The sequence below is a fragment of the Lissotriton helveticus genome, chromosome 6 (genome assembly GCF_964261635.1).
Source record: "Lissotriton helveticus chromosome 6, aLisHel1.1, whole genome shotgun sequence".
In the NCBI taxonomy this organism is placed as follows: Eukaryota; Metazoa; Chordata; class Amphibia; order Caudata; family Salamandridae; genus Lissotriton; species Lissotriton helveticus.
Window position 1 is genome coordinate 449,757,214 of NC_136067.1, and position 1,062,974 is coordinate 450,820,187.

The 1,062,974-nt window shown below is 44.9% G+C and overlaps 1 protein-coding gene across 6 annotated transcripts; it reads left to right on the top strand.

Annotated features, from left to right (window-relative positions):
- Positions 1 to 136,002: 136,002 nt before the first annotated feature.
- On the top strand, positions 136,003 to 959,791 carry FBXO25 (F-box protein 25). Of its 6 annotated transcripts, none has more exons than XM_078647893.1 (11): positions 136,003 to 136,118; positions 447,991 to 448,166; positions 529,553 to 529,656; positions 532,422 to 532,471; positions 586,422 to 586,514; positions 613,498 to 613,591; positions 753,527 to 753,711; positions 771,710 to 771,892; positions 842,548 to 842,691; positions 917,206 to 917,232; positions 946,128 to 959,791. In XM_078647893.1, exons 2-11 carry the CDS (start codon positions 448,027 to 448,029, stop codon positions 946,215 to 946,217), a joined length of 1,110 nt encoding a protein of 369 aa, XP_078504019.1. In that variant the 5' UTR covers positions 136,003 to 136,118; positions 447,991 to 448,026; the 3' UTR covers positions 946,218 to 959,791. The 6 variants fall into 6 exon arrangements, with proteins under 6 accessions (XP_078504019.1, XP_078504021.1, XP_078504023.1 ...); XM_078647895.1 differs by lacking the exon at positions 136,003 to 136,118 and adding an exon at positions 204,864 to 204,931; XM_078647892.1 differs by lacking the exon at positions 136,003 to 136,118 and adding an exon at positions 404,069 to 404,468.
- The last annotated feature ends 103,183 nt before the right edge of the window (positions 959,792 to 1,062,974 follow it).

Here is a 1,062,974-nt window from a genome sequence, read left to right on the forward strand (position 1 = left end):
CCAGGACTCCCATTTCTCTCAATGTTGCCCACAACCTTTCCCTCAGGACCAAATCGAAAGCCGATTTTAAATCTACAAAAATAAGGTAGAGGCTGCCACTCTCTAGCTTTACAGATTTCCAATGCAACATCTGAAGTCTAAATAGTTGATCGATCGTAGAGGTTTTGGTCCTCCATCCAGGATCCCAGGCGTCCCAATAAAATTTGGGCATACATTTTTTGTCCTACGTCTTTAAGGCTTATTGGGCGATAGTTAACTGGTAGGAGCGGTGAGCCTTTTTTATAAATTGGTATGATCTCAGCTCCCAACCACGTATTTGTTATTGACATGCCTTGTAGGATGGCGTTAAACAGCATGGTCAAATAGGGAGCCCAAATAATGGGTTCTGACCGAAATAAGTCACCAGGGATTCTATCCAAGCCTGCCGCTTTTGCAGGCTGGATCTTCCCGAGGGCTTTGGAGCTTTCTCTTACCGTTATTTTAGGTGGTGTATACTGAGGTGGCCCAAGGTGTACCTGATCTCTAGGCATTTCCTCACATCCCTCTATATCTCTAGCATAGAGCAATTCAAAATGTGCCCGCCAGACTGATTCATCCAGATTTCGTTCTGGGGCTAATCTACCGGCCTTAGAGCCGGTGTTCACTATATTCCAGAAGGCCCTCAGGTCATTAGAAATTAGTGCGTTTCTGAGATTTTCCCATTGCTGTGCTTCCCAATACTATTTAGCTTTAGTAGTAGCTATTTTATACAGGGCCCTAGTTTTTCTGATTTTGGTGGTATCCCTAATTTTAATAGCTGTTATTGATTTGTTCTTTGTGACTCGACAATTAGCATTAAACCATTTATGTTTGGTCCTATTGTATGCTTTTGGTTTCTTGTTTTGATAAAACAGAGTTGCCAGAATAATATCAAATCATCATGGTTTTGTGAAATCTTTGTAAGTGAATTTAAATCACCACTACCCTCAGGAAGCTTGGAGATAGAAACAAGGTATAGAACCATTTGATGGTATAATTTTGCCATTTTAGCTGGCGGTAAAGCAATTTTAGCCCAGAGTACTCTTCTCCCCCCACTAGTTTGTACTAGGGATTGTGATGGAATGCTGGGGTTCGTCTGTGGCATAATTTTAATTGATGTTAATTCTAAAACTAGAGCATCATGGTCGCTTTCATGTCGAGGATTAACTTTAAAATCTAATACTTTATCCCAGGACTGCACATCTGTGATGATATAATCAATTATAGAAGTGTGGCCCGGTCTGTTAAAAGTAATATTGCCTGGACTATCTGATCTAAAGCGTCCATTACAGGCTCTGAGTGAAGAATTTAATTTCAGAGCCTGTATCTGTAGGGCTAACGGGGTCCATATCCTTAGGGGCGAGATATTTGGTTCAGGGATAGACCAATAGTGGTCTTCTTCCTCATTTGGGCCGCTTGGCAAACCATCCAGAGGTTCAAATTGGCAATTGAAGTCGCCACCAATAATTAATCCACAATTTGACGGAATTGTTGTTAAAAAAGTGTTTGATTGGATCAGGCTACTAGACTCTTGTCCCCGGGGCGTCAGGATTGAATATAAATTTATGGGCTTTATTTTGTGTTTTCCCTGGAACGTTAAGAGTACACATAGGATATCACGGGAGGAAGTCTCGACAGATTTTGCCACACAACCTAGGTGGGCTCCCACCCATGTGCCCAGGCCACCTGAGGGTCTGCCTCTTCCCTCGTGCGTCGCTGGGATGTTAAATACAGCATATCCCTGCCTGCTCAACTCTGCCCCATGCCAAGTTTCTTGGAACATGCAAATTCCATCTTGCTCAATGAACAGACCCCAATCGGGATTCCCCAATTTGGATGCTATTCCTGCTATGTTCCAGGAGATTATATACATACTCTGGGTGTTCTCTATAGCTACATTTGTGGGTGCATCTAAAGAGGGGCTGACCTTGCCATGCTCTTTAAGTGGATCATGAATTGAGTTTGAAAAGGCATTTCTACTTTTGGATGAGATTTCCCCCTCCCCCACCTCAAACTCGGTGGAGTGCATGTCTGTGAGGGTTTTAAGTTTGTTCTGCTGTCTTTTACAGTCAGAGATCACTAGATCCTCTATCAGTGTGCCACTTGTCTCAGCCTCTGTGGATGGCATTTTGCTTTGGGCAACTAATGGGAGGTCCCCCCCTTGTGTGGTTCTACTTGCCAACGTAGCAGATTGCGCTCTATCTGGTGTAAAGTCCGGGGGCAGTGGTTGTCAGTCTACTGCCTCTAGAGAGCTATACCTATTGTTCACTGGAATATTAAAGAATTGCGGTGTGCCTGCAGAGGCGAGGGAAATCGATTGTTCCGAATCATTTCCTACTTCTGGTGGTGGACTTTTATTCTTCAGGTCATAGAACGTTTCCCTAGTGCTTTTCTTAAGTTTGGGGACTCCAGTTAAAATAGCTGTAAGGGGAATCGAGGCTGGTGGAAGATTAATACAAGGCAATGTTTCCTCATATAAACATTCCTGTTGTCTACTATTTTGTCTGGCCCTTACGCTGTCAACTGTGTTCCCACCGAGCCCGACTGCTCCCCCACTATTAGGATTTTCCTTCTGAGTTACGGGCTTTAATGCCTGGTCTTGTTTACTTTTTCCTTTCTCTAACTCTTGTGTGCCGCTATTTCGCTTTCCTTCATTTTCCTTATTGGGTTGTGCAGTTTTGCTAGTAACCAGTGAGTTTACTTCTATAGCTTGGGGGCCAGGTGTTATGTGTGACGGTGTGTTAATGTGGGCCTTTTCTTTGAGAATGACTTCAGCCCTGTCCTCCCACCGTTCTGCTAATTTTGCCAGTTTATCAACCCGGTCCCAGAGATTTTTTAGTTCATCCCTCACTATGGTCGTTATTTGGACCTGCATATCTACAACCATGTCCATAACCCAAGCTGGCTGTTCCAAGCCCTCAATGAATGGAGGGCTATGGGTAGTGCTTCTTGTAACCGTGGCAATCTCTGGTGTTGGCACTTTTTTTTTGGTCCTCTTGTATTGCTGGTCTTAGGTTTCCCTTTCTTTCGGCGAGCTCCCCCTGGGTATGATGTCACTTCCCTGTTTTGTTCAGGGGGTCTTAAGGCACTAGAAGCAAATTCCTGGTCTCTAGTAAGGGAACAGTCAGATGTTTCTGACGGAGCGTTTATAATGGCAAGGTTAGGTGTGAGGGATAAGCGTCTTTCCGTTAGTTCGATTTCATTTGCCACAACACCAATGGCTCTCTGGAGCATTTTATTTATAGAGGTCTGCTTGATGGAGGAAGGAGTCTGTAGTGATGTAGCAGTTGGCTTACCCGCCCCAGCACGCCTTCTTATCTTTATAGGAGGGAAGCAATTGTATTTACAGGAAAGAGGGAGCCCGAAAGCTAGAGATCACTCACCTTGTGGGTGATTTGAGATGGTGCAAATCCTGGGGCTGGCCTTTGCCCCTCGCAGAGACCAAAGGGGGTGGCCCAGCCCAGCCTCTGACGTCCCCGGACGGGCCCACCCTTGGCCCGGGCTTTGAGGTGCGGGAGTCCTTGGTGGGCTTTATCCCGCCTCCGGGCACGATTTCCTGTGCGTCGCGCCAGGCGCCACAGGGGGCTGCCAGGAGGTGTAGTCCGCTCCAGCCGTTCCCCTCATGGCGAGCAGGCAAACAAAGTGCCGGTAATGGCCGTTTCCCTCATGGCTGATCGGCGACAGGGGCTGTGGTTCACTGCTGTTCCCCTCACGGCGCAAACAGGTAAGGAAAGTGATGAATGGTGGCGTATTATCACTCCTGAATCGGCAAAGTTGTAAATATACTGTACTAATTCTTCATTTCAGAGTAAGGTTTAGCAAGCATGTCAATAATTCGTGACAGTGTGGTAGTTGCAACAGTTGTAATTTTAAGAAATAATCCCTAATTTGTAAGAATTTGATAAAGATTTTTGTGGAAGATCATAGGCAGATTGTAAAAATGCAAAGGTGCGAAAGCCATTGGGATCGTAAAGCTGGCCAAGCCATTCGATTTGATGGTTTGCACACCGGCAAGCAGTAAAGTAGTGGAATAGATACGGAAGAGTTGGATTGTTGTGCAAGATCCTCCGTGGAGATTGAACAATAATCAGGAACTTCAAACCATATACTTACCATGTCCCTAATGGTCATAAATCGAACACTTTTATAGTAATTAGGATCGTTGATCCTTTGGAGAAACATATTTCTGTCCATACCCAGTGCGACAGAGAGGCCAAAGTATGGTTTCTTGTATGATAGTAGGCTTTGAAAGCGCCCAGTGAATGCCACCCAGAAATAGAGTTTGAAATCGGAGAGTTGAAGTCCACCCTGCTTAAGGGAAGTTTAAGGAGACATATCGCATGGAGTGCTTGCTTATATCCCCATATAAAACTATTGATTGCACTTTCCAGTTTTTTTTTTTAAGTTGGGGAAATGGAGAGGGATAGCTTGATGCAGGTATAGAAAATTAGGCTAAATAGTAATTTTAATTATGTGTCATCTGCCAATTATGGTTATCAGAAGTTTGTTCCATTTCTTCAGATTTTGAGTGACCGAGTGTAGCAGTGACTCATAATTAAGTTCCATACCTGTTCGACAAGAGGAGAAATCCGTTCCCCCAAATAGGTAGTGATATGAAAGCCGCCTGTTGTAGGTATAGTAGGGTGTAAATTATGGAGCATTTGAGTTTTATGAGAATTCAATGTATACCCTGAAAGACGGCCAAGGTTTTCCGCCTCTTCCTGAATTGAGATCAGTGCTGTAACAGGATCTGATGAAAAAAAAAAACCACAATATCATCAGTATAGGCGATAACTTTCAATTTGCGTATCCCATTACTGAATGGAACAATGTGGATGTTTGGATTTAGTGCTATAACGAACAGCTCAATGTATAGTGTAAACAGCATAGGGGAAAGTGGGCACCCCTGCCGAGTACCGCAATGTATCTGTAAGGGGGCAGAATGTAAGTTAATGTATATAAGTATAGCCTGTGGATGAGTCTATAGTGAGCGGGTCCATGTGAAAAAAGAGCCTTGTAGCCCATTAACAGTTAGTATTGCCCATAGTGCCTCCCATACCACTCGGTTAAATGCTTTTTCAGCGTCTTATAGGACCATCACCAAATTGCAAGATGTCCGATTAGTGACGTCGAATGCCGTTACGGCTGCATTGACATGAGCAGTAGTGTCTCTACCTGTTATGAACCCAAGCTGTTGATCGGATACTAGATCTGGCATAGAAGGCGCTAAACAAATAGCCAGTATCTTGGCAAAGATTCTAGCCTCAAAGTTGATGAGAGATATTGGGTGAAAAGACCCGCAACTGTCCATTAATTTCCCCTTTGTAAGGAAAAAGACAATGTTAGTCATGCCCCAAGATTTGGGGACTTCCATCCGATCCCTTATCTGATGTATAGCATCATTCAGTAGCGGTATAATCGAGTTTTTAAAAGTTTTATAAAATTCAATTGGCAAGGTATCATCCCAGACGGCCTTGCCCTCTGTGAACAGATCCGGTTTCGATGGGTGTATCATGATGTTACTTGCGGTTTGGGAGCGAGAGGGATTTTGACTGTTAGTGAGGCCAGCATCCTATCCGGTGTGAGAAAGTCTCTAGAAGATAGATTTAACCGCTCCCTTTGAAGGGACACATTTGGGTAAAGGGCTGCCCTCTATTCTCGCTTGTGGATGTGCTGAAGCAGTAACTGGAGGTAGTTTCCCACTAAAAAGTTCAGCAGACTTTTTAGGACATCTAGTAGATTTAGCAGGTTTAACATTGTGTTTTTTTTAGCTGAAGCAAGGCTAGCTGAGTCTTCTGAGAGATAAGCTGATATATCATCCATGTTCTGCATAGGTAAAGATGAGGAAGGTGAAATGTCGACTTCAACAGATTGCTCAGGAGAAAGCTCATTAGAGTGCTTATCACCCCCTAAATCTGGTGTATCAGCAGTATATAAGGGCCGCAGAAGCTGTATCTGCCCATGCGGTTATTTTTGCACAGCCCTGGTCGTTCTCAGGCAGCAGTCGGGCTTCCTTGTTACCTGCTAAATCAACCAAAGCCAGCAATTGTGTTGATGTCTGTGTTTGCACAGGCGATAGCGAGTCAGCGGTATTCAAGCTAGTAGCAGAGGCACCAGCACTCACCTTTGTCTGGGATACCTGCAGAGCGTATGGTTGTTGCTGTGTCAGGTGTACTACAGGGGTCACCGCCCCCATGGAAAGCAAGCCCTCCAGATGCTCTGTAACCGTGTTTGTAGGAGGAGGCAGTTCATCACAGATGGCAAAATCTCCATCAGGCTGCCCCAAAATCTCCGCCATGGCCACTTCAGGGGCAGCGGTAAGAATGTCAGCCGCTTTCCCCGAGTGTAGCAATTTCAGAACCGGTCTTGCCATACGTGGTGCACTCTTCTCACTCGCACCACCCACCCGCATCTGCAAGTGCAGCTCCGTAGTGATACTGACTGGTAGGGCAGTGTCTGAATTTCGATTTGAACGCCCACTCCTCGGCGCACAGACCTTAGGTGGAGCCCTAACGTACAAGGTTGTCAGCAGACAGGGCCAGTGGAGAGCGGAGCAGCCCCAGCCTGTTCGACGATGGAAGCAGGTCCGGGTATTTCCAAAAAGGAAAAGTAGCTGGGTGTGAAGCCGTGTCATTGAAGGCTGGTACCGGAATTTTTTTTAGTAAGTTTTAGCTAGAGTAAGCAAGCAGAGCTGTGCCTTCTCTCCCACTCTGAGTTAACAGGTAGGCAGTAAGTACCGTACACAAGTATAATGGTCAGAGGAACTCTCGGAACCTGCTCCACACAGCGGAGTAAATCCGCCATCTTCCATTTCCCACGGTTACAGAAATGTAATTACATTTATTATTATAGCGCTCAGCTTAGTAATGTGAATGAAGTTTATGGAGGCATTTTTACTTTTAGTTATACAATTATCAAGTTGTGAGTTAGTAAAGTAAAATGAGGAATGTCAGGGTAATCTATTGGTGTGCAATGTTATTATGAAAAAAAAATGTCCTATTCTGCATTATGAGTAAGGAGGAGTTCTCGTTAAGTATTTTGTTTATGTTTAGCACCAGGGTTCAACATGAAGTATTTGAATGTTTTTGAAAATGGTGACATGCATTGTGACCATGGCTTCTTGTGAGCAAAAATGAGTAAATGTGTACACTTCAGAACTTACAATAAATGCAAATTGCAGACTGTTCTGTGAGTGCTGATATTTCTTGCATGGAGTGCGAGAGTTTTGGAACATATATACATATAATAGATTTACATATAATTACTTCCCATATTACATCACTCATGACGTTCTATGAAATCATTGATAACATCGTTACAACATCTAAAATGATATCATTAATGACAAGACTGTGCAGGGTGAAGGCGCGAGTTATAAATAGTTTAGGGGACTCGTTACAGTTAATTGAGATAACTGTAACTATTGAATTTCAGTGGTTTCGTTGATTTAAATCAGCATGTTTTAATTGACAATTTCACCTAACTATAACGTCCCTTTAACCTTTGGTTTTTCAGTGCATTTCTATGTTTTTTTTTAATACAAAGTAAAATAACATTACCATACTACACAATAATGTCACTTTAACTTTTGTTTTTTCTATAATTATTTATTTAATATATTTTATATGCTAATGTATCTGTGTTTTTTTTCTGTGTATTTTTAAGATCCTTTCATTAAATACATGTGAATCATTTTATTTCCAAAGCTAACCATAACTTCACCTTAAGCTTTGCTGTTTTTCGTGTGATTTTTAGGGTTTTCTGTTCAAACCTTATGCCACAGTTCACTGTCCCCAACCAACCATGAGCATCCAACCCCACCTGTAAATGGCCATTGTTGTAAATAGACCCCATGTCTTGTTCCTAAAGGTAAGTAGAAATCACTTTTTTGACATGTTTATGGGATTTGTCAATTTGAATAAAACTGGTCAGACCCTTTCCACTTTTGCCCACAATAAATGGTTGACTATACATAGGTTGTGCGAGGGAAGACATGCATCCTACAAAAGGTTATGGGAGGAATGCTTGCAACAAGTCTAACCACTGGCAACCCATCTTTTTTTGCCCACCATGCCACCTCAATTTGGGCTTAGTCATATGCAAATCAGTCTTGAACCTGCTCCAGTAGGAACAGTCCATCCTAATCTAACTGCCAGGCCAGGTTATCCCTGAATTGGGATACAAGCAAATGAAGACCATTTTTGCCCTGTTTGTGGCTCACAAATCAGGTGTAACTTGGTTCCAGTGGAACCGTCAGCAAAGGAACCATGTTTTGGCATACCCTTGTCACTTAGGGTGTTACATCAAACACACAAAAGGTGATGGGAGGAATGCTTGTAACACAAATAACCAGTGGTAATCTCTTGAGGAAGCATTCTAACTCATAGTCCTTTTGTCAACCATGCCACTTCAGTTTGGTCCCAGTCATATGCAAATCAGTCTTGAACTTACTCCAATAGGAACAGTCTGGCCCAATCTTCCAGGCCATGTCCTCACTGAATCAGAGCACAAGCTACCCAAGACTTGTTTCGCCCTGATTGGGGCTCACAAGTCAGGCGTAGCTTGGTTCCAGTGGAACAGTTAGTAAGGAACCCATGTCTGGATATACCTTTGGCGCCTAGGACGTTACATCGAACACACAAAAGGTGATGGGAGGAATGCTTGCAACACCTCTAATCACTGACAACTGCTAGGATAGCCTTCCAAACCTTCATTCTTTTGCCCATTATGCCACCTCAGTTTGTAGCCACAAATATGCAAATCAGTTGTGACCCTGCTCCAGTAGGAAAGGTCCAGTCCAAACAGCCAGGCCAGGTGTTCCCTGAAGACATATATCAACCTTCAAAGGTTTTCTTAATTTTAGAAGATAAAGAAACACTGGATTTTGCCCATGTTATTCCTTGCACATTCATAACAAGAGGTTGTTCACATGTCGAAATTATTTCTACCTAAGTTAAAAATTGATACTATTACATTCAACAGATGCCAATTGATGTACTATCTGCATGAAGCAATTCTACATCCATATCAGCTTTGCAAGTTCTGGTATGCTTTCACCCTAGAAACCAAAGGAGTGATCAATCACCCAGACATAAAGACTGCATTGCTGTTGCGGTCCTTGTCAGACTCAGATGATAAGCTGAAGAATGGCAAGTGTTCAGCATGAAGCAGTGATTTGAATACAAAAAATCTGATTAGATCAGTTACTTTTGGTGTGATCAGTTGCTATCTGACAAGAGCAAATAAATAGGTAGGTTATAGAAAAGGTACAGCGAGATTTAAGAAATAAATTGTGGCTTTCGCTTCTTAGAAAAAACAGATTAACATTTTCATCTATTCAACTAGACACCATGCATTGGAAAGTATAGTCTGTGCCGTAAATGGTTCAAACCATTAAAGTGACACCAAAGCTTTTAAAATTGACGTCTGTTGAAGAAACAGCTATGCAAGGTCAACTTTTGATTGACTAGAAACTAAAAATAAGCTTTAATCAGCTAACCTTGGATACATCTTTCCAGTAGAGAGGGACATTTTAAAAGAAACTGCACAACAGCTGTCCTGGTGAGTTGTGGTGGTAAATATAGGAGTCTTCTTATGGATCTAACCATTAAGGTGATACCAATGCTTTTAAAGTTGATGTCTGTTGAAGAAACAGGTATGCATGGTCAACATAATGTATATAATATCTGCCAGAAGCAATCCCAACTTCATTTTAATTCTTTGCAAGATGGAGCCTAGAAAACATAAGAGTAAACACATCACCAAGACATAAAACATGCTGACGGAGTCCTCGCCAGCCTCAGAGAACAAACTCCTGAAAGGCAAGAGTTCACCAGGAAGTAGTCTCTTGAATACAAATAAATGTGATTGGTTTAGTTACTTTTAGTTTAGTGTAGTTTTTTTTATATAGTACGTAGCTACCCGACCAGGTCTCCCAGCGTTTAATACAACAAACATTACGGTTTCCCAGGTGATCTGGTTGTTCTACCTATCATTTCAAAAAGGTGAGTTTTTACAAGTTTCCTAAAGATTCCTTCAGACTCCTGACTTCTGAGGGAGAGAGGAAGGCTATTCCACGATTTGGGTACCAGGTAAGCAAAGAAGCAGCTGCCACTTCTTTCTTTCCTGGTTCTAGGTACTGTCAGGAGTTTTAAAGTGCCTGAATGAAGGTCTCTCTTGTAGACATATAAGGTAAGTATATTTCGGATGAGGGGTGAGCTTTTTCCATAAAAGCCTGACTGATTGAGCAGAACTCTGGCTGCGGTGTTCTGAGTCACTTGCAGTCTTCTTGTCACAAATTTTGGACTCCCTAGATAAAGGGCGTTCCCATAATCTAATTGTGAATTTAAAAGAAACTGCACAACAGCTGTCCTGGTGAGTTGTGGTGGTAAATATAGGAGTCTTCTTATGGATATAACCATTAAGGTGACACCATTGCTTTTAAAGTTGACGTCTGTTGAAGAAACAGCTATGCATGGTCAACTTTTGATTGACTAGAAACTAAAAATAAGCTTTAATCAGCTAACCTTGGATACATCTTTCCAGTAGAGAGGGACATTTTACTATTATATAAAGACATTACATCAACGTTATAAAGTTAACCCATGTCTTTGAAACCAACACCAGCTTAAAAATATTTAATTAGATGGTAGACTATACCCCAGAAGATTTATGTGAGAGTAGCCTTCCACAATTAGTCTGAGTTCAGGTCACAGCGAGAAGGAGAACTTGTAGTGCGTGTAAGAGGAACAGTAAAACTCGTCCAGAGGTTTAACCAAAGGAACTGGCCTGTGGTCAGACCCTGTGCTCAACCGTCATGAGCGGTCAAACTCTAACAGTATGGCCTTTGCCCAAGTATAGCAGAGGTGGGCCACAGTTATACACTTTTGTCAAAACACAGCGCTCAGTCTTCCATAGGCAGCCAACCTCCTTTGCATACTGACTACAAACGTGCACAGCAGGGTTTGGCCACAGGCATCATGAATGCAGCCAACCCATAGCTTGCAGCCTACCTCCACATGTCATGGTTGGCCCAGCATAGTCCACTAAAGACTTTTTTCATTATTTTCAAGATTTGAAAATCTGACAGAATTTATCATTTCAGTACGTGAAACTGACATAGGATTTTCAAATCCCAACCATGAATGCAACATAAAATATATACAAATCTCATGCCAAAAAACATTGTTTTTACATTTATTTTATTGTTGGGGTACCTTTGGAACCCCCCATATGGACATAAAGGTAAGGGTAGGTTTGCCTGCCCTCTTTCACTCTTTTTCCTCTACTACTTACCCAACAGAGTGCTGGGTAATGTTGGCCACAACAGAAGATTTTCTTTGATGGCTACTATGAGAGCATGGTTGAGTCACAACTCCACAGCCACATTTGTGGATTTACAAATAACAACCTTGGGGAAACCTTTTCCGCAGAGACACAGCGTGAGAGCAGCAGCCAAAGCAGGACTTTGGAATAGGGGCTGACTTCTAAAAAACCCCACCGGACGCCACAAGCAGCTACTCCTCGCGTTTCCCGCTTCCCGGGTAACGCTCGCATTGGGACCAGCGAGTAGTCACTGCCTAATTGACTACATCTCCCATAAGGCAGTGGGGGACCATGAACATCGCCGGCAACGCCCAGAGCCGACCAGGTGCTTCAAATTAGCACCGGAGGAAGAACTTTTGGGAAACCTTTTTCGCAGAGACACAGCGTGAGAGCAGCAGCCAAAGCAGGACTTTGGAATAGGGGCTGACTTCTAAAAAACCCCACCGGACGCCACAAGCAGCTACTCCTCGCGTTTCCCGCTTTGCGGGAAATGCTCGCATTGGGACCAGCGAGTAGTCACTGCCTAATTGACTACATCTCCCATAAGGCAGTGGGGGACCTTGAACATCGCCGGCAACGCCAAGAGCCGACCAGGTGCTTCAAATTAGCACCGGAGGAAGAACTTTTTGGAAAACCTTTTTTGCAGAGACACAGCGTGAGAGCAGCAGCCAAAGCAGGACTTTGGAATAGGGGCTGACTTCTAAAAAACCCCACCGGACGCCACAAGCAGCTACTCCTCGCGTTTCCCGCTTTGCGGGAAACGCTCGCATTGGGACCAGCGAGTAGTCACTGCCTAATTGACTACATCTCCCATAAGGCAGTGGGGGACCTTGAACATCGCCGGCAACGCCCAGAGCCGACCAGGTGCTTCAAATTAGCACTGGAAACGCACATCGCGGGACGAGCCGGGCGAAGCCCGGGCCAAGGGCGGGCCCGTTCTAGCCCGTTACAGACCGGGTAAGACCGGACCGGGCCACCCCTCTTGGTTTAAGCATACCACCACTATCATTGTTTGTGTCTGTACTGTGTTTAAGGGAATTCTGGAAGAATGTCAACTCAAGAAAGTAGAAGCAGGACTGCTAAGGGGGGGCAACAGCTAACTGGGACCCTTGATGAATTTATAACTAGGACCGACACTGTCATAGATATAGAGATAAATAAAATGCAGCAGAGAGTATCTATGGACTTAGATGCAGCAAGAAGAAGATTGTCACAGGATCCCGCAATGGCCAAAAAATCATCTCTAGGTCATATAGCATCTGCAAAAACCCCTGAACGTTCGACTGGTCCAGTACCAATTATAACATTGGTGGATGTGCACCATATTCCAGATAAAATCCCCCTTATGCCTGCCCCTATTCCAGGGTCACCCCAACCACCCACTAACCGGAGCCCATCTTTGTCGTTGGTTGTGGTGGATCCGACACTGGAGGAACTCACCGAGATAAATCCAAGGGGAGATGAGGCGAGTGTGAATAAATTGTGCGGAAGTAAGGAGGGTGCTAACCAAAAAAGGAAACGTAATATTACATCTGCCTATGCTAGGAAAAAGGCTAAAGTAGCAAAGGACCAGTACCTTAGGGGTGAAAATTCCAAATTAGGGGGTGGGAGTGGTAAGCTTCATCAGGTGCCCCCAAACGTTGAAAGAGACCGTCAGAATGAGAACATTAACGTGGTTAACTTGGAGGCCATAGATGGGCAGCAAGATCCCCCAACAGGAGTCAAGAGGGGAGGGGTGATTGTCGGTGAGGTGGAGGGAAGGAATGAGGAATTCTTGAAAAACGTGTGGGAAACATTAAAAAAACTATTAACCCCTCTGGAAGTCAGATTAACACGCATAGAAAACCAGTTGATTGAGGTGGAAAAAAGCATTATAACCATGGCAAGCCTCAGTATAGTGGGAACTAAATTAAATAGCACCACCGATGCTGTCAAGACCGTATTAGTACCTCCGGTAATACCCCCCGCTATACCGTCAGTATCACATACGAATAAACCCCAAACCGAGGCTCAGGGAGTAAATGTTAGCAACCCAAAAGTGAATGTATCTAAGCAATTACCAGCACACACTGTACCAGTTCATAAAGACATCCCAGTACAGAGGGCAAAGGAGACCAAAGCAAATCAGTATATCCAAAAGGGGATCCAAAAAAGAGAGAAACAGCGGGGGGTTATATAGACCTTCCACCTGATGCCAGGCCATATGTAGTAGTGCTAACAGGTGTCCCGGAGATAGGCAACCATCATGAGGAAACCTTTTGGTCACTGAGAAATAAAATAATTCATTGGCTGAATGAAAATAGGCCTTTATCTAACCATATGAAAAGTAAAATATTAATGACGCGAAGGGTGCCATGGATAGGCCCTTCATATAAATCTATCCCAGGTGATTGCATTGTTGTTACATTTGAAGTGTCACACACTGTACACCAAATATGCACATGGAACACTTTTGGTGGGAATTCAACTATTGAAGCCAGACCACTCACCTTCTTCTATCTTCCGCAGTTGTGCCTTGATCAAGAAGGAAGTTGGACAACGGCCAGACACTATGCTCGAGGTGGGTCAAGAGATGGTAGACAGGGTAACCCCAGTTGGTGGAATGGGGTTCCAACTTACAACAGGTTCAGCTGTCTAGAAGGAGTAGATTGACTTGCACCAAGGATAGACTGCACAATCAGCTCCAACGGTTCACCTTTTATACTGTGCACTGTGCCCACGACTACTATATGTAAATTATAAGAGAGTATAGAAATGATCATCGGGGGGGAACGGCGGCATTAGCCGTCCAGGGAGTGAGGGATTATGCCTCGCAAATGGAGGTGTATGAAGCAGACAGAATGCCTCAAGATGTGCTGACTCACCCAGAGCCTCATCCACTGGAACCAGTCACTCCAAACGTAGAACTGACTAGTATCGGTAATAACTCGCCACTGTTATTAATCTCATGGAATATAGCGGGAGTAACTAAGAATCTAAAGGATCCTGAGTGGACGTAGTACATTGATTCTAGTGACCTCTGTCTATTACAGGAATCATGGGCAATCAATACACCGCACAGGGTCGGCTATAAATCGTTTGGCATTGGAGCAGTTCCATCAACCAGGGGTAGGCCCTCAGGGGGCCTAATTATCTGGGTCAAAGTAACCCTGAAGATTAGGATTGAAGTCATGAATACTAGCTCACTGGACATCCTGGCCCTAAAAATTACAACTTCTGAGGGGAAAGTGTGCTATCTAATTAATGTTTATAACAGGCCATTATGCCATACTAAGGAATCGGCAACTCTAGCTAAACTAGACTCCTTCCTGGGGAGGACGGTTGGTAAAGAAGCAGTTATAATAGCTGGTGACTTAAACTGCAATTTCGAACCTGTCCCAGGGCTAATTGATGTTTTTGAGGAAGAAAATCAAGTAAACAACATCCCTCGGTTGGATAATACTAAATTTGTGAAATGTTCTGCCTTGGCAGTACAAATAGTAATGTTGATGGCTGAACATGGCCTTAGGGCGTGCAATGGCCGCCTTCCCTCAGATGTTTTTAAAAAAACGACCTTTTCAAGAGCCCACACCAAAAGTAATCTAGACGTTGTAGTTTTCTCATTATCCATTTGGCAGTATATGCTTGATCTTGAGGTGAAGGATAGATTAGAGAGTGACCACTATCCTATGGAACTATCATTAGATCCACTCCTGTTTTTGGAGAATAGGGATGCACCATCACTAGAGGCATATAAAACTGTCTCATGTGACGAAATACTGGTCAGTAACAATAGGCGAGCCTTAAAGTGGTCACATGTGTTAGAACATGGTAACATTCTCTCGGCAATTTACTCACAATTTGAGTTAACCTTTGCACCCTTATTTGGGTATCATGTTTTACCCAACACTTCAGAACAATTTATTGCATTGCATAAGGAGTTTTTCATGGCATTGAAAACATTACTGACAAAAATGCCATGGATGAGGCAGCAAAATGTAAGGAATCTGTCACATAGCAAAGCATGGTATGGCAAGTCTTGTAGGTTAGCTAAGGGGGAGCTTATGATGGCAATAAAAAATAAAAGCCAAGCTGATGTCAGATTAGCTAGGGAAGCGTACAAGCACATACAGATGACCTCAAGGAAGGTGTGGGAGGAGGCGATCTGGGCAGAAATGTTGGCGGCCGCCAAAGCGAAAGATACTGTAGGGTTCTGGAGGTTGGTTGCCAATGGGAGCCATGTAGGGAGAGTTGTGAAAGACATATACCTGATGAATCCACGTGGGTGAACCACTTCACGACTCTATATCAAAAATTTTACAGTGTCATAGACAAGTGTAGTGAAAAAGCACCATGGGCTCCACCCCCGATTGAGTGTCTAGACTTTTCTATTGAAGAAACAGAGATGGCAATTAGTGCATTGAAAAGTGGCAAAGCGCCAGGTCTGGACAAAATACCCGGGGATTTGTATAAGCACGATACAAAGGTCTGGGCACCCTATATAAACTATTTATTTAACATTTTGTCTAGTAACTGCGACTTCCCAGATAGTTGGCGGGGAGCCGAGATTGTTTTAATTTTTAAAAAGGGTGATCGGTCTGAACCCTCAAATTATCGACCGATCAGTTTAATGGACATCCTGCAGAAATTATACTCAAGTCATATACTAACCTGTATAAATGATTGGTTGGAAGAGAAGACGGTACTTACAAAATTCCAAGCTGGGTTCAGAAGTAAGGTCAGCACTATTGATCAGGTTTTTAGCTTCTGCTGCCTTTAATGGAAATACGTTCACATCAGAAAAGGGCTTTTATATGTCACTTTCGTAGACCTGAGAGTGGCATTTGATTTAGTGCCACGAGACCTCCTTTGGAGGTCCCTCGAAGAGGCTGGGATGCCAGGATGCATTTTGGCTCAAATAATCGAGTTGCCCGCCAGGAATTTCGCCAATGTGAGATGGGGTCCCAATGGCGAATTGACCCATAATATACCATTTGAACGTGGCGTCCGCCAAGGTTGCGTCCTGGCCCCCACGTTATTTTCCCTTTTTGTGAACGATATTCCTGCACACCTGGAGGGCTGTATGAATGATTCTCCCAAACTTAATGGAGAAAGGGTGCCTGCGTTACTTTTCGCGGATGATACCATCCTAATTTCGCAAACCAAGAAAGGTCTCCAGGCACTACTTAACTCCTTTAGTGAATATTGTGATAAGAAGGGGTTGGAAATCAATGTAAATAAAACAAAGTGCATGGCCTTAAACCCCTGTAGACCGGACAAAGGGTGCTTAGTACTAGATGGCCAAAAATTGGAAACAGTTGATCACTTTTCTTACCTGGGGGTTGCTATAGACTCTAAATTTACATGGAAACCCCAAATCGAAAAAAGTAAGGTGATTTTTGCCCAAAATATTAAACCGATCCTTAGTAAGCAAAACACAAGTATAAGTAAAGCAGTGACACCTGTCGTGGAGCTCTTTAAGTTCAAAGTCCAATCAGCAGCACTCTACGGAGCTGGGATTTGGGGGCCATCGGCTAAGGATACCTTTGCCATCATGGATAATAAATTCATGCGAAGTATCGTAAGGGCCCCTACAAGTACTCCTTTAGTGCCTCTCCAATTGGACTTGAACTTTAAGAGGACAGACCACTACTCCATTCTTAGGCCCTTAATGTTCTGGGTAAGACTTTGGCTGACACCTGAACTGGCTGATTATAGGAAGGGTCTACAAGAAATAATGGGCTTAGATTTACTGAACTCCATTATTTGGCTTAAACATATCAAAACATGGTTTTCCAAAGTAGGCCATCCACAGTTTTGGGAGTATCCGGAAAGGCTACCTTATAATTCAAAAATCACGGTGAAAAAGGTTTTTTGGTCTTTCATAAATAATCAACTAACCAATGGGACTAGATGTGGGACTCTAGTGAAAAATGTTGTAACTTTTAAGGATGCACCTCTTTTCGAGGTGTTCCTTGATGAAGTAGAACCCCCACTTGCAAAGACCTTATTTATGAAGTTTAGATATGGTAACCTTATGACTAATTCTACAATGGCATATTGGTCTAGGAAAAATAAAGATGAAACTCATATGGCAAGTGAAAATTGTATAATGTGTGAGGGAAACTACAAAGAGGATGAGGTTCACATCTTGTTTTTCTGTCAAGCATACTCCCAAGCCAGAAAAAAGTGGATTAAACCATTTGGGTATTAGGTCATGCAGTTTGGCATATAGAATAATTAAATCTGACACTTCCCAAATTATTGTCTTTAGTGCTAGTAGATTCCTACATTCTGTTTACATTGCCCGTAGGAAAAAAGGTCTAAAACTGTAACGATAAAGGTAGCAACATGAATTTTATAAGATTTAGTGGTAGTACACTCAACCATGCAGGCATTATTTTTATATCGTGTTTAAATGATTTTGTACCAGTAAGATTGGTATGTTTTTACTTATTTATGTATGTATTTGTGCAATCTTTTATGGCAAAGTTTTGCTGAAATAAAGAATTGAATATTTAAATAACAACCACAAAAAAAGTCCTAAGCCAGCAATGGGCTTTTACTTTTTTGCATTTGATTAAGCCACTTACGATCTGTGGATTAACAGCTCAGATGTTTCTAAAACGCAACTGCTTGTGCTCAAACCAGAATACATTTTAAACTCTAACCTTCCTAGAACTACTGAATGGATTTACACCAAACCAAGCAACTGTACTTTTTTGAGTAAAGTTCTATTAATAGGCCAAGTTTGTGTAATTTTGTTCAGCTGTTTTGTTCTGTACCGAAGAGCAACCTATCCTATGAACGTTTAAGTGCTAAATGTTAATTTTATGACCCCCTTCTATTATTAGGCCCCGCTTGAAGGGTCTGCACAAAACGTGCCATGGAAAACCCAGAGTGGGTGTATTTTTTCAGAATGTTTCAAATAGATTCATTAAACGGTGCCAAAGCTGTTCAGAAAACAGAAAGTGCTCTTTGAATGTTCTGGCCTGACCATAAGCACAGCCAAAAGCCTTGCACAGTGGGGGTTGGCCACTGGGGTGGTTGGGGCCAGGACCTGGCTGAAATAATCACTAAGATTTTGGTTTCACAAACTTAATTAGTTCTAAGACCACACCAAATAATTGCCCCAAAATCTTGGCTTCGAAGAGGATCCATGAATCCATAAAACATTTTTTAAATTATTTTAGAAAACCAATTCAATTCCAAGCAAAAGGTAAATGAGAAGACCCTTTGTATTTATGACATAAAATAGAGAACAGTCTTTGAGGTAATTTAGGAAGATTCTATTGCCTTCTGCTGTGAAATGCACTTCATCTTTTTGGAAAATTCCAGGCCTGTTAAAATGTATATCGTTGTTGTAAACATATTCCATGTCATGGTCCTCAAGGTACCAGAGAGGTAAGCAGGCATCACATTAGTGACATGTTTAAGGGATTGTCAATTTGTGAATACAACTGGTCAAACCCTTTCCAATGTTGCCTTTAAAAAATGTTTGACTATACAGATTTTGAGTGGGGGAAGATATCTATTTATCCTGTCAATGGATTCTTTCATTTCATAAGATAAAGAAACACTGGTGATATTGCTTAAGTTGTTTCAATCAGTCATAATGATTTCTACCTAAGATAAACATTGATGCCATTTCATTCCACAGATTCCAATGTATATAATATCTGCCAGAGGCAATCCCAAATCCATTTCAATTCTTTGCAAGATGGAGCCTAGAAAACATAAGAGTAAACTCTTCACCAAGACATAAAACATGCCGCTAGAGTCCTCACCAGCCTCAGAGAATAAACTCCAGAAAGGCAAGAGATCACCAGGAAGTAGTCTCTTGAATACAACAAAATGTGATTGGTTTAGTTACTTTTAGTTTCCTTTTTTTTTATATATAGTGCGTAGCTACCCGACCAGGCCTCCCAGCGGTTAATACAACAAACAGTACGGTTTCCCAGGTGATCTGGTTGTTCTCATCACACAACACAAGTCCTAGTTCTCGAGGCAATGTTTATCTATTGATCTGTGAACATCACTGGTTAGGCATTAATCACCCCAGGACATCTCTTACTCTAGAGATTGTCAAGATGTCTCAGTATATTGCCCTTATAAAAAGCAACCTAACTCTGATCTACACATTTAGGACAACACAGGACCAACAATCACCTTGGAAGACAACAGAAAAAATGTGTGAAGAGCGAGATGTAAGTAGGGTGTGAATCGATAGGTAGTATCCACATCCTCCTTTTTTATGTTTATGTGTTTACTGTTTGCAACAAAGAAAGGAACATGAGTAAAAGTTTATTGTCCTGATTGCACAGTAACTTGTATGTTAAATGTTGAATGTTGTTAGTTTTTGTCACATATAAGTTGTGTCCACTGCACCATTCACTGTCCTTTCACTTTGGGTTTAAGACACTTTTACGTTAAAGCTTGATGGCACCAATGATGAGAACAGGGCCATCCTGGTGAGTACCAACCAGGGGTCCCATTGGTGGTGCGCCCGTGAGGTGCCATCTCGCTCTTCACACATTTTTTCTGTTGTCTTCCAGGGTGATTGTTGGTCCTGTGTTGTCAATTCAATTCAATTCAATTAGCTTTATTCGAAAAGTAAAGAAAACATTTTATAAAAGCATGTACAGTACAGAGCACAAAAATAAAACAATTACATTAATAGGTTTCATTTTATGAAAATTGACATGATTTAAACAACGATTAAATCAATAGATCAACTAAACATTAAGATCAGGAGAATAAAATAAATTTAATTAAAAGTGGGAGTAAATCGGCCACTCAAGACATGACCAGTTCTGGCCCTCCAGATGTTGTTATGTTCTTTTTAGGAATGCGGCAAAGGATGGGAATTTCTGGGATAGAAATCCGTTAAACTCCAAGTGGATATAGGTCCATCTCCTAACTGAGGATGTCGAGAATGGAGGTATGAGACGACATGCCTGTTCCTGAATTTGACAAGTACCAGATCACCCGCAATGTTTTTCGGGAGGGGTCCTAACCAACCCACCCTTCTTACGCTAAGTATAGTGCCATCAAGGTTGGGTGGGAGAGATCTATTTTTGGTTAGCCAAAATACTACCTTATTTCTTAGCTCTTGATTGTGCTCGTATTTCCCCAGTGGGAGTTCTGGTACACCTGAGATGACGCACACGAAAGGAGCGGCCTCCGGTGGTAAGTTTAGGTGTTTGGTTTTTTGGAGGACATTGTCAGGGTTGACCTCTAATCCCTTGTGGGGTGACCTTTTTCGGTTTGGCCCTTTTCTAGGCTGGGAACTCTGTGAAGGTGTAACTACCTTAGAGATGTTTGGGTTTTTACTACATGGAGTTACTAATTGTTTGTGAGTGATCTTACTTTGAATGGTGGGGTAGGATATTTGTGTGGGACCTGGGTGTGGTGGACGAGAGGTACATGGTGGCTGATTGGGTCCTGCCTTGGTTCTTAATAGTAAAGGATTTGCCCTGATTGCTTCCTCAACCCCAGACAATCTATCCCCCCAAGCTTGTCATTTTGTCAATTAGTGGAGCAATTATAGATTTTATCAAAATTTCAAACGAGGCCAGTAAGGTGGCGTTGATAGATTCTTTAGATTTTACAAAGCTGGGAGTATTAGGAAGTGGGGAATTTGTGGATTTTTTGTTCTGTCCCCCCAAGTTTCGAGCCCCATCCTTCTTCCTTCTAGCGGGGGACGCCAGGTTGGAGGGAACCTGAGTAACAGCAGCGCTGTAAGTATTTTCCTTTGAGCATGTAACATGTGGGGTGGCCTGTGGGGTTTGGATAGATTGAGATGGTATTCTAGTCCTAGGGCTAATTGTTGGTACAGGGGAAATGGGAGCTCTAGATTGAAAACTTTCTAAAGACACCGGTACATATGAGGATCTGCACATGTTATTTAGCTCCTCCAGTAATGAAAATCCTTGGGTCGTAGCGGGAGTCTGTGGAGACAAACAGACCCTCGGAGAACTAACCATAACCACCGTGCTCTCAATCCTCTCTAATTCACGGGCAATAGGGAGAACAGAGCTCTTTAGGTAATAATCCATTGTTCCCCTAATTGAATTGCTCTGAGTGTCTAAATTTCTAGTAGCCCCCTTGCAGTTCATAGCGAACCAGCTTTTTATTGTGGACACTGAAGCGATATCACCTCCCCCAGGGGCAGGTCATTAAATCCGCTACTGAAACAGATTGAAAAGATCTGTAAGGGGTTTACAAAGTCAATAGGCAAAAAAAAAAAAAGAAGTTTATACCTTAGGTCCATTAAGTCCGTTCCCCTCCGGTTAGAGTTCAAAATCAAGGGGGGATGGCCAGGCCCGGCCTCCTCAGGCCTCTGATGGCCGCAGATGGCCCCGCCCTTGTCCCGGGCTTCTCCCTGGCGCCTCCCGCGCGTGACTCGCGGGGCGAGAGGGCGCGTCTGCTCTTCAAGCGCCTCCGTGCGCTTGCCTCGCGTCACGGGCGCCCCTTAGGCTGCTGGGGGTTGTAGTGCTGGGGGTTGTAGTGCTGCCGTTTCCCTCACGGCTCCGCCCGATGGCGTGACTCGCTCTCCCCCGGGGCTCTCGGCCGCGTCTGTAGTGCTGCCGTTTCCCTCACGGCTCCGCCCGATGGCGTGACTCGCTCTCGTCCTGTGTTGTCCTAAATGTGTAGATCAGAGTTAGGTTGCTTTTTATAAGGGCAATATACTGAGACATCTTGACAATCTCTAGAGTAAGAGATGTCCTGGGGCGATTAATGCCTATCTACTAATCAAAAGAGGGAGGAGGAAGTTGTGATCCTTCAGCTTCCTAATATTAATCCAAATAATCAAATGGGGAAGGATCACTTGTCCTGCATGAACCAGGGTATGCAGGAAACGAAACAAATGGTCTCCAGTAAAAAACCCTCATGCACGTGTTGGGAAGTATGGTTAGCGGTATATCTTGATTCTCCGCTCTTCATACACGTGTGTGCATAACCAGTGATGTTCACAGATCAATAGATAAACATTGCCTCGAGAATTAGGACTTGTGTTGTGTGATGATTTACTGAGTGGAGGGCGTCCTAGTTCTGTCTTTCCCTCTAGATTCCCAATTTGTTTGCGATCTGGTTGTTCTACCTATCATTTCAAAAAGGTGAGTTTTTAAAAGTTTCCTAAAGCTTCCTTCAGACTCCTGACTTCTGAGGGAGAGAGGAAGGCTATTCCACGATTTGGGTACCAGGTAAGCAAAGAAGCAGCTGCCACTTCTTTCTTTCCTGGTCCTAGGTACTGTCAGGAGTTTTAAACTGCCTGAATGAAGGTCTCTCTTGTAGACATATGAGGTAAGTAGATTTCGGATGATGGGTGAGCTTTTTCCATAAACGCCTGACTGATTGATGTTTGGGTATTTTGAGCAGAACTCTGGCTGCGGTGTTCTGAGTCACTTGCAGTCTCCTTGTCACAAATTTTTGACTCCCTAGATAAAGGGCGTTCCCATAATCGAATTGTGAATTTAAAAGAAACTGCACAACAGCTGTCCTGGTGAGTTGTGGTGGTAAATATAGGAGTCTTCTTATGGATCTAACAATGCTAAAACATAAGCCGGCTTGTTTTCTGGCTTGTGTTTACATTGAAAGATTTTCATCAATCCAAAAAATCCAAACCTTTTACTGTTTGGGAAGGCTTGGCTAATTCTCCTAGTTGGTCTGGCTAGGATAGTTCCAGCCACCTATACCTGCTGTTGCCTACCACAAGCACCACTGTTTTGTCGCCATTAAGTTTCAGGGTGCTAGCGGCCATCCAATCTATAACCTCATTAGGACATGTCTTAAGTAGAGTGGAAATGCTAACTTCACGCGTAAGGGCCATGATGATCTGTGTGTCATCTGCATATGGCACTAGGGCAAAATCATGTGATCCTACGATTTCTGCCAGGGGTAAAACATACAAAGTAAGAAGGCTAAGGGGGGATCCTTGTGGGACTCCGCACCCAAGGGATTGCACAGCAGAATGCAGAGCGTCTTCACTCACTTGGAAACGTCTGTCAGCCAGAAAGGCTTTCAGCCATTTAACGGCATCTCCAACTTTCCCCATCCTCTGGATGATGGTAGGATGTGACACAGTGTCAAATGCCGCACTCAGGTCCAGCATAATCATGCCTGTTTAACCTCCATGATTTAAAATTGCCCGGGATTCCCCTGTAGCTATCATCAAAGCCATATCTGTACTACTACCTGTCCAAAGCCTGTCTGTGTAGGATGAAGAATATCATAGAATTCCAGAAAACTAGGCAGGTGTTTATTATCATGCTTTTCTAATATTTTGCTGGCACCGGAAGCAATGAGATCAGCCTATAACTTTCTGCTAACAGGGGATTTGCTGCAGAAGTGGTTTACCATTGCATGGTTCCATTTTTTGTGGTATGCAGCCTATTTCCAGAGAGTGATTGAATATGTCCAGAAGAATAGCAATATGAGGGGAGCCACCCTGAGCCAGGCTATCAGGTGGGGCTGAAGGGGATCCTGAATTAATTGACCTGAGGATAATTTCTATATCTTCCTGACTCATGGTGGGGTAAGCTGATAGGGTGGGGCCTGACCACTTTGTTACCAGGGGAATCATAATAGCACCAGGCAACTGTAAAAGGTTTAGGATTTTGTTAACTTTCTCAGGAAAGAATTTGGCTAATGAGTTGCATCTTTTGGTAGACGGTGGGGGCCCTGTAGAACAGGCAGGGAGACTCATTAAATCGTTTACTACCTTGAATAATTCCATGGAGGTATGGGGGCACGTTCTATTTTTTCCTTAAAATGGTCACATCAGGCCTGCCGTATGGCTCTCCTGTAGTCTTTAATAACCAGTCTATATATAATGTTGCTGTCATCATTATATGCCTTCCTCCATTCTCTTTTCCTTCTTTTGTCTTCTTTCTTCTGCAGGGTCAATTCTGATGTATACCAAGGGGCCCTGCTTTTAGTTTGGGTATGTTTGGGAAGTTTCAGAGGAACTCGAGGCTCTAGTGTGTTATTATGCCCGTTCTAAAAGATATTATATCGGTCCCTTACATTAAGCTTGGACCATAGTTATTTGGGTTTTTGAGGAAGGGACTGTATGGCTGTTATTTCTGAAACTTCAAGCCAGAAGGGGACTATTAAATGGTCAGACCAGGGTATAGGAAAGACCACATCTGCGGCCAGCTTATTAAGATTTGTGAACAAGGGATAAGGAAGATGCCCATGTTCATGGGTGGATGTTTTTACAATATGGAGTAGTTGAAGTGTTTCCAGATCGTGTTACATAAGGTTTGCGTTTCCACAACCCTTTCGTTCAAAATGCAAATTAAGGTCCACTAATAAGGTGAAGTTAGCTTTCCGTAGGCTGTATTCAGCCACTGACTCAGGGAGCGGTGCACAAATTGTGAGACCGACCCAGGAGGGTGGTATACTACGATCCCAGAGAATGTAAATGTCAAGCTCACCTCCAGAGCAAGTTGAAGACTTTCACAGCCCTGTATATCAGTGGGAGTAAAAATGGCACCGAATTTCTCTTTATATGTTATAGCTGCCCCACCTCCTCTTCTGCCCTCTCTATTTTGACTGGCGCGTCATTTCCGGTACAGGAGCTGCCGCTGGAAACGGGGGAGAGCGAAGCTGAGCGGAGAGATGAAAATGTCCTGCTGCTCGCACCTTTGAGAGGAAGTGTGCGTACTGCCGCCGCTGGCACATCTGCCCGCACTCCGACGCCTTGGTCCAACGCTCTCTACCCGGGAACGCCTCTTCCTGTCCTGTCCTGACCGGCACCGTCCGAAGCACTGGTCTCCCCTCGGACTGACAACTCGTCAAATCCAGCACCGAAGTAGCAGATCAGTCCCCATCCGTCGCGACTGCAACGTGTGTCCGCCGCCATGTCCAGGAAGCAGAGAGATGACTTGTAAAGAGAGCTCGCAGCCTTTGAGGGATCACTTTGCAGAACGTCGCTATTTTAAAAACTGCTTGGAGACTGTTGGCCTGAGTAATCCTGGTATCCTGACCCACGAGGACCCTGGACACACGCGGACGCTGCCGGGGCCGGGACTGCGAGACCCAGGGTGCCTAGCGCTTTGAGATCCCAGCGCACCTGGTGTCTCTTCCCGCCCCCAACTCTCCTATTTATTCGTAGCGGTGAGTGCGCACGCGGGACGCGCGCGGGACATAGCCCGGGGCGAAGCCCGGGCCAAGGGCGGGCCCGTTTAAGCCCGTTCAAGACCGGGTAAGACTGGACTGGGCCACCTTATTAACATTTCACTCTGTGTGCCCCTAACAATACAATTCAACCCATTCTGTTTAAACTTGGACTTTTTGCACTGTACTGTGTAACTGTGTATACTGTTTCTGATAACCATGTCACCCAGAATCACTAGAAACAGTAAAGCTGTACATGTTGCTCAGGTTATAGGGCCTATAGATCAATTTATTGCCAAAGCGAATGATGCCATAAATCAAGGTGTGCTCCTGTTAGAAAGGAGGGTCTCACAGGACCTAGCTGCAGCCAGGCGCTCTTCACTGGGCTTACTGGCATCTGCCATAACACCGCAACGCACCTTAGTCTCTGATTTACAACACGAGACCCAAAAGGTCCCTGGGATCGTGGATTTATCGGTATCTATAGACCTTTCCACAACACAAATATCACACACTTCTGCACCCCATCCTTCCCGATCAATTGAGAGAACACCAATTCTCTTTTCAAATCCGGAGGAGAATCCTCCATCTCCTGACACCAGGGGACAGAGGGAAGGAGCCATTCCGAAAAAGAGAAAGGGCCAAAAAGATAACAAGAACCCTTCCCCAAACACTATTGACTCTCCCCAGGATCTCTTGTCACAATTTAACGAACATTCTTCCTCATTACCTCAGCCATTATCCCAACCAGAAATGTTTCAACAGCCGACTATTATAACAATGTCAGAAATAATAAATCTCTCGTCTGACATTCCTAACCCTATCTTGAGTGGTAACATAGGTAGCGGGCGGGATCCCTTGATACAAGATTCATATACATTAGCCTCCATAGAGGCTTTAATTAAATTACATCTTAAACCTATTGAATCAGCGCTATCAAAGATTGAAAAGTCACTAGCTTCATTAACATCCGAACTAAAAGCCAAGAATAGCTCGAATCCTACGCCCTCCCTTTCTGTGACCCATCAACACAACCCAAAACCAATAAAGCCAGGGGGTACACTTTTCCATCAAACATCTCAAGCCCCTAAAGCGGTGACTACCACAGTGGTGGTCCACCAAAAACCTGCTGGTACAACCAGTACAAAACAAAAGCAAACAGCAACTAATATTGCCGCAAAAAATCCTGGTATCCCTTCCCTTTCTGGTCCTCCTGCACCAATGGGCAAACTTACTACCTTACCAGCCACACGAACTACAGCTAAAACACCAGTCTCCAAAAACGCAGCTTATAACATAAGACGTAACGGAGCTCGTCCTGCTCACCTCCCCCCAGAAGCAACGCCGTTTGTCGTTATCATGACCGGGGTTCCAGCATTGCACACCAACTCTGAAGAACCTGGATGGTCTTTAAAGAATAAGGTACTCCACTGGTTGTCAATGAATCGGCCACTTCCCCCCTTTTCTAACAATAGAGTTGTCTCAGTTCGCAGAGTCCCCTAGGTAGGGAAGGAGTTAAAAACCATTCCAGGAGACTGCATCATAATAACCTTTGAAGACCCCCAAACTGTAGAATATATCTGCTCATGGGGCGGTCAAACATCTTCTGAAGGAATTGGCACGAAAAGATTAGCTTTTTTCTACCCCCCTGCCCAATCCCTACCACCAGGCCCTGAGTGGAACTGGACCCAGGTAGGGAACCGGAATAGAAATTCGGATTGGACAAATTGGCCAGGACAAGGAGGTAGAGATACCACGCCATCTTTGGACTGGAGGGGTGTTCCCACGTACAACAGGTTTGACTGCTTGGAGATGGTGGACTGACCACCAGCAATTAATGTCCTGGACGACAGGAATTCTTCCCCCACAGGGTCACCACTCTCGACGCCATTAAGTTCTCCCTTACCCCCAATTCTGTCGAATAAAACAATGCCTTTACCAACTTCGGTAATTTCAACTGACACAGTGGTCGTACATCCTTTCCATCGTGCTGGTAGCCAGCCTTGCCCTAACACTACATGTGACAAACAACTAGAGAGATTGTCCTCCTCTCTTAACACTAATTTTAGCTCATCTCGAAATATACCATCACAAAAAGGAAGGCCAGCTCCTACTAACAGAACCTCGTTGACCCAGCTAGTGCCTATATTATTCTGGAACGTAGCTGGACTACGATCCAGGATATTATCGTCATCCTGGCTGGATTTTGTTACCTCATACCAGATAATGTGCTTCCAAGAGACATGGACAATTGACCCACTGCACATACAAGGCTATTTAACGTTCCACTCTTCAGCCAGCCCGTCAACACACGGCAGACCTAAGGGGGGTCTTGTGGTATACATATCAAATAAGCTTGCTGTAAAGAAAATCTCCCTTCAGTGTACTACCCTGTATTATCAAATTCTTATGATTACTTTTAAAAATGGTACGTCATATAGTCTTATTAACTTTTATAATAATCTATCTCCCGCAGAATGTGTGAAAACTGTGTCCGCAATTTCACTTTTTATAGGTGAACAACGAGCCAAGCACTCATCAGCTATGTGTAATGTAATCTGGGGAGGGGATTTCAATGTACAACTGTGTTCTAATTATAAGAAATCCGATTGTGGCCTCCTAGACGAAAATGATTGCCCGCTGACACATTTCACCCACTCCCCCGTAGGAGATTCTCTTAACGAAAGCTTAATGTCGTTGGAAATGACTTATGCCAACGAACTTGCAGATCCTCCCGTGGAATTTAATCCCACTTTTCACGGCAGGGGTTGTTTTAGCACCATAGATTTTATACTCTGTTCTTATTCTTTAAAGGGTACACTTTCTCAGTTCAGCACAGGATCAGAAATTTCAGGTGACCATTTCCCCAACATGATAGTACTAAAGTTAGCTACGAGAGTTCCCGACCCCATAAGGAAGAGCCTACTGACCCAAAAGGCATTGACTATGGATAAAACAAACGGCTATTCCGTGAAATGGTCAAGGATAGATCCAGTAGCCACATCAAGCACGGTGATCTCTAAAGCACTCCCATGGATAAACATGTGTCTTGATGAGGTATCTTCCCCAGACCAAATTATTTCCAGCTTTGGGGAAATCCTGAAAGTCATTCAGAAGGTATTATTTCAAACCTGCAAACCGGGTAGCCACTCTGAGCCAGGCTGGTTTAACACGGCATGCCGGAAAGCTCTAAATGCCCTAAAAAAAGGAGCTCCGCAACCCAATTAGAGACCAAAGCAAAGTAGCTAAATTAAGATCTGAATACAAGCAGGCCCAAACAAGCTGTAAAAAAGACCATAAAAACAAACTATGGGCCCAACTACATGAGAGTTGCAACAGCAAGGACAGCTCTCTATTCTGGCAAGTAGTAAAATCTCCTTTCTTACTTGAGGTAAGCTCACATCAACATCTGGATGTAGCTGTGACCGCGGACGAGTGGGTGACTCACTTTTCTAAAATCTTTGGTGACCCCCCCCCCGGCAAGCGCCGCACAATCCAATCCAGTGAGCGAGTCCCAAAAAAAAGGGGTTTATCCAATTGACCTCCATTTCACTCTTGGAGAGGTCATAAGTGCACTATCTTCTTCAAAAACCGGAAAGGCCCCTGGTCCAGACGGTGCCCCATTAGATATTTTTCTTTCAAATATCGATTTATGGTCCCCAATCATCACCCAGCTAATGGCGGCAGTTTTAAGTACCGGCCTTCTGGACTCTTGGTCCTCCTCCATACTTCTCCCAATTTTCAAAAAAGGTGAGAGAAATAACCCTGCCTGCTACAGGCCCATCTCCCTCCTGGATTCACTGGGTAAAGTCGCGGGTCATCTAATCCTGGACCGCTTACAGGATTGGGCGGCAGAAAAGAACATCATCACCGACCTACAGTATGGATTCCAGGAGGGACTGGGCACTGTTGAACAGGCCCTAAACCTAACACTCTTAATAGGAAAGTATGTTGGGGTAAAACGGGGCAACCTATTTATGGTCTACGTCGACCTAAGCGCGGCGTTTGACTGTGTAATCCATGCCAAGCTGTGGTCTATTCTGGAGGAGTTGGGTGTTGACCCTCCCCTTATTAAATTTCTGCGCGAGCTTTACACTGACGCCTCGGCTTGCGTAAGACTTGGTACGGGTGGACAGTTAACACCCTCTTTTCCAATAAATCGTGGAGTAAGACAGGGCTGTGTCCTGGCTCCCTTCCTATTCAATTTATACACCAATGGTCTGGAAGCAGCCATGCTAGAAGGGAGCCAGGATTTACCTACCATCAATCAGCGCCCTATTCCAGCATTACTCTACGCTGACGATTCTGTAATTTTTGCTAGGACCCTAGTGCAGCTCCAGAAGCAGCTGGATAAATATTGTAACTACATGCTTTCACTTGGGTTAAAGGTGAATAAGACCAAGACCTTCGTCATGCAAACAGGGCCCAAGGTAAAAAGCTCCAAACATCTCTGCATTGAGCAATCAAAACTGGAACGTGTTAGGGAATACCCCTACTTGGGTATCCTAATAGATGACCAGCTAACATGGAAAAGGGCGATGGTAACTAGGAAATTGCTTTACCAACGAGCAACTTCTGCCCTCGTCTCATTCTCCAGAAAAATGGGCAAACCAACTCCCCCTGTATTGCTCAAAATTCATACAGCAAAATGCTTAAGCATTGCCACATACGGAGCTGGTGTATGGGGCTACGTAAACACGGCTGAACTGCAAAAAATTCAAAATGGCTTTGTCAAATACCTGTTGGCCCTCCCACGGAGTGCCCCCACATACGGTTGCCATATTGAGCTTGGGATTGACTACTTAATAGACTACATCAAATGCCAACCAATGCTCCTTTGGCATCGTATTTGGACAAAGCCCCAGTGCCATCTCACACGTGCCCTGATCTTAGAATGCCTTGAGATGACGTCCTGGAAAAACATCCCATGGTTGGCATATGTGGTCAACTTCTTGAAAGATCTTGACCTTACACAATATGTCATTGAGCCCTCAACTATTACCGAGATGAGCAGAAAAACTTTGAAATATCATTGTCTCAATCATTTAAGGGAACTCCGTATGTCTGGTGAAATATCCAAGCAATCTAACGCTCATATCTTGTTGGCTCAGGTGTCTCCAGGAATACAGCCCTACCTATCATATTATGTAACAAATCACGAAAAATACCTACTAACCAGGTTTCGTTTTAATCTGTTTTTCCGACTGGTTACTTTTCCAAAAACGCTAAACTGGTCACATGAATTGGATAAATGTCCATGTGACAAGGTCTCCCCCCAATCAACCATGCATGTAGTACTGTTTTGTCATTACTATGTTGAAATACGCAGACGCTGGGTTTTACCACTGTTGCGCCAAATGGGGTTGCGGACCTGTCGCCCGGCGTTTCTAGCTTTACAGCATCTTGAATCACAATATGTGGCAAAGAATTTAGCCCTGTTTTTGAAATCATGTATAACCATTCGCAAAACTTTAGAAATGAACCCCAGTTGAGGGAGAGGTGTGGCGCCGCGGCCAGGGCGACTGACGCTGGAATCTGGGGACCACGGTTCGATCCCCGGCTCCGGCGGCAGGTTAGCCCAGCACCATGTGACTCTGGGCAATAGCTCGCTTAATCTTCCCGACGGCCCCCCAGCGCCTAGAGACCCTTACGGGTGATTGTGCGCTTTACAAATGTGGACTTTACTTTACTTTTTACGAACGCCTGCATTAACTTTGTATATGGACTAAAGTGTATTCTTTTTTTATTTTGCTTTTGTTTTTTTTAAATCTGAACTGTATTAATGTATTAACAACAATCGTGATTTTATGATGAAGTGTTTAAATGATGTACTTTTTATGATTAACAAAATGTCTAATCGAATAAAAGATTTTGATGATTGATGACTTGCTATTAAATAGCAAGGTAGAAGGTCCATGGCAATATCTGGGGTTGACTGCTTCTTGAGCCAGGTTTCTGTTAAAAACATGGCGTCCTGTCTTCTTTCTTCTATGAACAGAAATAGCTCTGCACTGTGCTTGGGGAGGGATCTGCAAATCAGAAGGTACATTTGCAATTTATAACAACAGTCTGGTGCTTTTGAACAATATGGGCCTAATTAAGAGTGTAGCGATCATGGGACCGCCAGGCTTGTGGTGGGGCGGTGATGGTGGTCTTCCCACCATTACATTATAAACTGTTGGTCAGTCGCTCTGGGACAACCGACTCTGCCAGGGAACCACCCTTCCTTGGAGGTTTACCAGGGGTCAAGAGGCATCAATAAGCATATTACGACTTTCCTCACCGCCACTTATTTCATGGAGGTCTTTCCTCCATGAAAACAGTGGCAATGAGGAAAGAAAGGGGTCCCAACAGGGCCCCCTTGAGCCTCACTTCCTGTTGATGCACCCAGGGGGGCACAACTTGTGCCCCTCTGTGTGCATGCACCCCTTATCCAGCATGACATGGGCTTCACCGTTCATGCTGTGCTGGAACTCCCTTTGATGTTCCCATTGTGGTTCCTATTATATAGACACTGCCATGGGAACAGCAAAGGAAATGTCTGCCAATGACTAAAAAAGTAATTATATGGCAGGCGGTTCTCAAACAGGCTTGGCGGGTCGGCGGTGGGGCAGTTCCGTCGCTGCACCGTCAAACTCGTAATCTAGCCCTTAAACTTACCAGTGGATGCACTACTGCATCCTCCCTTCCAGTTATAATTCCGTCCACCTACGGATAAGTTGTACAATTGCATTTTTCTTCTACAGTTATTCTTTGTGGAGTTGTTAATTAGGCACAATACTTCTGATGAGTAGGTTCATCCCATCTTAAAATGAGCAGAGTTTCTGGCCTCTGGACCCAGCCAGACGTAGACAGATGCAGACAGGCTTGCTTTTGGTGCACCTTCGGCGCGACGGCACCACGCTTCCACGCCACGGTGTGCCTTATATGCCGGGTTGGACTTCTTGGAAAAAAACAGCTTTACTTTTTCATATTTTCAACTGGACACCATACAGTGGAAAGCAAAGTCTGTGCAGTAGTTGGTTCACGCCGACAAGGTGACATCAGTAACTATAAAGTGGCAGTTTGCTGAAAATACTATGGATGACTGACTAAAAATTAAAAAACAAGCTTTAATTGGGTAGCCATGGAAACATCTGTCCAGTAGAGAGAGACCTTTTACTATTGGGTAAAGACATTAAAGTTATGCCAAGCTGAACCATGTAGTTGCCTACTCCACAAGAATAAACATTTGTAATTAGATATTTGACTTTACCCAAAAGATTTATATGAGAGTAGCCGTGCACAATCAGGCAGAGTTCAGAGAGAAAGAATAGACCGTAGTATATGTAATAAGGATAGTGAAACACATTTGGGGCCTCATTTATGAAAAGTGACGCATTGCTGCGTGAAAACAGTGATGCGTCACTTTAAACTGTGCCCTCCTTGCGACACCAATGATGCGTCATATTTACAGTATGACACATCATGGAGCAAGGAGTTACAGATACGTCAGTATTTCTGACGTATCTGTATGGCGCAAAAGTGACGCATTGCTGGAGTGTGTCACAAAAGTGACGCAACTCCAGCAATGTGTCCTTTCACATGGGGCAAGCCCCATGTGAAAGGGCCTGCGTCAGTCATACGCCTGCTGTGAGGCAGGCGTAAGAAACTGACGCATTTGTGTCCTAGAAGTGGTGCAGTGAAATCTCATAGATTTCACTGCGTCACTTCCACGATCCTTTCTTGCGTCAAAACGCCCCCCTTGCATACATTATACCTGGTGCAGGTATAATGTGGCGCAGGGGTTTACAAAGTGACGCATCTACCTAGATGTGTCACTTTGTAAATATGGCGCAACAAGGCGCATTTTTTACGCCACTGGTGCGTCACAAACGTAAGCGTAAAAGTGACGCACAGCCTCATAAATGAGACCGTAGAGTTTTGAGACATCACAGAGACAGAACATTTTTTAAAGAATGTGTTTAAAGTATGGCAATATGGCAAAAAGAAAGTCAAAGGAAAATGAGTGCAGATGTAATGAGTTCTACTGATTTGGCCTCGTGGTCCACAAAACAGAGCATAGCTCTTTGTAGGCTCATTAACCATGGCGCTATAACTTTCGGAGAGAATGATAGCAATTCAATTCATCCTATGATTTTAGAAAGACCAGTGCACTACAGAGCATGGAAGAGTGTCAGTCCCAGCTTACTCTTTTATGCCCTTTGCCTACCTCAAATGTTCCATCTTTCACTTTGATCCATTGTCTCTCGCTCACTCTCTCACAGTATCACACTCACGTTTGCAAACCTTCTCGATCACTACTTCATTTTAACTCACTTCTATTTTTCAGTAACTGACTCCCTTAGATTTTCTCAATCTCTCTTACTTACTGTCACTCCATAGTCATGCCTACTTACTAAGTGTCCCACTTATTTTTTCATTCACTACTTAATCATGCATTCGCTCACCCTCACAACCTCTATTACATTCGCAAACTGTCTGTCAATCACTCTGTCTCACTTTCATGCATGGCAATTCCCTCTCTCCCTCATTTTTACCCTATCATTATTTCACTTACTGATTCCCTTTATTTTTATTGCTCTGTCCCACTTTCGATTACTTTTTCCTTATTCATTCCTACTCAGGATTTCATTCACTTTCACACTCTCATGCAGCGTGCTTCTCTAAAACTTTTTTTAATACCTTCCTTCATGTTCACTCTCTGCCTCACACTCAATCCCTCTCCAACGTCTACTTTCATCCATTTACTCAACCTCATTCACTCCTTGATTTTTAATCCCTCAACCTTTCACTCATTGATAAAACTGAAGTAAAAACATGTTTGCAAATTTTCTGGTGTTCATTGAGTTACTTCAGCCGAGCATCCCGATTTTTCTCACCACAGAAGATGACGGGAGCATATATTAAACAACGCAATCCCACATATTATTAACAGAGATCAATGACTTGCTATTCCACCCAGAAAATTTCTACAGGAAATGGGGCAGCAGCAGGAATGACTGAGGATGTCGTTGCAGAGGGTTTCATCCACTTGTTTTTTTGCCTCTCTTCTTTTTTGTAAGTGAATTGCTGCATACCTTTTAGTAATGTAAAGTAATGCTTGTGGCAGATGTTCCAATGCCGTATTTCCCTGTAATTTCCAGCAGCAGCATCTGCTGAGCGTCTTCTTACAGAAAGTTCAAGTAACGTACTTGAGTTAACCTGGTGAAATAAAAAAACATTTCTAAACACTTATTTCTTGTGCTGATCTAAATGCCACAGTCTAATTCACTTCCAGCTAGTCTTCTCATTTTGTTTTTTATTCTGCATTTTTTCTGTCTTGATCTTTTGTCCAGAAGCCATTTGTAAAAAAAAAAAAGGTTTCTTATCACAAAAAATAAAGAATAGCAAAATATAAGTGCTGCAGAACTGTGCAATATAAAAACGTCCAATGTGCTGCGTTGGATACCCAAGAACTATTTGAATGTGGAGTAATAAATCCTCAAAAGCCAACTAAACTCCTCTAGTGGTCTACAAGATTCTCAAAACCCGATGGACCCAGAAAGGCGCCATGGGTATGCCCTAGTTTCACAACATTACGATCTGGAATTGAAAACCTTGAAGTGCTTAAAGGTGCAAAGATTAAACTGCAACTACACAGGTACAGTCTTTGGTATTATAACTACACAACTTAGAATAGGGTTTTCTATAAAGCTCAACTTTTAAAAAAGGCATGGTGTTCATAGAACTAATTTTTGGAATTGCAATACATGGAAAATAAATTTCCGTCTTCTGATATCAGTGGGTATTGTGATTCTCCCATGAATCCTGAAATACTTTAAAAAACTCCATCACCGATTGGATGAAAGGTTTCCCACAGCACAATTAAGACATGATAGCCACTTAGCTGCTGAAGTGAAAAGAGAGCCTAATGTAGCAGCCAATCACCACCGTCTGCAATAGAAAAACGAGAAGAAAAGGTATGGAGGTCCCATCCACTTCAAGGAAAGCAGAACACCAACAAAGAAATAATAGCTCATGAGTTTTTCACTCTCCGTAGAAGGGAAAATAAGATGAATGCAAGGAAGGTCACTTGCACAATTTGGTGGGGATGCCCAGTCCCCTTTTTAAAAAAATACATGAAATATACAAGGCACGCCTAATAACTTTATCAGAAGATGAGCACATCAACGTATATGAAGGAGACCTTTTGACTTTGTCAAAAAAGTTAATAATAATTATAATAAAACATATATTTAATTAATACACATTGCAGTGTTTAATAAAACTTATTGACCCAAAATATGTTCAATAAAGCATTTATTAAACAACCATAAATATGTCTTTGAGACTTTTCAAACATTTTTCGGGCCACAAAATACAGCCATAGAACCAGCCCTAAGGAATACCTGCGCTCCAGCTGAAGAAAATACAGCTCCAGCTCAGAGTTCCTTAAAAATAATGATAAACTGCCCTGGGGTCATGGATTCAATGACTCAGAAGACTTACTGAGATTTTCTTTTGAATGTTTCTGGGTAACTGCTGCACTCCCTGCAGCCTTCCACCACATTAGAAAAATGATTAGTGGTGCCCCTGCCCCTTCTAGGGCCACCACCAGTAATAAGAAATAATATTTAAAAAGTCCTCTCACTGTATTATGGGGCACTCCTTCCCTAGAGCAGTGGGCCCCTGCCCCTCATTTATTATTCCTTTTTTCAGTCGTTTTCTTGGCTGTTCACCTCCCACCGGGCCAATCACACTTTATGAACACGTTTGGGCCGCAGGGGGGCCCCAAAGTCTCAGCAGCCATTGGAGGCTCCCCAGCCAGTACCCATCCTGGGTGCCAGCAGGAGCTACCAATGTTTCATTTTTCTGTGGGCTCTCCAGTGCTATCCTAGGCATCAGCACCTTTTCTTTAACATTTGAGCCTGCGGTGGGAGACCTAAGACCCCAGTACCCTTGCCAGCTCCCCATAGAGTACTCATCCTGAGTATGGAGGTAGACAGCTCTATTGCTTTGCTCCCATCCAGCGGGAACAGCATTTTTCGCTCCTTCTGCATTTGCAGGAACTAGGCTGCGTTCCCTGCCTTGGAGAGTGCATGGATTTGTATTCCCTGCCTGCACTCACCTGGATACGGAACAGCACAGTATCTCTGAGGATGGATTTCCTAGCACAAACTATGCCATCAGGCCCCAGGGGATGAGGCACTTGGGTCCCAGGGAGGAAGTGTGTAGTATTCACTGTATTGTGCCTCCCTGGCACCTGTAGTTAGAACCCCTGTGCTTGTTTGTTCTATGGCTTTGTTGTAGAATGTTGCCTTCTGGCAGTTGATAGATTTGCCTGCTCCTTGTCGCTGTGCTTCTCCTAAGCTGAATAAACCTAGTCTATAAACTATCCTGTTGTCCTGCCTACTTCAATACTACAAATTTGTTGGTGACGATGCTGCTTAGGAGAAGGTAAAAGAACCTGCCTTACCTCGCTTCTCCTCGTATTCCTGTGGAGAGTACACTGTGGATCGAGTGTACATGAAGAGCAGCTGTTTCGACTCTCTGGTGAAGACCATTAGCAAGATAAGTGGTCCGCTTCTCTTTCTGCGCGAATTTAATTAACTTAAGGCTCATTAATCTACTTTATTAACGACGAGGCTGCAACGTCATTCCCAGCGCGAGCGCGCCACGTCATTGGTGTCAGCGCGAGGTGATTAACGAGGAGGCTGCAACGTCATTCCCAGCGCAAGCGCGCCACGTCATTGGTGCCAGCGCGAGGCTCTGCTTCCGTGCGCTTCGTTCCGTTACCAACGCAACCACCTGACGCGCGCTTCTCCAGCCAGACGCGTCTCCATGACAATCGCCTGACGCGCGCTCCTCCAGCCAGACGCGTCTCCCTGACAACGCGTCTCTGAGCCTGTTCGCGTTTTGCCGGTCTCAAGCTCTTTGGAAGCGGTCTGACAACGCGTCTCTGAGCCTGCTCGCGTTTTGCCGGTCTGAAGTCTTTGAAAGCGGTCTTCATCATCCACATGCTGATGCCAGCTACTTCAAAAAAAAAAACACCTAAACATAAAGAAAGGAGTAATTAACCTACAGTAACATAGACATTGCATTTCCTAAAGAATAACTTCACAAGGTGTTTGTTTGATTTTAAACTCTTCGAGCAATTAATTAGGGATCAATATGTCTGTAAGTGCTCTGATAAGTCTATTCAGCAGAAACTTCTAACTTTGGGCAATCCTACACTTGAAGAGACTATTCGTATGGCCAAGAGTATAGAACTGTCAAAAAAAGAAGTAAAGGAACTTGAAAAGAAATGTGATGAGGGAGTTTCTATAGTTAGAACCAAGGAGAACAAAGACAGTAAAGTGGTAGGCAGTCAACGTTTTGATAGGAACAACGCTCCTGGTTCACAGCGTTTTGAGAGAAATGCTTTTTCTAGAAATGACATTTGTTACAGATGTGGGAATCCTTCTCATAATAAAAATAACAAGTTTTGCCCTGCCAGGAACTCTACATGTCGGAACTGTGGAAAGTTTGGGCATTTCGCAAAGATTTGCCAAGTCTCTAGACAGGGTAATCCTACTTTCAGTAACAAGTCCCAGAGTCTGAGTACCGTCAACACTATTGGGAATGTCTCAGAGTCCTATGGAAATACTGCTGATGACTCCGACTCTATGAACGGCATCCAAGATGACCTTAGAGACATGGTCGTAGTAGTACGGGATGATGGTGTCATTATTGGAGATCCCTCTGATTGTGTTGATCCTCTTGAAGACTTTGGTGTGGGTGACAAGATAATTACCCTATTAGTAGACTCTGGGGCTAGAGTAACTATGATTACACAAGAATTGTTTGATGTAACTTGGCCTGAAAGGAACCTCCTACCACCTGACAGGACTCCTGTTTCTTATGAAGGGCGTAGGATAGCTCTTCTTGGTTTTTTTGAAGACATTATTCAGTTCAGGGGAAGGAGGATCTTTGGAAAAGTATATGTCTCATTGAAGGGCCTAAACATTTTGGGGTGGTTCCACCAGGGTTTGTTCAAGATGATCCTCAGACCCGGTTCCAAAGAACTGATCAGTATTGAGGAATCTTGTGATAATGTAGAGAGTTTAGCTGTTATTGTTTCGGGTGACAATATTGAGAGTTTAATTTGTAAATTCCCTACTGTCTTCGGAAATAGCCTTGGCATCATTAAGGGTTTCAACCACGAGATTAGAGTAAAGGATGGTGCCATCCCTATAAAACATAAGGTGAGGAGTGTTCCTTTCAGAGTGAAGGATGATTTGGAAAAGGAGTTGATGGGTTTATGCAGAAAAGGAGTCATAGAACCCATTGAGTCGTCCTTGTGGTTGTCTCCTCTTGTTGTCGCCAGAAAAAGGAATGGGGATTTGCGCGTCTGTGTGGACTTGCGCAGTCTCAATAAAAACATCTGGATTGATTCACACCCCTTACCAAAAATCACAGATTTGTTGTCCCTTACCAGAGGGGCAAGGTGGTACACAAAGCTGGACTTGGCCTCCGCTTACCACCAGGTGGTGTTGAGCCAATCTTTTAGACATCTGACTGCGTTTGTCTCACCCTTTGGCAGTTTTCAGTACTGTAGGATGCCGTTTGGCCTTGCGTCAGCGGCTGCAGTTTTCCAAAGGTTGATGAGTCAGATGTTTAGGGACACTCCTGGAGTAATTGTTTTCCAGGATGATGTTTTGATTTTTGGTGAGAACAAGGCGGATCATGACTTTTCTTTGAATCAGGTCCTGGAAATCATGCAAGAAAAGGGAATTGTATTAAAGAGAGAGAAATGTGGGGGCGCTAGAGGGCGCACAGCGGAATGGCTGCCTGACATGCAGCTCCGCCGGGCGATCACACTCAATGTGATCCATTGGCGCTGAAAACCCACCATCCCACACAACGCGACTACCAACATGGATGGGAAGGTATGGAGCAAAAACTGACCCGGACCGCTGCGGTGTCCACTCCCGCCGTGAAGAAATATACCGAATAAATCGCGGAGGAACGGGACTGCCTGACAAAATGGCCGCCGGTAAACGACATCGCCTGTGTTTACAGCGCGGAGTTAGCGGCGGACTGCCAGAATAGCCCAGAAATTTACGGCCGGAGGTGAGCGCATACTGCCCAGTCCAGCGTAGCTAATCTGAGTTGCTGCTAGCATCAGAAACGCCGGCGGAGCTGAGCTTATCTCCGGCCGGGTGCCTGACAATATGGCGGTGCCGCTTGCGGAAATGGCGGGCTCTTCGAAATGACGCCGGCGGGCTACTATTGAGCTTTCCGCGCTACCGGACCAGCGGTTCACAGTGGAGGACTGAAGGGCGCCCTGACATGTGGCTTGTGAATCTGGGGAAGGCACCACACCGACGTCCTGTTCCCGCCCGCACTCACATCTTGGGAAGAGGATTCCCACTGCACTAAGAGCTAGCAGGAAGTTTATTGGGCTGGGGGTGATGCAGGGCCCCCCACGAATGCGGCCGAAGCTATCCGGACGACGTTGGGCTGCTCCTGAACTGCCACTGACCGCATAACGTATACAACCCTCACATTCTGGCGTAAAGTCAACTGGTGGTGACCATATCGGACGCGATTCTGACCCCATTTGCGGCTGCGAGCTCTCACTGTCGAGGAACCACGGCGACAACGGTCAGAGTAACGAGGGCGTCTGGACCCGCGCTGAGGAAAGTACAGTCACCGGCCACCGTCATGGGGAAGCCGGATAAGCAGCAGCAGAAACTGTCCTTCGACAACAGGAGGGCGTCGAAACCTGCAGACGATATGGCGGAGTCCGGAGGATCTTCAGAATCACCGCAGACCACTAACATGGAGAAGATACTTTTGGCCATTCAATCTAATCTTCAGGATATCAATGGCAAGTTGGACAATTTGACGTGCAGGATGGATGGCATGGCGGCTCGACAAGAAAAGCATGGTGAACGACTGGATGAGGCGGAAACTAGGATCTCGGCTGTAGAGGATGAGGCGCGAACGTCCACCACAAAATGCACTGGAATGGAACGGATTCTGCAGGTGATAAGAGCGAAGGAGGAAGATTTGGAAGCGCGCTCAAGGCGCAATAACGTGCGAATCGCAGGCCTGCCGGAATCGACCAACACAGGTCGTATGGAACACTACGTAGAGGGGTTGTGTAAGGATATCTTTGGGACGGAGGCCCTGTCGCAGATCTTCATTGTGGAAAGAGCCCATAGGTCACTGGGCCCCAAACCACCGCCCGGTGCTACACCCAGGCCGATTGTGGCGCGCATCCTCAATTATCGAGACAGGGACACGATCCTCCGGCTTGCAAGGGAGAAGGGCAGAATCACCCACCAAGGCAACACTCTGGAGTTTTACCCTGACCACACGGTTGCTGTTCAGCAAGCACGTAAAGAATACACGACAGTGAAGGCTAAGCTGAGAGAGTTGAATATTGTGTATTCTATGTTATATCCTGCCCGCCTTCGAGTAGTGTGGAAGGAACAGGCGATTGTACTGGCGACGCCCAAAGCGGCCCTTGACTTTGTTAAGACAGCACAGCGGGAGGCGAGGTCTGCATCCCAAAACGATCAGAATAGAGACTCGGATTGATACGGCGAGAGGAATGCATCAAGACACGGCGACGAATACATCTAAACGGATGGCCGCTGTGAACTACTACTGAACTGAGAGATGCGGCCGGCTACGAATCCACCAGAGGTGAGGTGTGTGCGTGTCCATTTGCCACTGGGAATTGGCCAGGTGGGGGGGAGGCGGGGTTGTCGAGGACTGGACTACACCCCTGCACTGAACAATAACTGCTACCCATGGCTAGACATTGTTGCCGCTCTTTCCCCTCTGGATAAATGGAACAGCGAAGGTGGTGGTAAACCTTTGACCGCTGGGAAACATTTCACATTGCAGGGCATGGACAAATGAAAATGCATAGCCTCTGCAAGTTGCTGATTACCGTACTATATGTAGCCAAACAGTGGAGATGTGGGGGGGGTGTATCACTGTAGCGTTCCTAGGTCTCATCCCATCCATGGGCGTCTGTTCGTTGCTAAGAACGGCTACATCTCCTAAATGACTGCTCCACTGCCTGCGTCTGAGTGTGGGATGTGGGTGGGTCGGAGGGCCAATGGTTTCATGGACACACACATTGCGACTATTTCGATTCTTACTAGTATCGCCCGCACCTGTACACCGGGTGTAGAGTTGTGCCACTGGCGGTCCTCCACGAGGGTAATACCCGACACAAGTTTTGCTATGAGCACCAAGTTGTTGTTTAAATGGTTGAGGGGAATGTGCTCTGATGGGATATGGCTTCGGCAGGTTGGGGATGCTGGAGTGGGCGGGATGAGGGGTGGGGGGGTGTTTGACTGTTTGAGAAGACCGAGAGTATCACAAATGTACACATTATTTGGATATACACTGAGAAGTGTGGTGAATGCAACTTACGATCACTTTGATGGATGGGGTCGGGCTCCGGGTATGTTCTTGGGGAGTACAGGTATGAGTGGTATTGTATCATTTGAGGGACACAGGTTCTAGTAATACAGGCAGAAACGGTTTGAACGTTCTTACTTGGAATGTACGGGGTCTCTCACGCCCTCAGAAAATCAGACAGGTATTTGCCAGCCTCACTAGATGGAATGTAGATGTAGCATTCCTGCAAGAGTCACATCTAGCGCCGAACACTCACGCTACATTGGGATCGAGATGGGCGGGTTCCTCCTACAGAGCCTCATACTCGTCTTATTCAAGGGGGGTGATAATATTGATCAAGAAAGGGATCGACTTTGAGGAGAAGCACGTACTACAGGACCCCACTGGCAGATATGTGCTGGTGACGGGTACACTGAGGGGCCAACACATAACACTCCTGAATGTGTACGGACCGAATATTGACGCACCGGAATTCTACCGTGAAGTTTGGGGACACTTACAGACACATGCGTGCACGCACATATTATGCGGGGGAGACTGGAATGTGACACTACAGGACGGTCTGGACCGCTCTTTACAATCTATAGAACAGCACAAACAGTCGAGACAGATGGTGGGTCACATGCTAGAGGACTTGGCGCTAGCGGATATCTGGAGACTGCACCACACGAACGACCCAGGCGCTACACACATCACCGCATCTCACAATAGTTGGTCCAGACTGGACTATTGGTTGGGATCTAAGGACGTTGCTCTGTGGGCAAGAAAGGTGCAGGTACTACCGCGCACATTGTCAGACCACAACCCGGTACTATTGCAGCTGGATATCCCTCATTACACACCCCCCCCCCTTTCAATGGCGTTTCAACTCCCAGGCCCTCACAGACCCAATATATGTTACCGCAGTGACTACGGCAATCAAAGACTATTTTGCTAATAATGCGCAAACTACTGATGACCCATGTCTCCTATGGGAAGCCTTTAAGGCCACTTTGAGAGGCGTCTGCATCAGCACTACCATAGGTATACTTAAAGACATCAGGGGCCAAATTCGCCGCTGCGAAAGTCAAATGAGAGATTTAGAACTGCAGTACGAAAAAACACAGGACGTATTGATATTACCCAAGTTGCGCGAATTAAACACCGAACATGCTGACTTCCTGGCGTCAGAACTCAAATACCTAGATCGCAAACATGCGGCCAGGGCTTTTGGCGAAGGGGGTAGACCAGGAAGAGTGCTCGCGCGTAAAATTTGTGAGGGGCGGGGACAATCGGCTATACTCCGTGTCAAATCCGGGGATGACATACTCCGTACGCAATCCACAGATATAGTGCAATGTTTTGTGGACTCCTACAGTGCACTGTACCAATCTCAACCCACAGCTACAACAGATGAAACGTACGCCTATTTACATGATGTGGCAATTGGCTGGCTGTCGGATGCCCACAGGGAATATCTAGCTCGGCCAATCACAGTGGAGGAAGTCACTGAGGTGATCGCCTCGCTCCCCAATGGAAAGGCGCCAGGTCCCGACGGGTACACATCCGAATTCTATAAAAAATTTGTGGATATACTTGCCCCATACTTGGTGGATATGTATGGTACTTCCTTTGATAATGGATTACTCCCTCCCACGCTACGAGAGGCGATGATAATAGCACTCCTCAAACCTTCCAAAGATCCTGAAAACTGCGACTCCTACAGGCCCCTATCCCTCATAAACGTAGACTCGAAAGTTCTCGCGAAACTACTAGCCGTTAGGTTAACCCCTCTGATGACTCGACTGGTGCTGCCAGACCAGGCGGGATTTGTTCCCACTAGATCCACCTCACACAATACCAGATCCCTGTTTGCACTAGCACACTACCTGAAGCCCTCGGTTAGGGCGGTGGCCGTAATGCTCGACGCTGCAAAAGCGTTCGATTCCATTGAATGGCGCTATATGCTGCTTGTCCTCAACAGGATGGGTTTCCCTAAACGATTTGTCCAGTGGATCACCTTATTGTATACTAAACCGAGTGCGAGGGTCCGCATCAATGGCTATGTTTCAGCCCCTTTCGATATTGGACGAGGTACGAGGCAGGGCTGCCCCCTGTCACCTCTGCTCTTCGCTTTGGCGTTAGAACCACTAGCGTGCATAGTGCGTCAAAATTACAAGGAATCGGCGTTGCAATTTGTGTCCAGGCCGCTGCATATATCGCTATACGCAGACGATATGCTGCTGTATGTACGGGACCCGGGGGTACATCTGAACCCGCTACTTCGGGAGTATATCCGATTTGGGGGACACTCGGGGTTAGCGATTAATTGGTCCAAGTCCTCAATCATTCCTCTCACTGACGCCACCGATTCTTTTGAAGTGGACTATCCACTAGAATGGCAACAAGACCCGATCCGCTACCTGGGGGTCATGTTCCACAGGGATCCTGACGAAGTACTGCGCGCGAATTATGGGGTGGCACTCTCCAAACTGGAAGACAGGGTCCATCGCTGGATCCACTTACCATTGTCTATAGCTGATCGAATAGCGATCATAAAAATGAACATTCTGCCTAAGTTATTATATCTCTTTAATAACATACCTATTACACCTCCACAAGAGATCTTCCGTCGCATAAAGTCCTTGGTTCTAACACTGATATGGGCGGGTAAACAAGCTCGTATTGATCTACAGACACTAACACTCCCGATTGCACAGGGCGGATTCGGGGTGCCTGATTTTCTACTATATTACCTCTGTGCTCAGGCACAGTACGCAGCTTATTGGTACCATGAGGTCCCCTATATCACTCACGTGGCCATTGAGGAGGGAGATGCCCACCCTGTCCCCCTATCTGAGATATTGTCGCACAAAAGACAACCGCTTCACATGAAAGATATCAACACTGTAGACACAACAATCAAAGCATGGCACAAACTAGGGCAATTGGCTCACAAAACCCCATTATATGCTCCGGACATGCCACTACGGAACCATCAGGCTTTGTCGGTCACTAACGAAAAAGTGGGGATGTCTCTGCTGCACAAAGTTGGGATCGACAAAATGGGTGATGTGTTTCGTGAAGGCAAATTTTTGGACATTAACGACTTGGCTTATATCCGAAACCAGACTCCCATGTTTAGATTCACATACTACAGACTGACGAGGGCATTACGTGAACACTACCCATCATTCCCAGCAGAGCCTGAAACCCTAGCACCTTTGCAAATGCTGATCACTACAAAAGACCTCTCTCACCTGGTGTCCCGACTGTACACTGCTGCACAATCCGAAATAGCGGGACACACACTCAAGGCTAAGGGAAGATGGGATGAGCTTTTAGATAATCCATTGACAGACACAGAATGGTGCAGCTCATGCGCACTAACGCAGATACTGACACCAAATGGAAATCTGCGGATTATTCATTTCAAGTTCTTGCACCAAGCTTACTACACTCCTGTGAAAATGCGTAAATTTGGGCTGCAAGAGGAAGACAGATGTAAGCGTTGTAATAGGGAAGGTGCGGATTTTGTACACCTGGCATGGCAGTGTGCGAAAGTGGCTGATTACTGGACGGAGGTTACTGCCGCACTCACGATCATGTTAGAGGATGAGGTGAAATGTACTCCGCAGATTTGTCTACTAGGTATTATACCCCAATTCAGGGCGCTGAAGAAGAAATTTTGTGCTGTCGCCTTGCTGTTAGCCAAAAGACAGGTGGCGCAATGTTGGCACAGCCGCAGGGTACCAACCACGAAAGTATGGCTGCATGATATGTCCATATGTCGAGATAAACTCCAAACATATGAGGAGGAATTACCAGCAAAATCGAAACCCAAGGACATGTGGGGGTTTTTGACAGACTATCTGAATTCCTTGCAGGACACCGAGGAAGACTAGCAGATACACTGGTTGTGCTGGAATGGGTGCTGTCTGGTATGAGAGTTGGAGACGACTGTGGGCTACACTAGGGATACCTAGACACGATCTCACTCACTGTATAGGGTGTACATGAGGGTACAGTAAGGTCTTAAGTTGGGGAAAGTTGTTCTTTACTGTTTATAACATGTAAAATGTAAGACTCATATTGACAGCGTGCTATGAGACCTACGTAGAACATGCGTGGAAGATACACTGGAAATACAAACACAGTTTTTTCAGGACTACCATATGATATTTTGAACAAACAATGTGGAATGGCGGGCCGGCCTCCGGGTTGTAGGCTCATGCTGTGTCAATTGCTCTTTGTGAATAAAGGTCTTACAAAAAAAAAAAAAAAAAAAAAAGAGAGAGAAATGTGTTTTCTTGAAAGAAAAGATGAGTTTCTGGGGCACGTTGTTTCACATGAAGGTGTGGAACCACGTCCTGGTTTGGTGAAAGCCATTGTTAATGCTCCTCCACCTGCCGACAAATCTGGCTTAAAGTCTTTCATTGGACTCAGTGAATTTTACTCAAGGTTTATCAAAGACTATGCGTCAAAAGTTCAACCTTTGACTAACATGTTAAAAAAAAATGTGCCTTTTGTTTGGGATGAAAATTGTCAAGAAATTTTCAAGTGGATCAAATTACAGCTAGTTGGGGACAGTATTCTCAAACCCTTCGATCCCAACAAGGAGTGTGTTGTGACTGTGGATGCGAGTGGGTTTGGACTTGGGGCTGTTCTTACTCAGAGGAATGGACAAGTTGACAACACCATCGCATATGCCTCAAGGGTACTGCGTGGGGCAGAGGTTAACTTCTCTGTTATTGAGAAAGAGCTCTTGGCTTGCTGGTGGGCGGTCAGGAAGTTTAATCCTTATCTTTGGGGTAGTCATTTCACGATTCGCACTGATCATAGTCCCCTAGTCTCTATTTTGTCCGGGGAAAAGATTAAGGAGCATACCCCTAGGATTGCCAGGCTGTCCACTAAGCTTCTTCAGTATGACTTTGAGGTTGTTTATCTGCCAGGCTCAAAGAATGTCAGAGCCGACTATTTTTCTCGTTTTCCTTTAACTGATAATGACTCTGAGGTTGAAAAAGAAGATGATCTTGAGGATTGTTTTGTTGCGGCTTTGGATCTTGAAGGTATGTGTGCAATCAGTGAGGTTGAGTGGAAGAAGGAGTTATTGAAGGATGTGGTTCTCCTACAGGTTGTTAACTATCTGAAGTCTGGGTGGCCCAAAGAAAAGAATGTTTCTGGTCTTTTCCAAACTTTTGTCAAGGTTGCTGATGAACTCACTGTTGAAGATGGCATTCTCATGCGGTGTGGTAGGCTTATTCCCCCTGAGAGCTTGCGGAAGCGTCTGGTGGATGGTGCACATGAAGGACATTTAGGGAAGACTTTCACCAAACGTAGGTTGAGAGATGTGTTCTGGTGGCCGCAGATGGACGTGTGTGTTGATTCTCTGGTTGACAATTGTGTCATTTGCAAGTCCTCAGACAAAAGTCACAAGGTTAGGTCTCCCCCTTTGGAGCCCGTTCAATTTCCGGAAAGGGCGTGGGAAAAGATTGGGGTTGATCTAGTTGGTCCTTTTTACCTTTTACCCCCTTGTTCCCGTTTTGCCATTGTTGCCATTGATTACTACTCCAAATGGCCGGAAATACGTTTCATCAGTGAAGCCTCTTCTGCCAGTGTTATTTCCTTTTTGAAAGACATCTTCTTGAGAGAGGGGTTTCCTTCAGTTGTCATGACTGACAATGGTGTCCAATTTGTCAGTTGTGAATTTGAATCTTTCCTTAAACAAGGTGGTGTGACACATAAAAAAAGTTCTCTTTACCACCCCCAGGCCAATGGCCTCGTTGAGAGGATGAACCGCGTTTTCAACAACTGTATCCAGTGGGCCATTGCCAGCAAGTGTGTGGTTGAGAATGCTGTGCGTTCCATGCTATGGTTTTATCGTACAACAGCTCATTCTTCTACTGGAGTTTCCCCCTTTGAGCTCCTGAGGGGTAGGAAACCTTCTACCAAAATTTGTCCGGGCTGGATGTCAAAATGGGTGAAAATGAATGTAATGGATGGTATTGATGATTTTGTCAGAGACAATGTGTCTGAAGCTCAAAAGAAGCAGAAAACTTATTTTGATGAACGGAAGAAATCTGCTGCCCATGACATTTGTGCCGGTGATGTGGTTCGCATTAAAAATCCTGTTCATGTCACCAAGGGTAGGAGCAAATTCTCTCAGCCACTTGTAGTTGATAAGGTCTGTGGAAATGCTGTACGTGTGAATAATAAGGATTGGTGGAACATCTGTAAAATTGTTAAGGTTAGTAGTGATGATGCTTTCACTTGTGTTTCTCAGCCCAATCCCAGCTATGTTTCTAATGACAAACGTTTTAGTACTGTTGCTATTAACGGTAATGGCAGAAATGTTGTTGATGCTTCTGTACCAGGACCTCGCAGGAGTCATAGAGTGTGTAAGATTCCTGCCAGGTTCAGATAACCTTTTGCTTCTGTCTTTCCTCTTCATTTCTTGTTGTGTTTTCTTTCCTCTCCACTTCCAGTTGTGTTTTCCTTTTCCTCTTACTTCCCATCCAATTTTCTGGTTTCTTTTCTTCTCTTTTCTTTTCTCTTCTTTTCTTTTCCTTTTCTCTTCCTTCTCCAGCTACGAACGTTTCTTCTTTTGTTTTACAGAAAAGAGGATAATGTAGTATTCACTGTATTGTGCCTCCCTGGCACCTGTAGTTAGAACCCCTGTGCTTGTTTGTTCTATGGCTTTGTTGTAGAATGTTGCCTTCTGGCAGTTGATAGCTTTGCCTGCTCCTTGTCGCTGTGCTTCTCCTAAGCTGAATAAACCTAGTCTATAAACTATCCTGTTGTCCTGCCTACTTCAATACTACAAAGTGTCCCCCCTGTAAAAAGAAAGCACCCCCCGGGGATGGGTTACCTGGGGGCCATAAAATGGTTCAGGGGTTGGGTTGCACACTCCCTCACCAGACGTAATATCTTTGAGAGCCCGCGCATCTCTGGATCATCCGTGGTACAGTTAATAAAAAAAAAATTGGACCCAGGGCCTAGGGGGGTAGGGTATCCCTATCCTGACTTGCATATGTTTTTTTCCTTTTTGCAGGACAAAGACTAAGTCCTAAAAAGACTGCAGCCACATCTTGGTTGCTGTGGTACCAGCAAATAAGATCTAATCTTTACACCTCTGCAGATCCTCTGCAGCATGATATATGCATACCTTTTTAATCTTAAATTCTCAAAAACATTTGAACAGATTTACACTAAAGCATGCTTTCTGGATTACAATCTAGATTTCTGCCAAATCTTGTGTAATTCCTTTCAGCTGTTTTTGCAGTATCACTGTTCAATTTTCTATAGAAAATTGCATTAAGACAATTCATTCTGGAACCCCTACGTTTACTCAGCCCTGCTTGTAGGATTCCACGAAGGTAAGAAGCTTATTTAGATAAGACTTTTTTGGGAAAGATTTGAAGTTCGTCTAACGGCGCCAACATTTTTAGCAAACCAAAAATTCATCTCCGACAGAAATGTAGTCCTAACTACAACTATCTAGTGACCGCCACTGGGTCATATATATATTAAAACGGAAAATAGATCCAAAGAAAGCTTTATTTCACAAGACAGTGAAAAAACTACAAGACGAAGATGGACTCCTGATAAAGCCCTCAGACAAAGGGGGGAATATCATACTGTTGCTATAGCAGGATCAGTCCCAAGGAGTATGAGAAGGTAATGGTAGATTTCTTTGGGAGACAGGATACCTGGAGAGATGAAGGGCTTCTGAGCTGGGACGAACATAAATTCATCAAAAGAGAGAAAACCGGTAATCCCAGTGTTTTACATGCTACCTAAAATACACAAAAATCCCATTATTTCCTCCTGTGGTAGCTTATTTGAAAACGCTTCACGTTACATCGATTATTTCCTTGATCCAATAGTGAGATCACTCCCCTCCTACATTAAAGATTCGACTGATTTTCTAAAATGTATCTTTGATATACTCTGGGATGATGAAACTATGGTCTTGCTGACATTAGATATATCCACACTGTATACCAGTATTAGACATATAGATGGATTAAGAGCAAGTGAATACTATCTTAACAGAAGACCAGCCCGTTTTGCTGCCCAAAATAGTATGATTTTAGAACTTATGGAGTGGTGCCTCACTAAAAACATTTTTCTTTTTGGCGATGATTTCTTTCTGCAGGAACGGGGGACTGCGATGTGCACCTGTTTCGCCCCCAATTATGCCAACCTACATCTCGGCTGGTGGGAGGAACGGGTTCTCGGGGGTGGTCCCCTCGACCAGTGGACTGAACATGTCCTGTTTTGGGTCAGGTTTATCGATGATGTCTTCGTGCTGTGGCAGGGCACGGAGACAGACATCGAACTGTTTATTAATGACCTCAATCAAAACTCTTTAAATCTAGAGTTTGTAGGTCATTACAGTAAAACCACAATAGATTTCTTGGACATTTGGATCAGACCCCTTGATGGTAAACTGGAAACAACTGTCTTTCGCAAGGCTACTGCTGGAAATTCAGTTCTCCATGCGGAAAGTGCTCATCCAGCCGCATTAATTAGAAGTATTCCGTTTGGGGAGTACAATAGAGCTAGGAGAACTTGTAGCAGCGAGGAAGAGTTTGATAAAATCGGAAAAGAGATGACCCAAAGATTTACACAAAGGGGATACAAGCCAGATATATTGAAAGGGGCATCCACCAAAGCGAAAAATCTGGTGCGGCAAAAGATACTGTTTGAACCTTCTAGAACAAAAAAAACAGCAGGAACAGAACAAACATTTGAGTAACCAGGATGATTCCAGAATTATAACCACTTTTAATATAAAACATAAGGACGTTAGATCTATCCTGAGCAAACCCTGGTATCTTGTAAGAAATGATCCGGTGTTGGGTCCTAGAGTAAAAAGAAACCCTAAGGTTACTTATAGGAAATCCAAATCGCTCAGAGACCTGATTGTTAGAAGTGAATTCATCGAGAAATAGAAGGGTATTTCTAACTGGCTAAAACAAAAACCTGGTTTTAAAAAATGTTATAAATGTAAGGCATGCCAACATGGCATGAATCGTACCGATTTTAGAATTTTTTTAACAAAACCGTAATGACCTGCAAAAGTAATTTTGTCGTGTATCTGTTACAATGCTCTTGTCCTAAAATATACATAGGTAGTACCACTCTACCTGTTCACCAATGAATCCTACAACACAGGCGAGCGATTGTCAGTCAGGACAAAATGTATCCCATTGCGCGGCATTTTGAGTCCCACCATCAAAGCAACCCTGTAAGCCTGCAATATACATGCATAGCAGAGGTCCCCAAGAAAAAGAGAGGGGGAGACAGGGTAAGAGAACTCCGGAAGTTAGAGACATACTTTATTTTAGAATTCAATTGCACGGAACCGCATGGGCTTAACATGGATGAGGACCTTTATACTTGCCTGTCCTGATGAATACGATGAAGAGTTTATAATATGTAAACCTGCACTTAGAACCATGAATTGATTGTGTATTTAAGAGAACCTTTTTTTATTCTACAGTGATAGTATTTTCTGATATATGTAATAATAGGAGCGGTGTCATCAAGTGGGTAAAAATAGTACTTACAATATAGTAACTATTATGCATTTGCACTTTTTGATATTTTTGCACTGAAATGAAACAGATTTTAGAAAAAAATGGTATCTAGTTTACATATGCATTTGCACTTTACTTCGTAATAGAGTACTGTATTGAAATTGGTCTGTAGTGAAAGGAGTGAAATGTTTAAATTGAGAAATTATCATTGTTTACATATTAGATTAGCCATGCATTTGCACTGTATACCTTAAATAGAGTACTGTATTGAAAATTGGTTTACATCGAAAGGAGTGAGATGTTTACATTAAGAAACTATTATTGTTTACATAAGCACAAGCACTTTTTATGGGTCAAATGTAATTGGAGAATCATACATCGATTCTAGACGTATGTAAACTTTCTTTGAATTGATATGAATTCATGATTGGTATCGTAGAAAATTGTTTTGATTTATATTCCCGTTTCTTCAGTGAACTATTTTTTAGTTAATTAGGGATGCATAATGTAGAATTGTATCGTTGCACTGGCACTTTGGAAATTGCCAGAACTAAGAACAAAGGGAAATAGGCACTTGCCGCCGTATTCTTAAACAAACTGAAAATTGCCAATTTTTAACAGCACTTGCACTTTTTGAAATTCTAGAAATGTACAATCTTATTATATAAATGCTTTAATTTGCACATTTAAATATTGCCACTGTTTTCCACTAAGCTGAGTCCCACACGCAACTCTGTGTCCATTATCGCTTTTTACTGTCACTGTGTTGTGTATTTTAATTTAGAAAAAATGGTGGTAGAACATCGTGAACAAGGGAGCTTGACTCACGAAACGCGTTGATGTGAACTCGTCATTCTGAAAATAAAACTGAGTACGTTTTAAATCCTACCTTGGAGTGCCGGATGATTATCTGTTGCCTGTTGGATAATCCTATATTCAATATATATATATATAAACGTGGTTGTTCTTACTTACTGACTGTCTGTGAGCAAGGGCGGATGCCTGAAACGCGTTAGATTCGTTAAGCTCAACTTTTAAATAAAACTTCGTGCCTTCATTTATATTGGATTCGTGTGGTTTTCCTTGGTCGTTTTTACACGGAGCTTTGGGAGGCTGCTGCATTTAATTTCCGAAGGTGATTGCTTCTGAGACGAATCCACTCCCCCTAAGCTGGCTGCGGTGTGCAATCAGTTTCAAATTTTTTTCTCCCGGAAGGAATTTCATCAACTGCAGCCCCTGTATCTACAGAGTTCAAGTTCACTTGTGTCAAAGGATTTTATCAGCAGCGCCTCAGAGATATCGGGACGCCTGACGCTGTAAATCTGTCCTTTGCGGTGAGTGCTCTGAAATTAATTGACACGGTGGGAAGGAATATTTTGGCACCGGCGCTTGACCCTGGGAGCTTCATTAGCTCGGGTCGCTGCACGCTAATATATTTGAAAGTCATTTCTGAGCTTAACATCATGTCAGCTGAAATTCTCCGTGGCAGAGAGGCGGCGGCTGCTGCACTTTACTCTAACCTGCCTAAAGTTACACCTAATTTGGGAGCAAACAACAAAGCGGACCCAACCGCTAATGATAATACAGCAGAGAGCCAAATACGAGCGGCGCTCAAAAAACTTGAAAAATGCATGTACCAAGAAATGTCGAAAGGGTGGGAGCATAAATCCCTTTCAATGTATTTAGAAGAAAATCTGGTACCACGTGGGTTGCGTATCTTGTTAGCACCCAGTTACGACAAGCCTAATCCTAATATGCTAAAGGAGTGGGGCCAAACCAACTTAGAATCTTCCACCAAACTAATACAAATCCTGGTAAAATATGCCTCTATCGACAGGGAGATACTAATGAAGGAGATTGAGGAAATCAATGAACTGCTACAAAAATTTGAACCTCACGAGACTATCACCAAGACTCGCAAAGAAATTGATGAAAGATTGCTTAAACAAGAGGAGAAAATTAAAGCGAGAAAAGTTTACAAGTTCGCCAGGGATAAGGAGGACTATGCCCAAGGTCGAATTTACACGTTTTCACGTAAGTTTGAAAACGCCAAACGAAGCAAATTGGCGCAACAAGTGCAGCAAGCCAAACATGATAAAAACAAGAGCACAAGTCAAACGGGAGCATCTACCTCGGCCCAGGCACCATTCACAATGAGTGACAATCAGGAAAACAGCGACGTTGAATCGCTAACAAGTGGCCCAACATCTGATGAGGATGGAAATACTCCGTGTGACACTAATTCTTTAATTACTGATCTTGGTGAGGAAATGGATTTTTTTTAGTCTCGGATTGTTTGCAGACATTAAGGCCTCGGACCAAACATCAACAAAAGGGGCAGCAAAAGCAATTAAGCGAGCCAGATGCAACAAAAGGAGGGGTGAGCGCAGGAAAAAGCACAAAATCGCCCAAAAAACCAAAGCGACAATATTGGCGCAAAAACAGATAAGCGACAACACTGTTATCAATTTGTACACTGTCACCCTAACTGAAGCAGAAAAACAACTTTTGAGCCTGGGATTAACATACTGTCCAGCATCTGACTTTAACTATGCAAAAACCCGTGTTGATGTCTACCTGTTCATCAGAAAACTTAAAATCAAAAAATTCTTTAACATAAAGGAAGGCCTAAATGAGAAGGAAAAAGAACGTTCAGGCAACAGTGAAATTGTCAATGTACTTCCTATATTGCCTGCTAAATACACGAAACAATTATTGGCACTACATCATCTGGCCTCTGATACTACAATAATTCCTGATACAATATCCACTCAGAAGGAGTTGAGAGCTGCATCCATTTCACAAGTAGGAGCTAACATCAGCCCATTCAAACCTAAGTCTAAGTTCATTCCCACCATGCCTAGGGACTCCATTGATGTATTCCAGGATGTGGTGGTTGAGGACCTTAAGCAATTACATCACAAGATTAAACACAAGAAACGTTATAAAAGCAAACATGAACAAGACTACTTTTCGCTCATCAAAAAATTAGGAAATGACCACAACATCATTGTTACCACTGCTGACAAGGGTGGCAATGTAGTCATTTGGCCTCAAGAAGCCTACATTGAAGAAGCAAAGAAACAATTAAATGACCTAACTTGCTATTCCAGAACTAACATCAAACAATTCAATGATGCCAAAGATGTTCTAAAAAAGTTGCTGTTTAAATGCAAAAGAGAGGGCATGATCTCCTCGCAGGAATTTGACTTTCTTCATGTGGAGTTTCCTATTTTGCCCAAGCTATATCTACTCCCAAAGATTCACAAGCAGGTGACACCCGTCCCTGGCCGACCCATCATCTCGGCCATTGGGGGGTGGCGGAATATGTTACACAATACATTGACTATTTCCTGCAGGACCTAGTGAAAAACTTACCTACTTATGTAAAGGACACGGGTGATTTCATTGCTAAAATTAACAACATCCCATGGAGCGATGACATGTTAATGATTACTTTGGACATAGAATCGCTCTATACGAGCATAGAACACACTACTGGTCTCAAAGCGCTTGATTATTTTTTGGGCAAAAGACCTATGAATTGCTATTGTCACAACAAAGTATTGATAGAATTGACCACCTGGTGTCTCAATAATAATTTCTTTTTATTTGGGAGTGATATCTATGTGCAGAAGCGTGGAGTTGCTATGGGGGCCTGCTTCTCTCCCAGCTATGCGTGTTTACACGTCGGCTGGTGGGAGGAGCAGGTCCTCAGGCAACAACATGCGATTATTTTTGATGAACATCTTTTGTTATGGATTCATTATATTGATGATGTTTTTGTTTTATGGCGTGGTGATTTTATTAGTGCAGATAATTTTCTTACAAATTTAAACACTAATCATGAAAACCTAAAATTTACCAAATCCATCAGCAATTGTGAGGCAGAGTTTCTGGATGTCAAAATATTTGTCCACAATGGACACCTAGCTACTAAGCTACATAGAAAAAGCACAGCTGGCAACAGTATTCTCCACGCCAGCAGTGCACATCCGCGACATGTAGTAGACAATATTCCGTTAGGTGAGCTACTTAGGATTAAACGAATATGTAGCACAGAAAATGATCTTGAAGTCTGCACCTTGGAAGCTCTTGAAAGATCAGGCAGAGGGGTTACCGTGAATCTGTCCTAAAATTGGCAGTACAAAAAGCCAATAGCAGAACCCGTGATTCCCTGCTTGATCTAACACATAACAAAAAATCAGACAACATCTCTGATGATAACACCGAGGCACCAAGGTTCATAACTGGCTATAGCAGACAAGCTAGACAAATCAAATCGATTGTAACAAAAAGATGGTCGGTTTTAATAACTGATTTGGTATTAAAACCCAGACTGCCTGATGGTCCTACTGTGACCTTTCGGAAGGGCCCTTCCCTTAGGTCTCACATTTGTCATGATTTCCCTGAACTTAGGAGAAAAGTTGAGTGGATGAAATCTCGATTTGGTTTCAAACGTTGTACCTCTTGTAGGGCGTGCAAATTTGGCAAAACAACTACCCAATATTATACACTTTTCAGTCCTGACCCAGTTAACATCAAGGGTCAGTTCAACTGTAAAACTGAATTTGCCATCTATGTCCTGACATGCACATGTGGATTGAGGTATGTCGGTAGTACACGACAACCCGTGCATGTCAGGATTCTTCAGCACCTCCGTGCCATCGTAAACAATGATCCATCATATCCGGTGGCCAGGCATTTTAAAACTAATCACAAAAATGATTTACAATGCCTGACGTATTTTGTCATCGCGTCAGTGGACAAGCCACTTAGAGGCGGTGACAGAGATAAGATGCTCAGAAGACTTGAGACCCAATTTATTTTGGAATTAGATAGCAAATTTCCAAACGGGCTCAACACTATGGATGATTTGCATGTTTTTCTGTAAATTTCTTTACATATTATTCTGGGTTAGTTTAAGTATCAGCCGCCATACACCTTCACGGTTTAATTCTTTACAGAATTCCATTTATTTATCACTTCCCCGTTTTCCCATCATATATGATTTCATGGTTGTCATCATATAAGATTTCTCTTACTTTATTTTGGGTGACACTTTATTTTAGTTTTTGGACATAGCCATAGGGTACTATCTGTTAATTCCTGGTTTCTTTTTTCTATAATTGTGTTGAGAATACTCAACATCGGTCTTGTTTCACTATTATTCCATTCTCTTTAGTTTGGAATTTTGACCACTGTTCTTACCTGCATTATAAGTATCTACATCTATTGTTGCTATATTATATTTGAATACATATTAACCTTGTCTTCTTGGATTATACCCAATTGTTTACATACTTGCGTAATTTGCACCAATTGCATTTGTCACTTTATTCAACTACATATAAAGTTGTGGTATTTGCACTATGCATTTGCACTTTATAATAACTCTTACAGAGTTATGATATTTGCACTTTGCATTGGCACTTTATATAAAAAATATTTATAAATTGCACTTTATTGCTTATTTGCACATTGACAAGGTCGTATTTTCCATTCTGTATTGTATTTTAATGTTTTTAATATAGCATTACAAAATTGTATTTTTAGAGCATTATATGCATTTACATTGTTTGATCTACACTACTTAGTGTCTGGTCCACTTTTTGCAGGTTGTCAGATTCATTTCTAAAAAACAATGGAGTTATCTTCAAAGAATGTGGATTTTAACCATTTTCTATATTAGTGAAAAATATACCGTGAATAATAATTTGTTTGGAAAACAGACTTCATAGTACTAAAAATGTAGTATGTCCTTTACCTCTATTATCACATGGTGCAATGTTAGAGAAAGAGAAAAAAATGTCAATTGAGAAAAAAACTGTGATGCACTGGGTATTTAAACGTGGTTGTTCTTACTTACTGACTGTCTGTGAGCAAGGGCGGATGCCCGAAACGCGTCAGATTCGTTAAGCTCAACTTTTAAATAAAACTTCGTGCCTTCATTTATATTGGATTCGTGTGGTTTTCCTTGGTCGTTTTTACACGGAGCTTTGGGAGGCTGCAGCTGCTGCATATATATATACATATATATATATATATTTATATATATATATATATATATATATATATATACCAAAAACACCTCCATTTTACCGGGGGCCCCCGATCCTGCAGGGCGGGCTCTGACACCAGGAATGGAGATCCTGGTAACTTCGATTCTGCCACCAAACACAAAGAGCCCAACACCGACTTCTTGACAGGCTGACTTTATTCGTCAAAATGCGAAGGAGAAATGAACACACTTTTGTACCTAACGCGTTTCAGCGATAGCCTTGTTCACAGGTGAGTGTGTTTGCAATTGTAGTCCAAGTGGTCATGTGGCTTGCTGATTTGACCACAAGCCCCAGAATGCAATGTTCTTGAGCAGTTCATTGCGGCATGGCACATTGATATTAATTGTTGCTGTGTAGCGTTTTTGACAATGTCCCATCCTTAATTTTCATTAGCATAGTGCCGGTTCCTCCGCATTTGCCTTGATAATTGCTTGTCATGCGGTGCCTTCAGAGAGAGGAAACACCCCTCCCTTCTCCCTTTCTCCATCAGAAGTGTGCCAAATAGCAGCGGAAATCCTCTGTGCTGGCACTTCTGAGAGCAGATCATGCCCCCTCAATTAACATACCAAAAACACCTCCATTTTACCGGGGGCCCCCGATCCTGCAGGGCGGGCTCTGACACCAGGAATGGAGATCCTGGTAACTTCGATTCTGCCACCAAACACAAAGAGCCCAACACCGACTTCTTGACAGGCTGACTTTATTCGTCAAAATGCGAAGGAGAAATGAACACACTTTTGTACCTAACGCGTTTCAGCGATAGCCTTGTTCACAGGTGAGTGTGTTTGCAATTGTAGTCCAAGTGGTCATGTGGCTTGCTGATTTGACCACAAGCCCCAGAATGCAATGTTCTTGAGCAGTTCATTGCGGCATGGCACATTGATATTAATTGTTGCTGTGTAGCGTTTTTGACAATGTCCCATCCTTAATTTTCATTAGCATAGTGCCGGTTCCTCCGCATTTGCCTTGATAATTGCTTGTCATGCGGTGCCTTCAGAGAGAGGAAACACCCCTCCCTTCTCCCTTTCTCCATCAGAAGTGTGCCAAATAGCAGCGGAAATCCTCTGTGCTGGCACTTCTGAGAGCAGATCATGCCCCCTCAATTAACATACCAAAAACACCTCCATTTTACCGGGGGCCCCCGATCCTGCAGGGCGGGCTCTGACACCAGGAATGGAGATCCTGGTAACTTCGATTCTGCCACCAAACACAAAGAGCCCAACACCGACTTCTTGACAGGCTGACTTTATTCGTCAAAATGCGAAGGAGAAATGAACACACTTTTGTACCTAACGCGTTTCAGCGATAGCCTTGTTCACAGGTGAGTGTGTTTGCAATTGTAGTCCAAGTGGTCATGTGGCTTGCTGATTTGACCACAAGCCCCAGAATGCAATGTTCTTGAGCAGTTCATTGCGGCATGGCACATTGATATTAATTGTTGCTGTGTAGCGTTTTTGACAATGTCCCATCCTTAATTTTCATTAGCATAGTGCCGGTTCCTCCGCATTTGCCTTGATAATTGCTTGTCATGCGGTGCCTTCAGAGAGAGGAAACACCCCTCCCTTCTCCCTTTCTCCATCAGAAGTGTGCCAAATAGCAGCGGAAATCCTCTGTGCTGGCACTTCTGAGAGCAGATCATGCCCCCTCAATTAACATACCAAAAACACCTCCATTTTACCGGGGGCCCCCGATCCTGCAGGGCGGGCTCTGACACCAGGAATGGAGATCCTGGTAACTTCGATTCTGCCACCAAACACAAAGAGCCCAACACCGACTTCTTGACAGGCTGACTTTATTCGTCAAAATGCGAAGGAGAAATGAACACACTTTTGTACCTAACGCGTTTCAGCGATAGCCTTGTTCACAGGTGAGTGTGTTTGCAATTGTAGTCCAAGTGGTCATGTGGCTTGCTGATTTGACCACAAGCCCCAGAATGCAATGTTCTTGAGCAGTTCATTGCGGCATGGCACATTGATATTAATTGTTGCTGTGTAGCGTTTTTGACAATGTCCCATCCTTAATTTTCATTAGCATAGTGCCGGTTCCTCCGCATTTGCCTTGATAATTGCTTGTCATGCGGTGCCTTCAGAGAGAGGAAACACCCCTCCCTTCTCCCTTTCTCCATCAGAAGTGTGCCAAATAGCAGCGGAAATCCTCTGTGCTGGCACTTCTGAGAGCAGATCATGCCCCCTCAATTAACATACCAAAAACACCTCCATTTTACCGGGGGCCCCCGATCCTGCAGGGCGGGCTCTGACACCAGGAATGGAGATCCTGGTAACTTCGATTCTGCCACCAAACACAAAGAGCCCAACACCGACTTCTTGACAGGCTGACTTTATTCGTCAAAATGCGAAGGAGAAATGAACACACTTTTGTACCTAACGCGTTTCAGCGATAGCCTTGTTCACAGGTGAGTGTGTTTGCAATTGTAGTCCAAGTGGTCATGTGGCTTGCTGATTTGACCACAAGCCCCAGAATGCAATGTTCTTGAGCAGTTCATTGCGGCATGGCACATTGATATTAATTGTTGCTGTGTAGCGTTTTTGACAATGTCCCATCCTTAATTTTCATTAGCATAGTGCCGGTTCCTCCGCATTTGCCTTGATAATTGCTTGTCATGCGGTGCCTTCAGAGAGAGGAAACACCCCTCCCTTCTCCCTTTCTCCATCAGAAGTGTGCCAAATAGCAGCGGAAATCCTCTGTGCTGGCACTTCTGAGAGCAGATCATGCCCCCTCAATTAACATACCAAAAACACCTCCATTTTACCGGGGGCCCCCGATCCTGCAGGGCGGGCTCTGACACCAGGAATGGAGATCCTGGTAACTTCGATTCTGCCACCAAACACAAAGAGCCCAACACCGACTTCTTGACAGGCTGACTTTATTCGTCAAAATGCGAAGGAGAAATGAACACACTTTTGTACCTAACGCGTTTCAGCGATAGCCTTGTTCACAGGTGAGTGTGTTTGCAATTGTAGTCCAAGTGGTCATGTGGCTTGCTGATTTGACCACAAGCCCCAGAATGCAATGTTCTTGAGCAGTTCATTGCGGCATGGCACATTGATATTAATTGTTGCTGTGTAGCGTTTTTGACAATGTCCCATCCTTAATTTTCATTAGCATAGTGCCGGTTCCTCCGCATTTGCCTTGATAATTGCTTGTCATGCGGTGCCTTCAGAGAGAGGAAACACCCCTCCCTTCTCCCTTTCTCCATCAGAAGTGTGCCAAATAGCAGCGGAAATCCTCTGTGCTGGCACTTCTGAGAGCAGATCATGCCCCCTCAATTAACATACCAAAAACACCTCCATTTTACCGGGGGCCCCCGATCCTGCAGGGCGGGCTCTGACACCAGGAATGGAGATCCTGGTAACTTCGATTCTGCCACCAAACACAAAGAGCCCAACACCGACTTCTTGACAGGCTGACTTTATTCGTCAAAATGCGAAGGAGAAATGAACACACTTTTGTACCTAACGCGTTTCAGCGATAGCCTTGTTCACAGGTGAGTGTGTTTGCAATTGTAGTCCAAGTGGTCATGTGGCTTGCTGATTTGACCACAAGCCCCAGAATGCAATGTTCTTGAGCAGTTCATTGCGGCATGGCACATTGATATTAATTGTTGCTGTGTAGCGTTTTTGACAATGTCCCATCCTTAATTTTCATTAGCATAGTGCCGGTTCCTCCGCATTTGCCTTGATAATTGCTTGTCATGCGGTGCCTTCAGAGAGAGGAAACACCCCTCCCTTCTCCCTTTCTCCATCAGAAGTGTGCCAAATAGCAGCGGAAATCCTCTGTGCTGGCACTTCTGAGAGCAGATCATGCCCCCTCAATTAACATACCAAAAACACCTCCATTTTACCGGGGGCCCCCGATCCTGCAGGGCGGGCTCTGACACCAGGAATGGAGATCCTGGTAACTTCGATTCTGCCACCAAACACAAAGAGCCCAACACCGACTTCTTGACAGGCTGACTTTATTCGTCAAAATGCGAAGGAGAAATGAACACACTTTTGTACCTAACGCGTTTCAGCGATAGCCTTGTTCACAGGTGAGTGTGTTTGCAATTGTAGTCCAAGTGGTCATGTGGCTTGCTGATTTGACCACAAGCCCCAGAATGCAATGTTCTTGAGCAGTTCATTGCGGCATGGCACATTGATATTAATTGTTGCTGTGTAGCGTTTTTGACAATGTCCCATCCTTAATTTTCATTAGCATAGTGCCGGTTCCTCCGCATTTGCCTTGATAATTGCTTGTCATGCGGTGCCTTCAGAGAGAGGAAACACCCCTCCCTTCTCCCTTTCTCCATCAGAAGTGTGCCAAATAGCAGCGGAAATCCTCTGTGCTGGCACTTCTGAGAGCAGATCATGCCCCCTCAATTAACATACCAAAAACACCTCCATTTTACCGGGGGCCCCCGATCCTGCAGGGCGGGCTCTGACACCAGGAATGGAGATCCTGGTAACTTCGATTCTGCCACCAAACACAAAGAGCCCAACACCGACTTCTTGACAGGCTGACTTTATTCGTCAAAATGCGAAGGAGAAATGAACACACTTTTGTACCTAACGCGTTACAGCGATAGCCTTGTTCACAGGTGAGTGTGTTTGCAATTGTAGTCCAAGTGGTCATGTGGCTTGCTGATTTGACCACAAGCCCCAGAATGCAATGTTCTTGAGCAGTTCATTGCGGCATGGCACATTGATATTAATTGTTGCTGTGTAGCGTTTTTGACAATGTCCCCCGGTAAAATGGAGGTGTTTTTGGTATGTTAATTGAGGGGGCATGATCTGCTCTCAGAAGTGCCAGCACAGAGGATTTCCGCTGCTATTTGGCACACTTCTGATGGAGAAAGGGAGAAGGGAGGGGTGTTTCCTCTCTCTGAAGGCACCGCATGACAAGCAATTATCAAGGCAAATGCGGAGGAACCGGCACTATGCTAATGAAAATTAAGGATGGGACATTGTCAAAAACGCTACACAGCAACAATTAATATCAATGTGCCATGCCGCAATGAACTGCTCAAGAACATTGCATTCTGGGGCTTGTGGTCAAATCAGCAAGCCACATGACCACTTGGACTACAATTGCAAACACACTCACCTGTGAACAAGGCTATCGCTGAAACGCGTTAGGTACAAAAGTGTGTTCATTTCTCCTTCGCATTTTGACGAATAAAGTCAGCCTGTCAAGAAGTCGGTGTTGGGCTCTTTGTGTTTGGTGGCAGAATATATATATATATATATATATATATATATATATATATATATATATATATATATATATATATATATATATATATATATATATCACGCTCCAATTCGCACCCAGCGGGTCACTCACGGGTGGGTGCTTTTTTCGTGGTGGTGCGCCACACTTCTATGCTGCTCTTTACTCCCAATCCTTTTTCTCCAGAAAAGAGTACCAGCACTCCTTTCATCTTCATGGACTGTTGGCAATTGATTAAACGTTGGTATTATTGGATTGTTCTTCTTGAGAAATCGATATTCCTCCGTATCCAACATTGCCCAGAGAAAACTGGTAGAATAAAAGACATGAAAGGCTTCTTTCCATGCGAAAGTGTAAAGCCTGTGCCAAAAGTAAGAAAGTACTAACATACAAAATACCAGGCTTAGAAAAAAAAAAAAACTATCAGTAAATTTCTCACATGTCACACCACACATGCCGTATATTGCCTTACATGCCCATGTGGGTTGCGATATATCGGCGGTACTGTACATAATGTAAAGATGAGGATTTTAGAGCACCAACGGGCAATTGCTAACAAAGATTTTAACTACCCAGTGGCCAGACACTTCTCCATCAAACATGATAGCAACAGGGAGCTGTTGCAGTATTTCACCATTGACCATGTCCCATTAGATCCTAGGGGAGGGGACAGGATATTGAAGTTGCGAAGGCTGGAATTGCGTTATATCATAGATCTCCAGTGTAAGGCGCCGAATGGGCTTAATAAAGGGGAAGATCTGGCAATACATCTGGGTAAATAGAATAGTATTCCGCTACCAATATCTAGCTGCTAAAAAGTCTGCTGAACACTATAACCATAACCCTATTCCTTCATCCATCCGATAAAATTTGTAAATATGAGCTATTGTATTATTCCACCGTTTGATGCCATGAATAGACTTCTGACCCATAATAACGGTGGCTTCACCGATCCACGGCTTGATATGTACACATACCCTCATCTGATATACACATGAGAAAAAAAAATTGTAAATATGTATATATGGATATAGGAGGGTGAAAATCGCTCACATTAGCCGTTTGTTTGTAAATATAGCTATGTAAGCGGACAACACTTAAACGGAAGACATGCCGATCCACGGCGAGATAATAAGATGGTAAATGGGGAAGTAACAAAAACATTACGTAAAATGTTCGACAACATATGGAAAATAACTATTTACTTGTAAATATGAACATAAGCTTTGTATATATGAAAAAGTTATAATAGATTAACCACTAAATTTACGAATGTTTGATAAGGGTGAAGTATCCTTTCTATGACGATGAAATAAGAAGTTAAAATGGCCCCTCGCAGTGTCGCTTTGTAAACACTGACGAAGGCTATCCGAAACGCGTTTGTTTATTGAAAAAATATCTGAAAGTCCCCCAACGAGTGCTGGTCCTCTTTTCTGGAGAAAAAGGATTGGGAGTAAAGAGCAGCATATAAATATACATATATATATATATATATATATTCACTGAACAAACCATAGGTTTAACACATGTTATAGTTAGGAATTAGCATTTAAAAAACCTTGCAAATTCACTGAAAAAACCGTAGGTTTTACACACGTTATAGTTAGGAAGTAGCATTTACAAAACCTTTGAAATTCACTGAAAAAAACATAGGTTTGACACATGTTATAGTTAGCTAGACATTTCACTCATATAAAACCATTGAAATTCCCCCGTTATAGTTAGTTCAGCTAACTATAACTCGCGCGCCCACAATGCACTGCTGATGACGTCACATATTACATCACTCATGACATGGTCAGCGATGACATCACTCATGACATCACTGATGACATCTCAAATGACATCACTGATGACATCACTGATGAAGTCATCCAGTGAATGGGTGTTTTTCTGAAAATTGAATATGTTTTATATATGTATATCTGAAGGTTGATGGAAGAAGAAATGGGTATATAAGTGTATAAATGGCTGCTTTTTTAGTGACAAATAGATTGTATAACTGACTGATTAAGTGTATCTTAATGAATACATGGGTTAGTGAGTAATGTTTAAATATATACATTTTTGTATCAGTCTCTCACTTTCTGTATAAGTGGCTGCATGTGTTGGTGAGTAGCTATATGAGTGATACATGACTGTCTATATAGGTTATTGTTTGTTTGATTAGCAGTAGGAGTGTCTGGGTGTTTGAGTGTCTGTATGCTTCGTTGGGAGGTCTTACGTAGTGCATAGATGCATGAATGAGTGACTTACTGCTTGTATGTGTTGAAGGCAGCATATGTGCAGGACTGTATGGGTGGATGAGTGTGTGTGGTGAGTATCTATATAGGTAATTATTATTTTTTTCTGTATGGGTGGATGAGTGTATATATGGGTGAGTTAGTGAATGAATGACTGTTTTAATAGTGTATTTGTGAGTAAGTACATATGTTTTAAAATAGTACATATGAGTTATGTGTGAGTAACTCTATGGATGAGTGTCCGTGTGTAACAGGATGATCAGGATGTATCAGTGTATGAGTGCATATGATGAGTGAGTACATGTATGAGTGACTGTATATGTCTGTTGATGAATGAGTGGATGTGTGATAGATCTTGGAATTACTAATTAGGTGTGTTGTAAGTGGCATTGGTATGTCTATTGTATTGAAAATGTTATTTAATGTTTTTGAATGTGTGTAATAAAGGTTATATTAGGGTGAGAGAAGGTCTGCCACTCTTCCACAAGGATGATATCATCAGTGATGTCATCAGTGATGTCATTTGAGATGTCATCAGTGATGTCATGAGTGATGTCACTGACCATGTCATGAGTGATGTAATATGTGACGTCATCAGCAGTGCATTGCGGGCGCGCGAGTTATAGTTAGCTGAACTAACTATAACGGGGGAATTTCAATGGATTTATATGAGTGAAATGTCCAGCTAACTATAACATGTGTCAAACCTACGGTTTTTTCAGTGAATTTCAGAGGTTTTGTAAATGCTACTTCCTAACTATAACGTGTGTAAAATCTACGGTTTTTTCAGTGAATTTGCAAGGTTTTTTAAATGCTAATTCCTAACTATAACATGTGTTAAACCTATGGTTTTTTCAGTGAATTTCAAAGGTTTTTTAAATGCTAATTCCTAACTATACCATGTGTTGTACAATTGTGGTCGAATGTGTGCATAGTTTCATCTCTCTTGATATACGTCGGCTCTTTGATGTACAACAATCCTTTAACCCCTCCCACGCTTATAACGGAACCGCTCCGGCACGCCTGTGCGGCGCAGATTTCGCGCCTGCGCTGACGTTCTGAAGAACGGGTGGGGCCATGACGGAACCGCTCCGTCACCAGCACAGCCCACCCGAGGGCGTCACAAGTACGGGAGCGCCGTGCGGCTGCCCCACCCCCTTAGTGCTGCGGCGGAATTGCTGCCACAGGGAAGGGCTTAATGAAAGTATGGTGTACTTTTTGTTAAAAATGATAATGAAAAATTAATTATAATCAGGTGTTTCCTTACATAATTAATGGTAATATATATATATATTTTTTTACCATGTGCGCGCCCGTGTGCGCGCACCTCGCGATATCCTTTTTTTCAAAATGTGTTTTTTTTTGCTTGTCAGGGTTACTTAGGGACCCCCTGAGAAGCTCCAGGGGTCAGGGAGTGTCTACCATGCCTCCTTCTCACGTTTTGTAACTTTCATGTAAATCGGGTAAAACGCTATAAGCGCCGTGCGCGCACCCGAGCGCGCACGTTAAGTCATGTGACACAAAAACAACACTTTTCATTGGTTCATAGTAGTTTCAGTTCTAGAATCTTCAGGAACCCCATCCATTTTCCTCACTATCTGTTTCAGTCATGTGGAAGAAGGACCCTCTCCAGCTTCACTGACAAGAACTTGAAATGGCTGCCAGACAAGATTCATCTTCATCAGAATCTGATGACCAACAGACCAACAGAGACCTGGCCACACAACTGACACCAGCTGTGGCCAGCACTTCTTCGGCAACACCTCCATCTCCCTCAACTGCAGAACTGGACCTGAGGCCATATTTAAAGAAGGTGCACATGAGGTGCAACAAGTGCTTCAAAATTCTCATGTACTCAGAACAGAGCCTTGTGCTTGTTGAAAAGCGCATCACGGAGCATGTGTGCACGAAAAGGCGATAATTTTTTTAATTTCAGTTTTTTGCTGTTCCTGTTGAACACTTTTGAAGTTCAGGATTTCAGTTTGCGTTTCAAAAAACCCCAAAAATATATAAAACTTTGAAGAAAAAAAAATACAAAATAACAAAACAAAAAAAAAAGTTATTTTCAGAACTAACTCATTTTTCCAAAAAGAGCTCTATTTCTTATGCACTGTGCAATCTTTCTTTTGAATGAATGTGTAGTGTATAAATGACTAACTGAAATGAATGACAAAAATGGAGTAAGGGACTGAGCAAATGAGTGAGGTAAAGGAAGTACAGTGACTGAAGAAAGTGAAGTAAAAGAGTGACTGAAACAAGGGGGCAGATGTACGTTACATGGTGCATCTCTGCAAATCAGAAGCGATGCGCCAAGTAACTTACGACAAGCAAAACCACCCGTGCGCCACCACTGATGTGCCATATGTGGCACAACATGGGGCAAAAACGGCACAGATGCGTAACGCATCTGTGCCGTAAAGGTGTCGCATTGCTAGAGTTGCGTCGCATGCGCGATGGAGCTCCAGCAATGCTCCTGGGGGGCCCATTCAACTAATGCTGCATCAAGCCTTACGCCTGCTTCAAGCAGGCGCAGGGTTTTGACATAGCATTGGCGTAAAAGTGACTGAGTGAAATCTTTTAGTTTTCACTCAGCCACTTTTAGCAGGCGTTCCTGCGCAGGAACGCCCCCCCGCCCTGCACAGGAACGCCTCCTTAAGGTGCAGGGCTTTACAACGTGACGCATCTCCCAGATGCGTCACGTTGTAAATAGCCCGCACCATGGCGAACTTTAGCACCGCCGCTGCATCACAAAAGTGACGCACCGGCGGGGCAAAAGAGGCGTAAGGGGCTTGTAAATCTGCCCCAAGGTGTCTAAAGGTAGGGTAGTGAGTTAAGGGAAATTAAAAATTAGGGGAAGAGCAGTATGGAAAAGAGAGTAAAGGAGGAGGAGTGACAGAAGGGGAGTGAGGATGGACATATCTAAGGAGAGTAAGGGACAAAGAGAAATACATAGAGTAGGGTAAGGGGAGTGAAGGTAAAAGAAATGGAATGATGGTGAGGGAAGGGGATTTGAGGATGATAAAAGGGAGGTAAGTGAAAGTGAGAAGTGGGAAATAAGTGATTAAAAAATTGAGTAAGGGAATGAAGGGACTTAGGAAAGCGTAGAGAGGGAATGGAACAGAGGGACAGATTTATGTTTCCCAACACATCTCTGCAAAATAGCAGAGATGAGCCAGGAAAGATGCGACACACAAGTTAATCCTTGCACCACTCATGATGCACCACATTTGCAATGCGGTGCACCATGGCGCAGGAATAAACAGCTGCGTGTCACATCTAGGACTGAAAGTTTGCACAGTGTTGAAATTGTGTTCCATGCAGGACGCAACTCCAGCACTTTTCCTACTTGCTCTATCTGTAACGTGGTTCGTCAACCTTTACACCTGCTTCAGCAAGGGCAATGTTTTGACACATCAGCGTTGGTGAAGTGACTCAGTGAAATCTTGTAGATTTCACTGAATCACTTTTCAAGGCGGTTCTTGCGACGGAACGCCCACCCCTGCGTGGAAATGCCCACATGAAACCTGGGACTGGTTTCATGTGGTGCAGGGTTTTACAACGTGATGCATCTCCCTGCACTATGGCGCTTCTTTTGTGCTGCAACTGCATAAGAAAAGTGACGCAAAGGCGGTATAAAAGAGGCGCAATAGGCTTCTAAATCTGCCCCTGAGGAATTAAATGAGTGAAAGAGTGTGAAGGAGAGTAATGGAAAGAGAGAGGAAAAGAGAAAAGGGGTGAGATACAAACAGGAAGAGAAGTTAGACTGAGTAACACACAACAAGAAAGGGAGAAAAAAATATTCAAAATATGAGTGAGAGAGTAAATGAAAAGGAGGTAGCAGAAGGGAATGAGAAAAAGAAATTAGGGAGCAAGATTGACAGATGAAGTGAGGAAAAGAAAATGAGGGGTACTGATGAAATTGGAGAAGAAAAGGAATGTGAGTGATGCACAGAGAAGAGAACATAAAGTGGGAGAAGAGGAGTGAGATTGAGTAAAGGGCAGTGATAGTGAGGGAAGGGATATAAGAGTGAGAGGAAAGGGGTAATGGGAAAAAAGCAAGATAAACGTAGTGATAGTAGAAGATAGGAAAGACAAGTAAAGGACAGAGAGAGAAAAAGGTAGTTAGACAAGGTGAGTGAGGCTGAAAAAACAGTATTAATAATAACAGAAAGACTGTAAAGAAGAAAGAAGGGAAATAATGGGAATAAGTAAAGGAAACTAAAGGAAAGTAAAAAGAGTTAAGGAAGGCGAATAAGAGATAGATTTAACAATGACCAAGAGAGAAAGAGAAGTAAGAGAGTGATGAAAAAGTATTTTTGTTTGTCATACTTACCTTACAAATAGTAACAAACTAATAGTAAATTTCTTTTAAAAATACACTATCTGTGGAAGAAAAGAAAAAACAGAGTTATAATATACATTTCATAAAACAAAAGAAAGTAGGAGTGTAGGAAACAGAAAGTGAAAGAAAGGAAGAGAGAGCGAGAGAGGGACAGAATGTGCAGTGTATAAATCAATACTAAGATGACTGAGTGAAGGAGATGAAGGGACTAAGGGAATGACTGTGGAAATGAAAGTATGGTGAGGGAGGAAAGGAGAGTGTGATGAGTGATGCAAGGAGAGAGAAACAGTGTCTAAAAGAAAGGGACTAAGGGTAGGGGAGTGAGTTAAGGAGAGAGAAAACATAAGGGAAGGGCATCAAGAGAAACAGAGTGAGGAAGGGTGAGTGAGAGAAGGTGAACGGGGCAGAGACAGGGAAGGAGTGTAAGGGTCGGACAAAGGGAAATAGAGTAGGCTAGAGGGACTGAAGTATGGATTAAAGTATGGTGAATGAGGATAATTGAGGGAAGCGGAGTAAGGGAACAATGTTGAGGTAGGGTAAGAGAAGGGCATTGAGGTTGAGGAAACAGGGGTGATAGAGAGAGGATAAAAGCAAGTGAGCATGAGACAAGGGAAGTGAAGGAGTGAGAACATAGAGGTAGTGAAGAAAAGAGTGGCAGAAAGGGACTGAGTGAGAGAGCAAAGAAAGGTAAGTAAGGGAGTGTGGATGAGTTATAGGGAGTGAGCGTGATGGAAGAGAAGTGAGAAAGTGAGAGGACCGAAAGAGTGAGGTTAAGAGAGAGGGAGTGAGGGAAGGGGAGTGAGGATGTGAGAGGACAGAGGAAGTGAGAGAAGGAGTGAGTGAAGTGTAGTAAGGTGAGTGAGAGAAGGGGAATTACTGAAGGAACAAAGGAAAGAAGGAAAGAAGGGGAAGGGGAGTGAAGTAGAGTGACTGACAGCTGGAAAGTGGTGGATGGGAGAGAGAGAAAGGACAGTGAAGGAATGGAGAATGAGGATAAGTGAGGAAATTGGAATAAGGGAAGGGAGGTGAGTGAGAGTGAGAGAAGGGGTGTGAGGGTGACTTAAGAGGAGTGATAGAGGGTGGTAAAAGGTGAGTGAGTGTGAGACAAGGGGAGAATAATATACATTTGATAATACAAGAGTGACAGAAAGGAACTGAGTGAGGGAGCAAAGAAAGATAAGTGAAAGATTGTGGGTGAGTTATAGGGAGTGAGCGTGACAGAAGAAGAGTGAGAGACTGAAGGGATGGAGAGAGTAAGGCTAAGAGAAAGGGAGTGAGGGAAGGGGAGTGAGGAAGTAAGAGGACAGAGGCAGTGAGAGAAGGAGTTAGTGAAGTGGAATAAGGAGAGTGAGGGAAAGGAAAAGAGTGAAGGAGCGAACGAAGGGAAGAGAGAGGAAGGGAAGTAAAGCAGGAGGTCTGAAAGAAGGTGAGTGTAGGAGGGGAGTGAGGGAAAGGGGAGGAAACATGCGTATTGAGAATAAGTGAGGGAAGCGCAGTAAAGGAACAGGGGTGAAGGAGGGTGAAAGAAGAATAGTGAGGTTAAGGAAAAGAGTGATGAGAAAGTAAATTTTGTATGTCAAACTTACTTTATAAGTAATGTAAACTTAATTACATATTTTCACTAAATGTAATATCTGTGGAAGAGAAAAAAAAGTAAGTTATAATATTTACAATACATATTTCACAAAACAAGAGACAAGGCAGGAGATTAAAAGTCATAAAAGGGTAGTAAGAGATAAAGTAAGAGTGAAGGACACAGAAAGGAAAACAAAGGAATGGTGAAGGTTAGAGAGAGTGAAAAAGAAATAGAGGGAGAGCAAATTACTAAGAGGATAATGAGATGGATACATTCATTGACAGAGAGAAAGAGAAGGAGCGAGAAATGAAGTGAAGGTGAGTAAGATACTAAAGGAATGTGAATTAGGAAAACTAAAGGAAGAAAGGGGAGTAAAGAAATGGAAGTGAGTGACAGGGAAGAAGGAGTGAGTGAGGGTGGATTCATGACAATGAAGGATGGAAGGTGAGTGAGGGTGAGTGTCGGGGAGTTAGACATTGAGGGGTCAATGGGAGTGAGAGTAACAGAGAGGGAGTGAGGGAAGAGGAGTGAGAATATGAGAGAACAAAGGGAGCGAGAAAAGGAGTAAGTAAAGGGGAGTAAGGTGAGTGAGGGAAGGGGAATGACTGAGGGAGCAAAGGAAGGAAAGAAGGGGAAAGGGAGTGAAGCAAAGGGACTGGGAAAAGGTGAGTGTGTGAGGAGAGAAAGGGGAAGGGGAGTTAAGGATGGGGAATGAGGAAAAGTGAGGGACCCGGAGTAAGGGAACAGGAGTGAAGGAGGGTGATAGAAGGGCAGTGAGGTTGAGGAAAGAGGGATGATAGAGGGTGGATAAAGGCGAGTGAGTGTAAGGCAAGGAGACTGAGGGAGTGAGGACATAGAGGTAGTGAAGGAAAGAGTGAGAGAAAAGGACTGAGTAAGGGAGCAAAGAAATGTAAGTGAGGGAGTGTGGGTGAGTTATAGGGAGTGAGCATGACAGAAGAGGAGTGAGAGAGTGAAGGGACGGAGAGAGTAAGGCTAAGAGAAAGGGAGTGAGGGAAGGGGAGTGAGGAAGTGAGAGGACAGAGGGAGTGAGAAAAGGAGTAAGTGAAATGGAGTAAGGTGAGTAAGGGAAGGGAAAACAGTGAAGCAGCGAAGGAAGGGAAGAGAGGGGAAGGCAAATAAAGCAGGGGGTCTGAAAGAAGGTGAGTGTGGGAGGGGAGTGAGGGAAAGAGAAGTAAACATTGAGATTGAGAATAAGTGAAGGAAGCGGAGTAAGGGAACGGAGGTGTGGGTTAGTAAGAGAACAGTAGTGAGGTTAAGGAAAAGAGTGACGAGAAAGTAAATTTTGTATGTCAAACTTACCTTATAAGTAATGTAAACTTAATTACATATTTTTACTAAATTCAATATCTGTGGAAGAGAAAAAAAGTAAGTTATAATATTTATAATATATATTTCAAAATACAAGCGACAAGGCAAGAGATTAAAAGTCATAAAATGGTAGTAAGAGATAAAGTAGGAGTGAAGGACACAGAAAGGGAAACAAAGGAATGGTGAAGGACTGAGAGAGGGAAAAAGAAATAGAGGGAGAGCAAATTACTAAGAGGATAATGAAGCAGATAGATTCAGTGACAGAGAGGAAGAGAGGGAGAGAGAAATGAACTGAAGGTGAGTAAGATACTAAAGGAATGTGAGTTATCAAAACTAAAGGAAGAAAGGGGAGTTAGGAAAGGGGACTGAGTGACAGGGAAGGGGGAGTGAGTGCGGGTGCATTCACAACAATGAGGGATGGAAGGTGAGTAAGGGTGAGTAAAGGGGCGTGAGAGAGTGAAGGGACAGAGGGAGTGAGGGTAACAGAGAGGGAATGAGGGAAGAGGAGTGAGGAAGTGAGAGGACAGAGGGAGTGATAGAAGGAGTGAGTAAAGTGGAGTAAATTGAGTAAGGGAAGGAGAATGACTGAGTGAGTAAAGGAAGGAAAGAAGGGGAAGGGGAGTGAAGCAGAGGGACTGTGAAAAGGTGACTGCGGGAGCAGAGTGAGGGGAAGGGCAGTTAAGGATGGGGAATGAGAATAAGTGAGGGAAGTGGAGTAAGGGAACGGGGGTGAGGGAGGGTAAGAGAAGGGCAGTGAGGTTGAGGAAAGAGGAGTGATAGAGGGTGGTTAAAGGCGAGTGAGTGTAAGACAAGGGGACTGAGGGAGTGAGGACATAGAGGTAGTGAAGGAAAGAGTGAGAGAAAGGGACTGAGTAAGGGAGCATAGCAAGGTAAGTGAGGGAGTGTGGGTGAGGTATAGGGAGTGAGCGTGACGGAAGAGGAGTGAGAGAGTGAGAGGACAGAGAGAGTGAGGCTAAGAGTGAGAGAGTGAGGGAAACGGGAGTGAGGATGTGAGAGGACAGAAGGAGTGAGAGAAGTAGTGAGTGAAGTGGAGTAAGGTGAGTGAGGGAAGTGGAATTACTGAGGGAGCAAAGGAAGAAAAGAAGGGGAAGGGGAATGAAGTAGTGACTGAGAGCTGGAAAGTGGCGGAGGGGAGAGAGGGGAAGGGGAGTGAGGGAATGGGGAATGAGGGATAGTGAGGGAAGTGGAGTAAGGGAATGGGGGTGAAGGAGAGTGAGAGAAGGGCAGTGAGGGTGAGTAAAGAGGGGTGATAGAGGGTGGATAAAGGCAAGTGAGCATGAGACAAGGGGAGTGAGAAAATGAAGTGACAGAGGGAGTGAAGGAAACAGTGACAGAAGGGGACTCAGGGAGGGAGCAAAGAAAGGTAAATGACGAAATGTGGATGAGTTAAAGGGAGTGAGCGTGAGAGAAGGGGACTGACAAAGTGAAGGGATGAAGGGAGTGAGGGTAAGAGAGAGGGAGTGAGGGAAGAATAGGGAGAAACAGAATTAAAAAAGTAATGAAAAAGTAGTTTTTTATTAGTCGTACTTACCTTATAAATGTAATATCTGTGGAAGAGAATAAACAAATTAGTTATAATAAATATTTCTGAATACAAAATAACTTGTACAATATGTTATATGGTTTATTTTTGCTGTTCTCAGAATATATTGATTTTCACTATAAACAGTGAGTTCAATACTACTCATCATATGACAGCGGGCAAAAAAAACCACAATCAAAATGATTGTGTTTAAAAAACCCAGACAACATTTGATTACATAATGTAATTATTTGAAAAAAACATGTCTTAAATGTTTTTCTCTAAATCGCGATTTCTTGTGTAAGGATGCTACATCTTCAACAATCACAAAGTAATAACATAATATCACTTATTTTTAAATACCTCTCAATAAACTTCCATACAAGCATGTTTTAACAACATTTATCTGAAGTAGTCATTTTGTTCTGAAATACTATTCCTCGTGGCCAAATAGTATGAGTAAAGTCCTTATTTTGCAAATTACTTAATTGTACTCTTAACCATTCTTTTCCCGATCTTTAGAATAAAAAGTTCCAACGTGTTCTGTACCATCAAACATTACTTAAACCTGTACCTGATACTATCACTATGCCAAATACAAGTTTCATTTTTAAATTTGGTTACCCTCACTCACACGATACTTCTGAACAACAGAGTATCTTTTCTTAACAGCAGTAATCTTCCTACGCCAAATAATTTTACTGAAATTTGGGTTGCAAAAACACCAGATAACAATTTGGTAAGTCAAAAGGCAAACGTTTTTTTGAAAGTCAATTGACTATCATTACAGTGAGTCCAGCCTGTTGGAGATTTCAAATAAGCTGTGTAATGTCCTGATGTTGTTGAAGGACCATCATGGAAGATAATTGCTACAGTTACAAAAGTTCTTCCAGAAATTGATAGTTGAGAAGCCACAACATTTTTAATTGAAGTTGTCATTTTTGTTCCATCAGGTCTGCATCGTTGGAGCATTAAAATTACATACTGTCCATATCTTCGGATAAATAATGTTGATAACATTTCTGAGTTACATTGAGAACAGACCATGTTTTGACGCGCATCTCTAACTAGATTATTGAAAGACACTGCTTTACAGTCTGGTAATGTTAAATATATAAATCTTTCAGTGTGTATGTCAGTAAAACTTGAAAATTAACAATTGTCGCAGTTATGTTGCCATTTATAAGAAAGGCCAAAAAGACTATCAATATCTACACCTTCATCTTGTAAAACTGTAAGCATATACATAATAAATTCCTGACAATCTTGCTGAATATACTGAGAAAATTGATTTAGTCCAACAAAATGTTTGGTCCTGATTTTCAACAATCTGTTGCTGTAAACTTTTAAGAAAAAAAACAACATTAACCACTACATTTGCATAGCAGTTGACACCAGAACAGTTTTCAAATTTAAATCCAACAATCTCTTCAGTAGTAACTTTTTTCTTTTTGCTACTAATCACAGGTTCATCTATTTTTTTTCGTTTCTCTACTACTTCACTACATTTTTCCTCATATCTCCTTTTTCGACCTACCACACACTTTTCAATTAAAGGATATTGAGGTAAACTTGGAGCATATTCTCTTCTTAACCTGTTATACTCCTTCACACAATTTAGATCTGCACTAAGCTTTGTCTCATCAAAATCAATCAGATACAATCCAGATAAAGTTCTAACTCGAGATAAAGCAACATAGGCCATACCCTCTTTGAACACAGTACTTCCAATATTTATCAAAGCACTATCTACACTTAAACCTTGAGATTTATGAATAGTCACCGCATATGCCAAACAAGCAGGAAACTGTTTTCGTCAGACATATAAATCTTTCACAAGCAAAAATCGATTTGAACAACGACTGACTTGTTGTACCTCTTCAATTCCATCAAATTTGATTTTTAAAAATTCAATCTTATCTCTATTTGGGTAATTCACAAAACCAACAACATTACCCATTGCTCCATTCACTGATGTTGTTGAAGGACCATCATGGAAGATAATTGCTACAGTTACAAAAGTTCTTCCAGAAATTGATAGTTGAGAAGCCACAACATTTTTAATTGAAGTTGTCATTTTTGTTCCATCAGGTCTGCATCGTTGGAGCATTAAAATTACATACTGTCCATATCTTCGGATAAATAATGTTGATAACATTTCTGAGTTACATTGAGAACAGACCATGTTTTGACGCGCATCTCTAACTAGATTATTGAAAGACACTGCTTTACAGTCTGGTAATGTTAAATATATAAATCTTTCAGTGTGTATGTCAGTAAAACTTGAAAATTAACAATTGTCGCAGTTATGTTGCCATTTATAAGAAAGGCCAAAAAGACTATCAATATCTACACCTTCATCTTGTAAAACTGTAAGCATATACATAATAAATTCCTGACAATCTTGCTGAATATACTGAGAAAATTGATTTAGTCCAACAAAATGTTTGGTCCTGATTTTCAACAATCTGTTGCTGTAAACTTTTAAGAAAAAAAACAACATTAACCACTACATTTGCATAGCAGTTGACACCAGAACAGTTTTCAAATTTAAATCCAACAATCTCTTCAGTAGTAACTTTTTTCTTTTTGCTACTAATCACAGGTTCATCTATTTTTTTTCGTTTCTCTACTACTTCACTACATTTTTCCTCATATCTCCTTTTTCGACCTACCACACACTTTTCAATTAAAGGATATTGAGGTAAACTTGGAGCATATTCTCTTCTTAACCTGTTATACTCCTTCACACAATTTAGATCTGCACTAAGCTTTGTCTCATCAAAATCAATCAGATACAATCCAGATAAAGTTCTAACTCGAGATAAAGCAACATAGGCCATACCCTCTTTGAACACAGTACTTCCAATATTTATCAAAGCACTATCTACACTTAAACCTTGAGATTTATGAATAGTCACCGCATATGCCAAACAAGCAGGAAACTGTTTTCGTCAGACATATAAATCTTTCACAAGCAAAAATCGATTTGAACAACGACTGACTTGTTGTACCTCTTCAATTCCATCAAATTTGATTTTTAAAAATTCAATCTTATCTCTATTTGGGTAATTCACAAAACCCACAACATTACCCATTGCTCCATTCACCAAACCTCTTATCACATGTAAATTTCTTCGTAAAATAATCCGACAATTTAAACATACATACAGATTCTTTTCTAAACCAGCAGTTTTAGATATTGATTTCTCTAAAGAATCCAACCTTTCTGACAAAATATTAGTACTTCCTTTATGCTCTATTCTATCTTTAGCTTCCAGTTTCTTAATTTCTTGATTTTCTAACTTCAACATTTTTTCATTGAACATTGAACATTCTTGTAGAGTTGGCATCAAGCATATAACTGACTTATCTTCTGCCTCTTTACTATATACTTTCTCTGCCACATTATTTTCATTTGGAAACAAATTGGAAAGTAATCGTGTTTGTAAAGTTTCTTTGGCATGTTCACTTTTTTCCAATTCTTATATCTTGAAGAATATTTCCATATTTAGCATCCTTTGCCTGTCACATATTTTGAATGAGTTCAATATATTTGAAATGTGACCATATATTAACATTTCCAATACTTCCCAGGCACTTTCTGGTGTCTTCATGTGTAACAGTTTTAAATACAGGTTGTCCTTTTACAGGAGTTAGCTGCAGTAGATCTCCAAAAACTATGACGTGTTTGCCTCCAAATAACACATCATACTCTGTTTTAAGAATCTGTTGCATTCTTAAATGCACAAAGGCAAGCATTAAATTTGATACCATGCTTACCTCATCAATAATGAGAAGTTTCATTTTTTTAAGGACTCTAGAAACTTCACAACAAGCTTCTCCAGATAGCTTGTGGTATTGTAATTTATTTTCATGTTCAACTGGCAGCATCAATAAACGATGTAAAGTAATCCTTTTAATGTTGTGTGCTGCCAACCCAGTTGGAGCAGTAACAACACAAGAGAGTGATGACTCAGTTCTTTGCTGTAGATATGTGGCAATTCCTTTAATTAGAAAACATTTACCAGTTCCAGCTTCTCCACTCACATATAGTCGGACAGGTTGAAATGACATACATGAGCATTCTTTTTTCTCATGACGAAAACCATGCTCAATCTGCTCTGTCACTTCATCATATATTTGTTTTTGCTCAAGATTAAGTTGTTTTTCCAATTCTTCTAAGTTTATTACATGCTCTTGAACTTGTTCCATTGCTCTTTCCACCTCATCCATGGCAGTGGCTGCTTCATTTTGGATAATTGGTTGTCCTAGTGGATCTTGACTCAACGAATCAGAATTTTGACTATCTTGAGAACTGTCTCTAGCAAGCTCCGCTGCAATTGTTGCTTCTTGCTCTATTTCGTCGTTCAACATTTGCAGATAATTACTAAAAACAGGACATTCAATACTATTTTTAGATGCGTTGAATGAATCTTCATAACTGTCAAAGTCACCAAGTAGTTCCTCTTCTTTACGCCATGGTTTAAAGAGTTGCAAAAGAGCTAAATAGTAAAATTCTCTTTTGTCAGGAGTTTCGCCACTCAGTTTTTGGTGATTAATCAAATATCCTTTTCTTTGTTTCACCAGACATCCTTCACATCCAATCACAGCATATACACCTTTATCGATATCCTCTGTAATATTTCTTTCAAAAGTGTAGTTTTGTAGTATTTCATACAGACAAATGTTTTCAAGCAGATTACTTCTATTTGGATAGTATGTATCCAACATGTTTGTCTTCAGAATGTCTGTACTGTTTGGTTCTTTCTCTGCTAAATATTCAATTTCTTGAACAGGTTTCAAAACTCGGTTTTGTGTTCTTGCAAGACCTAAACTCACCCAAATGATTGTTCTAGATTTTGCATAAAGTCTTGCTGATGATAATCGATCACAACATTCATATGCTCCAATTTCTCGATGAGATAACATCTTCAAACTGTAGGTATACAATTTCTTACTTAGGCTCTTTTCATGAGAAATGTCTTCCCACATATCCTGTAGTTCCGTCTTTTCAGATTTGGTGATGTAAGACGTTACATATCGAGCCACAGCAATAGAGTTGTCTGAAACATATTGAATATCCATGTTAGCATTCCACATGGACAAAATGACTGGGTTATAGTCATTTATGTATTTGGACTCTTCATTTCTTCTTAAATTGTAGGTATTTTTTGGTGATCTTCTTGTGACAGTATGTCGCAAAGATGACATAAAATTGTTCACTCTTCCTTTTGAAATTACTGGTCGTGGAAATCCAAAACGACATTTGGTATAGAATTTATCCTTTGATTTGAATTTTCGTCGACAATATTTGCCACAACGATGACTTTGAAATCGTAACACTTTCCCTCTTAAGTCCTTATTAATTGTACTTTTGGGTATATCACATGTTGCATATTCTTCAATGAAAGACAGTACAGTGTCATCTGAGTCTGTTCCAAATTTGGGAGCATCTGTGATCCATAATGAATATGAGGAGCACCTCTCGCTTGATACTTTTTTCTCCAAAATAAATCCAGAACTTCGCCAAGAGGAGGTTTTTTTTTGTCTGTAATAAAAGACATCATAGCTTCAAATCTATGATTAAAATACCTGCAAACATTAACTGGATCCAAAGAGCACAGTTCTCCAGGTGTCTTGTACTCTATATTTTCTATGTTTGCATTTGCCTCTCGAAGAAATTCAAGTAAATCTTCCCAAGCATACTCAGCACAGCTTAGAGTTAGAAACCATGTAGGTGCTCCTAAGTTTCTTAGCATACATTTCAAATCCCCATGACAACGGTACCAATACTCATTAGTACCACGCTGACATGCCTTTAGATTAATTAGGTGAGAATCCAAAACAGTGTCTTTCTGTTGGACTTTATCCATAAACTCCCTTGCTGAAACATTTTGCAGATGTACTCCACTTTTTAGTATATGGTTCACTGCATAAGAAAGTCCAGATAAGTCACTCTCAAACAGAAGATGAAACAAATATGGAATACATTGACGAAATCTCGGATCTTCTGCATATAATCTTGTTGTCCGGTATTCAGATGCAGCAATCTGCATAGGTCTGTCATCATATCGTGCACCTTGACCTGCTGGAAAAAACTGAGGAAAACAACGAGCTTCCAAGCTTTCTTCCCATACACTAATGGGACTTCCTTTTGTTTTTTTCATCTGAAATAATTCAATAGCATTCCCCATTGCTTCTTTGGAATGCAGTGGATGAACACTGTAATGTTCATAAATTTCTTCACTTCTCGACACATCCACTTTTTCAATTTGTCCAGCAGACAAATCATTATCCTCTTCTTCATTAATTTCCTCTTCTCCTACGTATACATTTTTATAGTATTTATTGTTTTTGACCAAATACAAGTTTGCCTTTTTGACTTTTCTAACATCCACTAAATCTTGCCAGATTTTCTTACTCTTTGTAGGTACACCATTAACTAGAATAACTAGAGGTTCCTCTTCTACATTTTCAACACCAATTGTCTCAATGTTTTTCTTTAAATCAAGAGGCAAATATACAACTCTTCCCTTTAATCCTCTTTGTAAATCTGAAGGATATAATTTCCCTGTCTTAGGCTCCATACGAACAATAGCCTGAAATGGATGCACACATTGAATCAGAATAGTCTCATAGGTATTTAAATCCTTCAGTTCAGATGGAATATTCACCAACTCAAGATTATTATGTACAGCTCTAGCAGGTATTCTATTATCATTTAATTTATTATAACAATATTTACAAATACGTTGATCAGAACCCAAATCAAAACAATTTTCTACCAACAAATAAGTTGCAAAATCTTTCCACTCACTATTATTTTCCTTTTCACTTTTTAAATATAAATCAACTAACCTGGTTTGATTTTTGTAATGAGTGCGTCGACAACACACACAAGGAAAATTTGATTTTTCACCTGCAATGACCTAAACTTTGTTATTTCCTGTTCAAAATATTCAGTATTAAAATTCCGGACATTTCCATCTATTACTGTATCAGTTTCTGCACTGTCTTCTTCTGGACCAAAGTAACTAACCTCAATTTCTTCACAGATCTTCTTAACATCTTATTCAGATCCATGCTAAAGAGCACTATTTAACTGTTTGAGTTTAAGTGCTGGACTTTTTACATAATACAACTTTCTCACTAATTTCCTCACTTCGGTGTGATGCACAGCTAACATCCTGAAATGGTGAAAAACACTCTGGCATATTTTTTTAGAAAGACAAGCCAGAGAATGCCCTTGCAGACCTGTTTTTTCTCTCACTCTGCAATGGTCTAATTCTTGCAACATTATAATCTTTTTTTTTAGACTTTCCTTAGCATATTTACGTAAGAAATTGCGAAAGAAATCAATTGAATCCTGTCGTACACTGCACATACTACTACAATTCCAAGTGTACACAGGAGCCTTAGGACGTCTCCCTAAAACTTCATCAGCTATCACCTCTTCTGCATTTCTAGGCACAATTTTCTCTTTTTCAATAGGACAACCGTCCTTCACCTCATATGCTCGACCACTGGTGTCAACTGCATGCAACAAATCATTACTTTGAAAGTAACTTTCTTCATTAAAAAATGGCTCACAACTTGAACTATGCATCCATTTTCCAGAAAAAACTTCACAAAAATTACTTCTATTTATTTGTCTTTTCCATTTACTCTTAGCTTTTAAAACTTTGATTGTCTTATTCAGTGTAATCATTCTATTAATTACTAAAACAAATAACTTTTTTTGTCTCAAACGCGCGTTCAACAATTTTCTCAATATATATTTTTTTCTTATAAAAAGCTGATTTCCTTTTAGAAATTTTTACATTTTTTAATAAATTTGAAACTACTCTATTATAAAACATGCACTTCCTGATTTCTGCAAACTGATTAGTACGTCTATTAATTTGTTCACCACAGAGTTGGGAAATATTTTTCTTTTTTCTCTGATTTCTCCTTGTAGATACTGACAAGTGTTTTTCCTTTCCCACATTATCCCCAAAAAATTTCCTTTGACATAATTTCTTTATAAAATCCTTGGTTGTCTTACCAGGAGCACTCTTCTTTTTGTCTGTCCTTTGTTGATTACGTAATTCCTCTAATTGGAATAGTATGTCTGGTTTTGTTTTTTTCTTTTTTCATTTTTGTTCGGCATGTTGATTTTTCTTTCTGTTCCAAATTATAATCTGTTGTATGTGAATAAAGAAAAAAAATAATATAGACCTCTACTAACATATCACATAGAAATTATAACCACTAAATAATGTAAAAACACTGGTTCACTTTATAAGTAAAATTAAGGCATAGCAACAGTCTCTCAACAGAGTAGGAAATCATGTAGTGAGTGCTGTTTCTGACTTTATGGCAGTGCATTGCTGTGTCAACATTATAGACGTATTTGCTGAGAATAATATTTCAGGGTTAAGAACAGTACAGTGGTTTTCAGGCAGTGTAGGGGGTCAGAGTGGAATTAATGTTTCTGACCCTAATCTTTAACACACTTCATCAAAACATTTATTCTCATTTTGATTAAACACATGAACGATCAATACTACAAGAAGACTGACTCGAAAAATGTTTTATTATAAATTATAAATTTATTCTTCAAACATTTCATATTCCAATAAAACTTCCAACATGACTTCATCCGGTATTTCATTTTCATCATAAACAAAATTTTCATCTTCCAATTCAAAATCTTCTACCACTTCAACAAAAGCACTGTCCAAACTCTCATGAAAGAAATCTTCATTTCCAGTATCATTTTCCTCTTGAAAAAGTCCATCTTTCACTTCCTCTAATAAATCACTTGAGATGTCAAAATTCAAAGCAACGTTTTCTTGATGCTCTTCCATTGTACCAATAATATTATGTTGCTGGTCCTTCCAAAAAAATATAAAGACTTAATTATATATTTTTCACAAATAGATAATTAAAAACTACCTTTACCAATTTTATAAGTACATACATTACCATACTTTTAAACACATTAACTACACAAATTAATCTGCCGCTTTCCTCTTTTTTGAAAACAGACTCACACTGTGATCCTAGACACATAACACTATCCCTTGGAATTTATTTAAATAATTACTGCAGTCAAAGGGGGTCTTACTGTGAGTTTTGTTTAAGGGTTTTCTGGACTGTAGAACTGTTGAAAGACTTTATAATTTATTTCTAGGGATGGATTTTCTCAGTTTAGCACAATAAACTGGTGTTCAAACTGTGTACAGACGGAAGGTGTAACTCACAATGTACAAATGAAAATTCACTAAAAAGATTACTACTTGCCACAGAGACAGTTGCTTTTGCCTTTCAACAGCACACTCAGCATCTAAATTGCACAGCATGTACACAATTTCATGCTAAGCATGAGCAACCATTATAATAATAGACCTCTGCAAATGCATATAAAAGGGTGCAGAGAGATGGTACAGGCACAGATATAGAGAGATGGTGCCGATGAAAAATGAAATAACGCAGGCAGACAGTAAACTGTTACAGTCAGAGAATAGATGGTGCACTGCTGCAAGTAAAAGAACAGATGGAGCAGTTACAAAAAAAGAAGGTGCAGAGACACAGTGAGATGGTATGAGCAGAGAGACACATAGTGCAGGCAGAGACAGACATGGTAGATTGCATGTAACATGCTGGTCATGTGTCTAAGATCACACTGTGAGTCAAATTTGATTTTAAATTAATCTGGGTGAATAATTTGCTTAGTTGGAGTGTTTTAAATCATGTTTGGAAGACAATTAGGTTTCGGGATATGTACTGTTAGAGAATCTTAAGCAGCATGTATGTTAGGCCTCTTAGTTGCCAAAAAGGCTCTATGTTGTGCAATAAAGATCCAGGGTGTGCTGTTGAAATGAAAAAGGAATGTTATTTCTTGCTTACATGTATATGGTCTGTTTTTTGCCAGTAGAGACGGTGAGATGGTATGAACACAGACACAGATAGTGCAAGCAGACTCAGACATGGTAGACACAGATGAAAAAATGGTACAATAGAGAAACAATTCTAGAAACAGACACTGAAATGTTACATCCAGAGGCTACATTAAGCACACAGAGGCGCAGATAGAGAAGACAGAGAGAAAATAGTACAACCAGAGAGTGCGAAACTACAGACAGAGAGGGAAAATATTTATCATGGTAGGACTGCATAACACACACCAACAGCCATATCATAATAGGCCTCTGCAAATACACAAGAACGGGTGCAGAAAGATGGTACAGCCAGAGTTAGAGAGATAATGCAGATTTAGCAAGAAATAATGCACGCAGACACTAAACTGTTACAGGCAGGGGATAGATGAAGCAGGACTGCAAAGAAAAGAACACATGGAGCAGGCCCATAAAAAGATGGTGCCGAGAGACAGTAAAATAGTATGACAACATACATAAATAGTGCAAGCAGATACAGACATGGTACACATAAAAGATAAAATGGTACAACACAGAACAAATGGTGGAAACATTGAGAGAATTTTTTCATATTATTTTAAACTGCACAAAAATAGATCCTCTTTACAAATTAGCAACTCACCTTTATAAATGGTTTTGAAGGTTCAAAACACTCTCAGTTACACTCCAGATTCTTGGATTTGAGCAGCAAACACTAAAAAAAACAAAAAAACACTAAATGTATTACCATGTTACACACATCTTTATTACACAGCATAGAGCCTTTTTGGCAACTAAGAGGCCTAACAAACATGCTGCCTAAGATTCTCTAGCAGCACATATCATAAAGCCTAACTGACTTCAAGAAATGATTTTTTAACACATCAAGTAAGCAAATTATTCACCCAGATTCATTTAAAATCAAGCTTGACTCACAGTGTGATCTTAGACACATGGCCAGGATGTTACATGCAATTTTTATGATATGTACTGCTACAGAATCTTAGACAGCATGTCTGTTAGGCCTCTTAGTTGCCAAAAGGAATCACCATGGATCTTTTGGCAACTAAGAGGCCTAACAGACATGCTGCCTAAGATTCTCTAGCAGTACATATCATAAAGTCTAACTGACTTCAAGAAATGATTTTTTAACACATCAAGTAAGCACATTTTCACCCAGATTCATTTAAAATCAAGCTTGACTCACAGTGTGATGTTAGACACATGACCAGGATTTACATGCAATCTTTAAGATATAAACTGCTAGAGAATCTTAGGCAGCATGTCTGTTAGGCATCTTACTTGCCAAAAGGAATCACCATGGATCTTTTCACAACTAAGAGGCCTAACAGACATGCTGCCTAAGATTCTCTAGCAGTACATATCATAAAGCCTAACTGACTTCAAGAAATGATTTTTTAACACATCAAGTAAGCAAATTATTCACCCAGATTCATTTAAAATCAAGCTTGACTCACAGTGTGATCTTAGACACATGACCAGGATGTTACATGCAATCTTTATGATATGTACTGCTAGAGAATCTTATGCAGCAAGTCTTTTAGGCCTCTTAGTTGCCAAAAGGAATCACCATTGATCTTTTGGCAACTAAGAGGCCTAACAGACATGCTGGCTAAGATTCTCTAGCAGTACATATCATAAAGCCTAACTGACTTCAAGAAATGATTTTTTAACACATCAAGTAAGCAAATTATTCACCCAGATTCATTTAAAATCAAGCTTGACTCACAGTGTGATCTTAGACACATGACCAGGATGTTACATGCAATCTTTAAGATATGTACTGCTAGAGAATCTTAGGCAGCATGTCTGTTAGACCTCTTAGTTGCCAAAAGGAATCACCATGGATATTTTGGCAACTAACAGGCCTAACAGACATGCTGGCTAAGATTCTCTAGCAGTACATATCATAAAGCCTAACTGACTTCAAGAAATTATTTTTTAACACATCAAGTAAGCAAATTATTCACCAAGATTCATTTAAAATCAAGCTTGACTCACAGTGTGATCTTAGACACATGACCAGGATGTTACATGCAATCTTTATGATATGTACTTCTAGAGAATCTTAGGTAGCATGTCTGTTAGGCCTCTTAGTTGCCAAAAGGAATCACCATGGATCTTTTGGAAACTAAGAGGCCTAACAGACATGCTGGCTAAAATTCTCTTGCAGTACATATCATAAAGCCTAACTGACTTCAAGAAATGATTTTTTAACACATCAAGTAAGCAAATTATTCACCCAGATTCATTTAAAATCAAGCTTAACTCACAGTGTGATCTTAGGCACATGACCAGGATGTTACATGTAATCTGCCATGTCTTTAAAAAACATGTACTTCCATATTTTTAAAGACATCAACTAAGCATATTATTCACCCAGATACATTTAAAATCAAGCTTGACTCACAGTGTGATCTTAGGCACATAACCAGGATGTTACATGTAATCTACCATGTCTGTCTCTGCAAGCAGTATGTGTGTCTCTGCTCATATTATTTCACTGTCTCTACAGGCCAAAAACAGGCCACCTATATATAAGCAAGACATAACATTTATTTCTCATTACATGTAACATCCTGCTCATGTGCCTAAGATCACACTGTGAGTGAAGCTTGATTCACCCATCAGTGTGATCTTAGGCAGATGACCAGGATGTTACATGTAATCTACCATGTCTTTAAAAAACATGTACTTCCATATTTTTAAAGACATCAACTACGCATATTATTCACCCAGATCCATTTAAAATCAAGCTTGACTCACAGTGTGATCTTAGGCACATGACCAGGATGTTACATGTAATCTACCATGTCTGTCTCTGCAAGCAGTATGTGTGTCTCTGATCATATTATTTCACTGTCTCTACAGGCCAAAAAGAGGCCACCAATATATAAGCAAGACATAACATGTATTTCTCATTACATGTAACATCCTGCTCATGTGCCTAAGATCACACTGTGAGTGAAGCTTGATTCACCCATCAGTGTGATCTTAGGCAGATGGCCAGGATGTTACATGTAATCTACCATGTCTTTAAAAAACATGTACTTCCATATTTTTAAAGACATCAACTAAGCATATTATTCACCCAGATCCATTTAAAATCAAACTTGACTCACAGTGTGATCTTAGGCACATGACCAGAATGTTACATATAATCTACCATGTCTGTCTCTGCAAGCAGTATGTGTGTCTCTGCTCATATTATTTCACTGTCTCTACTGGCCAAAAACAGCACACCTATATATAAGCATATATATATATATACCAGACTTTTTACCAGAACACATTTTACATAGTAAATCCTTTTTGACACAAAGCACAGACCATTTCAATGACCACTACAAAGCAAAGCAGAAACCTAACTCATTTCAAAAATACATTTCCAATATGCACCATACAATTTTGAAACAGCATTACAAAAAAACATGACACACAATGCAAGAATAAAGAAGCACAATATGATTCTTAATCTTCCCCATACTGCATACAGCAGTCTATCTTTATTAAAATAATCATTACTCACCTTTAAAAATGCTTTGGAAGATGTAGAACAGTGTCAGTCACACACAACAGATTTTCTTAAGAATAATGTTTCTTTCACTGAAGCCTCAGAATAATGGCACAGATTCTTTCTCATTTCAGACCCATATTCTTGTACATAGCCAATCAAAATTCTTCCCACACAAATTCAAAACCAAACTGCACATTTTAATTGGTTGTACATTTGAACACTTTGAAACTCACATAATATTCACCCATCCCCCCAGTGCTCATTCACCCTGTTACCATGGTAACTCCCTCCTAACCCAGCACACAGTTGAAAACTTCATCATACTATGTTGCAAAAGAATACAGCAAGGGTGTTTGACCTCTCAATGTACCAGCTAATCATGTGCAATGTTTCTTGAAATTACTTTTTCTCAACCATTGAAATGACTAAATGACTTCTTTAAAAAAAAAAGCATGCACCCTAATTTTCAGTGCTGAATGTTAAGAAAGAACCAATCATTTTTTGTTTTTCAAGTGTACTGAACCTCAACCACTTTTTTTCATAACTCCTACTTTCAAACTGCCCTTTAATTTCCACAACTCATCTGAATACAAGCACATCTACCTTCAAGATGTCAAAAGTCTGGTTTGTGGGTCATAGCTTTGTCCACTGGAGTGAAAAATACGCAGCTAACAGAGGTATTTACAACCTTGATTTGCCAAATGTGGACATTGTATGGATTTGACAGAGAGGATTGAGAAGTCACCAATTGATACCATTGGTAAAATCCTTTATGCATTTACCACACCCTGACCTCATAATTGTGCACTGTGGTGGAAATGATTTAGGCACATTGACGGGGTAGATCTGGAACTGCTTTCAAAGGACATCTTTGGGCAATTGATGTCACTTTTTCCAAAAACTGCCTTGGTATATTCTAATATATGCCAAAGGCAAAAAGGGAACTGGTCCAACCAATTTTGTCCACAGATTGAGAAAGCAAGGAAACATGTAAATAAATCTGTTTCTGCATACATGAGAGACTATGGAATGGGTAGTATATACCACAACAACTTGCGTTACAGCATGCAAGACATCTATAGGAGAGATGGTGTACATTTCACCTATGAGGGGAATAGAGTCTTCCTCTGTAACATCAGACTCTGCATCGGTACTTACTTGTAGGTACAAAAAACACCCAAATAACACAACGGCTCTTTTTAGAGCCAACTAACATCTAAACACTCAAACTTGTAATTTAACTTAATTTTTTTAATTTTTTTTGTCGCCGTGCACGCACCTCGCAACTTTTTTGCGAGGAGAAAACAAAAAAAAATTATCTTTTCAGCTTTGGGGGTCCTTAATGGACACGCTGAGAGAACCTAGGGGGTCAGGGAGTCTCTACCTTGTCCCCTTTCCATCCCATATTCTGCCCCTTTGTTCTCTTCAATATGCTGACTCGCACTGACAAAATGGCGGTCAACACGTCCTGATTTCCTCCGAATCGAATGTTGACAGACGTCAAACAGCAAATCAGAATTCCGCTCGGGCACTAGTACGCGCACCCGTGCGAGCTTATAGATATATAATTGATTTTAACTTTACTTTTCACAGCAACTACTGGAGGGATTTACACCATTTAAAGAAAAGCGTAATCTGCGAGCCGGACTCTACCTTTTTGCCAAATTTCTTATAATTCCATTCAGCCGTTCGTCCTATGGAAAATAACATGGGGAAAACACGTTTTGGGACCCCCCTTTTATCTCAGCCCCCACTTGACAAATCCCCCCCAAACTTTCAGGGAAGGAGCGGAGCGGAGCAGGCCATCTTCTTTGAGAAATTCGCACGGATTCGTCCACCGGCGCCAAAGTTATTCCTAATAGAATGTTGCGGATTTCCTATGGAAACTAGGTCCTAACTATAACTACCTACTGGCGACCGCCAGTAGGTAATGTAAATATATATATATATTTATATATATATATATATATATATATATATACACATATATATATATATATATATATTTTTTTTTTTTTCGAAGGGGGACTGCGATGGGCACGTGCTTAGCCCCCAGCTACGTGAATCTTTTCGTTGACTGGTGGGAGAAGCACGTGGCCGGGGCAGGGAACAACGAGCCATGGGTGGATAGGATAGTACTTTGGCCAAGGTATATCGATGATCTTTTTGTCATCTGGCGAGGTGATTGCTCCTCAGCTGAGGAGTACATCGTCCGCCTAAATGACAACAACCTCAATTTGTTTTTCACAGCTAACATCAGTAGGGAGGCAGTCTGCTATCTAGACTTAACAGTATATGTTGACAATGGCAGACTGCTTACAAAAACTTTATCGCAAACCTACTTCAGGTAATGCGACCCTACACGCAGAGAGCCATCACCCTAAAAGCCTGATGTCCAATATACCTTATGGAGAATTACTACGCATCAATCGCAATTGTACCCTGGATAGAGAATACCATCAGGCTAAAAAAGAAGCACTAGACCGCTTTGTAGCTAGGGGCTACTCTGTTAAAAGTCTCAAAACAGTGGAAAACAAAGTCGAAAAAATCCAGAGGAAAGATCTATTAGTGAATAAAAGTGCCAGGGCTAACACAGAGAAAGAACCAAGTAACAATCAATCAATCAGTACATTTGTAGAGGGCGCTACTCACCCGCGAGGGTCTCAAGGCACTGAAGGAGAAGGGAGGGGGGGCTGCCACTGCTCGAATAACCAGGTCTTGAGGTGTTTCCTGAAGATGAGATGGTCCTGGGTCAGTCGTAGGTGTGCGGGGAGAGAGTACCATGCCTTCGCTGCTAGGTAGGAGAACGATCTTCCTCCCGTGGTGGTTCTGCGAATCCGAGGGACGGTGGCGAGGGCGAGGCTGGAGGAGCGGAGCTGGCGGGTGGGGGTGTGGAACGAGATGCGGGTGTTGAGGTATTCGGGGCCCGTGTTGTGAAGCACTTTGTGTGCGTGGGTGAGCAGCCTGAACGTGATCCTCTTGCTGACTGGAAGCCAGTGCAGGTTTCTCAGATGGGCTGATATGTGGCTATGGCGGGGGATGTCGAGGATGAGTCGTGCGGCGGCGTTCTGTATGCGCTGAAGGCGTTTCTGAAGTTTGGCTGTGGTTCCTGCGTATAGGGTGTTCCCGTAGTCCAGTCGGCTGGTGACGAGGGCGTTGGTGACCGTCTTTCTGGTTTCGGTGGGGATCCACCGGAACATCTTTCGGAGCATGCGCAGGGTGTTGAAACACGAGGACGAGACTGCGTTGACTTGCTTGTTCTTCGTGAGAGATAAGTCAAGGATGAATCCCAGGTTGCGTGCGTGGTCAGTGGGTGTTGGTGCGGTGCCCAGAGACGTGGGCCACCAGGAGTCGTCCCAGGCGGAAGGGGATTGTCCAAGGATGAGGACCTCCGTCTTGTCCGAGTTGAGCTTCAGGCGGCTGTGCCTCATCCATTCTGCGACCTCTTTCATTCCGTCCTGGAAGTTGGCTTTGGCGGTGAGAGGGTCTTTGGTGAGGGAGAGTATGAGTTGGGTGTCATCGGCGTAGGAGATGATGTTGATGTTGTGTTTGCGGACGATGGTGGCGAGGGGGCTCATGTAGATATTGAAGAGATTTGGGCTGAGTGAGGAGCCCTGGGGTACGCCACAGATGATCTTGGTGGCCTCGGAGCAGAAGGGAGGGAGGCGGACTCTCTGGGTTCTGTCGGAGAGGAACGATGTGATCCAGTCCAGGGCCTTTCCTTGGATCCTAGTGTTGTAGAGGCGGGTTATTAGGGTACGGTGGCAGACGGTGTTGGAGGCTGCCGAGAGGTCCAGGAGAATGAGAGCGGCTGTCTCTCCATTGTCACGAAGAGAGAACCAGTAAGAATGATCACGCAGTTTAACTGCAACTCAATCTGCAAATCAACTCAGATCATGCAAGTTTTTCGGAAATATTGGAGGATCTTACAGACAGATCAAGTCCTAAGGGGCAGTCTACCAGCTAGACCTATGATCACCTACAGGCGTGGGAAATCTGTGGGTGACCACCTGGTGCATAGCCACTTTCAGATGACACCGACTAGGAAGGATCCTGTCCTTGGGCTCTATCCTTGTATGCGCTGCAAAGCCTGCAAGTTTAGTAAAAAGGTTTCCGCATATAGAACTGATGTCAATGATCCTCAAAGTCTTTGGAAGATCAACTTACTACTGAACTGTAATTCAGAGTATACTGTGTACTGCTTGAGTTGCCTGTGCAACAAGCGGTATATCGGTAGCACGGTTCACCCTGTAAAACAACGCATCCTCGAGCACATGCGAGCGATTAATAACAAGGATGTGAACTATCCTATCATCGCCATTTCGAGGAGTGTCACAAAAGCAATAGGGATCTATTGAGTTTTTTCAGTCTGGACCAAGTCCCTGACATGTCATGAGTGATGTAATATGTGACGTCATCAGCAGTGCATTGCAGGCGCGCAAGTTATAGTGAGTCCAACTAACTATAACATAGTAATTTCAATGGTTTTATGTCAGTAAAATTTCCAGCTAACTATAACTGGTGTCAAACCTATGGTTTTTTCAGTGAATTTAATAGTTTTTTTAAATGCTAATTCCTAACTATAACTGGTGTGAAACCTATGGTTTTTTCAGTGAATTTCATAGGTTTTTTAAATGCTAATTCCTAACTATATAAGACCTGAAACCTATGTTTTTTTCAGTGAATTTCAAAGTTTTTTTTAATGCTAATTCCTAACTATATAAGACCTGAAAGCCCACCAGGAATCTCCAGTATGCGCCAGGGGACTGCATTGCAGAGAGGTGTAATGAAGCCATGCCCCTTTTTACACCTCTCTGCAACGCAGCCCCCGTGCATGTTTGAAGAGGGGGAACTAATTCCCCTTGCATACTGGGGGCCCCTGGGGGCCAACTAGCCCACCTGGAACCTCCAGTATGCGCCAGGGGGCTGCATTGTAGAGGTGTAATGAGGCTATGCCCCTTGTTACACCTCTCTGCAACGCAGCCCCCTGCCGCGTTTGCAGAGGGGGAACTAATTCCCCTTGCATACTGGGGGTCCCTGGGGGCCAACTAGCCCACCAGGAGCCTCCAGTATGCGCCAGGGGGCTGCATTGCAGAGAGGTGTAATGAGGCCACACCCTTATTTACACCTCTCTGCAACGCAGCCCCCGTGCATGTTTGAAGAGGGGGAACTAATTCCCCTTGCATACTAGGGGTCCCTGGGGGCCAACTAGCCCACCTGGAACTTCCAGTATGCGCCAGGGGGCTGCATTGCACAGAGGTGTAATGAGGCTATGCCCCTTTTTACACCTCTCTGCAACGCAGGCCACTGGCGCGTTTGCAGAGGGGGGACTAATTCCCCTTGCATACTGGGGGTCCCTGGGTCATATCTGCCCAAACACCTATATTCCGAACGATTGAAAATGACTTTTCTTGAGAAACATTTGCATTTGGATTATCATGTCCTATACTTTGGAATTTTTGAAAGACTGACTTTGAGGATGCTATAAATTACTCAAGTCTGCCCGAATTGTGTGGGTAAAATTGATACCTAGTCACTTTGAATGAGAATGTACTTACGTCTTGTCTAACATTTGGAAGAAATATCTAGTTATATGACAACAGGATACCCACATAACTTGAAGGAAATAAGAACGCCCTGAAGAAGCTCTGTTGTACAGAACGAAACGTTTCGGCTGGCTGTGGTACATAAACTTAAGGAAAATAAAAGCATTTGAATATACACCAAGATTCAGCGCTTCAATAAGGACTCTAAGTGATATGATTTGATTGGACTTATTGTGCAAGTGGTGCTGTGCCAAACTTTGGAATATTCTCCACTACTCTCCACTACTTACTCTCTCCTACTCCACTACTCTCAAATACTCACTCTCTACTACTCATTCTCTACTACTCTACTACTCTCTACTACTTTCTCTCTACTACTCACTCCCTACTACTCACTATCTACTACTCTCTACTACTCACTCTCTACTACTCTCTCTCTACTACTCACTCTTTACTACTCACTCTCTACTACTCTCTACTACTCACTCTCTACTTCTCACTATCTCCTACTCTCTACTACTCACTCTCTACTACTCTCTCTCTACTACTCACTCTCTACTACTCACTCTACTACTCACGCTCTACTACTCTCTACTACTCACTCTCTACTACTCACTCTCTACTAGTCTCTACTACTCACTCTACTACTCACTCTCTACTACTCTCTACTATTCTCTCTCTCACTCTCTACTACTCTCTACTACTCACTCTCTACTACTCACTCTCTACTACTCACTCTTTACTACTCTCTACTACTCACTCTCTACTGCTCTCTACTACTCACTCTACTACTTACTCTCTACTACTCTCTACTACTCACTCTCTACTACTCACTCTCTACTACTCTCTACTACTCACTCTACTATTCACTCTGCAACTCTCTACTACTCACTCTCTGCTACTCTCTCTCTACTGCTCTCTACTACTCTCTACTACTCACTCTCTACTCTCTATTACTCACTCTCTACTCTCTACCTCTCTACCTCTCTCTACTTCTCTCTCTACTAGTCTCTACCTCTCTACCGCTACCTCTCTACCTCTACCTCTCTACCTCTACACCTCTACCTCTCTACCTCTCTCTACACACACACATATACACATATATATATGCATATATATGCATATGCATTTATATATATATATGTATGTGTATGAATATACATACATATATAAACATATATAATCTGTATATTTATATAAATACAAATATAATTGCATGCATACATATACATATATGCATACAGATGCATGTTATTTACATGAAAGTTTAAAAAACACTAATAAAACAAAGCTAAAAAGCCACCTCATTACAAACAGAATGGCTTTAACTTAAACGAGGGCGAGATCTATTGCATTTTCAATGCTTGTTTACTTTGGTTCCATCAAGAAGGCATTCAGATGTGTCACACATTTGCCATAAATTCTGAATGTTAGCACTCTAGTTGCTCATTAGATCACTGTAGTAAAGCTACTGCTCACCAGGGAAGTCTGCTTCTGGTATTCAAAGTGCATGTTTCAGTCTGCATGTCAGAATTTCTTTAATGAAATTGAAGAGGATTTGAGAAGTCACTCAAAATGTGCCCTAATTTTTCTTTCTGCAGCACTAATCATATTTTCTATGGCAAAATATACCCCCTCATTTTGTTCCTTTTTAAATTAAATGTTTTAAGAGTTACCACTTTATTCCAATCAAGATGGCTTCAGGTGTGCCATACCTTTGTAATAAGTAGGACTGTTAGCGCTCTAGTTGTTCTTTAGAACACTCTGGGACATTCTGTCATTGGGCTATACTTGGGCTACATCTGGGTGATATTGGGCTACATTTGGGCTCTTTTGTCTCTGGTGGCCATCTTGGGAGACTGCATGTCAGAATTTTTTAATGAAATAGAAGAGGATTTGAGAAGTCACTCAAAATGTGCCCTCATTTTTCTTTTTGCAGCACTAATAATACTTTCTATGGCATAATATACCCCCTCATTTTGATCCTTTTTAAATTAAATGTTTTAAGAGTTACCACTTTATTCCAATAACGATGGCTTCAGGTGTGCTATACCTTTGTAATAAGTAGGACTGTTAGCGCTCTAGTTGTTCTTTAGAACACTCAAGGAGGCTGCAGTAGAGCACAAAGGAATCAACTGACAGTCTCTGTCCTTGTTGGATGTACATGTTTTACTGAGAATGTCAGAATTCATTCTCACATGACTGAGAAAGATAATGTGAATTTACAGAAAATATGCTTTCAGTTTAGCTTATAGATCCCCTTCCAAACCACTGTGGGAAAATCATGAGATATTAGTTTTCTTTCAAACATGATTCATGATATCACAGCAGAAGGCTTTTTCACATGGTAAAATCACCTTAGAACACACCACAATTCCTAAAATGAGTATGGTACCATCAACAAATGATTTATAATGTAACTAAAGTCCTAAAACACTCTATTAACTACAATGCTTTTTAATGAGGTGCTATCATGTATATTGGTCCCAAGATGGCTGCCAACACTTCTTGGATGAAGTGCTGACAGCCAATCAGATCAGATGTGTGGTTAGGCTCTGCCCAGATATATATATTTTTTTGAACCTAAATTACTCAAAATCCACTGGAGCACATATCTTGAGACATAGCAAAGGCACATCGGGCTACCAGTCCCTACAATTTTGCCAAGTTTTGTGGAAATCCATTCAGCCGTTCGGGCTAAAAGTGAGTCCAACCGCCCTATGGAAATTAACATGGGGAAAACACGTTTTGGGCAAAGTTATTCCCAATAGAATGTTGCGGATTTCCTATGGAAATCAATCCTAACTATAACTAACTAGCTACTACTAACGACCGACAGTAGGTAATATATATATATATATATATGTATATATATATATATATATATATATATATATGTTTATACATATATATACACACACACAGAGATAGATAGATAGATAGATAGATAGATAGATAGATAGATAGATAGATAGATAGATAGATAGATAGATAGATAGATAGATAGATAGATAGATAGATAGATAGATAGATAGATAGATAGATAGATAGATAGATAGATAGATAGATAGATAGATAGATATAATATAGTGTAGTGCTTTGGTTTATCCTTAATATTCTATTCATTGTTGCATCCTTCCCCCTGCTTTTGCATGAGTGATTTGGTGCATACTAGGTCGGCATTAGTGCTTAGTAAAAAATACAAACAACCAATAAAAAAAAATGCTCACAGGTTTACAAAGACAATTGTAAACAACTCACTCTGTCATGAGGGCTGATATTAGAATGCCCCTAGCTGAAAGGCAGCCGTGAGTTGTCCAGACAACTCATGGAAGCCTTCCAAGTGAGGACCAGAGTCCACCAGGGTTGTTTGCCCTTTCCTTTTCTCTTCTTGCTGGCCATAGACTGAATCATGAGGACATCCAGAGCAAGGATAAGAAATGTGAGCCAGTAGACAAGTTGGACGGAGCTTGATGACCTGATGCAGATGCAAGAGCAGACCGACAATGTGGCAGCCACATCAGCACAACCTAGCGTCAACACCCACAGAAGAAAAACCTAGATCCTGAATGCTAGCACAGCCAGCACAACTGCAGTTACTCTTGCAAGCGATGCACTAGAACAGGTTGAGACCTTCACCTAATTTGGCAGTTTCATAGACAAGCAGGGTTGAACTGACCCTGACGTCAAGGCAAGAATTGCCAAAGCAATAACTCCCTTCATTTAGCTAAAGATATGGAGCTCCAAGGACCTCATGCTGCAAAACAAGAACAGGCTTTTTAACACCAACGTAAAATCAGTCCTTTGAATAGAGCAGAAACTTGGAGGACAATAGTGGCCACCACCAACAAGGTCCAGACCTTCATCAACACCTGTCTGGGGGAAATCCTCCAAATCTGCTATCCAAACACCATCAGCAATAACAACTTATGGCAGCAGACTTTCCAACTCCCTGCTCATGAAGAAATCATGAAAAGACGCAGGGGCTTGATAGGTCACACCCTCTGCAAGCCCGCATCAAATGCCACCAGGGAAGCCCTGACCTGGAGCCCTCAAGGGTAATGGAAAAGAGGTTGGCCGAGAAATGGCTACTGCTGATGCCTCGACACTGACAACAAGGAAATGGTTTACACATAGTGTCAGATTGGAAGAAAAGCCCTGGACAGAGATGGCTGGAGAGTCCTGATTAATGGCATATACCACAGTAGCGGTAGTAGGCTAGAGTAAGTAAAAAAGCAGCATAAACTGAAAGAATATCAAAACATTACTCTTCGAACAAGCCTGTGAATGATCCTTGAACCCATAAAAATTAACTTTCTACCTTTCTACTGTACGATGTATCTGTCCCCATCTGGTGTACCCTAAGGATGGTTTTCTGTGGCACACAAAAACAATCACATGCATAAATAAACATATTTAACACGTTTGTACTAGTTCTCTCTTTAAGGTGCGTGCTACTTTTAGATAACTCTTTAGAAATAGCATTATTTGCCTGACTTCATAGAATACGGATCTAACATTCTACTGTGGGAAATGTATTAGTTTTAATCTAGCAAAATCATACTTTAACATTTTACGAAGTAAATCTATCCAAATGGAAATTAACCTTCCGAACTATAAGTTGAGGTCTTGTGATTCATGTAATCTTCTTTCAGAAATCTTTAAGGAGCAGCTTTTTTGCAAACATCAAAGAACTGAGTAAAAAGCTTTATTTGCATCATACACTTCAAGTACTGAATGAATACTTTAAACATTTTTGATAAATTGGTGTGATTTTTAAACCCCACCGAATGTTTTCATGATTGAGGTACTATAGTTTTAATTTCACAAACAGAAATGCATAAAACATTTGCTGCGGTATTGGAAATTCAAAGTTAAAACAGCATTTTATCTATCTTCTACATCACAAATTGTGTGGAAATGGTGGAATCAACACATTTTACAAGTATTCGTTCACATCAGCCAACCATTAGACTTCCTGTCTATTGTAAAATGACCTGCTGTGTACAATGCCATGTACTTACAATGAGTTTGGGTCAGCGCATGTACGACCTACTGTGTACAATTCCTCTACTTACAATGAGTTTGGGTCGGCCCATTCTTTATCATTGGTTAACTTTTTTTCAATATCTTTTGCTTGCATCCTTCGGGACCTTGATGCCATGTTGGTTCAACTATTGTGGAATGGTAAAAGGTGTCGGTGAGCCTAGAAGTAATGAAACATAATTGGGGGAGAGGCGGTTTAGAAATCCCTGACCTTGAACTTTATTATTTTGCGTCCCAATTACAGCACACAGTGGCCTTGCTTGATACGGACCCATCGTGGGAAGGGTCACTCCTGATGGACACGTACGGGGATCAACAGCTGGGTGCGCTTCTTTGGCATACGAAGGGTCGTCCGGTCCAATGCCCTCCACTGGGCCATCTACTGGCGGCTACCTGGGATAGGGTGGTAAAACGGTATATACGGGTGCGACCGTTTGCCCCAGAAGCAGATTTTTGGTTGATGCCACCTTTCGCGCTCATTGACCGGGTCATGTCTACCGACAAATGGAAGGCGGGAAGTTGTCTTATGTTAGCGGACCTGTATCGCGAACAACGGTTCATAACGTACCAAGAAGCAGTGGACTCACTCGAGCTGGGCCCGGGGCAATTCTTGCAATATGCCAAGATAGCAGCAACGGCACGACATCTATGGCCCACATTCCCAGACACCCCTGACCACACACACACTCTAGTCACAATGATAGCGATGGCGGGAGGGCGGAAACTGGTCGCTCATCTGTACAGGGCACTGCGGGAGGACAGACAATGTACACCTCTCACACTAGGAGATAGGTGGCGGGAGGTAAGCCCTCAGGAGATCACACCACGAGACTGGGAGGAAATCCATGGGGGTGTCCGTAAAGTGGCGGTTTCCAACAGATTTAAACTGATACAATACAATATGGTCCAGATGACTTACCTCTCACCCAAACGCCTCCATGCCATAGATAACTTGAGAAATCCACGGTGCCCCAGATGCCATTATGAACAGGCAGATTTCCCACATATGGTTTGGTTGTGCCCAATAAAACAGACATACTGGACAGCTATCCTAGAGGATTGTATAGAATAACGGGATGGAGGGTTGCCCTAGAGTTGTGTACATGTCTCCAGGGACTGATTCCCCGGACCCGAAACGTAAAACCAGCAGGAAGTTCCTAGTGTTGGGACTTGTTATAGCTTGGCGACGAATAGTAATTCACTGGCTGGTACAGAATGGGCCGTTGGTAGCGAACTGGAAAGCAGACCTGAGGGAATGGGCATTAGCTGAGGAGGGACACGTACGTAGCACTTGGAGAGATGCCAAACTCCCGGAAGTATTACAGGCATGGGGGCTAATGATCCAGGAGATAGGGAGGAGCTCCCCGGATTTTACACAGACAGTGTCCTCTGAAGTTAGCCACGTGGGGACCGTATCCCCCAGGTGGGGAGAGGAGCGGGAGGTTACCCCTGATTGAAAAGGCTTTAGAGAATCCTTTGGGTGGGTGGGCCCGGTAGGGGGAGAGGACGTTGGGAGGGTGGGGGGATCTAGTTAAAAGTTTGTATGGTTGATGCAGCCAATGTTTGTACTCATTGCTGGTTTGGTATAAGCTTTCATGTCAACTCAAATTGGACTACCTGTTGCTGTACAGGGATTGTAAGACCTAATGCTCGGAGATGTCTGTAAAGTATTACTGTATTGTCATGTGCAGTGAACCTTGAAAAATGCAATAAAGAAATTTCACCAAAAAAAATGTCACTGTGCACTACCCTGCCCTCACACCCGCACGCACCAAACGGCTTCTTCTTCAAAAGATCCCCGACAAAGTTGACACCATGCTCCACCCAAGGCTCTTCCCAGACTTTAAAACTGAAACCAACCACAGCCCAGAGGACAGGGCACTGTAAAACTGACCAGAAAAGATCGCTGCGAAAAGATGCTTCTGTTAGCCCATCTCTGGAGCAAATAATGGAAGGCAGGAAATCTGCGATACAGGCAGTGGTGACGCTGGAGGATTAAGATGTGTGCTCGACGGTGGACTCACAAGTCTCCTCAGAGGACAATACAGCATAATTGCATAATTTACAAAGCACTTCATGATCAAGGCCCAACCTTTTTCAAAGATCAGCTGATACCTTATAAACCAGGTAGACAGCTTCGATCGGCCAGCCTGAACCAACTAGTGGTCCCTAGAGCTAAAACAGTCTCATGGGGAGACCCTCGCTTCATAGTGGCGGCTTCCAAACTAAGGAATACTCTGTCCCCCTCACTCCTCCAGTTCCGTAAGGGGCTAAAGACTTGGCTCTTTGATCAATAATGTACTTAACATCACTATGAGCCCCCATAGACATTTAGGGAATCTTTTTAGCGCCAAGACGCCTACGGGTATATGTTTGCGCTTAATAAATTGTAAAAATAAATAAATACAGCACATTCAGACTCTGAGAGCAGCCTGGCTCTCTTTCCTTCTGTCCAACGCAAACAGTGAATGATTATTTTGGCTGATGTAGTAAGTCGTGTCTGTGCGGGGTCTCTCTCTGGGGGGGATATAACCTACTGGCAGTATCAATTGCTTTAGATTGCATATGTAATTACGGCAACGCATATTCATAAGACATTGGGCCCGGGCTGGACTGGATGTGAGGCTGCTCCGGAGTATGGTACCTCTAGAACTAATGTTAACAAGGGTTACCACCCCCTTCCCCCAGTGCAACTGCAAACTTGTTTGCTTTGTTAGTTTTGATGGTTAGCATCATAATCACAGTTTGGTCCTCTGCTGTTATATGGGGGAACCTAGTATTAGGGGTTGTTCTTAGTTCAAATTGACTCACTTCCTGTCCATATGCCACCTGCCGCAGAGACTGCACTGGAAAGGGTATGACACAGCAACACAATTTGAAATATGGCTACGACCGGGAAATACAGGATCCTAACCTGGAATGTTAGGGGACTGGAGTCTGTCCATACGAGGCATATCATCTATGTGCAACTGAACAGAAGGAAGGCTCACATTGTACTTATGCAAGAAACATACCTTACGCACTCAGAAGCAATTAAGCTAAGGAAAAATTGGCGGGCCGCTGTTTAGTCCATCTTATTCGGTATTTGCCAGGGGAGCAGCCATTTGGATTAGGAGTAGTATTCGTAATGTTGGAGCAAAAAATAGATATAAATTGCAGGTAAGTGCTCCTCCATGGAACACTAGATGGGGAACCACTGATACTAGGAAGCATATACGCCCCTAATACAGATAAAGATACATTTGTGGGGTTATTAAATACAGTATTGTCGGGCTTTGAGGAATATCCCTGGGTGATAGGAGGAGACTTTAACACAATTCTGAATGTAGATATTGACCGCTCTCATCAACCTCTAGCGGGTACTACCAGTAGGAAACAAGCTGAAGCACTGGAGAGTTGGGCGGAGGGATGAGAGCTCGGGGACGCATGGCGGGTGCACAATCCAAAGAGCCGGGAGTACTCATATTACTCTCCCACACATATGCTGCACGCATGCACAGACAGAGTGTTCTGCTCTGTGCCTCTGCTTGGGAATGTTTCCCTCACAACATATCTTGGGAAAACATTCTCAGACCATAACCCCTTGGAATTGATACTAGAATGAGGCAAGATCCCCACTCCAGTCCCGACGTGGAAACTGCAACCAGTTTGTCCCTGTAACTGAGATTAACACACCTGAGGAAATAAAGTAACTACGCAATTCAACATCAACATGGCATTCCAGAAATTTTATGAAACATTATATGCGGCTCCTGTGGTACTACTGGAAGAGGAGCTAAATAGCTTCCTGGATGGTGTGGCGTTCCCCCAATTAACTAATACACAGATATAGGAATTGGCAGCCCCAATAAGAAAAGATGAAATTCGCTCAGCAATAAAAGACCTTCCACGTAATAAAACCCCAGGCCTAGATGGCCTACCCGTGAAATTCTACGAGACTTTCTCGACACAACTGGCCCCCCACCTTGAAAAGTTATACCACATAGCCTTGGAAATAGGAGCCTTACCCCTCACTACAAGTCTAGCTTTGGTAACATCTCTGCAGAAGGCAGGTAGAGACCCAACAGATATGGTGGGATACAGGCCCCTTTCTTTACTAAATACAGATTATAAAATCCTTAGTAAAATATTGGCTCGCAGGTTACAACAATATTTACTGCTATTAATACACATCGATCAGTGCGGTTTTGTTCCGGGTAGGAGCACTTCCCTAAACATCAGACACTTACACCAAATAATAACCTTGATACCTTCAGATAATACTATGGCAGGCTGTGTTTCATTGGATCTGCGCAGGCATTTGATACCCTTCATTGGGATTATATGCTATGAGCCCTCTCTCTATTTAGCATTCCCCAGGGATATATAAAATGGGTCCGGCTCTTGTATACGGACCCGACGGCTTGTGCCCGGACAGTGGCACATATTTTTCGGCCATATTCAGAGGCCAGAGGCACGAGGCAGGGATGCCCTTTATCGCCCTTGCTTTTTGTGTTGGTGTTGGAATAGCTGGCCATTAAGGTACGAACAGTAGTAGGTGATAGGGGCATCAAACTGGGGATAACCACCCATATATTTCTCTGCTTATGCAGATGACATTATTCTGTAGCTTAACAATCTCTGCGGCCCCAACGACCCTCTCCCTGCAATATTTTGGCTAGTCCAAACATTGTCTGGCCTAGCTTTAAACAAATCCAAATCTAATGCTTATTATTTAATGACTCTGATTATGCTGGCCTGATTAGGTTCGGACACTGGTCATTCCCTATTGCACCAGTCACATTTAAATGTTTTTTTATTCAAATATAAAGAAAACTGCAGGACTTGTTGGAAGGTAATTTGAACCATGTAATTAAAGAGCTAAAATCACAAATCTCCTTTTGGACTTCGCTGCCACTCTCGGTGGCAGGGAGAGTGGCCATATCAAAAATGTTTATGCTTCCTAAACTGCTTTATTTTTTCACCAATATATCGGTAATAATCCCAACACAAATATTCAAAACAATTAACACCCTACTTATTGAGCTAATATGGGGTAACGGACAAAGGAGAGAAGGGGTCCTGAAATGACAGCTTAGTACAGACCAGGGAGGCCTGGGTGTCCCAGACTTCCAGTCATACCGTTATGCCAGTCAAATGCAGTGGCTATCCTATTGGACAGCCGGTAATTGCAAGAAATAGGCATGTCACAGACAGCATGGGAGAAGGGTGCACTACATACATTATTACTACCCAAAAGCAGGCTTCCTCGATCAGCACCCCACTATTAAAGGTGGCTATGGCCTTCTGGAAGAAGGCTATCCACTATACCAAAGGACTGAACCCTTATGCTCCTAATATCCCCCTGATGGGGATCCCCACACTGACTGGTATAATCTCCTCTAAGCAACTGACCAAATGGACTGAAGAGGGAATGTTGCTTGCTAACAATATGCTTATGGGTCATAATGCATTCTTAAAAGAGCAAGGAGTCCCTAATTTGCTTTATATACTACATGCTAGGACCAAGCGGTTCACCTCTCGGGCTTCTCCGCTCCCCCTCGCTCGGTTACCTGCGGGGTTCCCCAAGGCTCCTCCCTCTCCCCTCTTCTTTTCAACCTCTATATTCACCCCCTTATTATTTCTCTTCGTGAGCTGGGGGTCTCTGTGTATAATTACGCGGATGACCTTCAGCTCGTCTTTGATCTCTCCTCCCCCTCGGATTCCCTCCCTAAGTTCTGTTCCACTTTAGTTTTTATTTCTGAATGGATGAGCGCCAATCATTTGAAGCTCAATCTGGACAAAACGGAGCTTGTCCTCACGGGTGGCCCCTCAAATCCTTGGTCCACGGTTCACTGGCCCCCCTCCTTTGGTTCCCCCCCACTCCGGTTCCCTCCGTTCGGACCTTGGGCATCAAGGTCAGCCATGATCTGACCATGCACGCCCAAGTCAGTTCCGTCGTATCTTCTTGTTTTCTGTCCCTTCGCCTCATTCGGAAGATCTCCCGGTATTTCTCAGCGGACGCCCTTAAATCCATAGTCATGGCCCTCATCACCTCCCGCCTTGATTATGGGAATGGCCTGTACGTGGGCATACCTGCTTATGAAACCCGACGTCTTCAGGCCATCCAAAATCAGGCAGCCCACCTCATTCTTCGCCTTCCCAAATCTTCCCGCATTACCCCTGCACTCAAGTCCCTCCATTGGCTCCCCGTGCACCTTAGATCTTTCTTTAAATTGGCCTGTCTGGCCTTTCGGGCGCACGCCCACTCAGCTCCCCTCTTTATTAGTTCCATGATCACTCCTTACGCCCCCAGCCGCACTCTCCGCTCCTCTTCTCTCTCTCTTTTGCACGTTCCCCGCTTCCGTAAATCCAGAACGGGGGGCACCCGTTTCTCGGTCTTGGCACCCTGGTTCTGGAACAGTCTTCCTCTCTCTATTCGCTCCATCCCTACCTACATCCATTTTCGTAAAGCCCTGAAAACATTTTTGTTCGCTAAAGCTTTCCCCTGCTAGCTCCCTCGGATTCCACCGTTGAGTCAGGTCTAGTCCTCAGCGCCAGGATGCCGCTTGGCCGCAGTGCGCTTTATTAAGTTTCTTTTTCATTTCATTTAATTTCATTTCAGTAAATAAATTAGATGCACCTGGGCACCAGATGGCACAGAGCCCCAAACTGATAAACTAGTATACATGACATATCTCACAGGGAATGGGGGATATTTAACTACATGGCTATTTAGAAGCATCTGAACACATGCAGCAATCTCACTCCAAGAGCTCAGAGAAAAATGGTCAGCGGGTGAAACTACTAGAATACCCCAAGAAAGTGTCAAGTAACCCTAAAATTAAGCTGATTCAATTTATGCTGGTACACAGGGCATACTTGACCCCACATAGACTGAGTAAAATGTTCCTGGGTGTGTTGGATATCTGTTCTAGGTGTCACAAAGAAGCTGCAGGGCTGCTTCATATTATCTGGACAAGTGCAAAATTAGCACCTTTCTGGGAGACAGTTTACAAACTCCTTAATGAGGTGACACCAGGAATAGGAAAAACCACTGTGGAATTAGGGATATTGGGGCTATGTAAAAAATGCAAATCACCGGGAACGCAATATAGGTTGGCTAACTTACTACTTATATTGACAAAACGATCTATCACAATGAGATGGAAGTCCACCCATCTACCAGCAGTGTTGGCATGGCATAACGAAGTAGTACGATGGGGGAGGACTGAAAGTATGTCGTTGTGTAGAGAAAAAAACAGAGGCCTTAGGAAAGATCTGATAGCACTGGAATGGGCTGCGATGGTGGAACAGTTTGTGTCTGCTGAACCTTCACTGCACTGAATAACAAATAGAGGCCATGCTAAATAATAAAAATGTGAGCATAATAATGAATGACAGACCCCGCAGAGATCTCAAGCTAATATGTTATGTAGTATTACCGGATATAATCAAAATGAAGTTCTGTTCAGAGTCTCGGTGGACATACCCAAGCAATGCTATAGTTGCAATGAGTCTTGGGCCCTGCTAGTTAGCAGATATTGGGGGAGGGAGGGGAGGTTGGTTTTCCATTTAACTTGACTATACTGTATACGGAGCTAGCAGTGTCAAATGTTGACTAATGTGTTTTTAGCATTGTTGTTTTGTTGTTTTTTGTCTTTATATACCCTTGGTCAATCAGAGTACTTGTAGAGCGCGCTACTTACACGTGAGGGTCTCAAGGCGCTGAGGGGAGGGTGCTGCTACTGCTCGAAGAGCCAGGTCTTGAGGAGTCTTCTGAAGGCGAGTAGGTCTTGGGTCTCCCAAATGTGGGTAGGGAGGGTGTTCCAGGTTTTGAGAAGGATCTGCTGCCGGAGGTCGTTCGTTGGATGCGGGGGACAGCGGCGAGGGCGAGGCTGGCAGAGCAGAGCTGGCGGGTGGGGGTGTAGTAGCTGAGTCTGCTGTTAAGGTAGGCTGGTCCAGCGTTGTGGAGTGCTTTGTGTTCCTTTGTTGAGGATCTTGAAGGTGATCCTCTTGTCGACGTGGAGCAAGTGTACGTCTCTCAGGTGGGGGGTGATGTGGCTGTGGCGGGAGACGTTGACGATCAGTCGGGCTGAGGTGTTTTGGATGCGTTGTAGTTGTTGTAGGTGTTTGGCTGGGATTCCTGCGTAGAGTGCGTTGCTGTAGTCCAGTCTGCTGCTGACGAGGGCCTGTGTCACTGTGCTTCTTTATCGGTCGGGATCCACTTGTAGATCCTGCGGAGCATGCGGAGGGTGTTGTAGCAGGATGAGGAGACGGCGTTGACCTGTTAAGCCATGGAGAGGGAGGAGTCGAGGATGAATCCTAGGTTGCGTGCATGGTCGATAGGTTTTGGTGCTGTTCCCAGTGTGGTCGGCCACCAGGAGTCGTCCTAGACTGAGAGGGTGGGTCCGAGGATGAGTACCTCCGTCTTGTCCAAGTTCCGCTTCAGATGGTTTCTTCTCATCCAGTCGGCAACGGCCTTCATTCCCTCATGGAGGTTGTTTTGGCGGTGTGTGGGTCCTTGGTTAGGGAGATGATGAGCTGGGTGTCGTCGGCGTAGGAGATGATGTTAAGGTCGTGCTGGCGGGCTACTTGTGCGAGGGGGGCCATGTAGATATTGAACAGCGTCGGACTGAGGGATGAGCCCTGGGGGACGCCGCAGATGATGTCAGTGGCTTCGGATCGGAAGGGTGGGAGGCGGACGCGCTGGGCTCTGCCGGAGAGGAAGGATGAGGTCCAGTCAAGGGCCTTCTCTTGGATTCCGGCTTCTAGGAGGCGTGTCTTTAGAATGCGATGGCAGACCGTGTCAAAGGCGGCCGACAAGTCCAGGAACATGAGGGCTGATGTTTCGCCGTTGTCTAGTTGGAGCCTGATATCGTCTGGGGCGATAATGAGGGCTGTCTCGGTGCTGTGGTTTCGCCTGAATCCAGACTGGGATGGATCCAAGATGTTGTTGTCTTTCAGGTAGCGGGTCAGTTGCCTGTTAACGATTTTCTCGATGACCTTTGCCGGGAACGGGATCAGGGAGACGGGCCGGAAGTTCTTGAGGTCCTTGGGGTCCCCCTTGGGCTTCTTGAGGAGGGTGTTGATTTCGGCGTGCTTCCAGCTTTCCGGGAATGTTGCTGTTTCAAAGGAGATGTTGATGACCTTCCGTAGTTGGGGTGCGATGGCTGCATCTGCTTTGATGAATATGTGGTGTGGGCACGGGTCAACTATTCTGACTTTGGCATGCCAAAGCTGTGTTTTACTATGCTCTAAAACAATAAAATATGTTATTTAAAAAAGTGCATGAAGGAAAGGCTGCATAGAAAAGGAGGATCGTGATGTGCTGCACAGAAACAACTGAAATTGGTCCACTTTAGCCCCAAGAAGGAGATGCACTGCCAGGATGCATGGTGAAGCCTTGTGACCCAGGGTCTCCTTCAGTGCACCCCGGAGTGGGGTAACTTACTTCCCCAGGCTGTGATTATTTCCATCACTAGTGAACTCCCCATCCAGTCCGCAGACTATCAGGGAAAAGTAACCAGCAAAATGAAATAATTGTGAAAGGCAGTGCCTGTAATGCTTAGGACGACAAATTATTGCACATGCAATCAACGGTTCCTCAAAATGGCAAAATCACCATTTTGACCGAAGGTGGTCTCCTAATTTGTTTAGCTGGAGGCCATGGGCATTAGAGTTGAGGAAGATCCCCCGAGGAACAGCTTCATTCCTCCAACCAGCGTGAGTGAAGCCCTTATTATCTGTGTTTGAACCACCCCCTCCTCGACCGACTCAGAGGCATCTGCCTGCACACACCTGCAAAGTCTGAGTGACACGCAGAACACTATCTGGCTGGGGTCGAGTACAGTCCAGTGCTGGCACTACCCTGAAAAAACATGTATGAACATGCACACGGCCAGGTTCAGTGCCCAACACTCCGTGAGAACACACTGTGGCATGCTCCTACACTCCATACCGACAAGATACTGTGGATAAACAAGACTTCATTGTTAGAGGATACTTGCAGACACCAGGTCTACCGGCAAAGAAATTAGGACTACATTTTTGGTGTATGTATATTGTCTTGCAGGAAGTAAGAGGAAATTGTGCTCCCCAAACCATTGAGTTTCTGAATGAGTTTTTCACCCTAATCTTATGTTGCCTACGGAATAATCCCAGAATAGTATTTTTGTGTTTACAATATTTTATTTAATGCATCACTGTAAAGCAATATTATTAATATAATAAACAAGAAGAAAAGCATCAACCAATATACTGTACAGGAACATTTAAATAATCATTAAAGTCTTTATACTTTTATAAGGGGAGAGAAGGGAAAGAAAAGAATAGAGAGGTGAAATCCTGTAAAGGAAAGAGAAAAAACAACATCCTGCATATGAATATAGGAGCAAAAGAGTAACGTTCACATCAACTACATACTATATGTAAAACAAAACATTAACCATGTAATCAGAAATACAGTAGTATAGTAAAATGAGAAGAAGAAAGAAGAAAAAGAGAGTGAAATATTCATGCAGGTTGAAAGTTTTCAGATAATGTAGGAGTGGTATTTGATATATCATTACCAATCTCATTAAGGAATGTGATTAAAGGTACCCATCACAGTTGGACATTATGAGAGGATGAGTTGTATACATAGTATCCAATTTATGTTGCAAACGCAATCCCACCCTACCTTGTATGATAATGTAGATGATGATTTCCAATTGAAAATAATTTGCTGGAAGGTGACTTCTAATAGAATATCTAATAATTTACCATTCAGGAAAGGATGGGATAAAATAATTAGTTAAGATACCTCAAAAGAGATAAAGAATGTTGAAAGAGTGCTGCAAATTAAAAATCTTTTTGATTTCGGGCCAGACCATATGCCAGAAGGAAAGTGTATTAGAACAACTAAACAACACATGCATAAGGTCGCCTGTAGGAAAATCACAAGATCAACATTTAGATGAGGCATCTGGTGGAAATTAAAAACATTGTACAGGAGTAAAAAAGAGCCTATGATAAAGGAAAAACAGATAGAATAATACTGGCTGGTCCAGACATTCTATAAATACATTATCAACCCTTATTCCAATAGGAGATATCCCAAATGACCCCTAGATCATTCTCCCATAAAAGTTCTGCTTTGATTTTGTTCGAGAAGGCGCCAGAAGAGAAAGAAACGTATAAATAGAAGACAAACTAGGACCTGTTTTAAAGAAATTGGTGAAATCAGATGAAAATGGAACTGTAACTGGAAAATGTTGTAAAGAGAAGTAAATATCGAGGACAGCATTCATAAGTAATAAAAACCAAGTATAAAATGATTTGGGTAAATTATAAATATGGCTAAACTGGGGAAAAGAAATAGGAGTATTAATATAGTACTCCTATAGTATTGTAGTGTTATGTAAACATGAGACCCTTATCTTTCTATGCACGCCAAAAGAATGCCCTATTATTAATTTTGAAAAACGATTTATACCATATTTGCATTTCCAGAAACAAGGATTGGGTGACAGTAATTGGAAGGAACATAGATTTGATCAATTAAACTGTCTGATTTAAAACGGAAGAGTTAAGAATTGGAGTTGTGTAGCAAAACAATAATAAAGGGACAAAGAAAAGCTTTTTCTACTTGTAACAAAAATGGAGAAAAGGATATGGTTGATTCTGAGGTCCAAAGTACAGCTTGATGTAAACCAAACCTCTACAATATCGATAGAAATCTGGAAAATTAACTCTTACAGATAATTTGGATTTTTGTAAAAGAGCTAATACTACTCTTGACTTCTTATTATTCCATAAGCATTTAATAAGCATTAAGTTGATTTTTTTTAAAGTATTTTGGAATATGAACGGCAGCATAGAAAGAAGAGAGGAAATCATCATTTTTATATAATGTAAATGCCGCCACCAGGATAGAAATAAGTGATTCCAAGAAGAGAGAATATTTTCAACTTTAGCAGTTAGCTCTTTAAAATTAATTTTAATAGTTTCTGAGAAAGAGTTTGTAAATCAAATGCCCAAATATTACATTTTAACTGGGGTAGACCATTGGAAGCCTGTAATGCTGAAGGAATGACTTTTCAAACATTGAATTTTATCTGTTTCATCATGTAGGTCCACAATCTGCTGTTCCACCAAAGAAACACTATTTTCCATCTAATTCCATTTCTCATCTAGATGTTAAATGCGTTTATTTGTCTCCTCAACAAAAGGGACGCAGTGTCAGTGTTTTCTCCAACAGTCGATCCAGAGAAATAGGAGATGAAGAGTTTTCAGGTGAAGGAGGATCATGTTTAGGTGTTTAGTAGCTGAAGGGGGCGATTGAGGCTTATTTGAGGACGGTAACATAGATAAAGTACGAGGAGTAGTGGAATTAGCCATTTCACCAGAAGAAATCGGTTTATCCATCAATACGTTCTTTGCAATGGAACTTGTACTTGAGGCATGAGTAGATCGTGATTTAGGCATAAACACAAACTGCAGCTTTTTTAATCTGCCCATATAAAAAAAATCAATCAGGACAGTGCAATTAGAGGAGATTGCAGCACAAAAATAAATTTTCCTTATTGTCCACTGAACAATTACAGAAATGCTGCTGTCATATAATATGTACCATTATTTGAATGAGGAAATTATATTTGAAAGACAATGTTATAGATAGTCCAATTGCTACAGGCGCATGGTAGTAGAGCAGCAAAACTGTGTATGTATCCTGGAAGTTCCAAAAGAATGCAGCATACTTGAAGAGACAAATGTAGGGTACGTTTTTAAAGAAACTCGCCTGAGTGCACTAATCTTCTTGCATGCAAGACTGAAGAGAATCCAAAATGGTGGCCATTTGCTAAATTTTATAATGTCTGATTGCTTTTAATCAAGCGCCAAATGCCCATTTAATTAAAAGATTTTTTGGGTACTTCGCACACATTTTTAACACCGTTTGCTGGTCATCTGAGATTTAGATGAGATATTAGGCATTTGGTAGCACTATCCGACAGGCTTGTGGTGATTTTCTACATGAGGCACTTCCTTTATTTTTCCCCCCATTTTCCATCCCCGTTTTACACTTTTTTTTACACTTTTTGTTTGCCACTTCTTATTACCACATTTGTTTTGGTTTTGTCTGTAGTTTTATCACATGTTTACAAGAATCCCTATGATAGGGGAGCGCCCGTTAGTTCTAGAGTAAACAAGGGACCAGATAGGTACAGTGTGTAGATAGGATGTTTTCTTGGGAAGACTAGGGAGTGGGTTTTTATTGTTGTACACAAATAATTTACAACCATGTTGTTTTAGATTATTCTAAGAAAAAAAACAATAGCAATGTCCTAATCTTCACTGCAATGTTTCATTTTGGGTGTTCAAAGATAAGTCTGTTTTAGAAAGACCGGATCTTGGGGGCATGGCTACGGCATCAGGGAAGATGGCCGCAGTTCCGAGGAGCTCCGTCGGTGAGTAGCAGCGACAGGAGCCCTCCAGGTGCTGTTTTCTCCTCCCGGGACCGCAATACTGCGGTTACAGGCACCCGAATACCTCCTGCCCTGGTAGACATCGCTGTACCCGGCTGCGGTGAGCGAAAGGCATTTAATTTTGGCATTTCACCTTTGGCGGATCGCGCTTGAGTCGTGACCGCCATTTTGGATGCCCTGACGCGCGGTGAGCGCAGTGAGCGCTAAACGCCTTTCTCCTCAGGCAAGTTTTGTGGAAGTTGCGCTTTTCAGGCTCCAACTTCATTTTTGCCTCAAATGAATGCCCATATTGCTGCATTATCGAAAGAATGGTCTTCTCTGGCACTGACTGTTTTCTTTTGAGGTTATTGGGCTGAAACTTTCTTTTCACCAACACTATTTTGAGGTGAATGTTCCCTCACTGGATTATTTGCTATGCTCCTTCTTCTGTTTTTGCTTCATTTAATACTCCCCATCAGAATATGATCTCATGGAAGTGGATTTTCAATTACTAACTTCTGGAGCATTTTATTTATTTTTATACTAAATAAGTACACATCTCTCTGCTCCTCTACTGCACGTTACTAATTTGCTTGCCACAGTCTGTCAGTATTCACCATATCTCGCCAGTTCTTTTCTTCTAATGAATTACTGCTCGCATTTTTATGGTACTGACATTTCGGCTTAAGCATTGCTTTATTAGTGTTTTCTATTTTTACGCTTGAGGGATTGGCTGTTTTGGTTTTTTGATCTCCTGCCTTATTTTTTCTCTTTTTATTCCTCAACCTTTCAATGGCAATGCCTCGGTATAATCGGAACTCTCTTCAGCAAAACAACATAACCACTGTTCCTTTGGCGGATAACAATCCTTTTAATGTTTTACAAGAGAATATGGAAGATACCTCAAATGATAGCAACTCAAACTGCTCTTCTCCTAATACTTCTCGTCCAAACGCCAAAACGTCTTCCAAATTGTCTTCTCCTGCTACTTCTGCCTCAGGAAACGAGTTAAAACAAACCCGCCTTCTCCGACCAACATGGCTCCTTCTATTTCTATGGAACTTTTGCGGGAGGAAATTCGCTCACTTAAACCTTACATGACGGAAACAAATTCTCGTCTTCAAAATCTTGAAGATAAATGGTCACATTCTAAACAAAAGGTGGAACAACTTGAAAAGACTATTGCTTCAGTTCAGGTTTTCACTAATCAGGTCCCTTATATGCAGAGACAGATTCAAGATCTTAAGCATCAAGTTGAACATTTAGAAAAACGAAACAGGCGCAATAACCTACGCATTTATGGTCTTGCGGCGGGTCTTGAGGGATTGAATGTCATATCCTTTTTTCAGTCCTTCCTGCCTATGCTTCTTGGTCTTCTCAACTCTCCATCTTTGAACATCCAACGAGCACATCCTCTAGGTCCACCCTCTCGTTCATCTCCTTCTTCCACTTCAACAACAAAACCTAGAGGTGTTATACTTTATTTTTGGGAGTATACAGACTTGCTCAAAGTTCTACAGCCTGCTAAGCAGAAGGGGAAAATTGCTTGGAATGGTTCTAACCTTTTCTTCTCACAGGACTACGCCAAGATTACTGCAGATCGCCGCAAGAAGTTTTTGGAAATTAGGCCTGCTCTTCGATCCTTGAATGCTCGTTATGGCTTATTCCACCCATGCTTATTTAAAGTGACTTATAATAATAAAACAACGACATATGAAGATCCGGTGATGCTTCAGCAATTCCTGATTCATGTGGAACTGAGTCAATGGACATTCCTCGAGCGCAACAGTGAACGCATTTCCTCTTCATATGCAGTGCTGTTTTTGTCATGACTTTCTCCTTTTGCTTATCCCCGCTGTATCTTGTATTTTGTATTCTGTCTTTTGTGCTCTGAGTCTGGTATTTTATTCTTATTGTACTATGAGTTCAGATGTTAATATTTCGTCTTTTTCCTGATTTCTTTTAGATGCAGTTTTGAGATCCCTTCATTCATTGTGTATTCTCATGTCACTTGGAGGTTCTTGTTTCATCCACGCGTTCCTACGGAGTCCTTGGTCTGGTGTGCTGTTTTCCTCAAGTGGTGCCACCAGTCCCGGTCTGATTGTTTTCTTGTGGTATGTCTTTTTGTTGTCTTTCTTTCTTGTTCCTTGTTCCCTTATCTTTCTTCTGTTTTCTTTCTTGCTTCTCTCCCTTCCCTCTTACTGTTCTCATGTTTCTATATTCCATCAGGCTATTGCTATCAGTACCTTTCTTATGCTTCTCTTTCTTATCTTCTTGTTCTCAACTCTTTTTCAAAATCCTTTCTTTCTTGTTTTCTTTCATCTAAGTAATATAAATCTGATTTCTGACATGGTTTGCATATTGATTGTGCATATTTTATGTCTTGACTGCAATTCAACTGTTTTTTATAATAACTGTGCATGTTTTCATTTTAATAGTTTACTTTTAGAGTTGTAACTTGGAATGTTAAAGGAGTTAATAACCCCATAAAAAGACAATGCGTCTTAACTCATTTAGCTAGATTAAATGCCGATGTCGCTTTCATTCAGGAAACTCATTTATCAGAATCTGAAGCGGCTAAACTAAGAAGAGGTTGGGTAAAACATATTTTCTCTACACCAGCTTTGGGAAAGAAGAATGGTTTATCTATTTTGTGTCATAAAAAACATCAGTTTCCAGTTCTTCATCAGGAAAATGATTTGGAAGGTCGTTGGGTAATTGTTAAGTTGCTTATTGGTCTAATACCCTTAGCGTTGTTTAATGTTTATGCTCCAGTTACTATTGATAATAAGTTTTGGCCTATGATATCTGATAAACTTCTTATGTTTGATGATGACTATATCATTTTTGGAGGTGACTGTAACCAGATTATTGATCCAATTTTGGATAGACATTCCTCTGTGAAATTCTCCAATACCAAAATGCACTCTCAATTCACCTCGGCCATTCGTTGCAAAGCTTTATCTGACATTTGGAGACTTTGTAATGCTGATCTACAGGAATATACCTTTTATTCCCCCCCACATAACTCACAATCCAGAATACACTATCTTCTCTTTAGTACACCTTTCTCACAACTTGTGTCTCATGCCGATATTGGTTCTATTCTAATATCGGATCATGCTCCAGTTTTTGTAGATTTTGATTTGTTACCATTTTCCCCTCATTCTGGGAGATGGTGTTTTAATAACACATTCTTATCAGATCCTAATTTCACAAGCCAATTCACCCTTTTTGCTTCTGAATTCTTTTCCTTTAACTCTACGCCTGACTCTTCTCCAGTAATGAGTTGGGACTCTTTTAAAGCTGCTGCTACAAGAGTGGTGGTGAACGGCTGTCTCTCCAGAGAGTTCCCACTGGGTAGGGGGACACGACAGGGGTGCCCGCTGTCGCCCCTGCTCTTTGCTGTGTTCTTGGAGCCATTGGCGGCACGGATCAGACAGGACCACATGATACAGGGCATACGATGGGTAATGGGCTGGGAAGATCGAATCTCGTTGTTCGCAGACGACATCCTGTTGTATCTTACCTCCCCAGCGCGGTCTATTAATTGCTTACTTGAGCGCTGGGATGCCTATTTGGTAACCAGGCGCTATACAAAACTCAGAATAATAATAATAATAATAATAACTTGCCATCTGCGTTGCGTACGGCAGAGTGTCTGGATACACGATAAATTGGGATAAGTCATTACTGTATGTCTTCCGAGGCTCGCCACCTCATTAACCAAGAGGGTTACAGATAGTCACAGATGGCTTTAAATATCTAGGGATCTTCATCACACCTGACCGGACGCAATTCATAGATAAAAACTTGATGCAGCTCCTACTGCGGCTCAAGCAGGATGTCCAGCATTGGCGCACATTGTCCCTTACGCTCCTCGGCCGTGCGGCACTGTTTAAGATGATGGCGCTGCCAAGATTTTTCTACGCACTGCAAAACACCCCGCTCCTGGTCCCGTCTACGTACCTTAGAGCGGTGGAGGCAGAGATAACCACTCTCTTGTGGGAGGGGAAGGAACCTCGTATTGCTATGAAGAAACTATACAGAAGCTGGTACGACAGAGGGATAGCTTTACCTGATATTAGGGCCTATTATTGGGCCTCGCACCTTGTACCGATCAACCAATGGCTACATGTCCCCCAAGATGAGCAAGAGTTTAGGTTGGACAGGCATATCCTGGAGAAAGCGGGTATCATGAATGCCCTATATAATAAGAGGCGAAAGCAATTGGCTACCGGACCGACACTCCATACGATTAACATTTGGTTTATGGCGCAGCGCGCATTGGGATGGGAGGGAGTGATTACACTGGCAAAGCCAGTGTGGGATACCCAAAAGCTAGGCAGGCTTGGCAACTCCAAGGGGTTTCGGAATTGGGACAACATTGGGATCTCATCAGTGGAAGACTTGTGGCAGAAGGGAATGGTAATTCCATTCGCGCAACTACAGACCACTTATGGCCTCGCTGAGATGGGGCGTTACATGCAGATCAAGCATGCCCTGAATCAGCCCTACCGGTTGGCACGACTCCAGAGGAATCCTCGCCGTTAGAGGATAGGCTTCTGACGGACCACCTTCAAAAAAAGGCGATCTCGATGACTTACAAGAAAATTATTAACAATAGACCTGACCCCACAGGAACAGTGAAGGCGGCATGGGAAAAGGATGTAGGGGACATTGATGAGGCGGATTGGCGAGACGCACTCGCCTCCCCGAAAGAGGCTGCAGTTCCGTCCAGGCTTCCGCTGGTGCAGCTTAAAATACTACACCGGGCGTGTCCAAGATGGCGACCTGATCGGACGCAGGTCGCCGCGGCTCCCTGCCCCGATCTCTCCTAAAGCCCTTAACAGCAACGCCTAATCTCCCTAAAAGCACCACACATGTTGGCTAGCGGGTGCTGAGCTCAGCGGTTGCATCCAGGGCTTTGGCGCTGACTCTGCACGATTCCAGCGAGGCTCTGCAAGTGCAGGACGACCCTGCCGCGGCTTCTAAAATGGCGGCTGCACCGGAGCGGTAATCCATTTGCGCGCTCTCCGCCCCCGGACAGTGGAGGGGCCAGCTGTCTGCCCGCTGAGCCTACAGAAGGGGCTCGCTGCCTCCGACCCGGAGCCCGACACCCGCACAAGGCGCTAACTGCCGCCATCGCGACCCAGTCGGTGGCGAGGGGGAGTCGCAAAATCAAGACCCCGGCTTTGGGCCTTCTGGGTGCGGTGGCTACGGACTGCAGACTGCACTACGGCCCTGCCGAGTCCCCCTGTGGCGTGGAGGCGGCGACTGGGCCTTCAAACACGACCTGCTGCCCTTGAAGCCGGCTGACCACCTGCACACTTGCCGGACCACGAGGGGTCAATGACATCGAGACTTGCCGGCGGGAACCGGCGGGAACCGGCGGAGGCGACCTGGGGGCCTAGCGGACAGGGCCAGGGGCCGGGACTGCGGCGAGAAGCGGCCTGAGCAAACCTAAGCGCGCAGCTGACCGACTGACGGGCTGAACCGGACCTGCGAGCTGAGGTGAGGAGAGCGGTGGTAGGCGCTCTAGACGACGCTCGGGGACACAATCAAACCCCCGGAGGGGGATTAAGTCGGGCCTGAAGGCCGCGCTGGGCCGGCGCGGCAAGGGTGAGACAGCGCGACTCCCATTGGCATCGCAGGACACTCGGACCCAATCCACTTTTTGCCGCCCATACCTATATGCACCCGGGACTGTTGGTGGACTGGTGTGGAGAGCTGGGAGGGGAGGCCTGCCCCGGTGTGCGACCGGCCTGCTTGCGTCGGCCCGCCTGCTGGTGGTCTCGGGGCTGGCTCCTTGGCGGGGCCACCCGCTGCTGGGTTGCCCTTTGGTGATACGGGAGCCACCACCGCGTTCTTGACCCAGGAACCTGGCCGATCCGTGGAAGACTATCTCTGACCAAGCAGAGAGGGGTGGGGCCCGGGCCGTCATCGGCGCAGCGGGTTGGCTGCTTCGCTCTCCGTTGGGACCACAACGCAGCACGGAGGACATCACCCTCCCCACAACGCAGACCGCCTCTATCCTTGGGGCTGCTGAGCCGCTGAGCGCACCCCCGGCCTCCTGCGGTCCATCGGGCGGACTAACCCAGTGGCCAACTGCGACATGGCGGGTCTCCGGGGGGGGGGGGGAATGACCCAGACTCTCCCAGAGCTGTTGGCAAAATCCCAACATAGAGCCGGCAAGGACCCACCTTCCCCGGAGATAGCAAGATCACGGCCGGAACCCTCTGGCGACCAAGCACCCATCACTAGGTCCTTTCTGGAAACCCTTTTTAATTCCCTTAGGGATGATTTCAAAACCTTGAAGCAGGAAGTGGCTGGCGAGGTCAGAGAACTCAAGCGAGATGTGGAGGGCCTCGGAGAACGAGTGGTCGCCATTGAAGAGGCAGATCAGGCTAGAAGTGACGAAATCGAACAGCTCCAACAGGAAGTCCTGCGACTCCAAGACCAACAGCTGGACCTCCAGGCCCACACGGTGGACCTTGAAAACCGCTCCCGTCGCAACAACATACGAGTCCGGGGGGTCCCTCAGAAAGCAGAGGGGACGGATGTCACTAGTTATCTGCAGGACCTATTCCGGAACATCCTGGGGGAGCCTGCCGACTTCACCATCCGCATCGATAGGGCCCACAGAGTTGGGCTTCCTAGACGCACTTCTGCCCCACCGCCGGACATCTTGACTTTTCTCCCTGACTTCCCGCTAAAAGAAAGGATTCTTCAGGAGGCTAGACGGGCACAGCCTCTTCAGTTTCAAGGCCACTCCATTGCCCTATACCAAGACCTTTCAGCCATCACGCTACAAAAGCGGAAGGTGTTCAAGGTTGTGACAGATTTTCTCCGACAGCAAGAGGTTCCATATTCATGGGGCCACCCGTTTAGGTTGATATTTAAGTGGAACGGGGGCTTACACCAAATGCGCTCGCTCAAAGACACTTGTGCTCTTCTGGGCTTGATCTAGAGGAGGATGTCCCAACGGTGAAACTCTCGCAGGTCTCCTCCAGGGGTGACTGGCAAACGGTGGGCCGCCGGCGATCCCCGCCACACGCTTGAAACCCGACATCCACGTAATGGCACAGGAGAGGGCAACAGCAGTGGCAGAAGTAGCCAGAGAGACTTCACCCTCTACATGATCCTTTCACCTGATAGGGAGATTGTTCATAGCACATACCTTGCCCATGGGCTGGGGAGGGGGGGCCGGGCGGGGGGCCGCGAAAGCCACCATCGGATATGACCCTCGTAAGTAACTCTACCACAGCCCTGTGTGGACTGACAGGACTGGGACTATGTGTTCTTCTGGTTTTGGGCTTGGGGAATGGGCGGTGGGTGGGGGGCGTCGACCCTTCAGGTCTGATGATTTTTGGGTCTTGGTTAGGGGATGTTGAATTGGGAGTTTGGGTGTTGGGGGGAAGGGGGATGTAGGGAGTAGGGGGGCCCTCCTTGTCCAAGGTCCTTTTCTTTTGTAGACCTGCGTACTGCCACACAAGGAGCGCCGCGTAGCACAGGCCCGATTACCCGCTTAAGATGTCCCGTCCACTGAAAATTCTTTCCCTCAATGTGCGAGGGCTTAACAATCCCAATAAGCGCAGGACGATACTCTCCCTCCTGGAACATACCGTAGCCGATATATGCCTCCTACAGGAGACGCATTTGCTGCCAAAGGATCATCAGCGCCTCAAATCTCGGTCCTTCCCCCTGCAATTATTTTCCTCGGCAGCTAAGAAGGTGGCAGAAGTAGCAATCTTAGTATCCAAATCCTTTCAGGGACAGGCCCTACAGAAAGAAGCAGAGATTAAAGGCAGGCTGCTCGTACACCGCTTCATGGTAGGGGGACACACACTACTAGTGGGTTCCATTTACGCACCTAATGAGAAGCAGGAGAAATTCCTTCACACAGCACTAGAGACAGCCACAGCCAACACGCACCCACACCTGCTCCTGGGAGGGGATCTCAAAATAGTGTTCCACAACACGGCAGACCACAATAACCAACGTTACGGGCAAGTAGGGGCACTTTATAAGGCAGGCCACACTCATCTCTCAGACCTCGGCCTGACTGACCTATGGAGACATCTTCACCCACAAGCCACAGCATACACTCACTACTCAGCAGCACATAAGTCTTATGCGCGGCTTGATTATTTGTTATGCTCCCCGCAGTTAGTACTCCGCGCACAAGACGTGGACATCTTCCCGACCTCCCTGTCGGATCATTCACCGATGCTGGCATCTTTCTTCTTCCCGAGTATGCCCAGTCCGCAACGGCATTGGCGCCTACGAGACACTCTGCTCCAGAGCCCTACTATAGTGGAGCGGATTGGGACCGCCATCACTCAATTTCTCACTCACAACGCCAACGCGGATACTACTAAGGCCACCCAATGGGCCGCGCTCAAGGCAGTCCTCCGGGGAGAATTCATCTCCATAGCGTTGGCTAACAACAAAGAACGTGCACAGAAAAGAGCAGAAATAGCCCAACGTGTCACAGAGCTTGAGCAGATGCACCAGCGCACGGGAGCGGCACGAGCATGGCGCCAACTCTGCACAGAGAGGAAAATGCTGGCTGCCATAGACCAGGACATGGCAGAGTACGCCGCCATAGGCCTCCGGCATGCCAACTATACCGGGGGAGATCGGTGCGGGAAGCTTTTGGCGAGTAAACTTCGTGAGCAACGCCAAAGGCAGGGCATTCGCACTATTAGGTCCAATCGAGGTGAGCAGATCACGGATGATGCGGCTATTGCCGCGACATTCGGAGACTTCTACGCCAACCTATATGCGGCGGACACTCTTGACGCACTAGCAAGCCAGGCATATTTGGAGAGTGCGCCCCTCCCGTCCCTAAACAAGGCGCAAGCAGAGTTCCTCGACCGGCCAATTGGGCTAGATGAGGTGATATCGGCGATATCCCGCCTCAAACTAGGGAAATCGCCAGGCCCTGATGGCTACTCAGCGGCCTTCCTCAAAATCTTCTGCCACCAGGTGGCACCGATTCTGCGAGACCTCTTCAACACCTTTGACCAACCCGGTGCAATCCCTGCAGACCTATTGGAAGCGGCGATATCAGTTCTACCTAAACCGGGCCGTGACCACACCCAGTGCAGCTCCTACAGACCGATCTCCCTTCTAAATATTGATCTTAAGCTCTATACTGGAATCCTGGCGAACAGACTGGCATCGTACATGCAGCAGTTAGTGGAACCTGACCAGGCGGGCTTCATCCCCCAATGACAGACCAGCGACAACACTAAACGAGTCCTCCATCTCATAGAGGTAGGGTCTCGGACGAGGCCAGGATGCATGTTGCTCACCATCGATGCCGAGAAGGCTTTTGATAGGGTACACTGGTCCTATCTAGAACTCGTGCTGCAGAGATTTGGTATGGGGGAGACTCTATGCAACCGCATACTGAATTGCTATCGCCAGCCTAACGCCAGGGTTCGGGTTAACGGGCACACCTGCCCGCGTTTTCCAATAGGCAGGGGCACCAGACAAGGGTGTCCTCTCTCCCCAATCTTGTTTGCGCTCTACATGGAGCCGTTCGCGCAGCGGATCCGGCAGCATGACCTCCTTAAAGGGATCAAATTCGGGGGAGACATACACAAGATTAGCTTGTATGCGGATGACATTCTGCTCTCCCTGACAGAACCGATGCAATCCCTTAGGGCCCTCTTTACTGAGCTCCATGCCTTCGCGACAGCATCCGGGTTCAGAATTAATATAGAGAAATCAGAGGCCCTAAACCTATCTTTGACAGCTGAGGTGCTCGCCGAAGCCAAGGGTGAGTTTGATCTGAAATGGTCCGACTCCACGATCCCCTACCTGGGAGTCCTATTGGCCCCGACCTTGCAGGCTACCGCAGACGCCAACTATGCTAGGCTCTGGGAAGCACCGCTTACAGCGGATATATCGCATCGCGCTGACATTGCATCGCGGCTGTTACATCGTGCACGACATCACATCGCATGTCATCAGGACGCATGCAAGTGCATCGCATTTCCTTATACATCATTAACCATTACATCGTGCATCGTGTTTATTGAAGCAATCTCGGGATTTTGTTTCTTTACCGGGCATTTGTTTATTTAAGAGACTTTTGCGCGTTGAAGCAATCTGGGCAATCGTGTTTATTGAAGTAATCTCGGCAATCGTGCAATATACCGGGAAGGGGCATTTGTTTATTTAAGAGACTTTTGTGAGCAGAGACTTTACAGTGCAAACAGATATGAAATACCGGCATATGCGAGCAGTATCAGATTTTGTTTATTTAAAACAGTGGGAGGCAGATATGATATTGCAATGTGTAACTGCAACAACATGTGGCAATTACAACGTCAATAAATACAACAACATGTGGTCTGACGGATAGGTAGCCAGACTTTGGTGCTGTCAGACAAGGTTCGAGCCTCCAATCATCCACTCATAGCAAGATGATATACGAGCAGAATTGTGTTCATAAAATGGCAATTAAGTTTATTTCAGTACATTGAAGATACATTGCATTATTAAACACTAGAGTTCATTTCATCAGCGCATATGCGAGCGGAATTGTGCGCATATGCGGAATTGTGTTCATAAAATGGAAATTGTGTTTATTAAAGTAAATTGAAGCTCAATAACATGGGAAGCAGATATGATAAATTCTTTTATTTAAAGCTTTCATTGTGTTCATTTGAGGTCATTTCTTTCAGCCTGGAATTGGGGCAAGGTGTGCTACATCCACTCATCTCAAGATACTAACGTCAAATTCATGCATCATGTTTAATAAACATCTGATGGGTGGATGGATGGGTGCGGGTGGATGGATGGATGGGTGGGTGGGATGGGTGGATGGGTGGATCGATGGATCGATGGATCTTTTTAAAGGCCTGGGGGATTGTTAGCCTATTATAGCACCTAGCTGAGTCTGGGTGGGGTTAGTTGTTAAAGTTTCCTACTTTTTTTTCACTTGTCCTGAGGTGGGTTCAAACCTCATAAGTGATGACTAGGACAAGCATGAGTAGAACTAAAAGTAATGCCCAGTTCCCCAGAATGCCAGAGGTGGTGGAAATTACATGATCCTGCAGTATTTTATCCATCATGAAATGACAGGTTTGACCCAGAGTTCCATCCTTTGAATTTCAACCGCCTCCTACTTGCTGCTGATGGATTAAGAGAAGGTTAAAGAGGGATAACTGCAGAAAGTAGACAAGGATCCCATATTCCTGTTTACTTTCTCTTCCTGCTTCTGCATCCATCATTGTGCAGTGCACACCAGTTGTCGCAAGGACAGGGGTAATAAAGGGAAATCCAAGGGTAGCTGCTGCTTACCTCAGGCAACTCCTAATCGACATCCGCATTTTATTTATACGGCTACTCTTATGACGTAATCCATTAACACTAGTGACTTCTATTTCAGCGGTTTTGTTTATGTTTTTTTTGTACATGGTGAAATATAGGCACTTATTCAGATTTATATGCACGTTGCTGGTCAGGAACAGAGGTGTTGTTTAACTACGGAGAACCACATTTGTGACTTTGCAGTGTCTGGAATCACCTTGGCTGTCCACACCCTTTCGACGTGTGACTAAATGCACTTCAGCCTGCTGAACTGTACCCGCCATTGTGCGCAGACAGCCATTATTCATTCTCACATGAGGAGAGTGAAACTTTAAACTCATTTAAAAAAAAAATAATGGCGCATGGGTTCACTCATGCTGTCTGTGAACCAAAATAAAGGGTACAGACACGATATTTCGCTGTTTAATTATTATATTTTATAAAATGCTTCAATACTAAAAAAAAAAATACATAATCCGTGGAAATGCCACAAACATAATACAACTGTCCACAAGCTGTAAGGCAAGCTGTTAGGCATATAAAAAGAGACATCGTGAACCCCAAACAAGCCTTGGATAACGAATATCCTTGTTTCGAAACGCAGCGATTATCTGCAGGGTTTTGAGGCAGCTTTTATTTTAAGTGCACGTAGGGCATGATATACGCATGCGCCTAACCCTTTTTTCGCCAAAAGGAAAGGAATAAAGCCTTTTTCACATTTTCGCTCTGGCAGTGAAAGTGGGAAGGTAACTGTAAATCGTGATGACAGGCCATTCCTGGTCTGTTGGCAGAGCAGGGCGCTGCGCTCGCGTGGCGCTTTGCTCTCTGCTCGTGCCAGATTTGGCACCCGTGAACGGCCCTATTCATGAGCAAGTTTACTCTCTTCACTTAAATTTTTCTATAGAATTACCTCTGGAAAGGTGGTGAGTGCCCAGAACTAGTAAATCCCGAGTTTGCTCTTCAGTAAAGAATCTTGAGGTAAAGCGATTCCTCTATTGCACGCTTGGACGGAACACGCGCCACCCAGAAACACAGGGGTTCCCTGTTTCAGTCGGAGCTGCTCGGCATGCCAAAGGATAATACTGAAGTATTTTCTAACCCACGCGTTGTCATGTCGCGCGATGTTATGTCGCCGATGTGACACGCAATCCTGTTCCACGGCCGCATTTGCGGCGCAACGTCGTGCGATGACAAAATGACCGATGTAAGTGGCATTGCGATGTATTGTCCGCGATGCGAACGCCCGCGAGGACGTTGCAGACGATGGATCGTCATACAACCCTAGGCTCTGCTCCCGCCTCAACGAGGACCTCAGGAGATGGAAGCGGCATTCGCTCTCCTGGCTGGGGTGGATTGCTGCCGTCAAGATGACCCTGCTGCCACAATTCCTTTACGTGTTCCAGACCCTACCACTATGCCTCCCACTGGGTTGGCTCCAATGAGCGCAGTCGGATTTGGCACGCTTCGTCTGGAACGGTCGCCGTCTGCGCTTCAGGCATGCAATCGCAATACTCCCCCCCCGAACACGGCGGGGTAGGGGTACCTGATCTTACTTTATATTACCAAGCAATGCTGCTTCGCACCCTGGTGGAATGGCACCAGCTAGAGTCGGGTAAAAATTGGCTCTTTCAAGATCAGGCAGTGGCTGCCAGACCCCTCCAGGGAATCCCGTTCTTGCCTCGTTGCCATAGGCCCCCCAACCTATACGCGTCACAAATCACAAGCACGGTCCTGGAGGTGTGGGACAGGGTGGCGGTCAAACATGGCCTTACTTCGTTCCAGTCTCCGATGACCCCGCTCTTCGACAACCCCGATTTTTCCCCAGGCCTGGACCCTAGGGCGTTTGCAGCCTGGAGGCGCACGCCCTGCAGGGACTTGGGACATCTGTTCGACCTGAACGGGATCCTTCCCTTTCAGAAAGTGAAGGAGAACTACGGCATATCGGAAGCGGATCGCCTACCCTACCTGCAAACTCGACACTGGGCTTTACAGCCCACAATCAGACCAGGCGCGCAACGCTTTCTCACCCCATACGAAAAGTGGTTATTGACGCGCACCTCGGATAAGAAACTGATTTCAGATTTATACCAACAACTACTCCTCACCAATAAATACACATACAACGCAGGGAGGGTCAGATGGGAGAGAGACTTGGGGAGACAACTTACACATAAAGAATGGGGAGGCATATATCACAGGGCCAGGCACTCGGCCTATCACACCGGGCTCACCGAGACCTTGACCAAGGTGACCACCTACTGGTACCACACACCAGAACGCTTACACCACTGGGATTCCCGCGTCAGTGAATGTTGCTGGAGGGGCTGTGGAGAACTCGGCACGTTAGAACACTTGTTATGGAGTTGTGACCGCCTGCAGCCCTACTGAAATTCCATCCTGGATGAGATAGACTCCCACTTAGACACTCAACTTCCCAGATTCCCAGCCTATGTTCTCCTCGGGCTCCCCAACACACTAATGTATCCCTTAAAATCCAGGAGGGGATGACTTATAGCGATAGCATTAGGGGCAGCTGTCCAGAACATTGTGGCGCACTGGAGGACCACGCAGCCCCCCCCATACTCCGGCTGGTTGCATAGATTGTGGATGATACTAGGGATGGAGAAGTTGTCACTGGCAAAGGCGGGACGAGGAGAGGAGTTTGCTACACTTTGCCGGCCGTTTCTGACCCTACTCACGGGAGAATTCAGGGAACTAAGCTGCCCCCGGTACCTGCGCTTACTGCGTCTAGCAGACACCCCAATTGAGGAACCCAAAGCTCAGCCGCCCAAGCGAAAAACCCGACCTGAGGTTTGACGTGCATCCTCACATCTGGGACCGAGGGCTGTCGTATCGCATTTTGTTTTTCTTTCTTCTTGCTTTGCCTAAATGGACAAGGAGGGGGCGAGGGAGGGATGGGGGGGAAAGGAGGGGGGAGAATTCGAGACCTATATTCCCCGCGGCTGGAACCCTATCCAACAGACACTGATCATATTTCTACTGCCTTACACTTGATGAGGGTTCCGTGCAAGTGGCTCAGCACTGATGTACCAAATGTCGAATGTGGTCTCTTTTTTTTCTGTTTTGTTGAAAATAATAAAAGATTTAAACCATAAAATACTACACCGCACATACTACACGAGGGTGCTATTACACAAAATAGGGAGAGCAGATACTCCACAGTGCTTAAGAGAGTGTGGGGAACTAGGAACATTTTTTCACACGATGTGGGCCTGCCCCGCAATAGAAAGATACTGGATGGCAGTGATGAGGACACTATCCCAAGTTACAGAACTCACAATATTGCCTGAGCCAAAATATTGCTTATTAAACATCTGGGAACCAACAGATTTGAATGTGACGATGCAGGGATGGGTGACCCTGGGAGTAGACAAAAGGAGCTTTCCCTTGGTGGACAAACTATAATTTCATACACCCTGTACTAATAGGACAATTCACATATGGACAATGTGTCCTACACACTATAAAGCACAGCTTTCCAAACTGTGTGGCGCGACACATTACTGTGTCGCGCCCCATGCGTAGGTGTGTCGCGCTATCAGATTTATGAGGGCAGATTTATGAGGAGAATGAGCGATATTTGCAGAGCCGGTCCTAGGCCTTCTGAGGCCTCGGGCGAAAGGGAAGATGTGAGGCCCCTCTAAGTGCCTTACTGCCTGCGCGAGTGCGCGCAGCGCTTTTCCCGCATTTCATATCGGGCCCCCTGCTCTGCGGTCTACTCTGAGGGGCCGGCGGTGGGGCCCCCTGAGCGCGAGGCCCCCTGGGCATCTGCCCATACCGCCCATGCCTAGGACCGGCCCTGGATATTTGCACTGCAGACAGCCTCCCACATTCCTAGTCACCAACAGACCCCTCTCTGCCCCCTCCCCGCTGCATTCGTAAAGAGATTCATTTGACAGATAAGGGGAGCATTGCTCACCTCCCGAGAAGAGATTGCACAGACCTAATCGCAGCTGTGCTGGTGAGCCGGAGTGGAATGTGTGTCTGCCTAACAAGGCGCCGCTTCTGCAGCCCTGATCTGAGCCCCAGCTGAGCCATTCAGCCGGGCTCTTTGGAATAATGGCCGGGTGCTCACACCACGCTGTGCTTGACAGAGCAGGGTCCGGCCAGGTCCTGTGGTGTCATCACAGTCACACTATCCTACGCATTTGTGCCAACAAGTGTCAGATGACAGAGGTTTCCGAGGGAGTAGTAAAAAAAAGGGCATGATACGAGTCACAACTTTCATGTAGAACCTGATGAGGCAGTGAAAGTTGGATTGATAGTGTAAATGTTATGGACGGATGAGTGAACAAGGGTGTATGGATGGGTGGATGAATGAATAGATGGATGGCTGGATGAAAGGGGGTGGATGATTGGATGAAAGGGCGGATGATGGGTGGATAAGTGAAACATTGGATGGATGAATGAAAGGGAGGGAGGGTGGATGAAAGGGTGGATGATGGATGAGTGAAAGGGTGGATGGAATGAAAGGGTGGATGGAATAAAGGAGTGAAAGGGTTGATGGATAGATGAGCAAAAGAGTGGATAAAGAGATGGATGAGTAAAAGGATGAATGGATAGGTTTGGGGATGGATGGATGGTTTGGATATGAAGGATAGACAGACGGAATGGTGAAAACTGAATGATGGATGAAAGACTGAGCAGACGACACAATGTAAAGGTTAAATGGCGGCCATCAGCAGGTAAATGGTAGGATGAAAGAATGAATGGGTAGATCTATGGAAGAGACAAGCTATCTTCTGGGTAGGGTCATGATGATTTGCTTAATTTACATTGTGCCATAAGAGCTTTGGGTCGAAGTGGGGGTATTTTCAGTGGGTGAGTGTGTGGCTGGATGAGTGAGCAAGGGTGGATGTATAGATGGATGGATGGGTGAAAGCATGGATTGCTGGGTGAAAGAGGGTGGATGATTGGATAAAAGGGCGGATGATGGGTGGATACATGAAGGATTGGATGGATGAATAAAAGGGAGGGAGGGAGGATGAATGAAAGGGATGGAGGATGAATGAGTGAAAGGAGGGATTGAGTGAAAGGGTGATGTAATGAAAGGGCGGATGGAATAAAGGAGTGAAAGGGTTGATGAACAGATGAGCGAAAGGATTGATGAATGAGCAAAAGGGTGGATAAAGAGATGGATGAGTGAAAGGATAAATGGATAGGTTTTGAGTTGGATGGATAGGTCTGTATATGAAAGGTGGACAGACGGAATGGTGAGAAACGGAATGATGGATGAAAGACAGGATAGACGACAGAATGTAAAGATTAAATGGTGGACATCAGCAGGTAAATGGAAGGATGAAAGGATGAATGGATAGATCTGTGGAAGAGACAAGAGATATCTTCTAAGGAGGGTCATGATGATTTGCTTCATTTGCTTGGTGCCATAAGAGTTTTGGTGCGACGTGGGGGTATTTTCAGTTTCTTCCTACTCATGTGCTGAAAAATAAATGGTTTTGTGCCAAACAACAGCAATCTATCTTGATTGAATGCCATTGAAACAAGCATTGACAAACTCAGTAGGCTCGGCCTTGGCAAGCGCCATGGGTGGTTCGGGCTCGCTCACTCGCGTTACCGTGTCCCGAAATTTTATTTTCCAGAATGGCGTGTCACCAACATGAAAAGTTTGGAAAGCTGTGCACTATAGTATACCCACACACAGATTATATAGTTCAGGAGTTATTCTTTTGTTAAAAACAAAAAGTCTTTTTCATAGATATTAACCTTTAAAACAACAGCACCAATCGTGCCCACATTAAAACATATCACAATTTCATAAACACAATTTACCACGCATAAATGGTTAAAAACATATTATCTTACAATACATTTTTTATCAGCACAAATATCTGAAAAAAAAGAGGGAGAATGGAATTCACAAGAAGGGAGAGACATACAAAGACATACTAATAAGTCATTCAATATTGCACATCTGAGAACCTAACAATCACAAAATCTAACCCTGGGCCCGTTTTAATTGTATAGGCATTTATATAGCGCACTACTTACCCGTAGGGTCCCAAGGCGCTTCGACCGCTGCGAAACCCTTCCTGGCTTCCCTGAGAGATGGTCCCTTAATGGGTATCTCCAGGGTGAGACCAGGCATCCCCGGCGGTCTGGTGGGGCCGTTAGTGAAGATGAGGCAAGCTAATGCCCAGAGTTGCCGAGTGTGAACGCTGATCAGAGTGGGCACCGAGGCGACAGAATTATCGAGTCCGCTGACCCTGGTCCAGAAACCTGCCGCGCCGGGAATCAAACCCTACTTCATAATTTTGTCTACAGGATAGATTTGTTCTCTTGATTGCGCAGAAGTGGCGTCGACACGTTTCGATGGCTATTCCAGATATACTGCCATCTTTGACAAGACTAAATGATCAGTCTCTCCTAATTTCTGGGCACTGGTTGGTTGCCACTGACAGGATTGTTCCTGCGGGTAAACATATTTCTATCAGTATTATACAAAAGAGCCATTTTCATTTCATACAAATTTTATGTACATGTTTGCTCAACTTGTGAGAGCCTGTTATCACTATAGGGGTCGCCCATTCACTCCTCCTTCTGTCCATGCTAACCAGTAGTCATGGTTGTCACATTATATCACATAATGAGGCACTTGATGTTGAATCGCTTTGTAATTTCATACATCACATGCATTTTCTATATTAGTACATCAAAATTATCTATATACTACTGCCTCTGGTGTACTGATATTATATATCCTCTCTAGCTTTTGTCTCTTAAACTTTTTTTGGGCTTCTAGATAAGCATTCTTACTTTCTTGCTCATCCTTACTGCCCCAATATTTTTATTAAGAAATACCAATGTTCGTATCTGTGTTTGCTCATGCTCACATTTTTTGCAGGACACACTATAACCATCTCCATTTATAGAGAATTGGAGCCAAAAATGCCAATTACCTGGTTACATTGAGGCTTTTTTTGTCATCAGGAATTCGTTCAAGAGTTCAATTTTCAGAAGCTAAAACCTTCACTGTAGTACATTCCTTAAAAACACGAATAGATATTTTCATTATCCTCTATCCTCATCTATTCTCATATAGTTTTATAGGGAAATCTCTCATTGTTACCTTTGAACAGATAAAGCTTCTCATTGGGTCCGCCCTTTCTCTTTGCCCTTTGTTGTATCCGACTTATTGCCTGTAGTATGAGGAAACAAAAATATGCTCACCTACATTGAGTTCAATCTCTCTATCCTCCCTAATATTCTATTGCTGGCTTATTAGCGTTTTACCTTGTCTAAGTACGGTTGCTCTTTCGGGTTTATACTGACGGACTCTATTTCTTTTCTTCTTGTAGTTACATCAAGATCCCGTTATAAAACCGGTGCTTGACACTGCAAAATATATAAAAGTGACCAAACATTGTTATGTGTGCCCTAAACTGATCGACCCACTATCTTAGTTGCTCTACAGCCTATCCCAACCACCTTACCGTGTTGCGCTGGCAAAATTTGATTCAAGGAGTGGATAGTCTTAGAGGCTTTTTGGGCATCTCACTCTCTGTAAAGATAAATCCATAGGAAAGGGATTGTTAGCTAATTTGTTGGATCATCATTTTTAAGAACGCCTATACGTGTGGATGGAACAGTTTCCTTACCGGCGTTCGCCTAGGTCAAGCCGTTCCACTCCCGACAGCCTCTCGTTCCGGACCTTCCGGTTACGATTTCACAAATCGGAAACGAAAAGACTGTTACAGGTAGCCATGGCGGTATTTAAACCTCCTCGGTCACCCTGTTATTGGCTCATCGTAATACCGAGCAGCTGAACCCAGTGTGTTGTTCCGCATTTCTATTTCGGCCGTGATGTTCTATGCGTGCTTTCCAAACCTGGGTTGGCCAGCATTGAAAGCGAGTTCCAAGCCTCGCTTTCGACCGCGGCCATGTTTTCTCTTATCTCGTGTTACGCTGGCCCCGCTGCGTGTCAAACCTCGCTCTGATTTCTCTCATGTTTACATCGTATACTTTACCCCACTTGTGCTCTCGGATAGAAAGCATGATATAGAGAGTGGCACCCTCCCATTCTAAAGTGTTTTCTTTATGCTCATTTTGGGTATTTTTTGTTTCTTATTATTTAAGTTTTTTATATGTTTTATTTTACTTATTTATCGTTGCAAAACGAAGGGGGGTTTTATCATTTAGTTTTACATTAAAATGCTATCTAACACCCATTCTCTTATATACCCTACACTTAGAGGTCGTAAGTACCTGAATTTCAGAAATCACTGGTGGTAATTTGGCTATAGGCTAGTTTCTATACTAGACCTGTCACAGGTACCCTGCTGTAGTGCCTACAGATCCTATTGACTCGCTACTATTGTCATCCAGTCCTCCCTGGAGTTAAGGCCTCTTTTGATTGTATCCAGATGGCATATAAACCACTGTTCATGTGACTTCCTGAGCACCTCTAAATTACCACCCCTCCTACTGATGTTGACCTTCTCCAGGATAAACCACGAAAATTGATTACATTCATGGTTTTTCATTTTGAAATGGTCAGTTAGTGGGGCATTCTCCTTTTGATTTTTAACCGCTGATCTGTGCTCTAATAGTCTGACACGGAGTTCCCTCCCCGTCTCCCCCACATAGCCTAAGCCACATGGGCAGATTAGGAGGTAAATTACACTTTTGCTCCTGCAGTTGTTTAAACTTTTGGAAACCATTGTTTTTCCATTAAAGTTTAGTGTCTTACTCTCCATACAATTTGGGCAGATGGAGCATGAGCCACACCTATAATTGCCCACTGCCCTTCCCAGTCCAGTTAAGGTGGTTTGGGAATTTGCATCATGATTCCTATAGGTGTATGCTAATGTGTTTCTCAGGGTTTTGTTCCGCGTGAAGGAGAACAGCGGTTTGGGGAGGGGTGTTACTGCCTCACTGTTTAAGATTTGCCAGTTACGATTAACAATGTTTTTGATTTTATTGTTGAGAACTGAATACTGGCTAACAAACACAATTCTATCATGTGTTTTGTTGTGTTTCTGTCTGTTCATATCTAGCAAAGCATCTCTGTCGTAGAACCTAGCCCTTTTCAGGGATTGTTTGACTAGTTTCTTCGGTTATCCTCGCTCTCATAATTTTCTATCCATGATCTCTGCATGGAAATAGAAGTCTTCTAAAGTTGTGCAATTACGCCTTAATCTTAAGAATTCCCCGAACGGGATATTATCCTTTTGTGATTGGGGATGATTGCTGCGATATTGGAGTAGACTATTTTTATCTGTTGGTTTTGTGAAGAGTTCGACCTTGAGTTTTCCTTCTGATTCTTGTATTTTGATGTCTAAGAAGTCTACACTTCTGTCACTGTAATGGGCTGTGAACCTCAGGTTGTTGTCCCCTAAGTTCAGCCATTCCAGGAAAGAAACTAGGGGGCCGATAATGATGCCAGATTAGGATGGCTGGGGGATCGTTTTTCAGTCCGCAGCTTTTCCACCGCGGTCGCCTCCCGTCCGCGGCGGAAAAGCACTAACATGGCTGGCGGTGTCTATGAGACACCGCCAGCCATATTAGGATGTCTGGAGTAACATGCCTTTACACGGCGGCGTTTCCGCCGTGCAAAGGCATACGGATTTTTGTTTGGGGGCCCGTTGCGGGCCCCCAGGGGTGAAGGGAGGGTGGGGGGTGCACATGGGGGGTACCTAAGGTACCCCCCTGCATTTGCGTGCACAAAGCGGCAGGCACCGCGCGGTGCCTGCCTCTTTGTGCATGCAAATGCACAACTTACATTTTTAACATTGCGGCGGGTGCTGCTTCAAGCAGCACCCGCCACAATGTTAAAAATACAGGATGTGACCGCCAGGGTGGCGGTCACATCCTAATTTGCACGGAGGGACCGCCGCTGCCCCTGCGGACGGTCCCTCCTACTCTATGGTGGCAGACGGACTCAGATCCGTCCGCCATCATAATCGGCCCCTAAGTCCTCACTGGCACCGTTCCAGACAAAGATAATATCATCTATGAAACAGTGCCAGTGGGTGATGTTTTCAAAATATGGTGCCATCTCGTTGTAGATGTGTTTCTGTTCGAAGTTGGCAACATAAAGACATGCCAGACTGGGGGCATAAGTGGCCCCCATGCTGGTCCCCTTAATCTGCTTGTATAGTTCTTCCTTGAACAAAAAGATGTTATTTTTAAGGACTAACTCAACACATCCTAAAATGAATTCCTTATTGCCCCCATTGAGATCAGCCTCTTCTAAAATGGAAGATATCACTGCAATAGTATCATTTTGAGGAATATTTGTATACAAAGCTTCGATGTCCAAGGTGACCAGAAGCTGGGTCACCTTGTCGAAACTTTGCCTCTCAAAGATAGAAATAGTATGGGCCGTATCCTTTAGATATGATTTCTGAGCCTGAACTAATGGGTGCAGAAAAAATTCGGCATACTTACTGAGGGGTTCCAACATGACCCTGGGAGTAACAGTGACAAAGCGGAACATTGCGCAGGCATGGGGCTCCGGGACCATTCCGACCCTAACCCAGTGGTGCGCTGACATGGACCTTGCAATGGTTGCGGAGAGATCTGTTTTTGTGTACAGGGGATGTCCCAAAAAGTGGGAAAAAGTGTGGGGTAGTTGGAACTCCTATAGGGGTGGGCTCTGCGAGCCACCGCTCCCGGAGGACAGTGATTCAGATGGGAGCGACTGAATGCCTTGCATATCAGGAGACCGGGCCACCACGCAGTGCAAGGGAGGGTTTGTGGACCAAAATACCCTGGAGGAGGGCCCTTCCATTTGGAGGAGTAAATGTATCTATGTGTGCTCTTGTGATCTGTAGTTATGTCATGCACAAATTAATGTACGAATTATGCTTAAATCTGTCAAATAAAAAGGTTTTTTTTTAAAAAGCTGCTGCTAGAGGTTTTATTATAAATTTTGTTTCACGGAGGAAGAAGGCTTTTGAAGCTAAAAGTACTCAGCTATTAGCCAAGATTAAGCAACTTGAGTATTCTTATTACCGTTCTAATTCTGAATCCTCATTAAAAAACCTTATTGAGGCAAGAATTTCTTTTAATAAATCCTCCACTGAAGCTGCGTCCTCTTATCTTTTAAAAAGTAGTGCCCGTTATTATGGAGGCCAAAATAAGATGGGTAAGTTACTTGCAAATTATTTAAAAATCCGCCGTGAACGGACCAAAATTGACACTATTCGTAATAATTCGGGAGTCTCGCTGCATAAAGATAGTGATATTCTTTCTGAATTTGTTTCATTTTATAAAACTTCATACACACCTGAACAACAACCGAGTTCGGAAGCACTTTCCTCCTTCTTTTAATCAATAGATTCTCCTCACACACACAATACTGATTTTACCTCATTAGACTCGGACATTACTTTATCGGAAATTAATCGTGCTGTTTCAATATTGAATAGGGGTAAGGCCCCGGGGCCTGATGGATTTACTATTGAAGTTTAACAGAAATGTAACAGTTCCAAAATAAAAACTTTTTCTGCTCTGATGGTAGGTTGGCTCAACTAACTCTAAAAATCATCCTGGACCAGGCTTTTGATTTGGGGCATATAACGACAGCTACAAAACAATTCTTATCTGTTCAATATCAGAGGAGACCACGCCTCTATATGCTCCCAAAAGTCCATAAGGACCTGTGCAACCCACCAATGAGACCAATTGTGACCGGATGTGGCACCATTTTTGAGCCACTCGGTCAATATATTGATACATTTTTGCAACCATTTGTCCAACAGTGGCCTTCATATGTGAAAGACACGAATGATTTTTTACTTAAACTGAAAGAAACTACATTGAAAGATACCACCTGGCTTTGTACGATAGATGTAAAATCTTTGTATACTTCCATACCCCATCAATCCGGTCTGGAAGCTGTGGAATGGGCCCTGTTGAGCCAACCTACCATCAGAGCAGAAAAAGTTTTTATTTTGGAACTGTTACATTTTTGTCTATATCACAGTTATTTTGAGTGGGATTCTAAGTTTTTTCTTCAGCAAAATGGTACTTCCATGGGGTTCGCTGGGGCCCGAGCGTACGCCAATACCTTCATGGCCAAATTTGAATCAAATTTTGTTTACAGTGACAAAGATTGACAAACCCATTCAGTTATATATCGAAGATTCATCGATGACATTTTTGTTTTATGGTCAGGAAGTTGTGAGAAACTTGAAAGCAAAATTGAGTTACTGAATGACTGCGTAGAACAAATTAAATTCACTCACACCATCAGTGCTCATGAGATTTCTTTCTTGGATGTAACGATTAAAATTGAAGACCAGGTTATTCACACAGAAGTTTTTCGAAAACCAACAGATGTAAACAACTCCCTGTTGTTTCAGAGTTTTCATCCACAGAATCTTAAGGTGAACTTACCATTCTCACAATATATGAGGATTAAAAGAATCTGCTCCAAACCGGAGTATTTGGATAAACATTTGAATCTGCAACACCATAAATACTTGGAAAGAGGATACCCTATTGAGGTATTGGAGAAAGCTAAATGCCGAGTGATGGCATATGACAGAGACAACATGTTACAACAGACCAGAAAGAAAACAATCGAAAGACATGTATTTGTTTCAAAGTTTTCAACGAGCACGCAAAAGATCAAGAATATTATTACGCGTCTTTGGGAGTTACTACAAAATGAACCAGATTTTGAAGGAACTTTTTCCCATAAACCAAGTTTCGCTTTCACCAGATCGAAAAACTTGAAAGAATTGTTAATGTCATCTCCTTCTAAAGAACATAAACAGTGCAAAGGAATGAAACGATGTGCAAATTGCGTTCATTGCAATAATGTTATAACCGGAACACCTTTACCTCATCCTCAAACAGGAAAACTCATCACATTACATTATGACTGTGACTGCAATTCAGATAATGTAATTTACTACATAAAATGTCCATGTGGCAAGATATATGTAGGGAAGACGCAGAGAAAGCTGAACATTCGAATATCCGAACACAAAAGTACCATTCGGAATCAAAGCCAGAAAAGCAACCTAGCTAGACACTGGATAGATAGGAAGCACAACATCTCCCAAATACAGTTTCAGTACTTGAAAAAATCAAACTACATGAAGGGGCGGATCTGAACAGATCTCTCCTTCAGAGGGAAATTTATTGGATGAAAAGATTAGGTACACAAGAGCCGAGTGGGCTCAATGAGAAAATTGATTACGCATGTTTTTTGTAACAGAATAGAGGGTTATCAGATTCACCCTGTGGCCACAGGGTTGATGCAAATGTAGAACTCTCTTTGAAAAAAAGCATTTTATGCAAATTTGAACAGCGTCTGCATGTTATGAGGGCAATTTAATGGTGTTACTCTATTCATTATTTTCATTTGTTTGATTTCTTTTATATTCTGTTCTTTCCTTCTTATTTCATACTTTTCGGACTATCTTGTATGAAAGTAGGACTGCCAAATGACTAGGTCAAGATGGCGCCCATAGTTTTGTGTTGCCAAGAGTCCATTGTCAGTTTCTTGTTTGCGCGCGGGACGCGGAGTTTATACGGAAGGTAGAATGGGCGGTTGTTGAATTACATTGGTGGAGAGCTGCTGATCAGATTTAGTGTGAAGTCGGACGGCAACGTTTTGGAAGTTTCGGCGTGTGAGAAGGTAAGCTGGAGATCACGAGCGAGTAATCAGGAGGTTTAGCAGCAAGAGGAGAGTTGATAGAGTTGGTAACAGCCACGATTTGTTTGTGTTGAAGGGTGGAGTAACGGCAAACGGACAGCGAGGTTCTCTTTGACTATGGACTTTATTATACATAGTTCCACATAGCAAAGTAAGAGGTTGTGGAGTTTTATCATGTGCCAAGTGCAGTCTGGTTTACGTTTTTTGGTAGAGGTATTGACAGAGTGTTTTCCATCCACAGATTTCTTCAGTTCTTTCTGTGAGTATGAGCTCATCGCGATAGTTTGGGTCACTTTAAGGTGTGGTGAAGGAGAATGTTTCTCTCTATTGCTTTTCTTTCGTTTTTTCAGTTTGTTACATTTTGGCAACCATAATATAGGTAATGTTTTTTGAACAATGCATTAGATACTGTTTAACATTTGAAATTTGATCGAATTGCTTTGGTTATATGAGGAAGTTTATTTAAAAACTTGAATCTGAAATAGATATGTATTTAGACATTTATTAAAACTTTGTATACAATGTTCATTCTACAGGCCCCTGAGGAAGAGCCATCAAGCTCGAAATGCATCGGGCATCATTTTGGAATTTTTTTGTGAACTGATGAAAATGTTATCAAGAAACTGTATTATAATTTATGATTAAAATTCATTGAAGTTTTGCGAACTGTAAATTTGAACGGTTTCAGCAACCCATAAGAATAATGTGTAGTGGTCTAATTTATTCAATTACATGTGTTTCAAAATAGTTTTTGGGTGAGATTAACCAAAAGTACGTGCATAAACATAAGAAGATTTGTGGTTTAAAATTACCAGTGGAGTTCCAGAGGGAACCACACTTGCTATAGTGCACAGAGGTCGAGGGAAATCTTTCCTCAAGATAGGTCCCTCTATCCACTTACCTAACGGATATAGCTTTGTCTGCTCCTAGTACAGTCTACTCCTCGGATGACGTTAGAAAACCTCCATGAATTGTTTTGTTGTCTTTTAACCTAATCCTAGGTTCCTCAGTCAGAACTACTCCTTTTGTATAGTTCATTAGCTTTTGTATTTTTAATTGTTTATGGTTTCAATATGCTACCCATTTTTCTGATCTATGTAATCAAGATTAAGGTTTTTCACACTCCCCCCTCCCCATTCTTCCCCCCTCCCTGATATTTTTCCCTTTATTTCATATTTACAATATTCTTACATTGTGATTTCGCTTAATTGCTGTTGTATTATTTTGTTCTCACAATTTCTTCTTTAATAAACTTTAAACTTAAAAAGAAAGACCGGATCTCTTATTCTTGGTTAACGTAAGTACCAAACAGACCTCACATCTTTTCATGTAACTGTAAATTTCTCCTTTGCACCAATGTGCCAGATATTTGTCCCCTTCTTTATTGCCCCAAGAAAGGGTGACTCCTCCCAATAGCCAATGTGCCATTGTGCACAGTATTCTAGCTACGCGAAAGACCACAAAATGTGAACACATGCGTGGCGATCCTGCAGTTCCTGTTTGAAGCTGAAGATTAATATTAAAGTGATTATAAGGCAGCAAATGTCCTGTGGCACCAGGGAGGAGAAGAGAGCCAAGCATAATATTCAGAATTAGATTGTAACTGTGATAATCAAAAAGCAGGGCCAAAATAGTGGCAAGGGGATGAAGAACATAAAGGAAATGAGTGAACTAATGTGCGTCAAATCCTATATACTTTGGAAGGGCCTACTTCATCTTAGGGTGAGAACCTTCGATAACATCCTGCGGATTGACCATCACGGAAAGAGCAGTTTGTAAGGCTTGTGCACACCCCTTCCCAGGAACTCATGGCATGTGTTTGACAAAGAGGAAGAAACCTACATTTGTCTTCTTTCACTGAAATCTGCAGATCTGCAACTTCACATAATGGCCGACACTCCAGGCAGCTTGCTGGGCACACCTCCAGGTGACCCAAAGCACTGAAATGATAAAGCAGCATTCAACAACGCATTGCCCAACATCCTGTGGCACAGTCCTTCCTCTCCTGAACTTATGTAGTGTCTGGTAAGCTTTTGGCACTTCTCTCGGTGTAGGTGTAACACCGCCAAAGCTACATTGGGGGTGGATCCTTAGGCTTCCAAGTCTGAGCTCGGAGTGTGACCGCTAGGAGAGTATGGGTAAGTAGTTGGCCGAACAAAGACATCAGCACTTTCATTGCCAGTGTACCCACACAGTACTATCAAAGCATCTAATGGGAGGATCTTCGCCATTACAACCAGTAAAATAGCCACAGCTTCTCTCTACAAGGGAACGTTTACAACTACCTGGGCATTTGGGTGTCCATATTGGCCACATCTGCTGCAGCACACATTAAATACATCTTACTGGAGGTAGAAAACTACACTGAGATTTGAGGTCATTGAAGGGATGAAACCCACAAAATAGCAGGAGAAGAAACTCAATATCTGGCTACACTTTCTCTCTGTTATTTTATAACACAACATAATAGTTAGGACCTGTATTACTTAGCTCTATTCCATATTGCATTACTTTTTTTTTTATTTCTAAATATATTTTTTTTAAATACACTAAATGTTGATACTTGGAATTGTGAGGAGCTTAAGGAGCACAGCAACAGTAAGGGTAGAGATGATACCGAAGTACATCTTTCAGGTATAGTTGACATAGTAAGAAGAGATAAAACTTTTGTTGTACAAATTTGGTCCTTGTAAGTAAAAGCTGAGAATAAAGGGGAAAAGTTGTTTTTCAAAGTGGGCCTAGCTTGTAGAATTCCGCTTTGATTTGTAAGAAATCATAGAAATCTAACTTGGAAAGTCCATGGTTCGCCCAGAGAGCCGCAAGGGATAACGGTTCAGAGTCTGTGAAAAGATATTCTATTAAAGAGGTACCCCTACTAGCCGACTCCGGGCTGTTGATTGGGAAACTGGCAATCTGCAGTCTCTTGTTGTTCCACAGTGATATGGAATAGGATTTATGTATATTAGATGATAGGGATTTATCTACTGAATATAAAGCTGAGAACATGTCTCTAAGAATCTTGCTAGAATGTAAATAAGAGTGGTGGGACATAGTCAGGTTTGCTTCCAATAGGAATTGACGGCTGATGTTTTCTGTTTGATTTTGAACCATGCATGTTTTATGATGATCTCAACTTCAAACCACCGTGTCCCTTGTGCTGGCAGGAATGCTGCTTAGTAATTGACCCAATTTGGAAAGTTGCATCCACCATCCTTGGCGTTAAGCCTACATTTTAAGGCTTATTCTAGCCTTTTTCTTGCACCATAGAAAGTCAGAGGTAACTTTATCAATATTTGAGAACATTTTCTGAGACATCCTAATGAGCAACATGCCAGCCAGGAAGTTTATTAATGGGGACACCATCATTGTGATAGATTCTAGCCTGCCCCACCATGATATTTGTTCAGGGGTTCAAGCAGCCAGTAGTTCTCTAATGTGTTCAAGTATTTTGAATTCATTCTGAGGTACTGATTCTGAGAGGTCATTGAAAAACCAGATACCTAGAAATTTGATGCATTTGGACTTCCACTTGAAGTTAAAATTACCTGCTCAAGAAGGGTGACAGCGTACATTTATGGGTAAGACTTCAGTTTTATTTTTTTCCGAAGAGTATCCCATGAAAATGGAGAACTTACTTCTACTACTAATATTAGGGATTGCCAGGATTGCCATGTCTGGGAATTCATTAAATATTAATATGTTGTCTGCATATGCAGCTGTTTTGCAGACCACATCACCAAATTATATGACTGCAATTTCTGTGGAATCATTTCACATTAATAGGAGGGGATGATGCTAGAAGAAATGATAAGGGGGGATATTGGGCAGCCCTGATGTGTACCCTGTTTGATTGTGACAAAGCACCATTGATCTTAATTCTAGCTGGGGGGTTAGAATACAAAGCCATAGTCATTCTGATGTAGGAGTGTTAGACCTGGCATCTTTTGGTGTGTTTCCCCAGTCTTTTTGCTTTCTGATCTCCTGATTTTGACTCTGTTTTGCTGGTTTAGTGTCTCAGTGCACTTTCTCACTGCTGTCCACTGTTAAAGTCCAGGTGCTCCTATTGGCAACTTGTATTATGGATTGGTGTTTCCATGATTGGCATATTTGATTTACTGGTAAGTCCCTTGTGAAGGGCGCTGAGAGTGGCAGGGCCTGCAGCACTGATTGTGCCACCCACATGAGCAGCCTTTTCAAGGGGTTCTCAGACCTGCCATTCAGTGTCTGTGCACAGTTTTTACTGCCATGTCGACTTGGCAAGTGCACCCACTTGCCAAGCCCTAACCATCCCTTTTATTACACGTGAGTCACCCCTAAGGTAGACCCAATGTACCCCTGTGGGCAGGGTGTAGTGTATGTGAAAGGTAGGACATTTACTGCAACTGATGCCGCTGCATGTGGTGTCCTGAAGGCACCACAGAGGGAACCGCTGCACCTTGCACCATAACCCTGGTCTCACAGACGCAACCAACCGATGCTGCCTCTGAGCTGCTGCTTGTACCAGGACCTGTGGGAACCACACTCTGCCCTGCCTCGCTTCATCAATGCTGTCGCTCCACGCCAACATTAATGCCGCTGCTTGCACCGTGGTTCAAGGGGGACGCTCATAAGTCACACAACACACTGCCCTCATCCTGCACCGCAGCCTTGGCCTACCGATGCCGACACCATTGACTCTGGTTCATCTGTCGATGACAGCGCTTCCGCAACAATGAAGGCGCCACTTGCAACGCGACCTGCCAGCACCACAATAGGAAACAGATCACTTTGCACTTTAGCCCTGGTCTCACCAATGCTGCTGGACAACCGTCACTGAGACGCTGCCTGCACCACGACCTGAGGGCACTGCACGCCGCACCGCTGGCCTTCGCACTGCAGCCTGACTCCTGCCAAAACCGGTGCTCCCGACTTCAATCGCGTGGAGTTTGATCTGCAATGCGTGTGACTTCATGGGCCTGACGACTCATGCACCGACCTCTTGGACTGACACCTGCAGACACCGGTTCTTCGAAGCTCAACGAGAGGTCACCAACACCCTACATTTCTAAAAGTACTGTTTTGGGGGTCTTCTTGATGCCGTAGGTGGCCTGTGACGTCGCAGTCAGCCACAACTGTTTGGAGTTGTTGTTCACGACTGCGTGATAGGCCCAGGACGGAGCTGTCAACTTCAAGGAACTGTATTTCAAGTCTATTTTTGAGTATTGATATTTCTGAGAACTGTATGGTGGATTTTTGTCGTTTTTGATCTTGTTTGCAAGGGTAAAATATGCGTTATTTTTCTAAAAATGGTGTTGTGTCCTTTAGTAGTGTTCTCACTGTATTACTGTTGTTTATGTTCAGATGCTTTACACACTGCCTCTGAGATAAGTCTGACTGCTCATGCCAAGCTACCAAGTGGGTGAGCAGGGGTTATTTCAGTAGTGTATCCCTCATATCCTAACTAGAAGGAAAGGTCCTTATTTGGACAAAGGTGAAAACCATTACCAACTATAACCCCCATTTCTAACAAGGAGTCACCCAGGGTATATCTGGATTAGGCAGCCTCTATATATGGCCAGGAAACCTTATCAAAGGCTTTCTCCATGTCTAGAGCTATAGCAGCTGCTGATATGGAGAACTAGGTAGAGGATTTTTTTATTACATGACAGAATAAGCAAATATAGTCACAGGCTAATCAACCCTTAAAAAGCCAGCCTGAGTGACATGGACTAGTTTTGTGATCATTGATGCAAGCCACATGGCCAAAATGGTAGCGTAGGTCTTCACCTATATTTAAAATGGGTTTTAAAGTCTTAGGTTCAGAATGGTATTTCCCTACTTTTGGTATAACCACATTATTGGCCTCAGAAGTGGAATCAGACCCTTTACCTGAGGAGGCAAAATTATTTAGGATGGACTCCAAGGGGTCCATAATCGAGGGAGCTAAGGTTTTTTAGAAGATAATGGGGAGACCATCTGGGCCCATAAGCCCAGTCGGAAAAGTCTTCAATACTAACATAATTTCCTCCCTCTTGATATGTCTGTTTAATATAAACTGATCATCGGCAGAGATCGATTTTATTGGGAGCCTCCGAAGAAATTTTAAGCATGCCTCTTTAAGATTGTTGATAGTAAGAGTGTAAAGCTTAGCATAGAGTCCCTGGAAGGCCTTGAGAATATCCTCTGTTGTTGTCTGCAACCTACCTTGGTGATCTTTAATGCTCTGGTTCATTGAGGAGTTATTCTTACATTTCAGATATGCTGCTAGGCACCTTCCTACCTCATTCAAGTAGAACAGTTTCCTGCCTTGCTGGGTATGCATCAATAAATGTGCATGCGTATTGATAATGGCGTTATATTAATATTTAAGACATATAAGTGCTGCCATGGCTAATGGGTCATTAGAATATCTATATAGAATTTCCCTAGCATTAATCTCAGCAGCTAGTTTATCCAGTGAGGATTTTATTGATTTGTTTTTCCTAGACATGCGACTTATCACTTAGCCTCCGGAAAAAAACCAGTTTATCCCAGAAAATAATGGGTGAGGAGGCAAAGGCTTTGTATTCTTGTATAACATGGCCTATTCTTTATGGAGTTCACGCACGATCCCTTCGTCCTTCAGAACCTCAGTGTTCATATGCAATTATGACCTTGAGATTGAATAGGTGGTTTCTGCAGGGAGATCAAAATGGCAGCATAGTATGAAATTGTGATGGGTTCAATGGATGAGGAGGACGTATTGTGGAGGAAGGAGGAGTCGACCAAAGTGTAGTTGATTCTTGAAAAGCAATTGTGTGGTGGAGAGAAGAAGGTGAAGTTATTACCTGTGGGATTATGCAGTCTCCAAACATTGACTACTCCGTGCGTTGTATAAAGAGAGCACATTGCTTCATAAGCCTTGAGTACTCTGTATCTGAAGGCAGAGTTTCAATCTAAGTTACTATTCATGGGAAGGTTGAAATCACCACGAAGAAAAAATCCAGGCTTTTGTGGGGGAGAAGTGTGTGTTGTTTTGTGATAATTTGTCCCAGAATTGTGGGTCATCTATAGTGGAGGCATAAATGTGTAATGCATATATTTCCGTTGCACTTCTTTGAAGTGATCTGATCAGGCACCTATCACTGTTTTCTTGTTTCAAAGAAATAAGTGAGAGTCCAGAATATTTAGAAATCAAGATGATCACATCATTTTTCTTGGACAACCAGCCAGTATGCATTGAAAGTGCTTCTTTAGCGCCAGTCCTGGTTTCTCGGAGGAAGACCAGGTCACCCTTGAGCAAGTTGATGGATGGTTAAGGCCTTTAATGTTAAGAAAAACAACTTTGAGCAAAGGCGTGAATTTGTCAGTCATTGGAGTTAGAGGTGACTATTGGATGTAAATGTAGGTGTAGGTGTACTTATATAGTGCAAACCTGTCACCCAAAGGGCATCCTGGCGCTTGCTTAGGGAACCCGTCCTGGTATTCCCCTGTGAGAAACCCCGGCAGGGTGTCCACAAGGTGAAAGCCAGGCATCCCGCCGCGAGGGGCTGCAGTGGAGATTAAGCAAGCTATTGCCCAGAGTTGCAGAGTGTGACCCCGTGATTCGAGTAGGCACCGGAGCAAGAATTGTCGAGTCCGTGGAATTTTTGAGCCCGAGACCCGCCGAGGCGGGGAATCGAACCCTGGTCCACGGTCGATCTCAGCTTCCGGGTCTGCCGCCTCTAACCACTGAGCCACGCTTCTCCACTGTGTGTCATGAGATGGAGACACCACGTGTGGTGAGTCTATGGGAAGACTATCTATGTCACATGGCTCAGGGGAAAGGCAGGTAACAGAAGGGGGGGATAAGAAAGTCATAGCATATCTAAACTCAAACATCACCCAGACCCGGGGATGGTCTCTAACATGTATGGTGCACAGGGCAATGAGGATAATGAACATGAATAAAGACAGCAAGGGCATCCTGCACCAAACATTATAAGGAGTATGGGATAGACGGCCAGGTTGTAGATTATAATTGAAAACTATAACCCCTGGACTCTAAACAACGTACATAATCACAAAATATGAAGAGTATGATGAACCTATCAATTAGTTAATAGCAAAGTACCAGTCTTTGACTCATGCAAGAGTTGGAGAAAAAAATGATCAACTGAAAGGTTATTAACTGACTCTGGATCTTTGAATAACATAGGAAGCTGCAAAAAAAGTTTGCGAAGGCAGTGAGTGTATTATCACACAGGGAATAACGCATTCGTAGCTGTGAAGACTATACCATGATACGGTCAAACAGTAAAAAGTAAACAAACTTCTACTGAATGTTTGAAAAAAAGGATAATAGATGTTGAGAACACCATTCATGGCAGAAAGTTCTGAGTCAGGATCTCGTCTAGTAAATCTAGTATCTGCAATGTGAAAGGAGAAAGGTTATCAACATTAACATCATATCACAAGAATTAACGTACTCTTTCATGATGGGATTCGCTAAACAACAAAGACACTGGATAAACAGCCATAATGGATGTGGCCACTGTATCAGCAATATAAGAAAGCCATCAATTTCCCAAGGAGTGGTTGGAGCCATAGTATGATTTAAGTTATAACCAGCTGTGTTGACAGAATCATTTTAAGACAGTAGTATTACAGTTAAATTGTGAAAGTCACAGCTTTAGCCATACGTAATTTGCCCTAATAGCAATTAAGATAAATTAGATGTTAGGAAGAAACAGAGCCACTTATAGGTGTAATCCTAGTATGTAGGGGCTTCCTCAAAGTGTAACCAGTCATCTCCAGCTGGACTTACTAGGGTTACGTGTGAGTCATCTATTTGTGATTCAAAGGTGTTTGGTTCCAGGACATCATGGGTTTGGCCTTTGTAAACGACAGTGTTTTCCTGAGTGCCAAGAAGCCATTCCTTCTTGAAACAGTGTCTCTGGCAGAATCCTGGGAGATGGAACTCCTAGAACCTTGCAAATAAAGCAATTTAATTTTCCTCATGTGGGTCTGATCAACGCTTGTTCAGTTGTGGTGTTCTTTGGTTTGAAGGTGGGGACCCGGTGGGTAGTGAGCTCCAAGTCTTTATTGAACAAGATTCCTTGAGTTTCCGGGATTCAGGATTTTTGGAAGGTGATCACCGAAAGGGCCTTCTACTCTGGCAGACCAAAAATTCTAAGATTGCTCTTCTGTTGCAGTCTTCCAGTTCAGTGATTTTGTGACTGAGGGATGTCAGCATCAACTCATTTTTAATCAGGTGTTTGGATTGAGAGGCTATACGATCTTCTAATGGCAGCAGATGATACCAGGTGGCGAAAGAACTCTATATTGAAATCTTGACCACAAGTTGATTCTACTCGCTGACAATAGGTGAAAGTGGAGAAAGGCAACACAAAATACATAGCAACGCTAGGGTGAGTTTGTACTCCCTTTCTAATGTCTCAGAAGTGCATCACAACTACAATGGTTTGGTATACAGCAGAGGTAAAGGCAATCATGGTGTCAATGGCAGTCTGTAGGTGGCCTGACAACGAGATAGTGGTCAGGTGGTGTGGACTCAGGCAAGGGAGACCATATGGTCATTGTTTAGGGCCCTGGTGAGTCTTCACGGGCAATCTCCCATATGTGCTGATTTGACGGGGAGGAGAAAGTTAAGGATTGTCGATCAAGTATGGCCAAAGAGGCACAATGTTCTCCCGCTCCCCAAGGCTGATCACACCATTACAGTTACAGCTACAGAAGGGCCTTGGCTATGTCCCCAACCCTAAAATCGACAGGTTCCGTGACAATTGCGAGATCCAAAGTTCTTTCAAGAAAATACACCTCAAGGCGTTTTATCCAAGATAGATTTCAACCCCCACTGGGGACTCTGGGTTACACAACCCCTCCAGTTTTACCCCCAACAGTAACATGGTACCCAACGAAGTACTTACTTTTGAGCAGGCTGTACTCAAGGATCTAGCTAGTGGGACCACACCTACCCTCTTCCATAATCTATCAACAATAGAATTGGCAGCTGTAAGATCTCTTGCTGATGACTCCAGCATCACTATCAAACAAGCACATAAGGGAGGGGCAACAGTGATACTGAATGTACCCGACAACTGAGTAATTATAAATATTACACTCCCATTGCTGATAATCCTACAACACACATTTCCACCACCATTTCAATGATGGTTTCTCTTCAGCTGAAACTGAAGGGTGGATCAACAAAAGAGAAGCCGACTTTCTTATCACTAAAGACCCCAGGGTACCCTACTTTTACATCTTGCCTAAAATCCATAAAGGCACCATCCCTGTCCCAGGAAGACCCATCGTGTCAGGGATGGTGATGGGCATCTGGCTTGACCACACCCTCTCCTTCAACCATCAGGCTTCCAAGCTAGCTGCCACTTGCTTTGGGTTGATGAGACTGCTTCGAAAAATTCTTCCCCTCCTCCCATTCCACTCGAGACGAATTATGGTTCAAGGATTGATCCTCTCCCGCCTCGATTGTGGTAACGCTCTGTACCTTGGAGCTCCCCAATTCACACTCAACAGACTCCAGGTTATCCAAAACTGTGCGGCAAGAATCCTCCTGTACATTCCTCGCCGAACCTCAGTAAGAACCAGACTGAGAGACCTTCACTGGCTCCCGGTGAGAGCCAGAATCGAATTTAAGAGCATGTGCATTGCACATCGCTCTTACTGGGGAACAGGCCCCCCCATCAACTCTCCCCTTGTGAAAGCATATCAGCCCACCCGTTCTCTCAGATCCGCGAACTCCCACCTCGCCTCAGTACCACGCATCAGGAAGGCCAGATGTGGTGGTCGATCGCTCTCCTACAATCTAACTAGGATCTGGAACTCCCTCCCTCTCCACATCAGATCCGAACCTAACCTCCTCACCTTCCGGAAAACTCTCAAAACCTGGCTATTCAGCAAAACCTCGGCCTAAAACCTCACTCCACCTCCCCCTCCCGCCTCTCTGAATCAGCTCAAGCTCCCTATAGCGCTGGGACGCCCCTGGGTAGCCAACGCGCTCTACAAATCCTCATTTCATTTCATTCATTTCATGGTTTCACTCCTAGAACTATTATCTAGGTTCAGCAACCACTTTTTGCAACCCTTGGTGAGAAAGACTCCCTCCTTCTTGCTTGACACCACTGATGTCTTGCGCCTAATAGAGGAGATCCAACGCCCGGAGGTGATCAGTTTACTGGTCAGTCTGGACATGGAGGCCCTCTATACCAATATTCCTCAACATACACCCTTGAACATCATAGAAGATGCCCTCAACAATGCAGACTGGGACTCCCCAACACCAGTGTCCTTTATAATGGAGTGTGCAACGCTGGCCCTCACAGAAAATGTCTTTGAATATAAAAAACAACTATACCATCAGACCCAGGGCACATCAATAGGCAGCCCTTTCGCGCCAAGTGTGGCATGTCTTTACATGGCAACCTTCGAAGAGAGTGTGATTCTCAATGCCTTGAATCCCTACACGCCTAACCTTATAGTATGGAGAAGGTTTATTGATGATATCTTAATCTTTTGGAAGGGTGAGAGGTCTACCTGTGAGGAGTTCTGCATATGGATCAATACTCTTAATCCATACCTTAAGTTCACTAGCACCATCACAGAGACTAATGTCCCATTTCTTGATCTCAACATCAGGATCTCACAGGGTCAATTGAATACTACACTGTACAGAAAACCGACTGATAGCAAAGCCTCCTTTTGTTTAGTAGCCATCACCCAAGAGCACTTAAAGAAAACCTACCCTTTGGTCAGTTTCTCTGCATCAGGAGGAACTGTAGTTCTCTGGAGATCTACAAAAACGAGGCAGCTGGCCTAGCAGACAATCTTAGCAAAAGAGAATACCCACCACGCAACATTGCACTTTCTATGAAATCTATGAAAAGGGCGAGGAATAACAATTGTGAGGCCTTATTAGAAATCAAACACAAAGATCCAACGAAAGTCCTCAACTGTGTCAACCCGTACACACCTGATTTCAACAGGATCAGAAACATCATTAAAAAACAGTGAGGTATCCTCACAACAGGCACCCTCCAATTGCCTATACCTAGGTTTGCATTCAAGCATACGAGCAGCATTAAAGACATGCTTATGCACAAGAGACCCGAAGTTCTGATCCCTCAGGGACCTACCACCAGTGATGGGACATTACCCATTTGGTTCGTGTGCTGTCTGTCCCTTAACTGAATCAGCCAAAGAAATCGTTTTTTTGAATATATTGACATGGACGTTAGGAAGAAATTAAATTAAATTAAATTAAATGCTGTATTTATAAAGCGCTTACTGCCACTCCGAAAGGAGCATCCTGGCGCTGGTATGGAGGTGAAAAGAAACTCTGGTGTTCTTAAATGAGTAAGAGACAGAGTTCATCTGAAGATCCGAAAATCCAAGTTTTTAGTGCTGTCTCATATTGTGTTTCTGATTTTAACATTCTCAGATGCATTGGCAATAGGTTCCAAGCTCTAGTACCTACAACGGCTATTGTTTTTCCTCCTTTTGTTTTGCATCTAAAACTGAGAGGTTTGAGGAGGTTAGCTGACAAGGACCTGAGGGTTCTGGTTGTAATGTAGGGGGTGAATCTTGACGAGAGGTATTTTGGCCCCAGTTTGAGTGAGGCTCTGAAGGTGATTAGGAGAATCTTAAAGAGTATTCTCTTATGTAATTGGAGCCAATTAAGGGTTTTTAGCGCAGCAGATGCGGAGGACCTTCATGGTTGTTTCAATACCAAACGAGCCGCTGCATGTTGGACTACCTGGAGTCTTTTTAATGTTTATTTATTGGCTCCTGCTAGGAGGCTGTTGCAGTAGTCTAGTCGCGAGAGGATCAAGGCGACTGCTACTGATTTCCTTGCAGCGAGTAGAAGTAAATAAAAAAAAATTATGAGACTGAAGCAGATCCCTGCTTCCATCACTGCATGTGGCTGGAAGGTGAGTGTGGAGTCAAACTGTACTCCTAGATTTCGCGCAACCTTCACAGTATCAGGCGAAGGTGATGTACCCTCCGGCCACCACTCGCCCGGCAAGAATGAAACCTCTTTTCCTATTGGTAAGATCTCTGTTTTAGCGGTGTTGCACCTGAAGGGGTTGTCCTTCATCCACTGGATGACCTCAGTAAGGCATCTTTTGAAGTTGAGTTCATCGTTCGTGATCATTTGGGTATTGTCTGCATAGGAAGTAACTTTGATCCCAAATGATGCTATCAGCTAAATGAGTGGGGTCATGTAAATGCTAAATAACAGTGGCGTTCCTGTTGTAATGGTATGCTCAACAGATAGGAAAGTTCCCAAGAACACAGCTTGCCTGCACTCGGAGAGCAAAGATTTTAGCCATTCCAAGGCGATATTAGAGATACTGCAAGATTTGAGTCTTGACAGGAGGATACTGTGTGATATGGTATCAAATGCAGCCGATAGGTCGAGTAGAATCAACACAGCCTTCCTGTCTCTGTCAGCTATAATTTTTAGAGTGTCCGTAATTTCCAGGAGTGCAGACTCAGTGGAATGCTTGGATCGAAAACCGGATTGTTTTGGATGGAGGATGTTGGCTGCCTCGATGAATTTAGTTAGTTCTTTATGAACAATACTTTTTCCTAATAAGGGAAGCAGTGATATGGGGCGAACGTTAGTGAGGATAGATGGGTCAATATTTGGCTTCTTTTTCAAAGGTATTACAATCGCTAACTTCCATTCATCTGGCACTGTACCTGAGGTGATGAGGAGTTAACAATCAGGTTTATTATTGGGTAAACCGTGTCTACTATTTGGTGGAGAATCGTGGGAGGACAGGCATCCAAGGGAGAACCTGATTTTCATGCTGCAATTGCTTCACGAATTTGCTCCAGTGACACTGGTTCAAATGAGCGGATGGAATAACTAGTAGTGTCGGGGTCGTTCTCCGAAGCAGAGTTCTTAGTAGGGACAGAGGATCTTTTCTTCAAAGAAGATTGATATTTGATCACATAGCCTTTGGGAAGGAGGTAGCTCTTTCTGTAGTGCTTTGGGATTGGTGCAAGACTTTAATGCAGAGAAAATAATTTTTAGTCTAGTTTAGCCTCCTGTATTTTGTTTGAATAGTACTCTTTTTTGGGTAGTTTGATCTGTGTATGGTAGAGCGTTCGGCTTATTTTAAATGCTTGTTTCTCTCCCGCGTCATAGCATCTTTTCCATTTATGCTCTTGTCGCTTACATTGACTATGGGTTTGTCCAAGACATACCAATTGTAACACTGCCAATTGAATTTACATGATCACCTGCCCCTGTAAACTCTGGTACATTGGCATGATCACCAGGATGATCAAACATGCATCACGGAACACAGGAGTAACATCAGGTGTCACTGTGTTAACACGAAGATGTGCACACATTTCGAGGCAGCTAAACACTCACCAGACACCTTGCGCTGGGTCATCCTTGAGGCTCCTCGAAAATAACGGCGGGAGCACTGTTTAGGATTGAACAGAGGTGGGTACACAATCTAGCCACAGACAAACAGGGACTCAATGAGGACATTCCTAGGAGTAAATTGATTAGACGTTAACCACATTGATTTTGACTTTTTAGTGTTATCCACTTCTTCCATTACACCACCTGGTGGCTCTGTGATGAGTATTACAACACTCCATGGGCCATAACACTAGTGACTCCTTGGATATCCTCCTACCTCCATTGAGCAATTCCCTCTTGTAATGTTGTCATCACGTAGGACCCACTGGTAACATTCTACCCCTGGCATTAGAACCTTAACTGTGCCCTACCTCACTTGGGTCGACCAGAAGACTGCCCTCTTTGGTTTTACCCTCCTGTGACCCCTTCTTCTGGTGACCATGTCCTGCACTGACTCTGGTGTGTAGAGTATTGTTACTCAAATTGTGGTTACAAACCCCACACTCCAACTGCCGTACAATCTCTCTTTTCATTAGAAATCCATACATCCAAAATGGCAGCTACTTTAGCATCCCCCGTTGGGGGTTTTAGCGCTCTAGGGCTCTGACGCTGGCAATTGGCTGTCCCTCCCACCGACTGTTGGGTCCCGGGACTACATCTCTGCCACGAGCGAGACGAGCAGCACCTCCCAGCCCCAGCAGTTTATGGATAGGTCTATCGACATTCCTGGGGTTCATACCACGTGAATACTATCTCCTCCCCACATGTGGAGCCCACTGTGTTGATTTTCTGACTCTCCACCAAGAGGTGAGTCCACGTGTGTTAACAATATGTGACAGCAGACACGCGCTGTACCGCCGGGCGCCTTCTAACCATCAGTACCCGGGATGCAGTACAGACGCGTGATCCACTCTCCGGCATTTCACAGATGCCAGGTTCTAGTATTTTGCTAGGACACGATACTACATAAACTCGGGAGTGAGACACAATTCTTTACATGGGCCTATCGGGTGCAGCCCGCCAGCGAGCACGGTATCCCCCTGACTAGACCCATTTTTAAGAAGCTTACTACCTACTCTGAGAGGTTGTCCAATTATCCTTGTGGGGATACAATGATTAGTAAACCCTGATTTCAGGTCTATGATCGATTGACCCTCTCTGTGCCATTTTCAATCCCCTTCTCCCCCCTTCCATAGGACATTGGAAATTCCAGGTGTCTTGACCTGCCGGGAGTTGATGGTGCCAGTCACCAATAGATTTTGGGTGAGTTTGCTGTTCTCTTGACATGTCAGCTAGTATTTCAGTACAGGATACTATATACTGATGTATTTTTAATTTACCTCTTATGCTTTCTCACAAACACGTCATAACTGTGTGACGTATGTTTTTAGGCACCACGATTTCACTGTGTGTTGCACACCTTGATTAGTAGCTTACACTGTGAAGTTTACAAGGGAGATTGACGTTAAAGAAGCAGAACAGACAACTGCTACTGTTTAACCATCTTTCATTTAAATCTTAATAGGTTGGCCATCGCATTTACAGGTACCACATCTTGAGGTGCACTGTGTGCTATATCACGGTTAGCAAACTAGAACACCACTAATAGTGTAGATAGACAGTCCTTTCTAGGTCCTGAAGAATTGCCGCTAGATCATTCTGACACACAGGCAAGAAACATGATGACCACATGAAGTTGAGCGCAATGTCCTGACACATTATATCAGGAAGGTGCCACTCTATATATGTTTTGATCAGGTTGGAAGCCAGATTCATTAAAATTATTTAGTTTGGACATTTCCTGTTTTACCCTTGCACGTTCTATTGACCTCCATGTTAGCACATGTACACTTTGAGGTCCCTCACAACCACGGCACCATACAGCAGGGAATAAAAGATATCCACCAAAGCTCCTCATAGGGTGCCCGTCAGGTATTGCAGTGCCGACCTGATGAGGAGCAAGCCCTATGATGAAGCATGACACCCAGCTGGCTGGGACAACAAACAAGCACTGGCGAGTGCAACGAACATAGTAAACAAGCACTGGCGAGTGCAACGAAGACAACAAACAAGCACTGACGAGTGCAACGAACATAGTAAACAAGCACTGGCGAGTGCAACGAAGATAGCAAACAAGCACTGGCGAGTGCAACGAACATAGTAAACAAGCACTGGTGAGTGCAACGAATAGCAAGAAAGAGTCGGTAAGAGCATTCAAGAACTGAAGAATAGCACAATGACGGACCCAGCTCCCATTAGTATGATGGGGGCCTCATTCCTGCGCCGCCCCGAGCCCCTCGCTCTTGAATATGGTAGGGGTATGGGCATGCGATGGCAAGAATGGATAGAAGATTTCACGGACTTCATGAAAGGGTCGAAAGTATCAGATGCCGAAGAAAAATTGCTTGCACTCAAGAACCTGATCGGCAAAGAAGTTGGACAAGTCATAAAAAAAGACCTACTGAGTATACCGGGTCCTACGAAAAAGTCTGTGAAGCACTAAATAGCAAGTTCCTACACAAAAGGAACGTTGACTACGAGCGGTACACCTTCAACCTGGCCGCCCAAGAGAAAGGTGAACAAATGAGTGTATTCGTCACACACCTGAGACGTTTAGCGAAATATTGTGACTTTGACAAGTTCTCCACTGACGACGCCCTTCAACTACGGATTATAGAAGGTTGTCTCTCAGAACCGCTTACACGCAAACTGCTCAAGAAAAGTTACTCGCTGGACGAGATAGAAGAAATGACGAGAGTAGATGAGCAAGCCGATGAACACGCGAAGAAAAAGGAAGCCGGGAGAAGTGAGAGACGGGAACAAGCATTCAGGGTGCAGTCTCGACTAGCGCATGGAAGGTCCCCGCCTCAAGTGCGCTCCTCCAGATCAAAGAAACAATACCACCAGTCAAGTAATGGACATAAAAGCACAAGCCACACCAAGAGACGATCAGACAGACAAATGAAATGCTACCGATGCGGCTACGACTTCCCGCATGCAGACGCATGCCCAGCACTAGGACAACAATGCTGGAAGTGTGGTAGAGAGAATCACTTCGAAAGCATGTGCGGGACACTGCACAAGAGTGATCAACGGGGACAGCCCAGGCAACATCATCCCTCGGGCAGTCGTCACCATGTCAGAGCAGTCCAAGATAAACGAGACTCATCCACTGGGTCGTTACAATCCAGCTGTCACTCTTGCCAGACATATCAATCTCGACAATCATCATCCAGAGAATCCAGATCCCTCTCGCCTATCTCACAAGACAGAAACGAGTATATCTACTTTGTGGTGGATCCGGATCGAATGAAAGAATATCCCCGGCTAGACATCAGAATTTGTTCTCATCATACCAAGTTCGTGCTAGACAGCGGGGCGTCGCTAAACTACCTACCTGTCGCTGAATACCGAAGAATGAGGCCGCCTCCCAAACTAGTCAACGCCCACGTGCAAGTGTATACGTGGATGTCTAAGAAACCACTACTGTGTCTTGGGAAGTTTGCAACTGATCTGTCATACCAAGATCACACGATACAAGCGTACATTCATGTAATCTAGGGACCTGAGGCAGACTGCCTCCTAAGCCTGCCCACGGCAGAACGACTAAAATTGATCAACCTTTTATACAAAGTGGATGACGAGCCAGACATCATCCAAAAGTTCCCCATGCTTTTCCAAGGCCTTGGAAAAATGAAAAACTATCAAATAAGACTTCATATCAATGAACAAATCTTCCCAGTGGCGCAACACCATCGGAAAATCCCATCTCACCTGCATGAAGCCGTGGAGAAGGAGCTGCAAGAACTACTAGAGGCCGATATCATAGAGAGATCGGATGGACCTACACCATGGGTCTCCCCGGTTCTGGTAGTCCCAAAGAAAGGAGAAGCCAGCCGAGTCAGTCTATGTGTGGACATAAGAGCGCCCACCATGGCAATAGAGAGAGAGAGACATCCAGGCCCCCACATCAGTGACATGATCATGTCACTCAACGGAGCCAAAACTTTTTCGAAACTAGACCTCAACAAAGGATATCACTAACTAGAACTGCATGAGCGGTCAAGATATATCACGACATTCTCGACGCATCTAGGGCTGTTCAGATATAAAAGACTAAGTTTTGGGGTGTCCTCGGCAGCAGAAATATTCCAAGAAACAATCAGGAGAACAATTCATCATATCGCTCATGTACTAAATTACAGTGATGACATCCTAGTATATGGAGCAACCACCCAAGAACATGACAGGGCGCTAGATCGTGTCTGTCGTGCACTAATGGAAGCAAACCTCACACTCAACAAGGACAAGTGCGAATTCCACAAGCCAACGCTGAAATTCTTTGGACACATATTCTCTGGAAATGGTATGAAACCAGACCCGGAAAAGGTAGCAGCACTAAATGACATACCGAGCCCAGATGACGTTGGCGACGTACGATCGTTCCTAGGCATGGCCAGCTACTGCTCCAGGTATATACCAGACTATGCCACAATAAGTCACCCCCTGAGAATGCTCACTAAACAAGGACAGCCATTTCAGTGGTCCACCCAATGTGAAGAGGCGTTCAGAGAAATCAAGAAAGCTGTGGAGTCAGCCAAAAACTTGGCCTACTTCAATCCAAAAAAGAAAACTGAAATAATAGTAGATGCCAGCCCCGTAGGACTATGAGCCATCCTAGCACAATACGACAGAGAAGAAGACCAGCGACACATAGTAGCATACGCCAGCAGGAGTCTAACAGACATGGAGAGAGCATACTCCCAGCCAGAAAAGGAAAGCCTGGCTGTGGTATGGGCATGCGAACACTTCCACATATTCATCTTTGGAAAACACTTCACCCTAGTCACGGACCATCAGGCCCTGACCACAATTTTTGGAAACCCTCGAGCAAAAATGCCACCAAGGATAGAGCGGTGGGGCCTCAGGCTACAAGAATACACATACACATCATACACAAGCTTGGAAAAGCTGCAAACCCCGCAGATTCATGTCCAGGCACCCCACCAGATCCAGCAAATCAGAACAATCAATTGCAAACGAGTACACATTCACTTCGTAGTAGACCAAGCTAGACCTCCGGCTGTTCCGCTGGAAGTCATTTGTGAAGCGACACATGCTGATGTCACCCTACAAGAAGTGAAACGTCGGATTCAAACCAATAGCTGGCGCCACTCACAAACCAGTGAACACAACGACCAAGAAATGGCAGCATTCAAACATGTCCACGATGAACTGTCAATAGCGGCAAATGGTCTCATCCTAAGAGACACCCGAATTGTGGTCCCACGACAGCTTAGACAAGAGGTCATAAATCTAGCACACGAAGGACACAGGGGCATTGTAGCCATGAAAAGAGCACTCCGTGAGAGTCTGGTTTCCAACACTGGACCTGATGATGGAAACAACACTGAAAGACTGCCCACAATGTCAACTGGTGAGCTGTCCAGATCCCCCTGCACCACTACAAATGTCTCCACTACCGGAGGGTGTCTGGCAACACATTGCCATTGACTTCTTTGGGCCAATCAAGTCGGGCCAATATGTCCTGGTCATCATGGACGAATACTCCCGATTCCCCTTCGCACAACTATGCACATCCACAAAAGCATCTAGCACCATACCGATTTTAGAAGAGGTTTTCACTGCGTGGGGCATTCCTCAAGTGGTGAAGTCAGACAACGGGCCTCCATTCAACAGCCATGACTTCGCTGATTTTGCTCAACATCTCAACTTCAAGCACCGAAAGATCACACCGCTATGGCCTCAGGCGAACGGAATGATCGAACGCTTCATGACCACGATCAAGAGAGCCATTCAGCAAGCGGAACTCACCCATAAGAACATTCAGACAGCACTAAATGAGGTATTACGAGCTTACAGAAACACGCCACACTCCACCACAGGCAAGTGTCCTGCCACCATCATGTTAGGACGACCAGTGCGTACAACGCTACCAATGATGAGTCCCGCAGCGAGTGAACAATATCCCGACTCTGACCATGAGGAGATGGTGGCCATTGACAAGATAAAGAAAGAAAAGATGAAGGACTATGCGGATGAATGGCGACATGCCGCTCCCACTCAAATCCACGAAGGAGACTGGGTGCTGGCGCGGCAAGAATAACACCGAAAGACTGACTGCCAATATCACGAGGTGCCTCTGAAAGTGATACAACAAAACGGAACTATGATCACTGCGGAGCCCGACGGAAGACAAATTACCCGTAATGTCACGTACTTTAAAAAGTGCAGCCCCAATGTCAAGGAACTACTGACTGAACCAAGAGCAGAGAAAAGAGAACCAGAGACACTACCCAGTCGCAGTCAGGCACTGATAGAAATCACTGACGAGCGCGAGCGTGACAGTCTTGACCTCCAGTCGCGCCCCAGATGAGTCATCACAAAACCGTCTCGCCTGATTGAAGAACTATAAGCAGAGACAGTTGACGACGAGAAAGAAGGGGTGCAAACCGTTTGCTGTGTTTTGTTTGGTTTTGTTTGTTTTGTGTTTGTTTACAGAGGGGGAGATGTAATGATGTCCACAAATATCCATAGCAGTAAGGCACTAGGACATGCCCGAGGTGGGCCGACGGCGGGCGGAAATGGAGGAGCTGGGGCTAGGGACGGCAGTTAGCCGTTAGCCCAGGCAGGAGAAGGACGTCAATAAAGAAGGTCTTGATCATCAACTCGGTGTCCGTGTATGTTTATATCACGACGGACACTACAAGGGAGAGTGTCCGAATGCTCGCTGATGGCTGTGTAGGAGGCAGAGCAGTGCAGCAGGCCATCGAGAGCTCAGCAAGGAGCGATCATCCTGCGTGGATGCTGGAAACGGCCCCCATCCAACTTACATTTCTAATGCTTCTGCAGAAGCCATCCTTATTATGCACTCCCATAATTTACTCTGGTCACATTCAAATGCCCATGTACTCTAACATCAGTCATGAAAAGCAAGATTACTCGAACCCATTGACTGAGTTGAAGGTGAGACCATCACCACACATACACAGGTTTCATGGGTGAGTCTTTATCCCTCCTGAGCCAACAATGTGCATCCCTAATTTGATACACCTGATGGAAAGCTAACTACTTAACACTACTCAGTTAAGTGAGCTGCCTACAACCTCATACACTCTTGCAGTGACCCTTAAGGTATTCTATGTACATCGTGGTACTCCAGAGTGTATTAAAATGGTTGATTGTTTACACTATAAGACTTTATGACTAAACCTCAGAATAAAGGTGTCATAGTATAACGTTTCAAAACCTGATGAGCCTTTATTGGTGGGATTTCAGTTCCTTTACCACGAACAAAAAGCTGACATAGGAAAAAAGGGTGTGCATTAAATAAAATGCCAATATGATTTAGGTGACAACATGATTGTATTTTCACAATCCATTTATAGAGGATATTTGAGTGATAGCTCATGCTAAGCGTAGAACACTTATTGCTGATGCCACCTCCTTTGTGATCTCTATTGAGGAAAAAAGTTTGTACTGAAATTATCATCACTACTGCTGTGTGACATATTGACTTGTATGACTGATATAAAATATGACTGTGTTTACTGCCTGAACCTTTAACCACTTCCACGCTAATGACAAAGCCAGCTCGTCATGGGCGTTACCTATGCTGCGCTCATGACGAGCTGGCTTTGTCATGAACAAGCCTTTTTCTACTTCTTCAGCGCACAGCGGGAAAACGCGGTAGCGCTGTAGGAGTTAAAGTATCTGTGACCTTAGCGGTAGCCTTTAACAAAAGGCTTTTTGGTATATTTTTAGTTAACATCAAGCTAGAAAATGTCCAGTTTCGCAACAGGGTATCTAGTGCTGTGATCTATCTAGCACCTCTGGGGGCTTTACACTTTTTTGGTACAAAATTAAAATACTGAAGTATTTTATGTGTAACGCTTCAAAGTACCTGTAAACCCTCAATATTTTAATACACTTACTAGAAAATGGCGCTGTATATAATACCATGGCACCATTTGTATAGGATGTCTTTGTGAGAGAAACCATTTGCCCTACAAATGCCTCTGTGAGAAGTAAGGCTTGCTTGCTTCATTCATAATTTATTTATTTATTTATTTTGAGAGTTTTATATAGCGCGAACAAGATCTTTGCAGATAACGGAGCGCTTTACAAAGGCAGGTGGAAGGGTAGGGGAACAAGGGGGCATAGTAGGGAGGTAGATCATCAAGTTCATGTACATAGCAAAATATTACGTATAGTACAGGTATGAGGTAGCAAGGCATAGTTGGAGCGTAGGCCATTAAAACGCTGTAAATAATACAGAATATTATTATTATAAAAAATATTACGTATAGTACAGGTATGAGGTAGCAAGGCATAGTTGGCAATATCTGTGATTTTCGGCATGGCCTGCTCACGCCCTGCTACTACATTAAAAGCTCACTACCCATCACTGTTCACAATTCCTTCATTAGTTCTCAGATATTAGAACTAGGATTTAAACTTTCTGATTAATATATCAGGGAGTTTTCGGCAAAGCATCTCATTAAGGAACTTCCAGCTGTTTTGGAAGGTCTGCTTTCCTATCCCCACAAGTAATATTCCCACACAGTAACACTAGAGTCTATTTGCTGTCTCTTGCAGGGGATTCCTGCTTGTCAAGAAAGGATACTTTTCAGCCATTAGTACTAATACTATTTTAGGAAATATTTTTAATGTACCCTCCCAATTTCTTATCTCTAGCAGCAGAGGCCATTAATCCCCACTCTTACCACTATCTGCAATGCCTCTAATGAAGCTGGGGTTGTTCCACTTCTCTGGAAAAGTGTGGATTCTTTCAATTCTGAACAACACGTTGGCAGATCCAAAGCTGATGGCCAACTACCACCCAATCTCTCTACTTACTATGCGAGTAAAACATTTGGATACACAACACACAGCTCTACAGCTATCTTGAAGCAAATTCTCTTCTTGATTCTGCTAAACCAGGCTCCCATGCGAATCACTGCTCTTGTTGCAGCCACTGAAAATTTGAGAATGACATTGGACCAAGGAGGTTCTGCCCCCCTCGTCCTGCTAGATCTGTTTTTTCAGCTTTCAATACACTGCCCCACCACATCTTACGTGAAAATCTGTTTAGGATCAGTGTCAGTCAACATGCACTCATATGGCTCACTTTTTTAACTGGAGAGGTCGCAAGCTGTGTCTCTTGCAACTTTCCCTTCCGTGTTAGTGCCTATGTTATGCTGGGCGCCACAGTAGTCTTCTTTAAGCTCCATACTATTCAATGTGTATATACTCCCGACGTCTGTGCGAGTGTGTTCTTTTGGCTTTGAAACCATTTCATATGCTTATGTTATCCAAATTATTGTTACCATTTCCAACAATATTCCTGAATCTCAAAGTAATTTTATAGCCTATATGACAGCAGTTGCCACACGGATGTACTCCAACTGTCTTAAACTTAACTCCAATAAGACAGTAGCCCTTTTGCTAGGAAAACAAGCTCATTGTTCGTGACTTCCGTAACTTGGAGCAGCTATGTATTCATGAGGAACCAGGGTATCTTCCGGAACCAAGATCTGTCCATGACCCAGTAAATGCAAAAACCACAGCTATCTATTTTGGCATCCTAAAAATATCGAGAAAGATGTTACAAAAGCTCCCTTTGGAGGCACACAAATCAGTCTTACAGGCCCTCGTTTTATCAAGGCTTGACTATGGTAACTCTGTCGATCTGGGCATCTCCACTGTCTTACAGGAAAAGCTACAAATGATTCAAAATCTGTACCCAGAATGTCTTTTAAAATACCCAGAAAGACCCATATTTTCCAATCTCTACGAGATTTACATAGGTGCTCGAATTATAACAGAGCCCCTTTCAAGACCTTGTGATTGGGTCACAGGATTCTCAATAGTCTTGGTTCTTAGTATCCCCTAAGAAAACTCCAACCTTACTGCCCCCTGCTCCGTCTCTGCTCTGCAAATGTGGCTTTTGCTCTCAATCCCCCAGATCATTCTTAGTCTCTGTGGTGGTTGTGCATTTTCTTACTTGACACCCACACACTAAAATGAGCTGCATCTTGTTACTCGGCAAGAAACTCGCTTCCGTTTCTTTAACAGAAAGCAGAAATTTGGCTTTTGCTTCTCTTTCTCTGTGGACAGTACCTTAAACCAGGAAAGCTCTTTTTGGGGGATTCAGAACTCACCAAGTTTTAGAATAATATGTCCTACCATTGTTCTGTAGAATATATTACTAATCAGAATGTGTTTCTCTCGGGGGGGGGGGCGTGGCTTGCGCCCGGCGTGGATGGCTGCTCGTCCGTAGCTCTCTGGAGATAGCGGGAGCGGACACGGACTAACGATGCCCTCTCGCCCTGCAGACTGAGCTCAAACCGGAGAAATATCCGTCGGAACCTGTGAGGCACACTTTTCCAGCCTTTGTGGCTGAAGGTATTTAGCCGTTTCTGAGTTTTCTCACTTTACCGCGGCTCCGACTTTCTTTCTGCCGCCATTTTGGGATTCTCGGAACGGCGCTTTTCGTGCCGCTCTTCACAGCGACGCAACTAATCTCCTCTCAGCTCAGCTGGCTTCCTTCCTGCCTGACCTCAATTTTTTCTTTACTGCGCTGTTGTGGGCCCCTTTGAGGCCACCTTCCACACAGAATGCTTGACTTCTGATGATGTTCTACAGTATTCTTAACCCCTGGCCGCCATTTTGAGATGCTGCTTTCACCTTCCTCATGGTCAGCATGTTTCTTTCCATATTTACACGCATATACTGTTTTCATTGTGTATATTGCCTGTAAGTGGCCTTTCATGCTTCTTTGGCTGCTGTATTTGAAAGGAACTGTTTTACTGGTTTGAAGTGAAGTTTTTTATCGCAGCACCTATAACTTCTCTCAGTATTAGGTTTCTTCATATTTTCACTCAGAAACCTTCATTTTGCTGCCACAATTGGTTTTTTCTACACCTTGATGTTTTATTCACTTCTATCTTCACGTCGGCTGCGCCTCTATCACCTGAATGTGACTTTCTAAGCTGGCCTATACTCCCTGACACGATTTGGAACTACTGCTTTTGCCCTGTATCTTTTGGCGCTGATATATCTACTTTTATTGACTTGCAGATGGTCGCCTGCTTTTCCATTCACTCCTTGTAAAGAGCTTGATTTCATTGATGCTCTGGTATTTTCTTCTTTGCTCTATTTTCCTCAGCTGATACCTTTTGCACAGCATTGCTTCTTATTATTCCCCTATATTGGGTCTTACTTATGGGTAAATTGCTCAAGGAGTCTTCTCATGCTAAAACCACTGCCCGTAAGTTCCTGATCCACACACGCTCACGATATCAGTGTTTATCCATGGCTGAGTCAAATGCCTCCTCTTCTCAATCTGCTTCTCCTACGAAGACCTCTTCACCAGCAAATACGCCCACTACTCTTAGTGGTAAAGCTTCCTCCAAGAGACTAAAGAAGGACCCACCTTCTCCCCCTACATCAACCTCTTCAGTCACCATGGATTTGCTCCTTGAGGAAATCAGGGCTCTGCGCCCCTTTGTTGAAGAAACTGCTGCCACTCTCCAGGAAACCACTTCTACTCTTCAAGAACTTTCTAACAAATGGTTGACTGTGGAAAATCGTGTCACAACGTTGGAACAAAACGTGGACTCCTTAAATGCCTTCGCCTCCAAGGTGGACTCCCTCTGCTCTCAAGTCTCCAGCCTGCACAAACAAATTGAAAATTTGGAAAATAGAAATCGTCGCAACAACCTTCGTATTTATGGCCTGGTGGAAAATTCAGAGGAATCGGATCCAATTTCTTTCTTTAAGTCCTTCTTGCCTAAACTTTTGAAGCTTCCAGAAAGTCCTCCGTTGAACATCCAGAGAGCGCATCGACTGGGTTCTTTGCCACATCATACATCTGCCCCTTCAATGAGTAAGCCCAGGGGGATGATTCTTTACTTCCTTGAATACACAGACGTATTAAAAGTCCTGGCAGCCGCTAGGGCACTGAAGAAAATTACTTGGTCTGGGAATACTTTATTTTTTGTTCAAGACTATGCTAAATCAACTGCAGATCGTCGTAAGGAGTTTTTGGCATTGAGACCCCAGTTGCGCTCCATCGGTGCCAGATATGGCCTCTATCATCCATGCCTCTTTAGAGTTACTGTCAACAATAAAACTACTTCTTATGAAGATCCACTGAAACTCAAGAGCTTTCTTTACTCCTTCAATGCTGACTCCATGGATACTGCTTCTTCATCTGCTGCTCCATAATATATCTTAGCCTTTGTTACACTTTTGCCATCTGCATTTGTAGTCTTCGCTTTGTTCTAGGATGTGCATTTTCATTTCTTCTCTATCTCTTTATTGTTCTTGCAGTTTAATCTTCTTGGCTCTCTCTTCCTCTTCTGTTTTCTATTTTCCTCATCTCCTCTCCCTGAGATTTTTCCTTCTCTCTCTGCCTTCCAATTATACTTTTTCTACTTACTTGTTTTCTTTCATATGATTAACATGTTTCTTCTTTTCACAGGTTGTCTACCCACTACTCCTTCCTCTCCTATGTTCATTAGTGGCTCGTTGGTGCTGTTTCCCTCCTCGCTTCTCCTCCGTGAGTTTGGATAAGCGTCCTTCCCTCGTATGGCCTCCCACCCTCCCTCCCTCCGTTTGACCTACGGTTTCTGTACGTTTTTACTTCTTTCTTTGTCTCTCCTTTTTGTGTTCTATCTTGTTTTTCTTCAATGGTCCTTCCTCTCTTCTTTTTTTTTTCTTCCCCTTCCTACATTTTTCTCCTTACTCTCTCTCTCTTTTTGCTTTACTTCTTCCTCTACCTCTTTGCTTTATTACTTCAGTATCCTTTACCTGATCTGTTATTTGTTTCCATGGACGTTCTGTTATATTGTATGCTTTATGTATTATTGTACTATTTTATCTTGTTAGATTCAGAGCTACCGCGTGGAATGTTTAAGGATTAAATAATCCTATTAAAAGACAGCGAGTGTTATCTTACCTGTCTAAGCTAAAGACAGATATTGCTATGTTACAAGAGTCTCATCTTTCTGATGTTGAAACTTCTAAACTGACGAGACTCTGGGTTGGTAATGTTTTCTTTTCCCCAGCTCTAGGAAAAAATAATGGGGTGGTTATCTTAGTTCATAAAAAATTCACAGTTTCTGTTATCCGTCAAGAATCAGACTCTGATGGTCGTTGGGTACTTATTAAATTACTAATTGATAATATACCTTTGGTTATTTTTAATGTTTATGCTCCTGTAACTGTTGACAACACTTTTTGGCCATTTATTTCTGATAAGTTGGTTTCCCTTAATGATGATTATATTATTTTCGGTGGTGATTGTAATCAAATCCATGATCCCATTCTTGATAGAAAATCTCCTGTTAAATTTGTTCATTCTAAAATGCATAATCAATTTACCTCGGCCACCCGTTGTAAACCCTTAGTTGATATATGGAGACTTTGCCATCCTGATCTCCAAGAATTTAGTTACTTTTCCCCTCCCCACAAGACACAATCCCGCATTGATTATCTTTTTCTCAGTAAATCCTTAACACAGTGTACACTTGCTTCAGAAATAGGCTCTAATCTTATCTCTGACCATGCCCCAGTTTTTGTTGACTTTGATCTATTCCCTTTCTCTCCTCTCTCTGGCAGATGGCGTTTTAATAATTCTCTTCTTGCAGACCCTAAATTCTCTGGTCAATTCAGTTCTTTTTTCGCTGACTTTTTTGCTGTCAATTCCACCCCGGACTCTTCTCCAACCATGATTTGGGACTCTTTCAAAGCAACCGCTAGAGGTTTTATCATTAATTACGTCTCCCAGAAGAAAAAGAAATTCGAGAAACAGTCTTCCCAACTCTTGACTCAAATTAAACAATTAGAACACGCCTATTTTCATTCCTACTCGGATGCCTCCTTAAAAGAACTCATTACTGCTAAAGTTGCCTTCAATAAACTATCTACTGACGCCGCTGCTTCTTCTCTTTTAAAAAGTAGTGCTCGATATTATGGAGGTCAAAATAAAATGGGTAAGCTTTTAGCTAATTATTTGAAAATTTGCCGCGATAGAACTCGGATTTCCTCCATAATTGATTCCTCTGGTATCTCTCACTTTAAGGATGATGACATCTTGCAGGAATTTGTCTCTTTCTACAAAGATCTCTATACCCCTGAGTCCTCTCCGCTTCCCTCTGATTTATCCTCTTACTTTTATTCCATCCCTCCTCCGTCTTCTTCCCATGTTGATTTTGCTTCACTTGAAGCGGATATATCCCTCCAAGAAATATCCCATGCAGTATCAGTTTTAAAACGTGGTAAAGCCCCCGGCCCTGATGGCTTCTCTATTGAATTCTATGATCATTTTTCGAAACTTCTTCTTCCTCACATGCTCGCTTTATTTAACTCATTTATTGCAAATGGCTCTTCCCAAGGTACCTTTCAAGACGCTATGATCTGCCTCATCCCCAAAGACAACAAAGATCCTTCTTTTTGTAAAAATGACCGCCCCATTTCCCTTGTTAATACGGATTATAAGATTTTTGCCAAATTACTTGCCCTGCATATAGATCCCATTTTACCCGAACTTATAGGTCCTGAACAATCAGGTTTTGTGAAGGGACGTTTGTCCTCTGATAATTCCAGAGTTTTCTTTCATGTCCTTAGTAAAGCTTCTTCCCTATCCTACCCACTTGCGGCCATCACATTAGATGCCGAAAAGGCCTTTGACAGGATCAGTTGGGACTTTATGTTTCATGCCCTCACTTGGATTGGCCTCTCACCTAAATTAATCTCCCTCATCTCCCTTTTGTACTCCGGCCCTAGGGCTTCTATCTTTGCTAATGGAAAAATTTCTGATTATTTCTCCCTCTCCAGAGGTGTCCGGCAAGGTTGTCCCCTATCTCCCTTATTGTTTATTGTAGCATTGGAACCTTTTCTTACCAAGCTCCGACTAGATGCCCGAATTACTGGTTTTAACCCTGGTCCCCATCAAGTTAAATTGTCGGTTTATGCAGACGACATTCTTTTTTATTGCTCTAACCCTGAGTCCACTTTTCCTGCCTTTTCACTCCAAGTTGACGCCTTCTCACAGGTTTCGGGATATCGTCTTAACCGTGACAAATGTGAACTTTTACCCCTTAATGTTTTATGTCAACGTCATTATTTTGATCATACTGGTTTCTCTTGGCAATCGACTAAAGTAAAATATTTAGGATTATGGTTTTCCCCTTCCATATCAGACACTTTGAAGGCTAATTTTGATTATATTACAAAGAAATTGAGTGACTCTATTACTAGATGGCATCCCCTATTTCTTTCATGGTGGGGTCATTTGGACTCCATCAAAATGATGCTAGCTCCTAAAGTTTTATATTTCCTGTCCATGATTCCCGTTCGCATAACCTGTTACTATTTTAAACGGCTAGACTCACTCTTGGTGAAATTTCTTTGGAAAAATAAACCCCCTCGGATCGCCTTATCCTCCCTTAAAAAAGATAAACTATCTGGAGGTCTTAAATTTCCAGATTTTAAGTCATACCATTATTCTTTCATCCTTAAACAAGCCTCTCGCTGACTTTCCACGGATACTCCCACTTACTCTCCTGTTTGGCTCACTCTGGAAAAATCTCTCATTTCACCGTTTACTTTTTTGGAGATTCTCGCCTTTTCAGCCAACGTTTCTCTCTTGAAATCCCCTGTCATTGCTCATACCCGTCATCTCTTAACCCCCCTTTTATCCTCTTCTTATCCCTCTCTTACTTCTTTATCTCATCAATCCATTTGGCATAATAAGTTACTGCGCATCAAGAATCGTTCCTTTTATTGGAAATCTTGACAATCCAAGGGTCTTTCTTGGATCTCCCAACTTCTATCCCATAACGTTCCTCTCTCTTTTACAGACCTTCAAACTCAATTTTTTCTCCCTGCTTCCTTTAGGAAACAATACGACCTGTTACTTCCTGCTCTTCTTCAGTATCTTCAATCTCTTCCTTCTTCCTCTGAGATACCTTCCTCTTATTCTACTATTCGCTCACTTTTGGATTCTTCCCCGCCCGCTTCTCTTTTATACAAATGTCTCATGACTTCACCTCATCGACTCAAAACAAAGACTGAATTGGCCTGGGAACGGGATTTATCAATATCCTGGCCTATCTCTTTATGGGATAAGCTGTGGTTAAAAATACACAAAACGTCCAGAGCTGCTAATACCTCTCAGACTCGCTACTTTTTATATAATCGTTTACTTTTCACTCCACAAAAATTAGCCACCCTTTCCCAGGATCTTTCGCCTAAATGTTGGTCCTGCTCCTGTCCACATGCAGATTTACTTCACATGCTATTTCAATGCCCCAACATTGCCTCCTTTTGGAAACGGGTCTGTTCTCGTTTACATAAGATTTTTGGTTTTACACTTCCTTTCTCCCTTCCCAATGTCCTTTTAGGCTCCCTATCCCCTGATTTACCACTCTCTCCTTCTCACTTTAAGTTGCTTGACCTGTTTTTAGCTGCTGCATTTCATCTCATTACCTCCAATTGGAAAGATTCCACTAAAGTTAGTTATTCTGCTTGGTGGAATGCTATTTGTTTCCATCACAGACTTGATACCAACTTTGTTACCCCCATTTCTTTGGCTGTTAAACGAGACATGTTATGGATCCCTCTCACTACCTACCTTTCCAAAACCTCGCCCTCTCCTCAAACTGGTATTGTTAATTACCAAAATCCATCTGATGATGTTCACAAACCACCATGATTGTACTTATTTCTCTTTTTATTTCGATTTACAAGTTCTGTGCTTATTTATTGCTTGCTGTCTATCACTCATTGTTTATTTACATTCATTACTTGCATACAATTTTATGTTTTATGAATTGTCATGCTCCATTTCCCCTTTTATTTTGTTTCCTTTTCCATCCCTTGTTATTTACTTTTTCATGATTTAGCTATAGGTGTTTATTGATTCCGTTTTATTATACCTCCTTAAATTTCATTTGTATACCTCTTCTGCCTCTCGTTCATTGACTGTATTACATTTTGTATTTATGCTATGTTTTTTTTTTTAGTGTCAATAAACTTGAACTTAAAAAAAAAGAATGTGTTTCTCTCGAATCGCGATAGAATCAGACTGGAAGGCCTTTGCATCAGTTTGTTTCAGAACATTTAAGCAGTACCACTTTTAAGAAGGTAATGATAAGATCATTCATAGTATTATTCAACCAGATATATTAATTGAGATGAAGTTGGATCATCTCAATAATTTTTTTTCTTTAAGGTTGTATCAAAGTTTGCATTAGAATAATAGGCCTATGAGTGCAGAGGTATTAAAAAAAAATCTTCTAAACTGGAGTGCCAGACACTACCCAATACAGAGCAAGATTCATTAATTTCTGAAATAAATGGTTCAAAGGTAATGGCTGTTATTCAGTCACTCTAGAACTGTAAGGCTCAAAAGAGGATGGGATCAAGAGAGACTGGTATTGGACTCTATAAAAAGAGCTAGCTCCAATACAGACACAGCTATTAAGTTCCATGTTCACTAGTGGTACAGTTGAATGAATGACTGAAAACAAGTAATAATGCACTCATTCAATGCCTAATAGATCTTATAACTAATGTAGGAAAAGCCAAGGTTTAATCAGCTTCCGGAAACTTGCATTTTTGTCCTCTACCTTGATGTTCTATAGGAGATAATTTCAGAGCTTGGCCAAGAACAAAGCAAATGATCTTCCTACTCATCTAGATCGCTTTATTTGTGGGATAACCACATCCTTATTCTTTGCGGACCTATCATATCTCTTTGTGATATGCCAGCTGAACTTGGATTTAATTAATGCTGCACCCGTACCCTGTAGTGCTCTGTGCACCAAGCAGAGAGCATTAAACAGGAAGAAGTTACCTGGCAGCCAATATAAGCCTTTCAGTGCCTCTGTTACAACTGATTTTGGGGCAATCTTGAACATACTGCCTGGGTGGTTCCTACATAAACTGAGTTACAGTAATCTAGGTGGGAAGCAACTAAGTATTGAACAACTGTTTTCAGTGCTGATTGGGGAATAAACAGAAAACACTTTTTTAGAACTCCTATAATGTACAGGACATGGCTGCCACTTGATTTATATGGGTTTTGAAGGACAGGACTTTATTAAAACAAATATCACTCCAAGATTCCGTGCAGAATTGACTGATAGAGGTGCTGCCACTATTTCAGAAGGCCACCATGCATGTGACCAGATATTCGGCGAATTGCCACATATCAGAGCTTCTGTTTCCCCACTATTAAGTTTTAGGCAATTACACCACGTCTATATGTCAACTTCTCTCACACAGTCCTGAAACGACATTGCAGTCATAAGTGGGTCACTGGAAATATTGATTACAATCTGTTTGTTGTTGGCATAGGAGAATACCATATGAGGAGTAAAGTACACCCTGTTGTACATTATAAGAATATTGCAAATCACCACGGAGTTCCATAACGATATAGAGGAACGAGGCAGAAGGCTGAGGTTCTTTATAAGGTTATGGAGCTCTGATATATTTTTGTTTTTAAATGTATAACTAGAACTTCATTATTCAGGCACTTTACACGATACATAAATGCACTTTTTCCATGCTCCTTTTATCCCTTTGGCCTGTCTTTAGGCAGTGGGAGGGTAGTGATGCGTGATCATGTTTAGTCTCCTGTTTGTAGAAATCACAGTTTACTCCATAGGTACTTTGTATTAAAATAAGATGCACTTTCTCACTTTCTTCACTAAAGCTTCCCCCTTTTGGGAGGGGGTGGTGGCCGAGCCATGGAAAATGGTGGGAAAGCAGAGCTCTGGTCATACTGTAATCGTCCAGTTTCATCCTGGCAATGTACTGATCTGTACCATACCAATATTACTGTGGCGCGGAACCCAACCTGATTCCTGGCCATTCCAAGTACAAACATGTTTGATGTGTGAAGTCAAGGAGTGGGGACGGAGACGGCCTTGACCAATGACACAAGATGGCAGCAACGCAGCCCTAGTAGATCACGGCCTGGAACACAAGCACCGGGAGGGGCCCTGGACCCAGTGAGGTACTTCAACGGTGTCCCCGACCGCGCCGATGCAGGAGCGGCTACTGTGCGTTACTAGCAGAGGCCACCTCGAGGGCAGGCGCCATAACGTCCGCCCGTGCCCCACAAGGAACCGATCCGGTTTGCGCTGGTCAGCGATGTCGGGAATTGCCGCGCTGCAAAAAGCGCCCGAGGCCCTCTCCTCCCCCTCCCCAAGAACAAAGGGAAGAAGGAAAGGGGGATATAAGGCAAAGCTCCCCCTGGGCAGCTCACCTTTTACATCAGTGAACTGGGAGGAGCGGCACCAACGATTTTGGAGTGCTGGCGAGCAGCCTGGGAAGAATTTCAGAAGCCGCTCCGCTCCTCTCGTGCCGGTCCAGAGCCGGCCGATGTTTGCCCAGTGCCTGTCTTACTGATAAGCAGGCTGTCTGGGTCTAGGACGCGGGGCACCCAGTTCCACGATCACGTCTCGCCGTGATTCCCCCTATGGTTGCCCACCGGCAGAGGACCGCCACAGTATCGGGGGTGACGCGACTCTGGCTGGCGAAGCGGGACCAGCGAAGGGGATGCAGGAGAGCGACCACCATGGCGCTGATAATCGAGACCACTCAAGACGTAGGCAATGCGTCCTGAGATAGTATGTAATATTCGGGCAGTCATGGAGGGAAGGGCTCATCTGTCCCTGTACAATTTTTGCACAGCCTGGCAGTGCCGCACTGGACGAATGCATCCGCTCCAGGGGCCTTTGTTCAACCGCAAGGCCACTGGTTCGAACCCGTTCAGCCTGCTCATTGAGAGGGGTGACAAAAAGTCCATTATGCGGCGCCAACGATCTTCGAGTGACGTGAGGATGAACCCCCTCACCTCGAGTAGAGAATGAGGAGGAAGTGCTGGTTCCGACGGTGAACAGGCCGGTACGGGGCAGCCATAGGTACAGCGCTGCCCCTTACCACGGCCAGGCGCACGAAGGCCTCAGAGAGAATTGGGAGGTGGAAGTAACGTCCATGGTTCGAGGCGGCATGAGAGCACAAGGCACCAGGTGAAGATGTGCCAACCGTTACCACGAGAGGAAGAATTAAACGGTCCTGGCGGGAACACGCCGCCTCCCCCAACCAAGGGCAATGGTAATGGCACAATCATTGTCTACTGGTAGCAAAATGCCTGCGCGTCCCTTGTTTGCGGCAGGCAGCAGTATCTAGATAGATAAATCCGACCAAAGCTATATAAAAAGGGTAATGTGTTTTACGCCATAAAGTCACTGACTTGAAGCGGGAAGGGGAGATGATATGGTGTAACAACCAGAGCAGCTGGTACTAAGGCAGGCCTACAGCGGCACGTTAGAAACTGAAAATATGCATATTTGGTGGCAAAACAAAACCAAAAATGCAGAATAATTGCGCTTTGGGATAACTAGTCCAATATGGAAACTAATTCAGCACTGGGATAGCGATGTGCTAGATGTATCTGCAGATTAAAGGTTTCCCCTATGAACACTCCAGTGTGACATGCAGCAACGGTTGAGTGTTCACGGAATAATTCCTGGTTAACACCACCATTCGCAAGCTCTAATTCATGTACCAGAGATTACAAACAAGGGATACTATAACTTAAAATAACTCTTAAGTACAGCGAATTTTCGTCCTCCGGGACCAGGGTGCGTATCTCAATGAATGCTAGCGAGAGTAAAAAAAAAAACCACAGCGGTGTGGCGGAATGCCTAAGGCAGCCGACTTTGAAGCCGGGGATCCAGGTTCGAATCTCGGCATTGTCCTCCTGTGATCCTGGGCAAATCACATTATATCTCCGTGCCATAAAATGAATGCGTCCTGGTTGCAATCTAGCATGTGTTTATGAGAAGCGCTCTAATACCTTCGGGTCGAGATTGCGCTATATAAAAGGGCCAGAAAATAAACAAGCATTTACAATGCAATGGTCTCGGCATTATTAAAGGTAGAGCTATTGGCATTGCACATGACATTTTTTTTTTTTTTATCATAAATAAATGGTATTGTCAATTACATTGCCAATAGCTTAATCGTTAAATAAATGGCATTGTCATTTTCAATGCCAATTGCTTAATCGCTCGCAAATGCATGACCTATTGCATGTACACACACACAGAGCCACACACACACAGAGCCACACACACACACAGAGCCACACACAGACACACACACACACCCAGAGCCACACACACACACACACACACACACACACACACACACACACACCCCCAGAGCCACATACACATCCAGAGCCACATACACACCCAGAGCCACATACACACCCAGAGCCACATACACACCCAGAGCCACATACACACTGTAGAGCAAGCACAGCGAGGGGGCAGGAGAGCAAGCACAACCAGGGGGCAGGAGAGCAAGGACAACGAGGGGGCAGGAGAACAAGCACAGCCAGGGGGCAGGGGAGCAAGCACAGCCAGGGGGCAGGGGAGCAAGCAAAGCCAGAGGAGCAAGCACAGCCAGGGGGCAGGGGAGCAAGCACAGCCAGGGGGCATGGGAGCAATACACACCCAGAGCCACATACACACACACAGGAGAGCAAGCACAGCGAGGGGGGCAGGAGAGCAAGCATAAGAGAGGGGGCAGGAGAGCAAGCACAGCGAGGGGGGCAGGAGAACCAGGGGGCAGGGGAGCAAGCACAGCCAGGGGGCAGGGGAGCAAGCACAGCTAGGGGGCAGGAGAACAAGCACAGCCAGGGGGGAGGAGAACCAGGGGACAGGGGAGCAAGCACAGCGAGGGGGGCAGGAGAGCAAGCATAAGAGAGGGGGCAGGAGAGCAAGCACAGCGAGGGGGGCAGGAGAACCAGGGGGCAGGGGAGCAAGCACAGCCAGGGGGCAGAGGAGCAAGCACAGCTAGGGGGCAGGAGAACAAGCACAGCCAGGGGGCAGGAGAACCAGGGGGCAGGGGAGCAAGCACAGCCAGGGGGCAGGGGAGCAAGCCCAGCAATGGGGCAGAAGGCAAGAAAAAACGGCACAATCAGGTGGCAGAAGGCAAGAAAAAATGGCACAATCAGGGGGCACCTCCCTAAACCTAACTATAGGTGGTGGGAAATCTACAAGTGTGACCGATGTTTACAGACACTTGGAGCTGCCAGTGGAGGGGTACCATCGACCATTAGAGCTCCTGTGCTATTTGTTGACTATGTCAGACACCTCAAAACAAAATGGCCTCATGGGACTCTGAGGAGGCAGGGCTCAGTGACTATTCTCACATAAATGTATTTATAATGAATTAAATACCCGCTGCTTGCTAGAACAGCCGTGGCCCGACTTTCGGGTGTGCGTAGATAGGTCTCTTCCTGTTTCAGCAGCTCTGTGTGAGGCCACATCTTCTTTACAAGGGGGAAGTGCAGACCCTGGGAGGGGGGTGGATGGGCTACATTTATACATACACACGTTAATATTTCTGTCATAAGCTAACCTCACTGGTATCTAAGGCTGCACACACAGATTATTATTGTATACACACACGGGTCATTTGTACATACACACACGTTATTATTTGTGTCATAACTAGCCTCGCTGGTATCTAGGAGTGCACACACATTAAATGTGTACACACACACAGGTGATTTGTGTGCATCAGCTGCTCTCGGCGGTAGCTCTGCCCTCTTACTACGGAGATAGTTTGCAGTTGCTTTTAAAGTATTGTGGTTTCATGTCCCGGGGGCCCTGCGTCATCCGCTTTAATTTAATTACTCCATGTTCGCGCCTTATAGCAAGGCCCTCGGCTGTCGTATGCGTCTCCTGTCTCCCATAGGGGGCGCTCCAGACCACACCAGCAGCAGTGTGTGGAGGGAAGCGAAGGTGCGCAGTACATGGAGCTCAGAGAAACCCGACAGCTGTCACAGCATGCCACTCACAACTGCACACACCCATAGCAAAGCGCATAGAAACTCGAAAAAGATTACTCTTTGCTCGCAGGCCTATACATTGCAGCTCAGTATTGCTTTTTTACGCTACCTACTCATAGGATAGGTAATAGGCACTCCCTATTACTCTTCCTGCTCACATTGAGGGGTGTTTGCGCTGCATCTTGACCTGCCTGCCCTGCTCACAGGGGTGCAAACACAGCATCTTACGCTGCATGCTTAGCACACGAGAGGAGCAAATTGCACTGTAGGCACTGTATCTTGCTGTGCGTGCTCACCGCTGCAAAGCCGTGCGATCCCTTGGACACAGGTACTGCATCTTACAGTGCCAACTTACAGCATACTTCTGAAGAGGCATCGTGCCCTACGCTGCTTGGTCACGAGAACAGACGTGCAAACTGCACATGACACTGCATTTTTAGACGCCAGATCACGTGCTTGAGATGGTCACGCTACAGTGGGGATCACACTGTAACTCGTCATTTAACCTACTCTCTGGTGATGGCATGAGTTATGCGCACTGCACTGGAGGCTGCACAGGGCAAGGTTGTGTAATGGAGTATGAATGCAGTGTAAGATTCAGCGCCCACAGTTGTGCAAGCCTCGCACATTAAGATGGCCGTGTGGGATGTCATTCACTAGTTATGCACTCACCCCACTGCCTCACCAGACAGGGTGTGCACCTTCCACTGTCTACGCACTGCATCGGACGCTCACTTACTAATTAATGGCCGATTAGACGCTATATCGTGTAAATACATATCAAACACCGTCAATAGCACTACCCTGGGTCGCAGCACGAAGCCACTGCTTGCTCACAGCATGAGATGTGCAAACTGCAGTGAAGGATGCTGAATGCCCCACTGCCTGGTGAGACAGTGGGATGTGTGGATTACTAGTGAAAGCCATCTTAACGTGCGAGGCTTGCACAGTTTTGAGCGCTGCATCTCCCACTGCATGTGCACTCCATTGGGGCACCACATCGTGCACTGCTTCTCACTGCATGAGATCGGCGTGTGATGTGGAAAGTGCTAAATATTGTCAGTGAACACGCTGCCAGTGCACAGCATGAGACTTAGACACTCGTGAAAACTCAACATTCAGCACATACTTGTGAGCAGAACAACACGTGCACACTGAACAAGAGCGCTGCTTTGTACGCTGTGTTGTCATGGACTCAAACCCAGACACTGCGCTGGGGCACTGGACTGTGTCTTACAAAGTCTTGATGCAGTGTGGTACTTCTTTCATCATGAGACATGCACAGTAGCTCCGCATCTTAACACTGTTCACAACTGGAGACCTACCTACTGAACACGGGCAGTGAGTGCATCATACACTGTCAGCTTACAGCACAGTATATGTCCAGTGTACGGGGCCCTCCCTCTTACACTGCCTGCTTGCATCACATACACGTCAGCTGCACTGGGACTCTCCAACCTACACTGCATGCTTACATCATAATACACATCGACTGCAATTCTGCACTGCATTAGAGATTTATATGAGCTCAGCCTGCTCACATCATGAGACCAGCCTGTCGCATTTGCGAAATAAACAGAGCACTGCATGCTCACTGTATAGGACATAAATAGTACAAGTGCTCACTGCATCTTACATTGCATAGTCACAGTATGAGGCTTGCATACTTCCCGGGGGCACTGCATCTTATCACTAAACTCACTGCCTGAGCATATTATGGTACATGAACACTGCACTAGAGCACTTGATCTAGCGCTCTTTACACATACCATTAGACTTGCACAAGGCGCTTCATCGAAATAGTGAAAACGCTACCTGCTCCCATCATGAGAACTGCGCTGGAGCACTGCAGCCATCACTGTCTGTTTATAGTGTACGTGGGTAACTCATCTTTCTTTGCGGTGACCGCACTGGCCTGGCACAGTGCAGTGGGACTCTACTTCCTATAAGTGAATAAAATGACTGCTCACAGCAGAAAACCTACATACTGCACACGGCCACTGCGCCTCAGTAATGAACACTCTCGCTACTCATGTCGTGAACGCTGGAAGCTGTGCTGGAGCGCTGCATCTATCGTGGTTTACTCATTCCGTGGCAGAAGTTTCTGTGCTGGCACAAGCATAGGGCACTGCATTGACCTGGGGCTTCCACGCTACCCCTGGATGCTGTAACTTATCAGTAAACACACTGCCTGGCTTTGGAGGGGTTGAGGGCAGCAGGTGCCCGCTGCCAGGTCTCTGGGGTGCCTTCCTGTCGGTGTGAGCCTCCTCTCAGGGCGGCACGTGTTGCCAGCAGCACCCCTCGGTCTCAGCCATAATCCGTGCCACTGTCTCCTGGGCTGTCAGAGGGGGGCACAGGGAGGAGGAGGCCGGCCGAGAGAGAGACCCGCAGCAGGAAGAATAGTGAGAGTGGCGGCGGGCGGCCCGGGCCCCCTGCGCTCTGCTGATGGCTGTGTGGGCGGCGGCTGCCGGTGCAGTCACGGCTTGGGGCGGCTCCAGGTTCCCTCGCAGTCTGCGCTCCAGAGCCGGCTGAGGGAGCCGCGGGCCAGGTGCGCGGAGTTGCGATCGGCCTCCGAGTAACATTAAGAAGTCCCGCTTCAAATTTTGACATGGCACAGGGAGAAGGAGGCCGGCCGAGGGAGAGACCCGCAGCAGGAAGGACGGCGAGAGTGGCGGCAGGCGGCCCGGGCCCCCTGCGCTCTGCTGAGGGCTGTGGGCGGCGGCTGCCCGTGCAGTCACGGCTTGGGCGGCTCCAGGTTCCCTAACTTGAGTATGGCTTACAAGACAAAGCGGCGAGGAGGAGCAGGCTTGGGAAAAAAAATGGCGGCCGGAAAGCTCCGAACATTTTCAGATTCGGGGGCGTGTTTTTGGGTTCTGAGTGACGGGTGACGTCACAGGGCTAAAGAACACAAAAAAACACGCCCCCGAATCCGAAAGAGACGGGGCTTTATTGGAGTGACTCCCTTCTCCTCCAATGGCTGGCCTCCGTTTAGGAAGCCAGCCAATGGAGGAGAATGGAGGAGAGAGGCGGGTTCCAAGCCCCCTAACTCCAAAACATGAAATCTTCGGGACTCCGCCCTCACTTCTTCGCAGTGAGTGTAACGGTCCCTCGACCTAATAAACAATACAAAACATTCGCAGACAGGTGTGGCATCTCCCACTATTCAAATCATGTGTGATGAAGTGATGCACTATCTGGCAGGAAGTAGTAGCAAAATTAAGAATGCTTATGTGTTTTCTTTCATCGCCGTGCTTCCCAGCCTTCTGGTGCCCGTAACGGAGTGCCTTTCCAGTAGGTATGGTTCAGACTCTCAGAGAGGGAGGACGGTGCTGAAGTTACACAGCGCCTTCATGGAAGCGCCAAGCCTGTATCACCAGGTAACAGTGGGGACGGCGCTAGAGCTGCCGAAGTGGGGGAACAACGCCCTGTGAGCCTGCTCTTCCTGGTTGGATCTGGGTCGGGTCTCATAAATGATTAACTTGTTTGCATTACGAGAACTACAATGGGTGGCTTTGTAGAAGAAGAGAGGGGCGGTATGAGCACAGTGGAAACAGAAGTACAGGTCCGTTCTTACTCTTTTGAATAAAAGCTAGTGTGGCTGACGGGCGTTTACCAAGGCAAATATTCAAATGTGATGTTTTTCAGTGGAGACTTACATTACAACCCTCCCCCCCCCCCTGGCACCCCTATGGAGCTTTTCCTTACCCTTGAAGCAAGGCAGAGTGTACATTTAAGTCAGAGTCACACATTTGTTGTACACTTCGTTCAGGTGACAAGAGCCCTTTCGTTTCTGGGCTTAGCCGCTGCGGTAGGTGCCCCTTACAGTTTCTAGTTGCTCAAACGGATTACATTTCGGATAGTTATATGTTTTCATAGTCTGCTTGCTTGGTTTTTGCTTGTGAGTGAAGTGTCACTCATATTCGTTGAATACCACTCATAATTCCACTGAAATTATGAAAATGTCACACATAAGCAATCCAAAACCATGGCAGCAGTAGGGGGGGGGGGGGGGATATGTTAACCCAATACCATCTGGCGTGTGCCTCATATATGTAAGAATGTTGCGCAGCTTCTAGCAGAACGATGGAGTTGGTTCAAGATCCCAGGCACAGGGCGATAGGTGCAAACAACATACCTAGGTCGCAGGCAAAGGAGGGCTGCACACACAGCAATGCCTGAATAATGTTTACCTGGAGCAAAAGAATGGTACTACAAGTCAATTAAATAATCGCGTATTCATAGGGTAAGTGTAATAACAGAACTGAACCGGTGGATTAAGGTACTAATGTGCCTGTGCCGGGGGCCTGTGCTTGGCCTCAAGACCTCAGTTTTGGGCACGGCGGGCCACTCAGCTGTTCATCACGCCGAAAAGAAAAAGAAAAAAAAAATGACTATTGAATGGGTAACCATGAACAACTGTTATGTAGCGCTAGGGTTCCCCTTGGTTTAACAGGTGCCCTACAAATAGGTATGCTAGGTTTCCGCGACCGCGGTGGGGCAACAGGAAGGAAGGGGAAGGAAACAGGAAGCGGGAAAGCCATTAGCGCTTTGATCCTGGCAATAGGGAAGGCAGCGCAGGATAAATGCCACTTCAATACAGGGACGGTGCACCGCTCCGTTTTGCTAGACAACTTTCAGAGGAGAAGGTTACCAGGCAGAGACTGGGTGTGGAAATATAAAATGGGTTCCTGGGTGCGCCGCTCAGGGCAGGGACTTACATTTGGGTAGACTGCAAGTTAATTAGTGCCAAGGGTGGTGTGGCGTGTTGCGCAGAGGCGCGCACCATACCAGTGGAGAAGTGTGGCTCACCGGTTAGAAGCGGCAGACCCTGAAGCAGAGGTCGGCCCGGGACCAGGGTTCAATTCCCGACGCGGCAGGGTCTTGGGTCAATGTCCGCGGACTCGATAATTCTCGCTTAGGTGCCTACGCTAACCATGGGTCCCACTCTGCAACTCTGGGCAATAGCTTGCTTAATCTCCACAACGGCCCCAGCAACGCCAGGGATGCCTGGCTTCACCTTGGGGTGCCCTCTCACAGGGAAAGCCAGGACGGGTTCCCCAGCGGTATACAGCGCCAGGACACCATGTAACGAGGTAACAGTGCGCTTTACAAGTATACATACATTACATTACATTTACATTACATTACCGCAATGGAGGTGCCCATAACAATACGTAGGTTATGTTCCCTGTGCCCCCAGCAAGGCCAACCCAGGATTTCTCCTTCCACAGTAAGATAATTACAGTTGAGTGGGTAGTATGTAAAGAAAATGCCCACGGTGAAAAGTACCACAATGATTGGCACTGTTCAACTTGATACACAGACTTGAGGAAAAAACTGCAATGAGTAAGAACCATGAGGTGGTGGGGGGACGGAGCTAGCTGGCAACCAAGATGGCTGCTTAAGCCGAGAGCTCCCCCGTCTCATCACCTATCCGGCATTAATCCTGTGCGCTATCCTGCCTGCAAATACCTCTAGCTGCGAACTCGCATCGCTGGACCCCCACGGACCTTGGAGAGTGCTGGTGTGTCTCCTAAGCTCCCCCGCTGTCATTAGTGGCGGATGCTGGGGCCTAGTGGCGTGGCTGGCGAATGAGACCTGCACTCTGTGGTGAGGAGGCGGGCCGACGTCGGCCTCGCTGCTGCGGCTGCTGGGAACTGCCGAAGGCGGCCCTTCCGACTGTGAGGCCTTGGCACGTTCATTTTCCCCTTGCCCACTGCTGAGACTCCCGCAGCTGCAGGGGAGTACGCGCTGTGGTGGGCTTTTCGACCAGGGGCCTCGGAGGCGGTGGTCTGGACGGGCGCTGCGGAGTGCGCTGAAGGGGCAGGTCCCGCCCCCGGAGCGGTGTGGTGGTTGAAGAGCTCCGGAGGCCAAGAGCGTTGCGCCTGTTCTGGCGGCCTGACCGGCTTTTCCACGGCTTTGGGGCAGAGACAACCTGTGGGCACCCTCTCATCTGCCGCACACGGTACGGGTGTGAAGAGAAGCGAGGGCGGAGGTGGAGGAAACGCTGCGCTACCCGATATCCTGCGGCCCTGGTTGCGGACTGCGTGAACCTCGCGCGCCCCAGGACCCCCTGGGGCATTGGAGGAGCCTGCGCGAGGTAGCGCTGAGGCCCCGCACAAGCCATTGAGACCCCGGGCGGGGGTTGAGGTGAGCTAGCGGTGCTGAGATGCTCTGGTCCGGTGGAGTTGTGGCGACTGCGCCAGTAGCCATACTGGTGGTGGAGCGGTGCGGCGCCATGCTCCCGGCGCATAAGGACAAAACTACGGCGACTGCACGGGGCCCTGCGTACCCTGGGTGTATGTCTGCTGATCTTGGGTCATTTCTGCAGCCGCCCCCCCTCCTACTACGATAAAGAGGTCTTGTGCCTCCCCTGAAGACTGCTGGGACGCCTTCGGCGGCCTGCGGCGCAGCGAAGGCGCGCCCGCATCTTGCCCCGGAGTGCCTTGAAGTTAGCAGAGAGTCCCTGTAGAACAGAGCGACGTTCCGGGTCGCGGCTGTGGGGCGGGAGAGCTCCTGGTGGCGGACGAGGCGGTCAGGGAGTCTGCGGCATCTGGCTGTTGACGGCGGTCCTGGCTGGCAGTGCTGCCGCTGCTCTCTGGATTCCGCGGCTGCTCCCCAATCGACTACACTTCGAGAGTCTCTTTTTACGCCCAGTGGTCATTGGTCATCGGGCCCCGTCGGGATGGGGCGCACAGATAAGACGCAAACCAAGCGGTCCTTTGATTATAAAGGAACTAAGACAGGAGATTCTGCTTCGGGGAAAGACCTGGGGGAGCGAGAGCAAGCTGAGGAAATTCCACAGCAAGATATCCGTGGACTATTGCTAGTGATGGAAAAGAGCCTGCAGGGGGGGATTGCATCATTAGGCACCGAGATGGATGCGCTCACCTACCGTATGGATCGCATGGCAGAGAGGCTCGAAAAACAAGAGGAGCGCATTGATATTTCTGAACGCAGACTCACCGAGGTGGAGGAGGCACAGACTACCCTAGACACAGACAACAAGCAGCTGAATAGTGCGATGCAGATGCTCCAGGACAAGACGGAGGCCCGTTCTCGACGGTGCAATCTACGCATCACGGGCCTGCCCGAAAACACGCAGACCGGTAACATGGAAGTCTTTATCGAAAATCTCCTAAAGAAACTCCTTGGCGACACCGCCTTCTCTGCCATGTTTGTTGTTGAAAGGGCCCACCGCTCTTTCGGCCCGAGGCCCAAGCCGGGAGTGCCGCCGAGGCTTATCATAGCTAAGTTACTCAACTACAGGGACCGAGATGTGGCATTAAGACTTGCAAGGGAAAAACAGCCACTCCAGTACGTAGGCTCGACCCTTTCTCTCTTTCTGGACTTTACAGCGAGGGTCCAGGAGGCATGGCGCCAGTTCCTACCGATGAAGCGACAGTTGCGCGAAATGGGCACAGACTTTGCAATGTTGTATACGGCGAAGTTAAGAGTAAACAGACAGGGGAAATCCATGATCTTCACGGACCCAAAGGCCCTCCAGAGGGCCCTCAAAGACTGGCGCAAGCAGAGTCATCCCTCCCCGAATAGAGTGGAGGAGGCTGCGGGAGGTTCACTGGACGAACAGTACTAACTACGTTCCTTGCAGATAAGCACCGAGCTTTATACTTTATTGAGCGGGTGGTGTGGGGGGGGGATGCGAGTGCTGAGTGAATCACTAGTCATGCTTCCCCTTAGGTGGCTTGGGGGATTTATGCGATCTGGGGAGGGAATTGCGGGGGGTTTGAGTTGAGTGTTAGGCGCGCTTCCAGGGCATGGGCGAGCACTAGCATGTGAGCCAGGGCACTACGATGTATTTCCTTTTTATTCTTCCTTTCTCCTTTTCCTTTTTTCTATTCGGATTGGGGAAGCCTTGCTTTGCATATGTTTAGATTTGTATTATTGTTATGATTCCTTACGACTTGAAGGACATTTTTGCGGGTGGGGTCGATTACTGGAGTATGATAAGCATATATGTTTACCACTGTCCGGCCAGGAAGTGTTTCATGAATGTGCATTCGATCACGTGCATGATATATATTTTTTTTTACTCAGACGGGGGCAGGGCGGGTGGCTTTGTGATTTGGTACCACAGAGAGCTTGCATACTGCTGGCTACCTTTGCCCTCATGTTAATCCCACTGAGTTTGCTAATGGGTTTGTTAAGGGAATGGGGGTTCTTTTGAAAGGTTTGAATAGGGACTGGGGGGTTAGGGTGGCTTGATGGGAGTAGGAGTTGTCCGCGGCCTAGTTGGGGATGGGCAGGCGTGGGTGGGAGCAGGAGGGAAGGGGGGATGGCGCTGTAGAGACACATTTCTGCGCCGAGGGGACAGGGGTGTTTTTTAGAGGTTACCACACATGACTAAGGCAGGTTGCGATGCTGGGATGTTAGCTCGGACTTCCCTACTAGCCTGATTAATCCATTTCTACCGCCTTGGAAAAGAAAAGGAGGCGATCAGTCTTGCCGTCTGTGCACCTGTGGCACGGAGAGTCTTATTCACATTATATGTATCTGCAAGAACTTAAAGGACATATGGATCTCCTTGCTGAAACCATTCTTTAATCTGCATGGCGTTAGGTCTTGTAGACAGGCGGTGATGCTGTGCTTTAATACAACTTTAGTACAGCTTAATTGCCGTCTTGCAAAATTCTTCGAACTAACAGGAAAAAGGCTGAAAAATCTATCCTCAGTTGCCATGGACTAGATCCGCTTAATGGCCCTGGCTCTTCAAGATATTGCCCAGTAAAGCTACCTTATGGCTTCCCAAATTGGTATTGCGAAACTACAAGCAGGGACACCAGGCCGTTGTTTCATGCTACGCAGGAGCATCCCATCAGTTTAAGGTGATAAACTTTATCAAACTGACTTTTTACAGATTGAGTATTAATTGCACCACTGATTTTAGCACGTATGATTCAATAGGAAGCAATTTTTTCTCTTTTTTATGGATAACACAATGTAGTTATTTTAGCCTAGTAAACTCTTCATTTATCGTAATTTCGTTTTTATTGTTCATGTGTTATATACAAGATTTTAATTAATCAAGCATAATAAAATTTACTTACTTACTGGGACATATACACAGACTATTGCAGACAGGATGACTACATCAGGAGACGACTTAGTTCAGTTCAGTTCAGTTTGCTTTATTCGATTTTTGTTTAAAATCATAAAAGCGTACAATTAAAAATACAATCATGGTTAAAAAGAACATACATATGAAAGCACAAATTATCTACAAATTAAAAGTTAAAAACATTTGCTCATCCTGTAAATATAGCTATCTTGGTAATAACATACTTTACAGGATTCGTGTTAACAAATCTTCCTTTACATCAAAAGGAAAGCTGATAGGGGTTACAGTACTTAAGAATATTATGCGGTAAGTCTAATCTGTTAAGCGCGGGGATACTACAACAATACGGTAAGCAAAGACCTCTACCCAGCCTGGTGTTATCCTCAGCCGTTGGTCTGGGAGCAGAGATATATGAGGTGTTTGGGTAGAAATCGTGTAGATCCCAGGTAGATATGGGGCCATCACCTACTTTGGGTGGCCAAGTATGGAGGTATGGAACAATATGTCTACTCCTAAATCTTATTAATACCAAGTCACCAGTGATGTCTTTTGGTAGGGGACCTAGCCAGCCCACTCTCCTCACGCTCATAATCCTGCCGTCAAGATCATGGGGCAGGGGTCTATTTTTTGATAGCCAAAACTTGGCCTTATTTAACAAGTCATGTTGTTTCTCTGATTTACCCTGTTTGAGTTGCGGTACTCCAGAGAGGACACACACGAATGGAGCGGCCTCTGGAGGTAGATGAATTCGAGAAACCCTGTTGCGCTATACTCTGGGAACAATATTGTGCGCTGTAGTGGGTTTAAGAGGGGTTTTAGGAACATTTAAGGGCAAAGAGGTGGGAACTAGTACTTGGGTTTGGGCAACTTTATTTTGTGTGGTTTGTTTAGGCGCATTAGGAGGAGCGGTTGACAGGGGATGATTAGATATTGTAGCATGGGTAGGAGGTAACAAATTAAATTTGATTGTTTCCTCAATCTCTGTCAATCTATCCCCCAAGGTGTTAATTTTGTCAATCAGAGGGTGTATAGTAGATTTAATTAATTGTTCGATCATGGACAATAAGGCCGTCTGGGAAGAGGGTGCTATGTCGTCTAATTTTTTAGCCGCCTCTGGAGTTGGGGGGTAATTGGTAGGGGGCAAAGTTGGACTTGGGGACCCATTTTGTAGTTTTTGAAATTTAGATTGGCTCCCATTATATTTATCCCCGTCATGCTTCCTTTTGGCGGATGTAGCCCGAACGGGTACTATACTTTGGCTGTTGGCTTTTGTGAAAATGGAAAAGGGTTCCAGCACACTCTCATTAGGAGCTAACGGGATAATGTTATTTGGCGGGGAGGGTAAACCTGCTGGGGCGTACCTGGTCTTACACACAGCATTTAATTCCTCCAACAGTGAGAGGCTAAACGCTGTACTGGTTATTTGTGGAGGGGATTGGTTACTAGTTGGGCTGTCTATAAGCTGATCGGAATTATTTTTATCAACATCTCTACACGTAGGTAAAAATAAACTATTTGTGTGCTTGTCTTGCATCCTGGGGGAAGAATCTGACCGAAGGGCTGTTTTAGTGGCAACCCCATTGCGGGTCATAGTATAGATTGACTATGATAAAATTATTAAAATTTATTAAGCAAGTACTACTGTCCAGTACAAAAAGTCAATCGGTAATTTTACCTCTTCTTATAAGGCCAAGGGGCGTGGCCCGTCCCGTCCTCCTCAGGCCTCTGAGGGCCACAGAGGGCCCGCCCTTTGCCCCGGCTTAGCCCGGCGCTACCCACGCGCTACCCGCAGCGCGGGGGCTCACGGTTCTTTTATGCGCCTCCGGGCGCAGGATTAGCGGCAGCGGCCGCAAACGATCCCGGGCAGTGTAGTCTTCTCCCTCCACCCGGCGGCCGCTAGATGTTATACTGCGGCGGCGGGAGGGAGAACAGGGCAACAAACAGGTTTCATGGCAACTGGACAGCAAGCAGGGGTCCCGACAGCAGTTTGGTGGTGGTGAGCACGCCCCCCAAGTGATTAGCAAAGCCCCCGCTCCACCGGGGCTCACGGTTCTTTTATGCGCCTCCGGGCGCAGGATTAGCGGCAGCGTCCGCAAAGGATCCCGGGCAGTGTAGTCTTCTCCCTCCACCCGGCAGCCGCTAGATGTTATACTGCGGCGGCGGGAGGGAGAACAGGGCAACAAACAGGTTTCGCGGCAACTGGGCAGCAAGCAGGGGTCCCGACAGCAGTTTGGTGGTGGTGAGCACGCCCCCCCCAAGTGATTAGCAAAGCCCCCGCTCCACCGGGGCTCACGGTTCTTTTATGTGCCCCCGGGTGCAGGATTAGCGGCAGCGGCCGCAAAGGATCCCGGGCAGTGTAGTCTTCTCCCTCCACCCGGCGGCCGCTAGATGTTATACTGCGGCGGCGGGAGGGAGAACAGGGCAACAAACAGGTTTCACGGCAACTGGGCAGCAAGCAGGGGTCCCGACAGCAGTTTGGTGGTGGTGAGCACGCCCCCCAAATGATTAGCAAAGCCCCCGCTCTACCGGGGCTCACGGTTCTTTTATGCGCCTCCGGGCGCAGGATTAGCGGCAGCGGCCGCAAAGGATCCCGGGCAGTGTAGTCTTCTCCCTCCACCCGGCGGCCGCTAGATGTTATACTGCGGCGGCGGGAGGGAGAACAGGGCAACAAACAGGTTTTGCGGCAACTGGGCAGCAAGCAGGGGTCCCGACAGCAGTTTGGTGGTGGTGAGCACGCCCCCCAAGTGATTAGCAAAGCCCCCGCTCCACCGGGGCTCACGGTTCTTTTATGCGCCTCCGGGTGCAGTATTAGCGGCAGTGGCCGCAAAGGATCCCGGGCAGTGTAGTCTTCTCCCTCCACCCGGTGGCCGCTAGATGTTATACTGCGGCGGTGGGAGGGAGAACAGGGCAACAAACAGGTTTTGCGGCAACTGGGCAGCAAGCAGGGGTCCCGACAGCAGTTTGGTGGTGGTGAGCACGCCCCCCAAGTGATTAGCAAAGACACATTTGACGTTGATGACCTGGATCGTTCGGGGTCTTAATGACCACAGGAAAGTCCGAAAGGTTGTACAATATTTTGCCAGACACGGCGTCGATGTTGCACTGTTACAAAAGACACATTTACACCCAGACAGCCACATACTGAGATATAGGGGCTTTATGGGTAATATACACGCAGCATGGTTTACAGCGCATGCCAGGGGCGTGATTATGTGGTTCAACCCGAAGGCACACTTGAAGTTCATACCACTGGTGACGGACAGCGACAGATGCTACACGATCACGAGGTGCTGCGGTAAGGGTCTGGAGTTCTGCATAGTGAACACCTACGGCCCCAATTACGACCATCCTGACTTTTACTCCGAGTTGGCGGACATGGTCAGGGCACACTCGGGAGTGATATACTCTGGGGGATGATTTTAACATGACCAGACAGCCTCACATCGACAGATCAGATGGCCCTGCACGCTGCCCTTCGGCTTCTGCTAGAGAGCTGGAGACACACATGTTGCGGTTAGACTTATGTGACGTCTGGCGGCGCAGACACCCCTCTCAAGGGGGTTATACACACTACTCGGCCCCGCACGACATACACACTAGGATTGACTATTGGCTCGCCTCCACACACCTAACTCAGGAGATTCAATGCTGCACTGTGCTGCCTCGTACATACTCAGACCACTCTCCCATATTGCTAAAGATAGATGCGCCGTTGCGGCGTGTCCCACCGTTTGCCTGGCGCTTCCCTCCATACTCTTTGCTAGACGTCTCTTTCAAAGAGGAATTGGCAATGGCTATTGAGCTATTCTTTGACACCAATGTGGGCTCTGTAGACTCATACCAAACCATTTGAGAGACGTTCAAGGTATACATCAGGGGAATCACTATCTCAAAACATTTGGGGGTCCTCAAATCGATTAGAGATAGATTGCGCACTTTAGAAGACAAACTCAAGGAACTGGAACAGGCACGCTTGCACGCTGGTAGCGAGACCCTAACGCAGGAAATAGCTCAAACACTACGGGAATTCCACGAGGAGGCTGACGCTGAAATCAAGCACTTACGAAAGTATCCCATAGATAGATCATACGGCGAGGGAGAACGCCCAGGTTCGGTGCTTGCGCAGTTGGCTAGGCGGTACAGGGGTAGAACAACAACCCCCGTGATGAGGTCCCCTAGCTCCGATGAGGTGCTTACAGACGCACAAGTTGCGGAGAGTTTTCGGGATTACTATGCGGCATTGTATGCCTCACGTGGCCCAGCTACAGAAGAACGCATACTGGACCATCTAACGCACATAGAGCTTCCCTGGCTCTCCGATGTTCATCGAGAGTTCTTGGCGCGCCTGATCGAACGGGAGGAACGGGAGGAAATAGTGTGGGCATTGTCAGCTATGAAGGCCGGTAGCGCGCCGGGCTGTGACGGCCTCACTGTTGCCTTCTACAAGGCATACTCTGACCTCCTAATTCCCCACTTGTTTACCCTTTGCGAAGACATGGCTGATACGGGCACTATGCCGCCCGTATCATTATAGCGTGAGGCTATACTGGTTGCCATACTTAAGCCTGGGAAGGATCCGGGGGATTGCTCCTCATACCGCCCCTTGTCGCTACTAAATGTAGACGCGAAAAGTTTTGCTAAATTAATCTCCAACTGGCTCAGCCCCATGGTGGCCTCATTGGTGGCCCCGGAACAGGCTGGTTTTGTTCCCACTCGTAATCTCACGTCTAACCTCCGAAAGGTCTTTGCGGCGTTTCAACATACTCGCCCTGAGGTCCCTGCGATTGCGGTCTTCCTCGATATGGAAAAGGCCTTCAACTCTGTTGAATGGCCTTTCCTGAGACAGTTTCTTAGTCGCATGGGTGTGGGGGAGCTGTTCCTACAACTGCTAGCCACGTTGTACTCCTCCCCGACGGCGCGTATACGTATCGGTTCTCTCACCACGGACCCCATACAGATAGGGAGAGGCACGAGACAGGGGTGCCCGGTTTCTCCTATCCTATATGCACTGGTGGGGGAGCCGCTTGCCTGTGCATTGCGCGAATGCCATGGCCATAGGGGCATTCGCTTTCCCACATATAATTTGAAAATGTCAACGTACGCGGACGATACCCTTTTGTATGTCAGAGACCCGGGGTGCATTTGTCGGCAGTGCTCCGTGAGGTGGTCTTATTCAGCTTTCTCTCGGGCATACATGTTAACTGGAAGAAGTCCCTTATGTTTCCTCTTACGCCAGATACGCGTCCCTTTGACCGGGAATACCCCATCCAATGGATTACGGACGCGGTACGGTACTTGGGGATACAACTCCACACAGACTCGGAGGTTGTCCTACGGGAAAACTATGGGAAGGCCATCTCTAGACTTGAGGACGATATCGACAGGTGGATTGCCCTGCCTCTTTTGCTGCTGGGGCGGATCTCCCTTATGAAAATGATCGTGCTGCCGCGTTTCTTGTTCTTATTCAGCAACGTCCCTATTGTTTTATCGCGCCGCTTCTTTTGTCAACTGCAATCGTTAATGGTCCGGTTGGCATGGGCGGGGGAACAACCTAGAGTGGCATGGAAAATTCTTGTGCGACCGTACGCGGTGGGAGGACTGAATGCCCCTGATCTGGAGCTTTATTATCGTGCGGCGCAAAGTGCACACGCATATCACTGGATTCATGGCCCGGTGGATATCCCACACATACGCATTGAATCAATCGTGGCGGACCCGACGCCCCTACCCGCGCTACTGGCTAAACCCCAAGACCGCAGAATAGGCCTCCTCGATTCCTTGAACACAGTTATTCATGCGTGGAACCACATGATGGATGCCCAAGCATGTAGCCTGATTTACGCCCCAAGGGCGTCCATAGATTGGTGTGCATGGCTATCCCCATGCCTGGACAAAGGGGTCACAGAAGCTCTGAAGGTCCTGCAAATTCAAACCATGGGTGACCTATTTGCGGTGGGCAGGGCCCGCAGCTGGAATGAGGTGCAAATGGGAGACAGTCCCCATTCCTTGTTAACGCGCTTCCAGTTTCACAGAGTAAGACATGCGATTAGGGACCTGTTGGGGGACGACATGGAGGAGCCCACGATAGTCACAGCTTATGACTATATGATCAACGCTAAGACCCCTACTAAATTAATAACCAATTTGTACCGTATAGCCCTCTCGGAAAGGACGGCAGAGTACACCAAGCCGAGGCTGGCATGGCAAGCATACTTACGGGTTGATCTGGGTGAAGAGACGTGGCAGTACTGCTGCATGAGTACGAGAAGGGTATTTCTGAATGGCCGCCATAGGCTGCTACACTTTAAATACCTGAATAGGACTTACTACACCCCTGAAAGATTACATAGATATGGCTTGAGGGACAGCCCTACTTGCGAGAGGTGCGGGGACCCACTTGCTGATTTTTTTACACGTCGCTTGGTTTTGTCCTGACATACTAACTTTTTGGCACCCTGTGTACAGAGAAGTGAACGATATCACGCAACTGACACTGACACCGGACCCATTATTACCTATATTGGGATATTCTAAACCATTATGTCCGGCACACAGATGACTGGTCGATATGGCCTTCCTCCTGGCTGAACGATGTGTCGCCCTCGGGTGGATGCGTGGCCCAGCCCCAACACTAGCGCAATGGTCTAAGGAAATGACATATTGTAGTACACAGACGGAGCTCTACAATGACTTATTAGCCCCCCCCGTAATAGGCCCAAAAACTTTTGGTCCCTATTCCTAGATAGACGACATTCACGCAACATGGCGGACGAAGAGAGCGTTAACAGCCCGGCGACATGTGATGCCCTGACTGGGGACGCAGACACCACCTCACGGTCTGATCACCCTTGATTCCCTACGGGCTGGAAGATAGATTGGACATTAGCGGGATGGCCAGTTGGGGCCCCTGAGCGATTGGGAGGTTGTCTGCCAAATCTTAATGTATGCTCTCCCTAATGTACGATATTGTGGCCTGAAGTTTTAACATGTGTACGTAATGCTTTTTCCCAAAGAATTCCTAGCATTGTTTTTTGTGAACGCAGCCTGTAACGCTACTACTGATAAATGCCAATGATTGTGATGGTTGTTATTTCTAAAAATGCTAATAAAAACAAAATAAAAAAAATAAATAAATAAAAAAAAGAACCATGAGGTGTAATAGCTCGAGTATGTACTGTAATCTTTGCTACTCCGAGTATCAGTATTGCAGTACGAAATATGAGTGGGGTGCGTTTACGAAGCCTAAGCTAACAATTTGCAGAGCCAAATTCTCATAAGAGGGGAAGGATTTACGGTGACTCTATTAAGAATATACGAAGGTTGTGAAAACATTGCATTTCATTGGGCATGCATATGAAGTTTAAGATAAAAAGGTCCAATACAAAATTTGGGAAGAAGGAAGGGTTAGCGATAAACCAGTTGACCATAATAACGGCAACTTGCTGGTAATAACACGGTCCAGGGGAGGACAACCTGGGTACTGGTCTCGCAGAGGTGGGAGCCTGCCAGGAGAACGAGTGAGGGAGAGGATGGTATTTATGAAAGTAATGGATATCACATATCCACAGGTAGTATCTGACTATCTCCCAATTTTGTTTGATTTCATGTGTGACCCATGGCGAGAGAACACAGTGCCATAAGATTCCAAACAGTACACAAGCGTGCCACCACATGAGGGCAAGGGTGGAGCGGAGCACACCATGGTGGTTGTGGGGAGGATTGCCGTCAGACCTTATCAGACGTCAGCCTCCCGGAGACACAGATAGAGGTGGGTATCCTAGCGCTCGAGTGTTACAACAGCATGGGCAGGCCCACAAAGAGCAACGGAGGTGAAAAGAGATGACACAGGGTAGGGGGAACCGCAGGAATACGGAAGCCTCCCTGGCAGCATGGCAAAAACAAGAGGTGTATTGGTTTGGTAATGGAAACACACCGACAGAGCGGTGTCTAGAAGGAGGGTCACTCACTCTGGGATGCTTTACTGCTGGGTGAGTATGCCTGACAAAAAATCGGAGTAGCAAATGGAGACGGCACTCGCAGCCCAGCCTCCACCAGACGGTAGCGAGTTGAGGCCTGGCTCTAGGAAAAGGCTACCTCCCACACGCAAAGGGGCGTGGAAAACAACAAAGAACAATCTACAAGCTGTCAGGGTGATTTACAACCCCTTTGATATGCAGATGAGCAAAAGACAAACCAGTGATTTATGGCCGATGATTTATGGCTGTTGATTTATGATGCCCATGCAGAATGATTTATGACAACAAAATGTTGACAGATGTGACAGAATGATTTATGATACCCGATGATTTATGACCCATGATTTATGATGTCCAAACGACACTGAGTGATGATGCAAGATAATGATTTATGACATCAGCCTGAGAAGGTGTTCAGGGGAATTGTACAAATATGACGTATGTAATGTAAAATTAAACTGCGGCCAACAACCACCACAAAAACAATGACTGTTGGCTGTGTGTAGTAATGCAGATACACTGGTATGGTACGGTTCCGGGAATGGGCGCAGTGCAGCTGTTAGGGCAGAGGCCGCCCACGAAGGGGGCCTTGAGGGCCAGCGCCATAACGGCCGCCCATGCCCCACAAGGAACGGATCCGGTTTGCACTGGTCAGCGCCGCCGGGAATCGCCGTGCTGCAAAAAGCGCACAAGGCCCTCTCCTCCCCCTCCCCAAGAACAAAGGGATGAAGAAAAGGGGGAGGGGATATAAGGCAACGCTCCCTCTGGGCAGCTCACCTTTTACATCAGTGAGCTGGGGGGAGCGGCACCAACGATTTTGGAGTCCCACCCAACCACACCTACAACAGCAGCGTCGCAGTGCTGACAAGAATGAAAGGGACTAAGGGTGCAACGTTTGGCGAGGGAGACACACTGGGCAGTGTGTAGGAGTAAGGCCACTCACTTTGGGATGCCTCACGGCTGAGTGAAGTGGGCTAACAACAGGGGGTAGCAAACGGAGACGGAATTCGCAGCCCAACGCCTTTACTGGCGACAGGGCACAAAAGACTCCAACATGGTAGCGAGCTGAGGCCTATCTTTGGGAAGAGGCTACCCCCATGCGATGATAGCGCAAAGAAAGAGCAAATACAACCAAAAGGGGCAGAAACAAGAGGTGTATTGGTTTGGTAATGGAAACACACCGACAGAGCGGTGTGTAGAAGGAGGGCCACTCACTCTGGGATGCCTCACGGCTGAGTGAAGTGGGCTGACAACAGGGGGTAGCAAACGGAGACGGCACTCGCAGCCCAGCCCCCGCCAGACGGCAGGGAACAGGAGAGACTAGCAAGGTAGCGAGTTGTGGCCTGGCTCCAGGAAAAGGCTATCCCCCACACGCAAAGGGGCGTGGAAACAACAAAGAACAATCTACAAGCTGTCAGGGTGATTTACAACCCCTATGATATGCAAATGAGCAAAAGACAAACCAGTGATTTATGGCCAGCCGATAATTTATGGCTGGTGATTTATGATGCCCATGCAGAATGATTTATGACAACAAAATGATGACAGATTTGTGACAGAATGATTTATGACTTCCTGATGATTTATGACCATGATTTATGGCAACAAAATGATGACAGATTTGTGACAGAATGACTTATGATACCCGATGATTTATGACCCATGATTTAGGATGTCCAAACGACACTGAGTGATAACCAATTGTGATAATGCATGATAATGATTTATGACCCAAGCCCGAGAAGATGTCCAGGGGAATTGTACAAATATGACGTGTGTAATGTAAAATAAAACTGCGCCCAACAACCACCACAAAAACAATGACTGTTGGGTGTGTGTAGTAATGCAGATACACTGGTATGGTACGGTTCCGGGAATGGGCGCAGTGCGGCTGTTATGAGCGGAAGCTGCTGCAGGCATCCCTTTTGTGACAGCCTGACTGATCCAAGATGGCCGTAGCTCATGAGGCTTGATGTTGGGGCAGTCTGAAACGACTAAGGCAGCAGTGCTAGCTGGTACTAGAATATCGTCCTCTGAGATTCTCTCCCCTCTGCGCCCCTCTCCCTGTCCCTACCCAGAGCCAGCAAGCTGCTGCTCTTGCTTTTGCACAGGTGCTGGGTAGCACCTTTTCTGATGGTTGGATCTTGCTGCCCGACGTCCAGTTTGAAGGGTTACAGGCCCAGTATCCACCCCGCCCTTGCTCCTAGGGGAAGGTACCGAGGTCATGCTAAATCTGAGGCCACACAGTGAGTAGCTACTAAGCTTCATGTGTCACAGGGATCGGGAGAGCAGCAAAATACATAGCTACCAAGGCAATACGATGCTTGTGCAGCGCCCCAAGCAGTTTTTCCTAGAAGTCAAACAAACACTGTGACACTTCAATATCTCCTACAGACTGATTTTCCCAGCCAAACTCAAAGTATTAATAAATGCTTTTTTTACTGACCCGGAGGAGGTCTGGGCATGGCTGGAGTGACTGACCATGATGTTCGATGGATTAAACAAAACATTTGCAACAATACGTATGGTAGAGAAAAGTTCCTGCAAGTTATCGGAACATTTAAGAAAAAGAGTTTGCACAGAAGTTAAAGGGCCGGCCCTCCCTGCTAATTGCACTTCAAATTACAAAACAAACTTTTCAGTAAGCTTATTTTCCCACAGAGATACTTTTTGGGAGAATAAATGAATCCCCGATGCACAAAATTACCATATGAAAGGTGGACGGATGAGAAGGAGTCAGACAGTACAATGGCGGCAGTGTATGCACAGTCACGCTACAGGATGTACTACAAGTTCCACATCTACCCTGTAGTTGAATCTGACATTATTTCAAGTACATTCACTTTAGGATGTTACTCAACAGCATTTTAAATAAAGCAACAGTACACCATGTGACCAGGCAGCTAGATTAGTATTGATTTCCTTTCTGAAACCAAAGAAAACTGAATAATTACCCATGTGAAATATACATTCCCATCATTTTCAAGAAGCACGCACTGATAGAAAACTTGAATGGTTTCCAAATATAACTTGTATCAGGGATGGGACAGTATCGTACGAGGGTGAACCGGCTGCCCCGAAGGAATTAGCTGTGCAATATCCTGTCTAATGGAATGTTAATATCTATTTGAGCCTGGTACCGCATGGTACATTCTATGAGTTCTATTTAACATCCTATGAATGTTTGCTTATGGAAACCACCTGCAAAAATGACGTTTAATTTAAAAATAAAAGCTTTGTTTGCTGGGAAAGAAAGCACAATATCTATTTATATAAAACTGTTATTATAATATTCGCACGCCAATGCCCACATTGTGTGTGTCATAATATATTCCCGTTTCAAAAGTTCCTCTTTTTAATTAAAAGATAAGAAAAGAAACACAAATCATACAGCAGGAATGTTTTTCTTGCAACAGTATGTTTCATGCTGCACTTTTGAAAATGATCACGATGTTCGAAAGCAAGGCAATAGCATGAGGGAGTAGATTTCTACCAGTAGCGTATGCTTTGTAAAATTAAGGACAGTACGTTTTACTGATCTAAATATACCGCTAAACTACTATAGACACATTCAGGAGGAGGAAGTTTGTTCTCATATCAGGCACATTATCCACATATAAAGGATGTTAACGAACATCCAATGTGAAATGTAAACTGAGACACTCTCAAGGGCAGATTTTACAAGCCCCTGCGCATTTTAGTGCCCCATATATATAGGGCAGGAAAAGCCACCCTGCGTGACTTTTCCTGTCCTTGTAAATATGGCCCCTTTACACGCAGCACTTTGCATGAAAGGGGCGTTCCATAGGTGTTGATGTGAGTGTTCCCACACAACATCTATGGAACCTGTTAAATTTCCAGATTTACAACAAATCGTAAATCTGAAAATGCGTCTGAATGCTTTGCCTCCCCAAGGGAGGCGTAGGAAGGCGCAACGAGGAGATATGTATTCATTTCTCGCTCTTTTTTTTCCTCTTTATATGCGTGCTGCATTAAGTAGCATGCATAGAATGAGCAAATCACCTCTGGTGATTGTTTATGTACAGGAAGGTGTCCCTTCCTGCACATAAACAATCATTTAAACAATGACGTCTTGCAAGTTCTATGTGAGCTATTGCAGCACACAAAGAAGTTGTAAAACGCCATTTCTGATTGTTTCCTGCACATAAACAATCATCCCGTAATGCAGGAATCCTTGCACCATGGTGCAAGTGTGACTGCGTCAGCGCATGGCATCTGTTTGTGTGCCAGCACAGTGGAAGCACGGAGATGCGACATATTGTTGTAAATATGTCACAACCCTGTGCTTACAAACTAATGCAGCGAGGCGCATCAAAATGACTTGCTGCACCGCGCTGCGCTGGTTTTTTGTAAATCTGCGCCTCAGTACGGCTGAATTTCAATAGCAGGGAAAGCGAGAATTTATTACCAGCCTTACATCCTCATCCGTTTCTCCACTCATCCTTTACACAAACAAGTTTAAACTCCTTTAACTCTAGATATGCCTCCTCTACAAAAATCACCCCGACTTTTGTCTCTCCCATCTGACATGCACTGGCCCTCTTTTTCCTATCTCTGGACCAGGGTCCTGCTTAGAAGTTTTGGCCCTGTTTGGGACTTATTTCTTTGCTGCCCTAAGGTTGCTTTTGTTGTGAACTGTGCTCCAGCTTTTCTTAGTTTTCATGAGCCCTGCCCTGCTTGGTCTGAGGCTTGCGTTCTGATGACAATATGCACAACCTCATCTGCCTTCTGGGTTTGTTTAGGGTTGTTTGATCCTTTGACACAAATCCACACTAAAGATCTAAGGGAGAAGCCCCTATCGGAGAGTGTACCACCCCCTATAAATAAAGAAACTTGCACAATGTACGTTCTCTAGAAATAAATGTGTTGTGAAAGTGTTTGCTAAATAACAAGTACATATCAAAAAATATCAAATGAGTAGGGAGTGAAGAAAGACCTTATCTTTAAGGATGAGAACCCTCACTCACCCGAAGGTGACAAGCTTCATCAAAGGGCTCCCTCCTCACACAAGGTCCCTGGTGTGGGCTACAACTCTTAAAAAAAAGGGTATATGAAGAGGAGCTGAGGTGTTTTAAATGGGGGAGTTTGAAGAAGTCAGTGAGTGAGGGGCAGAGTGCAATAAAGTGTAGAGATGTTAAAACTGCCTTTAGGGGATCTAAAACTTTATTAAGTGGTACCCTAGTACAGGATGAAACCCAAAGAGGACTTGGGGTACCCCCGATCAAACTTAGCTAGTGGAAACAAAAGTGAAAAGGACACATGGCAGTGATGTAGAACAAGCAAACCATAAGGTTTACCTACCAGATATCATGTACGATCGAACAGATCACAGCCCATCTCCATATTTAAAGATGCCGCCCTAAGTTCCCATAGCCTGGGTACTTGTCCCAATCTGACATTCGTACCTCAATCCAACCCTCCATTGTACAGTAAAGCCTGAAATACACCCCAAGCATCAGTGCAAAGTTCCAAACATTCAAAAGCCTTACTAAATCGTCTGGGAATGAGACTCCAAACTTGATAAGCAGAGTAGTTGAGTTCAGACCCTCTTTATAACAGACACAGGAATAGTGACCAGGGGCTTTGGGGGGGGGCAGCCAAACACAGTGATATCTGCCCCCAGGCAGATTGGGAGGGGGTGGGAAAGGCCGAGTAGCCGCCATTTTGTGGTTTTTTGGGCTACACTGGGAACAGTCCAATTGTAGCCCAATGTCATTTATAGACCAATGGGTATAAGGGCCAATTTCGCACTTCACCAGCCACCATTTTAGTTTTGGTGACCTGGCGGCTGTGAGCGCTGTAGCATTTGGCATTTTTCTTGCTTGGGCCTTGAGGCTGTGGTAGTTTGTAGTGGCAGTGTAGGTTATTGTCAGGCATCGTAGGAATTTCATAATGTCTGCCGAAGATTACCGCGTGTTGGAGGCGGTGAGACTTTTGAGCGAGGCCGGCCAGCTCGACATGTTGATGCCGGTGGTTCCTAGGAGCGTGTGCCCAGTGAGGCGCACATCGGCAGGGGTGGCAGCCGCCGTGGTGGCCTGCTCACCCTCCCGGATGGCTAGAAAGGGGCAGGTAGGTGTGGGGGGCCACGTGGGTGGTTCGGGCATGGCCCTGGATGGTAGCACTGAGTTGCAGGTTAGCAGGAGGGGGAAGGCGGCCTCTGCGGCTTTGGGAAGAGGGGCTCAGCTGGGGAGCGCTTCCCACATCTCCCCGGCGATGTCTCCGTAAGTCCGGGCCACTCATATGTGAGGAGAGTGGCCCAGCATGTGAGTTTGGATATGACGCCTCCCTCTACCGGAGAGGAGCTGTGCGGGACAGGGGCGGGCAGGCCTGTCGAGGGAAACGTGGTGCGGAGAGGAGAGACTGTTTGGGGAGAGAGGGGGGATGTATTGTGCGCCGCTGAGGCGGCGGGACAGCGGGGGGACAAAAGGAGCGGTAGGAAAGGGTTGCCCTCGGTGTTGGTGGTTAGTCCACAGGCCCAGGGAGACTCAATGGGATGGGAAATTGTGGACTGTAAGAGGGAGTGCAGGAAGGGAAAGAGGGGGAGGGAGGAGGCCTTGGCTTTGGTTTCCCCGATGGGCCAGGGGAGGGCGGTTGGGGGTGGGGTAGGTGACTGGGTGTGCGCTGGCATTAGCTCTGGGAAGGAGAAGGTGGTTGGGAAAGCGGGGGGAGTGGCACCTTGGTCGTGGAGGAGAGCGGGGAGGAGGGGGTGGTTTCCCCTACCGTGTTGGAGTCAGAAGGGAGTGAAAGGTATTGGGGAGGCCTAGACATCTTCTCCTCATGGGCGGAAGAGGTTCAGGGGACAGGCGCAAGTGGGGGGCAAAGGGGGTGTCATGTGAAGGGTTTTTGGGGGTAGAGGTCAGGCCGAGGTGGGCCAGGGTGCAGGGAGCAGCAGGTTTAGAGTGGAGCGATGGGGAGGAGGATATAGGGGAGGGGGGGAAGCAGTGGCTCTTAGTGTGGTGGGCGAGCATGGGCGTCCAGTACATTGGGGCAGGCAGAAAGAGGAGCTAAGATGGGAGAGAGAAGAGAGGTAGGCCCAGCACACCAGACCATTCCTTTTTTTTTTCAGGCGGTGGAGCAACGCGCTGCGCCAGACTTGGTAGGGCTGGGAACGGCCCGATGGCACCAAGGAGAAGGGAGGTTGGAGCCTCGCGCGGCGTACCCAGTACCGGCGGGGGATCACGGCATGGCTGGCATAAGTAGGCCCAGGGCGGACTCGCCACCCCCAACACCCACTGGCCCTCAACGGTCCGGGGGACACCGCGGACAGAGGAGCTCCAAGGACAGACATTTGAGTGGTGTTAAGAGGGTGCAGTCTGCACCTCCGGCTGAGAAGGTCTGTGGTTCCAGGGAGGAGGAACTAGATTATGATGAAGATAGCATGGAGGAGGGCGAGTTAAGGGACATGGAGGACGAGGGAGAGGGGAGGCTGAGTAATTCTGGGTCCGATTCACAGAATTAACTTAAGACAAAATCCTAAACGTATTACTTTTGGTATTCACAGAATGCACTTACTACTTTTGGTATTCACAGAATGGATTTATGACTACTAACTTTACGTCCGCACTTGGGCCTGAAATTCTGGCCCGAGGCGGAGCTTGTGGCCAGGAGGCGGAGCTTCTGGCCCAGAGGCGGAGCTTCTGGCCCAGAGGCGGAGCTTCCGACTCGGAGGCGGAGCTTCTGGCTCAGAGGTGGGGATTTAGCCATGGCTGAAATCTCCACCTCTGGGCTGGAAGCTCCGCCTCCGGGCTGCAAGCTCCGCCTCTGGGCCGCAAGCTCTGCCTCCAGGCTGGATGCTCTGCCTCTGGGCCACAAGCTCCGCCTCCAAGCTGGAAGCTCCGCGTACGGGCCAGAAAATACATTGGGAGGAGCCGTCGGCCCCTTGGCAAGACGGCCAGAAGGACAACAGGCAGAATCATTAGAGCCAGGAAAATAGGCTGCGGGATTGCGACCCCTAATGGTGTCAGTGGGTGTGGGAGAGGGAGACAAGGAGGGGGAAAAAGGGGTAAGTTACAGAAGGGTAAGTATATGCTGGATGTGCGAGTAGGTACAGATGACTCAAGTAAGAGATCAGTGAGCGCAGGAGGCGGGCAGCGAAGGGGTGTGAGGACGCAGGTAAGGCGTCCGGGAGCACAGGGGACTGCACGACTGACAAAAAAGGGACAGTGGAAATACCGACAGTGGCGCCCGAGACCAAATTAGAAAGTAAAGAATTAAAGATACAACAGTTTCCTTACATGGGCGTCACTAAGCCATTGGACGCGGATTTAGTGCTGGCAACTAAAGAATGGATATGGAAGGGAGAATATGTAGAGATGCTTAAGCTTCTGCACAGAGAAATTAGGGCAAAAGAAGGGTCTAAGGAGGAGGAGTACGAATTAGCCAAAAGACCGAAAGTACCGCTCACAATAGAGAATTGGACAGCGGCATTCTTAATATATGTGAGTGTCTACTGCAAAAAATACCCGGAAAGGTGTGTGGCCATGTTCAAGTACATTGATGTGATCAGGAAGGCCCAGATTACAGGGTGTGGATATGCTTGGGCCCAATACGATGAGGAATTTAAAGCACGCATGGCGTGGGACACAGATGCTAAAAGGAGGTGAATTAGATATGACTTATGACAACGTACGATGGGACTGTCCGGAGCAGGGAAAACTATCTTCACGGCCGGCTGCCTTCCGCTCGTTTATCTGCCCTTCCAGGGGTGCCCCACCCGTGGAGGGGTGGGTGGCACAGGAAGAGGACAGTCGGGAACAAAAGGGGCCTGCTGGGATTTCAACAAGGGACTGTGCACTCTGGAGTACTGCAGGTTTCAGCATGACTGCTCGAGTTGCGGAGGCAGACATGCGCTGGTCAATTGCTTTGGGGGAGTGCAGGGGCAGCAACAAGGGAACCAGCTGTGGCAGTCAGGGGGGATAGGATGGGGTACAGCAGCAGCAGCCTTTCTCAGGTGGGAGAGGGGCTAAGGAGCCTGGGTCAAAAGGCTCGTACTCTGGTTAAAACAGACAAATTGATTGCAGCCCTGCAGAGTTATAGTAACACGGAGGCTGCAGAACGCTTGCGGACGGGATTTCAGGAAGGCTTTCGACTGGGGTATGGGGGACCTAGGACGAGAAGGTGGCCAGACAATTTAAAGTCAGCAAAAGAGCATCCGGAAATAGTGCTGGAAAAATTGGATATAGAGGTGCATGAGGGCCGCATGGCGGGACCCTTTGAGGACTGGCCACTGGAAAATGTGATTGTGTCGCCCATAGAAGTGGTGCCAAAGAAGGAACAAGGGCAGTTCTGTTTAATACAACATTTGTCATGGCCAGAAGGGGGTTCGGTGAATGATTTCATCGATGAAAGTGAAGCTCATGTGGCATATTCATCAGTTGAAGTGGTCATGTCACTGATAGTGACCGCGGGAGCAACAGCGCATATGGCAAAGTGTGACATAAAGTCAGCTTTCTGGTTGCTTCCAGTCCATCCGGATGATTGGGATCTTCTGGGCATCCTTTTCAATGGTAAATGGTACGCGGACAAAGCATTATCGATGGGTTGTTCTATGTCTTGCACACTATTTGAGTGCTTCAGCACGTTCCTTCAATAGCTGTTTTCTGAAAGGACGGGTCACCAAGGAGTAACACATTACCTGGATGACTTTTTCTTTGTGGTTACCTCAGACTCCACGGACTGCCTGAAGGCGCTGGACAGTTTCAATGAGATCATGGGGGAACTTGGGGTGCTGTTGGCACCAGAAAAGACTATGGGGCCCTGCACGGCTCTGTCCTTTTTGGGCATTGAGTTGGACTCTCAATTGACGGAGGCATGCCTGCCGGAGGACAAAAAGCAGCAAATGTTGGGGCTGCTGGCGACAATGTTGTTGAAAAGCAAGGTCACTGTGAAAGAGGTTCAGGTGCTGTTGGGCCACCTTAACCTTGCTTGTAGAGTGGTGAGGGTAGGACGGACATTTTGCAGGAGACTGGGCAGGGCACTAGCAAGACAGAGACCTCCTCATCATCATTTGCAGCTGACTGTGGGTGAGAGAGAAGACTTGCATATGTGGCAGATTTTCTTGCAGAACTTCAATGGCATTCCCTTGATGCGGGAGGGTGACATGGTTTGGGATGTACAGATTTTTTATGATGCAGCAGGGAGCAAGAGCTTTGGACTCAACTGGCAAGGGAAATGGCGTGTAGAGCAGTGGCCACCAGCGTGGGTGGGGGGTAGGAGCATAGCCTTTTTGGAATTTTTCCCTCTGGTGGTGGGGGTCACACTATGGGGCGAGCAGTTGGCACACAGGAAGGTAACCTTCAGAATTGACAACATGGCGGTTGTGGAAGTTGTGACTTGCCAGTTGACCAGGGATAAACATGTTTTTAAACTGCTGAGGGTGTTTGTTTTGGGCTGCTTACGTCATGATATTGCCTTTCGAGCAGTGCATGTGCCAGGAGTAGACAATGACATAGCGGATGCTTTGTCTCGTTCACAGTGGGGGAGATTCCATGGGCTAGCTAAGGACGCAGACAGGACCCTGACCAGCATGCTGCAGCATTTGTGGTACGTAGGCAACACAGGATATTGCAGCTGGTTTTAGGGTCTCTTGCTCAATCCACACAGACAGCAAACAGGACAGCATGGGAGGAATTTTTGTGCTCAGGTGCTAGGCGGCGGGACTTACCGGCGCTTCGAAGGGAAGACGTGATATAGTTCATCCTGGATCTGATCGATAAGGGACTTTCTAAGGTTACAATTGCAGGTAAACTAGCAGGGATTGCATTTGTGGGGAAATTGTTTATCCGCAGGAGAAATCGGGATGCGGATGCTGGAGGGTTGGGCCCGGGATTGCGGCCGTGCAAGCAGGCTTAGGAACCTCATGTCTTGGGATTTGTTGGGGAGGGTTCTTCAGACTTTGCCAGGGTTATGTACAGATGGATATGAAGTATGTCTTTTCTCCACCCTGATGGTGTGGATTTTTTGGGGGCTTTTTGGGTCTCCGAAATGTTAGGGACAAAATTTGGATAAGTGCTTCTATAGAATGAGGTGTCCCCGTACAGGGATAGGATCTCCATTTGGCTGCGGAAATCTATAACAGATCAGAGGGGCGGGGGTAAATGGGTGCCCTTGCAGGCTGCCGAACCACAGCTGACTTGCCCATGTAGGTGGGAAGATAGGTGGAGAAACTTTGCTCCCGGTTCGGTTGGTTTAGTTTTATTACATTCTAATGGGCAGAGTGCAACAGCTTCTCAGCTTTTAGCGGTTTTGAGGAAAGCGCTTGCGGAGCTGTGGATTGATGGCAAGGGTTTTGGGACACATTCATTCAGGTTTGGGGCAGCATTGGAGACAAATAACAGGAGCTGGGGGGAGGGGACATCATGAAGTTGGATAGATGGTCTTTGGATTGCTACCAGCGCTATGTGCGCAGCACGTTGGAGGGATGTAGCGCAGTTCTGTTGTTTCTCCTGCTCATTCATTTTTCTCGTTTCAGGTTTGGTGATGGGTCCCCTCGCCAGGGAGATGTCTATCTGGATTGTAGGACATTCCTTTGTGAAGTGGGCACAGGTCCAGGCTTACGCCTGTTATTTTGGGGAAAATCTGGGATTTAATAAAGATTAGTTTAAAGTTTATTGGAGGGGCGGGGGGCATGCGATGGAAGGAGTTTTGCAGGTTCTGAATGGCATCTTGGTGGCTGGTAGGTGCCCCGCCGTGCTGTTGATCCATCTTGGGGTGAATGACATGGTCAAGGAAACAGGTTTGGCTCTAACGAGGAGCATGACGCAGGATTTGTCTTTGATTAAGCAGCGGTGGTCGGGTTGTGCTGTCATTTGGACTGAATTTGTTCCTCGTAGGGTCTGAAAAGGAGCGGTTAATCTGGTGGCGGTAAACAAGGCCCGGAGAAAACTCAACACTGAAATGGTTTGTTTTTCGAGGCATCTGGGTTTTTCTAGGATTGCACATAGGGACATTAAGTACGATATACCGGGTTTCTTCAGGGGAGCTGGAGTGCCTTTATCCAGGCTGGGTATGGATCTGTACCTACTGGAAGTCAGGGAGGTCCTGGCCAGGTTGTTGAATGTGCATCGACCCTAATGGGTCATACCTGGGAGGCATGGGGGGCAGGAAAATGGGGAGGTGGCGTTTCTGCCTACTCTCCCGCCTATTCCTGAGTTGGCAGGGTTTGTTGAAAGTTGGCCAAGAAGTTTTTAGTTAAGTGTTGGTAGTTTGTGAGCAGGGGCAGGGAAAGGGTAACCAGGCAAGCTCAGTTTAGACTAGATGTTTGTTAGTTACAGTTGCACAAAGGCAGGTAGGGGTTTGGGTCATTGGAGAATAGGATTTGTAATTGCAATATTGTGTAAGATTGTGTAATATGGTTGTTATGTAATGTTATTTTGGATTCGGCAGGGTGGGGTATTTGACGTGGGAATCGTAGGGTTGGGGGGAACAAGGGGTCAGGTTATTTTTGTAGAGTGAGATTTTAGTTTTGAAAGGCAGTTGTGATATGTACCTGTTTCAATAAAGCAGCCTTTTACACACACAAAAATTGGTCTCGGTTTGGCTTGCCCCCCCGTCCCTCCCAAAGCCCCTTTCCCATAAACCCTGGTCCAGTCTCAGTCTCTCACGTGAGTGAAACTCTGTGGCGGGGTCCCGGTGGGAGAAAGGGATGCCGTGAATACCGAATAGAAAAATTAAATCTGGGGGAAGTGACGGAGAGTGTAACATCCATCACGTGCCTCAAGGAATCATGGGAAATGTACTTTCCATGATCTAGTCTTGTGTCTAATCGTCACAGTCCCATAGACAATGCCGATAACACAACATTGTCACAGCAGAAAGCCGTCATCTGGGGATTGCACGGGCTCCACACCGTGGACCCCACTCCCCAATGTAATGTCATGGCCATAACAAATATTTTTTCTCACAGAGAGCCTTCAAGAAATTTATGAAGAAAAATCTCTTAGGTAATATGTCCGGAAAAATCTGTTCAATATACAGTTGACTCACAGACAGTATCTAGAGAGGCAATAAGTCAAAGTGCTCACAAGCTTCCAGAGATCAAAAGTCATTTGAATAAGTAATGAAAAAATTTTGGAATGTTCATATGCCTAGTCAATTCAAACCATGTTAATACAGGCAAGTAACCTGACTCAAAGACACCTACCCAAACTGATCCAAGGAATGTCGTCATTAAGTCCTTGTGTGTCACACTGAAGTTTATAAATCCATCTCTGTTCTCTGGGAAACAGGATACATTCACACGTGCCCATCTCTCTGACATTGTTGAGTTTATCTATAATAGTCCAATAAATGTCATCTTCTGTGTGTCCTTCACTGAGGAAGTGTTGTGTAAGTTTAGTATTATATGTTTTACATGAAGTACCCATGGGGTGGTGGGGCCTAGGTCAATAGACACTGATATTGACGGAAAGGGACAGACAGAGAAAGAGCCACAGGGATAATGTCCTTTAGCTAGTGTACTGGACCATAGCGTCTTCTGTCCAACATGAGCGGGTGGAATCCGAGGTCGTATGTGTACTAACATGTCTTTGATATTCCTACTTCGTTTCATAGCAAGCAAGGGTCTTGGTAGTTGGTTAGAGACATTATTCAAAATATTACAACTTCTATTGATGGATTTTTTTACTGCATCAGTCAGGTGGCTATAAGTGCTAACACATACCAGATGATCCACCGGGCTTCTCATAAATGTGTTAAGGAGGGCTTTGCGATTGTTGTTTCTGGCTCTTTTGCATACTTTCTGTACCACCTTGGTCGTATATGCATGTTGTAACAAATGGGTACTGAGTGTGTGTGCATGTTCCTTAAATTTGAGTATTTCGGTTCAATTTCTGACCAACCTCAAAAATTGACCCACTGGGAGGTGGTTTCTAAGTGCATGAGGATGGAAGCTTGTATAGCTCAAGAGAGAATTGCGGGCCATAGTTTTTGTATTTTATAATGGATGTGGCATTACCCTTCCGCACCATTGGTTGGAAAGTGGGAGAGGGGAGTTGGGTGACTATCCTCCCCTATATGGCACCTTCTAGACTTAAGGCTGAGGAGTACCAGCTCTACGTGAAACAATGGAGCCCCATCACTTGAGCATAGGTGAGTGCTCATGCTTTTTCTAGTATGATGGCTTGCCCTATGCTATATTCTGTACTTCTTGTTGGGCTTAGGGCTTGTGGGATGTGTGCCCTGGTATTTGATGTTTTGTACAGCCATCCTGTCCCTCTTATGTTGATGTTATGCATGATTTTGCAGCTGGCAGTCTGGCGGTCACTGAAAGGGTTAGCTTTGCCTGATCTGTGTCCATTGAGGGGTAGTCTGGTGCTTGTGGAATGGACTTTTTTGGCTTCTAAACTAATGCGTTTTTGCCCAAACATTCTGTTTTTCTCTAGTGTCATCATTTGGTGTTGGATTATTGCAAACGGTAGAGGGTCCCACAAAGTTATCAGCCCATGACAGGTATTGGAAATAGTTTTTATTCATGAAGCACCAAAGCCACCTGACAAGTCTACCATTACCATAGTTTCTCTCTCACCAGGCTTCAAAAGATGTACAGTGCATCCTTTCACATCATAACATACTCTGAGAGAGTTCTAGCACTCTCTGCACGGCTACATTTAAGTGTAAATAAACAATCAACTGTAAAAGTAAAGTGAACTTACCAAAATAGAAAAAAGAAACAGGAATTCATGTGTTAGGCAATTTACAAATTGAAGAAAGATCACATAGTTAAATTGTAGACTAGCCAGACTATAGGAAAATAAACAACATAAACTAAGTGACAGACTGTCATAACCTCTGCATTACAGCAGATTCAAAGATTCTAAATGGATCTGATAATGTTATACAGAATCCAAATGAGTTACTTAAGAGGTACAATAAACATGTGAGGGAGACTACTGCTGTATTGGCACTTTGTAAAAAGTATAAACTCATTCTAAGCTGAGACGAAATAAATGGTTTAATGAGGAATTGGAAAAACTGAGGAGCAAATGCTGACAATAAGAGTGGATATGGCTCAGAGATTACTGTACAGATGCCTGAAATAAGTGGCTTGCACTTAACTACACATGGAAAAATCAATCACACACATAAAATGTCATCAATTAATCCTTATTTTCTGGAACAGGCAAATCATGATTGTTTTTCACCTTCTCTTCTTTCAGCTTGATAACCTGCCTTAGAATAATATGCCTAAAAGCATGATCTCTGCTCTGTTAAAGTGAGACCAATATCTTTGATCCTGGCCAGAACTTGCCTAAGTATTTCCTCATGTTCTGTGTGAAAGGCGTCAAACACCAGCATGTCATTCTGATAGATTTTCCAACTAGTGATGCCCTTCAATACCCTCTCTATTGCTCTCTTAAAAACTGAAGCTGTAGAGTTGACACCAAAGAGAATCCTAATCTGCCTAAATAACCTAAAGGGTGTCATAAATGCTAGGTCTCTAGACTGTTCATGCAACTTTACCTGGTTATACACTGATATTAAGTTCTGTGCTGGCACCTGTTAATATCAACAACATCTCCGTGATTTTCAGAAGCAGATACCTGTCCATCACCACACATGTATTAAGATCTCCAAGATCAATACATAGCCTCATGTTGCCCATGGCTTTGCAGATAACCACTATGGGCACCAACAATTATGGTGCTTCCACCTCTTCAATTATACCATTTCTCTTTCATCTCTCCAATTCATCTAGCATCACCTCTTTCACAGCGCCTTGCACACCTCTCACCTAATCAACAGGTCGAGCACTGTCCTTCAGCATAATTGTGTTCAGGTATCCTTTTAAACAGCCCTGTTGATCACCAAGGACTTACGGGGAACTAATATTGTAATTTCTCATGAAATAAACTGCTATTAGCAACATTAGTAGTATCAACCACTTCTCATAGGAAGGTAACTGTTTGGGTCTAAAGTTAAACCCAGGCCTTTCTGGTGTAGTCACCTAAGATTCGGTCCCCTTTGTTGACACATACATCTTGCCTGAAGTGAGTCTTCCTCTATTTTCCAAATCTCCATAAAAATACACTTCAGGCTTTATGGACTCACATCAATTAACTAGATGTTTCATGTCTGATCTATACAATGGCTCTTTACTAAAAAAATGTTGTAGAAGAAGCCCGTGGGAACCATAGTAAAACAGTATATATACTTCCACAGCATCAACCTTCAAAATACCCGAGGGCCCATTCTTACCACCACTTTCCACCTGCAGCACTCTCTTTACACTGTTATTAAAGTCAGGCTCACTAACCTACACTCTGTTGTTCTTGGATTTACAATTTTTGTCTGCAACAATTTCCCTGGAAACTAATTTCCTGACAGTCACTTTCCACCCTCTGCTTGACAATTTATACCTTGTTGATGTGTCCATTATCTGTCTTAATTTCTTCAATACAAGTGGTAGAAGAATGTTCTATCTACTTAGCTATGCCTAATGTATCATTAAGATTGGGATCATCATTTTGCCAGCGTTCATCACTCACCTTTTCAGTATTACAATCAAACAATATCTGATTACTGATTGACTCTTCTAGAGTCAAACGAAAGTTAAATGAGCAACCTACCTTGTGGAGATCTGTGACATAGCTCTCCATTGTCTCACTACCCTCCTCCCAAAGTGATACCTCTGAAGAAGCTTGTGGGAACCATAGTAAAACAGTATATATACATCCACTTCATCCCCTTTCAAAATATCCGAGGGCCCATTCTTACCACCACTTTCCACCTGCAGCACTCTCTTTACACTGTTATTAAGGTCAGGCTCACTAACCTACACTCTGTTGTTCTTGGATTTACATTTTTTGTCAAATCGATCTTTCCTTCCACACACTTTACAAAGATCCTTCCAGGCTGGACATTCTGTTTTTTAGTCATGTGACCTACATTGCCAAATCTGCAACAATTTCCCTGGAAACTAATTTCCTGACAGTCACTTTCCACCCTCTGCTTGACAATTTATACCTTGTTGTTGTGTCCATTATCTGTCTTAATTTCTTCAATACAAGTGGTAGAATGTTCTATCTACTTAGCTATGCCTAATGCATCATTAAGATTGGGATCATCATTCTGCCACAATTCATCACTCACCTTTTCAGTATTACAATCAAACAATATCTGATTACTGATTGACTCTTCAAGAGTCAAACGAAAGTTAAATGAGCAACCTACCTTGTGTAGATCTGTGACATAGCTCTCCATTGTCTCACTACCCTCCTCCCAAAGTGATACCTCTGAAGTACTGTGCTCACCTTGGAAAGATAGTGCCCATCAAGTTTTCTTACACACACCTCATACACATTGAGACTCGTTGCCTACTCACCACTGAGTTCAGGTAGGTAATCATCACACAAAGAGGTCAAACACTCTCATGTAGTGACTAAACAACTTCTTCCGTTTCACCCATTTTAGTACTGAGGGCTATGTGAGAAAAAATAGTGGTGCGGTTACTTTCTGCATAGTGACTTAGAAGGAAGTGAGAACAGTCATGATGAAGTGTGCATATAGGAGACAATCACTGTAAGAATGAGATGGACTGAAACAATAAGTGGAGCAGCATGGCAGTAACACATAACCTGATAGCCTATGAATAAAGCATTTTAAGGCTGTAGAAAAGGCAGCTTAACACTGGTACTTATGAAATTACCTGAGTTACCAAACTGTTATTCAACAATATACTAGTATAGGCCAATTGCAGATTTCATCATCAGAAGCATGGAAGTGAACAAAATCAAAATTCAGTTTGGGTTTGTCTCCTCTCACAGCACTCTTTAATGTATTCACTGCTGCTCTTCCACAATGAGGGAGTCAGTGCAGGGGGAACAATACAGGTTATCAAACAACTAGCAGGAGTCTGATGCTTAAGAGTATCTGTGTAGAACTAAGTGGTGTCAGATGCCTTCTCTTCAGGTAAGACACTGGGTGTGACTGATGTAGACCCACTCCCTATGACCAAATTGGTGAATGGCACCATCTGGGGGCTAAGCTTGAGCAGTACCCACTGCCGGATCACAGAATTCCAAATATTTCCAGGGCAGGGCTGTGTCTGGAGCACCAGAGAACTCTCAAAGACCCATTGGGAATAAAGGTAGATAACGTTTTTCCCCCAAGTCCAGGTCCAATAAACTTTAACGGTGGCTGCTCACACTTAGTGGTGACTAATGCTACATAGATGTGTGGACTAGGCTTGTAACAATGCATCAGTTAAAGAGCATAGACAGTGTACTCTACTACTATGTAGCTAATGCTACAGAATCTAGCATATACTGTGCACAATCCACATAATGCACATCAACAGCAGCGTGCTGTTTCACTTTTGATGTTTTGGTGTTGATTAAATGATGCTGATTCTTACATTTCATTAGCCACACTTGTTGTAGATGTAAGATGGCCCCACAAAGGTATCAGTCCATGGAGGGTACAAGAAATTGTTTTTTTAAACCACTCCTCCACCTGACATCTCTACCACTACCTGTTATAATATTCTTTGTAAGAGTTCTAGCACTCTCTCCACATTTGTCCACTGGCTTCTTGTATGCCTGATCCTGCATTGGGACTACTCTTTATGGCCCCCAGACTCTTTACAGCTGTTTACTCATGCAGGGAGGCTTCCCCCTAAACACTCAGCTACTTCTTGATGCGTATGGGGTGAGGCTTTGGCTCCCTGTTCCAGCCTGTTCCCCTTCTTGCTCTTCCTGTTTTTTGCTTATTGGGCACCACTAGGGTCAAAGATCACCAGTGAGGCGCACATGTGAGCTGGTCTATGTTCCTTGGCCTGTGTTGAGCTTGGGTAGGTCTTGTTCTGGTTATGCTGTACTTAAGCCCTGCGCCTCTTCGGGACCATGGCCTGATGTTTGCAGTGGATACCCCCTTCTGTGAAGGGTTGCTTTCTATGAGAATTGGCTTTCTGCACCCTGTTTTTTGGGTGGAATATGGTGTTGGGCTATCCAATATATTTCTGCTGTGTTTTCACCTTGGGTTAAGGGATAGGTACCTGTATCTCAGCGTGGACTAGTACTTCTGTTGCATTGGCCATCTGTTGAGATCTTCACTAGGCTTGAGAGTTACTTCCCATGTTGTTTTCTACTTCTGTTTTTTTCTCCATTTGTTTTATTAGTTATTAAATACAGCGGCTTACAGTTCATCAAAAACACTAACTGCATATATTGCAACAGATATCTAACATAAGGGTCCGATAAACCAGTTATTATGTTTCATATTATGAACCATTGCAAGTTACCAACACAAATGCCTAACAGAGCAAACATTCTAATAATTGGGACTATATGCTTAGCACTCCCCACTGCTTCATTGCTAGAGAGGATGGTTCTGTCTTCGTGCTCTGGCTTCAACCCCTTTTTGTGTTGAGATTCTGGGGGCAGTCTACACTGATCCTCCTCTAATTTTGCAAGGTCCCTGACAGATGTGTTCTGCAGCGGGCTGGCACTCCTGCTCTCTTACTTTTGCTTCCATTGTGCCTTCATAGACTCCTGTTGGTATCTTCCTCTATTGGCCTTGGGAAGGCTGTGCTTGTTGGCTGTTTCTTTCCACCTCTCATGCCTCATTTTATGTTGATTTCTGGGTGATATGGAGGTTTTTAATTCCACTCTTTTAGTGAATTTGCGGCTCCACTTTGTTTTGCCTATTAGGCTGCTCTTTGGGCTTTTTTGTTCGGACTGTGCCAATATTCCGAGAGACGAGGTACATTTTTTTCTTTTGAGGGTGAGTCTCAACAGCTGTAGTGGGTTGGCTGGCTGGTACTATGATCTCCTTGGTAAGTTGTTTGCACTGGGGTGTTCTTCTCACTGCAGGCAATGACGTTTTCTATTATGCCCCTTTCTGCACTCCTGGGCACTGCCTATGTCTCCGTTTACATCTGATCTAGATGGATGGCATAATACATGTTAAAGTCCAGAGGTGCAATATAATTTTTATGCCATTGGTGTATTGCCTTTGCCATATGCATGGACTTACTGGAAAGAGACACATCTCTACTGGGATCAACCAATGTTGCCATGCTTTCGGGTTCAGAGCACATACAATTGGGACTGGCTAGCAGTGCCCTAGTGTAGAGAGTTTAAAAACCACCAATAGAAGAGGAGCTTCAGCTGGCTCGGCTGGTGTATAGCCCAGTCAAGAAGGCACCAGGTCACAAAGATTGTCGTCCAGCCTTCTCTCTGCTTATGTTTGCCAGGGATCGCATGACAAACATGAGCAGAGAAAACAAGGAATGGCACCCACATGCAGGGAGAAAACTCAGTTGCTGATAAGCATTTTTTGTATTTGTTTAGAGAAATTAAACTTCTGCTTTGAAAGACTGCTTTCTCTAAACAAAATAAATTTGCTGAGTGGGTGTTTTAAATATGATGACAGTGCACCCTCTTGGAAAACCTTCAGTTCGCGAAAAGGAACAGTCCTGATGATGGGGCGTGTCACAGCAAAGAGATCCCCAGCAGGCAGGCAGTGAGCTCTAAAAAGAGCAGACATGTCTTTGCTAGTTGCCCACTGGTGGACAGGCAGACTGTCCACAATGGTTTAAATAAGGCCCAATGTCTTTTCATACGGTTTGCATTTGCGTCAAACCATAGTTGGTTCTGTTTTAGCAGGCCACACTCCTCTATTCGAACAATTATTACTTTTAATGAGGTTTTGTAAAAAAAAAGTCATTAAGTTTCTTACACAATTCCTGTCAACCCACTACTAGGTCCTCCCTTGCATCCAAATTTGTAGCTGGACAGAAAGGCATACCATGAATTCACGAGTAGGAGGTGTTTTTTATACATTCATTTTCCACTTATTTCCGCTAATTGGCCCTAAATTGTACACATTCCCTCTTTTTTCCAGTGCACAATAGAACATATTGTAAGAGATGGTTTGCTTTGGAAGATATATAATCCTTCAAAATCTGTCATGGTTTCAAAACACCAATCATTCACTCAAGAACGCCCTAAAACAACTCTGGGACCAGTGCAAGTTATATGAGTCACATTGCGGACTTGTCATTAGAGGTCTCCCATTCAAGGCCTTGAAATACATGGTCATATGTTATTCATGAGGCCATTGCCACTTCCTGATCGAATTAATCTTATTGAATGTGACTGGCAGAATTCTCCAAAAACATTACACGGTGAGAAAACATCTTTTGACAAACTATAACAATAAATCTATGGCATGGAAAAGAACTACCGAGGAGTCAATTTAAAAGAGTTATAAAGGGCGGGACTAAAGATCACATTTTATTGGATTACAAAAGGTTGGCCAAAAAAGTAGGCTGGTGCTTATAAACAGTGTAGGAATCTTTGGAACCACAAAGATATATTTGATTTTCTACAACTCGATTCGTCAGAGAACATTTTTTATGCTTTATATTTCATTATGCAGATAAGCAGATATTCGACTGGCCTGATTTACAAAGCCATTTTGCTGTCACAAAGCCTGCAGTTCAAAAATCACATGGTTGGCAACCACAAAATGGCTTTTTTAAATGTACCAAACCCATTTTGCAATTCAGAAACATGTTATCGAATCACAAAATGGGTTTAGAAAGATCGTAACCCACTACAATTCATACTTTTGTATATTGACCTATTATGAATGAATGAAAATCTTTATTGTCTGATTAATAAAAATCATTAAACTCAAAGCTAAATATAGAACCGTGTGTGCATTAATTAGTAAAATATTAAGGTAAAAATGAAATGTTAAAGCAGAGCCAGTTAAAAATTTCATTGAATTCAAAACAATTACACTACAAATATGATGATGATTTAGGGATAACATGCCGCACTGGAACATTGATGTCAAGCAAACACATCATTAAAGTAGCATTTTGTTCCACTAATTAGATATCGTATTGAGGCATTCTTAAAATTAAATGTTATGATCAGATAGGAAGAAGACACTGTAATTCTATGAGAAAATAGATGTTTAATACGATGCTTTCATGCGTACAGAACATTACGGCTCTCCACAACAGTTAGTAGAATTTATCAGTTCAGGTCAATAAAGTCCCTCTGTGCTTACTTCTCCAAACTGAACTACATTTGTTAAAGCCACAAGTCATAAGTCAGATAAAACTATAAACACTGTAGTTCAATAGAAATGGCAAGGTTCAATAAGTACTTCCATGGGAGAAGGAATCAATAAAACATCAATAAAGTGCCTCCATGCTTACATCTCAAGGATGTAATATATTATTAAGATCACATTTCATGAGTCAACTAGCAAAGTAATCTACTCAGTAGGTCAATGGGCAGATGATGGTTCAGTAAAGTGTTTCCATGCAAAAGAGTCATTACTGCATTCAACATCAGTTTAGTGAGAATTTTGAGTCCAGATTGGTAAATTGTCACCATACTTACATCTCAAATCTCATTAGCACAATCGATCAATGAACGGATACATAATCGTGCACGCAAGTAATTACTACTTTCCATATCTATCTATGAGAATTGTGAGTCCAAATTTAAAATGTTATCTGATATGGGAATAACCTTAACAAATTGACTTGTTAGGCAGATTGTTTCCAAGAGAGGAAAGTATAATAGCTTGACAACACGTTATCACCCCATGTTCACAGAAGACAGGTTTCAACAATGCTTGCCACTCCTGTAATAGTCGGGGGCAAATTCATACAATATGTAGTAGCATTTCATTGGGAGACTACATAATCTACAACTGTTCGTTGACCAATTTTGAATCCATCTTGGAGTTCCATCCTTTCTTGGGTTATCTGCCAAATCTAAGCATAAGAAATGTGTCCCTTTTAAATGGTTGTAAGTAAGAGAGTAAGTATGTTTGTGGTTCTAATTTATTAAACAAATTGATGACCGACCAGCCATGCTTTTTTACTGCAATGGGCTCCTTCTCCAATAGTAAGGATAAGAAATTCGTTGATCAATTTAATAAATGCTCAAAAGCAGTTTTATTTCAATCCAAATGACCAAAAGGCTAGGAGTTAAAACTATGTAAAATCTCAGTTAGGTAATATCTCTTAACACTAGTATAATCTTATTTTTTAAGTTCTGGACAACACAGAATTGCAAGAGTGCCAGGATCAGATAAAAATAATGAATATAAGCTTTTTAAAAATGATGAATATCTCAGTAGAGATTGCCTTATCAGACCAAACTCCAGTCGGACATTAACATGTCCAGTGTTTTTTGGAATCTTAAAAATAGACTTAAAAATCTTTAATTTGTAAATTGTCATGGATTTTGGAGTCTTTACCTCGGAAAAGGCTAAAGAGTGGATCAACTTTGCCTTCATTACTTTAACTAAGTGCTCGTGACTAGGACATAAAAGTGTATCTTGCAGTGTTCCATGAAAGTGCTGTGACTTTGGCATGTAGATTAGTAAAATGATGTTTAAACAACACTCTATCATCAAATGTGATTCCTAGGTACTGATAAAATGTTACCGATTCAATCATTGACCCATTAATTTTCCAAACTTTCATACCAGGTTTAAATAATCCTATAGTCAAAGTTTTATTTTTGATGTGTTATTTGTAAACTATTAGCTAAAATATAATTGTTAAATTAATCTATCAATTGTTGTAAACATATTGGCGTGTGCCTAGGCAATATAGGGCCAGATTATGATGTAAGTCAGAGTAGCCTTCGACCGACATCTCTGCGGTTCCGGAACCCACTGACCTTGAGTCGGTGTGTTCACTCATGGTGTAGTTGCAAACTCGCATATGGGAGCTTGTACGGCTGTCGGAAACCAGCTGCTGCACACACTCCCATAGAGAAATGGGAGTTACTGTAAATAGTGCCTTCCCGTCCCACAACGTTAGGCCGCAGATAGAAGGAGCCCTCGCTAGGGACCCCAAAAGTCAAGTTTCGACAGGCTTTCCATGTCAGAAAGCCCAACATGGAAAGCCTGTCGGAAATCGGCATCATAATCCCGATGGTGGAACCACCGTCCATAAGGGATTATGCGGCGGTTCCCACTGGCCGACAGGCTCCATCTACCTGTCAGAAGCCAGCCGGGTTGACTGCCTAGTTTAGGTTCCGCCCACCATATTCGTAATAAGGTGGTTGGACTTCAAACCAAGGATGTCGGTCGGTAAGCCTCCGATGAGCGGTCGGAGGCTTACTGACCGACATCCTAATTATTAAGTCCGAATGAGGTCGCACACTGCTTGTCCCATCAGCGTGTGACCCCGGAGCATGATGGTCGATGTGGTCGGTATCAGCGGGTGCGCTTCTACCCGAGTTTAAAGTCTTCAGGGTGTTCCCTGGTGTGCTTGCCATCCCTGGACACGTGTTTCGCGTTCATTAACGCTCATCAGCAGGGATTAGGCGTGTGCACGGGGTTGCTGCATGGGCTGCCGAAAATATTTTTAGGTCCAGATACCTCTTAAGGCGCGCAGGTGCGTTGTCTCGAGGTCATCACCTCCACCGGCTCAAGGGAGCCTGTATAAATAGTAAGTCCGAATGAGGTCGCACACTGCTTGTCCCATCAGCGTGTGACCCCGGAGCATGATGGTCGATGTGGTCGGTATCAGCGGGTGCGCTTCTACCCGAGTTTAAAGTCTTCAGGGTGTTCACTGGTGTGCTTGCCATCCCTGGACACGTGTTTTGCATACATTAACGCTCATCAGCAGGGATTAGGCGTGTGCACGGCGTTGCTGCGTGGGCTGCCGAAAATATTCTTAGGTCCAGATACCTCTTAAGGCGCGCAGGTGCGTTGTCTAGAGGTCGTCACCTCCACCGGCTCAAGGGAGCCTGTATAAATAGTAAGTCCGAATGAGGTCGCACACTGCTTGTCCCATCAGCGTGTGACCCCGCTGATACCGACTACATCGACCATCATGCTCTGGGGTCACGCGCTGATGGGACGAGCAGTGTGCGACCTCATTCGGACATACTAGGAGAGTAGAACGAGAGGTGGTTGTTGAGGTATTCGGGGCCCATGTCGTGGAGTGCTTTGTGTGCGTGGGTGAGGAGCCTGAATGTGATCCTCTTGCTGACAGGGAGCCTGTGCAGGTTTCTCAGGTGGGCCGATACGTGGCTGTGGCGAGGGATGTTGAGGATGAGTCGTGCGGAGGCGTTCTGTATGCGCTGAAGTCGTTTCTGAAATTTGGCTGTGGTTCCTGCGTAAAGGGCGTTTCCGTAGTCCAGTCGGCTGGTGACAAGGGCCTGCGTGACCGTCTTTCTGGTTTCTGTGGGTATCCACCAAAAGATCTTTCGGAGAATGTGCAGGCTGTTGAAGCAGGAGGATGAGATGGCATTGACTTGTTTGGTCATCATGAGCGAGGAGTCCAGGATGAATCCCAGGTTGCGTGCGTGGTCCGTGGGTGACGGTGCGGTGCCCAGCGCTGTGGGCCACCAGGAGTCGTCCCAGGCGGATGGGGATTGTCCAAGGATGAGGACCTCCGTTTTGTCTGAGTTCAGTTTCAGCCGACTGAGCTTCATCCATTCCGCGACGTCCTTCATTCCTTCCTGGAGGTTGGTTTTGGCGGTGGTTGGGTCTTTGGTGAGGGAGAGTATCAGCTGGGTGTCATCGCGTAGGAGATGATGTTGAGGTTGTGTTTGCGTGCGATGGCGGTGAGAGGGCTCATGTAGATATTGAAGAGGGTTGGGCTGAGCGAGGAGCCTTGGGGTACACCGCAGATGATCTTGGTGGCCGTGGAGCGGAACGGCGGGAGGCAGACTCTCTGGGTTCTGTTGGAGAGGAACGAGGTGATCCAGTCCAGCGCTTTTCCTTGGATCCCAGTGTTGTAGAGGCGGGTTAATAGGGTGCGGTGGCAGACGGTATCAAAGGCGGTTGAGAGGTCTAGGAGGATGAGGGCGGTTGTCTCCCCGTTGTCCATCAGGGTCCTGATGTCGTCGGTGGCTGCGATGAGGGCTGTCTCGGTGCTGTGGTTGGCTCGAAATCCGGATTGGGATGAGCTAGTTGTTTGCCTCGAGGAATGCAGTCAGCGGTTTATTGACGGTTTTCTCGATGACTTTAGCCGGGAAGGGAAGAAGAGAGATGGGGCGGAAGTTCTTGAGGTCTTTAGGGTCAGCTGTGGGTTTTTTCAGAAAGGTGTTGATCTCTGCGTGCTTCCAGCACTCTGGGAAGGTGGCTGAAGTGAAGGTGTTGTTTATGACGTTCCGGAGGTGGGGTGAGATGATGGCGTCTGCTTTGTTGTAGATGTGGTGGGGGCATGGGTCAGAGGGAGAGCCGGAGTGGATGGTGTTCATGACGTGGGTGGTGTCTTCTGTGCTGATGTCCAGTCGTTTAGGGTGGTGGTGGGGGTCATTGGTTTTGTGACTGAAGGCGGCGTCTGGGCGTCAAAGCTGTTGTGTATATCTGCGATCTTGCGATAGAAGAACGTGGCGAGAGAGTTGCAGAGGTCTTGTGATGGTGTGATGTCGTTGTTGCTGGCGTTGGGGTTGGAGAGCTCTTTTACGATGCTGAAGAGTTCCTTGCTGTTGTGGGTGTTGTTGTCCAGCCGCTCTTTGAACAATGTCCTTTTGGTGGTAAGGATCAGCTGGTGGTGTTCGCGAGTGGTGTTCTTGAGGGCTGTCATGTTTTCTGTCGTCCATTCGTGGTGCCAGGTTTTTTCCGAGCGTGCGGCATGATTTCTTTGAGTCCATGTAGTTTTTCTGTTGCTGGTCTTGCCTGGGGGGTTCTTCAGCGGAGTGAGGTTGTCAGCGCAGTTGGGGATCCACTGTGCGAGATTGTGAGCTGCGTCGTTGGTGTCCGAAGTGTCGGCTGGTGGGTTCTGGTTCAGTGATGTGGTAAGCTGGTCTGTGGTGACTTTGCTCCAGCATCTGCGGGGGATCTGTAGCGTGTGGTGGTGTGTTGTAGTCTTCTTGTAGGTGAAATGGATGCAGCTGTGGTCGGTCCAGTGTAGTCCGGTGGAGTGGCTGAAGGAGACGTGGTTGTTGGCGGAGAAGATGGGGTCCAACGTGTGGCCGGCGTCGTGGGTGGGGGTGTTCACCAGTTGCTTGAGTCCGAGGTTGGCGAGGTTGTCGAGCAGGGTGGTAGTGTTGCTGTCGTTGCTGTTCTCCAGGTGGAAGTTCAGGTCCCCTAGGAGGATGTATTCTGGTGAGGCTAGTGGGTGCGGGCTGACAAAGTCGGTGATGGTTTCGATGAATTGTGTGCGCGGGCCCGGGGGTCTGTAGACGAGGGTTCCTCTGAGTGTGGTCTTGGGGTCGGTGCAGATCTGGAAGTGTAGGTGTTCAGCGGTGGAGAGTGTGTCTTCGCGTTGGTCGCGACGCTGATGGTGTTCTTGTAGACGATGGCGATTCCTCCTCTGGTTTGGTTGACGCGGACCTTCCGGGTGATATTGTAGCCGTCCGGGATGGCTATGGCGATGTCGGGGGCCGAAGAGCCGTTCATCCAGGTTTCCGTGAGGAAGGCGACGTCCGGTGCTGTTGTGTCGAGGAGGTCCCAGATTTCGATGGCGTTTTTGTGGACGGAGCGGGTGTTGAGGAGGATGCATTTGAGGTTGTTGTTTGTTGTTGCTGGGTTTGACGGGCGGGGTGTAGATTGGGAGGCAGGTGAATTTGCAGGCTTGGCAGGTGATGGGTCCGTGGGTTCGCTTTGGGGTGGCTCGGTAGCAGGTGGGTGGTCGTCCGGTGTTGAGTGCGTTGAGGGTGGTGGTGTCGTATCTCAGTCGGGTGCCCTGGCTCCGGTGAGGGCCAGGGGTTCTGGCGCTGGGCGCGGTCCAGTCACGGACAGGCCCAGACGGGCTTGAATTTGCTGTGCGGCCTCCATATGAGGGGCTGTGGGAGGGAGGAGCAGCTGGGAGGCGGGAGCGGGGCGGCGAATGGGGCAGCGGGAGGCGGGCCGCAGGGACACAGCGGAGGGAAGCGGGAAGGGACACAGAAAAAAGAAGGGGGCAAAGGGGCACAGAGGACACAACAGTGGGGGGAAAACAGTGAAACAACAGTGAGAAACAGTGAAAGAATACAGTGAAACAGTAAAAGAAAAAAGGGGCAGAACAGGGATCCAAAAGAAATCAGGGGAGGCAAGGACTCGCACAACAATCAAAGTAGTCATTTACGACTTTTGGTATTCACAGAAGTAATTTCTGACTCATATCTTTACATCCACACCCGGACCGGAATCTCCGCACTCCGGCGGATTCTCCACACCTGCGCTGGAATCTTTGCACCCGGGCCGCAATCTCAAACTCCGGGCCGGTATCTCTGCCTCAGAGCCGGATGGTCATTGTCTTCAATGCTAAAAAATCTGTATAAGTGCTCATCATCCCCCCGATTGTGCCAGAATAAGTTGATTGACATCACCTGCAAGACCTGCTCTACAAACCATATAAAAGCAACACACAAACAAGGCCCAGGTTTGTCCACATAGATTCCCTGCTTGCCTGCTCTGTGCATTACTCCACGAAAATGCTACACCAGAAGAGGAACAAAAATTATACAGATGAAGAGACCGCCATGATCTTGGAGTTAATTCCACAAACAGCTCCATGGGTCCTCCCTTACAGCACAGGTGGCACACAGAAGGCATCCCTATGGCAGCATTTAGGAACTGCAGTCACAGCATTGGGGGAGGATGTTCGCACTGTCCCGGACATAAAGAAGTAGTGGCAGGACGAGAAGAGGCAGGTGAAGGAGAAGTACACCAGAATTGAGGTTGCCAGAATTCTCCCTGGTGTACAATTCAGACCCGCTTCTGTCTCACCCCACTAGAGGAGGATGTCCTCAACACCATACACCCCCACATGATCCATGGGCTGCCTGGGAGGGATGTCCGTAATGTGGTACCAGGTAAATGTGATGACAAGAACATGGTTATGAAATGTCTGTCCACGTTGCACCACAAGGAAGTTGATCCAAATATGCATAAAAGCATAGTGAGTCAGAGCCTCATGTGTCTCCTCCTGTATGTTGCACCACAAGTCCTAGAATCCTTTGAGATGGAACAGGCAAATCCCATTCCCACTATCAAAAACATGGGTGCACCACTGCTGGCGTATATACCTAACACTGGTAAATAGCAATAGACAAAGTGCCCCTTCCACATAGCCGTACAAAAGGGGGTGGTGATGGACGGATGTACATGAGGCACAGGGTCAGACTGATTTGCATATAGCCATGTCTGAACTGGGGTGGCACAGTGGGCTAAAGAACGGTGATGGATCAAACCCAGATCTTTTGACTGGGTGTGAGTGTTTGATTGATTCAGATGCTCCGTCCATCACCACCCCCTTTTGTACCCCTTCCACATAGCCAGCCTCGGCCTGGGAAGGTAAGAGCGGTGCGCTCCACTGCTCCTTTCTGCATCGGCAGCAGATCCACTTAGTATTACTGCTAGCATGTAGATGCAGTGAGGACATTTCTGACAAGCTGCATGTGTATTTTTGGTTTACTGACTTTTCTCTGTTCTACTCTATTTAAACATTCAGCCAGACTACAGTCATCCACTGTAGCAGAGGTCCCTGCATCTGCTGGGAGCAAATGACATTATCCCCGGCAAGCCATACCACCCCTTGCAAACTGGTAAGTAAAACTGGTCAGGAAAGGGTCCAAAAGCCTACATTGTCAACAGACAATAGATGGACATATTGGGCCCGATTCACAAAGGTAAACTGAGACGAAAGTCAAACTTTATGAATTTCCGCATTCAGAAAGGACATTTACAAGTAGTAAATGCCCTATGTGAATACCGAAAGTCGTAACCTTAGACTTTTGTCTCATTTTACCTTTATGAATCGGGCCCATTACATGTATTTCATCAACAGTGCCAGAACTGTGAACTGAACTCTGAAATTGAGTGCATCACATGTGGCAACTGAAATGTTAACTGGCAAACACACATATCTTTGTAGGTCCAATGATGTCGTTCAGGATTCCAGTCCCCAAAGTGACATCTGCTACAAGGTTGGCTGTGAAATCTGGTCAGGAACCACACACTGGGCAGATGGGGGACCCTGGTACTTAAACCCAAGAATGATGTACCTGAATGCTCATAAAATGTGGATTTAATGTACGCAGTATGTTGTCTGTGTTCAACATCACTGTTGTCCCTCATCGAAATATGCCCACATATTACATTTTACCACATACCATAACACATCATAGTTGCTAGTGAAAGGATGACACTAAATGTATGTGGGAAGTGAGTGTGGTATGTACATAATAGACTATATTGTTTCATATTAAAGGAGTAGCCTCAATTGGATTGCAAGTGAATGATATAAAAACTCTCAGGAGAATCATAGGGCACAAACTGTATGGAAATTGGTGTGGATGAGGATCGCACTGATGCCAGTGGTGGGTGATCGGCAATTGAAGAAGAGAACCCACTACTCTTGCAAGCAGCAAGTTTAGCTGCCAGTACTGCACAAGAGGAGGAGGAGGAAGTGCCATAAGAGGCTATTGAATTGGAGGATGATGGAGACTATCTGGCCCTTCTCACAGAGGATGAGGAGTTAGGTGCCCTGACCAGAACATTTGTTACACTGGCCAAAATGTGTAAGGCCACCCCCCTCTGCCCAGCAAAGTGCCTCAACATCCAACTCCCATGCTTGCCTGTCCTCAGCATAGTACTAACCACCCACAGCTCTCTCAGACTCCACCAGAGACATCACTCCCTCACAGCCCTCACATCGAGGACAGACGTGTTGGTTCCCCTATACGCTCCTCCCTGTACCGTGCCTCCCAGGCATTCTCCCCACCATCTGAGGGAGGTACCACCCCTGGTGTGGTGCAGGTATCCCCTGGGCATGCAGAGGGTGTTAGAAGATGGTCATGGTGGCCAGTGGGAGGATGACTTCTTCCAACAGCAAGATGATGTGAGGCAGGACATTCGTTATGAAGGTATAAACCCAGGCTATCTTAAAAACAAAACACTAGCTATGTCCAAGCAAAAACTGTTACCAACAAAGAGCATAAACTATAACACAAACAATGAAATTGATATCAAAACCAGTTTGTTTTAATTAAAAGAGGATTAAAATTTTTACAATAAAATTTAGTATACATGATGAATTGATACAAAAAAAGGGGGATATTCTTTATATATAAAACATATAAATTAAAAACATTGAAAGGACAATAATGTCTGTCCTATCTACTATTGCTGTGGCTGTAGTATGACAGTCAACGCGTTTCGACACGTCGTGGTGTCTTCATCAGGACAATTATAGTTTCAGCCAATTTATCTGGTTGGACTTTTTTTTAAAAAGGTCTTTTAGTTCTTCCTTTCAGGACAGGATAAGTGAGGCACCTTTATTTATAATATGGCATGTGAAACCTTTAGCTCAGGATTTCACTGCTTCCTTCTCACTTAACGTGTCCTAAATTCTTTATGGATTTTCTTAGTTCGGAAGTCCCCTTATCAACGTTCTCGGGAATGCCTTCCGAGTATAACCGTCACACACTTGGAGCCGGTAACTGATGCCGGTGGAGATTCCCAGACAACCGCGGGTAAAACCAATGTTTGCAAGTGACTCTTTTAAAATCCTTTTCTTGAGGAAACAACCGTTCAGTCTTTCTTTCCTGCAGGGAGAATATCGCAGTGAGAATCGGTCTTTTTTTACCGCGGAAAGCAGCAATTAGCGTCACGGGGCGTATACTTCCACCAGGACTCGGTTTTCTTAAACTTTGCAGGAGTCTGTATGGCGTTCTCTGTCGTGGTAGTCGCATCAGAAACCGGCGGTTTTTCTTTTAATTAAAACAAACTGGTTTTGATATCAATTTCATTGTTTGTGTTATAGTTTATGCTCTTTGTTGGTAACAGTTTTTGCTTGGACATAGCTAGTGTTTTGTTTTTAAGATAGCCTGGGTTTATACCTTCATATTGTATGTTTTCCCTGACCCAGGATCTTTATCCCTATCAGGGGGCCCTTGATACCTCACAAAAAAAGGCAGGACATTCGTGCCACCATAGGGGCTACCCTGTCAGACATGTCCTAGGCACTGCCGGACATGCAGCAAGTCCTTCAGCTGGTGGGCAGACTGACCCAGGTGTTGGATAGATCTTGGCAAGACATGTCCAAGAAGATCAATGACATTATGTCCTTCCATAGGGAAGAGAGTGCAAGACACCATGCGTTGGCCAGGCAGATGATGAAGGGCATGCTGAAACTTATCCAAAGTCTCCCTTCAAGGTCAATGCAGGGAGGGGAGCTGTCACATCTACCTGCAGCACATCACACCACACACCTGTACCACAAACTGCACAGGCTCGCAGCAAGAGTACACATCCACCACCAACCACTGTCCAGGACTCCCCCCATCTACACATCCACAACTGCCTGTCCCGGCACTCCCCCACCTGCACAACCACCACCTGTCCAGGCACTCCCACCAACTGTACAGACACCATCAGCCCATGTCCAGGAACTTCCCCTGTACAGGCAGATGCACCACACTAATCTGCACCTCGGCAACAATACACATTTTCCAGGTTTCCTGAAACATTACAATTTTAAAATTATTCTGTACAAAGATTATGGTATCTCAGTCTTCCAACCGTCTGGAGAGGCCATGGACATTCCAGGAGCAAATATTGATGGATTTTTCAAACTAACCCAACAGTTCAACCATCAGTCATTCCCTAGAGATTTTTCTTGACTAAGGATTTTCTGTAGGCAAGCCCAATCCTTGCATTGAACTGGATTTTTCTGTATTTCTTCACAAATACGTTGTAATTTTAATGCCAGAGGATAATGCAGGATTGAATAGTGGCCAATTTGCTCCTTTTAGAACAGTAGCATGCCCTCCACATTTTCAAATTGGTATAGGATTTGTTTGAATGCTTCTCTTCACAGTTGAGATAGGAATTATTAAGGTCGGATAGTGGTTGTCATTACATTTCCTGGTCTCAATCCCCCATTTTTCAAAAAGTGGCCCATTTTCAAGGATTTTATTGAGAATTTCATCTCTGTGCCAAACAGTATAGGTTATTTCTCGTGGGGAAATGGGACGATCATGTTTAAATTGGACTGAGTCTAAAGCACCTGATGTTAGATGACGAAGCGTTGGGATTGAAGCTTTCAATTTTTTATATAATACTATGATTTAATATATAATGTGGACCCCTTAAAACTTACCATGGGATAAATAGAGGTTTTGCAAAAGAGGATGGACACTTATCCAAATTTTTTGTTGTATTATTCATATTATGGAGATTAGGAAATGTTATTGTACTTTGTGTCACCAAACACAGGGAAGATCTCCTGCTAAAGAGGATGGATTAAAAGTGCAATCATTTTCTAGGGTTTCTTTTTGTGTTTGCAGTAAAATTTTACCAGACGGGTAAATGGAAGGCTGCATTGAGTTTGGTGAATTATAGTGCTGAGGAATTGATGTAGTGCTTCACCTTACTTTTTCCCTACCTAACACAGATAAATGTGTATTTCTGCTAACTTGAGGATGCCCTTAGTTATTATCAAGTATAAGGATGGCTAGTTGAAGCTCCACCGCAATGATCTATCGATGACTGGTCTGGCATATCTTCCGAAGGGATTGGCACATCTTGACTGCTTAGTACTGCAATCAGCCCTTTGTACTACTTTTGCTTGTCGCATAGGTGTAACGGTTGATTTGAAGATTGAGTAGCTTTCATTCTGTCTATCGACCATACCTGTCTTAACTAGTTTTTTTTGTTTTATTTGCTCTATTATGGGCTTTTCCTTGCTCTTTTGGGTAGCCCAATTGATTTTTGGAATCGGTGACTCAGCCGGCCCTAAGCTACAATAAATTCATTTTACTAGGTGATCTTAATCTTCATTTTGAGGATGCGAAATGCGTAGAGGCACAATCGATGATATCCTCTTTGAAATCCCTGATGCTTACTCTCTCGGATGAGATGCCTACGCATCAGGCGGGTCATCTTTTGGATCCCATATTTTCTAACTGGGACGGTATCAGGGTGCTCCCTCCTATCAGAGTTCCGTGGTCTGACCATTACCTCATCCCATTTAATATAACAGGCAGATCTAAAGGGGATATACCTGAGCGGCCTATTGTATGCAAACGCAGGAAATGGAACAATTTTAGTCAGGAGACATTTGAATCCATGCTCATGCTAGGGAAACCTCCCCTCAGTAAAACTTTTAAGGAAGCATGGACGGAGTATGAGGATTGGGTATCAAAAGCGCTAGATAAGGTTGCCCCATGGACCCATAAAGCCCCAGCTCGCAGGACGAAGTCTGCCCCCTGGTACAACGAGGAACTGTGTGCAGCAAAACCCAGATGTAAAAGACGTGAACGTCTGTGGCGTAAAGACTAGGACGTTGGCCTGAAAGAGCTATACATGAGCAGTCTGAAGGAGTACCATAGGCGTATTAATAAGGCGAAAGGATTATTCTTCAAAGAGAGGATTGAATCTGCTGAAAACGCCTCAAAGGAGCTTTTCTCTATCTATAAGGAGCTCACGAATCTCACTAGGATGGAGACCAAAGACCATCTCTCCACTGAAATATGCGAATCTATCGCTGATCATTTTGTACACAAGGTGGAGAGGATTTATGTGTTTCTGCAGCAGGGAACACCTGATGAAATATTGGCTAGGGATACTGGCACAGGACCGTATACTAGCGCATGTCTCAACGAATTCACGGTCCCCCCGAGGGAGGAACTGACAAAGTTAATCATGAGCATTCAGTCAGGTTCCCCTATGGATGTGGCACCGCCTAGGATTCTTAGGAATCATGCCCACCTCCTATCAAGTTATATAGGCAATCTGGCTCTTCTTTACTTCCAAGAAAGACTAGTGCCGGTGGAATGGAAACTCGCACAGGTTGTTCCAATTAAAAAGAAGGCCACCTTGAGCATTTCTAACTTGGACAATCTTAGGCCCATTTCTCTTCTGCCATTTTGTGCCAAAGTGGTGGAAAACTGGTTACCAATCAGTTGGTTAAATATGTGGAAGATAACCAGCTTCTTCACCCCTCTCAATCTGGCTTTAGGGCGAGGTATTCGACTGAAACTGCCCTTCTTTTTTCCACAGAACTGCTCCATCAGAAAGTGGACGAAGGACAGACGGCCGCCTTGATATTGCTGGACTTAAGTGCGGCATTTGACACCGTGTCGCACCATACATTGCTAGCCCGTCTGAGTGAAATGGGAGTTGCCGGCCCGGCACATGAATGGATGGCCTCCTTCCTGGCGGGCAGACAATTTCAAATACACTGCCCCCCCTTCAAATCCACGCCCGAACTCTAAATCAAGGGGTCCCGCAGGGTTCCATTTTAAGTCCTGTATTGTTTAATCTTTACATGGAACCCCTGGCCAGGATGGTGGAATCGTATGGGGTGGATATCGTATCATATGTGGATGATACGCAACTCGTGGTCACTCTATCCCATAACCCAGTTGAGACGGCTGGTAATTTCACGGAGTGCCTTGTGGCACTGGCAAATTGGATGAAGTGCAACTGTCTTCGCCTAAACGGCAACAAGACGGAACTGCTTGTGATTGGCTCCTCACCTTCAATCTGGTCATCAGCCTGGTGGCCTACTGACCAGGGTCCTACACCTATCCCCTCTGACACTGTGAAGAACTTGGGTGTTCTCTTGGATTCCAAGCTCACATACTCCCAACACATAGGTAAGATGGCGGGGAGATGCTATGGCATTTTGAAGGTCCTGCGGAAGATCTTGGATCTCCTACCTATGAAAGATAGGAAAACTCTGGTCCACGCACTGGTTACGTCCCATCTTGATTATGGGAATGTCCTTCTCTGTGGCCTCAGTAAAAGGGGATTGACCCAGTTACAATGTGTCCAAAATGCGGCGGCCAGGCTTGTGCTGAAGCTGCCGAGGAGGTCGTCAGGTAAACGTGCGCTTCAGCGCTTGCACTGGCTCCCCATGAGGGAACGCATCAGGTTTAAGACCATGTGCTTTAGTCACCGTATTGCACATGGCAGGGGTCCGGTCTATCTTCACAAGTTGTTAACCATCTATCGTCCTAGGCAACTCCTGAGATCCATGCAGTTTGCAATACCTCGCATATATAAAGCACGGATGGGAGGGCGATCTTTTAGATTCCTGGCCAGCCAACAATGGAATGAACTTCCTGTTGAATTGCGGATGGAGCCGTCGCAAACCAGGCTCCGACAGAAACTGAAGACCCATCTATTTCCGGAAGATTAGTTTTAACTTAGGGTTTCTTTTTCTTCGGTCCCCTCTCATCTCCTTGGTCTGCTCTTGATCTTTCTGTGCTGGAACACATCTTAGCGCGGAGACGCACTGTCCTAGTGTATTCAGGCGCTTAATAAATGTTTTTATTATTATTATTATTATTATTTTGAAGTAGAAGATACATTTGTGTTGTTTATTACTTGGTTTTCTTCACCATCTTGGGTTGATACTATTTGTGTGGCTTCATTCTCTTTTATATGCACCAGAGTCCTGTATACTGTATGGGATTCTGTGTCTTACTATGAGGATTTTATCACTTCCAGCTTGCAAGATAGATTGCGTCATTATTTGCTGCTTGTCTTTATACTCTTTTGAGACACGTTATGATTTTCTCCCTCATTTCCTATACCAGTCATATCATATTCTTTAATTAGGACTTGTTTGAGTGGTCAGACTGTTGGTTCTTTGATGTCATGATATTGACACTATCTATGATCTAATATAGTTGCTACCTCCATATTTTGCTGCTCAGACATGAGTCTAACTTCAACTAGAGATCCAACTAAGCTCGGTCAATTTGAATTGTTATCTATGATAAAGGCGAACATGAAGGAAATCATTTGGTTGTCTCTGTTTGATTGCACCTTTATGACTAAGTTTGTCAAGTTCAGTAACTTAGAATCCATCCCAGCTACGTAAGGGGCAAGGGTGTTACGCAACTCGACCTGTATATTCACTTTATGTGAATGATAATTGAGGGCAGTAGTTATAGCATCCTTGGTGTTAAGCAAGCTACTCCATATTCCTGTTTGAGCCTGTGTTGGATTTACTGGGGAGCTGGCCCCTGCAGAAAAGTTTGCATCATATTAGAACATAGGCAAGTTCCCAAAATTCTTTTCCATTTGTCATTTGAACCTTTTCTTTTTTTACGAACTGAAACTTTATACAGCAAGACTGGAGTTATTTAACCAGTGTAGATTGTTGCGGGCTGTGGAGATTGGCGAGAATCAATTGTACATTTCTTCTCTCTTTGCGCAGAATTATTTAGACCAAGACACCATTATTTAAAATACTCCTTCTGTAATGTTGCCAGTGATTTAGCACGTTTTCCAAAATTAGATGAAAAACAGTAATTCTGAAAGTCTCCCCAAATTAATGGGTGTGCTGAGTCGCGCTCTTAGATTAATTAACTGTGGCAGTGACTACTTCTGGTGTTTAGGCTTTTGCATTTTAAAGTTCCCACTGAAAGCTGAACTGATCTTTGCATAAATGTACTGAATGTGTTTATTTTTATAACCATAAATGCACTTTCACTTCAGCTGTTGATCTTTTGTATGCTAAATACCTAAAACTACATTTTTACTACTACTTCTAGTACTTGAACTACACCCCTCTCTTTACCTTTGGATCCCATTGAAGAACAGTTTGTAGTGCTCCACTGCCTACTTGAAATTGATTCAACAAGATATGCACCACACATCTTACAAACAAAGATGAAAGTGCTATGATATCTTGACTGTGGGAAAGATAAATCCTAGGGGGGTATATTTTGGTAAATCTGCACTCAAGGTCATAACTACTGAGAAGCCTATAATATTTCAACAAGCTCTTATTCTAAAACAAATTGCTATGACATTAGACACGAGGGAGAGAGGCTTAAAAACAGCTGTAAATGTGTGTGTGTGACGGTATCTTGAACTTCGTATTCTGTCAGAACCGAATCCATACTAGCCCCAGTCTCATTACCCGCTGACAGTATCGAATATGACCAAGACTGTATTCAGCACTGACAGCGAAAACAGGGGAAGGCAGAAAGGGCTATGAGACAAGGCATCCAATCAATGTTGTTGGTTTAAAGCCACATAGTTCATCACACTAGAAGGAGGTTCTCTTGGATTTTCTGCCGTCTCTAGTGAGTGACAGTTTTTTTACACTAAACAGAACACTACACTATTATTATTCTATAAGAAAAAGGATATACACAAGATTTACTCTAGTAGCTGATGCACTATGTTAAACATTCAGCATATCAATGACACAGTACCTAAATCTTGTTAGAGCCAAAAGAACTGTCATGGGGCTTGTCTTGAGCCAATGTCTTGAAGCAGTTGTTATGCTCCTCAACTTGGGACACCTATATGAAACAGGGGTTCACAAATGATCTGCAGTTATGACTGCGAAGGCCCAAGAGATAATTGTACAACACAGCTTTGTGGGTGAGACAAAATCACAGTACACAGTACAATTCCTATACTGTGCATGGCACAGTACCGTAGCCCAACAGTAGTCCTACAATCAAAACAACTAATATGTAATTCTCCATAGCTTTGGAGTGAAACTCTACAAGGCATTCTAAGAATCACAACAAACAGAAAACTCATGGAAAAAAATTCTCACCTTCTGGCTTTAAGTTATATTTAAATCGAGAGCCAGGAACACAGATGAAAAGCTGCGCTTAAGCAGAGGAACAAAAGGAAAGACTAGCTGAGACCGTGGCTTCATCTCTTCAACAGGGAGGAAAACCAAGCACTTGGACATGACCTGAGTGGGGCTTTAATAAACTGCGCGATCCTTGAATCCTGCAGTAGACCCTCAAATTCTGTAATCCTTAAATCCTGTGGTAGCTCCTCAAATCCCAGGATTCTAGAATCCTGCAGAAGATCCTCGAATACCACTGTAGACTACTACTCAGATGGGGCGTTTAGGCACAACTTTTGGGGAGTCCACTTTGGGAGAGGATTGACTGTGCTGGTGATGGGGTACCAAATGGGCAACACACATGTGTTAGTCACTATTCTGGGTAGACATAATCCTGGGTGGCATTATTCCTGTTACGCATCTTTACGGACAACATCCTGAGTCGCAAATCCCTGGCAGACTGTGAGGTGGATGGGAAAGTTGCAGTGGTAGTAAGCATAGGTGACAAACCATGACATACCAACTAGTTGAGGTGTGTCAAGATGCTAAAAATAGAATAGACGAACCAAATGTGGAGCATGAATTTGACCAGCTGCCTCCCATGACCTATTTCCAGGGGCTTATTCTTTCCAGTCTTCCAGGTAACCCAATCATCCTCTAAGGAACATGGAGAAAATGATCATCTACGTGTACTGGAGGAGTAGGTGGATCAGGTTAACTGAGTTCTTCATAGGGCATGAGCAATGAAACATTTAAAGCCAGTTGTAATAGAATTTTACGAAGCAGAACTAACTTAGCTACCACATGACTAATCATATGTTCTATGCAAGGGGACTTAAAATGTCTGACTGTAAATTGCTTGCCACTTGTAAGCATTGGTGTTTGGTGGCTAACCAAACACAATCTCAGTTTGGTATTGAGGTGTTGGTTGTCGGTGATCCTTTAACTCCTTTTAGTAAGCCATCTTGGCTTCTTGAAGATTCTTCTTAGCTTGTTCAGAAATGTCCTGGAGATTCTGATTGTATTCTTTCACAGAGGGCAATTGGCTCTCCCCTAGTACTTCCAAAGGAGTGGATTTCGGGTGGCACCCAAAAAGGCAACAGAAGGGTGAAATCCACATACCTAAAAGATTTTAGTTGTTTAAAGCAAACTCTGCAAGACTGACAGATTCTACCCAGTCAGTGATATGGGTGGTCAGCATTCATCAAACATAGCAGGAATGGTTCCATCATTTGCATTGCGTGTTCCAGTTGTGCACCGCTCTGCGGATTGAAGGGTGACAAGAAACAGACCACAATAACTAAAGAACCACATAACATGCAGAAGAACTTGCTTCAAACTGAGGTCCTTGGACAGAGGTCATCCAATGTGTTGAATTAAATTATCTACCAATTCTATGGCACTGGGCATCTTTACATGGGAAAGAAATATGACATTTGGTTAAAACATACACTGTGACAAAGATGGTGGTCTGACCACAAATTGGGGGCAAATTAATTATAAAATCAATATTGATAGTATATCACAGGGTAGATGGCACAAGTAAAGGCTTTAACAGTCCAACAGAATGAGAATTCATACTTTTATTATGGATGCAGATGAAGAAGTTACTTACCTGCTGTAAGATTCTGGTGGATACTCGTTCTACCAGTAGATTCTTCACGTGTAGAACAACCCCAGGCATTAGATTGTATCCGGAATCTTCAAAGCTCTCACTTTGCCGTTAGGGGCACTGGCTTCGTATCAACACCAGAAGTGGTGGCTGATGATGTCATTGAAGCCACAGAGTGCCCATCCTGGTGTAACTACGTCCGTTCCCACCAATTTCTTCAAAGCCTTTGAGGTGAGTGGTTGCATTGACATTGATAGAGAAGTGTAATACCAAAAACCTAAAGTGGAATCTAATTAATGTTCCATAAAACACACCCATCAAACAGGGAGGCAGGCGGGTTGGTGAGGAATCTGCAGGTAGATAGAGTATCCACCAGAAATATCATTACCGCGGGTAAGTAACTTTTTCTGTTGATGGATACAACTAACTACAGGTTCCTCACTGGTAGAACAGATTATATAGCAATAACCTGCCTTTGGAGGAGAGTTGATGGATGGCTACACAGGAAAATCCTGTAAAGCAGCTCTAACAAAGTGTCTGTCCCTACGCTCTTCAGAATCCAGGCAGTAGTATTCACCAAAATTGTGTAGGGATGCCCACAATGCCACCATGCAGATTACTGCAACAGGAAATCCTCTGGCAAGGGTAGAAGTTTGTGGATTTGGTCTCGGTAGAATGAGCCCTAAATCCTTCAGTAGGTCTTTCTTGGCCAGGACGTAGCAGGTTCTGAGGAATTGGATGATCCATCTAGAGAGGGTGCATTTCTATGCCAGTCTGCCCTTCTTAGCACCGAAGCAAACAGCAAGGAGCTGGACATCCAGCGTTATGTTCTTAGTGCGGGCCAGATGGTAGTTGACCATCCACCTAGGATCCAACCTGTGCAACCGCTCCTCCTCCTTAGTGGGATGGGGTGGGGTATAAAAGAATGGGATGTGATGGGCTGACCCAGGCATATAGGAGTCACAACTTTTGGAAGGAAAGCAGCCCTGGTTCATAACATCAATTGGTCACGATAAAATGAGGTATAAGGGGGGCATTAAATGAGAGCTTGTAACTCACTCACCCATCTGGCTGAGGTGATGGTACTAAAACACAGTCTTCAATATCAACATCCTTAGGGACAACTATGTGGGGATTCAAAAGGAGTTCTGATAATACAAATCAAGGCTTAGGGCCTGATTTAAATTTAGGAGGTTGGCCCGTGCTCCACCAGGGTGACAATGTAAATTACTCCATCCCTCTGGCAGAGGTGCGGCTGGCAAAGTTTAAAAGTGCCCAATTTGATAGCATGGGCCTGTAGAACAAAGGCACCTACTTTCTTAGGTTTTCTCTTATACCAAACTATAAATAGACATACTTCACTTCTGTCCCTTTCAAGTGAAAAAAGCTCCTGGTACCTTCTTGGTTGCTCTTCCTGAGCTGATAGGGATAACCTGCCCCTCACCTAGATCTTCCTATTACCAGTCGTAAGCCACTGTTCCGCACTGGGAGCAGTTTTCACATCTTAATAAGGTCAGTCGCTGATGGAGTAGCTGCTGTCAGGCTAATACAAATTAGTCTTCAGAAGCTTCAAATAGGGAAATGGTAACTTTCGCAAAGTTACTTTTCCTAAATATGTATTCAAGATTAAATTTTACCAACAGATTGGATTTTTCATAAATAAGTGGTTGATTTTTTTCTCCAAGATGATCGCAAACCAGAGCTAGTAGAATTTATATTTTACTATGTACTTTAGTTTTCTCATAGAACAGCAAGAGGCGCCACAATGAAAATTGCTTTTTGGGGCTTGTCACTGAAGGGACATGGTAACACTAAATGTCTACATGCTTCCCTTTTAAATACCTTGCATCCTACTTTCGATGGCTACAAGGGCTACATAGGGGTGGCATATTAATATTTAAAATGAAGTTTTATCTCCTGTCAAAAGTGTTAATTTGAGAGGAAGGTTGGAATGGTAGGCCTGAAGCAATGTTTTACTGGGCCACACCAGTGTTGCAATCCAAAGGTGACATTTAAATTTACATGCAATGGGTGAAGTTTCTAAACCAAATTCTATGATCTTATAGTAGAGTTAAATATTAAAATAAGGAATTAGCCAATTTTACATGTTTTAGGAGTCAGAAAACATACACAGAGTACTGGACAGCAGTGCCCCACTGTGCAGAATTTAGAAACCAGCACTTTATTCAGCACAGAAAGTATGTATCCTTCTAGGTCAGATAGTAGCGAAGACTGGAACTGCTTTCTGGCCAATGTAAGGTCTCTACCAAAGCATGCAGTTAACATATGGGACCTGCTGTCCTCCACTAACCCTCATATAGGGTTCCTGACAGAAACCTGGACTAAACCACGCGCCAACCCAGCCATTGCAGTAGCACTCACTGATGGCTACCACATACAAAAACTAGATGGACCACACAGGACAGGAGGAGGAATAGCCATAATTTACAAAGGCCCCATCACATTTTCTAGACAACGTGTGCAACGACCAGCTGGAAATACTGGTTTTTAATATGAACTTACAACTTAGTCTTAGCTGGAAACGAACTATAGTATATCACCCACCAGGACCACTAACCAACACCACTGCACAGCTTATGGAACTCATTGCTCCACACGTCATATCTGCCAGGAATTTTCTACTTCCTGGAGATTTTAACATACACAGCGAAATTCTAGATAACCCAGAGGGTTTGTCTCTTTTGACAGAACTTTCTGCAAGCAATCTAACCATATTAAATAAAGCCCCTACCCACCAAGCTGGAAACACTCTGAATATAATACTAACAAACTCCTCCGATATATCCTGCGTAGCTACGCTCCCCCTGACATGGTCAGACCACTCTATGGTTGAGTTCCGTATCAACAGCCCCGAGGCACAGCCTGCTCCCAAATGCTATCCTAATAAAAACTACAGACACTGGCATAAAATCACACCAGCACACTTTGAAGCCACCTTTTGTCTACCTCAACACTCAGAATCAGAAAATGTAGAAACATGCCTAGCCTCCTTCAATGCCAGCCTACTTTCAACCATAGACAGCTTAGCCCCTTTGAAACAATGCCCTACAAACATAAAACAAAGCCAGGCACCTTGGTACTCTGCCTCCCTGCGGCTAGAAAAAGGTATATGTAAAATACTTGAACGTCTGTGGTGGCGCTCACAGTACCCTACAGATAAAGAAAAATGTAAGCATGCTTTAACCCACTACCCCCGTAATTTAAAAACGCAAGGAAAACTCACATCGTAACCACACTTGAACAAGCAGGGAGCTCTCAGAAAATTCTCTATGAGATCCTAAAAACATTCACAAACCCTAAGGCCTGCGACATTGTATCAGCCCTATCCCAAACATTGTGCGACAACATAGCTAGCCATCTAAACCAGAAAATTGATATGTCCTAAAATAAAATCACCTCTACAAAAGATCCTCAAACTAATCCTGAGTTTGATCTCCCACATATCTTGCCTATCTCTCGTTTGTTAGAGAACTTCCCGTTACTCACGACAGAAGGTACAGGGACCCAGTTTTCTGAGATGGCGAGGGAGCTTCCAACAGTGGGCGAGCAGTGAAGGGACGCTCAGACTACAATTAGCCAGACGCACCCCCAATGACAAGGCGCTAGACGCGGCCAGGGCGTGGGGCGCGTTGGTAGTAGAACTTCAGTCAACAGCAGAGGCAGATGTAGGGGATGGGGGGACGCGCCAACGAATCAGGAACTAGCGACTGGGGTGGGGAGCACCGGGGAACACACAGGAGATGGGGCTAACTAGAGCGTAGAACCTCACCGCATGTGATGGTTACTGCACATTGGGCTGAGGGGAGAGACGACCCTGACACAGAGATATGGAGTGCGTCTGACCATTTAGTTGGGATCACTGGACCCCTGATTGGATGTAGATGAGTATGACCTCGGGAAGGAGTTGGGTACCGGAGCACAAGGGGTTTATGCCATTTCATAGGGGGAGTAGAGGAACGCACACTGACAAGGGGGGGCGGGGGCAGAGGGGAAGGTGGGAGGGAGAGTTAGGTAGGACCGCGGGATATTGAGGACTGTTGATTTGCATTCTGAAGATAGGCCCATTGCAATGTTGATCTAACTGCACTGTATGATTATATGATGCCTGAAGAAAAGTTAATAAAAATCTGTTAAAAAAAAAAAGGTACAGAAGCCCTATTAAGGTGCGCAAAATCAGGATCCCCACTTGACCTCATACCTGCGAAAATAACTGCTACTCTGTCCAAACAACTAGCCGACCCCATTTGCTCCATTCTAAACAGTTCCCTGGAGGAAGGGGCCCTCCCCCTGGAATGGAAAGCCGCGCAGATCCTCCCAATTAGAAAGAATCCTAAAATTTCTATGGAAGACGTAACCAACCATCGCCCCACTTCGCTTCTTTCCCTTCACACCAAAATTTTGGGAAAAAACACATTAATAAACACCATTCAGACTTCACTGAATCCACTAACTGCCTAGACCCCTCACAATCGGGATTTCGTCACAGATACAGCACAGAATCCTTGCACTGGTGGCAATCACGGACAACATCAGGATGTTGCTGGATAAGGGTCAAGCAGTGCTTTTGGTGCTGCTTGACCTTTCCGCAGCATTCAATACCATCTCCCACCAAACTCTACTCAGAAGATTGGGAGACATAGGCATCACAGGAAATGCACTGAAATGGTTGTCCAACTTTCTGTCCCACAGAACACAGACCGTCAACCTAGGCCCATTCCATTCACAGACTACCAAGGTGACAAGGGAGTACTGCAGGGCTCATGCCTGAGCCCCACCTTGTTTACCATTTACATTACTCCCTTGGTGAGACTGTTGAGGAAATTGGCATTTATCTCCATATCCTACGCTGATGACACTCAATTACTCCTCTCATTTTGCAAATCCAACTCCAATATTTAGAACACCTTTGCTGAAGGAATGAAGGCCATAGCGGAGTGGATGAAAGTCAATTTTCTCCAACTCAATGACGCTAAGTCGGAGATAATGCTATTTGGTGAAGCCACTGTGAAATAGTCTCCTAGCTGGTGGCCAGAGGAATTAGGAACTACCCCATGTCCGAAACAGGTGGTAAAAAACCTTGGAGTTCGATTGGACCACAAACGCACGCTGGGAGACCATGCTTCTTCCACCGCTGGAGCTTGCTTCCACAGCCTCAGCATTCTCAGAAGAGTCTTCCCCTTCCTGCCACTAAAAACCAGGAAAACATTGATCCAGGCACTAATCTTAAACCGCCTGGATTACTGTAATGCGCTGCTGATTTGAGCCAATGAAAATGCCATAAACAGACTCCAAGTGGTCCAGAACACCGCGGCCCGACTGGTGACCAATGCCCCTGAAAGGATGGCTTCCCTCCCTTTGCTTCAAAAACGACATTGGTTACCAATACACGAAAGGATCAAATTTAAGATCTGCTGTATGGCATACAAAGCCGTAAACAGACTAGGCCCCAGCTACCTAAATGATAAATGTGTTAACTATGCTCCCTCCAGACCCCTCCGCTCCGGAGCCAAAGCCCTGCTCCAAGTCCCCCGCTTTAAAAAAAAACATCAAGATTGTAAGGCCTTCTACCATCTGACCCCACACTACTGGAACAAACTGCCCTTTCACCAGTGTCAATGCACAGATTACCTGGCATTCAGAAAACTGTTGAAAACCTCTCTGTTCTGATCATCCCTCATCAGCTCATTTAGGCGGACCTAGTGCAGAGATACCCTTATGGGGTGATTCAGGGGCTCTGTAAGCAAATAAATAGAAATAGAAATAAGCATTGGCATAGCCAACAGGTCTCGCCTTTGGGGCCTTATAAGTGTTAAGGCAGAGCTATTGACTTTGCCAATGTGTTTAAGATGAGCTCTAGAGAAGTGTTGCTGCTGTGCAGTATGCTGAAAGGTTGTAATAAAAAAGTGCCAGAAGCATTTTTGTTACCTTATATATGCCAAGAAGGCATTATGTCCAACAGAATGACCATATTAAAAAAAGTATGTACAATAAAAAATGTACTCATTTTTCTTTTGTTTTTGCAATGCTGGCAACTTGTTTTTGCCTATTCCAATGATTGTTTGTTAAAGGTTTTTTTGAGGGGGCATAAACAATTGGAGGTTGAAGGTTGTGAACTAGTATCTGTATTATAACACTAGCAGCAGCCCTACGCTAGGGGAGAATCAACAGATGGCAGATTCCAAGAGCAGGCTGAGGTGGTGTTGAGTGATGTTGAGGTGGTGGTAGTGGTGACAGTTGCTGAGACAATGCTGAGGTGATGCTGAATGATACTCAGTTTTTGCCGAGACCGTTTTTATCTAGGCTGCAGTGACAGCAGACACATCATGTGCCCGTGCACACACTGCTCACTTCTCACTAGTGGAGAAGTTACGACATGACGTTGTGCCAGGTAAGCATTGTAGAGAAGGACAATGCTTTAAAGAGAGTCATTTTCTCTCTCTCGATTTCCCTTGTCTTGAAACTCAGGAGCAGCAAAATTGTCTGTGTCACCAAGGCTTTAAGTGGAAGCTTTTTCAATATTATATACAATCCATAGTTGCTGCTTATTTATTTTCTACAACTAACAGCCACTGACAAAGCCAATAGTCCTGACTTATTGTAGTATGATGTTACTTGTTGTATCATATATCTGGATGCAACGACAGAAACAGCAAAATACAAGCAAAATTCAAATCAGGCGGCACACTATGTTAAGCACAGATTGGTAGCTTATGTGTTTTAAGCCACACCCTTAATTACACTGGCCACACCCCTTCGAGAGACCCCCCCAGTTTTTTCATCCCACTTAAAGCCCTGCCCCCCACAGTAATTCAGTGGCTTCCACCGTATAGACTGACCTGGCCTCGGCCACCAACTCACGAACACAAATGAGGACTACAGTTCCCATCATTTCTTGCAACTGGCACCAGTCTGAGTGACACGTCTGTGGAGTGCTGGGAGGGCTTAGTTTAGGGTCCCAAGTGCAAGAATATCACTCAAATTGAGTGACACTTGGCAGTGCGTATACAGCACGACTAAATGATTTGTCCCGCTTAGCCAATGGACGGAACAAGGAGTGAGGAACACGTGCATGCGGATATTTGTCTGTCAATAGTTGTTCTGTCCACCTTTTTATGTTTGACGCTCAACGAAAGTGACGAAAACAGAGGAGGAGAAGGGAGGGGAGAGTGCGAGCAAACCAGCATGAGTCACAGCAATCTAAAAAATAAAAAGCTGACGAGACGGGCGGGGGGACAAAGGAGGAGGTAATGCAAGCAGAGGTGGAGAGAAGGGTGGGGGGATAAGGGAGGGGGAAGTGCAAGCAGAGGAGCCTCAATAAAGCTGACCAGAAGGGAGTGGGTACTGCAAACAAAGGAGCCTGATTAAAGCTGACGAGATGGGAGGGGGAGAAAGGAGGGGGGAGTGCGAGCAAAGGAGCCATTAGAAAAACCCAGATGGCAGCTGTGCACATGCACGCTTTTGTGAACGCAAGCATTAGGCCAGCAAACCCTGTGGGTAGCATTTTCAAAAGCCACTCACTACATTTCTCTCAGAGCAGCGCATGCGCTGACTCAGCAAGACCTACAAACGGTGGTGCCCATGCGAAAAGGGACCTCTTCATACATCACCAGAGCCCCTACATGCACTAGGACCTTATAATGCCACACATTATGTATTTATTTTATTAAATTTATTTCAAGGTAGTTACCTTGAAAAATGTTTTTTTCTACAAATTGCAGCTAACAATGGCTAATAATAGACATTAGAATATTTTGGTTTCTCTTTCATAAAAAAATTGTGGCTAGAATAGTGGACAATGTTGAGAGTCTGTGGCTGCTGCATTTACCACATTATTATATATTAACTAAATGTGCCACATAAATTGCAAACTTTTAAGATTTTACAGGACATTTTCTTTCCAGCTAAACTAGATTTAAATAGTCCTGGCAATGTACCTAATAATTAGTATTTTTGCCACATAATTTAGAAAACCTTTCTGCATAATTTGTTCTGTCATCCCGCATAATGCTTGTTGCCAGGACAACACCTAAGTACTGCAGGGAGTTTTGGGTCTATCCTTACGATGGTGAAGTTTTGGCATCCTCCAATATGTTCAGTGGGTGACTTTTCATCCATTGTTCAATCATTACTAAATGGGATACCGCGAAGTCAATTCCCTCTCTCCTCTTTTTAGTTTGTATATGGCCTCTTTGGCACAGCTGATCCAGATATGCAGGTTTAAGCTGTACATATATGCTTATGACACCCAAATCATTTTCAAAATTTCCAACAATTTAGAGGCTGCAGATGATCAGCTCTATTCTTCACTGCTGCAGCAAGTACAGCAATAGATGGATGAAAACCATCTCAAACTAAATGTAAGTAAGACTCAGGGTAGCTGCTCCTGGAGAGGAGCGCTACATTATGCATTTCATTGGCTAATTTGAATATTTGTACCTGCTCTGTAGTCCCGCAATGTGGGCAGTGGCACTATCAACATGTTTTCAGAGTGTTGTGGAGGCATGTTGGGAGTGCAGCAGCCCCCCAGAAATAATAAGTAATCCTATATTTGCTGGGGCCTATAGGACGATATGTGTGGGTGTATATATAAACTTTTTAACAGGTTCCAGTTCACTGACACATCTTTCCCCTAACCATGGCTTGAGTAAGTTGAAATTAACCCATTCTTTCCATTATTTCTTTGTAACCAACAATGTATTCGCCAACAGGGTATTAAACGCCACCCTGCACATGACATTGAAGGGTGCAAGGATGCCATTGTCCATCAAGTTTGGTGATGGGTTGGGGTCAGGAAGCATCAGCAGTTAAATGCATTTTACGCATTGAGACAAATGACCTTCCCTTAAGGCATCTTAATCACTGCCCTGGCACAAAAGTGGTTCAGACAGCTGCCTCTTCTGATTACCATGCATTTTATGCATCATTTCATTTATTTAATCCTTCCCTTATAACCAATCAGCAGGCCTGGTTCTATAGGGAGGACTAGCTGGGCCAAACCTTCTCAAGTGAGCCCCATGTCCCAACCCAGGCCCACCCAACAGCTTTTGTTATTTATTTATTTATTTATTTATTTTTTAAACTTTTTATTGATTTTAAAACAAAAAAAACAAAAGAACAATACAAAACAAGGCAATACAGTAAAACGGGTCATCACGTGGTTTGTGGGGGGGGTACATAGAGAATCAAGCGGTAGTGCAATCAATAATTGGGGAGGGGGAGAGGGGGGGGAAGGAGACCAAAATATATACAAAACAACTATATTCCTGCGGAGGAAACGTCAGGTTGGGAGGAAGACAAATCATCATCAAATTCCGACATTGGGGGAGTACATATATCTCCACGGTATGCGTTCCATTGGGTCCACACTTTCCCCCACTTGCCTGGTCTGCCACGGGAAACATACACAGTTTTTTCTCGAAACATGCACCAATCCATGTTCTGTGTCCACCCCAGAAGTGTTGGAGGCCTCTGAGCGCCCCACAATTGGGCAATATCACGCTTGGCTACCATGTTGCCCAAGGTCGCCCAACGGAGCTGCGCTTGATTGTAGTCATTCGGCTCCCAGACGTTCAACAAACATCTTCGCGCTTCAGGCATTAATCGCACTCCCGTGACCTCACTCATCACTTCATGCACTGATCCAGCGCTCTCACCAAAATATTGCACAAATGACACTATCTACTACCACAAAACTTACAATACAACACTAGGCCCATAACAACAATAGAGCGCTTGAATCATGAGGCGATAAGATCTAAATATAGTTGTTTAAACCATCTGCAATAATCAAGACCAGCTTGTTATTTTAGAAAGTTTATTTTAACACATCTAGAAAAACTTAGGTTTTGGTATTTTATTAAACAAGTATTAGAAAAGTCATAAAGAAAGATTTATTCAGTATTAATAAAAAGAGCATAAATCAAGAATTATTATTCATTAGCAGGAATAAGTAAAATTAAGCATTTTCCAAAATCCTAACTATATCTCTGTCTCTACCCTCATCACCTAGTAATAAAGTAATTAATAAAAACTCCTGTCCTCACGTGTAAAGTCCATCAGCATAACATCGTCCTCCAGATTTCTCGAGCGTAAGCCAACTATGTGTTCTCTGAACCTATTCTTATACCCTAATTTTAGCTGAGCTAACTATTTTTCACATTCCAGCAGACGAATTCTAGTTTTCAATTGGCTGAGCCACCTCGTACCACAGTAAACTGTGACACCTCCTTCTTACATGTCCGGGCAAATTCACTAGTCCATTGTTCATTTAGAAGTCTTGGCAGCTTCTCCTTAGGCTGCTACATTTTGTAGCGACAGCTTCCTTTTAACCTTGAGCTAGTCAGCTCTGAACTCCCGTGACACGTTAGCAAACGTTAGCAAATTTCTCCAAAAAGTCATCTTTTTAGCAGTTCATTCCAAAACCTTTCAAAATAAAAGCTCAGAGGCCTTTTCCATTCTTCTCAGAATTATTTTCACTTGAGCCATTTTCATCATTAGGCCTCTTTTCAAAGAGCGTCAATTTTCTGCGCCACTGTCCCTGCGCCACTTTTAAAAGGGTACTAATTTTCTGCAGCCATCTCTAAGCTTCACTTGTAAAACTATTATATAAACAAACACAAAGAATAATTAATGAAAGAAATATAATTTGTTCTGTTGCCTCCCATCATTGCTAATAATTAACCCATTAATCTAAATTACCTAGCAGTAAAGCACAAATAAAGCAGCATTTTATATCTACCTGTCTTCATGAATCCATAAAACCTTATTTGCACCTAGAATAGTAGAAATGACATCACATAGACAAGGGAAGCAAAATAAGCACATGCCATTATTTTAAAAACAGCTGCCATTAGTTATGACATGACAATAGACAAGATTAATTTATTATTTTCCACATACATAAGAATGCAACATAATGCACATTTATGAGCACACATGTTAATTTCCCACATGTCTTTTGTGTATGCAACTTTAAACTAGGTTGAATTATTATACACACAACACAAATTGTTAGCATTATTAATTTATTTATGGAAGTGTGACTTCACGGGTTTAAACAGATTTCTGTTTTCTATCCCGCTCCATCAACTCCCTCATCTGGTGATTAACAAATCACCACACCACCACCCAATATTTTAGCAAAGATTTTATCTAAGATGAACATGATTCAATTTCACCTGTATTAGTATTTCTAAAGACTTATCTCATCAGTTTATCTACAATTCTCATATTGAGTTTTAAGAAACCCCTCTAGTTCTATTTCTTTTTCTTGTGTAACATACAACTAAGCTTCAATAAATGTGTTGCAAAAACTATAACTAATAAAATGTCTGTATCTTGTTTGTCATATTGACCTTAAACTTCTCTTTGTTAATTTCTAAAGGAAAAGTAACCACCTAAATCAACCAAAGCTGAATTATTAGGAGCATATATATCAGAGACATCTTACAACATCCCTTAAAGATTGAGCATCTTAAACTTGTTGAATGTATTTTCATTAAGCTTGCAAAGAAAAATAAAACAAACATTTTAAAAATTTTACCTAAATTTTCTAAAAATTTCTAACACCCCCCTTTTTCAATTTATTTATTTTTTTTTTTTTTTTTTAAACCTTCTAACAGTTTTTCTTCGACCTAATGTCACAAATTAATTTTTCAGCTAACAGAATTTCTTCGACCTTGTGTCATCTAACAAGATTTCTTCAGCCTTATGCCAAAAATAGAAAACCTAAAATTTAACAGGTATGCACTTCAATCATTGTCACTTTTGTTTTCAATCTCTTTCTGACTGCAACTATTTATCTCCATTACAAGTATCACTTCCATTTTCTTTCCTGCCTCACTTTTCTTTTCAGAATCTCTTTGACTTGATTTTTCATCAATCTGTTTCTTTGATCTGTATCTCAATTTGAATTTTAGGCCTTCAATTTCTTCTGGCCAGTTATCACTTTTTCTTGGTAATTTCTTCTTTTGCTTGGTCACATTACATTCTGTTCTCCAAGCTCCTTTTCTGAATTTTCTTATTTGAGAATCTTCATCATTCTCATCAGTTTCATTGTCAGAAATTTTCATTCTGGACTCAGGTACTTCTTTACTCAGCAGCTTCACTCCGTTAGGAACGTCATCTTTGTAGCTGGTACTTGGCAATTCATATTCTTCTTCAATTACCTTCAGCTTCCCAGTTTCACAATTCTTGTTCCTGCTTTCAGAGTTACTTTTCTGCTTTTCAATACTCTCCTGGTCTTGAATCACAATCTGATCACATTCTTCTTCTGCTTCTTTTTCTGGCAGATTTCCATCATTTTCTGAGTCTTCAGTTATAACTTTCAAGTCTTCTTCAATCAAGGCTTGTTTTCTATTCATGTTCTCCAGATGTCGACCAACTTGTCGATCTTCAAGATCTGGATTCTCTTCAGGCTCTTCTTCAGAATCTGAATCATCAATTGTGACACTATCCTCATCAGTATTTTCAGGTGTAGATACACGAAAAGTATGGCCAGTGTCAATCCACCTCTTCAGTCTTTTGCACTTCTCTGCATTTGCTGTGACAAGACTGACTAGCCTCCTTTTCTGCCACCTTGGCACTAGTGAATTTCTTTTTAGACGAACCTTTTTCCTGATCCTTTTACCTGGTAACAGATCAAATACTTGCTCTTTTTCTCTTGTTTGCACTTCAGTTTCATCTTCATCAGACACAGTAATCATTTCATCTGATAAATTCCTGCAGTTCTCCAATTTGATGCTATCATTGATAGGCATCATTCTTTTTTCTGGTATAAATGTTTGTCTCATGATCTTGTCCATCATAATCTCACGTGGACTTAAATCTGTCTTTTTATCAGTAGTACTTCTCAGAAACATCAAAACAAGTGGAAGAATATCTGTCCACTTTGTACCTGCAGCTAGGCACATTTTTGCATCTCTGACTTTTATAGTAATATTCTCATGTTCCTCAACATTTGAAATTTCTATTCTATCTGTACAATGGAACAATCTGTTTTCAATATGTTTTCTGTCATCTAGTAAATTTGCAACAGTAATTTCATCATCATGTCGCATCTGAAATGTTTCAATCCATTTTGTAATCAAACAGAAAATCACAATGTAGCACAGTTTGTCATTCAGTGCTATCCCAATGAAATCCATTTGTAATCTGTTCAATGAACCACTCTCTTGTAATTCTGTTCCCAATCTCACAACTGTTCTCTTAATTGTGTTCACTTGCTGATAAGTCAGACACCTCTGGTAAAGAAATTCTACAAATCTATGGTACATTCTGTCCATGCCAGTAATCATGCTATTTAGTAAAACTACTCTGTCATCTCTGTGTGTCAAAATCTCATCCTCATCTCGCTGTCTGAAATCTGTACTCAACCATGTGTTTCTCAACCATGTGTTTTTCTCCTCATGAGTTGCTTCATCTTGTAAGCCTTTGACTACCTGCCATGTTTCAACTACAGATGTTAGTATTAGTGAACTCAAAGCATGTTCATCATTCTTTTTGTATGCTGCACATATCACGACAGCAAACCTTTCTGCCAATTGAATATTATCAATCAACCTTTTAATTAAATTTGCATTTCTGAAAAGTGAACCTGCAGAAGTCAATGTTTTAATCTGTTTATCAATTGTGTCCTTTACCTTGATGTCTTCACTCAAAAGAACATCATTTTTATTCCAACAATTTGGAAGTGCATTTAATCTTTTCGGACTGTTTTCTTGTTCTTTATTTAATCCTGTATCTGTATTGTCTAACTGTTCATTAACAAAAATTTGTAATGGCAATGAAGCCATGTCATTCTGCTGAACCATTACCTGTCGCTGTATTTGTAACTGTTCATTTAGCTCATTTATCTCAATCTCCTTTTCCTTTGAACATAATTTTGACTCATCGGACTGTGTCAATTCAATTAGGTCAATGTCAGACTTCTCACTTACCAGAATTGAAGTCATCTCTGTTTCTTGCTCGGTTGCAATCCCTACTAATTCAATTTCAAGTACAATAGAATAAACCTTTTCAGTTAATGGGACCTTTAAAACTGCGGAATTAATTTCATCCTTTCTAAGTACAGGGACTATCTCTGTTTCCATAATTTTCATGGACTCCTTTAAATCATTTGATGAATTTACATGATCAGGAATATTAATTCCAGATGTACCAATCATTTCATCATGTTTTTCTATCGCATCAAATTTAGTAGAAGTCTGAGCTGGCATTTTATCAGTTTGATCTGACACTTTTAGCGTTGTATTAACCTGTTCTGGGGGTCTTCTTGAATTTCTGTTCTGATCCATATTTACGATATCAATTTTACATTGATCAATATTTTCTACTCTGACACCTTTATTATTTATTTTCGCTAATTTGGGAATCTTTAATTTACTCTCGCATTTGGCAACAACCTTTTTCATTTTCTTGTATAAGGAAGACATTTTCTTTAATTAATTTGGTAAATGTACTCTTTAAATTTGCCTTGCAGCGTTTGCTGATCAATTAATTAATTAATTTAACACTATCAGGTGTAGAAAATTCTTATAACTTGGTCAATTTAATATTTCTCCTAATTTACCTGTATCACTAATTATAATTTACCTGTAAAGAAAAATTAATTTGCAAAAACAGTAGCAATGTAATATATTTATTTATAACAATACCAACATATAATCACATGTGTTTCAATTGTATGTATTTTTCACTTACACACCTTCTGCATCATATACCTGTGGAAAAAGAAAACCTAATCTGTTTTGCCTTAATTTACATATAATGTCTTGCTTGTAAATAACCTTTAAACTCCTTATCAATAAAATGTAATAAAATTTTACTATGATATTCTAATAAATTGTGAATAATATATAATGTTCACAAAACGCTGAAGGATGGAAAATTTCAAAACAGTAATATTTATTTTATGCAAATCTACTCAGCAAGCAATATTCACAGTATCAGTCTTTAAAAACAATGGTGTGATTAAAACAAAAGCGGATACCCAGCTAATTACATCATTATAAATGCTTTGGTCAATCAATGTACTGCCTTATCTCCGGACACTTTTATCTAATCAATGTACAGCAAACCCTCCCCTCTTGGACACACTCTATCATTGCAGACCTCTTTCTCCTCTCTCTCGTGACTATACACGTCACACCCAGTCACAGCATGTCTTTACTATGACGCTAGCAAATCAGAGCGCACCTTCCCTCGTGCTCCAATACAACACACAGCGCACAACGCTCAGTTCTCACATTAGCTGCAATGCGCTTCGTTTTAAAACAATAGCGCATTTGAAAGGAAACCAAAGCGGGGACAATTGTAAATAATATGGCAGTTCCAGCCAATCAAAGAACTGCCCTCGCAACACTTAATCAATCTCAACACATTATAGTTGCTGTTGATGCTCTCTTTTTCCCATCACACCCTTGCGCTCAATTAATTTATTTTAACAACGCTCGCTGACAGTTGCTACAATGATTATTAGCAGTGACATTAATAATACGGCTGCAGAGGGCTCTCATAAATGTTTTTAAATGTTAATTCGTCTCAGCCAATCCCAGGGTTGTTATCGATGTTTTAACCAATCAAAACACGGCTCTATTATGACGTGCCCTAATCTCCTACCAATCAGAGCACATCAGCTCTGAAGCACACAGCTTCTGTGACTTTCTGTTCTCCACGACCTGCCTCTCTTTTAAAATTACGCGCAATGTTCGACACACATCAGCTGTGACATGAACAATAACGTGGCTAGAAAGGAAAACGAAAGCGGCAATATTTATTTTATTATTATTTGTGAAATTTTTATTTTATTTTACACTCGCTCTCTTACTTCAGTCACAACACGCTTCTCCCTTTAAAACATTGACTTATTAGGAAAAAGGGACTAAAGCAGTATTTAAATTTTATTTTTAATTATAAGTCACTTCCTCGGCAGGCAGTAATTATAAAGCCTACACTCGAGCCTTAACCAATCCGGTCGCGGCTCCCTTATGACGCTACGCGTCACCAACCAATGGGTGCGCGGCTCTTTTTATGACGCGACGGCGTTTTAGCCAATGGCAGCGCGGCGGCTGACGTAGACAGCCGCTGCAGCTAACAGCTCTCTCACTCGCTCCAGCCCCCCTCCTTCACAAAATGCTCCATACTCTAATACAGCGCAATTTTAACGGTAAAGCAGCTGATCTAATCCACTGCTCAAAATATAAAATACCAAACTAATCACACAGCGCTCCAGCCAATCAGCGCACCACAAGCCTAGCCAATCACCACATGGCTGTATCCATTCTGTCACCGCTGCTGCTACAGTCTCCCTCCACACAGAGCTCGCTCACCACACACGACACGCAAATAATTAGTTAATGCGATCTATGAACAGAACTCAGAACAGGAACATCCGCAAAAGCCAAGAATCACTTCAAACTAACAATCACACCTTAGTTAGCCAATGAGAACGCTGCCTTGCTCCAACACTTCAGGCATAACAACCAATCAGAGCACGGCAGGCTCTGACGTACACGGCAGCTGCGGCTGCAGGCTCTCCCCTTTTTGCGCTCTCATACAGTAAACAGCCCTTCCTCTATAGAATATTATTATAATTTCTTGTCACACATATCAGCCCTGTTTTAAACCATATAACTAATGTATTGAGGGAAATTTGGGAGTAGTGAGACACTTTCTCGGCAGACAGTGGTTATTTTAATCTAACATCGAGCAACAACCAATCAGAGAGCAGCTTTTCATTAACAATGCTGACGCTCTAGCCAATCCGAGCGCGGCAATTCTGACGTAGGCAGCTGCTGCAGCTTCTGTCTCTCCCTACACGCTGTTTCACTCGCAAAACCAGCCCCTCCCTTACAATTTTCGATCGGGGCACATTTTAATCGTTTTAAACTAGGGAGAACAATTTATTATTATAATTAAAGTGAGGAATGATTATAAAATGAATACTAATCGCTTTTTACTTATTTTAACGAGTTTAATAACGTGGAATACCTTAATTATTGCCTAATTAACACAAAACATTCTAAAATGCTCCTGAATGTTTTAAAATAGCACAGTTCACCTTTTTATACTTTTCAACTATGCTGAACACTTTTGAATTGAATTTTATTTGCGTGCAGAGCTTTTAAATGTATTTAAACACTGCACAATACTTTTAGAAAGTCTTAGAATGGTACAGACTTTAACTAAACTTTCCTAAGTACCTTAAAATTACTTTTAGTACATTTTAGTGAATATATAAAACGAAACACATCTGTCTGCTTCTCTAATTAGGATAGTTTACATACATTCAAGTATCCACACTTCGGAATAGACGTCGCTATTCACACTAAGGATAATTTCCATTTGCCAGTAGAGCAACTCTTACCCTACCCTTCTAACACGTAAGAATATGAACTCATTTTCCTCTGAACCCACCGCGAAGTGAAAGTTCTAAGAGTTCCACTTGAACATACCTTACAAAACAATCACGCACTTTCACACTGAAAATTCCCTAACTTCAGACACACATGAAATCCGTACAGGACTCTCACCTGTTTATAGAAATCATGCACCGTTAGCAAAATAACACCGTTATCCGTACAGGGCTCTCACCTGTTTATAGATATAAAACATGTACCCGTACAGGACTCTCACCTGTTTATAGATAATCATGCACCGACATTACTCTACCCTTCACTCAAGCTCGAATATAACTAATACTCTTATCACAGTGAGTTTTATGGAAGGCGCTTTGTCCCTATTCTCATGCTGCTCTAATTTCTTAGAAAACCCTCACTATTACAAGATTCACACCTAGCCCTAAAACTGTGTTGCACGGCGACAACACTGTATTGCACGGCGACAATACTTCTGGTACACGGCGATACCAACAGTGATACTCGGCGATATCACAGAAACAGATCAGATATTCTGCATGACTACTTTCTCATCACACAGTTTTTGTACCGGTACACACTTAGCACAAAATAAACAAACTAAACATGTGTTAAAACTTAATCCTATGAATTTACCAACATATATGTATCATGCATGTAACATGTATGTCAAAAACAACATATATAAACCGTCCGATGGCTACCAGAAATTGATCCAGCGCTCTCACCAAAATATTGCACAAATGACACTATCTACTACCACAAAACTTACAATACAACACTAGGCCCATAACAACAATAGAGCGCTTGAATCATGAGGCGATAAGATCTAAATATAGTTGTTTAAACCATCTGCAATAATCAAGACCAGCTTGTTATTTTAGAAAGTTTATTTTAACACATCTAGAAAAACTTAGGTTTTGGTATTTTATTAAACAAGTATTAGAAAAAGTCATAAAGAAAGATTTATTCAGTATTAATAAAAAGAGCATAAATCAAGAATTATTATTCATTAGCAGGAATAAGTAAAATTAAGCATTTTCCAAAATCCTAACTATATCTCTGTCTCTACCCTCATCACCTAGTAATAAAGTAATTAATAAAAACTCCTGTCCTCACGTGTAAAGTCCATCAGCATAACATCGTCCTCCAGATTTCTCGAGCGTAAGCCAACTATGTGTTCTCTGAACCTATTCTTATACCCTAATTTTAGCTGAGCTAACTATTTTTCACATTCCAGCAGACGAATTCTAGTTTTCAATTGGCTGAGCCACCTCGTACCACAGTAAACTGTGACACCTCCTTCTTACATGTCCGGGCAAATTCACTAGTCCATTGTTCATTTAGAAGTCTTGGCAGCTTCTCCTTAGGCTGCTACATTTTGTAGCGACAGCTTCCTTTTAACCTTGAGCTAGTCAGCTCTGAACTCCCGTGACACGTTAGCAAACGTTAGCAAATTTCTCCAAAAAGTCATCTTTTTAGCAGTTCATTCCAAAACCTTTCAAAATAAAAGCTCAGAGGCCTTTTCCATTCTTCTCAGAATTATTTTCACTTGAGCCATTTTCATCATTAGGCCTCTTTTCAAAGAGCGTCAATTTTCTGCGCCACTGTCCCTGCGCCACTTTTAAAAGGGTACTAATTTTCTGCAGCCATCTCTAAGCTTCACTTGTAAAACTATTATATAAACAAACACAAAGAATAATTAATGAAAGAAATATAATTTGTTCTGTTGCCTCCCATCATTGCTAATAATTAACCCATTAATCTAAATTACCTAGCAGTAAAGCACAAATAAAGCAGCATTTTATATCTACCTGTCTTCATGAATCCATAAAACCTTATTTGCACCTAGAATAGTAGAAATGACATCACATAGACAAGGGAAGCAAAATAAGCACATGCCATTATTTTAAAAACAGCTGCTATTAGTTATGACATGACAATAGACAAGATTAATTTATTATTTTCCACATACATAAGAATGCAACATAATGCACATTTATGAGCACACATGTTAATTTCCCACATGTCTTTTGTGTATGCAACTTTAAACTAGGTTGAATTATTATACACACAACACAAATTGTTAGCATTATTAATTTATTTATGGAAGTGTGACTTCACGTAGCACAGCAGGGCATTCCCAGATAATAAGAAGGAACGTAGCCACCATACCGCATCCGCGCCTGCACAATCCATCCATCGAAAATCCCATTCGAACCAGACGTGGGCCAGTCACATACACCCTATGCAAAATTTTTTGTTGAACGAACCGAAGACGTGCCGGGATAGCCACTTCCTTCGGGGAAGAAATAGCGGACTGCCAGTCCTCATCATCGAGTTCTAGACCATCTCTGGTCCACAACCCTCGAAGACTGTCTAGTAGATCAGTCCTGGTATTGATCAACTTTTTATAAATTAGCGAAATCGTGCTATCAGGAACGTGGCCATCCAGAACCCGATCCTCGAGCGGGGATGCCTCCGGCACGTCCGAGCCCAGCGGAAAAACAGACAAGACCGCATGCCGGACTTGCGCATATCTGAAAAATTCCTTATCATTCAGCCCATACTCAACTTTCAATTCCTCAAACGTCTTGACCCTGCCCTTGATCCATACGTCATCTACCCTACTGATCCCGATCATGTCCCACCGATCAAATCCCTTCGATTGCCAAAGGGAGCCCAGTTTATCCGAAGCATATAGTGGGGTAGCCCGGGTCGGCCTGTCAGCCCATCCCGTGGCCGCCGTAGCTCTACGCCACACCTGCACTGCAGTTTTGGTGGGGCCCGTAAGAGGCTGGCCAGCTGATTTCGCATATAGAGCCCTATTGTAGTTCCCACCGGGTAGCAACCATCTGTCCATCGCAAAAGCCGGGTTTAGTGGGGAAGTGTAGGTGCCATGGTTGATGGCCCCCAATTGAGAGGCCCAGTAATAGCGACGAATGTCCGGGAGAGCGATGCCACCATCGTACCAAGGGAGTGTAAGCTTCGAGAGGGCGATGCGAGGACGGCCCCCCCATAACAATTGCCGCTGTAGACTCTCAATCTCACGAAAATAATCCGCTGGCACTACATCAAGCGTGTTTTGAAGCACATAAAGGAATCGGGGGAGCGACATCATCTTAAACAACGCAGCTCGTCCCAAGGGAGAAAGGGGGAGTCCGCTCCAAGTCCCGACATCCGCCCGAAGGCGTCTGAGAGGGGGCAGCAGATTGCGCTCATACCGAAGTGTGGGGTCCAAGGAGACAAAGATTCCCAAATATTTGAAACCATCTAGTACCACCGGAATAGGACAATCACGGGGCAGGAGAGGAATATCACCGGAGAGAACATAAACACAAGATTTAGACCAATTTATAACTAAGCCGGAATTTTTACGGAAAGAAGTCAAAACGTCGAAAAGGACAATTAACGACTTTCGGGGCGATGTGAGGTACAAAAGGAGGTCGTCTGCATACAGAGATATACGGTCTTCAAATTCCGGAGACCATCGAATGCCTTTCATGGACGGTTCCCATCGCAGCCAAGCCGCCAGTGGCTCTAAAGCAAGGGCAAACAAGAGTGGGGACAGCGGACAGCCCTGGCGCGTACCCCTACCGAGAGCAAAGGAGGCCGAGACACGTCCATTCACCACTACCTGGGCTAAGGGATCAGCATAAAGCAATCGAACCCAACGGATAAAGGTGGGCCCAAACCCGAATTTGGAGAGAACCGCCCAAAGATAGGGCCATTCAATCGTGTCAAACGCCATGGTGGCGTCCAAAGACGCCAAGATGGCCGACTCTCTCAATGTCCCCGCTCGCGCGAGGACTCCATGCAAGCGCCGAAGATTAAGTGCCGTATTGCGATGTGGTATAAATCCGGACTGGTCCGGATGAACCAGATCGCCTATAACAGCGACCAGACGATTAGCAAGAACTTTGGCCAGGATCTTGGGTTCAGCATTTATTAGGGAAATAGGCCTGTATGATTCGCAGCGGTCACGTGGCTTACCCTCTTTATGAATAACCACTATGGAAGCCAATCTCTGGTCAGGGGGAAGAAACCCTTCCGCCAGTGATTCCAAAAACATAGATCGCATATATGGTGCCAACACATCCGGACGGAGCTTGTAAAGTTCAATAGGGAGTCCATTAGGGCCAGAGGCCTTCCCGGAGCGGATCGAACGGATAGCGGTCGCAACCTCATCCGCCGTGGGCGGAGCTTCCAGCAGGTCCCTCTCAGAATCAGACAAGCATGGTAGCGAAATATCGCGTAAAAGCATGTGAGAGTCCTGCTCTGGTCTATCGGACACAGGGGAGTACACCACCCGAAAATAATCGGCGAACCTCTCAACAATCCCAGCAGGGTCCGTGATATTGGCACCATTCGCGTCAACTATAACAGGAACCACTCGACTCGCGCATTCTCTCCTATCCAACCAAGCAAGCAACTTCCCAGCCTTATCACCCACATCATACAGACGTCCCTGCTGTTCACGACTCATCTCCTTCGCTGCATCAGTCACCAGGGCTCTGTACTCATGTTGTTTTAGGTCCAACAGATGAAGCCTCTCAGGGGAGACCCCAGCATCAAACTCTCCCTCAAGAACGGTAATTTCAGTCTCAAGACGAACAACCTCCTCTCGTCTACATCTCTTAACATTGCCAATCGAAGAGAGGGCCTGCCCCCGAATTACAGTTTTGTACGCCTCCCATAAGGAGACAGAAGAGGAGACTGACCCCACATTTTCGGCAAAGTATTGATCAATTGTCTTAAGTAGTTCCGCTCTAATCTTAGGATCACGGAGGTACCATGGGTTGATCGGGGCCACTCGACCCTCCGATCCCCCATGCGCGTTCACAACCAACCACAGTGGGGAATGGTCCGAAATACCCCTGGCAAGATGTTTCACCTCTCCTATACGGGAAGTCTGGGAGGAGGGCATCAAAACATAATCCAATCTCGAAAGGCTGCCGTGGGCCCCAGAATGAAAGGTATACTGTTGTTGTCCAGGATGATGTAAGCGCCAACAATCGGTCAGCCCCAGCGCCTCCATGAAGTCCCCAAGCCAGGATTGGGACTTAGCGAGGACTCGGGGAGGGTAACGATCACACATCCCAGACACTACTGAATTAAAGTCTCCCCCGACCACAAGCAAACCCTCGGGGACTCCCAGAATCACTCTTCCCAGATCTGCATAGGTCGTAGATTGAAGACCTGGGGGTACGTAGACAGAAAATAATGTAACCACCCTACCCTCCCAACGTCCCACAATGGCGGCGTACCGCCCTCTATCGTCAAGTATAATGTCGTCAACAGCGAGGGGGAGGGAGGTCCGGATTAAAATGCCCACCCCTCTGGAGCCAGAAGTGAAACCTGAGTGTGCAATGAGACGATAGCCACGCCTATTCATGGCGTGGCACGTATTACCCAGCAAGTGCGTCTCCTGAAGCAAAACCACATCAGGGGACAAGCGTCTCAGTAACTGCAAGACCACTCCCCATTTAATTCTGTCTCCCAGACCATTTACATTCCAACACAGTATCCGTAGTCCCCTACCCCCATCCCAAAGTCCACCCCAAGTCCCGCCCCACACCAACCGCGACACCACAACACAGAAGATCATCAGTATTATGCCTTTAAAAAAACAAAGAAACAAACCCCTGAACTTCCCAACCCCCCAGAACAACATCATACCCCCCACCCCGCACCCCTGCGTTAGACTCAAAAGCCACCCCAACTCGCAGCGTGCCTGTCGCCCTAACATACAACTAATCTACGAAAAGAACCCCAGAGGAGGAAGTCTCACCCACCCCTCACCCACACCCCAGTAAGACAACGGAGTAGCAAACATTATCAATATAGCAGCGAACCACTGCCGAAAGTCCAAACGTTGGGCCGGGGGCCGATGTCGCTCCCTATTCCTGCTCCGTCGGGCCGCCCTCCGCTCCACCGGAAGGTTCTGATTGTTCAAATCGCCCTCGTCCCGTAGGCAGCGAGTCCAACCAGTCATTAGCCGCTGCAGGATGGTCAAAGAAAAATGTTCTATCATTATGGACGATACGCAATCGAGCCGGGAAAAGCATTGTTATTTTTTTTAATGAGTCACCTGGACCTAGAGCCTCGCTTTCTCATCTTAACTGTTTACCTTTCATGAATAGCACCAATGCCCTGGGTTGCTTAAAGTGCCTGGGAAAGGTGTGAAGTAAGTCGGGACAGTGGCTGTTATCATGCATGTGCTTAAAGCAGGGATACCTGTGACACTTCTTCATCAAAACAGCCCAATATGTTTTGATATCCTAAGAAAAGTAATTGAAAATATTTTCAGAGTATGGGGATTTATAGGTTGATTTTATTTTCTTCATGCTGCGATGCTATTCTACTACACTTAACTTGCTGCACTATATACAAAACAAAACTGCAAATGTCACAAGTTTTGATTTTTCTGATGTGAAAAGATGTTAGGCAAATTTCACTGACACTGAACAGAAGTGGGGGTCTTTCATGTGACAGGTCTAGCAACATGTGCTACTGCTGCTGTCATGCCTACTTCCAAAATCTCAGCTCTTTTAATATAATTTGAAGCACCTCCGGCACTTTGAGGTGCCGGAGACTGTGCGTTTATTCACTCTCAAAAGATTCTCTCTTTTGGTTATATGAGTAGCTAGAAAAGATTATGGCACTGCTGTAATAGGTCCTAAACCAATGAGATAAGGGGAGAGCGCAATTTTCATTTGCATAATTAAACACACCCATTAACTAAGTGTGATTTAAACCGTTAAAATGTGTATATATTAACCATTTCATTTTTGGTATATTACCGCATTTAGCCATTGTAAGCAGCACCTGAATTAGCATGTTTGTATAACTTAAGTTAGTTTTATACTAATGTAAATTTAAATGTCGACTTTACACATGAAAGGCTGAAAGGCCTGCACATTCTGTATCTGTTTGTTTTGCATGTTATATTTTTTTCTTCCCACTGCAGATGTATTTTTCCAAAATGCCTTTTCATTAGCTAGTGAATAGACGTTGTTTATGTATTAGACAACTGATAGTGAGTTTCCCATCGGAAAGAGAAGATGCCAGGATGGAAGACATGTGTAAAAAACACAGTTGATGGACAGAATGTAGAACAATGTCATACATTAGGGGAGAGGTGTGGCGCCGCGGCCAGGGCGACTGACGCTGGAATCTGGGGATCACAGTTCGATCCCTGGCTCCGGCGGCAGATTAGCCCAGCACCATGTGACTCTGGGCAATAGCTCGCTTAATCTTCCCTACGGCCCCCAGCGCCTAGAGACCCTTACGGGTGATTGTGCGCTTTACAAATGTGGACTTTACTTTACATTCACCCCAGTACAAGGATCTGGGCCTAAATCCATCGTTTTTTTGCACTCCACACCACCCTGGGTTAGACATGTGTAACAACACTAGGACTTAGCCATGTATGGACCATTGTTTAGACAATAGATACTGGAGAGTATAACTTCTTCCAGAGTCTGGAGAGAATGGATTGGTTCCTGACAGTGGGAACAAGCTGAAACGTTGCAATTAATCATCATCCTCATCATCAAAAACTTTATTTTGACAGAAATGTCATAAAAGCGTACATCATTAAGACAGTTAAAAAGTAAACACTATACTTCAGTAACATTTAAGAAATAAAGTTTAAAACACATATCCTAGGCGAGTGATAGCACAAATAGATCAGAATACATTATATGTGACTTTCCCCCCAGGACTTTAAAAAATCCGGCATCAGTCCAGCTCTGCAAAATAACATAATTGAGCAAGTTCATACATTATTCACCAATGACCTTCTTATGATCCACATTGCTGCTAAAAATTTAGATACACCAAAGACCATTACAGGGGAGAGGTCCGTTTTTAGTATTCTATATACTTGGGAGCAGTGCCTAATCCCCATATTTTTACATAGCGGAATAATCCACCTCCTTCTCGGTTTTGAATATGCGGGACAGAAAAACAGATCATGCACTTCATTTTCCAGGTCTGAGGTGCATCCTGGGCAGTTCTTAGGAGAAGAGGGATACCAATTGCACGTAAAGGTTCTGATAGGTAATGAACCATGCCGCCATTGTAGGTACAGCTTCCTTGCAATAGTGGGGCTAACATCATCTAAGACATGTTCAAATTGATAAAAATCCTTGGACATTAAGAACATACCAGTAAGTGAACCGGAATGGGAGTTTGACATTAGAGTAATCAGTTTACTTTCACAATACAAATTAACCAGCTGGTTGCGCGAGATTCCACAACACGCATGCTCAGGGTCGGACCACATTGATGCAAGACCTAGTTTCTCCAGTCCCTCTTTCACATACTTAAGCCAGGAAAATTTGGTCACATTCGCAAACCTCAATACATCGACTAACTCTTGCCTATAATTCATGAGCTCCGGAGTAACCCAGAGTCTCCGCCAAAAGGTTAAGGGCTTAAGGTCAAGCTCCTCGGCGATGGGTCTAAGGCCCAAGTCAAGCCTTAAAGGCAATAGTGGTGTACTCGGGGGCAGCGCAGCCAGATGTCTTAAAAACTTGTTCTCCGCAACGGAGATCGCTGAGCAACCCTCATGTCCCCAAAGTTCACCACCATAAATTACTGCCCCCCGGGCCCGGAGTTTATATATCTCCAGAGGAGGGCCAAATGGTTTGACCGGGGTTTTTTGTCAGGAGTTTAAGTATACCCCCGCTATCCGAGTCAGCTTATGCTGCGATTTTAATTGATGCTGGCCCCAGGTCATGGATTCATTCAACGTAAGCCCCAGATAGACAAAGGTATGAACCCTTTCCAAGCGGACTCCGGCATTTGTGGGGTTAGGGCGTGTCACTACCGGGGGTATAAGAATCATACATTTCATTTTCGAGGTGTTTATTTCCAACCCCCGATCCCCACAGAAGGATACAAACCCATCCAAAACACGCTGGATGCTCATGGGTGTCTTTGAGAGCAGCAAGGTATCGTCAGCAAACATAATCGCTGGAATCCGACGTCCTGCGAGTTTTGGAGCATCACTATCTGCTACAGCATCCCGGTGTAAGATTACCCCGTTGACATAGAGGCAAAACAGGGTAGGCGCCAAAACGCACCCCTGTCTTACCCTCCTGCCAATGGGGAATCTGCCTGACAATGCAACATCTTTCCCACACCTCACCTGCGCAAAATTCTCGGTGTGGAGTCGGATTATCATATTTAATAGCTGGGGTGATATGCCCAGGTCCCTAAGCACAGTCCACAGTTTCCCGCGCGGCACAAGATCAAAGGCCGCGCGGAGATCCACAAAAACTGTGTAAAGTGAGCCACCCTCTATCTTTACTGTCTTCCAAAAAAGCAGGGTCAGTCAAAAGATCTGATCCGTGGTGGAGACATTCTCTCTAAACCCTGCCTGCAATGGACTTAAGATAGAATGCTCCTTGATCCATACCAACAAGCGATCTAGGATCAGCCTAGAAAATAGCTTTTGGGGTACATCAATAAGGCTAATTGGCCTGTAGTTGGCTGGGAGCAAAGGTGAGCCCTTCTTGAAGATAGGGACTATCTCTGCTCCCAGCCAAGTACTAGGGACCGCCATGCCACCCCAAATTGCATTATAGACAATCGTTAGATAAGGGGCCCAGATCCTGGGCTCATGCTTCAGGAGATCACCCGGCAATTTATCTAAACCTGGTGCTTTGCCAGGAGGGAGGTTAAGAATAGCAGCACAGATCTCACCCTCAGTAAACTCGGGATCTTTAATTTCCATAGTGGAGCTAGAGGCGGCTCCCCCATATCCTGATCACAAGGATGGGGCTCCCCCTGATACAAGGTAAGGAAGTATTCTTCCCACACTTCTGCAGCAATATTGGGCGCTATAGCTGAAACGGTTTCAGCCGACCCGTTATTCACAATTTGCCAAAACTTCCGGGGATCTCTTGTTTTAAGGGCTGTTGTTAAATTGGCCCAGTTCTCATTGCCCCACTCTATCTTAGCATGCTGCCCTCTTTTCTTTTATTAGTGCCATATTATCCTTTTGTTTCAAAACCTTAAGGAGGTCTGCTTTCGCCTTTCTACAGGCCGAGTTAAACCAGGTAGGTTTAGAGGTCACTCTACTCCTCATTAGCCCAGGAGGATTTAAAATTTCAGCTAGACTATTAATTAAAACCTTATGAAGATGTCCAAGTTGTGTATACACTACAGGGGAGGGGTATTTTGTACTCATGGCGCCAGAAGCTTCCAGCACTGGTATTACCCGAGCATATAACTCGGCTACTACCTCAGGTTGAGTTACCACTTTGTCCCATCTAATCCTACGCCTATTAGTAGAAAGTAGGGCCCTGGCATCTGGGGGAGACCCTAGTTTATGAGCATTCCCGGAAATGCCTGGGGCAAGAAAATCTAGGATCAACGCATTGTGATCGCTTCCCCCCTAGTAACCACATTAAAATCAACAACCCTAAACCAAGCATAGCACTCAACAAAAATATAGTCCAAACGTGCCTCTTGGCCGGGTTTATTAAAGGTGCATTTTGACGGAATGTCTGAATTTACACGGCCATTGCACACCCTAATTGAGTGGTTTAAAGTCAGGGCCATGATTTGGACCGTCAACGGAGCCCAGGACCTAGGTGGGGGACCCACCACCTGAGGTATTTTCCAGTGATCGTCCTCCGCCTGGTTTGCTCCATCGATCAAGTCTACTAGAGGCTCAAAGTGCGGGTTAAAATCACCCGCTACCACGTAAGAAACCCCTTTAGGAATCCCACTTAAAAAGGTGGAAAGCTCGTTGATGGTTCTAGACTCCGATGTAATACTCACTGGTCTAGAGTAGATATTAACCAGGGCGAGTCTAGAAGCATTTGGCCACTCAAGCAATACACATTGGACATCCTCTGCTGTGGTCTCCAGGACCTTAGCACTACAACCCAAATGTGTGCCTACCCAAATTGTGAGCCCCCCCAATGGTCTTCCCTTCCCCCCCACCTTGCGGGGATTGAGAAGGAAGCAAAACCAAGCAAAAATTGTTCCTCCCTAGCCCAGGTTTCTTGAAAAAGGCATACATTATTCTCGTCTATAAAAGTGCCCCAGTCAGGACAGGCCTGTTTATTACAAAGGCCTGCCACGTTCCAGGACAACATTTTCAGGAGTTTATTATCAGTAATTGGATTTGTAATTTGCGAGAATGGTTCCGTATCACAGGGGGAAGTATTCGCCATGTGTATGCTAATTTCCCCCGTACCTATCGTATCAGTTATAGACTCACACGAGGCACCAGTCCCTGTTGCTATGTCTTATACCATCACGTGTCCCTCTTCGCAAGCTCTTTGTTGTGCCCGGTCACTCATCTCACCATCTTTAGCAGTAGTTCTGCCTTCATCAAGAAGTCAATCTACTTGATCCAAGCAGCTGAATCTATTATAGTGGAAATGGTCAGTGGGAAAAAAAATGTCGTTAAATTTGATCCTAGGCCCTCTATTAGATCTCCTTGAGCCTACCCTTGTCCAGACTTCCTCAAACCCTGAGTCAGAATAGGCACTGAGTGGAGGGTAGAAGAAAGACAGTGGGCGGGACTGTATGGCAGTGCCTTCCATACTGTCCGTCCATTTACATATGTGGGAGACTATCCCGGCATTCCTAAAGTTGACCAAGACACAGTCACCCTTAATTTTTTTTGACAGTTTGGCCCACCCACGCCACCCTTCTAACCATTACAATTTCGGTTGACATTAGTGGGGGAAGGGGTCTGTGAGTGTTCAGCCAACTTGCAACCTTATTTTTTAGTGAAGAAAAGGATTCTGCTGTGGGGTCACTAAGCTCCGGAACGCCCGTTAGGACTACTACCAAGGGTGCAGCCTCGGGGGGTAGGTTGACTGCATTTTTCCAGCTCACTCTAGTACCCTCTGTCCTATTTCGATCGTTACTAGTATTAGTCTTTTCTATGTTACTCAAAGGCGTATCCATGGGAACAGTCGCAGGTGCCTGTGCCGTACTAGGAGGAATTACTGTAGCCGGGATTCTTATTTGAGGGGAGATAGTAGATGAAAGTACACCCACCCCTGTTGGTAACAAGACCCCTTTGCAGGGTCTCCGCCGGTTTCAGATGATTCATCAATGCCCCGTGGCTGTTTCTATTGCTAAGAGCCTATGGTCAATACAATCGAGCCTATCAAACAGAGGATCCAGCAGGAATTTTAGAATAGTACCAAAGCAAGAGTGATCTGGTCCTCACCATCCTGGGCCACATCACCCGACCTGAATGCAGTTAGACTGGGTGCAAAGAAAGTTTGGGGTGTTGAGATGGTAACCCTGCTAGTATTTATCGGGGCATCTCTGCTTTTTAGATGGCTAGTGACGTGAGTAGAGGGGTCATTAAGGCGTATTTAATGCTTTTGTCGAAATATAATAGTGTGTTCTTTCGACTGAGAAGACTCTGCTTGCCACTGTTGATCTACACTTCGGAGTACAAAGGCCTCAAGCTTAAGCATTTTCATTCTTTCATCAGAAAGATTTATTTGATTTTTTTAAGTTGACACCTTAACCAAACCAAATGCTCTTTCCAAATCCTTTACTTTCTAAAATGTAGATTAAGGGTTTCCCTTTATGGAGTACAATTTCTCGATATTCTGTATGCTTTATATAATTTTATTTTGCGTACTGTTTTATCTCATACTAAAATATCGGCTTTTTGACAAATTATATTTGCAAAAATGAGACTTAAGATTTAAATATCTGATTATCAATTACTTTAATGTGACTACAATTTGTCAATATAACCAGTTAAATATACTTCAACTCAATTTTTTGTCACCTGTGGAGCCCTTTGGGTCTTCACTGTTTATGAGAATGCATGTAAATGATTGCTCCTAGAACCCTCTACTTGTTGATGAAAAAAGGTCTGTATGACTAGTGGCAGGGTTTGTATGACAATTATACCCAATGTGGGAAGCTGACTCTATAAAAGATATAGCAAAATGAGATATATTGTGCAAAGAGTCCAGGGGTTAACGGTAACGTCATGGAAACTTGTAGAGTGCAATGATACCATAGGGTGTCCTGGCGTTAGCTCCCTGATCATGACCTACTTGATTGCCTTGTTGCAAAAGAGTTATGTTTTGAAGGCCGGAAAGCTCGGGACAACCCGGATGGTAATGGGTAACTCATTCCAGGCCTTGACTTTGCCCATGAAGAAATTTCTTGATTTCCCACATGGCTTTTTAAAATCTGGGTACCACTATGGTTCTGGCACTTGCCAACGGAAGGGCCCTGTTAGGTACATACCAGTCAAACTTCTGAGTGAGATAGGATGGGCCAATATTCTGAAGTGCCTTATAGGCAATGCACAGAGATTTGAACGTTATCCTATTTCTCACTGGTAACCAATGCAGTTTTTTAATAAAAGATTTAACTGAGCAAAATTTAGGAGTGTGAAACAGGAGTCTTGCCGCCTCACATGTAACTTCTTCATATGTTGTTGCTGCATGTTCATATAGAGACTGTTACACAATAGAAAATACAGGAATGTCCTGCCTGTATTACTTTTAGTTGGTGGAATATCTCGCCATCTTAACAAGGCTCACTAGGAGTCCAAAGGAAGCCAATAAACAGAAAAACGATCAAACGCAGCAATGGTACATACACATATGTTACACAAGAATCCAGAAATGAAAAAAGACAAATAAGTGTTATCATTTTTATTGTAAATATTAAATACAAAGTAGTTTTAATAATATATAGTAACATCTGCATATACTCATATGTAGATGGCTAGAAAGACATGAGAAAAATAATATACAGTCTGTTGCAATAGTCCAACCTTGACAAAATCAAGGCAGACATTACTGTTTTTTGAGAATCTGGACGAATGAAAGGTAAGATATTTTTAATCATTCTTAGAATAAAGAAGGTCGATGTTGTTAGGGCATTGACCTGATTGCAGAAGAAAAGTTTTTTTATCTATGATCACTCCCAGATGTTTAGCTTTCACTATAGATCCCAAGTCACCTGGCCACCTCCCGAGGGACCAAAAGGATTGATTGTTGCCAAAGAGTACAACCTCTGTTTTATTGGAGTTAAGTTTTAGGCAGTTACTACTCATCCAAAAACCTACAGCTAACATGCAGTCATGGAAATATTTTACAGTGTTTTTGTGCTACTTAGAGACAGCAACAACTACCTGAGTATCATCAGCGTAAGAAGTCAGGGCAAACCCGAAGGACTTAATTACTGGAGTCAAGCCTGCAACATAAACCTTAGAGAGGGTGGGACTGATGGAAGAATCCTGAGGCACCCCACAAGGAAGAGTGAAGGATTCTGAAGTATATGGATCCAGGGCAACAAATTGCCTCCTATCAGCAAGGAAGAATTGCATAATGGTAAGGTCTGTACCCTAAACTCCTAATGATGCTAAACGATCCACCAAGATGTCATGATGGACAGTGTCAAAGGCCACCGAGAAATCCAAAAGGATCAGGGCTGCATTGCCTCCCTCATTCAGAGCCTCTCTGATTTCTTCCACTAATTTAATCAGAGTGAATTCTGTACTGTAAAATCGTTTTGTGAATCATCCAACAAGCTATGCTTAGATTTTGCAGTGGCAATAAGATCCCTCACCTGGTTCGGGGCAAGAGGTGTAACAATAGAGAAAGTAGGCAAATCAGACGTTGCTTCTGACTATTGACTCTCTGGGGTAAATGTATCATGAGAGTGCCTGAGGGCAGTAGACATCATAAAAAATGCATTCAACTTTGTCCTGATAATGCTTGATGATATTGTAAAACTAAGGGTTCAGGCAGATCAGGTCGATTTCTCCCCTTCAAGGTTTGCCCGGCGTTAGCCGCTTCTCACCCAACTCACGATTATCAAAATAAAGAGGCAGGCGCTGGAGACTGGAAGGCAGGAAACAGGAGTTTATTTCCGACGGAGCAGAACACATCAGATCAGACAACGAGGTATCTTTTCGAGGTGCTCTCCCCGCATCTCTGAGGCCTCGCCTCTTATACACAGTTTTATGGCTTTATTGCATACATTACATCCTTAACATTTCTTTGAAGTATAGAAAGACATCCTCGGAATCCCCGGCTCAGGCCCGTTCCCACACACATCTACAGTAGGAGCTCCTCCCCTAATCTCAGCGTGATAGCTACCGCGCAGCTGGATATTCCGCTGGGAACAGGAACGCAGGCGATCGGTCGGATCTAGGGGTGTGGGGGCATTGATTAATCCCCGTTCCTTTGATGTGAGGCGAAGTCCTACTGTAGGGGCAATAAACAGCATCTGTTGGGCGAAGTGATGGCCTGGGATCAGGCCGAACAATCGGGCAAGGAGGAAGAGGTTATCAAAAGGGTCTGTTTTATGAATGAGATGAAAGGGTGTGGGGGTTCAGCACGGGATGTGGCTCGGAGGCAGGGTTGTGCTGGAGGTGTGTTTAGGGCTCAAACAGGAGAGATCGGGGGCTGTCAGAGCGCGGGGGATGCTTGCGAGGCCGGAGAGTGAGGGGGGAGACGCGCTGGCTATCAGCAGTGGGCAGAGAGGCCATGGCATTCAAAATGGCTGCTTCTTATGCGCACGTACAAGTCTGGAAAGGGACAAGATGGCGCCGATAATGTTTATGTCACAGCCTAGATTTCAACAGTCCTCCCTTTTCAACATATCTAGCCAGCTTGTCAATTTACGTCAATGCCCATTATATTACGTATTTCGATATCATACAAAGCTTTCATACGTTCAGCTTCGAAATTCGGAGTCTTAGAGCACATGCAGGTAGTAATGAGTGAGCACAAAGGTGGCAAGCATTGAATACCTAGGCAACACCCACACAGTACCACGACCGGTATCAATATAAATGTAAACAATCTCCAGCCCCAGTCCTTCAAAGTACCCCAAAACCAGCTCCCAAGCGACCATCCTTCTTGCTCCTGGTGAACCTCTGAGGAAAGTCTGTGGAGGTGTTTGATTGCTTTGTAGACTGAGGGTGAGTTATCTGGCACGTAGGTGCAACAGCTGGATCCGATGATGCGGCATGCTCCTCCACGGTCAGCTAGAACCACGTCTAGAACAAGGCGGTTCTGAAGAGCCACCAGGCTGACTGCCTGAAGCTCAGTCGTATTGTTAGTGAGGATGCCAGCCGTGATGTTCATGGTCGTTTCTACTGCCTGGGTCAGGTGTCGGATGGCGCGGCTGTTTGCCATTGGGCCCCATAGAGGAACAAGTCCCTTCATTGCATCCAGGAACTGTGCTCCAGTGGAGTCGGCCTGTTCAATGTCTTTTGCGTGCTTCTGCCGGTGATGGTTTGCTGGGGCCACGTACGTTGGAGGGAGAACGAAGGCGATGTAGCAAGTACCCCCCCAACTTTTTGGAAGCCAAGTGTAAGCTTTGGTGCCACAAACAAAGTACATATTTGGAGAAGCAACAAAGGAGGGGGGATCAATTGCGTCCAATGTTCTGGTGATGTGGCAGGAACTGTGACCCACCTGTTGTGTTCCCAGGCCTTCGAGGCATACGAGGCCCGTGACATTGATAACAGACAGGGCCACAGTCAGGGTGGCAGCAGTTCGTTTCCGTAGGTAGGAGAAGGTGGGTCTGGCTGGATTATGGAACACCTGCATTTCAACTCGTTCCTTGGCAGGGATGCCCATCTGGAAGGAGGGACCAGAGGTCAAAGGACAAAAGGGAGCAGATGTTCTTCCGGTTTTGTTCAGCCAGAACCCATGGTAGAAGCGTGACACTGTTTGACCTGAAGTGGCGTTGTCCTTGTAGCTCTCTTGCAAGAGAATCAACCAGGCAAGGCAGGAGCCGTGAACTGAAAAAGGGGAAGGGATGAAAGGGATGGAGTGTCCGGTGGCATGCGGGAGCAACCCGCAGATCCAGCAGTTGGTGGCGTTGGCGGCAAGGTTGTGTTGGTGCAACAGTTGCACGAAGGAATTGTTCCAGAACTCCTTACGCCTTTCTCGGAGCTGAGGCGACAGGGAGATCAGGTGATGCTCCTTCATAGTGGTTGGTTGTGCAGTAGTCAGCAACATCTGATGAGCGGGTGCGCTCTCTTCCACGATCCAGAAGGAAGTCATGAGGAGGAGGCAAAAGAGGAGGACAATGAAAAGGGCAATTGTCATTGATTTGTGCATACTGTCAGTCTTTGGGTTCCTGTAGTGGGTATTTCCGGTTGCTTCCATCATCTTCTTCTCTGGCGCTTCCATCATCTTCGAGGTGCTCGGTAGTGGGCAGAACCGCAGACTTCGTTTAGCTTCTCTCCGGGTAACCCTTGGTTGTGTTCAGGCTACCGTTCTGAGATTCAACTTAGTCTGTGGTCTACTTAGCCGAAGCTCCCTCCTTTCGACGCAGGAAATACCCTTCCCTGGATGGCACAGTGGGATCAGAGATTTTTGCAAGTTCAAGTGCCTCGGTATCAGGATAACAGTTCAGTGATGGCCGGTCTTTGTTCAGGAGCTCTTCTTGGGTGCTGATGTTTTCTGTCATGGCCAGGATCGAGGAGACCTTCTTACAGTGGTGTGCATGCAGCCAGTGTCGTTTCCCCTCCACTCGAAGAGCCGTTCGGGTGGTGATCAGTACTTGCCAGGGGCCCGTCCACCGGGGTTCCAGACTCTTTGCTCGTTGGAAATTTCGGATCAGCACATAATCCCCTGGTTGAATATCGTGACCCAGACCCCTGGAAGCATCAGGGATGGCCTGCTGCACCTGCTGATGAATGACAGACAAAGTTTTAGTCAATTTGCACAAGTAATCAGACAGTAGGACGTCCGGGACGTCGTGAATGGAGGTCGGTTTAGGGGCAGTCCAGAGGTTCATCGGTCGCCCAAATACAACCTCGTAGGGGGTCAAATGGTGCTTAGTGGGAGTGGAGCGCATCGATAGCAATGCCAGTGGGAGGGCATCTGGCCATTTAAGTCCTGTGGTGGCCACTATCTTTGACAGTTTTAGTTTCAGAGTGGCGTTGTGTCGCTCAACTAAGCCAGCAGATTGGGGGTGAAAGACTGCATGAAACCTCTGTTTTACACCCAACCCTTTCAAGATTAGTTGGATAACTTCAGCGATGAAGTGGGGGCCGTTGTCGCTCCATAGAATTCGACAAAGACCGTAGCGAGGGAAAAACTCTTTCAGCAGTACCTTGGCCGTGGTCATGGCAGTGTTATCACGGGTTGGATAGGCTTCTACCCATTTGCTGAAAGCACACACAATGACTAATACATACTTCAGGCTCTGGCATCTTTCTAGTTGGATGTCGTCCATCTGGAGGACCTCGAAAGGATGGTCGGGGACCCCAAACCCTCCCCGGGGTACCACAGTTCCTTTCCCAGGGTTATGTTGCAGGCAGATAAGGCATTGCTGGACCAGGCGTCTGGCTGAGTCGGGGATTTTGTCGTTGTGCCAGACCTTGGAGACGAGTTCTGTCATGGGGGCAGATCCTATGTGTGCAGGGGAGTGAGCCATAGTCAGTATGGGGATCAGGTATGAATTGGGGAACAACCATTTGTTACTGTCCTTTGTCCGCCAGCAGCCTTCATCGTCTTTCATTCCCACCCGTGCCCATTCAGTCAATTCGTGTGGTGAGCTGGCCATCTGAATGTCCCTAATCGTTTCCCTAGCGTCAGTCCATTTTTCTGCTTGTGACCTGGTCACATACATGCGTGTCGTCGTCCTATTCTCAGCTGTGGTTCGGGCGGTGATGTCGGCCAGTGCGTTTCCCTGTCCAACTAAGTCTGTCACCTTCCTGTGTGCCTGGCATTTGATCACAGCTAATCGTTTGGGGAGGAGAACTGCTTCAATCAGGGCGGAGACTAGATCTCCGTGGAGGATGGGCATGCCGTGGGACGTCAGGAATCCCCTTTCTCTCCACAAGAGTCCAAAATGATGGACCACTCCGAAGGCGTACTGGCTGTCTGTGTAAATGTTTGTCGTAGTCACTGCTGCTATAATGCATGCTCGTTTGAGGGCAATCAGTTCTGCCGCCTGTGCGGATCGTTGCGTGATGCGGGCGGTTTCAACTACAGTTCGGGCTGTGGTAACTGCATAGGCAGCTGAGGTGGTGCCGTCGGGGAGTTTTATGCAAGAGCCGTCTACCCATAGCTCTCCGTCAGGGTCTGTGAAGGCGGTGTCTCGGAGGTCAACTCTACTCCTAGTCTGTTCGTCTGTGAGGGTCACACAGTCATGTATAGGGGGACATTTGGGTCGTTTTCGGGTAGAGGCAACAAGGTGGCTGCGTTCAGTGTGGTGCATCTTTTCAGCGTGATGTGGGGTGCAAGCAGGGTCAGTTCGTATCCGGTCAGTCGTGCGCTAGTCAGGTGTTGCGTCTTGGTCTGGTTTAGGAGGGTGTCAACAGCATGGGGCACTAATACCGTGAGGGAATTCGAGAGTACGATCCCCTCACTTTGTCGGATAGAGACAGCAGAAGCAGCTACGGCTCGAAGGCAGGCAGGCAAGGCTCTCGCTATGGGGTCAAGGGTGGCAGAGAAATAGGCACATGGTCGTTGCTTGGGGCCGATAGTTTGAGTCAGGACAGCCAGAGCGCACCCCTCCCTTTCGTGGGTGTAGAGAGAGAAGGGTTTGGTGTAATCGGGGGTTCCTAGGACTGGTGCAGAACAAAGGGCATCTCGAAGTTCTTTGAAGGAGGATTGGCATTCGGGGGTCCAAGGGAGTGGGAAGGGGACATCTTTGGCTAGTAGGGAAAGTAGTGGCTTCACAATGAGGCTGAAATTTGGCAACCACTGCCGGCAGAAGGAGGTGAGGCCTACCAGGGAGCGGACTTGTTTCTGGGTCTTTGGGACAGGGGTTTCTAGAATGGTCTGAATTCGATCGGGTGTAAGCTTTCTCCCGTCTTTGGACAAGAGGTGGCCTAGGTAGGTGACCTGGGGTTGGCAGAATTGCAACTTCTTCTTGGAGACCTTGTGGCCATTTTCCGCGAGGAAGTGCAGGAGTTGGATGGTGGCTGTGACTGCAAGTGGAGTGGTGTCGGCCGCCAAAAGGATGTCATCGACGTACTGTATCAACACCACTCCTTCCGGTAGCTGAACGGCGTCCAACTGTCTCTTGAGGGCCTGGCTATAGATGCTGGGACTTTCAGTGTAACCTTGGGGAGCTCTACAAAATCTATACGAGCGGGATTTTAACGTGAAGCCGAAAAGGTAGCGGCTGTCTGGGTGGATGGGGATGGAGAAGAAAGCGTTCTTGAGATCTATTACAGTGAAGGTGGTGGCTGTGGAAGGAATCAGGGTCAGAATGGTGGCGATATCTGAGACTACGGGGTACTGAGGTACGACTACCTTGTTGACCTCTCGAAGGTCGATGATGAAGCGGTACGCTTTCTCATCTCCCTCGCCCTGCTTCTTCACAATGGGTAGGATAGGGCTGTTGCAAATATTGCTGACTACTTCCTCTACCACTCCTGCCTCTACCAGGGACTGGATTATCATTACCAATGCCTTCTCATCTTCGGGCGATATCCGATACTGTGGGAGTTTTGGGAGTATCGCATCTTGGCGAACAGTTATGCGCACGGGGTCGATCATCATTCGTCCTACATCAGCGTCAGTCTTAGCCCAAAGATACAGAGGCAGGGAGTCAAGTAAGGATGCGTCAGTGTCAGAGATGGAGGACATGTGTCGTGCGGGATGAGGTCTGAGCAGAGTCGGGTTATCGTACAGAATGACTCGAACTCCATCTTGTGAACACCTGATAGTAGCTCGGAAATGTTTCAGTAAGTCAAGTCCCATAATGGCATCGGGGGTATTGGAGGAAAGCAGAAACGTCGTGTCAGTGGGGTTCTGTCCAAGTCGAAGGAGACCGGTGCGGATAAGGGGTTAGTGGAGGGCGTTCCATCAAAGCCTATTGATGTTATGTGTGAGCCAGACAAGGGTGCCCTTGGAATCAGTCGTTTAGATAACGCACTACGTGTCGCGCCAGTGTCTACCAGGAATGGAGACTTTGTACCTAGGACCTTAGCGGTGACATAAGGACCTTGCTGGTCAACATAGAGCTCGACTGGATCCCTTCCTTGCCCTTGGCAGTCCTATGCAAAGTCGCGGGCATTGTCGCAGTCAGACTGCTGGCACTGATTCTGCCAGGGACGGTCAAACGTGTTCGTTCTGCTAGGTCTGTCATTGTTGGTGTCGTGGGTGTGCCCTCGTCCCTGCCCTCTAGTCCTGGGGCCATTCGTCATGTCCCTTGTCTCTTTATTTTTAATCATTTCCAGGAGAACCGGACATTGAGACTTCCAATGGCCAAATCCTTTGCAAAACGCACACTGGTTCTCATTGAGGTCTGTTCGTGGAGCGCCGGGTGTGCGGTCTCTAGGGGGTAGATTCCTAGGGGCATTTGGCTGGTAGTTTCCTCTATACTGTTCCCTTCCTGTCGTCACTCCTTGCAATTGAGCAATCATCACTCGTTCTTTCAAGTCCTTTTTCTTTTTCTCAGTCGCCCTATCGTTCTCGTTCTTTTGGTGTTCGTAGTACTGAGCCATCTGGAGGATAGCTGCAGGTTTGGAGGCCCCCCAACTACCCTCGCTCGTCTGTAATTTCTGGGAGACCTCTTGTGATAGACCCTTCACGTAGTTTTGCACGAATAGGTGTTGTCCGGTTGCAGTGGTCATGTCTTGGCCACTGTAGTCGGAGAACACTGTTTCAAATCGGGAGAAGTATTCTGATACGTCTTCCTGGGGTTTCTGACGGCAAGCCGTGACTACCGACTAGTCTACCTTCTTCTCTGGGATCAATGTCTTCAGCTTCTGAACTATTTTGTCCGGGAGTTCCAGTACGTCTTTTACAGGTTTCTTTCCGGGCTCTCGCTGTCTATCTAGTTCACTGAGTTGATTCCAGGTATGTCCGAACAGATCTGTGTGGTCGGTTTTCCGGATTTGCTTCCACACGTCAGCCGGCAGACATAACCCGAAAAACAAGTCAATGTCCGCTAAAGTCATTATTGTTGACCCCAAGGCTGTACCTAGTTCGGTATAAAACACTGTCGGGTTCTTTCTTAAATCGGGCAGGGTTTGCCTAAAGGTTAAAATATCTTTCCGATCCCATGGTTGATAAACTCAGTTGTACACAACCCTCCCCTTTGCATCTGCGTGGTTGATATCGTCGTTTGTTCCCTGGCCTCGCGGGGGAACCCAGTAGGGGGAGGCTTCTCTGATAGGCATCATAGGGTTGGCTACTTCTGATGAGGACCCAGTCGTTTCAGGGACTGTAATCTTAACTTCTGGTTTCTGTTCCATGAGGTGGCGGAAGACCTCAAGCGTTTGCATGAAGAGGTCCGTCACGTCATGCTCAGCCTCGTCTCCAACATTGACTTTTCTATATAAAGCTGTCAGCTTAGCAGGACCCTGATTCTGATACTTATCCTCATATGCGTTCAGAGTGTGGTAGCTAAACCGTAAAACGAAATACCGTCTGTGGCTACCGGCATGTGAATTGTGCATGTCTATCGTGTATTCTTCGCTCTCCTTGCGTTCTACCAGTGTCTTTACTATCTTGTCAATTCCCTCCCGCTCATCCTTGCCCAATCTATTCAGTCTGGCTGGTGGCTGCTTGCTAGTCTCGAGTTCATCTGATGTCGTTACTAATGCGGCCGGGGCGGAGGCCGTGAGGGCTGGGGCACTAGCTCCAAGGTTATTCTCATTTGCACTCGGGGCTGGCGGGTGCTGTACTAGAGGTTGGGAGGGGGCATATGGGGTGGGCATGTAGATGATCGGAGGACCTAGCAGTAACTCATCGTTCGCCCGCTGTTTGGAGGGCAGCTCAGGGTAGAGCGTAGAGGGGGTCCTAACAGGGCATTGACCTGCCGACTCAGATTCCTGTTTTCGTCTGCCCTCCTCTTTTTCTTTTATTTCCTCTTCTAGTTTCTTAGCGGCGAGGTGGGCTGCCTTTCGTAACTCCTTTCCTATTCTTGCTTCTTCTCTTTTCTTTCGTTGTTCTGTTTCTCCAGAAGAGCCGGATGATCCACCTCTAATAAGCGGTCTGGGCTGAACCAACTACTGAACAATGGGGAGAAGATAGGCATGACGGGTTACAACGGGGACAAAGGTCTGCACTACCTATCCTTTCACTGCTTACAAAGACTAGACAGAATATTTCTATTCCACGTTATTTGTGAGCAGAGAATACCTCCAGAGAACCAATATCGAACAACCAATGTCCGTTCAATCAAACAATCAGTGGCGAGAAATAAATAGGCACGACGGGTTACAACGGGGGCAAAAGCCTGCGTTACCTATCCTTCACTATCTGCAAAGGAGGACAGAATACGTTTATCCTTCCCCGTTTGTAGATAGAGAATTCTCGAGAAAGCAATCCTCGAACAAACAATGTTCGGGCAAACAATCAATCAGTGGGGGAGGAAGATAGGCACGACGGATTACAACGGGGGCAAAAGCCTGCGTTACCTACCCTTCACTACCTGCAAAGGAAGAGGGAATACCTTCTATTCCTCTCCGTTTGCAGACAGAGAATCTCCAATAGAACCAACAATTCGGAGAGTAATACTAGTATTTTCCAATCAATCAATCAAATATTTCACAGTTTGTCGTGTTACACGACCTTACCCGGACCGCATGGACAGTTTCCTGTCTTCCGATTCCAGCGCCCGATCGTCCTCTGTCTTCTGTCGTGGCACTCCTGATGGTTCCCAGTCAGGACCGTAGATCACTCGAGAGAGGTCTGTTCGGAACCAGTGAAGTTCGGATGATCGGCTGCCAGACGAGGGTCTATCGGGCAGGAGCTCTTCCCGATCGTTGCAGTCGTTCACTCCGTCGTCAGGACCTCTCCCACTGGATCCACGTGTCGCTGATGGGCCCCACGTTTGGGACGCCAATTGTAAAACTAAGGGTTCAAGCAGATCAGGTCGATTTCTCCCCTTCAAGGTTTGCCCGGCGTTAGCCGCTTCTCACCCAACTCACGATTATCAAAATAAAGAGGCAGGCGCTGGAGACTGGAAGGCAGGAAACAGGAGTTTATTTCCAACGGAGCAGAACACATCAGATCAGACAACGAGGTATCGTTTCGAGGTGCTCTCCCCGCATCTCTGAGGCCTCGCCTCTTATACACAGTTTTATGGCTTTATTGCATACATTACATCCGTAACATTTCTTTGAAGTATAGAAAGACATCCTCGGAATCCCCGGCTCAGGCCCGTTCCCACACACATCTACAGTAGGAGCTCCTCCCCTAATCTCAGCGTGATAGCTACCGCGCAGCTGGATATTCCGCTGGGAACAGGAACGCGGGCGATCGGTCGGATCTAGGGGTGTGGGGGCATTGATTAATCCCCGTTCCTTTGATGTGAGGCGAAGTCCTACTGTAGGGGCAATAAACAGCATCTGTTGGGCGAAGTGATGGCCTGGGATCAGGCCGAACAATCGGGCAAGGAGGAAGAGGTTATCAAAAGGGTCTGTTTTATGAATGAGATGAAAGGGTGTGGGGGTTCAGCACGGGATGTGGCTCGGAGGCAGGGTTGTGCTGGAGGTGTGTTTAGGGCTCAAACAGGAGAGATCGGGGCTGTCAGAGCACGGGGGGATGCTTGCGAGGCCGGAGAGTGAGGGGGGGAGACGCGCTGGCTATCAGCAGTGGGCAGAGAGGCCATGGCATTCAAAATGTCTGCTGCTTATGCGCACGTACGAGTCTGGAAAGGGACAAGATGGCGCCGATAATGTTTATGTCACAGCCTAGATTTCAACAATATTATCACATATCTGCTGAGTGCAAGTGATTTGTGGCGTGCACGTAAATGTGAGTTCCCTAATAGAATTAAATAGTTCTTGGGGGCGTGGCCAGCGACATGAAGGAGTGAGACGTGCTTCGGCTCAGCTCCCGGCCCACTGCTTGAATCCGGCGAATGAACATATCTGTCCCAAACCGAAGGAAACCCCACAAAACGGTAATAGCAAGCATTGCAGACGTCCTGACCGGCTATTCCGCTGATCGGAGCCAGTAAACCGCTTAAGAAGAAACGGAGGCGGAGCGGCGTTGTGGAGGCAAGATGGCGCCTGTGGGGAATCGGCCAGCCCGGTCCTGATCGGAGCTACGCCGTGGAACGCCGGCCTGAGTGATCGCCATCGGGCGGTGTAGAGAGAAGGGGAGGCTCGGAGAGGAGAGATACGGACATCCGCTAGGCGCTTCCGCACCCGGTGAGAGCCTGTTTGTCCGAGTGGTGTGAAGGATCGGACCGCCGGGGGCCTCGACCTCGGAGCGGGGGGGCCTGAACTTGGGATCGGCGGAGACACCAGGAAGGTTGTGTGGGAGCGGCGTTTCCCTGGACCCCTCTCGCCCCCCCCAGTGATTGCAACCGGTGTGAGGTGGCCGGGAGTGCACCGGAGGTTCCGCCGCAGAAGGGGCGGGGAGGGCTTGCACGTGAGGAGGCCTCCTGCCGGAGCGAGCCTGCCATAGCCCTGGGGCGCCACGGACAGAGCCCAGACACCCAAGCAGGCTGTTTTTTAGCCGGGGGAACAACGTGCTGCCTCGTGGGTGCTTGCAGTTCGGCACATACTAAGTGAGGATCTGACTCTGGATATCCCCTGTGCGCTGCCCGGTGGTGCCCGATTTATTCAAGCATTGGGAGATCCGGGGAAATGTTCGGAACTGGGCCCCCCCATTGGCAGTGTACTTCACCCCCCTCCTGCGCAATTGTATTTGGCACGTAAAGAACTATGGGGAAAAGGGATCCGCCTGCACGTGCTGGCCGACAAGAATCCATTGAGACCTACACGATGGCGAAAGCACAGAAAGAGCCACCACAGAATCCCCCGGGACAGCACGCAGACATGGCCGCACTCCTGGAGGCGATTCAGGCCTCTAGAATCGATATCAAAGACTCAAGAGATGCGCTGGAAACAAAAATAGGTGAAGTGGGATCCGAAGTGCTGCTGTTGCGCCAGGATTTTCGCAACCTCACTGAGAGGGTAAACACAGCAGAATCTAGGATCAGTGAAACGGAAGACTCTGTCGCCATCCTCCGCAAAGACATGGCGGAGCTGCAGGCGTCACACAGACAGTTGCTGTGGCGGGTGGATGACGCCGAAAATAGGGCACGACGGAATAACCTCCGCTTCGTGGGCTTTAGGGAGGGCGTTGAGCGGACTGACACGGCGGCCTTCCTCCAGGACTGGCTACGTACCACCTTCCCGCATGCCCAGTTCTCCAACTGTTTTGTGATCGAAAGAGCACACCGGGCACTGCTGGCGAGACCGCCGGAGGGGGCGAGACCGCGGCCGATCATTGCACGCTTTTTGAACTACGCAGACAGAGATCTCATTCTTCGTGAAGCCAGGAAGGCGGGGGAGCTGAACCTCAAAAATGTGCACATTATGATTTTCCCGGACTATAGCCAGGATGTCCAGAAGCTGAGAAGGTCGTACGATTCGGTAAAGGCGAAACTCCGAGACCTACATATTTCATATATGCTGCTCTTTCCGGCTAGGCTAAAGGTGATGTTCAAAGGCAGATCGCATTTCTTCAGCCGGCTGGAGGAGGCCTGGCAATGGCTGGAAGAAAGGCCCCTGCTCCGAGAGGCAGAAGAAGAGGGCCGCAGGATCCGAACGGAGGTCGCGGCAGCTAACTTTCGGAGAAACTCACCAAAACCCCCGAGATCCCAGATTCCGCGAATGCGGCGAGGCTCGCAACCGTCACCCTATGTGAACCCCCGTTTGAATGGCAGAGAAATGATGGACAGCGATGCATCCTCTGTCTCCAATGTACCTCGAGAGATCAGCACCAGAGGTCAAGCCCCTCTGAGCTCGACAGACGAGGGAGGAAAGGAAAATGGGTCCTTATCGGAGGTGGATGAGGCATCAGATCGCTCAACCCATCCGCTGGAGGTGTTGATCCGGGAGATGGAGCAGGGGGCGACTGGTGGCACAGAGGAGCAGGACATTGATACACAAGACTCACATTCGTGAAGAGGTTTGGGACCAACATCCGTGTCGGCAGCGGGCCGCTGCTGATATCACGCAAGTTGTACACACTTTTTCTTCTTTTCGCTCCATAAACTCAGTTAGGTACTCGTGGGGTGCTGTTGTGCGATATGTGGTCTGGTTTACTCCGGATACTACAGGACTTGGAGCACAACGCACTCACGGAGTTGGCTGCCCTTGTGGAACTCTAGTTCGAATCCTGGGGCTAGTTTGATTTTTGATCTAGTGGGTGGGCGACAGACCTTTCCTGCCTGAAAGTCCTAGTTGTACGTGGTTTCCTGGATGGGCTGGATGGAGGGACAAGGTGGGGAGGGGGGTGGAAGGGGGGGAACAGTTGATGTGGGGAGGGGCCCTGGTTGGGGGGTAGGGGGGGTAAGTTAGTTTTCTGCAGTCAAGCGGTTTGGTATGATTTGTTGTACTTTTGCACCGGAGGTCCCCTGACCTCAACGCCTGGTTGGAAATCCACTGATGGCATCGAATATGGATAATGGGAAGGTGCAGGTCCTGACATGGAGCGTGAATGGTCTGGGTAACAAAATAAAAAGGGGTTTGGTGAGTAACTATCTAAAGAGAATAGGCCCGGACATTGTTTTCCTACAGGAGACTCACCTTAGGGGCACGGCCTGTGCATTCATTGCGAGAGGTAGATACAAAGTACTGGGACACGCGGGGTACACGACTGGCTCCAGGGGGGTGGCGATCATGGTCAAGAATACCTTCCCATTTCATATCACCCGTACATGGGGTAACCCACTAGGGACCTGTGTGGGGGTGCAGGGGACTTGGCGTAGACACACTTACACTCTTGTTTCGGTGTATGCGCCTCCGAAGCTGCAGGTAGCGACGTTGAAGAAACTAGCGACCATACTTCTTGATACCTCAGACTCTATTCAGATAGTGGGTGGATATTTTAATGATGTAATGGACAAGGGTTTGGACAGATCAGGGACGCCCAACACTCGAGGTTTGCAGACCCCCCTCACTCAAACAATGTCTGAAATAGGCTTGACTGATATATAGAGGCTACTACACCCAGACGCTATCGCATACTCCTTCTACTCTGCTGCACACAAGGTGTTCGCTAGGCTGGACTATATCTTCATGCACAGACAGGAACTCACCGATGATGACACAGCAGAATATCTGGCAAGGGGTCTCTCTGATCACTCGCCACTCCTAGTATCGATTGGCCGCTCGGGGTATAGGGGAGAGACCTCGTGGCGCGTTGCTGCCTGGGATCTCACGAATAAAACAGTACTTAAAGGCATCAGGGCTGACGCTCGGGTTTACTTGGCAGACAATGACGGTTCGGTAGACTCAGCCGTGACACTATGGGAAGCGCTGAAGCCAGTAATGAGGGACAACATAAACAGAAGATTGGGGGAGGAGAGGAGGAAGCAGCAGGAGGAGGTGGGGAATGTTGAGAGAGACATAGTGGAGCTAGAGCGATATCGGGAATTAGTCTCAGAGGAGGCAAGAACGCAAAACCTGGCAACACTCCACCGACTGTATGACATGGGGGATAAGTCGGGCAAACTCTTGGCGTGGCTTAGTCGTAAAGAAAGAGCGGCGAGATGGGTGGATGGAGTCATGGATGACGGGGGAAGGATGATATGTTCAGACCGGTGCACAGACATAATATCGACTCCAAAATATCGTTTGGACAGAATATCGAGTTTTAAATATCGTTTGGAGAAAATATCGACAGGACAGAATATCGACAGCCAAAATATCGTTTTTAAGGTAAGTGAAGTAATATCGACTGTAAATAATATAGAAAGTGAAAATATCCAAGTATATAATCTAGATAGTAAAAAATATTGTTTTTTAAATAATATGTAATTATTTATAGTGTTTTTATGTTATAATATGTGTGAAAAGTGTCATTTTATGTTATAATTATTTTTAATTAATGATTTTTTTTAAATTATTGTGTAATTTTATTCTGTAGCGGGTTGTGGGTTTATAGGGGAATAGGGTGGGAAGTAATTTAATTATAATTAATTAAATATGCAAATTTATTAATTGGTAGTAATAATTAATTAATTGGTAATTAAATAATATATGTTAATTATTTAAAATGTAATTGGTAATTAATTTAATTTAATTTATTAATTGCTAATTATGTAAATTAAAATAATGTATTTCCTGTAGCGGGTTGTGGGTTTATAGGGGAATAGGGTGGGAAGTAATTTAATTATAATTAATTAAATATGTAAATGTATTAATTGGTAGTAATAATTAATTAATTGGTAATTAAATAATATATGTTAATTATTTAAAATTTAATTGGTAATTAATTTAATTTAATTTATTAATTGCTAATTATGTAAATTAAAATAATGTATTTCCTGTAGCGGGTTGTGGGTTTATAGGGGAATAGGGTGGGAAGTAATTTAATTATTATTTATTAAATATGTAAATGTATTAATTGGTAGTAATATTTAATTAATTGGTAATTAAATAATATTTGTTAATTAATTAAAATGTAATTGGTAATTAATTTAATTTAATTGATTAATTGCTAATTATGTTAAATTAAAGGGGTATTTTTGGGGTTCAGGGTCAGTTTTTAGTTTTTGGGTAAAGGGGTATTTTTAAGGTTCAGGGTCAGTTTTTAGTTTTTGGGTAAAGGGGTATTTTTAGGGTTCAGGGTCAGTTTTTAGTTTTTGGGTTAAGGGGTATTTTTAGGGTTCAGGTTCAGTTTTTAGTTTTTGGGTAAAGGGGTATTTTTAGGGTTCAGGGTCAGTTTTTAGTTTTTGGGTAAAGGGGTATTTTTAGGGTTCAGGTTCAGTTTTTAGTTTTTGGGTAAAGGGGTATTTTTAGGGTTCAGGGTCAGTTTTTAGTTTTTGGGTAAAGGGGTATTTTTAGGGTTCAGGGTCAGTTTTGGGTTTTTGGGTAAAGGGGTATTTTTAGGGTTCAGGGTCAGTTTTTAGTTTTTGGGTAAAGGGGTATTTTTAGTGTTCAGGGTCAGTTTTGGGTTTTTGGGTAAAGGGGTATTTTTAGGGTTCAGGGTCAGTTTTTAGTTTTTGGGTAAAGGGGTATTTTTAGGGTTCAGGGTCAGTTTTTAGTTTTTGGGTAAAGGGGTATTTTTAGGGTTCAGGGTCAGTTTTGGGTTTTTGGGTAAAGGGTTTTTTTAGGGTTCAGGGTCAGTTTTGGGTTTTTGGGGTACAGGGGTACAGTGTAAAAATAAAGTAAAATTAAATTTACATTAATTTAATTTAATGAAATGAAATGAAATTAAATTATATTTAAATAATTTTAAATAATTTAAATTAAAAAAATTATTATATACTTACCAATACTTACGTTGTAATGGTAGTGCGTTGTAAAAGTTGCGTTGTAACGTCATATATCCACTGTTGCACTCTTTGCAGTGGGAATAGTAATTTTTACTCTTTTGTATTTGTACGTTAATAATATTGGCTATTATTTAATTAAATGTTGTTACTATATATATATATGTTTTAAGAAATATGATTAAAAAATATTATTTTTTTACTTTCATTAATTATTTAATTATTAAAAGTTATTTTAAGTATTGTTAATTATATTTTAGTAATTAATTTTTTATATTAATGTAATTAAACATTGTTTTTATTAAAGTCGATATTTTTTACAACTATATTTTTGTAAACGATATTTTGTACTCGATATTTTTGTACTTACCTGTTTGTACATACAAACTCGATATTTTGGTTGTAGATATTTTTTCCTCGATATTTTGGGTAGTCGATATTTTGGCAGTCGATATTATTTCAGTGATCCGTTCAGACCCTCATATTGCTGACACGTTAGCATCCTATTATGAGCGCTTTTATGCAGCCAGGCCACTGGGTACGTGCGAGGACGCCCTTCTCTACCGGTCACAGGTTACTCTACCTGAGGTGGACGCTGCGGCCCTCCCGGCATTGGAGGCCGACATCTCCCTGGAGGAGGTGAAAGCCGCCATATCGGGACTGAAGCCGGGAAAGGTTCCAGGGCCAAATGGTTTCCCCCCGGAATTTTTTAAGGGTACGGCTGATATACTAGCCCCCCACCTGAGAAATCTCTTCACTGGAGCCTGCCAGGAGGGAGGCCTGCCGGCTGACCTTGTCATGGGGTTCATTATCCCTATACATAAGGAGGGCAAACCGCGCGAGGATTGCGCCTCATACCGGCCCATCTCCCTGCTAAATACGGAGGTGAAGGTCCTCGCTACGATCTTGGCGCGACGGCTAAGAACAGTAATACCTGACCTGATACACCTGGACCAAGTTGGCTTTCTGCCAGACCGGGCCACAAAATTTAACCTAAGGCGTACGCATAATTGGCTGCAGGAGGTGAGGGATAGGGAACCGCCGCACTGGTTCCTCTCCTTAGATGCCGAGAAGGCCTTTGACTCTGTGCACTGGCCGTTCCTAGAGGCCGTGCTACAAAAATTCGGCCTCGGTCCAAAATTCCGGACATGGATACGACTTCTATATACCAATCCACGTGCCAGGGTCAGGGTTAATGGTAGACTCTCTCGTGTGATTAACATCCAAAGAGGCACCCGACAGGGCTGCCCCCTATCGCCGCTTCTATTCACATTGACAATTGAAGTGCTGGCGGCCAGGATTAGGCAAAACCACAGGATCTCAGGATTCCAGGTCTCTGCTGCAGACGACGCACAGGAAAAATTATCCCTATACGCGGATGATGTCCTTTTGTACATCACGAACCCGACAACCACAGTGCCCGAGCTGTTCGGAGAGCTTGAGCGGTATGGCAGCTGCTCCAGCTATGCTATCAACTGGCACAAATCTGTCCTCTTTGTCCCCGGAGGAGCTGCCTGTGGGGAGGCGCTGCCGGATTGACTGGTAGTCTCTGAGGAAGGCTTTCAATACTTAGGGGTATACCTCACGCTTGACAGGCAACTGTCGCGCCGCAAAAATGTTGAGAGAATACTTGCGACCTCCGCATCGGATATGGCCCGCTGGCGACAACTCCCCCTGACACTTCTAGGCAGAGCAGCGATGTATAAAATGATAATACTACCCAAATATCTCTACGCCCTACAGAATGAATACTATCAACTCCCAGACAGCGTACTACGTAAAGCCCATGCAGACCTTCGAGCTTTTATATGGTTAGACAAGCAGCCGAGGGTGGCGTTGACTACCCTTCAACGCCATCAGTATAGTGGTGGGATCTCGCTCCCCAATATTGAAGCCTACTACTGGGCGGAACATATATCCCCCATTAACGACTGGCTCCATGCGCCGCAGACCACCCCACGTATGCACTGGAACGGGCCAAACTATCCCCACATGCTTTACTGACATACTTATATGGCGGATCGGCGACGAGGTCGCTACTCCCGGCCACGAACGTCACACTCCGAGCCTGGAGAATGGCCACGAGACGTACGGGATGGGATAAACGGCCTACCAGGCAGACTCCGCTCTGGCACTGTAAGTGGCTCCCGGAGTTATACAGACTTACCGGATTTAAGAGGTGGGATGATATCGGGATATCCACGATAGGAGACGTAATCGCTAGAGGTGCGCTGAAACCCTTCACAACCCTACAGGGGGATTATGGCCTACATCGAACACCGTTTTATAAATATACCCAATTGCGACATGCGTGGAGGGCACAGGCCCTGACTTTAGAAGGCCTTCCTGAATATGCCCCGCTGGAAGGTAGACTATTGCAGGAACGGATACCGAATAAGGCCGTGTCGCTCACATACAAAACACTTACCAACAACATGCTGGGGGACCTGGCGAATCTCAGGAGACATTGGGAGGCAGACGTGGGCACACTTGAGGATATCGACTGGGATACAGTCTTAATGCACCCCAGGGAGGTGGCTATCAAATCTCGGCTCCGTCTAATCCAATACAATGTACTACACAGAACATACATAGACAGGGTGAGACTGTTTAAAATGGGGAAAACCGTGGATGCCAAATGCCTACGATGTCAATGTGAGGGAGGGGATTTCTTTCATATACTGTGGACGTGTGCTAGAATACAATCCTACTGGTCCCTCATATTTACTGAACTTAAAGATGTCCTGTCTGTGCCGCTTGACCAGGAGCCCAAACTGGCCGTTCTGGGTATGACTAATGATGTTGATCTCCCACGACCGTTGCTGGTGTTCTTGACTTTGGCGTTGGTAGTGGCAAAACGTGATATTGCAAAGTACTGGGGGGCCGGGAATGTGCCTACTGTGGAGGAGTGGAGGAGAGGATTGGACATATACATGGCTGCGGAGCGGGTGACGTATAAAGCGAGAGGTTGTCCGAATAAGTTTAGAAGGGTGTGGTCGAAATGGAGACATTATCACGGATTGGATGGAGGGCTGGGAGTGGGGGGCCCGTGAATATGACCGATGCCATGGAGGGGCCGAGGGGGAGCAGAGGTGCACCTCATGAGTTTTAACTTCTGCAACAGAAATGTACTGATGGCTGAACATCCTTTTACTACCTGTATACCGGGCGGGGTGGGGTATGGGGACTGGAGGAGATATATGGTGCTACTGCTACGACTGCGCTGTTAAGTTTTGAACAAGAGTTGTTTAGACGATTTTTTCATGCACACTATGATGTTTGTTCTGGGGAAGGGGGGAGGGGGGGAAGATAACAGAAAATGCAGATGCCTAGATGGTTCATATGAGTGCCTCCTCTAGTACGTTGTTGACAAGTGGAGAGAACGCCACTGACGTTGTTGGATTAATTGTATCGTACGTTCTGACGAGAGTCAGAGGGCTCCCTGAGTGTCTTTTGAAATGCACCGATGCTTACTCTGAAACATGTATGTTAATGTGGATTTACTTCCTTCTGAGCATCTGCAATAAAAATATTTTTTTTTTAAAAAGAATTAAATAGTTCTTTGGAGTTTTTGCTCTTTCAATTTACTGTGTATTTTTTTCCTTGACTGAAAGGGCTTTGTAGGTGGCAAGACAAAGTTTATACTTGTACCCAGAGAGTCAATAGTCAGAAGCAATGCTACTCAGTACCTCGAGCTTTAATTCAGTTGTGCTACATGTGTAGGGTGTAATGATTTTACTACATACTATTGCCATGTGCTTCAACTTTGTGTAGTTACCTGGAATGTGACGTGATATTTTGACGATAGATCTCTCATTCTTACAAAACAGATAAAATATATCCATCCCTGATTCCTTCTTCCTATTTCTTCCTCTATCATGGCAAAAAAGAGTCAATACCTGGATCATGTTGACTATGGGGGTCATAAAGAGAAAAGAAGACTAGTTTTTGACCCTTTTTTTGTGTTGCAATTCCTTATTATATAACATGAGTCAAACAGTTATTTAAATAAGAACCACGAAAGCCATAACATGGTCGCCATCGGCCAGCATAGACAGCTATGCAAGCAACCAATACAGTGAAAGTGATACTCAGCGGTCCGACGTCAGGTAACCGCTAATCTCTCAGTGTGGTGTCAGTACTATGGAGTGTCTCAAGTGTGGGGCCACTGCATAGATCCTCTCCTCATCATTCTGTTTCCGAGTTGGCTTTTAACCCCTTCCGTGCGGGGCTGTTTCCCCCGCTGTGCTGGGGGGTGGGGGGGGGGGTGTACAGCGCCCCGTTGCTCATGACGAGGTCAGCTCGTCATGAGCTATGGCGCTCTGGTGCTCATGACGAGCTGAGCTCGTCATGGCCACACCCGTTCCAATGGAACGCACAGCACTGCAGGGGAATCAGCCCAGCATGCGAGCGTTCCACGGAACGGGCGCGGTCATGACGAGCTCAGCTCGTCATGAGCACCGGAGCGCCGTTGCTCATGATGAGCTGACCTCGTCATGAGCATTCAAGGGGTTAAAGAAGAGCGAGATTTGTCCTTTTTTTGCTCATGGATGAAAGCAGCTACTGATTGAAGGGCCAATGCTTTGTCTTCGTGGGTGCGGGCTGACCTCTCCTGGTCTCTGCCACAGTTCTGTGACCCACTGGTGGTTCGCCGCCTGGGGCAACGGGGGGGTTGTTGTTACGTGCTTGTCTGGTCGTGATGCAAGTGATGTCAATGTCCTGTGGTCAGATGATGTCCAGGAACAGGGGCAAGTCCTCTGGGTTAGAGAAATCCTTGGATATGCCATCTTCGGTGATCCGGAAGCATGCAGGCTCAAAGATACCATATTTAATGTCCATTTGGCGTAGTCGTGGGTCGTAGAGCGAGAAAGGCCTTGCAGTGAGCATTGGTCTCCCTAGAAAAATATGCTGCCATATGGATTTCATATCCTTCATATGTGAATGGTCCTGGTGTACGTGCTACAGACACCAGTTGCCATGCCTGTTCATGACGCAGAAAACAAGCAATTAGGGATTGATGGCGCTTTGTGGAATCCTTGCGTGGAGGGACGATGCAGTGGGCACGTTGCATCTCCAGCAGGGGATCAAATTCCGCAGATGGCAACGACAAACGCCAGTGCCTAATCTTTAGGATATTGACAATATATGCCAATAAACACTACGATACATTATCAGAGCCCCCCTCCTGGTCGAAGCGGTATTTCCAGACAAATTTTCTCTAACAATTGCCTGAATTGTTTGAAGAGAATATTCTGGTAAATAGATACGTTTATCCTTATTTTTAATATAAGCACAGACAGTTTAATTCTACTTGGCTTTAGCTGTGTGCTTGGGTATTTAATTGTTACAGGGCTATGGAGGGTTCTAATACCCAGGCCCATGATTTAATGGGGGAACCCATCACAAGATTTCTAAAAGAGGAACTTGGGTCCTCTGTAAGAGAGGCAGTGGAAGCGGGCCAGCTGAGAAAAATTATTTTTCCTCCTCAGATGGGGACTCCCCTCCTACTTCTGAACGCTGTGTTGGGGGAAAGGTTTCCCCCAAGAGGAAACATACAGAGAAGGCGTTACGCCACACATATGGCGCAGGTAGCCTTTGCACTAGTCTGGTGCGTCTAGGAAAGGACCACCTTGATGGGGTGCAAAGGAAAGCTGCTCTCAGTGGCAAGTTTGATAAGAATGTCACGGTTCAGGGTGAGGAGGTGTGGGAATGTACATGGGGGCCCGGCAAGCAGGATATGAGCGGGGAATTATGCTCCCCTACCTCGTGGACACCACAGAACTCCGTGGTATCCTTTGGCCACAGTCAGCACTCTAGTGCGGTGAACCGGAAGTAGTCCACGAAGCAACAGCATGAGTTTAACTTCCAGGTTAACCTGTATTTTAACCCGCAATGTCCAACCCGACGCTGCTTTGGATTAAATGCCTACGCCAAACACGAGTCAGGACTAGACCCGTGCATCAACAGAGCGTCCGCTCTGACTTTACGGATCCCCGCGGACCGCAGCAATTCCTCACTGAAGTGCTAGCGCAGGAGCGCTTGCACTTTTACTTTTTGATTAGGCCAAGCTCTTGTCATTTGTTGTGTGTTGTGAGCGCAGGAGCAGTTACACCTTTACCCTACCTCGGCACCACGTGCAAGAGCACGCGCACGCCCTGGGGGAGCCTGAAGTGCTAGTGCAGGAGTGCTTGAACTTTTCCCTTTTGATTTAGTCAACGCGCAGAAGCGCTTGTCATTTGTTGTATGGTGTGAGCACAGGAGCTCTTACACATTTACCCTACCTCTGCAAAACGTGCAGGAGCATGCGCATACCCTGGGGGAGCTGAAAGTATGAGCATACGAGCGCTTACAGATTTACCCTACCTCAGCAACAAACGCAGGTACAAGCGCATGCCCTGAGGGAGCCTGAAGTGTTAGCGCAGGAGTGCTTATTTTCATTGTATACACAGCCTTCCGTAGCAGTGCTTCCTGCCTTTTCCATGTGTGCTGGAGCGCTGATATCTTTATTTCTGGATTCTTTCATATGAACATCAAACCTCACGTTTACTTCTTAGTGGATTGCTACTGAGACACCAGAGATACACCCTGAGTTTGATATCAACCATTTTGGCAGGGACTGTATACGCTCTAATAGTGCTCCTGCATTTTCTGTGTGAAAGAACGTGTGTATGTGAACTAGGGAGACGTATTCTACAATATAAGTTTTGTTCTCATAGATCGCTGTTCCTAAGTGGGTTCCCATATAGACACAGAACATATGAAATCAGATCTAGCTACCGGAGAGCATGCACTACAACGTCTAGGATTTCCTCTCCCAACCCCAACCTTCACCCTGATTGGTGTTACAATCACTAGAGGAAGGTAGGGGACGTGGAGGTTGCTCATATCGCCTATGCGGACCAGCTCCGTGAGCATAAGGTAAGGCTCACAGAGCCCTAACAAAGAGTGACCTTCATGGCAGAAGAGAGTTACGAGGCAGTTTGAATTCTACTGAGGATGACAATGACGATGACTGCATAAAAATGGCATGAGTATACGTTTGACCTCCCCCAAGACACTTGTGAGTTGTTGGGTGGACTGGATGTGAACCTGGAGTAGGCCTCTGGCTTCAATGAGGTGAAGGACCCCTTTGGGGTAGAGATGTTCAATGATTAAGCACCGGTGTAGTGCGGAATGGTGGCCAATAGACCACATTGCCAAATATTTGAGTCATTGGGATCCAGACAGAGTGCACCAGACCCTCTACGGTGGATAACATTTCTAACTTGGACCCAGAGCTGATTACCTTTTTGTTCAAGCTTGGGAAGGATCTGAGGAAAGGAATTTTAAAATGCCTTAAACAGTGGCAGGACAAGGTCTTTGACATCCTATGCCCAATAATCCCACATCCTAGATTTGGCCGAGGAGGCCAGAGGGAAGAGTGGCAGAGTTAATCTGGATATATTGAGAGGGCAGGCTCAACATGCCATCTGCAAGTAAGGTGACACCAATATGGGCCTAATAACCGACAGGCAAACAGCCATACTGATGCAAATGAACCCTACACTGGCTGATATGGCCACTAGGGAGGAAATGGGAGACATGTGAGATCCTAAGGGACTTCTCTTTTGGGACATCTATGTAAAATCATTGGGAAAATATTTTGCTACATTCACTGCTTTCAGTACCGCTCAGACCAATATGTGAATGGTCTTCTGCTTAAGCGCTGTTTTTAGATGGTTTGACAGGAGGGGACTGGCTGTCCGCCGCGGTGCCTTCAGGTCCCAATCTTACATACAGGAGCCAAGAAATGATGGCAGCTATGGCAAAGGATATCACCAATATTCAAACTTCTACCCCCAGAGACAGTTTGAAACTCGAAAAAATGTGGGGGGAGAGCAAGAACTTCAGGCTCCGGATCGCAAGGTGAGAAGTGTTATTTTTTTCCAACGGACGGAGGAAGGTGGAGATATTTTTTATCCACAATTTGGAGAAGAACACAGGAGTCCTTGGATTTTAGAAACCTTATGAGGTTTTAAAATAGAGTTTTGGAATTACCCAATACAGATCAGACATCCTAGAGAGTTATCTTTAGATGCATCGAAGATGTTGCCGATAGATTTAGAGGAAAACCAAACGTTAGAGAAAGGGGCATTGATTCGAGTGCCAAATCAGGAGGTTTTGCGAGTAAAGTGTTCCTTGTAAAGAAAAAGGACATGGGATGGTGTTCTGTCATAAATTTAAGGGAGATGGACAAATTCCTGGTCTACAGGCATTTCAAGAAGGAAGGCACCCATCTGTTGAGGGATATTTTACAAACAGAAGATTGGTTAGTGAAGTTAAACTTCAAGGATGCATACTTCACGATACTCATGGAGGGGGACAGTCAGAAGTACATGCGTTTCAGCTGAAGAAGTGTCCTTTGCCAGTTCCTTTGCCTCCCCTTTGAGTGGTCCTCTGCTCCAGGGTGTTTCACCAAGATGCTGTGTTCTGTAGTGGCAATTCTCAGACAGAGAGGAGTGCTGCTAATTATTTATTTGGACAACATTCTGATAATGTTCCTGGACAGACTAGAACTTCAAGAATATTTGGCTTGGACGAGCAAATTAATGGAGAGCCTAGGCTTCATAGTGAATACAGAAACGTTAGTCATGGTTCTTACTCAGAATCTGTAATTTGGGGTTTTCAGGTAAAAAACGTTTTATCTCAGTTGATTCAAACTCAGAAGAAGGTGACAAAAATAAAAAAGGAGGTGAGGGCATTGCAACTGAAAAAATGGTGTTCTTAAAAGAGACTACTCTCATCCTCCATTCAGGTGATTTCCCCAGCCCCTCCATACTACAGGGGTCTCCAGTGGCTGAAGGTTTGAGGATTATGAAAAGGCTTATCGAATGGGGACTCTATTCCCATTTCAGTGGACGCACATGAGGACCTAGACTGGTGGTTGAGGAATCTAGAGGTTTGGAACAGCAAGGCTATTTTCGGGACTGTGCCTGAAATAACGTTAGAATCGGATGCCAGCAAGTTGAGCTGAGGGACACGTTTGAACAAGTTAAAAACAGTTGCAAGAGCTTCAGAGAGTCATTGGCAAGCTCTGTCACTTTGATTGGGTTAGACAATTTCACAGCAGTTGCCTATATAAACCTTTTGGGCTGTGCGAGTTCAAAAGCTCTGATGGAACAGGTAAGACGAATTTGGTACTTTTATTGGGATCACAATGTTGTGTTGAGAGCGGAGTTTGTTCCAGGCCTACAGAATGGAATGAGCAGATTAGAATTCTAGATATTTATAGGACTCCAGCAACTGGAAGTTAAATCCAATGGTATTCGGTCAGATTCAGGAGGTATGGGCCCCAGGTCATCTGTTTGCAACCAGGTTGAACTTTCAGGTTGCCAGGTAGTTTATTTCGTGGCAAGTCCAGAGTCAGCAACAGTAGATGCTTTCCTGCAGGATTGGGGCAAGAGGGGAGGTTATGCCTTTTCCCCCTTTTCCATGATTCAGAGCATTCTGAGAATGGTGAGGAAGGAAACCAGCAACATCATTCTGATGACTCCCTTTTCGAAACTCACAGGTTTGGTTCCCAGGAGTGATGGAGCTCTCAGTCACCATACCTTGGTTTGTCCCAGGATCCTTGGGACTACTGGTAGGTAGGTTCGAACAGAGAGGAGCATCCTTCAGTTGTAGAAGGGAAAATTAACCTTCTTGTCTCGAAGATTTCAGGGGTACAACCAGATATTCAGACCTTTTGGGAGAAGCTAAAAGGTTTACTGGACGAGTCTTGGAACCCAGGAACAAGAAAACAATATAGGGGCTTATGGAAGAAAGGGTGTAGTTGGAGTGTAAAGAGGGCTCTTGATCCCATAAAGCTCCTGTAGCTGATGTGGCCAATTACATAGCCAATTTGTATAACTCAGCCGCAGAAAGAACCTGGAGGAACAATCCCTTAACCCTCCATCGTGATCAACTCCAAGCAGCCCGCAGGATATACAAAAATCACATCAAGAACAAAAAGTCAGCTTCGTTCTGCATTAAATAAAGCAAACAACCGGCCCAAAGAACTTTTCAATATCATAAGAAATCAAACCTCCAAACCCCTACCTCCCTTAACTCAGGCATCCAAAGCTCGGTGCGACAGCTTCGCAACCTTTTTCAACGATAAAATCGTGAAGACCGATGGCGCACTGGGCTTAAATCCCATCTCTCTCAATGAGATCAAAATGTCCAAAACGCTAATCAATGCTTTCGTGAAATCTCCAAAACAGTGGTCATCTTTCACTCCCATCCAGGAAGCAGAGAAAGTCAATCTAATCTCCAACGCCAAGCCATCAGCTCACGCCCTGGACCAGCTACCCCCTCTCATGACCAAAGACCTGAAGCTAGTCCTAGCTCCAATATGGTGCAAGATCATCAACAGCTCATTGAGCTCTGGAATCGTACCAGACTGCCTCAAGGTAGGGCAAGTCACACCACTATTAAAGAAACCAGGACTAGACACTGAAGATCTGAATAATTTCAGACCGGTCTCGAACCTTCCTTTTTTGGCCAAAATCATGGAAAGATGTGTAATCCCTCAGCTAACCCATCACCTAGAAGACATCAAACTACTAGATCCCCACCAATCGGGCTTCAGGAAGGGATGCAGCACTGAAACTGCAATCCTCAATGTCATAGACGACCTACTCAAGTCACTCGACTCGGATCAATGCTGCCTTCTCATCCTCCTAGACTTATCGGCTGTATTCGATACAGTCAACCACAATCTGCTCCTAAGTGTTCTTCAAGAAAGAGCTGGTATGCAGGAGACGGTCCTTCACTAGTTCTCTTCCTTTCTTCACAAGCAATCACAGAGAATAAAAATCTAAAACTTCGAATCCGACCTCCACCCTGTCATCAGAGGTGTACCACAAGGGTCTGTACTCTCCGCCCAGCTCTTCAACATCTACATCGAACCCCTCACCTCTCTACTCAGAAAATCTAACATCCCCTTTCATCTATATGCTGATGACACACAGCTCTATCTGGAAACTACCTCAATTGATGACATCCAGAGACTAAACTGTTGTAAATAGAAGCCTGGAACCTGGTATCATTTAGGTTGCTTTATTCATCATAGTCAAGTCTTCAAGATGTTAATAATAAGATAAAGAGAAGACCCACCAGGAGTGACCAGCTTGCCACTCAGCCTGCCTGGTGCCAACTGCCAGTTGTCACCAGGCTAAGCCCCAAACACTCCATGATGTCACCAAAGGTTCTATTGGTGACATCATGTGAATGACAGTGAAATCCCACAGGCAGAAAAGAGACAGGCTAAATACAACACATCTCCTTTCTTTATGGAAATCAAAAAGAGACAATATTAGAATAGGTAAAATAAGCTTCGATGTACTCCTCCACATAAAAGTACACAGTACATTTGAAAAGATAAAATTACTAACACATCCCAAACAGTTGCGAACACAAGTCAACCACAACTCATCCCAAACACAACTAGTCCCAAGTCCCATCCCCTTTCCTTGGGAAACACAAACACAAACTGATTTTGTGCCAAAATTAATGGAGTCTACTTTGCTCCGTAACGGGGTATAACCCTCCCCGGGAACTGCACCTTGGAGTAGCCATTGCTCCGTCCCCAACTTCCTAAATGAGGCACTCAACGGGGTACAACTCTCCCCATGAATTGCACCTTGGAGCAACCATTGCACCGCCCCCAATTTCCTAATGGGGTACTCACCACCCTTAATTTTAAGAACAAACTCTACAACGTAACAGGGTACAGCTCTCCCCGTGAATCATAACTGGGATACAATCATAATCCCAAAATCACAAAAGAGACAGGGTATACATCTTTAAAATAGGAGTATATAAGTTTATAACTCCCAACACTCAACCACACATAGAAACCATGTATATAGATTCCAAGAACAACTCCTCCTATAATAAACTGTACAGGGCCCTCCTGACCCCAAAAATAACAAGCCATAAATGTACACCACCATGTAGGTGCACAATAATCCGACACTTGCTACTCACAAGCTACTCACGACACATGAAATACTCCACGTGGCTTACAGCAGTCCAAACGCAACATTACGCAGGTACTCACTGTACACACCATTAACTTGTAACCAACCATATTAAAAAGAAAACACACTCTTCCCTGAAACATACTGTATAAGGCACACTCCACCCTAAAATGAACAGTAATGAGACAAAAGAACTACCACACACACTCATCAATCACCACTCCCAGAAAGCACGAGACAAACACTACAAATGACCAGCAAAATTAATGTTAAATAAAGTCCCATGCTCCGGTGAGCGGTCTCTCACCCGAGTTCTCCTCAAAGTTGTCTTCAGTAGTAGGAAATGCTATAAATACGGCAAGATTCGCGACGTCTTCCATAAAAACAGCATTCCGATAATACTCCCCACATCGTCAGGGCTTAACTCCCATGTTCCATCCAGAATGTTTGTGCCAGCCTTTAATAAAATCGACTATCAAGAGTTCTTCAATTTCCTTGGAAAGTAGTTGCACATGAGTAAGGTCTCACTGCTTCATTCCAAAGGCAAAATTTTTCCCATGTGATGTGACACGCACTGCCATGTTAACCTAAATGTAAAACGGCAATATTCTCTCTTCTCTAGTCCCATGGCTCGTTTCCATGGTGACGCTCGGTGTACTGCTCTAATTCAATGGTGGCACGCATTCCACGCAGCGCTGGGTGGCTCTGGGCACGCCTCTGCTGTCAAACGTGCAAGTGCAGGACAAAGGAATCACGTCATAAGAAGCTTAAGAGAAAAGGTAGGCTTCACGCGCTCCTCGCGCACTTCTATTTTAAAACATGTGGAATGACAGTTAATCACTTCTTGCGCAGTTCACTTAGCGCTGTGCTGTTTCAATTGTGTGGCTTTTCTGTGTATAATAACATGCGCAGCTTCAGTCTAATATCTTCCAAAATAAAGCTGCTTTTCTGCATACTCTCGGAAAAACTGTTAACGGTGCCTTTCTTTCATTTTTTTCATCTGCTGCGTACTGCGACTCTCCAAGGCTCACGATCATGACAGTTTAAACTGACGCTCATCTTTGCTCATACCCCACGGTGCTTTTCCTCTCAGCCACTCGATGACAACATGTGATTGATTGCAGTTCAAAACAGCACTCCCAAGCGCTTCAAATCATGTCACGGCCGTTTGATCACAAACAGAGATTACAGCCCTGAGCAGCACGCTTGCTGAATTAAGATAACAACTGCCTTCCAATGGCCATAGGCACGTAATATTAAAATCTGCGTTTTCACACACTAGTGAACTTCGCCAACTCTGCCACAATATCAAGCACATGCAGATCTACACCCTGGGTTTGCAGGCCGTCCTGATTACTATGGACACTGGTGGGACTTACCAGGGTGCTTCTTTTCTTTTTTTTTTTTTTCGTTTCTGTAGTTGATCTTCTTTCTTTTAAAAACCTTGACTCTTCAGTTTCTTTTTCCTGCACCCTGTAGGCTCTTTTCCTTAGTTCCAATTTCTTTGCTTTGTAGGTTCCTTTCCCTTGCACGCTGTAGATTCTTTTTAACTTCTCCAAATGTCGCCAAAAATGTTGTAAATAGAAGCCTGGAACCTGGTATCATTTAGGTTGCTTTATTCATCATAGTCAAGTCTTCAAGATGTTAATAATAAGATAAAGAGAAGACCCACCAGGAGTGACCAGCTTGCCACTCAGCCTGCCTGGTGCCAACTGCCAGTTGTCACCAGGCTAAGCCCCAAACACTCCATGATGTCACCAAAGGTTCTATTGGTGACATCATGTGAATGACAGTGAAATCCCACAGGCAGAAAAGAGACAGGCTAAATACAACATAAACAACATGCTCAAGGAGGTCCAAGACTGGCTCACAACCAATCACTTGAAACTGAACCAAGAAAAAAACAGAAATACTACTCATTTCCAACAAAGATGATAACTCTCAAATCGAAGAATTGCTCAAAGCCATTGATGCCCTCAATGGTGACCTCTCCTTGGCAGACTCGGTGAAATCACTAAGGATCACCCTAGATCCAAAACTTGACATGAAGAAACACATATCAAGATCGGCTAAAAGTGCCTTTCTCAACCTAAAACTACTATACAAAATAAAACCCTTCCTCCCACCCAAGGAACTTCAACAAGCCACCCAAGCATTAGTCCTCTCCGTAATAGACTACGGGATCGCGACCTTGACGGGGTCAGCAAAAACCCACCTTGCCTCCCTGAAGACTACACTCGATGCAGCAGCAAGAATGGCCTCCGTAATTAAGAAATTTGAGCACATCTCTCCAGCCCTCAGAGAACTCACATGGCTCCCAGTGGAGTTGCGAGCCAGCTTTAGAACAGCCTGACTCACGCACAAAGCCCTGCATAGAGCTAAACCAGAATACCTGGCCGCTAAACTCAAAAGGGCAGGCCAGTCCAGAAACCTCAGGAGCTCCAGCTCTCTACTGCTCATCCCACCCAAAACTCGCAAGCAAAGAACCATAGCCAAATCTTTTGCTGGAAACGCACCTAAAATCTGGAACTCAATCCCACCCCACATCAGAACAGTCCCCTCGTTTTAAAAATTAAAGAGCCTACTCAAAGACCTCTTCCTCGACCGCACTTGAGGAAACTGACAGACCCTGGAAAATCCCCCAACTGTCACCCCCTCTTTACTAAAATTCATGTCTGACAACACGGTCGCAGCTCAAGAAATCCTATGTGTACAAACATTTTGATGGCCGATTTTGTATGGTTGAATATCAGACCCTACCCTCTGAAGCAGTGCAAGAAACCCTTCTATGTTTAATCTTTTTGATCCCTGATTATGTATGGCTGAATATCAGATCCTACCCCCATCGCATCTTCCCTGCAACCATATGCCAGTCCCACGCTTGCCCTTACCCACATGTTCCCCCACTCTCCTGGTTCTCATGTCTGCTCATTATTGTATATGATGTATATGTTGTGAAGCGCTCTGATACCCTTTGGTCCAGCTAGCGCTATACAAAACTACTAAAATAAAAAAATAAAAAAACTTATAGGACCATTAACTGGTATAGACCTGCTATTATGCCATGGTTAATAATTTTGCGATTGGGAGTGACTCTCTTATTAAAAGAGTGATGAAGGGTATTAGATTAAGGAGACCTCCCAGGGCTAAATATGAGTCACTTTGAGATGTCAGCCTGATTTTGAAGCTGTTTACTTCATGGCCAGGTAATAATTATCACTACCTAAAACTAATTTCCATTAAGTTAGCAACATTACGTTGTTTAGTCTCGTGCACAATGGTTTCCGATGTGAAAGCTCTGGAAATATTGAACAGATTTTATTCCACTGAGGGAGTGCATTTCGATATTTAGAAAAGAATGAAGACTATGTCTGAGTTCGTTTTTTATCCCTTTTTTCATGATTGTGAAAATTTGTGTGCAGTGAGTTGTATGAAAGCAATATTCTGGAGTTTATGGTACATGTCATACATCAGTTGCTGTTGTATGTCAAACCATACACAACAGTATACACAGCTACTTTAGGGAGATGGGTACGTACGGTAATGAATGAATCAGGTGTTGACCTTTCCAGGTTTGCAGCCCATTTTTCGAGGGGTGCACTGGCCAGTACGGTTTTCTGGGCTGATGGATTTTTAACCTGAGATGTTAAAGTCAGCAGATTGGTTGAATGCAAGTATTTTTGCAAAATTCTATCTAAGACCTGTGGAGCATGTAAGTTGTGTGGCGTTAGATGGCTTTAAAAATGCATAATGTCTTATTACTTACCGGTAATCTTCATTACCCCGATTGGGGTCCTCCCCGTCCCAGTCCTAACAACGTGAGGCAGTCCTGCCTCCACCCAGCCAATCACAACGCCAGTATTTCTATAGTACATAAGCCCCGCCCACCTACCGCCATGCCTGTTATCAACAAGACTCCGACACAAACACAGCGGGAGGGTGGGAGGGAAGAGGACTGGGACGGGGAGGACCCCAATCGGGGTAATGAAGATTACCGGTAAGTAATAAGACATTACCCCCTCATGGGTCCTCCCCGTCCCAGTCCTAACAACGTGAGGAACTCACAAGCAGAGAACCAATAAAGAAAACACGCAGGACACCAGGGATCCATGCAGAGTACAAAACTTTAATCAATAAAAGATCAATGAACAACAGCATTCAAGACGCCAACAGAAAAACTGTCAGCAGAGGCATGTAAAACATCAAGCCGATAATGTCGCACAAATGTGTGATGAGACTGCCAGGTGGCCGCCCTACAAATCTCCTGGATAGAGACCCCCGCCGCCTCAGCCCAGGAAGCAGACACAGAACGCGTCGACCGACCCTGTACGTGAGACGGAGGAGGCAAATCCAAAGACTTGTAAGATTGACAGACCGCCAAACGGACCCACCGACTGATCGTGGAAGTGGAAACCTTCTTGCCTTTAGCCACACCCCCACAGGAGACAAACAGGGCAGGAGAACTCCGGAACCCCAGAGAACGTTGGACGTAAATCTGGAGAGCCCTGCGAACATCCAAAGAAGGGGGAACAAGGGAATCCCCCTCAGCAGGCAAATCAGGAAGAATCACCTCCTGCTGCAAATGAAAACTCGAAGAAACCTTAGGCAGAAAAGCCGGATCAAGCCGCAAAACGACCCGATCTGGGAGGAACTGCAAATAGGGAAACGAAACGAGCAAGGCACCCAACTCACCCAACCTGCGAGCGGAGGTAATGGCCAACAGGAAAGCCACCTTAGCGGACAGCCACAACAAATCCGCCTCCATCAAAGGCTCAAAGGGGGGCAACTGCAGACCACGCAAAACAGTAGGCAAAACCCAAGAAGGAATGAGAACAGGAGAAACCGGCCTACGAAGCCGAAAGCTCCGAAGAAGCCGACTAACCAAAGGAGCAACACCCTCCAAGGAGGCCCCAGGACCCCGACAAGCACGAACCGCCGCCCACTGAGCAGACAATGTGGAAGGGGAAAGGCCTTTCAAAAAACCATCCCCGAGAAACTCCAACACAGAAGTAGGAACCCCGAGTACAGGCTCCACCCCATGAGAAGAACACCAAGAAACAAAAGAACCCCAATGGCGGCCATAGCACTTAAGGGTCGAAGGGCGGCGAGACAACTGGATGTCGCGAGCCACCACCGATGAACAACCCAAAGACTCCAAAGTCAACCGCTCAAGAGCCAAGCCGTCAGCTGCAAACGACGAAGACAAGGCAGAGACAAGAGTGGAAACTGAAGAGGAGATGGACACAAAGGAAGCCGGACAAACCGACCCTTCGCCAGCTTCAGCAGGAGAGGAAACCAAATACGGCGAGGCCAGAAAGGAGCAATCACCAGGACCGAAACCTTCTCCCTCCGAATCTTCTGCAGCACCCTCGGGAGGAGGGGAATGGGAGGGAATGCATACAGAAGGCCCGAAGGCCAGGGAATCGAAAGAGCATCCACCGCCCAAGACTGAGGACACAGCACCTCCGAACAAAACCGGGGCAGGAGAGAGTTGTGAGGGGACGCAAAAAGATCGATCCAAGGAGTCCCGAACCGAAGGCAAAGGGACAGGAACAGAGGTGGTACAGAACAGAAGAAGGAAGGTCGCGGCTCAAAGCGTCCGCATGAAAATTCAACCGTCCCGGAATGTACACCGCCCTCAAGGCCAACAGATGAGATTCCGCCCAAGCACAAATCATGGAGGCCAACATGTTCAGAGACGCGCACCTGGTCCCCCCCTGACGGTTCAAGTAACAACGAGCCACCTGGTTGTCGGTACGAACCAACAGATTCGCCCCCAGGAGAGGAACCTGAAAGAACTGCACCGCCTCCCAGACAGCCGCCAACTCCCGCCAGTTCGAGGAACGGGTGCTGTCCCCCTGAGACCACCGACCCTTGGCTTCCAAGGACCCCAAAGTGGCCCCCCAACCCCAGAGACTGGCATCCGTCGTCAACAAAAGGGGAGGAGGAAGACAAAACCGCACCCCCTTCTCCAGGTTGGGAGTGCAAAGCCACCACTCCAAGTCCCGACCAGAGCAGGAGAGAGAGGAATCAGAGTCTCGTAATCCGCCCGGGAGGGGTCCCACCGAGCCAACAGATGAGTCACCAAGGGCTTGAGATGGAGGCGAGCCCAAGGAACCACAGCAGTGGTCGCAGCCATCAACCCCTGGACCCGCAACCAAACACGAGCAGGGGCAGAGGGACGACATAACAGATCCCGCAGCAGAGTCTGTAAGGAAAGGATCCGAACAGGAGGGAGAAACACCGCCCCCAGAGAGGTGTCGAACAGACCCCCGATGAACTGAAGTCTCTGAACAGGATCCAGATGAGACTTGGCCAAATTCACCTTGAACCCCAGCTCCCAGAACAGGGACAACGTAGCCTCCACCGCCAGAAGAGCCTGAGGGAAAGAGGAAGCAGAGACCAAACAATCATCAATATAGGGAAACACGGAGAAACCCTGATGTTGCAAAACCCCCACAGCAGGAGCCAATACCTTGGTAAAAGTCCTGGGAGCAGTGGAGAGGCCGAACGGCAGAACCCGAAACTGGTAATGCATCCCCTGGACCACAAACCTCAGGAACCGCTGACTGGCAGGATGGACCGGAACGTGAAAATATGCGTCCTCCAAGTCCAGGGAAGCCAAAAAATCTCCCTCCTGGATGAGGGGAATGACGGACTGCAACGTGACCATCTGAAAATGATCCAACCGCACCAACTTGTTCAGGGAACGGAGATTCAAAATGGGGCGGAAGGAACCATCGGGCTTTGGAACCAGAAACAGACGGGAATAGAACCCCAGGCCCACTTCCTCCACTGGAACCGGCACCACCGCCCCTTTCTGGAACAACATGGTGACGCCGGACAACATGGCAGACCGCCGCACGGGGTCTCTTGACAACGGGGTAACCAGAAGACAATCCAGAGGGGGAGGGCCTCGGAAGGGAATCCGGTAACCCCACCTGATGATATCCAAGACCCATTGATCGGAGATCAGAGCTGACCAACGGTCCAGAAACAAATGGAGACGAGCCCCCACAGCGGCATAGTCACTTTTGCCCAGCACCAGAGGGAGGCTGTGGCAGCTGCTGCTGCTGTTGCTGCTGAGGCCGGGATTTATAATGGAACGCGGCACCTCGACCACGGGCCCGACCACGAAAGGGCTGAGAGGACAAAGCCCCCTGAAACTCCTGCTTCTGGAAAAAAGACCTTTTCTTAGGAGCAGGCTGAAAAGGCTTCAACAACTTCTTCTCCTCCGCAGAGCGCTGCACCATCGAATTCAAGGCATCCCCAAAGAGACGAGGACCCTCAAAAGGCAGTTTATGGACCAAAGACTTCTGAGCAGCATCAAGACGCCATGGCTTAGTCCACAGAGACCTCCTCCCAGCCACCGCCGCCCCAGCAGCCGAGGAGAAAGCCCACAAGGAATCAAAAGTGACATCTGACAGGAATTGCGCCAAAACCTCCATTTGAGCCAACACAGGAGTAGGGTCCCCATGATCCTAAAGACAGTCAAACAGCCTCTCGAAATCCTTGAGCAGGACCTGTGACGCATAGGCCGCATAAGTGCTAGCACGCACCCCAAAGTGAGAAGCGGCGTAAGAACGCTTGAGTGCAGATTCCACCTTACGCTCCACCGGATCAGACAGGGAAGCCTCCTCCGAAGATAAAGAGGAAGAGGAGGAAGCCATAGAAGACAAAAGAGAATTAACCTTCGGAATCGCAGGAAACTGGGAATCAAAGTCCGCCAGGCGATATCGCTTCCCCAGGAATCGCGGAATACCCTGCTTATCCACCTCCAGCCACTCTTTCGTGAGGATATCCTTCAGGACATCATGGAAGGGGAGGTCATCCACCACAGAGGAACTATACTGCGCGTAAAACCCATCTTCAGACAGGGTTTTAGGGTCAAACCCAAGCACCTCTCGAATATGCACCAGCATGTCCGAAAAAACCTTGCCCTGGATGTACTTTCCCTTAGGGGAATTGTCCAGTTCATCCTCATCATCCATAGCCCGCATAGCTGCAGGCTCAAGCAGCGCAGACTGGACCGCAGAATCAATCAAGTCACGCAAATCAGCTCTAGAAATCTGCAAGACGTCGTCCTCCTGTAGATCCTGAATATTATGCTGTTTGGAAACAGCCTTAGCCGGCACAGGAGAAGAAGCCCCCTCACTCATGGTGAAAAAACCCAGAAGTAACCAAACAGGAAATCACCACAACAAAGGAAGTGCCCAGCAACCTCCAATAAATACTGCCCCCAATCAACCAATCACGCAAAGGTGTGTTGAAGAATGAAATAAAAAGAGGGCAGCCCTGATGTCTCCACCCACAGCCACAGGTCAAAAGAGAATGGCCGCGGGGGCCAGACGCTGCGATAATGCAGCAGCGCCGGAACGACCCGAGGCCAGGACACCATCAAAACTCCCCGCCCCAGCCCAGCACATGAGCGGGGAGCGCACCTGACCCCAGAACAGGAGCCCGGCCGACCGGAAAACCGGAGCGGCCGAGCCGTGCATTACAACAGATTTATTAAAAACACACATGAAAAACTCACGGAACCGCCACCAAAGGAAACTGGATCCAGGGACCGGAACCGGGAGCACCAGCGTTCCGACAGCCGTCGGAGCAGAAAAAAAACAGGCATGGCGGTAGGTGGGCGGGGCTTATGTACTATAGAAATACTGGCGTTGTGATTGGCTGGGTGGAGGCAGGACTGCCTCACGTTGTTAGGACTGGGACGGGGAGGACCCATGAGGGGGTAATGGTAGCCTCTGGTCTTGTAGTGAAATGACGATTCTCAAATTAACATGCATAGAGAATCTTGATTTCATTTACGGCAACGGAGGCTAACATTATCCCACCCTCCTCACCCTTGAGGAGTGGATATTAGTGTTGAGTATAACAGATTTAAAGAAATGTTATTACAAATTTGAAGAAATGTTATGTAATAATTAAGTTTGTATTGAATATTTTGAGGGTTCTACATTGACCTCTTATTATAAGGCTGTATGTTAATTTGTAGTTCTATGGCTTCTTTCAGACAATGCTTCGTAAAGTTTGTCAACAGAAGAAGAAGTTGTTTTCCTGTTTTGCCGCAGCCTAAAAAGAGGAGGATATCTTCGTGCTCTGGATATTTATGTATTCTATACATTCTTTTTGCTTTGTGATGTATTGATATTCTTTAAAGGATCTGCACGTTGCGGCAGCAATAATAGATTATTGCATAATGTTAGCCTCTGTTGTCTTGAATAGGATCAAGATTCTCTATGAATGTTAATTTGAGAATTGCCTTTCTCAAACAATAAAGTTTTGCAAAAACCATGACCAAACAAGATTCGTCAGAATGCTGGCGACCAACACCAGGCCTACTGGCTTTGCCTGTGCTTGTTTTCAATTGGAAAGGCTTAGAGGATTATTCATCCATACAAACTGGCCTCCTTGGGGGAGGGGAGCATGTATTGATAAAAGTTGAACTCGTAGGAACGAAATTCATTGAACCCCCTTGGTCTATACAATTCCAGGTTATTATTTTAGAAATTCAATCATGTTATCTTGTTTTGGTAGGAACCGAAATTCACGGAACCCACGTGGTCTATAAAATTCAAAAAATGTTATTATCATATATATCAAGTCCTCTTGTGCTTGCCTGTAGAGTGAACGAAAACGTGATCGTGTAATCAGTGCTCATTTATTTACAATTGTATCTGTAGGGGAAAATTACGTTGTTCTTGAGTAATTTCCATTCTACGATGTCCACGTTTCGTCTGTTTGTTCGTTTTTGCATCCGTTGTAAGGTTCAAGGGGATTTACTGTTTGGCCAGATAACCTCCTGGTTACCAATGAAACGGTCATTTTAATTATACAATTGAGAGAGCACAAATCTGAAAATGTAGAAGTGCTCCGTATTTACAAGCACGTAGTATTAGTTTAGCGTGGAATATACAAGAGTGTCAACTTATATAGAGAAAATATATGAGTGTTTAATTAGAATAGATGCATATATAAGTGTGAAAAACTAATGTAGAGGTTGTAGAAATGCTAAAATGATGTTGGAGTCACACGTTAGATGACTAAGTGAAACGAAATGTAATTCTGCAAACCATGAAAATGTGTAGGCCACATGGCATTTCACAAGAAACGAAAGATGCTGCTACACTTTTGGTGACTTGGATTCTAATGTCATTTTATTGCAAATGTATTATTAGGCATAGAACTGAAGTATATGTTTTACATAGATGTGTTATGTTTTAGTAATGTGTGTTAGTTAAAATACTGTTTAAACAAAGAAATTTAATGTGCATATTGCAGAGGCCCGTTTCATGTAATTCTAGTAGGCCTGAATAGATAAAGTTACTTCTTTGATCTGCATGAGCTCGTTAAGGAGAAGTCGCACAGAGCACGAACGATAGGTCTGTTCAAGATGTTTTATGACTTTTAGATATGGTAGAGACTGGAATTTGGGGCCTACCGAGAGAGTGTCTGTTTGCAGGTGCAAGGGGAACTTAAATCAGTAATAATGAATAGGCTTTTGTTCAGAGGCGCCAGGCACAGGCCTGTAGGAGTCTTCAGGAATTTTAGGGGGTACCGCTTGGACGGAGAGAAGCCTGGGAAGCAAGGTCAACTTTAATGAAGAGTCCAGAGGAGCACCAGCACGGAATTTTCCGCTCAAAACTGCACCACGTGAGAGGCGTCAACAGGGGCGTTCCTATTGGAAATGTGATTTTGTATTAGGGAAAGCACCCCGGGGTGGAGTTAGAGCAGATGATCTGAGGAGCCTAAGAGAGCGGATGGGTAGGCAGATAGAGAACTGAAAGACTTCGACTTTGAGACAAAGATTAAGGGAAGTGTGTGATCTTCTTTGGAAGTCACCACTGCTGACACCTTTTTAGGTAAAGATCTTGTTAAGTAGGGATGTCACTTAGTTAGTGTAGGGAAAGTCTAACCTGTATTTTTCTTTTCTGTAAATGACTCTCAAGTTGCAACTCACAGCGATTCTTGCAACTCTAATGGTATTTGAGATATTTTTGATAATTTCCTTTTGTCGATTGAGAGCATTCAGAGAGTTCCTTTTTATATTGATACCTGTATATCTTTTGAACCTTATTCTGAGATGTTTGTATCTCCAGATACTTTTGGCTTTAAATTAAACTTTTTAACCTTTTCCAGTGGTAAGTGGTTCTTTAGAGTGGTGTAAGTTCTTTCTTGATTAACCTAGTAGTGGATTGCCTTTTACTCAATGACAGGTACCAACGATTCAGTCGACCTAAGCTGGGATCTGGTACGATAACAATAGACCAGAAATCCCGCGTTAACAGTTGGTAGCAGAGGATGGTTATCTTCTTGAGGAAGGTAATCTAGACTAGGTTAGTTTACCCCAAGGTCCCTAGAGTTCGAGAGGTGGCCTGCCGAAGAAGGCGCTGACGGAGACAGAAAAGCAGCAGTATCGGACGAGAGTGAGTATAACAAGGGTCATGCGTGGACAGATTGCGGTGTTTTGTGTTGTATTTGTATTGTAATGTCTTGCGGAGTTGAATGCCTGTAGCGTGATTGTGAGAAGGTTGTGAGCGCGCGCAACCTGGTAAAATCTTAAGTTCGGGGGAGAGCTTAAGTGGTTCGGGTGTATCGAACATCCAGAGTAATTGTCGACCAGAGTAAGGGGTTCATGAGGTACCATTGACCGCCGCAGAACCGAGATAGGGGGAGTGCAAGAGTGAGTGTGTGAGTAACGGACGCTGGTCGAAAGTTACTGTGTGTAAGTAACCTATCAGAGAAGGTGATTGTCTGGAAACAGAAAGACATTTCGCCAGTTAAGGTGACAATTACAGATTGACTGTGGGCGTACAGTCAAAGAAAAGTGATCGCTTGGACGGAAGTAATCATTTTTCGAAGTATGAATGGGACGCATGCATAAACACGGAGACGAGCTGAGAAAGGAGGGGTACCGCTGCGAAGGGGGACGAGTGACGTCAGCGAGAGTCGCGCTGAGATAGGGCGGTTAGTGAGAAGCCGCGACGTGATAGGACGGTTGGTGTGACGTCGGCAAGAGCCGCGACGGGATTGGGCGGCTGGTGTGACGTCAGTAAAAAGTCACGTTCTGATAGGCCAGTTAGCGAGAACCGAGCTGAGATTGGTGGATTGTCATCGGGAAGTAAACAAACGCGGAGAAAATAGAAATATTGTAGGTTTTGAACATGAAGTGTTTTAAATGTTTGAGAGAGATTTTTAAGAGAAAAAGAAGGAACTCTTATTACGGGGAAGAGGCACCGCCAGAGGGTACACCAGCTTACTATATGGCAGCGAATGTTGGCTTGCATACGATACTATGGATTAGTGAATGGAATAAGATTTCGGAAGGGAATGAAGAACTGACGTTTCCTAAGTATGGAACGTTCAAGTTAGAGGCGTTACATCGGCTGAAATCAATTATGTCCTCATTGAATCCTCAGCCTAGACCAACCCAGTTCGAGGCCCTTAATGCGTGGCTTAGGGCGGCACACGACAGAAATATGAACAGGCGCCAAGACAGGTTGAAGCGATCAGTAAGGGCAGTGCGAGATGCCAAATGGGATGCGGACGCCAAGAGATGGAGGGTACAGGCTATTGAGGTGGACAAGTTATACCCAGTGAGAGAGGTGACAGGAGAACAGAGGCTCATGGAAGAGGATGAGGAGAGCGAGTCGGAGGACAACTTGATAAATAGGTTACTGATAGATAGACCGTCTCCGAACGTTGGGAAAATGGAGGATAGGGGACTCGCAAGGGATGATGGGCCTGCCATAGAGGGATATGTACCACTTCCTATATCAGAGTGGACATCGCCCAAAGGGGAGGAGACACCTCAGCCTAGTACAGTACCGACAGTAGTCGGAAGGTTTGTGGTGCAGAAGGTACCGGAAACAGAGAGAGTTGAGTCCTATGGGTTGCCAGACGCTCTACAAGTACCCGTTACCATAGGTCCTATAGTATCGATTTACAACCCCGAAAGAGACAGAGAGGAAGAACAGATGAGGTTAGATAGAGAGAGAGCAGAAATGGAAAGGAGAAATAACACGACAAATGCCTGGAGACAATTGCCAGGACCAGTGACGTGGAGCACCCCATCTGATCCAGCAGTGGGTCCCGCAGCAGAAAAGGGGGGTCAGAGAGGACCGATGGACCTGAGGGGATCACGGCCGAAATCCTTTAAGGAGTTGAGGGCCGATTTGAGAGAATGGGAGGGGTCCACAGAAGCACCAACCAGCAGGCCGAGAACAGAAGCAGAATGGGGAAGCCGAGGCAACGGAACATTGTCTCACTGCGGGGCTAGTGCAAGTAGTCAGGAGTGGGATGGTAACAGGCCAGAGAACAGAGGAGTAATACGTCCTAATGATGGGAGAGACCAGCAGGAGCGAGATGGTAGAAGCATGGAGTGTGAAGAGATGTCTCGGCTCTTTGAAAAGGGTGGAGACCAAATGGTACTAGCATACAGAGATAGGTTTAGGTGCACTCATCACGCGCCAGGGGAGAATGTGCAACACTGGAATAGGGGGAACAATGAAAGATCTTGCCATACATCGGGTGATCAGAGGTCACAGACCAATTGTGAAGAAAGGGGGAGTAATGGAATGTCATACCATGAATCTAGGGAAATCATGCAGGATGGGACTGGTGGGATTACGAGAAATGGGAAAGTGTTTCACCATACACCCAGAGAGGATGGCACTGCATGGGACCTGGAGAGGTGGGAACAAGGGAGGACTCCCCATAACTCGCCTGAGCCTAGACGTAGGACTCGGAGCTGGGATGGGAGAGATGTGAATGGACCCCCTAGAACTAGCATACTGAGAGCTGCAGTAAAGGCCAAAAGACTCGATGTCACTAGCTTAAAATCTGACCTGGATGAGATAATAGATGGAACGTTGCCTTTAGAAAGGATTGACCTGTATGAACAAGATGAGTTACTGTTCATAGCAAAAGATGTTACCCGAAAGGCAAGAGCAACTCATGAGAAACTGTCTGGACTGGCAGACAAGTATATGGTAGACTTGTCCAGAATGAGGACATTACAGAGTAACCATAGGTTGCAGTATTCAGATCAAGACTTAGATGAGAAGAGAACTACAGGGTTAAAGACACACATAAGGGAACTGATAGCAGGAATAAGAGTGTGGAGAGATCTGGACAAGTGGGAAGAGAGGCGGTCCAAACGGGGTACTGTCAGGAGGAGCACGAGTGTGATGTCTCCGGAAGGAAGGGTAATGCAGATGGAGGCATTTCCTTTGAGAGAAATATCGAATGGGAACTATGTGCATGTGCCCTGGAGTAGAGGAGATTTAGCTGCATTTACCAACTCATTTCCGAAGTTAAGGGACAATCCCGTTGAGTGGTATAAGCAGGTAGAAAGGTTTGTAAAAATATCGAAGGTATTGTGGATTGATTTAAACACCTTGTTTGACATTGTGGTGCCAGGAGATTTGTGGACAGCATGCAAGACTAGCGTCGAGTGGCCAACGGTAGAACCAGAAAGGAATGCTGCCACAAATGGACCGTCTGAAATTGTAATGTTGAAATATGAAAGAGTAATAACTTGGTTGAAGGAAAAGGTCCCACCACAAGGCATAGATTGGGTAAAAATAGACCGAACAAGACAGGAACCCAAAGAGACAGTTCATGAGTTTTATGAGAGATTGCTGAAAACATTCAAACAATACAGTGGACTTGATGTAATGGATCCCAAGGATATAGGACAGTTTGTGTCAAAGTTCGTTTTGGGGTTGAGACCTGATATTTGTTTGATGATTCAGCAACATTTGATTTGTTGGCAAAACAGACCATTAGATGAGATTTTGAGGTATGCCAGGTACTGCAGTGATGAAATAGCTTCCAAAGCAAAGAAGCTAAAAGAGAAGCTGATGGTAGTACAGATGCAGTCAGCTGGAAAGGGTGGACAGCAGCAGCAGGGTACAGGGACAATGAGACGGAAATCAAGCAATCAGAATAAGAACAGTGAGGAAAGCGTGGGACCTAGAGTTGACATTGCTACGTTAAAGAAAATGACAAAGTGCCACCAGTGTCAGCAGGTGGGGCATTGGAGACGCGAGTGTCCCTATAACCCTGAGAATGGGGAACTAGAGCAAGAGGAAGAGGTTCCAGAGGTTCCAGTTCAAGGGGTACCAGTGCCAAGAATCAAGGTGGCCAAAGGGGGGACTTCGGCTCCACGAGCTCAGTTTCCGCAGCCACCAAAGATTTCGACCGGGGGAAAGGTTTTTAGACAAATGCCTCTTTTCATAGACGAGGAAAAAAATTATAACATTGATCCATTGACTGGCCAACGTGTAAGCAAAGAAGAGGACTGTACCCTCGGGGCAGTTCTGGAAGTGGATCAAAGAGGACCGTTTGTTGAGGCTGAAGTGGCAGGGTGTCCTATGACATTCTTGGTGGATACTGGAGCTACTCGATCAACTTTGAGGTCAGCAGTGGTTCCGGATCTACCAATGTCGGGGGAAACAATCCAGGTGGTAGGAGTCGCAAACAAGAGAATGACTAGCCCTTTGACGGAACCAGTGTCAGTAAAAATTGGAAATTACATGAATGAACATCAGTTTGTAGTATGTGATTCAAGTCCTGTGTGTTTGTTAGGAAGGGACTTATTGTGCAAACTAAATTGTACCATATACTGTACGCCTCAGGGAGTGGAGGTAGAAACGACAGATGATGATGCTACCTTCAAAATTGTGAACTCCAGAACATGCATAGAACTGTATCCTACTCTAACTGTGGAGGATCTTCCTTGGGACTTACGCGAGGCAGTATCATCAGAAGTATGGGATTTTACAGGAGAAGAGATAGGATTAGTCAAAGGGGTAGAGCCAGTGAAGATCATAGTGAAACCAAATGTCGATTATCCAAGAACGCCACAATACAAGCTGTCCCAAGAGACGATTGCAGGAATAAAACCCGTGATCGACTCTATGATTAAACAGGGAATACTGAAAGAAATCGTGGGAAGTCCATGCAACTCCCCGATTATGGGTTTGCAGAAACCTAGTGGGAAATTTAGGATAGTACAGGACCTACGAAAAATTAATAACATTGTTGTTTCATGTTGTCCAGTGGTACCGAATCCATCAGTAATACTGTTTCAGATACCGTTCCAAGCTGAGTGGTTCACAGTGATAGATCTTTGTCAGGCTTTCTTTTCAATACCATTAGACGAAGAGAGCCAGTATCTTTTCGCGTTTAAAATGGAGAATCGCGTCTTAACATGGTGTAGAATCCCACAAGGGTTCACAGATAGCCCATCAATCTTTAATCAGTTACTGAAAAAGAATCTTGAAAGTCTGGTACTGCCCCAGAATTTGGTTCTGGTCCAGTACATAGACGACCTACTTGTTGCGTCAGAAACAGAAGAGGCTTGCAAGGAAGACACCATCGCCTTGCTGAACCATTTAGCTGAAAATGGACACAAGGTATCTCTGAGTAAATTGCAGTACTGTTTGACAGAAGTACAGTACTTGGGTCATCGGATAGAAAAGGGAAAGCGTAAGGTGTCACCAGATAGAATAGAGGCGATCATGAAGATGAACTCGCCTACAACACAGAGAGAAGTCAGGATGTTTCTAGGAATGGTTGGTTATTGCCGACAGTGGATAGCTAACTTTTCACTGAAAGCAAAACCCTTACAGAAACTGACGCACAAGGAGGTGAGCGATCCGGTACCATGGGACAATGAGTGCTTGATGGCGTTCCTACAGCTGAGAGATGACTTGTGTCGTGCTCCGGCTCTGGGGATGCCGGACTATGAGAGGCCATTTTCCCTCTATTGCTGCGAAAGGGAGGGCTGTGCTTTGTCAGTTTTAGTGCAAGTCCATGGAAATGCCCGTAGACCAGTTGCTTACTTTTCGGCTACCTTAGATCCAGTAGCCGCAGCGTTGCCCGGATGTCTCAAATCCGTTGCTGCAACAGGTGTCAGCATTGAGCGTTGTGAAATCATAGTGATGGGACACCAGTTAGTGGTGTATGTACCTCATTCTGTGGAACTGTTAATGACCAGGACCAAGACCCAGCACTTGACCAACAGTAGGCTCACGCGCTATGAGCAAGTTATTCTTGCTGCAGAGAACGTGACCCTTAAGAGGTGCTCTGTCTTAAATCTTGCTACTCTGATGCCACTTCCTAATGACATAGAAAGCGAAGACTGTGAAGATCACGATTGCCTTGATGTGACTGAACTATGCACGAAGCCCAGACCAGATATTGTGGATGAACCATTGATCGACCCCGATCAAATTTACTTTGTTGATGGTTCATGTTTAAGAGACGATACTGGTCGGTTGAGAGCAGCTTATGCTGTTTGCACCATTACTGGAGTTGTGGAAGCCGCTTGCCTGGAAGGAGTACACTCCGCTCAGGTAGCAGAAATTGTTGCATTGACCCGTGCCTGTATAGCAGGTAGCAAAATTAGAGTCACCATCTATACTGATAGCCAATATGGTTTCGATGTAGTTCATGATTTCGGGCAATTGTGGTCTCAGAGGGGTTACATGACCTCCTCTGGTTCGCCAATCAGAAATGGAGAATTTGTGCGGCTGTTGTTAGAAGCATTACAGGGTCCAGCTGCAATAGCAGTTGTAAAGTGTGTAGCTCATACGAAAAATTCGGATTTTGTGTCACAGGGAAACAGATATGCAGATGAAGTTGCCCGCTATTGTGCGGAGCATGATTACTCTTTCACGGAGGTGGAAGTAAGTGGGGCTCAGGAAAGGACAGAATTGAGCATGATGTTAGAAACAGTCGATACTTGGGAAGATTTGAAACAAATGCAAGACAATGCACCTGAATCTGAGAAGCAGGCGTGGGAAACAGCAGGGTGTGTGAGAAGCGAAATGGATTTTTGGATTTCAGCAGATGGAAGGGCTGTGTTACCTGAGGAGCTAGCGAGCCCAATGGCACGACAGATACATGGTCCAGTGCATTTGGGAAGGGATGCCATGCTGAGGGTGTTCAGGCAGACTTGGTATTGCCCAAAGTTTAGGATTGCAGCAGAAGCAGTGTGTAAGCGATGTGTCACTTGTCAACAGTTGAACATAGGGAAAAGAACACCAGTTACACTGAGTCACATTGGGAGGTCTGGGGGGCCTTTCAACAGAATGCAATTAGATTTTATTGAAATGCCAAGGGTCAACCGCCTTAGGTATGTTTTGGTGGTAGTATGCATATTTTCCAGATGGGTTGAAGCGTACCCTACACGCAGGTGCGATACACTCACAGTAGCAAAATTGTTGCTTAGAGAGTTGATACCGCGCTTCGGGGTGCCTGCCTCTCTGGAATCGGACAGAGGGACACATTTTAACAGCGAAGTTGTGAAGATGCTTTGCTCTGCATTGAACATTGATCAGAAATTGCATTGTAGCTATCGACCAGAGGCCTCAGGTATCGTGGACCAGATAAATGGGACGTTGAAATGTCGAATTGCTAAAGTGTGTTCATCAACTTCCCTAAGTTGGCCTGATGCTCTTCCTTTGGTCCTTATGAGCATGCGTAGCACACCCGACAGGAGGACAGGTCTCTCTCCACATGAGGTGTTGATGGGGAGGGCAATGAGACTTCCAACTATCCCCACAGCTGCATTACTGAATATTACAGATGACCTGATCCTGGATTACTGCAAGGGGTTATCTGACGCCATTCATTCTGTGTCCCTTCAGGTACAGGCCGCAGAAGTTCCAGCTTCAAGAAATCAGTGCCACGACCTGTGTCCAGGGGACTGGGTGTTGGTGAAGAAGCACGTCCGGAAGAACTGCTTGGACGTGCGCTGGAAGGGGCCTTTCCAGATAGTCCTAATCACTAACCCCGCTGTGAAGTGCGGAGGACTGCCAAATTGGATCCACGCTTCCCATACTCGAAGAGTTCCAGCACCCCTGGAAGAAACAGCTCCTCTCGCAGACGAAAATCCAGTGGTGGAGGAAGAAGCACAAGAGGGGATCAGTCAAGCTGTGGGGGTATCTGAAGAAGTTGGGAGTGTCACAGATCCAGAAGAGGAAGGAAAACAGAACGGCAGTGAAACTGAAGTTGCTACAGAAGAATAAAGCTGTTGTGAAACCAATTCAGAGACAGAACAAATCCAGAGCGATCCAGAACTGAGTGAACGGACGAGAAATAGGAGAACAAGGCGTGGAGCGGCTACCTGGCCTGAAAGAAAAAAGAGGCCAAGCTTGAAGCCCGCTCGAGAGGAAACTCTTGCTCCTATATCCGAAGACTCAGATCCAGAAGAAAGTGCACCAGGACAAGAGCAGGAAGGTCCGAGAAGATCAAGGAGGGTGCGAGTGCCTTGCAGAAGATACGCTACTCCTGAGTGGACCTACCTCTCTACAGATGTCCTCAGCGGGACGCAGAACTGGGAGGGTGAGGGAAGTGACCCTGACCAGAACTGACCCAATCATTACAGTGGAAGTGAGGTTCCTGTTGCCAGGATTGGAGGTCGAAAGACTGCTGACACTCAACATCGTCTATCCTCCTCTCCTGAGCGGAATAAGAAAATTGATCTTTGAGACTGTTGAGTTTCCGTGTTGCTGTTCAAGGTGTCCAATACTGGAGGGAGTCCTTCTACGTATGGAAATATTTGAGCTAGTGGTGGAAGCTCTGGGAACACGCATAGTCTCGGACTATTAAAGACTTTGTAAAGAACTTTGTAAATATTAATTGAAAAATAACTTAGCGCCGAGTGGAAGAAGAAAGAATTAGGGACTTCCCTTTTAGTGGATGGAGAAGGGCTAGGGTTGCCTATTGCTACAGAACTCAGAGACTGTTTTTGCGGAGGGGATTTTTCAGTTTCCAGGAGGTGTGGTTCGAAAGATTGGAGAAGCAAAGAAAAGAGACTTGTACTGTGAGAGAAAACAAGAACTACACTGTTTTGAGACCATGGAGGCTGGCAACCCGAACCGCAGGGCAAAATGCATAATAGGCACACTTTTAGGGGTAGTGATTTCTCTTATAGTTTTAGTAGTTACTGTATCTTATATAGTGGGACATGAAAATGATGTGAAAATAGAAAAAGAAGCAAAAAGTGTACCAACACAGAAGCCTCCTATGATTGGTAAGCAGGGGGAAAATACAGCGAAAGAGAAAACTTTATTAGATGCTGAAATAAAAAGATTACATGCAGATGAGTCACAGGGGAATTTTAAAACAAATGCTTATGCCAAATTGCTTTATGAATATATTGATGTTATGGAGGCGAAGAACTGCTACGTCTGTATGCAGTTGCCAGCTTCTGTAGATGAAGGCATCAGATACCATCATCTTCCATTGACCTATGGAATCTCATGTAGTTTGTTGCTGAGCATATTTTATGAACGAGAGGGGTTTGAGTATTATTTTTCGAACTTTGATTCTGTACTGCCAGAGGTGCCGAATTATAAACATCTAAACAAGTGGGATTATTATAAGTGTGAGGACAGGTTACAGAAATTTTTCATTCCATGGAAAACGTTAGATACTTCACATGCCCGAAGAAATAATTTGACTTGTAAAGTGTCAGAAATTGAGAAAAAGTTTATAGGGCAGGTGGATGATCGATATAGGAGACAAAAGATCCTAAAAGCTTCAGGACAATGGAAAACAGATTGGACCCGGGAAGAAAGAGAACACCAAAGAAAGGGTAGCAGTGGTCCAATAGCTTTAGATCGGGAGAAAAGGGGAGAGCTATGTATACACAGAAGTCGAACATATTATGAAAATGTGTTTGTGGGAGAAGTTCATTGTGAACATGCTTTCCAATTAGAATACTATTCTAAGGATTTCCCGAAGGAAAGGCAGGTGATCCCGAATGTGTATTTTGTCTGTGGAAGAAATGCATACGTGAAACTACCAGATAATTGGTATGGATCATGTTATTTGGCAATTGTCTTCCCCAAAATATACCATGCTGAGGACTTAGAAACCAAAAAGAGAAAAACATCAGCTAGAGGAAGAAGGGATGTAAGCGCTGAGGAGGTAGTTGGAGATGTGTTTGGTGCTATGTTTCCTATTTTAGGGATAGCACTAAATGATGTTAAGATAAGAAGATTGGCAACAGTTGTAGATAGGTTGTCCGCCAGTACTGCTAGATCTTTAATGCTGGTGGAGGGAGAGATGCAATCGATAAGGGCAATGGTTCTTCAGAACCGACTTGCTCTAGACGTTCTGTTGGCCAAAGAGGGCGGAGTCTGTAAGGCTTTGAAGGTCCAGGAATGTTGCACTTACATTCCAGACAATTCACAACCGCTTGAAAAGTACATTCGAAACATTACTGAAATACATAATGAGATAGAAGATTTGACTAAGGTAACAGTGTGGGAAAAGGTAGGTCAAGGAATGGGTAAAGTTGGAGGTTGGTTTGCCAACCTGGGAAAGAATATCATTTGGTACATATTGAAACCTATCATCATAATAGTGATTTGTATAATCTCTTTGTGGGGATTGGTGAAACTGTACAAATGGTATAGAGCAAACAGGTTGCAAAGATCTATGCGAGAGCAGGGGAGGAGATTAGCTGCGATGCAGGAGAATCAGTACCGGAGTCTGAGGGCTCTAGAGGAGATGAAACGAGGGAAGATTGCAACGACTTCAGTTTGATACTCTGTACCTTAGAGAGGGTGTTGTGATGATGATGACTACTGTAAGTCATCAAAGGGGGGATTGAGAGAGCACAAATCTGAAAATGTAGAAGTGCTCCATATTTACAAGCACGTAGTATTAGTTTAGCGTGGAATATACAAGAGTGTCAACTTATATAGAGAAAATATATGAGTGTTTAATTAGAATAGATGCATATATAAGTGTGAAAAACTAATGTAGAGGTTGTAGAAATGCTAAAATGATGTTGGAGTCACACGTTAGATGACTAAGTGAAACGAAATGTAATTCTGCAAACCATGAAAATGTGTAGGCCACATGGCATTTCACAAGAAACGAAAGATGCTGCTACACTTTTGGTGACTTGGATTCTAATGTCATTTTATTGCAAATGTATTATTAGGCATAGAACTGTAGTATATGTTTTACATAGATGTGTTATGTTTTAGTAATGTGTGTTAGTTAAAATACTGTTTAAACAAAGAAATTTAATGTGCATATTGCAGAGGCCCGTTTCATGTAATTCTAGTAGGCCTGAATAGATAAAGTCGCTTCTTTGATCTGCATGAGCTCGTTATGGAGAAGTCGCACAGAGCACGAACGATAGGTCTGTTCAAGATGTTTTATGACTTTTAGATATGGTAGAGACTGGAATTTGGGGCCTACCGAGAGAGTGTCTGTTTGCAGGTGCAAGGGGAACTTAAATCAGTAATAATGAATAGGCTTTTGTTCAGAGGCGCCAGGCACAGGCCTGTAGGAGTCTTCAGGAATTTTAGGGGGTACCGCTTGGACGGAGAGAAGCCTGGGAAGCAAGGTCAACTTTAATGAAGAGTCCAGAGGAGCACCAGCACGGAATTTGCCGCTCAAAACTGCACCACGTGAGAGGCGTCAACAGGGGCGTTCCTATTGGAAATGTGATTTTGTATTAGGGAAAGCACCCCGGGGTGGAGTTAGAGCAGATGATCTGAGGAGCCTAAGAGAGCGGATGGGTAGGCAGATAGAGAACTGAAAGACTTCGACTTTGAGACAAAGATTAAGGGAAGTGTCTTTGGAAGTTACCACTGCTGACACCTTTTTAGGTAAAGATCTTGTTAAGTAGGGATGTCACTTAGTTAGTGTAGGGAAAGTCTAACCTGTATTTTTCTTTTCTGTAAATGACTCTCAAGTTGCAACTCACAGCGATTCTTGCAACTCTAATGGTATTTGAGATATTTTTGATAATTTCCTTTTGTCGATTGAGAGCATTCAGAGAGTTCCTTTTTATATTGATACCTGTATATCTTTTTAACCTTATTCTGAGATGTTTGTATCTCCAGATACTTTTGGCTTTAAATTAAACTTTTTAACCTTTTCCAGTGGTAAGTGGTTCTTTAGAGTGGTGTAAGTTCTTTCTTGATTAACCTAGTAGTGGATTGCCTTTTACTCAATGACAGGTACCAACGATTCAGTCGACCTAAGCTGGGATCTGGTACGATAACAATAGACCAGAAATCCCGCGTTAACACCAACATCTAATGTCCTTATAAAAGATATGAACAGCAAAGTTTGGCGAGTTAAGATTCCTTGTCCTTTTGCGCCACCTAGCGATGTTATATAGTAAGGCATCTAAAAGCGTTGTAATAAATGTGATAAACATATAGATACATGTTACCGATAGAATTTGGAAATCGCATCCCTTCTCCTCGAAACCTGAAGGTACTTAGGATGCACTAAAACAGACAATTACTTATTCTTGTGGGTGAGTAGGAAAATATCCACACTGGTACTGTTTTTCATTCAGGAGTTCCAAGCAGGGGCACAACTAGAACCAGACTTCGGTGGGGCTAAGGGGTTGAGCCATTGTCAGAGCCTAGTCACAACTACTTATGGGGACTACTTTTACTGTTCTAGCATAATGCCTAGTATCGAATGACAATTTTCTGGAAATTATGTGGGTAATAGTTTACTTTAAATAATACTGGGTCACTGGTCTCAGCATAACAAGTCGTCACAACTTGCACTTTAAGCACATTTCTTTAGTTAATGCACTATTCATTCTTCATTTGTCAACACATAATGCAATTATGTTGGGTGAAACATTATATGTTAGTGCAGGAAAAACATCTCTCCCAGCATGGTTGGGGTAACTTATTTAGGCTCCCTAACTCAAAGAGTGTTGAATCTGATCTCCATGGTTGTATATCCATTAAGGGGCAGAATTCTCATTATTTTATACAGCGCAGTGCAGCAAGCTTTCTTGCTGCACTGCGCGAAAGAGAAAGGGCAGTAATGCACTGTATTTAACATCATATGGTACCATCCTGTCCTTTCCTTGTGCTGGCACACATTGTGCTACCTAGCGCCAATGTAGGCACCTTTCTGGCATGGTGCAAGGGTGCCTGCATTGCAGACTGTATTGATTTTGTGCAGGGACACCTTCACTCACAAAATAACCCTCTGAGGCACTTTCCTCTTCCAATGTGTGCTGCAAACCGCAGCACACATAGAAAGCGGAAAAAACGAGTAGAGATAAATATATATTGTACAAACAAGCATGGAGTAGCTTTTAGGTGCACAGCCTTTCGTTTGTAACATCTCATTATGTAACATCTTGCATGTAAATCTGGACAGACAGCGCTTAGAGACCCCTGTGGTTATAACGCGCCATATAAATTAAATAAATAAATAAATATTTCTACTTGTTATATCTCCCCTGAGAAAATGTAGCAGTTTGACGCATTCTCGGCAAAATCCATGGTCCATAGTGTGTAAGCTATATCTTATGTATCACAAAGGGAGTGGTACACCCTGTAATCATAGTTAAATTGAGCTAATCAAAATAGCACATCAGTCAAGTCCTTTTTGCAGTCTCGCAACAGACAGCTCAAGCTATCTGTGGCAGACAGCATTGTATTCAGTACTACAGAGCGTTAGCGTTTGCTCATGACGTGATGGCTTTCTTATCAGTCCCAGATGCTTGTTCTTTATTCGTGGCTTTTCTCCCTATCCTGTGTTTCTACCATCCCTGAAGCATAGCTTGTGTACCCATTCTTTTAATTGGACAGGATCATATCCTTCCACTGCTGGGGACTTGGAACTCTTTTTTGTGAGCACAATGAGTGCATGCCTTTATTCACTTTCCTCCACTGGCATCCTTCTGTCTGTCATCATTAGACATATTTAACTCACTGCTGACTTCAATTATGCTTATGCTGCCCTGTATTACTCCCTTCTTTCCCAATTCACGCTTGTTTCTCTGGTCACTAAGCCCTTTCTCCATGATCGCTTCTCCCGCCTACCACCATTCTCCTGAATATCCCTCTATGTGCACCCAGCAGGCACTTCTTGCCTCATCTCTTGGTGCACCCTCTAGTCCCCTTCCACTTACTTGATTACTGTGGGCAACTCAGGTAACGCTGCACAAAATGACCCTCCTGATCCATCATGACACACTGGGTCCTGGAACTCAGCTTTGGCTCTGCTGCTCCCTGTCGGGTTAGTGGTTGTGGCCAAGCAGGTACTTTCAGTGGCTTTAATTTTTCGCTGGGACTTTTTGGTAGGGTGCTTAATGAGTGGAAACTTGTTGACATATCTGAGGTATGAATATTAACATGTCATTCATTATGCCTCATTGTAATGCAAAATGTTTACTGTTAGGGAATAGGTCATTTGTGTAACAAACTGCAGGAGTGACCAGGTTATATTATTAACTCCTAGGTTAAAGAAGCCATCTAAGTAGCATTACATATCCCCTGCAACAAAGACAACAGTTCACTCAAGTAATCTCATAGCTCAGCTGAAGGTGTACCTGCTTCTGACATCTGTTGCTCTGGGTTCAATTCAAGCTGATGGTAGTTCTTAAGCTTGCATCCTGTATCTCAAATGTTTTAGTTGTGTTTCCATTTATTTATCGGGCCATAAATGCATTTTGCATCCTTTTGCTGGGTTCGTTTGTGTTCACCAATATATTAAATATTTTGTTTGTCATAGTCAAATGGTCATGCTTTTTCCAGCAGATGATTTTCGTCTAATTTTTTATTTTTATTAAGCTTTTATGTCAGCATACAGACAAGGCAGAAAGCAACGACATATGGGCAATCATGATACATCTTCCGCTTTTTACCCACGTATTTACACTTAAATATCATTTGCAGTCAAGAATTAGTAATTCTAGAAATCATTGTGCATTAAAAAATAACAATCAAGATTAAACAAATCCATCATAACCATTTGACAATCGGAGACCACAATTTCAATAGCTTCAATAACACCTATTGTTGTGTTCTTATCTAGGACCCTAATTCGATATTCCCGATTTATGCCCTTATGTGGTTATAATAAATAATATCCTTATAAAGGCATAAGAATCATATCCATATTTAGTAATAGCCCATGCAGTCCAAATACGGCAAGACTACTCCCATAGACTCCTAGAAAGTACAACGCGTTCTTTAAACAAACCAAGCCTCCAGCAGCCCGGGAATTCCCCCTGCTTTTGTTTTGATTTGCACAAGAACTCCTGGAGTCCAGAAAGAACTGTTAGTTCTTAGTGACGTCTTATGTCCAACCTTACGTCAAACCCGGCACCTTTCAGGTATAAATATACCAACGTTGCCTTAAGCAAACACACGGTGGTTTGGAGCAGAGCGGCTATCTATTTGCCCGGAAGCCAAGCTAATGCGAGAGCCGAAGGAAGCCACCCCTCCCTTTTGATGCACCGAGAAAGACGCTGTCTTTTTCTCCAGCCGAGAAATTCCTGCTCCAGTGTTTCCAGTCACCCTTGCGGGTTGCTGGGAGATCGAGTCCTGAGAGAGAGATACAAGACCTCCTACATTCTAGAACCAAGGTACGGAGCTGACTAAACCCTTAAGAGATTTCTTGATTCAGATTCTTGGCAAAATCCAACTTAACTTAAACTGCAACTTACTTACTCCTTCCCACGTATTAGGCTTAGGTCAGGTACACCGGGGTAGGCGTATATTAGAAGCACCAGTTGAGTACGTTAGTCAATGTTTTTATGTATGTATATATTTTATCCATTTTAAAGTATCATATGGCTAAGAAACCACATCAATGGTTTTACAGTATTATTTCATAATTCTCCTTTTACTGTACGCACTTTATTTCATGATAAGTATTGCAATTGTGGCAACTCATTTCTCTTGCATGAGAAAGAAGACTGCTCAATAAATAACACCTTTTATTGAAAACGCCCGTCTCTCTATTTCTCTGCACTCTGGTGAAACTAAGTACGCATGATTGACTGAGTGAAATAACTGTCTATTGTTTTCACACGACTCTAGAGATACACTCTTTATTCTGAGGTAGAAAAGTTGTCATGTTTATGCGGTTGTCAGAAGCTAATCCCTTCTTGTCTAAATCCGGAAAGTTAACTCTTTCCTGAACATTCGAGAAAGTTTCTAGTGACCTCTGAGCTAGCTGGCAAAACTAATTAAGTCTAATATAGTCAGTAGAGACCTAGATGACCTCAGTCCTACGTCTACACTGCTGAATACTTTATTCCAATGCGCAGAGTCTATTGGGAATATAGGAACTACACTACATGGCGCCCAACGTTTGGTAAGGCGATAATCTAACGCAAGACATTAGAGTAACTCAGTCGTGCTTTTTCACACAGACCCCTTTTCCCGTAAAAACTCCAAAAGACGTCTGGAGTGGGTAAAAGGTTAATATCCGCCGGAACTTAGTAGGAAGAGATTCCTATGTATTAGTTTTTGGTTTAGTCAACGTTGAAGGATACAGTGTTCCAAAATATTGTGCACCTAATCTTTGTTTCCCTTGAAACTTGATCTGCAACAAAAACTTTCTGTTAGTAAAAATGACGGAAAGTGAAGACGAAAGGGAGGAAGCTAGATTAGCAGCTCAACTCCTAGCGGAAGACACAAGTCTCCAAGAAAATGACCCGAATGCTATAATCATTCAGGTAAATGTAAGAAAAACTATAACTAAAAAACGTATAGAAAATGGAGTATCATCACGAGGTGGTACAGTCATATTCGTGGTAGAGGCCCATGAATATCGGCAGACAGAGGCATTCTATTCATGGATAAATTTTCCAGCAGCACACGCTGTGACACAAGATTTCCACTATTACAAAATAGGGGAACCTCCGGATGAATACGCTCCTTTCGAGAACGTTGAAATCCCACTAACTTACCAAGAGCACCTGCTCTGGTTTAATGGCACCCTAAAACATCAAAATCACATCACCAGGCTAGGTTCACTAGGTAGACCAGGAGCCACGTGGCCGGTTCTAGCCTTCTACACACCACATCCCGACATTGAAAAGATGTCAAACTGAGAACTCTTAGCTCAACTAAAACAACTCATTAAAATACATAGACAATTAGTCCAATATGTCATGCGGACTTCAACAGTCCAACCAGCAATAAAAATTCCACAGACCACCCCTCACCAGGGAAACACAAATAAAATCACACGACAGAATATACAATCAGCCATTGGCAAAATACCCGCAAAACGGGAACAAAATCCATTCTGGTTAGCCCAGAAAATCACTCAAATAGAGGCAGTATTTCCGGATACTACACCTCATGAGAAACACAGAATTCTGACTATCTTTCTTCCAATGGGGATCGCACCACATGTGGAGGACTGTGACACTTGGGGCACAGTCTTTGCTTCGATTAACACAAAAACACATGGTGTTCCGTCCATGGCGGTTATACCAGACGTACTAAGACAGATTCAAAATTAATACGGTCCAGAATCTGCTTTAACTCTGGGTATGAAATTACTGAAAGACTTCAAGCAGGTCTCGGCTATCTTACTAGCCAACATAAAAGGAGAAGCAGCACCTGTGGCGATCCGCCAGAAATTGAAAGAAACAGATATAGCAGAACAACCTTTTGAACTTGCCAGAATCATAGAAAAATCCTATGAAGAACTAGGTAGAGATAGTTTGGGTGGGAAACCAGTAAAACCCCAACTACTTGAAAATCCTGAAAAAAACTTTATTAAAAATAATCTAAACACTCCAAAAAAGAGTTGGGAGGGTAATACACAATCCACTCCCAGGGAAAAACGATTCCAGTCCAGAGGAAGGTATCCTCAACGGAGAGATAGATCTCCAGAACGAGGTGGCAAGTCTCCCCAGAGGGAGCACTCTGAGAAAAGATATAACCTTAGAGATAGGGAAAAATTAAGAAAACCTGACAGATATCAAGATATTGATACACGTCCCTCTCGATCTTTTCAGACTTCCTCACAGAAATCGGAAATAAGAGGACGGTCAGAACACAAGGAAGAGCACGTCAAGTCCAAAGACAAGGAACCTGCTCAAAGTAAAAAATTAAAATTTTCAAGAAAGAAGGTAGCCAGTATTAAAATAAAACATGCCGAGGATTCTGAGGACACAACTGAAAAACGGAGAGTGGGCCCAGACAATGCTAGACAGCGCAGCAGAAGTGACCATAGCTCGCAAGATCCTGATGAATCTTCTGGAGACAGTGGACATGAATGAATACATTCAAGTGGAAACTGCAGACACCAGAGTTAGCAAACCCCATAAATTATATGAAATAACATTACGTATAGAGGGGGACAAGACTAGGAAAGTAAGGGGTCTCTTTTGGGATAACCTTTCGAAAGGCTATGACATCCTGTTAGCTGAGAAAGACTGGCCACCAGAGTTTGTCAGGGAGTGCCCTCATGGCGAAGAAATGATAATGCCTGCCTTCTCAAACCATATTCCAATTCATAAAAAAATACACATTTGCTAGAAAATGGCAGTGGCCCAAGCTCCTGCATTATATAAAAATCATGTAGGATGGGATGAGGATTCTCCTCCTCACAACATCCAGTTAAAGAATCAACCCACTGCACAAAGGCAGTGCCCAGTTAAGCAAGAAGCTAAAAAACAAGTCAGGGAGATTTTAGATCAACTTGAACATCAGGGGGTGATTGAAACATGCACCTCACAAATGAACAATCCTTTGTTTCCTGTCTCCAAGCCAGACGATTCACATTGTCTAGTTTTGGACTACAGACACCTAAACTCCTGCTGCAAAACATTTGCAGTACAAAACTCACACAGTGCAGCACTAATGAATAACATTGTGCGCAAAAAATATATAACGACATTAGATATCTCAAATGGCTTCTTTTGTCAAAACATTGCACCTGAAAACAGGTATTTGACCGCTTTCTCAACACGGGGTCGCAAAAACACTTCTGTCGACTCCCACAGGGGTTCAAAAATAGCCCAAGATTATTCTCAGCAAGAGTAACAGAGTTACTACAAATATATGATGATGAGGCTGTGGAAATAAAATTGACAATTGGGCCCCATCATTTCCCTGTTTCTGCCTGACAGCCACTTTTCTGATTCAGACAAGCACCCATTTTGTGTGTGACATCCATTTTGTCTTCAGACCCACAAGCAAGACACCCTGCCTCTGGCACCCCCGTTCATTGACCACACATTTCTGTGGTTCTGCCAATTCTGGGAACCAGCAGCAGATAGTTCCTGTTTTAAGAAATTGTTCCTGTTCTTGACTGCAAGCCAGAGAGCAGATGGTCTCTGTTTTACACAAGATAGTTCCTCTTTTTGACTCTTGTGGTTCAGCCAATTCCCACAACTAGCAAGATAGTTCCTGTTTTACACAAGATGGTTCCTGTTCTTGACTCTAAGCCAGAGATAAACCCCCGAATGAGGAAGGGCCTTCAACTGAAAGAGAACACATTTCCACACATCGCATGCCCTCTCACGAGACACAAGACACGCCCCTACTTTGACACATCTGTTGGAAATTACTGCTTGTCACTTCCCTTTTTCTTGTCACTTCTCTTTTCTTCTTTTGCCTATTGACTGAAAACTGTATAAATATTCTGATTTGTGAATAAAGCTGCAGACCACTCCTGTACCCGCTTGGTGCTGGAGCTCTCCCCTTAACTCGAGTTACTGGACCTATTTTGTACTCAAGCACCACGGACTCCTCTCTTTGCTTTGACTGAAATTATGATTATTAAGTATAGAAATTCTGAGATGAGGTAATATTGAATTAATTTACCACATTAATTGGCGCCTGAACAGGCACGTTCCCTTTTCCCCACGTGCCGGCGATATTGGACCCGGTACTGTCCCCTCCAGACCTTTGACGGACTTCAAAGTGCACAACGCGGGGAATTCCCGCTAACTCTCTCGAGGCGAAGAGGGGGACCAACTGCGGCCCGGCATCCACACGAGGCGGTCAGGAAAATTGCGGAACGTCCTGAACCAGAGCCCAACCTGTGAAGAGACGAGTCCGAGCTTCTGCGAGCCCCACCTTAGAAGCTGCACGCATTTCAAGATCTTCAAGAGGCCTTCCAGTTATTTTTTCGGTGAGTACTGCTGAAAAGTATAAAGACGAACCCACAGCTTTTGTGGGTGCGGTAAAGATACATGTTTTTGTTGGTTTCTCACCTATCTTTGGTGAGGACTGCTAAACTAGAATAAAAGACGGACTCACCACTTTTGTGGGTGCGGTAAAGATACATGTTTTTGTTGGTTTCTCACTTATTTTGTGAGGACTGCTAAACTAGTATAAAAGACGGACTCACCACTTTCGTGGGTACGGTAAAGATATATGTTCTGTTTGTTAAATCTTTGAAAAGTCTTGCCATCATGCCTATTTTCTCGAAAATATGTAAGATAGCAACCAAAAGGAGTATTCTTGAGAAGGAAATTCCCCTTCCTCCTCTGGATACTCCAGGACACTTCATGTATGCAAAACATGGTGTCGGTGCAATTATTTATTGTGATTTATGGGTGGATTATACTAAAGACCTAGAACACAGATATGGATGGCCTGAAAATGGTACTTTTGACATGGAATGTATTATAACATTAGAGGAACAGTTGTGGAAGAAAAAGGGAGTCCGCCAGTCACAAAGTGACTCGGTGGAATTATGGAGAAAAGAAGCCCATATGAGGCAACAGAAGGAATTGCATAAAGTTGAAACGGGTAAGAGAATGTCAGAGCAGGCCAAGAAAGAACAGTTACAAGAAATAGGGAAAGAAGTAGTTAGTGAAAGGAATGAAAGGGAACAATCTGGAAATATTGAACAGATTTTATTCCACTGAGGGAGTGCATTTCGATATTTAGAAACGAATGAAGCCTATGTCTGAGTTCGTTTTGTATCCCTTTTTTCATGATTGTGAAAATTTGTGTGCAGTGAGTTGTATGAAAGCAATATTCTGGAGTTTATGGTACATGTCATACATCAGTTGCTGTTGTATGTCAAACCATACACAACAGTATACACAGCTACTTTAGGGAGATGGGTACGTACGGTAATGAATGAATCAGGTGTTGACCTTTCCAGGTTTGCAGCCCATTTTTCGAGGGGTGCACTGGCCAGTAAGGTTTTCTGGGCTGATGGATTTTAAACCTGAGATGTTAAAGTCAGCAGATTGGTTGAATGCAAGTATTTTTGCAAAATTCTATCTAAGACCTGTGGAGCATGTAAGTTGTGTGGCGTTAGATGGCTTTAAAAATGCATAATGGTAGCCTCTGGTCTTGTAGTGAAATGACGATTCTCAAATTAACATGCATAGAGAATCTTGATTTCATTTACGGCAATGGAGGCTAACATTATCCCACCCTCCTCACCCTTGAGGAGTGGATATTAGTGTTGAGTATAATAGATTTAAAGAAATGTTATTACAAATTTGAAGAAATGTTATGTAATAATTAAGTTTGTATTGAATATTTTGAGGGTTCTACATTGACCTCTTATTATAAGGCTGTATGTTAATTTGTAGTTCTATGGCTTCTTTCAGACAATGCTTCGTAAAGTTTGTCAACAGAAGAAGAAGTTGTTTTCCTGTTTTGCCGCAGCCTAAAAAGAGGAGGATATCTTCGTGCTCTGGATATTTATGTATTCTATACATTCTTTTTGCTTTGTGATGTATTGATATTCTTTAAAGGATCTGCACGTTGCGGCAGCAATAATGGATTATTGCATAATGTTAGCCTCTGTTGTCTTGAATAGGATCAAGATTCTCTATGAATGTTAATTTGAGAATTGCCTTTCTCAAACAATAAAGTTTTGCAAAAACCATGACCAAACAAGATTCGTCAGAATGCTGGCGACCAACACCAGGCCTACTGGCTTTGCCTGTGCTTGTTATCAATTGGAAAGGCTTAGAGGATTATTCATCCATACAAACTGGCCTCCTTGGGGGAGGGGAGCATGTATTGATAAAAGTTGAACTCGTAGGAACGAAATTCATTGAACCCCCTTGGTCTATACAATTCCAGGTTATTATTTTAGAAATTCAATCATGTTATCTTGTTTTGGTAGGAACCGAAATTCATGGAACCCACGTGGTCTATAAAATTCAAAAAATGTTATTATCATATATATCAAGTCCTCTTGTGCTTGCCTGTAGAGTGAACGAAAACGTGATCGTGTAATCAGTGCTTATTTATTTACAATTGTATCTGTAGGGGAAAATTACGTTGTTCTTGAGTAATTTCCATTCTACGATGTCCACGTTTCGTCTGTTTGTTCGTTTTTGCATCCGTTGTAAGGTTCAAGGTGATTTACTGTTTGGCCAGATAACCTCCTGGTTACCAATGAAACGGTCATTTTAATTATACCAACATCTAATGTCCTTATAAAAGATATGAACAGCAAAGTTTGGCGAGTTAAAATTCCTTGTCCTTTTGCGCCACCTAGCGATGTTATATAGTAAGGCATCTAAAAGCGTTGTAATAAATGTGATAAACATATAGATACATGTTACCGATAGAATTTGGAAATCGCATCCCTTCTCCTCGAAACCTGAAGGTACTTCTGATGCACTAAAACAGACAATTACTTATTCTTGTGGGTGAGTAGGAAAATATCCACACTGGTACTGTTTTTCATTCAGGAGTTCCAAGCAGGGGCACAACTAGAACCAGACTTCGGTGGGGCTAAGGGGTTGAGCCATTGTCAGAGCCTAGTCACAACTACTTATGGGGACTACTTTTACTGTTCTAGCATAATGCCTAGTATCGAATGACAATTTTCTGGAAATTATGTGGGTAATAGTTTACTTTAAATAATACTGGGTCACTGGTCTCAGCATAACAAGTCGTCACAACTTGCACTTTAAGCACATTTCTTTAGTTAATGCACTATTCATTCTTCATTTGTCAACACATAATGCAATTATGTTGGGTGAAACATTATATGTTAGTGCAGGAAAAACATCTCTCCCAGCATGGTTGGGGTAACTTATTTAGGCTCCCTAACTCAAAGAGTGTTGAATCTGATCTCCATGGTTGTATATCCATTAAGGGGCAGAATTCTCATTATTTTATACAGCGCAGTGCAGCAAGCTTTCTTGCTGCACTGCGCGAAAGAGAAAGGGCAGTAATGCACTGTATTTAACATCATATGGTACCATCCTGTCCTTTCCTTGTGCTGGCACACAATGTGCTACCTAGCGCCAATGTAGGCACCTTTCTGGCATGGTGCAAGGGTGCCTGCATTGCAGACTGTATTGATTTTGTGCAGGGACACCTTCACTCACAAAATAACCCTCTGAGGCACTTTCCTCTTCCAATGTGTGCTGCAAACCGCAGCACACATAGAAAGCGGAAAAAACGAGTAGAGATAAATATATATTGTACAAACAAGCATGGAGTAGCTTTTAGGTGCACAGCCTTTCGTTTGTAACATCTCATTATGTAACATCTTGCATGTAAATCTGGACAGACAGCGCTTAGAGACCCCTGTGGTTATAACGCGCCATATAAATTAAATAAATAAATAAATATTTCTACTTGTTATATCTCCCCTGAGAAAATGTAGCAGTTTGACGCATTCTCGGCAAAATCCATGGTCCATAGTGTGTAAGCTATATCTTATGTATCACAAAGGGAGTGGTACACCCTGTAATCATAGTTAAATTGAGCTAATCAAAATAGCACATCAGTCAAGTCCTTTTTGCAGTCTCGCAACAGACAGCTCAAGCTAGCTGTGGCAGACAGCATTGTATTCAGTACTACAGAGCGTTAGCGTTTGCTCATGACGTGATGGCTTTCTTATCAGTCCCAGATGCTTGTTCTTTATTCGTGGCTTTTCTCCCTATCCTGTGTTTCTACCATCCCTGAAGCATAGCTTGTGTACCCATTCTTTTAATTGGACAGGATCATATCCTTCCACTGCTGGGGACTTGGAACTCTTTTTTGTGAGCACAATGAGTGCATGCCTTTATTCACTTTCCTCCACTGGCATCCTTCTGTCTGTCATCATTAGACATATTTAACTCACTGCTGATTTCAATTATGCTTATGCTGCCCTGTATTACTCCCTTCTTTCCCAATTCACGCTTGTTTCTCTGGTCACTAAGCCCTTTCTCCATGATCGCTTCTCCCGCCTACCACCATTCTCCTGAATATCCCTCTATGTGCACCCAGCAGGCACTTCTTGCCTCATCTCTTGGTGCACCCTCTAGTCCCCTTCCACTTACTTGATTACTGTGGGCAACTCAGGTAACGCTGCACAAAATGACCCTCCTGATCCATCATGACACACTGGGTCCTGGAACTCAGCTTTGGCTCTGCTGCTCCCTGTCGGGTTAGTGGTTGTGGCCAAGCAGGTACTTTCAGTGGCTTTAATTTTTCGCTGGGACTTTTTGGTAGGGTGCTTAATGAGTGGAAACTTGTTGACATATCTGAGGTATGAATATTAACATGTCATTCATTATGCCTCATTGTAATGCAAAATGTTTACTGTTAGGGAATAGGTCATTTGTGTAACAAACTGCAGGAGTGACCATGTTATATTATTAACTCCTAGGTTAAAGAAGCCATCTAAGTAGCATTACATATCCCCTGCAACAAAGACAACAGTTCACTCAAGTAATCTCATAGCTCAGCTGAAGGTGTACCTGCTTCTGACATCTGTTGCTCTGGGTTCAATTCAAGCTGATGGTAGTTCTTAAGCTTGCATCCTGTATTCAAATGTTTTAGTTGTGTTTCCATTTATTTATCAGGCCATAAATGCATTTTGCATCCTTTTGCTGGGTTCGTTTGTGTTCACCAATATATTAAATATTTTGTTTGTCATAGTCAAATGGTCATGCTTTTTCCAGCAGATGATTTTCGTCTATTTTTTTATTTTTATTAAGCTTTTATGTCAGCATACAGACAAGGCAGAAAGCAACGACATATGGGCAATCATGATACATCTTCCGCTTTTTACCAGCGTATTTACACTTAAATATCATTTGCAGTCAAGAATTAGTAATTCTAGAAATCATTGTGCATTAAAAAATAACAATCAAGATTAAACAAATCCATCATAACCATTTGACAATCGGAGACCACAATTTCAATAGCTTCAATAACACCTATTGTTGTGTTTTTATCTAGGACCCTAATTCGATATTCCCGATTTATGCCCTTATGTGGTTATAATAAATAATATCCTTATAAAGGCATAAGAATCATATCCGTATTTAGTAATAGCCCATGCAGTCCAAATACGGCAAGGCTACTCCCCTAGACTCTTAGAAAGTACAACGCGTTCTTTAAACAAACCAAGCCTCCAGCAGCCCGGGAATTCCCCCTGCTTTTGTTTTGATTTGAACAAGAACTCCTGGAGTCCAGAAAGAACTGTTAGTTCTTAGTGACGTCTTATGTCCAACCTTACGTCAAACCCGGCACCTTTCAGGTATAAATATACCAACGTTTCCTTAAGCAAACACACGGTGGTTTGGAGCAGAGCGGCTATCTATTTGCCCGGAAGCCAAGCTAATGCGAGAGCCGAAGGAAGCCGCCCCTCCCTTTTGACGCACTGAGAAAGACGCTGTCTTTTTCTCCAGCTGAGAAATTCCTGCTCCAGTGTTTCCAGTCACCCTTGCGGGTTGCTGGGAGATCGAGTCCTGAGAGAGAGATACAAGACCTCCTACATTCTAGAACCAAGGTACGGAGCTGACTAAACCCTTAAGAGATTTCTTGATTCAGATTCTTGGCAAAAACCAACTTAACTTAAACTGCAACTTACTTACTCCTTCCCACGTATTAGGCTTAGGTCAGGTACACCGGGGTAGGCGTATATTAGAAGCACCAGTTGAGTACGTTAGTCAATGTTTTTATGTATGTATATATTTTATCCATTTTAAAGTATCATATGGCTAAGAAACCATATCAATGGTTTTACAGTATTATTTCATAATTCTCCTTTTACTGTAAGCACTTTATTTCATGATAAGTATTGCAATTGTGGCAACTCACTTCTCTTGCATGAGAAAGAAGACTGCTCAATAAATAACACCTTTTATTGAAAACGCCCGTCTCTCTATTTCTCTGCACTCTGGTGAAACTAAGTACGCATGATTGACTGAGTGAAATAACTGTCTATTGTTTTCACACGACTCTAGAGATACACTCTTTATTCTGAGGTAGAAAAGTTGTCATGTTTATGCGGTTGTCAGAAGCTAATCCCTTCTTGTCTAAATCCGGAAAATTAACTCTTTCCTGAACATTCGAGAAAGTTTCTAGTGACCTCTGAGCTAGCTGGCAAAACTAATTAAGTCTAATATAGTCAGTAGAGACCTAGATGACCTCAGTCCTTTGTCTACACTGCTGAATACTTTATTCCAATGATGCGCAGAGCCTATTGGGAATATAGGAACTACACTACATGGCGCCCAACGTTTGGTAAGGCGATAATCTAACGCAAGACATTAGAGTAACTCAGTCGTGCTTTTTCACACAGACCCCTTTTCCCGTAAAAACTCCAAAAGACGTCTGGAGTGGGTAAAAGGTTCATATCCGCCGGAACTTAGTAGGAAGAGATTCCTATGTATTAGTTTTTGGTTTAGTCAACGTTGAAGGATACAGTGTTCCAAAATATTGTGCACCTAATCTTTGTTTCCCTTGAAACTTGATCTGCAACAAAAACTTTCTGTTAGTAAAAATGACGGAAAGTGAAGACGAAAGAGAGGAAGCTAGATTAGCAGCTCAACTCCTAGCGGAAGACACAAGTCTCCAAGAAAATGACCCGAATGCTATAATCATTCAGGTAAATGTAAGAAAAACTATAACTAAAAAACGTATAGAAAATGGAGTATCATCACGAGGTGGTACAGTCATATTCGTGGTAGAGGCCCATGAATATCGGCAGACAGAGGCATTCTATTCATGGATAAATTTTCCAGCAGCACAAAATTCCACAGACCACCCCTCACCAGGGAAACACAAATAAAATCACACGACAGAATATACAATCAGCCATTGGCAAAATACCCGCAAAACGGGAACAAAATCCATTCTGGTTAGCCCAGAAAATCACTCAAATAGAGGCAGTATTTCCGGATACTACACCTCATGAGAAACACAGAATTCTGACTATCTGTCTTCCAAGGGGGATCGCACCACATGTGGAGGACTGTGACACTTGGGGCACAGTCTTTGCTTCGATTAACACAAAAACACATGGTGTTCCATCCATGGCGGTTATACCAGACGTACTAAGACAGATTCAAAATTAATACGGTCCAGAACCTGCTTTAACTCTGGGTATGAAATTACTGAAAGACTTCAAGCAGGTCTCGGCTATCTTACTAGCCAACATAAAAGGAGAAGCAGCACCTGTGGCGATCCGCCAGAAATTGAAAGAAACAGATATAGCAGAACAACCTTTTGAACTTGCCAGAATCATAGAAAAATCCTATGAAGAACTAGGTAGAGATAGTTTGGGTGGGAAACCAGTAAAACCCCAACTACTTGAAAATCCTGAAAAAACCTTTATTAAAAATAATCTAAACACTCCAAAAAAGAGTTGGGAGGGTAATACACAATCCACTCCCAGGGAAAAACGATTCCAGTCCAGAGGAAGGTCTCCTCAACGGAGAGATAGATCTCCAGAACGAGGTGGCAAGTCTCCCCAGAGGGAGCACTCTGAGAAAAGATATAACCTTAGAGATAGGGAAAAATTAAGAAAACCTGACAGATATCAAGATATTGATACACGTCCCTCTCGATCTTTTCAGACTTCCTCACAGAAATCGGAAATAAGAGGACGGTCAGAACACAAGGAAGAGCACGTCAAGTCCAAAGACAAGGAACCTGCTCAAAGTAAAAAATTAAAATTTTCAAGAAAGAAGGTAGCCAGTATTAAAATAAAACATGCCGAGGATTCTGAGGACACAACTGAAAAACGGAGAGTGGGCCCAGACAATGCTAGACAGCGCAGCAGAAGTGACCATAGCTCGCAAGATCCTGATGAATCTTCTGGAGACAGTGGACACGAATGAATACATTCAAGTGGAAACTGCAGACACCAGAGTTAGCAAACCCCATAAATTATATGAAATAACATTACGTATAGAGGGGGACAAGACTAGGAAAGTAAGGGGTCTCTTTTGGGATAACCTTTCGAAAGGCTATGACATCCTGTTAGCTGAGAAAGACTGGCCACCAGAGTTTGTCAGGGAGTGCCCTCATGGCGAAGAAATGATAATGCCTGCCTTCTCAAACCATATTCCAATTCATAAAAAAATACACATTTGCTAGAAAATGGCAGTGGCCCAAGCTCCTGCATTATATCAAAATCATGTAGGATGGGATGAGGATTCTCCTCCTCACAAAATCCAGTTAAAAAATCAACCCACTGCACAAAGGCAGTGCCCAGTTAAGCAAGAAGCTAAAAAACAAGTCAGGGAGATTTTAGATCAACTTGAACATCAGGGGGTGATTGAAACATGCACCTCACAAATGAACAATCCTTTGTTTCCTGTCTCCAAGCCAGACGATTCATATTGTCTAGTTTTGGACTACAGACACCTAAACTCCTGCTGCAAAACATTTGCAGTACAAAACTCACACAGTGCAGCACTAATGAATAACATTGTGCGCAAAAAATATATAACGACATTAGATATCTCAAATGGCTTCTTTTGTCAAAACATTGCACCTGAAAACAGGTATTTGACCGCTTTCTCAACAAGGGGTCGCAAAAACACTTCTGTCGACTCCCCCAGGGGTTCAAGAATAGCCCAGGATTATTCTCAGCAAGAGTAACAGAGTTACTACAAATATATGATGATGAGGCTGTGGAAATAAAATTGACAATTGGGCCCCATCATTTCCCTGTTTCTGCCTGACAGCCACTTTTCTGATTCAGACAAGCACCCATTTTGTGTGTGACATCCATTTTGTCTTCAGACCCACAAGCAAGACACCCTGCCTCTGGCACCCCCGTTCATTGACCACACATTTCTGTGGTTCTGCCAATTCTGGGAACCAGCAGCAGATAGTTCCTGTTTTAAGAAATAGTTCCTGTTCTTGACTGCAAGCCAGAGAGCAGATGGTCTCTGTTTTACACAAGATAGTTCCTCTTTTTGACTCTTGTGGTTCAGCCAATTCCCACAACTAGCAAGATAGTTCCTGTTTTACACAAGATGGTTCCTGTTCTTGACTCTAAGCCAGAGATAAACCCCCGAATGAGGAAGGGCCTTCAACTGAAAGAGAACACATTTCCACACATCGCGTGCCCTCTCACGAGACACAAGACACGCCCCTACTTTGACACATCTGTTGGAAATTACTGCTTGTCACTTCCCTTTTTCTTGTCACTTCTCTTTTCTTCTTTTGCCTATTGACCGAAAACTGTATAAATATTCTGATTTGTGAATAAAGCTGCAGACCACTCCTGTACCCGCTTGGTGCTGGAGCTCTCCCCTTAACTCGAGTTACTGGACCTATTTTGTACTCAAGCACCACGGACTCCTCTCTTTGCTTTGACTGAAATTATGATTATTAAGTATAGAAATTCTGAGATGAGGTAATATTGAATTAATTTACCACATTAATTGGCGCCTGAACAGGAACGTTCCCTTTTCCCCACGTGCTGGCGATATTGGACCCGGTACTGTCCCCTCCTGACCTTTGACGGACTTCAAAGTGCACAACGCGGGGAATTCCCGCTAACTCTCTCGAGGCGAAGAGGGGGACCAACTGCGGCCCGGCATCCACACGAGGCGGTCAGGAAAATTGCGGAACGTCCTGAACCAGAGCCCAACCTGTGAAGAGACGAGTCCGAGGTTCTGCTAGCCCCACCTTAGAAGCTGCACGCATTTCAAGATCTTCAAGAGGCCTTCCAGTTATTTTTTCGGTGAGTACTGCTGAAAAGTATAAAGACAAACCCACAGCTTTTGTGGGTGCGGTAAAGATACATGTTTTTGTTGGTTTCTCACCTATCTTTGGTGAGGACTGCTAAGCTAGAATAAAAGACAGACTCACCACTTTTGTGGGTGCGGTAAAGGTACATGTTTTTGTTGGTTTCTCACTTATTTTGTGAGGACTGCTAAACTAGTATAAAAGACGGACTCACCACTTTCGTGGGTACGGTAAAGATATATGTTCTGTTTGTTAAATCTTTGAAAAGTCTTGCCATCATGCCTATTTTCTCGAAAATATGTAAGATAGCAACCAAAAGGAGTATTCTTGAGAAGGAAATTCCCCTTCCTCCTCTGGATACTCCAGGACACTTCATGTATGCAAAACATGGTGTCGGTGCAATTATTTATTGTGATTTATGGGTGGATTATACTAAAGACCTAGAACACAGATATAGATGGCCTGAAAATGGTACTTTTGACATGGATTGTATTATAACATTAGAGGAACAGTTGTGGAAGAAAAAGGGAGTCCGCCAGTCACAAAGTGACTCGGTGGAATTATGGAGAAAAGAAGCCCATATGAGGCAACAGAAGGAATTGCATAAAGTTGAAAAGGGTAAGAGAATGTCAGAGCAGGCCAAGAAAGAACAGTTACAAGAAATAGGGAAAGAAGTAGTTAGTGAAAGGAATGAAAGGGAACAATCAGCCATTTCTACTGGTTTTTATCCTGTATTGCCATCTGCACCTGAAAACCTTAACATTGCACCACCTAAGACACAACCTACCGCCCCATCACCAGAGGATACTTTCACCAATTTCCTCTTAGATACTCCACCTCCATATGAGGTTCCAGTAATTCAGCACCCTCTGCCTCCGCCACCCCTTTTACAACATAACACACCACCTCTCACTCCAGAAGGGGGTGCCGTAGGTCCAGACCCAGGTAAAACAATTCCCGACTGCCCCTATGACCCGACTCCGAGCAACACGGGGAAGGCGGGCCGAATAAGTAAAATACTTCATGACTCCTGGGAAGAAATAAGACATCTACCAGCAATTGACACGTTTCTTCAAGCGGCCTCTGAGTTTCTTCGTACTGGAGAGAACTCACGAGCCATTAACGCTATGACTACAAGAAGATCACACCCTGTAAAAATGCACATGTATAGGTTCCTCCTTTGCTGTTTCATAAAACACATACAAGCAGAGGAAAGAAATGTACCAGTTTCACTTTTTGACTTATTAGATTCCGCACCCGACCACACTAGTCTAGAACTTATAAATGATGCACTAGACAGGTTCACCCATAAGGTGACCCGTATTCTGCAAAACTTGCAAACAAATGAAGAGAATAAGAAACTTGAGGAGGAAAGTACTGAACCTACTGAAAAAGTCCTACCCGTTCGTTCTTCCGCCCCTAATTCACGAACACTCCTGCCTACATTACTCCAAGGTCACTCTGAACGCTCATCTCCAGATGAGTTATTTGAAAATACATCCAATGCATTAGACTACTGGTTAGACCAGGAACCTCCGCTTACACCAGAGGAGGAGGAAATAGCCAGAACTGCGACCCTATGGGTCTCTCAATATAAGATATATGACAATGACCTCATAGCCCAACTTTTTCTAGCATTACCACGCTCACATCGAAAGATTAGCAAGTCTCTACATGGTACAACATCTCATCACACTCAATGACACTCATTTTAAACATGATCCAAGACTCGAAGATTTTTTGTCTGACTGCGCTGATAACATGTTCCTCCACAATAGTTCAGTTTTTCTCAACACATTTATAGATTTTAGACAGAAATACCAGAAAACGACTGAATATAAATCTTTCAATAATACTTGTGGACCAATTAATAGACTTCCTCATACACGCCAGTTCCCCATGAGAGAGGTCCACCCCAGAGCTGACACGAATGGCGCGCTACAACGCGTTTTTATTTATGTACCCTTGACAAAACTTGAGTTACTAAGGATAAAAGAGATGGTTCCCTCCCACTCAAAGGATCCTGCTGGATTCTTTAAAGAATTAGGAGATGTATTAATGATGGGAACATATACTCTTTCTGATATCACAGCAATTCTGAAATTATTGTTGCCATCGGGTATATATGACAAACTAAGAGAAAAAGATTGGGAAGTAGCAGGTGAACACATTAGATGGACCGAACTTCAGAATGACGAAAATACTAGAGTAGCAGGTCAAGGTATAGGAGACAGACTAAAAGCACTTCCTGGCACTATTTTAAAGGTGCTATCACAGTTACTGACAGTGAAAAAGGAGGACTGGGATACCATTTCCTCCTGCAAACAGAAACATGGTGAAGGCATAGGAGATTATCACGCCAGACTTGAAAAATGTTTTGCGGTAAATAGCGGCCTTACGCCGACAAGCGAAGCTTACCCGCATCTGTTTGTTTCCAAATTAGTTGACAACGCCTTGCCAGCTATTAAGGAAAGAGTACTAAAATTAGAAAGTACCTGGCAAGCACATACACCACCACAGGTGTTACAAATGCTACAATATCACCAAAATCGCATTAGGGATGTAGAAGAAAATGATAAGAAACGCATGAAAGACACCAAGATGAAAGCATTAGTAGCCCAAACTGCACCCCAGCGCCAACAGACACCAGGTAGCCAGACAAACGTGAAGAGCACTTGTAATTATTGCAAAAAGACGGGACACTTCGTTAAAGACTGCCCTGTCTTAAAGCACAATTTGGCTACTGGTAAGACACAGCCTCGTCTATATCAGCCAAAACAGAATGTTTCCCAAGGCAGTTCAACACCTTCAGTTCCACCGACAACACAAATGGCCCAAATGAACATTATAGACAGCGACTACACTGAATACTACCCAGATTTTTCATGATGTTGCCCAGGGAGAGAAGATGACAAACTGCCCCTAATCCCCATCCCATAGATCAGAAAGGCCCATTTATAGAGGTCCGACTTCTTGGGGAGGATAGGAAGTTTCTACTAGACACTGGGGCCAGTAAAACAACAATAAGCCATCAAGAGGTCCCAGAGGCTCCTCTCTCGGGTTCAAAAAGTATTTCTCTCTGAGAGGAGGAGCTACGCGCGCATCCAGGATGGCTGCGTAAGCACAGGGCTCCCGAGTCCCTCTCTGCCCTCCGCATCTATCCTGAAAGATATCCTGACTTTGACCGCGGGTTCTTGCAGATGAACCTCAGCTGATACCTAAGCTGTTTTCAGAATTTCATTTGGACTTCGGGAACCGCAGATACGCCGACCGGCGTTTTGGAGGCCCGCCCCTCGGTGACACCGGGAGCTGGCACACCGAGACGCCGGGGAGTAATTGAACAACAGCGGCCTGAGGGGTTTCCCCTGTTGCCCTGAGTTGACTTTCGGTTTCGTTTCTGGGCCGCTGCCTTCTCCGACTGCGTGATTGCCTCGCTCCTCCATCCGGGTCCAGCCTAACTTTGCTACCTGACTATACGCCAACTGTTCTGAGGGTTTGGGTGTGGGGCTGGGCTGCTGCTTCGGCCCTTTTAGCCCACCTTCGTCATTTGCAGTGGTTTGGGGGTGAGCGGCCATTTTCACCGGGTCTCGCGGGCCCCCTCGGGGCTCCCCATTCAACATGACCACCATGCCTGACAACAGGAAGCGGAAGACTAAAACGCCTCTACGCGGGGGACCGATTCAAACCAACGTCATGGATCGCTATACCCAACCCAAGGGGTCCCCCGGTGGTGCCAGTCGAGCTTTTGAGGGCCCCACTGACGATCCGACTACGTTGGCCGAATTGACCTTGCAGGACGTCATGGGCGCCATTGCCAACATGCAGACTTCCATTGGTCAGCAATATGAGGCTCTCACTCTCAAAATAGACACTGTAGCAGTTGATGTTACTTTGATCAGAGCTGACTTGTCGAAGACCAATGAAAGGGTCAAGTCTCTGGACCTGAAGACTTCTAGCCTCATGACCGATGTCTCTGATTTGCAGACGGAAGTTGGACGCTTGCGCTCCTCCAACGATCTCATGGTCCATCGCCTGGAGGATTTTGAAAAGGAGGATTTTGAAAATAGGGCCTGGCGCAACAACATACGCCTTGTCGGGGTCCCTGAGACCTCTGGTGCCTTGGCAACTGATCTTCTCGTGGAGGACATCGTCTTGAATCACCTGGCCCCCACAGGCCTGAGTAAATTCTTTACTGTGGAGCATGCCCATCGAGTGCCGGGCGGAAAGCCAAGGTCGGACGCCACGCTGAGACCTATCATCGCCAGGATCTTTAATTTTAGGGACAGAGACGCCATCCTGCAGGCCTCGAGAGTAAGTGGCCCCGTAAAATTCGAGAACACGACGGTGAGTTTCTACCCGGACTTCACGCAGCTTGTTCAGAGACAGAGGATGGGGTTTCAGGGAGTGAAACGAAGGCTGAGAGACTTGGGCCTGAAATACGCAATGCTCTTTCCAACCAGGCTGCGTGTCGAATATGAAGACCGGACTTTCTTCTTTGATCGTCCTGACGGAGTTAGTGACTGGCTGGATACCCTCCCCAAACAGACTGACTCAACCGGGCATCCGGGTGGAGCAGAGGGCGGCGTATCGGAACAAGAGTGACATTGTGTTTCCTGATTTCTGAACATTCACGTACTATTCGGCTGGGTTCGATAATTCTTCTATTACTGTGTCCTATTGCTATGTACCCGGGGGTGGTGGGGGGAGTGGGACTCTTTCCTCCTCAGGGGTTTCTTTTCGTAGACTAGTTTAATGATGGGGCGACAGGCACACTGCAAGTTGGGGTGGCTTTTGAGTCTAACGCAGGGGTGCAGGGTGGGGGGCGTTGTAACGGGTTCTCGTTGGGGGGTGGTGGGGGGTTCTTGGGGGTTTGTGGGTTTCTTTCAAGGCAACGTATCGTATTTCTTCTTGATTAGGTCATTGTGTTCGTTGTGGGGTAGACTCTGCACATCTTTTTGGGATGGGGGTTAGTGGATTGAAACTAATGTGATGGAATGTAAATGGGTTGGGGGATAGGATAAAACGGGGTGTGGTGTTGCAGCTACTGCGGCGCCTCTCCCCCGATATTGTGTTGTTGCAGGAAACGCATCTGGTTGGGAACACATGCCATGCCATGAATCGGCGAGGGTATCGTCTGGTGGCACATTCTGGCTTCACCTCTGGTTCTAGGGGTGTAGGTATCCTCGTCCGGTCATCCTTCCCCTTGGCAATTGATGCTGTGCTTCTTGACGATAGGGGGCGCTATGCCGATCTCACTGGCAGATGGGAGGGGAGGACAGTCTCATTTGTCACTGTCTATGTTCCACCAGGTCTACAGACCTCGACTTTTGCTGATCTTGGGCGTGTAGTACTGAGGCTCCTGAGGGCATTTTGGTGATAGGCGGAGACTTCAATTCGGTTGTCTCCGGTGACATAGATTGCCACCCCCCCAGGGATCTCCCCAAGTCGCAATCCTGGTTAAGTGGGTTCCTGGAGACACTTGGTCTGGTGGACTGTTGGAGGTTGTTGCACCCGAATCAGGCGCAATACACCTTTCACTCTGGTGCCCATGGCAGTCTGTCCAGACTCGACTATATTCTGTTGCCGGCGGCGCTGTCCTCCTCCGTGGGGGAGGTGAGGCACCTCGCCCGGGGCATATCCGACCACTCCCCAGTCTGGCTTAGCATGGATACTACCTTGAGTAATGAGGGACGGGTCGCACCTATAAACCCCTGGTTTCTTCGCAATCCTAAGACCCGTTCCGAATTGGTGAAATCCCTTGATCATTATTTTGTAGAAAATGTGGGATCTGTGTCATCTTCTGTATCGTTGTGGGAGGCGTTTAAGACTGTGATACGTGGGCAGGCCTTATCTTTGATCGCCTCCGCCAAGAAAAGTAAGCATGAAGAGGTGGTTCGTCTGGAGGCGGAGATAACCGCACTGGAGAGTGACTTGGAGCTCGGTGTGACCCATGCCAAACTTCATTCCCTCAGCCTCAAACAATTAGATTATAAGGCCCTGGTTACTGATGCTGCGAAGGTCATGGGCAGGGAACAGCAGGGCAGACTGTATGATGTTGGGGATAAGGCGGGTAAATTGATTGCGTGGCTGGACAAGAAAGAAAGGGCGAGTCGTGTAGTTCCTGTGATTGAGAACCTTGATGGAGTGTGCGTGACTGACCCGGCTGCGATTGTTGAATGCTTTGCGGAACTCTTCCGAACCGTGTATGCTCCGGTCTCTGACAGACCAGAGGCTGACTCTCATTTGTTGCTTCGCGATATTACTTTGCCCTGCCTGTCTGCGGCTGACAGAGACCTGATGGACGCGGTGCTGTCGGCTGATGAGGTGGCTACTGCCATTCGTTCAATCCGCTCTGGCAAGGCCTTGGGCCCTAATGGTCTGCCCATTGAACTGTATAAACTGTGTCCAGACACACTGGCTCCATATCTTCGTGATATGTTTCTAGAGTCCCGCGACTCTGGCTCCCTCACACGTGACCAGCGTCTCGCTACTATCGTAGTGATCCACAAGGAAGGGAAGCCACGGGATCGCTGTTCTTCTTTTAGACCGATCTCGCTTCTAAACGCTGAACCGAAAATTCTGGCTAAGGTATTAGCTAATCGCCTGACGAACGTTATCAGCGACCTGGTCCACCCGGATCAGTCCGGTTTTATCCCGCATCGTAACACGGCGCTTAACTTGCGACGCCTGCACGGTGTTCTCGCGAGGGTGGCGTCACTCCATGAACCGGCCATCTTGGCTTCTTTGGATGCTACGATGGCCTTCGATACTCTTGAGTGGCCTTATCTCTGGGCCGCTCTTATGAAATTCGGATTCGCCCCGGGTTCATCGGCTGGGTGAAACTTTTGTATGCGGAGCCGCTGGCGCAGGTGGTTGTGAATGGTCGGGTCTCAGCGTCTTTTGTTCTCGGGAGGGGCACGCGACAGGGTTGCCCGTTGTCACCACTGCTTTTCGCACTCGCCCATGAGCCGCTGGCTGCCTGGTTGCATTGGGAGCCCTCGCTTAAGGGGATCCGGTTGTCCCCGGACTTTGAGGATCGCGTCTCGCTGAATGCGGATGATATTTTATTGTACCTTACGTCCCCTCAAAAATCTCTTAATGTTTTTTTCGATGTGCTCACTTCGTTTGAGAAAAATTCGGGCCTTGTTATCAACTGGGCTAAATCCTGTGTATACGTGCTCTCGGGCGGTCCCCCTCCCTTGCCTCGCAGATGCCCCATTCGGGTCTCTCCGACAGGCTTCAAGTACCTGGGGTCTTTATAACTTTAGACCCTGCGGCTCGCTACGCACATAATCTGCTCCCCCCCCTTCAAAGATTGAGACTTGACGTTGAGCGCTGGCGCGAGTTGCCGCTATCGCCGCTCGGACGCGCAGCCCTTTTTAAAATGATGGCCCTGCCGAGGTTTCTGTACGCGCTTCAGAATACGTTCGATATTATTCCGGCAAGCTACTTTAAGGAGGTTGAGAGCCAGCAGAGACGATTAATTTGGGATGGACGTTCGCGTATTTCCCTCACTAAACTCACTCTTCCCTGGTATGATGGGGGTATAGCGTTGCCGGATATTAGGCATTACTATTGGGCCTCGCAACTGAGTGCGATCAATCATGCGACATATGCGCCTGCTCCTAACCCGGCGTTCGAGATGGATAAGTATTTGCTACCGGGCGGGGACTATAGGAGGGCGCTCTACTCCAAAGCGGCGGGCAAGGATTTATCTGGACCTACCAAGGTTGCAGTACAAGTGTGGCATGCTGCGAATGCGTCTGCAGGTTGGGAAGATCAATTGACTCCTGCGACCCCCTTGTATGCTTCTGAAAGGTTGGGATGTCTCTGTAAAACGAAAGGGTTTGAAAAATGGGATATGATTGGTATTAGCTGTGTGGGCGATCTTTGGGTCAAGGGCAAAATGAAGACCTTTGCGGCACTACAGACAGAATATGAATTGAGCGACAGGGAATTCTTCCGATACACACAGATTCACCATGCCTTGAGCTCGGTTCTCCCTGCAGGTACTGTCGTCCCCGAGTCCTCCCCCCTTGAGGATAGGCTCCTCGACGGCCACGTCCCTGACAGTACCATTTCCCTGATATATAAGAAGTTGATCAACACCCGAGTGGATCTGTTAGTGCATCTTAGGGAGATCTGGACTGGCGTTGGTTTGGAGCTGGAGGACGAGGATTGGCAAGCTGCATTATCCTCGCCTAAGGAAGTCGCGATCCCCGCCCGTCTCCGTTTCGTTCAGCTCAAGATCTTACATCGTGTATATATCACTGGTCCGCACTTGATTCGCATGGGTTATTCCTCGGACGGGCTGTGTAAGCGTGGTTGTGGGATGCTTGGTACTTTCCTCCATATACTTTGGGAGTTTCCGGAGGTGGTGCAGTTCTGGAATAATGTGCATGCAGTGATGGGTAGAGTCACGGGGGTGGTGCTGCAGCCCGAAGCCAGGCGGTGCCTGTTGAATGTGTGGGAGCCGAATGATTATAGTGTGGCCCAGACGCAGTGGGTGACCCTGGGGAATATGATTGCCAAAAGAGATATAGCGCAGTTGTGGGGTTCCCAGCGCCCGCCCACGGTATCGTTGTGGAAGGAGAATATGGACTGGTGTATGTTCAGAGAGAAGACTGTGTATGTGACATGGGGCAAACCTAGAAAATGGACTAGTATCTGGAGCCAATGGAACGCGTACAGTGGGACTCTATGTGCGCCTCCGTTCGTGGACAATCCCTCTGTCCCCCTGATCCGGCATTCCATGTCTTGTGTACTTTCTGTTATCCTTAAATTTGTTTCCCCGCTGGCCCCCTCCCCACACACTGTACTATTGATCTGTTGTATACTATTGTGTCTAGGTGTCCTCCCATGTGAACACATGTCCATGTATACTGATTTCTTTTTGCCTTGTACTTTGTTTTTCCTTCTTTCAATAAAAAGTTTTACAAAAAAAAAAGTATTTCTCTGGGTTTCTCAGGACAACCTGTGACAAACGCCACGTCAAAACCACTGCCCTTGCAGGTTGGTCCCCTCACGACAACTACAGATCTTATATTGACAAAATCATGTACAGAAAATTTGCTTGGTATAAAAACATTGAAAGAATTAGGAGCTGTTATTGTTTGCTCACCTAAAGATGTCAGATTATTTCTACGAGATTTTAAGGGCCACTACACAAGTAGAGAATTAGATGAGCGTTTGAAAGATTTGCCACACACCCTTTGGGCCACTGATTCCACCACAGTAGGATGTATGGAAATAACACCTCACAAGGTTACACTGAAAGAGGGAGCTCAACTACCACGTATAAGACAATACAAAATTCCACCTCAAGCTGAACAAGCATTAATGTTAATTATTCAGGACCTAATACAGTCAGGTGTGATTAAAGAAACAACTTCGAACATTTGCAATTCCCCTGTTTTACCAGTTCATAAAAATGTGGAACCAGGAACACCACCTGTCTACAGACTAGTGGTGGATTTGAGAGAGCTCAATAAATGTGTCATTCCACAACACCATGTGGTCCCAGACATCTCCACTTTACTCATAGCCATAGATGCAGAAGCAACGCATTTTTCTGTCATTGACTTAAAAAACGCATTCTTCAGTATACCCATTCACCCAGACAGTCAATACCTTTTCGGCTTCTCCTTACAAGGACGAAGTTTCCAATTCGCAAGAGCTCCTCAAGGTTTCACCGAAAGTCCAAGTGTATATAGCCAAGCGCTGAAAAGACAATTGGATACTATTCAAATGCCCACGGATACAGCCATACTACAATATGTTGATGATATCCTCACTACGGCCAGATCTGACTCAGCATGTGCTGAAGCATCACTACTAGTACTAGAATTCCTAGCTGCAAATGGCCATAAACTTTCCCCTGGTAAGCTCCAATTTTGTTTACAACAAGTGGCATACTTAGGGCACTTGCTGTCAAAGGAAGGTAGGCAGCTTACACAGGAACGCATCCAACTCATACAACAAATACCACAACCAACAACACAGAAACAAGTTCGAGCTTTTGTTGGTCTCACCTCATATTGTAGACAGTGGATCCCGCAATTTGCACTCATTTCTAAACCATTAGTGCAGCTGACAACACTCGAAGCTGGCGCTACTCCACAATTACCCTGGACAGATGAACACACGCAAGCTTTTCAGTCTCTTAAAAAGGCTATGTGTCAAGCCCCAGTGTTAGCAACACCTGATTACACCAAAGATTTTACCTTGTTTGTAACAGAAAACTCAGGTACAGCACTATCAGTCCTGACCGAACTTCAAGCAGACAGACATAGACCATGTGGTTATTTTTCAAGTACATTAGATCCAGTAGCACAAGCATTACCTGTATGTCTAAAATCAGTAGCAGCTACTGCACAAGCTATTAGACAAAGCGATGCTATTGTATTGGGACACCAACTGATAGTCCAGGTCCCACACGCTGTAGAACTTCTGCTAAACAGAACGCAAACACAGCATCTGACAATAGCCAGACTCACCGGATATGAGATGACGCTTTTTCAGCCACATATTGAGATTAGACGATGCAACATTTTAAACCCAGCAACACTGTTGCCACTGACCTCTCCTACTGAACAACTTCACGATTGTATTGACATAATTAATTTAATGACCAAACCCAGACCAGATTTACAAGATACTCCCCTTTCTAAGGCAGAAATGACACTTTTTGTTAATGGTTCTTGCATGAGACTCCCCACTGGAGAACTAGCAGCAGCCTATGCCGTCACAAATGGTACAAACACTTTGGAAGCACACAAGATAGAGATACGGTCGGCACAAGCAGCCAAACTCATAGCACTAACACGAGCATGTCACTTAGCAAAAGGAAAATCAGTTAATATTTACACTGATTCACAGTACGCTTTCAGGGTTGTACACAACTTCGGCACATTATGGAAAGAGAGAGGATTCCTCACCTCAAACAGGTCTAAAATACAGCATGCTACACTCATCACTGCCCTCTTAGAGGCCAGTCAGTTACCAGCGAAAGTTGCAGTATTAAAGTGTAAAGCGCACACAAAAGGCACCAACGAAATATCAAAAGGAAATGATTCCGCAGACAGTGCAGCCAAATTAGCAGCAAACACAGAATTGAATATACTACACCGCCAATACGCAATACGAGACCCCTTTTCTGACATCCAGGAAGTCCAAAGTCACACCACACCACAGGAACTGCTAGAATGGAAGGAAAAAGGAGGGGTCCTTACAGATCAGGGTTGGATGACACCTGAAAGAGCAGTATGGTTTCTACCGGATGCTATGGTACAGGTTATAATAAACACCATACATGGACCAGCGCATCTGGGAACAAAGGAGCAATGTTAGACAGCATACAGAACATATGGCACAACAAACATTTGAGAGCTGCAGCCAAACAAAAAGTTAAAACATGCATGATTTGTAATCAGTTCAACCCAGGTAAAGGCACAAAGGTGGAGCAGGGTGGATTCCAACCCCCTGACCATCCATTTGAAGTTCTCCAAATGGACTATATCCAGATGGAGAGATGTAGAGGTCACAAGTATGTGCTAGTTGTAGTATGTGCTCTGACCAGATGGACAGAAGCCTATCCCGTCCCAGATTACACTGCAACGACAACTGCTAAGCAACTAGTAAGAGAATATTTCCCGAGATATGGATTGCCCCGCGTCATCTACTCAGACAACGGCCAGCCTTTCTCCTCTGAACTCATGAAGCAAGTGTCTCTTCTGTTAGGGTACACTTGGAAATTTCACTGTGTAAGACATCCTCAAGCAGCAGGTCTAGTAGAGAGACACAACCAGACTTTGAAGACAAAATTGGCCAACATATGTACAGACAAAGGCGTGGACTGGATGGTAGCCTTTCCGGTTGCCCTCTTCTACATGCGTATGGTAGCACATTCCAGAACTGGTCTATCTCCGTATGAGGTAGTCTTTGGCAGACCACCAAATATGTGGGGTACGCCAATGCCTAAAAGAATTACTGATGTAGACAGCAGAATATTGACTGATTACCTGGCTTCCTTGATGTCTGCACTCTAATCTTGTCGTTCACAGGTCGCTGCAGCCTTCCCTGACAAAACCGCCCCTGGAGAACACACCATCCGACCCGGAGACTGGGTGATGATAAGAAACTTCGACAGGACCAGTCCTCTTCAGCCCAGGTGGAAGACTCCGAAGCTCGCGCTCCTAACCACGCGGACGGCGGTGAAGGTCGAAGGCAGGAAGGGCTGGCTACACGCGAGCCACTGACGGAAATATTTTGGACAAAGAGACACTGTTGCCGGTGACACTGCCAACCCTAGTGACATTGTAACAGAACAATCTTTTGTGCCCTTGGAACTGACCCCACAACAAGAATATAAATCAAAGTTGAGATCTGCCATCCGGACTCTGGCTAATTAAGTCCACTGGGCGCAGGTCCAGTGGTGAAGTGGTTGGAGCATGGGGATGGATTTAAACACCTTGACTATGTGGGAAAAAGATAGAATGAAACGCAGAAACAAGAACTTTAAGAAATTGTGTAGTGGTTCTATCATATGTTTAATGATATTGTTTTTCTTCATAACCATTATGACGTACCTTGGTTGGATCCTCCACACTGTTTTTCCTCCAACACCACACACCTCTCCTGCACCCAACAGCAGTCAGGAACACACATATCATGACCTACCCCCTCATGAACAAGCCCATAGACTAGCCTTGCAAAACAATACCTTTATACAGATGTTACACTACACTCATCAGGCCAGCAATAGCACAAATTGCTGGATATGTGGCCGCCTCCCACCTCATCAGAAAAAGGGAGGGATGCCTCTTTTCCCCTTTCCATTTTCCTATAATTGGACTTGTGAAGCCTGGTTCGCCCTAATAACAGCTGACGATACTACCCCCACCTCCTGCCCTGACGGAAATAATTCATGCAAGAATGGGTGGCCTTGGGGGGACTTAAACAGGGTACCTAATGCTGCCTGTTACCCAAATGAGGATGGAAATCCTCAGGCGACAGATACAGTCCTAGAAAGTGAAGAATACAAGCAAGGGAACATGACCATGTCCTACAAGATGTTAAATACCACACCTAAAAAGAATGCTGGTCCCCCTTCCATCTCGGTCTCACCAGTAAAAGGACGCCTGTGCATCCAGAAAAATGGCTCTGTTCCATTAGGACACAGTGACTGTCATACCACTATAAGTTTTGAAGACAGAGGAAAGTCCTCATTTCTAGCATTTCGCCATACTTATTTCGTCTGTGGCCAAACCGCCTATGTGCAGCTGCCTTGAACTGGGGGGGAACTTGCTATATAGCATTCCTGTTACCCCCTGTCTTTGTGGCCCCATCCGGGAAACATCCATTACAACGAAACTTTTACAACGCAAACCATTACAACGCATAGCGCTGGGGGGCGCTCTAGGATAGGGAATGTATTTAATATACTATCCAACACCTTCCCTACTATCCACGGGGACTGGAGTTGGAATAGTAAATTAAATAAATCACTATCCAGCGCCTAAAAGCATTATGCGTTGTAATGGTATGCGATGTAAAAACCGCGTTGTAAAGGCATGCGATGTAAAAGTATGCGTTGTAACGTCATACATCCCCCCATCCACTTACCACCGAGACCTCCTAGTGCCCCATGTCAGACATAAAAGAACGATCGATACCTCCTTGGTTGACCAAACAGAAACCTCATGGGAACAGTATACAGATTTTAACAAAGGGTTCTTCTTCTTTGTTGGCCCTGTACAGAACAGAAAGCTTATACGCAGGTTGACAAGGACCTTAGAGGCTGTTGTAAACCAGACGGCGTCTGCCCTGGGGAGCTTAACCCAGGAGCAGTCCGCCATACGATTGGTTACTCTCCAAAATCGCCTTGTCCTTGACATCATCCTGGCTGACAGAGACGGAGCCTGTAAAATTATAGGCTCTAGCTGCTGTATATTTATTCCTGATAATTCCCCATCTGTATACACGGTCATAACAAAATTACACAAGATAGCCGTAAGTTTACATCAAGAACCTGGCACTTGGACGTGGTCTGATTGGTTCTGGAAGATAATATCGTCCTGGGGATGGCAACTGCTGTCAGCAGCAGGTATAATATTCCTGATAATAACTGGGTGCTGCCTTTGCATCCAATGTGGTCCTGCCCTGTGCGGTCTATGCGCTGCAAACTGCATTCCTAAACCACTTGTGCAGCAGAGAGAAAGGGAAAGAATTATGCTACAAGAATGTATAGATGATCTAATGCAAATTGAGATATAATGTAGGTACACTCTGGGGCAAAGAGGGAATGTGGAAATAAAATTGACAATTGTGCCCCATCATTTCCCTGTTTCTGCCTGACAGCCATTTTTCTGATTCAGACAAGCACCCATTTTGTGTGTGACATCCATTTTGTCTTCAGACCCACAAGCAAGACACCCTGCCTCTGGCACCCCCGTTCATTGACCACACATTTCTGTGGTTCTGCCAATTCTGGGAACCAGCAGCAGATAGGTCCTGTTTTAAGAAATAGTTCCTGTTCTTGACTGCAAGCCAGAGAGCAGATGGTCTCTGTTTTACACAAGATAGTTCCTCTTTTTGACTCTTGTGGTTCTGCCAATTCCCAGAACTAGCAAGATAGTTCCTGTTTTACACAAGATGGTTCCTGTTCTTGACTCTAAGCCAGAGATAAACCCCCGAATGAGGAAGGGCCTTCAACTGAAAGAGAACACATTTCCACACATTGCATGCCCTCTCACGAGACACGAGACACACACCTACCTTGACACATCTGTTGGAAATTACTGCTTGTCACTTCCCTTTTTCTTGTCACTTCTCTTTTCTTCTTTTGCCTATTGACTGAAAACTGTATAAATATTCTGATGTGTGAATAAAGCTGCAGACCACTCCTGTACCCGCTTGGTGCTGGAGCTCTCCCCTTAACTCGAGTTACTGGACCTTTTTTGTACTCAAGCACCACGGACTCCTCTCTTTGCTTTGACTGAAGTTATGATTATTAAGTATAGAAATTCTGAGATGAGGTAATATTGAATTAATTTACCACAAGGCATTATCTTATGTCGATGACATCTATCTCACAGATGATGACCTGGAGACTCACTTGAAAAGAGTGAACACCATAATACTTGGGTTCGCAGCTGAAGGGTACAAATTCAACTTTAAAAAGTCACGAATTGCTCACCTAACTGTCCTGTTTTTAGGATATGAATTATCAAGTGAAGGCAAAAGCCTAGCAGACAATTTCCTAGAGAAATGTGCTGTACTCCAAGCTCCAAAAACGCTGAAGAATTTACAATCAATACTAGGATTCCTGAATTTCGGAAGAACATACATTCTAAATTATGCAGAGAGGGTTAAACCTCTCTATGAATTAATAAAACCTAATTTCAAACCAATTAATTGGACTCAGAAACACACAGAAATTTTAAGATCATTACAAACAGACATGTTAACTAAAACAAAACTGCAAACACGCGAAAACATACGCAACCTTGTAATCCGAGTCATCCCAGGAAGATGCGGATTCACGTACCTGACCTCTAATGAGGGAGAAACGGTACCAATAGCTTACAAATCACATTTGTACACACAAGCTGAAATGAAATTCAGTTCTACTGAAAAACTTCTAATAGCGGTTCAAACTGCTGTAGCAATAGAAAGAACCCAAGCCCAAGGCAGGAGGATATCTGTTTTAACAGCAGAATCAGCCCTTGAGGCATTAACAAGCCCACGCAATCTAAACGCAGTGGCATTAGATCCAAAATGGATACAATGGGAAAATTCTCTTGCTGCAGAAGACGTGAAGCACTATTTTGACCCGAAAATGAAAAAACTAGAAAATCTAGAATATGAAGAAGAATATCCTCTGCCAATCGAAATTCTGCCTCTCGAACAGTACACATGTGTAATCTACATGGACAGATTTGCACAACACTACGATGTCGAGGAAAAATCCTACAATGCAGTGTGCGCGATTGTTAAAGGTCGCTGGCGCTTAGGTAAATTCAGACCAATAATCACCAAAACTGAATCACTCAGAAAATGTACAGCTCAGGGAGCTGAAATAAGATCTTTAAAGATGGCGCTTGAAAATGCCGATCGCGAATTCCCCACACTAATAGTGTGCGATTCGCATTTCTGCGTCAAATCTTACAATAATGACATGCAGACATGGATCAAAAACGGTTACAAAGATGACACAGGTGCCACAATAAAGCATAAAAAGCTCTGGGAACAAGTAGTTCTTTTGCATAAAGAACTAAGAAAGACTCACGTGATACATACACTGAGTCATCAACATAATGGCGTTCACGTTGCAGGGAATTCATTGGCTAACAGAGCCACAGCGGTAGCGGTTCAACCGTCTTCCGTAGCCACAAAAAAGGGTTCTAAAAACACATAGACGGAGAAACCATGCTGGCAGTAAAACCTCATTAAAAGGCGACTATGCAGCATTACCTCTCGACTATCCACTCAGTAATACATACATAATTGATGCAAACTCGGTTCCTTTTGCTCAAATCCCTGGAGTGGGGGACAGAGTAATTCCAAACACGAACAGGAGAGTCTTATTAATAGCACTTGTACATATGGGAGAGGGTCTAAGGCACCAAGAGATCGTGAAATCTCTAAAAGAATTACAATCAGAATACTGGTGGCCGGGGATGAGCCTGCAAAATTACAAATTTGCAAAGGATTGTCCAGACTGCAACCAAGATCGCAGTCGTGAACCGGACCAGACTACTGCCAGGACACCTCTATTAGAAAGCATAAGGCTATCTATACGCAAAAATCCAGCAGGAGAAATGCGATTCCATAAATATTAAGACTAGATTCACTTATAATGCAGACACCAGCGCTCGGCTGATGCCAGAACTGTTATAAAAGATTTGCGAGTCTTTATCGGCACATACGCAATTGGCATGCTACATTCTGACCACCGTCCTGCGATTAGCTCTCGAGCTAACAAAGAGGCCATGGCCAGCATGGGCATTGCATTGCGGTACTCTTCTCCCTTCCATCCTAAGGGTAATGCGGTAGTGGAAAGAAAAAACTGCGACATAAAGCAATCTATAACGGCGAGGGTATTAGGTTCGGGTGATGGGTGGGTCAAACATTTAACAAGTGTCCAACGTAGTCTTAACAATCTGCCAAGAAATTCTCTAAAAGGTCTCACTCCCTACGAACTATTGTTCGGCACTAGAATGCACATCCAGGATCTAGATTGTCAGACTTCAGTGGTAGAAGAAAAAGCCTTTAATATCAAAGAACGTTTGGCTGTTTTACAGGACTTAAATGAAACAAGAAGAAGTCTGAGTAATATAAAGTTAAATCCAACAGCCACTTAAGAGAAACCACCTGTCCCAGCAAGACCTGTCTGGATTCCAAAGATTGGGGATCTAGTCAGAGAGAAGATCGTGGTGAAGAAGGAATTTGGGCCTTCTTACAGAAAAGCAGTACCTGTCTTAGCTGTCAGCGGAACAAGATCAGTTGTACTACCGCCCCTTGCTGGTAAAAAGGAGATCCGAGTTGTATCCATCGACTTGGTAAAACCACAATCTTGTGGCCAATAATAAGTAGTAGGCCCAGTGGACTCCCAAGAAATAGCAGAAGACCAAATCTTGCTTCAATCCAAAAGGTTCAAACTGAGAGACTAATCATATCTGATAAACCTGCAGTGAATAAAAAAGGACTATGCAACGAAGCCATGGAACTTGTGCCTCTTGAAACCCAAATTGCAACAGTTCGTCAAGAAACACCTGTCTACAACAATGTATCCGGAAGCAATTCCAACAATTGACAGAACTGCATATGGCTACTTCATCAATTTCGATGACTTTTCGGAAGATCCAAGCGAGCATGAAGAAACGCCAGGAACAAAAACTTTCAAGGAAAAATTGACTGAACTTTTTCACCAACTAAAAGAAATTTATCTGATTTCACCATTGAATTTTGGATTGTGTTAGGTGTACTTTTCCTCCTGCTTTGGCTCATCATGGTTCTATGTTTGGGAAAAATTAATTGATGGAAAATATAGTACAATGGACACAGCAAGCCAGAACATCAACTTGGTCCTAAAGCCTCACAGATCCTCTCACATCGAGAAAAGAGAACTGTCATCAGTAAACATCACAGCCAATCCAATACCCGGTGGGGTAGCATGGGACAAAACGGATTATGAAATCTTTGGCCCGATTGAGCTCTTGAAATATCCACACCAGTTCAAGGTTTCATTAAGTGACTTTGTAAAACCAAGTACTTTCTCTGATGATTGTGACTTTGAAAATACTAATAATATGATGTCAGATTTAGTAATGGCAGCTAAATCCACAGAACATGATTACTTGCAGGGTTCATCAAATTATGAAGAAATGTACTGTTATAATCACTATGGTCATCACTATTTGCATAAAACTGCTCAACCTAGAAATGTTTTAAATTATAACCAATGGAAACATTGTGCAACATAGCCTAAAGGCAGCTCAAAAACATTTTATGAAAAATTCCCAGACTTCCCAGGGTTTAACACAAGTGATGCAGAAACGTTTTATTTCAAAATGTTAAATAAGACAGGAATGAAAACAATGTTGACAAATACTAAATTGATTTATTCTGAAACATTTTATGTAAAAATGACTACATTTGGTTTTGAATTTTGGAAAAACAACATTGAAACAAAAACCATCTGGGGTTCAAAAGACTGGCAGGTACACGGTCTAGAAGCATTATTTAGAGCCTGCATGATCCCAGAACAAATAATATTCCTGAATGACACAATTCAGCAAACAACCTGTCTTGGTTTAGCCAAGATAAAAGACTTAAACAAACCGTCTATTCCGAATCCCCTGCCTGATAGTAATAGCACTACAGATGTGGAGATAGACGTATCCCATATTTTATTCCAAAATAGAACAAATCCTGATTGGAAAAAATGGTTGATCTGGCTCACAGACACAAATAACTGTCAAGATAGATTCCTGAACAAAACATAGGGGTTCAAACTGACCAGCCAGACCCTAGATACTCCCAGAGACAACATCCAGGGATAGTTACAACATACAGTGTAGGGAAACTCTGCCTCGAATGGCTACAGAAATCCACACTGGCTGAAATTAAGCAACATTTGACTTTACTTAAAGACGGTGCTGACTTGCGTGATTTCATACTGGGACCACGCAAACAGCGTCAAAAACGTTTCATATACGCCGGTATATACGCTGCTTACAACGAAGCTTGGAAAGTAACACAAATTGAAACAGCTGAAAAAATACGAGAAATTGATCATATAAATTTGGAAAAATCACTTTCTGTAGTTAACGACTCTGTCCTCCAGAATATATTCACTGGACAGCATTGTATCATCTGCTATTGATATAATAGAGCAGGACTTACTAATGTTACAACATGGTCAGTCCCAATTGTTATTGTACAGCTAGGCTGAACGTTGCAAAAACCTGCGTTCAGGCTACGTGCCATGGCGTTTAATCAACACAACGTCATTATTCTCTATCTTTACCCTTACTGATAAACAAATCAGTTTGGCACAAAAAGGAGCAGACTATACAATTCTGAGCATTGAAAAACTTGAGAGATTACCATTGACAATGTCAGAGAGACCTGTCATTGAATGGATAATGCATGGAACGATTACAATCCCAATACCAACTTTCCAGTTTAAGTATTGCCAAAAATATATACCAGCAGGCCTGTACGAAAGGTTGGGTAAAGGATACATCAAGTCAACATGGAATTTACCTTATACACTCAAATGTTATAGTGAAGGAAAAAAAGAGGTATTCCTTAGTGGTAACAATTGTAAAAAATCACTAAGTGGTACACTCCTGTGTCAAGGTATTAACTTGCATGGAGCCTGCGAAGGGTCTTCAAATAACCTTTCATGTCACCTGCACGGCACTCCTGCAGCACAGATAGAGCCATTTTTCAGACAGCTTTCCAACGGCAGTTATGTTCTAATAAGTGACCACAGCTGTTGTGGCATGGTGCCAGGAAAAGCCTATCTCGTGAGCGTTAGTTCCATGGTCACTTGCTGTATGCAAGTATTGTATCCAAACAGCAATCCAGACATGGAGGCAGCAATATGGCCTTCTTTGAATATCTCTTCTATTCGAATTGATACTTTAAGCAGAATGAAGTTTATTCTTTTACAGACAACTGTGCCTTTAACCTCGTCCAAAGAGACGTATGATCTGCAAGTTGCAAGGACAGCGGCAGAGATACATTCCCTATTATCAATAAATTGCCCCGTGCATTTCGTAGAAATGTTAGGTCAAATCTTAAATATGTCTGATACCAGTGGCATCACACATGTATTTAAGACAATTTTTTCGGGACTGTTAGCACCCTTTGAAACAGTTCTGGGCATTTTCCTGAATTTTGTCCATTCCTTTTTTGGCGGCCTGCCTCTTCTTTTGGGACTCGTAGCAGGAATTTTATTTTTGTTCCTTCTACTCCGATATGGCAAGCCGAGCCACAGACAGAACTCCAGCTACAATGGAAAAAACGATCCTAGCAATACGCTACCGAGACCAAATCACTAAAGTCCTCGGATTAGCCCGGCTAAGAGATCTGAGTGCAACCTGGCTTCTTTCATTCAGACCAATCTGGCAAGATTGCATCTTACCTGTACTTCGATGTCTGCTATGCGGAGAAGAATGCGTGTTGGACGTCTGTCTTACACTACCATCAGCAGTACCAATGGATATCGATACTTTGCTAGGTCCGGTAACGACTCATTCAACGTGTTGTCCCCAGCGGCTACCTATTCTGATGACGGCATTCGTTGAGACTTCACCATTACGAGTAGGTGGTGGTGAAGTACGAGAGGAAAGCAGCACCAAACAGGTACAACCATCTGTGAGCATTGCTGATCCCGACATCGATGATAGCAATCATTCTCACATATGCACAATTTCAGCATTTTTTAACTTGGTCGAACTTTCACCTGATGTTGTAGACCAATTTTTTGCAAGCCTGTCTGATATGATGTTCTCTCCAGTCAACGAGAATAACTTTTAAAAACAACGCACACACAGCGATCCCTGAACTCTGAATTCGGCCTTCAGTTTTGATAAACAAAGACTACTGAAAACATTTGGAACTATTTTTTCCCCTGAAAACAAAATTATTTTTTCCACTTCCAAAATATTTACCTTTTTTGGCACACAGTAATCTGCTTAAAGTAGAACTATTCTTAGAGAACAGAGCTTCTATTTTTTAGAGACACTAGAGACAATATTTTACCTCAGCCTCTAGCACATGTACAGTATTGTATAAATATGTGATGAAATAGTCTTGACCTTCTTTTCTGTATTCAAAGCCATTTCATGTGTAATTTTCGCAATTCATTCAGCTGATATATATATGCATTTAACTGAATGATACCACTGCTTGAAAAAACGTACAGTACCAATACTCATTTTCGTGTATTTACCATATACCATTTCAAATGCGATTTATGTATTTTTATGTATTTTGGGGTGGGTTGTAAAACACACATGCATCGTTATATGTTTAATATTGCTTAGTTTTTAGTAATGATGGACATTAATACGTGGAGTGGGTGTTGTGTTTCTATCTAGGACCCTAATTCGATATTTCCGATTTATGCACTTATGTGGTTATAATAAATAATATCCTTATAAAGGCATAAGAATCATATCCATATTTAATAATAGCCCATGCAGTCCAAATACGGCAAGGCTACTCCCCTAGACTCCTAGAAAGTACAACGCGTTCTTTAAACAAACCAAGCCTCCAGCAGCCTGGGAATTCCACCTGCTTTTGTTTTGATTTGCATACGAACACCTGGAGTCCAGAAATAACTGTTAGTTCTTAGTGACGTCTTATGTCCAACCTTACGTCAAACCCGGCACCTTCAGGTATAAATATACCAACGTTGCCTTAAGCAAACACACGGTGGTTTGGAGCAGAGCGGCTATCTACTTGCCCGGAAGCCCAGCTGATGCGAGAGCCGAAGGAAGCCGCCCCTCCCTTTTAACGCACTGAGAAAGACGCTGTCTTTTTCTCCAGCCGAGAAATTCCAGCTCCAGTGTTTCCAATCACCCTTGCGGGTTGCTGGGAGATCGAGTCCTGAGAGAGAGATACAAGACCTCCTACATTCTAGAACCAAGGTACGGAGCTGACTAAACCCTTAAGAGATTTCTTGATTCAGATTCTTGGCAAAAACCAACTTAACTTAAACTGCAACTTACTTACTCCTTCCCACGTATTAGGCTTAGGTCAGGTACACCGGGGTAGGCGTATATTAGAAGCACCAGTTGAGTACGTTAGTCAATGTTTTTATGTATGTATATATTTTATCCATTTTAAAGTATCATATGGCTAAGAAACCATATCAATGCTTTTACAGTATTATTTCATAATATTCCTTTTACTGTACGCACTTTACTTCATGATAAGTATTGCAATTGTGGCAACTCACTTCTCTTGCATGAGAAAGATGACTGCTCAATAAATAACACCTTTTATTGAAAACACCCGTCTCTCTATTTCTCTGCACTCTGGTGAAACTAAGTACGCACGATTGACTAAGTGAAATAACTGTCACACGACTCTAGAGATACACTCTTTATTCTGAGGGAGCAAAGTTGTCATGTTTATGCGGTTGTCAGGAGCTAATCCCTTCTTGTCTAAATCAGGAGAGTTAACTCTTTCCTGAACATTCGAGAAAATTTCTAGTGACCTCTGAGCTAGCTGGCAAAACTAATTAAGTCTAATATAGTCAGTAGAGACCTAGATTACCTCAGTCCTACGTCAACAATGCTGAATATATTATTCCAATGCGCAGAGCCTATTGGGAATATAGGAACTACACTACACTATCTTTTTCAATAAGATCGTCTTTTGAGTTATTTTTCGGTCAAAAAAACTTCGAATTTGGAGATATTTAAAGAAGTCCATTCGGGGCAGATTATATACTTGCTGCAACAACTCAAAAGACACTATCTGGTTCCCTGAAAACAAATCTCCAATCTGATTAATTCCAACACTTTGCCACCTCTCCATAACCTGGTCTCTAAATATCCCTCGAAGTAAAAGGCAATGCTTGAATGGAGTATAAAAATTCAAATTAGACCCTATGTCAAATTTCTTTCTAGTTTTTTTTCCATATTTCATAAGCGGTAATAACAACTTTAAATTTTGTTCTCTTATAGTAGTTGGGTTCAATGAATCTATGACATAATATCGACAGACAGAATATCTACATACAAAAATATCGACACAAAAATATCGAAATCAAAAATATCGAAGTTATATCTACATAATGGTAAGTACAAAAATATCGAAAAAATAATATCGTTGTACAAAAATATCGAAATTAAATATATCGTTTTTTTAAATGTATTAATAATAATTAAAAATTAATTTAAAAATACATATAGTTTTACAAATATTAAATTAAAACATTAAAACATAATTAAAATATTATAACTAATACCTATACATTTAAAATAAATTTAAAATTGTACATATCCATTTATAAATATACTTACTCCACATATTACAACAGTAGAAAAAGCGTTGGATAGCGTAAGGGTTTAAATTACTATTCCCACTCCAGAGGGTGCAACAGTAGGGAAAGCGTTGGATAGCGTAGGGATTTAAATTACTATTCCCACTCCAGAGGGTGCAACAGTAGGGAAAGCGTTGGATAGAGTAGGGGTTTAAATTACTATTCCCACTCCAGACGGTGCAACAGTAGGGAAAGCGTTGGATAGCGTAGGGGTTTAAATTACTATTCCCACTCCAGAGAGTGCAACAGTAGGGAAAGCGTTGGATAGCGTAGGGGTTTAAATTGCTATTCCCACTCCAGACGGTGCAACAGTAGGGAAAGCGTTGGATAGCGTAGGGGTTTATATTACTATTCCCACTCCAGACGGTGCAACAGTAGGGAAAGCGTTGGATAGCGTAGGGGTTTAAATTACTATTCCCACTCCAGACGGTGCAACAGTAGGGAAAGCGTTGGATAGCGTAGGGGTTTAAATTACTATTCCCACTCCAGAGAGTGCAACAGTAGGGAAAGCGTTGGATAGCGTAGGGGTTTAAATTACTATTCCCACTCCAGAGGGTGCAACAGTAGGGAAAGCGTTGGATAGCGTAGAGATAAAAATTACTATTCCCACTCCAGAGGGTGCAACAGTAGGGAAAGCGTTGGATAGCATAGGGGTCAAAATTACTGTTCCCACTCCAGAGGGTGCAACAGTAGGGAAAGCGTTGGATAGCGTAGGGGTAAAAATTACTATTCCCACTCCAGAGGGTGCAAAAGTAGGGAAAGCGTTGGATTGCGTAGGGTTTAAATTACTTCCCACACTACTCCCTCTGTAACACACAACACACTAAACATTATAAAAAAACACAATTAATAAAAGTTTAAATTAATCAATTAATAACAATAAATATTATTAAATTAATGTAAGTATAAATGAACTATTTAACACTTATTAATTACCAATTAATTAACAATAAATCCCAATAAATAAATACAATCTCTTTAATTAATTACATGTAATTATATAACACCCTACTCCCCTATAAACACACAACCCACTACACATAAATAAATGAAATCATTTAATCACTTAATAATTATTAATTACCAATTAATTATTAATTAACAATATCAAAAAATTATAAATTAAAAATATTAACACATTAACTCTAATTAATTTTATTTACTACTTAATATTATTTAATTACAAATTAATTATTAATTAACTATAACACTAAATTAAATATATTAGCACAATAAATCTAATTAATGTAATTAACTAATTAATATTAATTCATTACCAATTAATTATTAATTAACAATAACAATAAATTAAATATCTTAGCACATTAAATCTAATTAATGTAATTAACTAATTAATATGAATTAATTACCAATTAATTATTAATTAACAATAACACTAAATTAAATATATTAGCACATTAAATCTAATTAATGTAATTAACTAATTAGTCTTAATCAATCACCAATTAATTATTAATTAAAAAATATTTAAAAATATATTAATTAATTAATTATTATTAAATTACTTCCCACCCTATTCCCCTATAAACCCACAACCCGCTCTAATACTAAAACGCAAAATGTTAACAAAATTACTAATTTTCAAACATACATTTCTAAACATATTTAGCAAACATAAACAACATAATAAAATACATAACACTAAACAACAAAATTTCGATATTACTGACATACATACCTTAATCTCGATATTCTGTCTGTCGATATTATGGCACATCGATATACTATACCATCGATATTAAAACATCGATATTATTGTATATCGATATTTTAATTTCGATATTTTGTCTGACTACCGGGTTCAATTACTCGATTTAGACATTGTCTTGCTTCTGGGCCCAATAACATCTCATAAATAGAAGGCACTGCGAATTCATATGTTGGGTCATCTTGCAAAATTAAAACCCCCATGTGCTGTAATATGGCTATCCAATGGTATACACGGAAGTTAGGTACTCCCCAGCCTCCCCTCGATCTAGGTAACATGCACCACTTGAGAGCTCTCCTTGACCGGGAATAGCTCCATAAGAACCTTGCGCACATTCTCTCAATACGGGGTAAAAAGGAGGCTGAGATGAGCAGGGGAATAGCCCAAAATAAATACAAAAATGTAGGGAAAATAAGCATTTTTAACACGTTAGTATGCCCATAGAGAGAAAGATGAAGATTATTAAGCCTTTCTAAAGTCTTGCTTGAAGAAGCAATTATTGGGTCCAGATTCAAGGGGATAATATCCTCAATTTTAGATGATATTTTAATACCGAGATAAGTTGCTTCAGTTTCAAAATTAAGATCAACTGGTCGGCCAGCCTCTGAATGAATCAGTTGAGTTTTACAGATATTTAATTTATAACCCGAAAAGCAGCCAAATACGTCCGCTGCGTCAACTATCCCAGGCAGAGCATTACTACTATCGGAAGTAACCACAGCGATGTCGTCTGCATGTGCAAACACTTTATACACCACATTGTTAATCTCGACCGGTTTTATTGCAGGATTTTTCTCCAAAGTGTTTATAAAGGGCTCGATGTAAAGAGCAAATAGCAAGGGGGAACAGGGACAACCTTGCCTTGTCCCCCTTGCTATTGCAATATTCCCTGACAGCCTGCCCGTAATACGAATAGCAGCCGATGGCTTACTATATAAGGTCTGTATAGCTCTAATAAATTCCAAGGGGAACCCCTTCCATGTTAGGACTGACCATAAAAATCTCCACGAGACCCTGTTGAATGCTTTTTCAGCATCCAACAGGGCCACACCTACCGGAGAATTAGTACCCTGCGACCAGTCCAGCATGGATATGATCCTTTTGATATGATCTGTGGTGTCTCTATGCTGAATAGAACCATGTTGTTTCAACGAAACCAAGCCGGGCATTAAATCATTCAATCTATTTACAAGCACCTTTGAGTATTTCTTGCTGTGGGAGTTTAGAAGCGAAATGGGTATATAAGACCCCATTTCGGTATCTTTCTTCCCTTTTTTTTTTAAAGACAACGATCGTTGCCTGAGACCAAGAGTCAGGAGCATTGCCACAAAAACTTGTTGACAGATTTCTTGCAATTCAATTTTTAGCACATGCTTAAATGTTCGGTAAAATTCGAGCGGAATGCTATCAGGACCCATGGCCTTTCCCTGGGCTAATCCTAATAAGGCCACCTCGATTTCCTCCCAGACCAGCGGTGCCGATAATATAATTTTTTGCGCATCCTGCAAACCATTCAGCACCAAATCCTTTAGATATTCACCCTCGTCCACTAATCCAGATTCTGACCCAGGGCAGCTATACAAGGATTGATAGAATCCTTTGAAGGCTTCTAGTACGCCCTCCTTAGTTTCTTGCAGGACACCATTTAAATCAATGATTTTACCAATATCATTAAACACCGCTTTATCCCTTAATCTTTTAGCCAGCATCCTACCAGTTTGTGCACTAAATTCATAAACCTCTTCCTTATGCTGAGCAGCCTTTTCCGCTATTTGATCAGCAAAATTGGCGTACACACTCGCCCTTGTTATAGTTAGATCTCTTTGGGCTATCGTAGAATCTACACCCAACCTCACATTCTCAGCCTGTATATGCTCCGCCAGTATGACCGCGTCTAAGTCCTTCTTATGTTTAGCCCAGACCCTTTTACGTTTGGAGCTAGCGAAGCTAAGAGTTTCACCTCTAACGACAGATTTAAAGGTGTCCCAAACTACTGTCTGTTCTGCTGACCCTTTATTAAATTAAAAAAATTCCTGAATTATCTTCATCATGTGTTGACATTATTCTTCATCAGTAACAGTTTTCTCTCAAAGGACCATATTTGACTCCTTTCCTTTATCTCATAATCCAAAACCAATTCCAATATTACAGGATTATGATCCGAAACCAATTTTGGCTGAATCTCAGCATTAACTTTCCCTAACAGTGCAGATGCTACAAAAAATAATCTAATCTAACGAATTTGGAGTGTGGTGCAGAAAAAAAGTAAACCCAGGATCGTCAGAATAGAATGAGTTCCAGACATCATATAATCCATGTTCTAAGATTACCCCCCTTAATGAAGTGTACACCATCTTCTTTCTACCTCTGTATGTATTAGGACTTCTCATGTCAAACCCGGCATCTATATGTATATTGAAATCGCCGCACATTATCAATGGTTGTACCCATTGTGCTAACTCTGTATTCAGGTAGTTGAGAAGTTCCGCATCATCCAGGTTAGGGCCATACGCATTGCAAAGTGTAAATCTACACTGATTGATCTTAAGTTCAGTGATAGACCAACGGCCCCATTTATCTGCTGAAGATTTTATACAGACACCCAAACCACGCTTCATCAATATTGCAACCCCTCTCTACTACTAGCTCCAACCCCAAATTTTTCAAATACCCCCTGTTAAACCAAGCCACGTGCGTTTCTTGTAGACATTGTAAATCAATATTTAGCAATTGCACAATTCTAGCCAAAAACTGTCTTTTCCTGGAATCATTGAGGCCACATATATTCAGAGACAAATATTTACTTTCTTATCCATTTTCCCAAAAAAAAACCACTGCCTCATAAAGCATCAAAAGCATAACCAGAACGTGTCCACTCAGGCCTTCATCTCTATTCATCACTTTTCTATTTTTTCCCAACATCATCTGGACACAAATAGCCATTTTGCCTTGCGACTTGTCTGCTGCTGACTTATCACCCCCCACCACCAGAACACCAAACCCCCACACCAAACCCTCTCATCCCCCCTCCCCGACGGCCCACCCAACCTACCCTAACCACCATGTGAGGCCCAGGGACCATTAGTCCCTGCTAGTGATGGAATACCGTACCCCCCCACCCCGAATCTCAAGAAAAGAAGAGAGAAGAGAAAAGAGATCTACTTGTTAAAACAAAGAAACACATTTTAACTACACTTTTAGCCAGCCCATTCCTACAAAGAACCCAAAAATTATTTTGCCTCATTTTCGGAAAAAAAATATTTTGTTTGCCCCTTTACAATCACTTTCAATTTTGCAGGGTTCTGTAAAAAAACTGTTGCCCCCTTATTTTGAAAACCGGGTAACAACTGGCGCAGGTGCCATCTTTTAGAATTAGTAGCCTGACAGAAGTCTGGTCTAACAAAAAAATTGCAACCTTTAGCCAATGCTTTTTTATCCGGTCTTGCTAGTGAGTATATTGCTTCCCTTGCCAAAAAATTGCTAAAGCATACTAAAATTGCTCTTGGGCGTTCTTCTTCTCCATGTCTGGGTTTCCTGATCGTAAACGGAAACCGATGGGCTCTCTGGATTTCTTTTGACCAGTCCCAGATTGTCATTTCGGGAAATGCTTCAGACAATAACTCGCCAACAAACTTCCGCATATCGGACCCCTCCTCCTTCTTCTCTGGAATGCCTAAGAAACGTAAGTTATTTCTACGAGTCTGGTTCTCCAAATCGGTCAATTTATAGGAAAGGTCATCACGATGAGCTTTAATGGATTCCAACTCTGCTTTTTGAGCAACTGCATCATCTTCTGAAGCAGAAATTCTTGCCTCAGCTTCCGTGACTCTATCGGTTGTATCAGAACAGATTTTAATAACAAGACGGATAGCATTCTTGACTTTTCTACAAGTTGCCTGTGTTCGTGTATTTTCCGCTTTGCTTTCTGCTCTATGAGACATCATGGTAATATAAATAGTAGCCAGCGTAACTTCTTGAAAGGCTGTCGGGACATTAACATTCTCCCCGCACTCGAGTTTGCCTTTGTCAATTTGCTTCGATCCTACGGCTGCAGCTCCATTAATACACACTGCATTTCGTCCCTCAGTTTTTGATTTAGTGCGATATGGCCCCTTTTTTTTGGTCTCTTTACAGTTGAAGCACTAGCATTTGGCGAGTTTAAACTTAGATCCTCCTCTGAGGTGCTCCCCTCATGAAAATCACCCCAGTCCTTACTCATATTGATACTCTTGTCGGATGACAAATCTGATAATGAATAGAAATTGTCCGCAGCTTCTTGAAGCCCTGTCAGATTTTGCGATGGATCCCCCTCCGTACAGGCCGACGGGTCTTTCTCAGATACGCATTTCTCCAGATTACCAGGCCTGGTCTCATTGACGGTACCACCAGAGACAGCATAGACACCAGGAACAACATCTCCCAGAATGCTTCTCGCCTGACTCGAAACATTCAAAGCAAGCGGCGTTATGTTTTGTGAGTTCTGCATTGCTTCAAGATTCCCAGTCAGAGTTTCCAAGTCTATGTCATCGGGGGGTATATTTTCACCCCTCCCGGATATATCGCAACCCGCACCTGCATTGAAAGCCACTTCTAAAGTTTCTGGGTGTGTAATAGCATTTCTTGTACTCTGTCTTTCAAACAGAGCTGGGACCGTATGAAGACTCTGTTTGCCCATATATGTGACCAGTCTAGTCTTTCTTGCTGGTTCACCCCCTTTTTCAGAGTTAGAAGTAAGGGCAGTGTTCTCACCTCCTTCAGCTGGCATTCCGATAATCTTTCTGTCCGCCACATTAATCAAAAGTTGTTCACCAGCAGGATGTTCCTTCGCTCTAACACTGCGGGTGGTGATTTTAGGTGGCTTTTTCCGTTGACTGGCGGCTCCTCCGTGCCCCCGAACGACGCCACAGTGTGATCCACACAGCAAAGCGGGAAGCTGCCAAAACGGAACGCGGCGTCTAAAGGGAAGCAAATCAGCCAACATCTGCGCAAAATCTTCGAGCCTCCGAGTCACAGCCAGACCGCCTCTGTTAAGGTACGGCTATATGCGAAAGCTCCATCGGTCTCCACCGGTCTCTGGATCTCTGAGATTCCGATAATCAACGGAAACCATACCACAAATAACACTGGAACTTCTCTTTTTCTCCCCGAAGAAAACACCCGCTGCCTCTTCTTTTCACAAAGTCTAGCGAATCCAAACGAGAATCAAAGTCCATGAAAAACTCTCATTCCTCTCCGAGACTCGGAGCGAGGGATTGAGCTGCTTCCGCCGCCCACGCCATGGCCGCCATCTTGCCCCCGCCGCGGTTAGAACGATTTTCATCTATTTTTAAAGCATTTTCGTTGTTGACTGCTACAGAGTAACAACTGTCCTTTTTTTAAAATACTAATTTCTTTTTTCTATTCTATTGAACAAAAAACAAAAAGGAAAGTCACAGTTCTTCCATACAAAACAAAAGGCTTAAAATAAACAGTGTCTGTCTAGTGTCAAAAAGTAAAAAATTACTTTATTCGAATTAAGCACATGGTAACTAAAAAGAAAAAAACTAATCATAAAAATCATTGCAAAATATCTCCAAACTTGTCACCGCTCAGAATGAAAAGCCCGCTAAAAACCTTGTTACATAAAAGTAATCCTTGACATTAGATTAAAAATTGAAGATATAGCATAGCTGGCCGAACTTGCTTAAAATCCTTATTTATAAAAAAAGAGGGCAGATATATTTTTGGCGTAGAGATCATACTTACGGCATATCAAAACTACATGTAAAGTGTCAATTGCACTGGACCTATCACAAGTCCATATTGGTAGCTCTAGGGTCTATGCCCTCCTACTAACAATTGGGGAAACAAATTCAGGCGAAAGTAAGATAGCAGACGTCTGTTTTATTCCGAAACGCCTCCCTAACCCGCCCCACATCTAGGTTAGAGATTTGCTCAGGGTTGGAAAACAATTGTGGAATACCAGTTCTTCTAGGTTATCTTTGACATAATGGATTCACGGAATATAAAGACTATATTCCAATGTCAAACAACCTTTCAAGATCAATCTGTTTAGGTCCAGTTCTTTTTTTAGCCAAACATTCATCCCTAATAGAATGGGATGAACTTTAATAAGATCCTAAATAAAATCTTTCCCTAATTCTGCATGAGCTATCTCCATTGGTACTCTGCGGCAGCCTCAGGAGCCTTCTCAAAAATGTTATTTCCTTATTTATAGGTTTTATATAGTGCTAGTGTATCAGAATGCTTTACATAAAAATAGGCTTTATGTATCTTGCAAGACCCTAGGTTCAAGAACATGTAGAAATAGAGACAAAGGGAATCGTTTGGCCTTAAGGGTGGTTACAGTGCGCGGACAATTAGAACAGCATGAGTTAAAGGAGTTAATGACATATTAGGTAGCTGAAACAATCATCCAACCGACTGCAGCAAAGGGTCTGCATATAGAGAAAGTGAGGTACTGGAACACAGTTCAATTAGCCTGCGTATTAAAGTATTTGTTGAGGAGAATGAATTTCAGGTCCCTTTTGAAGAAAGAGCAGTTGCATCGGAGCTCTCTCTGAAGTGAGTTCCATATCCTGAGTGCATTTCCAGAGAAAGCGCAAGTCTGGGTCGATTTTCTTTTCAGCTTGCGAGGTATGAGAAGAAGTGAATTGGAGCTTCTCAGAGTACTGGTTCTTCCTGCTTCATATGTTTTTTTGTCTAGGTAGTTGGGTGTATGTCTGTGAAGGGCTTTGTGGGTGACGCAAGCAGTCTTGCAAATATATCTTCCTTCGATGGGAAGCCAGTTGAGGATCTAGAAGGCCGGTGTGAAGTGTTCAAACTGTTTAAAACCTATTAGTAGCCAGGGCCGTCATTTTGAGAACTGTTTTGATGGTGACAAGATCAATTTTTGGTGCTCCTGCGAAGGTGGCATTCCCATAGTCCAATTTAGAGAGACCTAGAGATTTTACAACCTCTTAAGATGACCTCTTAGGGGAGAGGAGTTGGCCTAACGGCTAGGCCGCTCGACCTCGGACCTGGAGGAACTGGGTTCAAGTCTCGGTAACGACGCCAAAACCACCTGTGATTCTGGGCAAATCACTTAATCTCCCCGTGCCTAAAATGAAAGTAACTGGAAAACGTAAAAATGTAACGTAACTGTAAAAATATGTAAAGCGCTCTGATACCTGATTCGGTTCGGGTCTAGTTCGCGCTATATAAAACTCTGCAAATAAATAAGATCATCTTGGGAAATTAATAGTTTGATTTTTTTTAGGTGTTTTAGTGTGTAAAGCGCTACTTTGGCTGAGTTTTTGAAGGGATCCTTTCTTGACATGTTTTTGTCCAGTGTGATGCCTAAGGACTTAGCAGAATTTAACAGAATGAGAGAGAAATTTAGGCCATCCAGGTTCTTGAGTCATTCTTAGACTGGTCGAGGGTTATTTTTAGGGGAGAACAGTAGTAGTTCAGTGTTGTTCGGATTTAACTTTAGGTGGTTTGAATTGGGCCAAGTTTGTATCTTTTTTTTAATGTGGCGTTGAGACATAGGATGTCATTGGGTGATTTGATTTTGTAGTAGAGTTGAGTGTCATCAGCATATAGGTGATATTTGACCCCTGCTTGCTTCAGGAAGATTGTAAGGGGTTCAGTTAAGAGAGTGAAAATGGAAGGGGAGAGAATTGAGCCTTGGGGAACACCAAGAGAAACCATTGTGGGTTTAGAGAGACAGGTGTTAATTTTAATTTGTTGTGAGCAATGTTGCAGGTAAGATGTGAACCATTTTAGGACTGTGCCATTGATACCTGAGTGAATTTTCAGTGTCTCAAGTAATGCTGGGCGATTTACGGTACCAAAAGTCGCTGATAAGTCAAACAAGATAAGTAGGCCTTCCTCTAAGGATCCGTGGATGTCATCTGAGATATTGAGCATAGCAATTTCTATGCTACAGCCTTGCCTCAATCATCCTGATTGGAAGGTGTCATGGAGGTTGAATTCATCTATATGTTGGTTAAGTTGTTGTAGGACGCACTTCTCCATTGTTTTGGCTAGGAAAGGGAGGTTGGAGATAGGTCTGAGGTTGTTGAGATCATTGGGGTCAACCCTTGGGTTTCAGCTACTTCGATAGAGTGACAGTAGATATATCTCCTTACTTCTGACCCATAAGAAACTGAAGGTACACATTTTGCTCTATAAAGATCCAAATAGGTTTTATATGGACATGACCCAAATGTCTTGCAATGGCCTCAATGCTATGAGCAACCCTATTAAAGGACTGCATGTGGGTTCTCAATAAAGGGTCCCAGTTCAATTTACAATCCAAGCAAAAACCCAGATAACAAAATTGATTTGTTTTCAATAAAATGGCTATCAATCTTTATAAAAAAAAAAACCACACATTTTATGGAGGGTATGAGGCAATTTTTAAAAACCAACCTGGATACCTCACCCTAATTTACAATACTAAAAAACAAAGAGTATACAAGGGTCTACAGAGTTAAACCATAACACTTGCAAGAACTACAGAAAAAGACACACCAAAGAGATACTCGTCGCAACTAGTAAGAACAAATATGAAAGACAAAATGAAAATAATCTCAACGGATTCTCATCACTCACCAAATGGTGACATGCTTCATCATCTGGGTCACCTCTTTATAGTCACACTGGTGACTCTAAGGGCTACAACCTTATCATAATGATGGGTAGCCTGAGGATGTTCTGTGATGACTCCTAGGTGAAGAGACGAGTGGAGTGTGAGTGGAGGGTTGTAGCCCTTAGAGTCACAAGTGCAGCGGGTGCCTTGGTGGATGACTAGCAGGAAATAAAACAAGTAGTCCCTAAAGGAATACATAACCACGTACACCGTAAGTAAACTGTAGTTGACCGGTGCTCCTTGGCATAAAATGGAAATTATGTATGAGGAACACTTGCCAAAAGGGAGCCAGGAAAAAAGAGCAACGAAGAAATGAACCAATGGCAAGCAGCAAGCGAGATTACACTTTGTACAGTGATTACAGCAGGTCTTCCAGAGAACGCATACGCGATGCCTAGGCGCGACCGTAAAAAGATGACCACACTTCACCAGTCCATCAATTTCAGCATATATCCAAGTTTTCAGGCGAAAAGCCATGAACACCCTGCAAGGATATTCAAGTGGTTGTAACCATTCTTGGATAGGACACAAACGGCACTGGATAGTGTGTTTTTATAGATTCAAAAGTCCTGAGCTCCTTGTGATCATGTATATCCCCCATGAGTAAACAGCCTCACTCGATTTTACAAGCTCATACAGCTAACTGGAATAGGACACTGTTGCTCTTGGCCTTCTATGCAGGGTCACCCCAAATTGCTTTACCTTTACCCTCCACCTTTTGGTGAAATCCGTTTTTGTTGGCTCTAGGAATCTGTGCACTTTGCAACTGCTAAAGTTCTTGTGCTTTCTCTATTAAACATGGTACAATTGGCTCACACAGGATTGGGATATTAAATTTACTTTTGAATGGTACCATATATCCAGTGCCTGTAAATTAAATACTACTAGTGGGCCTGCAGCACTTATTGTGCCTCCCACTTAAATAGCCCTTTAAACCATGTCCCAGGTCTGCTACAGCACAGTGGCATAACATTGCAGCCCCCATGGTGTAAGGGCCCCCGATCTCCCGGGGCCACCTCCGGCACTGGCAGGTCCCTAGCCTGAGAGATTCAAACTTGGTCTGGAACATGGGGGGCCCCATACATGTACTTTGCAGTGTGGCCACTCACGTTTTATGATGCCACTGCCATTGCAGTTTTAAATGGCCATTTTGACTTGGCATTATGATCCCCACACCAAGACTCCGCTTTTTTGTTCTTCTTCACATATGAGGGCACCTTTAAATACGTGAGTTTAGGCTGTGCACTGTACAATACATCTCTTGTATTTGATTTAATAGCCTATAAAGTTGCTCCATTTGTAATTAGAATCTAGGCTACATATAAGGTACACATGATCCGTGACGTGAATTTTAGTTCACGAATAGCTTTGTTATATGAAGGTCAGGAATGTTTCACAGTTCAGTTTAAAAACTCTCACTTTTAATAAATACTTAGCACATAATCTAATGAACTAAGGTCAGGGCCACTGGAATTGTACTGCACATTATTCAAGTGGCCCTGACTAAAGTGAAACAATTGCATGTTTTAATTTTTTGAACTTTGAAGGCACCTTACCATAGTCTCAGATGATCTGTGCTGCATGATTGACATGGCACATATTTTGAAGGCTCAGCGTGTGCATGGACTTTTAAGAGCTAGAGCTGACCCTTGACTCAGCTATCCTTGTTAATTTGTTGACTCGCCCACCTGTACCTTGCACCATAGTGAGGGTCACTGGAATTATGTGACAGGAGAGTACCAAATCATGCGTCAAGGTTGATTTATATGACAAGAAACGAAACATTATGCTGCATATTGCGCCACATTTTGTGATAGTATTACCTATTATTTTGTCATTTTCACACATGCTAACACTGTCTGGGAAAATGTTGCACCTCATTAGTACCAATTTAATACCCAAATACAACAATTAGCAATAGAAAGGTGACCAGTCAATCTTTGCGAAGGGTTTTCCACTTCGCAGCAATACAGGTAGTTGCAGTTTTAGTAACTTCTGATCCATTCACCTAGAAACAATGTTTTGGGTTAAAATCTGCAGATTATATAGACTGGAACAAGGAGACAGACTGGAATGAGATGGATGAGGCGAAATGAATAACAGAAGAGTGAAATGAAATAGAGGTAGATAGAATGAGGTTGGGAGGATGAGGACAACTGTGGAGGCATGTATGGAGAGGATAAGCTATGGAGGTGAGATAGAAAAAGAATAAGTGGCTAAGCAAGATGTTGATGATTAAGTGCCGGTGCTGAGCAAATTAAGCACTGCTCTTATGGCAGTTTGTATCAAGGTGCAGGACAATTTTTTAATGGACAGACTGGGCAGATATTTCCCCTCAGGATGTGGCCCTCTCTCCAGGAAAGAATTTTCTGGTTAATCTGTCAAAGATTCAGAACTCCTCCTAAGTCTGTTTGCCTCCCCAGAGAATACACAACTTCCCAGATTCTTCTCTCACTTTACATTTACAGGCTCTTGAGGAATAGATGTCCGCCCATTACTTTGTCCTCATCATCTTCTCAATACCTTTCATTTAATTCCTCTTATCCCTCAACTTCTGCTACAAAACCAGGAAGAGAGCGCAGAAATAATAGCAGCTCTTCATCTCTAGCATTGCAGATCCTGGTTTCCTCTCCTTCCGTCTATGTCCCTAGATGGATCATTCCTATGGTTCCTTTTCCTCTTTGGGTTCCAGGGTACCTCTCTCTTTTGCAGCTATCTCCGTCTGTCTGGAAATTGAGTGGGTTGGACTGCAGAACAGAGGTTTCCATAACCACCAACCTGGACCCATCCAGAGATCTAGATATCCTTCCACCCTGAAAGTATATTCTAAACATAAGGGGAAAATTCCAGTCATGGTGTGTGTTTAGATTTCTATATAATGTTCAAAGCGATTTATCTACTGCTCTTCAGTTTCTCTATGAAGAAATTTTAGGAACTTAGCTGTGTCAATATTAAAAGCTCAACAGGCAGTGATTAGAGTTTTATTTATCAACCAGGTGGGGGGTGAGAGACTCTTAGTTACAGCCGCGGTCGGTAGTGGGTGTGCCTGCAGGGCGGTGATGTGGGGAGGGGGAGGGGAAGGTGGGGGTAGGAATCTATGGATTACGGAGCTTTACAGGTAAGTAAACATATAAATAAATAAAATGAATTTTGATGCATGCACTGCATCCCCAAATGCGATGCAGTGCACGCAACGAAATTAGTTTTATTTATTTATATATTTACGTACCTGTAAAGCTTCGTTATCCATAGATTACTACCCCCCACCTTTCCCCTCCCCCTCCCCACGTCACCGCCCTGCAGGTACACCCACTACCGACCGCGGCTGCTTAAGTAACAAAAAATCCTACATCTAACCTTTTAAAGAGTTTTTCTAATTTTAGACCCTTCTCCATCTTAGCACTAGTTTTGAAGTCTCTCTAGGGAATTCCTTTTAAACTTCTTGATTCTCTGAATTTAAACATTTTAACCGTGAAGATGGTTTTGTCTGCAAATATAACTTCTGCTCGTAAACCTGGGGAAATTGGAAGTCATGTGTGTAGACCTCTCTTTCTCAGTAGTCTGGAGGATGCTGCCATTTTGAAGCCTGAGCTTCAGTTCTTAGGTTTCGCCGGCACAGCGCTTGCGATGTGCTTGTGAATCTATTGTGTTTAATATATATCTTAAAAGGGGCTTACATCCCGGCCTTACTTTTCATTTGTCCGTGTGCTTGCCACTTACTTTTCCTCTGTTTCTATTGGTTGTAGCATACCATTTCCTGTTGTTGTTTGTGTGTCCCGTGGCCAAAGTACTCCTTTTCATCCGCTTCAAACTTCTTTGTTATTTTAATTACGAGCAAGCATGTCATCTGTTCTCCCACCCTTCTCCCACTCTCTGCTCTGTGAGATTTTCCTTCTTTCTCAGAGGGGTTCCTCTAATTGCGATGATCATTTTTTTAAAATGTGCTTTGAAGCACTCCATACGAGTGCATCTGCAAGTGATTCCCTGAAGACTTAAGGTAGGCAGTCTGGTACTGGTGGGTGCTGATCAGTGCTGGTGATTTGGCAGATCAGTCAGTCTAAATTTGTGGGTTTCATTTTTCTTTGTAGAGTCTTGTGGTCCTGAAGAGAACCCTAATATCTAATGGGTTCGAAACGTGTCGACCTTGTTGTGGTCCCATGTCAGATAGGATTTGTCCCTAAAAATTGTGATTAGTTCAAAATCATTTGAGATTATGATGTTCATGTAAATTATACAATCAAGGGAACTTATTGTATTCAGTATATTTTGTGTTGACATTGGATTTATTGTGGCCCATGTTGGTGGTCATGCAACAGTGAGCATGACCTATACGGGGCTTTTTGGATGGATGATGTGTGAGTGTGTGTGATGATACCTTGTCTTGGCCACATTTGTAAAAGGTGTGTTGTGTAGGTATGTACATAGTGGGAAGGTTTGAATGAATTGAATTTATTGTATATAGTCTGTTTGTAGTGTATTTCATGAATCTATATGCACAAAAATTACTTTTTGTAAAATTAATGAATGCAAAGAAGTGGAATAAACCATTTATTGGTGCAATTCAAAAAGCTGATCGTTGTGTTTCATTCATAAGATCTATTGAGAAGGTTGTGGTGAGTGTAGCTCAGTACTGGCATCTGTTTTGTTCCTTAAATGACACTGCAGGATCCACAAATGAAAAAGCCCTTCGGTGGTGAAGGCATCCAACCAGTGTTAGTGCCTCTTGGTGGCTCAATATAATACCTCATTATCATGTTGCCTATCGTGGGGCTCCTTCTGTAGAACACTTTTGGTTTGTCCCCAATGATATTAAGTAGACCCGGAACCCCTTTTAGCATGTGCCAATTTTTTGTTAGACCCTGGTAAATTCTGTCCATCTGAGTGTTATATGTTGTCACAAAAGCCAGTGGTTGCTTTAACTCTGATTTAACCTTTGGTACTAACGTGGTGCCTTTTGGATCTGGGTGACTCTATTCATGGCCTTGTCTAAATTCCTTTTCTTGTAGCCTCTATTTGACAATCTCTGTTTTAATTTATCCAATTCATCCTTGAAACAACTTTCTGTACTACAATTTCTGTGGATCCTGATCATTTCTCCGAGCAGTATTCCATTAATTACAGATACTGGATGAGCACTGTCGCTCTCAAAATAGAATTTGACCTGGATTTGTGTACTTTCGGGAGTGTGTAAATAAATGGATGCGTAGGATTAGTCACTTTCAAATATTTAAATTCAGCCTCATCCAACAATACAGCTTCTTTCCAAGAAAACAAATGTTCTGAGATCATTCTGAGGGTCTCTCCTGTTGGATTAATGCTTACGATAGCAGTTTTTTTCACTTAATTGTCTCCTGATTTCCTGACAATAATCTGCTTTGTCCTGGACCACGATGTTTCCCCCTTTGTCTGCTTCTTGAATAACTATACTTTCGAGAAGCTGACAAAGGGGGAAACATTGTGAAAGTGACTAATCCTACTCATCCATTTATTTACACACTACCGAAAGTACACAAATCCAGGTCAAATTCCCCGGGTAGACCGATAGTGTCTAGTATAGGTAGCATGACAGAACATTTATCAGAGTATGTGGACTTGTTCCTTAAACCATTAGTGACTAATTTGCCATCCTATATGAGGGATACCATGGATGTCCTAAACAAATTAGAAAATGTGAATTGGGAAGAGGGAATGAGTTTTGTCACTTTGGATGTGGTGGCAGTGTATACGTGCATACACACCGATAAAGGAGAACAAGCACTTAAGTGCTTTTTAGGCAGTCGGAGTGCCAGTTTAATTGAGCATTCAGAGATGACAGTTAAAATGAGCTCCATTATCTTGAAAAACAATTTCTTTCTGTTCCAAAATGAGTGGTATCACCGGATAAGGGAGACGGCGATGGGCTCCAGGTTTGCTTCTTCTTATGCCAACCTGTTTATGGGTTGGTTTGAGAGGGAGCATGCCTGGAGCCGTGAAGCTGCAGAATGGACACTATGGAGGGGTACTAAGAATGATCTAAAGCAATATTTTCAGTTTTTAAATCAGAATGATTTCAATGTGACTTGCACAATGAATCATCAAGAGAAAAGAATAGAGTTTTTAGATGTGGAACTATTCGTGGAAGGTGACTCTATCAAGAGGAAGCTCTATAGAAAAAGTACGGCCATGAATTCAATTTTGAGAGCGGACAGTGCTCATCCGGTATCTGTAATTAATGGGATTCCGTTCGGAGAAATGACCAAGATCCACAGAAATTGTAGTACAGAAAGTTGTTTCAAGGATGAATTGGATAAATTAAAACGGGGTTTGTCAAATAGAGGCTACAAGAAAAGGAATTTAGACAAGGCCATGAATAGAGTCACCCAGATCCAAAGAGGCACCACATTAGTACCAAAGGTTAAATCGAGTTAAAGCAACCACTGGCTTTTGTGACAACATATAACACTCAGAGGGACAGAATTTACAAGGGTCTAACAAAAAATTGGCACATGCTAAAAGGGGTTCCAGGTCTACTAAATATCATTGGGGACAAACCAAAAGTGGTCTACAGAAGGAGCCCAATGGTAGGCAACATGATAATGAGGAATTATATTGAGCCACCAAGAGGCACTACCACTGGTTGGATGCCTTCACCACCAAAGGGCTTTTTCATTTTGTGGATCGCTATAACACGGACAGGTGCTATCAGATTAAGGAGTTTATTAACTGTAATAGCACGGGGGTGATTTACGCGATTATATGTGCCTGTAATAAGGTTTATATTGGAAGTACGAAAAGAAATCTTAAAATTAGGATACAGGAGCATAAACGAGCAAAAATGAACCAAGATCCCAAATCACCCATTTTTCAACACATGAAAGAGAATCATGGCACACAGAAGGATTTCAAGTTCCATGGGATGCAGAAAATAGAACCTAGAGTCAGGGGTGGGGATTGGAAACTAATGATAAGACAGCAGGAAGCAAGGTAGATTAGCCGGTGCAGACCGGTTAAGTTAGGTCTGAACAGCGACTCTGAATTACATTATTTCTTGAAATGATATTGGGAGTTAAAAGTCTATCTGTGGCAAGTTGGAGCAAAAGGAATTGTAGTTCTATGAGTGGTTTTAAATTGGTTAGCACTACAGGACTTAAGGGGATGGGTCAAGAGATATATAAAAAATGTATGAGTGAATGACAGTATTTTTGGGTCGTAGATCAAGATCTTCTATAGGTCGGCAGGTAGTTATCATTATGTTTGAGGAACCACACTGTTGAGGTGTCGATCGAATTGGTACAATTGGAGTGAGTGAAATAAGAATAGTGTGAGGGTACATTTACATCCTCGAGATATCCGGGAATAGGAAAAATGTGTGATGGACTATGATAGGTGGATGTTTGATAATGTATTTTTTGGTCAGGCTAATATTATGGTAGAATCTAAGTAGATGAATTTAATGGCACTTGGACTTTGGGGCCAGCTTCATGAGTAGTTTGTGATAATTGAATTGAACTGAAATTAGTGTTGTAAATAATGTTAGATAGATTGTTCAGGAAACGTTAACCTGACGTCTATTACTCCTTTACGGGTAAATAGAGGCTGGATGTATTCACTATGTAGAAAGAACGATAATTCATCATGAATATACTACAATGCAGGGCACAAGAGGATGATGTTGAACAGACGCAGGAGAGCATTTAAATTATTTTAGTACGAGGGGAAGTCAATACTTGAAAATATTGGATCATTACAGGCGTCACTAATCGCTGTATTTTTTACATAAGTAAAAGCAGACGTGACAGGGAACTTACTTAGGTTGATTGTGATTGGCCATAAAAAGTGCAGGACTGGGTATGTTTTATTTCTTTCTGGAGGCATATGCGAATTGTTTCGTTTAAATTTTAACGCAAAATGCAGTGCAGAGCGGCTGATGACACAGTATGATTGACTGCTAATAGAAATAGGAAAATTGCCAGCTGAGAGGTTAGGATCATTGAGATAGGTTTGAGGTGTTCGGACCGGAGATGCTTGATTTCTTTCCGGCCGCAGTTGCAAAACATCGGTAAACCTTTGACGCGCACCTCTTAGTTGGGCGGGTGAGGTCCCGCTATGATTGACTATCTACTGCAACAGGAAATAAATAGAGTCTTTCCTGTCTTGAGGTATCGAGTACATAATAAATATGGGTGCGGACCTCGTAGAGAACCAGGGCTGAGGAATTAGGACCGAGGATGTGCGCAAGGTGATTGGATAATAAGGAATTTAAATAGCCCTGTCTGGAGGTATCACGAACATATAAAGAATGGGTGCGGACCTCGCAGGGAACCAGGGCGCAGTAATTAGGACCGAGGATGTGCGCAAGGTGATTGGTTACCAGGGAATTTAAATAGCCCTGCTCTCGACCGGAAATTCACAGCGGGATTTATCCGGCCTAGCTGTCGCGGAGCCAAGACATGCTACAGAAGTCAATGGAGGAATAAGGTGAGATTGGGAGCATTGAAGTATAGTTTAAGTAGAAAAATTCAGGAGAAGGGGACCTGATTAGGTGTCTCTAGGTCAATTTCAGGTAATAACTGCAGGAAGACGGATGGTGGGTCTTTGTTGAGTAGGAGGAGCAGGATTTATCGGGCCTGGCTGTCGTGGAGCAAAGACGTACTACAGGAGTTAATGGAGGAATAAGGTGAGATTGGGAGCATTGTAGTATAGTTTCAGTAGAGGAATTCAGGAGGTGCGTTGGAATACCGTTTGGTTGGGCTGCAGTATTGAATAAGTTAGCTACATTACTGAAGGTAGATGAGGAAGGGGACCTGAATAAGTGTCTCTTGGTCAATTTCAGGCAATCACTGCAGTTGCACTGTAATTAAGGAAGACGGATTATGGATCTTTTTTAGCAGAAATAATAGGAGGTTTGTGAATGGAATTTCAATATTGCGGATTTAAGAGTAGGATTGTACTTTGACAGGTGGTTCCTCTCTTTTCTATAATAGGAGATATCTTTTAAAAAAAATAACAAACCGTGAAATTTGGATTAAGTGGAAATCGCCAGAACAAAACGTGGAGAAATATGATTGGGAGCTTAACAGTAGGTGAGCTAATGATGTATGAATCAAACTATATTGAAGACTGTAAATTAGGGGTACAAGCAAAAATTTTAGGCTTTTTCATATATACTAGGCATTGATCATAAGCACTGGGATTGAGATAAGACTAAGAATTAAGGAGCTACATCGTCCATCATATTACCACGTGGATATAAAATAGAGGTGAGATGGTTTTATTCGTTAAAGCAGGAAGAATGATGGGGGTGAATAGTGAGTTCCCCGTGTATCATTGGGGTATCTAAATACATCTGCAAAATATCACTTACCATGGTTATAGGGCACTCTCAAGGTTGTCTTGGAGCATGAGGGTGTCTAGTTTTAATTAATATGGTCACCACGGTCAAATTCTTAATATGGGGGAATGTTTAGAAACATTTGCACTGCAATACCTGGAATGTCGATGGTTTGATGCCTAGTAAAAACCATGATACTTTGTGATTTTAAAAAAAATGTTGATGATTCCCAGACCATCTTTGTGTTAATAGATTCCCTATGTAACCTGTAGAATATACAGATTGTCATATAAGCAGGTTTTTGGACTTAATTGATTCTTGTGTAGAATGGTATATAGGCAGGCTTCCAAAGTTGGGATGAACATTTGTGGTACAGATAGAATTATCAATATAGATTTTTTGATTGTAATATCTTTTTCTTTTTACAGCCCTGATGATGTCCCAGATGGGAGGAAATGCGTAGGCTGTGGATTAAAACATTTTTTTGTACAATCTTTTGAATATCTTCATGTTTGATATCTTCATCAAGAAAGACTGTTTTGATTGAATGAAAGTATCACCCTACTCCAATAAAAGAACAGAATACAAGTACAAAGGAAGCTTGCATGGAACTTTTTGATTCTTCATGGACTGCAGTACTTTATTATGCTAGATAACATTGTTTACTTTGACTATCCTTCTACTTTTGTTTGAATTTTAGTCTTAGTGGCTTTAACGGTGGGCTGCAAGACGTTGAGTGCCAGGGAAGTTGTTTGTGATACCGATTGTAGAGATTATTTGTAATATCTCATTGTGCGCATGAGTGCATTGCCCTCATCGTGTTATTGGTTTGGACCCTCACCAAGTCATTTTCAGTGCATTTCGACAACAGATTTACTCCACTCTGAGTAATCTTTATGAAAAGGTAGTTCAGGTGATCTCAGCACGGGTGCGCAGAATTCCTGCCTCATTGGGCAAAAACATCTGAAGAACCTCGTGGCATTACAAGGTACTCATGCGTCCAATATATGCATGCCTAAAAAGGCACAGATGGCTGTATTATGGCTGTGTCCTGCCCAGGGTTCCGATCCTGACTGAGACTGGAAAAGCCTGAAAATCAGGTGAACAGCAAACACAACTGCTCCATGCGAATAAATCATTTTGTTGAAAAATAGGTATCACTAGCAGGGCAGAATTTCTGAGATTCAAAAATAAAATCTGGAGTTCATAACATCTTGCTGATCTGCAATGATTAATGAAGCTGCTAAATTCAATACGTCTTTACAGCCTTCCCACTACATAAATACAAAGTAAAATTACGTTTGAAGTGCTTTATCCTGTTCGTTTGAAAGGTTCTTTTAACAGGCGCCAAAAAAAGAGAAAATCGAAATAATGGAATATAGAAAGTGAATAAGTCACATAGGCCATAACGAACATGATGTGAGAAAGTTGGTCACTTGAATGAATCTCATTGTTAACCTTTAAGCGGATCCAGCGGGACATATGCAGAGCTGCTCTCTTCATATCACAGATAGAACTACTTGCCCTTGTTGTGTTGCCATCAGATGGCACAAGTGCTAAAATGGTGCCCTTTCTTTTGCTCCTGTATCAGTGTCTTCAAAATCTCAGTAGGTCTAAGCTTACCTCCATGCCACTTCACTCCACCACCCACACCACAACGCTTCACTCCACACTCACCTCGCTTCACTCCACCCCCATCTGCTCCACCCCACGCCGCTTCACTCTACCCCACCCCATCCCTGGCACTCCACTCCAACTCAAAACACAAAGAGAGAGGAGGAGGTGAGAAGATGTACACCCTCCTAAAGTCAAATGTTAACACAAAATTTACGGCTGCTATAGGCCCAAAACACAATTAGTGTCTGTGTCTGTGGACCAACGCCCATACGTCACACTTGTATGGTCACAGAAAACATGTATGGGTACCGAAGAAGTGGGTACCAGGGAAAAAGCCACAAGGAGAAGTGTACTTTCTGGAAGAGGAAGCATCACACACAATTTTCTGTCATGCTTCATCATCAGCAACCTCTCCCCACCCTGGAAGAATAATGCCTCCAGGGCGGACTCAACCTTCTGTTGGACTCGGCGCAGGAGGAAGTTCTTAAATAAAAGCTACTGGACAGTGAAGGGATTCCAGGTCAGTGAAGTAAGAATACCTTACTGTATCCTAGCTACTTGCCTTCATTCGTGGGTACATTTAGGTAAGGTTAAATAAATAATGAGGCGGTGTTGTGAGAACTGTGACTCACCCCGCCATCGAATTTAAGCCAACATGTGTCTGCCCATCATCAAAGCCCATAACGGTCAGGGGCATTCCTCAGGGCCCTTACTTAGTCAATTTGGGCCTATTCCTCTATTATGTAAGGTGGAAAAGATAAAACGTGATCAAATTATAACTAATGAATTGTGCTCAGGTGAGTCCTACCTGGATGAAGCACAGAAAAATTCACCTAATGATGACAAATCACAATCCTGGTTTTAGTATACATTCATAACTTTACCAAGGGTGTTTATGGACAACAACAATAATAAACTAGGATAGAGTGTGACAAGCATGTGACATTACACTGAAAAACCACAGCATTCTCAACACACTTGATAAAAAGAATTAAAGAAAGAGCCCTTAATAATAACAGGGACCAGTGCTAACATCATACATATGAAAAAGAAGACAACAAAAGACTGATTTGTTTAAACCACTTAATGCCCTCTTTCCAGCACATTCCAAAACGCTGCTTATAACCATTGGAAACTATTACAATCAGGAGGCCTTCCGCTTGAGAAACCAATGCATGCTTTAAAAAGGGCCAGGGGCATAAAAGACATGCTAGTACACAAACATCCGAAGATAATCACAACACAAGGAGATCAAATGACCCAATGGAACCTTCCACCACCAGTGGTTTACTCTCAGTTCAAAAGAAAAAACTTGAACAAATGATAACTAATTAATTGTGCCAGGTGAGCCCTACCTGGATGAAGCAAGGGAGAATTCACCTAATGATGAAAAATCACAATCCTGGTTTCAATATACATTCATAACTCTACCAAGGGTGTTTAAGGCAAACAAAAATGTGGAGAGGAATTGGCCTAACGGCTAGAGCGGTCGACCTCGAATCTGGGGAACTGGGTTCGAGTCTCGGCAATGACGCTGAACATCCTGTGATTCTGGGTAAATCACTTAATCTCCCGGTGCCTAACCAAAAATGAATGTGTGTCCTCATGTAACGTAACAGGTGCTATGTAAAGCGCTCTGATACCTGATTTGGGTCACGTTTGCGCTATATAAAACTCCCCAAAAAACTAATAAAAAAGCAGAACAGAGCGTGGCATGCCTGTTACAATACACTGCAAAACCACATGTGATAAAAAGATCTAAAGGTAAGGCTGCTATAGGCCTAAAACACAAATAGTGTCTGTGCCTATGGGACAAAATCGAATATGTCACACTTGGACGGTCACAGAAAACATGCACCGGTGCTGAAGAAGCCGATACCAGGGAAAAAGCCGCAAGGGGAAATTCATTCTTATGGAAGAGGAAGCCTCACACATAATATTGTGTAATGCGTCATCATCTGCAACCTCTCCCCACCCTGGAAGGATAATGCCTCCAGGGCGGACTCAACCTCCTGTTGGACTTGGTGCAGGAGAGAGTTCTCAAATAAAAGCTACTGGAAAGTGAGGCGATCCAGGTCAGTGAATTATAAAAATACCTTAATTTATCCTGGCTATGTGCCTTTATTCATAGGTGCATTTAGGTAAGGTTAAAAAAATAGTGAGGCGGTGTTGAGAGAACAATGACTCACCCCGCCATAGTATTTAGGCCAACATGTTTCTGCCCCTCATCAAAGCCCGGTCAGGGGCATTCCTCAGGGCCAGGGATCTCTAACTTAATCAATTTGGGCCTATCAAAGGACCCTATGGAACATTCCACCACCAGGGGGTCACTCATCGTGCGGTCAGTGTGGTTTTTGCCCCCTCACAAGGAGGACGAAGGAATTAGACCTGGTTTTGAGAACACCATGGCAGTTAAAATCCCTGACTAACTGCAACTCTCTGGATGTAATTTACATGTTGAAATGCCAATGTGATCTGATGTACATTGGAATGACTATCAGGAACGTTTGAACACGCATTACCTAACTCCGGAGAACCATAAGGTGTAAAAGTGATGCAACAAAACTGAAAAACACTATTTCGAAAAAGGACATACTGAAAACGAAATGGAATGGTCTGTCATTGAAAAACTGAAAAAAATATGCACAGACATGACTAAACCATTGTTCCTCTTAGAACAAAGATGGATTTATCGGCTCCGCACAGACCACGTGGGACTGAACGATAATGTGCCCTGGGGGAGTATTAAAGTATGAGTTGCACCCCAGCACCATTTTTTTTTTAAAGAATGATCAATAATAGTCCTATGCATTCAACAATATCTTAATTGCACAACGCTGTGGTTAATCTTCATCCTTAAATCTTATGAAAAAATGTATATTATGAACTAAGAATAGATCACAATAGTTTGTGACCACTTAGAGTGATAACACTGCTCATCACATGGATGATGGGGTGGGGGCTCCTGCTCGAACGACAACATTCGCTAGATACTGCCCGCTGGTAGTGAAATAATGATAAATTAAAAAATAATAAAAAAGAAAGAAAGAAAAAGTCCCAGGGTATCAAAGTAGGGGACTCTGTAAGGCCCACAAGGTGATTCCCTGACCCCTATGATTAATTTTAATTTGAAATCAATGATACAACTTTCCATCAAATATTATTCCATTGGTCCCAGTAAAAATACACCGTCCTCTGCAAGAGAGACCATGTTATTTGGGCAACCGGCCAATGCAGGACTACTGTTACCCAAATCCTAGGGAACTTGCTTCCACTTCAGGCACCACCCTTTACGCTCAGCAGGACGGACGCTGGCAAAAACACAAGTAAAAAGCACAGGACTCCTTTTCATAAGGGGCCCGCCTCCCTCAGAATGTGTACTAGCAGCGGAGAGCGGGCATCGATTAGGTTTTCCGGTATTGTGGGCCTTTCGATGAAATAAGTTTAAAAAACGCTTAGTTTGCTTCACTGGACTGCCCCGGCTCCCACTGTAGAGGGAGCCTGGTGTCTCAAATGTTGGCCTCCGGTCAACCCAACCCGTAAAATAGTCTGCTCCAATAATTTGTTTTTTTTGAGGGGGTGTTCTTTTCCTCCTCGTGGAGCCAATGGATGTTCAGTGATGATCCAACACCTGTTCAAGGAGAACAATGTATATGTGCGCACCAGCGTACTAACTAATACGTAGTGCATTAGTTGTGTGTGTGTGTGGCTCTGTAGACAATATTTGCGATACATCAAACAAATGAAAAATGCTCACGCCTTTCATCCTGCAGAATTCAACATTTGTTTCCTGGTACGATGGATGTTTCTCTATACAAGGCACTACGATTGCCACAAAGAAATAGTCAGAATGCGGTCCCGTAGCTATTTTTGAATGATGGTTATTATCTGGTTTGTGTTACCAGAAGTATGTATGTATGATTAATAAAATTGATTTGATGTAGTAATTCAAATTACTCTGAACGATTGCTCTTGGTACTGTGGCAAGAAAGATCAGTATCTTAATATCATTGCTCATTAGATTCCTATAAACTATGATGTTACTCTAACGTCTCAACACTAATCTCAATAGTGTGTAACTACAAAGGACACCGTCCCTCTCTCTGTCTAAGGAGCCGGTATCCCCTTTAATCTAGGGTAAGACAGAGAGCTAGCTCCCTTATTCTAATGATTCCATGCATGATTTTGCCTGTTTTTTACTTCAGTACCTGTAGCATTGCTATTCTTTTGCATGGTCTATTCACATATCACGTGTGTTGAGAATGCTGTGGTTTTGCAGTGTATTTATTGTCACATGCATGTCACGCTCTATCCAGGTTCATTATTTTTGTTTTCCTTAAACACCCTTGGTGAAGTTATGAATGTATACTGAAACCAGGATTGTGATTTGTCATCATTAGGTGAATTTTCCTGTGTTTCATCCAGGAAGGACTCACCTGAGCACACTTAATTCATTATCATGTGTTCAAGTTTTTTCTTTTGCACTTTACATAATAGGCGAACGGGCCCAAATTGAGTATGTTGGCGATATCTGGCCCTGAGGAATTACCCTGACCCGTATGGGCTTTAATGAGGGGCAGAAACATGATGGCCTAAATTCTATGGCAGGGTAAGTCATTGTTCTCACAACAGCGCCTCACTATTGTTTTAACCTTACATAAATGTACCCACGAATAAAGACAAAAGCCGGGATACATTAAGGTAATTTTAAATCACTGACCTAGATCCCTTCTCTGTCTGGCAGCTTTTATTTAAGAACTACCTCCTGCGCCAAGTTCAACAGGAGTTTGAGTCCGCCCTGGAGGTGTTATCCTTCCACAGTGGGGAGAGGTTGCCGATGATGAAGCATGGGGACAATATTGCGTGCGAGGTTTTCTCTTCCATAAGGATGACCTTCTCCTTGTGGCCTTTTCCCTGGTATCAGCTTGTTTAGCACCTGTACATGTTTTCTGTGATTGTCCAAGTGTGACGTATTGGACGTTTGGTCCGTAGGCACAGACACTCATTGTGTTTTAGGCCGACAGCAGCCATACCTTTTGTGTTAACACTCCACTTCACCCAAGCATGACACTCCAGGCCACTCTATGCCGCACCACTAACGTTTACTCATGCTGAACAGTAGCCACACAGGTGTAAAACATAGCTAAAACAAATTGGCAAAGCCATTAGGTCTCACAGAGGCAAAACCCATTGGCTTTGCTAATGCCTGTTACTGACGATGCCTGTTACTGACGATATGAACAATGATATTATGTTACTTTTACTTTCATTTTCTCTTCTCCTTCTTCCCTTGACAAATTGCTTCTCTGTTGTTTGGACGTTAGAAGGACAGTTTTCATCCACCTGGAGAGATCTCAGTCTTTTTGCAGTTCAAATTAGCTTTGTATTACTTTTGGGAGTCGAAACAAACATTGTGAAGCTTTCTCAATTTCCATTACCCACTCGATCAGATCTATTGTCTCTTTGAAATACTCCTTCTGGAATGCCGCTTTGTGATTCTATGCAGGTATCTGACTCAGCTGAGATTCAGAATGAACCTATTGATGAAATGTGTAGGACATCAACTTTTGGCAAGGGGTTTTGAAGTTCAGTTCTTTATCTTTAGTTTCCTCAATGCATTTCTTTATTATCCTAGGTTCTTTCTAATTTTTTCTGTTTTCGTTAGTCATTGCCATTCACCCATCCACCCCTTACTGTTGGCCTTCAATTAGGAAGAATGCTGGGTAAGGCAGCTTATAATACCACCCACATGGAGCCCAGAATTAACATCTTGATGCACTTATCATTGTGGCTGACAACTAGGTATGAACTCTGGTAACTCCCCTGAATTGTGTTGTGGGTCTATCAACTTTGGAGTCTTTCCTGCTGTAATAGACAGCCTTTCATGAGAAAAGAAAAAAAAGGAAAAATGTACTCTTCAAAAGAAACGGCACACCAATATAAACCTGCAAAGACTCAGACCCTAAATTACTATTATTGTCTGGAAGAGGATTATAAGAAGGGGTGGTTGGGACATTAATATTTGTTATCTGCCAAGCATCCAGAAGAGCTGTGTGAGAAGGGGAAGCTCTGAAAGACTTCGCCTTGTGCTCAGGACTGGTGCCACATGCCTGCTAGTCTCCCTTCTGCTCTTTCTCACTGAGACCTGGTTTAATGACTGCTCTCACACTTCATTTGTTACCTACTGACTACTCTATTCTCAGAAACGACAGACCAGGCAAGATCGGGGAGGTGTTGCGATTATCTTCAGAAACACCCTCCAAATCAAAGCTTCTCACACTACCCTCTTTCGCACCTTTGAATGCCTCTCCCTAGAATTCCAAGTTCATCATGGCTCACCCTTCAGGTTCCATACCATCTACCAACCGCCTGGAAACTGCTCTTCCTTCATGGAGGAATTCATTGACTTCATTAGTGACCAATATTCACAGAGCGACAAGCAGATCTTCCTAGGTGATTTCAATCTCCACTGGGGCCCTTAGGAAGACTCGGCTGCCAACAAGCTTGCAACCTTTCTTTCCGCTAATGATCTTGCACAACGCTGCTCGGAAATTACACATGACAAGGGCTCAATTCTGGACCTTGTGATTTCGAAATTAGACCAGATTACCACTGCTTCACCCATCCATGTGGACTGGTCTGACCATTTCCTCATTCCCTTCTGTTTTCACCTCTCTCACATTTTAACTCTCGGCCAACCCAAAAGAGCCTCTACGTGGTTCCGCAACACAAAAATCATTGATCTTGAGACTCTATGTGATTCTGCTATGCAGTCTCTTCCTAGTCTAGACCCCAATACGGATGTCAACGATCTCACTCCCCTTTGCCTCTCAATACTCGCAGTCGAAATCGACAAGTTTGCTCCACTTCAAAGCAAAAGGAAAAGACCCACCCTATCAGCTCCTTGGTTCAACAAAGCTCTTTATGACGAAAGGAAAAACCTTAGAATCTTAGAGAAGAACTGGAGACAATCTCCATCCACCCCCAACCTCTCTCTTTTACGTTCAGCAAGATCCATATATCACAAACACATCTTCCAGGAAAAAACATCACACTTCAGATCCCTCCTCGATTCAGCTAAAAACAGACCCCAAAACCATTTCGACCTCATCAAAAACCCAAACTGTTCTCCCCAAACCATCAAGCCTGAGGATGCATCAAAGAAAGCAACTGAGTTCGCTATATTCTTCGATCAAAAGGTAAAATCTCTGGTGGAACAGGTCACCCACCCCACCCCCATCGAGAAGCGAAAATCCTTAGTCACTTGGCAGAACTTTGCCGCCATCCTCAAAAGCATCCTTGAAACCAAACCTTACAACCATTCCTCTGACCCCATTCCCAGTGGCATCGCCATTGATTTCTATACTAACACTCTCTCCTACTGGACCAGGCTAGTCAATCTCTTCCTCAGTCAAGGATCCCTCCCAAGCGTCCTCAAAACAGGACAGGTTACCCCCTTTCTAAAAAAAACCTCTGCAGATGCAAATGACCTCAATAACTTCCGCCCCATCACCAATCTCCCTTTTCTTTCAAAGATCCCAGAAAAATGTGTTGCAAAACAACTGTCCCAACACATTATGGACAATAATGTCCTCGACATGTTCCAGTCGGGCTTTATTCAAAACTGCAGCACTGAAACAACCCTGCTGCAAGTGATCGATGATGCGCTGCACATCCTCGATTCAGGGGAATCTTGCCTTCTGATTCTTCTTGACCTCTCTGCAGCTTTTGACACTGTTAATTACAACACCCTCCTTAACATTCTTCAACAGAGAATGGGCGTGGAAGGCACTGTACTCAAATGGTTTGCTCTTTCCTCACAGACAGATCCCAAATGATCAAGATTGCAAATAGTCTCTCGTCTCCACTGGTGGTTGGTTAAGGCGTCCCTCAAGGTTCTATCCTTGCTCCCACTCCATTCAATCTCTATTTGGAACCATTAGGGAACCTTCTAAGCAAATCTGGAATCCTCTACCATCTCTATGTGGATGACACCCAAATCTACCTCAAGGTGTCTTCCCCTCATAATCTCTCACTACTCAGCTCTACTCTCAACACTATTCACAACTGTATGCTAGTTCACCAACTCATTCTCAATACCTCCAAAACGAAATGAAATTCCTCCTCATATCTAGCTCTCTCTCTCCGCCTCCTGTTCAAGCCTGGATGGATCAATCAAATCTACTCAACAGTAAACCCATCATTGTGGATTGCGCTAAATCCTTAGGTGTCATACTTGACAAAAGACTCAACTTCATCTCACACATCAACTCCATGGCCAAGAGCGCACGTTATCAACTGCGACTTTTATGGGGGATTCGTCGGTTCTTCCCAGAGAATGACCTAAAAACCTTGGTCCAATCGCTAGTTCTCTCTAGACTTGACTATTGTAATTCTCTTCTGACTGGCCTTCCCAAATCTCACCTCTCCCCCCTCAAATCCGTCCTCCATTCAGCAGCTCGCTTCATTTCAGGGTCCAAACGAAGTGATCACATCACTCCTATCCTGTCTTCTCTCTGATGGCTTCCCATCGAGGCTAGAGCTATCTACAAAACAGCGTGCATCACCCACAAAGCTTTGCACTCTTCCTCCCCTCGCTATCTGGCGAATAAACTCAAATTGTCTGGAGGCTCAAGACCTTCTCGGAATGCGGAAAAGTTCCTTCTTGAACCCCCCTCCTTCAAAAGAGAAAAACTGTTGGCACTATCGTTCTCAGGTAATGCGGTGAGAACCTGGAACTCGCATCCTCCTTCGCTCCGTGCCATCACCTCCATCCAGATCTTCAGCGGACCTCAAATCTCTTTTATTCCAAAGACACTTTCAGAACTAATTCCCTCCTTCCCAGACCCTGCCAGGAAGTTCCTTAGTCATTGTAAATTTGTCACATATGTTTATATTTTTACTTATACATCCTGTGCTTGCTGTGTTTGAAATTGTGTTCCTTTTGCCTGCGTTGTTTTGATTCTATGGCCTGCTATTGTTCGCCAGGAAGTTCTTTAGTCATTGTAAAATGTGTCATATTTATCTTTACTTGTGCTTATACAGTCTGTTCATGCTATTTGTATTTGCTCTATTCCTGCAACAGTTCTCTCATGTAACGTAACAGGTCCTAGTGTACAGTGCTCTGACACCTTTGGGTAAAGTCCGCGCTTTATAAAAATGCATTAAATAAAATAAATAAATAAAGAGGGGACATCACCCTGTAAAACCAAGATAACCTGCCATGGAACCTAGAGCATCAGCGCCTGCCTGCTTGCCAAATCCAGTGTGCCCTGTGAAGAAGAGGAGAGCGTTGCAGGAGGTGGGGACCCCTACTGAGACGGCTCCATGAGAGAGGTATGAGGGAACTGCTGTAAACCGATCGGGTCGTTGCCCATGTGCAGAACGGATCCGGCGACCCCCATATGCCAGGAGAGGGCCGCTGTGACTGGAGCTATATTGTTAGCACTGAGCGTGAAGTGCCAGCGCTGCAATGCTGTGGTGACCACGCATGCCAGAGGGGGTGTTGTACAATTTGTTGCCGGAGCATCAAGACTTGTTACCGCGTTAATCGACGACCCCTTAAGTTGTGGTGAGGACGCATGTACTAGAGAAGTCTTCCCCTCAGCTGGGAGTATCGCAGCAAACCAATAAACCAGAAGGGACTGCTGGTACCCACATTGCCAGAGTTTCAGGTCTTTACCTGGACAGAAGATTGTGGCTGTGACCGGCTTGTCAAGTCCACATCCGAAGGCCTGCACCTGAAAAATTCCCTGAGGACCATGAAGGACACTGCCTGAGACATTGCACCCTCTGTGGCCTCCAGTCGGGAGCCATAGCATTGAATTCCCCCGCCGTGAGAAGATTGACAAGCCTCATCTTCAAGGAATGGGAGCAGCTCCAATAGCTGGTACAAGCAGTCGCAGGCAGAGCGGTTCGCATTAGTGAGCCATCTTCCAGGTGCTGCAACGTGCACCATGGGCAGCTTGACTTTGCTGAACAGGATACAGAACTTTGAGTGCCCGCAGAGAGAGCACTTGCTGCATCGCTGACTGTTTCTAAACCGCCGTAGCAGGTAAGACTAGAAACTCTTAAGTATGGCCTATTTGTGAGTATTCCCTGGATGCAGCCACCACTGATTGCGGAACAACCCCAAGCACATTATAAGGAAGAGGGTGGGAGAGGGATTTGCCTGACTACTATTAGAGCCCCGACCTCAAGAGGATTGTGTTGTTGCCCATGAATGTCATTATTCCTTTGAATGTGTAGAGTTAGAAATAAAATACTTATAAAAGTAAGCATTGGCTTGGAAATCGATTTATTGATCGTATTGCGTGCACTTTGAGTTATGAGTCATGTTCACTTTTCTAGATCTACACTCACCGCCCCCCTGAGGGAACCTTTGATTGCTCGTCTACAGCTAAAACTGAGAATCAAGTGCAGAAGGGGTACTTTGCTCAGTTGCTCAGGATACATAGTGAGTCGGACTCAAGGACATCAGGAGTAAAATGCATCAACCACCACGGTTGGGCCCTATAGCCCCTGCGTGCCCTCTGACCCTCTGCAAGGGGTTCTGACACCCATGCTCAAAATTCTTCCACTGTTTAAAATAGGAGGATAGAGTTGCAGAGCGACAGGATTGTTGGACCTCACTGCTCTGAAGCCATACTCTCAAATTCCACACCAAGAGAGAGTCAGGAGAGATGAAAGGACCCCTGATTCCGAAGAGGTGAGAGAGACAGTGAGAACCCACAACAAGTTTCTGCTGCCATCTCCTTCAACCATGGAAACCAAGTTCTGCATGGCCAGAATAGAACCATCACCACCACCATCTCCTGCTTGACCTTTAATAATATTCAGAGAATTAGATGAACTGGGGGGATTGCATAAAGATGATGGAGATGAGGCCAAGGTGTTGAGAGGGCATCCACTCCCAAACAAACTGCAGATGGCCATTGACAAAAGACTCTGCACACTTTTTTTTACAAGAGGAAGCAAACAGTTCTGGAAAGGAAGTTTCAAATCTGTTCCAAATGCTGACACTGTCAATACAAGATCTTGGGACACTCACCTGCTCAACCGATCCATCTCATTATTGTTCTTCCGTATTATGTGGATCGCTTTCAAGGACAGAAGATGCTTTTCCGCCCACAAACCCATCCTCATTGCCACCCAATTTCTGGACGAAGATTTTGAACTGCCCTGTCTATTCAAATTGGACATAGAAGTCTTTTTAACTGTCTTTAACAAAACATTTTGTTTCCAAACAAGTGCTTAAAATCCCAATACAGCAATGAAATTTGCTGTCTGCCAAGCCATGCATTCCCTGGACCGGCAGTTTGGGCTGGACTGTTCCCATGAGGCACAGGGTCAGACTGATTTGCATATGGCCATTTCTGAACTGGGGTGGCAGAGTGGGCTAAAGAACGGTGATGGATTAAACCCAGATCTGTTGACTGGGTGTGAGTGTTTGATTGGTTCAGATGCTCCGTCCATCACCACCCCCTTTTGTACCACTTTGTTCGCCATAAGTTGGCAGGGTATGCGCAGACGAGAGTCCCTTGCTCACTTTGCCACTAGATTCAAGCAAGCCGGCTGAAGACCGCTGAAATGCCAGAAACCGGTCCTTGGACGCTTGTTTCCGGTCCAGGGAAAGCATGGCTTGGCAGTTCGGGCTGGACTGTTCCCATGAGGCACAGGGTTAGACTGATTTGCATATGGCCATGTCTGAACTGGGGTGGCAGAGTGGGCTAAAGAACAGTGATGGATTAAACCCAGATCTGTTGACTGGGTGTGAGTGTTTGATTGGTTCAGATGCTCCGCCCATCACCACCCCCTTTTGTACCACTTTGTTCGCCATAATTTGGCAGGGTATGCTCAGACATGAGTCCCTTGCTCACTTTGCCACTGGATTCAAGCAAGCCGGGCTGTAGACGGCTGAAATGCCAGAAACCGGTCCTCTGAAGCTTGTTTCCGGTCCAGGGAAGGCATGACTTGGCAGTTCGGGCTGGACTGTTCCTATGAGGCACAGGGTCAGACTGATTTGCATATGGCCATGTCTGAACTGGGGTGGCAGAGTGGGCTAAAGAACGGTGATGGATTAAACCCAGATCTGTTGACTGGGTGTGAGTGTTTGATTGGTTCAGATGCTCCGTCCATCACCACCCCCTTTTGGACGAACTAATTGGGCTATAGCGTGAGAAACGTGACAAACGATGCTTTGATGAACCTTGAACTCCGTCCGTGAAGTTTGAACACTGAAACTGGCAGCCTGTAAATATCTGAGGAACAATACATACAAACGCTGAAATTATAAGATCCTGGATCTGATGGGCTAAACAAACAGAGGCGTTAAAACACGTGACATGGTAAACGCGAAATCAACCAACCTCATTCCCATCCTGTAGCCGAGACTCACAGCGTTCCCCGTCTGTTTCTACTGGATGATCACAGATTGTTCCAAACTGTAAATCAAAATACGAGTAGATGCTCAAAATGCCAACCTACTACTATGTTGAACAGAAAAATAAATGAAGACCGTACTAAAAACCGCCCGCAATGCACTGACCTTTCACCAAACCAAAACTCTGTAACTCGATCTTTCCGTCTAACTGGCCTTCTTCGGTTCAACTCTAGTGAACGCGACATATGCTCGGATTACGGCGACGGTATAAGCCTCAAGAAAACAATGACGGACTTAAAGCGTGAAACTACAACAGATATAGGCGCCATTACTAAAGGGTGCAATCAGGCCCTGTAAACAAACTAAAACTAAAACTGGCGCCCCAATACATGAAACAGTGTACAAGTGAGTGATGAAAATGACAAAGAGGTGCTCTGAAAGGAAGCAAATCCACCCTGTGCAAGAGATTCATAAAAAAGGATAGTCAAAAACATGTCTAAAAGCAAATGTTACATGTCATTTCCAAAACAATGAATGACATAACCCTTCAGGTAAACTGTAAAAAATATTACGTACACAAAAAATAAACCAAAATCAATCTCATTAGTGTAAGTTGAAAAAAACGGCCTGTATTACTTTCAGTCTAATGCAGTGCTATAAAAAACATCCTAAGTCAACTTTGTCATTGATCCCTTTGGGATCTTGAGTGTTAAGCCTCCTTATCTAATAGATTTCTCTTTGAAGTAAGGTCCTAGTGAGATCTCTCCTGGGGGCAGGTTTGACCATCTTTATAACCTGGAATTTCAACTGAGCTATAGTATGACGATTTTTGTTCCGATGTACTGCTAAACTACTATTGATGTTGCCATTGCGGATTGTACTTTTGTGTTCGGAAATCCAAGTTTTTTCGCTCAGTTTTGCCTATATACAATAGGCCACATCGACACTTGATTGTGTAAATCAAATTAATGGAATTACAATCAGCGTTGTGTTTTGTTTTTATCGTCCCCCCATCTGGAGGTGCTGTATGCTATCGCTGCATATTGCATTATTACAGTGAACTCAATTCTGGCACCTTCTAGTGCCCTTGAAATTTCCCATTGTTTCTGTTAGTTTGGGTTTTAAAATTTATTTTAAATTGCATGATCGTCTGTAAGCAACAATGGGTTTGTTCTTAAAAAGATCTTGAAAATCACTTTCATTGGCTAATATTTTCCATCGATGTTTAATGATCCTTTTAAGTTGCCGAGAACATGTAGAGAATTTTGATACAAATACTTGTCTGTTGACTTCTGTTTTGACTTTGGTTTCTAAAAGACTGTTTCGGGTTCTATTCTCCACCTTCTGAATCGCATGATCCAGGATCGATTCCGGGTAGCCTTTGGATGTATATCTTTCTTTAATGATACAAAACTTTTTTTGTAAAGAAGTATTATCAGAACAGATCCTTTTGGCTCTAAGGAACTGGGAGTACGGAAGATTATAAATTAGACTTCGCGGATGAAAGCTTGTAAATAACAAGGCGTTGTTTTTATCGGTGGGTTTATGATATACTTCTGTGTGTATGTTCCTGTTCTCCAAGGTCACTAATACATCCAGAAAGGATAGAGATTTACAGTTCATTGTGCTGGTGAATTCGATATTCTCATCAAACTGATTCAATTGATAGATTTTGGCGTTCAATAGTTCCAAGCTGTTATTCCACAATCAAAAAATGTCTTCAATGAATCTACAATATAGAAGCAAATTGTCGGACCATTCTTTATCATTGTAAATAAAGGAATCCACAAAGTTAGCCATGTAAGTATTAGAGTACGCCAGGGCCCCGGCAAAACCCATAGATGTACCTTTTAGTTGCAGAAAAATGTGTTGTCCCGTTCAAAAAAGCTGTGATAAAGACAAAAATGTAATATCTCAAGTATGAATACTTTATCAGCTCCTATACAATTTTGCTGTAGATGGATTTTCCAACCTTACAGATGAAGCGAAGCTACCAATGGCGCCATCATTTTTAGAACAGTCCCGGGGCTGATCATATTCCGAAAGGAAGCACCAGTAACTGAAAATCATCGCCCCACAGACAGAACTGTAGGAATTTCTGAAGTCATAAGATAGGCATCCTATGAATCCACTTTGAATCAGTAATCTCCCTTCACTTCACTATAAGTGGAATTTCATTTTGGAATATTTCCATTCTGCAAGACATTTTTGATAGCTTTGATGAGTCCTCTCAGATCAATACATCCTGAATTTCCAGGATGGCTTTGGGACCAAAAAGACAACAGAATAGCACCCTTCTCTTCTCTTTGCTCTTCCTTGAGAAACAGTCATATTGCTTCCTTTAACAGTAGAATTTGGACAGCATCAAACATAGCTTCCTTTTTTGTAGGACAAGGTATAATTATGGTCTCCATCTCCTGAGGAGGAGAGAAAAACTATCTTGTAGCCCATATTATTACCTCCAAACTTCAGGCATCGAAAGTGGATCTTTCACAGGCTGGAATGAACTCGCACTGGGAAACACCCTCCCTCAGCATAGTCAGAACCGCTGCAGCTTGTTTGGAGACATGGACTTGTATTTTGGGTCTGAGGAGCTTGTTCCTCTGTCTCCTAGAGAATTCTGAATATTGCTATTGTGTTTTCTTGGATGTCTGACAAAAGGGCGACTTCTATGAGGACTGGGAAATTTTAGAAAGTGTCAAAGGGTGCCTGAAAGACGAGGAATGCTTCTTCTCCTTAAAAAGGCATTGAAGCTTGTCTTTAAGCTCTGCTCCAAACAAATGTGCCCCTCAAAAGTCATATACATGGCAGTCGACTTCTGAGAAGCATCTGTGCACCACTCCCTAAGGTGCAAATTCCTACTGGCACCCACAGTAGCACCTTCAGCATGGACAGAGGCACGGACCACATCAAAAGTAATGTCTGGGATAAACTATATGATTCTGGATTGCTTTCAACTATTCTGAGCGCTCAGACTGGTCCTGAACTACCTTGAATAGTTTTTAACGTCTGAAATCAAGGATTGACTGGCATATGCCCCACAGATGCTTGCTCTCATTGATGAATGTGCCCTAGCATAACTCTTTTTTAGGGCCAAGTCAATCTTTTTTCTGGTTGGTCATTCAAGATCTAGACTTCAGTATCAGAATTACGCCCAACAAGACTGGGGACCATATAATCCACTATTAATGTATCTGGTAACTTATTTTCTACATCCTCCAAAGTATAAAGTTTAGACATAAATCTAAGGGCCAAGGTCTTATCCAGGTACTTCACTTCACACATGAGGACATCCAAAACATACTGCCAGATGGGCAAACCCAAGGCGGGCATTTTAACAAACTGCCTGAGAACCGTATCTGTAGATGTTGAGGGCAATTCTTCCTCAGGGAATCCCATATTACTACGGATTCTGATCAAAATATCAGGCAAAGTCTACTTAGTAACTCAAAATATGTATAAAGGAGCACTCCTATGGTTTGTTTAAATAATAATTATTTCTTATCAAAAGAAAGACTAGGCGTGCTACAGGGGCGGCCACACTGTCTGAATGTGCCATTAATCATAACATTTCAATATTCAAGTTCTTTCAAACCTGGCCACTGTGCACTGTTGCCTAAAACAGTTGTAGGATTTTTAATAACTGTTCTTTTTTTATACCAATAGATTCAAAAGCATGTAAACTGACAAACATTAAATCATTAAAACATCAATGAATGTCCATATAACATATAAACATGTTTAATTTGTTCCTATCACAAATTTGTTTCTTTGGTGAATTTTTAAGCTTTCCATCACAAATGTAGTGTTTCAAGAAAAACGCCCAATGCATTTCGGGCCACACGGCCCTTCTTCCGGGGCTAAATCTGTAAATAAAGTGAACATACTTTCATGTAATAACTGTTCTTTTTTTGGTATAAAAAAAGTTCAGTTAATTAAAAATCCTACAACTGTTTTAGGCAACAGTGCACAGTGGCCAGGTTTGAAATAACTTGAATATTGAAAGTCTACTTCGTAACATATTTGCCCTTATTTATTTATTTATTTATTTAACGAGTTTTGTATAGCGCGAACAAGACCCTTGGGTATCAGAGCGCTTTACATTGCATGAGGTAGCATGGAGACAAATCTTGTATAGTGCAGCTATACACGGTTCGGAAAGGAGTGAAGTATCCTTAGGCTTAGAAAGAGACATAGCCTCCAATACAGTGTGTCTAATTTTGTCCTCCGATCAGTAACGGCTGCTACTGGATGGGAGGTGGTGAGGCGGTAGGGAGGGAATGAAAAAAATGAAAGAACTAACCTGGAATGGCCGGACACCACCTCTCCTCCGTCCTTATCTTCCTTCATCCTGTCTCTAGGCCCAGGCGGCAGCAGGAAGCACCCAGACACACAGGCTCCCCTGAGCAAATCACACCACTGCAATGCAGCATTGTGATTCGTCTAAGCACCGTGCACACTTAGGGAGTGCAAACCACTCCTCTCCCTGCTCTGACCAGCCCTGCCCCACCACTGACTGAAATAGGAAAAATTATATGATAATAACGAAACGTTATTATCATTTTATTTTTCCTTTTGAGCAGTGAGGCAACGCTCTTCCTCATTAGCGGAGGAACCACCACTGGTCTCCAATCCCTCCTCTTCCTTGCCTCTATGATGTTTTTTAGGCAGAGGAGAGCAGAAACCAGAAGAAGAATCTGAAGGTAAGTTATATTTCTTGCAACATGGCCACCTTTGGTCATTAGACCTTTCTTTATGTTCTCATCTCCTAAGCTTCCCAGAATTCCTGTGTGCATTCTACTTTAAACTTGAGTGTTTCACTCTGGTCAGTTGATGGTCTGGTCAGCTGGTAAGGTGTAACGCTATGCTGTGCTTTCCTAATAAACCTATCTTACAACCTACTAAGAAGTGTCTTGCTGTATACACATTTGTTTACAACATTTTGGCGACGATTTAGCTGACCAGACCACACTGGCGTAGCTAGGGGGGGGCGGTGGTGCGGTCCGTCCCAGGCAACACTATTTTCAGGGCGGCGGCCTCTTGGCACTGATGTCCCATGGCGGCGGCCTTTATAATTTATTTGGGGACACTGACACAATGTTCCCAAATACATTATAAAGGCCGCCATCAGTGCTGCGTGCCGCGCGGTCATTTTGCCGCCCCTACTAGTGAGCTATGTACAGTCCACCCCCACACACGCTTGCTGTTGTGACTGTCTGTTGTGCAAAAACCGCGAGACGGGAGCAGTCGGCGGATGCTGCTGACAGCTGCGGCCCCCACGTAATGGAGGGCTGCTGATCAGGCGGGAAACAGTGGATTGGCTGGCGGGGCACGGCTGGGACGACGGCGTGGCCCCTGTGCATCGGCAGCCTGTGACCGAGTTGCCGAGGCTGGGAGGCCTAACTGTTTGTTGATTGGCCCCATAATCCCAGCGAGGTGGAAGCGGATGTCTGCAGACCCCGGTGAGGCATCCTGCTCTGCAAGGGAGTTCCGACCGGAGCGGGTGCGGAGGCATGCCGCTGCCTAGCCGTGTTGAGGTGAATGAGGCTATGGGACATGTCATACGCCATAGTGGGGCCCAGGGATCTGGCGGTCAATGCCTGTGTGCAGCTGAACGCCTGGAGGATCGTGGCGAATGTGCCCCGAAATCCAGCCTACGTAAGACCCTGGACCCTGAAGAGCCGACCACCGGCTGGTGGTGTGGCGGCTCTGGGGACTGGACTCTGCTGCTAGAAAACTATGTAAATTGAGGGGAACATTTTTGGAGTCGAAAATGTGAACATTTATTTGCCTTAGAAAGTAATTATGTTTAACTCATACGTACTCACACGACTACATAAAAACAAATATGCCTTTGTTATAGTGAACATCGTTCCGCAAATGCTCAACGTTTACCACCGAGGAAACCCATTCTAGAAAAAAAGCATGACTTTGGCACTCTTGGCTGGCAAAGGTGGTGAGAAAATAAGAAATAATAGGAAATCGAATTACGCCTGCACAGAGAGGCCCCTTGTGACATGCAGTATAATTTGCACAGGGTTCTTGTGAATGCTTCAGATGCTGTCAGGGCTCGTCCGGCCTGTAGGGAGACAGGCCAGAGCTTTAAAACAATCAGCACTGCTGGGGAAAAGTCAGTAACACGATATACCAGTAGGTAGTAAGTCCCTGGACCCTGAGGAGCCGACCACCAGCAGGTGGTGCGGCGGCTCTGGTGACTGGACTCTGCTGCCTGGCTGCCCGCCCAGGCCTAGATTGCCTTGGGGCCCACTGTGTGCCACAGCGGCGACGTATTCCCTGGGGTGAGAAGATGCAGTGATTTGGTACTGATGCATTGAAGTGTGGGAGAGTGTCTGTGGCCTTCTACCCGAGGATAAATATTTTTTGCCTGCCGTCTGAGTGTGCACGTGGGCATACGGTCTCGCTACGCTGCAGGGTGTGGACTGATGTGTTTTCAGTTGCCTGCCAACAGACTTGGGTCCCCAGGAAATGCTGCCGCCGGCCGCCAGCCGAGTTTGACTGTGCCCCCTAACCTCTACACACGGACATTAAACTGATAACTGATAACCACCTGCCTCTCGTGGCCAGCCCTCTTGCGAACCTACCCAGGGAGAGACCGGCTCGCGCACAGCTTCCCCTTACAACCTACTGGAGTGTCTTGCTGTATACGCATTCCTTTACAACATAATCCTCCTCAGTATTATGGCTTTTAGCTGAATGTTTCCCCATAAAGATGTCAAGAAATAAAACAGCCAACAGTCAACAGCAACCGGAAAGCAGTACTCAGCAAACATGCCCAGGCTGCAAAGTGACAAAATAACAGGGTGAAATGCTAAGGGGGGCTTGGGTGGGGGCAGCCGACCGCAGGGAGGTCCCCCGCCCGGGCGATTTGGGAGGGCTGCGGGGGGGGCAGGGTTGAAGCTCAGAACATTCTAGAATGTTTTGGGCTATTTTTAGTAGTTTTAGTAGCCTTGGCTATATAGGGCCCTGGCTCCTCCTCCCAGCCACCATTTTAGGTTTGGTGACCTGGTGGCTGGGAGGTTAGCTTGTGAATAAAATTTGTCATAGTTTTAGTGTGTTCGCCTTTAGTAAATTTTGTTTTTCAAGCTAGCGTTTTTCTTACCGTTTCATCATAGAGGATTTTCGTGTTTTGGAAGCATTGCGCTTACTCTCTGAGGCCGGCAGAATGGATTTAGTGGTTGGCGGGGGGCCGGCGCGTCCCCAGCGTCAGGCCTCTGCTGGGGTGGCTGCGGTGGTTGCGGCGTGCTCCTCACCGAAGAAGCGCCGGGCGGGTCAGGTGATTGAAAAGGGCCGGTCTCGCATGAGGAAGCCGGCCCCTTCTGAGGCAGCGCGCGCTGTTTCGGGGGGGGGGACGTTTTGTTATGCCCGGCGTGCATCCGCCTGTAACTGTGGAGGCGGGGGGGGCCATTTGAGATGCCGGTAGCGGAGCAGTCGGCTTTCGCGTCTCGCCCGCAGGTGAGGGGCGTTGAAGTACTGTCGTTAAAGCCGGGCTCCAAGTGGGGAGGGAGGAGAGGATCCAGGAAGCGCTCCGCCTCTGACCCTGTGACAGAGCGTTTGTCTGTGCCGGTTTCAAGTTTTTCGAAGCGTGGGGCACGCAGAGGGTCTTTACAGCTGGGTGATGGGCAGGTCTCATGCCAGGGGATGTTGCAGCTTGTTGAGCCGAATTGTGTGGGGCAATTTGCAGCTGATACACAGTTTGTGGAGGTGAGGAGTAGGGGCGGTCAGGAGACAGGTGGGGCGGGGGGCCATGGGGAGTTTGTTCTTCAAAGTGGTCAGGTTTTTTCGGGCCCTGATTCAAGGATAGCGCTTTACAATGAGGAGGGGAGTGTTGGCAGCCCTTTGTTGTTTTCAACTCCTGCTTCTCAGGGAGTTCCATTGTCTGTGTTGGGGAATTCCAGAGGCGAGGGTGAGTGGGCTCAAATGGGGGTAGGGGATTCTAGTTCTGGGGTCCTTTTTGAAGCGGAAGGTACATCCGCTGGGTCTGGTGGTTCAATTTTAGGTGCTCAGAATGATTTACAAACTTTTCCTGTTGATGCGCAGCAATTGGTTCCTTGTTCTTCTCTTCATGGTGGTGTGGGGCAGGTTGCGAGTTTTCGGGATCAAGGGTTGCACGCTGCCAGTGGAGAAGGGGATGTGGCTTTCATGGGAACAAGGGATGCCAGCAAGTCATGTTTTTCTCTTCAGGGCGAGGGTAGGGTTGGGAAGGAAGGGCCAGCAGTTTCTAGGTTTTCTGGGACTTGGCAGAATGTGCCTGAGGTTGCCTTTGGAGATGTGGTGCCTGGCACTTTTTCTCACTATAGTGGTGGTTTTGGGCAGGTAGGCGGTTTTTCATTTAAGGGGCCTTCCAGGACTGTTCCTAATTGGTCGGGGGGTACGGGTGGCCCCCAATTTGAGGCGCATCACTCTGGTTTAGACAGTTTTGGTCATGGGCTTGTGGATCATGGTGGGGCACGGAGGCAGGATGAAGAACAGGCAATGTCGAAGGGGTTGTTGCGTGGAGGTGATTCTGCGGCGCTTTCCGATACTAGATTGGATTGGAGTGATGAAGACGATGTGGTAGGTACTTCTCCGGTGAGGGAGGTGCCTCTGAGAAGTTTTGGTAGGGGATTGGCATTTGATAGGTTGCAGGAGAGGTCAGTTGGTACTGTGGTATTGCAGCGGCCAGAGCTTGTGGCAGGTGTTATGACTAGGGAACCCAGCACACTAGTCCAAACTTTTTCTTTAGAGGAGGGGGATCGGTGCGGCGGTCCAGACTCTGTATGGCGTGGCCCAGCCCAGCTTCGCCGAGGTGAAGTGAGGAAAGCGCCTAGCGCGGCCCTTTCTGTTCCACCGAGGGAGCCCGTCGCGGTCAGCACATGCAGGTCTGGCGCGATCTCGCTGGCCCCGCCGAATAGCAGGTCTAGGTGGTCCACCTTACCATTGGCTATGGAGCTACAGAGTCAATGCATGGGGAGGTACAGGCGGGTACAGTCTGCTCCCCCGCCAGGAGGATCTTCTAATCAGTTTAAGAGTAATGTTGTTGATGAAGGGTTGGGTAAGACCCGAAGTGTTACTTTCCCTCCTGATATGGAGGCGGTGGTGTTGGATTATGACGACGATACTCCTGAAGAAGGTGAACTGCGTGAGGTGGATGGGGGGAGCCCTCTAATGTGTCTCGTAGTGTTTTTCAGAACCAGAAAGTATCAAGGCTAGTTCAGGAAAGACGAGAGCACGGCCCGCCAGTTAGGGCTCCTCGAGGGCGGGCTACGCTTGATGTTTCAACAACACGGGCGGAATCTGTGCGAGCCATTTCTCTGTTGCCAGGTGAGAAGCCAGTTACACAGGCCAAACCTACAATGCTGTCTGTGGGGACGGCAGTGGTTGGTTTTGCTGGGGTTGGTGAAGGGAGGTTATCGAAAGGGAGGTATGTGCTGTGGGCACGGATGAAGTTTTTGGGTCTGCAGGCAAAGTTGAAAGTAGTACAAATACTGAGGCTGCTGGAGGCGTTAAGGAGACTCTTGACAGCAAGGAATTGAAGATTAAAAAATTGCCTTACATGGGTGTTACTAAACCTTTGGGCGCTCATTTAATGTTGTCTACAAAGGAGCGCATTTGGAAGGGTGAGTATGTTGAAATACTGAAACTCCTCCATCGTGAAGTACGATCAAAGGAGGGTTCTAAGGAGGAGGAATATGAGCTTGCAAAGCGTCCAAGAGTTCCGTTAACTATTGAGAATTGGACAGCAGCATTTCTTATATATGCAAGTGTGTACTGTGAAAAGTTTCCAGAGCGCAGCATATCTATTTTTAAATACATGGATGTCATTCGGAAGGCGCAATTAACTGGAGGGGGATGTGCTTGGGCCCAATATGATGAAGAATTTAGGGCTAGGATGGCATGGGATCCAGAGGCTAAATGGGGGGAGCTGGATACGGATTTATGGCAGCATACGATGGGGGCTGCCTCAGGGGGTAAGACAATTTTTACAGCCAGTGGTCTACCCTTGATTTACCGGCCCTTTCAAGGCAAGCCCACCCGTGGTGGGGTGGGGAGTGCGTCCAATACACAGTCAGGAAGTGGCACATGCTGGGAATTTAACAAGGGGTCGTGTAGTAGAGAATATTGCAAGTATAGGCAGGAATGCTGCGGATGTGGTAGACGACACCCCTTGGTTAGATGTTGGGGTTACAAACCAGCGGGTGGCCAGCTAGGGAATCAGTCAAATGCAGGAGGTTCTGGGACGTCCCAGCAGTTTCAAGGGGGTCGAGGAGGTAGAGGTGCACAGGGTACTGGGCCCAAAGGCTCATACGCCAGTTAAGCTGGCGCAGTCACAGCTTGCCCTTCAGGAATTTGAGGATGTAGGTGTTAAACAGAGATTGCTGGAGGGTTTTCAATTTGGTTTTCATTTAGGCTATTTGGGACCAAGGCAGAGACGTTGGGCTGACAACTTGAAGTCAGCATCTGAACATAGTGTAGTGGTGCAAGAAAAATTGAATAAGGAGGTACATGAAGGAAGGATGGCAGGCCCTTTTCATGAGTGGCCGATCCGTGACCTGATTATTTCACCTATTGGTGTGGTCCCCAAGAAGGAGGCGGGGCAATTCAGACTTATTCAACATTTATCATGGCCGGAGGGGTCATCTGTTAATGATTTTATTGATACGGATGCTTCTTCAGTTTCATATTCCTCATTTGACGTGGCCATGTCACTTGTTGTGACCGCGGGCGCAGCTGCTGAGATGGCTAAGTGTGACATTAAGTCTGCTTTCCGACTGCTTCCAGTCCATCTAGATGATTGGAGTCTTCTGAGTATCCATTTTGACGGGAATAGGTAGGTGGACAAAGCATTGCCGATGGGTTGCTCCATATCATGTGCCCTTTTTGAATGTTTCAGCACCTTTTTACAGTGGCATTTTACACACCAGTCTGGTCATTCACTGGTAACGCACTATCTAGATGATTTCTTCTTTGTTGGGTCCCCGGGCTCCGCGGAGTGCCAGACAGCTTTGGACACTTTCCAAGGGCTCATGGAGAATTTGGGGGTGCCCTTGGCTCCTGAGAAAACAATGGGCCCTGCCACAATCTTGTCTTTTTTGGGGATCGAAATCGATTCAGTGGCAATGCAAGCTTGCTTGCCAGATGATAAAAATGTGAAGATGTTGGAGTTGTTGGGTGTTATGTTGACAAAACGGAAGGTGTTTGTGAAAGAAATTCAAGTGCTATTGGGACACCTCAAATTTGCTTACATGGTGGTGAGATCAGGAAGGACTTTTTGTCGCAGATTAGGCAGGGCTCTGGCAGGACAGCATTTGCCTCACCACCGTGTACGTATGTCAGCGGGTGTCAAAGAAGATTTGCGTACGTGGGAATTTTTTCTCACTTCCTTTAACGGTTTGCCTTTGGTGAGAGATGTTGGTTTTCAATGGGATGTGCAAATGTTTTCTGATGCTGCAGGCAGTGAGGGTTTTGGACTGTACTGGAATGGTAAATGGTGTGCGGAACACTGGCCTGAGGATTGGTTGAATGGTGGTCGGAGTATTACTTTTTTGGAGCTTTTTCCTTTGCTGGTTGCCTTGTCTCTTTGGGGGGAGGATTTGGCACACAAAAAAGTTCTTTTCCGCGTTGACAACATGGCTGTGGTGGAGATTGTGAATCGGCAATCTGCCAGAGATGAACAGGTATTGAAACTCATGAGAGTCTTTGTGCTGGGCTGCTTGAAACATGACATTAACTTTCTCGCTTTGCACATTCCTGGTGTGGACAATGACATAGCGGATGCTTTGTCTCGTTCGCACTGAGAGAGATTCCATGGACTGGCCAGGGAGGCGGACTCATCACCAACCCCGATGTCGATACATCTGTGGCACGTAGGCAACGTTGGGTCTTACAACTGGTGGTAGGTTCTTTATCAGTGTCTACGCGTTCTGCTTATTCTTTGGCCTGGAAGGAGTTTTTGGAATCTGGAGCTTCTAGGCGTGAAGAGGTTTGGCGTCGTTCTGAGGATGTAGTTAAGTTTATTTTGGACCTCATGGACAAGGGTCTGTCTAGAGTGACTATTTCAGGAAAGTTGGCGGGCATTTCCTTTATGGGTAAATTGTTTTGGGGTTATTCCCCCTCTGCTGGTGAGATTGGCAGGAGAATGCTTGAGGGTTGGGCCAGAGAACAGGGGAGTAATAGAAGGTTGAGGGCTCCATTATCTTGGCAGACTCTGGCGCGTTTATTAGCAATTTTGCCCTCTGTTTGTACAGATGACTTCGAGGCCTGTTTGTTTGCCATGTTATTGGCTTTTATGTTCTTTGGTGCTTTTCGGGTATCTGAGTTGTTGGGTTCTAAATCCAAGGGAGGGATTTGTTGGCGAGATGTTTTTTGCTCAGAGGAGGGTGTTCATGTGTGGCTGGCTAGCTCTAAAACTGATCAGAAGAAGTTGGGTAAAGGAGTGTGGTTGGAGGTGAATTCCCCTAGAGTTACATGCCCATTGCTGTTGGCTCGTCGTTGGCATTCCTTATCAGGGGGTGGTGATGATGATCTTGTGTTTCAGCATATTAATAAATCTCCTGTTACAGCCTATCAATTTCGCATGGTCCTGCGTAAGGCTTTACAGCGCATTGGTTTGGATGGGGAGCTTTACGGTACGCACTCTTTTAGGATTGGCGCTGCAACTGAAGCGTTTAATAGAGGTTGGTCACAGGGGGATATCATGAGGTAGGGGCGATGGTCATCAAGGTGCTTTCAGCGATACGTGAGAGGTGACGCGGAGGAGGCGCATGCGTCATCTTCCTTTGCATGAGCATTTACTGTTTTTTCTTTTTCAGGTTCAGTTGCTGGGCCCCGATCTCAAGCGGTGACGGTTTGGATTGTGGGGCACTCGTTCCTGAAATGGGCCCGGGTTCAAGCGGCCCAAAGTTATTTTGGAGAAACATTGGGTTTTAATGTCAGAATGTTTAATATTGTTTGGAAAGGTAAAGGTGGGATGCTCTGGAGGTCACTGATTACATGCCTTAATAACGGTATGGTGGGGGGTTGCAGCCCGGACATATTAGTGATCCATTTGGGTGAGAACGATCTTTGCGCAACTAAGGGTGTGGTTCTGTTGCGGGCCATCAAGAAGGATTTGGCGCTTATTAAGGAGCATTGGGCTGGCTGCCATGTTTTTTGGACGGAATTGATGCCACGTAGGTTTTGGAGAGTAGCAGTGAATCCTAGAGCGATTGATCGAGCCAGGAAGAAGGTGAATGCTGAGGTTTCTAGATTTTGCCGTCAGCTTGGTTTTGGGAGAGTTTCTCATAAAGAGATTCGTTTTGAGTTGGTAGAGTTCTTCAGGGATGATGGGGTCCACCTTTCCAGAGTAGGTATGGATTTGTACTTGTTGGAGTTACGAGAGGTTTTGGCAAGGTCTTTGACGATGCAACAGTGTTTTTTGCAGGTATTTTCTCTTTTTCTTTTCCTACTGGGGGGGCAGTAAGGGGGGGGTAGTCCCCCCCCCACCTTCCTGGGTGGCGGGGTCTAGTTGTTTCAGGGCTGTTTGTGTCAGATTTTGGTGATTAATGGTCAGGTTTGTTTATCGTCAGGAAACGATGAGTTGGTCATTGGTTGACCGTTTAGACGTTTTGGGGGGGTTTGACAGGGGTGAAGGGTCAGGCAGGCGATTGGTTTATGGAGGGCCTGGTATTCATAATGTTATTTGGGTTGTTGATGACGTAATGTTTTATAATGATGACGACATGTTTTATAATAATGACGTTATGTTTATATGATGATGTAATGTTTTATAATGTTGTAATGTTTGAATTGTTGTATTGTATGGGTGGGGGAGGGGCCATGAAATTTTAAGGGAGGGGGTGGGGGCGGGGTTTAGGTTTATTTATTTATTTAGTGAGGATTAGTTTTGGAAGGCTTTGCCAAGGTTTAATATTTGTAATGTGCACCTGTTCCTAATAAAGCGGCCTTTACCACATTCAAGCCTTTTGATCTGCTTTAACCTCCCCCCTCGCCCTCCCTCCCAAGGGGGACTTGGGGGGGGGCAGCCGACCGCAGGGAGGTCCCCCCCGGGCGATTTGGGAGGGCTGCGGGGGGGGCAGGGTTGAAGCTCAGAACATTCTAGAATGTTTTGGGCTATTTTTAGTAGTTTTAGTAGCCTTGGCTATATAGGTCCCTGGCTCCTCCTCCCAGCCACCATTTTAGGTTTGGTGACCTGGTTGCTGGGAGGTTAGATTGTGAAAAAATGTTCCCCCCCTCGCTCCCATTCCTTTTTTCATTAGTGCAGATTTTCTTTTTTCCGTTTACTTTATATTTTTGTCATCCCCCTTTCTTTTTCGTATATTCCCCCCTTTTTTCTCTTCATTTGGATGGCTTTTTTCTTTGGAGCAGGTGTGCAGGGGATTTAATTTGTAATTGTCGCTTGGAACAGGTGTGGTGCGGGGGCTAGTTGTTTCAGGGCTGTTTGTGTCAGATTTTGGTGATTAATGGTCAGGTTTGTTTATCGTCAGGAAAGATGAGTTGGTCATTGGTTGACCGTTTAGATGTTTTGGGGGGGTTTGACAGGGGTGAAGGGTCAGGCAGGCGATTGGTTTATGGAGGGCCTGGTATTCATAATGTTATTTGGGTTGTTGATGATGTAATGTTTTATAATGATGACGTATTTTTATAATGATGACGACATGTTTTATAATGATGACGTTATGTTTATATGATGATGTAATGTTTTATAATGTTGTTGTAATGTTTGAATTGTTGTATTGTATGGGTGGGGGAGGGGCCATGAAATTTTAGGGGAGGGGTGGGGGCGGGGTTTAGGTTTATTTATTTATTTAGTGAGGATTAGTTTTGGAAGGCTTTGCCAAGGTTTATTATTTGTAATGTGCACCTGTTCCTAATAAAGCGGCCTTTTCCACATTCAAGCCTTTTGGTCTGCTTTAACCTCCCCCCGCTCGCCCTCCCTCCCAAAGCTGTGTTTAAATAAGCGTGTCAATTACCAAATGCCGAGCATCTGCATCTCTTCCATGGTTGATAAACTCATTCCAACGTGCATGCTCGTAGACCACTGCAATACATATGCCCAAAAAACGGAGACACCAGGGGCTGCGCAATTACAGAAACATGCAGGAACAAGGGCCGTGCAATCCCAGAAAGAAGCATCCCCTCAGAATGCGCAAAGCACTCGATTAAAGTGCCCACCGCAAGTGACAGCACAGCAGAGGCTGCGCACACAAAGCTTCGGGAGGTCTCCAGCACAAACAGGGGTCGTATTATAATAAGTGCATTTGCGCCCGCTTTGCGCACCCTGGGCACTTTGGTATTATAGAAGGGGAATTCCTTTTCAAACAATGACCTCACCCTTCCAACACTCCCGCCCGATGACCGCTACAGCCAGCCTAGCCCTGCCCCAACCTCCAACATATGCCCCGGTCAGAACATGAGAAAAAACGGTAAATATTTGAGTACCTCCTAGCCTTATACGGCGATGAGTGCGAAGTGCTGTCTTTTGGACTTTCTAGGTGTCTCATGTCGGCGGTGGGAATTACCTCATGTTTAATGACTGGGTGTGAAAGGATAATTATTGGTGTCTGTAGGTGGGTAACACCGAAACGTAATAACTGCGATGAGGTAAATAAAGAGTCCAGTGCTTTTAATGGGCTGGTACTGTCCAGTTTTCAGTACCTGCACTTCTTTAATTCTAATTGTACGTATCAGCACTGCTACAATACATTTATTAGGAGAGTACCAGCACTTCTCAGGAGCAGACAGGTATTCCAAATAGTGACTACCTGAACGTTTATATTTCCAGTTAAAGCACTGAGACCAAGTATTTAATATTGTATAGTTTTTTAATTTTCAAAACTGCTGGTTACAGTTTAAGGTACTTTTTAATTGCTCCCACGTGGGTGATCCTGCATAGATGCCAACAACTGGGAAGAGACAGGAGAGAGAGGTAAAAAAAATAAGATATGTGGAATTCCGTAGGCCGTTAACAGCATACATGTCTGAGGGCGATGTAGAGAACAATACCGTATGAAATTAATGTATTCAAGAAGGCTCATTGGAGTAGAGAATGTTTTAAAAGGACTAACCTTAAATAACACATTCTTGGAATTAACAAAATTGTAAGTCTCGAGATGTAGGATAGTGGCATAGCCATAAAGTGTCAAAAAGAAAAAGCTGCTCAGCATCCCCGGAAATCTATGGATACACTCCAGCGAGAAACTAGATTAACGTTTTCGTTAGCATTAAGGAGGTGGTGCCCTACCCTCACAGTACGTAGTGCGCGTGCCTTCTAGTACCTAACAACATGGTGCCTTCCGGATGACGTAGCAGCTGTTCGGTGTTGCCTTCGCTGAGCGGTTGATTCCTTATCGAGCTGCTTCCTGGAGTGGCGAGGTAAGTTACCAGCTCGCGTCTTCGTGAATCATGATGTTTCACCGGGCGCGTCCATGTTTTGAAGGTGTTGCTCCGGTGAAAAAAGGTTACGGCGGCTCTGAAGTGGGCCAGTGTACGACATACGCAGCTTCCCCGCCGTTATAAAACCAACACTGGCTAGCTACTCTGTACTTGGCTCAGACTAGCAAGCAGTTGGTACGGTCCGTGGAGGCTCTGCCGCCCCCTGTTGTCCAGCTTTAACAGCAGAATTCTCCTTCCGCGTTCCTGCGATGTTAGGATAGGAAGACATAGCCACGGAAATTCCTATTTAGAATAATGTGTTCCGTTTAAAAATGAGGGATATTGGTGGTGCAGACAGGATCTTAAAGCCATCTACTTTAAATGTTATCCGCGTTTTACCGCTTTAAAAAGTAATACGCTGTCCAAATGCATTTGGTATGGTTGGGTACTAGTACAGTATTTTATATGGCATGTTGTATGTATCCTGCGAACCCATAGTTGTAAATAATACCTTATTTCATGTACTGTTTATCTTGGACATAGATGTACATCCAGGGTAAACGTTGAAAAGAACGGAGTGTATTTAACTTGTATTTATATAGCACTTATTGCCTCTGACGCGGCGTTGAAGCGCCTTACGGCGAGTAACACGCTACTCGTGAGCCCAAAGTTAGTAGTCAGTCCATTGGTTATTGTGGTTAGTCTTGCATGCAAAGGAAACCATTCCTTGCATTTAGTCCACTTTCCTTATAGTTATGGGTGACTTAAGTGTGCTCCTTAGAGAGGGTCTATGTGAGAAGCGACTGGTTATGGTTTCAAAACAAGCACTGGTAAAGGCAATAGGTCTCTTCTATGCAAGAGCAATTGGCTTTGCGAATGATTTTGAGCTATGCTGTACACAAGCGTATTTTCAACAAGGCTAAAAGTATAATGATGTAGCACTGAGTGGAGTAACGTGTCATCGAGTGGTGTGGCATAGCGTGGAGTGGCATAGAGTGTGGTGGACTGACATAGAGTAGTGAAATAATGTAGTAATCTTCATGGAGTCCAGGTGTAGTTCCAAATTAGTATTTATTGTAATTGAAGTTACAGATGGTATAGGTGAACCATGATTGTAGTTAAATGGTTAAATAAGCAGTTAAGTAAGCCCCACCAGGAGCTGTCCTCCTGGATGCTCAGCCTTCCATCACCAAGTGAAGACTCATTTCTTAGCAAGCATTCTATGACATATATAACATTCTAAATACAGGCAAGCTAGAAAGTATGAGAATATAGATGACAGATAAGGAGATTAAAATACACTTTACAACATATCCCCTTTTCTTACACCAGAGAAGAGAGATGTGTATAACTAAATACACTAAACAGGAAGAAGTAATTATGTAGAAAAACAGAACTAGTAAGAATCTAGAATAGATATGTCTAGAATAGGACTAATATAAAAAAGTAATGAAATAAAATACAAGACACAAGACATCCTCTTTCTTTATTGTAGAAAAAAAAAACATTAATAAGAAGAAGGACATCGTACACAAAGTCCACGGGATCGTCAACCACACCAATTGGCCAGACTGGCGTAATTGTGAAACAATGAACCAAGTAGCGAAAGATATAACAAGAATGAATAAATATAATTAGGAATTCAAGTAAAGGTGAAATTCATGTAAAGGTGAAAGAATAACACTTAACATGAATAAGAAATGTTATCAGCAAGAATAATTAATTAAAGTAATATAAGAAAAGCATTAAAACTTAAGTATCACGAGTATAATAAAACCAAAATTCCATGTGACGTACGTCTACGCACAGGAAATAATCAGGAGTAGAAAAACTATTTTGCGCAAAAAGAAGATATAATATTAATATAGAGAGCTCGAGCTTAACTATCATAAAACAGCACTGAATTTAAAGAATGACGTCAGAAAATCTTATTTTAAACCGGCAGCTGTAGACATAAATATTGTCTATTAATAAAGCATGCATCAATTAATAATGATAAAATTATCACTTTAACCCGGCAATGGCAGCTGTAGACATAAATATTGTCCATTAATAAAACATGCATCAAATGAATAATGATAAAATTATCACTTTAACCCGACAATTGTAGACAAATAGTGTCTACTCATAAATTATGCACAAATTGAATAATGATAGAAAATATCATTTTATATCGATAGGCGTAGACAATTAGTGCCCACTCATACAACATGCATAAATTGAATAATGACATAAAACATCACTTTAAATCAATAGGCGTAGACAAATAGTGTCGACTCATAAATTATGCACAAATTGTTGAATTCATTTAGAAGATAAATAACATCACCAAGTTAAAGTTTGAATTAAAAATTATATAAATAATTTATAATTATATTTGTTGCAATCTAACATTAAAATGCAATTTTTTTATTTTAAAAGTCATCACAATATGAACACTAGTTCATTACAGCGTAGCATACTAAAAATAGTTGAAACCTTATAAGTGAAGGAATTCTCAGTTTTAAATAGTAATAATAATTTTAAAACAATAAAATAAAATAAATAAAGTTGTCACCGTTGTCAACCGGAATATATGCTAGGCGTTGTAGTTCAAGAAGAAAGAAACAGTACCTGCGCTGAAGAATTAGAAATTCTGAATATCATGAGACACATCGAAGAAACAGCAGCACTGCATTTCAGTAGATGAAGGTCATATGTGGCGCTCTGTTTATTTAATTTACTTCGTGTAGTCAGAATTGTACTACTACTGAATTTAAACAGACTTTAATAGAGAGATTGAACTTGAAGAAGACACGTCCAGAAGAGGTGCTGGTTAAGACGTGCTGAATATAAGATATATTTTGAAGTAACGTGAAGATGGTAGCACGTTTTCTCACGTCGTGCCGGGTGGTTTAAGGCACAGGAATGTTCTTCATAGTTACAGCGCAGTGTCATTGACGCTAAAGGCACGTCATTGTAACTGGAAACAAGAGAGTACATCGAACTCTTGTGAGGGTGCACGCAATATGAACGCGCTGGATGCACGCGCTGGTGCCACTTTTAAATGTACTTATGGCGGTTGAACTGCCGAGTTGAACCGGCAAGGTAAAAGTAAATTTTTCACTTGTTAACTAATAAAAACACAGTTCGTAATTTAAATGTTTGAAGTGTAAATTCATCTTGTATGTCACGTTGTGAACAGGAAATATAAATTACGAACAAAGTGAAAGGCTTTCCAAATGCTTTCATTTCGCCCAGCTGTTCCCATAAATCTGCAATTATCAGACAAGCAGGGTCGGAAAAAAGGTACATCCATAACAGATGGTGACAGATAAAAAACCCATAACTCGGGCGGGTGCAATATTGAAGTCTTTCGTTTTTTTAAAATTAAGTCGGTGTCCAGACAGTTAACTCTTTTAGTTGTAGGAATCCACGGACATTCACACAGGGGCTTTATCCAAATTTAAAGTCAAGTGTATCTTTCACTTAACAACTGTTTCCTTGAAAAACAAACTGCAGGTTTACATATCAGCACCGTGTAAATTGAATTAACGTTTTAAAACAGGTACATGCTTGTGATGATAGTTTATAAAATAATATCGTGTAGGTTTTCAATCAGCAGGCTAATCAAGCACAGTCAGGCAGTCTCTTTTCAATCAGGAGAAAGAGTTTTAACAGGAGCAGCGGTTTTAAAATCAGGTGTAGCAGTAAATAATTTTAAAAATTCGAAATAAGTAGAGAACTCACCAAGCTTAAGTTGATGTTGGCAAGCCCAGGTGAGGCTGACCGTTGAAAGTTGGTCACTGGTGGGGCACAGGCAGCCAACAATGTAGTTGCAAGTAAGTGCTTGGGTTCTTAGTTGTTGAGTTAGAGTTCTTAGATGTATTTGAAGACTTTGAAACAGTAAAAATCAATGTAGAAATCTTTTAAAATAGCATCCACGCGTGGGTTTGTAGTCCAAATCGTCGCCAATGAAATAATGTAGTAATCTTCATGGAGTCAAGTTGTAGTTCCAAATTAGTATTTATTGTAATTGAAGTTACAGATGGTATAGGTGAACCATGATGGTAGTTAAATGGTTAAATAAGCAGTTAAGTAAGCCCCACCAGGAGCTGTCCTCCTGGATGCTCAGCCTTCCATCACCAAGTGAAGACTCATTTCTTAGCAAGCATTCTATGACATATATAACATTCTAAATACAGGCAAGCTAGAAAGTATGAGAATATAGATGACAGATAAGGAGATTAAAATACACTTTACAACAAGTAGCATAGCCTAGATTAGAGTAAAGTGTCGCAGAGTGGTGTTGCGTGAAGTAAAATGGCGTACAGTGTCATAGAGTGAAGTGGCTTAGAGTATTGTACAGTGGAATGTCGTAAATTAGACTGAAATGGTGTAGAATGGGTTAGAGTGAAATGACTTGGAGCGTCGTAGATTGGAGCGGCAAAGAGTTGATTGGAGAAGTGGAGTGGCAAAGCATAGAGGGGGTAGGGTGGACTAGCGCACAGTAGAGTGCCGTAGAATGAAGTATGGGATGGTAGCACACTGTCATTACAGACAACATGTTTTCAATTGAAATAACCATTAACTTTTCACAGACCCAGTTATTTAACCCCTTCGCTGCGGTGCAATTCCGCCGCAGCGCTAGGGGGGCCGCACGGCGCTCCCATGCTCGTGACGGAACCGCTCGGTCACGAGCCTCGGGTGCGCTGTGCTGATGACGGAGCGGTTCCGCCCGCTCATCAGAACGTCCAGTGCATGCGCGCCGAGCGGGCCGTGACGGAACCGCTTCGTCATCAGCACAGTGCGTCCGTGGCTGGTGATGGAGCGGTTCCGTCACCAGCATGGGAGGGGTTAAGAAAACTGTACAGCGCACAAACAATAATGTGTTGAAATGAATCACCAAGTGCATTAATTTGTTTTGATCATATTCCAATATTTGCTTCCACCACACTTTGTTGTGTATTATTTTGGATGTATGACGGTACCACGCGTACTTTTACAACGCGTACCGTTACAACGCTACTTTTACCACGCAAGTCGTTACAACGACTTGCGTGGAGGGGCGCTGGATAGTAAATTTTTTAATTTACTATTCCAACTCCAATCCCCGTGGACTCTAGGGAAAGGAGTTGGATAGTAAATTAAACTATTTACTATCCTGGAGCGCCCCCCAGCGCAAGTCGTTGTATCGACTTGCGTGGTAAAAGTAGCGTGGTAACAGTACCGCGTTGTAAAAAATGCGTGCTAACCGTTGTATACCATTATTTTAGGACCCTATTCTAAGTTTCCCGATTCATGCCCTTATATAGGTACAAATGAATATATCCTCATATAGGCATAGAAATCATAACCATATTTAGGCATAGCTCATGCAGTCCAAATACGGCAGGGCTACTTCCACTAGTTCTGAAACTCCACAACGATTTCTTGGAAAAACCCGCCTTCAGCAGTCAGGGACTTCCCCTTGCTTGAGCACTGATTTATCCAAGAACTCATGGAGTTTTCAAAGAACTGAGACTCTTTGATGACGTTATGTCCAACCATACGTCAAACCAGGCACCTTCAAGGTATAAATATGCCCACACTTGCCCAAGCAAACACACAGTGGTTTGGAGCAGTTCGACTATCTACTTGCCTGTCGCAGCCTGCTACAGCAAGTGCCGAAGGAAGCCGACCCTCCAGCAGACGCACTGAGAGAGACGCTATCTTTTCTCCTGCCGAGAAATCCAGCTCCAGTGTTTCCAAGCTACCCTTGCCGGTTGTTGGTAAATCGAGTCCCGAGACCAGCCTTCTCCATTCTAAACTAAGGTACGGAGCTGATTAGACTCTTAGAGAAATCTTGGGCAGATTCTTGGCAAAAGAATACTACATTTATGCTACACGTCACTTACTTCTTCCCTCGTACTAAGCTTAGGTACACCGGGGTAGGCGTATTTTAGAAGCATCAGTTGAGAACTTTTAGCCTCTGTTATTTATGTATGTATTTTTATATGGTTTAGGAACCATACGATGCTCTTACAGTATTATTTTATTCTACTATTTATACTGTATGCATTATATTTTACAAACTGTGTTACGATTGTAGCAGTTCATTTATTATGCTTGAGAAAGAAGACTGTTCAATAAATCTTTTTATTGAAAACGCCCGTCTATACTCTTTGATGACGTTATTATGTCCAACCATACGTCAAACCAGGCACCTTCAGGGTATAAATATGCCTTGGAATTCCACTAACTTACCAAGAGCATCAGTTCTGGTTTAATGGCGCCCTACAACATCAAAATCACATTACCAGGCTCGGTCCACTAGGTAGACCAGGAGCTACATGGCCGGTATTAGCAAGCTATACACCACATCCTGAAATTGAAAGAATGACAGATGTAGAACTGTTAGCTCAGCTAAAACAATTAATTAAAATACATAGACAATTGGTACAGTATGTCATGCGGACTTTAACAGTCCAACCAGCTGTAAGAATTCCACAGCACACCCCTCATCTGGGGAATACAAACAAAATCACATCACAGACTATACAGTCAGTAATCGGTAAGTTGCCCGCAAAAAGGGAACACATTCCATTCTGGTTAGCCCAGAAAATTACTCAAATAGAGGAAGTATTTCCCGATAGTACACTTCATGAGTAACACAGGATTCTATCAATCTGTCTACCAATGGGGATTGCACCACATGTAGAGGACTGTGGCACTTGGGGTACAGTCTTTGCTTCAATCTACACAAAAACACATGGTGTCCCGTCTATGGCGGTAATACCAGACGTTCTAAGACAGATTCAAAATGAATACGGTCCAGAACCGGCGTTAAATCTTGGTATGAAATTACTGAAAGATTTCAAACAGGTCTCGGCTATACTATTAGCCAACATTAAAGGTGAAGCAGCATCTGTGGCTAAAAGCTAAAAGAAACAGATATTACTGAGCAACCATATGAACTTGCCAGAATTATTGAAAAATCTTATGAAGAACTAGGTAGAGATAGTTTGGGAGGGAAACCTGTAAAGCCCGAACTAACAGAAAATCCTGAAAAAGTTTTTATCAAAAATAATCTCACTACTCCTAAAAAGAAGTGGGAGAACACTAAACAGACACTTCCTAAAAAAAAGTGTTCTCAGTCCAGAGGAAGGTCTCCTCAGAAGGAGCCCTCTGAGAATAGATATAACCTTCGAAATAGGGATAAAATAAGAAAACCTGATAGATATCAAGATACTGATACACGATCCTCTCGTACCTTTCAGACTTCCTCGCTGAAATCCGAAAGAAGAGGACGATCAGAACAAAAAGAAGAACGCGTGAAGTCCAAAGACGATCAACACATTCCGAAGAATAAGAAAACCCAATTCACCAAAAAGAAGGTAGCAAGTCTAAAAATCAGACATGCCAAAGATCTTGAGGACACAACTCAAGAACGGGGAGTGGGCCCAGACAATGCTGGACAGCGCAGCAGAGGTCACCATAGCTCGCAGGATCCTGAAGGATCATCTGGAGACAGTGGATCTGAATGAATACATTCAGGTTGTAACTGCCAACACTAGGGTTAGTGTACCCCATAAGTTATATGCAGTAACGCTCCGGATAGAGGGGGATATAACTAGGAAAATAAAAACACTGTTTTGGGAAAAACTATCTAAGGTTCATGACATCCTTCTAGCTGAAAAAGACTGGCCACCTGAATTTGTCAGGGAGTGCCCACATGGCAAATAAATCATTATGCCAGCCTTCTCTAATCATATTCCTATTAAAAAAAAATACACCTATGCCAGAAAATGGGCTGTGACCCAGGCTCCAGCATTATATAAAAATCATGTGGGATGGGATAAGGTTTCTCCTCACCATAAAATCCAGTTAAAAAAGTCAACCTACTGCTCCGAGGCAGTATCCAGTAAAGCAGGAAGCTAAAAAGCAAGTCGGGGAGATCTTAGATCAACTTGAACACCAAGGGGTGATTGAAACATGCACCTCGTCAATGAACAATCCTTTGTTACCTGTCTCCAAACCAGACAATACATATCGTCTAGTTTTGGACTACAGACATTTAAACTCTTGTAGCAAAACATTTGCAGTACAAAATGCACACAGTGCAGCACTGATGAATAACATTGTGCGCAAAAAATACAAAACAACATTGGACATTTCAAACGGTTTCTTCTGTCAAAACATTGCACCAGAAAGCAGGTACTTGACCGCTTTTTCAATCATGGGGACAGAGCGACAATTTTGCCGTCTCCCCCAGGGATTCAAGAATAGTCCAGGAATATTTTCAGCCAGAGTAACAGAGTTACTACAAATGTTTGATGATGAGGCATTATCTTATGTCGATGACATCTACCTTACAGATGATGATTTGGACAGGCACTTGAACAGGGTGTACACCATAATACTTGGGTTTGCCTCAGAAGGGTATCAATTCAACTTTAAAAAGTCCAGAATTGCCCACCTCAACGTCCTATTCTTGGGATACGAACTTTCAAGTGAAGGCAAAAGCCTGGCAGCAAACCTTTTAGAAAAGTGTGCGATGCTCCAAACTCCAAAAATGCTGAAAAACATACAGTAAATTCTAGGATTCCTAAACTTTGGAAGAACTTACATTCTGAATTAAGCAGAAAGGGTTAAACCTCCCTACGAACTAATCAAACCTGATTTCAAACCAACTAATTGGACTCAAAAACACACAGAAATTTTGCGTTCAGTACAAACAGACATGTGGGCAACAACACACTTACAAACACGCGACAATGTACGCAACCTTGTAATCCGAATCATCCCAGGGAGATGTGGATTCACATACTTCACCTTTAACGAAGGTGAAAAGGTACCAATAGCTTACAAGTCACACTTGTATACACAAGCTGAAATGAAATTCACTTCAAAAGAAAAAATTCTGACAGCGGGTCAGACTGCTGTAGCAAAGGAGAGAGCTCTTGTACAGGGTAAACGCATTAAAGTCGTTACACCTGTACCTGCCTTAGAGGCAGTGACGAAGGCAAGCATTCCAAATGCAAAAGCTCTACATCCGAGATGGACACAATGGGTTAATTATCTTGCTGCAACAGACGTTGAATACGTTTTTGACCCTTACTTGAAGACACAAGAATTTCTCCAATACGAACAAGAATGTCCTCTGCCTACTGAAATTCTGCCTCTAGAACATTACGACTGTATAATCTATACAGACGGATCAGCACAGCCCGCGATTTGGGGCAAACAAGCTTACAGTGCTGCGTGCGCGATTGTTAAACGTCGCTGGCACGATGGTAAATTCAGACCTATGGTCACAAAAACTCAATCTCTCGGATACTGTACAGCTCAGCGAGCTGAACTACCGGCATTCAAGATGGCGCTTGAAAATACCGATCGCTAATTTCCCACACTCATAGTGTGCGATTCGTATAACTGCGTCAGGAATTACAATGAATATCTGCAGACCTGGGTTCAAAATGGTTTTAAAAAATACAAAAGGTGGCACAATCAAGCATAAAAAGCTTTGGGAACAAGTAGTTCTTTTGCAGAAAGAACTACAAAAGACTCACGTGATTCATACACTGGGTCATCAACGTGATGGCGTTCACGTTGCAGGGAATTCATTGGCTGATGCAGCCGCGAAGGCAGTTGTGCAAACCGCTTCGTTAGCTACAATCAATCGTTCGAAAACAACGATAGACGGTGAAACCATGCTCGCTGTCAATGCAACGAGCAAAGGCAGTGGAGCCGATTTACCTCTAAACTATCCACTCGAATATGAATACATAATTGATGCAAACTCTGTTCCTTTTGCTCAAATCCCTGGAGTGGGGGATAGGGTAATTCCAAACAGAAACAGGAGAGGTGCTCTCATTTTCGAAGCACACATGGTAGAGGGTCTGATACATCAAGGGATCTCTAAATCTCTACTATAATTAGAAGAGATGTACTTGTGGCCAGGGATGAAAGCTCATGTATATGAATTCGGAATTAATTGCAATGACTGTTACAAATACCACAGCTTTAAACACCACCAGATTCTTGACTACAGAGTAGCCAGCGCCCAGTACAGACACCACTAGACAGCATAAGGCTATCTACATGCGGACGTCCGAATAGACTGATGCAGTCCCACAAATATTAAGACCAGATTCATTTGGATGTGGCCCCAGCGCTCAGCTGACGCTCGAACTGTTATAAAAGATTTGCGAGTCTTTATCGGCACATACGCAATCGGCACTCTACATTCTGACAAGGGTCCTGCGTTTAGCTCTAGGGCTTACAAGGCGGCCATGGCCAGTTTGGGCGTTGCATTGCGATTTTCGAGTCCATTCCATCCTGAGGGAAATTCGGTTGTGGAGAAAAAAAAACGTGACATAAAGCAATCTATAACAGCTAGGGTATTAGGTTCGGGTGATGGGTGGGTCAAACATCTAATAAATGTCCAACGTAGTCTTAACCTGCCAAGAAATTCTCTGGGTGGAATCACTCCATATGAAATCCTTTTTGGTACTAGAATGTTGGTCGAAGATCTCGATCGTCACACTTCAGTGGTGGAACAAAAACCCTTTGATATCAGCAGACAACTAAATCTTGCTACTATCCAAGAGGTTCAAACTGAAAGACTTATCAACTTTGATAAACCTGCAGTGAGAAAAGAGGGACTATGCAACAAAGCCATGGAACTTGTGCCTCTTGATACCCAAATAACAGTACGTCAAGAAATTCCCATCTACAATGATGTAGCCTCTGACTATACAAACATGTCAAGGGAACAAGCAGCCCCAGCGATTTCAAAGAATCCGGATGCAATACCAACAATTGACAGAACTGCCTCTGGCTATTTTATCAACTTCGATAACTTTTCTGAGGATCACAGTGAACCTGAAACTACACCAGTAAACAAATCTTTCAAGGAAAAAGTAAAGGAACTTGGTCAAGAGCTTACAAATACATATCTGGTTTCACCTTGGGTTGAACTTTGGATTGTGTTAGGTGTACTTTATCTTCTGCTATGGCTCATTCTTGTGTTAAGTTTGGGAAAGCTGATAGATGGAAAGCACATTAAAATGGACACAGCAAGTAAGAACATCAACTTGCTCCTGAAGCCACACAAATCATCTCATCGTGAACAACGAGACCTGTCATCAGTGAACATCACAGCGGTCCCACTACCTGGTGGAATAGCATGGGATACAACTGATTATGACATTTATGGCCCTGTTGAGCTGCTAAAGATTCCTTATCAATTTAAGGTTTCCTTGAGTGAATTTGTCTCACCTAGCACATTTTCTGATGACTGGGACTTTGAGACTGTTGATAACATGATGGCAGACTTAGAAATGTCAGCAAATTTTACAAGACCTACTTAGAAGGTTCATCAAATTATGAAGAAATGTATTGTTTTAATCATTTTGGCCATCATTACTTGGATAAATCTGCAAACCCTAGAAATGTTTTAACTTATAATCAATGGGAACATTGTCCAACACCTCCAAAAGGTAGTTCTAAAACGTTTCTTAGAAAATGTCCATATTTTAAAGGTTTTAATGTTACAAACCCAGAAAGTTTTTGCTTTAAACATGTGAATAAGACAGGCATGGAAAGTATGTTGACGAATACTAAACAAATTTATTCTGCTGCCTTTTATGCTCAATTGTCCACCTTAGGCTTTGACTTTTGGAAAGACAACATTGAAACAAAAACTGTTTGGGGCACTAAAGACTGGCAGGTACAAGGTTTAGAAGCATTATTCGGAACCTGCATCATCCCAGAACAAATGATGTTCTTAAATGACACTATTCAACATACATCTTGTCTTGGCATTGCTAAGATAAAAGATTTAAACAAACCGTCCATACCTAAACCCCGCCTGATAGTAATTTAACTTCAGATGAGGAGGTAGACGTAAATTATATTTTAAAACAGAACAGAACAAATCCTGAATGGAAAAAATGGTTAATCTGGCCCACAGACAAAAATAACTGTCAAGATAGATTCCTGAACAAGACACAAGGGTTCACAGTAACTCGGCCAAATCCAAGATATATCCAAAGACAACATCCAGGGATAATAACAACTTATAGTGTAGGAAAACTATGCCTTGAGTGGCTGCAGAAATCCACACTTCCAGAAATAAAACAACACTTATCTTTGCTTAAAGATGGCGTTGATTTACGAGAACTTTTACTAGGTCCTCGTAATCCACGTCATAAACATTTCATATTTGCCGGTATATACGCTTCTTACAATGAAGCTTGGAAAGTCACGCAAATGGAAACAGCTGAAAGAATACGAGAAATTGATCATATTAATCTAGAGAAATCACTCTCTGTAGTTGACAATGGGTTAACAACTCTGTCATCCAGAATTTATTCTTTGGACAGCGTTGTATCATCTGCCATAGACATAATGGAACAGGACTTGCTAATGCTACAACATGGCCAGTCTCAATTATGTTCTATAATGCTATTAGGCTGGACGTTGCAAAACCTTTGTTCTGGCTATGTGCCTTGGCGTCTAATCAACATTACGTCACTGTTTATTGTATTTAACCTTACAGATAAACAAATCTCATTGGCACAGAGGGGAGCTGACTATACGGTGCAGAGCATTGAAAAACTGGAGAGATTACCATTGACCGTTTCTGAGAAACCATCAGTTAAATGGATAATACATGGCACCAACACGATACCAGTGACGACTTTCCAATTTCAGTATTGCTTAAAACATATACCAGCAGGCCTGTATGAAAGGTTGGGTAAAGAATACATTAAGTCGACCTGGGATTTACCATACACACACAAATGTTGGAGTGGGGAAAAGGAAGTATTTCTTAGTAGTAAAAATTGTGAAAACTCACTAAGCGGTACACTATTGTGTCAAGGTATTAATTTACATGGAGCCTGCGAAGGTTCTTCCAATAACCTTTCTTGCCACCTGCAAGGTTCGCCCACAGCGGTGATAGATCCAATTTTCTGGCAGCTTTCCAATGGCAGCTACGTTATGTTAAATGATCACAGCTGTTGTAGAATGATGCCAGGAATAAGCTATCTTGTTACTGTGTCAGCCAGGGTCACTTGTTGTATCCAAGTATTGTTTCCTAAAACCAAGACAGACGGGGAGTCGTCGCTATGGCCTTCACTGAACATCTCTTCTATACGAATTGATACTTTAAGCATTCTTTTGCAAAAAACTGTGCCTCTGACCTTGTCCAGAGAGACATATGATCTGCAAGGGGTTCTGCAGAGATACATGCATTATTATCAACAAACTGCCCAGTACATTTTGCAGAAATGTTAGGTCGTATCTTTAACATGTCTCATACCAGCGGTATTGTACATGTATTTAAGACGATTTGTTCGGGACTGTTAGCACCCTTTGAAGCAGTCCTGGGCATTTTTCCTAACTTTGTCCACTCTGTGTTCGGCGGCCTGCCTCTCATTTTGGGACTCGTAGCAGGGATCTTATTTTTATTCCTACTGCTCCGTTATGGCAAATCCAGCCACCAACGATACCCAAGCCGGCATGGAATATGCGCTACAGGCAATGAGGTACCGTGACAGAATAACACAGATCCTTGGCTTGGCTTGTTTGAGAGATCTGAATACCACATGGTTCCTGTCATTCAGACCAATCTGGCAAGATTGCATCTTACCTGTTCTACAATGCCTACTTTGTGGAGAGGAATGCGTGTTAGATGTCTAACACTACAATCGGTTGCACCAGCAGTTGCTGACGCATTACTGGGTCCGGTAATGGCTCATGTGTTGTGTTGCCCCCAACGGCTACCAATCCTTATGACGGCATTCATTGAGATCTCACCAGCAAATCCAACTGGAGGTGAGATACGCGGATCAACAGGCACACAGGTACCATCTGATATGAACATTGCTAACGCTACTGACGCTGACGGCGATGCTTCGCATCTGTGCACAATTGACCTTTTTAATGAAGTAGTCAAACTTTCATCTACTGTAGTAGACGATTTCTTTGCCAGCCTTGAAGACTTAATGTTTTCTCCTGACACCGAGAATAACTTTTGAAATTAAGCCCACAGCGTTCTTTCGGACTCTGAAATCCGACCTTTGTTTTTTCAAGATAAAAGTTTCCATGTTTGGAACTCTACTTCACTACAATTTGATTTGATTTTTTCCAAAACAGACTGAACTTTGGCACTAAGTAATCTACTCAAAGTAGAACTATTCTTAGAGAACAAGAATTCCTTGAACTCTTCCTAAGAAACATTATTAGCCTAATCCACAAACAAAACCAGTATGTATATTCTGCTATGGGATGGTCTCGACCTTTTTTCTTCTGTAACTAAGAGCCATTTCATAAATGTAATTTTCATGATTCATTCAGTCAGCATTGCTAATATCTTATCATTTGCTTACAATGAAGTTATTTACTTTAAATGTGTACTATAAAAAATGCTAATTTTTTCGCGTGCAACCGTTTCAAATGCATTTTATATGATATTTTGGGGGTTGTAAACACATGCTCTAGATTATATGTTTTAGTATTTACTCTTAGATGAACATAATAGCGTGAAGTGGGTGTTCTGTATTATTTTAGGACCCTATTGTAAGTTTCCAGATTCATGCCCTTATATAGGTATAAATCACTATGGGCCAGATGTAGGTCTCCTAATACCGGTCGGTAACGCCCGAAATATCTCCGAATTTCGGCCGTTACCGACCGGTATTAGGCTACTGAGATGTAGGTGGCCTCAATTACAAATTCGGAAATTTACCGATTCGGTATTTTAAGGAATCGGTAAATTACCGAATTCTTAAAATACCGATTTGGTAAATTACCGAATCTGTAATGTAGGGAGCACTCAAGTGAGTGCTTCTTACATTTAAGGATTCGTTATTTATTACCAACAATTAGTTGGTGATAAATAATGAATTCCTTTTAAAAAGCAGTTTTTTTCTGTTTATTCAGTGCCATGTGGCAGACATACGGCATGTATGTGTGCCACATGTGCACCCATGCACTATTCAGGGGTGCAACAGGGTGTCAATGTGACACCCTGCCACCGTTGAAAGGGTTCCCCCTGTTACCGATTCGGTATTTACCAAATCGGTATTTACCGAATCGCTAATTCCCATTCATTCCTATGGGCCTCCAGGCCCATAGGAATGAATGGGAATTACTGAATCGGTAAATTGTCGTCTGTGAGGCTTCACTCAAATTGGTGGTTCCTGTAAGTTTTGGATTTGTGCCGGCCGACCAGGTCGTCGAGTGAAGCCAGCCGCTGTGCAAGCAGACCCGCGGTGGCACCATGAGGTTTTGCCGGAGTCGGGACAGAGAGCAGCGAGAGCCTACACAGGAGGTTCGAACTGTATTGCTAGTTCGACACCCATAAAGCGGGGCAGGTCCCCATCAAGACATTTACACCCATTTATTGTGATTTATCTGGACGATGAAAGCGCATCCACTGTGAGGCACGGCAGCGCACTACAGCACCCAGAAGCCCCTGAGGCCACGCCCACCATGGCGGGTGCTGTTACATAATCCGGTGTGCGCAAAGCAGCGCTTTTCACATACCAGTTTGAAGGCCACTGAAGAAAGGAGTAGAATCCTGAAACGCGTCTGGCAGAAGGAACTGGGACTGTAACTTGAAGTGGGTCCTGCTGGCGGGATTCCGAATAAAGAATTTTGAGCAATTATTGTCGTCTGTGAGGCTTCACTCAAATTGGTGGTTCCTGTAAGTTTTGGATATAGATATATATCTATATCCAACAAGCCAGACCTATTGGCGTTGCCAGTGCTTGTTAGCTGTGTCAGGCAAATTAATAACAATGACTTATTTATGAAAGTATTTCAATTCTGGAACCATGAGACTTTAAATTAGATATTACAATAGTCTGGAAGGAGTAGTGATCTTCAGAGTTCTCAGACAATCCTGTTAGATGGTTCACACCAGATTCTTCTGCAGTCTCTCAGTCTGTTAGCCACTTACACCATTTTTCTCCTCACATCTTTGTGAAATCCTCCATCTACATAGTTCGCACTTTACCACAGTTACAGTTGCTACATATGCCTCCATCGCTCTGCACTCTGCAGGGGGGGTTAGGATTGGCAGTGCATGTAGTATGCACACTTTTATGACCCACTGACATGCATTGTGAGAAACATCAACTTCTGCCTCCACTTCAGAACTTTTAATTGTGTCCAGTCAGACATCCCACCTGCAATCTAAACTCGTTCAGACACCTGAAGGCGACTCTGTTCCGAAGTATGCACTACAAGAGTCATATGTTGTGTGAAAAAAAACTATAGAAACACATCTTGAAAGAAGCAAATAGTCGTCAGAAACGGTAGATGAGGTAAAACACGTGAAATGTAAACGGGGTTTCCACTGCTGATATGGATTACCTTAAGGGATTTACCATCATTGAGAAATTGTTCAGTGTTTTAGTCCATTAAGGACGTGCATATTCAGACCATTAGGGGCCCTTTCCAAAGTTTAACCCACCCCACTTAAGCCCTAGTCCTAGGTAAAAAAAAAAACAATCCCATCTTTGTTCCCTCTCTGATCTATCTTCATGTCTCGTCTCTCACAAGGAGAGATGCTCTGCCTGGTTTTATGGGACTGTTTGTTTTTAGCCGTTCATCTGGGAGTCGTAAGAAACTGTCAGCACAAATTATTGTTCCGGTTTTACCTGGAGGCAATGTCTGTATCCTCGTAGGGATAAGTAGCCAATGTTTAGCAAAGGAGGTTTGAGCATGAATAGCCCAGTCCACCCCAAAGGCACCCAGGAGCCTTTATTGGTTAAAAATATAGTCTTGGCTGGATAAGGGTGTGGTTTAGAAAAGGTGTTCATATTCCCGTCTACAGGATTCTGTTGGGGGCCTGCAGGCCAGAGTCCAGAAGCGGGGTTTGTCTTGTTCCCCTGGTGCACGATCTGTCTCTTGTAAGTGTGGAGATGGATATGCCCTCAAAACATTTATGCTGGTATGATGGTTTCTCTACACTTTACAAAGATAACCTCAGGTGAGGCTCACCCTATTCAGTGAAGGCAGTTATAAAATTAACAGAACAATGGGGCCTTTGAATGGGTCTTTACAAATGCAAAACTGAAGCGCAGAGCATGGCTGCAGCCAGACTTCAACAAGGATCTCCCACTTAGCCTATTTTTCTGATTTGGAGGAGTATGGTGAGCGGGTTTGGCCATCGACTCGGTGCATAAGGGTGGTCTATGAAGGCACTGTTAAGTGCTTTGAGAGGCATGTAATGTTGATTGAGAAGCACTAGCATAGCATCCCCTCCTGAGCTCTTTCACACTGCTGTCTGTATGATCGCCTGTCTTAACCCTCCTCCTCATCCTTTCCAGTGACCGTGCCGGGCTTAAGCCCCACATTAAAGCTCTACTCGTTTCAGCTTAAGGATCCTAAAGTAACCTGAGCTGAGCTAGAGCCAAGCATCTGTCTCAAGCATTCACCCTATCCCAAATAGTACTGAATACCTTTGTTGTATTATATATGTTTTTGTATTTGTGCATTTTAATATTAACACAACTGAGATCCATTCTCATGCCAAGCCCTAGCACAAATTACCCTGAAGTCTTGAGAGAGTTTGTGTGACTCCAAAGAAACAGAAGTCTTTTTAGGGACATTGATATAAGTTCCCCCCTACTCAAGAAGTTCCCCCCCTAACCTAAGAATTTTGTCTTTGTCTTTAAGTCCTTGTGGTGCAAGGACAGGTGGATGGCATAGTAAGATGCTCCCTTTTTCATGGTCCCCTCCATTTTTTAAATAGATTTTGTTGGTGTTTTTTTTTTACTCTGTACACTGAAACTCTGCTGTCAGAATAGGTAAAACATAAAATATGCATGTTCTACTTTTTAAATACCATGCACTCTTCCTTATGGGAATTTAGGGGCCTACCTTGGGGATAACTTATACGTATTAACAAGCATTTCACAAAGCCAATGGGTCTTGGCTATGAGTGCTATTGACCTGGCAATGTTTTATAGCCATGCTGTACAGCAGTGTGAGTGCTTACCAATGTGGCTCAAACTAATTAAAGAAAGAGCTGTGATGCAGCCAGGGGGTAATTAACTTTAAAAAAATGTAAAAGTGCATTCGCTTTTGCATCATAGTTGTCGCCTTCTTTTAAATTTTTAAAAATTATTTTTAGCCATGCGGCATATCAACCACACTGCTAAACGGCATGCATACACGTCATTGCCAAAGTCAGCAAAGCCCAGGCTGTACAGCATTAACAAAAGGCAATGGCTGAGCTAATAGTCTCAAAGGTGAGACCTGTTGAATTCGTCAATGCTTGTTAAATCTCAATACAGCACCCCTGTGATTCTGAGCAAATCAGTCTCTCCATTTGTAAAAGAGGAACAAAATTACATTTGGCAAACAATTCGGTCACATAAAGAACGTTTTTGCGACTATGTCTTAGTGAAAATACACTTGGAAGCAGATAGCATCTGCTTTTGCAATAAACGCTGGTGGCATCTGTTGTCACAACACATTTCAAAGAAGAAAAAAGCTTCTTTGAAGTGTGTTTGGCATAGTAAAACATAGCTGCACATGGCAAGAGATTCAACAAGGATAACAGTGAAGAAGAAAAAATAAAAATAGTACCTCAATCACAGAGCGGGACCGCAATCAAGGTGAAGCAGTCAGCACTTGGTCCATGCTCCAGCCAAAAGACGAGGAAATGAAGCCAGCACACGCTGGCCAATTCGAAGTCAGCAAATAGGAAAGACATAAAGGCAATGAATGTTAAGCAATGGGCAGGCTGCAAGCCCCTTGTATTCTATATCTCTTGCAAGCGAGAGCGTATGCAGTGCATGTGCTGTTACAGGCGAGACCTAAAAAGGAAGGCTTAGTCCTCCCTAAAGGTTTATTTTACAACTGCACACCCATTGTACATGCATTGCAAAGAAAAATCATTTGAAGGCTAAATAGCACACCCTGTTACCCTACAACACAGGTACATAAAATCTGATTAAACTCCTGCATGTTGTTTTTATGACCAGCTTCCTCCTTTAAGCAAGCCACTGTCAGCACAAGAGCTGGGTTGTAGGTAGTCATTTATTCCTGTAATTTGTTTGCAGCATCACAAAGTAAAACCACTGCTATCTCTGCTGCAAACAGTGTTTGAACCTGCAGGATCCTAGTGCCAAATCACTCCCTCTGAGTACTATCAACAGTCACAGTACTAGTAAAGACTTTACACCATTGCATAGCATGTGGATTCCCTCACTTTTGTGAGGTGTGTGTTGTGTATCTCTATAGCATACTTGCATGCATGCCACAATAAATCTCTGAAATCCAACAATAACAATAAAAAAGAGTAGCTGGCCCTTGCCCCTAGTTTAGAGGAGAATGCCATATATTTGGATGCAGTAGTACTCTAGGCCTGGTGCTACTGCCCCTGCCCAATTATTGGTTGCTGTGACCATGCTGAGCTACAGTAGTTACCCATCAAGTGGTGGGGGAGACCCTAGTATCAAACTAAACTAGCACTCACACTGTCACTAGAATGGCACTCACCTACCTAACTGGAATCCCTTCAGAAAGTCGCCACCATCTCCAGCCTAGTACCCAGTCACCGCACAACCATCAGGCTGACACTCCACTCATACTGACTCTTCTACTACATTGCCAAATGCTCCACCAGACAGTCACTCCAGACTGAAACCTACTGACCTAGATTTGTAGCCTCCCCATAGTATCACTCTCACTATCCTTATTCTATGTTGAAGTTATTGTGGCTTGAAGGTGTTTAAAGGAAATACATGTATTGAAGCTCCGTTTAGGGGTTAAGTCTGTGGTTGCCTATAAGTGGTGAAAATGTGATGCCCTCTAGGGGATGCTTTTATGATTGCATTTTCATGGTTGGAAAGTTTGTAAAAAGTACACAGAAGCATGTTTTACTCATTTTACATGCTTTATTTAGATTATAATGTTCAAGATTATTGATCACAGTGAATATGCTTTATTAACAGTAATATGTGCATTTATGACTGATAATTATTATTGTTGATTGCATTTACATACAAAATGATGTTTTTAACATGTGGTTTGTTGATCTTTAACCTTTGACCAAGCTAGTAGTCTTTTCTTATGTGATTGTGTGACCCCCTTTAGGGGGTCATAGGTGATTAGTCAATATCATCTATGCAATTCTCCATTTGCCTATGTACATATTTGTAAATTACTGAGTAGTATTTGGTAGTAGTAGTGTGTGTAATAAATGTACTTTCTAAAGAAAAAATACTGACTGCACAATCATTCTTTTAGTGTTATTATTGTGTACCAGTGAATGGTGATTACTAGCCCACACCACCTCCCCTAAGTATACATTGGACTGCGCTGGTTCGCTACCTCGAGGAATTTGAGCTCTACCATGGGGTGCTTGGTTCCTAATAAGGAGAATTGTGGACCTATTACTTGTGCAGGCCACACAACTAACACCCCAGTTTCCAACAGCAAGGATATTGATACACAGCTGGTGATCATAGAGCACCAAGTCAGGTTCCTCTCTGTGTTCATATTTGATTCCCTGTCCCCCGCTGCAACTTTGGCTGATTCTTCCATCGTAGCTGAATGTCCTAATTGGATGGAATTGTGGAAGGTGATCAATGCCCAAAAGCGTTATTGAGCTACTTGCCATTCTCAGGATCCAAATCCTTCTCCTTTGGAAGAGCTTGTGAAACAATTGGCTGTGGACCGTAAGTTGTTGGCTCTGTCCTCTCATCGCTTTAGAGGTAGAGGCTTTGGTTCCTGCAGAGCATTTTGACAGTCCTCTTTGACAAGAGGGGGTCATCAGCCTTTGGAAATGAGTCATGGCCTGGGTGGTCCCTTCTCAGAGAAATCTCAACAAGAAGCAAGCCCCCCAGTCACTCCCTTGACATTAAAGTCCTGACTCTCCGTGTCGAATTGGGGGAATTAGTCCAGCATTTGCTTCAGCCTGGAAAACAGGACATTTCAGATGCTTGGGTCGTGAATCTGGGGCAACATGGCTACGATATAGAATTTTCTACTCCTCCATGGACTGTTTTGCTCTCATTCCCACTCTTTGTAATCATCTAAAGCGCCATGCCTTGCAGGACTAAATTCAGGGTCTGCTGGCAAAGGGGGGCTATAATTCTTGTTTTCCAACACAAAGGAGGCAAAGGTTGTTATTCCTTCATGGTTTTTAGTCCAGAAATCTTGAGGGGAATTTTGCCTAGTTCTGGTCTTGAAAGATGTCAATCGTTTTGTACCTCATCGGAAATTCAAGATGATGAGTCTTAAAGATATCCTCCCTTTGGTGTTCCTGGGAATGTTCCTTGCTTCTTCTGACCTATGGGATGCATATTCCCATTCACACTTCTTCTCAGAGGTTTTTAAGATTCTTTACTCTGGGTCATCATTATCCGTTTTGTGTTCTTCCTTTTGGTCTAGCTTCAGCTCCAAGGGTTTTCACTCAATCCCTTCCTCCTTTGGTGGGCAGCCTTCACTTCAAGGGGGCTGGTGATTTTCCCATACTTCAATGATTGGTTAATCTGTTTGTCTTCTTTTTCCAAGACTCTGGAAGCGTTCCAGATTGTTTGCAACACTCACAGAGCATGGTTGACTTCTCAATTGGCATAGTCTCATCTTGTGCCTTTCCTAGGGCTTCAATTTATAGGAGCTCACTTCAAGACAAAACTGGGGAAAGACTTCCTTCTGCCCTCCCGTCAGGAGAAACTGCAAACTCGATTGAGGAATCTATTGAGTCTTCAGCAGGCTCCAGCAAGGGACTGGTTAACAGTGCAGGGAACATGGCAGCTGCTTTACTGTTGATACCTTTAGAAACATCTCCATCTATATAATCTTGTGTGTCACCGTGATCAGTTTTGGGATCCAAAATCTCAGGACGAGGTGTGGCGGAAGAGGTGTGGCGCCGCGGCTAGGGCGACTGACTCCGGAATCTGGGGATCACGGTTCGATCCCCGGCACCGGTGGCAGATTAGCCCAGCACCATGTGACTCTGGGCAATAGCTTGCTTAATCTTCCCAACGGCCCCAGTGCCTAGAGACTCTTATGGGTGATTGTACGCTTTACAAATGTGGATTATATGAAGGACTGGTTCCAGTCCTGCCAGAGTTAGCCCTCAAACTCCAGTGTAGGTTGAACCCACAAATTTGACGAAAGGGGTTTTTCTTTCTCTCACCCCTACTCACCCCCCCACCAGTGTCCGTTACCGCGGGTGCCACCTTTCTGTGGTGAATGAATGAATGAACAGGCTTTTATACCGCGCAGCTATGCCCAATGGGCGTCAAGGCGCCTAACTCAAAACAACCTAGCAGGGGCAGTCAAAAACAGGAGCTTACTGATATGCTTTAATGAAATACCAGGTCTTCAACGATTTCCTGAAGAGATCAAGGGAAGGCTGTAATTTGATCTCCAGGGGAAGTATGTTCCATAGCTGGGGTGCAAGAATGGAGAAGGCCTTGCTCCCCCATGGTGGGGGAGTGGTGGGGGCCACTTTGGAAGATTTGCCAGTCTAATGGTAATGAACGGCAGAAGAAGCCAGCAAGTTGTTGAATTGGAGGAAGTTTGGTCCCTCTGGGCTCTTGGATTATGGGGAAGCTGTAGAGGTACACATTGCAGTTTTCAAAGCTTACTTACGATGGTCCCTCTTCTCCCTCAGAATATGCGGAAGCTGTAGAGGTGCACACAGACAATCAGTCAGCCTGCGCATATCTGAACCATTTAGGGAGGTACCCGTGTTCCTTCTTGGCTTTCTTGCTGAAAAGATTGAAATTTGGGAGGAGACCAATCTGATCTGTCCTGTCTATCCATCCATCCCAGGGAGGGAGAATGGGAATGCAGATCTTCTACAGTTGTGCTTGCTGCTCCCACCTCCGAATGCTTGGAGTATGGACACTAAGTTTTCTCTGGGCCCGGGTCTACTGTAAGCTTTCCCTCTGATAAGTAAAGTTGTTTCCAAGATCATGGAGGAGAAGGCAGAAGTTCTTTTGGAGTTGCCAGGACTGACCCGTCGTCCCTGATTTCCCCTTCTCAAACGGGTTTCATGTTGTCCTCTTGGTATGTTTCCTCTGTCTCCTTTTCCTCTCCCATTCCCATCTCTTCTGGAGAAGACTCTACTTATTCCTGGGGGGTTGGAGATTGAAAGGTTATGGTTGGAGGGTTTTAATATTACACCTGATTATACTCTGGAGATTCAGAACACCAGAAAAGAGAGCACGATTAAGAGCTATGGGTGTGTCAATAATGCCATGTACTCTCTCTTGTGAAGGGGGAAGATCTTAGAAGTTTTTGAGATATGGTTTCCTTTTGGGCTCAGCAGTATCTATGCGTCCCAATCAATGGGCAGCAATCGGAGCCGTTGAAGGGGGAGTCCTTGCCCCCTTTTGACCCTTTGGTTTCACTTCTGCTAAAGAGATGTTCTTACTGGAGACCAGTCAATTCTCTGATGACTTCCGGATATATTCCTCTGGTGCTCCATATGTAGCAAGAGTCCCATTTTAATCCTCTAGACTCATTCCAGTTCGTTTATTGACTTTAAAGGTTTTCTTTTTAGTTGCTTTGACTTCTGGCAGAAGGCTTGGTGAGATTAGGGCCCTCGTGTCCCAAACCTTTCATTTGTTTTGTTCAGAACTTTTCCACACTCTTGACCTTCACGGGGCTTTGTCTTTCTGGAGCAGACAGATCACTTTCCAGTAGGTTGACTTTCTGTTTGTGATATTTGGTCTGGCAAATGAGGGCCATTGCCCCACTACTTCTACCGTGAGCTGGTGAATACATACCCTTATTACCTTGGCTACCCAGAAAGCTGGCGTGCAAGGAGTTCAAGGTCTCTCCACCAGAGGTATAGCCTATTCTTGGGCAGCTTTCAAGGGGTGTTCCCTAAAAAATGTTTGTGTAATATGGGCTACTCCCCACACTTTCATTCCTTATTATAAGTTGAGGAGTGTTTTTTCTGCTTCTTTTGATGCATTAGTGCTACTGGCTTTTGATTTGTGTAAATTTATTTTCTGAAATAAATGCACAGGGTGGCGTATTTTTAGGTCCTGCCTAGGCAGCGCTTGCTCTTTCTCTTAGAAACATGCTGTATTCATGATATGTATATAGGTTTCAGGTTTTTATTGGATTAGCGCAGTTAATTAAAACCATAGCTATAAAATATCAACATTAGCACAATTTAAAAAAGCAAACACTGAAAAAAAAAATCAAGATTTGAAGTCCTATACATGTAAAAGTCAATCTTGTAAGTGCCCGTATAATCGAGAAAACAGTGCAGGACTTAAACTAAAATAGATTAGTATAGGAATGCTAAGTAAGAGGACAGAAAAAGTCTGTGAAGTTTTTTGGGGGGGAGAACTGGAAGCACGGGGGCCAAAGAGGATAAAAAAAGGTTGTCCAAGAGTCTCACGAATTTTCCAGTCCTTGCAAGTACTTGAGTGTCTGAGGAAGTGAAGCACATGGCCGATGCTTCCCAACACGACCTGATGCCCCATATTAAATATAAGGGTTTTAAAAGAAGTCTTCTGGGGGCGTCCAGGGCAGGACAGCAGCACAGGAGATGCAGCCATGATTCAGTCTGGTAATTGCACAGTCTGCATGCCCCCTCCTCACTTGTTGGAGCCCATCGGTGAAAGGCAGTTGAACGCAGACCTAGGAGACGCATGAACATTATATTCTTCCGAGCCACTGCATTTAAGTTTTCCAAGAGGTAAGATTGAGGTGCCCCGGGGAGGTATGAGTTGTTCAGGGGGAGCAGGACTGTTGATGTTTTTAAAGCCTGGAAGTCCATCCGGTGGGGTTTGACCTGCTTATTGATAACCTTTTTCCAGACTGTGTATGGAATAGTGTCTGAGGTTAGTAATGAGTTATCGATCTCTAGCGATTTTATAGCCTTTGTAACTTGACAATTCCATGGATTTCCTGGGCTAGCAAAGGTTTCTTTTAGCCGGGCTTTTAAAGTGTTGTCTGCAGCTTTTAATGTCCTTATAAAGTATTTCAGGGTGTCAGCCTCACAATAAATAGATTGTCTTTGAAGGCCCAGCTCCAGTCGTAATCTTGCCCCATGAATGAAGTTTGGAAGATGAAAGATTTTTTTATAAATGGCAACTTGGGCAAGGTCAAGGCTGGCAGAGCATGCGCCGGGAAAGGCCTGGTGCCCATAGTTTAAGGCGGGGAGAAGAGTAGCTGTATTCACCTTCAGGATGGGTTCTGCAGAAGGACTACTCAGGGACTGATTGAGTCGCATCAGGGAGTATGTTATAGCTCCTGCTCTCTTTTTCAAGGTAGCTAGATGGGCTGCTGGTCTAGAGGACTCGCTAAACCATACCCCCAGGTAATTATATTTTGTCGTTGTCTTGATCTTTGCAGGCCCAATGTACCACCTTAAGCTTTTCTTGTTCTTACAGCCGCCGAATATCAAAACCTTAGTCTTTTCCTGATTGATAATTAAGGTATTGGCAGTATCATATTTGTGGAGCCTGCTTAACGCTCTTTGGAGGCCCGATTTTGCCTGGTCCATTATTACAATATCATCGGCATATTGTAAAACTAGCAGCCCGTCCCGACGTTGTCCGGGAGCAAAAGGCTGCTTCTGGGCCCCCGCCCCCCCCAACGTTAAGGCTGCTTCAGGGCCCCCTGCAATACTGACACCCGTTACAGTTTTTATTTCGTGCAGCAATTGTGCTTGCCACCAAATTATGCCATAACAAACTAAGCAGCGGGGACAGGACCACCTTGAATAACGCAGCGTCGCGCCTCCGTCTTGCTTTTAAATCAAAAGGGGCTTGGCAAAACTACTCCGCAAAAAATAATTTAAAAAAATTGAGCCCATTTGCTGCCTGGAAACAATCACCATGCTCACACGGCATTGCGTCTTTGAATGTGCTACCAGGCCGCGTTGCTATGAGTGAACACCAGCAAAAAACAGGAACGGCTTCAGTGACCGTCCTTCCATTGTGTATACTTTTTCTGTATCGGGGCCCATAGCAAAGGAAACAGCTCCCAACTCGAGAGTTGCAACGGTTGCACTGCACCCGAAGAGGGTATCGGAGGCATTGGCATTTTTTATCACCATTCTATGCAAAAACACTTATTTAAGGTGCAAAGTGAGGAATTATCTAAATGTAACAAATATTCTGCTCCTTGCCGCGCTCCAGGAAGTCCCTTACCTCACGTCCCCACTGTCGCCGCCGCTAGGTGCAAAGTGAGGAATTATCTAAATTTAACAAATTGTCTGCTCCTTTCCGCGCTCCAGGAAGTCCCTTACCTCGCGTCTCCACTGTCGCCGCCGCTGTCTTCCGTGCTCCTCCCGCCGAACGCCGCATTAGTTTTCCTCTCCACGGCTCCGCACATTTCAGTGAACCGGATGTCGGTTCCGCGCCGTCTTTACTTTTCCTCCCCACGGCTGTACTCCTCGCGCTCCTGATGATGTCAGCACGTTCACGCACACGGCCGGCGCTACTTCCAAGGGACTCCTTTTTTTTTGTAAGGTATATTTTTTAAAGAACGTATATTTTTTGGGGTTATATAGCCTATGTCACTCTGCAGACCCTGCCAATTCCAATGATGCATTGGGTGTTTGGATTGGCGCTGTGGTTCCCGAGTTTACCCGCCTCAAAGGTTCCCAGTTCTTACTTTATAATAGTAGTATAGATGTGCAAGTTCCTTTTTGCAGAGCCCAATTTTGGCGGGAGGAGGTTACTTTTCTCCAAGAATGTTTCCAGGTCAGCAGTGTAGAGATTGAACAAGAGGGGGGCGAGAACGCAACCTTGCTTTAGACCGTCTCCGGTGACAATTTTTGCAGAGACTGTCTTTGGGCCAGTTTTAATTCGCACCCATGTGTTCTTATGCAAGGAGATAAGAGCTCCTAGCAAACTCTGTGGAATCCCCCAATTGTCCAGTTTCCTCCATAAGGTGTTGCGCGACACTTTATCAAAGGTGGCACTGTAGTCTATAAAGCAGCAGTAGAGAGGAAGATGATTTTTTTGTGCTGCTTGTTGGCTCAGAATAGCTAGTTGTGATGTTATCTATTGTAGAGGCCGAAGATCGGAACCCTGTTTGGAAATATGGTAGAATGTTGTTTTCTGCTACCCATTTTTCTAATGACCTAAGAAGACACCGGGTGTATACCTTGGCCTCAAGATCTAATAGGGCAATGAGTCGGTATTTAGCTGGTAGCGAGGGATCTCCTTTCTTAAAAATTGGGCTTAGGATCGAGCCCAGCCATGAGTCTGGTAGCCGACGGGTCATAAACACGTTGTTATATAGGGGGACCAAAAGCTTGGCCCACTCTTCCGGAGCACATTTAAATACCACTTCTGGAAGGCCGTTGGGCCCGGGAGCACCGTCGTTTTTTATGGATTTCAAATACTTGGAGACCTCGGCTGAGGTAGTCAGCTCGTGTGTTTCTGTCTGGGTGGTATCAACACGATCTCTTAATTCGATCGCCACAGGATCCAGGGTGTCACAGCAGTATAGATGAGTCACATGCTGGGCCCAATCATCTTCACGAACCGCGTTCCCTCTGCTCTTATTGGAGGAGCGGAGCTTATTCATGTAGTTCCAGAACTGGGACAGATTTTTTTCCTTTAGCAAGGCAAATATTTTTTGCCACTCGTTCTGTTCTTTTTGTCTCTTGGCGTCCCATGATGATTTTTTGAAGGCTTTGCGCAGTAAAGCCATATTATTGGCAGAGAGCGCAGTGCCTTTCAATTTGTGCAGGTGCACAGCCCTCCTTAGGGCTCTTCTTTGGCTGGCTAACTCCGGGTCAAGATTCAACTTTAGATGTGGCCCATAGGGTCTGTGTTGAGCTTCAGGGCCCGTTAAAAGCACTCGTAATTTAGCAATGGCATTGTCCCACCGGAGAAAAAAGTCTGTGCGGGCGTTGTGCGTGGAATTTGGAATTTCTCCCCCAAGCCAAGTACACACCTTGACAGAGCCCGAAGCGTCCCATTTGATTCTTCTGACTAAAGTGTGGAGTTCGACCTGCGTTGAGTGCCCCACTTCAGTTATTTCGGCAGCGGCAGGCACTTGCAATTGCATTGTTATAGTTAAAGGATTATGGTCGCTCTTGGAACGAGTGGAAATTTCCATCCTGATTAATTTATTCGCCAAAGATCGTGATGAGAAAATGTAATCGATGGTTGAAATATTCTCAAATGTTGGCGGAAAATAGACACCTGGGTTTTGTTCCAATATAGTTTGCTTTGCAGAGCGTAGGTTGTAATTAGTTAGAAAAGTAATCATGTTTTCTTGCTCTTTAGATTTGATGACTGAAAGGCCGTTGGTTGCCAAGTCTCTGATGTTAAAGTCCCCTAGTAACAGTACCTCTGCTGAGGCGAATTCCAATAAAAGTTCTTCCAGATGTTTAATCAGTAGAACTGTTGCCGTTGATTTTAAAGTTTTAGCTGTATTGTGGTAACAGTTGATTAAGAGCATTGAGAAAGCCTTACCTAAAGATGTAAGACCGGTAATTAGCACAGTCTGCCCTGCCGTTAAATTCCGAAAGATGGGAGTGGCCACAATCTTACACCCATGTTTGATGAAAATGTAAAGGCCCCCAGAGGGTCTTCCATAGGAATAGGGCTGGGTAGCTGATTGAAAAAGTTCATAATAGCCGTGGAGAGGCGATGGAGATAGAGACCAAGTCTCCTGAAATCAAATGATGTCGCTTTTGTTCAGGAATTCCACGGCTAGTTTAGATGAAAAAGTTGACTTTAACCCAGCCACGTTCCAAGACGTGATTGACAGTTTGGAGTCTGACCAGTTGGCTTCCCCGTTAGGAGGACTGCTGCTGGGAGCGTGTGGTTGAAGGCTCTCGATCGGAGTGCCCGTAGAGGCTGTCAGTAGCATGGGAGACAGGATGGCTGGGTTTACAGCTTACCAGATGTTGATTATTGGTACATGAGATGTTTATGAAGTTATCCACTTTCGAAGCTTCTGGAAGCCAGGCATGGGTTGCACCCCGGGTCCCCTTCAGAACACTGATGTACGGCCTCACAGGGTCTACCTGAAGAAGTACATGGGGATATTTTTGTTTAGGAACCCACAGTTCTATGCCCCAGTTTTCAAATTTGCTGATTCCCCGAGAATTGCGTCCCTTAGGGATTCTCGGGACCACGTTGTGACAGTTGCTTCTGAGCCCCCTTTGCCTGGTAATGAGACAAACTTGATCAGTATGAGATCTGAAGAGGTGACCCCGGAGAGCGCCGGGACGTGGCTGAATAGGCGTATAAGGTTGTTTCTATTGAGGATGTCTTGTGGGCCTTTGTGGTCATAATGTGGAAAAAAACCAAGTTCTGCTTCCTTTTCCGGACTTTGATAGTTCTGTCTCCTAGGTGTTTCGATTTGAGGTGCAGGTACCTTAAGATGTTGGGGTCGTACTTCAGTTAGATGATTTTTCCCCCCTAGATGACTTATCCCTCCCGGGACATATATAGGAAACACAGTAGTTCCTGTGGAATAATATATTATGAAGTTATGATACACAAGCACAATCGCAATATGGAGGGTTAAGTAATGGTAGAGGGCGAAGGAACCACTAACACAATGATTTCAGTGTAGCATAGTTTATGGATTTTTGAGTAAAATTAGAAGTAAATATTGTAAATCAAAACAACATTAGTGCATACTGTCCCAAGTGAAAACGGGAACCTAAAATGAAGTGACAATGTGAATATTATATACAAGTTTTCCACAGTTTGTACAAGTCGACCATTATCAAAATAATTCCATGTGAACAGCAGCTACATACAGTGATACGCGCTGAGAAAATGGTTTGCTTCTTTTGTTTGTCGACGGCGTTTTGACCCTCAAAACAATGTGGGTCTCTCCAGGACTATTGATGAAGAGACATCTGAAATTATGACTGCGCAGCCTTGTGAAAATGGTGTGCCACACGTGAAGAATAGAAGAAAAGAGGTTTACTCGCATGAAGACCCGTCCGGGTACTCAATGTGAGGAAAGTCTGTCAATCCAAAAAGGTATGTAGGTGGGCCAGGAAGGCTCAATTAATCTTGTGCTACAGCCGTAGAGTTGGAGAATTCCTTTGTAGGTGAACAGTGACAATGCACTGAGAATTTCTCTGAATAAATTAATAGAAAAGCGGGACAGCGCTCCGCGTGTATGTTCGGAAAAGCCGCGTCAGTCAGCTAATCAGGTACAATGACCTATTCAGTATATGGGCATAAAGCTCCTGCCACTTTCCGCCCATCTTTTTAATTGGCTCTTGTCCCTGTGGTTTGCACATCGTGGCTTTTCATTGGTCTTTAGGCTTAGTAGTCCCTCCTTAGTACTCCCCTGTCTCTTCTTGTAACCTCCCATGAGGGAACCCCCTTTACATGTGTTGTTACTCCCTAAGTTTTAATTACAGCGTCAGAGCACTATTTTCTTTAAGGGCTTCAGGCAGGACACACACTTGGTCATAAGCAAGGCTTGCAGTGGTTATTTTACTCACTAGCAGATCTTACATTTATATGAGACCTTCTATAGATTTCCCTTCATCAGCTCAACACAGAGTACAGCCTAATCCGGAATTAATATAATACTGATTTTGTCACATTTCAAAGCTACTAATTGTATATATGGACATAGCTATTTGAATGTTCTCATGGTACTAACTTGCATGCAATGCATTATGGGTATTGTGGATTTACCATAACTTCTGCAGGGTGCAGTACTATATGTGTCCAAAAGAGGTACCATAGGACCTCTTTTGGCCACAAATGGTACTAAACCCTGCAACATGGCTAGGTAAAAAACATTGGCATTTATAATGGCAATAACTTCAACGCCAACAAATGCGAGACCAATTGCATTTCCAATGCAATAGGTCTTGCATTTGTTAAAGTAAGAGCTGTTGGTGTTGAAAATGACAATGTTTTTTACTTTTGCTTTTTTATACCATTGGCAATAGTGCTATGCAAATATAACTCCATTCCAAATAAAAGAAATGTAAAAAATATTGTTATTTTCAACAGCACTAACTTTAGCAAATACGAGACCAATTGCATTGCAAATGCTTGTTCATTTTGGTGTGCTTCCTTTATTATAACGTTCTATGATAAAAATGTATTTTACTGTTTTACATGACTGGGGTATACACTCCATGCGTGTGGACAGGGACGAGGAAGATGGACAAGGCAGCTAATGACCCGGTTACTTACCGTTAATCTTCATTACCCTAAGTCAGTCTTCCACCTCCTAATCCTGAATTCCCTTCCACCCCTGTGGTTGGGGCCCATAAAGCAGTAAAACATTATTTTTTTTTTGTATTTTACCATCTGATTTTAATGCTGGTGTTGGTTTGGCATGTTTCAGGAAGTTCCTGTTTAGGCCCCTCCTATTTGTGCCATTTCCGATTGGAACCATGTTGGGAGGGCACTATACAGGAGGTTTTATTTTTGTGCTGGGTGAACTGTGTAGGTAGTGGGGAGACCGCCCTTCATATGTAAGGACTGGGACAAGGAATTCAATGACTAGGCACAATGAAGATTACCCTTAGGTAACCGAATCATAAATTTGGCTCGCTAGTACACACAAAACTAGTACAACAAAGGCCATAAACACGCCTAACATACATGTGAGATGTTAGCAATAGGATGTGGATCAGCAACTAGAAGAGAAACTTTACATAAGTGGCCATTAGGTCACCAATCCAGTGACCCAATTAAAAAGGTCTGGGTACAACAGAAAACGTACAAGCCTGATACACTGCCCTGCTCAATTTACTAAACCACCAACAGGGACAGTAGTCTATTGTCAGTAAAATGAAGTCATTATTGGTGCCCCCCTCCAGATCACAGGAGGGGTCCATGACACATATACCAGATACTCTCAGTTGGCCACACAGGGCAAGGGATCACAACTGTACACCAAGCAGGGGACATTCCTATCCCAACAGGAGTGTTTTCTTATTTGCTGTTGGTGGCTTCCCTTAACCATACTGTGGGTGTTGTATCTCCTTTTAGAGGGCAATGGGGCAAGCAGTGGTTACTAAATAGCAGCTAGCTCCCCAGGAGCTGACAGGCCTGAAATCGGTTTTACCCGCACCAGCAGGCATGAAACATTGGAGTTCCTGAGTGTGCCCCATCTGTGAGTGCTCAGAGTGGTTGCAGCTGAGTTCAGGAGAGTCTGTCACACTAAGTGGGTGAGTGCAGAGTCCCTCATTGGTGGTAGCGCTCCCGAAGCAACAGGAGATTCTCTGTGGCTCCTCCTGCAGGGTAAGTGGCGATGATCCTGTCGCAGGTTCCTTCCCTGGGTGATGGTCCGCAGGTGCTCCCACGGCGTCCTCACTTCTTCGGTTGTTGCAGATCAGTGCGCAGTTCTCGATTCTCCCAGTGACCCCCTATGGAATACACGGTCACCTTATCTCATAGTACATTGGTCCTGCCATATTGGCATGGTGAAGTCTTTGGCGGAGGCTCCTCCAAATATATGGGGTCACAGAACGCTATTGCTCAATGCTACTGCCTTTATCACACAGCAGTCTTTTTCATGCCGGCCCCTCCAGGCATACAGGGTTGTGGACTTGGCACTGCCACAGTCTCTGGCTCGATTGCACGGCACACAGCTCACTTTGCAACGAACCTCTACTGGCATAAGGAGATCGCAGACTGTGTCCTGCAGGGCATGGAATCTTATCTCTCCCACTTATCCAATGATAGAGACAGATTTGTGGTGTCTCAATTTAGGTTCAACTTTTTACATCAACTGTAAGCCTCTCCGAGTGGCTGGTTTAACCCAAGCGCTCCGACAATGTTTCTCCACGGGATACCCTTCATTTTGTATTGGTGTAAATATTTTAGTCTTCCGAGGAAGGGTTTTCTTTTACCAATTCTGAAAGCTATGGATTTTACCAAAGCCTGCCCAGTGCTCATGTATTTACAACTTCTTCCTAATGTATGTGTTCTTGCTGCAGTTTCAGGTTTTGTGCCTGCTGCTGTAAGAATAGGTGTTCCAGGCCCGATTAATGGGGTTAGAATCTTAAAGCTGCACTTTTCATCTGTATATTAATGTTTTTAAATTCTTTTTTTATGCTAAGTGAATGTTTTTATGGTTTTATGTTCTTTTATGATTGTACTTGCAATCATATAAAGATTTTATGATGATGATTATGTCCTGCACATGGTCAGCGACCCTATCAGTGGAGCAGCCATTTACTTAAACCACACTCAAGGAGTCCACTTGACAGGGTTTCCCACTGGACCTTGCTCCCTCCACTTCTTTCCTCTTCCTCACAGGGCACACTGATCTTGGCAAAAAGGCAGGTGCTGGTGCTCTATGCAGGTGGTCTTCGATCCCCTGGTTGATGTCCCGTCACCCAACAGGAAGACAAGCAGGCCTTGGCCCCTAGTCCTTGTCACAAGCAGAAATCTTGCAGAGCTTCCCCTCCTCTCACAGCCCTCAGGCTACTGGCAGATGACACTTTTTAGGGTCTTAGACTCCCCTTATAATCCATTTTCAGACATTAAATTGATTTAGGGTCTGAGTCTTTGACATTTTATGTTGGGGGTCTTCTTCCTCTGAATTTTCCATTCCTCTGCTTCCTCTTGAAAAGCAGTCTGTCTGAGCAGAAGCGACACAGCTGATAGTCCCACAACACAGGCCATGGGAGTGGCTATACTTCACACCTGGAATGCTAACTACAGTGATATGTGCATCAAAAGGTGAACAATTGATTTAACCCCTATCTCTTGACTGGGGGTGAATGATTTGTTCTACATTCCTTCCATGATTTGTGTTTTTTACCTTCTCACCCTAAGTGCGACGGGTATACCCAAACATGGGTCGGGTTCACTGTGCCACTGGATTCAAGGTAGCCTGGCTGATTTGGGGTGATTCTTCGAAACCGGTCCCAGGATGCTTGTTTCCAGTCCAGGGAGGACCTGGCTTGGCAGTTCGGGCCAGACTGTTCCCATGAGGAGCAGGGTCAAGACTCATTTGCATGTGGCTGTGTCTAAACTGGGGTGGTATGGTGAGCAAAAGGACAATGGATTTAACACAGATCTCTTCACTGGGGTCAGATGTTTAATTTGTTCCACATTCCGTCCATCATTTGTGTGTCTTTTGCCATGAAAAGGTTAGCCCCCACCTGTGCTCATTATGATTCTCTTAGCCCATCTCCTTGGTCAGATGTGCCCAGGGCCCCCCCCCCCTTATGACCTGGCTCTCCTTTCTCCAGTGTTTGACCCACCCAGCTTACAGTAATGCAGCAAAATACACATTTGTCCAAGGGGGGGGGGGATTCTTTATCTCCTCTCGATGTTCCACCATGCAGGTCTGGGTCTCCTGAAACGGAACCCAGAGCCTCCCATGCACTGTACCATTCACTGACACACATACACCCAGATCATATATGCACCCTACATAGCACTATATCCTTTATGTACTGTACAACTCATAGGGACACATACATGCATTTAATATGCACACGCTACATTCTTCATGTATTGTACTACTTAAGGGGGGGCGAGTTCTCTACCTCCACTCCATCTTCCACCATGAAGGCCTGGGTCTCCCAAAGTGGATCTGAGGCCCCTCCATGCATTGTATCATTTAGAGGCACACATACATCCAATGCATGTATACAACCTACACACACTGCTCAGCACTGTATCCTTTATGTACTGTACCACTCATAGGCCCACATACATCCAGCACAGGCATATAATATGTACACACTGCACTCTTCATGTATTGTACTGTTCATAGGTACACATGCATCCAGCATTAGGGATCCAGATATCAATACATTTGGGTACTCGTGGCAGGGGATGCATGTCCATTACCTTGCATAGTACTTTTCTGTCCCAGAAGTGAGGGTGGGAATGCATGCCGCATCTCTAATCCCAACTGGACAAGGGCATGTTCAGTAACACTTCTCTTCTGTTTATCACATTGCACTACTGTAGCTAGTGAAGAGGGACATAGAAGGAAAAAGCCACTGCGTTACTCCGGTTGGAGAGAAAAGTGTATTTCTTAACTGTGGGTGTGACCTGCTCCAGTCGTCAATAAAGCTGTGCTGTTCGGCATCAGAGAGATCAGCTCTATCATTGTTAGGACGGTCTAAAGGGCAAGTCTTTTCTAGTATAGGATCATTTGCAAGATTCCAGTTGGGTAGAGTCCAATTCAGTAACAATTTGGACAGGAGGTTGTGGCTGTTCATACAGGGAGTGTATATGCAACTGTCTAAAATTTTCAATTTTGCAAATTCATTTGGTCAGGGTCTCCTAGGTTCTAGGTTGCTGTGGGGCAGGGACTTTCTGAAGAGCATGACTACTCCACATATTTTAGTGGATCTTGTATTGGCGATTGTAGTGCCTGTCAGAATATGCAGTCAGCAACTACTGATCATCGAGCCCACCCATTCACATTTTAAGTGCAGGGTTTCAGGCTCAGGCATGTGTATCTTCTTAAGGAGGACACTATCCATTTCTTTGATAGGTAGATAGTGTAGCATATTTCCTCTCTTTACAAAGATACCTAACGTTTTGATGGTAAGTGACAAGATCATGAGTGGTTTAGGTCTGTGGTACAGTGTTGCTATGGTGAAAAGAATAAAGATTGAAAGAGGTGAGAAGTAGAGACTGGGAGAAGAGTCAATGGGGGACTGGCCTGGGCCCTGAGAAATGTCTGTGAAGTGACAGGAAGGCCAAATAGGATGTCTGAGGGGGCACAGGGATATTTGATGGAATGGGGGTCATATGTCTAGGAGCCCTCAATTAGGACCACTGGCTAATGGGTTGTAATCTGTGGGCATTACCCAATTTCTCTCGCTAAACCCATCCTGGACAAACAAAAATATATAGTCATAAGAGGACTTAGTCATAATTTATGTTAAAGTACAGAGTTGTATAACCAATAAAATTTGAAATCTTCCCCCTGGGTGCACATACTGTAACACAGAGACTGTTTTAATAAAAATTCAATGGTAGCAACATAGAGGCAATATTCAGGGGAACAGCGCAACATTTCAAATGCGATATAGTACCAGCAGATGCAGGAAAGCACCTATAGGATAGTGTCACACACCCCACCAGGAGGGAGGGTGTATTCCTACTTGTGCTCTGTTGAAAATTGATTTATTGTTAGGGGCAAATGTAGGTCTGCCACTGGCAATAAGCGGTAATTGCAAACACAACAGTGATGGACAGAATGTGGATCAATGTCACACATTCACCCCAGTCCAAAGATCTGGGCCCAAATCCATCGTTTTTCCACTCCACACCACCCTGGGTTAGACAATGGCGATATGCAAATCAGCGCTGACCCTGTGCCCCATGGGAACAGTCCAGTCCGAACTACAAAAGCCATGTCCTTCCCAGAACGGAAACAAGCATCCGAGGACCGGCCCGGTTTCGAGGTAACACCTCTCTTCAGCCCGGCTAGCTTGAATCCAGTGGTGTGGAGTGCCTGGGACTCACGTCTGAGCATCCCCAGTACACTTAGAGCGGTAATTGCAAACACAACAGTGATGGACAGAATGTGGATCAATGTCACACATTCACCCCAGTCCAAAGATCTGGGCCCAAATCCATCGTTTTTCCACTCCACACCACCCTGGGTTAAACAATGGCGATATGCAAATCAGCGCTGACCCTGTGCCCCATGGGAACAGTCCAGTCCGAACTACAAAAGCCATGTCCTTCCCAGAACGGAAGCAAGCATCCGAGGACCGGCCCGGTTTCGAGGTAACACCTCTCTTCAGCCCGGCTAGCTTGAATCCAGTGGTGTGGAGTGCCTGGGACTCACGTCTGAGCATCCCCAGTACACTTAGAGCGGTAATTGCAAACACAACAGTGATGGACAGAATGTGGATCAATGTCACACATTCACCCCAGTCCAAAGATCTGGGCCCAAATCCATCGTTTTTCCACTCCACACCACCCTGGGTTAGACAATGGCGATATGCAAATCAGCGCTGACCCTGTGCCCCATGGGAACAGTCCAGTCCGAACTACAAAAGCCATGTCCTTCCCAGAACGGAAACAAGCATTCGAGGACCGGCCCGGTTTCGAGGTAACACCTCTCTTCAGCCCGGCTAGCTTGAATCCAGTGGTGTGGAGTGCCTGGGACTCACGTCTGAGCATCCCCAGTACACTTAGAGCGGTAATTGCAAACACAACAGTGATGGACAGAATGTGGATCAATGTCACACATTCACCCCAGTCCAAAGATCTGGGCCCAAATCCATCGTTTTTCCACTCCACACCACCCTGGGTTAGACAATGGCGATATGCAAATCAGCGCTGACCCTGTGCCCCATGGGAACAGTCCAGTCCGAACTACAAAAGCCATGTCCTTCCCAGAACGGAAACAAGCATCCGAGGACCGGCCCGGTTTCGAGGTAACACCTCTCTTCAGCCCGGCTAGCTTGAATCCAGTGGTGTGGAGTGCCTGGGACTCACGTCTGAGCATCCCCAGTACACTTAGAGCGGTAATTGCAAACACAACAGTGATGGACATAATGTGGATCAATGTCACACATTCACCCCAGTCCAAAGATCTGGGCCCAAATCCATCGTTTTTCCACTCCACACCACCCTGGGTTAGACAATGGCGATATGCAAATCAGCGCTGACCCTGTGCCCCATGGGAACAGTCCAGTCCGAACTACAAAAGCCATGTCCTTCCCAGAACGGAAACAAGCATCCGAGGACCGGCCCGGTTTCGAGGTAACACCTCTCTTCAGCCCGGCTAGCTTGAATCCAGTGGTGTGGAGTGCCTGGGACTCACGTCTGAGCATCCCCAGTACACTTAGAGCGGTAATTGCAAACACAACAGTGATGGACAGAATGTGGATCAATAAGGCCACTAACACATGATAGGACTCCATATATGTCTTAGACATTTATTCGTATGCTCAACCCTTGGTAGCTTGGCTGTGAGAAGGCAGGCTTAACTTCAAAGACTGGTATGTAAAGCATTTAAAAACAACAATTCAGAAAATAATTTAAACACAACACATAATAAAAATCCAACACCAATTTATAGAAATAGGAAATATTTGTATCTTCAAAATGACACAGAAACGACAAAAATCCAATGTAGAGAACCGGAGATAAGAATTTTCAAAGATTTAGCCTCATATATACCACCTTATTGGGATAGCTGGTCGCGATAGACCGGCACAAAGTCAAAGTTGCAGGCCGACCGTGATGGAGCCCTGAGCGGCTACCACTCGCAGTAGGTCTCGTCACAGTTTTTACCTTCGGACTTATAAACTTTTTCTGGAGCTTTTCTTCCCGGGGTCCCTCAAAGCTTTCAGTCAGTCCGCATTCGGTGAGGGTTCGCCGGATAGCCTTGCGATGAGCTCCTGATGAAACTCATGGAAGTCCGACCTCCGGAGCGTTTCAGCTGGGCAAACCCAGGATCCAGGCAGACACGCGGTTGAAGGCAGGCGGCTTGGCTTTTCGCGGTTGCTCCCGGTCACCTTTTCTTCGTTCGGACTTAGAAACCTTTACGGAGCTTTTTCTCGCGGGGTCCCTCTATGCTCTTCACCAGGCCGGATTCGGTGGGGGTTCGTCGGCCTTGGATTTCTTCTACTCCCGGTCAAACTCTGGAAGTTGGACCTATGGAGCTTTTAGCGGGACAAACCTGGATGGCTTGGCCGGCTCGCGGTTGAAGGCAGGGTGCTTGGCTGGCAAGGTTGAGTCGGTCCCTCTATGGAGCTTTTTTTCAAAGTTGCTCCAAAGTTCTCCAAACTTCTTGGTCTTCTTCCTGAAGTTCCTCAAGTCTCAAACTCCCTCCAAGGGTCTGGAAGCTCCAAGAAGGTCCTTGTAAGTTGAGGACTTCAGTACACACAATCCACTTGGACAAAACCCTTACAAATCCACTGGTGTTCTCCAGGTTGAGGATCCTTGCTGGTGATGGTCCAGGTGAGATCTGTTAACCTGTAGCTTGCAGGGAGTCCACTCTTTAGTTCTTTTGCAGCAAGGTAATCCACAGGGCTGTAGTTCCAGCTGGTGCAGTTTTCAGAGGACAGGCCTTAGAACTTTGCACTCACCTTCTCAGCATGGCAACGTCTTGCTTCCTTAAGTTTCAAGCCGCAGATCTAAGAGGCTCTGCCCCTCTCAGATACTTATTCCCAGTTCTCTGGGTGCAGCAGGAGGTCACTGCTGACCAATGGGAGCAGTCCAACTCCCCAAGAACATGACCACATCCTGTGTGGCATTATCAAGTCCCAGAGTGCATAAAATCCTCCAAATTCATAATGGCTGATTTTCCAACAGGAAGGCAAGAGCTGGCTAAACACACCCCTAGGATGGCTAATTTTCATAAACTCTCCCCCTTGCATCTATGCATTCCTCCCATAAGCCTAGCTCTAGCCGAGGTGAAAAGTTTAGAGTTGTAAATTACACTAAGGCCTCCTCTTCTCTTTGAAGACAATGGTATGCGACTCCTCCCCCATCTCTGGCATTCCTGTGTAGCAGCACACTGCCCTCCCAGCAGAGCTGGTTAACCCCATGGGCTATTTATCACCTCTTCAATGCAGCCTGGCTCATCCACTTAACCCTGACCAATCAGGACAGACTACTGGAAGGCTGAATCTTGACGTACAAACAAGAAAGTCTTATAACTTCTTGCATGTACACTTTGGGAGAAATTCAACCATATCATATTCTTGATATCATTCTGGGAAGACTTTGAATGGCACTTCTAGCCCTCCCCTATCAAGAGTTATTAGTTAATAACGTCCTGCTATGTCAACCTATATGGCAGGAGATTTGCAATGGGAAAAATAACTTGGGCCATTTTTCCAGCACCAGGACTTACAAAAATAGATTTCATAAGTAATTTGCTTGTATGTACAGGACCCCCACCCCTTGGAACAACTAGGCTTTGGTGGTTCTGAATCTGTAGAAATATTGCAGATTCTCCCTCCACAGTGCTCCTAGCATCAAAGTCGAATTTGGGCAGCACTTTAGCACAATGGAGGGAGTGAAAGATGAAATGTCACTTAACCCATTTTATAAGGGTCTACCTTATAAATACCTGCCCCCCCCCCCACCCCAGGGACACCTAGGGCAGACCCTGGGGGTTCCTAATATGCCACAACCTTGGGGGTTATTCATCTTTAAGTGCCCCAAATCCCAAAGTTGAGTTTGAGCACAATTTACTTTTTAAAAGCAGTCCTGCCACCCAGGGCTACTTTTTAAAACTGACCTCAGGCTTCAGCAGTGCACACATACAAGTGCAAAAGAGCTGCTGGCCTCTAAACCGCCATGCCCTATTTATACTAGGGGATGATAGGTAGTTTAAATATGATAGGTAGTTTAAATCCTCCTGCCCTTATATGCAGTAGGGCCCTAAGAGGTAGGTCATGCCAATCACAGGGGTACCCCATACCATAGTGTACCCTAGTGTATGTGGGTGTTTTTACTGTCTTCTAAATGTGTCTCTTTCATCATTGCACTGGGCCTGGTTAGGCAGAGCCAGGGTCAGTCAGTTACCACCAGTACCATTCAGCAAAAAGTTGGGGGGTGCCCAGGACACAGGAACATGCTCATATCACAGAGAAGAGTGGAGTTGCATGATTAGGAGCTCTGCTTCCCTGAAAGTGCATCAGTTGTAAGGCAGGGTACTGGATTTGTCTCTGTGCATCTCTTTGACAATTTTATCTGAACCCCCTTTATTAGAATGTCTCCAGCGCTGCCTGTCCGAGGATGTACATTCTGAAGGAGTGCAGTCTTGTAGGTGTGGAGGCTGAGTAGAGTAGTTTGTCCAGGTCTTTTTCTTATTTTCCTCTTGAAGTATCATCCTTGTAAGTTGGTGACGTAAACGAGTGGTGATGGGACACGTTTTGTTTTGACGCAGTCGAAATCCTGTGCACTCCTTGGAATTCCAGGGTATTCCTGATTTGGCTCAGTCAAAAAGGCAATCATATCGTCCTTCTTTTTTCTTATTTGGCAGTTTGTTTGTTTTTTGCAGTTTTATATAGCGCAAACTCGACTTAAATGAATCCGAGCGCTTTACATGAAAACCAGTTGCATTGTAGACTAACACATTCCTTTTAGGCACATGGAGATTAAGTGATTAGCTCAGAATCACAGGATGCTTGAGCCTCCTGCCAACCTCGAACCTGGTTACCCAGTTTGTCGACTTCTCCATGAATCCTGACAGTGGTGCAACTATAGACACATTTCTGGTTGGGGGATGCTAAAAAAAATATTAGGGGCGGGGGGCTAATCTTTCAGCAATAGGCAGAGTGGAGATGAAGGGGTGAAAAAACAACAAAGCCTTGTTGACACGTTAATTTATCTTTTAAAGACCTGTGAAGTACTCGGGTGAGACTGGGATAAGCTCTAAAACTGCCTGTGTGTCAGCCCGGGCAGCTGTCTCAGCCTGAGCTGGGGTGGGGGATGGCTGAAGCCCTTTGAGTCCTATGGGCGTTGCGCACTTGAATCCTGATTTTGTCACAACCAGAGTGGGTAATGAGATACCGTGCTGCATCTAAGGGGGGGTGCACCAGAGCTGCATCAGGTAAACATTTGATAAAACAACCAGGGCAGAGCTATTATATGCTGAAGTAAATCAACAAGAGCTCTCCATAGCGATCACAAAGTGAGATCCGTGGGCACGTACTTTAGGGAATAGGAAAGCAATCCGAGGAGACCTGGGAAGGCAGGTAAGTAGGGGTGGTGCAAACACTTAAGGAGAAGCTGTGCCTGCAGTAGTCAAAAGGAGAGCAGTTGGTGCAGGGTAAGAGGATGGCACAGAAAAGCAAGGAAGAACGGGGGGAGAGGAAGAGAGAGAGGAAGAGAGATATATACTGGTGTAAAGGTACATGGCATGGTATACAGACCGTCAATAATAGATGTCTGGCCAGAGGGTGCCCCAAAGAACTTGAGAAAATCTGGCAGCCTTGGCTAAGATATTATTCTTTGGTGATGGAGGGGGTTGAGATTGATAATTTACACCATATTTACTTTTTCATTTAAAACCCTTGTTTAAAAAGAAATGTATGCTCTTAAGGTTCGGCATTTATCCAACCAAAGATGGAACCCCTAAGTGGGAGTATAAATGGTCATCAAACGTCTGTAGGCTGTGCGGGCTCTTTGAGGAAACGTTGCTGCACATTGTTACACTATGTTCAAAAATGTGTCAGGAAAGGAAGCTAATTTTAAAACCTATCTTTAAAGAATTAGGAGTTAGAACTTTTAGATCTGCATTAATATCCTGCTTAAGTGGCGTCAATGTCTATAATACACAGCAATTTGTACAATTTATCTTTAAAGCTGAAAAGAAATTATGTAAGGCTGATTCCTAAAGTAATGGATAAATCTGCTGGGTGCGAAGTAACGATTTTATTGTTTTTAGGGAGTATGTGGGCAATTTTAAGGTACTTTTAAATTATTCTAAAATCTTGCAATATTTTAATGTTGTTTGATAACTTTTGTAGCTATGATCGACCCAATGATTTTAAAGATTTGAGTATGATGCTATTATGTACAGATCAGTTTTAAAATGTATTAGTAACTATGTTATTGTCAGCACGCAGCACTTTAGTTTCATCAGTGGAAAATGTATTGTATTCTTTAGTCACTGCTGAAAGCACAGGCCACCTTAGTAATGATGTTGGGATACTATTGTATCGCTGTTGCCTATAGTTATAGTCGTTTTAGAAATCTAGTCATATTGGTTGCTTGTATTTAGCAATTTAATTTTAATTTTTATCATGTGAGCTCATTGTACTTTAACTGGAAAATATAAGCTGCTATCACATGTACTTATGCACTTTACCTCCTAAACTGGAAAACGGTCAATCTGATGTTGGGCATGTTATATTTTAACTGGTAATTATAAGCTGCTATCACATGTACCTATGCACTTTACCTCCAAATCTGGAAAACGGTTATCCGATGTCAGGCATGTTATATTTTGGCATTGTATTCATATTTGTTCAATCAGACTTTGTGCTTGTTCTGTATTTTTGTTTTTGTAATGATTTTAATTAATCAACAAATAAAGCATTTATTATTATTATTATTATTATTATGATAATTTACACCCCTGCACGCAGGATCCATAAACTGTTGATGGACTACCTCATCCTCTTAAAACTGTGCAACCAGAGTGGGCTATATCTTATCCGGGGAGGGGGGGAGCTCTGAAGGTGGAACCCCCCTTGTGTGATTGTGTATCCCTGTAAGTAACAATTGATTGTAACAATGTCAAACTTGATATGTATAAGACTCACCGGCTGATGTTTAAAAATAAAAACAGTTAAAAAAAAATTATGTTTACCCCCATTACACAAGCTGTTTGTGTACAGAAGTTTGAATGCGCCCTTGTGCATGCAAGTCTGACACCTTTTTAAACATGTTTAAGTAGTTTAACTGCTATTGATAATAAATCAATGTGTATGTTGAATTGAATGGTAAATCGTTCTTCTGGGGGTGGGGTGTTATGTCAAATATAAAAGTGGACTAACAATCTTTAGTGTGTTAATACCAATGCATGTCATGTAACATAATGGGCTCTAAGCTTTCAGTAGCACAGTTTGAACTAACATGTTTAAACGAACCATGGGGATAATTGCTTGTATTCTTTTTTTTCTTTTTTTTATGTATAGTTGATTTGCATATTGCCTTTTTGCCTGTTGGAAGTCATGCCATTCTTGGGCCAGGATTGGCGATCACCTGGTTGGAGCTGGGTGAAGACAGAAGATGGTTGGAAACGGTGTGAGTTTTTCAGTGAAAACTTTGAGAACAAGGTTAACCAGCACAACAGCAACCTCTGTCAGCCCATGTAAGCTACTTTTATAATTATGATCTTGTAGTGAAGAGTTTTCTAACTGTTGCCTTATGCTTTACAAACACAGTGTGCCCCATTATAGTTATATTTTAGTTATGGTTTCATAGCATAGCCTTAGCTGAGTTTTTCTTGAGAATTCACATTGTTTACACTCAAGTGTTGATAATGGAAAATCCTAGTTATTATTAAAGATACAGAGGTGAGTATTCTGAACTACTTCCTTCTGTTAATGTTCCTAGCAGCCAGAAATAATTAGACTGTGATAAATGAAAATAGAAAAACTAATATAAGAACTGCAAACTTCATGAATCACTGGGAGTAAGACTACATAGAGACTTGAAAACATTCCAACCATTATCCATGTATAGGAAGGTAGTACTATAGTCCTTCCTCTTTTGTAAAGGGAAATAGTCAATTCAAAGGTAAAGTAGTGGAAACCATGAGAAATATGAACAGTCCCGTTATGAAAAGGAACAACATCCAATCTTTGACCTCTGAGATGTTATGATCCAGACTGGAGAAATGGTGATTGAGTAATGACAAGTTAAAAAATAGAAAATTCAATTAACTCAATGAATTGAACAAGGATGAAAGCCTATTTAAATATGGTACACATCAGAAAACATGTTAGAATTTTGTATTAAAAAAAATTAATCTATGTGGTGCGATAATACATGTGCATCTTTATAAAATTAGAACACATTTTATGTCCATACTGTAGGCTTCGTATTATGCTGTTTTAAAGCAAATTCTCCACAGGTAAGGCAACATGAGCAATAAATGTTGATGGTAAATCCCAATCAGCTGCTTTTAAAGTTTCCACCAATCTTGCAACAATTGAAAAAGCTTTAGAAGCCGAAGTTTCTCCCAAAGAATGGGCTTTGAAATAAGAGATGTCAATACCTGTTTGGGACATAATCCACTTGACCCATCTTGCCGAAGGAGCAGAGCAAACCGGAGCGTGTGGTTTGACAAAGGAAATCAGTAACTTAGAGGAGAAACGAGATCTCAAAGTGGCAGTTGAATTCTCATATTCCTTGAGACAGTGTGCAACACAAAACTGAAGATTAAGTAGCAAGGAGGGATAGTCCACCAAAGATGTGAATTGTGGTTCACCTTGAAGTAGAGAATAGGCATCCAAAGACTATACTGCCTGACTGACAGATCCAGATCTTTAAAGTCTGACTAATTAACATCGTAAGTTTTGAAAAACGTTTTTTAAGAGACAGTAAAACATTGTGAGACCAATTAGATAAGTATTCCATCATGAAATTGACATCCCAAAGGTATGACTATTTTGGAATAGGTGTTACGTTTCTCCTAATTCCACAGAGTAGTCTGTATCTGGTGGGATGCTCTCCTAAGGGGCTGCTGTCTGTATACCTGTAATTTAAAAATATTGCTGATGTATGAGTAATAATTGTTCTAGAAGATGTTCCTGAAGAGACAAAAAACTTGAGAAATTTGCTATTGTGGAGATATTGGAAGAACACGGTTTGAAATGTGATTCCAAACACCAGTTAGACCAAGTTAACCAAGCTGATTTGTAAGCTTTAGTTGTTCCTTGGATCCATGCTGAACTTATGAATTTAATAGATGACAGTGAAAGTCCTTCTGTAAAGAAATTCTGCCTGAAACCTTCCAAGCCATTATTGAAGATGACTTAAAATGACATGGTCGTGAGGGTGAGCTGAATGATTGATGAGGAGATAATGGATATCTGGTAACAGGTGTATGATGTCTGTTGATAATGACAATGGTAGTTTGTTCTCTTCTGATTTTGACGAGAGATTTGGATACCATCAGAAAATAAGGAAATGCATATAGAAGGCCTATGTTCCATTGTTGGAAGAAAGCACATATACGGTCTCCAGCTGTAAAATTGAGATAGTTGATAGTTTAGGCATGAATCAGAAAGGACTCCAAAGAGATTGTATGAGTTGAAAGAAAGGAGGTGAGGTTTCCAATTGCTGCAGTCCTTCAAGTGGCGAGAATTTCAACCTGCCACTTTAAGTGGCCTGGAAGATATTCGACCTGATCGAGATTAAATTCCCAAAGCTGTTTGACTAAGGTTGCTAAGATTTTTAGCATGTACCTTCTCCGTTGTGTGTGTATATATATATATATATATATATATATATATATATATATATATATATTTACCACAACAACGATTCCTCCGGCATGAAAAATTGGAGTCGCAGTAAATTAATCGCAATCCACACAGAACAGTGTTCTTGTTAATTTATTCTTCAATCCATTGGGGTATCAAAACAAAGCGATAACCAACGCGTTTCGACAGCCTCCGCTGTCTTGTTCACGGTCAGTTTGTAAAAGTGCATTTCCACAACTTATAACGAATCAATAAAGTTGCATACAAAATCACTCCCCCAAGGGGGCGTTTCCAACACCACAACAGTTTGTGTATACCACGCCCCCAAAGTTCGCAAGGATTATGGGCATTGTAGTCCCTCCTTAGTTGTGTTTTGTAACGAGATACACAGTGACATATTTTCATCATGTAAACATGTTACCGAATCTATTAATCCTATATTTTGATCAGCTGTATGTGCAATATAACGGATGTCTGTTTATTCATCCCGTGTTTGGCTACGTGATGTTTACATGATTATGCGATGTTACATTTGTAGCGGTTGGGCTCAACCGCAGGAGTAACGCGCCCACGTTTTGCAGCGCCTATCGGGAGAGGAAAGGGAGCCATATGGATACATATATATATATATATATATATATATATATATATATATATATCAACTGCATTCGTCCGTCATAAACCAGCACTCCCTAGTGTCTCAGGGCACCACCGATCCAGCAAAAAACGAAAGCCGACCCAGCCATCGGGTGAAAAAAGGTGTTTTTATTCAAATAGAATGCATCGCCACCCGCATAACGTTTCGGCCTACCCAGAGGCCTTGGTCACATGACGCTGGGGATAAGACAACCCATTTTTAAAGTGCTAGTGCAAGTTTACGGGATCAAGTGATTGGTTCTTCACAGAGATCAGGCAATAGACATAAACAACATATACAGTTTCAACAATCAATATGTCACCACTGTTGTTAATCATGTAGAAGAAAGTTCGTCAGTGTACAACCACCACAATATAACACTAGTGTGCAACAACTAAATGGAATATTTACAATAAAATGATTCCAAGCAAACTATGCAAAAGTTGTTCAGTCACAGTCAGTGAAAAAAGAGTGTAAGAGTAAAGGGAGAACATATAAAAGAGAGATACATGTTTGTAAATAATATCCTCTCTAAAATCTGGTAATCAACAGATAATCAGGGAAACTAACACAATGTTAAATAATCCCGATTTCCTCCACACGGATGTGTGTAAACACTCTAATTATGATGGTCGAAACATTAATATTACCCAAGTGGGTTAATCGAACATGTCGTATCAAGTTGAATTGTCACTCTGAACCTCTGTGGCCTTCAGTTCAAAAATACTGATCAAATATCACACATATGTAATTAGCTCAACCGTAAGTATCTAAAAATAACAATAATTGATGTCGTGATCAGTGTTGACAAATAATAAAGGCTAAAAATTAATGTCTCCCTGGATGGACAATGGGAGTACAATCAATAAATGGATCAATAATCAATATCATATGGGGGAGACCTTCAAACACAGATTCATAGCAATTTCATTTTGTGAACCCCAAAATGTGAGATGTAACAAAAACTGTAATAAAAAATAACATGTGCAAGCTAGCTGATATTTACAAGTGAGTATAGAAATCCACACTGGTATTAAGGCCACAAGGGGCCTTCGTGTCTAGTTCAAGGATGTACTGAGTCTCGAGAGCCCTCAAGATTGCTTCACGATTGCCACCTCGCCGTAATGGTGGAACTGAGTCAATGGCAAAATATTTCAATAAGTGACTTTGTTGGTTGTGATGTTCCTTGAAATGCCGAGCCACGGGATAGGTGGAATCGTCAGTGTTGATGGCCCTAATGTGCTGGAGTATCCTCTTATGCACCTGCAGCTACGTGCTGCCGACGTACCGCAGGGCACAGGGACACTCCAGCACATACACTGTGTATATATATGTATATGTATATATATGTATGTGTGTATATATATGTATGTATATATATATGTATGTATATATATATATATATATATATATAATACCAACAATGCCTCCAATGGAAACGATTAAGCCGCACACCAGCAGTATTCTTTCAAAGGTTAATTTATTCTTAAATCCATTTTTAAACACCAGCACAGATTAACCCACGCGTTCCGGTATATCCGTATACCTTGTTCACGGTTAATTGGTCACATGTTTTTTTTCTCTTTTTTTATGGGAACTCTTACAGGAAACCCTGATTACGGCATTTCCTGTTTGCTGTCAGAAATACAAGGTCAAAGGAATATCCCTGGACCAGCTCAAGGACAGTAATATTCACTCTATTCTGTCTACACCATATCACATGCACTCAGTATACTAAATTGGTGTACTCATTAAATATCGGTCACAGACTAAAATGTAACGTTTACACTCTTTTATTTAATAATCAAACCATATTCTCCTGTGCAGTAGGAGACAATATTTTTGTTAAAATTTCAGAAAAATTGTTTTTCAGAAAACATTTGACGTTGAGACATCTCATACAATACAATAAAATATATTAAAACATCTGATATTACATCAAAATTACACAACAAGTATGTCAGGAAAAAAAACATATGTACCATAATCTAATCATCGAATGTAATGACACAATACATTTTCAAAAAATACGAGAAAGACAAAGAAACCCCCTATATTAGATAGAGCAAATGATGTTGCTACAGATTAATCAGATCCAATAGCCTTTAAACAAATTATATGTGACTTCCTTTGTCCAAAATTGGGTTATATCTGGAGCCCCCTAGGCTTTACTTGAATTCTATATTACGTAGTGCGTCGACGCGTTTCGGTGCAAGTTCTTTTCCATATAAAGCAAAAGTCCTCTGATGTCAGGTTCAACATTGTCATCCACACCAGAACTGCCAGCTTCGCCATTGAACTCTTCAGGAGGAGGCTCAGTCATTTTGGCTTTTTTGGCAGCATCTAAATTAAGTTTTGGCTGCGATCTATCTGGGCGCCCCATGACAGCTCAAGGGTCGCGCCCCGTGGTTTCCAGACGTGTCCTGCCGCGTCTCAACGATCGGTACGGCTCAGCTCTCCGCAGTAGTCTGCCGATGGCCTCCCCGGCGTCCGAGGACGCCTCGACCCCGAGCTGCGCGGCAAGCTCTCTTCAGGCCTCACTGGCGCCCACCTGTCAGAACCAGTCTTTTCTGCTGGCAGTGACACAGGAGCTGAACGACGTAAGCTCCCAATTCCTCCCCAGAACTCCCCAGCCACACACAAATTTTAAATGCGTAGCCAGAAGAGCCCCGACGGGGAAAGGGGAATTGGACAGAGAAGAGAATGCACACAATTGTAGTCTTCTTTCTTCTTTTCGTCTTTTTCTTTGACTACTCTTGTTCTGCTCTGCTGACTTGACAGTGCTGTAAAATAAAATCACATATAATTCTCCCTGCTCCTTCTTAACTACGCTATTGATTCTCTAGTTAAGTAGTGACCTACCCAAAGAGCTGTGTGCTTGTTCCTCTCTTCTATTCTGTTGTTCTTCTGTTCTGAGTTGTGAATCACTGTAAGGAAATGTACTGTGTTTATTAAATCTCTTTCTTTCCTTAAACCCTCTTATCTTTCTTTTATTTCTTGGGGCTCACCTACAGAACAGTGAACAACTGCCTTGTAATTATTCTTCTTGCTTCACCTTTTTATTTTCTCTGTAGTTGCTTCACTACTCGAAATTTCTCCTAAACTCTTACTCTTGTTTGTCGAACTTCTTGTTTATTCAGACTTAATCTTGTATCACACTCTAGTCTCTTTAACAAGTTATGTAGGTTAATTGGTAGTTCTGAAAGTTCTACAGTACTTCTATGAATACAGGAATGTACACCACTTCTCGATAAAACACTGCGCTCTAAGCATTACTCGCATGCCTGAGAAACATACTGTCTTATGTAAATGAAGAGTAACGTTTTCTTTTAGCTTACTAACTCGAGTCACGTATTAATTTTCTAGAACCTGGAACCGTCTTACTTGAATTCAGTTGATACGCTAATCTTCTGTCACTCTGGAAAAAACTCGCGACGCGTTTATTTTTCCCTGACTAAAACGCGACACGCAGATACACCTCCTACTCCTCTCGATGATCAGGTGAAGTGCGCAGTTCTCCGCGCGCCTCACCGACATCACTCGAATCCTTCTGGCGGACTAGAGCGCTAACCTGTCCTCCTTTTCCGAACATCTTGCCGCCATTTTGCAGTCTGCCCTGCGCCCAATGCTGCTTCCACAACTTTGATAAGGCTGCTATTACCATTCCTCTAGAATTCTTCAGAACTAGCTTCTTTTTATTGGATCGACAGACTGGGGACCTGACAGTACTCCCCCTCAAAGGTCTCTTTTCACTCTGAATCTTGTGCGGGAATCTTTTGTGAAATTCTGCAATTAATCGTGGGGCATTCACTTCAGACTCCGGTTCCCAAGACCTTTCCTCTGGACCATAACCTTTCCAATCTAACAAGTAATAGAGCTTCCCTTTCTTCAGTTTTGAGTCTAAAATCTGTTGAATTTCAAACTCTTCTCCAATTTCAGTTTGGATTGGCTCTGGAGTTTTACCTAGTCTAACTTCTGGATCGGCCTTTTCTTAACAATGAAACATGAAAGACTGGGTGAACTCGTAAACTCTTGGGTAACTGTAACTTGTAATTTAATGCACTTAATTTTTTCTCAATGAGGTAAGGTCCGATAAATCGTGGTTGAAACTTTCTAATTCCTTTCAGCCTAAGATTCTTGGAATTTAGCCAGACCTTATCTCCTTCAACTAGATCTGGTCCTTTCCTTCTCTTTTTGTCTGCATAATGTTTGTAATGAGCTTTAGCTACAGTCAAATTTTGAATGGCCTTACTATGTACTAATGTTAGTTGCTCCACTAAATCTGATACTGCAGGAACATCTATTTCTTGGAAGTTCAAGGAATGCTGTGGATGTCTCCCTGCATTTAAAAAGAACGGAGTGTAACCAGTAGATGCATTAGTAGTATTTTTATGTGCAAATTCTGCTGCCCATAGATAATCTGGCCAGTGCCCCTCCTGTTCTAATAAACACATCCTTAAGTACTGTTCTAATTCCTGATTGGTGCGTTCTGTTTGTCCATCAGATTTTGGGTGGAAACTGGTGGAGTATCTATTTTCTATATTCAAACGCTTAGTGAAAGCCCTCCAAAAATGGGACAAAAACTGGGTACCTCTGTCAGACACCAAAACCTTGGGTATACCGTGTGCTCGAACTACATGTTGACTGAAAGCATGTGCTAAAACCTTGGCAGATGGTACACCTTTTAGAGGCACAAAATGGGCCATCTTGGTAAAAGCGCCCACACATACAAGAATGGTATCAAAACCTGAGCTAGAAGGTAAATCTACTATAAGATCTAATGTGACGGTATGCCAAGGGTATGGAGGGGTGGGTAATGGTTGTAAAAAACCCTGTGGAAGTCTCCTTTCTGGTTTACCCCTTGCACACGTCTCACAAGTAGCTACATATTGATGGATATCCTTGATCATGTTTGGCCACCAGAAACGTCTGCGCACCAATTCTTTAGTCTTATTGATGCCCTTGTGTCCGGCTAGGATGCTATCATGACATTCTCTTAAGGCCTTCAACTGCATCTCTGATGTGGGTAAGTACAATGCTCCATCGTGATAGGGTAACCCTTCTCGTATTTCTCTTTTGGAATCTTCTTTTACCCAATTTCTCAGTTCTTCTTCTTTCTTTAAGTCTTCGGATTCCTTCGAAGATTCTTTGGTTTCTTGCAATACTGCACTTATTATCTTTTCTGCTGGAATAATTGTCTGATCCACAATCTTTTCCGTAGTTCCTTCTGTCTCTAGCCTGGACAAGGCATCTGCCTTTCCGTTTTGCGTTCCGGGTCTATAGGTAATGACAAAGTCATATTCAGAGAAATACAAGGACCAACGGAGTTGCCTCGGGGTTAGGGTTCTGGCTGATTTTAGAAATTTTAGATTTCGGTGGTCAGTGTAAACAGTTACAATATGTCGAGCCCCCATCAGATAATGTCTCCACTCCTTGAAGGCATCCTTGATGGCCAACAGTTCCTTCTCTGTGATTGTATAATTGATTTCTGGAGGTGTTAACTTCCTAGAACGAAATGCCACTGGGTGCAATTGGACTGTAGTCTTGTGTCTCTGCGATAACACTCCTCCCAAGGCGAAATTGGAAGCATCTGTTTCCACAAAGAATGGTTCTGCTGGATCTGGATGCAACAGAATTGGGGCTGAGGTGAAATCCTTCTTTAATTGTGCAAAAGCGGCCTCCGCTTCTGTGCTCCACTGGAAAGGTACTCCTTTTTTCAATAGGCGAGTGATTGGGATTAGCTTCTTGGAGAAATCCTGGATAAATCTTCTATAGAAGTTGGCAAATCCGATGAAACTTTGGATTTCTTTTACAGAAGTTGGGGATGTCCACTCAATCACTGCCTTTATTTTATTGTCGTCCATGGTGATTCCCCCTGGAGCAAGCACAAACCCCAAAAACTCTACAGAGGTCACATCAAAAGCACACTTATCCAATTTGACAAATAAACCATTCTCACGAAGTCTTTGTAACACCTTCTTAACGTGACTCTCATGAGTTTCCACTTCAGTTGAGTAGATCAAAATATCATCGATGTATACTATTGCGATTTGGTCAATACAATCCTTCAACACATCGTTTATAAAATGTTGAAAGGCTGCAGGAGCATTGCATAGCCCATATGGCATCACTTGGTATTCAAATAGACCTTGTCTTGTTCTGAATGCCGTCTTCCATTCGTCTCCCTCTCTAATCCGGACTAGATGGTATGCTCCTCGCAAATCTAGTTTTGTGTAGATTTTGGCTTCTTTTACTTGGTCTAGGAGAGTCGATATCAGGGGTAATGGGTATCGATTCTTGACTGTTATCCGATTTATAGCCCTGTAGTCAATGCACGTGCGTAATTCCCCATTCTTTTTCGGAATAAAAAATAAAGGGGATGAAACTGGGGACTGAGAAGGTCGAATGAAACCGTTCTCCAAGTATTCTTCCAGATAGCTCTTCAAATGTTTATCCTCTTGTTCGGTTAGGGCATAAATTCTGCTGCAGGGTAAATTTACTCCAGGTTCTAAATCTATTTTACAGTCATAATCTCTGTGAGGTGGTAATTTCTTTGCTTCTGCTTCATTAAAGACATCCAGGAATTCTTGGTACTTTTCTGGCAGAGTCACCGTGTCAATCACGCAAACAGAATTTTCATTTTTGCTCAAATGATAGGCTGGTGATGGATCTCCTTTGTTTTCTCCATCCTTAAAACAGTTTTCTTTGCAATAAATTGAATTCATGTTTATTGTCCTTGCTGCCCAATCTATGGTGGGGTTATGCTCCGTGAGCCAAGGTAACCCTAAGATCAACTGAAATTGCGGGGCATCAATTAGATTAAACTGCAAATTTTCACAATGTCCTTTTGCAGTTTCTAAATGTACTAACTCAGTGTGACTGACAATCGGGCCAGAAGACAGATTTGTACCGTCAACAGCTCTGACTGGCTCACTTTTTTCTTTCCGGATTGCTTGCAACCCTATTTTCTCAGCAAAACGTAAATCGCAAAAGTTGCCCGTTGCCCCGGAGTCTATCATCACGGCAACCTGTTCTCTTCTGTAATCTCGATAACTCAGGGTCACAGGTATCACCAAATGTGGGGCAGCAGATTGTAAAGTATTTGCCACTGCGTGATTCTTTGGAGCCGAATTTGTTTCTGCAACCACCAGTCCAACCCCAACTACTGGTGGCGCAAGGCGTTTTCCACCGGCGAAGTCTTGGGTCTTTTAGAGCAATCCCGAACGAAATGTCCACTCCCTCCACAATAGAGACACGGTTTATTATTCCGCCTCTTTTCCTTTTCTTCTTTTGTAAGAGGCCCTCGTATCGTTCCTATTTGCATAGGCTCCACTCCACGACTAGAATCATGTTCCTTATGAGGTTCATATCTGGCTCTATCAAAACGTGGTACACTGGGTCTATAATCCCGCTTCTTCTCACCTCTTCTTTCGCTCTGACGAAAATCTATTTCCAACACAAGATCCACTAAGGCGGAGACATCAGTGGGACGATTGGGAACTTGTGCTAAGGCGTCTTTGAGTTCGTCTTTTAACCCCCGATAAAATACTGCTGCTCGTTTATTCTCTGGCCATTCAGTTTCTAACACCCGTTTGTTAAATTGCGCCAAATATGCTACTAATTCTCTATTTCCTTGTCGAATCTCTAATAGTTCATTGTCAGTAGCTTGAGACACTTTTCGTCGATCAAATATCCGCATAAATTCTTTCTTGAAATTTTCTAAATTGAATAGCACAGGATCGCTTCGGGGGACCAAGGGCATTGACCATGCTGCGGCATCTCCACTTAAATAGGATAATATGAATGCTACTCGAGACTGTGCATCAGGAAACAGTGCAGGTCTACACATAAAGTGCAGTGAGCATTGGGTTAAAAAGATTTGCGCCTTTTGAGGGTCTCCACTAAAACGTTCAGGGGGGGCCAGAGGAATCACAGGGGACAAGGAGTGTATTACTTGTGTGTTTACTTTCGACTGAGATGACGTTGACTCCTCAAATGGACCCAAAACTGGGGAAGACATTTTGAACCCTTCTCCTGACACTAAATTCCCTATTCGATGGGCCAACTCTGTGGTGTCTTTCTTTAGTTTCCTATTCTCTGCTCTAACCGCTATTAACTCGTTTTGTATTTCATCTAAAATATTTCCTAACTTCTTTATATCCAAACTTTCCGCCATTCTGCTCAGGTGCCACTATATCGTGGGCACTTCACTCTGTCAGAACCAGTCTTTTCTGCTGGCAGTGACACAGGAGCTGAACGACGTAAGCTCCCAATTCCTCCCCAGAACTCCCCAGCCACACACGAATTTTAAATGCGTAGCCAGAAGAGCCCCGACGGGGAAAGGGCAATTGGACAGAGAAGAGAATGCACACAATTGTAGTCTTCTTTCTTCTTTTCGTCTTTTTCTTTGACTACTCTTGTTCTGCTCTGCTGACTTGACAATGCTGTAAAATAAAATCACATATAATTCTCCCTGCTCCTTCTTAACTACCCTATTGATTCTCTAGTTAAGTAGTGACCTACCCAAAGAGCTGTGTGCTTGTTCCTCTCTTCTATTCTGTTGTTCTTCTGTTCTGAGTTGTGAATCACTGTAAGGAAATGTACTGTGTTTATTAAATCTCTTTCTTTCCTTAAACCCTCTTATCTTTCTTTTATTTCTTGGGGCTCACCTACAGAACAGTGAACAACTGCCTTGTAATTATTCTTCTTGCTTCACCTTTTTATTTTCTCTGTAGTTGCTTCACTACTCGAAATTTCTCCTAAACTCTTACTCTTGTTTGTCGAACTTCTTGTTTATTCAGACTTAATCTTGTATCACAATCTAGTCTCTTTAACAAGTTATGTAGGTTAATTGGTAGTTCTGAAAGTTCTACAGTACTTCTATGAATACAGGAATGTACACCACTTCTCGATAAAACACTGCGCTCTAAGCATTACTCGCATGCCTGAGAAACATACTGTCTTATGTAAATGAAGAGTAACGTTTTCTTTTAGCTTACTAACTCGAGTCACGTATTAATTTTCTAGAACCTGGAACCGTCTTACTTGAATTCAGTTGATACGCTAATCTTCTGTCACTCTGGAAAGAACTCGCGACGCGTTTATTTTTCCCTGACTAAAACGCGACGCGCAGATACACCTCCTACTCCTCTCGATGATCAGGGGAAGTGCGCAGTTCTCCGCGCGCCTCACCGACATCACTCGAATCCTTCTGGCGGACTAGAGCGCTAACCTGTCCTCCTTTTCGGAACATCTTGCCGCCATTTTGCAGTCTGCCCTGCGCCCAATGCTGCTTCCACAACTTTGATAAGGCTGCTATTACCATTCCTCTAGAATTCTTCAGAACTAGCTTCTTTTTATTGGATCGACAGACTGGGGACCTGACACCACCGGCCTCACCGATCTCCAGGATTCGTGGCCAGGTGTTGTCCCACAGTGCCACATGCGGGTCGTTCCTCCGCACTCACCACGGTGATGGCGCCCGCCCCAGGCCGCGGTCGAGATCCCTGCTGGCCTGCGTGGGTGCCCCCAACGCACGGGCACCACAAAGCTGCCCCCGCAATCCCCGCTGTGCACAGCCAACAAGGCGGGTGGAGCGTCGGGGCTGGGGCCCAGTCACAGAGGTCCGCCGACCTCGGGAAAGTCGCGAGTCCCCAGGCCTAGTCACACCCCGGAGCCAGGGGCTCGATTAGTTCTATCAGGCCGCCGCCGGCCACTCACAGCTCTCTGATCTTCAGAGCCGCACAGGGGCACCTCTCACGCCGTCTCCGTTGCAGGCTCCGGGCGGGCGACAAGACGGTAGCCGCACAGCTGGTCCAGGACTGCTCCCAGCTGCCGGGTCGGCACCTCACTGGAGTCTGTGTCTCATAGGCCTCACACTCGGCACCCGCGTAGTCCACAGTTAGGTGCAAGCAGTGGTCGTCCAGGAGCTGGGGAACCCCGAGAAGCCGTCCACAAGTTCCCCGTTTGCTCCGATCGCCGCTGCTAAGTTCTGGAGTTATGTAGGGCACTGCTACCCCTAGGATTCGTGGTCGGATAGTTTTGAGACGGAGGAGCCGACGGACTAGGCGGCCATCTCTGTTGCTGGCAAGCTCAGCCCCTCCTATTGATGGGTATTTATACGGCAGCAGGGTGAAACAGCCGCACTTCTCTTCCGTCGGCCGGGGCACACCTACTTCAATCGCGCCGTGAGGGCAACGGCGGTGCATGCGGGCAGCGTCATCGCTCACGATCCACCTCCTCTCTCCGCAGCAGCCAGCAGTCAATCCAGGGGCCTCATTCATTGGAAATGGGCAGGCTAAACAGCAGGGGGTCCCGACTTCACTCCGTTGCCCAACGGTGAGTATTCAGCTAGCGCGGCGGCAGGATGAGCAGCCACAGTCCGCTTCCGACACTTCATTTTATCTGCGCCATCTTTTGCGGCCTTGTGGGCAGAGCTAAGCCCAGGGCTCGCTTAGCCGGAGCTGGCCACACAGGAATTGTGCGCTGGGCGGCCCACCCAGACGGGATCCGCAAAGCTGGGCCCGGGCAAGGTGAATTCAGCAACGGAACTCCGGACTGTTGTTCTGGTAAAGTTGCGCCCAGTAAGAGCCTCTGTGGGTGACTACATTTGGAGAGCAGGGCCTGTTTAGGGGAGCCTCCGACGGAGCTCTACTCAGACATCTCTGCCTCCATTGCAGTCGTAGCCATGCACCCCCATAATTTGAACATTATAATAAATATTTTGTTAGCCTTTTTTGCTGTTGTCAGAATATATTGAATTTCACTACAAAAAGTGATTTCAATGTTACTCATCACATAACAGCGGGCAGAAAAAAAACCAATCAAATGTGTGTAAAAAAATATTTACAATATACTCGACTATTTCTCAACATTCCATAAAAACATCCTCAATAACATACCATATAATACAAATCACATATAAAATGCTTTCTTCTAAGAAAATGTTCTTACTTCAATTTCAAAGAACTGAATTAATAATTAAATTAACAATTCTTTATCATTTTCATATACTTTAAATGATGTTCTTTAAAAATATATGCTGTGAGAATGTCCAAGAAAAAGTCCCTGATTTAAATTTATATCGTTCCTCTAGGCCAAATGGTATTCCTGAATCCTTTATACTGAAATTGTCCAATAGTAATTGTATTAATACTTTTTGACATATTCTTAATAGGCCGAATTATATTCTTAAAACTTTGGCTTTTTAAATATTAGGTAGGAATTTGGTAATTCGCTAGGCAAACGTTGTTTAAAAACCAATTAAGCATCATTACAATATGTCCATCCTTTATTGCATTTTAAATAGACAGTGTAATGTCTAGATGTTGTAGAAGGACCATCATGGAAAATAATTGCTACTGCTACAAAAGTTCTTCCTGATATAGATAGTTGACTTGCTATAAAATGTTTAATTGAAGTTTCCAATTTTCTTCCATCAGCTCTACAACATTGTATCATTACAATTATATATTGTCCACATATTTGTATAAATAATGTTGATAACATTTCTGATTTGCATTGGCTACACTCCATGTTTTGATTTGCTGCTTTAACTAGTTTGTTGAAAGACACTGTTTCACAGTCTGGTAATGTCAAATATATAATTCTCCTAGTTCATACTTACCTCCAGTCAGTCACAAAAGTATTGATACCTTTGAGACTCTAGTAAAACAAGACCTGGGAAAAATCAACTTTAAGAAAAAAACAAGAACTTTGAACTTAACGCAAAAAGATCATGATATACTGAGACGGATCGCTGACAACAAGTCGATCAAATGCATAAAAGCCGACAAAGGCGGTGCCATCGTCGTTATGAACTCAAGTATGTATGATGCAAAAATCAATGAACACATCTGGGAGTCTGAAACTTATACACCTCTTGAATCTAACCCAACTAATCAATACAAATCCACACTTGAATCAATCATCAACAAAGCATACGACATAGGAACAATTGATGAACGTACCAAAACATTTTTGTTGGTTGAATTTCCAAGAAGCCCTACCATAACTCTTTTACCCAAAATACACAAATGCTTAATGGATCCTCCAATGCGACCAATCGTATCCACTAAGGGGTCACTACATGAACCCGTAGGAAAATTTCTAGACCGCTATTTACAACCGCTGGTGAAAGAACTGAAGAGTCACATAAAAGATACGACCGAATTCCTTCTAAAACTTTCAGAAATCAAAATCAAAGAAGAGGATGATCTCATATTTTGTACAGCTGATGTGAACAGCTTATACACCTCAATCCCCCATGGCGGAGGGATTGAAGCCATCGAAAAAATCCTATTATACAGTGAAATTTCTGAACCTTTGCAAATCCTCCTAATGGAGCTGATGATTTTTACCCTGTATCACAGTTACTTCAGCCACAAAGACAAATGGTTCCAACAGCTCTCTGGCATGTCCATGGGCAATTGCGCCGCGCCTACGTACGCGAATATTTACATGGCTGACTTTGAACAAACCCATATCTATGGCAACCCTGAATGGACCAACAACCTACTAATGTACGTAAGGTACATTGATGACCTCTTTTTCCTCTGGAAAGGCACAAAAACAGCATTGGAAAATGAACTGAATACTCTCAATACTAAGGATCACCGCATTCAAATCACATGGATCTTGAATGAATCTAACATAAATTTTATGGATGTATCAATCACTAGGTCCTCTGAGGGCCTTGAAACAGATCTTTACAGGAAACCCACCGACCGTAATAACACGTTGCATTTTGCAAGCTTCCACCAGCAATCACTCAAACGTCACCTCCCTTTCAGTCAAATGTTACGCGTTAAACGCATCGTATCTAACCCAGATGTCTATCTACAAAGGATGGACGAAATGAAACTTAGATTCACTGAAAGAGGTTACCCACCGGAAAGCACAAATGAAGCAATGAGAAAAGTTGCGCTCATTCAACGAGAGAAAGCCCTTGAAAAGACTACAAAAAGCGAAGAAAACAGAATAGTAGTAGTATCAAAATACTCCACACTGAGTGGGAGATACAAGAAAATCATACTTGGCCATTGGAGAATCCTTGAGTCTGAACCAGATTTCAAAGATATGTTCAAGAATCCTCCCTTATTTGCATACACTAGAGCTACTAATCTAAAGGAAATCCTGTCCAGAGAAACACCTAGTCAAATTACCTACAAAGGCACGAGACCATGCTTCAACTGCAATAATTGCAACAACATCATTACAGGACAAATTAACCATCCAATGAAAGGTACAGAAATCAAAGTGAGAGTTAACGCAACTTGTGATTCATCAAACCTGATATACTTACTAAAATGTCCCTGCGGGAAAGTATACGTTGGAAAAACAGAGAGAAAAATCAAGGTCCGCATAAACGAACACAAATCCAATATCCGAACAAAACAGACAAAATCCAGTGTGGCCACACACTTCATGGAAAATAACCACACCATAGCACAGTTAAAGTTCATGGTCCTTGAAATCATCGTCAAGAAAGAAGGAAGGGACAATAACAAGTTCCTTCTACAAAGAGAAACAGCATGGATTTACCGTTTGCAATCTTGCAAACCTTTCGGTCTCAATGACCGCATCGAACTGAGTTGCTTTCTTTAATCACCCTGTTTGATCCCAGGACTAGTACCTGACGTGGTACTCATTGACACATAGCCCTTATGCGCATTTAGTATAACAACTGTTTAGAATGTCACTCTTGTTACTAAACATGTTACGCTTGTTCTAAAATGTATATAGTATTCCCTCTTCATTATGTTCGCCTTTTATCTTTATGTTTCTATCCTTCTTCACCCCCTAATTAATGCTTGGTTTATAGTTCACCCTACTTATTTCTACATGTTTGTCCTCGACGTACCCGCTCTAAGATGGCCGACCCATTCTCCCACTGTTTATTCCTTCTTTGATCCACTGTGTTGACACTCTACTCATGAGTCCCACGTTTATGTCCATTACACCCTCACACGTGAAATACCATCGCGTTTATCCCGTGAGTCGCGTTTAGCCTACAACCCACACGGAGACCTTGTGAGTCCCCCCCTGAACCTCCACTCGGTAAGGTTTTAATGCCAGTCCGGTCATTTGGCCAGAACCGTGTAAACGCTAACCGCATTTGTTGCAGTTTAAATGCTGATGTTTGTTCCCATTTGTGTATCTTTCAGCCCTATTGCGTGCTGAGTTATCACGTGAGCTTCCAATTTCTTTTTCGTAGCATGTCAACGATCGCCCCCTCATCTCACTCCGGGGGCCTCTACACTTTTACTCGTACCTTACCCACCTCACTTTTTCGTAGCATGTCAACGATCGCCCTCCTATCTCACTCCGGGTGCCTCTACATTTCTACCCGGACCTCACTTACCTTCTTCCTCGCACTCTTGGTTTTTTAAAAATCGCCTCCATCACGCTTGCATGATTTGATTATTGATATTAGTTTAAACAGTCACATCTCACTGGGAACTTGTTGTGCTTACCAGCATACCGCATAAATATGTAACATGTATCATGCACCTTGATGCAAATGCAGTTCGTTCTTTTTTTCGTTTTTAGAGCTCCTTGAGAAAGGGCACCCTGCCCGAAATGCATTGGAGCGACCATGATTTGATTATACTTGTGAAAATAATCAATTGATGTTGATGAATTGAATCTACATTATGAAAATCTAAAAACACTATCATTAATACTGAAAATAAAGAAACTTTTGAAACTAATGGAGTCTTCTTATATATGAAGAACCAGAGGGAGTGCCCAAATACTGGGATGCTCACACATCTTGTGTGCACACGTTTTTGAGAATCTATCTTCGGCGCAAACGGACGGTTACGCCACCAGTCGGAGCACCTCTATAATCTTAAACAGATTAACTATTAATCAAACCCACACCATTAAAGAATACGCTGTGCATCGCCGAAAATAATTTTTCAAATATATAAATCTTTCAGTATATATGTTAGTGCTACATTTAAACATACAATTTTCACATTCATGTTCCCATTTATAACGAAGACCGAATTATGTTCTTAAAACTTTGGCTTTTTAAATATAAGGTAGGAATTTGGTAATTTGCTAGGCAAACGTTGTTTAAAAACCAATTGAGCATCATTACAATATGTCCATCCTTTATTGCATTTTAAATAGACAGTGTAATGGCTAGATGTTGTAGAAGGACCATCATGGAAAATAATTGCTACTGCTACAAAAGTTCTTCCTGATTTAGATAGTTGACTTGCTATAAAATGTTTAATTGAAGTTTCCAATTTTCTTCCATCAGCTCTACAACATTGTATCATTAAAATTATATATTGTCCACATCTTTGTATAAATAATGTTGATAACATTTCTGATTTGCATTGGCTACACTCCATGTTTTGATTTGCTGCTTTAACTAGTTTGTTGAAAGACACTGTTTTACAGTCTGGTAATGTCAAATAAATAATTCTTTCAGTATATATGTTAGTGCTACATTTAAACATACAATGTTCCCATTCATGTTCCCATTTATAACGAAGACCAAAAAGATTTTCAATTTCTATTCCTTCATTTTCCAATACTGCAAGCATATACATTAGAAATTCCTGAGCATCTTGTTGAATATTCTGCGTAAATTGTGTAGAACCAGAACATATGTCCAAAAGATTACGAATATCAGAAACACTTTGTATTTTCCTTTTATCAGTTCTCAATTTTTCATAAATACAATGCAACAAGAAACAAAATCTTTTTTCACGATTCCCCATAATTTGCTGTTGCAAACTTTCAGGAAAAAAACATTAACCACTACATTAGCATAGCAGTTCATACCTGAACTATTTTCTAACTGCTCTGCTTAACCGATTATGCTCTTCTACACAGTTTGCATCTGCACTAATCTTTGTCTCATCAAAATCAATCAAATACAATCCAGATAAAGTTCTGACTCGGGACAAAGCAACATATGCCATACCCTCTTTAAATACGGTACTTCCAATGTTCACTAAAGCACTATCTACATTTAAACGTTGAGATTTATGAATAGTCACCGCATATCCCTGAGAAACATATAAATCTTTAACGAGCAAAGAACTAACTGAACAACAACCAATTTGTTTTACTTCTTCAATTTGATCAATATTAGATTTTTTTAAAGTAAATTCCATCTCTATTTTGATAATTAACAAAATCAACAACTTTACTTGCTCCATTTACTAAATCTTTTTCCACATCCAAATTATGTTGTAAAATTACCTGACAATTTACATATATATATAAATTCTTTTCTAAGCCAGCAGTTTTAGATATAGATTTTTCTAAATAATCCAATTTTGTTTTCAATTTTTCCATCAAAACAGTAGTGATTCCTTCATGCTCTATTTTATCAATGGCTTCCATTTTTACTATTTGTTCATTTTCTAACTTCAAAAGTTGTTCATTGAATATAGAACACACGCGCAGTGTTGGCATTAAGCAGATTATAGATTTATTTTCTGCAATTATCATATATATTTTTTTCAGGAACTATATTTTCATTGGGAAACAAGTTTGTAAGTAGTCGACTTTGCAAAGCTTGTTTGCCATGTTCTGTCAGTACTCCAATTCTTATATCTTGAAGAATAGTTCTATAATCAACATCATTTGCCTGTCACATATTTGTAATGAGTTCTTTGTATTCAAAATATGACCAAATGTTAACGTTTCCAACACTTCCCAAAGACTTTCTGGTGTCTTCATGCACAAGTGTTTTAAATACTGGTTGTCCTTTTACAGGAGTAAGTTGCAGTAGATCTCCAAAAACTATGACATGTTTCCTCCAAATAAGACATTGTACTCTGTTTTAAGAATTTGCTGCATTCTTAAATGCACAAAAGCAAGTGTTAAGTTTGAGACCATGCTTACCTCATCAATATTTAGAAGTTTAATTTTCTTTAGCACTCTTGAAACTTCATAACAAGCTTTTCCAGAAAGCTTGTGATATTCCAATTTGTTTTCATGCTCTACAGGTGGCATAAGTAAACGATGCAATGTAATTCCTTTAATGTTGTGTGCTGCCAAGCCAGTTGCAGCAGTTACAACACAAGACAAATGTGAATCCGTTGTTTTCTGTAGATAACTGGTCAAAACTTTAATTTGGAAACTTTTTCATGTTCCAGCTTGACCACTGACATACATTCGGATAGGTTGAAATGATGTGCGTGTGCATTCTTTCTTTTCATGAAGAAATCCATGGTCAATCTGTTGCCTCACTTGCTGATATATTTCTTTCTGTTCAACATTTAGTTGTTCTTCCAAGTTTCCTAAGTCCATAATATCTTCTTGAGCTTGATGCATTACTGTTTCCACTTCATTCATCGCGATTCCCGCTTCATTTTGAAGAATTGGTTGTTCAAATGGATCTTGACTCAGTGTAGCAGAATTTTGACTTTCTTGAGAACAGTCTCTAGCAATCTCAGCTGCAATAGTAGCTTCTTGATCAATTTCATCGTTCAACATTTTTAGATAATTTGCAAAAACTCTACATTCTATGGTATCTTTACAAGCATTGAAGGAATCTTCGTAGCTCTGAAAATCTCCAAGTAATTCCAATTCTGTACGACACGGTTTGAAGAGTTTCAAAAGTGCTAAATAGTAAAATTCCCTTTTGTCTTGAGTATCACAACTCAGTTTTCTGTGTTTAATCAAATTTCCTTTCCTTTGTTTCACCAAACATTTTTCGGAACGAATCCCTGCATATTTCCCATCATTTATGTTTTCTGTAGTATTCCGTTTAAAAGTGTAGTATTGCAGCACTTCATAGAGACATATGTTCTCAAGATGATGACTTCTATTTGGATAATATGTGTCCTACATGTTTGTTTTGACAATATCTGTACTATCTAGGTCTTTTTCTGCTAAATATTGGATAACTAGTACAGATTTAAGTACTCGATTTCGTGTTTTAGCAAGACCTAGACTCACCCAAATGATTCTTCTAGATTTTGAGTATAAACTTGCAGATGATAACCAATCTGAGCATTCATACGCTCCAATTTCTCGATGGGATAACATCTTCAAACTGAAACTGTATAATTTCTTACTAAGACCCTTCTCATGAGAAATTTCTTCCCACATATCTTTTAACTCCGTCTTTTCAGATTTTGTTATCTAAGATGTCACATACCGGGCAACAGCAATGGAATTATCCATAACATACTGAATATCCACATTAGCATTCCACATTGAGAGAATAACTGGATTATAATTATTTATATATTTTGATTCTTCACTTCTTCTCAAATTGTATGTATTTTTGGGAGATTTTCTAGCAATGGTTTGTCTCATAGCTGACATAAAACTGTTTACTCTTCCTTTGGATATTACAGGACGTGGAAATCCAAAACGACATTTGGTATAAAACTTTTCCTTAGACTTGTACTTTCATCAACCGTATTTTCCACATCGATTACTTTGGAATCGTAACACTTGTTGCCTTAAAGTGTTTTCATCTGTTCTTTTTGGTATAGCACATGTTGCATATTCTTCAATAAAAGACAAAACAGTGTCATCCGAATCAGTTCCGGATTTAGGTGCATCCTTAATCCATAACTGCATATGTATATGAGGAGCACCTCTAGCTTGATACTCCTTTCTCCCAAAAAAATCTACAACTTCTCCAATAGGAGGATTCTTTTTATTGCAAATAAGACATCATAGCTTCAAACCTATGATTGAAATATTTGCATACATTAACAGGATCCAAAGAGTACAATTCTCCAGGTGTCTTGTATTCAGTATTTTTTAGATTTGAATTTGCCTCTCGAAGAAATTCAAGTAAATCATCCCAAGCGTATTCAGCACAACTTAGGGTAAGAAACCATGTAGGAGTTCCTAAGTTCCTTAGCATACGTTTAAGTTCTCCATGATGACGTTACTAATATTCATTAGTACCACGCTGACATGCCATCAAATAAATCAGCTGAGATTCTAAATGATCGTCTCTCTGATGTACTTTATCAATAAATTCCTTTGCTGAAACATTTTGAAGATTTACTTCTGTTTTCAATATGTGGTTGACTGCATATGAAAGTCCAGACAAGTCACTCTCAAACAAAAGATGAAATATATATAGGATACATTGTCGAAATTGTGGATCTTCTGCATACAATCTTGTTTGATATTCAGGTGCAGGAATCTGCACTGATCGTTCATCATACCATCCACCTTTTTTCAGTTGGAAACAGCTATGGAAAAAAACGAGCTTCCAAACATTTCTCCCATACACTCATGGGAGTACTGTTTTTTTTTTTCATTTGGAATAATTCAATAGTATTCCCCATCACTTCTTTCGTACGAAGTGGATGTACAATATAATGTTGATAGATTTCTTCACTTTTGGACATGTCCACTTTTTCAATTTGACACCTTGACGTTTCAGTTTCAACTCCTGAAAGTTTTTCTTCTTCTTCCACATACTTTTTTGTAGTACTCTTTGTTTTTTATGAGATATAATGTTGCCTTTTGCACTTTCCTAACATCCACTAACTCTTGACAGATTTTGTTACTCTTAGTAGGAACACAATTAACTAGAATAACTAGTGGTTCACTTTCTACACAAATAGTTTCAATATATTTGTCTTAAAATCTAGAGGTAAATATACAACTCTTCCTTTTAATCCTCTCTGTAAATCTGTAGGAGGCAATTTACCTGTTTTAGGCTCTATACGAACAATAGCTTGAAATAGGAGCACACATTGAATCAGAATAGACTCATACGTATTTAAATCTATCAGTTCTGGAGGAATAGTTACCAACAGCTCAAGCGGGCATTTTATTCTCGTCTAATTTGTCATAACAATATATACAAATACGCTGATCAGAACTCAAATCAAAACAAATCTCTACCAACAAATAAGTTGCAAATTCCTTCCACTTATCATTATTTTCTCTTTCACTTTTTAAATACAGATCAACACTCCTAGTCTGATTTTTATAGCGAGTTCGCCGGTAACAAATACAAGAATAATTTGGCCTTTCACCTGAAATCACCTTAAACTTTGTAATTTGTTCTTCAAATTTCTTTTTAGTAATAGGTTGCACATTCTCCTTAACATTTTCTTCTATTAATGTGTCTGTTTCTGTACTCTCTTGTTCAGGACCAAAGTAACAAAACTCAATTTCATCACAAACCTTCTTCACATCTGGTACTGATCCACGCAAAAGAGCACTGTTCAAATCATTTAACATTAGTGCTGGACTTTTTGCGTAATACAATCTTCTGACTAACTTCCGCATTTGAGAATGATGTACTGCTAACATTCTGAAATGATGAAAAACACTTTGACATACTTTTCTAGAAAGACAAGCCAGAGAATGACCTTGCAAACCAGTATTATTTCTCACTCTGCAAGGATCTAGTCCTTGCAACATCCTAATCTTTTGTTTAACACTTTTTACTATATTGTCGTAAGAAATTGCGTAAAATATCAATAGATTCCTGTCGTACACTACAAATACTACTGCAATCCCAAGTATACACTGGGCTTTAGGACGTCTTCATCAGCTAACACTTCTTCTACATTTCTGGGAACCATCTCCTCTTTCTCAATTGGACAACCATTTCTAACCTCATAAGCTCGACCACTGGTATCAACTGCATGCAATAAATTATTGGTCTGAAAATAACTCTCTTCATTAAAGAAAGGCTCTGAACCTGAACTGTTTCCATTCACCCAAAACAATATCACAAAAATGAGTTCTGTTAATTACTCTTTTCTTCTTACTTTTGGCCTTCATAAAATGGATTGGTTTATCTAGTGATTGAATTCTGTTTAAAACTAAAATGAATCATTTCCATTTTAATTCAAAAGCCTTCTCTACAATATTTTCTATTTCCTTCTTTTTATAAAATAGTGCTCTTTTTTTGTATTTCTTCACATCTTTCAACAAATTAGAAACAACTCTTTTGTAAAACATTTTCTTTCTAATTTCTGCATACTGACTTTTCCTCCTTTTACCATACATTGTGTCTTTTGAATGTGATTTTCTTTTATGTACGTTTCTATTCTTATTATACTTTTTTGTTGTTGAAGCATTCTTTGAACTTTCATCAATGTCCACATTGTTTGTAGGCTTTGAATGTTTTTTGATAAATTGTGTTGTTCTCTTACCGGAAGACGTATTCTTTTCCCCCACATGTTGTTGGCCATTCAATACTTGTTGTATTTTCTTCAAATAATAGTCCTTTTTCTTTCCTTTTGTCTTTGCTGATTTCTTAGGCATGATGAGTTTATTTTAATGATGATGAACAATATCTGTAATAAACAAATATATATAAATGTATTTTAATAAATCTATACATTATATTGTTCTATTACTAAACAAACACATTGTATATAAAACATTTCAGCACTTTCTTTTATAATAACTAATTGTAATTGAAGGTCTGAAAGACAAATGTGTAGGTGGTTAGAGGACTGCTTGCGTAATGGACAGGGGTTTGTACTAGTGCATGTGTTAAGGCCTGGGACATTGTATTAGTACTTAGGTACTGACTGAATGATTAGAGTACTGCAAGGAGAATGCCTGGGTGAATTTATAAGTGGTTGGGTTTTGGCGCAGTGAATGGATTAGTACATGGTAGAATAGAATAGATGTGGACTTGTAAAGCGCGAATTGCTGCCCGGAGGCGTCCAAGCGCTAGAGTAGCCAGAACCTGCCAGAGAACTGAGAAGAAAGATAGCTGTGGTTTAAAGAGGGGAGTTAAAAAGGAAGGTCTTTAGTTGTTTACGAAACACAGAGAGGTTGGGATTGGCTCTGAGATGCAGTGGCAGGGTATTCCAAGTTCTGGACGCATTGTGGGCGAACGTCCTGCCGCCTGATTTGGATCTTTTTATTCTCGGAGTCACTGCTAGAAACGTCTGGCTAGAGCGAAGACTTCTGTTTGGAATGTAGTGAGTAACTAGGTCGCGGGTAATGCTGGGGCCAGTGTCCCAGAAAGCTTGATGGGCTATGCACATTGCCTTAAAAAGAACTCTCTGACGGACCGGTAGCCAATGAAGGCTAGCCAGTCCAGCCCTCACTGATTGTCTACGCGGGATCTTGAGCAGTAAACGCGCTGCGCAGTTCTGCACTATCTGCAGTCTGCGCAGGGTGTACTCTGGGGTGCCGAGATAGAGCACGTTGTTAAAATCAAGGCGTGAGTGTATAAGACCTTGTATAGCCACCTGTTTGGCTTCCATGGGAAGGAGGGGAAAGATTTTATTTAACATCCTCATGATGCCAAAACAGATGGATGATAGTTTTGTGGCCTGAACGTTGAAGGACAGGGATCTGTCCAACCACACTCCAAGGCTCTTGATTTTGTTTTTGGGAGCTGGAGGGGGACCCAGACAAGGGGGCCACAGGGAGGGGGGGAGGCCGAGATCTGAAGGGCCTAGGAGCATCAGCTCCGTTTTGTCCCCATTCAACTTGAGGGATGATGAAGACATCCAGGTCTTCACCTCCTCTAGGCATTCTCTAAGCCCACCTGGCACAGGCCGGTTTGCCTCCTGCGCCAGTGAGATCACCAGCTGCGTGTCGTCCGCATAAGAAATGATCTTAACCCTGAATGGACGGACGACATCAGCCAACGGCCTCATGTACAGGTTGAACAGTGCGGGGCTTAGAGAGGAGCCATGCGGAACTCCGCACTTTAGAGGTCTGCTGGAGGACACGGACTCACCCTCAAAGACTCTAAAGGATCTGTCCTCCAAGAAGGACTTAAACCACGACCAGGCTTTGTCCTTAATCCCGGCGCAGGACAAACGGTCAAGTAGGGTGTCATGACTGACCGTGTCAAACGCCGCACTTAGGTCAAGGAGGATCACTGCCACTGATCCTCCTTGATCCAGGATTTTTCTAGCTTCCTCTGTGACCATGAGGAGAGCGGTCTCAGTCTGGGTGGGGTCTAGTAAGTGATGATTTTCCAGGAAGTTTACTAGCTGTTGATTAATATGTTTTTCTAAGACCTTGCTCACCCATGGGAGTAGGGAGATGGGACGGTAGTTACCCAAGTCAGACGGGTCTAAATTGGGTTTCTTCAGTAACAACCTGACCATGGCCTGTTTCCAGACGGTCGGGACAGTGCTGGAGGTAATGGAAGCATTTACTACCTCCCTAATAATGGGCAAGGTGATCTGGGAAGCAGCCAATATAATGTCCGGCGGGGCAGGATCGTCCGGTGTGCCGGATTTAACACTGTGCGCTAGTGATTCAAGGGTTGTGGGGTCTAGTAAGGGAAAATGGGTCAGGGTGGGTTGAGGTAGAAAAGGGGGGTGAACTGGGGGGTTATTGGGTAGGATTGAGGAGGTAATCTTTTTAGGGGGGAAGGCCGAGTAAATAGTATTTACTTTCTGATAGAAGAACTCGGCAACGTTATTGCAATGAGTGTTGGATTTTTCAGCCTGCAGTTCAGGGGGGGGATTCGTTAGCTTTTTGATGATCTGGAAAATCTCCTTAGGTTTAGACTTGGCCAGCAATATTCTATTGGAGAAATAGGTGGCCTGGGCTGCTTTTACTTGAGTTTTGTACTCGCCGATAGCTTCTCGGTAGCGGGTTTTATTGTCTACCGAGTAATCTAAACGCCAACGTCTTTCCGACCTTCTACATAGACGTTTCTTGTCCCTAAGAGCCTGCGTGTACCAAGGGGCAGTTTTGTGGGGGCGCTTCAGCGTAGTCTTACTCATTGGGAGTGTCGCGTTAAGGGTTTGGGTGACCCAGTTAACGTAGGCCTGATTAGCTAGGTCAGGATCCTCCTGAACACGTGGTTGAGAGCTGGCAAGTTTGTTAGACCAGTTGTAAACCGCGAGACGGGACCAGGCTCGCCTGAGCCTCGAAGTAGGGACAGTTGACACTGGTTTGAGTGATTTCCAGCTGATAGGGACCAGGAAGTGGTCTGTCCAAGGCAGAGGGATTAATGGACCGGCTAAAAGATCAGGGCAGTTGCTGAAAACAGGGTCCAGCAGGTGGCCTTTAACGTGAGTAGGAGTAGTAACAGGTTGGGTGAGTTGCAGGGCTGCTAGATCGTCTGCCAAAGTGGCGGCTGTGTGGTCAGAAGGGGAATCAAAATGAAGGTTAAAGTCGCCTAGCAGAGTAAAGTTAGAGGTGGTGCTGACTCTGTCGGCCACACTTGAGGGTAGTTTTTCATGAAACTGCTTCGCAGGGCCGGGGGGGGCGGTAAATAAGAGTGCCTGAGAAGCAACTGTTGGGTGAGAGTTCGATGTTAAAGGCAAGACTCTCACAATCCGGGATGGTTTCAGAGGCAACTCGGCAGTGATATTGTCCCTTGTAAATAATGGCCAGGACTCCTCCTCTCCCTTTAGGTCGGTCTTGCCGTATGATTTGGAAGCCTAACGGGAGAGCATCTACTACAGCGGGATCGGACTCGGAGGTAAGCCAGGTTTCTGTCAGGAACAATATGTCAGGAGTGTATTCCTCTATTAAGAGTGCCATTTCAGCGATGTGCTTAGGCAGGGAGCGACAGTTCAGTAGGAACATGCGAAAGACGTGTGTGGGTTCAGAGCTAGGTTTGGGTTTGTGGGAGAAAAGTAAATTGGGGCAGACTTGTGGCAAGGCATTGGCTTGAAAAATGTACCGAGTGCAAATGCTGGCAGAAGGCCTAAGGCCGTAGAGGGTTTCCATGTTGTAGCGTCTGCGCTCTAATGGCTGGGATGCAGGGATAGTGGCCCAGGGCCCGGACTCGGCGCAGACGAGCTTGCCTTATGCGCGCCTTTGGCGCGCAATCATCGCGCCCGCTGCGCTCGTCCGCTGCGCTTCCGGTACATACACATGGTTATAGTGTAGAGATAGGTCCGGGGGCGTGGCCTCCGAGTGGGCGTGTCCCAGTTTGGACGTGGCTGATGGCGGTTTGAGAGGGACGGCGGTTTTCTCCCTTGGCAGCGTTCATTCCGCTGTGTGGGGGAGTCCTGCACCAAGTAATCAAGTGTCAGGAGAAGGGTGAGACAATTTTAAAAAGCAATATTTGCCAAGGTTAAAACAAACAACAACACGCTATCTGCTGCCTAACTCCCGGCTGTGCCTCAGGAGGATCTTGCACTCTGTCGCGCTCGTATAGTCAGCGCGTATATATGCCGTTTGTAGGGGGCGTGGCCTCCGAGTGGGCGTGTCCCAGTTTGGGCGTGGGTGATGGCGGTTTGAGAGGGACGGCGGTTTTCTCCGTTGGCAGCGCTCGTTCCGCTGTGTGGGGGAGTCCTGCACCAAGTGATCAAGTGTCAGGAGAAGGGTGAGACAATTTTAAAAAGCAATATTTGCCAAGGTTAAAACAAACAACAACACGCTATCTGCTGCCTAACTCCCGGCTGTGCCTCAGGAGGATCTTACACTCTGTCGCGCTCGTATAGTCAGCGCGTATATATGCCGTTTGTAGGGGGCGTGGCCTCCGAGTGGGCGTGTCCCAGTTTGGGCGTGGGTGATGGCGGTTAGAGAGGGACTGCGGTTTTCTCCCTTGGCAGCGCTCGTTCCGCTGTGTGGGGGAGTCCTGCACCAAGTGATCAAGTGTCAGGAGAAGGGTGAGACAATTTTAAAAAGCAATATTTGCCAAGGTTAAAACAAACAACAACACGCTATCTGCTGCCTAACTCCCGGCTGTGCCTCAGGAGGATTCTTACACTCATACATGGTGCTGAATGGGTCACTTAAGGAGTGCAAGGGGAGTGACAGGGTGTTTGCTGGAGTGTGTGGATACTGACTGGGGAATTGAAGGTGTGAAAGACAAGTGTGTAGGTGGTTAGAGGACTGAATGCATAGTGGATAGGGGAGTGAAGCAGTCTATGTGCTAAGGCCTGGGTCACTGCATGAGCACTTAGGTACTGACTGAATGGTTAGAGTACTGCAAGGAGAGTGCCTGGGTGAATTTATAAGTGGTTGAGTTTTGGCGCAGTGAATGGATTAGTACATGGTGCTGAATGGGTCACTAGAGGAGTGCAAGGAGAGTAGGTTTTTAAGCAGTTATGTGTCAGCAAAGACATGAAGTAACCACATGCTTCTGTCACAATGGTTGCACAAGTGCACACAGACTCACAGTGTGATTCTAGACAAGCAAGACTATTCCCTGGACTTTAGCAGGAGAAACACACTAGTCTGGAAGGGTTAAGGTGACTGCATACATTCTACACATTTCCCTGCTGCACTCTAGTGTGAATGCCTGACTCATTCTGCGAATGCATAAGCAATGACTGGGTTCTAATACTACTGAAACTTGACAACAGGATAGGTTTTTAAGCAGTTATGTGTCAGCAAAGACATGAAGTAGCTACATGCTTCTGTCACAATGGTTGCACAAGTGCACACAGACTCACAGTGTGATTCTAGACAAGCAAGACTATTCCCTGGACTTTAGCAGGAGAAACTCACTAGTCTGGAATGGGTAAGGTGACTGTATATATTCTACACATTTCACTACTGCACTCTAGTGTGAATGCCTGACTCATTCTGCAAATGCATAAGCAATGACTGGGTTCTAATACTACTGAAACTTGACAGCAAGATAGGTTTTTAAGCAGTTATGTCTCAACAAAGACATGAAGTAGCCACATGCTTCTGTCACAATGGTTGCACAAGTGCACACAGACTCACAGTGTGATTCTAGACAAGCAGGACTATTCCCTGGACTTTAGCAGGAGAAACACAGTAGTCTAATTAAAAATAAAGGCACCACATACAACACCTCACAAATTAATAACTCACCTTTCAAATTGATTTGTAGATTAAGAAGTATTTGAATCAGACACCAGATTTTCTTATGCACGCAATGTCTGTGGTGTACTGCTCTTAGCAAAACCCAAAAATGGCACACTTTCCCTCTCATTCTGCACACATATACATGTAAATATCAAATCACATTGCTTCCCACATTAATTCAAAAGCTAACACACATTTCTATTGGTTATACATTTCAACCTTTTATAATTGACATAACTTTCAACCCTACCCCCATTCTGCTTAATGCATGTTACCATAGTAACAGTTCATGGAACACTCAACTGAACACACAGGTCATAAGTTCAGCACAGAACGTTGCAAATTCAATTAAGCCCGGACCTCCCAGCATGCTCCCTGCCCGCCAAGACATTTGGTACGACCCACCATCAGAGAAAGGGTGGGTGTAAAATGGCCATGTTTAATTATCAACATTTCATAAACATGACTAAACAATACATATTACAAACTGATAAGATCAATAACATTTGTAATATTGACATTCAAAGTTCTTAGTTATACTAGTTACTTTTCCCCCAGCACTAAGGGGCCCTCTGACCCGCACCTCCACATCTGAGCACCCCACGCAAGGCGCAACCCACCTGCATCCTTGAGTGATGGGCCCCTGCCCTCTGGTCCTTGTCTGCCATATCCGGGGCCCACCCCTCGCCCACCAGGCTGCCCAGGATCCCAGGAGGCTCGTAACCTGGCGCCCTTGCCTCCCCAGCCGGTGGGCCCATTCTCAGTGCGGAGAGCTTACCGTCTCTCCCCTCAGTGCTGGCCTAGGGAGTACGCAAAGGAGGACTCCCGTTCACTCTGTAAGTCCATGTCAATGTTCTGCGGTCTCTTTACCGCCACAAGGGTGACCCGGGCCCCCAGGTCCGTCACCCTCCCCACCATCAAATAAGTTCAGCACAAAAGACCATATGCCTCTGATCCATATATCTGTGCCAAAGTCCGATAGATGCCCATCATCTTGGTAAACATCCGATCTCCCTTGATCATCCGGTGTGAGAAATGACACAAGGGGCCCTTCACTGAGCACAACTTGGCCAATCCCCCATTGAGCCGCCGAACTGCAACATCAGATCTCCGGTGATCCCTTCGGTGTGGGGAATGACACAAGCGGCCCTTCACTGAGCACGACTTGGATTGCTGAAGCCCTCAAGGCTCTAGATCGTACTCCGGAACCCTCTGACCGGTGTGGTATCATGCAGGACCAAGCTGCCGCATTCGCATGCCCCTGACGCCCCGCCAAAAGAACTCCGTCCCGTTCCAGCCTAGTGGCTTCACACGCCGCTGCTGCAATCGCCCCGTGGCGTGCCGCCCGAACGAGTGCCCCAGTACCCCTACCACCTTAGCAGGGCACACTAATGAACAGGAGAGAAATGGAAAAGTCAGGCATAGTCATGACCAAATTGCGAGCATTATTTCCTAGCCACTCCGGCTGGATATAAAGGCGAGAACAAGTCGAGTACCCGCGACCCGCTTTCCTCACCGTGTCAGGCAATAAGCACGCCCCTGACGCTAATGTTGCCTCCCCAATTCTAAAGAGTCCACGGAGGCCGTCGCCTCTTTAGTGCAAAGATTGGCCCCATGCAATGGAGCACCTGCTGCAGTACAGTGATACCAGTAGGGCACCTCGGACCCTCTAACGGCAGGGACTAACTTGTGTAACCGTCCCCTTAAATGAAAATCGTACTGCACACTCATGGACACTCCCCCTATGTCACTGTCCCTTAGAGTGTATTACCGCCCATAGTTGTGCTCATTTAAAGATTTCATATCACTTCTCGCAGTCCCCCCAGCCCTGTCCCTACAACAGCCTCGCAAATTAATTGTTCTTTAACGTAGGACTATATACAGGGCCACAGCACCACAGTTTTGAACTCCCATCCGCTGGCTCTGTGTCCTCGCCAGGCCTTACCCGGCCCCTCCTATCTAGCAGCTTGAGGTGACACCCCTTTCTAGGAAATTCGAGGGTGGTAATCCCCAAACTAGTACTCCAAGTTGACAGAGCCAACTTCCTTCCTGGGACAGGCCTTCCGCCCCCCAGAAACTACTCTAAGGTGCCCCCAAAGTCTAGATGCCTTTTCTTAAAGGTCGATGGCGACTCTTCACCCAAATGTTTAATGTGGGAAGATGTTTATTGTTACCGGGCTCAATCGTACCCACTTCTATTAATCTCAAAAGGAATAAAGGCTTAATGGACTTGCCGGGATTTGAACCTGTGACCAGAAGGTCCAACACAGGCCCCTAAAATGGATGCCTTAGCTCACTGAGCCACGAGGTCCTGCACGCAACACAGGCGAAGGCCCGTGTCGCGTGCAGACCTGGAGATCACTTGTGACGGCGCGTTACCCGCGCGTTAGTAGGGAAAGTGACATGAGATATTACCTAGGAGGCATACCTTACTGACTTCAGTAAAAAGCCAACTAGCCCAGACTGCATTATTTGAGGTTGGTCACCGACACGCCCTTATGTGCCATAATTAACCCTCTTTGAGGGACGATCTGGGATGCTGGCCGGCATGTCACCTTTCAGTCCCGGTCCCCGCTCTATGGGTACACCCGGGCTGCTGTTCGCCGACCTCCAGTTCTTCTGAGGTTGGGCAGGTCTGATAAACGTGATAAGGATTTCTTATTCATATATCCTGGCAAAGATGAAAGCGGAATTCTCCCAGGAGCACAGAGGGCGCCCCGCTGCTGCATTTACGAAGTAAAGGAGTGTCAAGTGCACAAAGGCAGGTCTCAGGCACTGTAAACATGCACAGAGGTGTGCGCACCAGCTCTATCGATAAACCAGGCTGAGCCTGTTGTGTGACACCCCTTGGAAACCTGATTAGAAGTCCTAGTGAGCACGCCCCTTACTCCACACACACACACAGCCGAGGCCTTACTTGCATTGTACTCTCAAACCGGCACTGTGCTCTTCAGCACACTTCACAAATACCAGCGCGCTCTGATGGCTGCCGGATACTCCTCTTAAGGGTGCTTTTCTTCTTCCTGGAGTAATTCTGCCGCCAACTGTATATGTGTGAGAACACGTGCAATGATCATTAATAACAAACAGAGCTATTAAAACAGCAGTAATTGAATGATTGAGAAGACGTCTTGTGGCTATCCCCACGAAGCCCACTTCTCCGTGCCTACCCAATGCAGGGTGTAAATACGCCAGGCAAAAATTGCCCAAGACAAACGGCAACAAACATTTGTGTAAATTAGCTTTGAGGGATTTGTGCCAAGCAACTCGTCATATATGAAACCGTGTGAAGTGTAGAATACCTACTAATGTATTACTAGAAATAATGTGGGGTAGGCGTGCTAGTGCTGCATGGGTATAGACTCTCTGTCGGCAGCGCCTGCCTCCCTCTATCTTCATTTTAACAAAGGGTATCTACATTCTTTGGCGAAACGGATACCATCTCGCAGAGTCTGACAATCAACCCACAATATGTCTCGCCTCAGAAAACATGGTTGCAGCAGAACAAATTACAAACCCCTCATATATACGTTATGCAGGTTTATATAGCACGTCCACGACTGAAGGGTATTTGGAGCGCTATGGGCGGCCTTGGACCCGGGAAATCAGTGAAAGCCTTGTTAGAGAAACCTGCCGCCTACTCTGCATAATGTCGGCATCGCGTGCCCCCCTCTTATCTTCATTTTAACCAAGGGTATCTACATTCTTTGGCGAAACGGATACCTTCTCGCAGAGTCTGACAACCACCCCACAATATGTTTCATTTCAGAAAACATGGATGCAGCCGAACAAATTACAAACCCCCCACATATATGTTATGCAGGTTTATATAGCGCGTCCACGACTGAAATGTATTGTAGTGCTTTGGATGAGCACCAGTTACAATACACACGACGCGTTCATGCACGGGGCGATAACTGATTTGCCCAGAATCACAGGATGTGGACGCCACCCCGAGGCACGAACCTTGGTTTCCAACACCCAGTCAGCAGTCTATCTCCAAATCTCCCCAAATAGCGATTTGTTTCTCGCCAAATGCTGATTGGTCCCCTTGAAAGCAAACCCCGGTAACAGGTTCCCTACAAACCCACCATACTAGAGGTAGGCTTCATCAGGGGGCTGCACCAAATTGACTAACTATTTCTCCCTCGTGAAATATTAAGGCACGTTCGATATTGCATTTTACATGTACTACGTGTTATTCTTAGTTTAACTACAGTCTCGAAATAACAACGTGAATGGGGTCTAGTGGCTGATCGTGGGCTCTAAAACCTGGCATCAGCTCTTCCCTGGAAATATTGTGTGAGTCTCGGCAACTTGCCCAATATCCGTCTGCTTTAACTTAATAACAGGCAGGGCAGCAACCAACCTCCGCACCGGAGCAGACACACAGCTAGACACGTACCCTTCATCTGAAACTATGCGCATGCTGCAAAGTGAAACTGACATGAATCAGACGTACGCATTCACAAACCCGCTGCTCCCCCCACTTCCATAGCTCTCTATACCCAAACAAATATCTCTGTGAGAGATGCACCTCTTCTCCGGCAAACCTCTTTCCGGGCACTTCGATTTGTCTGTTTCCTAAAGGATATCGTGGTAACTAGGCCGCCGCGCATATTGTGGATAAAATAACATTTTCGCATCCGCCGACAGGATTGGATAATATGAATTGCCAGTGACTTATGGAAACCCCGCCAGACTGGCACCCACGCACGCACACAAAAGCGCCATTTTGAGATGCTATCGGAACCTTTACTGAGTCCCCGGCCTACACACCCTAACGCAATATACTCTTTTCAAGTAACACCTTCCCACGTGTCCACCTCGTGGGAAACATACTCGTTAACACAGCTGCCTGCTCGAATTCAGCACCACTGACCTGCGCCATCTTAGACCGCTGCGCGATGGACATGACATTCTGCCCCACTCGTAACTGCCAGAAGCCTCACTTAACTGGCACAGATACTCTGACACGCATAGCCCACGTGCACCTGGCCCCCGTCTCGGCAACACCAGTGTATCCTTCTGAACCTTAGTCATTGGTTTACCACCATAACTACGTTTCTATCCTCAGTAAGGACCAGGTCTCGTCCTTCCTCATTTTAACAGTGGGATTAATTATCCCGCAAGCTCCCTCCAATTCGGGACACTGCGGGCAGCCGCGGGCCACAGGAGACACCTCAAGCCCAGCGGCTTCCTATACAACGGCCCCTCACTGCCTCCCACGGCTCCCCGGGACACCCAACACCTCACCTGCCGATCTCCGCTAGAAGGCTGCTGCCCGCTCTTCGTTGCCCCGCGGTCCGGAATCGCGCTCGCCACCGCTCGTGGGCTGCTCCGAAGGACGTTGCTCTCCACCACCGCATGGCCCGAGATGGCAACTCCGGCCCAGGATACAGTACGCCATTACAGTTAAAACTAACTTAACGCTAAAACTAAAGTAAAGTTAAAGTTAAACTAAATAAGTGCGGTGTGGTGTCCGCACGTCTGGCGCAGGAGAGGAAAGAGACCGGGACCACGACTCCCAGAGCCTAAATAGGCCCGAGTCTCCGTCCTCTCCCGCACCGGATGCGCGTCACCCCCGACCCGTAAATGGATCCCGGCCGGCTGCCCATCGGGCGAGCCGGCCGCCTGCTCTCCCAAGGGCATGGCGAGGAGCCGGGAGGCCGGGCCCTAAGTGCGCGCTCGTCGAGTCTCTCGCTTGGCAACAGCAAGTGTGTTTGACTTTTCAAAATATCAGCTTATCCTATCTAATGTTCCTTTCAGACAGTTTTTACTAACCAATAGGAAACATGCTTTTAAAACACAGACATGCACCCTATTTTTCAGTCTATAATGTTGTCAAACAGCCATTCATTTCTCTTTTTTTAAACTGCATTTTATCCACCACTTTAGAAAAATCTTACTTTTCAAACTGCCCATTTCACATACAAACATCTTCTGAGTGCATTCAGATCTCCCTTCAAGATGCTCAGAGTGTGGATTGTGGGACACAGCTGTATTTTCTGGAGCCAAAGGTATGCTGAAAACTGAGGTATTGACAAAGATTTAGCTTTGCCAAATGTAAACATTAAATGGATCGGACAGAAAGGATTAAAGTGGCACCAATTGATGCCATTGGTTAAATCCTTTTTGCATCTCCAACACCCTGACCTCATAATTGTGCACTGTGGTGGCAATGACCTAGGCACTTTGACTGGGGTAGGTCTGGAAATGCTTATGAAGGACACCTTTGGAGAATTGATGTCACTTTTCCCCCAAACTGCCTTTGTCTATTCTAACATATGTCAAAGACAGAAATGGAACGGTTCCAATTAATTTTGTGCACAGATTGAAAAAGCTAGGAAACATGTCAATAAACTGTTTCTGCTTATCTCAGATTATAGGATGGGGTCCATTTACAACAACAATCTGCGTTTTAATATGGATGGCATCTATAGGAGAGATGGTGTACATTTTACAGACTAGGGTAACCGAGTCTTTCTCAACAACTTTAGACTGTGCATAGGTACTTACTTGTAGGTACCAAAATCTCTCAAAAAACACAAGGGTTCTTTTTAGAGCCACCCAAGATCTAAATGTATAAACTTGATGTATATTTAAAAAAAAAAATATATATATATATATATATTGCCACCACTCCCGTCTCAGCAAAAAATATATATATATGTATATATATTTTTTTTAGAGTTGTGCACTCAATGCGTTCACACCGGGGGGTCGCGCTGGGAGTCGCGCACCCAACGCGTTCACACCAGGGGACTGCGCTGGGAGTCACGCACCCAACGCGTTCACACCAGGGGGCCCCGCTGGGTGTCGCGCACCCAATGCGTTCACACCAGTGGGCCACGCTGGAGGCGCGATTCCAAATTTTTCCGTAATTTCTTTTTTTAGCTCCTACCACTAATTTATATTCTACCCGGTGACCCCATCCCCCTGGGCCTATATACAACGTTGGGGACCCTGGGTTGAGCCGCAGTGCCCCCATGGTCCCACCTGCTCCCCACTTCTTTCGGGAGCCGGCATTGCTTTCCCACATGGGGAGCTGCTAACATGCAGCTCCCCGTGTGGAAATGCAATCTGGTTTGCTCTCTTTCAAAATCCAAACCAAGTTTGCTATGGCAGGGTGGGAGCCACAAGACTCCTGCCCTGCCATAGCAAACAGCAGTGTCCCAGGGGTGGGCACCCCGAGACACTGCAGGAGCCGGCCCTGGGGGGTGGCCGTCCCCAGGGCTATCATGCGGCCCACCTCCCACTTAATGCAAAGCCATGCAAAGGATGGTGGTCTCCGGGGCTTGGGGGTCCGTAACGGACCCCCAATTTTAAATATTTAGTCCCCTGGGGAGGTGGCGGTCCCGGGGCATGTGGGGGGGCTACACAGGTTGTTAATTTTTTTTTAAAAGCCCCCGGGGTGGTGGGCCCTGGGGCTGCGTCGGGGCAGAGTGCCCCCGCAATAATAATTAATTAGAGCACCCGGGGGGTTGTGGTCCCTGGGGCTGCGGGGGGGCCGTGTCCCCAGCAAATATTCATACTTTTCCCCGGTTGTGGTGGTCCCCGGGTAAATGTGGGTGGTTTTAGGGCCCCCCCACACTTTTTTTTATATGCCCCCGGACCTGGCTCACCCGGGAGGTTTAATTAAACGAATTGCTTCCTTTTTTTCATTTTCGCGGCTGGATCCTCACACCCTACGCGTATCGCAATGTTTTAAAAAGAAAATGCTCTTTTTTGCCCTAGAAGTCCTTCTAGGACCCCCTAAGCAGACCTACAGGTTCAGGGTGTTTCAACCCTGCCCCCTCTTCTTGTTTTATGCCTTCATTTTACTGCCATCTTGTGCCTCGCTTCTACCGAGGCACAAGGTGGCTACCAACAGGTCCTGGTGTAGAGTGTTCACAACCAGTTACAATGCAGCTCGTGATCGGCAGGGTGCGCGGATCCTAATCTGCAGGGTGCGCGGATCCTAATCTGTAGGGTGCGCGGATCCTCCACGGCCATAGATATATATGTGTTTTTACTTTTGATTTTCTCAGCAAGTACTGAACAGATTTACACCATTTAACAAAAAGGGTTCTTTCTGAACCAGGAACTCCCTCTATACCAAATTTTGTGTAATTCCGTTCAGCAGTTCGGGCTGTAGCCTTGTCTAAAGTTTCCTATGGAAAATTTTATGGGGAAAACATAATTTGGGCACCCCTTTTTTTCTCGACCCTACTTTCCGAATCACCCTGAACCTTTCAGGATATGAGCGGACTGGAGCGGGCCATAAGTTTTGAAAAATTCGCGAAGATTCTTCTACCAGCGCCAAGGTTATTGGGAATAGAATGTTGCAATTTTCCTATGGAAAAAAAGTCCTAACTATAACTACCTACTGGCGACCGCCAGTAGGTAATACACATACACATCCGCTGTAAAATTGCCCATTCAAAGAATGACTGAACATCTGACATGATCTTTTTTTAATATTTGAATGGCAAAGGATCCTGCAAGAAGCTCTTTGTTTGCAGAGTTGACTCCTTCACAGACCATGTGCTCCTGACATGATTGCATCGTGCCCACCAGCTAGATGCACTTACATCTGATTCTAATGGTAGATCTGGGGCTGACTTGAATATCATTCTTCCATTCCAGGCCATTACATATTCTAGCCACCTAATGGCCTCTTCCTTCATTTAGTAATATAAAGAAACTGAATATGAATACCTTAGCCCCACTCCTAAGTTTGTGGCAAAAAAACGTGGGGTCTGACTGCACCACTCTCTAACTATGAGAGACCAAGTCATGGCCACCTCAGGTACTTGTTTCCACATGCTGAGTCTTCTCTGAAGAGTGTTCCATAAGCCCTGGTTATCAGCCTCCTCGATTACTGCAATGCTCTTCTTGCCCCAGACAACGAATCCCTGCTAAATAGACTGCAGGTGATTCAGAATACAGCAGCTAGCCTGGCTCTTTTTATGCTCTTCCCCCCAAACCTCACCCCAGCCATTGCTGAGGCATCTTCACTGGCTTCCCATCCACCAGAGAATCAAGTTCAAAATCTGCAGTCTAGTCCACAAAGCACTACATGGTATAGGCCCAAGCTACCTGGCAGAAAAACGTAAGCACTATCTGCCTGGCAGATCACTTTCATTCAGGGGGAGAAGATCTGCTTGTTGCCCCCCGCTACAGAAACTCAGAGCTGCGGGGCAAAGCATTTGCCTATCTTGCTCCTTAGTATTGGAACTCACTACCTGTTGAGCTACGTAAGTGCACCAATCTCCTCCACTTTAGGAAACTCCTAAAGACAGAACTTTTCTGTAACTGATTGCTCTGACCAGGCATATTCAGCCCCTCCAGCGTGGAGATACCCCTTTGGGGGCGATTCTGGCACTTAATGAATTCATTCATATGATCCAGCGCTCCTATTGAAAAACTGTCCCAATAACATTACTTATCACCTCAATACTCACCATTAATCAGAATCACTAATAACGGCCCATAACTCCAATGAGACCATTTTTGAGCAACTGAATCAAGTGGCCTGATTAATAAAGCTAATTCTTATGCTAATTACACATTTATATACAACTGCAGTTTATCTGTATTCACCATGGTTTAAAACATTTATTATTTATATCAAGCCACTAAAGGCGATTGAATCAACTGATGGTAACTAGATCATGAATAAACAAGACCAGCTTGTCATTTCAGAACTAATTTTATTATTTTTATTATTCATAAAGGAAAAGTCATTTACGTTTTAAATCTTTATTTTATAAGCAATCAAGAAAGCAACATTTTAGTGAGGAAAATGAATTATTAAACTGACATTTTTAACCCCTTCCATGCTCATGACGGAATGGTTCCGTCATGAGCATCGGTGCTCCTGTGCTGATGACGGAACCATTCCGTCATGATGCCAGGGGCACGAAATCTCTCTGCTGCAGACAGCAGAGGGATTTCCTTTTCACCTCTCTGACCTTGGGAGCTGGGGAAGAGCTTCCCCAGCTCCCGAGGCCCCCTCCCTGGTTTCTGTTTAATCACGATCAGCGCGCACGGCGCGCTGTCGTCATTGAACACAAACCGAAACTAAAATGAGCCTTTATGCTCATTTCAGTTTCACTTTCTACATGCTCAGTGAGCTATCTCAGCCCCCTGAGCACGTAGAAACACAGGAGAGGTATCATTGGAAAGGGGAGAATCTCCGAGTGGATCCCTGCTTGGAGATCGCCCCAGGAGGGCGATCCCCAAGCAGGGATCCACCCACTAGACACCAGGGAGGGGGGAGCGGCCCCTTGGGCAAGGGCCTTCACTCCCCCCAAAAAATAAATGTATAGTATTTAGTCTTTCTGCCCCCCCTGGGGGGCAGATGGGGCAATAGCCCCCCAATCTGCCCCCCGGGGGGGGGGGGGCAGAAAGCCCACTATATACCAGGGAATTTTTTTGGTGGCACTTTTTTTAGGGTGGGGGCTGCCCGAAATGGGCGCGCCAATGCCCCCACCCCCCGGCACCATTACAGCCTTTCTGCCGTAGGCCCCAATTTGCCCCCCCCGGGGGGGCAGAAAGCCCACTATGCACCAGGGATTTTATTTTGTGCACTTTTTTTAGGGTGGGGGCTGCCCAAAGCTGGCACGCCAATGCCCCCACCCCCCCCCACCATTAGACTTTCTGCCCCCCTGGGGGACAGATGGGGGCAGTAGCCGCCAATCTGCCCCCCCCGGGGGGCAGAAAGCCCACTATGCACCAGGGATTTTATTTTGTGCACTCTTTTTAGGGTGGGGGCTGCCCGAAACGGGCACGCCAATGCCACCATTACAGACTTTCTGCCCCCCCTGGGGGACAGATGGGGGCATTACCCCCCAATATGCCCCGCCGGGGGGAGCAAAAAGCCCACTAGACGCCAGGGATTTTTTTTGCGGGCAAATTAGAATTTGGATGAGCTGCCCAAAACGGGCATGCCTATGCCCCCACCCCCTCCCCCACAAAAAGAATAGCCTTCCTGCCCCCCCTGGGAGCTGATGGGGCAGTAGCCTCCAATCTGCCCCCCCTGGGGGGGCAAAAAGCCCACTAGACACCAGGGATTTTTTAGGCAAATTTTTATTAGGGTGGGGGCATTGGCATGCCCGTCTTGGGCAGACCCCTCCCTAATTAAAATTTACCCAAAAAACTCCCTGGCATCTAGTGGTCTTTCTGACCCCCCTGGGGGGCATATGGGGGCATTACCCCCCAATATGCCCCGCCGGGGGGAGCAAAAAGCCCACTAGACGCCAGGGATTTTTTTTGCGGGCAAATTAGAATTTGGATGAGCTGCCCAAAACGGGCATGCCTATGCCCCCACCCCCTCCCCCACAAAAAGAACAGCCTTCCTGCCCCCCCTGGGAGCTGATGGGGCAGTAGCCTCCAATCTGCCCCCCCTGGGGGGGGCAAAAAGCCCACTAGACACCAAGGATTTTTTTAGGCAAATTTTTATTAGGTATCATTTTACTCAGGAGAACAAGGGGAACGCTGGGTGGTAGGACATTTTTGCCGGCACGGAGATCCCACGCAAAATTTTTTGGAAAAGTGATTTTTTTACCTAATTTTAAGGTTTGCAAGGAATTCTGGGTAGGAAAACATTGGGGGACCCACGCATGCCATACCTCCCTGGACTCCCCCGGGTGTCTAGTTTTCAGAACTGTTTGGGTTTGGTAGTTTCCAAAGATGGCCGCCGAGCCCCGGGCCAAAAACTCAGGGCCTCCCCCCAAAAATCAAGATAGTTTTGCTATAGGTTATTTTAAATTCTCCACCGTACGATTTGGACCTTTTCCTGTTGCAGCCACTAGCCTACCCACACAAGTGAGGTACCATTTTTTTCGGGAGACCTGGGGGAACGCTGGGTGGGTGGAAATTTGTTGATCCACGCAGATTCCGGAACTTTCCACCACAGAAACGTGAGGAAAATGCATTTATTTCACAATTTTTTAGCTTTGCAAGGGATTCTGGGTAACAGAACCTGGTGGTAGGCAGTCGAGTCACCCCATCCTGAATTCCCCTGGGTGTCTAGTTTTCAAAAATTTATAGGTTTGCTAGGTTTCCCTAGGTGCCGGCAGAGCTAGGGTTCAAAAACAAAAGGTAGTCTCTTTTCCCAAAAAGGGCACGATTTCACTGCGAAATCGAGGTGCGACCACGTTGCGTTTTGCGCTGTTTCCTGTCGCAGGCACTAGGCAGACCAAGGCAAGTGAGGTACCATTTTTTTCGGGAGACCCCGGGGGAACGGTGGGTGGGTGGAAATTTATTGATCCACGCAGATTCCAGAACTTTCCACCACAGAAATGTGAGGAAAATGTGTTTTTTTTGGTCAATTTCTTAGCTTTGCAAGGGATTCTGGGTAACCGAACCTGGTGGTAGGCAGTCGAGTCACCCCATCCTGAATTCCCCTGGGTGTCTACTTTTCAAAAATGTATAGGTTTGCTAGGTTTCCCTAGGTGCCGGCAGAGCTAGGATTCAAAAACAAAAGGTAGTCTCTTTGCCCAAAAAGGGCACGATTTCACTGCGAAATTGAGGTGCGACCACGTTGCGTTTTGCGCTGTTTCCTGTTGCAGACACTAGGCAGACCCAGGCAAGTGAGGTACCATTTTTTTCGGGAGACCTGGGGGAACGCTGGGTGGGTGGAAATTTGTTGATCCACGAAGATTCCGGAACTTTCCACCACAGAAACGTGAGGAAAATGCATTTATTTCACAATTTATTAGCTTTGCAAGGGATTCTGGGTAACAGAACCTGGTGGTAGGCAGTCGAGTCACCCCATCCTGAATTCCCCTGGGTGTCTAGTTTTCAAAAATGTATAGGTTTGCTAGGTTTCCCTAGGTGCCGGCAGAGCTAGGGTTCAAAAACAAAAGGTAGTCTCTTTTCCCAAAAAGGGCACGATTTCACTGCGAAATCGAGGTGCGACCACGTTGCGTTTTGCGCTGTTTCCTGTCGCAGGCACTAGGCAGACCAAGGCAAGTGAGGTACCATTTTTTTCGGGAGACCCCGGGGGAACGGTGGGTGGGTGGAAATTTATTGATCCACGCAGATTCCAGAACTTTCCACCACAGAAATGTGAGGAAAATGTGTTTTTTTTGGTCAATTTCTTAGCTTTGCAAGGGATTCTGGGTAACAGAACCTGGTGGTAGGCAGTCGAGTCACCCCATCCTGAATTCCCCTGGGTGTCTACTTTTCAAAAATGTAAAGGTTTGCTAGGTTTCCCTAGGTGCCGGCAGAGCTAGGATTCAAAAACAAAAGGTAGTCTCTTTGCCCAAAAAGGGCACGATTTCACTGCGAAATTGAGGTGCGACCACGTTGCGTTTTGCGCTGTTTCCTGTTGCAGACACTAGGCAGACCCAGGCAAGTGAGGTACCATTTTTTTCGGGAGACCCGGGGGAACGCTGGGTGGGTGGAAATTTGTTGATCCATGCAGATTCCAGAACTTTCCACCACAGAAATGTTAGGAAAATGCGTTTTTTTGTCAATTCCTTAGCTTTGCAAGGGATTCTGGGTAACAGAACCTGGTAGTAGGCAGTCGAGTCACCCCATCCTGAATTCCCCTGGGTGTCTAGTTTTCAGAAATGTATAGGTTTGCTAGGTTTCCCTAGGTGCCGGCGGAGCTAGGGTTCAAAAACAAAAGGTAGTCTCTTTCCCCAAAAAGGGCACGATTTCACTGCGAAATTGAGGTGCGACCACGTTGTGTTTTGCGCTGTTTCCTGTCGCAGGCACTAGGCAGACCCAGGCAAGTGAGGTAGCATTTTTTTCGGGATACCCGGGGGAACGCTGTGGAGAACCCGGCCTTATGGGCCAGGCGGCGCAGGGCACGCCTAAGATCTCCGAGTTCACCTGCCTCGACCGACAGAGACACGAGACACTCTGTTAGGCATAGAAAAGTAGTTTTATTCGCTGCAGCTAAGCACAGTTATCTAAGAAGTACCACACAGGTAGGTTCTCAAGAGACTGCCACTTCAATCCGTGGCGCACAGCCTATTATACAACACAAGTTTACAATGAAAACTCCCAATATACACAAAACTGACAAATAGGAATAGTTCGAAAACAAGCTATCGAATGTCTAAAACACACCCTTCTTTCGGACCCCGTGTGCTCTCCTCCCATCAGGTTAATCAACACTAGTGCCCGTAATTCAATTTGCAGGTGTCAAAACATGTGTAGAATGCTTCAAAAGAAGGGCTATGTAACAAGAGAACACACAAAGAGAATATTGAAGGCCAGTTAAATAATATAAGGTAGAGAAGAATGGTGGGACCCAAACAGTGGAGTAAGTCATGGATTAATCAGTCTAGACATGGCTTTACGAACTCGGCCAGACCCTGACATCAGTATCGCACACAAGGACAAAAATTCTCTTTAGCGAGAAAAACATGGAGCAGCTAAAACGGCAGAAAGACCATTTTACCGCGTTAGCCGTGCTGCCTGAGTGAGGCAACATAAAATTGCGACTAAACACGAAATTGCGGCTATAGCGAAGCGGGGCCGAAAACTACGTAACCTCAGACCCTCCTTTTGCCATACTCAGGCAATGCACAAAGGAACCCATGTTAGTCTGAGTCAATATCAATGGTCATGAGGTCACTGAGATGTTGTTGCACCATCATCTTAATGTGTTCTGTCTGCTGTGCTACTGGTTTGGAGACACAGATCGTGGCACAGAGTCCACAAATGGCTGGACCACACTGTAGACCAAGACAACAAGAAAAGACGAGTGCTAAAATCATTCCGAGGAAAGTTAGCACTTTCCATCCCCAAATGGACAGTAGTCCCCAAAACCATCCCATCACAGACCAATCTCCAGTATCTTGGTGAATAGACTCAGAGATGACGTGTAGCTTAGAAATGGCTTGGTATACTGTAGGGGCATTGTCAGGAATATAAATGTAACAACTAGACCCAATCCGTTTACAAACTCCGCCTTTATCTGCAAGGATTATGTCTAAAACCATTCTATTCTGTAAAGTCATAAGTCGATCCGCCTGAAGCTCAGCAGTTAAATTCTTTAATGCTCCAGAAGTTACATTGATTGTGGCATCAACCACACGGATCAACTGTCTGATATTTTTGCTATTGGCCATCGGACCCCATAAGGGAAGAAACCCTTTCAGAAAATCCCCTCCTTCTTGCCCTGCTGTATCTTCCGAATCTAAAACTCCTCTAGCAACTCTCTTTTTATGATAATCAGCAGGAGCAGTGTACGTAGGAGGGAGGAGAAAAGCTATATAACACGTCCCCGAGAAGTATGGGGGAAGCCATGTATAAGCTTTGTCATGGCAGATGAAATATGTACCTTGTGATGCCACTAATGGTGCGGGTGTAGAAGAAGTATAGACATAAGTATGGGAGCAGTTGCTCCTCTCTTGCTTAAGTTTGGTATTCTGGCCATTTATTTGCAAGCACAAATAACCTCTTTGGGGTAATACCCAAATTGGCATAGAACTCTGTTGCTTGAGCTTGTCAGTGAGGTTGAGAGTATAACGAGTTATATTCCACCCATTGTATGCTTTCTTTTCGTCTTTGGGAATTTTGATAATGCCAGCAATCTTTGCCATGGTCACAATGCCCTTTATCAAAGAACTGTGACTGAAATCCACTCCACCATTATAGGATCCACCAGAAGGGTATCCAAGTAAGTTCTGGTATGCATTGGAAAACATAGCCAGATAGGCCCAAGCAGAACCTTCATATGAAAAGGGGAGGACTAGATACGGCATCCCTCTTTGTGTATTATGTGGTATAAGACCACATACCCAACAATCAGTAACATTTACTATCAATTGATGCTGGTGTAACAGTTGAATGAACGAATTGTTAAGATATTCCATTCTTCTCATTTGCTCGTGATCTGGGAGTGAGTAAAATTTATGCGGTGAAACAGTAGTAGAGGGAGTTAGAGGGACAGAAACGGGAACAGGTACTAACTGCAGGACGTGAATAAGCCATCCTATGCATGCTAATAAACTACATAGACGTACTAAAATACATAGTGCTACGCCACAGCGACCAAATAATAGTTTCTTATAATGAGCTCTCTTCATCATTTTAATATCACTGCCTTTCCCTGTACTATCCATTACTCTAAAGGCGTTGCTCACGATAATCTTCCTTAATCACTTGGCTGTGATTGTTAGCCGTCCTATGACACTGCAAGTCCTGTTGACCTAGTCACTAGTCAGGTCACAGCTCAAGACTCCTACCGTGACCCTACAACTTGATGGACAAGGGAAGAAAAGAGAGAAAAAAAGTTTCTTTATAAACAAGATAAAAAGAAACCAGAATTAATTGTCTTTAGGCAATTTCTTTCTCAGATTGTATCGTCTCTTTCCAGGCGTTGTTTGGTCCTTGAACAAATGTTCGGGATCTGTGGTATTGAGTCTTAGATGAACGGGTACAGCTTCTTGTAAGACGTCATCATCCTCCTTCTCTGAGCTAGTCCAATCCAGGTGTGCACTGCTGAATGGTACGAAGCGGGGTACCTTCTCACATTCACTATCACCAACACCTTCTCGGACCCACTGGTCATAAGGTAAAGGCAATGGTACCCTTTTGCAATGCACACCGTGGATCCAGTTCTTCTTTCCCAGGACCTTGACAGCTGTACGAGTTGTGAGTAGGACTTGTCTCGGAGGCCCCCAGCGAGGTTCCAAGTTCTTTTTCCTCTGGAAATTCTTCAGACACACCCAATCCCCAGGCTGGGTGGAGTGTCCGGGATCTGAGGAGGCCTCCGGTAAAGCGTTTTGGACCTGTTGACGAATAACATGCAATTTAGTGGTGAGATCATGCAAATAGTCAACCAACAGCGGGTATGGAATATCTGAGTACTTTTTGGGTCTGGGGACTCCCCAGACATTAGCTGGGCGTCCGAACACAATCTCGTATGGGCTAAGCCCCAAGCGAGATTGAACAGTAGTTCTAGTAGAAAGGAGTGCTAAAGGCAAAGCATCAGGCCAAGAAAGGCCCGTGCTGGCCTGAATCTTTGCTAACTTAAGTTTGAGAGTGCCATTATAGCACTCCACCAGACCTGCTGACTGAGGATGGTTTGCCGCATGGAATTTCTGTCTAATGCCTAGACCCGCACACACCTTTTGCATAATTTGACCTACAAATTTACTTCCATTGTCACTCCAGACAATGCACGGCAAACCAAATCTCGGGAAGAATTCTTTCAAAAGTATTTTTGCAGTGGACAAGGCAGTGTTGTCCTTTAGGGGGTAGGCCTCTATTCATCTGGAAAAGGCACAAACCACCACCAGGACGTACTTGAGATTATTGAAGCGTTCCATATGGATGTAGTCTATTTGCAGTACCTCGAATGGGTACGTAGGGGGTGCAAAATGACCTGCTGGAGTTGGGGTTTCCTTTCCTGGATTGTGCATCAAACAAACAATGCAATGTTTCACCACATTTTCTGCACATTTAGGAATACCCTCATTCTGCCATACTGGAGCTAAAAGCTTACATATACCCCGTGCATTAATATGGGCTGGTCCATGGGCCATAGTAACTGCAGGCAGTACATACGCATCTGGTAGCAACCATCGTTGATGTTCTGACAATTCCGTCCAACATCCCGTACTATCCAACATTCCCGTACTTTCTCTCCACTTACTTATTTCTTTCTCACTGGCCTCCTTCTGGATCGCTTTCACACTTTCCACTGTGTCTTCACACATACCAGCTTCGGCAACCCATCTAGCAGGGCCCGCAACATACATGCGACTTTCAACATTCCTCGCTGCCTCCTTCGCTATTTCATCTGCAAATGCATTTCCTTGACCGACGTCATCAGTAAAAACTCTTTTGACATTCATCAGTCCAAGGAAGAGGCTGGGGCGTATCTTTAAGTGTAAGTGCCAACAGAGGTGTAGCAAGTAGGGAAAAATTTGGAATCCACTGTCTACAGTAAGAGGTAATGCCTAAGAAAGCACGCACTTCTCTCTGTGTGGAGTGTACAGGCATCCGTGCAATTGCATGAATACGTTCCGGGGTCAATCGCCTTCCCTCCTTCGACAAGAGATGACCTAAATAGGTAACTTCTTGTCGGCAATATTGTAACTTGGAGGACGATACTTTATGATGTAAATCAGACAAATGTTGTAAGAGCGATACAGTTGCTGTTTTACAGACATTTTCCGAATCAGCAGCAATCAATAAATCATCCACATATTGGATAAGAGTGGCACCTGAGGGTAAAGAAAAGGTGTCAAGCTGAGACTTTAAAGCTTGGCTATATATGGAAGGACTTTCACAATAGCCCTGAGGTGCACGCTTAAACCGGAAGCTTCAGCCTCCGAGGGAGAAGCCAAAAAGATCCCTACTTTCCTCAGCAACAGGAATGCTAAAGAAAGCATTCTTAAGATCAATAACCGAAAACCAAACCGCCGAAGCAGGAATCATAGTAAGCAAGGCTGTTATATCTGGCACAACAGGAAACTGAGGGACCAAAATTTTGTTGACCTCTCAAAGATCAATCACAAAACGGTACACAGGTGGCTGAGAGGGATCAGTACGTTTAAGAATAGGCAAAACAGGGCTATTGCAAACATTCCCTCTAGTCTCTTCGACCACACCCTTCTGAACAAAGTCATGAACCATGGCCAACAAGGCTCTCTCACCATCACTAGATATTTGATATTGAGGAACACGTGGCATCTTAACATTGTCTTTAACAGTAATCACATATGGTGGAATTTGCAATAAGCCAACATCATTCGGACCCGTAGCCCAAAGTGTAGCAGGAAGTGAACGCAGTTCAGGTGGTAGCTGTTCTTTAGATACATACATTGGAGAAGTTAGTTTATCACCCAACGTGAGGTGCACACAAGAGGGTGAACAATACAGGGTAGCATGTAAATGTTTCAACAAGTCCAACCAGAATACATTTTCTCCGCATCCCGTCGTTAAAAGGAGTGGAGCTTCCAAATCGTATGGACCAATAGAAATGGGCAAAGGGCAAGAGATAGGATTTGAAACTGGGGCACCAGAGAATCCCACAGAAACATTCGTTAAGCCAGACAAAGGTGCCCCAGGGAGTTTAGAATGCATTATAGAACTTCTCATAGCACCAGTATCCAAGAGAAATGGTTCTGTAACACCTAATGCCATAACATTAACATAAGGTCCTTCCTGATCTACTGGAACTGATACGACTCCCTTACTTTGCCTATGGCTGTCCTAGCTAGTATGAAAATCAACGTCCTCATTATCGAAACAATAGTCATAATTGTAATATTGTGCAGACTGAGAAGTCTGCTGGTCAAAGTAATTTGTAGAATCCTGAGGGGGAGAGGGACGTCGTTCCTGAGTCGACGCACCACGACCCCTACCTCTGGACATGGACCGTGAATCACCACGACCTCGTGATGCTAATGGTCCACCATACCGCTGTAATAAAATCGGACAAGTATTCTTAAAATGACCATCTTCCTTACAGTAAGCACACTGATTAGGGCCCAATGGAACTCGTGGAACTGAGGGTACTGGATTCTGTAACAACCTCTGAAACTGCGGGGGCTGTTGATATTGGGGCTGAGCAGAACGAGGGGGATAAGCCTGTTGCAGAAGAACCTTCGTTTTCAAATCTTTAGTCTTTTTCTCCGCTTTCTCCTTATCCTCCTTATCCCTATTCTCATAATATTGAGCTGTAGCCAATATCTGAGCAGTGGAAGAGACAGCCCATGAACTCTCCGATTGTTTTAATTTATGCGATAATTCTGGAAGTAAATTAAAAACAAATTTGTCTACGAATAATCGCTGTCCACAGTACTCATGTCTTGCCCACTATGGTCGATGAAAGTCTCCTCGAAACGAGTAAAGAAGTCGGAGACACTTTCATCCGTCTTTTGCTTACACGCCGCTAACTTATCCCAGTTAACGCGCACTGCAGGCATCATAGTTTTCATCAAATCTATTATTTTTCTAGGTAATTCCGTAATCAAGACATCCGGTTTGGCACCACCTACTTGTCCTGCATCCGCAGCTGTAATGGCAGCCCAATCACCACCTAAAGCTGCCGCATGATCCTGCCTACGAATCTTAGTCCATATTGCTTGTGGGACTATATTCCCCATAAGTAAGTCAATATCTGCCAAATTCATAATACAAGCGTCAACAGTCTGGGACAGCTCTTTATAGTACCCAGCAGGATTCTTACGAGGGTCCGGTAAAGACTGTTTAAGTGCCAGTACTTCTGACCTTTTCCAAGGGTCATGTACCCATATACGCTGAAAATGAGCAGGAACACCAGGAACATTACCTGCTGGTGGAACCGCATCTCTCCATATTGGAGGAACTTCTCGCATTGGATATTGTGCCGTTTTACGGTGAACCGCGGGATCAGGCTCAAAAGAACTTTGAGAGAAAAGGGTAGATCGAAAAGCAACACGCTTCTGAACAGCATGCTCTACAGCAGAACCCACAATAAGCCCCTTATCAAATTGATCCTGTATCTCGAATAAATCCTGAGGAGGCGAGTCTAGATCTACGTCTCCCCATTCTTTAATCAGAGTATTGCACATAACATTAAATACGTATCTCTGTGTGGGCGCGTTCCATTGAAGGAAAGTATCGAAAATATCACGTATACTATTACAATTACAGGCCAATATCGCTGCTTCCAGCGCTGGCAAAAATTACGGAAAAGCACGTTCATAGCGTGCTATCCGTTTTTCTGGAGTCTAACAATTTGCTGCACCCTTCACAATCTGGCTTCCGGCCCAATTTGAGTACCGAGACGGCGCTTTTAGAAGTGTCTGAGGCCATTAGGGAGGTTCTAGATTCTGGGGGCAAAGCCATGCTTGTCATGCTTGATCTGTCGGCGGCCTTTGACACCGTCCCCCGTGAGGGGCTCCTCGCCAGACTCTTTAACATCGGTCTGAGGGGGTCGGTGTTCAGCTGGTTTACATCTTTCCTAGCTGGCCGCCGACAAACGGTCTGGGTCCCCCCGGGCTCTGCTGAGATGCCGCCATTGGGAGTCGGGGTTCCGCAGGGCTCTGTGTTGAGCCCAACTCTTTTTAACATCTTTATGACCCCCTTGGCGGCACTGGCGGAGTCCTATGGGGCCCAGATCGTTTCCTACGCCGATGACACCGAGCTTCTCTTCACATGCAGGAAAGGGGAGGATTTTGATGGAGGGAGCATTCGGGATTGTCTCGGTGCGGTGTTCAACTGGTTCCAGCGGAGCAGCCTTAAATGTAACTCCGACAAGTCGGAGGTGTTGTTTTTTGGTTGTGCTGCGGACCCTGATTGGCAGGCATGGTGGCCCACAGATATGTTCCCCCCAGCTCAGGCCTCCCAGGTGGCTAAAAACCTGGGAGTTAAGATCGACAACAATCTGGCGATGAGATCTCAGATTCTCGGCCTCACGGGCTCATGTTTCGGCATCCTTAGGATGCTCCGGAAGTTTCTTCCTCTGCTGACTGAAGAGCACAGGAAAATAACGGTGCAAGCTTTGATTGGCTCCAGATTGGATTATGCCAACGTGCTTTATCTGGGACTCCCGGATTATTTAGTGCAGCGAATACAGGTCGTGCAGAATTCCGCGGCGCGTGCCAATTTTGGCCTTCACAGGCGAGCCAGAGTGTCCGGTCTTTTACAGTCACTCCATTGGCTGCCTATCCGTAAGCGGATTATTTTCAAGGCACTGACCCTGGCCCATAAAGCGCTTTTTGGTCTGGGAGCTAAATATCTCCAACGCAGGCTTGCTTTTTATCGTCCTACCAGAGCATTGCGCTCTAATTCTTTGTCTCTTGCGGTGGTGCCCCGAGTGAGGAAGGCCCGGATTGGGGGGCGCTCTTTTGGTTTGAGGGTGCCCCAGCTCTGGAATACTCTGCCACTGGCCTTACGCTGCACCTCCGATCTGTTGTCTTTTAGAAGAGGCCTAAAAACGTGGCTTTTTACTCTTTAGTCGTGCTGTTCTGTTATCTTTGAATGTCTGTGCTTGTTATGTTTTTTATGAGCTGCCACTATAAAGCGCCGGGACACTCCGTTGGAGTAGCCGTGTGCTATAAAAAAATAAAGTTAACATAACATAACATAACTATACTGTACACGACTCATGATCCAATTATAAGCAAGGGAATCTAATTTAGTCTGTTCTTCCAAATCCGGAAACTGACTACGGGATTGTCTCCTAGACGACACAGGAGAGAAGAAAAGAGGTCCAAGAAAAGGCGACAAAAGACCTGAAACAGTGTCGACTAAACGCCGTCGAGCTGCAGGGGAATCTGACACTAAAACAGGGGACAACGTATTCTGTAAAACAGAAGAAGAATCTGTAGCAAAAGAAACGACAGATGGAGAAGGCTTAGGCACAGGAGATTGGGGTACAGATGTCGCTGGCAAAGGGGGCGGAGGTGGAATCACAGGGATAGGCAGCTGTGCAGGAACCAAAACAGCTGGATTACCAACAGGCTGCAATGGCGGTGCATTAGCACCTAACACATAAGGTGGAGGTAATGTCAACAAATGGGACATAAAAGAATCATCATCAGGAGTTTTACTCTTTGTTACAGTAGGTAATACAGGATAGCATCTATCTATTGCTATACGATGTTGTCTTTCTGACACCTCAATCACCTGATCAGCTTCGTCATTTTTAAATTGTTGGGCATCCTGTAGAATCAACATATTCTGCTCTTTCTTATCTTTCTTCATTTGCTAAATTTCTTTATGTTTGGCTTCCTTGCGCCATAGGCGAAAGGAGTCAAACATTGCCGGCCGGGCTTTTCTTTTGAATAGAATTGTTTCCAAATTATCTAATATATCTGGTTCAAAGGACCCATTTTGTGGCCACTGTAAAACACCGTCTTTCTTAGTGTATCGGATCCATGTTTCATTAAAAACTATAGGACCCAGACTGTGCTTTGAGTAAAGTTTGTAAGTAGGAGTTCCAATTGGAGGAATCGGACAAGAATCCTCTAGTCGGGAATCCCTAGAACAACCAAAACAACAACATTTCTTAAACTTACTAAATCCAGGCATTTCGTAACAAACTGGACTTCCTTACAAACGTCAAGGGATTTTCAGACAATAGAGTCACAGCACAAACGTACTTACCCCTTGGCTTCGGTTAGCACGCTAATCGAATAACAAAATACAAAAACAAAGAGAGTGGGTGCTACCCACAAATACTTAACTAAATGCTTTTCTCAGGCCAACAGATGTCCGTCTATCGTCTCGCAATACCAATCATCACCAAAGGGCCAAGGCAGGGCGACAGTCAGGGCAGCAGTCGTCAGCAGCCGTCGGGAAGGAGTAGCCACGCTTCAAAAGACCTTCGGTCCACTTCGACATGCAGGGGTCGCTCACGTGGTTCGTGAAATCCTCCGGAATTTTCTTGCGAGGCTCCTCACGACTCTCGGGCAAAACTACTACCACTGAAGTCGCCCACACGTTGGGCCGCCAATTGGAGAACCCGGCCTTATGGGCCAGGCGGCGCAGGGCACGCCTAAGATCTCCGAGTTCACCTGCCTCGACCGACAGAGACACGAGACACTCGGTTAGGCGTAGAAAAGTAGTTTTATTAGCTGCAGCTAAGCACAGTTATCTAAGAAGTACCACGCAGGTAGGTTCTCAAGAGACTGCCACTTCAATCTGTGGCGCACAGCCTACTATACAACACAAGTTTACAATGACAACTCCCAATATACACAAAACTGACAAATAGGAATAGTTCTAAAACAAGCTATCGAATGTCTAAAACACACCCTTCTTTCGGACCCCGTGTGCTCTCTTCCCATCAGGTTAATCAACACTAGTGCCCTTAATTCAATTTGCAGGTGGCAAAACATGTGTAGAATGCTTCAAAAGAAGGGCTATGTAACAAGAGAACACATGAAGAGAATAGTTAAGGCCAGTTAAATAAAATAAGGTAGAGAAGAATGGTGGGACCCAAACAGTGGAGTAAGTCATGGATTAATCAGTCTAGACATGCCTTTACGAACTCGGCCAGACCCTGACATCAGTATCGCACACAAGGACAAAGATTGCTCTTTAGCGAGAAAAACATGGAGCAGCTAAAACAGCAGAAAGACCATTTTACCGCGTTAGCCGTGCTGCCTGAGTGAGGCAACATAAAATGGCGACTAAACACGAAATGGCGGCTATAGCGAAGCGGGGCCGAAAACTACGTAACCTCAGCTGGGTGGGTGGAAATTTGTTGATCCACGCAGATTCCAGAACTTTCCACCACAGAAATGTGAGGAAAATGCGTTTTGTTTGTCAATTTCTTAGCTTTGAAAGGGATTCTGGGTAACAGAACCTGGTGGTAGGCAGTCGAGTCACCCCATCCTGAATTCCCCTGGGTGTCTAGTTTTCAAAAATGTATAGGTTTGCTAGGTTTCCCTAGGTGCCGGCAGAGCTAGGGTGCAAAAACTACAGCTAGGCACTTTGCCATAAAAGGGTCAATTTGTAACTGCAAAATTGAGGTGTGACCACGTTGCATTTTGCGCCGTTTCCTGTCGCAGGCACAAGGCCGACCCACACAAGTGAGGTACCGTTTTTATCGGGAGACTTAGGGTAATTCAGATTTGTAAATCAACTGTTATTGCCAATTGAGTTTCCATGCATTTCTCCCTTCCCAATGAAAGACATTGTGTAAAAAAAAAAATCTTTTTCAAAAATGACCAATAATTCTCATGCTAGTATGAGTATTCCCAATTTTGAAAATGTGCAATTATATACTGTTTCTAAACTCTATAATTTGTACCCAATTCAGAAATACATAGGTGTTTTTCATACAGATTTTTCTATGTATACATTTTCCAAGAAAACCTGCTCTATACCCAGTAAATAAAAAAATACCATTGCAAATTGCTGCTCAGTTTTTGGATCTAGGTTCGTCGGGTTCTTGGTGAAACTACAAGTCCTATATATCCCCTCAACCAGGAAGGTCTAACGGATGTAACGGTATATTGCTTTCCAAGAGCTGTCAAAATTACTAAAAGTTATAGGTGAAAACGTTGAGACAAAAGGCTGTTTTTTTCAACAAATTTTCAATTATTCCAATATTTAACTGTTAGTTTCTATAAAGAAACCTTCATGGATTTAGACAAATGACCCCTTTCTGAATTCAGAATTTTGTCTACTTTTTGAAAATGTATAGCTTTGCAGGATCCATTATTACTTTCAAACTCATTTCTACCATTAACTGGAAGGAGGTGGAAAGCTCTAAAAATAGCAAAAATAGGCTATGTCCCAGAAAAATGCCAAAACTGTGTGAAAAATGTTGGTTCTCTGACAAAAGACTGTCATTCCCTAAAAGCTGAGAAAATGGAGGTTTCAGCCCCACAAACCCTTTTTTGATAACATTTGCAGGGAAAAACCCAGAGGCTTTCATTTGCAGCCTGTTTTTTCCATTTTTCTGAAAAAAACAAAAATGTCACTATATTTTGGTTAATTTCTGGGACCCCCTCCAAGGGAATCCACAACTCCTGGGCACCTTTAGAATCCACATAATGTTGGAAGAAAAGGATGCAAATTTGGCGTGGATACCTTATGTGGTCAAAATGTTACAGGGGCCTAAGCACACATTACCCCAAATCGCCAAAAAAAGGCTTAGCACAGGAGGGGAAAAGGCCTAGCAGCGAAGGGGTTAAGCAAGCTCAAGATCATAATTTATTAGCAAAATAACAGTTTCTATTCCCTAAATCTATTTCCCTGACTGACTCTCTCACACTCCACCTAGAAAGGAAAAATCATTTAAAGTCTGCTGTCCTTACGTGCGCCAAAAGTCCAACAGCATGTCACGTCAATCAGGAATGGCAAGCAGCAAGAGTTTTTGCTCCACTCCAAAGGTCAGGTTTTATACCTTTCTTTCTAGCTAAACTAACAACTTCTGCATTCTTTCACAAAAATCCAATCCACTCATTGGCTGAGCCATGTCAGTCCACGATAAAATGTTTATTCACGTCAGTTACTTGACCAGGCTCGGGCTTATACATAAGCCCATTGTCTTTCATTATGACATCTTCCGACTTCCTCAGAAATGTTACTTTCTTCCATGAATTATAACTTTCGCTTCCTAGCCTTGGCAGACAATAACAAGCTTCCGTCCTTGAGCCTTTCTTCGAGTGCACGTTCATCACAGCTGGAAAACTGCTTTTTCAAAATTAATGCTGATGCAGTAAAAATCTTCACAGCTGCGCATGTGCAGGGCTCCACTCTGGACAAGCTTAGCATCTGTAACCATTTTTCATGACCATCTGTAGGCCTCACTCGGAAACTATTATTAAACAAACGCAAGACATCAATTAATAAACGAATTGAAACCCATTCTGTTACCCTCCCCCTTTACTAATTAATCCCGTTAATTATGTTACCTAGCTGTAGCACAACTAGGCAGCATTATATCTACCAATCCTTAGGATTGCAGGAACTCTTTTATGCGTTTTTGTCACAGAAAGAACATAACATAAGCACACTAAATAAGCACATGCCATTAGTTAAACAGCCGCATTTAATACTTGACAAAGACAATAGACAAGGTTAGTTTATTATTTCTTCTTCGCGTTTGCAACATAAAGGCACATTAGTCAACCCACGTGTTGTGATGCAAAACTTTTATACTATGTTGATTATTATTTTCACCACATGCTTGTTAATTCTATTATAATTATGAGAGATTAACTTTGCAAGTTTGAACAAAATCTTGTTCATCACCTTGCTCCATCAACTCCCTCATCTGGTGATTTTAAAATCACCAAACGGTACCCAAAAGTTTATAAAATTTCAACCCTTGAACATTTACTTTTCTGCAACTTTCATATTGAGTTCTCCGAAACTCTTCTAATTCTATTACTTTTTCTTTCTCCTTTCTCAGTTTGTAAATTCTTTTCCATAACATGTTTTCTTCTCTTGTGTATCATGCAACTAATTTTTAACAAAAGTATCACTATAATTATGACTATTAAAGGGAAAACTATTTTACCTATAATTGAACTACCAATCTCTTGAAACCAGTGTTTAATAGCTGAAAATCTTTTACTTAAGCGTTCTGAAAAACTATCATCTTCTACAGGTTCTATTTCTTCATGTAATTCAGTCATATATCTAATGTACATTTCTATATTTTGACTCTTGTCTGGGATATATGTACAGCAATGCTGGACATGCAAAATTCCACAGACTCCACCTTCTTTTGCTAGCAAAATGTCTAAAGCAAGACGATTTTGCATTACCATAGTTCTCATGGCAATAAGCTCTGTATTCACTAATTGAAAACCATTTGCAGTATCAGTGGACAATCTATCAACAATTGCAGACATTTTTCTGATCTTAACTGCATTCAGGGTTATACCCACCATAGGTATTACTGCACCAAATATATCTCCCAATATTTCTGAAAAACTTTCCCTTTTGAATCTATTCAGATGTTTACCAATTTCAAATGAACCTTTTGCATTTCTATCTACATGAAAAATGTTGGGAAAAACTAAACCAACATAACAAGTCCCATACCAGTGGTCTGGGAGATTGTAGTAAGCTTTGTTCCCACATACAAAATATATTCCAGGAAAAATTGGATCTTTGCCCCCTTTGAATCCCCAACCCCCTGTTATACGATAAGTGTCTTCACATTGACTTGCACCAACAAAATAATTATCAAACAATGTATTATCTCTTCTAATACAGAATTTTCCACTAACAGGTGTATCTATGTTAATTGCAACATTCTCAATTCTACCATTGAGTTTTTCATCTTCCATTTGCCAGAAGTTTGACTTAGTATGTTTCAACATCTCATTTCACTTGTAAATTGCCCTTCTCTCTTCCACCAAATTTAAGAACGACTTTTCTTCTGCTCTCAATTTACATGTTAAATTGTTTCTAAAAGCATACTCATAGGTGAGTTCATTAGTTACTAGGAAAAATTCCCTCATCTGTTTAGCATGTTTCACCACTTTATTCAAGCTATCTACAACTTTTAAATTTGCAAAAATGTCATCAAAATCTGAGTAATAATATTCTAAACGACCAGTTTGATAAAACAAGCTAGCTATTACGCTACAGGTTATGCCATAAGTAAGAGGAAGCATATTGTAGGTCACACCTTCTGACACAGAAGTAGGTAATTTTACACAGATGTAGCAATCTTTTGCATTCATCACCTTAACATATTCAGATAAAAGTCTAGAAAAGGTATTACTAGAAAAATCTCCTACAGATCTATCTTGATGAATTCCTGGACGGTGTACAATGATTTTATCAGATTTTTCAGTTTTAACATGATCAACCACAACTTTACTAGTCATATTAGTTTTATATGCTTCTTTATTAATTCCAAAAGGAAAAATGACAGCTAGAATTAACCAAACTAAAATTAACAAGATTACACAAATTGAAGACAATTTGCAACACCTTCTAAGAATAGCGCATCTCGAATTATTATTATAGGAAGGCATTTTTACTAACAAACAGAAACAAACAAGAGCCCTAGAAAAATTAAAAATATTAAAAATTACATATACACCCCTCTTTTTTTCTTTTCTTTTTTTTTTAACAAATAATTCTATTTTCTAACAGCTTTTCTTCGACCTTATGTCATACATCAATGTGTTTTCCAGCTAACACAATTTCTTCAACCTTGTGTCACCTGACACAATTTCTTCAACCTTGTGTCACCTAATGAATGAAATCAATGATTATCACTTGCATCATCAAAATTACTTTGACTATTTACCTCAAATACTGGAGGAATAATAATATAAGTCCATTCAGGGGACTTGTACTTCTGATTTGGCTTTATTACTCTTTTTGCTCTGCTGTTTATCACTTCTATTCTTTTGCCTGCTTGAACTTTCTTATTTGAGACTTCTTCCTTTTGACTTGAAATCTCGTTAACTTGTTCTTTTGCTAATTTATTTATTTATTTATTGTATTTATTTAATATACTTATAGAGCGCAAGCCTGTCACCCAGAGGGCATCCTGGCGCTTTAGGCTTTAAACTTAATTTTAAATTTAATTTTAAATTTAATTTAATTTTAAAATTAATTTTAAACTTTAAATTTAAACTTTAGGCCACTGTTTTCATCTGGCCAATTATCTCCCTTTCTTGATAACTTCTTTTTTGGTTCCGCTGAATTTTGTTCCACTCTCCAAGCTCTTTTTCTTGGACTTTTCACCTTTGATTCATCTCCACTATCATCAGTTTCACTTTCTGTGTTGTCAGCAGATTCATTGATAATCAGTTTTACTTTGTTAGATTCTTTTTCAGTTTCAGGAACTTCTTTACTCGGCAGCTTCACTCTGTTAGGAACATCATCCTTATAGCTGGTACTAGGAACTTCTTCTTCTTCTTCTTCAATTACTTCCAACTTCCCAGTTTCAGAACTTCTGTTCCTGCTGCCAGAGCTACTAATCTGCTTTTCAATACTCTCCTGATCTTGATCTTGAATCACTACTTCTTCATCTCCTTTTTCTGCTACTTGATCTAGCAGATCTTCATCATTTTCATTTTCTTCAGAATCCTGTATCACAATCTCTTCATTCAATGCCTCATTCGCATTTGAATCTTCCAGATGTCGACTTTCTTGTCGATCTTCAGGATCTGGATTTTTATTTCTTTCAGGTTCTTCTTCTGAATCTGAATCAGCAGTTGTATCACCTTCGTCAGGATTCTCAGGTGTTGAGACTCGTTTGGTATGACTAGCATGAATCCATCTCTTCAAACCCCTACACTTAACTGCATTTGTTGTGACTAATATCACCTGTCTTGCCTTCTGCCACCTTGGTACTAGGCAGTTTCTTCTTCGGTCTCCAGGTAACAGATCATGAGCTTGTTCCTTCTCTTTTGTAATCACTTCAGTTCTCACCTGATGGAACACAGAAGTCACCACATCAGATAGATTTTTACAGTAAACCATTATGATGCCATCATTAATGGCCAACAATTTATCAACTGGAACAAATGCTTGCCTCATGACCCTGCCCATTAAGATTTCATGAGGGCTCAAACCTGTTTTTCTATCAGGAATGCTTCTCAAAGACATCAAAACAAGTGAAAGTGCATCAGTCCACTTCATTCCTGTAGCTAAACACATTTTTGCTATTCTGTTTTTTATTGTACCATTTATTTGCTCAACAACACCTGATGCTTCTGGTCTGTAAGCACAGTGTAGCTTTTGCTTTATGTCCAGAGCTTCACAAACTAATTGTATCAATCTGTTTTCAAAATGTGTGCCACGATCTGTCTCGACCATCACAGGAAATCCATACCTTGGTATGATTTCTCTCAAAAGTAATTTTGCCACAGTAATTGCATCATTGTGGCGTGTTCGAAATGCTTCCACCCATCTTGAAAACAAACAGACTACCACTAAAAAATATCTAAGCTTGTTATGAGGTGGCATGTCAATGAAGTCAAGCTGTAATCTGGTAAAAGGACCACCCTCCCGTCCTATGGTTCCCATGCTCACAACAGTTTTTCTGTTTGGGTTAATCTGTTGGCAGGTAAGGCACCTCTGACAAAGGGATTCTGCAATTATCCTGAATTATGGATTGTACCATGTTTGTCTAAACAATCTGATCATAGAGTCTCTGCCAATATGCCCTGGACCATGATACATGCGTGCCATGTCAGAAATCATGCTGTCTGGCATTACTACTCTGTCATCTTTGTAAACCCAAACCTCATCTTCTTCTCTCTGTCTGGAGCCTGCTTTTAGCCATGTGTTTTTCTCTTCTTCATCTTGCAACTGTTTTACTCCCTGCCAAGTCTCAACTACAGATGTTAGCATAAGTGAGTTCAAAACATGTTCATTTGCTTTTTCCCGAATGATTGACACATTATTTTTCGCACAGAATGTTGCCACTTCATCAGCATATGAATTTCCTTTTGTTATGTAATCCTCTCCTTTTTTGTGTGCTGTGCACTTTACAACTGCAATCTTTTCTGGCAATTGAATTCCGTCGATCAGTCTCTTAATCAACTGTGCATTTCTAATTGGTGATCCTTCAGAAGTTAAATAACCTCTTTGAGACCAAAGCTGGCCATAATCATGGACTACGCCATAACCATACTGACTATCAGTCACTACAGTTATTCTTTGCTCTTTACCCAATTCACATGCACGAATCAAAGCAATCAATTCTGCTACTTGAGCTGAACGAATTCCTTTGAGACAAGAGGCTTCAATCACATCTGCAACTGTGCACACTGAATATGCTGCATTCAGAACACCTTCTTCTGTTCTCAAGCATGATCCATCAACAAAATAAACATAATCTGATTCAGCTAATGGGACATCTTTTATGTCCTATCTGGGTTTTGTACAATATTCTAATACATCCAGGCATTCATGATCAACGGCCTCATCTCTGATTTCTGTTTCAGAAGTGTCAGGTAATAATGTGGAAGGATTTAAATTCACACATCTCACAATTGACACATTATCTGAACCAAGGATAACCTTTTCATATTTTGTCAACCTGCTGTTTGTCAAATGTTGTGTTCTGCTTCTTGTGAGGAGAATATCAACTGAATGTGGTACATATACTTTTACTGGAAATCCCATTATTATTCCTTCACTTTGTTCCAAACTCACACTGGTTGCAGCTACTGCTTGTAAGCAACCTGGTAATGCTTTTGCAACAGGGTCAAGAACAGCTGAAAAATATATTATTGGCTTTCTCAGTCTTCCATGTCTCTGAATCAGAACTGATAATGCACATCCTTCTCTTTTACTGCAATACAGCTCAAACTCTTTCTCGTAGTCAGGCATACCCAATGCTGGAGCTTCACACAAACTTCTTTTTAACTGTTCAAAGGCTTCTAACTCAGTATCTGTTAGGCTAATCGGGTCTTTTATGTCTGCTTTTGTCAGTCTCTGCAGTGGCTTTGCAATTACTGAAAATCCACTAATCCATTGGCGACAATAACCAACCATTCCTAGAAACATTCTAAACTGTCTCTGTGTTTTTGGAGGTTGCATTGCTTGAATCATTTGTATTCTTTCTGTTGTCACTTGTCTGATTCCCTTTGCAATTCTGTGACCAAGATATTTTACTTCTTGTTTGCAAAACTGTAATTTTGCAGGAGACACTTTATGTCCCTCATCTGCCAGATGATTTAAAAGAGTAATGGTATCTGTTACACAATTATCTCTTGTTTTTGCAGCCACAAGGAGATCATCAATATATTGCACTAACATAGATTTTCCAGGTAAATCTAGATTCTCCAAGGATCTTTTTAGCAACTGATTAAAAATAGATGGACTCTCAGTATACCCTTGAGGGATACGACACCATGCTAAGATACGCTCTTTGAACGTGAACGCAAAAATTTGTTGGCTTTCTGGATGCAATGGAACAGTAAAGAATGTATTACATAAATCTATGACTGTGTACCATTCTGCATCATGCGGAATCTGATATAAAATTACTGCTGGGTTTGGTACAATTGGGCAACAAGGAACAACAATTTTGTTAACCTTTCTCAGGTCTTGAACAATCCTGAAAGTACCATTTGGCTTTTTAATCCCATAATCGGTGAATTACATGGGCTGCTCTCAATCTCTTTAAGAACACCTTGTTTTATGAATTTGTCTATCACAGGAATAACACCTTCAATCACTTCTGCTTTCATTTTATACTGTGGAATGTTTGGATAATCTGCTCCTTGTTTTACTGAAATTTTAACTGGATCTACATTTTTCATCAGACCCATTTCATCTCCAGTGAAATCCCAAATTTTAACATTCACTGTGTCTTTCAATTCTTCAGGTAGATACAGGAAATAATGTACTCTCTTCTGCCTCAACCATTGACATTGTTAATCTGTAAAGCCCATCTTCTTCTGGAATTTGTAGCTCAATGCCATCCGGTGAGCAATATATTTTACAGTTCATCTTACAGAGAATATCCCTACCTAAAAGATTAACAGGACTACTATTACAAACTATGAATGTATGCATGTCTTTAAATTTGCTTATTTCAACTTCAACTGGTTCAGTTAGATCTGTTTTAATTTGCTGATTAGCTACACCTACTACTTGAATCTTTTCACCCGAGAGAGGGAGGTTTTCTATTTCCACTGATCTAACAGTAGAATGGGTAGCACCTGTATCCACTAGGAAAGTAATTTCTACATCATTTACTTTACCATTTACAAATGGACTGGACTGGTCTACCTCAAGAGTGGCTCCAAGCACACACTCTTCCTCCTCTCTCAGGCACCGTCAGAAGTAATCATCAGATTCACTCCCACCATCTTCTTTCAACCAATATTGTTGTGACACATTTGACACATTCACTCTTGGTGGTCTGTTTACCTGTTCACCTCCGCTGAATCCTGTTTCTGCACTGTATCTCTGCACATTTACACAGTTTGGAAGTGGCGGTTGTGGTATCTGACTCTGCTGATTCACTACCTGTCGCTGTAGCTGTTGCTGCAGATTTATCCCATTCTGCATCTGTGGATTTAATGATGCATTTTAAAAATTTCTGGGCGGATTCTTACACTCGCGCTTCCAGTGTCCAATTTCGCCACAATTAAAACATGGGAGTTTATGTTTTAACTCTTCTATATTTCCCATTAATTTTGGCTTATTATAATTACCTTTAAATTTTCCTTGATTCTGGTCAACATTTTTATTCCCCAAATTAGCCATTTGTTGTTCAGCCACTTTTACCTGTGCCCACATAGCTTTTTCTTTTAGCTTCTTTTGTTTTGCATCTAATTCATCACTACAGTATTTTTCTTTTCTCAATATATCATCTACTGTAAGTGATTGCCAACCAACTATTCCTGATCTAATAATTTCACCAATTTCAGGTCTTAAACCATATACAAACCTATATATGAAATGGCTCATATCCTTTTCACTTAAATTATCATAACCACTGTATTGTTTGAATACCAGCAGTAGTCTCTCATAGAATGAATGTACTGATTCTTTTGGCTCTTGGGTTGTCCTGTCTATTTTTACCCAATCTATCTCTTTTGGGGGAATCTTATTTTTCAACCACACAATTCCCTTTTCGAACCCTTTCTTTACATCTGATGAAGGAGCACCTGTCACTATAAGTCGAGGAGGTTCTTCTTTTGGCCAATCTATAGAAATTTTACATTCTGCCCAAAGGTCTGATGGGACAACTATGTCAAAGAATCCATCAATATCAACCCATAAAACTTTTGAAACTTTCACAAATCTGTCTACCTCTCGATACCATTCTACAGGTTTTTCTCTTAATCGGGGAAAATCATTTGTGAACATTAAAATGTCCTGCCTTGTCCATGGAACATGCACATACCCACCTCCTGGTATTTCTCTCATTGGTAATTCATTTACCACTTCCACTTCCTCTTTATTTTCTCTGACAGGAAAAGCTAAGCGTGTTCTATCTACATCTCTTTTCTTTGTCCATTTTACTCTCCATTTAGCTAAATCACCCCATTTTCTCAAAACCACAATTAAGTCTTTTATATGAATCATTTTTCCTGTGGTATTCATATTCTCAATGTCTTTTTCAGAAAAATCCACTCTGTTTCTGCATATTCTTTTGCTTGCTCAAATCTACTACTAATTCAGCAGCCATTTCCTCTAGCTGATCATATTTGTTTTTAGTTTTCCAAGTTATGCTTTTACAAATAAACAATAATTCATCATCCTGATATAGCTTCAAACTGTCAGTTCCAATTGTTCCAATTATTAATTCCTCAATATCTGCTTTCAATTTTGCAACATCAAGTAATTTACATTCAGGGGCTTGTGTTAAATCTATTTTATTCTGACTCTTTTCCAGAGTTCCAGAGTCTGATTCTGCACCAGATGGAGTTTTACTTGTCATACTTTGATTAAAAGTTAACTCAGGCCTCATTAATTTTTCTCGATGTATTTCAGACAAATTTGAATAAAAAATTTCAGTCACCCTCTGTATTTCTGAGTTTAGTGGAACTGTCAAGGCTGAATGTCTAATTTCTTTTTGATCAAATACTGGAAGAACAGGCCCAATCGTTACTTGTACTGTTACTGCTTCCATGTTTTTAGTTAACTGCTGTATTAATTCATTCGCAGAACGAATATTTTCTGAGGTACTCGGTAATTCCTCATACCTTTCTGTTCTTTTTCTATTTAGGGTTACATTTCTCTATTTAGGGTTACATTTCTCTGGACTGGAGTTTCATGTACTGATGTTTCATTTCTATGGACTGGGGTTTCAGCATAATTTCTATTTTCCCCTGATATATTTGAACTACATCTTGTTTCTACTCTTTCAGGTGTTTTTCCATTATTCGAATTTGGTTTAGGAGACGACTCATCAATAATTTCTCTTGGAGGGGCACTAGGAGAAGTCCATGTACATACTGGTTGATAAGGTGGTGGTTTTCTGGTATAAATTTCTTCTAATACTGCATCTTCTAACTCATTTTCTTCAATAATATGATTTTTCTTTTCGGTACACTTTTGTCCAGTTACCTCATCAATTAGTCTCACTGGGTACAAACCATCACACATGTCTGCACTTCTCCATCGACGCATTCTATCCTGATGTGTTTCTCTATTTAGATCTAGTCCTCCATTCCTTGATATTACTCTACTTTCTCGTTGTAACTCAAACATCTCATCCTCCCATTCAACTAGAGCTTCAAATTGAGTAGGTCTAGGCTTTGGTACAAGCTTCATCATCTTTTCTCTTAATTTTTTCAAAACTGCCAAATTAAAAGATCCATATTCTGGCCATGCTAACACACCATCATTTTCGGCATATTTCATCCAATTCTCAATCCAAAGACAAGTATGATAACCATATTCACCTAACATATACGCTGCAGGTGTTTTGTACTTATGAATGAATCTTCCACCTCGCGTTGCAATTTTCTTGTCAGGTTTATGTTTATTTTTCAATTTCTGAAACCATGAAAGCTTCTTTTTCTCTTTCCGGAAATAATAATCCATGTTTTAAAACGATTTCCCTTACTTCAGGAAAGATCGTAACAAGGAAGTTGTTATTCCACAACACCAACCAATCCGTGCGCGAAACTCACCAACAAGCCAATTAGGTTAAGCTACGTCAGTATTCTGCTCAACCAATAGAATTACTGCTTTCAAGAAGAGCCAATCAGCTGTAAGCTTGCCTTAGTCACGTGAACCAATCGGTGCGCGAACACTGTGACGTATGTTAGCCAATCACAGCGCGACACTAGTGACGTATGCTGCCGCTGCAGCTTCTCTGTCTCTCGCTCCGCTCCTTAAACTGACACCTCCTTTACAAAATATTTTCAAAGCGCCATATTTACAAATCCTTCAACTGAATTCAATTAGTAGCTCCACAAATAAACAAACCATTTGTTTGTTTCGCTAAATAAAGTGATAGCTTTTCCAGTCATTCAAGTATTCTTTTCCCATGAAATAGACGACGCTATTTTCACTGAATATTTTAAATTCAACAATAAAGTAAGGCTACTCTACCCTTCTAGCAGGTAATAACGAACTCGTCTCTCTCTGAATGGACATAAACAATTCAGAGTTTAACTTGATCGTAAATTACAAATCCATTTACGCACAGTCATACAGAAAAATCCCTGACCATGCATACAGAAATCTTTAGTAGGACTCTAACCCACCAAAAGAAATCCTCACTCGTCAGTAAGATAGACAATGCTTCCTTACCCTTCCCACAAGCTTGGATAAATTCTACTACTATTTTCACAGTGAGTTTTAAAACAGGCTCCAAGTCCCTATACTCGAAATCTACGATTTCATAGACAATCCTCACTATACATTCTACCTAATACACCTATAACCCTAAACTTGTGCTGTACGTCTATAACATGAGTGATATATGGAAATACCACCATTTTGAAACAGAACAAATGCACTGTGTAACTTCACCTGTCACACTTCTCTTGCCGGCACAACTAGGAATTTTCACACTGCTGGAAAAAACCTTACGACTACATATAACAACTGAACAGACTAAACATATGTTAAACATCGACCCTATGTTGCATGTAACATGACAGTTACCATAGTAACCGTAACTCTGCTATCAAGGAATTGATCCAGCGCTCCTATTGAAAAACTGTCCCAATAACACTACTTATCACCTCAATACTCACCATTAATCATGAATCACTAATAACGGCCCATAACTCCAATGAGACAATTTTTGAGCAACTGAATCAAGTGGCCTGATAAATAAAGCTAATTCTTATGCTAATTACACATTTATATACAACTGCAGTTTATCTGTATTCACCATGGTTTAAAACATTTATTATTTATATCAAGCCTCTAAAGGCGATTGAATCAACTGATGGTAACTAGATCATGAATAAACAAGACCAGCTTGTCATTTCAGAACTAATTTTATTATCTTTATTATTCATAAAGGAAAAGTCATTTACGTTTTAAATCTTTATTTTATAAGCAATCAAGAAAGCAACATTTTAGTGAGGAAAATGAATTATTAAACTGACATTTTTAAGCAAGCTCAAGATCATAATTTATTAGCAAAATAACAGTTTCCATTCCCTAAATCTATTTCCCTGACTGACTCTCTCACACTCCACCTAGAAAGGAAAAATCATTTAAAGTCTGCTGTCCTTACGTGCGCTAAAAGTCCAACAGCATGTCACGTCAATCAGGAGTGGCAAGCAGCAAGAGTTTTTGCTCCACACCAAAGGTCATGTTTTATACCTTTCTTTCTAGCTAAACTAACAACTTCTGCATTCTTTCGCAAAAATCCAATCCACTCATTGGCTGAGTCTTGTCAGTCCACGATAAAATGTTTATTCACGTCCGTTACTTGACCAGGCTCGGGCTTATACATAAGCCCATTGTCTTTCATTATGACATCTTCCGACTGCCTCAGAAATGTTACTTTCTTCCATGAATTATAACTTTCGCTTCCTAGCCTTGGCAGACAATAACAAGCTTCCGTCCTTGAGCCTTTCTTCGAGTGCCGGAAATCTGCTTTTTCAAAATGAATGCTGATGCAGTAAAAATCTTCACAGCTGCGCATGTGCAGGGCTCCACTCCGGACAAGCTTAGCATCTGCAACCATTTTTCATGACCATCTCTAGGCCTCACTCGGAAACTATTATTAAACAAACACAAGACATCAATTAATAAAAGAATTGAAACCCATTCTGTTACCCACCCCTTTACTAATTAATCCCGTTAATTATGTTACCTAGCTGTAGCACAAATAGGCAGCATTATATCTACCAATCCTTAGGATTGCAGGAACTCTTTTATGCGTTTTTGTCACAGAAAGAACAGAACATAAGCACACAAAATAAGCACATGCCATTCGTTAAACAGCCGCATTTAATACTTGACAAAGACAATAGACAAGGTTAGTTTATTATTTCTTCTTCGCGTTTGCAACATAAAGGCACATTAGTCAACCCACGTGTTGTGATGCAAAACTTTTATACTATGTTGATTATTATTTTCACCACATGCTTGTTAATTCTATTATAATTATGAGAGATTAACTTTGCAAGTTTGAGCAAAATCTTGTTCATTACCTTGCTCCATCACTTCATATCATATACCTGAGGCCATGTCTCAGATGACCGATTTCCAGCCTATGTAATGTTCTGTAATGAAATGAGAACTGTAAAAATGTATTGTGAGAAGGATGGATAGGAATTGTTGAGTAAGCATCCTTCAGTTGTAATCAAATCAACCAATGTCCTGGTTGTAGACAGTCTCTCGTGAGATGAATATTTTCGATTTTCCAAATGTTGTAAATTGACGGGTTGTAGTTTATTGCTTTTCTTTTTGACTTGAAAAATATTGTTCAAGAATCCCTAAAGATTACGATGACTGTGCTTTTACTTTCATGTACCTATGGTTTCTTTGTATACTTATTTGATTGATGTGTTGATCGCAGAAAACTAATAAAAATATATCCAAGCACACTCCAGTGGGGAGTGTGCTTGGATTGTAATCGCGACAAATCAAAACGCTTTTTGAATACAGCGATTACACAGTCCATCATCGGTGCAGTGCATTACAAATATTTGCTACAGCCCAGCTATGTCTGCGGATGTGTTGCGGAGCAGGGAGGAGGCAGCCGGTCTCGTTTTTGTGAAACCCCCGGCTGGGGGAACAGACATAACCCAGCAAATCACCAATGCAAACATGAATTCCACTATAAGGGATCAATTCAGGAAGTTGGAAAAACTCATATTAAAAGAACAATCAAAATGGTGGGAGAATAAATCTCTGAATATGTATTTGCAGGAGGGCAGAGTACCTAGAGGACTGCGAATAAGTCTGGCCCCAAGCTATGAGACACCCGATCCTGAAATGCTTACAGAATGGGCGGAAGCGAACTTAGAATCATAATGACTATCCTTGTAAAATATGCTGAATCGGATCGTTGTAAGCTTCAGGCTCAAATAGAGGAGTTGGAGAAAGAAATCACTAGCATGGGATTGAGTGAAGCAATTGATAAAATGAGGGCGGACATGACATTTAGAATAAACAAAGAGGAAGAGGTAATAAAAAAACGCAAGGCATTTAAATTTGAGCGGGATCGCTTGGAATATTTAAATGGGCAAATATTTACCTATGCAAAACGTTACGAAAATGTTAAAGCAAGGGCTAGAAAAACGCGAGTTATACTGCCTGACAATACCCCTGGCACTCCATCCTCATCGGATGCAAGCTCAATATGAAGTGAATCAGAAAATGAGGGAGTTAAAAATACGGCGGTGGGGTTTACAAAGTTGTCCCTGGCCCAGGAAGTGAGCTGCATGTGCCAGGACCGACGGGACACTTTAAGACCAAGAATTTTAACTGGCGGACAAAGCACCAAAGGGCCAACAGGAAACGCAGTGAAAGGCACAAATGCTGTGCCTGGAAAAACAAACAACGAAAAACCACAAAAAAGTCACTGGAACAAAAAAGCTGTAAAGACACAGGCATCAGCCCCTGCTCAGTAATGAACCTCACTCCATTAGAACTTACAGACAATGATAAAAAGATCCTCAGCCTTGGGTTAACATACTGCCCTCCATGCAATTTTAATTATGCAGATGTAAAAATGGACACCTTCAGGTTCACCAGGAAGTTAAAACGTAGGAAATTTTTCAGGTTGCAACCTGCAAAGAAGAAAAACATGGGAGTTCCTAATAGTCCCACTCTTCTTGATGCTGGAAACCGCACTGGATTTGAAGATATCTGGGCCCTACAGGAGGAGACCTGTCCATCCAGGCAAATCCCTTTGGTTACATCTAGGATTGACCAAGCTACCTGTGGTACCCCGTTCAAACCTAAATCGGTCTTCCTCCCTACTATGACACATGAAAATATCGATGTGTATCAGGATCTCATCACAAAAGACTTAAAGAAACTATACATAACTACTAATAAAAGGCATACAGCGGTCAACAAAATGAATCAGAGCTACAATACATTGATAAAGAAATTGGAATCAAACGAAAATATTGTGGTCCGCCAAGCAGATAAAGGCGGGAACGTAGTTCTTTGGCAGCGCCGGATGTACATTGATGAGGCCGAATCCCAACTTAAGGATCAATCATGCTACAAAAAAAGTAATCTGGTGGCAATAAGGTTGGCATGGCAGGACCAAAATGCTAAGTTGGTTGCATGGAGAAGTGGCAATCTGATCTCTAAGGAAGAATTTAGATTTCTAAAAAAGGAATTTCCCGTTATACTCTCATTTTATTTACTTCCTAAAATACACAAACGATTGGACAATCCACCTGGGCGTCCCATAATCTCCGCCATAAACAGTTCAACTGAGAATATGTCAACTTACATTGACTATTTTCTACAGGACAGCGTTAAAAGAGTTCTTATGTGCAGGATTCATCTGACTTTGTACGGAAATTGAGCAATACTTCATGGAATTCAGGATGTATACTTATTACATTGGACGTTGCCTCACTGTATACGTCTATACCCCACAGTGATGGTATTAGAGCTGTTAATTATTATCTAAATCAACGTGCAATCAATTTTTCTGCTCACAATACTATGTTGATTTCCATGATTAAGATTTGTTTGGAACAAAATTACTTCCTATTTAACAATCAGGTATACAAGCAGACAAGAGGGGTAGCCATGGGGGCCTGTTTTTCACCCAGCCTAGCGTGCTTGCACATGGGCTGGTGGGAGGGACAGGTCCTCATGGGGAAACATCGCACAACAATGCAAAATCATGTTCCATTGTATCTTAGATACATTGATGACCTCTTTCTTATTTGGCAGGGTACACTACAGGAAGCAAGCTCTTTTGTAAATCAGCTGAACATCAACAATTTGAATCTTGAATTCACTTCCACAATGAGTACATCCTCAATATGTTTCCTGGACATAGAAGTGTATGTAGAGTCTGATACATTAGCGACTAGGCTACATAGAAAGCAGACTGCGGGCAATACTGTCCTGCACGCGGCCAGCCAGCACCCCCATCATTTGATACACAGTATCCCCTTTGGGGAGATGCTGCGCATTAAAAGAATTTGCAGTTCAGAAACAGAGTGTTCCAAAGCTCAGGAAGCAAGCAAGATACGCTTTTTTGCCAGGGGATACTCAGAGGGGGTTGTGCAAAAAGCAATGGACCGCTCCAAGAATATAACTAGAGCACAGGCGCTAACACCGAAATTAACACCAAGTATTGCTAGCACAGAATCAGCACCGAACTCTTCAAGAATCATTGTTACTTACAATCAACAACACAAGGAAATTCGGAAAAATTTCACCCGCAATTGGAACCTGGTGACGGGGGATCCTGTCATCGGTGATCTAGAAGGTAGAAAAACAGAATTTTCCTTCAGAAAATCCATTTCTATGGCGGACAGATTAGTCAAGAACTATCTGGAACAGCCAATTCCAGAGACCTTTTTGGCTCTCAGAAAAGGCTTAAAAAAATGCTCAATTTGTAAAGCGTGCAAGTACGGCTGTAGTAAGACACAGTATTCAACACCTTTTAAGGCTGAACCTGTATATATTACTAAACAACTTACCTGTAGGACTGAATTTGCGGTTTATGTGCTGCAGTGTCCTTGTGAGCTTCGGTATGTGGGTAGTACCCGTCTGCCGGCTCACAAGCGGATACTGCAGCACATAAGAGCAATCCGTACCAAAGATCAGTCCTATCCTGTGGCACGCCATTTTCAGAGTACTCATGACAGTGACCCCAAACATCTCTTATACTATGTCATTGATTGTGTCATGCCCCTAAAAAGAGGTGGCAATAGAGATTCACTTTTAAGAGTCCTGGAAACTCGCTACATATTAGAATTGGACAGTCGTACCCCTGGGGGTCTTAACGCTAGCGAGGATCTTTATACATGCCTATAGAAATCCCCATATATCTGTAAAAACATAACTGTGGGGTTTTACTATGGCTCAGGGTATTCTGATTTTAATTTAGCTGGCTGTCACACCTTACATCTCTATAGGACCTCAACTAGTTTGCACTTTAATTAGCCGGTTTACAACATCTGTTATGAGATTAATGATAGAAGGGAGGGGCTCCTTCCTCCATACATTGAAAATTAAAAAATGTAAAAATCTGACAATTTTAATTATTTTATCACTAGCACTTTGCACTTTTTCAATATAACTTGCATTATGCTGTTATAGCTGCTCCTTGCCACTTTATTGGGTATACATGTAGAATTTGTTTACATTGGATAAGAATTTAATTGCACAAGCACTTTCTTTAGATCCCCACTAGGGGTTTATTCTGCTCAGGTTTTAATTAGGAAACATACAGCCTCAAATGTCATTACATAGATATATCGTTTTATGGTGTTTACATATATGTGTATTTATTTGTCTATTTATATATATATTTATTACCATTGCGAAATGTTGCACATATTTATCATATTATGTACTGTATGAAATAACTCACTATGTGTTCGATCGTTTGAGGCTAAAGGCTGCAAAATTGCATATAGTCTTTTCTTTGTTTCCTTAACAAAAACCTTTGATATGTTGGGGGCGGGAATTAAGAGTCCGCCTTTTGTGTTTATTATTTATACACCACCTGTGGCAATACAACTACATCATGTGATCAAGACTGTGGAGACAGTCGAAACGCGTAATGGCGGGCAAGCTGAGCAATAATATGCATCAATAAAGGCACCTTTGTTTTGGCACCTTAAAAGGGTTCCACTCTTCGTACTTTTACCAGTTGAACATTGATTGGTGGCGCTGGCAGCGCCTGGCGAGTTTTGGTTCATATATATATATATTTTAAATCACTAAAGATTTAATATTGTTTGTTACATGTCTCCCTTGAAGAGTAAATCTTGTATTTTATGATTTACAGCATGGAAACCCAGCTAGATTAAACAATTTGGGGACATCTGTTATATAGGATTGGCAAAAAATATCAGATGTCCACCGTCCTACTGAAAGCGGCCAGTAGAGCGACCCCTCTTCTGTTAGCCCTTGAAAAACCTTTTATCCAAAGACTTAACGGAATAACAATTGTGCCTTGTCAATGGAGGTGAAGATGTTGACGATATTTGGATACTTCCTTTATAATATATTCTCTCAAGAGAAGCCCCTGTGTTGATGAACCAGGTTCTGATGTTGCCAAATCTGTAAGCTTAGGATTTATTTTGAGTAGTAGACCCTCTCGGCGTTCTTGTGAAATAGCTGCTTTGGTATTGCCTAATAGATATACAGTCCTTTGTGCCCAACTGGACAAATAATTCAGATCAATTTCTCCTTTGCCTTACCTTGCAAGTTATGTAGTTTTGAACATCAAATATTGAGTCAATAATTGTCACTGGGTAAAAGAATGAGTAAAAAAAAGAAGAAAACCAACAACAGAAGTGCTCTGGTGATCACAATGAATAGAAAGGGGCACAGGCGTAGTCGTTTACTGTGATTCAGTCTGTTGCGTGATATATTCTACTGTGTATGTGTATTCAACTAGGGTGCCAATTATTGACTCCATATTTGATGTTGATGGTTCTCCCTGCAGTATAATGTGATGTTGGTAACTCTTCCATCATATCGCTAACATTATTTACCATGCATGCTCATTTCTTAACATGCTTGCAGTTCCTTACTCAAATATTGTGTTGTAATATGAAAAACATTAATAAAAACATTTTTTTTAAAGTAGGGCTCCTAAGATGTTGCTTAAAAAACATGAAGATGTCAAATGGTATAGCTCTACCCAAACAAAAAGCATTTTTATAGCATAGTCCCAACATCAGGGAGCATCGTGTTTTCTGTCTAGGTGCTTTAATATGTTTTATTTGCTACTGAGACTTAGTTCTCTGTATTTTTGTCTGTGAGGTTGGAAAACATTTTTTTACCAATTCATTTTCTTACCTTGGAATAATTTCTTAGGCACGTACTATCTTTTGTATTTCTTAAAAATATGTTTTTTCTTTTACTTTTAGATTTGGAATTTCTTTGGTTGTCTCTTTTTAATTTTGTTGCCTTATTTGTGTTCTGGGTCAAGTAGCTAAAAGACTGCAGATCCTTGAAGCCATGTGACCAGCCCCTCACAGCCTTAGTCTTCCTATCTGCCATGCCTCTTTTAACCCATTCTCTTACAGAACCTGTAAGCGGGGGTCCAAAGCAAACAGCAGAGTAAAACAAAGATGACTGTTGTTTAGGTGAGCTCTCATCATGTACCAGTTTTGCTTCATTATATACACATACTGCACCCCATTTTCACAAAAAACACAATCCCCTTCAATCCCATCCACCTCGTACATCTTTCACTCACTCCCTAGCAACCCACCAACAAAAGCATGTTCATCAACTGAATTATGTCTAGCTGCAGACATTGCCTAATCTATTATTGCACTGAATAATGACTCAAAAGAAACATCGCACATCCCCAAATAAACATACATCTTAGACGTCCCCACCCTAATTTGCTACAACATGCAGCATACCTAAGCCGTGACAGGACCTGAGGAGACCTCTCAATCATCCAAAATGCTTCCTAGCTCTGGACCCTCTAAAATCCAAAGCCCTCAAATTCCTGTAGTCTCTCTCTGCCTTCTCACACATAAGCCAACTGACAAATCAACAATTTTGGACCCTTTTCTTTAAGATGCCCTATTTCACAGGTAGGTGCCATATTGGTAAGAGATGATCTGCAGCACACCCTACCCCTAATAAGTGTGCATCTGCAGTATTCCACCTATCTGAAAAACCCAGAACTTAGGTGGGTGAAGGGAAAAGCAAATCCTTCACTCCCTGTCACTTGCCATCTCTGAATGGGGAGCGACAACCCTGGATTCTATCCCTCCACGTTGCCTCTTTATCCTCTTCGGAGGCTCAAAGATAATTCTTATTTTCTGTTGTCAGAACCTGTGCCTTTCAGGGCCGGACTGGCCGTAGCGGGCACCGGGCAATCCCCCGGTGCGCCGCACGGGTGGGGCCTGGTTTTGGGCCCCTGGGGCCGGTTTTGGTTACAGGGCCGTTTTTACAGCATAGCTGCAAAGTCGGACCTGCAACAAAATCGGCCGAAAACCGGCCCTGGCAAAGAGCTCGGCGGCACCTCCACCCCATATCCCCCCCCCCCCCGAGCACTCTGCAAAGGCCGGTTTTAGTTCCGTCCGGCCCTGGTGCCTTTATGACTTTTTAGCAGGTTCTTGTTGCTTCTTAGTGACATGATGTAGTTACTTCTTACTGTTCATTTCTAATGCTGTTCACAAATCGTAATGTACTAATTTATTGTGCAGATTTATGCTTTTGCTTTGTCGCCCATGGAAAATGATGTCCTCTGAACCAAATTCTCATATCAAGAAGCACTGATAATCAAATGTTTAGGAAGTGTCAGACTTGTAAATAACATGAAACTCGATTATCCGTCATTGCAAGATTATTTTGGAGGAGAGTAGTGGCAGAGAACGCCCTAACTAAGGTGAACTCGTGCAGCCCTGGGAGAGTAGTGGCCGCCCTGACACATGGATGTAGTTTGAGCATTGTCATCTCACTTACGCTGACGCCTGTTGTGTTCTTCTGGGATGCTGATCGGGGGACCCTAGGGGCTGTAGCTGGGACCCTACTCTCAGGGGCACCTGGGTTGACTACAGGCCTGACACGTGGCCTAGAAATAACATAGGTGGACACTAAGTGTGTTGTTGCTGGCTCTCCGCTCCGCACCCGAATCCCCGTGCGTGCGTGCGTGCCCCTTTTTATTATAGGAGGTCACATGACCTAACGTTGTGCGCCGGGGGCGTCATGAGCGTATGATAAACAGGAACACAACATTCCTCCTAAAACATGACAAACAAAGAACAAACACTTCTTCAGTTCAACAGTTCAACTCGATCAGGCACGTTTGGCATATTTTGTATAGCATGATTCAGCTTAACAGTAGCAACATGTCCCAGGTGACACCAAGATGCCCGACTAGTCAATGAAACAAATTGGAACATTCTTACGTGAAATAATTTCGCAGCCGACAGGAGGGCTCTGGATTTCTTCTCAGGCTGTACTGCGAACTCTCCCGCCCTGCGACAGTTCCTTCACTGGTCCCATCTGTGAGTGGATGGCTGTTCGGTACCTCGTCCACCGCCTCCTGAGCTCCAGCATCACTGACCCTTTCTTCTTCTTCACTGCCAGAGTCATCAGAAGAGACGTCTCTCCAAGAGTCCTCCGTGCTGGCCATGGGATCTACACAGACTGACCTGTCATTCGCTTTTTGTACTGTGGCTTCATGTGGGATCACCCTTGGATTCAGTTCCGTGTGAAAATGCTTGAAGTGAGACACATTCCTAGTTACTATTTCTCGTCCTCTGGTGGCCATTACACGGGTACCCTTCACACTGATCACACGCCAGGGACCTCTTTCATAAGTTAGCCTGAACTTGCCACTGGTCACTCTGTTCTTCAATAGCACCACATCTCCTCTGCGGAATTTCACTGCTGTGGCTCTTCGTCTTTGGCTGACTTGGGCATACGCTCTTCTCCGGCTGTTTGCAATCTTATCTTCATCGGTCTTCTTCGGCATCCAGCTTGGGTGATGAGGAATAGAGTCCATTACTACACGTCCCATGAGGATGTGCGCCGGAGCCACTCCAGTGGTGGTGTGAGGTGTTTGGCGGTAACTTCGGAGAAATGTGAATATGGCCATTTCCACTGACTGCCCTTTATCATGCGCAATCCTTATCACCTTGTTGAGAGTTCTCATGAACCGTTCCGCTTCTCCATTCGCTTGCGGCCAGCGGGGAGTTATCCGGCGATGTGGCACACCTAGAGAGCTCAGATAGGTGGCTAGTTCCTGGCCTTGAAACGGTGGTCCGTTGTCAGTGCGCAATTCTCTCATTACTCCATGAGCAGCTATTATTTTTTCTAGTTTGGGGATTACTTCTGCAGTACTTGTATTGGATATGATTTCAACCTCCGGGTACTTTGAGTGATCATCAATCACCACCATGGTGTGTCGTCCATCTGGAAGAAAATCCATGCTGACCTGCTTCCACGGTTGTTGCGGACGGGGCTCCACTATGACCGGTGCTTCCCGCGGTACATCCCCCATGACCTGGCATGCAGTGCAGGATCTTACCGTCTTCTCCACTAGTTCATCCATGAGAGGGAACCACACCTTGGCTCTCAGACGTGCCTTGATCTTGACGATTCCTTGGTGACCAACGTGGGCCAGTTGAACAACTTGTTCCGTTAATGCTGAGGGTATTACCAACCGGTGTCCTCGTAGTAGGCAACCAGTGTTGTCTTCATTCAGATCATCTTTCACATGGTATAGACTCTCCATGATTCGTTGAGCTTCAGGTGTGAGTGTCTTCCAGCTCTCCTTGGCTCTGTGCCAGTTTCGTTTCTGCATTGCTTCCCTGGCCCTTTGGAGGCAAGCATCTTGGGTGGTGGCCTCTGCCACTTCACTTACAGAGATGGAGCATGAACACGACCTGGCCATGACGCACTTGACATAAGCTTCAGTTTCTTCAGCCTCTTCTATCTCTTCGGGCGTTGCAGCCCGGGGGTGTCGTGAAAGATAGTCCGCCGGATTCTTGGCTCCTGGTTGATATTCAATGTTACAGTTGTATTCTTGTAGTTGCAGCATCCACTTTTCTATGCGGGGTGGTGGTTTCGTCGAGGTCCCCGAGAACAGGGCCACCAGCGACTTGTGATCTGTGATGACAGTAAATGGTTTTCCATACAGATAGAGATGAAAATGTCTGCAACCCCAATGTATGGCTATGGCCTCCTTTTCAATTTGGGAATATCGTTGCTCAGTGTCCGTGAGTGAACGACTCGCAAAGGCCACTGGCATCCAATCCAAGTCATCCCGCTGTTTCTGCATAAGCACTGCGCCCAAACCTGCGGGGCCGGCATCTACGGCCACCAGGGTGAGATTTCGGGGATCAAAGAAAGCTAGAGTGGTGTTGTCCGATAGAGCTGCCTTGATGCTCTCAAATGCCTTCTCTTGTTCCAGTCCCCATGTCCAGGGAGTGGAGTCCTTCGTAAGTTCTCTCAAAGGAAGTGTCAGATTGACAAGATCTCTAATGAACCTTCCACAGTAGTTGACCATCCCCAGGAAACTGCGGACTTCGGTGACCGTGGTGGGGGGTTTGGCATCCTTAACATCTTTGACCTTCTCCAGGTCCGGTTGAACTCCATCGACTGAGAATGTGTATCCGAAGAACCCTATTTTCCGCCTCAGGAACTCACATTTTTCTCGATGTAGGGTTAGTCCCGCCTCTCTTAGTCTTCTGAACACTTGTGCCAGTCGCTGGTTGTGTTCCCCAATGGTTCTCGCATGTACCATGATGTCATCACTGACGTTGATCACCCCAGGTATGTCTGCAATCAGTTCCTGGATCACATTTTGAAATACTTCAGCCGCACTGGATATTCCAAAGCTGAGTCTGGTGTATCTTCTGAGGCCTACGTGTGTTGAGAATGTCGTGATGTTCCTCGACTCTTTGTCCAACACCAGTTGATGGTACCCAGACCGAAGGTCCAGTTTTGAGAACCAACAGGCCCCAGCCATTTCTCCGATGAGATCATCGATTGTGGGTGTGATGTGGCGTTCCCGTTTGATGGCAGCATTAGGGAGGCGCATGTCTACACAGATCCAAACAGCTCCTGGTTGCTTTGGCTTCCTTGTTACTACAATGGGCGATACCCAGGGAGTGGGGCCTGTGACTTTTTCAATGATGCCCGCTGCCTCCAGTTTTCTGAGTTCCTCTTCCACCAGAGGCCTGAGATGGAAGGCTATGGGGCGGTGTCGCAATGCGACTGTCTGCACTGTCGGGTCCACGTGGAGATGCATCTCACGCCCTGTGAAGCGTCCTATGCCTTGGAAGATATCAGAGAAGTCCATTATAAGTTGCTGCACCGATTCTTCATGGACACCAAACGCAAAGGTGACAACGCCTAAGTCTTCAGCCGCTCGACATCCCAGTAGCATGCCCTGCCCATCTTCCGAGACAAATACGTTGGCATTGATGGTTTTGTCCCCATGAGTAATGGATGTCCGGAACTTTCCCCTGATTCGGAGGGGTGTCTCCTGACCATATGCAAAAACCGTGATGGGTGAGGGATGTAGATTTGGAGGGCGAGCCATTGTTCTGTACAGAGCGGCACTCATAAGATTGATGGTGGCCCCTGTGTCTACCACAGCCATTATTTCCTGCTCCGCCACTCTGAGTGAGCATTGTGGAAGTTTCCTGGCACGACTTGCGGCTGTTCCTATCATGTGGACCTTGTGCACCGTCCTTTCTTCTTCCTCATCATCGTCCATATCATTTTGGGTCTGATCGCCTTCCGGCAGTGCGTTCACTCTTTGTCGGGGCTTGCGAAACTTCTTCGAGCGGCATACCTTTTCAAAATGGTTGAGTTTGCCACATCCTGAGCAACGCTTCCCTCGAGCTGGACATTCTGGTGCTGAATGATTCGGGCCTCCACAGTACCCACACGGGAAACCAGAGGCGCCTGCCTGTGCCCTCGCAGGTTTCTTGTTCCACTTGGCCGGCGCTCGTACTTGGAGCTTGTTGACTGGTTCAGCCTTGACCGGTGCTTGTAGGGCTGCCTCCATGTGGGCGGCTCGTGCTTTGGACAGTTCCTTGGTACGCCCAAGGGTCAGGATGTCAGCTAGCGGCTTACCCGACTCTTCCAAAATCCGTTCTCTCAGCTTGGCCGATGCGCAGCCTTGAATGATTTAACCCCGTATTTCCTCGGTGGCATCCGCAAACCCACAGGACAGCGCCAGTCTCTTAAGCCTGGTGTGGTACGTGTCCAACGACTCCTCGGGCAATTGCCGCGCCTGCCTGAATACAAATCTTTCATAGTCCTGATTAGCCATAGGTTCAAAATGAGCATTCAGGGCATTGATGAGTGTGTGGTGAGTTTTGGGAGTAGCTTCTACTAGCGTCCTGGCAATGGAATGCACATCCTTGCCGCCTAGGTGGAGCACCATGGCCCGCTTCTGCTCTTTGTGGACTTTCGTGGCTTCAAAAAATACCAAGAGTCTGTCCACCCATTCCTTCCACTTGGGGGCCATGACGACGGTGATCCCTCCACCACAAACGGTTCGATCGATGGAATTGTGGCCATGTCGTGACTGGTGACCGGTGGGGCCCTCCGTGGCAGGTGGGGCGTTGAGCGTCACTCGTAGGCTTCGTGCCTCGTGATGGGCCCCACAACCCGTTGCCTCGCGTGTGTGTGTACCCCACTATCAGGATTGTCCGCAGCACTGGGGTATCGTGTGCACAGGCCCTTCTGTCCTTCCACGAGCAGCCCCCCAACAGAGCACGGAGAAGCAGCGGCGGCCAGGCGCCGAACACCGCGTCCGCGCAATGCGTGTGAGAAGGCAGGGCGCGGTTCCGTGGTGGAGCGTCGGCCGGACGGGGCCAGACAATAGCGCGCTTCACGCACCGGCAGGGAAGCCGAGTGCGGCGCTGATCCAGGAGCACCGTGGCCCCACCAGACGGCCCGCTGACCGAGGGAGCACAGGGCGCGCTCCACGGAGGGCTCCAAGACGGAGGGAGAGCGCGGCAGGCCTGAAGCAGGGGCGACGATCCAGCTCACCTGCACTCCCGAGCGGCGAGAGTCCGCGTCTGTGTGCACGCACAGCGTGTAGGCGGCCGTGTGGCACGAGCACCGCGAGCGGAAACACACGCTCGCGGCCGCCGCACAAAGGGGCTGTCGCCACCCACACGTGGCGAGGGCTCGATCAACCACCCTCGTCGCCAATTGTTGTGTGCTTCTGGGATGCTGATCGGGGGACCCTAGGGGCTGTAGCTGGGACCCTACTCTCAGAGGCACCTGGGTTGACTACAGGCCTGACACGTGGCCTAGAAATAACATAGGCGGACACCAAGTGTGTTGTTGCTGGCTCTCCGCTCCGCACCCGAATCCCCGTGCGTGCGTGCGTGCCCCTTTTTATTATAGGAGGTCACATGACCTAACGTTGTGCGCCGGGGGCGTCATGAGCGTATGATAAACAGGAACACAACAACGCCCAAACCTAATTCATTTTGTGTGGGTCAAGTCGCAGGAGAGGGAGAATCCGGATACAAAGACCACACGTTTCATAGCATGCTATACATAAATGGGCAGTTCTGAAAAGTTACTGGCATAGCAACAAATCAGACTTTTACATTATTCCACACATATCTTCATTTGATTTCGATTGTATAGTAAATACACGGTTTATGTGCACAGAGATAATAAGCAAGACTTTACACAATGAGCTGCTTGTGTATGTTTCATAAAGGCGGACATAACCTTGCATGTTGCAAAGTTCTCTTCCTCGACCACGGAAAGTAAAGACATGTTATATTTCAAAGCAGAGAGAAAGGCACAGTAAACCGCAGTTGAATTTAAATGAAAAGGCTCTCCTATATGCCATAAAGGAGACATGGTGTATTTTATACACAGAAAATAGAATAACTAAATTTTTCTTTAAGCTTACGTCTTAAAAAATTAAACGTGTCTTGTGAGCTATAAATATTCGACATAAATACATGTATTGTATTGTATTTTAACTTTTGATACTTCAAATTTCAGCAACCTGAAGGCAGAAGACTCCGACCTTTTCAATAAAGAAGACTGTGAATTTGAAGTTAAAAAAAGGAAGAAAGACCATTTGAATGAAAACACAAAATATCACTGTAAGACATCTAATCATTTAAAAGGCTTTAAATGTCTACACAGATGTTGAAAGCCATTCACTAATCTGCATCTCCTTCATTTCTTCATCATAGGATACAACCTATTTTCTTGTGTGGGAGGGAAGTCCATTGTACAAAATGATTGTCATGTTCATGCATAGTTTTCTCCTTAATGGCATTGCACAGCGGTTCCATGAGGTGAACCATTATGTTGAAAAACTGTAGACAACAAAACATTGTTGCCCCAGGTTATCTATGAGAAAAGCAAATGTGGGTCCCAGGGCAATGTGATTGCTGTCTGAGACCCACTGACTCTGTTTGAGTGTATGTGGTCTTTAAAAAAATCAAAAAAATCCGACCCTGTAATGGACAATAAATGAGGGTAGTCCATTCTTTGTAATTTTAATGATGTATTTATTCCAGTAGTATTCAGGATGAGAGTCGTGCTTTCTCAGCGCTTTACTTTTACATGTTTCAAATATTATCATCAACTCGTTTACATGTTTTAATATTTATCATCATCTCATTACATGTTTTAAAAATGTATTCTGAATCACATCTCTTTAAGAGATTTTCATCTTATGCTTTGATTGTAACTTATTGTGCCTCTTGAAGTTCTTCCTCTCATTGCAAAGAAGGGAGAAGATGTAGTATGCTGCTCAGCCGGGAGGTGTGATGTGTAGAATGTTGAATGTTAGAATGTTGGAATGATTGGATCAGTTGCTGAATGGGCTGAGCAGAGCACAGACTGCTCCTGGTGGGGCTCTCATCCTGAATACTACTGGAATAAATACATCATTAAAATTACAAAGAATGGACTACCCTCATTTATTGTCCATTACAGACCCTCACTCACCAAGGTGTCATGCTTCATTATAATGTTTGTTTCATCACCCGACAGTTTGTTTGGGGGTGCGGGGGGCAGATGGCCTCATTGCTTTATTCGAGAGCATTTGGGTGGTTATAGTGAACTTGTTTTTAAATGAGGTCTGGGATCTATATACAGTGTTAAAATATCCCTTACAATAAAATGCATACCTATAATTTATTGTGGTATATTTTTCTGTGTGGAATATTAAAAAAGAAATATCCAGTAATGTAGGGGATATGACTGTGCCCTAGTCCTTTTAGCCGACACATTTCAGCTGTTCTAATGCTATCCCTGGGAGGGGGGGCTGGGGTCTCTGACCTTCCCGAAGGGGCGGACATACTCTCAGCTATTAACTGGTGGTCTAATAATCCTCATCTGTACAAAGTACAAAGATAAAAGTGCCTACCTGGGGATCTGTTGATGTAAAAAGTGTCCCCCCCCCTAGCACCACCCCAGCAGGGACATCACTGCCTACTGTCCTATGAGATAGCAAGTGCGCCTAAGTGTGAATATCGCAATGGTGCATCATGTCTGCTTTTACGGCATGCCAAGCCACCGCGAAAAGCTGTCACCACTGGCGCACCAGTGCACCCCAATGCTGACCTCAGAGGCCTCCCACCACTTTGCCATCTACCTCTACAGCAGCATCATCACATCAGCATCATCACATCAGCCTGCAAGCCTGCTGCCTCCACCCTGTGCACATCAGTGGCTGAAAGCTCACTGCCACATGACATGTTCATTTTGAGGGCTGCAAGGTTTTGTGAGCACACTTCAGAAGACACTGTTAATCTTTGTGCTTCCTATTGGTGTGCAGCTGCTTACCACAAATGTCTGTCACTGCTCATCCGCTAGGTCTTATGGACAAGCACTTTGTTGCACCTCTTGGTGCAGCCTCATCAGTAACAAGCTGCCTAACAACACAAAAAGTGGTAGCTGGGTCTCGCACCTAAGCTCCACCAGCCCGGTTCTACCAAAAATAGCTGCCAAAATTAGAAAAAAATTAGATTAGTGAGAGAGACCAGAACATTGCCTGCTGACCTGGAGGGCCAGACTCAAAGGAGTCTGGACCAAAAAAATGCAGTTAACTACAGCATAAAACCGATTCCTACCCTGCAATAGAAATGGAACGAACTGAAATGTGATGAAAAAAAAGTAAAACTGTCTTCCACCAGTTAGAAGGGTAACTCCTTATTCAGCCATCCTGCCTACTGCCCTTATCACGTAACAAAACAGATCCTTTACCATCCTTACTGTGTGGCTGGGCGTGGAAGCCAAAGGGCAGGGGTAGTGGCATAAATGTTTTGGGGCCATGAGAGCGCTCCGGCTTAATTGTAGTAATTTCTGTTGAAAATGGAGTTATATTGTTCGTGACACTATGGTCATTCTTGGCGTATTGACAGATTCGTCTCTCTTAGTGCTCTCTCTGTCCCAATCAATGGTGGTGCTCTTTATGCCCCTGTTGCACTGTACTCTATTGTCCCTATAAGCTCCACTCTCTGTCTAAATAAATGTACTTTTTCCAGTAGAAGTAAAAATCATTGTTATGTCTAGTCTACGCTGTTGAATAATGTTGTGCCTCCTACTTTCCTTCTTGTCCAAAGTCTGGTGAAATCCATGGCCCTCTATAGATAATGTATAAAGAAGACTTAACAATGACAGTAGGGCAGAATAATGGCATTGCATAACCAGGCATTGCCGTTTCTGATACCCTCCGTTGCAGTTATGTCATTAGCTAATGATATTGCCTATACTGTAGCAATTATATGTATATTCTTAGTACAAATGAAAGTGAGTCCAGTTTTAACTTGCTTAGATACCTTCTGAAATATATCCTTGATCCCTGAAAAAACTTGCTGCAAGAGTAACTAGTATTATATATATTTTTTAATAGATTTCTTTCGAGAGAAGTGGATCTATGTTCATAAGGAAAGTACGAAAGAAGTAAGTCATGATGCTTCACGTGCTCTCATTACCATTTAAACTCTTCTCTTTAGTCTCCTAAAGGTTTCAATATTGAGTGCAAGAATCATATATGTTGAATGCCATACTCTAAACACGTGCGTTAACTTTTGCAATGCTTTCCTCAGTTTGTTGTGAATTACTTTGCCGACCCACAACAAGAGAATAAAGTATTTTATGTATTTATTAAAGCAACGTGTGCGCAGCAGTATACCGTTTTAGTAACACCAATTAAAAAAACACAACTATAGACGGCCCATCGTGACGTGATGCTACAATGTGGTTGCTGATATCAGGCAACTAAAATGAAATGAGAACATCGCGGTTGATAGAATAAATAATGGGAGACTATCCAATTTATGTAATTATCTTTTTTTTAAAAACCTTGAGGAAGAGGATTTTCTCTCGAAACACCTGGTGGCTGTGTGTTTATATCTGAAAACTGATAAAGAAATTTACGAAAGAAATTAGAATCCGTGGAGTATTGTGTGTCTAGGAGATGTAAGAGATGAGGAAAATGGAGCAATGAAATAAAATGGTATTTATGACAAGGTGCACCTCCTTTTTTTCAACGTTACTTGAATGTGAAGGAGTAGACCAATCAGCTTTTTTGTTTAAGTTTGGTGACCCCAAATTTTTCAAAAAAATAAAACTGAAAGTTCTACAAGGGATTGCATATACTTGGTATAAAGTGAGGCATGCGACAAATGTTGGATACTACTCTGGGAGGGCTCCTATATGGGGTCTACCCATCCCCCCCTCATGGACAACAGATGCCCTTACTAACCCACTAATAGAGGCGGGCATAAATAAATGGGATGACCTGTTTATGGATGGGACATTACTTCCATGGGACTATCTAATAAACAGAGTAGGCACAAGATTTTCGAGATTTAAGTATATTCAGATCTCTAGCTGGTTACAGTCATACAAAGAGCAGCCAGCACGGGTTAGAAAGTTGCCTATAGGTGGCAACAGCGACTTGGTAACTTGCCTCTTGGACAGCCCAGCTGTTAAAAAAGAAATTTCATGTTGGTATAACAAAATAATCGATGAAATAGATGCCAACTTTCATCTACCGACGTCATTATGGGCTGAACTTATGCCAGGTGTAGATGTTGAAGAACTTTGGTTAGCTTCTTGCTCAATGCTCTGGGATTTAGTTAAACCTGCATGGCTTCGTAGAAACCATCTATTTACTATACACAGGGCATACTATTCCCCTCAGAGGTTGACTAAGTTTTCTTTAACTGGCCCAGTCTCATGTCCAAGATGTGGGTTAATCGCAGCATCAGACACCCATATGTTTTATGAATGCCCAAACCTATCCGGTTATTGGGAAGCCATTGGTAATAAGCTTTCTCAACTTCTGGGTGAACATATCTCCATAGACCTTGCTTTAGTTATATTTGGTCTCAGGAGTAAAATCCGCAATGCCGCAACTAATCTAATATTCTACTCCATTCTAGCGGCCCGTAGGGAGATATGTAGGCATTGGAAAGACGCTCAACCACCTACAGAGCATGAATGGCGAGCCTCACTTCTTCAAATTTCCAAACTCGATCTTGCCAGAGCAGGTAACCCCAATAGGAGAGCCGTTTGGGCTTTGCTAGGATAGCAGTGATAAACTTGGGTTTTTTTTTTTTTTTTTTTTTCCCCCAAGTCCTATGATTAACACGTACATTGCTTATCCTTGCTGCCATGACTGACAGTCCTGGAGCTATGGGGGTCTCGATAACTTGGACACTATCTCCTGAGGCACATCCCTAAGCAAAAATTATGTTTGGCTGCAGTGATTTGTGCTGTGGGGAATTGGTCTTCTTCCCTCCCGAATGTACTTTCTCCTACCAGCTATAAGCTGAGACAGCACTGCACGCGACCACTCTTTCTTTGCTCTGTGGCGGTTCTTTGGTTTTGATAGATTGGAGCTATGCACGTAAATGAAAAAAAAAAAAAAAAAAAAAGAATCATATATGTTGAATGCCATACTCTAAACACGTGCGTTAACTTTTGCAATGCTTTCCTCAGTTTGTTGTGAATTACTTTGCCGACCCACAACAAGAGAATAAAGTATTTTATGTATTTATTAAAGCAACGTGTGCGCAGCAGTATACCGTTTTAGTAACACCAATTAAAAAAACACAACTATAGACGGCCCATCGTGACGTGATGCTGCAATGTGGTTGCTGATATCAGGCAACTAAAATGAAATGAGAACATCGCGGTTGATAGAATAAATAATGGGAGACTATCCAATTTATGTAATTATCTTTTTTTTAAAAACCTTGAGGAAGAGGATTTTCTCTCGAAACACCTGGTGGCTGTGTGTTTATATCTGAAAACTGATAAAGAAATTTACGAAAGAAATTAGAATCCGTGGAGTATTGTGTGTCTAGGAGATGTAAGAGATGAGGAAAATGGAGCAATGAAATAAAATGGTATTTATGACAAGGTGCACCTCCTTCTTAGAAGAATATAATTTTAGGCATACCAGTGGGGACTGCAGGTCTAGAGCGACATGAGTTGGGATGTTAATCCCTGAACCTCTATTTTTGTTTCAAGTATTTAATGTGTTTATTAAGGCAGTGTGTGCACAGCAGTATACTATTTTGTTGACACAAAGCGTAAAACCCAATATTTAAAACAGAATCTAATAATCTCATTAATCATACTACAATAAAGGCTTTAAAAGTGTTAACAATTTAAGAAAATTCCTTTGCTGAGAGAGACAGTCCCATTACTCTTACTTCACGTGCACAGACATCAATTTTTGCTCCCCCCAAAAACCTTATGAACCCCTATTTCACCGAGCAGACATTCCCTTGTACAAAAATAGACTCTAAGTATGTTTTTCTAACCCCTAATAAGGCTGGACATATACATACAATTTGACATAAGGTACAGCATCAAACACAACCAATTTACCTACATCAGTTTCTAACCAGAACTAATGGCGCCAGTTGTTTAAAGAGCTTAGAATTGCCTGTTAGTATGCAGTCTTCCTCAAAGGATTTTTGCTTAATGGATGTTAGTAATTTAACTTTGCTACACCCCACTATGTTTTAGAGGGCCAAGAAATGCCCCGGTTACTTACCGGTAATCTTCATTACTCCGAGTATAGTCTTCCTTGCCACACCAGAACCCTCCAAAGCAAAAAGTCAGCCTCCCATGCCTCCCATCCCTTCCCAATATGGCCGACCCATTACCACCTGACCTCTATAAGAGACGGGCCGGCCCAACCCCACAGCCTGAAACTACCAAGCACAAACATGAAGCCGATAGCCAGACAGGGAGGGAGGGATAGGAACTCATGTGGCGAGGAAGACTATACTCGGAGTAATGAAGATTACCGGTCAGTAACCGGGGCATTACCTCCTTGTTAGTCTTCCTCGCCTCATGACTAACAAAGTGAGCATATACCAAAGCCAAGCGGCTTCATGGAACTCACAAGAAACCACGGACCAGGATGGAACCCCCACGGAAGAGGACAACCAAACAGGCCAGACGAGTGGAAGAACCACCCAAGAGAGGCAACCACGAGCCAGAGAACCAGCCCGGGACCGAAAGACCACGGAAGGGCCGAAACCCGGACCCCCGAGACACGAAGTGCCGCCAGAAAAAGAGTCCCCAGGAAAAACCGAAGGAGGACAGAGAATGCACGGCACCAGACAGCACAGAGCCAAAAGCAACAGCAACAGGCCCCAGAAGAGAAAGCAGCAACCAGTCCCCAGGAAAGCAGCAAGACAGCCAAACGGACCGCCAAAAAGAGAGAGGGGCTAGAGCCCATGACACAAAGGGCAACCCCACCACAGCGACCAACAAAAAAGCCACCGCAGCAAGAGAGACGTAGTCCAACAAACACAGCAACAATGCAAGAGAGGCCAACAAAAGGGGACCCCCGGAAAGGAGCGAGACTACGAGAGAACAGAGGCAGGCACAAGGTAAAAAAAGACCCAGGAAGGAGTTGAAACGACACCGAAGGGACCTGGCCACCAAGGGAACCCAACCAGCCAACCGAGGAAGGCGGAAGTCCCAGAGGCCCGCCCATGGAGGCCGAAGGGCAGAAGAGAGCAGGCCAAGCTACCAGAAAGGAAGCGAACGGGCACTAAAAGAAAAAAACAGAGGAGCCCACCTCCGCACCTGAGGAAAAAGAAATATCCAACACCTGGAATAGAACACTCAACTCCAAGGGGAAGAGTAGAAGACCACAACAAACAGGCCACAGGGACTTACCCAGAGGACCCTAAGCAGAAGAAGAAACACAGAGCCCAAAGGAAGGGACACACAGCGCGGTGGGCCGAGACCTCCCGTCCAGGAACGCCCCACAAGATGGAAGTGAGCTCACCAAAGCGAGCACCCAGGAGAAACAGGGCGAAACAAGCCCAAGCACAAAGCCACACCGAAAGCGCAGGACCCCGCCAGGGAGAAAAGAACCGGGACACGTGGGGTAAGAGCATATCCTTCTCTGCTCCCATTCCGCTTATGCTGCTGCCTACACTTTGAAATCTTTTAATCATTTTAATCATTCTGTGTTTTAAATCGTTTTAGAAATAGAAAAATACTGCTGCTTGTTTGTACTTGTCACAGTTCCTTTGCTCTTTTGCACACGTTTCCTTTTCCTGACGCCTTTGCTGACTGATGCTCCCCGGTCCACCACGGGTTTTACCCGATTGATGTGGAGGGAGCGCCAGGTGTGTCTGACTTCCGGGCTAGAGGGGGGACGGGCCACATAAATATCGATAATGGCAGCTTCGCGCAGCAGACGCATGGGGTAAGAGCATATCCTTCTCTGCTCCCATTCCGCTTATGCTGCTGCCTGCACTTTGAAATCTTTTAATCATTTTAATCATTCCGTGTTTTAAATCGTTTTAGAAACAGAAAAATACTGCTGCTTGTTTGTACCTGTCACAGTTCCTTTGCTCTTTTGCACACGTTTCCTTTTCCTGACGCCTTTGCCGCCTGACGCTCCCCGGTCCACCACGGGTTTTACCCGATTGATGTGGCGGGAGCGCCAGGTGTGTCTGACTTCCGGGCTAGAGGGGGGACGGGCCACATAAATATCGGCAATGGCAGCTTCGCGCAGCGGACGCGCGCATCGGGCGTACAGGTGGCACGCCTAAGGCGCGCCAAAGGCAAGCCCGTCTGCGCCCGTCCACGCTGGCCCGTGCCTAGTGCCAAAATCCCTGCCCCTCCCATACCTTGTATCTTGTATTATGACTCGACAGCCCTCCTCAGTCTTAACACAGCAGCCCCCAACTGCTGTAAACTGATACCAGGCAACCCAAATTCAGTATGCACCTGCGGTTTCTCCCTCCCAGAACCATTGAAAACCAGGGCATTTCAGACAACCCAGCACCCCGGAAATAGTAAGTCCACCCCCTCTGGGACTAGTTCCACCTTAAAGGGAGGCCTAGTAAATGATGGATCCCTAGCCAAACATAAATATGAAATATCACAACTTATTATTGATCACGATCTGGATGTACTGTGCCTGACCGAGACATGGGCTGATGCTGCATCTGACCCTGACTTCGTAAATGCAGCCCCGGCAGGCCACCAGGCAATTAGGGTAGACAGACCTATCAAACGCGGGGGAGGGGTGGCCATTATACTTGGGGACCATTTCCCAGTTAGGTTTTTCCCGACTTCTACATCCTTTTACGAGTCTTTACTCTTCATCATTGAATTGAACACTAAACAAACCTTCAAGGGTATCCTTTTATATCGACCTCCCGGATTCAGGAGCCATTTTATCTCTAACATCGACACCCTGTTAGAATCCAGTCTACAAAATGATGAATTCACCATCCTCAGAGATTTTAATTTCTATCTTGAAGATAAAGCCAACAGGGAGACGGAAGCATTACTAGAGACCCTGGAGGCAGTAGGTTTCACACAAAAAATTCAGACCCCCACCCATGAGGCTGGCCACACCCTGGATGGTTTCTTTTCCCCTGTCAACAACCTTGCGCCAATGGAAACGCTGGCCCTGACGTGGTCAGACCATGCATTGATTAAATTTGAATTTCCATTTACCCCCCTGGGACCGTCCAAGGTATCAAAGACCGCCACCACTACTAAAAGGAAGTGGGAGCTCATGGATAAGCAATCCCTTCGCTCCCTGCTAGAAGAGTCCTGTCTCTCATTCCTAGGGTCCCCTGAAGTTTCAGCCCCAAAATACCTTAAATGGCTCAACAACGCATTTAACACTTCTGCCCCTTTAAAGAAAATCTCAGGAAATAGAAAAAAACCCTCAACTCCTTGGTTTTCCGAAGAGCTTTGGCTAGAAAAACAGCGCTGCCGGCAATTAGAAAGACGCTGGTGCGCCAAGTACTGCCCTAACTTGCAATCTATCTACAAAACAGCACTATCGCTTTATAAAGATCACCTAATAGCTAGTAAAAAGGATTTTTATACCAGACAAATCAAGGAAGCAAAAAACTCTTCTAAGGAACTCTTTCGAGTGGTTAACATACTTACATCGGCAAAAGGCCCACGATTTAAGTATGACCAAGAACTATGCGATAATATTGCAGCAGCCTTCAAGATGAAAGTGTTGAACATTTTCAATAACTTTCAGAATTCCACCCCTTTTCTCCCGTCTCCGTTGAGACCGTAGCTAGATACATCCAAGACTCTCAATCTGGATCCCCTTCTGATCCCTGCCCGCCGAAAATCCTTAAAGAAATCGGCGATGTGGTTAGCCCAGGTCTCACAGATATTTTCAATTCCATGTTTAAGACTGGCTGTTTTCCATCAATTTGGAAAGATACCTCCATCCTCCCATTGCTTAAGAAACCCTCACTGGAGCCTACTGACCCAAATAACTATTGCCCCATTGCCAGGCTTCCTCTTCCAGCCAAAATAATAGATAAAATTATGAATTCTCAATTGACACAATTCATTAATGATAACAATTTGCTGGATCCATCTCAGTTTGGCTTTTGCCGTGAACATAGTACGGAGACAGCACTGATTAAGGCAACAGAAGAGATCAGGGTGGCGATGGATCGGAGTGGCACAGCCATGCTCATACTCCTCGATCTGTCAGCCGCATTTGATACGGTTGACCATTCTCTCTTGCATGAGCGGCTCGAGAGAATAGGGATCGGGGGCACAGCATTGGCTCTGCTTTCCTCCTTCCTAAAAGACAGAAGACTCATGGTTGAGTTGGATGCCCACTGATCGGACACATACACCCTCCCTTGTGGAGTGCCTCAGGGCTCGTCCTTGAGACCGTCACTTTTTAACGTGTATGTCTCAGAGCTGGCCCCACTATTTCAGAACTCGGGGTTTTGCCTCACGTCCTATGCTGACGACACTCAGATTGCCATTACCATACAAAAAAAAGATTCATCTCCCGCTGCACAATTCCAAACATGCATACGTACGGTCAATCACTGGATGAACACCCATTGCCTCAAGTTAAACTCCTCTAAAACAGAGATCCTGACTTTTGGCAATGTTCAACCATGTTGGGGCAACCTTTGGTGGCCAGTGGAGATGGGTGAACCCCCAGACCGGCGGAAAAAGTTAAGAACTTGGGGGTGTGGTTGGATCCTAAACTTTCCTTAATCCACCACCCCAACGCTACTGTGTCAGCAAGCCACTTTCTCATCAAAAAGATCAGAAAAATTCTCCCATACATTCCAGTAGATGCCAGAAAAACTGTTGTCACAGCCTTGATCCAGTCCAAACTGGACTATTGCAATGGATTATTAGGAAATGCCCAAAAACAGTGTCTCAAAAAACTCCAAAGTGTGCAGAACTCGGCCGCTAGATTGCTTCTCAATATTCCCAGAACCCACTCAGTCACCGCCGAAATCAACAAGTTGCACTGGCTTCCGGTGGAGAAACGGATTAAATTCAAAGCTCTGTCCATAGCTTATAAGGCCCTTAACAATAAAGGGCCGATCTTCTTTCAAAACCTGCTGGCCAGGTATGAACCTACCAGGAATCTCCGGTCCTCGGGCTCTAAACTTCTCCAGGTAACAAAAACCCGCACTGTGCAATGGGGCGTGCGTAGATTTCATTTTTACACCTCCAAACTTTGGCGCGCCACCCTCTTGAGCTTAGAGAGTCTCCCTCTCTTATCGGCTTTCGTTAGGGCTTGAAGACCTGGCTATTCCAGAATTAGCCGTCAGTGCAGACTTCCTCGCCCGTCCATAGCGCCAACACACCCACGGGTAAACGCGCGCTCTACAAAGTACAATAACATAACATAACATAACATCACCCCCGGGCACCTAACAGCACCGCCGGAAACAAAAACCAGCAAGGAAAAGCTAGAAAGCAGGGGCAGGACCGGAAACCCGAGCCCACATAGGCCCAACACGGACCAAAGAGCAACAATGCTCAAGCCAACCAAGCGTAGCAGCGGACGCCAATGGAGAAGCACTCAGGCGAGCACCACCAACCGGACATCAAAACCCAGGCCAGACCACAGAGTCCGTAGACCCAGAACCCCTGGAAGCAAAAGGCCCCTAGGAAAATGCAAAGACGGGGGCCCGAGGAGAACCCCAATCCAGGCACCAAGAGGCCCGACCCACAGAACCGTAGGAGAGCCAGAAGAAGAGAGACCCAGGCAAGGACAGCACCAATGCGCCAAGAGGTCAAAAAAAGGGCGAACCCCGCAAACACCCCGGAGCACGAAGCAGGGGAGAAAACCGCCCAGGAGAGCAACCAGAAGCCCCCACAGGGCCAGGGCAAAACCCAGAGAAGCCAAGAAAAGGCGACAGAAAAACCGACCCGGCACCGACCGGGAACCCCCGCACGCCCCAAAGGGAGGTAAAGGCCCCCAGCACCTGGGAAGGACAGGGACCCCACAGGAGAGGCAGCCCACACCCAGGAAGACCCAGACTGCGACAAACCAAGGTGCAAACCAGTCCAGAACCGACCAACAACCCGGAGAAGAGGAGGACAGATGCACACAGGGCAACAAAGCCACGGGACCAGAACAGAAAAACCACCCGACCTACTGGCAGACAGGGCGGGAAGAGAGCCACAGGGGCAAGAACAAAAAGGATACCCATGGGAACAGGTGGAGAAGGGAAGGCCCACAGGGCACAGAGACCAACCGAAAGGGGAGGAACTCCAACGGATAGACGGTGAAAGCACCCAAAACACGCCCTGTGGAGGGCCCACACCAAGGTGATCAATCCGAACAGGAACAGCCGGGGCCACAAAATAACAGACGAAGGGGGACAGCCACCCAAGGGAGGAAACCCACCATAGAGCCACAGCACGACTGACCGACCCGGGAGCCCAACACCCGACAACCGGCGGAGGCCCAGCAGAGGCGAAAAATAACGTGAAAGTGCAAAGCGCACATACCACCCAAGGGCCCCAAGGCATGAGGACAAACACAGGCACCAACAGCGGACGCCTGAGATCACTGTGCCAACAGACCCGGCCATGGAAAAGGCCCCCAAGCAGAGCCCCCAACCCCCAGGACGCAAGGGAAATAGGACTGGGAGGAGGAACGCAAGGCCGCCAATCGAGACAGGCCACCAGGGATGCAACCGCCACGGGTTGGAAAAGAAAAAAGGCCAGACTTTAAGAGCAGCAGTAGAAAAAAAAACACCAGGACGCCACAGAAGCAGCCAAGGAAGGACAGGCAGGGGCAGACAGCGGCCCGGCCCTATAAGACACACCGTAGCCTTCGGATCCAGAGAGCTACAGCATACAGGACGGAGGAACCGCAGGACAATGCCGCAACACACCAGACCAGGAACACACCCCAAGAGTGACCAACAACCCAGGGATGGGAAAACTACAGGTTGTTAACAAAAACCCAAAGGTGTCACGGCGCCGGGAGCTCTCGGGAATATCAAGCGAGCCATCGCCCAGAGACACATGGCGCCGGGCTGAAGTGCCGCCATAGGGGAACGAACCGGGAGCCCCTGGGTCCCAGCCTCAGTTGCACCGGCCGCTGCACCACACTACCTCCCCAAAAGGAAGAGCGGACGACCACACCATAGAGCCCCCATGGCAAACGCAGAGAAAAAAAAAATAATATATACACAACGCGACAAGCAGCGCACGCATAACAGGGAAAACCAGGCGCACCCACACCCCGAAGGGCACGCCGGCACAGACAAAAAGGCGCACACCCACAGGACCACGCTCAACGAGCAGTCCGAGGAGATCCGAACCTGGGACAACGAACAAGAACAGAGGCCCCAACCTGGACACGCAGCCCGTAACATGACAAAACACGTGTAAACGTAAAGCGCACGATCACCCATAGGAGTCCTGGCGCTGAAGAACAGACGCCCACTGATACCCAACTCAAAGGTACACAACATATCGACCTCAGACGGATGAAAGTCAAACATTTGCCACTGTAGGTCACCTTGACAGCATCAGCAGGATTTGAACCCATGTCCCGTGCGAGCCATCGACACCAGAGGGACAAGAATTACCACAGAGCCATAGCTCCAGGCGCTGAGCAGACCCGCCGAAATTGAACCAGTGACGTCGAACATAGGCCCCAGCAGTGGCCGCTTAAGACCACCGAGCCACCAGAACCTGTAGCCATGGAGGCCGTCCAGCTAGGAACCCCCGATCGCCAGTAGGCCTGCCCCTGCCAACAGAGGCCGGGAAAACACACGCAGCCAGTCACAAAACAAAAAGAACCGAGAGGAGACCCCCGTAAAAACGCCCGAAGCACTGGGACAACGACATGCCATGCTCAAGGACCCACCAATTCAGTAAAAAAGCGGGAATGGAGGCCGGGCATGCAGAGCACATTTAAAGACTCTTCAGCAAGGGCCGTCTACACTCAGAGTTTAATGTTACACTCCGGCAGAAAAATGAAAACGTGAAAACCCAATCAGACGCCCCAGGCGAGGCGCGAACACACAACCACGGCATGTCTCAGGGCAAACACAGCTGGATAAGGACCGCGCGCCACAGGAGTTCACTCACTCACGTTAAGCATGGATCACACAACACCACAAATGTGGGCAACATCAAGGCAATCGCGCAGCACCAACTCCTCCCGCCGCAAAGCCACGAAGCTGGGGGAACTAGAGCCGCCCTCCCCAGCGAGGATGCAGGACCGGACGCTGGGGGCAGCAAAGGAAGAACGGGCGGGCCAGCGCCCGAAATTGACCGGAAACACCAGCGTAGCAGCGCGGGAACGTGCACCCGCCCCGTGAGGACGAGCCCGCACAGGAGCCACTGCATCCAAGGGAGATACGGTAAGAGCCGCGCAGCACCGCCGCCTGCAACAATGGGCAGGCAGGCTGCACAAAGCCAACAAACACAAGCGAAATAGCCACCAGGGAGCCGTTTAAATATTACCCGATGAAAAAATCTCACCAGGGGAAACCAAACCAGCACCGGCAGGATGTGAACCCACCGCAACGCCCCCAGGGCAGGCAAACAAACGCCAACCGCAGTAGCAGCCAGAAATGCCGTGCCGCAATGCCACCAACCGCCGCACAGCCATGAGGGGCAGGCGGGCGGCATGACCAAGGCCACAAGAAAAGCATAGCCACGGTGCACAGGGGGAACACAGCCGCCGCCTGCCTCCGAGAAACCCCCAGGGCAGGAGGATGGGCGGCGCAAAAGAAAACAAGCGCCCCTGCCGTATTAGCCACCGCCCGCCGCATCAGGAAAGGCAGGCGGGCGGCGAAAAACGGCCACGACCTAGGGAGAACAGAAAGGACACACAACAACCGCACAGGTTGAGCACCAACGAGCGGAGGTACGGCAAAGCGCCAGCCCCCCAATCCAATCCGCACCCAGGCCACCCACCCTCGTGAAACCATGGCCCGTTGGAGCAGAGCCTTACCGGCTGAAAAAAAACGGGGGAGAGGGGGGAAAAGAGTCCAAGATCCCAGGGTCCGCTAGAGCAGGACCTCCACCCAAGACCCACGTACCTGCTACAGCAGGCACCACTTACCTGAAGCATCTGGAGAGAAGTACGCAGAACTAAAAAAACAGGCTGTGGGGTTGGGCCGGCCCGCCTCTTATAGAGGTCAGGTGGTAATGGGTCGGCCATATTGGGAAGGGATGGGAGGCATGGGAGGCTGACTTTTTCCTTTGGAGGGTTCTGGTGTGGAGCTGAAGCTCACTTTGTTAGTCATGTGGCGAGGAAGACTAACGAGGAGGTAATGGAGTGCATAGAGATGGAAATATCCTAATATCAACCCCACTTGTAGTGAGCGCATTTAGAGGCCATGGCTATGGCCTGAGCATCCACAAAGGGGAAAAGTCGAAAATGGAGATATAAGGAAGAAAGCATTTTACAGGCTAAAAAAGTACTAGGAGTACTGCGGTCTACAAATTAACCTGGCAGGGGTCTGGTATACATCCCTGTTCCAAGCCATTGTGGGCTAGTAACTTATTTAATACCCACCTTGTTTATCAGTCTGTGCTTACATCCATGACTCCTCACACAAGGTCTTGAAAAGCAATAGTAAATTTGGCCGAGTATCTAGCTGGGGCAGCTGCCTTGATAATCAGACTCTGTTAACTTGTCAAAACCAATTGAGAATTCTGTAGTACAACACGAACGTGCAATGTTACAGTTACTGCTTATTGGCAAGCGTCATGTAAAAAATGGCATTTTCATTGAAGTATAGTGACTTTAGATCTAGAAATTGTAAGCATCAAGTTTATTTTTAACATTTACGTGCAGATTTTCAGCATAAGTTTTGGACCAAAAAAAGTATAGAAATTCTAGGTTTTTTAACATACGTGTTGTGTTACTTTTGTCTACAACAATGCCCTTGTTTTTCGAAAAATTGGGTTTTCTCCATTTGGTTTTCACTTGTCGATTCTGCCAATTCTTTTCAGTTACACCAGACAAGGGAAGACCCACTTTTAATTCAGCACTCCATGAGTGATGCTGGTTAGATGAACTTGCTCACTTTTCTGGAGGCAAAAGTTCCCTTAGGTTAAGGCCATGAATGTGGGTGAAGGGGGAGGGTCTCTATGGATAAAGCACATTCCCCGTGGAGGAAAACACACCAAAAAGAGGAATTTCAGTCATGCCAAGACATTTTCACACTATCTACTATAATACACGCAGAAAACCCTTTACATTCGTATCAGTAGGAATTATCAAATCTTTTCCAGCACTACTACTGGAAACCTGGCGGATAATTTCAAACATTTATGAGCTTAGCAGTTGCCAATTGTTTAATTAGCCATCTATTAGTGAAAGCTCATCAGTACCTGAATATTCTAAGTACAGTCAAGGGCCGTTGATAGCGGAATGCTGCAGTAGTACATTCTCTCTGAGCATAGACTCCACAACAAACAATGTGAAAATGTGTGTGAAAGAGCCTGCATAGGAATGTGTAAGCTAAACTTGTACTCGTACACAGCCCTCAACCCCCAACCTAACGCCAGAAAAATTACATGCATGGAATAAGAAAAAGTAAACCTCCTTTTGGAGAGGATGTGGATCGTTGGGTTCACTGATGCATTTCCTGTTGCACTGTCCACAGTTCTTGTCATGCTGAACCATAAGAAGTCACTAAATAAACCTGTGCTTAAGACTCTTGTAGCTTGAAACCAAGCAGTCAGGCTTAACTTAGAGGCAATTTATGTAGCACTCAAACAGGTTGAAGTGAACACACAACACAAGAAAAATCACAAACCAATTTAGAAAAATAGGGTGCATTATAATTAATAGAATGACACCAAACAACAAAATTCCAATTCGTAGAATCAGGGTTATGAATTATTTTTAATTTTAAGTAAAACCAGCACCAAAAAGCGCAAAGTAACAACTGCAGCTGGACCTGGTCAAAGTCAAAAGTTCAACCCAACCACGATGGAGTGCTGTTCAGATAGAGGGACTAGGTTTGACCCAGTGGAAAGTTTATCTTCTAACTTAGTCCAGTTTTCATGGGAGAAGCACTAGTCAACATGGCCTTCAGTGGTCGAACTGCAATCTGGATCCATAGAGAGGGGCTCAATGACGGTGTGTGGCTGAAGCCCTAAGCTTTGATTGGAACTTTGCGTTGGCTGCGCGATCGTTGTTGCCGCGAACAGCTGGTCGTCAATCAGTACTTTGAAGGAAACGTCCACTGCGGTGGTAGTAGTCAACACGAAGAGCCCTAGGTGGTGAAGTCCGGGATCTGTGTCCAGGAAGGTCACATCAGCATTCAGATACAAGTCCCACGTTAGCCTCTGGGAAGACCTCTCGCATTTGCGAGGAGACTGGGGACAGTTCATTTTGATGGGAAGAACGCAGATGTTTCTCTAGTTTTTTTTCTCCTGAAGTACAATTCTTGCAAATTTAGGGTTGGAAGGGTATACTTGAATAACAGCCAATGGACCAGGATCTGTGGTGACATATCTTGGGGGATTAGGACTCACTCCAGCAGAGGCCAGCATCAGGTCCGGTCGGAACAATATGCTAGACAGTTGCATACTTGAATAACAGCCAAGGGTCCAGGATCTGTGGTTTCATCTCTTGGGGGGTTAGGACTCACTCCAGCAGAGGCCAGCATCAGGTCCGGTCGGAACAATATGCTAGACAGTTGCATACTTGAATAACAGCCAAGGGTCCAGGATCTGTGGTTTCATCTCTTGGGGGGTTAGGACTCACTCCAGCAGAGGTCAGCATCAGGTCCGGTCGGAACAATATGCTAGACAGTTGCAGGGAAAGGCCTCTGGAAGCTTGTTGTGTCCCTGTAGCTCAAATGAGAGGTCAGCTAAATGATCATTGGAGTCACTTCTAGGGTCCTGTGTTCCTTCAAGCTTCAGACATAAATGCTGTCCTTCTGAGTCTCCACTGGTCCAGGAGTGTTCTGATGAGAGGTTCTGAGGGTGCCACGTAGTCCCAGCCTGTGTGTGGAATTTATCTTGTCTAACTCTAAATTGGTTCTGGTCATTCTTCCCCCTTCTCCTGGGTCTGGATCCAGCCTGGCCAGGGAACCAGAGTGCAGGCTGGCCCGGGTTTGAGCTGCATTTGCCAGTGACAGGGCAAGTATCTTTAGAAGTCAATAAGGTGCTGAATACAGCTCCTTTGAAGTGCCGTAAGGTCTGATTACAACCCCTCCCTCAGCCATTCTGCTCAGGAGAGGAACACCCTTCCCCACACCTAAGGCATGTTTGTTTTCTGTCTGGAAGGAGTACACATCACAGGCGAGCCATTAAGTCATGTGACCCTGGACAGTGGCAAAAAGGCACTTTTGGTTTAAGAAGAAAAATGCCATCTCTCTAAAAGCGGCAAAACGTGGCATTTTCGGAATAGTAATTTAAAATCCAACTATGCCATTTAAAAGGATTTTAAATTACAAATCTAATGAGTGGAAGACGTATTTCACAATCTGCTCCCAAGTGTAATAAATTAACCCCGTTTTATTCTATAGGAGAACTAGCCTTGAGGCAGTGAAAAATGATTGAGCGAGGGGGTTCACTGACAGCACATGTGAAACTGAAGTATGCATGCCCAGCCTTTAAAATAACTTGTTCTCTGCCATACAAACCTTTAGGGCCTACCTTAAGCATGACTTAAAGTATTAAAAAGGAAGGTTTAGGCCTGGTAGAAGGTTTATTTTGCCAAGTTCAAAACTGCACCACAGGCTGCAGTGGTAGGCTTGAGACATGTTTTACAGTGCTACTAGTGGGTGGCACAATGAGTGCTACAGCGCACGTGTCACATTTAAACCTGCCCTGGGTAGATGTAGTACCATACACCAGGGGCTTCTGAGGAAACCGGTGTGGCCGATACAGGTAAGAGTGGTGGGGTAGGGAGTGGCGGATGGGGAAGTCGACAGATGACGGCAAGCGCAAGTAAAGTGGTTTCTTTTTTATTTCCCCTAATCTGTCTGTCGACTACCCCCCTTCCCCCTGCCCTAGCCCCACCACCCCACTGTCCCAACGCGCCACCGTTCTTAACTGTACCGGCCGAGCCTGTAAGTAAACTAAATGGACCAATCAGGTGTATACCAATTTTACTATGTTTAAAAGAGAGAGCAAAAGTGATTTACCACTGGTTAATAGGAGTAAAGTACATAGAACCCTAAAAGCCAACAAGAACAGGTTCAGCAAAGGAAGGCAATAATCTGGGGTGAGCCTGTTGAAAGAGCCAGGTACAACACCTCCCATCACCTTTTGTGTGTACCATGTCCCTATATTGTCATTTCGAGGGTCTGGCAAATGTAAAAACCAATGCCACCATAACCACTTGATGGTGTTACAGGGTCATATTACATGGCACCCGTTTCCTTTATGCCACAGCAGTGAAAATATATGTGGCCCAAAAAAACAACACATTTTTATAGCAATTGTACAGATACACACATATATTACACCAGTGCAAAGGTCGGATTAGAGTTTATTACCACAGTACAGCAAACGTATTGTGAGAAAAACACTTATTTCTGCCTCTCAGATTGCATCTAACACTTACTTTAAACATGCAGACAACTTTCTTAATAGTCGCCGTATCTCTTCAGTTGGATTTTTACCTTGCTGCACAATTTTTATTAGGTTTTTGTTGTGGTACTCGGCTCAAACAGAGTCCCAAGATGGCTGCCACCACTTCCTAGTTTGTAGTATTGTCAGCCAATCAGATCTAATCATGAGATCGAGAGGGTTCATGGAGCCTTCACGTCCCTATATGTACAAATTGTTTTTTCTATTAATACCACAAAAACTACTGACAAAACATTACCTACTGATTGGTAAAAAACAATTATGTCATCACGTAACGATATCAAATTACTGAGCATGTAACTCTTTAGCTACATAGTATAAGTCTATTTATCCCTTGGGCGGTCATGGTGATTGGGCTATGTTAAAACGATGACCTCCCACACACACACTTGTTTAATTCACAGCAACCCCTAGTTGATAAAATACCTTATACCAACAAAGGTAGCTCTTAAATGGGCAGATTTCTACTTTGGTGGAGTGTCTCAGGATTTATTCGGAAATCCCTTGCCAAATGAAATTAAAATCGGGGAGTATGTCATCCACGTGCACTATGCTTTTTTTCCATCCAGTCAGCAAAAATTGTGGCGATTAACCATCTACAACTTGATTCCCATTATAGATATTAAAGATTTGACTGTATGGGTAACTGCACTCTACGATCCTAAATGCCTTTCTTCATATATGATGTCTGCAGGTGATGTTCCACAGTGTAATAGTTCGCCATCCTGAAGCTCTGACACCTGGGGTCCAGTGTCATGTTCATTAGCGATACAGTCACTGGTGTGTCATCATGACGCATTGGATTCTAATGTCCCATTCACTTAACATGTCCGTAAAGAGAGCTCTACAGGGGAGACAAAAGGAGATCGAGGAGTGATGTCAGTGCTTCAAAATACAACATTAATTTATGGCAGAAGAAAAAAGGCTTCTCCCTGCTCACTGTCTTCTCTTCGGCGTGCATCTGAATCATCCACATGGCAGACCACTACCAGGAACAATAAGTTGGTGCCAACATGCGACGGATCGTCCTGACTGGTTAGGAAGCTCTGTACCGTACACCACCTCAGACCACACAGGCTTGGCTGGCTGCCATCTTCAGAGCCCAGGATCTGGGTGCGGCTGAAGACGGGCTCGGTGAGCCTCGGACCTATGCAGAGGCAGGCCGTGGCGGCCCGTGAAATTGGGAAGTGGTGTGGCGTAAAAGTTCGGAATGATCATTAAGTAGCGAGTGGGCATCGCATTTTCTTCAACTTTCACCTAATCATTATTTTGAAGACTGTGTACCCTCATGATGGGGGGCCGAGGGGCCATCATACGCATATGCACAGAATCACAAACAGCTTGAATACATGGCTACCAGGCCCTGTGCGCTCTTTAAAAGAGGCCAAGGATGTGATGACCATGTATTCTGAACACGTTTTCACCAACTGACAAGCACTGTGAGAAACTCGCACTGCCTTCAGTGCCCGCAGGATCACTGCGCCAAAGCCTTGCACTGGGCTTGCCATAGGACTACCTCAATGTAGTGTCCCACTCACCTGTAGCCCTTACTTCCTGGACAGTCTCTCTCTATCGCTCTATCACTCTCTCTTATCTCTCCATCTCTCTCTCTCAATGTCTCTCTTCATACTAGCCTCAGTCTGGCTAGTGGTTCTTGTGATCCTGTGTGTTCCAAGCATGACTGAGAACAGCAAGTTCCAAAGGGAGGGAAGGTGGAAGACATTCCTAACTAACCCCCAAAGTGAGATTGTGAGGGTACTGTGAGCCACCTTAGCACCCCCTGGTTTTGCTTTCGACGCAGCACAGAACTCCAGAATTAGCCGTCAGTGCAGACTTCCTCGCCCGTCCATAGCGCCAACACACCCACGGGTAAACGCGCGCTCTACAAAGTACAATAACATAACATAACATAACATCACCCCCGGGCACCTAACAGCACCGCCGGAAACAAAAACCAGCAAGGAAAAGCTAGAAAGCAGGGGCAGGACCGGAAACCCGAGCCCACATAGGCCCAACACGGACCAAAGAGCAACAATGCTCAAGCCAACCAAGCGTAGCAGCGGACGCCAATGGAGAAGCACTCAGGCGAGCACCACCAACCGGACATCAAAACCCAGGCCAGACCACAGAGTCCGTAGACCCAGAACCCCTGGAAGCAAAAGGCCCCTAGGAAAATGCAAAGACGGGGGCCCGAGGAGAACCCCAATCCAGGCACCAAGAGGCCCGACCCACAGAACCGTAGGAGAGCCAGAAGAAGAGAGACCCAGGCAAGGACAGCACCAATGCGCCAAGAGGTCAAAAAAAGGGCGAACCCCGCAAACACCCCGGAGCACGAAGCAGGGGAGAAAACCGCCCAGGAGAGCAACCAGAAGCCCCCACAGGGCCAGGGCAAAACCCAGAGAAGCCAAGAAAAGGCGACAGAAAAACCGACCCGGCACCGACCGGGAACCCCCGCACGCCCCAAAGGGAGGTAAAGGCCCCCAGCACCTGGGAAGGACAGGGACCCCACAGGAGAGGCAGCCCACACCCAGGAAGACCCAGACTGCGACAAACCAAGGTGCAAACCAGTCCAGAACCGACCAACAACCCGGAGAAGAGGAGGACAGATGCACACAGGGCAACAAAGCCACGGGACCAGAACAGAAAAACCACCCGACCTACTGGCAGACAGGGCGGGAAGAGAGCCACAGGGGCAAGAACAAAAAGGATACCCATGGGAACAGGTGGAGAAGGGAAGGCCCACAGGGCACAGAGACCAACCGAAAGGGGAGGAACTCCAACGGATAGACGGTGAAAGCACCCAAAACACGCCCTGTGGAGGGCCCACACCAAGGTGATCAATCCGAACAGGAACAGCCGGGGCCACAAAATAACAGACGAAGGGGGACAGCCACCCAAGGGAGGAAACCCACCATAGAGCCACAGCACGACTGACCGACCCGGGAGCCCAACACCCGACAACCGGCGGAGGCCCAGCAGAGGCGAAAAATAACGTGAAAGTGCAAAGCGCACATACCACCCAAGGGCCCCAAGGCATGAGGACAAACACAGGCACCAACAGCGGACGCCTGAGATCACTGTGCCAACAGACCCGGCCATGGAAAAGGCCCCCAAGCAGAGCCCCCAACCCCCAGGACGCAAGGGAAATAGGACTGGGAGGAGGAACGCAAGGCCGCCAATCGAGACAGGCCACCAGGGATGCAACCGCCACGGGTTGGAAAAGAAAAAAGGCCAGACTTTAAGAGCAGCAGTAGAAAAAAAAACACCAGGACGCCACAGAAGCAGCCAAGGAAGGACAGGCAGGGGCAGACAGCGGCCCGGCCCTATAAGACACACCGTAGCCTTCGGATCCAGAGAGCTACAGCATACAGGACGGAGGAACCGCAGGACAATGCCGCAACACACCAGACCAGGAACACACCCCAAGAGTGACCAACAACCCAGGGATGGGAAAACTACAGGTTGTTAACAAAAACCCAAAGGTGTCACGGCGCCGGGAGCTCTCGGGAATATCAAGCGAGCCATCGCCCAGAGACACATGGCGCCGGGCTGAAGTGCCGCCATAGGGGAACGAACCGGGAGCCCCTGGGTCCCAGCCTCAGTTGCACCGGCCGCTGCACCACACTACCTCCCCAAAAGGAAGAGCGGACGACCACACCATAGAGCCCCCATGGCAAACGCAGAGAAAAAAAAAATAATATATACACAACGCGACAAGCAGCGCACGCATAACAGGGAAAACCAGGCGCACCCACACCCCGAAGGGCACGCCGGCACAGACAAAAAGGCGCACACCCACAGGACCACGCTCAACGAGCAGTCCGAGGAGATCCGAACCTGGGACAACGAACAAGAACAGAGGCCCCAACCTGGACACGCAGCCCGTAACATGACAAAACACGTGTAAACGTAAAGCGCACGATCACCCATAGGAGTCCTGGCGCTGAAGAACAGACGCCCACTGATACCCAACTCAAAGGTACACAACATATCGACCTCAGACGGATGAAAGTCAAACATTTGCCACTGTAGGTCACCTTGACAGCATCAGCAGGATTTGAACCCATGTCCCGTGCGAGCCATCGACACCAGAGGGACAAGAATTACCACAGAGCCATAGCTCCAGGCGCTGAGCAGACCCGCCGAAATTGAACCAGTGACGTCGAACATAGGCCCCAGCAGTGGCCGCTTAAGACCACCGAGCCACCAGAACCTGTAGCCATGGAGGCCGTCCAGCTAGGAACCCCCGATCGCCAGTAGGCCTGCCCCTGCCAACAGAGGCCGGGAAAACACACGCAGCCAGTCACAAAACAAAAAGAACCGAGAGGAGACCCCCGTAAAAACGCCCGAAGCACTGGGACAACGACATGCCATGCTCAAGGACCCACCAATTCAGTAAAAAAGCGGGAATGGAGGCCGGGCATGCAGAGCACATTTAAAGACTCTTCAGCAAGGGCCGTCTACACTCAGAGTTTAATGTTACACTCCGGCAGAAAAATGAAAACGTGAAAACCCAATCAGACGCCCCAGGCGAGGCGCGAACACACAACCACGGCATGTCTCAGGGCAAACACAGCTGGATAAGGACCGCGCGCCACAGGAGTTCACTCACTCACGTTAAGCATGGATCACACAACACCACAAATGTGGGCAACATCAAGGCAATCGCGCAGCACCAACTCCTCCCGCCGCAAAGCCACGAAGCTGGGGGAACTAGAGCCGCCCTCCCCAGCGAGGATGCAGGACCGGACGCTGGGGGCAGCAAAGGAAGAACGGGCGGGCCAGCGCCCGAAATTGACCGGAAACACCAGCGTAGCAGCGCGGGAACGTGCACCCGCCCCGTGAGGACGAGCCCGCACAGGAGCCACTGCATCCAAGGGAGATACGGTAAGAGCCGCGCAGCACCGCCGCCTGCAACAATGGGCAGGCAGGCTGCACAAAGCCAACAAACACAAGCGAAATAGCCACCAGGGAGCCGTTTAAATATTACCCGATGAAAAAATCTCACCAGGGGAAACCAAACCAGCACCGGCAGGATGTGAACCCACCGCAACGCCCCCAGGGCAGGCAAACAAACGCCAACCGCAGTAGCAGCCAGAAATGCCGTGCCGCAATGCCACCAACCGCCGCACAGCCATGAGGGGCAGGCGGGCGGCATGACCAAGGCCACAAGAAAAGCATAGCCACGGTGCACAGGGGGAACACAGCCGCCGCCTGCCTCCGAGAAACCCCCAGGGCAGGAGGATGGGCGGCGCAAAAGAAAACAAGCGCCCCTGCCGTATTAGCCACCGCCCGCCGCATCAGGAAAGGCAGGCGGGCGGCGAAAAACGGCCACGACCTAGGGAGAACAGAAAGGACACACAACAACCGCACAGGTTGAGCACCAACGAGCGGAGGTACGGCAAAGCGCCAGCCCCCCAATCCAATCCGCACCCAGGCCACCCACCCTCGTGAAACCATGGCCCGTTGGAGCAGAGCCTTACCGGCTGAAAAAAAACGGGGGAGAGGGGGGAAAAGAGTCCAAGATCCCAGGGTCCGCTAGAGCAGGACCTCCACCCAAGACCCACGTACCTGCTACAGCAGGCACCACTTACCTGAAGCATCTGGAGAGAAGTACGCAGAACTAAAAAAACAGGCTGTGGGGTTGGGCCGGCCCGCCTCTTATAGAGGTCAGGTGGTAATGGGTCGGCCATATTGGGAAGGGATGGGAGGCATGGGAGGCTGACTTTTTCCTTTGGAGGGTTCTGGTGTGGAGCTGAAGCTCACTTTGTTAGTCATGTGGCGAGGAAGACTAACGAGGAGGTAATGGAGTGCATAGAGATGGAAATATCCTAATATCAACCCCACTTGTAGTGAGCGCATTTAGAGGCCATGGCTATGGCCTGAGCATCCACAAAGGGGAAAAGTCGAAAATGGAGATATAAGGAAGAAAGCATTTTACAGGCTAAAAAAGTACTAGGAGTACTGCGGTCTACAAATTAACCTGGCAGGGGTCTGGTATACATCCCTGTTCCAAGCCATTGTGGGCTAGTAACTTATTTAATACCCACCTTGTTTATCAGTCTGTGCTTACATCCATGACTCCTCACACAAGGTCTTGAAAAGCAATAGTAAATTTGGCCGAGTATCTAGCTGGGGCAGCTGCCTTGATAATCAGACTCTGTTAACTTGTCAAAACCAATTGAGAATTCTGTAGTACAACACGAACGTGCAATGTTACAGTTACTGCTTATTGGCAAGCGTCATGTAAAAAATGGCATTTTCATTGAAGTATAGTGACTTTAGATCTAGAAATTGTAAGCATCAAGTTTATTTTTAACATTTACGTGCAGATTTTCAGCATAAGTTTTGGACCAAAAAAAGTATAGAAATTCTAGGTTTTTTAACATACGTGTTGTGTTACTTTTGTCTACAACAATGCCCTTGTTTTTCGAAAAATTGGGTTTTCTCCATTTGGTTTTCACTTGTCGATTCTGCCAATTCTTTTCAGTTACACCAGACAAGGGAAGACCCACTTTTAATTCAGCACTCCATGAGTGATGCTGGTTAGATGAACTTGCTCACTTTTCTGGAGGCAAAAGTTCCCTTAGGTTAAGGCCATGAATGTGGGTGAAGGGGGAGGGTCTCTATGGATAAAGCACATTCCCCGTGGAGGAAAACACACCAAAAAGAGGAATTTCAGTCATGCCAAGACATTTTCACACTATCTACTATAATACACGCAGAAAACCCTTTACATTCGTATCAGTAGGAATTATCAAATCTTTTCCAGCACTACTACTGGAAACCTGGCGGATAATTTCAAACATTTATGAGCTTAGCAGTTGCCAATTGTTTAATTAGCCATCTATTAGTGAAAGCTCATCAGTACCTGAATATTCTAAGTACAGTCAAGGGCCGTTGATAGCGGAATGCTGCAGTAGTACATTCTCTCTGAGCATAGACTCCACAACAAACAATGTGAAAATGTGTGTGAAAGAGCCTGCATAGGAATGTGTAAGCTAAACTTGTACTCGTACACAGCCCTCAACCCCCAACCTAACGCCAGAAAAATTACATGCATGGAATAAGAAAAAGTAAACCTCCTTTTGGAGAGGATGTGGATCGTTGGGTTCACTGATGCATTTCCTGTTGCACTGTCCACAGTTCTTGTCATGCTGAACCATAAGAAGTCACTAAATAAACCTGTGCTTAAGACTCTTGTAGCTTGAAACCAAGCAGTCAGGCTTAACTTAGAGGCAATTTATGTAGCACTCAAACAGGTTGAAGTGAACACACAACACAAGAAAAATCACAAACCAATTTAGAAAAATAGGGTGCATTATAATTAATAGAATGACACCAAACAACAAAATTCCAATTCGTAGAATCAGGGTTATGAATTATTTTTAATTTTAAGTAAAACCAGCACCAAAAAGCGCAAAGTAACAACTGCAGCTGGACCTGGTCAAAGTCAAAAGTTCAACCCAACCACGATGGAGTGCTGTTCAGATAGAGGGACTAGGTTTGACCCAGTGGAAAGTTTATCTTCTAACTTAGTCCAGTTTTCATGGGAGAAGCACTAGTCAACATGGCCTTCAGTGGTCGAACTGCAATCTGGATCCATAGAGAGGGGCTCAATGACGGTGTGTGGCTGAAGCCCTAAGCTTTGATTGGAACTTTGCGTTGGCTGCGCGATCGTTGTTGCCGCGAACAGCTGGTCGTCAATCAGTACTTTGAAGGAAACGTCCACTGCGGTGGTAGTAGTCAACACGAAGAGCCCTAGGTGGTGAAGTCCGGGATCTGTGTCCAGGAAGGTCACATCAGCATTCAGATACAAGTCCCACGTTAGCCTCTGGGAAGACCTCTCGCATTTGCGAGGAGACTGGGGACAGTTCATTTTGATGGGAAGAACGCAGATGTTTCTCTAGTTTTTTTTCTCCTGAAGTACAATTCTTGCAAATTTAGGGTTGGAAGGGTATACTTGAATAACAGCCAATGGACCAGGATCTGTGGTGACATATCTTGGGGGATTAGGACTCACTCCAGCAGAGGCCAGCATCAGGTCCGGTCGGAACAATATGCTAGACAGTTGCATACTTGAATAACAGCCAAGGGTCCAGGATCTGTGGTTTCATCTCTTGGGGGGTTAGGACTCACTCCAGCAGAGGCCAGCATCAGGTCCGGTCGGAACAATATGCTAGACAGTTGCATACTTGAATAACAGCCAAGGGTCCAGGATCTGTGGTTTCATCTCTTGGGGGGTTAGGACTCACTCCAGCAGAGGTCAGCATCAGGTCCGGTCGGAACAATATGCTAGACAGTTGCAGGGAAAGGCCTCTGGAAGCTTGTTGTGTCCCTGTAGCTCAAATGAGAGGTCAGCTAAATGATCATTGGAGTCACTTCTAGGGTCCTGTGTTCCTTCAAGCTTCAGACATAAATGCTGTCCTTCTGAGTCTCCACTGGTCCAGGAGTGTTCTGATGAGAGGTTCTGAGGGTGCCACGTAGTCCCAGCCTGTGTGTGGAATTTATCTTGTCTAACTCTAAATTGGTTCTGGTCATTCTTCCCCCTTCTCCTGGGTCTGGATCCAGCCTGGCCAGGGAACCAGAGTGCAGGCTGGCCCGGGTTTGAGCTGCATTTGCCAGTGACAGGGCAAGTATCTTTAGAAGTCAATAAGGTGCTGAATACAGCTCCTTTGAAGTGCCGTAAGGTCTGATTACAACCCCTCCCTCAGCCATTCTGCTCAGGAGAGGAACACCCTTCCCCACACCTAAGGCATGTTTGTTTTCTGTCTGGAAGGAGTACACATCACAGGCGAGCCATTAAGTCATGTGACCCTGGACAGTGGCAAAAAGGCACTTTTGGTTTAAGAAGAAAAATGCCATCTCTCTAAAAGCGGCAAAACGTGGCATTTTCGGAATAGTAATTTAAAATCCAACTATGCCATTTAAAAGGATTTTAAATTACAAATCTAATGAGTGGAAGACGTATTTCACAATCTGCTCCCAAGTGTAATAAATTAACCCCGTTTTATTCTATAGGAGAACTAGCCTTGAGGCAGTGAAAAATGATTGAGCGAGGGGGTTCACTGACAGCACATGTGAAACTGAAGTATGCATGCCCAGCCTTTAAAATAACTTGTTCTCTGCCATACAAACCTTTAGGGCCTACCTTAAGCATGACTTAAAGTATTAAAAAGGAAGGTTTAGGCCTGGTAGAAGGTTTATTTTGCCAAGTTCAAAACTGCACCACAGGCTGCAGTGGTAGGCTTGAGACATGTTTTACAGTGCTACTAGTGGGTGGCACAATGAGTGCTACAGCGCACGTGTCACATTTAAACCTGCCCTGGGTAGATGTAGTACCATACACCAGGGGCTTCTGAGGAAACCGGTGTGGCCGATACAGGTAAGAGTGGTGGGGTAGGGAGTGGCGGATGGGGAAGTCGACAGATGACGGCAAGCGCAAGTAAAGTGGTTTCTTTTTTATTTCCCCTAATCTGTCTGTCGACTACCCCCCTTCCCCCTGCCCTAGCCCCACCACCCCACTGTCCCAACGCGCCACCGTTCTTAACTGTACCGGCCGAGCCTGTAAGTAAACTAAATGGACCAATCAGGTGTATACCAATTTTACTATGTTTAAAAGAGAGAGCAAAAGTGATTTACCACTGGTTAATAGGAGTAAAGTACATAGAACCCTAAAAGCCAACAAGAACAGGTTCAGCAAAGGAAGGCAATAATCTGGGGTGAGCCTGTTGAAAGAGCCAGGTACAACACCTCCCATCACCTTTTGTGTGTACCATGTCCCTATATTGTCATTTCGAGGGTCTGGCAAATGTAAAAACCAATGCCACCATAACCACTTGATGGTGTTACAGGGTCATATTACATGGCACCCGTTTCCTTTATGCCACAGCAGTGAAAATATATGTGGCCCAAAAAAACAACACATTTTTATAGCAATTGTACAGATACACACATATATTACACCAGTGCAAAGGTCGGATTAGAGTTTATTACCACAGTACAGCAAACGTATTGTGAGAAAAACACTTATTTCTGCCTCTCAGATTGCATCTAACACTTACTTTAAACATGCAGACAACTTTCTTAATAGTCGCCGTATCTCTTCAGTTGGATTTTTACCTTGCTGCACAATTTTTATTAGGTTTTTGTTGTGGTACTCGGCTCAAACAGAGTCCCAAGATGGCTGCCACCACTTCCTAGTTTGTAGTATTGTCAGCCAATCAGATCTAATCATGAGATCGAGAGGGTTCATGGAGCCTTCACGTCCCTATATGTACAAATTGTTTTTTCTATTAATACCACAAAAACTACTGACAAAACATTACCTACTGATTGGTAAAAAACAATTATGTCATCACGTAACGATATCAAATTACTGAGCATGTAACTCTTTAGCTACATAGTATAAGTCTATTTATCCCTTGGGCGGTCATGGTGATTGGGCTATGTTAAAACGATGACCTCCCACACACACACTTGTTTAATTCACAGCAACCCCTAGTTGATAAAATACCTTATACCAACAAAGGTAGCTCTTAAATGGGCAGATTTCTACTTTGGTGGAGTGTCTCAGGATTTATTCGGAAATCCCTTGCCAAATGAAATTAAAATCGGGGAGTATGTCATCCACGTGCACTATGCTTTTTTTCCATCCAGTCAGCAAAAATTGTGGCGATTAACCATCTACAACTTGATTCCCATTATAGATATTAAAGATTTGACTGTATGGGTAACTGCACTCTACGATCCTAAATGCCTTTCTTCATATATGATGTCTGCAGGTGATGTTCCACAGTGTAATAGTTCGCCATCCTGAAGCTCTGACACCTGGGGTCCAGTGTCATGTTCATTAGCGATACAGTCACTGGTGTGTCATCATGACGCATTGGATTCTAATGTCCCATTCACTTAACATGTCCGTAAAGAGAGCTCTACAGGGGAGACAAAAGGAGATCGAGGAGTGATGTCAGTGCTTCAAAATACAACATTAATTTATGGCAGAAGAAAAAAGGCTTCTCCCTGCTCACTGTCTTCTCTTCGGCGTGCATCTGAATCATCCACATGGCAGACCACTACCAGGAACAATAAGTTGGTGCCAACATGCGACGGATCGTCCTGACTGGTTAGGAAGCTCTGTACCGTACACCACCTCAGACCACACAGGCTTGGCTGGCTGCCATCTTCAGAGCCCAGGATCTGGGTGCGGCTGAAGACGGGCTCGGTGAGCCTCGGACCTATGCAGAGGCAGGCCGTGGCGGCCCGTGAAATTGGGAAGTGGTGTGGCGTAAAAGTTCGGAATGATCATTAAGTAGCGAGTGGGCATCGCATTTTCTTCAACTTTCACCTAATCATTATTTTGAAGACTGTGTACCCTCATGATGGGGGGCCGAGGGGCCATCATACGCATATGCACAGAATCACAAACAGCTTGAATACATGGCTACCAGGCCCTGTGCGCTCTTTAAAAGAGGCCAAGGATGTGATGACCATGTATTCTGAACACGTTTTTCACCAACTGACAAGCACTGTGAGAAACTCGCACTGCCTTCAGTGCCCGCAGGATCACTGCGCCAAAGCCTTGCACTGGGCTTGCCATAGGACTACCTCAATGTAGTGTCCCACTCACCTGTAGCCCTTACTTCCTGGACAGTCTCTCTCTATCGCTCTATCACTCTCTCTTATCTCTCCATCTCTCTCTCTCAATGTCTCTCTTCATACTAGCCTCAGTCTGGCTAGTGGTTCTTGTGATCCTGTGTGTTCCAAGCATGACTGAGAACAGCAAGTTCCAAAGGGAGGGAAGGTGGAAGACATTCCTAACTAACCCCCAAAGTGAGATTGTGAGGGTACTGTGAGCCACCTTAGCACCCCCTGGTTTTGCTTTCGACGCAGCACAGAACTTCTCGGCGCCTAGCTTGCATTAGCCTTCTGATGTGCAGTTCAGCGCTATGCCCATGGGCATCCGCAGGGAGGGGCAAGGGGGGTGGACGCTTGCCCCCCCCCCTGGATCGCTGGTCCCCGGTGCTGGTCCAGTGACAGTGTAGTATTATCACTCAGGCAGCGCACGTTGCTGTAGCGGACGCTCATGTGTTCTGAGCAGGGAGGCATCCACCCACCTCCCTCCACCTAGGGTGACCAACAGTCCTAAATATCACGGACCGTCAGTTTTTTGTGGCCTGTCCGTTGTCCGTCAATATTCCTTTTACGGAAGCCTTTGGTCCGTAATTTTCATGATTACAGCAGGCTGTGCTGTTCCCCGGCAAGAAGCCCTAGGAGTTTAAACGTCCTCTCACTTGGGGCCTCTTGCACTTCTCTTTGAACTCTAGAGGCTGTAGCAGCCCCTCCCCGACCTCGAGCAGACTGTGTTAATCACGTTAAACTTTGCTACCGGCGATTCGTAGTGATTGCTTTATTGCTTGCCAAGCGAGAGATAGCAATTCATTGGGGGGCGAAAACTAGGCCTCAGAGGGCTGCATCGACGCATACTGTAATCTGCAAACAGAGATCTATGCTATGCTCCAGCCTCCAGGCCAAGGGAAATATGGTGCATTTGCCGGACACACCTACAGCAAACAATGCAGGCCTCTCAGGCACATTCAGATACTGCACGACCGACCCCGGCGGCCCCCGCAACTGCTGTAACCCCTATCACTGACTAACCAACATCTTTTATGTCTCCCCTCTCTCTTATCCTCCACGCTTATTTGCATTCCCATGCCCGTTGAAAAACCACTACTGGGCCGCAACTCGTCCCCAATGGCTCCCGTGACCGCGGAGCTATATATCTAGCATAAAGGAACCTTCCCCCCCACCTACCTTTCATATTTTTTCCCCTGTATTGTTATCGTTATTCATAGTCAACTCTTTATTCATGATTATTGTATTTCACGAGCCAGACTAGACATCCAATTATATGCTTTTTGGATAATGACTTGACTTCTGTTTTGTGCATTTGTATTGTATGATATATATATATATATATATATATATATATATATATATATATATATATATATATATATATATATATATATATATATATATATATATATATATATTTATTTATTTTTATTGTATTCTGTTCTCAATAAAATCTGAAAACACACAAAAAAAGTAGTATGTGCTTTACAACTGCCGTAATGCAAACAATCCAAAGGCATTTTGGAGCATGTGAAGTAGTACTGCTGTATTACTCTTTTACATACTCTTTTCTGTGTTTGTGAATTGGCTCTAAAGTGTCTAAAATGGAAATATTCGATATTGGTATAAATCAGGGCCAATAGAGTGGACTGTGCCTTCTTTCACTAATAAGGAGTTGGACATTTAAGGGCATTTGCAAAGGTATATAAGAGTACATGTTGTCCTACTTTCTGTACTAATAAATGCTTTTGTGAATCGGCCTCTTAGGGTTTCATTAACTGTTTTGGGATCTCTTTTGTCCTTTATCCGATCTCTTCCTCACCAGCGATGAAGGCAGCATGTTTTTGATGTACTCCTTATTACTGCGAGTAGGCCAGGATCCAGAAAACCAGTTGGTGGAGTATCTTAAGTCAACCAAAAGACATTTATATTTGGAAAATGATACTTAATCATTACAACACAATTACTATTGCCAACTGTGTAAAAATATATAGTTCATTTCAAGTTTATTGACCATTAATTCAAATATTTACAATGGCCAGTACACCTATAATAGCACAGACGAAATATAACGAATCCTTTAAACGTTTAGCATTAAAAGTATTCTGGCCTCAGTAGCCCGTACAAAAATGAATCAAGAAAGAATTTGAATCTTACACTGCCCTACTATTAACAATGATATTTAAAGTATTGTGAACCTTTTTTAAAATGCTAATGTAAAGTGCTAGATGGCTGCATCTCTAAATCCCACAAAGCGCGGTCATCGAGGGATTATCTCTAATATCTCCAAACTAAATCACAGGTATCTACCTTTATCAGAATTAGAGTGTTGGAACCGGGACCTCTGTCCCACTTAGGGTAGCATGGCACTGGGTGGAAGGGCTAAATCTAGAAGGCAATTGTGAGTGCTTGCACCACACACACTACAACACCCCAGCGCAAACCCACCAAAAATGACACCACACCGTCTTTGTTAAATAGAAAATAGAGTAGCTTTATCTCTTTATATTGTAAAAGGACGAATGAGGGTTCCAATGTTTAATAAATTAGGACTTGGACATTTCCTTTCGAAGATTAATTGCATTAACTGGACAGTACATTGTATTTCTTACAGTAGATAAAGCACCAGGATTTTAAATACAATCAATTTAGCATACAGCAGGCAAGTATACTTCACATAGTCCAATTAAAACTGGTTGTCGTCTATCTAGTCAGGTAAGTACATTGACTATTACTATAACCAATATGAGCAACCGTTTGGAACAAGTATATGAATTAATGAAATTCTGTTTCAGCAGATCTTTTTTCTCATTAATTTGAATTAAGCTGGAGAAGGCATTTGGACTAGAGTCATACCAATTTCTGAATCAGAGTGCGCTGTCTCTTTATCATTCCTGTACAAGAAAAATGCTTTGGGAAGATCTATTTCCGAGGGGGGTTGAGGTCCGGAATCCACTCTTTCAAATCAGGTTAGTCACGTTGTTATCAGCGAGTAAATTGCTTTTGGTACTGGTTCTTGGCCCTCCCCCATTCCCTGATAGACCCCCCTCCCGGCACAGCGTCACTCCTTCAGCCCCACCCTCCGCTGCGGGATCCCCAGTTACCTCTGCGCCCATCCGGTGCCTTATTTACACCATCTGGGGATCAAGCCTGTGGCCCGACCTTCTCCCTACCTCCCGCTTAGGTCTTGGCTCTTCACCTGAGGCGGGGCAGGGACCGTAACCGGGCCGTGATGTGAACTCCCCCCGAGGCCTAGCAGCATACGGGCCTCCCTCCGCACTCTCTCCCGATCCACCAGGGAGTCAACTGCAGGTCAACTCAGCCTTTCTGATGGACCGTGGCAGCTTCCGCTCCAGCAAGGAACTCCGGCTCGACAGGGAGAGGTAATGCGCTAGGCTAGAGTCCGGTTGCTAAGGGACCCCGCCCACCGTCTCTCTCCAAGCCGGCGCCGCTCTCCTTCTCCTCATGCCTTGCGCGGGAACCGCTCGGCCTCGCTCCAACGACACCACAGTGCCTCAGAGAGGGTGTAGAGAGAGGAAGGGGGGAGGGAGCTCCGCCAGATACGGCAGGAGAAAAACTAGGCAGCATATGACGCCGGCCAGTACAGCACTCTTCAATAGAGCAGAACAGCAAACCAGGGCAAGGTTTAAGACCCCGCTTCACTTCAGGGGTAGTGGTCAGAGTTCCTTTTTCCACATTGCCTTACAGCCCACAGCACCAGCCTCCAAGGTTTCTAGGGCTGGGGCCAGGTCACTCTCACCAGCTGTTGAAGTAAATTAGTCCTTTTGATAGATGGCTACACTGGAATGGTGTACTCGCATTCTTCTCACAGGCAGGGCCAGATCAGCAGGAAGGAGGGCAACACCCAAAACTAACTTGCAGTCCCTAGGAGCAGTCAGATTAGCCTGAGACACAATCCCCCTAAACTGTAGTCTGCACTCCAGCCAGCAATCACAAAATGGCTGCCCTGTGTCCTCCCTTATATAGCCTAGGCCCAGGTCACTAGAGTGGACTGGAAGGTTCTGGAACCCTCTAATGTAATCCTATGGGCCAGAGCTCTGAGGTAATTTCTAGTAGGCGTCCATCTTAGGAACTCACTCTACCCACCATTTTAGGAAGGCGCACCTGTACCTCAGCACTGATTAGCAGTGGTGGGGCACCCAGAGACCTAAGGCCACACAAAAAGGGTTGGTGGAAAAAGTAATGTGAGGCAGAAGGGGGAAAACAAAATAAGGGGAGACCATCCAAAAGCTGACAGGTCTGACATAGAGTATCTCAGCCATTTACATCTCTTCAATAAAAGAAAAGTGCAAATCCATATTACATTTACAAAATTCTCTTTGCTGTCTTACACTGATCAGTGGCGCCCTTCAAGGTAAGCCATATTGACCAAGATTGAGAAGAAGTGGGAATCTGATTAGCAAGAGTACATGCCTAATTCCTTGGAGAATGAGACAGTTCTATATGAAGGTATAGATCCTGCAAAGTAAATTCCACTTTTATATTTTGCAAATATTTTTTTCTTAAACATGTCACAAGATATAATGTGGGATTTGGCTATCACCTGAGACATTGTGCCTGATTCAACTAGATACACTACACGAAAGTTTCCAACTACAGCCTCATCTCAGTTTATACCCAAATCTCATATTTGGGAGAGGCCGTGTTTATTAACTGAAGCCATGAATAAAGTATGAGGAATTGTTGCATTAGCTTGTACATGTCAGGAACCCAGGTCACAGCTACCTCCCTGTACACATTCCAGCCAGGCTGTCCTATGATCCCTGGCAGAGCGAGGTGTGTCTTCTCAGAAGGTCTGCATTCATGCTACAGAGGAACATGCATGTCCTGCTGTGACCCATTGTCTCATCTCCATGCTTGGGGCAGGGAGTGAATCCAGTGCAATCAGCAGGGATCTTTCCTATCCTCCCACATCGCAGGTTCAATGTACTCTGTATGCTGTTGCTGGCACTGCGGACTCCGTGTGAGAGTCACACAGGTCAGCTTCTTTTTCTAAAGACTTAGTTAATCCTAAAAAAGCAGAAAATAGCTGATCCAAAATATCCACTGTGTATGTCTTCTAGTTATTTTTAGGGTGGGCTGTTTCCATAAAAATGCTTAGCTCTTCATTTCACACTAAGTACATTAGATTTTTACCAGTCTTGAGGGCCACCCACAACAGTTTCTTTAGATTGCTTTAAAAAATTAAAATTCACAATGTGTTGGCTGACTTACTTGAGATTGGATGTCTTTTGCAGCCACGGTGCTGGTCTGGCACTCTGTGCTTAATTAGAGTCAGTGGTTTCCGGTGCTCACCACTGCCACTTCATTGGTTTCCGGTGCTAGGCACCGGCGCACAATTTTCAACACTGCACTTTTGATAGATTGCCACATGGTGGCACTGCTCATCTAATTTAGAGCTGAGCATAACAATGGGTGTTTATGAATACAATACACATTACAAATTACTAATACCTGCCTCCCCAACCATTCTTGGGAGACCTGGAATAATCTGAAGTGTCTCACTTGCAGGCGAGAGAGATACTTAGTAGTTATTTTGGCAGCGATGACCGGGGCAATGGGTGGTGCAAGCTGCAGTGGCCTCCTAGTCAGATCCCTGGCACTTCTTATTTTACAGATTAAGCCATGCTGACACTGCCAAACAACTTTTAAAGCCTTTTGCGCTTTGGTCAGCACCACTCACTTTTCAGCAAATTCTATGAGAGACCCAACTCTGGTGCCAATATCCAGATAATGGTTTGCATATTGAACTTGGGATCTCTCAGTTCATTGGTTTTTGCAATATTGCATTTAATCAAGTAACACTGGCTGAAAACATAACCGAAAGCGAACATGGTATATGTTTGTCAGGAGCTGTAGCTTTGTTCAATGCTTTCAACTCAAGCAGGAGCAGGCCACCACAGTGAAATAAATGTTTTTCTTCTTCAGAAATTAAACATGACGCATTGGATCCTGTAAATCTGGGGTCGCAGGGGCTCTACCAAGGGTAGCAAAGTGCAAGCCAGGGTTCACAGTTGCAACCCCTAATTGACGGCCATGTTATTATATGGATTACAGGGCTGAAGGTGGCTGCGAGACACCTGTTGAAAAGTTAGATCACAAAACATATGACAATTGATTTGTGAAAAAGAGGTTTGATGGTCCCAGGGTTCATAGGATAGGAATGAATTTGGATGGTAATGTTGTAGTGAAGTGTAAGTATGGTTGGTGAGGTTAAGATGTAGAAGGGATGTGCACGGAGGCTGGTAGTGCACTCAGGAGTGTGGTCGGAGTGTTTCTTATGGTGCTCAATTTCAAGTAGAAGTGCATAGCAAAGTCATTTCATTTGCCGATAATGATGCTTCATTTGGGTGATTGTAGAGCACAGAGTAGGTTGTATAATGTATGTGTAACATTAGAGATGGATCTGACGTGTGGTGATAAGGTGAAGAAAATATGAAGGTTTAGCACTGTTCAGAACATTGCTTAGTTTTCTCAACATGAAAGGTGATTTTCTTTCTTGCATATTTATGAAATAATTCTTTCATTTTGGATTTTAAGAAATAAATACTAGGGAATGTTGTGTTTTCTTATATCTATGATTCTTTGTATTCATATTGTATCCTAGCTACAAGGTTCTACTTCTGGAATCCCGACTGTGGAGTCCAGAGTGAAACTTGGCTGAGTAGCTGAGAGGGTGACTTCTGGGGGTCGCTTTCCTACTTCAATAAACCCACTGAAAACTTGTGAAGAGCGTCTTATATCTTAAAAGGGAACATCTCGTTTTTTGATGTGATAGTGTAAAAGGTGCCTAGGAGATAATCCGTATTAAGTACCTCAACATTTTGAACAACTTCTTCCCTATCCTCAAGCAGAAGGTTCATAATATTAATAATAAGACAGACCCTTCTCTTCACAACTCTACCAGCATAGACAGTCCACTCCTTTCTCCACCAAGCACCACCACACCACACTTTACCAACCCAACCACCCCTCTGGACCGTGTTGAAGCAACCCCAGCTCACCACACCAATCCTTGCTCACCACTTCAAGAAGGCCCATAGCACAACGCATTTGCAAAAATATATCCACCACCACTTCCCTGCATTCATGCCCTAATTACAAGCCCTAAAGGCCCATCACACTTACTCCTCCCCCTCCACCACCAAAATACGGACACAACAAAGAAACTCAGATAAACCATACATCTCAGTACCCCAGTCCCAAACCCCATCCTCCAACTACCACGCTGAGATTAAATCCAGACTTGGAGAAATTATACAGCTTCTACAGCAACTCAAAGCTGGCCTACTGAATCTAACGAACATCGCTTCTGAGATTGCATAAAACAGAGGACCCTCAAAGATACATGAGAATAATAGACTGTTACACTTTAATAATAACACACAGCACTCGCACCTCCCAAGAAACACTCTCAATGGGTCCACCCCTTTTCACCCAACCCTGGTCAAAAAACTGGGCTCCACACTCTACCACAACTCCTCCCCAAGACCATCCAGGACCAAGGTCCCTCTCTCAGAAAAGGACATCCAAGCAGTTCTCCTCACATACAAGACAAAACATCATGACTTCCCACATAATCTGAACCCCTTCCTAACAATTGCATCAAACCCACACAGCGAACAGAGACCAAACTCCGAAAAAGTAAATAAGACCAACCTCAAAACAGTACCCATAACAGTGAAAACCTCAACGAACACCAAACAGCTTCTGAAGTGCATGCTCCTAAATTGCAGGTCGGCCGTAAAACACGCAGCTGACATAGCAGACCTCATTCTTACAAATGATCTTGACCTAATCCTCCTAACCGAAACATGGCTTAAGATAGACTCTTCACCTATCCTTGACATTCTAATCCCTCCAGGCTATGGCATCATAAGAACTGACAGACCAAAAAGATCAGGGGATTGCCATAGCCTGCATACATCGCACTAACCTTAAGGTTAACCAGTCACAAACCATTGTCCCCCCACCTACGAATACCTATGGTTGAACATTGTGTGCAACAACAGTTCCCTGTGTAAATTACACCTGATCTACCACCCTCCAGGCAACAACCACTCATTCATAATCAATCATGGAAATCAAGAAGATGCAGTAGTGGTGTCACTTGATGCCACAATGGCCTTTGATACCCTTGAATGGCCATACATGATGGCAGTCCTCCGTAAACTGGGATTTGGCCCCAGCTTTATTTCATGGGTGAGGCTCCTCTACTCAAACCACTTGCCCAAGTGGTCGTAAATAACAAGGTCTCGGAGCCTTTCGTCCTGGAGAGAGGGACCCGCCAGGGATGCCCGCTCTCGCCCCTTCTATTTGCCCTCTCACTTGAGCCGCTGGCCACCTGGATCAGGCAAGATGTCTCACTCAAGGGACTCCAGTGGGCTGATGGTTGGGAGGACAGGATTTCCCTGTACGCGGACGACATCCTCCTCTACCTCTCGCGACCCCGGAAATCACTGATAGTCGCCCTCGATATCTTTACCAGCTTTGGGAGGAACTCCGGATACAGTATCAATTGGAGTAAGTCTCTCCTATATGTCCTACATGGCAACACCCCCATACTTCCACGCGACTGTCCCATGAAGGTGGTCACTGAGGGCTTCACGTATTTGGGCATGTTTGTCGCGGGACAAGACAGCCATGTTTGACAAGAACCTGCTCCTGCCCCTTCAGAGGCTCAAGCGTGACTCCGCGGCCTAGCAGAGGCTACCGGTCTCGCTGTTGGGAAGGGCGGCGCTCTACAAAATGATGGCGCTGCCTCGGGTCCTTCACACCCTGCAGAACTACCCTGATCTTGTTCCTCCTTCGTACTTTGCGGCTGTTGAGGCGGCACAGAAACACCTCTTGTGGTCCGGCGCACCTCGAATAGCTCTTCAGAAATTGACCTTGGGGTGGTACGATGGAGGGATCGCCCTTCCCGACATCCGCAGATACTACTGGGCTGCACACCTCTCGGCTATTAACCAAGGCACATACTGTGACGGTAGCGACCCGGGGTATGGTATGGACAGGTGGCTCCTGCCGGGAGGGAACTACAAGGAGGCACTATACTCGCGGCCGGGCAGACACGCACTTACGGGGTCTACTCTCCACTCGGTGCAGCTGTGGCACATTGTCCAGCGTAACATGGGCTGGCACAACAAGCTTACCATGGCCACTCCGCTCTGGGCCTCCGAGCAGCTGGGTCGACTGGGTCGCACCAAAGGGTTCCAGAACTGGGACCTCATTGGGATCTCCCATATAGGAGATCTCTGGGACTCTGGAGGGGTCAAGGCCTTCTCGTCCTTGCAGACCACCTACGAATTAGCAGATACCGAATATTTTCGTTACCTCCAAGTCCGCCATTCATTGGAAAAAAACATCCCGCCTGGCAAGATACCCCCACAATCATCCCCCCTTGAAGACAGACTACTAGACGGTCAGATTCAGGAACATGCAATCTCTCTTACGTACAAGAAACTGATCAACAACCTTCCTGATCTACTCCTGGGCCTTAAAAATAGGTGGGAGGCTGATGGTCTGGTAATTGAGGAGGAGGAGTGGAGGAGTGCGCTGGCCTCCCCTAAGGAGGTGGCTATTTCAGCTAGATTACGGCTCATCCAACTTAAAATCCTACATAGAGTATACATATCGAACACCAGGCTGAAGAAGATGGGCAGGAGCTGAGATGACGGGTGTAGGAGGGAGTGCGGGATGGCTGGCTCCTTCTTTCACATGTTATGGGAGTGTCCTCTATTGCAGGCCTACTGGATGAAGGTGACGCGCTGTATGCAGGACGTGTGGGGGGTTGAGTTGCGTCCTGAGGCGAAGCGCTGTATATTGAATATATGGTAGCCAACTGACTTACCGGGTAGGGGCAGGCTCTGGGTAACGCTTGGTCAGATGATAGCTAAACGCAACATAGCAAGACTTTGGGGGGCGGACACGCTTCCTCGGATTGCTGCATGGAAGCGTGACATGGATTGGTGCATGTTACAGGAGAGAACAGTTTACGTTGCCCGGGGATGCCCCAAGAAGTGGAGGGAGGTATGGGACAAATGGAACGAATATAGAGGTGGCCTATGTGAACCCCCCCAGCCCCGGCGTTCGGTGCCTGAGGTGGACGCCTAACGGCTTTGATATGTCGCAATCTTAATGCCATGACAACGGATGTAAATTTGTGCTTCTTGTATGATCTACTGTACGCCTATGATGCTCTTATGAAGTGACCATGTTGACACTGTTTGGGTCTAATTTCAATAAAAAGATTTAAAAAAATTAAAAAATTAAAATAAATCATGGAAATCATCTCCTCCAATGCCACAACAACCCCACGGTCAATAGCCTAAAAACCTTCCTTACTGACCTCAACCTGGTCCAAATCTGTGACAGCCTGACGCACAGCCTGGGTGCTACTCTGGATATCATCATTGTAGACCAAATTCCAACAAATTGAATTGATCGTCCCCTCTGATTGAAAAGATCACCACTACGTCACCTTCCTTATAACCGAACCAACTAAGACACATAAACCCCTTCTTAAGAAATCCAAACAATGGAAAAGGAACACCCGTGACATTTACCTCATGATCTAACAAGCCTCAGCACAATGTACTATTGCCTCCAGTAGACTGGCCAGAGGTCCATGACCTCACTAACCACTTCAACAAAGAACATCCTCTAAAGACTCCAAACCATGGTTCATTCAGAGCCTAAATGACCAAAGACGCAACCTGAGACTAGCTGAACGGGCATGGAGATCCTCACCATTGCTACAACACCTTAAGCAACAGAGATCACAGAGAAGCACGAACAACAAACACACTAGATTCAAATTTCTTCAAAGTTCAGCTAAACAAGGCTAGAAATCGCCCAAGGAAACTGTTCGAAATGATCAAGCAACAATCTGCTCAACAAGCCAGCGCTTCCACATTAGGCCCGAACTGCAACATATTTGCCTCCCACTTCCTTGAAAAATCAAAAAATATAGAAAATGAACTCTAAACAGCAAATGAACACCTCAAAAAAATACCTCCACCTTCCCCCCACTCACCCTGTCTGCACAAACCCCTAACCAACTTGAACTTACCCTAAAAAACAAAGTGTCCTGGAACACTTTCAAAACCCTCGACGAAAATGACATTCTCAAGATCTTAACATCACTTAAACCATCAAATCACTTCTGCGACCCTCTTCCAGCCAATATCAAAACTATCCGTTCACTCAACACAACTCTGCAAAAACAAAACAACTGGCTGACCAGAAACCACCTCAAACTCAATGCGCTCAAAACTGAATTGCTCCTAATTACCCCACTGCGAAGACAAGTCAACATTGAAGACTGGATGAAACAGTTAACAGCCTTCAACTGTAAACCACACATCATAGACTACGTAAGATCTCTAGGAATAACAATCAACAAAAATCTCAACATGCAGGAACACATCAGTATAGCCACTAGAGGAGCAAACTTTCATATGAACATTATTAGAAAACTAAAACCCTTCCTTCCCATCGACGACCTCAAATCAGCAGTGCAAGCTCTAGTGATATCCAGATTAGACTATGGGAATACAACCTTATGTGGTCTTCCGAGATCCAAACTGGCTCCACTAAAAGCCTCTCTCAACACGGCCGCAAGACTTGTCATCTGCTCCAAAAAGAACAACCACATCACCCTTGATCACCACTGATCTAAAGGCACTGAACTGGCTGCCTTTTGAGGCAAGATCACAGCTAAAAATTGCTTTTATGACACACAAAGCCTTGCACTTCAACACACCAATCTATCTAGCTGATCAACTGGAACTATCAGGCGGTGGCAGAAAGTCGAGAAGCACCAGAACCTGGATATTGAACCGCAAAAATTTAGGAAAAAGAAAACATACAAGCATACTTTCTCCAGACTAGCACCTAGAATAGGAAATGCCCTACCCCCTGAAATCAGAATGAATCCTTCTAGCACTTCCTTCAAAAATGAAGTCCAAATTCCTACCCTACCCCAACACTTAACTTGCTCTCCAAACATAACTTACACCTGAGTTTAAAGACCAATGGCTACAGACTCTTGAGTACCCCTGGGCCCACTACTAATGTTTGACATCAAGTATGCTCTCCCTACTATCATTTTTGTGCGTATTGTATAAAGCTTTCTATGTGATTTAACTTCTGTAGAGCGCTCCGATACCCTTCCAGGGTCTAGTCCGCGCTATATAAAACGTTTAAAATAAATACATAAAATTTGTAATGATCAGATGGGGATGGGATTAGAGCAGTTTTAAGTGTAATAGTGTGGTTGATAAAAATATAAGTTCTAGAGGTTTTCATTTCCAGTCTGTTAGTAGGAGGAAAGTCGTGGTGTGAGAAATGTTCTGTAAACTGGGTACAATTCATTTGGTCAGTACATATCACGTTAAAGTCCCTGCAACGGATTACTGGGGTAAAGGGTGAAAGTTAGTCAAGGGCTTTTCCAGGTTTGTCTAAGACATAATCAGTTATGCCGGGGAGCTGATGGAGTGGTAAAATATTTGATTTAATATGCACACTCGCAGATATACAGTTGCAGTTAGGGAAGTTATATAAGGGTTGTTTGTGCGGATGTGGAATGAATTTAAGGGACTTTACACTCCCCCCAATCTTTGTTCTTGCTGACTACATGTTTCCTTGCCTTAGGACTCTGCTTACTTTACTACTGCTAACCAGTTCAAAAGTGCTTATCCTCTCGCCTTAAAACCGGTTTGATTGTCTTATACTTAATTGGCAATTTGAATTTACTTGTAAGACCCTAGTAAAGTGGCACTTCCAGGGCCTTAAGGTAAATGCTACTAGTAGATCTGCAACACAATCACCAATGCTGATACTTACTAAACTAATGCCTTTGGGCAATCACACGTGACCCTTATAATGCCTGGAAAAATTTATTTTTATTTTCTATTTTAATTTTGTAGAATTCAATTTTTTTATCAAAATCTTTAACTGTTCATATTATTATCGTGATGAACAATTCCAAATAATCTCACATGAACCACATAACATTTGATACATGTATGGCAAATAAATCAACAATCACATAAATGACACAACACTAACTTTTACATTTAACAACATAAATTAATTCATGAGCAAGCACTATTTCCAAAAAATGTGACACAAGAAATAAAAACAACACAACTGAAGCCAAAGAAAAAAGAAAGAAGAGCCCAGAAGGGGGAAAGTTCAAAAAATGATTTAAAACATTTTCAAGGCACTTGCCAAACACATATTATTCAGGTAACCAGAAAGAATCCAATATTCAGTAAATGCATCAATGATTCATGAACAACGGTTAACCTGATGGTCAAATTTAGTATGCCTTTGTTTGGACAAGAGGGAAAAAGGTCTACGCATTTCGAACCCCTTTTGACACTTTTTTGAGGGGTTCTCAACAGGACCTGGAACGAGCTAAACAAACAAAAAGAAAGTGCTTGTGTTAGCACTTGTTCACTCCTTTCACCCAACACACCAAAACTGTTGTCTTCAATTTCTAATTTACCTTGTGTGAAAACTCTTTTTACTCCAAGTTGTATGGCATTTTCATTTGAGAGCAACTGAAGCAGGGAGAGCTGTAAGGAAACAGAAGAAAAGAACTAGAAAAAAGAAAGAAAAGGGAGCAAGGGGAACTCTGTCAGAATTGTAAAACTGATGGTTTGATCCTATTAGCAGCGAAAGGGAAGTTGACTCACTTTGCTTTTAAGAATTGAGACCGTGGTTCTCATGACATGTCTTATGCTCGTGAAGAGTACTATGCTGGAACATGTGGGGCTGGTGGCGCACGTAACTATGGAAAGAAAAACAAGGAGTTGTTGAGTTACTGATTCAACCATGAGTGTAAAGTTACTTCATTAGCGACGTTTATGCGTTATACCTGTGCGGGAGAGGTTCTTATCTCGGCCGAAGCCATCTGAGTGAGCGGTAATTAATCCTGTATATTGTGAGGAAACGTTTTCTGAAAAAGATGATGATAAATGAATCCACACATTTAAAATGTTAAGAGCAGATCTTGAGGTGAATCACTCACTGGAGTACACATACCTGATTGAATGTGACATCAATTTTCATGTATCGTGTGAATCCCTTGAAACGCGTCCTATGAAAAACGTGCAACAATCAAAAACCAGTTCACAAATCCTAACACAAGAAAGAAGGAAAAAACTGCCCGCTCAAATGCTCATACCTGGTTCCGTCTTACTCGGGTGCCATTAGTGTCTTCACCCCAGCACGAAGGAAGCCATCTAGAGTTACAATTGGATGGCGCTTAAATAATATGGCAATGGCCTGCGCATGTATCAGAGCTCGCGTCAACGTGTTTTTTTGGGGGAAGCGAGTAGAAAAGGTTATTGTTTTCCCTTTCAGGTGTGGTATTGTTGGATGTTGAGGTACAAACTAATGTCTTCTTAAATACTAAGGTGACTACAAAGGCAAATGTTTTTCGGTTGAGAGAAAAATTGAGGAACAGATCAGATCTATAAAAAAAGGTTTTTAAAAACAGGCAATCTTGTTTTGTTTCAGAGAGATTTTTCAAGAAAACAGTCTCAGAAAAATTGACCATTTGAACTCCTATGTGTGGCAATGGGAGCCGATCTATGCTTAAATCTAGTGCACGATGAGCCGCATAATTTATATCACTACTGGATATCAATGGGTGTGTAACCCATTGTCGATTGTAAATTTCAAACTGTTCATTTAACCCGTCCACAGCTGAGTTAAATTTTCACAACCAACGTTGCTTCTCTTTGCATCAGTAGTCTATCCATATCTCTGCCTTGTGGGTTCTTCTCAATCTTTGATAACACAGTCCATTTCAACTCGTTGACCGTATGGTTACTGAGTATCCAATGATTGATCAGCAGTGCTTTCACTGTTTTTTTGCGGATCCTGGACATGTGCTGAATAATTTGTTGACTGGCTTCCTGGCTTGTCTTCCCAATGTACAACTTCAAGCTTGGGCATAAAATGCCGTAAACTACATATTTGGTTTTGCAATTAGAAAATGCGACGTGCTTCCATTTGATGTTTTTGAAGGAGAACGATGATCCTTCAATAGTTTGAGAGCAGCACACACAGGTGCCGCATTTATGATATCCAATAACAGATGGTAAGCTAAGTTGTGCTCTGAGCGTGGTCCTCTCTAATGTTTTTGGTACTGCAGCACAGATAATTAAATTACCCACGCTTTTATCTTTTTTCAAAGCAAACAACGGTTTGCTGAAGGATTTATGTACATTCTGGACCTAATGCCAGTTTGGAGTAATCAGCTTCTTTAGAAAGTTCGTCCGGGGGCAAAAAGTAGTCACGCATACAAGACGATCCATGTTTTTTTTTCTCTTCTCTCTAGAAGAGTTTCCCTGGGTGTCCACCATGCGTGCTTCATGGCATGTTTTAGTAATTTCCTGGGGTATTCTTGCACTTTTAATTTCCCCAACAGGCTATTAGCATGAAGCACATATTCAGATTTGAAAGTACAATTGCGCCTAATCCTAAGGAACTGTCCATAAGGAAGGTTATCACGCAAACTGCGTGGATGTTGGGGTATATAATGCAAAGCTCTGTTTCGATCTGTGGGGTTTTTGTGTAGTGTTGTAATGAGTGTGCCTTGTGAAGCGTAAATCTTCACGTCCAAAAAAAAGTCATCCTACTGGAACTGTTACTTTTAAACTGAAATTAATGTCGGTAGTGCGTTTGTTCAACCAAGCATGAAATGCCACTAGGCCATTTGCTGCTTCATTCCATATTAAAAAGGCCTAGTCAATGTAGCGAACCCAGTTGGAGATTTGTGAAGAGAAGGGGTTGTAGATAAATCTCTCCTCAAATCTTGCCATATACAGCACCACCAATTCCGGCACAAAGGGACAACACATGGCAGTCCCTTCTGTCTGTAAATAGTAGTCTTTGTCAAACTTAAAGTAATTGTTTTTGAGTGCAAAACTTGCCAGTTGCCGTATGAACTCGCTGGGAACCCTCACTAGTCTTGCTCTAAGTTCCAAAAATGATTCAATAGCACTTACCCTGTCTTCTTGGGGTATCTGAGTATAAAGGGACACCATTTCAAGTGTGACCAAGGGTTGATTGTTTGGTGAGAACTCTTGGGCTTCCATTTTGTTTATAAAATGAGTAATGTCTTGAAGATAGGACGGGACATTTTCTAAGAAGGGTTTCAAAAAGAAATCAACTTACTTCGAAATAGGCTCCAGTATTGATCCAGACCCGGACACGATATGTTGGCCTGGTGGATGGGTTTCACTTTTATGGATTTTAGGAAGAACATATGGGAATTATCAATTTATCTGGCCGTCTCCTTTCAGAGGCTGAACATTCAATCCTGGAAAAAGGACTTACATTTGTCCTGACAAAACAAATCAACTTTGTCACGTGATTGTGCAAAGGAATTAGTTTAGTAAGTATCAGTATTGGCAGTTGTGTTGTTGTTGGACCAGAACCCTATATAGCTAGTCTGGAGCCAGGGCCAGGAAGGCAGGGCACCTGTGCACCTCAAAGACATGCCTGTTGAAGCTTCTCCCCACTTCAAAGCACAACTAGGTATAAATACTGGACCTCAGACACCAACTCTTCAGTGCACATCTGGACCTGTGGATACTCTGCCAGGAAGGAGGACTGCTGTGCTGCTGAAAGGACTGCCCCTGTACAGTACTGCTGCTCTAAAGAACTGCTGCCCTGCTGTGCTGACCTGCTGCCCTCTAGCCTGGGTGAGTAGGACTGGACCTGCATCTCTTGAAACCAGAGTGACTCCACAGGCTAGTTGGCTGGCCTCCTGATCTGAAGCCTTAAGTTCACAGCAGGCTTCCCACAACCTGGCATATGCACCTGTACTCTGCCATCTGTGAGTCTACTCCACCAAGTGGGACCACCCCAGTTCTGGACCCTTGGAAGTGGGTTTAGGTCCTATGCCAGCCTTTGTGGATCCAGGGTATCCAACGAATCTCCTCTGCAGCACAGTACAAATTAATCTTAATTGACAATGAAATATGGAAATTGTGTAATTAATTTTAGTTGCCGGTAGTGGGGTTTTTAGGTGTAAAGGGTGGGAAGTAATTTATTTTTAAATAATTAGTTGAAAATCAATATGAAATAATTAATTCATAAGTAATTAGGGTAATTGTTTAATTATAGCTTTGTGTGGGTTTTGGGTTTATAGTGGTGAAGGGTGGGGAGTAAATTAATCTTATGTACTTTATAATTAGTTGTTAAATACAATTATTGATTTTACAGTTTAATTTTAGGTGTTGGTTGGGAGATTGTAGGTGTAAAGGATGGGAAGTAAATTACATTTCATGTTTTAATTTATTTTGTAATTAATATATGTTGAATTAAAAATTAATTGTTAGTTATGCACATTATTTTTTTTTTTTGCGATGTGAGTTGCCTACTGTTGCATTGACTAGAGTGGGAATAGTAAATGTTATTCCGCCACTATCCAACACTTTCTCTACTTTTGCCCTGACTGGAGTGGGAAAGTTAGGTTTACAAAGTTGTAAGTAGTTTAATGTTTGAATGTATAACAGAATGTATTTTGATATATTTTATTTTATTGGTGTGTGTGTGTGTATATATATATATTATATGTATATTTATATATATGTATATAATATATATATATGAATGAAAGGTTCGCTTCCCAGTTGAGCCGCACTCAGGAAAGGTTTAGTGAAGATCAGGGGAAGTAGTGATATGCCCAAAGCTTCTCCCGGAGCGTTTCGAGCCAGCGCTCTTCATCATGGGATTACTGCAAATTGACAAAGGCTTCATAGGTTCCAGCTCATTCCCTCTTTTATGTCCATTCTTTACTCAGATACAATCAAGCTCAAGTGAGCACAGTAGCGCGCATCCTGGGACTGGAAGCCCTTTCAATTCATCAATGCCCCAGTGGGCTGCCAATGTCCTGCAGTCTTAAAAAATACTCTGGAATGCACACCATCACTGCCCCCAGTGCCAGCAATCACCTTTTCAATCTGTTATATATAATCAAACCACAAAGTTCGCCTGCAAAGAGAGGAGCCCACGCAATTGCCTTCAATTTACAAAATTGACCAGCTAGGTGCTTCGCCATCTTCAAGTCCTGCCCGACGCGTTTCATGTCCACCGACATTTCTTATGGGGCTCTGGTCTTGGCCGAGTTTCTGAAACGGCAGGTTCCTAGCACCACATTAAATATCTTCAATCTCCGCCTCTGTGGGCGTGGCCACCTGCATGGCCTGATGGTAGCTGTAGTGCTTTCGTATACTCAAGTGAGATGCCGTCACAGTTCCCAAATAAAGCATATTATTCCCCAGTGGGTTGCTAGACACTTTTGCGGCTCAAAATGCTTCTTTACATTTCCCAATGGCATCACCTGCTACAAACCAATCCGCCATGTGACGAACTAGCAGGACTGCACAGCCGTGCAGCGGGGCTCTTCCTCGCGGCCCAGGCGGAGCCGCACAATCTCAAACCACAAAGTTCGCCTGCAAAGAGGGGAGCCCACGCAGGTGAGTAAATCTAGTCTTCAATTTATTGGGAAAAAACAAAATTGACCAGCTAGGTGCTTCGCCATCTTTAAGTCCTGCCCGACGTGTTTCATGTCCACCGACATTTCTTCAGGGGCTCTGGTCTTGGCCGAGTTTCTGAAACGGCAGGTTCCCAGCACCACATTAAATATCTTCAATCTCCGCCTCTGTGGGCGTGGCTACCTGCATGGCCTGATGGTAGCTGTAGTGCTTTCGTATACTCAAGTGAGATGCCGTCACAGTTCCCAAATAAAGCATATTATTCCCCAGTGGGTTGCTAGACACTTTTGTGGCTCAAACTACTTCTTTACATTTCCCAATGGCATCACCTGCTCCAAAAGCAAAAACAACAAAAACAACAGGTGATGGACAGAATGTCATTCATTCACCCCAGTACAGAGATCTGGGCCTAAATCCATCGTTTTTTTGCTCACCATGCCTTTCCAGTTTGAACCCAGCTATATGCAAATCAGCCTCGACCCTGTGCCCCATGAGAACAGTCCAGCCCGAACTGCCAAGCCAGGTCCTCCCTGGACTGGAAACAAGCATCCAAGGACCGGTTTCGGGCTTTCAGCCCTCATCAGCCTGGATAGCTTGATTCCAGTGGCATGGAGAGCACGGGACTCACGTCTGAGCATACCCGTCCCACTCGGGGTGACAAAAGCAGAAACAACAGGTGATGGACAGAATGCAGAACAATGTCATACATTCACCCCAGTACAGAGATCTGGGCCTAAATCCATCGTTTTTTTGCTCACCATGCCTTTCCAGTTTGAACCCAGCTATATGCAAATCAGCCTCGACCCTGTGCCCCATGGAAACATTCCAGCCCGAACTGCCAAGCCAGGTCCTCCCTGGACTGGAAACAAGCATCCAAGGACCGGTTTCGGGCTTTCAGCCATCATCAGCCTGGATAGCTTGATTCCAGTGGCATGGAGAGCACGGGACTCACGTCTGAGCATACCCGTTCCACTCGGGGTGACAAAAGCAAAAAACAGGTGATGGACAGAATGCAGAACAATGTCATACATTCACCCCAGTACAGAGATCTGTGCCTAAATCCATCGTTTTTTTGCTCACCATGCCTTTCCAGTTTGAACCCAGCTATATGCAAATCAGCCTCGACCCTGTGCCCCATGGGAACAGTCCAGCCCGAACTGCCAAGCCAGGTCCTCCCTGGACTGGAAACAAGCATCCAAGGACCGGTTTCGGGCTTTCAGTCCTCATCAGCCTGGATAGCTAGATTCCAGTGGCATGGAGAGCACGGGACTCACGTCTGAGCATACCCGTCCCACTCTGAGTGACAAAAGCAAAAACAACAGGTGATGGACAGAATGCAGAACAATGTCATACATTCACCCCAGTACAGAGATCTGGGCCTAAATCCATCGTTTTTTTGCTCACTATGCCTTTCCAGTTTGAACCCAGCTACATGCAAATCAGCCTCGACCCTGTGCCCCATGGGAACAGTCCAGCCCGAACTGCCAAGCCAGGTCCTCCCTGGACTGGAAACAAGCATCCAAGGACCGGTTTCGGGCTTTCAGCCCTCATCAGCCTGGATAGCTTGATTCCAGTGGCATGGAGAGCACGGGACTCACGTCTGAGCATACCTGTCCCACTCGGGGTGACAAAAGCAAAAACAACAGGTGATGGACAGAATGCAGAACAATGTCATACATTCACCCCAGTACAGAGATCTGGGCCTAAATCCATCGTTTTTTTGCTCACCATGCCTTTCCAGTTTGAACCCAGCTATATGCAAATCAGCCTCGACCCTGTGCCCCATGCGAACAGTCCAGCCCGAACTGCCAGATCAGTTGACTGGGGGTGAGTGTTTGTATTGTCAACGCTCCGTCCATCATCACCTTTGGTTTTTCTTTGTTCGCCCTAAGTTGGCAGGGTATGCTCAGACATGAGTCCCTTGCTCACTTTGCCACTGGAGTCAAGCAAGCCCGGCTGAAGACGGCTGTAATGCCAGAAACCGGTCCTGGGAAGCTTGATTCTGGTCCAGGGAAGACATGGCTTGGCAGTTCGGGCTGGACTGTTCCCATGAGGCACAGGGTCAGACTGATTTGCATATGGCCATGTCTGAACTGGTGTGGCGGAGTGAGCTAAAGAACGGTGATGGATTAAACCCAGATCAGTTGACTGGGGGTGAGTGTTTGTATTGTTAACGCTCCGTCCATCATCACCTTTGGTTTTTCTTTGTTCGCCCTAAGTTGGCAGGGTATGCTCAGACGTGAGTCCCTTGCTCACTTTGCCACTGGAGTCAAGCAAGCCCGGCTGAAGACTGCTGTAATGCCAGAAACCGGCCCTGGGAAGCTTGATTCCGGTCCAGGGAAGACATGGCTTGGCAGTTCGGGCTGGACTGTTCCCATGAGGCACAGGGTCAGACTGATTTGCATATGGCCATGTCTGAACTGGGGTGGCGGAGTGAGCTAAAGAACGGTGATGGATTAAACCCAGATCAGTTGACTGGGGGTGAGTGTTTGTATTGTCAACGCTCCGTCCATCATCACCTTTAGTTTTTCTTTGTTCGCCCTAAGTTGGCAGGGTATGCTCATACGTGATTTCCTTGCTCACTTTGCCACTGGAGTCAAGCAAGCCTGGCTGAAGACTGCTGTAATGCCAGAAACCGGTCCTGGGAAGCTTGATTCCGGTCCAGGGAAGACATGGCTTGGCAGTTCGGGCTGGACTGTTCCCATGAGGCACAGGGTCAGACTGATTTGCATATGGCCATGTCTGAACTGGTGTGGCGGAGTGAGCTAAAAAACGGTGATGGATTAAACCCAGATCAGTTGACTGGGGGTGAGTGTTTGTATTGTCAACGCTCCGTCCATCATCACCTTTGGTTTTTATCACCTGCTCCAAACCAATCCGCCATGTGACGAACTAGCAGGACTGCACAGCCGTGCAGCGGGGCTCTTCCTCGCAGCCCAGGCGGAGCCGCACAATATCAAACCACAAAGTAAAGCAAGGGCACCCAGCTCAATCAAACAAGCCCAAGGCCCTCCATCAAGGGTTTAGTACTGTATTTTGCAAACCACTCACAAATGCGCATGCTCGGGTGCCCGCACATGTGCATTTCTTGCGAGAAATGCGCATGGGCAGGCGCCCGCGCATTTGTGAGGAAGAAGTCTGCGAGATACCAGGAAGAGGGAGCCCCGTGACGCCGCATCGCAGGTAAGTCGTTTTCTAGTTTTAGAATGTTTTAAAATGATATTACGGGCATTTAGAAGAGGGCGGGAGTGAGGCGGGCGGCGCATAGTGGGGCTAAGCAAAGTGTGTGGGTGTGCGTAGATTCCCCCCCACTTCGTGGTGCTTCGCGTAGCACCACTACGCCCAGGGTTACTAACAACATATAGCCTTTACTTCATTTATATCTATTCAGGAAATGTTCGACAAAAAGTTCACACCAAGAATTTCTCAAATGCGATATATTTGCTCATGTAAACTATTTATCTAAGCCTTAATTTGAATGATCTGGAACATAAATCATATTATAATCAGATTTAAAGTAAGCCATTTAGTATAATTAGTCACAAAATGGCAAACAGATTCAACAGGATAAACATTTGCTGGTTACCTAGAACAGAAAAGGGAGAGAGAGAACATTGTGAAAAATAAACTTTCAGCATTTAGGTTAAACAAACCAAATATGCAGAGTCGAAGCGCAATGAGTCACAGGAATGAGTCCATAAACTCTTCAGCCGAAGAATTGTACTGCAACACTTTAACATCTGGCAAAGTTAATGTTTGAGTCAGATCGGAAAGTTCAGTTCAAATGGGTTTGGCATAAGGAAGGAAATCAGAGTTCAGTCCGACAGCATGCCAGGCAAGGAAATCGAAATAATAACCAGCCCCTGACTCTTCCTCCAAGGGGGCAATTATACTTCAAAAGGTTCTCAGTTTACATCCACAAAGTTACTTTTCCATTTTACGATATAGTCTCCATTTGTTGTCTGCTCATGGTGTGATCAGTACCTCACTAAGAAATCCGAAAGCATTAAGTAATCCTTTTGCAAAATCAGCGAATTCAGTAACTTTATATTTCCATCCTTTCCTCAGAAGTAAGTACATTCACTTTGTTCACTGTGTTCTTTCCCATATGCTCTGTCTGGGATTGCAATTGTATTGATACATTTCTGTTAACTGTTGCTGATTCAAGAGAGAATCTATTGTTTGAAAGGCTAAGAAAGAAACTTTATGAAAAGTTCTCACAGCGTTAAAAAATGATTACTTTAGCTAGATTCTGCTTTTCGGACCAGGAAAAAGCATTTGAGGCCTACATGAAAACTTGCTGAATCACTATCCCGTTATTATTATTACTATAAACACACATTAATATGAATAATTCCTTTTCCTAGGTAATTCAATCATTAATCTTCTCTTCAAAGTTACGTATCAATATTTGATACTACTAAAAAAAAAATTCACAGGTTTATATTTTCAAAACAGATTAATATACATGTTACTTTTAAAATGCACATTTGTACCACACAATACTGAATACAACTATGAACCTTCATATGCTCAAGCATCCCTAAACTCAACATTTTATCATTTTCCAGTTTTCGATTATGTAAGAATTCGTTTGTTATCACATTAAAGGTTTCAGCAGCACATTTTCTAGGTAAACTATGTTTAGATTCTTAATCATGTGATTACATTGCATAAGCAAATAACTTTCTCTCTCTTTATTTACATCTTTCACATGTTCACGTTTCAAAACTTTTCTGCATGCTTTTACGATGCAGTAGATAATCTCACGTTTTTCAGCTTTTACTCTTTTACTATATTTTACATTATTGTCGTAAATCTTATTTGAAGGTGAGAATTGATAGAGGCAATCATTATTAAACTTTTACGCTCCATCATTACTATGGCCCTGCACTCACAGGGGTGTTGGGGTACATCTTGCCCACAAGACTACTCAACGTACCTGGATACAAGAGCGGCAGTATTGATACCTCAATTACCTTTAATTCATGGCAAGCAGATTGTCATTAAAAGCATTTTTACAGATTTATCTGGGTCAAAACGGTCTTCATAAAGAATGACAACATCACAGCCATGTATTACACCCAGAAGCAAGGGGGGGATGCACTCTTCCGAGCTGTCAGCACTAGTCCAAACAGTTTGGCATTGAGCCATTTTATTCAGATTCTTCTCCTAGCAGAAAACCTGTCTGGGGTGGAGACTCATTTTAGAGACCGGTTAGCGAGGAATCATTAACAAATACACACATAGGAGATGGCTCCCCAGGCAATTCATGGGTACTTTCACAGATAAGGCATATCCACACTTGATCTGTTCGTCTCCTCGTACCCACACCCGCAGTCCATGGGTTTTGCCCTTTGGATGAATTGGCCATGGATATTTGCTTACATAAGGGTCCTTGCTCTTCATTTTGGTGACACCAACATGGGTGAACAAAGAAAACACAAGGAGATGGACTGAGCACTGACACTTTTCAGACACTCACCCCCAGTCACAGATATGGGTTGAATCCATCATCGTTCTTTAGCTCACTTCGCCACCCCAGTTCAGACACAGCTATATGCAAATCAGTTTGACCCAGTGCCTCATGGGAACAGTCCAGCCCGAACTGCCAAGCCATGTATTCCCTGGACCAGGAACAAGCATCCTGGGACCGTTTTCACATGGGTGATGCAGCAGTAGTTTTTGATGCTACTGGAAATGTCTGTGCACCCAAACAAAAATCTTCTTCTAACACTACATCCAGATTAGCTCAGACACCCAGACCTCAGGCAGTTGAATTTAGCAATGTGGTGCCTGAGGTCCTAAAGTTTGGTTACCTTAAGCTTCCAGAGGAGTGTATGCAGATTGTGTGTGAGGCACGTAAACCTCCCACATGTAACGGCAATACATCAAAGTGGAAAAGATGTGTCCACTACTGCTTAAATATATGAAAGAACCCCACCCCCAAAGTATCTGTGCAAGACAACTGCTGTCTTTTCCATCTGCAAAATCGAGGCTGGCATACACCTACATCTGCTTACATTTAGCTGCCATATGAACCTACATGCAAAGCAGGGATTATTTGTCTCTTTTAAAGATGCCTGTAGACAAGGCCTTCATGGAGGCTTTTAAAAGGTGATTACTTCAAGAACACCTTCGCTATCTCGGAATTCGAACATAGCTCTTATAATAGTGGTGAATCTTCCCTTCAAGTCACATACAATTCTTGTCCTGGCAGATAGCTTTCATTGTTGCTGTCACCTTGATCAGGCAAATCAGTGAATTGCAAGGCACTAACAGTGTAGGTAACCTTTATTCAGGTGCACAAAGATAGAGTGGTTTGAGGACAAACCCAATGTTTATTCCAAAAGATGTTTCCTTGTTATGTAAATCAGACAATTCAGTTACCTATTGTTTGCTAAAACTCAGAAACTGTGGCAGAAAGAGCATTACATATGCTACTGGTCAAGATATGATTGATGTACTATACCAAGAGAGTTAAATCCATACGGAAGACAAAACAACTCTGTTGCTTTTGCAAAACCTCACAAAGGCAATCCTATTTCCTAAGGTACTATGATATGATTGTGTGGAGCCTAGAGCGGATGCCACTCAAAAGAAGGCAGTTACCATGGCCTTCTTAGGAAGTACTCCTATGGCAGACATATAGGGTTGCTACCTGGTCAACACCACACGTCTATCAAATATTGTGTGTACATCCAAGCCTGTCAGAAGGATTTAATTGGCCAAACAGTTTTCAAACCTGTGGTCCAAACATGTGCATCATCTGCTCGTTAGACACTGCTTAAGGGAGTTATTTCCTATAGGTTTGAATCTACAACAAATGCAGTAAACATAAAATGTTGCTTACCATGTAACTATCTGTAACGTGTAGTGCTGTAGATTCACATGTGCCCTTCCACCTCCCTGGAAGTGAGCAGTTATCCAAGGTGTTTTCCAATTTTGCAGAGCATATATATTCTGCCTTAGTTCACTCCTTTCCACTGGCCCTACTTAAAAGCAATCTGGTGTGGAGTCTTTACCCTGGTGCATTATGAGCTTCAGGGGGAGTCATAAGGTATCTTGTTACTCCAAACTTCTTTGAAGAAAAACAACTTTCAAATTCCTGTCCCCAAAACTAAATGGCAGAAGTAAGCAGAGTAAGCAGAGTATGAGTCTTTACAGTACTACAGGCTACGAACAGATGCAGAGTAATTAACATTTTTATTTCTGAAATTATTCAAATTATTTCTCAATATAAATATATATGAATTCATCTCTGTTAAGTGCACAGCTCAAAATTAACCTGAAATGCAAACTAGATATGTGTTAATTGTTTTCCGAATTAATTTCATATTTAGAGGCATGGTTATTGCACGCTGGGGGAAGCATTCAATCGCCTGGACTTCTCAAGTGCAATTCAAGATGTCAGAAAGTTTAACTATGTCGTAAAAGTAAGTACACGTTTCTCATTCTCATTCTCATTGGGTATCAAATAATTTTTCTCTACATGCTGTTTTTTCGATGTTCAGTCTATTCATATCCTAAAGCATTTGCGATTGGAGGAGCATGCATCGAATATTGCACACTATCCAAAAAGATTTGCAGTGGACCATTGTAGGTGGTGGTTGTATTGCCAGTACAGACATTCCACATAGTACTCATCAAAACGTCACCTGTGTAAATAAACTATTGTCAAATGTATTGTTTAATATATGCAGCATTCAGTTTGTTTTTTCAACATCTTTACAAATTCAAATCATCTAAAATAACAGGTAGTAGTGTCAGACATTTTTGACTGATCATTTTTACCATAGGTTGATTTATTGTGTGGGAATGTCACAATTTAAGGTGAAATACAAGCTGAATGGATCTAGACTTAAAAATCTTGCAAATCATATGCTCACGCGCTAGACAGGTTCCGTTTCTCTTTGCCTTAGCTAGAGCAACAACACCGTGTTCTTTCTTCTGTCTTACATAAGCGGTGTTTGTGTAGCGCTCTATTTGGAAAGGTTCCATTGCTTTGGGTCATGTAATTTGACGGGGTTAGTTTGATTCCATTTTTTTTATTCTTTTATTATAATTTGCTGCCTATAGACCAATTTTGGGGCGCATGTATTGGCAATTCCAACAGGTCTGGCTTATCATTGAAGGATCTCTTCAGTCACTGGTGAGTTTAGGCACTAAATGCGGCATTATGTTATGTTATGTTACGCTAATTTATAAGGCGCACAGATGCTCCAGCAAAGGAGCGTCCCGGCGCCCGCCAGGTAGCAGCATAACACAACAAGGCACGAAGGGAAGACAAGGGGGCTAAGAAAACAAAAAGGTTTTTACTGCTCGCCGGAAGGAAAATAAATCACCAAGTGCCCGGATCTCAAAAGGAAGAGCATTCCACAGCACGGCGGCACGAACTTGAAACGAACGGCCGCCGGCCCGACAGCGCTTGAACCGGGGAACAACAGCTAGTTGCAGATCAGAAGATCGTAGGGCACGGCCCGGGATGTACCGAGACAGGAGGTTGGCAAGAATCAAGGCAGGAGCTCCCTTGATGATTTTGAAAGCAAGACAAAGGACCTTAAACTGAATCCTCCGAGCGATCGGGAGCCAATGCAGCGTGCGCAAGGTGTTGGCCGTAGAGCAGAATCTAGGCAGTCCCACAACCGCTCTTGCTGCTGCGTTCTGTACACGTTCTGTATAAATGTGCCGAGGCACTCATCCTTTCATTCATTCATTCACTCACTATTTATTATATTCGGAGGTTCCACTGCCTGACAGCAGTTGTTGGAGAACCGTTTTTCTTTGCCCTTTCCTTGTGTGGATCCTGTGCTGTCTGGGAGCCTGTGCTACAAGGTTCAAGGAAAAGCTGTGACGCGTGAGCAGGGGAGACCGGGACTGCGAGGACCAGCATTCAGCAGAACACCCTCAGCTGGTTCCTCTTCCCGGCCGTGCCACGCCCCCTCTCACCGCTCATCACCTCTCACGGCCAACGCTCCGCGGGAGCCGCTCGTAATTTGACTGTGGCGTTCGGAGGTTCCACTGCCTGAGAGCAGTTGTTGGAGAACCGTTTTTCTTTGCCCTTTCCTTGTGTGGACCCTGTGCTGTCTGGGAGCCATTGCTACAAGGTTCAAGGAAAAGCTGCGACGCATGAGCAGGGGAGACCGGGACTGCGAGGACCAGCATTCAGCAGATTACCCTCAGCTGGTTCCTCTTCCCGGCCGTGCCACGCCCCCTCTCACCGCTCATCACCTCTCGCGGCCCCCACTCCGCGGGTGCCGCTCGTAATTTGACTGTGGCGTAGGGAGGTTCCACTGCCTGAGAGCAGTTGTTGGAGAACCGTTTTTCTTTGCCCTTTCCTTGTGTGGACCCTGTGCTGTCTGGGAGCCTGTGCTACAAGGTTCAAGGAAAAGCTGCGACGCGTGAGCAGGGGAGACCGGGACTGCGAGGACCAGCATTCAGCAGAACACCCTCAGCTGGTTTCTCTTCCCGGCCGTGCCACGCCCCCTCTCACCGCTCATCACCTCTCGCGGCCCCCGCTCCGCGGGAGCCGCTCGTAATTTGACTGTGGCGTTCGGAGGTTCCACTGCCTGAGAGCAGTTGTTGGAGAACCGTTTTTCTTTGCCCTTTCCTTGTGTGGACCCTGTGCTGTCTGGGAGCCTGTGCTACAAGGTTCAAGGAAAAGCTGTGACGCGTGAGCAGGGGAGACCGGGACTGCGAGGACCAGCATTCAGCAGAACACCCTCAGCTGGTTCCTCTTCCCGGCCGTGCCACGCCCCCTCTCACTGCTCATCACCTCTCGCGGCCCCCGCTCCGCGGGAGCCGCTCGTAATTTTACTGTGGCGTTCGGAGGTTCCACTGCCTGAGAGCAGTTGTTGGAGAACCGTTTTTCTTTGCCCTTTCCTTGTGTGGACCCTGTGCTGTCTGGGAGCCTGTGCTACAAGGTTCAAGGAAAAGCTGCGACGCGTGAGCAGGGGAGACCGGGACTGCGAGGACCAGCATTCAGTAGAACACCCTCAGCTGGTTCCTCTTCCCGGCCGTGCCACGCCCCCTCTCACCGCTCCTCACCTCTCGCGGCCCCCGCTCCGCGGGAGCCGCTCGTAATTAGACTGTGGCGTTCGGAGGTTCCACTGCCTGAGAGCAGTTGTTGGAGAACCGTTTTTCTTTGCCCTTTCCTTGTGTGGACCCTGTGCTGTCTGGGAGCCTGTGCTACAAGGTTCAAGGAAAAGCTGTGACGCGTGATCAGGGGAGACCGGGACTGCGAGGACCAGCATTCAGCAGAACACCCTCAGCTGGTTCCTCTTCCCGGCCGTGCCACGCCCCCAATACGCATATAACTGAGCTCCCATCGCGCATCGCGGGACGCGCGCGGGACTCAGCCCGGGGCTAAGCCCGGGCAAAGGGCGGGCCGTTTGAGGCCGTTCGAGGACTGGAGAGACTGGACTGGGCCACCTCCCTTAGCTTTCATCTTGCTTACTTTTCTGTCACCTGTCAGGTAACATGGTATTGACTAGAGGAAATAAAACTAAGGCCCCGGGTAGTGTGGGTAAATTGCTAGGTCCTATGGATGATTTCATTACAAAGGCCAATACATTCATAGACCAAAGTATTTCACTGATGGAGGAAAGGGTGTCCCTGGATTTAGCATTTGCCAAAAGATCCTCCATGGGTAATCTGGCGGATGCTAGAACACCCGCTCCTGGTAACAATGATGAAGGGCCGAGGGTGCTTTGTGAGGGCAGACGTAGTCTGCCTAACAATGTGGATCTGTCGGCCTCCCAGCTCTCAGATTCACAGATAAGCACTGACCTCGAAAGAACACCTGAGCTATTACCCCAAAGCCTTCCACAAACGGCATCACAGGAAAGAATCCTAGCAAGGGGGAGGAGGGAGGGCGCAATAAGTAAAAGAAGAAATGATCCGAAATACCCTACCCCTGATATGACGGAATATACATCTAGTATCGCACAGAACCCACCCCCTAGAATAGAACAGTTAGTAGTTCCCGCATTGATCCACCACGTTGCTCATGAAATTCCTACCCCTATCGACCTGGAATCATCTATTCTCCTATCCACCAGTAAGGGATCAATAGATAGCAATAACTCACAGCTGCTAAATAAGATCGCTGACCTTTTTAAACTATATTTGCAACCAGTAGAACAAAAGTTAGCGCAGCTGGAGACTGAGATATCCAAGTTGGTTAACCTCCCTCACCATAATCAATCGGGAGGGGCCCAAAAAAGGGGAGGAAATAATCACAATAAGCAACTTTCCCTGAGGCCAGTAAATACCCTTCCGAAACCCGCAATCATTCACAAGAATGTATCCCGTGCTGTAACACCTATAACAACGAACACTAAGAGCACATTGAATCCAACTACCAATGTAGCCACTACCTTGTCACAGGGAAATGCCCTGTCAACCACTACACCTGTACTGAAGACAGTGCCAACAAACAAAGTAACATCTAAAACTCCGGTGACTCAAACTCTGGCCCCTAATCCTCTGGCTCCAATAGTTAACAGAAATGTTTCTAGAGGACCCGGGGAGGCTAGATTCCCTCTTGATTTGCCACCGGATGCATCACCCTACGTAGTGGTAATGACTGGTGTCCCGGAGTTAGTGGACCACAACGCGGAACCTATGTGGTCTTTGAAAAATATAGCACAACACTGGCTACACACTAATCGTCCCATGCCTCCAACTTGGCATGTAAGAATCCTAACAGTACGCAGGACTCCATGGGTGGATAAAGGTAGAAAAACGATTCCAGGGGATTGTATTGTGATTACTTTCGAAGACCCCCGTGTAGCAGATTACATCTGCTCCTGGGATCATACGAACGCAAATGGTGGTATAGGTATTAAACCACTCTCCTTTTTCTATCCCTCAAGACAAGCCAATGGTCTTTATCACGATTATGATTCACCCTGGGCTGTACCACCTTCCCGTCAGATTGATTTTTCTAACACTAGACAATATGGAGGCCCCCATCATCATGAGTATGATAACTCCTGGCATCTTGTGGGATCACGTTACCAGGGTGGAGGTTGGGAAGAATGGGGTCCACACACACACAGGACGGTCCATAGAGAACCGCCCCGCTGGGACCCTTGGTATAACATCCCGTTGAGTAACAGATTTAGCGGACTTGAAATGGTCGATTGACCATCAATGGAATCTGAATCTGTTAACTCTAATTCACCCCAGCCGACCCCTAAAATAGGAACGACCCCCAGAATAAGAACTCCCCCGGTAACTATTGAAGCTGTAGCATTAAAAGCTGATACTTTACCCATACCCACCCTCTTCTGGAATGTGGCGGGTTTACGTCCGAAGATCGCGGACGGGACAGCCTCGCTTTTTTTGGAACCATGTAAAATAATCTGTCTCCAAGAGACATGGTCCACAACAGAGCTTCATCTCTTGGGCTTTAAAACCTATTTTATCCCAGCCGTGCGTAGTACAATTGGTAGGCCCAAAGGAGGGCTAATAACGTACATAGCAAATACACTGAACCATCTAAAAGTGTCCACGGTTTATTCCGACTCAAATTGTCAAATTCTCTCTCTTTTATTTGCGAATAAGGAGTCTATCCTTTTGGTCAACTCTTATAATAACTTAGAGGATGATCAATTTTTGACTCTTTTGTGCAACGTTCAGGAGAGATTAATGCAACTCTATCAGTTGAAGGATGGACACGGGCCAATTCATCTTTTATGGGGAGGGGACTTTAATCTTCATCCATGCCCACAGGCGAAATTACAGTGCTGCAGGATAGTGGATGAATTTGAGGCCCCATTAGTGCACTTTGTATATACCAAGGTGGGGAACGCCATGAACAATCTGCTCTCAGACTTGGACCTTGTAATAGCTAATCGGCCAAGTCCGGTTCAAAACTCCCTCCAACCGACCTATGTGGGCAGAGGTCACCAAACAACAGTTGATTATATTTTTTTGTCCCCTGGATTGCTAGATATAGCTAAAGCTTTTCAGGTTATTGTCAACTCATTGAGTGACCATTATGCGCTGAGGTTGGATCTTTATTTAACTGAGCATAAGCCCCGAAATACAGAAATAGCGAAAACTCTTGTCCAAAATAACCTAGAGTTAGGAAAACAGAACGGCTTTACAATAAAATGGGGAAAAATTAATCCAAATGAAATTACTAAAAAACTGGTTGATGTGGCTTATCCCAATATAATTAAATGTTTGGATCTCTCGGTTAACCATGAAGAAGTCCTAAATAATTTTAGACAAATTTTAGAGAAAATCAAGGGACTACTCACCGCAAAATCAATGCCCAAGAATCCAACTAAAAAAGGGTGGTTCAACCACAGTTGTACTATAGCACTTTCTAAATTAAAACTCGCCCTACATAATAAACCCAGAGATGCGGGGCAGATCCAACTTCTTAGGCGCCAATACACTAGGGAACGCAGCCTAAGAACTCAAGAACTGAAACAGAAACTCTGGGGAAGACCTGCATACGAGTGCTCTCTCAAAAAATAGCGAAGCTTTCTGGAGAACTGTTAGATCTCCCTATCTTACGGATAACAACAGCCCTAAGATTGAAGTGGCCATAGACGAAGAAACATGGGTGGCCCACTTCACTAATATATTTAAAAACAATGTAACCATAGGTGAGACTGCTAACATACTTCCAAAAGTACAATACCCAATTCCGCTGCTTTTTGATATACCCGACTTAATAGTGGCCCTGGAAATAAGCAAGACTGGGAAAGCCCCAGGTCCAGATGGGGTCCCGGTGGACCTATTTAAACACAATTTGGACCTCTGGGCCCGATCCTCACCAGAGTATGCACAGCCGCTGCAAATGTGGGAGTGCTAAATTCCTGGACTAAATCTATTATGGTCCCCATTTTTAAAAAAGGGGATCGCCAGGATGTGAAATGCTATCGCCCCATCTCATTGCTGGACTCACTCGGCAAGGTTGTTGGGAGAGTTATCCTCGAGCGACTTCAGCAATGGGGTGAGGAGAGGGGCATTATCTCTGATCTCCAGTTTGGTTTCCGAGAGGGGTTCGGAACGGTAGAGCAGGCCCTTAACCTCAGCTTGATTATGGGCAAATATATACAGGCAAAGAAGAACATGGTCTATATGGTCTACGTAGACCTGTCCGCAGCTTTTGACTGCGTTTCGCATTCAAAACTGTGGACGGTCTTAAGGCTAATGGGAGTGGATTCCTCCCTTTTAGATTTTCTGAGGGAACTCTACTCTAGTGCCTCGGCAAGAGTGTGCTTTGGCCTGAATGGAGAGTTGACGGCATCTTTTGGAGTAGAGCGTGGAGTCAGGCAGGGATGTGTCCTGGCCCCCTTTCTTTTCTCATTATACACCAATGGCCTGGAGCCAGAGATGTTGAGGGGGGCCCAGGACCTCCCACGTGTAAAACCGCGCCTGATTCCCGCTCTGCTCTATGCGGATGATGTCGTCATTCTCGCGCGCACACCCCGCGAACTTCAGAAATCTTTGAATAGATACACAATTTTTATGGGCGGTCTGGACCTACAAGTGAATGTCAAAAAAACGTTTGTCATGATCTCAGGCAAAGGGAGAAAAGGAGTAAGAGACATCTATCTCGACAACCAAAAACTCGAGGTAACTGCCCAGTACCCATACCTCGGAATCATGATAGACGATAGATTGACATTGAAGCCAGCAGTAGAGACCAGATGCCATCTGTTCAGAAGATCCATGGCGGCACTGATGAGTTTCTCCCAGAGATTGGGGAGGAGGGCACCCGTGGAGCTACTGAAAATGTATAGTGCCAAGTGCCAGGCCATTGTCCTGTACGGAGCGGGAGTCTGGGGACACACTGACACCAGCGCCCTCCAGGTAGCAGAAAACACTTTCCTAAGATTTCTGTTAGCCACCCCGAGAGGTACTTCAACCTATGCCTCTCATTTGGAACTAGGAATTCCTTACTTAGAGGATTTGCTCAAGATTCAACCATTGATGCTGTGGCGGCGCATTTGGACTTCTGTCAAAAATGCGCTGACGCAGGCAATTGTAGCTGATACAATGGCTCTTGACCAGTCCTCAAAAGTAAAGTGGCTCTGCTACATTAGAAACTTCCTTAAAGACCTTGGCCTTGAGAAATATTATTTCCACCCGGAGTCAATAGTTGCCCTCCGAAGCAAGTCTTAAAGCAACAAGCCCTCTGTCATTTAGAGACATTGAGATTGACTTCCGAGGCGACAAAACCTTCGGTCCTCCATGCGAATATGGTCCAGTTAACTTACGGCATCCAGCCGTATTTAACCCTCCAGGTCACAACCTATGAGAGAATGTTGTTGACAAGATTCAGACTGGATACTTTTTTTAGACTGGTTGCTTTCCCCGCAACTAACAGCTGGGACCTAAGCCTTTCTTCATGTCCCTGTGATGGGGAATCAAACCAGTCAAATTTACATGTTATCATGCTTTGTAAATTCTATCACCCACATAGGAAAATGTGGCTATTACCGATACTGAGGCGCTGGGGCCTTAGACATTGCCGGCCTGTTTTCCTTCGTCTCCAAATGTTGGAATCTGAATCTGTTTGTTACATTGTCCTTAATTTCTTAAAATGTATTATGAAACATAGGAAAAACCTGTAAAAAGTTCTCTGGAACTACATCCCTATGAATCGAAACGTTTTGATATTCTCTTTTAAAATTTGTAAATTTGTCTTTGTATGAATTTCTTTGGAACCTATTTTAGTAATTTGTACATTTGTGTAAACATGTAAACTGTACTTTTTAATGTTCCTTTTATGGTTTTCCTTTGCGAAAAGCCGAATAAAGAAATGTATATATATATTTGCTCACCTCACAGCCAAGCAGGTGCCCCTGAGCTTTTGCCATGGAAGACTTTAGGATATGGATATAGGTGCACCCCAATCAAAGGACCTAGATTCAGCTAGTGTATAAGTCACATGACCGTCCACCCCATATCCCTTTGCCCAGCAGACAGTTAGGTTCCCCTCTGCTCTCCTGTTAAAGAAGCAATTAAGTGGACAATTTACAGCAATACCTCATTCACCTACCAGCTCTTCGACCATGGAAGAAAGGCTGCTCAAGGAACTCTAGAGGGCACAGGCTCAGTCACTGCCTGGTGTCTTAATATGATTATTTCCTCTTCCTCATAATAAAGGTATCATGGACTCAATGGTCACCTGTGTTCAGCTGATCACCTCTGATTAAAGGAGAACAGCAATAAGTTGGGTGACTCCAGGGTGACTGGGTCTGGAAGAAAACAAATTAAAGATGTATTGGCCTCTGGGGAGAAATCTAATCCTTTCGTTTTTGTGACTTCCTGGGCCTTTTGGTTCACCTCTTAAAATAGGTACCTGCCAACTAACTGTGCCCTCTTTTAGGTTCAAGATTCTGCCACAACACTAACTGCTGCAAATGGATTTCATGGCCTGCTTCAGTTGATTCTCGAAGGATCTCAGCATGCAAGTGACATACAGGCTTATGGCATGCACATGAAAGCGAATAGTATAGCAGAGAACACAATAAGTACAATATATAATGTTATGCAGATGCACATTCCTGTTAAATATGTTGGATGCTTATACTTTTTTTTGACTGAAGGCTACCTTCAATTACCAGGCTTGTACCAAAGTCCCTGTATTCTAGAAATGCACGCTAAATTATTGAAACTAATCAAGTTTTGGATCAGATACAACAGTTCATGCAGAATAATCACAAAACCTTTCTGCGATCATTGGTTATCAGGGAGGCTCAATAACGATAAGGTTTTGACACACACTTTGGATGTTGATTTTTATTACCCAATGTCATTAGTCACCCTTGTTAATCGGAGATGATCTACAACTATATATGTTTGTGGTATTTGTATAGGACAAACCTAGCCAAAGGCAACGGAGCAGCTCTGTACAGGGTCCATGCCATGAATATAATCAGGAAGTGCTGGTTTGAACAGCAGTTCTGAAGTCTCTTTCTTAGGAGGAACTGTTTCACATTCTTCAATAGAGAGATATTGAATTCGTTCTTCACGTAAAGTTGGTGTCCAGGATGAATCCAAGTGATTTGGCTGTGGGTGAAAGTTTGGGGTCTGAAACAGTCAAGGTTCTGAGCAAGATTTGAACTATTTCTTGCTTGTTGTTTTTGGCAAATAACAGGAATCTGGTAAGTGGGGTTGAGCTTCAGGTACATGCTAAAAAAACAAGGTCTAAATACGGTGCAGGCTGTGTTTGAAGAGTTGGATGCCAGGAGTGAAGGAACTTTCAAGTTGTTCTGTATTGTCGGCACAGAATATTGATGAATTCTGATAACGTTTTTGGTAAGTAGAGCCCCAAGGGGCTCCATGAAGATGTTGAATATTTCAACCACAAACTGCTCATACACTCAAGGAAGTTAAATAACGTAAACCACCCAGTGACCTTAAAGAGATTCAGAAATAGCTCAACTTCTAAACAATATGTCTAGGAGCTTGAAATGAAAGGTGCAAGATGTCACAGGAAAAGTTAGACATTAATAAGACCCCAATAATTCCTAAGAAAACAATCTCTCTTCTCTCCCCTCCAAATGCCTCTCACTAAGACTTGACAGGAAGGTTTTCCCCAGCAGGACATTCGCCTGGAACAGAACCCTTCTGAACCACAACAATTCTTCATGTGAAACACTGTTGGTGAGGGTTTTTTTAAAATACATATATAGAAAATGCAAAATAGTCACCAAGAATTTGCCATGCAGTTGAATCAACGTAGATTGCGGTGGTACATGCCTACATTCCTCTGCAGGAATGTTGGATTGAGTCGGAGACCAAATGAAAATGGTTTGAAGATGAAATCTGCAAGTAGCATATAATGGCGATGCCACATTTAAAGTACAGTGGTCTTATTGTGACAAAACTCAACTAATCACAAATAATCAACCAGTGTTCTGTTCTAAGACATAACATCACACATTCTAATTCATTATTGACATCCCTGCACCAAAAAGCCAGACATTATTCATTGTTGTTCCCAGAATGGGTAATACCCACTTGGGCCTATGGTTACCTAGGGCCAGATGTAGGTAGCCTAATACCGGTTGGTAACGGCCGAAATTTCCGAATTTCGGTCGTTACCGACCAGTATTAGGCTTTTCAGATGTAGGGGCCTAATTTAAGGATTCGGTAATTTACCGAATCAGTAATTTAAGGAATCGGTAAATTACCGAATTCTTAAATACCGGTTCGGTAAATTACCGAATCCTTAATGTAGGGAGCACTCAAATGAGTGCTTTTCCCATTTTAGGATTCGTTATTTACCACCAACTACAAGTTGGTGGTAAATATCGAAAACCCCTAATGAAGCAATTTTTTGCAAATTATTACAGTGCCATGTGGCATACATACATGCCGTTTGGGCATGTATGTGTGCCACATGTGCACCCATACACTACTCAGGGGTGCAACAGGGTGTCAAAGTGACACCCTGCCACCTTCAATGTGTTCCCCCTTTTACCGAAATAGGATTTACCGAATCTTACCGATTCGGTAATACTTACCGAATGAATACTTACATCCCATTTACCGATTCTAAAATACCGAATCAGTAAAATTCGGTATTTTAGAATCGGTAAATCAAGATTACTTACATCTAGCCCTTAGTCTTTTACAGGTTTTCCCTGATTCCACGGACATGTACCTCCAACTCTGAACATTGGAGTCAGTGCAGGCAAGTGGGTGGATAACAAGAGGAAGTGAGGGTATGTAGGAGAAAGGGAAGCTGTGACCAGGCTGAGTAATGAGGACTCTTGGGCATGAGGTGTCACATGACATACTGAACTGTGGCAGTATACTCAAAATACTTGAGGCGTACTCGGCAACAAAACACTTTAAGTCTATGGCATATTGAATGATTCAAATCATCCCCAAAAGCCCTCAGCCAACTCGACCAACTGTCCTATGCACATGGGCTAAAAACTGTAGCCCCAAAATGGACCTTTGGTTCTTGGGTTAAGAGTATATACATCAGTGTTATTCTCTAAATAGAATGCAAGTTGAGAGGTATTGTCAATTAAAAAGAGCCTGGAAGGTAAGGTGTGTGAAACGATGCGGAGCCTTAATATCGTTTAAAGATATTTATTGGACGGACACAGAGCTGTCCATTTGCATCATGACTTCAAGTCTCCAATTACAGACGACCCTATAACCCTACTACATTCTACGTGATCATGGCTACACAGCCACAGTTCTGTCTCACATCACTACATCTTCCCCCTTCTTGACAACAAATGGCTAACAAGTAACAAATAACAAAATAGAAAAAGAGAAAAAAATCATTAACATTGTTCAATCAGTCTTTGAGGTTTTTTTCTTTTACCCTTTCTGTTCTTCTAAGAGGAATACAATCATTGACACCATCCCCCTCTCTATACACTTCATTTCAGGGGCTTATACATTTTTTGAAATGTGCCCTATTTCTTATTATCACTTTATTCTCATTCTTAGCAGTAACAGCTGAACCCTTCACCATAGTCACTTCCAAGGGAGACGGGTGAAATCCGCTCATAGACTTTCGTGTCTGATTTTGCCTAACCATCACTAGATCCCCTATTTCATAGTTTCCTCTGCGAACATACTTCCTTTGTTCCGCATTCTGCTTCATCTTTTTTTTTCATTATCTCATCTGTCTTTGCAATTTGTGTATGTTCTTTAGGAGGTTTCAAAGGCATTTGTGGCAAGCGTGTTTGTCTAGACTGGTCAAACATCAGCTCTGAAGGAGTTTTTCCAGTCGAACCATGCGGCATATTCCTGTGTTCAAGCAACACTTGGCACACTGCTTGATTCACAGAAATGTCTGTTAATTTTGCTCTTTGCACACTTTTTTTCAATGTGGCCATCAGTCTTTCCACTATAGCACACTCATATAATCAAGAAATTTCGTAAATTCTTTTCCATTAAAAGGTGGACCATTATCTGTTTTTTAAACTTTGGGTATACCCCAAGGTGAAAAAATGTCATCAAGAATAGGCAGTACCACAGATGCAGAAGTGGATGACACTGTTTTTATGATTAATCTAGAATATTCATCAATAAGGACAAATAAGTAACACCCAGAATCTAGAGGTTCATAAAAATCAAATTCTACATCAGACCAGAAAGCATCTGGAAACTAAGACATCTGCAATTCTTCGACAGATCTCTCTCTTGTGGTGCACCAACAGAAATGACAAGACTGCACAATGTCTTCTACTTGACTGTCAAGCCTTGGAAACCACACTTTTTCTCTTAAGAGAGTTTTTGTTGCTGATATTCCTCTATGACTTTCATGCACAAGATTAATGACACGTCTTTCAAAACTGCTCGGAATGACTATTCTGTTCCCCTTATAAGAACTCCAGAAGTGGCTATTGTCAATTCTGCTTGAACATTTTTGAATGCAAGCACATCTCTTTTTGAAATTTCGTTAAAGCAGTTACATGCTTCCATCTATTTAAGTTTATTATTCTTTTCACTTCTACTAAATTATTGTCTTTATTAGTTTTGTTAATTAAATCTTGTCCAGAGATCACTTCAGGAACTTTTGACTTAATTATGAAGTTTATGTGGTTTTCAATGTTATGCATTTCATTTTTATCCTCATCTGTTGGATGTCTGGACAAGTAATCCGCTGGATTATATTTTTTCCCTGGTTTATGGATTATTTTAAAATCATAGTCCATCAACCTCAAACCCCATCTTTCAATCCGAAGAGGTCTTTTTGCTTTCGGATTTCCAAAAATAGTCGCTAGACCCTGGTGATCTGTTACTATGACAAATGATTTTCGAACAAAAAATCATGATCATGCTCACATGCCCAGACTACCGCCAAACTTTACTTTTCCGTTTGAGAATATTTTTTTCTATACCCGTCAGGTGTCGGTTGGCTTGTGAGACCAAAAATCTTGGGGCCTCTTTTCCATGTTTATGCTGAAGAGGAATAGCATATAGTCACACTGGACTTGCCTCTACTATTAATTCTGTGTACAAATTTGAATCAAAATATTTCAAACTCGCTGCTGTTGCTATGTCACTTTTTATTTTCTTAAATGCATCATTGCATTCTTTATTCCAGAGGAGTGCTCTGTCCTTTTTCATTAGCTCTCCAGGGGGTGAACTGACGGTAGCATAATCCTTGATGTAACAGGAACAAGAGCTAGCCATTCCTAGAAAAGAGCTTAGTTCTGTTATATCTTTTGGACAAGATATTGCCACTAATGGCGACACTTTCATCGGATCGGTCTCATTCCTTTGCTTGAGACTATATGACCATAAAACGTTATTTCCGCTTTACCAATTTCACACTTTTCAGGGTTCAATGTTAACCCATCTTTCATAAGCTCTTGACAAACTTCTCTTAATGCTTGATCATGTTCTCTTTCTGTTTTTCCAAAAACAAGAATATCATCACTGTAATTCATTGAATTTTTTTATTGGTCTAATAAATGTTTTTATAATTTCTTGAAAAATCTCTGGAGCTGAGTATATTCCAAAATTGAGTCTTTTGTAACGGAAAACCCCATATGTATTGAAAAAGTTATAATGTATCTTGATTTCTCATCACTTTCCAATTGATGATCTCCTTTACAGAGATTCAATTACGAGAAAACTGCTGCCCCATTCAAAATACTAATACTGCCGAGGCGCGAATACGATCGATCTGGAGGCAAGATGGCGTCCGCAAGCTCTGACGTGTGAGCTGGCTGCTCCTGGGTGCTCACGCCCACACGCTGAAGTAATGATGAGTTAATCGGAAGGAGAAGGAAGCTGGGGGAAAAATTACTTGCTGGAGCCGGACCCTCATTTCTGCCCTGAATATCGGTCGTTTCAGCATGCTGGGCATCGCGGCTGAGGTGATTTCAGCAAGGCAAAGCCACCAACATTTGCTCTATTTGAGTGTTTGGCTGAGCCAGTGTTGGTATTGCTGCTCGGCTCTCACACGCTACGGAAGCCGGAGAGGGGAGGTTTCTGATACGTTGATGATGCCTCCCAAGACTGCGAGAGTGAGGGCTTGTCCTCCAGTGGATAGAATCGGAGCCAGAGCTGGGGGACTCAAGATCTCGAGTAGCGCAGCCAGTGGCAGTAATATTGCTGAAAATGACCCAGCTGCAATAGCAGAGTAGAAGGTGGAGAATACGGGTAAGAGCATTATCCCACTTCTGGTTTCCTCTGGCAAGGATAAAAGGAAAGGCACGCACTCCCCCAGGGCGGGCCATCTGTTGTAGCAACGGGGGGCAGGAAAACTACTGACTCTACAACAGAACATGGAGGGAGGGAGAAAGACACTGCCCTCAGTGACATTGCCAGATCTAATGCAGGATCCTTACCTCTATCTGGTGCCGCTCAAGCGATTGAAGACACTGTAGAGGGGGGGAGATTGCATGATAGTTCATGTAGTGTTCCCACCCCTGAAAGTGCTCTTAATGTCAATCCCCTGGAGACAAGTCACACCGTAAATTCTTCAATGGCTGATAATCACATGTGCAATCTGGCATGGGTGCAGAGTAGGATACTTCAAGCTTAAAATCTCCACTGAAGGAGATGGAATCTGGGGGCTATTTCTACTGTCTATCAGATCATTCAAAATCATCAAGCGATGACCTAGAGTCAATATTTAAGGCCCAGGCCATGACCGGTGCGCAGGGTGATGGCGGCAGTGATCATAGTAGTGTACATCTGGAGGACACTGGTGATACATCGGATGGTAGCCCTTGCACAGTTTGTAAAAGACTGGATGTTAGAGGTAGGCGCCAAGTTGACGGATGGTGGTAATGGTAGCAATGCTTTACAGTGGGACTATTCTTGTTCAAATGACATAGGCACTGATAATGGGCGAAGTCCTGGGACCGATAAAGAAAGTCCAGCCAACTCATCAGAGGATATTTCACTAGCCCTGATTTATCAAACTATTATAACTCACTGGGAGGAGACAAGGGTAGAGAGTTAGAGAGCGCAGAGCTCATGTAGAAAATTACAGAACTCAGTGCGACGCATAGCTAAGACCTGTGCAGAGTTTACACCCAGGTTTAATGAAGCGGAAGCTCGAATTTCATGTCTCGAAGACGAATTGGTAGCACAGAAGGCTATGACTGAGTCTACGCGATCTTTAAAAGATGATATGCAATGGAAGCCAGCTGACCTGGAAAATCGATCACATAGGAACAATTTCAGAGCTTTGCAAATTCCTCAAGGGATGGAAGGACAGGATCCTTGCAAGTTCATCATTGACTTGTTTACGGAGGCCTTCCCTGAGCTGACACAGTGGGATTGGCCGAGAGAAGTAGAGAGAGCACATCGCTTCCCGTTTGTCGTTTGTCCTCCGCCCTAGATCTGGTCAAACCTCAGATAGATCTAGAGCAATTTTGATATCTTTCATTAACTTTTGGGCTCGGGAAGATGTATATTTCTTGGCAGTTCCTGATCAAAAGAGGGCTGGGAAAGGAGTGGAGTTCTCTGTTAGACCTGACGTTTGTCATTTAGCTGTCGAAAGGTGATGGCAGTTCTGTCCGCTTATCGCACCATTTCAGCCCAAAGGGGCTCTAGCTTTCCTATTAAATCCAGCAAAATTGAACGTTGTATATAAAGAGCACACCCAATTCTTTACCTCGGAGGTACTAGCAAAACAGTTCCTACAATCTATGTAAAATATTTCTATCTGGCCCAGGCATCTGATACATCTGCTGGAATGGTTAAAGTCAAGTTATTCTGCTTGTGGATTCATAACTATGTGCCTTTTTTTCTCTTACTTTCTTTATCAGAGGGATTGCAGGATTTTTAGCTGGGACTTGGCACTTTCTTCTCTTTCCTTGTATTATTTCACCCTATGTGGAACTTCTGTTTTTATGCATGAAAGGAATTTGGTGACACATGTAACGTTTATGGAATATATTGGACTGTTTGTTGTCTTATTTGTTGTTCTGTGTCACGCATAGGGTGGGGGTTTGTTGCGGGGGTAAACATCCGGGTGGCGGGAGCTTGTCATCGTAGGGACCAACGGTCCTAAAGCCTCTTTGAAGGGTGGGGGAGGGGATGGGGTGACTTTCGGCAGGTAGGGGTTTCAGGGGGGAGGGGTGGGGTGGATACGTTGGGGTAAAACAAGAAAAATATTCCACAGTATCGTTAAGCTATTGAGTTTGATAGATGTAATTTTGTTTAGAGAGTTGAGCAAGGGATCGCTCCCTTATTTCCTTAATGGCTAGATCTGGACTTCAAATTTGTTCTCTAAATGCCTGTGGTCTAAATATTTATAACAAGAGACAAAGGGTTGCCGCAGAACTCCATGTGTTTCAGCCCAACTTGGTCTGCATACAAGAAAGACCTGTACCTTGGGGAAAGCGGAAAATGTTATCGGAAATGGGTTTTGTGTTATTGGCTGCTTTACAACATTCCTCAGTGACTTGGGGGGGGGGGGCAGTTTTAGCTAAACCTGCTGGACAAACATCAGGACGGGTCTTAGTGGATAAGTTGTGGCGCTGGGCTATTTTGGAATGCATTTTAGGGGAAGTAAAGTTCACACTGTGTGCTGTTAATGGTTCCAATTTCGATGAAGCTCTCATCCTGGAACAACTAAATCTAGAACTTGCACTTTGGCTTACTCCTTTGGTATTGTGTGGGGATTTTAGTATTAATTTGATTAATAAGGAACTTCAGCTTGGTATTCAAGACTATAGAGGAAGGAAGCCCATCGTCTTTAAGGCATTATATAACTTATTTGTGGATCTTGACTTGGTTGATGTTTGGGATTCTCTCTGTATGCCCGATCCCGGGTTCACGTTTTACTCCCACTCCCACCGGAAGCTAGTAAGTTTTAATTATTTTTTTGTATCTTCTTTATTTTTCACTGGAGCTAAGATACGAGTATTCCCAAGAATGACCTCTGACCAAGCACCAGTAGTTTTAGATATTCCCTTATTGGGCTTTTGTATAAACCCAAGAGCTTTTACCTTTGATAGGAAGCTTCTTCTTGATAACACTTTTATGGATCACATGAAGATCTGGATTTAGGATTTCCTTCAAAATAATCGGCATTTTATGTCGGTGGGGGTTTTGTGGGATACCCTTAAAGCTTGCTTCAGAGGGGAGGCATTGATCTATGGACTGTATCAACAAAAGAAAGCTACACTCGTAATACAGGAACTGTATACTTTTGCAATCCCCTTTCAATGGGTATTCTGTGATGTGACTGTTAGTACATCAGACAACAAGTTAACTGACCAGTTAGAACAAAAGAACATAGAGCTAGATGACAATATGGCCAATAGTCTGGGTAAACTGTTAGGTGTTTGACGATCCACCTTACAATCATTAGTTAGACTGGACCTTGGCCTTTCCTCAAGGGCATGCTGAATATACTCTTCCGCCGGAAGGGTTTGAATCTAAAGCACTCTGAAACGATGAGAATCGTTTTTCAAAAATTCAAGCCAGAATTTATCATTTCCAATGGTCGTGGTTTATTCATGAACTTATCCTTTCATATTGGGTCATATGAAGTAAGTGTGGTCAAATAGTGATTAAAGCGTTTTAACACATTGCAAATAGTTTAACAGGTCACTACGTTTAGATGTGTCCCCAATGCATTTCGGGCGGGTGACATTCTTCAGGGGGAATTTTCTGAAAATAAAAGAAAGCAATGTTTTCGAAAACCAAGCGTGTGCAGAATACGCGAAAATATCTAAAAAGATGAGGAAGGTGGAAATATTGAGTGGGCAGAAATATTAGAATCAAGGGTGTAAATAAAAGAATGGCCTGATCGATTATGGGTGAGGGGTGTTCATGCACCCAGGTCTAAGCGTGAATTCAGGGGTGCTGACAATCTGGTAAATGCCATGTAATAGGAATACGGCGTGGAGAGAAAAGTATAAAAAACGGTGCTGATGGTGCCGACGTGCATCCCGGTAGCTTAAAACACTGAGTAAAAAAAGGAACACCAGTGAAATGAGTATTACAAAATAATACGTGTGTGACGGTTGAACAATAACACTCTAAATTCAGGCGTACCTGTGCGCTGTGACCCCTTTCCTCAAGGGCCCATAGATTAGCGCCTAGCCTTTCTCTGATATATTATGGACATATCCAGGTCTTCTTTTGTAACATATTTCTTTTTTTTGTGTTCAAAGTTTTTTTATTTGGAGCTTCAAAGAGATACATCAGTACAAAAATAGTCATTTTCAATAAAATTAAGTACAGTAAGAAAATCATAAGATTAGGTAATATAAGGTAAGGTAAGGTAATATAAGGTATAGTAAAGCAAAACGAATCGAGACCAGTAAAGCAAACAAGGTTCCACATAAAATGTCCAGCAGGCAGATAGAGGAGAGTTGCATCCAAGGTAACACGACGGACTGTATAACATGACCTGGAGAGATATTGGCACCACCCCATTAGAGCAGAAGCATCATGAGTTATGCATTTGCGTAAACCAAACATATAGTACATAGGAAAGTTGGAATTTTCAAACTTTGATGATGAGCGTACATAACTTAGAATGACAGCCGTACAGAGGCACAGACAGTGAACTCTACAGTATGAAACGCTATGAGTGCGAAGTAATCAAGTTTCAAGGGGGTTTGTATAAGTCAAAGTGATCGTCTAGTGAGGACCAGATTTTCCTGAGCGGCGGTCGCCATGGGGTAGAGGTTAAGGATATGTTGTCAGCGCCTCGCAAGTGAGAGACCCAGTTCAACCAGTGGGGAAAAGAAGCTTTGTTAGTGCTTTTCCAGTTATTTAGTATGATTTTAACCGCAGCCGTCAGCAACAGGTCCAGTAGGGCTTTGTCATCATCATTGAGTGTGACGGCTTTGGCAAAACCTAGAACCAGCGTTGAGAATTCTCTTTGTAGGGTGATATGGAGGACTTTATGTATAAAATCAAAGATTCTGTCCCAATAGGAGGTAACACAGGGGCATCTGAAGATTAGGTGTTCCAGGTCTCCTCCCTCACCTGTACAATTCCAACACGTGTCATCGGACTTGATTTTATGGAGAAACAACCTCCTAGGTGTCCAGAAGGCCTTATGTAGAAGCCAGAACTTGGTCTGTGAGAGTGTAGGGCATATTTTGTGGCGAGTGGTGGACTCCCAAGTACTGGCCCAGACTGTGTCTGAGTTAGGTGTGGAGGAGAATGAATCCCAGTAGCGTTGGAGGGGTTCATTTAAGGAGGACGATTGTGGCCGCATTAATTTATATAGTCCAGAGACTTGGTGACCCAATTTGTTAAGGGAGGTGAGTAAGCCTGGGAGGGAGGGGGTGACAGCCCTCAAGTTAGCTTTCGCTAGTGCTACTTTAATGTGTAAGAAGTTATAAAATTCAACATTGTGTAGTCGGAACCTATCCTGAATTTCCTTAAAGGTTAGTGGAAGTGAGTTTTCGACGAGTTGGTGGGGGAATAAGATACCACTGTCTATCCAGGAGGGGTAGTTTAGAGTTTTCCCTTTGTATGTAACGGCGGCATTGTGCCATAGTGACTCCCAATATGATTGTCGGAATTGTTGCGGCAGGTGACTACTAACTTTTAGAAGAGCCAATTTAGTATTCTTGAAGATAGGGTCCGGTCCTAGGCTCGGGCGGAGTTTGATGGTAAGTAGGGCGCAGGGGTTGAGACCATTCAGAATTGACCTTTCCACAGAGAGCCACACTGGGGTATAATCAGTCTGAGAGGATATCCAGTGCGACCCCTGCTTTGCTAAAAAGGCAATCTGGTAGATTTTGTAATCCGCCAGATTGACTCCCCCTAATTTTTTATCTAATCGAAGTTTTTTTAAACTGATTCTGGCTTTTTTGCCCTGCCAAAGAAAGGCCGAGATGGTTTTATCCGCCTTGTTATGAAACTCTTTGGAGAGCATGAGTGGCAGCATCGTGATGAGGTAGTTAACCAGGGGGGATATCATCATTTTTATGGTTTCAATACGGCCCCACCAGGTGATGAAACGGGGTGACCATCCGTCCAACAGACTTTTGATTTTGTCCAGGGTTTTGTTTTCGTTATGTTTAAGGGTACTCAGTAGCTCATCTGTGAAGTCAATCCCCAAATATTTAATCACACCTGTTTGCCAGAGTAGGCCGGAGTCGCCCAGTACTTCTCTAGGAGTGTGGACATTAAGAGGTTTTACTTCGGATTTATCTCTATTTAATTTGTAGCCGGATAGGGAGGAGTATTTGTCTATTGAGGTCATTAGAGCAGCGATGCAGTTAGCAGGGTTTTCCGTAGCGATCAGGATGTCGTCTGCATACGCTGCTAACTTGACTCGCGTGTCTCCAAAGGAGATACCCGCAATGTCCCCGTTATTTTTGATATCTGTAAGGAGGGGCTCAAGGGCTAGTAGAAAGAGAGCTGGTGAAAGAGGGCAACCCTGTCTGGTTCCTTGGTATAGGCGGAAAGGGTCCGAAAGCGTGCCGTTTATAGCTATCCTGGCAGAAGGGGCGGAGTAGAGGGCCATCACCATCCTTGTAAAGGGGTCGCCAAGGTTGAAAGAATGCATGCACTGTCGTAGGAAGGACCACGAGACCTTGTCGAAGGCCTTTTCCGCATCCAAGGTTATCGCTACCATTGGTGCGGAAGAGGACTTTGCCTTTTCTAGAATATGACATAATAGTCTCGTGTTGTCATTAGACATCCGGTTTTTTAGGAAGCCAACCTGCGAGGGGCTGATTAATTTGTGGAGGACGGAGTTTAGTCTGGTCGCCAAGATTTTAGCATATATTTTGCAATCAAGATTTATCAAGGATATGGGACGATAATTTTTAGTGAGTAGCGGGTCCTTCCCTTCTTTGGGTAGTACAATAATCGTGGCCTCACTCATTGAAGGAGAAACACCGCCACTGGCTGCAGTAGAATTGTAGAGTTTAAGGAGCGGAGGGCTAATTTGGTCTGTGAAGGCCTTATAGAAGGGTGCAGTGAAGCCGTCTGGACCGGGGGCCTTATTATTCTTCAGGGTGTTGATTGCTGCTTTGATTTCTGCACTAGAGATTGGGGCGCCCAGGTGAGACCTGTCAGATTCAGAAAGTTTGGGAAGGTGGAGTGATTTGAGGTAGTCCGCGCAGGCTGATTCGTCTAATATTTTGTCATTCTTGTAAAGATCTTCGTAGAATGTTTTGAAAGTGTCAAGGATGTTAGACTGTTTAGTGTGTGTGACGTTTCTGGTATCTTTAATGGACGATATGGTGGTCAATTTCTGTTTATGTTTGAGGTAGGAGGCCAACAATTTCCCAGCTCTGTTGCCCTCACACAGTTTTAGGGCCTTGAAGCGATGAATCCATACCCCCGCCCGTTTGCTGGTGATGGTGTTGTATTCGTATTTTTTCTTGGTTAATGTATCTAATACTATAGTATCAAGCGGGTTGGATTTGTGTTGGGCTTCCAGTGCACCAATCTGGTGTTCCAGAGACCCTAGTTCTTTATTAAGCGCCTTGTTTGTCCTGGCCCTGATGGTGATGATGACCCCGCGAATTGTGGCTTTCAGAGCATCCCACAAGGTATTGGGTGTAGTGTCGGGGGTGTCGTTTATGGATAGATATTCCTCAATGGCTTTCGTGATTATTAATTTGTTCGTGGGGTCTGAAAGTGTCTCATCGTTAAAGCGCCATCTCTTGGGTGGGAGAATCGATCTGGAACCAGCCAGTTTGGTGCGGATACAGGCGTGATCAGAGACTAATTTGGGTGCTATTTCTGTCTCCTCTATAAGATGTGTGAAGGTGCTTGAGATGAAAATGAAGTTGATACGTGAATAGGAGTTGTGTGGAGCAGAGTAAAATGTATAATCCCTACCGTCTGGATTTTGGAGGCGCCATGAGTCTTTCAGATGGTATCTGTCACAGAGGCGAAGGAGGGCATCATGCGAGCGGGAGGGTTGGAAGGCACACTTGGATTGCCTATCCAGAATCGGGTCAAGGGGAAGATTAAAGTCACCTCCCACTATCAATAGGTCCTCTGTAGGGATAGGTTCTAATGAGCGGGAGACAGAGTCCCAGAATTCCGGGTCGTCTGCATTTGGGCCGTAGATATTTACTACATGAATGGGGTCGTCTTCCCTTAGGAGATTTGTAATGGAAAGTCTACCTACTTCGTCGTGGGAGTGTGAGACTAGAGTAAGGTTAGCTTTTTTCGCTAAGAGAGTGATTACCCCCCTTTTTTGTGATTTGCTGGTGAAGACAGGATGTGTGACACCCAATGGATGTTCAGAAAGCGTAGATCATCCTCGGACAGTTTGGTTTCTTGAAGTAATATAATGTCCCCCTCGAGAACTTTCCTCCTTTTTACCGGATGGTTGAGGCCCTTAACATTAAGAGAGATTATCGTGAGATCATCGGCTAGCGATTTTGTCTTAGCCATTGGGGTTGAGGAGCATCGCGGAGACAGTGCGCTGTGATCTAAGGAAGACAATGGACAGCTCCCCGAGCTGCTCAGCGCGGGCAGTGTGTGGGCCTTCGTGTGAAGTTACTATGGACTGCAACGAAATACACCGGACACATGTGGAATGGGTAAACATAAGTAAAAAACAGTACAGAACAGAAAAAACGTCTAAGGATCTTTGAACTCTTTTAGCTCCATTTTCTCCCCTCCCTGCCTCCCCCTCCCCCAACCGCCTCCCCCGTCCCTCCCCCCCTCCCCCCATATACGTACATCGGGAGTGCGACGACAGTCCCGTGCAAGGCGGAAGTCAGGGATACACAGGTGGTAGTTAGTAGCTTCCCTAGACTTTGATAATGTAGTGATAGTAATAAACACGGTATCTTTTACACATTTTTAACCAGTACAAACTGCAGTGACGCTAAAGGGAAAGACCCATTAATTATAACAGTGAACATAGGCGGTGATTAGAGAGCAAAGGCATTTCGCGGTAAGGCGAAACGATTAAACGATAGTACATAGAACTATCAGTGGCGACGAGTAAGAATGAGCAACAAAGGGCAATAAAGAGCAACAGTAGTACAACGCTATATCGGGGCACAGGCCTACTTGCATTAATACTGCGGCAACAACCTCCGCAGGGAGGCAAACTTTAAGGGAAAACATTGACCTTAGGGCGGAACATACAACAAGCCTGAATAGAACAACAATAGTACGACAGTATATTGGGGCTCGAGGCCTACTCACAGTACAGTTGTGGGTACCTGCATCCGCAGGAGAGTGTCCAGCAAAGGAAACAGTGGCACCCTATTCAGAACAAATAGGCACCTTATGCAAGAGGGCGAACATTGCGGCGAAGGACTACAATTACAGAATACGGGTATTAAAGGTAGAATTGAGGTTAGAATGACAGTGACAATTTGAAAGTGAGCCAGATTGAGAATGAGATCACGTTTTGCTCTTGTTCGAGAGGCCAGACGCTAAGTCCATTTCTTGTTCGCGACGGTCTTCCAGAAGATCAGCAAGGACTTTGGGGTCTGTGAAGTATCTCGGGTGGCCGTTGAATACAGCCCTGAATTTCGCCAGACCAGCAAAGGAGAAAGAGATGCTTTTGGATCTTAGCTTGTCTCTGAGCTCCAGGAAACCTTTGCGGATTGCCATCGTGTCTCTTGAGTAGTCTTGTGTGAAGATGATTCTATGGCCTTCCCATGAGATGGAGTGGTTTCTTCTTGCGAATTGGAGGATCATCTCAACGTGCTGAAATCTAAGCGGTTTGCAGATCAATGGTCTGGGACCATTGGAACTCTTGGTAGTGAAGGTGGGGATCCTGTGCGCCCTATCCAATTCAAGGCCGTGTGGGAAGTCCAATTTGGTGATCATGGAAATCCACGATTCAAGGAAGGCCACGCAGGAGTCCACATCCTTTTCGGAATTCTCCGGAACGCCAAAGATATTGATGTTACCTCTTCTGTTCCTATCCTCCAATTCCGCGTTATGACGTTTCAGCTCTTCCGTGGTCTTTTCTAGACATTGGATTCTGGAGACTGATTGTTTAGAGATGTCCTCCATGTCGCTTATTCGTTGTTCAGCCGCGCCCAGGCCCGTGTTAATTACATTTATATCAGCTCTGATCGCAGTGAGCTCAAGTTGCATAGAGTCGGTATTGGATTTGGTGGATTTAGAGAGTTCATGTAGGTCTGCCAGCTTCCTGAGAATCATTTCCATATTGGCTGCCATATCGGCTTTACTTTTGATGGGTGAGTCCAAAAGTGAGTCTAGTTTCGCCTTTTTAGGATTATTTCTGTCCTCTCTATTCGCCATTTCTGCCTGGTATATGATCGCGTTCGTTGGGAACCAGCTAGACCTTAAATGCTGAAGGAGGACACTGCTGGTTGACGAGGCAGGGCACCCACTCGAAAGGAGTCGGCTGCAGGATTACTATAGCGTCCGGTGTATGTTCGCGTTTGCTGGGAGCCAGCTAGACCTTAACTGCTGTAGGAGGACACTTCTGGCTGATGAGGCTGGGCACCCATGCGACAAGAGTCGGCTGCAGGATTACTTATGCGCCTGGGTTCTCTTGAGTAGATGGGACCAGGCTCCAAGGGTTGTAGGACACTGGCGACAGGCTTACGGGAGAGCAGGAAGCGCGCTGAGGAACTTGTAGGCGCAGTGTCCGATCGTTACTTATTAGATGAGGTGTGCCGCTTGCTTAGACCACGGGTGAGATTCTCTTCTTAGGTGGTAATGCAGTTATGAGGCAGTGAGGCACGTCAGGAATTACCACGTGGTGGACTTATTGCCCCAGGCACAGGCATTCGCAGTCAGGAGTGGCGGGGCAGGGTGGGGCTGCACATACCTTCACTTGGTAGGAGAATAAGGCACTGGGTGGCAATGGAGGGGCTTATAATGGACCCAGCAGTTCACCGTGAGTCGGAGCGTCTAAACTTCGTGGGGATCGCTGTTGTCGCCGCCGCCATTTTAGGGTCAGGCGCGTGGAGCCGGATGATGTCTGTCGGGCCGATCACCTACCAACCTCCGACGGCATTTGCACACGAGGGGAGGATTCTCGGTAGATGTGGTGCCTTTACTGCCGGCGGAGGTCTTCTGTTGACCTCAAGAGCACTGTCAGCGCTCGCGGGGATCAGGCAATGTAGCCGCGACCGGGCGCCGCCATTTTAGGCAAAGCCCGGAGTGGAGGTCGCACGGCTGCCCGAAGTCCAGCAAAGTCCCAAAAAAGCGGACCCAGGCAGATTTCAAGGCATCGATGGGTGCAGCAAGGGTTCCGGTGCAAGTACCTTGAATCTGGAACGAATCGCGGCACTGGGAGCAGAGGTAACAGAGAACTCGCTCTCCCTTTCTGTGGAGCACTCGGATTAGGCGGCCATTCCACCTGTCGTCCAAGCCACGCCCCCGTTGCAACATATTTCTTATGTGAACTTGTTAGGACTTACCCTTGCCAAAGCAGTGGTCTTTCAAGGAACTCTAAATACCTGGAAGCTAAATATAATATATGAATACCTACAGACTGACAAGCTGAGGTTTGTGGTTTCAAAGAGCAACTTCAAAATATAGGCATTCTGATTCTCATTCGAGGTACATTTGAAGGCAGACAGAAGACGTCAAACATGTCAGCTTACACTGAACTCCTGCATAGACTTGGTGCCTCAGAAGTATTTAGTTCACTTTGGACCCTGTAATGTAGAGCCTCTTTGTTTGATTCAGGCATCTGCACTTACCTTACTACACATTGTGGGCCAGTTATAAAGTCAGCTCTGCAGCTCAGGTCTTTGTAGGCTGCATCACTGGGTAGAAGAAACCAACTTGCATGCATCAAAGACTTCTCAGGGTCTGCCTTAATTAAGGAGAAAAGTGTTGATTCCCTCTTTCTGAAAAGCCACATCCTCTCTTGTAAATCTTCCCGGGGTATTGTCTTAGGAAGCAAATCAACTGGGTCAGTGCTAGACTAGAAACTTTGTGAAGCTGTTAGTTGTAAAACTATCTGTGTCATCCCTTTGAAGGAGCATCATGTGTACTTCATTCCTCTCTTATTGGATGTCGATGTTTTTCGAAGTATTAGACTTTTACCAAACTATTTGTATATTTATGTATATTGGAATTGTAATGCGTCCTTATCGTTAACTCCAATAGTAATGTACCTTTTTATTTTCTGTAATTCATGACTGGTTGCAACCATATTGATGCAATTAATAACTGTCTTTTTCTAAATGTGCACAATAAAAAAATTCCTTTGACATGGAAGAATTGTTTCCCTTACTTTAACGGCGTTGGACATTTTTGCTAGATCCCTTTGTTCAGTTGTGTGGTGACTCTGGACAACGTCTTGCACTGTAGATAACAGAAAAACATTTATAATGTGTTATTTTTTTTTTAACCGATAAGGTATTTCCTTAAATTCACTTCAGGTGCAAAACACCAAAGAACCCGGTCTGTGGTGCTGTGCGGAGGCCCACATTGTATTTTGTTTATCAACCAGTATATTTCCGGTAGTGCTGTACACTATTTTCAAAAAAAGAGGAGCAGAAAGTGATTTAAACTATAAGATACATATTATCATGGCCTGTATATCTGCTTTAGCTTTTGCAGTTGATTGCAAAGTCGCAGCTGTCATCACTGAGCGGAGCAGCACAAAAGAACTATTTCAATGTCTTGGAGAAAATAGTTAGAAAGGGTAAGAATATTTTCCTATTACATTTTGGTTGTTTTGAATTGGTGAATTACTATGCAAAATTAATTAATTGATAATATTGTTCTCCGTCATTGAATCTTCAGGATTAACTGCACCCAAATATAGACCTTCTGTTCTTGGGTTAGGAGTATATACATTGGTATCATTCTCCAAATATATTATTTTTGCTTCATGGTTTAAGTGTTTTTCGTCTGCGATGGGTCTTTTCTTATTGTTGAATGAGAACGTCTCCTGCTTGATGTATGGGTGTTTTCCCCTGGCCAAATTCCATGGATATGTTGTGTCACATTAATCATAATGTGTATGCAGTGCAATGTGTGTAACTCATATAGTTATCAACTGAGTGAGTCTGAGTAATAGGGTCCAGTGGGATCCATTTTGTATGCCTCTGGACTGGCATAGCCCAAGATGGAGGGTGAGGGCTGTGCTCCCAGCCATTGAAAGCGTATTAAAAAACACACCAGGAGAGACAAAGGACTAAGGCTTCTCTGATTCCCTTGTTATCAATTTAAACTCACACAACAGAGAAGTGCTAGTACATTGGGCAAAAAATTAATCCTAGTTCTAAGACAAAAAGAAGAATCCATGTAACATTACATCAAAACCCACGTCAGTACAATGTTTATCTGACCTTGTAACAACCTAGGGGGAGACAACACATGTCTTAATACTGCCCTCACACACTTTGCAGTGTCATGCTTCATCATTGGGCCGCATCATACATCCAGGTGCAGACCAACACACTAGATGGAGCGCACGTTTTTTTGTTGATTGTTGATGTGTGTCCTAGCCTGCAGTGGCGGTGCGTCCATTGGGGGCATTGGGGCGTTGCCCCACTAATGCCACGGCATTCAAATTCTTTGTTCTACTGCTCTGACGCTAACTCCAATCAGGACTCCTGATTGGAATTAGCATCGGAGAAGTAGAACGAGGGAGGGACGCTGAAGGGGGTTGGAGGGGGCAGGGCTGGCCGAGCTGCAGCAGCACTCGGGGAGTTACAGCGCACTACAGTCACAGCAATAGTTATTGCGCATGTTCGTTTTTGGGCTGATCATTTTTATCATCAGCCCAAACATGCGCCTAGCCTTCCCCTTAAGAGACCGACGGTTGCTTCATGCCGCAGGGAGTATGCCTGCCCTCAACCAATCCTGGCGCTGCTGGAGCAGCGTCAGTAGAGGGGTTGGCAATGACGTCGCAGCTGTTCCTGTTTTTTTAAGAGCGAGCGTGGGATCCCGGCCCAGGAGGAGCAGTCGAGCAGAGGCGGTGCGGACCAGTACGTTTTCTTTTCTTATATTTTATTTTTAAGCTTCCCTGCCCCCCAGCCCCCCTCTCGCCCTCCGATAGTACATTTCTCCTGCTAAGCAGCAGTGCGAGGTACTGGCAGGGCCTGCCATGCTGAGTCTGTACACGGGTCTGCCTGGGCATGGTGCAGGGGCCTGCCTGGGGGCCCCCTGTGGGCCTGCAGTGAAGAGCCCACCCGTGCCCCCCATGGACTACGTCCGGGACGGGACCCGGGCAGCGGAAAACTCTACCGGAGGGGCAAACTGATGGGAAAGGTATGTGGACGACAAGCAGCTTAGGGGGTTCTTGCGCCAGCTGCAGAGGTGTGTGTGCGTGCGCGCACGTGTGGTGCAGGATACGTGTTCGACCCGGTTTAAGATAGGTCTGCAGAGTGTAAAGATCTGTGTCTTGAGTTGGGGTGGGCGAGCCTGGTGAGTAGCAGGGCTGGTAAGTGCGCCTGCTGGAGAGACCCATGTGTAACCTGCAGTCATAGGTCTATGTGCTGTGCTTATATAACAGACAGCAGAGTGGGCTCATGTGCCAGCTGTGGAGAACTGTGTCCGCATCCAGCAGGGCAGGAGTTTGAACCTGTGGAAGTGAGTCAGGGGTCGGTGTGCCTGATACAATAGTCTCTGTGTGTACAGGACAAGGTACAGCTTTGAAAAATAGCTCGGTCGATTCATGCACTAGCTGCTGAGGGCGGTGTGCATCTTGTGGGGATCACCCAGGGCACAATCTTAACAGAAAAGACGTGTAAAGCGCTCCGAGTCCTTCAGTCGAGTTCGCGCTATATAACACACAAAAAAAATTGGAGGGCAACTTTCCACTTTGCCTAGGGGAGAAAACGCCCTCCACCTTCTCTGCTCATGGTAATCCAACAGTGGCATACAATAACGTGAACACAATGAAAATACAGCATCTTTACCTGGTGTTACAAATCCTTGTTTGAAAGGCATGACAATCTGTGTGCTGAGAATCTGGATTTCCCCTAAACCTTAGAGTCTCTGGCGCTACCTTAGTAACAGTAGAGGCGAGAGAGGCCTTGTGCCCCACTAAGCAGAAAATTGGGATTTAATCTGAAACTAAAGTAGGCCTGCCTCGTCTCCTTAACTCTCAGGGTAAGTTCACCCTACCATGTTTAGCATGTTCACCGGAATGTGTTCACAGCACCATGTGTGGCGTGATCACTGGAATGTATTCACTATGGGAAAAGAGTGTGGGACGAGGATAGGTGGCGAGATTTGAAGCATGCTTGTGATGCTAAAGATTCCAAAAATGTTTGGAATATTGTTAAATGGGATAGGGGAGGACAGGCAGAACCCCCACAAAATAATGTTGCTGAATCCCAGTGGATAGAATTTTTTAAGCCTCAGTATGCCTGTAATCTGACAGAGGATGATTACCCTATACCTCCCGATATCTTTTATGAAAGCGAGGTATTTTCTATCAAAGATGTTAGTCTAGCATTAGACTGTGTTTCAAGTGGTAGAGCCCCAGGTATGGATGGTATCCCTGCAGATGTCTTTTTTAAGCGATAGACCGACTTGGTGCCGGTACTTTGCACTACTAGCCAACTCAGTGGCAAAGGGTGCTCCCATTCCACCTTCGTGGAAGGGAGCAGAAATAATCCCTGTTTTTAAAAAGGGAGATAAATCCCTTCCCAGTAATTACAGGCCTATCAGCTTAATTGATTGTGCACAAAATATAGTGGGCCGATTAGTTCAAAATAAAGTCCAGTTCTGGGTAGAGGAACTTAATATATTATCTCCATTCCAAGCTGGCTTACGCCCCTGTACCAGTTCTGTAGATCAGGTCTTTCGATTCATTACAATCTAATGGAGAAATGTGGTTTTGACAAAAGGTACACTCTACGCGGTATTTGTTGACCTAAAATCGGCTTTCGATTTGGTCCCTCGTTGTAAACTTTGGAGAGTCCTCGGCGAAATGGGGATGGCACCTGAGTTATTAACATTCCTTGTCCGCCTACATGAGAACAATTTTGCGAGGATCAGATGGGGGCACAGGGTGAGGTTACGGATTCATTCCCTGTCGAACATGGTGTCCGGCAGGGATGTGTCTTGGCTCCCACCTTATTTTCTTTATACATCAATGGAATAGTGGACCACCTCTCTAGATCCCCCACTGATGCCCCAGTCTTGGCTGGGGCATGCGTATCTGTCCACATGTTTGCGGACGACACCCTGACCATCTCCCGGACCCCGATCGGCCTACAGAAGGCTGTAAACGCATTTGGGGATTTTTGTTCTTCTCAATGACTAGAGGTCAACACCGCAAAAACAAAGTTCATGTCCTTTAACCAGAACAAACCTTTCAAGGGCAAAATCTTTTTGAATAACACTCTCTTAGAACAGGTGGATGCCTTCACCTACCTAGGTATTATGATCCAGAACAACATGGGATGGAAAAGCCACATGGACATGACTATTTTAAAATCTCATCAGCTTGCAGGTGTATTAAACTCTAAATATAAATCCTCTTTCACTAAACCAATAGCTCCAGCATTGGAAATATATAATATTAAAGTGATAAGCTCTGCCCTTTATGGAGCGGAGCTATTGGGATTCATATTTGACCTATAACATATTTGCATATGGCCATGTCTGAACTTGGGTGGCGGAGTGAGCTAAAGAAAGGTGATGGATTAAACCCAGATCAGTTGACTGGGGGTGAGTGTTTGTATTGTCAACGCTCCGTCCATCACCACCTTTGGTTTTTCTTTGTTCGCCCTAAGTTGGCAGGGTATGCTCAGACGTGAGTCCCTTGCTCACTTTGCCACTGGAGTCAAGCAAGCCCGGCTGAAGACGGCTGTAATGCCAGAAACCGGTCCTGGGTAGCTTGATTCCTGTCCAGGGAAGACCTGGCTTGGAAGTTCGGACTGGACTGTTCCCATGAGGCACAGGGTCAGACTGATTTGCATATGGCCATGTCTGAACTGGGGTGGAGGAGTGAGCTAAAGAACGGTGATGGATTAAACCCAGATCAGTTGACTGAGGGTGAGTGTTTGTATTGTCAACGCTCCGTCCATCACCACCTTTGGTTTTACCTTTGATTTTTCCTTGATTCAACAACTTGAGCCACCTCCAAAAAGCTGAAAATAAATTCATACGTGGCTTAATTGGTTTCCCCCAAAGTACCCCAATGGTGCCGCTTCTGCTAGACCTAGGTAGGAAAAATTTGGTGGATATGGTAAGGCTACACCCACTTTTGTATTGGAGGCAAATCTGGACCACCCCTGAACTTGTACATTATGCCCAGGGTCTGAAGGACGTGATTTTAGCAGATCGCTTCCACAAAATCCAGTGGTTAAATGACTTAAGGTCTCTCCTGTTAAAGTTGGACCTAAGATTATTATGGGAGGAACCAGAAACTGCAATTTTCACCTAAAAAAACTGTTGAAAGATAAATATTGGGAAATGGTCCTGTCCTCTTCCTACTTGGCAGGTATGAATACAAATCTGACAGCCCGCTTCTTAGTCCACAAATCTTGGCCGTCCTGTGAAGCATACTGGGACAAAATCGAGAGTCCTATAGATTGAAAACTGTATTTTCAATTCAGGATAGGAACTCTACCAATAAAAGCTTTCACCCATAAATGGGCATCTACAACAGAAGAAAACTGTCATAATTGCATAGACATGGCAGAAACCATATCCCATCTATTTTTTGTATGTCCCCTTTATACAGCCCCAAGACGTAAATGGTTGAGACCTATTTGTTCTTCCCTGGGCACTCAGAGGGGTACAGAAGCTTTAAGGATACTAGAATCTGATTGCTCTCCACACATAGCTATTGCTCTAGCTAAATTTTTAAGGTGGGCTTGGATTATCCGGGCACGTACTTCATTGCCAATTGCTGCTAATTTCTCATAAGGCCCTATTTTTATTTTAGTGCTTGTTCTTATGAAGTAATTTTTAAATATATACATGTATGAGATCTTTTAATAGTGCTTGTAATTCAACAGTATAAATTGGTATTTAATATTTTTTTTTATTATGTGTATTTTATATGTGCTATTTATTGTGTATTGTGATAGTTTTGTGTATCGTATGTGATTTTATGACTTACTGTCGAATAAAGCTTTTTGAATTGTATTCACTACACCTGGTGTGGCGAGTTTGCCTGAATGTTTTCACTGCATCATGGAGTGGCGATATCACTGCACTATGATTGGCGTGCTCACTGGAATGTGTTCACTGCTCCTTGGAGCGGCATGGTTCTGGCATTAGTTGCACAGCAGAGATGACCACCCTGTTCTGAATCAGGCCTGCTGTGGCAGAGGAACAGTTTGAGCAGTCGGAGGGGCTGGGGCAGACTGAGGGGTGTGACTGCAAGCGGCAGCAGTTTACTATTGTATATGGGTCGAACGTTTGGTTTAAATAAATGTATAACTATAAGCTCCTGCTCCACATCAGTTGCCCAGTACCGTCACTGGTTACGTTAAAAGCATACTTTAATTTTACAATGTAATTGATATAAAAGCGAATGATCCCGGAGGGTGGGTGCGTATCCTCTTCCAAATGTGGCCTCAGCCGCCCAAGCTCTGTCTTTGCTGAATACGAGAAAATATAAAATACCTGAATAAATGGGTTGTTACGTACATCGATTGCATACTTCATATTTGTTGTCATAATTTATCCTGTCCTGCTGTCTTCGTCCCCTGTAAATTGCCAATGATGGTGTTACATTATAACTGCAATTTATACAAATAGTCGTTTGTGAAATGGCGTCTGTACACCTCCAAGCACATATCAGAGCACACAACAAAAAGCACACGTTATAACTGTGAGGCGCTGATGGAATGTAACACAATCAATGTTTACATTCAGTACGTCACTCTCTTCTTTGTCAATAGTTGCCTGTGTTGTCACTACAAAAAAACGCTCATGCCACGCAGTATAATCCACACCAGGTTATGACCCTAAAGCTGTGAAGGATCTAACAAACTTCACCAAAAAAAAGTGAGACTTTGCAGCAGTAGCTCAAACTTCAATAACCCTCACAGAAGAGGGCTAGCACAGAAGTGAACTACACAAACAACATCACATTTTCCGATGCTCATCTCTACTTTTAATATTCTTCGGTCGGAAAGCTCCCTTGCATTGCACCTTTTTTCACCAGTACAAGAACCCCTAAACAAGCAAGCAGTGGTGGGCACTGTAAGGTGCTTGAGGGCAGTGTGAAGCTGGCACTGGTGGGCAGAGATGAGCTGGCTCTCATTGGCAGCGTGTGAAGGTGGCATTGGTGGATAGTGGGAGGTGCCAGAAACAGTGGACACTGTAAAAGTTAGCACGGGTGAGCTCTCTCTTCCACACTCTATCTTGCTGTCTGTTACCATACTTTTTTTCTGCCACACTCTCAACATCTCTGTGTGGTCCTCTGTGTAATAACCTCCCCAAAAAATTCCAACACCCAGCAGTGTCTTAAATGATAAATGATTCCATCGTATTGCTTTATTAACCTTCATGCTTCCTCAAGTTTTCTTGAAAAGGCATCATTTGTCATCTCTTTGTTCAAAATTTTCTGGGGGAGAATCCCCCTGAACCCCCTGTAGGTTTTTCAGGCTCGCTCGCAACACCTGCTCGCCGTAGTGCAGTACAACAATAATTTTACGCCTCACCTGTTTCAAATGTCACCAGCCGCCACTGGTCCTAGGGATATCTGGAGGACGGAGCCTGCTCTGTATATTTGGTTTACTGCATTGGCCCAGTGCCAACTGGCTTACACCAGGATGCATACTTGGATGCACAGTCCGATGAAGAAGTTAACCCCCACTATCCATATAGACGGGGGCTCATGTAACACGTAGACAGAGGGTGGTCATGCAGACACTGATTGTTTTGGGCCCAAACCTTGGACTGGTATGATTTTGTATAAGTTATGTATTTGCTGCATTTGGGCCATGTTCGAAGATATGAACCAATACAGTCATGGGGAGGGGAAGATAGTTTAAAAAGAAAAAAGCTGTAAACCAAATAAAGCTGTTGCAGGAGGTAATGGTGACAGCTAGATCGCTTGCCCCCCTCACGGAGGGATATGGAGCTTGGAAAATGTTATGTTATGGTATGGTATAATAACTTAATATAGTGCACGACGACTCCTCGAAAGGGCATCTGCGCTTGGATAGCAGAGTGGTTAGCAACGACAACTAAGTATGCCTTCCAGAACCAAGATGGTTCCTTACAGAGAGAAAGGGAGAGAGAGAGATACAACTAGAGGAAGGGGTGTTCCAAATGAAAGGTTCCAAATGAAAGGGCACCGTATGAGGTCAAACAACCCTAGTCTAGTATTCCCCCCCCAATTTAAGGGTGGGAAGGGAGAGAGACCCTTTTCTTATTATAGATCTCACTCACTCTAATAGTGACATGCTTCATCATTGGGCTCACCTCAACTCCTAAAGGTCGGGGTGGGCTCAACTATATTTCAGGGAGCACTTGTGAAGATATTGTGTATGAAGGCGTAACATTAAAGATACAATTCCTCCCCCGCTCCTAAAGTATCCTTTATTAGTGGAGTGGAAATACTATAGTAGGGTGGGAGGATGTGATGGTCCTATGACCCTAAACTAGACACCAACATGTTTCAGCCCTTGCTATTGGCCTATTGACGGGCCTGGGCTTTCGTCAGGGTGGGATGCGAAGAAGTCACTTCCCCCAAAGACGTGAGTGGGCATGCAATTTACATGTATTACACTGCAGATTTTTTGGGAACAAGCCTGAAGAAAAGAAAACGCGAAAAAGGAACAAAACACATATAAAACCACACTTTGCAACGTATGTGTAGTAAAGCCAGAGGAAGGCATATTACTGCAGTGAAGCTTTCACCCCTTAAGAAGGTGCTGTGGAAGTGCATGGTATTGCATGGGGAACACCAGAAAAGGACAGTGATATGATCTGGTGATCAAAAAACTAATTTATTACCAGTGAAGCACAAACACAGTTGTTCAAAAACCATATGGACTATGGGATGAACATGCATGCATAATTTCCTTCATTAATGCCATTCGCAATTAGTGTTGGAACCATTGGCGGTATGGATACGAGGTGACCCTTTGATATGAGAGTTGTGCTGGTCCACAGAATATCAGGATAGGATCTCCCTCTTCGCTGATGATATCCGACTGTATATTGCGCGCCCCAGCACAACACTTTATAGAATACTACATATTTTTGATCTGTTGTGCAAGTATTCAGGGTACACCATCAATTGACAGAAGTCAGTGATTTATTTGCTAACTGTCGATCTGCCACAACTCCCCGGGATCTATGCGATATAGATAGAAACAGAGAGGTTCCGATATCTCAGACTCCATATCACCAAGGATCCTAAGACTTTTTTATGAACAAAGTTTAGAACCTCCACTGATGCGTCTGCAGAGTGATGTCCAGCACTGGCGGTCTCTGCTGCTGTCCCCCCTGGGAAGAGCATCACTTTTTAAAATGATGGCCTTTCTCCGATTACTTTATGTGCTCCAAAGTATTCCATATGTGGTGCCTCCAAAGTACTATCAGTCAGTGGATGCGACAGTGCGTTTTCTGCTGTGGGTGCTTCTAGGGTCTCACTCCGAAAGCTGACCAGGAGCGGGTATGATGGAGGAATATCGCTCCCAGTCCTCCGAAGATAATACTGGGCGGCTCAGCTCATGGGTTCATAGACCACATGATGACCCGGCATATAGAATGGACTGACGCAGCATGCAATCAGAAGGGTATCTCAGAACGATTGGTGGGGGAAGGAAGGCTAGCTCATTCCAAGGACCAACTTTGACCACGTTACAGGTCTGGCTGGAGGAGACAGCAGCTTTGGACTGGCGAGCCAAAATAACACAGATGACCCCGTTGTGGGACTCTCCAAAGTTAAGTTTGCTGGCATGACAAAGAGGGTTTGACAAGAGAAATTTAATTGGCCTTTCGAAGGTTGATGATCTGTGGGAGGGAGGTGACGTGGGCATTTGTGGCCCTACAAATGGACTATCAGCTGGCAGATTCGGATACCTTTTGCTAACTCCAGGTCAGCCATGCACTGGGTGCATTGCGACGGAAAGGAATGGAACTACCTGAGTCTTCACCGTTGGAAGATAGGTTGCTAGATGATTATCCAGATAAGAAAGCGATCTCCCTAGTATATCGGAAAATTATGAATAACTACCCCGGAACTATATCAGGTCTTCGGGTCCACTGGGAGCGGGATGTGGAGCATCTCGAGGATGAAGAATGGCAGGAGGCAATGGCCTCCCCTAAAGAGCCCGAGCACTTTAGGCTGTTACCACTAAAGATTTTGCACACAGCCTACTTTGCTTGTACAACGCAGGTAAAGATGGGGAGATTTGGCTCTGTTATGTCCTAGGAGGTGCGAACAAGGGTGCACCTTCTACCTCATTATATGAGGGTGTTCGGTACTTCAAGATTAGTGGGAAGCGGTGCTGACCTGTATGAGAGAGCTGTATGATATAGAGGCGAGTAAATCACCAAAGTGGTGTCGCCTGAAAATAAGAGTCGCATCTAACCAGTAAAGAAGGCCTTTGGATGACATTGGGGTTCATGGTTGCCAAGTGCAATATTGCTAAGCTGTGGAGGAATGTGTCTGCCCATTATGCTGAGCGAATGGGGGCAGATATGGATTGGTGCATGCTTGCAGAGAGGGCATTTTATCAGAGTAGAGGTTGCCCTCACAAATGGATCAAAATCTGGGGGAAGTGGAACAAGTAAAGGGGAATGATATGCATGCCAGTTGACCGGAGTGGGCAAGGACAATTGTCTGAAGAGATCTGATGAGTGAGGAGGGCATGCCGGGATGACGGGAGAGAGAGAATATGTTTTGTAACATTTTATCACCCATTGTTGGATGGTACTTCTATGCATAATTTTGTGAACATCAATGTCATCGTGATGCAATGTTTACTTTTGCAATAAAAAGATTTAATTTAAAAAAAAAAGACCTTGTTTCCTTCAGCGCCTGGATGCCTTTTAGGCAGCAGCACACTTTACAAATCGAGTTTTACATAACATCTACATAGGTTTCTGTCTCCTGGCACATAATCTCCTGAATGACTGGCATGGTCTAGAAAGGAAGATCTTTATCGAATCACTTCCCTCTTAAAGTTGTGTCGGGGATACCTGCCCCCAGGAGATTTTGCAAGTTCTGGAAGTTCCCTTCGGAAGCTTGGAACAAAACACACTTCTCTTAGTCTAGTAGTGCCCACTGCAATTAGGACTTTCTCAGAATTAATATGGCTCGGTCTCAAGATATGCCACGGTTTGGAATACTTGTAATGTATTTTTGAGGGACACATTCATACAAAAAAACATCTGTTGTGCTGCAGCTAGATGGACAAGAACGGAAATTGAAAAACCTTTAAAGATATTATTCTAATGAAGGAAGCTAGCGGGGTCTTGGAGCCAAGATTAACTCAGTGTTTTCAGAATTCAGAGGCCAGTGTCTGGAAATTTGGGGAGGAGCATATGCCGAATAAAACCCATGTGTGGCTCCTCAATATATATCTGTTTTATCAAAATGTGATCACTTCTGTTTCCAACAATGCCAGCGAGAAGATGCTAAGTAATAAAAATATGCTAGACACATTCACTAGATACTTTAAAGGTCTTTATACTTTTCAATCTAAAGCACTTCTTGCCAGATCACACCTTATCTGGATGAGATTTCTTTGGTTTGGATAGATGTTGATTATTGCCAGACTATTGTTGAGCCCTTGCAGGTTACCAAAGCTAGTGCTGCCATAGTTCCTCTGTTGTCTGAGAAAGCCCCCAGAGTCATATGGCATCAAAGTAGGATTTTATAAAACATATAAGGACATGCTGTGCCCAAATTTGCCTACAATGAACACTGAGGCCTTGGAGGCTGAGGTGCTCGTGAGTGCCATAAAAGATGCAAGTTTCATCACACTTCTCAAACTAAGAAGAGATAATGAGATGCATCAGCCATACGGGCACCTGTGTCCTTAAAATTGATTATAAACTATTGGCAGAAATGATCACTAACAGTTATATCTCACTTATGAAAGGAATGGTTCTTACAGATAAAACAGGTTTCATACCTGATAGAAAGGCATGATTCAGTATTTATTTTTTGTTGTTTTTTGCGCAAAGTACTTTTAACTCTGCTTTGATGCGGTTTAATGTAATGTTCTGGTTGAATGTAAGTGTTACGCAAACAAATGATGTAAGGAATGCTGAATGAATCATACATTCACCCCCAGCCAATAGATCTAGGTTAAATCCGTCATTCTTTTGCTCACCATGCCACCCCCTGGAGGGCCTGGCAGTTCGGGCTGGACTGTTCCCATGGGGACCAGGGTAAAGACTGATTTGTATATGGCTAGGTCTGAACTGGAATGGCATGGGAAGCAAAATATTGATGGATTTAGGCCCAGATCTCTGTACTGGGTGAATGTTTGACATCGTGCAACATTCTGTCCACAAATTGTTCTTTTTGCATTTGTCACCCCGAGTGGGATGGGTATGCCTAGATGCTAGTCCCGTGCTCTCCATGTCACTGGATTCACACTAGCCTGACTGATGTGGGGTGATGCCCTGAAACCGTTCCCAGGATGCTTGTTTCCAGTTCAGGGAGGACCTGGCCTGGCAGTTCGGGCTGAACTGTTTCCATGTGGAACAGGGTCAAGAGTGATTTGCATATTGCTGGGTCTGAATTGGAATGGCAAATAAACTATGGATTTAGGCCCAGATCTGTGTACTGGGGTGAATGTTTGACACTATGCAGCATTCTGCCCACCAATTTTTCTTATTCCATTTGTCACCTGGAGTGGGACATGTAAGCCCAGACGTGGGTCTCGTTCTCTCAATGCCACTGGAGTCAAGCTAGCCTGGCTGATATAGGGTGATGCCCCAAAACCAGTCCCAGGATGCTTCTTTCCAGTGCAGGGAGGACCTGGCCTGGCAGTTCGGGCTGGACTGTTCCCATAGGGAACAGGGTCAAGACTGATTTGCATATGGCTGGGTCTGAGCTAGAATGAAATGGGTAAACAAAAGCAATGGATTTAGACCCAGATCTCTGTACTGGGTGAATGTTTGACATTGTGCTGCATTCCGTCCTTCAATTGTTCTTTTTGCACTGGTTGAATATAAAGCACCTAAATGTCCCTGGGTGCTAGTGCGCTATTTAAGAAAATGAACTAAATAAATATATGCATGCTCTTCACAATTAGGCATCAAATAAACCTTCCCACTCTACAGTCTTGGTTTTCTTGAAGTTGAGAAAGCATGTTCTTCTCTCTCGTGAGCCATCATGAAATGTATTTTGTATTGACTGAGCATGGGTAACTAAAAGATAAATCTGATTGATATGTTATACTTCAATCCAACCACGGGGGTCAAAGTAAGTGGCTACATCTCCCTGCCCTTGAGAAACTTAGAGGCTCTAGGCAGGGGAGCCTGTGATCTCTACTCCTCTTTGCCATTGCAATAGAACTACTGGTCTGCCTAATGTGGCAATTCAATTCCCATTAGGGACTAGCCTTCGATGCTAAGCGTCTCGCGTTAACCATGTATGCTGAAAATATCTTTGTTAAATGCGCAAGCGCAAATCTTTCACCGATTACAAGATACATTGTACAATTTACTACATTTTTAGATATTTTCAATAGTTGGGTAAAATTTGAGATCTTTCCACCAATTAAACCGACCTCTCCAATACACCTTGACTACCCTTCTTTTCTGATGTACCAATTCAATTATATATTTGGGTATCAAGGTACACAAATCTCACGAATTGGTAATGTAAGACAATTTTGGGCCATTAATAGAGAAACTCTCTGTGCAGGTAGGAAGATGGATACACATACCCCTATCTGTTGTGGACCGAATCGCCATACTTAAAATGGTAAAACTACCAAGATTGTAATATATATTTTTTTGTTCTGGTTAATATGGGCTGGGAAACCGCTCTGTTTGGGATGGTGTATCTTGGCTCTGCCATTTAAGAAAGATGGTTTTTCAGTACTAGATTTCGAACACTTTTATCATGCTTTACAAGCCCACTATAGTGGTGTTTCCCACCTCTGCACCTGCTATACTTAATGGCTGAGACTGACAGTTTAGACAAAGGTATACTGTAAACTAGTTGCCCACCAATGAGATCAAACTGCAGGTCAAATATTAGCACTGTAGCTTCTACTAACATGGCATGGTATGTATTGGACAAATAATCGGTACACACACCTTCATTTTCCAGCTCTACCGCTGACATTCCAGTGACAACAGAACAGTTACTAGTAGAAACTTTTAGTAGGCTAGGGCTGTTCTGCCTAGGGCATATATATAAAGCGCTCTAGGCAGATCAGATTACTTGACTTTTAATTTTTCTCACATCTTCCTGGATTTCAGACTGAGGCATACAGTGCTTTCGACCTGCCTGCTCTTTACAGATGAGCCCCCAAAGTATGCTTCCCTGGCCAAGCTGAAACAGAAGGAAACTAGTAGAGGTTGAGTCTCTAGACTACACCATATGTCCAACAAAACAAGGATATAAACCCGCTATTCTGGCAAGAAGGCATTGAGAGACAATGGAAATGCATGAAAGATTGTTGCATGAAAACAACAACTGTTTCAATAAATCACAGAGACCAGCTACAACATTTTAAATTTCTACACCGCCTTTATTTTACACTAACCATCAAAAGTAAGATAGATCCCACTGCTGTCCATTCATGCACTAAATGAGCCCTCCCCATATGCAAACTTTGTACATGTATCCTGGGCATTAACCCCAATATGACAATACTGGAACATGGTGCTAAAAACAATGTCTGAAATTGACTGTTCGAGGCATGTGTGCTGTAGATACACATGCGTTTCATAAGTCCACCATATAGCGTTGGGCACGGATGATTACAAGTTGTTTTGTTCCAAGAAGTTTTCTTCGAGTTACGAGGCTGTATGACTCCTCCCCTTGGTAATACTGCTCATGGCCATCGACGCATCTTCAGATTGTTTTTTTCCGCGACTAGTTTGGATGTAATATCTTGCGCGAAGGTTCGAGACTCCTTCGTGCTCCCTTTTGTTATCTTGTAGATCTCAACTCTATGGTATTGTCTCGATTGCGTAGTTCTATTGCATCTGAGCGATCACACTTCTGTGTAGCGGATCCTCGGATCGCTTCCTCGGCCCATTGGCCAGGCCCGGCTGGCCTTCTTTCCCCTTTTCGAATGTCCTTCGGAGAATAGCCTGCTAATAGAATGAACTCCATTTCGCTTCTGTCTGAATTGTCACTCTTAATTATACCCAGACCCACAAACACTCAGTTAGCAACCTATGCCTCTCACCCAATCATCGCGAGGAAAGCTGTGAGGCCTGCTGGTCTATTAGATCAAAAAAGACTCTTCGAGATCGTGGTGAGCAATACCAAGAAATGCGGCGTAGGCAAGCAGACCATGTACTAGACATCTTCGGTTGACAACAGGAGAAAGCTTTGGCAGCACAAGAGCAATCATTATCTATCCATGATTCTGAGTCCCAATTTAATCAAGACTCGGCCACCATTTAGCCGGCAAAAACGGATCGGACAGTGAGTACTCTAACCCCTGATCCAAAGCATCGTCTCCCACCAAAAAAACTGCTCACAGTCCGCGACTGCACAAAGGCTATGGCACGCACCAAAAAACGGACTCCTCAGCCCTGTCCTCTAGCTCAGCTATGGACGTTTGGCTTGCAGCATGGTCCTCCACCTCCTCAACTTGTATGTCTAGAGACCCTCAATCATCAATTTCCGCATCGAAACAAAAACATACCCTTTCAGATCCTACCACAGCTCCAACTAAATCGAAGTTTCCTCTATCTAAATACTTTGGTTTTGGACCGAAATCTCCACAAGAGCTGATTCTTGATCTAATGCAGCTCGATCTGAAGCTAACAATGCGCCAGATTCAGCCATATATTAAGAAAATAGTGCTTCAACCAGCAAAAACTCACTCTAAAAAAATGGAGGCTATGGACGTTCCTCCGCAGCCTCTAAAAAAGAAGGATGGTGCCACTAGCCCATTACACATCCCTTTTCCAACTTCATCAAACCCACAAACACCACCCCAACTATCTACTCCGTCACCTCACTCACCACAATTTTCTGAGGCAGGTTACATGTCTCCTCACTCTCCCATTGTTGAGGATGATGAGAATATACCACAAAACATACACCCTGGCAATGCTTGGGATGATTATTCTGCATATCAGGATTTAATTGCAAGGGCAGCAACTTTCCATCGGGTCCCCTTATATAGAGACACCTTTGAGGAGGATTTTCTTTTCGAAAACGTATCTGATGCTTGGGGAGGGCCCATTACCTACCACTCCTTAAGGGTATGATACGTCACATAGACAACATTTTTAAAGACCCTGTCAAAGCAAGAGTTATAACACCATGCATTGACAAAAAATACAAGGCAGTACCATCAGATCCTATGTATATCAGTGATCATTTAACCCCAGACTCTCTAGTAGTCTCTAATGCAAGAAAGAGAGCTAACTCACAAACATCGAGATGCACCAGCACGAAAGAAAGAGTCTAAACTAATAGATGCTTTCGAGAACCGTATAGCTGCACAAGTAGCTAACCATTGGCGTATAGCCAACATCCAGGCTCTATTAGATAGATATGACAGAACCCCCTAGGACGAAACGCAGGGGCTCATATTTTCGGACCTCAAGTGGACACAGACATTTATACATGAAAAAAAAAAAGATATGGAGGGCACAAAATTAGTGGGTGCTCTACAAACAAGCACATACTGGGGTTCCTTGCATAGCCCCAATTATAAGCAAGGTGCAAGATCTGCCTCATCAGACCAACACTGGGTCAGCATATAAAAACCAGGGACAAACCTCTACCCCTAAAACATTCTACACAGGAAACAATTTTAAAGGAAGAGGTTGAGGAAACAATACCCCTACCACCAACAACCATACCAAGCAATGACTTCCTTACCATCCCTCAGACCCCTTATCACCTGTCGGTTGTCTTCAAAACTTTCTTCCTGTTTGGAAATCAATCACAACTGATCAAGGGGTTCTGTATGTTATCTAACATGGTTAATATCTGTAACTCATTACAACTCCTCTGTATATCCACCTCGCAAACAAAAACTGTTCATTCAATATCAACATCTCGTGCAACAAGAAATAACAGCTCTACTCCAAAAAGGAGCAATAGAACCCGTTGAAAAACCGTTTTAGGGAACAGGAGTATCCTCCCTATACTTCTTATTCCCTAAAAATGGGTTACAATGGCCCATACAGGATCTCAGACCACTAAATAATTACATCATATCCAAACACTTCTATATGGTTACACTTCAGGAGATTATTCCTTTCCTACAAAAAGGAGATTTCATGGCCTCCTTAGACTTAAAGGATGCCTACTTCTATGTACCTGTTCATCCGACACACAGGAAATATCTCAGGTTTCAATTCCAAGGAAACCATTATCAATTCAAGGTTCTTCCCTATGGGATTACTGCACCATGGGTATTCACAAAATGTCTAGTAGTAGTGCAGCACATCTATGCAGGCAAAACATACATGTCTTTCAATATTTAGACAACTGGTTAATAAAAGCAAACAGCCTCAGCCTTTACAAACAAAATATTCAACACACCCTAACCTTACTACATCAACTAGGGTTCACCATCAACCTGTGGAAGTCATATCTACAACCAACTCCCACATGGTCATACCTAGGAGTCGTGCTCAACACACATTCAGCATTCGCGCACCCAAATGAAGACTGAATACACAGCATATCAATCAATCATTCAACAACATTTGTAGAGCGCACTACATACCCGTGAGTGTCTCAAGGCGCGGGGGGGGAGGGAGCGCTACTGATCGAACAACCATGTCTTGAGTAGCCTCCTGAAGGTCAGCAGGTCTTCGGTCTGTCGTAGGTTCAGTGGGAGGGTGTTCCAGATCTTGGCGTCGAGGGAGGAGAAGGACCTCCCGCCGGTGGTTTTTCTTCGGAAGCGCGGGATGGTGGCGAGAGCGAGCTCGGCGGATTAGAGCTGACCGTTGGGGGTGTAGAAGGAAAGTCGTTTGTTGAGGTAGGCTGGGCCGGTCTTGTGGATTGCCTTGTGTGCGTGGAAGAGGAGCTTGAAGGTTATCCTCTTGTTGACGGGTAGCCAGTGCAGGTTTCTCAGGTGGGGGTGATGTGACTGTGGCATGGTACATCGAGGATCAGTCGTGCCGAGGCGTTTTGGATGCGTTGCAGTCATTTGATGAGCTTGGTCGGGGCTCCTGCGTAGAGGGCGTTTCCGTAGTCGAGTCTGCTACTGACGAGGGCCTGGGTTACTGTTCTTGTTTCTGTCGGGAACCACCTGTAGATTTTGCGGAGGGTGTTGAAACAGGAAGAGGAGATGGCGTTGACTTGCTTGGTCATGGAGAGCGTTGAGTCGAGGATGATTCCTAGGTGGCGTGCTTGGTCGGTGGGTGTCGGGGCTGCCCCCAGTGCCGTAGGCCACCAGGAGTCGTCCCAGGCCGAGGGGTTGGAGCAGAGGATGAGGACTTCCATTTTGTCCGTGTTCAGTTTTAGTCGGCTGGTCTTCATCCAGTCGGCAACGGCCTTCATTCCTTCGTGGAGGTTGGCTTTGGCGGTGATGGGGTCCTTGGTGAGGGAGAGGATCAGATGAGCGTTGTCGGCGTAGGAGATTATGTTGAGGTTGTGCAGTCGGTCGACGTGTGTGAGCGGGGCCATGTAAATGTTGAACAGTGTCGGGCTGAGGGGGGAGCCTTGGAGTACGCCGCAGATGATCTCGGAGGCTTCAAATCGGAATGGGTGGAGGTGGACGCTCTGGGTTCTGCCGGAGTGGAAGGAGGTGGTCCATTCCAGGGCTCTGTCTCGGATCCCTGTGGCGTGGAGGCGTGTGCGTAGTGTGCGGTGGCAGAGGGTGTCGAAGGCGGCGGAGAGGTCCAGGAGGATGAGGGCTGTGGTCTTTGTCCAGCAGTATCCTGATGTCGTCGGTGGCAGCGATGAGGGCAGTCTTAGTGCTGTGGTTGCTGCGGAATCCTGACTGGGAAGGGTCCTGGATTCTGTTTTCTTTGAGGTATAGGGTCAGCCTTGAGTTTTTTGAGTAGGGCGTTGATCTCGGCGTGTTTCCAGCTTTCTGGGAAGGTCATGGTCTCGAGGGAGAGATTGTTGACGTTGCGCAGGTGGGGTGCAATGGACCTTCTGGCTTTGTTGAAGATGTGGTGCGGAAATGGGTCTGATGGGGAGCAGGAGTGGATAGTGCTCATGGTCTTGATGGTATCATCGATGCTCACGCTGGTCCAGGCTAGCAGGGGGTCGTGGTCAATGGTGTACGGAGATTCTGTTGTTTTGCTGTCTGTTGGGGCTGCCTCGGTGTTGAAGCTGTCGTAGATGTCTGCTATCTTGCGGTGGAAGAAAGTGGCGTGGGAGCCGCACAGGGCTTGCAACGGCGGGATGTCGGTGTTGGAGCTGAGGTTGGAGAGTTCCATCATGATGTTGAAGAGCTCCTTGCTATTGTGTGCGTTGTTGTCGAGGCGGTCCTTGAAGGAGGTCCTCTTGGCCATCCTGATGAGGTGGTGGTGGTTGCGGGGGGAGTACTTGTGGGCTACGTGACTGTCCAGGGTCTGTTCACTATGCCATTTCTTCTCTAGCTTTCGGTAGGTTAGTTTGGAGGCTAGGAGTTCTGGGGTGAACCAGCTGGCCCTCTTGCTGGTGTCTCTGTGGGGGGGTTCTTCAGTGGGGCAAGGGTGTTGGCGCAGTCGTCGATCCAGCGTCTGAGGTTCCGGGCAGCTTCGTTGGTGTTGGATGGTTCGGTGGGTGGGCTGAGAGTGAGGTTTGCATGAAGTTGGTCTTCAGTGATCTTTCTTCAGCAACGGCAGGGTCTGTTGGGTGCGGTGGTGTATGGTGGGTTTCTGGAAGGAGAAGTGGATGCAGCGGTGGTCAGTCCAGAGGAGTTCAGTGGTGTGGCTGAAGGCGACGTGGGGGCTTGCGGAAAAGATGGGGACAAGCGTGTGGCCTGCGGAGTGGGTGGGTGTTGTGACGTGTTGTCTCAGTCCGAGGTTGGCGAGGTTATTGATCAGGGTTGTCGAGTTTCAGTCATTGTTGTTCTCCAGGTGAAAGTTCAGGTCTCCGAGGAGGATGTAGTCAATGTGGGTCAGGGCGTGCGTGCTGATGAAGTTGGCTGTGGAGTTGCTGAACTGGGGTTGGGGTCCTGGGGGTCTGTAGACGAGGGTGCCTCTGAGGGGGGAGTTGGGGTCTGTGTGAATCTGGAAATGCATGTGTTCGGCGGAGCTGAGAGTGTCGTCAAGACCCTGATGCTGTTCTTGTGGACGATGGCGATTCCTCCTCTGACTCCGTTGGTGCGGTCTCTGCGGGTGATCTTGTAGCCGACAGGGATGGCTATGGCTATGTTAGGTGCGGAGGAGTCGTTCATCCAGGTCTCTGTGAGGAAGGCGACGTCCGGGGATGCTGAATCGAGCAGGTCCCAGAGCTCGACTGCGTGTTTGCGTGCGGAGCGGGTGTTCAGTAGGATGAATCGGAGGTGGTTGGGGTCTTTCTTGGCGGGTTGTTTGCTGGCTCTGATGCTGGTGTCGCTGAAGTTCCGGCAGGTGAACGGACCGTGTGTGCATTTCGGGGCGGCCTTGAAGCAGGTGTGGGTCCTTCCGGGGTTGAGAGCTTGGAGTGTGCCGGCGTCGTAGCGGTGGTGGTCGTCGTGGTGGGGGCGGGGATCAGGGGTTCTGGCGCTGGGCGCGGTCCAGGCGAGGACGGGCGCAGACAGGCTTGCCTTAGGTGTGCCTTCTGTGCGCCAGCGGCGCAGCCACTATATATGGGGATGTGGGAGGGAGGAGCAGCTGGGAGGCGGGAGGCAGGGTCATCGAATGGCAGGGATGGGGCGGGGACGCATTGGTGAGAACGGGTCAGCGAGGGGGAGGCAGGAGAAAAATGGCACAAAGGGTACAATCAAGGGCAGCGAGGGGAGACGGAAGGCAGAGCAGGCACAGGATACAAGAGCCAGACAGAAGGAAAATGGGCAAAACAATGGCAGCGAGGAGGAGACGGAGGGAAAACGGGCACAAGATACAAAAATCAAGCAGAAGAAAAAAACGGGCAGAACAGTAGCAGCGGGTGGAGGGACAGGGGAAAAACAGACACAAGATGCAGAAATCAAACCGAAGAAAAATGGGCAAAACAATGTCAGCGAGGGGGAGACAGAGGCAAATCGGACACAAGATACAAACCTAGGGCCTACCACTGGCCACCAGGGATGAGACGCAGATGGTAGCCTGCGGGTGGAGGAGGGCCTCAACTTTCAGCAGCGGCAGGGCACACAGGCGGAGCTTTGTGGTGGGGAGCGACCTACCAGCAGGTCAAGGGTGACATTAATTCAGCAGTTTCAAACAAGGAGTCAAATCCCAACCAAAATATTTCTGAGACTTCTAGGAATGATGACATCTTGTATTTCACAGGTCACATGCCAGACTACACATGAGACCTCTCCAAGAATGTCTCTCGCATCAATGGACACAGTTTCAGGGTCAACTTCACAATCTAGAAATGGCTGACAGCCACACGCATCACACTCTGCAATGGTGGAATCCACAAAATGTATCCAAGGGGCTGCAATTTCAAGACCCAGTTCTACAAATAATTCTCATAGCAGATGCTTCCCTAATTGATTGGGGTGCACATCTCCAAAACCTCAGAATTCAGGGGTATGGGACTCAAAACACAAGAATCTCCATATCAATCACCTAGAGATACAAGCTGTTCCCCACATAGTGAAAGCCTTCCTACCTCAAACACAAACACAAAATTGTCCAAATTCGAACAGACAATATGACAACTATGTATTATATACAAACACGAGGGGCACTCTCTCTCCAATTGTTTCGGCTAGTACAGAAAATATGGAGATTACCAATACATCACAACATTCACCTCCTAGCAGAGGGACAAGAATTCAAATTTGGGATTTTCTAAGCATGCCACAGCAACAAGTAAACAAATGGGAACTCCATCCCATGGTCCTACTACCATACTTTAAAAAATGTGGGTTCCCACAAATCGATCTGTTCGCAACAACACACAAAATGCCTAAATTTCACAAGCGGGTATCGACACCAACAACCCAAGGGCAATGCTCTATGGATGAACTAGGTCAGGAATATTACTACTTCCAATAGTGGTCAGGAAACTCAGGCAAACATCTATTACAATGACACTCATACCTCCAACATGGGCTCGCCAACCATGGTTTTCAACACTATTAGAGCTAGCCCTAGTTCGACACAAGAAGCTTCAGCTCAACCCAGACCTTCTCACATAGAACCACAGACCACTAAGCCATCTAATGCCAAGGAAATTAATTTTGCAATTTGGCTCCTGAAGTATTACAATTTGGATGCTCAAACTTACCACAAGACTTATGGACATACTTAGAGGCTTGCAAAAATATTTGTTATATTCTGTCAGAAACAGAACACTAACCCTCTCATGCAAAAGTACCAACAATCATTACTTACTTATTGCATTTACAGACTATGGGGTAGGCATACATCTTTTGGAACTTACACCTTGTGGCTATTGCAGACTATTTGCAAAATAGACAGCACTTGTCATTATTTAAAATCCCGGTTATTAAAGCCTTTATAGAAGGACTTAAAAGAATCATTCCTCCCAGGCTTCCTCCTGCACCAGCATGGAATTTGACCATTGTATTAACCCTACTGATGGGTTCTCCTTTTGAACGACTCCGCTCTTGTCAATTGCAATACTTATCATGGAAACTTGCCTTTTTAATCACTATCACTTCACTTAGCAGGGCCAGTGAAATTCAGGCATTAATAATAGGACGTAATACTTCAAACAAATCCTAAACTCCTTCCAGAGGTAGATTCCAATTTTCATATTAATCAATCCAATCAGGTTACCAGTTTTTCCCCCACAACCAGATTATGTTAACGAAAGGGTTTTACACACTTGAGATATCAAAAGGGCCCTAATATATTATATAGACGGAACTAGCACTTTCAGAAAAACAAAGCAGTTGTTTATTGCCTTCGCACCTCCTCACATGGGAAAGGCAATTTCTAAATCAGGCATTTTAAGATGGATAGTCAAATGTATCCAAACTTGCTATGCAAAAAGGCTAAAAGGCTTTTACCTGTTCCTCCTAAAGCTCACTCCACTAGGAAAATAAGAACTTCCTTTGCTTTTTTAGGGAACATTCCTGTTGCTGATATTTGCAAAGTATCAACATGGTCCAATCTACACACCTTCACAAAACATTGTGTGGATGTCTTGGGACGCCAACAAGCCAATGTTGGTCAAGCGGACCTAAGAACTTTTTCAAACAACTGCAACCCCACTGGTTAACCACTGCCTAGGGAGAGGGATTGCTTTATAGTTCATGCAACACATGTGTATTTACAGCACACATGCCTCAAACGGATTATGTTACTTACGATATAAGCATCTGCTCTTGGCATGTAGTGCCTTAGATTCAAATGTGCCAAACCTACTCCCCAATAAGCCTGTATAGACTGTAGTTCATATACTTTATATACTTACATAGTACTACTGCATGGACATAACTTTGCTGATCTATATCATCCTTACATTCTTCCCCACATACAGCAAAACAATCTGAAGATGAGGTTGATGACCATGCACAATATTACCAAGAGAAAGAATCACAGCATTGTGACTCGAAGAAAACTCTTGCAGACGTGCGGGCAAGGAAAGAGATGAAACTATTGCTCTTGCATGTAGGGAGATGCATTTCCACCAGCTCCCTGTGTGCAAGAACAATGCCGGCTCCCGCACACTGGGGGCCTGGGTGGGACCATGGCACCCATAGACATATGGCCGGGCCCCGGGGGATGGGAAGTTGCATCACTCACTGTTAGTACAGCTACTATACTAAATTAACTTTTGTAGTAGCTTAGTATATATGTGTTCGAGGCATGTGGGCTGCTGAATTCATATCTGTGCATAGATCGCCGCCTAGTGTTGGGTCCGGATGATTGCACATTGTTGTCCTGGAAGAGTCTTCAAAGTATCACGAGATAGGTGGCTCCTCCCTTGGACTACAGTGCGCATGGGCATCCTCTCCATCCTCAGATTGTTTTTTTTCCGCCATTGGGTTCGGATGTACCTTCCAGCACTCCAAGTTCGGAATCGAAGAAAACTTTTCTAAAAGGCCAAAAGGCCTTCGAGTTCGTCTGTATAGTTTGCGATTGGTACCGAAAGACTTTCTTCAACTTTTGTTGCACTCCGGTCGTCGAATCGGGCCGTTAGGCCTTCTTGACGCCACGTGGACCGACGGTCGATGGAACGGAGTCCATTCAAATACTGCCCGCAGTGCAACTCAAAGTTCCCGCACACGGATAAGCATCCAGTGTGCAACAAATGTTTATCTCCCGACCATAATGAAGATAATTGTCTAGCCTGTGCCCAGTTCCGATCCAAAAAGACAATACGGAATCGGCGGGCAGCGAGGCAAGAAATGCAGAGATCGGCACCGGAGCCCGAAAATATCTTCGACGATGAGGAAGAACTAGTGCACGCCGAAGACCCGGATCAATACGATCAAGACTCCGAGAACGACTCTGAATACTACATCGACGAGGAGGAAGAAATTGTCGATATCGAAGACTATGGTCAAGACATCGTAGCTGTCGAAGACGACTCCGATGACAACGAGGGGCGAACCGTGAGTACACCGTCCCATATAGACACTACACCTATATCAGAGACTCAGGTCGAGGCATCGCCATCAGGCCTTAGCCAAGATCAAAAAACTGGTTCTATTGATCGTCATCCTCCTAGGGATTTGCCCAGGGCTCAAATGTGGCTGAGTGACTTGCTTGAGACCTTCGGGCTGGTAGACGGCTGGAGATTACTGCACCCCACACAACTACAGTACACTTTCCACTCTGGGGCACATGGTAGTCTTTCAAGATTGGATTACTTCTTAATGCCATCGGTCCAATCCTCCTCCATTAGAGAGATTCGTCAGCGGCCTAGGGGTATTTCCGATCACTCCCCCTTGTGGCTCCGTTATGAGGTCGGGGCGGGCAGTGAGGGTAGGGTCGCCCCTATCAACCCCTGGTACTTCCGCAATCCTAAAACCCGCTCTGAACTTGTGAAAGCTATTGAACATTATTTTGACGAAAATGTGGGGTATGTTTCTTCTGCTGTTTCATTGTGGGAGGCTTTCAAGACAGTTGTACGTGGGCAGTCCCTGTCCTTGATTGCCGCTGCTAAGAAGGCTGCAAATGTGGAGGTGGTGCGATTGGAATCTGAGATAGCCGCACTTGAGGACGATCTTCAGACAGGCGTCTCCAGTGTAAAGTTGCATTCCGTTGCCTTGAAACAAGCTGATTACAGGGCTCTTGTGACTGATGCGGCGAGAATGATGTATAGGGAGCAGCAGGGCAGGCTGTATGATGTGGGGGACAAGGCGGGTAAATGGCTTGCCCAGGACAAGAAAGAGAGAGTGAATCGTGTTGTTCCTGTGATTGAACGGCCTGATGGAGAGTGTGTTACTGACCCAGTTGGGATCGTTCAGTGTTCCGCGGACCACTTTAGGACTGTGTACACCTCGGTTTGTGGTAGGGATGAGGAGGACTCTCGTTTGCTGCTGCGGGATATCGCTTTGCCTTGCCTTTCTAACGCTGACAGGGACCTCATGGATGCGCCGCTCACAGTGGACGAAGTCGCTGTGGCTATTCGTTCCCTCCGTTCCGGTAAGGCGATGGGCCCCAATGGTTTGCCCATTGAATTGTACAAGCTGCGACCCGACAAAATGGCGCCCTACTTAAGGGACATGTTTCTTGAGGCTTTGGAGTCTGGTTCCCTTCCCTCAGACCAACGACTTGCTACCATCGTAGTTATTCATAAGGAGGGTAAGCCGCGGGATTGTTGTACTTCATACAGACCCATTTCTTTGCTCAATGCCGAACCTAAAATGTTGGCTAAATTATTGGCTAATCGCTTGGTTACTATGATCGGGGACTTGATCCATCCAGATCAATCCGGTTTTATCCCGCACTGCAATACTGCTCTGAATCTTCGCAGCCTCGATGGAGTTCTCGCGAGAGCCGGGACGCTCACTGAACCGGCCATTTTGGCTTCCCTTGACGCTATCATGGCCTTCAACACCATCGAGTGGCCTTATCTTTGGGCGGCCCTCTCGAAGTTCGGGTTTGGGCCGGGATTTATTGCCTAGGTGAAACTTCTTTACGAGATGCCCCTGGCTCAGGTGGTAGTTAATGGGAAAGTGTCTTGCGTTTTTACGCTTGGGCGTGGTACCCGGCAGGGCTGTCCGCTGTCTCCATTGCTTTTCGCTCTCGCTCTGGAACCTCTGGCGGAGTGGCTCCGTTGGGAGCCTTCTATGCGGGTGATCCGATGGACTCCCGACTTTGAGGATCGAGTCTCGCTATATGCGGATGACATCCTTCTCTATCTCACCTCCCCTCGGAAGTCCCTGAATGTACTTTTTGATGTTCTGACCTCCTTCGGAAAGAACTCGGGTCTCATTATTAATTGGGCTAAATCCTGCGTCTACGTTTTGGCGGGAGATCTCCCTCCACTGCCTCGTAGATTTCCGATTCAAGTAACTGAGACCGGTTTTAAGTACCTGGGGATCTACATTTCCCTGGACCCTTCTAAGCGATATGAGCGTAATTTGCTACCCCCCCTTCACCGGCTCAAACTGGATGTTGCGCGCTGGCGTAGGTTGCCGTTATCGCCCCTCGCTAGAGCGGTGCTTTTTAAAATGATGTCGCTGCCTCGTTTTTTATACGCACTTCAGAACTCCTTTGACCCGATCGCCTCGGGCTATTTTCGTGAAGTGGAGAGCCTGCAGAGGCAACTGGTCTGGGATGGGCGTGCCGGTATCGCTCTTTCTAAACTCACGCTTCCGTGGTATGATGGCGGTATTGCCCTCCCAGACATCAGGCGTTATTACTGGGCATCTCAGTTGAGTGCGATTAACCATGCGACCTACGCACCGGGCCCTACCCCGGCTTTCTCCATGGATACATTTCTTTTGCCAGGGGGGACCTTTAACAGAGCGTTGTACTCCGGGGGACTCCATGGAACACTGACTGGTCCCACCAAAATTGCTGTGAGGGTGTGGCGGGATGCGAATGCGGCATTGGGTTGGTGTGGCAGATTTACTCGGGCTACCCCTTTGTATGATTCTGAATGTTTGGGACATCTTTGGAGAACGAAAGGCTTCGATAAATGGGATATGATTGGTATAAGCAAGGTGGGTGATCTGTGGTCGAAAGATGCCGTCAAGTCCTTCGACGTGTTGAAAGTGGAGTACGAGCTTGGTGACACGGAATTCTTCAGGTATGCCCAGGTCCGTCACGCTCTATTATCTGTGTTTGCTGCGGGTGATGATATTCCTGAATCCTCCCCCCTGGAGGACCGTATTCTGGATGGCCATGTGCCCGACAGCACGATTTCATTGATCTACAAGAAACTGATCAATAATAGAGCTGACTTGCTGGTGCGCCTTAGGGCCTCGTGGTGCGCTGATGGACTAGAACTGGATGACGAGGACTGGCAATCTGCTTTGTCCTCGCCCAAGGAAGTCGCTATTCCTGCTCGCCTAAGGTTCGTCCAGCTTAAGATACTCCATCGAGTGTATGTTACCGGGCCGTGTCTGGTTCGAATGGGCTATCCCTTGGATGGGTTGTGTAAGCGTGGCTGTGGAATGTCTGGCACCTTCCTCCACATATTGTGGGAATGCCCGGAGGTGGTTGAGTTTTGGTCCCGATTACATGTTGTGATGGAGAATGTCACGGGTGTGTCGCTGCTCCCCGAGGCCAGGCGTTGTCTGTTGAATGTTTGGGAGCCCAATGACTACAGCACCGCACAGATCGCATGGAAATATGGTCGCAAAAAGAGACATTGCTCAGCTTTGGGGATCTCACAGACCGCCTACCATTTCCAAGTGGAAGGAGAACATGGACTGGTGCATGCTCCGGGAGAAGACTGTGTACCTTTCCCGGGGCCGGCCTAGGAAATGGGGTAGGATCTGGTCCCGATGGAACGCTTATCGTGGGAATATATGTACTCCCCCACAGGATGTAAACCCTGATGTTTCTACGTCCCCCTAATTGGCATCCAGCTTTCCATTATCGTCAATATTTTTGCTTGTTTCCTTGTCCGCCCCTTTTACCCCACGCTAATTGATTGCAATACGTGTATTTAATTCTGGAGCTTTGCTCACGTGGACTCATGATCATGTAACACTGTACTTTTGCCTTGTGAGTTTTGTTTTTTTCTTTTGTATGTTTGTTTGATTTAATAAAACTTTAAAAAAAAAAAAAAACTGGTTCTACAGTCCCGCAATACCGCCCGGCTAAGAACATACAAAAAGAGCCCTCTGAGACACGTACTCCAAGGCCGGATCAATTAAAACCGAAACTTATCGACACGACCGTCTTCGGACCGAACGTCGTCGAACCGAAGGTCACGAAACCAAAGGACGCCGAGCCGAAGGCCACTATACCAGAAAAACCTTCGAAGCCAAAGACCGTCGAATCGACCAAACCGACTTCGACCGTTGAAAAAGGCAAAAAGCCTGGCACCGAAGACAAAAGGGCTACGCCCAAGGCGGTCGTCGAACCGAAACCGAAGGTTCACCAGACCAAACCCGTCGAGCCGAAGCCCATCGATCCAAAGAAGGGCATCGAGCCAAAGACGCAGGCTCCAAAAACACCTTTGAAGCCAAAAGAAGTTACCGAACCGACAAAGCCTATCGGTCCGAAAAGCGTGGTGAAGCCTGGAAAAGACATCGGACCGACAAAACCTGTCGGAAAACCTCAGAAACCGATACAGGCACCAAAACCGGTCGAAACAGCTAAAGGCATCGAACCGAAAAAGGTCAAACCAAAGACATCGGCGCCGAGGCAAAACACTGTGGAAGAGGAGCTCATCCATCCTGACCCTTCCACAGAGGATCAGTCAAAACTATATATTGACCCAAATACAGGGAAATTGACTGTTTATACCAAGAAGAAAAGACCAGTTCATACTGAAGACTTTTCCCAAATTCCTCTCAAAAAGAAAAGGGACTGTGCTACCTCTCCTATTCTTTTTCAGCCTATCTCTCCAGCTATGCCTACTACCCCATATGCCCCATACTCACCTGCACGCTCTGACCATATCCAAGATGAAGATCAGGATGCAGACGTGGGGTTTGGATATCCACAAAATCCATATATAGACCCCAATTCACAACCATGGTGTGGGGGGGGGTGAGCCAGACAGTGAGGGGACTCTACCGATTACAGACCCAACTGTATACCCAGTTAAACCATCACCCACAGAAGACACAGTGGCTTTTAACTCTTTAATAAATAGAGCAGCAAGCTACCACAATGTAGACATGCACTCAGATGAGGTAGAAGAAGATTTTCTATTCGATACACTAGCTACATCAGAAAAAAGTGTCAAAACGCTCCCCATGTTAAAGGGCGTCCTAAAGCACGCAACTGACATATTCAAAGACACTGCTAGGGCACGTGTCATCAACCCAAGGATAGAAAAGAAATATAGGGCGGCACCAGTAGACCCTACTTACATCAAAGGGCAACTACCTTTAGACTCTTTAGTAGTATCCAACGCACGGAAGCGTGCAAATTCACAAACTACTGGGGAGGCTGCTCCTCCTGACAAAGAGTCCAAAATTTTTGAAGCATCAGGCAAGAGAGTAGCAGCTCAAGCTGCAAACTCATGGAGCCAATACTCAGGCCTTGCTGGCCAGATATGACAGGGCACACTATGATACTTTAGAGGGACTTCTCCAACACTTACCTGAGCCGTACAAAGAACAGGCAGATTAACTCATAAAGGAGGGAAAGCTCATCATCAACGCCTCTATTAAATGTGCTCTAGACGCGGCAGATACAGCTGCCAGATCTATCAACACAAGCGTACTACTTAGGAGGCATGCATGACTGCGAATATCTGGATTTAAAAATGAGGTGCAGGCTACAATTCTTAACCAGCCTATAAATCCAGACTTTTTGTTTGGTCCAGCAGTTGACTCAATTCTAGACAAAATGAAAAAAGACAGGGAGACCGCAAAGTCCATGGGGGCTCTTCAGTCCCAGCAACACAGAAGCTCCTTTCGTCGCTCCACTTATAGGGGAGGGGCGCGAGGTAACACATCGCAGCAATCCTTCACATACAAAACAAATACGCAATCCACCTACAATAAAAACACGAACAGGGGTGGATACAGAGGTAATAATAACAAGGGCAGAGGACGTGGAGGCAATACCAATAGATCCTCCACTAACACCAAACAGTGACTTCTTGGCACTACCCCCCAGACCATCTAACACCGGTCGGGGGAAGACTACAACAATACCTGCCACTATGGTTAAACATCACTACAGACAAATGGGTTCGGCAAATTATCCAACATGGCTATTGCCTAGAACTCACATCAACACCACCCAAAATTCCACCCATACACCGTCCAATGTCACAGGAACATATAACATTACTGCAGCAAGAGGTCATCAGTATGCTGCAAAAGGGGGCCATAGAACCAGTCCCACTTCAACATCAAGGAACAGGAGTATACTCACTATACGTCCTCAATCCCAAAAAGGACGGTTCCCTCAGACCAATATTGGACCTCAGGCCCCTCAACCTGTACATTTTGTCAGGAGTCTGTTGACACGCTGCTCCTGAGGCGGAAAGCCGGGAGAGCGCTCGCATTTTTTTTTTAAACTGTCTATTGTGAATTTCTCTGCTTTTAAAACGTGCACTCTTACCCAGAGCCTATGCTACACAGAAGCGGACCCTCCGCTGTTGTAAATCCGGCGCGCAAAGCGATTGCCAGCGCCACGGCCGACTGACAGGCCACGCCCCCTTCGGAGGCCACGCCCACCGCCCACAGAACAAAAGCGACGCTGATCACGAGCGTCCCTTACTGTTGACACGCTGCTCCTGAGGCGGAAAGCCGGGAGAGCGCTCGCATTTTTTTAAAACTGTCTATTGTGAATTTCTCTGCTTTTAAAACGTGCACTCTTACCCAGAGCCTATGCTACACAGAAGCGGACCCTCCGCTGTTGTAAATCCGGCGCGCAAAGCGATTGCCAGCGCCACGGCCGACTGACAGGCCACGCCCCCTTCGGAGGCCACGCCCACCGCCCACAGAACAAAAGCGACGCTGATCACGAGCGTCCCTTACTGTTGACACGCTGCTCCTGAGGCGGAAAGCCGGGAGAGCGCTCGCATTTTTTAAAACTGTCTATTGTGAATTTCTCTGCTTTTAAAACGTGCACTCTTACCCAGAGCCTATGCTACACAGAAGCGGACCCTCCGCTGTTGTAAATCCGGCGCGCAAAGCGATTGCCAGCGCCACGGCCGACTGACAGGCCACGCCCCCTTCGGAGGCCACGCCCACCGCCCACAGAACAAAAGCGACGCTGATCACGAGCGTCCCTTACTGTTGACACGCTGCTCCTGAGGCGGAAAGCCGGGAGAGCGCTCGCATTTTTTTAAAACTGTCTATTGTGAATTTCTCTGCTTTTAAAACGTGCACTCTTACCCAGAGCCTATGCTACACAGAAGCGGACCCTCCGCTGTTGTAAATCCGGCGCGCAAAGCGATTGCCAGCGCCACGGCCGACTGACAGGCCACGCCCCCTTCGGAGGCCACGCCCACCGCCCACAGAACATAGCGACGCTGATCACGAGCGTCCCTTACTGTTGACACGCTGCTCCTGAGGCGGAAAGCCGGGAGAGCGCTCGCATTTTTTTAAAACTGTCTATTGTGAATTTCTCTGCTTTTAAAACGTGCACTCTTACCCAGAGCCTATGCTACACAGTAGCGGACCCTCCGCTGTTGTAAATCCGGCGCGCAAAGCGATTGCCAGCGCCACGGCCGACTGACAGGCCACGCCCCCTTCGGAGGCCACGCCCACCGCCCATCCACTTACTATCCTATAAGTATGTGCCTCTACAGGAAGCGCAGCGGACGAGCGCAGCGGGCGCGCCGTTTGCGCGCCGAAGGCGCGCCTAAGGAAAGCCCGTCTGCGCCCGTCCGCGACCGACCGAGACCCGAGGCCACATACCCTGCTCCTCGCATTCAATACTCCCATTCGCAACTCATTGCTCAGCAAGGTAGGGGGACTCTACCTGCCGCTGCCTTAGCTTGTATTTCTGACCTGGGACTACTAACTATACACAAGTCAGTCCACTCTAACATCCCGTTCACGCCCCTAAAGACCACTTCCTCGAACCCGCCTCTAGACGCCCTCCCCCCTCCAGCAATAACGGCTATGTATCTAAACACACGATCAGCAGTAAAACACCAGCTTGATCTCTTCACTCTACTGGAATCCCATCAACCGGATTTATTATTTCTCACTGAGACCTGGTTCTCAGACAGTTCTCTTCCCTCCCTGCTGGCGATACTCCCCCCCACCTACTATGCCATTCGAGCCGACCGCCCCTCGGCCAGGCCTGGCGGAGGGGTAGCCTTGATCACACGTAAGGAGCTCACTTTCCACCCCCTGGCCTCCCCCTCCATGGGTACCTCAGACTGTTTAGTGGTTCGATCCCTTTCCTTTTCTCCCCCTCTGACCTGTGTCCTGGTGTACCGACCCCCGTCTTCCCCCCAAACGTTCCTCCCCTGTTTTCAAGACCTAATGGCGACTTTGGTTGTCAACCACTCTTCCATCATTGTACTGGGAGACTTTAATTTCTGGCCCTCCGACCCTGCGGAATGCGCCACGTCTAAGGAATTTTCAGACTCTCTTCAGTCGCTCAACTTTACATCTGTCGTCAATACTCCCACGCACAGGTTGGGTCATATCCTAGACCAAATCTGGCAACGCGACTGCCCGATCAGTTCTCTTTCAATCTCCCCATGTCCATGGTCGGATCACTCACTGATCACCCTATCCCTAGCCCCCGTCCCACCAGCTAAGCCCATTCCTGCGAGGAATGTCTGGGCGCGCTCATGGAATCGTGTCGACATCGAAGCATTATCGACCCTCCTCTCCTCTTCCAGCCCCGACCTGACTGCGCTACCCTCCTCTGGCCAGGTAGACGCCATCACCGACTGGCTACGAGCCGGGTGCGACACTGTAGCCCCTCTAAAACGTATCGCAACCAAGCGCTCTAAAGACGCAAACCGCTGGTTCTCAGACGATCTAAAGAACCAAAAACTCGTTCTCCGCCAAGCCGAACGACAATGGAGACGAAACTACTGCCCCATTGCTAAAACTAGGTATACTGAACTCCTCACTCAGTACAAGAAAGCCATACTAGACACAAAGAAAAATTATTTCTCCTCTAAAATCCAACTAGCGGAGAACAGGCCGAGAGAAATCTTTTCTATCATCCAAGACCTCGCCTTCTCCGACAGAGCTTCACTCAAACCATCACCCTCTCAATCACTATGTGACTCCCTTAATCACTTCTTCTTAGATAAAATCAGGAAAATTAAAATTAAAATTCCCCCCCCATCCCCGATCTTCACTGATCACCGACGTCCTCCAGCCACTGCTAATCTGGACTCAATTCCTCCCCTATTGACCGACTCATTTCTCTCAATTCTTCCGTTGGTCAAGTCCGGCTCCCCGCTGGACCCTTGCCCTGCTTACATCTTAAAGCAGATCTACACCTTCTGCCCCTCACCACCTTTAGCGCTCCTCAATAGCTCACTGGCTCAGGGCGTCATTACCCCAGCACTTAAATCGGCAGTGATCGTACCGATCCTCAAAAAACCTGGAGCAGACCCTTCCGACCCTGCTAACTTTCGCCCAATCTCCCTCTTGCCTTTCCTCGCAAAGGTATTGGAACGACACGTGGTCAAAACACTGAGTGACTTCGTGGAAAGTCATGGGGCCTTGGCCCCAAGACAGGCTGGCTTCCGCCCAGCCCACTCAACTGAGTCCGTCATAACATCAGTCATGGATAACCTCCGACAAGGAATGGACACCGATCAACATCAGGCCCTGATCCTCTTAGACCTTTCCGCCGCATTCGACACCGTGGACCATACCATCTTACTTTCACGGGTCGAGGCGGCGGGAATCCGAGGAACAGCCCTACTATGGCTGTCCTCCTTCTTGAGCGGTCGGACTCAGGCGGTTCGTCTGGGAGAGTTCTCTGCGGAATCGTTACCCATCCAGTGTGGTGTACCCCAGGGTTCCTCATTATCCCCCCTTTTATTTAATCTCTACATCGCCCCCCTCATTTTTGCTTTGCAGCAGCTGGAGGTCTCTGCGTACAATTATGCAGATGATCTCCAGCTCATCTTCCACCTTTCCTCTGCCCCAGAGTCCATGTCCAAGGTTCAGTCCATCATGACCTTTATCCAGGACTGGATGAATTTCAACCACCTGAAACTCAACCCTGATAAGACGGAGTTGGTGTTGACAGGTGGTTGCTCCAGTCCCTGGTCCTCCTCCTTCTGGCCCCCATCACTAGGTCCCCCACCCACTCCTGTATCCTCTGTCAAAACCCTTGGTTTCAAAATCAATAACCAACTCTCCTTACACTCCCAAGTCTCTGTCGTGGTGTCATCAGCCTTTCTCTCACTCAGAACTATCCGCAGAGTCTCACGATTTTTCGCCCCAGACGCGCTCAAACTAATTCTACTGGCCATGGTGACATCTCGCCTAGATTATGGCAATGTCCTCTACCATGGCATGCCTGACTACCTCATGAGGCGCCTCCAGCTGGTTCAAAACCAGGCCGCTCGGCTGGTTTTTAACCTTTCTAAATCACACCATGTTACCCCTCTTCTTATCTCCCTCCATTGGCTCCCTGTCCGGCAGCGCGTCTTATTCAAGCTCGGCTGCACTATCTTTAAAGCCAGGACAGGATCCGCCCCCTCCTTCATCAACTCAGCTATTCAACCCTATACTCCATCACGAGACCTTCGATCCTCCTCTCACCACCTTCTCGTGGTTCCCCGTTTCAAACGGAAGAAATGGGGTGGTTCCAGGTTCGCTACCACGGGCCCAGCTTTTTGGAACTCTCTCCCACTGTCCCTCAGATCCTGCACTCAATACCCCCTTTTCCGCAGAGATCTCAAGACTTTTCTCTTTACCCAAGCCTTTTCATCCTGATTCTCTTTACCGTCCCCCCCTCTTCCGACCAACTGAGTAGCTGTTACCAGTGAGCGCCAAGAAACCGCCAGGTGTATGAGCGCTATACAAAACCCTTCAAATTCAAATTCAATTTCCACATGCTCACTCTGCAACAAGCCTTGCCACTGCTGCGTCAGGGAGACTTCCTGGCAACTCTAGACCTCAAAGACGCATACTTTCACATGCCGATACACCCTGCTCACAGAAAGTATCTGAGGTTTACTATTCAAGGACAACACTACCAGTTCAAAGTCCTACCATTCGGTGTCACAACAGCTCCACGGGTGTTCACCAAATGCCTAGCAACAGTGGCGGCACATCTCAGAAGACCACACATTCATGTGTACCCATATCTGGATGATTGGCTAATACATGCGCCATCGGGCCAGCAATGTGCCAACCACATGTCAAAAACCATTTATCTCCTACACAGTCTAGGCTTCTCGCTAAACTACCCAAAGTCACACCTGCAACCCTCCCACGTCCAACAGTACCTGGGAGCGACAATAGATACTCTAGTGGCGAAGGCATACCCCAGCGCAGCATGGATCAACAGTATGCAAATGTTGATCCAAAAGTTCAGACCACAACACTCATTGCCAGCTCGAGTGTTTATGCAACTGATAGGCATGATGGCCTTGTGCATATTTATAGTCCCTCATGCCAGACTACACATGTGTCTGCTACAGGAGTGCCTAGCAAGGCAGTGGAACCAGGCTCAAGGACAATTAAAAGACCTAGTGTTGGTGACCAGTCATGCATACATTTCTCTGCATTGGTGGAATCCACAAAACCTTCGCAAAGGATGACTGTTCCAAGAGCCTGTCCCACAAATAGTGATTACAGCGGACGCATCCCTGCTAGGCTGGGGAGCCCATGTCCTGCATTACACAGTCCAGGGACTATGGACTACACAACAGAAATCTTCTAGAGTTGATGGCAATCTTCCTAGCCCTAACAGCGTTCAAGAAACACTTATGCAACAAAACCGGGATGATCCGGACGGACAACATGACGGCTATGTATTACATTCAAAAGCAAGGAGGGACACACTCCCCACAGCTGTCACACCTAGCTCAAAGAGTGTGGAAATGGGCCATCCAGAGGAACATGTTTCTCATGGCAGAACACCTCCCAGGCAAGGACAATCAAATAGCCGACCTGCTCAGCAGACACAGTCAACAAATGCACGAATGGGAGATTCACCCCAATGTGCTCCAACCATTCTTCCGGAAGTGGGGACAACCGGAAATATATCTGTTTGCCACAAGCGAAAACGCAAAATGCCAGTACTTTGCCGCCAGGTTCCGATATGGATGAACTGGTCAGGCAAATTTGCGTACGCTTCTCCCCCAGCGCCATTAATCCCGCTAGTGGCACCCAAACTGCGCCAACATTCACTGACACTAATCCTAGTTGCTCCCACGTGGGCAAGGCAACCATGGTACACAACGTTCCTAGAACTGTCAGTGGTGCCTCATCAGAGACTGCGACTCACACCCAGTCTTTTAACTCAGAACCGTGGCGAAATCCTACACCCAGATCCCCAACAGCTGAACCTGGCGATCTGGCTCCTGAGATCCTAGAATTTGGATACCTCAACTTGCCTCCAGACTGCATGAATATCATCAAAGAGGCAAGAAGACCCACTACCAGGGCATTTTATGCAGCAAAGTGGAAACGTTTCGTCATTTACTGCCCAAACAACAACATAAACCCATTAGATGCTTCTACACAGAACATCATTTGCTATCTCCTGCACCTACAATGTTGCAATTTAGCATACTCATCCATCAGGATACATCTGGCTGCTTTGGCAGCATACCTCCAAAAAAGGCAACACCTTTCACTGTTTAGAGTGCCAGCAATAAAGGCATTCATGAAAGGACTCCACCAAGGCACCCACCTTCACCTGTCTGGAATCTAAACATCGTTTAAACCAGACTTATGGGACCACCGTTTGAACCACTACACTCATGCGAACTACAATTTCTTACTTGGAAGGTGGCTTTCCTAGTTGCCATTGCTTCACTTAGAAGAGTTAGTGAGCTACAAGCCCTAACTATTCAAGAGCCACTCATTCAAGTACATGCAAATAGAGTAGTTCTCAGAACAAACCCTAAATTCATGGCAAAAGTGATATCCCATTTTCATATAAATCACTGGAACTGCCAGTGTTCTTTCAAAACCCACAGACAGTAGCTGAAAGGGCATTGCATACTCTAGATGTCAAGAGAGCTCTGCTACACTATATAGATAGAACAAAGGCATTTCGAAAGACAAAACAGTTGTTTGTTGCTTTCTCACCGCAACACAAAGGCAACCCTATCTCAAAATCAGGTATAGCCAGATGGATCGTTAAGGGCATTCAAATATGTTATCTAAAAGCAAAACGCACCTTAACAGTTCCCCCTAGGGCGCATTCTACATGCAAACTAGGGGCATCCATGGCTTTCCTAGGAAATATTCCTTTACAAGAAATTTGTAGAGCAGCCACATGGTCAACCATACATACATTTACCAAACACTACTGTGTAGATGTACATTCCAAACAGCAAGCTGCTGTAGGACAGGCTGTTCTCAAAACTCTTTTTCAGACTGCTGCAGCTGGCACAGGCGGCTACCGCTAGGGGAGATACTGCTATACATTCTATGCACAGATATGAATTCAGCAGCCCACATGCCTCGAACGGAATATGCTACTTACCAGTATGCATCTGTTCTTGGCATGTAGGGCTGCTGACATTCATATCGCCCACCCGCCTCCCCGGTGCCTGTCGCAGCTGCAGCACTCACTCTTTGCATGGACATCTCTTACTGTACTATACTCCATCTCTGCCACAATGGCGAAAAACAATCTGAGGATGGAGAGAATGCCCATGCGCACTGTAGTCCAAGGGAGGAGCCACCTATCTCGTGATACTTCGAAGACTCTTCCAGGACAACAATGTGCAATCATCCGGACCCAACACTAGGCGGCGATCTATGCACATATATGAATGTCAGCAGCCCTACATGCCAAGAACAGATGCATACTGGTAAGTAGCATATTCCTTAACAATCATAAACTTTTAAAAAAGACAACTCACTGGATGATGTCATCAGTGATGTCACGGACCATGTCATGAGTGATGTAATATGTGAGTTCATAAGCAGTGCATTGCAGGGGTGTAAGTTGTAGTTAGCTATGGTAACTATAACAGCGGAATTTCACTGATTTTGTATGAGTGAAATCTGAGCAGAACTATAATGTCCCTGTAAGCTTCCTTTTTTTCAGTGTGTATGTATGTTATGAATGATGTAATATGTGACATCAGCAGTGCATTGGGGGGCGCAAGTTATAGTTAGCTCAACTAACTATAACGCCCGAATTTCTCTGGTTTTGTACGAGTGAAATGTCCAACTAACTATAATGTCCCTGAAACCCATGGTTTTATCAGTGAATATGTATATGTGTGTATATTACCTACTGGCATTCGCCAGTAGGTAGTTATAGTTAGGACCTATATTCCATTGGAAATCCGCAACATTCTATTTGGAATAACTTTGGCACTGGTTGACGAATCTTCGCGAAATTTTCAAAACTCGTGGTGCGCTCCGGTCCGCTCCTATCTTGAAAGTCTTGGGGTGATTTATGAAGTGGGGGCTGAGAAAAAAGGGGGGTCCCAAAACGTGTTTTCCCCATGCAATTTTCTATAGGAACCGTTCATCGCGGCTACAGCCCGAACTGCTGAACGGAATTACACCAAATTTGGCAAAGAGGTAGTCCGTAGTTCACACTTGTGTCTTTTGCTTAAATGGTGTAAATCCGTTCTGTAGTTCCTGAGAAAATCACAATTAAAAGTACATATATATCTGTGGCCTCGGTGGATCCGCGCATCCTGAGCACACCCTAAGCGCACCGTCCCAATCACGTGCTGAATGCTAATTGGCTGTTAAGTGGTTGTCAACATTTGCAACCAGGAAGTGTTGGCAGCCATTTTGTGCCTCGGTAGAAGCGAGGATTTAGAAATTAGTGGAACAAGTGTTCAAAACGTACAAAGGGGGCAGGTTAGAAATATCTTAACCCTCTAGACCTGCTTTGGGGGTCCCACAAGGACCCCCAGGGCCAAAAGAATTATTATTATTTTTTTCTAAAAACTGCAAAGTGTGCTTAGGGTGCGCAGATCATGCTGTAAACAAAAAAAACCAAAGCTGGGCTTTAATTATTACCTACCTAGGGGCCAAATCTCGGGGGCAACAGTTTTAAATTTGATGGGGTCCCAGAGGGGCTTCCTAGCTCCGGGGATCGCCACCCTCTGGGGCTAAAACATTAATGGGCTCAACCGCCACCCCACCAGAAAAATATATAGGTGGGGGGCTCAAAGGCCCGCTACCCCCTGGGACTTTTTCAAAAATGACATGTTTCCTAGATTTCTCAATCTGTGGACAAAATGTATTGGACCAGGTAAATTTTTGCCTTTGGCATATGTTAGAATACACAAAGGCAGTTTGGGGGAAAAGTGACATCAATTCTCCAAAGGTGTCCTTCATAAGCATTTCCAGACCTACCCCAGTCAAAGTGCCTAGGTCATTGCTACCACAGTGCACAGTTATGAGGTCAGGGTGTTGGAGATGTAAAAAGGATTTAACCAATGGCATCAATTGGTGCCACTTTAACCCTCTCTGTCCAATCCATTTAATGTCTACATTTGGCAAACCTAGGTCTTTGTCAATGGCTCTATTTTCTGCGTACCTTTGGCTCCAGAAAATATAGCTGTGACCCACAATCCACACTCTAAGCATCTTGAAAGGAGGTCTGCATGCACTCAGATGGTCTCTGTAAATGAAATGGTAGTTTGAAAAGTAAGATTTTTCAAAAAGGTGGATAAGGTGTAGTTTTGAAAAAAGAATAGAAATGATTGGATGTTTGAAAACATTCTAGTCTGAAAAGTAGGGTGCATGTTTGTTTTTTAAAAACATGTTTCTTATTGGTTAAGAAAAACTGAATGGAACATTACATTAGATAAGGTGATATTTTGAAAAGTCAAGCACACTTGCTGCTTGGATTAGAAACATTGTGTGCTGAACTTGTGACCTGTGTGTGTGGTCAGTTGAGTGTTTCATGGAATGTTACCATGGCAACAGGCAGTAAGCAGATTGGAGGTAGGGTTCAAACGTATGCCAATTGGAAAGGGTTGAAATGTGTAACCAATAGAAAGCTTTTGAATTATTGTGGGAAGCAATATGATTTGATAATTACATGGATATGTGTGCAGAATGAGAGGGAAACGTTGCAATTTTTTTGGTTTTGCTGAGTAGTGCAGTACAGAGATTCTATATAAGAAAATCTGGTGTGTTACTGACATTCTTCTTAATCTACAAATCAATTTGAAAAGGTAAATTAGTAATTTGTGAGGAGCTTTATGTGAGGTTTTTGTTTTTAATACTATTAATGTGTTTTTCCTGGTAAAATCCATGGAGTAGTGTTGCTTGTCTAGAATCACATTGTGAGATTTACAAGCCCATTACGCCGTCAGTGCATCACTTTGCGTGACGCACCGGCGGACAGCCTGCTAAGGGATATTTACAAGCACAGGTAAAGTCACCCTGCATGACTTAACCTGTGCTTGTAAATATCGCCCTTGTTCACACAATTTATTTTGCGTGTTAAGAGCGTAACATGGGTGTTGCTGTGGGTGTTCCCACGCAACACCCATTTCTACAAATGTATTTCCAGATTTACGAGAAAACGTAAAACTTGTTATGTGTCAGTTTGCTGCGCCACCAAAGGGGTGGCATAGGCAAGAGAAACGAGAAGAAATGTTTTTATTTGTCCTTGTTTTTCCTCTTTGAAAGCGAGCTGTATTCTACAGCACGCTTTGAAAGAGGAAAATGACTGCAGTTATTGCTTTTGTGAAGGAAGGGTCCCCTTCCTGAACAAAATCAATCTCCCCATGGCACAGGCATCCTTGCACCATGGTGCAAGGGTGCCTGCGCCAACGCATGGCAGCTGTTTCTGCGCTAGCGCAGGGGAGAGCACAGGAATGCGAAATATCATTGTACAAATGTCGCATTTATGTACCGTGAAAGTGTCGAAGCGTGGCGCAGCTAAAAGGTTTGCAGTGCAATCCTTTTTGACGGCACTTTCTTGTAGATCTGCTCCGTGGGATGTGTGCAGTCATCTCACTTGTTGCAGACTAGTAAATGTTTTTTGGTAAAGTGAAAGGATGCTGTTATTTGTCTAGAATCACACTGAGAGTCAGTGTGTATTTGGGAAAATTGTGAGAGAAGCATTTGGGTACCTCATGTGTTTGCAGGCATATAAGTGCTTAAAAACTTTTATTGTTGTTAAGTTATCAAGTATCAATCCACCTCCTATATTTAACATGCTTAAGTCTTCTTCTTCCGAGCACATGTTAGGATCGTGCATAAACCGCAATTAGCGAGAGTTTTGATATCGCTCCTGAAGTGCAGGGTTACCTTGTAAATACAATGCTATTGTCGTACTCCCCTTTTCAATGTTCTGTTGTCATAAGAAAACCTACCTTGCCTTTGGGAACGCCTACATTGCAACTCATTGGAGATGCGAGGCTAGCCATTAACAAACCAGCTGCTAACATGCGTTAATGCATCTTAGCATCACCTAGTAAATAGGGCGATATAATTTTTACCGCATGTTTGGCTTTTTTTTAAAAATGCGGCGAAATGGTCCTTGTTAATATGCCGTCAAGTTTGCTAAGACAGACCTGGGACCTCGACTCCTACCCTGCTATACCAAACAGCAGTGTCCCGGGGGTAGGCACCCTGAAACACAGGAGGAGCCGGCCCTGGGGAGTGGTGTTCCCCAAGGCCCTCGAGTGCTTTAGAATGGGGGCCAAACAGCCTACCTCCTACAATATAAAAAGCCCCGGGGGGTGGTGATCACTGGGGCTTAGAGGGACCTTTGAGCCCTCCCACCCATTGTTTTTCAAAGCCCCGAAGAGTAGCCGTTCCTGGAGCTGGACGGGGCCTGTAAGCTCCCCATCCCAAGTATTTTACTGGGGAGTACCTGTGAGTCTTCCCCCCCTGTTTATTTTGTAGCACTGAGCTACAGGGCCCCTCTGGACCCCCATCAAATTTTGGGGCAGATTTAAAAGCTCCCTGCACCACCAGTACGTCACTTTTAGTGACGTACTGGTGGCGCACGGGGCTCCTCCATATTTACAAGGGGAGGTAAAGTCACCCTGCGTGACTTTTTTCCTTTCCTTGTAAATACCGCCCTATCACATGCAGCACTTTGCGGTGAATAGGCACTCCATGGGTGTTGCTGTGGGTGTTCCCACGCAACACCCATGGAACAAGACACATCTCCAGATTTACGAGAAATCGTAAATCTGGAGATGTGTCTGAATGCTACGCCACCCTAGAGGTGGCGTAGCGAGGCGCAACGAGGAGAAATGTTTTAATTTCATCTCGTTTTTTCCTCTTTCAATGCGTGCTGCATTGTACAGCATGCATTGAAAGAGGAAAACGCCTGTAGTGATTGTTTTTGTGCAGGAAGGTACCCCTTCCTGTACAAAAATAATCTTCCCATGGCGCAGGCATCCTTGCATCATGGTGCAAGGGTGCCTGTGCCGGCAATTGGGAGCTGTTTCTGCACTAACGCTGGGGAGAGCACAGGAATGCGACATATCATTGTAGATATGTTGCATTCCTGTGCTCTAAAAGTGCCGCAGCGTGGCGTAACCAAAGGGCTTGCGGTGCCACGCTGCGGCACTTTCTTGTAGATCTGCCCCTATGCATGTACTAGTCTAATCCCCTTTACAGTTGTGTTTCAGGCCTACAATTCCCCAGTCAGTATACCTACACTACAGCAAACACCTTGCCACTGTTCTTGCAATGCCGTAGTGCATCTTTCAATAATATGTCCTAATCCATTCAGTAAAATAAAACTCAACCAGTTATAAATTCACCCAGTGTCTTTTTTTGTATTACTCCAATTACTCAGTCAGTATGCAGGTACTCATACAATGAACCAGGTGTTAGGACATGGAGTGTTTCTAGCTCCTATGCACTATGCATGTAGTGGTCTAACCATTTTCACACTTGTATTTAAGGTGTACAATTCATGTCAGTATCTATATAGAATGTGTGTGTATAGTAATAGAAAAGTATAATTTATAAAGTTATTCATATACATTTATTTATGTTTATTTTTTACCGATATTCTTTATCGTTATTAAAATATAGTTATCATGCCTGAAATATTTAGAAAGAGAGCTAAAGGACAGTTACGTGAACAAAAGTCAACAACAAGTATTGAATGAGCAACATAATGTGGATAAAAAGACAAAATCTGGTAAGACTACTAAGAAATTTATTAAACATATTTCTAGACCGAAAAAGAATGCTCAGAATGTTGAAACCACTGACAATGCTTCAACCACAAAAAAAATCAAAATAATAGGAAAGGAAAAAAAGCAAATGCACAATCTAAAAATTCGACATATGGTAAAAGAAGAGAAAATCAGTATAAAAAATAGTTTTATAATAAAGTAATACATAATGTGCTGAAAGATATGAAGAAATCTAAAAAGAGAACACTATTTTATAAAAAAGAAGAAGCATATTGAATCCATTGTTGAAAAGGATCTTGAAGTAAAAAGGAAACTATTTATTTTAGTTTTAAACAGAATTCGATCACTAGATAAACCAATGCATGTAATGAAGGCCAAAAGTAAGAGAAAAAAATTAATTAACAGACCTAATTTTTGTGATGCATTTTTGGGGGAATGGAAACACAGTTCAAGTTCAGAGCCTTTCTTTAATGAAGAGAGTTATTTTCAAACCAATGATTTGTTGCATGCAGTTGACACCAGTGTTCGAGCTTATGAAGTTAGAAATGGTTGTCCAATTGACAAAGAAATAATTGTTCCCAGAAATGCAGAAGAAGTGATAGCTGATGAAGTTCTAGGCAGACGTCCTAAAGCCCCAGTGTACACTTGGGATTGCAGTAGTATTTGAAGTGTACGACAAGAATCTATTGATCTTTTTCGTCATTTCTTACGATAATATAATTTTAAAAAGTGTTAAACAAAAGATTAAGAAGTTGCAAGGGCTAGATCCTTGCAGAGTTAGAAAAAATACTGGTTTGCAAGGTCATTCTATGGCTTGTCTTTCTAGAAAAGTATGTCAAAGTGTTTTTCACCATTTCAGGATGTTAGCAGTACATCATACTCAAATGCTGAAGTTAGTTAGAAAATTGTATTATGCAAAAAGTCTTTTGCGTGGATCAGTATCAGATGTGAAAAAGGTTTGTGATGAAATTGAGTTTTATTACTTTGGTCCTCAACAAGAGACTGCAGAAACTGATACATTAATAGAAGAAAATGTTGAAGAGGATGTGGAACATACTACTTCAAAAAAGTATGGTGATGAAATTACAAAGTTTAAGGTGATTTCAGGGGAAAGGCCAAATTTTTCTTGTATTTGTTGTCGCAAACTCACTATAAAAATCAGACTAGGACTGTTGATCTGTATTTAAAAAGTGAAAAACAAAATGATATGTGGAAGGAATTTGCAACTTATTCTTTGTTAGAAAACTGTTTTGATTTAGTATCTGATCAGCGTATTTGTAAATATTGTTATAACAAATTAGATGAGAATAAAATGCCCGCTAGAGCTGTCCATAATAATCTAGAGTTAGTTGCTATTCCTCCAGAACTGATAGATTTAAATACCTATGAGTCTATTCTCATTCAGTGTGTGCACCCGTTTCAGGCTATTGTTCGTATGGAGCCTAAAACAGGTAAATTGCCTCCTTCAGATTTACAAAGAGGATTAAAAGGAAGAGTTGTATATTTACCATTATATTTAAAGAAAAATATTAAAACTATTGGTGTAGAAAATGAACCATTAGTTATTCTAGTTAATGGTGTGCCTACTAAGAGTAAGAAAATATGGCAGGGGTTAGTGGATGTTAGGAAAGTCCAAAATGCAACATTGTATCTGATAAAAAACAATGAGTACTATAAAAAAAATTCTATGGGAGAAGAAGAAATACTTTTAGCAGAAGATACTGAAACATCAAGTGGACAAATTGAAAAAGTGGACATGTCAAGAAGTGAAGAAATCTATGAACATTACAGTATACATCCACTGCATTTCAAAAGAAGTGATGGGGAACACTATTGAGTTGTTCCAAATGAAAAAAAGCAAAGGGAAGTCCCATGAGTGTATGGGAAGAGAGCTTGAAGCTCGTTCTCCACAGTTGTTTCCAACAGGAAAAGGAGGACGATATGATGAACGACCTGTGCAGATTCCTGCATCTGAATATCGGACAACAAGATTATATGCAGAAGATCCAAGATTTCGACAATGTATCCCTTATATATTTCATCTTTTGTTCGAAAGCGACTTGTCTGGACTTTCAAATGCGGTCAATCACATATTGAAAACAGGAGTAAATCTACAAAATTTTTCTGCAAAGGATTTTATGGATAAAGTGCATCAGAGGGATGATCACTTAGAATCTCAGCTGATTAGCGTAGCACTAATGAATATTGGTACCATCGTCATGGAGAACTGAAATGTATGCTACAGAACTCAGGAACTCCTACATGGTTCCTTACCCTAAGCTGTGCTGAGTACGCTTGGGATGATTTACTTGAATTTCTTCGAGAGGCAAATTCCAATATAAAAAATATTGAATACAAGACACCTGTAGAATTGTGCTCTTTGGATCTTGTTAATGTATGAAGGTATTTTAATCATAGATTAGATATTAGATATCTGCAATAAAAAAATCCTCCTCTTGGAGAAGTTGTAGATTTCTTTTGGAGAAAGGAATATCAAGCAAGAGGTGCTCCTCATATACATGTGTTATTATGGATCAAGGATGCCCCAAAATTTGGAACATATTCAGATGATACTGTTGTGGCTTTTATTGAAGAATATGCCACATGTGCTGTACCCAAAAGCACAGAAGAAAAAAAACATAAGACCACAAGTCTTACGATTCCAAAGTCGTCGTTGTGGAAAATACTGTTGACGAAAGTACTAGTTTAAGGAAAAGTGTAATACCAAATGTTGTTTTAGTTTTCCACGTCCTGTAATATCCAAAGGAAGAGTGAACAGTTTAATGTCAGCTATGCGACATACCATCACAAGGAAGTCTCCAAAAAATACCTACAATTTAAGAAGCGAACAGTCAAAATATAAGTTCATTGGGTGAAATGTTTGCCCTGAAATACTCTGCCATGAGTGCACCGTGGAGGGTGATTCTGACCCATTCTCTTTTCATATCAGATAGGGATTGCCAGTCTGTTGAGTGACTTCCTGTCGCAGCATCGGTCTCGATGCCTAAGATGGAGGGAGTCCTAAGGATTGCTGCTGCATCATCCTCTCCATAGCTTAACCCTTGGCCATCCATGGTTAGGGGATAGACGTACGAGAGAGGTGAAAGATAAATCTAAAAAATATTTAGCCCCTTTGATGGAGGGTCGCTGTTTAGGGACAGGTCTTCTCTGAAGGAAGGTCTAAGAAGAATGATTGAAATGGGTGGGGTTCTTCAATAGTTAGAATAGTAACTGTTAGAAACCAATCCACTCTCTTTTTTTTTTTTTTGTCACATGGGATCCAAGTTGGGTGTGTGACTTCGCAAAATTGCATTTAAAAGCAATATGTTTATTAAAACCAAAACAATATTATTTTTTTGATTAGTTCAAATAACGTCTTGCCTTAATATTTATATTAAATACATATATATATGGTAAGGCGCTAGGGGGCGCACAGCGGGATGGCTGCCTGACTGAGCAGCTCCGCCGGGCGGATCAGACAAACCAACAATTGGGTTGTTAAAACATCCCTATTTCCAACTTGAAGCATGCGGGAGTGCATGAGAACCTAAAGTGCACAATCGGAGCGACTCCACCAGCAGCGGCGAGCTCTCGTTTCAGCCGTAACAGCTCCGGTGGGAGAGCGGGGGACCTGCGAGGACATGGCGGCTGACCGGCCGGATAGACGCTGAGGTCTGTACACTTGCAATGCGCCGCGTGCCTGCATGACCTACACCGCCAAACGTCTGGGGCATATCACTGTAAATAACGAACGACCCCCGCCACAACGAACTGTGATAGATGCATGCGCGAGGAGAAGGGACAGGCAGATGACCAGCGCGCAAAATGGCGCCGCCGATACCGCTCCATTAACGGTTCTCAAAGGCACCTAAGGGCATACTGGAGTCCCACGCACCACGGTGTAGCTCATGTGTCTCCTAATGTTACAGCAGCAAGTTGATGAGATCTCCCCACACGGTGCCACCACATATATGACTTTTAGCTGGGTGACTGCAGCATAAACATAGCAACTCACAAGATGGCGGCGCCCGTACCTCCTGTAATGTCCTGGCTGCAAGCTGCTGTTTCTTGCACTATTTCAATTGCTCTAGTTTTATTCTGAAGCCAGGCTGGTATGTCTGAATGATCCTGGAGACCTGAGAAGTGGGTCCTGTTACCCTCACACTTCAAGTTGGCTGGTAGTGTCGATATTGCGCCACTGCCCCTCCCCTAGTGCGAGCAAGCTGATTGAAAACGGCGAATCGCGATCAGACCCTCACAATAGCTCCGACATCACCCTGTAGCCCCTGCTCGCTGAACTAGGGCTCTACCACCACTTCTCTGATTGGGACTCGGAGAGATTGCCCGCTACTTACAAGGAACAAGTATCCCACGCGATGAGAGCTTAACTACACCAAGTGGCGCGAACTGAATTTGCACGTGTAGCACGGCTTGAACCTCGCTATCCACGCTGAAGGCGGCTCTCCACTGTCCCACCCTCACCACCTATACGCTTTTCAGACTATTATTAGTGGGTGTCCGAGAACGACTGGCGTTTCTACAGGATCCTCCAAACCACAAAGGAATTCACAAGTGAGAACCAGTACCGTGCATAGCTGTACTCCACCGGGTGCTTCACCTGCATTCAGCAATTATGGGCAAGCCGGACAGACAGCAATCAAAAATAAATTTTAAGACACGTAAAACCCCGAAAGGTCAGGCGGAACCGGTGGAAGAAGATGCGGCATCGGGTAGCTCAGAAGAATGCAATATGGTGGACATTCTCAAGGCCATTAAAACCAACCTGCAAGAAATTAATGGCAAACTGGACAATTTGACGGGCGAATGGATAGAATGCATGCCAAAATGGAGCAACACGGGGAGAGACTAGATGACGCCGAGAAACGCATATCAACGGTGGAAGATGACACACATGCCACCACCACCAAATGCACAGGCATGGAGAAAGTACTGGAACTAATCAGAGTCAAGGCGGAGGAATTGGAAGCGAGATCGCGTCGCAACAACGTACGCATCGCAGGCCTTCCCGAGACGACCAACACGGGACGCATGGAGACATATATCGAACAATTATGTAAGGATGTCTTTGGAGAAGATTCCATGTCTCCAATTTTCATCATCGAACGGGCACATAGATCTTTGGCGCCCAAACCTCCAACAGGCGCAACTCCTCGGCCTATAATCGCCCGTGTCTTAAACTACAGGGACAGAGACACCATCCTGCGACTCGCAAGGGATAAAGGCACCATCACCTACCAAGGTAATAAATTGGACTTTTACCCGGATCACACATACGCGGTGCAACAGGCTAGAAAAGAATTTCACACCGCCAAGGCCAAGCTCCGGGACCTGCAAATACCATATGCCATGCTCTATCCGGCGCGCCTCAGAGTCACATGGGAGGAGAAGCCGATCTTCCTGACAACCCCCAAGGCAGCCATGGACTTCATTAAAAAGGTAGCATCCAAGAGTAAAAAGGGGAACAACAGGGAGGACACACATGAGCCTGAGTAAAGGTAAGATGTCGAGCTACTGCTTTGCAAGGTGGAAAGTGCATTTTTTCGAACACTGGATGCCTTGCTGAGGGTCCCCCCTCACCAAAATAAGACAAGTTAACTGGAAGGTTGATGCACATTCAGCGAACATTGACGAATGGACAATACCTGTTTGAGCTGAACTTATGAGACACACCGCATCACAATCTTGCAACCATGACAAGTGTATCGTCACCCTAGTACTGCCGCTATGAAACATGTGTAGACTTGCACTGAGGTAACCAGCAGATAAAGCCTGATACAAAAGGTGCGGTGAGGTACATTGCAGCTGCCACAGGGCTTCCACACATGGTAACGGTTGCAAGCCTCGGGGTAGAGGGGATCCCGAAAGCACCCTATCCGTTTTACTGCTGGATTATTTTTTGAGCTGGCAACCCACACTCTGAATTTATACGATCTGATCTGCCCCCATCCTTTAAGTAGGGTGGTGGAAGTGTATCCCCGGCGGACCTCCACATGGGAGATCCCCACAAAGTTATGGTTTCCGAGGTTGTTCCTAGGGCTACATGGCTTCGGCAAAATTGGGTTGTTGAAGTGGGTGGGTATGGGGGAAGTTGGGGTTTTGTTAAATCGACAATGCCAGGGCATTTGAGATGCATCGCTAATTCCCAAAATGTGTATCAGGTACAAGGCAATTATGATCATCTGTGTTTTGTAATGAACAATGTGCCTATAGATTTTCTGATGAGATTTGTACAGTTGTATTTCACATCACTGTTACGTTATGGCTGGACATAGTGAACTAAATTTGTTGACTTAGAACGTACGGGGCATAATTAATCCGAAAAAGACTAGACAGATCATCGCAAGTTTGGATAGGCAGCACATAGACATTGCATTACTGCAGGAAACGCATATAGCTCCAACTATGTGCAGAAAGATTGGGACGAGATGGGCTGAATCTTGTTACTCGTCCACATATTCATCTTACTCCAGGGGGGTAATGACATTGATAAGAAAAGGTGTTAAGTACAAAATCCACAGGTCCGTTTCAGACCCATATGGTAGATATGTAATAGTATCTGGAATGCTCCGTGGGCAACCCCTAACACTGGTAAATGTCTACGACCCGAATGTGGATTCCCCTGAATTCTTTCAGGAGCTTTGGAATCATATGACGGAATTCACTGACACGAACATCATATGGGGGGGGGATTTCAACGTTGCATTGAATGACACTCTAGATCGTTCTGGAACCTCCATGGAACCACATAAACGAGCTAGAGGTAAGATACAAGACTTAATGGATACTTTCCCCCTAAAAGATATCTGGAGAGTCAGAAACCCGGTGGTTACTAATGCCACTCACATAAACGCAATGTATGGTAGCTGGTCCAGGATAGACTTCTGGCTGGGTTCTGATAATGTATTGATGTGGACAAAACATATCGCCACGCTACCTAGGACTATATCGGACCACAACCCGGTCATGTTACAGATACAAATACCACACTACACACCCCCACCATTTAGTTGGAGATTCAACGCTAAGGCGCTTCTAGATCCTCTATATGCGGATAAAATTACCACAGCCATCAAAGAATATTTCCACTTTAATGTAGCATCGGTCGAGGATCCGGGCACACTATGGGAGGCATTTAAAGTGACACTGCGGGGTGTTTGTATTGGCGCTAAGGTGGGGATATTGCGCGATATCAGAGATCAGATAGAGAAGTGTGAAGTAAAAATAAGAGCTCTGGAAATGGAATATGAAAGGACGCAGGATGTTACTATTCTGGGGGGCCTCAGACAAGCACTCACTGAGCATCAAACATATGCCGCAGATGAATTAAAGTATGTTACTAAACGACCCTTAGCCAAACAATATGGGGAGGGTGGAAGGCCAGGCAGAGTGCTTGCATCGAAAATTTGCGAAGGGAAGGCAACACAAGCTGTGACACAGATACGGGACGCAGAAGGCACAGATATTGCCATTGCCTGGCTATCAGACCGGCAGCGGGAATATTTAGCGATGCCCATCACGGTCGAGGAGGGGACAGACATTATTCGCTCACTACCAAATGGTAAGGCACCCGGCCCAGATGGGTTTACCTGTGAATTTTACAAGACATACTCAGACATTCTGGCTCCACATCTAGTAGCCATGTACGGTAGTGCCTTTGATCAAGTCACATTACCATCATCCCTGCGTGAAGCTGTGCTGATAGCACTCTTGAAGCCCAACAAAGACTCAGACCTTTGTGACTCTTACCGTCCTCTATCACTGCTGAATGTGGACTCGAAAATACTGGCCAAAATTCTGGCGGTCAGATTACAGCCCTTGATGACTAATTTGATATTGCCAGACCAAGCTGGGTTCATACCCACAAGGGCAACCTCCCACAACACCAGAACATTGTTTGCAATGTCCCATTATTTAACACCTGACACTAAGGCGGTGGCGGTTATGCTCGATGCCGCCAAGGCATTCGACTCGATTGAATGGCCGTACCTGCTCAATATGTTACACCGCATGGGCTTTCCCGCACGGTTCATAACCTGGATATCGCTCCTTTATACGAATCCGGTAGCCAGGGTGCGTGTGAATGGCTATATCTCAGACCCCTTCCATATCAAACGAGGCACGAGGCAAGGATGCCCTCTCTCGCCCTTGCTATTTGCGCTTGCATTAGAACCACTTGCCTGCATCATTAGACAGTCCCACAATCATTCAGCTCTACATTTCCCAAGTCGCCCTTTGCATATATCCATGTACGCGGATGACATGCTACTATACATTAGAGACCCCGAACAAAATTTGAACCCAGTACTACGCGAATACATTAAATTTGGCAGACACTCTGGCTTGCAAATCAATTGGGAGAAATCATCTATAATCCCCCTTACTAACACCACAACAAAACATGCAACGGATTTCCCATTGGATTGGCAGACTGACCCGGTCCGTTATTTGGGGATCTGGTACAGCAGAGACCCTGTGGAAATTATCCGCACAAACTATGGCAGAGTACTGGATAAAATGGAAGGGCAAATCGACCGGTGGATACAACTGCCACTGTCGTTGGCTGATCGTATAGCCATAGTGAAAATGAATATCCTCCCCAAGCTCCTGTACCTGTTTAACAATATACCGATAACACCCCCGAAAGCGGTGTTCAAAAACGTAACCTCGCTGGCTCTCAAACTCATATGGGCGGGTAAACAAGCACGCATAGATTTGCAGACTCTGACGTTACCCTACGAAAGAGGTGGCTTTTGTGTACCTGACTTTTATCTGTACTACCTCTGTGCTCAGGCACAGTATGCCACATACTGGTACCATGAGGTTCCTTACTTAACACACACAGCGGTGGAGGAAGGGGACGCCTTTCCAATACCACTGACCGCAGTACTTACACACAAACGCCCGCCGTTGCACACGGCAGACATCAACACAGTTGACACAACTGCAGCCGCTTGGAGATCACTTGGCCGGTTGACGCACAAAATGCCACTTTATGCGCCAGCGTTACCGCTGCATCACCATCCCCAGATATCTGTCACTAGCGAGAAGGTGGGTATGGATCTCCTAAAACAGGCGGGCATTGACACATTTGGGGACCTCTATCATGAAGGCGTCTTCAAGAACATAGATGATCTGTCTTATATCAGCAATCAAACCACACTGTTCCGTTTCACGTATTATAGATTGCAAAGAGCAGTCCGGGATCTTTACCCGAATTACCCGGCAGAACCCCCCTGTTTGGAAACACTACAATGCATTATCACCTCCTCAAATTCGACACACCTAGTTTCCCGATTGTACAAAAAAGCCCAGAGCGAGATCCCATTCACTTCCACTAAAGCATGGATGCGATGGAATGAGGCATTACCAAACCCACTGACTGAAAAAGAATGGTACACTGCATGCGCGCTGATTAAGTTGCTCACTCCTAATGGTAATTTACGCATACTACATCTAAAATATCTCCACCAATCATATCATACCCCATTACGTCTCCATAAATTTGTACTACGTGAGGATGCTGGCTGTAAGCGTTGTGGGGAACAGGACGCTGACTTTATGCATCTGGCCTGGTCCTGTCAGAAAATACAAGATTACTGGGGAAAAGTAACTAAACTGCTGAAGAACATGGTGGGGGTGGAGATTGAATGCTCTATAAAAGTGTGCTTATTAGGCCTGCTCCCTGGGGTCAAAGCAGGGAGACGTAAGTACTGTGCGATTTCTCTGCTTTTAGCCAAGCGGCAAGTATCCCAATGTTGGGGAAGCACGAGAGTACCAGACACGAAACAGTGGATGAAAGATATGGCGCACTGCAGAACACAGCTAGTGACTTATGAGGAGGAGCTGCCAGCTCGGTCTAGGCCAAAAGACTGTTGGACTTATTTGACGAGTTATTTGCAGACTTTGGATGCCCCCGACACTCTATGAACACTGATACCACGAGCACCAAGTCGCTTTGGATTTACTAAGTGAGGCATATGTACTAACTTGATGCAACTTTATGAACTGTATTGAATATGGCACTGAGTTTACGATATCTTACAGGTTGGGAAGAAGGATGCGGGAATGTACTAGTATTGTTGTATTACCATTTTTGATGGTTGTACTTCTTTGTTTCTGAAACTCAATAAAAAAGAATTTACAAAAAAATACATATATATATATCTTTTGGGACATCGAACAATTTCGCGGTGGTCGCACGCTCACCACGTTGAGCAAGTAGATGACGTCGCGTAGCATGATACATATATATCCCGTACGCACTTGAAGTCAAGTATGGGTCGCATACAAATCGCGCAGGGAAATACGCATGCATCACACACCCTACTCGGTGTGCATTGGGTGCGCGACTCCCCCAAAAAATTTCAAAAAAAAATATAAAGAAAATATTATAAATACATTTTAAAAAATATAAAACAATAATAATTTAATATTTGTATTTTATTTTTAAAAAATATATAAAAAATGTGTAATACAATTTAAAACAAATGTATTAAAACAATATCAAAAAAATAAATATAAAATTAATACATTTAAAAATTATCATTGAAAAAACTTTGAAATTCACTGAAAAAAACATAGGTTTAATGCCTGTTATAGTTAGGAATTAGCATTTAAAAAAACCTTACAAATGCACTGAAAATACCATAGGTTTTAGGGGTGTTATAGTTAGCTGGACATTTCACTCGTACAAAACCATTGAAATTCCTCCGTTAAAGTTAGTTGTACTCGCTATAACTGGCGCGCCAACAATCCACTGCTGATGATGTCACATATTACATCATTCAAGACATGGTCAGTGACATCACTGATGATATCTCAAATGACATCACTGATGACATTATCCATGTGACAATCTGATTCATCTCATCATACACTAGTATAACATTTCATTTTTTTTAAAATTTATTTTGGCAAGCATGTCAAACAAAAAACATTATATCAAAAACAAATTTTAGAGTGATTTCAGGGAAAGATCAAATATACAAAGTACCACAATATTCATACGCATAATATCGCATCAGCCTGACAGAAAGACTAAATATAAGAAATCAAAGTAGACAAAAAACATTCAATCTTTAAAGTTCAAAATCCCTAACAGTTCATCTTGTAACATATAGGACTTATACAAAATTAGCCCATATCCTTTCCATTTTTTCTACTGCCTTTCGGCTACTATTCTTAGCAAGAGCCTTTTCCATAGAGTATATTTCATGGATTAAGGTTAACCATTCTGCCCTGTAAGGTGGATTCGGTGAGATCCATGCTCTTGCTACCACCAGTCTAGCACAAGATAGTGCTATATTTAGCCAGCCAGTATTGTTATTACTTCTTGTATTTAAGGCACGTAAGACCATAGGTGCAGTAAGTGGGAAGCAAATCAGTTGCTTTTGAAGTAGAGTATTTTCTATTTCTTGCCAAAACGTAGCCAACCTAGGGCACGAATAAATCATATGAATGAGATCTGCTGCCACCAGATCGCATTTAGGGCATTTGGTGCGATTGTGGAAAAGTAAAATTTTGCCATGTTCTGTGTCCCTACGTGTCATCCATCATATGTTATGTGTGCATGATTAATATGCATATGTATTCCCCATGTTCGATTCAAGACGCAATTATAGTTGTGTCCATTTCTGATATGCCAGTTTCCAGTCCTCGTGAATACTACGAATATCAGGCCTATGTAAAGTTACGTTGCCACGTTTCTCAGTGTGCACGTTATTTCATTGTAAAGTCCCCGTTTCTAGGCCTCAAAAGGGCCTGGACACCAGATTCAGCTCCTGTCTCCTGAAAACCTCGCCGAGGAGCGATACAGCCCCCACCTGTATCCTCGACCCTTCACTTACTTCCTGCCTTGCAGTGCCCGGTTCAGCCTGGCTCTGCCTCTGAGTCTGCCAAAAGTATGTTATAGTTCCAGTTATCAGTTCAGTCCTCCTTCTCTGCATTCCTAAGCTACTGAATCGCATCAATAGTTTCCGTCATTGTCTAGCCTTCACGTCTCCACGTTAGAGAAATACTGCATTTAATGGTCATTTAATATTCTTCATCACGTACTACATGTAGAATAATGCATGGTCCAGTCTTAGAATCAAGTCAGCCTTTCCCCTCCTAACTTCTAGTTTATATCAACATGTTCTCTAAACATCAGATACTAGATACTGTTTAGGTACATGTCGCCCTGACTCTCCAGACTTCAGTCTCTGCTCCTAGCACAGAGTTCATAGCCCCCAGCTTCTCCTAGTGATACGTCATTGCTAGTTTGCGCGCACCATCAGGTTAGAGGTCCCGGCTCCTTAGGTAGCCCCCTCCATGGTTTCCGCCCCATTCATGACATATTCTGTTACGTTTGCATCACATGTCTATGTATACGCCCTGTTACACCTCTTTTCACCCTTATCTTTCGCGACTGCTACGCGTCACACCTTCTGCTCCACCCACTGCTACGCCTATTGCAATGTAATGCTATGTGTTTGCGTTATGTATATATGCTCATGCACTGTTATCAAAAAGTTGTTCCCCTTGTCCCGATCCTGTCCCCAGCAGCGCTGCTGGGCCTTACCATCCTGTTCCTGCCCTTTATGCTGTAATAAACCTGCAAACTCCTACTACCTCGAATCTTGACTCTTATTTATTGAGCTATCTGTTATTCATTTATACATTCAAAAATAGGGTATTATTTATTTATTTACCACATAATGGCGCCCGAATAGGGACTTGCCCTTTCCCCACGCGTCGGTGAAGCCACGCCGACCCCCTGACCCTCTGCAGTCGTGACGGAACTCTTCTGCGCACCGGCAGATATTTCTGCTTCAAGTATCCCTCAGGCCCACGGAGGAGACGGAGGAGGCGGTCCAGCATCCAAACGAGACGGTGGAGGAACGCGGCGAGTCCCGACCAGAGCCCAAGCCGAGAGTTCAAGGTCCGAGGTATCCGGAGGCCCACCCGTAACTGAAGTCCGAAGTTCGTCGTCCGTCGTCGTAGCAGTCCAGTCCAGTCCGAGGCCTTCCGTTCTTGCTGCCCGGTGAGTACCATTACTGGGGTAGTATCTAGACAGGGTCAATCTAATTGACTCTGGTCCGTGGGTTGGTGGTACACAGACCCACAAACGAAGTGTCCACTTCGGTGGATGCGGGTCCTGACGTGTCTCTTTATGAGACCGGTAAGTTTCGTACTGTTTCAGCAGTGCATCCAGTTCCTGCTCTAGTCAGTTCTGTTCTCGAGAAAATTCATGTATTCTGTGTTCCGTATTCCAGGTAGTATTCTGTTCGAACTGTTATTTTTAAATGTTCTTCATGTATTTTAATGTCGTGGTATGAATGGGGAATAAGTATCGTGTTTATTGTGTATTGTATTGTGTCTAGATTATAGTTCAGTCATGCCGCTCTTTTCGAAATTACGTCAGTTAAAAACCAGAAAGGGTCTGCTGGAAGCAGCAGTTCCAGTTCCGCCTAGGGACAGTCCAGGTCATTTTATGTATCAGAAGCATGGCATAAGCGCCATATTGTATCTAGATTTATGGGTAGAGTATACCAAACAGTTAGAAGAAAAGTATAGATGGCCCGTATCGGGTACATGGGATGCCGAATGCATCATGCGAGTAGAAGAAGCATTATGGAAAAAGAAAGCCAGACAGTCACAGAAAGATGCCATCGAGTTATGGCGCAAAGAAGCTCATAAAAGAACTGAAAAGGAAATCAGAAAGTCGGAATTAAGTAGAGAATCCTTAGAACGAGCACAAGAAAAAGAACTAATCGAGATAGGTGAACAAGTCAAAGCCGAACAGTCAGACAGACAGAGGCATGCCCTTATTAGGGGTATGTATCCTCTCTTTGCCGAGGGCTTGCCAAAAGCGACCCCAGAGGCATCCAGTAATTTCCCACTACCATTAGTTCCGACCAAACTACGTCACAAACAGACCGCAGCTGATATTTTTATTTCGTCCTATTTGGACGACACAGTCCCAGAATATGCAAATCCTGTTCGCGCTCCGCCAGTCCCTGTAAATCAGGCACTTCCCGCTCCTCCAGACACCGGAGTACCTGTTACGGTACCCCCGGTCCAGCCCGCCATACAAGTCCAGCCTACATTTCCATTTCCCACTCTGCCAGGACGAAGAGCCTCAGTAGACGACTCTAGTTTAGGGGCCGCAGGGGGAGGTACTCCTCAAACCCCGCCGCCACACAAGCGTTTAACGACAGCCGAATTACATGCACAAGCGTCACAGCGTACGCCCAGACATCAGACTGTAGCAGAAATAAGAAAATCCCTTGCCGAATGCGGCTATGATCCAGTCCCAGGCGAGGATAATATGGTTTTATATTCATTCCGCGTAAGAAAGGTGGCCGAGTATCTAGTCACCCTACCGAATATGAAAGAAGATCTAGACAGAATATATCGTTTCATCCGTACAGGGGATGATCCAGAAAGCATTAGCGAGGCCATGTCTCAAAGGAAAGCCGAGATCCAGCTCATGATATTAAAGTTTCTGATTAACTGTCTAATAAGAGAACAAGATTACCCGTCTAAAGATCCGGCTGAAATGAGAACCCTGACAAGGTGGAGTGATAATATAGCCGAGGGTAAGCACAAGACCGTCGGTGCTATGGAGAGTATGTACAAGAAAATCCGTAAAGAAATAATAAAATTACACGAACAGCGTAAAGCAGCACAAGTAAGCGAGAAAGAAAGTAACTCTGATCCGGAAGAGGTTGAGGACGAGAATCCCGACAGAATAGCGTATGTAGGAAATTCTAGATTTCCAGATCGCCATTTATGCCTAGAACACAAGTCTATTTTTCATTATCCAGCACCAGAACAAGGTTCTCTAGAACAAGTGTTTCAAGCTACCGATCACATTCTGAAATCACGAATCGGTTACAGTGAGTTAAGTACCATGCATGAACAAGAACTAGCCCGATCAGCAGTCCGATGGATTACTGATTCTACCACTTTTCCAGACGAAATAGTGGCACAAATGTTTCTGAAACTGCCCCCAGCCGAGCAACGACTGGTGGGTATGTATATGATTCAGCACCTCATTACTTTGTATGAGGGTCAACACTCTGATCTAGGTCCGTTACATGATATCCTGAACGAGTTACTCCAGTATAGATGGAAAGGTCTAGGTACCGATTTAATTAGTGTCATTCTAGAACAGCGCCACAAATATAGAACGTTTCTGAACCCGCATTTTGTTCATGTCTCACCCCCAGAAAGTAAACCATTTTACATGGAGAGACAGAATCCGTTACGAGAAGTCCACCCAGTTAGAGGAACGGGTGGCGAACTAGAACGAGTGTTTGTTTACACTCCGATTACAAAAATGGAACTCCTCGAGATGAAGAAATTAATTCCCTATCATGATAAAGATCCAGCAGGGTTCCATAGAGAATTAAAAGACATGCTCCGTATGGGAGAATACACGTATCCAGATATAATTAAAATGTTAAAGGTTCTGCTGCCCGCAGGGGTGTATGAAAAGCTCAAGGAAAAAGAATGGGAGGTGGGGGAGAAAAAGATCGATTGGGCAGTTCTAGAAGCTGAAGATAAGGCACGAGTACCAGGTACCGGTCTTGGAGATAAATGTAAAGAATTACCGGAATTATTAATACAAGTTTTACCCAGATTATTGACAACTAGAAAAGAAGACTGGGATGCAATCTCAGCCTGTAAACAGAAACAAGACGAAGATATTAGTGATTTTTATTCTAGATTTGAAAAATGTTTTAGCATCAACAGTGGCCTCAAGACAAGTAGTGAGTCATACCCTCACCTTTTTGTTACTAAATTAGTCGAGAATTCAAGTCCACAAATTAAAAATCGAGTTTTGAAAGTCGAAAGTACCTGGCAAGCTAATACCCCGTCCCAGATGTTGCAGATGCTCCAATACCACCAGAATAGGATCAGGGAAGAACAAGAACACGAGAGAAAACGTATGAAAGACACGAAGATGAAAGTACTAGTTGCACAATCTGTTCCTCAAGACAGTCAGAAGAGGGGTCCGAATCAAGCCAGTCATCCTGCAGCTCCCGTTAAAGGGAACTGCAATTATTGTAAACAGCCAGGTCATTTTATAAATGAGTGTGCAGTTCTGAAACACAACATAGCTACTGGTAAGACTAAAGAAAGACCACGTCCGCCTAGACAAGAACAAGTTTCACAGATTCCTCAGCCACAGAATGCGCCACAGACAGTTACAGCTCCGCAGCCTATTGCTGCAACACAGCACGTTACACAGCAGATGTACCAGTATGCACAGTCTGAGTATCCAGAGTACCAGCAGTATTCATGAAACAGCCTAGAGAGGGAGGTAGGCTTGCCTCTCATCGAGATACCTGTAGATCAAGAAGGTCCCTATGTTCACAGTCAAGTATTAGGGAAAGACAGAAAGTTTTTGATTGATACAGGGGCAAGTAGGACCACAATTAGTCACGCCGAAGTTCCAGGGGCTCCGCTCTCAGGCTCAAGAAATGTTTCCCTTGGATTTTCAGGAAAACCTATCGTAAATGAGATTTCAAAGCCAGTTTCTCTAGAAGTAGGTCCATTGTCCCGCACTACTGATCTGTTACTTACTAAGTCATGTCCAGAAAATCTATTAGGCATTAAAACACTGAAAGAGTTAGGTGCAGTTATATGCTGTTCCCCAGAGGGAATACGATTGTTCCTACGTGACTTTAAGGGTCACTATGTATTACGAGATTTTGATTCAAGACTGTCTAATGTTCCACAGCATCTATGGGCGCAAGGTCCAACTGATGTTGGTTACATGCAAATCACACCCTATCGTGTGACTCTCAAGCCAGGTGTAGTGTTACCACGAATCAGACAGTACAGATTGCCACCTGAGGCTGTAGCAGCCTTATCCAAAATTATTGACGAGCTCATGGCTCAAGGAGTGGTTGTAGAAACTGACTCCAATGTATGTAATTCTCCGATCATTCCAGTCATGAAACGTACTGATCCAAATGCACCCCCAGTATATCGATTAGTGATTGACCTACGAGAGCTTAATAAGTGTATTATTCCTCAGTACCCAGTTGTCCCAGACATCTCTTCCCTATTAACAGCCATTGATTCTGAAGCCACGTTCTTTACTGTAATCGACCTCAAGAACGCATTTTTCAGTGTCCCTATTCATCCAGACAGCCAGTTCCTTTTCGGATTTTGTTTAAATGGAAGGAGCTATATGTTCACACGAGCTCCTCAAGGTTTCACAGAAAGTCCTAGTATTTACAGTCAAGCACTTAAGAGACAACTAGACAACATTCACATGCCAACTGACACTGCCCTGCTCCAGTATGTCGATGATCTCCTGATCACAGCCCGTTCTGAACGTGCTTGCGAGCGAGCCTCACTTACAGTATTGTATTTCCTTGCCGAGATGGGGCACAAGGTGTCCCCTTCTAAGCTTCAATTCTGTGTCCAGCAAGTGGTCTACTTAGGACACTTACTGTCCAAGAGGGGTAGGCAGTTGACACCAGACCGTATCCAGTTAATAGCGAGTCTTCCTCAGCCCAAGACCCAGAAGGAGGTACGTGCTTTTATTGGCCTTACTTCTTATTGCAGACAATGGATTCCTCAGTATGCATTTCTAGCCAAGCCACTGATACAGTTAACGACACAGGAGGCAGCCGTATCGACTGTCCTCCCTTGGACATCTGAACATACACTTAGTTTCAATGAGTTAAAGAAAGCCCTATGCCAAGCTCCAGTTCTAGCAACACCGAACTACAGTAAGTCTTTTACACTTTTCGTTACTGAACGCGAAGGTACAGCATTATCTGTTCTCACACAAGATCAAGCAGGACAATACAAGCCCTGTGCTTATTTTTCAAGCACATTAGATCCTGTAGCCCAGGCTCTGCCTGCGTGCCTCAAGTCAGTTGCAGCCACAGCCCTAGCTATCAGACAAAGTGATTCCATAGTCTTAGGACACTCCTTGACAGTACAAGTTCCACATTCCGTGGAAGTTCTTTTAAACCGAACACAAACTCAGCACTTGACAATTGCACGTTTAACAGGTTATGAATTGACACTGTTCCAGCCACACATAGAAATCAGACGCTGCAACGTTTTAAATCCTGCTACACTGTTACCATCAGTTAATTCAAATCCAGCCACACATGATTGCGTGGAAGTAGTTAACATTACGACAAAGCCAAGACAAGATCTGACAGATACTCCGTTACCAGACCCCGACCTGACACTTTATGTGGATGGTTCATGTATGAGAACAAGTACAGGAGAACTAGTCGCCGCGTATGCAGTGACTACTGACACTGAAGTTATTGAAACACACCGTATTGATACCCTGTCCGCTCAAGCAGCAGAGCTAGTTGCTCTGACACAAGCCTGCATACACGCCAAGAACTTGAAAGTTAATGTTTACACAGATTCACGTTACGCATTTGGAGTTGTACACGACTTCGGAGTGCTCTGGCAGGAGAGAGGTTTCATGACTTCTCATGGAACCAAGATTCAGCATGGTCTCCTTATTCAAGCTCTGTTAGATGCCATACATTTACCGACATCTATCGCTATCATGAAGTGCAAAGCACATACGAAAGTTACTGACACCATTTCTCAAGGTAACGATCTAGCAGATCGCACAGCCAAGCTCACAGCACAGACTCTAGACATTCCAGTTAACATGACACACACTCCAGATCCGATTACATGCATGACAGTTAAGGACCCTACACAAGATGTCATAGATATCCAGTTACATGCTACTCCCGAAGAAATCAAGAAATGGTCCGAACAAGGAGGGGTCCAGACAGATCAAGGATGGTTAACAAAGGGTAGAGCCACATGGTTTCTCCCCGACTCTATGGTTCAAGTCATTATTAATACCGCACATAGTCCAGCACATTTAGGAGAAAAAGCTATGTTAGACAGTATCCAGAACATTTGGTTCAACAAGCATTTACGAGCTGCAGCCAAGCAGAAAGTCCGTACCTGTATGATATGTTGTCAGTTTAATCCAGGTAAAAGTGTCCCGGTAGAACAAGGTGGATTCCAGCCCCCTGACCACCCTTTTGAAGTCCTCCAGATGGATTATATTCAGATGGAGCGATGTCGAGGTTTCAAGTATGTCCTTGTAGTTGTATGCGCTTTGTCCAGGTGGACAGAAGCATATCCAGTCCCAGATTACACAGCCGCGACCACTGCCAAGCAGTTGGTTCGTGAGTTCTTCCCCCGTTATGGACTCCCTAGAGTCGTATATTCTGACAACGGCCAGCCATTCTCATCTGAGTTGATGAAGCATGTTTCCCTTTTGTTGGGGTACCAGTGGAAGTTTCATTGTGTACGCCATCCTGAAGCAGCCGGTCTCGTAGAGAGACATAACCAGACCCTGAAAATCCGAATTGCCAAAGTGTGTAAAGAGAAAGGTGTGGACTGGCTAGTAGCTCTGCCAGTCGCTTTATTTTATATGCGCATGGTCGCACATTCCAGATCAGGTCTGTCCCCGTATGAGGTCGTTTTCGGCCGCCCCCCAAATATGTGGGGTACTCCTAGACCCCGAAGTATTACCGATGTTTCAAGTAATATGCTGACAGATTACCTAGCTTCCTTGATGTCTGCCCTCAACTCATGTCGTTCACAGGTTGCCGCCGCATTTCCAGACAATACCGAGGTGGCACCGCATGAAATCGTTCCAGGATCCATGGTGATGGTGAGGAATTTTGACAGATCAAGTCCGCTGGAGCCTCGCTGGAAAGAGCCCCGACAGGTCCTCCTCACCACCCATACAGCCGTGAAGTTGGAAGGTCGCAAAGGCTGGGTGCACCTTTCTCATGTAAAACAGTTTAATGGACTGAAACCCGTCTTAAAGAACATTTCCCAGGATTTGAAGGATTGCCAAAATATTGTTCTCAAGGACTGTCCCGCAAAAGACATTGCTACAACCCCTCCCCTGTTAGAGAAAACTCCGCAACAGGAGTATAAGTTAAAACTCCGGTCTAGTAAAATAAGTCAGTCAGTTTGATTGTCTAAGTCCTCCCCTAGGTGAAACGGTTAGACTGTTTCTGACATGTATAAAATAGACCCCCATAGTGAGAGAGTTAGTCAAAACTCAATTCGATGTATCGTTTTTCTATGTTTCATATTGTTTCTCAGCATTATGATTTCCTGCACCAGTTATGCATTTTTCTTGTATTTCCCAGTTCTTCATGTAAATAAGTCTGCTAATGCTACAGTAGAGCACACGTTTAGTGATCTGCCTCCTCATGAACTCTCTTACCGCCTCGCTATGCGAAATAACTCATTCATCCGCATGTTACATTACTCACATCAGACCAGCAATGCCACTAATTGTTGGGTGTGTGGTCGACTCCCCCCTTTCCAGATGCCGAAGGGAGTTCTGCCACTTTTTCCTTATCCATTCTCACATAATGGTTCGTGTGGAGCATGGTCCACGTTAACGTCATCCTCAACAGATATGTCTTTTCTTAACAATACATGTTTTCCAGACAAGCAAGGTCTCCCCCACAGAACAGGTTTAGATCTAGAAAATGAAGTGTATAATTTAGGTAATTATTCGTCGAATTTCATGGTCCTGAATGTCCAGTCTGATTCTACTCCAGACTTACCTGCTATTTCAGTACTGCCAGTCAAAGGCGAATTATGTGTCCGAAATAATGGTTCCGTACATGTAGGACATAGTGATTGTACTACTATTGTCAAGTATAGTGACAGTGGGAAATCTATTTTCAAAGCTTCACGTCATTCTTATTTTATTTGTGGTCAAACTGCATATGTTCGTCTGCCCCTCGATTGGGAGGGAACCTGTTACATTGCCTTCCTACTGCCACCTGTTTTCCTAGCCCCATCTGATTATCATAGAAACACACATCTAGTACACATTAGACATAGAAGGGAGTCCCCAATTGTCGATTATACTGAAACTGCTCTAGAACAGTATACAGATTTCAACAGAGGTTTCTTTTTCTTTATAGGACCTATCCAGAATAGTAAGCTAATCCGTAGGTTAACCAGAACCCTCGAAGCTGTAGTAAATGAGACTGCCTCTGCTCTAGGTAATTTAACTGAAGAGCAATCTGCTATGAGATTTGTCGTTTTACAGAATCGTCTCGTCCTTGACGTCATACTGGCCGATAGGGGCGGGGCCTGTAGAGTCATCGGATCTAGTTGCTGCATTTTCATTCCAAATAACGCGCCGTCTGTTTATTCAGCTATAACCAGACTCCATAAAATTGCCCATCTGTTACACCAAGATCCAGGCACCTGGACATGGTCCGGTTGGTTCTGGAATATAATTTCCGCATGGGGATGGAAAGTCTTGTCCTTTCTAGGTATTGCAGTAGCGATCATATTCAGCTGCTGTCTCTGTATACAATGTGGCCCTGCGATTTGCGGCATTTGTGCTACCTCTTGTATTCCTAGTCCCAAGCCCCGTTCTAAATCCCGTTCCAGGATAATTCGAGACGAGCAAATGATACTGTATGAAATGATAGATGGTATCATGAATATTGATGTTTCCTGATGGAAACGTAGTGACAAGGAGGGAATGTGGAAAAGTAAAATTTTGCCATGTTCTGTGTCCCTACGTGTCATCCATCATATGTTATGTGTGCATGATTAATATGCATATGTATTCCCCATGTTCGATTCAAGACGCAATTATAGTTGTGTCCATTTCTGATATGCCAGTTTCCAGTCCTCGTGAATACTACGAATATCAGGTCTATGTAAAGTTACGTTGCCACGTTTCTCAGTGTGCACGTTATTTCATTGTAAAGTCCCCGTTTCTAGGCCTCAAAAGGGCCTGGACACCAGATTCAGCTCCTGTCTCCTGAAAACCTCGCCGAGGAGCGATACAGCCCCCACCTGTATCCTCGACCCTTCACTTACTTCCTGCCTTGCAGTGCCCGGTTCAGCCTGGCTCTGCCTCTGAGTCTGCCAAAAGTATGTTATAGTTCCAGTTATCAGTTCAGTCCTCCTTCTCTGCATTCCTAAGCTACTGAATCGCATCAATAGTTTCCGTCATTGTCTAGCCTTCACGTCTCCACGTTAGAGAAATACTGCATTTAATGGTCATTTAATATTCTTCATCACGTACTTCATGTAGAATAATGCATGGTCCAGTCTTAGAATCAAGTCAGCCTTTCCCCTCCTAACTTCTAGTTTATATCAACATGTTCTCTAAACATCAGATACTAGATACTGTTTAGGTACATGTCGCCCTGACTCTCCAGACTTCAGTCTCTGCTCCTAGCACAGAGTTCATAGCCCCCAGCTTCTCCTAGTGATACGTCATTGCTAGTTTGCGCGCACCATCAGGTTAGAGGTCCCGGCTCCTTAGGTAGCCCCCTCCATGGTTTCCGCCCCATTCATGACATATTCTGTTACGTTTGCATCACATGTCTATGTATACGCCCTGTTACACCTCTTTTCACCCTTATCTTTCGCGACTGCTACGCGTCACACCTTCTGCTCCACCCACTGCTACGCCTATTGCAATGTAATGCTATGTGTTTGCGTTATGTATATATGCTCATGCACTGTTATCAAAAAGTTGTTCCCCTTGTCCCCTTGTCCCGATCCTGTCCCCAGCAGCGCTGCTGGGCCTTACCATCCTGTTCCTGCCCTTTATGCTGTAATAAACCTGCAAACTCCTACTACCTCGAATCTTGACTCTTATTTATTGAGCTATCTGTTATTCATTTATACATTCAAAAATAGGGTATTATTTATTTATTTACCACACGATCGCTATTTTGTGACCATTTAGAAATTTTCAACAGAGTATGGTAGAGTTGGCTGACCGTCCTATATAGTTGAAGCTTTAAGCTCGAAGAGTGGACTATTTTGTTAATATTAACAAAAGCACTAGATATGTTCTGTGGTGTCACATTTATTCCCAATTCTATAGTCCATTTTTGTGACAATCTCGGGCAATCATCCACGTTATGTTGGCTTAAGAGTTTGTATCCAGAGCTAATTAAAGATTTCTTTTTTGTACTATACAAGAAATCCCACATATCCGAGCTTGTGATTTTATTCAGCTTCATTTTTCGTATTTAATAATCCCTAACTTGCATATATTTAAGTAGCATTTCCCCTGGCAGCTTATAAAGCAATTGTAAAGTCAAGAACTGAAGAAAACCAGCAGAGCCATAGAGGTCTCCCAGTGTCTTAATCCCATAGACGGCCCAATCCCTCCCAACTTTGTCATTAAAAATACCTGGTAATCCTGGATTGTCCCATAATGGTAAATCTGTATGAAAGAAAGAAGTATCACAAAATTTCATGATCTGGTTAAAAATCGCTACCGAGTCCCTTGCTATCTTAAATTTGACTCGTTTGAAAAAAATTAGGATCTTATACTCTTGCTAGGAATTGAGATGAATTAGTGCCTAACATAAATTGATAAAAAAAAGAAATGTGTTTCGTTTTTATTTAGTAAGCTCCTAAGCCGTCCTAGAAAGGATGCATAAAAGTAAGACTTAAAGTCCGGAAATTCCAATCCGCCTTTTTCTAGGGATAATTTTAGTGTCGTCATTGATCTCCTGGGGTTTTTGTAGCTCCAAACAAAACTGCTGCAGATTCCCTCCAGTTTCCTAAAAAATATACTATTAACTCGAAGGGGAATGGAACGAAAAAGATATAAAAATTTGGGCAAAATATTCATTTTAATCAAATTAATTCGGCCCAAGATATTCAATGGAATCTTGTGCCATTTTTTAAAAGCCATTGAAGTGTGTTTAAGTAGAGGGTCATAATTTAATTTGTTGATTTCACTAGTTTTAGAAGAAATTTTCACCCCTATGTACACAGCTGAATTGCATAGACCAGTGACTGGTTGGTTGATGTCTTGCCACAACTTGCTTCAACTTGCCTGGGGGTGCTGAGCTGCCAGAACTTACCTCGGACTCCGTTGGTTTCCCTCCCGCCGCCGCTCAAGTCCACCTCGCGGCCGCCGAGCGGAGGGAAACTACATTGCCCAGACTGCCCAGCGACCCGGAAAAACATCTCTGGGGTCACCGCGCCCGGAGGCGCTTGAAATTGCCGCCGTCCTCGGTTGAGCGGGTGTCTTGCCACAACTTGCTTCAACTTGCCTGGGGGTGCTGAGCTGCCAGAACTTACCTCGGACTCCGTTGGTTTCCCTCCCGCCGCCGCTCGAGTCCACCGCGCGGCTGCCGAGCGGAGGGAAACTACATTGCCCAGACTGCCCAGCGACCCGGAAAAACATCTCTGGGGTCACCGCGCCCGGAGGCGCTTGAAATTGCCGCCGTCCTCGGTGGAGCGGGTGTCTTGCCACAACTTGCTTCAACTTGCCTGGGGGTGCTGAGCTGCCAGAACTTACCTCGGACTCCGTTGGTTTCCCTCCCGCCGCCGCTCGAGTCCACCTCGCGGCCGCCGAGCGGAGGGAAACTACATTGCCCAGACTGCCCAGCGACCCGGAAAAACATCTCTGGGGTCACCGCGCCCGGAGGCGCTTGAAATTGCCGCCGTCCTCCGCGTCGCGGGACGCGAGCGGGACGCCCGGACGAAGCCCGGACAAAGGGCGGGCCCTCTGAGGCCGTCCGAGGTTGGCCAAGGTTGGGTTGGGCCCGGTCTCTTGTTTGATGCGAAATATACTTTGTTGCTGTTTTTAGTACATTTTGGATATTATTATTTTGTGCATCCAATTGTATCTGTTGTGCTTAGAGAAACATGCCTCCGAAAAAGCAAGCTACTCCTAATAACACTATTGACAACTATCTTGTACATGTTGTAGAAAGAATCAACAGTGATAGGAGATCTTCCTTGGGAATAGATTCACTTACCCAATCTCCCCTCATTGATATTGAGTCAGATGATCCTTTTGCGTTTCAGACAAATAGTAGTTCAAATGGTGAAATGCTTGATTCTCTTCCTGATACTATCATCATCCAGCCTAGTGGTATTGTCGCTGGTATTGAAGACATTAGTGTTAATGAAGCTTTAATAGAGATATCCACTAGTAATGAGTCCCCTATATCCCCTGCAGCACCTATTTTAGTTCCAAGGATTAACGGGGAAAACCAAAAGGCCACGACAAAACGGGAGGGCTTAAGGTCAGCCAAGAATAAAGTAGCAAACCTGCCGAGGAAATTTTCTGAGGAAGAGGAGGCTGATCTGACTAGTGAGGCTCACGTTACACTTTCAAATGCTCAATTTAACAAGCTATTGTCACTGATGGAAACAAAAATCAAAGGTGTAGTTAAACCTCTGGTCAGTAAAATAGATAAGTTAACCTCTGAGGTTAACCGATTAGAAGGTTTATTAGAAAAAACCCTGGCCGAAGTAGGCAAACTCCCGGAAATTGTTTTTTCTAGGATTGAGTCTACTCTGAGCAAACCAGCCACTGTAAGTAACAGTGGATTTATCCCTACCCCTGTATCAAATCCTTCAATGGCACCCAAGATTAACTTCCCTGGTGATGCTCCTAATGTTCCGATTCCAGTTCCCGCTGTTGTTGACCCAATCACTGAGAAAGGGACGTTTGAGCTTGTAGTTGAAGCTTCCCCATTGGTTCTTGTCCTTGCTAATGTCCCTCCCTTGGCCCAAGGCGAACACGAAATAACATCCTCTTTAATAAATAAATCTTTATCATGGCTGACCAACAACATGGTAATTTCTCCATGGGGAAAGCAGCAACTCTCGGAAGAGCTCGTAAACGCGAGAAGGGTTCAGTGGATTGGGGACAGGGTAAAAAAATTCAAGGGGGAATGTGTTGTCCTTCACTTTTCTGACCCTGGGGTTTTGCCTAATATTTTGCCCAACATTTTACCACCACAGCGGAGATCAACTTCAATAGTTCCACTAACTCTGGATTTCTTCTACCCAAGGAAGGGAAGAGGTCCGAATTCAAGTATTTTGAGAACCAAATGGAACATTGTGACCAAGAGGGGGAGGAAGGATGTTGCCTCGGTGGACTGGGGCTTGGGGTTGGAAAATCGTTTCTCTGCATTATCAAACTTGAATGCTTGTGACTGACAACTACCTATTTGTAACTCTATGCCACTGATTGTCTGTGATGAAAGTATTATTGGTGTGGCCAGCTACTTAACTAAAGATCGAACTAAGGGGTCCCCCTTTGAGGATCCAGTAGGCCTACCCAATGAAAATATTAATTGTAACAATATTGGTGGAAAGAGGATGCATGAGACTATTACAAGCCCTAGTTCTGTTACGATAACTAATGCGGGCAGTCTTTTGTCTTGGAATGTGGCTGGACTATGTTCCAAGTTGGATTGTGCTGACTGGTTTGGATTTATTAACAAGTACGATCTTTGCATCTTCCAAGAGACTTGGGCGTGTGACCCTGTTTTTGCTTTGGGGTACATACATTTTTATGTTCCTGCTTCTAAGGGCCCTAAAGGGCGTCCGATGGGGGGTCTTACTATATGGATCAGGCAGTCTTTAAGAACTGTTGTAAAATGTGTGGAGCTTGACCAAAAAGATATCCAGCTCATCAGACTCACTAGCGATCAATCATCTCTATAGATATTTATAACATCTACGCTAGAGGTGGAAATAAAGGTAAATCTGAGGTTCTTTTGAGTCTCTTTAATCTTTTAGAGATACACTCTGCAGGGAAAAACATCCTAATTGCAGGCGATTTAAATCGCACTTTTGAACCTCTCATCACTGGTGACTCCCCTCTCGGGGTAGAGGAAGATAAGCTATGGGATATCCCCACATTAGACACTCCTCCGATAACTCGCTGGACGGCTGACATACTAGGCTTAAATGCAATGTGCCTGGAGTACGGGCTACGAGCCTTGAATGGTCGAACCAAGTCAGATCGCATCCCTGCCATGACTTAACAACGGGCGAAATAAAAGTCGCATTGATTATGTCATCTGCAGCATATCTATATGGTCATCTGTTAGTGACATGGTGGTAACAGCAAGGCCAGAAAGCGACCATGACCCTTTATGTCTCTCTCATAACTGGTGGTCGTTTAAAGTAATAGCACCAACCCCTTGTGACCAACTTTTGCTCCCGACGATCGTTCCAACTAACGATATGCGCAGGTTAAGGTGGTCAGGTGTTAGGACAGTCCAGCAGGTCCTCGAAAAAATAGGAGCTGCGACAGACAAGGCCATTGCGGCCCTGGAGAGCGTAGCTGGGACCTCACAGGGATATGAAGACATAACTAAAGCGCACACGACTCTCTTTAATGAAGTTAAAAGTTACTTCATAAAACCTGTACATAATAAGAGGGTCTGTCCATATAAAGCTGCAAAGTGGTATAATCATGACTGTAGGGCGGCAAGATCCAACCTAGGAGTTGCCATTAAGAGCAACAACCTGGGTGAGATCCGATCTGCTAGGAAGCACTATAAAAATTGTATTGCTAGGGCAAAAAGAGAATGGGACGAATCCCATTGGCAGAAGCTGAAATGTGCAAGTGATCGTAAACACTCTAGACTATTTTGGCACATTGTCAAATGGGGTCACGAAAGGACTCCAGAAGCTCCCAATAACAATGTCTCCCATGATGCATGGGTCAAATTTTTTAGTGAACAGTACTCTTCCGGGGTCCAATTTGGTAACAGTTCCTGTCCTACTTATCTTTTCGCTGTTGGTGACACCTTTGCTCAGAGTGAAGTGCTGCTTGCCTTGAAATCCGTTCACAGTGGCCGAGCACCGGGCATTGACAGAGTCCCCGCGGATGTTTTCTTAAATGACACCGATAGGTGGAGCAAATACATCTGCTTATTACTAAATCACATTGCTAGGGGTGCTGAAATTCCGGTATCCTGGCGGGGTGCTGTCATTATTCCGGTACACAAAAAGGGAGATCGTGCCCAACCTTGTAATTACCGCCCTATCAGCTTAATTGACACTGTTCAAAAGGTTGTAGGGCGTGTAATTATTAACAATTTGCTTGACTGGGCAGAGGAGCAGAATGTCCTATCTCCTTTTCAGGCTGGGTTTCGTAGAGCAACCAGCACTGTGGACCAGGTCTTCCGTTTCCAATTGATCCAGTGGAGGACTGTGGTACTGGGTGGAGGTAGTCTTTACGCAGCATTCGTTGACCTGCGGGCTGCATTCGACCTGGTGCCTAGGGCAAAATTGTGGGAGGTGCTGGCAGCTTTGGGGGTCCCAATGACCCTGCTGACTTTGATCATAAGACTCCATGAGGGTACTTACGCTAAAATCCAATGGGGTGGCTATGGAAACGACACTGTCGATTTTCCTGTTGAGCGCGGGGTTCGACAGGGTTGTTCAATGGCACCAACATTGTTTACCCTTTTTATTAATGGCATTGTTTCCCGTATGCAATCTCAGGTTGTGGATGCTCCTTCTCTCGCAGGTGTAAAAATTCCTATTTTAATGTTCGCCGACGACACCTTAATTTTATCGAAATCCCCAAGTGGCCTGCAAAATTCACTGGTAATATTTGACAAGTTTTGTAGTGACCATGGCTTGGAGGTAAACGCAGCTAAAACAAAACTCATGGTTTTTAACCCTTATAGAAATTTTAAATCTAAAATATCCATGAGTGGGCGTTACCTTGAAGTAGTAAATTCTTTTACTTACCTGGGGATTCTTATTTCTAATGATAATAGATGGAACCAATATTTAAATATTGCAGTATTAAGACATAAGCAATTGGCTGGTACCATCATTAAGGAGCACAGTAAATCATTGACCAAACCGATTAAACCTCCCTTGATCATATATGAGGCTAAGGCAATAGGGTCAGCATTGTACGGGGCTGAATTGTGGGGGCAAGAAAATCTCCAGGAGTTACAGATATCGGAAAATAACTTCCTTCGGAGACTTACAGGCACCCCACAGAGCAGTCCCCTTTTGCCTCTTAGATATGACCTTGGCAGGAAAGAAATCTCGGCAATGTGTAAACTTCGTCCGATACTATATTGGCGTAGAATCTGGACCACCCCTGAGTTGTCACATTATGCAGAAGGGTTTGCTGATGTTATCAAAGCGGACCGATTTAACAAAATTAGATGGTTTAAATCATTAAAATTAGCATTATGTGAACTAGGACTAAATGAACTGTGGTCCGATCCAGCCGGGTCATCTTTCCCATCTAAGCTATTTATAAAAAATCTTTTCTGGGAACGGGTTGAAAACAGGAGTTTGCTTAGTACTAACAATGGGTCTATGACTACTGCTTTCCTTGAAGCCAAGCTGTTTCCTACGTATGAAATGTACTGGGATTTTATAACGAAACCCATGGATAGGAAACTGTTTTTCCAAATGAGGGCTGGTTCTCTACCTCTACGCAACTTAACATCAAAGTGGAGAGATGGAGGTCCAGCTACTTGCCCAGTATGTGGGGAAGGAAAGGAAACGCTAGGTCATTTCTTGTTCTCCTGTCATGTATATTCCGTTCCCAGACGTGTTTGGTTGGCTCCTATGTGTAGAAATCTGGGTACTAAAAGTAGTATGGTAGCCTTGCGTATTGTAAAATCTACCTCCCTAACCTGGATTATAATAGCGACTGCAAAGTACTTGGGGTGGGCGTGGGTAATTAGGCAGAGATTGCTAGTAGGGTAACTACTCTCTGCTTACTCGAACAGAGACTGCTAGATTATCTATTCTCTGTTCTGTTCCCACACGAGGTGTCTTTTCGGATGAATAATTTTATGAATTTTAGACTTTTTAAAAGTGATATTGGATTGTTTTTAAACCTGATTTTACTAAATGAACTTTGCACCTGTGATTGTATGAAGTATGTTGAAATGTATTGTATTTTTCTTTTATTTTCAATGTGCTTATGTCATATTCGATCTTTGTAATTTAATTGCATTTTATTATGTGTTTGTATGTCTGCTTTTATGAGTAATACTCGAATAAAGCACTTTTGAATTGAATTGATAGTTCATTAAAGTTTGAGTTTTGTCAAAGTTTAATTTGTAGCCTGAGATATCCCCAAATATTTTTGCTTCTTCTGCAATTCCAATTAATGCTTCTATTACATTTGTAGTGTAGATAGCTAAGTCGTCTGCATATGCAGTAGTTTTGAGTATTTTATGTTAATGATCTAGTGGTTTTATCTTTCTTGATTCTGCAGGGCATTAATAAAAGGTTCCATGGAGAGAGCAAACAGCAGGGGTGAAAGTGGGCACCCCTGCCGAGTCCCCCTTGATATTGCAAAAGTTGGTGATAGTAGCCCCGCATAGCCGATTTTAGCATTGGGTTCCCTATAAATAGCCGGAAAGCCTCTGAGGAAACGATCTTTAAAGCCAAACTGAGTTAGCACTTCCCACAGATAATCCCACCCCACCCGGTCAAACGCTTTTTCTGCGTCCAGAAGTATCATGCCGAGTGGGGTGCGATTAGTAGCAGCTATGTCAAATGCCGTAATTGCCATATTGACATGCGCTGTGGTGTCCCTACCAACCACAAAGCCATGTTGTTGTTCGTTGACTAGATGGGGCATAAGGGGTGCCAATCGTGTTGATACCAGCTTAGAGTAAGCCTTAGCATCACTATTTATTAAGGAAATTGGCCTGTATGACCCACATTGCGTCGGAGGTTTTTTTTTTTCAGAAAAAACATAATGTTCGCAGTTCTCCAGGATTCCGGAGCCTTACCTGTTGTGCCTATTGTATTCACAACTAGACACAGAAGGGGAAGTAATTCTTCGGCGCAGATTTTGTACAATTCAATAGGAAGCGTAATCCTCCCCTGCCGCTTTATTGGGTGGGAGAGAAAATACTGCTGTACGTAATTCTTCAATTGTGTATACCTCTTCCAAATTGTCTAGGGTAAGCTGATCTACATATTGTTTTACGGGGAGTTTATCATTTAAGTCGGATTGAATCTGAGTTGACCTTAGTCTCTGGAGTGTATAATTCCTCGTAATAAGAGACAAATTGCTCCATAATATGTATGGGTTGTGTATGCAGAATATCGTTGGGGCCTTTTATGGACTTAATCAGTGTTGATGCCCGGTTTTCGGCCACTTTATACGCCAGAAGCTTTCCTACTCGATCCCCGCATTCATATTGCGAGATTTTAAATTTAAGTATCTTGCAACTATGTTTTTCCTTAAGAGAACTTTGGTGTCTGAGCGTAAAATCAGTAGTTTATTTTCCAGAAGTAATATATCGGGCCTATTCCTAGCCCCCTCTCTTAGGCAGTCAGCTAGTTGTTTCTCTATATGTAAGATATTTTTTGTCATTAATTTTGCTTCTTTTTTCTTTGTTGCATTTTGTATGAGGATATATTGTTGTGCTATTCCTCTAATAGAGGCCTTGCAGGCATCCCAGACTATAAGAACGCTAGCCGTGTCCATATTATGTGCAATAAACTCCTTAATATGTTTTTTAAGAGAAGTCACAAAGGCCTCATCCGATAATAAGTATCTTGAAAAAGTAAAAGGGCGCCTCTCTTTTGCCCTTGAAATTAGACCAAATGTAAACATTATGGGATTGTGGTCAGAAGAAATTTTTGGCATAACCTGCATAGATCCCTGACTTATTAAATCGTCTGAGGCCTAAGCCAAATCTATCCTGGAGCAGAGTTTATGGGGAGATGAATAATAAGTATAACCAGGTATGCCTGGGTAGAGACTGCGCCATATATCGTTTATGTTGTGTATTTTTGCTAACTCCAGTATAGCTGCTCTAGTTTTACGCATACATATCCCTGTCCCTTTCTTTGTTGCGTCCTGAGAATAGTTTAATACACAGTTAAAATCCCCCATTAATATGAGCTCTCCTTCCCATGATAGTAATTCCATATTCAACCAATCAAATAGCTGTGGTTCATCTTTGTTAGAACCATATAAGGCACAAAAAACATACATACTATTTTCTAGCCGGATTTGCGTTATTGCCCATCGTCCAGCCTTATCTGCTGCAGTTTTGATAACTTCCCCTTGCCAATGTCTTTTCTTTAAAATTGCAACCCCTCTTATAGGCGAGTTTAAAGTAGTGCAAACCACCAAATCATATCCCAGCTGTTTCAATTTTTATTTATCTTTATAACAAATATGCGTTTCTGTTAACATGACCAGCTGTGCATCATACATTTTCAGTTCTTGAAAAACTAGATTTCTCTTGGTTTTATTGTTCAGGCCAGATACGTTCCAAGCAAGACAACTACAGTACGTCATTTTATGTAAGACCAATCAAAAAACTCTCTCCCTTTCTTATCACTCTTCCAAGTTTCCTTCCTTGCTAAAAAAAAGTAACTTCATTTTGACTTGCCATGCCATTTTTAATTTTCTCCCTCCCCTCGCTCCCCACTTCTACACACCCCCCCCGTACCATAGGAAAACACCCCCCTTAATACCTACTGTCGTTGATAAGACAGCCTCTTGAAGGTGTAGCCACCTACCTACGTCCCACCTACCTCATTAAGTGTATCATTCCCCCCTTTAGTGCTCAGCAATTTGTGCTAGATAAATCAAATTGGTCATGTCCTTCCAGATATCAATCACATAGAATTGGCCATTCTATAGCTATATACCTAATAGCTTATACATTAGTAAATTTTCCTAAGACCATTTCTGCCTCCTTGACCTGATTGAGATAGTATGTATGCCCGGCTTTAATAACTTTTAAACATGCAGGTTCTTGGAGGAAAACCTGGGCACCCGCGGCTTTAAATGGGTCTATTAATTGACGCAAGTTCCAACGTCTCTCCATGGTGGTTTTGCATAGATCAGACCGAACAAAAAAGGTAACATCTTCTGTGGCTATAGGAGTATTAGGTTTGGCTTTTAAAGATACTGCTTGTCTGAGTAAAAAGTTTCCAAAATAAATCAAAAATGGGCGAGGGAACTTATTGTTTCTGTTTCTGTTGGCTAATGGTAGCCTGTGGACTCTTTGAAGCTGAGAGTCCCAATCCCAGTCTGCGAGATCCGGAAATGCACGTTGAAATAATTTGACTATATGCGCTCTTCGATCTGCCCCTTCAGGGACGCCAAAGAGCCTGAGATTTTGCCTTCGCTGTCTGTTCTCCATGTCTTCAATCTTGAATTGGAAAGCCCGGATCTCATCCCCATGACTGGAACTTTTCTGCTCATATTTAACCGATGACTCTTCTATATGTGCAACTCGATGCTGTAGCTCATCCACCTCTTGCGTTATCGTATTCATATTGCTATTAACTTCATATAAGTACGATTGGATTTTAGTATTGTCCTCCTTCAGTTGCATAAAGTGTTGTTGAGCTTCTTGTCTCTGTTCGGTGAGCATATTCAAGATTAGTGCAAGAGAAGGGGTCCCCAGTGAAGCGCCAGAAGGTGATGCTTCTCGATGTAAATCGATAGTATCTTGCATGTCATAGTCTGTTTCTTTATCTACCGGACACACAAGATCATTTAGACTGGAAGACACTTCATTAGTCTCTTCTCTTACCTTAGACTTTTGTTGTCGAAGGCTCTGTGTTCCCAAATTCTGATTTGATGAACTTGGGGGTGTAGCTAGAGTTGCATTATTCACCTCCAGATTCTCTTGGTTCTCTTGTAATGGAGTTGATGGCCCTGTGGAGCTGTTTCCAGAAAGACGTAAGGCCATTGATTTTACCCCCCCCTTAGCTTGTATCCACTTGCGTAGTGGACTGTCATCGAACATTGGTTTGCCTCTAGCATTGGCATGAGTTATGGCAGAGGAAAGAGTAGAGGGGTTAGTGATCTTCTTGTTTTTTAGTTTACTTTTAGCTTTCCCTTTTCCTTTTTTCCGTGCCACTATTTTCCATTTGTCCTGCGAGAAACTCTCCTCATTGTCCCCCTCCTCATCAATCAGTTCCTCATATTCATCATTGGATTCACCCTGTTTCCCATTAATTGAGACCAAATTAATTGTGTCTGTTGCCTCATCCAGCGAGGTATCCACCAGAGTATCACATGTCAACTGAGTGGGTGAAGTAACTGAGTCCCTTCTTAACCCCTTTTCTTTGACAGTGTCCGAGCTTCTTGTTAGCTCGGTGCCTGCTAGATCTAAGGATTGTACTTGTTGCTTAGCTTGGTCTCTGTCTTTCTCTCTAACTATATCAGTTTCAGTTTTTAACGTCTTTATTTTGAGTTTTCTTCATAAAAGACATACAGAAATACATACATAATGATACTAACCATATAACAAAATCATGAAACAAAATCATGAAAATTATTAAACAGACAAAAAGAGATTTGTTTAAAAAACTCAATTAAATATGCATAGAAAGACGTCTATAAAAGCATTTTTAAAACATTTGAGTATAAAAAAAGACAAATCATCAGTACTGCCCAAGATGTAGTAAGCTAACAGACTGTTAAGATTTTTCAAGTTGAAGTGGTACGAACAAACCTAGTTCTAATTAACCAGGCCCACCCAAGGAATTTAGCCAGTCCTATGGATAACCATTCTGATGTGTTAGATCTCATGATGAATAATGCTTCTCTGCTCACCCGGGTGTTTAATCTTTTACATATTGTCTTCAGCCACTTATAGCGTGGCTCGTGGTAAGCAGTACATACAAATAGAAAATGACCTATTGTTTCTTTGCTTTCAGTACAACAAGGACAAGAAGTGGACTCCAACTTCTGCCAACCACTAGTAAAGGCCCTTAGTGGCAGTGTACCTATACGAAACTGGTGGTATAGTTTCCTGTCTAAGCTTTTAAGAATTACATCCCAATAGGTCTCTGTGTGTGGTACTACTTTGTGGAGCAAAAACAGGCCTGTCAGGTTAGGTTTCTCCGAAAGAGCAACGTGTTCGTCTTTAACCATAGACCAGAAAAGAAGTTTAAAATCTTTCTTTGAGGGAAAGATATAAGAGCCCGGCTCTGACCAAAGCAAAGGAAGGCCCATTCCAATGAGAGTTTTCCTAATTAGCTTAAACCATGGTATTTCAACTGCCCCCTGTTGCACTCTTACGTCCTGTAACTCCTGGGCAAACATGGCAAGTTCCGGGGTAGACCATATGCGTCTCCATAACGCCACCATCCTATAATGGGCTTGATGTTTAATAGAGTAAAAGCCCATGTCCATCATGAGTGGTAGTGCTGGCGTAGAGAGAGGAAGACTGACTAAGTTTCTGAAGAATTTGTTCTGGATCCTATCCAGGACAGCCAAGTCCACACACCCCCATATGTCAGCCCCGTAAAGTATGGCTGAGCTAATTTTGGCGCTATAAATTTTTAGCGCGGGTAGGACTCTTTTGGTCAAGGAACACCGCTGCTCCTTCACTAAACAACCGGACAAGCGAGCAAATTTCAAACTGAGCGCCGCTATTTGCTCTTTCCAGCGTAACCTATAGTCCATTGTAACACCAAGGTATGTCATAACTTCAACCTGTTCTAGACTAGACCCATTCATCGTTACATGGCCCCTCAGTGGTTTATTTTTTGTCAGGACCATGAACTTTGTTTTAGAGATGTTAATTTCAAGGTCATTTTCATTACAGAAGTCCACAAATTTATTAATAGCCACCTGAAGGCCCTTCTGAGTTTTAGCCAGTATTAGGGTGTCATCAGCGAAGATTAAAAGGGGAAATTTAGTCCCACCCAATATTGGTGCATCAGTAGGGGTAGCTGAGAGGAACTTAACCACCTGGTTGATAAAAAGTATGAATAGGGTGGGGGCCAGAACACAGCCCTGCCTCACTCCACGGGTCACGGGGAAGGAGTCGGTAACCTGACCCTGGCGACCCCATCTGACTCTAGCGTGGTTTCCCTCATGCATCCTGATAGTAAGTTCTAGGAGTGCAGTTGGAACACCCATCTAACTATATCATTATCCTTCTCCTTATCCCTTCGAGCAGCTGTCATAGAGGGTATAACAACCAAACCTGTGGTCACCGCATCAGTCTCAGCAGTCTTAGCATCGCTAATATCAGTTCTTATGGCACCCCGTGTATCGGACACCATGGCCATATTGTTCCCCTTGTTTGTTTGCATATTGACCTTGATAGTAGTACGTTTTTCTATGACCATTTTGGTTAAATCTATATTGGCCCCTTTACCTTGAGTGTCATTATTTTTACTAGCGATAGACGCTGCAGGCAAGAGCGATTGCAATTGCTTACCAGTCACTATAGCTGCTTTGTCTTGTTTCCCGGTGGCAGCCAATTCTTGCAATCCAGCGGTAGCTCCATCTTTCCCTTGAAGTTTGGCTGGGGTTTTCACTTTATCAGCTGCATTATCTTCGGGATTCAAGACCGCTTTCGTGGTCCTAGTGTTTCGTGGTTGGTTCTTCGGAGCCATAGTAGTGATTAGACTCTCTGAGCAAGCAAAGTTTCTCGTGGCTGGGGAACCCTTTACCTCTCGGTCAGTGCAGCAACGAACACTGGTTGCAAGTCTCACGCTGGTTAATACTCCGGTTCCCGGGTCTGATGAGCCAAGCCAGGTTAGCAGGGTCCAGCGAGCCCAGCGCGGGTAACCAGTCTCTGCCCCCAGCCCGCGGTTACCGCTACCGCCACCGCTTGCGAGCAGGAGCCACATCCAATTTCAGCTATGACCTCAGCTGTATCCCAGGTAAAAAAAACACAATTTTCCAAGTGTAAATAGCCCGTCACCGCCGTCAGTAAAGTGAATTTCCGCTGTGACCTCGGCTGTATCCCGGTTTAGGGAGTTTTTTGTTTTGTTTTTTCCCTTTTTTGGCTCTCAATAATGGCAACAAAAGGTCTCTAATTGCACACCTCACACGCCTCACACCAGGTTAGCAGGTTTCCGTGACCCCTCGCAGGTAGCCAGTCTCCGCCAGTCTCTGACCTCAGCCCGCAGTCGTCGCTACCGCAGCGAGCAGGAGCCGGAGCCACAACCGAGCCGCATCCGAGTTTAGCTGTTTTCCCGGGTCTGACAAGCCGAGCCAAGTCAGCAAGCCCAGCGCGGGTGTCCAGTCCCCACCCTCAGCCCGCGGCTACCTCTGCCGCCGCCGCTTGCAAACGGGAGCCGCATCCAATTTTCAGCTATTTCCTCGGCTGTATCGGCTGTATCCTTGGTGAAAATAGCCCGTTCCTCTCTCAGTCGGTCAGGGCTTCTCTAAGCTTCCCCGTCCATCCGCAGTCAGTGAGATGGTGGGAGCGGCATTACGAGCTACACCGGGCGGCGTCTTCAATCCGCCATCTTGGTTTTCCCCAGTATAACATTTCAACGCTCATTATAAAATATGGAGTACCATATTTGAAACCATTGTCACACCAATATAAGTTTCTAAAAACCCACTCGGTGATTATTACATGTACACACACATCTAAACACTTACCTACAGATTCACTCATACATGCTAACAAAGATCAATAGAAGACTACTAAATGTACTTGTACACCTACATCGACATTACATTACACACCAGTACACATCATATTCACTTATGCAGTCAACCTACTCACTTATGCAAATATTTGATCATACTTACATTTACATAGCTACACACTTATACAAACACCCCTTTATTTATTCATATAGACAGTAACTCATACTTGGTGTGTTATAAAATCACTATTACAAGTATACAGTTTTCGATACACTCACTCATACAATCACTGAGTCTTATGTATACTTATTTATATACAACAAATGTCACATACACTGCCTTTTATTATTCTAGTTTGTTGAACATGTACCATTGAGAGATATATTTGCTCAACCCCACACCCATAAACATATTCACTCACCCAAACAACTATTATAACATGCAGTCTTAACGTCCTATACCTACTGAATCAACTATTGACACATCTTTGGGCAGTCGCCCCCCCCACTGAACTACACATACATTCACTCTCCCATACAAATAATTAGTTAACTAATCTAGACTTTCACGTAGCTAGTAACCAAATGGTGCAGCAGTTTACACAACTGACAAAGTAATACAGATATTCACACAGTTTAGTCACTATCCAATATATTTAGTGAGACACTATAAATCAGTCAAATAAACAGTCAATCACACTGCTGCTAAATCCTCCATATAGACATTTCTACATCAACTCATTCTTCAATGCAGTTTGCTTTATATATAATACATATTTAAATATCGAACCAAACCACATTCACTGGATGATGTCATCAGTGATGTCATCAGTGATGTCATTTGAGATGTCATCAGTGATGTCACTGACCATGTCATGAATGATGTTATACGTGACATTCTCAGCAGTGGATTGTGGGCACGCAAGTAATAGTGAATACAACTAAATATAACAGAGGAATTTCAATGGTTTTTTACGAGTGAAATGTCCAGCTAACTATAACACCCCTAAAACCTATGTTTTTTTCAGTGAATATATATATATATATATATATATATATATATATATATATATATATATATATTCTGCTCCAAGTTCGCCCAGCTGGCGAAGGTGCACTCCGGGCACAGCAATGCTTCCTTTCTTGCACACAGACAGCAGCCTGACGAGGCATTGCTGTGCCCGGAGTGCACCTTCGCCAGCTGGCCGAACTTGGAGCAGAATATATATATATATATATATATATATATATATATTCACTGAAAAAACCATAGGTTTCAGAGACGTTATATTTAGTTGGACATTTCACTCGTACAAAACCATAGAAATTCCGCTGTTGTAGTTAGTTCAGCTAACTATAGCTCGCGCCCCCGCAATGCACTGATGATGAAGTCACATATTGCATCATTCATGACATGGTCCGTAACATCACTAATGACATCACTGATGACATCTCAAATGACATCACTGATGACATCATCCACATGATAATCTGATGCACCTCCTCATACCCTAATATAACCTTTGATACACTCACTCTAAAATACAGACAACCATTTTCAAAACCATAGACACACCAATACCACTGAGTACAAACCCATTCACTAATTCCTGTCTACACATACATCCACTCATTCACCCATACAGTCACTCATACATGCAGTCAACCATCAATACGGCACTATCTTATGAACTCCCATATCTATACAGGCACTCACACACCGCCACTCATCCATAGAGTTACTCACACACCAAGTCAGTCATGCAAAGAATTAATCACACTCCCATTTACTCACCTATACAGTTATACACACACCACCTCACTTATTCATACAGATAATAACACATACTTACTCTCTCATACAATCAATGATACAAGCACACAATCATCCATGCAGCCACTCTCACAATCACTCACTCTCACGTATAGTCATTTATGTACCTCAACACTCACATATACTGCCTTTTACAAATATAGTTACTCACACATATACCACAGAGACATCCAATCACCCACCAACACACCCATTCACATACTCACCCACCCATACCGCCCTTCACAGATGCAATCTTGAACCCATACACCCAGTGAATCACCCACTCACATCTATGCACAGTCACACACACCCCACCCACCCACAGAGACACTGAGGCACCCATACAGATACTCTGACAACCAATCAATAACCCATATAGACACTCATGTAACTACTCACCAATCCATGCAGCCTACAAAGTTAGAACATGTGAAGAAAGAGGAAGAAAAGTGCAGCAAGACAAATGCAGAAAGAGGCAACAGAAGTCCAGAAAGATGAAGAAAAGTGCAGGAAGAAGCAAGGGATGTGCAGAAAGAACCAACAGAGGAGCAGAAAGTCCTCCTCTGCCCCCAACTTTTTAGTGACGGGTACTGGTGGTGACTGACTCTGACTAACCAGAACCGGAGCCAGCGCTATGCTAAAAGACATTTAGAATACAGTGAAAACACCTACATACACTAGGGAACACTATGCGTTGGGGTACCCCTGTAATGAGCATTACCTACTCTGTATTTGCCATGAGTTAGTGCCTGGGTCATTGCATGAGTACATGGGCAGTGACTGGATGATTAGAGTGCTGCAACGAGAGTGCATGGTGATTTTATAACTGCTTGGGTTTTGGCGGAGTGATTGGATAAGTACATGATGCTGGATGGGTGATTGGAGGAGTGCATGGGTAGTGACAGAGAGATTTCTGGAGTGCATGGGTACAACCTGGGTAAATGAAGGAGTGAATCAGTACTGTGTAGGTGGTTAGAGGTCTACATTGGTAGTGCACAGGGGATTGTAGCAGTGCATGTGTTAGTCCTGGGGTCACGCCATGAGTACATGGGTGCTGACTGGAAGATTAGACTACTGCAAGGAGAGTGCATGGTGCATTTATAAGTGCCTGGGTTTTGGCGGAGTGATTGGATAAGTACATGGTGCTCGCTAGATGATTGGAGGAGTGCATGGGTAGTGACAGGGCAATGGCTGGACTGCATGGGTATTGCTCAGGGTATTGTAGCAGTGCATGAGTTAGTGCATGGGTCATTGTATGAGTGCATGGGTAGTGACTGGATGATTAGAGTGCTGCAAGGAGAGTGCATGGTGAATGTATAACTGCTTGGGTTTTGGTGGAGTGATTGCATAAGTACACACATGTCATACCAGGCCCCGACCCCTCCCTTCACCATTGGGCAAACACGCCCCCTGGCGGGTTTTAATTTGGGGAATTAATTCCCCTTGAATCCTGAGGGTCCCTGGGGGCCAACTAGCCCACCATGTACCTCCAGTAAGCGCCGCAGAGCTGTGTTGCAGAGAGGTGGGCTGAGGCCACGCCTCTTTTTACACCTCTCTGCAACGCAACTCTGTGGCGCTTACTGGACATGCTGGTGGGCTAGTTAGCCCCTAGGGACCCTCAGGATTTAAGGGGACTTAATTCAACATTACACCTCTGTATAACGCAGCTCTGTGGCTCTTACTGGAGGTACCTGGTGGACTAGTTGGCCCCTAGGGACCCTCAGAACTCAAGGGGAATTAATACTCCAATTTACAACGAGCCAGGGGGTGCATTTGCACAGTGGTGCACGGAGGGGGCGGGGCCTGACATACCAAGTGTGCAAATGCACCCCCTGGCACATTGTAAATTGGGGGATTAAGTCCCCTTTAATCCTGAGGGTCCCTGGGGGCCAACTAGCCCACCAGGTACCACCAGAATGCGCCAGGGAGCTACGGTGCAGAGAGGTGTTCAGAGGCTACACCCTTTTTACACCTCTTTGCAACGCAGCTCTTTGGTGCTTAATAGAGGTACCTGGTGGGCTAGTTGGACCCCAGGGACCCTCAGGATTCAAGGGGAGTTAATCCCCTAACATACAATGCACTAGAGGGCCTGTTTGCACAGTGGTGAAGAGAGGGGGTGGGACCTGATGTGTGTAAACGCGCCCTGTGGTGTGTTTTAAGTCGGGGGATTAAGTCCCCTTGAATCCTGAGGGTCCCTGGAGGACAACTAGCCCACGAGGTACCTCCAGTAAGCGCCACAGAGCTGTGTTACAGAGAGATGTAAAAAGAGGTGAGGCCTCGGACCACCTCTCTGCAACGTGGCGTTTACTGGCGGTACCTGGTGGGCCAGTTGGCCTCGAGGGATTGAAGGAGAATTAATTCCCCAACTTAAAACGCACCACAGGGCCTGTTTGCACACATGTCACATCAGGCCCGCCCCTCCCTTCACCACTGTGCAAACGCGCCCCGTGGTGCGTTTTAAGTTGGGTGAGTTAGTCCCCTTCAATCCTGAGGGTCCCTGGGGTCCAAGTAGCCCACCAGGTACCTCCAGTAAGCGCCACATAGCTGTGTGGCAGAGAGGTGTAAAAAGGGGAGTGGCCTCAGACCACCTCTCTGAAACGCAGCACTGTGAAGCTAACTGGAGGTACCTGGTGGGATAGTTCACCCCCAGGGACCCTCGGGATTGTAGGGGAATTAATTCTCCAACATAGTGTTGCTGGGAGGGGGTGGGGCCTCTGGCGCGATGACCGCTTTTTAAAAAAAAATGTTTTTTAGAAGGGGGCTGTGTGGCTTCCCTTCCTTTCCTATTTTTTTGGGCCCTGGGGACCCCATCCCCCAGGGCGTGACCCCTAATTTGTTAATTTAACTTTTTTTTAACGGAAGGGGGCTGCGCAGCAACCCTCCCAAGGCCATTTTCAGCCCCGGGGATCCCATCCCCCCCCCGGGGCATTGCCACTATATATATTTTTTCATATATTTTCAAAGGAGGTGGGATGCGTGGCCTGTTTGTTAGAGAGACGTGGTTAACCGAGGACTGTGCTCTCCTGCTAACCCACCTGGGCCAGGATGCAAGTTTAATTAAGGTATGTTATAGGACAGGAATGTGAGTTGGAGGACCTGCATCATTCAAACATATGCATTAAAAGTTCCTCTTTGGGTGAGGGGTGTGAGGAAAAAGCTTTCCTCTGACACTGGGATCTGCATGTTAGCAGCTCCCCATGTGGAAACGTGATTCTGCAGTGAAAAAAGAAATCTGGTTTGCTACTGTATCCTAGCTCTAGTTTGTAACTTGGGATATTCTAAAGCATGGGTACTCACAAACATTTTCTCGGGGGCCGTAAAGTTTGGTCTTTGGTGTGACCGAGGGTCACACTAATGCCAGCAGGGGTGTAAAGTCGGTGTAGGGAAAGCAAAGCATGTATATTTAGTGGCTGAACTCAATTTCGCAATGTGAAACCAGAAAAACCTGGGATGAATCCCAGCTTCTCCACTTGACCAAATTATGTGACCCCGGGCAATTATTTTATTTAAATTTTCCTCCTTTTTTCCTCATTATCACATATAAGCGGAACACAGAATACATGACTTCAGGATGCATGCTGTTCAAAACCATCTCCTGTGCTTTATCACCAATGGCATTGTTGTCAGGGTGGGAGGGGGAAAGCATGAACGTTTTTAATTCATGTTTGAAAACCATCACTTTAAGAAAAATTCTTCTGAGTGCACTGCTATAATTTAATTTACTAAGGCGAAATGGTTTTAAAAGTCAACAATCAAGCCCTTCCTAAAGTTAAGGGCCTAGTTACTTCCTTCCTTAACTGCAATTGACCTTTAAAAAAGTACTTGCTGTATATTAAAAACATTTTTAATTAGGGCTGAGTCGAGTAAACAGCAGCCCAGTGCGGCTGCTAATCAGAGGGCTGCATGTAAAGGTCAGGAGGGGCCGCATGCGGCCCCCGGGCTGTACTTTGAGTATCACTGTTCTAAAGCATGCAACTGTATTGCACACTCTAAAAAAAACACTGTTACATAGGTTACTTTTTTAGCACTCCTGTTGCTCAAGAGATGAGCACACAATACTTCTATGTGACTTTTTCTTATCAAGTGCTTTTTGCTGTGAATCAGTGTCCCGTGCTGTTACTGTAAGCCAAAAACACCTGAAACTCGTTTTTATGTAGGTTGAGAGGCTAGTTTACCATCGTCTGGTTAGAATATGTTTATAGATAGTGTACAACAGGTGCATCAAGCAACTTTTATTGGTGTAAATCTGTCTTTTCATACAACTGTGATCTCCTTTTCTTGCAATCGTCTTAAAGCTTCCTTCTTGGTTTACCTTTGTTCATGTTGTAGCAATCGTATGATCTCAAGATTCTTTGCAATATTTTAATTATAAGCTTGTTTTTATCCTGCCTTTTGCTCTAGCCTGGTGTGAAATGTTGAGCCATGTAAAATGTGTGATCTCATTAGCTTTAGTGTTCTACCTCTGTCACTTGGAGTTTGTCTGTAGCTGGTTTCTCTACTTGTAACTTGTTCAAACAAACTTAATTGAGCATTTATTCATGAAAGCATACTGACAATATGTGCAGCGCAGCATATAATCATACCCATGCCATATCTGACAAGTTTACCTATGCCAACCATTAATTCTCCGATCTACCCTTTTTCTGACTGAAGGTTCCTCCCTCGTGTTCATAGTCCGATGATTATATGGCCTGCCTTTGTGCCCATGTCGGCACTCTTTCAACGTTTTCGGCGGTTAGAATGTAATATAGTGACTCATGCGGCATGCAATGCCTCTGTCCACCTCTTGTCAGAAGGCAGCCCCTTTTTGCTTGTATAAGACCTAGGTCTTGAAATTTACTTGTGCTCTTATTCCTATAGGTGTGGGGGAATCTATGCAACAGGCAGTACCCCGGAGTAATGCTCACCTCCTTTTCGGTCACTTCTGCAAGAATTTCAGTCACCTCCCTCCAGAACCTCCCTATCTCCAGGCAACTCCAAAACATATGAAGAAATTCCACTTCCCCCCTCTCCACAGTGGGGACAGGCCGCAGTTGTCATATTGAAATACCTGCAAACACGCCCTAGGGTAAGTTACGGCCTATGAAATACGTAGAAGCTCACAAATTGGAATCTAGCATTTCTAGTGAGCTTGCCGACACGCTCCGTCAATCCCTCCCAAGTCTTCTCCTCCATAGACTCCTCCAGGTCCTCCTCCCATCTCTGCTGTAACTCAGTAAGGGCCGGAAGTGTCGCCCAACTAAGTCTCCTGTACAAGCAGGTGACCGCCTTAAATGTCCCTGCCGCTGACACCACATATTGGCATCCTTCAGCAAGAGGTGGCTCAGCCATCCCACTTCTTCAATGTTTCTGTATTGCTGCTGTTAATGTGTATGCAATAGAAAGTCTCCTCTTGGTATTTCATATCTTTCACTAAATGTGTCAAAGGGCAGCAGATTGCTATCCGCGTACAACGACCCCACTGTGGTTACTCCCGCTGTGACCCAGGCCTTCAATCGTCTCCAGTCCGCTCTGTGCAGCATTGCCATACATAATGTTAGTGAAATTTCCTGTGCATACAGGCTTTTGACTATAGCCCTCTGTAGGCTCCTAGCCCAGCATTTGCGAAACAATTGTATTTCTGTAGTCATTTCCCTTTCCTGAATGGGCAATCGTAGTACTATTCTTGAGAGGAGGTTCAGACTAGGGTTTTCGTCCCCCTGCCGTGCCGTTCCTCGTATCTGACTCGCAACCCATTTTGTGAGCCATTACATCTAGGCCTCTATGTAATAGTACTCAAAGTCTGGCGCTGCTAAGCTTCCCTCCGTTTTTGGCCTCATTAGCATCTTCAGGGCCACTCTGCACCTCCTAGTTCCCCGCTGGAATTCCGTCCCCATTGTCCGGAGATGCCTAATCCGCTCTGCTGGGATCCACACCAGTAGCACCCCGAATACATATAAGAGTCTCTAGAGTGTTTTAGGAGTGATATCCTACCCGTCAGTGATAAGGGAAGAGACCCCCAGAACTCAAAGCTGGCCTTCATCCGCCTAATAACTTTGCCCACATTGCCCTCTAGCATATCCGCTCGATTGTGATAAATTTGGGCCCCCAGGTAAAGGAGGCATCTACCTTTCCACTCTATCCCCACTACCATCTATGGTTTGTCTCGCCCCTTCCGGGTGGGAAATAGAAACAACTTACTCCAATTTACCTTGAGGCCCGCTACTTTCTCCAATGCCATCAGCAGTCGGATCCGTCAAGGTCTTCTCCCATGTTTCTAAGGAATAGTAGTTTATCATCTGCATATAATGCTATATGATGGGTTTGCACCTCCAACCTTTGATACAAGATTCCTGTCCTGGCTTTAGTGGCCAAAGGCTCCATGGCCAGAGCGAACAGCAGGGGCGATAGGTGGCATCTCTACTGTGTTCCCCTCTCCACCCCATAGCTATCCGATATAATCTTACCTGTCCTGACTCGGGCCTTTAAATCCGTATACAACAGGGCGTCCATGCAACAAACTCTGAACCCAGGTGGAATGCCTGCATCACCAGGGGCAAATATGGCCATTCCTGGCTATCAAAAGCCTTTTCTATGTCAACTGCAAAGATAGCTGCCTCTTCTCTGCAGTATGTGTCTGCTTCCAATATTCTCATCAGCCTCCTCACATTTTTTGGCCAAGTTCTGGGCTCGTAGGAACCCCGCCTGGTCCTGGTGTATAAGGGCCATCATATGTGGCAAAAGGCATGTGGCCAGTATTTTGTTTAGGATTTTATAATCTAGATTGAGCATAGAGAGTGGCCTATATGCTGTCTTGTCAGATGCTTGTTTACCTGGCTTCCGCAATGGGACTATCAAGGCCTCCCTAGTGGTCTACGGAAGTCTCCCACCTTGTTTTTCCTGATTATACAGCTCTACCAATCGGGGTCCCAGTTGGTCAATATATGCGGTGTAAATTCAACGGGAAACTCATCTGTCCCTGGTGTTTTGTTCCTAGCCATCGCCTTAATGACGCTTTTCACCTCCCACAGCCCTTCTCCCTCTGCAGTGCTTCTGCCTCTTCCTTGTGGAGCGTCGGCAATTCAACACTACTCACATAAGCATCTAGTTCATCCGTGGTGGGGAAAACCCTACTTTTATACAAGCCAGTGTAGTAGTCACAGAATAGCCTATTAATATCTTGCTGACAGTAGCAGACCACCCCTGGTTCGTCTTTAATTTCCAGTATTACAGATCCCCTTTTGGCCGGGTTGGCCAGCAAACCTAGCAGTGAACCCGGCTTATCCCGTTCAGCATGTGCCTGTGTCCTTGTAGTCCAAGCAGCATAACCTCTCCACATTCTCAGCCACCTCTTCCCTGGCTGCCAGCAACTCTTCCTGTTTATCTACATTCTCTGGTCTTTCCCTTTCAATGCCTCATAAACACCGCTCTGCTACCAAAGTGTGCTGCAGAAGAGTTCTCCTCACTCTCACCATCTTAGAGATGCACCTGCCCCTAAGCACCACCTTGAAGGCCTCCCACTCCGTGCTGGGGCTAAAGGCCATACCTGGATTTGCTGCAAAGTATTGAACGAGAGCAGTCTGGATCGTAGTATGAAACCCTTGATATTCCAGTGTCTCCGGTCTGAGGCTCCACGTGGGAATGCATGTTCTAACCTTGGACCAGCCGAATCCAATCAATAGTGGATTATGGTCTGAGACCATTTGTGTCAGATATTCAGTAGTCTGTACGCACTCATGAACATCTGGAGTACACAACATGGCGTCCAACGTAACATGTAATTTGTGTATATGCGAAAAGAATGAGTAGTCTCTGTCCCTTGGGTGCTGTGCCCTCCTGGAGTCTGTTAGTCCCCACTGTAGCTGCTAGTTCCTTCTTGCCACTGGTGTTCTACAAATCGGTGAGTCTGGCAGTGGGGGGTGGGAGCGATCTAGGTTTACATCCTCTACACAATTATAGTCTCCCCCTAAAAGCACTGATCCAGTCAGGGCATGCATGAGTGTTCTAGAAAGAGGTGCTAGGGAAGCGGCTTGCTCTACATTTGGGCCATAAATACTTCCTATTGTTATGTCTCTCCCGTCCAATTTACCCATTAAAACCAAATATCGCCCTTCAGGGTCTATGAACTGCTTAGTGCATTGGAAAGGAACTCCTACCCTCACCCACACCAGTGCCCCTCTGGTAAATGCAGAGTAGTTTGTGTAGTATACCTGGCCTCGCCAGTGGCGCTGCAATGCAGCCCCTTCTTTCACCTTTATATGTGTCTCCTGTAGCATTGCGATTTGCACCCCTCTGCGCACCAAGAATACATGTACTTTGTGGGGCTTTGTCATGGAGTTCATCCCCGTACATTCCAGGAGATACACCTGAGGTCAATGGTGGTTCCCATTGCATGAACACTGTGCTTTCACGTCCTAGATTCTTGCCCCAGACAAGCCTGGCCCCTGCTGAAAACCCCTGAAGCAAATTAACTTCCCAACTCCCCTTCCCCCGGACAGGTAGAAGTAGCTCCCCTCCCATCCAAACACTAAAACTATAACTGTTCTCACCCACTCAGCCCCCCCTCTCCAGTATTCTCATCAATTCCTCCTAAAGTCCCCTTGCCCTGCCCCATCCTGTGATAACTATTAAGGGATATAGTTCGCCAGTGTCTGTATGTTTGGATTTACGCTATAAACATGGCTCATCCTCATACTGTGCATTGACCTTGGGCGGAATAGGTTAAGTATAGTGTTTTTATTTTATTGTGTATTCCTTTTTTTTGTTCTATTAATTTGAATTGGTACATGTGCTTTGTATATTCATGCTGGAGGACTTCTGTTACTTCCTGCAACTAAGGAGCTGACATTGGGTAAAGCATAAACAGAATGAACAGCAGTTAACATGTGCCAGCTTCCAGTTCGCTTATTTGCATAGGCAGCACGAGTTGACATTAAGCAAAGCATACACAGAAGGAACAGCAGATAACATGTGCCTGCTTCCAGTTGTTCATTTACATAGGCAGCACGTTGGTTCCCTTGCTGTTAAGCCATGTGCAGCACGTTGAACCCCACCGAACCGGAGACTATAAAAGACTCGCATGTTAAACAAAACGCGCTTACGCTCCTTAGTACAGTCCCGCTCACCTGAATTCCTTAATTGAAGCTTCCACGCCGGTCCAGGCTTCTCTTCGGTTTCTGATTCCGTCTTCAGTCTCCAGAGCAACGCGGTGACGCAGCAGATCCTTGTTCCTCATTCTGGCTCCAAAAGCATTCCGACCTGAAACAAAAAGAGAAGAAACATGCAAGTAAGGCATTTCCAATTTTGGCGCTCGTAGAGCAAGCGGGTACAACAAAAAACTGGTATTTGTCATTTTTTAGTTTAATTTACTTATCTTCGGTTTCTGCAACGTAAAAGGGAGCGTTTTAGTTTCAAGAGAACAGTGAATTCTGCTAAAAGAAAAGAAAAAAAAAGACTTTAAAGGGCAAAAAGCAAAGACTCATTGGAACATTTTTTTATACAGACTTTTGTTACTTATAATTATCCTGATTACGGTTATAGGAGACATACCTGTGATTCATTAGTAAGTGTGTGACATATTATAGCGAATAGGTATTTGTTGGTGATATTATTTGAAGGTGACCAGTATTATTTTATTTCTACAGAGAACCACATGAAAACATAATACAGGCATCAATCGTCAGATAAAGAGAAAAGCTTCTTTATTGTTATTTGAACAACACACTTATATCAAAGATATTCTGATGAATGTATTATAAGAAAAACAGTAGTGAAAGGAAGGCTTTAAAGATTAGTCAGTTTAATATTATTTATTTGTTTTACATATAGATGTTTGATTGCTGAAGAACAGCAATATACAGTGAGTGTTTAAGAGCTCAAGAGGAGAAAACAGTTGCATCAACCCAGAGCTGAATTGTGTTTTCCTTTGTTCTTTTTTTATTTTGTCCCATTTTCCCCCTTCCACCGGAGATCTGTTCTTGTCAAACTGTGTTTTCCATACGGTTTGGCCAGGCATAGATTTTTAGGGGCATAGAGAACAATTGTCTCATCTCTCAAGTTTAACATCCTGGATTTCAGGTGAGTGAAGACTTGACACTGTAGTTCGTTTGTCTTGCCAGTTCACTGTCAACCCTGCTCATCCACAAACTGGGTCGTTACTTTCGGCAGCTCCCTCTCTGAGTCCTCTGCTGCACTTGTTGCTGGGGAGCTCTCCTACCATCCATCTACCCGGTCATTCCATGTTGATCTAGGGCTGGATCCTGATTGGCTGAAATCTGCCACCGATTTAAGGGCGTTGCACCTTTCCTCCTGAGCTTCTGTCGTGGTCGGTGGCCTTGTCGTACCACGACCCACACCTTTCCTCCCCGTTGACGACCCTTGTGAGCTTCCTCTTGATCCTCGTCCCGGGCCAGAGTCCAGCCATTCCCAAGCTTCCTGCAGCATCTGGAAAAATTGCACTTCCTTCGGCCCAACCACTCGCAGCCTAGAGGGGAATAGCAGTGCATATGAAAGCTGCAGCTAGCACAACTTCCTTTTCACCGCTACGAACGTGGTTCTTTGCCTCTGGACTTCCCTGGTAAAATCCATAAACACCATTATTTTACTATTCCCAATCTGTTGATCAGTCTTCTGCCAGTCCTGCTTGGAAATATGGTCCCGTCTCTGAAATGAAGCAGGCAGGCTATTATTGGCTTTGGTGGAGCTCCCGGTCCAGGCGCCCTTGATAGCACTCTATGTGCCCTCTCCAACGCATAAAATGCAGAGTCCCTCTGGAGCCACTTCCCTTTTGATCCACTCTTCTAGGAATTGCACCACATCTTCTCCTTCCTGTTTCTCGGCTATACCAACGATCCACAAATTATTTCTGCACAACCTCCCTTCACTGTCTTCTGCCCGTGCATCCAGGACCTTTATTTTCGCTTCTACAGCCGTGAGAGATTTCTTCAGGTCGGTTATCTCCGCTGGGATGGCTGCAAGCGTTTTTTCAGTGCCAGATATTCTCTCCGCTAGGCGGCGGTGGTCATCTTTTAAGAGGCTGAGGTCGGTGCCTATGGCATAAATTTTTGTTTAAGAGCTTCACGAGACACCTTGATGGCCTCCATAATTTCCGCCAGTGTGGGCCGCTTGAGTGCTTCGTCTTTCCCCGTGTCGTCCTCTTCATCCGTCTGGATGCTCCCGCCTCCTGTGGCCATGGTGCCATGTCCCTTCTTTGGTATTTTCCCCATGTTGGTTGTCCACTTCGCCTCTCAGTCCATGGGCCTCTGATTCTTTTCTGGGGCTGTTCCTTTTAAGTCTCCTCTCAATACCGGGTTCAATACTTTGGTGACCGTATCGTGGTTCACACTCTTCCTGGTCCTGCCTGGCCTGACCCCTTCTGACGCCCAGGGTCCGGTCACCTCCTCTCACTGTGGGCTCAGCAGGTCTCCACCGCTGTCAGCTGTGTTCTCTTTGTTCCCCAGTCGGTGTCTGCGGCTGCTCTGATAATTATCGCACCCTCAGGTACTTTTCAAGGGTCCTTATAATCTCTTGCTACTCCTCGCCCTCTCAGTACAAGAAAAACTGCTGCAGCCCTGCGTGGCTTCCCCAAGTAGTCCCAGGGTACTCCTCGTTATACTCCCACTCTGAGCTTGTTACTCTCTCAGTACGGCCTTTCACTGTGCTGCCAGGCCTGTTCTCGTTAGACCCCCACTTCTTTCACTAGTAGGACCTCCAGATCCATGGACCTTCCGGCCCTTCACCCCTCTCCTCTCCGTGCTGCTTAGCCTGATCAACCAGGCTTGCTGTCCTCAATAAGTCCACTCTCGGGGTGTGCTAGTCTCTTATGGCCCCACACACTGCTCACAGGCCTTCTCATGCTAGGCCCTCACACTCTGAGTGTAGGCGCTCTAGTGCTACGCGCCTTCCAGCCACTCGTCGCACTCCTCCTCGTGCTGCTCGGCTTCCCTACACAGCTCCGCGCTCCTCAATATGCTCCCTCTCTTGGCGTGCCAGCCTCATATTACAGCCCCTTGTGCTGTGCTCAGACCTCTGCACGCTAGGCCCCCACTCTCTGTTGTTACAGGACCTCCAGCTTTAAGTGTCTCTCGGCCATTCAGTAAATTTCCCTCTGCGCTGGACGGTCTGTCCAAACAGGCTATATGTGTTCCGGACCGCTGCTCCAGTCGAGCTCCCAGCTAGATATGCACCCTCTACTTTAGTGCGCTACCTCCTCTACAATCAGCCGAGTTCTGATCTGCTCCGGTCTCCCTGATGATCTCAGCCGGGTGCAGGCCTTCAGTGCATCTCCTGCCGCTGTCTGCAGTGCCGTCCCTACCTCCACTCTTACCATGCGGCTGCCTCAACGCCTCTGTAGCCAGCACTCACCGCTCTCCGCTAGTATCTGCCCTCAACCACCAGCACGACGGGTGCTTCTTACGAGCCGCCCCATGTTTCCGTCGTTAGCTCGTCCCTGATTTCAGCACCCGACTCGTGCTGCTACTGCCATTTTGTCTGCCATTTTTTGCAGGGTCTTCTTGCAGGCAGCTGCAGTTCCACTGCCAATTGTCACTCAGACCTACGGCGTCCTACTCCGGGGTGCGTCAATTGACAATTCTTCTACTTTGTAGAGGTGCTGGTGATCAGGATCTTGCCGGTTGGGGGATTCCGAGACCGGAGCTCCGAAGCCCGCTCCCATCTACATCGGCGTCAAGCCAATTGTTCCTTGATAAAGGTTCTGGTAGAGAATTCTAACTGCAGATTCCTCACCTATTGAATATTCCTTCAGGCATCCAATTGGATTTGGCAAATCTTCAGCTGTACCCTTGTATCTGCACCACCCATGTGTGCTGACATCAGTTCCTTCCTTTCTGCTCCATCAGACGCTGATCCAGAGCTACTCTGTTTCTTTTAGATTGTAGAATTGTTTTTGAAAAAGTCAAAAAAGACAATGTGTAAGACACTGTCACACACTAAATGTACAGGTTTCAAACCTTGTGGCGAATGTTGCAAACAAATGTCTGTGGCTGACCCACGAGTTGTATGCCTATGGTGCCTGGGGTTGGTCCAGAGTCTGTAGTCACTGCTCCTTAATGCACCCTAAGGCCATCTATGATCAGGGAGTGAAGTTGTGTGAAGCGAAGCACTGCGAACTTCCAAGTTTCGCCTGACCGAGTTTCAGAGCCAGTTTAAATCCTTGGGTAGGTCAAGAAAAGACACAAGAAGGACAAGTGGGATTCTGTCCTTTACCACCACTCCTGCTCTCCTAAGAAGACGCAAGGGTGTCAAAATGCCTTCCAAATCTGGTCCTGTGGCAAAAAAAATTATTTACTTGATTTTATTTCAGAATTTGTGTCACAGCACCTACAGAACAATCCCTGGAAGGGACACTTGGTGCATAGTGGTTGGCAAATCAAGTTGAGGGGCAAGAAAACCCGCCACAGAATGCAACCACAAAGGAAAATACAATAGAAGCTGCACGTCCCCTATCAGGTGGTCATAGTATACACAATCGAGCAAAAAACAAAACTGTTAAGAACTAGGCAGCATTTGACAGAGCAGTGCATTATATCTATTCACAGATTATATGGATTCCCATGTCAACCTTAATTTCCGCACCTTCGGACTTTGGTAGAGCCATGCTGGAGCTTTTTGCCACGTGGCTGCTCCCTGTGGCACATGTGGGCCCATGTTTTCATGAGGCTTCCCAACTGGACATCTACTGGCGGGTTTGCCTCTGGTTCCAACTAGATCCTCTGGGTTTTTTCCTGGTTCTGGGCCGACCTCTGTACCAGTTTCCTCTCTGGGGCCGCAATCCACACAGGATCCCACCAATACAGGCACAATATTGTCCGGACAAAGATGGCCAACACAAACCCCTTCGACCAAGGCTGAAAGCTGCCTTAACGATGACATATGCGCTTAGATACCCTTCTAACTCAGACACAATGCCCTTGCACCCCTGAAAGGGCTCATGTTCTACTCAAAGGATTGGATACAGTTTTGGACAATAGCGGTTATGATACTGGGATGATACTTTGTGTGATAACCTCCAGGACGTCAGTGGTCTGAATTCCTCCCCAGATACTAGACTGGTGTTGCCTCCTCATGGAGAAAAGCGCTTCCTTCACCAAGCTTGTGAGGAGGGCGCGAAGTTCTAGGTCTTCAGTTTTTTACCTAGGAAGTCATGACCAACGTTTTGACTAAGGTGCTTTAACCTGGCCCAACCAGTTCTGAGCCCCTTTTTCCTTTTAATGATGCACTTAAAGAAACGTTTTTGGGAACCTGGCACAAACCCTGTTCAGGTCACCCTGTTAATCTGCATGTTGCCAGGTACCAGCACCCTGCTGTTGGTGACCCAGACACAACATCTTGCTCCTGAAAGTCTCATGATACAGACATTGGCCAGCAAAGTTCAGCCAAATTCTTTTCACACTATTCCCCCTGATCGGGAATCCAAAATACTAGAGCCCTTTAGGAACCTAGTCTTCTCCCCAGTGAGTTTAGTTCTCCACTTTGTCAATTGCTGCTGCCTTCTTGGCTGATGTTCAAATGTCTTGTGGGACATCATGTCTCAGGTGCTCCCCATGGTTCCAGAGGAGGCCTGAGCTATTCTATCTCATACTATGCAGCATGATCGTGATGTGGCCAAATTTACTATCTACTGCAGAGTGCACTAGACACTACGGGTTCACTCTGCAGAGCTATAGGCATCAGTGTGGTCTTCTGCATGCATGTCTTGAGACTTTCCACCATGATTTCAGGGACGTTACAGGCGAGTCTTATGAACATGATTGATTGATTGATTGATTTTATTATTGGCCATTCGATTATTTAAAACCATTACAGTAAAAGCTCAAATTAAAACCCAACCCCCTTACCCTCCCACCCATCTCCCCCCCTCCCATGACCTCCTGTGAAATTTAAAAACCCCATTTTCAACAGTCGAACGTGTGTTACAGGGAACTTTCTGCCATTAGTCCAAGAGCTTAATTTGAATGTGGCTTTGTTCCTGTCATAGTACTTGAGGTTGTAGTGTGTTTTATCTAGGTACCTAAATCAATATCATATTCTTTGCCCTTGTCCGGTTATAAATCAATAATATCCCTGCAACGGCATAGAAACCCTTTTTCATAATTCAGTCATAGCGCATGCTGTCACATTAAGCAAGCCTATTCCTCCAGCCCCCTAGAAAGCACACCGAGTTCTTAAACAAATCCAAGCCTCCAGCAACCTGGGAAATCCCCGCTGCTTTGTTTTGATTTCGTCCGAAGAACTCCTGTAAAGCACTGTAAGAACGACCAGTTCTTAGTGACATCTTTATTGACGTCTTATGTCCAGCCTTACGTCAAACCCGGCACCTTTCAGGTATAAATATACCAACGTTGCCTTAACCCCTTCGACGCTCATGACGAGCCCAGCTCGTCATGGAGCTTCCATTGACTTCAATGGAAATTACATTAAAAGCCATAAAACACCTTAGCATCCAAGTGGTTAAGCAAACACACGGTGGTGATGAATCTGGAGCAGCTACTACTTGCCCGAGAGCCCAGCTGATGCGAGAGCCCACGGACGCTGCCCCTCCCTTTTGACGCGCTGAGAAAGACGCTGTCTTTTCTCTTGCCGAGAAATCCAGCCTCCGGCGTTTCCAGCCTACCCTTGCGGGTGACTGGGATACCGAGTCCTGAGAGAGAGATACCAGACCTCCTGCCTTCTAATACCCAGGTACTGAACTGACTAAACCCTTACAGAGAATTCTTGAGTCAGATTCTTGGCAAAACAAACTTAACTTAAACTGCTACTTACTTACTCCCTCCCACGTATTAGGCTTAGGTCAGGTACACCGGGGTACGCGTAGTTAGAAGCACCATTGAGTACGATTAGTCAATGTATATATGTATGTATCTATTTTATCCATTTTAAAGTATCATATGGCTAAGAAACCATATCAATGCTTTGACAGTATTATTTCATAATCCTGCTTTTATTGTTTGCACTTTACTTAACTATAAGTATTGCTATTGTAGCAATTCATTTCTCTTGTATGAGGAAAGAGACTGCTCAATAAATTACACCTTTTATTGAAAACGCCCGTCTCTCTTTTTCTCTGTAATCTGGTGAAACTAAGTACGCACCTTTGACTGAGTGAAATAGCTGTCTTTTGTTTTCACACGACTCTAGAGATATACTCTTATTCAGGGAGAGCAAAGTTGTCATGTTTTATGGTTGTCAGAAACTAAATCCCTTCTTGTCTATCCAGGGAGGTTAAACTCCTCCTAGCTTATTCGAGAAAGTTTCTAGTGAACTCTGAGCTAGCTTGCAAAAAACCTTAAGTCTAATATAGTCAGTAGAGACCTAGATAACCTCAGTCCTACGTCTACACTGCTGAATATATTATTCCAATGCGCAGAGCCTATTGGGAATATAGGAACTACACTACATGGCGCCCAACGTTTGGTAAGGCGATAAATCTAACGCAAGACGTTAGAGTAACTCAGTCGTGCTTTTTCACACAGACCCTTTCTCCCGTAAATACTCCAAAGACGTCTGGAGTGGGTCAAAGGTTAAAATCCGCCGGAACTTAGTAGGAAAAGATTTCTATGTATAGTTTTTGGTTTATTCAACGTTGAAGGATACAGTGTTCCAAAATATTGTGCACCTAATCTTTGTTTCCTTGAAAACTTAATCTGCAACAAAAAACCTTCTTGTCAGTAAAATGTCAGACAATGAAGAAGAAAGGGAGGCAGCTAGAATAGCAGCCCAACTCCTAGCGGAAGACACAAGTCTCCTACAGCAAGACCCGGATGCAATACTCATCCCGGTCAGCATAAGAAAAACTATAACTATTAAACTAATAGAAAATGGACTAACATCGAGAGGTGGTACAGTCATATTCGTAATAGAGGCACATGAATATCGGCAGACAGAGGTATTCTTTTCACGGATAAACTTTCCAGCAGCAAACGCTGTCACACATGAATTCCACTATTACAAAATAGAGGAACCACCGGATAACTACACTCCTTTCGAGGAGGTGGAAATCCCATTAAAATACCAAGAGCACCTGCTCTGGTTTAAAGGCGCCCTAAAACATAATAATCACATCACCAGGCTCGGTCCACTAGGTAGCCCAGGAGCAACGTGGCCGGTTCTAGCCAGCTACACACCACATCCCGACATTGAAAAAATGTCAATACCAGAACTTTTGGTACAGTTAAAACAACTGATTAAAATACATAGACAATTAGTCCAATATGTAATGTGGACTTCAACAGTCCAACCAGCTATTAACATTCCACAGCTGACCCCTCATCAGGGGAACATAAACAAAATTACACCACAGAACATACAATCATGTCTGGGTAAAGTACCCGCAAAACGGGAACAAATTCCATTCTGGTTAGCACAAAAAATCACTCAAATAGAGGCAGTATTTCCGGATACTACCCCTACTGAGAAACACAGAATTCTGACTATCTGTCTTCCAATGGGGATCGCACCACATGTGGAGGACTGTGACACTTGGGGCACAGTCTTTGCATCCATTTACACAAAAACACATGGTGTTCCGTCCATGGCGGTAATACCAGATGTGCTAAGACAAATTCAAAATGAATACGGTCCAGAACCTGCTTTAACTCTGGGTATGAAATTACTGAAAGACTTCAAGCAGGTCTCAGCTTTATTATTATCTAACATAAAAGGAGAAGCAGCATCTGTGGCGATCCACCAGAAATTGAAAGAAACAGATATAGCAGAACAACCATCTGAACTTGCCAGAATCATAGAAAAATCCTATGAAGAGCTAGGAAGAGATAGTTTGGGTGGGAAAGCAGTAAAACCCCAACTAACTGAAAATCCTGAAAAAATATTTATTAAAAATAATCTAAACACTCCAAAAAAGAGCTGGGATGGAAATAAACAATCCACTCCCAAAGAAAATAGATTCCAGTCCAGAGGAAGGTCTCCTCGGCGGAGAGAAAGATCTCCGGACCAAGGACACAAGTCTCCCCAGAGGGAGCCCTCTGAGAAAAGATACAACTTTAGAAATAGGGATAATTTGGAAAAACCTGATAGATATCAAGATATTGATACACGTCCCTCTCGATCTTTTCAGACGTCCTCGCAGAAATCGGAAAGAAGAGGACGGTCAGAACACAGGGAAGAGCATGTCAAGTCCAAAGACAAGGAACCTGCTCATCAAAGTAGAAAACTACAATTTCCAAAAAAGAAGGTAGCCAGCATTAAAATAATCAAACATGCCGAGGATCCTGAGGACACAGCTGAAAAACGGAGAGTTGGCTCAGACAATGCTAGACAGCGCAGCAGAAGTGAGCATAGCTCGCAAGATCCTGATGAATCATCTGGAGACAGTGGACACGAATGAATACATTCAGGTGGAAACTGCAGACACCAGAGTTAGCAAACCTCATAAAATATACGAAATAACATTACGTATAGAGGGAGATAAGACTAGGAAAAGTCCAGTAAAGACTCATGCATCGTGTTGTCCCCAGCGGTTACCAATCCTGATGACGGCATTCGTTGAGACTTCACCACTGTGATTGAAGGGTAGTGAAGTGCAAGATGAGAGCAGCATCAATCAGGTACGACCTTCTGTGAGGTCTGCTGATCCTGTCATCGATCATAGCAATCATTCTCACGACTGCACAGTTGCGGCATTTTCCAACTTGGTCGAACTTTCACCTGAAGCGGTAAACTGCTTTTTTGAAAATCTGTCTGAAATGATGTTCTCCCCCGAACAGAAAGAATAAACCTTTAAGCAAACGAGCACTCAGCGTTCCCTGAACTCTGAATTTGGCCATCAGCTTTGAAAAACAAAAGCTTCTGAAAATATTTGGAACTGTTTTGACTTCTTCCCTTGAAAAACGAAACTATTTTTCCCCGATTCCAAAATATTTACCTTTTTTTTTGGCACTCATCATCTGCTTAAAGTAGAACTATTCTTAGAGAACAGAGCTTCTATTTTTAGGAACTCTAGAGACAATATATTACCTCAGCCTCTAGCATATTTACAAGAAACTGTATTTATATGTGATGGAATGGTCTCGCACTTTTCTTTTCTGTATTAAGAGCCATTTCATGTGTAATTTTCGCAAATCATTCATTCTGATATATATGTGCATCCTTTTTAATGAATGATTACACTGCTTGAAAGCATACAGTACCTATACTCATTTTTCGTGTATTTCGCATATACCATTTCAGATGCAAAATAATGTATTTTGGGGTGGATCGGTATACACATGCACCGTTAGATATGTTTACTATTGCTTAGTTTAGTAATTATGGACATGAATTCGTGGGTGTAGTGTGTTTTATCTAGGTACCTGAATCAATATCCTATTCTTTGCCCTTGTCCGGTTATAAATCAATAATATCCCTGCAACGGCATAGAAACCCTTTTTCATAATTCAGTCATAGCGCATGCTGTCACGTTAAGCAAGCCTATTCCTCCAGCCCCCTAGAAAGCACACTGAGTTCTTAAACAATTCCAAGCCTCCAGCAACCAGGGAAATCCCCGCTGCTTTGTTTTGATTTCGTCCGAAGAACTCCTGTAAAGCACTGTAAGAACGACCAGTTCTTAGTGACATCTTTATTGACGTCTTATGTCCAGCCTTACGTCAAACCCGGCACCTTTCAGGTATAAATATACCAACGTTGCCTTAAGCAAACACACGGTGGTGATGAATCTGGAGCAGCTACTACTTGCCCGAGAGCCCAGCTGATGCGAGAGCCCACGGACGCTGCCCCTCCCTTTTGACGCGCTGAGAAAAACGCTGTCTTTTCTCTTGCCGAGAAATCCAGCCTCCGGCGTTTCCAGCCTACCCTTGCGGGTGACTGGGATACCGAGTCCTGAGAGAGAGATACCAGACCTCCTGCCTTCTAATACCCAGGTACTGAACTGACTAAACCCTTACAGAGAATTCTTGAGTCAGATTCTTGGCAAAACAAACTTAACTTAAACTGCTACTTACTTACTCCCTCCCACGTATTAGGCTTAGGTCAGGTACACCGAGGTAGGCGTAGTTAGAAGCACCAGTTGAGTACGATTAGTCAATGTATATATGTATGTATCTATTTTATCCATTTTAAAGTATCATATGGCTAAGAAACCATATCAATGCTTTGACAGTATTATTTCATAATCCTGCTTTTACTGTATGCACTTTTTTTTTTTTTTTTTTTTTTTTTTTTTTTTTTTTTTTTGGTAGACCTTTATTGCACATGTTGAATAAAACACAGCGGAGTGCCTACAACCCCCTGGCAGGGCCGGCCGCAATCAGTGCAACTTACATTCACATTAGATCTCAGTAATACACATCTTTGGTACAAATGCAGTCCCAGACTGAGCTCCTGTAGGCACCATATATGTTCAAATTGCAGTGGTCAGAGCATACGATGATGTCAGCCGTATAGCCCTCATGTGATCTCGGTCTCATTTTCTGATTGTGCAGAACGGAGTCAACCGACTAACAAGCCCAACACCCTCCCACCCCTCCCACCCCTGGTCTAAGTGAGCCTAACTATTGGACATATACCACTCTCAAGGTTCAGTTGTCGCAGGAACCGGCCTAGGGTGCACGGCCATCTTAGGTGACGTATCGCCGATCTTACAGCGTATATTCGGATCGCAGCTGGGCAGAATAATGCAGTCCGGCCTGCTCAATCTATCCCATCAAATGTTTATCACTCATGAAGCACAACAGCACGAGCACATTGCACCACGCAGCCACCTTCACCGCTTTCAAACAACAGTCAATCCGATACAGTATCATGTTCCGGTATATCAGCAATCGTATTCCTTTCGCTATCTGAATCTTCTAGAGACAAGACATACAGCGTAAATGGAGCCCATATGTCTCTCGGGCGAGATCTCTCCGGCAAATCCTCATAATAACAGGTCAGTTGGTCTCTGCAGTGTGCCATATCCTTCAGCCATAGTTGCATGTCTGGTGCCCTCCTACCCCCCCATCCCATAGCGACTCTCCTCTTGGCTAATTGGAGTGCCAGTACCACTAGACGTCGTGATTGTGCTGCCACCCCAGAGGCTATACCCAACAGGCAGAACCGCACATCAAGTGGAACCTCAACCGAGGTCATAACCGTCAGACACTCTGTTACCGCCTTCCAAAAGTCATACACACGCGGGCAGCCCCAGGCAAGATGTATAAAATCAGCATCATCCGCACCGCATCTCACACAGCACGCAGTAGTGCGAAGCCCATACCTGACCAGTTGAATCGGTGTGTAGTACCACTGATGCAAAAATTTATAATGTAAGAGCCGGAAGTTTCCATTTATCACATATCCTCCCGTCATGCTGCAACACTCATGCCATTCGTCATCAGTAAGCGGGTCAGGAAGACTTCTATCCCATCGTGCTCTTGCCAGGTCCGCCCCCCCACCCTCATCCTCCTGTGCAGCCTTGTATAGTTTAGAGACTAATTTAGCCCTGTCCTTCGCTGTGTAAAGTAACTGCAATGCACCGAGTGTTGGGGGCTCCTCTGGGTATGTTGGGTACAAATCCTTTATCGCAGCCCGCAGCCGGGCATAAATAAAAGTAGGCATGCATGTATTAGCCGATCCAGCCGTCATGGCCTGCAAAGAGAGAAACGACGCCCCGGGAAAAAGGTCCCCCATGGATTGCAATCCGGCCTCCCTCAGGACTTGCAACCCTCCGATCTCTCCAGTTACTGAAATATCAGAGTGGTAAAGTAGCGGCATAGCCGGTGCATATAACGGCAGGCGGGCCGCTCTACGACCAAGTTGTTCCCAAGCCGTCGCTGTAATCCGCACTGTGTCTATCTCTCCCTTCTCAAAAACCGAGTGTTCATTAACTACCATGGCCCTCAGCGGATATGGCAGAACCGCACTCGCCTCTAGCGCCACGTGTGGGGTGTATGGTGGAGCATTCAACCAATAACTCGCAAAATGCGCCTGTGCGCAGAGATAGTACAGCCTCATGTCCGGCAGGGCGAACCCTCCCAGTGCATACGGCTTGGTCAACACCTCCCAGGTCACTCTTGGTTTCTTGCCAGCCCATGTGAGAGTTATTAGGAGCGATCTGATTCTTGCAAAGAAATGCGACTTCAACGGGATAGGGATAATAATGAAAAGGTAGAGAAATTTTGGCAACACCACCATTTTAATTAGGGATATTCGGTCCGCTAGAGTCAACGGGAGTCGAGTCCAGCGCGCCACTTGATCTTCTAGTTTCGATACCGCAACACCATAGTTGGCTCGGATAATCTCCTGGCAGTCCCTGTGTACCCAGACCCCCAGATACCGAACTGACTCTGTTGCCCACTCCAGGGGGAACTCCAGCTGGGTCTGGCGGGTCGCCTCCGTGAGCGGCACGATCACAGATTTGTCCCAATTTATGGTGAGACCAGAGTGTCGACCAAACTTAATGAATTCGCGTAGGATGTTCTCCAGGTGGAGCGCCGGATCTCTAACATACAGTACCATGTCATCCGCGTACATTGATACCGCCAGAGCACGAAGTGGGAATTTCAATGCGGCTTCAGCATATCGTTGACGCAAAATACAGGCTAGGGGTTCCATCATAATGGCAAACAGTAATGGAGACAGAGGACACCCCTGTCTCGTTCCTCTCTGTATCGGGAACGAGGAAGAGACGCGGCCGTTGACCCTGACTCTTGCCGTGGGTGCAGTGTATAATAGGGCAACGAGTGACGTGAAAAAGAACGGTACCCCCATCCGGTGCAGGACAGTCATCATGTATTTCCATGCCACCGAATCGAAGGCCTTAGCTGCGTCCAGCATGACCGCAGCTGCAGGCAGTTCAGGTTTAAGCAGGTGCAGTACAGCAAAGAGTGTCCTTAAATTATGTGTAGTGGATCTGAGTGGGATGAAACCTGACTGGTCCGGTAAGACCATGACAGGCAGCAGTAACCGTAACCGCGTGGCCAGGATTTTTGCAATTATCTTCACATCAGTGTTCATAAGTGAAAGGGGGCGATATGAGTCACACTTGTCAGGTGGTTTCCCGGGTTTAGGCAGTGCCACCAGCAGTGCCTCCCTCATGGTTGGCGGCAATTGTCCGCAGTCAAACGCTTCCTCCAACACCTGTGCCAGCTGCGGGATCAGTAAATCCGCATATGTTTTATAGAACTCGGAGGGTAAGCCGTCCGTACCAGCCGCCTTACCACTAGGGAGGGCCGCTATTGCATCTCTGAATTCGGCCTCAGTTACGTGAAGCATAAGGAAGTCCTGCTGCCCCCTAGTTAGCCACACCAGGGCTACATCTTCCAGATATCTATTCACTTCCTCCTCATCTGCTGTATCCCTATGTGCATAGAGTTGCTCATAATGTTTGGAGAAGCAGGCCAGTATACCCTCTGTGTCAGTAACTACCTTTCCCTGATCCATAATTTCTTGCACTGTGCAGTGTCGTGCCCATGGCTCCCTGATTCTATCCGCCAGGCCTTTGCCTGGTCTGCCCCCTTCGCCATAGTACCTAGCTGTGGCTTTCTTGGAGAGGAATTTTACCTCCTGCTCCGCCAGATCGTTATATTCGTCCACTTTCGTTCGAATGTCTGCTAGAACCGTGCCATTCACTCCCTCCTCTAGTTGCCGCTCCAGAATCAGTAATTCTCTTTCCAACCTGGTCATGGAGCCCCTAACGGACGTGAGCACCCCTGACCTCAGCCCAATGCACGCACCCCTCACCGTCACCTTGAAGGCCTCCCAGACCGTAGCCATTTTATCAACAGATCCCACGTTGTTAGTAAAAAATTCCTCAATAATCTGCCTTAGTTTCACAGACAACACCTGATCCGTCAGTACCCCAGAGGAAAGTCGCCAGGTGAAAGGAGTGGGGACATGAGATGTGAGCTGCAGCACCAGTGTGACGGGAGCATGATCAGAGATAGTACGAGGTAAATGGTCAACGCCCACCACCCATCCACTGACATCTCGTGTCGTTAGCCAGTAGTCCAATCGCGACCAGGTATCATGTGCTGAGGTGTAGCAGGTGCCCTCCCGCTTAGTCGGGTTACGTAGTCTCCATACATCCAGCAGTCGCAACCCATCCATGCCCTCGCACACCGCATCCACTGCCTTCCTACGTGCAGAAGCTCTGTCTTGTTTCCTATCTAGGTCTGAATCTAGAGTGATGTTCCAATCTCCCCCACATATGATAGCCGAAGGTGCAAGTGAATATAGCTTGTTCCAGAGAGTTACATAAAATTCAGGGTCATCCACATTTGGTCCATAAACATTGAGCAAAGTTATCAGTGTGCCACATAATTTGCCCTGCACTAAGATGTATCTACCATTCAAGTCAATGTCTTCATACACAATTTCAAATGGAACATTTCTCTTAATCAGGATCATCACCCCTCTTGCATAGGAAGAATATTTCGTAGCCAGTTTCACCCCCGCCCATTGTTTGCCCACCTTTTCGGCCGCCTTACCCTGAAGGTGCGTTTCCTGAAGGAATGCCACCTGTACGCCATGTCTATTCAAAAAGGCAAACATTTGTCTAGTCTTTTGTGGCCTATTGAGTCCCCGCACATTCCAAGTAATGCATTTAATCTTACCCCCCCCCTCCATAACACCAATCCCGCAATCCACCCTCAATGCAATAGTCTTTCCCCGGCTTCCATCTCAGAGGGCCATCCACAGCCACCAACATCACATAAGAGACAGTAGACCCTCCACCTCGAAGACCGCTCCAGTACCAGACATTCCAAGCGCAGTTAAAGAGTAACATAGGTCTCACTTCCCTGACCAGGTAAACGAACAGTACCCCAACATCCCCCAGAAATTCAACCCCCACCCCTCCACCCACTTCAGCGTGCCCAATATGCCAAAGCAATCCCATTGTCCCCCCTGTCCCAAACCCCAACAGTATCAACAACATTAGTGTGTGGGGATCTCCCATATCGGGGGGCGTAGCGGCACCCAACTCTCGCCAGGAATGACGAGAGTGTAGACCAAACTCAAGAACAACATCCTCGCCCCTGCATCCCTGATCCCATGACCTTGCCAGCCAGTATTTAACTATCAAACAGCAGCACAGTGCCAGTGGTGCCCCTGACGTTATCGTGCCCGATGAGACAGCGCATGACTAACTGAGCGTGTCACCAACGAGTAATGCAGCCCTGGCACATTTTCCTCCATGCCCCACCACCCCCCGCCCTGCCTTCCGCTGTGCCAACGGGAGGAGTAATTCAGCAAATATCAATGCAGCCGCAGACAATACGTCCCCACCTGCCATCTTTTCCCTCCCGCCAAAGCATACATGGTATGAGTCTGAGGCATGACAGGGGCCAGTGGACCTCACAATCAGGCAACATCAACCAAAGGCAAAACAATGGAAGTAACATAGCGCAGCGATCAGTGACGGCACCCCTGTCGCAGTCAGTAGCATCCATCAGGTCAAGCGACCTCATCCTGCCTCTCCTCTTCATCATCCCGACGGCCGTTCAGCTCTTTAGCCCGTTTTTTCAGTTTTTTGGCGTAGTCCATAGCCGCCTTAGGGGTAGAAAAAATCTTATTGTCCGCAGGAGGCCCAATCCGGAGACGTGCGGGATATAACATGGCGTATGCTACGTTCTCAGCTCTCAGCACCTGCTTGACCGTGGCAAATTCTTTACGAGCTGTCTGTACCGCCATGGTGAAGTCCGGATAGAACTCAATTTTGTTACCCTGATATTCAATGGAGCCCTTTTCCCTTGCAAGACGTAGAATAGTATCCCGGTCCCTATAGTTCAGGATTCTGGCCACTATTGGACGCGGCGTCGCCCCAGGCGGTGGGCGTTTGGCTAGGGATCGGTGGGCGCGTTCCACTATAAAGACACGGGACAGGTGGTCAGCCCCGAATATGTCAATGAGCATTCTTTCCATGTAGTCCTCCATGCGCCCCACATTCGTTGATTCCGGCAGGCCCGTGACTCTGACGTTGTTCCTTCTGGACCTCCCTTCCAACTCCTCGTTCTTCGCTTGTATGACCGCCAATACCCTTTCCATATTAAACACTTTAGATGAGACTGTGGCTAGACCGTCCTCCGTGGCAGAGACTCTCTGTTCCACTTCCCCCATCCGCTCGTTTTGGCGGTCAAATTGTGTTGCCATTTGGTCGAGGCGGTGATTTACTGATTCCATTGTGCCTTCAATCGATTGTAGGGTCTTTTGCATGGCTACCAATGTGGATTCCAAATTCGGGGCACCCCCTGCAGCCCCCCCCTGGTCTGCGTCAGCGGATGTCTGGGAAGATATGGGCGCAGTTTTTTTGGCTTCAAAGGTGATCTTAGGTTGGTTCCTCTCCGTTCTGCCCATGGCGATATACAGGACAACCCAGGCAAAGGTGCAGATGTAAATGGTAGGTATACCAGGTGTTGTTTGCAGGGATGCCCTAGTGCCTATACCAGTGGGCCTACACCAGCCCCAACCACCTACAGCGCTCTTTATCTCAATGCCAGTAGGTCTTCTGCGTTCGGCGGGAAAGAATCGACCTCCCCAGGGCGACCTCCAAAGTTTCTATAGCCCTCCTGCAGCCTGTAATTCTGTACTCGATAAATATCACACTTGCACAACACCAGGGTCAGGAGTCTCGTGTCCCCCTCTCGCCAGCTCTCCCATGCGGGTCAGTGGTACTTGGCATACATAGCGCCGGTCCAATGTCAATGCTTACTGCACCCAGGGAGCAGGTACTGTAAAATGGCGGGCGCCCCGCGAGCCACCGGGCATCCAGGAGCAGCAATTACCGCAGCAGCTCTCTAGTGTCCAGGGTCACGCAGCAACACATCCCCAGACGATTGCCCGCTCAAGAGGCAGAGTGCCTCCGCTCCGCTCCTTCTCGCTGTGGATCCCCTCGCCCTGCCCCCACCAGCCTCAGATCGCGTGGCGGGGCCCAGTCAGGCCCGGCGCCACCTCCGCAGCCCCGGGCTTGCGTAGCGCCCCGCCCCACTCACCGATACCAGCAGGGCCGAGTCCGGGCCGTCCTCCGCTCCGCCTCCGCCTCAGGGTCACTCCGCCAACATACCTCGCCGTCGTGAGACCCTCGCAGGACCCAGAGCTCACCTCCGCAGGCCCGCTCTCGCCGGGATCAGCCAATGTCCCAGCCCCGGCCAGCTCCTCCAGCAGCGGGCGGGCTCCCCCGCAGAGCGCGGCGTCTCCGCCAGCAAGTGCCCGGCTCAGCGCGGCTCCGGTCCAGGAGCGCCGAGCGCAGCTTCGGATGACAGGTACAGAAGATTCCAGCGAGCCCTGGACACCAGCGGGGTCCTCTCAGTCCAGGTACAGGGCACAGGTTAGCGATTCTGAAGGATTAATGAGCGAATTTTTGTTGGTCTAGACGGAGCCTCACGTAAGTGCGGCCATCTTGTCCGGCGCCCTCTAGCGCCCCCTACTGTATGCACTTTAGTTAACTATAAGTATTGCTATTGTAGCAATTCATTTCTCTTGTATGAGGAAAGAGACTGCTCAATAAATAACACCTTTTATTGAAAACGCCCGTCTCTCTTTTTCTCTGCAATCTGGTGAAACTAAGTACGCACCTTTGACTGAGTGAAATAGCTGTCTTTTGTTTTCACACGACTCTAGAGATATACTCTTATTCAGGGAGAGCAAAGTTGTCATGTTTTATGGTTGTCAGAAACTAAATCCCTTCTTGTCTATCCAGGGAGGTTAAACTCCTCCTCGCTTATTCGAGAAAGTTTCTAGTGAACTCTGAGCTAGCTGGCAAAAAACCTTAAGTCTAATATAGTCAGTTGAGACCTAGATAACCTCAGTCCTACGTCTACACTGCTGAATATATTATTCCAATGCGCAGAGCCTATTGGGAATATAGGAACTACACTACAAGGTGGCGGCCAAGGTCTTCTTTGCTCATGAATGTTACAGTGACGCCTTGATGGCGCATTAATCTGGCTCTGACTTTCGTGGGCTTGAGGAAATGATTATACTCTAGCGTCTAGTGCTTGACCAATCTGGTAAGTACATGTTCGAGGCATGTGGGCTGCTGAATTCATATCTTTGCATAGATCGCCGCCTAGTGTTGGGTCCGGATGATTGCACCTTGTTGTCTTGGAAGAGTCTTCGAAGTATCACAAGATAGGGGACTCCCTCCCTTGGACTACAGTACGCATGGGTATCCACTCCATCCTCAGATTGTTTTTTTCCGCCATTGGGTTCGGATGTTATTTCCAATACTCCATATTCGTAATCGAAACTAACTACTTTCTAAGGCCAAAATGCCTTCGAACTCGACGGTATTGTTTTCGATTGGTACCCCTCGACTCCATCCAACTTTTCATCTTGATCCGGTCGACGAGGCGGGCCGTTGGGCCTTATCGACGCCACGTGCGACTGCCGTCGATGGAAAGGAGTCCATTCAAAAGGTGCCCACAATGCCACTCGAAGTTCCCGTATACTGACAATCATACAGTATGCAATAAGTGTTTGTCACCTGAACACAAAGAAGAAGATTACCCGGCGTGTACCCAATTCCGATCCAAAAAAACCATCCGGAATCGACAGGCTGCCAGGCGAGAGATGCAGAAGTCGGCACCGGAACCAGAGAATATCTTCGAGGACGAGCAAGATCTCCCTGAAGCTGCCGACTCCGATCTAGAGATCATCACCGTCGAGGACCAGTCGAACTCCGATGACCAAATCACGCCGGGGCAAACTGTGAGTACTCAGCCTCCCACTCCACACAGCCCAACAAACAAGGCTCCGGTCAAAGCATCGCCAAGATCGAGACATTCCTACAGAGACCCCACCTCTCGGCTCGGCTCCGAAGCCTAAACACACACCCTCCGGTAGCCCAGGCCCGAAGAGGGTCATCGAGCCAAAACGAGTTTCCCAACCAAAGGTCGTCGAACCGAAAAAACTGGTAGACCCGAAGGCCACAGAACCAAAAAAGGTGGTCCAACCAAAAAAACATCGACCCTAAAACAAAGGCCGTCGATCCAAAGGGCGTACACCCAAAGAAGGCTGTCGACGCCAAACAACCCTCGACACCGAAACACTCGACGCCAAAGCGCGTCGAGCCGCAAAAACCATCAGCACCAAAAAGCTTGGCACCGAAGCACGTCGTCGAGCCCAAAAAGCCATCGGAACCGAAGACATTGGAACCGAAGGAAAACGATCAGCCCAAAAAGGTTGTCGATCCAACCGAAACAGACGAACCAGAAACGGCTGCCGAACACATAAAGAAGGCAATCGACCCAAAAAAAACCTCGATTCGAAACAAAAAACGTACCGAACCAAAAGTCCCAGTCGATCCAAAACCAGTCGCCGACCCTAAAAAGAGCACCGACCCAAAGAAGGACTTAAAAGACAAAAAAGGAGTTGAACCGAAAAAGGTTATCGAACCTAAGAAAGCTGTCGAGCCCAAGGGAGCTCCAACACCAAAAAGCCTCGAGCCACAAACTACAAACAAAGTCCATAGACCAAGGCCCTCGAGGCCAAAGCCACGCACTGTTGAGGAAGAACTATTCCACCCAGATCCGGTGACTGAAGAGCAATCTAAATTATATATTGATACAGAAACGGGACATGTGGTAGTTTACCACCGAAAGAAGAGGCCTTTACTACAAGACACTCCTTCTCCTGTTCCTCCAAAGAAGAAAGACTTTGGCACATCTCCCTCAAGGCCTTTCACTCCTCCTCCTTTTCTTCCTGATATGCCTTTCGTTCCTTACTCTCCCACACACTCTGATCACAATGAGAGAGAGGACATGGGGGAAGATCCTCAATACACCTATGATGAAACTGGGGATCCTGATCCACAAGATAATACATGGGATGATCAAAATGATCCTGATGAACAACAGCCCATCCCAGATACCTCCCCATACCCTACAAAACTGTCGCCTACAGACGACACAATCATGTTTAATCAACTTATAGACAGGGCAGCTAAATATCACAACGTAGCTATGCACACTGACCCTATAGAGAAGGACTTTTTGTTTGACACTTTCCCCACTTCTGAGAAAAACGTCAGAACTCTTCCAATGCTTAAAGGGGTCCTCAAGCACGCGCCTGATATATTTAAAGATCCTGCTAGGGCGCGGGTGATAAATCCAAGAATAGAGAAAAAATATAAGGCAGCACCAGCAGACCCTACATATATAAAACTGCAGTTGCCTTTTAATTAATTAATTAATTAATTGTTGGTTTCTAAAGCGCTAGAATCGACTCCCGAAGGAGTATCTCTGCGCTGTAGACCGCTGGGGAACCCGTCCTGGCTTTCCCTGTGAGATGGTCCCTACTGGGTATCTCCAAGGTGAAACCAGGCATCCCCGGCGTATGTGGGGGGCCGTTGTGGAGATGAGGCAAGCTAATGCCCAGAGTTGCCGAGTGTGATCCCTGGTTAGAGTAGGTACCGAGGCGAGAATTATCGAGACCGCTGACCCTGGTCCACGACCCTGCCGCGTCGGGGATAGAACCCTGGTCCCGGGCCGTCCTCTGCTTCCGGGTCTGCCGCCTCTAACCAGTGAGCCACACCACTCGACTCCTTTAGATTCTTTAGTTGTTGCAAATTTTTATTTTATTTTATTTAATTTTTTTTGCAGAGTTTTATATAGCGCGAACTAGAACCAAACCGAATCAGTTATCAGAGCGCTTTACATAGCACCAGTTACGTTACATGAGGGCACACTTACATTTTAGGCACGGGGAGATTAAGTGATTTGCCCAGAATCACAGGGTTTATTTTTTTTGGGCGTCGTTACCGAGACTCGAACCCAGATCCCCAGGTCCGAGGTCGAGCGCCTTAGCCGTTAGGCCAACTCCTCTCCCCGTAAAAAGAGCCAATTCACAGACAACAGGAGATGCCCCCCCTTCTGATAAAGAATCTAAAATCCTAGAAACCTCGGGAAAAAGAGTAGCTTCACAGGCCGCTAATTCATGGAGAATCGCTAATACACAAGCCCTATTAGCGAGATATGATAGAGCACACTACGACCAGCTCGAGACTCTAATGCAACACCTACCAGAACCCTTTAAGGCACAGGCCAACGACCTCATTCAGGAAGGCAAGTTCATAACCAATGCCTCCATTAAATGTGCGCTAGACGCAGCCGATACATCGGCCAGATCTATCAATACCAGCGTTCTATTGCGCAGACACGCATGATTACACATATCTGGATTTAAAACTGAGGTGCAATCCACCATCCTCAATCAGCCAGTAAACCAAGACTTTCTGTTTGGCCCTGCAGTTGACACCATTTTAGATAAAATGAAAAAGGACACTGAAACTGCCAAGTCAATGGGGCGCTTCAGTACCAACAACACCGGGGGTCCTTTCGTCGCTCCTCATATAGTGGTACAGGAAGGGGCTACACATCGCAAAGCTCCTCTACCTTCAAGTCAAATACCCAGAGCACTTTTAACAAAGGCTCCAATAGAGGAGGTTACAGGGGAAACAATAATAAGGGCAGAGGACGTGGAGGCAATAACACCAGAGCCTCCACTGCCACGAAACAGTGACTTCACCACACTCCCTCCAGACCATATAACACCAGTCGGAGGCAGAATCAACCAATTCCTACCTGTCTGGAACGCAATTACCACAGACAGGTGGGTGAGACAAATTAACCAGTATGGTTATTGCCTGGAACTCACTTCTACTCCACCCAACATACCACCCAAACACCATCCTATGTCCAAGGAACATCTAACAATGTTATAGCAAGAGGTCCAGTCCATGCTACAAAAGGGCGCCATAGAGCCAGTCCCTTTTCAACACCAAGGAACAGGAGTATATTCTCTGTACTTCCTAATTCCTAAAAAGGACGGGTCGCTCAGACCCATATTAGACCTCAGACCTCTGAACCAATACATACTTTCAGAGCACTTCCATATGATAACCTTACAACAGGTACTCCCATTGCTTCAGCAAGGCGACTTCCTTGCCACACTAGACCTCAAGGACGCATACTTCCACATTCCTATTCACCCGGCTCAAAGGAAATATCTCAGGTTCACAATAGAAGGACAACACTACCAGTTCAAAGTTCTCCCTTTTGGAGTAACTACAGCTCCAAGAGTGTTCACCAAGTGCCTAGCTGTAGTGGCAGCACACCTCAGGAGGCAACACATTCACGTATTTCCCTATCTCGACGATTGGCTCATAAAAGCCAAGTCACACGCCCAATGTGCAAATCACACATCTCAAACACTCCAGCTGCTGCACAGTCTGGGTTTTTCCATAAATTACCCAAAATCTCATCTGCAACCCTCCCACATACAGCAATATCTGGGAGCTACAATAAATACATCAGTGGCAAAGGCATATCCAAATCCAGTCCGGATAGCCAATATGCAGACTCTGATTCAAAGGTTTCAGCCACAACACTCCAGTGCGAGTGTTCATGCAACTCATAGGCATGATGGCCTCCTGCATATTCATTGTCCCCCACGCCAGTCTTCAAATGCGTCCGTTACAAGAATGCCTAGCAAGGCAGTGGAACCAAGCTCAAGGACAACTAAAAGACCCAGTGTTGGTAGACAGTCGCACTTACAACTCTCTGCAGTGGTGGAATCCACAAAACCTTTCCAAGGGGCGACTGTTCCAAGAGCAAGTTCCACAAGTAGTATTGACAGCGGACGCATCACTGACAGGCTGGGGAGCCCACCTACATCAATACACAGTCCAAGGGCTCTAGACAGCCAAGCAAAAGAAACTGCATATCAACCACTTAGAGTTGCTAGCAGTATTTCTGGCACTGAAAGCATTCCAAAAACATATATACAACAAAGCTGTGTTGATCCGGACGGACAACATGGCAGCCATGATTTACATCCAGAAACAGGGAGGGACTCTGTCACGAGGACATGGTCCCTGTCGCGGACGGACAGGGTGTACCTGCTAACGTTTGTCCATTTCCACCCCGTCCGCAGGATCCCTTGGACGTGTCCTGGAGTTCCTCTGAGCTGCCTTCGCTGACCCCGCCACTGGCCCTGCCTTCCTTGACGTCAGGGGGGGGGGTTCCCTGGCGTTCCCGACATTCCGCCAATCAGGAAGGAGGTCGTCATTTGACCCAAGCCAATCGTTTGAGCCAGGGGCGTTTAAGGAAGCCCCCTGTCTATCTGCCGGCGCGGAACCTCCAGGAGAGAAGCTGACCCGCGAGGAGAACGCCAAAGCCGAAGAAGACGGAAGTACCGATGAGCCACTTCAAGGTTTGCCGGAGCGGAGACTCGACAAGCCAGGAGGCCAACGGACCCACGAGCCGCCCTGCCACGCTTCCAGGGGAGAAGTGTGGCTCCACAAGGTACTAGGGCGTTTCCAAGGGCTGTTTAGTTCACGGGGCGGCACGGGGTAGGGTGAGGGTGGTCACAGGCTGTGTAACGTTCCCAGCGTCACTTTGAAGTACCGACCCAAGTTTACGAAGGTGGTGGAACCCTGGTGATCCCTCACTCCCCTGCCCCCCTCACACTCCTTGACCCCATTTCAGCCACTAACACGGCTGTTTGTTTTCCTTTTACTTTCTGAGCCAAACCGGACCCGAGAAGAGCCAGAGGGAGAGCCAAGACGGGGACTCAAGAGAAAGAAGCCCAAGTCAGGAAGGAAACCACACTTACTGGACTCTTTGCTGAACTGCATGCATCTCTGCTCTCTTGACAACCTGAAACAAAGTTAACTGTCAATAAAAAAGGGTTATCCGAGTACCTCAGTTCGTAGCGTCCATCCTTCCCCGGCCCAACTGTCACAATTGGCGAGCCAGATAGGAGTCTACGGGGAACCACGCCATCCGACACAGAATGGAAAACATATTGTCCCAAATGGAGGCAGACCGGTCCACATTTTCCCAAGCCATCCAAAGCCAGTCGGATAACATACTGAAACTGGCAGAGGGACAAACTCAGCTAATGACTGTTCTGGGTCAAGGAAGGGCTGCAGCCCCACCCCCAGGCACGGTAGTTCCGCTGCAGAAGTTCACCCCCGGGGAAGACCCCCTTGCTTTCTTTTTGAACTTTGAAAGGGCCGCGAGAGCTAGTTCATGGCCTGGGGATAGGTGGCCTTTTTACCTGGCGCCCCTGTTGATAGGGGAAGCTCAGGCAGCATACCAGACGGTGAATCGGGATGGCACCACGGCATACGCAGTAGTGAAACAATATATCCTCGATAGGTTGGGGGTAGATGAAGAAGCCCATCGACTACGGTTCTGTCAAGAAAGAGGGACTCCCGGGGATCTACCTAAGACATTGTTCTTTAAGTTGAAGGAAGCCGCTGATCTATGGCTAAAACCCCAGGAAGGTAATATCGATGCCATCATGAACAAAGTATATCTGGAACAGTTTATCGAATCACTCCCATATAGCACTCGAAGATGGCTTAAACAACATGCGGGACTGACGTTAGATCACGCCATAGAAATGGCCACTTGTTATGCTCGGGCTCAAGGCAAGCCGTATATGAGGGAGCCTGATAGACCAATCAAGACTATATCTCCCCTCAAACCTGAAAGAAAAAAAAAAAACCTTGCCGGAACCACCTAGGTTACGGTTCCAACGACCTGAACTGACGAACTCTGGACCTCAATGTTACGATTGCGGAGAGTGGAGTCATATAGCACGGTATTGTCGAAAAAAAAAAGAAAAAGAAGACGAACCCATGGATGTGAGCTATGCCCCCAGGTCCATCCTATACGCTCAAGAAACAGGAACCACTTTCTATGTAAGAGTTTCTCTTAATGTACAGGAATGTAAATGTACAGGAATTTATATAGCGCAAATCACCGAGCGGTTTCTAAGCGCTTGCTTAGGGAACCCGTCCTGGTATTCCCCTGTGAGATAACCCCAGCAGGGTATCCGCAAGGTGAAAGCCAGGTATCCCGCCGCGAGGGGCCGTTGTGGAGATTAAGCAAGCTATTGCCCAGAGTCGCAGAGTGTGAACCCGTGAATCGAGTAGGCACCGGAGCGAGAATTGTCGAGTCCATGGACATTTTAGGACTCAAGACCCCGCCGAGCCGGGAATTGAACCCTGGTCCCGGGCTGACCTCTGCTTCCAGGTCTGCCTCCTCTAACCAGTGAGCCACACTTCTCCACAATGGTACCTTTATAAGGGCGTTGTTGGATTCCGGCTGCCAACACTCAGTTATACGAGAGGAGCTAGTGGGTCACTCTTCTCTCATCCCGGGGAAATATGTCAACATTCGTTGTGTCCATGGGGACGTTAAAGAATATCCTGTAGCCAGAGTCACATTGTACACCCCCTCAGGGAAAGGTATGGAAGTCACTGTAGGGGTTATGTCCGGACTACCAGAGCCCATTATTATAGGGACAGATAATCCCTCCTTCAATGCATTGTTGCTAGACACCCTCCAAAACCTGTCTCTTCCCCATGATGCCTTATTAGCCTCAGAACCTTGGGCCAGGGACACTCATTTCAGACTAGCTCAGTTGAATGACGCAAGTCTTACAAACGCATGGCAGGTTGCACAAGACGGACAGGATCCATCCACTAAAAGCTACCCTACTTTTATTGAAAATAATGGTCTACTCTATAGGCTCGCGAAAGCAGATGCAGAGCCTCAACTGTTGGTCCCGAACGACTTTCGTGACCAGATATTGTTTTTTGGGCATGCCCATCTTTTGGCTGGTCACTCAGGGGCAGAAAAAACGGGTCAAGCCATATTGCGACATTTTTTCTGGCCAGGAATCTACGCTCAAGTCCAAAAATACTGTCAGGAGTGTAGGATCTGCCAAAAACTGAACCCCTACACTCCTCCTCCGGTGCCTTTGGTTCCCATGCCCATTATAGGGGTCCCCTTCGATCGCATTGGAATGGACTTCATCGGCCCGTTGCCTAAGTCATCTAGAGGCCATCAGTATGCCCTCGTATTGGTTGACTACGCTACACGATATCCAGAGGCTTTTCCTCTTAAAGCAGCTACTTCAGCAGCCATAGCCCAGAGGTTAGTGGAGGTTTTCTCTCGTATGGGTTTTCCAAGGGAAATCGTTACCGATCAGGGTACCCCTTTTGTTTCCCGTTTGATGCAACAAGTGTGTGTGCAGTTAAACATCAAACACATTAAAACATCTGTGTATCACCCCCAGACAGACGGTTTGGTTGAGCGATACAACGGCTCCCTGAAACTAACACTAAAAAAACTTCTGTCTGGGGACGGGAAGAACTGGGACCAGTTGCTGCCTCTTGCCCTCTTTGTGCTCCGTAGTCAAAAACAGTCCAGCCTAGGGACCTCCCCATTTGAGTTGTTGTTCGGAAGATTGCCAAGAACACTTCTTGAAATAACGAAAGATAGTTGGGAAGCTGAGGGAGCACAGGAAGCTGAGGCCCTATTGGATTATACACGCCAGCTACAGACCAGGTTACACAAACTCAGAACACTTGCCCACGATCATTTGGCCATAGCCCAAGCCAAACAGAAAGCCTTCTACGATCAAGGCAAGAAATGGAGGGTACTTGATGTCGGGGACTGGGTTCTAATTCTGTTACCCTCCTCTACACATAAAATGAAAAAAGAGTGGCAAGGGCCCTTCAAAATCATTCGGAAAATAGGGCGTACCACATATCTTGTACAGCTGGAAAGGGGCAAAACTCAAATGTACCACATTAATCTTCTCAAAAAGTGGCTTGGTAAACCTCCACAAACAGTCAATGTGGTTTCTCCGGTAACAGACACTACCCATACAGTCGGGGATACTCCTATAAACAAGGATCTTTCTCCTGAACAACAAGAAGAAATCAAGTCTCTTTTTTTGGCATATTCGGAAGTGTTCTCTGACCAACCTGGGCGCCCACATTTGGCAGAACATTTCATAACCACTCTCCCTAATGCAGTTGTAAAACAGAAACCCTACCGGATCCCAGAGGCAAGACGTCTAGCATTTCAGACAGAGGTACAAAACATGCTGAAATCCGGGATCATAGTTCCATCCCACAGCAACTGGTGCTCGCCAGTGGTGCTAGTGCCAAAACCTGATGGTAGCATCCGTTTTTGTATAGACTTCAGGGCCGTTAACAGGGTGTCTAAACAAGATGCATATCCCTTACCTAGGGTTGATGAACTCCTGGAACGCCTTGGTGAGGCCCGTTATATAACCACCATTGACCTCACCAAGGGATATTGGCAGATACCCCTTGCAACTAAGGATAGGGAAAAAACAGCCTTCTCCACCCCTTCTGGGCATTTCCACTTTACAGTACTGCCCTTTGGGGTGCATGGGGCACCAGCAACGTTTCAGAGGGTTATGGATACACTACTGGCACCTCACTTGTCCTATGCATCGGCTTATTTAGACGATATAGTCGTGTTCAGTAAGACCTGGGACGACCACCTGGTACATCTAGGGAATATATTGTCTAGTCTGAAAGAGGCCAATTTGCATATCAACGCAAAAAAAATCTAGAGTTGCTTTTCAGCAAGTCAAGTACCTGGGTTATCTTCTAGGGGATGGCCAGATCATGCCTCAGACTGAGAAACTCAAAGCTATTAAGGCGTTACCATACCCGTCCACGAAAAAAGAGCTCCGGGCTTTCTTGGGATTGGTGGGTTATTACCGCCGGTTTATTTCTCAGTTTGCAAACCTGGCCGGTCCTCTCACTGACCTCCTGGGTAAATCTGTTAAGTCCTCTTCTCTACCGACCCCTTCTGTCATACACACCTCGGCTTTCCAGGCTTTGAAAGACGCTCTAACTTCTTCCCCTGTCCTCATTTCCCCTGATTTCAAGAAACCGTTCATTCTGCAGACTGATGCTTCTGGGGTTGGCATCGGGGCGGTTCTTTCCCAGGAAGACGAACAAGGTGCTGAGAGGCCTGTGCTCTTTATCAGCCGCAAACTGTTTCCTAGGGAGCTGGCTTATTCGACGATCGAGAAGGAGTGCCTGGCTGTTCGGGGGGGGTGGAAAAGCTGAGGTACTATCTCGAGGGGAGGCCCTTTGTTTTGTATACCGATCATGCCCCCTTGACATGGCTCCAACGGAACAGGGGACACAATGATAGGATCCTGCGTTGGTTCCTGGCTTTGCAGCCTTTCCAAATTGACGTTCGGCATCGGAAGGGTTCTCTGCAGGGGAATGTCGACTTTCTCTCCCGCTTTCCTGTTTCCCCCGATCGGGTCAAGCGTGGGGGTGGGATGTGTCACGAGGACATGGTCCCTGTGGCGGACGGACGGGGTGTACCTGCTAACGTTGGTCCATTTCCACCCCGTCCGCAGGATCCCTTGGACGTGTCCTGGCGTTCCTCTGAGCTGCCTTCGCTGACCCCGCCACTGGCCCTGCCTTCCTTGACGTCAGGGGGGGGTTCCCTGGCGTTCCCGACATTCCGCCAATCAGGAAGGAGGTCGTTTAAGGAAGCCCTGTGTCTATCTGCCGGCGCGGAACCTCCAGGAGAGAAGCTGACCCGCGAGGAGAACGCCAAAGCCGAAGAAGACGGAAGTACCGATGAGCCACTTCAAGGTTTGCCGGAGCGGAGACTCGACAAGCCAGGAGGCCAACGGACCCACGAGCCGCCCTGCCACGCTTCCAGGGGAGAAGTGTGGCTCCACAAGGTACGAGGGCGTTTCCAAGGGCTGTTTAGTTCACGGGGCGGGACGGGGTAGGGTGAGGGTGGTCACAGGCTGTGTAACGTTCCCGGCGTCACTTTGAAGTACCGACCCAAGTTTACGAAGGTGGTGGAACCCTGGTGATCCCTCACTCCCCTGCCCCCCTCACACTTTTTGACCCCATTTCAGCCACTAACACGGCTGTTTGTTTTCCTTTTACTTCCTGAGCCAAACCGGACCCGAGAAGAGCCAGAGGGAGAGCCAAGACGGGGACTCAAGAGAAAGAAGCCCAAGTCAGGAAGGAAACCACACTTACTGGACTCTTTGCCGAACTGCATGCATCTCTGCTCTCTTGACAACCTGAAACAAAGTTAACTGTCAATAAAAAAGGGTTATCCGAGTACCTCAGTACGTAGCGTCCATCCTTCCCCGGCCCAACTGTCACAGACTCCCTCTTTACAGCTTTCTCACCTAGCGCAGAGCATATGGAGATGGGCAATACCAAAGAACATCTTCCTCCTAGCACAACATCTGCCAGGGAAAGACAATCAAATAGCGGATCTGTTAAGCAGACACAGCCAACAGATACACGAATGGGAGATTCACCCTCAAGCTCTCCAGCCATTCTTCCAAAAATGGGGGCATCCAGACATAGATCTGTTTGCCACAAACGAAAACTCAAACTGCCAGTACTTTGCCACCAGGTTCCCACATCCATTTATTTTATTTATTTAGTGTATTTTGTTATAGCGCACAGCTACCCCAACGGGGTGTCCCAGCGCTCCTGTATGATCGTGTGCTGGCTAGATGTTGTTTAGAAAGAGGAAGGTCAGCAGAACAAATGAGTTTTAGGGCTTTCCGGAAGGGTTGTTCTTCCTGAATCAACCGGATGGAATTTGGTAATTTGTTCCAGAGGGCCGAGGTGAACACTTGAAAAGTTCTTCCGCCAGAACGAGTTTTCCTAAATCTAGGGATAGTGAGAGTTTTTTGAAGAGGAGCGTAGAGTCCTGATGTTGTTGTAGGGGACCAGACAGGTAGAAAGATACGCAGAACCCTTGCCTCTCAGTGCACGGTGTGCCAATACCAGTGCCTGAATTCCGCCCTTTTTTGTATCGGTAGCCAATGAAGTCTACGACGGTGGGGCGAGATGTGTTCACGCAGGGGTATACCTCCAACCAGTCGGACTGCAGCATTCTGGACTGTCTGGAGGCGATGACAAAGACCTGCAGACAGGCCAGTATACAAGCCATTGGCGTAATCCAGGTGCGAAGTAATCAACGCCTGGACTACAATCTTCCTGGTGTTACTGGGCAAGAAATTGATAAACTTTCTTACCATTCTGATCTTGGCGAAGCATGCCGCAGAGACTGTGTGAACTTGATGATGTAGTGTGAGGTTAGAATCCCATCTTACCCCCAAATTTTTCACTGAGTCTTTGGGTGAGGGAGGGGCACTCGGGTCAAGAGGCCACCAGATGTTAGGGTCAATTGGAGACGGCTGGTGAAAGAAACGTACCTCAGTTTTCCCTGCGTTTAGCCTCAGGAAATTATTGTCCACCCACTGAGCGATTGTGCGAAGGCAGTTTTTTAGGGGATCAAAGGTTGTTGGGGTGATACTGTTAAATGAAAACAATAATTGAATATCATCGGCGTAGGAGGTGGCCTTTATTCCTGTTTGGGCGATGATATCAAAGAGGGGTGAAAAATAAACATTAAGTAGAAGGGGGCTCAGCGAGGAGCCCTGGGGGACACCCCACCGGAGAGGGCGGCTGTCAGAGGTAAACGGGGGAGTGAACACTGCCTGCGTCCAGTTGGACAAGAAAGAAGCAATCCATTTCAAGGCCGTACCCTGGATACCCTTGGATTGGAGGCGATCTAGGAGGAGGGGGTGGGAGACGGTGTCGAATGCTGCAGATAAATCCAGCAGCACCAACACTGCTCTTGATCCCTCATCCATCCTCCAACGTACTGCATCTGCCATCTCAATTAGTGCTGACTCAGTGCTATATCCTGGCCTAAAGCCGTGCTGAGAATCATGGTAAGCACCTGATGTTTCCAGAAAACCCTCCAGTTGTTGCTGGGCGAGTCTTTCGAGCACTTTAGCGGGGGCTGGTAGTAGAGAGATTGGCCTGTAGTTGGAGGGTTCACTCGGGTCGGCGTTGGCTTTCTTGATTATGGGGACTAGTCGCGCATGCTTCCAGGAGTCGGGAATACTCCCGTCTGTAATGAGTCATTCCAAATCCCGTTCAAGGTTTGATTGAGAATTGGTGCCAGCGATTTATATTGCTTCGCAGGCCAGGGGTCAAGAGGGGAGCCAGATTTGCTTTTAAGAAGTTCTGAGAGGGATTGTTCTAAAGGAATCTCCATAAAGTAAGTGAACATGCCCCCAGATCCTATGTTAGTGGAGTCGATGATACTATTATTTACATAAGTGTTATTAGGAAAGGAATCGTAAATAGTGGCTATTTTGTTATCGAAAAAATCAGAGAGGCTGTCGCAGAGAGTCTGCGATACCACAGGAGGGCGTTTTAAAGCCAAGGGATCGGTGAAAGATCTAACTGTATCATTGTCACAGGGCAATGCGATATGGATGAACTGGTCAGGCAGATTTGTGTACGCTTTTCCACCAGCCCCACTGATTCCACTTGTGGCACGCAAACTACGTCAGCAGTCACTGACAATGAGCCTGGTTGCTCCAACATGGGCGAGACAACCATGGTACACAACATTCCTAGAACTCTCCGTTGTTCCGCACCAAAGACTGCGTCTGTCGCCACATCTTCTAACTCAGAACCATGGAGAAATCAGGCACCCAGATCCCAATCAACTGAACCTAGCGATCTGGCTCCTGAAGTCTTAGAATTTGGATATCTCAATTTGCCTCCTGATTGTATGAACATTATCAAAGAGGCGAGACCTCCAACTACTAGAGCATGCTATGCAGCCAAATGGAAAAGATTTGTAATCTATTGCAACAATAACCAAATCAATCCATTAGACGCTTCAATACAAAACATTATCTGTTACATGTTGCATCTTCAAAGATGCAATTTAGCATACTCTTCAATAAGACTTCATCTTGCAGCTATAGCAGCATACCTACAAAACAGACAACACCTGTCTCTGTTCAGAGTTCCAGCAATCAAGGCTTTCATGGAAGGGCTTAAAAGGATAATCCCTCCCAAACACCCACCTTCACCAGTCTGGAACTTAAATATAGTACTTACCAGACTTATGGGACCTCCTTTTGAACCACTCCACTCATGTGAACTGCAATTTCTAACATGAAAGGTGGCTTTTTTAATTGCCATCACTTCACTCAGACGAGTAAGTGAGTTACAGGCTCTAACAATTCAGAAACCTTACATGCAAGTAAAGTGGTACTACGTACTAACCCCAAGTTCATGCCAAAAGTCATATCCACTTTTCATATCAATCAGTCCATTGAACTGCCCGTTTTCTTCCAAAACCCGCAGTCAGTAGCTGAAAGAGCCTTACACACACTAGATGTGAGAAGAGCTCTGTTATACTATGTTAACAGAACCAAAACATTCAGGAAAACAAAACAGTTGTTTGTCGCTTTGTCACCACAACATAAGGGTAACCCTATCTCAAAATCAGAAATAGCCAGATGGATAGTTAAATGCATTCAAATATGCTACCACAAAGCTAAACGCACTCTAACAGTTCCCCAAGAGCTCACTCTACGTGCAAAATGGGGGCATCCATGGCTTTCCTGGGAAACATTCCACTAGAAGACATCTGTAGAGCAGCTACATGGTCTACCATACACACTTTCACTAAACACTATTGTGTAGGTGTGCAATCAAAGCAGCAAGCTGCTGTAGGCCAAGCTGTCCTCAAAATTCTCTTTCAAACTGCTGCAGCTGGGGCAGGCGTCCACCGCTAAAGGAGGTACTGCTATACAGTCTATGCAAAGATATGAATTCAGCAGCCCACATGCCTCGAACGGAAAATGCTACTCACCAGTATGCATCTGTTCTTGGCATGTAGGGCTGCTGACATTCATATCGCCCACCCTCCTCCCCGGGGCCTGTTACAGCTGCAGGATTTCTTCGCATGGCCATCTTTTACTTTACTATACTCCATCTCTGCCACAATGGCGAAAAACAATCTGAGGATGGAGTGGATACCCATGCACACTGTAGTCCAAGGGAGGAGTCACCTATCTCGTGATACTTCGAAGACTCTTCCAAGACAACAAGTTGCAATCATCCGGACCCAACACTAGGCGGCGATCTATGCAAAGATATGAATGTCAGCAGCCCTACATGCCAAGAACAGATGCATACTGGTAAGTAGCATTTTCCTTTGCCGCTCTTGCCAGGTGGTGCGTTTTTTATTTCCTTGCAAGTTCTGATGCCAAGAGCTCTGAAAATGGGACGAAGTATCCTCTGCCGGTCGCAGGTAAGTTTGGGGCAACAGGCAGCATGGAACGGCACCATCTGTTCATGCCCATGCTGGATTAAAGTCCCCAATTCTAAGTGACGTTAGCCTCATAAAAAGGATTTTATTTGCGTGCCTGGGCCCCTAGTGCTTCACTTAGATATGGTTGGGCTTTCCCCAAGATGTAAGATTCGTCCAATGCCTTAGTATCGTTGTTGTGTCGGAGTGCAGTTAGATCCTTATCGTACGAAATGGAGCGGATCTGCCGTCTCATGATGTTTGACCAAGCCTTAAGTGGGATATCTGTTAGGGATAGACTGTTGGAATCTATGTTTAGGGTCTCTGTTGCTTTACCCAGCTTGGTAAACCAGGGGGAGTCGTCTTCTCTGAAAATTGTTACAAGATGGTGTTTGAGAGAGTAGTGCAGTGCTTTGAGAACTCTGATATAGTATTTTATTAGATCTCCCTGGTGGGCCAGTTCGGGTTTGCAGAGGCCTAATTCCAGCCTTAATATTGTGTTACTTACATTCCTAGGTGCTTGCAGCACAATCTTGTGGGCTGTGACCTGCGCTGCTGCTATAAGTTTGTCTAAAGCTCCTGGGAATGCCAAGTGACCTTAGTTAACGGCCGGGGTTAGTTTTGCCCTAAGGACCTTCAGCATGGGGTCTGCTGTGGGCTGTTCAAGCGTTGACTCATGCGTCTCATTGATAAAATTACGCTGTTGATTTAAGCAGTTGGATGTTTTGAATGAGGTGCCGATGTTGCCCTCTCGTTTAGCCAAAAACCAAGATAATTATAGGATGTAGTGGTCCCGATTTGGTGATCTCCCAACTTCCAGACTGCTTGTTTTTTATGCGGGTATCTGCCGAATATCATTATCTTTGTTTTACCTTTATTAACTGTGAGGTGATTCTCCTTGTTATACTCCCCCAACTCTTTAAGTGCTCTTTGGAGGCCCACTCTTGGGTGGTCCATCACTACAGTATTGTCTGCGTATTGTAGAATTGCCATTCTAGCAGGGCCCAGTCTCGGTGGAACTAGACTTGCCTTTTTCAGGGCTCCCCCCATATCTGCCTTATAAAGATTAAATAATAGGGGGGCCAGGACGCAGCCCTGCTTCAATCCGTTGTTGGTTTCGACTTTTGCAGATAGAGCTGTGGGGCTTAATTTGACTTGTACCCAGGTCCCCTCGTGAAGGGATATGATGGCTTTCATTAACTTGGAAGATACCCCCCTGGATGACATTTTTCCCCAGAGTTTGCCCCTATCGACTTTGTCAAAAGCCGTACTGTAGTCAATAAAACAACAGAACAGCGGAGGGTGCCTGACTTTCACAGCACGTTTTGAGAGTTAGCTAGGGCCATGATGTTATCAGTTGTTGCACTGTTTTTCCTGAAGTCAGTCTGAAAGAATGGTAATATTTTGTTATTAGCCAAGTCCTCTAGCTCTCTCAGTAGTAGTGTGGCAAAAGCTTTGGCTTCTACATCCAGCAGGGCTACTAGCCTGTAGCTTGCGGGGTTAGATTGGTCACCTTTCTTGTGAATGGGGAAGAGGATGGATCCTTTCCATGAGTGTAGAATTGTTGCATATGAAACATTGTTTAAGGGGGTGAGGACTGTGGAAAAGAATGATTGGGCTGTTTTAAAGGCCATGGCTGGAATGCCGTTTGGGCCTGGCGCCCCGTCGTTCCTCATTTTCCTAATCTCCATCATTATTTCGGCTTCCGTGAATCCCTCGTCCTCAAGCATCCTTTGTCCTCCCTCGTCTGTGTGCCTGGGGAGAGTGGCAATGTGGGAGCCTGTTTCCCGAATGTTCAAAGGTTTGTGCTGGGTAAATAGTGTAGCTTTGGTATATAATCCACTATTGTACTCTTCCCACTCGTTGCTTTCAATATTGTTCTCCTTGCTCCTGGGTTGAGAGCTCAGGCGATTGATATACCTCCATAATTTAGTATTATTCTTTTCCTTTAGCAGGGCAAATACCATGATCCATTTTTGTTCCATCTCTTTCCTCTTCTGCTCACCTACTTTCCTCCTGAAGGCGGGTCTTAGTGTTGCTATGGAGGACCCCTCTGCCGATGTTCCTCTTTTCTTACTTCTTCTAAGTGCCTTCATTAGCGCACCTTTACATTGTCTCAGGCTCTTGGATGTCTGTTGGTTCTTTGAAGAGTGAGCATTATGACAGGGGTTTTTTTACAGGGTTTTTTACCCAGCTTCCGCCACAGATCTACTGTCCGTTCCTCCCTGCAACCAACCACCTCTGAGTCGGTCTCCCGTGATCCCCGAGCCTGCCACGATACTACCCACTCCTGCATTTTCCCTTCAAGAGAGGTTGACCATTTTATTCTTTTGATATCTCTGAAGTGTTCGTCCCCTGTGGTTTCTCCCAACATTTTCTGGAGGTCTGTTGCATGTTGCACATAGACTTTCCCCTCTATCATCGACCTCAAAATCTTCCAACCTTTCTGCTGAATTCTCGTTGATTAAAATAAAATCTATGGTAGATATATTCCAGAACGATGGTTTGGAGCACCACGAGGGTTTGGAGCACCACAAGGGTAATCTTAATTTCATCAGGAAGTGGGTTGAGTGGAGTTTAACATTTTTAAGAAGACAAAGCAATGGGCCTGCCTTTTGTTGTTTATTTTGTTTTTCAGGGGCGTTTTCCAAGCCTCTCAAGTTAAAGTCTCCTGCTATGATTACGTTGTAGTGCTCATGTTTTATTAATATATCTTTCAGCGTGTTGGTAAAAGATGTCAAACTGGCCGTAGTCAGAGCAGGGTTGATATAGCAATTTATGAGCAGCAGATTAAAAGGCAGGTGGCCCTCCCTTAGCCCAGCGATTGTCATTGCTTGCAGGTCTGGGGAGGTTACACTTATTTCTGTGGGCTTGAGTTTTCTTGCGTGGCTTAAGACGATAGAAAGACCACCTGATGGACGTCCGAAGATGTTTTTTTTGTTTTGTTGCATTAATCCGATGTTCGTGAAAGCCCACTATAGGAGTTGAGGTCATTGACCAAGTTTCCTGACTGCAGATAATGTCCCCTTTTGCAAAGTAGTCCTGTACTTCCTTAGTCTCTGCTTTTTTATTTAACCCTTCGATGTTCCATGATATTAGGGTTAAATCTTGGTGGAGGTCCGAGATTTGGCCTTGGTATTGATCTTCATGAACATGCCATTCGATGGTTCGCCTCTTTTTTGGGACAAAGAGGATTCAGCCCTGGAGCTCTTTAAAGAGAGAAGGGCCACAGCGCGTTCCCCAGGCCTTTCTGCTATGCTGCGAGAGCTGCATCATCAGTTTCGCCCCTTCCATGCAGCTATCCCCCTCAATCTTTTCATGGCCACGGCACCCATTAAACATTTGTACAACAAGAGAAGTGTGCAGCCCACTCCCCCGCTCTTCCAGCTGATGCACCTCCATATCGTCTTTAGTATGCCCTTGCCAGCACACAGCCTCCCTTTCGAAGGCAGGATCCGGCATTTTCTGCCAAGGTGACAGGCGATGACTTTGAACAAGTTGGTCCTGCAAATTGTGTTGTGAGGTTACTCCCTGCCATTCCTCTAAACCCTGCTGCACCTTCCACTATCCCAGGAGAGGCTGACAGAGGACCACCTGACCTTGTTTCTGCAGGCAGTGCAAGATCTTTTGATCAAAGAAACCAGAGAGAGGATGCAGACACCCAAAGTGGGTTGTGGTTGGTGTCCCTGCTACTTCCCGGTGTGAAAATAGACTGAGACCTTTGACTCATCTTGAATCTCTGCCCTCTCAATGCCTTTCTATGAATGGACAAATTCCAGATGCACGTCTTGGCCCAGCTGGAAAGAGAGCAAAAGAACAACCCTGCCCTTGAGATATTATGGTCCCGGAGGGGATCCAACTAATAATAAAGGGGTGACATATCTAGGAGCCAGAACTGCACGAGATACATGGCAAGTCAATTCAAATATACATCAAGAGGATTTAATTTTTTGTACATTATTTATTAATTTTCCTTTGATTTTATGTATCAAAAAAACAAGGTACAAAGAGTAATTTACATTGTTTGAGTCCACATAATCTATACAACATCAAATATACATGATAAAAGGAAAAAGATAAAACAGAGAAGAATAGTCCTAAGCCTATAACAAACCCTACCCAGCAGTGTATCATACAACATTCATTCTTTCATACTCACTCATTTCATTTCACTCATTCTTAAGTTCTTATATACAACTTTCATTCACTAATATAACCCTGATATTTACAACATGGAGATGTTAGGTTTGTTCCATGGATCTAGGTAATATTCCAACAGGGCACACGACATATAAGGAGATTCTGATGGGTACAAGGAAATCCTGATGAGTATGGATCAGTGTGTCGTTGTCCTGGATGCGCAAGCCGACGTGCGTTTCGGTGATTGGCCAGAAGGGCCACACCTTCGTCAGGGCTGGGAGATGTTAGCTGGGAGGGGGATAGGATCTGGAAGTAAAAACAGTATCTTACATTTTCATACAATGTGCAATTTCAAATCATGTACATCTACATGTTCTAATTATTTAATAGGAGTATCCTCTTTAAATTTTTAACACTTGGTCGAACCATCGTTTCTAGTGGCTGTGCAGTACCGGATAGCCTAGGGGCACTCCCTGGACAAGACTTCCCGTTCGGTAAAGTCTATTTAAGGCAATTAGATAACCAAGTCGTGGTGAACCATTGAATGCGTATCACGTTTTTTCACTCATATATAAGTTGGTAGAACTTCCCTCGTACATACACACACTCAATCTGGAGCATATTTTACTAGGTTTTCCTAGTTAGAATATAGCTACATTTGGTTTTAAATTCTCAATATCTTCCATTTCCCTAGCTAATACAAGTTCATTTAAGGAGGCCCGATTAAACATCAGTCAACTGATCCAGAAACATCTTTTAAACTGACACAGTATTGGGAGCAATATAGAAATTACTGGCAAGGTTTATTAAGGGTTTCCTATTTGGCAAAGATGGACTGTTGAAGGAAAGAAAACATGAACATTTATCATATACTTTCTCTCAACATGGCACAATTTAAGCTAATGGATGGGAAAATAGAATAAGGATATATTACCTATCTTAGTGAACACATAGTGGAGGTCAAGTTAATCCATAGGGCAGGGTGGTGACACCATCTGGTTTTACTTGTGTAGTATAGGGATCTCCTGAAATCACAATGACGTTTAATGAGTGGAGAAACGAGTCATTCACTGTTTATAGCCCCTAATGCACAAATAGTTCAGTCATATTTAAAGTTAAGGGGCGCAATGGAATTTCTACTAAATAGAGTTCGACTTTATATATATGTCTGAAGGTGGAATCTTATATATAAGTTCCATTCTTTTGTTTCGGGATATGAATCAGTGTTGAACCATCGTCTCTATGTCCCGAGTAAATTTCTCCATGCAATTCACTGCTTACCTAAGGAGATATTTCCGGTAGTCTTCCGGGAATGGTAGAGATGTACTGTGTTTCAATGGATGGTACTCATAGTAGTCGCCAGGGGCACCTAATCAGGAAAAGAAAGGCTAATTTATGATTTTATTTTGTTAGTCACTTGTGTAGTTTGATTTAGGTGTCCATTACTCGGATCTGTAACCGATATCCTCTATGTCTCTGGCTGCTTACCGAAAAAAGGGGGGTTTTTCAATTCCTTTCCAATGGCACAGTTCAGTACTAACAAGGTAGTTATGGTTCCATGAATGATTTTTAGTAATGGTCAAACGGGGGACCTAGTGGATGGATAAAAGATTAATTGTAATCATGGTTTTTTTCCCCAGAGTTCAGTGATTTTACGTTAATGTTACACTATGCAGATCCATGGCAACACACTCTCTAAGTTGCTAGTTGCTTACCCGGGCTACGAATCCGAGCAAAGATTCCAATTGCTCTTCAGAGGCGGCAGACCGTGCTGGCGAACCTATGCCGCGATGTAGGATGTGGACAGGGGTCCTACCGTTAAAAGAGAGGGGAAGAGAAAGAAAAACCTGTTGTAATCAAATGTCGGGCTGCTGCGTTAGCTACCTCTAAGAGATAACACAGGACCGCCATATGGGCTACCTGTGAGAGCTTTCTTCAAGAGTGATCACCTACACCTATCAGGAAAAGCAGCTCTTACCTGGGGATGCCCGGGATTCGTTCTCCTGTGGGGTTCCGTCGACGCCGATCGGCCGACCAACTGCAACCGGAAAAGGGTGTCTCACAATTGTCGAGTCTGTTTGGATTTATATAGGCGGTCACTTGTGTGTCCAATGATGTTAATCAGCTGTGCTGTAACTGCTGAAATAGATGGAGGACACAAATTCCTTCCACAGATGCACGGGGGCCATCTTGGAACGGTGTATTTTACTTACAATGATAGTTACGAAAGATTTCAATTTATTCCCCCAAATGTTCGGTTTTACTAGCATTTGCCCGACATGAACTGATAAACCGATAAGGTTATCATCATTTTATTCATTGCCACAATGTACGGTTTATTGCATATAAATAAAGGAGCCAGTTGAGCTAGACTGTAAATATTAATATACGGCATATATACTGCAAAAAGTCAAACGGTGGCCATCTTGGGACGACGAATTTCAGTTTCATAAACAGAAAATGAATAATTTCGGTCCACAATTTCATAAAGTCAACTGAAAACAAGATTATCCGGTCTATATTGAAAGATACCAGTTAGAGCGGTCATAATTTTATTGTTCCCCATAGGGAGTTGGCATGACTGTTCGATTTGTAAACAGAAAACTAATTGAGACGGTCATAAATTCGTTATTTCCCATATGTAGTCGGTCTAATAGAACGGTCTCCAAAGTAGTGTGGTCCAATGATCAAGGTAGGTCGGGTATAGGACGGCAGTTAGTCTGACCATATACAATGTATATGGTAATGGTCCGAGCAAAGAGCAAGATGAGGCAATATTTTTTATAATAGTGCCTGGTGCCAAGGGCATTCTTCATTCAATCCCTTGTCCACCGCGTTCAGAAAAAATATCCAGAAGACCTCTTGTTTTTTTCGAAGGTTCACAGGGTCACTACCACGTCTTGGCCCAGGTCTTTTCTGCTCTTGATACTGGAGGCTCCATGGTGGTGATGGACTTGCAGGACCTTTATTTCCATATCACCATTCTGCAGGCCCACAGGCACTATATATGGTGGACTGGGGCATTTCAGTGAGACATGCTCCTCTTTGTCCTCACCAGGACCCCTCAGGTGTTCACAAAAGTGATGGCGGTGGTTGCTGCACATCTTCAGAAACCAGGGTTCCCAGTCTCGTCCTAACTCAATGACCGGTTGTTGAGGGTGGACTCAACTCAGGCAGTGGTAGCCCATCTCCAGACTAAGACAGAACTCGTAATATCGTTGGGGTTCACTAACAACACGCTAAAGTCACACCTGACTACTTCCCAGATGCACTCCTTTATTGGAGCCATTCTATACACTATGCAATTGTACACCTATTCTACAAAGCAGAGAGTCCATGGTATTCGGGCTATGATTCTGATGTTTTAACCTCTGTACTGGGTCTCATTGAGGGTGCTCTGAGACTGCTGTGCCTGACGACCTTCTGTATCCTGCTGATCAAGCATGCCAGATGGCTCTGCTATGGGATATGAAGTCCCAGTAGGAACATTAACCAGGGGATCTTTCTGATCTGGTCCAGATTTCATTTTAGACTGCAAATGATCTGCTGCATTGGCTAAGGGACCATGATTGATTCCGTGGCAAACACTTTATTTACCCCACTCAGAATGCTTAGTGATGACAGGTGTGTCACTTCTAGGTTGGGGGGGAGCATCAGGGACGGATGGAGAGCAGAGGCATTGGGTCTCCAGTGGATGCCCAGCTCTACTTCAACCTTCAGGAGTTGAGAGCCATCCACTTGGCATTGAAAGCCTTCCTGCCCTCCATCAAAGGCGAGCTGGTACAAGTGCTCATGGACAACACCACCGCCATGTGGTACTGCAACAAGCAGGGCTGGCTAAGGATATTGTACTCTGTTCCAGGAGACTTTGTTTCTCTAAAAGTGGCTGGACTACCAAGTAATTTGTCTGGTGACTTTCCACCTGGTGGTTCCCTGAACGCAAGAGCAGACAAATTAAACGGTCAGCACTTTGTGGATCATGAATGGCAGGTATATCTGGAGGTGGCGCATGGTCTTTTCCACTTTTTGGGGGAACCCAAGCTCGATCTTTTCGCCTCCTCCTAGAACATGCAGTGCTAGCACTTTTGTGCATTGGAGTTTCCAAGGCGACCCTATCTCGGAGACCCATTCCAAACTTGCCAAACCCACACACCATTCCGCTGACACCTCTCATGTCCTGAGTTCTGAAGAAGATCGGGACGACCAGGCCAAAATCATCCTAGTGGCTCCAGATTGGGCACAGAGAGTATGGTATCCTGAACTCCTGCATATGAGCATATAACCTGCCTTTTCAGGAGTATCTACTATTGCAGCAGCAGGCAGGAGACAGAACCCCAACCTGCGCAATGTACGCCTCCATCCTTGGAGATTGAGTGGCGACAGTTGAGTACCTTCGACCTTCCTCCTGAAGTTGTTGATGTCATCTTGGCAGCTAGGCAGCTCTCAACAAAATCTGTAAATGCCTGCCTTTGGGGTACGGTTTGGGGCTGATGCACTTCTAAACAAATAAACCCACTCCATGACAAACTCCATAGTTTTCTTGTTTTTGTTCCTATCCCAGCAAAGCCGTATTTTTGGTACCATTAAAGGGTACCTGTCTGCTCTTCCAGATATTTTTACGGTTGTTAGACCAGTCCTCATTGTTCAAGTCACTAGCTGTGATGCGCTTTATTAAGGGGTTATACAATATATGTTACCCACCCCCACCTTCTCCTTTTGTTATGGGATTTTTCATTTGGGCCTTACTTTCCTCATGTGTTTCCCCCTTGAGCCTATACAGAGTTATTTTCTCCTGCTTCTCAACCTCAAGACAATTTTTCTTTTCGTTGAAACATTGGTGAGGCAAGTGAACATGCTAAAGGCCCTGTCTGTTAAACAGTCCCTCTACCACTTTCTACCCAGAAAGCTGTTTGTGGAGACTCGAGCCTTCTTCCTTCCAAAGGTAGTGACCTCAGTTAATATTGGTCAGTGCATTAGTCTTCCCGTATTTTTTGCTCTGCCTTACACCACTAAGGAGGATTAGGGACTTCAAAGGTTGGATCGAAGAGAGCTCTAAGCTTCTACATTGATCGTACCAGAGAATAACATGTGGGCGCTCAGCTCTATCGGATTTACGGAAGCAAAGAAAGACGAGGCTTTACATAAAAGGACCATCTTGCACTGCAGTGTACTCCGCATTAAGATCAGGGCTTTAAGGGGGGAAAAAACTGGGGGGTGCTCTAAAAGGGGCGTGGCAAATGTCTTAAAGGGGTATGGTCTATCCGAGTAGAGGCGTGGTCTAAATCAAGATAACTAGCATTGTGTGCTTAAGAAAATCACGAAGTCGCATCCAGCAAAGGATAATAAAATAGACAAAAAAGTATATTTATTAAGTATAAACCATAAAATACCAAACACTTTAAAAAAACATGTTACAATTATTTACATTACTTAGAAATCTATTGCAGGATTTCCCAAAACTCTTGAAGATATTCACTGTGTCTATTTTGCTGGGGTTTCTCACAACAATCTTCTTCAGCAGACCTTCTACCTTTTGCCAGCCAACTCTTTACATACAGCTTTGAGTCAAATGTTTCAAACAGAGGACCATTGAGTTTTACCCATAAGCATGAAGAAATGGTCTCTACAAGAAGAGAGGCCCTTGTTGGACTAGCAATTAAGTTCATTGCGCTGAAACCTCTCTCGCAATCCGCATTACTTGCTGGCAGGGTTTCCATACAAGCTACTAACTTTTTTAATGCTTCCGGGGTTTTCTTTCCACCGAAATCTTTGAAAAGCCTAAAAGCTTGGATAGTATCTCTTGCTGGTAGCTGAAACTCTGAACATGTGTGGAACGTTATTTCAAAACTAATGTGACTGAGGTGTTTTTCAAAAATGCCCCAGCTGCACTCGTGGAGTCACAGAATCACCCAAAGTAGCGTTTTCCCATATATCACAACTGTAAAACACCTTCTTATTGCACTACAATGGATTAGTTGGGGTAATTAATGTGTAACTAGAGATGGGGTCAGCAGAACGTACTTGGGTCTCATCAGACAGGTATAGCTTGGTTCCTATGACAAATTGAGCGTGATACCCACAACTGGGCGTAGCTGCTGCATTTAGGGAGTCAGCCGCAACAACCAACAAGGTGATGGAAATAATTCTAACATGAATTGCTGTCAAGTTTTAGACTCATGAATCCACTGAAAGCCCGTGCCATCCCTCAATCTCTGCACTAATGCACAGGATGGAAAGTGCCAACAGGTGCACAGGATGGAAAGTGCCAACAGGCCCAGAAATCAGATGAGAAAGAGAATCCCTCTGTCTTTAGAGAACCAGGGAATGGGAGCAGAAGAGCAATGGTGAACTGGAGCCCACCTCCTTTGCACAGCTCTGTTTCAAGAGACAGCATCCCCTGTCTTGGTGTTACAAGGGGAGAAAAGTTGACGGGCATGTGCTGTATAGATAATACTGGGCATATAACAAGGAAAAGATTCCTTATGAAACAAGCCGTACTGGTTTCAGCAGTGAGTGGTACAACAGTGACCCGTGGGCGTGCCAGGAATCTGACTGAAGGACCCGGCGCACTACTGCAAACACACTTGTAAGACCCACCAAACAAAGTAGGCAAGAAGCAGCACTACAAAGGGGCATGGCAGGAGAGGTGCTAATGGTGACCCAAGAAATAGAGAGGGTGACAATGAGCAACTGCGAGGGCTGCCAACCAGATGTGAACTGAATTATAAACTGGAAAGCGAGGGCAGCTATTGGGCTAAAGTCCAGAAGAAGTCTTTAATATAGATCTCCCCCCAGTGGTGTAACAAAGGCCCCCAACAGCCCCCAGGATGCGGGGCTCCCGAAGCTCCTCAGTGTGGTCAGAGGGGGCCCCCCCTCCAGGTACTTTGCAGGAGGGCCCCCTCAAGTTGTGTTATGCCACTGACACGCAAGTAGCAACAGCGTGGCCTGTAAAGAGAAGGCAGGAGCGCCGGTCGCACGTATAATCATAATCTCCCCCCTGTGCAAACTCCAGTTACCTTAGGATGTGAAGGGGGCTCTGCGGTCCGCGCTGATCTCCGGTGAAGCCGCTTTCGCTGGTGGGATGCGCCTCGGCCTCAGGTTCAGGCAGCTCCTTTCCTCGATGACAAGCACGAGGGAACCCCGGTTGTTAGGGTACACCTCGCGCCTCTCCAGATGCAACGTAGCTCTGCCTGACAAACCTCCGCGTTGCGGGGGGAAATCCTCGTTGCTGTGACCAATCCGAGTGCTTCTCAGAGATGACGATCCTGGGCCGGTGGTGGTGAATACTAGCAGGGTGTTTTCAAGGCTCCTTCTCAGAGCGACAAACCCAGCCTCGGGCACACAACACAGCTTGAGGAGCGGCGGTGGAGTCAATGCGCACACAGCGCTCGGAGGCAAAGCAGGCACTCCAAAGTTCGTCAGCGGTGCGTTAATCCGCACACACAGAGCGCAAGGGACTCGATCCTGGGGCAGATCACGTTTGAGGCAGACCAGGCCTCACGACCTTATGCCCCAGCTGTGTGCCGGTGAGCACATAGAGACAGATTTCACAAGGGGGCAGCTTCACAAAGGCACAGCGCAGAGACCCACACAGCAGCTGGAAGGGTGGGTGCTGGAGAACTTTTGTATCCCTGAGTTCCCAGCTCTTCTTAGGCCCTTGGAGACAGGCAAGCTTCAGAGGGGCAAAGCACACAGCACAGTTCCTCTTCAAGTTAGGGAAACACAGCACACAGCGGACAGTCCCTTCCTCGGTAATCACAGCAACTGTAGGTCAGCTCCCAGACACTCAGCACGGATTCCTTCTTGTTCACAAAGTTTCCTAATCTATTTGTACTGGGGCTCCAGTCCTATTTTTATACCCCAAAAGTCTTTGTTCTTCTTGGGTGAGGGGTCCTGGACCCAATGTAAACCAGTTCTGGGTGCACTCTGCCAGTGCACCTCTTCTTCCTTTGTGAGTGTGGTCCAGGGACATCAGACGCACCGCAGGAGGTGGAGCCAGCATTGTGGCAGGAAGGCACAGCCCTATTGAGACCCAGGTGCTACTCCTCCCACCACTCTACATGCAGATGGGTCTATTCAACCTTGCCTCCTGGAGCTGCCCCCAGCCCCTGTCACTCACAAACCAGACAGTCAATACACAACCAGGCAGAGTCACACAAAGTTTGAACAGGAAAATAGCCACTTTCTAAAAGTGCTATTTCCAAACTTAGAATTTAAAAACCGTCTTCACTAAAGGATGTGTTATTAAATTCTGAGTTCAGGGATACCAGATTCCATATGTCTATCTTGCCGTTATGGGAAGATATGCAGGTAAACATGTCACACAGCATTCCCCATGTTATCCTATGGGCAAGATAGCCTTTCAATAGTGACAAACGAAATTGGCAGTATTTCACTATCAAGACATGTTACCCACACTAGTAACACTAAACAAAAACCAGGATGTCTGCTGACCATACCTTTGAGGCCCGAAAATAGAGCCCCCTTTCGAGGCCCCCCAAAAAACTGGGGGGGCTCAGCCCCCCAGAGCACCCCCCACTTAAAGCCCTGATTAAGATCTTCTACGCACTTGTCTGAAAGCAGTGCTGTTGGTCTGCAGGCTCATTCTACCAGAACCAAGGCTGCTACCACTGCTTTGGGGTACAGGGTTGTCTGTTCTGGATATTTACCAGGCTGCTATATGTTAACAAGGCATTACTGTCTGGACAGCCAGGTCCACCAAGAAGGGCATTTCGGCTGTCAGGTTCTTCAGGAATTTTTGGTTTAAGTCAATTCACAGACCCACACCACCAGTTCCCATGTCCTGAGGAAACTACATACCCACAGAGGGTCAAAATGTGTCAACACATCCTGGGTAAAGGTCAAACAGGGACACCTATGACTTTCCTATGGCTGGCTCATTTAGCAAACAACCTATATTGTTTTACCGCAGTATGAAGATAGCCAAAAAGGAAATGGCAGTGGAAAAGTTAAGAGTGAACATCACCTAAAAATAGATTCCCATAGAAACAATGAAGAACTGGTACACTAGCTACGTACATAAAATATTAAACTGGTTTTTACATCAACAGCTTCTATAGTTCTCTCTGAAAATTGCCTGAAATTCAAACTAAAATGTATTTCTGGTGATGGATACACTGAATGCACATCATACATATTATGTAAGGTCATATTAGAGTGTTTATCCATTTTGAGACATTGTTTTGTAATATTGCTGGGTCCTGTGTGTGGTGGTAATAATCTCAACTTAAAAATGCTCATAGAAAAGATGTAATTAACTAATAGATACAATCCAACTTTGATCAAATTATTGTTTATCTTTGATACGTTTGTTGAGTATTGTTTTATTTTATGTACTTCCATGAGGTTTGTGTTTGGTGTTGCTTTGATTAGTGGTCCAACCTGAAGTATTGAAAGGACCCATCCCTGTTTTTGATTTCTTTGATTTACTGTGTTTTGGGCGTTTGGCATGCGGCTACGTGAGCATCTTTTCATAGGTTCATGAGGGCCTACAGCCTGGTCAGCCAGGTCTACAGAGAAGGGCATTCCACCTGCTCTGTTGTTCAGGATTTTTTGACAGACCCAGCTCCTGCTTTGGCATCTCTTCAAAAGAGAAGGAATCTTCTGTTAAAATTCCATATTTGAAGAACAAGTTAGTTACCTTCAGTAACACTCTTTCTGGTAGACATTCTATCTAACTACAGATTTTTCACCGACCCACCTGCCTCCCCGTTCTGTGAACTGGATTCTTTCATCTAATACGATTCCAGCTTAGAGATCGGCACACTGGTCACAATTAGTCTGATATTGGCTCTGCATCAGAGGGCACAGACTAGTCAGAAAGCAACAGATGTCAGCAGGCATGGCTAGTGCCAATACATGTGCACGTCACATTTGGCGCAGAATAACAGTTTCGCTGAGCAACCGGTGCACAGTGGGTCTGCTGAAGATTTTCCAGATCCAATCTGACACGTAGGGAAATATTCAAAAGGTGACGAAACTGCCCTTAGTCTCTACCAGAAAGAACGTTACCAAAGGTAAGCAACTTCACCTGTTCTGTACTTACCTGCCTCCTGGGACTTCTTATCAACGTTCATCTTTGAAATGCAGCACAGCACATCTATTATCATTGTTAGGCCTTCATGGAATGGTAAAGGAAAATGACATAGTTCTAAAATGGAATAGAAGTTCATAGTCCATGTTTGGTAGAGTGAGCGCCACTGTGTTGGGTAATGAATCTTAGGATGAGTTCTATAATGTAGATAATTACCTTGGGACCCCCAGCGTTGTTACAAGACGAAACATGGCTTAATGTAAAATCTTTTACGTAGTATATCAGATTTTCATTGTTTCGATATTAACTATGGATTGTAAAAAAATTACCTTTAGAGTCTTCCTGCCTGCAAGACACAATGTTTGGATAACTTTTCCCATTGATTGGCATTTCTGTGCACAGTTGCAGCCCGTCTGTATGGGTGGCGGGGCCAAGCCCTCACTTTTTTTCCCAACAAGAACATTGTCTATTAGGCTTAACCAAGGTCAGCCTGACAGGCACTCTTAATATTCAGGTTAGACAGCCAACTAGACGTGCTAAATGTGAAGACTCCTGGCTGCCTGAGTTTTGCCAGGCTAAGGATTTCATAGCCCTGTGAGCTTGACCTCCTTAACCTGGCAAAAGTGTCTCGAGGGCCTCCCCATCACTGAGTGCCTCTGGCCTTGGCGCTTCAGTTTTAAGCCCAGTGTACAGGACCTAGTGCCAATCAGTGACACCATGTCACAGAGTGGGGAAGGGTCATAAGTCTCAATGGCCCCATCCCACTCTGTGACGGTTGAGTGTATGCTGCCTTCCCAATTTCAGCCAGTGAGAGAAGGCTGCAGTCCCTTCAAGGCTTCCCGCCCTGAGTGCTGAAGCAAAAGTAAATTTTGTTTTGTGATGTTTGGTGCGTGCATGTATGTATGAATGTATGTGTATTTGAGTAAGTGTTGTGCGTGCATGGGTGTGAATGAGCGTGCGTGTGTGGCCACCTGCTTCTAAAATTACCGTCCGCCACTGTCTGAACCTCCTTTTAAAGATCCTTCAAGCTGTGAAACCCTAGTCTCAATTAAAAAGAAGCATTTGCGATTCTAACAGCAGCATTTTTGACCCCCCAGCACTGGAAGATCATCAGAATCCTCGCAAAATAAGGGAACTTCTTCAAGATTTGAGTTCCTCGCTTTGCATCCTGATTAGAGAATTTGGAAAATCCGCGCTGATTGGAAACATAAACACGTGGATTTGCCGTTTAGAAACCATCCTTATGTGGCAGCAGGACGTGATGAACCTTCAGATGACCCAGGTTAGAATTTCATAGTGATTCTGCACACTCGTCTCTCTCTGATGGATATCTTGAAACATTTATTTTAATGCCACATCTTATTCAGGCTGTAACGTAAGGTTTTTTGTATTACATTTAAAGTTGTCCGTTGTGTTGATTACTGCATTCATTGAAGCATTGTTTATTTTAAAATTGATGATATGTTGATATTTCTTGTCGAAAAACTATGGAAATACTATGTACATAGTGGCACATGGTACCAAATGTGTATATTGCTGAAAAAAATAGGAAGTGCAGTAGTCTTAAAAAATTATTGTGAGTGAAAAGTGATGGTGTTGCGGTGTACAGAGTTGATTCAAGAGGCCAGCATCTTTACTAGATGGGCAGGCTAGCTATTGATCTTGTTGATAGTTGCCGTCTAGATTCGTTGTACGTAAATATATCACGTGTATGCCCTGCCAGCACCAATGCATTTTAGAAGGAGGAATAACCAGAAAACATGTACTTTTATGTTCCTTTTAATTGTTGAATATGTCAGTGATAATTTGGATATTTTGTTTACAATGTATAGCATACAATTTAATTTGAAACTATTTGTGTATTGATGGCAGCTAACATTCACATTCCTCTAAGCTCCATTATATACACGGTTATAGTATTTAATCTCCTTCAGTCAGGGGAACCTTGAGTAAGAGGATGGAAAAGTGGCAGCATGTAAAAAAGGAGCGAGCTGGAAGGATGTGTCCATTGAAGCAAAGGCCCTCGTTCTTAGACAGCAAACGCCTTGCAGCTCCTTTGGTGGTGGTGGTGGTGGTGGCGGAGGATGGATTGAGGAAAGGAACAGCATCTGATTTTTGTGAAGAGTTGCAAAACATGGAATTTCATGTCAGAAGTCCTTATTCTGGGATAATTAACTGTCTGGTAAACCCTTAAGTACTAATAAGACAATGAGAGCAGAAGTTCTGAAAAAGATGGTAATGGTAGTTGACTGGTGAATTTAGAGATCTGGTCTTCAAAAGGACAGAAAAGGTTTAACGGGCCGTTTTTTCCTGCAAGAAACGAATGTGGGTCTATTGATTGGAAGTTTGAAGCAACTTAATATTGCTCTGCCTAGGTTAAACAAACATTCTGGAACCAGCCCGAACAATGAATTCCAGGAACCCTTTAAACTAGGCAAGAATAGTTGAGCAAAGGTACGGGTCCTGTGTTGCTGTTGCAGTTGGAACTGGGCTCTGAAATGTTGAAGTCACCAACTGTCTTAGTTCTTTTCCTTCTCCAGAGTTCGACTTGCTTGGTCAACTTGCTTGGTCTTGTAGTGCTCATAACGTTGTCGATAGGCACGTCAAAGTGATGGACTTCAAAGAGTGCCTGGTCAACATTATTCTCCTTTTCCACCATTTTAGTGCTGTTCATAGTAGTCTCGTTAGAAATGGCGGTCCTGGTTGGCAGAGGTATGCACCCTGTCCCAAGTAGGAACCAACACTCTAGTCGGGGTTGGCTAGATACATACTGGAAGATAATCCGTACTCACCCGCTGGTAGCTTGGCACAGAGCAGTCAGGCTGATCTAAAAAGGCAATATGTAAAGTATGTGTGCAACACACACACAGTAACACAATGAAAATACCACAAAAAGACGCCACACAGGTTTTGGTCAATTTTGGTACAGAGACAGCTGCAGAAACTCCTTCTGGGACCCAGGAATGGAAGGGGCACCTTAGGCATGAGTGGGATTCACAGGTGGCAGAGTCCAGCAGAATTGCAGGAAGTCTTTCATGACCCTGCGACTTCAGAAAACAGGAGGCAAGCCAGCAAGCCCTTGAGTCACTCTGGGTTCAAGTGAGATGGGTCCAGTCCTTGTCCTCAGCGGAGGCAGCTCATCACAGCAGTGAAGCAGTTCCTTGGAACAGTCAGTCAAGCAGAGTGGCAGTCCTTGTAGCACAGGTCCAGTAGTGTACTGTCTTGGTGGGGACAGAGTCCCAGTACATATGAACAAATGTGCCTTTGAAGTGGCGGGGGGACTTCAGAGCAGCTCCTTGAAGTGTACAGGTCCACTTTCATCCCAGCCCTATCTGCCGGGTAATCAGCCCTCTGTATGGGGGCAGGAAACAGCTAATTCAGATGTGTCAGCTCACTCTCCCTCTTCCTGGCCAGGAAGGCTATCAGAATGCAGATAAGTCTTCTGTCACACCCATCCTTCCTGTGTTTGTGGCTGTCTAGTGGGATTGCACAAAGTGTAGCTGACATTCCCCCCTCAGACGTGTATTGGAGACAGACTGCAGGCACACAGAGTGAAGTTAAGAGCAGAGAAATGTCCAATTTCTAAAAGTGGTATTTCTAAAATAGTGATGTTATATCTAACTTTACCACTAAAAAGGATATATTGTGACCATTCCAAAGATATGGAACCTGATTTAGCTCCTTTCGAATCCAGAATTACACATTAAAAGTGTTTTAAGGAATTTCCAATGCTAGCCAATGAGAGGAGTAGGCCTCACAACAGTGAAAAACGAATTTAGCTGTTTGTCACTACAATAACATACAAAACTACGAAAAATGTCCCTTTCCAACCTTCTATACGTGGGATGACCTGGTCTTAGTAAGCAGAACGCCAATTGGACTGCAGCACCTCCTGAACACCACCAACAACTTCTTGTAAGTATACGCATTTATTTAAGTAAAACAAAAATGATGGCAATAAAGTGTTGCAGAAAGAAAAAGTTGAATTGGTATCTGGACGGACATCGCCTAGAACCAGCAACGGAATGTAAATATCTTGTAGCCTTATTAGATACCAGAGGCTTGTACAAACCTCAGATGGAGGCCCTGCCCCGGAAAGACACCACAACTTCACTAGCAGTAAAGCCCCTAAAGAAAGCCCTACCTGACCTAACCTTAGATCCACTACTACAGGTAATCCAGGCCAAGCTACAACCAATGCTAACTTATGGAAGCGAATCAATTCGAGGAAGGGATGCGATTGCTTTGGACAAAATCATCATCAGCGCCCAAAGAGCGATCTTCCACCTGCCGACCTACATGTCCTGCCAAAATTCATCTAGAATTTGGCCTACAGAAGCAGACTGTGGCTAGGACGGGGACTTGCATAAAAAGCTGGCACAAGATTAGGGGAGCCGAGCAAGGATCACTAAATTCACACCTCTGGACTGAATTGACATGCCATGGAAAATCACGTGCCAGAGAGTACCTCTTAGTCTCCCAAAAAAACATATGCATAATCGAAGATAAACCAAACAAGACAAACCAAAAAAGGCACACGCTGGTCTGTGCTTAACAATTATTTAGTCCTCAAACCACAACCATACTTAAGTGTCGGATTCAAAATGAAGACAAAATAGAAATTCTTAAGACTCCACCTTGGCATACCACTGATACTCCTGCATCTACCTCCCTGAAAAAGGAACCCAGGTGAGCAGACTTGCCATCTCTGTGGAAACGGTAGTGAGGATCTCATGAACGTTATCTGCATTTGCCCAAGTCTACTGGACATTAGACGCACTCTGCTTCACCCCACCTTCAAACAAAACGCATCAGGACTTGCAGGCAGGCAGTGAAGCTATGCTTCAATTCTACCGTCACCCAACTAAACTGCCACCTCACAAAGTTTTTCAGTATAGTAGAAAGGAGACTGCCTCAAACATTGCCTCACAACAAAGGCACAGAGAGGAAATAACAATCGGCCCAAGAGGATACTGATCACTACACAGGAAAAAGTCAGGATACTACAACAACATTCAATGGCTGAGCACTCTACCACTTTTTGCAAAACGCATACAGACCCCCCTTCTTGTATCCTAGGAACAGAAAAAGCAGGGAATCAACAAGATCTCATAAAACAAACCTTTAAAAAAAGCCTACGCACAATGGACATTAAATAGACTCTTTTTAAAATGTTTTTATCCCTTCTTAAAGTTGCACCAGTATATCAATCTTTGGGGACTGTCAAGAAGACAGCATATATTCAACATGGTTATACATGGGGAAAGGAAATGTCAGTTTATACACGGTAGCTGCCAAATGCAGATTTCTCAGATTACTGACTTTATTGCACAAACGTCGCCACTTTAACATTGGAACACAGGAACAATGTAAATAATGTTTTAGTATCCTTTTTTTCTTCTCTGCATGTTTTATCTTTTTATTTATAATGTAAACGAAATTGCAAAGGTTTTAATTAATCATGTAAATAAACACTGCTATACCTATAACTACCAGGACATGTAAAACTTAAGATTTCATGTCCTACCTTTACTTCCAACGCACCCTGTCCTTTAGGGGTGACCTATGTGTAATAAACTGAATAAAAGGGGAGAATATGGCTTAGAAAGTGGTTCTAAATGCCAATTTCAAGTAGCAGTAAACTGAACACACTGGTCCTGCAATTGGAGGCCTGAGACAGGTTTCAGAGGTTACATGTATGGGTGGCACAACCAGTGCAGCAGGCCCACTAGTAGCATTTAGATTACAGGTCCGGGGTATATGGTTTACCACTTTACAAGAGACTTATAAGTAAACTAAATATGCCGATCAGGTATATACCAATGTTACCATGTTTAGGACAGAAGGACATACACTTCAGCACTGATTAGCAGTGGAAAAGTGCTCAGAGTCCTAAGGCCAACAAAAAGAATCCACAAAATGTGGAAGTAAGCAGACAAAAAGTTGGGGAAGACCACTCTAAGGATGTCAGGTCTAATACTTGTGTCAGGCTCCATTGTGCCCACCCTAATCAGGAGAAGCCATGCGATTCCTCTATCGGCTACAGTTGTATAGGCCTGTTTCAGATGCATCTATTGGTCTTTTACAAAGCATAATAGATCATCTGTGTATGCGAAGATGATATGCACTGTGTTGGCCAGCTGCAGACCCTTACTGTGTCTAGCTTTCCTCATAATGCAAGGAAAGGACTTCATCACTTATGCCAAAAACATTACTTACAATGGCCATCACAGTCTCGTTCCTTGAGATATTGATGTGGGGGGCAAAATGATCTTGCCGAAGTTTATCAAATGCCTTTTACAGGTCCACCAACACCACCTTGGCATATGTATATTCGCAGGTGTGGCGGAGGTTCAGGGAAGTATTACGTCTAGACATGAAGTTGTTATGGTCCACATGTGCCAGTCTTGGCAGTAGTACACGTATGCATCTTACAAGTATCTTGCTAAGGATTTTGTCGTCGGAGTTGAGCTTGAACATTTGTCTAAAAGAAACTCTGTGCAAAGGAACGCATGGGGGTTTAAGCAGTAAAGCTTTCACTGTTTCTGTAGTGGTGTCTGGGAGGGTTCCTAAGTGCAGTGCAGCCCGGTACACTGAAGACATAAGTGGTGCCACTATGTTGGTGTACACACAGTAGAGTTTTACATGGAGACCATTGGGTCCTGGGCTCTTACCTTGAGCCAGTTTTCCACAGCTTCTTTAATTTATTTTCCGTTGTGTGGCCATTCAATGATATATTGTCTTGTGCAATTCAGTGCAGGTGCGTTCAGTCAAGGTATGAGCTGGTTACATATGGTTATGTATACCTTTACCTAGATCAGAATAATATTCTAAGAAGGCTGTGTTAATTTCAGTTTGTGTGTGAACATTAATGCTTTGTTCATTCATAATTTGCATCACTTGACTGCCCTTTGCTTGAGTTGGGTGAGCCAAGATGTGAGATATCCTGCACAGTCAACTTCTATTTGGATAGGCATTAAGTATTTATTGTGTTAAAGACTTTATATTATTTCCAGCAATGTAGCATATCTTTCCCTAGCATTTACCAAGCATTGTCTTCTCAAGAGATAAGGAACCATTTCCTGCCCAATGTCATGTAATGTCTTGTCCAGTTTATTTAATTCTGTCTTTAAGGTGTCCCTGACTCTCACTACTGTGTGGATACAGTGTCCTTTCACCACCACTTTGAAGCTGTCCCACTTCACCAGTACGCTTAAAGTTTTGACTTTATTTTCCCTAAGGTTTTGCTTAATGGCATTACTCAGTTCCTCCCTGAATAACCTGTTCAATTGCATGGAAGCCTGAACGTACCCTGTTGGGGTGGGTGTATATTGTCCCAGGCAATTTTCTTTATCAGGGAGTTGTGGTCTGCAATGATTTTATATCTAAACAACAAAAGAGTGCCAAATGCATAAATATTAAATTAAAGAACACAGTAGGAGAAAAAGAAGAAGTGGGAGAAAAGCATAGCTCAAAGCCGAAAAAGAACCCTCAGGCACCAACTAAATATGTTGGTTGCCAGTTGTCTTCATCGGGTCCTTCTTGGTGAAAACCTAAAGTGCTACGTAGTCAAAAATAACAGTGCTCGAATAAAAAGAGTGTGGACTACTCCCCAGAAAAAAATTATTTAATATAGGGGTAGTTCTAACTCTGTTAAAAACAAGTGTAGAAAGGCGGACAAATATGAGGTTGAGTTAATTGAAACCTCTTGTCCTAAAAGGTCGACATGTTTCTTGCAAGGGCCCAAATTCAGCCCAGCATTCCTCAGGACCACAATAACCCTGGCCTCATGTTCAGTGCTCACTAAGGCACCAAATTCATACAAGGCGGGGTAAACAAATTATTTAAAATTTAAAATCGTAAACTTATCTGTAAGTTTATACGCGCGAAATTCCATCTAGACATTGTCATAGTTGCATGCTGATCAATCTGAAAAGATATGGTGAATTATTGCACGTTGATTCTCAATAATTTCATTAACAAATATCAATAGATACAAAGAAAAACATCTAGAGGCTGTAGCTATGCATCAAGACCCCCACCTTTCATCACAATTTGTGGCGATTGCATAAGGTTAAACTCTATTCATTAGATTACTACATTGTTAGAGAAAGTCAATTCAAAAGCCTTTGATATATGATTCAACACCCTGCCGAATCTGTATTTAAGCATTTTATGACAAAATTAGTCATAAGACCACCGTCAGTTTACTTAACCAAGGGCCAGGTAAAAATTAGATATTTTTTCTCAAAAAGGCGTGACCATTAAAACATTTACGATGTTAGGAGAACTCAAAACGCCATTAAAGAGGACCACTTACTCAGCTGTAGAGCGAGAATTACCCCTTAGGTCCGTGGCGGGGGAAACCTTCACGTTTAGACAATCTGCGAGGAAGCACAACAGGAAAAGAAGGAATTTATATTCTTCCTGTGTTTAACCCTGTTTTTTCAAAACACGGAGGTTCTCTTTCAAGTCCCGATGCCATCGTGCCTTGCATTATTATTTAAAAATCGCTATATGGCTTACTTTCATCCAAACGACTCCCCGCAAGTGCACCTAGTCTGTACACGTCCACGGCCTGTAATCACTGAGCCGGTGGAAGCGTCTTGACTAAGTGAAAGCAAAAACGACGTTTGCTACGTGAAAGCACACGTGACCGTCGTGCTGGATGGTCGTAAATTTAAAGGGGAAGTAACTTTTTGGAAATCTGCTCGTATTTTTCTTGTGTGTGTGAATGGTATAAAGCTTTATTGCTATCTCATGGATCTAACACGAGTAATACAAAACGGACAGTAATAGCCCACTTACTTTGGAAAAAGGGGGGGTTGTTTAGCTATGTCATAAGTCTTACACGTATAATACGAGAATAATATTAATAACAACCCACACGTTGTAAAAAAAGGGGGTGTATTTATCACAGATTCTATGTGTTATACATAATCAATTTTCAAATAAATTCCTCCAGGGTTCTCACATTATGCATAGGCAGTTGATAGAGACACAACATGTGCCATCGGTATCAGACGATCCCATGGTCGTAAGTTACCCACATTAATAATTACTAGACCAGTCTCACTAGTAATTATTAGGAATCAGATAAGATCTATCGTCGCATCACAGAGCCCCAAGGGATGTCATCGTTCAGCCCATGTAGATGTGTGGATAGACGATAGATCCATCTTTGTTCCTTTTCAAAGATGGTATTTTCTCGACCTTCTGGTATTTCTTCTATAATTGTCCATTTGATGTCATTTGGACAATGTCCCGATTCCAGAAAATGGGTGGTTAGTTTTGTCGTCGCCTTGCGACATCGTACATTGCTACAATGCTCACCAATGCGCGTCTTTACTTTGCGGGTTGTCATGCCCACATATTTCATGTTACAGGGACATGTGATCATGTAAATAACATTTGAAGAATTACAATTGGTGTGACCCCTTTGATGCCAAACTTTCCCAACTTCCAGATTCAATGTCTTAGTGGCAGACGTCAGATGACACACGCTGCAGCCACCACACGGGTGATGGCCGGTAACGGGGGGCATACCCCAGGCATTTAGAACACTGTTATCTTGTGTTTTGTCTGCATCTCTAGGACGTGTATGCACAAGTGCATCCTTCAAACTTCTCTCTTTTTTGTACGAGAAAAGTGGTTTTTTCCACTCTCTACCATTACTGTTCAAAATCTGCCAGTGTTTACCGATGCAACGGCTGACGGCATTTGATATATTGCTGTAGGTAGTCACACAGGTCAATGGGGTTTCAATTTCTGGCTCCTTGATATAATCCTCAAGGAGAGCCTCTCGGTTTTGATTAGGGGCCCTTTTACAACTTTGTTTAAGGATTTTGGTAGGATAACCTCTACTGGATAGCTTGTCTGTGAGATCTTGTGCTTGATTCTTAAAATCTGTCACATCACTACAATTCCTACGGATACGTAGGTACTGCCCAAACGGTAAATTAGTTCGTAAGGGACGAGGATGAAAACTAGTAAAATGTAGCAGATTATTTTTGCTTGTTGGCTTGTAGTAGGTTTTAGTGGTTAAATGATCTCCTGATTTCTTGATGGTAACATCCAAAAACACAATTGATTCCGGATGGTATTGGTGGGTGAACTTCAAATGGGGGTCACAAGTATTGACCCAATCAAAGAAGGCCAAAAGACTTTCCTCCGACCCTCGCCAAATCAGTAGCACGTCATCAATGTACCTCTGCCACAGGTAAACATTGAGAGCATAAGGGTTCGTTGGTGCAAGAATGTGACTCTTTTCAAAATTAAAGACATACAGGCCAGCTATACTAGGGGCAAAAGTACTGCCCATAGACGTCCCTGTCTTCTGAAGGTACATTTTGTCCTGATATTGGAAAAAATTCCTCTTAAGGGCCAGTGTGGCACAATCGATAATGAAACTGTGGGAAGTAGTATAATCCCACTGTTCCTGATCTAGAACGTCTGCCAAAACCTTCAGAGTGGCATCTTGGGGAATGCAGGTGTATAAACTCTCTATATCTAGAGAGACTATGAAACATGGTTCCTCTGGCATTCGGACATTAAGGAGCATAGATAGTAAGCTTTTGGTGTCTTTAATATAGGTGCTTGTAGCCTGAATTATAGGTTTAAAGAAGAAGTCACAGTATTTAGACAACGGTTCCAAAAGGGAACCTATACCCGAAACTATTGGTCTACCAGGCGGAGGGAGACGATTTTTATGTGTTTTTGGTAAGCAATAGAAGTATGGGATCTGTCCATCCGAAGTTGTTAAAAAATCGGCTTCCTGCTTACTAATATAACCGTGATGCTCTGCTGTCATCACATGATCCAATATCTCATCTCTCAGAAAAGAGGAGGGATCTTGGTCAAGGACCAAATAGTTATTGGTGTCATCCAGGAGATGTCTGCATTCTCGATCATATGCAGTAGTATCTTGTATTACAATGCCACCTCCCTTGTCAGCACTCTTGATTACTATACTTGAATTCATAGCAAGGGAATCTATGGCTTTATACTGATTTGCTCTCAAATTTTTTAGGGTCTTGGTTCCTCCATTGTTTCTACCTCATGGAACACTGCTTGTTCAAAAGCTATTAATTCAGGCGGCATCTGATGTACAGGGGGTATGAAGGTCGATTTTTTTCTAAAAGTAGTGTCATAAGTTGGGGTCTGATTCTCATCTTGTTTATGATGTTCATAAAAGACCTTCAATCTTAATTTTCTGAAAAAATCGTTGAGCTCACAGAGCAATTTGAAGCGGTCTAACCGGGGTGTCGGGATAAAACCCAACCCTTTTTCCAGAACGGCTATTTCATCAGCACTTAAAGTAACTGATGAGAGATTTGTAATCAAACTCTCTGGTTGCTCGGACCTGCCCTCTGCTCCTGAGTCTTGCTCCGTGTGTTGTCTCCCACGGATTCTGGTACTTGCCAATGTACTTGGTTGGCCCCTCTCCTCTTGCCCCGTCCCCTCCGGTCAAACCCTAAAAAATGTTGTGGATACATGTTGGGTTGAAAGTGGGGTGGAGGGGGGGCAAAGTGTGGATTCCAAGGCATTTGTGGGGGAAAAAAAGGTTGGTTATATGGATTGGGGGGAAACCCCTCAGCTCCATGTAACGGATAAGGCAGCCACTGCGGGTTATTTTGAGTTTTACCACCTCTGCCTCTCCCACGTTGTTTGTTCCCCATACTCCCAGTGCTGCTCGTGTTTGAGTCATCTGAAGTGTCAGAGTTGTAGTTAGTGCGATTAGGTGGTGTATATTCAGTACTGGAATATGAGTATGTTTTTTCATATGACCATTTCTTTAGGTCCTTCTGGAATTTCACCACTTTAGATTGTGCAATATTGTCTTTATAGTCATTAAGCTCCTTATTGAACTCTTCCAGCTTCTTTTTGAAGCCTGTTACAGTTGTTTTAATATGGGCCTCAGTCACCTGTATTTCTATTAACAGGGCCTCCGAAAGACGCAAAGCCGTTTTTATAATCAGGAGTGCCCAGTCATGTGTGCAATGCCAGGCGATCTGGGCCCATTCTTTCCTAAAGACACTATCTTCCAGAAAGATACGGGGGCATTTGTCACCAAAAGTCCTTTTGGAGCGATCTTGTTGGTCAAATATTCTTTCATCATAGTGCCATGCAAAATGGCTCTGATGCGGCTACGTTTCTGTTCACCCAATTTATCCCAATCGGATGTTTGCGATATAGCTTGGGCAACTAAGGGATCTGCAAACAGTGAAGGGTCATTAAGTATGGCGTCGGCCTCCTCCCTTGAGAAGGAGAGGCCTGAGTCCTCCATCATCAAAACTAAGAACGGTGCACGTCTCTATTGGAGAAAAACACTATTTTCTTTAAAAAGATTATACTCTCACAGCTGTGCGCTGTAAAGCATATGATTTTACCCAGGTATTCTGAATGGAACACCTGTGCCTGGATCGAAATAAAACATAAAATAATGTGTAATCTTGAAGTGTACTTCATGGACAAGGAAATAATGGGAATAGTCTCTTAAATCTGGATACTGATTCCTCCAGACAACTCCCAGTTTTATAGCCATCTTGTAAAACTCCTGGTTACCGTTTCTGTGGGAATCCAAAACAACATGGGGGTGTGATCAATTTAAGGGCAGTTAGTCAGCACTAATTTTAATTGGTTTACCCAGCCAATGTGCCAGGCATTCTGAAACAGTTTCAAATAATTTAAGTTAAGGGCATATATTTGTCCCAATATTGCATCAAATCTCTTTAACCTGCCTCTGAGCAAAATGTATCTGCCCTTCTGTCAATGCAGGAATTCGTAGTATCGAAATACATCCTGTGTCGAATACAAATAATACACCCCTTGTGTAGTCCGAATAATTTGTGGCCTACCTCTCCCCCTGCCATGCAGCTTGTTGGGTTTAATGCGCCCAAGGTGTGTTTGTTGAAAAACTGCTATTTGAATACCCCTGCATCTCAGGTACGAGTGTATCTTGGCTCTCTTGGACACAGAGCCCATATCGTAGGCGTTTCATATGGCAACATTGTATGTTTGTGGCATGTGTAGCTGTAGATAATCTTGCCATCTAGTGTTGGAGTCAGACTTGAACAATTTGTTCAACTTTCGAGTCACAAGGTATTATGACTCTACCTATGCCTAGTAATGCACATGGGTATCCACTCCATTGCTAGATAGTTTTGTTCTGCCTTATAGTTGACACTTGTATCACTCTGGGTCGATATCCCATGGTGTTCGTCGTTGCACGCTTTTGTCTGACCCACTCCCATTGGTACAAACCATCTTCAATCTATTTTGGTTTCCCCCTCGTTGCAACCTTCTTCAGTTCAGTGACTGGGTTTCCATTTGATGCACTTTTTTGTGGCCTCGTACTAGGTCGCCCTCTCTGAAAATGCAGATTATGTGATGGAAAAGACTCCTTTTAAGTATTGTCCTCCGTGTCCCTTAAAATACCTTTGAACTGACCACCACCAGCTTTTGAACCTCTGTTTTTAGCCGTAGCTTGTAAAGGCTACCTGCCAGTAACATCAGCATGTGTTGTGTACTTCCATTTAGCACGTGTTTCTTTACTGTCACAAAGGATACATGTTGCTGTTCAGCTGTGGCTCTGCAGTGCAGAAGAACGTCTACTGTTCTCCACTCTAAGCTGTCCATGGAGCGGGCTTACTGAAGTAGGGTATCTCTGTTCTTAAAATATAGCAGTCTCGATACTATCAGCTCAGGTGGTGCTTCTAGGAAAGGGTGGTGTGACTGTACCCTATGTGCTCTCTCAAAACTTTTGACAGGCCGCTGCAATGAAATCGATGATGTTAATCTATATCAATAACAGAATCTCATTGTCCCTAGAGAAAACATTTCAAATCATTTACAACTTATAATAATGTCACATTCATGATCATTAATCCAATTATACAGGGAAATATTATGCATATATACCAGAGTATATCTAAAAGGTATATTTTATTCAAGTCAAATTTTTAGTATCACTTAATTCCTGGCAACAGACATACTACTAAGGTTCTTGAATTGGTTAACAGTAGTATACAAAACACCTTTTGCTTAAACTATAGGTAATCCAAACACCATGTTAGTGGAAATTAAACACAGCATTTCCTCAAATTTGCAGAACTGGCAGAATATGTTGACTACTTTCTGAAACCCTTTGTTTCTAAAACCCGATCCTTTACACAAGACAGTAGAGATGTCATTACAAAATTAAAAGGAGAACCCTATGACTCATTACAGAACATTCTCGTCACAATGGACATAGAGAGCTTATACACAAGCATCCCTCAGGGGGAAGCTCTCAAAGTCATTGATGATGTTTTGGAAGACCGAATACGCCCACACCAGGTTCCCACAAAGTTCATTGCAGACTGTGCTAGGATTGCTCTTGAAGAGAACTATTTTCTTTTTAATAATGAGTTCTATGGTCAGGTGAAAGGCGTGGCCATGGGCGCAATTTTTGCGCCAGATATCGCCAATCAGTTTGTAGCCCCGTTTGAGGAAAGGGTGATTTACAATGACAATCCTTTCAGCTCCCACTTAAATAAATACTTGAGCTACATCAATGATGTTTGTATTGTGTGGGAGGCGTCAAAGGAAGAATTAAAAAGCTTCCATCTATGGTTAAACCAACAAGATCAGAATTTACAATTGCCATTGGAAAGCAATCCATGCTCTATTAGCCTTCTGGACCTTACAATCATGAATGACGAGGGTGTCTTATCTATGAGTTTATACACTAAACCCACAGCCAGGAACACTATGTTGAAATACAACAGCCACCACCCACAAAATTTACGAGATAGTCTCCCTTTTGGGCAGTTTTTACGTATCTGGCGTAACTGTACCAGAAGGGAAGATGATTTCAGGGAAACCAAAATTCTACAGTCGAAACTAGTCATGAGAACAGACACAAGCACAACCTATACCTGTGTAATGACTTTTGGGACCGAGTCCAACCACATAAAGAAAATAATTAAGCAGAACTGGCACCTCATTAGGAAGGTTGAACCACAGTTGGAATTACCAGGTTTCGCCTTCAAGAGGGCCAGGAACCTACGAGACCATCTAGTGAGGGCCTATAATGAACAAGCACCAACTACAATACACAATATGTGGGGCTTATTACCAGTGACAGGACATTACCCCTGTGGTAATTGCGCAGCTTGTGCAACTACCAATACAGTGAAAAGTTGCAATTTGATTGGTAGAGAACTGATATTGCGTCAACATTCTAACTGTCTAACTAAGAATGTGATATACTGTATACAGTGTCCGTGTTCTCTAACATACAGTGGTAAAACTACACAAGAAATTAGAAAACGTATTTTACAACATCAGTCACGTATACGTTGTAATGTCATTACTGCTCCCCTTGTTGAACATTATCAACAAAAGTCACACATTCCATCAGAAATGAAATGGTTTGTACTTTAAGTTGTAAAGAATACAAAGAGGCTACAGAATGTCGATCGGCTGCTCTCACAAAAAGAAAACAAATGGATTTGGTCCTGTAACAGATGAAAAAGGATTGAATTCTGTGATTGAGTGGCACGTTCTGGCGACACTGTAGTGTCCTCTGGGTGGGCTCTGTAAGTATCACTATATACACTGTTAGGTTTCTGTTACCATTGTAGCGCTTGTCCTCATGTTAGCTGAGGGTAGTTGTTACAGACATGGTATCCAGATAGAACACACTTGGACTTGATCCTATAATTGATATAGGTCATGATTGTACTATATTAGTGAGTGGCACACTCTAGTGAAATTTCAGAGGCGTTTAGGTGTGTACTTGGCTGAGTGAGATATATTTTAACCATCTTTTTATTTCCCACCTATTTATATTGTCATACGAACATTAGGTAGGCATGGTGAATCTATTAATTGTTTGAGTACAATCCAGGTTCTGATAAGTATTTATGACCTTACACTGACTAGTTTAGAAAAATAGGATAAACATTTTTTTTTGTCCTTTTGGGTTCGATCAATAAAGTTTTTGATTTTTTCGACTTTGGAACTTTTAACTTAGATCTTATTACTCTCCAATTGTTCTTTCAATATCATCATGCTCAGCAGTTCAGTGCTGGTATTTGTCCAAAATCTAATAGATTTCCTGGCACACTCGTATGGGTTCCAGTAACATTTGGACCACTCTAAGATGGCCACTGCAGTAGAATGCGGTATGACGTCATCCTGCATTCAGCGTCTTTTCCTTATTTTGAATCGCTGCCTGCTAGGCGCCACGCTCTGTCTTTTGAGTCGGGCGTTTACGGACTAAGCAAAGCTGATTCCTGAAATAAGTAAGTGTTGCAGTCTTGGTGCGGGGATCCCGCAGTATTTATTATGTGTAGTTAAGTGCAATGCTGGTCTAGTCATGCGCCAGTGGCTTTTTGGATCGTAAATTTATTGCAAGATTTCATGTTTCATTGCAGGCGAATACGTGCTTTTGATTGAAAGAATTACATGAGTAGTTTTCGATACCCTAACACTTTGTGGTGTCACAATGGAGATCATGGGCTTCAGTCACTCAGTTGAAACTCGGAGCTAATGATATCCTTTCTGGTTCATTATACTTGTAGGCGGTGAGATGTCTAATTGAATTACAAGACATGTGAGTATTGTCTCTTACTCGTGTCTTAGTTTACGGTGATTTTAGAGTCAGACTTAGAATACTGACGTTTGGACTTTTATGTATGTTTCTTTATTAGACTCTTTGGATAAACACTAATTAGAGGATAAGTCTCCTTGTGACTTCCTTCGTAAGTATTCTAAGAAGTGAGTGGACTTTCTTCTTTTTTTTAGTTTAGTGTTGGTTATTTTGGTTTTGGTGTCACATAGACGTTACACATATGTGTTTGTGGTGACAGGTTTTTAGATATATGGTGTTTGGGTTGACACGAAGGGTGTGCATCACCATTGCTGTTGTCTTTATGTGCTGAGCAGACGATACCTCTTGTAGATACAGGGATGACCAGTATATATTTTTCATTGTATTAGATATAGATGTGCAACTTTTCCGTCCTGAAGATGGTCCTGAGGAGCTTTTAGACCAACGGGGGACCGAAACGTCGACGCCTAACGTCGCTTTGCTTATATGTTGATTATACAGATTGCAAATTTGAGGAAATGCTGTGTTTAATTTCCACTAACATGGTGTTTGGATTATCCATAGTTTAAGCAAAAGGTGTTTTGTATACTACTGTTAACCAATTCAGGAACCTTAGTAGTATGTCAGTTGCCAGGAATTAAGTGATACTAAAAATTTGAATTGCATATAATATACCTTTTTGATATACTCTGGTATATATGCATATATTTCCCTGTATAATTGGATTAATGATCATGAATGTGACACTATTATGAATTGTAAATGATTTGAAATGTTTCCTCTAGAGACAATGAGATTCTGTTATTGATTATACCCAGTCCCAAGGGGATTATTGGGTGGCTCTATTATATTTAGTATTGTCAATCTATGTCAGCCATTCCTCCAGATATCACCATATCAGCGCCCTCAACCCTGCCAGGCAGCCTCAGCTTTTGTGAGTCCTCAACTATTTACTTAGTAAAACACACCATTCATTCAACTCTAATGGCTGTATTTTTTAGGGTAGCTGTGGTTGGTTGTAGCTAATCTAGGAAGGTCTTTGTGTTTTGTACCCTGTTTGATAGCTTCCTCTGATCATACCGCAAGAGAGTGACATCTACCTGCACTGCGTTGATCTTCGTTTCTAATATCCCCCTGGCTATTGTTTTGACAGCAAGGATGGTGTCCAAAATGTCTGTTGTACTTTCATTGGGTTGGCCATTCAGGTTCACTGCCCACAATTCAAGCCTGCTCTCAGTGTACCCCAGCTTGGAGAGTGTTGGGTGTGGGAGGCCCACCAGATCACCTTTTTCCAGTACCTAGCCCAATAGTTGGCCATGTTATGTGTAATCCATTAGAGGTGAGCAAACTGTTTTGGGCAGTAGCTGGTGTTTCAAGAATTATGATCTGGCTATATTTCTCAAATGAGAAGCACCTCATTTATGGAGTTGCTGTTGTGTGCATGTGAGCTTCTCTTATAGCCATCTCCTACATATTAACTAGGATACCTTCCTTTTCAGCAAGGAGGGATCGATCTAACATGCACCTCCAAACACCCTGTTATACAAACCTTTGTGTTTGTGAATTAATACTCAGCAGATGGCAGTTATTTCACTGGAAAGTTCTGTGTTGCGGCTCATCTGGATTGTTCAGCCTGTGCCCTGGTGGAGTAGTGCTCAAGATAATGCATTCTCTCTGTGGCAGGCCAATTGCTTAACAGAATGGGTGTGTTCACAGTCCCTCCTGACTTTTCCAGAATGCTGTGCTGCATGGCCCCCCTATGAGGTGGGACCCTCCAACGCTTGCACGCCAATATTGGGGGAGGAGTTTGAGCTTGTGCAAACCCCGAAATGGTGCGAGGTTCTGATTGTGGTCCCTAGCTCCCTTGAGAGCCCACTCTTGCTGCAGTTATGCATTTCCAGCTGGTAATGCAGTTGTGTATAGAAGTGTGAGTAGGTGCTCACCTTTGCTCAGCGAGTCCCTCCACTTCTGTGTGCCCTTCTTTCCCCACAGCCTTTATGATCTGCCTCACACTGACAGGTTTCATCTATACCTGCTCTTTGGAGGTAGGCCATACTCAGGCCCCCCAAATATTGCTCCAATGTGGAGCCAAGGTAGTTCCCGACCCCCTCAGTTTGTGAGAAGACTCCTGGGCGTCTCAGTTTTAATCTGCTTGTAGTGTGCACTCGCTTCACAGCCCGCCATCTTAGTCTCACAATGCAAGGCCAATCCGCCAACTCTCAGCCATTCAGCTGTAATCTTTAGGGTTCTAGAACCATAATGCGGGGAGCGGGGTGGTCCTGTCTTTTTGAGTGGGTTCTCTGCCAACACGGATTCAGGAGCTATTGTGTCAGGATTTCTGTGGAATTTGAGCAGTCAGCAAGAGTTTTGTAGAACGATTTTTACTCGCCAGCCATGCCCTTTGTAAAACTACCTCTTAAGGAAGCAGAAACACTTTATAGCAGAGATATTTTATTTGCATCTATCTATGTCAAACGATTGTTGTCATTCATCACATAGACATGTTGGACTTAAAAATCAATGTAAAAGATGTATTAATGTTTCTTATTGTTTTATTCTATGCTACCCTCCACAAAACCTTTTGTGATTTCTTAGGAAAACTCAGCAAATATATAGTAATTAATTGACTACCGAGTGCATACGAATTTTTAACTACAGTAATTTTTGTATGATTTGTTTACAGCAGGTTAACAGCGACCTTTCCCTCTGTGATCTTCCACTGTATATGCAAAGTAACATAATATACAGGTTTGACGATGGCTGGGACATCATTAGTCTTGGTCAAGTGACCCCAGCACTGCATGTTCTAAGCGAAGATCGTCATTTGTGGATGAAACTCTGCCAGTACCATTTTTCAGAAAAACAGGTACCGTTTTGTTTAGCATCATTAGGTAACCTTAAGTTCTGTTGCAGATGTTTGTATGTTGACCCTGCGGTTGATGTCTGTTGTACATAGGCTGCCTAGCGAGATAGCTCTGTACCACAGTGAAAACCAAGAGGTACTTTGTCCTTTACTTACTAATTTTTTATTGTGCAATGTGGAGATCCCCTTTTAGGAGACTCGGCAACCACCCCTTTGGTCTGAATGTGCAGGATATCAGGGCCTGTGAGGCCACTCTTATCCACTCTTGTCACCTCTGTACAACTCTTGTTGTTCCTAAGATGAAAACTACCACAAGAAGGCGCCCTGCAGGAACCAAATTGGTTTACAGAAGATTACAGCAGACTGCTGTGATTTACAATCCCCGACCCTTCAGGATATAAGGCAGGTAGACCTGTTGGATATAGAGTATAGCAATGGGTCCAACTTACAGGGGGAGGCATAGCTGATGGCGGCTAATGACTGGGGTCTCACAGAGAGCACAGGATTTGCCATGGAAAGGCAGGAACACCACCATAGCAAAGACAATACTAGCGGCGACCACCCAACCGTCTAAATGTAGCCACCTATGACTGACACTACACACAAATTAAGGCAACCCAGCTTGTCCAGAAATGAAATAGAACACCAGTTGGAACACGTACAAGTCTCATACGAGCACCATGTATAGGCTCCATACAAATACAAATACAGCTACCTAAAACTGCCTCTACACATATATTATGACAGACCAATTTGGCTGAAGCTTATTTATCGCAGCACCAAATGGAGCACTTACAAATTTCATGCTAGCCCCTTATCAGGTATATACAACAGTTGGAGGCTTAGGTCCCAGTTGGGCTGAGCTCTCATGTTAAGCCCTGTGAATGCCTCAGGCTAGGAAAAGTGGCAACACAATGTCACCTGAAATAAAAACATACGATGAGAACATGAAGGTGAAACAAATACGCAACATAAGGTGACATGACGTTTTCCAGTATTGTATCTTTTATAGATTTACATGAATCTTCCCCATCGTCCTGGTGGGAGTCCCATGGTAACAGAAGAAAAGCAGTAATAAAACATCACCATAGAGCTCCATAGAACAGAAACCTCACTTAAGTAACTTTTCAGCCTTATTTTATAACGTCCAGATTTCAACCAATCACAGCAGAAACCTCACTTTCCTTGCCTACAGAGCTACAAAACTTCAGATTTCTTACTGCTCAGTTACAGTATTTCTTCAACTTTTGACCTCCAGTCTCAGCTTTATCTCTCTCAAGGTATTTGTTGGACTTGCCAGAGCCTAAAAAGGGCTGTTTAGGACCTGTAAGACCTGTGGGAATTGTCGGCTATTTTCTGTAGACTCCCACAAACTGTGCCTATATTGCCTTTACCCTGACCACAAACCCAGGTAATGCAAGTTTTGCTGCACTTTTTTCAGCTAAAACCCTCAAAGACAGGGAGGGTAGGCTGCTACTCTGGCTACAAAAGAGGAAGGCTGCTTCAGACTCGGAGAAAGGAGGGCCGTCCCTCCTCACATCATGGGGACTCTAAGAGATATAAGTCCCAGGACAAATCTGAACCCAATTACCACAAAAAACCTCAGACAGAGGCTTCAAAGCCCTCTTCAGCGCCTGCGTCTGCTTCTCTGACTCCTCTCCGAGACCAATCATCTAGACCATCAACGGTGTCGTCGTTGAAGATTCCACTGTCCTCAAGATAACCTAAGGTTTGCACCATCGACGGCTTTATCGGTGACGTCGACGACAGTCAAGGCGTTAACGGCAGCAGGAGCCGTGACGGCATCGTGGTCGACGAGGCCTTCATCGTCAACGAGAATTTCACTGTCATTCACCAGTCCGTCGACGACTCAGACAACGGATCCGCAGATGAAGGCCGTCCATGCACAGTTGACGGTTCCACAGACTATCGCATCGGCGGTTGTATCGTCATCAAGCCCGTTGCCGGAGGGAAAAATCAGTCTCCTTCAGCCCAGGCTGAATCAGGATTTCTCCAAGATATCCCCTTTACCTCCTGCTCGCGTTTTGGACTTTCAAGAGAAAGAGGATGAAAGTATGTTTAACCCTGAATCAGTCCATCGCAGTTAAGGGTCAAGTGCCAAAAGTCTGATGATGAGAACATGAGGACATTGATCCATCTTTTTACCTGGCAGGGGAATTTTCTTTTGCGGTAAGAGACATGTCTGTCATGCAGAGGCCAGGTTTCTTCCAGCAACGTTACCCGTATGATGATATGGAGGAGGAGCGTCATCAGTTTAGGGAACCATCAATGAACTTTCCAGTGTCTCTGGTATCTGATCTCCGTCATTTGATTGACGACTATTACAGGTGATTTCCGGACGCAAATGCTCTTCAGAGGTCTTTACCTCCAGAAGAGGTACCCACTATTCTTCCGGGCCAAAGCTCTCCCAAATCCACTAGGGAAAAGACCCTCTCTCCTCCTATAGTTATCACAGAGGATACTCTGGATACTCAGACAGAGGAAGGGGAAATACAAACAGACATAGATACCCATGATGAATGGGATGACTACATAGCCCCCATCTCCTATCCCTCCTGCTGCGGATTCCCCTCCTGCAGATATTGGGGCGATTTCATGATCTTCCAGAGCGTGCCTCCAAACATTTTGGTTTGCCAATGCCAGCTAAGCAAACTGAATGTTTTCTATATGATTTTAAACCAGGCACTCAACGTCAGGGATGACAATCCCTATAGTTTACTTTCTATGGCAAGAAGGGCTAAAGCTAATGAAAACGCCTGCCTCCATTCCAGCTGTCATTCCATAACTGGACAAAAATACAAGGCTCCTGATGACTCGCCTACATGCCTCATTGGGCACCTGAGATCTGACTCTGCCATCATGCAAGCAGCGCAGAGAAGATCCAAGAATACAGCGTCCCCTTGCACAGCCACACCAAACAAGGAGGGCCGCCACCTCGATATTATTGGTAAGAGGTTCTCTGCATTGGCGGCCACCTCCATTAGAGCCACTAATGCCATGACCATTCTTGGGAGATATGACTGGCAGATGTGGTCAGACATATCTACTCTGTTGGAGTATCTCCCAAAAAATAAAAAGAAAGAGGCTAAAGATATTCTATTGGAGGGAGAAAGAGCATCTTAGGAGGTCATTGAAATAGTCATGGACGTTTCATCCACGGTGTTAAACCAGATGGCAGGAGCGGCGGTTCTGCGACGCCAGGGATGGCTAAAGGCAACCACCTTTCACCCAGAGTTCCGAGGCCTTAGACATGCCTTTTGATGGAGAATGCTTGTTTGGTATGTACAGAGATGAGGCACTACAATCTATAAAGGCGGACACGGGCAAAGCCTTAGACAATCCCCAGCAGCGCAGCTTTATGTCCTTTCAAGGTAGAGTGCGGGGGTAATTCTTATCCCGTCCACAATTTCAACAGTGGTACCAGCCATATCTGCAATGTACCTACCAGCCATACACCCAGTCTTTTCAATCCAGCACCGCTCTGCCTTATTCAAGACCGGCAGGACGCAAAAGCCAGCAATCTGCTGGAAAGTCCCAAGACCCCATTAGGAGGCAATGAATCCATCAGGCCCCTGCTACCATAGTCCCACACCACGAACACGCCTTCTCTGCATCATTTCAGAAATGGAACTCTATTTCTTCAGACAAATGGGTTTGAGATATCTTCCAGCACGGCCACACACTGAAATTCTTTCAGCATCCTCCAAATGTTTCACTACGGAAAGTTCTGCTCCGTCACCTTTCAGATCTCAAAAAGGAGATAAAGTCACTTCTTCTCAAGCAGGCCATAGAGGAAGTACCCCTTAACCAGCAAAATTGTGGGTTTTATTCTCACTTCCTCATTAAAAAGAAAAATGGAAAATGGAGCAGGTCCTGGACCTCACAATGCGGAACATGTTCAGCAAAAAACAATCTTTCAGGATGCTCTCTCTTCAGTAGATTAATTTTTCCCGTGGAAAAAGGGGATTACCTGGCTTCTCTAGATCTCCTCAACACCTATTTTTATATTCCCATCCACCCTTAGCATTGAAATTTTCTAAGGCTCAAAGTGGCAGGGTGCCATTACCAATTGAAAGTGCTTACATTGGAAATCTGCTCCCAGGGTATTCATCAAGTGCGGCACTTTCAAAACGTTCAGATCACCAGGTGTTCCCTTACCTAGACGATTGCCTCATAAAGGCTTCATCTTTTGAAGCGGCAGAGATTTCATCATGAGCCTGTCGGGTTCTCTTCCAGTCGTTATGCCTTTGCATTAATCTGGAAAAATCGCCCATTATCCCAGGCAAATCGATGGTCTTTCTGGGTGCACGTCTCGACACAGATCTGGGCAAGGCTTTTCCCACTCAAGAGAGAATAATGTGGATTCTGGGTACATCAAAGCTTCTCTCAACAAAAAAGTTAGTTTTTGTGTGGCAGTACAAGTCCATGCTGGAGATGGTGTCTTCTTGCATTATGCTTATCCCCAATTGCCGGCTCCACATGCGACCTCTGCAGGAACAGCTTGATGCGCAGTGGATTCAGTCTCAAGGCTCATTCAACTACAAGGTTCACATTTCAGCAGCAATGAGAGCCGTAATGACTTGGTGGATGGTCAAGGAAAACCTTTTGCAAGGCCTCTCTTTCATTCACTCTGTGTCACAGCTGGTGATGACCTAGGATGCGCCAATGGACGGTTGGGGGGCTCCCCTTCAAGAACTACAAATTCACAGGCCAACTGGCGAGGAAGATGGGCGCTTCTTAGAGCGGCTCCGCTGCCCAGAACCTATCCCCCGGTCTGTCCGCACACAAATCCAAGATGTTTGAATCCCAATTGGAAGCCTGCAAGCGGTGGGTGCACAGGGAGGTGTGTGACCCGAATCGCGCCCTTCAGGACTGCAGTGAGTGAAAGTAACTAGACTGCGGCCTGGAAGACTGCTCAGAGCCCCGTCCTTGAGTATGAGCAGCAGAGTTGTGATGGTCACAGAGGACATGAAAGGGGCGGAGCCCGGGCAAAGAACTGAGACCAACTGGTAAACCAGACCAAGCACTATTGCACATTTCACCACCACGACCTGTACGGGGTGGCCCGCCGACAGTGCGGGCTAGAACAACTACGCCAAAGCACACACAAAAGAGCGAGTCTCTGCGGCAATAAAATTGAGGCGCAGCGGGGACCTAGAGAGCTGTACCTGTCTCCTGCATGCATCTCAGGCGCAAGCGGAAACCCACACAGCTGCAGAGTACCTCAAGCCCCAGGGGTAGGAGGGGACGGGTGCAGTGAAAATCTGAGGCAGCCACACTCAGCCCTGTGTGCGAAAAGCCCCCAACACGGTACACTGACAGTGACTGGAGAACTACAGTGACACCAGGCCAAGCTATTGTTGAGGGCCCAATTTGAAAACACTGGAATGACCGTACATCGTTGGTGAAGAACTCCTTAGGACAGGGTGTGGCCGCAAGGGTTTGGCAGTGTCCCGGAAACCCTAAGGCTTCGGGGAACCTTGACAGGCCGTGCAGAGCTACCATCTGACTGCAGCAGATGGCTGGGAGTACCCGGAGACCTGATTCCACCCCACAGCAGGACCTGCCACCGGGGGATCATGACCGGGGGGCGCAGCCCGAAGAGCTGGCACCAAACGAAAATGGATAAATTCGCACTGCCCACGGGCCCGGAGGGGTTGGATCCACACGAGGACCAACGATCGGCAACAGGTGAACCAGTTTCGCTTCAAGACATCATGGCCCCAATACAGGGAGTGCGAACGGCCCTACAGTACAGAATTCATACGGTGGAAACAGAGGTGACCTTGATGCGGGCGGATCTACGCAATATGGGTGCCAGGCTCCAAGTAGTGGAGGAGACCATTGAGACACAGGACACTAAAGCCCTACAGGAAAGAGTTGGGGAGATTCAGGCAACAGCATCCAGCTTGAAAGCAAAGTTGGAGGATTTCGAGGGAAGGTCGAAGAGGAACAACGTTCGAATCCTAGACGTGCCGGAAAGAGCAGAAGGAACTTCCACCAACCTATTTGTTTAAGACCTTATCAGTAAACTGCTATAACCCGAGGTCTGTCAAAACTATTCACAGTAGAGAGAGCCCACAGAGTACCAAGAGCGACACCACGACTGGGGGCCTCGCCGCGACCCATACTGGCCCCGCCGGTCACTTCTGAGAATGCAAGAATATCCATCTTTCCAGATTACACCCAGAAGGTGCAAAGACAGAGGAGAACATTCCTGATCGTGAACCAAGAGCTGAGGAAGAGGGAAGTGAAATACTCAATGTTGTACCCAGCAAAGCTCAGAGTGGAAGAAGGTGGTAAGTTGTGGTTATTCAAATGACCTGAGGAGGCCTGGGCCTGGATAGAAGGCTGGCGTACAGTAGAGTGCTCTCCAGCCAAAGGGAACCAAGGACCAAGACCTAGGAAAACATGCAGATCGGCCGAAAGTGAGACACTGGAGAGACCTGTTCGGAGAGATAATACAGGATTGCGGGAGGGAGACTAAGTATCACGGTTGATCAAGTGCCAGAGGTGAGACTATTATGGAAATCGGGTGGTGGAGTGATTCATCGTGGGAGTTCCTCCCTAGCGACTGAAACGCCTAGCAGAAGAAGCGAGGTAAACTGACTCTCAAATAAGGAAACACACTATGTGTAAGGCACTGCACAAAGGAAGACTTTGGCTCCTATTTAACCGAATGGCTGTTGGGGACAATTGCTAATCAGAACGTGAACTGTGGGGGCGGGGATTCTGGGCCAACTGGGAGGTACACGTTGTCCGGACTCTATTCAACTGGGGAAGTGAGGGACAGGCACTCTGCTGTGTTGGGGGTGGCGGGCTGGTTGGGTCCGTCTGGCAGGGTTGGGTTGTGGAGGGTAGTTCTAACGGATCGGGGAGAGGCAGTAGGAGAAGTTAGACACCCATTTGGATGAGTCTACGCTAACTTTGATGTTACTAAATACAGGGAAGAATCGCCACACAGAAACACAAACATTTGGAACACACTTCACAAGCTATATGCTAGCAAGGCCTAGAGAGAATGACTTCTCCTGGGTCCAACAGAAGCATAATTCCCTTCAATGCCGGCTATGGCACACATGGTGATGCCTACACTCAAGCTGCGGACATGGAATGTTGCCGGCTTGGGTGACAAAATAAAACAAGGTATAGTTAGCGATTCAGTTCAATAAAAGACATGCCCCAGATGTGATCCTTCTGCAGGAAACCCATTTACTGGGTAATAAATGTAAGGCCGCTGAGGAATAGGATGGAGAGTCATTCAGGCTTCATCGCTAGTTCCAGGGACTGGGATTCTCCTTAAGAAATGATTACCACTTATTATTGAACAGACATGGGCGGACACACTGGAAAGGTGCACAGCCATTTCAGGGAAATGGAAGGGTGAAACGTTTAATATACTTTCGGTGTATGTACCGTCGTCTCTGGCAAGTTCGACCCTCCCGGACCTGGGTAAACTACTATTAGAATTACCGACAGGCCACCTCATTATTGGTGGGGATTTCAATATGGCAGTAGATGACGCATTAGATAGACAGCCAGCCAGAAAGTCCCGTGCAGTTCAGACACAGTTGGCTGACTTCCTTAGAGCTCCTGGCCTATCCGATGTGTGGAGAGCCAGAAACCAGCTGACGAGGGAATAAACATTCCACTCTAGTATACAAAATAGTCAATCTAGGATAGATCTTCTAATGACGCCTTCCGCCCAGACCCCGGGCTTTAGTGAAGTTAGACATCCCCCAAGAGGAATATCCGACCGCTCCCCTGTATGGGGAAAGTACTCAGTCAGCAAACAAAAACCTAGGAACGTAATTACTATAAATGCCATGTACCTGAAAATTCCCAAGATTAGGGAAGAACTCATTAAATCGACTGAAAATTATTTCAAGGAGAACAAAGCCTCAGTGGCTTCCTCACTGACGTTGTAAGAGGCATTCACAACAGTCATTAGAGGGCAAGCACTATCATTTATAGTATACTGGATCTTGAACAGCAAGTAGTAAGGTTGGACAACGAAGAAGCAAAATACTTATTGAGCCTAAAACAACAAGAATATAAAGGGGATTCTGACATTGTTGCCTGGATTATCGTGGTTGGACCCTGTTTGCTGCCCTATCTCCTGCTGTCACCGTCATCCCAGCACCGCTCGCCGGACCCGCTGCGCGTTTTTATTCTGCAGGAATCGCCAAGGGGCTATACTGCTGAAGAGGACCTTTGTGGGCGGAATTGCTGTTGAGCAGGGCTGCGAGCGCCAAGCCAGGGACTCCATATCCCAGGAGTCCCTATGTGCCCAATTGGTTCCACCTGGGCCGCTCTCCCTGCTGGACACGCCCTCCGCTCACGGATCTAAAAGAGGCTGCCTGCTCTCCCCTGTTGGGATTCTGACATTGTTGCCTGGATTATCGTGGTTGGAACCTGTTTGCTGCCCTATCTCCTGCTGTCACCGTCATCCCAGCACCGCTCGCCGGACCAGCTGCGCGGGTCCCGCAGCGCGTTTTTATTCTGCAGGAATCGCCAAGGGGCTATACTGCTGAAGAGGACCTTTGTGGGCGGAATTGCTGTGGAGCAGGGCTGCGAGCGCCAAGCCAGGGACTCCATATCCCAGGAGTCCCTGTGTATCCAATTGGTCCCACCTGCGCCGCTCTCCCTGCTGGACACGCCCCCCCGGATATTCCCACTCCTATTTAAGTTATATATCATCCCCGCGGCGCGGGAGCGTCCCGGGAGAAGCCCGGGACAAGGGCGGGGCCGTCTGCGGCCGTCCGCGGTCGGGCGAGGTTGGGTTGGGCCACCCTCCTTGGCTTTTTCTTTTTGTCCCTATTAAGTGAGTATTCGTGAACACATAGGTATTTGTTTCCCTTTTTAATTACTGTTATTAGTTGTTGTAATCATGCCCCTACGTTCCGGGAAGGAACGCTCCGTCCAACTACAGACCACAAAGGGGGTAGTTACTGGACCCCTGGATGCTTTCATTACCAAGGCCACTGGAATCCTGGAGCAGGAGATTGCCTTTGCGGAAAAAAGGCTCTCTCTTGACCTGATCAGTGGGAAACGCTCTTCGTTAGGACCCCTTGCAATGGCACCAAGTCCTAAAAATATCGCACCAGGTTCTATTCCATCCCTGGTTCCAGTTCTGGTGGATATACACTGCGAGGTGGAAGGCCCGTCCTTGATTCCCACTGATAGTGATATGAGTTCTAGTGAGCACTCCAGGAGTGTGGAGGGGGGGAATGAACACTTGGTTAGCCAATTACAATCAGAATACTCGTCTTCTGAGGACTCTACAATCCCTCTTTCTGGCAAAAGGAAATGTAGAAAACGCAGGAAGGACTGCCAGAGGGGAGGTATTCCAAAAATACCCAAACTAACTGACTCTCAGCGGCTCCCAATTAACTTAGAATCCCACTCCAGTTTGCAGCCCCCTTTGTCTCCTACTGCCCTCTTTAGTCCAAATTGGCTCTTCTGACCCCTATCCCGTGAGTTGTAGCAGTGATGAGGGTTTACTCGGAAAAATGGAAGTATTATTTAAAACGCTTATGCTTCCTCTATTAGAAAGGACTAGACTAATGCATTCAAAACTGGATATACTGGAGAACCTTGTTAATATTAACACTGGGTTGTTAAAAAGCCTGGTTAACGACCAAAAGGCTTTGCCCAACACTACCTGTACTATTAAACCTAAAACTCAAGGTACAGCCGGTAGTAGTAGCAAGCAGCCTGCCTTAGCTCTTGGTAAGCCAGTAACATCTCGGTTAGCCCCAAATATCCATGCTAGTATAGATCCTGGTGTTGGGAACCCTCATAACGCCACTACCCAAGTGACGGCACCATGCCCACAGGTCTTAAAACCTAAGAAGGCCAGTATTAAATCTAATCACTCGGATTCTCAAAGTAATCTTGCATCAATACCCAAAACTTGTTCTTTGGTCCAGGGGAGGGGTGGTTCTTCTACCCCCTCTACTTAGCCTAAAATAAATCCACGAGGGGGGGAGTGGTGTTACCACTACTCAAGTTCCTCCCCCATTGAAGGCTAACAAACGGGGACCCCCCCGTACAGACCTACCTATTGAAGCCACCCCATATACTATTATTTTAACAGGTGTCTCACCTTGTAAGGAGGGCCAAATTGAATCCCATGGGGATCTAAAAAATAAAGTTGTTTTTTGGCTAAACAAAAATCGTCCCCTTCGCCCGTCATCCGCTACTGAGATATTGAACGTGAGATGGGTTGATTGGGTGGGACATTGTGAAAAGGATCTAGAAGGAGATTGTATTATCATACATTTTAGGGATCCTTGGGTGGTGGATTATATTCGTAGAGATGCAAGGTTTGGGAGGGTGAGTGATGTACAGTCACTGGATCTTGCCTATTTTTACCCCAAAAGATATAATGTGCCAGTTGTCAACCCATTGATGTGGAATAGTTTTGTTGGTAGACCCCAACTGGCAGGGTTTCCTCATTCCCCTTTCTACCCTCGTTTGTACAATAGTTTTGAACCCTTATCTGGTTTAGAGGGTATAGATTGACTCCACCCCGTATGTGACGGAGGGAGTGAATGTGGAATCATTGATAACAGGGGTGATGTAATAGACAAGGTAGTGACAAGTTGGGAGGGAGAACATCTGGAGAAAGAGCCAAATACATCTTTAATTAACTTGGTAGACAGTATCCGGTTTGATGCTTGCTCCCTGAGCATTGGTCGGGAGATATGTCTAGAGCAGAATGTCTTGGATCCTGTTGCACCCGTTAGCCAGGGTATGCTGCTTAAAATGGCCTCATGGAACATCGCAGGGCTAAAGGGACGTGTGTGCTCTGAGGATTGGATAGATTTTATTGACACTTTTGATATTTTAATCTTCCAAGAGAGCTGGGCACCTGATCCAATATATCGGGTAGGGTTTCTAAACTTTTACAAACCTACAATCCAGGGTCCCAAAGGTAGAGCTTCTGGGGGCCTAGTGATTTGGGTTAGACAGTCCATTGATTATAAACCAACAGAAATTGCAGTGGACAACCCAGATCTCTTGGGCATCAAGCTGCGGAAGAAGAACCATCTGGACATAGTAGTTATCAATATTTACGCCCGAGGTTGTCCCGGCGGGCGTTGCCCGGTTATTGTTAACGATTTGGACTCATGTCTTGATCTAATTGGGAGGGACAAATTCATCCTTGTAGCAGGGGATCTAAATTGTACATTTGAACCCCTGCTTAGTGAAGAGGAGGATCTGGGGTTTGAGCTAGATGCAGTGTGGAACATCCCGAAATTGGCCCTGAATAAAATCAAGAAGGGGACCGAGGCCGCACTACACTGGTCAGGGTTGTGTTTGGAGTGGGGTCTGAGACGGCAAATGGCCGCTCATTCTCTGATAAGGTTGGACGACCTACTTTCGACAATGGGGTTAGCAATAGTAGGCTAGATTATATCCTGCTTAAAATGGAATACTGGCCACTCCTTGTCGACATGGAAGTTGTGACTCGCCCAGAAAGTGACCATAACCCTTTGGTCACGAGCCTTAAGCTCCCATGTGATTTGACCAGGCCCCAATTATCCTCGAGCATAACGGCCGAGGCTGTCCTGACAAACGATAGAAGAAGGGTAAAATGGAGCAGGGCCGTGAATGATGCCACATTGTTGGAGGGAATTTCAAAGGAAGTTTCGATGACACTGAGCACCATGTCGAACGTACCACCCACTACGGGCGCCGCCTCTCAGATTAGCGAGCTTCATGATCAGTGTTTTACCAAACTTAAGGCCCTGTTGACCATCCCTAATAAACAAGGGAAGGAGATGGGATTGGGCCTACGGAAAAAATGGTATAATAAGAACTGCAGGTTAGAACATAGTAACTTAATTGCAGCCATTAAATCACGTGTCACTAGTGATATTAAAATGGCATGTAAAACATATAAAAAAACACAGTGGGAGGCGAAGAGAGATTGGGACGAGTGTCATTGGTCCAATCTCTTTGAGGCATGTCAATCCCCAAATCAGGCCAAATTTTGGGAAATTGTGAAATGGGACAGGAACCCCGACTCTCAAATCCCAGCAAACCATGTGCCTGTGGAAGACTGGGTGGAATTTTACTCAGGACAGTTTAAGGACCCCAATCCGCAACCTTTTAATAGGGAAGAGCCGCAGACACCTGTCTACCCTAATCTTAGTCACTCGCTTACTTTTACAACCTCTGATACTGAGTCTGCTCTCAAGCAGGTCCAATCGGGGAAAGCGCCAGGGATGGATTCTATTCCGGCAGATCTCTTTAAAACAAATCTTCAATTATGGATCCCCTATATAACTCTGATTGCTAATGCAATTACTAAAGGAGCAAGGATTCCTGAATCCTGGAAAGGGGCGGAAATCCTCCCAATCTTTAAAAAAAGGGGACCGTTCGGCCCCGGGAAATTACCGCCCCATCAGTTTAATAGATTCCCTTCAAAAAATCTTTGCCAGGATGGTCCTTGCAAGAGTTCAGGGATGGATGGAGATGGAAAATGTTCTTTCCCCATTACAGGCGGGCTTCAGATCGGGCATCAGCACCATCGATCAGGTATTCAGACTTACTCTGGTTTACTGGAAGGTGGTGCTGATGGGCGGCGGACACATCTATGCCGCCTTCATAGATCTGAGGTCGGCCTTTGATCTTGTGCCAAGATCCAAGATGTGGGAGGTCCTGAGAAACCTAGGACAACCGTTGGATCTATTGGACCTTGTGATCAGACTACACAAGGACAATTTTGCTAGGGTAAGGTGGGGTAGCCAGGGACAGGTTACGGATAGTTTTCCCGTAACCCGAGGTGTCCGACAAGGGTGCGTTTTGGCACCGACCCTTTTTTTATTGTTTATCGATCAGGTAGTTAAGTTCTTTGCGGAAACCCCAACGGATGCACCATGCTTAGGTGGGACCAAATTTCCAATGCTCATCTTTGCAGATGATACTTTACTCCTCTCCAAGACACGTGGATGGTTGCAAAAGGCACTAAACAGGTTTGAGGAGTTCTGTAAACTAAATGATCTGCAAATCAATGTGAGCAAGACCAAATTTATGGTCTTAACAAAAAATCGTCCCATCAAAAGTTTTGTTACGCTAAATGGTGCTAGTCTTGAACAAGTTGAGGCTATGACCTATCTGGGAGTAACCTTAGATTATCCCCTCCGCTGGAAACCCCAGATCGATGTACTTCGCTTAAAATTTGCCCGCCTCACAGGCTGTTTAATCCAGGAACAAAAACTGTCCCTAACTAAACGGGTTAAACCAGCACTTAGGATCTATGAGGCCAAGATCAGCTCTGCTATTCTGTATGGGGCCGACCTATGGGGCTACAAGGACCTCTCGCCATTGGTAAAAGTACAAAATACATTTTTGCGGAACCTGGTAGGTCTCCCACAATCTACACCAACCAAACCTCTCTTGCTGGACATGGGCTGCAAACCGATAAATGAGATGGCGCGTTATCGGCTAGTGGCGCTATGGAGAAGGATCTGGACGTCTCTGGATCTTAGTCCGTTCGCAAGTGAATTGCTGTATGTGAGATCATTACCAGGTTCTAGTAACATCCCTTGGTTGGGAGAGGTTAAATTAATTTTGGAGGAGATGGGTCTTAATGACCTATGGGTCTCTCCAGGCTCCACCATATTCCCGCCAAAGCAATCATTTAAAGCACTCTATTGGGCATCTGTCAAACTCCCTTCTAACGTGCAATCTGATGGCTCTAGTTTGACAGGCAGATTTTTGGCCCAAAAACTAGACCCTGTACTGGAGACTTACTGGGACGCCATCACAAAAACTTTAGATAAAAAACTTTACCACCAATTTCGAGTAGTGTCCTTGCCAGTGAGATCTTTTACAAAAAATTGGATGGGCCACTCTAATGAGTTATGCCCCTGGTGTGTTGATCAAAAGGAGAGTCTGGGTCATTTTGTCTTTGCTTATCCAGCATATCAAACCCCCAGAATTAAATGGATTAGGCCTATTTTTTGTAAACTGAAAATTAAAGGAAGCACCGAAGCTTTGCGGGCGCTACGATCTAACACATCAGAGATGGTGGTAATTGGCGTGGCGAAATATCTAGGGTGGGCATGGATCATTCGTGCTAGATACTTGCAGATATTAGCAGGCACCTGATTGGTAGAATAACAAACTATCTTTTTCTTTTTTCTTTTAGGGTTTCATATATCGGGTCTTTATTTAATAAATTGTTTAATTGTTTAATTGTTTCTTAATGATGAAATGTTTTAGGCAAATATGTTGTTTTAATTATCTTTGTATCCCACCAATTTTACTGTACAAACTGTCTTTTATGATATAACAATCGAAATAAAGACTTATGAAACTGAACTGAATATAAAGATCTGAAGGCAAACGCTGCACGAGTTTCCCTAGACGAAACGAAGTTTGGAGTATATAAGCATGTATGCAAGGCTGGGAGGCTTATCGCTTGACTCGACAAACAAGAAAGAGCCAGCAGATGGGTTGCCACGATCCACTCGGAGGGCAGAAAGATCCTTATAGACCCACAAGATTTCGTAGAGGAATTCACAAACCACTACAATACGATCTATACCTCCGAATCCTCCGCCACAATTCAGGAAGATCTCTAGCTCCTTATAGACAGACCCCTCCCTACACTTACACAAGAGGAAATACAAACTTTAGAAGCAGAATTAACAACTGAAGAATTGCAGCAGGGCCAGGGAAGTTAAATCAGGGAAGGCGCTGGGCCCAAATGGGATTCCAGTTGAATTATATAAATCCACATACAGTACCACATTTGTTAGAAATGTACAAGTAGAGCCAAGAGGCAGCCACATTACCCCAAGACCAAGGAATATCCTCCTCAGTAGTAATCTATAATGATGTGAAACCAAGGGACCAATGCAGATCTTACTATCCTATATACTTGTTAAATGCATATGTAAAAATCCTCCCCAAACTTTTAGCCCACTGCCTAATCACCATCATTCCCAAAGTGATACATCCCGACTAGTCTGGATTCATGCCGGGCAGAAACACAGCCCTCAACCTGCGGCGTCTTCACGGGGTTTTGGGTTGAGTGGGCAAGATACAGGAAGAAGTAGTAGCACTATCCCTGGATGCTTGCATGGCCTTTGATATGATCGAATGGTCCTTTTTGATGGCGGTATTGGAGCATATGGGGGTAGGATTGCGGTTTTGAGTATGGATTCAACTCTTATACAAGGCACCGCTGGCGCAGGTGAAGGTGAATGGGAGAGTGAAACAAATTCTCCAACTACATCGTGGGACCAGGCAGGGCTGTCCCCTCTAACCTTTAATTTTTGTATTGGCTCTCAAACCACTGGCGGTCTGGATTCGGGGAGACCCGCTAATACAGTGCCTTAGCTGGTCAGTGGATTGGGAAGACAGGATATCACTATATGCTGACGATATCATTCTGTATGTGGCTTCGCCCAGAGCCTCGATCTGTAGAATCTCTAATGTATGTGCTACCTATCGACGGTTCTCCAGATACATGATTAATTGGACAAAATCCGTAGTCCTAATTTTACACGGGCAGGCACCGAGAATACCAAAGGTATATGGAGCGCGGGTGGTGACTGATGGGTTCCGATACCTGGGTATTTTTGTTACATCTAGTCGAGAACTTTTTACAGTAAAGAATTTGCAACCCCGCTGAGCCGATTAAAGGAGGATGTCCAGCACTGGAGGGCGCTTCCTCTCTCTCTCTCCTGGGTAGGGCTACCCTTTTCAAAATGATTGCACTCCCACCCTTTCTCTATGTCGTTCATAATACCCCCTTCCCGGTGTCAGACGGCTACTTCAAAGCCATACAGGGCGAGATCATAAAGTTGCTGTGGGATGGTGGGGCTCCAAGAATATCTCTCAATAAACTCACAAAGGGGTGGTATTTTGGAGGAATAGCTCTCCCGCATATCTGGAACTACCACAGAGCAGCGCACCTAATGGTAGTGAATCAATGGGCACACCAGCCTATGACCGAACCTGCATACCAGATGCATAGGCTGACGCTCGGGCCCAGAGGGTACCTACGCGTCCTATACACCCCGCCGAAGAAACTTCAACTGATGGGCCCCTCGGCTCTCACAGTCCAGATTTGGGACTCAACAATGGGGGAGATGGGATGGAAAAATAAAATTACTCTGGCGACTCCCCAGTGGGAATCCCAACTTCGTGACAGTTTGGAAGAGAGATAGGGGTTCGACAAATGGGATCTGTTGTGCGTTTCGACAGAGACGTGTGGAGGGGAGGGGGATGTAAGACCATTTACAGACTTGCAGAAAGACTACAAGGTAGCCCCCTCCGAGACGTTCCGCTACCTACAACTCCGACAGGCCCTATGGGCGGTCCTGCCAAAAGAGGAACGCCTGCCGGAGTCGTCCCCTTTTGAAAATAGATTGTTAGAGGAACACATCAACAAAAAGGCGATATCACTGACTATTAAGAAATTAATAAATAATGCACCAGATCAGCTGACTCACCTGCGGGAGAAATGGGAGAAAGACATCCCAGACATACAAGAGGAGGAGTGGTTGGAGGCACTTGCTTCCCCCCAGGAGGTCACCATCAGAGCCCGCTTTCATTTGGTGCAACTCAAAATCCTTCAAAGGGCTTACATCTCATGCACCACGTTGGTAAAGATGGGGAAACAAACTGAAACTTTCTGTCGTAGGAGCTGTAGACTGAAGGGCACATTTTTTCATATAATAAGGGCCTGCTCCAAAATCCAAGAGTATTGGGCCACAGTACTTCAGTGTTTAAACACTGTGTGTATAGGAGCACTAATATTGCTTAGTGCTTTGAAGCAAAGCGGGTCCAGCCAGGGACACAGGCTGCACAGCTTTTACTGCTGTTTGTTGGAGACATACTATCCCATCATTGCTGAGCACAGTACCACCTCCATCCATATCACCCCGAGGAGGGCAGTTAAAACTGGTTCAGATCACTGAATTTGGAACTCCTAATGTCAGGAACAACTATTTAAAGATTAAAAGTGCATAGCAAAGTGCTTACCTGTGCCTATTACAGGTCACTCCCATGCCGCTCGACCCCTCTGGGACCCGAGGGCTGCCGAGGTTCGCCGCTGGTGTGCACCGGGTTTTTGCATTCCTTTTGGTAAATTGTTGTTGCTCCTGTTTTTGTCTATCTTTTACTGTTCTTATTATTTCTTTTTGGTTTCTTGGCGCTCCCTGTGCGCCCCTGCCCCTCTGTGCCCCCGCCGCTGCTCCCCTGCGGCCCTGCCCCCTTTTTCCTTCTGTACCCCTGCCCGCCCATTGGCCGCCCCGCTCCCGCCTCCCAGCTGCCCCTCCCTCCCCATTGGCCTCTTATGGAGGTCGCGCAGTGGATGCGCGCAGCGGGCGCGCCGCTGGCGCACCAAAGGCAAGCCCGTCTGCGCCCATCCGCGCCTGGACCGCGCCCAGCGCGAGAACCCCTGGCCCGAGGTGATGCCAGGGCACCCGACTGAGATACGACACCGCCACCCTCATTGCACTCAACACCGGATGACCTGCCGCCTGCCACCAAGCCACCCCAAGGCGCACCCACGGACCCTTCACCTGCCAAGCCTGCAAATTCACCTGCCTCCGAACCTGCACCCCGCCCACCGAACACAGCAACGATAACAACAACCACCTCAAGTGCATCCTCCTCAACACCCGCTCCGTCCACAAACACGCCGTTGAACTCTGGGAACTCCTTGATACAACAGCACCAGAGGTCGCCTTCCTCACGGAAACCTGGATGAACGCCTCCTCGGCCCCCGACATCGCCATAGCCATCCCTGACGGCTACAAAATCACCCGGAAGGAACGCGTCAACAAAACTGGAGAAGGAATCGCCATCATCTACAGGAACACCATCAGCGTCACGACCAACGCCGAAGACACACTCACCGCCGCCGAACACCTACACTTCCAGATCCACACCGACCCCCAGACCACCCTCAGAGGAACGCTCATTTACAGACCCCCGGGCCCACGGACACAATTCAGCGAAACCATCACCGACTTAATCAGCCCGCACGCCCTAGCCTCACCAGAGTACATCCTCCTAGGGGACATGAACTTCCACCTGGAGAAAAACAGCGACAACAACACCTCCACCCTGCTCGACAACCTCGCTAAACTCGGACTCAAGCAACTGGTGGACACGACCACCCACCTCACTGGCTACACGCTCGACCCCATCTTTTCCGCCAACACCCACGTCTCCTTCAGTGTCAGGAATCACACCGTGGCCACAATATGGAATAAGTCTCCACCCTTGATTCGCAAGAAAAGAATCAGAGTCATTGTAAAACCAAGTCTGGTCAACACCTGGTATGACATTTAACGTTAATCAACCGTACTAAGATGGCCGCCGCAGTGGCCGAGAGTCTAACTTTCTACTGTTTCTGTGCGGTCTAGTGGTTAAGAGCATCGCGCGCAGATTCAACTGCGCACTTCAATTTAGCCTTGTTCGTATATGCATGTTCGAGCCGTTTCTCCGCAATTGTGAAGTGCGTGAGAAGACGGTTATCTAGGAATTCACAGTTTGCGGTTTGGGGACATTCTGCTTCTCCAGTGAGAGGATCATCAAAGTTTAGTTCAGAGTAAGAACCTTCAGTCAATTTATCTCCTGGCTCTTCAAAGTACATATTCGAAGAAATTCAACATTGACAGAGAAGACAACCAAACTTTAGTAGTTCAGTAGACTGAGAATATCATTCTTAGAAGCGGAAACCAAGAGTTCGTTCAAGCTAGAATTCAGGAGGTGGCGGGATTCAGTCCGACTTCTCTCAAGCAAGATTCCTTGCTACGCAGCGAATTGTCAGTTAACTCAAGCTCTGTCCTTCCTTTGCGCTTTACCTTTCCTTTCCCTTCCTCTCATCCCTCCCTCATTCCCTTTTTGCGCGACAGCAAAGAAAGGAAGATTAATAGACTAAGACTGCAGCTTTCATTGAACATTTAATGTAAAGACTTTCACCTAGACTTATTACCGTATTGAAGGATAACTATCAAAAGAATCTCATCAGTGTTAAAAGGTACAATAGTGAGGAGGTCTTCAGTGGTAGACAATAGACTGAACGTATAAATAGTTAAAACTATTCTCTCTCTATTGCAGATAGTGATAATACTACAATACACTGCTGAGGTATATTCAATATTCAGAAGAGGGGCAATACTCCAACAAGTGTCCGATAGGAAGAATTCAATTTAGAGAATACTAAGTAGCTGCATTGCAATGTAGTGGTGTTAAGTTTTTCTCCCTGTGTGCATTAGGCTTCTCCTTCGAGGCAGAAGAAGACGCTACATAAAGAGTTTCATAGGCAGCAGTGGGAGCCAGCAGTTGAGGAGTGTCTCTTCTTTTCTCTTCCAATTCCCCATTCCCCCCCTGTTGGTGACATTGCTCTGTCAGAAGCGCGGTGTCACCGGCGGGAGGGCGTTGGGATCAGCGGCCATTTTGCTCCTGCGAAGACAATTGGGTTCCGACATTCAGCCACTCCACCGGATTACACTGGACCGACCACAGCTGCATCCACTTCACCTTCAAGAAAACCACATCCCACCACCACACGCTACAGATCCCCCGCAGATGCTGGAGCAAAGTCACCACAGACCAGCTGACCACATCGCTGAGCCAGAAACCACCTGTCGACACCCCTGACACCAATGACGCAGCACACAATCTCGCACAGTGGATCACCAACTGTGCCGACGACCTCGCTCTACTGAAGAAACCCCCTGGCAAGACTAGCAACAGAAAAACCTCATGGTTCACAGACGCCCTCAAAATCGCAAAGAAATCATGCCGAACCCTCGAAAAAGCTTGGCGCCACAAACGGGCATCAGAAAACATGACAGCCCTCAAGAGCGCCACCCGCGAATACCACCAGATGATCCGCACCACCAAAAGGACATCATTCAAAGAGCCGCTGGACAACAACACCCACAACAGCAAGGAACTCTTCAGCATTGTTAAAGAGCTCTCCAACCCCAGTGCCAGCAACAACGACTTCACACAGTCGCAAGACCTCTGCAACTCCCTCGCCACATTCTTCCACCGCAAGATCACAGATATACACGACAGCTTCGGACCCCAGACTCCGCCTCCAGCCACCAAACCAACGACCCCCACCACCAGCCTCAGCGCATGGACCCCCATCAGCACTGAAGACACCACCCACGTCATGAACACCATCCACTCTGGCTCCCCCTACGACCCATGCCCTCATCATATCTTCAATAAAGCCGACACCATCATCGCACCCCACCTCCGGAACGTCATCAACAGCTCCTTCACGTCAGCCACCTTCCCTGAAAGCTGGAAACACGCAGAAATCAACGCCCTCATGAAGACACCAACAGCGGACCCTAAAGTCCTCAAGAACTTCCGCCCCATCTCTCTTCTCCACTTCCCAGCTAAAGTCATCGAGAAGACCGTCAATAAACAGCTGCTTGCATTCCTCGAAGCAAACAACTCGCTCGACCCATCCCAGTCTGGATTTCGAGCCAACCACAGCACCGAGACCGCCCTCATCGCAGCCACCGATGACATCAGGACCCGGATGGACAACGGAGAGACAGCTGCTCTCATCCTCCTGGACCTCTCGGCAGCCTTTGATACCGTCTGCCACCGCACCCTAACAACCCGCCTCTACAACACTGGGATCCAAGGAAAGGCCCTGGACTGGATCACATCGTTCCTCTCCGACAAAACCCAGAGAGTCCGCCTCCCTCCCTTCCTCTCCGAGGCCACCAAGATCATCTGCGGCGTACCCCAAGGCTCCTCACTCAGCCCAACCCTCTTCAATATCTACATGAGCCCCCTCGCCACCATCGCACGCAAACACAACATCAACATCATCTCCTACGCCGACACCCAACTGATACTCTCTCTCACCAAAGACCCATGCACCGCCAAAACCAACTTCCAGGACGGAATGAAAGAGGTCGCAGAATGGATGAAGCACAGCCGTCTGAAGCTCAACTCGGACAAGACTGAGGTTCTCATCCTCGGACAATCCCCATCTGCCTGGGACGACTCCTGGTGGCCCACGACGCTGGGCACCGCACCGACACCCACGGACCACGCACGCAACCTGGGATTCATCCTGGACTCCTCCCTCACGATGACCAAGCAAGTCAATGCAGTCTCGTCCTCATGTTTCAACACCCTGCGCATGCTCCGAAAGATCTTCCGGTGGATCCCCACCGAAACCAGAAAGACGGTCACCCAGGCCCTCGTCACCAGCCGACTGGACTACGGGAACGCCCTATACGCAGGAACCACAACCAAACTTCAGAAACGCCTTCAACGCATACAGAACGCCTCCGCACGACTCATCCTCGACATCCCTCGCCACGGCCACATATCCGCCCACCTGAGAAACCTGCACTGGCTCCCTGTCAGCAAGAGGATCACTTTCAAGCTGCTCACCCACGCACACAAAGCGCTCCACAACATGGGCCCCGAATACCTCAACAACCGCCTACACCCCCACCCGCCAGCTCCGCTCCACCAGCCTAGCCCTCGCCACCGTCCCACGGATTTGCAGACCCACCACCGAAGGAAGATCGTTCTCCTACCTGGCAGCCAAGACATGGAACTCCCTCCCCGCACACCTACAACTAACCCAGGACCATCTCACCTTCAGGAAACACCTCAAGACCTGGTTATTCGAGCAATAGCGCCCCCCCCTCCCTACAGCGCCTTGAGACCCTCACGGGTGAGTAGCGCGCTCTACAAATGTATTGATTGATTGATTGATTGATTGCCACTGAACTTGTATTCCTTTGCCACTAGATGGCACCAATGCAGTATACGTCAATGTGAAATGAAAAGTTTTTAGGTTTTCAATGAAAAATCAGAAAGTCCCACTGGTGGGGGTGGCAGCAATTATCAGTTCAAACCAAAATCTGGACACCTTAACACATAACATGTAGAGCTCTTGCACAACATGTACATTCTGATGCCGTAACATACTCTTATACTTGGTATGTAGTGGCTGAACAGCAGTCGCCCTTTGTACAGGAACAAGGATTTGTTGACTGCTATATTCTTTCCAGGAATGTAAATCTCTGGAATCTTGGCAGAAAAATGTTCCACGACAGGCTGATTTTTTAACAACTTGTCATGGTCTGGGTGGCCGGGGCAATGTAGCAGAATTGTCATTCAACTGCAGAGTATGCTGCAAAATTCTGTGTTGCCTTATCCTAATGAGTAGACTAGTAGGACTACGTGGTTGGTTTGTGCAGAATTCCTATGTTTAACGTTAGGCCCATATATTTTTTCAGCTTCCTAAAGAAAGTGGGAGTCCACAGATGTGCCCAAGAGTAAGGTGCCAAAGTGCCTCCATGCTCTGTCTGAAAGTGTTCAGCATACACATTTGTTTGCTGCACAATTTTCTCCAGGAAATCTGCATCCAGAAAAAGATGAAAGTAATGGGTAAAAAAAATGCTCTATTGACTTTAAGACCAGTATCTCCAGTGAATGCGGGGATTGCTGGCTGAACTAAATTAGGAGTCTGAAAATGAGCAGTCTGTATTTGTCTACCCTGTCACTAGCTCTTCACTGTACAGTTTATGCTTGAGAAGGAATATCATGACTAACAGGGCCATTTTCCTCTGAATCACTAGAAGATGAGTTGTCATCAGAATGAAGTTAGACAAAAAATATCACTCCTGGAGGATGTGGCCAAGAGCCAAAGAAGACAAACACCTGACTTGGAGGCTGCGACCCCAGGTCCCAATCCTTCCCCATCTCATCACCCCGGGGCCCGTAGTGACATCCTCACGGATCCCGCGTATTAGTAGAGCTGCCCCCGGTTGCTGGGAATCGATCTGCTATCACTTCTGACCGCCGCTTTGCTGGATGGAGTGGGGGCTGCGCTGCTGGAGCATTGCGGCCTGAAGGAATTTGGGCGGACTAGTCCGATGACCAATGGCAGACACCCATCCGCAGGTGCAAAGCCCGGAGACCATCGTGGCACAATGCAGCCGAGCTGCCAGCAGGTGGCCCTCAAGGCGGGCGAAGAGAGAAGAATGCTGCTTCTGGGGTGCTCCGGAGTGGGCCAGGCCAACTCTGACAGTGGAACAGACAGCATGCATGGCGTTCCCGCCAGCGCTGCCTTCATGTAACCCCAACCTCTGCCTCACTGCGTGGGAAACAGTGCAGCCAGGGCATCAAAGAAGCCTGGGTGGATCAGAATATGGGAGGTCTGGTGATTTGCAGCAGTTGTCCATCAATGAGTGAGGAGCTCAAAGACCGCCACAGCACAGCAAAGCTGTGCCGCAGGTGGGCTGCCCTCAAAGCTGCTGGAGCAACAATCAGCTCTAGATTTCCATGTTGTGGACTGTTATTTTGGGAATGGCGGTCCAGGGCAGAGTAACCCAGCAATGACATTGGGGCTTTTATTGTTTTCAAGAAATGAACTCCTACTTTGGGAGCTGGTTTCACTGAAGGTACAGAGGTCCACCGCAATTGGAGCTGAGGCCATACCCCTCAGTGACCAGATAGGCAAAAGAGCTGCCTGTGTGAATCTAAATGGCATTTGCATTTTCATGCATCATAGTATGATTCCATAATGAAAAACATCACCACACGTACATTGTGCAAATACCACATCTAGCTCTAACCTTTAACAATTACTAATCTCTCTTTTTCCAAACTATAAATGATAAATTACCTTGCATCGTGTCTAATTTATAATGAAAATCTGGTTGTTACTTAACATTCCCTTTCGTGTAGTGTGAGCTGACATGCAGTACCTACTCAAATACTTTGATTTTTATTATATGTATTACTCAAAAAGTTTTTTTGTATGAACGTTTCATTGTAATATGTGAGCAGTTGTGTTAATCAAAATTATGCAATTATGTGTGCAAAATATAACATGGTATCCCTTTTACGCTATTGAATCCAATGAAGCAGTTTTGGTTGCTTACGAGGAGTAATTGGTAGCGTTGAAGGTCTTTTCATCTTAAGTGATGTTGGCGTCCCCGATGGTTTCACAGACTGTGACGGCGATTGTGCCGCTGGCGATGACATGATGGGAACGGATGATGAGATAATTTACAGTAAGGTTGTCGCACTAGTGGTCGGCAATGATGTGGTGGTCGTCGACAAAGAAGTGGTTGTCGATGGCGTAGGCGGCATGGGCGAGGAGCTCTTCGGCGGTGATGGTATGTTTGTCAATGGTGTATAGACATCGTCCTTGCAGCCTCTGTCGGTGGTGCTGCCTTTGGTGATGCTTTAACCTTCGTCGACGGCGGTTTTGTCGACGACGAGAGAGTTGACAAAAATGTAGAGGAAATGCACCCTGATGGTGACTTGAGCATCCACAGTGATCTCGAGGACACTATTGTAGACTTTGAGGATTTTTTGTGATCTGAATCTTCACTTTTGAGAAGATTTGTCATGCTTTACCACCAATGGAGTTGGAGGATTGGATTTGTTCTCAGTAGGAAATAAACGCTTTCCTTTTTGTGAGGAGCTTGCAGAGTCATGAAGAGACTTCTTGGAGGCTTTTCTATGGGCTTCAGGAGACTCCTGTGACCTCTCTCTCTTTTTATGCTTTTTCAGAGAGCTGTGAGAGTCATGCTATCCTCATTCTCAAAGACATCAGATTTATTTTTCAGTCTCTGTACCCAAATCAGCAAGCTACCCTCTGTCTTTTAGGGTCTTGGTTGAAAAGGTTCTATGAATTTTGCAGTCTTTATCTGTATGCTGTGGGTACAAGCAGTTTATACAGTCTTTATGGAGAGCTTCTTCATGAAGTCTCTTCTTACCGCAAGACCCACACCATCTGAAGAGTCCTTTCTTAGAAGAATCCGACATGGTAATCAGGAAACTAGAGAATATATATTAGAAATATGAAGGAAAAAACTGAGCAGAGCTCAGGGAGACTCTCTGTCACATGACGTGCGGTAGAAAATCTGAGGAACTCAGCCTCTCTTGGGAGTATTCTACAGGGTGCTGTCGTCGGACTAGTAATTACTTATGTTTGGTTCTTTTTTTACAAAAGGATACAGATAGGCTATTTCAGTGATTGTTCATTGCATTGTAGGCTATGGTTATGGTGTTTATTGCTATTATAATACCATGGGACTCCCACTCCGACGACGGGGATGATTCAAGCATGTGAATCTATGAAAGATCCAATGCTGGAGAACCTGCTCACAAAATGTTACACCTTTCTCACTCCTTACACCCTCTAGCACCCTACGCATGCATAGCTATAACATTAACCACATAGTTACACCTTAGTCGCGGCAGTGGCATCTTCTTTTTTCTTCAAGGGTCTTGGTTGACAGTTCTTCTCAAACATTAGTACTATTCCATGATGACCATCACATTCAACACCACTGCAGCATCAAAAGCAAGGCATCCTATGCTTACAGCAGGCCGCTCCATTAAGGTGCCCCAGTGCTGGAGTAAAGGACACCCAACAAATCTTTGGTTGAAGGTCTATAGGACAACCATTGCTACTAGGGGTGATTCTGATGGCAGACTCTTTTGCCAATCACAACTGCAAAGTAAGACTATGCAAAAATGCCATGCGTCATGACTTACTTTCTCAACTGCCAATGCTTCACCCAAAGCAGGTAGTGGCTTAAGTTGGCTAACCACAATATCTCTATGCATCATTTATCCTTCTAGACATGATCTCACAGAGCAAAAGTTATTTTGGTCAGTTCAGTTAGCTCACATATACAGTGCGGTATGAACACGTGGTACAAATTGTATTTGCTACTTTGGGGTTTTCTTGCAGGAATCTGGGCTGTTTGTGCACCAGATATATACCAAGCATTGGCAAAGCCAATAGGTCTTGCTTTTAAGAATTTTTGGCTGTGTCCTTCCTTTTTAGCCATGCTGCAAAGATTGTGGCTGCTTGCAGCATGGCTACCCCCACTCCGAAAAAAACCCACAATGAAATGGCTGCGGATTCATTTTGTGGGCAGGAGCATGCATTTAACATGTGAGCACGTCTACTAAAGGGCATAGGCTTTTAAAAAAAAAAATTAAATTCAATAAATAAATGGGTTAGGGACGGAGTAGGGGTGAAGCAATATGGTGGGTGGGCGGGTGAAATAACATGACGGGAAGGGGTGAAGCCATACTGTGGGGGTTAAACAGCACAACCGGAGTGAAGGAACAAGGCTGTTGGTGGAACAGTATGACCGTGGGTAAAGTAATAGGGCGTGTGAGGGAGAAGCAACACAAGGAAGAGGCAGAGAGCTTGGGTGAAAGTGGCAAATGAAACACCTGGGGAGAAGCACACATGTGAGAAAGACTAGTTTGTGTATTGTTGAAGAGAGAAACATATGAGCAAGTAAGAGCAATGTGGAGAGGAGAAAAATGGTGCACAAAAGAAACAGCTGGAAAGCACATGTAGGAGTGCTTAAACAAAGAAAAAAGTAGTTTTTTAAAAGCGAACAGCGAGCGGTCCACTACGTGGCCGTCAGTTACGCACGATATCGCCGTGCCCTGGAGGAGCCTGGCCTCCACTGGAGTCGCCCGCGGTGCCCCGCTGGGCTTCCTGGGTTGCCTCAGGGGCAGTACCTGGTTCCTTGAGACTGTTGTTCCACGCGTGGCGGACCCGATGCAGCAGTGATTTGTCCCGAGGGAGCTTTATGTTGTGCTCTTGATTTGCTCCGTTGCCGCAGAGGAGTCTGACTTCAGCCTACCTTTTTACTTCGTCCGCTCCTCCTGGTCTCGAGGCCCCACCACCCGGGAGAAATGGCGTCCGTCAAGGGGTCGCGGCCCCCAAACCAGAGGCAGATTACCAAGAATTCCTGGGGCGCCAGGAGCGACAACAGAGATGCGGCCCCCTCGACAGACCCGAAGCTCGCTTCCCCTACCCAGGGGACAAAGACACTTACCCTGGAGGACGTAATGTAGACTATCGCCGGGGTTCGCTCTTCTCTTGAAACTCGTATCGACTCCGTAAACATCGAGGTGACCCTCTTGCGCGCTGACTTGCGTAAGATAGACTCTAAAGTTAAAGATGTAGAAGTCAAGACTGCTGCCCTAATTGATGACACCTCTACTCTTCAACAGCAAGTCGCACAGCTTCAGAAACAGCAGAAACAGATGAGCGAACAGCTGGACGACTACGACGGGAGGGCGAGACGGAACAACATCCGCATCCTGGGAGTCCTGGAGCGAATGGAGGCGCCCTCAGCCGACCTGTTCGTGGAGTCCTTGGTCACAACTCACCTTAAACCGAAAAACCTTTTGAATTACTTCTCCATTGAAAGAGCGCACAGGGTCCCGGGGGGCACACCTAAGCCGGGAGCCCCCCTCGCCCCATCATCGCGAGGGTTTTTAACTTCAGAGACCGAGATGCTATCCTGCAGGCTGCCCGGTCCGGACCGCCTCTTCTCCTGGAAAACACTCGCATCTCCATGTTTCCGGACTTCACGGTTAAGGTGCAGGCAAGGCGGCGCAGCTTTCTAGGGGTCAAGAAGGCACTGCGAGACAAGGGCATCAAATACTCCATGCTATTCCCGGCGAAACTACGTGTTGAACGCGACGGAAAAACCTGGTTCTTTCTCTCGCCGGAGGAGGTGTGGGACTGGTTGGAGGGCTGGAGCGGAGTCGGGGGTTCTCCACGGAACCGTTCTGTACCGGACGACCCCTTGGGGTGGACCGCCCGCCTGAGAGTCAGGACCTCTTCACAGGGCCTCTTGACGACGTGGAATGACACACCTATGCCACGATGGACCTGAACAAACACTGCTCTGGCCCTTGACACAGGGTTGTCCCGGGAACTCCTATATTGTCCGGAGGGGCTGGCTTCCTCTTTCTATACTGCCTTCGTATCCTGAGACTTCTCCTTCCGGCCGGGATCGGGCTGCATCTGCCACCTAACAAGTAACTTTCTACTATGTGAATGAAGCGTAAATCGTATGATGTGATCTAACTAGAGTATTACATTTATATTGCTTCTTAGTCGGGCGAGTGGCAAAGCCGGCTTACTTGCTACCCCCAATAATGAGTGGGAGGGCGACAGGCACTCTGCCTAGTTGGGGTGTGGATAGTTCGGAATCCGCGGGCAGGGAAGCAGGGTGGGGGGTTGGGGTGGGGGGCTGGGGGGATTGTCTGGGTTTTTTTGTTGTTATGTTGTTTACCTTTGTATTCCGCAGAGCTCCCGATGGCCATCTAACTTGGGTCACTTCTCCTTTTGCCTCCAGCAGAATGGTCCTTAGTCTCATTCCTTTGCTTACTCGAGATCCTGTGCCGCAGGGCTACACCCCCGGGCTGCCACCCGACCCCTGGGGTACTCATGTTTTACCTAGCCTCCAGCTTGTGAGGGTCCCGAGGCTTGGTCGCTACGAGAAGTCCCTTTCTAGACGATCCACTAATTTGACTCTCCACCCTTACAACCATGACTCACCTACTTTCTAGCTCCCTTTCAGTCCTCACCTGGAACGTCAACGGGTTGGGTCACAAAATAAAACAGAGTGTGGTCCTCCAGTTCCTTCAACGCCATTCCCCCGACATAGTCCTGCTACAGGAGACCCACCTGATTGGCAATACCTGCCAGGCAATGCAGAGGGGGGGATACAGGCTTTTGATCCATTCAGGGTTTACTACCGGGTCACCGGGATTTTAGTTAGGAAATCTCTTGCACTCACTCACTCACGTTGCTGGGCCGACCCTCTTGGCCGCTCGGCAGTGGTGGAGGCCACCTGGGAAGGGCGCCCCTTGAAATTAAATGAAATGAAATGAAATTAAAAAGGTACTTAATAAAGCGCACTGTGACCAAGCGGCTTCCTGGCGCTAGAGGTGTGAAGCTGAGGGAGATAGGGGGAAGCCAGAACTGTTTTAGCAGGAATAAGCAATGGAAAACAAGTGGGTTTTTAAGGCCTTACGAAATTGGGAATAGATGGTGATGGATCTGATGGATAGAGGGAGAGTGTTCCAGAAGGAGGGACCCAAAACAGAGAATCTAGTGCCTCCGGTTTTGGATCTACGGAACCGAGGTACATTTGAGAGGAACTGATTAGAGGAACGGAGGGAACGGTTAGGGGTATAGGGAGTGATGAGAGAGTTAATAAACACTGGGCCGATGCGGGCTCGAGCCATGAAGACCAGACAGCCCATCTTAAAGAGAGATCTCTGAGAGATGGGGAGCCAATGCAGTGTTTTTAAAACGGGGGTGATGTGAGAGGACTTGGGAAGGTGGAGGATAAGACGGGCGGCCTGGTTCTGAACAACCTGTAGGCGGCGAAGTTCATACGCTGGAATGCCCACATACAGGCTGTTCCCATAATCGAGACGGGAAAGAATCATGGCCAAAATAATAAGTTTAAGAGCATCAGAAGAAAAGAACCGGGATACCTTTCGGATGATTCGGAGGGAAAGAAAACAGGAGGAGACAACCGAGCTGATCTGGGCATGCATAGAGAGGTCCCGACTGACTCTTATGCCCAAGGTCTTAGCTGAGGCCACTGGTGAAGGTGGAGGGCCAGAGATGGAGGGCCAAAAGGCAGTCGACCAAGGGGAAGGAGAAGAGCCAGTCAGTACCAACTCCGTCTTGTCCAGATTGAGCTTCAGTTGATTCCGATTCATCCAGTCTGAAATAAAAACCAGTGTGGAGTGAAATTTGGGAGGGGAGTGCAAGGGAGAGGAAAGATCAAAAACAAGCTGGAGGTCATCCGCGTAGTTATACACGGAGACCCCCATCTCAAGGAGGGAAAGAATGAGAGGAGGGATATAAAGGTTAAAAAGAAGAGGGGACAAAGAGGAACCTTGGGGAACTCCACAGGGGACCGAGCGTGAAGGGGCGGAGTAGCAGGAAAGATGGACCGCCTGAGTTCGATCTTTAAGAAAAGAGGCGAGCCAAGAGAGGGCAGTACCCCGAACGCCCGCTGCGCTGACACGGTCGAGAAGGATGGCATGGTCGACCGTGTCAAACGCAGCGGACAGATCGAGGAGCACCAGAGCTTGGGGCAGGTTAGAATCTGCCTTACTCTTGAATATCATCTCAGTATACCTCCCGCCGACCTTAGTCCGTGACTCTCTTAAAGAACTGGGCACTCAACTGTTAGGCTCTCCCCGGGTACCCTAATAATAGGAGGGGACTTCAATACCACTATGTGCGACGATCTGGACTGTAAGCCCAAGAGGGGTTCACACCGTCAGACCTCTGATTTGGCTGACTTCACTCACGCCTTGGGACTGACAGATATCTGGCGCTTTCATTTTCCGGACACACCATCCTTCACTCACTACTCTAACGCACACAACAGCATGTCGAGAATCGATTATTTCTTATGCCCCGACGCCGACATCGGCCGCTTTGTTCACCCGCGAAGCCTTCCTCGCGGTATCTCCGACCACTCCCCATTGATGGTGGACTTAACCTATAATCGCCAGGTGGTGTGGGGATCCATCGTTATCAACCCCTGGCTCATACAGATTCCCGATATCAGAGAGGCGTTGCGAGAACGTACTGAACTTTACTTTGAGGAAAACGTTGGCTCGGTGGACTCAGTGGTCACACTCTGGGAAGCCTACATTGCGGTGAAGGGGGAAGCACTAGCCCTAAAAACTAGCCATCTGCGTAAACAGCCCGACCTCATCACGCGAGCGGAAACCGACCTCATTAACCTCGAGGTTTCCCATAATGCCGCACCCACAGACTCCACCGCTGCGCGTCTCCGTACCCAACAACTGATTTATAGAGCATTGGCCCAGGAACGGGCACAGGCGCGTTTACTTCATACGCGCCACCGGGTCTATGAATTCGGAGACAGTGCAGGCAAGATGCTAGCATGGTTGGAACATCGCGATCATGGAATGGGATGGGTGCCGTCTATAGCCAGGCCGGATGGGTCAGTGGTAGTGGATCCTCAGGACATTGCCGAGGTGTTTGCCGACCATTTTGAAAGGGTAAACACCGGCAACAATGTTTATTCTTCTGCTGACTCCAGACAATTGCTGGAAGAGATGCGTCTCCCTGTCATTTCGGACTCGGATAGGCTCGCTCTGGACGAAGACCTCTCCGCTGATGAGCTCACCTCGGCGCTCTTTGCTGTAAACTCCAGAAAGGCTATGGGCCCAGACGGAGTCCCGGTTGAGTTCTTGAAGGGAATGGTCCCTGACATCATCCCCCACCTCCTGAACATGTTCACGGAAAGCCTAGAGCTTGGGATGTTCCCCCTCGAGCAAAGGCTGGCCTCGATAGCTGTCATCCTAAAGCCTGCCGAGCCTCCCACCGCCTGTAGCTCCTATCGGCCGATCTCCTTGATCAGCACGGGGGCCAAGGTTCTGGCTAAATTGCTAGCGACCAGACTTCTTTTGGTACTCCCCTTGCTGATTCACGATGACCAGTCCGGCTTTTTGCCGGGCCGAAACACGGCGTTGAATCTCCGTAGGGTCCAGAGCGTGCTGAGCCGGCAACCCACCCTGTCTCCCGATGCTGCTATATTATCCCTCGATGCGGCAATGGCATTCGACTCGATAGAATGGTCTTATATGTTCGAGGTTCTTCGCCGCTTTGGCTTTGGACCCACCTTCATCGCTTGGGTGCGCCTTTTATATACGGACCTCTTCGGCCAGGTCCGGGTCAACAATTTCACGTCCAGAAGATTTCCTCTCCATCGGGGCACCAGGCAGGGCTGCCCCCTCTCCCCCTTGCTGTTCGCCCTCACATTGGAGCCGCTGGCTCACTGGGTCCGCATCGACGCCTCAATTCGGGGCCTAAGTTGGAACGAGGAGACCGTGGATAAAATCTCTTTATACGCCGACGACATCCTGATTTACGTATCGTCCCCACAGTCCTCCATTATTAGTCTGTTCCATGTCCTTACTAATTTTGGTAAATACTCTGGATGCGCCATAAATTGGTCCAAATCTGTGCTGTACATGCTACATGGCCCACCGCCTCGCTTACCTCGGGGTTTTTCGATTACACTGTCCTCTGACGGCTTTACCTACCTTGGTATTTTCATTACTCCCGACTCAGCGCTATTCTACGACCGTAACCTGATGGGCCCACTGCGTAGGCTGCGTAGCGACGTCGCTCACTGGCGATCGCTCCCGCTCTCTCTCCTGGGTAGGGTGGCGCTATTCAAAATGCTGGCACTTCCACGCTTCCTGTACGTCCTACAGAACTGCCCCTTCCCCGTTCCGGATTCGTACTTCAGGTCGGTGGAAAGCGAGCTCCGAGGGCTGCTCTGGGACGGGGGTGCCGCCCGGATCGCTCTCTGTAAGTTGTTTCAGGGCTGGTACGACGAGGGAATCGCCCTCCCCAACCTCCGTCTCTACTATTGGGCCTCCCAGCTTGTGGTGATCAACCACTGGGTACATGGTTCACCTCTGAACCCGGCCTTTCTGTTGGACAGAGCACAAACGGGATGTGAGGGGTACCTGGGAGCTCTGTATAGTAAACCCACAAAAAAGAGATACATTGGACCTATGGATCATACAGTGGGGGTTTGGCACACTGCCAACAGAAAGCTGGGATTGGCTGACAAACTTACTAAGGCCTCGCCCCTGTGGTCCGCTCAGCGTCTGGGTTCCCTATGCTTCTCACAGGGCTTTGATAGATGGGATGCTATCGGGATTTCCGAGATCGGAGGCCTTGTAAACAAAGGTAGATTGCTGACCTTTTCCGACCTACAAGCCAAATACGCCCTGGCGTCTACGGAGTTCTTTAGGTACTTGCAAATCACACACGCTCTGCGTGAGGCATTCCCGGACTTCGCTTCCATCCCAGACACCTCCCCTTTGGAAGATAGGCTTTTGTCGGAACCTCTTCCTGAAAAGGACATCTCCCTAACTTATCGTAAACTCTGCAATAATCTCCCCGACTCCTTCCTGCCGCTGAGGGCCAAGTGGGAGGCAGACCTGGGTCCCCTAGAGGATGAGGATTGGAGATCGGCACTGATGTCTCAGAGGGAATCAGCTATATGTCATAGGTTCCGACTGATCCAACTAAACATTTTACACAGAGCATGCATGTCAGCCCTTACACTGGCCAGGATAGGTCGGCGACCGGACACCCTATGCCTCCGTGGTTGCGGACTCCCTGGAACCTTCTACCACATCCTGTGGGGGTGCCCGGTGATAGAGCGGTTCTGGGTGGCCGCGCTGAGTAAAATGAGCCGCTCCCTGGGTAAGCCTCACCTAAAGAATGTGTCCTCAACATATGGGGGCCCAACGACCTTACTGCTCCTGCGCTACAATGGACGGCCCTGGGGTTATTGCTGGTTAAACGCTCCATAGCGATGAGTTGGGGTTCCTCGGATAGACCGTTGGTGATAGGCTGGGTGGCCGCAGTGGACCAATGCATGTTAGCGGAGAAGACTGTGTATAAAATAAGGGGTTGCCCCAAGGTGTGGGACAAGAAATGGGGACACTGGAACACCTACCGGGGTGAATTGTGTGACTCGCCAACGATGGAACTGGCGACGTCCCGGGGAGGCTCCTGACACGAGTGCATAGAATGGGGGGTTTGAGACTTGTCCTTTCTGGGACCTGCCAATGTCTATTTCCTGAACAGGGACTTTCTCTTAATTGTGTGGCCTACGGCTGGGCATGGCATGTAACGCCACGACCGGTTAATGCTGGACCCTTAGGCTGGACTAATACCTTTCCTGACAGGCTCTGCTGGATTTCTTTGTCTTTTAACTGTTCTGTTCTATACAAAAATCAGTGGTGTGACTATCCTATCTGTGTCCGATGAGGATATTGACAAGCTCCATAGACTATTTTGTAAAACTGAGATGCCGTCCGACCCCAGGGTTGTGGACCTACAGGCTGTGTATGATACCTTGAACTGGCTTTTATTCCTCATCTTTGCGTGCATGTTCACGGATGTGATTGTATTCTGTATATCTCTACGTAATGCCACAATAAAAAATATATATAAAAAAAAAACGAACAGCGAAAGCATAGAAGCAAGCCAATTAAAGATATGGTAAAGAGGCTGTGCTCTAAGGGAAGATACAACTAAAATAGACAGGCTGGAACGTGAAAAGCGATTTAATAGAAAGCAAGCAAATAATAGACACAGTAAACGACAATCAATGTTAAAACAATCGGTGGGCTGCCTCTTTATGTTGCTTGTAAACCCACAATATATATTTCACAGCCAGACAGCTTGTGCGGTCTAGTAGGTGTGACTTAAAAAGTAAAGTAATCACAAAGCCAGGTACTCATCAGAGCATCAATACCACCAAGATGGCCATAGTCAGGTCCTCATTTTAGTTAACACCCTAATATATCAGCCTAAGCGTGAAGCACCCCAAATGCGAGATACTAAGCAAAAAGAAACAGTTACTCTAGTACAATGTGAAACCAAACTGAAAAGCCTTGTGGCTCTGTCACTACACCCAGACCCAAAGACGAACATTAGGTGGACACATGCCAGAAGCATGATTCACACCAAATCGTCTGTTAGTCAGAATATTGTATTCAGAAATATTGTGTTTAGAAAAATCTCATCCAGTTTACTCCACTGTCGACGAGTCATTTTCTTCAGGATCCATCAATTGTTTCACCTTTGCCTCCTAGTACATAGAGGAGTTGGATTATGGTTCATTAGACCCTGCACGTAGTCCATCACAACTTCGCTTAAAATATCAAGAAGATGATGACTAATATGAGGACTGTTATCCACAAAAGTTTAATTACCCGCGTGGTTCTGCCAAAACCCAACAATGTATGGAACCTATTCATTAGCCCGTGGTTCATGTTCTCTAGCATTGGTGCAGAACTTACAAGCCATGTTGCAGGATTACTGCACTCATTTCCCTTCACCTGCTTGAACACCTCCACCGGAATCTCTGCCTCGTATGCCTCCTCCCACGCCTAAATTGACACAGAGAACTCACATTGTTGTGTCATGACAACAGGATATATCTTCTGACAAAGACATGGAGGAAGGAGATATCCAGGGCACTAGACCAGCTGGCATTGAGTGGGAAGAATATATCATTTCTACACCTACTTCTTCAACTCCTCAATCAGCGGACTCACCGCCAGAAGACATAGGCATTTTCTACTCTTTAATAGAAAGAGCTGCTACTTGATTTCAGCTCCCGATGACAGTCAAGCAGTCTGACTGCTTTCTTTAAGATTTTAAAGATCAATCACGTAAGGCTGTAAGAGCAATCCCTATAATTGATCATATTTGGGAGGAAGGGATCAAACTAATGGAAGCACCAGCTACTGCAATTGCAGTCCTGCTTAGGACAGACAAAAAATATAAGGCCCCTGACAATGCACCGACATGTTTGGTGGGACATCCATAGCCAGATTTGGTAGTCACTCTGGCTGTGCAGCGAAGATCAAAAAATCCTTTAGCACCTATCCATGCCCCTCCGGATAAGGAGGATAGGCGCCTGGGTAATATGGGCAAAAGGTTCACTACCACCTCAGGCCCTACAGGACGTGCAGCCAATGCTCTCCAGATATTGGGGAGGTGTGCGTGTCAGATTGCACCATTGCTTCCAGAAGAAAAGAAGCCAGTGGCAAGGAAGATATTATTAGAGGGAGAAAGATCCACTTCCAAGATCATCAATGCATCTACGGATGTATCTTGCCTTTCGTCAGCTTGCTGGTGTGGCCTTTCTTAGATATCAGGGTTGGCTGAAGGCTACGGCATTCCGCCCTTGAGTGCAAAACAAAATTCTGGACATGCCTTTTGATGGTGATGCACGTTTTGGAAAGCACATAGATGACGCCTTACAGGCCTTTAAAGCAGATACTGATACTGCTAGGCATAGAAAAACTCCCTTTCATGGAGCTCGTGGATAGGGAGCTTATTCCTTTCTTTGAGGCCACCCAAGACACCAGCCTCAGTCTTACCAATCATTTTGCCCCTCCTACCAGCATCACCAGGCTTATTGTTCACTAACACAAGCAGCATATTCCAGACAACCTAGGCCTATGCAATCCAAAACCACTGTCAGAAAACAGTGACAATCCTATAGTGCCGGCTACAGTTCCCTCTATCCTACCATTCAAAGAAGCACGCCTCTCTTACTATTACGATCAATGTCGACAGATTACCACAGACAAATGGGTCCTGGATATTATAAGTATGGTCATACCCTAGAGTTTGTCACAGTTTCTCCTCCTCCTCTGTTGTGAAGATCATTTCTGTCCTATCTCCAAATGCTCAGGTAGAAGGTAATCATCATGCTGCAAAAAGGTGCTATAGAGAGAGTTCCACACTCTCAAAGTGGAATGGGCTTCTACTCTCGTTTTTTTCTTTAACCCCTCCCACGCTCATGACGAGCTCAGCTCGTCATGAGTCAAGGTTCTCGTGTGCTCATGACTAGCTGAGCTCGTCATGACCGTTAAAACGCTCAGACACGGGGCTAATTCCCCTGCTGTGCTGGGCGTTCTAAGGAACGGGCGAGTACACGAGAAACGTGGCTCATGACGAGCTGAGCTCGTCATGAGCACCGGGTAGCTGTTGCCCCCCACCCCCCAGCACAGCAGGGGGATCGGCCCTGCAGCCAAGGGGTTAAAGAAAAAGTTGGGAGAATGGTGTCCCATTCTGGACCTCAGGAAGCTCAACAAATACCTACAGAAAAAGTCCTTCTGTATTGTCACTCTCCAGGAGATATTGCAGTTACTCAACCACTTACATTTTATGGTCAATCAGGATTTGCAAGATGCGTATTTCCATCTCCCTATCCATCCCAAACATCGAAAGTTTTTCCGCTTCACTGTGGTAGGCATTCACTGCCAGTTCAAAGTTCTACCCATCGGTATACATCGGCTCCTCATTTTTTCACCAAATGTCTCACTCCTGTGCCAGCACATCTAAAGATACGTGGTCTTCAACTCTTCCTGTATCTCGAAATCTATCTACCTATAACTGTTTGGCTCTCTGGGACGCTCAGTCAATTACCAGAAATCTGTTCTCTCACCCATTCAAAGGATAACTTTTCTCTGGGCAACTCTGGATACCCTTCAAAACAAGACATTCTTATCCAAAGAAAGGCAAAGCCTCATGATGTCGCTGGCTCACTAGCTATCCAAAAACATTTTGCTTCTGTCAGTCTCCTCAAATCCTTTCTCGGCATAATGTCTTAAGCCATTCTCATAGTGCCCCATGCACGTCTCAGAATGAGATCCTTCCAAGAACAGTTGACAAACAATGTCTTTAGATGACCAGATCATTCAACGATCTTATTTAGATCACTCCGACCATGAAAAAAGCACTTCCTTGGTGGCAGTAAGCCAACAATCTCTTTGCCGGTCAGACATTCAATCAATCAGGGGCTTGTGTAGTCCAGCTACTCGCCCATGAGGTTCTCAAGGCGTTGGGGGGAGGCTCCGTAGGGTGCTCAGGGTCATCTGAGGAGCCAGGTCTTGTGGTACCTCCTAAATTGGAGCAGTGTAGGGCTTTTCCAGAGGTGGAAGTCATTTCAGGTCTTGGTTGCGACGTAGGAATAAGGACTTTCCACCCGTTTTGGTCTTGTAGATGCGTGGCATGGTGGTCAAAGAGAGGTCAGCTGATCAGAGGCTTCTCGTGGGTGCGTGGAAGGAGAGGCGGTTGTTTAAGTATGCTGGTCCGATGTTGTGGAGTGCCTTGAATGCATGATTGAGGAGCTTGAAGGTTATTCTTCTTTCAATGGGGAGCCAGTGGAGTTTGCGGAGTGTTTGGTGATGTGGTTGTGGTGGGGGATGTCTAGGATCAGTCTGGATGTGGTGTTCTGGATGGTCTGGAGTTTGCAAAGGAGTTTTCTATTGATTCTGGCATGGAGGGTGTTGCCGTAGTCCAGTCTGCTAGTGATGAGGGCGGGTGTGACTGTATTTCTGCATTCAAAGGGGATCCATCTGAACTTTTTGCAGAGTATGCAGACGGTGTTAAAGCATGCAGAGGATACGACGTTCATTCAGCGGTTCATAGTGAGCGATGAGTCCAGTATGATTCTGACGTTTCGTGCATAGTCTGTCGGGGTGGGGGGCCACCAGCAGTAGTCCCATGCAGAGGGGGTGGAGCTAAGGATGGGGTCTTCTGTTTTCTCAGAGTTGAGTTTCAGGCAGCTGTCCTTCATCCAGGTGGCGACGACTTTCATTCCTTCTTGGAAGTTGTGCCTGGTGATGTTGGATTCCTTGGTGAGGGAGAGGATGAGCTGGATGTCGTAGGAGACGATGATGAGCCTGTGGTTTTGGACGATGGTAGCGGGGGGGCCATGTAGATGTTGAAGAGAGTGGGGTTGAGGGAGGATCCCTGGGGTGCTCCACATCTGGTCTTTGTTGGTTCTGAGAGGTAGGGCAGGACTCTGACTCGCTGAGTTCTGCCTGTGAGAAATGATCATAGCCTGCCAAGGGCCTTTCCTCCGATTCTGTCGTCGTGGAGTCTGGTGGCTAGCGTGCGGTGGGAGATGGCGTTGAAGGCAGCTGAGAGGTCCAGGAGGATGAGGGCTGCCATTTGGCCCTGGTTGAGGAGGGCGCGAATGTCGTAGGTGGCGGCAAGTAGGGCGTCTCGGTGCTGTTGTTGCTGCGGAATCCAGATTGGGAGATGTCCAGGACATTGTTGTCTTGCATGAAATTTGCTAGCTGGGTGTTGATGACCCTTTCGATTACCTTGGCTGCGAATGGAAGCAGTGAGATGGGCCTGAAATTCTTAAGTTCTGTCGGGTCTGCGGAGGGTTTCATCAGGAGGGGGTTAACTTCAGCGTGTTTCCAGTCATCTGGGAATGTGGCGGTCTCGAGGGAGCAGTTAATCATCCAGCAAAGTTCAGGTGCGATGGCCATGGTGGCCATGTGGAAGATGTGGGGAGTGCAGAGGTCTGAGTGTGCTCTGGGGTGGATGCTCTTCATGGTCGTTAAGGTGCTTTCTGTCATGAGCGGGGTCCAAGTGAGTAGGATCTGGTGGGGACAGGAGTAGGAGTGATGCAGAGGTCCTGGTTGTCATAGCGCATCTTAATATTGAGGTGGAAAAAGGTGCTTAGTCTGTTGCAGTGGTCTTGGGAGGGAGGGACGTCTGTTGTTTTGCTGCCGGGTTTGGCAAATTCCTGGATGATGGAGAAGAGTTCTTGGTGGGTGTGGGCCTTGGTGAGTGGTGGCTGTCCTGTAGGCGGTGCATTTTCCTGGGGTTTTGCTTTGAGTCGTCGGCAGGGTCTCTTGATTCTTTGAGTGCAGGGGTGAACCAGCCTGCTTTCTTCTTTTTTTTCTTTTTTTTTTTAAACTTTGTATTCGTTTTCCAACAACCTTGCATCGGTACATATTACACATCTGAACCATATTCGCATTGTACACCCCTGTTTCGGAGAGCTTCACATTCATCTCTGAAGTAAGCAAGTAGTATTGCAGTTCACCGTTCCTGTTAAAAAAAGGGTAACCCAATACAAGAGAAATTGCCGTAGAATAGGTTATACACATGACATACGAAATGACATAAACAGGCGTCAGAACATCTGCTAATTGGAATGAGGAGGAGACACCACCTCTGCTTGGCCATCAAAGTTTGTCATTCTCTCCGCATCTCTACCGGAGGGTAAATGCAAATGTCTCCTCTGTACTTGTTCCACTTCCCCCATTTATGGTCCCACTTCCTAGGACAGCCCCGTCCCGTGAGCACCGTCTTTTCGGCAGTCATAGCTGTGTCCATTACTTTTTCCCACTCACCCACAAGAGGGACCGTGTCTACCCCCCATTTCTGCACTATGTTGCGCTTCGCAATGATAAAGACCATTGAGGCTCAACTCTGTTCTGCCTGGGAAAGGTCTGTTGCACCCCAAATATTAAGGAGACAGAGCTGGGGAGACAATCGTAGGGGCTTGTCACATGTCCTCTCAATTTGGCGGGTGATCTCCACCCTATACTGCTGGATTTGTGGACAATCCCATATTATGTGTACAAAGGTACCCACTTTATTACAGTCCCGGAGACGGAGCGGGTCAAGGCGTCTACCAATTCTAAACAGGAGCTTAGCGTCAAAGTAGACCAGATGGAGCACTTTCAGCTGAATGAACCGTAGGCAAATGGGAATGGCCAATTCCCTGGGGGAGGCCAATGCGTCTCACCAGTCTTCATCTTTCATGCTTCCAAGGTCCGCCTCCCAACCAATCCTCACTTTTAAAATCGGATCTGCCCGGTTATTTTCCAGTTTCCTATAAGTGAGCGATATAGCCTTCAGCTTGCTTTCTTGTTGTGTCGTCCTGTAGCTTTCTTGAGGGGAGCGAGTGTGTCTGCACAGTTGGTGCTCATGCCACGGTGTTAATGTCTGGTGGCGTTAGAGGTGGGGTACTGGCGGAGGTGAGCTTGTCTTCGGTGTCTTTGTTCCAGATTCTGTGGGAGAGGTAGTGCAAGTGCTTGAGTATGGTGGGTTTTCTGAAGGAGATAAGGATGGAGTGGTGGTCCGTCCAAAAGGAGTTCGGTGGTGTGGCTTTAGGAGACATGGTTCTGCAGAGAGTTGTTTGGGGGTTGGTCTGGATCTGGAAATGGAGATGGAGATGTTCCATGGGAGTCGTGGTGTCGACCGGGTGAGTGGTTGTCATGCGGAAGGAGCTTTTGTGGACGATGGTGTTGCCTCCTCCTGGGGCGGATGGTGCGGTCTTCTCTCAGGATCTTGTATCCCTCGTGAATGGTGATTTCAATGTCGGCGAGGAGTTGGAGTTGGGGTTGTTCCAGGTTTCTGTGATGAAGGTGACATTGGGTGTGGGTTTTGAGGAGGTCCCACATTTCTATGGTGTGCTTGTGAAGGGAGCACACATTGAGGAGGATGCAGTTCAGTGGTGCGTGTGTGCAATGACTCCTGGTAGGGTAGGTGCTGCTGCTGGTGTCTGGAGGTGGGTGAAGGTGCAGTGGCAGTGTCGGCAGGAGATCGGGCATTGGGTGTCACTCGGCGTCGAAAGCTGCCAGTTGTCTTTGCATCCGGGATTGAGAGTGTGGAGCATGTTGGAGTCGTAGTGGAGGCAGGTCGGAGGAGCAGGATCCCTGGTGCTGATCGCGGTTGGGTCGGGGACGGGCGCAGGCCGGCTTGCCTTTGGCATTTTAGCGGGGCCCCTGCTGTGCACAGCTGCAAAGCAGAGAGAGATCAGAAAGCAAACTGAGATGCTCAAAAAGCAGAGAGAGAGCCAAAAGAGAAAAAGAGGGCACAGAAGAAAGCCAAGAGAGGCTGAACACTTCAAGAGCAGGGTGCTCTCCCACTGGACCACCAGGAATGAGGCACTGGCAAGAGCCTGCGGGTGGTGGAGGGCCTCAAACCTACGCCATGAAACAGAGAGCCCAAGGCTTTCAAGGGCAGCACCTACTGGTGGATCTGCACGGGGAGAGCTGACCAGGTCAGTCGTCTAGCTCCTTCTGCCATGCAGTGGCTGTCATTAAGTAGGGGTCAGGGAGGGTGGGAGCGCGAGGGGCACACTGGAGGGGGAAGAGGCTGCAGAAGCAACAACGATGGGAGAGCGTGAAAAATGGGGAAAACAGTAGCGATATAGCAAAAGAGAGATCAGAAAGGCCTCGAACCTACGGCATGAAACGGAGAGCGCAATTGCTCTAAAGGACAGCACCTACCAATGTTCCCTCTAATTGTTTTCCTTTGTGTGCGGCAGAGTAAGGTCTCTGTGCGCTGGAGCCAAGGCTATGTGCGCCCAAGAAACCGACAGCACGTGTAGACCAGGGCTTTAATTGAGATGAAAAACACAAGGGGGTCTCTCAACGGGGCGTGTCCGAGGCAATTAAGGGCGTTGCTTAAAAGCAATTAAGCTAAAAATCAGTGCTTAGCATGGTGTTCCACCCGACCAATATTTTGCTTCTTCTGTCATTGCATCCGGAAATTTAATAGAAGTAACATTACACCTACAAGAAGCCAGAACTATTGGTGTTTTCAGTGGCATAAAGTTGTATATATTATTGAAAATGCTTCCGCTCTTGTGGTAAGGGTTGTGGCTTAATGCTCGAGCTGCCGACTTAGGAGACAAGTTTTGAGGGGTAGGGTCAGTAAGATATTACTGATACTTCATTGACCTCACTCCTTCATATATGGGTGTACAATGATTTTATGCTTTGGTGGCAATCAAGGGAAGTGTTCCGTCAACCCTCACATGAGTATTTTCTGTATTGCCAACTGTTGTTACCAACCATCTTACAATTATGATGTTGGAGTTAAGTGAGCCCTACACTTTTTGTTTGAAGCCAAATTTAGTAGCTTCTGCCATATTTAATCAGGACTGTCAGCTTTGCAAGGGCAGAGGCTTATCTGACGAAGGCTCTTAAAGGAAGGGCAGTAGTGGTCTATTATTAAGGGAATTTGTACAGATTCAAATATTTGTCTTTAGGTTATTCAATAAGTAAAAGCAAGAATATAAAGCCCTCTATGGCATTTCAGTAAGAGGAAAGAAATGGTGAGGACAAAAAGCAATTTTGGAATAATTAAGTCCTTGGACCTAACCTTTTGCTGGATGAGTTGTTCAAATCCTTACCAAAATGGTGGGTAAAGGTTCAACAGAAACATCAAGACCATTTCTTTTTAGCAGCTGTACTCATTACTAGCTGAGGGGACTCCAGAAATTGTAAATATCTATGTTCCCATTCTGAACGAATAAGGAAAAGCTAAATAAAGAGAAATGCAAAGTAATGGTATAACTTTTGATATGATGTCATGTTTTGACTAGCTGGAAATCACCTCATCTAATTAGGTTTGCCTGATGAGATCTCCAGAAAAATATCTGAAGCCCACAAAGTAAACATAGAAAACAAATACCTCTATGCTAGTGATAACGCGGGAATTTACAGAACCTACTCACCACCAAAAGAGGTGATTCACATGTTGCAATACAGTAAAGAAGTAAAAAAAGAAATGAACTGTTTCAGTCTACTTTACCTCAATGTTCTGGCAAAAACCCCACCTTGGGTCAAATCGCAGCCCATTGAAACCTGAGCAATTGAGAAAAAATTCTCATCCGGACCTACTCAACCTTTCATCCTTTTGAAATAAATGAAAGGAGTAACAACTACTTGTTGTAAGATCTACTATTTGTAAAGCAGGATATATTTCAATTTGTGCGACATACTTTAAAAAGCGGTCAATATCAGAAGAAAATTGATGGTTACAGTGAGGGTCACAGTGTTGAAAAAAAGAGAAAACCAGCAGCAACTCATTTGGCCACAAAAGCAGAAAAGGAGCCAGAGAGAAGAATAAAATAAGAGTGACACGCTAACAACACCGACCAGCAAAAAGCTGCCAGGAGGAAGGTGACGAGTTAACAGGTGGTGCTGCGAATATTTGAAAAACAACCTTCCCTTTTAAATGAGACACTGCTGGTAACGGTGATAGGAAATTTACAATGAACGGAAGGACAGGCAATTATAATCTGGCTGGGCTCCTCTGGACAAAAAGTGATGTACTTGAAAGCTGCCTTTGCACTCTTTTAAAAAAAAAAAATGTTTAAATTATTTTTATTTGAGAAAGATGGTACATATAAGGACAAATTTCATACATTATTACATACATGATAAGGACATTGATATACATTTGATATATTTACATGCATTTTCTAAAAGAAGTTTATTAGCGGGAGCAAGGAGAATAAATATATATATGGGAATAGAAAACAGTTTCAATTAATTAAAGGCGAGCATCTTTTAACCATTTCTATCTATTCTCCAATTAGTTACAGGAGCCCACAGGCGTATACCCTTCTTACGCTCCCTCTTGCCTTTATATTCATAGAGGCAAGATTCTATGTTATGAATTCCTAAAAATCTTGAAAGCCACATCTGAAAGGATGGAGGGTTCGTATCTTTCCAGGCCGCAGAAATTAGAATACTAAGTACAGCAACAGATAAAAACATTAGATCTCTTTCAGCGTCCCCCAGACCCAACTTGGAATCTATACCAAGTAAAATTAAGGTAGGGGATAGGTCGATGGACTGACCTAGCAGCCCCTCCATAAATTTCGTTATCTCTTTTTTAACACTATCTAACTGTTTGCAGGAAGAAAACATATGTATAATGTCAGCCTGACTTTCATTACATCTAGGACAATTATCATTTTCGCTTATACCCCAGGCAAATATCTTCGCAGGTGTATGATACAGATTAAAAATAGTCTTGTAGTGTTGTGCGCGAAGATTTGATGCCTGGAATATTTTTTTATTCAATAAGAGAGCAAGATCCAAATCGACATCAGAATCTCCCAGTTTTGTCGCCCAATTGGACTCAACCTTCTCAATGTCATCCGGGGTTTGATCCAATAAACAATTGTATAAAATCTTAATCTTCCTACAACCTCTATTTAATAGCTCAATCATTGGGAAATCTGCTGTACATTGAATCCGAGGCCTGGCTGCCTTAATTGCCCTGGTAACTTGACCATATACCAGCCATTGACTATCTGGAATACCAAATCTTTCCTGCAAGATTTCAAACCCCAGGATTTCACTTCCTTCCATCACATCTCCCAGGGATCTAAGCCCCAACCTTTTCCACATCAGCAAATTACTATCATTTTTTTGTTGGGGAAAAAGAGACGAGTTGTACAGTTGCAAATAAGAATTAACTTTCGGGATATTGAAGATTTTCATAATTGCTTTCCAAGCCTGTCATGCTCCGAGCAGTGTCTTCCATCCTGATTTTTTATAAAAGCTTCGTTCCAATTCACACTGAAATAAGTTTATAGCCTTTTCACCCAATAACATCCTATATATCTGGGGAGGACAATGTTGATCTACAGACCCAAATGCTATATCAGATAAAGATGTAGATTGAAATAAAATAGTCATTTGGGTTAACAGGCAGGACCAGTGATATAACTTTAAATTCGGTAATCCCATCCCGCCCCTTTCTCTAGGTAGCGCCATTAAGTTTGTGGATCGCCTGACCCTTCCATATTGCCATACAAATCTGATAAACATAGATTCGAGTTGTTTCATGATCCTGTCCTCTATTAGTAAAGGGATGGCCCGGAATAAGTAAAGAACTCTGGGGAAGAATGTATGATGTTACAACGCATGCTTTTACCACGCATGCTGTTACAACGCAGGTTTTACTACGCATACCATTACAACGCATTACACTTGGGGGTGCTGGATAGTGAATAGTTTAATTTACTATTCCAACTCCAGTTCCCGTGGAAAGTAGGGAAGGTGTTGGATAGTAAATTAAACTTATTCCCTACCCTAGAGCGCCCCCCAGTGTAATGCGTTGTAATGGTATGCGTAGTTTAACCTGCGTTGTAACAGCACTGCATGGTAAAAGTTGCGTTGTAATGGCTGTAAACCCTGGGGAACATGGACATTTTGACTACATTCACCCTTCCTATTAATGAGAGGTGTAGCACATCTATTCTTTTTAATTCTGTCTCAATATTCTTAATGAGCGGCAGATAGTTCTCGCTTACAATTTTCTCCACATTGGCATTTTTTTCACCCCTAGGTAAAGAGCAGAGTCGACGAATCTATAATCAGTTTTGGCGATATTTTTGGAGCAAATGACCTGCGTTTTCGTTTCATTTAAAAGATAGCCTGACTCTTCCCCAAACAGTTTGGCCATCTGAATCAGGACAGGAAGAGTTTGTTGTGGGTTATTTGTTAACACTGCAAGGTCGTCAGCGTAGGCCAATATTTTACTTGAATAACCGTTGAATATCACTGGAGCTATCTCTGGGCAGTCAAGGATACCCTGAATGAGGGGATCAATATACAACGCAAATAGAATAGGGGAGCAGGGACATCCTTGGCGAGTTCCTCTTTTTATATGTATAACCCCAGATTTTTCGCCCATTGCTGTCACCTTAGCTGTCGGTTCTACATACATGGCTTTAAGGGCACCTATAATATTGGGACCAAATCCCCTCGCTTCTAAGATGGCCCAGAGAAAGCTCCAGTCCACGCGATCAGAAGCGTTCTCTGCGTCGAGCAGGATCATGGCGATATTTCCTCCCCCCTCGGCAGCCTGGGCGTCAAATAAAGGTATTGCCCTACAAGTATGATCAGTTGTACCCCGACCTGGGACAAACCCATGCTGCCATGGGGATACGAGACCGCCAATGACCCTGCCCAAACTCTTTGCCAAAATTTTTGAGTACAACTTGGTATCGGAATTTATTAATGAAATGTGTCGGTAGGATCCCGCCTTCTCCGCTGATTTCCCCTTTTTATGGAAAATTGCTATATTTGTCTCTTTCCAAGAGGCGGGTGTTAATCCTGTACACATAACCCCATTTTACAAATCTACCAGAAGCGGAGTGATTTCGGTTTCTATTATTTTGTATACTTCTAAAGGTATCCCATCGGTACCTGAAGCTTTACCAGAGGCTAATTCCGATAATGCCAATGTTACTTCGAATAATGTAATTTCCTCATCCAATTTTTTTTTTGACCGACTCCTCTAGATAGGGGCCCCGATCTCGTATTCCTTACCCTGGTTTTTTAGTAGGTTCTTCCTGCTCATATAGCTGCTGATAAAATTTCTCAAATACTCTCAGAATGTCCTTGCTTTCTGTATACCTGATCTCGTCCTCTTCTATACATAAAATAGTATTTCTTGCTTTTTCCTGCCTTAACCTGAGGGCAAGCGCTCTCCCTGCCTGCTCACCAGTTTCATATCTTTTAACCCTATTTGACTGATATTCTCCTGTGGCTTTTATAGTTACCTCTTTCTGGAGTGCAGCTTTGATTGTCAGTAAGGCTTCCTGACTTACAGTGGTATTGACCCCTTTGACTATATCCTTCGTATGTTGCTCTTCTACTTTTACCAACTCTTTCATTAAACCCTCGATCTTATTTCTATCTTCCTTTCTTAATCTTGCAGAGCAGCTAATAGTTTCACCCCTCAATGCCGCCTTAAAGGTTTCCCAGACCGTGTTTCTAGACGCGCTATACCTATTTGCTGCGAAGAATTGTGGGACCCATTTTTTCAAGTGATCTATAAATCTATTATCACTAAGGAGCTTTTTCTCGAAAGACCAAGAGTTACTTTTTCTTTCCCTCTGACCTATATTATATGATAGAATTAGTGGGTTATGGTCAGAGACCACTTTAGGAAGTTGGAGTATGTCAACTTTAGGTAACTCAGAAGATGAGATCAGGAAATAGTCTAACTTCGTGTATTTTTTAGCAGGATTAGAAAAGTATGTAAATCCAAAATCCAAAGGGTTTTTAGCCCCCCATACGTCATGCATCCCATGAGAGCCTAGAAGTGATCGGATAGATTGATAGACCTTAGGTTTGCGACCTACATATAATTCAGATCCGACCCAATCAGCCAAAATATTATAGTCCACCGCTATTATCAACGGTGTAGCCCATCCCACAAGTTCAGTTTCTAAAAAATCAAATATTTCGGGTTCATCCTGATTGGAGCCATACGTCACACATAGCGTGAAACCAAGGTCTAATTCAGCAATTACCCATCTCCCATTACTATCCGCCTTCACTTTCCTTGCTTTGCCTAGGGAACCTCGAATCAGTATAGCTACACCCCGGATTGTAGACGTCTGTGTAGAACAAGCTACTAATTCAAAACCACCCAGGGAAAGTTGGTTGCGTTTTGACCATGGGAGATGGGTTTCTTGTATACAAATAATATCTATTCTTTCGTGCCTTACTAAGAATGCCAATCTCTGCCTCTTCCTCATATCATTCAGACCTCCCGCATTAATAGTGCATATTCTAATGCTTGCCATTTAATTGTTTATGTCTCTCATCACTTAAATCCTTAATCACGTTGTTGTCCTTCTCATCAGATCTTTGTCCAAAATTGAACCACTTTCCTTTTTTCTCCTTTTTCCACCCATTCACCACCCAAACCCAACCCACCTCCCTCCCTCCTAGACCCCTGCCCCACCCACCCTCCCAACCCCCCCTACTCTCCCCTTTCCGTGAGGCACACAGAACTAGTCTGTGTTGGTGATGGAATACAGTGATCCCAGTGAGGACGCTAACATCAATTACAACTAACTACAAAATTTACAAAACAATGCTACTTAATATAAAGAAAAAGAGATAACCAAAATATCAGCGTTTCACAACGCTACGCTGCTACCGCTTATATCAGCTTGTTCCTACATTAAATATCAATAACATTGACAGTAATAATCATAGGGAGTCCAGATATTCTTGAACTTTTATCTCTGATGAGAAAAATAAAGTCTTGCCCTTATTTACTATCTTCAACTGCGCAGGATTTAACAGAAAGGCCTGCAAATTATTTTCCTGGTAGGGCTTAATCATCCCTCTCAGCCGCCATCGCCTCTCCACAGTAGTGTGGCAGAAGTCAGGCCTGACAAAAAAGGATATTCCTTCGGCATTTCTTTTTGTATTTGGTCTTGCGAGGTCTGATATAGCTTGGCGTAGGACAAAGTTCCCAATATACATCAATACCGCTCTTGAAAAGGCTCCCTCCTTCGTGTTCTTTTTAATGTTAAAAGGTATACGATGGACTCTTTGAACTTCTGTAGACCAGTTCCATCCATTTAGTTCGGGAAAAGCCTGGGCGAATAACTTAATTATGTAAGCCTTAATGTCGGACCCCTCAATTCCCTCCGGAATTCCAAGTACGCGCAGGTTATTTCTGCCTAGTCTATTTTCCATTTCTTCTAATTTCCAATGGATGTCAGTCATCTGTGCATCATATGACCCAACTTTAGAGACCGCAGCTGCCACCTCTCTTTCAGTAGACACAATCCTAACTTCTAAATTTGCCACTCTGTCACCCGTAGTAGCGCAAACTTTGGATAGTTTTCTGACTACCCCCTGCATTTTATTCATGGCGGTATGAGCTTTCTGATTCTCCCTGCGGGTTTCCTCCCTGTGAGCAATAATCTCTTGATGTATTCTCTCTAGGAGTGTCATTTGTGCTGATTCCAGGGCAAAGCCATCTTGCAATGAACTATCCAGAGGCTGATCCCCGCTTGACTCATGTTTGTTATTGGTACATAAAAATTTTTGGGCTGTTGCCGGTTGCTCTAGTTCAGGATCACTTTCCGAGTCTATATAGGAGGAGCCCCATCTTCATCCTCAGACCATTCTTGGCCGTCAGACGCAGAATAGAAAGCCTCACTTGGGGCGCTTCCCTTCACAACCCCATTTTGTTCTCCACCTGGTAGAGTGTCTGTATCACATTCTGTACCATTATCACCATTTGTCTGATTTGCTATGACATGTGAAGCTTCTGTTTTTTTTTCCACTGATTCGGATGGAATTAAACTTTTAATCTTAGTTTGGAGTGGTTCATTAACAACTTGCTGTGCCTCTTTTGATTTTACACCCTCCTGGTCTGACACATTAAAGTTTATATTCTCACCCATTTTTAGCAGCTCTCCCTCTTTTGCTATAGTCACAAATTCTGGAGGGTCTTTAGTGGGATTAGTAGCTTCACTGGATACAGAACATTCCTGGGTACAGATTATTACACCCTCGCTGACATTTTTATTTTTGAAAGGTTTTACATTATCCACCACTCCTTTCTCCTTACCGGCTTTTGCAAAAAGTTTGGCAATAGAAGTTGTTACTTGCCGTGTTCGTACCACTGCCGGCTGCTGCTGCTGTAGTTGTTTCTTCTTGCTTCGTTCATCCGCAGGGGGTGTATGAATTTCCCCAGGTTCGGCACATTCCTCTACCCCCGCCGTTTTCTCCTTGTCCTTCTCCTTCTGCTTTCTCCTGGCGCCGAGGGATTTATCCACAAGATTTAATTTAGGGGCCATAACGCTATGCTGGAAGCGTTTCTTCAATAGTATTCGCGAGGTATCGTCCCTCCTCGCCTGCCTCCAGTTGCCACCGCTACTCTCGACGTCCACAAGGTCTCTCTGCTGAGAGCGCACCCAGCACTTCCCCTTCTCCTTACTCCGCCTCCCGGCGGCAGCCAGCCATTTGCAGCCCGGGAATGCAGCGAAGAAAACGTCTATCAGATCCCGCAGGTCCCGCAAGATCTTTTTCGCGGACCCAAGGCAAGCACTACAAGTAAGTACCGGCTGCATTAACCCAGGTCTTGCTCTGGGAAAGCACTTCAGCTATCGATCGGTCACACAGCTCCTGCTAAGCTATCGTCGTCAGCAACACCGTGAGCGGCGAGTCTCTCATTTCTCAATTCCTTCCTGTTATGTTATGTTATGTTATTTTTTATTTGTTAAGCGCGCATACGCCCGAAGGCTTCTTGGCGCTGGAGAGAATCAAACATAACAGTACATAAAAAGACACAAATCACTACTTACAATAAACCTGAGAAAAAAGAAAAGTTTTGAATGTCTTCCTAAAGGTGAGGAGGTCAGCCAGCCAGATAACAAGCGGCTGCTAGCGCATTAGTTTCCTCGACATTAGTGCTCCGTTTTAGAAATGCGTCCTCACTGCAGCACTGCTTCAGCCACTAGTGAGCGACCGCCATCTTGCCGCAGACCGTCTCTCTCACTCTGTCTCGAAAGCTGCCTTTGCACTCGGTAAATGTTCCTGTTATGGGCTGCTCAGCCTGTGACAGCCTTCCAGATGTCAATCAAATAATCATCTATCTACAGTTAATTTGGGTGTGTAATTTGCAATATTCCTGACGTTTGTGATGAAATTTGAAGCACAGAATTTTGCCCTGCTTGCCCTGGCACTCAAGCAGGCAAACTGTGTCTTGCAAATGTCATGTGTCCGCTAAGCAGCCCTCCCAAGAGCGTGAGCTTAGCTACCATCCAGCCGCGCGAAGCGCTACCACATGCAAATCTCGCCATCGCCAGGGGAGGAGTATGGCAAATTTGAATGTACTCTGAAAAAGTCCGTTTACATCAGTGCTCAAGGTGCGGCTTTACCCAGGCTAACAGTTTTTGTATAACAATGAGCCTAAATTAAAGGCTGCGAAAAACAATAAAATGGTTTTAACTCCTTCTGGAGGCTGAGAAATCCAAAATTAGTCAGGCTAGTGCCAGGGTGCCACATATAACTCCCTCCCTAGGAGGCATTGCGGGCTTTCACATTTTGTTAATGCAGAGTTTGGTCACCTCAAATGATATATTAAAAAATGGAAATGAAGTGACTCTCCTATATAAACTCAGAGGCATTGATCATTTCCCGGCCTCCTTTGTAGACTGTGACTTGAAAACCCCCGAGACTCCTGTAGGGTGACTGCATCCTCAGTTAGCAGTTGCTGGATCTCCAGGTTCCACAAAATGCCCTTCCATTTCTGGTGCTTTACTGCAATTCTAAGAACTTTTTAGAGTTTATCTTTGCAAAAATGGGTGTAATTAATGATGTTTATATGTTTGCCGAGTCTCATTGCTTGATTTTGCTCCTTAGAAAGTGTCACTTATAGTTGATAAAATGTCCCTCATAATTACACTGACATTATAAAAATGTCACACATAGCGATCAGAAACCTTGGCAGCTATGGTGAAGAGTCACTCCTCCCGTACAGATAACTGCCTGCTTCCCTCCCATGACCCCTGCTGTGAACAGTCACTCAGCCCCTGTACACTTCTGCCTGCTTCTTACCCACGGCCCTGTGTAATTACTCCCTTCCTATGGTTGTGGCCTTGTCACTGCCTATCCCATCTTTTTGAGGATGGTGGAAAATATGGTGAATTTCCATTCTATGCCTTTTAGAAATTACCAGTGATTGCTTCAATCTCAAACTGTAGGGCAAGGTCGAAAACACAGACACAGCCTTATATAAAAATCATTTTATTTCAATAAGTTCGTTCACAACAGAAGAAATGGGGCCACTCATAACTGAAGCAGGTGTTGCTAATGGCTGAATAACAACAATACTTTGCCCGATATTTTTGTGCCTTCAGACACTCGAACATTTAGCAAATGGAAATTAGTACATAAACGTGTGATTGAAAGCTTCTGCTGCGTTTTCGCAGTCAGATTCTTTTATTACACGGACAATAAATTGAAGAGGGCGATGGATGATTCATTAAGGGCAGTCCAGCTCAACATGTTTGCGGCACTATTTATAAAGTCCCTGCCAGGTGATGTCGGAACAATAATTTTCGGGTACAAGTTGGAAGTAAATAAAATATCCTCTCGCTTTTTTTGGCTGGCTGGCTGCAGGTAATGCCTGGATGAAAGAGAAGAGCGTCCTATCCCGCTCTTGTAGTGACGCCGACTTGAAAGCTGCCTTTCTTATCTTAAAGGAGCGCAGCTGGGGGCCGATTGTGGGCCATTGTGAAAATATTTGTTAATTGCAGCGCATGATGGTGCTATAATTAACAAATATTTTCACAAAAGCTCACCAACAGCCTCTGGCTGCGCTCCATTAAGAAATGAATGCAGCACTTGCAGGAGGAGCCACTGCTTGCACAGGCAAGCAGCAGAAAGGAAATTACCATTGTTCGCGACGCCGCTTTTAAATGCGAGCGGCGGAATGCTCTCCCGGGATGTGCTGCGCACTCGGGGGAACGGAGGTGGGCGGGCGCCCAGGCGCGCACGCTCCTGGGAACAGTGGCACCTACTGGTGGAGCTGCGTAAGGCGAGAGCGTCTAGCCTTTCTCCACATCCAGATTTGAGGTTGAGGAGCCCATCTTCAGGACCTCTGAGTGGCAAATAGAGCGTGTCACTCTCAAAGATGCACATCAATTTCCTAGAATTGAAAGCAATTTTCCTGGCTCTTCAGTCATATCTTCCAAGAATATGGGTTTTCTCTGTCCTCATACGAACATACAACACCACCTGCATGCATTACCTCAACAAGCAGGGGGGCGACACTGTCGCAGATTTTATCCCTAGAAGCTCGGAAAATCTGGAAATGGGCCTTACTCCACCGAATCGCCATCAAGGCGGAACATCTTCCGGGTGTCTAGAACAATATAGCAGACAGCTTGTGCAGATCAGACAAACGTTCAGGAGTGTGAACTAAATGATTCTGAACTCCATTTTCCAGAGGTGGGGCACACCCAACTTACTACTCTTCGCCTCTCAATAGAATTGAAAATGTTTGTTCTTTGCCAGCTGAGAACCTCAGAGAGGGTCATGGGGGAATGCGTTTTTGATAAGATGGTAAGTGATATTTGCTTATGCTTTTCCCCCATGCCCTCTCATCTCCAGGATTCTCATGAATAATAAGAGAGAACCGTGCTGGCTAATCCTCATTGCTCCATGTTGGTCCCGCAGACACTGGTTAATAGAGTTCCTTCTGCTCTCGGAATCCAAGCCTAATCGCCTTCCAGTGACAACAACCCTATTGACCTTGAGCATGGGGCATATCCTCCATCCACATCCCCCTTCCCTACAATTGCATGCATGGCTTATGAATTCAAGGATTTAGACATCCCTCAGGATTGCAGGGATGTTTTGTATAGAGCAAGAGCTGATTCCACTAACAAAGTTTATAGATTGAAATTGAAGCGTTTTTGTTATTGGTGCCTTCAAAACAAATCCCACCATCTTCTCTCATCTCCAGAGAAAATCATACCTTCTTTCTCTGGCCGGATCAGGACTGGTGCATGAGTCTGTTAAGGATCACCTCGCTGTTATCTCTCGATACAAGCGTTCTTCCAAATCTTCGTCCCTTTGTTCTTCTCATATAATCAAGCAATTCATGAAAGGATTATTGAGGTCTTTTCCTCCCATTCGACCTCCTCTGCCGGAACGGCGTCTTAACAAAGTCCTTTCGCTGCTGATGAAGCCACCGTTTGAGCCTATTCACAAAGCAGACCTCAAATTTCTTACTTGGAAAGTTGCATTACTTTTGGCTCTTACCTCAGCAAGGAGAGTGAGTGAAATTCAAGCCTTTACTATAAAAGAACCCGATCTGCGCTTCACTGATGACTAGGTTCTCCTCAGAATGAATCCTAAATATATTCGGAAAGTTCCATTTCAATTTCACCTTAATGAAGCTGTAGTTCTCCGCACATTTTTCCCAAATCCATCCTTACCAGCTGACAAATCTCTTCATTCTCTTGACATCAAATGATGTCTTAAGTTTTATTTGCAACGGACTAGAAAAATCTGGAAGACAGATCAGTTGATTGTCTCCTATGGGCCTAAAAAGCTGGTTGCTTCAGTCACTAAGATAACTATTGCTCGATGGATTGCAACAACTATCCAACTCTGCTATGTCAAAGTGGGTAAGCTGCTCAGACTCGACTCCAGTCTGCCCTATTTGGTGGCATCTAGTTAGCGAGGATCTGCCATGCCGCAGCATGGAAGAACATACATACTTTCATGCAGCATTATTGTTTGGATTTGGTAAACTGCAGTTACGCACCTGTAGGATAAGCAGTCTTATGTCATCTGTTCCAATAAGGTAAGCCTCTACTCATAGCGGTATGCCCTTTTTACTTTATGTCGTTTCCATCATGTAGTTATATGGTGCGTCGTGGTTTTGCATGCTGAAAATTGTTATATGCTAGTAATGCAACTATGTATTGTATTGCTACATGCCATTCTCTGAGGGTATTTTTATTTTCTGCAATGTTCATCTGTACAACTGCTTTCTATTCTTCTTCAGATTCACCTAAAGTCCTATTCTTTTACTATTGGAAGTAATCACACTATATGCTTTTTGTGATTATGGATATTTATTTACCCACACTTTTTTATTCTTTTCTTTAGAATATTATAGTAGGAATAAACTCTTGTCTTAAAACAACACATCTGACGTTTGGACTTCCATTTAACAAATTCACAGTAACAGACAATAACATTATCAACAATCACATAATGACCACATAAAACATACGATATGTCAATTCATAATTGAACATTTGCTACAACTTATGCACAATATATCTCTATTCTCATATATGCCACCACCTATTTAGGCATATATTAGACAAACCAATTTGCCTGATTTTGTACTTCACTTGTTATACATCAAACAATTGAAAATGCCGACGCGTTTCAAGCCTCGCTGTATTCTTTACGGACTTTCGTCAGGGCTTCTTAATTCACGTATTATGGACATATCTACAAGTAAAACGTAACAAAATAAATTCTAACTCCTCCTTTCTCTTTGCAATAAATGTAGACCTGCCTGGGTAGCAACGCCTACCTTTCAATCTATGGGTTGAAGACCAATTCTCAATTGTCCACCAGTCCGACTCTTTAGTCCCCGGTAGCTTGTCTCCTTTCTGGTGAAGAATTGGCTTGGTAGTTTGGTCTGCCCTGTTCCCATAATGCACTGGGCCAGGGACAGACTCATTTGCATATAGCCAGGTTCTGAGCTGGGATGGGGCAGTGAGCTAAATAACGGTGATGGATCAAGCCCTGATCTTTGGACTGGGTAAGAGTGGTCTGCTTAATTCAGACACTCTGTTCATCACCACCCCCTTTTCTGAATCGTTTTTGGCCACTATAGGTGTGGCAGGGTATACTCAGACATGAGTCCCTTGCTCACTGCTCCATCAGGATTCAAGCAAGCCGGGCCGACGAGGCTGAAATGCCAGAAACCGGTCCCCGGTAGCTTGTCTCCTTTCTGGTGAAGAATTGGCTTGGTAGTTTAGTCTGCCCTCTTCCCATGATGCACTGGGCCAGGGACAGACTAATTTGCATATAGCCAGGTTCTGAGCTGGGATGGGGCAGTGAGCTAAATAACGGTGATGGATCAAGCCCTGATCTTTGGACTGGGTAAGAGTGGTCTGCTTAATTCAGACACTCTGTTCATCACCACCCCCTTTTCTGAATCGTTTTTGGCCACTATAGGTGTGGCAGGGTATACTCAGACATGAGTCCCTTGCTCACTGCTCCATCAGGATTCAAGCAAGCCGGGCCGACGAGGCTGAAATGCCAGAAACAGGTCCCCGGTAGCTTGTCTCCTTTCTGGTTAAGAATTGGCTTGGTAGTTTGGTCTGCCCTGTTCCCATGATGCACTGGGCCAGGGACAGACTAATTTGCATATAGCCAGGTTCTGAGCTGGGATGGGGCAGTGAGCTAAATAACGGTGATGGATCAAGCCCTGATCTTTGGACTGGGTAAGAGTGGTCTGCTTAATTCAGACACTCTGTTCATCACCACCCCCTTTTCTGAATCGTTTTTGGCCACTATAGGTGTGGCAGGATATACTCAGACATGAGTCCCTTGCTCACTGCTCCATCAGGATTCAAGCAAGCCGGGCCGACGAGGCTGAAATGCCAGAAACCGGTCCCCGGTAGCTTGTCTCCTTTCTGGTGAAGAATTGGCTTGGTAGTTTGGTCTGCCCTGTTCCCATGATGCACTGGGCCAGGGACAGACCAATTTGCATATAGCCAGGTTCTGAGCTGGGATGGGGCAGTGAGCTAAATAACGGTGATGGATCAAGCCCTGATCTTTGGACTGGGTAAGAGTGGTCTGCTTAATTCAGACACTCTGTTCATCACCACCCCCTTTTCTGAATCGACTCTAGACATCAACATGTATCCTATAACAATAAATCAATTGCTAGTTCTCATGATGTTACAATAAATATTCCCACATTTTGCCTATGTGGCAACCAATTCAACGCACGCCACGTACCTTGTCTCCATGGGAGTGGCCTTTCTAATTGGTTTCCTTTGCCCTCGTTCTGTGTCGGTCTATTTTTTATTATTATTCTGAAAGTAAATCCATACACAGCAACACGTTTAGGACAGTGCAGCAGTTAGGGATTATAGTACTCGTGTATATATATTAAATGGAAGTACCTTGCATATGGGGAAGTCGATTGTCGACCTTAGTCGGAACGTGGCTGGTGTGTCTCTTTTCTCCGGTTCGTCTGCAAACACGAATCGGGGATATTATATTAATTACGTATCTAGGTTCTAAACACGCGGGTCACAGCATTTAGATGTTAGTGACACCAGCTTACCTCTCACGTCGTTTCATGAATCCGAACGGTGGAGTCTATTTAATCAGCAATGGGCAGGGACGCTGTTTTCTCGGTTGTATTTACCGCGAACCTTGCCACAAACCCGGAAGCGCTCCTAGGTCACTTCCTGTTAGTGAGCTCGGCATCATGGGAAGTGTTGTTCAGACTACTGTTTAGCCTCCAAGTGACTTCAAGCGGCGGGTCCGATTCAGTCTAACTAGTATTTGGTGTTTGACTGTTTTAATTATTAAAAAGAGATCTTTCAGATTTGGAATAAGAATTGTGGATTATGTTCGCCAATTCCTGACCATTTCGCTGGAAGCGCACCACCTCATGGGAATTGTATTTTTTACACACGCTTGCGTGCTAGGAATGCCAATCACTACCAATCTTTATTATCTAGGAAAAAGCTCGAGCTCAACGTTATTTCCATATTTACCTACCGTTGTGTGGCAGTTTATTGATATTAAGACAGACACCGCTCCCTTACTATAAGTTTAATATTCAGGACTTGACCTATTTGTTTTGTTGCTGTGTAGAACGGACCTGGGACAAACTTTGGCTTCTCAATCTGATGAATATCTAATAATGTAGGTTGAGGGCTTCAAATCAGGTCGGGCAGAGCTACATTTACACATGACTCATTTACAATGTTTTGTAGCATCCAACATATGCTATTTCAGTTACATGGCATAGAACATGTACTTTGAAGATATTTGATCACCACCACCACCTCCTGTTTATGTATCACACTTTCGAAAGCTCCGACATTTCATTTACTCCTGTCAGCACACTGTTGTACTTCATTAATAAGTATTCTTCCTTCGCTAGCAGCATAGACTCTACATCCACCCTGTTGTCAGAACCCTTTAAGGATAATAACACAGTCCATTTAAAATCTTTTTCGCAGTGCCCTTCTTTCATATAGTGTGGCACCATGGGGGCAGTGCTCACTTTCTTTTTAATCCTAGACCGATGCTGTGTGATCCGTTGATTGATTTGCTGGTTTGTCTTGCCTATATAGATCTTACTACAGGGGCAAATTATTGCATAAACAACGTTTCTTGTCCTGCAGTTAGTGAATGTTGTGTGTTTCCATTTCACCCCCTGGTGAACAAACTCTGTGCCTTCGATCGTCGATTCGCATGCAATACAGTTTCCACACTTATGGTGTCCTTCCACTGGCTTCATACCCAAGTGTGATCTTAAATCTTTTTTTATTTCTTTGGGGAAGATATCAGCCCTCACCAACTCCTGCCCAATACTCCTATTATTTTTCATTGCAAAGAGTGGTCTTGGGAATTGTAGCTCTTGGTTTTCCAGTAAATGCCAATTCCGCATTATAATCTGTTTAAATGTATTTGTGGCTGGGCCAAAGGTGGAAACGCATACAAGTCTTTCTAATTTTGGTCTTTCTCTTTTCTGAAGTAGCACCTCCCTCGGTGTGTACCACGCACGTTTCTTGGCGTGCTTGAGCAATTTCTTTGGATATCCTCTTTTTTGCATCTGGTCACAAAAGTTATCTGCAAAAAAGTCGAAATCATCCTTTTGGGAGCAATTTCTGCAAATACGTAACAGCTGCCCATAAGGGAGATTTTCTTTTAAGCATTTTGGGTGTTTGCTCTTAAAGTGCAATATTGTGTTTTTGTCAGTTTCTTTGCGGTGTAACGCTACTGAGAGGGTACCTTCTCTGGGGATTACATCTACATCTAAGAATGTTAATCTGGATTTGCTTTTGGCATAGCTGAATTGGATATCATGGTGTCTTGATCCAAGCCATCCAAAAAATGTGTCTAGATCCTCACTTGAGCCAGACCAAAGGCACCAGTTATCGTCGATATACCTCAGCCATTGATTAATCCTGCCAAGGAATGGATTATTGTCAAAGATAAATTTCTCCTCAAATTGTGCCATGAAGAAGACCGCCATCTCTGGGGCAAAAGGACATCCCATGGCGGTCCCCTTCGTCTGAAGATAAAAAGAGTCACCAAACTTAAAGTTATTCTTTTTAAGGGCAACTGTGGCTAGACTCAAAATGAATTCAGTACTGACCCTGTGTGGTCTTGTTCTTTTTTCAAGGTACAGTTCAATGACCTCCAGTGCCTCATCTTGTGGTATTTGGGTGTATAAGGAGGTAACGTCAAAGGATACCATCCATTGCTCTTGCTCATTAAATTGTACACCTTCCACTTTGTCAATGAAGTCGGTTGTGTCTCTTAGATATGAGCGTACTTCTGAGAGAAAAGGCTTTAAAAAAATGTCCACATATTTTGATAGTGGCTCCAACACGGAGTCACACCCCGAGACGATCGGGCGTCCCGGTGGGTCATTAAGCCTATTGTGTATTTTTGGGAGAAAGTACAGGACTGGGACCCTTGGAAATCGCTTAGTCAGATAGTCAAATTCTTTGGGACCCAGCATCCCTATGTCTAGTCCTTCTTTTAGAATCACTGATACATATTCTTGTATTGCTCTGGTGGGGTCCTCATTAATTTTCCTATAAAACTCCTCCTTTTCAACCTGAACATTTCCTTCTCTCATGTACATCTCTTTTGGCCAGATTACTAGGGCTCCCTCTTTGTCGGCCTGTTTTATCACTACCGTCCCGTCATTCTTTCAATCCATGAGTGCCTTTTGTTGATCTAAGGTCATTTTTAAAAAAAAAATTTGCCATGTTTCTCTAGTTGTGACAGGGATGACATAACCGCCTGTTTGTATGCAATTACCGCTTTTGGTACCCCGTATGCTGGTGGAACAAACTTCGATTTGTTAGCTAGCCCTGTGGTCTCCAAGTTCCCTTTGTATTCTGTGTCTTGAAAAAATGCTCTAAGGCGAATTTTTATACAAAATTCCATGGTTTCTAGTTTAGTATAGTCTGTGGCTCTATTTGGAACAAATTTGAGGCCCAGTTCTAGGACTGATTCCTCACTCTTAGTTAGGATTTTTGTTGATAGGTTGACAATAGAGCTTTCTTTCATGACTTGTAAAACTGTCTACGTGTCCGCATCTCCCATGGCTGTTGTTTGAATCTTACTTTGCCTCTTGGCTGGCCTTTCTCTAAAAAAGGAACCTGCTTCTTTTGTTGTCATGATCTTGAGTCAGAGTCTGTTGAAGATTCGGAAGATGAGGTTTCAGAAAATGTAGTAAATCTGTTTCAGGAGCGCCCTTGATAGTTTGTAAGGGCCCTACGTGATTCCCCTGAAGTATAAAAATCTTCCTTTAAATATGGGTAAGCTTGTTCGAGACTGAAAGCCTTACTGTCTTTCTCAAATTTGAACGTTTTGTAGCTAATAGTGTTATCTTTAAAAGTGACAATTTCCTTTTCAATTTTCTCTAGCAGGGACTTTGCTTCACTATCTGAATGATTATTTTGTAATTCCTTTGTTAATTTGTCTAGTTCTTCTAGTTCTTTTTTACAGAGCCGTGCAGCTGTCTCTATTGTGTGAACAATAAGATCCCTGCTGCATTTCGTGCTTATCCCACTAAATCCCTTTTTGTATTCGGGGTCATCAATAAAGATGACCGGAGTGTTTTTCACATGTAATCCCCACGAATCGGGGATATTATATTAATTACGTATCAAGGTTCTAAACACGCGGTCACAGCATTTAGATGTTAGTGACACCAGCTTACCTCTCACGGTATTTCATGAATCCGAACGATGGAGTCTATTTAATCAGCAATGGGCAGGGACGCTGTTTTCTTGGTTGTATTTACAGCGAACCTGGCCACAAACCCGGAAGCGCTCCTAGGTCACTTCCTGTTAGTGAGCTCGACATCATGGGAAGTGTTGTTCAGTCTACTGTTTAGTCTCCAAGTGACTACAAGCGGCGGGTCCGATTCAGTGTAACTAGTATTTGGTGTTTGACTGTTTTAATTATTAAAAAGAGGTCTTTCAGATTTGGAATAAGAAATGTGGATTGTGTTTGCCAATTCCTGACCATTGCGCTGGAAGCGTGTTTAGAACCTAGATACGTAATTAATATAATATCCCCGATTCGTGTTTGCAGATGAACCGGAGAAAAGAGACACACCAGCGTCAAGACAACATACCGTAACTTCATTTTGCCTGACACTGGTGCCACATAATCTCTAATGTAACATAGCATCCCTCCTAAACTTGCAGCAAGGTCAGCTAATATAACGGCTCTACAGGATCTCTTGATAAACATTGGACTTACTTTTTTAATTTTATGGAACCATTATTTATGTTCATAAGCCAAATTCATTGGTTTTGCAACATTTCAGAACATCAGAGGCCATCTGTGGACCAGATTGGCCAAATAGGGAATTTCACCGCCCCTAGTAAATGCCATAGTAAACTTATACTCAGATACCTGATTAAAGAGTAAGGTAACAAGAAGATAGGCCATGCTACATAAGATTCTTGCTTTTAAATATTAAAACCAGTTCCATTCTAGCCATTCTCCTATTTTATCCCAATCTGGCCGACATTAAACTGATAATTAACCTTTTCAGCGCGACCGCGATTCCCCCTCCGGTGCTGGGCCCTAATAAAAACGGGCGTGGTCATGACGGAACGGTTCCGTCATGAGCACAGCTCAACCGTAGCTCATGACGGAACCGTTCCGTCATGAACATCGAAGGGGTTAAGCAATAACGTTTTCATTGCCTCTAGCTGATACGAAGATTCAAGTATTACAATATTTGGATGATACAATCTTGTTAGATCAGACAGCCATACGGTTGCAGATATCTTTGGAGGCCGTAGCCAGTCACTGTGAAATAAACAGTATCCAAATTATTCAGTCTAAAACTAAGAGTATTGTTTTGGTTTACCATTAAACAACACGCATTTACCATGCAATAGGTCTTGTATTTGAGAGAGTTTAAGCTATTAGCATTGTAAATGACAATGCCTTTTATTTATATTTTAAAAACCAAAACATAAATAAAAGGCATCGTCATTTACAATTCCAATAGCTCAAACTTGTGTAAATGCGAGACCTATTGCATTGCAAATGCTTGTTAAACCTGTACTGGGAGATAAATATTCCTGCTCCCGCCCTGATGACAGTTATTTGTGGACTAAGAGGCAAGTTAGTTATCATGTGTGGCCTAGATTCATATTATAGATGTAACAACATTATAGGCTAATAAATGAAACTCAGTAGAGGTTTTATATAGTGCACATTCCAAATTCTTGTTATTTGAAAATGCTCTCACAGAATTATGGGCAAAAATGAGACTCAATAAATTACAGAATTTATCTTGGGTCACACAAATTGATCAAGCAGGTAAACCTGATTGAGCCCAAATTTCCCAGTTTTGTACTGTGCAATTCAAACGTTAACCCACTAGCTGTATATCTTTTTTTAATGTCAAAGATTAATGCTGGTCCTTGAATCTTGGTGGATGAGATTAGAGCATGACAGAACCCACATTTTATGTTTGGTAGTTTTATATAACTGTATTACACCTTTTTTCAGCTCAGGGATATTTGCTGGGATTTGAACCTGGTTCTCGAGGTTGCATGGACTGCAGCTATAGCCCGTGGTGACCTCACCTCGTGTGAAAACTCATCCCTGTTTGGCTTAGAGGTTTCAAGTGGACCTTGAGCTAAACAAGAAGCGGGCTTCTGGTTCAAGCCTGGTTCAAACTTTCAGGGACTCTCCCTCCTCTAATTAGGACTCTGGTATATCACAACCAAATCTGTTCACTTAGATGTGAAAGAAGAACAGTGACAAGTTTTCGTCATAATAATTAGTGTTAATATTGATGTACTTGTGATGGCCGCTGTAAGAATGTGGGTTATTGGTTTAAGGGGGGTGGAAGTGACCACAATCCTTGTCAGGGTGAACCACATAAGTCTCTAAAATTAACCTATGCTTTACACTCTGGTAGCTTGTCACAAAGCAGTCGGGCTTAACTTAGAGGAAATGTGTAAAGTATTTATTTATTCTGCACACAAGCAGTAATGAAGTGAAAACACACCAGAAAAATCCCAAACCAATTTAGAAAAAGAGTACATTTTAATAAACTAAATGATATCAGATTTAAGTAGATATAGTGCCTAAAAGTGCAAAGAGCCACTCATGGTCATCTGGTCGTGTTGACTAGGGAAAAGTCGCAAGTTCAGGCTGACTGTAATGGGGTGCGGACCAGATACAGAAACTAGGATAGTCACTTGGAGAAAGTTACTGAAGTGATGACTCTACACGAAAGAGTGCAGGAACACAGACTTTAATGGCAGTATGTCTCCACAGCTTCCAGGAACTGACAGCAGTCCCCCTGGGATTCAAACAGTATCATTCTATCTCCATGACAATGACATCACCAGGAGGTAATACAACAAGCAAGGTAAAGAGTAAATACATAGACTACTACAACATCTCCTATCCTTAAATAGAAATAACGGCCAAAATAGAAAAGAGCAAAAGAAATGGAAAAGAAAAGAGAAAAGAAGCTAAAAAACAATATAATATAGAAACAATGATAAAAATCCCGAAACTAGTGATTACTAGATACATGACGATTACAAATTTAAGCGATCTAGCGGGACACTGGTCCTCCCAGATCTACGTGGAAGAACATATTCCGTGGGGTTTTTGTTATCCTCATTACCTTGAGACTGTGCATTTTAAAAAATTTTCTCCTCTGAATTGAGACCCAACTGCAACACAACTTTTAAGGGAATCTTATACACTCTAGAAAGATTCCACCAATTCTTCCCATTAAATTCTAATGGCGAAATGTGAAGATGCATCTACTTTAACAGGTGAGCCAAATTTAGAAAGACCTTTGGGAACATTATGAGGAGATTTGATCCTGACCCAGTCCCCTACTTTAATTTTAGAATCATAACATTCTAACTCCTTGTCCTCAATATGTGAAAACCCCCTACTCGTACTTGGATCAGGACACATTTGCGAGTTCTTGACTTTTTTGGTTTCACATAAACCCGAAAGAATGCCCCATTTCTTCATCCATGCTGGACACATGCGGAAAGATGCTTCCCTTCCTCTTAGTAGTGCAAAAGTACTAGAACCAGTGACATAACTGGGAGTTGTGCAATGGGCCCACAACATGCTCTGTACAGCCTCCCTAATATTAACATTAGCTGACACTGCCCATTGGACACACTCAACTAATATGCGGTTATTGTGCTCAATAAAACCATTGGCCTGTGGTTGGTATAACGCCACACACCGGTGTACAATTCCAGATTGACACAAAAACTCACTCATTTCCTTCGATGTAAACTGCACCCCATTGTCAGACACAATTTATTTCGGAAAACCTTCTCTCCCAAATAAACTTTGCAAAAATTTGATAACTTCTTGCGAGTTTGGATCTGACATGAAATGAACTTCCCACCACTTAGAGAAATAATCTGCCACCACTAAAGCAAATTTGAACTTTCTATGTAACACATTAAAAGGTCCCACAAAATCAATGGCTAATTTCAACCATGGGCCTTGAGGAGGATCAACACACTGAACAGGCGGTGAGACAATTTTAATGACCTTATCGCTGGTGCAACATGTGACACACCCCTCCACAACATCATTATTTGGCGATCCATAGAAGGACACCAATAAATCACATGTATTATCTTCTTCGTGTTGGTCTGTCCAAGGTGCCCTTCATGACCATAGCGAATAATTTGACTCCTAAGAGATACAGGAGGAATGAAACGGTCACCATGCATAATCATACCCTCACCCTCCAGCGTAAGTTCCTCAGCAACTTTAGCAAAAGGATGAAGATCAGCATCAAGGTGTTTCTCTTTTGGCCACCCTAAAACAATGAACTCTTTGACTTTGCTAAGCACAACATCGGATTCCATCCCTTTCAACCAATCAAGTTCAGAGAAACAACCCATGTGACACGCGTCAACAGTTGCAATCAAACACTCATCTTCTATCTCATTAAGACACTCACCCATCTTAGTTGGCAAAGGAGATCTGGACAGATAATCTGCCCTCGTGTTTTTCCCACCAGGAATATGAGCAACTAGAAAGTTGTATTGTAATAGCTTTGAACTTAGTCTTGCAATCCTGGGAGTGTGATCTTTGACAATTTTTCCTTCCAGAATAGGAACAAGGGGCTTATGATCAGTAAAAAGCTTGAAGGTCTTGACCCACAAAAAACACTTAAAACGTTCTACTGCCCAACAACACGCGAGTAACTCTCTCTCAATTGCAGAGTAGTTTTTCTCGCTCGCACGCAAAGCATGAGAAGCAAAACCCACCGTATATTACTTCCCTTGTTTGACTTGCGATATCATACCCCCAAGACCATCAATACTAGCATCTACAGATACAACACATTCAACAGACGGATCAAAAGGAGTTAGAATCTTGCAAGTACCCGTCTCTTTCTTGATTTGAACAAATTCTTGATGATATTCTTCACTCCACACAGATACTTTCCTCCTTTTAAGCAATTCTCTCATGTGAACAGTCTTTGCAGCAAAATTATGAATAAATTTAGTATAACATTCACACAAACCTAAGAAAGAAGAAACCTGCTCTTTAGAAGTGGGACACGGGGCATAAGAAATGGCCTGAATGAGACCCTTTCTTGGCACAATACCTTTACCTGAAATGCAATGACCCAAATATTCTATGGACTCAACTCCAAAAACACACTTGAGTTTGTTTGCCACAATAGCTTTAGATTGCAGCCTTTTCAAGACAATGGTGACTTTACTCTCATGTTCATCCAAAGTTTTTCCACCTACCAAAATGTCATCCTGAAAAACCACCGTATCAGGAACACCCTCCAACACTTTATCCATAATGCGCTGAAAAACTGAGGCCGCAGAAGCTAGCCCAAAAGGCATCCTACAGAACTGAAAGGTTCCAATAGGTGACACGAAAGCAGTTAAGTGTTTAGAAACAGGGTCGAGCTCAACCTGAGGATACGCCGATGCTAGATCGATCTTGGAAAAATACTTCGCATCAGCAAATTTAGACAGAATATCATCAATACGTGATAAGGGGTGTGAATCAATCCAAATCTCCCTATTAACACTGCGTAAATCAATGCATGCCCTGAGATTACCATTTTTATTCCTTGCTACCACTAAAGGACTTAGCCAAAGAGAAGATTCTATGGGCTCAATAACCCCAGTTTCACACATTTTTTTTTTTAATTCTACAGACAAATCATCCCTTATGCTGAAAGGGACGTTTCTCAATTTGTGTTTGACTGGTGACGCTCCATCTTTAACTCTTATCAAATGCTTAAAACCAGTAATGCGCCCTAAATTCTCACTGAAAACGTTTGGGAATTTTTCAGACCAACAAACCAAACTCCCCTCTACCGGTTGAACATTAACAATAGAAACCTGTTCTTTAGTACCAGGCCTAAGTGTCATTTGAAATAAGCCTTGGTGGTACCACCCAAGTATGTTAAGACCTTTTTTCGCAACATATACTTTTCCTTGAATACATTTCTCTTTAAAAATTAACATACGAAACCAGACTTCTATCAGGAGGATTAAGGGCCTTGTCTTTCCAAATACTCTCAAAGAGTTCCTCTGTAATCATGGTCATTCTTGCTCCAGAATCAACCAAGAGCTGTAAAGATTTTCCATCAACTAGAATATCCACAATAGGATCAACACATTCTTCCGACCCATCCTTAACAACAACAACAAAATCAGTTAGAGAACTAACAGCATCATACCTAGAATCATTTTTAGATTCATCAGAATATACAACATTCACACCACCACGAAAGTTGCACATTTTCGCAAAGTGTCCTTGTTTTCCACACTTCCTACAGGCTGCAAACTTTGCTGGACAACCTTTTGATTCTGGAAAATGTTTAGGAAAACCTCACTTACTACAAGCATCGTTGAAATAATTACCCTTCCCCCGTTCTATTGGCCGAGAACTTATTACTTTTTTGATCACCATTAGATTTGAATTTTTCAACGTGCGTTTTTTCTTCAACCAATTCTTTCTGTTCTTTGACCACACCAACTGGGTTCTTTTCTGTTTTAAGCTCTTTTTTGGATTTTTGCGACAATTCTATGCTTTTAACAATACTAATCGTTTCATCTAAAATAGGATTATTTAGCGTAAGAAGCTTTTCTTGGACTTTACTAACCCAACAATGCACTACAATCTGATCCCGAATAAGTTGCGAGCAAAAGTGTTCAAACTCGCATTCAGATGCCAAAATGCTGCAACTTAAGATACTATGCTTTCATCAGACTCTTGCTTTCTTGTGAAGAACCTGTGTCTAGAAACTACAAGACTACTTTCAACATTGAATTGTTTCTCCAGCATTCTCACAACTTGATCATAAACATTCAACTCTTCCTCCCCTGCTTCTGCAATAATGGGTGGTAAATGTTCTAGGACAGCTTGCCCCTCAAAACCCAAATTGTGTTCTAAAATAAACCGTTTCCTCTCCGTACTGAATCTTGAACCCCCTATGGCTCCAATATATTTTTCAAAAGCTCTATGCCATACTTTCCACTTTACTGGAGGATCGCCTGGAAGCTGTAGGAAAGGTGGAGGAGCTTGTACATTTTGCATTTTGCAAGATTGCACAAACAATATTTTTAGAACTACCTGAAAATGAAAAAAGGTTAGTTAAAAATTCAATGCACAGTAAAAAAAAAAAAAAAACGTCAAATAAAAGAAACAATTCTTGATCCAGAGTTGTGCTGCAGTACATAAAGAGTTATTCAGAGATGTATTTTAACTATTCACAGCACTGGTTCTTTGATGAATCCAAAAGCAGTCACTGAATTGCTTCGGAAACTTGCACCAGATGGTGTTCTCCTTTCCAAACAGGAATTGTTCTTCTTTTCTTTTAAACAAACACTTCCTGCGTTTTTATAATAAAAACCACAATTTAAAAAGTGGAACTGACCGCTTTCTCCCTTTTCACTTTGACGGAAGAGAGAACACAAAACCAGTAAGGCAATCTTTATCCAAATTATTTCTGAATGCAGATGTGCGCGCTGGCAGTGACGAAAAAAATGCATACCATGACCCCAAAACGCTGACTCAGGCATAGCAGGACAGCAAGAAAAAAAATAACTCACACTGACGGTCCTTCGTCTGCACAGTGTCACTGATAATGTTCCAAATTCATAAACGCTACAGGCGCTCTTGAAAATGCAGGTCCGGAAACACGTCTTGTGCCCTGTGAACCTGACAATAAACCTGCGCATGCCCGGAAGACTCTCGCACTTGAAGACATTCCTCTGAGCGATGACTCGTTATCCTCTGTTCTTCAAACGCATGCGCAAAGGAATGACAGCTCTCTAGATGACGTTCGCTCCTCTGCGCTGAGACTTAGCGAGAATTCCAATGCGTCATCATTGCAACAAGAAAACCATCGGACAAGGATCTCTCAGCCAGACAAAATTAAACTGTCGCCTTGCCAACGAACCTTGGGACAAATCAAACCTCAGACGAACCAGGAAATTACCAAAACAGTCGGACTTAACTTCGATTCCAGGCATCCACAGGTAAATTCCTAAGTACTCCAAAAGGTTGTTACTTTTACATTTGATGAGGCAAATCGCAAGAACAAGTGGAAAAATAAAGTTTGCTCACCTAAAAACTAGTCCATAAATGATGGGAAAAAAATGGTAATAATCCAATGTTGGTTGGTAGGTTTCACTCTCTTGACATCGTGAATCCTCAAGTTAGAGAGGTTTTGTCCCAAATTTTCACCCAAAAATTCACTTGACACACAGGAAATACTGTAGACATGCACGTGTGGGTGGAGACAGGGACAGTCCTCGTCGCCAATTTGAAGTGATGACTCTACACTAAAGAGTGCAGGAACACAGACTTTAATGGCTGTATGTCTCCACAGCTTCCAGGAACTAACAGCAGTCCCCCTGGGATTCAAACAGTATCATTCTATCTCTATGACAATGACATCACAAGGAGCTAATACAACAAGCAAGGCTACAGAGTAAATACATAGACTACTACAGTTACCTTCTTAAAGTCCGGTGCAAATAATTTAATTTGCAGTGGAGGAGGCCTCGAAAAGCAGGGAGAGCATTGTGGGTGGTTGCCCTTGTAAGTTCAAGAGTAGGGCTGTCATTGCAGATGGTCATTGCTGTATCATGAAGATCCAGTCTTGCGTTGCAAGCGGTTGTTGCTCGAACTTCCAATTGGTGGTCACCGCGGGCTGTCATTGCTGTAGGTCGAAATGCAGAGCTCGTGTTGCCATTCATCACTGGCGGTCGCTGTAGCACAAAGATTCCGGTTCACCGGAGCTTTGCGTTGGTGGTCAGCACAAACATGCCCATTTGCTGTCATTTAGAGCCCAAATTTCATGATTCCACCTTCCTTCAATGGAGGAGCTCAGCTGATGCCAGCCAAGAGTCCGGGACCTAGGGAGGCACCTCTTGGGGTTCAGGAACGCAGTCCAGCAGAGGCCAGCAGCTAGTGTAGTGCAGCAGGGCTGTTGTGTCCCAGTAGCTCAGACAGGTGGTCAGCCAACTGACCCTTGGAGTCACTCAGGTTAGCATGTGATGAAGGTAAGCAGGTTCTTTCTCAGAGAGCAGGACATGCCTCAAGCAGCAAGGCAGCCCTCTGGAGCTTAAGGTAGTCCTCAAGCAACAAGGTAGTCGTCTGGTGGAGCAGGGCACTTCTCTGGAGAACAAGGCAGACCTTCTTTTGTAATGTCCACAGTTCAAGGAGTGTACTATAGAGTGGCTCTGGAGGTCGAATATTTATACCAGGTGAAGTGCGGGTAATCCCTATACTATGTCCCCCTCAGGTTCTGGAAAGTTCTTTTTTCCCCTGTCAAGGTTTTAAGAAGTCTGGGTGACAAAAGACTAGTGTCAGGTTCGTTCTTGTGGGCTAAAGGCAAGCCCTTTGAATTGTGAGTGGGGCAATGCACAGCTCTGCCCCCAGCCATCCTGACAGGATAGCCCACCCTGGCCATATCTATTCCCCTTCTGTCTAAATGTTTAGAAGGAATACACAAACTCCAATAGTAGAGCAATCCACAGTCATTTTACCCAGTGTCCTGGCAGAAGGCACAAATGTTTAGGACAAGAAAATGCCAGCTTTCTAAATTTGTCATTTTCCGCATTGCGAGGTAAAACCTCACTTTACAATGACAGAGAATTTTAAATTGCTATTCATTTAAGTGTAAACACCATATCTCGATCTGCTCCCTACCCACAATTAGCACTTATTAAATTAAATAAGCTAACCTAATGTTAGTCAATGAGAGAGATAAGTCTTGCAACAGTAAAAAATTACTTTGGGAGTTTTTCCCTGCTATAGCATGTAAAACTTAGACCTGCATGTCCACTTTTTAAATGCAATGCACCCTGCCTTATGAGCCTTTAAGGCCTACCTTAGGGGTGACTTCAATGTATGAAAAAAGGAAGGTTTAAGCACATGGAAAAGGGTTTACTTTGCTAGGTTGAAATCGCAGTTTAAACATACAGGCTGCAGTGGCAGACGTGAGGCAAGTTTTTAAAAGCTACTTCAGTGGGTGGCACAATAAGTGCTGCAGGTCCAGGTAGCAGTTAATTTACAGCCACTGGGTACCATTTACTTGGAATGTGTAAGCGAATTGAATGTACCAATCAGGTAGATGCTAATTGTAGCATGTTCTAAGGAGAAAGGGCAAGCACACTAGCGCTGGTTAGCAGTGGTAAAGTGCACAGTCCAAACAGCAACAAAACTTAGTTCACCAACAGAAGGCAAACATCTGGGGAAGACCGTGCAAAAAGGGCCATGTGCTTCAGTCTCTGATTCCGTGGAAGAATGTTTGCACTGTGAACAACTGGTCTATAAATATTGAAATGATTTTTAGCGCTTCATATGCTCCGTCACCTTTCACATTTGACTATACTGTATTTATTTTAATTACCTTGCTGATGAAACTGTAGTGTGTACGTTTTATCTTCCTCTTTTTTTGGGGTTGACGAAGGTGGTATTTGTAGAGTGAATTAATAGGTACTCTTTCTGTGAGAGGTTTTGAATTGTTAACTCCTTCAGCATTTTTTTAAGTAAAATGTCATTTTTAGTTCTGTAGGCATGTGATCCTTTCTGAAAATGGACACATTGACTGGAAACTGATGTATTTTGCACTTGAGAAGTACTATCCAAAGAAAGAGCAATATGGAGACACTTTGCATTTCTGCCGGCACTGCAGTATTCTTTTCTGGAAGGTAAAATATTTTACATTATTTTTGCCTTACCAAATTCTAGAAACCTGCTCATTTCCTAACCATAATGTAACTCTCTCTGTTGTAATAAAAGGCTTATACTCTATGAACCTGCAGATGTAGATGATTTTGTACAGTTCATTAGTGTAACCAGTGAACCTTCATTTATTCTGCATTGCTTGCATCCCACATATAGCCTTCTCACAGAATACTTAAAGAAGGCTTAAAATATTTACATGCAGACCTAATTTTGGTTTGCTTTGACATAATACAATATTATTATCTGAAAGAAACATGTTAATGATAGATTCCTTACCTTAGAATTGCCCCCAGGCGTCAGACTGGATCCGGGAAGTTTTTGTCAGCAGTATCCCTGCGTGTCTGTAGGCGTCATCGTGCGGCTCTGCGTACGTCGTTGGTGTCGTAGTCGCTGAGATGATATCACTGGAGCTTCTTAGATGCGCCCACGCGCACTGTCGTCCGTTCTTTTTTTTTTTTCAGCGCCAGCAAGCGCAGATCTGGAGAGAGCGGTACCCCCAGTCAATTTTTGACTGAGGTATTTTTGGGACTTTTGTCTTTTTTTTGGTGTGTTTGACTCCTGGTGTATAGGGATGCCCAGTTTTAAGTCTTGCACGGCTTGTCCCCGCATGATGTCAGTGATGGACCTGCACCGTGAGTATCTCTACTGCCTGGGGCGAGACCACGAGTCAGAGTCGTGCCCCGAATGCCGGGCCATGGTTCCGAAAACTTTGCGGGAGTGGTCCTGAAAGTTGCTGGAGGCCCAGAAGACTGCTCTGCGCTGTTCAAGGTCCCGGTCCTGTGGGAGGTCGAGGGACCTGTTGTGGAGCCACCACCACCATCGTTTGCCGAAGTCTTCGCACTCGGAGTCAGGTACGGTGAAGCACAAGAAATCGAAGAAGCGTTGTCGCTCTTCGCCTTCCCCTAGCCTGTCAGGCGACATGGCTGAGGGTGCGGGTGGTGCCAGCCCCGCGGCTCCGGTGGAGCCTGCACAGTTGCCGACAGCCTACCTGCCCTTCCCGGGTCCGTCGGCGACTCCGGCCCAGCTACAGAACTTTCTGTCAGCCATGGCCCTCCTTTTAGAGCCCATCGGTCCCCGCCGGCACGCCTTTGGGCCCCGCGGGTCCGACTGCGGGTCCTCACTCCTCTTCATTGCCGGCTCCGGTCCCGACGCGACGTAGTTGACGACTCCGGTCTCGATGCCGCAAGATCCCATGGATCCATGCATGGATCCCAGCCGATGTCAGGTGACCTCGTACGACCTCCAACAACATCGACGTCTACGGCACCGGCGTCAGCCGGTTCCATGGCCGACGCCGTCCTTGTCTTCCGGACCGGTGTCGACCGACGCCGATGGGAAATATCTATCCCTTTCTCCATCAGCCTCCCTCTTTTCCGCCTGCCCGGCAGGTTGGGGAGGACTGGGAATGGTCTAAGGACCCTCTCGCAGCCCAGTGTGAGTTGGACCCAGACTGGGAAGAGGATTTGGAGGATATAGGTGACCTGACTTTCACTACAAAACCTGGCACAATGTCTCCTTCTACTGTGGATACGGAGGAAGGTGGTGCCTACAGCAGCCAATGCTCTCCATCTTGAGCTCCCTACGGTGGCCGTCAGGACTAACCTCCTGACAGAAGTGCTTCGGCGTCTTTCTAGGGAGCTGCTGCTGCCCTTTAATGACGCACTTTCGGACGTACTTTTGGGCACCTGGGCCAGGCCCAACACAGGGGCTCCTGGGAATAAGAACGTGGCCCAATGCCATCGCCTGGCCCCGGGCAATCCCATTTTCCTCTCCCAACACCCTACCAATGAGAGATTGGTTGTCCAGGCCTCTGCGTCCCCAAGCACATTCCCTTCCGCACCACCGGACAGGGATTCCAAGAAGCTGGAACAGTTTGTGAAGAAAGTTTTGACTTCTGCCAGTTCAGGGCTGCGGTCTGTGAACACTGCATGCCTCTTGGGCCATTATTTCCATTCTGTGTGGGACACGGTTGCGCAGGTGCTGCCTCAGTGTCCGGAGGAGGCCCGAACGGTGCTCTCCCAAGCTATTGCTGAGGGGAGAGACGCAGCCAAGTTTACAATTTGCTGTGGCCTTGACACCGCCGACTCGATGGGCAGAATGATTTCCACGACAGTGGCGCTACGCCGCCACGCCTGGCTGAGGACGACTGGCTTTTCCGGGGATGTCCAGAACACTCTGATGGACATGCCCTTTGATGGAACTCGCCTTTTTGGCGACAAGGCAGATAGTGCGTTGGAGCGTTTTAAGGACTCACTGGCTACAGCCAAGTCCTTTGGACTTTCTGCCCTGCGCACTCCTCTTTTTGCTCCTTTCGATGCCAAGGAAGGTTTGTTTCAGAGCCACAGGCCTGCGCAGCAACAGTCTCAGCGCAAACGCGGGACCCTCAGAGGTGGGTCATGGGGCCAGCTGGCCGGTTAGTCCACCACCTCCCCTGCCGCCACTACCTCCAAACATTCCTAGTCCGGTGTTTCAGGCCCATCAAACGCCAGTGGGGGCATGATTCGCCATCACCTCCCCCACTGGCGTACCATCACCTCGGACAGGTGGGTTTTGCAGATAGTCCAAAGGGGTTACTCCCTCCCCTTCAAAACTACCCCTCCAGCCATCCCGCCACAGTACAACTGCATGTCGGAGGATCACTTGACACTTCTCCAGCAGGATGTTACAGCCCTCTTGCCCAAAGGGGCCATCGAGCGCGTTCCAATGCCAGAAGTAGATTGTGATTGTTACTCCCACTACTTCTTGGTTCCAAAGAAGGACAAGGGCCTGCGTCCCATCTTAGACCTTTGGAACGTCAATCGCTTCCTACGGAAGGAGAAGTTCAAGATGCTCACACTTGCTCAGGTCTTGTCTGCCCTAGACCTGCAAGACTGGATGATGGCGTTGGACTTGCAGGACGATTATTTTAATATCCCTGTCCTGCCGGCCCACCGGCATTACCCACGGTTCACCGTGCTCCCCTTTGGCCTTACCAGCGCCCCTTGGGTGTTCACGAAAGTGATGGCGGTGGTCGCAGCTCATCTGCCCAGATCTGGGGTTTCAGTCTTCCCCTATCTCGACGACTGGTTGTTCAAGGCGGGCTCGCCCCAGGCAATCGTCACCCACCTCCAGACTATGGCCGACCTCCTGCATTTGCTGGGGTTCTCCATCAACCTGCCGAAGTCGCACCTGATTCCCTCTCAGAGGCTCTTCTTTATCGGAGCGGTTCTGGACAGGGCGCAGTTTTGGGTTTATCCTCCCAAACAGCAAGTCCGGGTCATTCGGGCTATGATTCCGTTCTTTTGGCCTTTGTCCTGGGTTACGGTCAGGATGACCTTGAGGCTGCTGGGCCTCATGGCCTCCTGCATCCTGCTGACCAATCATGCCAGATGGCATGTGCGGTCTCTGCAATGGTGTGGAAAAGTATGTCTGTTATCTAACATTCGCTCCGCCATTTTGTGCTTCACCCTTCATCACTGACCTTCTCTCTGTATCACTAACACTCTGGGGCTTCACTCTTGACTTGCCCCATTCCAGCACGGATGCCCACACCCTGTTCGTGCCCTGGCCTGCCACAAACTGACCAACTCATGCTCAACTAGTCGGACAGGGAGTTTCCCAGATGCATATCGTCTTCACCCTGCGCACTACGCCCTTCAGGGGCCCAACAGCTATCATCTGCAGACTTATCAGATTGACCTCTACTTGTTGTGCAATTATGCTTTTCGCCTACTCCCTGCAGGGGCCCAACAGCTACCATCTGCGGACTTATCAGATTGACCTCTACTTGTTGTGTAATTATGGTTTTTCGCCTGTGCCCTGCAGGTGCCCAACAGCTATCACCTGCTGATTTTATCAGACTGACCACTGCTTGTTGTGTAAATTATTGTTTTTTGTTATTGTTCTCATTGCTAGTACAGGGTGGGGATGAAGGGTATATAAGATGCGGAACCAAAGTATTCTGCAGATTGCCTCCTCAGACATTTATGGGTGTCTGTTGCCGATGCTCTCTCTCTCGTGAGATTGCAATAAATATATTTTCTCTCCGTGCTCCAGTGTTGGTCTCATTTTGTATTCCGGACCCGTGGACGATAGGGTAACCCTGCACCTTTCGGTAGTCTTCCAGGAGACCCCCAAAACCACAGTGAGACCTGAAGTCCCAGTAGGCGCAGCATCAAGGGGACCTGTCCAAGTCTGTCCAGATCTCGGAGGGCACTGCGCAACAGTTGCAGTGGTGGCTTACGAACCAGCATTGGGTCAGCGACAGATCACTCTCCCTTCCCGAAACTGAGCACACAGTGGTGACGAATGCATCCCTCCTGGGATGGGGCAGCCACATGGGATTCCGTTCTTTTGGCCCTTGTCCTGGGTTACGGTCAGGATGACCTTGAGGCTGCTGGGCCTCATGGCCTCCTGCATCCTGCTGACCAATCATGCCAGATGGCATGTGCGGTCTCTGCAATGGTGTGGAAAAGTATGTCTGTTATCGAACATTTGCTCCGCCATTTTGTGCTTCACCCTTCATCACTGACCTCCTCTCTGTATCACTAACACTCTGGGGCTTCACTCTTGACTTGGCCCATTCCTGCATGGATGCCCACACCCTGTTCGTGCCCTGGCCTGCCACAAACTGACCAACTCATGCTCAACCAGTCGGACAGGGAGTTTCCCAGATGCTTATCGTCTTCACCCTGCGCACTACGCCCTTCAGGGGCCCAACAGCTATCATCTGCGGACTTATTAGATTGACCTCTACTTGTTGTGTAATTATGGTTTTTCGCCTGTGCCCTGCAGGTGCCCAACAGCTATCACCTGCTGATTTTATCAGACTGACCACTGCTTGTTGTGTAAAATATTGTTTTTTGTTATTGTTTTCATTGCTCGCACAGGGTGGGGATGAAGGGTATATAAGATGCGGAACCAAAGTACTCTGCAGATTGCCTCCTCAGACATTTATGGGTGTCTGTTGCCGATGCTCTCTCTCTCTCATGAGATTGCACTAAATATCTTTTCTCTACGTGCTCCAGTATTGATCTCATTTTGTATTCCGGACCCGTGGACGATAGGGTAACCCTGCACCTTTTGGGTGGTCTTCCAAGAGACCCCCAAAACCACAGTGAGACCTGAAGTCCCAGTGGGCGCAGCATCAAGGGGACCTGTCCGAGTCTGTCCAGATCTCGGAGGGCACTGCGCAACAGTTGCAGTGGTGGCTTACGAACCAGCATTGGGTCAGCGACAGATCACTCTCCCTTCCCGAAACTGAGCACACAGTGGTGACGAATGCATCCCACCTGGGATGGGGCGGCCACATGGGAGAGGCAGAGATCAGAGGCCGCTGGTCTCCGGCGTAGTCCTGGCTCCATATCAACCTTCTGGAGCTCCGGGCGATCCTACTTGCACTGAAAGCATTTCTTCCCTCTGTTAAGGGGAGAGTAGTGCAGGTGTTCACGAACAACACCACCTCCATGTGGTATTGCAACAAGCAGGGCGGGGTGGGGTCAGTGACCCTATGTCAGGAGGCTCTTCGTCTCTGGACATGGCTAGAATGTCAAGGCATTTCCTTGACGGTTCAACACTTGACAGATTCTTTGAACGCCAGGGTGGACGAACTCAGCCGCAGGTGCATGATGGATCACAAATGGCGTCTTCACTTGGAGGTGGTGCAAGATCACTTTCAACAGTGGGGAGAGCCTTGGTTAGATCTATTCGCCACCGAAGAGAACGCGCTATGTCATCACTTCTGCGCTTTGGAATTTCCAAAGCGGCACTCACTCGGTGACGCTTTTCGTCACAAGTGAAGCTGCAGTCTATTGTACACTATTCCGCCTATACCACTTGTACCCAGAGCGATGAAGAAGATCAGGCACGATCTGTCCCACGTCATTTTTGTGGCCCCTGACTGGGTTCGAAGAGTTTGATATCCAGAGCAACTCAGTATGAGCATGGGTCCTCCGAACCGACTGCTTCTTCGGGAGGGTCTTCTGTTGCAGCAGCAGGGGACGGTCCTCCACCCAAACCTGCCCAACCTCCACCTACATGCGTGGAGATTGAGCAGCGACAATTGATTCCGTTTGACTTGCCTCCTGAAGTCCGTGATATCATTCTGGCAGCTAGGCGTCCCTCCATAAAATCGGTATACACCTGCAGGTGGAACAAATTTGTGGCATGGTGCACAGCAAAGGCTGTGGATCCCCTTTCTGCCCCTCTTTCAGAAGTCCTTTTGTTCCTTCTTTCACTGGCCCAGCAGGGCTCTGCTCTGGGCACTATTAACCTTTCTGCAATTTCGGCCTTTCTCAGGCTCACTGATCAACCAACCCTCTCTTTTCAAATCCCTGTTGTAAATAGATTTCTCAAAGGCATTACCCACCTTTTCCTTCCTATTCCGTTTGTGATGCCGCAGTGGCACTTGAATCTGGTTCTTAATTATTCGATGTGCGCTCCTTTTGAGCCGCTTCACAACTGTCCTTTTTGTTTATTGACTGTGAAAACTGCTTTCCTGGCTGCCATCATCACCGCTAGGCTCGTGAGTGAGCTCCAGGCTCTTTCCTGTAAGCCTCCTTTTCTGTCGGTTCATCCTGATAAGGTTGTGCTTCGCACTCATCCTTCCTTCTTGCCAAAGGTTGTAGGTGCCTATCACATCAGGCAAACTATCACCTTGCCCACTTTCTTTCCAACTCCGCACCCTTCCAAAGATGAAGAGAGGCTCCACCGTCTGGACCCAAAACGTGCACTCTCATTTTACCTGAATCGCACACAACAGTTCCGGGTGGATGACCAGCTCTTTGGTGGCTACGTAGGCAAGGCACCAAGAAAGGCTGGGCTGTGCACAAGGGGACTATCTCCCACTGTGTCGTCTTGTGTATCAAGGCCCATTATTCTCTGGCTAAAAAAGAACCTTCGGTGGGGTTGCGCGCCCATTCTACCAGGGCGTCAGCAGCTACTACTGCATTGGGACGTGGTGTCACACTTACTAGGCATTATTGACTTGACAGTCAAATCCGGAGAGATGGCTTCTTTGGCCGTTCTGTTCTCTGTGACTTTCTGATGTGATCTTGTTTTGCAGACCCACCATCGGGGTTGGTATTGCCGGGGTATCTATTCTAAGGTAAGGAATCTATCACTAACATGTTTGGTCCAGATGAACACGTTACCTATCTTCTGTAACAATATATCTGTAAGAAACACTAGTTAGTAATCGATTCCTTACCGCCCCACCCATCCTCCCTGATCTGCGAAATGATTTCTAGGGTTAAGGTCATCCCTTTCAGGGCCCTAGTTTCAATGCACCAGTGGTCAGTATCTTGTATGGCTCTGCGTTCCTGGCGCGGAAACTCGTGTGCACAACGGATGGCAGCACACATGGGTGCGTCTAAGTAGCTCCAGTGACGTCATCTCGGCGACTACGACACCAACGACATACGTGGAGCCGCACGACAACCCCTACCGACACGCAGGGGTACTGCTGATGAAAACTTTCCCGATCCAGTCTGACGCCTGGGGGAAATTCTAAGGTAAGGAATCAATCACTAACTTATGTTTCTTACAGATATATCATTACCGAAGGTAAATAACTTGTTCATTATTATTTATAGATTTATAGATCACACAGCTACCTACAGGGTTTCCCGCTCTGAGCAGGACAACACTCAAGCCACAGAATGCAGACGATAGCACAGAAAGGGTTATACTTGGCTGTAAATGAAGGTCTTTTATTTCTTACGAAAGGCTAAAAGCGATTGACACATCCTAAGTTCCAGTGGAAGGGAATTCCACAGTTTGGGGCCTAGGTAGGAGAACAAGCGGTCTCTCATACGAGCAAGACAGAATCTGGACACAAAAACCGAGAAAGACTAGATGATATCAGCTGTCGAGTGGGCACATAAGGTTTGACCAGCCTTTGTATGTAGGGGCACCAAACCATGTTTGGCCCAGAACATATAGCACAAGGTCTTAAACTCGATGCGTTTGTTCACCATGAGCCAATGGAGTTGATGAAGCAAAGGTGAGACTGAGGCATGCCAAGGCAACCAGAAGTGGAGACGTGCAGCCGAATTTTGTATGAGCTGTAAGCGATGGACGGAGGCTTTATCAGCATCCAAGTACAATGCATTGCTGAAGTCCAGTCTGGCAATCACAAACACCTGCATAACTGTTCTCTGGGCTGCAGGTGGATTTAACCAGAGGATTTGTTTTAGTTACTTGTGAACCTCAAAGCAGGTTGCAGCGACCCCAGTCACTTGGGCTTTGAGGGAGAGATTGTTATCCATAGTAAAACCCAGGTTCCTAACTTTAGGTACTGGAGCAGGTAGAGGTCCCAAGGTGTCAGGCCAGTGGTTATTTCCCCAAACTTCGGGATTGTGTCCCAAATAAGAACCTCTGTTTTAGAACCGTTCAGCTTCAAGGCATTTCTGGACATCCGCAAGGAGATAATACACAGTCTGAGCTGGAGCAGTGAAGGGTCCTGATGCTGAGCAGCAGAAAGAGAAAAGATGATCTGGGTATCATCTGCATAGGAAAAAATAGTCAGTCCAGACTTCTCCGCAATGTCCGCCAGAGGGTGGACATAGAGGTTAAAAAGAAAAGGTCTCAAAATCGAGCCCTGCTGCACTCCTGACGATAAAACTACTGGATTTGATTTTGTGGTAAGGGAGAAGTCTTGGAACAAGCGACCTTTTTAAGAAAGAGATCAGCCACCTCAGGGCCGCACCCACAATACCTGAGGCTTTAAGACGATCAGCCAAGATGGAATGTGAGACCTTGTCAAATGCCGCACTCAAGTCTAGTAAAATGAGAGCTACCGAGCCACCACCATCAAGCTGCTACCGGAGATATTCTGTGACCCCAAGCAGAGTCGATTTAGTGCTGTAGCTAGATCGGAAGCCAGACTGTGATCGATGAAATCAATTGTAAATTGCCACATGAGAGGAGAGTTGGGAGTTGATATGTCTTTCCAAAACTTTAAAGAAAGCAGAAAGAAGGGATATAGGGTGATAATTTGACCAGCAAAGAGGATTAAGACCGGGCTTTTTCAGTAAAGGAAGCACAAGAGCGTGTTTCCAATTCTGAGGAACATGACCTGAGCTTAGAGAGAAGCATTGAGAAAATTAAGAATCACGCTAAGGACCGACTCGTCCGGAATCCTAAGCTTGGTTGAGGGAAGAGGGTGAAGTGGGGAGCCGAACTTGATAGTTCCCAGTAATGATTGGAGAGTGGCCATGTCCAGCGGGAGCCAGACCCTGATATGTCGAGCCTCATCTGAAGAGGAAGCCTGGTAAAGTGTCTCAGCCTGATCAACATAAGAAGTAGCAGGGAAGGTAAAGTTACCTTGATGAAATGAGTCTGAATCAAGTTGGCGGTGAATGGACTCTACCTTATAAAGGAAAAACATCGCTAGTTTGTTACACTGATGTTGCGTGAGTAAGGGAGCAGGCAGAAAAGTACTAGCTGCTGAAAGTTCTTTCACCACCTTTCCGTAAAGAAGGTGGTGCGAGCTGATCTACACAGAACATGGTATTTTGTCAGTGTTTTCAAGTAAAATAACTTCGCCTCTGGCACATAGTGCTTCCTCCACAGCCTCTCCAGGAATTTACAGCATTTTTATCTTGTTTGAGAGTCAGGGACCCAAGGGGCAGGAGGGAGCATTCTGAGTTGAGGTTTGGCTAACGAAGGAAAGGTCGAATCAATAGCCTCAAAGAGCCAATGATGCACAGAAAGTTGGCCTGGGTGAGGTTGGGAATACATCTGGTGTTGAAGGCAAGAACGACGTTGATTCACAAGCAAATAGATCAAGAATAAGGTACAACTTTGCTTAGGTTTATTCATCAGATCGGCACAGAGCCAGGGCATGACATCACAGGAGTCTATTACATTGTACTATTTAAATAATACTTCACGGGGTCACACAGCACTCCGATTTACATCATGGCCCAGAGTGACTTTTTGATAACATGTTTTTTGTTTAAATGGTTCTATTTAAATCTACAAGGGAGGAGTTGGGTGAGGTGAGTGAGGCTCGAAGATGTGCTCTAAATATGGTGAGGTGGCGACGCTGCATATCAGCATGAAGATCGTAAGAAAAAGTCTAATCATTAACATAGTTGCACGTGCTAAGAGCTACTCTTACTCAAAAGACAACTTTAACAAATAGTTTCCATCACAGGCTCTTTCATAGATTCACATGTTTGAGTCATTCCGTCCCTTTTAGCGGCACAGTCACCTCATTAGAAAAGACCCAAATGCCAGTCAATGATGTAAGAGTGCATTAGACCTCTAAGAGGAAAGCAGTTTCTTTGCCTTTGTTCCCAGCCAAGATGTCCATCTTCCCAGATGCTGCTCCTCCTAGCAAGAAACCTCAGTTTCCAGAAAACTCTCCTACACAGAATCGAATCCTAGGATAAAGAAACTTATGGAGTAGCCACTAGCCCTACTCAACTCCACGTAAAATGTCAAGATGATGAGGATGACAACCTCTATGGTCTGCAGGATGAACTTGGCCAGCGACATTATGAAATGGGGACCTAACTGTGGCTATTGGCAGCCTCATTGTGACAAAAGTTATGATGAGTATTACGGAGATCCCTCCTTCCAGGACCGCGAATGGTAGGGATGATTACAAACCTCATTAATTATCTTCACCCTATGATTCAAGACTATTATTTAAGGTTTGCACATACTGTTCTTCATGCGGACATTCCGCAATCTGGTTGAGAACAACCACCATCTGTGCTTCCAGCATCAGCACCGCCATTATTACCTCCACATCAAATTTTGCCTTCACCAAGGTTGGTTGCAAAAGTGGATGCAGATTCTTCAGATAAGGACAATGAATGAAGAAGATATGCTTTTCAAGAAATCTGGAGCACCATTTGATGAGTGGGATAACTCCTGATTCACCTCTGAATTATATTGCCCATTTTCTCTTTTGTCAAAAAATCGAACTAACTGAAATTGAGTGTTTCCTTTATGACTTTAAAGAGGCACCTAGGTAATCTCTGAAGGTGATCCGTGTTATGAATCATATCTGAAAGAGGAGGATATATCCATGCAAACACTGATTCAGTCTCCGCTATACTCCCCATACCGGAAATAAAATATATAACCCCTGATAACACATCTGCATGACTCTTTGGTCATCCCAAGACCAATTCAGTTACAATGCAAGCTGCTCAGCGCCACTCCAGGGACCCATTTTCGCAATGTATCCCTTAATAGAGAGGGTCACAAGAAGGACCTTTTTGGAAAGAGGATTTAAATCTGCCTCACTTGGAACAGCACATTGTTTGGTCATAATTGGAAGTCACAATTCCCAAATGTGGGCAAATATGACTCCATACCCTGGCGTAATAGATGGGACTGCAGATTAGGCCGGCACTGCTTTTCTTTTAAAAACAGTGGTGATATGACAACAGGGGTGGCTGCATTCTACAATGGTGACCATAGGGAAGCAAGTGAACGAAGCCTGTCAAACCGTTTCACAGACACTGCAAGCTTACCAGGAGCTATACTGTATCAACGTCAGCCCTTTTGTGGAATTCGAGACAGAGGTCTTCCCTCATAGAGAGATGGCTTTCATTCATACCCTCCCCAAACCACAAAATCAGTCTGCGCAACAGTCATGCTACAGACACAATTTGCCTCTATCAAATACACTTCTTAATTCAGGTTACACCAGACAGAAATATAGAAACACGTATTTTGTTAAGAGTAAACAGCAGAATTGTGGGTGGCAGGATTACTTCCTTCTAGGCTCAGTGGAAAAACATAACAATGGACCGATGGGTCCTGGATTTGGTGAAATATGGTCACAACCTGAAATATTTACAAAACCTTCCACTAATGCCACCATGCAGAGTAACTCATCATCTGGAAGTCTTGGGAGACTGAGATCATGTCAATGCTTCACAAATGGAACCTGGAACAATCCCCTGGCTCTGATACACGAGGATTCGAATCCACATTGTTCCTGATCAGGAAAAAAACAAGAGAAGGGAGTCCAATATGGCCCTCCAGCAATTCAACAAGTACCTAAGGAAGCAGTCGTTCAGAATAGTAAGCCTGCAAGAAGTATTTAGATTGCTGAAGAAAGCGAAGCTCAAGGCTTCTGTGTATTGTCCATGTAGCTACAGGATACGTGCCCTTCACTTACCCATTCACACCAAACATCTCAAATTTCTGAGATACGAGGTAGCTGGGCGCGGTTATTAATTTAAGATTCTTCCCTTTGGTCTCAACCCAGCACCACAGAGATGTACAAAATGCATGGCAGCAGAGGCAGCATTTTTATATCAGCAGGAAGATCAACTTTCTGTACTGAGATGACTGATTAAGGGGAGGACTGCAATAAGAAAAATGTTTACCAATGCATATATCCAACTATTTGGCACTCTTGGTCTGACCATCAGTTTAGCGAAATCGAAGCCTCTGCCCACAATATTCATCTCGTTTCTAGATGCCCTTTTCAACACCAGGATTGGCAAAACCTTTAAATTGGATGAAAGAATTGTGCACTTCAGTGTCTCCACCAGCAGACCCAAATGTTGTCTTGCATTTGACCAATTCATTTCTGCAGTCTTTGAATGTGGTTTTGGTAGAGTGCTTGGATTCCCTGTGGTGTCAAGTGACCAACAAGTCACAACCAAATCAAAGTTGTTTTAACATGTTGATCAGACCAATCCAATCTCTCAAAGGGTTTAGGCCGACCCTCGAGATCTGGAAGCTAAAGGTCATTAGACGATCCAGGACAAAGACTTTTGTATAGATAACTTGAAATTTAGAGCCTTTCAAAGGGGATTACATTACTTTCATCCCAAAAGAAATGCCAGGTCTGGAAAGACCAGAAGATACCACTATGGTGATCTAGATCAACAAATAAGGCAGCACAAGTTCTCTTATCTTTTAAACTAAGCAAAGACCCTGTGGGTCTTGCCAATAACTCAAAGAATAGTATTAATAGACGAACAGTTGCCAGATGCAGTGAATACTTGGATTTATCCCTTTACCAGGACCAAAGGTGTCTCCCTATAATGGTAATTGAATCTGGTTTGAATTGTCAAAATATTTCTTAAATGGTGTCTTCCAGCATAGACCGTTTTGTGATGCCATTTGATAGGAAATGCTAGTTATTCACCAGTAGGCAGTGGCATCCAGAAATGAGTGAGGAATTCATTTCCGGTATTTTGGTACAAAATATGCGAATATGCCTTTTCTCCGTTTCCCTTCATTCCAAGATTTCACAGCAAAGTCAAGTGAGAACCACGCCGACATATCCTGATTGCTCCAGCTCAGTGCAAAAACAACAATTGATGGACAGAATGCAGAACAATGTCATACATTCACCCCGGTACAGAGATCTGGGCCTAAATCCATCGTTGTTTTGCACTCCACACCACCCCAGTTCAGACAAGGCCATATGCAAATCAGCCTTGACCCCATGCCTCATGGGAACAGTCAAGCCCGAACTGCCAAGCCATGTCTTCCCTGGACCGGAATCCAGCATCCTAGGACCGGTTTATGGCTATCAGCCGTCATCAGCCAGGATAGCTTGACTCCAGTGGTGTGGAGAGCACTGGACTCACGTCTGAGCATACCCGTCCTGCTCGGGGTGACAAATGCAAAAACAACAGTTGATGGACAGAATGCAGAACAATGTCATACATTCACCCCAGTACAGAGATCTGGGCCTAAATCCATCGTTTTTTTGCACTCCACACCACCCCAGTTCAGACATGGCCATATGCAAATCAGCCTTGACCCTGTGTCTCATGGGAACAGTCCAGCCCGAACTGCCAAGCCATGTCTTCCCTGGACAGGAATCAAGCATCCTAGGACCGGTTTCTGGCTATCAGCCGTCATCAGCCAGGATAGCTTGACTCCAGTGGTGTGGAGAGCACGGGACTCACATCTGAGCATACCCGTCGAGCTCGGGGTGACAAATGCAAAAACATCAGTTGATGGACAAAATGCAGAACAATGTCATACATTCACCCCAGTACAGAGATCTGGGCCTAAATCCATTGTTTTTTTGCACTCCACACCACCCCGGTTCAGACATGGCCATATGCAAATCAGCCTTGACCCTGTGCCTCATGGAAACAGTCCAGCCCGAACTGGGGTGGCTTGGTGAGCAAAATAACAATGGATTAAACCCAGATCTGTGACTAGGTGTGAATGTTTTGCCATTGGCAACATTCCGTCCATCAGCTTGTGTGTTTTGCTGCTCCAGCTCAGGGATCACCAACATTTGTTCACGGATGTGCTCAGAAGTTGCACCCATCCTTCTGGGGGTGAAATCATGAAGTACATTTGAGGGACAATGTATAGGTTCTACACCACACATCTTCAAGCTTATGGGCATAGCTCCTGAACACATGGGGTTTGCAGCTATACATACAGTAGGACTGCCAAGACATCCTAGCCTAAGCTAGGGCTTCTTCCACTGTTAAATCAAATCAAATGGAACCATTTCTGTCTCTGGTGGCAGGACTCAAGTCTGCATCCAATTTCCATACAATAACATACAATTCTGCCTTACTTCTTGCATTTAATTGGTCAGACCTTAAATATGCTTCTTGTAAGATACATCAGTTGGCTGTCTCAAGTCTTTACCAACAAGGATAGTTGAAGAATTTCTCAGTCTGATCAGAGCCTTTCTGTCTGTCTGAGTCAATCCTCCTCAGTAGGATATAACCAGTGTTCTTACTCTGTTAATGAAAGATCCATTCAACCCTATACATAAGACAGACGTTTGTGTCATAGAATACAGCTCTACTTTTAGCGCTAACTTTTGTAAGGCCAGTCGATGAAATACAAGCATTTACTATCAAACTCCCTTTCTATTGCTTTTGCAGGGATAGTGTTATTTTGGTACTAATCCAAAGTGCATACCCTGGGTGCCTATTGACGTGCAATCTAAGTGAACTGGGTATATGTAAAGCCTTTTTTTTTTAAATCCGACCACAAGTATAGCAAGAGCTCTGCACTCCTTGGACATTCAAAGGTGTTTAGAATTCTGTATCAATTAAACTAAAACATTCAGACAATCGGACCAGCTCTTCATAACCTTTAGCCATCCATCGAGAGGGTGCTCAGTCTTGGAACTTTGGATAGCTTAATAAATTATGTCAGTTCTTGTTTTCTGTCATCTGAAAACTTGTTATTCCTATGATGTAGATCCAGCCCACTCAACCACATGCGATGCTGTTACAACACCACTTCATGCTGGGGTTTATTTACTTTTTTTTAATTCTTTTTATTAACACAAAAAATAAAAATAAAAGCCAAAGCATCAGGTGACAATCTTGACTTTCACAATATGTGAGTATACATGTTAATACATCAAGATGACTGATCGGATAGAATTCAGGGATCACTGAGACTCCAACGCTAGTACCTCTTCTCTGACCTCCGTAGGTGCGCAAATATCCCTTCTAAATCCAATCCACGCTCCCCATACCTTCCCCCACTTCCCCGGGCAGCCCCAGGCGATATATAGAGACCTTTCCCTGAACATGCACCAATCCAAATCTTCCATCCATTTTCCAATTTGGGGCGCCTGACTAGCACCCCACAACTGAGCAATATTGCGTTTAGCGATCATGCATGCCAGTGTCTCCCACACCTTCCCGGACGTATTCAGGTCCGTGGGTTCCCAGACATTCAGGACACATCTACGGGTCTCCAACGCCAGCTCTACCCCCATGACCTCCCGGATCTTCTCGTGAATTTGACCCCAATAGTCTTGTATTTCAGGACAGTGCCATAGTATATGCATAAATGTTCCGACCTCCCTGCATCCTCTTCCGACATTCATCACTACTCGCCAGACCCATCCCTACCAACCGGGGCCCCGTAGTATAGGATCGGTGTAAGATCTTTAACTGGACCAACCGAAGTCTCATGGGAACTGCTACTACTTTCAGGGAGGAAACTGCTTCCATCCAATCCTCAACACTAGACCATCCGCACCCCACTGCTCTCTAAGGGTCGCTAGTGGATCTCCCATGTGTTTTTTTCTGGGAGATAGCCATCCAATATCCGGTCCTCCAAAGGGAGAGGCCTCCGGGAGCACGGATCCTCTTGGGACATGTGCTTATAAGGCATGTCTGACCTGAGTGTACCGGTCCCGCTCACTCTCCTGCAATTGATATTTTTCCTTTAGGGCGTCGAATGTAAGGATACCGTCTTTCCCCCAGACATCTTTTATCTGTGAGATCTCGATGAGGTCCCATTTATCAAAGCCCTTCGTTTTCCACAGGCTACCCAGTCTTTCCGAATTCCACAACGGGGTCGCCTGGGTTAATTTCCCTTCCCACTGAAGGTTCTGAGTGGCGGCATGCCACACTTGTACTGCGTGTGCCGGAGGTCCGACAAGGGGAAATCGACCATTCCTGGTATACAGGGCTCTCGTAATATCTCCCCCCGGTATCTGACCGCGGTCCATCACAAATCCCGGGTCTAAAGGGGACCCATACACTGCGTGATTAATCGCTGCAAGTTGAGAAGCCCAATAGTACTTCCGAAGGTCTGGCAGACCTATACCCCCGTGATACCATGGAAGTGTAAGCTTGGAGAAGGCGATACGTGGCCTGCCCTCCCAAAGAAGCTGTCTTTGGAGGGACTCTATGTCCTTAAAATATGAGGGAGGTACAGGGTCCATAGAGTTCTGTAGCGCATATGGGAAGCGAGGGAGAGCCATCATCTTAAATAGTACAGCTCTACCTATAAGGGATAGCGGCAACATTTTCCATCTCGCCGCGTCTTTGCGGAATCTGGCCAGTGGGGGCCCCAAGTTGTTATCATATCTCAATTTCGGGTCCATGGTCACATATATACCCATGTAACGAAATCCTACTGATTCAATCTGTAGTGGGCAGTACTCCGGGACCACGGGAGGGTCTCCACTGAGGATGAAAAGCACAGACTTCGTCCAATTAATGGCAAATTCAGAATATCTCCCAAATATTGTCAGAACATCTAAAAAATGTACCAAGGATTCCCTAGGGGTAGTGAGATGTAACGAAATATCCTCAGCGTATAGTGAAATCTTATCCTCCCACTCCGAAGTCCAGCGCAACCCTCTGATTTATTGGTCCCACCGGACTCATGCCGCCAACGGCTCAAGGGTCAGAGCAAATAGAAGTGGGGACAGCGGGCACCCCTGTTGTGTGCCCCTGTTTAAGGCAAAGTCAGCAGATCTGTGGTTATTCACCACCATTCTAGCCAGGGGACTCGTATACAAGAGACGGACCCACCCAATGAATTCCTGACTGATACCGAACTTTCCCAGCACTGCAAATAAATATGGCCACTCAACACTGTCGAATGCCATGGTCTCATCCAGGGACAGCAGCGCCGCTGGTTCATGTATCTTCGATACCCCTCCCAGGATCCCGTGCAACCGTCGTAGGTTGAGGGCCGTATTACGGCGCGGCATAAAGCCCAACTGGTCCGGGTGGATCAGATTGGAGATAACCTTAACGAGCCTGGTTGCTAGCAGTTTTGCCAGTACCTTAGGTTCAGTATTTAATAGCGAAAGTGGTCCGTAGGAGGAGCATTGCGTCTTGGGCTTACCGACCTCATGAATGGCCACAATATTTGCTACCCGTTGGTCGTAGGGGAGTCGGCCCTTTTCCTTGCTCTCCACAAACATATGTCGGAGAAACAGCGCCACCTTATTCGCATTGAGCTTATACAGCTCGATAGGGATTCCATTCGGGCCCGAGGCCTTCCCGGAGTGAACACCCCTAATAGCCTGTGCCACTTCGTCATTCGTGAGGGGGGAGTCTAGGTATTTCCTGTCCTCTTCTGACAGCTCAGGCATCTGGATGTCATGTATCATTGCCTCATTTTCATCCTCCGTATAATTACATGCCGACTTATATACCGAAACGATAATAGTCCGCAAATTCCTCTACTATCACTTGCGGATCGGTCACTCTGCCTGACTCTCCCGTATGCAATTCTGGCACCAGTCTCGACGCCCGCTCCCCCTTCTCTAACCACGCGATAAGTTTCCCTGCTTTGTCACCATGTTCATGCACCCTACTCCGAGCGACTGCGTGCTGCACTTTTGCTCTGTCTCTTGCCAGGGTCTTATATTCATCTTGGAATAACCACAGACGGTGTGTTGCTTCGGGGGTGGCATCTCTCGACACCTCCTTCTCCAGGGCTGCTAATTCTGCCTCAATCTTATCCACCTCTGCCCTTCCCTTTTTCTTTTCCCCCGAGACCAGTGATAGCACTTCTCCTCTGATGACCGTATTATAGGTCTCCCACAATGACTGGGCCGACTCCACTGTTCCCACATTTCCATGGAAGTATCTTTCTGCTGCTTGTATCACCTCCTTTTTGGTGTCGGGATCTCTTAAGTGCGATCCTCCCCGCGTCCCGTTGCCCCACCTCCATTCTAAGCCAGACCAGTGAGGGATCCGAAATCCCTCTCCCCATATGACGTACCTCCCGGACCCATGCTGCCTGCAATGCCAGCACCAGAACATAGTCTATTCTCGATAAGGAGTTGTGCGCAGCAGAAGTGTGTGTGTAGTGCACTCTGTCTGGGTTCCTCAATCTCCACCCATCTACAAGGCCTGTTGTGGCCACGAAATCCGGCAGCCACCTCTGAGATGGCGCTAGAGTTCAAGCCGGGTGTCTATCAGCGTCACCGTCCATCATCGCATTGAAGTCCCCACCCACAATTAGTATCCCAACAGGCAATGTCAAGAAAATCGCACACATATCACGATTGGTATCAGTCTGGAGACCTGGCGGGACATATACTGATAAAAAAGTGACAGTTCTTCCCTCCCACAGCCCGAGACACCGACATATCTGCCTCGATTAATAGCCCATGTGGCCTGGATAGACAGTGGAAAGGAGTTTTTTGTTAAAATGCCCACCCCCCTAGACCCCGTGGTGAAGCCGGCATGTGCCACCAATTTATAGCCACCCCTATGGAGAGCCATACAATGATTACCGACCAAATGCGTCTCCTGCAGCAACACCACATCTGGGGAGTATCTCCTGATCAACTGGCTCACCATCCCCCTTTTAATTTTGTCTCCCAGGCCATTTACGTTCCAACTAAGCGTGGATACCCCTAATCCCTTACTACCAGAAGACATTGTAGCGATAGATCCTGTCTAGGTTACCCGATGCTATACCAAAAGAAACACAAATCAACAATAATTCTGCATCAAATTGAGGCTGATATAAGGAAAAAAAAAACAACACTCAATCTCCCTCCCCCACCCTGCACCCCTGCATACAGCTTACGCTCATCCCCAACTAGCAGTGTGCCTGTCGCCCCCACACCATTCTAAAACTAACTAAAGGTAGAAAATAGAGGGAGGGCCCGGACAATCCCTCCAACCCCCTCCTTCCCTGTCTCGACATCTCTTTCCCCTGATCTATGCATTTAATAATGATATCATTCCTCTGTTCCCAGACAGGGTAAAACAACCCTCATAAACAGAATATCTCAACTGAAACCCTGCTTTCGTCGGTTCACAATAGGTTATTGTTCGTCTGCTTCGTCACGGGTCACGGCCTCCGTCTCAGCAGTTTATATAGTCTCCAACTAGTCCGCCGCCACCTCCGGATTGTCGAAGAACCAAGCCTTCCCATTGAGTTCCACTCTGAGGCAGGCCGGATACATCATGGCATATTTTAGTCCCTTATCTCTGAGCTTCTTCTTCACCAGTATGAAGCCCTGACACTGTTTTTGAACCATTTGGGTGAAATCTGGGAAGAAGGAAAGAGCCGCGTTTTCATATCTCAGGGGAGCCTCGGCTCGTGCCGCCTGGAGGATGGCATCCCTGTCTCAAAAATTCAGGACCCATGCAATCATGGGACGAGGGGGTGCCCCCGGCCTGGGCCTACCCCCCCCCCCCCCCCCCGGAACCCTGTGTGCCCTTTCAACTGTAAAAAATGTGCTACGGCCCTTAGGCTTGAGATGATTGAGGATTATATTTTCGACAAATAAATCCGGCGTTTGACCTTCTGATTTTTCCGGCACCCCAAGGATGCGGACGTTGTTACGTCTGGCCCTGCCCTCATAGTCGTCCAGCTTGCGGTTCGTGAGGGCTCTTGAATTCTTAAGGTCTCACACCTCTTGCTGCAGCAGATTTACATCATCAATTAAGCTGGCTGGCTTGAGTTCAAGTGTCTTGACCTTCTTATTCGCCTTCGTAAGGTCCGCCCATATCAGCCCCATCTCTAGAGTAACGGTGTCCAGCTTATTGTCCAGGACCTCCATCTTCTGGCCCAGGGATGTCTGCACTCCGGTAATCGCTGCCATAAGATCCTTTAACGTTGGCTCGATGGGGGATTGCACAGCTTCCTCCCCCCCAGGCGGAGTCTTCCTAATATCCACCGGGGACCCTTTGAGTAGGGTGTATCGGTCCAATTTGTTGGACTGGTCAACTCTGGACCCCCTGGAGGACCGAGGCAGGGACTTCCCCTGTTCCGTTTTTGTCGCTATCCCACCTCTTTGGTCCACTTCACCAGGTGCGGCGGCCTCCTCACTGTGTACCAGGGGCTCAGATCCCCACCTGATGCCCCCCGATGAACCGCTCACTATCCCGCCCGCTCCGGGTATCCACTATGTCATTACTCAGACGCACAGTCGAAAACGCACCTCAGTTCCCCAGCCGCACCACTCTTCACTGCAACGCCTGTCGCGCTTTTCAGGGGCTTCCCGGTGCAGTCCTCTATCGTGCGAGTAGTCACCTCCAGCTCTCCCAGCTGATCCAAAAGAGTACTGTCTGCTTTCGTCAGCTCCACCTCATCTCCTCCAGAGGTACATAATTCGGGGCCTCCGTCCGCCGATTCCCACACCCAGCCTCAGACAAAAGCAGCGCGGGAGGGCCAAGCGGAGCCACGTAGGCCGACCCCTCCTGCTCTTTCCTTTTTAAGCACCCCGGTGGGTCCTTTCTCAGGCGGATCCCCTCAAAATGGGGTAACTTCTTCACTTCCTTATTGGCTCCACACTCACTGGGCTTCTCAGAACTGGGCTGCCATTGAGCCCCGTGACCACACCTCACCTGACCTCTGGCTCCCCGCAGCCACCGCCCGGGCTCCCACCGTGCCCCTGGATGCCTCTGCGGGTGGGCGACTGTTCAGCAGATGTGTGCCCGTTTTTGGCCGATCTCGGCCCTGCACATTTCCGGGAGGCTCGGTATCTTGAGACGCAGCGTGTGCCTGGGGCTCCCCCCCCCCGCTCCTCAGCGCCGCCGCCGCTCTCCTTCGCGGCCAGGCGCCCCAGGGGATCCCGCGCTTTGTAGTTCGGTCCGCCGGCGGCTGGACCTCGGCCTCCGCTTGGTCTGTAGCTCGGGCAGTCCCACTAGTCAGGCGAGGCTCAGGCACGCACTCCTTGCGGGGCCTCGAACCTCTGCAGATGGTCCCGGCACGTCAGACCATCCGCGCCTCCTCTCCGCCGCTTCACCGCATTGCCGCCGGGCCCTGCTGAAACCAGTTTTCAGGCCGGTCCAGTGGCGGCCGGGCCTCGGCCTCCGGTTTGCGCCCACTTCCGGGCAGCCTCACGAGTAAATCTAGGCCCCGGCTTTCATGCCGACCAAGGCCCCACACCGCAGGTCGACCGATCTCCATCTCCAGAGCACCGGGACGGCCCAGAGCGGCACCCCTCGGGGATCACTACTATTCCCGGTGCTGGGGTGGGGGTACAGGATTTGTGTCAGGATAGACCGGCAGGGAAGGGAAGTCGGCGGAGCCGATTCCCTACACGGCCATCATGGTCGCCGGCTTGGCTCCTCCCTGTATGCTGGGGTTTATTAATCCGACATAAGCAGGTCAGCTATATGGAGAAGTTGTCATACCTTCCCAATGCATTACTGTCTGGATACTGATTCTACACGACTCAGTTGTTTGCCAGGATGTGTTGCAGCATCAGTTTCACAGAGGTGAGCCTCTTCATGATAAAGTTTCAGATATTGCACAGTATGATATGCATTGCATATGTTTGAACACTGATTTAACTTCTGCTTGCTACTCTGATTCAAGTATGTAAATCTAGGAAGTATCCAGTGCCGGAGAAGAAAAAAGTTATCTTTAACTACAGTTTCACAACAATTTTACTGTTCAAAGATTCACATGCGATCCTCCCTCCTCCTTTTCCAGAGTCTCTATTTGATTCTGATCCTTTCACACTAGTGCTTTAGAAATCTTAAGTATGGAAGCCTCTGGCAGGGATGGGGTTTTATACACTCGGACCTCATTAGCTGAAGTTCATGTCTTTTTGTAATGAGTTGACTGTTCTACTAAAGTGACTTTATTTGTACTGTTTTCAATGCAAATTCTTTGAAAATGCTATTAAATGGTGGGACTCCCAGCTCGACTACAGGGAATGATCCGCGAATGTGATTGTAAGAAAGATACAAACGCAAGAGAACTGTAGTTATACGTAAGTAAACTTTTTCTTTTGTGCTTGGGAAGTGCCAGGTTTTTAGTGCTCCTCATAGATCAAGCTGTTGGTACATTTTTCATATGCTGGCGGGAAGTGAATATCTTATCATAGCAATTTGCATGTGTTGCCATTAGTGAAACCTTTTTTGAATGGCTGAATGGCCAAGAGTGGAGCTATTTTAGTTTGAAAATATGTAGTTTGGTTCTATTTATGGAATTTGAGATGAAAGATCCAGCACCATGGACTAAGTACATTATTTTAAAACTGATGTTTCTAGCTACAGGCAGCGAGAATAGAGATTGAAAGGAAGGTGAAATGTGATTCAGGGAATTAAGGTTGAGCTGTCTTCTAACTGCAATCTAGATGGTCTGTAATTTCTGAATCATAAGAACGGATGCTTCGAAGTATACACGGTTGCCATAGTGTAGAATGTAGAGTAGTATGTTGATGGTGCCTTGTACAATACAAAATAAACTTAAATAAGCAAAAACTCTACTCTGGCATTTCATTTTGTAAGAGAATGCACTTGTTCCTTGATTGTCTTGAGTGAGATTCATATTTCTTACTTAGAGTGATGGATTTAGAACTGCCCCAATCTCATCTGGTCAGATTGTGTACTGGCGGTATATGATGCATTTATCACAGGTTTGTATCTCAGTTTTTCGAGTGTTTAGCTTGAGTTGATTTGTTAGTATCCAATGTCAATAGGCAGGAGGGCTTAGCATATAGAGCAGGAATCGAGATCAGACGAGCTCTCAAGCTTTTGCATAACTTGCAAGTCATTGTAACGTTTGGGACTGAAAGAGGAGAGGAACTTGAGAAGTTGGCTAGGTAGTCATTAAAGAGGACAGAGGCGATATGTATCCTTGATGAACTCATCCATCGAGGGAACAGGAGTAGAGTAGAAAGAGGGCAGTGATAGTATAAGGGATCTCTTGCAGACAAAACAGACAGTTCAGTGAAGAATAGTGCCTAATCTTTCCATCATTTTGAGCCTTTGGAGCCAAGTAGGATGATGGACATAATCAGAGGCATCTAAGCAGTCCAATAGCAGAAGTGATGCTACTTCATTTTAATCCATGGTTATCTTAATGTCATGTGGCTTTACATGTAGATTCTGTTCTGTGACCAGGCGGAATCCTGATTTGATGTAACAGAGAAAATCATTTACTGAAGGCTGATAATTTTATGTTGGTGGCTGTTTTTTTCGGTTTGCTTTGAAGTGGATTATTGGAAATTGGGCAGTAAATGGAAGGGACTATTGGGCAGTGCTTATTTCTTTTTTTTTTTAGTTCATCTGAGAATGGACCAGATTCCAGGAATTGGTTGTTAATAGCTCTGACCAGGATGGCTGCTGTGCTGTGGATGACTATGTCTTTGAGGGTATGTGTTTGACATTGGCCCGCTGGTGATTCTGATGTATCACAGTGTAGTGAAGGAGTCACTCTTGTGGTTTGGCACCCTATGATGACCTTCGACTACCATCATTTTAATTGACTTTAGTGTGTTATTTTACCCTAGCCTGGATATATGAGACGGTCCTGCATATGCCTTCTTCTCTTCTTTCTTGTAATCTTGTTGTTTTTCAGTGGGAGCTGTCACGGAGTAGAACAGTCTTGCCAAGAATAGAAGGTGTGAGATGTGCACTTGAAAGCAAAAGAAGGAGAGAGAGGTGTGGAATGTACTTTTTAGTTTCGAAGTTCGGTGTTGTGAGTGGTGATGCACACATGTGCTCGGTGTTGTATATTGAGAGATAAAGTATTTGATGCTATAAGCATTTGTGCAGAAATGTGCATTGTGTTGTACATTGATGAGAATTATGAAGGTCTTTCTATTGGCTTTGACCTGGCCTCATGTCTTCCTGTTTTCTGACTTTGCCTTGCTTCAGCTTTTGTGTGTGCACAGCAGTGCTTGCAAGTTGTTTGGGTTCTGAGAATTATGAAGTACTTACTATTGGCTTTGACATGGCCTCATGTCTTCCTGTTTTCTGACTTTGCCTTGCTTCAGCTTTTGTGTGTGCACAGCAGTGCTTGCAAGTTGTTTGGGTTATGAGAATTATGAAGTGCTTACTATTGGCTTTGACATGGCCTCTTGTCATCTTGTTTTCTGACTTTGCCTTGCTTCAGCTTTTGCGTGTGCACAGCAGTGCTTGCAAGTTGTTTGGGTTATGAGAATTATGAAGAGCTTACTATTGGCTTTGACATGGCCTCATGTCATCCTTTTTACTGATTCCGTTTTCTGAACTGACGTCATTTTCTGTGCTCGCACGTAGCTGCAAAGTGGGGAGGGCATGTTTCTTCTCCTCACTTGTTTTTCGCTCTTCACTGACCAGAGTGAACTAGATATTATATGTGGAATGTACAACCCTGCCTCTGAGTCAAAATACGGGAGCTTGGCCAGCCTCCGTCTTGGCCTTGACGCAGACTGGTACAGCCAGCTCGGTCTTTTCTAATGAAAAGGGGGCAAGGTTTTCTAGAAGCTTCGCCTCATGTTTAGTAATGGTATTTAAGCTGGGAATCTTCGAGGGCCAGGCGAAAGCTCGCCACAGAATAGACGTATTGCTGTGGAGGTGACGGAATTTGAGTCCTGATCGAACTCCTTCCGGGGCTGGTGAAGGGCTCCCACAGCTTGAGTTGGCAAGGATGTTGCTTAATCGATTGGTGAGGTGTTCCTAACCATTGTGTATATATTGTCTACTCTTTATTACTTGTATGTACTGTATTTTATTCTAATTGTTCATTTTAGTCACTTGATACTTGGGAATCTGCATTTACTGATATATTTGGCCTACTGTTCTAAAATGTTGCATTAATAAACTTGTGTGTGTTATTTTAAATGCTCCTGGATTTGTCTTCTTGCGTTGCCTAAAGGGTGGAATGCGTCTTTTCCTCGTCTTTAGGGAGTGCTGCTCAAAGTGTATTATTTAAAGGTGCAGTGGTATATTTGCCTCCAAAGTGGAAGTGCAGTGTTTAGGTGTGGCTTATTGGTGAGTAGTCACATTCATTACACACAAGCATTTGTAACATTGTGGAAATCATCTCTTCAGATAGAGGGTTGAAGGAGATTAGTCTGAGTTGTTGAATGGGTTGGGAATTCAGACTAATGTGTATGTTGATTTGCGTGACTTAATTGATTGTAGAATCAAGATATTTTATTAAATAGTTTACATTCACGAGGAAGCTTTTTGCTAGGGAGTCACAAAGTTCTTTGCAGGTGGCAGATTTGGAGGTTGAACATTCAAACTAAGAAATTCTGTTACTGTCTTGATTTTGTTAATAAGACTAGCAGGTTCAGAGTTACTCCATGAGTAGCGAATCAGTTTGGCCTTTCTAACCATGGTTTTAAACAGGGGTGGGGGAATCATATCGCCCGACGCCCGAGCCATGTTGATGTTTATGATGGGCAAGAAGATTTAAAGTCTAGTTTGTCCGAGGGACAAGTAGACATTAAATTGCGTAAATAATAAATATCGGAGCTTTGGGCACTCTGGGGCGTACAGAAACTCAAAACTTTTCGAGGCCTCTGATTGTCATCAGCATCGGATCACGCTCCCCTCTCCCCTGCGTCGGAATCATGTTACACGGCACAGGAACAATCTGTGCCCCTGCCTCTTTTAAACATGAATTGAGCACTGTCAGCATTTTAGCACGTGAGTTAACCCCAGAGGGGCCTGAGGTACCAGCTGCTGCAATGGGGTGTCTTTCCGCCGTCACTTCTAATAATCTGTGCTTTGACGAGAGCACCAAGACGCAGCCCTGCAAGAGACTTGACAGTGAGTATCAGATACCGGTGGGGAGGCCCGGGATTGTAACAGTGTTAATTGTGAGGCTGCATGGTCCCGAGGCAGGCGGGTGTCTACTGCGAACCTTCATGAGTGTGTTGCATCCGTCTGTTCTGCCAGAGGTGTATGCGCGCCACCTGTCAGTGTGGGAGACTTTGTATGTCACTTCTTTGTTTGTGAACGTTACTCATTTGGCTTGTTTTTCAAGAAACACTGGCAGGTCAACTGGGAGGTCAACTCGTTTCGTCAGGATCACAAATCGTCTGAAGAGATATTCAGGATTAGACGTTTTTTTCCTAACGCAGTTAACAATTTTGACACTGGACTACATACCTTGCCAGTGAAACTGAAGTCTGTATCAATAGGAAGTTTGTGATCTTTATAGTTGTGTGGGCGACTGCGCATGTATTTTGGGATAGTTTAAGATGAGTGGGTCTGTGTATGAGGAATTGGTGATGTCTAGAGTTTATTTTTATTATTAGACGGGGTCCTGGGTGATATTGAATTAAGACTATTGGTTATCTCAGTCTGGGGGTGGGTTTAGGGGCACTCTGCAGAAGAAAACATAGAATGTCTGTGCATTTCCGAAGGTCATGAAATGCAGGGCATCTCAATGCCTCAGAAAAGCTGCACATGAAGGAGCAGGAAAACATCGCTTCAATGCAACGCACTTTCAGCATTCACTAGTAAGAGGCTTGGGAGAGGGTGAGGGAGGAGAGGGGTTTTCATTCTTGTAATTTCGGCCTCTGCCCTTTGTAATTTGCTCCTGTGCCGTCCTCATTCCAGGAATCGGATGTAGGTTCCTGTATTTTTTTTTCTCGTCCCCTTAACTCTGTGTGGCCCTGTGCTCCGAGATCTGGCCCCCACCGCACCCTCTACATTGCTGAATGGGTAAAGAGGATATATGACAAGCTCCATGTTGCGCTCAAACACGAAAGTCAGTTTTCACAGGGCCTACACTTCCCAGCCATCTCTGACTTGGTCTCTAAAGCAGCCAGGGCATGCATTGTGATTACACTTAAACTGCCTGTCCCCGATAACCTTGTGCATCAGACACTTGCGGTATCTGAAATGCAAGTGCAGATGCACGGCCACTCTATTTATCTAGTGCTGCAGCCTAGTACTTGCCCGTCAACCCTATCGCTTCTGAACCAATTAAAACAAATATGCAGTTGATGCGTACATGTGCAAGGATTTTTCTACCAGTTCCTAATGACTTTGTCTTCCTCTCAACTGAAAAGAAACGCTGTGCTCTGATCCCGGGCCCTTTCGACTTTAGAATGTAGTAGCTGATTAAGAGGTGGGCTAGTGGCGGCATGGTAGGAACAATTCTATGACGTGTGCGAGAAGAACACACCAGTAGGATAGCACAGCCTATGAGTGCACCTGCTGCATAATTCTTGTGCTATGCATTAAGTGCAGGTCGAAGAACCTGTACACCCCCATCACTTATCCTTCACAGTGCAGAACAGAGCACCTGCAGGAATGGGAATACAGGGTGCAGGAGCAAGAAAAATAGCTCAGTGAGTTCACCCACCTGTTGCCACCATAATTATAATTGCTTAGTTCACCCGCACTCTAGCATGGTGCTCCAACATTCCTAATGTCTTCTTCCTCTGCCTTTGTCCGGAAATATGGGATGTGATCTGGTTGCAGTTGCACTCCAGCTAAAGGCTCATTCACAAAGTGTGTTTGTCAGTTATTAAGACATAACTGGTTCCTAGATTACTATGGATTTATATTTTAGCAATCTACCCCCAAACGGTTTCTGGCTAAAGATGTACCCTGTGTGAAAAAAAAACAGTAGCACATGTGTGTGTTATTGTATTTGATTATTATCTGTAATAAAGGGTGGGGCAATTACTGGAGGGTCTTTTGCCTGCAACCATTAGCAGTAGGTGCTGTATACAATGCATTATGTTCCAGTTATTAATTAGGGGTGTTAACTTTATTTGCTGTCAGTGCAAGGTGTGCGTTTCCATTTTGTCTGAAGTGGTGGGTAGGTTCAGGTTGAGAGGAGCTGTAGATTTTACTTAATTCCTAAATATTCAAATGCACTATACATGATGGGTCGTGTGTATTTGAAGACCTTTACACCTCTTATGGCTAGGAAGTAGGGAGAGATGGGCTTTGGCATGTTGGCATTTGTGCAGTGTGTTGGTTCGTGCCCTAAGTATGGTTGTGGTGTACCCCCTGCTCCCTTCCTCCTACAACCTTTTTTGGTCCTTCAGGGAAATACGAGATGCGAGTCAGTCTGCAGAAGGGGTTAGATGATGGTCAGAGACCACAATAACAGAGAAAATAAAAACAGGGAGTGGCACTTTTTGGATGTTTGTCAGCTGAACAGTTAATATTGGAATTAGATATCCTGGTAGTTGAAGCATAAATAATCTTAATTCGTAAAATTTGCCTTGACTATCCATCAGGCCAGGAAAGGGTTTCCAACTCTACTGTGATTGAGCCCAGGTGTCCTTGCTTGCTAGGTGTGACATGGAATGCTGAGTCTTTCCAGTGACTCGTGACCCCTCCATCACAATGATCCTTAGCCCTCCACTTCTAGATTGACTGTTTATTTAACTTAGCTGTCCTTCCCTTTGCTGTGAGAAGGGAATGAAGTTGCATTTGCTGCTGCGTAAGTTTGTGTGTGTGTGTGTGTGTGTCATATGTTCTACATAACTTTTATTCCGAGTTAGACAAACTTGCACATCCACTGACGAGTTGCCTCTCCATATCAGTGAAGCCTCCGCTGCCGCTTCCGCCATTACTACACCAGTACTGTGCAAGAGAACCTCGCACTGATATTGCCAGTTTTGTATATGATACTTGTGTGGGAGAAGAATGTGTAGATGTTGCCTTGCATACACCATAATATAACCACCTTACACCTGCCCAGGAGTGTAAAAGGAGAAATTGATTTAACTTCCCCATTAAAAGTATAGAAACTCAGACAAGAATCGTGGATACGGTCTAAGTGAACCACAGTACCTCTGCTACGTGATTTTGCTGCTCCATGAAGAGTTGATAAGCTTGGCCAAGAAGTGCAGTTATTCCCATCCACACATGTTTATCAGAACATCTTTTGCGTATTTTTGAAGCAGGAGAGCTAGGAGTTGGCCATACGAAGGAGAAACCCTTTCTGTCCTACAGGTTCATATTACGACACCGTCATCCCCAAAGATAGCAATAAATGTAGTCAATTACCAGTCTGCACTCTGCCTTTAGATATCATTTCTTTACATATGAAATTCTGTCACAGACAAACCTGCTGATACATGGTGCAGTGCACAATGACATCTTCACACATGCTGTACAACTAGCCAGTTCAACATTTGCATATAAGTGTGTATCACCATTCACTGCATATTTGAACTGGCATTTGAAATATGTATTGTACATATGTTGCACTGATCGCAGTGCAGGCTCTCTCTGTGCAGACCTAGCTTAGTGATTTATACAGTAGGTAGGGCAAGCAGATATGTACAGAGGGCAAGTAGATTTCTGTAACATTTTGTCCCTTGGCCAAGTAGATTTTTTGTAAAATTCCACACCCCTGACGTTTTATAGATTCTGGTGTGATATTGCAGTACCAGTATGTCATTAAGGTTTTTCTCCTTTCCAAAGAGCATTTGATAAAAAGTCAAGAGATTTGAACTCTGGTGTCATCCAGCCAGCTTTCCAATGCTGATGGGAGGTTATGGTGGACTTCATTAGGATTTTTTTTGTCTTAGACCTATGTCAATTTAACAAATCCATAGCTAACATTGTTGGCTTATTAGGTAAGAAATAGAAACGCTCAGTTCAGTTTAGAAGATGGGAAGATTTGGATTGCTCATGCTCTAGCAGTATCTCTTGGGATTGTAGCACAAACATAACTGGAGAAGGAAATGTGTGAAAGTTGAACTAAATTATAACCAGATCACTTTGTTGAACACATGTTTTTTGGTAATGTTGATGATGGGCAAATATAGTCTTGAGCTGTGTGGGTAATACTGGAGACCAGGCTCTCAAGTTTTATTTTTTCAAGGTTGGATATGAGTTATTTGGATTGTCAAAGTTTTAAAGTCACCAAGTATGCAAATGTTTGGATGTTCTAAGATGATCTTAGAGAAAAAGTCGAGAAATAGGTAAGCAAATGTAAGATTGTGTGGTCCAGGTCTTTTGATCGGAATAAGTTATGTTTTGAAGGTAAAACAAACACCTCCTCGATTCGGCACACAACTAGTCGTATTAGGAGCATTATAGTCTGTTATGGACTTTACAGTTAAAGATTTTTTTGTGGCTGGCATCTACAAAGTGTTGGAAGTGGGTCAGCTGGGGGCAGCGTTATTGTTATGAGGATGTTGGTTATAAATTACAGGATCGTAGCTCAGGGCAGCAGGACCTCTGGGAATAACTTCACCAGAGACCTCTGCTTCATGGAAGGGTGAAGCACTTGAAAGGTATGCACCTTCTAACAGAGAGACTTCATGTCCACAGTAAAAATCCTAATGTAGGCTAATCCTATCTGATATGAGAAGTATGCTGAGCTCAAGAAGGATATGTTGTTGATTTGCTTTTAAAGAAACACAAGTGTTGAGGACGTTTCTAGGCCTCAGACCTACATGGAGTCAAAAAAAGAGGGAATAGAAAAGGTTAAATGTTCACTGATACAGAATATGTCAGATGAATTATCTATGTACATTTTTTTTTCTTGGCCCACTTTGAGATTTCCGAGAAAAACACGTCAGCCTGGTTGTTTGGTCTAAAGCAGACTCCTGAAAAGGGAAGTATGCTGAACACTTTGTTTAGCATCACACATAACAGCCCCTGATAGCCACAGCTCTTCCTGAAATTTGAAGACAGACCATTTCCTCTAAATCTTGTACTGTTTTGTGTAATTGACCCAATAATTGCGCTTACATTTTTGAATACCTGTGCCTGTCAACATTGCATACACTTAAGATGTCCTGCACTAAATGCCCAAATAGCTAAACACCTTAAAAGAAATGATCAGTGTTTTGTACACAGGTGATACAGTGTAGAATCCACCCTTGTTAAATGACAGAAAATATTTGTATGTATCAATTAATTAGGATTTGTAAAGCATGGCTAATCAACTGATAGGGTATCCAGGTGCTTGCAGGCCCCGGAGGCTTATTCGAACAGCCAGGTCTTCAGGACCAGTGGGATTCCGGAAGTGAGTTCATGGTCCAGAGGTGTGTGGGGAGGCTGTTCCAGGTTTTTGCTGCAATGTGGGAGAAGGAGCGTCCTGCACTTCTGCTTCGGTAGATGCTGGGAGTATAGGCAAGTGATGGTTGGTGGAACTTCAGGTGGTGGTGAATGTAGGTGGATCTTTATTTGTGTAGAGCCTTGTGTGTGTGTGTCAGCAGCATCAGTTGGCACCTTTTCTGTACGGGGAGCCAGTGGGATTCCCTGAGGTGGAGTATGATGTGGGTTTGTCGGGGCAGGCCAAGGATGAGTCTAGCTGTGGAATTCTGTATAGACTGAAGTCTCTGTAGAAGGTGTGTGGCGATTCGTACATAGAGGGCATTGCCGTAGTCCAGTCGGCTAGTAATGAGGGCTTGTGTCATGGTGCTTGTGTGTAGGGGTAGCCATTTGAAGAGTTTACATAACATGCACAGAGAGAGGAAGCAGACGGAGGAGAGAGTGTTGATCTGGGATATCATGGTAGCTGTGTTGTCAAAAATGATTCTAAGGTTTCTGGCATTGTTGGAGGGAGTGGGTGCAGGTCCTATGTCTGATGATCGCCAGGAATCGTTCCATGTGTTTCTGTTGTTGCTAAAGATCACCACTTCCGTCTTGTCTGTGTTCATCTGCAGGCAGTTGTTCTGCATCCTGTTGCCGACATTTGTTATGCATCTGTGGAAGCTGGTTCTGGTGGTGGTGGGGTCATCCGTGAGTGAGAGGATGAGTTGGGTGTCGTCCGCATAGGAAATTATATTGGGACCGTGGGATCTAACGATGTTTGCCAGCGGGGTCATATATGCGTTTAAGAACTTGGGGATGAGCCTAGGGGGCACCGCAGGTGATCTTATTGGGTTCAGAGGTGAAAGGTGGCAGGTGGATCCTCTGGGTTCTTACAGTAAGGAAGGAGGTTATCTGAGCCTGTCCCCTTGGATGCCAATGTGTTGCAGTCTTTCGATCAGTGTGTGCTGGGATACTGTGTTGAAGGCTTCCAAGAGTTCGAGGAGGATCAAAGCTGCTGTTTCTCCATGGTCGAGAAGGGTTGGGATGCCGTCTGTGGCTGTGATAAGGGCAGTTTTGGTGCTGTGATTAGTGTGGGAAGCCTAATTGGGAGGCGTTGAGTAGCTGGTTCTATTCCTAGTGTGTTGTCAGTTGATTGTTGATGATCTTTTCCAGTACCTACGCTGGGAATGGGAGCAGGGAGATTGACAGGTAGTTTTTGAGTACACTGGGGTCGGTGGAGGTTTTTTCGAGTAGTGGTCTGACTTTGGCGTGTTTCCAGACATTGGGAAATGTTACAGTGGTGATAGAGGTGTTGAGTAGGGTGGTTAGTTCCTGGCGGATCATTTGGTTTCCGAGGTTGAAGATGTGGTGTTGGCATGGGTCTGTGGGAGCTCCTGAGTGGATGGATTTCATGGTGGATGTGGTGTCCTGGGTGGAGAGCATGTTCCAGGTGGTCACTGTGTGGTTCGTGCTGGTTACGGTGGTGGCTTATCTGTCTAGGAAGTCTGCAGGTGTGGGTTTGGTAGTAGGTTACTGCAAGCCAATGCATACTCATCCCATCGTGATTGGATCAAAATTAGGTATATACCAACACAATGTTAGTTGCTAAAGGCGATATTAATGTGCGTTCTCACGTCATACAGTTGTCTGAGTCTTAAGAGGAAGTTTCTCTAGTAAGTGCTGATGAGAAAAAAAAAACTAAGGAACTATGAAGTAGAGTAGATTTGTTACTTCTGCTGACATTTTCACATCTTTGAAAGTTTGTGTAAATGCAAAAGATTGATTTGGTTAGATGATGAATTTCAATTTTGTGCCACTATCATCCATGACGAGAGCTGCAGGCGCGGCTGTCTCCCTCATGGCTGAATAATCTTGCTCCAGGTTTAATGGAGATGTTTGAAGTGGTTTGCAGCATTGTAAGTGCTGAAGGCAGAGGGGGGAGGGGCTCCTGGGAAAATGTGGTTGAAATTTTTGCAGTTGTCATTTTGGACTTGAGTCGTGTTCTATTGTCCTGGTTGTCCTTGTTTTAAAGGAGTACCTTCTGGGTCCTTGTAAATTCGCCTTTTTAAGATGTTTTCGAAGTTCTTGTTGAGCTTTGATGAGTGATAGTAAACTGTGAGTGGTGTGGCTCACAGATAACATGGAGTTCTGTTTTTTTTTAAGTTCATACTTCGCAAATCAGACAAGTTCCCCAGCGGATTTTGTCCTTTTAATGGAGATCTGTTCTTTAGTTTCTCTACTTTTTTTCCGGAATTCTGAAGACTGACATTCAACATATATTTGAGGGTTACTTGCAAAGGATTTTGTTTCTTAAAATATGCATCTTCAGTAGTTTAGAGTTTCGTTTTTGTTTCAGAATCGCTACTGGATCGTGCATGAAGAATATGAGACCCCACACGCTCAAATTAGGCACTGGTCTCACTACTTTTCTTCCACTCAGAATTGCAAAACAGCATATTTAAAAAAAGTGTTGTTTTCCTTAATCTGGGAAATATTGTATCCTTCACCCTAAAGTGCAAGTTTCTCTCTTGAAAACAGCAGATACTGTGTTGTGAAAGGCTCCTGGGTGTGTCTATTGGAATTGGTTTGAGGTCAGGCACCTTTCCTCTTCTTTCAAGTTTGTAGTTTTGTTATGCGTTTTGCTATTTGGAATAGTAGCTTAATCTGTGCGATTAGTTTTACAGTTGCTCATGGGTCAGACTAGGTTCTTTCACAGTTCACTTATTTCTGTCGTCTGCATTTGTTCATGCCATGCTCCTAATTGGAAATGTGTATCCTTCCGTTTTGTATAAAATATAGCACTGAACAAAAAAATTAAACCTCACATCACTTAATTACTATTTAGAGATTATTTGTCAGTGCAAATGCGTGTTTCATTCCAAAACAATGCAGGTACTTTGTTATTGTTGTCATATGTATAGCATCTTTAACAATTGATTGGATGTGCTACAATGTTGCTTTGACAGATAATTTCCAAGACTGAATGACCATGACTTTGTGGCTATAATATGCCCTTGGGGCAAAGCACGTGCAAGAAAGATCTATTCCTTCCTCTTTCATTGCTGTAACTGCAGCAAATGTAAAACTCTCTGGCGTGCATGGTCCTCACACTAGAGACTTTCTAATGCCACAGTACTGTCTCACTGCACAGCCCATAAAATCCATCCAGATCTTCCTAACCTTTCTGTTCCCATTAATCACAAACAGAAGGTTGTGTGTTGAACTTTCCTGTGTAAACTTTTTCAAGCCAGCAACCTGAGATTACCCATCCTCGGGTATTCTGCTCTCTTCAAACAACATTTAAAACTGTTACTTGGGTGTCTTTTGTTGCCAAGACTATTATACTGACAAGACCCCTTCTAATAACAATATTGCGTCGTTTTGGAATCTTGAAAATCGATTTCTTTCATCACATGCTCCAGAAAGCCTGTATTGAGACTAGGGGTTGAGAATTAGAAGGAACATTAGATTGCTTAAATTTTATTGCTAATATTTGGAAAGGAGGATATACCCCACAATGGCTGTGTAACTTAAGATTCTCCAGCATTGGATCTTTCTTAGATTTACATGCTTAAATCGTTCCCCATCATTGAAGTGGGAGTTTCACTGTGACTTTACAACAGCGACATGAATTCATAAAAGCCAGAAAGTCCTTAACTAGTGCTACTTTAGGCCAGCCAATGACTAGAGAGTGCCTTGAAATCCCCCCTCCCAGAGGTCATCTCACTTCATAATCCCAGAGCTTTACTTTCTCTTCAGAGAGATTATTTTATACTGTACTTCAGAAATCTTTCTTCTAAGACTCTTCAAAGACTGTTGAAGTGTCCATCACTACTACTGGATTAGGTGAGAAAACATATATTTCTTGTACATAGAAGGCTCTTTAAACAGTAGCCTCTTCCAGACCTGACATGTTGCAAAATGAGGGTCTATACTGAATATCCTCACAGACAATCCACACATACCCAGAGGCCATAAGATCTGCATGCAGTGTGCTGCCAAAACCCTCAATGACTGCAAGGAAAGACTGCTGAGGTAGCTTGAAAACTCAAAGGCTATACCCACTCTTCTGGGGATGACTCTTTCCAAAGCTCTCCCCATGCACAGATGAACATGCACCTTTTGAAGACAACCAAAAAGCATAACTGAGGAATTACTTTTCCTCGACCCATGACTTTTGAAGATCTCTAAAACACCACAACAGCCTCTTTGAGTGATTACATAACTTACATCTCTTATGCACCACAGTAAAAGACTCCTAATAGGTTCTCATAGTCACAGAAACCAATAACTCCTTCATCAGTGCAAGGTGCGAAGAAGGAAAATGTTTGTGTACTGTGCCTCCATCAGTTTTTGAAAAATCATCATAGACACTCGTCTCCTTAAAAGCCTCCCCATCTGCGAAGATCTCCCTTCTAGATCTCATCAACATCATCTACCACCATCAATGAACCTTCATCTTTGACAAAGGTAACAAAGAAGAAGCTGCCCTTGATTAGTCTGTCAATAAGTTCCCCGCCAACGTCTGTACCAACTGCTTCAACATTTACAGTGATGTTCACATTGACAACCCCCACCCCTCTATCTGCCACAAAGCTTTTATTGATTGTCCCATCACAATCACCCCTCCCCGACGGCTCAAACAAACCCAAGAAACCATGTCCCAGTGTAAGATCCTGCCTTAGTCATCTGTGAAACTGCTGGAGACTAAACCAGAAAAGACTTAGAAACAGTTGACCTATCAGGGGAAGCGAATAGGGTGCCAGGTGGGTTGCCACACTTTTCTCGGACCTGCACCACACTGGGCCACGCTACTTACCCATGATTTGGGGATAGGGTGAATATGGGCCCTATATGACTCTTATGAGAGAGACTATGAGACAATTAAGAGCTACTAATAGTGCAGATTTCAGTAGATCTACTAAAAAATCTCTAACACATGATGACTGATTACTGTACTCAGTTTGTGACTGAGCCTTCTACCCAACTATTACACCAATTGTGGGCAGCCCTTCACAATATCTCTTTCCACTGTCCAAGGTGTTACTGCCCCACCAGAGCCTTGCCAACCAGCACAAGAAATAATGCTGGTACCCACAACCCCGAGGCCCCAAAACTGATCTTGCAGGTAGACCTATCACATGATTCCCTGATATAAAATCATCAAGGGGTTCAAACTACCAGTAATTAGCAAAGAAACAGACTGTTCTATATACAATTTTAGGGACACAGCTTGAAAATCCCTTGAATTCACGCCAATTATAGACCACCTCTGGTACGAAGGATTACAAATAATGTATATACTGACAAAAATAGCTGCAGTAATTCCAAAGTTTAGACTATAAAAGGCACCAGAAAAAACTCAGGCATAACTGGTTGGGCATCCTAAAGTGGAATATGTAGAAATGCAGGCTGCCTAAAGGAGGTCAAGAAACCCAAGTACTTCCTCTACAACCTTCCCCACACTCGAAAGGGAACGTCAGATGATGGATAGCTTTGGGAACAGGGTCAATGGCAGCCACATCAGAGAGGCTAACTCTGTAGCTGTCTAAGGAAGATATAATCACCACTGTATCACCATATAGTGATCTTTGCCACAAGACATGAAAGAGGAAGTCCAAGCAGGTCTCCGGGAAGAGGGAAAGGGCATCACCAGCAATGGATGTGGAAAATCCTGGCTTCCACCAGCTCACATTGTTGACTGTATTGCGAAGGGAAGGCTGACTTAAAGTGACTTCCTTCAGGTGTCAAGTGCAAAATCACACATTGGATATGCTCTTCAATGAGGAGTTGTCTGGAAAGCAATTTCAAGGAGCAAAGGGGAGGAGCCAAGCATATTGTGGAGGTTATCAGAGCTACTGACATCAATCATAGCAGCTGCACCAATCGCAGGACTGCCACTATTATGGTGAGCAACAACAGTAAAACGTATAGGGCACGCCAGTGACCTCTTATAGTAAACCACAGACCAGACAGAGTGGCAGGGCAGCCAAAATCACAGGAGTCAGTACAACATCAATGACTGCCCTCTGGCACTGGCTACTACTGCTTCTATCCCCAAGAGCATTGGTCCCATTGGTTGAAATATATTGGCTTTTTCGCAGTAATGGCCGCATATCACATTAACAAATGGGTATTCGCTCTAAACAGTTTAGATACACTTTGGAGTTTAAACAGAACCCTACATATGTACTGCTGCTCAAACTGAAGTGCAAATTGAAGCACTTGCTTAAAGCCAGAATCCCTATTATGCTGAGGAAAAGAGCCATCAAACCAGTCCCACAAATTCATGGAAACATAAGTTTCTATTTCGTTTTTTTTTCATAAAAAAATAAATGGTCGGGACCTACAACCATCTGTTCAATGTCTTCCTGAGAAAAAAGTTGTTCTACATAGTTATTCTTTAAGAGGTCTTGCAACTGCTGATGGAGAGAGACGTTATTCCATCTTTAGAGCTCCAAGTCACGTACATCTACATACCTATCCATTGCAAACATCAGCAATTTCTAAGATTTGAGATAGACTTTTGACCATATAAATTTAAAATGCTCCTATTGAGCCTCAAATTGGCCCAAGAATATTCACAAAATGTGTTGAAGTACTAGCAGCACATTTTCATTCATTAGATCATCAGGTATGTCCGTATCTCTAGTGGCACAGTTACAGTGAATGGCACGCTGGTCAGCTTGGCGCGACTTGGCAAAAACATGTCAAGGGCCAGGCCCTCTGTCCATGACCGCTATCCAGAGATTCCTCCTGCCCAGGGTTCTGCTCCTGTCCCCCTAGTCTCTACAGGTGATGGTGGCCTGCATTTGCCTGGCTTGACTACATCATCTCTCACAGCATACTCCTGCATACGCTCCACCATCCATCTGGCTGGCCTCCCACACTTTCCAGGTTTCTACTTGACCTTGCTTATTACAGTTGAAGATCTTTTCTCCGATGGGCACCTTCTTACCTATAAACAACTTATCACAGACCAGGGCATCCCACCTGGGCAATTTCTCATCTATAGACCGCTACGCTCTTTGGGATAGACTGGACACAGAACCCACCACTCATCCAGTTACACAGACTTACCATGGAGGGGGGACTCCACCTGTTCACTTCTATACACAAAGCCATTCCAGAGCTCACTGAGGCTCGCCTAGCTGCTCTCTGTGGAAAATGGCAGGACGACCTAGGGAAGGCACTTCATGACACGGAATGGGAACAGGCCCTAGAATTACCCCAGCTCGTTTCTACAAACTCCCGCTTTAGGAATATACAATTCTATATTCTTCACCGGGCCTACCTGACCCCCGCACAACTTAATCGCTACTTCCCCGGCCCTTCAAGGTTACTAGCAATTGATATATGCCACATTACAAGAGGTCACAGAACGTCCTGACATCTACACATGGAAAGCATGTGCTTTGATTATCTTTAAGCATAGGAAACAACTTAAGGTACAGATGCTTTTTGCTGCCATGGCGCTCCTAGTGGCAAAACGGATGCTCACGCTCCAGTGAAGGGCCAAGGTGGCACCTCTGTTGGTGGCATGGCATAGAGTGGCGCGGAAATGGGGGAGGGCGGAGGATTAGGCTTTACGGCATGGGAAGGTCAGCCACCTTCGTATGCGCCCTTTCTCTCCCGAATGTGATACCCTTCTTACCCACTTCTTACAGTTTGTGGACAACGACAACCTTTCCCCATGTGCTACTCTGGCCCACACCTCCCCATCACAATCAGATTATTCACAGTGTGAAATTACACCCTGCTTTACATTCTCGCTTTTCCAAACCCTTACCCCTCCCTCCTGGCCACCTCTGTGACAGACACCGTGTACGAACCAGAGGCCTTGTCCCCCTACGCCACCGCTACCTCTCTGCCAACCACTCACTTACATATACCCTGGTGCTCCTTCCCCACATGTACCCACCTGCCATCATTCCCCAACTGATCCCCTTTACCCCCAAGTTTTGGACTCCATCCCCATTTGGTGGACCGTATCCATGTGCCAGGTACACCTATCAATACTGTACCGTTCAAACTCACAGGATGCTTCACGACAGTTTTCCATGCATATTATTTGATGTTTCTCTTTACCATGAGATGTATCAGTTTGTTCCTCACCCAGTATGCCATTTCTAGCGGTACAACCCGTTGTTTGTATTTGCTTCGATGTAAAACCCAATCAAAACATTAAAAAATAAATAAGGTATATCCATATCTCCATAACTAGTTAGTCAACGGTTTTTTATCTGGTTGCCACAAACAACAAACTTGCAGCTGGTACCAGAAGACTAAGTCTTAATCTGAACAAGTAAAAATCATTCCTATGTCACAAACCATTCAATTCCTGGGTGCACTCCTGGACACAGAAGAAGTGAGGGCGTACTGCTCACAGAAAGACCAGAAAACCTTGCCTCAGCAGGTAGCCAAATCCCAAAAGAGGTGTCAAAAAATGCCTACTTAAACAGCGGCTTGGCATGATGTTGTCTTGTGGATGTCTCTTGTATATTCTTGTCTGCTGGTTGCCAATACAAAGGAACTAGACAAACAGTGGACACAAATAACATGCTCATTCCAAGATTAAATTCAAGACACCACACAGAGCAAGAATGCTCTTCCATTGTTGGTTTCTGCAAAGAACATCAGTGTATCTGTCGATCCTTCCGCCACAATCTGACTTTGTCATAACATCAGCTGTTTCAGTAGAGAGATGGCATGCCCAACTTCAGCAAATGTTAGCCAGAAGATTGTGATCAAGTCAGGAAACAAGCCTACACATCAATGTTGCTGGAGTTGAGAGACATGAGAAGAGGCCTATCAACTTCTCTCAGAGTATGTCGTTCAAGTGTTTATTTGAATGGACAACACAACATCGATGTTATACATTAACAAGTAGGAAGGGAAAAGATCAAAATTACTGCATGAGTGGGCTCAGTGTCACTGGCATTGAGCCATATAACACCAAATCTCACTTCAGGTATAACACATTCCAGAAGTGGATAAGAACCAAGGAAATTATCACAACCTCACGAAGGAGAGCGTCAAATGGAATCTCAACAATTGCCTCATTAAAGTGATAGACACATGAGGAAACCAAGGGTAAAACAAGCATGCAGTGGCAATTCTATTGAAGGAGGTATACACAAGCAGGATTATATGGGCAATGCATTCTTGAACACGTGGTCAGGAACGCTTTTCCTCAGTTATCTTTGATTCCAAGTGCCATTAGGAAGCTGAAACGGGAACCAAGCTGGATGAGACTCATACCACCTCTGTCCCACAACATGGCCCAGACAATATTGATTTACGAATCTCCTTTTCTTATCTGAAGTGCCACAATTTCCACTAAGATCACAGGCTAAACTATCCAGGACCCAAGGCGTCGTACATCACCAACAACAGCTGGGATCTTTAGAATCATTGGCCAGGCTCCTAAATGTAATTAATTCTCACATTTAGACATTTCTGCACATTGTAAAGACCTATGCACTGTCCACTAACAAACCGTACACGCCTAATTTCAAGAGGTGCTGCATTTTGCCTTTTTCTAAACACCTGCGTGTCAGTAAGCATGGCTGGAGAAATGGCTTATTCAGGATATTGGTGCTGACTGAAGAGAGGGTTTGCATGTGTGGAGAACACAGGATGAACTTTGGACATATGGCACCTATCTGATATTCCTGGGTATAAAGTAACCCTGGGCAAAGCCCTACACTACGCTCGCGTAGTTTGCGCTACTTCGCACTACGCGAACTGCACGTAGCACAGTGCAAACATGCATAGCGTAGTGTGGTGCAGCGGTCATTTTTTGCTTGCTCGCAGTCCTCAACGTCTAGTTGGCAACCACGAGCAAGCGACGAGGTCATTTTTTGCTTGCTCGTGGTCCTCAACGTCAAGTTGGCGACCGCGAGCAAGTGGCAAGACTTTTTCCTCATTTGCGATCAGCAACATCAAGTTGCCGATCGCGAGTGTGGAAACTAAACCTCCCGGCGAGATTCTCAATGCGGGGAGGTCAGGTTTCTTATTGCGAGTGGTCGCGTATGCACGCGACCGTTCGCGATGAGAAACTACCAGTCCGCGTTGAGAAAGCTGCAGCTAGAGTAAAAATCTACTCGAGCGGTAGATAACTACAGCTCGCACTGTGCAATATGCCGTTTTCAATGATTGCACAGTGTCGGATGCTTGTCCGCACTGTGCAATCATTTAAAATGGCATCCTGCACAGTGCGAACAGGGTACTACGCAATTCGCGTAGTGCTTTGCGTAGCTCGTGTAGTACGAAGTGCACCTTGCGTAGCTTCGCGTAGCGCTACTTCGCAAACTACGCCCAGCCCTAGTATAAAGTTGCCTCGTGGCCCACAGTGTGTTTGCTAGGCAATAGGGATCGTATGTTGCTGCAGCCAGGACCTTGCTATGCAGATCTAGCATTTATTTTGCAAGAACTGTTGCATTCCTTTGGAGATGTCTGTAGGTCATTGGGGATATACAGAAGTATTCTGAAAGATGAACCCTGTTATAAAAATAAACAAACTCTAGATTCTATTTAACTTGAACATGTCTACAGAGTGTATCATTGTCACTTACAAGTAAGATTATCATAGGATAGAACAGGAAAGATTCTTAAGTCAGAACTATGTTGCACATGCTATGTGTATTAATGATACTGCTTAATCTATTCAGAGTTTCACCAGTGCTTATAAGAGGTGCCCAGTTACTTAACCACACGATATTAATGTTTGATAAATACCTCCCTGTGAGATGAAAAACGGAACTCTTGAAGGAGTAGTTTACATACATATTGGGGAACAAATGAAGGTTGATTTAAATAAATCTAGCTTAAACACATTTATATGTGCATTGTTACAATATGAACAAGCAATGCTTAATGAATAAAGGCATACTATTTATTTTATATATATGTTCAGTACCACAGTTTATTTTCAATACCACAACAACAATTTATGGAGAATAACTCGTAAAATAAAAAATATAGAGAGTCAACCTAGTGGCAGATACTACCTCCAGCCATACAAATTAGGAAGTCCAACTGTACCAAGGTCTTTTTTGCTGCATCATTCCATTAAAGAACCCTATTTGCAATTCTCAAAAAATAAGGTCACTGCTTTTAAACTAATGATCTATACCAAAAGTTCCTACTGACTTTTACCTCAGCGAATTAATAGGAGTTCGTTTTCAGAACATTTTGGATACAACTGAGAGAGTATCTCACTCTCTTGATGTTTGCAGGTGTTCAAAGTTTTATGTGGACAGGACAAAAAAATTCAGAACGTTTGTAGCATTCATCCACAGAAGGGTTACCGTCTCTCAAAACAAGGAATCACAGAATGTAAGGCAGCAGCCATCCATAATTTCTACACAAAAGTGGAAGGATCACTCGCGCTGACAGTCCCAGCACACTCCTCTAGGGGCATAGTAGCGTCAGCAGCCTTCTACACAACGTTGCTTAATAAGGATATCTGAAACGCAGCACCATTGCAAAATCACCACCCCCTCAATCAGCACCAATACAGTGGTGGGGCAAGCAGTGCTCTTTTATTTTTTCACATAAACTGAGCCCGCCTATTCTTAGTCCACCTTTTGCAGAATTGATGTATGAAACTGTGATACGGCTTCCTATTCTGGTTCAAGCATGTGAACCTGTTAGATGCAGTTCTGAAGAATAAAATGTACCTAACTGTATCTTCTGCTCTTGAGAGTTGGTATCTTTCATAGTCACATGTAGCCCTACCTCCTCCCATATTAAAAGACTCACCTCGAGTCATTTGCTCTTTTCACTCTTTTGCTAGACATCTGAGGTGAGATGACAACTGCGAGGCTTGGAGTTGAGTGCATTCTCACCTCATTGACTGGACTTGGAGATTTTTTTTAAATAAGATGTTGTGTAGCAAATAGCCAGTATTTAGATTTAAATATGCATGTATTTCAGTTAACAGATTGCCCTAAAGCCTCCAGCCGGCTAATCTCAACATTCCCCTTGCACATCTTAATTCCAAAAAGGGAATTTGACTATCAAAAGGCAGGGACTTGAAGACTTAAAGGAGTATATACATTGACCACAAAGAATAACATTACCATCACACTACCTATCCTCCTAACAGATATAACAATTTAGAACAACTCCTATAACAGTTGCAGTGAGCTATACAAAAGGCTGCAATGCCATTAGAGATGTTCAAGGCTGAAATAAGTTAACCTGAGTACTGATATCTGTACAGGAACATATACTTTACAGCAAAGAATTGATGACTACATTTAGTGACCTACAAAAAAAGCACAGATTCTTCATACCTTCTCACAGGTTTGATTGTTCTTTTCTGCACTACTTTTATTTCTCCACCATCTTCCTTCACAGCACTAGACTCAGCATTCACCTCCTTTAACACTTCATTTGTTAAAATCGGAGAACTAACGGAAGCACTGTGTGGTATCTCCCATCTTGAACTGCCACCACCCCTCTGCCCTCCCGTCGCCCTGGAACACTCCGTGGTGACATCACTTAGAATGTCACCACTGCGAAGGTTCCAGGGCGAGCGCCTCAGCGAGAGTGGGGACACTGGGTTACCGGTGGCTGAGGTCGTGTGCTCTACCTAAGACTTGTGAACTACAATAAAGAACCCTGAGTACCTGCCATCGCCTCCCTCATTTCATTTGGCGACTTCGACACTGGCGACGAGGACGGGGATCAACCTAGCCTGCACATGACCTCAACACGGAGCAAGTGAAAAGAATACTGAAGGTCCGGAAATTATCCACTACGGGAAGAAGTGGTATCGGAGTGAAGCGCCGCCTGTAACGGAAGGTACTGTTGACAAAGTGTGGCGCGAGGAAAGCTTTGAGCTATGCGGAATGCTGAGTGACTTTGGGACCGCTACAACGACGGATGCGTGTAGTTGAAACCTTGCATACACTGTAGTAGCAGCGAGTTGCTTCACTTCACCTGAAGAAAAAAACAACAGAGGTGGCATAGAGGGCACCGTGTTATGAAGTAACGTGCAGAGCGAGTGACAGTGTGACTCGGCGCAGGTAGGGTGCTGCGGAATAGCTAAGGAAATCTCAGCCTGCCTGTGAGACCGAGTGGCGCAGAACACACCATCCTAGATCACGGCGTGGGAGACGGGAAAAAACGTGGGAAGAGTAGCTGGACTGAGCCGTCTTAGTGAGGCACGAAGTCAGAAGATGAGCAGAGTAATCTTACTTTGGGCGAAATAGTAAACTCACCTTCACAAATCCTGTTTGAGGATCCAACCACCTCGTGTGACTCTTTGGGAATCCACAGTTGTAGTGAAGCACGGAGGACAAGCTCTTGGAGGGATTGTATCGTGACTGATTTATGAGGAGGAATTCCTCTCATCTTTCTTTTGGTTGCGTTTCCTGCCACATGGAAAAGAGATTCGATCATGCTGGTAATATAAAGAGGGAAGCCTGACTGAATGCAAGTTTGAAGTACAACAGTGCCATCTTGTGGGCTCAAAGGATCATTGCGCCCACTAATATACAAATATTGACGGAATGTATTTTGGGAGGTAGACAGAACTGTGTATTGCTCTTCTTGAGTATCTAACAGTTGTGTGACTTACATAGTCTAGTTAGGTGCGCGCAGAACGTATTTATACTGTGATTATGGTGTTTGATGTGTGTGGTTAGCGCAACCTTTATCCTGCCTTTTGCATTGGAGTGCTAATAAGTTAACTCTGAAAAAAAAATAACAATGCAAAATGTAACACCACTCCCAATGTTTTTAGTGAACCCAGGGGAACCGGCAATATAATGGAAAAAGTGGAAGAAAATGTTTATGAACTATGCTGTTGTTTGCGGGCCGAACCTAGGGCTAGAGAGGAAGGTGGGCTTGTTAGTATACTATTTGGGGGCGGAAGGTGAAGAGGTCTTAGAACACCTACCAGAACTAGGTACACAGGAGGCTAGGGAGCTGAACGAGTTTGAGATAAGCATTAAGAAACTGGACCTATACTACCGCCCTAAGGCTAGCACCATAATGGAGAGGTACCATTTTGGGAAGAGAGGACAGAAAGATGGAGAATCAATGGAGGACTTTGTGTCCGACTTACGTAAACTTGCTGCCACATGTAAATTTGGGGGATCAAGCGAAGAGAGGATCAGGGACCAGTTTGTGTTAGCATGTAGAACGGAACGGGTACGGGAGGAATTGTGGCTAAAGGATGACCCCCCATTAAGAGAAGTGCTTATAGTTGCCAAACAAGTGGAACACATGATGCAATGTGTTAGTGAGAAGAAGCAAGACAGTGAGGGCAGAGACTGTGAAGGGAAGGTTAAGGTAAGCGAAGTAGTGACAGAAGAAGAAGACAGGGTATTAGAAGTCAAAGGAAAGAAGTTGGGTCATAAAGAGCAGAAGGAAGGCAAGGTGGGCTGGTCCTTCAAAGGGAATTGTTATAGGTGTGGGAAACTGGGTCACATGGCAAACGACAAAGTGTGTCCCGCACTCAAGTTTACTTGTAACAAGTGTGGCAGGAAGAGACATTTCCGACAATTTTGTAGGAGTGGTCAGGGGTTCAAGAAGCTGACAAGGGAAAATGTGAACACAGTGCGCGATGAGATCGTCCTACAAGTTGAGGGGGGTCAAGTCGACAGTCCCAAAGACAACATTACCATTGAGGGGACTGACATTGAGGCTTTGTTTGACTCGTGCTCAAAAATCACGATAATTAATGCCAAAGAGTTTGAAAGAGTGGTAAAGGGTAAGATCAGGTTGGGCAGAAAGGACATTAAAACAGGAGGATACAGTGGTCAACCCATTAGCATGAAGGGCTACTTCTGGGGCACGATAGAGTATAAAGGTAGACTCACAGCAGAGAAAGTGTACGTATCCTCAAAGGGAGACAACATCCTGGGGTGGCTAGCGCAAAAGGAGTTAGGCACATACCTTGACCCAAACAAAACCCCACAAATCCGGATTCAAGAGGTGAAGAGCACCAGGGACAACATTGAGACGGAATTCAAGGAGGTGTTCAACGACAAGTTGGGGTGCTTGAAGAACTATTCCCACAGAATAAAACTGAAGGAGAACGCGGTGCCTGTAGTATCCAAGGTGAGAAAACTACCGCTAGCTATCCAAGAAGCAGTCAAAGGGGAACTAGAGAAGCTGTGCAGCCTGGCGGTCATAGAGCCAGTGGAAGCTACAGAATGGCTTGCGCCGATCGTCGCAGCAAGGAAAAAAGATGGATCAGTCCGCCTATGCATTGACCTCAGAGCATTGAATAAGGAGGTGGTGGTAGACAAGTTTCCCCTGCCCAACATCACACAAATGAAGAGTATGTTGGAAGGAGCAAGGACATTTTCAACGCTGGATCTAACCGCAGCCTACTTCCAGATCAAGCTCCACGAAGACTCACAAGATCTAACTTCGTTTGTGACGCCCATGGGTGCTTTTAAATTCAAGAGAATGCCATTTGGGCTGGTCTCCACAGCTGCGGTGTTCCAGAGAATCATGGGGAGCATACTTAGAGACATCCCTGGAGTCTTGTGCTACCAAGACGATGTACTCGTGTTTGGCAGAGACGACGAACAACATGACAGGAGGTTGAGACAAGTACTGGGGAGATTTAAGGACCAAGGCCTCACCGTAAAAAAGGAAAAATGCAGGATTGGGTGCAAGGAGTTAGACTTTCTGGGACACAAAGTGACGCCCGATGGTATCCGCCCGAAAGCCGAGCTGCAGAACACCATAGCAAACTTGATGCCACCAAAGAACAAAGAGGAGATAAAGTCATTCATGGGAATGCTGGAATTCTACAGTAAATTTGTTAAGAACTTCGCTGGTAGAACATTCAAGATACGATGCCTGCTCAAGAAAGACGTAGTGTTTGACTGGGATGAAGAATGTCAGAAGGAGTTCGAGGAAGTAAAGAGAGCACTGGCAGCGGCACCCAGCCTGAAAGCATTCAGTCCCAACAGAAAGACTGTGGTAACCACCGATGCGAGTTCGAAAGGACTAGGAGCGGTCCTCTCTCAAGTAGGAGCGGAAGGCGAAGAAACCATAGCCTTCGCATCTAGGTCACTACAGAAGTCAGAGTCTAACTACTCAGTGATCGAGAAAGAGGCGTTGGCGGCACACTGGGCCATGGGCAAGTTCAGACACTTCATCTGTGGTACCAAGTTCACCCTACGCACCGACCACAAGCCTCTAGTTGAAGTGTTTAGCAAGAAGGGACTGGACGCCATATCGAGCAGAATCAGGCGATGGGTGGTAAACTTGCAGGAATACACGTTCTGTGTTGAGTATGTACCCGGAACGAAGAATCGTGCTGCAGACTGCCTGTCGCGACTGGTAAAAGAAAAGGCAAAGGACGAGCCTGAAGACATGAGTAGTGAAGAAAAAGAAGACTTCCAAACGGAAAATGTGTGCGTGATCACACAAGGGGCGATAAGTGAAAAAACGTGGAAAGAGGCCCTGGAGGCAGACGACCTATTGAAGGGAGTATGTGAAAGAGTAAAGGAGAAGTGGAGACATGAAGACAAGCAAAGCGAAACTCTACGCCCATACTGGATGATCAGGGAAGAACTGGCTGAGGTTGACGGATGTCTGTTCAGGGGAACAAGGTTGATCCCTTCCGGAGCGGTGAGAGAACAATTGGTGGATTTGGCCCACGAGGGGCATTTGGGCATCACCAAGACAAAACAGAGAATGCGAGAGGATTACTGGTGGCCGTGTATGGACCAGGAAATTGAAAGGAAAGTCACAGATTGCATCCCATGCGCAGTTAGCGACAAAGTCTTGAAAACACACACACCGCCTATGGTCTGCAGGCCACCTCCCTCGGGACCGTGGGACGAAGTGGCACTAGACATAATAGGCCCGTTGACTGGAGAAGCAAACACGCCGTACATCCTAGTCCTGGTAGATCTGTACTCGAGATGGCCAGAGGTGAAGATGGTACCAGAAATCACCACCAGAACCGTCGTTGTGTTCTTACGGGAGGTATTCCTCAGAGAAGGTTCACCCAGCAGTCTACTGACGGACAATGGAGTACAGCTGTGCGCAAGGGAGATGAAGGATTTCCTCGAGTATTATGGAATCGTACACAAGCGATGTGCGCTTTACCACCCCGAAACCAACGGCATGGTTGAACGATTCAATAAGACCCTGAAGGAGAGCATCCAACTAGCCAAGACCAACGGTTTGAACTGGAAAGAAGAAGTCAAAAACGTCTGGAAGCCTATCACCTAACCCCACACCAGACGACGGGAGTAACCCCGTTTGAACTCCTCAAAGCGAGAAGACCTAACACCAAACTTTCACCGGGGTGGATGGGTTGGAATAAAAGATGGACTGATCACTCTAGAGAGGCTAAAGCGCTAGACAGACAGGGCAAAGCCATGTTAAAGAGGAAGGAAAGGTTCGATAGGCTGCACTCCACCCGGGATGTGGGGTTCAGGGTGGGCGATGACATAAAAATCAGAGCGATTCAAAAAGGGGGGTGGTGATGGACAGAGTATCTGAATTAAGCAGAACACTCCTACCCAGTCAAAAGATCAGGGCTTGATCCATCACCGTTTTTAGCTCACTGCACCATCCCAGTTCAGAACATGGCTACATGCAAATTAGTCTGTCCCTGGCCCAGTGCATCATGGGAACAGGGCAGACCAAACTACCAAGCCAATTCTTTACTTGAAAGGAAATAAGCTTCCGGGGACCGGTTTCTGCCATTACAGCCGTCTTCGGCCCGGCTTGCTTGAATCCTGATGGTGCAGTGAGCAAGGGACTCACATCTGAGCATACCCTTCCACACTTGTGGTGACCAAAACGATTCAAAAAGGGGGGTGGTGATGGACAGAGTATCTGAATTAAGCAGAACACTCCTACCCAGTCAAAAGATCAGGGCTTGATCCATCACCGTTTTTTAGCTCACTGCACCATCCCAGTTCAGAACCTGGCTACATGCAAATTAGTCTGTCCCTGGCCCAGTGCATCATGGGAACAGGGCAGACCAAACTACCAAGCCAATTCTTTACTGGAAAGGAAACAAGCTTCCGGGGACCGGTTTCTGGCATTACAGCCGTCTTCGGCCCGGCTTGCTTGAATCCTGATGGTGCAGTGAGCAAGGGACTCACATCTGAGCATACTCTCCCACACTTGTGGTGGCCAAAACGATTCAAAAAGGGGGGTGGTGATGGACAGAGTATCTGAATTAAGCAGAACACTCCTACCCAGTCAAAAGGTCAGGGCTTGATCCATCACCGTTTTTTAGCTCACTGCACCATCCCAGTTCAGAACCTGGCTACATGCAAATTAGTCTGTCCCTGGCCCAGTGCATCATGGGAACAGGGCAGACCAAACTACCAAGCCAATTCTTTACTGGAAAGGAAACAAGCTTCCGGGGACCGGTTTCTGGCATTACAGCCGTCTTCGGCCCGGCTTGCTTGAATCCTGATGGTGCAGTGAGCAAGGGACTCACATCTGAGCATACCCTTCCACACTTGTGGTGGCCAAAACGATTCAAAAAGGGGGGTGGTGATGTTATGTTATGTTATGTTATTATAGGTCTTCTATAGCGCGCAGCTACTCCAAAGGAGTGTCCCGGCGCTTTGTGCTCCAGACCTAAGAGGAGGGACATATAGAACAATGAAAGGATAAAAAGACAGGACCAAAGATAAAACTAATAGACTCTAGCAAGTAAAGAGCCATGTCTTTAAACTCTTCCTGAAGGCGAGTAAGTTTGATGTGGAACGCAAAGACAAAGGTAGTGAGTTCCACAACTGAGGGGCCAACAACCTAAAAGACCGTCCTCCAATGTGGGCTTTCTTTATACGGGGGACTACTGCCAGTGCAAGCGACTCCGATCTTAGAGATCGTGACGGGAGGTAGAAAGCAAGCCTTTTTTGTAGATATTGGGCTCCCTTGGCGTGCAAAGCTTTATGAGCCAGTGTCATGGCCTTGAATATTATCCGCTTCCGGATGGGGAGCCAATGTAGAGTATGCAGTAGATTTGAGGCACTCGCTCGTCGATGTAGGCCGAAGATGGCTCTTGCGGCCGCATTCTGAGCCACCTGCATGCGCTGTAGGAGGTAATCCGGAAGACCAAGATATAGGATATTGGCATAATCCAGTCTGGATCCGATGAGGGCCTGAACAATTGTTCTCCTATGTTCCTCGGAAAGCAGCGGGAAAAACTTTCGGAGCATCCTGAGGATACCGAAACATGTTCCAGTAAGGGTCAGCACCTGGGATTTGAGCGTGAGCCCGTTGTCTATTTTAATTCCCAGGTTCTTGGCTGACTCAGAAGAATGAGCTGGAGGGAACATGTCGGCAGGCCACCAACCATGCCAGTCCGGTTCCAATGGGCAACCAAAGAAAAGTATCTCGGATTTATCTGAGTTGCACTTGAGGCTGTTCTGTTGGAACCAGTTAAAAACAGCCCCAAGGCACTCACGGATACTTTCGCCATTGAAATCTTCGCCTTTCCGGCAGGTGAAGAGGAGCTGGGTGTCGTCAGCATAGGAAACGATCTGGGCCCCATAGGACTCCACCAATGTCGCCAGAGGGGTCATAAAGATGTTAAATAGAGTTGGGCTCAATACTGAGCCCTGAGGAACTCCGACTCCCAAAGGCGACATTTCTGCAGAACCAGGGTTTGTCGACGGTTGGCTAAGAAGGAACAAAACCAACTGAGCACCGTCCCCCTCAGACCGATGTCGTGCAGTCTTATGAGGAGATCCTCATGGGGGACGGTGTCGAAAGCCGCCGACAGATCTAACATAACTAACATCACCCTGCCTCCGACATCCAGCGTCTCCTTAACAATCTCTGAAACCTCCAAGAGCGCAGTTTCTGTACTTAGATTAGGTCGGAAACCAGATTGGGACGCGTGCAGCAACTCGTTAGACTCCAAGAAGTTGGAGAGCACACCATGAACGTGTTTCTCCAACATTTTAGTGAGTGCCGGAAGGAGCGAGATGGGCCTGTAATTGGCCGGGACTTCTGGGGCAAGGCTTGGCTTTTTAAGAAGAGGGATAACCATGGCATGTTTCCACGAGTGCGGTAGGGCGCCCTGACTCAAAGAAAGATTCAGGATAGGATTGGCTAGAGGATTTACAATGTCTGCCATACTTGCTAAAAATTTGGCGGGGCAGGGATCACGTGGCGATCCAGATTTAAGGTTCATCATCAGTGCTAATGATGAAGATACCGTAAGAGGTGGGAAGACCGCCAGCATAGGACTAGAGGTGGGCGAATGGGCTATCTCCTCCGACCAGGTCGGGGGATCGACTGTCGACCTCGGGGAAAGAGTCCTGTATCTGCCTAATTTTGGTGGTAAAAAAATTGGCGATAGTGTCAGCCCAGGTTTCGGCTGGGGCTTCCTGTGCTGAATTAGATCGCAGGGTAGTGAATTCCCTAACGATCGAGAAAATCTCCTTACAGGAGTTTGCTGCTTCCTCGATTCTTTTAGCGAAGTAGCATTTTTTTTCCTGAAGGACTAGTCTATAATGGATTTTAATCATGGATCTATAGGCCAATTTTGCCTCGGCATCATACTGAGCTCTCCATGTCCGTTCGGCGATTTTACATTGTCTACGGGAGTGGGCCAGCCCCGCAGTGAACCAGGGTGCCGAGACCCGTTTAGTGGTGGTTCGGGGGGGCTGTGCAGGGGCAAGCTCATTCAGTCTTGCCAGGAGCCAGGTCTGCAGGGTTTCGAGGTCATTGTCAAGGTCGCCGGTGTAGGACATGGGATGGTTCGAAAGGGCCTGGGCTAACCGATCTGGGGTCACCCGATGGTATGCCCTAAAAGCACATCCCTGCTGTCTCATAGTGGTGGCTGCTGGTTTCTCAGTGCCAAGTATTAGAAAGTGAGCTAGTCGATGGTCAGACCATAATACCGGCAACAGTGCAGTCACCTCAACTGGTAGGGTGGAAAAGACCTGATCTAGAGTGTGACCTTTGTCGTGGGTCGGGCCAAAAAGATAGGGAAGCAAGCCCAGGGAGGACGTGACATCAAGCATCTTAATAGTATCCGGATCATAACAATCATCCATATGGAAGTTGAAGTCTCCGGCCAGTACACACCACTCGGTTCTCAGGACTAGTGTGGACATGACTTGCTGTAGATCCTCAAAAAGGGACCCCGCAGGACCCGGTGGTCTATACACTAGAAGCCCCTTAACAGATAGTTGGGGTGACAGGGATAGGGAGAAGGCAAGGGATTCGGCGCCCGTGATGGTCTCCGTATGTATAACAGAGCACCTAAATGTTTTTTTCACCACGAGAGCCACTCCTCCCCCTCTACCCTTAACTCTATCTTGTCTAAAGATGTTATACTCCGGGGGAATGGCAACAGCAATGTCAGGGAGGGAAGACTCATTAAGCCATGTCTCGGTAAGCATCAGACAAGCAGGTTTATCAGTGGTCAAGAGATCAAAGATCTCTTGAGCATGTCTGTGCATTGATCTGATGTTAAGGAGTAAAAAAAGGTGTTTAATGTTTCGCTCCTTCGTGTGAGATGTAGGAGGGTGTGCACTAGTAAGATGCCAATTACAACCTGGGCATTTATGCTTACCCCTATGGCGACCAGGAAAAACTGTGTAGCAGGACTCCGCAACTTTGTTCATGGAGTGGAGCACCTGAGATGAATAGGATAGCATGGTGATATGGGGAAAAAGAGGAGTTGGGAGGGGGAGAGCCTGCCACGCCGTGCGCTTCCGGGACGCTGACGGGCGCAGACGGGCAGGACTCTGGCGTGACTCCGGCGCAGGTCCGGTGCGTCCGCAGTACGCGTCCGCTGCGCGGAGGGAGAGGGGAGCTTTTTATAGCGCTACTAGAGCGCGAGGGCGGCGAGTCCTACCCCCAAGATGGCGGCCAAAATCAGATCCCAGCCCTCGGCGTCAATACTCGGCCGAGGGCGGTCTGAATACCCAGGCACGGGGAAGGGAGCAAACGAAGCGCCAGAGAACGCTGGGAAGTCTCTAACAAACACAGCAAACGCTTATTAATCAAGCGCGAGCCTAAATTGCACAGAGATAAAAATGACTATAGAAGCAAGTCACAACACACAGGTAAAATGTGCAAGAAAAGAAAGGAGACCTCCCGGCTTCCGCCTCAGGAGGGAAAAGGTTGTAGCAGATGTTAATCCCTAAGCAAACGCTCAGATTCCCTTTTATAGCGCTACTAGAGCGCGAGGGCGGCGAGTCCTACCCCCAAGATGGCGGCCACAATCAGATCCCAGCCCTCGGCGTCAATACTCGGCCGAGGGCGGTCTGAATACCCAGGCAAGGGGAAGGGAGCAAACGAAGCGCCAGAGAGCGCTGGGAAGTCTCTAACAAACACAGCAAACGCTTATTAATCAAGCGCGAGCCTAAATTGCACAGAGATAAAAATGACTATAGAAGCAAGTCACAACACACAGGTAAAATGTGCAAGAAAAGAAAGGAGACCTCCCGGCTTCCGCCTCAGGAGGGAAAAGGTTGTAGCAGATGTTAATCCCTAAGCAAACGCTCAGATTCCCTTTTATAGCGCTACTAGAGCGCGAGGGCGGCGAGTCCTACCCCCAAGATGGCGGCCAAAATCAGATCCCAGCCCTCGGCGTCAATACTCGGCCGAGGGCGGTCTGAATACCCAGGCAAGGGGAAGGGAGCAAACGAAGCGCCAGAGAGCGCTGGGAAGTCTCTAACAAACACAGCAAACGCTTATTAATCAAGCGCAAGCCTAAATTGCACAGAGATAAAAATGACTATAGAAGCAAGTCACAACACACAGGTAAAATGTGCAAGAAAAGAAAGGAGACCTCCCGGCTTCCGCCTCAGGAGGGAAAAGGTTGTAGCAGATGTTAATGGATGTGATGGATAGAGTATCTGAATTAAGAAGAACACTCCTACCCAGTCAAAAGATCAGGACTTGATCCATCACCGTTTTTTAGCTCACTGCACCATCCCAGTTCAGAACCTGGCTACATGCAAATTAGTCTGTCCCTGGCCCAGTGCATCATGGGAACAGGGCAGACCAAACTACCAAGCCAATTCTTTACTGGAAAGGAAACAAGCTTCCGGGGACCGGTTTCTGGCATTGTAGCCGTCTTCGGCCCGGCTTGCTTGAATCCTGATGGTGCAGTGAGCAAGGGACTCATGCCTGAGCATACCCTGTCACTCTTATAGTGGCCAAAACGATTCAGAAAAGGGGGTGGTGATGGACAAAGCATCTGATTTAAACAGAACAGAATGCTCTGTCCATCACCACCCCCTTTTCTGAATCGTTTTGGCCACTATAGGAGTGGCAGGGTATGCTCAGACATGAGTCCCTTGCTCACTGCACTATCAGGATTCAAGCAAGCCGGGCCGAAGACGGCTGCAATGCCAGAAACGGGTCCCCGGAAGCTTGTTTCCTTTCCAGTAAAGAATTGGCTTGGTAGTTTGGTCTGCCCTGTTCCCATGATGCACTGGGCCAGGGACAGACTAATTTGCAGGTAGCCGGGTTCTGAGCTGGGATGGTGCAGTGAGCTAAATAACGGTGATGGATCAAGCCCTGATCTTTTGACTGGGTATGAGTGTTCTGTTTAACTCAGATGCTCTGTCCATCACCACCCCCTTTTCTGAATCATAAAAATCAGAGCGCCAACAGGGAGGGCGAGTTTGTCGGGGTTCAGCAGACCCACTAAGATTGTCAAATTGTTCAGGAATGCAGTGAAGACCGAGGAATGAAAAATTTGGAACTTGGGGAGAGTAATGAAGTATCACCCCCCGAAGGAAGATTCCGTTGAGGGGGGAGCGAGGAGGGAAAAGCCCCTTATGCATGGTGAACAGCTCCCTAGGAAGCGTTCTGTAGTAATCCATCCTGCCAGTAGGACTAGCCAAAGGATAGTCAGACCGCCCAGACATCTGGAGCAATATGTGACCTAGCATGCGGGATGTGTTCTGATAATGGTTTTGTTACCTGTTGTATTGTTGTTGTGTAGGGAAGGGGGATGTGTGGTATCTCCCATCTTGAACTGCCACCACCCCTCTGCCCTCCCGTCACCCTGGAACACTCCGTGGTGACATCACTTAGAATGTCACCACTGCGAAGGTTCCAGGGCGAGCAACTCAGCGAGAGTGGGGACACTGGGTTACCGGTGGCTGAGGTCGTGTGCTGTACCTAAGACTTGTGAACTACAATAAAGAACCCTGAGTACCTGACATCGCCTCCCTCGTTTCATTTGGCGACTTCGACACACTGTTATTGATATGTTCCTGGTTGCTGATTTTAGGTATATCACTGCCCGTTGCATATTCTCATTAGGCAGCGACTTAGCAAACCTCTCCTTCTTGTCAGCTGTTACATAATCTCTTCCAGACCCTTCTACATTGCCTGTCAACTCATAAATAATATCGGAATCATCAAGCTGAACCATAAACTTGGGTGTAGGAAAGTTAAATCCCGAAAAACCATGGCTGGCTTCCACAAGATTACACAGCGCCACACGACTTAAATGCCAAATCATTCTACTTAAGTGTACAGAATATTTCATAACTTCATGGTTAAAAGAATCTCGCCCTCAATCATCTTCCCACATAGGTTGTCTCAATATTTTTAAGGATTTATCCCCATTTCTGCAATTCATGCTGTCTCACAATCCTCTGTCCATATGGATACCAAAACATGCTTCTTCTTGCCCCATTCTTGATTTTAACAGTACCAAGGTACCCCTCATGCTATTGGGAGACAGCCTTGTTCGAAGTGATTCAGGATGTACTCATTTAAGACTTCTCTGGATAGCATAGCCCACTTGGAACAAATATAATTCTCTCTCATACCTTCCCAAAAAAGTCATTAATGACTCGTGTTGTCACACTTCCTTAGCCAAACATGACTCAAGTACTTTCTAATGTTCTGCTAACTTGAGACTATCAGTTTGTGTGGGACCAATGGAAAGTCAGAATATCAGGCTGACCGCGATGGAGGCCAGTTCGGATACAGGGATTAGGTTAGTCCCACTGAAGAGTTCACTTTTCAGGTGCAGAGTGAATAGTGTAATTGGCATTGGCGGGGGCATGCGAGGAATGTCCTGTCTGTGTGAGGAGTAGGTCGAGTTTTGTGGGTGGTCCTTGTTGTTGCACGTAGAGCCAGTTATCACAGAAGATTTGCATTGGTGGTCTACACGTGCTGTTTGCCCGAAGTACAGGTCTCATGGGAACATTGCGTTTGCGGTCATCGAAGAAAGTTGCTGTCTACACCAAGAGCTGGTCCCACTGGAGCTTCATGTTGGTGGCTGTCATGGGTGCTTCTTGATGCAAATAGGTCACTTTGCGGTCCTAAGGGATCCAAAATTTCCGTATCTTCAGGATTTCTTTAGGAGAAATTCATACTGATGCCAGCGAAGGGTCCAGGACCTGAGGAGCCCCTCTTGAGTATCAGACATCATTCTAGCAGAGACCAACGGCAGGGCTAGGGAAGGTCCAGGCAGCAGTTGGTATAGGCAGCTGCAGGGAGGTCTCTGAAAGCTTTTGGCCATGTAGCTCACATAGGAGGCCAGCCAACTGACCAATTAAGTCCCTCTATGTAACCTGAGTTCAAGGCTAGAAGTTCTTATCATCCTTCTTCTGTCAGCAGTGCAGTCCATCTTCCTCAGACAGTAGGACAATCATTATGATTCTTCCATGGGTCCAGGTTTGCTCTGATGAGTGGTTCTGAAGGTTCTACTGTTCCACCTATTGCCAGCCATTTTGTGGGGGGATTCCCTGCCCTACGCCCAAAACGGGTTCTGATCACTTCATCCAACCTGTCTAGGATGACAAAGGCAAGGACAGGCCTGGCTTTGGGTTCCTTTGTATGTGGTGCCAGCAGGGCCCTTTGAAAATGTTATCAAAGGAAGTCATAACTCTTCCCTGGTCATTTTATCAGGAAGACTCTATATCTCCACACCTTGGCATCTTTTGTCTCAGTGTCTGGAAGCAATACACAACACACAACAGGAGTCCATTCAGAGTTATGGGACCCAGGACACTGGCAGGGAAATGCCAGCTTTCTAAAAGTAAACACAAGGAGATGATGGACAGAGCGCAGAAACCTTTCAAAGCACTCACCCCCAGTCACAGATCTGGGTTGAATCCATCATTGTTCTTTAGCTCACTTCGCGACCCCAGTTTAGACGCAGCTATTGGCAAATCAGTCATGGGAACACTCCAGCACAAACTGCCAAGCCATGTCTTCCCTGGACCGTAAACAAGCATCCTGGGACCGGTTTCGGGCTAACAGACCTCATCAGCCAGGCTAGCCTGAATCCAGTGGCAAAGTGAGCAAGGGACCCACGTCTGGGCATACCTTGCCAACTTAGGGCAAACAAAACAAACACAAGAGTGGCAATTTTAACATTGTAACTTAAAATCTGACTTTACCAATAAAGAGATGTTTTATTTGCCATTCATTTGAATGTAAACATAATTTCTGTATCTGTTCCCAATTTGAAGTTAGCACTAAATAAGTGTAGTAAGGCAACCTTGGGTTAGCCTATGGAGAAAGCCTTACACCAGTGAAAAAAGTATTTAGCCGTTTTTCACGGTCAGGACCTGTTTATTTATTTGTAGAGTTTTATATAGCGCGAACGTGACCCATGGGAATCAGAGTGCTTCACAGTTACATGAGGTACATTTTGGAGTATAACGGGTATAGCAACATTAATATATATAAGATTCCGGTACATGTCTTTCTTAGCAGCTTCAACAATAACAATTTTAGGATCTGTTTAGTGTACAAAGGTGTAACAGTATTCCTATACAAATGGTTCCGATGTGTATTTTCTGTATGTTCTACATCAAAACTCCAGAGTAGTACTGTACAGGTAAAGAAGTTTTCACAGCTTAACTGGTGATTTTATCTTTACATTCGTTGTTGGTCTGTAGAGGGAACACCTACATACGCTCTAGCTGGCAACAGTCTTTGGTTAGTTTTGGTGCCTTTGTGGTTATTTTGTGCAGGAGGTATCCATATCTGACCAGACTATGCGACATCTGGCTATTAATCATGATGCTGATGGTGAACAGTCTTGCCTAAGGAAGGAACTTGCTCATTAGGAAGATCTCCGCTTCCCTCTTGAATGTTGCCGTGTTTGGATTTTTTCTAATGTTTGGAGAGAGTGAATTCCAGATTTTGGGGGCTGTTACAGAGAAAGCTCTATCGTACGTTTTCTTCTTCCAAAAGATGGGTGGTTTCAGCAACAGCTCTCTGGCACTCCTGGATGGTCTGCTTCCCCCTGATAGCTCAATTTCCTGGACTAAGTACCTTGGTGTTTTGTAGCGGAGCGCTTTGTGGGTTATACATGCCTGTGTAAGTCGAATTCTGGCTTCGTATGGTAACCAGTTTAATGCTTTCAGATGAGGGGAGGTATGGTTGTATTTTCCAGACGAAGTAATGAATCTTGCGGCCACATTGAGAAGGCTTTTAGTGGAGATGTGGAAATTTTTGATAGACCTGCTAGTGTTGTACATCCATATTCAATCCTTGAAGTAATTAAGGACTGGACTGCCAATTTGAGGTCCGCCGCCGTCTGCCATTTAAAACATAAGCACACATTGCCTACTTTTTAAATACCATGCACTCTGCCCTATGAACCATTAGAGAGTACCTTAGGGGCGACTTTATTATTAACAAGCATTTGCAATGCAATAGGTCTCGCATTACTGAAAGTTTGAGCTATTGGCGTTGCATTATAAGTTGCAACACCAATAGCTCGAACTTATAGTAATGGTGAAAGCTACCCTGGAAATGCATTACGCCCATTGCTTCAGTCACCAGGTGGACCCCGAGACAGCCAAAAGACGCTTGAGCTTTCGCAGCGCTGGCTGGTATGGCGGGGCCACATCACCTCTTTCCTTCTCACTACTCTCCTTTACCTCTCAACTGTAAGGAGGATTCTGATACTGACAGCATGCAATCCCTGAAAGAAAGTAACTATAAAAATTCAGCTTTATGTAGAATGTAGATTCTTCTACAATGTAGTCATATACTCTCCATTTTTGCCCCCACCCTCTGTGAAATAAAATGTGAATGTTGCAGCATTACCACACTTTACTGCCTTTGAAGTAACTTCTAAGACACTAATTATAGATCTATCACCTTCTCATCATTTCAATACGGAGGAGTTTTCAATATTACATACAAAGAAGCCCTATTTGTTGCTGATTTGCTTTCCACATCTAACAAGCATTGGCAAAGCCAATAGCCCAGGCTTCTTGTAGGTGTGATGTCACTTGTTTTAAATGTATGGATGCAATGACAAAAGCAGCGAAATACAAGTCGTGCGGCACACTATGCTAAGCACAGATTTGTAGCTTAAGTGTTATAAGCCACGCCCTTAATAACATCGGCTACGGCCCTTTGAGACACCCAGCTTTTTTTTCCACTGAAAGCCCTGAATATACACACAATCACCACAAGGAAAGTGTCCTAGATAAAGCAATGCATTGCTCTCAAACACCGAGAGTGCACATTGAAGAAATAAGTGAGAAGGAAGCACGCATTTGACTAGGAAGTGTGCAAACTGTATTGCATAGGAGGATTTGTGTGACACCAACTTTCCTACTTTATGGGGCGCTGAAGCGCTTACCCACAGGGATAGACAGGTACACTTAAGAGGTGTGGCTGAAATTGTGTTGTATTTGTAACCCCTGTCTCGAGGATACAGATTGTCTCGAAATCTTAAATACATCATGCCCCAATCTGTACCCATTTGGCAACAAATGTTAATACAGTATTGTTTGTGTTTGGCTTAATAAAAGATGGCGACTCTTTTCTTCATCGTCATAATGAGGTTCAAGAACGTTCAAGACTCTGCTGCTCAAGGAGTGACTGCAGAGATCGGAGCTGTCCCTGCTCCTCGCCCTCCCTTTTCAGAGGCAAGGTATCAAGAAGAGCTAATGTGAGGTATTAATGGAGAGCCGGTAGCCTAGCGCATGGTATGGTAAGGCGGGGGAATGCCTCGTTCGTTTGCATACAACAACATGCAGCTCATATGTGGAAACTTGCAGGGGACATTAGGAGCCAAATACGTCAAGTTCATCATGTCGCTACGGTTATCATAAACTGGGGGCACTGATGAGTTTCAGGCTACCAGCCAGTTCTTGATGCTCCCATTAAGATGTGGATGGAGTAAACTCCTCACTGAGGTACTTCAAAAACAAGGACAGACGCGATGGCAGAGAATGAGCAGCTGCCCGTGCTTTTCAACATCTGAGATGATGATGACGCCCAGAGCCCATTCTCCATACCTTTCCTGGAGCAGTGATACATTTGAAACTCTGTGGCTTGAGGCGAGCACCGCTACTGTAGGCTGCTATGTTTAGAGTAGATTATGGGGACGGCACAGAAGACATGCAGTGGCAGGAAGTGACTCCGCTTCCCGCTGCTGCTTTTTTTTTTTTTAAAGGTAGACAATGAAAGATCCGACGCAAAGCACCAGCTGGCAAATGCACTATAAGAATTTCCTGTGATAGGTCTGAATCTTCCCCCTTCTGACTACCCAAAGGTACCTCGGGAATCTCTGGATGGCGTTTTTGTACATAAAACCAATGTGCACTAATGTGCGTGGCTGCGACGCGGACGACATGAGAATAAAAAAGTAGCTGGCCCAGTGTATGGAAAATATACGTGCATGCAACTGAAGCTCCAGTGGCACGGCAGCGACGCGGGCCCCATAGGAATACAAGTTGTTGGTGCCTGTGTATAGAAAACATATGTGCATGAAACTGTAGCGGTGAAGCACCAGTGTACATGAAACTGATGTGTGCGGCTGCAACGAGGGCGCCATGGGAATAAAAAGTAGTTGGTGCCCGTGTATAGTAAACATATGTGCATGCAACTGAAGCGGGCGCCACTGTAATAAAGAAGAGGTTCTCTCAAACATACACAAAGACCTACAGTGTAAGGAAACTGTAGTTGGCCGGTGCTCCTGGCCTAAAAACGGAAGTGATCTATCAGGAGCACCAACCAGTAAAAAGCAAGGAAATAAAAGCGACACAGGAATAAATGAATGGCAAGCAGCAGGCGGGATTACACTCAGTGCGAGTGATTATAGCAGCTCTTGCACAGCGTTGCGTGCTGATGCTCGACCTAAAAAAGGAAGTTTGTAAAAGTTTAATTTTGCCAGGTCAAAATGGCAGTTTAACACTGCACTGCAGGCTGCAGTGGCAGGTGTGGGACATGTTTTCCAGTTTTACTGTAGTGGATAACCCCATTAGTGCTGCAGTCCACTAGTAGCATTTAATTTACAGGCCCCGGATTCATGTAGTACCATATATTAGGGACTTACACGTAAATAATTATTTGTACCAATTAGGAGTTGTCCAATTTAACCTAATTTTAGGGAAAGAGCACAAGCACTTTAGCAGTGGTAAAGTGCATCGAGTCCTAATGAAAAAAAACTAATTCAATAAAGTAAGGGAGTGAAGGCAAACTATGTTGGGCAATACCACACCAAGGATGCCAGGTGTAACAACTCTGTTTTGACCTAGTAAGATTTCATATTATTATTTTGGTGGGGTCCCACCAACCAAAGTAATAATTCTAAATCTCACAGTAGAAAAGATATTTAAGAAAGTTTTAACAAATCTTGTTTATTTATAATGTGGGGATCAGTGATCACTTAGATGAGGTCTTCACGTTTCAGCCAAATGGAGTGCACCTTGTTTCCCTTTGCATCCAACTAGGCAGGTCTTCTGTTCCCCTTCAAGCTTATATGCATACTACTTAGCAATGTTCCCTCTAATTATTTTTCCCTGTTTGTGACAGTGAATGGTCTCTGTAAAGTGCAGCCAAGGTCATGTGCGTCAAAGATATGTGATGACTCACTAAGCAAACGTGTGAGCTGCCAGACTCCGTGGTATTTTCAGAAGTGAGATCACTCACCCTTTAACCCAAGATTACCCCTTCGTGCTGACTCCTTGTCTGACCCTTTGCCCTTCAACAGCCATCTGTTGATAAGTCAATAGGAGATGCAAGGACCAGGAGTGAACACTACAGATCGTGAACACTACAGATCGTTTAGTAAGTACTGTATTCCAATGACATGTATATTTTGCTTACTAACCCTAAGAAGGTGTTGAAGTGTTTTATGCCAAGCGGAACTCTGCTCCAGAAGCAAGGTAGGTGGTTAGTCCAGTGGTTATTGGTTTTTGTTGGAATATGGTATAGTCTAGTTCTCTCATCGACACCATTCCAGCTGTGCTCCGCTCTTTGAGTTTGGGATTAAATCTGGTATCATTTAGGTAGGATCATTACTGTAGGGTGTTGGGGTTCATGTCTGTGGGTTTAGTAGATGAGCTAGAGCAGATTAGAAATTATTAGTGTGCACAGTCTGACTTTCAAAGGAGGACAGGTTGCAGTCTTTGAGACCAGGTGTAGGCAATTTTCAGAAATACAATAGTAGAGATTAAAGCAAACCCACACATGACTTAGAGTATGCAGTACTTGAAGGGGAGGCATACAGAGGGAGAGGGTAATTCAAAGAAAAAAGAGGAGAGGAGACAACTGGAAATTTTAAGTAAAGGTCGAAATTTCCTGCATGATTTTAGGCATTAAGAGTATACTGTTGAGATAGAAAGCACTCCAAGGATGCAAAGCTGTAAAAAGAAATATCATATTTGTATGTGAGACAGTTCTATATTGGACACCTTTGAATGGCCCTAGAATCCGATGAACAGTAAATCCACTTCTAGACCATTGGGAGACCATGGCTTCAGCATGGACAGCTGATCAACTGATGGGTTGGTAGTGAAAGTAATGGCTGGAAGCATACATAGGGAACTATAAAGCACTCTAGGCTACGCTAGAATGATTCAATACCCACATGATCAAAGCAATGTGAGAGAATATACAGGGTAAATAATGAAAACATCAAAATGAGATACTGTAAATGCTGGAGCCGCGTCTTCTGATGTTTACCCTTACAATTTGCCTCACAAATGCTTTGCCTAAGTATGAGAGGAAATACTTTGGATGCTCCTGGTTTAACGTGGTACAGAAAGTTTATTGCCTGCATTCTTGTAGCTGGAGGGAGAAAACCCAGACACTGAAGGGAAGAGAGAGAGACTGTGCTACCTTAAAAAAACTAAAATCAATGACACCTCTCATTTAACAAGGAAATGCAGATTAGTCTACCTGAGCACTGCCATTTGGTAGATTGTCGAGATAAGAGATGTGGCTGCAATATTTCTTTCTTCAAGGTTGGAAATTTCTATGTCAGGTTTGCCCTGTTTCTGTCCATCGTTGCTGCTTCAGGAAGGATGACTACAGCCAGATGCTGAGACCTCACACTTATTTGTGCCCATGTTGTGGGTGCTCCAGTTTAGAGACCACTCAGTGCCTCCTGCTGTGAGAAATATTGCTTTGGACAAAGAATGTTTCTTGAGGGCAGCCTGAGACTGAGACAGATATTAGAAATCCCAATCTAAAACAGGGCTCAAGTAGGGAAATGAGAGATGGATGTAGAGGACAAGTCATGTAGTTTGGTGTGCAGGATTTCATTTCTACTCCAAGGAGTGAAATGATTTACATGGGCCTCTATCACTGTGGTACCTGCGAATTGTGAGTGGAGAGGTAAAGACGTTTTGCATTGCCTACCTTCCTGTTGAGAACTTCCTTTTTGTTACTCGTGATCAGTAGCCAGGCCCTGCCTCACCTGATTTCATGGGTCCTTCTTTGGGGAAATCACTAGTTGAATATCAGCACCAATAGAGTGGGGCTGCTGGCTTTGTGTATTTTGCAATATTGTAAACTCCGCTTGAAGTCACCATCTCATAGGATGTAAGAATTCAACTGCATTTAAATACAAACCCTTGGGAAACATGGATTATTGAACAGGAAGGATGAAAGTAGAACATGACCTGACGGGTCAAAGGTGTCTGGCAACCTCGGAACTTCCAGGGTGAGATGCATTTACTTCTGTTAGCCCAAAAGATAGCTCCACAACCTAACACATCTCCTGCAGAGATATGCAAGTAAACAATAACTCCAAGTTCTTAAAGTGTAAGGTTCACTCAGCCTTTTGAACTTCTCAGGAAGTCAAAAATAGTAACCTGAATTTGGTGATGGTAACGTCACTTGTTAGCTACAAACACATTACATTTTTAGTATGCAATTGTTATTATTATCAACAAGGAATCTGCAGCAGGAACCCTATAAAAGGTTTGTAATCCACTCACTTAAGCACACTTGTCCCATATTAAATGTAAATGTTCAGCTAAACCTGGTGTTTTTATGATATTCCGGTGCTTGTTATTTACTTGTAAATGCTGTCTGCAAAACAACACTTGGCAACGTATACACTACTGGCACACACAGTTGATCTGTTTGGAACATACTGTCCCTGACTTGTGCATGAGATGAGTATTGCCAGGACTGCACTACACCATTTCCATGTGGAGGAACAAAGTTCAACAGCATTATATATAATCAACATTTTAAGCATGAAACCAGCCAGACCTGTTTTACCAACTTGGTATGTATACCTCAAATCAGCCTGAAAAGACTAACAAATCCAACCAGCATCTGCCTGTTTAGAAATTATTAATAATATGACAGTGGAGCAGCTTTACAAAGTTATTAGGTCCCAAGAAAATCTTAACCCATAAGTTTTTTCTAAGCGAATTCAAATCCGCTTGCATGTCAGTAAAGCACCACACTGATCTATTTTCAGACTAGCTGTAATATAGTTCTGTCTCCCAACGCATATGTGGTGTGTCATTAGGTTCTTAGGAGGGACCAATCTAATATTATATTTAAAAAAATAGAACTCCTATGTGTATATTTTAATGTCAGACCGTCTAATGCCAGGCTACATGGACCCGGTCTCTTTTGCACCATTTAAATCACGCGTGCCTTAGTTTTAAAGCTTGTCAGAGAGGGCGGAAAAGAATTGATTGAATAGCAACAATAAAAATGCAGATTAGCAGTCAATCACTCGCCTTTCCATGGAGGCCGAGCAGGTGTTTCCCACTGGGAGCACAAAGCCCTGCCTGCAGACTGGGACTGTGGGGGTAAAAGAGAAAGGTAGTTCCTGGCTCTAACCCTCTAGCACTTTGTACTACACTAGACTCAAATGTTTCATGCAAATGCAACAACTGCAAAAAGCAAATAATATAAGTAAGAAGGTGAAGTTAAACATGTAAAATGTAAAACAGTGACCTGAATCGTTGAAATGGACTGCTTTAGGAGTTTGAAAGGACTTCTAAAGGGTTTTGTGCATCTACTTAACAATGGATTTCACACTCAGCATCCACCATGGAGAGCTTGGTGGTGGAAGCCTCTGCCTCCCGGAAAAACCCTGGCATGTTCTCTACCATTCCACCGGATAGGGAATCGAAAAGGTTGGACACCCTTAGCAAGCGGATGTTCTTTTCCACGAGTGTAGCACTGCAGTTGGTAAAAACCGGGTATCTTTAGGCCTGAAAAACATTGTGTGGGCTTCTGTTGCGCAAGTGCTGCCTTTGGTCTCAGAGGAGGCCCGAGCCATTCTTACCAAAGCCATTTCTGACGGGATAGATGCAGCATGGTTCACCATTTGATGTGGGCTGGACTCAGAGCAATTGCATCTTCTGTGACTCCATGCCTGGGAGAGATCCAGTCAAAATACTTTTATTCGATTAATAGAAATCAAAAAAAGACATAGGTACAAATACATCACAGGATAAAACAGCAACAGACCATTGAATACAAATGTAGATACAGAATAAATATAAAATACACATAAATTAAAATAAACATGTTTAAAAACTTTCTCAGTATTTCATTTTAAAAACAGCAATAACCAATGTGCAAATAATTCATGAGTTAGATGGTGTACCCCGTGACCTACATCGCTTCTTATTAATACGGGCACATGCAACTAAATAGCTTGCTACATGGAAAGTGACACGTGCACTAGATAGAAGTTGCAGAAACAGGAGAGCAGGCCTCAACTGGAGAAAACCAGCCTCTCTCAGGATCGGCAGCAAATATTTTTTCCTTGTTTATGCGTAATGATCACAAAATATCATGAAGTGTTGCGTGTCCTGTGTTGAAAAGTTATCACAATCACAAGGTTTGGCCTTTTCTGGTGTGTCCCATGTGTTAAAATGGCCTAATGTAAAATGTATTAAATTAAAACGAAATCTAGTTAGAAGGAACCAATGAAACTGTCTCGTTACCAGAGTAAGGTAGGGTTCAAGCCCCGGGGAAGTTAGTAGTGCATAGTTTCTTCTAACAAACGGTTTTTCCATGTCCATTGCCTCCCGCTCAACTGTAAACCGGTTTAACAAGGCCATTTTAATCTCCCTCACCTCCTCTCTTTTAATACTCCCTGGAGAATGAAAGAGCTCTGGTCTTCCTGGTTTTGTCGACATAGCCGTAATATAGACCAGCCATGGAATTTTATGAGCTCTATCCAGAGCGAGGCAGTCCTTAAGAATCATATGATTTAGGGAGATTTCCTGATTGAGCCATGTTTTAATCCAGAAAATTACAGGAGCGGATTTCAATAAGTCTGTAACAAACCCCAGCCCCAACTCTGAGTGAGTTGAAAATGTAGGGGTGGACTGTAGTACGGAGAGAAGTGATCTTAGGAATTTATTCTCCACCCTCTGGATGTTGTCCTGGTTTGTATATCCCCAAATAGCAGAGCCATAAGCGGCTATTGCCAAGCATTTCAAGAGATCCACTGGATTTTTGGGGGATCTCCAGGCCTCGCTTATGAACATGCCCTTTGATGGCTCTAGCATTTTTTATGAATAGGCAGACTTTGCACTGGAGTGTTTTAAAGACAGCATGGTTATGGCCCGATCTTTAGGCTTATTCATGGTTCCCCGCCAACCCCAGGCTGCCTTTCATCCCTTCCGTGGCTATGGTAGGGGCTACCAACCATGTCCTTTCTCACAACTGGCTGATGGAGCCATTGAGAAGGGGGTCAGTGTCAGACGTTGGTTGTGGTTGCCATTCCTGCTACATTCTGGTGCTCAAAAAGGACAGAGACCTCTGTCCTATTCTAGACCTATGCATTCTCAACTTCTTCCTAAAGGAGAAGTTCATGATTCTCATGTTAGCCCAGGTATAGCCTGCCCTCGACCCAGAAGTGCGGATGTAAGCGTTGGACTTGCAGGACACAAATTTCCACATCACTGTCCTGCCTGCCCACAGGTACTACCTGCAGTTCTCGGATGGCCATGAGCACTTTCTGCTTGCTGTGCTCCCCGTTGGCCTTACCAGCACCCCTCGGGTGCTGGCCAGGATGATGGTTACAGCGTATCTGCAGAGGTTAGCGGTTAGTCTACCCCCTCCCTCGACAATTGGCTGTTGAAGGCGGGCTCGCCCTGGCGGTCATCTCCCACCTCCAGACTACAGCGGACCTCCTGCACTTGCTGGAGTTCACTATCAGCATGCCGAAGTCACACCAGACTCCCTCTCAGATGCTCCCTTTTCTCAGAGTTATTCTGGACACAGTGCAGTTTCAGGCCTATCCTTTGAAACGGCGAGTCGAGGATAGTCTGGCTATGATTCGGATGTTTCAGCATCTGTCCTGGATTTCGGTGAGACTGACCCTGAGGCTGTTGGGCCTCATGGCCTCCTGAATCCTACTGATAACACATGCCTATTGGCATATATGAGTTCCACAGTGGGAATTAATGTCAGGAGAATTGCTCCAACATGATCGAGATCTTGGAGGGAACTGCAAGAGACCCGCAGTGGTGGCTAACAAACCACAATTGGATCAGTGGCAGACCTCTCTTCCTTCCTCACCCAGAGATGACCATACTGACAGATGCATCACTCATGTGTTGGGGCTGTTATCTGGCCGAGATGGAGATCAGAGAACTCTGGTCTCTGTCAGAGCCCCTGCTGTACATTAACCTGCTAGAGCTACGCGGGATCTGACTGGCATAAAAGTCTTTCTTCCTACCATCGAGGAAAGGCTAGTTCAGATGCTCACAGACACCCCCACCACCATGTGGTACTGCAACAAATAGGGCGGAGTGGGATCATGGACCCTATGTCAAGAGTCCCTGTGTCTTTGGGCATGGCTGGAACGCCAGAGCATTTCCCTGGTGGTTCAACACCTGGTGGCCTCTCTGAACTCCAGAGCTGACCAACTCAACCATCAATGCTTAGCGGATCATGAATGGCATCTCCATCAAGAGGTTGTGCAAGGGCTTTTCCGAGATTGGGGAAACCCTTAGTTAGATCTGTTTGCAACTATCGAGAACATGCAATGTCAGCAGTTCGGCGCATTGGAGTTTCCAAGGCGTCTCTCAATCTGAAGCGCTTTTCATCTCGAGGGGCGATTAGGCCTCCTGAGGCCTTTCCGTCAATACCACTCTTGCCCAGAGTTCCCAAGAAAATCCGGAACAAATTGGCTAGTCATTCTTGTGGCTCTTGATTGGGCACATAGAATCTGGTGCCCCAAACTCCTGAGTATGAGTATCAGCCGTTCGATCTGGCTGCCCGTTCGGGAGGATATTCTGGCACAGCTACACTGAGCACCCTAATCTTCATATGTGGAGATTAAACAGCGACAGTTCACAGCTTTTGACCATATACCCGTAGTCTGTGACGCTAATTTGCCAGCCAGGTGTCCCTCCACTAAAACGGTATACACCTGCCATTGGGACAAGATTGTCACATGGTATATATCCAAAATCATGTATCCTCTTTTTACACCCTTATCCAAATTGTTATTGATTATTCTTTCCCTGGCCCAGCATGGCTCTTCTCTGGGCACTTTTAAGGCTTAATTGTCAACCAAAATGGCTTTCTTGCAGTTGCTGGACCAACCTTCTTTATTCAAGTCATCTGTTATGACTGGTTTCCTCAAAGGACTACAACACTTGTTTCCTCCCAGGCGATTGATTGTGCCCCAATGGGACCTCAACCTGATCTTAAACTTTCTCATGTGTGTGCCCTTCCAGGTGCTGCACAACTGTCCACTCTGGCTACTGACCATAAAACAGCTTTTCTGCTTTTCTGGTGGCCATAATATCAGTCAGGAGGCTCAGCAAACTCGCTGTGCCACTTCCTGCACAACATTCTACCCAGACAAACTGGTTTTGAGTACCCATGATACCTTCCTTCAAAAGGTGGTGAATCCTTTCCATATAAGCCAAAATATCATCTTGCCTACATTTTTTTGCTCTGCCCCAGTCTTCTAAATAAGAGAAAAAACTCCAAATGTCTGGATCCAAAAAGAGTGGTGGTGTTCTATGTTCATAATAGAGAGTTCTGGGTGGACGATCAACTGTTTGTTGGGTATGTCGAACGAAGAAAGGGAAATCTGTACAGAAGCTGACCCATTTCATCATGGATAGTTTGCTTTCAAAATCTGCTATACGTTGGCCAAAAAGCAATCTCCTGAGGGCTTGTGTGTTCATTCCACCAAAGTCGAGGCTGCAACCACTGCTTTTGCTTGCAGTGTCCTTATCTTGGACATCTGTCAAGCAGCATTTTTTGCACACATTAACTAAGAGCTACTGCCAGGACTGCCTGGTCCATTGTGATGGGCATTTTACTTGTTCCGTCCTGCAGGAAATTTTGGTCTAACCTGTTCGCAGACCCACCTCTGGGGAGGTATTGATTGGGTATTTATTCTAAGGTAAGAAATCTGCAGCTAGAAGGCTCTGTCAGATGAGCAAGATACTTACTTTCAATAAAGCTTTATCTAGTAGAGAGACTATCTAGCCGCAGATTCCTTACCGACCCTCCCATCCTCCATGCTTCCTCCATGCTCTACCAATGGATTTCTGCATACCGTCACCCTCTTGTGGCCCATAGTGATACAAACCAGTTGATCAGCATTTTGTGTGACTTGTGGCATGTAAAGGTCACAAAAAGAAACAGGTGTTTGCTTGATGGGTGGTGCCGACATGGGCACCGCTTGCACCACTCCTGACAAGGATGACAACGCTGATGTGGAGTTGAACAAATCCACCTACTGGCAGACGGGGGTACTGCTCAAAAATTTCCAAACTAGTCTGAAGCCTGGAGATTATTCTAAGGTAAGGAATCTGTGGCTAGCTAAAATCTCTACTAGACAAGACGACACAGAAAGTAAATAACTTGAACTTCAGAACCACCATCAAGATAAACTGGTCCCAAGTAGATCGCCTGATTGATGCTCAAAAATATCGCAAAGTGAAAGTGGCGGTTTGTTTCAAAAGACCGGCCTACCTTGAATACAATAGACAATACGGAGTACTTTAAAGTATGGATTCAGGAAGCCTTTGAGAAACTTTGTGGAATACATATAGCAGAACCAGGTGTAGTATGTCAGCACAACATAACCACATTATGAGAAATGTTATATCCTACATAATTATATAACATGTATTCTAGCCCTGCTGCCTCTAGCTGCTCAGCCAGAGTGTGTCTTGGTATTAGAATGTTGGTGTTCCTGTGATGCGTGGAATGCCTGGGTGACTGAGTGGGGTGAATGTGGCAGTTGGAGATGGGCTGAGCAGCTAGGGAGGCTGCTCCTGGTGGGGCTGGTTCCACACTAGGCTGGCTGGAGTACAGAGATGTTGTAACCTTAACTGAAGACTGAATAAAGAAGTCCTGAATATACATCCTGGCTCCAGGTGTCTTTCTACTAGGACACAACATAATTTTGGCGACGAGGACAGTCTTGAACCCAAGTAGATCTTGGTACAGCTAAGCAAAAAGGAAACATTGAAACTGAGGAAATAACAGAACAACCAAGAGATCCTTCAAGCAATTTCAAGAAAAAAAAAAGAAGGTATTTCCAGGCAAGCCAGCGCCAGCCCCACCAGTGTCCTTTCCATGGACAGCCCCAACAAGCAGTGTCACCACCAACTGACACTACAGCCTGGGAATACTATAGCGACTGTCAGTTGGAGGAGTAGCACAGCTACAACCGATTTTGGGTGTTCCAGCCACAGAGGTCTACAGTGAGTTGGTGGAGTAGTTGAACTACAACCTCACCTGGAGTTCCAGCCACTTGGTAAAGTACAAGAATGACTGTGAGTTGGATGAGTAGCGTCGCTACAACCAGGTGTTGGTGGACCAGCCACATCACATTAATGTGTGAAGAGTGCCTTTTAAATAAAGTGACTGTAAAGAGCTCAAGGCACAATTTTTGTGACGTCCTTTATAAAAAAGACCAGATGGTGGAGTTACAGTCACAGCGCTCTACAGAGCTTACTGAGTATTTACAGTACTGGCACAATTTGAGATGTGTAGTCTTAATGGATTTATCACTTCTGAGCCTACAGTGACTACACAAATGGAGTTTTACTGGTCATTAACTGACTTTTGTGTGCAGCGAATTTTTAACGCTTTTTGTGCCACAGTGACAGTGCCTTATACATTTTTCTGCCTCATTTGATACGTCAGTCTGTTAGTGTTTTCACCTACACATTGAGATCTTTTTGAAAACTGCCTTTCTCTTGAGTAAACTTCCAGCGTTTGTCCTAAACAGTTGAAGATGCTGAACACTTCTAATTACTAAAGTGGAGTATTGTAAGGAAGTACGGAGCAACTTGGGAAGAAAGAGATGTGAGGCTAACTGGAAAGGGAATTCGAGCGGTGAGGAGGAATACCGATTTATGGTATGGAGGCTGCTTGGATGCTGCTTGACGTCTACATTGCTATCTGAAAGTGCACTGGAGTTAAATCTTTTTGTATGGAGGCAGCGAGAGAAACGTTCCTGGCCAATTGGTGTTTTTTTTTATTCTTTTTGGGGCTTTATTTATATTTATTTACAACACTAATAGTTATTGGGAACCCTGCAGCACCGTTGACGGTTAAACTGTACTCTTCGGTTTTAAAAGTGCATGCACACGCTTACCCTCTCAAGCTTCGGGTTGCGTGCCGTCTTCCAGGTTGTCATGGTGTTCCCTGGCCATCCTTCGTCCTTTATGACGTGTAAGGCTGCTTATAAAGGACGTTTTGGTGCACGGAGGCACCGTGAGCCTCTCGGCAGCAACGTCGTCAGCGTGACTCCATTTTGGGTTTGACTGCCTGTACTGCATCGATGCCAGTCTGCTTTCTTATTCATTTCTTTTACAATGCTTCTTCCTGCCAATCAATGTTCACGTCGCTCCTCAATAAAGTTTGTTGAAAAGTCATGTGAGCTGGGGACAATGCAAACGGTCTGTAAAATGTGTTTTTTTTTGGGGGGGGGGGCTTTGGTTTCTTCAAAACGGCATGGGAGCTTACTACCTCGGAGCATCTCATGAAAAAAAAGTAAAAGGTACATTTCCTTCTGAGTAATGGTGTAATTCTCCTGGAACATGAGCACAAGGCAGTTAGTTGGTATTCTGTATTTATTGTCTGTCTGTAATGTTTTTACAACAAAAACATGTGAATATATTCATGTTACAAGTCATTTATTTGTCTTATGATCACAACATTTTAGTTTACACTGCAATGTGTCGAGGGAATTTTATTGTAATGTAATTTCTCGAGTATGTGAATGAAATGTCTAGCTTTTTGGTTTGTGCTGTTTTGTTTTCTCTTCTACAGGGAAAGTGATCTTAATCACAACTCGGGTGAGACATCGCTCACTGGTGTGTTCCAGTGTGCTTTTTGTTTTTAGTTTAAAGGCAGTAGTGTAAATTCTGTTTTGAGTTTATGGTGTTTTCAGATAGCCTTTTAATGTTGTGATGCTACGGGTTAAAGTTTCTAGAGGCTGGTTTTCACTGTTCCCTTACATGAGTGATGGTCATAAGTGGTCTTTAGTTTAGTTTCACCCACTTATTGGTTCGTAACCTTGTAATCTCTTTAAGGGGTTTGGTACATGGGTCAGCTCCCATGTTTCATTTTTAGTCAGTTCCCATTTTGTATGTTTTCAATGGGAAAGTGTGTTAATCCTCTCTGGAGTATGTAACTTCCATGAGGGGGTTGCTTCAACTAGTTTGTACTTAGGTGTACTCCTATGCGGGGTTTGTTGTGGGATCCCTGTTACAGTTGTGCACAGTACCTTTATGGTTAAAAGTATGGGTGACGACCCATTTGTTTGGTTTTCCCTACTAGTGGGATTATGTTCTAGGTAATTTTATCTTTAGCACTATTCTTGGTTATCCTTTGGGGTCATAGTGCTTTTCATTTACAGAGTATGTGGAAGATAATGCTATGTTCTGATATGAGTTAAAATGCAATGTTCTGATATGAATTAAAAAATCTCGTTTGAAGGGGGATGGGGATTTTGCACTTATGTTGTATTTATCTTAACCATCTTTCCTTTTCAGAAAGTTTTTCTCTTGTGATGTATTTTTGTCATCGCTGCATCCTAGCGTTTAGAAATATGTTTTAGTAATGATTTCTTATCTCTGCATTCTAGAGATTCGCAATTTGTTCTATTGTTGTTTTTCACCTGTTTTAATGATTCCATCTTCTTTGATGCTTTTTCCATTTGCTGCATCTTTGAGATTAGTAATGTGATTGTATTGCAATGTAATTGTTTTCTTTTGTTTAAAGAAAAAGAGGTAATGTTACATCCTACATAATTATATAACATGTATTCTAGCCCTGCTGCCTCTAGCTGCTCAGCCAGAGTGTGTCTTGGTATTAGAATGTTGGTGTGCCTGTGATGCGTGGAATGCCTGGGTGACTGAGTGGGGTGAATGTGGCAGTTGGAGATGGTCTGAGCAGCTAGGGAGGCTGCTCCTGGTGGGGCTGGTTCCACACTAGGCTGGCTGGAGTACAGAGATGTTGTAACCTTAACTGAAGACTGAATAAAGAAGTCCTGAATATACATCCTGGCTCCAGGTGTCTTTCTACTAGGACACAACAAGAAACATTGCTTTCATTTGGGTTTCTATATGAGTGGTATGAGTGTTTGCCTATCCGACGTTTGTGGGTCAGATAAATTTTTACATAGAAATAATTGGACCGATTACTTTATGATGAATTTTGCTTTTGTAAGCAAAGAAAAACTTCACACCTGTAACAGTTTCTATGATGGTATGTAAATAGGTTATCTTTAAATAGTACTTGGATAAATCACCGAAAATAGTGGTTTCTACATTAGTAGATCATTTCAATGTACTTTTGTGGCTTTTTGAATGGCAAGTTTAAATGAATGTAAAATGCGCTTGTTGTGGTACCTTAATATTGCTAGAACCTAATTAAGTATTTCTTTTTTTACTTTACTGACCACTTCCTGCTTTCTTCACCTTGGCTCTCTAGGACTTTCATCTTGCTTTCCTATTCAAGGTACTTTTATGTATGGTCTGTTACCTTTGTGTGCTTCTGAGACCTAAGTCTGTCCGTGTGTTTCTTTCTACTGTTGTCTGTTAGATTGGTAAAAACTTACAATTCTGATGCTAAACAGTTCAAGTTTGTGAAATAGCTTTTCTGTCCTTAAGCATTGTCTAAAATCGCTGGTGTCTTTGTAAAACAAGCATTTGCAATTTAACAGGTCTCGCGGTTCTCGGCCGGTCCCGATTGTTTTTAGACATTTTCCTGATGTTTCCCGCCGGCAACCAGCGATGCATCTTCTGCAACTAGCCACCTCGCCTGGCTGGGACAATCAGCTCGGATCGTGGGTAGGCCTGCGCGGATCCAGCTTGATTTCCCTCACTGGACTCTGACGCTGATGTCCGGCAGCTCCTGCCTCCAGGAGCTGCCACAGGAGCTGCCATTGCAAACTGGCCCCTCCGGACTCCGCCATCGCTTTTCTGGCCACTCCTGCCTCCCGACGCCGCCTCCACTATCCGGCCACTCCAGCCTCCAGAAGCCGCATTGGATTTACGACTGATCCATCCCCCAGACGCCGCCTCTGATTTCCGGCTGCTCTTGCCTCCTGAAGCCGCCATTGATTAATCGACCGCTCTAGCCTCCAGACGCCGCCATTGTTTTATGGCCGCTCCAGCCTCCAGAAGCCACAGTTGAGTAATGGCTGCTCCAGCCTCCAGACGTCGCCTTGGATTTACAGCCGATCAGGCCCCCAGATGCCGCCTCTGATTTCTGGCTGCTCCAGCCTCCAGAAGCCGCCATTGAGTATTGGCCGCTCCAACTCCCAAACACTGCTTCCGATTACTGGCCCCTCCAACCTCCAGAAGCAGCCATTGATTAATTGCCACTCCAGCCTCCAAACACCGCCATTAATTAATGGCTGCTCCAGCCTCCAAACACCGCCATTGATCAATGGCTGCCCCAGCCTCCAGATACCGCCTCTGATTTATGGCCACTCCAGCCCCTGGGCTTCCTGATGCCGCCGCTTCGTACAGCTGCTCCAGACGCTGCCATAACTCTCCAGCCGCTCCAGTAGCTCTCCTGCATCTGACCCTCTGTCTCGCTGCTCCTTGGCGTCCGCACGTACATTAAGCCTCAAATGAGCTCTTAGAGCTGGAGAGCTCCTTTCCCCTTTATTTGGGCAAGTGGTAACCCCTCGGGATAATCAATATCCCATTGTCGCCTCCTGGCGCATGAGCCTGTCTCTCCCAAGGCAGGCCTGTTGTCTCCCATGCGCACGCCTCCCTGAGGCCTATTCGAGCGAGAAAACCAACGAACCAAGACCGAGCGACGCAGCTGGGATCGTAAGAGATCCGTCTGAGGCCGGTTTTGCCTTCCCCCCCACCCTGCGCCTTTCCTGATTTCTGACGACATGGACCTGAGACTCTTGATGAGCCTGCCGATGGGCGCACCTGGTGCCCTGAAGGTGAGCCCGCAACCCATAATTCCTGAGGGTGCACGTAGAGGGTTGCGCCCTGACTGCTCTGCCCCTTCAGGACAGACATATATATTCATCTGCTTTGTCCCTACAAGGCTGGCATATCCCTGAAGTCTTCTGATTCATATTCATGCTGAGGCCTCTCGACTGTGGTCTGCTGATACTCCCCAGTCCTCACGTCGAGGGTTGCGCTTTGATTGCTTTGTCCTACAGGACACACATATCTCCTCCTTTGCCCTAACGAGGAAAGCGCCTTGAACCCGCTGTAATCCCCGACGTTATTCGATGACAGGCGGAGGCCTCTTGACTGTGGCCTGCTGATACTCCCCAGTCCTTGCCCCGTGCGGGGGCTGGCGATCAGGGCCTTGATGAGCCTACTGAAAATAGACCAGAATTAACTTTGATGCTGTGCAAGACATGCCGAGTGGGGCCCACCTCGAACTCACTAACACTTTCATTTCCTGTAGCCGTCCACCAGAGCCCCTTGACCCTGAGGTAAGCTTGCCGCTAATTGGCCCGATGTTGCTTGTAACCGAATTGAGACCTGCCGTCTGAAACATGCAGAGTCTCCCCCGTCCTCTCCCTGCCTGAGACTGTTGATTGAGACCCACACAATTATAGTGCCTAGCTGCCGGTCCCTACCGTGACGGTCTAACAAAAATACTGGGCCATTATAGCCCCCTGGACACAGGCCGGCGAACGGATAGATAGGTTCAAACAGTGGCTCCAAGCACCACACTGAGACCTCTGGAGCCCAGCGCCTCTTTTGGGCCCTTATGAGAACCCTTTGATGAACAACTACCCTGTAACAGTGTGAGACTATATAATGTGATTAATGCTCTACATGGACCCCTCTATCCCTTCTTTGTTCAATCAGTTTATAATGTGTGAATCAGTGTCAACCCATATATAATATGTGATTCTTTGTTATCTTACTAGCCTGGTCACCTACCTCTATCGCCCTCCGCTCTATATTGACAAACTTCCAAATCTCAATATCCCCTTTCCTACTGTACCACTCCCCCCAAATCTCCCTTTCCCCCTCCAACCCCCTAATCCTTTACTGTCCTACCCGTGACCCCCCCCTGTGTGGATGCTGTGGCGTCCTAGAACTCAACCCCACCCTCCTTCCCACTCCCTCTCCTTCCGTGCTCTTACCATAGCCCCCTTCTTCTTTAATTCTCCTTCTCCCACCGCGCTCTTACCTTTTAGCCCCCTTCTTCTTAAATTCTCGCTCCCTTTCTAGCCTAACCTCTCCACCATGTCCCGCATCATTACCACCCTCACACCACCCCCCCCTCTGACCCCCACAGACAAACAGTCCGCCCTCAGCAAACACGGACCCAACTCCTGGACCATGCCATATCCTCCTAACCTTTCGAAAAATGCCAAAAAGAATCTTAAAGATACATTTTTAATCCAACATCCCGAAACCCTAATTGAAGACAACTATCACAGCACCACATCCCCCATTAAAACTAACTATATCTTCTATACCAAGCGCCCCTCCAAATGGAAGAGCCTTTTTACACCACCTCCCAGTAGCTGGCGCAATCAAAATCCCCCACGGTTTTAAACTTGCCACCTCTCCTTCCTCGTCTTTCCCTGGTGAAATAACCATCTCCATCTACAAAGCTGGTAATACCCTGATCCAAGCCTCCGAACAGCACCTCACAATTTTTGAACTCCTCTTCAGCACTCTGTCTAACCAGCTGTCTCTACCCTCTCCTCCTTTGACACCCTTGCAATCCCTCAGAGCACCTCCCAACCGCCACAACTCCTAACCCTCTCCCTAACATCAGTCCCCCCCAACAACTACTACCCAGGCACCCTCACTTGAACTCTCTCCTACCGCAATCCTATCCCCTCCACTGTTTCAAGCTACCCCCCATTCCACTCCCTAATCCCCTCCACATCCCAGGGAATCACTATGACTCTCCCTTCTCACTAACTCCTAGCCCAGCCTCCACTCTGTCATCCTCCCCCACTACCCCTCAAATACACCCCTCCCTATTCCCATACCCTCCAATACCCGTCCACCCCTACACGAACCACCTCCCCAGTACCCCTCCTCCCCCTTTAAACTGTTCCATAACTACAAAAACTCCTCTTGTCCTTGTCCTGGCCCCTGCCTCCACAAATGGAACTTCTATGTCACCCTCACTCGAACCCTCCCCTGCCGCAATCCGGTTCTGTCTCTTCACTCCAGCTCCCAACTACCCCCAACTTACTTCCACCTCCCAGAGTCTGACGCCACCCCCCCACGACACTTCCCCCCATAAAGACACACCCCCCTCCACAACTCCGACTTCACCCACTTCTCCGGAAACATCCCCCTCCTTCCCCGCCATCCCATCCCTTCAAACTCCCATATCCCCAATTGACCATCCACTTCCTACACCCTATCAAAACCTTAACACCCCCCTGCCCTTATAATCCATCCCCTTATGACCGTTACCCCTCATGTCCTGACACCCACCTCTTCTAACCTCTCACCCACCCACTACGCCGATAACACATCCCCTTTCACACCTCACATATTCCCCTCACATCCCTCCCCCTCCCCCCACTCCAAACTTTTGCACGTCATTCCCATCCCCCCTTCCCACTCCTGGGCCACTCTACTCTCCCCTCCCCTGGCCTCCCACACTCCACTTTCAAACACAAACCCACCCACAGTAATCCCCCTTGATGAACCGTGCACTCCAAGATGTCAACCTCATCTCCCTTGTCACTCTGCCCATAACACCCCCTCCGCTCCTACCACCTCCACTTGCCTCCTTTTTAACCTCAGACAGTCACTTCGTAACCTGGACGATAATCTTGTTACCCTAGCTACTGAACTTACCCTACTCAGAAAAGATTTTAATCGATTTAAATCCTACAAACCCATTCCCCGCCCCTCCTGGCCCCCCATGTGCTAAGCCTCAAAAACACTTAGATCCCAAACATGGGTCAACAACGCCACTCCTCACCTGCTCTCATAGACCCCTTCGTACCTCTAACACCTACTCCGCCCTCGACCTCTCTGCCCTCTGCCTCACCTACCTCAATGTCCCCCAACCGAAAGAATCTCCCACACCTCACTCTAAAATCCCTGTTATTTTGGGGAACAGCAGAACCCCTGAGCCTCCTTGCTCCCCCAGACTCCCCACCCAACTCACCAGTATTCAAGTACTCCCCCTCCCTATCGCCAAACCCAAACCCCTTACCTTCATGCTCGTGAACTGTCGTTCAGCAGTCCGACATGCAACCGAAATCTCAGAAACCATTCTTAATTTTAATTGAATTTCGAAACTAAAAATTTGATTTGCAAACTTGCTCGTGCTAGCCTGCATTTTAGCGGTGTTTGTGCTGTGCAATACTTTCTTTCCTTACCTGATTAGAAAGGGGAGGACGGTATCCACTGGGCAGCTGGGAAGCCTGGGCTCGATCATCACTCCTGCCCGCCCCGGTCCGACGCGGTAGCTAGTACCGTTGCGCGGAGGGCGGGTCAGGGAGAGCCAGGCACTTCCTGTCCAACACTGGAGCGGTTAGCGCTCTAGTGGTTGCATTTCCCTGGGCTATTTAGCCCTCGTCCCCTTTGAGCGCGCAGCGTTCGCGCGCAGGGGAGCCGAAGACACGCCGAAGAGTAACCAAAGAGTAGCCAAAGAGTGGCCCGTCCGCGACAGGACGGGGCTAGGGGCTATGGACTCTGTCCCAGTTGCTCTAGATGCCATCAGGAAGCAATGTTTTACGTATACAGCCAAAACTTTAAAAGATCTGCAGCCACTGCCTTTAGAGGGTTGTGCTCGTGATTCTTGGCCATGCCCAGAAGGCCCTTTTGCGTGCATCCATTGCCGATTTCAGGCGTCTTCCATCACTAGTTCTTACATCACTAGTTCTTACATCACTAGTCATATTGGGTGTAACAGAGGGGAAACTATAGCACCAAATGGCCTAAAAAGTTTTCTTTTGAACATTCGCTCCTTACCTAAACATCATTTGGAATTTTGGGATCTTGTCACGTCAGTAAAACCAGACATCTGTTTTTTAACAGAAACCTGGTTAAAACCTCATACGGTCCGTGTTATCACCTTAGGGGTCCCTACAGGATATAAGATCCTAAAGCTTGACCGTCCGATCAAAGTCGGAGGGGGCATTGCCATAGTGTATAAAGAAGGACTGAAGATTTCCATAATCGATCAAAGAAGTTGTTCTCAGATGGAAATAATGATTTTTAAAATTAGATCAACGTCCAAAACTCAATGGAAGGGAGCATTAGTCTATTGCCCCCCTGGGCCTAGCACGAGCTTTACGCTATCTTTGACCGAGTTACTGGCCCCGCATTTCAAAGCTAAAGAAGACTTTATTCTTTTGGGGGATTTTAATGTTCATGTAGATATTCCCGATCATCCTGATACGCTGTCCCTGCTTTCTGATCTTTCCGAATTAGGTCTGGAAATACAGAATAATGGCCCTACACACATAGGGGGCCATACTTTAGACCTAGTTTTTTCCAATTGTCCTAAAATACAGTGTCGGCCCACGACTCAAGTAAGCTGGTCAGACCACTTTATGGTGGAATTTTCTCTTCTTGGCCTGGACAAACCGAATTACAGAGGATATGGAGAGAACCCACCATCCTGGCTGCAGATAATGTGGAGTCTGCTTTATCCAAGTTTAACACGGCCCTCTTAGAGGCGGTTGACATGTTGGCTCCTATGAAACTACACAAACAATACTCCACCTCCAAACAGGAGGTGTGGTATACTGAACAACTTAGATTGGAAAAACAGGGATGCAGGAAACTTGAAAAAATTTGGAGAAAAACTCACAATGAGGAGAGTAGGATAAAATACTCAGATGCCCTATCTACCTATCACAAAAGTATCAGGTTGGCAAGGAAGAACTGTCTTACTTCACAGTTGGCAGAAGCGGGCAACTCATCTACGGAACTCTATAGGATCCTTTTGTAAAACCCGTAGCCTGTGAAAGCCCTAATGATTACTCCCAAATTTTGTGTGACAACATCTCTCTGTTCTTTGAAAATAAAATAGAGCTGATTTATAGCAAAATCACACAAGCTGTTAGACCAAAAAATAACGTCATTTGTAGCCCCCCCCCCCACTGTCTTCAACACATAATGGTGGTACACTGACTGTTTTTCCGGAGGTTAGCCAATCTGATATTAGTTCCCTGATCATCCATATTAAGACAGGGTCTCCTGCGGATTTTCTACCCGCCGAAATGGTTCCTTCCTTAGGCAACCTGCTTTGGCCCATGATTCAGACTGTGATGAATCTCTCCCTTAAGGAAGGACAGGTACCCCAAGATTGGAAGAAGGCTGTAGTGAATCCCATTCGTAAGAACTCTGCCTTACCCTGGACAGACCTATCGAACCTCCGCCCATTTCCCTTCTGCCATATTTAAGCAAGATGACCGAGAAGCATGTGAATACCCATTTGTCTAATTTCATCGAGGCATCGGGGGGTCTTGACTATACTCAATCTGGGTTTAGACCCAACCACAGCACCGAATCAGCTCTCCTCTCCGTGACAGATACCATCAGGATGGCACAGGATAGAGGAGGCTCTATGATTCTGGTGCTGTTAGATCTGTCCGCTGCCTTTGACACGGTATCACATGAAATTCTTCTCGGTCGTCTGCAGAAGGTGGGGATAGGAGGCTTGGCTCTGTCCTGGCTTGAAAGTTTTCTATCAGGCCGCTCACAAAGTGTCAGATTGGGCTCCCATCATTCCATCTTTAGGAAGCTCACTAAGGGGGTCCCACAAGGCTCATGTTTAAGCCCCACACTCTTCAACGTGTATGTGGCCCCTCTAGCTGACATTGTGAGAGCATATGGGTTAATTCCAGTGTCGTATGCTGACGACACTCAGCTTTTGTTTCCATTCCAGACCCTCACTCCTGCAATTAAACACTTCTTTGCCGAAGGTATGAGAGCGGTGTCTGACTGGATGGCCTCGAATTGCCTACAATGTAATGTGGGCAAAACCGAGGTCATGCTTGTTGGGGAAGCCCTCCTCCTGTGGTCACCGGAATGGTGGCCATTGGAGTTAGGTCCTGTTCCATGTCCAAAGCAGACAGTGAAGAATCTAGGCGTGCGGCTGGACCAGGCACTATTATTAAAAGAACACGCGAACCAGGTGGCGGGATCCTGCTTTCGGGTGATCGGACTCCTGAGATGCGTGTTTCCGTTTTTGCCCGACAGTTACAGAAAGACTCTTGTCCAAGCCCTTGTAGTCAGCCGGTTGGACTATTGTAATGGCCTTTTTATATCTGCCAACGAAGATCAGCTCAACAGACTGCAAGTGGTTCAAAATACTGCGGCAAGACTGGTCCTCAATGCCCTGCCTAGATCATCTTCACGTCCCCTATTGAAGAAACTTCACTGGCTGACCATTCGCCAGCGGGTAAAATTTAAAATCTGCTGTGTTATACATAGAAGCCTTTTTGGTTCGGGTCCTAAATATCTGGCTGAAAAATTTAACATCTATAAGCCTGGACGCCTCCTGCGGTCTAGTAATCAACTGCTGCTTCAGATCCCTTTAATTAGGAAGGTAAGACAGGGTGGTCGAGCACTTTCTTATAAGGGCCCTACCCTCTGGAACACACTCCCGTTTTCTCTGAGGCAAAATAATAACTATCCGGCCTTTAGGAAATCATTGAAAACTCATTTATTTCTGACATCTTAATTTTCATGTGTACCTCTTGATTCAGCCTTAGGCATCTACGGTGAACCAAGCGCAGAGATACCCCTCCGGGGGTCGAGTCGAGCTCTATAAAAGAACATAAATAACCCTGGCCAGCAGTTCTGTGTACATTGATCTCAACCATCCAAGAAAAGAGGGACAAAAGCCCATTGTCTCCAGCACAGCCCAGGTCAATGGCCACCAGTGCCATATCCTGCTCCTAGTCAATGACCTCATGCAGCACATGAGACAGGCTATGGATATCGAAAGCCGTACTTCAACCTGGAATAAAGCTGCATTGGTCTTCATGTACTAGGTCTCGGATCACGCATGGGAGTCTGATCGCCAAGAATTTGCAAAGCACCTTAACATCCAAATGTATCATGGTGAGGAGACTGTATGAAGAGGGGTCTGCCATGTTGCCCCCAAGCTTGGGTATGAGACCTATAATGCCCTCCTGCATTGTGGAGGGGAAAATCTTGCTAGCCCGTGCTTCCTCAAATATCTTTAATAACCACTCGACAATGTTGTGGAGTAACTTTGACAAAATTCAATTGGGAAGCCATCATACAACGGCGCTTTTGACCCCATAAGGTTTTGCAAGGTCCCCTCAAATCTTTCAGTGTTGGGTCAGTGTCCAATTCCTGCGGACTCTTCACCGCAAGCCCGGGAAGCGCTACCTGACGGAGGAAGAGGCCATCTGCATTTACCCTAGCTCCATACATGTCCCTGAGATGTGCCTGGAAGGTCAGTAAAATGTTTTGACGGGCTGTGACCAGCTGTTCCTCTAGATTCCTAATGTGCAAGGTAGCTGGCATTTCTCGCTCACGGTGAAGTATCCAAGCCAGGAGTTTCCCTGGTTTGTCTCCCTCCCTGGGTAAGTGCTGTCTGTATTGTGTAAGCCTGTATTTGACCAAGGTTCCCAGAGCTCATGCAATCTCCGTTGTGTCTCTGCTAACCCCAGCCTGGCTTCTACTGTGTGAGTTTCCTCCATCTGGTCATCTGCTAATTGCTCCTCACATCCCACTACTTCCAGCTCCAACTGTTTTCGCCTACTGTAAATGGTTCCCATGCGGGTGCCTTGTAGGACCGCCTTCATGGCTTGCCACTCATTTGCTCTGTGGGATGAACCCCAATTGTGTGCCGCATAATCTGTCAGTGTATCAGCCAAGGAGGACCGACATGCCAAATCAGTAACAACATCTAGAGGTAAATGGCAGCTTCTTTAATGCCAAATGTGGGACTCAGCTCCTGTCCCCATACAAAATTTACAGTTTTGTATATAATTTATGCAATACAATCATCCTACCTGTTCCCTGGAAATACATCTGTCATCAGAAGACTGAAGAACACAGGGCCCCATCCACCCTCCAACAAAGAAGGACTACAATCACAGCAATACAAGATGCCCACTGCGCAGCTCCTCACCACTGACATGCAACCACTGAAACTTCGGCCGAACCCTAGACCCAGTAAGCACAGAAAGGGGCAGACAAGTCCGAAGGTAGTTCCTGTGCATCTCCACACTATCCAGGCTCACGCAGTGCTGGCACATCCACCAAATCTGTAGCCCTGTTGCCCCCCTCCAATTCCACTAGAGCAGTGTCCATTGCCAAGGTGGCGTCACTTTGGATCACCACTCTCAATGTGTCTGGTACACGCGTCACTTTATCCCACATTTCCAACCATCGCCAGACGTCGGAGCTATTGAAAAAAACGAGACTGACCATCTGAGATCACTCTGTCTTACCTTGTACAATAGCATGTATTTCAGGTACATACTTTTCAGCTCTCTCTTAACCTCCGGGAAGGATTTCCTGTTCCCCTGCACTTGTTGGGTATAATCCGGGAATGTCTGTTTTGCGTGCAGCCCAAATGATGCTGTCTCTGTCCTTATAGTTCAGAACATGGGCAATGATCTCCCGGGGGAGGCGTCCGGCAGCAGCTGGGCAATCAGTCCCCCATCCACAGGCTTAGTGACAAAGAAGATGGAAAGATCTCTCGACCTAAGCACATCTTGAATCCTATAAATTGCATAGTCTATCTCCCCTCCAATTGCTCAGGGAAGCCCAGAAGGCGGACATTATTTTGGTTTGAACGCACCTCAGCATTCGCTGCTCTTGCTTCCAATGTCGCAGTTTTTGAGAGGACATTAGCCATTTGCTTTTGGAGAGTAGCCACTTCCAGTTTGAGATTGTCAATGCTCCCCTTGGCCAAGTGCACTTTTTCGATAACCTTTCTATCTTGCCCTCTAGCACTACTCTGGAGCCTTGTATCGCCACCATTCGTTCAGCCCTGGTCGGCTCCTCCACAGCAGCCACTGGGCTAGGATTGTGTCAAGGGCCCCTATGACCTGTCTGTGTGTGCCCATCTGGGGCGTTGTGTATTGTTCTATAGAATTGCCCTGCTAGAGGCCCTGGGATCGTTTTTTCCCCATGTGGTTGGATGAGTACGATGATCTCTAGGTGGTAAAATCTGGGCAGCCCGCCGTGACACGTAGGGACCCCCCCAAAACACACTGCAAGACACAGCGACATCCCCGTGCCCTAAAGAGTCAGTTCAGCAGAAGCCACCAGATAGCAGCCGAAGTCTAGGCCTTATCAGGTGCCTCGGCCACAGAGGCAGTGATTTCTGCTCCACCTGTCCACAGAGGTCACCAGTCACTACGCATGATGCATAGGGGCTCTAGGCGGCCCTGGGTCGCTTCCCCAAATAACACTCCATGGCTCACATGAAGTCCGCAATGAAGAGGAACTGTAATCATCACCTCTGAGGAGGTGACCGGTAGCCGGGAGAAGACAAGTTCCCCACAGCGCACCTCTGAGCCAACACCTGCTGCCTAAGTCCACAAGGCCACACTCGTTCTCCTTTGCCTCAATCAGACACTTGTGATGATCTCCTCCGGGGCCTACCTGAGCACAGTCTCAGCTCCCTGCCATGCTCCTGGTAGTCTCTGTTCCAGTTCTGGTGCTTCCCGAGTCGAGGGCCCCTGGCTTTGGTCTTTGGCACTACCATCCGCTGCACTGCAGTGTCACCCACAGGAAGAAAGGCAGCTGGTCATCTGGCACAGATACATTCCCTATGGTGCAAATATTGACTCCGGGGCTCACACCACACAGCCTGTCACAGGTCCGAAAGAGGGTCAGGATCTGCATCGCCCCTCACAGCCCCTATGTTGACGATGAGGGTAACCGAATCTCCCCACCAGTGCCCGGGCACTAGCACGCCTCTCCCGCCAGGGATGTCTGCCAACAGCAGGACGCAGTCTGGGCCCATGATGCATTCCGTCCAGGCAGGCCCCGCCTAAATTCTGGCCTCGCAACCCAAGGGAAACTGGTTCACAACTCTGAACTCCCATGGGGAAGGCGGCAGAATGGGCCCCTAATGTGTCCGCACCAAGGAATTACGAACTACAAGTAGGATTGCAGCAGAATATCGACAGATCAGTGAGGAGCTCCTCAAGGATAATTACTGTCATCCATGTTGCGTGACCACGCCCCCGACTTCACATATTACATCACTCATGACTTGTTCTATGACATCACTAATGGCATCTCAAATCACATCATAGATGACATCATCCAAGCTTCTTTTGTACACATTGCTCTATAAACGAGTATAGCATTAGGGTTTTGAATGGGAGGACAAAATAGCTTAGAAGAATTCGAGGCATCATTAATGCCAGGACAGAAACAACTGTGTAGAGAGCATGGGTTATGTGCCACATTGACCCTATAAACAAATAGAGGGGCAAAGTCATTGCCCCAACCCACCGCACAATTGCTCAGCCTCTCTGGCAGTCGCCTATGTCACCTTCATTTTTGTAACTCTTCATTTTTAACCATTCTTTTGTCAGTCTCTGGTAAATCCATTAATCCACTTTTAAACATGTTTTATGTCACTCCACACACGGGATTTTGATGCAATTTTCAAATTTCTAGTGCGAATGCTGTGCCCATCCGGACCTCTTGCACAAGCACGACAGAAGCACAGGGTTCTTCCAAAAACAGCGTTTATTCAAAAACCAATGCATTTCGAGCATCAAGTGCTCTTCGTCAGGGTACGCTGGAAGTAATACAGAAACAAATATCCATTAACAGCTTTGCTTTGCTTAATGTGTGACATACTTATACAATATCATTACTTGGTGCATGGTGTATCATTTGTGAGTATCATTCTTGTTAAAATCATTCTATGCATACTATGTACGAAACATCTTGCTAAATTACTTAAAAATCATCACTGTTATATAACATGGAAAACCCTTTTTTTGACAAAAAAATCACTAACACTTCTCTATAATATCCCCCAATCATGTAATTCACTATGGTGTTGTTGCTAATACGGTTAACGGTCAGAATACTCTGCATACCCTATCCGGGTGCTCCAATTACTGTGCATAGCCCGTATCTATCAGTGAATGCTGAAAGCGTGCATCATCACCATTATATCACCATGCGTCCGCTGGTCGTTCCATTCCCCTTTTATTTAATATAAAAATCTCCTACGCTTTTCCTTTCCAGTTTTTACGCGCAGGACGCGAAGATTAAGGGCAGCTCAAAATCTCTCGCTGAAACATCCAATTTACTCTCCCTTCCGAGTTTGCTTGCATGTTAACCCTCAAGTGAAAGGTGTCACAATCATTCTATCGCACTCTGATCGCTTACGCTTTTAAACCAAGGCAATAGCACCACATACCTGTTCTGGAGACTCTCACCGCTACAATCAACAGCTTCGATTTACTACCAATCTAGTGAAACCACCCTTATTTAAAACCCACCTTTTCTAAACCACACCTCTTCATTACGGTTCTAATTACTGCCTGGCTGTAGGGGCGTTGTTACTATGTTTCCATATTACTACTTAACTACTGAACCCACAATCCATCATTCCACCATACAAAAGTTTGCTATGTACTCTGCAAGCAAGTGTTAAATTGCGATGTTTCATAGTGCCACAGTTTTACAAAATAAATGAATGCTTCCAGTGTCAAAGTTCCATGCAACTCGATTTCATAAAAGAACCCAGATTTTTCCTCCGTCTGTGTGACCAAATCATTTGAATTCCTTCGTTTTCATAATTCATCAATGTTATCGCGGGTGCTTCCCCAAGTCGGGTTTACAATAATAATCACAGCATGGGGGGTTGTGGGGAGCACTCCATATTTCTCCATATTTCCATTATATCCAATCGGAACTAATCATGTTCCTAATTCGCGTGCTGGTTGGGTAAGTGCCTAAACCCTAAGGCACCAATGAACAAGCAAATAGAGGGGCAAAGTCATTGCCCCAACCCACCGCACAATTGCTCAGCCTCTCTGGCAGTCGCCTATGTCACCTTCATTTTTGTAACTCTTATTAAACATTTTTAACCATTCTTTTGTCAGTCTCTGGTAAATCCATTAATCCACTTTTAAACATGTTTTATGTCACTCCACACACGGGATTTTGATGCAATTTTCAAATTTCTAGTGGTCACATTGACCCTATACCATACACCTCATGACCGCCACTAGGTGATAGAAGGATAGACACATACATGCATAAAACACAGTGGCAGTCACCACTGTGTAGTTTCAGTTAGGTAGTTAGTGTTTTTTTTGGTTTCCCTAATAACTTTGGCACAATTTGATGAACCTTTGCAGAAAAGAGGTTCATCCACCTCTGCTCCTTCTTGCAAAGTGTCATGCTGATCCGTCACGTGGGGAAAACAAATTGTTGGAATGGAATTTCCCTTAGAAATGTTGGGAAGTGATGCAGAAAAAGCACAGCTGAATAGAATTGCACCAAATTTGGCAGAAAGCTAGATCTTTGCTCAAAAAGCATACTTTTTAGGTCTCGCCTACGACGAACGCGCTAAAAGCGCGTTCTCGCAAGCGAGAACTATAGTCGTCGTCTCAGCAGTCTGAGACCGACGAAGTGAGACAAGACCTGGCCGCGCGCAGCGTTTCTCAATAGGATAACGCTGTGCGCGCGGCCAGGTCTTGTCCCCACGGCATGCGAATGAAGACCGGATCGCGTCGCGTGCCTCTCTGGAATGCAGGGGGAGTCTGCGGAAAGGCGCGCGGCGCTGATAAACAGGCAAGAGGCGCGTGTGTAATCCGAGTCTGCCAGGCTGCACGCGCTTTGCTGCCCGGCATTTACTTTCGCTGTTCTTGTTTCCTGAGTAGTTGCTTGTTTTACTTTCTGCAACCTCTCGTCGTGTTTTCATTTGAATATTTAATTCTTGCATAATTAACTGTGGTAAATGCCATCCACGGCCCTGCACTCCAGATTTCAGCACTCATAACTTTACTTTCATTTCCTCAGCAAAATGCCATGTTCCATTTCCAGGCACCTTTGATCAGCACGGTAGCAGTGAGCACGGCACAGATTAATCGGTTTGTCAGTGGAAATACACATACAGCGCTCCGAAACCTTTGAGTTGATTTGGCACTAAAAGAAACATTTCTGTGTTGGGTAAATCACAGCTTGTGATGCTAGGCAATTCTTGATCGTGCTCATGCCAGGAGTCTTCCACAACACTCTTGCACATGACTTTGAGCCGAGGCTGCGGCATAGATTTACCAACGGAATAGTTTAAATTGACTAACAGGGCCAAAGTATTTTCACCACGCAGAAGTCAGCGACTGATATGCAAATTACCTTGTAATATGAGGCACGTAGGTTGTAGACGATGTATATGACCATTTGTCATGTACCAAGTGCTCTATGAAAATGCTATAAGACTTGCCATTTAATAATAATAATGCCATTTATTTATCAGTTTTCAAAACCAACACCTACATAAAAAAATTGTCATTTACAATGCCAATAGCTCTAACTTTTGCTAAGGCGAGACCGTTGCATTGTAAATGCTTGTTGTGATTTGGTGCAATTCCATTTGACTGTTTTAAAGAAATTTAGCTTGAAAATATAATGCTATCTGGATGGTTGTTACTGCATTACTATTTCTGTGCAACAGATTAAAAAAAACATAGAGCAATTTAACAGACTAAAACATCCAGTATTTACTGTATTATGTGGATTTTGGTACATTAAACACCACAATCTGCATGTTTTTCCCCAAAAACTCATAGTTGGTGTACTTTATCGCAACCAATAACTAACGTACCCTGTGGTATTGTTATTTCTCAGGGGGATAAATAACACCAAAACTTGTAATCAGCCCACAGTATTTGCTGCTTCCAAGAGATAAGGGTGCTTAACAAAATTGAATTAGATAGGTACACTGCATATTCTGTTCAAGCAATAATAGAAGGCAAAGACAGACTGAAAGGAGTCTAACCACATGGGTCTCCCTGAGACTCCTCGTATCAGTCCAGGAATGCATAAATATCAAAACTAGAACATGCAACATCTAAGGATTAACCATTATTCATGGGTCCTAGAACTATTCAACATTTATTCTCCCCGCCCTCCCCGGGTACTTGAATTAATTTTCGATTATTTTGTATGTATTAGAGAAATGTATTAACATTGCTTGAAATTAAATCCTAGACCATCCTTCAAATATAAAGAAAATGGCCAGCCTTCACACTATAGCTGTGTATGGAGACTTTAACTCTAAACCCAACGTGTCGATGTTAGACTAAATGTGCGTAAGGAAGTGGTTTGGAGAGGCTCTCCCAAATTCCATATCAACTCTCCAGTGACAACCAGACGAGGTGGAAAACTCAGTACCTTCGTGATGATCAATTACCTTTATGTTCTTAATGGTTGTACACCCTCTGGCTCCTCCGCACACTCTGTTTTCAGTGTCCAGGAGAATCAAAAGTGACTATGATCCATCTTTGGATCTTTCATTTTTTTCATACGACGACAAAAAAGCATTCTGCCTAATGGACCCTCAAAACTTGTCTATAGTACCAAGTAGAAAAATATTACTTGGAACAATACTTTCTCTTAATAGCTGTTTGGACAAACATCATGTATCCAATTGTCTCAAGCAAGGATTTGTTAGACTAAAGGCAGATGCTAAACCTAGAAGCCATCCAGAAACTAGAATCCCTACAGTTCAAACCGCATTCTGGGTGTACTGATCTAAGCTATGCATTTGAAATTGAGTGGTTCGATTCCAAATGTGCAAAACTGAAACAGGTTCTAGTAATTACACTAAAAAATAAGCACTGCTCAGAAGATGGGGAGCCACGCCTAAAATCAAAGAGGAAAAGAATTTTAACATCTTATCAAATACAAGGAGGGGCTTCGCAATATAAAAGTCTAGGAGATCCTCAAACAGGCACTTTGGCTACTGGTGAGCTATGGTTGCGAAGGCCTACCACGACACTTGGAAACAGTCATTACCTCTTTTGTGTGGGTCAAGCACTTCGCAACTATGTATAAAACTACACACCTGGCGGACTGTAGTGTCTAAGGCCTCTCCATTTAAGGTCTAGCGAGACAGAAGCCCATCTGTCATGATCAGCAGCTATGTTTTTGTCCATTGAAAAAGCTGGTGAATACCATTTTTGGTTTGCTGAAGGGGAAACCCATACGCATAGTGTCCCTTGAGAGGAGATGCGTCTCCTGCAGTAGGCAGATGTCGCCTCCTGAATTTTCAAAAAAGGGAAAGGATTGCTGTCCTTTTAATCGGGTTGTTCAGCCCTCTGACATTGAGGCTTACCACCTTTAGAGCTCTACCCATTTTGTGGGATTGGAAGAGATGTGTAGTGCGAAGCAGGGTTCTTTCTCCCTGCCCACTCCCAACTATACAGAGTAAGCTGGAACGACAGGAAATGAATGGTAGGAACCCTTGTGACTGGTGCGGATAACATAAAAAAGAAGAAACAACCCCAATAACAGATTAAACCCCTCAGCCCCCGAAACAGGGAACACATGGAGAGACAAAAGTTTGTCAGCAGCGGGACATCCCAAGGGGACTTGGTGTAGCGTTAGACTGTTAAGTCTGAGCTTTTCTTATCACCCATCGGCACGATAGTGTCCTACATCGAGAGTCTACACTATGTCATGGGTCCCTCCGGCTCCGCCTCGAGTGATCCATCTCGGCAATAGATTAGTTAGTGTTTCAAGGGGAGATCCGGTGACTGGGACAGGGAGGTAATCACCGCCTCCCTTTCTCTGGCAATCGTTGCTGAGTCTGGCTTAAGCTTGAAAGATGACTCCCCGACCAGCTGCCAACGTGCAGGTTTCTGTGAAAAGGTTTCACGAGGCCCGTCGGACTGCCTTGTAGTTGAGGTGTCTGTCCGTCCTAGTGCCTCTTTCAGGGAGCGAAGTTGCCTCAGACGACCCTGGTACTTAAAGATGATCCGAAAGGGATGACTCCAGAAATACGAGATTCCTTGCTCTCGAAGGTGTGTGGTGATAGCTCGAAATTCCCTTCTCTTGACCAGTGTGGATGCTGCTAAATCCTGAAATAAAGTAGGTGTATGGCCTTGAAAGTAAACGGGTTGGCTTTCACGTGCTTTGCAGACTATCTTCTCCTTCAACTGAAAATCATGCACATACACAAGAATATCCGGAGTAGAGCCTTTTTTCCTTTCAGCAGCCCCACCCGGTTCATCATAGCCATCTGAATTTCCGTAGAATTGTTGCCACCCAGGACATGTTGGAAAAGGACAAGAACATAAGCTCTAAAATCGTCACACTCAGCATGCCAAGGAACTCCCCGGATCCTTACGTTGTTTCGCCAAGAGTGATTTTCGAGGTCCTCGGCTCGGCTCGAGCTTGTAGGTTTGTGTGCTGCTCCTGGAGACAAATCAGTTCCTGTTGCATCACGTTAATCTCCTCGTCTCTGCAGGTGTCATGTTCCTCCAAGATTGCAACGCGTTCTCCCACATCTTCTATGTCACGTCTGATCTTCAGATCGGTGGCGAGCTGGCTTGTCATTTCCTGGATGTCCTTTTTGAGAGAGGAAAACAGCTCTGTCATAAAGGCCTTGGTTGCTAGGCTATCCGCACCTTCAGCTGCCTCCACTTGCCCTTCTTCGCTATGTGTACCGCCCATGGAGCCACCCACTCCAGAATGCTTCATCAGCATCTCTTTTACTGTCCTGTCTTTTTTGGCGCCCTTCGGCCATTTTAGTGAATGGGTCTGAACAAATTTTTGTTGCTTGGTTGCTCACCCTTTCGTTGCGGAAGTTGCAGTCTTGGATGCTTGGTTTGGTGTCCCTCTGTGTCTCCTTACTACCTCATGGGTCCAGCAGGGCCCCTCTGGTCAGCTACTAGTGGGTATCCGTAGCCTCCCAGAGGCAGAGCGTGCCAGGATTGCCTTGCGCCCCTTCCTCCTTCCTGTTCTGCAGATGCACTGATGACCAAGTTCCTCTAGCGCCAGGAGGTTTATGGCAAATATGGGATTTAGCTACGTTTGGGCCTCCCTGTTCCAGCCCTTTTACATCATTGCCGTGATCGCCGTGGGCCCAAGCAGGGCCAAGTATGGACAGGCCCTATGACCTGGAGGCGGGGGAGAGAGAGTGGAGTCGACCATCCTCGACTGTCCACGTGGACCCAGAAGTCACGGGCGGTGCACGCTGGGATCCAAAGTGTGGCCAGGGCCAGTTTCCTCTATAGCCCAGGGGGCCCAGAGGCCAGGTGTCCCACCTCTACAATTCCGGGCCGCAATGCTGCAGACTCTTCGCCATTACACCAGCTGCCAGGCTAAAGGCTATCCCCACGTCCCGCCACCACTCAGCCTGGGGGGGGGGGGGAAGCAATCAATTGGAGGAACGGGTTCCCCAGGCCGAGTAGGTGTCACTTACTTCAAGGCCCACCTCACGGACCACAGATACAAGCGTTCACCCGTACCGCTCTGTTGCTTTCAGTGTGCATTCACGCGACCGCTGTCCCTAAGATGGCGGCCGCTCGCCTCTGGCGTCCAGCTTCTGTGCCACCATGCTGATGAGGGACCTGCTGCTCAGCGCCCAAGCGATCCTCGACCCATGGTGTATAGGGCACAACACAATGCAGCTCAATATCCCCGCATGGGCATTCGTCGTCAGGCAGCGCCTGGCCCAGGATCACCGCCGCTGTTGGCAAAATGGCAGGCGTTGCTCCACCTCCACTCCGCCTCTCCCCACAGAACGGGACCTGCCGGGATGCACCTCACGCTCCACCAGGTAGTTTACTGAAACCTCCATGGTCGCGCAGCAGCTCTCGCTCTCAGTTGCCTGGCGTCCGCCTCGGCCAACTCAGTCCGATCAAGGGCTGAAGACGCCCGCAATCTGCGCCGCTCCACAGCCGTCAGGCTCCACCACGTCACCGCCTACTCCTCCACACCGATCCCGGAGGCATAGATCCACAGCAATTACAGATCGATGTGGCCTCCCTGTCGTCGCACAGCGTAGACCGGGTCTCCCAAAGAGGAGCATGGGTTGAGATGGGCGATAATACAAGGCTAATAGCACGGCAAAGCCGGAGGGACACCAAGCTGCGCCCTATCCAGCTGCCATCTCAGCCACGCCCCTTTAATAGTAATGTTTTAATTTATTATAGATTTTTTTATTATATTTTAAATCATTGATATGTTATTTGTTATATTATTTTAAACTTTTAACTTAAATTAAAAATAATTGCTTATTTTTTTAAAGTAAATATACAAGTATAAATTGTTTTTAAAGTTTTTTAATTAAGTTTATTTTTTATATATTTTTAAAATGTACGTTACATTGATTTTTTTGTTAAGTATTTAATATATTTAATATATATTATTTTATTTTATATAAAAGTCGATATTTTATACATCAATAATTTTACATCAATGTTTTTGTACTTACCTGTCTAAGTATAGGAATCGATATTTTTGTTGTATTTTTTACTCAATATTTTTTACATTGATGTATCAGTGAAACTGTCTAGGTAACAAGATGCCACAGGATCTGGCATGCAGTGATGGAAGGTAGCCGGGATTGTCTGTCGGAAGGGGATACTGGTGATGTGAGGACACTATAAGCTTGCTCTCGAATAAATGTACAACTTTCTTTCCTGACCAGTGTCGTTCTTACAAATTAGCAACGAAGATGGGATCCTTATGGGTGGACTTGAATCGTGTGATTATTGGAAGACCCGGCATTACTGCAAGAAGGAAAGAAATCTGAAGACGGGAACTTTGCGGGCACGAGGTCTGCAGTGTAAAGGGTGGTATTCCTGAGGCGGCTGAGGGTTTTGGGGAGAAACATTGTGGCTTTCACTAGGTGAACTACTGGAAACTATGGTTTGGGTTACAGGATCATCTGCGAGTTTGAGCATTTGTGCTATCAACAGTTGCAGTACAACTCGCCGTCTCACTTGCGACGCAGTGGCCACAGACATATCAACAGTGGGTTGCACTGCTCCAACCAGTGTCATTGCAGCCAAACTTTATGAATGCACGTTCACGTCGGCGTCAATGCTATTTTGGTGTTGGCACAGCACTTTAAAGCTCATCAGAGCCTTGTGCGCAGTTGGTAGTTTTGTCATGCGGTGTATGTTTCAGGTGATTCACACACCTCATATCCAGCATCAGAGTGCATCAGAGTCTTTGGCCAGTCAGTGGTTCCACCTTCCGGTGTCCGGTTCCGGTGATTCGCACACCTCAATTCCAACTTTGTACAAATTTGGAATACAATTCCACAAGTCCCAGGAAGGACCTGACTTCCTCATTGAAAGTCGGGGCATTATTATCAGCCTCAGTGATGTCCTTTTTTTTGGAGAAATACCATCACCAACCACCTCATAACCTAGGTATGTAACTGATTTCAACGCACACCTACATTTTTTTTTTATCCCTTGTATGCCAAATACCAATTTTAACCTTGAACCACGCTCGTGCTTGTCTTGGGCCATCACTAGTATGTCGTCCTGTAAGTACATCACCCCTTTGACACCTTTAAACAATTTATGCATTAGGCGCTGAAACACCTCAGCTGTTGACGTAAGTATGAATCTATAACACCCAAAAGGGGTAAAGAATGCTGTACGATACATGCTAGATGGATGTAGTTGGCCCTAATGATAAGCCAACGTTAAATCTATTGTTGAAAAACATTTTATACCCTTGGAGTGTGACAACAGTTCATCAATTATAGCCGGTGGAAACTTGTCAATAACTATGGGGGTCATTACGTGGACGGACTTCAGCTCATCCGCCATCGTCCTGCGGATGGGGACCGCCTGCCTATAAGGCGGCAGTCCCACACATAGAATTAAGATGCAACCGCCACCACGGCGGCCGCATCTGCAATATTTAACATTGCGGCGGGTGTTGATTGCTGCAGCAGGCACCGCAATGTTAAAAATGCACCTTGAACATTTTCCTGCACTAGGTGGCAGGCACCATGCGGTGCCTGCCACATGGTGCATGGAAGTGTAGGGGGGCACCATAGGTGCCCCCCAAATGCATACACAAATTGCTCCTGGTCAAGGGGGACCCGCAAAGTACATCCCTGCCAGCCTTTCCATGGCGGTAGAACTGCCATGGAAAGGCTGGAGGGGATCCTGCATCCCAATCAGGCCACCATTATGGGGATGCAGGATGGTCCAACAGGCAATCTGAACCGTGTCAGTCAGGCTTTCTGCCCACCATTACAATCTGGCGGGTGGAAAACGGCCCCACGAGGGTGGTGAACCCTGTCAGTGGTGGGTTCACCGCTATTGTAATCAGGCCCTATGTTTTTATTCATGTCCTTGAGGTCATCATCAGATTGCCTTTATTTCGTTCGCATGAAACCCTAAAAAGTATATTATAAACCATTTAAAATCGAGATATAATAAAAAACGTGCATATTCATTTTGAGAACATTTTTCTAGGTAATACTAAATTGTGTTGGAAATTACGGTGCAATAATACAAGTCTGATCATATTTTTAAGATTTATAATATTAAAATAAAAATTGCTAAAAAAATTTCAGAAGAAGCATCCCAAAGCTAAAACGATTTACAAAGAAGGCAAGTAAAATCCTCAATAAAAAGGGTTCAACACCAATCATAAATACAATTGAGACAGGACATTAAGTGTGCAAGAAATATGCCTACTATTTTAAAAAGCATCTGACCTAATATACCATGTTGCCGACAAGTATCTACTGATTAAATACACCACACAGTCTCAGGTGTTGGTTTTACATATACTAAGAGCTGCGTGGCGGTCATAGGCATTTCTGGCCTGGCGGAGAAGTTTTAGATTCCTGATGGAGCGGTTGCACAGGGGTGCGGGGGGTCAGGCAGTGATTGTGCAAGATCCTTTGAGCCTATTTAGAGACTCCGCTCAGTTAGCTCAATTTAAGCAGCTACGTCCCAGATCGTCCTCTAAAGCATTAGATCTATTGAGGTTGTCCTGTTAGGGGGCTGCCCCCTCTGTGCATTTACGCTTGCCCATGAGGTCTTCTCTGTAGGACCACCCCAATTAATGACAAGCCGTTGGCACAAAGCAGGCTCTTCAAGCAACAAGGTGAGGGTGAGCGTGTAGGTCAGGGTAAAAGTCAAAATCAATGACAAATTAAAGAACAATGCCAGGAATGTGTTTGATCAAATGGCAATGCAGACTACAACACAGCTACATAGCACAGCAGCAATTAACAACTTACCACCTCCCCTCATCTTGATGAGCCACCGCCGCAACCACCACCCACATGCAGGAGCTGTGTTTTCAATATAACCGGAAGCTTCAGAGATCACTTAATGCAAGTAGGACAATTGCTTGATTCATTAATTAAGCCCAGTGAATAGTGTCCAGAATCCAAGAAACAGGTACTGACAATCCAATCCATCCACGTAAATACAGCAACGATGCAGAGATCTCAAGAGCCAAAAGTCACATACATATGGTCTGAGGACACGTGGAGCACAAAGGAAGCAAAGAGGAAGCAAAGGTATAGTAGCTGCACCACATCTGGCACCGAACCAAACCCCTGTCGCCCTGCCATCTCCACAAGCGAGCCATGCGTGGTGGCGACACGAATGCAAGACAAGGTGGCAGTGTCAAGATCAATAGCGACCGCATCAGCAGCTACGGCACCAGAAGACTATCAGGAAACTTCAATTAGCTAGATTCTGCTCCAGCCCTCATTCCGCACGAGCTTCACGACTTGCACTGATATGAGACCGGGTCAGATCTACCCCAGTGGTTTGCATTCCAATTTTTACCAGCAACACAGCACCCCTGATGAACATAACCTTGACTCCAACCACCAGCTCCTTCCGGTGTGAGACGCGTGTGGGCATGGCACGAGCACAGCGTGGCATCAGGGGAGGAGAGAGACAGTCTGGGAGTCAATGAAAAGCCATAAACGGCCATCAGGTTTCCAAGCCATTGTTGCAGGGATTCTGCTCATGCACAGAACGATGCGCAGGAAACCAGGACCTCGGTGTATTCTGGTGTACCAAAAAACCCACCTCAGTTCCCAGAACCCCAATCCGACTAGCATTAGTTTCTCATTCGTTCTCCGTGCTACTGCGAAACTACCAATGATCAGACAACCTAGAACATGCGACTGAGGAAACTCTTAGGAATAGTGGGAATCAAGAACACTCTTTCGTTCTAGCTCTCTTACCAGTCCACAATGTCAGTAATCAGAGACACAGAATAGTTTAACATGTTTATTTTAACTAATGTGCTCTAAGATGCAGTACTTTCCCCAATACTAACAAACAGATGCGTAGTAATAATACGATCTGCATTGTTACAATTCCATAAAACATAAAAGGGGAAATCATAATATAAATGACAGTGGAAACAGAATTATAGTGCAGTTACCCCCCCTCCCCGTGCTAGGAGCTAGTTTTAATTAATAATAGAAGACCTCTAGGCTTTGACGGTGGATCCCATGCCTCCAAGATCAGATGGAATGAATCACATCCCAGGACAAGGACAGCTCCTCGAGGTTGGAAAGGTTGTCTCCAAGTGCATCCTCATGCATGTAATGCAATATTAAAAGCACCCGAATTTGAGCTTGAGCAGTTGCATTTTGTGTTATGTCTAATGTGCGTGGGACTAATCAACATGAATTAACAGCATACATTGTTATTCGACCTCGAACGCGCTGTGCTGACTGAAGGCACAGAGCGCCCCTAGAATTGTGAAAAACAGACCGTTCTCATGTGAAGGAGTACAAGCAGGTTTTTAACTAGAGCCATATAGTGTTGTGTGCAAAAGCAGCAAAATGGCGTTTAAGCATTTACCTCACGTATGCTAACATAGTAATGGCTGCAGTTGAACCCGTATCCTCACTACACCATGACCAGGGGAGTCAACCATTCTGGGTCTCTACAGGTTCTATTATGCCTTTACTCTCTAAAGCATCCAACTCTTTAACTCTCTCCTTCACACCTATGGGTATATTCCTCACTTTATGACAACCTGGCACTGCTCCCTCCTTCAAACTATTTTGTAGACAAACCCATTAATTTTCCCTAATTTACCGGAAAATAAGCCCAGAAATGTATTCTTAACCTTCTCCTCTGTAAGCACTGTCGATTCACTAAGTAGCCTTACCTGGTCTCCACTATTGGGGTTAAGGGGAATGTCTAACAGTCACTGATCCACCCACCCAAGTACAGATGGTCCTATTTCTGCTACATGGAAGTTCCCTTGGGTATCCAGTTTTTAAATTCAAACTGAACCTCTTTGAACCCGAGAATAGTGATCCTTTCTCCATTAAAAGTAACTGGGTATACGTCTGTTGGGTTCAAATGGTCACCTAACACTGCTGTGAACTTGCCCTCCCACACTGAAAGTTGCACAGTTGAATATGGTGACCCAGAGTCAGCCACAATTTGTATGTGTCATCCTCCAAAGTTTATATGACACATATTTTCAATTATTAAGTCTAGTGTGGTATCAATTTGAAAGTATACATTTTTCCAATTGTATTTGCATACAACAACCTGTTAGTAGTATAGTGCTTATGTATTGTATTAATTATGAAGTTATTGTAGTTGTGGCAAAGAGGGGAGATGTGGTATCCAGGTTACCTGTGTCTAGATAACGGCATGCCATAGGTTCTGGATTGTGGTGGTGGAAGGTAGCAGGGATTGCCAGTGTGCGGATGCTACCAGCTGGCTCTCAAATACATGTCCAACTTACCTTCCTGGCCAGTGTTGTTCTTACAGTAGTGACCAGATAGGCCACAATACCCAAGGCTGATTGTGTATAAAGAACATTTTCCTTTAACTGCTTCTCTGTCTCAACATCTTTACATCACTTAAAAAGTGTTTTCACTTAAAGATCGTTCATAAAGGGGTTCATTATTTTTCTTCACCCGAATTCCTAAAATGACATTGGTCCTCCTGAATGAATGATTTAAATTGAATAAATTCAATCAACACTTATTTTATATGCTCCTTTCTGCAACCGTCTTACCCCAAAGTATTTTATGGAAAACATGGCAGAACCCAGTCAGCAAAAATAATGCAACAGTTATGTCCATGTAAACCTCCACCTGTGTATTACCTGTATCACCTGTGTATTAGTCTTATTATTAGTAGTAGTACCTTGAAGAAAAAAAATACACAATCAAGCAAGTAGTAGTAGTAGTAGTAACTTGAAGAAAAGAAAGACACCATCGAGCACATTACATCCCACATAAGTGTCTAATTTTCAATAGAAAAGTTATCTAGTGGGATGTCACTCCAAGATTTTATTTACTAAGTTGGAGTAAGGTCATCAACTTTTCCTCAGGAGGAGCACTGACTCCATGGCAGTCAGAATCAAAATGAAATAGTCGTCTCTCCCTAGGACAATTCTGCCTAGCAAATACAGGTTTCACTACACTAAATAGGACATAAAAGGCTTCTAGGCAGAGTTATTATCACAAGAAAAAATGGTTACTCCCTATACTACTGAGCACCAGAGGAAACAAGCGTTAGCAAAGCCAATAGGTCTCGCCTATACAAAAGCTAGTGGCTTTTGGCATCTGTTTTTTGCCATGTTGTACACCAATGTGGCTTATGATCAGCATGGCTAAATGTTACTGGCGTGGAGCGTCTTAGAGTGGAGTGAGAGGAGAAGAATGTGACAGACTGGATTTGTTGTTGCAGGGGGATTAGAGTGTCATAGAGGGGAGTAGAGTTCAGTGGCTGAGAGTGTTGTAGAGTGCAGTGGCATAGCTTGAAGTGGCTTAGAGTGGAGGGGGTGGAATAAAATGGAGTGGATTCAGGTAGTGGGTGGATTGAAGTGGTTTGGGGTCGAGGGGTAGATTGGAGTGGGTGGTTAGAAAAGAGGTGAGGTGGATTGGATTGAGGTGGATTTGATTGGAGTGGGGCTTATTGTTTTGGATAGGAGTGGGGCAGATTGGAGAGGTACTGATCGGTTTGGATTGGAAAGGAGTGGGGCAGAATATTTTGGATTGGAGTGGGGCAGATTGTTTTAGATTGAGTGTGGTGGTTTGGGGAGGGAGTGGACTGGCTTGGATTAGAGCGTGGTAGATTGGCTTGGTTTGGTGTGGGGTGGGGGTTGATTGTGGTGAATTGGAGTTAAATGAATTTGGATGGAGTGGGTGGATTGGGATGAGGGGATTGGATTGGGGTGGATTGGACTGGGCTGGATTGGAGTAGATTGGATTGGTGTGGGGTGAATTGGATTGCGGTGGGTTGGGGTGGACTAGAGTAGTTGAATTGGGTTGGAGTGTGTGGATTAGGGTGAGAGAGACTGGAGTGGATTGTTTTGGATTGGAGCTGGGCTGATTGTTTTGCATTGGAGTGTGATGGATTAGAGTGGGGCTGACTGTTGTGGACTGGGTGTCAGGCAGATTGTTGTGGATTGAGGTGGGGCAGATTGGAGATGGGGCATATTGGTTTGGATTGTAGTGGGGCTGATTGTTTTGGATTGGAGTGGGGCAGAATGTTTTGGATTGGAGTGGGGCAGAATGTTTTGGATTGGAGTGGGGCAGAATGTTTTGGATTGGAGTGGGGCAGACTGTTTTGGATTGGAGTGGGGCAGACTGTTTTGGATTGGAGTGGGGCAGATTGGTTTGGATTGAGTGGGGCAGATTGGTTTGGATTGAGTGGGGCAGATTGGTTTGGATTGAGTGGGGCAGATTGGTTTGGATTGAGTGGGGCAGATTGGTTTGGATTGGACTGGGGCAGATTGGTATGGATTGGACTGGGGCCGACTGTAGTGGGGCAGTTTGTTTTGGATTGGAGTGGGGCAGATTGTTTTGGATTGGAGTACCGCAGATTGTTTGGGATTGGAAAGGGCCTGATTGGAGTGGGGCCTACTGTTTTGGATTGGAGCAGGCAGACTTTTGAATTGGAGTGCAGAAGATTGGAGTGGGGTTAATTGTTTTGGATTGAGTGGGGCACATTGTTTTGGATTGGAGCGGGCAGATTGCTCTAATCCAATTTGCCCAACTCCAATCCAAAACAAAGTGGGGTGGGTTGGGAGGATTGGAGTGTGAATAACTGGAGTAGATTGGGGTGAGTGGTTTGGATTGGATTGGATTGGAGTGGGTTGGATTGGTCTGGGGTGGGGTGTATTGTATTGAGAGGAGACGGATTGGTGTGGGGTGGATTGGCATGGGGCAGATTGGAGTGTACGGCACGAATATGTTAAAGCATCATTTCGGAGCACACATAAGAAAGAAACAAACAATGTCGCTTTTCCAATAAGATAATCCTCCTCTTTTGAGAAAAGCGTCCACGAACAGAAACAAAAGAAAACATGAGCGCAAAGTGAGAATAATAAATTGTCAAAATAAAAGAAAGTTAACTATAGAAAATAAATCTTTGCAATTGTGTTTGTCCTGGTGGGCATGTTTGTCACACGCTTTCTATTGCTGGGCACTAAAAGTTAAAACAGGAAAAAATAGTACCTCAACCACATTGGAAGCAGCGGATGGGCACTGATTAAGTTGAATTAATCAGTGTTTGGTCCCTGCTCTACAGAAAGGAACTGAAATAATATTAGACCTGCCTCGATAAATAACGAGGCTGGAAAGAAGAGTGCCATACAAGCTAACAAATGGGAAGCAACGGGCCGGCTCCAAACCCTTTTTGTTAGCAATGTCCCACAAGTGAGACACGTGCTGGCACATGCTCTTGCAGGCTCGACCCTAATAAAGAAGTTTACCTGAGTAAGGGAAGCCTGTTTTTAGAATTTTGGAGCCAGGCGGCCTACTCATTCATTTATGGGACTTGCAGTATGAACTCATAAGGTATGCAGCTAAGTTAGATTGTTTCCCGTTATGGTCATAAGTAAACTGTTTTACCATTGTATTGGCTCGAATATTGTCAGTTCACAACAAATAGTGTCTATCCTATGTTTCCTTTAGCATTGGACATGGCCAAACATCAGTTGTATAAAGCTTAAATAGGTGCTCTGAGTATGTGAGCTGGAGAGGAATACATATAGATGTATGCACATGAGCAGTATAGCCAGCCCGCTGTTTTCTAGCCTCACAACTAGGTGGTGGCAGTATTGACAGTTTGTAATTAGAAAGATCCTATAGAATTTCCCCAAGATCCGTATTTTATAATGTGATCTTAATGCATATAAGTATAAATGTTGCAAGCATTTTCCCTGTGAAATTGATTTAGATATTTAAAAAAAAAAGAGTAGTACACTCTGAAATAGAAGAAAACATTCATTACATCTGTCAAATTTCTTAGTAAAAAAAGCAGAACAGATCAACTGTGTTGCTAACGCTTAGGTACGTATCAGGTTTAATCAATCAATCAATCATATCATTTGTAAAGCGCACTACTCACCCGTGAGGGTCTCAAGGCGCTGGGGTGGGGGGTTTATACTTATAGTGTACTTTTACTGCTTTTGTAGAATGTCTTTGTTTTTCTGAACTTCTTCATGCCTTTTTTCCAGGATCCAGGTCATCCCTGTACTGCTAATGATCCAGACAGCTGCTTCATGTCGGTTTCTCCTCAGCACTTCATTGATCTCTTCAAGTTTTAATTTACATTTTTTTCTTTCCCTTTTCGGTGATAACGATTACAGGTTCAGGAAGCAAGAATGTTCTAATAATATGTGCAATCTGCGCAAAAGCAAGAATTTGGATTATTCTGTCACTGAGATGTTTTGCTGTATAATGATAAAATTAGGAGTTCGATCATAACTCTGTAGACGCAGTATTGATTCGTGTGGAGAAGACAGCCTACATGTCATTAAGACTGAGAATACTATGGGGACTATTTAGAATTTGGTTGTTGCGTGACATTGGCAAAAGTTAGCGTTTAAAATCTATAGCCACGCATACTGTTGAAATGGGGATCGACAGACACCCTCACCTTTTGGCGAATCTCCAGCATCCACCAGACTGTAAAAGACCCTTTAACAATAAATATATAGCATTTCTGTCATGGAACTAGTATTTTGTTCTTCAATCTTCTGTGACTTCGATCTTGAAAGTTTCTTTGTAAAAGTGTATAGATTATTTGAAGCCAGGTACTTTAATTCTGTTCATTTTATGTAACTCTCATGCAACCACTATACATTGGTACATAAAACATTTATTGTGACTATATAATATATCGAGTCTATACACCTCTTGAGACAGTTTTGTAAAGGATTCATTGAAAAGTAATGTCACTTTTTTGTTACACAAAAAATAATTGATAACAGGGAAGTGGAACATTGTAAAGTATTGGTGGAATCTATTTTTCTGGTACAATTTAGACAAGTAAGGTAACAAATAATTTTCTGCTACAAGACGGTTGTTATTGTAATTCCCTATGCCCCACTTAAATAGGTCTTCTGTTTGAATAAAAGATGCACTACGTGGCAGAGGAGGGACTGAACCTATGCAAATCAATAACTTTTGTGTTATCCTGCACTCCCAATACAAAGTAAAGGTTGCCGATAGTTGAGCACGAGAATTTTTCCATTGCTGCGGACCACACATTTTGACAATGTTAAGAATTACATTTGCTTTAGGCATTGAGGGCCAGATTTATCATAGTACTGAATTGTCCTCGCATCATGCATGGTGTTGCAAGAGAATGCAATGCTAAAGTCAGCTTTACCAACCAACGCAAGACCACCTTGTGTGGCCCTGCTTTGCATGGTAAATCTGGAGTAACACAAGGCAGCCCAAGTCGCTGCCTTGTGTTACTCTGCCCTGGGAATGCATTCCAAGGGTGGAGTGTTGGTGTTCCCACTCATCTAGCAATGGATTTTGGTGCATTCCCAGATTTACCAAGACTGGTTAACCTGGAAATGTGTCAAAATTCTACACCTTCCCAGTGGCGCCGCATTTCTTTATTTCTCCTCATTGTTTCTTCATTCTAAGGGTGCCGCACTCGGGGGGGAATAATTCTTTATTTAGATATAAAACATATCTTTAAAAGGATTCTCAAGTCACACTATGTACAGTTTTATAAATGAGAAATGATTAAAAGAGTGAAAAGAATAAAATTTGACCGTAGGCATGCATGTTAAAACATTACAGATTGTGAATTGGCCCTTGCAGTCATTACAAGTTCTATTAAAATTCATGTTCAGTCTGAGCAGTGAGCAATGAGGCCTTAGCAGTGTCCATTTTATCTAAATAGTGGTATGATTGCTGAATAAATTTGGCCAGTTTTATGTTTAAAACAATGTTATCCAAGGACAGAGCAGCAATAATGGCATGCCTACAAGTCCGAACTCCCAACCTGTTCCATTCTGGCCTAAGCAGACACCTGCGTTGAAAGTTGAGGGAAGGGCAGATACAGAGCACATGCAAGAATGTTTCTGTTGCTGACTCCTTCTTGCGACGCCAGGTGGGTAGGTTTTGAAGAAAGAGCCAATCTCCCATTCTTAGGGCAATCAGACAGCGCTTCAAGTAGAGTGAGAATGTCGTGGAGAGGTAGGTAGCAGGGGATAATCCTTTATAGGAGTTGACTACTGCCCAGGAATGGCTGCGTTTCGTGAAAAGAGTTTTATCTAAAGCCAGGGATTTCAGTTTTACACATTTTTGATTGTGTTTTTAAAAACAGTCTGACTGGGGTTAAGAGCCCATAGGTCGGCGGCTGACATTTGATAGATGTAATCATTCAAAAGGTGGCCAAATGATGCCCCTGGGTTGATCTCGTTAATTTCTTTCCACACTAGAGATTCTAGGGTACCTGGTTCTGCCCGTCTTAGTTTATTGGCACAGCTTGAGATATGTGCCAACTTCGGAAGCTTCATAATTGATTAATCCCAGCTCTAATCTAATCTGAGCCGGGGATGTGGAACTCGGCAAATGAAGTACTTTTTTATAGATTTTAGTTGTGTGTTTATTTAAAACAGTGTTCATTTTGCCTTTAAAAATCTCTATACCATATGAAAGTGTGGGCCCGATCTTTGCTCTAAGAACTTCCAATAGAGGGGAAAAGGTTGGACCTGAAAGTTTCTTCGATAGCTTGGCCAGGGATACCACGAGGGCCGTGGCTTTGGCTGCGATCACATTTCTCTGCTTTGTAAAACAGCCCCTAGAGTCCAAATGGACACCTAAATATTTATATGATTGGCCAATTGAAAGACTTATTTTATTGATTGACCATGGAACTATCAAGGTTTTTTCCATATTAATTTCTAATTGATTGCCGATCGTGTATTGCGATAATGCGTCAAGGAGCCTTTGTAACCCTACTCTGGTGAGGCTAAACAGGGCCAGGTCATCGGCATATAGAAGATTACTTAATGTCCTACCTCCTACTTTGGGCGGATGACTGTTTACCTTGTCTAGGGTACTTGACAGGTCGGCAATGAATAGGTTGAAGAGAAGGGGGGCCAGCACGCATCCTTGCTTGACACCACGTGAGGTCATGATTTTTCGCGAGAGATGCGTGCCGGACCCTAGCTTCACTTGAACCCATGTGTTAGAATACAGTTGAATGATAGGGTTCAGGATATTATCTGGAATTCCCCACTGGCTCAGTTTTTTCCAGAGTGCCGCCCTGGGCACTCTATCAAATGCTGCTTTGAAATCGACAAAGCAGCAAAAGGCCATCCTAGATGTTGAGAAGGATTTATCGATGGTAGTGGAGATTGCTAGTAAGTTGGTCATAGTTCCTGAATTGGCAACAAACCCTGTTTGGTTCAGAGGGATCAGATCGTAGTCCTTTGCCCATTGCCTGAGGTCCTCCAGGATGAGCCCTGCATAATGTTTCGCCTCTATGTCCAGAGGAGCGATTAATCTGTAATTGTTCGGTGCGGCTTGTGATCCAGCTTTGTGGATGGGGTGAATAATTGCGCCCCGCCATGAGTCCGGGATTGTCAGTGTCCTCAGAGTATAGTTGAAGAGGTTTAGTAGCACCGTGGACCAAAAGGGGATGTCCGATTTAAATAGCCTCTGTGGCAGGCCATTCGGGCCTGGAGCTCCATCTTGTCTCCCTTTTGTCACTGCTTTGACTACTCGTTCTTCAGTTAGTTCATATACTGAGGTACACCCCTGTATTGTATCGGAGGGAGTGATCGGTGATACGCCCACGCCAATGCCGTGGGCCCTGAATGATCTAGTACATTCATAGTGATCTTGTGCCTGAAAGTGGTCCGTTAAGTATAATGCCCATTCTGCTTCCTGGATATTCTCTGAACCGTAGTTTAAGTTCAGGTTGGTGCGGTTAACAAGAGACCGAAATTTCCTTGAGTTTTTTTGCTTGCTTTCCCACACCAATTTCACCCAATATTGAGTTTCCTGAGCCTTTTTCTCTTGGGAGACTGCCCTCCTGAGTGCTTTTTGGGCATGGTGATATGTAGCAAGAAAAGCACTGTTCCCCGGAGATTTTGAGAGCGACCTCAATGCATTGTTTCTCGTTCTCTTTAATGATTTTATGACGGTGGAGGCTGTGGCCCCTACTGATGGAGTACGGTTTGGGCCCTGCACAGTCACTGGATAAGAGCTGATCAGATGAAGATACAGCTGCGACCATTTCGCTGTCGGGGGGCGTCTTGATCAAGACTACCTGTTATAAAATCCTTGCTAGCTTTTAAAACGCTCTGACTGTTAAACTCACTCCATTTGAGGCGCTTTAAGTTTTCTGAGTGTATTCCCTTGTAGGTTATAGAAGCCGTTTTATGGGATTTTGGAATTGTGATGAAGGAAATGACTTGCGGCCTGTGATCGCTTTCAGACCGTTGATGGATACAAAAACTGTCCAGATTAAACAGTAGTTCTGAGTTGCAAATAGTAAAATCTAAGTAAGATTTTTTGCTACCATTCGACCAGGTCCAGTTTGGAGGTGTATCGCTGGTTGACCTTCCATTCACTACCAGGTAGCCTGCATTATAAAATCTCATCACGGAGAGCTCACCTAATATGTTTGTGGTTGGCATCGGAGGTTTCGATTGGGTCATAGCCTCAGTGATGTTAGTCATGTCAGGCCCTTCCATGTCTGCTGCATTCCCTTGAAATAAGTTTGTATTGAAATCCCCCGTGACAATACGGTCCGAATTGGGGTATTCAGTGGCGATGTCCTTCATAATTTCACAGAGTGGGGCCAGATGGTCTTTTTTTGTACGGATGCTGGGGTTGATGTACACGTTTATGAGGAGGAGCAGACGCTGCCTCCTCCACAGGTTAATTTTAACCCCTAGTAGCCAATCTTCTTTGAAATGAAATTGATTAAATGCACCTTTTAAATTATTAGAGATGTATATGGACAAACCGCCTTTAGGATGACCATAGCAGCTGTCCCTGAGTGCTGGTTTCCAAAATTCGATGTATCCTTCTATGGGGCGGCCCTCTACCGCCCAGGTTTCCTGTAGAGTGATTGCTGTATGTTTACACAAGAAGGCCATAGTGACTTCATTTGAGGTTTTTTGATGGAGACCACTGATGTTCCATGAACACAATAAGAAGGGCAGCCGTCCTTGCCTATTATCTATTTTGTGCTGTGGGACAGCCACTGAGAGAGGTTTTCCGGAGGGATTGTGTTTTTCTGCGAGAATTTCAGCCGCAGGCGGTCAATTTAAGTGATTTGAGGACAAAATTGCTGGCAGCCAGCCCCAGCTGTGGTTTAATTCTACGTTGTCTCCAGCTATTGCGGGACATTTAGATTCGACGTCAGACCCTGAGGCATTTTTTAGAACAGAGTAGGGTCTTGCACGTTCTGTTGTATTGGTTATGGCCAGCTGACTGGGTGGAGACGATCTGTTTAACAGGGAAATGGGATATCCTGGCGTAGAGTAGGGGTACACTCTAATTCCCGAGTTCCGCAGAATGGTTTTCTGTTCGAGAAAAGCTCCTACCCAGCTGGCCGATGAAAAAGTCGCCACAGTGACCTCAGAGGGTTGGTTACCTCGGGGGGGGGGGGAGGAATTCAATGGATTCTATGTTGTTCGTGACCAATCCTGCTAGCCCCTGGATGCCTTCCGCTAGTTTTAGCAGATTGGATCTATTGAGGATGTCGTGCCGCCCTTTAGATTTGTACTCAGGGGCCAGTAAAATCTGATGACACGATAGGTCATTTTTGCTTGACTCCGGTGCACTTATGGACTTGGTGTCGGAATTTTCGACTATCCTATCTGGTTTAATTTCGTGTAACTGTTGTGACAGTCGTTGAGAAACCCTCTTCGAATGTGGGTTGTAACTGATCAGGGTTGTCGGGTCATTGCAGATAGTTTTGAAGAAATGTAATCTTGACGTTGTATTTTCCTTTCCAGGAGGAATTAGAGCCATCGGTGTCCTGGGTTTTCCTGGTACCGTCTTAGGCCCGATTTTGCTTGCCTTCTCTGAGCTCGCCCTTATATTTTCTGTAAGAGCACTGCCCTTAGCTGTTTCTGGGGCTGTTTCTAGGGCCTTAGTTTGTTTACTTTGATCCTGTGGGCTCCTCAATGGTTCTTGGGTGATTGTTTCTGGGGTGACTCCGATGAGGTTTTTTGTTTGCTCTGCTGCACTGGTTTTAGTAGGAGATTTTTTATTTTCAGCTTTCTTAAAGATAGGAAAAAGTTCCTGGTGGGCCACATTGGAGTTTGCCCTTAGTTTGTTTCTGGCTTTGCACAGGCGTATACGCTCTCACTTACTACATGGTCGGGGAGACCCTGGAGGAACCACCACTGTTAGAGCGGTCTGAGGAACAGGGCTATTTATTCGCCTGGGCTCTGGTAGGTCAAACCTGGTTACAGGCCCGGTTGGTGTCAGTGGGAGACCGTTTTCAACCGTCAGATTTGGTTGGATTTGAGCACTCCGGGGTTGTCCGCTCAGGTTCGTTGAGCCGGTGATTGTTCCTGTATTTGGCGCCTCCCCTTCATTTATATATGCGTTCTGGTTAACAGGAACCTCAATGGGTTTTTTATATCCTTGCTGTGTAGGGGATGGCGGTTTGGTGAAGACGTTTCCTCCCCTCAGCCACTTGACTTCCCTTATAACAGTGGTTAGGCATTCTGGGAGCAGAGAAAGAGAGTCTATGATTGGGGAGCAGTAGCAAGTTGGTTGGGCAAGCTTCGTCGAGGCTTGCGCCCTTAAAATTAGAGAGTTAAGTTTATCTAATTTGCTATCGATCCCAGACGTGAAAAGTGCCAAGGTGTTTAGTAGGTCAACCTGCACCTCCAGTTTTACAGAATGATAGTTGAGAGCATTAACAGTTTGTTGAAGGGTCTGTAGGAGTTGTGGCTAAGCACTGGTCGCGGTGTTTTCTTCGATGTTTAGTTTTTCGTTTGAGGTAGAACTGGGCTTGGGCGAACTTTGGGTGGTTTTGTAGAGAAGAGACAGGTCTGACACAAAATGATCGTTCAAGACAGGTGGTGCTGGCTGGGGTTGCAATTGGTCCTTTGTTTGTCCGAATGGCGAAAATAACATGTACGGGGGACTCAGAACTGGTGGTGCCGCTGAAGTGATTATTTTTTGTGGGGTTGAGGATAGTTGGCTACTGTTAAAATACACGGGGTTGGCTTGCCCATGGATTTGCGCCATCGTTGTTTGCTGAGGGGAGGCCGCAAAGGGCTTAGACGGGGTCGCTAAGCGGATAAAAGTGGCGGTGGGATGCGTCGACGCTGAGATGCCCTCTGGTGAGCGCATGATGTCCTTCGGCTGGGTTTGTGGTGACTCTGGGGGAGACACGAAAGACTTGCCTAATTGGAGTTGGGCAGATTGAGGGTTTTTACTGTTGTGGTTGGTATGAGTAGACCCAAAAATGTAGACTTCAGATGGCTCAATTGCCATCGTGGTTTCTGGTGACCAATGGTGCGCCGGGGCCAAGTGAGTCGACCCTGATTGAGCCTGTGTTGTGATGGTGATTGCCTCCAGAGATTGCGGTGTGGTTGTGGCAGTTCCACGGTCTTTAATGACGTTTTTCTAAAAAAATCCCATACGTTTAGGGTTTTTTTGAGGTTTTAATCTGTGGTTAACATTGGCCAAGACCTCAGCAGCATCAGGTTGTTTGGGTTTCCTTTGTTTGGGTGCTGTATATTTCCTTTCTTTTCCTGATCTCATTGTTCCAGAGAGGGCTTGGGCTTGGGGTCTTTTATTAGCTCTCAGATCCTACGCCACTGGTACTTTATTACGGCGGCGAGATTATTAGGATTCGGGCTTCAGGGCATTAGGAGCTGTGTGCAGTAACTGCACGCTGTGTGGCTATATGGGTGTGTAGCAATGGCACCCCCCTGCTCACCCAATCCCGCCTGCTCGGGGCCCCTCCGACCCTGACTGCTGACACCACCTCGCCTCTCCAAGTCGGACCGAGATCCAAGGACAACTGGACAACTGGGGCTACGTGCTATGCAAATTCTGAAACGAGAGCAAGCGCCTCAAGGCCTGGGGGTGGGGTGGAGCCAGCAGGGTTTAGGCAAGGGGGTCGGGGCCCGGGCTGGCTCAAAGATAGAGGGCAAGGGGAGCAGCCCCAGAGTTGGTGAGTTCCCGTGAGCAAGCTGGGCGACGAGCAACGGGTGAGGGGTGACTAAAGGCAGAGGGCGCTAGGAGATTGAGACGCCCGCCGAGAGCCCCCAGCAGGAGCGGGAGCACAGCAGGTGCGGAGGCAACAGGAGCTCAGCTGGTGAGAGCTAGTGGGAGAACTCGGTGAAAGAACTCAGGAGCTCTAAGCGCGTGGAGCTGCAAGTGTGAACAGTAAGCACATGGGGGGGGACAAGAGAGGAGACCGCCCACTCGCCAGAGAGTCTTGGGGAACCGGCGGTAGTGCGAGAGTTTGCCTCCCAGTCAACCCCTTCAACCCCCTTGCATGTGCTAGTAACACACTGTCGCACTGCAGCCTTACCGCGACTCAGTCGGTCTCAGCTGCAGGACTGTGCATCTCACTGCGCCCCTGCCTGCCTCGCTCGTCTCCGGCTTATCTCCGGCTCTTGGCGCAGCAACCCTCGTGCACCGTGCACCCACCGCCGACAGCCTCTCCGCTCTCCTACGTCGCCACGCCTACCTGACGAGCCTCGGTAATCACGCTGGTGGGACGCGGCCAAAAATCTGTCTCAGCTAGCGTTGGATTCCCAGTTCCGTCATCAGCACACTCTGCTGATCACCGATGCTAAAGGGTGTTTGTGCTTGCCAATGTACAGGCAGTTTTCTAAGCAGTGCAATCAAGCTCCTTGATACCCCCGAGGTGATTAGCTCGCTATACAAATGCTGATTGATTGAAGCTCCGGAGGCGTGGAATTAGTCTTGCCACAAGCCCAAGACAGATCTGCAGTCTGCACTCTGCAGCACGCTTAGAGAGAGGAAAAAGCCTCAGAGTATTGTTTTTGAACAGGAAGGTGTTCCTTCCTGCACAAAAACAATGCTGCCTACAATGCAGGCACACTTTCATCATAAAGCAAGTGTGCCTGCATTGGCAGTAGATTGTGCATCAGCGCCAGCAGATCACCCTCTCCCGTTCACGCAGCACTTTGTCTTGCTGCATTGCGTTATGTGAATGATTGATAAATCTGGCCCGATTGTCTTCACTGAACTTTTAGTGACAAAACAATGCTTTGTGTTTACTGTTCTGAACATTTTTAATTAGCCCATAGACAATAGAGACAATTTCTGATGGATATTTCTAACTGTATATTCCTCACCTTAAAATTATCCCAAGACGTCTCACTGCATCGGGCGAATTTTCTCAGCAATGCTCCAGCATGCTGATCGGTGACCCATGTGGCTTTGTGGTGACTCTTTTCTCCCTGGAAGTAACAGAGTGGAGCATACATAAGTGTCACCCCTGCACATGAATGCCGGTTCCTTTCTTTTCACACTCATCACCATGAATCTGGATCCCCCCCACCCCAGTCATGACTGCAGGAAGCGGATGTTGGTGACAGACCAGGAAAATGTGTGCTTTTGGTGTTTGGGTTCCAGTCATGAATCTAAAGTTGTGTGCTAAATCTGCCCTCTTGCACCCGAAGGCAATTCAGGATAGGAGGCAAATCTCTGCACTTAGTATGAGGTTACGGTTGAAAAATAGATTATGCACCAAAATGCAACACTGTTTGTTATCCTGTTTCAAGTGTCGGTCCCATGTAAAGTACCTTTCCCCCTAGAAGTCTTGCAGCAAGTCAAGGATGCGTCATAATTGCATAACTCTGATCCAGCCTGCAGTAGGCCCCGGCATGCTCTCATTTACCAAGGTCATCGTCAACCATGCAGCACGCTTTGAACTTCAAGGAGGTCATGCTGCAGCTTTTCCAGACCTTCTGGTCCCACAGAGCCATGAGGGTCTCCAGTTTGGCGTTCGTGGACAGGCCCTTACTCCACAAACTATCCTGTGGGACTTGTGCCAAATACTTCCACTACAGTCAGAGGGACCATGCCAATCCTTTCCACTCCAATGCCGACTTTGCTGGCCCAAGCCCGAGTTGCCAGTAGCTCACTCCAGGCCTGTGTCATGCTATATGATCACAAAGGCACAGCCAGATTCTGAGCTCAACCTCTGCCACTACTATCAGAGGCTGGCAACCTTATTTGAATCAACTGACGTGGATCAGTGTTTGCAAAATGTTCCCCATGATTCTATTGACAAAGAAATGAACAACCTATTGCAAAGAAGTGGACAACCAGCTCCCCCTCAATATTTTGATGATGAGCTATGCCAACATTTACAAAATGCCAGTGGGCTAGATTAATCCTCAGAGACTGAGCTAGACACGCCACTTGAGCCACCAATGGAAGAAAGTGCCTTGTAGGCAGTAGCTGCACGAAGATCAGTGCTTGATTTACAGGTGCCTATTGTTGAAACCAAGATAAACATGTTCACTGCGGTCTTTCTGCCAGTTCCAAGGTATTTCTAAGCCATCATTGCCATTCATGAGGCTGTGACCACTTTATCCAAGCCTTGCTTGGTCCCTCTGGTGAGTCGACCTCTTGGTAGGTGACATAAGCTGGCCCTTTATGACCTCTATTTTGTTTGACAAGACGCCTTACACCTGAAAGCCTGGTCATACAGGCCTCAACTAGTAATGTAACTTCCATTACCTTTCTAGATAATCCTCTAGATAGAGCGAAACATACTAATCGCTTTGGAAAAAGATTGTTTTGTTTAGCCTGTTTAGCCTTAGGATTCTTGAATGCGGTGTCCTCTCTTAGCAGGTACAACTATGCTTTATGGAACATGACTAGCAAAATCTTGACAGTGTCCCGGACGTTCTCGGGCCCGCTGGCCCAATACAGGATAGCCTGGATAAAGTAATGAATGTCTTCTCAATCTGTGCCACAGCAAAGCCTAGTCATTTTGGGGCAGAAGTCAAGGCAGCGACCGAGGCCATGTGCACAGCAGGGACAGCTCAGCTCTTCCTCTTCCGCCCTACTGCAGTGACTGCCCAGCTGCTTTCACTTACCCTCACATGCTCTTGCTCAGCCAGTAGGAGGCAGGATACAACGTTTCCTCCCAGCTGGAGAACTATCATGTCAAACAGATGGGTCTTGCAAATCATTCAAAGGCACTATGCCCTGACTTTCATTTCATACCCACTACGTTTTCCCCCAGTCCGCAGACTATTCTGTAATCTTGCTGCAAGGCCAAGCGCGCCTCAGAACGGTGCTGACTTCAAATAGAGACGTGTGTTTTTCATGCTACTTCCTCATAGCAAAGAAGGATGGAGGCCGATACTGGACTTTTGTACACTGAATGACTTCCTGTGGAAAAACAAATTCAAAATGCTTATCCTGTCCCATATTCCTTTTGCTCTCTCCTCATGAGGCTTGATAGTGTCCCAGGAATGTCAAGAACATATTTTCATATACCTATCCTACAGTCCCACAGGTATTATCTGAGGTTTCAGTGGGATTGGAAAATATCCAATTTGCAGTGATCCCCTCAGCTTTCCCTCGGTCCCTTGTGTGTTCACGGAAATTTCAGTGGTCACTGGCCACCTTTGAAAGTCGGGATACATGTGATCCAGTACCTTGACAACTAGCTTCTCAACACAAGCTCGGGGCAGTCAGCCATAGATCACCTCTGGACGATGGCCATAGTCCTGCCATCTTTGAAGTTTTCTATCAATTAGCCAAAGTGTCACCGGGATTCCGTTCATTGGGGCTGTCTTGGTAACATTCAAGACTTTTCCACTACCACAGTGAACTGGAAATTTTTTAATATGATCCAGATGTTTCCAGCTCAATTCTGGATCTAGTGAGGATGGTGCTGCAGTTTCTAGGATTCCTAACCTCCTGCATACTCCTTGTCTCGAATGTCAGGTGGCATTTGCAGGTCCTGCAGTGGAACATTAGATTTCAGTGTACCCAACATTATGGCTGCCTCTCCAACTCACCCAGGTCTCATAGGAGATGGCTCATGATATTCTTTGGTGGCAGATAAGTGCCAACCTGACCAGCAGCAAGCCACTTTCTGTTCCCTATCCAGACTTCACAGTTGTGACATTGCTGGGTTGGGAGTGTCACCTGGAAGAGGTGGAGTTTAAGGCCTCTGGTCTCAAGCAAAGAGCCAGATTCACATCAACATTTTGGACTGAAAGCTGCCCTGCCATAAATTAAGGATAAGCTGGAGTAAGTCTCAACAGACAACATGACTACCATGTTGTACTATAAAAGGTAGGGCAGAGTAGGTTCCAGAGTCTTGTGCTAGGAGACCCCACGCCTATGGAAGTGACTGGACCAGCAGAATATCTTTCTAGTAGCCAACTCTTTATGTCTCTGAATAACAGAGCTGAAAAACTCATCATATGTCGGCTTACGGATCACCAGTGGCATCTTTACCCCCAGGTGGTAAAGGGTATCTTTAACCATTGTGGTGTACTCTGGTTAGTTCCACTGGTGAAAACACAGTGTCAACTTTACTGTGCTTTGGAGTTTTTCCAGGAAAGTCGCTAAGATGCATTCCAACTGCGATGGGGCTCAGGTCTCCTGTATACGGTTCTGCAACTGCCTCAAGCTCTAAGGAAAGTCAGGTTAGAACAGGCCCAAGTCATTTTAATAGCCCCAGGCTAGACCAGGAGAGTATGTGTAGGGTTTTGCAGGATAAAGCAGTCACTGACTCGATAGAATAAGTTTCAGGATGCTTTATTACAAGATTGATACAGCAAATTATTCAGGAAAGTATTTCTTTATCCTCTTCTTAAGGGGCTGATATTGGCTTTCACCACAGAGGCCACGGTCTCCTCGCCTCAGAACAGGTGAAGGAGGGAAAAAGAGAAGAACAAAAAAGGCACGGGTAAGCATTTTGATTTCAGAGGTGACTGTGTTAGGGGAAGGGAAGAACACCACTTCTACTATAAAGCGAACAAGAGAAGAAACAGGGATAGTTCCTTCACCCTGTATAGGAAAACGTTTTCTAATGTGGCTTTATCAGGAAAAGAAACAGTGCATTTATCTGGACAAGTATGCCCTCTAGCGAGTTTTTGTTATTTACGGTGACAAGGGATTCCTCCCCTGGAGGGACGTTCCATCTCTCGCCATGAATTTTGATCCATTACTAATGCTAGTGGGATACTCACTCCACGCTCCTAAAACCAATAGGAAACTCTTAGATATTGCTCTGCTTCTCGCAAAGCGCCGCGTTGCATGCAGGTGGGGACGTGGAAGGGCTCCAAAGTTCAAAGACTGGCTTTCAGACATGACTCATTGTCAGGACCAACATGCCACTTTTGCTGAAACACTCCCACTTCCTAGCAGGCCTGCTGACATTTGGGGTCCTCTAGTCACATAGTTGCTAGCTCAGGGAGAAGGTCCCATTGATCCGGGTGGGTGCGGGGATCAGGCAGGAGGTGACGACCAGATGGGGGCTGTCTGACCTATTGGGCAGTGCCATCACCACATGGCTGCAGATTAAATGCAATGGCTACTTTTATTGCAGTATGGACTCCTAATTGGTAAGACTTCATGATATTTACCATCTACATGCTTAAGAGATCACTTATTGCTTACTGGACATTGGTTGAGATGAAATGGCGTGAGACACTCCTATACTGTATAAGGACAATATGATGCTACCCTTATATGACACTTGATGTATTAACCCTGATGAATGTTTTTTCTTTCCCTGTATAAAACCGCTGACTTGCCATGATCTATCTATGCTGTATGACTGTAACGATTTTGCTTTGCACCACAATGCCACTTCCTACCTTGTTTGTTTTCCTTTTTTTTTCTTGTTGAAAACTCAATAAACAAAGTTTATAAAAAAAAATCCTATGTGTGGAGAACCCACTATAAGATGGTGACTGTGTTAGCTTCTTGGGGAGGCTTAATCACACGTTTCAATTTTGTTAGTCCGCTGCAAAGCCTTATGGGACCAGTTTGGTTATATATTGGAGTGTTATTATGGACTGCAATGTCAAAACAGAACAAGAAATAGAAAAGCATGCACCACCAATAATTAGAACAAAGGAAACCTATGCACCAAACAAAATAAATAAAACTTAACTGTCTAGCACAAAAATAGAAGCTCGACTGATAATTCATATTACATAATCTTAACCTTCCAGGCAGCACCCTTTTCCTCTTGCTATTTTCTTTTATCCCAGGTACAATCTCCTCCCCTATAACTACCTGATCACTCACTTTGGATCCCTCACGTTTCACCATGGTGGCCTCTTCCAACAAATTGTCACCACCCTTCTCCAGCCTCTCAACAACCTTTTCCTTTCCTTTATTGACCAACTGATCAGAAGCAAAGGCAGATTGCACACCACTTCGTTCGAAGATATCATCCACCCATTCCATATCCTCCTTATTCTCCTTCCGTCCTTCCCTGAGACCACTCCAACATCCTCCTCTAGTCCCATAGTCACATTTTTAGGTTCCAAACTTTTCCATCCTTCAACCCCACCACATTTCTAAAAACCTCCACCACTTCCTGGGCTGCCCAAAATTGACTCTCTCCTTTGGGAATCTTCCCAGGTTTCTTCACTCACATCCAATCCCCAACCTTCACCCGTACATCCTTCACCCCTTGAGCTTGGTCATAGTAGCCTTTACTTCTTTCATGTGTCTCCTTTAATCTACTTTTGATTGCTATAAGCGACCACTGCTCCACTATTCCATTCTTCAGCCATGCCAGAGCAAACTTGCATCTGGATCTCCTACCTCTCACTATCACAAAAGGTGACAACCCAGTGACATCATAAATAGTTACCCTAATAGCCCAAACAGCCTCTTGTACTTTCAGCTTTCAGTCCTCTGTTATTTCAGAGCTCCTTGAATAACCCCTTTCAGCACCCGGTTAAACCGTTCCACGGTGCTGTTCCCACTGGGATTAGAACATGACGTTGTCTTATGTGTCACTCCAGTTCTTTCAAAGTAACTCCTTGCACTTTTAGAGGTGAACTGCATCTTATTGTCACTCAATAACACTGCAGGCATGCCCTCCAACACAAAAATCCTGTCCAGAACATCCAACACAGTATAAGTATCCACCCTCTCCACAATTTCCACCACCGACCATTTAGAAAACAAATCTATCACCGCTATTTTAAATTCCTGCAAATCTCCCACCGGTCCAAAAATTTCCACTGCAACACATTCCCAAGGTTGTTCTGAAATTAATCCTTCACTCATCGGTGGTCTTAGAGTTTTTAAAGACTTGTACGCTGAGTAAAATATGGAACAACCTCTCACAAACCTCTCCACTGCTCTATCCACACTTAGCCATCAGAACACCCCCTTAACCACAGCCTTGGTTCTCACCACTCCAAAATGCCCCTCATGGCAAAGTTGCAAAATACTATCTCTTAAACCCTCTTTTGGCACAACTCTGCCCCTCTCAATACCCCATCCTTGTCCACCGACAACTGCATTCTCACCTCCCAAAAAGGTCGCACCAGTTCTGTCACTCCATCTTTCACAGAAAATCCCTTGCATACATAAATTATTAATGCTTGTAAATCTTTATCCTTTTTTTGTTCGTCAATCCACTCCACTCTCTTAATTGCCGGCTCCCCTGAATCCTGAACAAAAGCAATTTTGAAATTCCCCCACCGATCATCCACACACTTTCCCATCAGAACACAAAATTTTCCCTTCCAGGCACATACACCAACCTGTATACATACTCCTTCATTCGCATGCCTTGCCAGCCTGGCAGAGGCTGCTACACTCCCTCTGCAGTCAATAACTACACCAATGGTCTTGTGATTGGTCCGAACAGTAACAGACTTTCCCCACACAAAAGCACAGAAGTGCTCTAAAGCCCATGCACAAGCTAATGCCTCCCTCTCCATTATAGGATATTTCTTTTCTGTAGGTGACAACGACCTTGAAGCAAAAAGAATAATTTTCTCCCTACCTCTCGCATCCTACTGTGACAACACCTCTCCTAGTCCCTTGTCACTTGCATCAGTTGTCAAACAGCACTCCAAGTCTGGGTTAAAATACACAAGGCCGTTACCATTTCCTGATCAGACTTGACCTTATTAAACTCCGGCTCACAACTCGTGCTCCATTCAAATGTCACATTTTTTTCTTTAGCAGCATACAGATATTATAAACTTTACTTGCAAAATTGGGGATACATTTTGCACAGTATTCTGCCATTCCCAAAAAGAATCTCACTTCATCCTTTTTAATCGGAGCAGACGTACCAACAATGGTATTCACCAGTGAAGGTCTGGGTTACACACATTCCTCACTTATCATATTGCCCAGGTATGTTACACTCCTCTGTGTAAACTTGTATTTGCAGAGCTCTACTGTCAGCCCCACATCTTTTAACGCACCCAACACTTTCCTCAACCCTTCCTCGTGGCTCTCCTTACTAATAGCGAAGACCAGGATGTCAGCCTGGAAAAACTTCACTTTGCACTCCTTCCCAAACAGTCTATGCATCAGCCGCTGAAATACGGCAGCCACAGATGCTAGCTCAAATGGCATTAGTTTGAATTGGTACGTAGTGAGCTTCCAGGATTCTGGTGTGAGCACCACCTGATGATACGTCGCCGAAAGATCAATAGTAGAGAACCTAGTCACACCCTTGAGAGATGACACCATCTCATTGATTTTATTTAAACGGAAATGTTTCGAGCACAATGTTATTATTCGAGTGGGGCAAGTCAATGCATAAACGAATCTTGCCATTGCACTTGCACGCTATCACCACTGGTAAAATCTATTCTGAGCTTTCCACCTCCTCAATCACGTCCTTTTTGATCAATCCATCCAGCTCTTTTGCCACCTCATCTCTAATTAGAATAGGGATACCCCTCACCGTATGTACTGCATCCTTTTTTAGCACAATAGTATGCATGACTTCCTTCAAGATTCCTAAATTCTTTCCAAACAGTTTTGGAAACTCCTTTACCATTGCACTCCACACCATACTGCACTCCTCCACAATCAATACCTTTTCCTCGCTATTAGGATCCAAAATTATATGCAAATTTTCTGGTCTAGAGCTGAGGATCCAAGCTTAGCCACAGAGTTTCCCTCTCGCCAACCTACCCTTGAATGAAAATGTCAGCCACCTGAAACTCGGCATATTAATTTTTTTCCCCGTGAGACTCTCAGGGCCTACATTGGTAGGAGTCAATTGCAGTTCTACTTTACTCACAAACTTTTCCTTCCATACCTCTTCATTCACTATTGTGAAGGATGACCCAGAATCTGCGAATATTTTAATTGGCACTCCATCTATCAACATATCAGACACTGGTTTTCCTCTAATAGAACTGTCAGAGATATTAAATACAAAACTTCCCACAACCCAATTTCAAGTTCTCCATCTCTGCTTCGCTTCCTTCTGGACGGTCTCCTTCCAATACGCATTTTACACTGCTTTTCCTTCTCCTGCAGACCTTAGAGAACTATCCTATTACTCCACAATTACTGCACTTTTGCTTTGTGGCAGGACAATATTTACTATACGCCAAGTGATCCCTACTGTCGCAACAATAGCATCTCCTTTCCTCCGGTCTTCTCTCCTTTATAGTCCTCCTCTGCTCCTTGCTTTGATTTCTGTCTGCCATGTTCTGCACTTTGTAAACACCCCCTGTATCCTTTTCATATTCTTTAAGTTCTGTCGCACACCTTCCCGACATCTCTGCCTTCTACACAATTGCTAAAACTTCCTCCAACAGTGCATCTTCATGATCCACAACCATTCTTGAACTGCAAAACTATTTGCATGCATGACCAATTGGTCTCATATGAAATCATCATGCAAATTCACAAACTTGCAATCAATGGCTAATTTCTTCAACTCAGCTATGTATTCGTCCACTAATTCTCCTTTGTTCTGTTTCTTTTTACAGAATTTATATTGCATATTGCCAATGCATATGTTTGGTGCAAAATAATTATGCAGATCTTTCAAAGCTGCCTCAGAAACATCCCCACTTGTAACTATCTTGGGCATGCAAGAGTATGTTTTCAAACCAACCAACCCTTAAGAATGCAGTAAAAAAAAAAATGTGCTCCGCCTTCATTTTACCAGCTTCATTCACTGCTTAACGTAATTCACAAAAAAAAACTTTCACTCCACACACTTCATTGCTGGTTCTGAACCAGCTGCCAAAACACATGTGGAGGGCTCAATCAATCAGGGAATTGCAAGCATGCTACGCACCCATGAGGGTCTCAAGGTGCTGAGGGGTGTTCCGCTGATCTGTTTAGCCAAAGAGCCAGGTCTTGAGGGTCTACCTGAAGATGTTCACGGAGGGGGTGTGTCTGATGTCTGCTGGTAGCACGTTCCAGGATCTGAGAGAAGGATCTTCCGCCTGCTCTTACTCTGCAGAAGTGGGGGGGTTTGGCCAGTGAGAGGTTGGAGGATCGGAGGTTTCTTTTGGGTACTTGGATTTGATTCTGTTGTTGAGCTATTTTTGTCCGTTGTTGTGTAGGCATGCGTATTTTCAAGGTGAATCTTTTTTCCACTGGGAGCCAGTGGAGTCTTCGTAGGTGTTGGCTGATGTGTGCGTGCTGGGGGATGCCGAGGATGAGTCTGGTGGCTGTGTTCTGTATTGTTTGTAGTTTGCGGAGTAGGGACTTGTTGATGCCGGCGTAGAGTGCGTTTCTGTAGTCAAGTCTGCTGGTGATGAGTGCCTGGGTGACTGTCTTCCTTAACTGGGGGGGATCCATTTGAAGGTCTTGCGGAGGATGCAGAGGGTGTTGAAGCAGCTGGAAGTGATGGCGTTGACCTGTCGGTTCATGGTAAGTGATAAGTCGAGTACGATGCCAAGGTTTTTGGCGTGGTCTGAGGAGTTGGTGGGCTTCCTAGGGCACTCGACCACCAGGTATTGACCCAGGCTGATGGGGTTGTTCCAAGGACGAGGACTTCTGTCTTCTTGGCGTTGAGCTGAGGCAGCTGTTGGTCATCCAGACTGCGACGCCTTGCATTCCTTTCTCGAAGGTGAGTTTGGCGGTGGTGGGGTCTTTGATGAGGGAGAGGATGAGCTGGTTGTCAGCGTAGGATATGATGTTGAGGCCGGGTTGTCAGACAATGGCTGCGAGGGGGGCTATGCAGATGTTTAAGAGGGTCAGGCTCAGGGATGACCCCTGTGGGACTCCGCAGGTGATTTTCGTGGGATCGGAGAGGAAGGGTGGCATTCTGATCCTTTGGCTTCTTCCGGTGAGGAATGATCGGAGCCAGTCCAGGGCTCTTCCTTGTATGCTGGCGTTGTGTAGTCTGGCGACTAGTGTGCAGTCAGAGACGGTGGCGAAGGCTGCTGAAAGGTCAAGTAGGATGAGGGCTGAAGAGTGGCCTTGGTCCAGGAGAGTGCGGATGTCGTCTGTGTCGGCGAGTAGGGTGGTCTTGGTGCTGTGGTTGCTTCTGAATCTGGATTGTGATGGGTCGAGGATGGCATTCTCTTCGATGAATCGTGTCTGTTCCCTGTTGACCGTTTTCGCTGCAACTTTGGCTGCAAAGGGGAGAAGCGAGATGGGCCGGTAGTTCTTGTGGTTGGTAGGGTCACATGTTGGTTCCTTGAGCAGGGGCCTGACTTGTGCGTGCTTAGCCATCTGGGAAGGTTCCTGTTGTGAAGGTGGTGATGGTGCGTTGTAGTTCGGGTGCGATGGCGGTCGCAGCTCTGTAGTAGATGTGGGAGGGCAGGGGTCATGGGGCCCCCGTGTGGATGCCTTTCATGGTCGAGGCGGTGTCTTCGGTCGTGATCGGATTCCAGTATGGGATGGTTGGCTGGAGTCTCTGGGGGAGTCTGTGGCATCTGGTTGATGAAGTTGTCATAGAGGTTTTTGATTTTGTGGTAGAAGTAGGTTCCAAGCTTGTCGCAGAGGTCTTGGGACGTGGTGATATCTGTGGCTGCATGGGTTGGTGAATTCCCAGATGACACTGAAGAGTTCCTTGGAGTTGGCAAGGATTTTGTTGCGGAAGAAATTCCTTTTGGTGGCTCTGATTTGGTTGTAGTAGTTTGTCATTGAGTTCTTGTAGGTGGAGTAGTTTTCGATGGTCTTGCTGTTTCTCCAGTCCTTCTCCTGGCATCTGCAGGTGCACCTGGCATCTTGGTGTTCGGTGGTGAACCGGGCGGCTTTCCTGGTGCGTTGTTTGTCCGGGTTGTGGAGCAAGCTTGTCTGCACATTTGGAGATCCAGGTGTGGAGTCCTCTGGTTGCGATGTTTGCGTCGGGTGACAAGGTGAGGTGGTCTTGGATGAGGGTGGAGTTCAGTTGATCGTCGATGACCTTGATCCAGTTCGTTCATGGTGGGCATGGGCTGGTTTGGGTGCCTTGGGTTTTTTGAAGGTGAAGTGTACGCAGTGGTGGTCGGTCCATGGTGTTTATGTTATGTGGCTGTAGTGGATGCTGTTTGCTGCCGCAAAGATGGGGTTGAGGGTGTGCCCTGCTCTGTGGGTCGCTGTGGTGATGAGTTGTTTGAGTCCGATGTTGGCGAGGTTGTCGCGGAGGATGGTGAAGTTGGGGTTGCTGGGATTGTCATGGTGGAAGTTCGGGTCACCGATCAGTATGTAGTACATTGTGGTGATTGCGTTGGGTGCAATTAAGTTGGTGATGCTGGTGGCGAAGGGTGTCCGTCGGCCGGGAGGTCTGTAAATGAGGGTTCCTCGGAATGTGGCTTTGGGGTTGATATGGAAGTGCAAGTGCAAGTGTTTAGTGGAGGGGAAGGTGTCGCTGGAGGTGGTGAGGTGGAGGGTGCTCTTGTGGGCGATGGCGAGGCCCCCTCCCGGGTGGTGGGGGCGGACCTTTATCTGGATCTTGTATCCGTCCGGGATGGCGGTGTTGCTGTCTGGTGGTGGAGGAGGCTTTGGTCCAGGTTTCAGTGAAGAAGGCAATGTCGGGCCCGAGATAGTGGAGAAGATTCCAGATTTCCATGGCGTGTTTGTGTACGGAGCGCACGTTGAGGAGGATGCATCTAAGGGTGTCATTGATGCAGGTGTCAGCGGTGCTGGAGGTAGGGGTGGTGGTGAGGGTCTGACAGCAGTGGAGGCAGGAGAACTGGCCAAGGGTTGTGTTCGGCGCGGCCTGTTGGCAGTCTCTGAGCCTTCCTGTGTTGAGTGCGAGGAGGGCGGCAGAGTCGTAGCGATGGAAGGTCGTAGATCTCGGGTTTCTGGCGCTGGTCGTGGACGGGCGAAGACGGGCTTTCCTTAGGCGTGTCCTCGGTACGCCATTGGTGCAGCCGCCATTAAGTGGGGGAGGGGGAGGGACGAGCAGCTGGGAGGCAGGAGCGGTCAAGGGGAGGGGTCCCAGGGGCAGCAGAGGTGGCAGGAACGGGCTAATTAAAATATAGCAGTAAAAAGTGAACTGTGAAAAAGTGAAAAGAATACAACAGCAGTGGGGCACAATAAAATACAACAACAATGGGGCACAATAAAGAAAACAACAACAGTAGTGGGGCACAAAAGCTACTAAAAAGTGGGCACAGAGTTCTAGGGAACGAGGAGGCTATTTGAGGAACATACCGCAAACACAAGGAGATGATGGACGGAGGGCTGAAACTTTTCACACACTCACAGATCTGGGTTGAATCCATCATCATTCTTTAGCTCACTTCGCCTCCTCAGTTCAGACCTAGCTATATGCAAATCAGTCTTGACCCTGTGCCTCATGGGAATAGTCCAGCCCGAACTGTCAAGCCAGGTCTTCCCTGTACCGAAACAAGCATCCTGGGACTGGTTTCTGGGTAACACCCTTCATCAGCCAGGCCAGCTTGAATCCAGTGGCAAAATGTGCAAAGGACCCACGTCTGGGCATACCCTGCCAACTTAGGGCAAACAAAGCAAACACAAGGAGATGATGGACGGAGCGCTGAAACTTTTCAAACAGTTGTGGAAAATACCCAACAGAGGGACATGCGCAGTCTGGGCAGTCTCAAACCCTACCTGGTGGTTAGAACGGATCAGCAGCGGAGCACCCCAGAGCGGAGCTGCTAGGGAGAGAGCAGGTCCCAGACCGAGGTCAGAGGACTTGCTCGTGTTCCCCTGCTGCTGCTGCCATTAAGTAGGGGGGAGGGATGAGTAGCTGGGATAAAGGGATGATAGTAAGGTTTTGCTGGGCCATGTTCTCTTCAGGTGCGCAATCCTCTTGTTCCATAAAATGTCTCTCTTAGTTTTTTTTATCAACCTCTAACAAACGGTTAAACAATATCCATGTACAAGCCTCACCCCACCTTCCTCGCGTGTTCCTGTAATAAATCCGTCTTAATTGCCGACTTAATTTGTCAATTTCAGTAGCGCGATGTTCAAGGTTCTCTCCGATCGTTGCCAGGTAACCGCTGTCACACAAATATTTATTTTCCCTCTGCTGTGTGAACTCCGTGATCACTCCTGTTGTTGTCAGACAACCAGAGCCAATTGAATGCTTCCCCCAAAATGGCCATCACGCAGGGTCGCGCTACGCAACCTCACGTAGGAACGTGGTGACAGGCCAGCTGTTTCGCTCTTCTCACGCTCCTCAATGCCACCTTAGAACATTGACGCCACTCGAAAAATGCGGCTGACTAGCAGTTGCAGCCAACGGCCTCACGTACCATACAAAGGTAATGCCTGTAAGTTTCAATTTACTTTTTTCTTCGTGCCTGTTCAATTCCTGTGTACCGTTCCTTCCAAGTGCCTTGCAATTACACAGTGTCAGTTTTTCTCAATTATGATTTTCTGAAAAAAATCCCATTGAGGCCTTGCACACGCGTATCCGGCTCCAAATTGTCGCCAACTGTAGTGTTGGCACGCCGTATGAACAGGGTTGGCCTGGGATTAAAAATCGGCCCAGGCACGCAATAAAAAGTGGGTCACATTTGCATATTGCCTTTCCGTAAAGCACTGCTTTGGCGAAATTTTATAAAAAAAAGGAGGTGGGGGGGAGCGGGGCATTGAAAAAAATTGCACTGATTATTTTACACTGTTGAAACACACCTGAAAACAAGTAAAGCCACATTTGCTCAGGCCCCCTGCCCCGCTGAATATGCATATATATATTAATGGATCGACCAATCGAGAGAAAGGGAGTGATACCTCTGCCCTTGATAAAAGGGAGGTAATCGATGCCCATCTACCTCCAGAAAGGCCACTCAGGCACCCACTGGGCCGCTGGCGGCATCCAAACAATGCATAGCTGTCCAAATTGGCCCCCAAGGCTGCTCAAAAAAGCAGACCACAGCTGGAGCGCGGACACCGGCCCCTTGGGCATCGACCGAGGGCCCGCGTTACCAATCCGACGCTGCGTATGAACCACCACGGAGAAAGTCCTCTATAATTTGAATTTATTAAGTTACACAAGGGAACAGGTGAGAGCCGGGCAGCACAGCTTCCACTCCAAGACCTCCGTGCCACGAATGCCTTGGACTGGAACCAAGCCTGTGGAATGCACATACATTCTATGCCCCATTCTAATACAGATAATTTCACCAACACAACATGGACCCGTTCTAAAAGGGCAACAAAGGGGCACAGGAGGTAAGGGGCCAAGTTTTATCCAAAAAAAACACCAACCCTACAAGTGGTCACAAATAGAGGCTTGCAGTGCTAGAGAAAGGATGCCACATGGAGAAACCAACATTAACGAACTCGTTTGCATGCATGCTTTCAGTACACTCGCTTTGTAGGTCTCGCACCTAGCATTGCAGTGCGCAGCACTGCACGCGCATCGCGAGACCTCATGTAGGGTAGTTCAGAAAGCAGAGCACACGCTTGTGCGTGTGCTTTCGTCGGCTGCAATTGGCTTTTGCGTGCTTTTTTAAAATAAAGCCAGCACGCAATTGGAAATGTTTCCTTATACGATGCCAATTGTTACTGATTTTTTTCTGGTTTGTGTCTGCATTAGGCGGCATTTGCAGCTTGTGACACGATTAAACCATTTCTCGACAGGGCCAGTATTTAATGATTAACAGAAATGAACCGGGGAAATTAACCGGGAACATGCAAAGAACTAAATGCATATTTGATTGAAACCATATTAAATATATCTCATAATAACGTGCAGCTGCGGGGTCTGTGCTACTTGCTGAAAGCGGCATTGCTCTAGAAATATATTAGGTTTTCACTTCAGTTCTGTACTCTGTCCAGCAGTTATGGCACAAGCCTCGCACAGCTGGAGGGACAGTGCTCGCAGTAATATCGGAGCAAACCTGAGCCTCTGCTGTGGATTAATGGGGCTTTCATCTTTCCAGTTTAGATTAGCAGGGCGTCTCTTGTAATGGAGCTTCAGCACAAATCTGTTTGATGTCTACAGCACACTTTGAAGTTGAAGCATGGACGTGAAAATTAATATTAATACTGTACTCCATCCGGACAATCAAATGTTGTGGGCCGGGGGAGCATGACGGCCGGAGGCTAAACGGCCGTGACGGAGCTCCACCTTTCCCTATGCGGTGCACCACGCAGGCGCGAGGAGAGAATCGGCAGCCGCTGTAGATTCCAGTGACCAGGGAACGGAACGGAGCGTCTCTACTCAGCGGCCCCGGGATTTTTGATACGCTGAGCCCCCCGGATTGTGGCGGAAATCGGGCAAGGGCCATCTATCAGTCGGCACCTACCCAGCGAAGAGGCAGACACGGTGATGCGCGGCCCCCTCCTTGACTCGGAACGGCATGAGCGGTGAGCGGTATCGGCTCCAGTGGCCGTAGCCTTTTGTTTGTTTGTCCTTAAAAAAAAGCTAAGTGGCTACACACCCCTCTAAAACCCCTCTTAAACCCCGACCTCGTTTTGGGGGAAGGCGTGGGGGTAGGCGAGCTCAGAGCTTAGAGCTTAGAGACTATAAGTGCTTTTCATAGCGCCTCTTTGACTACAGCTCTATATCTACCGTGGGACTACATCTCTGGACCTTTCCCTTTTTTTCCTTTTTCCTGGTTTTCAGGTAAAAGACTGTTTTTACTCTCAAGGTATTACTGGGAAAGTAGTAGGAAGATTCCGGGATGGTCAATAGAGGTGTCTCAGCACCCCACGAACCGGCCTGGTTCCGCGAGTTTGGTGCCATCAGATTTTGGAGGGTTGATGCTGGAAGACGTGCTCAGAGCATAACACAGTGGAGAAGTTACATTGCACTGTCATCTGCACAAAGTGAGAGGAGTAAGAGGAGTGGAAGTGAGACTCTTGAAATAAGGAGTGACGGGGGCAGTCGGTCTCGATAACACTGCTAAAAAATCCAGAGTTGAAAGGAGTCGATAGTAGAACAACATATGCTCCCTTGAGCTTCTCTGGTGGACTGTTGTATATACCCTATAAGAGTAGCAGTGTCAAACACTCTTGTATGGAGACAGGTAGTCTCGACATAGATAATCTGCAGGCCGGTCCCCCCTCAGTCAACTTGGGCAAGCCCCTACTAATTGCCCCTGATCCTCCCTCTGTGGTGAATAGATACACCCTCCGTAGCCGGGTGGCCAATTTGCCCCAAGCTCACTCCACCACGTCTCCCCCTCTCCCAGTAACTCATGTGAAGGCTTTGGCCCAAAAGAAAGGGGCTAAGGCGAAAGTGTATAGAGGAAACTACGACACTGGTGATTCAGAAACTCCACCAGGAAAAGGAAAGGGCAGGAAAAAGGTGAAGGGAAGGACCCCTGCTTCCTTAAAGTTACACCCTCTCTAAAAACGTTCTATAAGGTTCTCTCCACTAGTACTTCGAGTAAGACTAGAGATCTATCAAGAAATATGTCATCTTTGACCATGGAAACTCCGAAGGAAGCCACTCAGACCGAGATGCCGGAGAGTAATAAACCTGCATCCATCTCTTCACCTATACAACCGGGACTTTCTAGCTCTCCACCCCTAACATCAACAATGTCTCCTACGGTCAATTCGGTCAATTCGCTCGATCTAGTACACCCAGAGGTGGAACTCTCAAATAGCTTTTCAGCATTGGAAATCGAAGACGAGCAAGCTGTACTAGATGAAGTGGGTATTGTGGATGCCTCTCCGCCTATATCGGATAATCAGCATACTCCTGAAACTGCGGCAGTTTCTGCTGTTACTGCAGCCCCAGGAAGCCCTGCAACTTTAGCTGATATCCTTATGGGTTAAAGAGAAGATCTGGGGAGGCGCTTCGCTACCTCGGAGGCTAATCAACAAGCTATTCAGGCCTCATGTGAGATGCTTGCCCGAAAGGTCGAGGATGTTTCATTAAGAACGGATGCCCTGGAAGCAGAAATCCCTAAGATTCAGGAAGCGCTAGGAACGTCGGCAATTAACATTGACAATTTGGTCAAGCAGAATCGGGAAATGAGAGAAGATATAGAGAGGCTGGAAAACCACTCAAGGAAAAACAATATTAAATTTCTAAATATCCCGTAAGATATTGAGGGCAATGACATCAAAGCATTTATTGCGGCCCTGCTTAAGACTACAGTGTTGAAGGACTCCCCCGATACGGCCCAGGGTTTATTGGCGGATATTCAAAGAGTCCATCGTGATCCTTTCCGGCGGAACCCTAGTAAAGAAAGAACTAGGAAGATCTTAGCCAACTTTCTCACCTATTCCATTAAGAAGATTTTATCACTGGGACTGAAAGCTGGCCAGATTAAATCCCCCTCTTTTTCCACTCCCTTCACTTTCACTATTCGATAAGATATCTCCCACATTACGGCATCAAAGCAATGGGAGATGGGCAAGAGGCTGGCAACCTTTAACTCTCTGGGGGCCCGTGCGCAAATGAAATTCCCCGCTTCCCTGAGGGTCATGTGGAATAATCATATGTATAATTTTCGTCAGGTGGAGGAGGCAGATTGCCTGATAGAAAAAATCAAAGCTGGGAATAAAGGGGAGAATGGAGTAGGTTTGCAGGGGTTGATGTCATCCGGGGCGTCTGGGTCAGGGTCAGGGTGAACAATAATACTGATCTTTTCGAGGAGGAGGAGCTTCGCGCGCACCCAAGATGGTCGCGTGAGCACAGGGCTCCCGGACCCTCGCCACCTCCATCGACTATCCTGTACTTTATCCTGGTTCGGACGACGGGTGTTTATTGACGTAGTTCTACTGATCATTTATCTGTTTCAAAAAACTTTTTTGGACTTCGGGGTCCAGAGCTACAGATCGCCGCAGTTTTCTGGCCTGCTCCTAGGTGCCGCCCGAGCTATCTTGTCTGGCCTGCCGTCCAGTAAGTGAACAACAACGGACTACCGGACTGGCATGGGCTGGCGACCGCTTTTGGTTTCGATTCCTGTCCGGAGATCAACCTGACTTTGCTAGCTACGTAGACGGCCGGACGTGCCTATATTTTTGGTCTATCCGTTTCTGATGCCGATCTGTCGTGGCTTTCAGTTCTGAGACTGGCACCACCTTCGCCCTTTTGGTCCTGCATTTGCCACCGCAGTCATCATATTTACCCGACAACAGGCGACCCGTACGGGTCCAGGATTTAAGATGGCCACCAAGCCAGAGAGTGAGAGGCGCAAGTCTAAACCGGGCGTTCGAGGGAGTGCTTTGCAGACGAACATTATGGACCGGTACACCCTTACTAAAGGATCGCCGGGCGCAGCATCTAAACCCTCGACGACAATGCCGGAGGACTCATCGATTGCGGAGGAGCCCTCGTTGCGGGATCTCATGGGTGCCATTACCGGTATGAAGGCTTCATTGGGGCAACAATATGAGGCCTTGACTCTCAAACTGGATACTGTGTCGATTGATGTCAATTTGATCAGGGCGGATTTGGCGAAGACAAACGAAAAGGTCAAATCCCTGGATCTCAAGACCACTAGTCTGGTCACTGACGTCTCTGACTTACAGGCTGAAGTCGGGAATCTGCGGAAAGCTAATGACTATTTCTCTGGGCGCCTAGAGGACTATGAAAGCCGTGCCAGGCGCAATAACATCCGCCTGATTGGGGTCCCGGAATCATCGACTGCTGCCTCGACTGACTTATTGGTGGAGGACCTGGTGCTGAATCACTTGGCGCCCAAGGGCCTCAGCAAGTTTTTCGCTGTCGAGCGTGCACATAGGATCCCCGGCGGCACGCCTAAATCGGGTGCTAACCCACGACCCATCATTGCGAGGATCTTTCATTTCCGGGACAGAGACGCTATCCTGCAGGCTTCGAGGCAGTCTGGTCCCGTTGCCTTTGAGAACTCTACTGTCAGCTTTTATCCGGACTTTACACAACAGGTCCAGAAACAGAGGCTGGGGTTTCAAGGGGTCAAGAAGAGACTCCGGGAAAGGTCTATGAAGTATGCCATGCTCTTCCCGGCCCGTTTGCGGGTGGTTCATAGGGATCGTACTTTTTTCTTCGACCATCCTGGGGTCGTGAGTGACTGGCTTGACTCGCTGCCTGCGGATCAAGAACCATTTGAGGACTCTGGCAGATCGGATCGGGCGGAAGGTGGCCCGACGGAGCAGGACTAGATGTCGACTTTGACCCCGTACCCTTCACGTTGGCTTTGAACTGTGCTATGCTGTGTCATTAATGTTTGCAAGTAATAGTCCTTTTGGGGGTGGGTGGGGGGTGAGCGGGTCCTTTCTCCTCCTGGGTTTTCTTTTCGTAGATTAGTTGGAAGGTTGGGCGACAGGCACACTGCAAGTTTATGGGGCTTTTTGGTCTTCAGCAGGGGTGCGGGGTGGGGGGTATAGTTGTTTTGGCATTGTTGGGGGGACTGGGTTATTTGTTTGAATTTTATTGTTATTTGCAAGGTGAAGGAAAGGCAAACTCCTGTTTTCTGCAGTTGCTTTGGATGTGGGGCGGGGGAGGGGCTGAATTCGGGGATGGGGGGTAGGGGACTTCAGATATTGTGTTGGAACGTGAACGGGTTGGGGGATGGGATCAAGAGGAGGGTGGTGCTGCAATTGCTGAAACGTTTGTCTCCTGATGTTGTCTTACTGCAGGAGACTCATTTGCTCGGCAACAAGTGCTACGCTCTGAATAGGCGTGGTTATCGCCTTGTGGCGCACTCGGGTTTTACTTTGGGTTCCAGAGGGGCGGGCATTCTGGTTCGGACCTCCCTCCCCTTGGCCATTGATGATGTCATACTGGATGATAAGGGACGATACGCCGCCATTGTGGGGCGCTGGGAAGGGAAGGTTCTTATTCTGATTTCCGTGTACGTGCCCCCGGGCCTCCAAGCCACCACATTCGCTGATCTGAGTGGACTTATCCTAGGTCTCCCCGAGGGTTTGCTTTTGGTTGGGGGTGATTTTAATGCGGTGGTCTCGGGGATGCTTGACCGTCACCCTCCCAGGGAACTGCCGAAGGCCCAGACTTGGTTGAGTGACTTCCTAGAGACGCTGGGGCTCACTGATTGCTGGCGCTTGCTTCACCCGGGGCAGTTGCAATATACCTATCATTCTGGTGCTCATGGTAGTCTCTCGAGGTTAGATCATATATTATTGCCCTCGGCCCATGCATCCCTCATACGGGAAGTTAAACATCTGGCAAGGGGTATTTCGGACCATTCTCCGCTTTGGCTGGTGGTTGATGCACGGCGGGGTTCGGCGGGCCGAGTGGCTCCGATTAACCCCTGGTATTTGAAGGACCCCAGGGTCAGGGCTGAGCTGGTTAAAACGCACGATTGTTATTTTGCGGAAAATGTGGGCTCTGTTTCCTCCCCAAGTTTACTTTGGGAAGCTTACAAGACTGTCATTCGTGGCCAGGCCCTCTCGTTGATTGGTAGCGTGAAGTTGGCCAACCGTGCTGAGATGGTTCGCCTGGAGGGGGAGGTCACAGCCCTGGAGGGGTGCTTGGAATCTGGGGTCACCGCTGAGGGGTTACATCTATTGGAGTTGAAACAACATGAATACAGGGCTCTGGTCACGGAAGCCGCTAAGGAAATGGGAAGGGAACAGCAGGGCCGCCTGTATGATGTGGGTGATAAGGCTGGGAAATTACTTGCTTGGCTGGATAAGAGGGAGAATGCAAGTCGTGTCGTCCCTGTGATTGTTGCGGAGAATGGAGAGTGTTGTACGGACCCTGCTGATATTGTTACATGTTTTGCCGATTACTTCCGCGAGGTGTATTCCCAGGTGTCTGATCGATCTGAGCAGGACTCCCACCTGCTATTGCGGGATATTGCACTTCCCCGATTGCCTGACATTGATAGGGATGCTCTGGATGCGCCGCCTACTGTGGACGAGATTGCCGCTGCTGTCCGTTCGGTCCGATCCGGCAAGGCTTCGGGCCCTAATGGGCTCCCCATTGAGCTGTATAAACTACGCCCGGACACGCTAGCTCCGCATCTGCGCTCTATGTTTCTCGAGTCTTTGGAGGTGGGCTCTCTCCCACCAGACCAGAGACTGGCCACTATAGTCGTCATCCACAAAGATGGTAAACCTCGGGATCGCTGTGCCTCTTTTAGACCCATTTCGTTGATTAATGCGGAGCCTAAAATTTTTGCCAAGATGCTGGCGACACGTTTGGCGACTGTCATTGGGGACCTGGTTCACCCTGATCAATCCGGCTTTATACCGCATCGCAACACGGCGCTTAACCTCCGACGGTTGCATGGCGTCTTGGCACGAGCCGAGACGCTGCGTGAGCCTGCCATCTTGGCGTCCTTGGACGCTACGATGGCGTTTGATACAATAGAATGGCCGTATTTGTGGGCGGTTCTTGCCAAGTTTGGTTTCGGTCCGGAGTTTGTTCGGTGGGTCAAATTGCTTTATGCCGGTCCTATGGCTCAGGTGGTGGTCAATGGTCGGGTCTCTGCACCCTTTGCTCTGGGCAGGGGCACGCGACAGGGCTGTCCCCTGTCCCCCTTGTTGTTTGCTCTCGCCTTGGAACCGCTGGCGGCCTGGTTGAGGTGGGAACCGTCCCTGAAGGGCATTAGATGGAATTCGGAGTTTGAGGACCGTGTATCTCTCTATGCTGATGATATTCTGCTGTATCTCACATCTCCCCGTAAATCCCTCATTGTATTGTTCGATGTCTTAACGTCCTTTCGCAAAAACTCGGGTCTTGTCATCAATTGGTCGAAGTCCTGTGTATACGTCCTGTCGGGAGACGCCCCTCTTCTGCCAAGTGGTTGTCCTATTGCGATTGTGAGAGATGGATTTAAATACCTAGGCATTTTTATCACTCTGAAACCTGAACTGCGGTTTGACCGGCTCTTGCTGCCCCCTCTTCAGCGCCTTCGGGCAGATGTTGTTGCTTGGGGGAAACTCCCTCTCTCTCCCCTGGGTAGAGCGGCATCGTTTAAGATGATGTCACTGCCCGCTTCCTCTACGCATTGCAAAACACACTTGACGTTGTCCCGGCTAAATATTTCCGTGAGGTTGAGAGTTTACAGAGACAACTGGTGTGGGGGGGTAGGCCCCGGATCGCCATCGCTAAACTGTCGCTCCCGTGGTACGACGGTGGAATTGCTTTGCCTGATATCCGTCGCTATTATTGGGCGTCTCAATTGGGGGCAATAAATCATTGCATGTATGGCCCTTGGCCGAATCCGTCCTTCGAGATGGACAAATGGTTGTTGCCGGGGGGTGATTATAATAGAGCCCTCTACTCGAGACTCACCCCTCGAAACGTAACGGGCCCCACTAGGACGGCTGTCCAGGTGTGGAGACATGCTTCCATGGCGCTTGGGTGGACTGATAAATTAACTCGTGCCACCCCACTGTATGCATCCGATAGACTTGGCTCTCTCTGGCAGTCGAAGGGGTTTGATAGGTGGGACTTGATAGGTATCAGCAGGATTGATGATGTTTGGACTAAGGGGAGAATGAAGACGTTTGAGGAATTGAAAACTGAGTACGCTCTGAGCGATCGCGAATTTTTTCGCTATGCGCAGGTCCGCCACGCGGTGCTCTCGGTCTTCCCTTCGGGTGTGGAGATTCCGGAGTCGTCCCCGCTTGAGGACAGGGTACTGGACGGACATGTTCCGGATAGTACGATTTCGCTTATTTATAAAAAGTTGATCAACTCCAGGTCTGATCTCCTGCTTCGCCTTAGAGAGGTCTGGATTGGTGATGGGCTGGAGCTGGACGATGAGGACTGGCAGGCGGCGACCTCCTCCCCTAAGGAGGTGGCCATCCAGGCGCGCCTTAGATTTGTGCAACTTAAAATCCTACATAGAGTGTATGTGACTGGTCCCCGTTTGGTGCACATGGGCTTTTCTGTGGATGGTTTGTGTCGGCGTGGATGCGGTCTCCTGGGCACCTTTTTCCATATCATTTGGGAGTGCCCTGAGGTAGTGCGATTCTGGACCCGTGTGCACGAGGTAATGAGTGAGGTTACGGGGGTGCGATCGATGCCGGAGGCTAGGAGATGCTTGCTGAATGTATGGGAACCGAACGACTACTCCGTTTCGCAGCTTCGGTGGGTGACCTTGGGCAATATGATCGCTAAAAGAGACATTGCGCAACTGTGGGGCGCTCAGGGACCACCCGGGATTCGGAAATGGAAACTAAACATGGACTGGTGCATGTTCAGGGAAAAAACTGTATATATTTCTCGGGGTACCCCCCGAAAATGGGGGAAGATATGGACTCAGTGGAACACTTACTGTGGCGATATATGTTCCCCCCCTCTCCCTGACCCAGATGTTGCACCTACGTCCCCGTAACCCGAGGGTTCCTCCACTTACTACTGTATATTGGATACATTTTGTTCCTTCTGCCCCCCCCCCATGCGAGACTCTTTCTTGATAGCACACACGCTCATTGGTTGACCTTCCCGCTCTCACACCATGTAATGCAACGTTGTTTATATTGCTGTCTTTTCTTTCTCTTTTTCCTTGTTTGTGTTTGTATTTATAAAATTAATAAAAAGTTTCAAAAAAAAAATAATGATCTTTTCTGGAAGGGTCTATTATGAACTCCAATGGTAGGAATTAGACCAGTTTAGTATATCTATTGTTTAACTTAAACTTTCTATATAGTAATGTAGAAATGTGCTTTTTCTTTTTTTTTTTTCCTCTTGCTGGTTTCTTTTCTCTTTTTTGATTTTTTCCTTAAACACCGCATGGGGGGGGGGCCGTCGAAGAGCATGTTTGCTCAAGAAGACAAAGAGGGTTCCCCAGGGTGGGATGGGGGGGCTGTTGGGTCACGGGAGGGGGTTGCAGTATGGGAAAAAAAAAATATGTCCTTATCTCTACGAATTGTACAAGAAATACCCACGCCAAGCAACATTCTATTATTGTATTGTTCAGTCAGTCAGGTGCTGGAGTAAGAGGGGGGCAGGAGTTCATAAAATATGGTGCAGGGTGATATAGGTTTTTTATCTTGGAATGTTAATGGGCTTAGATGTATCCGACGTAGAAGATTGATATTTAAATATCTAGAGCAGTCAGAAGCTAAAGTGATCTTGCTCCAGGAAACACATCTGACATTAGTAGAAGCCAAAGAGGCCTTTGGGAGAGTCAGATGGATTGATGCTTTTTGCTATTCAGATCAATCCGTCACTAACAAAGGGGTGGCGATATTAGTTAAAGGTGGCTGTGGCGGCTCAATAAAATCATTCTTAACTGATCATTCAGGCAGATGGGTCCAAGCTCTGATTAACATTAGGGGGAGGGATCTAACTGTGGTTTCATTTTACGGCCCCAATATAGACGATCCGGTATATATACATAAGGTCCAGGACAACCTGTCAGGAGTCCGTTCAATGTTACTTATAGGAGGAGACTTTAATGTCCTTCTTGACCCTAGGCAAGATCGTTCCAACCACTGTCTGGTGGTAGTGGCTCCAAAGACGCAACTTGCAATGAAGAACATGATTCTAGACCTGGGACTAATAGATGCTTGGAGAGCGAAAAATGGCCCGATCCCAGGCCATACTTATTATAGTAAAAAACACGGCCATGCTTCGAGATTGGATTATATTTTATTGGATCGAGAAGGCTTGGAGTCAATGAAGGACATGGATATTTTACCCAGTGTATTATCCGATCATGCACCTATTCTGGTTACATTCATTATAGGAGGTGACAGGCCGAAAGCAAATTCTAGATGGACTCTTAAGCGAGGGGCCTTATACGATCAGGAAGTTGTTTCTAGGATAGATACTTCCTCTGTCAGTTTTTTTTCTGATAATTTAGGTTCGACATCCCCTGAATTTGTATGGGACGCCTATAAGGCGTTTGTCCGCGGCCAATTTCTTAGCGCAATAAGCTCCTGTAACAGGAAAGAGGCTGCTAAATTTAAAACAATAGAGGATAAGATCTCCTCTTTAGAAACATTGAGAATGAACCTAAATGCGGAAGACGCTCCCCGAATTTCATCTGAAATTGATCTTCTCCGCCAGGAATATCGGGGGCTTCTAGACCAGAAGGTTAAGGCTCAATGGGCTTCATACTCTATGGAGAATTATGAATATGGAGAAAGAGCAGGCGCAGTGCTGGCAGGGAAAATAAGAGCAGACCGAGTTAAGAACAACATCAATAGGTTGATTATAGACGAACAGGGCACGATATCATGTCTGCAGATAGAGATGGAAAAAATTTTTTTTTCACATTTCTCGGAGCTATATAAAGAGGAGCTATCCAGCAGTTCAGTAAATGCTATGTGCTGGTTGGAAGACAAGGGTCTACCAAACCTATCGGAGGAGGGTCGTACCCTGCTGGATAGTCAATTTACAGAAGATGAGATTAAACTACAAATTAATAAAATTAAAAAAAATAAAGCAGCCGGACCTGACGCTCTGCCGGGCGAGGTCTATAAAATATTCATAGATTTATTAGCACCTAGACTGTGTGAATTGTTTAACTTTATTTATAGCCCGCATGGTAAAATTCCACCTTCTTGGAAAGAGTCCACTATCGTTTTGCTATTAAAACCAGGTAAAGATCCCCTAAGGACGGAGTCTTATAGGCCAATCTCCCTGCTAAACGCCGATTACAAGATTTTTACTGGTGTGTTGGCAGGGAGATTGGCCAGGCTGGCTCCGTCCTTGATTAATCCAGACCAAAAAGGTTTTATTCCGGGAAGGCACATCCATGAGCTGACTCTTCAACTCATAGGCTGTATAGATCTGGCGGTGACGTGGTCAGAGCCATTGGCGGTGGCTGCCTATGACGCGTCAATTGGGGATTTCTGTGGGATGTGCTTAAAACTATGAGGTTTGGGGGACCTTCATTAATACCCTCAGGAGTTGTTATGAGGGAGCCTCAGCAGCAATACTGCTGAATGGCTTGTTGTCTCCTCGATTGAATGTGGGGAGAGGGACTAGACAGGGGTGCCCTAGTGCCCTATATCGCCCCTTTTATTCAATATATACATTGAGCCCCTGGCACAGGCACTTCGATTGGATAACAGGGTCACTCCTTTTAGAATAAACGATTATTCTTCCCAATTGGCCCTTTATGCGGATGACTTAATGATTTACACCAGCAATCCGGCGGAGGTATTCCCCAGAGTAGAGGAGATCATGCGGGAATATGGACAGTATTCTGGTTACTTAATAAACAACACTAAAACTGAAATAATGTGCTGGGGAGTAGATAATTGGGACGGCCCACAAAGTAACCAGTTCAGATATCTAGGAGTTCTAATTACCTCCGACCTTAAGGACATTGCAAAGGTCAACCTGACGAAGGTTATGAAGGATATTAGTTTGTTGTTTTTGAAGTGGCAGAATATCCCCTTGACGATATATGGCCGGGTTAACCTGGTTAAATGGTTATTTTGCCCAAACTAACATATATATTTAATGCTATACCCGTAACCTTTCAAAATAAAGTTCTGGGGAATATTCAGGGGAATATAGGTATCTTCATCTGGGCAAACAAGAACGCTTGGTTCTCATGGAAAAAACTAAAAAGGAGTTTGTTGAAGGGAGGACTGGCGCTGCCGGATGTTCTCTGGTATTCTTTCTCCTTCCAATTAAAAAACATCCGTACCCTCTTAACCGCTCCAGACGATTCTCATTGGGGCCGGATAGTAAAGGTGATGCAAGACCTAGAAGGGGGAGGTCCGGGTTTTCTGTATAAATACGGGTCCCCAAGATTCTTCAAAAAAGTCCGTCTAAAGGTTTTAAGATCTGCCTTGACGTTGTGGTGCCGACTAAAGCGATGTTGGGGTATAAAATACTGTTCAGATCTGGCCCCCATCTGGGACTCCCCTGGCACGCCATTATGCTTAAAAGACAGTCTTTCCCAAGCTGTCAGAAGCGCAGGTGTAGTTACCTGGTCAGACCTTGTCACGGCGGAGGGTGTTCTTCCATGGGAAGTTCTGCGGGCTAAGATTGGGGACTCTTTTTCCCGTTTTAAATACATCCAACTCCGCTCCTGATATGATACAGAGAAAGATAATATAGGGGGTAATTGGGAAATCGGGGTAGCTCTCCAGTCTGTTGGTGTCAGGAAGAAAGAGGTAGCCTTCTGGTATAGTGAATTGTTGAATTCGGAAACGACCACAGTCACGCCTCTAAACTAGGTATGGAGCGCATCTGTCTTTGAGGCCCCTGTCGCTGAGCTCTATGAAAGATCTCTTAAATTTCTATATAGGTATGTTAAGTCGGCCTCACTGAAAAAGAACCACTATTTTGTACTAAATAGGTTGTATTTTACGCCAAAAAAATAGCTACGTTTGTCTGCACCCCCCCCCCCTTTGTGTCCAAGGTGTGATTCAGCAGAAGCCGATGATATACACATGTTCTATGATTGCCCTGTGATTGGCCCCTTTTGGACAAAAGTGGGAGAGCCACTTGATAGTGTTTTAAAAACAAATATTGGTTTGAATGGGGTGAGGGTAATGTTTGGGTTGGACTTGGAAACTACTAATGAGCTCAGTGAGGAACAGGTAGCATTAGCTTTCACTCTAATTATTATCGCTCGTAGAGCAATCTGCATGTTATGGAAAGATCCAGCCCCCCCACTACATGATAAATGGCTACAGTCTGTTCTAAAAACTGTACGGCTAGAGTTGGGGGCTATATGTAATAGAAATACCATAGTTTGTCTCCCACTGTGGGAATGGGCACTCGAGCTGAGGCTGGTATCCGACTCCGTGTTTGTCCAATGATTACACCGGGCCCTGGGATAAAGGGGTAGCCAGGACGGCTTTGGGTGCAGCAAGGACCCCGACCCTGGGCGCACAAGAGAGAAAAAAAGGGTTGTTGGTGTCTTTCTTTTGCAAGTACCAAAGGTGAGATGAGGACAAAAAAAATATACTGTACTCCATCCACTCAGGCTCACCAACAGACCCCTGCCCACACCACGCATTCAAGAAAGCAAACACAACCATTGCACCCCAACTATGGAAGGTCATCAACATCTCCTTCGAGACAGCGAGATTCCTGGAAAGCTGGAAGCATGCCGAAATCAACACCCTCTTCAAGAAACACAAGGCGGACCCCAAGGACCTCAACAACTTCCGGCCCATGTCCCTGCTCCCTTTCCTGGCAAAGGTAATGGAGAAAATTGCCAAAATGCAACTGACCCGCCACCTCAAGGACAACATCATCTTAGACCCATCCCAGTCCGGTTTCAGACGGAACCACAGCACCGAGACAGCCCTCATCGCCGTCACAGACTACATCAGACGCCAACTAGACAACGGTGAAACATCAGCCCTCCTCCTGGACCTGCCAGCCGCCTTCGACACGGTCTGCCACCGCACACTAGAAGCCGGAATCCAAGAGAAGGCCCTGGACTGGACCACGTCCTTCCTCTCCGACAGAGCCCAGAGAGTCCGCCTCCCACCCTTCCGTATCCAAGGGCTCATCCCTAAGCCTGAGCCTGTTCAACATCTACATGGCCCCCCTCCCACAAGTGGCCCGACAGCACGACCTGAACATCATCTCCTACGCCGACGACACCCAGCTCATCCTCCCCCTCACCCAAGGACCCGCACACCGCCAAAACCAACCTCCACGAGGGAATGAAGGCCGTCGCCGAGTGGATGAGGAGCAGCCATCTGAAACTGAACTCTGACAAAATGGAGGTCCTCATCCTCGGCCCCACTCCCTCTGCCTGGGATGACTCCTGGTGGTCAAACTCACTGGGAACAGCACCAACACCTACGGACCACGCACGCAACCTAGGATTCATCCTCGACTCCTCCCTCTCCATGTCGAAGCAGGTCAACTCCATCTCCTCCTCCTGCTACAACACCCTCCGCATGCTCCGCAGGATCTACAAGTGGATCCTGACCGAAACCAGAAGAATGGTGACCACGGCCCTCGTCAGCAGCAGACTGGACTACGGCAACGCATACTATGCCGGAATCCCGGCCAAACACCTACGACAGCTACAACGCATCCAAAACGCCTCCCCCCGCCTGATCCTCAACATCCCTCGTCACAGCCACATCACCCCCCACCTAAGAGATCTGCACTGGCTCCCCATCAACAAGAGGATCACCTTCAATCTCCTCACCCACGCACACAAGGCACTCCACAACACCGGACCAGCCTACCTGAACAGCTGACTCAGCTTCTACACCCCCGCCCGCCAGCTCCGCTCTGCCAGCCTCGCCCTCGCCGCCGTCCCGTGCATCCAACGAACAACCTCCGGTGGCAGAGCCTTATCCTTCCTCCACCCTCCCCACCCAGCTTCGGCAGACCCAAGACCTGCTCACCTTCAGAAGACTCCTCAAAAAATGGCTCTTCGAGCAGTAGCAGCACCCACTCCCCTCAGCTCCTTGAGACTCTCACAGGTGAGTAGTGTGCTCTACAAGTTCACTGATTGATTGATCGATTGATTGATACTAACATGGGGCCAGAGACACTGAAAGCTCCAATTAGATGTATTGCTGTAATTCCCCCACGGCGAATGAGCCTAAATGTGCATCCCGGGAGCTGAAAGATTTAATAAACCCCATGATCAAGACTCACCCTCCTATGCAGTGTTTTTTTAAATATTAAAACCTAAAGGCAGCCCCATCCAAAGAGGCAAACTTTAATTTCATGTACTCTTTACACCAAGGGCTCAAAGTATGCATTACAAAAATAACAGTTCAATTACTGAGAATGAAGGGGTGAATACTTAGAACAAATGTAAGACATTAGATACTTTTCATACTAACTAAATGAAAAAAGAGAATCCTTGTAGAAGCACGGCGATCGGAGAGCCACCAATCTTGTTATCCTGATTATTCACTCGCAATCACCGACTGCTGACTCCCAAGCAAAGAGGTTATTACTTTATGTGAGTCCATTCATCAGCTGAAGCAAAGCCAGCAAGCGTTACACAAGGAAGATAGAAATTCATGCAACACCCTGTGGGCGATTCTTTGCTTCAGTGAAAGTGGTTACATCCAAAACAAACATTTGCAATGCAATAGGTCTCGCATTTTTTTTATTTGCAGTGGAGTTCTTATATTTGCATAGCACTATTGCCAATGGTATAAAAAGGCTAAAGTAAAAAACATTGTCATTTTCAAACCCAACAGCTCTAACTTTAACAAATGCGAGACCTATTCCATTACAAATGCTTGTTAAAAGTGAAAGCGCTACTGGTCTGCTGTTTACAGCAACATGGGACGATGAGGAAGTGGATGCCTGCTTGTGCCCTGGGGGCACTAGGTAGTGCGTGGTTACTTCATGCTTTGAATACACTCGCTTTTAATAGTGAAAACACTGCACAGAAACACGAAAAGATGAGAAACTTGATGCCTGCTGTGCACCGCGGACAAACTCAAATAAAATGTCAACAAATGGACACCGGAGGAATGGACCAGGTTTTTAAAAAAAACAAAAAAACTTAACACTCATCCTGCAAGTGAAGCCTGCACACATAGAGACTTGCAGTGTCAGAGAATGTGTGTCACATGAATTCCTTTCTTTTGGAAACACCACCGCTTGAACCGTGTTTCAGACATTTACAAGGACAGCTCTTATCATTATGGGCTCTGCATTTAATGCTGTTGGTATCAATATAAATGCCTGTAGATTGATAAGGTTTTTTGAATCTCGAAGGGGTAGTGTTGTAACTTCCTTTGGTTTCTTCCTTCCCCTGTTTCCCCCCCCCCTCCTATTATTCACACAATGGTTCAGCCCAGCTGTCAAGTGAGAGGGAGCCTTAGAACGTTGGTGTGAGAAACTGTCCGCCCAGCTGGGAGCACCTGATGTATCTTGTACTCATTAAACTGGTACAACTATCTATTCCTTTGAGTGTAATTACTACACCTTTTCTGGCGACGAGGGTCAAGGAGCTGAGCCAGGGTCAGCTTGGTGCCCCCCCCCCCCCCCCCCCTGGATGAGATTCTGCTGGGACGGATCGGACGTTCATCCTACCTGGTGAAGGGTCTCCGCTACGGTGCTGTCTTCCAGGCACAACTGCTTCGAGTTTTGAAGTACTTGACAGGAGAGGAGCAAATGTTTTGTGGATACGGTACTACGGCTCTCTTCTGACTCCTTGAGGTGAGCCGTGTGCGCTGGGTTCCCCGGAGGCGTTTCCCTTCGTTCCTCTCAGTGTTCACTGAGGATGTTCAAGCGGTGATTCGTCTGGCGTCCGCTGATTATCTGTTCCCTGAGTTTCCCTGTGTAGTGAAGGTCTTCGTGCTCTCGACGAGCCTGGTGACTGTGAGGGCTGGCGCGGGGAAGGAAACAGAGCGCCCCGTGTGAGTAGCGCAGATTCTCCGCGTCTTTCATTGACTGCCTCTGGGATGGAAGCGGAGCGCCCCGGGTGATCAGCGCGGCACCATCGCGTCCCGCTTTTGCTGCTCGCTTCGAGTTTACAGCGGGTGCCCCTGAGGCGTTCTCTTATTAATATCCACCCGCTTCAAGTTTTATGGTGAACAAACTGTTTGAGAGACTTTCTTTTTCTTCGTTGTTGGGTTTCGTGTTGATTCCTCCTGAGGTAACGAAGATTCTCTCAGGAAGTTCCCGCCCACCTCTGAGCATTGTGGGAATTGGAGAGGCAGAAAGAGGACTTTATTTGCTTTTGTGAAGGGACTGCCAGTATTTATATCCTTTGTGATTGCTTTGTGGGGTATTAATCACATTTGTGTATAATTTAGACTTTTTTTTGCTTGAAAAAATCCTTACTGGTCAACTTTTAACCCTTTCCCTTTTCATTCATTTTCTGGTGGTTTTCAGTCATCTCCTTCACCATATTATTTAGTGTCATTTTGTGCATGGCCATGGTAGGGGCAGGTATGAGCCAACCTCCACCATTTCTAAATGACCTAGGGGAGCCTGAAATACCATGGAAGAGGTGGGAGGGGATTTTCAAGTCCTATCTCATAGCAATAGGAGGGGGAAATTATAACAATGTGAGAAAACAGCACATATTGTTACACAATTTAGGCATACATGGAAGAAAAGTGTTTGAGGATATAACTGGCAGATTAGTTGATGATGAACAGGAAGAAGTTGAAGGGGTAAATGTATATGATTATACTTTGATGAAATTAGAGGAACACTTTAAAATTAAAATAAATGTTGTTCTGGAGAGACACAAATTTTACAAAAGAGCACAGAAGAAGGATGAAAAAGTGATCAATTATGTAGCTGTTCTTAGAGGTTTAGCAGCTACGTGTGATTTTGGGATACTTACTGATTCTATGATAAGGGATCAGATTGTGAGGTGCACGAATGATTCTAGAATACAGGAGGAACTCCTTACTAGGAACCCTGATCTGGAGGAAACTTTGAGCATAGCGAAAGGGTTGGAGCATACAGCCATGTGTATGAAGGAGATGAGAATACAGGAGGGGGCAATTAAAGAAAAAGGGGAAAGCAAAGTATCTAGTGATGGGGAAACTATTTGTAAGGTGGGAGAGAAAGCCAAAGGTGATCAGCGCAGCAACCCACCGGGATTATTTTGTTACAAATGTGGTAGCCCTAGTCATTTAGCGAATAACGGGAAGTGTCCTGCCAGGAACACTCTGTGCAGGAAGTGTAATAAACGAGGGCATTTCTCCAAGGTGTGTAAAAACTTCAACCAGAAAGTACATATGGTGGATAATGTTGAAATTGTAGATGAGAAAGAAAAAACGTATATATTCCAGGTGGGGGATGAGGAAGAAAATTAATGTAATGTTTATCCCAAATGTGAAATTGTTTTAGATGGTAAGAAGTTTGTTGCTTATGCAGATTCATGCTCCCCGTACACTCTTATTGACAAGAGGGAATTTGATGAGAAGTTTGCAGGACAAGGAGTAGTATTAGAGAAGGCAGACATAAATCCCGTTGGATACTTCAAGGAGCGCATACCGCTTGAGGGTATGGCAAAAATGAGAATATCCTTTAAAGACAGGCACACGGTGGGGAAGGTGTATGTCTCCATGAGAGGCTCTAATCTGCTGGGATGGAAAGATCAGAAGAAACTGGGCATCAAGCTAGATCCCAACAACAAAGAACAAGTGCTTTTAGTGGAACCAACCAGTGTAGCAGAAGATGTCACTCAGGAATTTAAGGAGGTGTTTAGTGAGGACTTAGGGGTGTTAAAGAATTATGTGCATAAGATCACTCACAAGGAGGACTCTAAACCAGTGATACACAAAACACGCTCCATACCTCTACGCATGAGAGAGCCATTGAAAATTGAGCTAGACAAATTGGTCAGACAAGGAGTGATTAAAGAAATAGAAACATCTTCATGGTTGGCCCCGATTGTTCTCACGACCAAGGATGGAGGAAAGAACATTAGGTTGTGTGTAGATCTAAGAGACTTGAATGCGAATATCCTGATTGACCGGTACCCACTCCCCAGAATAGGAGAAATGTTGACAACTATACAGGGTGCCAGGTACTTCAGTGTGTTGGATTTGTCTTCGGCATACTATCAGGTTGTGCTACATCCGGACTCACAGGACCTGACGGCGTTTACCACCCCATTTGGTAACTATAAATTTCTACGGATGCCTTTCGGTTTGGCCTCGGCGGCAGCAGCGTTTCAACGGGTGATGCAACACGTCCTTAAGAATTGCTGTAAGACTATGTGTTTCCAGGATGATATACTGATCTATGGTTCTGACGTGGAAGAACATAATCAGAATCTAAGAGAGGTGCTGAAAAGACTTAAGGAGGTTGGATTCACCACCAGATTGAGTAAATGCAAGCTGGGTGTGAGTTCAGTGGATTATCTGGGCCATACCATCTCTGAGGAAGGGATCAAACCCAAATGTGATTTGGTCAATGCTGTCAGAGATGCCCCTACACCCACAAACAAAGAGGAAGTATTGTCATTTTTGGGACTAGCTGAATACATGGCAAAGTTCATAAAAGACTTTGCTGGCAGGACACATGCCATGAGAGAATTGGTCAAGAAGGACAACAACTTTGAGTGGGGTGAGAAACAAGAAGTGGCTTTCAGAGATATAAAGAATGCCATAATTCAGGCACCTTTCATAGGCAAATTTGATCAGGAAAAAGAAATAGTAATAACCACGGATGCGAGTAACAAGGGGATTGGAGCAACCCTATCACAAAGAGGAGATAAGCAACTTAGGGTAATTGCCTTTGCATCAAGAACACTCACATCTCCAGAAACTAACTATTCGACAGAGGAGAAGGAAGCTCTTGCCGTATACTGGGCAATCAAACATTTCAAATTTTATGTGTGGGGAGCACCGTTCGAGGTGCACACGGATCACAAACCGTTAGTCCCATTGTTTTCTAAGAAGAACATGGAGGAAATGACCCCGCGCATTGCCAAATGGGTTCTGGGTCTTCAGGGCTTCAACTTCCGGGCAGTGTATATCCCTGGACAACAGAACAGAGCAGCGGATTTTCTCTCAAGAGCTCCAGTTAGTTGCGTGACAGAAGAGGAAAAAGTGGAAGAAACAATCCTAGAGATAAGCGTAGCAGCTGTAATGAAGGAAGATTGGGACAATCATATGGAAAAAGATGAGACTTTGAAGAAAGTGAAGAAGCACATAACCATGGGATGGCCTAAGAAATGCAAAGAATTGGAAAGGGAGATCCAACCGTTTTGGAATGTGAGAGAAGATCTCTCGGTGGAGGCGAACTATATTCTGAAATCTGGAAAACTAGTTCCCCCGGTGGGTGTGAGACAGCAGGTCATCGCTCTAGCCCATGAGGGTCATCTGGGCAGAAGCCTTTGCAAATCTCGATTAAGAGCAGAATATTGGTTCCCTGAGATGGACCGAGAAATGGAAGAGAAAGTGCGTGACTGTTATGCATGCAGCATCAGTGATAAATCCAAAGTTACCAAGCACTCACCCTTGATACCAGTGGAAGTACCCATGGCCCCTTGGAGGAAACTGGGATTTGATATCACGGGACCCATTCATGGAAAAGGCCCACAAGACTGGTACCTATTAGTACTCATAGATTACTATTCCAACTGGATTACTCACAAGTTTGTAGTGAACATTAGTACAAAGTCCGTTATTGGTTTCTTGAAGGAGGTGTTCTCGAGAGAGGGGATACCAGCAACACTTGTAACGGACAATGGTGTCCAGCTGACATCTGACGAAATGAAAGAATTCTTGAGAGACTGTTCTATTTCCCATATCCGCACGCCGTTGTACTGTCCCAAAGCCAATGGAAAGGTGGAAAGGGCGAACCGTCTACTTAAGGAGAGCATCAAATTAGCAGGAAAGTTGGGAAAAAATATTGAAGTTGCGGTGATGGAGACATTATGGGCTTATCATACTACCCCCAACTCCACCACAGAACGATCACCTTTCGAGCTAATGAGAGGAAGAAAAGCAGGTTCCAAGTTGTCCCCGCAGTGGATGGGAAAAGACACTCTCACTGAGGTGGATTTGGAAGAGATGAAGAGGAGAATTGAAGACAAGCAGGACAAGTACAAAGAGTGGTACGACAGGAAGTGGGGGGTGAAGGAAAAGAATCTTAGCAGAGGACAGTTGGTGTACATCAGGAGGCCAGACAGAATGGGCAAAAGTGAGGACAGGTTCTTTGACCCAGGAAGAATAAGGGAGGTCAAGAGTAATGTCGTAGTTATGCAGGATGGTAGAGTATGGAGTCAAGATAGAGTAGTTCCTGTCACCTCCAAGAGTGTTCAGTCGAGGGTGGATGGTACACAGCCAGGAGACAGAGCCGATATTCAGGGGCAACGTAGGGAGAGTCACAGGAAGAAGACCGCTCCGTCCTGGCACAGGCAGTATAGCATGGGATGATCCTATTTTAATAGTGATGCTCTATTAAGCACTTGCTAGTGACTTTTCTTTTTACAGTAATGTTTTGCCTTTTGTTTCCATTCCAAGCATGTTAATGTATTATTGTCCGCTCCTCGGACCAATGTTTCCCCCGGTTCCTTTCCCCTTCTCCTTTAGGGAGGAAGATGTGTTGTAACTTCCTTTGGTTTCTTCCTTCCCCTGTTTCCCCCCCCCTCCTATTATTCACACAATGGTTCAGCCCAGCTGTCAAGTGAGAGGGAGCCTTAGAACGTTGGTGTGAGAAACTGTCCGCCCAGCTGGGAGCACCTGATGTATCTTGTACTCATTAAACTGGTACAACTATCTATTCCTTTGAGTGTAATTACTACAGGTAGGCCTTTTTTCTTGTCCTGAGATTAGCACAACTCAGTCTGTGAGCTTCCTCTATTATACCGTGCTCTTTGTTTTTATACACTAAAAGGCTTGTGCTCCCAAAACATATGCTGTATGTTTTAATTTACTTATGCTTGTTTAAGAATACTACAATTGATGTTATGACATCATAGAATGTTTGTATGTGAATGTAACTGGATTCAGAAGGAGACTGCTGACCCAGATGGATTTTTCTACTGTTGATGCTGTGCTGTTGATCCTGAATAAACTCTCTTGAGTTTCTACACATTTTGGAGTACTTATCATTATTACACTGGCGACGAGGACCTTTCCTGATTGGGGACAGGCTATTTCAGCATCAACTCCCCTATTCTATTAACCTTGAAAAACATTTTACTTGAACCTCTTGGATTTGCAAACTTGCGTCAATTTTTTTTTTCTACTAGTCATGGTACCATAGAATCGACCTGCCTACCAACTAACTGCCGACTAACTGTGAGTAATTAATCATCTAATTAACTTTGACTTGACTAGTAGCGTTCAACTGATCGTTAACAACTTGAATTACTTCATAGTATTACTACACATTTTATGACTTCCATCTTTGGGGAAACTGCAGATGGAAACTGCTAAATATGATACCAAAAAAAATGCAGCAGTGTCGGTGCAAATTGTTTTTATCAGTTTTGTGCATCTTGGCATCGTTACTGTTATAAACATTCTATGCTTCTCGCATCATTCAAACTCACCGAGGCGAACTCACCGGAGCATGCTTATCATCGGTCCATGTCACTGGAACGTCTGGATCTTCTTCCTTCTTCAATCGTCACTACTCAATGCACTCTGGGAAGCGTGTGACATCATCGCGTTTCTTACGTTGATGTGGCAGCCATTTTGGATGTTGCTGAGTTGCTTGGCAACCACCTCTTACATTGGATTTTCGGTGAAGCGTCTGGAAGAGAACATTGCTGATGCTTCAAGGGGAATATCGGGCTGAAAGTTAATTTCTTCAATGCTCAAATTACTCTATTTGCGTTCATGGTGAGTTTTAAGTAATTTCACGTTCTCACATTTGGGATTAGATACTACGTTTTACCTTTGGATACTTTATTGGACAGAAGGACTGAGGATCTTTCATACAAGGGATATTTCTGACTTTTCTGCAAGAAACAAGACAGTAACTGTACAATCTGATTTTTATGGTTTTAATCTACGTTTGGACTCGTGTAGAATTACTTAACAGGACACTGGAAACTTAGGGGCCGATTAGGATTGCGGTTTTTCCGCAACTTCTGGGCAGGCGGAAGTGTCCGCCGGCCCGGAGGATGTGGAAAAACCGCTGCGGAGCCTTCAAAGACCCCCTCGCCAGATTAGTATGGCTGGGGGTCAGGAAGACCGTCCGCCGCGGTCGCCCTCCGACCGCGGCGGAAAAGCTCTAACATGTCTGGCGGTGTCTATCAGACACCGCCAGGCATATTAGGATGTCTGCACTTCGATGCCTTTCCACGGCGGCATTTCCGCCGTGGAAAGGCATACAGACTTTTGTTTGGGGGCCCGTTGCGGGCCCCCAGGGGTGAAGGGGGGGGTGGTACCCCCTGCCTTTGCGTGCACGGAGCGGCAGGCATCACGTGATGCCTGCCGCTTCGTGCATGCAAAGGTAAACATGCATTTTTTTATCCTTGCGGCGTGTGCTGCTTCAAGCAGCACCCGCCGCAATGTTAAAAATACAGGATGTGACCGCCAGGGTGGCGGTCACATCCTAATTTGTACAGAGGGACCGCCGCTGCCCCTGCAGACGGTCCCTCCACCTCTGGGGTGGCGGACGGACGCAGGTCCGTCCGCCATCCTAATAGGGCCCTTAGTTCTTTCTTCCTTGGGACCACGGTGACGACATTCTTTGTTTTGACTTTTTTTTTTTTCTGACGACGGTGACTACATTCCTTATTTTAGCTTGTTATTTTCTGGTTATTTTCTAGACTGCTACTGTGAATTTATTTATTCTAAATGTCTGCTTTAACCAGCATGTCCCAACCTCCAGCCTTCCTTTCTGAAAAGGGAGAACCAATTCTTCCATGGAAACAATGAAGGAATTTATTTGACTCATATATAGTAGCTATTGGTGGTGAGAAATACTCTGCTTTTAGGAAACAAGCTATTCTCTTACACAATCTTGGTGTTGAAGGAAGAAATGTGTATGACAGTATGGATGTTATTCCTGTGGGCAATAGTGAAGTTGAACCCAATGATGTATATGACATGTCTATGTTGATGTTGGAAAAGTATTTTGGTCCTTGGATCAATGTGGTTTTGGAGAGGCACACATTTTTTACTAGAGCTCAGGGAGGAAATGAGCCTGTGAAGAGTTCTGTTGGCTCTCATAAAACTTTGGCTAGGACATGTGAATTTGGAGATCTGTCTGATTAGTTATTTTGGGATCAATTAATGTGATGCACTAATAGCACTCGTGTACAGGAAAAATTGTTGTCGAAAAACCCTACGTTAAGTGAAGCTGTTGCGATTGTTGAGGGAATGGAGAACACATCTTCATGGGTTAAAGAAATGAACAAAAATCATGAAGATAAAGATAAGAAAGAAGTCTCAAGTAGCATACATGCTCTCACTGTGGATGAGAATTGTGAGGATGTAATATCTAAAGTTTCTCCCGTTGAGAAATATAAGAAAGTAGATAAAGATTCACATGTGCGTAACTCTAAGATTCCACCTGTCAAATATGATTGTGACTTCCCTAGCAGCTCAACTCCTGGTGGGAGCAATGGGAATGAGAAAAATGTCAAAGATGTTTCGAAACCTAAATGTTTTAGGTGTGGGAGTTTTTCTCATTTTTCAAATTATCCCCAGTGTTATGCCGGAGAGTCCATTTGCATGAAGTGTGGACTTAAAGGGAATTATGCTCGGGTGTGCAAGTCAACTCAAAATACTAATAAGAGCACAGAAGTTGTGCGTACGGTGATTAACAGTATATGTGATAGTGATGGTCAAGTTGACGGAGATAAAATAAGCATGCCTGAGTGTGACATTTCAGTCAATAATTTTAATTTTGTTGTCCTCGCTGATTCTGGCTCCCCATTCACCATGATAGGTAATAGGCAGTGGGATGAAGTAGTTGGTCTTGATAACATGGTCTTGAGTGCACCCGATATCAACCCTGTTAGCTATGGTGGTGCAAAAAATTATGTTTTTGGGTATGTTGAAGGATGTATTAAATTCAAAGACAGGGAAACAGTTGGGAAGAAATGCGTGGCCGAGAGGGGTGACAATTTGTTAGGATGGAGGCACCAGAGAGATCTGGAAATCATGTTGAATCCCAATGCCAAAGATCAAGTTATGTTGGTGAATTGTGGAAAAGATAAGTGTATATTGGGAGATAAGAGTAATGAGTATTTCAACAAATTCCCAGAAGTTTTCACTAACAACTTGGGTTGTCTCGGAGGATTTGAACACTGTATAATCTTAAAGAAAAATGCGGTACCATCAGTACATAAGGTGAAGAAGGTACCAAACATGTTGATGGGACCACTCAAGACTGAGTTAGGAAGGTTACTGAAGTTAGGAATCATTAAGGAAATAGAGGCGTCTGAGTGGTTGGCCCCGATTGTTTTGGCTCCGAAGGATGGTGGGGCCAACGTCAGGATGTGGGTGGATTTGAGAAGTTTGAATAAATGGATTTGGGTTGATCGCCAACCTTTACCTAATATTTCAGAGTCACTTAGTATTCTCAAGGGTGCCCGTGTCTTTAGTGTACTGGACTTGTCGTCTGCGTACCACCAAGTCCCTTTACACAAAGAGTCAAGACATCTTACTTCTTTCATAACACCTCTGGGGGCATACTGTTTTTTGAGAATGCCTTTTGGACTGGCGTCGGCGGCAGCTTGTTTCCAGAGGGTGATGAAGAAGGTCTTAGAAGGTGTGAATAATATAATGTTCTTTCAAGATGATATTTTAATTTATGGTGAAGATAATGAGAAACACAGTGGCACCTTAATTGAAGTTCTGGAAAGATTGAAGAGCAACGGGTTGACTGTAAAAAAAAGAAAAATTCTGCATTGGTTGAAAATGTGTCATATCTTGGTCATGTGATCTCTGGAGAAGGGATACAACCAAAATTAGAACTTGCTCAAAGTGTGTTGAGTGCTCCCAAACCAATTGACAAGGACCAAGTGAGGTCATTCCTTGGCCTTGCTGAGTTTTATTCAAAGTTTGTATGTGGTTTTGCAAGTGTGACTGAGCCAATTAGAGCTTTATTAAAAAAGGGTTCACATTTTTCTTGGTCGGAAGAATGTCAGGAAGCTTTTGATGTTATCAAGGGTGCAATTGGTAACATGCCCACTTTAGGACATTTCGATACTAATCTGAAGACAAGACAGTGTTGACCACTGATGCAAGCCTCAAGGGACTGGGGGCAGTTCTTTCTCAGTTTGTAAATGGCGAAGAGAGACCGGTTGCGTTTGCTTCGCGAGCGCTAAGAGAAGCAGAGAAGAATTATTCTTGTGTGGAAAGAGAAGCCTTCGCTGTGTTTTGGGCGATACAGCATTTTAGATTCTATTTGTGGGGGATTCCTTTTCTTGTGAGGTCAGACCATCATCCTTTAGTCCAGATTTTTTCTTGTAGACACAGTGATCATATTAACCCAGGATAAAGCGATGGAGTGAAGGCTTGCAGGAGTATAATTTCAGACTGCAATACCTATCTGGTTCCAACAATAAGTCTGCAGACTGTCTCTCTCATCTGCCTGTGGGTGAGGGACTGATTACGAATGAAGAGGAGAATGTTTACTGTGTTGGGGAGTCTAGTGTCTTTTGGGTAACTGAGTCTTCTTTGTCAAAAGACGAATGGTTTGATGGTATGAATAGAGATGATATTCTGATGGTGGTAAAATCGTGGAGTAGCCAAGGCTGGCCTGAGTACAAGGCTCTTGATCAGAACTTGAAAACATATTGGACTGTAAGGGATGAGTTGTCATTTACTTGTGGGAACCTATTGAGAGGAGACAGAGTGATTACTCCAGTTAAGTTTAGGAATAGAATCATTAATACTGCCCATGAAGGTCATCTTGGGAGGAGTCTCACGAAGAGTCGTGTAAGAGAAAGATATTGGTGGCCTGGCATGGACCGCATGATTGAGGAAGTAGTGAAAGATTGCTCAATTTGTGCTGAGAGTGACAAATCCCATGCCATTAATCATGCACCTTTGTCTCCAGTGGAAGTACCAGATCTTGTGTGGTCTAAATTGGGTCTTGATATTATGGGACCGTTTGATTTGTTGTCTTCCTATGAACGTTATGTTCTTCTACTGGTTGATTATACTACTAAGAAGGGTAGTTACTAAATGCATTCCTGCTGTTAACACGAGGATTGTTATAGAATTTCTCAAAGATGTGTTCGCTTCTGAAGGAGTGCCTAAATTACTAGTGACTGATAATGGGTTGCAATTTGCATCTCAAGAAATAAATGATTTTCTCAAAGATAACAATGTTATTCACCAGAAAACTGCATTATACTCGCCTCAGGCAAATGGTCTAACTGAGAGAATCAGGGGGCATATTACCAACAAATAGCGATATTTATCACTAAGTAGGCTTAGCAGCAATATTTTTATCGCCGCACATCACCGTTTTTTATTGCTGAGATAACTTGCTATTAGCAAGGTTTATCTCAAAAGCGATAAAATCCAGGCGATAGCAGCGAAATGCGTGAATACCGCTGAGAATACAGTGATATTCATGCATTAGCGACGAAATGCTCTTAGCCATGTTATCCACCTCCCATTGGATAACATGGCTAAGAACTGGTCTGGGCAGGTTTTGTATTTGGAGATATTCGCGTTTAGTGCGAATATTTCCATCGCTACGCCTGGCTTGCTAATAGGCGATAGTCGCTAACTGGTTGAGTACGCCCACTTTGCATGTCATTAGCGATAAATATTGCTGACATGCAAAGCGGGCCCCAAACTGCTCGCTGTCGCTAACTGCTGTTAGCGACAGCTCGTGAATAGGGCGATAGAGTTATCGCCGGTTAGCGGCCGAAAACAGCCCCTAACGCGGCGATATTCGCCTATCGCCCTCCTTAGTAATATGCCCCGAAAAGACTTGTCAAGGATTGTGCACAACGTGCACTTAACACAAGATCTTCTTTTACCAGTATATTGAGAGATACATGGTGGGCACACCGTACTACTCCTAATGCCATTACAGGAAGATCTCCTTTTGAAGCCTTAAGAGGGAGAAAAGCTGTTTCAAAATTGAATCCAAGTTGCCTGAAGGTTCTGGTCATGGGTTGTCTTTGGAGGAGCGGCGTTCTAGAATAGTGGATTATCAACATGAGTACAAAGTTGGGTATGACTCCAAAATGCATGTGAGAAGTAAGAAATGGAATGTTGGAGAAAAGGTCATGGAAAAAATCCTAGACATACATTAAAAGGGATGAGTACTTTTATTGGTCCTTTCACAATAGTGTCTATTAAGAAACATGTTGTGAAAGTCAATACTGGGTGCACATGGAGCAGGTCAAGGTTAGTGAAATGTTTGAAGCAACATAAGGATGACTTGGAGGGTGCAAGACTAGGTACATCACCTGTTGAGTCGTATCCAACAGTGGATCCTGGAGGCATTCCTCTAAGATTTTCTCAAAAATCTAGGAGTATGCCATTAAGATTTAGAGATTATGATTTAAGTTAAGTTTCTTTGTTTCGTTGTTTTAGTTAATTTTTATTTTTATTCCCTAGAAAGGGAGATGTGTTGTAATTTACTTATGCTTGTTTAAGAATACTACAATTGATGTTATGACATCATAGAATGTTTGTATGTGAATGTAACTGGATTCAGAAGGAGACTGCTGACCCAGATGGATGTTTCTACTGTTGATGCTGTGCTGTTGATCCTGAATAAACTCTTGAGTTTCTACACATTTTGGAGTACCTATCATTATTACAGTTATCACATGTTATGTCAACCCTTTCTCTAAGATTTTAAATTTTGTGGACTCCTGTTCATTACTAGGTCGTCCCTTCTTACATACATACCTGGCCAACCACAGACTGGATTTCCTTTTTGTTGCTTTTATAGCTAGCTGCTCTACCAAAGACTATAGTGTAGACAGATTATTTCACTGTCTCTTCTTTTACCTGGGCTATTCAGGAGGCTTTCGTACCTGCCCCTCCCTAGACCCCCCCCACCCCTTCCCCCTTCCCCCTACCCCGTCTGGCCACTCGCAAATGTCCCTGCATGCCATCTCTCATCCTTCCACTGCTTACTTTTAGGGGAAAAGTATACTTTTCAGCTCAGTACTCCTTGAGAGTTCATTTGTTGTCCAGCTCTATCCTTCTCTTCCTTGTGCTCCATCCACATACCCACCCAGCGCCCCATGTTTCTCTCTTCTGTAATTGAACCCCATCCTGCTTATTGCTCACGCGAATTAGTGCGATGCTTTTTCCTCACTCCTTATTTACTCCTTTGTTTACCCCCCCCCAGGGTGGGTGTGAGTGTTTGATTGATTCAGATGCTCCGTCCATCACCACCCCCTTTTGTACCGCTTTTGGCCACCATAAGTGTGGCAGGGTATGCTCAGACGTGAGTCCCTTGCTCACTTTGCCACGGGATTCAAGCAAGCCGGGCTGAAGACAGCTGGAATGCCAGAAACCGGTCCTCGGAAGCTTGTTACCGGTCCAGGGAAGGCTTGGCTTGGCAGTTCGGGCTGGACTGTTCCCATGAGGCACAGGGTCAGACTGATTTGCATATAGCCATGTCTGAACTGGGGTGGCAGAGTGGGCTAAAGAACGGTGATGGATCAAACCCAGATCTTTTGACTGGGTGTGAGTGTTTGATTGATTCAGATGCTCCGTCCATCACCACCCCCTTTTGTACCGCTTATGTCCGCCATAAGTGTGGCAGGGTATGCTCAGACGTGAGTCCCTTGCTCACTTTGCCACTGGATTCAAGCAAGCCGGGCTGAAGACGGCTGGAATGCCAGAAACCGGTCCTCGGAAGGCATAGCTTGGCAGTTCGGGCTGGACTGTTCCCATGACGCACAGGGTCAGACTGATTTGCATATACCCATGTCTGAACTGGGGTGGCAGAGTGGGCTAAAGACAGTGCTTAATTTGTAAAATATGGAGTGCAGGTGCGCAAAAATTTGTCGGAGGCCACACCTACTTTTCTCTGGCTCCACCCACTTCCTCCACTGGCTCCACCCACTTACTATATTAGCTCTACCCACATCTGCAACTGGCACTGCTAAAAGTCAGATGTAATACCTGATCCGAATTTCCGCAAGGGAGCCTTTCTCATAGTAAGGTTTTGATAGGAGCCTACAGTGAAGTCAGTGTGCCTGTGTATGGCCGGCAGAGGCTAGTACCAGGCAGCCGCCGGGCAGCGCTTCTCATTCATGCTACTTCCACACGGTGGGTGACGTGACCTGCTGCGACCGCCACCACCACACTGTACATTATGCCTTCGCAAAATGTTACTTCCATTTCCGCACACCCAATATAAACGCAACTTTTCAACTCTAGGTCACATCAGATGAAACAAAATCTAAAAAGACAACTAAATTGCAGGCTGCCTAACAGTGTCAGTGGGCACTCTGTGCAGAAAGTTGTTGCTGCGGGATTGTGGGGCTGGTCCTTTAAGTAGGAAGCACGACTGTTTGTGCTACTTCAGCTGTACTCGGATGCATGCTGAGTAAGGGGTCAGGCTATAATGTGTTGAGCATGGGACTCTGCAAAACTTGAGGCTGTCATAACCCTCACCGGTGCGGGCACTACAGGCTGTCAAAAAGCCCTCCTCCTGAAAGATCCCATGAAAGAACACCTGAGGCTGGGAGAGAGCACCCCTGGATTGTTGGTACACTTGGAGCTGGAGTAATCCACTTCCTCTGAACAGAGAAAGTGAGCACACCTGATGGATCCATTGCCCAGTGCCCTGGATCTCTATCACTCTTTCTTTGGGACCACCTCAAAGCAATCAATGATTAATTGCTTGAGAGTTAGCATGATGGGAATGACAGGCATATGCTTATACCAGCCAAGTGAAACTACAAGCCTCAGCATGCGTCATTATTGAATGAAAGATTTCATGGTTTGAAATTCTCACCAGTGAAATGCAGCAGTTGGCTTATGTCAGAGTGTGGTCATAGTGATATAAGAAGTAAACACACTAGCTGGAGTGTTTTATTGTTTTTTTTGTCTGTCCAGTCACGTGCTGCTCACTATAGACTAGTAGGTGTCACTAGTAGCTCCTCCAGTCTTATTTAATTTACTTCTAGTGAGTCATGATTATAAGCCTTGTAAACTGGGCACTAAGTTAGTGCCCCTCCATTTCCGGTACTTTGCAGCAGTTTAAAGAAATTCTTAAAGAGTCTCATTGCTCAAATAGGTGTCATTTCTGATATTTATGGGTTTCCGTCCTCTTCATGCTTGATTTTGCTCGTGAGAACATGTCACTCATAGTTGAAAAATGTCACTTCTAATTACACTGAAATCATGAAAATGTCACACATAAGGAACCTGAAACCTTGGCAGCTATTACTTCGCTTCATTTCATTCTAAAATAAACAACACACAATCTGTTCTTTTCAGTTACGAGAGAGAAGTTATTTCTTTCTTATGACCTTATTCAAGATATCTAGGGACGGGTTGATTCCAGGCAGTCAGTCACATGAAGCAACCCAGAGAAATGCAACTGCACTACAGGCAGGCATCTTGTCCAAACAACCCCCCCCCCCCCCCTATCAGATTAAATCCGCTGTGTTCTTCTTACAGAAGTTAGTGTCCGTCTCACTGGCAGCGGCGGGCACGCACTTACTCCTCAATGCCAAACAAATGAAATAATGGAATCCAACACCGTCCGGACTGCTTGCCGTCTGCTTCTGAGACTTTCACTTAGTGTGAAGAACAGACGGTTCGGTTCTTGAACGACTGAACACCGGCCGCGCTTAACCACCCACGATTACTCTGTGTGTGGTGGGGTGCGGGTGTGCTGGGGCATGGCATGGCAATGCAGCAAATGTGCACACAATACATATGAAAAAATGTATGCAAACTGACTGCTGCCGCGCACAGCACCAGCCCCGCAGATTTGAATGTAGAACCAAAATCCGGGCCGGCAACATCAAAGGGCCCGGCCGCCACAGCCAAGCCGTCTACATATCAGTCCAATGTGACTCTGAGAGATAAGATTAATTAATACATCAATGATTCATGACTGTTCATTAACCTATTGGACAGGCCTGGCTCACACAGCAGGTGCGCCCGCTACACACACTTCGCTGGGACTGGGAGTGTGGAACCCGGGTCCCGTCCCGGACCAGTAAATTGAGTGCCTTAGGCCGCTACTGCGCAGCTTTATTATCTGATTAGGCCTGCAGTGCCAGGCCCCGTCTTACCTGGTGCTGTTGCCAGTACTGGCTACTGCCTACTCCTCAAGGGCAAGGTCCAAGTCGCGCTCCCTGCCCTTAGAGGAACGGCCGCGAATCAGAATGACTCGGGCGTGGCAATGCAGCGAATGCACGCGCAATGGATCTGCGCATGATGCCTGCTGCCGCGCACAGCCCCAACCCCCAGAGAAGAGCAAAATCCCAACTCAGTGTCCCGCCCACTAGGCCAGCAATACTTAATTAAGTGGCGCGCCGCGGCCGCTGGTCCGTCAGTGCCACTGCAAGATCAACAGCGTTTTAGAATGGAATGGCTTGAGAAAAAGTTCTTCTGCAGAGTCAAACACTTGGTTCAACAAATAACTGTAACACGCTGTGCCACTGCCCAGTCCACTAGCGGCGTAGTGAGGGAAATTACATTTAAATCAATTGCCATGCAGCAATGAGGGTAGTAGACCCGGCCCTGATAATTAAGTGCCGGTGCTAAGCACCGGCACAAATTAAGCACTGGCTAAAGAACGGTGATGGATCAAACCCAGATCTTTTGACTGGTTGTGAGTGTTTGATTGATTCAGATGCTCCGTCCATCACCACCCCCTTTTGTACCGCTTGCCAGAGTCAGGCAAAAAGCCTGATTCTGTGGAGTATCAATAAAAAGGCATTGAAAAATCAGTAGCTTCCAACAGTGTTAGCTACTATCTTTGGCAAAGCTTGTTTTTTAATATTAGGGCCAGCTGGCCAGTATTGGTAATACATATGCTTAGTTTTGAAGTGGCAATAAAATGATCTGAACCAAACAATATTCATCAAAATTGGTAAAAAAATAAGCTGATATTGGGGAGCTATGATATGTATTTAAACAGACCCCATTTTGGAATAAAGCTTGAGCTCTTTTTATATATTTACAACATCTATATTTGTGCCACAACAGGAGCGAGGTTATACTCCGCTTCATGAGTTTCTCTTGGGCTAGTCTTGTCACTGCAGTAATTCAGTTATATACTTCAAAATTAATCCCAAACAACGACTGTACATTCCATCCATGTCCAAACTTTGCAGAGGTACAAAACTCATAAAAGCAAACTAAACATTAAGGAAAATCCCATATTAAAGGAGTATTTTGAACTTTTGAACGTGTATTTTTTGTAAGCATGGGCGTAAAATCCGTTCCGCTCGCGGATTTTACGGATTTTCGGTAAACTCTCGCGAACTTACCGAAAATTCGTAAATCCGTGCGAAGCGGATTTTTTTGCTTGGTCGCACTTGCCAACTAGAATACTATACAATTTTGCGGGAGTAAACACTTGCGAAAACGTAGATGCGGCGGGCAGCGACAATCTCGCAATTGCGAGATTGCAAAATTTGCAATTTCGCACAAGAAATCCACCTTAAACCTTGAAAATTATGATTTTTATCAGAATAACTCCTCAGGTTGACATTTGCCTGCACTTTTTTTTTTTTTGCAAGGAGTCCATTTTGGGGGGGGGGGGGGTGGGAGGAAGGAAGTGCCCCACAGTCTCCAACTTCCTGTTCCTGTCCAGCAGGCTCCTCTCAGTGCTTTCTTCATGTGCTGGTCACTTTGATTTGGATCTTGACCTGGAAGCACTCAGCAGGTGCAAAAGTTCAATCTTATCATTAGTAACCATTCCCTGTAGTGCCTGGAAGGATTACTTTTTGTGGATGCTGCTGGATATTTGGATTTTTGCAAAACTGAAAGCACTCAGCAGGTGCAAAAGTTCAATCTTATCATTAGTAACCATTCCCTGTAGTGCTTCCTGAGGGGCCCCTTCAGAGTTCAGTTGCCTACTTTCAACTATTCTATGACCCTGCTCTGACCCTCACAGCAGGCTCAGAAAAAGCAATTACAGATAAGGAAGCAGGTTCCAGCCAGGAAGTTCAAATTCAGAAACACATTAATCAGCCCCTAATTCATTTATGTCAGTTGAGGCAGGGCAGGTGTGCTTTTCCACCCATAATCTACAGTGATGAACTAGAGGGTGGCATGGGTGAGCCAGAGGGTGGCATGGGTGAGCCAGAGGGTGGCAGTGGTGAAACAGAGGGTGGCAGTGGTGAAACAGAGGGTGCTGTGATGAACCAGATGTAGAAACAACATGTTCGCGACCGTTGCTACCCGAAAAGTAAGTTCGCGTTTGCGAACTGGTACAAAATCCTCGCGAACTGGCAGAAATCCTTGCGAACACAAAAAAAATTAAAAATCCGCTAATTTGCGAGAGTTCGCGGATTTTGCTGATTGCGAATCCGTAAATACGCAATTTCGCGGATTGCCAATTCGCAAAATCCGCCCATGCTTAATTTTTTGTTATATTTTTTTTTTAGTAAATTAAATGTAAACCTCTAAAATACTACCAAGTTCCTCTCACAATCATGCTGACAAGAACTGAACTTGTTTCTGTATTTTTAAAGATGTTATAAAAATATTTGCTCCTGTTCTATGAGTGTTTAGGAGGTGAACATGATTCAGAGACCACACAACAAATACCTAAAACAAAAATCAGTTTCTCCCATAACCTTTTAGCAAAAAGAAATTATAATTTAGTCTACAGACTCCATCACATGATGAACGGAGATAGTCATCCATAAAGTGCTACCAGACAGTAGATGCTGACACTCGCAATCTCAATCTGGCAGTTTATTAGCCTACACCACCATGAAATTGCTGCGGTTAGGTGCTTGGTGAGATGGCAGTGATTTATCCAAGTTCAGAATTGTTCCTGTGAACTGAAAAGATAGAGAGTTGTTGTACATGAACAGACCCTTCATTTATCATGCAAAAATATGGAGTGTAAGAGAGAAGACTCAAACAGATGTACACAATGCAACACAGTGGTTGCCCAGATCATAGGTGAGTCAGGCTGTCCACTTTGGACAGTCTGTCCTTGAAAACGATAACACATTGCATCCAGCGCACGTTACTTCAGCGAGTTGCAACAACATTTACAGGTTTGGCTAGCAAAAGTGGATTCCTCAATGCAGGTGTTGCTTGTTATAAGAAATATGTTATACCATAGGTATACCTCCCTGGGACAGTGCTAAATGTAAAATGTTAGTCACGGTCAATGAATAAACATCACAGGCTTCAATATACTCCATTACGTTCATGTCATCCTTGTGGTAACTGACAATCTTGTGGCCAAAGCAGAATAATTCTACATTGACAACTCAGCACAAGAACTATTTAAGATTGTCTGTAAAGTAGCCAATCCACAAACGTCACCAGTGGTAGAGAGCCAGGAACTTTGTGATAAAATCACCAGTTACTTTTTAGACAAAGTTGAGGATATTTTCTCAACCTTCAACAATGGCCTCTCATATGAATCCGGTATGGATAGTAATACGGCCTCCCAAACTCAGAACTCATTGACTGATTTCCCTCTGCTAGCTAACTTAGACACCGCCAAACTTTTGCAAAATCTGAAATCAGGATCCCCTTATGATCCTTGTCCTATTAAGATAGCCAAAATGATCCCTCAAATCTTTGCTGCAGCTCTTACTCCCCTTTTTATCACGGTACTGAAGGTAGGCAGCTTTCCGGCCTATTGGAAGACGGCCTCTTTGATTCCTCTGCTAAAAAAATCTAATCTAGACCCAAAAGAGGTTAGCAACTTTAGACCCATTTCTCGCCTCCCTTTTCCGGCCAAAATGTTGGAAAAATGGATTAATAGCCATCTGAGCAGATAACTTCAGGATGCTGAGATGCTTGACTGTACTCAATATGGCTTTCGGGAGGGTCATAGTACAGAGACTGCCCTCTTAAAATCTACTGACGAGATCAGGAAAACCCTTGATCGGGGTGGTAAAGCAGCAATGATTATGCTGGATCTCTCCGCAGCGTTTGACACGGTCCATCATGGTCTTCTGATGGACCGTTTGTCAGCCTGCGGAGTACAGAATTCCACCTGGAAGGTCTTAAAGTCTTTTCTCTCTGATCGTCAGCAGATAGTGGCCCTTGGAGAGTTCTGTTCGGCCCCTTTCCAACTTCCCTGTGAGGTTCCACAGGGATCATCTTTAAGTCCCACTTTATTTAATGTGTACGTATCGTCCCTGGCTCCATTGATAAGATCTTTTGGTTTCCATCTTACCTCCTACGCGGACGATACGCAGATAGTGGTATCACTTCTTCCAGGATCAGAAAGGGCTGTGAGCCACAAGCTACACAATTGTATGGAAGCGGTTGGATCCTGGATGTCCAGTAATTGTCTTAAATTAAACTCAGGCAAGACTGAGGTCATTCTATTTGGGAAGGACATGAACTTGTGGTCCCCCGAATGTTGGCCTGTCTCTTTCGGACCCTTGCCTTCACCCTCCACGCAAGTCAAAAATCTGGGAGTATACTTGGATGATAGATTGGACATGAAAAGGCAGGTTAACGCCATTGTGTCATCCACGATGTTCACCCTTAGAACCACTAAGAAAATTCTCCCTTTTCTGCCTCGGAAGACTCGACAGACGGTGGTTACGGCTCTGATTATGTCACGATAAGACTATTGCAACTGCCTATATCTAAACATCCAAGAGAGGCTGTTGCATAGGCTACAGATGCTGCAGAATACAGCTGCTAGACTGATCTCTGGCATACCAAAATATCCCAATCTCTAGTAAACTCCGCAGACTTCATTGGATGCCAGTGAGAAAACGAGTACATTTTAAATCCATGTGTCTCGTTTTTAAGTCACTCCAGAACCAGGGACCACGTTATCTACAGGACCAACGTCCATGGTATTTACCAACTAGGCCTCTATGCTCATCAGCTCAGAAATTGGTGAGAGTCCTACCAGTGAAAAAAGCCTGCTGGGGTGGGAAAAGCTTTGTGGTAGGTGCCGCAAAACTGTGGAACCAGGTTCCCTTTCACCCGAGGAATTGTTCGGATCTGTTACCATTTAGGAAAATGCTCAAAACATGGTTGTTCTAGTTCTTCCCTTCAATCTCCCTCAATCTCAGGATAGCAGATAGCGCCAGGACACCCACGGGTAACAGCCGCGCTTTACAAATTAATTAACATAACATCCACAAACTGATCTTGGGTACAGTCTCTGGTGTGGAAGCAATTCTCTCTCTTGCCCCCTCAATCAACCTGCTCTAGGAACTCAGGTGCCCTTCATGCCTCCTCGTTCTCCAGCTGAGCAGTGCCAGTTTTGTTGTTCCTATATCAGTGCTGCTGGTTTCTCTACCTCCTCTCCCAACACCTGCTAATGGTCTGACTCCTAATTCTCAACTTTAAATTTTTCATATTAACTGCCATATTTATGGCAAAGTAGTGTGGCGTATTAAGTGACCTTGCTGTGCTGCGTCACCGGGAAAGGACAGGAATATGCCATATTTGAGGTATAAGGTGCATTCCTGTTCTTTCCCCCTGCGCTGGCGCACAATAGTCTGCCTAGCGCAGACGCACTTGCACCAAGGAGCAAGGGTGCTTGTGTTGCATGTAGGATTGTTCAACACTCCTTAGAGGCATATTCCTCTATCTATGAGTGTACGTACACACAGGTGATGATTGCCCGGGTTTTTCAGTTGGATCTCTCTATTCACGAGACTGGCCTAGATGTATGCAGTAGTGCTCCAAAGGAAGAAGGAATCACCCAACCTCCTTGGTTGAGACAAAAATGATCTCTTACATATAAACAGTTTGTGTCCTGAGCAGACAGTTAATACAATTACACACAGAATTTCTGATCAACATACATAAGTTTCTTTTTCTTTATTTTCTTTCTTTGGAGCCTAGCCAACACGTGTTTCGTCATATAGGGTGTTCCCCACGACTTCTTCAGGGCTGAAACAATAAGATTTGTTTTGGGTAATGGTGTGTACAATACACTTGTCAAACAATCCATAATCATAGTGGAAGCCTCAATCGGTCATCCCAAACATGGAATCATAATACTGTGTGCAATTATCAACACATTATTGCATCCATCCATCGTTCCAATAATGTGGTTTGTGTCAACATATATTACAAACAACTATCCATGTTTATTGATAATGAAATATATATATATATCTATCAAGCACGGTGAAGCGGGATGTGGTGCAATCCCTTCCCTTATTATATCTGTTGGTTGCGAATTCAAATACATGAACTGAGCCTATATAACATGCTCCCCCACATTTTGTCCTGTGACCAATAAGTGTACCCTTCATTTGTGGCTTAAAAATCCAATAGGAATCTGATGAGACACATTCCTGTCTTCTCTTTAAAGGCACATTTCACAGCTAAACGGCAATCAATGATACCCGATCATTATCACAATTCTAATCCATAGGTGTTCACCCTTATTTTTTTTTTTAAAGATTCCTTATACAGATCTCCTACCTTAATGCCGATTATACTTCCGACTGCTGCTGCGTGGGATTCTTAATCATGTGTCTCTAAACTATATTGCCCATTTGTAGGCTGTAGTGTCTTTTCTCGACCATTTGTCCGTCAATTTTACTTCTCCTCTACTGGTTGCTTTCATGTGAATATATTGAGTGCTCCCAACATCTAAAAATCAAAAACCGCCTCGCCTTCAATGCTCAGATTGCTTTAGGCTTTTGAATCCAGTACCCATATTAACAACCTGTTTCTTACCTGTCTCGAGGACGCTCTCAATGCTCAGATTGCTTTAGGCTTTTGAATCCAGTACCCATATTAACAACCTGTTTCTTACCTGTCTCGAGGACGCTCAGTACGCATCCACCCCGCGTTTGTATCTCACACAGAGTAATCCGCAGTACCAGAAGTGGGCCTGCTGCCCTGCTTAAACAGTCATTGGTACGTTTTTACGTGCGTCTCCTCCACCCAGTGTGGGCGCCATCTTTAGTGTGTTTATAGGATTTCAGAATACCGCATCCTATTTGAGGAATGTATATCTGCATCTGTGTTGTCCCTTATCAGAATCCCTCCATGTCTTTTGTGTATTATATATTGTACAGTGTATGCACCAATAAATATGTAGGTACATTTATTTATTTATAAAGTGACTAACAGTGTATTATAATTCATATACAGTAGTACTCAAATTGATGTAATAAAAAACTAATTAAATATATATCACAAACATCGAATTCCATCCTCCTCAAAATACTGTGCCTGTGAAATTGCATTATGTTCCACTTCCAAATTGTCCATGGTTACTATTTATACCACACATTATGATATGCAGCCACAGCATTTCGTTGTTAGCCACAGAAATGGTTCATAATCACATAGTTGATAACGTTCAAACATTCCCATATATTTATGAGATCTTCACCTCGGGCTCAGAACAGATTTATATTGTGCTATATTACCTTTATTCTCCAAGAAAATATTGCATTTCATGGTCCATATTCAGACCCTGTTCAACTGCTCTAAGAAACATTATCCAAGTAGCTTCCTTACGTCTCAGGGTCAGTTTTCAGTTTCCCCCTCTACGGTCAGATTCTACATGATCCATTGCCAAAAATGTAAACATTTCCTGTGGGCCCTATGCTTTGCACTCCATAATGTGTGCCATTGGGTATCTTGAATCCTGCTGTTTCACTGCTCTAATATGTTCATTTATCACCTCCTTGAGCGTCCTTCTAGTACTGCCCACATAGATTCAGTTACACCTGCATTCCAAAATATAGATGACATATTTGGTATTGTAATTAATGCTATGTCTTATCATATGACCTGCCATCCACATCCTGGATTTTTTTTTCTTTTGTCTGCAGTCCATCTAGAAGCCCCACAATTACCACACTTATGGAAACCCTTTGTCAATTCGATCAACCAGGTGGTGATCAGTCTGGATTTCGGATAGCCTGGGCTTAGTGGAGTCCTCAATGTCTTCCCTCGCCTGTATGTGATACTGGGTGTATCTGTCATAAAATAGTCCAAAGCCTTGTCAGATCTCAGAATATACTAATGTTTACACATACTTTTGCTCAGTATCTTAGATAAATCATTGTAGTCAGTAATTATTCTCACTCTCTAAGTGTCTTGGTTTCCAGCACACTTGCTGCTTACTGTCTCTGGTATCCTTTCTTTGCTGATCTTTCATTCTGCTGTTTCAATAGTGTGTGTATCAAAACACCTTGCTCTAAATCTTGCCTTCATGTTCCTCATAAATGTTAAAAAATCCTTCTCATTACTGCAATTTCTCCTCGCCCTGACTAGTTCTCCTTAGGGTATGGCTTGTATCGGATGTCTGGGGAGCATCCAGATCTTTCTCGCTCTGGCTGATGGCACTAACCATGTCAATGACATCCTCAATAATGACGGATATTCTTTTAGAAAAAACATAAATTTAAAAGCAAAGGAAAAATAAATTCAACATTTCAAACTCCAGCTGGCCAAATTGAAATGAAAATCAGATCCCTAAAGCAAATCAGATCCCTAAAGCACAAAGAAAACAGTGTGACCTATAAAAAATAAACGTTATCTACAATTTAAAAGGAAAATGTTACTTACCAGTATGCATCTGTTCTTGGCATGCACAGCTGCTGATTAATACACTATGCATAGTTCGCCATCTGGTGTTGGGCACAGATGTTTGCACTTTGTCGTTGTCTTGGAAGAAGTCTTTGGAAATCACAAGAGAGGAGACTCCTCCTGTGGACAATAGTGCACATGGGCATCCACTCCATCTTCAGATTGTTTTTTCGCCAACAAGGGAAATTATAGAGTTTTGTAAGAAACAGAAAAAGATGCCTATGTGATATATCTAAATAAGATTATACTGGGACAGATAAAGGTAGCCGGGTAGGCGTTGGGCGTGTGTGAATCTGCAGCTCTACATGCCAAGAACAGATGCATACTGGTAATTAGCATTTTCCGTTTGAGGCATATGAGCTGCAGATCACACACTATGCATAGATTGCATAGCAGTACCTTCCCTTAGTTGTGACCACCAGTATCTGTTGCAGTAGTCTGAAATAGTGTTTTGAGTACAGCCTTGCCCACACTAGCTTGTTGTTTTGCCTGCACATCTACACAATAGTGTTTTGTGAATGTGTGCGGTGTAGACCATGTAGCTGCTCTGCAGGTATCATCTAAGGGAATGTTCCCTAAAAATGCCATGGAAGCTCCTATTTTGCGGGTAGAATGGGCTTTAGGGGGAATAGATAGTGCATGTTTTGCTTTGTGAAACCAAATTTGTATACATTTGACAATCCACCTTGCAATTCCAGACTTTGATATGGGATTCCCTTTATGTGGTGGTGAGAAGGATACAAAAAGTTGTTTTGTTTTGCGCAAAGGTTTTGTTCTGTCAATATAGTAAAGAAGTGCTCTTGTATGAAGAGCTCTTTCTGCTACCGTTTGTGGCTGCGAGAAGAATACTGGCAACTCAACGGATCGGTTGAGATGGAAGGGAGAAATGACTTTAGGAAGGAATTTGAGATTTGTCCTAAGAACCACTTTGTTATGATGGAGTTGTGAAAATGGTTCTTGAATAGTTAGTGCCTGTAACTCACTGACTCGTCTGAGAGATGCGATGGCCACAAGGAAAGCGACTTTCCATGTACGAAATTGTAGCTTACATTTATGTAGAGGTTCGATTGGAAGACCCATTAATCTAGTGAGGACGATGTTTAGATTCCACACTGGAGAGGGTGGTACCCTGGGAGGAATTATTCTTTTGAGGCCTTCCATAAATGCTTTAATGGAAGGTACTTTGAACAATGACAAACGTTGTCTATTTTGCAGGTAAGCTGCTATGGCAGCAAGATGTAATCTAATTGATGTGTATGCTAGACTACATCTTTGAAGATGCAGGAGGTAACATACGATGTGTTGAATGGACACATCTAGAGGACTGATTGTGATATTGGTACAGTATATAACAAATCTTTTCCACTTGGCTGCATAGCAGGCTATAGTGGTGGGGCGCCTAGCCTCTTTGATAACTTTCATACAATCAGGTGCAAGATTGAGGTAACCAAATTCTAGGACTTCAGGAGCCAGATCGCTAGGTTGAGCTGTGCTGGATCTGGATGTCTGATCTCTCCATGGTTCTGCGTTAAGAGTTGTGGGGAGAGGTGTCGGTTTTGGTGCGGGACTACTGATAGCTCCAGTAATGTTATGTACCATGGTTGCCTGGCCCTTGTTGGAGCAACCAGGATCAGTGTTAGTGACTGTTGTTGCAGCTTGCGCACCACTAATGGAATGAGTGGGAATGAGGCGGAAAAGCATACGCAAATTTGCCCGACCAATTCATCCATATCACATTGCCTTTGGACATTGGGTTTGGATATCTGGTGGCGGAGCTTGGGCTTTTTTGGGCGTTTGAATGTGTGGCAAAGAGATCTAGCTCAGGATTCCCCCACATTTGGAAAAACGGTTGAAGAACTTGAGGATGAAGTTCCTATTCGTGAATCTCTTGACTTTGACGACTTAACAGATCTGCCATTTGATTCTGTATTCCTGGAAGATGCTGGGCTAAAAGGAATATGTTTTGAGGAATAGCCCACCACCATATGCTCTGTGCTAGTTGAGAGAGCTGGAGAGAGTGCGTCCCCCCCTGTTTTTGAAAATACATTGCTGTTATATTGTTTGTCTGGACTAAGACCGCTTTGCCTGATATGTGTTTCTGGAATGATTTTAATGCCAGAAAGATAGCCAGTAACTCCAAATGATTGATGTGGATTAACTTTTGCTGAGGTGTCCATGGGCCCTGTGTGGTGTGATGTAGTAGATGAGCTCCCCAGCCGGTGAGCGATGCTTCTGCTGTTAGCACGATCTGTGGAACCGGCTCTAGGAACAGTCGCCCTTTGGAAAGGTTTTGGGTGTTCTACCACTGCAGAGAACGATGTGTGTGGCCGTACACCAACACCAGATTGGTTAGCTGACCTTAAGCTTGGTTCCACTGACGTGCTAAGCATTAGTGTAAGAGGCGAATATGGAGTCTTGCAGGAGGTACTATGAATATGCAAGAGGCCATCATCCCTATTAGTTGCATAAACACTCGAGCTGGAAGTGAGTGTTGTGGTTGGAATTTTGTTATAAGGGTGTGCATGCTTGCTATCATGGACTGGACTGGATTGGATTGAGATATGCAAGGCCTTTTGAGGTGTTTATTGTGGCACCTAGATATTGTTGGATGTGGGACAGTTAGAGGTGAGACTTTGTGAGGTTTATTGTAAACCCTAATTCGTGGAGTAGTTCTATTGTGGTGTGTGTGATTTATACACTAAGTATGCAACTTGGCTTTTTAGTGCGGGAAGACGTGAATTTGTTGTCTTCTTAAGTGGGCTGCTACCACTGCCAGACATTTTGTGAAGAATCTGGGTGCTGTGGTGACTCCGAATGGGAGAATCTTGATTTGATAATGTTGACCGTCCACTACAAACCGGAGATATTTCCTGTGAGCAGGGTGAATGGGAATGTGGAAGTAGACGTCCTTGAGATCTAAGGTGGCAAGGAAATTACCTTGTTTGAGTAGAGGAAGGACCTGTTGAAGAATGACCATATGAAAATGGTCTGATTGTATGTAGAGGTTTAATGGTCTGAGGTCCAAAATGGGCCTCAGGGTTCCGTCCTTCTTTGGAATGAGAAAATACAGGGAGTAAACCCCTGTGTTTTGATGATGCAGGGGAACTGGTTCTATTGCACGTTTTGGTAGAAGGGAAAGCATCTCTTGTTTTGGAAGTGTTAAATGCTGTGTTGACATAGGACGCTGTTTGGGTGGTATGTTTGGGGGGAGTCGAAGTGAGCTCCAGGCAATAACCGGATTGTATGATTTGTCTCACCCACCTGTCCGTGGTAATGGTGTTCCAGACAGGTCGGAACTGTAGAAATCTTCCCCCGACCGGAGTATAATGGTCTGGGGGGAGAGGAGGAAAGTCATTGTTTGGAGGTGGAGACAGTTCGAGTATTGATAGTTTTGCCTCTACCTTTATTGTTATTGCCCCTGTAGCCTGGTCTGGGTGGGACTTTTATAGGAGGTAGAGGAGTTGTCAGTGGTAAAACCTCTAGAGGCGCCCCTATAAGAGGACACGACAAAAGGAACTTCTGGGAGTTTGCGATAACAAAGCTCCCATTGATTTGACAGTATCCGTATATTTTTTCATCTTTTCTAAAAATGAATCTACACTTGGCTCAAATAAATGTTCCTGATTAAAGGGTTGGTTTAATATGGTAGTTTGAACTTCGGGTTTCAACCCCGAAATACGTAGCCATGCATGTCTGCGCAAAAGAATACTGGTATTGATAGCTCGGGAGGCTGTGTCAGCAGCATCTAGAATAGATGTAATAGTTATAAGTTTCCCTTCCTGGATGAAATCATTGGCCCTTGTTTTATTTTTATCTGGAAGGTGTTGTAGTAGGGACTCTAGTTCGTCATAGTGTGCCCTATCATACCTAGCCAGCAAAGCCTATGTAATGGCAATTCTCCATATGTTTTTTATTTTTTTATTTATTTTTTAAAAACCTTTATTAAAGCAAAAAAACCATACAGTGGTGCATATACAGATCGGTTACAAGAATAGAAGGCACAATGTTAGAATCAATAATTGAAGTAGAGCGTTCTTCACACTGGACAATAACTATAGCATTCGGTGGTACGGGTCAGCATATAGGGCAAGTAGTATTGCACAATAGGGCCACAGTGTGTAAAAGGGGAGAATAATACAGCCGGTAGGGCCCCAGCACAGTGTAGCACACAATGTACAGCATTAGCAAATATCGAGAAACCCTATCAGTCAACAGGGATCCCAGGCAGACATATGATACTAGGAACACAGTGGACAGCAGCAGCACAGAATCACATCAGGTGTCAGTATTCAGTAGCCGTCACACACCCATCACGGCATTCAGGTGTAGACAATGCGCAAATTGATAATGGATGCCCTGCAATCATAGCGATGCAGAGTCAGCAAAGAGGACACCCCTACAGCACGCCACCCCGGCCCTCACCATCAGAGTTCTCACTTTGCGCAGTTCTGGTCAGCCAGTAATTCTCCATATGTTGGATGCCTGGGACGCTGTTCTTTTACCAGACACGTCCAACAGTTTTGACTCCTTATCAGGAGGTGGAGCATCGCCTGAGGTCTGAGAGTTAGCCCTTTTCCTGGCGTTGGAGACTACCAAGAAATCTAAGGGGAGCTGCCCTTTAATGTAAACAGGGTTGGCTGGGGCAGACTTGTATTTCTTTTCCACTCTGGGGTTAATGACTCTAGCCCTTACAGGATCTTTCAAGAATTTAGGAGTGTATTTGATTACCCCTTTTAACATTGGGAGAATGGAAGTGGACCTTTGAGATGGTGCAAAAGTGTCCATGAGGAAATTTTCTTCTATAGGGTCTGTGTGCAAATTCACACTGTGCTATTTTGCAGCTCTGTGTATGAGCTGAGTAAATAGCTCAGAGAGCTGTAGTGTCCTTTGGATGGGATGGTCTAGATGGGTAGATATCATCTTGTGGTGTGTCAGGAACATCTGGTGTACCATAATTGTCCCATTGGTCGTTTGGGATATTATGATGAATAGGTCCCCCTAAAGGTTCATCAGCCCCTCCCTCCGCATAGTCGTCCTCATAATCCTGAGGTGGAGGAGATTGTGAGGGTATTGGAGATGGGATAGGAGAGATGTAGTGTGGAGGAGGAGAAGGATTTCTTAAAGGAGAAGTGGCTATGTCTCTTTTCTTTAAAGGGAGTGGAGCTGGTACAGGTTTGTCCATCTTCCTTTTGTTGGAAGGAAACTATAAGGTGACATGTCTTTGGGTCTATTTTGAGTTTTTTCGGTTGGATCAGGTCGAAAAAGCTCCTCCTCCGGAGTATTTTGCTTTGGTGCCGAATTTTTTCGGGTCTGACTGTGTGGCACAAGTTTTGGAATGATTTATGCTCTTTAGGTTTCGAATCAGGAGTTTTCCTGGGTTCCAAAAGTTTAGTTGGGGTCTTCGGAACCGGTTGTTTGTTTGGTTCCAATGATTTTGGAACCAGACTTCGGTGCGGACGAAGACAGTGGTTTGTCTTTGGGTCTGTCCTTCGTTTTCTGTGCCGGGGATGGGGTTTTGGTACCGATGGTAGGCTGGCTCTATCCCAGGTGGCCTAAAGGCTTATGTGTTGACTTCTTTGCTGGGCCCGAAGGCGGGCGTTGGAAGTTTTGTCCCTTTGTGCACCTAGGCCCGAGGGTGAAGGCGGTACCGAAGCCTTTTTATGATTGGGTGTGGGGGGGGGGGATGTCGACGTCAGTACCTATGACCCGCTGCCCTTGAGTGATGTCTTCAACGTCGGAGTCGTCGGCGCTAAAGTTGTCCTCTTCGATCTGCTCCTGCTCCGGTACATTGATGCCTTCTTGGAAGATATTGTACGGTATTGATGTTGATGATCGGCTGAGCCATAGTTCTTCGAGCCCGACGATCCCATATTTCTCGGCGCGGAAAGAGGCACAAGCTGGACAGTCTTTGGCTTCGTGCTCGCGCAAAAGGCAGAGGTTACACACCTCTTCAATCAATCAATGTACTTGTAAAGCGCGCTACTCATCCGTGAGGGTCTCAAGGCGCTGAGGGGAGGGGAGTGCCGCTACTGCTCGAAGAGCCAGGTCTTGAGGAGTCTTCTGAAGGTGAGTAGGTCTTGGGTCTGCCGCAGGTGGGTAGGGAGGGTGTTCCAGGTCTTGGCAGCAAGGTAGGAGAAGGATCTGCCGCCGGAGGTCATTCGTTGGATGCGGGGGACGTCAGCGAGAGCGAGGCTGGCGGAGCGGAGCTGGCGGGTGGGGGTGTGGAAGCGGAGTCTGCTGTTCAGGTAGGCTGGCCTGGCGTTGTGGAGTGCTTTGTGTGCGTGGGTGAGGAGCTTGAAGGTGATCCTCTTGTCGACGGGGAGCCAGTGTAGGTCTTTCAGGAGGGGGTGATGTGGCTGCGGCAGGGGCGTTGACGATCAGTCGGGCGGAGGAGTTTTGGATACGTTTAAGTCGTCGTAGGTGTTTGGCTGGGATTCCTGCATAGAGTGCGTTGCCGTAGTCCAGTCTGCTGCTGACGAGGGCCTGTGTCACCGTTCTTCTGGTTTCGGTCGGGATCCACTTGTAGATTCTGCGGAGCATGCAGATGGTGTTGTAGCAGGAGGAGGAGATGGCCTCTTGAAGATCAGTGTGTGGAAACTTGGATCCACATTGAGGACACTTTTTAAAAGAAGTCCTTTCCATAAGCCAAAGGGCCGGATGGCACAGATGGGCACGAAGGATTGCGTCGACGACCAGAAACGAAGAATTTAAGTTTGTAGAGATGCACGTTGAATGCGAAACGCGATCGAAAACGATACCAAAGAATGGGTGAAGGATTGCACGTCGAAAGGTAGATCTGTATTGACACCAAACTGGAGCGCGACAAACACATCCAAGCCCGATGGCGGAAAAAAAAAAATCTGAAGATGGAGTCGATGCCCATGCGCCCTATTGTCCACAGGAGGAGTCACCTATCTTGTGACTTCCAAAGACTTCTTCCAAGAAAACAACAAAGTGCAAACATCCGCACCCAACACCAGATGGCGATCTATGCATAGTGTGTGATCTGCAGCACATATGCCTCAAACCTGTAATTTCTTTTAACAATTGACCTCTTCTAATTTAGGAAGTTGAATAAATCATAACATACCCACAATACTAAGTTTGCTTAAACCCATTCTCCCTTGCTCAATGAATATCCCAAATATTGTGAGATTAGAAATTTCTGAATAGGTTCAAAATTTAACCTGTGAATCACGCCAACTCGACCCAAAGTTCTTGGTAAATCCTCCATCTATGTAATGGATCATGTCCGGTTAAGTTAGAACTAGTGACACTATATCTAATATTGTCTTCTGGGATCAAAGTAGTTAGTAGTGCTGCCCGTTGCTCCCCAAGGCAAAAAAAATATTTGATGGGCCGAATGCTGGACAATGCAAACATTCACCCGCAGTTACAAGGATCTGGGTTAAATCCATCATTCTTTTTCTCACCACACCACCCCAATTTGGACCCAGCCATATGCAAATCAGTATTGACCCTGTTCCTTGTGGGAACAGTGAGTAATCAAAAAGAACTAGCTCAATTTAAAGATTTCTCAAATACACATCTGCGAACCCTCCCAACCTCGTGCCTGAGATCTGATTAGTTGCCAACACTTCAACCCAGGAAGTGTTGGCAGCCATCTTGTGACTCGATCAACAGAGTCACAAGAAAAAACATTTTTAAAAAGATAAGGGGGAAGGGTAGAAACACACTGAACCCCTGGACCTCTCTGGGTCAGGGTGGACTCCCCAGGGCTAAAAAAAAGCATTTTTGTTTTTAAAAATTCAGCGGGGGTCGCAGTAGATCCGTGAAGTTTTTCAAAACAAAGCGTTGGCTCCCGTACTTTGTTTAATAGGTCCCTGGATGGGCCTGGTCCTGAGAGCAATTTGAAATAATAATGCAGGGGCCACGCAGGTCCCCACAGCCCGGGGGACCACCACCTCCCCGAGGCTAAGATATTGGGGCATGCACTCACCTCCCGGGGCGTCCTTGGGGGCCACTACCCCTCCTGTTATCTCCAGTAATTCCCAACCAGCAGGATTGCTGAGAAGTTGTCAGAGTCCATGGCCCCTTTCTCCAGCACTCTGCAAATGAGCCCCCCCCCGGTGCACTACTATTTGAGGGATAAAGTCCCTTCTGGTACTTCCCTTAAGTCCTAATGAGCAGAATTCCTGAGAGCTGGTCGGAGGCCCAGCCCCCTTTCTCCACCGCAAACGTGACTACTAGTTAAAAAACCTTAGAAATTCACCCCAAAAAAAATAAAGGTTGCATTGACGTTCTAGTTAGGAATAAACATTTAAAAAACCTTAGAAATTCACTGAAAGCACCAAAGGTTACAAGGATGTTATAGTTAGCAAATATAATTAAAGAAAACATAGAAATTCACAAATAATAAGTTACGGGACGTTATAGTTAGGGTCACATTTTACCCATACAAAACCAGAGAAATTCAGCCGTCATAGTTACTCTAGTTAACTATAACTCGTTTCCCCGCAATGCACTGTTTATGACCTCACATATTACATCACTCATGACATGGGCAGTGACATCTCTGATGACATCTCAAATGACATCACTGATGTGGTCAGTGAGGTCACTGATGAGATAATCCACAATATCTGACACACCCACTCACACCCCAATAGAATCTTTTATACACCCACTGCCACTCCCACACAACCATCACAAACCCATTCACAGAGACATACCAGTACTTACACACCCATTCACGGATTCATGGAGCTCTACACAGATTCAATCGCTCACCCATACATCCACTAATACACCCACTCACTCACTAATACATCCATTGACATATCCACCCCTACTAATACTCACATACAGAATGAGTCACCCATAGAACTTATCACACACCTAGGCACTCACCCATACAGTCAATTACACTGCTACTTACTCACTCAAACACTTACACACACCCACTTACTTACTCATACAAATGGTAATCCATAGTCACTCACCTATAGTCACAGACAGAAGTACGCACTCATCCATATATCCAGTCTCACATTCACTCACTCATACAATCACTCATATGCCCAGTCACTCACCTAAACTGCCTTTCACATACCCAGTTACTCACCCAGACACAAGTACTCAGACACAACCATACAGACACTCACCCATACAGCTTCCCCCACACACACTCACTACTCCATACAGGCACTAACTCACCCACTCACTCATCCCTACAGGCAGTCACACCTCCTCACCCATACACAGGAGAAGTGTGGCTCAATGGTTAGAGCAGGCAGACCTTGATGCAGAGCTCTGGCCAGGGACCAGGGTTCGATTCCCGCCTCGGCGGGTCTCCGGCTCATAAATTCCCCTGACTGGATATTCTCGCCTCAGTGCCTGTTCTGATCATGGGTCCCACGCTGCAACTCAGGGCAATAGCTTGCTTAGTCTCCACAACGGCCCCAAAAGCGCTGGGATGCCTGGCTGCACCTGGGGGGTGCCCAGGAGTGGACATTTCCCAGGAAAGCCAGGAAGGGTTCCTAAGCGGTATATGGACAGCGCCGGGACACCTCCGGTGGAGGTAGCTGTGCGCTTTACAAATTCCGACATTTACAAATTCCGACATTTACACAGACAACCATAGAGGTAGTCAGACAACCAATCACCCATATAGTCTTTCACGTACCCACTACTAACACACTCATACACCCACTTAGACATCAACTGACAGACAGATATCCATATTCACACAACCAGTCCCTCATCCAAACTTTCACTGAGACACCTAATCACTCACGTAGACCTTAATGCACCCACGGAGTCATCCATACAGTCACTCATGCACCTAGATTCACCAGTACACATTGATATATATATTTAACACTCATAAGCTTTTTAAAAACACTCACAGTCACTGGATGATGTCATCACTGATGTCATTTGAGATGTCATGAGTGATGTCACTGCCCATGTCATGAGTGATGTAATATGTGAGGTCATAAGCAGTGCATTGCAGGGGCGCTAGTTATAGTGAACCCAGGTAACTATAATGGCTGAATTTCTCTGGTTTTGTAGGAGTAAAATCTTGCCCCAATTAGAACATATTTGTAACATTTTGTTTTTTTAGTGAACTTCTAAGGTTTTTTTAAAATGCTAATTCCTAATTATAACGCTCCTCTAACCTTTGTTTTTTTAGTATATATATATATATATTCACTGAAAAAAACATAGGTTTCATGAGTGTTATAGTTAGCTGGACATTTCACTCGTAGAAAACCATAGAAATTCCTCCTTTATAGTTAGTTGTGCTAACTAGAACTCGCGCGCTCGCAATGCACTGCTGATGATGTCACATATTACATCATTCATGACATGGTCAGTGACATCACTGATGACATCATTCAGTGAATGTGGTTTTGTTTGAAATTTAAATATCTATTATAAATTTGTCTCACTAAATATATGGGTTAGTAACTAAACTATGTGAATGTGTGTATCACTGTCTCTGTTGTTGTATAACCTGCTGCATCAATTGGTCACTAACTACATGAGTGTCTATATTAGTTATTGATTAGTTGGCTGAGTAGTTGCAAGGGAGACTGAGTGTATCTGTGGTTGGGTGGGGGAGTTGTAACTCTATGCATAGATGTGTGAGTGGTTGATTGTCTAGGTATATGGGTTTAGGAGTTTTTATGGAAACAGTTGTTTGGGTGTCTGAGTGTGTTTATTTGTGTGTTGGTAAGTGAATATATGTGTCAGTGGGACATCTCAAATAAAATTGAAAAATAAAAGGCATTGTATATGAGAGTTGGTGTATATAAATAAGTATACGCAAGAGTCCGTGATTGTGAGAGTAACTGTATGAATGAGTGTATAATTGTAATAGTAAATCAGTTACTATGTTAAAAAATCACTATGTGAATGTATAAATCAGGTGTTGTGTGTATAACTGTGTAGGTGAGTAAATGTAAGTGTGATTGATTTTTTTCATGAGTGAGTAGCATCACTGCATAACCGACTAGGATGACTGCTGATGTGTCAATGTCTATATAGGTGTATGAGTACATTTGATAGTGTTACCATTGATCAGTGACTGCATGTATAAGTGATTCTGTGGGTGAATGGACAATTGTGTGTAGATTTAGGAATCAAATTCAAATTCAAATAGTGCTTTATTCGAGTAATTACTCATAAAAGCAAAACATACACAGAGTATTAACAATATAAAACAGGATTAAATTTACACTCAAATACATTTACAAAGCACTATAGGGTCCATAAAATACATTTGGTTAAAAGGATTCTCACAGTAATTGTTAAATAATTAAAAAAGATTTGATTAATGCAATATTATAAAAACATGTACGGTTTTTAAAAAAGCGATAGTGTAAGTAAGTTAATATAATCAAATTTTACAAACAGAGAATAGTTAACCAACTAGCAGTCTCTGCAATAATATAAATACAGAGAATAGACAATTAACTAGCAATCCCTGTAAAAGACCAATTTCATTGTTGTTCTAAAAACAGGGTATTACAGACAGAGAATAGTTAATTAACTAGAAATCTCTGCCTGATCGCCCATGCCCAGCCCATATATTTCACTGTTGCTATTAATATCCATTTAAGTGGGCTTGAACATATAATTCGCAGAGCAACAGAACTACAAGTAGTCCCCAGATTCCTACACATTGGTGCCAACCAAGCCCGCCTAGGGGCACAGTATGCTTTGCAGGAGAACAAAAAGTGACCAAGGGTTTCCTTCCCCGTTCCACAAACGGGGCAAATGTCACACCCCCCTAAGCCCCATTTGGCTGTCAATGATCTTATGGGGAGAGCTCCAGCTCTCAATTGGAATAACAACTTCCTATCACTTGGTTTTGAGATAATATCCCAATACATCTCCAGAGCCGGGTATAGTTTTACCTCAAGAAAACCCGCAGACATAGACCCGTTGCTACAGCTACTCAGACTCCTGCTAGCAACGTGTTCCCAAAATATATTTTTTAGGACAGATTTGGAAGGAAATGATTCACCAGCTGGATCAAGCCATAAGGGACTTAACCCAAGCTCAAACAACATTGCCTTGAGTGTATTGAGCCAACTGATTTTATGGAAGCAGTCCGCCTTTATAATATCAATAAAACCTTCGGCATAGTGAGCAAGTTCGGGAGTAGTCCAGAGTCTTCGCCAATATAAAATTGGACGTAATCGGGCTAAATCCTTAATCTGATTCCTACCAAGCTCATATCTTAAAGGCAGGAGAGGAGTGCTTTTCGGGGTACCTGTAAGTAGCCTTAAAAATGTGTTCTGACCCTTGTAGGGAGTTCAAATTTTCAAAACCCCACATCTCTGCACCATAGAGTGTGGACCCGATAGCCTTTGCTTCGTAAACCAGCAAAGCTGGCTTGACTGGTTTGGTCATAGACTTCCTATGTTCAGAGTTAATGACACCCGATAATTGCTTATGTCGCAAGGTTGCAATGTTAATATGCTGATTCCACCTGTTGTTATCTGCAATAAGGATGCCCAAATATGTGAATGAATTTACCACCTCAAGAGGCCGCCCACTCATTACTATTTTGGACTTAAAGCTACGATGTGGTTTAAAAGTCATGAGTTTAGTTTTAGTGGCGTTCACCTCCAAGCCGTGTTCTCCACAAAAATTCTCAAAAATAAACAGGGCATGCTGCAGACCACTAGGGGTTTTAGACAATATAAGAGTGTCGTCCGTAAACATAAGTATAGGGGTTTTTAGCCCTGCAAGTGAAGGAGCATCGACAGGAGCTGTTATCATACGGGAGACGACACCATTTATGTACAAAGTGAACAATGTTGGAGCCATTGAACACCCTTGTCGAACCACTCTTTCTACAGGAAATTCTGCTGTTGTCATATCATAGCAACCCCATTGGATTTTAGCAAAAGTAAACTCATGCATCGCATTACCAGGGTCAACAGTTCCGCAGGGACCCCCAGACCCTGTAAAACTTGCCACAATTTGGCCCATGGCACCAGGTCGAAGGCAGCCCTCAAATCGACAAAAGCCGCGTAAAGGCTGCCACCTCCCAGCACCACAGACTTCCATTGAAGCAATTGGAATCGAAATACTTGGTCCACCGTACTTGTTGCCCTGCGGAAACCTGCTTCATAAGGTGAAATAATATTATTGTCCTCTGCCCAATCCAGGAGGCTATTAACGACCACTCGACCAACTACTTTTTGTACAGTGTCGATAAGGCTTATTGGCCTGTAGTTACCCGGTTGACCACGGTCACCCTTTTTAAACACAGGAATTATCACTGCTCCTTTCCACGAAGCCGGGACCTCCACACCATTGGCAATGAAATTGATCAGTAAATGAATGTATTTACACCACCGCTCTTTATCGTTTAAAAAGATGTCTGCAGGAACGCCATCAGAACCAGGAGCACGTCCTTTATTTGCAGCATCTAAAGCAATCATAATCTCTTTTTCAGTAAAAAGATTACCTTGAGAGAAGGACACGTTAATACTGTCTTCACCTGTAATCTGAGTATTAAGAGCATACTGTGAGCTAAAAAAATGTATCCAAGCCTCCTGAGGAACGTTGTTATTGGGGGGTTCATCAACTCTCTCACTACCCCATTTAACAATATTCCAAAATGCTCTGGAGTCCTTTCTATCGCTCGCTTTCTTCAATTTGCACCAATGCAGCTCGTCCCAGTCTCTTTTGGCTTTCGCTATGCACATTTTATAACTCTTTCTGGCTAGGCGAGTAGATTCAACCACCCTCTTTTTAATGGCCTGGCCCAGTGCAAGTCGTGCTGCCCTACATTCAGCGTTATACCATTTTGCCTCTTTTCTGTTTCTTATCCCATTTCGCCTAACAGGTTTCAGAAAATGTTGTTTGATCCCAGCAAAAAGGGTATTGTGGATGTTAACCACGTCCCCCAGTTCAGATGGTGAACCGCTAATTGTACCCAGAGCTGCTATAGCCTTGTTAGTTTCCCAATTAATGTTCTCAATTGCCTGTTGGTTGATCACAACACTAGCCCATTTCAACCTACGCATACTATTTTCTGGGATAATCAACGGTGGAGCTAGGGTGTTCTGGCAAGATAAGCTTGTCCCAGTGGGCCACCATTTATGTTCTACACATAGGGGGTTATGATCACTCTCAGGTCTCATGGTTACCTCCATATCACAAACAGATGGCCACAATGCAAAGCTGCAGATAACATAATCTATCCTGCTTCTGAATCTCCCATTATCAAAGGTCATAGATCCGTTTTTATCTGACATTGTACGGCCATTCAGGGCTCTTAAACCTTTTTCTAGGCACATAGCATTCAAGTCTATAATGTCCTCAGTCCACCTCGTGACTGGCTTTAAGTCCAACGCAGGTATGCCCCATTGTTGATCCTCATCTGCTTCAAGGGAGGCCTCAAGTGACCAAGGGCTCAAAAGTTCGGTTAAGGTCACCCGCAATTACAACATTGTTACCAATGGAAAAAGTATCCAGAAAATTTCCCAAGGCAATTAGAACATCAGATCGTCCACCCTTTGCACTCCTAGCATATACATTATATATATCAAGCGACCCAGTTTCACCACTAGATACCCTGATCAACTGGATGTCGTTATTACTAGTCTCTATGTTTTTGATGGTAAGTTTAAGGGTCTGACGAACCCAAATTGTAAGTCCCCCCATTGGTCTCCCTTTAATACCCTTTATAGCTGGCACCGAATAATTTAGATAGCCTAGCATAAAAACAGGTTCACAAGCCCAGGTTTCTTGGAATATACAAACGTCATACAAACCAACAAAGCCGAACCATTCCCCACAGTCTAGCTTAGAGCACAGCCCTGCCAGATTCCAGCAGATTAAGTTCCCCACCCCGGTCGCACAAACAGGTTGCACATCAAGATTTAAGTTTAAAGGACAAGCACAGGACCCTCCTACCACTGATGCTACTGAGCTACGGTGCTTAAAGTGGCCAATTGGCCAGCCTCTTTACCGTTATAAACAGGCAGCGTGCATGGACTTTGGTCTTTTATAGCTGATGGCAGTAAATTACTACCACCAGGGAGTCAATCGCAATCGTTTTTATAGCTGATGGCAGTAAATTACTACCACCAGGGAGTCAATCGCAATCGATTTAGGAATCAGTGAGTGCTTATATAGTAACTGGTATGTGTGTGCCAATGCTTTCCAATATGGTACTGTATTTTACAGTGAGTGATCAAAGGTTATACTAGTGTGTGATGAGGTGTATCAGATTGTCACATGGATGATGTCATTTGAGATGTCATCAGTGATGAAGTGTGGCTCAATGGTTAGAGCGGCAGACCCTGATGCAGAGGTCTAGCCCGGGACCAGGGTTCAATTCCCCGCCTCGGCGGGTCTTGGGCTCAAAATTCCACGGACCTGATAATTCTCGCCTCGGTGCCTATTCCAATCATGGAGTCCCACTCTGCAACTCTGGGCAATAGCTTGCTTAATCTCCACAACGGCCCCCACAACGCTAAGGATGCCTGGCTTTCACCTTGGGGGTGCCCAGGAGTGGACACCTCACAGGGAAAGCCAGGATGGGTTCCACAGCGGTATTCGTACAAGCGCCTTGAGACCCTTACGGGTGAGTAGTGCGCTATACAAGTATCAATTTACATGTCACTGACCATGTCATGGATGATGTAATATGTGACATTATCAGCAGTGCATTGCGGGCGCCCGAGTTATAGTTACCAGAACTAACTATAACGGAGGAATTTCTATGGTTTTGTACAAGTGAAATGTTCAGCTAACTATAACACTCATGAAACCTAGGGTTTTTTCAGTGAATTTCAAAGGTTTTTTAAATGCTAATTCCTAACTATAACGTCTCCGAAACCTATGGTTTTTCAGTGAATTTCAAAGGTTTTTTTAAATGCTTATTTTTTAGTGTAATAGTAGTTATACCTATTTTTTTGTACTAAATTTCTACAGTTTAACTGTATTTATTAAACATTATATATTTTTCTGAAAATTGCAAAAAAAATTAAATACATTTAAAACTGGAATATTTTTTATTATTTTGATTTTTTTGTACTTTAATATATGTATATATTTTCTTTAAAAAAAAAAGTTTAAACATTTTTTAGGGAGTCGCACAGCCAAAGCGTACCTACCGCAGCGTGTCCGCGTATTCTAGCTGCCATTTTTGAAAAGTCGTGAATGATCCGCATATGGTGAGCGACGAGTGCGTGTTTTTTTTCAGTTACGTCCTATACGTACAATGTTACGTGGTGTGCGCAACCGGTATGCGACCAGTCCGCGACTCCTGCTCCCGCGCATTCGCGCCACATGCGTATTATGGTACGTGACGCTTGCGCAGTGGCGGGCACTACGTGACGTCATATACGTGCTGGGGCGCGTGACTCTAGTGAAATTTTAATGTTCTAAAATGATATGGACGGGTCTTTAATGTACATATTAGGGCAAAAGATTATCTAAGGTATTCATAAAAATATATTTCTACTTGTGATAAACTTATATTATTTTTAAATATATTTTCGCAAAGTTGCGACTGATGCACGCTTTGTGAGCGCACGGTTCGCGGGTCCCTGTTACCTAAAAAAAAAAAAAGATTTGATTGTTCATTACATTTCCCACTGTAACTATTGAAGGATCCCACCCATTTTAATTATTCTGTTTGGATGAGAGACATCTCTTCTTCCAGAGCTGGTTTTGGAATTTTTTGGGTGTTTTAAAAAAATTGCATTGAAGAAATGGCATCTGGTTCGCAAGCTCCTCATCATTCTTCAGATGAAGATATCTTGGAGGAAGATCCACCCAAGCAGAGGCCTGAACCAGTGGTATGGAAATTTTTCACCTTTCCTGCCGGAGAAAAAAATGTAAACGCAAGAAATGTCACATGCTTGCTGTGTGACAGGGTCCTGTCGCGAGGCAGTGACAAGAAATACTCCTGTGGAACAGCGAGTATGTACAAACATCTGCGGACCATTCACCCGAAGAATCTGGCATGAGAAGAAATGAGGCGTGCAGTAAAAAAATCCCCCACCAGGCATTGCTAGCACCTCCGGAGCGTCCACTTCAGCACCATCAGTAAACATTTGCCACTGTTATGGTGAACAGTCAGTGGACGCTATTTGTGCAGCTCAACGGAACCACAAATGCAAATTTTTTTGTTTTTGGAATGATGTTGAATTCCAAAAGCTAATGGTTTACTTAGTTCCTTTTTTGTTCAAATTTTAAAAAACTACAAACCAAGTACAAAATTGTTTAAAAAAAATAGAAAACAAAAAGCAGAAAAAAAAAGTTCAAAACTACCTTATCTGGTTTAAAAATAGAACTATAATTGCATGGCAATGTCTGAAAGTTTGGTTGAATGTATGTGTAGAGCATGATTGATTGAAGGAAGTGCTGCAGCGTGACACTGCAAGCCCTTTAGCTGCACAGGGCTGCAGCACTTCTGAAGCACAGGGATGTGACCTATTTACATGAATATGTCGCAATTCTGTGCTCCCTCTGCACTAGCACACAAACTGCAGCCATGTCGTGACGCAGGCACCCTTGCACCATGTTGCAAGGATATCTGTGTCATGGGGAGATTGTTTTTGTGCAGGAAGTAGTCCCTTCCTGCACAAAAACAATCACTAAATGCATTTTCCTCCTTCAATGTGTGCTGTGGAATGCAGCATGCATTGAAAGAGGATACAACGAGGAGAAATTAAAACATTTCTCCTTGTTGTGCCTCGCTACACCACCTCTAGCCTGGCGCACCATTCACACGTATCTACAGATTTACACCTTCTTGTAAGTCTTGAGATGTGTTATTCCATGGGTGTTGTGTGGGAACAGACACAGCAACACCCATGGAACGCCCCTTCAACGCAAAATGCTGCGTTTGAATGGGTCGTATTTTCGAGGAGAGGAAAAGCCACGCAGGGTCATGGCTTTTCCTCTTCTTGTAAATATGGAGGAGTCCCTAGCGCCATCACTACGTTACAAAAAGTGACATACTGGTGGTGCAGGGGGCTTGTAAATCTGCCCCATAAGTGCTTAGGTATTGGCAGAGTGATACAATAAGAACATAGTGCTGGATGGCTGATTGACGACCTGCACGAGACTGACAGGAGGTATCCTAGGCTGCATGAGTACTACTTCAGTATGTAGTGGAGTGTACCAATAGCATGTATCTGCTTAGAGGTTTGTAGGGATTGTGCACAGAATATTTTACATGTACTTGTGTTGGTGCCTAGGTCATTCTATAAGAACATCACTAGTAACTAGAATGATAACAGTGCTGCAAACAGAGTGATCAGTTAATTTATAAGTGCTTAGGTATTGTCTCAATGCCCGAGTCATTCTGCAAGTGCATGGACAGTGAATAGGTTCCTAGAGTGCTAGTAGTTGACAGCAGGATAAGTTTAGAAGGACTTCTGTTTCAGCAGAGAGATTAGATAAGGACATGCTTCTGTCAGGATGATTGTAGGAGTGGACACAGATTCCCAGTGTGATTCCAGACAAGCATGACTATTACCTGGACTTTTGCAGGACTGACTCACGAGTCTGCAAGGTGTTAAGGGACCGCATACATTGTGCACATTTCACTGTACCACTGCTTGTCTCAATGCCCGAGTCATTCTGCAAGTGCATAGACAGTGACTGGGTTCCTAGTGTGCTAGTAATTGACAGCAGGATAAGTTTACAAGCACTTATGTGTAAGAAGAGTTATTATATAAGGACATGCTTCTGTCAGGCTGATTGTATGAGTGGACAGAGCTGCTTTAGAGCCATAGAACCAGGTCAGCAGAGCTGCTGTAAAGCCAGAGAAACCAGGTCAGCAGAGCTGCTTTAGAGCCAGAGAACCAGGTCAGTGGAGCCGTTGTAGAGCCAGAGAACCAGGTTAGCAGAGCTGCTCTACAGCCTAAGAAGCAGGTCAGCAGAGCTACTCTAGAACCAGAGACCTAGGTCAGCAGAGCTGCTCTAGAGGCTGAGAACCAGGTCAGCAGAGCTGCTTTAGTGCCAGAGAACCTGGTCAGAAGAACTGCTTTAGAGCCGGAGAACCAGGTCAGCAGAGCTCTTTAGAGGGAGAGAACCAGGTCAGCAGAGCTGCTTTAGAGCAAGAGAACCAGGCCAGCAGAGTCAGCAGAGCTGCTTTAGAGCCATAGAACCAGGTCAGCAGTGCTGCTCCAGAGCCAGGTCAGCAGAGCTGCTCTAGTGCCAGAGAACCAGGTCAGCAGAGCTGATTTAGAGGGAGAGAACAGGGTCAGCAGAGCTGCTTTAGAGCCAGAGAACCGGGTCAGCAGAGCTGCTCTAGAGCCTAAGAACAAGGTCAGCAGAGCTGCACTAGAGCCAGAGAACCAGGTCAGCAGAGCTGCTGTAGAGCGAGAGAAACCAGGTCAGTAGAGCTGCTTTAGAGGGAGAGAACGAGGTCAGCAGAGCTGCTTTGGAGCCAAGGGACCAGGTCAGCAGATCTGCTTTAGAGCCATAGAACCGGGTCAGTAGAGCTGCTTTAGAGCTATCCCTCGGTGCTATAAAATAAATGGGTAGGGCGGCTCAAAGGTACTCCCTCAGTAAAATACTTGGGTGGGGGGGCTTAAAGGCCCTCTCCAGCCCCTGGGACCGCTACTCTTTGGGGCTTTCAAAAAAATGGGTGGAGGGGGGCTCAAAGGTCTCTCTAAGCTCCGGGGATCACCACCGTCTGGGGCTTTTTAAATTGTGGGAGGGGGGTCGCGTGGCCCCCATTCTGGGGCAGGCAAGGGCCCTGGGGAACGCCACTACCCAGGATCGGCTCCTGCTGAATCTCAGGGTGCCTACCCCCGGGACACTGCTGTTTGGTATGGCAGGGCGGGAGTCAAGGTTCCCACTCTGTCATAGCAAACTTGAGGGCATATTAACTAGCGCCATTTCACAGCATTTTTTAAAAAAAGCAAAAAAAGTGGTGAAAATTACAACACCCTGTTTACTGTTTAGGCGTATATAAAACATTGGGGACCACGGGTGGAGCCCCAATGTCTCTATGGTCCTAGGCAGCTCCCCGCGTTCTTCTGAAGCCGCCATTACTTTTCCAAACTGGGACTTGCTAATATGCAGCTCCCCGTGGGGAAAAGCAATCTGCTTTGCATTTTGAAAGAGAGCAGGTTTCCCTGTTCTCTCTTTCACAATCCAAACCAAGTTTGCTATGGCAGGGCGGGAGCTTCGCTCACACACTGCCATAGCAAACATAAGTGTAGAAAAAATCTTCCGGTAAGACAACAAAGGATTTTCAAGTCCATTATCGCCGTTTTACCAGCAGTTTGCTGCCGCTAAATCGGTGATAATTTTAACGCCGTCCTTGTACATATGCCTTCAAGTTTTGGAATGTCGACAATCCCGTCTCCCATTTAAATAGCCATGAAGTATTTAGTGAAGTGCATACTGTGAAACGTCAAGCAGCAGTGTCTGATTGGGATCGATAAAGAATTGCCCATTGAGGAGTACAGAGTAGGCAAATTGTACATGGGGTTTTGTAACACCAGTGGCTATTCGCGCTTCTCTTGAGGTTAATTCGAAGAGTTGTGTATTTCTTTTGCTCCTAATGTACAAAGTGTTCTGTCGTCTCTGTTTGCTTTCTCCTCTGTCATGTAGAGGACTTTGGGTAAATATGACGGTATCTGTACAGCCAGCACTTTTGAACCCTACCCCCAAACTGCTTACTGCCTGTTAACATGGTAATAGTTCATGGAACACAATTGAGCACACAGGTCACAAGTTCAGCACACAATGTTGCTAAGCCAAACAGCAAGTGTGCTTGACTTTTTGAAAATTTGCCATAGGAACAGTTAATCGCAGCTACTGCCTCTGGTAAAGTTAGACCCGGTAATACACTTCTAGCTATAAACCTTATTCTTTTCTTAGTAAAACTTTGAGCCCCGCCAGATATTCTTTTACAAATTAAGGGGTATAATTTAAACGGCTTCCTTGTAAATATGCCCCCAAGTACTGTGTTCATGTCACATGTGAATTGGGCGCGGAATGGTACAGAGACGTTTTGTAGTCCAGGTGACGGCCACTTTCCGGAGAATTATTTACTAATTGTTCGAGGCAACTTAAGTCCGGGTATTGTCATACTCAGGATCTTTAAATGTAATATGCAGGGTATGCCTCGGCAGTCTCTGAAGCCTCATTGGTGTTAGGCAGTGCCTTATTTGTTTTGTAATCACACGGACAGTACTTATGGTGTTATAAAGTGATACACTCATAGAACTCTTGCAGTTTTATAATTACTCAGGATTTATGTGCTTAGGAGTTACATTATTTTTTGTAGGTGCACTGTAATGTTAAATAGTTTTAATTTTAAAATCTTCTCTAAGCAGATTATCACACTAAATAGTCAAATGTCAGAAAAAGAAGACGTATACACTCAGTTATATTTTTTTAATTTATCCTTTATTAAAACGGAAATCAATAAATAGAAACATACCTTTAATAGAACACTATAATAAATAAAACGTGAAATTGACTCCAGTGGTAGCAGCCTTATGTAACCTGCAAAATAAAAATGAAACATAAGTCCTTAAAATTGGATCGATGTGATTGAATTAGGTGAGAGATTACATCATTACGGAAGGCAAAATCGCTTTTTCTCACATGCACACTCAGGGTAGTGCACCCCACCCCTCCCGCAGAATCACCCTCAACAGGAGTCTGTAGGGCAGCACTGCTCGTAGGCTTAGGCCTATCTTATGGTATAGATGGTATTTAAAAAGAGACAGATGTGACTGAATGAGGTCAAATATCACAAATTAACATAACACTTGGCAATATTGTTTATTCGCATGTGTGCAGTGTGCTTCATGTATCCCACCCCTCTCTTAGGCCCGCGATGAAGAGGTTGTACTGTAGTTCCTATATTCCCAATAGGCTCTGCGCATTGGAATAACAAACAGCAGTTTAGACGTAGGATTGAGGTCATCTAGGTCTCTACTGACTATGTTAGACTTAATTAGTTTTGCCAGCTAGCTCAGAGGTCACTAGAAACTTTCTCGTGAAAACAAGGAGGTATTAATTTCCCTGAATAGACAAGAAGGGATTAGCTTCTGACAACCGCATACACATGACAACTTTGCTCCCTCAGAATAAAGAGTATATCTCTAGAGTCGTGTGAAAACAATAGACAGCTATTTCACTCAGTCAATCGTGCATGCTTAATTTCACCAGAGTGCAGAGAAATAGAGAGACGGGCGTTTTCAATAAACGGTGTTATTTAGTGAGCAGTCTTCTTTCTCATGCAAGAGAAATGAATTGCCACAATTGCAATACTTATCATGCAGTAAAGTGCGTACAGTAAAAGGAGTATTATGAAATAATACTGTAAAAGCATTGATATGGTTTCTTAGACATATGATACTTTAAAATGGATAAAATATATGCATACATAAAAACATTGACTAACGTACTCAACTGGTGCTTCTAATATACACCTACCCCGGTGTACCTGACCTAAGCCTAATACGTGGTAAGGAGTAAGTTGCAGTTTAGGATAAGTTGGTTTTTTGCCAAGAATCTGAATCAAGAATTCTCTTAAGGATTTAGTCAGCTCCGTACCTTGGTAATAAAATGAAGGAGGTCTTGTCTTGTCTCAGGACTCGATCTCCCAGCAACCCACAAGGGTGACTGGAAACACCGGAGCTGGAATTTCTCTGCAAGAGAAAAGACAGCGTCTCTCTCAGTGCGTCAAATGGGAGGGTCGGCTTCCTTCGGCTCTCGCATCAGCTGGGCTTCGGGCAAGTAGATAGCCGCTCTGCTCCAAACCACAGTGTGTTTTCTTAAGGCAACGTTGGTATATTTATACCTGGAAGGTGCTGGGTTTGACATAAGGTTGGACATAAGACGTCACTAAGAACTTACAGTTCTTTCTGGACTCCAGGAGTTCTTGCGCAAATCAAAACAAAAGCAGGGGGAATTCCCAGGCTGCTGGAGGCTTGGTTTGTTTAAAGAACGCGTTGTATTTTCTAGGAGTCTATGGGAGTAGCCTTGCCGTATTTGGACTGCATTGGCTATGACTAAATATGGACATGATTCTTATGCCTTTGTAAGGATATGTTTCATTATAACCGCACAAGGGCATGAATCGGGGATATTTAATTAGGGTCCTAGATAGATTCACAACACCCACTCCACGTATTAATGTCCATCATTACTAAATACTAAGCAATACTAAACATAACGATGCATGTGTGTTTTCCAACCCACCCCAAAATACATAAATTGCATTTGAAATGGTGTATGGTATATACACGAAAATGAGTATTGGTACTGTACGTTTTTCAAGCAGTCTTATTCAGGAAATGCATATATAAATATTGGCTGAATGAATTGCGAAAATTACATTTATGAAATGGCTCTTAATACAGAAAAGAAGGTCGAGACCATTTCATCACATATTTACAAAATACTGTACATGTGCTAGAGGCTGAGGTAAAATATTGTCTCTAGTGTCTCTAGAAATAGAAGCTCTGTTCTCTAAGAATAGTTCTACTTTAAGCAGAGTACCATGTGCCAACAAAAAGGTAAATATTTTGGAAGTGGAAAAAAATAATTTCGCTTTCAGGGGAAAAAATAGTTCCAATTGTTTTCAGTACTTTCGTTGATCAAAAAACTGAAGGCCGAATTCAGAGTTCAGGGAACGCTGTGTGCTCGTTGTTTTTAAAAGTTATTCTCGTTGTTAGGGGAGAACATCATATCAGACAGGGTTGCGAAAAATTGGTCTACATCATCAGGTGAAAGTTCGACCAAGTTCGAAAAAGCTGAAATAGTGCATATGTGGGAATCATTGCCATCATCGATGTCGGGATCAGCAATGCTCACAGAAGGTTGTACCTGTGTGGTGCTGCTTTCATCTCGTACTTCACCGCCACCTACTCGTAATGGTGAAGTCTCAACGAATGCCGTCATCAGCATAGTTAGCCGCTGGGGACAACACGATGCATGAGCCGTTACCGAACCAAGCAAAGTATCGATATCCATAGGTACTGCTGATGGTAGTGGAAGACAGACGTCCAACACGCATTCTTCTCCGTATAGCAGACATCTAAGCACAGGTAAGATGCAATCTTGCCAGATTGGTCTGAATGAAAGAAATCAAGTTGTATTCTGATCTCTTAGCCGGGCTAATCCGAGGTCTCTAGTGATCCGGTCTCGGTAGCGAATTGCTAGGATCGTTTCTTCCATCGTAGCTGGAGTTTTGTCTGTGGCTTGGCTTGCCTTATCGGAGCAGAAGGATCAAAAATAAAATTCCTGCTACAAGTCCCAAAAGAAGAGGCAGGCCGCCGAATAACGAATGCACAAAATTCGGGAAAATGCCCATAACTATTTCAAAGGGTGCTAACAGTCCCGAAAAAATGGTCTTAAATACATGTGCGATGCCACTGGTATCAGACATGTTTAAGATTTGGCTCAACATTTCTACGAAATGCACGGGGCAATTTGTTGATAATAGGGTATGTATCTCTGCCGCTGTCCTTACAACTTGCAGATCATACAGCTCTTTGAACGAGGTTAAAGGCACAGTTGTCTGTAAAAGAATAGACTTTATTCTGCTTAAAGTATCAATTAGAAAAGAAGAGATATTCAAAGAAGGCCATATTGCCGCCTCCATGTCTGGATTGCTGTTTGGATACAATACTTGCATACAGCAAGTGACCATGGAAGTAACACACACGAGATATGCTTTTCCTGGCACCATGCCACAACAGCTGTGGTCACTTATTAGAACGTAGCTGCCGTTGGAAAGCTGTCTGAAAAAAGGCTCTATCTGTGTTGCAGGAATGCCGTGCAGGTAACATGAAAGGTTGTTTGATGAACCTTCGCAGGCTCCATGCAAGTTAATACCTTGACACAGAAGTGTACCGCTTAGTGATTTTTTACAATTGTTACCACTAAGAAATACTTCTTTTTTCCCTTCACTATAACATTTGTGTGTGTAAGGTAAATTCCAGGTTGATTTGATGCATCCTTTACTCAACCTTTCATACGGGCCTGCTGGTATATATTTTTGCCAATACTTAAACTGGAAATTTGTTATTGGGATTGTAATCGTTCCATGTATTATCCATTCAATGACAGGTCTCTCTGACATTGTCAATGGTAATCTCTCAAGTTTTTCAATGCTCAGAATTGCATAGTCTGCTCCTTTTTGTGCCAAACTGATTTGTTTATCAGTAAGGTTAAAGATAGAGAATAATGACATTGTGTTGATTAAACGTCATGGCACGTAGCCTGAACGCAGATTTTGTAACGTCCAGCCTAGCTATACAATAGAATGTAATTGGGACTGACCATGTTGTAGCATTAGCAAGTCCTGATCTATTATATCAATAGCAGATGATACAATGCTGTCCAGTGAATATATTCTGGAGGACAGAGTCGTTAACCCATTGTCCACTACAGAAAGTGATTTTTCCAAATTTATACAATCAATTTCTCGTATTTTTTCTACAGTTTCAATTTGAGTCACTTTCCAAGCCTCATTGTAAGCAGCGTATATACCGGCATATATGAAACGTTTTTGACGCTGTTTGCGAGGTCCCAGTATGAAATCTCGCAAGTCAGCACCTTCTTTAAGTAAAGTCAAGTGTTGCTTAATGTCTGGCAGTGTGGATTTCTGTAGCCATTCGAGGCATAGTTTCCCTACACTGTATGTTGTAACTATCCCTGTAAGTTGTCTCTGGGAATATCTTGGGTCTGGCCTGTTCTGTTTTAACCCGTGTTTTGTTCAGGAATCCATCTTGACAGTTATTTGTGTCTGTGGGCCAGATCAACCATGTTTTCCATCAGGATTTGTTCTGTTTTGGTGTAAAATATGGGATACTTCTATCTCCACATCTGTAGTGCTATTACTATCAGGTATGGGCTTTGGAATAGACGGTTTGTTTAAGTCTTATCTTGGCTAAACCAAGACAGGATGTTTGCTGAATGGTGTCATTCAGGAATATTATCTGTTCTGGGATCATGCAGGCTCTAAATAATGCTTCTAGACCTTGTACCTGCCAGTCTTTTTTACCCCAGATGGTTTTTGTTTCAATGTTGTTTTTCCAAAATTCAAAACCAAATGTAGACATTTTTTCATAAAATGTTTCAGAATAAATCAATTTAGTATTTGTCAACATTGTTTTCATTCCGGTCTTATTTAACATTTTGAAATAAAAACGTTTCTGGATCAGTTGGGTTAAACCCTGAGAAGTATGGGAATTTCTCATAAAATGTTTTCGAGCTGCCTTTAGGCGGTGTTGCACAATGTTCCCATTGGTTATAATTAAAAACATTTCTAGGTTGAGCAGATTTATGCAAATAGTGATGACCATATTGATTATAGCAGTACATTTCTTCATAGTTTGATGAACCCTGCAAATAATCATGTTCTGGGAATTTAGCTGACATTGACATCATATTATTAATATTTTCAAAGTCCCAATCATCAGAGAAAGTACTTCGTTTTACAAAGTCACTTAATGAAACCTTGAACTGGTGTGGATATTTCAAGAGCTCAATCGGGCCATAAATTTCATAATCCGTTTTGTCCCATGCTACCCCACCGGGTATTGGATTGGCTGTGATGTTCACTGATGACAGTTCTCTTTTTCGATGTGTGAGGATGTGTGAGGCTTTAGGACCAAGTTGATGTTCTACCCAAACATAAAACCATGATGAGCCAAAGCAGGAGGAAAAGTACACCTAACACAATCCAAAATTCATTCCATGGTGAAATCAGATATGTTTCTTTAAGTTGATGAAAGAGTTTAGTCACTTTATCTTTGAAAGTTTTCGTTACTGGCGTTTCTTCATGTTCACTTGGATCATCAGAAAAGTCATCGAAATTGATGAAGTAGCCAGATGCAGTTCTGTCAATTGTTGGAATTGCTTCCGGATTTTCATTAGTCTTTGGATCTTTCTTTGGTACATTAGTATAGTCCGATGCTACATCATTGTAGACAGGTGTTTCTTGACGAACTGTTGCAATTTGGGTTTCAAGAGGCACAAGTTCCATGGCTTTGTTGCATAGTCCTTTTTTGTTCACTGTAGGTTTATCAAAAGTGATTAGTCTCTCAGTTTGAACCTCTTGGATTGTAGCAAGGTTTGGTCTTCTGCTACTTCTTGGGAGTCCACTGGGCCTACTAAGGATTATTGGCCACATGATTGTGGTTTTACCAGGTCGATGGATACAACTCTGTTCTCCTTTTTACCAGCAAGGGACGGTAGTACTACTGATCTTGTTCCGCTGACAGCTAAGACAGGTACTGCTTTTCTGTAAGGAAGCCCAAAATTCCTTCTTCACCGCGATCTTCTCTCTGACTAGATGCCCAATTTTTGGAATCCAGACAGGTCTTGCTGGGACAGGTGGTTTCTCTTCAGTGGCTGTTAGCTTTAACTTTATATTACTCAGACTTCTTCTCGTTTCATTTAAGTCCTGTAAAACAGCCAAACGATCTTTGATATCAAAGTCTTTTTCTTTTACCACTGAAGTCTGACAATCTAAGTGCTGGATTTGCGTTCTAGTGCCGAACAATAGTTCGTAAGGAGTGAAACCGTTTAGAGAATTTCTTGGCAGATTGTTAGGACTACGTTGGACACTTGTTAAATGTTTGACCCACCCATCACCCGAACCTAATACCCTCGCCGTTATAGAATGTTTTATAACAGTTCTGGCATCAGCCGAGCGCTGGGGCCACATCCAAATGACTCTCGTGCAGGAATCCACTGCGAACATGATATATTTATAGTTACCATCCCTTTGTAAGGGACCACAGTGGTCCAGGTAAACACAGGCTAGTGGTTTATCTGAGATTAGAAGGGGCGTCTGTGCTGGTCGTTTCACTGTTGATACTTTCATTCTTTGGCATATTTCACATTCTAGAATATAGTTTCTAGTCTGTTTCCTCATGCGTGGCCACCAATATCTCTGTTTTAATAATGATACTGTGGCGGAAAATCCAGCATGCGCAGAAGCGAGCCCTTCGTGTGCCGCTAAAATTAGTCCTAACCTGTGTTCCATGTTTGGAATTGCCCTATCCCCCACTCCAGGGATTCGAGCAAAAGGAACATTATTCGCATCAGTTATGTATGAGTACTTTACTGGAAAGCCTTTCGGGAGTGTTTTTCTATCATTTTTTACTGAAGCACTGACAGCTTGCATTATATCGCTGTCTATTTTTGTTTTTGACCGGCTGATAGCAGCTACGGAAGCCGTTTGCACAGCCACCTTCGCGGCCTCATCAGCCAATGAATTCCCCGCAACGTGAACGCCATCACGTTGATGACTCAGTGTATGTATCACGCGAGTCTTTTGTAGTTCTTTCTGTAAAAGAACTACTTGTTCCCAAAGCGTTTTATGCTTGATTGTGCCACCTTTTGCATCTTTGAAGCCGTTTTGAACCCAGTTCTGCAAGCATTCATTGTAAGACTGAACGCAGTAATATGAATCGCACACTATTCGTGTAGGGAATTCGCGATCGGTATTTTCAAGCGCCATCTTAAAAGCCAGTAGTTCAGCTCGCTGAGCTGTACAATCTCCTAGAGATTGAGTTTTGGTGACCAGTGGTCTAAATTTTCCTTCGTGCCAACGACCTTTAACAATCGCGCACGCAGCACTGTATGCTTGTTTACCCCCAACTGCGGGTTGTGCTGAACCGTCTGTATATATTATACAGCCGTAATGTTCGAGAGGCAGGATTTCGGTCGGCAGAGGACATTCACATTCATATTGGAGAAATTGTTGTGTTTTTAAATTAGGATCAAATTTGTATACTACGTCTGATGCAGCAAGAGAATTAACCCATTGTATCCATCTCGGATGTAGTGCTTTAGCATTTGGGGTGCTTGCTCTTGTTACTGCTTCTAGGTACTGGCGTAACGATTACTATTCGTTTACCTTGTGCTAGGGCTCTTTCTTTTGCTACAGCAGTTTGAACCGCAGTTAGAATTTTTTCAGTAGAACGGAATTTCATTTCAGCTTGTGTGTACAAATGTGATTTGTAAGCTATTGGTACCGTTTCTCCCTCATTAGAGGTCAGGTACGTGAATCCGCATCTTCCTGGGATGACTCGGATTACAAGGTTGCGTTCATTTGCGCGTGTTTGCAGTTTTGTTTTAGTTAACATGTCTATTTGTGATGATCGTAAAATTTATGTGCGTTTCTGAGTCCAATTAATTTGTTTGAAATCAGGTTTTATTATTTCATAGAGAGGTTTAACCCTCTCTGCATAATTTAGAATGTATGTTCTTCTGAAATTCAGGAAACCTAGTATTGATTGTAAGTTCTTCAGCGTTTTTGGTGCTTGGAGTACTGCACACTTCTCTAAGAAGTTGTATGCTAGGCTTTTGCCTTCACTTGATAACTCATATCCTAAAAACAGGACCGTTAGATGAGCAATTCGTGACTTTTTAAAGTTGAATTTGTACCCTTCACCTGCGAACCCAAGTATTATGGTGTTCACTCTTTTCAAGTGTGTCTCCAGGTCGTCGTCTGCAAGATAGATGTCATCAACATATGATAATGCCTCATCATCATACATTTGTAGTAACTCTGTTACCCTTGCTGAGAATAATCCTGGGCTATTCTTTAATCCCTGTGGGAGTCGACAGAATTGTTTTTGCGACCCCATTGTTGAGAAAGCGGTCAAATACCTGCTTTCAGGTGCAATAGTTTGACAAAAGAAACCATTTGAGATATCTAATATTGTTTTATATTTTTTGCGCACAATGTTATTCATTAGTGCTGCACTGTGTGAGTTTTGTACTGCAAATGTTTTACAGCATGAGTTTAGGTGTCTGTGGTCCAAAACTAGACGATATGAATCGTCTGGCTTGGAGACAGGAAACAAAGGATTGTTCATTTGTGAGGTGCATGTTTCAATCACGCCCTGATATTCAAGTTGATCTAAGATCTCCCTGACTTGTTTTTTAGCTTCTTGCTTAACAGGATACTGACTTTGTGCAGTAGGTTGATTTTTTAACTGAATTTTATGGTGAGGAGAATCCTCATCCCATCCTACATGATTTTTATATAATGCAGGAGCTGGGGCTACTGCCCATTTTCTTGCAAATGAGTTTAGGTGTCTGTAGTCCAAAACTAGACGATATGAATCGTCTGGCTTGGAGACAGGAAACAAAGGATTGTTCATTTGTGAGGTGCATGTTTCAATCACGCCCTGATATTCAAGTTGATCTAAGATCTCCCTGACTTGTTTTTTAGCTTCTTGCTTAACAGGATACTGACTTTGTGCAGTAGGTTGATTTTTTAACTGAATTTTATGGTGAGGAGAATCCTCATCCCATCCTACATGATTTTTATATAATGCAGGAGCTGGGGCTACTGCCCATTTTCTTGCAAATGTATATTTTTTATGAATTGGAATTTGATTTGAGAAGGCAGGCATAATCATTTCTTCGCCATGAGGGTACTCCCTGACAAACTCTGGTGGCCAGTCTTTCTCAGCTAACAGGATATCATAGCCCAGTGGTTCCCAAACTTTTTTGACTCGTGGCTCCTTTGACCTAATTGGCAGTTGGCCGTGGCTCCCCACCATTTTTTTACCTGCGCACCGGGGTGACGCGGCGCACCCTTTGGGAACCACTGGTCTACATGAAGAATGAAGCCTAGACGTGATGAAGGATTCAGAGAGTAGCCATCACTATCATAGAACTTTATTTGCAATCACAAAGATCTTATAAAGTACATCTCAATGCATACAACACCATCATAGAGTAGCATAAAGCACTCCCACTAAAAGTAACCAGGCTAGAGAAAGGCTCAAGGAACTCTTGGCGTTACAAGAAGTTTACGTGGGGTGAGCTCTGATCATGGGCTTCCGCTGAAATGTTTCTGAGGGGGGGGAAATTGTTAACTTCATCACCATCCCCCTTGCACCCTTCTCGCCCTCCCCCTTGCACCCTTCTCCCCCCCTTGCACCCTTCTTCCCCTCCCCCTTATATCCTACTCCACCTTCGCCTTGTACCCTTTTCTACCTTGCACCATTCTCCCCTCTGCCTTGCACCCTTCTCCCCTCTGCCTTGCACCCTTCTCCCCTCTGCCTTGCACCCTTCTCCCCTCTGCCTTGCACCCTTCTCCCCTCTGCCTTGCACCCTTCTCTCTGCCTTGCACCCTTCTCTCTGCCTAGCACCCTTCTCTCCTCTGCCTTACACCCTTCTCCCCTCTGCCTTGCACCCTTCTCCCCTCTGCCTTGCACCCTTCTCCCCCTCCCCATTGCACCCTTCTCCCCTCTGCCTTGCACCCTTCTCCCCTCTGCCTTTCACCCTTCTCCCCTCTGCCTTGCACCCTTCTCCCCTCTGCCTTGCACCCTTCTCCCCTCTGCCTTGCACCCTTCTCCCCTCTGCCTTGCCCTCTTCTCCCCTCTGTCTTGCACCCTTCTCCCCCTCCCCATTGCACCCTTCTCCCGTCTGCCTTGCACCCTTCTCCCCTCTGCCTTGCACCATTCTCCTCTCTGCCTTGCACCATTTTCCCGTCTGCATTGCACCATTCTCCCCTCTGCTTTGCACCATTCTCCCCTCTGCGTTGCACCCTTCTCCCCTCTGCCTTGCACCCTTCTCACCTCTGTACCCACCCAACGCTCTCCACCAGGCCCATAACCACGCACCCACCCAACGCTCTCCACCAGGCCCCTGACCCTGCACCCACCCAGCGCTTCTCACCAGGCCCCTCACCCTGCACCCACCCAACGCTCTCCACCAGGCCCCTGACCCCGCACCCACCCACCGAACGCTCTCCACCAGGCCTCTGACCCTGTACCCACCCAACGCTCTCCACCAGGCCCCTCACCCTGTACCCACCCAACGCCCTCCACAAGGCCCCTCACCCTGCACCCACCTACCCAGCATTCTCCACCAGGCCCCTGACCCCGCACCCACCCACCCAACGCTCTCCACCAGGCCTGTACCCACCCAACGCTCTCCACCAGGTCCCTGACCCTGCACCCACCCACCCAACACTTTCCACCAGGCTTTTGACCCAGCACCCACCCACCCACCCACCCAACGCTCTCCACCAGGTCCCTGACCCTGCACCCACCCACCCAACGCTCTCCACCAGGCCCCTGACCCTGCACCCAACAGATTGCTGATTGAAAAATACAGTAGGTTTTAAATACACTGCGTAATTAAATTAAATGAAGACGAGCAACATACAGCAGTTAGTAATGTAGTTTTCTTTTGAAGCGCCAGGAGTGAGTAATAGCATCAGATGCATTTTGATTTTCAGGCTAACATGCCGTTTAAAAATTGCTACATGTATTTTTTATATAGCATTTCTGTCTTTATATAAATAGTAATATACTCTCAGGGTTTTCATACTTATGCCGGTATCCTAACCAGCGTGCTCGTCTTCCACTTCGAGCAGAAGCATGTCGCTGCTCTCCATGCGGTCAGTAAAATCTGACTAGCTACTGACCAGGGTTGCTGGGTCATGCATCACAGTGGAACTGTGTCTTTTTTGGCGTAGGTTTCATAAATAAAGCACCTACTCTTGCAAATGCACCAGGGCTCTTTATTTCAGTTTTGTTTTTCCCTGCAGAGGTTTAAAACTCCCTTGCATTAGTTTAAGCAAAACCCTGCCGGCGCCTTAGCTATCTCTTCCTTTAGTTTAGGCAGCTACAGCTTTAGCCATTTCGCCCGCCATAACCTCACCGACCGAGCTCTTAATTGAGCCATTTAAATGCGAGGGCTGGGATCACGTTCAGCACAAAGGAGCCACATCCTGGGTGGCGCCACGGCGCCCCTGGCTTCTCATCACGACGCACTGGGGTGCCGCGGCGCACACTTTGGGAACCACCGTCATAGCCTTTCGGAAGGTTATCCCAAAAGAGACCCTTTATTTTCCTAGTTTTATCCCCCTCTATAAGTAATGTTATTCCGTATAATTTATGGGGTTTGCTAACTCTGGTGTCTGCAGTTTCCACTTGAATGTATTCATTCGTGTCCACTGTTTCCAGAAGATTCTTCAGGATCTTGCGAGCTATTGTTACTTCTACTGCGCTGTCTAGCATTGTCTGGGCCCACTCTCCGTTTTTCAGTTGTGTCCTCAGTATCCTCGGCATGTTTTATTTTAATACTAGCTACCTTCTTTTTTGGAAATTGTAATTTTTTACTTTGATGAGCAGGTTCCTTGTCTTTGGACTTGACGTGCTCTTCCATGTGTTCTGACCGTCCTCTTCTTACCGATTTCTGTGAGGAAGTCTGAAAAGATCGAGAGGGACGTGTATCTATATCTTGATATCTGTCAGGTTTTCTCAATTTATCCCGATCTCTAAGGTTGTATCTTTTCTCAGAGGGCTCCCTCTGGGGAGACTTGCCTCCGCGTTCTGGAGATCTATCTCTTCGTTGAGGAGACCTTCCTCTGGACTGAAACCGTTTTTCTCTGGGAGTGGATTGTTTATTACCCTCCCAACTCTTTTTTTAGATTATTCAGATTATTTTTAATAAAATTTTTTCAGGATTTTCAAATAGTTGTGGTTTTAGTGGTTTCCCACCCAAACTATCTCTACCTAGTTCTTCATAGGATTTTTCTATGATTCTGGCAAGTTCAAAAGGTTGTTCTGCTATATCTGTTTCTTTCAATTTCTGGCGGATCGCCACAGATGCTGCTTCTCCTTTTATGTTGGCTAGTAATATAGCCGAGACTTGCTTAAAGTCTTTTAGTAATTTCATACCTAGAGTTAAAGCAGGTTCTGGACCGTATTCATTTTGAATCTGTCTTAGTACATCTGGTATAACCGCCATGGACGGAACACCATAAATACTGCCTCTATTTGAGTGATTTTCTGAGCTAACCAGAATGGAATTTGTTCCTGTTTTGTGGGTATTTTGCCAATGGCTGATTGTATATTCTGTGGTGTGATTTTATTTGTGTTCCCCTGGTGAGGGGTGTGCTGTGGAATTTTTATTGCTGGTTGGATTGTTGAAGTCCACATGACATATTGGACCAATTGTCTATGTATTTTAATTAGTAGCTTTAGCTGAGCTAAAAGCTCCCGGTCTGACATTTTTTCAATGTTGGGATGTGGTGTGTAGCTGGCTAGAACCGGCCACGTGGCTCCTGGTCTACCCAGTGGACCAAGCCTGGTAATGTGATTTTGATGTTTTAGGGTGCCATTAAACCAGAGCAGGTGCTCTTGGTAAGTTAGGGGGATTTCAACGTCCTCGAATGGAGCGTATTCATCCGGAGGTTCCTCTATTTTGTAATAGTGGAAATCTTGTGTTACAGCGTGTGCTGCTGGAAAATGTATCCATGAATAGAATACCTCTGTCTGCCGATATTCATGGGCCTCTACCACGAATATGACTGTACCACCTCTCGGTGATAGTCCATTTTCTATAAGTTTAAGATTTATAGTTCTTCTTACATTTACCGGAATGATTATAGCATTCGGGTCTTCATCTCGGAGACTTGTGTCATCCGCTAGGAGTTGAGCTGCTATTCTAGCTCTCTCCCTTTCATCATCACTTTCTCCCATTTTACTGAAAGAAAGTTTTGTTGCAGATCAAGTTTCAAAGAAACAAAGATTAGGTGCACAATATTTTGGAACACTGTATTCTTCAACGTTGACTAAACCAAAAACTAATACATAGGAATCTCTTCCTACTAAGTTCCGGCGGATATTAACCTTTTACCCACTCCAGACGTCTTTTGGAGTTTTTACGGGAAAAGGGGTCTGTGTGAAAAAGCACGACTGAGTTGCTCTAGTATCTTGCGTTAGATTATCGCCTTACCAAACGTTGGGCGCCATGTAGTGTAGTTCCTATATTCCCAATAGGCTCTGTGCATTGGAATAACAAACAGCAGTTTATACGTAGGACTGAGGTCATCTAGGTCTCTACTGACTATGTTAGACTTAATTAGTTTTGCCAGCTAGCTCAGAGGTCACTAGAAACTTTCTTGAGAAAACAAGGTGTTAATTTCCCTGAATAGACAAGAAGGGATTAGCTTCTGACAACCGCATAAACATGACAACTTTGCTCCCTCAGAATAAAGAGTATATCTCTAGAGTCGTGTGAAAACAATAGACCGCTATTTCACTCAGTCAATCGTGCATGCTTAATTTCACCAGGAGTGCAGAGAAATAGAGAGACGGGCGTTTTCAATAAAAGGTGTTATTTATTGAGCAGTCTTCTTTCTCATGCAAGAGAAATGAGTTGCCACAATTACAATAATTATCATGAAGTAAAGTGCGTACAGTAAAAGGAGTATTATGAAATAATACTGTAAAAGCATTGATATGGTTTCTTAGCCATATGATACTTTAAAATGGATAAAATATATACATACATAAAAACATTGACTAACGTACTCAACTGGTGCTTCTAATATACGCCTACCACGGTGTACCTGACCTAAGCCTAATACGTGGGAAGGAGTAAGTAAGTTGCAGTTTAAGTTAAGTTGTTTTTTTGCCAAAAACCTGAGTCAAGAATTCTCTTAAGGATTTAGTCAGCTCCGTACCTTGGTAATAGAATGAAGGAGGTCTTGTATCTTGTGTCTCAGGACTCGATCTCCCAGCAACCCACAAGGGTGACTGGAAACACCGGAGCTGGAATTTCTCGGCAAGAGAAAAGACAGCATCTCTCTCAGTGCGTCAAATGGGAGGGTCGGCTTCCTTCGGCTCTCGCATCAGCTGGGCTTCGGGCAAGTAGATAGCTGCTCTGCTCCAAACCACCATGTGTTTGCTTAAGGCAACGTTGGTATATTTATACCTGGAAGGTGCCGGGTTTGACGTAAGGTTGGACATAAGACGTCACTAAGAACTTGCAGTTCTTTCTGGACTCCAGGAGTTCTTGTGCAAATCAAAACAAAAGCAGGGGGAATTCCCGGGCTGCTGGAGGCTTGGTTTGTTTAAAGAACGCGTTGTACTTTCTAGGAGTCTATGGGAGTAGCCTTGCCGTATTTGAACTGCATTGGCTATGACTAAATATGGACATGATTCTTATGCCTTTGTAAGGATATGTTTTGTTATAACCGCACAAGGGCATGAATCGGGGATATTTAATTAGGGTCCTAGATAGATTCACAACAAGGTGTCTGTAGGGAAGTGCCCGCTGGCTCAGATCAACAGTATGGTCCAGCAGGTCTTTAAAACGATTCAGAGATGAGACAGAATGAGGTGAAATATCACGTCATTATGCAGGACAATATCGTATGTTCGCACCGCGTTTAATTGGAGGCTTTGTGCACCTAGGCAGCTCTGCTTACCTTTTGCAAACACTATTTTTAGCAGAGGTCACAACTTGAATTCTGCTTTGGAGCTATATTTCAGACAGTATTAAATTCAGCCTCGATTTATTTATCTGCAGTGTGGACAGCAGGGTTCATAACTTGAAAAGAGAAAGAGAACGTGTCAGAGAGGAAGAGAGAGAGAGAGAGAAAGAAAGGCATTGAAAGTGTGAGAGAAAGTAATCGATGGAGCAGGAGAGGTAATGTTGATACTGGAGAAAATCTTCGCAGCTCACCTTTTTGCCACTGGTGTGTGTCCAACCGCGTGCCGGGTTATAGTGCACCCTCAAGTTTAGTGATCTGAAAGATAGTATATAATTATTAACTGAAGAGTACATACAACTGCACACGTATATTTCTGTTACTCCTTTGCACACCCAGGCTACTGTATTACATCAACTCCCACTGCAAGGAGGTGTCTCTGCACTCTTTTCCTTCCAGGGTGCTATACCCCATGCACTCCCACTGCATAGAGGTGAGTTCTCATTACTGCGCACCCAGACTGCTGCACCCCATCCACTCCCAGTGGCCGGAGGCGAGTGCCCTTTCCTGCGCACCCAGACTGTTGCAACCTATCCACTCCCACTGCCAGGAGGTGATTGTACATTCCTACGCACTCAAGTTGCTGCACACTATCCACTCTCTCCGCCCACAGGTGACTTCTCGTTGCTTCGGAAACAAGCTTCTCTGCTTATCTTGTGCCATTGGAGGGTCCACCACGTGTCGAATCAACCTTCTTACGCGTTGTTACGATGGCCACGCATCATCGCGGATTCCTCAAACGTTGAGCTTTGGGAGGTGTTGGGGGGGGGAAGGGGGACACCAATTTGTGAAACACAACCTGTTAGATAAAAAGGAAGATAAGATTGTGCGTCATTTGTTCATCAAAGGAGAGAGGAAGAGAGAGAGAGTGAGAGAGTGACTCTGAAAAGAATATTCGCAGCTCACATTTCTGTCACCGGTGTGTCTTCCACCACGTGCCGGGACATAGTGCACCCTGAAGCTCCACATCTAGTAAAAGAAAATTGTTATGATTGGTAATTGCCACTATCTTAATGTGGAGTAGAATAACATCGCCCTTTCACACACCTTCCCTCCCCCATTAAAAATACAACCATTTGTATGGTTTCAACTTGTTTAATGGGCTTTGATTTATGAACAATTAGTAGAGTAGTAATGTTTTCCATCCGGTTATAGAAAACAAGTGGTGTGCAGTCATACACGTAGTTTCAATCATCACGCCTGTGTCTGGGCACGATAATTAAAACCTCATGTGCTATTGGAGTCTATTATGCGCATCAAGCGCGCAATAGATACCAATCGGCCATAGACAGAGCAATGCGTCCGCCTCTGGCCAATTGCGTACAGTCTTTTAGAATAAGCTGCAAGCAAAAGCCAATGGTTTAGCACGGAAGGAAACAGACACGCATGAGCGTGTGCGATTCGTAGTTTAGGTTCATATCCCTGTTTTTCACATAGAAAATGTCTTGCGATGCGTGAGCAGTGCTGTGCACGCCAACAAAGGCACGAGCTGTACTGCGCACAGCAACGGAGGCCCGAGTCCTAAATGAATTGAGAAAGGAAAGGTTGTCAAAATAAGATGGTAAATTTAAGTGTACATAGTATAAAAAAAAATACTCATCTACTTCGCTACGCATGTGGGAGCGACGGACATTTGACCAACTATAAAAACTTTCATGCTACTGGGAAAAAAAATACAAATGCAATAAGATAGGGTATGTAGGACGGCGTACGCCTAAATCGCTGTGTCGCTTTTTTGTATCCAGTCTGCTGTATTGCATCTACTCCCTCCAGTGCGCACCCAGACCTCACTGAACACCTTTTTGCGGGCAGACCACCTTCTACATCATGCAGTCCCGCTCTGCCACCATGAAGACTCACAGTTGGTGCTGAGTCTTGATATCGCTATGGCAAAGGACATACTCGTGCCATCATCATCGCAGATTCCGCACCCGCTCAGTCCTTGCGGTACCACTAACTCAGTGACCAAAGAGGCCGCGCACGTGGTGGTGGGACCCCTGTTCGATAGTTCGGGCCTATATGAGGTGTCGAACCACCAGGACGGGCCATCACAGCGCTTACAATGGGAGCAACTCTAAAATGGCTTAGAGCACGCACGCCCGGTCTTTATTGGTAGGATCACGTGAGTTGTGACGCCTGTGCTGGATGGGTGTGGTGTGGGTGTAGACCAGCCATGAGGGAGTGTGTGGTTGTGTGTGCCGTTCTGACAACTAGACCTGGAACTAGCAAATCACTACAATGAAAATCTGGGCCATGTGGCATTTTCCTGTAAGCGGAGTGGGCTGGCCTGATGTATGCCAGTGCTGCGCAAGGCTGTGAACAAAATCTCCGGAGCTATGGGCGTGGCTCCGTCATGAGCTATATGAGAAATCAACTGATTCTGGTGTCTGTGTTGTAGTGCTGCTGTCACCCGGGTCTTAAACACAAATGTGTCATTATGTCTGTGAAGTCCCACAACATGGAAGGTACGGGGAATCACTGACCCTACATTCATCCATAGTTCCACACATAAAAGATGGGACATGACGCATTTCTGCGAATATGAATGGAGTGTTGTAGCTGTAGTAATACAGGGCTATGAAAGCTTTAGGTTGCAGTTTTTGGCATATAGAGGACAGCTAAAATATTACGTATGTGGTCATTCAGGTATACTGTCGAACTTGGTGCTGGAAATCAGTGTTTGAGCCTCGGAGTCGCGTCCACATACTGTTATTGTAGACAAATCACGTAATCTACGCGTGCCTGAAAATGTACTGTAAATACGGTGCTCATGTAAATCGCTTACATAGTTTTGGGAAACTTTGCTCTGTAAAAATATGCTACAAAAAAAACCCTCAAGCAATAGCACACTTATAAATTTACTATACACTTTGCTTGCAATATTGTAATGATCCAGTTTCTACATTCGTATTTGTAGAATGAGCGAGAGAAAGTTATATAACTGAAGTTTTTGTTACTACCAGAGGTAAGATGGTTGCATATGCTGTTTACAGCACAATATAATGTGGTAGGGCCCAGGGGCAGCATTTTACAAACATAATGAATAAACAGACACAGATAGATAGATGAAGTGGGTACAGGGCACATGCGCTTGACTCCATTTTATTACGTTGCTGTTGGTAACAAGTACAATAGTAATCATCATATCATACACAGATATTCAATCATAAACGGTTTATGACTTCTGCTGTACAAAGGTAGGAGCACTACATGTGAAATAATACACAGAAGATTCTGTCGTAAAGGGTTCATGAGTTGTGGTGCAGAGGTAGGGGCGGTTTGTGTGGAGCCTGCGCTGATGCGTGGTCTAGGCATACCGCACTGGTAAGAATGTCTTTTGGCTACTGAATTTTGCCTTAATAAGGCCACGTGGCAATTATTTATAGTGTACTAAGTTAGTGGTATATCTGGTGCTCAGCGTGTGCTCACCCTGCGATGATGTGTGGTCCGAACGGGCTGCACTGGAAGAATTGTCTGTTGCCTACTGGACTGCATGATCTGTATTCATTATTCAAATAAAAGACGAAACATATATGGAATATGTTGGTGAAATATGTAGGTTTCAGGGACATTATAGTTCAAATTGTGACCTGTGCTGTCCGCTGTGTAGACTGCCATTCAGTGTTCCTTTGCACTTGCAGGGTGAATTTTGTCATTCAACTATAACTGACATAAAAGAAGTTCTTGAAGGAAGGATACTAAAGGGATATTGTGTAGAGTTTGAGGGACGTTATACTTAGTTTGGTACTGCACTCTGCAAATAATGAATCAAGAGTCTATTTAATTGTGAGCTCTGATGACCGCAGTGTAGTCAGGAGGCAGCGGTTAGCAAGAGCCCTCGGCCAGGTGGCGTTGAGTAGAGCTGCAAAGTATTGGTAAGTTAGCGTGTCTGCAACCAGCGATGATAAGTGGAGCACTGAGTTAGTGGCACCTGAAGCATCAATGTTCTGTGGAGCCTGTGATAATGCATGCTCCTGCCGAACAGCACTAGTAGCAATGTCTTTTGCCTACTGAATTCTGCCTAAATAAGGCTACGTGGCGATGATTTATGGTGCACTGAGTTAGTAGTACCTTTGGCGCTTAGCATGTACGTACCCTGCGATGATGCGTGGTCGGGGGTTGGGGGCACAGTAATTGGACTAATGTCTTTTGAATTCTGCATCAATTCGATTTAAAAGTGATATTATGCCTCATTGCTGACATCAAACTGTTCACTCTTCTATGCGATGATTTATGGTGCACTGAGTTAGTAGTATCTTTGGCGCTGAGCTTGTACCTACCCTGCGATAATGCGTGGTCCAGGGGGGGCCGCATTCGGACCAATGTAATTTGTCTGTTGAATTCTGCCTGAATATGGCCATGTGGCAATGACTTATGGTGTACTGAGTTAGTAGTACCTTTGGCACTGAGCGTGTACCAACCTGGGATTATGCGTGGTCCGGGGGGGCCGCACTGGTAGCAATGTTTTTTGCCTACTGAATTCTGTCATAATAAGGCCACGTGGAGATGACTTGTGGTGCAGTGAGTTAGTGGTATCTGAAGAACTCAGCGTGTGTGTACACTGCGATGACGTGGTTCGGGCGGGTCGCACTGGTACAATGTCTCTTGCCTATTGGAATGCGTCCTGTGCAATCGCTATTCCACCTGAATCGTGAGCCCTCACAATGTATATCGAAGGGAGTAGTCAGCACAGATATCGACGAATGCTTTTTGTCACTTATTTTAACAAAATCTGAGGACATACCTAGGCAGAATTTCATGCTGTCCGTAGTGTAGATCCAAAGCTGAATTCAAGTTGTGAAACCTGCTGTCCACAGTGTAGATCGAAGTCAGTAGTCCGCACAGACAGAGGAATGCTTTTTGTAACATCCTTTAACAAAATCTGAAGACATATTATACTTGTCTCTGCATTAAATAAAGCAAGGCTGAATTTCATGCTGTCCGTAGTGTAGATCCAAAGCTGAATTCAAGTTGTGAACCCTACTGTCCGCAGTGTGCATCGAATGCAGTAGTTACCCCAGATATCGACGAATGCATTTTGTCACTTATTTTAACAAAATCTGAAGACATACAGTACAATTGACTCTGCCTTAAAAAAAGCAAGGCTAAATTCAATGCTGTCCGTAGTGTAAATCCAAAGCGGATTTCAAGTTGTGAACCCTGCTGTCTGCAGTGTGCATCGAATGCAGTAGTTACCCCAGATATCGACGAATGCATTTTGTCACTTATTTTAACAAAATCTGAAGACATACAGTACAATTGACTCTGCCTTAAAAAAAGCAAGGCTAAATTCAATGCTGTCCGTAGTGTAAATCCAAAGCGGATTTCAAGTTGTGAACCCTGCTGTCTGCAGTGTAGATCGAAGGCAGTAGTCAATATAGACATAAGTCTGCAGTGCTGTGGCGCAGAGTTCGCAATGGGCCTGTATCGAGGAGGCACGTGGTCATGGTGGCAACCACGTGGCAGGGTGAGGACTTTCGTTGTGGCAGAGTCCTTTGTCTTCGCACAAGTGAACCACGCCCAAGGCGTAGCCCATGTATTTATACTCTTACGCTGGAGTTGCGTACGTTGGACCAGCCCACTCCGGTTCTGCTTCAAGGGGGGGGCTACAGTACACTACACGTATCAATACTATATCTACACACAGAAAAGTTTTTGGTTTGTATAGTGAGTTGTGTATAGCAGATCACCGGTAGTCTTGGCATTGTGTAAATTATTGTTGATGTGCGAGTTACCTCCCTTATACATAGTTGGTTGCCACATCTCTGAACATTCAGCTAGTGTGCTGTTGAGGGGATATATTATTTTGGGAAGGATTGTTGTCTGGTTTTGCGCTGCCTCTGAGGGAGTAGAGGGGTCAGGGTCAGGAGGGGTGGTTGTAGTGGTGGTGGCACTGGGTGTTTTCTACGGGAACGCCTAGTTTGTATATCATTAACGTAAGTCGTGGTTCTGGTTTGTGGCGATTTTGTTGGAGGAAGTAATCAATTGAAGAGTAGTAATATTTGCAGTTTTTACTAGGTTGAGAATGGGATAATTAAAAAAGATAGAAAAAACAGATATGCTTAATGAACATTATAATTAGTAATTATTTTAAAAACCTTCGAAATTCACTGAAAAAACCATAGGTTTCAAGTATGTTATAGTTAGGAATTATCAATTAAAAAATCTCAGAAATTCACTGAAAAAAACATAGGTTTCAGGGGTGTTATAGTTAGCTGGACATTTCACTCATACAAAATCATTGAAATTCCTCCGTTATAGTTAGTTGTACTAACTGTAACTCGCGCACCCGCAATCCACTGCTGATGAGGTCACATATTACATCATTCATGACATGGTCAGTGACATCACTGATGACATCTCAAATGATATCACTGATGACATCATCCAGTGAATGTTAGAATTTTTTAATGAAACAGAAGAGGATTTGAGAAGTCAAAATGTGCCCGAATTTTTCTTTCTGCAGCACTAATAATAATTTCTATGGCAAAATGAAGCCTCTCATTTTGTTCCTTTGCAAATTAAATGTTTTAAGTGTTACCACTTTATTCCAATCAAGATGGCTTCAGGTGCTCCATACTTTTATCATAAGTAAGACTGATAGCACTCTAGTTGTTCTTTAGAACACTCTGGGACATTCTGTCATTGGGCTATACTTGGGCTACATCTGGGTGATATGTGTGCTACATTTGGGCTCTTTTGTCTCTGGCGGCCATCTTGGGAGACTTATTTGTTATGAAGTTTCCTAATTTACTCATTTACTACGGTCTCCTCAGTAGGAAATACTTTCAGTGTTTTACTTTGGTTCCATCAAGAAGGCATTCAGACGTGTCACACATATGCCATAAATTCTGAATGTTAGCACTCTAGTTGCTCATTAGATCACTGTAGTAACGCTACTGGTCACCAGGGAAGTCTGCTGCTGGTATTGAAAGTGCATGTTTCAGTCTGCATGTCAGAAATTGTTTTAATGAAATAGAAGAGAATTTGAGAAGTCACTCAAAATGTACCCTCATTTTTCTTTCTGCAGCACTAATCATACTTTCTATGGCAAAATGAACCCCCTCATTTTGTTCCTTTTTAAATTAAATGTTTTAAGAGCTACAACTTTATTCCAATCAAGATGGCTTCAGGTGTGCTATACTTTTGTCATACGTAAGGCTGTTAGCACTCTAGTTGTTCTTTAGAACACTCTGGGAAGCTGTAGTATAACACAAAGGAATCAACTGACAGTCTCTGCCCTTGTTGGATGTACATGTTTTACTGAGCATGTCAGACTTCATTCTCACATGACTGAGAAAGATAATGTGAATTTACAGAAAATATGCTCTCAGTTTAGCTTATAAATCACCTTCCAAACCTCTGTGGGAAAAGCATGAGAAAATAGTTCTCTCAAACATGATTCATGATATCCCAGCAGAAGGCTTTTTCACATGGTAAAATCACCTTAGAACACACCATAATTCCTAAAACGAGTATGATACCATCAACAAATGATTTATAATGTAACTAAAGTCTTAAAACCTTCTATTAACTGCAATGCTTTTTAATGAGGTGCTATCATGTATATTGGTCCCAAGATGGCTGCCTACACTTCTTGGATGAAGTGCTGACAGCCAATAAGATCTCACGATGAGATGTGTCGTTAGGCTCCGCCCAGATATATCTGTATTTTTTTCATTTAATATCTAAAAAACTACTGAACAGATTAACACCATTTAACCAAAAGGCACACGTGTGAACCAAGGACTACCTCTTTGCCAAATTTGGTGTAATTCCGTCAGTTCGGGCTGTAGCTGCGATTAAGGGTTCCTATGGAAAATTGCACGGGGAAAGAAAGTTTTGGGACCCCCTTTTTTCTCGGCCCCCGCTTGCCGAATCACCCTGAAACTTTCAGGATAGGAACGGCCAGAGCGGGCCCTAAGTGTTGAAAATTTCGCAAAGATTCGCCGACCGGCGCCAAAGTTAATCCAAAAGAATGTTGCGGATTTCCTATGGAAAATACGTCCTAACTATAACTACTTACTGGGGACCGCCAGTAGGATATATATATAGATATATATATATATATATATTACCTACTGGCGGTCGCCAGTAGGTATATATAGTTAGGATTTTTTCCCTATGGGTTTTTTGAAAATTCTATGTCTAATAACTTTGGCGTTTGTGGACGGAATTGGCTGAAATTTTCTGGAAAATGGAACATTTTGTTTCTGAGCAGCCCCTGGAAATTTGGGGGGGGTTCGTCCAGGGGGGGCCGAGAAAAAAGGGGGGTCCCAAAACGTGTTTTTAACATTGAGTTTTCCATAGGGCGGTCTGTCGCACTTTTAGCCCGAACGGCTGAATGGATTTGCACGAAACTTGGCAAAATTGTAGAGACTGGTAGCCCGATGTGCCTTTTGTAGGTCTCAATATATGTGCTCCAGTGGATTTTGAGAAATTAACATTTAAAAAAAGATATATATCTGTAACAGCGGACTGGGCAGCTCCCGGTTCGCGGACCGGGGCGCGTACCAAAACTTCGCGTAGCGAAGCTGATTGGTTATCCGGCGTCTGTAAACATTCCAAACAGTCCGGAGCGGCCGCCATCTTGTGTCTCGGTAGGATTGAGAGACAAGAGGAGGCCAAAACAAAGGGGGAAATAACCATAAGGGGGCATAGTAGATCCTCCCTGACCCCTTAGGTTTAATGTGGAGGCTTTAAAAGGGCCCCGCGGGGCAAAAAAAAAAATAATTTTTTTTTTGTTTTTTTGCGTGGGTAGCGCCCGGTACGCGAACCGGGAAGCGTTCTGGGCAGCGTACTGCAATGAAAAATGAATGATAGACTTTTCAAATGCTGTATGTTAATTGATTGTTGGTTTTGTTGATTATTTTTTTTTTTTTTTTTTTTTTTAAGCATTTTTTATTGTGTTTCATAATTTATTAAACTTTCTAACATTTCATTGTCAGAAATTTCAAAATTATCATGGAATATACATTGTAGTCTCTGAGGTTGTAAAATGTCCTCATTTGCAAGGAGGTTATCTACTGCTTGTACACATTGCAGTAGTTCTTGGTCCCAAGTTTCATCCATAAATTCAATCTCATTTGGATCAATGATTTCTGTGTTGGACTCTGGAAGGACAATTTCAAATGAAATTTTTTGTTCGCTTTCCATTTTCCCTGAAATTTGCATAAAAAAAATATATATTAGTAGAGGTAGGGCACTGTTGGGATTAATTTTAGATAGGCAGTTTTTAACAGTGAATTTATCTTTGGGCAGTGTATAGTATCAGAGTGGAAGTAGGAATATAAAAAATTGTATCTAAATTTATAAGTACTACAGAGGGATAGTATATAACTAACAGAAAAAGTTTGCCATATTAACTTAAAGTGCACAATATACTTCAGTTTTAAAAATAACAACTTACCTTTAAAAAGAAGTTGAAGTTATTAATGAAAATCCTATTGAAATGTACACCAGGAAGTAGTAGTCAAAATGGCTGTGTTTCCTTCTCTTCCTTTATATATATTCGGGTACATAACCAATCAAATGTCAGGTAAAAAAAGTAGAAAATGAAAGTAACATTTTAATTGGTTGTCAATTCCAACACTTCAGATGTGTTTTGTGAAGTAATTTACCTCACGGTATTTAGAGAGGTCTACAGGCTAAATGGCTAAATGGAATTCCAAAACAAATTTGTGAAAATGGTAGGGATTGGTATGTAGTATGAGCTAATCTATATTTGGTGAAATTGTCTCAAGTGGCTTTTGTGTGAACTACTTTCCCACCTTTTTTGATGGTGCGCTTCCCAGGGAGCGACCCGGTACGCGAACCGTTGAGCGCCCCGGTTCGCGGACCTTAAGCGTTCCAGGAGTCCACCATTTTGTGTTTCGGTCGAATTAAGATACAAGATGGAGGGCAAATAATGTTCAGAATGGGTAGAAGGGGGCACGGTAGAGTTATCTTGACCCCCTAGGTTTTCTGAGGGTGGCTGAGGAGGCTTATATGTGCGAAAAAAAAAACATTTTCAAAAAAAATTTCGCGAGGTTAGCTCCCGGTTCGCGTACCGGGTAGCGGCCCCGGTAGCGTATTTTGTTGAAAATTAGTGAAAAATGTTAGAGTTAAATAATAATTGTGAGTGATCAGATGTAGGGTAGCTCTGAGAAGAGCTTTTGGGTTTATGGTACATTTAGGTACTTATAAGTAGGTACCAATGCACATTCTTAAATTCAGAGTGAAAATTCTGTTGCCCTCATCTGAGAAGTGAACTCCATCTCCTCTGTAGATATCTTGCATGTAGTAACGCAAGTTATTGTTGTACAGGGAGCCCATTCCATGGTCTCTCATGTAAGCTGAAACAGATTTGTTTACATGCTTCCTCGATTTCTCAATTTGTGGACAAAATTGGTTTGACCACCTCCATTTCTGTCTTTGGCATATATTTGAATATACCAAGGCAGTCTGAGGAAAAAGTGCCATCAATTGCTCAAAGGTGTCCTTTAAAAGCATTTCCAGACCTACCCCAGTCAAAGTGCCCAAGTCATTACCTCCACAGTGCACAATTAACAGGTCAGGTTTGGGCAAATGCATAAAGGTTTTCACCAATGGTATCAATTGGTGACATTTTAATCCTCTGTGGCCAAACCACTTAATTTCCACATCTTGTAAATTGAGGTTAGGTAAATTCCTGCTTTCAACGTACCTTTGAGCCCAGTGAATATAACTATGACCAACAATCCAGACAGAAAACATGGTGAGAGAAGGTTCTCCTGCAGTCAGATGAAGTGTGGCAATGAAATGGCAGTTGAAAAAATGAGAGTTTGAAATGAAAAAAACTGTGGAGTTTCTGTGTTCATGAAGCAGTAACAGTGATTGGTGGATTTTGATTGCTGAAAACAAAAAGTTAGGGTGCACGGATGTGTTCTTTGAAAGATGTATTTTGAGTGGTCAATAAAAAGTCATTAAATGAAAGAATGCACTGGATATGCAGGTGCACTGAGAGTTCAGAGTTTAATTGCAACATTGTTGTGTGAACTTGCAAACAACAGAGTTCTTCCAGGAGGTGGTTGCCATGCAGATAAAGCAGAAAGGGCAGAGGGGGGATGGGTTTTCATTTGAAAAAAGTGAGGGAAGACTTTTGATTGGGTGACATGAGAGATATGTGTGAAGCAGGGGTGCCCAAACCAGTCCTGGCGGGCCGTATCCATGCCAGATTTTTGGGATATCCCCATCTGGGGATCATGGTTCGATCCCCGGCACCGGTGGCAGATTAGCCCAGCACCAGGTGACTCTGGGAAATAGCTGGCGCCGCGGCTAGGGCGGCTGACTCCGGAATCTGGAGATTTTTTTATTTAAGGTTTTTGTAGAGCGCGTAGTAACCCTCGAGCATCCCAGAGATCAGGGTTCGATCCCCGGCACCGGCCGCAGATTAGCCCAGCACCACGTGACTCTGGGAAATAGCTGGCGCCGCGGCTAGGGAGGCTGACTCCGGAATCTGGAGATCACGGTTCGATCCCCGGCACCGGCGGCAGATTAGCCCAGCACCAGGTGACTCTGGGAAATAGCTGGCGCCGCGGCTAGGGCGGCTGACTCCGGAATCTGGAGATTTTTTTATTTGAGGTTTTTGTAGAGCGCGTAGTTACCCTCGAGCATCCCAGAGATCAGGGTTCGATCCCCGGCACCGGCCGCAGATTAGCCCAGCACCACGTGACTCTGGGAAATAGCTGGCGCCGCGGCTAGGGCGGCTGACTCCGGAATCTGGGGATCACGGTTCGATCCCCGGCACCGGCGGCAGATTAGCCCAGCACCATGTGACTCTGGGCAATAGCTTGCTTAATCTTCCCAACGGCCCCTAGCGCCTAGAGACCCTTACGGGTGATTGTGCGCCTTACAAATGTGGATTATTATTATTATTATTATTTGGGCCGATTCCGATCCGGTTCGTAAAAGCACATCTGCCCGAATCTGTCGGACAACCACGTACGCCCGGGAGAGGACTGCCCGGGACCCGTGGAGCCCGTCCTGGTCACTCTGACCTGCCGTCTGCCCGGGGAAGGGAGCCCCGGACGCCCGGGGGAGGACTGCCCGGGACCCGTGGAACTCGTCCTGGGCACTCTGACATGCCGCTGACCCGGGGAAGGGAACCCCGGACGCCCGGGAGCCGTGGAGCCCGTCCTGGGCACTCTGACAAGCCGTCGGACCGGGGAAGGGAGCCCCGGATGCCCGGGACCCGTGGAGCCTGTCCTGGGAACTCCGGCATGCCGTTGGCCCAGGGAAGGGAGTCCCAGATACCCGGGACCCGTGGAGCCCGTCATGGGCACTCTGACAAGCCGGTGTCCCGGGGAAGGGAGCCCCGGACGCCCGGGACTCGTGGAGCCCGTCCTGGGCACTCTGGCATGCCGTTGGCCTGGGGAAGGGAGCCCCGGACGCCCGGTGGGGGAGGACTGCCAGGAACCCGTGGAGCCCGTCCTGGGCACTTTGACCTGCCGTTGGCCTGGAGATGGAAGCCCTGGATGCCTGGGGGAGGACTGCCCGGGACCCATGGAGCCCGTCCCGGGTACTTTGCCATGCTGTTGGCCTCCTGGAGATGGGTGCCCCGGACGCCCGGGGGAGGACTGCCCGGGACGTATGGAGCCCGTCCCGGGCACTTTTCCATGCCGTCGGCAGGGATGGAGCCCCGGACGCCCGGGGGACGACTGCCCAAGAGCCATGGAGCCCGTCCTGGGCAATTTGACAAGCCGTTGGCCTGGAGGAAGGAAGCCCCGGGTGGCCTAGGGAGGTGTTACCCAGGCATAGCCCATCTGGTCCCCCTAGCAGAGAACCACCAACCTTGGAGGGGTGTCCGGGCGTACCCTGTCCCTAGTAATCCGGAGGGAAATTACCTGACTTTCTTGCAATCTGTGCACACGAGGTGACAGAGGGGACCCAAGGCGCGAAAGTACCCGACCTCCTGGAGCCCTCGCTGGGATCGGGGAGGCAAATGGCACCTCATAGGGACTTCCAGGGAGGTTTGGCCATCTGGTCACCCTTTTGGATAGCATTGCGTGCGACCAGATGGCCGAGGGGAAAGGTGCAACCAGGTGGCCGGGAACGAAAGGACTCCCTGCTTCCCACCCCGAGCCTTCGTGGTAGGGCTGCTGCCTGCCCACGCCGGGCAGGGCTCGGGGACCCCGGCTGGGCCTCAGGCACGGTGAGGACCACCGGAGCTCCCAGGCCCGGACGCCCGGGACGACGACTGCCCGGGACGCATGGAGCCCGTCCTGGGCACTTTGACATGCCGTCGGCCTGGAGACCCGGGGGACGACTGCCTGGGACGCATGGAGCCCGTCCTGGACATTTTGACATGCCGTCGGCCTGGAGACCCGGGGGACGACTGCCCGGGACGCATGGAGCCCGTCCTGGGCACTTTGACATGCCGTCGGCCTGGAGACCCGGGGGACGACTGCCTGGGACGCATGGAGCCCGTCCTGGACATTTTGACATGCCGTCAGCCTGGAGACCCGGGGGACGACTGCCCGGGACGCATGGAGCCCGTCCTGGGCACTTTGACATGCCGTCGGCCTGGAGACCCGGGGGACGACTGCCCGGGACGCATGGAGCCCGTCCTGGGCACTTTGACATGCCGTCGGCCCGGAGAAGGGAGCGCCGGACACCCAGGGAAGGACTGCCCGGGACCCATGGAGCCCGTCCTGGGCAATCTGACCTGCCGTCGGCCCAGGGAAGGGAGCGGCGGATGCCCGGGGGGAGGAATGCCCGGGACGCATGGAGCCCGTCCTGGGCACTTTGACATGCCGTCGGCCCGGAGACCCGTGGGACGACTGCCCGGGACGCATGGAGCCCAACCTGGGCACTTTGACATGCCGTCGGCCTGGAGACCCGGGGGACGACTGCCCGGGACGCATGGAGCCCGTCCTGGACATTTTGACATGCCGTCGGCCTGGAGACCCGGGGGACGACTGCCCGGGACGCATGGAGCCCGTCCTGGGCACTTTGACATGCCGTCGGCCCGGAGAAGGGAGCGTCGGACACCCAGGGGAGGACTGCCCGGGACCCATGGAGCCCGTCCTGGGCAATCTGACCTGCCGTCGGCCCGGAGAAGGGAGCGGCGGATGCCCGGGGGGACGACTGCCCGGGACGCATGGAGCCCGTCCTGGGCACTTTGACATGCCGTCGGCCTGGAGACCCGGGGGACAACTGCCCGGGACGCATGGAGCCCGTCCTGGACATTTTGACATGCCGTCGGCCTGGAGACCCGGGGGACGACTGCCCGGGACGCATGGAGCCCGTCCTGGGCACTTTGACATGCCGTCGGCCTGGAGACCCGGGGGACGACTGCCCGGGACGCATGGAGCCCGTCCTGGGCACTTTGACATGCCGTCGGCCTGGAGATCCGGGGGACGACTGCCCGGGACGCATGGAGCCCGTCCTGGGCACTTTGACATGCCGTCGGCCTGGAGACCCGGGGGACGACTGCCCGGGACGCATGGAGCCCGTCCTGGGCACTTTGACATGCCATCGGCCTGGAGACCCGGGGGACGACTGCCCAAGAGCCATGGAGCCCGTCCTGGGCAATTTGACAAGCCGTTGGCCTGGAGGAAGGAAGCCCCGGGTGGCCTAGGGAGGTGTTACCCAGGCATAGCCCATCTGGTCCCCCTAGCAGAGAACCACCAGCCTTGGAGGGGTGTCCGGGCATACCCTGCCCCCTAGTAATCCGGAGGGAAATTACCTGACTTTCTTGCAATCTGTGCACACAAGGTGACAGAGGGGACCCAAGGCGCGAAAGTACCCGACCTCCTGGAGCCCTCGCTGGGATCCGGGAGGCGAATGGCACCTCATCATGACTTCCAGGGCGACCAGATGGCCGAGGCGAGAGGGGCGACCAGATGGCCGGGACCAAAAGGACGCCAATCTGCCTGCCCCGGAGCTGCAGGGCTCTGGGGCTGCAGGGTTCCGGGGGCTGCAGAGCTGCAGGTCTCTGGGGCTGCAGGGCTCCGGGGCTTCAGGCCTCCCCGGGCCCTGATGGACCCTCCGTCCCGGGTACCTCCGACCCCCGGCCGGCTTGCAGGACGGAGGGGGGATTCCCGCACCACTGGGCCCTGCCGGACGGGGCTCAAGCCCCGGGCCCGGTCCCCGGCCCCAGTCCCGGCTTTCCAAACCCTATGCCGGGCCGGGGAGAGCCTCCCCTGGGCCCCCGGTGGACCCTCCGTCCCGGGCGCCCCGGACCCCCGGCCGGATTGCTGGACGGAGGGGTACCAGCACCCTCGGGGCCTGGCCAGATGGAGTTCAAGCCCCGGGTCCGGTCCCACCTTCCGAACCCTAGCCAGGCTGGGGAGAGCCTCCCCGGGAACCGGTGGAGCCCCGTCCCCAGCGCACGGACCCACTGGTGGCCTGCGGGACAGGGGGCTCCAGCACCCTCGGGGCCTGGCCAGATGGAATTCAAGCCCCGGGTCCGGTCCCACCTTCCGAACCCTAGCCAGGCTGGGGAGAGCCTCCCCGGGAACCGGTGGAGCCCCGTCCCCAGCGCACGGACCCACTGGTGGCCTGCGGGACAGGGGGCTCCAGCACCCTCGGGGCCTGGCCAGATGGAGTTCAAGCCCCGGGTCCGGTCCCACCTTCCGAACCCTAGCCAGGCTGGGGAGAGCCTCCCCGGGAACCGGTGGAGCCCCGTCCCCAGCGCACGGACCCACTGGTGGCCTGCGGGACAGGGGGCTCCAGCACCCTCGGGGCCTGGCCAGATGGAGTTCAAGCCCCGGGTCCGGTCCCACCTTCCGAACCCTAGCCAGGCTGGGGAGAGCCTCCCCGGGCCCCGGTGGGGCCCCGTCCCCAGCGCCCGGACCCACTGGTGGCCTGCGGGACAGGGGGCTCCAGCACCCTCGGGGCCTGGCCAGATGGAGTTCAAGCCCCGGGTCCGGTCCCACCTTCCGAACCCTAGCCAGGCTGGGGAGAGCCTCCCCGGGCCCCGGTGGACCCTACGTCCCGGGCACCCCGGATCCCCGGCCGGATTGCAGGACGGAGGGGTACCAGCACCCTCGGGGCCTGGCCAGATGGAGTTCAAGCCCCGGGTCCGGTCCCACCTTCCGAACCCTAGCCAGGCTGGGGAGAGCCTCCCCGGGCCCCGGTGGAGCCCCGTCCCCAGCGCCCGGACCCTCTGGTGGCCTGCGGGACAGGGGGCTCCAGCACCCTCGGGGCCTGGCCAGATGGAGTTCAAGCCCCGGGCCCGGTCCCACCTTCTGAACCCTAGCCAGGCTGGGGAGAGCCTCCCCGGGCCCCGGTGGAGCCCCGTCCCCAGTGCCCGGACCCTCTGGTGGCCCGCGGGCCGGGGAGCTCGCGCACCACCGGGCCCCGCCGGCCGAGCTCAAGCCCAGGGCCCGGTCCCACCTTCCGAACCCTAGCCAGGCTGGGGAGAGCCTCCCCGGGCCCCGGTGGAGCCCCGTCCCCAGCGCCGGACCCTCTGGTGGCCGGCGGGACGGGGAGCTCGCGCACCCCGGGGCCAGCCGGCCGGAGCTCAAGCCCCGGGCCCGGTCCCACCTTCCGAAACCTAGCCAGGCTGGGGAGAGCCTCCCCGGGCCCCGGTGGAGCCCCGTCCCCAGCACCCGGACCCTCTGGAGGCCTGCGGGACGGGGGGCTCGCGCACCCC

What these genes read in the sequence shown, in the direction of transcription:
- FBXO25 (XM_078647893.1), top strand. Translation starts at nt 448,027, where the DNA reads ATGCCATTCTTGGGCCAGGATTGGCGATCACCTGGTTGGAGCTGGGTG. An exon ending in GGAGAAAATAGTTAGAAAGG is followed by an intron (nt 613,592 to 753,526) that starts GTAAGAATATTT and finishes TTGACCCCCCAG; the next exon opens with CACTGGAAGATCATCAGAAT. An exon ending in ACCATTTTTCAGAAAAACAG is followed by an intron (nt 771,893 to 842,547) that starts GTACCGTTTTGT and finishes TGTCATTTTTAG; the next exon opens with TTCTGTAGGCATGTGATCCT.